A 1,153,433-nucleotide genomic window follows, 5' to 3' on the forward strand; every position below is an offset into this window, starting at 1 on the left:
TGTGTTCCAGTGCCTTGCCATCCTGATCCCTAAGGCCTTTTTTAAACGTGTCAGCAGAAGCATCATGGGATTCGTGTGGGCGAAAAGACCCCGAGGTTAAAAAGGGTGTTTCTGGAGCGTAGAAGGGACAGAGGAGGGCTAGCGTTGCCCAATCTATGTGGGTACAACTGGGCTGCCAATGTGGCGATGATCCGTAAATGGATAATGGAGGGGGAGGGGGTGGTGTGGAAGAGGCTGGAGATGGTGTCCTGTGTGGGCACGAGTCTGAGAGCACTGGTGACGGCACAGCTGCCGCTGCCGCCAACAAGGTACACCACGAGTCCGGTGTTGGCAGTGACTCTGAAAATTTTGGGGCAGTGGAGGCACCACAGGGGTGAGGTAGAGGCCTCGGTTTGGTCCCCGATCCGAGAGAGCCATCGGTTCGTCCCAGGGAGAATGGATGGGAGGTTTCTGAGCTGGCATCAGGCAGGAATTAAAGAAATGGGGGATCTGTTTATAGATGGGACGTTTGCGAGCCTTGGGGCGCTGGAGGAGAAATTTGGGCTGCCCCCAGAAACGCCTTCAGGTACATGCAGGTGAGGGTGTTCGTGAGACGGCAGGTGAGGGAATTTCCACTGCTTCCAGCACGTAAGATTCAAGATAGGGTGCTCTCGGGCGGGTGGGTTGGAGAAGGCAAGGTCTCGGCGGTCTATCAGGAGGTGCAGGAAGAGGAGGAGACCTCGGTGGAGGAGCTAAAGGGTAAATGAGAGGAGGAGCTTGGGGAGGAGATAGGTGAGGGTCTGTGGGCTGATGCCCTGGGTAGGGTTAATTCTTCCTCCTCTTGCGCCAGGCTTAGCCTGATACAATTTAAGGTTCTTCACAGAGCGCATATGACAGGGGCGAGGTTGCGTAGGTTTTTTAGGGTAGAGGACAGGTGTGTGAGGTGCTCGGGGAGCCCAGCAAACCACGCCCATATGTTCTGGATGTGCCCGCCGCTGGATGGGTTTTGGAGGGGCTTTGCGAGGACTATGTCCAAGGTGGTGAACACCCGGGTCAAGCCGAGCTGGGGGTTAGCATTATTTGTGGTATTGGACGAGCCGGGAGTGCAGGAGGCGAAAGAGGCCGGTATTCTGGCCTTTGCATCCCTGGTAGCCTGGCGGTGGATTCTGCTTCAGTGGAAGGATGCGAAGCCCCCAAGCGTAGTAGCCTGGATCAGCGACATGGCAGGATTTATTAAATTGGAGAGGGTAAAGTTTGCCTTGCGAGGGTCTGTGCAAGGGTTCTTCAGGCGGTGGCAACCATTCCTAGACTTTCTAGCGGAATGTTAGGAGGTGGTCAGCAGCGGCAGCAACCCGGGCGGGGGGGGGGGGGGGGTGAGAGTGGGGGAGGGGGAGTTTGGGTATGTGTTTATTATTGTTTCATGGGGGGGTTTGTACATTGGGGGGATTTGCGATATAAGTGTACAATGTTGATCTGTGTGTTTTATGCTTTTCTTTTTTCTGTAAGGGGGGGTCTGTTGAAAATTTTTTAAAATTGAATAAAAATATTTTTTTTAAGAACAAAACAATGGTCCATAGGTGGAGCCCACATGGGCAACAGTGTAATATAAGTACATGGTGAATTGTTACAGCAATACATTCACCACACCGATGTTCGGAGGTAGCTTTCGAAGCAGCCTAGCCAGTGGTCAAAGTTGGATGTGGCGTTGGCTGCTTGAGGGTGCAGGTGTAGGCGACCAGGCTTGATGCGAAGTTCCATCGTTTTAAAATCTTTGCTCAATAAATTGATGCACTATCAATTACTACAAAGACAAGAGTAGTGAATAATCGAGGCTTTATTGAGCAAAGATGTGTGGCCTCCTGTAGCTGCTCCCAGAATGTGCACACACATTTATACGCCGCCTACTGGGCGGAGCCAGCAGTCAGGGATTTACCCATGTACCTCTAGCCTTACCGTTCTACATCTAATATACAGTTAGTGGTGACTACCATAAGCTCTTTATTACATCCAATGGAACCAAACACATAAGGACAGCCCCCTACCACCCCACATCAAATGGGCTGGCCGAAAGAGCTGTCCAGACTTTTGAAACAACAAGCTAATAGGCTAGTATTGCTTTGCTAAGTGTACGTTCTGCTCTCTAGAATTCAACCCCGCATACCACCATTCTGGTTATCCCGAATAAGTTGTTGATAGGCCGGGGTCTTGGGACCAGGATTTACCTTATTTTTCCTAATTTGAGAGGGGGGGTGCAAGCTAAGCATAAGACCACCACAATACAGCCAAAAAGGAAAGGTCATTTCAAGCAGACGATTTAGTGTTGGTGGAGGACCAGAATGGTTACCTGGAAGAGTTGTTGCCAGGTCTGGGCCAGTACTCTATGTCATAGACCTACAGGGCCTGGGCGGCACAGTGGTTAGCATGCTGCCTCACAGCGCCGAGGACCCGGGTTCGGCCCCGGGTCACTGTGTGGACTTTGCACATTCTCCCTGTGTTTGCATGGGTTTCACCCCCACAACCAAAGATGTGCAGGATAGGTGGATTGGCTATGCTAAATTGCCCTTAATTGGACAAAAGAATTGAGTACTCTAAATTTATATTAAAAAAAAGACCTACAGGGCCGCGAGACTGGAAAACACATTGATCATTTGAGAAGGAGAAAAATCATCATTCGCAAAAAGGGGCAGGTGGATCTAATTCCAACAACTAGTATACCACTTGCCGAGGTGGTGATCTTAGAACTGAGATCTTCTCAAGGGGATTCATCAGGGGCCACAGAAGGAGTTAAAGAGATAATCAATACTACTCCTGTTTTGGACTCTACCGATCTGCCTACCCTTGCTGAAGACTCAAATGCCTCTAATCTGGAAGAGCCAGTGACCAAGCTGAGACATTTGGCAAGAGTTGGAAGTCACCTGATCGACTTACCTTATGAAGTTTGTTTTAAGATCTCTTACTGTAACTCTCTTTGTCTGCATATAACTGTTTTTTTGTTTTTGTATTTCAAAGATCTGTAAGGAAACGTCAAGGGGAAGAATGTAGTTGTGTCCCCTCTTTAAGGGACGATCATTCATAGGCCCTATGTCGGGCCCTGAGCCTATGGGAATAGCGTGTGTGAATGATAGCCTATCATGTGTTTAGGCACAAATCTGGCTGTTGGGTCTGGATTAGAGTTAGCCCAGGGAGTCATGGGAACTTGACTTATGTAACAGTTGTGCTGTCTTGTGTGTATAGTTCTTCTTAGTTTAGTAAACCTCTGTTGTTTTTTAACACAACGTCGTCGATCACCTCGCGATATAACACCGTCCATAGCTCTTAATTGGATGGCAGACCCAGGGCAGCCTCTTAATCGGCTGCCTGGGGAAAAATGTCCCAGGTGAGCAACCTGATAGCAAGTGCGGGGTCAGAACCCGGATATGGCCCTGCCCCTCAATTATTTTTAAGGAGCACAAGATTAAACCCATCATGAGCCAAAACTGGAAAGAATAACTTCATTACACTGAAGCCCTGCTGAGACTTGCCCTTCTGGCTCAAGTATTATTGGCCAGCCTTAAAATGCCCGGTAATTGAACATTAACTTTCATAATGTCCATACGTACCCAGCTAGCAAATCAGCAAAAGCTGCACAGGAACTTAAAACAAACTGACACAGTTCCCAAAAAGCTGACAACTCAGAAATGGCCCAGACATGTGAAAACAAATAGAAACTTGGGCCTTCCAACAAACAGCACTAAGTAAACACAGTTTTCCTTGTATTGAAAGGAGAAACATATTGAGTGCATGAAAGTCTGAAGGGGAAATACAAATGCTGAATCTGCAAGATAGAAGCAAATATCTGAGAGCATTGTGGGACTGGGGAGATGGGGGTGGTGGCAGAGAGATAATAATAATAATAATCGCTTACTGTCACAAATCGGCTTCAATGAAGTTACTGTGAAAAGCCCCTAGTCACCACATTCCGGCACCTGTTCGGGGAGGCCGGTACGGGAATTGAACCCTGCTGGCATTGTTCTGCATTGCAAGCCAGCTATTTAGCCCACTGTGCTAACCCAGCCCCTATGCGTAGGATGCATGGGAGGCATGTTTACCTCGGAAATGTTTAATTTTTACATTACAGTTTATGTCTAAAACATCATATATCCCAATTAGTAGCTTTTTAATTTTTTTTAAAGGGGAAAATAATGACATTTGGACTTGAACAAATTATGGGACTATTACTTGCCTAACAGCTCCCTTTGCTCTCCTACATTGTGTCCAAACCCAGAGTTAATAGAGGTTGGCAATTCCTCCAGTTCACAGGAAGACCGCAGCCAACCGATTCCACATGTTTTCACATTGAACCTGAAACTGAAACTCAATCCACCACCAGAAATTCTGCCAGTTTGTTGTTGCTCTGATCACAGCCCAAATCCACAAGGCTGCGTCATGTGCACTGGGAAATGTTCCCGCATAATTTCCAGCATAGCACGGTCTGATTCACAAAATGTCAGGAACTCCCAATTAGCATCTTGCACACCAAACTAAAGGATATATTTCCAGTCACTTAAGCCTTCAGACATTTGGTCCAGATCGCCCTTTCTCTGGATTGCCGCACCCTGGAGGCACTCTGGGAGAAGCACATGGGGACGCCTCGGAAGTCCCCATACACTGATGATGTCGGAATTGCCTGAAATGTTTCAACTTGCATTGGGAAAATCCCCTGCGTCTGGGACCCGCCAAAACTCTGAGTTAGATTCAGAGACTTTGGATAGTTCCAACTCAGTTAGCAGAATAGTTGTCCAGGAAATCTTAGAAGGATTAAAATCAGTTCTAACTCCTTAATAACTATACTACCTCACTGGACCCCCTGATTACCCCCAATCCTCCAACTACCCCAACCCTAACTCTTCACCACCCCCTACCCTTGCCACCCCACTGTCCCACATACCCATACTGTCTGACTAAATCCCCCCACTGACCGGTCACACACCCCCCTACATCTGACTACTCCCCAACACTCTGCCCCCAACTACACACCAAACACACACCATCAATTACCCCCACCCCACACCTGACTACCTCCCACCTTCCTGCCCTATTACTCCCTCACCTTACACACTTACCTTCTCTCCAAAGCTTGTCAAAATAACTTTGGGACATTTAAACTTAGCAGTAAACGGCAGCTAATACTTTAAAAAGGTGACATGAAGCTTGGCAGCTGCTGTTGCTATAGCACCATGAAGCTAGGACTCCAGGAACAGTTCTGCGCAAGATTTCTCAGAAGGCCCAGTTTGGAAGTCCGCGCGAGAAATGTGGAGCTCCATTGCCATGTCAGTAAATAGGACTGGAGTGACTTTCCGATGGTGACTGCCACTCCTCGGGAGATGAGCCCAAGAAAATGCAACAATTGTAAGTTGAAAATTGATTGGAGTTGGAAACTTGCACTGTAGACATCTGTAGGCCGATTTCCACCAATATTTAACCCTAGCAGGAGGGTGCACATGAGGTGGAAGTGGCAGATGTTCTGACAGGTGGTATCATTCCACCAGCCCTGTCTATTCTAGAAATGTGCACAGGGGGATGGGCAATAGAAGTAAGCATCCAGCCCAAATCCAGTAGAACTTTGAAACACAAAGAATCAAATCCTGTACCATATTTAGGCCCATCCACTTCTTTTGTTTTGCTTCTGTTCCAACTTTCCCTACAAGGCTCAAGAACCTTAGGTAGATATGTAAATAGTTTGCATTATAGGTCTTTTCCCCTTTTTCTGGCTGATTATGCCTCGTGATCAGGAGTTACGGGGAGAAGGCAGGAGAATAGGGATGAAAAACATATCAGCCATGATTGAATGGCAGAGCAGACACAATGGCCGAGTGGCCTAATTCTGCTCCTATGTCTTTTGGCAGGCTTTTTCAAAGTGCGGGTCTGATGCGACCATCAATTCACTCCAGACAAGAGTAGAAATAAACTGTGGCTTTAATCAACTAGAACAGTGCCTGCCTGCGACTGATCTAACACTGAGAGCCGCCGACTGTTCGACTGCTCTTTATACCTCCCTACAAGGGGAGGAGCCATGGGCGGAGCCCATACAGGCCCCAACATGTTACCTTATGGATATTGCCATACAATGGCCCATAGGTGGAGCCCACAAGGGCAACAGCATAGCACAGATACAAATGGTGGATTATTAATATAATATATTCACCACAGGGTCGCGACCTGCCAGTGGGCCGTGGATGGGTGTCTTAAGGGTCACGCTCTGCACTTTTGTTAAACAGGGAAGTGTGAGGTATTCAGGTACATGGACACACAGACCTATCCCTCGAACAATCCAGTGAAAGTGATTGAGAGACAGAACTGTGGCAAAATAGATGGGGAAAATATCAAAGCAAAGGAGGGTCACTGAGTTCACTTATTCAACCATGTGCAGTGAATGTCTTGTGCTGGCTGTGCGACACCTCTCTCGCTGCCCTTAGCCTCACTCCTGACTTCTTGCAACTGCTCAGTGTTGGGAGTAAGTTGCTGTCGCCAGAATCCATTCACCTGGAGTTTTATTTTGACCCACACTGAAGTGCTGGCACCGCAGCACTTTGAATCATACCAGAAGTGGAGCTCAGAAATACTCTTTAGTGACATAGCGTCCCAAATTAGTGAACTCAGCCTTGTAGAATGATAATGGCGGCATGGTACTTGAAGATTGTCCTCTAAATCTAACTGACTCCACTTTTGGAATGGTGGCAGGAAGGATAATGTTTTGAGCACTGAAATAGGAAGGTAAGAGGTTCTGCGTTCTTAAAAAGTATCAATTTGTAAATATTTGATAACCTGTAATGAGTTTTCTGATATCTGAGAGTGAAGCCTTTCAATCTTCACAAACAAAATGCTCCTTTGGTTTCTCACCATTGTAGGGATGTGGAAATGCACAGATCTCATGTTTTGTTTGATTACCGTTGGAGGGCATGAGGAAATTTTGCAGAACTTTCCCTAAGGCACTAATAATACCATAAGGAGCTACTGCATAGTGATTATGAACAGGAAAACCAGATGATTTTGTTTCTGTCCCTTGCCTGGGGAAGGAAACTTTAGTGTCCCAAAGACTGCCTCGACTCAGGATAGGCTGGACAAACGGACATGATGTGGGTCCCGAAGCTCGGCCAGCTCAAGGGCAGCACGGTAGCACAGTGCTTAGCACTGTGGTTTCACAGCGCCAGGGTCCCAGGTTCGATTCCCCGTTGGGTCACTGTCTGTGCGGAATCTGCACGTTCTCCCCGTGTCTGCGTGGGTTTCCTCCGGGTGCTCTGGTTTCCTCCCACAGTCCAAAGATGTGCAGGTTAGGTGGATTGGCCATGCTAAATTGCCCTTAGTGTCCAAAAAGATTAGGAGGGGTTTTTGGGTTACGGGGATAGGGTGGAAGTGAGGGCTTAAGTGGGTCGGTGCAGAATGGCCTCCTTCTGCACTGTACATTCTCTGTTGAACCGGATGATATTCTAAGTTGGCAAAAGTGGGTCCCGGAAAAAAAGTTTGAAAAACACTGTCTTATGGTGAATTGAGGCATACAGTTTTCAACTGATATAAAAATAGACTCCCTCAAGTCTGAAGATGACTGTACTCTAAATGAAAAGGTAATTGTGACTGGAATATGTTCATAGAATTGTTTGAAATTTTCAATGGCAAAAGTATTTGTAGTGTGGTAGTAAGCATTAGTAAGGCAGCTTATTGATTTAGTATTGCAAGTACTTTATTTTACATTGTCTGTCGCACATGGAAAACATCAAAAAAATCTGTATTAACAGAGCCATGCTGAATATGATGATATAGACATCAGAACAAATAATTAGCAACTAGTAACCTGTGGACAAACATACCAGACAGCAAGCTAAAAGCACGACAGAGCATGATATCAACAACTACCACCAAACAAAATCATAAAAAAATGAAACCACACAAAATAGTTCTGCAAAATGATTTTGATCTGCTGCTTGTTATTTCATAGAACTCGGATATATGTGTAAAATTCATTTTTCAAAGATGGTCAAGGCATAAAATTAAGATTATTCAGCACAAAATGATTACATAAATATTGCCGGCTCAGCTGATCGACTGTGACGCGAGACAATGCTCCAAGACGGTTTTGGTAAAGCGATCGATAACCTTTTTAGAAGCCTGAATGTGGAGTTATTTTAATTTTTCTGTACATACATGAGTTATGAGCACTTCAAAAAGCCTGTTTATGATGACTTCTAGTGACGGGGCTGTGCTGGGCGGATGCATGAAAGGTGGCTCTCCACCTGGAAATTGAAATTAGGCACTTTTAGTCCAAAAGACGACCACTAAACCCGGGGGAAAAAATCCCCCCGCCCTCCTCCAATATCACCACAACGAACGAGGCATGCCAGGCAACAACCTGCAAAGCTGAAAAGACAGCAGAGACAGTAAAAGTCTGGAAAGGAACATTGAGGCGATGACGTAGACGCGGGGTGACAAAGATCCGGCCAGGGAGCTCCATCAGACTATATGCTGGGCTACCCTCCGATAAATGAATGGAGGAACTTGTTAACACAGGAGCTCCAAGCGCTCAAAGACACCATTAAACTCGAAATGATGGTTATGATGAAAGTTACGGTAGCGAAGGCGCTTGTTCCCCTTCAAGCAGCGCTGGAAACGAGGGAGCGGTGTCTGGAGACACAGGAGGCAACGATCAGAGAGCTTGGGAAGGCTGCGGCCGACCAGAGTGACCGGATTGCCTCACTGGAGGTGGAGATGGCAAGGTTGGTGGCGACACTCGGGACACTAAGGGGGAAGGTCAAGGACCAAGACAATCGGTTGGGCCGCCAGAACCTCCGCATGGTGAGCCTACCGGAGGGCACCGAGGGCAGAAACCCTACAGAGTATGTGGCACAAATGTTGGGCAAACTATTTGGAGGGGAAAACTTCCCCAAGCCCCCAGGGGTAGACAGAGCCCACAGGTCACTCCGTCCAAAGGCCAAGGCCGGGACATCATCACAAAACTACATCGGTACCAAGACCGGGAAAATATCCTGAACTGGGCAAGGTACACAGGGTCCTCTAAATGGGAGGCACACTCGATCCTGGTGTTCCAGGACATTGGGGCAGACATGGCCAAGAGCCAGGTGGCAATGAACACAGCCGAGGTGGTCTTTTACTAGAACAATGTACGGTTCGGGATGATGTACCCCACCAAACTCTGGGTGACGTTCCAGGGTAAGGAGTACTACTTCACCGCTCGGGCTGGGAAGACATCGACACCAGCAGTGAACCAGAACTCTCGTTTCATTGGTTTAAAAAAAGGAGAGACTATTTATACGGGTCTGATCTGCCTCGTCTTCCATCTGATGATGAGTCTCAGAAAGGAGGGAGTGAGAGCAGTAGGACGCAGAAGGGGGGTAATGAGGAGGAGAGGTGGGAAGAGAAATGCAAGGATCAGGAAGGTGGGATCATACCGGGGTGGGGGGGGGGGGCAACACACTAGCAGGTGAGCTAGCACAGGAAAGTACGAGTGAGGGGAGGGCTGAGGTGCAATCCCCAGAGGGAGAGTGTGCCAGGCAGCAGGGAGTGAGAAAACTCTAGTTGAGGGGAAAATAGGGGGAGTGACAGAGGAGGAACAGCTCGGTGGGAAGCCCGCAGGGGCAATGGAGGGGGGTGGACGGAGGTGCACAGGCCCAGGGGGATAGTCAAGGAGCAGGGTGGGGAGGAGACTCGCTAAGACAGATCACACATGGTGGCAATGGAAGTACAGGCACCGAAAACAGCCATTTTGGAGGGCCTCCAAAGAAAGGGAAACCCCGGAGTGCAGGGGTGCATCCACATGGTGAGTCTGGTGACCACGGGCAACTTGCATGGCCCCCAAACAATGGAAAACCCCAGAGTGCAGGGGCGCATCCACAAGGTAAGAATGGTTGACCCCGCAGAGAGGGAGGTACGGAAACGTGAAAACATGCACGCTCCCAACTGGGACGACGTGGAATTCATGAAGAAAACCATGGCGGAAATCTCCAGCATAGACATATACCACTCATCATGGGGGGGGACTTTAACTGCATAACAGGACCCACAGACAGACAGGTCAAATCCAAGTCATAGAAAAAAATCAAACATGGCAAAGGAATTGAATGTTTTCAAGGAGTTCTTCTTCTCGAAGCTACACAGGGTATATACTAGGATAGACTTTTTTCTAGTGGGGACAGCAGTGCTCACAGGGGTAGTAGGAGCAGAGTACTCTGCAGTAGTAAACTCTGAACACACTCTACATTATGTGGATGTGAGGTTGGAGACAGGCCAGGCACAATGCTCTCCCACGGAAGCTAGGCACAAACCCTTGGCCGATAAGGCATTCTGCGAACAGATATCACAGGCCATTGACAGGTCCGAACCAACCACCAGAATGGGGCGATCTCGCCCTCTGTTCTGGGAGGCGTACAAAGATAGGAAGGAGAGGGCGGCGAGCCAAGAGCTGGTCGATTCCATGCTGGAGGTGGATTTGGTGGTACTCCTCGACCCTGACTGTGGAACTCCTGGAGGAGAGAAAAAAGCTACAGATGGACTTTGACCTGCTCTCCACTAGGAAAACAGTGCACCAGCTCCACCAGACACGGGGGGGGGACCTTTTTACGACATGGAGACAAAGCCAGCCATCTGCTGGCTCACCAGCTGAGAAAGCAGGCAGCCACGAGGGAAATAGTCTTGGTTAGGGGCGGTGGCAGTAGGCTGACCCCCATGCCAGAAAGGGTGAATAAAGCCTTCACAACCTTCTGCCAGGGACTCTACACCTCTGAGCTCCCCGAGAGGGACTCAGGGATGAAGTAGATACTTTACAGACTGGACATACTGGTTGGGGGGAAGAAAAGAGACCGGGCCTGGAAGCACCATTAGAACTGGGGGAAGTCATGGGGAGCATCAACACCATGCAGGCGGGGAAGGCGCCAGAGCCAGATGGATTCATGGAGGACTTCTACAAACAATTTGCGCCAGCATTTGCCCTGCACCTGCAGGAGATGTTTGCAGACTCATTAGTAAGGGGCGCCCTGCCACCAGCACTGGCACAAGCCTCAATATCGCTGATACCCTAAAAGGACATTGACCCAATTGATTGTGTGTCCTACAGGCCCATTCCATTACTCAAAGTAGGCGCAAAGATCCTGGCAAAGGCCCGAGCGAGGCAGCTGGAGAGCTTCGTGCCAGTGGTAGTCGCGGAGGACCAGAAGGGGTTTGTCAAGGGCAGCTAACATCGAACATATGGCCCCTGCTGAACGTGATAATGACCACATCCGGGGAATGAACACCAGAGGTGATCATATCCCTGGACGCAGAAAAGGTCTTCGAAAGAATTGAATGGAAATATCTCATAGAAGTATTGGCATGGTTTGGGTTCGGACCAGGGTTCACCTCCTGGATGAAACTACTGTACAGTGCTCCTATGGCGAGCACATGACGGCATTAGCTCTAATTATTTCCAGCTGCACAGGGGCACGAGTCAGGGATGCCCCCTATCCCTGCTTCTGTTTGCTCTGGCAATCGAGCCACTGGCCATTGCCCTCAGAGCGGCAAAGGGGTGGAGAGGTATCCGAAGGGAGAACAGAGCGCATAGAGTTTCACTCTACGTGGCTGATCCTTTACATCTCGAATCCCCAGACTAGCATGGAAAGGATAATCAAATTCATCAAGGATTTTGGAGCCTTCTCGGGTTACAAACCTAACCTGAGCAAGATCGAGATCCTCCCTGTGAACCCGCAGGGGGGCCAAACAGGGCTGGGGGGGGGGGGGGGGGGGGGGGACTGCTGTTCAAACAAGCCAAGACCAAATTCCGCTACCTGGGGATCCAAATAGCCAACAACTGGACATGGATCCACAAAGGGAACCTGACGAGTCTGGTGGAGGAAGTCAAAAGGGACCTGCAGAGGTGGGGCACACCACCACCCTCCCTGGCAGGGAGAATACAGATGATCAAAATTAATGTGCTGCCCAGGTTCCTCTTCCTGTTCAGATGCCTCCTGATCTACATCCCCAAGGCCTTCTTCAACAAGGTAGGCAAACTAATCATGGTGCTTGTATGTGTGTGTGGGGTGGGGAATAACCTGAGAAGGTCCTACAAAGGAAAGAAAATGGGAGGCCTGGCCCTCCGGATCGACAGTTCTACACTGGCCGGCCACAGCAGAATGAATGAGGGGTTGGGTGAAGGAACCAGGAGCAGAGTGGGTTAAGATGGAGGAACACAGGATCGTCCCTCCGAGCCCTAGCCACAGCCACAGCCACACCCACTCTCTCACCTCTCTCCCCCCCCCCCCCCCCCCCACTCCCCCCCCCCCCCCCCCCCCCCCCCCCCGAACCCCCCGCTGGCCAAATTCTCAAAGAGCCCAGTAGTAGTAGCCACACTCCGGATGTGGTACCAAATGAGGCAGCACTTCAAAATAACCGAAGTGTCCACCATGGTCCCCATCTGCAACAACCACAAGTTTACTCCCGCAATAATGGACGCCACCTTCAAAGATGGAGACAGGATGAGGGGACACTGCCAGTTAGGGACATGTACAAGGATGATAGAGAAACGACCCTGGGGAAACTCACAAAGGAGTTCCAGTTACCAAGAGGAAATGAACTGGGATACATCCGGGTCAAAACCTCCTCCGGAAAGAAATAATGACATACCCCCAGATACCAGGACACTCGTCAGTGGAAGAACTGCTGGAAGCAGGTGACCTCGGGAAGGGAAACTGTGTGGACCTGTTGGAGGGGGTACGCTTCCCCCGGTTGACACGAGGAAAAAATGGGAGGAGGAACTAAACATAAAGATAGGGGGAAATATATAGGTCGAAGCACAACACTGGGCAAACCTTGGGTGGGATTCTTCCATAAACGGTGGGGTGGGCAACTCCGGCGGGAAGGAGTGGCGTGAACCACTCCGGCGTCTGGCTGCCCCAAAGGTGCGGAACCTCCGTACCTTCAAGGGCTAAGCCGGTCCCGGAGTGGTTTGCACCGCGCCGGCCAACGGGGAAAGGGCATGGTGCCACACCGAAGGGCCAGATGGCGCGAGTTGGCGCAAACACGGGAGCGCCAGCGTGTGCTGGCGTCATTCCAGCACATGTGCAGAGGGCTTCGTCTCCGCACCGGCCATGGCGGACCTCTACAGCCGCCGGTGTGGAAGAATAGAGTGCCCCCACGGCACAGGCCCGCCCACGGATCGGTGGACACCGATCGCGGGCCAGGCCAATGTTGGGGCAACTCCCGGGGCCAGAGCCCCCTGAGAACCCCGGAGGCCGCTCTCGCCGCCAGGTCCCGCCGGTAAGGACCTACTCCAATTTCGCCAGCGGGACCGGCAAAAAACGGGCGGCCACTCGGTCCTTCACGGGCCGGAGAATCGCCGGGGGTGCCGGCACAACACGATTGCCGCCCCCGCAAAATCCCCAGCGCCGGAGAATGTGTGCCCGCATTTTTTTGTATGGTCGCGGCCGTCATTTTGAAGGACAGTCGCAACCGGCATTGTTAAAAACCAGCTGCGGCGGCTGTTGCTCACAAATTTGTGCAATCGAGACCACCACGACAGACGGCTCCGCAACCTTCCCGACACCCGCCCGCGCCCCACCCGTGGGTCGCGACCCCGACTTTGAAAATGCCTGCCTTACGGAAATGGAGGACAAATATCAACGGTGCCAGGGAGGCCTGGTCAATCACACACACATGTTCTGAGCATGCCCCAGACTTGTCAGGTACTGGACGACTTTTTCAGAGGCGGTGTCCAGGGTTGTGGCAGTGAGGGTGGATCCCAAAAGTGACGGTCTTTGGCGTTTCAGATCAGCCAGAACTTTTTATGGGGGAGATGGGGGCCAATACCCTAGTCTTTGCCTTCCTGATCACCCACCAGAGAATCTTGCTCAGCTCGCAATTGGCGACATCACTCAAAGCTGCAGACTGGCTGTCCAACCTGTCCAATTTCTCAGGCTGGAGAAAATAAAGTTTGCCATCCGGGGGTCGGAAGAGGGCTTCCACAGGATGTTGCAAGGCTTGTCCGTAGCCAACAATCAATAGCGTAAGGGGGGGTGGAGGGGAGAGACACAAACGAGTCACAGGACAAATAGGAAATGGGGGAGACAGAAGGGGGGAATCAGGGTGGAGGGGATGAAGACAGACAAAGAAAATGAGAGGGACAAGGAATAAAGCCGCAGGGGACTAACCTGTAAATAGACACTTGTAAATACGTGCTCTGGCCATTCTGGGGATTGTAACAGATGTATGCCAACTGAAGGGGGGCCATGGCCACAGCGAGACAGAAGACAATTGCCTGTCAATATATGTGCTGATTTGGGTGAATTTTTTGTTTTCCTTTTTTTCGGCGTGGTTTTGTTATATGTAACATATGAATTGTGAAGTACAAGATATAAAAACCCAATAAAAACACTTTTGATTTTAAAAAAGGCCATTTGTGATTGCATGCACTTCATGGGCGGGATTCTCCTTTCCGGGGACTTATTTCCCATGCCAGTGGGAAAACCGGCGGCAACCACTCCGGCGGCAATGGGCCCCCAAGCTGAGGAATTCTCCACTTACCTCCACTTTCTTGGGGGCTAGGTGGACACCGGCGGGGTTGGCGCCACTCCAGCTGGTGCAGAAGGGACTGCGCGAGTTCGCGCATGTGTCAAAGGGTCGGTGTGATCTCGCGCATGCGCGGAACCGCCGGCATGTTTTGGCCCATGCGTGGGGGGGGGGGAGAGAGTGCCCCCACGGCACAGGCTCACTCGCAGATCAGTGGGCCCCGATCGTGGGCCAGGCCACCGTAGGGCCCCCCCCCCAGGGTCTGATCCCCCCCCACCCCCCCTGATGAACGCCCCAGCTGACTTACCTGCCAGGTCCTGCCGGTACGTGAGCTGAGTGATTCACACCAGCGGGACTGGCCAAAAACGGACGGCCGCTCAGCCCATCGGGGCCCGGAGAATTGCCGGAGGGGCCGCTGCCAACTGCCCCAACCGGCGTGGCGTGAACCCCCCCCCTGCCCGATAAATGCGCCAGAGAATACAGCAGCTGGCGTCGAGGCGGGAGGTCGGAGAATCCCGCTGCATGTGTCTATTGCTGCACCATTTAAAAGTTCCTAATACCTAGGCCAGATTTCTCCGGCTTTTCGCTGCAGCGGATTCTCTGGTCCCACCGGTAGCACAACCCCGCCTGTGGGTTCCCCGGCAACGTGGGGTAGATTCATTGCGAATTCCCATTGACAGTGGTGGGAACAGAGAATTCTGCACCAGCGAACAGCATGTGCCTCCTGCTGCTGAGAAACATTTGGAGGCCAGAGAATCCTGCCCCAGGTCTCAGTGCCACACTCTTTCTTCTGTTTGTCAGCTCAGGATTGCAAAATGCTTGTAGGTGAGGAAGGCTATTTGGCCTATTTTATTAACCCAGTACAATCTGATACTATAATCATTGCAGTATCAATTATTTTTTAAGTGATGGAAGGGTTTTGACCGCATACCATTGCTGAGGCATATTGCTCACTCATGTTGATCAGTCTCTGTGCAAATAAGTTCCTGATTATTATATTATTGATGCACGATCAATGACTACTAAAGCGAGGTTGTAGTCCAACTGAAGGCTTTAATAAGCTAGATGTTTTCCCCAGCAGCTCAGGTACAGAAAGAAGGCTGCTGGGGCGGCACGGGTTCTTATACCCCGCCTAGCAGGGCGGAGCTACCATACAGTTTGACCAAGGGAAACATACATTATCTACCAATGGTGTTCCAGCATTACTAGGTACCGTAATACCTCTACACAGATTACCACATTCAGCCTCTGTTAAAAAAGAGTCCGGCCGGGGTGGTGGCTTGATATTACAACATGGTAACGTGGTAGAAATTATAGTTATGGAGGTACCGTAATACCTCCATACAGCGTTTTGTAACTATTTACAGATTCACAATTAACTATATCCACTTTAAAATGAAGCAATCAGTCGATCGGGGGCTCTGGTCGTCCTCTGTGATCGTCAAAGCTTCGGTGGTGACGCTGGTGGAGGCTCGGGCGTCTGTGACTCCGGGAGCGTGGCCTCGATCTCTGTGGCAGCTTCAACACCCCTAGACGGCGCTGGTGGGGAAAACGGTTGACCTGGGAAAGGAGCATCTGCAGGGTACATCGGTGGGTGGGGGGGGCCTAGACAGGGCCAGTGGAAGGACCGATCCTCCTGTAAGGTGCACCGGTGGGAGGGAGGGTGGGACTGGTGGCTGGGATGTGCGTGGGGATCCGGCGGGCGCCACGTCTCGTAGGGAGACCGTATCTTGTCGGCCGTCGGGGTACGCCACATAGGCGTACTGGGGGTTAGCGTGAAGAAAATGGACCCTCTCGACCAACGGGTCTGACTTGAGCGCACGCACGTGTTTTCGGAGCAGGATGGGTCCAGGAGCTGCCAGCAAGGTCGGGAGTGAAGTCCCAAAGGAGGACTTCCTGGGGAAGACAAGGAGACGTTCGTGAGGTGTTTGGTTGGTCGTGGTACACAGCAGTGACCGGATGGAGTGGAGGGCATCCGGGAGGACTTCCTGCCAGTGGGACACTGGGAGATTCCTGGACGGTAGGGCCAGTAGGACGGTCTTCCAGAATGCGGTCGGTGGAGGGGAGGGGGCCTTTCAAGTCCATGCTGAGGCATTCAAAGGGACGGGAAGCCTTTATCAGTTACGCTTTTCTGGTGCGCAGATTTGGCAGTCCCTGGTGGCTGTCCTGACCTCCTCGATGGAGTAGGGCAGGTTGCGGGTCTTGATAAAGTGGAAAAAGCGAGTGACCCCTGGGTGGCAGAGGTCCTCATGGAGGGCTCGGAGGCGATCCACTTGTGCGGTGGCACATGTGCCGCAGGACAGGGCATCAGGGTGCTCGTTTAGCTTCCCGGGACGATACAAGATCTCGTAGTTGTAGGAGGACAGTTCGATCCTCCACCGCAAGATCTTATCGTTTTTATCTTGCCCCGCTGTGAATTATCGAACATGAAAGCAACCGACCGTTGGTCAGTGAGGAGAGTGAATCTCCTGCCGGCCAGGTAATGCCTCCAATGTCGCACAACTTCTACTATGGCCTGGGCCTCCTTTTCGACTGAGGAGTGGCGGATTTCGGAAGCATGGAGGGTACGTGAGAAGAAGGCCACAGGCCTGCCCGCTTGGTTGAGGGTGGCCGCCAGAGTTATGTTAGACGTGTCGCTCTCAGCCTGGAAGGGGAGGGACTTGTCGATGGCGTGCATCGTGGCCTTTGCAATGTCTGCTTTGATGCGGCTGAAGGCCTGGCGGGCCTCTATCGACAGGGGAAAAACTGAGAATTGGATCAGGGGATGGGCCTTGTCCGCATAGTTGGGGACCCACTGGGCATAGTAAGAGAAAAACCTGAGGCAGCGCCTCAGGGCCTTGGAGCAATGAGGGAGGGGGAACTCCATCAGGGGACGTATGCGTTCAGGGTCGGGGTCTATAACTCCATTTCGCACTACGTAGCCGAGGATGGCTCGGCAGTCGGTGCTAAACACGCATTTATCCTTGTTATACGTAAGGTTAAGGATCTTTGCGGTCTGGAGGAATTTTCGGAGGTTGGTGTCATGGTCCTGCTGGTCGTGGCCGCAGATGGTGACATTATCGAGATACGGGAATGTTGCCCGTAAACCGTACCGGTCAACCATTCGGTCCATCTCGCGCTGGAAGACCGAGACCCCCGTTAGTGACACCGAAGGGAATCCTTAAGAAGTGGTAGAGCCGCCCATCTGCCTCGAAGGCAGTGTATTTGCGGTCACTAGTGCGGATGGGGAGCTGGTGGTAGGTGGACTTAAGATCCACCGTGGAAAAGACCTTGTAATGCGCGATCCTGTTTATCAGGTCGGATATGCGGGGGAGAGGGTACGCGTCCAGCTGCGTAAACCTGTTGATGGACTGACTAGAGTCGATGACCATCCTATGCTTCTCCCCAGTCTTTACCACCACAATTGAGCTCTCCAGGAGCTGTTGCTAGCTTCAATGACACCTTCCCTCAGTAGCCTTTTGACCTCTGACCTAATAAAGATCCGATCCCGGGCACTGTACCGTCTACTCCTGGTGGCGACGGGTTTGCAATCCGGGATGAGGTTCTCAAACAGGGAAGGCGGATCAACCTTGAGGGTCGCGAGGCCGCAGACAGTGACGGGGGGGGGGGGGGGGGGGGGATAGGGCCGCCGAATTTGAAAGTTAGATTTGGAGATTACACTGGAAGTCTAAACCTAGGAGTGTGGCCGCGCAGAGGTGTGGAAGGACGTAGAGCCGGTAATTTTTAAACTCCCTTCCCTGGACCGTGAGGTTTGCTACACAAAACCCCTTTATCTCTACTGAGTGGGAACCGGAGGCTAGGGAGATTTTTTGATTAACGAGGTGGACGAGGAGAGAACAGCGCCTTACCGTGTTGGGGTGTATGAAGCTCTCCATGCTCCCAGAGTCGATTAAGCAGGACGTCTCGTGACCGTTCATTAGTACTGTTGTTGTAAGCAGTTGAGAGTGTTCGTGGCTGGGACTGGTCCGGGGTCACCGAGGCTAATCGCAGCAGTTGAGTGTTCTCTTTGGGCGGTGTGTGTGGTCAGCCGAGCTGGGGTCCTGGGAGTCCATCAAAGGTGGCAGCTCCCATTGGTCGCACATGGCTGGGGGTGCACAAAATGGCGGCGCCCATCCATCGAACGTGGCGTCTGCGGGGTAAGATGGCGGCGCCCAGGGGTTGCATGGGTTTGTGGTGGCGGTCCGCATTCGCCACCGGAGACCGCGGCGACCGCACGGGCCTGGCAGACCACCACGAAATGGCCCCTTTTTCCGCATCCCTTGCAGGTGACTGTGCGGGCCGGGCAGCGCTGCCGGGGATGCTTGGCCTGCCCGCAAGAGTAGCAGCGGGGCCCCCTGGGGTTGCCAGGCTGCCTTGCAGCACAAGCTTGTGGGGGATGGGAGATGTCTCGGGGTCGGCTGCGGAGGGGTTCCACGCTGCCCAGGGGGCTGCCGCGCGGTCAGGAACGTAAACGCGGGCGTTTCGGGAGGCCACATCCAGGGAGCCTGCAAGGGCCCGTGCCTCCTTGAGGCCGAGGGTGTCTTTTTCCAGCAATCGCTGGCAGATTTGGGAGGACAGCACACCTGCCACGAAAGCGTCACGGATCAAGAGTTCTGTGTGGTCACGCGCCGAAACTTGCGGGCAGCTGCAGTTTCTCCCCAACACCAGGAGCGCACGGTAGAATTCTTCCTGCGATTACCCAGGGATTTGTCGCCTCGTTGCTCGCAGATGTCGGGCGTAGACCTGGTTTACCGGGCGAATATAATGTCCTTTTAGCAGCTCCATTGCTGCATCATAGTCGTCCGCGGCCTCGATGAGGGTGTAAATTTCCGGGCTCACCCTCGAGTGCAGGACTTGCAATTTCTGTTCTTCCGTGGGTCTGTTTTCGGCCGTTCCGAGATATCCTTTAAAACACGCCCGCCAGTGCTTGAAGGTTGCCACTGAGTTTGCCGCGTGGGGGCTGAGTTGCAGACACTCCGGCTTGATTCGGAGCTTCATCCTTTTAAATCTAGCTTATTAAATTGATGCATGATCAATGACCACTAAAGCGAGGTTGTAGACCAACTGAAGGCTTTAATAAGCTAGATGTTTCCCCCAGCCGTTCAGGTACAGAAAGAAGGCTGCTGGGGCGGTACGGGCTCTTATACCCCGCCTTGCAGGGCGGAGCTACCATACAGCTTGACCAATAGGAAACATACAATATCTACCAATGGTGTTCCAGCATTACCAGGTACCGTAATACCTCTACACAGACTACCACAATTATATTATTATATTGAAAGTTAGCTTTTATCAGTTTCAGCCTGTGCCTTTTTGGATTACTCCTGCAGTTCAATTGAATCATATTCTGAATTAACCTTTTCCATTCTATTCAGTGTATGTATACTTCAATAAGATCACCTCTCAGATGGCTCCTTTTCAGACTGAAAAGCCCATTTTCTCCTGGTAATTCAATCTTCTGACGGTAGGGATTCTGACAGTAGACATGGCTCAACCTTGTATTACCTCCAGTTGAATGCCTCTGGCCTTTTATGAAGGCTAAAATTCAAAATGCTTCCAGAGACAATATTAAGAGTGAAAGGAAGGTCTGCATTTGTATCGTGCCTTTCACAACCATCGGCTGTCTCAAAGCCTTTTACAATGTAGAACCTTTGCAGTGTAGTCATTGTTGTAATGTGTAGGAAATGTAGCAGCCAACATGAGCATAACAAATCCCCACATAATAGTAATGTGCTAACAGCCAGATAATCTGTTTTTTTATGGTGTTCATTGAGGGATACATTTTGTCCAGGACACCAGGCGAACTCCCCTGTTCTTCAGCAAAGATCTTTCCATCCACCCGAACAGGCAAATTAGACCTCAATTTAACATCTCATCCAAAAGCTGGCGCCTTCTGTTCAGTATTCTCTCTGTACCAAACAGGAATGTTAACCTTGATTTTTTTGCTCAAACCCGAGAGAGGGATTTGTACCCAGAACCGTGTTACTCAGAGGTGGGAGTGCCACTAACTGAGGCACAACTAACACTATTAAATGTGCCCATTAACAAAATAGGGGGGAAAAGAATCACTCTCCAACTTCATAGAACTACTTCTGGACATAGACTTGGAGCTGGAGTGAAATTCCTTTAAGTTTGGCTTTGGGCCTGAAGTGGGGCTGGCCTGAAATTGAGTCTGCAGATTCATTAATATTATTTGCATGACTTTCCAGCAACCTCCCCCGCAACCCCCCCCCCCCCCGCCCCACCCCTCACCCTGCCATCCCCCTGACCATAACACCACAAACATCTTGTCCATTTTATGAAAGGATGAGCTTTATAATAGGATGAATTTAAGATGAACTTACCTAACTGACATTGGCAATGGACTTGCACGTGCCTTAGTCAGCTCGCAGGGACAATTGATGTGGTTATGAAATTGTTATTCCAAATTCTGTAGCCAACAGACTGCTCATGCTGCCATTATCTATTTCATACTTATTTATTGCACAGCAGTTGGTTATTTCTGTGACAGTGGGATCTGGCAGCAAGCAAACACCAAGAGAGAGGGCATTTCAAACAGTATTGGGGGATCTGAGCAGTGTTAAAGTGGAGACTTATGGGCAAGGCTGAAAGAGGACATTTAACATGCACAGTGCATGTTACATTATAGGAAATTGTGGCAATTTTGAAAAGTACCTCCAGAGCACTCTTGGGACACAAAAGCAGAATGTTTTTCCTATTGCATTTACTTGAAACTTATACCAATACTTAATAGTTTCACATGACATCCGATTGTCTGTTATTTTAATGGAACCTCAAATCCACTTAAAATGAAAGGGTTAATTCGTCCATGAACAGGGAAACAAATTTTATACAAGCACATTAGGCATTGGTCCATGATACACACTGCAGTTTTGACACCAGAGATAATTTCTTGGTCATATCGCTCTCTGTGAATAAACCCAGTTGATGGTGTCAGAGTTTTATCAACACTGTGAAAACCATGCCTTTCCGTCCGAGAACTGGAAACTCAGCTTCCTTCAGGTTGAAGATAAATCACTTTCCTGTGTTTTCATTTGACGGTTTGAACATTATTCATATGCCTTCGTGCTGTATTTGGGAAAGAGGGAAATTTGTAAAACAAGATAGTGCTAATTACATTATCAATCAACAGTTTAAACCTGAACCATTTGCCCCGAGGTTCTTGTTCGGACTAATAGTTTCTGTATTACTCATTTACAATAGGATTTGTCAGGAGAATTTAATGTGAAGAAGAATATTTGACAGGTTAACATTCACTTGGGTTTACATCAATAAACATTAGCTGTGTAGAAAGCCTGTGCTGGTAACTTCATGTGGATTGGCTATTCAACCTGCTTAAGGATATTGCCTAGTAAGCAATAGATTACGACCAAAATATGGAAAGATAGAGGAAGACAACACTTGCATTTATATAATGCATTTAATAACTCCAGGAATTCCCAAAGACTTTGCAATAAAGTATGTTTTAAGTGTGACTGGGTGCCATTTAGATTTCCAGTGAAGAAAACACCACAAAATGAAAATAACACAGAAACTGTTTCTCTAGGCCCATGATACATTGGCAGTAGCATGGATCACAGTCAGAAAAATGACCTTGTTCTTTTCACTTCTGCTTTTCTGTTTTCTATGCTGCAATGTTGTCAGGTGGTGGGTCTGACTCAACATAGTTGTGCATCAGAGCTGGAAAGATGGGTACAAAATCCGAAACCATTGCTGTAATTCACAGGGTGTTTCTTTCTTGGATTCATTAAGAAAAGTGCTCAGTCACTCAAAGGAAATTAATAGCTCCTGTATGATTGATCCTTTGGTTAGGCATTGCTCCGCCCCAGCTCACAAAGCTCTTCTTTATGTCAAAAGCATTTTCTTCTCCTGCTCTTGTTAGCTTTGGACAGAATAGATGGAAAATGAGGTCTGTGCATCATCTTGGCTATTATGTTTCCTACTGATATGAGCAGAAGTGCTGAATGATTTATCCAACTATGGTCAAGCTGTTGGCTACACTCGGACAAGACCTAAGCAATTAGAGTCATCCTTCACAGCAAAACAATTCACATTTTTTACATTACATAGCTGCAGCCTATATTTAGATAGGGGTTGAAGACATTGGGGGAAATAGGAACCTAGTGGAAATGGGGGGAGGTCAGAGGTTTCATTGCTTGGAATACCCAACCAACAGGAGTTCTCGTTCAAGAGCAGAATGACAATAAGTCTCATAGCTAAAGTTGTAACAGGCCTCCTGGCATTAGATTGGTTGCTCAGCCCTGCTGGTTTCAGTTAAACCCAGAAATGGGAGCAGCACGGTGGTGCAGTGGTTAGCACTGCTGCCTCACGGCACTGAGGTCCTTGGTTCGATCCCAGCTCTGGAGTTTGCACATTCTCCCCGTGTTTGCGTGGGTTTCGCCCCCACAACACAAAGATGTGCAGAGTAGGTGGATTGCCATGCTAAATTGCCCTTTAAGTGGAAAAAACGAATTGGGCACTCTAAATTTATAAAAAGAAGAAAAAAACAGAAATGGGTCAGTTCGTGTTAGGTTTGAGTCAGGAAGCAACATGGGGGAATTTTCAGAATTTTTTGTCCTATGTGTCCATTTGGGCAGGAAAATCAGAGGGTAAACCATTGGCTCCACTGTTGGCTTTTCACACCATGGACGGGATTCACCCCTACCCGGCGGGGCGGGGGGTCCTGGCGGGACGGAGTGGCGTGAACCATCCGGCGTCGGTCCGCCGCAAAGGTGCGGAATCCTCCGCACCTTCAGGGGCTCGGCCCGTCCCGGAGTGGTTGGCGCCCCGCCGTCCGGCGGGAAAGAGGCTTGGCACCACGCCAACCGGCACCGAAGGGCGAGTTGGCGCATGCGCGGGAGCGCCAGCCCGTGCTGGCATCATCCCCGCACATGCGCAGAGGGGTTCGCTTCCATACGGTGGCGGTGGACCACGGCCTCCGGTGCAGAAGGATAGAGTGCCCCCACGGCACAGGCCCGCCCGCGGATCAGTGGGCCCCGATCACGGGTCAGGCCATCGTGGGGGCACCTCCCGGGGCCAGATCCCCCCGTGCCCCCCCCCAAGAACCCCGGAGCCCGCCCATGCCGCCAGGTCCCGCCGGTAAGGGACCTACTCCAATTTACGCCGGCGGGACCGGCAACAGACGGGCGGGATTTCGGCCGATCGCGGGCCGGAGATTCCGGGCAGCCCAGCGGCCATTGAGTCGCGCCGGACCCGGCTATTCTCTGAGGCAGGCGGCGTGACTCATGCCGGGCCGGTTTTTGGGGGGCGGGAGAATTGGGAGGACGGCGGGGGCGGGATTCACGCCGACCCCCGGCGATTCTCCCACCCGGCGGGGGTTTGGAAAATCCCGCCCCATATTTTTAGATACTTAGGCTGGAATTCTCTTGCTGCTGGGTTTTCCGGTGCTGTGGGGTGTCTTCAGTGGAAAATTCCATTAACAAGCGACGGGAACAGAAAACCCCACTGCCAGTGAGCAGCGCGCCGCAAAAAGAATTATAAGGGCGGGTTCCACTAAAATTATAATGTTGGGGTGGGCTCAAGGCTTTTGAAAGATGTTTTAAAGGGCACCCAATGTAAATGAAAAAAAATGAAACACCCTCCAAGAAAAACAACCGTCCCCCACCACAGAACTCCCCCCACCCCATCCCGCGTAAACCCAAAACCCACTCCCTCACAGAACACCACCTGGGCACTTTCCTCACAAACCCTGCGCTCCCATCGCCATGTAACTCCCACATGCGACACATCCCCTTGCACTGCCACCTGGTGGCAGTTCTTGGGCACTGCTAGGGGACAGTGTCCATATCAATGTCTGGAGACAGTGTCCAGTCAGTCCCCTGGGGGGTAGCTCCAGGCCAAGTATCAGGGTACTGCACTGGCATGACCCTCTCCCCCTGGGGGCCGTACTCACCTGTGTGCCTCCCTTGGATTCTGCTCACCATGGGGTGCATGTTGTGGGGGACCTTTTTGGATTCGCCAATTCGCGGGGAGCGTAAAATTCCACCTCTGATTTTAAAGTGTGGTGCGTTGACCACATTTTGACTATCGGTTCACATGGATTTGTAACTGAGGATTTTAGAAAATAGGATATATTTTGTAACTTGTGAATCCTTAGCGATCCGTGTGTATCAGTGATGGTGTAATGGGAGTGAAGAAGTAGAGTATTAGTTAATAGCCGGAATTCTCTGATTGTTGTGATTCACTTGTGCCGCTGGGAGCGCGCCCCTGCCAATGGGTTTCAGGGTGGCGTGTGGTGGTTACAATGGGAAATCTCATTGGCAAGCGCTGGGAAGATAGAATCCCGCCACCAGCGAATGATGCGCGGCTGCGAAACATGAGGCTGGGGATCAATATTTTCAAGTTGAATAAGGACGCGATCGAACAGCCTCTGGCAAGATTTGTGATGCTCGAACGCCTTGTGACATTTAACGAGATCTCCTGAGATGTCGCAATCTGGACCTCACCCTTTATATATTTAACTGCGCTGTGAGGTTCATTTAAATATGTTGGCCTCCGATGCTCCCAAGGCCCGGGAACGAATGCCCGCACCTGAGAGATCTCGCCATTTGCCATTTAGCTCTGGTCCACACAAACATGGACCAGGCGTAATGGCACCTGAGGGGGTCTTCCAGACCAACTGAGGCCCTGGGTGATCAGGCTGTGAGCAGGGTGGGACCTGGGCACATATGCCCTTTCATCCTGCCACCTGAGCACCCTGGCAGTGCCAAGTGGCACTAACAGGCCGGCAGGGGCACTGACAGGGTACCGGGCTGGTCACGCCATAGTGTTCAGGTGCCAGGTTGCCCGTGCCAGAGATTGGGCCCTGGGTTGCCCTGCCGTTAAGAGGTGGGGTGAGGGCGATTCAAAGACCCCCTAACAGGTAGGTTGGGGCATTGGGGAGCCCAAGAAGGGTCTAGAACTCGGGGCCGAATTTAAGAATGGCACCCCAATCTCTTCCTGCACTGACGAGCTCAGCTGAAAACGCTGGGAATACATGAACTAAATGGGACGGTTTTTGGGGGGTCAAATTGTTCCCTAAATGTTGAAATCTTTTCTTAAAAGTTAATTGGCAGTCCTGTGACTTTGTTCATCCACATCTCTAAACTAAAAATAAAAGCTTGAACCAGGTTCTACTCTGAGAGCTGACTGTCCAGCAGTAATATCAGCTGGGATAGTAGCAAACATACAACACTTATCAAAAAAACATTGCATTAAGAAAAAGAAAACTCAGCAAGAAAGATCTATGCGTAGTTTACAAGGGAAGTTAAAGATTGCATTAGATTAAAGGATTAATGTTTTAAAGAACGATAGAAAGTGGGAGAGCTTTAGAAGCCAGCAAATGGCAAACAAAAGCCAATAGCCAGGAATATAAAAACAGACTATGAGAGCTTTTATAAGTATGTAAAATAAGAAGAGTAGCTGAAGTGAGTGTTGGTTCCTTAAAGGAAGGTAAGAGAAACTTTCATGAGGAATGAGGAAATGGCAGAGGTATTGAACAAATAGTTTGTGTCTGTCTTCACAATAGAAGATACAAATTGCATGCCGGAAATAAAGGGATAAAAAGGGTGAGGAAATTAAAATAATTAATATCAGCAGAGAAAAGCTATTTAGAAACCGAAGGGACTAAAATCCAACAGAGACGCATGCGATAAAGGAACGTCTGTTATTACGGGCGATTTTAATCTGCATATCGATTGGGCACATCAAATTAATTACAGTGTTGTAGAGGAGGAATTCCTGGAGTGTATATGGGATGGTTTTCTGGACCAATACATTGAGAAACCATTCCAGACAGGGTATTGTATGAAGAGAAAGGAATCATTAGCAATCTAGTTGTGCGAAATACCTTGGGGATGAGTGACCATAACATGATGGCATTTTACATCAAGATGGAGAGTAACATAGTTGATTATGCGACTGGGGCTGAATTCCCCGAACCTCACTGCCGAAATCGCGATTGGCGCGGGGGCGGAGAATGGGCGTTGACGCCAAAATCCCGCACGATACTGCTCCCATGATTCTCCAGTCACCAGAGAATCACCACGAATCACGCATGCATGGTCTACGCGGTGCAGGTAGGGGGCCATTGACGGAGGCCCCGTGGCGATTCTCCGATGAGAACTGGCCAAGTTCCTGACGGCGTGGTTCTAACCATGTTTTCCATGTCAGGAACGGCCAGTGGTGGCTGCGGAGTCAGTCCGTGGCCACCCTGGTGGGGCGAGGGGGGTATCCTTCACCGGGGTGGCCTCAGGGACGGCCAGGCTAGTGATCGGGGGCCACTGATCCACGGGCACGCGCAATCTCGGGGACCTATATTTTCGGGGCCGGTCCGCGGTGTGAGTCCGCCATGTCACACGGGGCGACCGCCGAAGGCCACCGTCGTGCGCATGTGTGGACTCCTGACCAGAAGAGCAAGGCCCGTATCAGCAGCCAGAGCTGCGAGGTGTACTCCAGGGCCCTGCTCACCCCCTTCAGGTAGGAGAATCACTGTGGACTTTCTTCAGGAAACCCCCGAGTGAAACGCCCACGTCTTGACGCTGGAGTGGGGACATTGGAGAATCCCGCCCTAGGGTCCTGAATCTCAATAAAGGGAACAAAGATGATATGAGGGATGAATTGGCCAATGATAGATTGGGAAAAGTTACTTAAAGAGATGATGGTGGATAGGAAATGGCAAACATTCAAAAAGCGGATGGGTGAACTGCAGCAAGTGTTTATTCCTTTGTGGTACAAAAGTAAAATGGGAAAGGTGGCCTAACCATGGCTTCATAGGGACATTAGAGATAACATTAGATCAAAGGAAGAGGCTTACAAATTGGCCGAGAGAAATAACTGACCTGAGGATTGAGAGCAGTTCAGAATTCCGCAAAGAAGACCAACGGATTATTTAAGAAGGGGAAAATAGAATATGAGAGTAAGCTTGCGGGGAACATAAAAACTTACTGTAAAAGTTTCTGTAGGTATGTGAAGAGAAAAAGATTGGTGAAGACAAATCTAGATAGGTCCCTTACAGGCAGAAACAGAGAAATATTTAACAGGGGACGAAGAAATGGCTGACCAACTAAATACATACTTTGGTTCTGTCTTCACAAAGAGGGACACAAATATCATATCAGCAATGTTGGGGATCATAGTTGAAGTGTTGGGTGCTCTGAGGTACAGACGAACCAACACGGTTGCGATTGGTACAACGCAGTTTTATTCCATTTAACTATTTACACATCAGACTTGGTACTCAGCACGTTGTGACGGTGTGAGTGTCTTGCTATGAGGTCCTGGCCCTGTGGTGTCTCCAGATGGAATGCCCAGGAAGTGTCGTGTTTCTTGTCTTATACTGTGTCTGCTCTTGTCTGTGATTGGCTGTTGTGTTATGTGTGCTAATTGGTCCGTTGGTCTGTCTATCATTATGTATGTGTTATGATGTATGTTTGAATATCATGATATCTCCCCTTTTTTTACAAGATTATGTGCCTCCGTGGTTATAAATATAAATGTGTCCTGAGTGCAGCTAAAGGTGTGTGTGTGTGCGTAATATTTACATCATGTACATGGGGCTTAACTATATACAAGGGGCGATGTCAGGTGTGACATGCTAACGAGGTTGTACCATAACAAAAGAAGAATAACGTTGAAATTTGGAACGATCAAACGAGGCCTGTAACGATAAAACAGTGACATGTTATAAAACAGTGGTTGCAAAAGTTTGACGTGTGAACAGTCCAATAAGTCCAGCCTAGTAGGTGGGCGACGAATTCGGGTTGACCGCCTCAAGGGTGGGTCGAGAACCACCGGCTGAGGTGCGAGCCTGGCCACGGGCGGCGACAGAAGGGGCATTGTATATGGCAGCTCCACGAAGTCACTATCAGGAACCTGTGGAGGACACGGCGTCCGTGTAGGGTCCCGTTGCAAGCGTGGAAGTAAGCGAAGGGCTCGGCGATTGCGCCTACGCACGGATCCATCCGGCATGCGCACCAGGAACGAGCGGGGAGCCACACTTCGGAGAACTTCGGCAGGTGCTAACCAGCCACCGTCTGGTGGGTGGATGCGGGCATTGTCTCCAGGGGCCAGGGAGGGAAGATCAGTTGCCCGTATGTCGTACGACCTCTTCTGGCGACCGCGCTGCAGTTGCATCCTATGCAGTACCGGAGCATGGTCTATTGTTGGTGCCAGGATGGAAGGCACAGTGGTTCTGAGGGCGCGACCCATCAGCAGCTGTGCTGGTGAGAGACCAGTGGCTAGTGGGGCCGAGCGATAGGCCAGCAGGGCGAGGTAGAAGTCCGACAAGGCAGCAGCAGCCTTGCAGAGGAGCCGCTTGGCAATGTGAACGCCCTTCTCCGCCTTTCCATTGGACTGGGGATGCAGAGGGCTGGACGTCACGTGTGTGAAGCCATACGAAGCAGCAAATGACGACCATTCATTGCTGACGAAACAGGGCCCATTGTCCGACATGACTGTCATTGGAATGCCGTGGCGAGCAAAGGTGTCTTTGCAGGCCCTGATGACAGCAGACGGCGTCAAATCGTGCAGGCATATGACTTCTGGGTAGTTTGAGAAGTAGTCAACTATGATGACATAGTCCATGCTGAGCGCGTGAAATAGGTCGACACCCACCTTCGCCCAGGGGGACGTCACCAGCTCATGGGGCAGAAGCGTCTCAGGAGGTTGCGCCGGCTGAAACCTTTGGCAGGTTGTACAGTTGAGCACCATGTTGGCAATATCGTCACTGATGCCCGGCCAGTATACCGCCCCTCAAGCCCTCTGTCTGCACTTCTCGACCCCCAAGTGGCCTTCGTGTAGTTGGTCGAGAACCAGCTAGCGCATGCTGTGCGGAATCACAATCCGGTCCAGCTTCAGAAGGACACCATCAATGATGGCTAGGTCGTCTTATACATTGTAGAACTGCGGGCACTGCCCTTTGAGCCATCCTCCCGTCATGTGGCTCATCACTCGCTGCAGAAGGGGGTCGGCCGCAGTCTCTCGGCAGATACGGGCCAGACTGGAGTCGTCAGCCGGCAGATTTGCCGCTATAAAACCACCTGTGCCTCGACCTGACATACGAACCCCTCCGCATCTGGCGGCGTGCTCACTGCTCTGGATAGGGCATCCGCCACGATGAGGTCCTTCCCTGGAGTGTAGACCAGTTGGAAGTCGTACCTCCTGAGTTTAAGTAGGATGCGCTGGAGGCGAGGGGTCATCTCGTTCAGGCCCTTGTTTATTATGCTGACCAGGGGGCGGGGGTCAGTTTCGACCATGAACCGTGGAAGACCATAGACGTAATCATAGAACTTGTCTAAACCGGTTAGCAAGCCCAGGCATTCTTTTTCGATTTGCGCGTAGCGCTGCTCTGTGGGGGTCATGGCCCGCGATGCATAGGCCACAGGGCCCCATGATGCCGTGTCACCCCTCTGCAGGAGCACTGCTCCAATGCCGGATTGGCTGGCATCAGTTGAGATTTTGGTGGCACGAGACGTGTCAAAAAACGCCAACACTGGTGCCGTAGTGAGTTTGCGTTTGAGCTCCTCCCATTCCAGCTGGTGTGTGTGTTGCCACTGGAACTCTGTGGATTTTCTGACGAGGTGGCGCAGAGTCGTCGTGTGGGAGGCAAGGTTGGGAATGAACTTCCCCAGGAAGTTGACCACGCCAAGGAAGCGTAGGACAGCCTTCTTGTCGGCCGGCTGCGGCATGGCTGTGATGGCGCTCACCTTGTCTGCATCTGGACGGACCCCTGACCGGGAGATATGGTCCCCCAGGAACCTCAACTCGGTCTGGCCAAAGGAGCACTTGGCTCGGTTGAGGCGCAGGCCGTTTTCCCGTATGCGGGCAAAAACGCGTTGGAGACGATGTACGTGCTCCTGCGGTGTGGTGGACCAGATGACATCGTCCACATATACGTGCACCCCTTCGATGCCTTCCATCATCTGCTCCATGATTCTATGGAAGACCTCGGATGCCGAGATGATGCTAAATGGCATCTGGTTGTAGCAGAACCTGCCGAAAGGGGTGTTGAAGGTACATAGCTTTCGGCTGGACGGTCCAGTTGGATCTGCCAAAATCCTTTCGAAGCATCCAGTTTCGTGAATATCTTCGCCTGGGCCATTTCACTGGTGATCTCCTCCCGTTTGGGTATGGGATAATGTTCCCTCATAATATTATTATTGAGGTCTTTGGGGTCAACACAGATGCGGAGCTCGCCAGAGGGCTTCTTGACACACACCATGGAGCTGACCCATGGCGTGGGCTCCGTGACTCTGGATAGGACCACTTGGTCCTGGAGATCCTGCAGCTGCTGCTTGAGGCAGTCTTTAAGTGGCGCAGGAACCCTGCGAGGTGCGTGAACGACCGGGATGGCGTCCGGTTTGAGGCAAATTCGGTAGGTGTATGGCAGTGTTCCCATGCCTTCGAATGCCTCCTGGTTGTGGGCGAGGAGCGATTGGAGCTGTGCGTAGAACTCTGCATCCGGGAAGTCAGACGTGCCGTCTGGAGAGAGAGAATTTGTTGCACAAGGTGGAGAGCCTTGCATGCCTATGCGCCCAGCAGGGAGTCCTTCGATGAACCAACTATCTCGAACGAGAGTGTGGCCGTGTGTGTTTTGTGTGTCACCTGGAGCTGGCAGGATCCCATGGCCAGGATAACGTTCCCGTTGTAGTCGACCATCTTGCACCGGGGTGGCTGGATTGGTGGTCTGACCTTCATGGCGTAGAAGGCTGACCATGCTATGTGGTTCACTCCTGGTATCATGAAGTGTTGGGTGCTCTGAGGTACAGATGAACCAACACGGTTGCGATTGGTACAACGCAGTTTTTTTCCATTTAACTATTTACACATCAGACTTGGTACTCAGCACGTTGTGACGGTGTGAGTGTCTTGCTATGAGGTCCTGGCCCTGTGCTGTCTCCAGATGGATGGCCCAGGAAGTGTCGTGTTTCTTGTCTTATACTGTGTCTGCTCTTGTCTGTGATTGGCTGTTGTGTTATGTGTGCTAATTCGTCCGTTGGTCTGTCTATCATTATGTATGTGTTATGATGTATGTTTGAATATCATGACAATAGTGTTTAGTGAGAGGCAGTTGCTGAAGGAAACCAACATTAGTAGGGAAATGGTGTTGGGAAAATCGATGGCATTGAAAGCCGATAAATCCCCAGAGCCTGGTAACCAACATCCAGAGAACTTAAGGAAGTGGGCCTAGAAATAATGGATGCATTGGTGGTCATTTTCCAAGATTCTATAGACTCTGGAAAGGTCCTACAGATTAAGGTTGGCTAATGTAACCCCATTATTTAACAAGGGAGGTAGAGAGAAAACAAGGGGCTGGATTCTCCCAAAATGAGGCTAAGTGTTGACGCCGTTGTGTAAACGCGGGAGTTTCACGATGGTGTCATCAGATCCATGCGGCACCCACACACGCGGAGCAGCATCCTGTGCTTCCTTGGCACCACCACTACCTCCTCCTCCTCCTCGTCTTGTTCCTCTTCCTCCTCCTCGTCCCGTTCCTCTACCCCCTCCTCAGCCTGTCGGGCGGGCGGCCCTCCAGCCTGAGCGGCTGCCACCTGCCCCTCTGCGGCCCGCTCCTATGCTGCAGCCTCCGCCTCCTCTCTGCGTTGCCTCCGCTGACACTGCCACAGGGCTGCAGGCAGGGCAGCGGCTCCCGCCACATTGGCCATCATCGCTGGTTGGTGATCAAACATGATAATCTGCAGGCGGTGAGGAGAAAACATGTCATTGTGGTGCATATACCCGCTCACAACCAGGTACCGCGGGCTGCACGGTAACCCCGGTTGTCACCGTGCGCCCCAGCCATGCATGCCCCCCACCCCCGCCCTGTCGGTGCCCCCGCTAATGGCTCCCGTCCCTGCTGCCAGGGCCACCGTTTGATGGCTCTGCCCTTACTGGGGGCTGCCATCAGTGTGGCTCTGGGTCTTCCCCCCGGCGGGTGTCGCCGGTTGAGTGGGGTGACGGGGTGGGGGGGGACACGGGGGGCACCCACCCATACAACTGTTCACTCTGCGTTCACTCAGTGCCCTGGGTGGGTGGCCAACAAGATGCTCACCGTAATGGCGCTCGTTGCGTGGGCACCGCCCTGTCTTGTCGGAGACTCCCCAACTGCTCGGCCTGTCCTCCCCCCCTTCCCCTCCCCTCCCCCGGCCCTGGCAGCCCCCCCTCCTCCCCCAGAAACCTCGGTGGTATCCGTTATGGGAGCCCCACTCCTCCACGCCAACTCCTACCTCCTCTCGCATCCGCCTCAGCCAACACACCGGTATCATGATGTTTTATAGGTGGTTAGAACTCTGCCGTCAGGAAATCGGCCCATCCGGCTCGCTGAATCGCTGAGGCCCCAGAGAATTGGTCGCGGGGTGGATAATGAGATTGCCTGGGCCGCACGGTGGGCGCCGTGATTTTATCGGGTTGGGGATCCGGAGAATACAAAATTGACGCGAAACCGACATTAATCCCGATTTCCGCTTCGGAGCCTATTGTCCGGTCGAAGGGGGGGCGTCCGGTGGGGGAGGGGGCGTCCGGTGCGAACTCACCCGAACAGCCCGGTGGAGGTCATTGATCTTCTTGCGGCACTGGGTGCCGGTCCTCCTGGTCACGCTTCCCGAGCTGACCTATATTTGGCAGGAGTGCCAGCTGCCTAAATCAAGCACAGCCAATCCACGTACCCTGCACGTTTTTGGGGTGTGGGGCTGTGACCCATGCAGACACGGGAAGAATATGCAAACTCCACATGGATTGAACCCGGGTCCTCGGAGCCGTGAGGCAGCAGTGCTAACCACTGTGCCATCGTGCCGCCTTTGAAACAGGCTTTATTGTCACTTACTTCACCGCTGTTCGTAAGAATTGCTGTGTGTAAACTGGCTGCCATATTTTCCTGCATTGTAGCAAAACCACATATCAAAAGTATTTCATAGGATGTAAAGCTCTGACATGGTGAAAAACTACCATAAAACAAATGTTCTCTTTCTTTAATATTTCTCTTTCAACCTGTCCATGGATCTTCAAGCAGTGGTTTCCCTGGTTGGAACAAGCCAACAAGCAAAAGGCTCTCAGACAAGTGGCCGAGCTAATAACTTTCATTTACCTTTGGTTTACCTGTGACAGGTTGGAAATGCCCCAACTACTATACTTACAAAGAAGGGCAAGTCTCTGCTTGTGTTGTTTCATGCAGTGTTTACCACACAACAGTATACCAACTGAAAATAATTTGGTGCAGCAAAACTAAGCATCTAAAAATTTCATTCTTAGTTATCGTCCGCTGTAAAATGGGGGAAAGCTCAATAATACCTCAATAATGTTGCTGCAGCATACTTGTACTTGTGACAAAAATATGTCATGGGAGAAAACTGAGATCCCGGCAAGGTGGGTGGTGGTGCAATGATATTGAACTGATAATTCAGAGTCCCAGGGTAATGCTCTGGGGACTCAAGTTCGATTCCCACCACAGCAGAAAGTGAAACATGAATTCAATTTTTAAAAAGCCCTGGAATTAAAATTCCAATGATGACCATGAAACCTTCGTCGATGGTCATAAAAACCCATCTGATACACGCACAGTAGTTAGCACTGCTGACTCACAGTGCCAGGGGCCCTAGTTCGATTGCCGCCTTGGGTGGAATTCACACATTTGCCCGTGTCTGTGTGGGTTTCCTCTGGGTGCTCTCGTTTCCTCCCACTGCCCAGAAGATGTGCAGGTTAGGTGAGTTGGCCATGGGGTTATGGGGATAAGTCGGGAGGAGTGGGCCTAGATGGGGTCCTCTTTCGAAGGGCTGATGGAGACCAGATGCCAAATGGCCTCCCTTTGCACTGTCAAGATTCTATTCTATTCTAAACTTCATAAGAAATTGCGAATAATGTGGTCTTCACTGACTAGGCCAGCATTTGTTGCCCATTTCTAATTGCCCTTGAAAAGGCAGTGAAAAGGCCTTCTTGAACTGCTGCAATCCATGTAGTTTAGGTACACCCACTGTGCTATTTTGCCATGCGTTTATAATGTGCACTCAGCAGACATGATTTTTTTTTGAAGGGGTCACTTATTTCTTGAGCAATTCCCAAAAGCTTCGGTATTAATATTAAATTACACAGAAAACTCAATGGAACTTTGAGTCAAGAAATGTGGAGATTTTTATAATTTTCTAAAGTGTTGAATTTTCCAGTAATTTGCACCATTTATAACTGAGCAGTCCAATGAACTCTATCATATATTGTGAAATATTAAGTATAAAGGTGAGAGCAATGTTAAACCAAAGCATTTTATTTTTTGGGCCTGAGTTGAACTGTCTGGCCCAGATTCAGTACATGTGCATTCTCTGCTTCTGCTCCAGGTTAAACCATTTTAAAAATTATTTCATCCCCAATTGCCTTTGAGAAGATGGTAGTAAGTGCTGTTTTATTAAAGTTGAATTTTCCCAGGCCAATGAGAGGCAGGTCCAGGTGCGGGTGGGGGGGGGGGCAGGGAAGAGGGGAGGCCAGGAAAGTTCCGTAAAAATCCTTGAGTCTTGAGTTAGCCTCCGGACATGCTCACACCCCTTTCTGCTTTCCACGAAGTCGATTGAGAGGGAAGTCACTGAAGTACTTAAGGGCGCAATCTAACCAAAAAAAACACAGAGCGTTCTGGGCGGCATTAGATGGGTTGTTCCTGGTGATCTAACGACACTCTGGGTTTTTTTCATGCCTCGATGGTTAATGCCCCGCCGACACCACACTCAGCCGCATTTCCTGCAGAGCTCCTCAGTGCAGCAAGGGATGGCACCCAGATCTCTCGCCCTCTTATCACCATCCCTGGACACTCCCCAGTGCACCAACCCACCTTTTGGGGGGTCCATCAGACCCCCCCGCACTCCACCTCATATGGGCAGGGCACCCCGGGCCTGATCCCCGAAATGGGCAAAATGTCACCTGGGCACCATTGGCACTGCCAGCCGGGCATGCTGGCAGTGCCCCATCCAGCCTGGAAGCACCACCCAGGCACCCTGGAAGTGCCAGACTGGCACCCTAGGTGGCACTGCCAGGATGCCCAGGTGGCACTGCCAGGGTGGCAGGCTGGAAATGCCAAGGCAGCCAGGTTGCAGCAGCAGTTCCAGCGGCCACGTTGTCCAGACACCAGCCACTTGGGGCCTAAAATCGCCTGGGAGACCCTCCCACGTGCCAGAACACCCGGTCCCCATTTGTGAAGACAAGAGCTAATTGGCCCCCGGCTGGAGTCTCTTCAGCAAAGCCAGTAGATCCTGGGAGCCAGTACAATCGAAGACAGATTTTTAAAAATAAATTTAGAGTACCCAATTATTTTTTTTCCCAATTAAGGGTCAATTTAGTGTGGCCAATCCACCTACCATATACATCTTTTGGGTTGTGGGAGTGAGACCCACACAGACACTGGGAGAATGTGCAAACTCCACATGGACAGTGACCCGGGCTGGGATCGAACGCGGGTCCTAAGCACCTTGAGGCAGCAGTGCTAACCACTGCACCACCTTGCCGACCAGTCGTGAAGACAGAGTTCAAAGTGAGTTTTTAAACTCAAGTGAGTTTTTAAACTCACTTTAATCTCTGCGAGTCTGGGTCCTACCCATTGTGGGTGGGATCCAGATTGCAACATCTCTCGCGATCTCGTCAGATCTCTTGAGGTGTAGCGACCATCAGGAATCCTAATTTCGGTGGGACGCAGCTGGTAAATCATGCCCAAAAGCTCATTCGAAGCAATTTTGCGCATGGATTCTTTCTTCCCCAATAGTGCAGGAGTTCCATGTTGTCTCTGCAACCTGGTTGGAGAAGGCACAGAGTAAAACATTTCCCCAGTGAAATTGCAAGCTGTGTATGCTTTGATCCATTTACTAAAGAGTTTCAACTTTGACCAGGTGAGTGACTGCCATTCAAAACACTCCTCTCAGAGAGTGCTTTCACTGCTTGACAGGTGATTTTCAACTTCTGAGAAGGCACTGGGATCTACACCCTCATCGAGGAGACGGAAGACTTTGATGCAGCAATCGAACTTTTAAAAGGACATTATATTGCCCAGTAAATCAGGTCTACGCACGTCACCTGCTTGCAACGAGACAAAAAAGCCCCGGGGAATTGTTGGAGGAGTTCTACCGCGCGCTACTGGTGCTGGGCAGAGGCTGTGGCTGCCCGCAAGTTTCGGCGAACGACCACATGGAACTCCTAATCCAGGATGCCTTCGTAGCAGGTATGAGCTCCTCAGAGATCCGCCAGTGTCTTTTAGAGAAAGATACTCTGGGACTTAGGGAGGCACGGGCCCTGGCAGGGTCCATGGATGTTGCCTCCAGGAACGCACAATCCTACGTGCCCGACCATGCGGCGGCCCCCTGGGCAGCGTGGAATTCCGCAGCGGCAGCCCCACAGACCTTCCCCGTGTCCCTGCAGGCCTGCGCTGTAAGGCGGCCCGCCAACTCCGATGGGCCCCGCTGTTTCTTCTGCAGGCAGGAAAAGCACCCCCGCCAGCGCTGCCCGGCCCGCACATCCACCTGCAAAGGGTGCGGCAAGAAGGGCCATTTTGTGGAGGTCTGCCAGGCACGAGCGGTGACTCCGGACTGCCACAGCGAATTTCTCCTCGGGCTCCAGGCGGCCAGCAGTCACCGCCTCCCCCGTATCCTAGGGCCACGTGCGGCCCACGGGGGCCACCATCTTGTTGCCCGGACAACGCACTGGACAGATGGGCGCCGCTATTTTGTCCATCTCCGACCACCATGTGCGACCCATGGGAGACGCCATCTTGGATGGGGCCCCAGGACCCCAGCCTGGCCGACTACACACTGCCCGATCAAAATTCACAAATACTGCGTCTGGTCTCGGTGACTCTGGACCAAACTCGACATCGAACACTCTCAACAGCAACGACGACGGTCTTCATCAACGGCCACGAGACGTCCTGTCTGATCGACTCTGGGAGCACGGAGAGCTTTATACACCCCGACGCGGTAAGGTGCTGTTCACTTTTTACCCACCCTGTAAATCAAAGAATCTCCCTGGCCTCCGGTTCCCACTCAGTGGAGTTAAAGGGGTTCTGTCTCGCAAACCTCACAGTCCAAGGGAGGAAGTTCAACAATTTCCACCTTTATGTCCTTCCGCACCTCTGCGCGGCTACACTCCTGGGGTTGGACTTCCAATGTAACCTGCAGAGTCTGACCTTCCAATTCAGCGGCCCTATACCCCCCTCACTGTCTGCGCCCTCGTGACCCTTAAGGACGACCCGCCTTCCCTGTTTGCGAACCTCACCCCGGATTGCAAACCTGTCGCCACCAGGAGCAGACGGTACAGTGCCCAGGATTGGACCTCCATTAGGTCGGATGGAGGGGGTCATTGAAGCTAGCAACAGTCCCTGGAGAGCCCAAGTAGTGGTGGTAAAGACCGGGGAGAAACATAGTATGGTCATTGACTACAGCCAGACCATCAACAGGTTTACACAGCTGGACGCGTACCCTCTCCCCCGCAGATCCGACCTGGTAAACATGATCGCGCATTATAAGATCTTCTCCACGGTGGATCTCAAGTCCGCCTACCACCAGCTACCCCTCTGCACTAGTGACCGCAAATACACTGCTTTCGAAGCAGATGGGCGGCTCTATCATTTTTTAAGAGTTCCCTTCGGTGTCACTAACGGGGTCTCGGTCTTCCAACGCGAGATGGACCGAATGGTTGACCAGTACGGCTTATGCGCAACATTTCCGTATCTCGATAACGTCACCATCTGCGGCCATGACCAGCAGGATCACGACACCAACCTCCGAAAATGTCTCCAGACCGCTAAAATCCTTAACTTAACGTACAATAAGGATAAATGCGTGTTTAGCACCGACCGTCTAGCCATTCTCGGCGAAATGGAGTTATAGGCCCCGACCCTGAACGCATGCGCCCCCTCATGGTGTTCCCCCTCCCTCACTGCCCCAAGGCCCTGAAGCGCTGCCTCGGGTTTTTTAGCTACTACGTCCAGTGTGTCCCTAACTACGCAGACAAAGCCCGTCCCCTGATCCAGTCCACAACCTTCCCCCTGTCGTTGGAGGCCTGCCAGGCCTTCAGCCGCATCAAAGCAGACATTGCAAAGGCCAAGATGCACGCCATCGACGGGTCCCTCCCCTTCCAGGTCGAGAGCGATGCGTCCGACGTAGCTCTCGCGGCCACGCTCAACCAAGCGGGCAGACCCGTGGCCTTCTTCGCCCGTACCCTCCATGCTTTAGAAATCCGCCACTCCTCAGTGGAAAAGGAAGCCCAAGCCATAGTGGAAGCTGTGCGGCATTAGAGGCATTACCTGGCCGGCAGAAGATTCACTCTCCTCACGGACCAACGGTCGGCGGCGTTCATGTTCAATAATGCACAGCGGGGCAAGATAAAAAGCGACAAGATCTTGTGGTGGAGGATAGAACTCTCCACCTACAACTACGAGATCTTGTATTGTCCCAGGAAGCGAAACGAGCCTCCTGACGCCCTGTCCCGCGGCACATGTGCCACCGCACAAGTGGACCGCCTCCGAGCCCTCCACGAGGACCTCTGCCACCCGGGGGTCACTTGCTTCTTCCACTTTGTTAAGACCCGAAAACTGCCCTACACCATCGAGGAGGTCAGGACAGCCACCAGGAATTGCCAAATCTGCGCGGCGTGCAAACCGCATTATTACCGGCAACTGATAAAGGCTTCCCTTCCCTTTGAATGCCTCAGCATGGACTTCAAAGGCCCCCTCCCCTCCACCGACCGCAACACGTACATCCTGAACGTGATTGACGAGTACTCCCGGTTCCCATTCGCCATCCCCTGCCCAGACATGATCGCAACCACCGTCATCAAGGCCCTCCATAGCATCTTTGCACTGTTCGGTTTCAACGCTCACATACCCAGTGATAGGGGGTCCTCCTTTATGAGCGACGAACTGAGTCAATTCCTGCTCAGCAAGGGCATCGCCTCAAGCAGGATGACCAGTCACAACCCCCGGGGAAACGGGCAGGTAGAGAAGGAGAACGGGACGGTCTGGAAGAACGTTCTACTGACCCTATGGTCCAGGAACCTCCCAGTCTCCCGCTGGCAAAAAGTCCTCCAGGATGCCCTCCACTCCATCCGGTCACTGCTGTGTACCACGACCAACCAAACACCTCACGGATGTCTCCTTGTCTTCCCCAAGAAGTCCTCCTCCGGGACCTCGCTCCCGACCTGGCTAGCAACACCCGGAACCATCCTGCTCCGAAAACACGTGCGGGCGCACAAGTCGGACTCGTTGGTCGAGAGGGTCCATCTGCTGCACGCTAACCCCCAGTACGCCTACGTGGCGTTCCCTGACGGCCGACAAGATACGCTCTCTCTACGGGACCTGGCGCCCGCCGGAACCCCACGCGCACCCCAACCACCACCCCCACCTCCCCGCCCCCCCCCCCCCCCACAGGAGGGTTAGTCCTACAGGCGCCCCCCTCCCAGGTCAACCGCTTTCCCCACCAGCGCCGTCTAGGGGTGATGAAGCTGCCATGGAGGCTGAAGCCATGCTCCCGGAATCGCAGACACCCGGACCCCCACCGGAATCACCACCGAGGCCCAGACGATCCCAGAGGACGACCAGGGCACCCAACCGACTGATTGCTTCATCTTAACCGATCTGTAACTGTAAATAATAAACACCGACTGTATATATCTGCCATGACTGTAAATATCCTCTAAACACTGTAAGGAGGTATCACGGTACCTCCATATCTGATCATACCATGTTGAATACAGTTGTAGCCGCTGGCCACCACCCCCGCCTGACTCCTTTTTAACAGGGGGCGAATGTGATATTATCAGGTATTGCAGCACCCGAGAGGCTGAAGTTCCATTGGTTAAACCTGGGGGTTTACCATTTGTTGTATAATATGTAGCTCCGCCCTGATAGGCGGGGTATAAGAGTCAGTGCCGTCCCAGCAGCCCCCATTCTGCATCTAAGCTGCTGGGGAACAGTTCTTGTCTATTAAAGCCTTCAGTTGTGCTACAACCTCGTTTTAGTAGTTATTGATCGTGCATCACACTTATCTACTGTCAGACTTCAACATGACATGGGAGTACCTTCTGTTGCTCCACATGACACCTCCGCCTTAAGTCAAGGGCAGAGGCCAAACCATAATCAATTGCTGCAGCAGAAGCAGGGGCAACACCAACAGCCTTCTCCTCAACCTCATATACTTCCTCAGTAGATAGGATGGACACCAAGATTCAGTTGGGAGGAGGTGAGACCCCAAAACAGGGTCTATAGGCAGATGATCAGCTCTCTGGACATATCTGAGCACCAGTATCTCAGAAAGTTCAGCTGGCCTTGATAGGTCACTCTGATATATTCAACATCATATGCATATAAAAGTATGTAAACATTAGAAGCAGGAGTGGGCCATTCGACCCCTCGAGTGAGCTTTGCCATTCTTGGCTGATCTGATTTTTGATTCCCTTGTTCATCAAGAATCTATCTACCTCTGTCTTAAAAATATTCAGTAACCCTGGCGGGATTCTCCGATGCCCCGCCGGGTCGGAGAATCGCCGGGGGGCGGCGTGAATCCTGCCCTCGCCGGCCGCCGAATTCTCCGGCACCGGAGGTTCGGCGGGGGTGGGAATCACGCCACGCCGGTCGGTGGCCCCCCCTCCCCTGACGACTCTCTGGCCCGCGATGGGCCGAAGTCCCGCTGCTGCTATGCTGGTCCCGCCAGTGTGAATTGAACCAGGTCCCTTACCGGCGGGACCAGGCGGCGCAAGCAGGCTCCGGGGTCCAGGGGGAGCGTGGGGCGATCTGGCCCGCGATCGGGGCCCACTGACCCGCAGGCGGGCCTGTGCCATGGGGGCACTCTTTTACTATGCGTCAGCCGTGTAGGTCTCCGCGATGGGCGACGCGTAGGTGACCCCCCCTGCGCATGCGCGGGGATGATGTCAGCAGCTGCTGATGCTCCCATGCATGCGCGAACTCCCGTCGGCCGGCGGAGTCCCTTCGGCCCCGGCTGGCGTGGCGCCAAAGGCCTTCCACGCCAGCCGGCGGGGTGCCAACCACTCCGGGACGGGCCTAGCCCCTATAGGTGCGGGCTTGGCCCCTAAAGGCCCGATGCCGGTGTGGTTCACGCCACTCCATCCCGCGGGAACCCCACCCCACCGGGTAGGGGAGAATCCCGCCCCCTGTCTCTACAAACCTCAAGAAGAGAGTTCCATAGGCTCATGACCAACTGCGAAAACACTGTGCCCTCCAGTTCTAATCTCTCCCAGAAGTGGAAATATTCTTTCAGTATCCACTCTGTCAAGTCCCTTCAGGATGTAGCGGGCGGGATTCTCCCGCAATTAGCGGGATGGCCCGACGCCGGTGCCAAGAATGGCGCGAACCACTCCGGCATCGGGCCAACCAGAAGGTGTGGAAACTTCCAGAGTCTCGGCCGGCGGCGGAGGGATATATGCCGCGCCAACCGGTGCCAAAGGGCCGGTGCGAGTTGGCGCATGCGCAGAACTGCCGGCATGGTTCCACGCATGCACAGACTGGCCGGCGTGTTTCCTGCGCATGCGCAGGGGGTTCTTCTCCGCGCCGGCCATGGCGGAGTTCTACAGAGGTCGGCGCGGAAGGAAGGAGTGCCCCCCGGCACAGGCCTGCCCGCAGATTGGTGGGCCCCGATCGCGGGCCAGGCCACCGTGGGGGCCCCCTTCGGGGCCGTATTCCCCCACGCCCCCCCCGAGGATTCATCTAGCCGGCCTCCAAGCCTGGTCCCGCCGCGATGGACCATGTCCATTTCGCGCCGGCGGGACTGGCCAGGAAATGACGGCTGCTCGGCCCATCGGAGCCCGGAGAATTGCCGAGGGGGCCAATGCCTACGGCTTCCGACCGGCGCGGCATAAACCCCGTTCCCATCCGACAACCGGCACCGGAGAATACGGCAGCCGGCGTGAGAGCGGCGGGGTGGAATTCACGCGGCCCCCGGGGATTCTCCGACCCAGCGGGGGGTCAGAGAATCCCGCCCAACATGTTTCAATAAGATCACCTCTCATTCTTCTAAACTCCAATGGATAGAGGCCCAGCCTGTCCCACCTTTCCTCATAAGACAATCCCCTCATACCAGGAATCAGTCAAGTGAAAACTCTCTGAACTGTTTCTAATGCAATTCAATCCTTTCTTAAGTAAAGGGACCAGAACTGTACACAGTATTCCAGATGTGGACACACCAAGGCCCTGTACAATTGTAACAAAACATTGTCATAATATACACCAGTATATTATGGTGCAGACACACACGCACACACACTGATGGACATGCAGTGGGACCAATCAGCATACACAACACCGCAGCCAATCACCTGTGAGAGCACTCGCATTATAAAGACAGGGGACAGGAGAGTTCCCGCTCTTTCTAGTATCAGCCAGCTCAGAGCACAGAGCTCACAGCCTGCAACACAGACATTCACCATGTGCTGAGTGCATCACCTGGTTAGGACCAGGCAAGGGTCAACAGTTAAAGCTGATACTGCATTTACCCACAGTTCAAGTATGTTAATATAGTTAACATTATAATAAAATAGAGTTGCACCACTTCCAGTGTTGGTGACCTGTTTGTGATCCAGAACACCCAACACATCAAACATCTCTACTACAACAGCATTCTATTCAACTTTTTAATCACTTGCTACTTGCTGCATTTACATACTAACTTTTTCTGATTCGGGATGAGCATTTACAACAGTTCATGGTTTCTTTCAGATTTCCCAAATCCATAGTACTTTGCGTCTGTTATAATGTGTAGATTTCATAGAATTTACAGTGCAGAAAGAAGTCATTCGGCCCATCGAGTCTGGACCGGCTCTTGGAAAGAGCACCCTATCCAAGGTCCACACCTCCACCCTATCCCCACAACCCAGCAATCCCACCCAACACTAAGGGAAATTCTGGACACTAAAGGCAATTTATCATGGCCAATCCACCTAACCTGCACATCTTTGGACTGTGGGAGGAAACCGGAGCACCCGGAGGAAACCCACGCACACACAGGGAGGATGTGCAGACTCCGCACAGACAGTGACCCAAGCCGGAATGGAACCTGGGACCCTGGAGCTGTGAAGCAATTGTGCTATCCACAATGCTACCGTGCTGCCCTATACTTGAGGTAAATTTTATCATTTTGTTGATTTGAAAATTTGTACTGAAATGACTAATTCTTCCAGTCTGAAATGCTCTGTTCGCAAACCTTACATGACACTTTATTAAGTAACAATGTCTATGAAAGTATAGCACAATCTTACATTTATTTTCTTGCTTCCTCCTTTATTACATGTAGAGGTCACGGTTTGTAACTGGAATGGGAAATCTCAAAATGAAATTGGAATTCAAAGGAGTTGCTCTCCTCACACTCAGCCCATCCAGAAGCAGGCAAAAGAAAAGATTACATTGTAGGACAAAGGCACACATTCATAATTATAAACTGTTACAGTTATGAGTTGAAATCATCAAATAAGAATGCTTTCTGCATGCACAAATTGAATTGACAGATAAAGCGAAACAACATGTGGGTCTAGTGGCACAGTGGTAGTGACCCTACCTCTGGACCAGGAACTCTAGGTTTAAGTCCAATGGCGGGACTTGTTGGCCACGGAAGGAGTGTTCATAATGGCGGTTCAAGGGGCTGAATAATCAAGCTCAGGAATCCTTTCACTGTTTCCCAAAGCGAAAAATGTGTGTCAAGATATGCTTAAGAAAAAGTAGCGCAAAAACTGAGTTTTGTGTGTATTTTGAAGTTGAGAAGATTTCATTTATTGCAGATTGCAGCGTTGATCATAATAGTGGTCTTTAAGTTGAACTTTAAAGCTTCGATACATCCTTCCAAAAATGGAGATTGACCCGAGTATAAAAATGTGAACCACCAATGTTGGTGTAAGTTGTCGAAAGTTTAAAATGTGAAAAAGACATAAAACCAGTGATTCAAATAAAATCAATGGGTCGAGTTTTATTTAATGAAATAATTCTATGAGGATAATTTCAACCACAATCACAACATTTAAAAAACCATCAAATTCGGCATCTTCAGCATCTGACACAGTTCATCGAGCTGATCCTGAGTTATTTTGGCTGTGGCACCATCGTAATGATCCCTCTCTGGATCAGATGTGACGCTTGGCTTCATAATCATCCCTCCACAACAAGTCATCTTACTCTCCATGCACTGAAGTAGATATTCAGCATTTTTTAAGCCATCTGGCCGTTCAATTGCTGAGCATATCAACTTCAAGGGTGTTTCAGCCATTTGCCGATGTGATATTGTGGGCTGGATTCTCCGTCGGCGGGATCCTCCATTTCGCCGACAGCGCAGATTTCCCAACGGCGTGGGGGTGCCCACAATGGGAAACTCCATTGGCTGGCTGCCGGGACGGAGGATCCCAATGCCGGCGGAGGCACACTGCACCAGAAAATGGGTGCGGTGGGACGGAAAATCCCGCCCTGTGTTTTTTGACACCATCTGATGACGAATCGCTGGAAACTGGCCTTTTGATAATCTCTGAGCGATCTTGGTGTCTCTGAGCGATCTTGGTGTCTCTGAGCGATCTTGGTGTCTCTGAGCGATCTTGGTGTTCTGCCAGATATTTCTGTTCAATAAAGCGACGACACCAACTATCTGTCGCTCTGAAATCTTTACTGGACTCAGGGTTTGATTTGGCCCACGTAAGAGCATATTTACGCATTGCATTTCTCGTAGCGATGTAACCATTTCGACAAATGCAGGGATCCATTCCAATCATGTTTCTGCAGATCAGTGCTGTGGGTGGCTGGTCCCTGTTCATATTTAGGCTTGGCATCTTTGGCATGGATTCCTTATGATTCCATTCTCACACGAGTTTTTCACTAACACTGAATTCCCTCACTGCAGCACAGTTAATTGAATTGCCATAGAAACACTCATTTTTGAAGGTGAGAACGGTGCTACAAAGCTGAGCTAGGGTTACCAATTCTCCAGGAGTCAGTCCTGTAGTCTCCGGGGATTAACTACTACAAATAAGCCAGGAGAAAAATAATGAGTGCATTGAAAAAGTTGTTCTTTTTCATTTTCTTTGAACACTTTGAAATGAAATGAAAATCGTTAGATTAATACTGGAGATGCAGAAATATGCCATGTGATTGTTTAGATATGCAAAGTAACATGAAGAAACCTCCAGCAATATGCCCCACCAGACTTAATTGCCAATCCTAAATTGTGCAGGAGATACTGTAACACATGAGGGCACTGTGCGATACTTCATATGTGAGAAAGACCATACAGTAAATTATTCGTATTAACACCTGGATGTAAAGTCAGCAATCCTCATTTGCCAATCGTCAGTGAGACTGCCTGCTTATTAATTAATTTCAGTGGGAGGTAAACTCAAAATCAGACTTTTGGTGCGCATGAAAAGGTAATTGCACTGGCAAGTAAATGCTGGTCCATTCTCTCAATGTTACGTGGTGAGCATCCCCCTACAGTGTGGAAGTGGACAGGTCAGCCTCTGTACTGTCAGCCTGTGTATTGCTTGCCTTTGTAGAGTAGATGCTTAGAGGTGAAAGTGGAGGGGCAGGGAAAACGGGTTTAAAGCCATGGGGCGGGATTCTCTAACCCCGCGGCAGAGTGTCCACGGTGTCGTAAACGCCGTCGCGTTTTACGACGGCGTGAACGGGCTGACCTGACGACTAATTCTGGCCCGCAAAAGGGGCCAGCACGGCACTGGAGCGGTTCATGCTGCTCCAGCTGCTGATCCCGGCGCAAACTGGGCGCCACGGGATCCGTGCATGCGCAGTGGCACCGGCACCAACGAGCTCATGTGCAGTGGCACCGGCGCCAACGCGCTCCTGCGCAGTGGCACCGGCGCCAACGCGCGCATGCGCAGTGGCTTCCTTCAACACGCCGGCCCCGACACAACGTGGTGCAGGACTACAGGGGCCGGCACGGAGGAAAGGAGGCCCCCAGCCAGAGATGCCGGCCCGCCGATTGGTGGGCCCCGATCGCGGTCAGGCCACATCGGAGGGCCCCCCTTCGGGTTCGGACCCCCTCCCCCCCCCACGTCGAGGTCCCGCCGGCTGAGAGCAGGTGTGGACGGCGCCGGCCGGACTCGGCGTTTTTATGACGGCCGCTCGGCCCATCCCGGGCCGAGAGTCGGCGGGCTGGCCACGTAGAGAGACTCCTGACTGGCGCCGCGCCAACCATGCAGGCACCAATGGCGCCGATTCTCCGCAGAGCGGATAATCACGTACCGGCGTCGGGGCGGCGTTGCGCGATTCGCGCCGGTCTCGGGGATTCTCCGGCCCGGCCCTGGGCTGAGAGAATCCCGCCCATGGTTGGGGGTGGAAGAAAAAGGTTGGACTTTATCTTTGCATGCCAGCAGCAAGCCAAACTGAGGGCCAAAGGATGTACGTTTGGAAGGACAGTTATCAACGTCTGGGGGAGAATGTTTCTTGGGGCAGATGCAAAAGCAATAGATATCAAGAAGAGAAAACAAATTACTCTTCACCAACTCGACATGATCCAGCTAAGGAGCTGCAAATCAGCTGGATTTTATAGGGAGGGGAGGATTGGGGAATGGGGACTGTTTGCTCCACGAGGAAAGACGGCCTGAAGCAAACACACTTAAAGAAGCCTGCCCCTCATTGGGAGGAAGTCCCACTGCCCGCCTGCCCATGTCAACTATTATGGTGTGGGCAGCATATTATCCCGGGCAATTGGCTTGTTAACAAGCTTAATTGATGCTTAATTATTTATTTTAAAATGGTGGGCGGGCTGCCAATCTCAGTGCCTGCGGCCTACTGTGTTATAGGGGACAGTTGGAGGTGGGGGGTGGGGGTTGTGCTTGCCACCTGTTGTATTTTCCATGCCCCCCTCATAACTCCCTGCTGAAGACACACCCAGCCCTTGGCCATAAACTCCATATATCTGCTGCAGAATATCTTGATCTGTAAAATTCTACAGCTTTGCACTCAGATAAACAATTTAGTTATCTCAGCTCTGATAGTGACAAGCAATTCATTTGTGTGTCTGACAACTATCAAGGTGTGAATGATAGGCAGGAATATACAGTTGTCCCCATTAACACCTAAGACCAGAATGTGACAGGACAGCATTGGTGACGCCATCAAACTGAAATAATATTATGGTTAGAGAGTTAATCTGCGTAAATTCAAATTATCAGTGACATGTCAGCTGCTTTTTTTTCGAATGACCTTGCTGCGATGATGATCATGTTCTCCACCAATGACTGAAATATTTATTACAAAGCGTGTATTTTATTTCCTTAAACTGCAGCTAACAATCATAGAAGTATAAACCATCAGCCCAGATACACAAAGCATATCTTTCTGATGATTATCCTACCATGAGCATTTTAAAATCAGATTAGAATAAACATTTTAACAAGTCTGATACAGGCTTTGTTTAGGCATTGGGGGGAAATTATATAAAAATGCTGAAGCTGTGCAATTTTAAAGGGAACCCTCATAGCTCAGTGTCTAAATGCACAATAAACTGAGACAATACGCCGTATCAAACCATAAAAGTCTCTCGTACGTGATCTCAGCTGCCTTCAACCTGGGTCATAATTGGGCACTAAATTGCTGGCTTCCAGTTTTGCCAGACTATGGTGAGGAAAGAAACACAGGAAGTTTTTGATCTTTATCGATGTACAGTAATCCCTGCTGGAGCGTGTCTGTGAGGACACCATGTGAGGATGGGATTATGTGAGGTGTGAAGGCCCCAGGGTTAATTAGATTTTACTCAATTGTTGAGGCTCACACATGAAGAATAATCACTGAGATTGGAAAACTGTACTTATGCAATCATTGCATGAGCTATTGCTTTCAACATAGGGCGGACGACGGGAGAAAACCAGAAGACAAGTCAGATGAGAAAAAAAGCATGGGCTAACATGCATGGAAGCTAACTCTAGCGGTTTCTACAGTTACAGTGTCAATGTGATACCAATAACATTATACCTCATATAATTGTTGAAAATTACAGCAGACATGTTATCTTGAGCTTTCAGTCAATATAAAGTCACCCACCTAGTACCTGATAGCAATTGGCAGCTCCTGCAGTTTTTGTCATCTTTGCTATCTATGAAGCAACAGAACAAAACTACCTTGTGAAGTAATGTGAATGGGTAACTGATTTCCCTCTGTATCTGCATAAGTAGATTTTTAAAGTTTTGACCAGTAATACATTATCACATTTTAGATCATTCGGTCATAAAATAAAGTATATGGAATCCAGAAGATGGCGCTGTTTGTAGTTGAACAATAGCATGGATGTTCAAAAGAGTAAAACTATGGCATTGTGCTGGTGTCATTTTCTTCAAAGCTTTAATTCAGAAATGCATTGTGGTAATTATACTGCAAATTTAGTATAGCAACAGACTTCAATCAAATTCAGAGATTCAGATATGGAAATTGTCTGAAAGCCATAATATAAATAGAGCTTACATTTAGTTGCCATTTTATCACAGATGAATTTTGGAACCTTGTTAGTAGCATTGTTTGCCATGGATCAATTGGAGAGCTCTTGCCTCTGGATCAGAAAGTTATGGCTTCAACTCCCAGTTCAGGCCTGGATTTGTGTGTGTCTGCCAGGTGTATTTTCACAGGGAGAGAAATGTAAAATAGGGTGCCCATTCACATGCCAAGGGTAAATTGAGCATGTAAACAGGCCAGCTAACCTTGATAATGTGCTGCCCAATGTGGTTGGCGTGGGCAGTCGGGTAGGAGTAGACAAGCTGTTTTCTTTAAAAAGAGCATGAAGGAAGGGGGATACTACCTTCAGGGGGTATCCTTTGTGCATTGGGTGGCAGCCCCCCCTCCTAATATAGCACCCCTTTTCTTTATACCTGCCTGCTCACCGAAACCCACCACCCTCAGCACCCCCCCACCTAAACTGGTTCAACCCACCCCGTCAAATACACTGGATTAGCCTTATTCTGGGATCCACTGTGACCTCTTTTTAAGACTGGTTCAGTCTTGGCAGCATCCATCAATGAAACCGTGTTGTCGGGACTGATGAAGATGCCAGCCAATCTGTTTGGCTGGAAGATCCTGAGGGCAGGACTTCCTCCGCAGTGCGGGGCAGAATTTTCAATGTCAGGCAATTTTTAAAAAAAAAATCTTTATTACCACAAGTAGGCTACATTAACACTGCAATGAAGTTACTGTGTAAAGCCCCCAGTCGCCACACTCTGGCGCCTGTTCGGGTACACTGAGGGAGAATTCAGGATGCCCAATTACCTAACAGCACATTTTTCAGGACTTTATATAGCCTCCGCACAGTACATTATGGCTGCAGGGCAGGTTGGTATGGAGCAAGTCGGTTCTCTGCTGACTTAGCTTCTAGAGGGGGAGGGGAGGCGGGGAAGCCATCTTTTCCTCCTGCACCCCCCCCCCCCCCATAAATGCAGCCCAGGACTTAACTCAAAAATCCAGAATTGCAAGGCAGTATAGTACTAAGGGAGTGTTGGAAACACTGATGAGACATTGAACCAAGGTCTGTCTAAGGTGGATCTGAAAGATGCCACAGCATCTTTCTGAAGAAAAGTTGGAGAGTTAAACTCTGATGTCTGGTCAATATTTAGCCCTTAACCAACACAGCAAAAAGCAAACAATTTGGTTATCAAATCGTTGTTGATGAGAGCTTTGTCCACACAAATTGGTTGCCATGGTTCCGGCATTACAACAGTGCAAAGCACACACTCTGCACTAGAAAGAAGAAAAAACAACTTTCATACTGTACCTTTCATGACATCCCAAAGTGCTTTGAAACCAATGAAACACCTTTGAATTGTAGTCTCTGATGTAGTGGAAAAAACGTGACAGCCAATTTAAATACAGCAAGATCTCACAAACAACAATGTGATAATAATCAGATCATCTGTTTAAGTCTCATTTTTCGATTGTAGTAAAGTAAAAGGAAGGATTAATATTGACTATTACACCCAGGATAACTCCCTGCTCCTCTTCGGAATGAACCTTTCAGTTCCACTTGGGACAGCAGCAGGGTTTTGGTTTAATACCTCATCCAGAAGAGCAGTACGCCCTCAACTAGGTAAAACTTTTTTTTTAAAAGCACGCCAGCCTAAATGTTGCACTTAAAGCTCTTAAGTGAGATGTAAATCCACAATCGTCTGACTCAGAGGCAAGAGTGCTACCACCGAGCCACAGCAGGTACTAGCCTGCATTTGCCATGCAATTAACTGGGCTGATTTCATGATAAGGAGCTCTAACAAAATGCAATACTCACAGGAATTACAGGATAGAAAATGGCAAGCCCTGTTGCTCCTTTTCAGGAGAGCCTGACCGCAGAATTTGCCCCATTATTGTGATACTAAAAGTGGTTGCCCTCTGTGTGCATGAAGCTCTGAAAAGAGCACTGAGTAAATGACCAGTTAACCTGTTTGAAAGGCAAATAGCAGCATTGACACTGGGAAAACCTCCATATTCTTTATGGAACAACGTAAAGGGACTTTTAAAATCTACCCGCACACAGGCTGAGGATTAGTTTTAATGAGCTATTTGAAGGATGCATTTCTGATACTGCATTGTTCCCTCAGTCTTTTACTGAGTGCTGATAGATCTGATGACTGGCCATATTTAGTCTCATTCCTTTGCACGCTTCAAATTCAACCAGCTTTTTTTACTTTGTACTGAATGGATTAAGCTTTTGTATCACTGATCGACATAAATACGAGTACATTTTAACGTCACGGTAGTAAAAGATTTTGTTTGAAATCCAGCTAGTTTTCATAGGTAATCTAATAAAAATAATTTGTTCATGCAATCACAGAATTGTATGTGCAGATAGAAACCATTTGACCCACCATGTCTAAACCGACCCTCTTTGAAATTATTCACTTATATTAAATTTTATTTCAATCATCTTCTTCTTCTGAGGCAGCCCTCAAGATCGGGGATGACTTGCTTCCACTACTGTTCTATGGGTTCTAAGATGCTGATAAGTCTAATGTGTGATCTGCAGACTCTGTCACATGTGGGGGACATCAGGTAGATGAGCTGAGTGAGGTTCATGTGTTCTCTCTGGTGCCTTGGCTATGTCTCTGTGTGTTCCCAAATAAGAGGCGTCATTCTCCGCCGGCGGGAGTCTCCGTTTTGCCGGCGCCCGGGGGTTTCCCGACGGCGTGGGGCTGCCCCACAATGGGAAACCCCATTGACCGGCCGGTGTTACGGAGACTCCCGCTGGCCGGTCGGGGCAGAAATGTGGCGGGGCGGGTAGGAGAATTTCGCCCAAGTTTCTCATCTGTTTGGAGCCTTCCTGAATAAACCCTTTCCAGTTTGGTCAGGGACATGACAGGGACGTCCATGGGGCAGCAAGAATGTTTAAGCTCTCCAGGTCCTTCTGGGGGTTTCCTGCCACGACTGAGTTTGGGTAGAGCCATTGCTTCAGGGGCCTGGTGTCAGGCCTACGAGGAACATGACCATGGTTAGCAGGAGTCCCCAGGAATAAAAGATAAACACTAAGAGTAACTCAGAAGAAAAATCAATGGGACTTTAAAAGATTCTGTGATTTATTCCAATGGTTATAAAAATGTTGCACATTAGGAAGTCTTACAACACCAGGTTAAAGTCAAACAGGTTTGTTTCGAATCACTAGCTTCTGGAGCGCAGCTCCTTCCTCTGGAGCCCATTAGAGAAGCTTGAAAGCTGCCATAGTCTTCCTTTAAGAGAAGCACCAGAGAGAGAAGAACCAACTGCGGATAAGGAAGGGCTGGGTGGGACAGACGTACAATTAATGTTACGGGATGAGGGCTAAGATGGTAGCTATCTTAATTAGCAAGAGGACAATGTTTCTGGTGACAAGGGCGGTAATGGACCAAGGGGGACGAGACGTCATTGTCAGCGGTATCCTGGGCAGGGCACCAGTAGTCCTGGTAAACGTTTACACGTCCAACTGGGACGACACGGATTTCATAAAGAAGACCATGGCAGAAATCCCTGACATCGACACACATCGACTGATCATGGGGGTCTTTAACTGTGTACAGGACCCATTGACTGACTGATCAAGTCCCAGAACGGGGAAAATGACAGGCATGGCTGGGGAACTGGGAAGTTTCATGGAGCAGATGGAGGCAGTGGACCCATGGCGGTTCCTGCACCCAGGTGAGAAGGAATTCTTGTTCTTTTCTCCAGTACACAAGGAATATACCCATATCAACTTCTTTGCAGTGGGGAAATCGGTGTTTCCAGAAATAGTAAGAGTGGAATACTCCACATTAGGCATCTTCGACCATGCTCCTCATTACATAGATGTGAAGTTGGAGACGGGTCGTGCCCAATGACCCGCATGGAGGTTGGACACGCATCTCTTGGATGACAACATCACAGGCCGTAGGCGAGTACATTACTAACAACCAGAATGGGGCAGTCTTACCTTCCATGTCCTGGGAGGCACTGAAGGCGGTGATTAAGGGAGAGGCGGACAGGTAGCTGAACCAAAAAAGGTCAACCAAGCCTTTGAGGCCTTCTACCGGAGACTGTACACCTCTGAGCCCCGCGACGGGGACGTGGGGATGAAACTGTTAATCGACGGACTGGATATGCCAGTCATGGGGAACGATAGATGGAGGGAGCTGGAAGTACTGGGTGAGGTCATAGAGAGCAGGGAAGGCACCCAGACCACATTGGTTCCCGGCAGATTTCTACAAAAAATTTGCACCAGCTCTGGCCCCGCACATACGGGAGATGTTCACAGACTCGTTCGCAAGCAACACGCTAACACAGGCCACCATATTGCTGATACCCAGTAAAGACAAAGACCCGATGGAATGCAGATCATACAGATCGCCTCCTTGGTTGTAGAAAAGGCCTTCGACAGCGTCAAATGGAAGTCATAGAGGTATTGGAGCGGTTTGGGCTCGGGATGGGGTTCACCTTGTGGGTGAAACTCCTGTACAAGGTCCCCAAGTTCAGACCAACACCACTATCTCTGAATACTTTCAGTTGCACAGAGGCATCAGGCAGGGATGTCCACTGTCCACGCTCCTGATCGCCCTGGCAGTTGAAGCCCTGCCGATTGCCCTGCGAGATGTGAGAGGTTGGAAGGGTATCCGAAGAGGAGGCAAAGAGCAGAGTCTCACTCTATGCGGATGTCCTGCTCCTCTATATCTCGGACCCGCAGAATGGCTTGAAGGAAATCATGACGCTCCTGGAAGAGTTTGGGGCCTTCTCGGCCTACAAAATCAACCTGGGCAAAAGTGAGCGTTTCCCAGTGAACCCGAATTGGGGACTGACAAAGCTGGAAGGTCTACCATTTAAACTAACCCAAAACAAATTCCGCTACCTGGGTATCCAGATAGCCCACGACTGAAGACAGAGCCACAAGTGGAACCTGACCAACCTGGCGGAGGAAGTCAAAAAGGACCTGCAGAGATATGATGCACTCCTGCTTTCCCTGGCAGGGAGGGTGCAGACGATCAAGATCAATGTAGTGCCTGTTTAGATCTATGCTGATCTGAGGCCTTTTTCCAAAGAATAGATAAAATGATTATGGTGTTTGTATGGGGGGGGGGAAAGAGAGAGAATCCAAGAGTCACCAAGACAACACTGCAGAGGAGAAGGAACATGGGCTGCCTGGCCCTTTCAAACTTGCAATGCTATCACTGGGCAGCCACAGCCAAGAGGGTGAGGGGATGGGTAAGGAAACCGAGCAAGGAATGGGTGAAGGTGGAGGAATCCTACACGGGAACGACGCTCTGAGCCCTAGCCACAACAGCGCTCCCATCCCCGCTGGCAAAAAACTTGGAAACAGATGAGACAACACTTTGGTTTAACCGAAGTGTCCACCATGGCCCCCATCTGCGGTAACCACAGATTCCCACCAGCCATGCTAGACACCACCATTAAGAGGTGGAGACAGAGGGCAGCATGGTGGTGCAGTGGTTAGCACTGGGACTACGGCACTGAGGACCAAATAATTGGGTACTGTAAAAAAAAAAAATTTTTAAGAGGTGGAGACAGGGGGAGGGGGAGGGGGTGGGGGGATGCTAGCGATTAGGGACTTCTACATGGGGGACAGACTTTCAAACTTGCACAAGCTGATGGAGAGACTGGAACTACTGAACGGACAGGAACTCTGACATTTACAAATCGAAACCTTTATCCACAAGGAGACAACGAGGTTTCCTAGGGCCCCGAGGGACACAATGATGGAGGAACGACTGGATGTGGACAGTATGAAGAAAGGAAACTGTGGGGACATATATGGACGACTTTTAGAAAGGGCAGGAACACGACTAGACGGAACAAGACAGAAATGGGAAGTCAAACTTGGGATGGAAGTAGGTTGGGGACTCTGAAGCGAAGTACTAAGTAGGGCCAATTGCACCTCCTCCTGTGCAAGGCTAAGCCTCATGCGGTTTAAACTGGTGCACAGAGCAAAGCTAACCAGAACCCGGATGAGCAAGTTCTTCCCGGAGGTGGAGGAAAAGGGTGAACGGTGTCAGGGACGCCCAGCCAACCACGCCCACATGTTCTGAGCCTGCCCCAGACTTGTCGGGTTCTGGACAGCCTTCTTCGAGGCAATGTCCAAGGTTGTGGGGGTGAGGGTGGAGCCGTGCCCGAAAGTGGCAATCTTCGGGGCATTGGACCAAAAAGAACTTCATATGGGGAAGAGGGCTGATGCCCTAGTTTTTTCTTCCTTAATCGCACGCCAAAGAACCCTGCTCGGCTGGCAATCAACAGCAGCACCCACAGCTGCAGACTGACTGGAAGACCTATCGGAACTTCTCCATATGGAGAAGATCAAATACACCATCCGAGGGTCGGACAAAGGATCCCACAAAGCGTGGGGGCCATTCATCAGCCTGTTCCAAGACATATTTGAAGCCAACAACAAATAGGAAGGGAGGGGGTGGAGTGACTAATAGGAACCAACAGGACTACACAAAGCAGAAGGATACCCAATGAAAGACCGAAGAGAGGGCCAGAGGTCCTCCCCACAAAGCCATAGGAACAAAACCAGGATGAAAGGTAGATTATAACATCAATGGCGGAAGAAAGGGCCTAAGACAGAACCTAAATAACAGAAAAGGGGAGGGTGGAATGGGGTGTGGGCTGCGGCATTGCAAAAGGGGGGGAGAGGGGGTGCCTAAGAAAGAAAGAATAATATTTGTATTGGATGTTACAGTGTACAAATGTAACATCCAATAAAAATATTTATTAAAAACAAGTGAGCACTTCACAGCTCCCAAATGGATTGCCACCGATTGCCATGGGTGAACGTGCCATGTAGCTTGTGGGTGTTGTTGCCTATCGTCCCAATCAGACTGTGATACCTGGACACTGTGCCTGAGCATTGCAGGAAGCAACACCATGGATGGGGGAGGGAGGAAACAATGGGGAAGGGGCGTGGCGGCAGCATTGACAGAGGCTCGAGGCTGCGACCCATGTGTAGAGGCCTGCCCCACACCCTGAGGACCCAGCCGCCCATCAGGCCAGAGAGGGGCCTAGAGGGGGAGGCCGACGACGGCCCAAGGTGTACAGGCGTCGCTAGTCTTTCAAACAGATGACGGACAGCTGGTGCCACAAGCGGCTCCACCTCAACAAGGGAATGGTGCAGCACCTGTGCCATGTCCTCGCGGACTTGGCCCCACATGGAGGATGAGCATACCCGCTCCCAATGGCCATCAATGTCACCACAGCCTGAAGGATCCACAAGGCTACCAGCACGGTAGCCTTGTGGATAGCACAATTGCTTCACAGCTCCAGGGTCCCAGGTTCGATTCCAGCTTGGGTCACTGTCTGTGCGGAGTCTGCACATCCTCCCCGTGTGTGCGTGGGTTTCCTCCGGGTGCTCCGGTTTCCTCCCACAGTCCAAAGATGTGCAGGTTAAGTGGATTGGCCATGATAAATTGCCCTTAGTGTCCAAAATTGCCCTTAGTGTTGGGTGGGGTTACTGGGTTATGGGGATAAGGTGGTGGTGTTGACCTTGGGTAGGGTGCTCTTTCCAAGAGCCGGTGCAGACTCGATGGGCCGAATGACCTCCTTCTGCACTGTAAATTCTATGAAAAAAAAACTTCAAACCTCAGGGTCATTCCAGGGCTCGAGTGGAACTTGTTTGGTATTTCACAAGCTACAGCCCACAAATGCACCTGTCAGGTCATGGATGCCTTGTTGGCGCGGGCAGCAAACTATATAAACTTTGACCTGAACTAGGCCCAACGAGATGCCCAGGCAGCAGAATTCTCCGCCATCGCCAGGATGCCCCAGGTCCTGGGGTTAATAGATGGCAAGCATGTCACCTTGCGCTCACTGGACCATCAGGGAGTGCCTGACATCAACAGGAAGGGATTCCACTCCCTGAACATCCAGCTCATGTGCAACCACCACATGAAGATCATGTACTTCTAGGCATGCTTCCCAGGGAGTGTGCGCAATAGCTACATCCTGGTGCAGTCGTACATCCCCGGCTTCTTCGAAAACCACCCAAGAATGGCCGATTGGCTCTTGGGGAATAAGGGGTATCCACTGAGAACCAGGTTAATGACACCATTATGGAGGCCGGTGATCGATGCGGAGACCCGATACAACAAGGCCCATGGGGCCAACCAGGATGTCATTGAGCGGTGAACTGGGCTCCTCAAAATGGGGTTCCGATGCCTCAACCGCTCCGATGGTGCACTGCAATACACCACCGGAGGGTTGTCCACTTTGTGATGGTCTGTGTCCTACACAACCTGTCCCAGCAGTGGGGCGACATGCTGGTGATGGAGGGAGAGGAACACGCAGTCGCCTCTGAGGAGGACGAGGAGGCGCTGGACCAGGATGGGCATGAGGACAAGCCTGGGAAGGACCTGCAGGATCAGCAGAGGATGGAAGACAGGAGGTAGTGACAAACTCGGAGAGCCTTATCCTCACCTGTTTCACATTGGACGTGGCTTTGCCTGTCATCCCACCCCTCCGCCTCCTGCACCCCTTTCCTTCCCCCCCCTGCCCAGATCTCCCCCAGCACCACCCTGTTCCACCCTCCCAGGGTCTGTGTGACATCACCCCAGGGTGACGGGACTGTGTCGGCACTGTCAATGGGTCACTGCAATGGTAGGGGGTGTGATGATAACTTGCTGAGAGCTGAGCACTTGTGCTCATCAATCCGTGCCATGATTTGACTCCCACACGCCTGCTGAATACTCACACCCATTGCTTGATGTGCCTGGCAGAGGAGTGGGGGAGGAGGGCTGGGGGGGTGGGGGGTTGGAGGGAAGTGGAGATCTCAGACAACCATGCCCGGGGGGCTGGGTCAGGGGATTGGTGGTCAGCCCCCATTGCAGAGGAAAGTGCCAGAGATGTCGTAATTCTCAGGGGTAAAGTTTTTTAATGCTGCACATATGTGTCCGCAACTGCCCCTAGCCCCCGATGATGCCGCCCACCTTCCACACCCCTCTCAACCCCCCCAACCATTTCCCACCCCTCTTTCCCCCTCATCCCACCCTCCCCCCTTTCACCGCCCCCCCCCCCCCCCGTGCCCTCTCAGTGATCCTCAGCCTGCTTAGCCATCCGTGCTCTATCGCTGCGTCTAAGTGTGTCCCCATGATGAGCATCAGAGCTGGAGGCAGCCTGCTGCTTACCATGTCTTGTGGTTTTGACGATCCTGGCGGGCATCTCCTGGGGGCCCTGGGGCGGGTAGGCCTTGGCCCACTTACCACCTTGTTCCGGGAGCTCACTCCGAGATTTGTTGTCAGGGAGGTGGAACTCAAGTGAGCTGGTAGCTGCTGTCGCCACTCTGTAAGGTGACTCTGACTTGCCACCCAGTGCCTCCTCCTCCTGACCATGCCCATGGGGCCCTGAGGCTGCCCCTCTGTCATCTGGCTCTACAAGCCCTTGCGGCTCCCCAATGTTTGTAGCACATGATCTGGAGAGCCCCGGCAATGCCCACCTGCAACTGGGACATGCTCTGGTATGCCTAGGCAATGCCAGTCTGAGACTGGGACTGGTCCGCAGTGGTCTCATACAGGTGCACCTGGGACTGGGACATGTCCCCCAGTGAACCGGACAAGCACTCAGCTATGGCCGTCCCTGACTGAGCCACGCCTTGGACACCTCCCTTCACGCTGCTGACTCCGTGCAACAGGTTATCTACTGCGGCCGCTGCCTCCTCCTCCCAGGTGACACTGGCTGCCCTGTGGCTGACCCTCCGAACCCGTTGGGGAACAGAGCATCCGTCTGCACCGAACCACGTCCAACAATCTGGCCAAGTCGGCATCACCGAATTGTGGGGCTGGGCTCCTCAGTGGCATGCGCGCTGTGTGGGATTTGCTCTGCAGGATCCGGTTAAGTGCTGCTCCCCCTTGTCGGTCGGGAGATGGCTGGTGTGGTCCGGCGAATCAATCGGCGGGACCATCATTTGCGATGTGAAGCCCGTGGGGCGTCATTAAGTGGTCTAATTAACATTTGATATCGGTGACGGCCTCGTCGGATCGAGAGTTGGGAAGCTTGCGGCAGTTCCCGCTTGCTATCACATTTAGAAACTTTTCCATTAAATGGCTGTAGCGCACAAAGACTCCGTGAGACGAATAGAGTGAAGTCGATGAGGCTTTATTAAGCGTGTCTGTTCCCCCGCAGCTCGATAGTAAACTGGCCTGCGGGGGAAGACTCCGGCTTCTTATACTCCGCCTTCAGGGCGGAGCTTGAGGTCAACGGCCAACCAGGACCTGGGATCTGTCAGCTAATGACATTAGGGCTTCCAGTCCCACATGACCCCCAATACATACTACCACATTCACCCCTTGTCAAAAATGAACCCGACGGGGTGATGCTTCGTATGGTGGTAAGGGTTTACAGGGCTGGTCCTGGGAGGACAAAACATTCACATGGCAATACAGTATTGGACAATTTCGTCCTGTTGCAACTATTTACAGGGGGTATAGGAAGAAAAGCAAAATGTTCTTGTGAACAGTCCATATTTGTTTTACATCGACGCCACGAGTCGGTCGGGCGGTCTGGTCGTCCGTGTCGATCGCCTCGGCCCCGGCGGTGGTGGTGGTGCTTGTACCAGTGTTGTCGCCTCCAGGAGCCGTACGGTTTCAGCTCGGGCTTGATTCTTGGTCGGTGCTGAGGGGAGGGGAACCGATCCTCCTGGGAAGGGGGCGGTCGCGGGGTGCGGTGGTGGCAGGAAGGGGGGGGGTTGGGTTGATGGTGTCGGGGGGGTGTGCGTGTTGCCGGCGGGTGCCAGATCCCGCAGGGAGACCATGCCCTGTCGGCCGTCGGGGTACTCCACGTAGGCGTACTGGGGGTTCGCGTGGAGGAGGTGAACCCCTTCGACCAACGGGTCCGCCTTATGTGCCCGCACATGCTTTCGGAGCAGGATGGGTCCTGGGGCCGCCAGCCAGGTCGGCAGCGACGTTCCAGAGGAGGACCTCCTAGGGAAGACAAGGAGACGCTCATGAGGCGTTTGATTAGTGCTCGTACATAATAACGACCGGATGGAATGGAGAGCGTCCGGGAGGACCTCCTGCCACCGTGAAACTGGGAGGTCCCTGGACCATAGGGCCAGTAGGACGGCCTTCCAGACCGTGCCGTTCTCCCTTTCTACTTGCCCGTTCCCCCGGGGGTTGTAGCTGGTCGTCCTGCTTGAGGCTATGCCCTTGCTGAGCAGGAACTGGCGCAGCTCGTCACTCATGAAAGAGGACCCCCTGTCGCTGTGGACGTATGCGGGGTAACCGAACAGTGTGAAGATGCTGTTCAGGGCTTTAATGACTGTGGCCGCGGCCATGTCAGAACAGGGAATGGCAAAAGGGAAGCGGGAGTATTCGTCCACTACATTAAGAAAATATGCGTTGCGGTCGGTGAAGGGGAGGGGCCCTTTGAAATCGAGACTGAGGCGTTCAAAGGGGCGGGAAGCCTTAATCAGGTGCGCTCCATCTGGCCTGAAAAAATGCGGCTTGCATTCCGCGCAGATGTGGCAGTCCCTTGTGACTGTACGGACCTCCTCTAAAGAGTATGGGAGATTGCGGGACTTGATGAAGTGGTAAAACCGAGTGACCCCCGGGTGGCAGAGGTCGTCGTGGAGGGTTTGGAGGCGGTTAATTTGTGCGTTGGCACATGTGCCGCGGGATAGGGCATCGGACGGCTCGTTCAGCTTTCCGGGACCATACAAAATCTCATAGTTGAAGGTGGAGAGCTCGATCCTCCACCTTAAGATTTTGTCGTTTTTGATTTTGCCCCGCTGTGCACTATCGAACATGAAGGCTACCGACCGTCGGTCCGTGAGGAGAGTGAATCTCCTGCCGGCCAGGTAATGCCTCCAATGTCGCACTGCTTCCACTATGGCTTGGGCTTCCTTTCCTACTGAAGAGTGGCGGATTTCTGAGGCGTGGAGGGTCCGGGAGAAAAAGGCCATGGGTCTGCCCGCTTGGTTAAGGGTGGCCGCTAGAGCTACGTCGGAGGCGTCGCTCTCGACCTGGAAGGGGAGGGACTCGTCGATGGCGCGCATCGTGGCCTTTGCGATATCCGCTTTGATGCGGCTGAAGGCCTGGCAAGCCTCTGTCGACAGAGGGAAGGTCGTGGTCTGTATTAGGGGGCGGGCCTTGTCTGCGTACTGGGGGACCCACTGGGCGTAGTACGAAAAGAACCCCAAGCAGCGTTTCAGGGCTTTTGGGCAGTGCGGGAGGGGAAATTCCATGAGTGCGCGCATACGTTCGGGGTCGGGGCCTATTATCCCATTGCGCACTACGTAGCCCAGAATGGCTAGCCGGTCAGTGCTAAAAACGCACTTGTCCTCGTTGTACGTGAGGTTCAAGGCTTTGGCGGTCTGGAGGAATTTTTGGAGGTTGGCGTCGTGGTCCTGCTGATCGTGGCCGCAGATGGTTACATTGTCGAGATACGGGAACGTGGCCCGCAACCCATGTTGATCAACCATATGGTCCATCTCCCGTTGGAAGACCGAGACCCCGTTTGTGACGCCAAAAGGGACCCGTAGGAAATGGTATAATCGCCCGTCTGCCTTGAAGGCTGTGTACTTGCGGTCACTTGGGCGGATGGGGAGCTGATGGTAGACGGACTTGAGGTCCACGGTGGAGAAGACTTTATATTGGGCAATCCGATTGACCATGTTGGATATGCGGGGGAGAGGGTACGCGTCTAGTTGTGTGTACCTGTTGATGGTCTGGCTATAGTCAATGACCATCCTTTGTTTCTCCCCTGTCTTCACTACTACCACCTGCGCTCTCCAGGGACTATTGCTGGCCTGGATTATGCCCTCCTTTAGTAGCCGCTGGACTTCGGAGCGAATGAAGGTCCGGTCCTGGGCGCTGTACCGTCTGGTCCTAGTGGCAACGGGTTTGCAATCCGGGGTGAGGTTCGCAAACAAGAACGGGGGTTGTACCTTGAGGGTTGCGAGGCCGCAGATAGTGAGTGGGGGTATGGGGCCGCCGAATTTGAACGTAAGGCTCTGTAGATTGCATTGGAAATCTAATCCCAGCAAGGTGGGGGCACAGAGTTGGGGAAGGACGTTTAGTTTGTAGTTTTTGAACTCCCTCCCCTGCACCGTTAGGGTAACTATGCAGAATCCCTGGATCTGTACGGAGTGGGATACTGCAGCTAGGCAAATCTTTTGTGCGCTGGGATAGGTGGTCAAGGAACAGCGTCTTACCGTGTCGGGGTGTATAAAGCTTTCCGTGCTCCCGGAGTTGACTAGGCATGGCGTCTCGTGGCCGTTTATTAGTACCGTTGTCGTCGTCGTCTGGAGTGTCCAGGGCCGAGCTTGATCGAGCGTAATCGAAGCGAGCCGTGGTTGTAGTAGTGGAGTGGGGTCCGTTGTTGCTGTCCAAGATGGCGTCGGGGATGAACAAAATGGCCGTCCCCATACATCGCACGTGGCTGGGGGGTCACAAGATGGCGGCGGGGGTGGACAAAATGGCCGCCCCCATGCGTCGTACAGGTCTGGGGCGGTCCAAGATGGCGGCGCCCCTCCTCCCCTCGTGGTGGCCCGGACCCAAAATGGCGGCGTCTGCGGGTCGCACATGGTGTGCTGGGGGAGCTGGGGAGCGCTAGGACCGCGAGCGCTAGGACCGCGAGCGCTAGGACCGCGCGGAGCTCCCTCACCGGGGACAGCGGTGGTCGGGGCCCAAGTAGGTGGCGCCGGCGGTTCAGGCGTGGGGCGCGGGGTGGGGGTTAGGGTGGCGTTAGGGACGCGGAAAACTCCCTCCTCTCCGTGGAGAGTGTTGGCCGGGACCCAAAGCGGTAGCGCCGGCGGCGGGTCATACATGGGCTGCGGGGAGGGGGGTTGGGGAGCGTAGGCAGCGTGCAGGGCTCCCAGTTCTCCCGGGACCGCGGTGGTCGGGACCCAGAGCGGCTGCGCCTGCGGGTCGTACATGGCGTGCTGGGGGGGTTGGGGCGCGTAAACTGCTTGCAGAGCTCCCTGTGCTCCCGGGACGGCGGCGACCTCGCGGGACCGGCACACAACCACATAATGGCCCTTTTTCCCGCAGCTTTTGCAGATAGCTGCGCGGGCCGGGCAGCGCTGTCGGGGGTGTTTCGCCTGGCCGCAGAAATAACAGCGGGCGCCCCCGGTGCGACTCGGCGTTTGGACCGCGCAAGCCTGTGGGGTGTCCGGGGGGGGGGTAGGGGGTTTGCCGTGACGGGTACGTACGGGGCCCAATGGGTTGCCGCGCGGTCGGGGCCGTAGGCGCGGGTATTACGCGCGGCCACGTCTAGGGAGGCTGCTAGGGCCCGTGCCTCTGAGAGTCCTAGCGACTCTTTTTCTAGAAGTCTTTGGCGGATTTGGGAGGATTGCATACCTGCCACAAAAGCATTGCGCATTAACATGTCCGTGTGTTCATTTGCGTTCACCGACGGGCATCTGCAGGCTCGTCCCAAAATCAGCAGCACGGCGTAGAACTCGTCCATCGATTCTCCGGGAGCTTGCCGTCTCGTCGCGAGCTGGTAGCGAGCGTAGATTTGGTTAACAGGGCGGACATAGAGACTTTTCAGTGCTGCGAACGCCGTCTGGAAATCGTCCGAGTCTTCGATGAGGGAGAAAATCTCCGTGCTCACCCTCGAGTGCAGGACCTGCAGTTTTTGGTCTTCTGAGACTCGGCCGGTGGTCGTTCTGAGGTAGGCCTCAAAGCAAGTCTGCCAGTGCTTGAAGGCTGCTGCCGCGTTCACTGCGTGGGGGCTGATCCTCAGGCATTCCGGAATGACCCTGAGCTCCATAGTCCTTTTTTGTTTTAGGCACGCTTAATAAATTGTAGCGCACAAAGACTCCGTGAGACGAATAGAGTGAAGTCGATGAGGCTTTATTAAGCGTGTCTGTTCCCCCGCAGCTCGATAGTAAACTGGCCTGCGGGGGAAGACTCCGGCTTCTTATACTCCGCCTTCAGGGCGGAGCTTGAGGCCAACGGCCAACCAGGACCTGGGATCTGTCAGTTAATGACATTAGGGCTTCCAGTCCCACATGACCCCCAATACATACTACCACAAAGGCACCCTATGTTTATTATGGCTTTGACACCCGTATCATTAATGTTTTCTTTTTTTTAAAATTAATTCATATTGCAATACCAATGATCGAGTACGTTCTGGCACTATTGGACTGTTGAAGATCCACAGCCACTCAAGGGCCAGTTTTCCTCTTTGCTGCAGCAAGAAAAATACTTATTCCCAGTGACGTGGAAAATGAGTCAACCACCTTTATGCTATTTAGGATTGCTCGGTTATTATTGGTCTTATACTGATAATCGACAGAGGCCTAACACGGGCGGTGCGGTAGCACAGTGGTTAGCACTGTTGCTTCACAGCGCCAGGATCCCAGGTTCGATTCCTGGCTTGGGTCACTGTCTGTGCAGAGTCTGCACGTTCTCCCTGTGTCTGCATGGGTTTTCTCTGGTTCCTCCGGTTTCCTCCCACAAGTCCTGAAAGACGTGCTTGTTAGGTGAATTGGACATTCTGAATTCTCCCCCAGTGTGCTACCGGGGGAGGTGCCGTAGTGTGGCGACTGGGGGATTTTCACAGTAGCTTCATTGCAGTGTTAATGCAAGCCTATTTCTGACACTAATAAAGATTATTATAAAACAGCATCATCCTGCCTCACTTTCCATTATGTCCATGTATGAATTTCCCAAAACAGACATGCCCCAGATGCCAGCAGTACTGATTCTCTGAAAACACTTTACACGACAGAATCTAAGGTTGAGGAAAAATTGACCAGCACCAAAGGGGCTGGTTAGCACAGTGCTCTAAACAGCTGGCTTGCAATGCTGAACAATGCCAGCAGCGTGGGTTCAATTCCCGTACCAGCCTTGCCGAACAGGTGCTGGAATGTAGCGAGTAGGGGCTTTTCACAGTAACTTCATTGAAGCCTACTTGTGACAAATTAGCAATTATATATATATTATATTAAGGAAATGCTTTTCTCCCCCCTCAACATGATCAATGAGCCTCAGATTACTTTACTTTCTAGTGGCAGCAAGAAGGTGCTTAAGCTGAAGGCCTGCTCCTGTGCTCTTGCTTTCGTTCCTGGCTGCCAGCTCAAGATCCAGTCGGTGTTGGGCCTGTACTTGAAGTACACCTGCGTTTATGTGATTTCTGGTGCAGGGGAGGGTAAAAATTGGCCCTTAGATTTTCTGCTCCAATTAGGCTTTTTTTTGATCTGGATGGTGGCACAAAGCAGGGCGGAGAGCTAACTGTTCCAATTTTCTGGCTTCACCTCAATTCTTTAAATTTTATGACTGCCTGTGCAAATGTCATTTTCTACAGTGAACCAATTCAAAGGATGATGTGGAAAATCAGGCCAGCAAGTCAAATTTAAAATGATGTCCACACATAGAGGTAAATGGCTTCAAATGGCGACAAAGGTTATTTAAGCCTTTATGAAGCATCAAAATTCATTTTAAATGTCGGTCAGTTTTTACAAAGACCAAAACAAAGAAACCAGTGCTAAGCAAATTGAAAGGAATCCCAATGTGAAGGTGGAGAGCAGATCCTGTGGGCAAGTGATGGAGTGGTACAGCTGTTTGGTGGTCAACATGAGGTGGTTGCTCGGTTTGGACCCTGAAGGGACTCTCCATGAGGAACAGCATTCCACCATTCCTGGCATCCCTTATTTATCAGGTTCGGTGTTGTGGACTCCAGCTTCAGGGCGTGGAAGCAGTCAAGTAAAAGACAGCATGGACAGTAAGAAATCTGGCAAAGTAGGACCACTAAAGGTTGCTAGACATTGGATAGATGGCCTAAACCTTATGTCATGAAAGAATTGACTGTCGACCTGTTCTGTGTTTGCTGTTCATCCGTGCCACGCCCTCACATACTACTATATATTTTACTAAATCATAAATTCGCTGCTGGTGAAGTTTAAACTTTCTTTTTGCCTGACTGCTGGTACAATGCTGGCTAGATATTCTCTCTTGGCATCTCGGATGGCTTTGCAGAGGCCGTACCTAGATTTGTTGTATAGGTCAGGGTCATCTGACTTGAACGCCTCAGATCTGTCCTTCGGTAGGGAATCAATCTCGTGATTGAGCCATGGTTTCCGGTTGGGGAACGTACGTACTGCTTTCTTTGGCACGCAGTCGTCCACACATTTGCTGATGAAATCTGTGACGGTGGTGGCATACTCATTTAAGTTGGTCGCTGAGTTCTTAAATATGGACTAGCCCACTGTCTCTAAGCAGTCACGTAATAGCTCTTCTGTTTCCTCGGACCAGCACTGCACAACCTTCTTAGCTGGATTCTCCCACTTGAGTTTCTGCTTGTATGCTGGGAGAAGGAACACCGTCTTATGGTCTGATTTCCCAAAGTGCGGTCGGGGGATGGAACTGTAGGCACCCTTGATTTTTGAGTAGCAGTGGTCAAGAGTGTTGTCGCCCCTGGTGGGACAGGAGATGTGCTGGTGGAACTTTGGCAGTACACTCTTGAGGTTGGCCTTGTTGAAGTCTCCGGCCACGATGAACAAGGCCTCCGGATGTTCTGTTACGTAGTTGTTTATAACTGTGTACAGTTCGTCCAGCGCCTTCCTCACTTCTGCCTGGGGAGGGATGTAGACCGCTGTGATAATGGCTGAAGTGAACTCACGTGGAAGATAATATGGGCGGCACTTCACGGTCAGGCATTCCAGGTCCGGGGAGCAGTAGGTCACCAGGTTCGTCACATCCAAGCACCAGGAGGTGTTGATGAGGAGGCACGCCCCTCCACCCTTTGCATTGCCTGATGACACGGTGCGGTCCGCCCGATGAATTGAGAAGACTTCAGGTTGTATGGCACAGTCCTGTGAGGCAGGGGTGAGCCATGTCTCTGTGAAATAGAGCACGCAGCAGTCTCTTACTTCCCTCTGAGAGGTAAGTCTGGCGTTAAGTTCATCCAGCTTGTTTTCAATCGCCAGGAGTAAGCTGGGGAGCACTCAGGTTGGTGCACGGGCTCTCCACGTAATTATCACTGTGCATGGGCTTCGTTTGATTTGCAGCATCTCAAAGCTACTTTCACATGCATGACAAAATGGCACATTAATGGCAAAGTCCCATTCTTCAGAAAATCTACATAGCAAAGTATAAGTATTGAAGATTCTGTAATAGAATTATAGAATCCCTACAGTGCAGAAGAAAGCCATTTAGCCCATTGAGTCTGCACCAATCCTCTAAAAGAGCACCCTACCCAGGACCACTTCCCTGCTCCATCCCCGTAACCTCCCTTAATCTGCATATCTTTGGACACTAAGGGGCAATTTAGCATGGCCAATCCACCTAACCTGCACATCTTTGGACTGTGGGAGGAAACTAGAGCACCCGGAGGAAACCCACGCAGACACGGGGAGAAAATGCAAACTCCACAGAGACAGTCGCCTAAGGCCAGAATTAAATCCAGACGCTGTGAGGCAGCAGTGTAAACCACTGTGCCACACTGCTGCCCCACAGCAGGTAGCTCTGGTGGGGGCTGTGAAGCTGCCGACTTGAATGTGCATCTCATCCCAGGTATTGGGCAATCTTGCCTCTGATTATTCCTCTGCAATTTCCCACCATATCAATCTTCCTGAAGGTAAGTGGAAAGCTTGGAAGAATACTTATTTCATCCATTAAGCACTATTTTAATGGGCAGCGTCCTTGGGGGATGACAAACAAAAGACTAATCAGCAGTAAAGAGCAAGATGACAAAGGACAACTAAATCAAACCACAAGGGCCAATAAATTCAACACCATAGTCACTTAAAAAATTACGTTTAAATTCTGAGAAAAAGTGAAACTTGAGGTACACACATTTCTTACAGGTGCAACATTTGCATCATATTTCGGGCAAAATTGTCAGTGATGTAAATTCCTCTCTATTTTCATACTCCTTAGTTATTAATGGAACGCACACACTCCTGCAGTGACAGTGCTGGCAAGTCAGGAGATATGTTTCCCCTCACACACATAGAGCCTTGGCCCAGTAAATATTTGCAATTCTAGTACAAGAGTGAAAACTCTCCTTATTTCTGTTTTCAGAATTTGCATTTCCACAGTATCAAAGTAAAACCCTCTATTTTACCTTTGACAGTATTTTTCAAATTTTCCTTGAGCTCTATAATATGGTAGTGCACAAGCATTTGGATGAATGCAACAATAATAAACAGCTCAAAAACTATTCGAAAAGTCTCAGAAAACTTAGTGGATAAAAATCTTTCAGTGAGAAGTGATTGCAGCTGCTCGGTACACTATTGAGTGTGCATGTTAAATATTTGCTATTTAATGTCTGGTATGTATATATTTCTTTACCTATTGTAATATTTCAGTAGAGCACTCTCTCATTTGTGCATGCACAGTAGCTGTTTTTATAGCTGCTGCTCATGGACTGTCTGTTTCTACGAACTCCAAAGCATGGTTTAATACAATAAAAACTCTACTTTGAATTAGTTTTAAACTCTGTTGACTTGAATGAAAGAAATGTCGGCACCTCTGGATTAACACAAAACACATCCTCTTCAACAAACACTTCAATCACTGGTAAGAACAGTGAATCACAGCAGTAAACTAATTATGAAAAAACACAGACAAAGACGTGTTACTTAATCTCATGCAGATTAACACTCTAACCATAATATTTTTCCAGTTTACTGGAGTCACCAGTATTTTGCTGTCACCTTCTGTTCTCAGGTGTTAATGGGCAAAACTGCGTATTTCTGCCCTATGCTGTTTCTTGGTAGTTGTCAGACAGGCATATAAATGAATCGCCTGTCACCATCAGAGCTGAAATAACTTCACTGATTCTTTATCTGAATACAAACCCGTCACATTTTACAGATCTACTCTAGTTAAAATATTATGCAGGAAACTTGTAAAGAGATAGGCTTTCGGTCGGATGGTCTTGGATTATGGGTTGTACATTTTGTTTAAACATGGTGATTTTGATTTTGTGTCAGCACTGTGGTAAATCAATAAGGAAGTTGCCCAAATTAGTGTGTGCTGGCATTCTCTTCCTCCAGTCTTTTTGCTGACTCCAAAAGGGCTCAAGGTTTGCTATGTGTAAGTGGATGGGTTCTAAAGACTTAAAATCTTGCCCAACGTCTCCTCCGTTCTGCACTGGCACTCTGAGCTAAAAATGTACTCACCCCTAAAAAGGGCCACAAGCATTGCAATGTGCAATTGATCTCCCCCTGTTAAAAGTAAGGATGACAGCAGGCAAAAGTTGTGCTGTCTGCTAATGTAAATGATAGTGGCGTGCAGCACAGTGCTTAATGTGCATGCATTAAGTGGCTACATTCCTCAGCAGAGAGCCATGTTTGTGCAAGGCTAGCACCGCATTGCTGGTGTCAAGATCCCTGGTGGTCTGCTGCACACTGCAAAGTCTCACCAACGTGAGTAGACAGGCCTACAACCAGTTACACAGTGAGTAGCTGAGAAGGAGGAGCATGGGGGGAGGGGTGGCATGTTAGCACAGTGGTTAGCACAGTGCCAGTGACCCATGTGCATCTCCGGCCTTGAGTGACTGTCTGTGTGGAGGCTACACGTTCTCCATGTGCCTGCGTGGGTTTCCTCCCACAGTCCAAAGATGTGTATGTTAGGTGGATTGGCCAAGCTAAAATTGCCCTTTCGTGTCCAAAGGTGTACAGGTTAGGGGGGTTACGGGAATAGGACGGGGGAGTGGGCTTAGGTAGGATGCTCTTTCAGAGGGTTTGTGCAGACTTAATGGGCCAAATGGCCTCCTTCTGCACTGTAAGGATTCCATGGATTCTATGAATGGAAGGAAGGAATCAACTTTGACAGCTCACTCATTCCAGGCAATCCATGAGCAATTCTTTCAAGCATAACACCAGAAACTGCAGCCCCATTTACCAGCAGTCTCACACATTTCCTTCCTTCAGTCACTGACCATCACAGTATTTGCTTGGTCACAGTACCAAAACAAATTCCATCACAAAATAAATGTTCAAAATCATCTTTGAATGAAATCATGACATTTGGATACAAAAGTCAACTGTTCACACTTTTTCATTCAGCTAGTACCTGCTTTCTGTGTACCAATGCCTGTCTCAATGATCATGCGTAGTCCTACCTCAGTGACTGCAGCATGGCTGGTGGAAGTCTGCTGCAGATGGCCTTGCAGGATGACCTCGAGCAGCAGACATCTGGATTAGTTGATTGGGAATAGCAAGTGCGGAATTGTATGAGGATGAATGATCTCTTTCTGAAAGATGACAGCAGGTTCATACCCTATGAAATCACTTCAAACAGTGTGGCAAATTAATAGTCCTAGTAAGTTGTTGGAGGACAGCTGTCTGGACTGCTGTCACACCCTGCAACATCATTTGCAGCCTGTTTGTAGCATTCTGAGCTTGCATGCCAGTAATCTGAGTTTACACATCAGTGCTAAAGCATTGGGTGGCAGATGGTGCTGCAATGGAAGCTGCAACATCGGCCAACAGAGGTTGGGTCGACAAATGTGCTCATGGAGTTGCTCCACATTGGAAAAGATGGGCTTCATGTTCTGTGCAAAGCCTTGTGCCAAGTTGATGCCAGAATCCTCCATGGCCTTTGATATTGACCACAGGCTTTCTGGTGGGCTATCCAATGCAACAAAAAATTAGATGTGTAGATGTACAAAGAGCTGGATATCCTTGTCCATAAGTTACTGAAGGCTAACATGCAGGTGCAGTAAGCTATGGGGAAGGCTAATGGAATCACATGACCTTTAAGTGGATTCACATACCTTTATCTCAAGAGGGTTTGTGTACAAGAGTAATGAGATTTTGCTTCAATTGTATAGAAATTTGGTTCGACCGCACTGGGAGTACTGTGTGCAGTTTTGCTCCCCTTACCTCAGAAAGGATTTGATTTTGATTTGATTTGATTTGATTGTCACATGTACCGAAATACAGTGAAAAGTATTTTTCTGCGACCGAGGGAATGTATACAGTACGTATATAGTAGACAAAGAGAATAATCAACAGAGAACATTGACAAATGGTACATCGACAAACAGTGATTGGTTACAGTGCGGAACAAGGAGCCAAACAAAGCAAATACATGAGCAAGGATATTATTGCCATAGAGGAAGTGCAACAAAGGTTCACCAGACTTGTTCTGGGGATGGTAAGATTGATGTATGAAGACAGATTGAATAAACTGGGCCTGTATTCTCTAGAGTTTCGAAGGATGAGAGGTGATCTCATTGAAACCTACAAAATACCTGAAGGAGTAGACAGGGTCGATCCAACTCCGTTAGTTGGGGAGTTGCCTAGAACCAGGAGGCAACATTTTGAGATCAGTGGGAAGCCACTTTAGACAGAGATTAGGATAAATTTCTTTACAGAGAAGGCTGTTGAAGCTCAGTCATTGAGTATGTTTAAGATAGAGATTGATAGATTCCTGATTAACAATAATGTAAAGAGTTATGGGGATAGTGCGTATAAAAGGCATTGAAGTATCCGATCAGCCATGATCATATTGAATGGTAGGGCAGGCTCAATGGACTGAATGGACTACTCCTGTTTCTATGTTCCTATGTGCTTCCTTGTGCATACACAGCAGAGTTGTTCTGTAGGCTACCCCCATCAAAGTGCTCAGTTGAGTCCTCCACAGAAGAATTCATGTATCACCTCAAACACTTGTAAATTGGCACTGGCTGCAGTCTACTTGTGCTTGGTGTCTCATAGCGTGCATATTTCTTTATTTTTTCTTGTTTTAAATAAATTTGAAGTTCCCAATTTTTATTTTCCAATTAAGAGGCAATTTAGCATAGCCAATCCACCTACCCTGCACATCTTGGGTTGTGGGGGTGTTGCCAATTTAATGGAATACTATAATAATGTTGCTCTTTAGATTCACCAATATATGATACTGAGGCTCTTTTTATGATATGATGTTATGTCCCAACAGCATCGCCAATACTGTGGGTGTTTCTATTTCTCTTACTAAACCACAAGGCTTTCCCGTATATCGGTCAAATGACCACACAACCAGTTAGTCAGTTCAAGTTCAAAGATGGTTTATTTACACATGAGGGTTACTTCGACATACAAGCACAATATACTACAAGTTAAACTACACCTATCAACTACAATAACCTATACTTAACTTCAGGCGACTGGCACTGTGCAAGTGGATAAGGCCTTTATCGTGATCACATGGCTGGTTTGAAGAAGTGGCTCTGTCTCTGCTGGGCTCATCCGTCAGGTAGCGATTGTTGGTCTTGAACTTGGCTGTCTGGTCGTTATGCTGCAGTTGGGCTGGCACAGGCCGGATTCAAAGGAGGCTGGCACAGGCCAGGTCCAAAAGAGACTGAACACATGGCTGTGTCCCTTTTTATCCTTCTGAGTTTCACGCTCTTTGGGGCGGTCCTTAATTTTGGACCCAATAATTTGACAGGCTTCGATCACTGCCTTCGATTTTGGCCAATAAAGGGGTGGGTGCCTTGGTGGTTGGGTGGGTCCTTTGCGGTCATTGACCTTGGCAGGTGGGCTCTCTGAGTAAAGGGAGTGGCGACGATCAGTCTGTGGCTGTATCGGTTTCTTGAGTGCAGTCCTATTGTTCTGGGGAAATGGGCCATTAGAATGCAAACAAGCGGGGGTTTCGATCAGGTCTAGCTACCTGCGTTTCAAATACACACAAGCTCTGTATCTGTCTGAGTCCTGGGTTTGCCACAATTCCCATGGTCCTTTGCAGGTGGCCATCTCAGATGGCTGCAGGTGTGAGACCCACGCAGGCACGGGGAGAATGTGCAAACTCCACATGGACAGTGACCTGGGGACAGGATCGACCTCGGGGCCTCGGCGCCGTGAGTCAGCAGTGCTAACCACTGCACCACCGTGCCGCCCCATAATGTGCATATTTCACCTGCAATCTATCCTCTAAGATCTATAGCCTCAGTATCTGAACTGGTGGTAGCCAGTGTGAAACTCCACATGGACAGTGACCTGGGGCTGGGATTCAACGCGTGTCCTTGATGCCATGAGGCAGCAGTGCTACCACTGTGCCCAATCTCGCCACAGATTCTGCAGGCTAACTGAATTTACCCAGTATTTTCTGCTTTTACTTTTTATATAAGATAGTGGGGATAGGTTGGGCAGGAGTAAGTGATGTGTGCTGGCACCATCGGAAGCTGGTAGACCAGAAGAGAGGTGGGATGAGGGGTAAGTAATGAATGAGAATAAGTGTTAGGTAAAAGGATACCATCAACTTCAATGGTTTCAGCCTTACTGTCTGGCTGTGCCCTCAGCAATTAATCATAAAATCATAGAATTTACAGTGCCGAAGGAGGCCATTAAGCCCATTGAGTCTGCACCGGCTCTTGGAAAGAGCACCCTACTTAAGCCCATGCTTCCACCCCATCCCTGTAATCCAGTAACCCCACCTAATCTTTTGGACATGAAGGGGCAATTTGAGCGTAGCCAATCCACCTAATCTGCACATCTTTGGACTTGTCTCAATAATGGCTAGCATTGTTTCCTTCTTGATGTTTGGGGCATGCATGCAGGCCTCCCTCCCTTTATTTAGGTCCTACTTATGATGCACTATTTTTTTGCTGCAACAAAGTTAGGAGTGAGTTTCTTGCAGCCAATTTGACTGATTTAATTGATTGCAGTGGTTGAATAGACATCATGGCTTTGAAACAATGGTAGCCCAAGCCCTGTTGACCCTGCAAAGTCCTCCTTCCTAACATCTGAGGTCTTTTGTCAAAATTGGGACAGCAATCAGATTAGTCAAGCACCAGCCTAACATAACTAAACTCACTGAACCATACCTGAGTATGTCTTGTCCCACCTGAGATGGAGTGGCACCGTGGAATACTGTCAGGAGGAAGTTGCCCTGGGAGTCCTCAACATTGATTCTAGACCCCTTGAAGTCTCATGGCATCACATCAAACATGGGCAAGGCAGTCTCCAGCTGTTGATCACCTACCTTCCCACCCTCAGCTGATGAATTAGTACTGCTCCATATTGAGGTGGGTAACTTCAATGTCAAAGTAGCTTAATAGCACCATGGCTGGTTGAGTTGCCCAAGTCCTATGGGGCGTGATCGCTGGACTGAGTCTGAAAAATGTGCTGACAGAACCAACAAGAAGGAAAAAAGATACAGGGCACGATTCTCAGGACCCGTTGGCCACGGGTGCAAATTCCATTGTGGCCGGTAAATCTCGTGAGAGGGCAATAATGTGATTGCACCGGTGAGATCTGTTTGAGATCTTCCCCTCTGTCTGCTGGTGACGTATACAGATTCACACTCAGAAAGGCGTGAACCTGATTACCATGAATTAAAATGTATTTTAATATCATTATACAGCTTTGTGCCAGTACTTCCGGGTACGTTAGATGTTCCCCAAACCCCCCACCCTGTTGGCGTGACATCACACTGGGGGGGATCACTACTGCTTTTCAAAAATGAAAACCAGCAGTGATGACCACGCTGGGGGTGGGGAAGTGAGTATAGCCCCCTGGCACCCTGGCAGTTCCCTCTGGCACCCTGGCAGTGCCAATCTCAGATGCCAGTGGAGATGGCAGGAGCGGGGGAATCAGGGGTCGTCCTGATGCTCGTCTGGTGTTCGGGGTGGTGCCCTGATCTTTCAGGGGTTTGCCCCTCTGCGTGCGAGGGTTGGGGTGTTTCCCATATCTGCCAGGCTTCCCAATGATCCTGGATGGAGTGGGGGTGGGTGGGGCACTGTTGAGTGGAGTGAGGCCTTTAACTTTACCTTGAGACCTGGGCGGCCATTAAAAAGGGCACCTTGATATCTGAACCTCAGCTTTACTGGCGAGTTTAGACCTGTTGAGATTGTCCATTTTTGTTGCAGCTTCCAGCATCCTCAGTAACTTGCTTTTACCCAAAAACTAGGTGTTAACCTACTGAAGCAACAGCACAAGACTACTTGAATGTCAGCGAAAGCAGCATGCGATAGACAGAGTTAAGCGATTGCACAACCAACAAATCAGGTGTAAACTCTGCATTCCTGCCACATTCAGTAGTGAAGAACAACTAACTGTTGGAAAAGGCTCCATAAGTACTCCTTTCTCAATGGTGGCAGTCCAGCACCCTGGTGCAAATGACAAGGCTGAAGAATTTGCAACAATCTTCAGCCAGAAGTGCCAAGTGGATGATCCATCTTCTCCCGTGGTCACTAACACCACAGTCGCCAGTAAAAACAAAAAATGCTGGATTAACTCAGCAGATCTGACAGCATATTGTCACAAGTAGGTTTACATTAACACTGCAATGAAGTTACTGTGAAAAGCCCCTAGTCGCCACATTCCGGCGCCTGTTGGGGTACACAGAGAGAGAATTCAGAATGTCCACATTACCCAGCACCTCTTTCAGGACTTGTGGGAGGAAACCTGGAGGAAACCCACGCAGACACAGGGAGAACATGCAGACTCAGCACATATAGTGACCCAATCCGGGAATCGAACCTGAGACTCTGACGCTGTGAAGCAACAGTGCTAACCACTGTGCTGCCGTGCTGCCCATGACTTCAGTATGGTATGTTGCCTCCCTGGTGCCAGGATCAAGGATGTCATGGAGCAGTTCAGGACATTCCTCTGGCAGTCGGTGATCAGGTAAAATAAAGTTACATAGGTAAACCAAAGTAAAATAACGTTAACATAAGAGAAGTGAATTGCAGCCATGGCAGAAAGCTCGGTCATGAGTAATGTGTGTATTGTAATATGCGGGAATTGTGGGCACTACCAGTGTCCAAGATGACCATGTGTGCAGGAAATGTCACCAGCTACAGAACCTTGAGCTCGGGATTTCAGAACTTGAGCAACAGCTAGCGTGATTGGGGTACATCTGCAAGATTGAGAGCTACATGGCCAGCATGTTCAGAGGGGTGGTCACACCACAGCTTTGGAGCCTGGAGGCAGAAAGGGAATGGATGGCCACCAGGCAGTCCAAGAAATCTAGGCAGGAAATGCAGGGGGCCCGCTCACCAATGGTTTTTCTTTTTGGATACCATTGAGGGTGTTGGTTTCTGGGAGGAATACAATCAGAGCCAGGTTTATGGCACCACAGGCGGCACTGCTGTGAGAGAAAGAAGAGGGGATGAGCAGTAGTGATAGGGGATTCATTAGTTGGGGGGACAGACAGGTGTTTCTGTGGCCATAGACATGACTCCAGGATGGAATGTAGCCTCCTTGGTGCCAGGGACAAAGGTGTCACGGGTGTCACGATGATCAATCAGAGGTCGTGGTCCACGATTGTACCAATGACAGGTTGGAAGAGGGGTGAGGTCCTGAAAGCAGATTTTAGAGAGCGAGGAAGGAAATTGAAAAGCAGGACGTTTGAAGCAGTAATCTCAGGATTATTCCCAGTGCCATGTGCAGGTGAGTTTGGAAATAGAAGAATTCAGCAATTAAACATGTGGCTAGAAAGCTGGTGTAGGAGTGAGGGCATCAGATTTCTGAGGCATTGGAATCAGTTCTGGGGAAGGTGGGGCCTGTACAAACCGAACTGGCTGCACCTGAACAGGACTGCGACAAATATTCTCACGGGAGCTAATGTTGTTGTGGGGGATTTAAACTAGATTTTCAGGGCAGTGGTATCTTGTGGACAAATTCAGAGCAGGGAACAGGAATTGGAGTAACTTTATAAAAATAAATTTAGAGTACCCAATTATTGTTTTCCAATTCGGGACAATTTAGCATAGCCAATCCATCTACCCAGCGCACCTTTGGGTTGTGGGGGTGAGACTGCCCAGGCACGGGGAGAATGTGCAAACTCCACAAGGCCATTGATTAGTGAATAACTCTGATAGAGAGAAGCAGTTCAGGTTAAAAAAGTGTACAGTACAGGAATTTGGCAGTGTTAAAAGGTGCATATGTAAAAGCAAGGAGAATAGTAAATAAAGCTGATAAGCTGAGGGGACAGATAGAGAGGCGGTTGAAATGTTGGGGTGTAGCATTATTGGTTGAATAACCAATTATCACTGTGAGGAGTGATGATATACTAAATGACACATCAAATGAGGTCATATGGGTTGAGCTCAGAAATAGGAATGGGGCAGCCGCACTGTTACGAGTGCACGGTAGACGCCCACATGGTGGAAGCGAGTAAGAAGAGCAATGTTGCAGACAAATTTCTGCGTGTAAATACAATAGAGCAGTCATCGTTGGGGACATCAACTACCCTAATATCAACTGGGAAATTAACTGTGTGAAGGCACAGAGGACAAAAAACTCTTGAACTGTATTTAAGGGAACTTTTTTAGCCAGCATGTAACTAGCGCAATGAGAAGGATTGCAATTCTAGATTTAGGGCGCGATCTTCCCGAAAAGTTTCGAAGTGGGAACTGCCACCAGCTTCCCGGTGCTTGGCCTTGCGAGGCTAAACATTAATCGGTTCACTTAACGAGGTCCCTCGGATGCCTTGATGCAAATGAAGGCACGCCAGCCGATTTGCCGGCACAGCGCTCGCCAGCCCCCCACTAACAAGGTCGAGCAACACTCGCTCAGCCAACCCCAGCCAGCTCGCAACAATAGCGCCAGATAATAGGGCAATAATAGGGCAGCACAGTAGCATTGTGGATAGCACAATTGCTTCACAGCTCCAGGGTCCCAGGTTCGATTCCGGCTTGGGCCACTGTCTGTGCGGAGTCTGCACATCCTCCCCGTGTGTGCGTGGGTTTCCTCCGGGTGCTCCGGTTTCCTCCCACAGTCCAAAGATGTGCAGGTTAGGTGGATTGGCCATGATAAATTGCCCTTAGTGTCCAAAATTGCCCTTAGTGTTTGGTGGGGTTACTGGGTTATGCGGATAGGGTGGAGATGTTGACCATGGGGAGGGTGCTCTTTCAAGAGCCGGTGCAGACTCGATGGGCGGAATGGACTCCTTCTGCACTGTAAATACTATGATAATCTATGATAAGACCTGCCCCAAGATTTGGGGATGCAGATCTGGGGAGCCTCCTAGACGCAGTGGCGGCAAGGATGGATGTTCGAGGGTCCCGGAGGGTCAGACATAGGGCAGCCAGTGCTGCCTGGGATAAGGTGGCTGTGAGCTCCGGGGGTGTGACCAGGACGATTGACATCCAGTGCCGAATAAAGGTCAACGACGTACACCGGACAGCACTAGTGATGAGACACCAACCCATCACCCCAAGACCTTGCCGACATCCACAAGAGCATCCACCCCAAACTCTCCATGCGACCCCCAACCCTCCCTCCTGCCCCCTCTCCCTTCAACCCCCCCAACCATTCCGTCACACATCCCCCTCCCACCAATGTGAACCACGCGTGTGGCTAACAATGCCCTCTCTGTGTCTCCTCAGGAAAAGCTCTCCCACAATCGCCAAGAGATGGCCCAGACTGGCGGCGGGGTGCCGGACATAAGAATCCTCACCTCCGACGAGGAGCGGGTCCTGGAGGTGACTGGGGTGGCCGACGACAGAGCGGTCACCAATGCGGAGGCTGACGGATGCCGCAGAGGTGAGGAACCACCGGGCCCCAGCCAAAGGATCTCTCAAACGTGAGTTGTAATTGGTTGTTATTGCCTTACTGACTGACCTATCCCTCCCACTGATCACATGTCCATTCTCCCACAGGTCGTCCAGCCAACGGCACTAGTCCGTCCCAGGTGGTCCCCCTTTCCAGCCTCCCATGAGAACATCTCAGAAAGCTCCAAGGATGCCACAACAGCTGTCATCCCCACCCTCTGCCAGCGCAGCTACACGCACCTCGGTGGGAGGTGTTAGCGGTCAGGCCTCTGGGACATAATATGGTGAGCATCACACTGCTGCTGATACACATCAGGTGGAGGCAGGAACCTCCAGGCAAGACATCAGTCAGAGGTTTGCTGGATCCCAGGACCAGATGGGTCCCAGCCCGATGCTGAGCCTGTGGAAGAGGTCATCCCAGAGCTGATGGAGACATTAGGGAGTGGCCATGACAGTTAGAGAGAGATGTCAGCGACACTCCAGCAGATCCATAGCAACTTGGGGGAGTCCCAGAGTCTAGGGGTGCAGGTGGTGCCGGCGGCAATGCGTGGCTAGGGGTGCCTGGTGCACAATGTCAGCAGCATTAGTGGAGGTGTCCGAGGCGTTGTACAGTTGGTGACAACCATGGCTGAGGATCTCGACAAATGTCCACCTTGCTGGGGGACTTTGATGAGGTTCTGCAGGGCATGTCCCACTCTCAGATGGGAATGGCCAAGGCGCTGGCGGGCATTGCTGTGTCCCAATCACTGAGGAGCATCACCAAGGGCATCGACTCAATGGTGCAGACATTGGGGAGCCACCGGGGTTGGCAGACCCAGATGATGCAGGGGCAGCTGGGGCTTGAACCAGTTGCCCCTCCATCCCGAGGTGAACTCCAGGGCCCTACGGGCACTGAGCATGAGGAGTGGCACCTGGTAGAGTAGCAACGGTGGCGGCCAGCTCCCCCGAGTTCCACCCCTCAGATAAGGCTGTGTCTCACAGCCAGCACACGGGACAGGGCGGCATGGCTGTGCATATGCCACCAACAAGTAAGCCGGGGTCCTCCAGCCCCAGTGGACAGCAGCCAGGGGCATCAAAGACCATGAGACGTGGTAAGCAGCTGGCTGTCGTCACCTCAGATATGCATCCTGGAGACTCACCTAGATGTAGCGGTAGAGTTAGGAAAGTAAAGCACATTGAGGATCACTAAGGGGGAGATGGGACAGGGTGGGGTGCGGGGGGGGGGGGGGGGGCGGGGGTGGGGGGAGGGAGGGTTAGTGGGGAATTGTAAAACACATGGGCCTCATTTTATCTGGTCTCCGCTTCGGTCTTCGGCCTCCGAACTGGCGTCATTAGCCAAATCCTCAGTGGATAACCCTTATCCCCCAAGATCCACTTGCACATACTGGGTGCTCCTCGAAGAGACCGGGGATGCCCCAGGATGTAGCTGTTGTGGAAACTCTCTGGGAAATGTACGCACACATGCATGATCTTCATCTGGCGGTCGCACATGAGCTGTATGTTCAGGGAGTGGAACAGAGGGCACCCCCAGATGGCCCGGTGAGCACAGGACAACATGCATGGCATCTATTACCCCCTGGACCGGGTGTATTGCGGCGAGATAGCTCAAAGGTCCCCGCTCGAGCCCCGGAAGGATTCCGAGGCGTAAATGTTCAGGGCAGCGATGACCTTGATGGCCATCGAGAGCGGGTGTTCCCCTGCTCCATGTGGTGCCATGGACATGCACAGGTGCCGTATCGTCTCCCTGTTGAGGCGGAGCCTCCTGCGACACGCGCGGGGTTTGGCACATGGTCACCTCGAGCACCTGCAGATGTTCCAGCGCCTCGTCAACTGCCAACAACAGAACTAGGCCAAGTTCTAGGTCCAAACTCCCTGCCAAAGCTTTCAATATCTGTAAGGCATTGGGAGCGGGCGTCAGACTGACAAACAGCAGTGGCTCCCACCCTGGGACCCTCCAAACCTCAATTTATCCCTCCCCCCACTCTCCCCCACCCAGAACACGCCCACGTACACCTGGCTGCAGCAGGGCCCACTCACCAGACCCTGTACCCAGACACCTGCTTTTAACGTCACCTGGACCGGTCACTGGTATCCTCCTGTGGCACTCACTCACCCTCTGGCCGTGGACATATCCCCGGAGCTGGATGTTCAGGTGCTGCATGATCGGTGTTGCCTTCCGCAGTGTTCCGGCATCATGGTTTGATTGGGATGCAAGGTAATGACTCCCACATGCTACATCGCCTGCCTACCCTGCTTGGGTTTTGTTAAGTGCTCACTTAAACACAATTGAAAATTCTCTTTCAGCGATAGCCTTCAGCCGCGCGGCCAGAGGCCTCGGCAGTCGTGGGGGTTATGGGTGGTCGTGGGGCAGAACGGGCAGGGACAAGGGTTGCCCCTGGAACGGGTACACATGATCCAGGGGTTGGTTTCCCCGGGTGGTTTCCCCCGGTTGCCCCCCCCAGCGCCTACCTCCCACCCTCCCATGGCGGCCCAACGCTGTGGAGGGATCCTCACCCCCAGCCGACTGTCCCCAACCCCACCGAGCTCTGGGGTGACAAAGACTGTGCCCCCGGGCTCTTTGCCTGTCATCAAAGATGGCTACTCACCTCCTCAGCTCCCCACAGAAACCCTTCCGCCAGGTTCATGATGTGTTATGTACTCTGGGATAACACAGGCTGCAACTCGATGCAGCTTTGACCAAAAGATACTCCAGACTTTGAAGTAAGTTCAATGTGATTTGTTGAACCATTAGCACAGTTCTCTATGAGTTCGACTCCCCTGCTAATCTTGCTATAGTAACTCAGCCGAACGAACCAGTCTGCTCTAAGCCACGTGGTGGGTGTGATGCTTCTGATCTGCCCCTGACCTACTCTCTGAGTGTCGCCTGTGGAAAGAGACAGAGCATGTGTGCCCTGTCCTTATATATGAGTTGTGTAATGCCCCTTTGTGGTAGTGTCACCTCTGGGTGTCTTGACTGCCCATTGGACGTGTCCTATTATATGTGTTAATTAGCTGTATGTCTGCATGTCATGACGTCTCTGGTGTTTCCTCTTGTGTTTACTTAGTCATAGTGTATTTACATTAACCCCTTGTGTATTTACAGTGATGCATATCACCACAGTTCACATTTTTAAAAACGAGTACTAATCGGCGCCAGGGTGACCACTTGCTGTGGAGGTCGATAAATGGCGGGAGGCTGTTGGATAAGGAGTGGCTCCCGTTAATTGTATGGAAATAGGACTTAACTTTTGATAATTGGTTACTCGCCATGCTGCGGCGAGATCACGATTTCACCTACGGGAGCGGGCCGGTTTGGCACCTGGCACGGTTCTCACTTTTGGCTTCTCCCACTAATCACTGGCCTTGTTTTGTTCAAGTGAGAGCACAACGAGGCCGGAGAATTGTGCCCTTAATCTTTGGAAATGAAACTGGGCAAGTGGATGAAGTAGCAGTGAGGGACCATTTTGCGGCTAGTGACCATAATACAGTTAGATTTAGCATCATTATGGAAAAGGAAAAATATAGAGCAGGAGTAAAAGTTCTAAATTGGGGGAAGACAGATTTTACAAAGCTGAGAGAAGAGCTGGACAGAGTGGATTGTAAACAGGAAGGAAAAACTGTGTCAAATCAGTTGGAGACATTCAAAGTTGAGATTCTATGGGCACAATGGAGATAGTTCCCCACAAAGGCAAAGATAAAGCAGAAAAAGAAAGCATATGAGAGTCACAAAATACTTAACACTGTAGAAAGCCGCGAGGAGTACAGAAAAGACAAGGTGAAGTAAAAATGAAAATTAGGAAAGCAAACAGAGGATACCTAAAAATATTGGCAGATAAAATCAAAGAAAATCCTAATATTTTTCACCAATACATTCAGAGCAAGAGAATAGCGAAGGAAAAGGCAGGGCCTATCAGAGATAAACACGGTAACTTGCAGGTTGTTCAGAAGATGTGGGCAGGGTTCTCAGTGACTACTTTGTCTCTGACTTCACTAAGGAGAGGGATGATGCAGACATTCTAGTCAAAGAGGAGTGTGAAATATTCGATACAATCAGCATTGTGAGGGAGGAAGTACTGGAGGATTGGACATCCTTGAAGGTGGATAAATAATCAGGACCAGGTGGATTGTGTTCCAGACTGTTGCGGGAAGCCAGGAAGGAAATTTTGGATGCTCTGAAGGTTATTTTCCAATCCTCATTAGAATCAGGTAACCTAGGATTGGAGGTCCGGAAATGTTATAGAATTATTTAAAAACGGTATGAGAGATAGGCCAGAAAATCAGTCAGTCAGTCAGACTTTGGCAGTGGGCAAATTATTGGAACCAATTCTGGGAAACAGGATAAACTGTCACTTAGAAAGACAAGGATTGATCAGGGATAGTCAGCATGGTTTTGTTAGAGGAAGGGTGTGTCTTACTAACTTAATATATTTTTTGAGGCAGATCAATGAGGGTAGTGCAATGGATATTGTCTCCATGGATTTCAGTAAAGAATTTGACAAGGTCCCACATAACAAACTGGTCAGAAAATGAGATCATATGGGATACAGTGAAGATGGTAGGTTGGACCCAAAACTGGTTTAGTGACCGGAAACAAAGCGTAATGATTGATGTGTTTTGGGGATTGAAAAACAATTTGAAGCAGTGGTCTACAAGTGTTGGGGCCCATGCTGTTTGTTACATATATTAATGACTTAGACGTAAATATGGGAGGCATGATTGGGAAATGAAGATGACACAAAATTGGCCATGTAGTTGATACCACCGATGAACAGTGGCAACCGTGTATACCATCTGCAAGATGCACTGTTGCAGGGAAAAAAGTCAACTTGAGTCAGAAGTTTGAATCGCAAGACAGGGTTTATTGTCTGAAGCTCCAGGGAGAACAGCGGGCCGGAGTTAAAAGACAGCACGGTCCACACTGAACTCAAAGTACATACAGAAAGGCTTCATATTATATAATACAGATTACTTACAAGTTTTGGCGGGCTTTTGGGTTAATGCATATTTACAGTTTTACCCTGCAGACATGATTCTTGGCGGGCTTATTCATGAAGGTATTATCGTAGGTTAGTTTCAGTGGGCTATTACCGGTTCCCACTTCACAGCCCACTCATTCATGATTTCATTCATTCATAGTTTTCGCGGGCTTCCTGGCTCTGACGTCAATACCATGTTTTTTAATAGGATTTATTTAGGTTCACAATAGAGCTCCCTTTAACTAGATCAAATGGTGATGGCTTTTGGCTGGCGGTTGAGATATGTTCCGGGTTTCATAACGAGGTGTTAAATGCAGGCTTTGTATTGATTGGGAATACTTTATTGTCCTGATAGGATCTGTGTCTGTGCTTTTTAAGTGTGGTCTTTCTGTGCTACCCATCTGATTTAACCCTTTGCCTGCCTGTTTCTGGTACAGTGTCAGCCATGATTTATGGTCTTGATCCGTTGTCCCGAATTTTCCTCTTACACACTGAAGTAACTTACCAAGGTTCCTTAGACAGCACTTTCCAAACCCACGACCACTACTATCTGGATGGGCAAGAGCAGCAGATGACTGGGAACTCCACCACCTGGAGACTCCCCTCCATGTCACTGACCACTCTGACTTGGAAAAATATCGCCGTTCCTTCACTGTCACTGGGGCAACATCCTAGAACGCCCTCCATAACAGCACAGTGGGTGCACCTACACCTCAAGGACAGCAGCGGCTCAAGTTGGCAACTTATCACCACCTTCTGAAGAGCAACTAGGGATGGGCAATAAATGCTGGCCTAGCCAGCGATGCCCACATCCTGTAAATTAGTTAAACAAAAATTGAAGAGGAAAGCTATTGGCTCCAAAATTATGTCAGTGGTTTGATTAAATGGCAGAAAAGTGGCAAATGGAATTCAATCTGGAAAATTATGAGGTAATGCATTTAGTGAGGGCAAACAAAACAAGGGAATACTGAATAAATGGGAAGATATTGAGGAAGATTGAGGAAGTGAGGAACCTTGGAGTCTATGTCTACGGATCATTAAAGGTGGCAGGACAGGTGGACAAGGTGGTCAGGAAAGTTTTCCTTTTTTGGACGAGATATTGAATACAAAAGCTTGGATGTAATGATGGAACTGTATAAAATGCTGGTTCGGCCACAGCTTGAGTTTTTTGTACAATTCTGGTAACCATGTTACAAGAAAGACATAATTGCTCTGGAGAGAGTGCAGAGGAGATTGCCAAGAATGTTGCCATGGCTCGAAAATTGCAGCTATGAGGAGAGATTGGATAGGCTAGGATTTTATTCCTTGGAATATAGGAAGCTAAAGGGTGATCTAATTGAGATGTACAATATTATGAGAATTCCTGATGATAGTGTTCTCGGTGCAAAAATCTTCAGCTGCTTATCAATGATCTTCCCTCCATCACTAGATCAGAAGTGGAGATGTTCATTGGTGATTTCACAATGTTCAGCACTATTCATGACTCCTCAGATACTGAAGCAATCCATATCCAACTGGAGCAAGATTTGGACATTCAGGTATGGGCTGAAGTGGCTAGCAACATTTGCGAGCACAAATGCCAGTCTATGGTATTACGATCGTTGAATCCCCCATTATCAACATCCTGGGGGGTTACCATTGACCAGAAACTAAACTCAACAGCCAGAGAAATACTATGGTTACAAGAGCATGTCAGAGGCCAGGAATTCTGTGGTGAGCAATTCACCTCCTGACTCAAAGCAGATCCACCACCTACAAGTTATAGTGATAAAATACTTTTCTCCTACCTGGATGAGTGCAGCTCCAGTAACACATCACCAGGACAAAGCAGTCCACTTGATTGGTACCCCTTACACAAACATTCACTCCTTCCATTACCGACGCATAGTGGCAGCAGTGTGTACCGTCTGCAAGATGCACTGCAGCAAATCACCATGGCTCCTTCGAAAAAATATTCTAAAACTGCAACCTCTGCTACCTAGAAGGACAAGGACAGCAGATGCATGGGAACACAATAACCTGTAAGTTCACATCCAAGTCATACATCATCCTGACTTAGAAATATATCGCCATTCCCTTTCACTAGATCAAAATGAAGAAACTCCCTCCCAAACAGCATTGTGGGTGGATCTACACCACATGATTTGCAGCGGTTCAGGAAAATCATTCACTGCTCTCTGCTCAAAGGCAATAAGGATGGGCAATAAATGCTGGCCTAACCAGCACCATTCACATCGCATGAAAGAGTGCAAAAGAAAAGCTGCTAACACATGTAACATGTGAAATGAGATGAAGCTGAAAGCAATGCTCAGTATGTGAGAATGAGGTAAATCCTATGACTCTTGAGTATGAGCCCTAACTGATAGCGATTGTTGGACAGTTGATTAATGGGGATGTGGTGATTTCAGGAAAGCCTGAGACTTACGATGCAGTTGGAAGAAAATGCTGCAGGATTCTCCATTCCTGAGACTAAGGGCACGATTCTCTGGCCTCATTACACACTCGCTCAAGCGTAATGAGGCCAGTGAATAGCGAGACAGACCAAAAACGAGATCCACGCCAGGCGCCAAATAGTTGCCGAGGCAACCGGCCCGCTCCGCTAGGCGAAATCGGGATTGCGCCGTAGCGTGGTGAGAAACAAATTATCAGTACTTAAGCCCCATTTCCATACAATTAACAAGAGCCAGCTCATATCCAATGGCCTCCTGTCATTCAGCAGCCTCCCCAGCAAGTGGTCACGCAGACACCGATTAGTACTCCTTTTGAAAAACGTGAACCTGGCGGAAGGGCTTCTGTGGGGAGTCGAGGAGGTGAGTAGCCGTCTTTGCTCACAAATAAAGAGCCTGGGGGTGCTGGGCTTGCCACCCCAGTGTTCGGGGTGGGGACCTCTCCGTAGGGTTGGGCCGCCATGGGAGGGGGGTGGGGAGTGTGCTGGGGAGATGGGCAAAGGGTCAGAGGTTACCCCGCATCGCAGAAGGAAGTGACAGAGGCATCATAATGGTTTTGCGAAAATGTGTTTCATGTGCTGTACAAATCCCATTCCCGATGGTGCCGCCCCCCACCCCAACACCCCTCCCCACCCTTACCTACACCGCCCCCCCCCCCCCCCCCCAACCCCCTCTCCGGTGCCCTCAGTGGTCCTCGATGTGCTTGGCCCTCCTAGTTCTACCACACGTCTAGGTGTTGCCCCAGGATGCACATCTGAGGGCAGGCAGCCAGCTGCTTATCTCGTCCTGTGGCCTTCGATGCTCCTGGCGGGCGTCCTCTGGGGGCTCTTGGGCCGGAGGGCTCCGGATCACTTGTCAGCAGCACACACAGCCGTGCCGGCCTGTCCCGTGTGCTGACTGCGAGACGCAACATCATCAGAGGGGTGGATCTCAGGGGAGCTGGTGGTTACCGTCGCCACTCCATGGGACGGGTCCGGGTTGGCACCCAGTGCCCGCACCTCCCGGTCGGTGCCCATAGGGCCCTGGGATTCATCTTGGGATGGAGGGGCAGGTGGTTCGAACCCCAGTTTGTATATGTAAGCCGACGTTTGTGTGCGAGAACATTTGAAGCCGGAAGTGAAATGTGACTTTTCTTCTTCCATTTGGCATGCCAGAATGTTTCAAAGCACAGCAAGTGAGGAAGGGGCAGCAGATCCTATGCTAAGATGTCCAGAGACTCTGCAGCAACTTATCCGGCGTAGTTGTATTGTCACTAGACTAGTAATCCTGAGGCCAGAATACTGCTCCAGGGTCCCAGGTTCAAACACCTCCTCTGCAGATGGTGAAATTTGAATTCACTAAAAATCTGGAATTAAAAGTCTAGCGATGACTATAAAACCATTGTTGATTGTCATAAAAACCCATCTGGGTCACTAATATCCTTAGCCATCCTTACCCGCAGTGGCTTACATGTGACTCCAGAGTCACAGCAATGTGGTGGACTCTTAACTGCCCCCCCCTCAAGGGCAATTAGGGATGGGCAATAAATGCTGGCATAGCCAGCGACTCCCACGTCCCATGAACCAATAAAAATATATATATATATATATTCTAGTGGCCAACAGAACCTGCCCACAGCGATCAAGGGAGCAGGCAGGTCATGACCTCCACTGGAAGCATAGCAGGGGATAATGCCAGATCATAGATTCAGTGCAGGAAGAGGTCCCACAATCTGTTGCAGCCCAGCAAGGTGAGATGTTCAGCACAAGCACACAGAGGCCCAAGTGATGGTTCACAGCCGAATATTTCACCTGTGATGGGAGATTTGGCACATGCCTCTTCAATACATGGAGGTTTGTATAACCAAGCCACATCTGTAAGTGTACACAGCAGAGATGTGAATGTCCACTATGATGCACAGACACTTTTGTCCCTGGTAACATTACATACAAGGCGAACATTACCCTGTATGTTGTATCTGCAGGACAAAAGGGCCAGTAGTGCCAGGAAGATGGCCCTGACCAGGGGGATGGGGCCGTGACTGTATGGGCAAACAGGGAATGTGGAGAAGACCGCCATGGGGGTAGCGAGTGGGACTACCCAACTAAATGGCAGGTTGAGAAGTCATTGGAGCCAGATGCTCCAAGGCCTAAAGATGAGGTTGCAGGAGGGATAGCTACATCAATGGCCCACACAATGCACCTGGAGCGCTCAGGGCCCTATCTGCACTTGCCATTGGGTCCCAAATGATGTGTTCTGGATCACAGACAGGTCACCAATACTTGAAGTAGTGCAACATTATTTTATTAAAAGGTTAACTATTTAAACATACTTGAACTGTGATGTCGGACAATGGCCCCTGCTTCCCAAGCCAAGAATGGTCCAACTTTGCCAGGAGGTACAACTTTGTGCATGTGACATCCAGTCCCCTGTACCCCCAATCCAATGGCAAAGCGGAGAAGGGCATCCACATAGTCAAACGGCTCCTCTGCAAGGCTGCCGATGCGGGATCCGACTTCTACCTCGCCCTGCTGGCCTATCGCTCGGCCCCACTGTCCACTGGCCTGTCGCCAGCCCAGCTGCTCATGGGTCGCACCCTGAGGACGACGGTGCCGTCCATTCACGTCCCAGACCTCGACCACGTTCCGGTCCTTCAACAAATGCAACTGTCTCGTGCACAGCATAAGGCGGCTCATGACTCCCGTGCAGCTGATCTCCCTGCTCTGGCTCCAGATGACAACGTCCGCATCCATCTTCCGGATGGTGGCTGGTCTGCAACTGCTGTGGTTCTTCGGCAGGTGGCTCCCCGCTCGTTCCTGGCTCGTCTACCGGATGGTTCCATTCTGCGCTGTAATCAACGTGCCCTTCATCTCGTTCCGCGCTCGCTACAGTGTCCTCCTCCAGTGCCACGCCCTCCTGTTGTCCCTGACCTGGACTATGTGGAGATTCCGGTTACTCTGCATCCTCCTCACTCTGACGCAGTCCAGCCCGCTCCTCAGCTGGTGGCTCCTGACCCACCCTTGAGGCGGTCAACCAGAATTCGTCACCCACCTCAGACTTAATTTGTGAACTTTGTGCACTAATGGACTCTCTGGTCTGTTCTGTTCCTCCGTTTAATCGTTCAAGTGCTTTGTATATAGTGTTCGTCTCGTTCTTTGTGTGACACAGTTTTTTCTGCACCAGTCACCTTCCCATGTAACAAGCTTAGTTTTATGTACATAGTCCTGCAAATATTTCGCACACACGTAGTCAGGAACATTCACCACACACTATTGTCACGCAGGCACATTTTTTTATATAAAAGGGGAATGTCATAATATACACCAGTATATCATAGTGCAGACACACACTGATGGACACACAGTGGGACCAATCAACATACACAACACCGCAGCCAATCACCAGTGAGAGCACATGCACTATAAAGACAGGGGGCATCAGAGTTCCCGCTCATTCGAGTAGCAGCTAGCTAGGAGCACAGAGCTCACAGCCTGCAACACAGGCATTCAACATGTGCTGAGTGCATCAACTGGTTAGGATAAGGCAAAGGTCTTTAGTTAAAGCTAGTATCGTGACGAGCAAAGGTGTCCTTACAGGCACGGATGACTGCAGATGATGTGATGTTGTGCAAATGTACCACCTCCGAGTAGTTTGAAAAATAGTCTACAATCAGAACATAGTCCCTGCCCAGCGCGTGGAACAGGTCGATGCCGACCTTGGACCAAGGGGATGTGACCAACTCATGGGGCTGTAGGGTGTCACGTGGTTGGGCCGGCTGGAACCGCTGAGAGGTGGGGCAGTTGAGCACTGTGTTGGCGATGTCGTCATTGATGCCGGGCCAGTACACTGCCTCTCGGGCCCATCGGCGGCACTTCTCCACGCCAAGAAGGCCCTCGTGTAGCTGTTCCAAGACAAGCTGGCGCATGCTGTGCGGGACAACAATGCGGTCCAGCTTCAGGAGGAGACAATCAACTAACATGCCAGATCGTCTCTGATGTTGTAGAACTGTGGGCATTGGCCCTTGAGCCACCTGTCTGTTAGGTGCCGCATGACACACTGTAGCAGGGGGTCAGCCGCAGTCTCGCAGTGAATTTGGTCGAGGCGTTCATCCGTGGCCGGTAGATTGGAGGCCACGAAGGCCACATGGGCGTCAACCTGGCAGACGAATCCCGCTGGGTCACATGGGGTGTTGACTGCCCTGGACAGAGCGTCGGCTATGATCAGGTCTTTGCCCGGGGTGTATACGAGCTGGAAGTTGTATCGCCGGAGTTTGAGCAGAATGCGCTGGAGGCGAGGCGTCATGTCGTTCAAGTCTTTATGTATTATATTGACCAGCGGCCGATGGTCGGTCTCGATGGTGAATTGGGGAAGGCCGTACACATAATCATGAAACCTGACGGCACCGGTCAAAAGGCCCAGGCACTCCTTTTCTATTTGCGTGTAGCGCTGTTCCGTGGGGGTCATGGCGCGTGACGCATATGCAATGGGGACCCATGATGAGGCCTCATCGTGTTGCAGGAGCACTGCCCCAATGCCGGATTGGCTGGCATCGGTCAAAATTTTTGTCTCTTTCGCTGGATCAAAAAAGGCCAATACCGGGGCCGTGGTAAGTTTGGTTTTAAGTTCTCTCCATTCACACTCGTGGGCAGGAAGCCATTGGGAGTCTGTCGTCTTCCTGACCAGGTTCCTGAGAGCTGGGGTATGAGAGGCGAGGTTAGGGATGAACTTCCCTAGGAAGTTGACCATGCCCAGAAATTGGAGGACCGCCTTCTTGTCCTCTGGCTTTTTCGTGGCTGTGATGGCAGCCACCTTGTACGCATCCTGCCGCACACCCAACTGGGAGTTGTGGTCCCCTAGGAACTTAAGTTCCGTCTGGCCGAAGGAGCATTTGGCTCTGTTGAGGCGTAGGCTCTGCTCCCGTGTGCGTTTGAACACGCGCTGGAGGCGACTGATATGCTCCTGCGGGGTGGTGGACCAAATTATTATGTCGTTGACATAGACACGAACACTTTCAATGCCTTCCATCATTTGTTCCATGATCCTGTGGAACACTTCTGACACCGATATGATCCCAAACGGGATCCTGTTGTAACAATATCTGCCAAACGGGGTGTTAAAGGTACACAGTTTCTTGCTGGATCTGTCTCGTTGAATTTTCCAGAATCCTTTCGAGGCGTCAAGTTTGGTGAAGATGTTGGCGCGAGCCATCTCGCATGTGATCTCTTCGCACTTGGGGATTGGGTAATGCTCGCTCATTATGTTGCGATTCAGATCCTTTGGATCAATGCAGATTCCGAGCTCGCCGGAAGGCTTCTTTACGCACACCATGGAACTGACCCAGTCGGTTGGTTCCGTAACTCTGGAGATCACTCCTGGGTCTTGGAGGTTCTGCAGCTGCTGCTTGAGGCGGTCCTTGAGGGGTGCTGGGACTCTGCGAGGTGCATGCACCACAGGCGTGGCGGTCTGTTTGAGTAGGATCTTGTAAGTATATGGGATCGTGCCCATGCCTTCGAAGACGTCGCGGTGCTGGTCGATGATGGCGCTGAGTTGCGCCCTGAAGTCAGCATCCTGAAAGGCAGACGTGTCATCAGTAGAGAGAGAGTGAACTCTTTGAACTGGGTTTAGCAACTTGCACGCCTGTGCGCCAAGCAGAGAGTCCTTCGAGGAGCCCACGATCTCGAACGGAAGGATGGCTTTTCGTGACTTCTGCGTCACTTCGAGTTGGCATGAGCCGGTAGCAGGAATGATGTTGCCATTGTAGTCCAATAGCTGGCAGGCCGATGGAAGAATGGTTGGTTTGACACAAAGGCTTTGGAAAGCAGACCACGCAGATTGGCGGAGGCACCAGTGTCCAGGCGGAATCGTATTTGGGACCGGTTGACTGTCAGGGTGGCACATCACTCATGGTCTGGATCGATGCTCTATACCGACAGCGGCTGGTGTCTTTGCTTCGGGGACAGCCTGTTTTTGGTTACGACACCAACTCGAAAAGGCGCCGTCGGGTCCTCGGTGTCACTGCTGTGTGGGAGGTCTGAATCGGACTCGGTGACCGTGGGTTGAATTGCCCGAACATTCCTGCGAGGCTAGCTGTAGCGATATGAATTGGAAGGCTGAGCTGCTCGACAGCAGGCAGCATAGTGGCTAAGTCTTCCACATCGTAGGCATTGTCGAGATTTGGCGGGGCATTGCCGCTTTAAATGGGCGGAGCCACAGTTGCCGCAAGTCGTGACGTCAGCACGTTTCCTGCGCCACCACGCATGCGCGGTATAGTCATGCGTGGTGCGCGCCTGCGCATTACGTTCCTCCACGTCACCGTCCCCTCGTTTGGTGCGTACAAGCGCGGGAGTCTGCGAAAATCACACAAAATGGCTGCCCTCATCCAGGCTGAGGCCCTGGAGGTGCTCAATCACTTGGACCCGTTCCACCTCGTGGGGACCTTGCCGTTTCAGCCGCTTGTATATGGGAGTACCGATTGGTGGTATTTTCATGTTGGACACAGGTCTCGCTGGCGGTCGCTAGGGTGAGTTGCTTTACTTTGAGGAGCTGCTGACGTAGGGGGTCCGACTGAAAACCAAAAATGATCTGGTCGCGTATCATGGAGTCGGAGGTGGGCCAGTAGCTGCAACATTGCGCAAGGATGCGGAGGTGCGATAGAAAGGAGTGGAAAGGTTTGTCCTTACCCTGCAAACGCTGCTGGAACACGTAGCGTTCAAAACTTTCATTCACCTCTACGCTGCAGTGAGTGTCAAATTTGAGGAGAACCGTCTTGAACTTCGTCTTGTCTTTGTCATCTGCAAAGGTGAGAGAGTTGAAAATGTGGATGGTATGGTCCCCGGCCTTGGAGAGGAGAAGAGTAATCTTTCTGGTGTCCGAGGTGCCCTCCCTGTCCGTGGCTTTGAGGAAGAGCTGGAAGCGCTGTTTAAAAATCTTCCAGTTGGCCCATAGGTTGCCAACTATGCGGAGCGGCGGCGGCGGGCTGATGTTGTCCATGTTGCAGGATGACGGAATGCTGGCAGAAGGCAGATCACTTGCAGGTAAGTCTAAGAAGTGCTAGTAGGCAACCACTCCTGGTATCATGATGTGTTGGGTGTTCTGGATCACATACAGGTCACCAACACTTGAAGTAGTGCAACACTATTTTATTAAAAGGTTAACTATTTAAATATACTTGAGCTGTGGGTAAATACAATACTAGCTTTAACTAAAGACCTTTGCCTTGTCCTAACCAGTTGATGCACTCAGCACATGGTGAATGTCTGTGATGCAGGCTGTGAGCTCTGTGCTCCTAGCTAGCTGCTACTCAAATGAGCGGGAACTCTGATGCCCCCTGTCTTTATAGTGCGTGTGCTCTCACTGGTGTGTGTCTGCACCATGATATACTGGTGTATATTATGACACCAAAGTCTGCAATAAAATCTGATGGAGCTTGAGGAGTTTACTCCAGTCACTGCCTTCAGGAGAGCAGGACATGATAGAAAACGACAAAAAGAAATCCGTAGATGTGAAAAATTCTAACAGACAAAGGTTACCTCTGTGTGCTGTGTGTAACAAAGTCATAAAGCAACCCTTGATAAATTGATTTATAATTGCAGACATAATAACATAACACAATTTCACCACTAGAGGTAATGATAAGCACATGCAATGGATTAATATGCCTGATACAATTAGACAAAGTACTTTCCATCAAAGGTTCATTCCAAGGATACATAGAACTTGCAAGAATAAAAGAAGCTGATCTTCCTGAGTATTCATTTTTTCCATTTACAGAAAGCGCTTCAAAAGTAGGTTAAGGGAAATGGTTTATTAGGAGGGCAATTTTATATTAATACTGTATCCGAGATTATACCTATCAAAAAAATTCCAGTACATCGCAATATATTTCTGAATAAAATGCTATTTTCCTGTCACAATACCTTGGTAACTGGAGTTACGAATTATAAATTCAAAAACTATTGCTTCTTGTAACGTAGACATTAACATATATTAAAATAGACATGTCTGCACACTCAGCACTGATTTGCAACAATAGTATGTGTAGTATTCTGTAATAGACAAGCATTTTTTAGACTGCGCCCTCTGTTGGGCATGTATAAATAGTTAGTTTAATAATGGCTGCCTCCTGAATCCACATGGTGAGCTTTTTTCATGAGGCTGGCAGTGCTAAGGTGCCTGGGTTCCACTGGGAGTACCAGGGTGCCACCTTGCCCTGTGCCCAACTACCCGAGGTGCCCCTCAGTTGCCATTACGCCTAGCCTACGTTTGTGGAAATCAGTGCTAAACGGTGCAATGGCAAGTTCTCGAGGTCAGGCCATTAGTTCCCAGGCCCTGGGATAATCCAGCGTAGATATATTTGAATGAGCCGAATGGCGAGGATGAGATCCAGATCACAATGTTTCGCGAGATCTTGTTAAAAGCCGGGAGGCGTTTCGAGCATTGTCAACGGCCTCATTGTGTCACCAAGTCGGGCGCGACGAGGCCGCTGAAGCGCACCCTATGGCTTCCCGCTAGAGCTGAATTGCAAATCAGGATGCGATTGTCAAACCTTCGCCATTCAAATGTATGCATGGCAAGGATTGTGACGGTTGGGAAGCCCATACTGGGCCTCCACTTTGAGCGGGCGGCCCAATAATGAGGTTCCGTGGCTGGCCATCCTCCTCCCACATTGTCATTCAGCCTTCAACTCCCCCTCCCCTCCCGCAGTGCAATTCAACCTCCAGCACCTGGATCTTGGCCTCTCCCACTATTCTCCCGGCACAACGGAATCAGCGCCGGTCACAAGGGGTGGGAAATCGCGCCCGACATCTCTTTGGGTGTCTATGGAAGAATGCCCATGCAATCATATTTTTATTACAAATTAGGCATGCTGAGATTGATGGTTGAAGAAAGCACAACAGCGCCTAAAGTTCCTCAGGAAATTTGGCACGTCTACATTGACTCTTACCAATTTTTACAGGTGCACAATAAAAAGCATCCTAACTGGCTGCATAACAGTCTGGTATGGCAACTACTCAGCCCAAAACCCTAAGAAACTACAGAGAGTCATGAACACAGCCCAGTCCATCACGTGAACCCCCCTCCCATCCATTGGCTCTGTCTATACCTCCCGCTGCCTTGGAAAAGCGAACAGCATAATGAAAGACCCCTCTGACCTGGATTATTCTCTCTTCCAACTTATTCCATTGGGCAGGAGATACAAAAGTCTGAGAACCCACACCAATAGATTCAAAAACAGCGGGCGGGATTCTCCACTCCCACGCCGAAGTGGCCGCGCCGTCGTGAACGCCGTTGAGGTTCACGATGGCGCGGAACGGCCCCGGTCCCGACCGATTCAGGCCCTGACAATGGGCCAGTATTGGGGCCGCGTCATCTACCCGCGCCAGGCCTTGTTGCCCGCGTAAAAGCGGCGCCGCATAGATGACGCGGCCGGCGCCGCATAACGGACATCATCCGCGCATGCGGGGGTTGGCCGGCGCCAACCCGCGCATGCGTGGTTGCCGTCCTCTCTAAGTCCGTCCCGCAAGAAGATGGTGGACGGATCTTGCGGGGCCGCGGAAGGAAGGAGGTCCTCCTTCAGAGAGGACGGCACGACGATCGGTGGGCACCGATCGCGGGCCACCCCACATTTGAGGTACCCCCCGGTGCAGGATCCCCCCTCGCCCCCCCACAGGCCGCACCGCCCACGACTGCAGCGACCAGGTGTGGACGGCGCCGGGGGGAACCCGCCGTTTTGGCCTGGCCGCTCGGCCCGTCCGGGCCTCAGAATAGCGGGGGTGCCGGAGAATCGCCATTTTGGGTGTCTCCGGCGATTCTCCGGCCTGCGGCCCGCGAAACTCGACCGGGCCGTTCCCGACGCTTGGGAGAATCGCGGGAGGGGGTCGGACCGGCGTCCCCGGAAATGTTGGCGGCCCAGGCGATTCTCCCAACCGGTGTGGGAGTGGAGAATCGCGCCCAGCTTCTTCCCCGTTGTTACCAGACTCCTGAATGACCCTCTTACGGACTGAACTGATCTCCCCCCACATCTTCTCGACTGAGTATTACTACACTCTGTATGCTTCACCCGATGTCTGTGTCTATGTATTTACAATGTGTATTTATCGTATGTCCTCTGTTTTTTAATGTATGGAACACTCTGTCTGGACTGTACGCAGAACAAACTTTTCATTGTACCTCAGTACACGTGACAATCAATCAAATCCAATCTAAGTGGATGTATATTTAGGAATATGCAGCTTGGGTTATTTAAATATGTTAGTTTTTATAAAGGTCGGGGAAATATCAACATGATTTCTCCAGGTTTCCTTTCTCCTCTAACTTCTGAATATCGTGGTTCAGGGAACCATTGCATTGTTATATTGTAACAGCAATCAATAGGAGTCAATTTATGCATAACTGCATTGGTTCATTGGTCTAGGCCCAAGGGTATGAATCTCACTTTGGGTGTTTCAGTCAAAGACTTGTCAGAGGCCCTGGGTTCAAAGTCCAGATGAGTGGTTAGCAGTGTCGCTTCACAGCGCCAGGGTCCCAGGTTCTATTCCCTGCTTGGGTCACTGTCAGTGCGGAGTCTGCACTCTCTCCCCTTGTCTGCATAGGTTTCCTATGGGCGCTCCGGTTTCCTCCAAGTCCCGAAAGACATGCTTGTTAGGTAATTTGGACATTCTGAATTCTCCTTCAGTGTACCCGAACAGGCGCTGGAGTGTGGCAACTAGTGGATTTTCACAGTAACTTCATTGCAGTGTTAATGTTAGCCTACTTGTTACACTAATAAAGATTATTATTATGCCTTTGATGTTGTTTCCTACAGACTTGAATGGCCTACTCCTGCTCCTGGTTTCTATGTGACACTGAGAATTATGGGCAGCGTGTTTAAATGCAGCACATTGAGGTGTTGTTTTGTTCATTATCATTGTTTATCACTACAAAATTTAACCTCACTCCTACAGCTCATAACCTATTATTGGTAATTCCATAGACCTCAAATTTAAGTTAAGGATCAAAAAGAGTGCCATAAAAAAGTCATAAAATTAAGCTGTTCCTGAGGCCACATCATTTGTATATGCATTTAAGACTAAACTTTATTGTAAAAAAATATATATTTCTCACCACAACTGAAATTGAAATATGCTAACCTTCTGTGGAGTATTTTGCTGATTCTCAGACAGGATACTAGCCAGACAGATTCATTTTCAGGTTTAAAGCCATTCTTCAGTCACAACATAGAATAATCCACATGACAACATGTAAGTATAAACACAAACAGTGATTTAAACAAAACTAAAGAAAAAATGTATCAGTATTTTTTAACGCAGCCAGGCCAATAGTAAATGTATTGCAACTGATTTGCGTTCCCCTGGAATAAGAAGGGGAAGTTGGCACGAGCTCGTGCTTTTGACCACCGATGAAGCCATCAGTTGAATGACTTGTATAAACTCTTTGGTCTTTATTTTCAAATTGAGGTCTGCAACATAGAAACATAGAAAAAAGAAGCAGGAGGAAGCCATTCGACCCTTCACGCCTGCTCCACCATTCATTATGATCATGGCTGATCATTAAGTTCAGTACCCTGATCCCGCCTTCCCCCCATATTTTAAAACAAAACTTTGCACCTCCTCGCTTTGAACCTGACCACTGTCCACGAACATGCCCCGAGACTGTTCGGGTTTGGCAACTTCCAATTTGAATTTCTTCCTGGACATTTGGGGTCTGTTAACAGGTTCCTCGAGCAGCTCAACAGACTGCTAATTGGAAGTGAGAGAGTTCCTGTCTCTCTCTCTCCATCTCCCATATCCTTCCTTTAATAATTACCTAGTGTTCCAGGGGGAATTGGAATCCAGAGAAGTCCACCAGGAATGCAATCTTCAATTTGCACTCGCACCCCTGATCATCCCCTCCAACAATTGAAAATGTAGTCCCCTGTCACAGTATTGGTAAAGAATGATCACATTAATCAGAGGCTGACTGTGAATTTCATCCACAATGGAGTTTGTGCTTCCTGGAGGGAAAATAAGAAGGAACCTGGGAAAAAATACATGAAAGGAAGATAAACATGAATGTTCCAAATATTCAACCTTTCCACCTGCACAAAGTTTGAAAAGATCTCAGGCTAGACTTCTGTTGGAATTATGTTGGGGAGCTGGAGTAACTGCAGAAGACTCACTCACCTTAATTGTCACTTCCAACATTTCCCAACAGAATAACATTGAATGGACACTACATTCACCAAATGTCCTGTCAGTTTTGTTTTACCTGTGCTGGGCACTAGGGACGCCCGTTGGTTCTTGGCACCTAGATTACAGGTGGGAGAGGAGCCATTCAAATTTTGAAGCATAAAAGCAGGCGTGGGGAACAGGACAAAAAAACTTCTGATGCATTTCTAATTCTCCAGGCAGTACTGGTATTCCAACATTTTCCTCCCTCTTCCAGGTGGACTCCATAGTGGAGACTGGATTCCCATCAACTTATTTAAATTATACTGAATGACCCCATAAAATTGATGGCAGAGGGTCACCCTCCCTGCAAGTTCTGTCTCGCTGCACTTCAGCTGATCTAACAGATCAGCAGAGAAATCAAAGCCTCTTTTTTTTTACCATCTATTAATTTCATTCCTCTGTGGGACCTGAACGCCAGTCTCTATCATTTTCTTCAGCAGCCACAAGATGAAGCTGCTCTGTTTTTTAGACAGCAGCAAGTGTACTTTTTTTGAAAGTAATTGGGTACTCTTTCTGCATCTGTGCAGCAACCTGATTGCTTTTAGCTAAGAAATACTGGAAACAAACCTAAATCTAGTCTATACTTTCCATCTGTTCCTGATTGTAGCAGTGTCAAATAAACATTATCATCATGTATTAAACATGCAGGCTTGTATTCAATTCATGCAAGTAATTACCTTTAGCTAAGCACTGAGAAAATTAAAACCTATTTGCCTTAATTTTAACAGCCCATCCCACACCCTTGCCTGCCAGGGTAAGGGGTTAAAATCCTAAAAAAATATCAATCCCACCTCCAAGAAGTTACATTTCTGGTCACTGTAATGTTTATGATGAGGCCCTAGATGAGGCTTCTGCCTATTTCGATTCAAAAGTCTTCATGGAATCATAGCATTTACAGTGCAGCAGGAGGCCATTCAGCCTATCATGTCTGCACCGGCCCTTGGAGAGAGCATCCTATTTAAGCACATGCCTCTACCATTTCCCCGTAAACCAACCTAATCGTTTGGACACTAAGGGGCAATTTAGCATTGCCAATCCACCTAATCTGCACATCTTTGGACTGTGGGAGGAAACCGGAGTACCCGGAGGAAACCCATGCAGAAATGGGGAGAAAGTGCAAATTCCACATTGACAGTCACCCAACGCCAGAATTGAACCCATGTCCCTGAAGCTGTGAGGAAGCAGTGCTAACCATTGTGCCATCATGCTGCCCTTGGAGGTAAGAAGTCAGGATCAGGTTTTGGGTCTGGAGTCGAGGGTGGGGGGTGTCAAGGTTCAGGTTGAAGTTCGAAGCTGGGGATCCAGTCTAGGGGTTGGGGTCATCATTGGTAGATGAGGTTAGGGGTCAGGAAAAGAGGTGGAGGAGGGATGATTGTTGAAACAGTGTCCGTAAATTATTTTGGAAAGGAAAAAGATAGCTGTCTGAAAAGCAGCATGATAAATGGAATGGAGATGAATCAACCCTGAACAGGCACCGGAATGTGGCGACTAGGGGCTTTTCCCAGTAACTTCGTTTGAAGCCTACTTGTGACAATAAGCGATTTTCATTTCACAAGTATTGTCACAAGTGGGCTTCAATGAAGTTACTGGGAAAAGCCCTTCATCGCCACATTCCGGTGCCTGTTCGGGGAGGCTGGAACGGGAATTGAACCCACGCTGCTGGTCTTGTTCTGCATTACAAGCCAGCTGTCTTAGCCCACTGTGCTAAACCAGCCCCAAGAGAATGGGATGAGGTGAATGGCTGGAGTAGAAAAAAGCACTGATGTAAACCTCTCAGTGAACAAACTGTTGCAGCTTGGTGTCCTATTTGACCCTAATCTGAACTTCCAATTCCATATCTGCAATATCACCAAGGCAGCCTAACTCCACTTCTGTGTTGTTGCCTATTTCTGCCCCTGCTTCAGCTCATCTGAAATCCTCATGTTTATTGTCTTTAGATCTCATCCAAAATAATACTGCCATTTCCTAAACATTCAAGAATCACCCTGTGCTCAATGGCCTATTGGCTACAATTCTGGGAACACTTCAGTGGTAAGATTCTCATCCCTCTGCATTCTCACTGCACCTACCTTTGTAACCTCCTCCAGCAATGCTCTCTAAGATCTCTGCATCCTCATTCGCACTCATCATGCATCTCAGGTTTTAACTGTTCCCACCTTTGCTGGCCGTGTCTTCAGCTGCCTAGGGCCTAAGTTCCAGGATTCACTAAATAACTCTCTTCCTCTCACCCTCTTTAAGTAACTCCCTTGACCATGCTTTGGACACCAGTCCTAATGTTTCCTAATGGAGGCGGTGTTCAATTTTATATGATAATGCTTCTTTAAAATACCTTGGGGTGTTTTTACAATGTTAAAGATATTATGTAAATGCAAGTTGTTGTTTCATTGCCGCCACATCCGAACTATAATATGTTATGTAAGAATGAATATGAAAAAAAATGAGTTCCTTATTATTATAGTGAAATGGATTGAATCCTGTGGATCAGGTCTTAAAATGGTAAACATTTAAGTTTCTTATTGCTTTTCAACGGCTTAATGTTAGTTTGCTCCAAATTTCGTTGCTATGGCCAGTTGGCATCATAGTTAACAGTGAAATGATATAAATTCCAGGTTCTGAAAGCACTTGGGAGAGTTCACGACAACACAGAGCTCCACTTCTCACAATATATAATCAAAAATGTGACCTCGAAGCTCTTTGAAAGATATTACATTGCTGAGGGAGAGTTTAGAGATTCACCAGATGATGTAGCAGCACTGCATCTCTGCCTGTTTCTGGAAGAATTGCGCGTATGATTACATAAAAGGATATATTTGACCAAAAGAGAAATGATGAAGTTGATTAAGATGTCGCACATTAATTATTTGGGAGTAGATTGCCAAATAATTGCAATTATTGCCATGTGTGTATTTTCAGAAATAAAGGAGTTATTTCCGTGATGCTGATTACACATCTCTTTCCATTCATACAATTAGCACATTTGCAGCAATAAGTCACTCAGGTGGCAAGGATCAGTACGAGCTATGGTGGGAAAACTTACATTTCTGAATCTACTGTCCTGCCTCCGATTAAAGAAAATAAAGTTCAGTGAAGGGTTCTCATTTCAGATCATGCAGATACAACACCCTTGACCTAAAATAGTGAAGCTCTCTAAGAATTGATCTGAAGTGGTCGTGCCTCCACCTTGGAACCGCTCCACTTTTGTGGAGAATGAATGCATTCAAATGTAAAAAGTGAATAAAAATTAGGCTTGAGCAAGATGCAATTTCTATGGCCATTCATTACGGTGGGATGGGTTTAAAGGACTGGAAATCCCAAGCAACATGATGCATCACATGCCAGAAAAAATATAAACTTTGATATTTATTACCCCTTGACCTTCTCCAGCCGGTTAAAATATGAATTATAGGAACACAAACCCACCTGCCGAATACACATTTGTCACTTTCCCTAAACAGTGGATAATGGGGCAGGAGTAGAAACAGGTGCCACCTGAGTAATATATTTAAATTGGGCTGCCAAAGTGTAAATGTGAGCCCAAATTAAAATGATCTACTGCACAGGTTTCTCAGAGAGAAGGAAATCTGACGATGTAAAGGAGGGGAGAGTGGTTAGCTATCCAAGGTAAGCCTGCTGCAGCATTCATGGTGGGTCAGGGAGAGCTGATGTTCTCCCTTTAACCCTCAGGGTGCTTTCTATCTTACCCTGGCCTGAGCAACAGTCTCTCTTCAGCATCTCTCCCCCACCCCACACCTCCACCCCTGAAAACCTGATTGCCAATTTTCACCCAACTCCGATTGAGAACATCCACCCAGATATCCTGATTACCAGGCATAGATCATTGATCTTAGAATTTACAGTGCAGAAGGAGGCCATTCAGCCCATTGAGTCTGCACCGGCCCGTGGAAAGAGCACCCTGCTTAAGCCCGCACCTCCACCTTATCCCCATAATCCAGTAACCCCACCTAACCTTTTTTGGACACTAAGGGCAATTTAACATAGCCAATCCAGCAGAGGGCAGTAGAGCGGAGCTGCTGATTGGCTGTTGCGTGGACAATTGGCATCAGTGCATTGCGGTCACTGCATCCAGAAAGTGTACCTGAGCAAGACATCCTAGGTGTTCAAGTGAAGGCAAGCATCCAGCAGAGGGCAGTAGAGCGGAGCTGCTGATTGGCTGTTGCAAGGAAGATTTGCATCAGTGCATTGCGGTCACTGCATCCAGAAAGTGTACCTGAGCAAGGCACCCTAGGTGTTCAAGTGAAGGCAAGCATCCAGTAGAGGGCAGTAGAGCGGAGCTGCTGATTGGCTGTTGCGGGGACAATTTGTATCAGTGCATTGCGGTCACCGTATCTTGAACGTGGTTTGTAGAGGAGCTGTTGTCAAGTGACAGTTAAACCTGAAACACTTCTTCAGTGTTTCCCTCCCTACCTCCTCCTCTAACCAAAAAAAAAGAAGCCAATCACTGTAAGGATCGCAGCCGAGTAAAGATCAAGAGGGAGACTCGAGGGCAGGTAGAAGTAGAAAGAAGTTGAACCGTGACATCACAGCCTGCAGGTAAGTGATTGGCTGGTGACTGGTAAGTAGTTTTTCTTTTCCCTGAGGTGTTATCGTGCGGTGGTTGCTGAGTGAGTGCTTGCTGAGAAGGGGAACAAATTTTTTTAAAAACTTACTGTTGGGAGTTTCCAGCTGAATCCGGTCAGAGTGAGGACAGAGTGACTGCTGGGTAGTAGTAAAGATTAAATTGTTTGCGCAGGCCCATAACAGCTGATTGCTGTTCTCGTGTGGGGCGCAGTGGTTGCTGGTTAAGTGTTTTATTTTTACCTGTATTTAAGTTGGACAGTTTCTAAACCTAGATACTATACTTGTAGTATCCCCCACCCTTCCACCTCCTCTAACCTAAGGGATAGAGTGAATAACAGGTAAGCTCTTTCTTTCTTTTTCTTTTTTTATCCAGAGGGGATGGCAGGAAAGGCAATGCAATGTTCCTCCTGCAGAATGTTTGAGGTGAGGGACGCCGTCAGTGTCCCTGCTGATTTCACCTGTGGGAAGTGCACCCATCTCCACCTCCTCAGAAACCGCGTTAGGGAACTGGAGCTGGAGCTGGATGAATTTCGGATCATTCGGGAGGCAGAGGTGGTCATAGATAGTAGCTTCAGGGATGTAGTTACTCCGAAGAATCAAGTTAGATGGGTGACGGTGAGAGGGACTGGGAGGAAGCAGTCAGTGCAGGGATCCTCTGTGATCATTCCCCTCAGTAACAAGTATTTTGGATACTGTTGAGGGGGACGACCTACCAGGGGTAAGCCATGGTGAACGGATCTCCAGCACTGAGTCCGTCCCTGTGACTCAGAAGGGAAGGAGAGAGAGCAGGAGAGCAATAGTTATTGGTGACTCGATAGTTAGAGGGACCGATTGACGGTTCTGTGGCAGCAAAAGAGACTCACAGATGGTATGTTGCCTCCCGGGTGCCAGGGTCCGTGACGTCTCGGACCGTGTTTTCAGAATCCTTAAAGTGGAGGGGGAGCAGTCACAAGTCGTGGTACACATCGGTACCAACAACATAGGTAAGAGAAGGGACAGGGATTTCAAACAGGAATTTAGGGAGCTAGGGTGGAAGCTGAGAGCCAGGACAAACCATGTTGTCATCTCTGGTTTGTTGCCGGTGCCACGTGCTAGTGAGGTGAGGAACAGGGAGAGAGTGCAGATAAACACGTGGCTGCAGGGATGGTGTAGGAGGGAGGGTTTTAGGTACGTGGATAATTGGAGCACATTCTGGGGAAGGTGGGACCTGTACAGACAGGACGGTTTGCACCTGAACCAGAGGGGCACCAATATCCTGGGAGGGAAATTTGCATCGGCTCTTCGGGAGGAGTTTAAACTAATTTGTCAGAGGGCTGGGAAAATGAGCTGTGTTCCAGAAGCCAGTATCGAGAGTAGTGAGGTACTGAGGAGGGTATCAGGGTCGCAGGAGTGTACCGGCAGACAAAAAGGTGGGTTGAAGTGTGTCTACTTCAATGCAAGGAGCATCCGGAATAAGGTAGGTGAACCTGGAGCGTGGATTGGTACTTGGGACTACGTTGTTGTGGCCATTACGGAGACATGGTTAGAACAGGGACAGGAATGATTGTTGGAAGTTCCAGGGGATAGATGTTTCAGTAAGCGTAGGGAAGGTGGTAAAAGAGGTGGAGGAGTCGCATTGTTAATCAAGGATAGTTTAACGGCTGCAGAAAAGCAGTTTGAAGGGGATCTGCCTACTGAGGTAATATGGGCCGAAGTTAGAAATAGGAAAGGAGCGGTCACATTGTTAGAAGTTTTCTATAGGCCCCCAAATAGTAATAGAGATGTGGAGGAAGAAATTGCAAAACAGATTACGGATAGGTGTGGAGGTCTCAGGGTAGTTGTCATGGGTGACTTTAACTTTCCAAATATTGATTGGAACCTCTATAGGTTGAACAGTTCGGATGGGGCAGTTTTTGTACTGTGTGTGCAGGTGGGTTTCCTGACACAATATGTGGATAGGCCGACAAGAGGGGGGCCACATTGGATTTGGTACTGGGTATTGAACCGGGCCAAGTTTTAGATTTGTTTGTGGGAGAGCACTTTGGAGATAGTGACCACAATTCGTTGGATGAGCACCCCTAGGAATTTGGAGGAGGTTGCAGTAATTCTTGACACTGTGGAATAGTGTAAAATGCTGATAATGGGCTGGATTCTTCCGCCCTGCCCGCCGCAAGATAGCCACGGGCGGAACGTGGACCACGTAAAGGTCCATTAACCTTGGGCGGGAATTTCCGGTTGTATGGCGGGGCCGCCGGAGAATCCCGCCCAATGAGTTTGTGGGAACAAAAATTGGGAGATATGTAAAATGGGCTGTGAACTAGCAATCACTCATTCTACACAATTATACAAGTTCAAAATCAACCCCATTAACTTGATAAAAAGATATTCATTTATGTCGTTAAAAAATTGCACAAATATTGCTTTGTGTTCTCATGCGCAAGATCCCAAATATGTAAATAAAACACTCACACCAGACTTTAAAAAGATCAACTAAAGAAGCTCTTTGATTCAGACCACCTACAAAACTCTGGCAAGCTGAAATAGAAAATAATGTGTAACAATTTGAGGGAAGCACCCACCTCCCTAGCTAGGCTATAACAACGGAAAAGATTTGGTTGAGAAGACGAAATAAATCAAATATGCAGAATTTCAATAACATTTAGATAACATAAATAATTAGAGACAATTTTAAATTGGCTGGATGGAACATTAAAACGTTACAAATCTTAAAAATATGTCAGGCTCTCCTCGACCTTGCCCATGTTACATTTTATGGCCGGTATTCTCCGAGCCCGCACCGGGTTGGAGAATCGCCGGTGACGCGGGAAACTCCTGCCACGCCACTCTGATGCCGGGATGCGATTCTCCGGCGACTGGAGAATTGGTGCCAATCGCGGCCGCACGGTCGACGCGCCGCCGGTTGGGAGCCGCTGAAAGATGCCCCTGCAGCAATTTTCCACGGTCGATCAGTCAAATTCCCGCCGAGTCCCGCTGGCATGATTCCAACCTGGTACCACCCGGCGGGAGCTCGGATCCGCGGCCGCGGTGTCCGTCCTGGTGGCGGGGCGGGGGGATCAGACTCCGGGGGGGGGCCTCCACTGTGCCCAGGCCTGCGATCAGGGGCTACCGATCGGCGGGCACCCGCGATCTGGAGAGGGCCTACCTCCATCAGCGCGGGCCCACTGTAGGTCTCCGCCATGTTGCTCTGGTGCCGGCGTGGAGACGGCCAACATGCACCATCGCAGAGATGGTTGTCATGTGCATGCGCGGACTCGCGCCGACAGTGCAGGGCTGCCTATCGGCACCAGAGCAGCGCGCAGCACTCCAGCGCCATGCTTGCCCCCCTGAGAGCCGCTGAATCACTGGGTCAGGAGGCCCATTGACGCCGGTGTGCACCACTCCGGTATTTACGCCGGCGTCAACATTTGACCAGGACTTCGGAGAATCCCGGCCTATGATTTTAACTGTGGGGTGTTCAGAAAGGTTGGAATGGTGGGAGATTCTTACCTGGGATAATTTTCAGTTCAATTGTGGGTGGGGATGGTGCCAGCCATTTGATTTTTTTGGGGGGTGCAGTGTGGGGGTGCGTACAATCACAGGGTGGTTCACAAGGAAGCTTGGTAGGAACATGAGTGAAGGACTCCTGCTGCCTGACCCACGTTCTGTGCTAGAAAGACATTTACCTCATGAATCCAACAGCTCTCATCTCCCTTTATCTGTCAGGTCTCCCGTCACATGGAAAATATGACCAGGTAGTGTAAATTTTAAAATTGAGGTAAAATATGCGAATTGCAGACTCATTAAATATTTACGTGAAAGACCAGTCTCCTGGGAGCAAATAGGTCGCTTGCCAACAATTCAATCGCCATCCCAATCTGTTAAAACCAGTGGGCAGGTTTGGGTCTAGGTTTGAGATTCTGCCTCATTTTAACATCTCGGGCGGGGGGGGTCGGAGAATCGCTGGGGGCTGGCGTGAATCCCGCCCCCGCCGGTTGCCGAAGTCTCCGGCACCGGATATTCGGCGGGGGCGGGAATTGCGCCGTGCCAGTTGCCGGGCCCCCCCCGCTCGATTCTCCGGCCCGGATGGGCTGAAGTCCCGCCGCTAAAATGCCTGTCCTGCCGGCGTAAATTAAACCACCTACCTTACCGGCGGGACAAGGCGGCGCGGGCGGGCTCCGGGGTCCTGGGGGGGGCGCGGGGCGATCTGGCCCCGGGGGGTGCCCCCACGGTGGCCTGGCCCGCGATCGGGGCCCACTGATCCGCGGGCAGGCCTGTGCCGTGGGGGCACTCTTTCCCTTCCGCCTCTGCCACGGTCTTCACCATGGCGGAGGCGGAAGAGACTCCCTCCACTGCGCATGCGCGGGAATGCCGTCAGCGGCCGCTGACGCTCCCGCGCATGCGCCGCCCGGAGATGTCATTTCCGCGCCAGCTGGCGGGGCACCAAAGGCCTTTTCCGCCAGCTGGCGGGGCGGAAATTCGTCCGGCGCCGACCTAGCCCCTCAAGTTTGGGGCTCGGCCCCCAAAGATGCGGAGCATTCCGCACCTTGGGGGCGGCGCGCTGCCCGTCTGATTTGCACCGTTTTGGGCGCCAGTCGGCGGACATCGCGCCGTTTCCGGAGAACTTCGCCCCTCATCTCTCCCAAATCACTGTTTTAGGGCTCAAAATTCCCGCCTGTATTCTCAGTGAGCATTTTTCTATCCGATAGGCTGAGACACTGGGTGGGATTCTCCAATCCCCCCCACCCGCGTGTTTCTCGGCCACGGGCCTTTTTCTAGCGGTGGGATTCTATCTTCCTGCCGCTTGTCAATGGGATTTCCCATTGTAGCCACCCCATGCCGCCGGGAAACCTGTGAGCAGGAGTGCGTTGCTGGCAGGAAAAGTGAATCGCAATAACTGGAGAATTCTGGCCACAGTTGTTTGGGCTGCTTACACACACACTGCAAATCCCCTGTGGAGGTTGTTGCACCAGAAAGAATTTCCAGTTACTGTGAGTTGTCACGCAAAAGTCCTCTTAATGCTTCTGGGCAGCTGCAAGCGCCATTCCATCGCTACTGACTTCAAATCCAAATAATTTAGAAAGGCTTGCAGCTTCAACAATGGAGTATACTTTTACTTTGTGTGACAACGTAAACGGGTGATAACGCCTCAGCAGCCTCTTTTACATCAATTTTTATTTCCAGTTAAATAAAATAATCAGTAACTGCAAAATAGATTGGCTGAAATTGTTGTCTTCACCACCTGGATGGTTATCTGGTAGAGAGGCTTGCACGCCCTTTGTAGAATCTGCCAGATATTTATTCCAATGTTGACTGCTTCGATGGTGGATCCAGTTCTTTACCCAACCTGTAATGCATCAATCCTTCAGGCATGGATGTCTGATTATATAAGGATGAGCTGTGAAGAGGATGCAGAGATGCTTCAGCAGGATTTGGGCAGGTTGAATGAGTGGGCATAAGCATGGCAGCTGCAGTGTAATGTCGATAAATGTGAGTTATCTGCTTTGATAGCAAAAATAGGAAGGCAGATTATTATTTGAATGGGTGTAAATTGAGAGCGGTGGATACACAGCGGGAGCTTGGTATCCTCGTGCATCAATCACTGAAAGTAAGCGTGCAGGTACAGCAGGCAGTAAAGAAGGCAAATGGTATTTTGGCCTTCATAAAGAGAGGATTTGAGTATAGGAATAGGGATGTTTTACTGCAATTGCATAATAGATTGGTGAGGCCACATCTGGAGTATTGTGGGGCAGCACGGTAGCATAGTGGTTAGCACAATTGCTTCACAGCTCCAGGGTCCCAGGTTTGATTCCCGGCTTGGGTCACTGTCTGTGCGGAGCCTGCACGTTCACCCTGTGTGTGCGTGGGTTTTCTTTGTGTGCTCTGGTTTGCTCCCAGAGTCCAAAGATGTGCAGGTTAGGTGGATTGGCTATGCTAAATTGCCCATAGTGTTCAAAATTGCCCTTAGTGTTGGGTGCGGTTACTGGGTTATGGGGCTAGGGTGGAGGTGTGGGCTTGGGTAGGGTGTGCTTTCAAAGAGCCGGTGCAGACTCGATGGGCTGAATGGCCTCCTTCTGCACTGTAAATTTTATGAAATCTATCTGTGCAGTTTTGGTGTCCTTATCTGAGGAAGGATGTTCTTGCTATGGAGTGAGTGCAACTAAGATTTCCCAGGCTGATTCCTGGGATGGCTGGACTGTCATATGAAGAAAGACTAAGTCGGTTAGGATTATTTTAATTGGAGTTTAGAAAAGTGAGAGGGGATCTCATAGAAACTTATGAAATTAGAACAGGATTAGACAGGGTAGATTCAGAAAGAATGTTCCCTACGGTGGGGGAGTCAAGAACTAGGGGTCACAGTTTGAGAATAAGGGGTAAAGCTTTTAGGCTTGAGGTGATGAGAAATTTCTTCACCCAGCGAGTGGTGAATCTGTGGAATTCACTGCCACAAAAAGTAGTTGAGGCCAAAACATTGTGTACTTTCAAGAAGGAGTTAGATATAGCTCTTGTGGGGCTAAAACATTCAAGGGATATGGGGAGAGAGGTTGGATTAGGGTATTGAACTTGAGGGTGGCATGTGGCGCAGTGGGTAGCAACTGGAACTGCTGCGCTGAGGATCCGGGTTCGAATCCCCACCCTGTGTCACTGTCCGTGTGGAGTTTGCACGTTCTCCCCATGTCTGCGTGGGTTTCACCCCCATAACCCAAACATGTGCTGGTTAGATGGATTGGCCACGTCACATTGCCCTTAATTGGAAAAGAAAAATAATTGGCTACTCTAAATTTATAACAAAAAGGGTATTGAACTTGATGATCAGCCATAAGCAGAATGAATGGTGCAGCAGGTTTGAAGGGGCAAATGGTCTCCTCTTACTTCTATTTTCTATGTATGTTTCTATGTATAGTGCATACTTCTGAGCAAAAATGTTCTTTGTTATGAGCGTCTCACAAAATCTGTGTTTATCAGTCTGGAATCGGGCCTGACTTCCTTTATCTAGCACAAACACAAAACGTTCACACAACCTCTTTAGGCTTCTTGGAATACCTTAATATTAGTGACTGGATTTTTAAAAAGAAGGTGCATGATCAAAAATTGAAAACATAGAAAATATTTTTAATAATAGTTTCAGGGAGTAGGAGTAGGCTGGACATAAACTGAAATAGCCTTATTTGTATAAATATTGTTCCATCTAAGTAAGTTATCTTGCCTTTTTTTGGATACATTTGTTACTTGAGTTCCATGTTTTTCTGAAAAACATTGATTTATTTTCACTTTGATAGTTTATGCCTGTTCTCTTAATTATCCACTACCTGTCGAGTGCATCAAAAAGAGGTATGTGTTGCAAACTGTAGCAGCGAGTTAAATAAAGTGTCACAGGCTTGTTTTTGGTTACCAGCTTTGATTTACTCAGCCCCCAGTTACATTTTTGTGGTGCTGAGATTAGTTCAGGAAGCTCCCTGTCTAGCATATGTGTTATATCCATTGTCTGCATCTTCAAAAGAGGTGTGAATATTTTTAGAATATTTGCATTTCTGCTTCCTTAAAGAAAAAAAATCAGCAATTTCCTTTCGGATTTTGCTGAAAAAGCAACATTCTTTGACGGCTACCTTTTAAGCCACTAATTGGAAGAAACAAGAAGCGACATAGTATTTGCATGGAAAGAAATGAAAAAGGAATACTCTCTACACTGAAAATATATTAGCTATTTTTATACATATGTAAAAATAGAGGGCAGCATGGTAGCACAGTGGTTAGCACAGTTGCTTCACAGCTCCAGGGTCCCAGGTTTGATTCTCGGCTGGGTCACTGTCTGTGCAGAGTCTGCACGTTCTCCCCGTGTCTGCGTGGTTTTCCTCTGGGTGCTCCGGTTTATCATAGAATTTACAGTGCAGAAGGAGGCCATTCGGCCCATCGAGTCTGCACCGGCTCTTCGAAAGAGCACCCTACCCAAGGTCAGCACCTCCACCCTATCCTCATAACCCAATAACCCCACCCAACGCTAAGGGCAATTTTGGACACTAAGGGCAATTTATCATGGCCAATCCACCTAACCTGCACATCTTGTCCAAAAAGGTTTGGCGGAGTTATGGGTTACAGGGATAGAATGGAAGTGTGGGGTTAAGTAGGGTGTTCTTTCCAAGGGTCAGTGTAGATTCGATGGGTCAAATGGCCTCCTTCTGCACCTGTAAATTCTATGATTCTAGGATTTCACAGGGATTTGTTCTGGGTCGTCTAGAGTTTATCATTTATGTATATAACACAGATGACTATGTGGGAGTAAGATCAGTATGTTTGCGATGACAAAAAGACTGGCCGGGTGGTTAACAGTGAGGTTGAGTGTCTTGGGTTACAGGAAGATGTAGACGGGATGGTCAAATGGGCATAAAATTGGCAGATGGAATTAAACTCTCAAAAGTGTGAGGTGATACACTTTGTAAGGAGTAGTATGACAAGGAAGTATTCAATGAATGGCCTGACACTGGGAACTTCCAAGGAGCTATGGGACTTTGGTGTGTTGGCCCATAGATATCTGAAGGCAGAAGGGAATGTTAACAGGGTGGTGAAAAAGGCATATGGGACACTTGCTTTTATCAATTGAGGCATAGTTGACAAAATCAGGGAGGTCATGTTGGAGTTGTATAGAACTTTGGTAAGGCCACAGCTGGACGCACTGTGTGCAATTCTAGTCACCACATTATAGGAAGGATGTGATTGCACTGGAGGAGTGCAGAGGTGATTCACCAGGATATTGCCTGGGATGGAACATTTAAGAATAATTTTAATAATCTTTATTGTCACAAGTAGGCTTACATTAACACTGCAATGAAGTTACTGTGAAAAGCCCCTAGTCGCCACTTTCCAGCGCCTGTTCGGGTACACAGAAGGAGAATTCAAAATGTTCAAATTACCTAACAGCACGTCTTTCGGGACTTGTGGGAGGAAACCAGAGCACGCAGACTCCACACAGACAGTGACTGAAGCTGGGAATCGAACTTGGGACCATGGAGCTGTGAAGAAACAGTGCTACCCACTGTGCTACCGTGCTGCCCCAAGAGAGGTTGAATAGGCTTGGGTTGTTTTCACTGGAGCAGAGAAGACTGAGGGACGACGATCGAGGTGTACCAGATTATGATGGGCATAAACAGGGTGGATAGGGAGCAGCTGTTCCCCTCAGTTGAAGGTCAGTTACAAGGGGACAAAAGTTCAAAGTGAGGGGCGGGAGGTTTATGGGGAATTTGAGGAAACAGGGGTGGGTGTCTCCCCTACCCGGCGGGGCAGGGGGTCCCGGCGAGACGGAGTGGCGTGAACCACACCGGCGTCGGGCCGCCCCAAAGGTGCAGAATCTTCAGCCCCTTTAGGGGCTACGCCCGCACCTTTAGGAGTTAGGCCCGCCCCGGAGTGGTTGGTGATCCACCGGATGGCCTGGAAGGCCTTTGACGCCGCGCCAGCTGGGGCCGAAGGGACTCTGCCGGCCGGCGTGAGTCCGCGCATGCGCGGGTGCATCAGCGGCTGCTGACATCATCCCCGCGCATGCGCAGGGGGGGGTTCACCTACGCGTCGGCCATGGCGGAGGCTGCGGTCGGCGCGTAGGAAAAGAGTGCCCACACGGCACAGGCCCGCCCACGGATCGGCACCCCCCCCGGGGCCAGATCGCCCTGCGCATCCCCTAGGACTCCGGAGCCCGCTCCCGCCGCCAGGTCCCACCGGTAAGGGACCTGGTTCAATTTATGCCGGCGGGGCTGGCATAGAAGCAGTGGGACTTCGGCCCATCCTGAGAATCACCAGGGGAGGGGGGGGGTGGGCCTGCCGACTGGCACGGCGCAATTCCCACCCCCGCCGAATCTTCGGTGCCGGAGAATTCGGTGGCCGGCGGGGGCGGTAATCACGCCGCCCCCCCGGCGATTCTCCGACCCGGGGGGGATCGGAGAATCCCGCCCCAGATTTTTACCCAGACGTTGATGACAGTCTGGAATGCACTGCCTGGGAGGGTGGTAGAGGCAGGTTGCCTCACACCCTTCAAAAAGTACCTGGATGAGATCTTGGCACGTCATAATATTCAAGACTATGGGCCAAGTGCTGCCAAATGGGATTAGGTAGGCATGGCAGGTGTTTTTCATGTGCGGTCCAGACACGATGGGCTGTAGGGGGCTGTTGTGGGCTGTATTATTCTGTGATTTCAAATGATGGTTTTCCATGGAAAGGTCTTGTCCCAGGTCAGGCTATCTGCAGAGAAGTGGCAGTGTTGTCAGTCTGTAAAATCACAAGCTCTCGTTCTTCCCTGTATCTGAGTCATTAACTCTCTGAAAGACTTCCTACCTCTGCTAATAAGTCTGCCTCTCTCCCCCCAACCCATATATTTATCACAAAAAACACTTGTTTTCCATTGCTTCTACTTTGATGGCCTTCCACCCTCCATAATGCACAACTCATCCATACCACTGTGCTCTGATTTCTCACTCACACTAAGACCAGGATCTTAGATCACAGCAGCTTCCCGCCCTGCCCTCCTGGTCAGGAGTCAGCTGGTTGGCAGGGGGTGTAAAATTGGGAGGCAGTGGGGGAGGGGTGGATACCACGGCCTTCATCAATCTCCCCCAATGCCCCTGCTGGGATTTACCAGTCCCAATGGCAAGATAAGTGTCAGGTAGTTCAATCACCGTTCGGCCAATTGTGGTTCTTAAAGGGTCAATTGATGGCAACTGAAGGGCCTTCTCCCACTGGCACTGTTATTTTACTGGTGGCAGGTGTGGTGAAATGGGTTAATTCCAGTTGTTTAATGTACTAATTAGATCCTGTGTACAACATCGGAGGAAGTGATGCATCACATGATTTTCTTTCTTGTACAGCCTTGTGGAAGATGCAGTGAAAGCAGTAAGATGTGGTCCACTAAGACTCATTATACATTCTGTATTTGTTGAAAACGAGTATTATATGGTGGCAGCAAGTGAAAGAACAGTTATGGAGAAGTCTCTGCCTTTGCCAAGAGCTTTGAGAAGATTGCAGACCTCAACCAAGCAGAAGCACAAATAAAAGATAAAGTTGCCATAGTCCCAGATGGCCATAAGCTGCTTTCCCCTTTGAGGGGGAGAGCTGGCTGGTGGCAATTTTTAAATAAATATTTTTATTGAATTTTACATTTGTACACTGTACATGAGATGATTGAAACGGCCATTATTTACAATTTACATGTTGTTCCATTCTTTTGCACCCCCCCCCCCCCCCCCCCCATCCCGCTACCACCTGTGTCCTGCAATTTTCGGGCTCTTTCTTAGGCCTTTTCCTCCGCAGTAGATGGATTCTCCATCAGTCATTTTGTTCTTATGGCTTTGTGATTGGGCCCTCTGCTCCCTTTTCGGTCTCTCGCTGGGTACCCTCCTGGTGTTTTCTTGGGTCCCTCCCCTGTTATCCCCCCCTTGTTCCTGTAGCTTTATGTGTCCCTGGTGGTTTCTATAAGACTCCCTGCCACCACCCCCCCTCCCTCCCCCCACCCCCACCCCTTTCTATCCATTATTTGCATCAAACAGGTCTTGGAACAGACTGATGAATTGCCCCCGTACTTTGTGGAAGCCATCATCTGACCCTTGGATGGTCTATTTGATCTGCTCCAGATGGAAAAATTCTAACAGGTCTGCCAACCAGTCCCCAGCTGTGTGTGGTGCTGCTGATCGTCAGCCAAGCAGGATTCTCTGGCGGGCGATTAGGGAAGCAAATGCAAGGACGTCGGCCCTCTTCCCCATATGAAGTTCTGGCTGGGCGGATACCCTGAAGACTGTTACTCTCGGGCACAGCTCCACCCTCGCTCCCACAACCTTGGACATCACCTCGAAGAAGGCTGTCCAGAACCCGGCATGACCAGAACATGTGGACGCGGTTGGCCAGGCTTCCCTGGCACCCTTCACACTTGTCCTCCACCTCTGGAAAGAACCTGTTCTTTCGGGTTCTGGTTAGGTGTGCTCAGTGCACCACTTTAAACTGCATGAGGCTTCGCCTTGCGCAGGAGGAGGTGGAGTTGGCCTTACTTAGTGCCTCACTCCAGGAGTCCTCACCCTACTTCCCTCCCTAGTTCATCCTCCCACTTCTGCCTTGCTCCTTCCAATGGCGCTCTCGCCCTTTCTAATAGTCGTCTGTATATGTTCCCATAGTTCTCTTTCTCCATCTTGTCTGCATCCAGTGGCCCCTCCAACATTGTGAATCTCGGGGCTCTAGGATGCCTCGTTGTCTCCTTGCGGAGAAACCTTTTGACTTATAAATGTTGGAGTTCCTGTCAGTTCAGTAGTTCCAGTCTCTCCATCAGCTCTTTTAATGTCGCAAGTCTGTCCCCCATGTAGAAGTCCCTAATCGCTAGCGTCCCCCCTTCCTGTCTCCACCTCGTAAAGCTGGTGTCTAGCATGGCTGGTGGGAGCCTATGGTTGCCACAGGTGGGGTCCATGGTGGACACCTCGGTTAAGACACAGTGTTGTCTCATCTGGTTCCAGGTTCTTAGCATTGCAACACCACGGGATTTGTGTTTTGCCGGTGGGGATGGGAGCGCTGTCGTGGTGAGGGCTCGGAGGGGCGTTCCCATGCAGGACTCCTCCCATCTCCCCCATTCCGTGTTTGGTTCCCTTACCCATCCCCTCACTCTCTTGGCTGTGGCTGCCCAGTGGTCATATTGCAAGTTCGGGAGGGCCAGACCACCCATTCTTGTTCTCCTCTGCAGTGTTGTCTTAGGGACGCTTGGATTCTTACCCCCCACACACAAACGCCAGAAGCATTTTATCTATTCTTTGGAGAAAAGCCTTGGGGATGAAGATCGGAATGGATCTAAACAGGAAGAGGAACCTGGGCACTACGTTCATCTTGATCCTCTGCACCCTCCCTGCCAGGGAAAGCGGGAATGCATCCCATCTCTGCAGGTCCATTTTAACTTCCTCAACCAGACTGGTCAGATTCCACTTGTGGATCTGTGTCCAGTCATGGACTATCTGGAACCCCAGGTAGCGGAATTTGTTTTGGACTAGTTTGAATGGTAGACCCTCCAGCTCTGTCCCTCCCCTCTTCAGGTTCACCGGGTCTACCTCACTTTTGCCCAGGTTGGGTTTGTAGCCCGAGAAGACCCCAAACTTTTCCAGGAGCTTCATGATTTCCTTTAAGCCATTTTGCGGTTCGAGATGTAGAGGAGCAGGTCATCCGCATAGAGTGAGACTCTGCTCTTTGCCTCCTCTTCAGATACCCTAGCTTCTCACATCACGCAAGGCGATCACCAGAGGTTCAATTGCTAGAGCGAATGGGAGCAGAGACAGTGGGCATCCCTGCCTGCCTGGTGCCTCTGCAACTGGAACTATTCAGAACTGATGGTGTTGGCCCGAAAGCTCGTTGTGGGGGCGTTGTACAGGAGTTTCACCCATGAGGTGAATCGTCCCCAGCCTGAAGCACTCCAGTATCCGCAATGAGGTACTTACATTCGACTCTGTCAAAAGCTTTTTTTGCATCCAGGGATCACCTCTGGTGTTCTCTCCCCGGATGGGGTTAGTATCACATTCAGCAGCAGCTTGATGTTCGTGGTTAGCAGTCTATCCTTGGCAAAGCCTGTCTGATCCTCTGCGACCGCCTTTGGTACGCAGTTCTCCAGTTTCTTGACCATGACTTCCGCAAATATTTTTGCATCTACGTTCAGCAGTGAAATGGGTCCATATGATCCGCATTCCGTCGGATCTTCATCTTTTGGGGGTATCTGTGAGATTGTGGCCTGCACTATCGTAGGCGGTGAAGTGCCCATTACTAGCAGGTCTGCAAACATCGCCCGTAGGTACGGGGCAAGAGCTGGCGCAAATTGTTTGTAGAAGTCCGCCGGGAGCCCCTTCCGTCCTGGTGCCTTGCCCTCCTGCATGGAATTGATGCACTCCATGACCTCTTCCAGTTTTATTGGTGCTTCCAACTCCGTCCGTCTATCGTCCCCCATGACTGGCATGCCCAGTCCATCATGGAACCGTTTCATCCCCGAGTCCCCATCGGGGGGGCCTCAGAGGTTTACAGTGCTGGTAGAAAGCCTCAAATGCTTGGTTGACCTTTTTTGGTTTGGCTAGCAGTCCGCCTCTGCTGACCTTTACCTGGCCTATTTCCCTCGTGGCTTCCTGCTTTCTCAGCTGGCAAGCCAGCAGGTGGCTAGCCTTCTCTCCGTGTTCATAAATGGTCTCCCGTGTCTGCCGTAGTTGATGCACTGCCTTCCTTGTGGATAGCAGTTAAAGTCCATTCGTAGTTTTTTCCTCTCTGCCAGAGGCTTTACGATCGGGGCTTCGGAGTATCTTCTGTCGACCTCCAAGATGGAGTCGTTCAGTTACTGCCTAGCCGCCATCTCTCTCTCCTGTCTCTACAAGCTGTATAGGTTATAGTCTCTCCCCGAATCACCACCTTCAACCCCTCCCAGAACATAGAAGGTGAGACTTGTCCGTTGTGTTGTTCGTAACGTACTCGCCTATGGCCTGTGATGTTTTCTGGCAGAAGAGGTGCATGTCCAACCTCCATGTGTGGCGTTGGGAACGGCCTGTCTCCAACCTCACATCTATGTAATGAGGGGCGTGGTCGGAGTATTCCTCTCTGACTATTTCTGGAAGCACCAATTTTCCCACTGCAAAGAAGTCGATATGGGTATGTACCTTGTGTACTGGAGAAAAGAACAAGAATTCCTTCTCACCTGGGTGCAGGAACCTCCATGGGTCCACTGCCTCCATCTGCTCCATGAACGTTCCCAGTTCCGTAGCAATGCCTGTCTTTTTCCCCATTCTGGGGTTTGATCGGTCTATCAGTGGGTCCTGTACTCAGTTAAAGTCCATGATCAGTCGGTGTGTGTCGATGTCAGGGATTTCCTCCATCGTCTTCTTTATAAAATCAGTGTCATCCCCGTTGGGTGTGTACACGTTCACCAGGACCACCGGTACCCCATCCAGGACAACGCTGACCATGCGTTCCGTCCCACTTGTTCTGTAACCATCTTTGTCACCATAAACACCGTCCTCTTGCTTATCAAGATAGCTACTCCCCTAGCCCTCGTCCCCGAGCAGGAATGATAGGTATGTCCCACCCAGTTTTTCTTTACCCATAGTCAGTCATTCTCCCTCAGATGCATCCCTTCCTTACCTGCAGTTGGTCCTTCTCCCTCAGGTGCGAATTTTGGAGGCAGGCTATGTCTGCTTTCTCAAATGGGCGAAGAGTCTGGATCTTTTCACTGGGCCATTAAGTCCCCTGATGTTCCAGGTGATAATACTGGTGGGGTTTTGTCCCCCACTTCCTGCAGGATCAACCATACTTACCTGGTGGACATGCCCCTGTACTCCAGGGTTTCCCTTTGTTAAGGAGCTGTCCAAAATGGCCACTGTTGCCGTTCCCACCATGAGGCCGGGCCCCTGTGCTCCGTGGTGTCTCTTTGTCCAGGGGGCACCCAAGTTGGCAGCCAACTGTGTGTACACTGTAGTGATCTCTGTATGTAATAATACATGATCAGACTATGTTCAGCAAGTACGGGCCATTGAACACTCAATGGCCACACTATCAGAACCTATATAAATGTTTTCCCGCTCTTTCTTACAGGAGTGTGTGTCAGGATCGCAGAGAGAACAGATGTGAGAAAGCTAAAGAGAAGAAATTATTAGTTATCAGAGTATTGTATCATATAATTTAATTAGTTAATTCTACAGTAGTTTGTTTGTTTTAGTAGTTCAGTATTAAGTAAAAAGAACTCACAAGATTATTTATATTACTCAATAAATTACTTTATCATCGCTGGAAGACTACGGCTACATTTCAACAACTCAGCTAGATTAAAAGAGTAATATATATATTACACATCGTATTTTAACATACACCACATGGGTGCGCCCCTGCACTCCGGGGTATCCCTTTGTTTGGGGACCCTCCAAAGTGGCTGCTTAGGTCGCCATCTTGTTCCCTCAATCTGCACCTTACCTGTTGAAGCCAATCTAGGTGATACTAAGATTGCAGGAGTTGCGGAAAGTGATGAAGATTGTCAGAGAATACAACAGGATATAGATAGGCTGCAAAATTGGGCGGAGAAATGGCAGATGGAATTTAACCCGGCCAAATGCGAGGTGATGCATTTTGGTAGATCCACCTCAGGTGGGAGCTATAAAATAAATGGCAGAACCATCAGGAGCATAGACACACAGAGAGATCTGGGCGTGCAGGTTCACAGATCCTTAAAAGTGGCAGCACAGGTGGAAATGGTGGTAAAGAAAGCATATGACATGCTAGCCTTCATCGGACAGGGCATCGAGTATAAAAGTTCACAAATTATGTGACAGTTATTTAGAATGTTGGTTAGGCCAAAATTTTAATAAACCGGGATTGTTCTCCCTAGAGAGATGGAGGCTGAGGGGCGACCTGATAGAAGTTTATAAAATTATGAGGGGTATAGGTGAACAGTTGGAGGCTTTTTCCCAGGGCGGAAATGTCAATTACAAGGGAGCACAAGTTCAAGGTGAGGGGGGGTAGGTTCAGTGGAGTTGTATGGGGCAAGTTTTTTTGCACAGAGGGTTGTGGTGGCTTGGAATGCACTGCCAAGTGAGGTGGTTGAGGCAGATATGTTAGCGACCTTTAAGACTTATCTGGGTAGACACATGAACAGATGGGTATAGAAGGATACGGGCGGTTGGTCTAGATAGGAGACATGATCGGCGCAGGTTTGGAGGGCCAAAGGGCCTGTTCCTGTGCTGTATTGTTCTTTGTTCCCTTCCTTACCATTGTGTTCCCCTCTTGGTGCCCCTTCCCCCTCCCCCCACCTTGCCAGATGCTCCTTCCCTGCCAGGAGGTTCGCCGCGGTCCCCCTTGCTGTCATGCTTCGGAGCGCTAGCTTTTCCCACTAGTGTGGTGGCCCCCCCTCCAAGGGCTGATCTTACTGCTTTCCTCTGCCCAATGGACAGCTGTTCCCTCTGTCTCCTCTTCACTCCCTCCTGCGCTCCACTGCCCTCGCACTTTCCTGTGATCTGTTGCTTTTGCTCAAAGCGAGGCAGTTCTGTCCAGTGCAAACATTGTTCAAATCCACCATTGTGCTTTCTCCTTTCTTTCTCTGCCTCATCCTCAACGCTGCCTTGTCTGGGCCATTCATCTGCACAAACTCATCTGCCTCTGCTGAGGTGTTAAAATAGTTTTTCCTGTTTTGGAATGTAACCCAGAGCCTGGCAGGAAATAGTATTCCAAATTTTCCTTCACTTTTGTACAGGGCCGATTTCGCCTGGTTGAACTCGGTCCTGCGTTTTGCCAGGTCTGCCCCAATGTCCTGGCACACTGGTATTCTATGACCTTCCCAGTTGCTCGCCTTTGCCTGTTTTGCCCACCGCCGGATCATCTCTCGATCTTGATCCTTTGAAGTTTGGTGATTATCGCCTTGGGCTTCGGGCAGAGTGACTTGTGTGCCCTGTCGATCTCCGGCGGCTTGGAGGGCTGTCCCTCCCGACTAAGTTGCCCAGCACCTGGGCCACATAGCCTGTTGGGCTTCTACCCTCGATCCCCTCTGGCAGGCCCACAATTTGGATGTTCTGGCACCAAGACCGATTCTTCTGATCCTTGACCTTACCCTTCATGGTCCCCTGGGTCGCCACTTACCTTTTATTTCGGCCTCCAGAGCAACAATCCTGTTGCTCTGGTCCATTGATGCCTTTTCCAGCTCTAGGATCGTCGTCCCTTGAACATCCAGTTTCTTCCCCATTCCGTTGATCGCCGGCTGCGACCAACACCTCCGTCACTACCACCTTGACTGTCACGTGGATCTCTACTTTAATCACCTCTCTTATCGCTGTCAATTCCTTTGTTAGGAACATCTGCCATCCATCTCCATTTCGGAGGGGGTGAGGAGGGAGGGTGCCGTTGTTCGGGTCATCGGTCTCCCTTTCTCCTGGGTGGCCGGGGACCCTTCGACCTCGTGGGTCCGCCAAATCACTCGCTCGCTGCTCTTGACGTTTTCCTCCACTTCTAACTTCTCTGCGGCCTCTTGAGCTCCCATTCACTGGCATACTGCACCTTTCCTCTTCCTTTCTTGCTTGTGGCCAAAATAAGTTGAATTTTCAGGCTAAATCCGTCCAAATTTTATTTTATTGTATTCTGGAGGAGAGCCACCTGATGTGGCTCAGCACATTCCCATCACAGGAAGTCGACTATTGGTGATTTAACCTGAGGATCACCACACCTCAGGTTAGGGGCAAGGTTGAGAAGGCAGGGCTCAGAGTAAGTGACCAGTCAGACAAAGCTGGTGTCATTATTCTGAGGTTGTATGTGTCACAGGATTTGAAACTCCACTGCTTAGGGCAGCTGTGGAGGAAAGGGAGGTAAACAAAAACGACAAAGGAACATGAATTGGAGCACAAAAGTTAACCGTTTTGGCCTCCATCGAATCGTCGTGGGGCTCTACCCTTTCCAATCTTTTTACCGCACGGCGGTTCATCCTGCTCTGCTCATCAGCGTGGCATAAAAGTCTGTCTTTGCCCACCCAACATTAGCGCATTCTCAGTGTTACGTGTGTCCACCGCTACTTACTCGCAACTTTCGCACAACGTATAGATCCGACCGCCTGATCTGTAACTCCTCTATCTACTGGGTGGTAAATTAAAATGTACTCACCCGTATTTAGGAGGCGGATCATTCTGCCAGAAGGGCCGCACGGTAGCATTGTGGATAGCACAATTGCTTCACAGCTCCAGGGTCCCAGGTTCGATTCCGGCTTGGGTCACTGTCTGTGCGGAGTCTGCACATCCTCCCCGTGTGTGCGTGGGTTTTCTCCGGGTGCTCCGGTTTCCTCCCACAGTCCAAAGATGTGCAGGTTAGGTGGATTGGCCATGATAAATTGCCCTTAGTGTCCAAAATTGCCCTTAGTGTTGTGTGGGGTTGCTGGGTTATGGGGATAGGGTGGAGGTGTGCACCTTGGGTAGGGCGCTCTTTCCAAGAGCTGGTGCAGACTCGATGGGCCGAATGGCCGCCTTCTGCACTGTAAATTCTATGAAATCTATGAAATCTATGAACTCCTGTGTATGCCCGTGCTCGCTGCGCCAAATGCTGTAGGAGCGGTTTCAAGACCTGTGTATTGAGTCAGCTTCCGCATGGGGTTATTCCCTGTGGCTCAGCTCAGTACAGAGAAGAACAAACACGACAACCTGGACAAGATGGCTTATTTAATCAAGCTTGTTACGTGTACACGGAGAATAGACTGGGTATCTGCCAAGACCTATTCTGCCGAGCAAAGACCAGAACACAGTACTTATACAACGTTCAAAAATCAATTGCCCACCCCAGTTGGACGCAATCCAATCCCTGACGCTACTACTTTTAAACCTATCCAACAGAATTGCAAGCAGTGTTTAAACTTCACCCAATAGAATCGCAAGCATCGCATGATTGATCCCGATCCTGACAGCTGTGTACAATCCCAGCAACTGGTGCTGACTGTTTGTGAGAAACAGAACAACAGAACCAGCACCGTTCTAACATCCTCTGAGCCGGCGGGACCTCGCCGGATGCGGCCTGTGGGGGGGCAGGAGGGGGGTCCGACTCCGTAGTGGCCTGGCCCGCGATCGGGGCCCACTGATCGGCAGGCCGGCCTCTCTGCCCCCCGGGCTCCTTTCCTCCGCGCTGGCTCCTGTAGCCCTGCGCCATTTGGTGTCGGGGCTGCCGCGGGGAAGAAGGCCTCTGCGCATGCGCTAGTTGGCGCCGGCTCAACTGCGCATCTGCGGACCCCGCGGCGCCAGGTTCAGGCCGGGATCAGCAGCTGGGATAGCAGAGGCCACTCCAGCACCATCCTAGCCCCCTGTGGGCCACAGAATGGGGTCCCGGAACAGGCACCGATGCCGGAGTAAAACACTCCCATTTTTACTCCGGCGTCGGCACTTAGCTGCCCGTTGGGAGAATCCCGCCCAAACCATTGTTGAGCAGGCTGAATTTAACAAACATACCCAAAGTCAAAAGGAAATTATTGATGCATTCATAGACTTGCAGAGGCCTGTGGCATGGCAGGTTGAATGATGAACTAATCAGTGACAGAATTGTCACAGTGTGTTGGATGATGCTGATATTTGCAGTCAAAAGACGATCTACCCTTAGCAAAGGTAATATAAGTGAGCAGACATGTTAAGGTCAGGAAACAATTGAACTGTAGTTCGAAGTGACAGGGAGAAGCCTTTCTCAAAAACAGCTGACTCTGTAGAGAATGTCAAACATGACAAAGGAAAAGTTGCAGTTAAAAAAGCAGTGGAGTCAGGAAGAGTGTCTATCAACCGATCCAACTAACTCTAATTGGTGTGGCGGAGGAAAATCCTGTGTGGAATTCGTATGTAGGAAAGCCTACAAATGGTGGATCCATGATCGTGAATCCAGGAATCATGCGGACGTTAATGGAGTACGGATATCCTAGTGGAAGGAAACAAGATGTATTTTGAGTTTGTCACAGGCGCAGCACATTTGATTCTTTCTGATGCTGAGCTGTGGTTAGAGGGAAGCTCTGTTCAGCCATCAGACAAAGGATTGCATTGGTCAGGAGGAATAGAACTCAAGTCATGGGACAACTGAAGGAAACTCTCCAAAATCAAGTGAAAGAAATCACAGACATATTGGGCTTCATTTTATTGGAGTAGAGGGAACAGTTTTGGGGGTACAGACTGCCCAACCTCCTCCCCCTCCTTCTGCTCCCCACCAGCCTCCAAAAGTAAAATCGGCTGAAGGCCATTCTGCTATGTTCCAGCCTACTCAGCAGCTATAAAGCTCTGCCGCTAGGCTAAACTGGTGAACAGTGGGACTACCGTGCCTCACTCGGGAGGAAGTCCTGCCCTTAAGAGCTGTTGGACAATTCGTTTGGCTGGCAGCTCCATCAGACCAGGTACCGCAAGAGCTGAGTGGTGGCCCACTGTTGGGACTGTAGGAAAATGGCCCAAGCCAGATCATGGCTGCTCTGAGGAGCAAAGTCCCAGGGTTTTAGGGTGGGGAGGAATCACAGGACAATGTTAAATATCCTAGAAGGATTAGATGGAGGTGTATGACACATGGAGAATGTCCTGATTTATTCATCCACTCAGAACATGTCACTGGAGTGCAAGCTGTACTGTGACGCCTACAGGAAGCCGAACTTACACTCAGCGACAAATGCAAATTCTGGCACCTGACTGTCAAATTACTTGAGCATATTGTGGATGCATCTGGTGTCAGAGTTAATCCAAAGAAGACAAGAGCAATCAAGGAACTAGGGGCTTTTCACAGTAACTTCATTTGAAGCCTACTTGTGACAATAAGCGATTTTCATTTCATTTCATTTCAACTTCCAGCTCTATGCAAAATGACTGAGCTCCAGATATTCAAGAATAATGTAAACCAAGTCAAAAAGGTCCTGCCCAGTTATCATCAATGAGACATTATGTCAGCTGTTATGACAAGACAATACATGGTCCTGGGAGGAACTATGGGCGGAATTCTCCGACCCCCTGCCAGGCTGGAGAATCGTCCTGGCGCCGCGCGAATCGCGCCATGCCATTCCGACGCCGGGATGCAATTCTCCGCAGTGTGGAGAACCGGCGCCATTGGCGCCGCATGGTCGGCACGGCGTCGGCCGGGGTATGCGGCAATTCCCCTGCCCGGAATCGCCAAAAAGCCGAGTCCCGCCGGCGCCGTTCTAACATCCTCCGTGCCGGCGGGACCTCGGCATTGAAGGGTCCGGGGCAGCCCCTGGGGGGGAGGGTGCTTCTGACCCCGGGGCGGGCCTCCTTAGTGGCCTGGCCCGCGATCGGGGCCCACCGATCGGCGGGCCGCCCTCTCTGCCCCCCGGCCTCCTTTCCTCCATGCTGGCTCCTGTAGCCCTGCGCCATTTGGCGCTGGCGCCGCCGAGGGGAAGAAGGCCACTGCGCACGCGCTAGTTGGCGCCGGCCCAACTGCGCATGCCCGGACCCCGCGGCGCCATGTTCAGGCCGGGATCGGCAGCTGGAGCGGCATAGGCCGTTCCAGCGCCGTCCTAGCCCCCTGTGGGGTCCCGGAACAGATGCCGACGCTGGAGTAAAACACTCCCGTTTTAACTCCGGCTTCAGCACTTAGCCGCTCGTTGGGAGAATCCCGCCCAACAACTGAGGTATCTTGAGTAAATCAGAGATACTGAAATCACTTGATATTCTGGCTCACTAGACCCAGAACTATCCACCATCATTGCTACAGAGACATATTTTACGGGATTGGGAGCTGTACTCTTTCATATACGATGGATGGAAAACATAGATCAGTTTACTGTGCATCCCATTTACTGACAGAGACTGAACATAGACATGCAGTGATAGAGAAATAAACACAGTTGCTATGTGGGCTTCGTGAAGTTTGCAGATTACCTCTTGGTCTCCAAGATAGAGATAGAACATAAAGGCTGAAGGAGGCCATTCAGCCCATCGAGTCTGCACCGACCCACTTAAACCCTCACTTCCACCCTATCCCTTAACCCAATAACCCCCCCCTAACCTTTCTGGTCACTAAGGGCAATTTATCATGGACAATCCACCTATTCTGCAAATCTTTGGACTGTGGGAGGAAACTGGAGCACCCGGAGGAAACTCACGCACCCACGGGGAGGATGTGCAGACTCCGCACAGACAGTGACCCAAGCCGGAATCGAACCTGGGACTCTGGAGCTGTGAAGAAATTGTGCTATCCACAATGCTACCGTGCGGCCCTTTGAATGTGATGAATGTGATGAATGTGCTCAGGTTAGAGAGTATTGCATCAAAGGATGGGCAGCAAATATGTGTCATAATCCCATTCTCAGACAATACCATGAGTAGAGAGGCCACCTCAGTCTAATCAATGATTTGCTCATCTATGAAGAGGAAATGTTCTTTTTGAGAGTTCAGAGGATGGATATATCACAATAATTGCATCAAGGACATTTGAGCATCACAAAATGTCGAGGGAGAGCAAGATATTTGTTTGCTGGGATGGTCTCTGGAAATTGTTAGAAGAGATGATATCAAGTTGTATTACTTGTGCGATTCATTGCCAAGAGAGAAGAGAAAATTGATGTCATCTTCCTTTCCATCACGACTATAGGAATTTCTTGGGATGAACCTCTTGGAACACAGAGGTAAGATGTTCTTGATTGTAGTAGCCTACTGTTCCAGCTGGATGGAAGTCAAGTAACTGTGGGGTCAGACGTCCGAAGTAATGATTACATTGCTGACAGAGATATTACCACACATGGAAACCCAGATATTGTAATCTCAGACAATGGACAGACGTCTGCCAATGAATACTTCAATGAGTTCATGGCATTGTATAAATTTGTCCATACTACCAGTTTATCTCAAGCCAATGGTGAAGCTAAAAGAGGAGTGCGTACAATGAAGAAGACCAACTTGTACTTCTGAGCTATCTTTTGATTCCACTCCAAAGCAGTTTAGTGCCATATGTACTCTTCATAGGAAGAAGATAGAGAACTAAATACCCTACTTTCCCACACACACTCCTGCTGGGTGTACAGGTGGTGACTTGGACAAAGTGAGAGAAAAAGAGGACAAATATTGTTCCAGCCAGATGTAGATCTTTGACAAATGTCTAGGTAAACACTGAAGGGCTGATTCTGGGCTCCTGGTTCCCTCCTCTTTGGGCGGACCACCCTGCCCCCAAGAAGTAAGGGCTGTTCCCACAAGCCACCACCTGTCCTCCCCACCAAGCTGGCTGTCTCATTCTGCATTGCCAGGACTGACCCTAGTGAGACTGCTCCATCCAGAGGGCCTGTCTGAAGGGCCCTGGTGAGGGTGCCCAACTAACCTTCCAGTCTGATCTCCAATAACAAAGTTCATTGGAGACAGCACTCAGCATCTCGTATTTCTATTTTTATAATGGCTTCTGAATGGCTTACTGGCAACAACATTTTCAATGCCCTGTCTCCCAGCCATCTGTTCCCTAGCTAGGTGGGAACGAAATCTGTAGGGAGGACACAAAGTGGCTGCAAAGAGATAAGAATAAGAGATAAGAGGTCAATCATCTCAGCTCCAGGATATCACTGCACGTGTTCCTCGGGGTAGTGTCCAAAGCCCAACCATCTTCAATTGATTCACCAATGACCTGCCTTCCACCGTAAGGTCAGAAGTGGGCATGTGTTTAGCACTATTTGCGACTCCCCAGATAATGAAGCAGACCACGTCCAAATGCAGCAAGACCTGGAAAATATCCAGGCTTGGGTTGACAAGTGGCAAGTTACATTCACGCCACACAAGTGCCAGGCAATGACCACCTCCAACAAGAGAGGATCTAACCATCGCCCTTTGACATTCAATAGCACTACCATCACTGAATCCCCCACAATCAACATCTTGGGGGTTACCCTTGATCAGACATTGAACTGGACTAGCCATATTAATACTGTGGCTACCAGGGCAGGTCAAAGGCTAGGAATCCGACGGCGAGTAACTCACCTCCCGACACTCCCCCCCCCCTTCCCCCAAAGCCTGTCCACCATCTACAAGGCACAAGTTAGGAGTTGTAGCGCACAATGACTTACGAGAGAGACAAATAGAGGTGAAGTCGATGAGGCTTTATTAAGCGTGACTTGTTCCCAGCAGTTCAGCAACAGACTGGAGCTGCGGGGAGAAGCCCAGGTTCTTATACTCCGCCTACAGGGCAGAGCTAGGGATCAACAGCCAACCAGGACCCGGGATCTGTCGGCCAATAGCATCACGGCTTCACAGTCCCACATGACCCCTAATGCATACTACCACATTCACCCCTTGTTAAAAATGAACCCGGCAGGGTGGTGCTTCGCATGGTGGTAGGGGTTTACAAGGCTGGTCCTGGGAGGAGAACATTTTTGGCATGTCTTTTCAATGCTCTACACTTTGCCCTACATTGGGCTATGTACAGGGTTTTGTGAACTATTTACAAATTCGTAAGAGGAAAAAAAACATTCTCGTTAAAGTCCACAACATTCTTGTGTTACACCGATGCCACGAGTCGAGCGGGCGGTCTGGTCTTCCTTGTTGATCGCCTCAGCCCCGGTGGTGGTGCAGGTGCTTGTTCCCGCGTTGCCGTCTCCGGGAGATTTTCGGTGTCTGCTTCAGTTTCCCTCCTGGTCGGACATGGGAGGAGGACCGATCCTCCCGGGAAGGGGGCGGTCGCGGGGTGCGCCGGTGGCAGGGAGGGGGTGATCGGTGTCGGGGGGGGTGTGCGTGTTGCCGGTGGCGCCAGGTCTCGCAGGGAGACCGTGTCCTGTTGGCCGTCGGGGTACGCCACGTAGGCGTACTGTGGGTTCGCGTGGAGGAGATGAACCCTCTCGACCAACGGGTCCGACTTGTGCGCCCGCACGTGTTTCCGGAGCAAGATGGGTCCTGGGGCCGCCAGCCAGGTCGGCAGCGACGTTCCGGAGGAGGACTTCCTGGGGAAGACAAGGAGGCGCTCATGAGGCGTTTGGTTAGTGGTGGTACACAGCAGCGACCGGATGGAGTGGAGAGCGTCCGGGAGGACCTCCTGCCACCGTGAAACTGGGAGATCTCTGGACCGTAGGGCCAGTAGGACGGTCTTCCAGACCGTGCCGTTCTCCCTCTCTACTTGCCCGTTCCCCCGGGGGTTGTAGCTGGTCATCCTGCTCGAGGCTATACCCTTGCTGAGCAGGAACTGGCGCAGCTCGTCACTCATGAAGGAGGACCCCCTGTCGCTATGGATATATGCGGGGCAACCGAACAGTGTGAATATAGTGCTCAGGGCTTTAATAACTGTGGCCGCTGTCATGTCGGGGCAGGGGATGGCGAAAGGGAAACGGGAGTACTCGTCCACCACGTTCAGGAAGTATGTGTTTCGGTCGGTGGAGGGGAGGGGCCCTTTGAAATCCAGACTGAGGCGTTCAAAGGGGCGGGAAGCCTTGATCAGGTGCGCTCTATCCGGCCTGAAAAAGTGCGGTTTGCACTCTGCGCAGATGTGGCAATTCCTGGTGACAGTACGGACCTCCTCCACAGAGGAGGGGAGGTTGCGGGACTTTATAAAATGGTAGAACCGAGTGACCCCCGGGTGGCAGAGGTCCTCATGGAGGGTTTGGAGACGGTCTATTTGTGCGTTGGCACACGTGCCGCGGGACAGGGCATCGGACGGCTCGTTCAGCTTTCCGGGACGGTACAAGATCTCGTAGTTGAAGGTGGAGAGCTCGATCCTCCACCTTAAGATCTTGTCATTTTTAATTTTGCCCCGCTGTGCATTATCGAACATGAAAGCTACCGACCGTTGGTCAGTGAGGAGAGTGAATCTCCTGCCGGCCAGGTAATGCCTCCAATGTCGCACAGCTTCAACTATGGCTTGGGCTTCCTTTTCCACCGAGGAGTGGCGGATTTCTGAGGCGTGGAGTGTTCGGGAGAAGAAGGCCACGGGTCTGCCCGCTTGGTTAAGGGTGGCCGCTAGAGCTACATCGGAGGCGTCGCTCTCGACCTGGAAGGGGAGGGACTCGTCGATGGCGCGCATCGTGGCCTTTGCGATATCCGCTTTGATGCGGCTGAAGGCCTGGCGAGCCTCTGTCGACAGGGGGAAGGTAGTAGTCTGTATAAGTGGGCGGGGCTTGTCTGAATACTGGGGGACCCACTGGGCGTAATATGAAAAAAAACCCAGGCATCGTTTCAGGGCTTTGGAGCAGTGGGGAAGGGGGAATTCCATAAGGGGGCGCATGCGTTCGGGGTCAGGGCCTATTATCTCATTGTGCACTACGTATCCCAGGATGGCCAGCTGGTTTGTGCTAAACACGCATTTGTCCTCGTTGTATGTGAGATTCAAGGCGTTTGCGGTCTGGAGGAATTTTTGGAGGTTGGCGTCATGGTCCTGCTGATCATGGCCGCAGATGGTTACGTTGTCGAGATATGGGAACGTGGCCTGTAACCCGTGTTGATCAACCATTCGGTCCATCTCCCGTTGGAAGACCGAGACCCCGTTTGTGACGCCAAATGGTACCCTTAGGAAGTGGTATAGTCGCCCATCTGCCTCGAAGGCTGTGTACTTGCGGTCACTTGGGCGGATGGGGAGCTGGTGATAGGCGGACTTGAGGTCCACGGTGGAGAAGACCTTATATTGGGCAATCCGATTTACCATGTCGGATAGGCGGGGGAGAGGGTACTCATCTAGCTGTGTGTACCTGTTGATGGTCTGGCTATAGTCTATGACCATCCTTTGCTTCTCCCCGGTCTTTACTACTACCACATGTGCTCTCCAGGGACTATTGCTGGCCTGGATTATGCCTTCCTTCAGCAACCGCTGGACTTCGGTCCGGATAAATGTCCGGTCCTGGGCGCTGTACCGTCTGCTCCTAGTGGCAACGGGTTTGCAATCCGGGGTGAGGTTTGCAAACAAGGATGGCGGTTCAACTTTGAGGGTTGCGAGGCCGCAGATAGTGAGTGGGGGTATTGGGCCGCCAAATTGAAACGTTAGGCTCTGCAGGTTGCACTGGAAATCTAATCCCAGTAATGTGGGTGCGCAGAGTTGGGGAAGGACGTAGAGCCTGTAGTTTTTAAACTCCCTCCCTTGCACCGTTAGGGTCACTATGCAGAACCCTTTGATCTCTACGGAGTGGGATCCTGCAGCTAGGGAAATCTTTTGCATACCGGGACGGATGGTCAAAAAACAGCGTCTTACCGTGTCGGGGTGGATGAAGCTTTCGGTGCTCCCGGAGTCGATCAAGCATGGTGTCTCGTGTCCGTTGATCAGCACCGTTGTTGTCGTCGTCTGGAGCGTCCGGGGCCGTGCTTGATCCAGCGTCACCGAGGCCAGATGTGGTCGTAGTGTCTCAGCATCTTCTTCGGACCCCGTGGAGCCGTCGATGCTGGGGTCCATTGTTGTCATCCAAGATGGCGGCATCCATGAATCGCACACGGCCGGGGGTGGACAAAATGGCCGCCCCCACGGATCGCACATGGTCGGGGGTGGACAAAATGGCCGCCCCCATGCATCGCACATGGCTGGGGGGTCACAAGATGGCGGCGCCCATCCTCCCCTCGTGGTGGCCGGGACCCAAAATGGCGGCGCCCGCGGGTCGCACATGGGGCGCTGGGGGGTTTGGGGAGCGTTTGGGATGCGCTGGACTCTTTCTTCTCCGGGGACAGCGGCGACCCCCCGGGACCGGCACACAGCCGCGAAATGGCCCTTTTTCCCGCAGCTCTTGCAAGTTGCCGCGCGGGCCGGGCAGCGCTGCCGGGGGTGTTTCGCCTGCCCGCAGAAATAGCAGATGGCCCCCCCGGGATGGTCTGGCGTCCTTACCGCGCAAGCCTGTGAGGAAGGGGGGGGAAGGGGGTTTGTCGCGACGGGGGTCCACGGAGCCCAAGGGGCTGCCGCGCGGTCGGGGCCGTAGGCGCGGGCGTTTTGTGAGGCTACATCTAGGGAGGCTGCAATGACCCGTGCCTCTGAGAGTCCTAGCGACTCTTTTTCTAAGAGTCTTTGGCGGATTTGGGGAGAGTTCATACCTGCCACAAACGCATCGCGAATTAACATGTCCGTGTGTTCCGTCGCGTCTACCGGCGGGCAGCCGCAGCCCCGTCCTTAAATCAGCAGCGCGGCGTAGAACTCTTCTAGTGATTCTCCGGGGCTTTGCCGTCTCGTTGCGAGTTGGTAGCGTGCGTAGACCTGGTTCACTGGACGAACGTAGACGCTCTTTAGTGCTGCGAGCGCCGTCGAGAAATCCTCTGCGTCTTCAATGAGAGGGTAAATTTCCGGGCTTACCCTTGAGTGCAGGACCTGTAGTTTCTGGTCTTCTGTGATCCGGCTGGGGGCCGTTCAGAGGTAGCCTTCGAAACAAGTCTGCCAGTGTTTAAAAACTGCGTGTGGGCTGATCCGCAGGCATTCCGGGGCGATCCTGAGCTCCATAGTCCTTTAAGCACGCTTAATAAATTGTAGCGCACAATGACTTACAAGAGAGACGAATAGAGGTGAAGTCGATGAGGCTTTATTAAGCGTGACTTGTTCCCAGCAGTTCAGCAACAGACTGGAGCTGCGGGGAGAAGCCCAGGTTCCTATACTCCGCCTACAGGGCGGAGCTAGGGATCAACAGCCAACCAGGACCCGGGATCTGTCGGCCAATAGCATCACGGCTTCACAGTCCCACATGACCCCTAATGCATACTACCACAGGAGTGTAATGCAATACTCTCCACTTGCCTGGATGAGTGCAGCTCCAACAACACCCAAGAAGCTCAACTCCACCCAGGACAAAGCAGCCAGCATGATTGCTCCTCCTTCCACAAGCATTCAAACCCTCCACCACCGCCGAATAGTGGCAGCCTTGTATAACATCTTCAAGATGTACTGCAGTAACTCATTAAGGTTCCTTAAACAGCACCCTCCAAACGCACGGCCACTACCATCTAGAAGGAAAGAGCACATTGGCATTGAATGGTGGAGAAGGCTTAAAAGATATCAGAGCAGAATTCAGCCATTTGGTCCATCGAGTCTGCTCTGCCATTCGGTCATTGTTGATCTCACCCTGACCTTAACTCCACCGTTCTTCCCATTCTCCATAACCCTTCAACCCATTACCAATTAAAAATCTGTCTAACTCCTTCTTAAGTTTACTCACTGTCCCAGCATCTACCGCACTCTGGGGTAGCGAATTCCACAGATACACAACCCTTCGGGAGAATTTTTTTTTTTTTTCTCAACTCTGTTTTAAATTTGCTACCTCTTATCCTAAGACTGTGATCTCTTGGTTTAGAATGCCCCACAAGAGGAAACATCCGCTCCACGTCTACTTTATCCATACCTTTTATCATCTTGTATACCTCAATTTGATCTCCCTCATTCTTCTAAACTCTCGACAGTATAGGCCTAAACTGTTCAATCTCTCTTCATATGACAAACCCCATATCTCTGAAATCAACCTAGTGAACCTTCTCTGAACTCCTCCAATGCCACTACAACTTTCCGCAAATAACGGGACCAAAACTGTGCACAATACTCCAGGTGTGGTCTCAGCAATGGCTTGAAGGGTTGTTTACATAAAACATAAGGGGCAGAAGGAGGCCATTCGGCCCATCCAGTCTGCACCGACTCACTTAAACCCTCACTTCCACGCTATCCCGCAACCCAATAACCCCTCCTAACCTCTTTGATCACTAAGGGCAATTTATCATGGCCAATCCACCTAACTTGCACGTCTTTGGACTGTGGGGTGGAAACTGGAGGAAACCCATGCACACACGGGCAGAACGTGCCGACTCCGTACAGACAGTGACCCAGCGGGGAATCAAACCTGGGACCGTGGCACTGTGAAGCCACAGTGCTATCCACTTGTGCTACCATGCTGGTCCATTCCTGTTCCTAGTTCTTATATTATTATATTCTCTCTTACTTTGTGTTTATTCATTCGTCAGAATTTTCCCAGCCTCATTGAGGCAGCTCTGGAGGTGAGGTTGGATAGGAAATTTTGAAATGAAAAATGCCAGGCCAGCTTCCCAATCTTTTCCCAATTCCTCATACTCTGGAGGTGGGAGCATGCTGTAATGGCAACACTCCCAACAGTATGGACAGATCATTAAGGCAAGTATTGATGTAATTAGTAGGCATTTCTCAAATGAAATGCAATTTTGGCAATGTGCAGGAGGCCCATTTCTTTGTCTGCAGCTTGCCTATTCACAAGAACTGCGAGCAGAACAGGAGTTCAAAGTGCCAGGATATGAAATGAAATTTTAACTTTGAAGGACCAAATTGGCGATCCTAAGACCAGCTGGCTGCAAATGTTGCCAGTCACATCATGTCTGCATTTTGAGATGCCACCTCCTGCTACATTCAGATCAGCAGTATACCATCTTCATAGCAATGCTGCTGATTGCCCTTCACTGTGGGTGCTCTGATTGGCCCTCCTTCCCCTTCAACTTGCCCTCCAACCCTAATATAAAGCAAAGGCAGAGGCTGCCTACGAATTGGGGGCCTCCAAGAAATCTAGCTGGCAGAAGTCTATTGAAACACATGGGTCCATGCCTGGAAAGTTAACCCTATTATCAAAGGGCTTCCATCAAAGTAAAAAATGACATCCTATGATAATGTAACAAATGTAAACTATCCCTGATTGTCTCACTTGACTTGTCTCCAGCCTCTGACATGACCATCCTCCTTCAATATCACTCCACCATTGTCCAGCTGGGTGGAACGACACTTCCCTTGGTCCATTCTTATTTCCCAAACTGTAACCAGAGAATTGCTCGCATTGACTTCTCTTCGCAGTCCCAATCATTGGGGCAATTCTCTGGCTGCGTTGCGCCCGGCGCCAATCCCCCAATGTTGGCAGAATTGCAGGAGAGCTACGAAATGGGATTTGCATCGTACGCAAAACAGTTTCCGATTCTCCTGACCCACTCCAGCTGGTGCAATCAGGATCTCGCCCTGTAAAGGCGAGAAACTAATCACAGCTAATTTGCAATCATTTTAATCTCATTAGTGAGATTTAAGTCAAATACAGTGGTCTCCCAGTAGTCTCCTGCCCCCACCCCAGTATGAAGTCACCCAGGTACAAATCACTCCTCGCCCTTAAAAGTGGGGACCAAGTGCCATGGATTCCGAGGGGGGGGCTAAGGAGGTGAGTACCTCTCTCCACTTACCTCCAGGGAGCACAAGGGCACAGCAGCCCTTGTGCCAGATGCCATGGGGGGGGGGGGGGGGGGGGGGGCTTCAAGGGAATTGGGGATTGGGGGACTCAAGCTGTGCTGCAGAGGGCCAGGTTGGGGTTTCCCCTGGGATAGGGGTGGCTTTGGGTCTCTTTGGCCTGCTTTCTTTCATGATCAACACCCCATAACAGGGCAAAGTACAGCTGCAGTCTGTCCATCCTAAAATCCTCTCACAGAACACAGCTATTCTGCAGCTTGTATCTTGGAGAAGTATTTCATTCCCATTCTACAGGGATGGTGCAGGAGGGAGGGTTTCAGATTTCTGGATAACTGGGGCTCATTCTGGGTTCAGTGGGACCTCTACAAACAGGATGGTCTACACCTGGACCAGAGGGGTACCAATATCCTGGGGGGGAAATTTGCGAATGCTCTTCGGGAGGGTTTAAACTAGTTCAGCAGGGGCTTGGGAACCTGAATTGTAGCTCCAGTATACAGGAGGTTGAGAGTAGTGAGGTCATGAGTAAGGTTTTAAAGTTGCAGGAGTGTACCGGCAGGCAGGAAGGTGGTTTAATGTGTGTCTTCTTCAATGCCAGGAGCATCCGGAATAAGGTGGGTGAACTTGCGGCATGGGTTGGTACCTGGGACTTCGATGTTGTGGCCATTTCAGAGACATGGATAGAGCAGGGACAGGAATGGTTGTTGCAGATGCCGGGGTTTAGATATTTCAGTAAGCTCAGGGAAGGTGGTAAAAGAGGGGGAGGGGTGGCAGTGTTAATCAAGGACAGTATTACGGTGGCAGAAAGGACGTTTGATGAGGACACGTCAATTGAGGTAGTATGGGCTGAGGTTAGAAACAGGAAAGGAGAGGTCACCCTGTTAGGGGTTTTCTATAGGCCTCCGAAAAGTTCCAAAGATGTAGAGGAAAGGATTGCAATGATGATTCTGGATAGGAGCGAAAGCAACAGGGTAGTTGTTATGGGGGACTTTCACTTTCCAAATATTGACTGGAAACGCTATAGTTCGAGTACTTTAGATGGGTCCGTTTTTGTCCAATGTGTGCAGGAGGGTTTCCTAACACAGTATGTAGATAGGCCAACGAGAGGCGAGGCCGTATTGGATTTGGTACTGGGTAATGAACCAGGACAGGTGTTAGATTTGGAGGTAGGTGAGCACTTTGGTGATAGTGACCACAATTCGATTACGTTTACTTTAGTGATGGAAAGGGATAGGTATATACCGCAGGGCAAGAGTTATATCTGGGGAAAGGCAATTATGATGCGATAAGGCAAGACTTAGGATGCATCGGATGGAGAGGAAAACTGCAGGGGATGGGCATAATGGAAATGTGGATCTTGTTCAAGGAACAGCTACTGGGTGTCCTTGATAAGTATGTGCCTGTCAGGCAGGGAGGAAGTGGTCGAGCAAGGGAACCGTGGTTTACTAAGGCAGTCAAAACACTTGTCAAGAGGAAGAAGGAGGCTTTTGTAAAGATGAGAGATGAAGGTTCAGTAAGGGCGCTCGAGAGCTACAAGTTAGCTAGGAAGGACCTAAAGAAAGAGCTAAGAAGAGCCAGGAGGGGACATGAGAAGTCTTTGGCAGGTAGGATCAAGGATAACCCTAAAGCTTTCTATAGATATGTCAGGAATAAAAGAATGACGAGGGTAAGAGTAGGGCCAGTCAAGGACAGTAGTGGGAAGTTGTGCTTGGAGTGCGAGGAGATAGGAGAGGTGCTAAATGAATATTTTTTGTCAGTATTCACACAGGAAAACGACAATGTTGTCGAGGAGAATACTGAGATTCAGGCTACTAGACTAGAAGGGCTTGAGGTTCATAAGGAGGAGGTGTTAACAATTCTGGAAAGGGTGGAAATAGATAAGTCCCCTGGGCCGGATGGGATTCATCCTAGGATTCTTCGGGAATCTAGGGAGGAGATTGCTGAGCCTTTGGCTTTGATCTTTAAGTCATCTTTGTCACCAGGAATAGTGCCAGAAGACAGGAGGATAGCAAATGTTGTCCCCTTGTTCAAGAAGGGGAGTAGAGACAACCCCGGTAACTATAGACCAGTGAGCCTTACTTCTGTTGTGGGCAAATCTTGGAAAGGTTTATAAGAGATAGGGGGCGGAATTCTCCCGAAACGGCGCGATGTCCGCCGACTGGGGACCAAAACGGTGCCAATCAGACGGGCATCGCGCCGCCCCAAAGGTGCGGAATGCTCCGCATCTTTGGGGGCCGAGCCCCAACATTGAGGGGCTAGGCCGACGCCGGAGGAATTTCCGCCCTGCCAGCTGGCAGAAACGGCCTTTGTTGCCCCGCCAGCTGGCCCGGAAATGACATCTCGGGGCAGCGCATGTGCGGGAGCGTCAGCGGCCGCTGACAGTTTCCCGCGCATGCGCAGTGGAGGGAGTCTCTTCCGCCTCCGCCATGGTGGAGACCGTGGCGGAGGCGGAAGGGAAAGAGTGCCCCCACGGCACAGGCCCGCCCGCGGATCGGTGGGCCCCGATCGCGGGCCAGGCCACCGTGGGGGCACCCACCGGGGCCAGATCGCCCCGCGCCCCCCCCAGGACCCCGGAGCCCGCGCACACCGTCTTATCCCGCCGTTCAAAAGGTGGTTTAATCCACGCCGGCGGGACAGGCAATTTATCGGCGGGACTTTGGCCCATCCGGGCCGGAGAATCCAGCGGGGGGGGCCCGCCAACCGGCGCGGCCCGATTCCCGCCCCCGCCGAATATCCGGTGCCGGAGACTTCGGCAACCGGCGGGGGCGGGATTCACGCCAGTCCCCGGCGATTCTCCGACCCGGCCGGGGGGTCGGAGAATGACGCCCAGGATGTATAATCATCTGGAAAGGAATAATTTGATTAGACATAGTCAACACGGTTTCGTGAAGGGTAAGTCGTGCCTCACAAACCTTATTGAGTTCTTTGAGAAGGTGACCAAACTGGTGGATGAGGGTAAAGCAGTTGATGTGGTGTATATGGATTTCAGTAATGTGTTTGATAAGGTTCCCCATGGTAAGCTACTGCAGAAAATACGGAGGCATGGGATTCAGGGAGATTTAGCAGTTTGGATCAGAAATTGGCTAGCAGGAAGAAGACAAAGGGTGGTGGTTGATGGGGAGTGTTCAGACCGGAGTCCAGTTACTAGTGGTGTACCACAAGGATCTGTTTTGGGGCCACTGCTGTTTGTCATTTTTATAAATGACCTGGAGGAGGGCGTAGAAGGATGGGTGAGTAAATTTGCAGATGACACTAAAGTCGGTGGAGTTGTGGACAGTGCGGAAGGATGTTACAAGTTACAGAGGGACATAGATAAGCTGCAGCGCTGGGCTGAGAGGTGGCAAGTGGAGTTTAATGCAGAAAAGTGTGAGGTGATTCATTTTGGAAGGAATAACAGGAAGACAGAGTACTGGGTAATGGTAAGATTCTTGGCAGTGTGGATGACCAGAGAGATCTTGGTGCCCATGTACATAGATCCCTGAAAGTTGCCACTCAGGTTGAGAGGGTTGTTAAGAAGGCGTACGGTGTGTTACCTTTTATTGGTAGAGGGATTGAGTTTCGGAGCCATGAGGTCATGTTGCAGCTGTACAAAACTCTGGTGCGGCCGCATTTAGAGTATTGCGTGCAATTCTGGTCACCGCATTATAGGAAGGATGTGGAAGCATTGGAAAGGGTGCAGAGGAGATTTACCAGAATGTTGCCTGGTATGGAGGGAAGATCTTGTGAGGAAAGGCAGAGGGACTTTAGACTGTTTTCGTTAGAGAGAAGAAGGTTAAGGGGTGACTTAATTGAGGCATACAAGATGATCAGAGGATTGGATAGGGTGGACAGTGAGAGCCTTTTTCCTCGGATGGTGATGTCTAGCACGAGGGGACATAGCTTTAAATTGAGGGGAGATAGATATAAGACAGATGTCAGAGGTAGGTTCTTTACTCAGAGAGTAGTAAGGGTGTGGAATGCCCTGCCTGCAACAATAGTGGACTCGCCAACACTAAGGGTATTCAAATGGTCATTGGATAGACATATGGACGATAAGTGAATAGTGTAAATGGGCTTTAGAGTGGTTTCACAGGTCGGCGCAACATCGAGGGCTGAAGGGCCTGTACTGCGCTGTAATGTTCTATGTTCTATGTTCCCATTGAAGTCTCAATAGACTCTGTTGTTTCAATATCGCAGTATACCTTCTTTTATCCCTTTGAACTTGATTGTTTACATTGAATTTCACACCCTATTGACTTTTGCAAACTTCTTAATTGACAGCTGAAGACTTTCTCAAAGGAGGGATTAGCTTTATTTTATCGTACTTCATTAACTCTGAAGTGCATCCTATAAAGAGAAGGTGCTCTGATTGAGTGCCATTTTATTCTTAGCGTATTTTTCCTACCCTGATGTGCTCCAGAGAAAGAGCAGGTTCTCTATCTGACAGCAATTTTTTTTGACTGGATCTTTTTCAACCTCTGATGCCTGAATAGCATGCTTGCACTGGAAGTAATTTTCCACCACAAAAGGAGATGGCACCACTCGGACTTTAAAGCGCAAAGGTTTCTCAATGAGGACTTGAATTTTGGGGTACTTGAGATGCATGCAAGCATGAAGGAAATTAAAATAATCAATGCAACACTTGGCTGTCTGGAAGCTATTACCCTGTCAATTACAGCCTACTACCAGAAGCTATTACTCTTTTAAAGTGAATAGAAGCCTCACCGATCAAAGGATCTGAGCAGGTTTAAAGCCTTGTGAAGTGGTTTTGGTTTTCTGTGAAGTAACAGTTGCTGTTTTCTACACCTCTGTCTGAGGTAACAGGTGTAAGGAACAGTAAGTGAAAAAGCAATGATGTTCCACGATTTCTGCCTGGACTGCTCTTTAGCCTCCAGGCAGGTATGATTGAAGGGATGGCGGAGGGGGTCTTTGATATAGAGGGTCTCTGATATGGGGATCTTTGATGGGGGGGTCTCTGATATGGGGTGGGGGACCTCTGGTGGGGGTTTGGTGCTGGTCGAAGAGGGGGTCGGATCTCCCTCATGTGTACGTGCCGTGGAAGGGATAGAGTGACCCAGCAATTCCCGTGGTGGCAGATGGGGTGGGTGCCTCAACTTGTCTGCAGGGGGCGTGAGAGGACAGGATTTGCCTTGTGGGGGGGGGCAGCTCCTGGAACTCACTATCAGGCCGCCGTATTGGAGGCCCAATAGCGGGATTCAGAACGGAATCCCTCGAACTCTTCGCCATGCATAAATCTGCATGTCAAGGGAGAATGAATCGCTCCTGGGTGTCGCTCCTAGCAAAGAGCTTCTCAGATCTGGTGGGAGAACATAAGTCACCCAAACAGAGAATTCGACCCAATATTTACAGATCCTTGCGGCTTAACGTCTCATCACTGTGACTTGATCAGGTGTTGCTCACAGGCCCTGTGCTACATTATTCACAGTCTAAATTACTCCGACTGTCCTGCAGAACAGATTGTGGGACGTAGAAGCTCCATAAGTGTGTACATTTTATTTGAACAGATATTTTTAAGATACAGCTTTTTAAAATTATTGTTTCATGGTGTTTGGGTGTCACTGGCTCAGTGAGCATTTATTGCCCATCCCCAATTATTCTTGAAGTTTAATTGAGGCCCAGAGTTCATATGGATTAATTTATTCTGTTTTGTAAAAGCCAGTAATGGTTGCAGATATAAATAGGCATCTGTTTTTATAAATAGGCATGGTGAACAAATAGAAAGTTATTTCCATCACTTTCTCTTTTTCTCTGCTATTGTATCTGGAGAAGTACCAGACTAAGGAACTCCTGCTGATAGATATCTGTATGGCATCAGCCTTCTCTTCCTGAAATATGACTGAGCTGCTGAGCACAATCGCACTCTGTTGTGATTCATACTGAAGTAGATAATTAAATTTGAGGGATGATCTATCTATTCATTTTGGTACAGTGAAATATACTCTGTTGTTTTTGCCCCACTGACAGATTCAAAGAGTTGAAAGATCTTCATTGCTATTTGCATGCTGTGGTGACGATGATTGCAGTCACCTGTTGGTCTTTTTTCTATAGGCCGGGGTTTTTAGTCCTGTCCACCACCGGGATCGTCGGACCCGCTGAAAGTCAATGGACTTTTGGTTGGCCCATCGCATTCCCTGTGGCAATTCCCGCCTAGGTGGGGTGGGAAAATCCCGTCTTTTTCATAACTTTTCAAAGTAATTACCTCTGTGGCTGGAGTTGTAGGAGCAAAACATACCAATCTGGTGATATGATAACAACATCTTGCATTTATATGGTGCCTTTCATGTAATAAAACATCCAAAGATGCTTTAGAGTTACTGAGCAGAATTTACACAAAATGACAGAAGGTCATATTAGGGCAGGTGGTCAAAAGCTTGCTCATAAAAAAAAGATTTTAAGGAACATCTTATAGGAGGAAAGAGAGTTAGAGAGGCGGTAAGGTTCACAGGGAAAATTCAAGAGCTCAGGGTCTTGGCAGCTGCAGGCGTGGCTGCCAGAAGTGGAGCAATTATAATCAGAGATACTCATGAGGCCTGAATTAGAGGAGCAGATTTATCTCAGTGGATTGTGGGCTGAAGTGGAGTACAGAGGTTAAAAGGACAAGACTATTTGAAGTTACATGATGAGAACTTTAAAATCAAGGGGCGGCATTCACTGCAATCGGCCAATTGGCCTGGCGCCGGCGCCAAGAACGGCGTGAACCACTCTGGCGCGGGCCAACCGGAAGTTGCGGAAATCTCCGCACTTCCGGGGGCTAGGCAGGTGCCGGAGGAGTTGGCACCGCGCCAGCCGGCGACGAAGGGACTGCGTGAGTTAGCGCATGCGCAGAACCACCGGCGTGGTTTAGCGTATGCGCAGACCGGCCGGCGTATTCTGGCGCATGCGCAGGGGGGTGGCTTCTCCGCGTCGGCCATGGCGGAGCCCTACAGGGGCCGGCACGGAAGGAAGGAGTGCCCCCACGGCACTTGCACCCCCGCAGATCAGTGGGCCCCAATCGCAGGCCAGGCCATCGTAGCCCCCCCCCCCCGGGGCTGGATCCCACCGCGTCCCCCTGAGGACCGCACCAGCCAGCCTACCAGCCAGGTTCCGCCGTGTGGGACCATGTCCAATCCACGCCGGCGGGACTGTCCAGAAACCGACGGCCGCTAGGCCCATCGGGGCCAGGAGAATTGCCGGAGGGGCCCTTGCCAACGGCCCCCGACCAGCATGGCGTTATCTCCGCCCCCGCCTGAAAACCAGCGGCGAAAGATACGGCAGCCGGTGTTGGAGCGGTGGGACAGGATTCGCGCCACCCCCCGGGGATTCTCCAACCCGGCGGGGAGTCGGACAATCCCGCCCAAATTTTTAACTGGGAGTGGCTCAGCAAGAATAGTAATGGGTGAATGGGTTTTGTGAGTCAGGATAACGTTTTGGATAACCTCTCATTTACGGAGGATAGAATATGGGAGGCCAGCCAGGTTGTTGACATAGTCAAGTCAAGAGTTAACAAAAAATTCATAATGGCTTCACTCAAAGGGCTGTGAATCTTTGGAATTCTCTACCTCAGAGTCCTTTGGCTGCTCCGTCATTGATTACATTTTAAGGCGCAAAAAGACAGATTGTTTCGCTTTCAATGAATTAAGGGATATGAGGAACAGGCGGGGAGGGTAGGTGGAGTTACGGGGATAGGGTGGCGGTGTGGATTTAAGTTGTGTGCTCTTTCCAAGGGCCGGTGCAGACTCGATGGGTCAAATGGCCTCCTGCTGCACTGTAAATTCTATGATTCTCTATGAGGTTCATCTTGGGGTCAAATATGACATTGAGGTTGCAAACAGTCTAGTCCAGTTTCAGACAGATGTCAAAGAGAGTTATGGAGTCAGTTGTTAGTGAATCATTTAAACTTCATGATATGAATGAAAGAGTTTAAACTGATCCTGAAGTAGGAGAATAATGTTATGGAGATTTCAGTTCATTACAATTAATTTATCGTTTACATTTTTTTCATTTTATAAGATAAAACTGTGTTGGAAATATAACTCCCTGGAAATTGAAGTTGTGCGAGTAAATTTGCAGATGACACTAAAGTCGGTGGAGTTGTGGACAGTGCGGAAGGATGTTACAAGTTACAGAGGGACATAGATAAGCTGCAGCGCTGGGCTGAGCGGTGGCAAATGGAGTTTAATGCAGAAAAGTGTGAGATGATTAATTTTGGAAGGAATAACAGGAAGACTGAGTACTGGGCTAATGGTAAGATTCTTGGCAGTGTGGATGAGCAGAGAGATCTTGGTGTCCATGTACATTGATCCCTGAAACTTGCCACCCAGGTTGAGAGGGTTGTTAAGAAGGTGTACGGTGTGTTACCTTTTATTGGTAGAGGGATTGAGTTTCGGAGCCATGAGGTCATGTTGCAGCTGTACAAAACTCTGGTGCGGCCGCATTTAGAGTATTAGAGTATTGCGTGCAATTCTGGTCGCTGCATTATAGGAAGGATGTGGAAGCATTGGAAAGGGTGCAGAGGAGATTTACCAGAATGTTGCCTGGTATGGAGGGAAGATCTTATGAGGAAAGGCTGAGGGACTTGAGGCTGTTTTCGTTAGAGAGAAGAAGGTTAAGAGGTGACTTAATTGAGGCATACAAGATGATCAGAGGATTGGATAGGGTGGACAGTGAGAGCCTTTTTCCTCGGATGGTGATGTCTAGCACGAGGGGACATAGCTTTAAATTGAGGGGAGATAGATAGAAGACAGATGTCAGAGGTAGGTTCTTTACTCAGAGAGTAGTAAGGGCGTGGAATGCCCTGCCTGCAACAGTAGAGGACTCGCCAACACTAAGGGCATTCAAATGGTCATTGGATAGACATATGGACGATAAGGGAATAGTGTAGATGGACTTTAGAGTGGTTTCACAGCTCAGCGCAACATCGAGGGCTGAAGGGCCTGTATTGCGATGTTCTTCCACTCGAAACCCATCAACTACAACTCTCTGGGTTTCAGACACCGGGGATTCACATGTAAACTGGCAAGGTCCTTCTTAACATCTTCAAATTAGACTCCCTTGTTGCCATGGGAACCTGATTGCCAGTTGACAGAATTGTTACCATGCAGAAGGAGGCCATTCGGCCCATTGTGTCTGCACCAACTCTCCAAATGACCATTATGACTGAGTGCCATTCTCCTGCCTTTCTTCCATAACTTTGCACATTGTTTCAAATTGAATAATCATCCAGTACCCTTTTGAATTCATCGATTGAACCTGCCTCCACCACACTTCAAGGTAGTGCATCCTAGACCCGAACCACTCACTGTATGAAAAAGCTTTTTCTCACATCCCATTTGCTTCTTTTGCAAATCACTTTAAATCTTTGCCCTCTCATTCTTGATCCTTTTATGAGCAAGAACAGATTCTCCCTATCTACTCTGTCCAGCCCCAACATGATTTTGAACACCTGTACCAAATCTCTTCTTAGCCTTCTCCTCGCCAAGGAAAACAATCCCAACTTCTCCAGACTATCTTCATAGCTGAAGTTTCTCATCCTTGGAACCATTCTTGTAAACTTCTTCTGCACTCTTTCCACTGCGTTCACATCTATCCTAAAATGTGGCACCCAGAACTGTACACAATATTCCAACTGAGATCTAACAAATGTCTTGTATAAATTCAGCACAACCTCTTGCTCTTGTGCTCTATGCTCCTGTTCATGAAGCCAAGGATACTGTATGCTTTATTAACTGCTCTCTCCACCTGCCCTGTAGCCTTTTGCACATATACACTCAGGTCTCTCTGCTCCTGCACACACTTTAGAGTTGTACCCCTTATTTTATATTGTCCCTCCATGTTCTTCTGACCAAAATGAATCACCTCACACTTCGCTGCATTGAACTTCATCTATCACCTATTTGCCCATTCCACCAACTTGTCTTTGTACTTTGAAGATCTATACTGTCCTCCTCAACGTTTACAATGCTTCCAAGTTTTGTATCATTAATAAATATCAGAAAAAAGTTAAAATTTCGAGTCCATATGACCCTTCTACAGAAGTTCTGTAGAAAAGAGATACTGACTCAAATGTTAACTCTGTTTCTCTCTCCACAGATGCTGCCAGACCTGCTGAGTTTATCCAGCATTTGCTTTTAATCTCAGTTGAAATATCATTCCAGTACTTACATAAAATATTGCAGCTATAAAACATTCAAATGATTTGTTACGGTTACTCTAGATGTTTTCTCGGTAGCCGAGCCAGCACTGAGGCTCCCTGCAAGAAAAAGTGACATGAAAGGAGAAATAATAGTGTTACCATCTGAGTCTTTGCAGGCTGGAGCAAAAACAGGAGATTAAACAGGAGAGAGCACCTCAATAACAGTAAGAACTGCACAAAGCAAATGGACGGCAAGTGTTAAATCCAGATGTTTATCTGATATTCCAAGCTGTTTCCCCAGCAATTAATCCTCTACAATCAATGGCTTATTTTAGGGCAACTTTTTGGTGTTTCCAAATAAGTTTCATACAGTAAACCTGTGGCAAACTATGTAAACATTGTGTTGTGCGCACTTAATAAAGGACCTGAAGGTGTTATTTGACAGATTCTATTCAGTATTCCCCAGTTTGTGATGAAGGAAACAAATTATTTCCTGTCTTAGAACAACAATGTTGCCAAAGGTTGGAAAATTATTTTTGTTTTAATTCTTCCAGAAGAGAACAGAGGGACTTAAAGTTTTTGACACATCAACATACAATAAACCCAACTATTAACTCAGACTTCTAAAAATTGAGTTTGGTGATTGTGAGGCACTGTCACTTTAAAATAGTCACTGTGACAATTGATTTGCCGACCTTTCAAGTTTTAAATCATTGCTTGTCAGCATGGCAGAAATATAGCCTCCTGGTCACCATTACTGACCTTGAATTACTTTTCTTTTAGCAATGTCTACTTTGTCAACCTGCAGAGGTTGCCTCACAAAATATATATATTTTTTTTGTTATTTCCAGGTGTTGCGCTAACATAAAATGTTACAAAGTCAGTTCCTACAGAATTACCTGACCTTGCCTGGTTGTTATGCAAAAAAAGTAACGTAAGTCAGATGGCTTTGATATTTATCTTGCGAAATGTTTCCAGCATTCACCTATCATATAGATAAATAAATCATTCAGTTCAGACTGGAGAGCAATTTAACACAGTTAAGTGTCAAGAATAAATTTCACAAACAACAGGAGCTTTCCCGTTGTCTTAACTGCAGCCATCAAACCGAAACTCAGTCATGAGAGGAGCAGTAAGTGGGTATCTGGTGTGAGTAGCTCAGAGAATATAAGACACAGGTCAGGGAAGAAAAACAATGGTATACACTGGGGGAATTTGATTTTCTGTGGTCGTGAAAGAAAACTGACATGCACATTTTTCATCACCATCAAATATCTCAAAGTGCTTTAGAGCCAATGAAGAACATTTGAAGCATAGCCAGAAATGTAGGAAATGCTTGGACAGCACGGTGGTGCAGTGGTTAGCACTGTGACCACATGGCGCCGAGGTCCCAGGTTCGGTCCTGGCTCTGGGTCACTGTCCATGTGGAGTTTTCACATTCTCCCCAGGTTTGCGTGGGTTTCACCCCCACAACCCAAAAACAGCGTGAGAGGAGAGAAAGCCGGGACAGTGAAAACAGCGCGAGAGGAGAGAGAGCCGGGACAGTGAAAACAGCGCGAGAGGAGAGAAAGCCGGGACATTGAAAACAGCGCGAGAGGAGAGTGAGCCGGGACAGTGAAAACAGCGCGAGAAGAGAGAGCCGGGACATTGAAAACAGCGCGAGAGGAGAGAGAGCCGGGACAGTGAAAACAGCGCGAGAGGAGAGTGAGCCGGGACAGTGAAAACAACGCGAGAGGAGAGAGAGCCGGGACATTGAAAACAGCGCGGGAGGAGAGAAAGCCGGGAGATTTTAAAAGCGCGGGAGATTTAAAAAGCGCTGGAGGAAAGAGAGCCGGGACATTGAAAACAGCGCGAGAGGAGAGAGAGCCGGGACAGTGAAAACAGCGCGAGAGGAGAGAAAGCCGGGACATTGAAAACAGCGCGAGAGGAGAGTGAGCCGGGACAGTGAAAACAGCGCGAGAAGAGAGAGCCGGGACATTGAAAACAGCGCGAGAGGAGAGAGAGCCGGGACAGTGAAAACAGCGCGAGAGGAGAGTGAGCCGGGACAGTGAAAACAACGCGAGAGGAGAGAGAGCCGGGACATTGAAAACAGCGCGGGAGGAGAGAAAGCCGGGAGATTTTAAAAGCGCGGGAGATTTAAAAAGCGCTGGAGGAAAGAGAGCCGGGACATTGAAAACAGCGCGAGAGGAGAGAGAGCCGGGACAGTGAAAACAGCGCGAGAGGAGAGTGAGCCGGGACAGTGAAAACAGCGCGAGAGGAGAGAGAGCCGGGACATTGAAAACAGCGCAGGAGGAGAGAGAGCCGGGAGATTTAAAAAGCGCGGGAGATTTAAAAAGAGCGGGAGCTGCGAGTCAGAGCGGAGATTTTAAAAGATCGCGGCCTAGTTTCAGGAGCCGTTCGGAGGAGGAGGAGCAGTCTCTGTCAGGGAGAGAACCTGAGAACATCTAAGACACTCAGAAGGTAAGAAGGTAAGTAAGTGATTTTTACTCATTTTTACTTTTGTACCTTTTTCAAATTGTGTGTGTCGGGGGGAAACAGAAAAGCTGTGACCTGAGTGGCTGGTTGGGAATCTACACTAAATTAAAAAAATTAAGCATTGGTAACTAATTAAACATAATTTCTTAATTATAATTTAGAGGGGTATCTAAGCCAGAGATCGGAGAGTACTATATTTAGCTTTCGCATTTATATTAGAAATCTAGTGCTAGGAAACAGATAGTTAACAGTAACTTTTTAAAAAATGTTTAAAAAAATGTTAAAATTTGAAAAAAAACTTTTAATTTTAATTAATTGACGCAATGTCAGTTAGAGGGGTGCAGTGCTCTGACTGTGAGATGTGGCAGGTCCGGGAGGCTTCCAGCGTCCCAGGTGGCTTCATCTGCAGAAAGTGCACCCAACTGGAGCTCCTCACAGACCGCATTGTTCGATTGGAGCAGCAATTGGATGCACTTAGGAACATGCAGGTGGCGGAAAGCGTCATAGATCGCAGTTATATAAATGTGGTCACACCCAAGGTGCAGGCAGAAAAATGGGTGACCACCAGAAGGGCAGGCAGTCAGTGCAGGAATCCCCTGTGGTTGTCCCCCTCTCGAACAGGTATATCCCTTTGGATACTGTCGGGGGGATAGCCTATCAGGGGAAAACAGCAGCAGCCAGAGCAGTGGCACCACGGCTGGCTCTGATGTTCAGAAGGGAGGGTCAAAGCGCAGAAGAGCAATAGTAATAGGGGACTCTATAGTCAGGGGCACAGATAGGCGCTTCTGTGGATGTGAAAGAGACTCCAGGATGGTATGTTGCCTCCCTGGTGCCAGGGTCCAGGATGTCTCCGAACGGGTAGAGGGTATCCTGAAGGGGGAGGGCAAACAGGCAGAGGTCGTTGTACATATTGGTACTAACGACATAGGCATGAAGGGGCATGAGGTCCTGCAGCAGGAGTTCAGGGAGCTAGGCAGAAAGTTAAAAGACAGGACCTCTAGGTTGTAATCTCGGGATTACTCCCTGTGCCACGTGCCAGTGAGGCTAGAAATAGGAAGATAGAGCAGCTAAACACGTGGCTAAACAGCTGGTGTAGGAGGAAGGGGTTCCGTTATCTGCACCACTGGGAGCTCCTCCGGGGCAGGTGTGACCTATATAAGAAGGACGGGTTGCATCTAAACTGGAGAGGCATAAATATCCTGGCCGCGAGGTTTGCTAGTGTCACACGGGAGGGTTTAAACTAGTATGGCAGGGGGGTGGGCACGGGAGCAATAGGTCAGAAGGTGAGAGCATTGAGGGAGAACTAGGGAATAGGGACAGTGGGGCTCTGAGGCAGAGCAGACAGGGAGAAGTTGCTGAACACAGCGGGTCTGGTGGCCTGAAGTGCATATGTTTTAATGCAAGAAGTATTACGGGTAAGGCAGATGAACTTAGAGCTTGGATTAGTACTTGGAACTATGATGTTGTTGCCATTACAGAGGCCTGGTTGAGGGAAGGGCAGGATTGGCAGCTAAACGTTCCAGGATTTAAATGTTTCAGGCGGGATAGAGGGGGATGTAAAAGGGGTGGCGGAGTTGCGCTACTGGTTAGGGAGAATATCACAGCTGTACTGCGGGAGGACACCTCAGAGGGTAGTGAGGCTATATGGGTAGAGATCAGGAATAAGAAGGGTGCAGTCACAATGTTGGGGGTTTACTACAGGCCTCCCAACAGCCAGCGGGAGATAGAGGAGCAGATAGGTAGACAGATTTTGGAAAAGAGTAAAAACAACAGGGTTGTGGTGATGGGAGACTTCAACTTCCCCAATATTGACTGGGACTCACTTAGTGCCAGGGGCTTAGACGGGGCAGAGTTTGTAAGGAGCATCCAGGAGGGCTTCTTAAAACAATATGTGGACAGTCCAACTAGGGAAGGGGCGGTACTGGACCTGGTATTGGGGAATGAGCTCGGCCAGGTGGTAGGTGTTTCAGTAGGGGAGCATTTCGGGAACAGTGACCACAATTCAGTAAGTTTTAAAGTGCTGGTGGACAAGGATAAGAGTGGTCCTAGGATGAATGTGCTAAATTGGGGTAAGGCTAATTATAACAATATTAGGCGGGAACTGAAGAACATAAATTGGGGGCGGATGTTTGAGGGCAAATCAACATCTGACATGTGGGAGGCTTTCAAGTGTCAGTTGAAAGGAATTCAGGACCGGCATGTTCCTGTGAGGAAGAAGGATAAATACGGCAATTTTCGGGAACCTTGGATAACGAGAGATATTGTAGGCCTCGTCAAAAAGGAAAAGGAAGCATTTGTCAGGGCTAAAAGGGTGGGAACAGACGAAGCCTGTGAGGAATATAAGGAAAGTAGGAAGGAACTTAAGCAAGGAGTCAGGAGGGCTAGAAGGGGCCACGAAAAGTCATTGGCAAATAGGGTTAAGGAAAATCCCAAGGCTTTTTACACGTACATAAAAAGCAAGAGGGTAGCCAGGGAAAGGGTTGGCCCACTGAAGGATAGGCTAGGGAATCTATGTGTGGAGCCAGAGGAAATGGGCAAGGTACTAAATGAATACTTTGCATCAGTATTCACCAAAGAGAAGAAATTGGTAGATGTTGAGTCTGGAGAAGGGTGTGTAGATAGCCTGGGTCACATTGAGATCCAAAAAGACGAGGTGTTGGGTGTCTTAAAAAATATTAAGGTAGATAAGTCCCCAGGGCCTGATGGGATCTACCCCAGAATACTGAAGGAGGCTGGAGAGGAAATTGCTGAGGCCTTGACAGAAATCTTTGGATCCTCACTGTCTTCAGGTGATGTCCCGGAGGACTGGAGAATAACCAATGTTGTTCCTCTGTTTAAGAAGGGTAGCAAGGATAATCCAGGGGACTACAGGCCGGTGAGCCTTACTTCAGTGGTAGGGAAATTACTGGAGAGAATTCTTCGAGACAGGATCTACTCCCATTTGGAAGCAAATGGACGTATTAGTGAGAGGCAGCATGGTTTTGTGAAGGGAAGGTCGTGTCTCACTAACTTGATAGAGTTTTTCGAGGAGGTCACTAAGATGATTGATGCAGCTAGGGCAGTGGATGTTGTCTATATGGACTTCAGTAAGGCCTTTGACAAGGTCCCTCATGGTAGACTAGTACAAAAGGTGAAGTCACACAGGATCAGGGGTGAGCTGGCAAGGTGGATACAGAACTGGCTAGGTCATAGAAGGCAGAGAGTAGCAATGGAAGGATGCTTTTCTAATTGGAGGGCTGTGACCAGTGGTGTTCCACAGGGATCAGTGCTGGGACCTTTGCTGTTTGTAGCATATATAAATGATTTGGAGGAAAATGTAACTGGTCTGATTAGTAAGTTTGCAGACGACACAAATGTTGGTGGAATTGCGGATAGCGATGAGGACTGTCAGAGGATACAGCAGGATTTAGATTGTTTAGAGACTTGGGCGGAGAGATGGCAGATGGAGTTTAATCCGGACAAATGTGAGGTAATGCATTTTGGAAGGTCTAATGCAGGTAGGGAATATACAGTGAATGGTAGAACCCTCAAGAGTATTGAAAGTCAAAGAGATCTAGGAGTACAGGTCCACAGGTCACTGAAAGGGGCAACACAGGTGGAGAAGGTAGTCAAGAAGGCATACGGCATGCTTGCCTTCATTGGCCGGGGCATTGAGTATAAGAATTGGCAAGTTATGTTGCAGCTGTATAGAACCTTAGTTAGGCCACACTTGGAGTATAGTGTTCAATTCTGGTCGCCACACTACCAGAAGGATGTGGAGGCTTTAGCGAGGGTGCAGAAGAGATTTACCAGAATGTTGCCTGGTATGGAGGGCATTAGCTATGAGGAGCGGTTGAATAAACTCGGTTTGTTCTCACTGGAACGAAGGAAGTTGAGGGGCGACCTGATAAAGGTCTACAAAATTATGAGGGGCATAGACAGAGTGGATAGTCAGAGGCTTTTCCCCGGGGTAGAGGGGTCAATTACTAGGGGTCATAGGTTTAAGGTGAGAGGGACAAGGTTGAGAGTAGATGTACGAGGCAAGTTTTTTACGCAGAGGGTAGTGGGTGCCTGGAACTCGCTACCGGAGGAGGTGGTGGAAGCAGGGACGATAGTGACATTTAAGGGGCATCTTGACAAATACATGAATAGGATGGGAATAGAGGGATACAGACCCAGGAAGTGTAGAAGATTGTAGTTTAGTCGGGCAGCATGGTCGGCACGGGCTTGGAGGGCCGAAGGGCCTGTCCCTGTGCTGTACATTTCTTTGTTCTTTGTTCTTTAACCCAACGATGTGCAGGGTAGGTGGATTGGCCACTCTAAATTGCCCCTTAATTGGAAAAAATGAATTGGGTACTCTAAGTTTATTTTAAAAAGTAATGTAGGAAATGCAACAGTCAATTTGTTCACAGCAAACTCCCATGAACAGCAATGTCATAATGACTAGGTAATCTGTCGTTGTGATGTTGACTGAGGAATAAATATTCACCCAGACTTGAAGGATAACTGCCCTGCACTTCTTCAAAACAGTGGCGTGGAATCTTTCACATCCACCTGAGCAGGTGAATGGAGCCTCAGGTTCACATTGCACCCAAGGACAGCACCTCCAACAGTGCAGCACTGGAGTGCTAGCCTTAATTTTTGTGCTCATGTCCTGCGGTGGTACTTGAACCCACTCACCTACTTGCAACTCAGAGGCAATTAGGAGCGCTACGAAATGAGCTATGTTTGACACCGTGTAAAAGAAATGACAGTGAATCAGCAGCCTGTTTTCCATAGAACATAGAACATACAGTGCAGAAGGAGGCTATTCAGCCCATCGAGTCTGCACCGACCCACTTAAGCCCTCACTTCCACCCTATCCCCGTAACCCAATAACTCCTACCCTTTCTGGTCACTAAGGGCAATTTATCATGGCCAATCCACCTAACCTGCACGTCTTTGGACTGTGGGAGGAAACCGGAGCACCCGTAGGGAACCCACGCAGACACGGGGGAACATGCAGACTCCGCACAGACAGTGACCCAGCGGGGAATCGAACCTGGGACCCTGGCGCTGTAAAGCCACAGTGCTAACCACTTGTGCTACCATGCTGCCCATCTCTCCTTTTATTTTCTTTGTCTTTGAATGAAAAGGGGAGTGAGCTATTGTCATAGAAGGATAAGCTTGTTGAAGGCAAGAAACCGATAGCAGAGAGGTTGCAAAATGATGAGGGAATCAGGTTTAGGGTGAATAGTAAAGGACAGTCTTGTGACATTCCTTTAGACCCCACAGATGGTTTCAGGGGAAGACAACACACGTTCAGGAACCTGGCTAGGTAAGACCACCCAAATTATGACCTACCAAGTACCTTGACTTCAATGAAATGTTAAATCAGGTGAGGGTATAAAACCAGCTTTTTATCTGATCTCTTTAGTTTCCTGGTGGGCGGATTTGGTTAAAATTGTCAGCCCATAGTGTTCTGCCAAAGGGACGTGAGAAATATTGGCAACTAATGCACCAAAGAAATGCAACTTTTAGAGGAAAGAAAGCTCAGGTGGCAGCCTGACACAAATCACATCTACCTGCTCCTGGTCAAGGATGCAATGAGGAATAATTGAAAAAAGAGAAAAACGTCAGAGAAAGGGCAGCATGGTGGCGCAGTGGTAGCACTGCTGCCTCACGGTGCCGAGGTCCCAGGTTCGATCCCGGCTCTGGGTCACTGTCCGTGTGGAGTTTGCACTTTCTCCCCGTGTTTGCGTGGGTTTCGCCCCCACAACCCAAAGATGTGCAGGCTAGGTGGATTGGCCACGCTAAATTGCCCCTTAATTGGAAAAAATGAATTGGGTACTCTAAATTTCTAAAAAGAAAACGTCAGAGAACATTCTTTTAATAATTAATCTTGCGTGCCCGATTGGCGATGCAATTATATAATTTTAACCTGTGCACACAAACTGCAGTCAATTTTTCCTGTGTTGACAACATAGCTGCAATGCTGCTGGTTTGTGATCACTTCTCCAATATATTCTACAGAGACTGCCAGAAAGGCTTTGTTTTGTAACTGTGATTATTGCAAGACCAAAAATATCTGTGCATCAAGCAGCCATACGCCAGCTGCTTCATTAACATTCAAATCATTCAGCAACTTTTGTGAGGGCATTGTAAGTTAATTAGGCAAGGAAGTAAACCAACAACTGTAAAAACACTCCAGCAGAATGAATTGTGGGCATTAAATTAGAAAATTAAATAAACCGTTTTACTTCTGAAACTTGCTGAGATTTAAAGGCAAATGGCACAGTGCAACCTCAGCGTAAAGAGTATCAGCTACATTAAGTCAAGTTGATGACAGCCATATGATCATATCACCCATTTATATTATTATTCCTCCACCCCAGCTTTCCGGTCCAGCATTATCGTGCTGCATCCCTATAGTGCTATGCCATGAAATCCTCGTGCACACTATGATGCTGCTTTACTTATATGAAGTGTCATGGTATTAGTCACTGCCCCATGCAAAATGTTGGCTGAGATTTTCCACTCCCGATCATGTCAGACGGGTTTGTCAATAGGAGCGGAAAGTTTTGCAAGAACTACCAAACCATGTTTCATGCCAATGTAAGTGCATGCCACAATTGTCCCCTCCACCTATCAGAGAACATCATTTGAATGTATTTGCATCTAATTATCAGGCCTCTACGGCTGAATCATTCCCACTCCTCTCCCCCTCAGAAACACTGGCCGGGATTCTCTGTTCTAGTTCACTGCCTCCCCACTGCAAGAGAGAACAGAGGATTTGGCCTCCCAGCCAAAACTTCAACCATTTTCAATAGGACCAGAGAATCCCAGCCGCAAGTGAGATTGGAGAATCCCAGCCTGTGGCCAGATTTTTCCTGGAAATTGACAAAGGCCAATAGCAGGTAGGAAAAACAGCATTGAAGCCGCCGACAGCAATGGTGACTTTCTCCGCTGTATGGTGCAGGGAGTAGAAAAAATTAAGAGCTGGATCCCATCACCTAACACTATCTGGAAGACCTCTGATTCGCTTGTTTTTAAAGGCCACCCCAGCGCAAAGGAGTTCACCTGGAACCACCTCCACACCACCTCTCTGACACGGTACTGGCACTAGCCCGGCACTGTCCCCTGACCCTTAGCATTGTCCAGGCTCTGAGTGGTGTGCTTACCTGAGCTTCCCAGTGTGGTAAATCACGTTATTGTTTTATATTCACTGTGCTGTATTGTACATGCCTGGGCTTGTCCAGGCTGGCTCCGCCTGTGGTTCCTCCCCTCAGGCTTCTGTGTAAAAGTGGCAAGTCTCCGCCTCCGGACCCAGTTCGGGTCCAGAGGCAGAAGGCTAGCTGTTTAGTGTATTAAAGCCTCAGTTGAGTGTAGGCGGGCAGGCCCCTGGCTTTCTTCTCCCGTACCCTCCATGCCTCTGAAAATCGACACTCCTCCGTCGAAAAGGAGGCCCAAGCCATAGTAGAAGCTGTGAGACATTGGAGGCATTACCTGGTCGGCAGGCGATTCACTCTACTCACAGACCAACAGTCAGTTGCCTTCATGTTCAATAACACACAGCGGGGCAAGATTAAGAATGACAAGATTCTGAGGTGGAGGATCGAGCTCTCCACCTATAGCTATGACATCTTGTATCGACACGGGAAGCTCAATGAGCCCCTAGATACCCTATTCCACGGTACATGTGCCAACGCACAAGTAGACCGACTCCGTACCCTCCACAACAACCTCTGTCACCCGGGGATCACCCGCTTTTTCCACTCTATCAAGGCTCGCAACCTGCCCTACTCCATCGAGGAGGTCAGGTCCGTGACCAGGGACTGCCATGTCTGCGCGGAGTGCAAACCGCACTTCTATCGGCCAGACAGAGCACATCTGGTAAAGGCCTCCCGCCCTTTTGAGCGCCTCAGCATGGACTTCAAAGGGCCCCTCCCCTCCACTGACCATAACGTGTACTCCCTCAACATCGTTGACGAGTACTCCAGATTCCCCACGCCATCCCCTGCTCTGACATGACATCTGCCTCGGTTATCAAGGCCCTGCACGGCCTTTTCACCCTGTTCGGGTTCCCCGCCTATATCCACAGTGATCGGGGCTCCTCCTTTATGAGCGACATCGGTTCCTGCTCAGCGAAGGCATCGCCTCCAGCAGGATGACCAGCTGTAACCCCCGGGGAAACGGACAGGTGGAGAGGGAGACCCCGACGGTCTGGAAGGCCGTCCTCCTGGCCCTATGGTCGAAACGTCTCCCAGTCTCTCGCTGGCAGGAGGTCCTCCCCGATGCGCTCCACTCCATCCGGTCGCTTCTATGTGTGGTAGCACCAGGTATTGCGGTACTTAAGACGCTGATGACCATTGGTTAGACCCATGAGTCTACCATTGGCTGTTGTTACGTAGCTCCGCCCTTACAGGCAGAGTATAAGAAACGGTGCCGTCCCAGCAGCCTTCACTTTCTGTACCGAAGCTGCTGGGGAAGAGTTCTAGTAGATTAAAGCCTTCAGTTATGAAATCACTTCGTCTTGAGTGTAATTGATTGTGCATCAATTTAATCTACTAGACTTAAGCTGGAAGGATGGATCTCCGAATCAAACCGGAGTGCCTTCAACTCAGCCCCCACGCGGAGAACTTGGCTGCAATATTTAAACACTGGCTGGCGTGCTTTAAAGGCTACCTCGAGACGGCCGGAGGCACCCCCTCAGAAGGACAGGAAATGCATCTCCTGTGCTCAAGGGTCAGCCCTGGGATCTGCACCCTTATCGAGGTGGCGGAGAACTATGATGCCGCGATCGAACTGTTAGAAGGACATTATATCCGCCCTGTAAATCAGGTCTACGCACGTCACCTGCTTGCAACTAGACGGCAAAGCCCCGGGGAATCGTTGGAAGATTTCTACCGGGTGCTACTGGTGCTGGGCCGAAACTGTGGCTGCCCGCAAATTTCGGGGAGCGAGCGCACGGAACTTTTAATCAGGGATGCTTTCGTAGCAGGTATGAGCTCCTCAGATATCCTCTGAAGACTCCTAGAAAGGGACACCCTGGGACTTAGAGAGGCATGGGCCCTGGCTGGGTCCATGGATGTTGGCTACAAAAATGCACAGTCCTATGCGCCCGACCACGCGGTGGCCAGCTGGGCTGCGTGGCACCCCGCAGCAGCAGCCCCACAGATCTTCCCCCTGACCCCGCACGCCTACGCTACGAGACGGCACGCTAACGCCGCCGGGCCCCGCTGTATCTTCTGCGGGCAGGCGAATCATCCCCACCCACGATGCCCGGCCCGCACCGCCGCCTGCAAAGGGTGCGGCAAGAAGGGCCACTTTGTGGGGGTCTGCCAGGCCCGCGCCGTGGCCGCGGTCTCCAGCGACTCCGGACCGCCACGGCAACCCCCCCTTCAGGCACTGACCGGCCAGCGCTCACCGCCACCCCCTATCTTAGGGCCACGTGCGACCTACGGGCATGGCCATCTTGCGCCCCCGGACACCACGCTGGACGGGTGGGTGCCGCCATTTTGTCCATCGCCGCCGACATCTTGTTCATCCCCGGACACCATGTGTGACCCATGGGTGACGCCATCTTGGATGGGGCCCCAGGCCCCCAGCACGGCCGGCTACACGCTGCCCGATCAGAACTCGCAACTGCTTCATCTGGCCTCGGTGACACTGGACCAAAGTCGACCCCGGACACTCACAACGGCTACAACGACGGTCCTCAACAACGGCGACGAGACGTCATGCCTGATTGACTCTGGGAGCATGGAAAGCTTTGTTCACCCCGACACGGTAAGGCGCTGTTCACTTGTAACCCACCCTGTAAACTGTAAACGAAAGGATCTCCCTGGCCTCCGGGTCACACTCGGTGGAGATAAAGGGGTTCTGCCGAGCGAAGCTCACTGTCCAAGGCAGGAAATTTGACCATTTCCACCTGTATGTCCTGCCGCACCTCTGCGCGGCCACCCTCCTGGGGCTGGACTTCCAATGCCATTTGCAAAGCCTGACCTTTAAATTCGGCGGCCCTGTACCTCCCCTTACTGTCTGCGGCCTCGCGACCCTTAAGGTCGACCCGTCTTCCCTGTTTGCGAACCTCACCCCGGATAGCAAACCCGTCGCCACCAGGAGCAGACGGTACAGTGACCAGGACCGGACCTTCATCAGGTCAGAGGTCCAAAGGCTGCTGGGAGAAGGGGTCATCGAAACGAGCAACAGTCCCTGGAGAGCTCAAGTAGTGGTGGTAAAGACCGGGGAGAAACATAGGATGGTCATTGACTACAGCCAGACCATCAACAGGTTTACGCAGCTGGACGCGTACCCTCTCCCCCGTTTGGCCGACCTGGTAAACAGGATCGCACAATACAAGGTCTTCTCCACGGTGGATCTCAAGTCCGCCTACCATCAGCTACCCCTCCGTAATAGTGACCGCAAGTACACCGCCTTTGAAGCAGATGGGCGGCTCTATCAATTTTTAAGAGTTCCCTTTGGTGTCACTAATGGGGTCTCGGTGTTCCAACGTGAGATGGACCGAATGGTTGACCGGTACGGCTTACGCGCAACATTCCCGTATCTGGATAACGTCACCATCTGCGGCCATGACCAGCAGGACCATGACACCAACCTCCGCAAATTTCTCCAGACCGCGCAAATTCTTAACCTGACATACAATAAGGATAAATGTGTGTTTAGCACCGACCGTCTCGCCATTCTAGGCTACGTAGTGCGAAATGAAGTTATAGGCCCCAACCCTGAGCACATGGGGACCCTTATGGAGTTCCCCGTCCCTCACTGCCCCAAGGCCCTGAAGCGCTGCCTCGGGATTTCAACTATTATGCACAGTGGGTCCCCAACTACACAGACAAAGCCCGACCCCTAGTCCAGTCCATAACCTTCCCCCTGTCGACGGAGGCCCGCCAGGCCTTCAGCCGCATCAAAGCAGACATTGCAAAGGCCACGATGCGCGCCATCAATGAGTCCCTCCCCTTCCAGGTCGAGAGCGATGCGTCCGACGTAGCTCTGGCGGCCACCCTCAACCAAGCGGGCAGGCCCGTGGCTTTCTTCTCCCGTACCCTCCATGCTTCCGAAATTCGCCACTCCTCGGTCGAAAAGGAGGCCCAGGCCATAGTAGAAGCTGTGAGACATTGGAGGCATTACCTGGCCGGCAGGAGATTCACTCTCCTCATGGAACTACGGTTGGTTGCCTTCATGTTCGATAATGCACAGCGGGGCAAGATTAAAAACGACAAGACCTTGCGGTGGAGGATAGAACTCTCCACCTTCAACTACGAGATTTTGTACCGTCCAGGGAAGCTAAACAAGCCTCCTGATGCCCTGTCCCACGGCACTTGTGCCACTGCACAAGTGGACCTCCTCCGAACCCTCCACGAGGACCTCTGCCACCCGGGGGTCACTCGTTTCTTCCACTTCATCAAGACCCGCAACCTGCCTTACTCATCGAGGAGGTCGGGACAGCCACCAGGGACTGCCAAATCTGCGCAGAGTGCAAACAGCACTTCTACCGGCCAGAGAGGGCGCACCTGATAAAGGCTTCCCGTCCCTTTGAACGCATCAGCATGGATTTCAAAGGCCCCCTCCCCTCCACCGACCGCAACACGTATTTCCTGAACGTGATTGTCGAGTACTCCCGGTTCCCATTCTCCATCCCCTGCCCAGACATGACCACAACGATCGTCATCAAGGCCCTCCAGGGCATCTTTACACTGTTCAGTTTCCCCGCGTACATACACTGTGATAGGGGATCCTCCTTTATGAGCGACGAACAGCGTCAATTCCTGCTTAGCAAGGGCATCGCCTCGAGAAGGATGACCAGTTACAACCCCCGGGGAAACGGACAGGTGGAGAGGGAGAACGGAATTTTCTGGAAGACTGTTCTACTGGCCTTCGGTCCAGGAATCTCCCAGTCTCCCACTGGCAAGAGGTCCTCCCGATGGCCCTCCACGCCATCCGGTCGCTGCTCTGTACAACCACAAATCAGACACCTCATGAATGTCTCCTTGTTTTCCCCAGGAAGTCCTCCTCCGAGACCTCGCTCCCAACCTGGCTAGCGACACCCGGTCCCATCCTGCTTCGGAAGCACGTGCGGGCGCACAAGTCAGACCCGTTGGTTGAGAGGGTCCACCTGCTGCACGCTAACCCCCAGTATGCCAACGTGGCGTTCCCTGATGGCCGGCAAGATACAGTCTCCCTTCGGGACCTGGCGCCCGCCGGAACCCCACGCGCGCCTGAACCATTACCCCCCACCCACCCCCCCTCCACAGCAGTGGGAGGGGTCAGTACACCCGCCGCTCCTGCCTAGGCCCGCCCACCCACCGACGCACCCCCTACAGGCCCCCCCCCCCCCCCCCCGTGTCAACCGTTTGCCCCAACAGCGCCGCCTAGGGGTGACGAAGCTGCCAGGGAGGCCGAAACCACGCTCCCGGAGTCGCAACCACCGGGACCCCCACCAGAATCACCATCGAAGCCCAGACGCTCCAGAAGGATGACCAGGCCACCCGATCGACTGATTGCTTCATAGTGACTTTAACTGTGAATGAACACTTTGTAAATATCCTCGACAGCACGGTACCTCCATACCTGATCATACGATGTTAAAGGCGACTGTTACCACTGGCCACCACCCCCGCCGGACTCTTTTTTAACAGGGGTGAATGTGGTAGTACCAGGTATTGCGGTACCTAAGAGGCTGATGACCATTGGTTAGATCCAGGAGCCTACCATTGGCTGTTGTTACGTAGCTCCGCCCTGACAGGTGGAGTATAAGAAACGGTGCCATCCCAGCAGCCTTCACTTTCTGTACCGAAGCTGCTGGGGAACAGGTTCTAATAGATTAAAGCCTTCAGTTATGAAATCACTTCGTCTTGAGTGTAATTGATTGTGCATCACTATGTACAGCCACTAACGAGACTCCTCATGAGCATATGTTTGCCTTCCCCAGGAAGTCCACCTCCGGGGTCTCGCTTCCCTCCTGGCTGACAGTTCCGGGGCCCGTCCTTCTCCGCAAGCATGCAAGGAGCCATAAAACTGACCCCCTCGTCGAGAACGTCCTGCTGCTCCATGCAAACCCCCAATATGCCTACGTGACACACCAAGATGGACACAGGACACGGTCTTCCTTCGGGATTTGGCTCCTGCAGGCTCCTCGGCGACCATCACCCTACCCTACACCATCTTCCGCAACCTCCGCCCACCTCCCTCTTGAACTGACTCCCGCAGGCCCACCGAGGACAGGCACCACCACCTCCGCCCATACACCGCCCCCCCTTTGCCGACTCAACATCTGGGTGAAGAAGAAGTCAAGATGCTCCCGGACGCACAGGTCTCGACGCCGGCGCCCACACCACACCCGGGACTGAGGCGGTCACAGCGGAAGGTGAAGGCCCCCGACAGACTGGACCTTTAAGACCACTTCACCCCCGCCGGACTTTTTTTAAACAGGGGGTGAATGAGGTAAACCACGTTATTGTCTTATATTCACTGTGCTGTATTGTACATGCTTAGGCTTGTCCAAGCTGGCTCCGCCTGTGGCTCCTCCCCTCAGGCTTCTGTATAAAAGTGGCAAGTCTCCGCCTCCGGACCCAGTTTGGGTCCAGAGGCAGGAGGCTTGCTATTTAGTGTATTAAAGCCTCAGTTACGTTTATCACTCGTCGTCTATTATTGATGGTGTATCACCCAGAAGGTCTGCTCACCAGGTGTATGCCTTGGGAGACCAGTCGTGATATATTGCTGCCCTCACGCTAACATGGATAGTGGGCGGGATTCTCTGATCCTGAGGCTAAGTGTTCACGCCGTTGCAAACGCCACCACGTTTCTCGGCGGCGTCAACATGGCCTCAGGAGCAGCGATTCTGACACATACAAGGGGCCAGCACGGCACTGGAGCAACTCACGCTGCTCCAGCTGCCGATCCCCAGTGTCAGATGGGTGCCGCGGGTATGTGCATGCGCAGTGGGACCGGTGCCAATGGGGCCCCATTGCCAGAGGCCCACCCAGCGATCCTCCGCTCCCGACCGGCCGAGTTCCTGACGGCGTACTTCTAATCATCCATCTCTGGCCGGGATGCTCGCGTGGCGGCTGCGGACTCAGTCCACGGCAGCCCTGGTTGGGGGGGGGGGGGGGCGGGGTGATCGGACACAGGGCGGGGACCCTTACAGGAGGTCGGGGGACAGATCGGTGCGGTCGGGTCTTTGGGCGTGGCTGATCGGGGGGGGGGCTCTAATTTCTATGTCTGCCTCCTCGGTCTGAGTCCGCCATGGAGCTCGGCGTAGTCGCAGGAGGCCACCGCCGTGCACATGCGCCAACTCAAAACCAGAAGTGCGGGGGCCCGTATCCACTGCTAAAGCTGCGCGAACTACTCTGGGTCTCTGCCAGCCCCCTGCAGGTCAATGAATCGACTCCACTTTTTCCCAGGAACCTTCAGAGTGAAATGCCAGCGTTTTTACGCCGGCGTGGGGACATAGTCCCATTTTGGGAGAATCCAGCCCACTATCTCTGGCATGAACAACTCACGTGTGACAGGTCATCTGGGTTGGGGCCGGAGGATCTTCACTTCTGCGGCGTAGGCCAAGCTCAACATCGATGACCAATCTGTCCTCGCCATCCCAGCAACCTCCAGGGCCCGTTCCGCATTGGGGGTGAGGACTCTAATGTTCGGCCCCTTGCCGCCGATCTGGGACCCCTCCCGTCTGTTGTGGGTCAATTTCTCCTGCGGGAATAGAGAGAGCATTTTTTAAAAAAAAGTTTGAGTCCCCAATTCATTTTTTCCAATGAAGGGGCAATTTAGCGTGGCCAATCCACCCAGCCGGCACATCTTTGGGTTGTGGGGGCGAAACCCACGCAAATACGGGGGGAACGTGCAAACTCCACAAGGACAGTGACCCAGAGCCGGGATCGAATCTGGGACCTCGGTGCAGAGAAGACATTATGAGGCAAACGCTTCATGCATCGCAGGTTGGGGGCTGGTATGGCTGGGGTCAGGCGTGGGCACCGCCGCTGCATGTGGGAACGGTGCACCGTTGGTGCCAGGTTGTGCTGGGGCACAGGTGCAGTATTGTGCAAGGGTGGGGGGGGGGGGTTGCGGTGCCAATGCAGGGCTGTGGGGGGAGGGGGAGGCGGGGGTTGGAGGTTGATGTCGGGGGTGTCAGGCAGACCAGTGCCAGGTGGCCGATGCCAACTCGCCCGTGAGGCCCAGTGAAGGTCGTTGAGCTTCTTGCACCACTGGGTGGTCGTCCTCCTGGCGACACTCTCCGTGCTAATTGCTGCTGCCACAGCCTCTCTGTGGCTGACCCTCCAACCCCAAGGGAGCACAGAGTAGAACACCTGGACTCCAGCGCATCCAACAGTTGGGCCAGGTCGGCATCTTCGAATCGTGGGGCTGGCCTGCACGATGGCAAGGCAGTGTGAAGTCTGGGGTTCACTCTGCATGATCGGTTTAAGAGTTGCTCCCCCTTGTTAGTGGGGAGCTGCCGAGCGCATTCCAGGTGAATCAGCTGGCGGGACAGTCTTTTCTCGAGTGAAGCCCATGGGGCATCATTAAATGTCCTAAGAAATGTTAGATACCGGTGTAGGGCCTTGCCTGGTCGGCCATCAGAAAACACCTGGCTATTCCCGCTCACTACCAAACTTAGAAACTTCTCCGTTAGATTGCGCACTAAGTGTGGTTAGATAGTAGTGGCGAACTCGCCGACAGAGCCAGGGAGGAACTCCCAGCCTAACCCGCCTGAAATGACACTTAGACAGGCATCCATTAGATTGCACACTTTAGGATCGTCTGGCATGATCCATGGTCAGGAATAGGGGGAGGTGACGCAGGTGTGGAGGATAAGGGTATCGAGAAGGGGAGGAACCTCAGTCTTTTCAAATGTCCAATAGATTCACGTTCATGCAGCTTGTGTGATTGAGAACAGGGCTGCAAGGTGTATGATGAACTGATCATGGCATTGTGGTACATGAAGCCATTCAAGTGCTGGCAGTGAATAGAAATACTGTGGTGATAGGAAATAATATAGTTAGGGAGATAGAAACAGTTCCCTGCAGCTATGTTGCCTTCTTGTCTGCATTTTGGACAGATGAGGGTGTAATGCTGAAGGAGACGGGATGATTATTGACAGATGAATGTGTATTGCAGGAAGGGACGTGATTATTTAAAGATGTGGGTGTAATGCAGAAGGGAACATAGGATTATTGACAGATGTAGGTGTAATGCTGGGAGCAGTGATTATTGACAGATGGTGGGTAATGCTGTAGGGGCAGATAAATATTGACAGATGTGGGTGGAATGTTGAAGGGCACAGGTGATTATTGACAGATGTGGGTGGAATGTCGAAGGGCACAGGTGATTATTGACAGATGTGGGTGTAATGTTGAAGGGAACAGGTGATTATTGACGGATGTGGGTGTAATGCTGAAGTGGTAGGTGATCATGGACAGATGTGGGTGTAATGCTGAAGGGAATGATGATTTTTGATAGATATACATGTAATTTTGAAGGTAATAGGAGGGAATAGGTGTTTATTAACAATCTAGGTGTAATGCTGAAAGGATCAGGTGATTGTTGACAGATGTAGGTGGAATGAAGGGGGCGGGTGAGGTTTGACAGATGGAACTGTAATGCAGAAAAGGACAGGTGACTATTGACAGATGTGGGTGTAATGCAGAAAAGGACTGGTGATTATTAACAGATGTGGGTGTAATGCAGAAAAGGACAGGTGATTATTGACAGACGAAGATGTAATGCTGAAGGTGGCAGGTGATTATTGACAGATGTGGGTGCAATGCATGATTATTGCCAGATGCAACTACAATGCAAAAAACGGCAGGTGATTATTGACTGATTTAGTTGTAATGCGGAAGGAGACAGGTTGATTATAAACACAAGTAGGTCCAATGCTGATTTTTAACAGATTTGGGTGTGATGCTGAAGGGAACAGATGATCATTGACAGATGTGGGTGGAATGCTGAAGGGAACAGATTATTATTGTCAGATAAAGTTGTAATGCTAAAGGATCGGGTGTTTATTGAAAGTTGGGGCTGTAATGCTGAAGGGGACAGGTGACTTTTAACAGATTTGGGTGTAATACAGAACGAGCAGGTGATTATTGACAGATGAAGATGTAGTGATGAAAGGGACCGGTGATTATTGACAGATGTGGGTGTAATGCTGAGGTGAACAGGTGAATATTGAGTGACATGGGTGTAACATTGAAGGTGCTGAGTAATTGTTGAGAGATGTAGATGTAATGTTGAGGGGGACAGGTGATTTTTGACAGTTGGAGCTGGATTACTGAAGGAGACTGGTAACTATTGACAGATGGAGCTTTAAAGCTGAAAGAAACCGGTGATTATTCACATATGTGGGTGTAATGCAAAAAAGAACACATGATTTTGACAAATGTAGTAATTCTGAAGGGGACAGGTGTTTTTTGACAAATGTAGCTGCAATACTGAAGGGAACAGATGAAGTTATGATCTTGAAAGGGACAGGTGGGATATTGACAGATATAAGTGTAATACTGAAGGGGACAGGTGATTATTGTCAGAGTTAGGTGTAATGCTGAAGGGGACAGGTGATTATTGGCAGATGGAGGTGTAGTACTGAAGGGGACATGCGATTATTGTCAGAGTTAGGTGTAATGCTGAAGGGGACCGGTGATTATTGGCAGATGGAGGTGTAGTACTGAAGGGGATATGCGATTGTTGTCAGGTGGAGGTGTAGTACTTGTCATGATATTCAAACACACACATCATGATAGACCGACCAACAGACAAATCAGCACACACAACACGACAACCAATCACAGACAAGGACAGAGACAGTATAAGAGAAGAAACACGACACCTGGTGTCCAGTCCATCTAGAGACCAGGACAAGGACAGGACCTGATTAACAACACACTCAGGGAGTCACCACGTGCAGAGTATCAAGACAGAACTGTAAATAGCATGTTAGAATAAAACAGCGTTGTACCAAATGCAACCGTGTTGGCTCATCTGTACATCAGAACACCCAACACCACATGGTACCTAGTGAGTGGATCGATACCTGCCGGCAAAGCTGCCATCCTGAGCCATGGACATCACCAACAAACCGCAGCTGTTGCAAGTCACTGGGAACCTGGGTACCAATTGGAAGCTCTTCAAGCAGCGATTTGAACTGTACATGCGAGCCAACGAAAAACAGAGTGCCTCGGACGAAACAAAGATTGCGATGCTCCTCACTACCGCAGGTCAGCACGCCATCGATGTATACAACTCATTGGTGTTCGCGGAAGGCGAGAACCAATCCAAGTATGACACGGTCCTCCTCAAGCTCGACCAGCACTTCAACGTTGAGGTAAATGAAAGCTTTGAAAGGTATATCTTTCAGCAATGCCTGCAAGGTAAGGATGAGCTCTTTCAACCCTTTCGGACGCACCTCCGCATACTCGCGCAGTCCTGCGGTTACGGCACCACCTCAGAGTCCATGATCCGGGACCAGATCATTTTTGGCGTTGCCTCCAGTGGCCTACGCCAGCAGCTTCTTAAAATTAAAGGCCTGACCTTAGCATCTGCGGTGGAAGCCTGTGTCCTCCATGAAAATGCGACCAGCCGCTTTGCCCAATTTCAGACGACCGAATCGGCACGGAGGGGTTCCCTAGCGATCGAATCGGCAAGCCAGGCCGCCCACGAGGCCGAACGCATCCAGGCAATCGAGTATCTCTCGGCCCGCGGCCAGGACGAGGGCGGCCGTTTCGCGCGCTTTTCGAGGTCTCCCACGCTTGTGCGCGCCAAAAACAACGGCAACATCGAGAGACGCACTGCGCAGGCGCGCCCGATGCAAGACCGAACTGCGCATGCACAGTGGCGTAACGAACGCCATGACGTCATGACGTGCGGCAACTGTGGAGCTGTACATTTGAAAGGGCAATGTCCTGCAAAAACCCGACAATGCCTACGCTGTGGCAAGATGGGCCACTACGCTGCCTACTGTCGAGCGGTTCAACCGATGGATCCTACACATCTCCGACAACCTTGCAGACACGTAAGGACCGTCCAGCCCGCACATCAGGACATCCAGCCCAATGACACAGATGACCAAGATGCCTTCCAGGTTGCGGTCATTGATGTGAACAGGGTCAACACCATCAATCCGGCCGATGAATGGAGTGCCACCCTGACGGTCAACCGATCGCAGATCACTTTCCGCCTAGACACTGGCGCATCCGCCAACCTCATAGCATATTCAGCATTCCATGCCATGAAGGTCAAACTACCTATCCAGCCATCCCGGTGCAAGATGGTCGACTACAACGGGAACGTTATCCCAGCCATGGGATCTTGCCAGCTCCAGGTGACACACAAAACGCACACAGCCACACTCGTTTGAAATAGTTGGCTCATCGAAGGATTCCTTGCTGGGCACACAGGCATGTAAGGCTCTCCACCTTGTACAGCGAATTATGTCTCTCTCTCCAGACGACACATCTGACTTCCCGGATGCTGAGTTCAACGCAAATCTCCAATCGCTCCTCGCTCACAACCAGGAGGCATTTGAAGGCATGGGAACACTGCCATACACATACAAAATTCGCCTCAAACCGGACGCCATCCCGGTCGTTCACGCACCTCGCAGGGTTCCTGCGCCACTTAAAGACCGTCTCAAGTTGCAGCTGCAGGATCTCCAGGACAAAGGGGTCCTATCCAGGGTCACGGAGTCCACGCCATGGGTCAGCTCCATGGTGTGTGTCAAGAAGCCCTCTGGCGAGCTCCGCATCTGTATAGACCCTAAAGACCTAAATAATAACATTATGCGGGAACATTGTCCCATACCTAAACGGGGGGAAATCACCAGTGAAATGGCCCAAGCCAAAATATTCACCAAACTGGATGCTTCCAAAGGATTTTGGCAGATCCAACTGGACCCGTCCAGCAGAAAGCTATGTACTTTTAGCACCTCTTTCGGCAGATTCTGCTACAACCGGATGCCATTTGGCATCATCACGGCATCCGAGGTCTTCCACAGAATCATGGAGCAGATGATGGAAGGCATCGAAGGGGTGCGCGTATATGTGGACGATGTCATCATCTGGTCCACCACACCGCAGGAGCACATACATCGTCTCCAACGCGTTTTTGCCCGCATACGGGAAAATGGCCTGCGCCTCAACCGAGCCAAGTGTGCCTTTGGCCAGACCGAATTGAAGTTCCTGGGGGACCACATCTCCCGATCAGGGGTCCGTCCCGATGCGGACAAGGTAAGCGCCATCACAGCCATGCCGCGGCCGGCCGACAAGAAAGCTGTACTACAATTCCTGGGCATGGTCAACTTCCTCGGGAAATTCATTCCCAATCTTGCTTCCCACACAACAGCTCTGCGCCATCTCGTAAAGAAATCTACAGAGTTCCAGTGGCAACATACACACCAGCTGGAATGGGAGAAGCTCAAACACAAACTTGCCACGGCACCAGTGTTGGCGTTCTTCGACACGTCTCGTCCCACCAAAATCTCAACTGATGCCAGCCAATCCGGTATTGGAGCAGTGCTCCTGCAGAGAGATGACACGTCGTCATGGGCCCCGGTTGCCTATGCATCACGGGACATGACCCCCACAGAACAGCGCTACGCGCAAATTGAAAAAGAATGCCTGGGCTTGCTAACTGGTTTGGACAAGTTCCAAGATTATGTATATGGTCTTCCACGATTCACGGTCGAAACTGACCACCGCCCCCTGGTCAACATAATAAACAAGGACCTGAACGACATGACCCCTCGCCTCCAGCGCATCCTACTTAAACTCAGGAGGTATGATTTCCAACTGATCTACACTCCAGGGAAGGACCTCATCGTGGCGGATACCCTATCCCGAGCAGTGAGTACACCACCAGATGCGGAGGGGTCTGTATGTTAAGTTGAGGCACAAGTGGCCTTGACAGCGCCAAATCTGCCGGCTAATGACTCCAGTCTGGCCCGCATACGCACAGAGACAGCGGCCGACCCCCTTCTACAGCGAGTGATGCGCCACATGACGGAAGGTTGGCTCAAAGGGCAGTGCCCGCAATTCTATAATGTACGGGACGACCTAACCACCATTGATGGGATCCTTCGGAAGCTAGACAGGATCGTCATTCCGCACAGTATGCGCCAGATGGTTCTCAATCAAATACACGAAGGCCACTTGGGGGTCGAGAAGTGCAGACGGAGGGCCCGAGAGGCGGTATATTGGCCGGGCATCAGTGACGATATTGCCAACATGGTTCTCAACTGCACAACCTGCCAGAGGTTTCAGCCGGCGCAACCTCCTGAGATGCCTCTGCCCCATGAGCTGGTGACGTCCCCCTGGGTGAAGGTGGGTGTCGACCTATTTCACGCGCTTGGCATGGACTATGTTATCATCATAGACTACTTCTCCAATTACCCAGAAGTCATACGCCTACACGATCTGACGTCGTCTGCGGTCATCAGGGCCTGCAAGGACACCTTTGCTCGCCACGGCATTCCGATGACTGTCATGTCGGACAATGGGCCTGTTTTGCCAGCCATGAATGGTCGTCCTTTGCCGCCTCATATGGCTTCACACACGTAACGTCCAGCCCTCTGCATCCCCAGTCAAATGGAAAGGCGGAGAAGGGCGTTCACATTGCCAAGCGGCTCGTCTGCAAGGCTGCTGCTGCCGGATGGGACTTTCACCTCGCCCTGCTGGCCTATCGATCGGCTCCGCTAGCCACGGGTCTATCGCCAGCACAGCTGCTGATGGGTCGCACCCTCAGAACAACTGTGCCTTCCATCCTGGCACCAACAACGGACCATGCTACGGTACTGCACAAGATGCAACTGCAGCGTGATCGCCAGAAGAGCTCGTACGATACAAGGGCAACTGATTTTCCTTCCCTGGCCTCTGGGGATAAAGTCCGCATTCATCTACCAAATGGTGGCTGGTCAGCACCTGCCAAAGTTCTCCGACGCGTAGCTCCCTGCTCGTTCCTAGTACGCATGCCGGATGAATCCGTGCGTAGGCGCAATCGGCGAGCCCTTCGCTGCCTTCCACGCTCGCAACGGAACCGTACACACACGCCGGGTCCTCCACTGGTTCCTGAGAGTGACTTCGTGGAGCTGCCACAGACCATGCCCCTTCTGTCGCCGCCCGTGGCCAGGCTCGCACCTCAGCCGGTGGTTCTCGACCCACCCTTGAGGTGGTCAACCCGAATTCGTCGCACACCTACTAGATTGGACTTATGAGACTGTTCACACGTTAAAGTTTAGAAACTATTGTCTTGTAACATGTTACTGCTTTATCATTCCAGATCTCGTTTGACCGGACCACACTTCAAAGTTTTCTCTTCTTGTTTTGTTATGGTACAACCTCGTTAGCATGACACACCCGACATCACCCCATGTATATAGTTACGCCACATGTACATGGTGTAAATATCACGCACACACACTTTTAGCTGCACTCAGGACACATTCATATTTATAACCACGTAGGCACATAATCTTGTAAAAAAGGGGGGATGTCATGATATTCAAACACACACATCATGATAGACAGACCAACAGACAAATCAGCACACACAACACGACAACCAATCACAGACAAGGAGAGAGACAGTATAAGAGAAGAAACACAACACCTGGTGTCCAGTCCATCTAGAGACCAGGACAAGGACAGGACCTGATTAACAACACACTCAGGGAGTCACCACGTGCAGAGTATCAAGACAGAACTGTAAATAGCATGTTAGAATAAAACAGCATTGTACCAAATGCAACCGTGTTGGCTCATCTGTACATCAGAACACCCAACACCACAGTACTGAAGGGGATATGCGATTATTGTCAGATGGAGGTGTAATGCTGAAGGGGACAGGTGATTATTGGCAGATGGAGGTGTAATGCTGAAGGGGACAGGTGATTATTGGCAGAGTTAGGTGTAATGCCGAAGGGGACAGGTGATTATTGTCAGAGTTAGGTGCAATGCTGACGGGGACAGGTGATTATTGGCAGATGGAGGTGTAGTACTGAAGGGGACATGCGATTATTGTCAGAGTTAGGTGTAATGCTGAAGGGGACAGGTGATTATTGGCAGATCGAAGTGTAGTACTGAAGGGGACAGGTGATTATTGGCAGATATAGGCGTAATGTTCAAGGGGACAGGTGATTATTACCACTTTATGGTGTAATACTGAAGGGGACGTGTGATAATTGGCAAATGGAGTTGTGATCCTGAAGGGGACATGTGGATATTGACAGATATAGGTCAAATGCTGAAGGAGACAAGTGTGAATATTCTGCAAAAAGGATCAAGTATGATTAACTGCCAATGTCCCACTTTGTTCCAGCAAGGTCTGCATGAGATGAGACTCTGCTCAGAGCGTGAGTGTGCAATCCTTTGCCAGACGGTGCCAGACACTCCTATTTGCTATCTTCTTCTCTCAAGAGAGTCCTCACTGCATCTCACCATCCTCCTCACAGAGACCTGCGGCTATGAGGGCCTCAGGTGCCCGCCTGCCTCGTCTGGCCAGAGCAATGGCCTCATCACCTGAATCCTGGCTTCCAGGACCTCATCACCTTCCTCCCCTTCCACTTCCTCCTCACCAGTGAAGACATGCAGCTCTTCTTGTCCTCATAATTTAGGACCTCCCCCCTTTGCATTCCGAACATGTGACAAACCATGATGATGCATGACTGTACTGTAGTACTTTCAGATCTGTTGTGGCACCAGAACCTCATTTTCACGATTCCTGTGGTGTGTTTCACCAAACTCGGGGTTGTGGCATGAGCTTTGTTGTAACTTCTATCAGCTGGCGTCTCAGGTTATGGCTGCATGGGTTTCACCAGCCAAGTGCTCTGTGGGAAACCATGTCTCTATGAAGATTTTAGGGATCTTAGACCTGCTGAGGATGGTCCCTGCATATTGTGCATAGACCTGCATGAGAAGGCAGAGTGGAAAGGAAGAGTGAGACACACATCAACATGTTAGGTTAAGGTACCACTGCTCTCACCTTTACTGCTGACATCATTGAGCCCCTTTGTATATTGTATCCATGAGCATGATCCCTCAACTCTACTGCTGGTGTCGTTTGCAACCTCCAAACACATCATCATGATGTCCCCAGACAGTTTCCTTCTCCTGTCGTTAGTTCATCCCTCTAGATCCTCACAGGTTTCATCAGCACACAGGAGGTTCCAGAGTGTATTCTCCAATGTCTTTCTGTTTGGCTTCCTACTCCAAATGCCTTCCTATTGAGAGTTTGGAATCCCCTTCAAATACTGGACCTGAAATCACGTAATGCAGATTGGCATTATGCCCTCTGACACTAATTGATCACAAAACCCAGAAATAGTGGAACATGGTATTGCAAAGGCTGAGTAAAAAAACTCCTGAACAGACACACAGCTTTGGCTTTCTGGTTTCCTGTGCGCTCCCAGATTTTCCCACTCCCAATGCATTGCAAACTAAAATCTAGCCTAATTTCTCTGGACGCTTTCTTTACTAACCTGACACACACCATAACTATTTCAAGCATGCCAAGGGCCATCCAACAACACTTCCATTTTGCAAGGCCTTGTGACTTTTGAGGTAACAAACAACAAGGATGTCTTAAATTTATAATATGCATTTAATGCAATAAATTGACCCAAAGCACTTCACAAGGGCATTATAAGTTAACATTTGATAAAAGCCACATAATGCAATATAAAGGTAGATGGTCAAAATCTTTGTCAAAAAGCTAGGTTGTAAGGAGCATATCAAACAAAGAAAGAGAGGTGTTTATAAACTATTGCTTCAGCCTCAACTGGAATATATTAAAATGAAGGCGTTGCTTGACCGGTATAAAATAGAGGTAAGTAAGCGCAAGGCAGCTACGTGAAATGGAACATGGTACAAGTAGGGACATGGGGTGAAAAGTTTTAGATAACTTCAAAATTGTGGAGAGGAGAATGTGGAAGACCAGACAGAAGTAGAAACATTGAAACATAGGAAATAGGTACAGGGGCAGCATGGTAGTGCAGTGGTTAGCACTGCTGCCTCACGGCGCAGAGGTCCTGGTTCGATCCCAGCTCTGGAGTTTGCACATTCTCCCCGTGTTTGCGTGGGTTTTGCCCCCAGAACCCAAAGTTGTGCAGGGTAGGTGGATTGGCCATGCAAAATAGGTGTAGGAGTAGGCCATTTGGCCCTTCGAGCCTGCACCACCATTCAATATGATCATGGCTGATCATGCAAATTCAGTATTCCACTCCCACTTTCTTTCCATACCCCTTGATTCCTTTAGCTGCAAGGGCCATATCCAGCTCCCTCTTGGATACATCCAATGAACTGGCCCCGACAGCTTACTGTGGTAGAGAATTGCACTAGTTCACAACTCTCTGAGAGAAGACGTTCTTCCTCACCTCAGTCCTGATTGGCTTTCCCCTTATTTTTATGCTGTGACCCCTAGTTCTGGATGTCCCCAACATCAGGAACATTCTTCCTGCATCTAGCCTGTCCAATCCCATCAGGATTTTATATGTTTCTATGAGATCCCTTCTCATTCTTCTAAACACCAGTGACTACAAACCAAGTCAATCCAGTCTTTCTTCATATGTCAGTCCTGCCATCCTGTGAATTAGTCTGGAGAACCTTCGCTGGACACCCTCAATAGCAAGAATGTCCTTCCTCAAACTAGAAGACCAAAACTGCACACAATACTCAAGGTGTAGCCTCACCAAGGCTTTCTGTAACTGCAGCAAGACATCCCTAGTCCTTTTTTCTAAAATGTATTTTATTACAAACATGTATCAAAACAGGTTACAGAAATTAACACCCGGGAAACATACTTCCCAACAATCAACTATAGTCTGTACAAATGTTTCCCCTTTTTTACCCCCGCCCAGAATCTTCCCAACTTTTCGCAATCCCAAAACATGTGTACCTGATTTGCTGGTCCCCGCCCACACCTCTCACACTCATTTGCTACCCCTGAAATAACCCACTCATTCTCGCCCGAGCCATATGCACCACCTTAAACTGTATCAGGCTCGTCCTTGCACAAGAGGAGGCCCCATTTACCCTTCACAGCGGCCCACTGCATACTCCCCAATTGATCTCCCCTCCCAACTCCGCTTCCCATTTCTCCTTGATCTTCACCACCCACTCACCTCCCTTCTCCTCCAATCACTTGTATATATTCCCAATTCTTCCCTCACCTTCCACATCCAGAAGCAGAAGTCACTCCAGCAGGGTGTATCCCAGCAACCCAAGGAACCCCTCCAGACCTTTTGCGCAAAGTCCCTAACCTGCAGGTACCTGAACTCACTCCCCCTCGGCATCTCTACCCTCTCACATAGCTCCTCCAGACTGGTGAACCCTTCCTCCAAATACAAATCCCTCACCTTGACCAGCCCCACTTTCCTCCACCTCCCACCCCACCCCCCCCCCCCCCCCCCCCCGCCCCCCCGGCTCAAAACCCCCGGCTCAAACCCATGATTCTCGCACAGCGGCGTTAGCACCGACATCCCTTCCATCCTAAAATGCCTCCTCAGCTGATTCCATATCTTCACTGTGGACTGCACCACTGGGCTCACTGAACACTTATTCTGAGCCATTGGCAAAACCATAGCCCTCAAACTAGACCCCTTACAAGATTCCTCCTCCATCCTAACCCACTCTACCCCTTCTCCTTCCCACCACCACCGCACCTTGTCCACATTCGCCGCCCAATAATAATGAAGCAAGTTCGGCAATGCCAACCCTCCTGCTGCCTCTGCCTCCGAGATGATCATGTCCACTTTCTGAATAAAGGCCTTTGGTATAAAGATCGGGAGAGCCTAAACGATAAACAAGAACCTCAGCAGAATATTCATATTCACCACTTCGACCTTCCCGCCAACGTTAAGTGCAATGTATCCCACCTTCTAAGATCCTCCCTAGCCTCCTCTACCAGCTTCGTTAAGTTCCACTTATGGAGCCCCATCCATTCCCTCATGACCTGAATCCCCAAATACCTAAATCTATCCCTCGCTACCGTAAATGGCATCCCCCCTAAATTAGCCCACTGTGCTAGCTCATTCACCGGGAGTACCTGACATCCCTACTCCTATACTCAAATCCTCTCACTATGAAGGCCAGCATGTCATTAGCTTTCCTCACAGCCTGCTATACCTGCATGCCAACCTTCAATGACTGTTCCACCATGACACCCAGGTTTTGTTGCACTTCCACTTTTCCTAATTTTCCTTCCTGTTTTTTCCACCAAAAACCTCACATTTACCCACATTTTATTGTATTTTCCCACTCAGCAAGCCTGGCCAAGTCACCTTGCAGCCTCTTTGCATCCTCCTCATAGCACACACGGCCACTTAGCGGCATCTGCAAATTTGGTGATATTACATGCAATTCCTTTGTCCAAATGATGAATGTATATTGCGAACAGCTGGAGTCCCAGCACTGAACCCTGCGGTACTGGACTAGTGTGTCGGAATAGACAGGTCTAGATGAACAAAGCATGAATGATGCCACAAGCACATGCCCATGATCAGTAAGTTGGTATGTAGCAGGTGTACATTTTCTTATGCTCGGAGCGTGACCCAATTAGGTTATTCAGCAACATGCTTTTGTGAGCTTAAATATAAAAAGGGTTATTTATTATCACATACTTATCCTGGAATGAACCAAAGTTTCACTTCCCCTTCCTACATACACACAATTAGATACAGATGAAGGTAATATACTGTTGCAGCTTATAATTATTTCAGTTCCTATTATGGTAGGCATACAGTTTCTTAGATGCATTTGATGTTTTGTAGTTGAAGTGAAGATCTTGTAAAGCAAATGATTATCAACAGGCAGTAAGGTCTTTTGAAGTCAAATTTCCAGGAGGTTGGTTCTGAGGTGAACTTTAGATGGAACAGGCTAGGGGAATCCTTGTCCCACTTTCAAGGTATTTCAGTTTATTACCTTTGCTGCTTGGGTGACGTACTGCAGGCTCGGTAAATTTCAGTGGAATTTTCTCTCTGCAAGCCACTTTTGCTGAGTTGAAGCATACAGTAAACATGGCTATCTTATCGTGAGACGGGCAGCAGACGGGCAGCCTCACGGCGCCGAGGTCCCAGGTTCGATCCCGGCTCTGGGTCACTGTCTGTATGGAGTTTGCACATTCTCCCCGTGTTTGCATGGGTTTCGCCCCCACAACACAAAGATGTGCAGGCTAGGTGGATTGGCCACACTAAATTGCCCCTTAATTGGAAAAAATAAATTGGGTACTCTAAATTTAATGATCTTTTACAAGTTCAAAATCATTTTCAAAATAAAGTGTGTGGTTAATTGTTCCCTCTTGAGCTGGCGGAGTTGTTTTAACTCAGAAAAGAAGCCAAGTGATTCTTGAGCGTCCATCTTTTGCAGCATTTATATTTTGAAAATATAAAAATCAATTCGAAGTTTAGAATATACTGGAGCATGACAATGAGGATGGCTGGAAGAACTGAGGCTGGGATCAAGTCGGGGGATATCATGAAGGTGAAAAAGGGTAGTCTTAGCCTTCTAAGCCCTCAATGTTTACCACCAAGAAGGCAATTAAAGATGGGCAACAAATACTGGCTGAGTCAGCAATGCCCACATCCTGTAAGAGAATTTTAAAAATGCTGGTGGAAGTATGTGGTCAGTAATTCATCTTGGGGTCAAATATAAAACCAAGTTTGTGAAACGTCTGGTTTGGTTTTGACTGTTGCCAGTCAATGGGATCAGGTTGGTACCAATTAGCTGAAGTTTGGAGTGGGGACCAAAGACATTGACATCAATTTTCCGAATGTTTGATTGGAGGAAATTTCTGCTCATCCACAATTGGATGTTGGATAAGCAGTCTGATACTTTAGCAACAGTGGAGGAGGTGAGAGGGATGTTGGTGACATACCGCATACATGTTAAAACTCCCACTGTGTTTTGGAATGATGTTGCCGACTCCTTGGGAAACACGAGAGGTAATATTGCATCAGGAAGAAGAGAAGCCATTGCAAGAGATAGTCTGGCAATGAGTAAAGAGATAAGAATGGAACCCCCGACTGCAGGTCCAACCAACTGGACAATAGTGGAGAGAATTTGGGGGGATGGTGTGATCAACCATGTTAAAGGCTGCAGATATGTCGAGAAGAAAGAGAAGGGAAAGCTTACCTTTCCCAAAGACACATAAGATGTCAATTGTGACTTTAGTAAGTCCCGTTCCAGTACTGTGGTATAGGCAAAAACCTAATTGGAGGGATTCAAACACTGAATCACTGAAAAGCCAATAATTTGTCATCGCTGGCATTTCAAACATTACAACTACCCTAATTATTGCCTACATCTGATTTTTTAGGACTCATTGTGACACTGCCTATCGACAGACTTGAAAGGTGGTTAAATCATTCTGTTCAACTTGCACAAATCCTGCGGCCTTCGACTTTAACCTGCTCATGTGACCAGACATGATCATATCCACTGGAAGACCGTGGGGCTATAGAAACATGGGAGGTAGGAGCAAATGTAGGCCACTCGACTGCTCAACCCTGTTCCTCTACCCAATAAGATAATGGCTGATTTGATTGCAACTTCAATCCCACATTCCTACCTACCCCCAATAACCTTTTACCATGTCTGTCAAGAATCTATCGACCTTAAAAATATTCAAAGTCTGCTACCACCATCTTTTGAGGCAGAGAGTTCCAGAGATCACAATCTACTGAGAGAAGAAATTCCTCCTCAGCTCTGTCTCAAATGAGCGTCCCTTTGTTTTTAAACAGCGACCCTCTAGTTCCAGATTCTCTGACAAGAGGATACATCCTCTCTACACCCACCCTGTAAATACCCCTCAGGACCTGAAAGGTTTTGATCAAATCACCTTTTACTCTTTTAAACTTCAGCACGTACAAGCCAGCCTAGCCTGGATCATTGGATAATACTAGAGCTGGGATTCTCTGTTCCGAATTCACTCCTCATTGTTGCCAGTGATAACAGAGAACTTAATGGGAGTCTGGTAGACTCTTTCGCGACCACAGAATCTCCTATCCGTTCCCTTAACCATTGAGTCTCCTGTCACAATTGCTTTCTTATTCTCCCCTCTTCCCTTTTGAGCCACAGAGCCAGGTGCAGTGCCAGAGACCTGACCACTAGGGCCTTCCCCCGGTAGGTCATCCCCCCCAACAGCATCCAAAGCGGTATACTTGTTTTGAAGGGGAACGGCCAAGAGGGATCCCTGCACTGTCTGCCCATTCCTTTTCCTTTCCCTGATTGTAACCCAGCCACTCTTGTCCTGCACCTTGGGTATTGCTACCTCCCTGTAACTCCTCCCTATCACCCCCTCTGCCTGCCGGATGATCCGAAGTTCATCCAGCTCCAGTTCCCTAACGCGATCTCTGAGGAGTTGGAGTTGGGTGCACTTCCCGCAGGTGTAGTCAGCGGGGACACCGGTGGTGGTATCCCTCACCACCCACATCCTACATTGAGTCTATAGTAACATACTGACTGGAATTTTCACACAATCTGTTATTACAGCATTTACTTTTCGTCACAAGGATGCAAGCCCAGTTTTACTCTGAAGTCCTATTCAACCACAGGGACAAATGATTTCACTTTTCTCTAAATAACTTATATTTGGGCTGGAGAGTATAATCTTCATTTCATGTAGCATTTCAGCAAATTGGTTTAAATCCATTGATGGGATTTATGTTTCTAATAATTGCAGCATGGAAAATGAAGAATGAGAGAGAGAAAATGTTACTAATTTCCTGACTGATGTTACAGAACGGAAAGACATCAAAACAATCACAGATGTCTTGTCAGGTTACCCACATTAATTTAACACCTAGCTAGAAATCTACAGATGGCTTTCATACATTTTCCGTTAACTTGACTGCAAGCCTCTGCTTTTGTTTGATGGAGCATCCTGGTTATTGTGGCTATAGCAACCTTCAGAACAAGCTGATAGCTTCTGCAGACGACATATGCAGATATCAAAATTCACAAACGAACATAACTCTCAGCCTGTGTGCTAGGAAAACTTTCATCAAAAAATAAATTATAATGAAAACATAACATGGCAATCAAAACCTGCACAAGACATATCTGAAACATAGAACTATAGAATTAATGAAGTAATCAGTAATTCTGCATTGACCTGATTTCATTTTGCTGGCTTTGCTGTCTTACGTCAGAACACTGCTTACATGTTTAGCTTTGACATTTGCAATATGACTTTATTGAGTTTCTCACAGGCACATACAGCTAATTATGGCATCAATGCACTGCTGACTAGAGTCTATTTAATCCTGCATTTAGGTTTTTCTTTCTTTAGTTTGCCCTCTGATTTTTACCCTTTTCTCTTAAAGGTGAAACTAGTACGATGTGATGCATAGTGATGTGCAAGAGACTTGGCAGGGAATATCAGTGTGCTATGACATTACAGCGGCCACATTAGTTCTTCTAGTTATTGGTGTGGGGAGGGGGGGTGGGGGGTGGGGGGGGTGTATTGGGTCCCCGACTAGTGATCAGGAACATTGACCATGCCAATTTATGATCATTGACATTCTTCGCTCAGTGATAGGCATCTGTTAGATAGCAGCATAAGAAACAGGAACAGGAGCGAGCTATTTGGTCCTTCAAGTCTGCTCCGACGTTAAAAAAGATGATGGTTTATCTTTCACACCAAAGCCACTTTCCCACTCTATCCCCATAATCTTTCATACCTAAAAAGCTATTGACCCCTGTTTTAAATATACTCAATAATTGAGCAACCACACATTTTTGGGGTGGAAAATGTCAATGATTCGCAACCCTTTGAGAGAAGGTATTTTTCTTCATCTCAATCCTAATTAGCTGACCTATTATTGTGACTGTGACCCCTTGTCCTGGATTCCCCAGCTGGGGAAACATTTTCTCAGTGTCTATCCTGTCAAGCCTCTTAAGAATTTTAAAACCACCTGCCATTCTTTTAAACTCGAGGGAATACAGGCCTAGTCTGTAAATAACTTTCAAAAGGACAATCCTCTGAAACTAGGAACTGATCAAGTGGACCCCCATTGCACTTCCTCTAGGGCAAGTAAGGAGATCAAAAATACATACAGTACTGAAGGTATGATCTCACTAATTCCCCGATTAATGAGTTGAGATCTCTTCACTCATATTCTCCAATCCTTTTGTAATGAAAGCTAACACACCATTTGCCTTCCCAATTGTTCAGTTTACCTGCAAGTTAACATTCTGTGACTCATGTACAAGGATGATAACCAGGTTCCTCTGAATGCAAACATTTTCCATTCAAAAAATATTGTGCTTTTATATTTTTCCCAACAAAATGTACAACTTCACACTTCACCATATTGGATTTCCTTGTTCGGGAATAGAGATAGTTTAAATAATCTATATTTGTACAATTTGTACAGTGTGTGCTAGAAGTTTTAAGTTTTAGCTGAATTCATGTTTCTGTATTTGTGTGCCAAGAAATGGTTTAAACTTTGGTTTAGCTTCATGTTAAACACAGGTGCCTGGAAATTGAGAGTTTAGTTTGACTTTAAAATTTGCTTGTAACTGAGATTTTATGACATAGGCTTCTAAAAAAAAAAGCTGTTGCTCAGCAACCAACCAAAGGCCCACACTGAAAAGCAGAATAATTTGAATTCCATTTGAACGAGGTAACCCAGAAGTTAGAGACTTTCTGCAGAAACTGCCAATAGAGGCAGGACAATACAAAGGGACAGAAAGAAAGTCTCAGAAACTAAAGAACAGACAGAAATCAGGAGATCAGAGATCGAGGGAGTTAAAGAAACAAATAACAGAAATCTGGATAAAGGGTCTGTTCAGTGAAGTCAGCAGCAGAGAGAGAGGCTCCTAGTTAAAGCTAGTCTGCAAGATGCAGACCTGGAAGTGTCGGCTAGTGAGAAGCCAGACATCTGGGGCGAAATTCTCTCCCAACGGCGCGATGTCCGCCAACTGGCGCCAAAAACGGCGCCAATCAGACGGGCATCGCGCCGGCCCAAAGGTGCGGAATGCTCCACATCTTTGGCGGCCTAGCCCTGACATTGAGGGGCTAGGCCGATGCCGGAGGGATTTCCGCCCCGCCAGCTGGCGGAAATGGCGTTTGTTAATGCGGCGCATGCGCGGGAGCGTCAGCGGCCGCTGTCAGTTTCCCGGCACATGCCCGGGAGCGTCAGCGGCCGCTGTCAGTTTCCCGCGCATGCGCAGTGGGGAGAGTCTCTTCCGCCTCCACCATGGTGGAGGCCGTGGCGGAGGCGGAAGGGAAAGAGTGCCCCCACGGCACGGGCCCGCCCGCGGATCGGTGGGCCCCGATCGCGGGCCAGGCCACCGTGGGGGCACCCCCTGGGGTCAGATCATCCCGCGCCCCCCCCAGGACCCCGGAACCCGCCCACGCCGCCTGGTCCCGCCGGTAAATACCAGGTTTGATTTACGCCGGCGGGACAGGCAATTTCTGGGCGGGACTTCGGCCCATCCGGGCCGGAGAATTCAGCGGGGGGTCCCGTCAACCGGCGCGGCCCGATTCCCGCCCCCGCCCAATCTCCGGTACCGGAAACTTCGGCGGGGGCTGGGGCGGGATTCACGGTGGCCAATGGCCATTCTCCGACCCGGCGGGGGGTCGGAGGATGACGCCCCTGAGGTGCAAAAGTTTGGCAACGCCTTAATGCAACCTGTGAAGCAATAGTTTTCTCTTGGCATGGCTCGGTACCTGAGAGATTGGATGGAATCTTGAATGCACATGGTGTTCCAGGGCAGTGAAATACTGAAAGTGGAGGTTGAAACCCTGGATGTGGATCCTTGGTGAACATGTCCGAGAGAAAGCATTGCTTGGAAGAAGATTCCAAGGCTTATTCTTTGAGAAAGGAGTTTTGAGACCCTTGTTATGGAAGTCAGAGTTCCAGTGAGACAAGTTGGCTCACAGTGTTAAAAGAATCTAGTGGAATAGATGAGAAATCCACAGGAGTTGTACTGGGTGGCATCTGCCACTTGGTTTGAAATTGTGGTGTGGCTCACCATATTTTGCCTATTGGTTTACATGGACTGTGTACTTATTGAGAGCATTAGAGTGTCAGATAGATTTTGTAACTTGTGTTATCCTTACTTGTTATCCTGTCTTCTTTTGTAAAAAATATAGCTTCAAATACAGCTTCAAATTCCTAGGTGTGCGCATCACCAACAATCTGTCTGTCCACTCACATCGCCACTACGACCAAGAAAGCACAACAGTGCCTATACTTCCTCAGGAAACTAACAAAATTTGTCATGTCCAGATTGACTCTTACCAATTTTTATAGATGCACCATAGAAAGTATCCTATCTAGCTGCATCACAGCCTGGTGTAGCAACTGCTCAGCCCAAAACCGTAAGAAAGTACAGAGAGTCGTGAACACAGCCCAGACAATCACACAAACCCGCCTCCCATCGATTGACTCTGTCTACACCTCTCGCTGCCTTGGGAAAGCGGACAGCATAATCAAAGACCCCTCCCACCTGCTTACTCACTCTTCCAACTTCTTCCATCGGGCAGGATATACAAAAGCCTGAGAACACACACTAACAGGTTCAAAAACAGGTTTTTGGTTCCAACTCCATCTCCAAGTTTATTGACGACGCGACCATAGTGGGTCGGATCTCGAATAACGATGAGTCAGAATACAGGAAGCAGATAGAGAACGTAGTGGAGTGGCGTATCGACAACAATCTCTTCCTCAATGTCAGCAAAACTAAAGAGCTGGTCATTGACTTCAGCAAATGTATGTACACACACCTGTCTGCATCAACAGGGCCGAGGTGGAGATGGTTGACAGCTTCAAATCCATAGGTGTGCATATCACCAACAATCTGTCCTGGTCCACCCACATCGACGCTATGACCAAGAAAGCACAACAGCGCCCATATATTCTCAGGAAACTAAGGAAATCCGGCATTTCCACATTGACTCTTACCAACATTTACAAATGCACCATAAAAAGCATCCTATCTGGCTGCATCACAGCCTGGTATGGCAACTGCTCGGCCCAAGATCGTAAGAAACTAAAGAGTCGTGAACACCACCCAGTCCATCACACGAGCCTGCCTCCCATCCATTGACTCCATCTACACCTCCCGCTGCCTGGGGAAAGCGGGTAGTATAATCAAAGACCCCTCCCACCCGGTTACTCACTCTTCCAACTTCTTCCATTGGGCAAGAAATACAAAATACTCCTCGGAACTCTCCTCCAAGGCATTCTCTTGGGTGGTGGGGAATATGACTCCGGATTGCCGGGTCTCATCAGATGGCGATCTTGCGAGACAATGGACATGTGGTCGGTGAGAGGGAAGGATCCTTTTGTCTGACATGAACCGTTCATTTGAGACAGGTCATCTGGGTGAAGGCGCAGTGGATCCTCACCTCTGTGGCACAGGCAAACCTTGCTGCCTGTGACCGCTCACCCCTTGGGCAACCCTGTGATTTCAACGGCCTGTTCCGCATGGATGGTGAGGACTCAAATCTGTTGGATTCTTCTCCCTGTCTTAGCCATTTCCCATTTATTATGTGCTATCTTCCCCTGCAGGTACAAAGAGAAGGCATTGTGAGCCACATGCTAAATGGGTTAGGGGGGTGTATTGTAGCTGACATGTGGACACTGCACCTGGACATGAAGGGGGGTGTTGTGAGGGGGGGGGGGGTTTGGTTTGGGAATTTGAGGGGTGGCAGGTGGAACTGATGCAAGGAGAGAGTTGGTAACCTATCCTTGCAGCTCGTGGGAGGTCATTGGCCTTCTTCTGACATTGGCCTGCGGCCCTCCTTATCAGTGCTTACGTTTCTACCTAAATTTCTTATCATCAGAGATCAGGGGAGAAATTCTCCCCCAACGGCGCGATGTCCGCCAACTGGCGCCAAAAACGGCGCCAATCAGACGGGCATCGCGCCGGCCCAAAGGTGCAGAATGCTCCGCATCTTTGGGGGCCGAGCCCCAACATTGAGGGGCTAGGACGGCGCCGGAGGGATTTCCGCCCCGCCAGCTGGCAGAAATGGCGTTTGTTGCCCCGCCAGCTGGCGCGGAAATGCGGCGCATGCGCGGGAGCGTCAGCGGCTGCCGCCAGTTTCCCGTGCATGCGCAGTGGGGAGAGTCTTTTCCGCCTCCGCCATGGTGGAGGCCGTTGCGGAGGCGGAAGGGAAAGAGTGCCCCCATGGCACAGGCCCGCCCGCGGATCGGTGGGCCCCGATCACGGGCCAGCCCACCGTGGGGGCACCCCCCAGGGTCAGATCGCCCCGCGCCCCCCCCCAGGACCCCGGAGCCCGCCCACGCCGCCTGGTCCCGCCGGTAAATACCAGCTTTGATTTACGCCGACGGGACAGGCAATTTCTGGGTGGGACTTTGGCCCATCTGGGCCGGCGAATTGAGCGGGGGGGTCCCGCCAACCGGCGGGGCCCGATTCCCGCCCCCGCCCAATCTCCGGTACCGGAGACTTCGGCGGGGGCTGGGGCGTGATTCACGGCGGCCAACGGCCATTCTCCGACCCGGTGGGGGGTCGGAGAATGACGCCCCAGTTCTCTCAGCTAAGTCATTAATAACTGGTCCACCCACGTCAACGCTACGACCAGGAAAGCACAACAGCGCCTATACGTTTTCTGGAAACTAAGGAAATTCTCAGGAGATGCAAAAGTCTGAGAACACGCACCAATAAATCCAAAAACAGGAGCTTCTTAGCAACTTTTACAGGTGCACCATAGAAAGCATCCTATCTGGCTACGTCCTGCTTTCCCAAGACCGTAAGAAACTACAGAGCGTCGTGAACACAGCCCAGCCCATCACACGAACCCGCCTCCCATCCATTTACTCTGTCTACACCTCCCACTGCCTTGGGAAAGCGAGCAGCATAATCAAAGACCCCCCCCCCCAACCTGGTTTATTCACTCTTACAACTTCTTCCATCAAAGAACAAAGAACAATACAGCACAGGAACAGGCCCTCCAAGCCTGCGCCGATCATGTGTCTTATCTAGGCCTGTATCCTTCTATACCCCGTCTGTTCATGTGCCTATCCAGATAAATATTAAAGGTTGCTAACGTATCTGCCTCAACTACCTCACTTGGCAGTGCATTCCAGGCCACCACCACCCTCTGTATAAAAAACTTCCCCCGCACATCTCCACTGAACCTTCCCCCTCCACCCTCACCTTGAACTTGTGACCCCTTGTAATTGTCATTTCCGCCCTGGGAAAAAGCCTCCAACTGTTCTCCCTATTTATACCCCTAATAATTTTACACACTTCTCTCAGGTCGCCCCTCAGCCTTTGATTCTCTAGGGAGAACAATCCCAGTTTATTGAATCTCTCCTCATAACTAATACCCTCCATACCAGGCAACATCCTGGTAAACCTTTTCTGTACTCTCTCCAAAGCCTCCACGTCCTTCTGGTAATGTGGTGATGAGAATTGGACTCAGTATTCCAAATGTGGCCTAACCAACGTTCTATATAATTGTAACATAATTTTCGAGCATTTATATTCGCTCCTTCGTCCTATGAAGCTAAACATGTCATATGCTTTCTTTACCACCATTTCCACCTGTGCTGCCACTTTTAAGGATCTGTGGACCTGCACACCCAGATCTCTCTGTGTCTCTATGTTCCTGATGGTTCTGCCATTTATTTTATAGCTCCCACCTGAATTGGATCTACCAAAATGCATCAGGCAGGAGATACAAAAGTCTGAGAACACGCACCAACAGATTCAAAGACAGTTTCTTCCCCGCTGCTAGCAGACTCCTAAACGACCCTCTCATGGACTTATAGACTTATGAACTGATCTGACCTCTTCACACATCTTCTCTACTGGGTCGTACTACACTCCTGTATGCTTCACCCGATGCCTGTGTCTATATATTTACATTGTGTATTTTATGTTTGCCCAATTATGTATTTTCTTTTCATATATAGAATGATCTGTTTGAGCTGCACGCAGAACAATACTTTTTACTGTACCTCGGTACACGTGACAATAAAACAATCGAATCCAATCCAATATAGATTTTAAATAGCTGAAGCCCAAATACTGATTCCTGTGGTACATTGTATTTATATCCTGCCAACTCCAAAATGTTCTGCTTTCTTACTCTCTGTTTTCTGTTGATTAACTGATCCTCAACTCATGCTAAATATATTACTGCCAATCCCATGACTCAATTTTGTGTAATAATCCCTTAGGTGTCACCTGATCAAGTGGTATTTGAAATTCCAAATACACTACATCTACTGGTTCTTCCTTACCCACCTTCATGTTATATCCTCAAAATCTCCAAGAGATTTGTCAAAAATGATTCCCCTTTCATAAATCTATGATGACTCTGCTTAATCAACTACACTAGCCAACTCCCCCCTGACACCTAAGTTGTTTGCTTTGCTTAGATTCGAGACTGTAGCTTCAGACTTAACTAATGACTTTCAAACTCAAATTAAAATTAGATCGATTTATGGACTATCTCCCCTGAAGGTCCCTTTACTACTAGCTTATTAATAAACCATGTCTAGCTCCAAAACGGCAGCATGGCAGTACAGTGGTTCACACTGTTGCTTCACAGCTCCAGGGACCTGTATTCGATCCCGGCTTGGGTGACTGTCTGTGCGGAGTCTGCACGTTCTCCCTGTGTCTGCGTGGGTTTTCTCTGGGTGCTTTTGTTTCCTCCCTCAAGTCCCGATAGACGTGTTTGTTAAGTGAATTGGACATTCTGAATTCTCCCTATGTGTACCCGAACAGGCGCCGGAGTGTGGTGTCTAGGAGATGTTCACAGTAACTTCATTGCAGTGTTAATGTAAGCCGACTGGTGACACTAATAAAGGTTCTTAAATAATCTGTTCCCAATTTGGTTCCTCGACAACTAGGCCAAATTTTACAGTCTCCAGATCATTGGAGACCAGACATGCAACCAAAGGTGTGCATCATGATCATGTGGAAGATCTGATGAATGGACCTTCATGGGAATTGCCCGAGAAGTTTCAACTTCCGAAGGGCAATTACCCTGCACACGGGACCCTCTTTGAATGTCCCCAACTGTGAGCTACAGTTGAAGACTTTAGACAGTTACCTCTTTCGTTACCCAACCCAGCCTAACACCTAGGTAATTGCATAATTGACAAACCCCACCCCTCCTGAACTATCCCCCCCAGCCTCCACCCCCACCTCCTGCAACCTGACTACCAAGCCATCCAGAGCCAACTACAACTGTTCCTTCCCCAACCAGATTCATCTATCCCCTAACAACCCAAGTACCCATCCCGATCTGAGCCAATCGCTCCCCCGAACTGCCTAACCCTCTCAACCACCCTACAACCACCACCATAAAATGCAGTAACATTTACTCACAATTCCATGCAATGGTGAGAAATCTTAAAGTACAATCTCTACAACTTTAATTTGACAGTAAAGTCTCAACTCATGCCCTATAGCAGCACTTTACAGCTGTCACAATGCTTTCCTCATGACTCACAATGTTTTCCTTTATTTCCCTGTAATAATGTTAATCATATTAATCACAAATATACCTCTATGGACCATTCTTTTCAGAATTTATAATGTTTATCTGAATTACCTTCTTTAGTGCTGTTAGAATCTATTTTTGAATCCTTCTCCTTTAAGAGCTATTATTTAGTATAGAATGTGTCATGCATCTTTTTTGGAATAACTTACACATAGTTGTGTTTCTATCACAGTGAATGTCGAAGAAAGTATACCGTTTCGCGAGAAAACCAGAAAATACTGAAACAATTCTCAGGAGGCCTGACCTACTCAGTATTTCCTGCATTTTCTGTTTTTATTTCAGATCTCTAGTATCTGCAGTATTCTGCTCTTTGTATAGTTTAGTGATGTTGTTAGTTGTGATTTGTCTGTCATTATATCTCCACTGTTAGATCATCCTCACCAGTGTTAATTAGTGAAGTCAACTAATGTTAATCCTGCTGGGTATTCCGCCTCTGGAGCCTGTCAGCCCCAGGGCTGTCAACAACTTACCAAAGGCTCAATTTACACTAGCTGGGATAGGATCAACAGACTCTGATTTGGTTAAATAAGGCCTACTGCTTGGATTAGCAGTCTCTGCTGACTACGTGGGGTGCATGGGCTCTAAATAAGTACCCACAGTAGGTGGCCTGTACTAACAGCAAGAGCCAGGTAAAAGAAGAGATTACAACGAGGGCTGCTACATAGTGATGAAAATTTAGTTCATAGTATCTTTGTTAGCAGCAGGATTCGGTGTCCATGGCAATACCCAGCATGAGAATTCTCTTTGTAATATCGGGGCTGATAAACTTGCAACTTTTAACTGAATAATACACCCAATATTACAATGCCTTTGCCTTGTTCAACATGGGAACAATTCTCAATCATTCCTCTACTAAGAATTATTATTAGATATGTTTTCATAAACATTGAACAATCTTCATTATTCAAATAAATTAGACAGGAACATGAAGACGCAAATACAAACTAACAAGCCTCATGAAAAGTTTGTAAAATGCCACAGGAATGACAACCTCTCCTCAATCACTCCACACATACCTTTTTGGAGAGGTAGTTTATAAAATCAGAGAAAATTGAAAGATCCATCTCTGTTCATTGTTTTGAAAAGCAAGGTAAGCAGTTGGTATTCTAATTAACTTGAATGTGGCTGGGTTGGTCAGGTGGATAATGTGCTATGACTTCAGAATGACAAATTAATATATTTATTGTTAGCTACAGCATCAGAGTTGTAGACTCCAATTGCTTTGGGCAATTTGAATCAATTCATATTTACCGATCAGTATTGATATTAGTTTCCAACCTCAGCTGGATTATCAAGGGTAAAGTGAAAGAGAAAGAAACGGCTGCAGAGAATTCCTCCTGTATCTCAAGTTCCACCTCTTAACTAAAGTACCTTATCCTGGTGTCATTCCACTTGATCTGTGCACTCAGCTGGGTGGCAATAGTTATGCTTTAATTGTCTTAACCAGCTTGACTTAGAAAAAATGATTTAGTATCCCACTTTTTTTCTGTCTCCATTATTTTTTTCAGCTGCCAGTTTTTTCCCTTTCGTTCCTTTCCTGGAAGTACATATATTCACACATGCGGCACAGTTCCATTGGCATTAGTTACCCTTCAGTCCCTTGCCGACATTACCATTATTTATGGGTGTACCTTTGCAGTGAGTGGCAGAAAGCTACTTGCAGTAGAAATAGAGAGAGCTGGATGGAGGGGCATTGCTGGGGCTGGGTGGAAAGTGAGGGGTGGGTTACAACCAAACCCAGTTGTCTCCTCACCCCACGGCCACATACGCTTTCCAGCAGGTCACTAGATTGTGTTCAGGAGCAGGCTTCATGGTTGGTTTTCCCTTTCCTAATTCAGGAGCTTTGATATTAATTATAGGAGATGGAATTTTACCAGGCCTTTGGCGACGCGCATTTGCCTGACATCTTCCCGTTGCTGTGACTTGCTGGGAAAGCTGGTCGATGTGCTGCCTGCTAGGAACCCAATTGAGCCACTAAAGTGGCCAATTAAGGGCCACTTCCAACCTTCGCAGGCATTTTGCCGATTTTATGAGACCATCCAGTGAAATTTGGCGGCTGTCCAGCAGCTCTGGAGGGGAAAGTCCTCCTTTTTCAGCACATCACACCTCAGGGAGTTCCCCTTCAATAGCTATGGCATTCCCATGACAATAGAGCTGTCTGTGCCTCACGACGCCTCCACCTCACCCCACTTAACCCTTTTTCAGCTCAGTCATTGAGGCACCCTCTCCTGCAGATGCAGCCTCAGCAGTGGCCATTGCTAATGGTCACACTGCTGTGTAAGCTGAGTTGTCGTTTGTTTGGACTGATGGCTCTTGGAGGCAAGCAGCCATATTTAATTGAGACAGTGGCCCCGGCGGTGGCCACTTAATTGGCCATTACCAGGAATATGTTTCCCCGGCTCCAGCAACTGCTCGAAGATGGGGGAGTATGGGTCTCTCAGCAGTCATGCTGTGATCAAGCAATGCATCCTTTGGATTGAGGGGTAATCTTCCTTTTGTGAATCATCATTGAACCATTGAGGGAGTTGAGGATTGCAATGCTACCCTTGTTTGGTTCCTATGATAAAGTACATTTGTGTGGATATCAGATAAAGATAAAAACATGATGCCACCAAATTTACTCAGCAAAACTTTGCAGGAATACTTGCAGACAAGGACCAGAGTGTATTTTTAATAAAATAATCATCTTTATTGTCACAAGTAAGCTTACATTATACTGCAACAAAGTTACTGTGAAAACCGCTAGTCGCCACATTCCGGCACCTGTTCAGGTACACAGAGGGAGAATTCAGAAAATGCTATTCACCGAACAACTACGTCTTTTGGGACTTGTGGGAGGAAACCGGAATACCTGGAGGAAACCCACGCTGACACAGGGTGAACGTGTAGAATCCACATAGACAGTGACCCAAGCGGGAATCGAACCTGGGACCCTGGAGCTGTGAAGCAACAGTGCTACCCACTGTGCTACCGTGCGACACTGCTAGTTAAGTTATTCGGATGGTCTTATTTCGGGGGGCTGGATGGTAATATGTGTGGAACTATGCCTCTGCAAAGCTAGTGAAGTAAGACAATTTATCCTGGTCTTGGTGAGATTTGCAGAAGTTCAAGTAAAATGCTGTCAGAATTATGGCAGGAGTCTGCCAGACCATCAACAAAGTTTTGGCCTTGTTCAACTTTTTGTTGTCCATTTTATATAATAATGTAAATCAACACTTCCAGTGTGGTGTGGTGTTATATGCATCCTCCACCAAAGGATTAATAGTTATTTTGGTAAATTAATTGTTATAACCCTACAGGAGGCCCTGGGAACTGCAACATTTGAATCCCTGTGGCCTCATCTGAATACCATCTACCCAGATGAGGGGCGAGGCTAAGCCCACTTTTCCAGGGACTGCTGGGACATAAATAATTCAGCCCCGTTGTGGGCTGGGTGCGGGGGTCCCTTTGGCGAGTAGGAGAAGTGTATAGTAACCTGAATAAAACCACATTTTTCTACAGACATTGCTTCCAAGTGGTCAATTGCCTGAGGCTTTACATTAATGGTGCCATAGAGTGTGGGGTTTCCATCTCTTTAATTTACTTTTGCATTGATGCTTGCCAATCTAAATTTCAGATGAGCGATAAAAGACTCCAAAGAGAAACACCTATTCCCCAAACTCTCTGTGATCAGGAACATAGGGCAAAATAAACTTTACTCTGATGTTTCCCCATGGCTTTTTTACGGCTTCATTCAGTAATGACAACAACAATTTTCATATTTTTAAACACCTTTAATTCACAGGATCATGATCAGATGAAAGTTGTGATGGTGCCGAAGGAGATATTAGGATAGGTGTCAAAACCTTTTTTCAAGAGGCAGGTAAAATTAAAAGGTGTGTCTTAAAGGAGGAGAGGGATGTGGAGCAACAGAGAGACTTAGGGAGGGAATTCCAGAATTTATGCCTGAAATGCTGAAGACACCGGGTTGGATTCTCCGCCCCGCCACACCACTTTTCAGCCTCGACCTGCCGGCGGGATTCTCCGTTACGCCAGCCGGTCAATGGGATTTCCCATTGTGGGGCAGCCGTCGGGAAACCCCTGGGTGCCGGCAAAACAGAGAATCCCGCCGGTGGAGAATCCCTCCCACAGTCTCTAGTCCTGGGATATAGGGAATGGGGCATGCATAAGAGACTGGAGGTGGAGGAATGCAGAATTCTTGGAGGGTTGATGGACGCCACAGAGACAGGAAGGGGCAAGGCCATGAAGGTGGTTGAATATGTAGAACATGTAGATAAAATATTAAAATCAAGGCACTGATGGGCCTGGATCCAGAGTAGGTCAGTGAAGACATGCTGATAGGTGAACAAGACATGGTACAGCTTGGGATATGGGCTACAAAAGTTTGAATGAATCATAGAATTATAGAATGGTTACAGCACAGAAGGAGATCATTCAGCCCATCATTTCTGTGTTTGCTCTCTGCAAGAGCAATATTGCTAGTCCCATTCATCTAACCCTTCCCTTTGGCCCTGCAAATTATTTTCTCTTCTGGTGCTCATCCAATTCCCTTTTAAAAGCCACAATTAAAACTGCCTCCACCACTCTCTCAGGCAGAGCATTCCAGATCTGAAATGTTCACTGCAAAAAGGCTTTTCCTCATGCTCTTTTGCCTACCACCTTGTATCAGCGTTCACTGGTTTTTGACCCTTCCGCCAATGGGAACAGTTTTTCTCTACTCTGTCTAAACCCCTCATATCAACACCTTTATCAAATCTCCTTTCAAATGTTTCTTCTCTCAAAAGCACAACTCCAGCTTCTCCAATCTATCCACATAACAAAATTAACACATAACCCGAGAATCAATCCCATGATTCCTTTCTTCATCCTCTCTAAAACCTTCACACACTTCCTAAAGCAAGGTGCCCAGAACTATACACAATTACCTCCAGTTGAGGTAAAACCAGTGTTTTATGTTGGTTTATCATAACTTCCTTGCTTGCAATATGCCCCTATTTATAATGCATATGATCCAGTCTGCCATTTAAACCATTCCCTTAATCTACCCTGACACTGACAATGATTTGTGCAGACATACCGCAGGTCTCTCTGTTTCTGCACCTCCTTTAGAATTCTATCCTGTTTTATCTTGCCTCTCTTAATTTTTGCTCCCAAAATGTATCACTTTATACTTAGTCAGCAGTGATAGAAAGTGCCATCGACAGTGCTATCAAGCTGCACTTACACAGCACTAACCTGCTCACATGCTCAGTCTGGATTCCAGACCTCATTACAGTCGTGTTCGCAACATGGGCAAAATGGTTGAAGATGTGAGATGTGAGTGACTGCCCTTAGCATGAAGGCCACATTTGACCGAGCATGACACCAAAGAGCCCTAGCAAAATTAAAGTTGATGGGAATGAGAAGGAAACCACTCCACTGGCTGGAGCCATAACTAGCACAAAGGAAGATGGTTCTGCTTTTTGGAGGTTAATCATCTTAGCTCCAGGACATCACTGCAGATGTTCCTCATGGTAATGTCCTATTCAAGTATCTTCAACTAATCACTAATAACTTTTCCTCCATCATAAAGTCAGAAGTGGGGATGTTCACTGATTATGCATAGTGCTAGATACTATTCATGACTCCTCAGCTACTGAGGCATTCTGTGATGCTGTGCAGTAAGATTTGGACAACATTCAGGCTTCGGCTGATAAATGAAAATAATATTTGCACTCCACAAGTGCCAGGTAATGATAATCTCCAAGAGGACATAATCTAACCATTTCTCTTTCAATGGCATTACTATCGCTAAATCTCCCACTATCAACACCCTGATAGTTATCCTTGATGAAAAACTGAACTGGATCAGCCACACAAATACTGTAATTACAAGAGCTAGTCAAAGGCTGGGAAATATGCAACAAACCTTTAATCAGAAACTGAACTGGACTAGCCATATTAATACTGTCACTACCAGGGCAGGTCAAAGGATAGGAATCTTACAGCAAGTAACTCAACTCCTGACCCCCCCAAAATCTGTCCACCATCTCCAAGGCACAAGCCAGGAGTGTAATGGAATAGTCCCCACGTGCCTGGATGAGTGCAGCTCCAACAACACTCAAGAAGCTCGACACCATCCAGGACAAAGCAGCCCGCTTGATTGCTATCCCTTCCACAAACATTCAAACCCTCCAACACCGATGCACGTAGCAGCAGTGTGTACCATCTCCAAAATGCACTGCAGGAACTCGCCAAGGTTTCTTCGACCTTCCAAACTCACGACCACTACCATCCAGAAGGACAAGAGAGCAGACACCTGGGAACCCCACCACCTGGAGGTTCCCCTCCAAGTCACTCACCACCCTGATTTGGAAATATATCGCCGTTCCTTCACTGTCGCTGGGGCAAGATCCTGGAACTCCCTCCCTAACAGCACAGTGGGTGTACTTGCACCTCAAGGACTGCAGTAGTTCAAGAAGGTAACTCACCATCACCTTCTGAAGGATAATTAAGGATGGATAATAAATGCTGGCCTAACCAGCGAAGCCCACATGAATTAAAAAGAACAAATGACTCACCTCCCGACTCCCCAAAGCCTATCCAACATTTACAAGTTCACAAGTCTGATAGAATACCCTCCAATTGCTTGGGGGAATGCAACACCAACAACACCCAAGAAACTTGACACCATCTAAGGTAAGGCAGCGTGAAAAGATCAGCACCTCATCAGCCACCATTAACATTCATTCCCTTCACAACTGACGCACAATTACCACAGTGTATACCATCTACAAGATGCACTGCAGCAACTCTCCAAGCGTCTTCCATCAGCACCTTCCAAACCCTTAACATCTACAACCGAGTTGGACAGGAGGAATAGATTCATGGGACATCATTACCTGCAACCTCCCCTCAAAGCCACTCTCTCTCCTGACTTGGAGCCAGATCGCTGTTCTTTCAAGGTTTCAGGGTCAGAATTCCTGAAACTCCCATCCTAACAGCACCGTGGGCATTCCTACACTCTGTGGACTGCTGCGGTTCAAGAAATTGACTCACCACTACCTTCCCAAGAGCAATTAGGGATAGCCCTGTCAGCTATTCTCACGTTTCAACACTTAGAACCAGAGGGCGTGATTTATGTCCGAGCAGACTCGGGGCGCGTGCAACCAGTAAATCTGCTTGGATGTGGCGACTCTGTCAACCTACTGCTCCCCAGACCTGGAGTACCTGACCGTGAAGTGCTGCCCATATTATCTTCCACGTGAGTTCACTTCAGCCAGTATCACAGCGGTCTACATCTCACCCCAGGCAGAAGTGAGGAAGGTGCTGGACGAACTATACACAGTAATAAACAACTACAAAACAGAACACCCGGAGGCCTTGTTTATCGTGGCCGGAGACTTCAACAAGGCCAACCTCAAGAATGTACCGCCAAAATTCCACCAGCACATCTCCTGTCCCACCAGGGGCGACAACACTCTTGACCACTGCTACTCAAAAATCAAGGGCGCCTATCGTTCCATCCCCCGACCGCACTTTGGGAAATCAGACCATAAGACCCTTCTCCCGGCATACAAGCAGAAAATCAAGTGGGAGAATCCAGCTAAGAAGGTTGTGCAGTGCTGGTCCGAGGAGACAGAAGATCTCTTACGTGACTGCTTAGAGACAGTGGACTGGTCTATATTTAAGAACTCAGCGACCAGCTTAAATGAATATACCACCACCGTCACAGACTTCATCAGCAAATTTGTGGATGACTGTGTGCCAAAGAAAGCAGTACGTGCATTCCCCAACCGGAAACCATGGCTCAATCGCGAGATTGACTCCCTACTGAAGGGCAGATCTGAGGCGTTCAAGGCAGACGACCCTGACCTACACAAGAAATCCAGGTACGATCTCCGCAAAGCCATCCGAGATGCCAAGAGAGAATATCAAACCAAGCTAGAGTCACAGACAGACTCTTGGCGGTTGTGGCAAGGACTAAACAACATAACGGGCTACAAAGCGAAGCCGAACAGTATCTCTGGTAGCAGCGCACCACTCCCCGGTGAACTCAATGCATTTTATGCTCGGTTCGATCCGCAGTCGAGTGCCCCAGCAGCCCATAATTCACCCATACCCACCATCACAGCTTCCGAAGTCAGATTGGCCTTCCTGAAAGTGAACCCTTGGAAGGCGACGGCCCGGACGGGATCCCTGGTCGTGCACTCAGAGCCTGCGCGGACCAGCTGGCAGAGATATTCACGGACATCTTTATCCTGTCCCTACTCCACTCCGAGGTCCCCACCTGCTTCAAGAAGACCACCATCATACCGGTACCAAAGAAGAACCAGGCAACGTGCCTCAATGGCTACCGTCTAGTGGCCCTGACTTCAGTCGTAATGAAGTGCTTCGAGAGGTTGATCATGAAGCGCATCACCTCCATACTCCCAGAACGCCTTGATCCACTGCAATTCGCATACCGCTGCAACCGGTCCACATCAGACACCATTTCCCTGGCCCTACACTCATCCCAAGAGCATCTCGAAAACAAGGACTCCTACATTAGACTCCTATTTATTGACTACAGCTCCGCCTTCAACACCAAAATCCCAGCCAAACTCATATCAAAGCTCCAAAACCTAGGACTTGGCTCCCCACTCTGCAACTGGATCCTCGATTTTCTGACCAACAGACCACAATCAGTAAGAATGAACAACAACACCTCCTCCACAATAGCCCTAAACACCGGCGCCCCGCAAGGCTGCGTACTTAGCCCCCTACTCTACTCCCTGTACACACACGACTGCGTGGCAAAACTTGGTTCCAACTCCATCTACAGGTTTGCTGACGATACTACCTTAGTAGGCCGGATCTCGAATAACGACGAGTCCGAATACAGGAGTGAGATAGAGAATCTAGTGGAGTGGTGTAGCGACAACAGTCTCTCCCTCAATGCCAGCAAAACTAAAGAGCTGGTCATTGACTTCAGGAAGCAAAGTACTGTACACACCCCTGTCAGCATCAACGGGGCCGAGGTGGAGATGGTTAGCAGTTTAAAATTCCTAGGGGTGCACATCTCCAGAAATCTGTTCTGGTCCACCCACGTCGACGCTACCACCAAGAAAGCACAACAGCGCCTATACTTCCTCAGGAAACTAAGGATATTCGGCATGTTCACATTAACCCTTATCAACTTTTACAGATGCACCATAGAAAGCATCCTTTCGGGCTGCATCACAGCCTGGTATGGCAACTGCTCGGCCCAGGACCGCAAGAAACTTCAGAGAGTCGTGAACACCGCCCAGTCCAACACACAAACCTGCCTCCCATCCATTGACTCCATCTACACCTCCCGCTGCCTGGGGCAAGCAGGCAGCATAATCAAAGATCCCTCCCACCCGGCTTACTCACTCTTCCAACTTCTTCCATCGGGCAGGAGATACAGAAGTCTGAGAACACGCATGAACAGACTCAAAAACAGCTTCTTCCCCACTGTCACCAGACTCCTAAATTACCCTCTTATGGACTGACCTCATTAACACTACACCCTGTATGCTTCATCCGATGCCAGTACTTATGTAGTTACATTGTATATGTTGTGTTGCCCTATTATGTATTTTCTTTTATTCCCTTTCCTTCTCATGTACTTAATGATCTGTTGAGCTGCTCGCAGAAAAATACTTTTCGCTGTACCTCGGTACACGTGACAATAAACAAATCCAATCCAATCCAATCCAATCGTGCAAGAGGCCTCTCATGAGAGTTACCCTGAATATTACGCCTCGCGAGATCTAACGGAATCTTGTGAGGCATCATAACCTGGATCTCACCCACAATGGGCGAGACCCAGATTTGAATATTCAAGTGTGCAGTCAGGATCTAATCCCCGTGCTTTGGAGAACCCAAGCGAGCAATGGTTAGCACTGGTCTCCACCAAAGTGGACCATGTGTACCGGCACTTGGGTTCCCCTGGGTGGTTCGGCTCCTGGCAGGGTGGTACCCGGCACCCCGATACTACCCAGGCACCATGGCACTGCCAACTTGGCACCCTGGCAGAACCACCTGGGCACCCTTTCACCGCTACCCAGGTGTCATGCTGGCATTGTCAGGGTGCCCAGATGGCACATCCAGCCTGGCTGAGGTGTTGCCAGGGTGTCAGGCTGGCAGTGCCAAAATGCCCAGATGCCATTATGCACATGCTGGGGATCAGGCCCAGGGGTGCCCTGCCCTTATGAGTTAGGGTGTGGGAGGCTTGATGAGCCCCTTATAGGTTAGTTGGGGTGTTGGAGGGATCCACAGGCTGTGGTGGGGTGTCTAGAGATTGGGGAGCCATTTTTAAATGGCGGCCCGATCTCTTCCGGCACTGGAGCTCGTGAGGCTCCGGCACTGGAGCTCCTTACCGAAGCTCTGAAACAAAGCAAAGTCCCACTTCATAGCGGGGTCGTTCACGACACTGCCAGTGCTGGGAAACACCCGGCTAAACGCACTCAATACGGACTCTATCTCACTTCCATTAAATCGCCGATAATCTAGCTCAGGTTCATATGATAAAATCTGTTCTCTCTGATTACTGTAGAAATCTGAAGAGTAATGAGCGGCACGGTGGCGCAGTGGCTAGCATTGCTGCCTCACAGTGCTGAGGATCCGGTTTCGATCCCGGCCCTGGGTCACTGTCCGTGAGGAGTTTACACATACTTCCTGTGACTGCGTGATCTCACCCCCACAACCCAGTGCTGTGCAGGTTAGGTGGATTGGCCATGCTAAATAGCCCCTTAATTGGGAAAAAAAAATGAATTGGGCACTCTAAATTTATTTTTTTAAATCTGAAGAGAAATGGCCACAGGCAGGCTACGTTCATCTTTCCGTGCACATAATTCTACAGTGCAAAGTTTTTATTATTCATCAGAACTATCAACGCCAAAGGAATTTTAGAAGGACACAAAAGGAAGTGCTTATAACTCATGGTGAAATCATGAAATTAGCTTGTATATTCACAACTGAATGAGCGAATCTCACTCTCAACTTGATGGGATTTCCGCCAAATAATTCATGTGCTAAAGACCCTCTGTGGTGCCAAGATGCGCACTCAAGCTGCAACATTGGTGTAGCGCACATTTTATGCAAGATACCACCTTAGTAAAGAAGTTGAGGCCAGCACTGGGAACAGCTGTCCAGAGACTTGTTAAAGATCTGCGTGGCATTTAAAATACCTTCTTGCATTGATTGACACTTTGGTGGCTATGAATTCATTGAACCTCCTCTCCTAATATTGAATAATTGTTTTGGAGCAAAACAGTATTCATGTCAAAGCAAACAATATTGATTTTATTAATGTTACAGTGGAAAGAAGATAGAATCATAGAATTTACAGTGCAGAAGGAGGCCATCGGCCCATCGAGTCTGCACTGGCTCTTGGAAAGAGCACCCCACCCAAGGTCCACACCTCCACCCTATCCCCATAACCCAGTAACCCCACCCAACACTAAGGGCAATTTTGGACACTATGGGCAATTTAGCATGGCCAATCCACCTAACCCGCACATCTTTGGACTGTGGGAGGAAACCGGAGCACCCGGAGGAAACCCACGCTCACACAGGGAGGATATGCAGACTTTGCACAGAGAGTGACCCAAGCCGGAATCGAACCTGGGACCCTGGAGCTGTGAAGCATTTGTGCTATCCACAATGCTACCGTGATGCCCCTGAAGATAGTATGGGGAGAACTTTTATCTCATTGATGCACATATAGCATATCATATAAACAACTCTGCATCCTTTGCTGTTGTGAAATATTTATATCATTTCATGCTGCTTCTGTTTGTGGGTTTGTGTTTCAGGAATCTGCGGCTTTAGTATTCAGAGGTTGATGAGTTGCAATTTTCATGGATTTGGATTTGTTTTGGATTTGTTTATTGTCATGTGTACCGAGACAGTGAAAAGCACTTTTCTGCGAGCAGCTCAAACAGATCATTTAGTACATGAAAATAAAATTAAAATAAAGTACATAATAGGGCAACACATGGTACACAATGTAAATACATAGACACCAGCATCGGGTGACGCATACAGGGGTGTACTCACATGTCCTGCCAATGCTGTTGGAGACGTGGAAGACCGCTGAAACACATCAGAAGACTTTCTAGGATATTTTGGCATGGCTTCACAAACACTTGAGCCATATTTATTCTGTAGATTTTCTTAAATACTAAGTGCCATGCTACTCCATTTGCTTGAAATCTTGTAGGTGTCACCAGACAAAAGGGAGTGCTTACTCCTGAGCATCTTGCAAGGGTTCCACCTTGTCTGTATGAGGAAGGGGAAGAGGACATGAGTTTAAGCAGAGCAGCATCCGCTACTGAAGGAAAGAAGACAAAAAGAGAAAAATGGTATCCATACCACACTATGGATACAGGACATCCCTCCTCCTTTGAGCTTCCTCCCTTCTTCCTCTTAGGCAGGACTTCTTCCACGAGGACTTCCAATGCCTCATCTCTCCCTTGGCCCTTCAGCTACCCTACAACATGCTGCTTTCTGTCAGCCAGAGCACACCTTCAGTGAAAGTGGGTCTGGGGAGCCCACAGATTCTGCTCCAGATTCTGGTATGGCAACTGCTCGGCACAAGACCGCAAGAAACTTCAGAGAGTCGTGAACACAGCCCAGTCCATCACACAAACCTGTCTCCTATCCATTGATTCGGTCTACACCTCCTGCTGCCTGGGGAAAGCAGGCAGCATAATCAAAGACCCCTTCCATCCAGCTTACTCACTCTTCCAACTTCTTCCATTGGGCAGGAGATACAAAAGCCTGAGAACACACAGAAACAGATTCAAAAACAGCTTCTTCCCCGCTGTTACCAGACTCCTAAATGACCCTCTTATGGACTGACTTGATTAATACTACACCCCTGTATGCTTCACCCGATGCTGGTGTCTATGTATTTACATTGTGTACCTTGTGTTACCCTATTGTGTATTTTCTTTTTCTTTTCTTTTATTTTCATGAACTAAATGATCTGTTTGAGCTGCTCGCAGAAAAATACTTTTCACTGTCTCGGTACACATGACAATAAACAAATCCAAAACAAATCCAAATCCATGAAAATTGCAACTCATCAACCTCTGAATGTTAAAGCCGCAGATTCCTGAAACACAAACCCACAAACAGAAGCAGCATGAAATGATATAAATATTTCACAACAGCAAAGGATGCAGAGTTGTATATATGATATGCTATATGTGCAACAATGAGATAAAAGTTCTCCCCATACTATCTCCCCATACTTTAACATGAAAAAATTAATAAAAGCAATATTGTGACTGTGGCTAACTAGGCACAAATCATGTCTGTTCACACCATAAATCCATACTGTACCCTTTGTTTCAAGACAACAAGCATAAATTCCATCACTGGTGCAAAGCCACTAAATAGCATTAGCACTAGGATGTGTGGAGCTGAAACTATTTGCTACCATACAAACAAACTGGTTCATTTTAATCTCCTTATTAGCGGAGGCATCGGATTACTGGAGCAGAGGTAAATCCCTATTAATGTACTGCTGCCAGCTACTTAGTCTTTGTCAAGGATATGACTCCTTATATTTTTAGATTGCATTCCCACTCCCACCCCCAGCATCCCATCCAGGCTGAGAGGGGGGAGGCAACTTGCTTCTGGACATCTGTCAACATTGTTTTAACACTCATTGTGTTTGGTCATATACCCCATGTTTCGCAGAAACATAGGGCAGAGTTTAACCCTCCCCAAAAGCGGGTTTTAAGGCAGTTGAGGGGGGAAGGGGCATAAATTTGAATGGGTGGGATGCCCCTGGGCACTCACCCGGCCAAACCGAGATGCAATTTTATGCTTGGGCAGAGAGATCCTTGGGAAGGAATCTTTCCCATTCACTTATTAAGGCCTTTAAGTGGCCACTTAATGGCGGGAGCAGGTGAGGGTCAGGTGGAAAGTGACATTTAAACTTTTCCCCATCTCGGGCAGGAAGCTGGGTTGGGGGGATGGGGTGCCCATCCTCCGGGACATTGGAGCTCCAAGACTCCCTTCACTCTTGACCTACTGCTGACACCATAGTCGCTCCCCTCCTGACCCCACCGGATATCCCTTACCCTCCCACCCCCGGTACCCCCAGGTCTTACCTTTGCATAGGTCTTGGGACTTAGTTCCAGGCAGAGCGTTGCAATACCGCTTCTGGCCAGTGCAACGCTTGTAGAGATGTCAGCCAATCTAATTGGCCGACAGCTCTCATGGACAGGACTTCCTTCCAAGGATGGACAGATGTCCTCCCACTGTTAAGCAACACTCAAGTGAGCGTTAAATGGCATGGGTGTTTCAGAGTCGGCGGCTGCGCATTAGGCACCGACTCTCAGGATGATGAGTGCTGAAAGCTCACTCTCCTTTAAATTCTACCCATGGAAAATAGGAGCAGAAGGAGGCCATTCAGTCCATCAAGCCTGCTTCATCATTCAATGTGATCATGGCTGATTCTTGCTCTGACCACCACACTGCCACATTCTCCCCATACCCCTTGATGCCTTCAGATTCTAGAAATGCATTTCTTTCTTGAGTGGCTGGGCCTCCACAGCCTTATGTGCAGAGAATTCCACAGGTTTTCCATCCTTTAAATGAATGACTTTCTACTCATCTCAGTCCTAAATGGCCAATCCACTATCCTGAGATTGTGACCCCTTGTTCTAGACCCTTGCAGCGTTTCTTTATAAAAATGGGGCTCAGGTTCCAATAACTGCACTTAGGAGGTAGGGTAAATGTGGCAATTTGAACCAGAGAATCGAATCATAGAATCTCTACAGTGCAGAAGAAGGCTATTCACCCCATCGAGTCTACACCGGTTTTTCTGAAAGAACAACCTCCCTACTCCCGCTTCCCTGCCCTCTCTCGTAACCCCATAACCCCCACCCAACATACACATGCAAATTAGCATGGTCAATCCACCTAACTTGCACATCTTTGGACTGTGGGAGGAAACCGGAGCACCCGGAGGAAACCCACACAGACATGGGAAGAATGTGAAAAAGCCACGCAGACAGTCACCCAAAACCAGAATTGAAGCCGGTCCCCTGGCGCTGTGAGACAGTAGTGCTAACCACTGTGCCACCATGCCGCCTGTTGCTTTAATCCAAAGGAACTGTCAGGCCTTCCTCAGTGAGGGCACCTTTTTTATTTGTGTAACTTTTGTCTTCACAGCATGGGCAATCATTTGGCAAAGTGGATGGCAGTGGTATGAAAATAGGATGGGCCCTATTTATTGTGAAAATCTGCTACAGGGCAGGTCTTATGATATTCTTTCCATGGCCGGTGAACTTGCACTTTCCTCATAGTTGCTCATAGCTGCCTCCAATTTTCAATTTCAATCAGAAATATGACTAGAGAAAAGACCATGTGAGGTGTTTCCTCTTGCCTTCCTCATTTGTACGCAAAGGATACACAAGGGGCTGGATTCTCCGCACCCCGACGCCAAAATCAGGCCCGGCGCCGGTTCGGCGATTCTCTGGGCACCAAAAAGCGGCATCACCGGGGAGTACACTGCGCCGCCGGGGGCCATTGCCAGAGGCCCGCTCAGCAATCCTCTGCCCCCGATCTGCTGAGTTCCTGACGCCGTGGAACTAACCTGGTATTGCCGGTTGGGATGCTCGTGTGGCGGCTGTGGACTCAGTCCGCGGCCGCCATGGTCGGGGGGGGGGGTGGGGGGGGGGGGGGGGCGGGCGGGATGATCGGAGGCCAGGGGGGCCTTATAGGCGGCCGGGGAATGTTCGTGCGAGGTTTGAGGGTCGGGCGTGCGGCCGATCGGGGGGGGGGGGGGGCCTCCTTTGCGGGTCTACCTCTGCGGTCCAAGTCCGCCATGGAGCACGGCGCGGCTGCTGGAGGCTGCCACCATGCGCATGAGGGGCCTCTGACCCAGAGGTGCGAGTGCCTGTATCTGCAGTAAAAGCTGCAAGATTTACCCCAGGTCCCTGCAAGCCCCCTGCAGGGTTATGAATTCATGTCACTTTTTTTCAGGGTTTTCAGCAGTAAAGCTCCACAGTTTGACACCAGCGTGGGGACATAGTCCCAATAATGGAGAATCCAGCCCAAGTTGTCTCCCCTAAGGGTACTCTGCCTGTAAGCAGCTTGAGTTTCCCTTGAGTTTCTAACTCTTTCACCATCACCACCAAAATGTCACTGGTTAAGCTATTGGTCATGGTTTGTAATCCTGAGTGTAGGATTCTTACCTGGGGCTGGGGCGACTTGCAAAAGTCCAGGGATGACCATCCCCTGAGGTCTCAAATGACCTCATTGCCCTAGGTTCTACAAGTGAGTAATTATTTGCACCAGGTTACAATTCATCGGGTGAAAATGAAAACTTGCCCCATTGTTGTTAATACTGCACTATATCTTAGTTTAGACATAAAAATCAGAAACACACTGGTGGAGTATATGCACTGTATTTTGCATTGGACTAATCTACAATTAAAAAAAGCTTGACCCTGTTGAAGAAAAGGTCCGAATGACCTTTGTGTCAATTTCTACAATTAAAGAAAAAATATGTCAGTACAAAGCACAATAAAATAAGTTATAAATTTTAAATTAAATAAACAGTTATTGTACTGACGAACAAAATAGGCCTTTTAATTAGCTGGCAGGACCATTTTCCTTAACGGTAACATAAATGCACAAATACGTTTCAGCCGAACACTTTTCAGAATTAATATCCTTGAGAACACATTGGTCTTAGCTGATGAAAGGAGCAACTTGGTCATTCGAGGGGAGTAATTACTGATCTGGAGTCAGACAGTTTGACAAATTATTCTGCCTTTACTGTGTCACATGTCTGAGGTTAAGATTCTACTCATTTCGACAGTACCAAAGGGACACCTAAAGGGACATATTATTCATAATGATGTGTTATGATTGTTTGCTTTGTTTCCGCACTGTAACCAATCACTGTTTCGTCGATGTACCATTTATCAATGTTTCCTGTTGATTATTCTTGTGTCTACTATGTACGTACTGTGTACGTTCCTCGGCCGCAGAAAAATACTTTTCACTGTACTTCGGAACATGTGACAATAAATCAAATCAAAAATCAAATCAGTTATGTTACGCTCAATTTCAGAGAGCACAATTGGTGTCAAACATTTAAATCTTGCTCAGTTACCGAATACTTTACTAATAGGACACTTTTATTGTTAGATACTTAGACCAGAAACTAAAATATAATGATCGACAAATGGCGACAGCTCAAGGTCAGCAATTCAATGTGGTAAACAAATAGAAATGGTGTCATAGTCACCGTCACCAAGAATCAATTTCAAAGAAAAATTTGTACTTTACAAAATTACGGTATTTAACCCTGATAGATCATGTAATCCATAATACTGAATAATTACTATCCTTTCCAATCCTAAACAGATAATAACGTTCATGTTCTGGTAGAAGTGCAAATTATCTTAGTGGCACAAGTTGAATTGGAATGACCAGGAAGGTCCCAAATGTGATCTCTTTCTTTAGTGATTTGGCTAATCGTATCCAAAGCAGCAGTTGGACCAATGGGAAAGCTGGGGAGGAAGAAAATTTAGCCAAATGTAATTGTCCCAATCACTTTCAGCACCAAAATTCTGCAAATCTGAGGTGTTACTGTGCTATGAGAATTTTTAAAAATCAGTTATGTATCTACTTTTCCTGCTCTAAGCAATCTCACAGTGATATTGTTATCTAGCAGCATTGTGGGTGATATTAAAAAGATCAATCATTGGTTGAACCAATCTGGGCTGTTTTTACTTTAAATAATGACACAAAAACAGACTGGCCAGAAGTACATCAGGTCTTGAAATTATACGCCAGTTCCCAACTCGTTATGAATTTTGATTAATCATGTCATTGTGTTAAATAGAATCATATAATGCATTAAGCAGGTCAGACATCTATTGTGGCCACTTCTTTAAAGCTATTACTCTAATAGAGCTGCAGCAAAGGTGAAACAAAATAGAAATCAAATAATTGTGCTTGATTGTTGCCTACATTTACTTGCGCAACATAGCACAACTGACCTCATTTTACTCCATTTAAACATGACTGGAACATTTCCAGGTATGGCGATGACAAAACGTTTCTCATTGAACCCATGAACATCACTCTAGGGGAGGCAGTGACATAGTGGTATTTTCATTGGACTAGTAAACCAGAGACCATAAGTAATGCTCCAGGGAACCAGGGGCGAGAATCTCCCACCCCCCGCAGGGTCGGGGAATCGCCGGGGGCAGGCGTGAATCCCGCCCCCGCCGGTTGCCGAATTCTCTGGCACCGGAGATTCGCCGGGGGCGGGAATCGCAACGCACCGGTTGGCGGGCCCCCCCCGGCGATTCTCCGGCCCGGATGGGCCGAAGTCCCGCTGCTAGAATGCCTGTCCCGCCGGCGTGGATTGAACCACCTACCTTACCGGCGGGACAAGGTGGCGTGGGCGGGCTCTGGGGTCCTGGGGGGGCGCGGGGCGATCTGGCCCCAGGAGGTGCCCCCACGGTGGCCTGGCCCACGATCGGGGCCCACCGATCCGCGGGTGGGCCTGTGCCGTGGGGGCACTCTTTTCCTTCCGCCTTCGCCACGGTCTCCACCATGGCAGAGGCGGAAGAGACCCCCTCCACTGCGCATGCGCGGGGATGCCATGAGCGGCCGCTGACGCTCCCGCGCATGCGCCGCCCGGCAATGTCATTTCCGCGCCAGCTGGCGGGGCACCAAAGGCCATTCCCGCCAGCTGGCAGGGCGGAAATCAGTCCGGCGCGGGCCTAGCCCCTCAAGGTTGGGGCTCGGCCGGTCAAGATGCGGAGGATTCCGCACCTTTGGGGCGGCGCGATGCCGGACTGATGTGCGCCGTTTTTGGCGCTGGTCGGCGGACATCACACCGATGACGGAGAATTTCGCCCCAGATTCAAATCCTGCCACTGCAGATGGTGAAATTTGAATTCAGTTAAAAAAATCTGTAATTAAAAATCTGATGATAATCATGAAACAATTGTCGATCGTCGTAAAACCCCATCTGGTTCACTAATGTCCTTTAGAGAAGGAAATTTGCCGTCCTTACCTGGTCTGGCCTACATGTGACTCCAGATGCACAGCAACGTGGTTGATTCTTATTTGCCCCTCAAGCCCAATTAGGGATGGGCAATAAGTGCTGGTACAGCCAGCAATGTCCACATCCCATGAACAAATAGAAAAAACACCTGCAAAATTCCAATTTATTCAAAATTTGGGTGCCTGGATGCCAGATTAATTCCCGCTTGGATAACTGTCCAAGTCTTTCTGACTCCAAATGTCTTCTAGCATGAGACACAAATTACAAAAAGGTTTTCCACCTGTTTTCAGCAGGTAGGAAAGCCAGAGAGAGAGGGGGAAACCAACAGGACTCCCAAAATGGCATTTGTGCTGGGGGATTTCCCATTGAGATAGCCGCACCCCTCCACCAATGACATAATGGGGCTCCTAACATAAAATGTCGGCAACCCCATTGCTATATACATATAGATATCATTAGCGGGCCTTACTCCACCCTCCCACCCCACATACAAAATTCTCTCCTACCGATGTGACGCCAAGTCTGTGGAGTTTACAATATGTCTGGACAAATGGGGATCTGGCGAAGGGAACACGCTGGGGGTGCACAGGTAAGTATTGCCCCCAGGGGGGAGAAGATCATGCTTGGGCACGACCCTGGCAAGATGCCAGAGTGTACTGCTGAGGGTTTCCATTTGGAAGGTTCAGATTGGAGTGAGGGGGGGGGGGGGGGCGGGCATTCCGGGGTGCGGGGCGGGTGGTTCCCTAGGATGGGTCCCGTGTCTTCTCGGGGGATTCTTATCCATGTGCAAGGGTGATCCTGTGTGCATGGGGGGCCCCATGTCCGTGCGGGAGGTGGGTAGGGGGTATTTTTCCTTTATTTATTTTTTTTTTCAGATCACGTTGCCTTTCTGACAGGGCTGAGGTTGTGAGTGGGTGGGCTCATTCAGAGCCCACAAAGCCCGCCTGACATTGTGACACCCATCTTCAGGATGTCTTTTGGCTATCTGTCAAAAAATATGGTGGGAAAAGCTAGCAGTACAGCCAACGGGCTACACACTGCTTGAGTTGACAAGAGGAAATGCCACCCAATATTTACAAGCTCATCCATGGTTTTGCTCCATTCTATCTTTTCAATCACCCAATCCCTGATTCATCTCTGTCTTCTTATACATTTTTCCTTCACTAACCTCTAACTCTGGTGGTGAGTTTTTAACTGTTTTGTGCTTAAACTGTGTACCTCTGTCCCTCAAATATTTACACGATAGCTGGGATTTCCCAGTCCCCATCATGGCAGGACCCGCTGCAGGAGATTCGGACGGTCCATTGACTTTAAGTGGGACTGGACCATCCTGGCAGTGGGTGGGGCCAGAAAATCCCGCCGTGGCTCTTTGGTCAGTTTAAGTAATAGTCAAGCTCATTTTATAATATTCTCATTTCAGATTCAGATTTGAACTTGACCACATAATCAAGGCTAACACTTTAGTGCGATACTAAGGAAAGAATAAATTGTTAAAGCTGCTGTTCTTTGGTTGAGATCTGAAAATAGAAATCTGCGCAGGTGAACATTAAAGATCCCAGAATACTATTTAAAAACAAACAGTTTGTTCACTTGGTGTCTATTGTACCCCGCACGGGTCTTACGGGGTCGGCATGATTAACTATCTCATGGATCTTGCAGAAGACAAGCTCCCCTGATAAGGGGACCCTTAACAATACTTGGCTGTGTATAAATAGAGTTGGCCAATAAGGTACAACTAGAAAAGACCCAGTAGAGAACTACTGGAGCTGCACATATTAGTAATTGCAAAATAAAGTAAATTTTTGTTTCGACAAACTCGGCGTGGATTCTTTGTAATCTTTACTAAAGTGTCCTGGCCAAAAATCAATTCATAGTCAAGAGCACCGAAATAGATGAACGAATTACTTTGCTAATTGCTGTTTGCAGAATTATAAGTGCAAACTAATTTTCTGTTTAAATAATAGCAGTATCTGCACTTCAGAACGCAATCTTTATGAAGCGATTCAACATGATTTGGTGCTATAAAAATGCAAATCTTTTGTGTGTCTTACACCATTAATCTTTAACTACGAATGCTTCGCCATCTACTTGCTAAACACCTTGGAATGTTTTCTATGTTAAAGGTACTGCACAAATTATTCTTGCTCTATGAGGTGTGAACTGCTGTTCAGCTCTTCTAATCACAGGAAGAATATAATTGCCCTTGATAAGGTATACGCAGAACTACTTTATGAAGGAAAGAAATTAAATAATGGCAAGCTCAAGCAAATTTGTTCATTTGCTTTCAAAAGAGGAAAGATGAAAAAGAGGGAATGACAGATTTTAACATGGATAGAGAGGACTGCCAAATCTGATTAAGACAAATTCTCCACTGTGACGAATAAAAGACATTTGGGCAGAATTTTCCTTTTGGGAGACTCGGCTCTACAAGCTACCATACGGCACTCTGTTGTTATTTCAGACCCCAGCTGGGAACCCCCCCCCCCCCGCCTCATCTCCCCCCCCTCATCTCCACCCCCCATCTCCCCCCTCATCTCACCTCCCACTCATCTCCCACCTCACCTCCCCCATCTCCCCCCTTCATCTCCCCATTTTCCCCCCTTTTCCCTCATCTCCCCCCCCTCATCTCCCCCCTCATCTCCCCCCTCTCATCTCCCCCCTCATCTCCCCCCTCTCATCTCCCCCATCTCCCTCCCACCCCATCTCCCAACCCCCCTCCCCCACCCCCACCACCCCTGCACCACCACCACCTCCACCACCACCACCCCCACTCCCAGACCCCAGCCCCCATCTCCCACCCCCTAGTCTCTCACCACCATCACCCCCCAACCACCCCCCCACCACCACCACCCCCATCTCCCACCCCCCAGTCTCCCCCACCACCAACCCCCCACCCCACCACCACCCCCACCCCACCCCCCATCTCCCACTCCCCAGTCTCCCCCCACCCCCCCCCCCCCATCCCACCACCACCACCACCCCACCCCCCCCGCCACCCATCCCCTCCCCCCCAGGCTGCATTTTAGCATTTCAGGATTTCCTCAGTGTTGGAAGAGATCGGAACGCCATTTTTAAATTGCTCCCCATTTTCCCGACCCCCAGATCCCCTCAACGGCCCAACTTACCAATAAGGGCACCCCCTCCACCTACACTGCAGCTCACACTGGCAGGGCACCCCTGGACCCGCTCCCTGGCATGTGCAAAATGCCAGCCTGGTGCCTTGGCACTGCCAGCTTGGCACCTTGGCAGTGCCAGCCTGATACCCTGGCAGTGCCCTTGCCAGCCAGGCAGTTCCACCTGGGCATCCTGGCAGTGTCAGCAGGCACCCATTTGGCACTGCCAGGATTCCAGGCTGGCAGTGCCAAGGTGTCAGGTTGTAACTAGCAGTGCCAGGGTACCACCCTACCTGGAGGCTGACCACCCGGTGACCTGTGGTCACCTGGGACACCCTTTCCAAGTGCTATTCTGTCTGGTCCCGGTTTGTGGGACCAATGCTGAAAGCTGCCCGGCTAGGGTCTCCTCAGCAAAGCCAATAGATGCCGGGTGCCTGTCCGATCCAGCGTCAGCATGGCTAAGTGGGTTTCGAAACAATGCGCGAGACCTAGATTGCGAAGGCTGCTAAGATTTCGTGAGGCGTAATGGCCGTTGGGAATCCTGGGGAAGGCTTCTCCCTGGATCTACCAGCCGGGTCCCACTCCTATTTCGGCGGGACGCGGCCGGTAAATCGTGTCCTATGTTGTCCCACCGTGACTGGATTGCATCAGATTTGCGCTCTGCTGGCGGGGTTGTGAATCTTGGTTCCAACGCCAGCGTGGGACTGGAGCATTGGAATGGGATCGGCCCTTTTTCTTTTATTTAAAAAAAATTTTAGAGTACCCAATTCATTTTTTCCAATTAAGGGGCAATTTAGCGTGGCCAATCGATCAACCCTGCACATCTTTGGGATGCGGGAGCGAAACCCACACAAACGCGGGGAGAATGTCCAAACTCCACACGGACAGTGACCCACAGCCGGGATTGAACCTGGGACCTCGGCGCTGTGAGGCAGCTACAGAACAAAGAACAAAGAAAATTACAGCACAGGAACAGGCCCTTCAGCCCTCCCAGCCTGCGCCGATCCAGATCCTTTATCTAAACCTGTCTTCTATCCTAACCACTGTGCCACCTTGTTGCCCTGATAAGACCTTTTTCTGCCCGATGCTGGATTCTCCGTCACCCGCGGTGTTCCCAATGCGGCAGAGAGTCCAGCCCAATTCTAAAAGGTAAGGGACGGGATTCTCCATTGGTCAACGCCGAAATCGCAGAATGCGATTAGATGGAGAAATGGTTCTGATGGCAAAATCATGGCGGGCCCCGATTTGACGGCAAAACGCAATTCTCCGTCACCTCGACTGCGGTGTCAATATGTTCCGGAACCTATGTACAGTAAACATCGTTTGCATATCATTAGCGGGCCTAACCCAGTATTCCACGGGGCCTCTGCGATTCTCCTCCTCCAATGGGCCACACTTCGCTTGTTTCGACCACCTGGAGTGTGTTATCACTGCAGGAAGGCCTTAAAGTCGGTTAGTCTGGAACTGAATTTTCCTCCTGCAGGAAAATCCAGCCCTAGGTCTTGGGGAAAACTATTGAAGAATTGGGGCTGCATGGTGGCACAGTGTTTTGCACTGCTGTCTCATAGTGCAAGGGACTGGGTTCGATTCCGGCCTTTGGTGACTATCTTTGTGGAATTTACACGTTCTCCCCGTATCTGCATGGGTTTCCTCCGGGTGCTCCAGTTTGCTCCCACAGTTCAAAGATGAGCAGGTTAGGTGGATTAGCCATGCTGAACTGCCCCTTAGTGTCCAAAGATGTGCAGGTAAGGTGGGGATATGGGGTTATGGGGATAGGGCAGGGGAGTGGGCCTGGGTGGGGTTCTCTTTCAGAGGGTCTGTGCAAACTCGATGGGCTGAATGGCCTTCTTCTGCACTGTAGGGATTCTATGGTTTTAAAGTATATACGTAAATTGTAGTGGCAAATAGATATGTTTCTGAGAGAGAATAGTTTGAGGAATTCGTCCACAGTTTAAAATGTACTGTTTGAATGGTTAATATATGTCTGACAATCTTTTTTTCTGGTATTTTCAAAGGAGTGTGGTGGCTTGAGTCATTAATAGGGAGACTTCCAGTGTAACTGAACAAGGGTGTATTGGTAAAAAGAATAGGTAAAATATACACAGGCACAGAGTCACTGAACAGGTCTTCACTCCCTGCCTCTAAGATCCATTCTGCCCTGGACCCCGCTCCCAGGTACCCCTGCTTTTTGCCCATTGGTTGGGGTTCCTGCCCTCCTGTGCAATAGGCTCTGAACAGGTCACATAGGCTGCGAGGGCTTGCACCTTAAAGGGCCATGCTACCGCATCCCTCCCGCTTTAATCCCTCAATAATTAATTGACAGAACAGATTATGTACAATTACTATATACAATAACAAGGTTGAGAAACACAAAGTTGGCGAGTCAATAATAATTCATCACAATGTCAATCTGCCGGGGGATTACCTCAGTTACCTTCGGGTGCTCTGGTTTCTTCCCACAGTCCAAAAATGAGCAGATTAGGTAGATTAGCCATGTTGAACTTCCCCTTAGTGTCCAAAGATGTGCAGGTTAGGTGGGGATATGGGGTTAGGTTGCGGACGACACAAAGGTTGGTGGAATTGCGGATAGCAATGAGGACAGTCAGAAGATACAGCAGGATTTAGATCATTTGGGGATTTGGGCGGAGAGGTGGCAGATGGAGTTTAATCCGGACAAATGTGAGGTAATGCATTTTGGAAATGTAATAACCTGTAGTAACGTGCACAGGACTCATCCAGCTGGGGATGATTGTTCCCCGTGCTTAATTGGACCGAGTTAACCCAGCACTAGCACAAAAGGCCGGCAGCTGTAGAGCCAGCTGAAGAGGGAACGAGGACCCGGTGAAAAGTAACCGGGCCCTCTGCATGTATGATGCTGTTATTGAACTAAAGGACTTTTAAGAAGCTCGTTGGACTCCCCTGGCTTTATCACATTGGCGACGAGGATGAATTGGAGCTGTTAGTGTGCTGCCTGTTCGGCAGAGGTACCTCCCTGGAATTTTTTTTTTTAGAAGAGTGAACTATAGTACAGAGTTTGTTTCTATGGTGGGTTTTTTTCGGAACCTGTAATGTCATGGAAGGCGAGCACCGGGTCGGGCTTTTGCTGCCGTCTGTTGAAGTGTGGCTGCTGGGAGTGATCTGGAGTCTGACTTGTCCGTCAGTACCGCATGCACTATCTTCTGAGCGACGTCTGGTGTGGGTTGCGTAGCATTTCGTCAATCTCTGCCTACTGTTGTTTCCTGATGCTGGCAGAGTGGTCCACCGGGGAGTCCGTTCTCGAGTTGCCGCCGCCGTTTTGGAACAGCATTCTAGTCGTGAGTGCGGAGTTGTGTTTGGAAGACTGTTCTGCGGCTGCTTGGACTGTGAGATTTGCAACAGTGATGATTTGCCTGCGAGCTGATTGATATTGTAAGACCATAAGACATAGGAGCGGAAGTAAGGCCATTCGGCCCATCGAGTCCACTCCACCATTCAATCATGGCTGATTTCAACTCCATTTACCCGCTCTCTCCATAGCCCTTAATTCCTTGAGAAATCAAGAATTTATCAACTTCTGTCTTAAAGACACTCAACGTCCCGGTCTCCACCGCCCTCTGTGGCAATGAATTCCACAGACCCACCACTCTCTGGCTGAAGAAATTTCTCCTCATCTCTGTTCTAAAGTGACTCCCTTTTATTCTAAGGCTGTGCCCCCGGGTCCGAGTCTCCCCTGCTAATGGAAACAACTTCCCTACGTCCACCCTATCTAAGCCATTCATTATCTTGTAAGTTTCTATTAGATCTCCTCTCAACCTCCTAAACTCCAATGAATATAATCCCAGGATCCTCAGACGTTCATCGTATGTTAGGCCTACCATTCCTGGGATCATCCGTGTGAATCTCCATTGGACCCTCTCCAGTGCCAGTATGTCCTTCCTAGGGTGTGGGGCCCAAAATTGCTTACAGTATTCTAAATGGGGCCTAACTAATGCTTTATAAAGCTTCAGAAGTACATCCCTGCTTTTATATTCCAAGCCTCTTGAGATAAATGACAACATTGCATTTGCTTTCTTAATTATGGACTCAACCTGCAAGTTTACCTTTAGAGAATCCTGGACTAGGACTCCCAAGTCCCTTTGCACTTCAGCATTATGAATTTTGTCACCGTTCAGAAAATAGTCCATGCCTCTATTCGTTTTTCCAAAGTGCAAGACCTCGCACTTGCCCACGTTGAATTTCATCAGCCATTTCTTGGACCACTCTCCTAAACTGTCTAAATCTTTCTGCAGCCTCCCCACCTCCTCCATACTATCTGCCCGTCCACCTATCTTTGTATCATCAGCAAACTTAGCCAGAATGCCCCCAGTCCCGTCATCTAGATCGTTAATATATAAAGAGAACAGCTGTGGCCCCAACACTGAACCCTGCGGGACACCACTCGTCACCGGTTGCCGGTTTTATGCCTAGAGACTCTGGTGTTGAGTTGACTGGACATTCCATATGTGACTTCTGGTCCTGTGGCAGCTTATGTGGATCCTGTTGACTTCTTTTATTTGCGCTTTTGGTTTATTTGCCTGTGTAGATGCACTGTGTGAATGTTGGGGCAACAGCTGCCTGGGCATTTAAGTAGGTGCTTTATTATTAGGTAAAATCTAGAGTGCCAAATTAATTTTTTAAATTTACCAAAATTCACTAGACTCTGAGGTGGTCCCGGCGGATTGGAAATGAGCAAACGTGACACCACTGTTTAAAAAAGGAGGTAGGTAGAAAGCGGGTAATTATAGGCCAGTGAGTTTAACTTCGGTAGTAGGGAAGATGCTGGAATCTATCATCAAGGAAGAAATAGCGAGGCATCTGGATGGAAATTGTCCCATTGGACAGATGCAGCATGGGTTCATAAAGGGCAGGTCGTGCCTAACTAATTTAGTGGAATTTTTTGAGGACATTAACAGTGCGGTAGATAACAGGGAGCCAATGGATGTGGTATATCTGGATTTCCAGAAAGCCTTTGACAAGGTGCCACACAAAAGGTTGTTGCATAAGATAAAGATGCATGGCATTAAGGGTAAAGTAGTAGCATGGATAGAGGATTGGTTAATTAATAGAAAGCAAAGAGTGGGGATTAATGGGTGTTTCTCTGGTTGGCAATCAGTCGCTAGTGGTGTCCCTCAGGGATCAGTGTTGGGCCCACAACTGTTCACAATTTACATAGATGATTTGGAGTTGGGGACCAAGGGCAATGTGTCCAAGTTTGCAGACGACACTAAGATAAGTGGTAAAGCAAAAAGTGCAGAGGATACTGGAAGTCTGCAGAGGGATTTGGATAGATTAAGTGAATGGGCTAGGGTCTGGCAGATGGAATACAATGTTGACAAATGTGAGGCTATCCATTTTGGTAGGAATAACAGCAAAAGGGATTATTATTTAAATGATAAAATATTAAAACATGCTGCTGTGCAGAGAGACCTGGGTGTGCTAGTGCATGAGTCGCAAAAAGTTGGTTTACAGGTGCAACAGGTGATTAAGAAGGCAAATGGCATTTTGTCCTTCATTGCTAGAGGGATGGAGTTTAAGACTAGGGAGGTTATGCTGCAATTGTATAAGGTGTTAGTGAGGCCACACCTGGAGTATTGTGTTCAGTTTTGGTCTCCTTACTTGAGAAAGGACGTACTGGCACTGGAGGGTGTGCAGAGGAGATTCACTAGGTTAATCCCAGAGCTGAAGGGGTTGGATTACGAGGAGAGGTTGAGTAGACTGGGACTGTACTCGTTGGAATTTAGAAGGATGAGGGGGGATCTTATAGAAACATATAAGATTATGAAGGGAATAGATAGGATAGATGCGGGCAGGTTGTTTCCACTGGCGGGTGAAAGCAGAACTAGGGGGCATAGCCTCAAAATAAGGGGAAGTAGATTTAGGACTGAGTTTAGGAGGAACTTCTTCACCCAAAGGGTTGTGAATCTATGGAATTCCTTGCCCAGTGAAGCAGTAGAGGCGCCTTCATTAAATGTTTTTAAGATAAAGATAGATAGGTTTTTGAAGAATAAAGGGATTAAGGGTTATGGTGTTCGGGCCGGAAGTGGAGCTGAGTCCACAAAAGATCAGCCATGATCTCATTGAATGGTGGAGCAGGCTCGAGGGGCCAGGTGGCCTACTCCTGCTCCTCGTTCTTATGTTCTTATGTAAATTAAGGGGCGTTTGGGAATTACAGGACGTTGAGGCGGACGTTGTCCGATGTTCCCCCCCACCTGCTCCCACTGTGGCTGGAAGGCATGCCACGCCAATTGGGCCTTGGGTTGTTGGGTCCGATGCTGTGCTGCGCGCCATCCCCGGGTTCGGCTGTTGGCAGCTCCGCCCCCTGTGTGACTGGTGAGGGTGTTGGGCCGGACGTAATGTTTTGTGGAGTACCCGCCAGCCAGTCCTGCTTCCCCATTTGGTGGCACCTTATCCAATCCAATTTTATTTTTCCCGTTTGTTTCTGGCCACTGTGGGGTTTGCACCCATTTGGTCCTCTCCTATCCTCTCCTCCTCAATGGTCGTCCTTGTGAGGGGTTTTTGGACTTTGGTGGAGGGGGGAGGGGTGTAGTAACCTGCACAGGACTCATCCAGCTGGGGATGATTGTTCCCCGTGCTTAATTGGACTGAGTTAACACAGCACCAGCATAAAAGGCCGGCAGCTGTAGAGCCAGCTAAAAGAGGGAACAAGGACCTGGTGAAAGGTAACCGGGCCCTCTGCAGGACTTTTAAGAAGCTTGTTGGACTCCCCTGGCTTTATCACAGGAAGGTCTAATACAGGTAGGGAATATACAGTGAATGGTAGAACCCTCAAAGAGTATTGACAATCAGAGAGATCTAGGTGTGCAGTTCCACAGGTCATTGAAAGGGGCAACACTGGTGGAGAAGGTAGCCAAGAAGGCAAACAAAATGCTTGCCTTCATTGGACGGGGCATTGAGTATAAGAATTGGCAAGTCATGTTGCAGCTGTATAGAACCTTAGTTAGGCCACACTTGGAGTATAGTGTTCAATTCTGGTCGCCACACTACCAGAAGGATGTGGAGGCTTTAGAGAGGGTGCAGAAGAGATTTACCAGGATGTTGCCTGGTATGGAAGGCATTAACTATGATGAGAGATTGAATAAACTTGGTTTGTTCTCACTGCAACAACGAAGGTTGAGGGGTGACTAGATCGAGGTCTATAAAATTATGAAGGGCCAAGGCAGAGTGGATAGGCAGAGACTTTTTCCCAGGGTAGAGGGGTCAATTACTAGGTTTAAGGTGCGAGGGGCAATGTTTAGAAGAGATATACGAGGCACGTTTTTTACACAGAGGGTAGTGGGTGCCTGGAACACGCTGCCCCGGAGGAGGTGGTGGAAGCAGGGACGATAGTGACATTTAAGGGGCATCTTAACAAATACATGAATAGGATGGCAATAGAGGGTTACGGACCCCGGAAGTGTAGAAGATTTTAGTTTAGACGGGCAGCGTGGTCGGCACAGACTTGGAGGGCCGAAGGGCCTGTTCCTGTGCTGTACGTTTCTTTGTTCTTTGTTCGTAGACCACCTTAATCCCCCAACTGGCGTCTCAACTCTGAGATAGCGATGTTGCCATCTGTGGAAGATTGTCTCTGAGATTCGACCACTGCAACAGGGGCATTCCCTTCTCCAACTCCCTCCAGGACCATCAATGGGGCTTCCTCAGAAATCTTGGCTTCCCTCTGTTCTGCCTCCACCACAAGAGTGTCGATGCTGCCTGCTGGCTCCAACTGTTCTGAAATTGACTTGTGGTTCCCCGGTTTCGAACGAGAGCGTACCTCAGAATAGTAGGGGCCAGACAGTGAAGCTGGAGAGCAGGCCATCCAACAGGCCGAGGAGGAGGTGCAAAGGAGATGCCGCATCAGGACATGTTTATGACATCAGCATCTGTCTTTCAATGACCTGGGAGACCGCACGTGTTGCCAAAGACTTTGGCTAACCAAGGAGACCATGCGTTACCTCTGCCAGATGATGGCACATCTGGAACTGTGGGGGTATGGTGGAGGACACCCACTCCTGATGGCCGTCAAGGTGATGGCCGCCCTGAACATTTATGCCTCTGGGTCATTCCAAGTGCCGAGTGGGGACCTGAGTGGGATATCGCAGAAATCCGCACACAGGTGCATCCGCAGTGTTACCCAGGCAGCAGAGTATCCAACCTTCATTCTAGACCAAGCCCACTAGGATGCCAGGCAGTAGGATTCGCTGCCATCGCTGGCATGCCCCAGGTCCAGGAGGTGATAGATGGGACACATGTTCCACTACGTGCACCAGCTCATCAGGCGGTGTCCTTCATCAACAGGAAGGGCTTCCACTCCGTGAATGTGCAGTTGATGCGTGACCACCAGCTGCTGCGCCCACCACCAGAGCAGTACGTGGCGTCCACAGCCTGCTTCACTCATCAGCTCCCTACATCTTCAACACACTCCCTTGGGTGAGGGGTTAGCTATTGGGCGACAAGGGCCATCCACTGAAATTGTGTCCAATGACACTTGTCCGGAGGCTCCAGACCGACACGGAGAACAGCTACAATGACGCCCATGCAGTGACCATGAGCATCATTGAGCGGTGCATCAGTGTCCTAAAGATGTGGTTCTGATGTCTGGAACACTCTGGCGGGTTAGGGTTAGGGTCCCCAATGTAGCCCCAGGAGGGTCTCACACATTGTGGTAGCCTGCTGCCGTCCTTCATAAAATCGCTCAGCAGAAGGGGGAAATGCTGGAGGAGGAGGAAGAATGCCATACCTTGTCTGACAAAGAGGATGAGGATGACGACCAGGTGGACCAGGGCATGGAACCTGAGCTGGTGCAGAGGCTTCCCAATATGTGCTCCAGCCGCTGCACGTGGGACAATCTCAACACCCCCTGGTACGCCGAATAGGCGGCCTGTCCACCAGCACCTTGCCACCCTGTCCCACCTCTCCAGTTCACCCCATTGCCTCTCACATCCCCCTGTCCCTCCTCCCTTCCCTCCATTCCCCCATCCCAGCCCTCCAACAAGGTCCTACCAGCATCACTACAGGGTGTTGGCCCTGGCAGGCAGCATCAGTGGGTCTCGTCCATGCAACAGAAGATGATGATGCTGCATGAAAGATAGCCCTCTATTCCACCTCCTTGGCTAACTTCATCGTCCGCTGAGGTGCGGGGGGCCCCTCCAGTCTTTTCCCGCTCGTGACAGTTATAGGTCTTATCCTGGGGGACAGATATCGTACATGGTGAGGCGCTTGGAACAAGTTACATGGGGGGTCTAGAACTGGTAGCCTGTGTGTGCAAGGCACCTGGACACAGAGGACAATGCAGGTGTTGGGGTTTGATGCAGGGTGGGATGTAAGGTAAGGGGGATGTAGACTGAAGGGCTTTGATTAGCCTCTAAGAGGGTGGCGGGGGTGGAAGGGGGAATGTGAGGGATGGGAGTGATGCCAGGGGAGCAGAAGTGGTGACTCACCCGAGCTGCCCTGAGGAATTAATTCATCTCTTTCTGGCACTGTGTGCAGTCCGCCTGGTGAGGCCCACAGCACTAACTGCCTCTGCCAACTCTGCCCTGGCCCAGTTCTCATTGGCAGGCAGTAGCCTCCTGCCCACACTGGGGAAGATGGTATCACCGCCTCTCCTCCATTGCATCTAGCATCACTAACACCTTATACAATTGCAGCATAACCTCCCTAGTCTTAAACTCCATCCCTCTAGCAATGAAGGACAAAATTCCATTTGCCTTCTTAATCACCTGTTGCACCTGTAAACCAACTTTTTGCGACTCATGCACGAGCACACCCAGGTCTCTCTGCACAGCAGCATGTTTTAATATTTTATCATTTAAATAATAATCCCTTTTGCTGTTATTCCTACCAAAATGGATAACCTCACATTTGTCAACATTGTATTCCATCTGCCAGACCCTAGCCCATTCACTTAATCTATCCAAATCCCTCTGCAGACTTCCAGTATCCTCTGCACTTTTTGCTTTACCACTCATCTTAGTGTTGTCTGCAAACTTGGGCACATTGCCCTTGGTCCCCAACTCCAAATCATCGATGTAAATTGTGAACAGTTGTGGGCCCAACACTGATCCCTGAGGGACACCACTAGCTACTGATTGCCAACCAGAGAAACACCCATTAATCCCCACTCTTTGCTTTCTATTAATTAACTAATCCTCTATCCATGCTACTACTTTACCCTTAATGCCATGCATCTTTATCTTATGCAGCAACCTTTCGTGTGGGACCTTGTCAAAGGCTTTCTGGAAATCCAGATATACACATCCATTGGCTTCCCGTTATCTACCGCACTGGTAATGTCCTCAAAAAATTCCACTAAATTAGTTAGGCACGACCTGCCCTTTATGAACCCATGCTGCGTCTGCCCAATGGGACAATTTCCATCCAGATGCCTCGCTATTTCTTCCTTGATGATAGATTCCAGCATCTTCCCTACTACCGAAGTTAAGCCTACTGGCCTATAATTACCCACTTTCTGCCTACCTCCTTTTTTAAACAGTGGTGTCACGTTTGCTAATTTCCAATCACAGGGCAAGGTTTATAATTGGGGGAGGGGTAAATATGATGCAATTAGGCAAATATTAGGGAGCATAAGATGGGAACAGAAACTGTCAGGGAAAGGTACAGGAAAAAGGTTCCCGTAACAGCCTCCCCGAACAGGCGCCGGAATGTGGCGACTAGGGGCTTTTCACAGTAACTTCATTGAAGCCTACTTGTGACAATAAGCGATTTTCATTTCATTCATTTCAAAAGTGGAGCTTGTTCAAGGAAAAAATACTGCGTATCCTTGATAGGTATGTCCCTGTCAGGCAGGGAGGAAATGGCCATGTGAGGGAACCATGGTTCACAAAAGAGGTTGAATGTCTTGTCAAGAGAAAAAAGGAAGCATATGTAAGGCTGAGAAGACAAGGTTCAGTTGGGTCACTTGAAGGTTACAAGGTAGCAAGGAATGAGCTAAAAAAAAGAGCTCAGGAGAGCTAGGAGGGGGCATGAGACGTCCTTGGCGGGTCGGAACAAGGAAAACCCCAAGGCTTTTTACTCTTATGTGAGAAATAAAAGAATGACCAGGGTGAGGTTAGGGCCGGTCAAGGACAGTAGTGGGAACTTGTGCATGGAGTCAGAAGAAATAGGAGAGGCGTTGAATGAATACTTTTCTTCATTGTTCGCCAAGGAGAGGGGCCATGTTTTTGAGGATGAGCGTGTGATACAGGTGGGTAGGCTGGAGGAGGTAGATGTTCTGAGGAAGGATGTATTAGCAATTTTGAAAAACCTTAGGGTCGACAAGTCCCCTGGGCCAGATGGGATATATCCAAGGACTCTTTGGGAGGCAAAGGATGAGATTGCAGAGCCTTTGGCTTTGATCTTTGGGTCCTCACTGTCCACGGGGATAGTGCCAGAGGGCTGGAGAGTGGCGAATGTTGTTCCTCAGTTCAAGAAAGGGAATAGGAATGACCCTGGTAATTATAGGCCGGTTAGTCTTACTTCGGTGGTCGGTAAGTTAATGGAAAGGGTCCTGAAGGATAGGATTTATGACCATTTGGAAAGATGCAGCCTAACCCGGGATAGTCAACACGGATTCGTGAAGGGTAAGTCTTGACTCTCAAATTTGATTGAATTCTTTGAGGAGGTAACTAAGTGTGTAGTGAAGGTAGAACAGTTGATGTCATATACATGGATTTTAGTAAGGTGTTTGATAAGGTTCCCCATGGTCGGCTTATGAAGAAAGTAAGGAGGAGTGGGATAGAGGGAAATTTGGCCAATTGGATAAGTAACTGGCTCTCACATAGAAGACAGAGGGTGGTGGTGGATGGAAAATTTTCAGACTGGAGACCAGTTACCAGCGGTGTACCACAGGGATCAGTACTGGGTCCTCTGCTATTTGTGATTTTTATCAATGACTTGGAGGAGGGGGCTGAAGGGTGGGTCAGTAAATTTGCTGATGACACCAAGATTGGTGGAGTAGTGGATGAGGTGGAGGGCTGTTGTAGGCTGCAAAGAGACATTGATAGGATACAGAGCTGGGCCGAAAAATGGCAGATGGAGTTTAACCCTGATAAGCGCGAGGTGATTCATTTTGGTAGAGAAAATGTGAATGCGGATTACAGGGTCAATGGCAGCGTTCTGAGGAATGTGGAGGAACAGAGAGATCTTGGGGTTCATGTCCACAGATCTCTGAAGGTTGCCACTCAAGTGGATAGAGCCGTGAAGAAGGCCTATAGTGTTTTAGCGTTTATTAACAGGGGGCTTGAGTTTAAGAGCCGTGGGGTTATGCTGCAACTGCACATGACCCTGGTGAGACCACATTTGGAGTATTGTGTGCAGTTCTGGTTACCTCACTATAGGAAGGATGTGGAAGCATTGGAAAGGGTGCAAAGGAGATTTACCAGGATGCTGCCTGGTTTGTAGGATAGGTCTTAATAGGAAAGGTTGAGGGAGCTAGGGCTTTTCTCTTTGGAGCAGAGGAGGATGAGAGGCGATTTAATAGAGGTTTATAAGATGATGAGGGGGATACAGTGGACGTTCAGAGACTATTTCCTCAGATGGATGTAGCTGTTGCAAGGGGGCATAACTATAAGGTTCAGGGCGGGAGATATAGGAGTGATGTCCGAGGTAGGTTCTTTACTCAGAGAGTGGTTAGGTTGTGGAATGGACTGCCTGCTGTGATAGTGGAGACGGACACTTTAGGAACTTTCAAGCGGTTATTGGATAGGCACATGGAGCACACCAGAATGACAGGGAGTGGGATAGCTTGACCTTGGTTTCGGACAATGCTCGGCACAACATCGAGGGCCAAAGGGCCTGTTCTGTGCTGTACTGTTCTATGTTCTATGTTCTATTATTTAAAAAATTGTACTCCCTGGACTTGCTTATGAGTCCTAGTTACAACATTCTAATTGCCAGTATATTTGAATTTCCTTGGGTACATTGAATGTACATTCAATACTCTCAGCACTTAGAGTAAATCTGATTGGCAAGCATACTGACAGTTTTGGACAGCATGAACTAAACATCATTTGCTCCAGGATTGTTCCCCTATCCAGACAAAATTATAGAAATTAACAGATACGCAGAGCATAGTAGTCAGAGAGTGTGAAACGGATTTGATCCCGAATTATGCAGCTAATCGTTGTCAAAGCACAACAAAGCTAATGGAACCCTGGTACAGGTTTGAGGTGATTTCTCATCAAATAATGTTAACTTTCCTGAATCCAAAATATAGAGATAATCTGTTGTGTGTGTGTTTAGGATAAACAAACTCACCACTAAGAAATTATCTTGCCTCAGTGGTATGGTACACAAGATCATTCACGAAGCTTAATCGAATTTATATCTTGACATGCAAAGTCTGAGGGATGGAGTTACAGTAAGAATTACTGCAGCAATTGTCTATAGACAGCCAGTTCAAGGCATGTTCCAAAAATTGGAAGCTTATCCCTGATGGTTAACCTGGTAAAGCTGATGTATAACTGAGGCACACAGAGCAGAAGGACTCAAGGTTTACTCCTGAGCCGTGAGACAGCTAATCTCAGTTGGGCAGTAATTGAAGCATTACAATTAACTTCAGTACCTCCAGGCTAGGGAGGGGAAAATTGGCCAAAGCTTCCACTCTTGATTGTTATCTAGTGCCACTTGTTAGAAAGTATATGCACGTGTGGATGGCAGATGAACTGTGATGCCCTCCATAACTAACTCATTTTGTTGCTCGCTACCCGGGCTAATGTTTGGCTGCCTTTAGCTCCTGATTCATTTTAGACAGGTGGATGAGGAGAGAGGGGATGTTGGGGAAGGGGGTTGGGGCGGGGTTGGGGGGGCGGAGGGGGGGATTAGTTGGAGACTCAATCACTGCTGCAGAAATAGATCACTGGCTGTTTTTACTCTTGAGGCTCACTTAATATCCTACCAGTCCACTTTCTGCTAATGCTGATGGTCAGTTTTCATTTACAGGCAAGGAACAACTAAAGTAGCCATCGTCCAGATGACCATAGGCTGATTTCTCCTTTGAGCGGAAGAGCTGACTGGTGGTGATTTAAACTGAGGATCACTACACCTCAGGCAAGGGGCAAGGTTACAAGTACAGGCCTTCATGAATAACCTCAGTCGATATGGGAATTGCTCTGCATCACAAACCACCTGTCCAGCCAAGTGAGCTAAACTGGCCCGCAGTTCATTTACAATCAACTACTAAACTGCCTATGGAGTGGAGTGGTCATGTGGATATTGCGATTATGCAGGTATACACAGGGTCACGTGTTGGGAGTTCTCCTGGAGCACAGGCAGGCACACAGTAAGAAGGAGCTTCCCAGTTACTGTTAGTAAATATTTATTGTTGTTAGTCCCTGTTATTGCAACCCAGTACTTCTACATGTGTCAGGAGGTGGCAAAATGGCACAGGGACTTTGCTGCATCGACCCGCTCGTGTTTGACGCGCCTTCGAAAACGGGACGTAATTCAAAAAAGAATGCGTGTCTACTGCTCTGCCGGCCTATTAGACAAATCAAAGAAGGTACAGGCATACATTCTCTTAAGTTCAGCCGGGCCCGAAGTGGTTGAGAAATTTGTGTCCTTCGTTTTTCAAATGGCGGAAGAGGAGGATCCCAAAATATTGCTGAAAAACCAACACAACAGTCTGACGAGTCTATTCAGTCATATGCGGCTACATTAAAAATTCTAGAAAAGAAATGTGCATTAAGCACACTCTCTGAAGATCTGGTGAGAGATTGCATTGTGTGTGGGATCCATAGTGATATTATCCACAAGCAACTTCTTCACACGAAAGGTTTAACCTTGGATCTACCATCAGCATTTACATGCCAAACGAGTAGTCAGGAGCAGCAAAGTGTTAAGGTGAGAAAGTTGTTTGCAGTTGTAAGAGTCCTTCCTGTTAGTTTCATTTGTTCCCATTTCTTTAATTTTATTATTTTGGGTTCGTGGACTCCTAATCAGATTGTGCCTATAAGTAGAGGAGTGCTTGCCAGGACCGTGTGTTCCAAGGTTTTGTATTTTGGAGAGGAGAAGCCAGACTCGTTGGTGCCAAGTAAAGCTTAGGTTTTGGAGGAAGTCAGTTTGATTGGCTTACTGGCAACCAGTGGGTTGGCCAGGGACAGTATTCTGCCTGACAACAGTCGGTGCTTGGTTCCTGCCAGATGTTATTTTTGGCGAGTACCTGCTAGAAGCCTCTAGACCCTGGAAGGAAGAGGAGCTGTGTTTTCTCCCTCTCTACACTGCCAGTTCTCTGCTGTCTCTGTGGGTCTGCAGTGAAGATCATTACAAGCTGAAGGAAAAGAAAGTACCCAACTGAAGGCCTAACCTTGAGAAAGAAACTAACCGGAAGACATCCATTTGCATCAAAGATCCTTTATCCTTATATTTAATTAGATTTTCTTTGCCTCTCAACTACCGTTTCCCCTCTGTGTTGTTTGTCTGTGTGTGTGTGTGTAGAGAGAGTTGCGGGAGTCAAACAGGTTGAACAGGTTATATCTGACATGCTCAATGCCAAGGTCTTCAGTATCTTGGTTGTGAAGTGCAGATTTTGGCAAATCCACTTGTTGAACAATCCTCGAAACTCACCACATTCATGTCTCTGTTAGGCAGATACCGTTTCCTTTGTCTGTGTGATTTCCACTGCCAGTGAGGTCTTCCAACTGTGCACGGAGCAGCTCTTTGCAGGAGAACCCTGTGAAATCTTTGTTGATAGCATCCTGGTCTGGGGTCGAACTATGCAAGAACATGATGCCCATCTTTGTTTAGTCCTTGAGAGAATCAGGACCGTTCTGTTCATGCTCACCCTGCCAAATGCAGATTCAGGGTCAGCCAGGTTCCTTGTGTGGTTCCTTTGCTCACAGCCAATGTTGTGAAGCCAGATCCAGACAAAACAATAGCTATTTGACATTTCCATTCCCAAGGACAAGCGTGCTTTGCAGCACTTCCTTGGTATGACAAATTATCTTTCCAAGTTCAGTCTTTGCTACAGTGAGGTCCCTAGGCCCCTTTTTCAACTCCTCCAAGATGTCACATGGTGTTGGCAGGAGCACCATACTGTTGCATTCAGCAAGCTAACAGGCACTCCCAGATCCTCCTGTGCTCCTATCAGCAGAAGCCTCCCAGCATGGACTTGGTGGAGTCTGCATCCAGAATAACAGACCAGTGGCCTTTCCTTCAAGGGCCCTCACTGACACCAAGGCTCGTTATGCCCAAATCAAGAAGGTGCTCCTTACCCTCTGATGTACGATCAATGACCACTAAAGCGAGGTTGTAGTCCAACTGAAGGCTTTAATAAGCTAGATGTTTCCCCAGCAGCTCAGGGATGAAAGAAGGCTGCTGGGGCAGCACGGGCTCTTATACCCCGCCTTGCAGGGCGGGGCTACCATACAGCTTGACCAATAGGAAACGTACAATATCTACCAATGGTGTTCCAGCATTACCAGGTACCGTAATACCTCTACACAGACTACCACATTCACCCCCTGTTAAAAAAGAGTCCGGCGGGGGTGGTGGCTTGATATTGCAACATGGTAACGTGGTAGAAATTATAGTTATAGAGGTACCGTAATACCTCCGTACAGCGTTTTGTAACTATTTACAGATTCATAATTAAACATACACTTTAAAATGAAGCAATCAGTTGATCGGGGGCCCTAGTCGTCCTCTGTGATCGTCAAAGCTTTGGTGGTGACTCCGGTGGAGGCTCGGGCGTCTGTGACTCCGGGAGCGTGGCCTCGATCTCTGTGACAGCTTCAACACCCGTAGACGGCGCTGGTGGGGAAAACGGTTGACCTGGGAAGGGAACGTCTGCGGGGTGCGTCGGTGGGTGGGAGGGCTTAGACGGAGTCGGCGGAAGGACCGATCCTCCTGTAAGGTGCACTGGTGGGAGGGAGGGTGGGACTGGTGGCTGGGGTGTGCCTGGGGATCTGGCGGGCGCCAGGTCTCGTAGGGAGACCGGATCTTGTTGGCCGTCGGGGTACGCCACGTAGGCGTACTGGGGGTTAGCGTGGAGAAGATGGACCCTCTCGACCAACGTATCCGACTTGTGTGCACGCACGTGTTTTCGGAGCAGGATGGGTCCGGGAGCTGCCAGCCAGGTCGGGAGCGAGATCGCAGAGGAGGGCTTCCTGGGGAAGACAAGGAGGCGTTTGTGAGGTGTTTGGCTGGTCGTGATACAAAGCAGTGACTGGATGGAGTGGAGGGCATCTGGAAGGACCTCCTGCCAGTGGGAGATGAGAGATTCCTGGACCGTAGGGCCAGTAGGACGGTCTTCCAGACCGTCCCATTCTCCCTCTCTACCTGCCCGTTACCCAAGGGGTTGTAACTGGTCCTCCTGCTCGAGGTGATGCCCTTGCTGAGCAGGAATTGATGCAGTTTGTCGCTCATAAAGGAGGACACCCTATCACTATGTATGTAAGCGGGCAACCCGAACAGTGCAAAGATGCTATGGAGGGCCTTGATGACGGTGGTTGCAGTCATGTCAGGGCAGGGGATGGCGAATGGGAACCGGGAGTACTCGTCAATCACGTTCAAGAAGTACATGTTGCGATCGGTGGAGTGGAGGGGCCCTTTGAAGTCCATGCTGAGGCGTTCAAAGGGACGGGAAGCCTTTATCAGGTGCGCTTTCTCTGGCCGGTAGAAGTGCGGTTTGCACTCCATGCAGATTTGGCAGTCCCTGGTGGCTGTCCTGAACTCCTCGATGGAGTAGGGCAGGTTGCGGGTCTTGATAAAGTGGAAAAAGCGAGTGACCCCTGGGTGGCAGAGGTCCTCGTGGAGGGCTCGGAGGCGGTCCACTTGTGCGTTGGCACATGTGCCACGGGACAGGGCAGCGGAAGGCTCGTTTAGCTTCCCGGGACGATACAAGATCTCGTAGTTGTAGGTGGAGAGTTCGATCCTCCACCGCAAGATCTTATCGTTTTTTATCTTGCCCCGCTGTGCATTATCGAACATGAAAGCAACCGACCGTTGGTCAGTGAGGAGAGTGAATCTCCTGCCGGCCAGGTAATGCCTCCGATGTCGCACAGCTTCTACTATGGCCTGAGCCTCCTTTTCGACTGAGGAGTGGCAGATTTTGGAAGCATGGAGGGTACGTGAGAAGAAGACCACGGGTCTGCCGCTTGGTTGAGGGTGGCCGCCAGAGCTACATCAGACGCGTCGCTTTCGACCTCGAAGGGGAGGGACTCGTCGATGGCGTGCATCGAGGCCTTTGCAATGTCTGCTTTAATGCGGTTAAAGGCCTGGCGGGCCTCTATCGACAGGGGAAAAACTGTGAATTGCATCAGGGGGACAGGCCTTGTCCGCATAGTTGTGGACCCACTGGGCATAGTAAGCGAAAAACCCTAGGCAGCACTTCAGGGCCCTGGATCAGTGAGGGAGGGGGAACTCCATAAGGGGGCGCATGCATTCAGGGTCGCGGCCTATAACTCCATTTCACACTACATAGCCGAGGATGGTTAGGCGATCGGTGCTAAACACGCATTTATCCTTGTTACATGTAAGGTTAATGATCTTTGCCGTCAGGAGAAATTTTCGGAGGTTGGTGTCATGGTCCTGCTGGTCGTGGCCGCAGATGTTGACATTATCGAGATATGGGAATGTTGCCCGTAAACCGTCCCAGTCAACCATTCGGTCCATCTCGCGTTGGAAGACCGAGACCCCGTTGGTGACACCGAAGGGCACCCTTAAGAAGTGATAGAGCCGCCCACCTGCCTCGAAGGCAGTGTATTTGCGGTCACTAGTGCGGATGGGGAGCTGGTGGTAGGCGGACATAAGATCCACCGTGGAGAAGACCTTGTAATGCGCAATCCTGTTTAGTCGGATATGTGGGGGAGAGGGTACGCGTCCAGCTGCGAAAGCCTGTTGATGGTCTGACTGTACTTGATGACCATCCTATGCCCCTCCCCGGTCTTTACCACCACTACCTGAGCTCTCCAGGGACTGTTGCTAGCTTCAATGACTCCTTCCCTCAGTAGCCTTTGGATCTCTGACCTAAGAAAGATCCGATCCTGGGCACTGTACCGTCTGCTCCTGGTGGCGACGGGTTTGCAATCCGGGGTGAGGTTCGCAAACAGGGAAGGCGGATCGACCTTGAGGGTCGCGAGGCCGCAGACAGTGAGGGGGGGTATAGGGCCGCCGAATTTGAAAGTTAGACTTTGAAGGTTACACTGGAAGTCTAAACCCAGGAGTGTAGCTGCGCAGAGGTGGGGAAGGACGTAGAGCTGGTAATTTTTAAACTCCCTTCCCTGGACTGTGAGGTTTGCTACACAAAACCCCTTTATCTCTACTGAGAAGGGCCTGTGCTGCGCTGTAATGTTCTATGTTCTATGTTCTATGTACTGGACTGCCTTCTTCGAGGCAATGTTCAAAGTGGTGGGGGTGAGGGTTGAGCCATGCCCGAAGTGTCGGTCTTCGGGGTTTCAGACCAGCCAGATCTATTTCTGGGGAGGAGGGCGGACGCCCTTGCCTTTGCCTCCCTGATCGCCCGCCATAGAATCCTGTTCGGCTGGCGGTCAGCAGCACCACCCAAAGCTGCAGACTGGCTGCCCGACCTCTCGGAATCTCTCCAAATGGAGAAAATCAAATTCGCCATCCGAGGTTCAGACGACGTTTTCCACAGAACGTGGGAGCCATTCACCTGATTGTCCCGGGACTTGTTTGTGGCCAACGAACAAGCAGAAGAATAGCCAGGTAGCCAGGAACCAGGGGAAAGCAGCCAAAGCATGAGAGGGGGAGATAGACCGGGAGAGGGGGGGGGGGAACAACTCAGTCTAAGCGGAAGGAAAGGCGAACCACGGTGGGGGGGGGGGCGGGGTGGGGGGGGGGGGGGGGGGGGAAAGGAAAGGCGAATGACGGGGGGGGGGGGGGGGGGGAGGAGGAGGAGGGTAGAGACAGGGAACAAGAGAGGAGAGCCAGGGAGGTGGGAGGGGGCTGCGGGGAGGCAGGGAATTGTTCACCAACCTGACATCCACAGGAACAGAGAACAAGGGGAATACAGGCGGAGGATGGGAGGGCTGGCTGAAGCGGCAGCGTGCACGAGAAGACAACGGTGGCAAAATCCGACCGGGAGAAGCAAGGGGCAACACCGGCACCAGACCCACTCGAGGATTGCCCTCCGGAAGTGCCCCACCGGCACAAACGGATGCCGACTTGCATGTATATAGATATATCATATCCTGTGTACATAACGGCAAAATATACTCTGTGGCGAAATCCAATAAAAAACATTTAAAAAAAAGAAACAGTAAACAGCACTTGATCCTCATCGACTCGTATTCTGGTTGGTTTGAAATTGACAACCTACCAAACATAAAGACTAACGGTTAGAGGCAAGCTCAAGAGACACTTCGTCATACATGGCATCCTGCAAACGATTATGACAGGCAATGATTATCAGTTCGTTTCCACGGAGTTCAGGATTTAGCGCATGCAAATTTCTTTGTATATATCACAAGTAGAACATAAGAACTAGGAGCAGCGGTGGGCCGCCTGGCCCCTCGAGCCTACTCCGCCATTCAATAAGTTCATGGCTGATCTTTTTGTGGACTCAGCTTCACTTACCCGCCAGCCCACCATAACCCTTAATTCCTTTATTGTTTAGAAATCTATCTATCTTTGCCTTAAAAACTTTCAAAGAGGTAGCCTCACCTGCTTCATTGGGCAGGGAATTCAACAGATTTACAACCCTTTGGGTGAAGAAGTTCCTCCTCAACTCAGTCCTAAATCTGCTCCCCCTTATTTTGAGGCTATGCCCCTAATTCTAGTTTCACCCAGTGTGGAAATAACCTCTCTGTTTCTATCTTATTTATTCCCTTCATAATTTTATATGTTTTTACAAGATCCTCCCCCCCCCCCCCCCCCCATTCTTCTAAATTCCAATGAGTATAGTCCCAGTCTACTCAGTCTCTCCTCCTAAGCCAATCCTCTGAACTCTGGAATCAACCTAGTGAATCTCCTCTGCACCCCCTCCAGTGCCAGTACATCCTTTCTCAAGTAAGGAGACCAAAATTGCACACAGTACTCCAGGTGTGGCCTCACCAACACCCTATACAGCTGCAACATAACCTCCCTGTTTTTAAACTCCATCCTTCTAACAATGAAGTACAAAATTCTATTTGCCTTATTAATTACCTGCTGCATCTGCAAACCAGCTTTTTGCGATTCATGCACAAGGACACCCAGGTCCCTCTGCACAGCAGCATGCTGCAATTTTTTACTATTGAAAAAATAGTCCATTTTGCTGTAATTCCTACCAAAACGGATAACCTCACATTTACCAACATTGTACTCCATCTACCAGACCCTTGCCCACTCACTTAAACTACCTATATCCTTCTGCAGACTTTCACGGTCCTCTGCACACTTTATTCTGCCATTCATCTTAGTGGTCATCTGCAAACTTTGACACATTACAATTGGTCCCCAACTCCAAATCATCTATGTAAATTGAAAACAATTGCAGTCCCAAAGCTGAACCCTGAGGCACACCACTAGCCACTGATCGCCAACATTATTCTCATAATCTATCTTACTTTTCTTTATAGCTTTTAATTTGGCTTTCTGTTGACCTTTAAAGGTTTCCCAATCCTCTAGTCCGACTAATCTTTGCCAATTTGTATGCATTTGCTTTCAATTTGATACCCTCCTTTATTTCCTTTAGATATCCATGTCTGATTAGCCCTTTTTTTATATTCTTCCTTTTCACTGGTATATACTTTTGCTGAGAACTGTGAAAAATCTCTTTAAAAGTCCTTCTCTAATCCTCAATTGTCCCACCATAAAAGTCTTTGCTCCCAGTCTACCTTAGCCATCTCCTCCTTCATCCGATTACATACTGTTTGTGGCAACTGTCACAAATACATTCTGTGAACCCCTCCTCAAGGCTTCCCTGACTGATCTGGTTTGACCAATTGGCATGTAGATTAAAATCCCCCATGATAATTGCCGTACAGTAGTCCACTGTATCCATAGTCCAATGGCCTGGCAGAAAGAGCAATGCATTCAACCAAGCACGTGTTTGAGAAATATGCCCAAGACTACACAAATTTCTATGCTGCACTCCTCAGACTGTGCAATGCCAGGAACACAAATCCCATTGCCAAGTCCTTCTTGCAACCAAACGGTGAAACAATGTGAGTGGTGCCCTTTTGAAGTGGAGAAAAGGGTGAAAAAGGTATTAAGACCAAAATGCTTGCACCCTTAGTCCTCGAGAACCTGATCTAGTGGTCAAGATCTAGTCCACACACAGACATGGCAAACTGATGATGGTACACAGCCATGCCCCACAGCCAAACAACATGTGGTTTCCTCAGACAGTGCTCAGTTCATACGAAACTGACTCCACCTACTGTAGGTATTTGAACCACCTCCATTAACCACGACTGTACCTCATGCATCCAGCCTGCAGTACAGGCCCTTGGCACTCATGGAAATGATGGCCACTCCAGAGGCTAACACAGAGAGCGCCGCTGCCATGAGGTACAACTCAAGGATACCTGATGCCATTCACACTGAAGACACCAACCCAAGGGCAACTCAAGCACAGTCAACTGGTGTAATCACACACTTAGGGCATCTGAGCCAACCAAATCCAAGGTTTATGGGATTAACTGGTTTAAAAATAGACTTTGTTAAAAAAGGAAATAGGAGGCCTGATGGCAATGTGCCAGCTGCAGTAGACTAATTTTGCAAATTGTAAATAGTTATGTGTTGTTAGCCTTGTTCAGTGTTTTATGTTGTAAATAGTTTATACTTTGTGAGTGTTCTCCTTCATTGTTACACTTCAGTACTACCAGTTGTTCCAACTTAAATGGGGAAGATGTAGACCGGGTGGTTATGTGGACATTGAGTTGACATGGGTACAAAAGGAGTCACGTGTAGGGAGTGCGGGAGTTCTTCCGGAATGCGGACAGACACACAGCATGTAAGAGTTGCTTAGTTACTGTTAATAAACATCTATTGTTGTTAGTCCCTGGTCGCCAGTTATTGCAACACAACAGTTCTGCACTGCCATTGTTTCAAACTTTGATCAACAGATTGATGTGTTTGGTGAAGGAAACCCAGCACAGCAGCCATAGTGTATCGGCCTGCAGTAGTGAGATAAGGGGAGAATTGGATAGATCAAGGGAAGGGGGCTTGCAACACAGGGCATTGAAACAGTGGCTGAGGACTTTGAAAAAGATTTAGGGGAATAATTAAGATGTTTATGACTGGAAACTTCCAAAAATATCAATTCATAGAAATTGCTAAACTTGCTTCCAACAATCCCTTTAAACTGGCACTTGTCCTGGCAGTGTTCTACCCGTGTCTAGGATGCCCTTGAGTGGAGCGATGTTACCGATGCCTAAAATGACATTGACGTTCTCACTATGTCACTGGGACTAGGATTTGAAGGAAGCAATGTGGCTGCCACCTGTTTCCAGTGGGAGTGCTGGATACCTAAATTGAGGTCTTGAATTACACAACGGGTGGGGCTGACATGGGAAGTAGGCGGTTGTTTTTAAAAAAAACATTTTTGACTCAGTGCCACCCAATTTATGGAGAAAAAAGGGAGTGGAGGTTCTTATGAGGCCATAATATCTGAAGGAAGTAAAATATAGTTCTCATTGCTGTCCCATTGTTTCCACTACAGATGTTGGAAGTTAGTGTTGTGTGCAACTTCCCGCATACACACATGACAACAACAGTCTTGTGTATCTAATAATTGCTAGTTTTAAAAATGTAAATTGAAATGGAAAGAGCCGTCCTGACATTTGGATGTAGGGGATGAGAGCTTAAACAGTTATAAGCATGCCAGAACATTGAGATTGCTGTGGTGGGAAGATTGACAGGTGTACTGCTGCATCAAACTACATATTTTCTATAAAACTTCAATGTTTATAATCACCGGCACAGGGAGTGATGGTTTCCTTTTAAGGGTTTCCCACTCAACAAGTCACCTTCAACAAATAACACAGTTCCTTGTCCATACTGCTTGTGATAGCTGATTTATTTTCTTCCAACATCATGAGGCTTCCTTGGGGTTGTTGAGGTTTGGTTGACTGCCACCTCCTTCCAAATTACATGGGAATCTGCATAGGAAGGATTCTTGCTTTCAGAATCAAGAAAGCCATCCCTTCACTGCCTTGTTTAACCCTGCAGTGTGGCTACTGAAGCAAAAATTCAAAAATAAATAAAACTTTGGGAGAAGCTCAGAGAAATTCCATTTGACTCCTGAGGGAGCCAAATAAGCTCGATGGGAGCTCCATCTTCTTCGGTAATCACTGGCTAATGAGCATGATTTGTCCACCTAAGAAACTCTGTGTTGGGTTCAGTGGGTCCATGCATGGCAGATGAGCCCGGATCCTACAGTCGCATCTTCAACTGCACACTTGGTAGTTGTTTCCAGGAGATGGGATTGGTCCTTGGACTCACAATCATTGGTATTCCTTTCTCAGGCTTCTTTTCCAGACCTCCTGTTGCCGTCGGGTGTTTTCAAAGAGTTAAATATCCCTTTAATCAGGAGGTTCCTCAAAGTAGGTCTCTTCTGAGCATGGGTCGCCCAGGCATTGTTGTCTATGTTGCATTCCTTGAGGTAAGCCTTCAAGCCTCTTTGAAGTGCTTTCTTTGTCCTCCTATTGTTCGGAAGCCTTCCTTGAGCTGGGTGAAGCAGATTTGCTTTGGCAGTCAGGACTCTGGCATCCTAAGCACATGGCCAGCCCAGCGGAGTTGGTTTCGGATGATCGTGGGCTCGATGCTGGTGCTCTTGGCTCCTTCAAGGACGCTGATGTCAGTATGCCTGTCCTCCCTCTGATGTGGAGAATCCATCTCAGGCAGCATTGATGGTACCTCTCCAGGGCCTTGAGGTGGCACCTGTACATAGTCCAAGTTTCTGGGCTGTATAGAAGAGTTTGCAGGGCAACTGCCTTTGGCACGAGGATCATGGTATTAGCACAAATGTCACGGTTGTCAAAGGTTCTCACCCTTAAGCAGTCAAAGGTGCTCGCGGATTGGATATGATGTTGGATCTCCGCATCAATGTCAGCCTTAGGAGAGAAGTGATTTCCCAGGCGGGGGAAATGTTCCATGTTCTGGAGGGTTTCTCCACTGAACTTGATGAAGGGAGAGACCGGATCTTGCCCTGCAGCAGGCTGTAAATGATTTGACTCTTCTTGTGGGTGAGGCTGAGACCTATTCTTCAGTATGCTTCCGTGAAGGCATCAAGCATTGTTTGGAGATTCTCTTCTGGGAGAGCGGAGATGGTGATGTCAAGTTCCAGGAGTGATGTCGGTGTTGTTTTCTTCTGAGATTTCAATTGGTTGAGTTGAAATGTTTTCTGTCCATCCTGTAGGCGATATCTATTCCGCTAGGAAGCTTGCCCTTGACAAGGTGAAGGATGGTGGCTATGAAGATGGAGAAAGGGGTGGGGGTTATGACACATCCCTGCTTGATTCCAATCTTGACTGTGAAGGTTTCTTTTATAATTATATAATAATCTTTATTATTATAAAGTTTCTGTCTTATTTTCATCGATGAAGTCTGTCGCCGACATCTTGTTGTGGAGGAGTCAGAGAATGTTGATGAATGTTTTTTGGACAGCTGGCCTTAGACATGGTCATCGATTGCACTTCCAACTAAGTCAAAAGCCTTCGTCAGATTGATGAAGGCCATGTAGGGTGATTGATGTTGCTCCTGCTATTTCTCTTGAAGTTGTCAAGAGGTAAAAGTCATGTCCATTGTTCCATGGTTTGATTGGAAGCCATACTGACCTCTTGGAAGGATTTCCTCAGAGACTGAGAGAAGGCAGCTTGCGAGGACTCAGGTGACGATGTTCCTGGCAATAGAAAGTAGAGGGATTCCTTGGTAGTTCCCACAGTCCACTTTGTCTTCTTTCTTGAAAGTGGTGGTGATGGTGGCATCCCTGTGAATGGCAGGATTTTTCTTTGTCCCAGGTTTTCAGGAAAAGCTGATGGAGGTGACGAGTAATCGTTTCTCCTCCAAGTTTGAAAAACTCCGCTGGAATCACATCCAGTCCTGCGGCTTTTCCATTCTTCACACTTTTGATGGCAGCTTCAACTTTGTTAATGCCTGGTAGGAAGTCCAAGGTCAGCTTTGATTGGGGGATTTCCTCAAACATGTCCTCATCTATGATTGTATCACTGTTTAGGAGGTCTTTGAAATCTTCTCTCCATCGAAGGCTGATGTTTTTTCTCTCTCTCAAAATAGGGCTAGGCTGTTGGGCCCACAGATTGTCTTGGTGATACTGATGAAACTCTGGGTGTAATGCTTGGGTGCAAGGAGCTTTCTAAGTCCACCATTTGTTCTTGATTTGACTAGTTCTTCTTTGTACCTTGCCTTTGCTGTTTTATGAGTTCTCCTCAAACTCAACTGCCCACATGCCAGTTCTGAGGCTGGGGACTTTCAGATTTCACAGTCCTATCCTACTCACCTCTTGTCGATTGTCACAGGGTTTGTTTGTGTGTGGGGGGGGTGGAGGTGTTGATTTTTTCTAGGTAGGTTCAAATACCATTGTTGGATCAACCTTCTGCAGGAATCTCTGTTGGCGGGATCCACCGATTCGTTGGCAGCACACCATGTCCACGGGTTTCCCGATGGAGTGGAGGGGCCACAATGGGAAACCCCATTGACTGATTGTCTGAAACAACATTGACCGCTGCCGGCGGGGGTGCGCCGCACCAGAAAACAGGGCTGGCAGGACGGAGAATCCTGTACCTTGTGTGGGATATCTTTTAACATGAGTATGCCTCTGCACATCAACAGACACGGTCCTTGACAGATGGTTGGTCTAGTTCCAGTGGCAAGGGAACCTCAATGACTGTGGATCTCCCTACTGATGCAGCCTTCATCCACCATCACAGACAGTGATACCATACACGTTGTTGTTAACTTTTGCCTTAGTTTAATTGCTCTGTTTTATCACCTTTGCTCTTGAGTCGCCAGGTATCTTTATGATACCGCCTTGTGGTTCAAGTCTGAGTAATGATCAATAATCCAATACACCGCTTAGTAAGATTTAAATCAAAGCACCTTTATTATACACAGTAATCACTACTCATGTACAAATTCTATGTCCAAGCTACTTCTACAACTAACAGGCCAATACTTAACTTGGAACTGGCCCACCAGGTCAGGGAAACGAATGGCCTTTCGTTCGGGTTCTGAGCCTGCGGGATTCGAAGTTGGTACAGATTGGTGGCTAGGAGCGCCTATCTCGTAGCGAGCGTTGAAGTAAGACTTACTGGATATTGGCGGCGGCAGAACCGGCCACTGTCGAGGGTTGGTTCGCGTTGCTGAGTGACCCGGTCAAGAAGAACGATTTGAACTTGGGCTTAATTCTTATAGTCCCCAGGGACTTCCCGCCTTTCGGGGCGGACCCTGTACCTGGTTCCAAGCGATTGGACTTTGTCCCAATCACTTGGTTCGATTTTCTCCAATGCTGGAGCGGTTCCCTGATCGATGGGCGGTCTTGAGGTGGTCGTTCACCTCCTTTTGTGTAGGCTTCTGCTGGCGCCGAAGAGTCTGGTTTTGCTTTGTGTATCTAAATGTTGCTCATTGTTCCCGGGGATTGCTCATTAGTATGCAGATGGCTGGTGTTTTGTTATGCTGATGGTTGCTGGTATCGATCTTGTCTGGCCTTTCCAGAGGTAAATACACAGTCAACCTGCAGCTGCTCGTTTTTGTCCTGTTGGCTGACTTTCCCATCAGCCTTTGCCGTTCGCCATTTTAAATCGGGAGTTAGCCATTTTAAGTGGCTACAACGTATCTTTCACATGATCAGCCATTGAGGACTTGTTTTGGATCGTGCTTTGTCTGATTTCACCCCTTCGACCTTTCAGTCATGGGTTACGCTGCAAGGAGTTTAAGACTCCTGACAACATCGCTCTTGGGATCAATGGAATGCTCAAGCCTCTTCACTATGGTAAGGTGGCAATCCACAGAAGGTACCATGAAAGCACACAATGCTTCATAATCACAACGAACCAGAAACTTACTCTCTGTTCCTGGTCTATCTACATATTGGGTCTTGATCCCCAAACATGATGAGTCAGCATTGGAAATGTGAGGAGCAATGTTGGGGCTGTTGTTGAGGTTTGTGGGCATGATCAAAATGTTAGTCCAATCTGAGGTCTCTTTATAGTACAGTCACCATGAATAAAGATTATTTTATTCATGGGGTATTCACTGTAAACCTTTAAATGATGAGAGGTTTGGACAGCTGATGAGCATTTTGTCCTGGATTTTCACAATGATGAAGAGCCTCTCTGTCATTGTGAAAATGGTGGAAGATGTCAGAATCTGGAAGTCACATTCTGACACATGCCGCTTACTATTTTTGCAGGCTTGGGAATGGACCGAGGTTGGGATTCACGGACATGCATTTCAGAGCCACCTCACATTAAAATCAGCATCTACCTCCACCTATGCAATTTTGGTATGAGAGGTGTCTGAAACCTGAAAGTGTGCAGATTAGGCCTGATCGGAGCAGGTCTGAACTTTGTAGATTCATTTGGATACCCTTTGGGAGAGGTCAGGTACAACTTTGGGATTTCTAAAAGTAGGCATGAATCTGCATAAAAATTACATAAATTCTTTGGAACTATGAAGATCTTTGAAGCTGTCAAAAACAACTATCAAAAGTGTCAAGGTGAACTGTCAAAGGGAGTTGTCAAGCTGTCAATGCATCTAAAAGTTCTGCCCTTTAACTCCTTGAAAACATATCTGGAATGTTTTAAAAATGATTGCTTGCTGTTTCATTCTGTCTGTTGATATAGGCTTTGGGGTTAATATTGCTGGATTAGTGCATGGCTGATTTCATGGCCCATTATCACAGTGGGGTGCCTGCCATTTCATAGTTGCTTGTTGGCTCCAAGTGGTTATGGACTCCCTGAAGTGAGACTGAATTCTAATGCTTGATTTTACAAAGAATTATGCAATTGAACGACATCTGTTGCTCCAATGGATAGTGTAGTTGAAGGAAGGTAAATATAATAAACTAATTTTTATGAATGAGAGCTTTTCTTTTCAGGCCCCAGCAGGGCACCATTTTTATATAGTTCCCGATCTTTCAACCTCCTGATGTGACTCTGATCCCCTCCAATGCTCCAACTCACCTGCTGTGGGGTCCTTGAGCCCCCTTCCCCCGCACCCTATTTCATAAGGACAGAGCACCCCAGGGCCCGATCCCTGGCATGGACAACGTGCCATTTTGGCACTTTGGCACTGCCAGTCTGGCACCCTGATAGTACTGCTAACTTTTGGTTGGTTCAATTGGCTCTGTTTTATAACCTTTGCTCTCGAGTCGCCAGGTATTTTTCTGATACCGCCACGAGGTCCACGTTCAAGTAATGATCAATAACTCAATACACCAATTAGTAAGATTCAAATCAAAGCACATTTATTATACTACTCATGCATAAATTCTACTTCTAAGCTACTTCTACAACTAACAGGCCTATACTTAGCTTCAGACTGGCCCACCAGGTCAGGGGAACAAATGGCCTTTCGTTCGGGTTCTGAGTCTGCGGGATTCAAAAGTTGGTACGGACTGGTAGCTAGGAGCGCCTATCTCATAGCAAGCATTGACTTAAGACTTACGGGCTCTTGGCGGCAGCTGAACCGGTCACTGTCAAGGGTTGGTTCGCGTTGCTGAGTGACCCGGTCAAGAAGGAGGATTTGAACTTGGGGGCTTAACTTTATAGTCCCCAGGGGCTTCCCGCCTTTCGGGGCGGACCCTGTACCTGGTTCCAAGTGATTGGACTTTGTTCCAATCGCTTGGTTCGATTTCTCCAATACTGGAGCGGTTCCCTGATCGATGGGCGGTCTTGAGGTATCCGTTAACCTCTTTTGTGTTGGCTCCTGCTGGCGCCGAAGAGTCTGGCTTGGCCTTGTTTATCCCAAATGTTTTGATTGTTCCCGGGGATCGTTCATTAGTATGTAGATGGCTGCTACATTATTATGCAGATGGCTGCTTGTATCGATGTGTCTGGGCTTTTGCAGAGTTTAATACACAGTAAACTTGCACCTGCTAGTTTCTGCCTCTGTTGGCTGAATTTCCCTGCAGCCTTTGCTGTTCTCCATTTTACGTGGGAAGTTGGCCAACCCAGGTGGCTACAATAGGCCCCTGCCCTAGCACACGGGTAGCACTACCAGGGTGCCGAGGCAGAGGTGCTAGGCTGGCAGTGCCAAAGTGACCAGGTGGCATCATCAGTGCCAGGGTGCCACCTAGCCCAGATACCAGCCATCTGGGGGCTTACGGTCACCTGCGAGACCGCCCCAAGTGCTGTTCCGCCTGGTCCCCGTTCGTGGGGACCGGTGCTAAATGGCACCCGGCTGGGTCTCCTTCGCAAGGCCGGTAGATCCTGGGAGCCGGTTTGATCTGACGTCAGCAGAGCTAAGTGAGCTTTTAAACTCACTTAACTCTTCAAGTCTGGGCCCAGTCCATTGTGGGCGAAATTCAGTTTGCAAAGTCTCATGGGATCTCATTAGGCCTCGCAAGGCATAATGATCATCGGGGATTCTGGAAGAGGCTGCTCCCGGGATCTACCGACGGTGTCCCATCCTGATTCTGGCAGAATTCGGCCAGTAAGATTAGTAAGATTCAAATCAAAGCACATTTATTATACTACTCATGCATAAATTCTACTTCTAAGCTACTTCTACAACTAACAGGCCTATACTTAGCTTCGGCTTACATGAAGGTGTTGCTAACTTTTGGTTGGCTCTTAGTAAATGTTGCTCGTTGTGTCTTTACTTAATTTGCTCTGTTTTATAACATTTGCTCTAGAGTCGCCAGGTATCTTTATGATACTACCACGAGGTTCAAGTTCAAGTACTGATCAATAACTCAATACACCAGTTAGTAAGTTTCAAATCAAAATACATTTATCATACACAGTCAATCACTACTCATGCTTAAAACTCTACTTACTAGACTATCTCTAACACTAAGAGGCCTATACTTAGCTTTGGAACTGGCCCACCAGGTCAGGGGAACAAATGGCCTTTTGTTCGATTCTGAGTCTGCAGGCTTCAAAGCTGGTATAGACTGTTAGCTAGGAGCGCCTATCTTGTAGAGTGCGTTGACTGGAGACTTACTTGGTTGGTGCAGCTGCTAGGCAGGTCACGGTCAAGGGTTGTTTCGAGCTGCTGAGAGGCCTTGCCAAGAAGGACAAATTGAACTTGGGGACACTATTTTATAGTCCCCAGGGGCTTTGCGCCCTTTTGGGTGGACCCCGTACCTGGTTCTAAGTGATTGGACTGAGTTCTGATCACTTGGATCGATTTCTCCAATACGGGAGCTGTTCCCTGATCGCTGGGCGGTTCCTAAGTGTCCGTTGGCCTTCCTTTGTCTTGGCTCCTGCTGGCGCCGAGGAGTCTGGCTTGGCCTTGTTTACCTTAACTGTTTCCAATTGTTCCCGGGGATCGTTCATCAGTATGTAGATGGTTGTTAGATTCAGTGCTGGCTGGGTTCCTGCAAGTTCTAATTACAGGAAACTTTGCACCTGCTTGTTTTTCCTGCATTGGCTGAATTTCCCTGCATTCTTAGCGGATCTCCATTTTAAAGTCGGGAAGTGGCCAACCCAGGTGGCTACTCCCCTCCTTGTGATCCTTGATGCGAAGCGTGAACGATCACATAACTGCGTCGTCTTCACTACCTGACCCAGCGAGCACTCTTCCATGGCCTCTACACTGACCATAACTATGCACAAAAATTTTAACTGACAATTCTAAGTGGCGCTATGTCACAACAGGGACATGCAGTACAACATATTTTTTAAAAACGGTACCTCTAACTATCTTCCATAAACTACACTCACTTAAACATCCAATCATACTAACTTCCCAACAGTACAAAAATAAAAGCAGCATTCATATTTTCCTCTGGCTTGACGGTCAAGCACAGAGTTGTGCAATCTTTGAGTTGCAAATGAGATTTATTTATTCACAAATGACGCAAACAAATGTCCTTTATTGTAGATCAAGGGGCTCGGGGGCCTGGTGAAAACCAAAAATAGGGGATCTCATCCTGTATACCAGGGTGTGAGAGCGGTAGGCTTTCCTTCGCCATTTTCTCATGCGGATAGTCTGCACGGTGCTGCAGAATATCGCCAATGCTAAAAGGGATTCAATTACATATGAAAGGGAGTACCACATTATAAACCTATCACACCATGATGCTGTGTTGTTACTTGTCACTGGGCTCTGGGTGCTATGGGGAAATGAATCATTGACGGCCAGGGAGGTTGGGGGTCAGGAGGTTCGCGTTCACGCGTAACCGAATACAAATTATAATGATAACGGAAAACACATATGATGCCTTCATTGTTCTCTTCTTTCTTCTCTTCTCTCTTCCTGGAGCTTCTGGAATTCTGTGGATCAAGCATAGTTTCTGTTACTATCTTGTTTAATATCTTGTACGTTAGCATGTCTGTCTTTGAGTGCCAATTTCCCTTTATAATTGGTCACCATGTGTGACCCCCCTCATTTTTTAAATTTTTATAAACCGAATATCTGGACTAGACATCTAAGAAAATAGTGCCGTACTGCGAGCCATCTCGCAGCCTGTGTGATTTACTATCCCAGTGTTTGAGGATGTAAATAGCATAGGGAAGCAACCTAAGGGTTGCCAAAACCAAACAAAAGAATTTTGAACGTAACGAGCCAAAATGGGGTGCGTATGGGCCACGGCGGGTAAGATTTGGATGGAATCCCCGGGTAGGACGGTGATCAATGCCGTTTATGCTCTACCCGAGCGTCGCTGACCAGTGGGGGGTCCTCAAGCAGGGCGGGGACCAATGCCGTTTCTCCACTGCCTGAGCAACCGGCAAGAACGAGTAAGAATGTGGTCGTCGTGGGGGGCTGCCTCTCGAATTAGGGGAGAGCAACTATGAGTCGGGTTCTGTCGACAGACTAGTTCCTCTGAACTATTGTCTGGGACAAACTTGTACCTTTAACAATTTTCTGTCGACAGACTAGTTCCTCTGAACTATTGTCTGGGACAAACTTGTACCTTTAACAATTTTCTGTCGACAGACTAGTTCCTCTGAACTATTGTATGGGACAAACTTGTTCCATTAACAGCCGGGGGGCGTTAAAGGAGTGGTGACGTGGGGCCTTGAAAACTTTCGAGTTTACACACAACACATAACGATAACATTAACGAACCAACATTCAACAAACATGGTGCAGGTTCCATCAGAAAGGACACCGTTTCTCCCAAGCGGTTCCTTTTAAAACATCATCTGGACACCTCAGTTATCAGTTGCGAACAGGGTCGCAAAGGGGTTCTCATTTTGGGAGTCAGACTCAATGTCATCAGCTTCTCCTGGATGCCATACTCTTGAATGGATGAGGGTTGCTAAAGATGCATGGCGTGACTTAGGGTCCATCTCGTCGTTTCGGACGAGCCTGTACGAATTGTCACAGTGCCAAATAGTCGTGTCAAATTCTGTGGAGATGGAGTCGGGGTCGTCATCGTAGGACGGTGGTCTTTGGGGAGGTTTGTTAAGGAATTTGATCAGGAAGGGATCACTCGAATCATGTTCAGATTCGCTGGGTGTGGGGCCTGTTGCATGGGGATAGTAAGGAGGCGTGCTGTGGCTATTGCCTGTGTCACAGTCACTGTCGCTGCTGCTGCTGTCTGTGGGCATTCCGGGACGGAGACTAGTGTTCGGGGGTGGAGTCGAGGTCGAGTCCGTGGATGGGGTGGACGTGTTGGGGAGGGTAGGGATACGTTGGCTGTGGGCGGGGCGTGGTCTGCTGCGTCGAGCATGACGTGGTGTGTGTGGTTAGACTGCGAGCCATATGCCTTGAGCTGGTTAATATGAAACCACGCGGTCTTCCCGTTGGGGTACTTAATCTTATAAACAGAGGGGCTTACTTTGTCTGCAGCGGAGTACGGACCTGAATACTTAGGTGACAGAAACGTGCTGGGGTTGTAAATGGAGAGCATGACCTGCTGTCCTACATCAAACTCAGTCGTATGCATTGTCTTGTCGAAACAGGCCTTGCTTTGTTTCTTCCTGGTGCCTAATTTTACTGCGACTGCTAGCTGAGCCGTTTTTACATTCTCTACTAATTGTTTCACTGCGTTCTCGTGTGTGAGGGCCGTCACTTCGGGGCTGGTCAAGTCAAATCCGAATAAAAATTCTGAGACTTTCATGGGGCGTCCAGTCATGAGAGTGTGTGGGGTGTATTCTGTGGATGTCGAAACAGTGTTACGCAAAAACATTAGTGCAAAAGGGAGGACTGAATCCCAAGTGGTGGTGTTTTGTTGGACCATTTTCCTGAGGGTTGCTTTTAGGGTCTGATTCATTCGCTCCACGATACCACTTGACTGGGGGTGGCATGCGATGTGGAATTTTTGGGTAATGCCAAATATCGTGAGGATGTTCTTCATGACCCGTCCCGTAAAATGGGAACCTTGGTCGGATTCAATGCTGCAGGGGAGTCCCCATCTCGTAAAGATGTGGTGGGTGAAAATCTTAGCTGTAGTCTTTGCCGTGTTTGTTCTAGATGGGAATGCTTCTACCCATTTTGTAAACGTGTCTATAAACTAACACATACTTGTGACCATTCCTGCAAGGGGGCAATGGTCCTATAAAATCAATCTGGAGGTTAGTCCCGGGGCCATTAACGGGGCGGGTGTGGCTAAGCTGAGCTTTCTTCGCATATCTGTCCGGGTTGTTTTGGGCACAGATAAGGCAATTTTCTACATAGTGCGTGACGTCTTCCTTTAAATTCGGCCACCAACAGAGCTGCCTGAGGTGGGCTGTAGTGGGGTCAATTCCCTGATGCCCATGACTATCATGGAACAAGCAAATAAGCTGATTCCTGTCCTGTTCAGGAACCACATAAAGGGTGTCTTTTAGGACCACACCGTCATGCATGGTCAGTGCATTTTTAAACCTATCGTATGGGGCTGGAAACTTTCCTTTTAAAATCTCCCTGAGATTACTATCTTGCTTCTGGGCCTGCACTAAATCTTCGATATTTGTCTGTGAGACCTGAACAGCATTCACTGGGGTGCTTTCGGGGGGGGTTCCAAACATGTCCATGTCTGGAACCTGCTTTAACCGATGCGTCAGCTTTTCCTTTTCCAGGTGGGGAGGAACGGTGGTGACTTCGTACTTTAGTAATACCAAATATCCTGTCCTGTGCTTTGTCCAAAATGTGCCGGAGCAATGGGGCTGAAGGGAGGGGTTTTCCGTCTGCGGAAACAAATCCTCTTGCTTTCCAAAGGGGTAGGAATTCTGTGAGGCTGTTACAGACATAGAGGCCGTCCGAGTATATGTCTGCTGGGCTGGGGAGGGAATCTGGGTGATCTACAATGTATGCAATGGCTGCTAGTTCTGCCGCCTGCGCGCCTAGGTGTCCTGGCAGTTTTAACGAGATTTCTTCTAGGGCGCGTCCTAAACATAGATGCCGCATCCTGTAATGTGCTTCCCGTTTAATATAGTGGAAGAACCATCCACATATATTCTCAAGGGTGGCACGTGTCTGTGTGCTGGGGGCTCTGGGGTGAACTACCTATCTTTTTGGGGGATGTTTTTGCGATAAAAGGGCCTGTGTTGTGGTGCGGTGAGATGATTTCACATTCGTGGGGGGTGCCTGGGTACTGAAGGTTGTCGGCTAGGAAAGCGTGGGTCTTGGTCCTTTTAACAGTGATGTCCCGTCCCTGCAAAAGAAGGGTCCATCTGGCTGCTCTGATCTGGCTTACTGTACCGTCCTTAAGTCATCCGTCTCGTAAAGGTTGGGTGGGGGTGTGCTCCGTGAGGATTGTGATGGGGTTTAGTCCGGTGATGTATGAAAAGTATTGAACTGCCCATAAAACTGCGAACAGGTGCCTTTCACAGGCCGAAAATCCCTGCTCCACAGGATCTAAAACTCTGGAGGCGTAAGCCACGGGTCTTAACTGTTCGTGCCGTTCCTGGAGGAGCACAGCCGAAAGGGTACGATCTGTGCTAGCTATCTCTATAGCATAGGGGGAAAGCGGGTCTGGAACCTGTAGTGCGGGGGCTGCAATGAGTGCGCGTTTTAAAGCATCTACAGCATCTGTGTGCCGCGGAAGCCATTCCCAAGGGGCTCCTTTCTTTAGGAGTTCCGAGAGGGGCGCTGCTTTGGTGGCGAAACCGTCAATATGGTTTCGGCAGTAGCCAACTGTTGTTCTTTTTAGCCTTAGTCTATTGGCTCTGATTACGTCACCTTTGCTCACGAGTCGCCAGGTATCTTTATGATACCGCCACGTGGTTCAAGTTCAGGTTATGATTAATAATACAGCACACCGCTTAGTAAGGATTAAAACAACGGTCATTTATTATATACAACAAGCAATATTAATACACTAATACTACTATCTATATAATAAACCGATCACTTCTGGCTAATACACGTATAAATCTGAATAGATGGGCTGCAAACAGTCCTGAATGCAACTGCAAATACCTGGGTTGATGGGCTGTTGATAGCCCTGAGTATCGATCTGGGCTAACTTCCCAGAGCCGAATATGCAATACTGTCTGCAGCTGCCTGCTTGTGTCTTCTTAGCTGCTTTTCCCAGCAGTCTTTCGGGTTAGCCATTTTAAACTGGGTTTTGGCCAGATTAATCGGAATGCAGCCATTTTACATGGCTACATACTCGCCTTGTGATCCTAACGCGAAGAGTGAAGGATCACATAAATTTTGTCCTCTTCATTCCCTGACCGGGGGGGGGGGCACCTCCTACATGGCCACTACTCTGACCCTAGCTATGCACAAAAATTTACCTAAACAATTCTTGAGGCGCTATGTCAGGCAGGGGCATGTATCTGTAAAAAAATAAACTGGGAACCTCTAATTTTACCTAAACAATTCTTCAAGCATTATACAATCTTGTCTCTCTAAACATACAATAACAATGACAACATTTAATATATTCTTTCCTGGCTTGGCAGTCAAGCTCAGGATCATACATTTCCATACATTTTCTTTTTATTAACAGGAAAAACCGGCAGTGCATGTTTTATTATTCATATGTCGCGGGGGTCTGGGGTCTGGTCATAGCTGAATATCGGGGATCGGATCCGATAGACCGGGTTTCGAGCGCGGTACGCTCTCCTTTTCCACTTGCGGAGGCGCATGGTCTGTACTGCACAACTGAGTATAGCCAATGCCAACAGTGCCTCAATGATGTACGATAGGGAGTACTAAGTTATGAACTTGGCACACCAGGATAATGCAGCGTGGTTGGTGACTGGGCCCTCGGTACTACTGGGCCGTGAAGTGTTAACAATAAAGGGGTTTGGAGTGATGGGGTCCGCGTTCCCGCGCAACCAAAAGTTCATCAAAAGTGTGTTGAGCACGATGAAAGGAGTCCTCATGGCTGTCTTCTTTCCTTCCTTTTCCTGTGTTCGCTGGTTTTCTCCAGACTTGGAGCTTCTGGAGTTCTGTAAGACAAGCGTAGTGTGTGTAAATACTTTGGTTTAATATCTGGTGTGTTAGTGTGTCTGTCCTTCTTGGGGCCAATTAAACCCTTATAATTGGTCACAGTATGTGACTCTCCCCCCATTTTTTTTTTTTCAAAACAAATGTTTGGACACGGCACACTTCCCAATGGTGGACCAGTGCTAAGTTTATCATCCAAATGTTCCAGGATGTAAATAGCATGTGGCAGCAACCCAAAGGTTGCCTAAATAAAATAAACTGTTTTTGAAAGAAAAGGTCGAATGAGGTGCGTGTGGGCCGCGACGGGTAAGACTTGGGTGGAGTCCCCGGGTAGGACGGCTACCAATACCGTATCTTCCCTACCCGAGCGTTTTTGACCAACGGGGGGGTCCCCAGGCAGGGCGGGTCTCACGCCGTTTCTCCACTGCCTGAGCGACCAAAGAACGGACAAAAATGTAGTCATCATGCTGGGGTTACTGTTCTGATTCTACCATCAAATGAGAAGAGTAGCTATAATCGGGCATCTGGTCTGGTGACCACGTATCTGTGGACAAGTTGGTACCGCTGAACAAGCGTCTGGCTTGTCCGTTTGGAAAAGAGCTACAAAGTTCAGGTGAATGGGTGTGGGGCGGTGAGAAAATTCTCCTGTAGGACGAACAACATTTAACAAACAGACAGACAACGAACAACATTTAACAAACAGACAGACAACATAAAACATTCTGCAGGTTCCATCAGAAAGGACAACACTTTTCACCAAGTGTCTCCTTTAAATCATCATGTGGACACCTCAGTTCTCGGTCGCTATGGGCTCTGCCTTTTTCTTATTGAGAGTGCCTGTCGGTTGGGCACTCTGCAGTTTTTTAGGGCCATTGCATTCTTTAGCAAAATGTCCCAACTGTCCGCAATTGTAGCACTCTTGCGGTTTGGCTGGGGGGCTGTTCTTTCCTTCGTTTACCCAGACGGGGTTGTGGAGAGTGGTTCTTACTGCCTGCACGTCTGCGGCGGCTTGGTTTTCCTCGGGGGTTCTAGCTGCTGATTTACCGTGAGCCGCTTGTTCCCAAACGCGGGACAATCTCTTGACCACCCACTTCTCATTATGAGCCTCCTCCGAGGGGTCATAATTGCTACAGGCATTCTGTCCTGCTTCCGTGGCATGGGAGATAAGGGTGCGGGTCCACTTGGCCATATTGTCTGGGGACAAATGGGCACGATCTACGTTGCCGAAAACGGCTTCAAAATGAATGCACAAGCGTCCTGCGGACGCTGTGGGGTGTTCAGACTTTTTCTGTCTGCATTTATTCAGACCGTCTACGGGGTCGCCCCGGTTGTACCCGATCGCATCCAGGATGGCGGCATGCATTTCTGCAAGGGTGCCTCCTCCTACATTCTGTGGGTCGGGAAGGGCTGCTGCAACCGATGGGTCTAAGCTGAGGACCGTGAGCTTTACCTGCTCTGTCTCATCCAGGCCGTACATGGTCGCCTGGTGTTTGACGGTGGCAAAGAAATGGTGTGGGTCTGAAGCGGGGAGGAACGGTGTGATTTTGGCACACGCGTCCCGTAATTGGGTCACTGTGAGGGGGGTGGAATATAAGACCTCCGCCTCGTCTGCTGTGGGCGGTGCGGTGGGTTGTTACAGGGTTCATGGGAGCCTGTATTATCTGTTGTGTGGGGGGTGGGGGTGCTTTCCTCCTTTGGGGTTTTCCCTGCGCACATGCTCCCTGAACATATCTCTGCGCTGTCTCTTGCAATTCTTCCCAATCAGGGCCGTCTTCCTGGTCGAAACTTTCCCCAAAGGTTTCTTGAAATCCCTTTTGGACAGAAAGCAGTGCTTTCAAGTCTGCAATCTGCTTTCGGCACTTTGCATGGTCCAAAGTACTCTGCCTTTGTTCCGTGGTTGTGGTGTGGAGCGCTCTCAAGGCTGCCTTGAGATCACTGCGTTGTTTCTGGAGCGTCTCTAACTGGTTTTCTGTTTCTTTCTTTACCAGGACTGCACGCTGCAGGTCCTGATAAGCCTTTTCATATTGTGACTGGAAACTACTCAAGTGCGCCAGACAAGATTGGTGACCCCGTTTGGCGTCAGCCACCTCTTCGTCCTTTGCTGCTAATTTCCCTTTTAACTCCAGGTTCTCTTTCTCAATTTCGCATACATCGATTTTACTCATCCGATGTCTGTCTTCTATTTCCTTGCGGAGCGTCCTGACGACCTCCTCTGTGCCTCGCAATTGTGCCAGACAGGACACAATTGCCATCGGCTTGCGCGTTTTTGCTAAACTCTTTCTGTGGATCTCACTCAGGTTCTTCAACCAAGTATGCCCTATACTTCCAGGACCTGAGTCGTCGTTATTGCAGAAATCCTTCCACATGGGCCATCCTTTGCCCTGCAGAAATTTGCGGATTTCCACTTCCTAAATGGGACACTGTCCCGCTCCTACGCTGCTGACTGGTGCGACAGCAAAATCTTCGGGGTTCATGAGGCGCTGCATCGCTTGCATTGCCTGCATGGCTCTCTCTTATCTGCTCGTTACATTCGAATTTGGAACAGGGGGCTAAGGTGGTGTGGTAGATGCGGGTACGGCTTGCGCTAATTTCCAAAATACCAACTGCCGATAGTTTTGACGCAACAAAAAATCTATCAGTTTTGCCTTATAACCCTGTTAGTTACGCATGCATATACACACTTCCGAATTGTGAATTATTAACCAGAACCGCTTTTGTTTCCGATTGGATTCTAATTCAAAATGTTGGGGTTCTCCCGGAGTGGTTTTCCACTTCTATGTCAGGGCCTGTCAGGATGTCGCCAATTATGTTGCTCTTTTTAGCCTTCGTCTATTGGCTCTGATTACGTCACCTTTGCTCACGAGTCGCCAGGTATCTTTATGATACCGCCACGTGGTTCAAGTTCAGGTTATGATTAATAATACAGCACACCGCTTAGTAAGGATTAAAACAACGGTCATTTATTATATACAACAAGCAATATTAATACACTAATACTACTTTCTATATAATAAACCTATCACTACTGGCCAATACTTAACTTAGGAAGAGCCCACCAGGTCAGGGAAACGAATGGCTTGTCCAATCAGATCTGGCCCGCGGGATTCAAAAGGCTGCTACAGGTCGGTGGCTAGGTGTCTCTACCGGATAGCGATCGCTGGATTCAAACTTACTGTTGCCGGTTGCTGTTCTTGTGAAGGTCTCGAGCAGGCGAAGAGGAGAGAGAGAGAGATCTAAACTTGGACCCCCACCTTTATAGGGCCCAGGGGCTTCCCACCTCCTGGGGCGGCCCTTGACCCTGAATCTCAAGTGATTGGATCTGTCCCCAATCCCTGGGGTCGATGTGTCCAATGGTGAGGCGATTCCTCGATCGGGGGGTGGTCGTTCACCTGTCTTTGTTTCAGCCACTGCAGGCGCCGACAGGTCTGGCCCGGTATTCAATTGCTAATATGTTGCAATTGTTCCCGGGGATAGCCGAGTTAACTGTGGATGTCTGAATAGATGGGCTGCAAACAGTCTTGAATGCAACTGCAAATACCTGGGTTGATGGGCTGTTGATAGCCCTGAGTATCGATCTGGGCTAACTTCCCAGAGCCGAATATGCAATACTGTCTGCAGCTGCCTGCTTGTGTCTTCTTAGCTGCTTTTCCCAGCAGCCTTTCGGGTTAGCCATTTTAAACTGGGTTTTGGCCAGATTAATCGGAACGCAGCCATTTTACGTGGCTACACAACCAGTCCTAAAAACGACCGGAGGGCGGAAACATTCTGGGGAAGGTGCAATTTGACAATTGAGTCAATTCTTTTATGCTCGATCTCGCGTTTACCATGCGTGATAATCGTTCCCAAATATACCACTTTGTTTTCCAAAATTTGGGCCTTCTTGGGGTTCACTTTGCATCCAATTCGCTGTCGGAGTTCCAGGAGTTCGGTCAGAAGCGCAATGTGCTCTGCCTTGGTGTCTGTCTGCAGTAATAGGTCGTCTACATACTAGATCAGACATTCGGGGCGAGAAAATTTGGATAAACCATTGGCCAGCTGTCGGTGGAAAATGGAGGGGGAGTTGTGGAATCCTTGTGGAAGGCATGTCCACGTGTACTGCTGACCTTTGAAAGTGAAGGCAAATTTGTACTGGCACGCTTTTGCCAATGGAATGGACCAGAATCCGTTACTGATGTCCAAAACCGTAAAATATCGTGAGTTGAGTCCCTGTTCGAGCATGGTCTCAGGACTTGTGGCTACCGTGGGGGTGATTTTGTTGAGTTCCCGGTAATCGATGGTCAGTCGCCATGATCCATCGGGCTTTCTCACTGGCCAAATCGGGGCATTATTCGTAGAGGCTACTGATCTAAGTACGCCTTGTTCTAATAAACTATCAATAACTTTTGAGATTTCTCCCTCTGCCTCTTGGGGAAATCCATATTGCTTCTGGGGTCTAGGGTCAGGTTCTGTTATTTGAACCGAACCAGCCATCCTGCCGCAGTCATGTTTATGACTTGCAAATGCGGTCCTATTTTTCTGGAGAACTGCCCTAACCTGTTTGTCTGTGCTAATCGTGGTCGGGTCAAACCAAAAATCGCCGACTGCGCTAACACCTACTGTGAGCGTTGCGGGGGCTCTTGCTGACTTTGTCATTTTCCAGACACATTGATTTACTGGGTCAAATGACAGGTTGTGTGAGTTCATGAAATTGATGCCCAAAATGTGTTCTGCTGTGTGGGGCAGATCGACCAAAACTATGGGGTGTTTTGTTGTAATGTTGCCAATTTGAATGGGTACAGGGGCTGTGATGTGTCCCTGTTGTGAGTGGCCTGTGAAGCCGCTGAGGGTGATTGTGGCTGTAGTGGGCCACGTGTCTTTTTGGAACATGGTGGAGGAATTAATTGTGGGGCGGGACCCTCCTGTGTCCCAGAGAAATTCGATGGGCTGTCCCCGTATTTTCGCTGCAACGACTGGTCGGCCGGATCAATCCCAAAGGGTGTCGCAGACCCAGGTGGGGGGGGCCGGAACACCGTCAGTCAGTTCCGTTCATGTTTGTCTGGTCTGAACGGGTGCTTACACTATGTATGGGCTTTGTCCTGTTTCTATTCAGAGTGCCTGCCTGCTGGGCTCTCTGTGGCTTTCGTGGGGCATTGCACTCTCGTGCAAAGTGACCTAATTGTCCACAGTTGTAACACTCCTGTGGTTTCTGTGGGAGGCTGTTCATGCCTTTGTTCACCCATGCTGGGTTCTGGAGTGCTTTAACTGCTTGAATATCTGACTCTGCCTGCTGTTCTTCGGGTTTTCTAATCGCGGGTTTGTTGTGGACAGATTGCTCCCAGGTGCGGGACAACCTTTTTAAAACCTACATTTCATTGTGCGTTTCTTCCGAGGGGTCATAATTAGGACAAGCTTTTTGTCCTGCCTCTGTGGCATGGGAGATTAGGGAGCGGGTCCATTTGGCCATGTTGTCTGGGGACAAATAGGTGCGGTCTAAGTTTCCAAAAACGGCTGTAAAATGGATCCACAGGCGTCCAGCAAACGCTGTGGGGTGTTCTGGTTTCTTCTGCCTGCACTTATTCAGGCCTTCTACTGGGTCACCTCTGTTATAACCGATCGAGTCTAGGATCGCCGTGTGCATCTCTGCAAGGGTGCCTCCTCCTACATTCCATGGGTCGGGAAGGGCTGCTACAACAGAAGGGTCTAAGCTTAAAACTGTGAGCTTCACTTGCTCATGCTCATCCAGGCCGTACATGGTCGCCTGCTGCTTCACTCTAGCAAAGAAGTGGTGGGGAGGAACGGTGTGATCTTTTCGCACGCGTCCCGTAATTGGGTCACGGTTAAGGGGGTGGTGTAAAGGTATTCTGCATCTCCGTCCGATGTGACTGTGCGGTGGGTAGTTACTGGATTCATGGATGCTAGATCTATCTGCTCTGTGGTGGGTTGGGGTGCTTTTCTCCTTTGGGGCTTTCCTTGCGCACATGTTCCCTGTACATATCTATGTGCGGTTTTGTTTAGTTCTTGCCAATCAGGGCCGTCTTCTTCATCTAATTGGGATCCAAAGGTGCTTTGAAACCCATTTTGCACTGAAAGCAAAGACTGCAGTTCCGCAATCTGCTTCCGGCATTTTGCATGATCCACTGAGTTTTGTCTGTGCTCCATGGTGGCAGCATGGAATGCTCTTAATGCTGCTTGTAGATTGCTGCACTGCCTTTGCAATGCCTCTACCTTTTTCTCTGTCTCTTCTCTTACCAGGTCTGCACGTTGCATGTCCTGATAGGCCTTATCGTATTGGGTTTGGAAGCTGCTCAGGTGCGCTAGACAAGACTGGTGTGCCCGCTTGGCATCATCCACCTCTCCGTCCTTTGCTGCCAACTTCCTTCTCAATTCTACATTCTCTCTCTCGATCTCACTAACATCGACCTTGCTCATTCGACGTCTCTCTTCTATCTCTTTGCGGAGCGTCCGAACGACCTCCTCTGTGCCTCGCAATTGTGCCAGACAGGGCACGATTGCCATCGGCTTGCAAGCTTTCCCTAAGCTCTTCTTATGGATTTCGCTCAGGTTCTCCCACCAAGTATGCCCTATACTCTCGGGACCTGTTTCCTCATTTGAACAAAAGTCACTCCAAAGGGGCCATCCCTTCCCTTTGAGGTACCTTCTAATCTCAACTTCCCAAACGGGTCACTGACCTACTCTGCTGCTGGTCGCTGCGACCACAAATTCTTGAGGGTTCATGAGGCATACCATTGCCTTCATTGCCATTTTTCCTATCTGAATGCTCTCTTTTAAAATTTGGAACGAGGGGTACTAAGGCGGTGCTGTAAACACGGGTATGGCATTCGCTATTTTCCGGAATACAAACTCCCGACAGTTTTCGCAACAAAATCTATCACTTTTACCTTATAGCCCTGTTAGTTACGCATGCATTAACACGCTTCCGAATTATGAGGATTGATCAGAACTGCTTGAACACTTGTGAATGTTTATGTTCCCAATTGGACTCTCAATTCAAATTTTGGGTTCTCTTGGACTGGTTAGGCCACTTCTAAGCCGGCTCCCGTCAGATGTCGCCAGTAAATGTTGCTAAATTTTGGTTGGCTCTTAGTAAATGTTGCTCGTTGTGTCTTTACTTAATTTGCTCTGTTTTATAACCTTTGCTCTGGAGTCTCCAGGTATCTTTATGATACCACCACGAGGTTCAAGTTCAAGTACTGATCAATAACTCAATACACCAGTTAGTAAGTTTCAAATCAAAACACATTTATTATACACAGTCAATCACTACTCATGTATAAAACTCTACTTACTAGACTATCTCTAACACTAAGAGGCCTATTCTTAGCTTTGGAACTGGCCCACCAGGTCAGGGGAACAAATGGCCTTTCATTCGATTCTGAGTCTGCAGGCTTCAAAGCTGGTATAGGCTGGTAGCTAGGGGCACCTGTAGCACTGCCAGGGTGCCCAGGTAGAGGTGCCAGGCTGGCAGTGCCAAAGTGACCAGGTGGCATCATCAGTGCCAGAGTGCCACCTAGCCCAGATACCAGCCATCTGGGGACTTACGATTACCTGCGAGACCGCCCCAAGTGCTGTTCCGCCTGGTCCCATTTGTGGGGACCAGTGCTAAATGGCGCCCGGCTGGGTCTCCTTCGCAAGGCCGGTAGATCCCAGGAGCCGGTTCGATCTGGAGTCAGCAGAGCTAAGTGAGCTTTCAAACTCACTTAACTCTTCAAGTCTGGGTCCAGTCCATTGTGGGCGAAATCCAGTTTGCAAAGTCTCATGGGATCTCATTAGGCCTCGCAAGGCATAATGATCATCAGGGATTCCGGAAAAGGCTGCTCCCGGGATCTACCGGTGGTGTCCCATCCTGATTCCGGCAGAATTCGGCCAGTAAATCGTGCCCAAAGTTTGTATTGTCACTCAGAACTTAGTTTATTTAATCTTAGTCTTTCCATGGTGGGTACAGAATGAATTTGCATGATAGGAGTTAGCACTGAGTTGAAATAGGGGCTACAAGGGCTATGGAAGAGGATGCAACGCATAGGCTGACATGAAGGGTATAATGGGCCATGGGTTGGGGCAGAGGGGCGTAAGTTGGCATGCAGACAATGTGGTGCCATGGGGGCTGGGGGCATTGGTCAGAATCAGTTGCATGGATGAAGCATGGGAGAATGTGAGGATTGGAGGACTGTTTTATGTTTTTCTGTGCGGATGCACACAGGCAAGCCTTCCACCAGCCCACCTCCACACCAGACATCCTCCACACTCGTTCAGGAGTCGCCCAGCCCATTTCCCAGAAATTAAATTGCCACCTTCTGGGACATGTCCTCACTCTATGCTCCTAATCCGGAGCAAAACTCCAGGCCTTTGTTGGATAGGTTATTGTATTGAGAGGATGGGATTAGATATTCTGCATGTAAAAGCTGTAGGAAATAAGTTAGATTAGATGTTTGGAAGCACTTTTATTGCAGGGAACCATGCCCCTGGAACGGGCTGGAATGAACAAATTGAAACATACAGTGGACTATGCACAGTTGCTATGATAATGGAACATGACATATTTCTGAAAATAGAGGACATCGAGGTATCCTATAAAAGTAAATAAATAATACAAATAATATTAGATTCAGTAATAAATTGAGCTCAGAATTACTATGAAGTTAACTACTTATCTCAACCCTGCTGGGATTGACCCAACAGCAGACGGCGGACACACATGTGTCGAGCTCGATAAGCAACCCGTATGGGATTGCCAAGTCTGTGAAAATTCTATCAATTCTGTATCCTTGTATTCCTTGTATTCCCTGGTTTCATTCATCCACCATTAATAATAATAATAGCTTATTGTCACAAGCAGGCTTCAATGAAATTACTGTGAAAAGCCCCTAGTCACCACATTCCGGCGCCTATTCGGGGAGGCCGGTACGGGAATTGCACCTGCCCTACTGGCCTTGTTCTGCATTACAAGCCAGCTGTTTAGCCTACTGTGCTAAACCAGCACTGTACCTTCAATTTTCTAGGCCCAGGTTCTGAAATTCTTTCCCAAAACCTTGCTGTCTCTCCCTCTCCACCCCCTCTCCTCCTTTAAAGTGATCCTTAAAGCTTATCTCTTTCTCAAAGCTTGTCACCTGTACTAATATGTGACTAGATGTTGAACTTGATCTGATTTTGCTGTTAGAGCTCTTTGCTACAATTATAATTTTAAAATTAAAGGAGCAATATAAATGTTAGTTGCTGTTCTTTTCAGAGATTGAACAGAAAATATATTTTTTTCAGTATATGCAAAGTATTAGTAACAAAATGTACCTGGTCATCCATTTGTATTATGATGAATTGATGTTGGCTTTGCAATCCAAACTCTGGAACTGGGCTGCTGGACATTTGGACTGAGTTGTAGTGAGTACAGATTTGGGTTCTTGGAGTTTCCATTTTAAAGTGCAGTCAATACAGATTGAATTACTGGGAATTTGAATTGGATCAATCTTCAGTTGCAAAAACAAGACCAAATAGATGTGGGCACAAAAGGGATCTTCTGAAAATCCATATATGTTAATGTCTCCATTAAAACAGCAGACAGAGGAATGTCATATGAAGATGTTAAATGTTTGTCTGCTCCTGACAATGTAATGTCTTGTCTGATTTTGCACCAGCTTTTACGAGAATGTTCAAACTTGTACTGGTATGCAGGATGAAGCTGTGTTTACGCTAATTATCTGATGAGACACTGCCATCATCTCATTCGATACCACTGAGATAAAATCAAAGTTTAGAAAGCTCAGAATTGACTCAATAATCTTTGCCACCACTTCTGAACTAACATTGGATCATCATCAGCAGTAGTGCTAATATTTACCTGAGGGCTTCATGGCTTTAATTTGAATTCCTGGGAACAGAGGAGAAAGGGGGATGGGGAGATAAATGGTAGAGCAGTGAAACATTGTTAGACATTGCTTTTATTTGGGAAAGATATATACAGCTATTAATGTTAACACTTGGGGCGTAATCTTCCCAAAAGGGAACAAAGTCCCTGAGCGAGCGTGTTTAGCCATGTGTTTCCCCACCCTCGCGGTGCTGAGAAACACATGGGTATTCAACGTCTCTCACTTTGAATAAGGGGTCTGAACGGGGAATGCGTGGCCGAGGCCGCACATAGCCCCACTTTTTACAATGGGGAGCTCTGCTCGCCAAAACTCCCTGTTGTAGCGCAAGATCGGGATGCCATTTTTAAATGGTGTCCCGATCTCCGAGGCCCCAAAAAGAATCCCAGACCTCCCCACAGCCTGAACGCAACATGGGGAGGGTCCTCCGCAACCACCCCCCCCCCCCCGCAACCCCCAACACCAACCTGATTGCACATGCGTAGAAAATGCTACCTGCGCACCTTGGCAGTTCCAGGCCGTGTGCCAGGGCACCCAGGTGCCAGGGCACCATTCTTCCCAAAGGACATGCAGCTGGGGGCCTACCGACAGCAAATTTCTCTCTTCCTCCCCCACCAGCAGCTTCTCTGTCCCTGCTTGGCAGCCATTTTCCCCCTGCCAGCCTGCCTCTATAACCTTGCCCCTTTGACTCTTTCCCCAATGCTGAAAACCGCTCTCCCTCCCCAGCAGACTCTTTGCTGCGGCTGTGTCACATTCTCAGGCTTCAGGCTGAAGAAAGGTGATTCTCCAATCAGGAAGGGCTTCTGTCCTACATTTGCTACTGATTGGCTCACTAGTGATCCGAGTAACCGCAAAGGCAGGAGTGAAACAGCCTGTGATTGGAGGAGCAGTTCTCCGAAGGATCTACATTTATCTACATTTTGAACATGGTGTCAGTGGGCTGGATAGAGAGGCCTGGCGGGATGGGTTATGGCCTGCAGGCCATGTCTTGGCCAAGCCTATTCTGGATGGTAGTGGTCATGGGTTTGGAAGATGCTGCCTGAGGAGGCTTGGTGAATTCATGCAGTGCATCTTGTAGATGGTACACACTGCTGCTAGTGTTCGTCAGTAGCAAAAGAAGTGAATGTTTGTGGAAGGGGAGCCAATCAAGTGGGTTGCTTTGTTCTGGATGTTGTCAAACATTTCGAATGTTGCTGCGGGAGTACGGGTAAAAGGCAGGAGAATGGCACTAAGTTGTGAAACGCGTTTGGCGAGCCAATGCCGACATGATGGGCCAAATGGCTATAACAATTCTGTGGTTCTGTGATTGTTGGAACTGTACTCATCAAGGCAACTGGAGGGTATTCCATCACACTCCCCCAGACCTGTGCCTTGTAGATGGTGGGCAGGGGCTGAGTTACTTGCCGCGGGAGTCCTGGCTTCTGATCTGCTCTTGTAGCCACGGTATTTATATGGCTAGCCCAGTTTAATGGTAACTCCCAGGATGTATATAGTGGGGGATTCAGTGACGGTAATGCCATTGAATGTTAAGGAACAATGGTTTGATTCTCTCTTGATGGGGATGGTCATTGCCTGGCACCTGTGTGGCATGAATGTTGCTTGCCATTTGTCAGCCCAAGTCTGGGTGTTGTCCAGATCTTGTTGCATTTGGGCATGGACTGCTTCAGTATCTGAGGAATTGTGAATACTGCAGGACATTGTGCAGTCATCGGCAAATATCCCCACTTCTAAACCTATGATGAAGCAGCTGAAGATGGTTGAGGCTAGGAGGCTACCCTGAGGAACTCCTGCAGCCATCTCCTGGAGCTGAGATGACTGACGTCCAACAACCACAAGCATCTTCCACTGTGCCAGGTATGACTCCAACCAGCAGAGAGGTCTCCCCAATTCCTATTGACTTCAGTTTTGCTCGGGCTCCTTAATGCCGCACTCGTCAATTACTGGAATGGAAACATTGACTGGTGATGCAAGCGAGCCTGATGTCACACAAAATCAGACTGATGCCATCATGAATGCAAATATCAGCGTTGAAAAGGTATTCTCCAAAATCCATACAACAGTTGTTTAAATGTGCTGGTGGTCTGTTGTATCTGACTTTTCAAATGGCGGCATGGTTTTCATTATCTGCATGCAGTGCATCATCTGTATGGGTTGCACACTGGAGTCATGGCCACATGGTCAGGGATAGCCCTTGCTGACAAGTAGCCACTCTCTAGTTATTCATGATCTCACATTTGCAGATGGCACTGTGAACTGCTGCCAGGATACAGACCATTGATCTGCATGAGACATTGGGGATGGTTGCACACCAGCTGGACTCAAAGGGAATGGACTCCTTTCCACCTGGGGAGCAGCCTGTAAAGCAAAGTGAACGCTGTTAATGACACCCTGCACCGTGGGGAAACTTGCATATCTTGCAAAATTCTGAACTTGCTTCACCTGCTTCTCTTGAGCAAGAGAGAATGAAATGTGTTCTGCTCTCATTGAATACAGAGCCTCAGTGATTTCCCTTAACCATTGGTGGATGACAAACTGGGAAGTAATATAAATATTACCTGTTTCACACTGCAAGGAACCAGGCACATAGGCCGGAATTTTCCAACCCTCTGTGTGGCAGGATTTCCCATGATGGATGTGAACATTGGCCGCCGGCAGGATCTTCCAGCCTTGTTGAAGTCCATGACGTTTTGCATGACTCGCCCGTCCCACCACCGGAGAACCGACAGCAGGGGTCAACTTCAGCGGGACCAGAAGATCCTGCCGGCAGGAAGCACCATAAATTCCCACCATAGATGTCACCTTCACTGCCTCTGGCGATACTGTCCTTGCCCTGCTCGAAGGCTGCTTTTGTGGCTGCAGCAGATGACTGATTTCCCTTAGGATGTCCCTCCTGAAGCAGAGATGTCTGACACACTGTTCCTTACTGAGATTTGGAGGTGAGCATTGCTCCATGAACACCCTGGGTAGATATTGCCTCCCTCCTTCTCCTCCTTCTTCCAGTACTGTAGCTTGTGCTCCTTTGTGTCACCTCTGCTTATTCTCCCTGTTGTGCTGCAGTCCAAGAAATTACAAAATACTCCACCCCTGACTGGGAGCAAGTGGTTGTGTAGAATCCTTTAAAGTCAAGACAAAGTCTTTCAGCATACAGCACTCCACTCCCTCCAGACTTTAAACCACTCTATAAACAACCAAACACTTCTACACTTACAAAGAACAAAGAAAAGTACAGCACAGGAACAGGCCCTTCGGCCCTCCAAGTCTGTGCCGACCGTGCTGCCCGTCAAACTAAAATCTTCTACACTCCCTGGATCCGTAACCCTCTATTCCCATCCTATTCATGTATTTGTCAAGATGCCCCTTAAATGTCACTATCGTCCCTGCTTCCACCACCTCCTCCGGCAGCGAGTTCCAGGCACCCAATACCCTCTGTGTAAGAAAACTTGTCTCGTACACCTCCTCTAAACCTTGCCCCTCGCACCTTAAACCTATGCCCCCTAGTAATTGACCCCTCTACCCTGGGAAAAAGCCTCTGACTATCCACTCTGTCTATGCCCCTCATAATTTTGTCGACCTCTATCAGGTCGCCCCTCAACCTCCGTCGTTCCAGTGAGAGCAAACCGGGTTTATTCAACCGCTCCTCATAGCTAATGCCCTCCATACTGGGCAACATCCCGGTAAATCTCTTCTGCACCCTCTCTAAAGCCTCCACATCCTTCTGGTAGTGTGGCGACCAGAATTGAACACTATACTCCAAGTGTGGCCTAACAAAGGTTCGATACAGCTGCAACATGACTTGCCAATTTTTATACTCAATGCCCCTCAACTTGTAGTAAGTGCCAGTAAAAATCGATCAGTAATTAACCTGAAAGCTAATGATCCTTCTAAATAGCACTGGTGGGGGGTCCTTCCTGCTTTTGAATGTACGTTCAGCAATGCAAGGTTAACATTAGCTAGAGCATGGTTGTGATAGCCAACAGGGTGAGAATGATTGTCTTCCCTGTGGTCCTTGCAGAGTAAAACCTATATTAACCTCTGTATAAAAGGTTGGCCAGTAAGACACCAACTAGGACCAGGAACCCGGTAGGGATCTACCGGGCCATGTAAATACTGTGTGTAAATAAAACTATGTTTCTTTATATTACTTGGTGTGGGCACCCCATGTTCTTATTAAAGTGATGTTCCAGTTGCAGCACTGATCTCTAATTCGCATTACAAACTGATTTGCGTCACAATCTGCCTGCCACGTATCCTTCCAGCAGATGTTCCCTCAGTGATGCCCTCATCAAAATGACGTCCAGTGGGGCTAGCACCAGAAATGTGCATGCACACCGCTGACACCATTTTGAAGGCAAACCAGCACCTGATTTGCAAAAAATCGAGGCCAATCTTCCTAATTTTATTGGCAAAGAGTTGCCTCCTTTTTGTATTGTGTTTTCCCTTTGCTTATTGGCACAAAGCACACACAGCAGAGAGCACACACAGAACATTTGCTCAGGAGATTAGGTTTCACTTCGTGAGATATTCAGTGGGTGGACCACCTGCCAGCAAAATTGTCACGTGTGTCCTCCAAACATATGACAAGATCATGGCTGATCTGAATGTAACTTCAACCCCACGGGCGGGATTCTCCGACGCCCCGCCGGGTCGGATAATCGCCGGGGGCTGGCGTGAATCCCGCCCCCGCCGGTTGCCAAATTCTCCTGCACCGGATATTCGGCGGGGGCGGGAATCGCACCGCGCCGGTTGGCGGGCCCCTCCCCCGGCGATTCTCCGGCCCGGATGGGCCGAAGTCCCGCTGCTGGAATGCCTGTCCTGCCGGCGTGGATTAAACCACCTCTCTTACCGGCGGGACAAGGCAGCACAGGCGGGCTCCAGGGTCCTGGGGGGGGCGCGGGGCGATCTGGCCCCGGGGGGTGCCCCCACGGTGGCCTGGCTCGCAATCAGGGCCCACCGATCCACGGGTGGGCCTGTGCCGTGGGGGCACTCTTTTCCTTCCACCTTCGCCACGGTCTCCACCATGGCGGAGGCGGAAGAGACCCCATCCACTGCTCATGCGCGGGGATGCCGTGAGCGGCCGCTGACGCTCCCGCGCATGCGCGCCCAGCAAAGTCATTTCTGCGCCAGCTGGCGGGGCACCAAAGGCCTTTCCCGCCAGCTGGCGGGGCGGAAATCAGTCCGGCGCGGGCCTAGCCCCTCAAGGTTAGGGCTCGGCCGCTCAAGCTGCGGAGGATTCCGTACCTTTGGGGCGGCGTGATGCCGGACTGATTTGCGCCGTTTTTGGCGCCGGTCGGCGGACATCACGCCGATTGGGGAGAATTCTGGCACACATTCCTGCCTACCTCCGATAACCTTTCACCCCCTTAGAATCTATTTAGGTCTGCCTTAAAGATATTCAAAGACTCTGCTTCCACTGCCTTTTTTGGAAATGTGTTCAGCCACTCACCATGCTCTGTCGCTTGATCTCACTTCTACTTGAACTATTATAGTTGACAGCAGTAATGAATCTTTGAATCTGTAAGCTTTGCAGTACTTAGAAGATTAGGGTTCTGGTTTTATTTCAAGTGAAGTAACTGAGTTATTTACAAAGATATAAAAGGTTAGACTGCACCGTTGATCTCCAAAATGGACCGAAGGTGTAAAATCAGTTTATGGATGTTACGTTCTGGTGCTTGGCTGGTCGGAATAAGTGCACCAGAGAACCTCTAGTTTGTGACTAGTTAAAGGTTTATTGTTAAACAATAATGTGGGTTAGATAACCATGAGAAAATGATAAAAATCTACTAACTATTATAAATTATCTAAGATCTACTGCAAATGTGACTATCCACTACGACAACTATCTCCAAACTCCCTGAGGTAACAGTCGAACATGGTTGTTCTCTACTGCCACCTGCTGATTGGAGGTAGTATCTATCACTAATTACATGATTGCTCATGCATATCGTCACATCCCCTTTCCTTTGGAAATGCATAATATTTACAGGCAGTATTTTAATTTAATATACAATATATATGATATGCATAATACTTCCATTATTTACATGTTTATAGTCCATCACAAATTCAATCTGTCTGGCTTTCTTCTGTGTCTTGTCGACCTTCTAAGCATTGGTTGAACTTGTGAGTGTGCTTGAGTTTCAACTATTGTTGAAGATGGTTCTTAATGTGTTTCTGTGTTTTGTACATCTTCAGCTTGTTCTGTTTCTGTATGATTAGGTAGCGTTTGTCCAGTTGTCCTTAGACTGCTTTCAACATCATCTGGTGGTTCTGAAACAAAGGGTTGCTGAACCTTCAGCAAGGCTCTCCTGTTTCTTCTTAGAACTTGCCCGTCATCGGTGATGATGATGTATGACTGAGGACCTGATGGTTGTATTACCTTTGCACACTTCAACCATCCATTTCCATCAGGATCTTCTACCCTGAAGGTTGCAGACAACTTGTGGATTTATCATAATACCTCTTCTGCCTCCTTTTTGGAAATATGAGCTTCTTCACAAGTTTTTGATTTGTTGGTTCCTGTGGAATGTATGGTAAGGTTGTTCTGATCTGTCAGTTCATCAACAATTGTGAAGGTGACAATCCATTAATCTATGGTGCTGCTCTGTAGCTAAGTAATGCGAGATATGGATCTTCCCGGCTGTCCATAGCTTTTTTGAGTAGCTGCTTCACAAGGCGAACACCTTTTTCAGCCTTCCCATTGGATTGAGGGTAAAGAGGACAGGAAGTTATATGTCGAAAATCAACAAACTTTGTCTATTCATGACTGCTAAAACATGGGTCATTGTCACTCATGTCAACTTGAGGTATTTCATGGCGAGCAAAAATGGCCTTGGTATGTTTGATGACACACCTAGCTGATGCGTTTGCTAGTTGTACCACTTTGGGAAAGTTAGAGCAATAGTCGATCACTAACAGGTATTCTTTTCCTGCCAGATAGAACAGATCCATTCCCACTTTCTGCCATGGAGTGGAAATTATTTTGCCCATTTGCATTGGTTCTTTTTGTTGTTTGTACTGAAATTTCTGACAAGTTGCACAGTTTTCTATCATGACCTGAATGTCTTGATTGATGCCTGGCCAGTATACCGTCTCTCTGGCTCTTTGTTTGCATTTTTCTATGCCTAAGTGGCCCTCATGAATCTTTTGAAGAATCACGGATCGTAAAAATTGCAGTATGACAATCCTATTTTGCCTTAGCAGAAAACCACTGGCTACACTTATCTCTGCTCTAATGTTATAATATTTGGAACAGAATCCTTTTGGCCCTCCCACAGCAAGATATTTTATTATCTTCTGTAAGATTTCATCTTTGTTGGTTTCGTCTCTGATTAATTTTGATTTCTCATTGAACACTGGAAGGGATTCTGTCACAAGATTCACGTGTACTTTCACATCCTCATCCATGCGTTGTTCTTCCTTCATGTCCGTAGCTCGAAAGAGTGCATCAGCTACTACGTGATGTTTTCCTGGCGTATAAATGAGATTGAAATTGTCCTCTGTAACTTCATCATCATACGTTGTATCCTTGGTGACATTTCATTCGATTTTTCTTTATCATTGCCATAAGTGGTTTATGATCAGTTTCAACTAAGAATGTCGGTAGGCCATATACGTAATCAAGGAATTTGTTTAATCCATTGATCAAACTCAAGCATTCTTTTCCTATTGGAGCATACCTACGCTCTGTGTCAGTCATTGACCTTGAAGCATAGGCAATTGGAAGCCAATTTTCAAATAATAATTGTCATCATTGTCTTGCTGCAATAACACTGCTCCCAGCCCATCTTTCAACACATCTGTCAATATTTTTGTCTTCTTTATAGAGTCAAAAAATGTCAGCGGTGGAGCTGTTGTCAATGCTTCCTGTAACATTTGCCACTTATGCTCATGTCTGTCAGACCATTGGAAAATTGTATCCTTTTTGATTGTTTCCCTCAAGCATGTCATTTTTGCTAATAGATTAGGAATAATTTTTCCTACAACATTTATCATATCAAGCATCCTGAGGACTCCTTTTTTGTCTGTTGGATGTGGCATGTTTAATATCGCCTTTATCTTCTCTTGGTCAGGTTGTATACCTCTAACAGAAAAATTGTTTCCCAAGAATGTGATTTTTTTCAACACCAAACTAGCATTTGGCTTTATTTAACTTCAGACCAGGCTTTTTGATGCTTCTTTGCACTTTGATAAGCCTTTCGGCAAGCTATTCGCTTGTTGAGCCCCAAACAATAATATCATCGAAGTATACTCGAATACCTGGAATTACTTTGCCCTATGGAAAATTTCAGATGCTGAAATAATGGCACTCTGACAAAGCAGTATCGCCCTAATAGAGTATTAAAGGTGCACAGCTTTGTGCTCTCCTCATCCAACTTGAGTTGCCAAAAATACTGTGATGCATCTAGTTTGATAAAGCATTTTGCTCCTGACATCTCACACGTAGTTCCTTCTCTTTTTGGAATAGGGTAATGTTGTCTCTTTATGTTTAAATTGAGATCTTTGGGATCCATTCAGATTCTCAGGTCATTATTTTGTTTCTTCACGCAGATGATGGAGTTCACACAATCCATTGGTTCTTCAATTCATTTTATCACCCCCAGGTTTGTCATTCTCTCAGTTAATTCTTTAGTCATTCCTTTAATGGAGCTGCTATTCACCTTGGTGCATGTATGACTGGTTGCGCATTTTCTTTCAATTGGATCCGATTAGTGAATGGCAAAACTCCAAACCCTTGAAATATTTCTGGAAATGTTTTAAGGATTGAATCCACTGATGTACTTTGCCTGGTTACAGCACAGTCAGCACTGTATACTCTTTTTACTAATTCGAGTGGTGTGTTCACCAGATATATCAAGGATTCTCTGTCCCAGATTTCTGGTTCAGCACGCCGGCGGGATGCTCTGTTTCATCGGCTGGTCAATGGGGTTTCCCATTGTGGGGAGCCCCACGCCGTCGGGAAACCCCCGCGCTGCCGGCAAAACTGAGCATTTAAAATGGTCACTGCTGCTGGGACCACGTTTTGCCTTACTTGTGTTATAACACTAATGCTGTTGGTTGCATCTCTGATCTTTGTGCCAAAATTCTGTAGGTTTAGAGTGCTAATCTGCTGTGCAGCTAGAATCATAGAGTCATAGATGTTTTCAGAGTGGGAAGAGGCACTTCGGCCCAGCTTGTCCATGCCGCCCAGTTTCTGTCACTAAGCCAGTCCCACTTTCTCGCATTTGGCCCATATCCTTCTATACCCACCCTCCCAATGTAACTGTCTAGCTTCTTTTTAAAAGACAAAATCATACCTATCTCTACCACTGTCTCTGGCAGCCCATTCCAGATGCTCACCACCCTCTGTGTGAAGACATTTCACCTCGGTCTCTTTTGTATCTCTCCCCTCTCACTTAAACCTATGTCCTCTAGTTCTAGACTCCTCTACATTTGGGAAAATATATCAACTATCTATCTTATCTATGCTCTTCATTATTTTATAGACCTCTATAAGCTCTCCCCTAAGCCTCCTACACTCCAGGGACAAAAGGCCCAGCCTATCCAGTCTCTCCTTATAACTCAGACCATCAAGTCCTAGAAGCATCCTCGTAAATCTCTTCTGCACTCTTTCTAGTTTAACAATATCCTTCCTATAATAGGGTGACCATAACTGAACACAGTATTCCATGTGTGGTCTCACCAATGTCTTGTACAACTTCAACAAGACATCCCAACTCCTGTATTCAATATTCTGGCCAATAAAACCTTGCATGCTGAATGCCGTCTTCGCCACCCTATCCACCTGCGATTCCACCTTCAAGGAGCTATGAACCTGTACTCCTGGATCTCTTGGTTCTGTAACTCTCCCCAACCCCCTACCATTAACTGAGTAGGTCCTGCCCTGATTTGATCTACCAAAATGCATCACCTCACATTTATCCAAATTAAACTCCATCTGCCATTCTTCGGCACACTGGCCCAATTGGTCAAGATCCTGTTGCAGTCTTATATAACCTCACTGGCATGGCAAATGTTAATGGCATCATCGAGCTGGAGTTCATTCGCCCTGAACAATCTCTCCTTAATTTTGCCATTGCTAATCCCGAACACGATTTGATCACGGATCATCAACGCTTGCACAGTTGCATGTCTGAGCCTTTAACCTCAAGTCTGTTAAGAAGCTGTTGAATGATTCACCTGCCTGCTGTGTGTGCGTGCGAAAAACATACTGTTCAAACATTTCGATTTTGTTTGTGTGCAGTGCCAATCAGATTTTTTCGCGACTTAATCAAAGTTATTTTTTCCGCTTCATTAGCGAATGTGAAGGTGTTAAAGATTTCTATCAAAGCTGGTGTGGTATCTTCAGACCTTCCATCACTGACTTCGATGTCTAGTAGTGCGTTGAGCGATATCTGTCAGTACTCTACCTGGTTCGTAGAAATTCTTTTTCTTCTTTCTTCTCTGTTATCTTTGTCTTTTTAGGTCTTAAAAACCAATCCCGGTATCTTATTTGATCTTCAAAACCAGTGCTGATACCATGTTAGATCTTCAAAATCAGTCCTGGTACCATGTTATGTTCTGGCGTTTGGCTGGTCAGAATAAGTGCCTTAAAGAACATCTAGTTTGTGACTAGTTCAAGGTTTATTCTGAAACAATAACGTGGGTCAGATAACCATGAGGAAATTATCAAAATCTACTAACTATTATAAATTATCTAAGATCTACTACAAATGTGACTATCCACTATGTCGACTATCTCCAGACTCCCTGAGGTCATGGTTGTTTTCTACTGCCACCTGCTGGTTGGGGGTATTATCTGTAACTTTTTACATGATTGCTTATGCATATCATCACAGTGGAGATCACGAAATGCAACATGGATCCAATATGTCTGGGTGGTGAAGACCAAGGAGAAATGAGAAGCGGAGTTGGGAGGGGAGATCAATTAGGGAGTATGGAGTGAGGCACTGCATAGAGTAAACAGGACCTCCTCTTGTGCAAGATGAGCCTGATACAGTTTAAGGTGGTGCACAGGGTGCATATGACTCAGATGAGAATGAGTGGGATCTTTCAGGGGGTAGCAGATTAGTGTCAGAGTGTGGGCAGGGGCCAGTGAATCACCGCACATGTTTTGGGGTTGCAGAAAATTGGGAAGATTCAGGGCGGGAGTGTTCACATCTTCGCCAGGGTAGTGGAGGAAGAGGTGGACCCAGACCCTTTGTTGGCGATATTTGGGGTTTCAGAAAAGCCAGAACTCATGGAGAGGTGGAAGGTCGATGTCATGGTCTTTGCCTCTCTGATTCCACGGCAGCGAATTTTGCTGGAGTGGCAGTCGGCATCGGCACCAGGGGTAGTGATTTGGTTGGTGATCTGTACATCTTCCTGCGGTGAGAGAGGATAAAGTATGAGTTAAGGAGCTCTTCGGGGGGTTTTGAGGAAAGGTGGGGAATGTTTGTGGCCATGTTTGAGGGGCTATTCATCGTCGGGGGCGGTGGGGGGAGGCGCGGGGGGAGGTGAAAAGGGGAAAAATCTGTGCAGACTGTATAGTTGATTATCGGGATGTTTATTCGCTGTAACCTGTTTTCATACATGAGTGTAATAAAATAATTTTTTTTTAATGGATCTGACATGGCTAGCACCACAAGTGCACGCATGTGGCAAAGATGCCATGTTGGAGACAAAATGGCATCCGTAGCACCAAATAATGAGGTGCTGTGAAGCCGCAAAATGACATCTGTAGCACCGAAAACTGATGTACTGTGAAGCCGCATTTCATTGCCAAAGTATGTTTCTCCCCTTCAGTCTTGTTGGCATAAAAGCGTATACAGTAGAGAGCTATTTTGTAAACTAGCAGCACCTATCATTTGTCATTCTTGCATGTCATTTCAATTCTCTGCCCTCTCCCATTTTGAGATCTCTGCCTTTGGCGCTGCTCCAATGAAGCTTAATGTAAGCACAAGGAACAGCACTTTGCCTTTCAGTTAGTCATCTTGAAACATTCTGAACTCAGCACTGAGTTTAACAATTTCAGATCATAAAATCTACTCTCAGTTCTCAGATGGCAGCTGTTAGCGAGGTCTCTGCTATTCCCACTTAGACCTTCTCAAGACATTCATTTCTTTACTGGTTCTATTACCAATCAATTTTGCCTTGTGGCAGGCACGTTTATCATTTAATCCTTCCTGCCTTTCACCCGATCACAAACGTTCCCTTTTAATCTTTCCTCTCCCGTTGCCTTTCCCTGCCTCTCTGTCTGATAAAACTTTGTTTCATCTCTAATTTTTTCCAATTCAGACAGAAGGTCACCATCCTGATGCGGGCTGCCTTTTACTGTGGGTCTTAGGACCCCAACTTTAGGATTCAATGAGAATCCTGATTCCACACTTGCCAACAGTGAGATTGGTGGCACAATCGTCTTGGAAATGGCCTCCTGCTTGGCTGTCTCCAAACTCACCATCCTATTAAGGACAGCAAGCACCAGAAGAACCAACGCTATGGAGTTTTAGCAGCTCCACTGGGGAAGAGACATTCATAACACTTGGTGGCACAGGAGAATAGGATGGTTATGACAAAGCCATGGATGCATTAAACAATCATATGTGGTGAAGACAAGTGCAACATGTCACCAGATGGGGAAACAGTTGCACAATTTGTCACTAGATTGCACCAAGCATCTAAGGGATCTAATTATGGAAATAATTTGGATAATCAGCTCAGGGACCCAAGTCATACAAAGTTGCCAGTTAAACAACTTGAGGCGCATGTTGTTTGAAAAACGAAATGTGTTAAATTCAGTGGAAATGTTGAAGGTGGTGTCTTCATTTGAAGCCATGGAGGTTCAATGGCAGTCATTGAAAGGTATGCAGATAGGTCAGCTTTAGTGAATGCTGGATCAAACTCCGAACAAAGTGAGCAAAGTGAAGAAGCTCCAGAGCGCAAGACAGGACTAGCCCAAAAGAATGTTTCAAATGTGTAAATCTGAGACATTTTGGGAAGGATTCTTGAGGCCCTGCCAAAGGTGAGACCTGCTGCAAATGGAGGGGAAGGGATCACTTTTCTGGGAAATGCAGAAGTAAAGCTGAGGAAAAAGGGATGTTTGGAGGGAAAGACAGAGGAATGGACAAGGTAGAAATGTTCACTGGATAGAGGGTGATGGCAAGAATGAAAGTGAATGCGATGAGAGACACATATTTGCAGTTATTCAAGGGAAACATGAAAATGCTACATGCTGATTGGTGGAGTGAATCTGAACACCGCTATGGATGCTGGTAGTGATAGCAATGTGATTAACAGTGCATTGTGGGAAAAATTGAAAGAGGAGAGAATCGGGTGAACATCATGGAAATGTCTGAAGAAGTTGTTCCCATACGCACCCCAAGATATAGCTTCAAATTGTGGGATGTTTCAAGGCTGTAATGCAAATAGATGATGGAAAGGTAGATGTTGAGTTGGTGGCCATCAAAGAGGCAGGGGAACCACTCATGAGCAGGGACAGCACAAGCCTTTGTGCTGCGCATATTGAATTGAAGGTGAACTCGGTGAAGTCATATGTTAAATTAAAGAGGAATTCAAACCTGTTTTTCAAAGAATAGGAATACTCTGTGCCATTAGAGGAAGCTGACCGTTGATAACATCATGACAGTAGCTTAGCCTAGATGAAGGACACTTTTGGATTGAGGAGCAAGGTTGAAGAAAAGATTCAGGAGCTAATCAATCAAGATCATGTTGAACCAGGAGAAGGACCAACACCTTGGGTCGGTCGGGGAATAGTAGGCCCACGCCAAATTGAGACATAAGACTGCAGTGACATGAGACAGATGAATTAGGCAGTGGTTAAAGAACGCCATCCAATGCCAACTGTAGATGAGGTACTCCAGGAACTGTGGACAAGTGAGGTGTTTTTCAAGTTGGACATAAATTGGGGGGAGCACCAGCTCAAGTCATACCCAAGCTCTAGAAAGGTGACCACTTTTGTCACACATTGTAGACTGCAGCAATACAAGAGGCTGCTGTTTGGCATAAATGCAGCATCAGAAATGTACCAGCCTAAGATCCGTTTTGTCATTCAACATATCCCAGGAACAGCCAATGTTTCAGATGATATTATTTTTCATGTTGCTTCTCATGAGGGACATGATCCACAAGTACCAAAAATGGTCATTGTGGACACAGTCCTTTGGAGCTAGGAGCAGCCCTAGTGCAGACACATCTGAAGGGTCAAGAGTCACCACTTGCACAAGCGGGTCTTTACGGATGAGTGAGGCTATTTTCACAGAGGAAAGGAGCCATGGGAATGATCTAGATAAAGCTTTCATGCATACCCATTTGGCAGTGAATTTGAGTTGCTAACAGACCATAAACTACTGGAGGCAATAAATTCCCTGAGGTCCAAAGCATATGCTAGGATCGAGAGATTGGTACTTAGACTTCAGCAATACAAATACAAAGATGTTCACATTGCTGGGAAGACAAAGATTGTCGATTTGCTACAAAGCCAATTAAAGGTGGGCAAGATAGGAGGGTCTATACCAGAGAAGGAAGCTGAATCATTTGTGCAATTTGTAGCAATACACTTGACACACAAACAAATGACAACAATGAAGATAGAGAGAGTAGGGCAGAGATCCAGAATTAGAAAGTATCAAGCAGAGCATCCAGATAGAAGAGTGTTAGATGTGTTCACACAAGTCCTATGTCCCTGTGGGAGATGAACTGTGCATCATTGAGAAATGTGTGCTCAGAAACAGCAGTCTTACAGGCAGCTAAGGCATAGAATGTAATCATTTTTTAAAAAATCTTTGTTCAAATTTTCAACAGATTTTCAACAAAACCCCCCCTACAGTAAAAAGAAACAAGAACATAAGAACACAACCCTCAAGAATTATACATAGAATTTCCCCAAACTACCATAACCCCCCATATAACAATAAAAACACAAACAGGGAACCACCCCACCCTAACCCAAACGCCACCCCAAAAGCAACCCCCCCCCCCCCAACCGGGTTGCTGCTGCTGTTGACCTCCTCCTAACGCTCCGCGAGAAAGTCTAGGAACGGTTGCCACCGCCTGAGGAACCCTTGCACTGACCCTCACAAGGCAAACTTTATCCTCTCCAGCTTGATGAACCCTGCCATGTCATTAATCCAGGTTTCCACGCTAGGGGGCTTCGCATCTTTCAATAGTAGCAAAATCCTCCGCCGGGCTACCAGGAACGCAAAGGCCAGAATACCGGCCTCTTTCGCCTCCTGCACTCCCGGCTTGTCCGATACCCCAAATAATGCCAATCCCCACCTCGGCTTGACCCGGGCGTTCACCACCTTGGACAGAGTCCTCGCAAAGCCCCTCCAAAACCCATCCAGCGGCGGGCACGTCCAGAACATATGGGCGTGATTTTCTGGTCTCCCCGAGCACCTCTCACATCTGTCCTCCACCCCAAAGAACCTACTCAACCTCGCCCCTGTCATATGCGCTCTGTGAACAACTTTAAACTGTATCAGGCTGAGCCTGGCGCAAGAGGAGGAAGAATTAACCCTACTCAGGGCATCAGCCCACAGACCCTCATCTATCTCCTCCCTGAGCTCCTCCTCCCAATTGCCCTTTAGCTCCTCCACCGAGGTCTCCTCCTCTTCTTGCAGCTCCTGCTAAATCGCGGTGACCTTGCCTTCTCCAACCCATACCCCCGAGATCACCCTGTCCTGAATCCTGCTTGCTGGAAGCAGCAGGAATTCCCTCACCTGCCGCCTCACGAACGTCCTCACTTGCATGCACCTGAAACGTTTCCCGGGGGTAGCCCAAACTTCTCCTCCAGCACCCCTAGGCTCGCAAATGTCCCATCAATGAACAGGTCCCCATTCTTTTAATCCCTGCTCGATGCCAGCTCAGAAACCCCCCATCCATCCTTCCCGGGACGAACCGATGGTTCTCTCGAATCGGGGACCAAACCGAGGACCCCACCTCACCCTTATGACGCCTCCACTGCTCCAAAATCTTCAGAGTTGCCGCCACCACCGTACTCATGGTATACCTTGTCGGCGTGAGCGGCAACGGTGCCGTCACCAGCACCCTCAGACTCGTGCCCACACAGGACGCCATCTCTAGCCTCTTCCACGCCGCCCCCTCCCCTTCCATTACCCACTTACGGATCATCGCCACATTGGCTGCCCAGTAGTAGCCACATAGATTTGGCAACGCCAGCCCTCCTCTGTCCCTGCTACGCTCCAGGAAAACCCTTTTTACCCTTATTCGCCCTCACGAATCCCATGATGCTCCTGCTTACCCGTTTAAAAAAGGCCTTAGCGGTCAGAATGGGAAGGCACCGAAATACAAAGAGAAACCTCGGATGGACCGTCATTTTAACCGATTGCACCCTACTCGTCAGTGAGAGTGGCAACATATCCCATCTCCTCCACCTGCTCCACCAACCGCATCAAATTGAGCTTGTGCAGGGCCTCCCAATTCCTAGCTACCTTGATCCCCAGGTACCGAAAGCTCCTTTCCGCCCTCTTCAACGGAAGCTCGTCTATCCCCCTTCCCTGGTCTCCTGGGTGCACCACAAAGAGCTCACTCTTCCCCATGTTAAGTTTATACCCCAAAAAGTCCCCAAACTCCCTAAGGATCCGCATGACCTCCGCCATCCCCTCCACTGGGTCCGCAACATACAATAACAGGTCATCGGCATACAGCGACACCCGGTGTTCCTCTTCCCCCCCGAACCAATCCCTTCCAGTTCCTGGACTCCCTCAGTGCCATGGCCAGCGGCTCAATTGCCAGTGCAAACAACAAGGGGGACAGGGCTCACCCCTGGTTCGTCCCCCAGTACAGCCGAATGTACTCCGACCTCCGCCGGTTCATAGCCACACTCGCCACCGGGGCTTTATATAGTAGCCTAACCCAACTGATGGACCCCTTCCCGAACCCAAACCTCCGCAGCACCTCCCAAAGATACTCCCAATCCACCCTATCAAAGGCATTCTCCGCGTCCATAGCCGCCACTACCTCCGCTTCCCCCTCCACCGAAGGCATCATAATTACATGAAGGAGCCTCTGCGCATTGGTGTTCAGCTGCCTACCTTCACAAATCCCGTCTGGTCCTCATGAATCACCCCCGGCACACAGTCCTCAATTCTCGTAGCCAGAACCTTCGCCAGCAACTTCGCGTCGACATTGAGGAGCGAGTTCAGCCTGTACAATCCACACTGTAATGGGTCTTAATCCCGCTTCAAGACCAAAGAGATCAGCGCCCTGGACATTGTCGGGGGCAAGGTTCCCCCCCTCCCTCGCCTCATTGAAAGTCCTCACTAGCAGTGGGCACAGCAGGTCCACGTACTCCCTATAAAATTCTACCGGGAACCCATCCGGCCCCGGGCCTTCCCTGCCTGCATGCTCCCTAGTCCCTTAGCCAGCTCCTCCAGCCCAATCGGTGCCTCCAGCCCAACTACCTACTCCTCCTCCGCCCTCAGGAACCTCAGCCGATCTAGAAATGGCGAATCCTCCCTCCCCCGTCGGGCGCTCCAACCTGTACAGCTCCTCATAGAAGTCCCTGTATGCTTTGTTTATTCCCACCGCACTCTGCATCGTGTTCCCCCCTTTATCCCTAACTCCACCAATCTCCCTCGCTGCCTTCCTCTTCCGAAGCTGATGTGCCAGCATCCGACTCGCCTTCTCCCCTTGCTCATACGCCGCCCCCTGCGCTTTCCTCCATTGCGCCTCTGCTTTCCCAGTAGTCAGCAAGTCGAATTCTGTCTGGAGGTTCCGTCGCTCCCTAAATAGTCCCTCCTCGGGGGCCTCTGCAAAACTCCTGTCTACCCTTAATATATCCCCCACCAGTCTCTCCCTCTCCCTCCCCTCTCTCTTCTCCCTATGGGCCCTAATGGAGATTAGCTCTCCCCTGACCACCATCTTCAACCCCTCCCAGACTACCCCCATCTGCACCTCCCCATTGTCATTGGCCTTTAAGTATCTTTCGATGCACCCCCGAATCCACCCGCACACCTCCTCATCCGCCAACAGTCCCACATCGAGGCGCCACAGCGGGCGCTGGTCCCTCTCCTCCCCCAGCTCCAGCTCCACCCAATGCGGGGCATGATCTGAAATGGCTATGGCCGAATATTCCGTGCCCTCCACTCTTGGGATTAGTACCTACTCACGATGAAAAAATCTATCCTGGAGTAGGCTTTTTGGACGTGGGAAAAAAAGGAAAATTCCCTGGCCACCGGCCTGGCAAACCTCCATGGATCCACTCCCCCCATCTGGTCCATAAACCCCCTGAGCACCTTGGCCGCAGCCGGCCTCTTACCCATCCTGGACCTAGAACGGTCCAGTGCTGATTCCAGCACCGTGTTGAAGTCCCCCCTCATTATCAGGCTCCCCGCCTTCAAATCCGGAAACCGACCCAACATGCGCTTCATCAATCCGGCATCATCCCAATTCGGGGCATATACGTTCACCAATACCATCCGCACCCCCTGCAACGTACCACTCACCATCACGTACCGGCCTCCATTATCTGCCACAATGTTCAGCGCCTCAAATGACAACCGCTTCCCCACCAGAATCGCCACCCCTCTATTCTTCGCGTCCAACCCCAAGTGAAAGACCTGCCCTACCCACCCCTTTCTCAGCCTAACCTGATCTGCCAACTTCAAATGCGTCTCCTGGAGCATAACCACATCTGCCGTCAGTCCCTTTAAGCGAACACCCGGGCTCTCTTGACCGGCCCGTTCAGGTCCCTCATATTCCAAGGTATCAGCCGGGTCAGGGGGCTTCCCGCGCCCCCCCCCCCTCGCCCCACCGACTAGCCATCTCCCTTTTTAGGCCAGCCACGTGCTCGCGCCTCCCGCACCCTCCATTCCCCCAGACAGCGGACTCCCGCCCCGACTCCCTCTCCTAGCTCCAGCTCCCCTTTGGCCAATGCAGCAGCAACCCAGTTCTCCCCCCACTCCCTCCCCCCCTCCCTCCCCCCCGCCCCCCCAGCTAGATTCTCCTCTAGCCGTTTTGCTCCCCCCATGGCACTCCCGTAAGTCAGCTAATTCCTGCTGACCCCGGCCTCTCCCGCCACTCCATCGACCCCCCCGTGTGAGAATCCCTCCACCTCCTTCTGGCAATCAGCGTGTGCTTCTCTCCAGCATCGCCATTCCCCCCCCGGCCCAGCCCCCTTCCTTCCCCAGCGCGGGAAAAAGCCCGTGCTTTCCATTCAAGCCGGCCCCGCCCCCTCTGGCGCAGCTCCCTTTTTGCGGCCTTGTCTCAACTCCCCATCCCCGGGCCTCCAACCCCCCCCCCGCGGGGCCCAGTCCTTCCAACACCGATGCCCACATCACACAGCCCCCAGATCGAACCATTTCGCCCAACCCCACCCAGCACCAAAGAAAACAGAACAGATCAACCCCCAAAACACAGTAACCCCCCTAGGCACCCCCTCCCATCAAACCCTCAGTTCGAGTCCAACTTTTCAGTTTGGATAAAGGTCCACGCCTCCTCCGGCATCTCGAAGTAGTGGTGACGATCCTGAAATGTGACCCACAATCGCGCTGGCTGCAGCAACCCAAACTTCACCCCCTTCCGATGTAGAACCGCCTTAGCCTGGTTGAACCCGGCCCTCTTCTTGGCCACCTCCGCGCTCCAGTCCTGGTATATTCGGATCTCTGTGTTCTCCCACCTGCTGCTCCGTTCTTTTTTGGCCCATCTCAGGACACACACCCTGTCCACAAAGCGGTGGAACCGCACCCTTACCGCCCTTTGTGGCTCGTTGGCCTTGGGCCTCCTCGCCAGGACTCGATGAGCCCCGTCCAGCTCCAGGGGCCTCAGGAAAGCTCCCGCGCCCATCAGTGCATCGAGCATCTTTACCACACACGCCCCGGCATCAGACCCCTCCACTCCCTCCGGGAGACCCAGAATCCGGAGATTCTTCCTCCTCGACCGTTTCTCCATGTCCTCAAATTTTTCTTGCCACTTCTCGTGCAGTGCCTCGTGCATCTCTACCTTCACCGCCAGGCCCAAGATCTCATCCTCGTTCTCCGAGGCTTTTTGCCGCACTTCCCGGATTGCCGCCCCTTGGGCCTTCTGGGTCTCCACCAGCTTATATCGACGCCTTCATCGGCTCTAGCAGTTCTGCCTTCAGCTACGCAAAGCAGCTTTTGAGGAACTCCTGCTGCTCCTGCGACCATGGCGCCCACGCTGCTTGGTCTCCACCCGCCGCCATCTTGCTTCTCCTCCCTCGCACTTTTCGCTACACTAAAATCACTTTCTTGACTCCTGGTCCAATCCATACAGTGCCAGGGGAGCCGCACTGTCACCTTCCCACACTGGGAACCGTTGAACAATTGCCGTTGGGGCCCCTCAAAAGAGCCCAAAAGTCGGTTTCTGGCGGGAGCTGTCGAACGTGCGACCTAGCTCAGCATAGCCGCACCCGGAAGTCTCTAGAATGTAATCATGAAGGTAATCATAGAATTTACAGTGCAAAAGGAGGCAATTCGGCCCATCGTGTCTGCACCGGCCCCTGGAATATACCTAAACCCACACCTCCATCCTATCCCCATAACCCAGTAACCCCACCTAAACTTTTTGGACATGGCCAATCCACCTAACCTGCACATCTTTGGACTATGGGAGGAAACTGGTGCACCCGGAGGAAACCCACGCAAACATGGGGAGAACGTGCAGACACCACACAGACAGTGACCCAAGCCGGGAATCGAACCTGGGACCCTGGAGCTGTGAAGCAACTGTGCCAAACCACTGTGCTACCATGCAGCCCATTAATGTAAGAGTAGTTGGTATGAAGTAGAACCTGAAAATCAGGATATGAAGGTCTGGAATGGAGAAGAACACAGAGATTGTCTGGTAACAAAGACCATGTCAGAGGTTCCTCTGGAAGGTCTAAAGCTCCTCTGTCTCTTGGAGGATTTCCTCAGCAACAGGAAATGGGAATTCCGGAGAATGTTTATCAGGATTTTTCCTGCTTTGGACAGAGGGAAATGCTTTGATTATTTCCACAGAATGATTCATCTCCCTTCATGAAGAAAGTTACATTTGTCACATTGTGGTTCATGGATCCCAAATCGATAGGATGACTGCATGGAGTCTTGATGTGAGCAAAAGCCCACCAGGTTTGATGATATCTGCTGGATTTGTTATTTATCATCAGTTTGATTTGTTGTTTTTAATCTGTTTGATTGTTCATCGTAGCTCTCCCATTGATGATGATTCACCATGGATTCTATCAAAGGATACTGGGGGATCGTCCAGAGAGTATCTGTAGCCACTGTGGATTCATGGCTGAGGAGCTGTTGAAAATGTTCTTTACGGGTAGCATTGTCTTACTTTCGGAGATAAATACCATCCAGTGAAGGGGGTTTTGACCATTTAACTTTGGTCTTTAGATGGCCCTTGTGGCTTCAGAAAAGCTTTGCATGTCATAATGGTCAGCACATTGTTGGATCTCTCAGGCTTTCTCTCGCTGCCACATGTCCTTTATCTTCTGTTTTTGTCTTTGGGAATCAGACTTGAGCTATTGGGATGCTGACTTCTTGGGCGGGATTCTCTCACCCCGACACCGGGCCGGAGAATCGCTGCGACCGACGCGAATCCCGCCCCGACGCCGGGACGCGATTGTCCGGAGAGTGGAGAATCGGCGCCATTGGCGCCAGTGCAGTCAGCGCGCCGCCAGTCGGGGGCCGCTCTACGGGCCCCCCTGGCGATTCTCTGCCAAGGATGGGTCGAGCGGCCATACAAAAAACCTGAGTGACCCCGACGCCGTTCTAACCTGGTCTTACCAGGCAGGACCTCGTGATGGAAGGATCCGGGGGTGGTCTGTGGGGGGTCGGGGGGGTGGGGGGGGGGGACAGGGGGGTCCGACACCGGGGTCCTCCGCTGTGGCCTGGCCCATGATCGGGGCACACCGATTGGCGGGCCGGCCTCTCGGGCTGGGGGCCTCCTTTGCTCCGCATCAGCCCCTGTGGCCCTACGCCATGTTGCGTTGGGGCCGGCGCGGAGAAGGGAGGCACCGCGCATGTGTGGAAAACGCGCCTGTGCCACTGCGCATGTGTGGACCCCGTGGCGCCCATCTGATGCCGGTATTGTCAGCTGGATCGGCGTGGGTCACTCCAGTGCCATGCTGGTCCCCTGTTGGGGTCAAAATTGCTGCCCCTGAGGCCATGTTGACGTCGTCGGGAAATGCGACGGCGTTTACAACGGTGTCAACAATTACCTCAGGATCAGAGAATCCCGCCCCTTATCTTGCGACTCTGGGTTGTTCTGCCTGCCAGTGAAAGCTGCAAGTTTTTGTTCCAAGAGGCCACATCAGCATCATTTTAATCAAATCAGGCCTGGTGATGACGATGCTCAAACAGGGTGATCTAGGCACAGGAGTCCGGGACAGCTGACTTTATTTGACCCCATTGCTTTGAAATAGAGTTGGATGTGTGAAACATTTCCAGATTGACCGTGAGCTGTTCTTGGAATTCCTCTCTTTGGTCAGGCTGCTTTAGGGCTGAGACCTTGATCTTTTTCCACTTGGACCTTTGGGTCTTGAGATGTCTTGGTGCTAGGTGGGTGTTCATAACCGAACAAACAAGTTGATGATCGGTCCATCAGGCATCAGTCACCCCCCCCCCCCCCCCCCCCCCCCACCATGGATCGAATGATAAAAACTATCACTTGGATGTTTGACCTGAACATGGTGGATCTTGGGGTTACTGGGATAGGGTGGAGGTGTGGGCGTATGTAGGGTGCTCTTTAAAAGGGCTGGTGCAGACCCGATAGGCCGAATGGCCTCCTTCAGCACTGTAAATTCTATGATTCTATGAACAATGACATAATCCAGGAGGTGCCAGTGCTTTGCTCTAGGTTGGTACCATATGGTTTTGTATTTGTCCATTTGGTGGAAGAGGGTGTTTGTTCCAATGAGGCCTTGCTGAATGCACCCTCAGCAGGAGGACATAATTTGTATTGGCTTTGCCCATCCAGCTTGTTTTTCCCAATGGTTCCTCTCCAGGCTTTAGAGGTATGGCCAGCCCAGGCATCCTCAGAAGGATGATCTTTCCTCCGATTGGGATGGCAGTGAGGACTTCATCAAGGTCAGAATAGACATTTTCCTCAGACCCCCTAACTAAAAGGACCCCCTCAGAGACCCCCTAACAAATGGGACCACCCCCCAAATACCCCCTAACTAAAGTTATGTGCATTTCAATCACACTCTTCCGTGCTTGAAAGATTTTGAAGCACTGAGCTGGAAATTGACAGCACATAACTCTCTTTGATGTGGTTGATGCTTGTGAATGTTGTGGGAGGGGGGGGGGGCTCTGGCTGTGGCACTGGCTGGTAGCGGGAGATGCCAGATGGACACGCCTCATCTCCAGCAGGTCCTCTAAGACACAAGACAAGACGCATGATTGGATGACGGGCGGGGGGGTGGGGGGAGAGGGTGGGCGTGTGGGGGGGAATTAGTAGTTTGGGGGTGATGTGAGGGAGGGGGTGGTGGTGATGTGAGGGTGAGGGTGGCATTGAGGTGATTTTGGTTGGGGGTTGACACACACATCATAGGAAGCTGCAACTGAGCGGGGTTTCACTTCCATGCCCGCGGTTGAGCTCTACCTCGGCGACTTCCCTTTACTCCGAGCCGCCGACTATGTCCAGCCCTGTGCACTTTTTGTCTTCACTGCTGCCTGGTCCGGACTACATTGCCCAACCAAATCTATATAAGAGATTTGTATGTGGAGACCAAAAGTAATATTTCAAAGTGTGCTGATGACACAGAATTAGATGGGAATGTGAGTTGTGAGGAGGATGCAAGAAGGCTCCAAGGGGACTTGGATGAGCTACATGGACTATAACACGGCAGATGGAATATAATGTGACTAAGTATGAAATTATCCACTTTGGTAGAAAAAACAGAAAGACAGACGACTGCATTCTCCGCACCTGGACCGATTCAGCGACCGTTGAGGGGCTAGCACTGGTGCCATATAGATCACAATCGATTCCAATGAGAAGTGGTGCCGGATTTGCCGGATTCGCAATTGACACTCAGGAGGCTGACAAGCTGCAGCTGCATATACACACTGCACTCCCCACACACACTATCCCAGCTAACAAGGTGGCACTGGTTGCGCTGGTGCCCAGCCAGACGGCTGATGGGTCAGCTGGGGCCAGAGGGCACCTGGGTGGGATGGCCTGGAGGGAAAAACCATATGACATGTGGCCCTAAGTTCACAGTGTGCAGTCAGCGGCGTGTGCAGCTGCATGGTTGCCTTGCAGGCTGCCACAATGGTGTTCGATGCCCATCCAACCAGACCTCACAGCCCACCTCCTGGCCACCCTGCTACTCCCCCGGCCCTGGCAGAACCCCCCCCCGGCCAGCGGCACAACTGTCAGCAAACTGTGGCGAGGCTGGACACTTTTCGTACCCCCTCTCTCTCCCTCAGCAGCCACGGCACCTATTTTACGATTTTCAAAAGCACAAGTGTAAAGACGCCTTGGTGCAATTATGTTGAGCCTTGGTCAGTGAGACCACATCTGGAGTATTGTGTGCAGTTTTGGTCTCCTTACCTAAGGAGGGATGTACTTTCCAGAGAGAGAGTGCCACAGATGTTCAACAGACAATCCCTGGGATGGTGGGATTGTCCTATAGGGAGAGATTGAGGAAAATGGCTTTTATTCTCTTGAGTTTTGAAGAACGGAAGGTGATTGTGGAAGTCACCACTGTTGTATTATATTGTATATACTGCACTGCATACGAGGGTATTACTGTAAGGCCCCTGTACTACAGGTACGGGATAGACCCCTGCCTGCTGGCTCCACCCAGGAGGCGGAGTATAAATGTGTGTGCTCTCCAAACAGCAGCCATTTCGTAAGCTGCTGTAGGAGGCCACACATCTCTGTGTAATAAAGCCTCGATTACATTCTACTCTCGTATCGTCGCAATTGATAGTGCATCAATTTATTACACAGAGATTTTACAACGATGGATCTCTGCATCAAGCTGGATCGCCTGCAGCTGCATCCTCAAGCAGACAACGCCAAAAAATGACGTCGCACATTGGCTAGTTTGCTTTGAAGCATGCATCGGATCTGCGACAGACCCAACCCCAGAAGCACAGAAGCTCCAGATTCTGTACACGCGGCTGAGCTCCGAAGTCTTTCCTCTCATCCAGGAGGCGCCTACCTACGCAGAGGCCATGTAGCTACTGAAGGAGAACTACACTAAGCAGACCAACAAGATCTACGCCAGGCACCTCCTGGCCACCCCATCGTGGACCCCATCAGCGACCACCCTCAGCCAACCCCATGCCTGCGCCGAGCGGCAGCCAACCAACCCCGGGGGACCCAAGTGCTACTTCTGCGGACAGACAAAACACCCCGACAGCGCAGCCCGGTGCGGAGCGCGCTCTGCAAGGCCTGCGGCAAGAAAGGACATTTCGCTGCAGTGTGCCAGGCCCGCTCAATCGCTGCTATTGTCCCTGCACCCCTCGCGTGCGGCCAGTGGGCGCCGCCATCTTCCTCACCTCAGACCATGTGCGGCCCGTGGGCGCCGCCATCTTGCTCACCTCAGACTACGTGCCGCCCGTGGGTGCTGCTATCTTGCTCCCCTCACAACACGTGCGGCCCGTGGGTGCCGCCATCTTGCTGGCCTCATAACCAATGGGCGGAGCCATCTTGCCTGCCCCAGGACACGTGCGGCCCGAGGGCGCTGCCATCTTGCCTGCCTCAGGACACGTGCGGCCGTGGGCGCTGCCATCTTGCCTGCCTCAGGACACGTGCGGCCGTGGGCGCCGCCATCTTCCCCGCATCAGGACCCCTGCCCGTCGGGCACCTCATCAGGCTGCTCATCGCCTGCAGCCGCCGCGACCAGCCGCGTCTCGCCTCCGTCTCGATCGACCAGTCCTGACCGCACAACCTCGCGACCGCATCGACAAAGGTGAAGGTCGACAGACATGAGATATCCTGCCTTCTGGACTCCGGGAGCACTGAGAGCTTCATCCACCCCGATACAGTAAGGCGCTGCTCCCTCGCGGTACACCCCATTAACCAAAGAATATCCCTGGCCTCCGGATCCCAATCCGTGGTGATCGGGGGTACTGCATCGCCACCCTCACCATCCAGGGCGTAGAGTTCAGCAGCTTCCGGCTCTACGTTCTCCCCAACCTCTGCGCTGCCTTGCTACTCGGCTTTGACTTCCAGTGCAACCTCCAGAGCCTTACCCTGAAATTCGGCGGGCCCCTACCTCCCCTTACTGTATGCGGCCTCGCGACCCTTAAGGTCGACCCGCCTTCTCTGTTTGCAAACCTCACCCCGGATTGCAAAGCCATCGCCACCAGGAGCGGACGGTACAGCGCCCAGGACAGGACGTTCATCGGGTCTGAGGTCCAGCGGCTGCTGCGGGTAGGTATTATCGAGGCCAGCAACAGCCCCTGGGGAGCCCAAGTGGTAGTGGTGAAAACGGGGGAGAAAAACAGGATGGTCGTTGACTACAGTCAGACCATCAATCAGTACACGCAGCTCGACGCGTACCCCCTCCCACGCATATCTGATATGGTCAATCAGATTGCACAGTACCGGGTCTTCTCGACAGTGGACCTGAAATCTGCCTACCACCAGCTCCCCATTCGCAAGGCAGACCGCCCATACACCACGTTTGAAGCGGACGGCCGCCTTTACCATTTCCTTAGGGTTCCCTTCAGCATCACTAATGGGGTCTCGGTCTTCCAATGGGAGATGGACCGAATGGTTGACCGGTACGGACTGCGGGCCACTTTCCCGTACCTGGATAATGTCACCATCTGCGACCACAACCAGCAGGACCACAACGCTAACCTTTCCAAATTTCTCCACACCGCCAAACTCCTCAACCTAACCTACAACAAGGAGAAGTGTGTGTTCAGCACGAACCGATTAGCCATCCTCGGCTATGTGGTTCAGAATGGAGTTCTAGGGCCCGACCCCAATCGCATGCGCCCCCTCATGGATCACCCCTTCCCCACTGCCCCAAGGCCCTCAAACAATGCCTGGGGTTCTTTTTGTACTATGCCCAGTGGGTCCCTAACTCTGCGGACAAGGCCCGCCCACCCATCCACTCCACCGGTTTCCCACTAACGGCCAAGGCTCACCAGGCCTTCAACTGTATCAAGGCCAACATCGCCAAGGCCGCGATTAACACGGTCGACGAGACGCTCCCCTTCCAAGTCGAGAGCGATGCATCAGACGTCGCTCTGGCTGCCACCCTCAACCAGGCAGGCAGGCCCGTGGCATTCTTTTCCCGCACCCCCCATGCCTCCGAAATTCGGCACTCCTCCGTCGAAAAGGAGGCCCAAGCTATCATTGAAGCTGTGCGGCACTGGAGGCATTACCTGGCCGGCAGGAGATTCCCTCTCCTCACTGACCAATGGTCAGTTGCCTTCATGTTTAACAACACACAGCGGGGTGCGATCAAAAATGATAAGATCTTGCAGTGCAGGATCGAGCTCTCCACTTTTAATTACGAGATTTTGTATCGCCCCAGTAAGCTCAATGAGCCCCCCCCCCCGATGCCCTGTCCCGAGGTACATGTGCCAGTGCACAAGTGGACCGACTCAGGACCCTGCATGACGATCTCTGTCACCCAGGGGTCACCCGCTTTTAGCACTTCATTAAGGCCCGCAATCTGCCCTACTCCATCGAGGAAGTCAGGGCTGTCACCAGAGACTGCCAGGTCTGCGCGGAGTGTAAACCGCACTTCTACCGGCCAGACCGTGCGCGCCTGGTGAAGGCCTCCCGCCCCTTTGAACGCCTCAGCGTGGACTTCAAAGGGCCCCCCCCCTCCACCGACTGCAACACGTGTATTCTCAATGTGGTCGACGAATATTCCTATTTCCCCTTCGCCATCCCATTCCCCGATATGACGTCTGCCACCATCATCAAAGCCCTCAACACCATCTTCGCTCTGTTCGGTTTCCCCACCTTCCCTTCCCCCAGCGCACCCCACCACAGCCCCCGCTCCAGGACAATCCGTCCTCCCCTTCGTCCCACCTAAGGATGAAGAGGGTGTCGACAAGCTCCCGGAGTCACCGACGACCAAGCCGACGCCTGATTCGTCACCAGCACTGCGGCGCTCTCAATGACGGGTCAAGGCGCCCGACCGTCTAAATTTGTAACCTTCTCTGAAATTTTAATGACAACCTGTATGTAAATAGTTCTCCACCACCCCCGCTGGACTAATTGTTAACAGGGGGTGAATGTGGTTGTCACCACTGTTGTATTATATTGTATATACTGCACTGCATACGAGGGTATTATGGTAAGGCCCCTGTACTAACGGTACGGGTATATCCCTGCCTGCTGGCTCTGCCCAGTAGGCGGCGTATAAATATGTGTGCTCTCCGTACAACAGCCATTTCGGCAGCAGCTGTAGGAGGCCACACATCTCTGTGTAATAAACCCTTGATTACACTCTACTCTCGTCTCGTCGTAATTGATAGTGCATCTGTGATGTCATTGAAAATTGTGACAGCTATCCTGCCAGCTTCATTTTCCGGCAGGGCACCCCCCCCCCAGCTGTCAGCGCAATCCTCCGTCCCGGCAGCCGGCCACAGGGGTTTCGTGTTGTGGCAATCCCTCCTCATTTGGAAACCTGCGAGTGTGGCTTGAACATCTCAAGCATCACTGTGAGCCTCAGCCAAACTAATCTACTATTTAGTTTTTACTACAGCAAAGCAGAGGATCCCGCTGACGGAGAATCCCGCTGCAGATGTGAATGGGGTGTCTCCTCTGGCTGCTGAGTCGAGAACCAGAATCTGGTTCTAGATCATTGAAGGTTGAAATGAGGAGGCTTTTCTTCACTCGGGGGCAGTGGATCTTTGGAGTTTGTTGCCCTCGAGGACAGTGGAAGCTCAACTATTGACCATGTTCAATATAGAAATCGACAGTGGGCTAAATAGCTGGCTTGTAATGCAGAACAAGGCAGCAGCACGGTTCAATTCCCCTACCGGCCTCCCCGAACAGGCGCCAGAATGTGGCGACTAGGGGCTTTTCACAGTAACTTCATTGAAGCCTACTTGTGACAATAAGCAATTATTATTATTATTATCAAGGGATATGGGATGGTGTGGAAAAATAGCGTAAGAGATAGATAAAATCATAGAATCATAGAATTCCTACAGTGCAGAAGAAGGCCATTTGGTCCATCGAGTCTGCACCGAGCCTCTGAAAGAGCACCCTACCTAGGCCGAATGCCTTGCCCTACCTTCATAACCCCACCTAACCTGCACATCATTGGACACTGAGGGGCAATTTGGCATGGCCAATCCACCTAACCTGCATACCTTTGCATGATCAGCCATGATCTGTTTCAATGGTGGAGCAGGACCAATGGGCCGAATGGCCCCCTCCTGCTGTTAGTTCCTATGTTTCTATGTATTTGGAGCAGGCTCTGCAAGGCCCATCTCAGTGATGAATAAATCCATGAATTATATGGTAATGGATGTGAAGATGCAAAGAGCATTAAATCAGGTTACAAATGGCTTAGTCAGGATGAAGTGTTTGTTTGGCCTTGCTCTCCTGGATAATGCTGGGGTAGTAGATTAGTTTGGCTGAGGGTCACAGTAATGCTTGAGATGTTCAACCCAGATCTCGCAATAAATGACTAGTCAAATTTTGCACAATTTAAGCGCACGTTATGGGCCGAGATTCTCCGAGCCTCCGCGCTGCCATCGCGCTCAGCGCGGGGTCAGACCTGCGATCGGGTCCGACGCCGCTCCCCAGAGAATCGCTGCCAATCACGCGCGCGGGCGATGCGGCGCCGGTCGGGGACCATGAAAGAGGCTCCTGCACCGATTCTCCGCCGGCAACTGGCCAAGTCCCCGCCAGCGTGGAAACATGGTTCCACCCGGCGGGCACTCGGAGTGACGGCTGCGGACGCAGTCGTGTTGGAGGGCGGGGGGATCCGGTGGGGCCTCCAGGACGGCCAGGCTCGCGATCGGGGGCCACCGAATGGCGGGCGCGTGCGATTTCGGTGGGGGGGGGGGGGGGCCTATATTCTCGGGGTCGGTCCGCTGTGTGGGTCCGCTATGTTGCGCGGGGCCGCCGCCGCATGCACGGACCTCCGGTCGCAAGTGCAGGGCCCCATATCGGCAGCCGGAGCTGTGAGGACTACTCCGGGGCCCTGCTAGCCCCTGCAAAATGGAGAATCACCCTCGACGTACTCCAGATAAGTCCAGAGTAATTCGCACCCGTTTTCTCGCGGGCGTTGGGCATAGCCCTATTATCAGAATATTCCGCCCATGGTCTTTGATTTAAGGAGGAGCAGGCGCACCTGGGGGAATAACTTGCTTTTTTGTATTGGGTGGAAGGATGTAGCTGTGGAAGATCAAGTGATGGGCACAGTAGACAATGCACAGGCAGATGCAAAGTAAGGCTATGGGCTCAATAAAGAGGGAGTGAGTGCTGTAAATCTGCATAATCACCCACATGAACAGGTTCTCCCAAAGCATAAGGACTGGAGAATCTGGCAGGCAGTGTTTTTTTTAATTTACTTTACCCAATTGATTTTTCCCAATTAAGGGGCAATTTAATGTGACCAATCCACATACCCTGCCCATCTTTGGGTTGTGGGGGTGAAACCCACGCAAACGCGGGGAGAATGTGCAAACTCCACACGGACAGTGACCCTGAGCCGGGATCGAACCTGGGATCTCGGCGCCGTGAGGCAGCAGCACTAACCACTGCGTCACCGTGCTGCCCAGCCAGGCAGTATTGATAGTGTATTGTCTGTCAGGTACCTGCACTTTGACCCATGACCTGAGGCCAGCAGTTGCTGTTGTAAAAATACTGCCTTGGAGGCCTGATCTGTTTTTGTATTTAAAATTAAATTAAAGTTTTTTTAAAAAACTGTTATCTAGAAGTTATAATCTACTTTCAGCCTAAATTCAAAATTCATTATTGCCCGATTGCTGAACCCACATGATGCATTGAGGATGTTCCCAGTGCACAGACAAAATAACTTGAAAAGGGCACAAGGCCACTGAATAACAAGCCTCGAGCAGCACGTCAGAAAGGAGAGGGTGATGAAAAATATATCTGATAAAGATAGCATGCCCGGTGCTTAACAATTGCAGCCAGAACTCTTACTCACATCTGATAAAAGAAATGTGTTGCATTGTGAAGTCAGTGGGAGTGTAGGCATGCTTTTCCGTGGGTGTACTGTCAGACATTTGAATAAGAATATAAGTGTTGATTGAAAAACTACCAAGAATTGGCTCTGCTGTGTTGAATTATCTGAAAGGAGTGGTGTCTCCTTTTGCAGAAAGCAAGGTAAACGTGAAGTAGGTCAGTGACAATAACTGTACCCCAGCTGATTAAAAAACATTTGGTACTGACATATTATCAGCGCTGTCACCGTCAGTCTCTCAAAATGAGGATGGTACCTGCCAGGTTTCGTGATTTGTGAGTCCTTTGATGACCCAGCAGCCCAATCCTGGAGCCACAGCTCTTGGGCAGAGAGGATAAGAGTCACCCTGAGGAAGCGGCTTCTCGAGCCAAGGTTGTGCACTCCTTCATTTTTGACCTCCACTGCAGAGTTTAGTCAGTTTCCAACTATATTGCAAAAACAGAAAATACTGGACAATCTCAGCAGGTCTGACAGCATCTGTGGAGAGAGAAGGGAGCTAACGTTTTTAGTCTGGCTGACTCTTTGTCAAAGTTGACAAAAAGTCATCGAGACTTGAAATGTTAGCTCCTTTTACCTCCCAGATTGTGTCCGAGTTCCCACCTTAGGTTTGGGCCATACTTAATGTTTTCAGAGAAAAGTAAAAAAGAATTGTTGTATTTATATAGTGTCTTCAAGACCTCAAACTGTCCCAAAGTGCTTTCCAGCCAATTAATTGATTTTGACATTCTCACTATTACAATACAGGAAACACAGCAGGCACTTTGCTGATAGTAAGCTGTCACAAACGGTGACGACTTGAATGGTGTTCAGGGATAAATATTAGAACACTCGGGAGAAACTCTCATGCTCTTCATCAGTTGCCTCCATGTGATCTTTTACATTCGCCTGAAAAGGCAGACATGGACTTGCATGAACCCATCTGAAAGACAGCCGCTTAAGCCTGTTCCACCATTCTATGAGATAATGGCTGATCTGCAACTGAACTCCACACACCCATCTTCGCCCCATATCCCTTCTATCTTTGGTTAACAAAAATCTACTGAACCCAGATTTCAAATTTGCTACTGGGGATCTAGCAGAATATGTCAAGTTCAGATGAGAGATCCAGAACCTATCACACTTTGTGTGGAGAATTATTTCTTTAATAAGGACATGGGGAGCCCACACTGAGTAAAAATAAGAACAAGTTTTATTTACAAACGCCATATATACACTTCCCGGGTGTAGACCCCTACCAGGTTCCGGCTTGGTCAGTGCCTTACTGGCCGACCTTAAACACACTGGGTAATTGAGATACCCTGCTCCTGGCGAGGGAGCTTGAAATCCGCAAGGAGCACAGGAAAGACAAGCATTCCCACCCCGTAGGCCCCGTGCGGAATATCAGTTTCCAAATTTCACTAATGAAAGTCTCTAACCAGTCAGTGGCAATAGTCTCTCCCTATCTACCATATCTGTTCCCATTACTATCTTGAAACCTCATTCATATCACCCTTTAACCATCTAAATTCATGGGAAAACAACTCTAGTTTCTATAATTCCTTCTCGCAATGTAAACCTTAGAGTCTCAAAATCTGTCTGGTAAATCTATGCTGCATTCTCTACATGGCCAAGATATCTTTCTTAAGGTATGGGGCCCAAAACTGCTCACAGTACTCCAGCTGTTGTCTAACCAGGGCTTTGTGTAGCTGGAGCATGATTGCTTCCCCTTCTATTCTAACCCTCGACATATAACGACCAACATTCCATTAGCCTTTTTGATTACTTTCTGTCTCTGGTCATGATATTTTAAAGATCTATACACCTGTTCAAGTTTCTTTGGCTCTCCACTGTTTCTAGCTTTTCACCATTTAGAAAGTATCTGGGGCGAAATTCTCCCCCAACGGCACGATGTCCGCCAACTGGCGCCCAAAATGGCGCCAATCAGACAGGCATCGCGCCGCCCCAAATGTGCGGAATGCTCCGCATCTTTGGGGGCCGAGCCCCAACATTGAGGGGCTAGGCCGGCGCCGGAGGGATTTCCGCCCCCAGGCGGAAACGGCGTTTGTTGCCCTGCCAGCTGGCGTGGAAATTACATCCCCGGGCGGCGCATGCGCGGGAGTGTCTGCGGCCGCTGACAGTTTTCCACGCATGCGCAGTGGGGAGAGTCTCTTCCGCCTCCGCCATGGTGGAAGCCGTTGCGGAGGCGGAAGGGAAAGAGTGGCCCCACGGCATAGGCCCGCCCGCGGATCGGTGGGCCCTGATCGCGGGCCAGGCCACTGTGGGGGCACCCCCCAGGGTCAGATCACCCCGCGCCCCCCCCAGGACCCCGGAGCCCGCCCACGCCGCCTTGTTCCGCCGGTAAATACCTACTTTAATTTACGCCGGCGGGACAGGCAATTTCTCGGCGGGACTTCGGCCCATCCGGGCTGGAGAATTGAGCGGGGGGCCCGCCAACCGGCGCGGCCCGATTCCCGCCCCCGCTCAATTTCCGGTACCGGAGACTTCAGCAACCGGCGGGGGCGGGATTCACGGCGGCCAACGGCCATTCTCCGACCCACTGGGGGGTCGGAGAATGACGCCCCGGTTCTATAGTTAGTTCCAAAGTGGATGACTTCAGATTTGCCCACATTGAAATCGATTTGCTACTGTTTTTGCCCATTCACTTAATCTATCAACATATCTTTGAATGTTGTGCTTCCATTCACGTTACTTACAATACCTTCTATTGTTGTGTCATCAGCATCTTTAGATTTGTGACTTTCCATCCCATCATCAAAGTCATTAATAAACACAGTGAATAGTTGAGGCCGTGAAACAGATCCCTGCGGGACACCACTAGTCACTTGGACAATGAGGGATGGGAAATAAATGCTGGGCTTGCCAGCGACGCCCACATCACTTGAATTAATTTGAAAAATCTGCCAATTTAAGTATCTATCGACTATCCCTACTCTCTTTCTCCTTCCTCTCATCTAATTTCCTAAGCAGATCAATAATTTGCTTTAACTTTTACTGATATGAGGGACTTTTTCAAGTGCCTTCCAGAAGTACAAAGCATCCATAGACTTTCCCCTGTACACTGCTTCAGTCAACCCTTCAAAAAGTTCAATCAGGTTTGTCAGGGCTGACCTTCCCTTTATAAATCCATGCTGGCTCTCTCTGATCTGATGAAATTTTTCAGGATGCTCAATCACCCCATCCTTAATTATAGATTCTTGTAATTTCCTAACAGCAGATGTTAGACTAATTTCCTGGCTTTTCTCTTTCATTTTTCTTAAATAGGAAATTGGCAGCTACAACGTGCGCTTGAGTTTTTACCAGAGACTGGCTTTAAGCCCAAACTCGGGCCATTCTCTACTGCACCTCTTGCAGCAGCAACCCCAGCATCAAAGCTGTTGTGCCTTAATTATCCCTTGGTCATTCTGAAAAACTATTCAGCTTTTTCTAACCACTCTAACCTCCATTTTAATGGTAAGCTACAGCTCTTTGACAAGTGAAGTTCTGCTGAATTTTATACACCCATGCATCCAGTTGTGCCACAGCCAAGCTCTATGGCCATTGCAAAGTTCAACCACACCACTTTTGTGATCTGCCAGTGTAGATGCGTTCATGCTATGGCAGCTCAGCCCTAGATTTTGTCACTCTTCACAAAATGACGACCTGCTTGATGCAGCTATAAAGATTGATTGATGAAAGATGCCCATGATATTGATTTAGAAAATAGCAAATTAATGTTACGCTTTGGTAACCGTCACAACTGTGACAGTGATGGAGATTGTTTGTAAGCCAACCAGGAGCAAATGGTACATGGAAACAGTCGCCTCAGTTGTGAAGTAGAGGTAGTGAAGAGAACTCTCTGACAATAAGCCTGATTAGGATTGCTCGGGTCCATCAATGGCAGTCCTAGGTTATTGACATGCTTCTGACATAATGCGTGAGACTTTATCAGACCTGTATTTGGTGTCCGCTCATAAACAAATCTTTTTAATCAAAATTGTGGAGTACCATGTTGACTCTTAATGAAATTCCTATCTTTAGCACTGTGTTTCTTTAACTTATAGATTCATGAATCACAGAAGGAGACCTATCAACCCATCATGTCTGCTGATTCACTACAAGAGCAATTCACCCAAATACACTCGCCTTCCTTTTCCATATACGTCTACAACATTTTTCTCTTCATAGTATGATCCAATTCTTGTTGAAAGCCATGATTGAATCTGCTTCCAGCCCACTCGCAGGCAGTGCATTCCAGATCCTAACCATGTGTCACATCGAATAGCTTTTCCTCATGTTGTATTGCTTCTTTTGCAAAAGACACGGGCCGGGTTTCTCCATCCCACCACATCAGATTTTGGTGATTCTCCGTTTCGCCGGCTGGTCAATGGGATTTCCCATTGTGGGGCAGCCCCACGCCGTCAGGAAACCCCTGCGCTGCTGGCAAAACGGAGAATCCTGACAGCAGAGAATTCAGCCCCTGAAATCAGTGGTCTCTAGTTTTCGTTCCTTCCACCTATGGGAACAGTTTGTCCATACCTACCCTATTCTTGAACACCTCTATCTAATCCCCTCTCCATGGGGAACTACAGCCCCAGTTTCTCCAACCTATTAATCTAACTGCAATTGCAACACCAAACAATAATGAAGAAATACTTACATTTATATAGTGCCTTCCATGACCTTTCGATGTCCCAAAATGATTCATACTCACAGCGACAACTGCTACCTAACAATACTGAAGCAAATCGTCTTTCAAGAAATGGCAAAAATAGGATCCTCCACAGCAATATAATTAATGCAGGGAGCAAAATACAACTAAACATGAATAGTTCTTCATAGAAGAAACCTTAGCACCAACATTTTCATCAGAAAATGAGCTTGAAAAATTTAATTTATGAGAGACGGTCATTAGATTAGTGAAGCACTCATTTCAAATGTGCCAGGACAGAAGTTGTGCAAAGATTGTAGAATTTGCTTATTATACAGAGATTGGTACTGTCCACCAGTCCAACCTCACTTGTCTTGTAATTTGTGCTATGCTCATACGCAACAAAGCTACATTTTGTCCGAAATTCTCCTGTCGTTGCGATTCACTTTTCCCGCCAGCAGTGCACGCCCACCAGTAGGTTTCCCGGCGGCATGGGGTGGTTACAATAGGAAATCTCATTGACAAGCTTTGGGAAGATAGATTCCCGTCATCACAAATGGTGCGCCGCCGAGAAACATGTGGCTGGGGGACTGGAGAATCCCACCCATTGTTATTGGAGATTCCCAAAATTGGGGCGACATAGCCATACATGTGCCTCATTTTATTTTCACTTGTTTTTTAAATTTAGTGTACCCAATTAATTTTTTTCCAATTAAGGAGCAATTTAGCATGGCTATCCACCTAACCTGCACATCTTTGGGTTGTGGGGGTGGAACTCACGCAGACACAGGGAGAATGTGCAAGCACCTCACAGACAGTGACCCAGGGCCAGGATCAAACCCTGGTCCTCAGTGCCGTAGGCAGCAGTGCTAACCACTGCGCCACCGTGCCGCCCATACTTGTGCCTCATAAAAACAGAGAATCATTGATACAATGCAGTTCATTGCAACCTTTTTGTTATCTATTTGCAACTGTGTTGCTGCTGAGCTGTATAACCTCAAGGAGCAATTTCATACTTAATTACATCTCAGCTCAAAGGTCTGAGTGGTCTATCCCGCTCCTGTGTCTTGTGTTTTTATGTAAGAGGAGGAGGCGATGGTGGGGAGTGGGTGTAATTTGGATAACATCAGTAGAGACTCAGTGTCGACAAATATAAACACTCAATCCAAAGACCTGCTTTAATAAATAGAAAAACCGAAAACGAACATTTGTTTCTGTATTGACTTTATATTTTATTGGGGGTTTCAAATGACTAAAACTAAGGAGTTTTGAAAAGTACTCGATGAGGAGCTTGTATCCTCAGGGGAAAATATTCACTCCCTGAGAAGTTACTTCCTGTTCGCCACATGATGCAAAAGAGATTCCTGGGAAACTAAAAACATGTACAGTGGACACCAAGGGCCAACACTTTCCCTTGGAAAGACCACACAAATGAACATGTTTGAGAAAATATTGTTCTGGCACCCTGATGAGTGAAGGACACATCACAGTGGATCTATTCAGACAGCACGGATTCCAACCATTATTGTTTATCTTTGTGCACCAGTGTGGGAAACATTTTCGTACAGTCTTGGTTTTATCAAATTGTTAGCAAATATTATATTTTAAGTATCAATCAGTTAATCTGAGACAAAAACTCGTATGCATACATCAAATTGTTGAATATGAAATTGCTACTCAAGGTTATACAGCTCAGGAGCCAAACAGTTGCAAATAGATTTATAAAAGATTGCAGTGAACAGCATCATACCAATGATTTTCTGTTTGAATGAGGCACGTGTATGGCTTTGTAGACCAAATTTTGGGATTCACCAATAATAATGTGTAGGTTTGTTGAGTAAGAGCATAGAATAAATGACAAGGGAAGTGAGGCTGCACTGATAGACAGTACCAATAAGCCTATAATAGACAAAATCCACATTCTTTGCACAAGTACTGCCCCAGGCACACATTCGATAAGGTCATGGCTGATCGTATTGTGGTCTCAACTCTACTTTTGTGTCTGCCCCCATAACTCTTCACTGCTTTGTCAATCATAAATAACCCAGCCTTGAAAGAATCCAGTGCCCCACCCTCCACTGCTTTCGAAGGAAAAGAATTCCTCACACCAATGACCTTCTGAGAGAAACATTTTCTCATTATTTCCATCTTAAAAAGGAGACTATTTTTAAACAGTGCCCACTAGTTCTAATCTCTCCCACGAGGGGAAACATCACCTGGGGCGAAATTCTCCGCAATCGGCATGATGTCCGCCGACCGGCGCCAAAAATGGCGTGAATCTGTTCGGCATCGCGCCACCCCAAAGGTGCCGAGCTCTAACCTTGAGGGGCTAGGCCCGCGGCGAACTGATTTCCGCCCCGCCAGCTGGCGGGAAAGGCCTTTTGTGCCCCGCCAGCTGGCGCGGAAATGACATTGCCGGGCGGCGCATGTGCGGGAGCGTCAGCGGCCGCTCACGGCATCCCCGCGCATGCACAGTGGAGGGGGTCTCTTCCGCCTCCGCCATGGTGGAGACCGTGGCGAAGGCGGAAGGAAAAGAGTGCCCCCACGGCACAGGCCCGCCCGCGGATCGGTGGGCCCCGATCGCGGGCCAGGCCACAGTGGGGGCACCCCCCCCCCAGGGGCCAGATTGCCCCACGCCCCCCCCAGGACCCCGGAGCCTGCCCGCGCTGCTTTGTCCCGGCAGTAAGAGAGGTGGTTTAATCCACGCCGGCGGGACAAGCATTCTAGCAGCGGGATGGGCCGAAGAATCGCCGGGGGGGGCCCGCCAACCGGCGCGATTCCGGCCCCCGCTGAATATCCGGTGCCGGAGAATTCGGCAACCGGCGGGGGGGTCGGAGAATCGCGCCCCTGGTATCCATCCTCTTAAGTCCCCTCAGGATCTAATCAGTTTCAATACGATCACCTCGCCCGAGTTCCCCGAGGTGAAGGGATCGAATCCCAAAGCCTCAGGTACCTCGGGAATCATCACATTAGAGTGAGGCTAACTGCCTCGCTATAATATGCAGATTTGCCAAAAACTGATCCCGCCCATTTTGGGTAGGATACTCCTGGCAACGTCTCGTGAGATTGTGTTGAATCTCGCGAGACGTTGCAAGCCTGGTGGATCCCGGAAGTGCGATCTCCCGGCTTTCACGGCCACGCTGCACCACGAGAGCTGCTTTTCTGGCACAGTGTGACTGGAAGGTCGCACCCAAAGTCTTGTTTGTGGTTATATTCTTATTATTTCAAATATCTTCCACTTACCCTGACTGAAATTCCCAAGTTTAGAAAGGATAAATAGCTAAATACTTACCAGCCACTCTCCCATCTGCTTCTGAGGTATTAAACACATCGATTTGTGTTTCTGAACTCAACTCTGACTTTCTACAGGTGGCAGTTAACCCCAACTTCTGCTATAAGCTCTCACTCCTCCTCTTGATGTGTATGATGCTGAGCTCTCCTACCTTGCAACAGAAGAACGGGACAAAGACTGCTAAAACGTAGGCCCTTAGATTTTCCATCCCTATCCTCATTTCAAGGTGCCGACATTAGTGTAAGTAAGCAGTCATTTGCATTTATGTTTTGATGTCAATCCTTAGTTTTCTGGTATGTTTTGTATCGAGCAGATAAATCAAAGACTTGTGACACTATACACTCTGAGGCATACGGACTGCTTACCTTCATTGGATGGGCCATCGAGTATTAAAACTGGCAAGTCATGCTACAGTTGTATAGAATCTTGGTAAGGCCGCACTTGGAATATTGTGCACAATTCTGGGCGCCACCCTACCAGAAGGATGTGGAGGCTTTTGAGAGGGTGCAGAGGAGGTTTACCAGAGGAGGTTGCCTGGTCTGGAAGGTGTTAGCTATGCAGAGAGGCAGAATAGACTCGGACTGTTTTCATTAGAACGATGGAGGTTGAGGGGTCACCTGATAGAGGTCTACTAGATTATGAGGGGCATGGATAGAGTGGATGGGCAGGCACTCTTTCCCAGGGTGGAGGGGTCAGTCACCAGGGGGCATAGGTTTAAGGTCCATGGGGCAAAGTTTAGAGGAGATGTGCGAGGCAGGTTTTTTACACAAAGGGTGGTGAGCGCCTGGAACGCGTTGCCAGGGGAGGTTGTGGAAGCAGATGCATTAATGGCATTCAAAAGGCATCTTGACAAATACATGGATAGGATGGTGTAGAGGGATATGGCATATGGAAGTGCTGAGGGTTTTGGCCAAGGTTAGTCTCATGATTGGCACAGGCTTGGAGGGCCAAAGGGCCTGTTTCTGTGCTGTATTGTTCTTTATTCTTTGTTCTTTGTTCAAAGGAAGCCTTTGAATTATCAGCACAATTGGTTAAATTTCTGGTATTTTACTCTCAGAAAAGAAATCCTCAGCTAAAGGTACATTACCCACTTACAGGTTGTAGCTTATAAGTGCAAGAGAATTAAACATTAAAAATTACTTCATTCATTAAACCCCATGAAAAAAACATTGCATCAATATAGCTTTAGAACTGTAGGTAGGTACTTCCCTTTGTTCATACAATACATATTTTTATTAAAGCACAAATTCCTGAGCAGAAAATCCAATTCAAATGACATGTGAAGTCCAGGATTGATCACTGCACCAGCAGAATAAATATCATATAATAAATAGAATATTTATTTTCTCCAGTTGCGAGGAGAGGACCAACGATTCTGAGGAGAATTCAGAGTTTTCAGATCATACATATTTTTAGTGAGGAGGTGAGGAATGTTTCATAATCTAGGACTGATGGAAAAGTCATTACAATGTTTGTTGGTCAGAGGGAAGGGTGAAGTGGTTGAAATGTAGACCTATTCTATCAAAACATTGCAGAATTAGGAAGTTGTTCTGACATCAATTCATGTTTTTCTTGGAAGCAATCCTTTAGTCTGAGACAGGGAGCAAAGGACAACTTTCACATTTAGGCCTAGAAAGTTGATGTTAATTAAAGAGCAGAGCAACAGGCACATCTCTTGAGAGGCTAGGTCATCTGGGTTGGCAATCATCAAATAGGAGGAAGGAATGGAAATTATTTTAATTTTTTGCTTCCTCTGCAGTGTGTATGAATGTGTCATCAGGTTCCATCGGACTCTTTGCTATATCAATCCTTCAGGGTCAGTAAGAGGATTGAGAAATAGAGCTGCCTCAGCACTGACTCCAGAGTATATGTTGCTGTGTGCCATCTACTTTAAGAACCATTGAATTTATATTAACATTTTAAAACAATGAATGAGAATTCTTCTCAATAACATTAATCAATTATTGAGAGTAACGGTCTGGATCTCCTTTCTGCAAGCACTAACACAATTTATCATTGTGTCACAGTCAGCATGTTAGAAAGTGACAGAAATGGCTCCTTCAGTGTATTGTAGACATGAGATTTTAGATTTAGATTTCGAGCTATTGTCACGTGTACCAAGATACAGTGAAAAGTATTGTTCTGCATATAGCCCAGACAAATTGTCCCATACATGAAAAACATAGGACATAACGATAAATACACAATCTAAATACATAGACATAGGCATCGGGTGAAGCATACGGAATAGTTTTACAACAGTAGAGAAGATGCGTAGTGAGATCAGTTCAGTCCATAAGAGGACCATTCAGGAGTCTGGTAACAGCGAGGAAGAAGCTGTTTTTGAATCTGTTGGCACGTGTTCTCAGACTTTTGTATCTTCTGCCCGATGGAAGAGGTTGGAAGAGAGGATAACCCAGGTGGGAGGGGTCTTTGATTATACTGCCCGCTTTCCCAAGGCAACGGGAGATGTAGCCTGAGTCAATGGATGGGAGGCAGATTTGCGTGATGGACTGGGCTATGTTCACGACTTTCTATATTTCTTAAGGTCTTGGGCCGAGCAGTTGCCATACCAGGCTGTGATGCAGTCAGGTAGGATGCTATCTATGGAGCATTTGTAAAAACTGGTATGAGTCAATGTGGACATGCTGAATTTCCTTAATTTCCTGAGGAAGTATAGGTGCTGTTGTGCTTTCTCAGTCATAGCGTCAAGTGGGTGGACCAGGACAGATTGTTGGTGATGTTTACATCTAGGAATTTGAAGCTGCAAACCATTTCCACCATGGTACCATTGATGCAGACAGGGGCGTGTACGACACTTCATTTCCTGAAATCAATGACCAGCTCTTTAGTTTTGCTGCATTGAGGGAGAGATTGTTGTCATTGCACCATGCCAATTTTCTATCTCCATCCTGTACTCTGACTCTCGTCGAGATCCGACCCACTACGTTTGTGTCTTCAGCAAATCTGTAGATGGAGCTGGAGCTGAATCTGAATCTTTTCCACAGTCATGTGTGTATAAGCAGTATAGTAGGGGGCGAAGTACACAGCCTTTCAGGCACCTGGTATTGAGGACTATTGTGGAAGAGGTGCCGTTGTTTATCCTTACTGATTGTGGTCTATGGGTCAGGTAGTCGAGGTTCCAGTTGCAAAGGGAGGAGCCAAGTCCGAGCTTTTGGAGTTTGGATATGAGTTTGGCTGAGATTATGGTGTTGAAGGCAGAGCTGTAGTCAATGAATAGGAATCTGACGTAGGAGTCCTTGCTGTCAAGATGTTCCAGGGATGAATGTAGGGCCAGGGAAATAGCGTCTGCTGTGGACCGGTTGTGGCGGTATGCGAATTGCAGTGGATCAAAGCAGTCTGGAAATATGGAGTTGATGTGTCTCATGACGAATCTCTCGAAGCACTTCATAAGGATCGATGTCAGGGCAATACAATTAGTGGGTGGATTGCATCTTTGGAGGTCAGTGTGAAACAAGGGTGCTTGGCATTGACCTCAATATGTGTCTCACTGAGCGATCTAGCAATCTCTGTAGTGAGAAGTTCACCTCTATCACTATGCAGTGGTACTTCAACTGATTGCAAACTTCTTTACTGGACATTCACAGTGTGTAGCTGGTGTGATGTCATCAGGCTGTCCAAGCAGTCAATCACATTAAAGGATTTGCATAGAAACACAAAACAAAAGGCAGTGAGATAAATTTACTTTTTAAAGGTTATAGGTAGATAAAATTACCAATTGGGACATACACATGGGTGTAAAGCTGAAAGCTAAAATATTCTGAAAAAAACTATTATTTTAAAAGTTTAGCTTAAGAAATCTACAATTCTGGGCGACTTCCAGTCGGGTAATGCATTGGGAAGATGTGCACGAGGTGGCTTCCGCTGGGATACTGTACTTTTTGCCACTTTTCTTGGTGCCAAGGATCATTTATTCTTCGGAAACCCATTTAGTTATTGAAAAAGGTATTTTAAGACTGGAATGCCCAAAAGAAGTCAGGAAAAAGAAGGCTGGGCAGAGAAACTTGTCGACGGAGTCTGAGGCTTCTTGGACTCAACAGCAAGTAAAATGGCGGAGTCAGTTTCTGGTTCTCCGTCCACTCCACTAATGGCCGAGGTTCATTTTAAAACCTTGGCGAAAGAATTTGAAAGAACAGACAAATTTTGTAAAAAGTCCTCAAAAAGTCAGTTGAAGAGGCCTTGTCCCCATTCGAGTGGCTCTGGGGAAAACTAATCAGACTGTTGAAGTCCAGGGAGCCTTGATCAAAAATATGGAAGTGGCCTTATCGGACCCAGCAATCGGGTTGCTGCATTGGAATCCAAACCATTCGGTGACCGAAACGAATAGATTGCTGAGAGCCAAGATGAATGTAATATAAAACAGATCCATGAGGCAAAATATCCGGTTTGAGGGATTGTTGGAGGGGATTGATAGCCCTATGCCCACAGAATACTTCTCAGGCGAGTTCTGCAAAATGGTGGGTGAGGGTGGAGTTGGGAAAAAAAAGCGTTGTGTCCAATGGAGTCAAGGCCGTTCTGTATAAGAGTGGAGCCTGGGTTGGGTTAGTAACTTTTGAGGGAAAAGACTATTTCTTCAATGTGCCGGGAGAGGCGGACTCTTTTGTTAAAAGATACGAATTGGGAATGTTGTAGTTGGGTTTTTGGCTCTGTCGACGGGCATGCTCTATTGTCACAGTGTTGGGATTTCATGTTTGTTCTGGTTTTTCCTTGTTCATGTTGGGGTTGAGCTCTTATAGTTCTTTATTAGAATTGGGTTTTACACTATGTTGGGTTCTGATCATTGTATTATTTTATAGCTTCCTTTCGGTACTAAGCTAAATAGGGTTTTAGTATTTTGTTGTTTATATCTATTTTACTCTTTCTCCAGTTGGGAGCCTCCCAGCTAACTAAGGAGTTAGTTAACGGGAGCGGGTTTGGAGGGTTCGCTGCGCTCATTATAGTAGGCTTTTTTGCATAATGAGCTTAGCGTTCTTGTTTTGTTTGGGTTTGTTAGACGTAGACTTTAGTATGAGGGTAAGTTTTTGTTTGCCTCACTTCTATTTGTATTTATACTTGCGTATGGTCGTATTCGATGGAATTGGAGTTGGGGGAAGGGGATGGGGGTACTTTGATGACAGTGTGTGTTGATTTTTCTTTGTCATAGAATCATAGAGTCACTACAATACAGTAGGAGGCTATTCGACCCAACGAGTCTGCACTGACCCTCTGAAAGAGCACCCAACCTAAGCCCACTCCCCCGCTTTATCCTCATAACCCTGCAGTCCCACCTAAGTTGCACGCCTTTGGACTGTGGGAGGAAACTGGAGCACCCAGAGGAATCTTACGCTGACACAGGGAGAATGTGCAAACTCCACACAGTCACCCAAGGCCACAATTGAACCCGGGTTTCTGATGCTATGAGGCAGCACTGCTAACCACTGTGCCACTATGCCACTCTGTCCAGTCTTTTGACTTGGTTTGGTGGCCATCTTGGGTGGATCTTTTTGCTTTACCTTTTAAGTATCCCTTGGTTAATCTCTCTTGGTGAAAATAGCTGACTTTGGATTGAGGGAGGGCTGGGAGACCTCCAATTAGTTTGGTCACCTGGAACGTTAGGGGTTTGAATGCCCTAGCGAAAAGATCAAGGGTATTTGCTCATCTCAAGAGTTTAAACTCCAATGTAGTGTTTTTGCAAGAAACCCATTTGTGGGTCAGAGATCAAACTAGGCTGCCCAAGTAGTGGGTGGGGCAGGTTTTTCATTTGGGTTTTGATGGCAGGGCTGAGGCGTGGTGATTCTAATTAACAAAAGGGTTCAGTTTTCCTCTTCTAAGATTATAGCCGACTCCAACTGTCAATATGTTATTGCTCCCTGGTGAGCTCCCCGGTTATTATGGTTGACATTTACATCCCCAACTGGGATGATACAAATTTTATTAATTGCCTGCTGGCCTCCCTCCCCAATTTGCATTAGCTTATTTTAGGTGGGGACCTAAGTTGTGTCTTGGACCTCAGATTGGATACTTCCAAGCCTGAATCTCTTGCTCCATTGGGGATGGCCAGGGCTATGTCATCTTTCACGACACAGGTGGGGGGTAGATCCTTGCACCCAAGTGATAAAGACTTCTTGGGCTGGATTCTCCGTTCATGCGTCTAAGTGCTGACGCCAATGGAAGATCCATGGAGTTTCACGATGGAAACATTGGCGCCGCACCCGCACCGATTCTGCTACTGGTGAGGGGCTAGCACCAGCGCCGCGTGTAACACCCATGGAACACATGAAAAACGATGGGGGAATCACTGGGTCCATGCTGGACACGTGCAGGGCTGACAGGCTGCAGCCACGTGTACACTTACACCCCCCACACACGCACCGATCACGCCCGAAAAGGTGGCACCGGTTATGCTGGGCCGAGTACTTGTCCACCCTGACCCATAGCCCACCTCCCGGCCATCCCCCACTACTGACTCCAGTCCTGGCAGATGCTCCCCGGCCAGCAGCACGACTGTTGATGAAGTACGGCGGTGCTGGACACTGTCCGTACACCCTCTCTCTCTCTCTGCAGCCACCATGCCAGGCTCACGCCTGTTGAGAACACATGTGAACCCGCGCCATTGGGAACTCGGCCCATCGGGAATGGAGCATCATGGGTGGGCCTGATAATGTGCTGCGAACGCAGCTGCAACTACGCGTGATGCACATCGTAATGATGCCAATTTGAGGGGTGGAGCATCGTGACTCGGCATCACACCGGCACCTGCTCCGATTTTGGTGTTGGGAGCTATTCTCCGCCTGATCACCGTTCCCGATTTCGGCGTTGGGCAACGCAGAATCTCGCCCCTTGTTTTTTTCACATGTCCATCAATTATATTTGCATACTGATTTATTATTTTAGATAGATCTCTCCTCCTTTCAGTGGTGGTGGCCTAGTACTCAGTGACTCTTATTTCAGATCATGCCCTGCATTTTGTTGATTTGTCGCTAAAGTCAGGCCCCATCCAATGTCCACCTTGGAGATTATACACTCAGTGGGTTCAATTTCGACCTCGTGTGATTGTGTGGAGTTTGTACATTCTCCCCATGTCTGCGTGGATTTCCCCCGGTTGCGCTGGTTTCCTCCCACAGTCCAAAGATGTTAGGTGAATTGGCCATTCTAAATTGTCCCCAGGTGTCCAAAGGTTAGGTGGGGTTACAGGGATAGGGCAGGGGAATGGGCCTAGGTAGTGTGCTCTTTTCGATGGTCAGTGCCAGCTCAATGGATAAAAAGCCTCCTTCTGCACTATTGGGATTCTATGATTCTATGGAATATAAATCTATTCTCTGTAATGGTGAACATGAAACTATTATTCTGTGGAAATCTTCTCGCCACAGCTTCCAGCCTCAATCTCCCAAACACGGACTGCCCGCTTCTACCTCCTCCCCAAAATCCACAAACAGGACTGTCCAGGTGTAGCCATCTGGGATGGCCACTTCCAACTAGATACAGAGAAACTCGCAAAGCCTGGCGGGTAAAATGGACTAGCCAGGACTCAGGCAGGCTCAGAGCCTGAAATACATATTTGTCATCAAAAAGTCCAGACGGTATCGAAACTCTGTCCAATTAGCATTTTAATGGGGCCGATTAACATTTGATGGCCCATCTTCACCAAAACAAAGTACTGGTACTCAAGCAACCGGGACAGTCCCAGACATTTCGTCGCCACTCCCTGTTCAAAGGAAAATCAAACAACGGGGTCAGTGACTGCTTGGGACATGCCCAGCCATTCAGATCCCCGCCCACTTATTGGCTAAGGAATCGAACAGAGTGATCAGGGATCACCCAATTAGTTAGGCGCAAGTCGAAGAACCGCTCAAAAGAGCACAAAAACCCCCGAGTATAAGAAGAAGAGTTCGCCATATGTGCGCTCTCTCTTGGTGCCCTCTTGGCTTTGGTACCCGGTCACGGCCATCGCCAATTGCAGCAACACCAGAAGAGAGTCTAAGTTCAACGCCCGCTACCAGACGGATGAGCCCAGCTGAGCAGCAGTTACTCCTTCGAACCCGAGAGATCCAGAATCGAACAGCGGCCACTGTTTTCTGACCTAAGCCGGGTGCCCGAAGTTAAGTACAGGTTGTCTTAGCTGATAGGTGTAGTTAACTAGTAGTGTTTATGTTGCATGACTAATTATGTGTAAATAAAGTACCCTTGACCTTGAACTACCTAACTGGTGTTTGGCTCTTTGATCGCTAGCCGGTTGACACTTGTGGTGGTATCATTCGATACCTGGCGACTCTAAGCATTCGGACATAGATGACATAAAAGGAAGGGCAAACTAACTGATTGCCATAATTGGAACAGAGCCACAGAAAAGACAGAGTAAAAGAAACTCGCAACACCGGTAAACCCACTGTGTCAGTCTGTCCCTGCCCTACTGAACTGACTTCTCTCCATCTTAACTCCACACTCGCTCTTCTTGTCCAGTCCCTTCCTACCTACATTCACAATTCCTCCGATGCCCTATATTGTATCAACAACTTCCAGTTCCCCGGCCCTAACTACCTCCTCTTTCCCATGGATCCAATCCCTCTATACCTCCATTCCTCACCAGGATGGTCTGAGGGCTCTCTGCGTCTTCCTCGTACAGAGGCCTGAACAATCCTCATCCACCAACACTCTCCTCCATCTGGCTGAACTTGTCCTCCCACTGAACAGAAGGTGTGGCTATGGGTACCCGTATGGGTCCTATTTTGCCTGTCCCTTTATAGGATATGTGGAACATTCCTTGTTCCATTCCTACTCTGGCCCCATCTCACAACTGTTTTATTGGTACATCGACGGCGGTTCCGGTGCCGCTTCATGTACCCGTCTGGATCTGCAAAAATGTATTAATTTTGCTTCCAATTTCCACCCCTCTATCACCTTCACATGGTTTATCTCCAACACTTCCCTTCCCTTTCACTGACTCCCTCAGCTACCTTGGCTACAGCTCTTCACACCACACATCGTGTAAGTACTCCATCGCATTTTTCCAGTTCCTTCACCTCCGCCACATCTGTTTTGATGATGCCACTTTCGAAAAAGGTGCTGCTGATATGTTTTCATTCTTCCTTAATCAGGGTTTTCCACCCACTGTAGTCGAGAGGGTTCTCAACCATGTCTGACCCAGCTCCTGCACCTCTGCTCTTACCCCTTCCCCTCCCACACAGAACCAGGATACGGTCCCCCTTGTCCTCGCTTTTCATCCCACCAGCCTCCGCATTCAATTAATCATTCTCCGCCAATTCCGCCAACTCCAGCATGATGCCACCACCAAACACATCTTCCATTCACTCCCCTGGCCCCCCGTCAATATTTCGCAGGACCATTCGCTCTGGGATACCCTGGTTCACTTCCCCATCATCCTCTTCCCATGGCACCTTCCCATGCAATCGTAGATGTAACACCTGCCCTTTAATCTCCTCCCTGCTCACAGTCCAAGGGCCTAAATACTCTTTTCAAGTGAAGCAGCACTTCATGTGCACCTCCTTCAATCTGGGCTATTGCATTTGCTGCTCCCAATGAGGTCTACTCTATGTTGGAGAGTCTAAACGCAGACTGGGTGACCGCTTTGCAGAACACCTTCAGACCGCCTGCAAGCAGGACCCAGACCATCCTGCCATTTCAACTCACCATCTTGCTCTCCTGTCCATGTCCATCCTTGGCCTGCCTGCAAATTTCCAGTGAAGTCCAGCGCAAACTGAAGGAACAGCACCTCATCTTCCGATTAGCTACGTTATACCTTTCGAACTTAACATTGAGTTCAACAACTTCAGACTGTGAACTCTCTCCTCCACCTTCACCCCATTTGTATTTCTGTCAATTTATTTTCAACTTTTTCCATCAATCTGTTTTTCCCTCACCATTGTCCCCCCTCCCCTCAGTCCACTTGGGCCAACTGTTCCCTGTTCCTAATTGTCCCTTGACACACTTCTCTGCCATTAACACATCATAATATCTTTATATGCCCCTACCAGCATCCTTCGTAGCCTTGGTCACGCCTATTTACATTCTTTTTGTCTTTCTGCCCTCAACATCTTTGTCAATCTCCACATATTGCTGACCCTCTATCCAGCCCCACTACTCCACGCCACCCCCACCCCCGCAACAGCATAATCTGAACCTATTTTTAGTTCTCTCCAGCTTTGACAAAGAGTCGTCTAGACTCAAAACATTACCTCCATTCTCTCTCTCCAGATACTGTCCGACCTGCTGAGATTGTCCAGTATTTTCTGTTTTTGTTTCAGATTCCAGCATCCACAGTAATTTGCTTTTCTGAAACTATTATTGATTGTTGTAAAAATCCATCTGATTCACGAATGTAGTTTTGGAGAAAGAAATCTGCCATCCTTACCTGGTCTGGCCTACATGAGACTCCGGACCCCCAGCAATGTGGTTGACTCTTAATTGCCCTCCAAAATGTTATGGTGAAACAGTTGAGGAACAGTGGAGAACGTTCCAAGCGATTTTTCACAGTGCTCAGCAAAGGTTTATACCAACAAAAAGGAAGGACGGTAGAAAGAGGGAAAATCAACCGTGGATATATAAGGAAATAAGGGAGAGTATCAAATTGAAGGAAAAAGCATACAAAGTGGTAAAGATTAGTGGGAGACGAGAGGACTGGAAAATCTTTAGGGGGCAACAGAAAGCTACTAAAAAAGCTATAAAGAAGAGTAAGATAGATTATGAGAGTAAACTTTCTCAGAATATAAAAACAGATAGTAAAAGTTTCTACAAATATATAAAACAAAAAAGAGTGGCTAAGGTAAATATTGGTCCTTTAGAGGATGAGAAGGGAGATTTAATAATGGGAGATGAGGAAATGGCTGAGGAACTGAACAGGTTTTTTGGGTCGGACTTCACAGCGGAAGACACAAATAACATGCCAGTGACTGATGGAAATGAGGCTATGACAGGTGAGGACCTTGAGATGATTGTTATCACTAAGGAGGTAGTGATGGTCAAGCTAATGGGGCTAAAGGTAGACAAGTCTCCTGGCTCTAATGGAATGCATTCCAGAGTGCTAAAAGAGATGGCTAGGGAAATTGCAAATGCACTCGTGATAATTTACCAAAATTCACTCGGCTCTGGGGTGGTCCCAGCGGATTTGAAATTAGCAAAGGTGACACCACTGTTTAAAAAAGGAGGTAGGCAGAAAGCGGGTAATTATAGGCCAGTTAGCTTAACTTCGGTAGTAGGGAAGATGCTGGAATCTATCATCAAGGAAGAAATAGCGAGACATCTGGATGGAAATTGTCCCATTGGTCAGACGCAGCATGGGTTCATAAAGGGCAGGTCGTGCCTAATTGATTTAGTGCAAACCTTTGAGGACATTACCAGTGCGGTAGATAATGGGGAGACAATGGATGTGGTATATCTGGATTTCCAGAAAGCTTTTGACAAGGTGCCACACAAAAGGGTGCTGCATAAGATAAAGATGCATGGCATTAAGGGGAAAGTAGTAGCATGGATGGAGGATTGGTTAATTAATAGAAAGCAAAGAGTGGGGATTAATGGGTGTTTCTCTGGTTGGTAATCAGTAGCTAGTGGTGTCCCTCAGGGATCAGTGTTGGGCCCACAATTGTTCACAATTTACAAAGATGATTTGGAGTTGGGGACCAAGTGCAATGTGTCCAGGTTTGCATATATAGAAACATATAAGATTATGAAGGGAATAGATAGGATAGATGCGGGCAGGTTGTTTGCACTGGTGGGTGAAAGCAGAACTAGGGGGCATAGCCTCAAAATAAGGAGAAGTAGATTTAGGACTGAGCTTAGGAGGAATTTCTTCACCCAAATGGTTGTGAATCTGTGGAATTCCTTGCCCAGTGAAGCGGTTCCGGCTCCTTCATTAAATGTTTTCAAGATAAAGATAGATAGTTTTTTGAAGAATAAAGGGATTAAGGGTTATGGTGTTCGGGCCAGAAAGTGGAGCTGAGTCCACAAAAGATCAGCCATGATTTCATTGAATGCGGAGCAGGCTCGAGGGACCAGATGGCCTACTCCTGCTCCTAGTTCTTATGTTCTTATGAAATGGCCGAGTGTTACAATCCCAGTTTATGTTATAACTGGACGGGAAGATGCCAGAATGACACCTTAGCTCAAAAGGGCGGCTGGTGGCACAGTGGTTAGCACTGCTGCCTCACAGCTCCAGGGGCCCGGGTTCAATTCCAGCCTCGGGTGACCATCTGTGTGGAGTTCGCACTTTCTCTCCATGTCTGCGTGGGTTTCCTCCGGGTGCTCCAGTTTTCTCCCACAGTTCAAAAGTGCAGGTTAGGTGGATTGGCCACACTAAATTGCTCCTTAGTGTCTAAAGGATAGGTGGGCTTATGGGGATAAGGAGGAGGTGTGGGCTTAAGTAGGGTGCTCTATCAAGGGCCGGTGTAGACTATATGGGCCGAATGGCCTCCTTCTGCACTATAAATTCTATGACAGCAACTTTTAATATTTCTTTAATAAAACGTGGAGTCGAAGGCGCTAATTTGTTTTAACAACAGAGAAAATACTTTTATTCATTTGGATTATTATCCTTTACTCTCTCTTAGCTTAACAAATATAGACACAAGTTTTAAGGTTAACATGAATTACAAAGTACATCCTATGCTGCAATGGTCCTATTACACAAAGTCTCTTTAAAGCATACAGATTGGCTGTGGTGAAATACACCCACTCTGCTCTGAATCCAAGTTAGTGTACGTGGATTTCTCCCCAGAATCTCCCAGATGATTGTCACATGAGTGTTTCCAAACTCCATTTCCAGAAAAACATGCTTTAAAATCTTCTCTCATGGCACAGTAGCACAGTGGTTGGCACTGTTGCTTCACAATGCCAGGGCCCCAGGTTCAGTTCCTGCTTGGGTCACTGTTTGTACAGAGTCTGCATGTTCTCCCGTGTCTGCATGGGTTTCCTCCGGGTGCTCCGGTTTCCTCCCACAAGTCCCGAAAGACGTACTTGTTAGGTGAATTGGACGTTCTGAATTCTCCCTCAGCGTACCCAAACAGGCACCAGAGTGTGACGACTAGGGGATTTTCACAGTAACTCATTGCAGTCTTAATGTAAGCCTACTTGTGATAATAATAAAGATTATCATTATTATAATGCTTTCCCTTACCGGTTTGCAATCCAAAATCCAGTCCAAATTTTGTCAATGATTCTTTTAACCAAAGGTTCCTTTAACAGTGAATCGAGTCCAGAATTGATTTGTCTTGCCTGCTGTACAAATTGTTCACAATTGCTTTAACTCTCGATTCCCAGACTATTATTAAAATGGCATCAGGTGTTTAATTTACCTCAGAAGTCTGCTGACCTCCATGGTTACTGGAATTGTATTTTTAACTCACAACACATTGTTTACTCTTCCTTGAACTCTTCTGAACCATACTTCGGTCACTATTCTCTTAACTCCAGTTGTCTTAAACATTCTTTTTGTCCACATTCCTTGGTTTTCTGCATTGTATCTTGTTCCTTAGAAAGCTTGCATGTTTGCAACCCCCTTGAAATGTCCAGCTTCTCCTGGCAGAGTTGAACGAAGTTGACTCTTTGGTGTCCTATCTCCAACTGCCAACAAATTCAGCTAAAACTAAAACTTGAAAGCCTTTTTTACCCTTCCAAGGGCCTCCAATTGCTAAGCAACCCTTGCTAGTTCCATTTATTCTTCATGCCGTAACCATCTCTAAGCTCAATAGAATCACAGTTGGAGTTGAAACCAACCCCCACACATACAAACACCTTTGTCCAGCATGAGGCTGACTATACGTTTTACCCTTCCACGCACAGAAACATTAAATTAACCCCATTTAAAACTATACCTTATTTCTAATGTCTAACAATACAAATATAAATCCATTAAAACTACCTTTGTTTTCCTAATATTAGCAAGTCAATCAGTTTAAAGGGCAATTAAGGATGGGCAACAAATGCTGGCCTTGCCAACGATGCCCACATCCAATGAAATAATACATTTTTAAAAATTGCAGTCAGTTTCCGGGGACTAATGATGGCAAACTCCAACAATTAGTGAGCAACTGCCAACCTAGCCCAATTTTAGGGCAAAGCCAATATTTTTAATAATAGGATGCAGAGATCGCTATGCTAATCTCAAAATGTAATGCTTTATTACAAAGGAAACACTTGATTGAGGCCATTTTAATGGAGAAAACGTTATGAAAAATTTGTATTGATTGGCCGTTTCAGCAAACAGTGCTACTTGTGTAGATTGCACTAATGGCAGAGAAATATACTTTTAATTTATGTTGTTACTTTGCTTAAACAATTGTCATGTCATTCCTGTTACAGGACACAATGGACTCACTCTGGAGGGATTTTGAAGGCCAGAAGTTAATTGGATTTGGTTACATCTGCATTCATGTCAAGGAGCCTTTGTTATATTTTATGAGAATACTCCAATTGTTTATATCTGTATAAAGAAGTTCTTTCTGCATCAGGATATCTACAACTAATTAGAATAAACAGTGGATTTAAGAGCTTGCCATCGAATATTAATAGCTGACAGGTCTCTTGTTGAAACATTAATAAAAATCGGAGCACTACATCCTCAAGTTGATTGACAAAACAGTTGTTACTTCCCTCCTTTTTTTGGTATGAATTTTTCCATTCCATGAAGCGATGATTACAAGAAATGTTGCCAGAATGACTTTCCAGTTAGTGGAACTGTTCATTCACAGCAAGGGAGAAACACTTATAATAAAATGGGAGTTGATTAGTCATCTAAGTTGGGAATTTAAGATATAGCTGGTTAGTTTTCAAAGTAGGTGAATTCCTTTCAAAGGCCTGCTCCATTCATAAAAATGCCTTGCATTTCTCTGACTATTTTTGATCTTACTAACATTCTACATAACTCGGAATGAAGGGAAGTTTGATCTTTCATGAGCCTTACATTAAAGTTTCAGTGTATCATGATTAGGAAAACTCATTTTCAGAAGGATTCTGATTGGAATATCAAAGGTGCCCAAGTGTATATTTTCTGACTAATGGGAGTCAAGAATATGTCGAGCGGGAACTCTTCATTGGGGGGATGATACAAAAAACAGCTTGGTTGAACATTACAGGTCCTTCCTAAACATTCTACTTTACCCCTTTCCAAAATAATGAATACTCTGCAAATTGTGCAGCAATTTGATCGCCACAGCAGCAATATTACTAGATCTTTTTCATACACTTAGAATCATCGGGCACGATTCAGCGGACAAAGGTTAAAGTCTGCTTTTGGGCACTTTTTTTGGTGGGGTGTTTCTTGGCAGATGTAGTGCCAAAATTCACCCCACAATTCACCGGCACTTTGCCGGATTTTTGGACCTCAAGGAGTTTCTCCCCACCGAGGTCACACTTTAGTCGATGGGCTCACCAACAGGAACGATTCCTCGCAGATCCGGGTACCATTTTACACGGCAACCCTGACCCCACACCTCTTTCAGCCCCCCACCCCCACCCCTCCCAGCTTTATTGACCCCCCTCATCTCCTAACCTTGTTAAGGCCCCTGGTATCCCTCCTCACCTGCCCTCCAATGGGTTAGGACCTCCCTGGGCCTGACACCTGGCAGTGCCAACCTGGCACCTGGACACCTTGGAACTGCCAGGCTGGCACTGCCAGGGTGCCCAGATGGCACTGCAAAACTGGCAATGCCAAGGTGCCCAGGTGTCAGAGGAGTGCCAGGGTACCCTGCCCTGTTCCCAACCAGCTGGGGTCTCTAATGGACTGCCTGGCCCCCCCAAGGTGCTGTCACACCTGGCCCAGGTTTGTAGGAACCAGTGCAAAGTGGTGCCCTGGCGAGGTCTTGCAGGCGCGACTGTTGGCTCCTGGGTGCCGGGTGAAAACGGTATCCGGGTATTTAAATGAGCTACTTATACAGATCTGGATCACGCCCGGTGAGGGCGAGATCCAGGTCGCACTGGATGGAGCAGGTTGCATGCGTCACAAACAGGCCGGCACCGAGCCTGATTTGAGCCTCTCCTGGGATTCACCTGGAGTGATTGGATCCATGCCGGACACAACGCGATCGCTGAATCATGCCAAACTATTCACTTACATTGTATCAGACATACTCGACTTCCTGGAGCACAATATCACGAGTGTACAAAGCTATTCCCCACAGAGACTTGCACAAGCAGTCTAGGCTGAAACTCCATTGCAGTACTGATAGAGTGCCGTACTGTCAGAAATGTCATCTTTTGGATTAGATGTTAAACAGAGCCCTAGTTTGCCTTGTTAAGTGAGTGTAAAAATTTGATCGCACTGTTTCTAAGCGAGAAGGGGAGTTCATTTCCAGTGATCAGATGGAAGATAATTGACCTGAAATGTTAACTCTGTTTCTCTTTCCCCAGATGTTGCCAGACATGCTGAGTAGTTCCATAATTTTCTGTTTGTATTTCAAACTTTTAGCATTTGCAGTATTTTCTTTTCTCTAAGTTATCCTCAGTGTCTTGGTCAATGTTTATCTCTCAGTTATCTCCCACATTCCTGTCTGTGAGAACTTGCTGTACGCCTGTTGATAACTGGGTTCCCTGCATTATAACAGCAACTGAATGGCAAAACGTATTTACTTGGCCGTGAAGTCCTTTGGGACACCTTGATGCTCTGAAAGTTCCTATATAAAGGGTGTGATTCTCCGGCCTCGTTGCACTCTCCCTCAAGTGAAACGAGGCCGTGAATAGTGGGAAAAGCAGAAAACGAGAACCACGCCAGCCACCAAGCACTTTGCGATGCAACCGGCCTGCTCCCGTAGGCAAAATCAGGATCTCGCCGCACCGTGGCCTGAAACCAATTATCATCACTTAAGCCCTATTTCCATTCAATTAACAAGAGCCACCACATATCCAATGGCCTCCCGTGATTCAGTGGCCACCCCAGCAAATAGTCACACTGGCGCCGATTAGAACACCTTTTGAAAAATGTAAACCTAGCGGAAGGGCTTCTGTGGAGAGCCGAGGAGGTGAGTAGCCATCTTTGCTCACAGGCAAAGAGGCCGGGGCACTGGGCTTGCCACCCCAATGCTTGGCAGGGGATAGGGGGCCCTCTGCTGGGGATGGCGGACACTCGGCTGGAGATGGGGACCCTCGGCTGGGGTGGGCTGCCATGGAGGGTGGGGGGAGGCACTGGGAGGGCAACCGGGGACAACCATGCACGGCACCACCATGCTAACCCCTGGATCGTGTGTACCCGCTCCGGGGGCAATCCTTGTCCCTGCCCATCTGCCCCACCGACCACCCATAACCCCTACCGACTGCAGAGGTCTTTGGCAGTGTGGCTGAAGGCCATTGCTAATAGAGAAGTGGGCAGGCATGTAGTATGTGGGAGTCATTACCGAGCATCCCAATCACACCTTGATGCCTGGACGCTGTGCTTGAACACTGCGGGAGGCAACACCGTACATGCAACAGCAACATCCGAACAACCAGGGGATGGGCCACAGACAATGGCCAGAGGGTGCTTGAGTGCCACAGGAAGGGGGGAGGGAGATGCCTGGAGAGATGGGCCAAGGGAGGTTGGCACACATTGCGCAAGAAAGTGACAGAGGCATGACACTGTGCTTTACAATACCCCACCCTCCCGATGGTGATGCCCCCTCCTCCACCCCCTATCTAACACCCCCGCCCACTTCTTTCTCCCTCCCCTGGTGCCCTCAGATGTGCTTTGCCCTCTTAGTTCTCCCACTATGTCCAGGTGTTTCCCAAGGATGCGCATCTGAGGTGGCAGGCAGCTAGCTGCTTACCACAGCCCATAGATACATAGAGGATAGGAGCAGGAGGAGGCCATTTGGCCCTTCGAGCCTGTTCTGCCATTTATCATGATCATGGCTGATCATCCAACTCAATAGCCTAATCCTGCTTTCTCCCCATAACCTTTGATCCCATTCGCCCCAAGTGCTTTATTTAGCCACCTCTTGAATATATTCAATGTTTTAGCATCAACTACCTCCTGTGGTAATGAATTCCACAGGCTCACCACTCTTTGGGTGAAGAAGTGTCTCCTCATCTCTGTCCGAAATGGTTTACTCTGAATCCTCAGACTGTGACCCCTGGTTCTGGACACACCCACCATCGGGAACATCTTCCCTGCATCTACCCTGTCTAGTCCTGTTAGAATTCCAAAAGTCTCTATGAGATCCCCCTCATTCTTCTGAATTCCAGCGAGAACAATCCTAACCTAGTCAATCTCTCCTCATATGATAGTCCTGTCACCCCTGGAATCAGTCTGGCAAACCTTCGCTGCACTCCCTCAAGAGCAAAATATTCTTCCTCAGAAAAGGGCTGGTTTAGCTCACAGACCAAGGCAGGCCAGCAGCACAGTTCAATTCCTGTACCAGTCTCCCTGAACAGGCGCCAGAATGTGGACACTAGGGGCTTTTCACAGTAACTTCATTGAAGCCTACTCGTGACAATAAGCGATTTTCATTTCATTTTTCAAAAGGAGACCAAATCTGCACACAATATTCTCAGTGTGGCCTCACCAAGGCCCTGTATAATTGCAACAACACATTCCTGCTTCTTTACTCAAAACCTCTCGGAATGAAGGCCAACATACCATGAGCGTTCTTTACCGCTGGCTGCACCTGCATGCTTACCTTCAGCGACTGGTGCACAAGGACACCCAGGTCCCACTGCACACTCCCCTCTCCCAATTTACAACCATTCAGGTAGTAATCCGCCTTCCTGCTTTTGCTTCCAAAGTGAATAACCTCACACTTATCCAAATTATACTGCATCTGCCATTGATTTACCTACTCGCCCAACCTGTCCAAATCATGCTGTAGGATCTGTGCATCCTCATCACAGTTCATCCTCCCACCCAACTTGGTATCATCTGCAAACTTTGAGATGTTACGTTTTGTTCCCTCATCCAAATTTTTTTAAATGTTTTTTATTGGATTTTTGCACAGAGTATATTTTGGCATTATGTACACAGGATATGATATATCTATATACATGCAAGTCGGCATCCGTTTGTGCCGGTGGGGCACTTCCGGAGGGCAATCCTCGAGTGGGTCTGGTGCCGGTGTTGCCCCTTGCTTCTCCCGGTCGGATTTTGCCACCGTTGTCTTCTCGTGCACGCTGCCGCTTCAGCCAGCCCTCCCGTCCTCCGCCTGTATTCTCCTTGTTCTCTGTTCCTGTGGATGTCAGGTTGGTTAACATTTCCCTGCATTCCCCCGCCCCCCTCGCCCCGCTACCTCCCTGGCTCTCCTCTCTTGTTCTCTGTCTCTTCCCTCCTCCCCAACCCTGCGGTTCGCCTTTCCTTTCCTCCTCACCACCCCCCCCCCCCCCAGCCTTTCCTTCCACTTAGAATGAGTTGTTGTCGTCCCGCCCCCCCCACCCCCTCTCATGCTTTGCCTGCTTTCCCCTGGTTCCTGGCTATTCTTCTGCTTGTCTTGTTTGTTGGCCACAAACAGGTCCCGGAACAATTGGGCGAATGGCTCCCACGTTCTGTGAAAGCTGTTGTCTGACCCTCGAATGGCGAATTTAATTTTCTCCATTTGGAGGGATTCCGAGAGGTTGGACAGCCAGTCTGCAGCTTTGGGTGGTGCTGCTGACCGCCAGCCGAACAGGATTCTACGTCGGGCGATCAGGGAGGCAAAGCCAAAGGCGTCTGTCCTCCTCCCCAGAAATAGATCTGGCTGGTCTGAAACCCCGAAGACCGCCACTTTCGAACATGGCTCCACCCTCACCCCCACCATTTTGGACATTGCCTCGAAGAAGGCTGTCCAGTACTCCACAAGTCTGGGGCAGGACCAGAACATGTGGGCGTGGTTGGCCGGGCCTTCTTGGCACCGTTCACATCTGTCCTCCACCTCCGGGAAGAACCTACTCATACGAGTTCTTGTTAAGTGGGCTCTATGTACCACTTTTAGTTGCGTCTGGCTAAGCCTTGCCAGGTGGAGGTGGAGATAACCCTATGCAGTGCTTCGCTCCAGAGTCCCCACCCTATCTCGATCCCCAGGTCCTCCTCCCATTTCCTTCTTGTTGTGTCCAGTACGGTGTCGGCCCCTTCTACCAGTCGGTCGTACATGTCGCTACAGTTTCCTCTCTCTAATATGCTTGCATCCAGTAATCATCCAAATCATTAATATATCTTGTGAATAGCTGGGGTCCCAGCACCGATCCCTGTGGCACCCCACTAGTTACTGCCTGCCAATTTGAAAAGGACCCATTAATTCCTACTCTTTGTTTCCTCTCTGCCATAACCAGTTTTCTATCCACCACAATACACTTCCCCAATCCCATGCACTTTAATCTTGTACAATAATCTCTGGGATCCAGCAGACCTCCTACTGCTGTCACGTCTGGGGGTTCCTGCCTCCACCTGGTGTACATCAGGAGCAGTGTGGTGATCACTAGATTATGCCCTAGAAGCCTGACCACTAACATTTCCCACCTTGGTGCATGTATCTGTGTTGGTGGAGGGTGAGGATGACAGCTGTGACACGACTATTGCGGTGGCAACCTCGGAGCTCCCCTCTGAGGTGATCTCGTGGGAGACTGGAGGGGGGTCCACCCGGGATGGGCCAGCGCCGTCAGCTGGAGGACCTCCGGGAGAATGGACATGTGGTCAGTGGTAGGGATGGGTCAGTCAGTAAGGCAAAAACAATTCACATTTGACAGGTCCTCCATGAGGAGCCCGGTGGTTCCTCACCTCTGCGGTGTCCGCCAGCCTCCGCGTTGGTGACTGTCCGATCCTCCACCACACCAGTCACCTCCTCGAAGATGGTGAGCATTCTGATGTCCAGCACACCACCGCCAGTCTGGGCCCTCTCCCAGCGATTGTGGGAGAGCTTTTCCCGAAAAGATACAGAGAGGGCATTGTTAGCCACACGAGTGGTTCACAGTGCTGGGAGGGGATGTGTGAAGGAAGGGTTGGGGGGGTTGAAGGTGGAGGAGGGGTGTAGGGAGGGTTGAGGGTCACTGCCCCATCCTCCCAGCGGCCTCTACCTACCTGGCCTGCACACCACACCCTCTCCACATTCCTTTCATGGGCATGGCCCCCTGACCCTTGGCAGTGCCACCCTGGCACCTGGGCATCCTTGCACTGGCACCCTGGCACCCAGGCAGTGCTCCTGCCAGCTTGGCAGTGCCAGGATGGCAGTGACAAGGTGCCGGCTGAGCAGTGCCAAAGTGCCCAGGTTCCAGGAGGAGGGCCAGGGGTCCACCCTGCTCACTGACCCTGATCACCCAGGGATCTCCGATGACCTAGGAGACACCTCCCCGGGGGGCCATTCCGCCTTGCCCACATGATTAACAAGGGGCGACAGATCACAGAGACCCTCTATCCTCTGCATTATCGAAGCATCTGGTGACTCAGCAAGAATGCACATATACAACTGAATGGGAATATAAATTCAAGCCCACAAAACTTAGATCACTAGATAGTGATTGGCAGTGAAAGCCCTGGACAACCTTCTCCTTCCCAGGTTTTCGTGCACTGTTAACAAGTGTACAGTTCAAGACAACACTGCAGCTGAGATCAGCCAGTTCACCACTGTCATAACCCCCATGAGGACCATGGGGAAGCTTTCATTGATCTCCCCGTGGGACCCGTGGAGTACAAGCTCCCTAGGTAGAGAGCGGATGCCTTCCACCTGGGGCTCGTTATGATAGAGATCAGAAGCAGGCCCAGATCAGGGCCTGGTGAGATACGTCCTCCCAGCTGGGTTTGCACTGGGAGTGAGATCCTGACCCTTGTAAATACTTGTAAATAAATCTATCTTACATTTACCATCATCCTTCTCTGCATCATTATAATCACACAACAGAGAATTGATTTGCGATCTTCCTAATTTGTGTCGAACTTTGTGATGACGCATTTATAAAATGAGTCATCAAATGCATTGCAACATAATCATTCTCATTAGATATGAAATCACCTTTCCTATATTCAGATGGCGGAAATAAATATTTCAATTTGTGCTTAGCAGGGCCTTTATTTAATACATTATATTCATGGATTTTCAAGTAATGGCACATATATATATGACCATGCTATTTGCGAAGCCAGGATGGGAGCAACCACTAAGCAGGAGTGGACTTAAAAGCAGTCCTGAAGTTTACATAACCTTGTGTCCTTTAACTTACTTGTGTTAGACATAGATTTCAAAGTTATAACAATAAATCTCTCAAATCTGCCCAGTTTTTACTTTAAACTCCCTTTGCTGCTGTTCCAGCCTGTCTCCGTTGCCACCAAGCAGCTTGCGTCTGGTGCCTTGATGATTGACTGTGTGGACTTAGGCCAAAACAAGACTCACAATAGATCTTAAAACATTTTGCCAAGGACTGTGAATAAGAATACTACTGCACCAAAGTACTGAAAGAGGCTGCAGAATTGAAGTTTAAATGCAGGAATTCTAAAAGGAAAAAGAGCTAAATATTTTCCTTGTAAATTATTATTTAGAAGTCTCAGCATTAAATTTCTCTTAATGTTCAGCTAAAAGATGTTGGGACTAATTTTAATGTCATTTTCATTTATCTGTATTGAATTTAGTAACATTCCCTCTGAACAAAAAATGCCCATTTCCATCTCCATAGCTTCATGCACCTCGGCTATTGGCTCAATTTCCATGCTGCTGAAGCCATTAACCCAGCTTTGGTCAAGGCCAGATATGATATCATTAAGACCATCCTGCACTCTCCATAAATGTCAGCTCATCAAAATCTTCTGCTTGTCTCTTATCTACACCAAGCTCTGCTAGTCCTCACTGATCTACATCAGACCTGGTACCATGTCAGCTCAGATATATAATTGTCCCCCTAGTCTTTCGTCCCTTGATGGACTCCTCATTCGCTCCTCTGAACTCTCCATTCTCTTTCACCGACTTCTTGAGCATACCCACCTCCCTTTGTTCAATATTTGGCAATCGTGCCTGCATTTGCAAGGCTCCACATCCAAAATTTCTTCTTGAGCTGTTCTGCTCACCATCTTCCTCTCCATTCTTTAAGAGCCTTCTTGAAATGTCCCCTTTGGCCAAGTCTTTGGTAAATATTTCCTGAATATTTCTTAATATTTCCTTCTTTGGCTTTCTTTTTCCTTGTACATTTGAAAATGTCTTGGGGTGCCTTTCTACACTAAAAGCACTAAAATAAACTTTTCTTATGGTTGCAGTGAAGAGAGAAAAATAGAAACATAGAAAATATGAGCAGGAGTAAGAAGGTAATTCAGCCCTTCATGCCTGCTCCTTCATGGCTGATCATCCAGGCAGCACGGTGGCGCAGTGGTTAGCATTGCTGCTTCAAGGCGCCGAGGTCCCAGGTTCGATTCTGGCTCTGGGTCACTGTCCATGTGGAGTTTGCACATTCTCCCCGTGTTTGCGTGGGTTTCGCTCCCACAACCCAAAGATGTGCAGGTTAGGTGGATTGGCCACGCTAAATTGACCCTTAATTGGAAAAGAATAATTGGGTACTCTAAATTTAAAAAAGGAATGGCTGACCATCCAACTCAGTAACTTATTCCTGCTTTCCCCCCATATCCTTTTATCCCTTTAGCCCCAAGAGCTATATCTAATTCCTTCTTGAAATCTTACAACATTTTGGCCTCAACTGCTTTCTGTCGTAGCATGTTTCACAGGCTTATGAGTCCCTGTGTGAATAAATTTCTCCTCATCTCAGTCTTTAATGGTTTCTCCTGTATTCTTAGGCTGTGCCCCCTGGTTCTGGACACCCCCACCATTGGGAACATCCTTCATGCATCTAGTGCTGTTAGAATTTTATAGGTTTCTATGATATACCCCATCATTCTTCTAAACTCCAGCCAATATAATCCTAACTCAATCTCTCATTATACGTCAGTCCCACCATCCCAGGAATCAGTCTGGCAAACCTTTGCTGCACTCCCTCCATGGCAAGAACATCCTTCCTTAGATAAGGAGGCCAAAACGTGCACACATTATTCCAGGTGTGGCCTCGCCAAGATCCTGCTTAGCTGCAGCATGACATCCCTGCTCCTGTAATCGAACACTCTCACTACTAATGCCAACATACTATTTGCCTTCTTTACCGTCTGCTGACCTGCATACTTACTTTCAGTGACTGGTGTACAAGGACACACAAATCTCATTGCACAGTCCCCTCTCTCAATCTTTAGCCATTCAGTTAATAACCTGCCTTCCTGTTTTTGCTACCAAGGTGGATAACCTCGCATTTATTCACATTATACTGCATTTGCCCGCTATCTCAACTTTCCCAAATTACAATGAAGTATCTGCATCTTCCTCACAGCTCACCCTCCCACCCAGCTTTGTGTCATCTGCAAATTTGGAGATATTACATTTAGTTCCCTCATCTAAATCATTGTGAATAGCTGTGGTCTCGTACTGATCTCTGCTGTACCCCACTAGTCATTGCCTGGTTTATTCCTACTCTTTTTTTCCTGTCTGTCAACCAGTTTTCTATCTACCTCAGTATGCTATCCCCAATCCCATGCACTTTAGTTTGGCACGCTAATCTCTTACATCGGATTTTGTCAAAAGCTTTCTGAATGTCCAAATAAATCACATTCACTGGCTCCCACTCGTCAACTCTACTAGTTACATCTTCAAAGAATTGCAGTAGATTTGTCAAGCATAATTTCCCTTTTGTAAATCCATGCTGACTCTGTCAAATTCTACCACTGTTTTCCAAGTGTTCTGCTATCTTTTACAATGGACTCCAGCATTTTCCCCACTACTGGTGTCAGGCTGACTGGTCTATAATTCCCTCTTTTCTCTCTGTCTCCCTTTTTAAATAGTGGGGTTGCATTAGTAACCCTGCAATCTGTAGGAATTGTTCCAAAGTCAATAGAATTTTGGAAGATGACCACCAATGCATCCACTATATCCAGGGTCACTTCCTTAAGTACTCTGGCTGGTATGGTGCGCTGCATCATAGTAGTGATATAACATGGATATGGTCAATTTTGATCCACTATTGATGTACCACTATTAGAAGCAGAGGCCAGATGCTTACAACTAAGAAGATAAACAGTTGGACGGAGCCTGATGTCCAATCATTCTCGCACACCTTCATGTGGCCAATTATGATGCAGTGATAGCAGATGGTCACCTATTCCCGAATCATTTAAGATTATGACCTGGATTTTCTAGGGGTGGGGCCAGTGGGACTGATGGCAATCCGATTGTGTTGCTGTCATTACCCTTCTGAAACTGACTGCAACTTCCAAATGGCGTCATGTGCATGTTATCCTGAGGTTGCAGGGGCGACCTGATAGAGGTCTACAAAATTATGAGGGGCATAGACAGAGTGGATAGTCAGAGGCTTTTCCCCGGGGTAGAGGGGTCAATTACTAGGGAGCATAGGTTTAAGGTGAGAGGGGCAAGGTTTAGAGTAGATGTACGAGGCAAGTTTTTTACGCAGAGGGTAGTGGGTGCCTGGTACTCGCTACCGGAGGAGGTGGTGGAAGCAGGGACGATAGTGACATTTAAGGGGCATCTTGACAAATACATGAATAGGATGGGAATAGAGGGATACAGACCCAGGAAGTGTAGAAGATTGTAGTTTAGTCGGGCAGCATGGTCGGCTCGGGCTTGGAGGGCCGAAGGGCCTGTTCCTGTGCTGTACATTTCTTTGTTCTTTGTTCTTTTGTCATTCAGGATTCTGCCACAGGCTGTGCTGGAGGTCCTCCCCAAGCACCAGAAACCATTCAAATGAGCGAAAATATAAACTTCCAGCTTCTACATGGCAGCTAGAAATCGGATTAAAAGTTACCACCTTGTTTAATTAAGTGTAAATGGATTTTTAATGGTGATGTGAATTTTTAAATAAATTTATGGGGGGCATGGAAGCGTGTTCCTCAGTGGTGGGAGGCGGTCTGCTGGTGGCTGGTGGCAGGATCTTCTCGTCCCACTGCTGTGAATGGGATTTTGCATTGAATCCACCCCATGATGCTGGGAAACACACAGTGTGGGTTCAACTGGAAAATGCTGCTGGCGAGAACGGCCGAAAAAATCCCCCCTCCATTATTTGCAGAGTGTTGCTGAATGTCTCCGTCACAATTAATTAGTCGATTCTTTTAAAATTATATTTTTCTAATGATATTCTTAAAAGTTTTTTTAGAATATTTCAACTTTTAACTTCACCCATGTGTATGCCCCAATCTTTAATTTGCTCGATGTAAACATTGGTACAAGTGATTTTATCGTTCTGCTTTTTCTTTCCTGTTTGGGTGTTAGTGAAAATTCGACATTGGGGTTGTGGAGAGTGAGTCAAAATTGGAGGCGGAGGCAGAGGGTGTGGGGGTCAGAGGTCAGAGGTCTCAGGGAAGATGTTGGGGTTGATCAGACTGGTCAAGGCTATCTGATCGTGGGCTTTTGGTGAGGCCGGTAAGCTGGATCCTGTGGGTAAGGCGAAGGCTTGGGAAGTGGAGAGGCTCAGGAAACCTGGAGAGCCAGGTCACATTTGAAAAAGTAGATATGTATAAGGCCCACGGCGTGCTATCACCTATACATTTTCAATCAGCTTCCTGCGAGATGGATAGTCAGCCCCAGCCCCAATCCTGTCCTCATTCCACCTTCTTGAAATCAGAAGTGGGTGAGTTGGATGCAGAATTGGGTCAGGATTCAGACTCTGAACAATTTAATATCTCATCCAATGCGAACACAACCATCTCATCTATTTCACTTTGTGTCAAATTACTTCGGTTCTGTTTTATTTTGTGTCTTTTCTGTCAAATTCATTCACCTGTACTGTCAAATCCATTCTGTCTTCCATCACTCCTGTTTCATGTCGTCTGTTCTTATCCACAAATCCTCAATAGCCTCTTTAACTATTGTCTGAAACTTCATCGTGCTTCTTTTCCTGTTCACTGCCTCTTCCTTTCCAATACTTTTTTCCTCCACTCTCCTGCCTTACTATTCCTCCTTTTAGCAACTTCTGCCCCAACTCTTGGTAATTTTATTGTGAGTCATTTTGCACCTGCATTATGGCATTTTCTCCCGAAACTCTTCTATTTTGTTCAGTCTTTCACTGCTTTCAAAACTTGCATTTTATTCTTATTTCTGTAAATTAGAAGAGTAAGAGGCCACTTGATAGAGACCTTTAAGCTCCTGAGAGGTTTTGACAGGGCGGATGTGGAGAGGATGTTCCCTCTTGTTGGAGAATCTAGAACTAGAGGACATTATTTAAAAATAAGGCGTCACTCATTTAAAAATTAGAAATGGAAATTAGAAGAATCTTTTTCTGTCATAAGGTCGTGATTCTCTGGAACTCTCTTCCTCAAAAGGCAGTGGAAGCAGAACCTTTGAATATTTTAAGGCAAAGCTGGATAGATTGTTGTTTAACAAGGGGGTGAACCAGTCTGACACATTTTATTATATTAACGTCATCATGCAGAGATGAGAAGATATGAGGAAAGGAGGGATTTGAAGGGAAGGTAAGCGTTTTGGAATTATGGACCTGCTGGTCCAGCAGATGTAAGTCTATATCGCAAAATGAAGCATGAATTGCAGGCAATCTTGTTCTCCCTCTCTCTCTCATCCATCTATTCCTCAGGGTAGTGTTCTAGGCCCAACTATCTTCAGCTGCTTCATCAATGACCGCCCTTCTAATATAAGGTCCAAAATATTGTATTTATTGTATGGCCTTTTTCATGTACGGGACGATCTGTCTGGACTGTACACAGAACAACACTTTTCATTGTATCTCGGTACACGTGACAATAAATCAAATCCAATCCAGTGGGAATGTTTGTGGATGACTGCACATATTTAGCACTATTCGTGACTCCCCAGATAATGAAGCAGTCCATGTCCAAATGCAGCAAGACCTGGACAATATCCAGGCTTGGGCTGATAAGTGGCAAGCTGCATTCGCACGGACTTCTGGTGACGGGGATGTGCTGAGAAATTACACATATGGTGGTTCTCCTCCCACAAACCCGAAAATAGGCTCTTTCACCTGAAATAGCCGCTAATACAATGGAAAAAAGGTCCCCACACTTCAACCAACAGCAACACAAAGGGAAATGCCGAACAACAGCCACTCCAGAGGCCGCATGAGAACTAGAAATGGAAAAAGCCAGGAGAAGCAAATGACTGAGCCGGCAGACGCACGAGGTGGCAAAACTTAAACACAGAAATAGAATTTACAGTGCAGAAAGATGCCATTTGGTTCCTCCTTTTTGGACACTGAGGGGCAATTCAGCATAGCCAATCCACTTAACCTGCACATCTTTGGACTGTGGGAGGAAACCGGAGTGCCCGGAGGAAATCCACGCAGACACGGGGAGAATGTGACCCGTGGCCGGAATTGAACCTGGGACCTTGGGGTTGTGATGCAGCAGTGCTAACCACTTTGCCACCGTGCCAGCCATAGGTCTTGCCAGAGCAAGAAGGATCAACCCGCCGCACAAGGAGCCCCCCAGCCTGCCACATCAGGGAATGGGTGGAGGATGTTTCTCTCAAGGGAACTGAGAGAACACAAAGAAGAGACGGAAACCAACATCCAGGCTGCGGTCGAGGGTTGGGGGGGGCGGCGGTCACCGAAGCTCGGGCGACCATTCAGGTGGCCCTGAACAAGGAGGAGAAAGCACCATAAAAGAGCTGGCGAAGGCCGCAACAGACCAGGGTGACCGGATCGCTGCCCAGGAAAAATAAATATCAAAGTTGGTCGCAACGCAGGGGAGTCTGAAGGGAAAAATCGAAGACTAGGAAAACCGATTGAGGTGCCATATCTTGCGGATTGTGGGTCTGCCGGAGGGGATTGAAGGTAGAAACCCCACTGACCATGTGGCCCAAATGCTGGGCAATTTGGTGGGAAGAGATAGCTTCCCCAACCCACCAGAAATAGGCAGAGCCCACCGGTTGCTTTGTACAAAGCCCAGAGCCAAGGAACAGCCGAGGGCAATAATTGCGAAGAGGCACCGGTACCAGGACCAGGAAAGAATCCTGCTCTGGGCAAGGCAAACAAGGAACTGTAACTGGGAAGGTCGCCAGATCAGGATCTACCAGGGCATTGGGGCTGACCTGGCCAATCGCCGGGCAGAGTTCAACAGGGCGAAGGCCGCCCTGTACAAAAGCGGCATCAAGTTTGGGATGCTGTACCCAGTCAAACTCTGGGTCACGGCCCCTGCGGACGTGGAAAAGTTTGTCCTGGAGAAATGACAGTGGGGACAATCACCTGAAGAGACTTTATTTGTTTATTTACTTATATGTTAACCAACTTGATGAACATTTTGCGTGGGAATGCACTGCCTCGTTCTGGGGACGAGAGATGAAATAGAAGAAGGAAAGAGTGAGGGCCGCAGAGTGCAGGAAAGGGTGAGTGGAATGGCAGGGAGCTTAGAGAATGGGCGCCGGGAGGACACACCCGGGAGGGGGGCCACCACACTAGCGGCGAAGAGAGCATCGGGAAGCCTGAACGAAAGAGAGGCCGTGGCGCATCTCCCGCAAGGGAGAGAGCGCCTGGCAAGGGGGGGGGGGCAGACATCAGCAAAGGGGGGATGACTAGGGGAAGAAACAGAGGGAAGAGAGCGGGGTGGGGGGGCTGGGGAGGAAGACATACCATAAGGAGAACATAGGAACAAAGATAGCATGGGCATTAGGCTGGCTGCAATAGGCCACACGTGGTGACTTGGAACACAAAGGCACCACAAGCAACCACTTTTGAGGGTCCCTGGACAAAGGGAAACCCTGTAGTACAGGGGCTCACTCACATGGCATACACATACTTAGTGGCCATGTTGGGTGGCCCCTGGACAAAGGGAAACCCCAGAGCGTAGGGGCTGGCCTCATGGTGAGAACAGTGACAGTGGCCATTTTGGACAGCCCCCTGACAAAGGGAAATCCTGAAGTGCAAGGGTACGCCACCAGGTAAGTATGGTTGATCCCACAGGAGGGAGGAACAAAATCCCCCATCAGTATAGTCACCTGGAATGTCAGGGGACATAACGGCTCAGTGAAAAGATCCAGCGTCTTCGCCTACCTGAAACGTCTGAAAGCCAACATAGCCTTCCTCCAGGAAATACACCTGAGGGAGAAGGACCAAGCCAGTTGTGCTGGAAAAGCTCGCTCTGCAGACCCACCCCTGGCCACAGCCGGAGCCCACAGGCCCCAAGACCTCTGCCGAATACATTAGGGAGACTGTGTTCAGGTGCCCTTCCCTGATTCACACACTCACCATATGATCGCAAGCCCAGCTCTTGAGTGTTTGATAGTTGGCTGCTGCCTCCATGGCGCTGATGCATCGAGAGTTCGGGCAAAGTTTTCAGCTTCAAAGTTTGATTGAAATCATCGTCTGAGGTGTGGCATGTGTACCCACGGGAATGCACTTGAATAGTATTTTATTGGCAAAAATTATTAACATTACAAAGATTTGAAAATCAACTACGTAACATTCCACATATCACACTAACCAGTGATCAACAAGGAAATGTCACTGTTCCACATTAGAACCAATACAAAGCTATATCAGCTCATTTTCACAAAGAAAAACCAAACACACGGGATCACACCTGCAGGTTCCTCAACAGAAACAGAGGATAAGCCTAAGAATGTTTTATCATGTCCAGAACTTTGTCGTAGAAATCACCTGTTCATCACTGCGTTACTTATTGGTTGTTCCACATTTCAGTGCCATTCTCCATCCAGGAGCCACAGCTATGTAGGCCCTCCCACGCGGCCCAATCTCACCAGAAACCCTGGCATCCATATATTCCGCCGACGCTCAAAGTGCAGTTGAACATCCTTGACTTCCTGTGTGTTTGACCCGCAGTGAGGTACAAGTAACATGCCGCACTCACCACACCAGCAACAAAAGCATCAGCAATCTGCTAAACATCTTCATCAAGTTGCTCTTTTGGATCAATGCGGCGCACCAGGTCCCGCAGGATCTTCTTGCTTCAATCCTGATTGCTTTCCGCACTCATATGTACCCTTGAGCCTGTGTTTCAGGTTCCAGGTATCTTAGAAAAAATTGTCCTTCTTCGAGGCTACAAAAATAGAAGGAAACAGCAAATGCAGCCTCCAGGCATTTGGAGCTAAAAGCAGTAGCAAGCAGCAAACACAACATGCAGCACCACTTGAGTAATATTGTAGTGCAAAAATGGTCAACAGTAACAAAGATTAGAAAATCAACTATGTAACATTCCACATATCGCACTAACATCAGTCAACAAGGAAATATCACCATTCCATATTGGTACCAATACAAAGCTACATCAGCTCATTTTCACAAAGAAAACAATACACAGTATCACCCCTTGCAGGTTCCTCAACAGAAATGGAGGATAAGCCTGAGAATATGTTATCATGACCAGAACTTTGTCATAGACATGATCTGTCCATCAATTTGTGACTGGTTCCACGTATCAATAGCATTCTTCATCCAGGAGCCGCTGCTATGCAGGCAGGCCGCATGGCCCAATCTCACCGGAACCAAATCTTGGCACCCACATATTCCACTGGTGCTCAAGGTGCAGTTGAACATCCTTGACTTCCAGCGTGTTTCACCCATGGAGACATGCCTGTTACATGCAGCACTCACCACACCTATACAAAAGCATCAGCAGTCTGAGAAAGCATTTCTTCAATGGCGTTAGTAGGTGGCCCATTTGGAACAATGCCACGTACTAGATCCCGCAGTCTCTTCTTAATTCAAACTGGATTGCCTTTTGGACTCATACATTCCCTTGAACGCAGTGTTCCAGGAGACAGGCACCTTAGAAACATTTGTCCCTCTTTTCGGCTACCGAAAAGGAAGGAAACAGCAATTGCACCCTCCAAGTATCTTCACCACCCCCAGGAGCAAGCAGCAAACACACTCTGCAGTTGTGAAGTGCTCTCACAACTAACACGGCCAATTCCTTATTAGCAATACCTTTCAGCTGTGAAGCTGTGAAGCTGGAGGCTTCTCATAGTCAAAGGGAGTTAAAGTGACCTTCAGCATATAACTAAGTAACTTCATTGCAGTGTTAAAGTAAGCCTACTTGTGACAATAAAGATTATCAAATAAAAAACAGGGCTCTTGAGTTTGGTACGATAAACACGCAGTAGCTGTGGTACCACTGTTATGGGTATCCACAATATTTAGAGATAGCTTGAAGGCCACTTGGGTGGAAAGACCTTCACCTCCCCTCCCTCTCTCAATCCCAACCAAATCCAACCCCCCTGAGCGGTCTCCCACTCCTCGCCAATCACTGGGGCAGCAGCCCCAGCACCCTTGAGCCGCACGCCCGAAAATGGAAGTGGCTATTTACTTTCTCAGATCTCCTCAGCAGCCATTGCGGCAACTTCACTTTTTTAATAAGGAGTACTAAACGACGCCCGCATGATTTCACGCTGGGAAGCTGGTTAATTCCCAGGGGGCCATTACATTCAACTTCAGTCTTGCTAATGAGATAGAAATTGGTGCTCATTGGAGTTAATGATATGCATGCCATATTTGGGCATGATCCAGAACCATCAGTTAGATAGCAAACTGACTCGTGTCCGGCGTGGATCTCAATTTTTGGCATTTCCCTCTATTTTACCCACGCGAGTGTAACGCGGTGGTTAAAACCCAAAGAAATAGAAGTATGCAGTGGTAATATGAGATTAAGTATTGGTGAGTAGGAGGTTCGTATGGAGCATAATCACTAACCTGGAGCCACATAGCTTTTTACTGTGCTATAAATTCAATGTAGTTCTATGTAATACAAATGGGAGTTGTTGTTCTTCTTTCGCCATTGATTCCCAATCATTGGCTTTTTCTCTACTGAAACCAAAGGAGCAAGTGTTTTGCAGATTCTAACTGTGTCAAAATCTGTCAAGATGTCACATTCTCGGGGCAGCACGGTGGCACAGTGGGTTAGCCCTGCTGCCTCGCGGCACCGAGGTACCAGGTTCAATACGGGCTCTGGGTCACTGTCAGTGTGGAGTTTGCACATTCTCACCGTGTTTGCATGGGTTTCGCCCCCACAGGCGAAAGATGTTCAGGCTAGGTGGATTGGCCACGCTAAATTGCCCCTTAATTGGAAAAAATTAATTGGGTACTCTAAATTTAAAATAAAAGGTGTCACATTCTCCCTGTGCTTGCGTGGGTTTAGCCCCCACAACCCAAAAATGTGTAGGTCAGTGGATTGGCTATGCTAATTTGCCCCTTAATTGGAAAAAACAAATTGGGTACTCTAAAAAAAATGTTTTTAATCTATCAAGATGCAACTTCCATCTGTAAAAACCATGATATGTAATTCAATGTCATTGTTCAACAGAGAAGAAATGCAGTTTTAAACAGTGGGATAAATTGAAGCTTTAAACTGCAATAACAAGAAGCTTTAAAGTAAATCGGCACTGTGAAGTAATTGCACAATACCTTGGAAAGGAACCAAGTTCAGTGGCTCCTAAGCATACTGAATTGGTAAATGCAGCAGCCACCTTTCCAATGAACAATTACAATATTCCCCTGACAGCTCAAAGCAATAGACTTAAAACAAGGTTCTCTTCTGATAAGCAACTTATGGAAAAATACAGACTGATTAATGTTTTTTCGTAAAATCCATTGTTATTGTTCAAAACAGTGTAAAACATCAGAATTTATGCCGACCTACATGCATATAAAAACAGTACATCTGTTTTGTGTGTTTTTTCCCATTGTAGTTTGGGTGTGACACTTGTTTATATGCAAATAAAAGTCTGTACCTGCCCAGTGTTGATCAGCCACATTACATATTCATGAAGATTTCACCTTCTCAAAGGCAATTAGGGTTGGGTAATAAATGCTGGCTTAGACAGCGACACCCATATCCCCTGAAAGAATAAATAAGAAGCAACGTAACACACTTAGACAAGTTAGAAAATCCAATCAACGAATAGGAACACAGGAGTTCCAGTTCCGGTCACGACGTTCAGAAAACTATAAGCTAAAATCGGACCATTAGTGATACCACTCCCCAAACCAATCAAGAGAATTAAAATAGTTTTTGAAAACTCCATTCAGTCACCATGGCCGGGATATTTTTTGAGTTTCCTCCACGACAGATGTTCTGATGGCGGAGGCAGCTCACCATTGTTCGCCGGCGGAATCTTCTTGTCCCACCGAAGTCAATGGCCATTTGCTTTGCTTGCCAGCCATGCCACCAGGGAACCTTCAGCGGCACCAGAAGATCTTGGGCAAGGATTCTCCGACTGTCCGCTGGTGGAGGGATTCTGTGGTCCCGCTAGCAGCGCACCCCTGCCCATGGTTTCCCGGGGTGGCTTCAATGGAAATCCCATTGACATCAGCGGGAGCAGACAATCCCGCCACCAGCGAATGGCGTGCCAACTTCCGCTGCCGAGAAACACAAGGCTGGGTGGCCCGAGAATCCTGCCGCTTGTCAACATTGCATTTTGAAGAGGTTAATTAATCTTGTCTGTCAGACAGCATTTTCGGTTTGAGAAATTCCTGTAATAATATTTTTCTTTGACTGCCTGTATCATGTAGTTATATGAAAAGCCTGAATATCCCGTATGCCAGATTTGTCACTGTCAGTTGAAGAGGCCAGACAAAAATAGCATCCTGCAACTCTCAACATTCACCAATCCACACAATTTCTATTTAATATACAAATATACAAATTAGGAGCAGAAGTAGGTCATTTGGCCCCGCGCGCCTGCTCTGCCATTCAATAAGATCATGGCTGATTTGGGTGGCACCGTGGCGCAGTGGCTAGCACTGCTGCCTCACGGTGCTGAGGACCCGGGTTTGATCCTAGCTCCGGCTCACTGTCCCTGTAGAGTTGCACCTTCACCCTGTGCCTGCGTGGGTTTTAACCACACAATTTAAAGATATGCAGGGTAGGCGGATTGGCCACGCTAAATTGCCCCTTAATTGGAAAAAAAAGATTGCATACTCCAAATCTATTAAAAAAAATATCATGGCTGATTTGATTGTGGCGTCAACTCCACATTCCCCCCACCCCCAATAACCTTTGACTCCCTTGTCAGTCAGGAATCTATTTACATCTGCCTTAAAAGTATTTGTTGACCCAACCTCCACCACTCTCTGGGGAAGAGAGTTCCAAAGATTTGCAAGCCTCTGAGAGAAAACAAATTCTTCTCATCTCTGCCTTAAATTCAAGACCATTTATTTTTAAACTGTGTCCCCCTAGTTCTAGTCTCTCCCACAAGGGGAAAGATCCTTTCAGGATCCACCCTGTCACATCCCTTCAGGATCTTATATGCTTCAGTAAGATCACCTCTCATTTTTCTAAACTCCAATGGACATAGGCCCAGCCTGTCTAAGCTTCCCTTATAAGATAACCGTTCCTTCCCAGGTATCAAGTGAATAATTTTAGTGTGATGATGCTCGATCAATAACTCCAGAAGCGAGATTGGAAGACAATTGAAGGCTTTATTGGAGTAGATGTTTCCCCCAGCAGCGCAGGTACAGAATGCAGCTGCTAGGGAGACACAGGCTCTTATACTCCGCCTTACTGGGCGGAACCAGCAGGCAGGCTTCACCAATGATATTGCTGTCTCAGGTACCTCCCACACCAATGGTTTTACAGCATCAACCTGGGTACCGCAATACTCCTAATACCGACTACCACATTCACCCCCTGATAAATAAAAGCGTCCGGCGGGGGTGGTGGTCTCGCGTTATACAGTGATAGAGGTTGAGGTTATGGTGGTACCCGGTATACATTAGTACAGTGTTTTGCCTCGTTACATGTCGCAACTATTGACAGTATTTATTTACATTCAAAATGAAGCAATTAGTCGGTCTCGGGCCCTGGTTGTCCTCTGCGATCGTCGCAGTTTTGGCGTTGATGCAGGCGCCGGCTCAGGCATCCGTGGCTCCGGGAGCGTGGCTTCGGCTTCTTCGGCAGCTTCATCACCCCTAGATGGGACCAGTGGGAAAACCGATTCACCTGGGAAGGGGGCGGCTGTGAGGTGCGCCGGTTGGAGGGAGGGTGGGGTTGGTGGTGGGGTTGTGGGTGGGGTCTCAGCGGGCGCCAGGTCCCGTAGGGAGACCGTATCCTGTCGGCTGTCTGGGTACGCCACGTAGGCGTATTGAGGGTTAGCGTGAAGGAGGTGGACCCTCTCGACCAATGGGTCCGACTTGTGCGCCTGCACGTGTTTGCGGAGCAGGATCGGTCCAGGAGCTGCCAGCCAGGTTGGGAGCGAGGTCCCGGAGGAGGACTTCCTAGGGAAGACAAAGAGGCGTTCGTGAGGTGTCTGGTTGGCCGTGGTACATAGCAGCGATCGGATGGAGTGGAGAGCATCCGGGTGGACCTCCTGCCAGCGGGAGATGGGATCTTGGAGAACGCTTACCCATAGATCAGAGGCTGAATGCCCTTGACTGCTGAAGTGTTCCCCGACTGGAAACAACCGCGCAACCTCAAACAAACCATTGTTTGCAGCAAACTACCCAGTCTTCAGAACAGTGACCACGACACCACACAACCCTGCCATGGCAATCTCTGCAAGACGTGCCAGATCATCGACATGGATACCACCATTACGCGTGAGCACACCACCCACCAGGTACGCGGTACATACTCGTGCGGCTCGGCCAACGTTGTCTACCTCATACGCTGCAGGAAAGAATGTCCCGAAGCGTGGTACATTGGCGAGACCATGCAGATGCTGCGACAACGAATGAACGGACATCGCGCGATAATCACCAGGCAGGAATGTTCCCTTCTAGTCAGGGAACACTTCAGCAGTCAAGGGCATTCAGCCTCTGATCTACGGGTAAGCGTTCTCCAAGGCGGCCTTCAGGACGCGCGACAATGCAGAATCACCGAGCAGAAGCTTATAACCAAGTTCCGCACACATGAGTGCGGCCTCAACCGGGACCTGGGATTCATGTCGCATTACATTCATCCCCCACCATCTGGCTTGTGAAATCCTACCAATTGTCCTGGCTTGACACAATTCACACCTCTTTAACCTGGGGTTACCCCATCTCTGGATCTGGAAAGATTTAATCACCTGCTAATGCTAGCATTCCAAGCATTGTCTGGCATCTTTGAATCTGTCCATATATATGTTTCTGGAACATACCTCTGCATTCACCTGAGGAAGGAGCAGCGCTCCGAAAGCTAGTGACATCGAAACAAACCTGTTGGACTTTAACCTGGTGTTGTAAGACTTCGTACTGTGCTCACCCCAGTCCAACGCCGGCATCTCCACATCATGGCTGTGTATGTAGGCGGGGAAACCGAACAATGTAAAGATACTGTGGAGGGCTTTTATGACAGTGGCTGCGGTCATGTCGGGGCAGGGGATGGTGAATGGGAACCGGGAGTACTCGTCAATCACGTTCAGGAAGTACGTGTTGCGGTCGATGGAGGGGACGGGCCCTTTGAAGTCCATCCTGAGGCGTTCAAAGGGATGGGAAGTTTTATCAGGTGCGCTTTCTCTGGCCTGTAAAGTGCGGCTTGCACTCCGCGCAGATTTGGCAGTTACTGGAGGCGGTCCTGACCTCCTCGATGGAGTAGGGCAGGTTGCGGGTCTTAATGAAATAGAAGAATGGAGTGACCCCCGGGTGGCAGAGGTCCTCGTGAAGGGCCCAGAGTCGGTCCACTTGTGTATTGGCACATGTGCCACAGGATAGGGCATCAGGAGGCTCATTTAGCTTCCCGGAATGATACAAGATCTCATAGTTGTAGCTGGAGAGCTCGATCCTCCACCGCAAGATCTTATCGTTCTTTATCTTGCCCCGCTGTGCATTATCGAACATGAAAGCAACCGACCGTTGGTCAGTGAGGAGAGTGAATCTCCTGCCAGCCAGGTAATGCCTCCAGTGCCGCACAGCTTCTACTATGGCCTGGGCCTCCTTTTCAACTGAGGAATGGCGGATTTCTGAAGCGTGGAGGGTGCCTGAAAAGAAGGCCACGGGTCTGCCCGCTTGGTTGAGGGTGGCCGCCAGAGCTACGTCGGACGCTTCGCTCTCGATTTCGAAGGGAAGGGATTCATCGATTGCGTGCATCGTGGCCTTTGCGATGTCCGCTTTGATGCGGCTGAAGGCCTGGCGGGCCTCTGCCGACAGGGGAAAAACCGTGGATTGAATTAGTGGGCGGGCCTTGTCCGTATAGTTGGGGACCCACTGGGTATAATATGAAAAAAATCCCAGACAGCGTTTCAGGGCCTTGGAGCAGTGGGGGAGGGGAAACTCCATGAGGGGGCACATGCGTTCGGGATCTGGGCCTATAACTCCATCATGCACTACCTAGCCGAGGATGGCTAGATGGTCGGTGCTGAACACGCATTTGTCCTTGTTGTAGGTTAGATTAAGGATTTTTGCGGTATGGAGGAATTTTCGGATGTTAGTGTCATGGTCCTGCTGGTCGTGGCCGCAGATGGCGACGTTATCGAGGTACGGAAACGTGGCCCGCAAACCGTACCGGTGAACCATTCGGTCCATCTCCCATTGGAAGACCGAGACTCCATTTGTGACACCAAAGGGAGCCCTTAGGAAGTGGTAGAGCCGCCTATCTGCTTCAAATGCAGTGTATTTGCGGTCGCTAGGGCGGATGGGGAGCTGGTGATAGGCGGACTTTAAATCCACCGTGGAAAAGACCTTGTATTGAGCAATCTGATTGATCAGATGAGATATGCGGGGGAGAGGGTATGCGTCGAGCTGCGTATACCTGTTGATGGTCTGACTATAATTGATGACCATCCTATGCTTCTCCCCGGTCTTTACAACTACAACTTGAGCTCTCCAGGGACTGTTGCTAGCCTCAATAATACCATCCTTCAGTAACCGCTGGCCTTCCGACCTAATGAAGGTCCAGTCCTGGGCACTGTACCGTCTGCTCCGGGTGGCAACGGGTTTGCAATCCGGGGTGAGATTCGCAAAAAGGGAAGGTGGATCGACCTTGAGGGTCGCGAGGCTGCAGACAGTGAGGAGGGGTATAGGGCCACCAAATTTAAAAGTTAAACTCTGGAGGTTACATTGAAAATCCAACCCTAGGAGCGTGGCAGTGCAGAGGTGAGGGAGGACGTAGAGGCGGACATTTTTTAATTCCCTTCCCTGGACGATGAGGTTCGCTACGCAGAACCCTTTGATCTCTACAGAGTGAGACCCAGAGGCCAGGGAAACCTTTTGATTAACTGAGTGGATGGGAAGACAAAAGCGCCTTACTGTGTTGGGGTGTATGAAGCTCTCTGTGCTCCCGGAGTTGATCAGGCAGGATGTTTCATGCCCATTGATGAGCATGTCATCGTCGCGGTCGAGAGCGTTCGAGGCCGAGACTGGTCCAGGGTCACCGAGGCAAGTCGTGGCAGAAGTTGGAAATTTTCCTCGGGCGGTGTGTGGTCATCCGAACCGGGGTCCTGAGACTCCAGCCAAGATGGCGGCACCCACTGGTCGCACATGGCTGGTGATGTGCAAGATGGCGGCGCCCATCCATCGCACATGGTCCCCGGGGAACAAGATGGCGGCGCCCTGGGTCCGCACGTGGCTCTGGAACAGGAAGGTGGCGGCGCCCACTGACCGCATGTGGCTCGTGGAGAGGGTTGGGGTGGCGACCGCCCGGGCCTGGCATACCGCCACGAAATGGCCCTTTTTGCCGCACCCTTTGCAGATGGAGAAGCGGGCCGGGCAGCGCTGCCAGGGGTGCTTGACTTGCCCGCAAAAATAGTAGCTGGGCCACCGGGGTTGCCTGGTAGTCACGCAGCACAAGCTTCTGGGGGGATGGGGGATGTATCGGAGTCGGCCGCGGGGGTGTTCCACGCTGCCCAAGGGGCCGCCGCGTGGTCAGGTTTCGGGAGGCCACATCCTGGGAGCTAGCAAAGGCCTGTGCTTCCTTGAGGCCTACTGTCTCTTTTTCTAGCAGCCGCTGGCAGATTTGGGAGGACAGCATAACTGCAACGAATGCGTCCTGGATCAAATGTTCTGTGTGGTCGCTGGCTGAAACTTGCGGGCAGTCACAGTTCCTGTAGAATTCCTCCAGCGATTCCCCGGGGATTTGCCGCCTCATCGCTAGCAGATGTCGGGCATAGACCTGGTTTACTGGGCAAATATAGTGTCCTTTCAGCAGGGTCAGTGCGGCCTCAAAATCGTCCGCATCCTCGATGAGGGTGTAGATCTCCGGCCTCGAGTGGCGAACTTGCAGTTTCTGATCCTCCGTAGGTTCAGTCGTGGCTGTCCTGAGGTCCCCTTTGAAGCACGCCAGCCAGTGTTTGAAGGTTGCCGCTGAGTTTGCTGCATGGGGGCTGAGTTACAGATACACCGGCTTGATTCTGAGCTCCATTCTTTAAAATATAGTCCAATAAATTGATGCTCGATCAATAACTCCAGATTCGAGATTGGAAGACAATTGAAGGCTTTATTGGACTAGATATTTCCCCCAGCAGCGCAGGTACAGAATGCAGCTGCTAGGGCGACACAGGCTCTTATGCTCCGCCTTACTGGGCGGAACCAGCAGACAGGCTTCACCAATGATATTGCTGTCTCAGGTACCTCCCACACCAATGGTCTTACAGCATCGCCCTGGGTACCGTAATACCCTAATACTGACTACCACATGTGGCAAAAGAATTTTACAAAAAAATCTGTTTCAAGTACATTAGGTACTGCTGTACAGGTTTTTGGTAAATAGCTATCAAAAGATAAAACTGAAGTTCCATATACTTACTGGGTTTTACTGTAAAAAAACACCCTCAATAAAAAGACAATAAATACTCAGAGAGCTTATATGGGACGGGCACGGTGGTTAGCACTGCATTCTCATAGCTCCAGGGTCCCGGGTTCAATTCCGACCTAAGGTGACTGTGTGGAGTTTGCACTTTCTCCCTGTATCTGCGCGGGTTTCCTCCGGGTGCTTTGGTTTCCTTCCACAGTCCAAAAATGTGCAGCTTAGGTGAATTGGCCATGCTAAATTGCCCCTTAGTGTTAGGTGGGATTATGGGGATAGGAAGGTGGAGTGGACCTAACGACGGTACTCATTCGGAGAGTCAATGTAGACTCAGTGGGCTGAATGGCTTCCTTCTGCACTTTAGGGATTCTACGATTCTATGGTATAATTTCAGTATTTATTTATCTAACTGACAGCATTCGATTAGAAAAACATGATTTATTTTCCAGGAACCAATAAAAATCACTTCAGTATAATTGGGACATATAGATCTTCCCAAATTTCTGAACAGGATCTATCTAGCACTCATCCACTTCCACGTCATATCACCCCTGCTTGTAACAGAGTACCTTTAACTCATTCTGATCAATGCCATCAGAGATCTGCTGCTATGTTATTCTTCAATTTTAAATTTACAAAATTAGATTATGACTTCTGATCATAAGCTTCAAGTTTCAATTCAATTTCGCTGATTCAGATTCCAAAATGAAAGACTCAAAGGTAATTGACATCAAAACCATTATTATTCTATTATTTTGGAAAAAGTTATCATTTAAATCTTTCTTTTGAACCCAGTTCTATCCCTCCATCCACATGGCAGAAAATAATATCCTGAAAATGCATGTAACTTTACAGTGCCTTTCGGTACATCGTCTCATTGGACCAGATCTCACAGTAGAAACAACAACGAGGCTAACAGTGCTGATTGTTATTTACACGATCATTTGTTGCCCTTATCCAGTCTGGCCGGCATATGACATCAGCAACATGTGTGACGCTTAGCTGCCCTTTGAAATAGTCAAAAAAGTCATTCAGTTGTATAAGTTTGCTACAGAAAATAGAATGAGAATAAAACCAGACAGGCCAGCTGGCAGTGACCTCAAAACTGCAGATGACAATGGCACATCCTGTATATTCGACCCTGCAAAGTCTTCCTTTCTAACATCTCAGGGGTTATGCCAAAATTGGGATAGCTGCCCCACATGCGAATCAAGCAACAACCTGGCTTGATCATATTCCGCAAATCATATCTTAAGACCAATGTCCCAAACTCCTTCATCAATATCCCTGGGTATGGCCTGTACCACCAGCAATACAGCCCACCAGGAATGATGACATAATGGAATGCAGTTGTAGGAAGTCTTCCTGGGGGTCCTCAACATCCGAGTCCTATGAACTGCCATAGCATCAGGTAAAACATTGGCAAAGAAACCACCTCCTGCTCTTTTCTAGCTGATAAGGTACTTGAAAAAAGCTGAGTGTAACAAGGGTACAGAATATACTCTCTGTGTAGAACTTCAATATTCATCAGCAAGAGTGGCTTGCCAACTCCATTATTAACTGAACCGACAAATCCTGAAGGATACATCTGCCAGACTGGGCCTGCAGTAGGTAATGAGAGAACCAATAAGAGGGAAAAATCTATTTGACTTCATCCTCACCAACCAAATCCATTTATCCACGATCGTATCCATAACAGTGACCACCGTGCAGTCCTTGTGAAGACAAAGTCTTATCTTCACACTGAGGATATTCACCATTCTGTTGTGCGGCACTATCATCTTGTTAAATTGGACAGATCAAGCTACTCAAAACTGGGTGCACATAAGGCTCTGTGCTCCATCAGCAACAGCAGAATTCTATTCACCACAACCTGTAACATCATTGTTCAGCATACATCTCACTCTACCATTATCATCAAGCTATTAGGCCAACCTTGGTTCAGTGACAAATTTAGGAGAATATGCCAGATACAGCACCAGGCATATTTCAAAATGAGATGGTAACCTGGTGAAGCTACAAAACAATTATGTGCATGCTAACTGCTGCCGTTCCGGCCACGTTCTAATGGCCTCGTAGTGCCCGACTCGGTGACGCGACGAGGTAATTGAATCTCGCAAGAGGCCTCTCGTGAGATTTGCAACGCTCGTAAAGCCTAGTGAGATCTAATGAGATCTTGCAAGACGATGCGATCTGGGGCGAGAGCAGATATAAGTATTTAAATGAACCATTAATAATTTAAATATGTCTATGCCGGAACTAACAGCCTTGCCTGGGAAACCTCGCCATGGCTTTGTTTAGCTCTGGTCCACACAAACGTGGATGAGGTTTAACGGCACCTAGGGGGGTTTCCCAGGCCATTAAAGACCCCCAGGTGGTCAGGGATAGGGCAAGATGGTACCCTGGCACTCCTGCTGGCACCTGGCACCTTGGCACTGCCAAATAGGCACCCTGCCCCAGTGGCAGTACCAGGCTGGCAGGAGCACTGCCAAGGTGCTAGGCTGGCAGTCCCAATGTGCTCGGGTGCCAGATTTCCCATACCAGGGATCAGGCCCGGGGGTGCCCAGCCCTCAAGGGGTGGTGTGAGGGGGTGCTCCAGCACACCTTAAGAGGTAGATTGGGGCAGTGGGGGGTCCAGAGACCATGGTGGAGGAGCCAACAGGGGGTCAAAAGAGCAGGGCGGCATTTTAATAATAGCACCCTGACCCGCGAGGCATCTTGCTGCACTGACGAGCTGAGCTCGGAGGGCACTGTTTAACATTTTTTTTGAAACAGAGTCCCATTTTGGGAGCGTGCAGCAAGGTGTTTCTCAGTACCTGCAGCGACCCCTCTATCTAATGGGACTCTGCCGTTTCTTTTGGCCTCAGTAATGATCACCACAGCATCTATCATTGATTGTTGTAAAAACCCATCTGGTTAACTGATGTACATTGAAAGAAAGGAATCTAATGTCCTTACTTGGTCTGGTTTACATGTGACTCCAGACCCCACAGCAATGTGGTTGAATCTTAACTGTACTCGGAAATGGCTTTTAGAAAATTAAGCCCAGGGGAAACAAATACTGGCCTTGCCAGCAATGCCCGCGTCCCATGAAATAATAAATATATGCATAATCGCATATACAATGTGATAATCATATGGCAGTGACTCTGTATTTCATAGGCAGCAGTGTCATAGAACATAGAACAGTACAGCACAGAACAGGCCCTTCAGCCCTCGATGTTGTGCCGAGCATTGTCCGAAACCAAGATCAAGCTATCCCACTCCCTGTCATTCTGGTGTGTTCCATGTGCCTATCCAATAACTGCTTGAAAGTTCCAAAAGTGTCCGACTCCACTATCACAGCACGCAGTCCATTCCACACCCTAACCACTCTCTGATTGAAGAACCTACCTCGGACATTGCTCCTATATCTCCCACCCTGAATCTTATAGTTATGCCCCCTTGTAACAGCTACATCCACCCAAGGAAATAGTCTCTGAACGTCCACTCTATCTATCCCCCTCATTATCTTATAAACCTCTATTAAGTCGCCTCGCATCCTCCTCCACTCCAAAGAGAAAAGCCCTAGCTCCCTCAACCTTTCCTCAAAAGACCTATCCTGCAAACCAGGCAGCATCTTGGTAAATCTCCTTTGCACCCTTTCCAATGCTTCCACATCCTTCCTATAATGAGGTGACCAGAACTGCACACAATACTCCAAATGTGGTCTCACCGGGGTCATGTATAGTTGCAGCATAACCCCACGGCTCTTAAACTCAAGCCCCCTGTTAATAAACGCTAAAACACTATAGGCCTTCTTCACGGCTCTATCCTCTTGAGTGGCAACCTTCAGAGATCTGTGGACATGAACCCCAAGATCTCTCTGTTCCTCCACATTCCTCAGAACCCTGCCGTTGACCCTGTAATCCGCATTCAAATTTTTTCTACCAAAATGAATCACCTCGAACTTATCAGGGTTAAACTCCATCTGCCATTTTTCGGCCCAGCTTTGCATCCTATCAATGTCTCTTTGCAGCCTACAACAGCCCTCCACCTCATCCACTACTCCACCAATCTTGGTGTCATCAGAAAATTTACTGACCCACCCTTCAGCCCCCTCCTCCAAGTCATTGATAAAAATCACAAATAGCAGAGGACCCAGCACTGATCCCTGTGGTACACAGCTGGTAACTGGTCTCCAGTCTGAAGATTTTCCATCCACCACCACCCTCTGTCTTCTATGTGATAGCCAGTTACTTATCCAATTGGCCAAATTTCCCTCTCTCCCACACCTCCTTACTTTCTTCATAAGCCGACCATGGGGAAACTTATCAAACACCTTACTAAAATCCATGTATATGACATCAACTGCTCTACCTTCATCTACACACTTAGTTACCTCCTCAAAGAATTCAATCAAATTTGTGAGGCAAGACCTACCCTTCACGAATTCCGTGTTGACTATCCCGGGTTAGGCTGCATCTTTCCAGATGGTCATAAATCCTATCCTTCAGGACCTTTTCCATTATCTTCCCGACCACCGAAGTAAGACTAACTGGCCTATAATTACCAGGGCCATTCCTATTCCCTTTTTTGAACAGAGGAACAACATTCACCACTCTCCAGTCCTCTGGCACTATCCCCGTGGACAGCGAGGACCCAAAGATCAAAGCGAAAGGCTCTGCAATCTAATCCCTTGCCTCCCAAATAATCCTTGGGTATATCCCATCTGGCCCAGGGGACTTGTCGACCCTAAGGTTTTTCAAAATTGCTAATACATCCTTCCTCAGAACATCTACTTCCTCCAGCCTACCCGCCTGTATCACACTCTCATCCTCAGAAACATGGCCCCTCTCCTTTGCGAACACTGAATTCATTCAACGCCTCTTCTATTTCTTCTGACTCCATGCACATGTTCTCACTACTGTCCTTGACCGGCCCTACCCTCACCCTGGTCATTCTTTTATTTCTCACATAAGAGTAAAAAGCCTTGGGGTTTTCCTTGTTCCAACCCGCCAAGGACTTCTCATGCCCCCTCCTAGCTCTCCTAAGCCCTTTTTTCAGCTCATTCCTTGCTACCTTATAACCCTCAAGCGACCCTACTGAACCTTGTTTTCTCATCCTTACATACTCTTCCGTTTTCCTCTTGACAAGACATTCAACCTCTTTTGTGAACCATGGCCTCGCATGGCCATTTCCTCCCTGCCTGACAGGGACATGCCTATCAAGGACACGCAATATTTGTTTCTTGAAGAAGCTCCACTTTTCATTTGTGCCTTTCCCTGACAGTTTCTGTTCCCATCTTATGCTCCCTAATTCTTGCTTAATCACATCATAATTACTCTTCCCCCAATTATAAACCTTGCCGTGAGATAATGCATTATAAATAGAGTATTGGAAGTAAAGGAGAACTTGGATGGAATTTTCCCATTTTCCATCCCCCTAGTTTTGTGGCAAAATGTATTTCATTAGTGGACAGAGAGGATCTCAACCATGAGAGTAAGGTCATGGTTTATCATCCTTCGGAGATTTTGACCCACAGGCGGCACCTGAAAGAAGTGGAGAATTACCACCAGTGGTGATTTTTCAAATTCTCCAAATCCAGTGGCACGAAAGGTGGTCCAACAACAGCATCCTCTCCAAAGTCAACATGCCCAGCATCAAAGTGTTAATCGCTCAAAACCAGCTCTACCTGGGTGGGACAACTGCTTTACTCAGAAGTTGGTCATGGCAGGAGGATCCCAGGACAACAGCGAAAATGCTTTAGGGATGTCTTCAAAGTATCTCTGTAGAAGTCAAACATCTCTGCCAACTCTTGGGAGTCCTTGGCTTGTGACTAACCAAAATAGAGAAGGTTCATTCAGGAAGGCACCAAACATATTGAGAGACTTAGGAACATATAGTGGCAAAATCGAGGTATTGGAGAGAGCGCACAAACTTCCAAACAACTCATCTAACTGGCCCTCCAGGCAACACCTGCCCCACAATTGGAAGAGTCTACAAATTTCACATTAAATTTATCAGCCTTCGAACCGGAATGGAAGCAAGTCATCCTTGATCCCAAGGGACTGACTAACAAGAATAATCTGTTAATAGCAAACACTGCAGTGTTCTATTAGTACGAGTGTGTTCTGTGATTTTCTATTCATAATAGTGTCTGTGGTATCCCATGAATAATAGTGTAATTGAGGTGGCGTCTTGATCATGGTATACATGTGGGATTCCTCAAGCAGTGGCATCATACGTGTGCGTTCATTTTTACTTCATTTGATCTTACTGACTGATTTGGAGGTTGCTTGGCTGTGTTTAATCCAAGATTATAGTGAAGACAGAGGAAGAGACAATGAGAGACATAACCTCAACTGAACATATTTTGTTTTGTTTTCATCACATGTGGAAAATAAATATCTGTCCGGAAGGGATTGTGAAGTCAGATTGATTTCATTCTTATTCTTAGATTTTCTCATTCTGGTTCATACAGAGATTTACGATTAGAACAAAAACTTATGAACTTGCATCCATGACACAGAGGTTAACTCACCAGGAGTGGAAATTTCCAAATGATTGATTTCCTTAAAAAGATAAATATCGGAAAGGGATCCTAAATTTGGCATTTTGTAACAATAAACTCAGCAAAGTAAGAAACTGCAGAGTCATGAACACAGACAGGTCCCTCACACAAACCCACCTCTCAACCATTGACTCTGTCTACACCTCCAGCTGTCATGGGAAAATGGGCAGCATGATCAAAGACCACTTCCATCCGTTTTATTCACTCTTCCAACTTCTTCCATTGGGCAGGAGATATAAAAAAGTCTGAGAACACACACCAACAGATTCAAAAACAGCTTCCTACTCTGATCTCTTCACACATCTTGGCCGGGATTCTCGAACCCCGCGCCGGGTTGGAAAGTGGCCCCCGCCGGCGATTCTCCGGGCTCCGACAGGCCGAGTGGCTGCCGAGTTCGTCCGGATCCTGCCGGCGTGGGTTACTCATGTCCCACACGGCAGGACCTGGAAGGTGTGTCTGCGGGGGTCGTCCTGGAGGGGGACTACCGATCGATGGGCGGGCTGGTGCCGTGGGGGCCTATGTTCCTCCGTGCCGGGACCCTGTAGGGCTCCGCCATATTGCCCGGGGGCCGGCGCGGAGAAGAGAACCCCTGCTTATGCGCTGAAATACGCTGGCCATTCCGCAAATGCGCGAACGCGCACCAGCGGTTCCGCGCCGGCTGGAGCTGCGGGGACCACTTCGGCGCTGACCTAGCCCCCTAGGAAGGGGAGCATTCCTCATAATCGGGGCCCATTGACGCCGGAGTGGTTCGCGCCACTTTTCTCGTGGGTGTGGGGGCATTGCCCCATTATTGGCGTCCCTTTTCTACTGAGTAGTACTGCACTCCTGTATGCTTCACCCGATGCCTGTGTCTATGTATTTACATTGTGTATTTATATCTGCCCTATGTATTTTCTTTTCATGTGCGAAATGACCTGTCTGAACTGAACGCAAAACAATACTATTCACTGCACCTCGGTACACGTGACAGTAAACAAATCCAATCCAAATGAGAGAAAATGAGAAAAGGCCATTTGGTCAAGCAGCCTAATTCTTCACAGAATTGCAATTTACATTTTGATAAAGACTATGGGTGTGATTTAATGGCAGAGTTATGCTTGAGTGAGAGTATGATGTGGCAGTAAGATCGCGCGAGACGCCAAAATTGGGAACTGCACAGGCATTGACCGGTTTGCAATTGAACCAGCCCGCTCCCGTTGGCGAAATCAGGATCCCACTGTGGTGTGGTGAGAAACCAATAATCACAACTTAAGGCCAACCACCATACAATTAACGGGAAAGGCCCCCTATCTAATGGCCTTCCATGATCTAACCGCCTCCCCAGCAGGTGGTCACGAGGGCTCCGATCAGTACACCTTTTTAAAAATGTGAAGCTGGCAGACTGGCTGCTGCGGGGACCTGAGGAGGTGAGTGGCCATCTTCGCTCCCAGGCAATGTGTCCGGGGGCACAGGGGTTGCTGCCGCAGTGCTTGGGGTGAAGGAGGGAGCCCCCGGGGTGCAAACCTTGGTCAGGGCGGGTCGCTATGGGCTGGGAGGGAATGTACCCCTGGGCTGGAGGGGCTGGTGGGGTCTCAGTGCCTATGGGTGGGCCATGCCACCTCCTAGATTGTGTGTACCCATTACAGGGCAAGCCCAGCCCCTGCCTGTCTGTCCCACCGGCCACCCATGACTCCCCCTGACCGTGGAGGCCGTTGGCTGCACGGCTGAATAGAGAATTTACAATCATAGTCAAGTGAGCACTTCACAGCTCCCAAATGGATCCCAGTAGGTTGGGGTGCCATGCAGCATGTGGGGATTATTGTCTACCATCCCAATCAGATCGTGATGCTGGACACTGTGCCAGAACACTGCGGGAGGTAACACCACAAACGCATCGGCCAACAGTCAAACACCCAGCACCGGGGACATTCCAGTGACAAGAGGGTAGGTGTGTGCACTGGTGAAGGGACCAGCGACCGGTCCAGGTAACATCACGTACGGGTGTCTGGGGTACAGGGTGAGGGGCCCGCTGTGGTCAGCAATGCGTGGGCTGGGCGTGTTGGATGGCAGGGGATGTGAATCGGGGGAGGGCAATGGGGGAATGGAGGGTCCGTGGGACACCCTCTCCAATTTTTTACATATATTACACGAACTGGATGATATTTTGTACCCTGTGGGGCATGGTGGGCGTTCTCTGGGGGTCCTGGAGTGTTAGGGCCCCGGTCCACTTGCTGGCAGCACATGACCCGCCATGTTATGGTGTTCTTGGGGTTGACTCCGAGATGTGCCGCTGTCGGGGAGGGGAGGGGGACTGGTGGCTGCTGTCGCCAGTCCGTAGGGTGGTTCCGGGTTGGCACCCAGCACCCCATCCTCCCGGTCAGTGCCCATAAGGCCCTGGGTTTCACCTTGGGATGGAGGGGCAGCTGGATTGAGCCCTGGCTGCCCCTCCATCATGTGACTCTGCCAGCTCCCCAATGTCTGTAGCATGGTGTCAATGTCCTCAGTGACTGGGCCATATTCTGGAGTGCCTCAACAATGCTCACCTGAGACTGGGACATGCTCTGTAGCACCTCAACAAGTTCACTCTTGTTGCTGGTGTTGTGCATCAGGCTTTCCACTGTGGTTGCCACCGTAGTTGACCTTGGTGCCACGCATTGCCAGCAATATCTCCTGCACCCGTAGTCTCTGGGATTAATCCAATCGACTATGGACCTTCTAGAGTGTCGCTGACATCCCCCTCTGAAAATCACGTCCTCACCATATCATCTACATCAGCTCTGGGTAAACCTGGTCCAGACGCTCAGCATCTGACTGGGACCCAGCTGGGTCCTGGATCCAACTGCTGCCTCATCAGGGCGTTTGTGCTTCCACTTGATGTGCATCAGCAACTGTGCGGTGCTCACCAGAATATGCCCCAGAAGCCTGACCACTACTGTCACCCACTGAGGTGTGTGTCTCTGCTCTGGTGGAGGGTGGGGATGCCAGCTGTGCCGTGGATATGCTGGTCTCCTTGGAGCTCCCCTCTGAGGTGTTCTCATGGAAGGTGGGGGGTGGGAACCACGCCGGATGAGCTGGCACCGTCGGCTGGAACACCTGCGGGAGAATGAACATGTGGTCAGTGGGAGGGATTGGTCATTCTATATGGCGCTAACAACTCCCGTGTGAGAGGACATCTGAGTGGGGGCTAATGGATCCTCACCTCTGCACCGTACGCCAAGCTCTACATCAGTGATCGATCTGTCAGCCACCACCACAACCTCCAGGGCCCGTTCCTCATAAAGAATGAGGACTCTGATATCCGGAACCCCACTCCTCGTTTGGGCTCTCTTCCGTCTGTTGTGGGCCAACTTCTCCTGCAGGAACTCAGAGGGGCATTGTGAACCACATGATTCGTTCATCATGGGGGTGGGTGGGGGGGAGGGAGAGTATGGGGGGAGACGGGCAATATGGGGGTGGGGGTGCCAGAGTGCCGGTGCCAACCAACCGGGCAGCCCGGTGGATGTCATTTATCTTCTTACGGCATTGAGTGCTGGTCCTCCTAGTGACGCTCTCCAAACTGATGATCGCTGCCACTTCCTCCCAGGCAGCACTGGCTACCCTATTGCCCAACCCTCCGAGCCCATGGGGAAACAGGGCATCCCATCTGGTCTTGACCGCGTCCAACGATCTGGCCAGGTCAGCATCCCTTAACCGTGGAGCTGGTCTCCTTGGTGGCATGACTGTGCATCGTGTAGGGTGTGCTCTGCGGGATCGGTCCAGTGCTGCTCCCCCTTGTTGGCAGGGAGCTGGCGGGCACGGTCCCAGTGACCCAGCCGGCGGTACCATCATTTGCAGCGTGAAGCCCGTGGGGCCTCATTAAGTTGACCAATTAACGTTTGATACCGGGTGACGGTCTCACCAGGTCGAGCATTGGGAAGCTCTCGGCAGTTCCCGCTAGCTACCACACTTAGAAACGTTTCAATTAAATCGCACCCTATCGGCGGGATTCTCTGCCCGCATTCCCCAGCGCCCGGAGGATCCCGCCCGAGGTCAATGGATTTTCCAATCTTACCCGTGGCATTCTTGCGGCGAGCGTGCCGGGAGACTCCAGCTCTATATAGCTCATTCTTTTAATTTCTGGAAATAAGATGTGCAGAAATACTCCCTGATTCCCAAATGACACTTCAGATTATCAATCCTTTTTAGTTTAATTTATTTATTTATCTCAGCATTGCTCCCGATATCTGTGTTGTGCATGGTGGATACTGGTGAGTTGGCATGGAGGTTACAGAAGCAAAGGATGATGGGTGGGGTAGTATGGGTTGGCATACATTGGCAGTAAATTGGTTTATTGGCTCTACAGTACATTGGGGATGAGTGGAAAATCATGTGTTGATATTAAAATGGAAAAGAGGCAATATGGCTGTGGAATGGCATGTGTTAGCACAGAGGGTATGCAATACTACTGAAGGTGGGTGGTGGCATGGATTGAGATGAAATGAAGTATATGAGAGGCCATTGGGGGTATTGAACGGCATGATTTGGCATGAGTCCGCATGGAGGAAGCATGCGGAAAGGATGGTGAATTGAAGGAGTGTGTGGGCTCGAGGGCCTAATATTTAACAACTAGAGGGCTTAATAGCTAAGTTCATCTCGGTATTCGGCAGCCTCTGTGGTTGCTTCCAATCTGTGTCTGGGGTGGTGGACCCGGTTCCTCGGAATGAAGATCCTGCTATTTGGGGTATATTTTCCTGAGAAGCTGTAGCAAGACATGAAAGTGAATTTCATAAATCTGGGCACCGGCCTTATATGTGAAAATCCAGCCCAGGGATGAGAAAGATCCCTTTCCCCCACAACCTATGATCTCCTGCATCCCCCCAAATCCTATCCACTTACCTTAGACACTTACCTTCTCCCTGGCCAGTCAAGGACCGCTATATTTTATTAGACCTTTAAACTTGCCTGGTTTACAGCAGCTGCTGCTGTAAAAAAGGGAGCACGGCCTCCTTTCCTTCGGCTCAGCTACACTTCAACATCAGGCCCCGGGAACGCGCCTCACTGCTTGGACCTCACGCTGCCTGGGTCAGAGGGTTGGGCAAGACAGGCTGAGGGAAAACAATCAGGTTAAAAAAAAAATCAGAAATTAGGCATGGAATAGCAATCCAATGCTGATTGCCACTCCGAGGAAGTTCAGGCCTAGTTTTAACAAATCGGTGGTGGCTTTTATTTGATGGCCTAGATTTTGCCCAAACGTCAAATAATTTTAGAATTAACACTGAAAATTCCCTCACCACCGGCATTAGTTTGACTGGCCTGTAGATCCTTTGGTTTACCCCCTCTCTCCAGTTTTGAATAAGGATGTAAAACATTTGCAATTCTCCAATCTTCCAGCACCACTGCCAAATCTAAAGAGGATTGGAAGATTGCGGCCAGAGTCTCTTCAATTTTTACTCTTATCCCATCCAGGTTTGGTGGCTTTTCTACTAGTATAGTCTGAGATTATATAATGCAATGAGGTTGCGCTTCAAATTGTTGTAATCCCTCCATCAGAATATATTATATGTTTACATGAAACAAAGTTGTTCTACAAATAAACCTGTGAAAAGTTCAGTCAGATTGAGAAATAATCCAAGAAATGGACATCTCCCAAATGGAAATCTATAAATTCAACATTCCTGAGCACAGCACCATGTGACTGCCTGGATGGGGCAGAGTATTCTGTTTGTGAGCGAACTACTAAAGTGTTGCTTATAATTAGGAAGTATTTCCTATTTCATCTTCCCCTTTAAGTTGACAAGTTCCTGTTTGTTTTGTTTACAAGTGTTCGCTATTTAGGTAATTATTCTCCACTGTTCACTGTTTCAGAAAGTTTCTCAAAGGATTCCTACAGATGATTGTATGGTAGAATTTTTCTGATACATTAGCAGTTATATCAGAATATAAATTAAGTAAATAATTTATCATTTAATAAGAACTGGAATTTTCTTTTATAATTGCTAAATAATATATCATTTAGTAAGATCTGGAACACCACCTAGTATTGTGAACAGGAAAATCTGTGAGTTTGAATTTGACTAATATGGGAACAGGGGCAGTAAACTCAGTTTAGATGGATAATGATATTAGGTTGAAGAAGCTTCAACAACATGCCCATTCTCAATTATGATTGGTATGCTGGAAAATGGACTATATATCCCAGAATTTACAGTGCAGAAAGAGGCCATTCAGTCCATTGAGTCTGCACCGGCCCTTCAAAACAGCACTCTACTTAAGCCCACACCTCCACCCTAACCCCACCTAACCTTTTGAATACTAAGGGACAATTTTGCATGGCCAATCCACTTAACCTGCACATATTTGGACTGTGGGAGGAAACTGGAGCACCCGGAGGAAACCTATGCAGACTTTGGGAGAAAGTCCAAACTCCACACTGTCACCGAGGCCGGAATTGAACCCTGGAACTTTGAGACAGCAGTGCTAACCACTGTGCCACCATTCCACCCTATTCAGCTTTTCAGACTCACTCAGATCTGAGACAGAAGAGGAAGCTCAGCCCCTCTCACCCAAATGTGTCCCTCAAATATGATTGCCAATCAGGTTCGACAGTGAAACTAAAACAGAAAATACTGGACAATCTCAGCAGGCCTGACATCACCTGTGGTGAGAGAAGGAGCTAATGTTTTGAGTTTGGATGACTGTCAAAGCTGGAGAGAACTGGAAATGGAGTCAGATTTATGGGGGGGTGGAGGGGTGGGGCTGGAGAGGAAGCCAACGATAGGTAGAGATTGACAATGATGCCAAGGACAGAAGACAAAAGGAATGTAAATGGGATTGATTAAGATTAAGAAGGGTGCTGATTGTGGCACATAAAGAGATTAGAGTGTATGAATGGCAGGACAAAGATGGGCAGTGTGTAAAAGGTCAACTGGAACAGTTGGCCTAAGTGGAGGGCTTTCTCTGTATGCCCTACCTGCTCACTCTCCCTCATCAACCACGGTGCCTGTTTCCTGATTTTTAAAACCACAGGTGAACGTCGTCAGCGGGAATTCCCCCCAGTGAGGCGGAGCACCATGGAGGACCAGGAGAATACCGGGTCAGATCCGCTCATGATATGCGAACGCCGTGCAGAGTAGAACACATTGACACTGCTGCTGAGGCACCAGAGCACGGCATTCTGATGCGCGCCCGGCACCCGCCATGATTTTGGCATCCCGACCGATTCTCCACCCAATCGCTTTCCGCGATTCCGGCTTTGGCTGACAGAGAATTCCACCCATGGACTTGTCATTAATTTGTCCAGTGAAGGCATTTCTGAAGACTGTAGCCTTCAGTGATGACTTTTTGAAAGTGTTGCAGCAGATGGTGCTGCAGAGGAAAGTGGCCTTAAACAGAGTTGAATGTCACCCATTGTAGTATTCCAGAATATGTGTTCATGCTGCATTCTCATTAGTGGAAATTTTGATTACTCAACGAAAAGCCTTTTCTACTCCTGTGAGTCTGGATACATGAAAGAGCTGGAAGTCGTAACCTGCCAAAACGTGATAACCGCACAATACAGTGAAGGTAAAAAGCTCAGTGAATGAGCAATAATGGTGTCCCAGGTCACCTGTCACAGGGAACAAACAAGAACAAAGTTATGTAGCATTTGGAGAAGTGCCAAGTTTAATGTGCATCTGTACTTTTGCTCTGTACAAGGTCTAACAAATTCCATGGGATTGTTAAGAAGAAAGAAGTAGCATTTATTTAATGTCATTCACAACCTTTCAAAGCATCCACTTGTGAGGGCAGATGGGCCCCTGGTTTAATGTTTTATCTGAAATATGACAGAGGGAGAACGAGCTTTAGTGCACAAATATAAATTAATATGTACTCTGAGTACAGGAATCAGTCAGAGAGTGCTTGTCTCTGGTATGTTTTGGTTTCCACAAGGATTCTTTTGTTTTTGACTTCCAGAAAGAGTGCCCAACCTACAAGTTCCTTTGATCTACCCAGGAATCTCTTGCCAGCTCCTATTCTGCCTTCAGCTGGTAAAGATTCCCACACCTGGAGGGATGGAAAAGGCTTCTGGACTGATCAAAATTCACCAACCAGGAAGCAGTCTTGCCCAGTCTTCCAGACCTAAGTACTTTAAAAGCTGGAACCTTTTAGGCAATATATTTTCACCGTCGATGCCTGGGCAGTAATCTGATGGAACAGATATTTGACCTTACATAGAACCCACCCAACTCAATCCCATCAATTTAAATGGGTTGAAAATCGGATACATGCCATAAATCGTGGTCAATCTACCTTCCAGGTTATCACCCAAGTGGTGAACAAAGAACAAAGAGCAAAGAAAAGTACAGCACAAGAACAGGCCCTTCGGCCCTCCAAGCCTGCGCCGAAAAATGCTGCCCGTCTCAACTAAAATCTTCTACACTTCCGGGGTACGTATCCCTCTATTCCCATCCTATTCATGTATTTGTCAAGATGCTCCTTAAATATCACTATCGTCCATGCTTTCACCATCTCCTCCGGCTGCGAGTTCCAGGCACCCACTACCCTCTGTGTAAAAATCTTGCCTCGCACATCTCCTCTAAACCTTGCCCCTCGCACTTTAAACCTATGCCCCCTAGTAATTGACCCCTCTACCCTGGGGAAAAGCCTCTGACTATCCACTCTGTCTCTGCCCCTCATAATTTTGTAGACCTCTATCAGGTCACCCCTCAACCTTCTTCGTTCCAGTGAAAACAAGCCAAGTTTATTCAACCTCTCCTCATAGCTAATGCCCTCCATACCAGGCAACATCCTGGTAAATCTCTTCTGCATCCTCTCTAAAGCCCCCACATCCTTCTGGTAGTGTGGCGACCAGAATTGAACACTATACTCCAAGTGTGGCCTAACTAAGGTTCTATACAGCTGCAACATGACTTGCCAACTTTTATACTCACTGCCCCGGCCAATGAAGGCAAGCATGCCATATGCCTTCTTGACTACCTTCTCCACCTGTGTTGCCCCTTTCAGTGACCTGTGGACCTGTACACCAAGATCACTCTGACTGTCAATACTGTTGAGGGTTCTACCATTCACTTTATATTCCCTACCTGTAGTAGACCTTCCAAAATGCATCACCTCACATTTGTCCAAATTAAACTCCATCTGCCATCTCTCCGCCCAAGTCTCCAAACAATCTAAATCCTGCTGTATCCTCTGTCGGTCCTCATCGCTATCCACAATTCCACCAACCTTTGTGTCGTCTGCAAACTTGCTAATCAGGAAATGAAAGCCTACCCTTAAATTTTGAAGTTGAGTGTGAGGGATTAAAGAAGTATTTTTGTATGTGTAAGGAATTTATTTTTGTATGCATGGGGTGTCTTACTTCTGTGGGTCCCACTTCATGTGGTTGCAAGGGTTTTGCTCTTCTCATTTGTGATATAGAACATAGAACATAGAACAATACAGCGCAGTACAGGCCCTTCGGCCCACGATGTTGCACTGAAACAAAAGCCATCTAACCTACACTATGCCATTATCATCCATATGTTTATCCAATAAACTTTTAAATGCCCTCAATGTTGGCGAGTTCACTACTGTAGCAGGTAGGGCATTCCACGGCCTCACTACTCTTTGCGTAAAGAACCTACCTCTGACCTCTGTCCTATATCTATTACCCCTCAGTTTAAAGTTATGTCCCCTCGTGCCAGCCATATCCATCCGCGGGAGAAGGCTCTCACTGTCCACCCTATCCAACCCCCTGATCATTTTGTATGCCTCTATTAAGTCTCCTCTTAACCTTCTTCTCTCCAACGAAAACAACCTCAAGTCCATCAGCCTTTCCTCATAAGATTTTCCCTCCATACCAGGCAACATCCTGGTAAATCTCCTCTGCACCCGCTCCAAAGCCTCCACGTCCTTCCTATAATGCGGTGACCAGAACTGTACGCAATACTCCAAATGCGGCCGGACCAGAGTTCTGTACAGCTGCAACATGACCTCCCGACTCCGGAACTCAATCCCTCTACCAATAAAGGCCAACACTCCATAGGCCTTCTTCACAACCCTATCAACCTGGGTGGCAACTTTCAGGGATCTATGTACATGGACACCTAGATCCCTCTGCTCATCCACACTTTCAAGAACTTTACCATTAGCCAAATATTCCGCATTCCTGTTATTCCTTCCAAAGTGAATCACCTCACACTTCTCTACATTAAACTCCATTTGCCACCTCTCAGCCCAGCTCTGCAGCTTATCTATATCCCTCTGTAACCTGCTACATCCTTCCACACTATCGACAACACCACCGACTTTAGTATCGTCTGCAAATTTACTCACCCACCCTTCTGCGCCTTCCTCTAGGTCATTGATAAAAATGACAAACAGCAACGGCCCCAGAACAGTTCCTTGTGGTGCTCCACTTGTGACTGTACTCCATTCTGAACATTTCCCATCAACCACCACCCTCTGTCTTCTTTCAGCTAGCCAATTTCTGATCCACATCTCTAAATCACCCTCAATCCCCAGCCTCCGTATTTTTTGCAATAGCCTACCGTGGGGAACCTTATCAAACGCTTTGCTGAAATCCATATACACCACATCAACTGCTCTACCCTCGTCTACCTGTTCAGTCACCTTCTCAAAGAACTCAATAAGGTTTGTGAGGCATGACCTACCCTTCACAAAGCCATGCTGACTATCCCTGATCATATTATTCCTATCTAGATGATTATAAATCTTGTCCCTTATAATCCCCTCCAAGACTTTACCCACTACAGACGTGAGGCTCACCGGTCTATAGTTGCCGGGGTTGTCTCTGCTCCCCTTTTTGAACAAAGGGACCACATTTGCTGTCCTCCAGTCCTCTGGCACTATTCCTGTAACCAATGATGACATAAAAATCAAAGCCAAAGGTCCAGCAATCTCTTCCCTGGCCTCCCATAGAATCCTAGGATAAATCCCATCAGGTCCCGGGGACTTATCTATTTTCAGCCTGTCCAGAATTGCCAACACCTCCTCCCTACGTACCTCAATGCCATCTATTCTATTAGCCTGGGGCTCAGCATTCTCCTCCACAACATTATCTTTTTCCTGAGTGAATACTGACGAAAAATATTCATTTAGTATCTCGCCTATCTCTTCAGACTCCACACACAATTTCCCATCCCTGTCCTTGACTGGTCCTACTCTTTCCCTAGTCATTTGCTTATTCCTGACATACCTATAGAAAGCTTTTGGGTTTTCCTTGATCCTTCCTGCCAAATACTTCTCATGTCCCCTCCTTGCTCGTCTTAGCTCTCTCTTTAGATCCTTCCTCGCTACCTTGTAACTATCCATCGCCCCAACCGAAACTTCACACTTCATCTTCACATAGGCCTTCTTCTTCCTCTTAACAACAGATTCCACTTCCTTGGTAAACCACGGTTCCCTCGCTCGACGCCTTCCTCCCTGTCTGACCGGTACATACTTATCAAGAACACGCAGTAGCTGATCCTTGAACAAGCCCCACTTATCCAGTGTGCCCAACACTTGCAGCCTACTTCTCCACCTTATCCCCCCCAAGTCGCGTCTAATGGCATCATAATTGCCCTTCCCCCAGCTATAACTCTTGCCCTGCGGTGTATACTTATCCCTTTCCATCATTAACGTAAACGTCACCGAATTGTGGTCACTGTCCCCAAAGTGCTCTCCTACCTCCAAATCCAACACCTGGCCTGGTTCATTACCCAAAACCAAATCCAACGTGGCCTCGCCTCTTGTTGGCCTGTCAACGTATTGTTTCAGGAAACCCTCCTGCACACACTGTACAAAAAACGACCCATCTATTGTACTCGAACTATATATTTTCCAGTCAATATTTGGAAAGTTAAAGTCTCCCATAATAACTACCCTGTTACTTTCGCTCATATCCAGAATCATCTTCGCCATCCTTTCCTCTACATCCCTAGAACTATTAGGAGGCCTATAAAAAACTCCCAACAGGGTGACCTCTCCTTTCCTGTTTCTAACTTCAGCCAATACTACCTCGGAAGAAGAGTCCCCATCTAGCATCCTCTCCGCCACCGTAATACTGCTCTTGACTAGCAGCGCCACACCTCCCCCTCTTTTGCCTCCTTCTCTGAGCTTACTAAAACACCTAAACCCCGGAACCTGCAACATCCATTGTCTGCTCTATCCATGTCTCCGAAATGGCCACAACATCGAAGTCCCAGGTACCAACCCACGCTGCCAGTTCCCCTACCTTGTTTCGTATACTCCTGGCATTGAAGTAGACACACTTCAAACCACCTACCTGAACGCTGGCCCCCTCCTGCGACGTCAAATCTGTGCTCCTGACCTCTATACTCTCATTCTCCCTTACCCTAAAACTACAATCCAGGTTCCCATGCCCCTGCTGCATTAGTTTAAACCCCCCCAAAGAGCACTAACAAATCTCCCCCCCAGGATATTTGTGCCCCTCAGGTTCAGATGTAGACCATCCTGTCTGTAGAGGTCCCACCTTCCCCAGAAAGAGCTTGTGTGTTTTTGTGTGGATGCTGCTCTCATTTTAATGGTTCTTCCTTCGCCTGTGTAGGAGGCAATCACACATCTTCCATATAAGAATTTTGCTTTTAGTGTGCATGGGGCATGCACTTTTTGGGTAGGGTGTTGCATGTTTGGTTTTTTTGGTGCATGTGTTATTGAAAATAATATGCAGCACAACCATTGGTTTTGCCACAAGGAGGCTTTTATTTTTGACTTCCATATAGAGTTCCCAGCTTACAAGTTTCTTTGATCTACCCAGGAATCTCTTGCCAGTTCCTAGTCTGCATTCAGCTGGTAAAAATTCCCACAACTGGAGGAAAGGCTTCTTAAATTGATTAAAATTCACCAAACAGGGAACAGCCTTTCCCAGTGAGTGGCATGGTGCCACAATGGTTAGCACTGCTGCCTCACAGCGCCAGGAACCCGAGTTTAATTCTGGCCATGGTTACTGTGTGGAGTTTGTACATTCTTCCCATGACTGCATGGGTTTCCTATGGGTGCTCCATTTTACTCCCACAGTCCAAAGATGTGCAAGTTAGGTGCATTGGCCATGCTAAATTGCCCCTTAGTGTCAAAGGATTTGCAGGTTAGGTGGGGTTACGGGGATAGGGTAAGGGAATGGACCTAAGCAGGGTGCTCTTTCGGAGGGTCGATGCAGACTTTTTTTTTAAATTTAGAGTACACAATTCATTTTTTCCAATTAAGGGGCAATTTAGCATGGCCAATTCACCGAGCCTGTACATCTTTGCGTTGTGGGGGCGAAACCCATGCAAACACGGGGAGAATGTACAAACTCCACACGGAGAGTGACCCAGAGCTGGGATCGAACCTGGGTCCTCGGCGCTGTGAGGCGACAGGGCTAACTCAGTGCGCCACCGTGCTGCCCTGGGTCGATGCAGACTCAATGGGCCAAATGGCTTTCTTCTGCACTGCAGGGATACTATGATTCTATGTATCAGGACCCTCATTCCAAAATGCAGACACGCCTGGCATATATTTTCCATATATTAATTAAATATGAAAAGCCTTGGGGCAGCACGGTGGCGCAGTGGTTAGCATTGCTGCCTCACGGCGCCGAGGTCCCAGGTTCGATCCCGGCTCTGGGTCACTGTCCATGTGGAGTTTGCACATTCTCCACGTGTTTGTGTGGGTTTCACCCCCACAATCTAAAGATGAGCAGGGCAGGTGGATTGACCACGCTAAATTGCCCCTTAATTGGAAAAAATGAATTGGGTACTCTAAATTTATTTAAAATAATAAATAAATAAAAAATATGAAACGCCTTGCTTGACTAATGTGAATGACATCTGTCTGGATCTTTCAACCTGGAACTGGGACTGACAAAGGAAACATCAAGTCATTAATATGCTCTCCAAATAGTTCAAAGCTTAATTCATCATTCATCATTTCAGTCTGAGACACTGAACTACAAAAGACATATGGCAGGATTTTGAACAGAGGCAGAGTGGCGCTAAAAATAGCACCACCGGATCTCTGGCACCATCCCGCCCCCAAGGCTACTTTTCCGGAGGTTGGAATGTGGAGAAACAGTGGCAGGGCATCTCACCCGCAAGCACTGTGTTGCCCGTTCAGCTAATTAATTGCTACTCAAGGCATATTGAAGGAGGCATTATGAGATTTTACAATCTGCCTCCAGGTCACTGCAGGTGGCAAGGAACAGGATAGCAGCCTGGAGGTTTCAAGCAGACTTCGAGGAGGAGCCCTGTCTTCCTGGAGTTTGCCAGCAGGCAAATTGCCCTTGTGGAGATGCTCCCACCCACAACGGTGGCTTGGCTGCTGAATCTATCTTTTATCTGAACTTTGAAAAAGTTGGAGAGAGGGTATCTCCATTTTGAAGCACTCTCTCCCTCAATTACGTGCCATGACATCCTGCTGCTGCTTTCAAGCTAGAAGGCCTCTGATTGGTCCTCCAGTTTGGACAGCCTGCCAGCCAACCTAGATTAGTTGGGAAGCCAGCTTTCTTGCCATTCCAAGAAAAATCACAGGTGAATCACTGTTTCCCAGTCAGGACAGGCTTCTGATTCCCCTGTGAATCTGACACTGAGGAGAAACTACTTCTCGCAGGGGGTGGTAAATTTGTGGAACTCGCTACCCCATAGTGCGGTCGAATCTGCATCATTAAATGTTTTCAAGAAAGAGATAGATATATTTTTGATAAAAGGATATGGGCAACAGGTGGGGGGGATCGATTTGAGACCAGGAAGAGATCAACTATGATCTCATTGAATGGAGGAGTAGGCTCAAAGGGCTGAATTGCTTACTTCTGCTCCTAATTCCCATGTTCCTATGAGGTTCAGAAAACTATGGAAGAGTCCGGCCCATGAAAAAAAATCATTACGGCCCTGGGTGAAATAGAACAGGGTGGAACATGACGGATATTGAGGTCAGGGATAGGTGTATGAACACTCTTGAGAAGGTCAAAATATCAAAGGAGGAAGTGTTGAGTATCCTAAATTATATTAAGGTAGTCAAGTCCCCGGGGCAGGATGCAATCTATCCCAGGTTACTGCGGGAGGCAAGGGGAGAAATAGCTGGGGCCTTAACAGATATTGTCACATCCCCTTTGACCACAGGCGAGATTCCAGAGGACTGGAGAATAGCCAATGTTGTTCCCTTGTTTAAGAAAGGAAGCAGGGATAATCCAGCAAATTGTACACCGGTGAGCCTGACATCAGTGGTGGGGAAGCTTTTGGAAAAGATACTGAGGGACAGGATATATGCACATTTGGAGGAAAATGGACCAGTTAGTGACAGGCAGCATGGTTTTGTACAGGGAAGGTCATGTCTCACCAACTTGATTGAGTTTTTTGATGAGGTGACAAAGAAAATTGATGAGGGAAGGGTTGTGAATGTAGTTTATATGGACTTTAGTAAGGCATTTGACAAGGCCCCACATGGCAGACTAGTACAAAAACTAAAATCACATGGGATTCGGGGTGGGCTGCCTAGATGGATGCAGAACTGGCTTGCTTATAGGAGACAGAGAGTAGCGGTGGAAAGTTGTTTTTCAGAATGGAGATCTGTAGCTAGTGGGGTCCCGCAGAGATCAGTGCTGGGATCTTTGTTGTTTATAGTATATATAAATGATCTGGGGGAAAATGTGGATTGTCTGATTAGTAAGTTTGTGGATAACATGAAGATTGGCTAAGTTGTTGATAGTGCCGAGGATTGTCAGGGTATACAACAGGATATAGATAGATTGGAGACTTGGGCACAGAAATGGCAAATGGAGTTTAATCTGGACAAATGCGAGGTGATGCATTTTGGAGGATCAAATCTAGGCATGAATTATTCTGTAAATGGCAGAATCCTTAGGAACATTAACATACAGAGGGATCTGAACATGCAGTTCCATGGTTCCTTAAAAGTGGCAACACAGGTGGCCAAGGTGATTAAAAAGACATATGGCATACTTGCCTTCACCAGCCAGGGCATTGAGTACAAGAGTTGGGAAATCATGTTGCAGCTATATAAAACCTTGTTTAGGCCGCATTTGGAGTATTGCATGCAGTTCTGGTCACCACATTATCAGAAGGACATGGAAGCTTTGGAGAGAGTGCGAAGAAGGTTCACCAGGATGTTGTCTGGTCTCGAGGATGTTGCCAATGAGGAGAGGTTGAATAAACTTGAAAAGACGGAGGCTGAGAGGAGACCTGATAGAGGTCTACAAAATTATGAGAGGCTACACAGGGTGGATAGTCAGAAGCTTTTTCCAAGGGTGGAAGTGTTAATTACAAGGGAGTACAGGTTCAAGGTGAGACGGGGAAAGTTTAAGAGAGATGTACGGGGTAGATTTTTCACACAGAGAGTGGTGGGTGCCTGGAGCGCGCTGTCTGAGGATGTGGTGGAAGCAGGCACATTAACAACATTTAAGAGGCATCAGGATGGGGACATGAATAGTGAGGAAATAGAGGGATACAGACCGAGTAAAGGCAGAAGGTTTTGCTTTAGTTGGGACACCATCCGGCACAAGCTTGGAGTGCAGAAGGGCTTGTTCCTGTGCTGTATTTTTCTTTGTTCTTTGACCACGTATGCAGTCTGGACTCTCGACATTCAATCCCACCAACAGCAATATGTAGTTGTAAAACCAACATGGGTCCTGCCAACAATGTAATCGGAATCTACTAGAACAGCCAAAACATAGGCTGGGACCCCGGATCCTGCACCAGAATTGAAATCCATTACATTTGGACAATGATGTCAATGAAGAAGAACATGAATGCTGTGATCCTTGGAGCTGTTATCACTCTCCCAAGGAACAGGCCCCTCAGATTCCAAGGCCTTGCAGCTGAGAATGGACAAGTGATGATCCCTGGACATCAATTTTGAGCTCTCCTCCTGCTTCCAAAATATGCTCTGCATGTCACCCAACAGTTACATCAAACTGACTGTTTCAGACATAATGAGTAAATGTATTCCCGTACCAGCCTCCCCGAACAGGCACCGGAATGTGGCGACTAGGGGCTTGTCACAGTAACTTCATTTGAAGCCTACTTGTGACAACAAGCAATTTTTATTTCATAAAGACCGGTGACTCAAAGTGCCATTGCTGGTTTTGTGATTGTCACTTCGACCTTTGCTTTGTTTTTCTGGAAGGCCTGCAGAAAATAAAAAAATGTTTGGAATTGTGGCTGAAAAATATCCTCTGAAACATGGCTTCTTATCAAGCAAAGAATGTCTGTCAGCTTGGGTTATGTTCATGTGTGCATGTGAGTCATTATATTAAGTGACAATCTGAATCAGTGAAGGGATGTGGATGCACCAAAAATGGGTTGAATGTAAAAATTCTTAACATCTCAAACCAAAACCCAAACCACTCCACTCTGCCTTCACCATGATTGGATCTCCCCCGACCCCACTCTCATGATATCAACAGCCTGCTGCATGTGATCACTGGCCTCCTCCCCATAATCACAGATCCATTGACCCTTCCTCCCACCATTGTCTCTGGCCCACCATCATCACCCTGAACCTATACCGAGTCTATATGACCCACCACTATGTCCTCTCTTTACTGTCACACAAAACACTTCCCTGTTCCTCGGCTGCCACCTCTGCTTCAATGTTGTGCATCCGACAAGACTGGCTTCTGAGAGGTGACGCTGTGAAACAGAAAGTGCACATATCATGGTGTTTAAGCATTCAGGGACCAGCCCCTCATTCCAACTCCCATCTTCCGCCTTCATCCCCTGATAGTGTGATCCCAGCTTCCACTGCAACACTTAGATGGTGCATAGATTCTGCTAGTCCTGCATTGGAAGCTGAAACATCAGCTATCAGATGCAACATGAAAGGGGGATGGTCATCTCTTTCAAACTGGACATCAAAGGTTTTAAGTTAAGAACAAAGAACAAAGAACAAAGAAAAGTACAGCACAGGAACAGGCCCTTCGGCCCTCCAAGCCCGTGCCGACCATGCTGCCCGACCAAACTACAATCTTCTACACTTACTGGGTCCGTATCCCTCTATTCCCATCCTATTCATGTATTTGTCAAGATGCCGCTTAAATGTCATTATCGTCCCTGCTTCCACCACCTCCTCCGGCAGCGAGTTCCAGGCACCCACTACACTCTGTGTAAAAAACTTGTCTCGTACATCTACTCTAAACCTTGCCCCTCGCACCTTAAACCTATGCCCCCTAGTAATTGACCCCTCTACCCTGGGGAAAAGCCTCTGACTATCCACTCTGTCTATGCCCCTCATAATTTTGTCGCCCTCTATCAGGTCGCCCCTCAACCTCCGTCGTTCCAGTGAGAATAAACCAGGTTTATTCAACCGCTCCTCATAGCTAATGCCCTCCATACCAGGCAACATTCTGGTAAATCTCTTTTGCACCCTCTCTAAAGTCTCCACATCCTTCTGGTAGTGTGGCGACCAGAATTGAACACTATACTCCAAGTGTGGCCTAAGTAAGGTTCTATACAGCTGCAGCATGACTTGCCAATTCTTATACTCAATGCCCCGGCCAATGAAGGCAAGCATGCCGTAAGCCTTCTTGACTACCTTCTCCACCTGTGTTGCCCCTTTCAGTGACCTGTGGACCTGTACACCTAGATCTCTCTGACTGTCAATACTGTTGAGTGTTCTACCATTCACTGTATATTCCCTACCTGCATTAGACCTTCCAAAATGCATTACCTCACATTTGTCCGGATTAAACTCCATCTGCCATCTCTCCGCCCAAGTCTCCAAACAATCTAAATCCTGCTGTATCCTCTGACAGTCCTCATCGCTATCCGCAATTCCACCAACCTTTGTGTCGTCTGCAAACTTACTAATCAGACCAGTTACATTTTCCTCCAAATCATTTATATATACTACAAACAGCAAAGGTCCCAGCACTGATCCCTGCAGAACAAACAGCAAAGGTCCCAGCACTGATCCCTGCGGAAAGTTCTGTGCAAAGCCCTGTGTCAATTGGAGCCAGATTCCTTCATGATCATTGACAATGACAGTGAGCTCCAAGACAGGCCACTGTACCAAGCATTTCTGTGTGCACGTCCATCAGCCTTTTCTTATGCATCGCCCCATTGAAATCCCTTTCTGAGTCTTCTGCAACAGAACTCATTTGTGACCTCACTTTCTGAGAGCTGGCACATGCGCTATCATCCTCACTTGGCTGACCAGGCAACAGTCTGTGAGTGTCTGAAAACTTAAAAACACAAGGGGAGGATTGGGTGGAGGAATGGAGGCTGGGAAATAGGCTAGAAGTATATGGTTGCACCATTTACAGCTTGTGTATCACACTAGATTATGAGATGACGGTGAAATGGAATCTCAGAAGGTGCATAAAGTAGGAACATACTCTCATCCCGGAGTCTCAGTGACATTTGTGCCAATAATGTCTCTTCTAATGGGGTGAAGCCATGTAAATTTGCCTGTCAGCATTGTTTTATTGCTGGTTCCTCCTGTTTTGTGCCACCCAATCTTGCGAGAGGGAAGAATGTCAAGACGTGTATTGCAATATTTAGGGCCGATGTGCTGCTTGCGGAAGCTGTGAGATGTGTAAGTGGGGCCTGCTGCTTTGGTAGATGAGTGAGAGTGGGGTAGAACATTTGGAACGTCAGGCACAAGTTCTGATTGCTACAAATTGTTGCTGATAGAGTGATGAGCATGTGGTGCTTTGAGCAGTATGTGGTATTAGTCGTGCAATTTGTGGTATATGGGGCGCGATTCTCTGAAATGGAGGCAGAGTGTTCGCGCCGTCGTGAACGCCGTCGAGGTTCACGACGGCACGAAACGGCCCCTATCCCGACCGATTCAGGGCCCGAAAATGGGCTAGGAGCGGCGCCGTGTCATTTACGTGCGCCAGGCCTTGGCGCCGCGTAAAGGCGGCGCCGCATACATGACGCGGCCGGCGCCGCATAACTGGCGTCACCCGCGCATGCGTGGTTGCCATCTTCCCCAAGTCCGCCCCGCAAGAAGATGTCAGACGGATCTTGCGGGGCTGCGGAAGAAAGGAGGTCTGCCTTCAGAGAGGCCGGCCCGACGATCGGTAGGCACCAATCGCGGGGCAGACCCCATTTGAGGCCCCCCCGGTGCAGGATCCCCCCCCCCCCCCCCCCCCCCGCAGGCCACCCCGCCCAGCGTTCCCACGCTGGTCCCGCCGGCAGCGACCAGGTGTGGACGGCGCTGGGGGGAACCCGCTGTTTTGGGCAGGCCGCTCGGCCCATCCGGCACTGAGAATCACGGGAGTACCGGTGAATCGCCATTTTGGCTGTCTCGGGCGATTCACTGGACCGCGCAGTGCAAAAGGCGATTGTGCCGATCTGGCCGCTTCCGTGAATCGCGGGAGGGCGTCGGACCGGCGTCACGGGAAAATTTGGCGACCCAGTCGATTCTCTGAAATGGCGCGGGAGCAGAGAATCGCGCCCATGGCATTTGAAGATGTATATATTGACCTTGATCACCCATGTCAGGTCACTGAACTTCTTCCTGCACAATTTCCATGTCCCCAGGATCAGACCACTGTAATTCACCTTTACGGCTATTTAGCTTTACAGAATCTCTCTGGAGTGCTCATGGTCCCTTGTGAATACATCTCCTTTCTTCTCCTTTCCACCTGCTGCACAAATGTTTCCAGTACTGCATTGGAGCTGTCTCACAGGTTCATTGCCCAGTCAGGTTTTTTCCTGCTCTTAGACTGTTTCCCAGCCAGCTGAACGAAGAATAGGAAGAAAGGACAAGGTGGTGGGTTAGCTCTTTTTATTATTTGTTTGTTTATTTTTTACAGCTCAGAAGGAGTCCATTTGGCTGATCATGTCTGCACTGGCTCCCAAAAGAGCAACCTAGCTAGTCCCATTCCCCAGCCCTATCTTTGGACTGGATTTGTTTATTGTCACGTGTACCGAGGTACAGTGAGAAGTATTTTTCTGCGAGCAGTTCAACAAATCATTAAGTACATGAAAAGAAAAGGAAATAAAAGAAAATACATAATAGGGCAACACAAGGTACACAATTTAACTACATAACACTGGCATCGGGTGAAGCATTCAGGGGTGTCGTATTAATGAGGTCAGTCCATAAGAGGGTCGTTGAGGAGTAACAGTGGGGAAGAAGCTGTTTTCGAGTCTGTTCATGCATGTTCTCAGACTTTTGTATCTCCTGCCCATTGGAAGTAGTTGGAAGAGTGAGTAAGGCAGGTGGGAGGGGTCTTTGATTATGCTGCCCGCTTTCTCCAGGCAGCAGGAGGTGTAGATGGAGTCAATGGATGGGAGGCAGGTTTGTGTGATGGACTGGGCAGTGTTCACGACTCTCTGAAGTTTCTTGCGGTCTTGGGCCAAGCAGTTGCCATGCCAGGCTATGGTGCAGCCAGATAAGATGCTTTCCATGGTGCATCTGTAAAAGTTGGTAAGGGTTAATGTGGACATGCCGAATTTCCTTAGTTTCCTGAGGAAGTATAGGCGCTGTTGTGCTTTCTTGGTGGTAGCGTCGACGTAGGTGGACCAGGACAGATTTTTGGAGATGTGTATCCCTAGGAATTTGAAACTGCTAACCATCTTCACCTCAGCCCCGTTGATGCTGGCAGTGCTTTGCTTTCTGAAGTCAATGACCAGCTCTTTAGTTTTGCTGGCATTGAGGGAGAGATTGCTGTCGCTGCACCACTCCACTAGGTTCTCTATCTCCCTCCTGTATTCGGACTCATCGTTATTCGAGAACCGGCCCACTATGGTCGTATCATCAGCAAACTTGTAGATGGAATTGGAACCAAATTTTGCCACGCAGTTGTGTGTGTACAGGGAGTATAGTGGGGGGCTAAGTACGCAGCCTTGTGGGGCCCCGGTATTGAGGACTATTGTGGAGGAGGTGTTGTTGTTTATTCTTACTGATTGTGGTCTGTGGGTTAGGAAGTCGAGGATTCAGTTGCAAAGTGAGGAGCCAAGTCCCAGGTTTTAGAGCTTTGATATGAGCTTGGCTGGTATTATGGTGTTGAAGGCGGAGCTGTAGTCAATAAATAGGAGTCTGAAGTAGAAGTCCTTGTTGTCAAGATGCTCCAGGGATGAATGTAGGGCCAGGGAGATGGCGTCTGCTGTGGACCAGTTGCGGGGGTATGCGAATTGCAGTGGATCAAGGCGTTCTGGGAGTATGGAGGTGATGCGCTTCATGACCATCCTCTCAAAACACTTTGTTACAACTGAAGTCAGGGTCACCGGATGGTAGTCATTGAGGCACGTTGCCTGGTTCTTCTTTGGCACCGGTATGATGGTGGTTTTCTTGAAGCAGGTGGGGACCTCGGAGCGGAGTAGGGACAGGTTAAAGATGTCCTCAAATTCTCATTGACAATCATGGAGAAACGCACAGCTGGGAGGCCGGAAACTCCTGACCAATAACGTGGGAAAATGTGAGATTGTCTATTTTGACAGGAAGAATAGAAACGCAATATAATTTTTAACTGGAGAAAGACTGCAGAATGCTTCAGTTTAGACGGATCTAGATATCCACGTACATGAATCACAAAAGGTATGCAGGTACTATTAATAATTGGGAATGCAAACAAAGGTTGGCCTTTATTGCAAGGGAGATGGAATATAAAATCAAGGAGGTCTTGTTACAATTGTACAGAGCATTAGTGGAACCACATTTAGAGTACTGCATACAGTTTTGGACTTTCGATTTAAGGAGGGATATGCTTTCATTGGAGGCAGTTCAGAGAAGGCTCACTCGGTAGATTCCTTGAATAAAGGGTTGTCTAATGAGGAAATACTGAGAAGGTTGGCCTATACTTATTGGATTTTAGCAAAATGCAAGGTGCTCTTACTGAACCAAACAGGTGTCTCCCCCACAGCGAGTGCAGCGAGCCATTTGAACCTCCATGCAGTTCAGCAGGACTATAATATCCTGTCGGGTGAGAGGGGCCATAAATTCCTGGCCATAATATTTTAAGGGGCTTGACAGGATAGATGTTAAGAGAGTATTTCCCTCCTTGGGTAAGTCTAGAATGAGAGGGCACAGTGATCTTCTATTTAAGATGGAGATGAGGAGGAATATCTCCTCTGAGAGTTGTTAATCTTTGGAATTCACTACTTTAGAGTGTAGTGAGAAATGGGTCATTGAATATATTCAAGGCTGAGTCAGACAGATTTTTGATCTACATGTGAGTCAAAGATTATGGGAGGCAGGTGAGAAAGTGGGGTTAAAGCCACAAACAGTTCACACATGAGCTTATTAAATGTTAAGAGCATGCTTGAAGGGAGAAATGGCCGACTCCTGTTCCTATTTCTTATGTTATGTTGCTACAGCCAGAATGTCCTGAGGGTGTGGCCACTCGACAACCTGTTTAACACTGGGCTATTCTGGAAATGAAGTTTGCAGCATGAAGTTTGCATGCTGCCTACTTTGCTTTCAATAAGCATGGATTAATTATAAATTGCAACCTGCACATCTGTTATTAAGTCTTCTTGAATTTTTAACCCCAAAGATCACATTCAAAGTATAAAGTAAACCTGACAGTCTTAGAACTTCACCTTTGGAAAATCAAATGGGAAAAAGACCTTGCCAGCACACTTTGCCTTTTTTTGAAAATTTTGCTTTTCTTAGGCCAAGACTAAGTTGATTGCACACAGCAATAACCTTGCATTCACATTAGAATAAAATCAGGAGCTCCACTGCTAAGGAAACTGGCAGTTACATTCTTAGCTCCCTAGGGCACCAGATGAAAGGAAGAAATGCCATATATATGGGTGTCACCACAAACCTTGTATGAGTTTGAACTTGTGTTAGCGGTTTTAGTGCAGTTCAATAAGAAAATTCATTTATGTAGTGCTTTTCATAACCCCTGACTATTGTAGAGCTCTTCATAGCCATTAAAGTAGCTCCTGAACTATAGTAATTGTTGTAATGTAGAGGAATTTAATTTAGGTGGGATGACCTGATTTTTTGACCATGGCTTATTTAATGGATGACTAATGGTGCAGCCTTCAGGACAAATCGTACAATGATGTCTTAGATCACTGGATACACTATGCTGAAAGAACAAAGGAAAATGATTAATATTTATGGAAAATTTAGTGGGTTCAAAATGAATGGGAGGAAATAAGTACATGAACCAAATTTGGTGTTTTTTTTCCTTTTGGGTATTAAGTAACATAGCAACAGGGAGCAGCTAAAGGCAACTATTGCAAGCATGGGATTGACCCAAGTGATTACTGAAAGTACAGAAAGCTCCAGATAGTCTAATACCTCCCTTTGACCTACTATGCACTCCAACCCTAGTTCAGCTTTTGAAACAGAATCCAAGCAGCAACACTGTGTTGAACGTTCTTTGGCAGGAAAACTGCAAGTTTGCTGGATTGGTGCAAAATATTAAGGAGTTAAATATAAATGGTTGACTAGGACTGCAGTTGAATTGTAGATCGAGCCTTACATTGGTGCCTGTAAAACATGACATTCTGTGACGCAGACTTCGATACAATCTAGTATAAAACAAAAACTTTAACAGTGTGCAGACACTCCTGTGCATTCTCCCAACAATAAAAATGAGCTGACAGCCTAGCTGATCTCCACATACACTTCTGAGCATGCACATCAGTGTTCCTTTGTACTGGCTAAAAAAAATGTTATTCCTCACACTCTCCCTGCAACGCTTGTTCAAACTTTTGATTCTATGAACCCAGTCCGGGCGACATTAGCTCATGGGAACAGATTTACTTTGTCTACCTTTTCTAAACCTGTCATAATCTTGTGCACCTTTATCAGATCCCCTCTCAATCTCCTTTGCTCCAAGGAGAACAACCCCAGCTTCTGCAGTCTAACCTTGTAGCTCAAATCCCCTATTCCCAGAACCCTTCTGTTCGCCTCTCCTCTCAAGGCCTCTCTCATCCTTCCTACAGTGTTGTGAATTATTTTAATTGATAGTTAACATTTAAGTAAAGATAACTACAGTATGAATATTGGTTTGAGGTTATCAATGATAGAGAATTGGCACCTTTGCTTTACTATGAACCGTGCATCAGTTTCTGGCTCAGTAAAACAGAAGATTATTATTGTTGTTTATATTCACTCACAAACACCATTCACCAGCATTAAATGTTGGTTAAATGTTAGTGCTAGCAAAATGTCAGCATGTCAGTTGGAAAGTTGCTAACTTTTAAAAGGTATGTTTAAAATCCTAATTTAATACTGGTTCACTTAGACTGCAGTCAGTATAAAGCTGAAACAGGACGAAGATTAATTTTATGTGATGTATGAAGTTGAGGGGGTGTCAGCTCGCCCAATCAAAGGGGAAAGCAGCCTTTGGTCATCTGAAACTATAGCAACTGTACTCTATGGCGTGCTATCAGATAGGATTTTGGTAGCTGTGCCTTTAATAAGGTTAAGTTTATGGCAAGTAGAAGATAATGACATCAGCCAGGAGAGAATATTATTGGAAAGTCATACTGCACAAGGCAATTTGACAGTGAATTATTCTTGAATTCTCTGTGGTTCTAGAGAATTGACTTGCAATGCCTCTGAAATGCTGTGATTTAATGAATGCAGAGGCCCAGGAAATGCTGAAATGGTATCTCAATAGATATCAGATTGGACAGCTGTAAAATCTATTAGTAGAGTCCACGCAGTGTGTTACTAGAACCTGTCTGCATTGTTTGTCTATAGTTAATTATGCTGACAATGTCTCCTCATAATTATGATCCAAATTAATGGCCAACATTACAATGTTGACTACACTTCAAAATATGCTCTGTTATTGAAATGCACCCAAAGCAGCTTTGACTAATGGACTTGCCTGGTTTATCCTCTATATTTACGGGTGGCATGGTGGCACAGTGGTTAGCACTGCTGCCTCACAGGTCCAGGGGCCTGGGTTCAATTCTGGCCTCCGATGACTGTCTGTGTGGAGTTTGCACTATCTCCCTGTGTCTGCATGGGTTTCCTCCAGATGCCCTGGTTTCCTCCCACTGTCCAAAGATGTGCAGGTTGGGTGGATTGGCCATGCTAAATTGCCCCTCAGTGTCTAAAATTTAGGTGGGTTACTGGGTTACGAGGATAGGGTGGCGGTGTGGGCTTAAGTAAGATGCTCTTTCCAAGGGCCGGTGCAGACTTGATGGGCCGAATGGACTCCTTATGCGCTGTAAATTCTATGTTCTATATAGAATTCACAACAGGGTAACACGTCAGTTGACCCAATAAAGTGTGTCAATCTCTCCGACTTCATTTTTTTTTGCATTTCTTTGCTGCTTTGTTTTTTTCTCTCTCTTATTTCTCTCTTATTTCCTTTACCTTAAAACTACAGCTATTCTGCCATCTTCATCCCCTCTAGCCACCTCATTTGTTTCTTTACCACTCCCTTTGACCTGGTACTATGAAATGAAAAGAAAGACTGGGCATTTTGAAAGCACCTTCCAGACCCGTTGGATATCTCAATGGGTTTTACAGCCAATTAAATATTTTGAAATGCAGGAAACAGGGCAGCCAATTTCCACACAGCAAACTCCCACAATAAGGTGGAGGTTAATGACCAGATGACCTGTTTTTTGTGATGTTATTTTTTTCCTTGTTTTTTTTATAAATTTAGAGTATCCAATTAATTTTTTCCAATTAAGGGGCAATTTAGCGTGGCCAATCCACCTAACCTGCACATCTTTGGGTTGTAGGGGTGAAACCCACGCAGACATGGGGAGAAGTTTTTTGTGATGTTGATTGAGGGATGACTATTTGTCAGGAAACCAGGGATACCTTTAAAACCAAAGTAAAATGCTGTGGGTGCTGGGAAATCTGAATTAAAAACATAAAGTGTCGGAAATGCTCAACAGATTTGGTAGATGTCTGGTGGGAGAATTTGAGTCCACATTTTGAGTCGAATATGACTCTTCTTCAGAACCATTTTTTTTCACTTTTTCATTGCCCCATGAGTATCTCCCCAACTTTTCTTCATAATAGTCCGAGGATTTTTTTGCATTTGCTCAAGCAAGCAGATGGGGCCTCGATTTAACATCACAGGCCAAAGACAGCAGCCTCAACAATTCAGCACCCCCACTGTCCTGAAGAATCAGAGTAGATTTTCTTTTCCAGCCCTGAAGTGATTCAGAGGCAGGATTGCTGCTAATTGACAGCTGACACTGTGACTTCATCAAACCTTTCGTCATTGACTCTCCTGCCCTCCATTCCCTCAGAGCTTCTTCCCATTCTCCCCCTCCCCTTTTTCACTTGATTAAAACCTATTGTATTTCAAAACTTTTCTCAATCCTGATGAAAGGGCGCAGTCCAGGAACCTCTATTCTGGTTCTCTCCCTAGGTGGTGCCAAACCTGCTAAATATCCCCGGATTTTCTGTTTTTTAAATTGTGGGACTAAGTCTGTGTCGACACTCCAGCGGAGTTTCTCCCCACCTTAAGAACATACAGTGCCGAAGGAGGCCATTCGGCCCATCGAGTCTGCGCTGACCTACTTAAGCCCTCACTTCCACCCTATCCCAATAAACTCTCTTCATCTAATCTCATCAATGTAGCTTTTTCTTCTCATGTCTTCAGCCAACTGTCCCCAAAATGTTTATCCCGCTTCCCCTCAACGTTGCACCCGAATTCAATCACATTTTTTACAGAAGTAAACTACTTCACACTGGTGAAGAACATTGATGTATTTAAGGGGAAGCTGGTGAAATAGAAGGGTTAGCTGATAGGGTTAGATGAGGTACGGCTGGGGTGAGGTTCTTGTGGACAGATCAATTGAACGAATGACCTGCTTCCGTGCTGTCAAAATTCATGATCTCTCCGGACTACTTGTATTTGCTTGATGCAGCATGTGCTGTAATACTTTAAAAAGTCAGTTACTTAATATTCACATTAAACCCAAGGCCTGCCAATTTGTCTCTGTAAACACTTCTGTTAAAATGGCTTTTCTCTTTCCTTGGAATGATTTTTAAATTGGTGGATTGATGGAAATAATTCCGGTAACAGTTTCCCAAAAGTACTGGTGAGCACCGGTTGTGAGCAGCATCGCGGTTAGAATCCTGCAGCACCTTTTCAATCACGGCGCCTGCAATAAAATGACCAAGTAATGTTTTTTTAATAAAACCTGCCACTGGACGAAAGCGATTTAGTTAAATGGTATAATGGGGCAGCATGGGCGGAGAGTCAATCTATAAATGTGAATGTGGCGAGGAAGGCAAAAACAATTTGTAAATTTGAGTTAATTTAAAATATTTGTGTTATTTAATTCTGCGGTTACAGGGAGAGCTGAAAAAAGCAAGTTCACAAATTGGCTCTGACTGCTCATGACTCCGCAAAGGCGCCATGGACTTTCCTGATTTATTGGAAGTGTCTTTGCTCCTTGGCTTATGGATTTCTGTACTCGTGTCGTCACTGGGTCCCTGGATGAGGTGAGGAATTCTGAATTTGTCTTGCCAATTCTAGATAACTCAAAGTGGAATGGAAACAAGAGCGTTAAGAATGCCAGGCCAGAAACTGGAGCAAGTGAGATGTTGTAACAGTAATTGTATCCGACCTCTATAAGCCTCGAATATGTCTGTACCAGGGTGAGTGCTGGTGGGACCCATCATCGGCCAGTCAAGCGAAATTGACTCTGTTCCAACATGTGGGCGAAGTAGAGGCACACACTACATCATGGAGAATTTACCAAAGACTTCCTGGTGAGCTCGCCAATTATTTAAGAAGCCATACAATTTATAATTTTTCATCCCCCAGTCATGTTAAGACACTCAATTGTTTAATTACGAAACCTAGGACGCCAATTGGTAGATGTAGAAAAGAGAACCATGGGAAATGTGATACATAAAATGCTAATGCAATGATGATATAGATGCTTAATTTCTGTCGCAAGGATACCTCCTCCTGAACTGCATTTTAGTTGTTGACAAGCTTTAAAAACAGGTGGAAGAGCTTTAAATAATGAATTTGACCATCTGACCCTCCAGTCAGGTCGGATTGGTGAAGAGGTTATTATTACTCTAATCTCTGCTCCTGATGTTTACAAACGCAGAAGTCGGAACTCATGGTTGACTAGAACGATCGGCTTTGACTTGCACCTTTTAACTTTCTTCTAAATATTTCGCCTCAATAAAAGTGGAATTATGTTCGTCGTGGGCTTTTCGGTGGAGAAGTGTTAACTTGTGTTTCTCCACACATTCAAAATCACTGTTTAGCGGTGGGGAAACCATTTTTAACAAGACATTGGAGCATTAACACTCGAAGAATTGATCTGTTCTGCCTGTGTCTAGGTGTCTGGAGGTGATGCTATTGCTAAAGGAAGGGCCTCTGGCATTTCACTGACCCTCGTTACCATAAGTGTTGACTGAAAGAATGGCACGTCCTCTAGGGCAATGAAACAGTTACAATAACGCGTACAATACACATTTTAAATCGGAAATTGAGGTTGAAAGCAGCTGCGCGGTATTTTACTAGAAATCGTGCCTTTTCCTGCTGTTGTGTCCTGTATAATTGTGCGCTTAAATGGTGGGAAACGCGGATTGGCACAAGTTATTTGACATCCACTGGGATTTATATGACCAGTATCCTACCTTAGGATGTGGTCAGATTACAAATGCAGACTTTGATCTTAAAAGTTTCAAGACTTTATTCGCTAGTAATAAAAAGTGCAAAAAAGTACAAAAACATGTCATTTCAATAAGAAATTAAATATTTACATCATGATTGCTGAAGCAATTCTCATCCAGTACAAACTGCGGGTACGCTGCTTGTGGAAGACACTGGTTCTACAAATCTCCCCATTATTAAAAAATAAAAGTCCAAGAGATAAAAAAGTACAACGTTTTAACATCATTGCATTCTGAAAGACACAAAAATAAACCCCCCTCCCGCCCCTAGAATTGATCTGAAGCACAAAATGGAAGCAAAGATATTTTAAATATACAACCTTTAAATATCAGGCAACATTTTCAAAACACCCTGAGGACAACTACAATTTGAAGAAAATCATTTTTGGTTTTTAATACTGTCGATTTTTTTGCCTCGTCTTTTTTTTAAAAAGGTAGTCCCCTATGCCGAAGGGAAGTTGGAATAATACATGGCACTGCTAGCGTCCGAAAGGACAGACGAGATCAGATTACTCTCTGCAGAAGTCAGTCCATTTGGATTTGCTTCTGGTGCACTGTAGGCAAGTCCGGCCAGATCAGATCGAGAGACCGATGTGAGGTATTGCTCGAACTCATTGCGATCCACATCCGCCAGAAGGTCAGCCTGGCTGAGGTGCTCTAGGTTGTCCACATGGTGCGCCTCGGGCGGTGGAGAGAGTTGTCCAGCATGCACATGCTGCGACCGCTGGCTGTTTGAAGAACACATCTGGCTGTAGTACATTGCCACCACGTTATGGCAAGAGCTGAGCACCCCGTGGAAACCACTGTCGTGTCCCATCTGCTCACTGTGGGGAAGGCCCAGCTCAGCCCGGTGCCTGCGGAACATGGCTATCTGGCTGTCCTGGGCGGAGTAATCGGGATGTTGCTGGTGGTGGTGGTGGTGGTGGTAACCGGGGCTGCTCCCGTAAGGCATCATTTGGCAATCTTCCTGCAAATGCGGAGGGAAAAACATGGAATTTGCTTCTAGCACGTCCAAAGGAGAGGTCTCCGGTGTTGGCAAGCCGAAAGTGTCCACACTGGTTGCCATGGTTTGCGCTTCCCTATAATGGCTGAGCGGAGGGATCGCGGTTTGCAGGCAGTAACCGCTGTCGTGGTAGGTGAGGTTAATATTCTGGTTACATACCCGCCCCTCGTTGCCCAGTTGTTGCTCGGAGATGCTGTGCATCAGGAGACCCGTGTCCACCCGCTTAATTCTCTTGATCTGCTTTCTCCGCCGCGGCCGGTACTTGTAGTTGGGATGTTCCTTCATGTGCTGCACCCGCAGTCTTTCCGCCTCTTCTACAAAGGGACGTTTTTCCGCTAAGGAAAGTCCTCGCCATGATTTACCTGCAGATACACAAGGGAAATACACGGTGAACATGTCATTACCGAAACTTCATTTAACATTCCCCACCACATTTATCTACTTTGAACCAATCGAGCCATCTTGAAATCCGCCTTTCACTGATCACTGTCAGTGTGCAGCAAGAGTGCATTATTAACGCTGGGTTTATTCATGCACATTTCATTCACTGTATCCACCGCTTGAAATATCCTGAGGGGAAAATCAAATCAGTGTCTAGCCTTTATTTTAAAAGAAAGGACCTATATTTTTTTCCCCAGTCCCTGTTCTTACCCAGCATCTTGCTCAGCTCGGCGTTGTGCAGGTCCGGGTTTTGCTGAGCGAGCCTCTTGCGTTCGTCCTTTGCCCAGACCATGAAGGCGTTCATGGGCCGGCGGATGCGGTTCTCAGATTTGGATCGGTTGGCACTGTTCGCCTGATCGGCAGCGCTGCCAACCTTGGCATCCCCGATGGAACTCATGGATTCAGCCCACTGGCAGGACCCCATCACCGGCAGCATTCCCGCCATGTGGCACCTACCCTGAATCTGGTCGTCACTGGCGTAACCAGCATCAGGGCTGCTCATTCCTGGAGTGGCACTGGTGTCAGGATAGGAAGTAAAAAAAAACACCCGGGCTTGCTTTTCTCCAGCCGGATCGGATGGGGAGATGGGCAGGGAGGGCACGGTTTAAATTTGCTCAGGCTGGGTGGGCAGCACAGACGCACTTCACTCGCTATCTCCAATCCTCCACTTTGGATATTGCAAAGTTTTTGGCAACTGGGCTTGATAAGCACAAAGGCGACCAATCAGAGGCCAGGGGGCGTGGCTTTTCCGGGAAAGGTTGGAGGAGGCGGAGTCTGAAAGCGCCACCCACTCGCCCTGAACCATCCACCTCCAAGAGCTGAACGATGATTTCTCATGGAGAGTCCCGAATGTTCTTTCTGCTGTTAATAAGCAACTTTGACCAACAACGTATATTCGGAGCTGTCTAACGAGAATCTGAATCCCAATAACAGTCAAGAAAAATAACCCACAGGCGTTTATTCCGACCCAGTCTGCTGAAATAAACAACTGTAATTTAAATGATCTTCACAAACAAATCGCCAATAAACCGGGCAAAGAAATGGTTCAGAAGTTCGGCAAAATTTGTATCCCGGGCCTGCACTAACTACCATGCCCTTATTTCCAAGCTATCTAACCTGCAGCGTGTATACAGCACACATCAGGGGTGAACCTTTCTCTGTACTCTGAAAAGCATGCCATTTTCTTCAATTAAAGTGTTTATTTTAAATTTCGGGTCTGTCACCTGTGCCCCCCCCCCCCCCCCCACACACACACACACCTCTGCCGTTCATTCTGTGTTTAAAATTCATTGCGACCATTTAATATTTACAGGATAGAACGATTGCGCCTCTGTGTCATAAAGACCCAAAGTCCTTGTTGAAATCAGATCCATTCATACAATTGAATCACCTTTAGAAGACCTACTACTGACCTAAAGCAGAATTTCAATGTAAATGCTCCAGGGATTCATTGGCCACCTTTTGGTCAGAAAGTAAATAATCCATTGCCCTCCCAATACTTGCAGAATATTAAGGCTAACCCGGAGCACAGGACAATTTTCTTGGTCCGGTACAAAACCAGAACGAGTGCGGTCCTTTCTAGGACAATCTGCTTTATTGACTGAGTTTTCAATCTGCATTTCCCCGTTCCGTTTCTCGGAGTTCTGAATCAGTCATATTTGAACTCGGAACATTAACGCTGTTGACTTCTCCACAGATGCTGCCAGACCTCCGGGGGTTTACCACCCCCCCCCCCCCCTCCCCCCAAGCACTTACTGTTTTTATTACATTTCTCCGTGTTGCTCCACTTGTAACAGTTGTGGGATGACGTACAATGCAAACCTTTCTACCCAAGTTAACCCTATTTAAAGTTAACATCTTAAATTGTTATGATTCGATTTAGATATTAACTACATCTTATTTTCGTTCAGATCGAATCAAAACAGCGATGTTGATTCGGAGAGTTAAAAGTGTTCAGCAAAGTAGATGTCTGATGAGATCAAAAGCTTCTACTCTTTATTACATGTAAGCTGATTAATCAGATGTCCTGTTTAAAGTTGATCAGTAAAGTGTGAGTTGTGGAGTGCTACTTTTTCCCGCTGGTAAGCACTTGGACCGAAAATGGAATTGTACATTGATTTAAAAAGCTAGCTTACACTCAACAATCTACTCTGCTGCCTTAGAGAGAAAAGTAAAATGTGATTCAAACAAAACCACCATTCCGAATTAGTTCACCTGAGTGATGAACCCAGGCCTGTTACAAATTTGGAATCGGCAACACTAGCTCTTGTCTGATGGGCGCACTCCCAACGGGCTTTCTCATTTCATTTCGAAACAGACCTGGAAACATACTCGAGGTCCGCTGAAAGGCTGGAATTAAAAAAAACACTAGCAATTGACATTTTTAGTCAGTATATTACTTCCACAAGAATGGTAAGAAAAGCATATTCTGTTAATACCTTCGATCAGTATTGGCAGTGCTTTGTTTTATAACACAGCCTGTGTCACTTGCTTCAACGCCCAATGTCGATTTTGTTTTTTTTTAAATTTAAAGTGTTTCCCCAGCCTGCTACGAAACAGAGGTGCACATTTTAGTTAAATATCCCAAACAGCGCTGGAAGAGAGGCCGCCGAAATCAAAATATATCTGGTCCTCAAAAGTATGAAAATCACACAAAACGGATGGCCAACTTTGGTAAATTGAAACCAAAGTTTTAGACACTACTTCTGAATTCCAGGAGTACTAAGGTTACTGCTAATTGAACGCGCAATGGATATATCACCAATCTTATTCAATATTACACTATTGCGAGTGTGCAGACGCAGCCCCCCTGCGTCCCCGGAGGGGAAATCATACAAAGCTAAAGTAAAAAGCCTCCTGTGAGAATGCCAATATTTTTCAGCGCTGAAAAGCTGATATGATTTCCGGCCATGTAGCTTTAGCTTTGGGCCGAAGTTATGCATTAAATTTGACCTCTTAGTTTACACCGTTTGATGAGCAATCACGTCTAAATAATATTAGATTACAAATGTTTGAGTCGTTGTTACTTCAAACTTTGTTCTGTGTTGCATGGACACGAATTGTTTCATGTTGTTGTTTATTTTTGATAGACTGGTTTCATTTTGCGATCTTGTTCAGCCTGAAAATGGACTGCTGGCCACCTGCTCGATGCCAAGAATAAACCCGGTTTTATTGAGATCAGATGTAATAAGATGTATCCGCGGCGTGAATGGCCCTTTGAACGGACCCTGTTGAAAGCGCCGTTGAAATTAACATATTTGCTCATTTAGCTTAGGTGAAGAAAATATTCAAGAACAATGTTTTCAGTTCTGTCCTTTTTAATTTGTAAAGTGCTGTCAGTGTACTGTTCAATTTTCGATCAAGTTATTTATCTTTTATAATATCGAATTGTTCCATGGCAAATTGATGTGGAAGTGTCAGTGGAAGAACTTCGACAGTAATAACGAAAACTCCCTCATGAATAACATCGTTAACATCCCCCGCCGTGGGGGGTGGGTGGGGGGGGGGGGGTGAAGAAGAGGGAGGTGATGGAAAAATAGGGAAGCGGGAAGGAGAGATGGAGAAAGGGGGAAGCAGGAAGGAAACATAGGGATGGAGAAATGAGGAAGAGGATGGAGAAATCGGGAAGAAGGGAAGGGATGGGAAGAAGGGAGGGGACATGGGAAGAAGGATGGGGATGGTAAAAGGGGAGGGGTGGAAAGGAGAGGGGGTGGTGAAAAGGGGAGGGGAGGGGAGGAAAGGAGGGAAGTGATGGGAAATGGGAAGGAATACATATTAAGGAATAAAGGAAAGGGAACCCGGATAGGTTGGGGAGCTCGGAGGAAAGTTGAAAATTTGAATTTTGAGGTTTTTAAACATAGACAAAAAAATTAGGATGAGGAAGGATCTGGAGTGTATCCCAAAGGCGAGGCTGACATTGTTGCCGATACTGTGAGGAAGGATAGAGAAAATCAGCGCATAGTTTGGGGGTGGGTGTCAATGGGTGCAGAAGGGAGTTAATAATGGGAGTATTGTGATGATAGGATGGAAGAATGCCGTACCATGGGTTGGGTTCGCGAGGGTGACAGCGATGCGCAGGGCGAGTCTTAGTTCAAGTTTTGAACCTAGGAGAGACCCCCATGATTTCACCAGTAGTGAGATAAGAATGGAGATGGCCAGTGTGCAAGTGGGAGTGAATAGTCTTGGGGGCGGAGAGGTTGTGGGGTTTAAACTCGGCTCTGTTGGGGGCGAACGGGTGCAAAGGGCCGGAGCTTTGGGTGGATTGTCAAAAACCGTTGGCTTCCATCTTCTCCAGGTTCAGTTTGAGGCGGTTTTGGTCATCCCAGGAGGAAATTCAAGTGGGCAGTCCTGCAATATGGGAACTGATTGTGTGGTTACTTGCAAATAATTAGTTACAACATTCGATCGCTATTAATATTAATGGTAGTTGGGCAACACTGTGAACGATACCGGGTTAATTTATTTAAGGAGCCGGGGAAAGCTGGAAACATTCAGCGGATAAGGCAAACATATCATTTCTCATTTGCTTTGCAGATTTCCAGCGTCTGGAGTATGTTTCTATTGCTTATTTTTAATTTCGGATTCGTTCCATATAATAAAGTGAACGGTTTCATTCCAACCTTGTATTAAATTAAGAGGATTAGTGAAAACACTAGACGCAGGGGATTTTTCCCGGTTTCTTCAAGATCAAAGTCTTTCGATCAAACGGATTTAGGAGTTTTCTAGTTGGCATTAGTAATGTATTCTGAATAACCGTGAGTTCTACCTGGTGTCCAGTAAAACATTGCTCTTATTGTATTTAATTATGTAAATCGTGCTGGTCGCCAAAGGAGTTCAGACTGGCCACTTTAGACAATTGAAGAAGATAAGAAACGAGTTTTACCTGATAACCTTATCTTACACCTTCCATATCAGACAAACCCCGCCAAACGTAATACATTCAAATCAGGTTAGAAACCCTCATCTCTGTTTTTACATGTCTTATTTCTGCGTTTTCTTGTTCCTTTCGTTAATGTGTCTACAGAAAGCAATTTTCTTTTGCCCGATATTATTTCTCACTGTTTTCACTTTCTGCTTCACTATTCCTCCCTCATTTCTCGTTACATTTCTCCTTCAATCGCCGTTTCCGCAGAGGGAATTAATATGCTTTTAAGCGTTCCCATAATTAAACCATTAAAATCTAATTTGAAATTACACCTTTCCAATGAATTTCCGGTGAATTTTCTTTCAAAGACTCGTCTACAATGGCACTTCCTACAAATTAATCTTCAGTCTCCGGGTAAAATCTGCAGTCGCAAATTACAGTGGTGCGACCTTATAAACGGACAATCTGCAGTCGCAATGCTCTGTGTTCTAGGTATATATTATGTTGCTCCTCCCCAGAGGGCCTTTATAAGATCTAAAAGGTAATGTGGATTGAATAAGAAAAATAATTAGATCGACGCTAGTTTTCACTATCCGAGAGAGCTGGCTGTGTTTCAGATGGAAATCAATGTTTGTGTCGGAGATAAACTGCTGGTTATGTCAGAGACATGTGCGTCTCTATCTTACCCCCCCCCCCCCCCCCCCCACGCCCTCCCCAACTTAAGAAAAAACACATTAAAGTGTAGAACTTGTACAACCTTCAATCCCAATTGAAGGACGGGGATATGACTGTCTGTGTGGTGGGAGCGAGTTTTGAAATGAAACATTTCACACTAAAACAGTAGCAGAACCCTTTGACGAATCAATGCCATTTCTGGAATAGGACCCCTCCCTAAATCCGTTTAAACAATTGTCTGCAAGGGAAGAATTGATTTGGCCTCGGAACATTTGTGTGTTAAACTGTGACAATAGTCCCGGCTTGCCCTTTCCCAAATAATAGAGCAACGCTCAAACAAGAGCTCACATTAGTAATGTGCCTCAATTCCAGCACACATTCATGCCACATAGATTGGGCGATGAGGTGGCACAGGACTGGGATAGGAAAGCCAAGTGCTTTGGTGACAGCCTGCTTGCTGGTTTCCACTAGGTAGGCGCAGCGTTACATTTTGGGGAATGGTTTATTTTAATGCAATCACCAGATTGATGTTCTCAGTTCGAGTGTTCTAAATGGAATCGGCTTACCTATCAGCATTCTGAGTCACCGATTGGGTAAATGTTTACTGAAATCTCTCTCACCCCCCATCACCAAGTTATTTATTTATCTATTTATTGCAAGTGCTCACATGTTTCGATACTTTTACGATGATAGTTAGCGTTGCACTTTGGTTTAGTTGTGCGTGTGCAATTTTAGATATCAGGTGATGTACAGATCCACTGACCAATTCAGATACATGGATTTTTACTCGGTTCAGTAACCTGCAAAACAATGACAAACCCATGTATTCATCCAGGTATTTCTTACGTGACATGTATCGGTGACTCATTCAAACGTTTGGTTAATGAACGCTAATTAATTTGATAAGTAAACTGTTTGTTGCTGAAATGTCATGCCGTTTGGTGATTGATTTGACACGTGAATGTTCTCATTTACACTCGCGTGGGATGTTCCTACCTAATCGCAAACAATGCTTGATACAACAGAGCTCATCTAACATACAGCAACATGGAGAGAAGCAGTCAGCTTTCCTCCAGCCTTTAGGTGGCAATTGTAGCCGACCTTACCGGCTGGGATATCTGTTTATGGGACATGGGGGTGGCTAGCAAGGCCATACGTTTGATAGAAACAATCCGAACGTTGATTAATGATTTTAGTTTAATAGACTAACATTCACGTGAAAATCGCTACGGTCAGGCTCCTTATACACCAAGCGCACATCATAACCGTGGCGAAGTGAGGCAGACTCTTCCAGATCCTGGGGTGATCGTGTTGCATTAACATCGGTTTGAAATACCATCTTTATACCTGCACAGAGAGGCAAATCAATCCCGCTCTTCCTTTAGTAAAACGAACCAGTCCTTGTTCCTTTCAACAGAGTCAGTCAGCCACACACGGTACTTTGGACAAATCTTCTGCGGGCTAATATGTGGAAATGAAACATCCATTGGAAAAGGTTACTTTACCCGCGTTGGCACACCAGCTCCGAGAGTGTTTCATCCAAAAGAACTTCAGGGACTTCCCAGTAATTCTACGGATTCTCTCACCTAATGGCCCTGGACAGTGACAGGGATCCTTTTTTCTCAGGAAACGTGGGTCAGCTGAATTAAATTGTAGCTGCTACCCTTTTGATTGTTAAATGCCCGGACTCTACTCAAGGCAAAAAAACTTCCCAACAAGTCCTCTAAGAAATACAAATGCCGACTTCAAAGGTATTGTAATTCAGTGTAATAGGGCAGTTACAATTAATAATCAGCCATTTGGATTGACTTCCAGGGAAAACACATCCCGAAATAAAAGTGAGCTGAAGCAAGCATGTATTTCCTTTGAAGGGCAGCCAAGAATAGGTTTTTTCACGTTTTTTCTCTTTCAATTAGGTAAAGGAAAGCTTCAAAGCAACTCGTGGAGCCATTAGGAACGGTCCCAGGATAAAACCTTTAAATTAAAAAACAGGAATAAAATGCATGCTTGGCAAATGTGCAGCAAATTGAAATTCTCAGGACGAGGAGTCTCTATTTTTCTCTCTTTGGTTTCCATCTGATTTTCTACACTTTTAAGCTCATAATCTGATGAAAGGAGCATAGTTAAGAAATTGCCTGCAAAGTAATTTTTAATACAGGAAAATTTACTTGTATTGAACAACGTGCATTGTACGTAGACGGGAATGTATGGGCCTGTATTCGCAACCCAATCCGCCGTCTTTATTGATTCATAAACCGTTACCTGTGCTAAACTGACTGTGCAGACTTTGGGTTGGTGAACATCCTTCATATCCAGGTCATGGTATAACCGGAATGTCGCTTTTTAAACATCCACGAGGGGCTAAGAGTGTGCTCGCGTGCAGTGCACCGTTTTGAACATGGCTCGATATTGCTCGTCGCTCTCACTATTTGCTTTGCGGTGGTTTTTGAAGTCAGGTAATTGGCACATGGTTTTTGTTTGGGTCTATTCAAGCCTCATTTTCGGGCGTTCTATGTGTGTGTTTTTATTTGTTTTGCGGGTCTGAGAAGCCCCAGCAAGGCTCCATTTTTTCTCATCCATAGGGTCGAGCATCTTGACTTGTCATCGAATGGTCGCTCCAGCTAGCAAGTGACTGCTTTCACATGCAAAGGAAGTAAAATCAAACTTGAATTTCTAGAATGACATTCATCAGCGCACCCAAACCACTTTACTATAAGTGAAGTACTTTGTGAAGTATACTCATGTAGAAAACATGGAAGCCAATTTATACCCAATGAGGGGATAATAACCACACGATCAGTTTTAGTGATGTTGACTGAGAGATAAATCTGGTCAGGACAATTCTCTCGCAGAGTGCCGTGGGGGATCTTGTCGATCCACTTGAGATGGCAGAGGAGACCTCTGTCTTATCTGAAAGATCACACCTCCAGCAGTGAAGTATCTGAAGTGGGGCTTGTACCCACAACCACAGAAGGAGAGATGATAACACTGAACCAAGGAAGCTGGCCCAAGGAGGGATCCCAGGCTCCCATCACCCAAAGAAAATTTATGAAGCAATTGGGTTTCTGTAACAATCTGGTAGCTTTGATGAGTAATTTTTCTTTCCCCTTAATATGCTGGGATTTAAATTTATAACATCTGGGTGGCTGGTCCAGTATAATAACACTCTGCCACTTAACTATTTACAAGCACTAACAGATATATCAGATGATGTGGAGATGCCAGCGTTGGACTGGGGTGAGCACAGTAAGAAGTCTTACAACACCAGGTTAAAGTCCAACAGGTTTGTTTCAAATCACTAGCTTTTGGAGCACTGCTCCTTCCTCAGGTGTGGTCTTGTTTGTTAATGGATCTGCTAGGATCCAAGATCAGGAATTTAGGGACTATTTGTATTTATTTTATGAGTGCAAAAATGAAAGTTTTCAAAGTGTACTCATCTATGTATTTCAGGTTGTCTAATCAACATTAGCTAATGTTGTATTTATGGGTACAATTTCAGCACATTCACATGGCAGCAATTGAACTCAGAGTGAATTACTCTCAAGTTTACTTTGGGCTCAGAGGATGTTGGGTACACTTATTTGCAAACTCTGTTCTGATTTTGCTGTAATTCTTTTGCATGGTGACAGCATGATGCATGCAAACAAAAGAGATTAATTAGTTTTGGTGTTATTAAAGATAATTGGAATTTATGTTCAGGAATAGTTTTAGTTACAATCTGAATTTTGTCCTCTAGAGCCCTATTAACTTCACTCTTTGCACCAGAACTGCTGAAGTCAGTGTTTATATTGTGACTTACAGCTCTTATCTTAAACCATAGAGTTTAACTTTTGGGTCTTTGGATTGCTTGGATCTAATATCAACCATACTTATGTATCATTTTCAACCTTGTGACAAAATGGGAGTTGCTTAACTCCAAACTAAGGATGATACGTGAATGCATTGTAAGATTACAGCTACCGGCCTGAGATAGTTTAGATTGCAGCTCTGTTATATCTCAATTATCCTGCAGGGTTGAACCTCAAACCTGCTGGTCAGAAGTAAGCTCCTTGAGCTTTTCTTTGATGAATGAATTTTGAATGTTTGGCCAGTGTAAGCAGTGGCATCTGCATTTTATAAATATTTCAATAATTCAGACATGTTCTAAAAAAATGCCCAAGGTACCTCCATAGAATAATGGAATAATTAATTTTACAGCACCAAAGGAAGCCATTTTGATCCATCCAGTTTATGCATACATTTTGAAAGGACCTATCTCTCCTTTGTCTGCCCTTGTGAACTGTTCTCTTTTCAATACTTTTTTTTTAAACAATTCTGGATTTTACTACAAATACAGCTTCTGGTCAGGCATTCTATATCCTAACAACCCTCTGCCTAAAGAAAATAACTTTTCCATTTTATTTCTTTGTTTTCCGCAAATGTCAGTACTCTAGTGACTGACTCGTTAAACGAGTGGAAATAAGTTTTACTGATTTACATTATCAGAATCTCACATAAATCAAAATACATCTTATGGGAAGGCAGTGGCACAATAGTAATGTCACCGGACTAGTAATCCAGAGATAAAAGACTGCAGATGCTGAAATCTGAAACAAAAACAGAAAATGCTGTATAACCTCAGCAGGTCTGACAGCATCTATGGAGAGAGAACAGAGCTAACGTTTTGCACCTGGATGACACCTCATCAAAGTTAGAGAAACCTGAAACTAGGATGAAATTTATACTATCGTGTGCGTGTGTGTGTGTGGTGGGGGGGGGGGGGGGTGCATCTCGTGGAGCAGTGGGCCATTGACCGGTGAAGATTGACAAAGATGCCACGGACAAAAAGACAAAGAGAATTGATGGTGATAATGATAAGAAGGTAGCTGATAGTTGTCCGTTGGGAGATCAGAATATGTTAATGGCAGAACAGAGGTAAAGCAGTGTACCAAAGGACAACTTGGAAGAGGAAACAGATGGTTCTGGTGGGGTGGGGTGGGGCAAGGGGAGACAGCGGTGAGGGAACAACAGATCAAGGGGAAGATGTGTTTGCTGGTGATATCATGCTGGTGTTGGCGGAACTGGCGAAGGATGATCCTTTGTATTGTAGCCATCTGGGATGGCCACATCCCGATTACAAAATGGACACTTGCAAAGAATGCAGGGAAAATTGGACAATGCTAAGAAACAAAGCAGGTGCAAGCCCTGTCTGTTGATTAGAACCTTGAACGCTCAGACAGGGCAGAAACCACCAAACAATTTACATACTAATGAGCCATCTCCGGGGACAAAAGGGAAACATTTAGATACGCAATGTTAGGATAGACTCCCCGGCGGCAGAAGAAGCTAAGACAAAGCAGACTGACAGTCACCAGGACACGCCCAGCGATCAGGGAACCACCCCTCTATTGGAGGAAAATCGATATCGATGATTGGGAAAGACCCAATTAGTTGAGGCCAAGCTCAAAGCCCGCCCAAAAGAGCGCAAAGCCCTTTTGGGTATAAAAGGTATCCCCCAAGCAAGGGAGAACACCCTCCTTTGGCTTTGGCTCTCAGCGAAGAGAGAGACCGGCCTAGCAGCTTTAGCAGTCCAAAGATGTGCAGGTTAGGTGGATTGGCCATGATAAATTGCCGTTAGTGTCCAAAAATTGTCCTTAGCATTGGGTGGGGTTACTGGGTTATGGGGATAAGGTGGAGGTGTTGACCTTGGGTAGGGTGCTCTTTCCAAGAGCCAATGCAGACGTGATGGGCTGAATGGCCTCCTTCTGCACTGTAAATTCTATGATCTATGAATTGCTACCCTGTAAACAGCTCAACCCAGCAGCCTCAGAACAGAGCAATGGCCATTGTTCCTCTGACTGAGTGGGAGCCCAAAGCTAAGTATAGGCCTTAGTAATAGTGGTAGTTTAGTTTGTAGAGTTTATGCATGAGTAGATTTGACTGCGTGTAAATAAATGAGCATTGCTTTTGAACTTACTAACTGGTGTATCGAGTCATTGATCAGTATTCGGTTCTGAACCTTGTGGCGGTTTCGAAAGATACCTGGCGACTCTTGGGCAAACGTGATTAAATAGAGCCAAATTAAGAACAAACCAAAAGTTAGCAACAGTATGCAGAGGCTGGTGGGGTGAAAAGTGAGGAGAAGGGGGATGCTATCTTGGTTCTGGGAGGGAGGGGAAGGGGTGAGAGCAGAGGTGTGGGAGATGAGTCGGACATGGTTGCGAGTCCTGTCAACCACAATAGAAAGTCATGATTAAGGAAGAAGGAAGTCCTGTCAGCATCACCGTTTTGGAAAATAGCATCATTGGAAGAGATGTGGAAGAGGTGAAAGAACTTGGAGAATGGGATGGAGTCCTTACAGGGTGTGGGATGTGAACAGCAGTGGTTGAGGTAGCTGTCGGATTCAGTGGGTTTGTAATGGATACTATTGGAAAGTCTATCCCCCAGATGGAGATAGAGAGGTTAAGGAAGGGAAGGGAAGTGTTGGAGATGGACTATGTGAAGGTGTTAGAAGGTGATAGAAATTGGAAGTGAAATTGATAAACTTTTCCAGGTCCAGACGGGAACATGAAGCGGTACTGAAACAGTCGCCAATGTACCGCTAAAAGAATTGTGGGATGGGGCCAGAGTAGGACTGGAAGAAGGAATGTTCCACCTACCCCACAAAGAGACATGCAAAACTGGGACCGATATGAGTACCCATAGATACACCTTTGGTTCCGAGGAAATAAGACAATGTAAAGGAGAAATTGTTCAGTGAGAGGACAAGTTCAGTGAGATGGAGGAGAGTGTTGGTGGATCGGGATTGAGTAAGAAGTAGTGAGCCCCCAGACCATCCTGGTGGAGAATGGAGATTTAGAGGGATTAGACATCCATGGTAAAATGAGAATGTTAGGGCCGGGGAACTGAAAGCTGTTGATATGATGTAGGACATCAGAGGTGTAAGTGGGAAGGGACTGGATAAGAAGAGAGAATATGTAGTCAAGATAGAAAGAATTGAGTTCAGTTGGGTAGGAACAGGCTGACACAATGGGCCTACCGGGACATTCCTGTTTGGGGATTTTGAGAGGAGGTATAAGTGGGCTGTCCGGGGTTGGGAAAAGATGAGGTTGGAAGCTGTGGAGGCAAGATCGCCAGGGCAGATAAGGTCAGTGACAGCCCTGGAAACAATGACGTGATGCTTGTGGTGTATTCATGGTTTAGGCGGAGGTAGGAGGAAGTGTCTGAGAGTTGGCTCAGCCTCTGCAAGGTAGAGGTCAGTCCACCAGACAGTACACCAGACAACAACAACCTCACCCTTGTTGGCGGGTTTGATGACAAAGTCAGGGTTGTACTTGAGAGAGCGGAGTGCAGTAAGTTCAGAAGGAGACAGGTTCAAGTGGATGTGAGGAGCAAAGAAATTGAGATGGCCGATGTCACGCCGACAGTTCTCATTGAAAACATCAAGAGCAGGTAAGCAGCCAGGGGGAGGGATCCAAATGGAGGAAAAATAGTGGAGACTGGTAAAGGGATCTGTTGAACGGGGGAAGGACTCCTGCCCAAAGAACTGAGCACAGAGACAAAGAGGAATCCAGCATCGTGTCGAGTCCAAAATTCATTAAGGTGGAGGCGTAAGGGTATGAAGCTGAGCACTTTGTTGAGTACAGCATATTCAGCCTCAGAGAGGGGAAAGTCAGTAATCCAGAGACCCAGGGTAATTCTCTGGGGACACGGGTTCAAACACCCACCATGGCAGATGGTAAAATTTGAATTCACTAAAATCTGGAATTACAAGTCTAATGATGGCCATTAAACAATTGTCGATTGTGGTAAAAACCCACCTGGTTCACTCATGTCCTTTAGGAAAGGAAATCTGTCATCTTTACCTGGTCTGGCCTACATGTGATTCCAGATCCACAGCAATGTGGTTGACTCTGAAATGTCCTTAAGGATGGACAATAAATATTGGCCCAGCCAGTGATGCCCATAAACATATTTTAAAAATCCATCAGGGCGCCTCATAATTTTGTTTTTCAATGAAAATTGGAAAGTTGGGTGGCACGGTAGTACAGTGGTTAGCACAGTTGCTTCACAGTGCCAGGGTCCCAGGTTCAATTCCCGGCTTGGGTCACTGTCTGTGCAGAGTCTGCACGTTCTCCTCGCGTCTGCATGGGTTTCCTCCGGGTGCTCCGGTTTTCTCCCACAAGAGCAGAAAGACGTGCTTGAATTGGACATTCTGAATTCTCCTTCTGTGTACCCGAACAGAGGCCGGAATGTGGCAACTAGGGGCTTTTCACAGTAATTTTGATGCAGTGTTAATGTAATCCTACTTGTGACAATAAAGATTATTAAAGATTAGATTATTAAATAGCTCAACTTTCTCTAGCTTCCTCTTCAGATTTGAAGCTTCTAATTTCTGATGACATCTACTCAGCGAATCTATTCCATAGACTCTCCCTGCCTTGACAGATTTTATTTTCAAAGCACAATTTTATTATACGTTGTTTCTGTTTTTACTGATGTGGAATTTGTATGGTTTCATTACTGCAGAGAGATATTTTGAATTTAACATAAAAACCTTGGGCAGAATCTTGTGTCCCCCTTCGTGGTGAACTTGGTTGAGAGTTGGGATCCCGCCACCTTCAAACCTCCACCTCAATTAAGTCTTGATGTGGAAATGCCAGCATTGGACTGGGGTGGGCACAGTAAGAAGTCTTACAACACCAGGTTAAGTCTGTGACAGGAAGACCCGCAAGTGACCTTTCCACTCCGTCACGAATTGAGGCCTTAAATTCACTTGAGGGCCTCATCTTGCCACTGTTGTCATTACCACAGGTTGGTGAGTGGCTTGCCATGGGGCAGGAGGGCCGATAAGTGGCCTTCCTGCTCCGCCACCAACAATTGAGGTGCTTAATTGGGAAATTAATGTTCACTTGAGGGCCTCATCTTGCCCACAATTGGAATTACCACATGTTGGTGGGAGACTTACCATGCAGGGAACATGACAAGCAAACCTGTCAAGGATTGCATGGAAGTTCCATTGAGAAGGGATGGGTCACTGAGGACCACTCTTGCCCTCGCTACCGACCTCTTGTTGCTGTTTAACAGAGGCTGGTAGCTCTTGACGGGCGGGACCTTTGTGAAGTCCTGACATTTGCCTGTCTAGTGCCTGAGTGGAACGTGACCTGGCAGGCTTTCCCAAAAAGAGGTGATGTGGGGCTCCAGCCGGCAGTCAACACTCCCTCACCTCTGGCAAGGTTCTGCTCTTTATGTTCATGATTTAAAATTTAGCAAAGTAAACACATTAATTTTTGTTATATATTGTTTCATATCTTTTGAGAGTGTTAATTTACTTCAATAACTTCGACAAGTTAAGTTGATTCCTTGCTTCCTCTTCCTCTGATGTTCTACTCTTCAGCTCAAGATTTCAAAATATAATTTTGCTCCAAGTTGGGGACAAGAAAATCTGGCTCACATGTTTCATCACAGTTTTATGAACTCTGCTAGGCAATGATTAATGGGTGGCTCTTTCTTTGGGAACAGTCTCACTCACGATACTCCTCCTGTGAAAGATGCAGTCATAACTACTGCAAAGAATTAGGAACATAGGAACAGAAGTAAACCATTCAACCCCAGAGCTTGCTATACCATTCAATTATTTATGGCTGATCTGTACCTGAACTCCATTTAGTCATCTTATTTATATATTCTTTGATGCCTTTATCTTACAAGGGAGAACTCTTTCCAGTTTCGTCTGTCCCCACCCATGGAGAGACAGCTGGATCCTGTTTCATATTTCCTAAAATCAACATAGCTGAAACCTGAAACAAAAACAGAAAAATGCGGGAAATACTCAACCGGTCAGGCAGCATCTTTGGTGAAAGAAACAGAATGAATGTTTCAGGACTAAAGACAGAAAATTCTGGAAATTGGGCAGCGTGGTGGCATAATGGTTAGCACTGCTGCCTCATGGCGCCAAGGACCCGGGTTCGATCCCGGCCCCTGTCCATGTGGAGTTTGCACATTCTCCCCGTGTCTGTGTGGGTCTCACCCCCACAACCCAAAGATGTGCAGGTTAGGTGGATTGGCCAAGCTAGAAAATTGCCCCTTAATTGGAAAAATTAATAAGACGTGCTGGAAAACCTCAGCAGGTCTGGCAGCATCCGTGGAGAGAGAAATAGAGTTAATGTTTCGAGCCCGTACGACTCTTCTTCAGGGCAATGTTTCAGGACAATGACCTTTTGTCAGGTCAGCTGGACCTGTTGAGTATTTCCAGCATTTTCTGTTTGCATTCCAAATTTCCAGCGTCTGCACTATTTTGCTTTTTCATTGGCTGAAATTGAAACTTCAAGAGTGTGGGGTTCAAACGTACATTCCATGTACTCGCAACAGGCCACGCCGCTATATTCATTTAATGAATGATAGATTTATTTAGATTTTTCCTTGTTTAATAGGGAGATCTGGCACCAGCAGCAGAAAGTACAAACAATGTGTGTAGTTATTTAGACAAATAAGTCTGCTGGTTGACATTGGCAATTACTTGTGTACTTATTAGAGCATGTGGCTTTTCATATTGTACAGTTAAGTATGCTTGTAAATATTCCATTTGAATGGGGAACTGTCATCATTGGATGACAATCATTGGCAAAGGTTTCTAATTATATTTATAAATAGGGAATGTGCTAATATCCTACATGGCTTGAAGATTCAATTTTTCAAAAGTAGTATAAGATTGCCAAATCGTTACTGTGCAGGCTGTGGACAGTATCACCATGTCAAAATTACAGTGAACATCTCTGTCCAAAATCAGGATAATTCCGTCTTTGAGTCCGAGGAAAAGCACAAATATGGCAACACAGCCTGAACCAGCCACATTCACGCACTGAGTTATCATTTCTGTGGAATGAATAGATTCTCATGGATTCCATTAAAATTTTAAACATACTTTATCAAAATACAATGTGTGGATTCATAAGATGCACCTAAAGTTTAATTTTTAAAACTTATCACAACAAATGACCGTGGACATATATAAAATTTAAATCATCATCAAAGGATGATGTTGTGATCCAAACCAAAATGTTATCTGACCATGTTGTCTCATTATCACATAAAGCTGGGTGGAAATAACACTGGTTTTTAATATTATGATATAAAAGCATGTTACAGTGTTATCCTCTGTTAAGCTTTCAATTAAAATGGTTTTCAAGATAGTAATTGTAGGGATTATGTTGCTTAGTCTGATTTGAGGTATTTTCTTAATCATGTTGAAGTCCATTATTTTACTCCGAGCTCACAGGGCTGGATTCTCTGTTCCAGCGGCTAAGTGCCGGCCAGCGGAGCATGTGTAGTCTTTTACGACCAAAAAATTGGGGTGCACCCCTCACCAATTCTGCCACTGGTGCAGGGTGCCGACTGAAACCCCCTGCGGCCTGTGCCAAAAAACGGGCGGAGAATGGCTGGGTCTGAGCTGCGCACGGCTGACAAGATGCACCTGTTGCATGGCATCGGCCGTGCATGACCCCAACCCGCCAACCATGACCCCAGCCCTTGCAGAAGCCCCTCCCCGGCCAACGGCATGGATCCCAGCTGAGTATGGCGGCGCTTGGCACAGTCCGCAACGATCACGCCGGGTTCCCACATGCTTGGGGCCACACATGTCCAGAGCCACTGGGAACTCGGCCCATCGGGGGTGGAGCATCGCAGGTTGGCCTGCCAATGATGCGCCAATGGTGTTGAAAAGGCGCGTGTCACGATGACGCCTGTTTGGAAGGGGCGGAGCATGGCGGACCAGCGTCAAACCGGCGCAGGCCCCAGTTTTGGCACGAAAATCCATCCGCCCGATCACCGTACATGATTTTGGCGTCGGGCTATGGAGAATCCAGCCCATTATCTGTAATTGCTGACCATTAAATTCCATTACATTTACCTTGAAGATGTTTCTGCTATAAATTGAATTATTTCTCAACGAGAAATAACGTGCATAAGGCTCAAGAAAATGGTTGTCTGAATGGGGCAAAGTTTTTATGACAAAATGTGTGATAACCTTTTCTTTCATTTCAATATTTAAAAAAAAGATTCAATTGGTATAAAAAGGCTAACACCTTTTTAATTTCAACACAAAAGCATTGGACGCGTTTCAACCACCACTTTGCGCCGAGCATCGATCCGGGCTTCCTGGGTGAAAAGGGGGAAAGGACAAAATCAAGGCTCGCGCCAGGTGTGAACCATTTTGCGATTCATTCGACCCACTCCTGATGGTGAATTCCAGATCACGCACAAAAATGGAGAGAATATCATTTTATTCTCCACAGCTGCAACCAGTCCGTCCTAAAAAACTCTTCCAGGACAGAGTTTCTATCTTGAAATTTAATTTCACTCCCTTTGACTGTGAGCAGCCGCTAGCTTCACGGCTGAAGGCTATTTCAAATGAGGAATTAACCTTGTTAGCAGTGACAGCAGTTCATGCTCCTCAACTCCCAAGTGCTTCCTCGAGGGCATATGTGCCATGTCTCAAATGATGATTAGTGCATTGCATGTTCAAGAACCTTTGAAGCCTGAACAGTGTGCCTGTACTCCAGGAACATCAGCATCATAGAGGCTGCTGCCAACAATCAAACACTAAAGAGCAGGGATTCACCACTGTGGATCGTCTCGTGACCAAAGGGTAAGTGTGTGGGTGAGCAGAGGGCGTGACCACTGCAGGTCGTCAGCCATGCGCATGCGTGACCCGGGACTCGGCCATTCTCCTGCCGTTGGTGCTATCCCCTCACCGGTCCCGGAATCGGTGAGGGTTTCACGCCGATTCTTTGGTCATAAAAGACCACACATGCTCCACTGGCACCAGTACTTAGCTGCTGAAACAGAGAATCCAGCCCTCGGGCTTCCTTCTCCTCATCTTTCCCATCCTCCACCTCCTCAGAGGTGGGAACTCTGTCTGTGGCCTTGTTGTCATTGATTTCTAGGCCTCTCCACTGTACAATCTTGTGTAGCATGCAGCTCAGTGCTACTATTCTTGCTGGTTCCTGTTGCAGAACTCCACCTGAGCGTTGAGGCACCTGAAGCACAACTTTAAAATGCCAGTGGCCTTCTCCCTAGTACTCCTGGTGACAACATGGCTGCTGTTGTATTTGCCTCTGTTTCCATTTGGCGGCTCCTAAAGGAGGTCATTATCCAGTTCTTAAGCGGTAGCCCTTGTCCTCTACCAGCGAACTAGAGATCCGCGTTAGTAGCTGAAACAGATGAGGGTGTTGGGATCTTCTTAGTATGAAGTGGTCATGGCAGCTGCCAGAGAAACTTGCACACGTTTGAAGGATAGTTCTGTTGTCACAAACCACCAGGACATTGGATAAAAGCAAATGACTGCGGATGCTGGAATCTGAAACGAAAGAGAAAATGCTGGAAAATCTCAGCAAGTCTGGCAGCATCTGTAGGGAGAGAAAAGAGCTAATGTTTCGAGTCCGATGACTCTTTGTCAAAGCTAACAGACAGAGAAAGTGGGAAATATTTATACTGTGGAGCGAGAATGAAAGATGAGATGCCTTCCCCCTACGGCTTCCAACCTCATAGTCTCCCGACCCCGGACAGCCTGCTTTTACCTACTTCCCAAAATCCACAAAAAGGACTGTCCCGGCAGGCCCATTGTGTCAGCATGCTCCTGCCCCACCGAACCTATTTCCTCTTATCTTGACTCCATCCTCACTCCTCTGGTCCATTCCCTCCCCACCTACATCCGGGATTCCTCTGATGCCCTGCGTCATATTGACAGCTTCCAGTCCGCGGGCCCGAACCACATTCTATTCACCATGGATGTACAATCCGTCTACACCTCCATCCCACACCAGGATGGCCTGAGAGCTCTTCGCTTCTTTCTCGAAAAGAGGTCCGGACAAATCCCATCCACCACCACTCACCTCCGCCTGGCTGAACTCGTTCTATCTCTCAACAACTACTCCTTTAACTCATCTCACTTTCTCCAAATCAAAGGTGTAGCAATGGGTACCCGCATGGGTCCTAGCTACGCTTGCCTTTTTATGGGGTATGTGGAACATTCCTTGTTCCAGGCCTATCCCGGCCCCCTCCCACAACTCCTTTACCGATACATTGATGACTATTTTGGTCATGCTCTCGCCCGGACCTGGAAAAATTCATCAACTTTGCTTCCAGTTTCCACCCCTCCATCACTGTCACCTGGTCCATCTCAGACACTTCCCTTCCCTTCCTTGATCTTTCTGTCTCCATTTCCGGCTATAGACTATCAACTACTATCCACTACAAGCCCACTGACTCCCACAGCTATCTGGACTACAGCACTTTGCACCCTACACCCTGTAAGGACTCCATCCCTTTCTCTCAACTCCTTCGCCTCCGTCGCATTTGTTCCAATGATGCCACTTTACAAAATGGTGCTTCGAAAATGTGTTCCTTCTTCCTCAACCGTGATTTTCCACCTACAGTTGTGGACAGGGCCCTCAACAGTGTGCGGTCCAACTCCCGCGCCACTACCCTTGCCCCCTCCACTCCCTCCCAGAACAAGGATAGATTCCCCCGCATTCTCACAATTCATCCCACCAACCTCCGTATGCAAAGCATAATCCTCCGCCATTTTCACCATCTCCAGCGTGATGTCACCACCAAACACATCTTCCCTTCCCTCCCTCTGTCAGCACTCCACAGAGACCATTCCCTCCGAGACAATCTAGTCCACTCCTCCACCATACCCAGTACCTCTCCCATCACCCATGGTATCTTCCTATGCAATCGCAGAAGGTGTAACACCTGCCCCTTTACCTCTTCCATGCTTAACATCCCAGGCCCAAAACACTCATTCCAGGTAAAGCAGCGTTTCACTTGCATCTCTTCCAATTTGGTCTATTGCATTCGCTGCTCCCAATGTGGTCTCCTCTATATCGGAGAGACCAAACGCAGACTGGGTGATCGCTTTGCTGAGCATCTTCGGTCTGTGCGCATTCAGGACCCTGACCTTCCTGTTGCTTGCCATTTTAACAAAAGACCCTGCTTCCATGCCCACATGTCTGTTCTTGGCCTGCTGCAATGTTCCAGTGAAGTGCAACGCAAACTGGAGGAACAACATCTCATCTTCCGGTTAGGCACACTACAGCCCTCCGGCCTGAACATCGAATTCAACAACTTCAGATGATCAGCCCCACCTCGACCCATTTGTTTTCATTTCATTTTAACTGTCTTTTACGATTTCTTTCTTTCTTAATATACATTTAATTCCCCCCCCCCCCCCCCAATCTTATCCACCTTTCCTTCACCTTTCTCCTCTTTGCTTCCCCCTTCCTCTCCTCCCACACCTACAGTTCATCCTCTGATATTAGTTTCCCTGCTGTTTGACCTTTCACATCTTTTATCCTCCCTGGGGACTGCCATTAGCACTCTTTCCCCTTGGATTCTGTGGCCATTAGCACCCGGTTTCCCTGGGTTTCTATGGCTATGACTCAACTTTCATTCTTATTCCACAGTATAAATATTTCCCCTTTCTCTGTCTGTTAACTTTGACAAAGAGTCATCTGACTCGAAACGTTAGCTCTTTTCTCTCCCTACAGATGCTGCCAGACTTGCTGAGGTTTTCCAGCATTTACTCTTCCCACCAGGACATTGAATGGTTGAAAAAAAGGTTGAGTTGGCGCCTTGATGACAACATGGGTGCAATCAATGATACTCTGCACTTAAGGGAAGCCTGCTAATTGGGAAAAGGCTGTGGCTCTCTGCATCTGAAACATTAAATCTACAAAAAAATTAATGTGATCTCCATACAAGCAAACAGGGCATTATTTATATTCTTAATGCAACTGTGTACTGCTGATTGGGATATACCAGACAGGGTTCTTGATGACCCCTGGAAAAATCCTTGGGTACCGAAGTTGAGGGTGATGGTTACGTTCTCCACCCCTGGCAGGGCATGGACATCAATTGGATGTGGCTCAAGTTGTGGCTGGACCATGCAACATACAATTGTCACTACCTCACACCTTAGTCTCATTCGCTGTCATATTGAGGTAGAACGTTCTAGGTCTGTAGCCCCCTCCCACAAGTAATATCTGGATTCCCACCATTGCTCTTCTTCCTTCCTGGAGCACAACTGGCAGCTTCTTTTTCCTTATCTCCTGTCCTCCCTCTGGCTGCCCACAGTAACTGACTTCTGTTGCCAAATGTACGAGGGCATTATGCCCATCTTCTAACTTCCTTTGCATGAAATGCTATGCATCCTTCGCCAGCACAAAGTTCTTCCTGGCACACAGGTGCATGAGTAGGTAGGGGCAAAAATAATTGCTCTGCGAGACCAGGAGACCCACCTTCCTACTCCCTTAGGTTACGAGAAGAAAGTTGAACTTTAGTTTGTGCCACTTTTGTGGATGTGAATAACATTTTAATACAAATTCAACAGGGCTACCCTACCTCTCCAAAGGGTATCCCAACAAATACGCAACAAAAACGTGTATGTGCAAAATGCATTTTCAGGTTCAATGGAGAGTTGCTCCGTTGTGGGGGAAATCTGGGCCAATAGGTGATGTAAGCAATAAACATGGGAATGTGCCATATGCAAGTCCTCTGTTTTCTATTTTCACAAAATAACTAACTCATTAAAGATGCCAATCCATTTATTTTTATTATAATTACAGCCACAAGAATTTCATATAAATGTGTCCATGAGTTTGTTAATACAACACTATGCAATTTCAACCTATCAGGCTTTTGACTTTTTTATAGAAAGGGCTTATACCTAAGTAACTCCTTTTGTGTCTCATATAGGACCACGTTCCCAATTTATTGGGAAGTAGTAGTCGAGAAACATTTGGGAAACTTTATTCCCATTACATTTGAATGCATAAGACCATGAGAAAATAAAGGATGAAAAAGAGTTGCCCATTTCTTTAAGCTCCTTCCTTCTGCCTAGATTTACAATTGACTGTTTACCTGACATCTCCTAAGGGCAGCAAATAACTCTAGTCAAATCTTCCAAAAAGATTGAACTTCCTGAAATTTCAGCAAAGTATCCTGAGGTAACAAAAGAGAGCTGCTCAGAATATCAATCCACCATTGCAACCTCTATTACATTCCATAAATTACATTCCCATGGTCTCAGAAATACAGGAAACATTCTGTTCCATTTGGTCATCTATGTTTATAATTATGGTAATAGCCTCCAGGTCCATTCTTAGCCAAATATTTACCTAACTCTTTATAAAGAGGTTAATCAACACAGCATTAATTGTTATTGATTGAACTCTCTCCCACATAATTCTCATTCTGTGAAAGAGAAGTATTCGTCAAGTTTTATAAAAAGGTTTGTTAATTGTGTACTCACATTCTCTCATTCTGTAATCACTGTTTAACCTTTTAGCTCACATTGTGATGCTGAAACCAACACTGACAATAATAAAGTAACAAAGATACTTAAAAGTCAGATGGAACTCAATCACAGTAGTGTCAATGTTAATCTTCAAAATTAACCAGACAAAATTAAAATTATGTATTAAAATGATTTTAAAAAGAAAATTCTTTCAAAGGATGTGGGCATTACTGATAAGGCCAGCATTTATTGCCCATCCCTATCTTCCTTTGATTTCAGTGACCATTTCAAAGGCAACCACATTACTGTGGGTCTGGAGTCACATGTACCAGTTAGGAATGGCAGCTTTCCTTCCCTAAAGGCCATGCATGAACCAGAAGTAATGGTTTCACTATTACTGAGGCTAGGTTTTAATTCTAAATTTATTAATTGAATTTAAATTTCACCAGCAACAATTTGAACCCATGGCCCCAAAGCATTAGCCTGGGCTATTAGTCCACTGACATCACCACTATAGGACTATCTCCCCTACTCCTGCTTTCATTTTTTCTTTTATCTTTATCATCTAATGTATTCTTTTCTTTTATCTTTATCATCTAACTTTTTACCGACAGTGCAGTACCTGCCTTCTTGCTTCAACTGTCAAATGAGAATTCGGAATGTCCAATTCACCTAACAAGCACGTCTTTCGGGACTTGTGGGAGGAAATCGGAGCACCCGGAGGAAACCCAGGCAGACATGGGGAGAACGTTCAGACTCCGCAAGACAGTGACCCAAGCCGGGAATCAAACCCGGGTCCCTGGCGCTGTGCAGCAACAGTGCTAACCACTGTGCTCCTGTGGAAATATGAACATTTGTCACATTTGTTTCAAAATTTCCGGCTATAGACACAGGATACATACAAGAAAGCAATGGCTTCTTGAAATTAAGTGGAAAAGCATGTAAGCCACCTAACAAATGAGTACTGAAGTTTGTTTGGCTTTGTTTCATGCCACATTTTGAGTGACTTACCTCGCAGGCGTTGCAGCATGATGTGGTATGGCACTGTATGTCGGTAAATAATATGTATGTGGTGAAAGTATCTGTCAATATGAAATTAAACTTTAAAAAATAAAGTTAACAACAATGTGCATTTACATAGCACATTTTAGTTCTCCCAAGGTACTTCATAGCAGCACTACCAAACAAAATTTGACACCAAAACACAGAAGGAGATATTAGCACAGGTGACCAAAAGCTTGATTGAAGAGGTAGGTTTTAAGGCGCATCATAAAGGAGCTGAGAGAGGCAAAGAGCTTAAAAGATTTAGTAAGTTCCAGAGGTCAAGCCCACAGTGCGCATTTATACTACTGGGTAGTTTGTGAACATAAAATAATTATTGTTCATTTAAAAGAAAATGTTTTTTGATATTGTCGTGGTGGAATGATAATCAATTAAGTGTTAAATACGTCAATGAGCCAAAGTTACACAGTATGACATATTTCAACATCAGACCAGTGGCTATAACACTAATTTTTAAAGTCTTAAATGTAAGTTGCATCCAGGCAGAGTTATGTCTGACCACAAAGTCAAAACATTTTTCATAAGAGTTGCCCTGAATCAGAGACAATATTCAAATCAATCTTCCAAGAACACAAAAGGAACAGAAGGCCTTCAACCTTGAAAGCCTTTTCCACCATTCAGTCTTCCTCTACCAAATCTACCCCACTTATTCCAATCTCTCTCGATTCCCTATGAAAAATCTGTCAATCTCTCAGGAATTTCTCCTAATCTCAGTCCGACATGGCCAATCCCTTATACCAGGCATTATCAAACTCAGGGGCGCAACCTGCGGGCGGGTGTCGGGAGGGTCGCGGAGCCGTCTGTTGCGGCGCTCCCGATCGCGCAAATCTGCATGCAACAGCCGCTGTTAATAACGCCGGCTGCAAGCGCCCTCCAAAATGGCGTGAACATGCATGCGTGCCCGATCATCGGCGCATGCGCATAGTTTTGCCCAGGTGCGCCGATGATCGGGCACGCATGCGCAGTGCGGCAGCTTTTTTTTAAATGGCCGCAGCTTTTTGTTTTACAAGTTTGGGGCGGTTTTATTCATTTATTTTATTTTTAATTTTTTTTACAAGTTCAGGGGGGGTTTTAGTTGATAAAATTTTATGGGAAAAAAATGCAGAACTTTGGACAGCTGGAGACTCCATACTTTCTGACACCGGAAGGCTTCACCTTCATCCAACAGGTTCCATTGGAGGAGCGTATACGAGGGCCAAAGGGACCCAAAACCATTTCCTCCATTTTTGTCTGCAACAAACAAGGTAAGAGAAAATGGTGGGTTGCGCAGGTCGGCCGGCGTGGGTCGCGAAGTCGGCTGGGTTGGGTCTCGAAGGTGGCCGGTTGGTAAAAATGGGTCCCCGGAAAAAAAGTTTGAAGAACACTGGGCGTCATTCTCCGACCCCCCGCCGGGTCGGAGAATCGCCGGGGGCTGGCGTGAATCCCGCCCCCGCCGGTTGCCGAAGTCTCCGGCACCGGATATTCGGCGGGGGCGGGAATCGGGTCGCGCCGGTTGGCGAGCCCCCCCGCTGGATTCTCCAGCCCGGATGGGCCGAAGTCCCGCTGCTGGAATGCCTGTTCCGCTGGCGTGGATTAAACCACCTCTCTTACCGGCGGGACAAGGCGGCGCGGGCGGGCTCCAGGGTCCTGGGGGGGGGGCGGGGGGCGATCTGGCCCCGGGGGGTGCCCCCACGGTGGCCTGGCCCGTGATCGGGGCCCACCGATCCGCGGGCGGGCCTGTGCCGTGGGGGCACTCTTTCCCTTCCGCCTCCGCCACGGTCTCCACCATGGCGGAGGCGGAAGAGAATCCCTCCACTGCGCATGCGTGGGAAACTGTCAGCGGCTGCTGACGCTCCCGCGCATGCGCCGCCCGGAGATGTCATTTCCGCGCCAGCTGGCGGGGCACCAAAGGCCGTTTCCGCCAGCTGGCGGGGCGGAAATTCCTCCGGCGCCGATCTAGCCCCTCAATGTTGGGGCTCGGCCCCCAAAGATGCGGAGCATTCCGCACCTTAGGGGTGGCGCGATGCCCGTCTAATTGGCGCCGTTTTTGGCGCCAGTCGGCAGACATTGCGCCGTTTCGGGAGAATTTCGCCCACTGCCTTATACTGACTCGTACTTCCCAACTTCCCAGCCAGAGGAAACAGCCTCCCAGCATCTACATTGTCAGCACTATGAAGAATTTTATATGTTTCACAGAATCCCTACAGTGTAGAAGGAGGCCACTCGGTCCACTGAGCCTGCACCGATCCTCTGAAAGAGCACCCCACCCATAACCCCACCTAACCTGCACATTGCCGCACACTAAGGGGCAATTTAGCATGGCAAATCCACCGAGGCTGCACATCTTTGGACTGTGGGAGGAAAATAGAATGCCCGGAGCAAATCCAAGTAGACGTGGGGAGAAAGTGCAAACTCCACACAGACAGTCACAAATTTCGGAATTAACCCCGGATCCCTGTCACTGTGAACAAGAGCTGAGGGATGGGAACTGAAGCAGGCGGACTCGCAATCCCCTGTTGCTGGCTGTCTATTCCTTCCTCAATATCATTTTCAAAGAGGCTACTCACTTGCAAATGGCGAACAGTGAATTGTGCCTCTGAAAGGGACTATTAAGCTCACTGTGCAGTCGCCAACTGAAATTTTCCAGTTGATGAATGGAAGCACTCACAGCGGCAGACTGCGCATCCTGAGCTCCATCGTTTTTTACCCCTTCCCGTGCTGTGATTTCAGCGGCAGCCCTCTTCCAAAGTAATAGCCTGGCAACTGTGGCCACCTTTTATTGTACCTTTTCAAAACATTTTCAGACCACCCGGGGGGGCCCCGCTGCTATTTTTGCGGGCAGTCGAAGCACCCCTGGCAGCGCTGCCCAGCCCGCTCGGCCATCTGTAAAAGTTGCGGTAAAAAGGGGCACTATTCAGCGGTGTGCCAGTCCCGGGGGGTCGCCGCAATCTCCGGGGGAGAACTGGGATCATAGACTCAACCCCCCCAACGATCCATGTGCGGCCAACGGGCGCCGTCATTTTGGGTCCCGGACTCCATGCGGGGGGGGATGGGCGCCGCCATCTTGTGACCCCCCGGCCACGTGCGACCCATTGGCGTGGCCATTTTGTCCGCCCCCGACCGCGTGCGATCCATGGACGCCGCCATCTTGGCTGACAGCCAAGGACCCCAGCATGGACGGCCCACGGGGCCTGAAGAAAACGCCCCGATGCAGCAACCGTGATTGGCTTCGGTGACCCTGGACCAGTCGCGGCCCCGGACGCTCTAAACGGCAATGACGACGGCGCTGGTTAACGGGTACGAAACGCCATGCCTGATCGACTCTGGGAGCACGGAAAGTTTTATCCACCCGGATACGGTAAGACGCTGTTTTCTTTCAATTCACCCGAGTACCCAAAAAAATTTTCTGGCAGCGGGATCTCATTCCGTAGAAATCAAAGGGTTCTGCATCGCGAACCTAACGGTGCAGGGGAGAGAGTTTAAGAATTACCGACTGTATGTCCTTCCCCACCTCTGCGCTCCCACTCTCCTAGGGTTAGATTTTCAATGTAACCTTCAGAGTTTGACGTTCCAATTCGGCGGTCCTATACCCCCACTTACTATCTGCAGCCTCGCGACCCTCAAGGTTGAACCGCCTTCCTTGTTTGCGAACCTCACCCCGGATTGCAAACCCGTCGCCACTAGGAGCAGACGGTACAGTGCCCAGGACCGAACATTTATGCGGTCAGAAGTCCAGCGGCTGCTGAAGGAAGGCATAATCCAGGCCAGCAATAGCCCCTGGAGAGCTCATGTGGTCGTCGTAAAGACCGGGGAGAAGCAGAGGATGGCTGTAGACTATAGTCGAACCATCAATAGGTACACACAGTTAGATGCGTACCCTCTCCCCCGCATATCCGACATGGTCAATCGGATTGCACAGTACAAGGTCTTTTCCACCGTGGACCTTAAGTCCGCATATCACTAGCTCCCCATCCGCCCTAGCGACCGCAAGTACACTGCTTTTGAAGCAGACGGGCGGCTCTACCACTTTTTAAGGGTTCCATTCGGCGTCACTAACGGAGTCTCGGTCTTCTAACGGGAGATGGACCGAATGGTTGACCAGCATGGTTTGCGGGCCACGTTCCTGTATCTTGACAACGTCACCATCTGCGGCCACGACCAGCAGGACCACGACGCCAACCTCCGCAAATTCCTCCAGACCGCTAATGCCCTGAACCTCACCTACAACAGGGAAAAATGCGTGTTTAGCACTGACCGTCCAGCCATCCTTGGCTACGTAGTGTGTAATGGAGTGATAGGCCCTGACCCTGAATGCATGCGCCCCCTTATGGAGTTCCCCCTCCCTCATGGTTCCAAAGCCCTGAAACGCTGCCTGGGCTTTTTCTCTTATTATGCCCAATGGGTCCCCAACTACGTGGACAAGGCCCGCCCGCTAATTCAGTCCACTACCTTCCCCCTGTCGACAGAGGCCCGCCAGGCCTTCAGCCGCATCAAAGCGAATATCGCAAAGGCCACGATGCACGCAATCGACAAGTCCCTCCCCTTCCAAGTCGAGAGCGACGCATCCGGCGTAGCTCTGGCGGCCACCCTCAACCAAGCGGGCAAACCCGTGGCCTTTTTCTCCCGTACCCTCCACGCTTCAGAGATCCGCCACCCCTCAGTGGAAAAGGAAGCCCAGGCCATAGTAGAAGCTGTGCGGTATTGAAGGCATTACCTGGCCAGTAGGAGATTCACTCTCCTCACTGACCAACGGTTGGTAGCCTTTATGTTCGATAATGCACAGTGGGGCAAGATCAAGAACGACAAGATCTTGCGGTGGAGGTCCGAACTCTCCACATATAATTATGAGATCTTGTATCGTCCCGGAAAGCTTAACGAGCCGTCCGATGCCCTATCCCGCGGCACATGTGCCAATGCACAAGTGGACCGTCTCCAAGCCCTCCACGAGGACCTCTGCCACCCGGGGGTCACTTGGTTCTACCACTTTGTGAAGTCCCGCAACCACCCCTACTCCGTCGAGGAGGTCAGAACAGCCACCAGGAACTGCCAAATGTGCGCAGAGTGCAAGCCGCACTTTTTCAGGCCAGATCAAGGGCACCTGATAAAGGCTTCCCGTCCCTTTGAACGCCTCAGTCTGGACTTCAAAGGCCCCCTCCCCTCCACCGATCGCAACACGTACTTCCTAAACGTGGTGGACGAATACTCCCGTTTCCCTTTCGCCATATCCTGCCCCAACATGACCGCGGCCACAGTCATTAAAGCCCTCTGCACCATCTTTACACTGTTCGGTTTCCCCGCCTACGTCCATAGCGATAGGGGGTCCTCCTTCATGAGTGACGAACTGCGTCAATTCCTGCTCAGCAAGGTCATCGCCTCGAGCAGGACGACCAGTTACAACCTGTGGTAGTATGTATTGGGGGTCATGTGGGACTGGAAGCCCTAATGTCATTGGCTGACAGATCCCGGATCCTGGTTGGCCGTTGACCTCAAGCTCCGCCCTGAAGGCGAAGTATAAGAAGCCGGTGCCTTCCCCCGCAGGCCAGTTTACTATCGGGCTGCTGGGGAACAGACACGCTTAATAAAGCCTCATCGACTTCACTCTATTCGTCTCACGGAGTCTTTGTGCGCTACAATTTATTAAGCGTGCCTAAAAAGGACTATGGAGCTCAGGATCATTCCAGAATGCCTGAGGATCAGCCCCCACGCAGTGAATGCGGCAGCAGCCTTCAAACACTGGCAGACTTGCTTCGAGGCCTACATCAGATCGACCAGAGGCTGAGTCTCAGACGAACAAAAACTGCAGGTCCTGCACTCGAGGGTGAGCACGGAGATTTTCACCCTCATTGAAGACACCGACGATTTCCAGACGGCGTTCACAGCACTGAGAAATCTCTACGTTCGCCCAGTTAACCAAATCTACGCTCGCTACCAGCTCGCGACAAGACGGCAAGCTCCCGGAGAATCGATGGACGAGTTCTACGCCGCGCTGCTGATTTTGGGACGAGGCTGCAGCTGCCCGTCGGTGAATGCAAACGAACATACGGACATGTTAATGCACGACGCTTTTGTGGCAGGTATGCAATCCTCCCAAATCAGCCAAAGACTTCTAGAAAAAGAGTCGCTAGGACTCTCAGAGGCACGGGCCCTAGCAGCCTCCCTAGACGTGGCCGCGCGTAATACCCGCGCCTACGGCCCCGACCACGTGGCAGGCCATTGGGCCCCGTACGTACCCGTCGCGGCAAACCCCCTACCCCCCCCCCCCCCGGACACCCCACAGGCTTGCGCAGTCCTAACGCCGAGTCGCACCGGGGGCGCCCGCTGTTATTTCTGCGGCCAGGCGAAGCACCCCCGACAACGCTGTCCGGCCCGCGCAGCCATCTGCAAAAGCTGCGGGAAAAAGGACCACTATGCGGTGGTGTGCCGATCCCGCGAGGTCGCCGCCGTCCCGGGGCCACAGGGAGCCCTACAAGCAGTCTATGCCTCCCAACCCCCCCAGCACGCCATGTGCGACCCGCAGGCGCAGCCGCTCTGGGTCCCGACCACCGCGGCCCCGGGAGAACTGGGAGCCCTGCACGCCGCCTACGCTCCCCAACCCCCCTCCCCGCAGTCCATGTACGACCCGCCGCCGGCGCTCCCGATTTGGGTGCCGGCCAACACTCTCCACGGAGAGGAAGGGGTTTTTCGCGTCCCGAACGCCACCCTCACCCCCGTCCCGGGCCCCACGTCTGACCCGCCGGCGCCACCTACCTGGACCCCGACCACCGCTGTCCCCGGTGAGGGAGCTCCTCGCGCTCCTTGCGCTCGCGGCCCCACGCCTGACCCGACTTGGGCCCCAACCACCGCTGTCCCCGGCGAGGGAGCTCCGCGTGGTCCTAGCGCCCGCGGCCCTTGCTCGCAGTGAAGGAACTCCGCGCGGTCCTAGCGCCCGCGGCCCTGGCGCTCGCAGTGAAGGAACTCCGCGCGGTCCTAGCGCTCCCCAGACCCCCAGCACACCATGTGCGATCCGCAGACGCCGCCATTTTGGGTCCCGACCACCACGAGGGGAGGAGGGGCGCCGCCATCTTGGACCGCCCCCGACCTGTACGACGCATGGGGCGGCCATTTTGTCCACCCCCGACGCCATCTTGTGACCCCTCAGCCACGTGCGATGTATGGTGGCGGCCATTTTGTCCATCCCCGACGCCATCTTGGACGGCAACAACGGACCCCACCCCACTACTACAACCACGGCTCGCTTCGGTTACGCTCGATCAGGCTCGGCCCCGGACTCTCCAGACGACGACGACAACGGTCCTAATTAACGGCCACGAGACGCCATGCCTAGTCGACTCCGGGAGCACGGAAAGTTTTATACATCCCGACACGGTAAGACGCTGTTCCTTAACTACCTACCCCAGCGCACAAAAGATTTGCCTAGCTGCAGGATCCCACTCCGTACAGATCCAGGGATTCTGCATAGTTACCCTAACGGTACAGGGGAGGGAATTCAAAAACTACAAACTTAACGTCCTTCCCCAACTCTGTGCCCCCACCTTGCTGGGCTTAGATTTCCAATGTAACCTACAGAGCCTTACGTTTAAATTCGGCGGCCCCATACCCCCACTCACTATCTGCGGCCTCGCCACCCTCAAGGTGCAACCCCTGTCCTTGTTTGCGAACCTCACCCCGGATTGCAAACCCGTCGCCACTAGGAGCAGACGGTACAGCGCCCAGGACCGGACCTTCATTCGCTCCGAAGTCCAGCGGCTACTAAAGGAGGGCATAATCCAGGCCAGCAATAGTCCCTGGAGAGCGCAGGTGGTAGTAGTGAAGACAGGGGAGAAACAAAGGATGGTCATAGACTATAGCCAGACCATCAACAGGTACACACAACTAGACGCGTACCCTCTCCCCCGCATATCCGACATGGTCAATCGGATTGCCCAATATAAAGTCTTCTCCACCGTGGACCTCAAGTCCGCCTACCATCAGCTCCCCATCCGCCCAAGTGACCGCAAGTACATAGCCTTCGAGGCAGACGGGCGATTATACCATTTCCTACGGGTCCCTTTTGGCGTCACAAACGGGGTCTCGGTCTTCCAACGGGAGATGGACCGAATGGTTGATCAACATGGGTTACGGGCCACGTTCCCATACCTCGACAATGTAACCATCTGCGGCCACGATCAGCAGGACCACGACGCCAACCTCCAAAAATTCCTCCAGACCGCCAAAGCCTTGAACCTCACGTACAACGAGGACAAGTGCGTTTTTAGCACCAATCGGCTAGCCATTCTGGGCTACATAGTGCGCAATGGGATAATAGGCCCCGACCCCGAACGTATGCGCGCACTCATGGAATTTCCCCTCCCGCACTGCCCAAAAGCCCTGAAACGCTGCCTGGGGTTCTTTTCGTACTACGCCCAGTGGGTCCCCCAGTACGCAGACAAGGCCCGCCCCCTAATACAGACCACGACCTTCCCTCTGTCGACAGAGGCTTGCCAGGCCTTCAGCCGCATCAAAGCGGACATCGCAAAGGCCACGATGCGCGCCATCGACGAGTCCCTCCCCTTCCAGGTCGAGAGCGATGCCTCCGACGTAGCTCTAGCGGCTACCCTTAACCAAGCGGGCAGACCCGTGGCCTTTTTCTCCCGAACCCTCCACGCCTCAGAAATCCGCCACTCCTCAGTGGAAAAGGAAGCCCAAGCCATAGTGGAAGCTGTGCGACATTGGAGGCATTACCTGGCCGGCAGGAGATTCACTCTCCTCACTGACCAACGGTCGGTAGCCTTCATGTTCGATAATGCACAGCGGGGCAAGATTAAAAATGACAAGATCTTAAGGTGGAGGATCGAGCTCTCCACCTTCAACTATGAGATCTTGTACCGGCCCGGAAAGCTGAACGAGCCGTCCGATGCCCTATCCCGCGGCACATGTGCCAACGCACAAATTGACCGCCTCCAAACCCTCCACGAGGACCTCTGCCACCCAGGGGTCACTCGGTTTTACCACTTCATCAAGTCCCGCAATCTCCCATACTCTTTAGAGGAGGTCCGTACAGTCACAAGGGACTGCCACATCTGCGCAGAATGCAAACCGCATTTTTTCAGGCCAGATGGAGCGCACCTGATTAAGGCTTCCCGCCCCTTTGAACGCCTCAGTCTCAATTTCAAAGGGCACCTCCCCTCCACCGACCGCAACGCGTATTTCCTTAATGTAGTGGACGAATGCTCCCGCTTCCCTTTTGCCATTCCCTGCTCCGACATGACCGCGGCCACAGTCATTAAAGCCCTGAACAGCATCTTCACACTGTTTGGTTACCCCGCTTACGTCCACAGCGACAGGGGGTCCTCTTTCATGAGTGACGAGCTGCGCCAGTTCCTGCTCAGCAAGGGCATAGCCTCAAGCAGGACGACCAGCTACAACCCCCGGGGGAACGGGCAAGTAGAGAGGGAGAACGGCACGGTCTGGAAGGCTGTCCTATTGGCCCTACGGTCCAGGGACCTCCCAGTTTCACGGTGGCAGGGGGTCCTCCCGGACGCTCTCCTCTCCATCCAGTCGTTATTATGTACGAGCACTAATCAAACGCCGCATGAGCGTCTCCTTGTTTTCCCTAGGAGGTCCTCCTCTGGAACGTCGCTGCCGACCTGGCTGGCGGCCCCAGGACCCATCCTGCTCCGAAAGCATGTGCGGGCACATAAGGCGGACCCGTTGGTCGAAAGGGTTCACCTCCTCCACGCGAACCCCCAGTACGCCTACGTGGAGTACCCCGACGGCCGACAGGACACGGTCTCCCTGCGGGATCTGGCGCCCGCCGGCAACACGCACACCCCCCCGACACCATCAACCCAACCGCCCCCCTTCCTGCCACCGCCGCACCCCGCGACCGCCCCCTTCCCAGGAGGATCAGTCCCCCTCCCCTTTGCACCGACAGCTGAAACAGTGCGGCTCCCGGAGGCGACAACACTGGTACAAGCACCACCACCACCGCCGGGGCCGAGGCGATCGACACGGACGACCAGACCGCTCGACCGACTCGTGGCGTCGATGTAAAACAAAGATGGACTGTCCAATGAACATTTTGTTTTTCCTATACCCTCTGTAAATAGTTGTAACAGGACGATACTGTCCAATACTGTACTACCATGTAACTGTTCTATCCTCCCAGGACCAGCCCTGTAAACCCTTACCACCATACGAAGCATCACCCCGCCGGGTTCATTTTTGACAAGGGGTGAATGTGGTAGTATGTATTGGGCGTCATGTGGGACTGGAAGCCCTAATGTCATTGGCTGACAGATCCCGGGTCCTGGTTGGCCGTTGACCTCAAGCTCCGCCCTGAAGGCGAAGTATAAGAAGCCGGTGCCTTCCCCTGCAGGCCAGTTTACTATCGGGCTGCTGGGGAACAGACACGCTTAATAAAGCCTCATCGACTTCACTCTATTCGTCTCACGGAGTCTTTGTGCGCTACACAACCCTCGGGGGAACGGTCAGGTAGAGAGGGAGAACGGAACGGTCTGGAAGACCGTCCTACTGGCCCTACGGTCCAGGAATCTCCCAGTCTCCCGCTGGCATGAAGTCCTCCCGGGTGCCCTCCATTCCATCCGGTCGTTGCTGTGTACCACAACAATCAAACGCCTCCTTGTCTTCCCTAGGAAGTCCTCCTCTGGAACATCACTTCTGACCTGGCTGGCAGCCCCAGGACCCATCTTGCTCTGAAAGCATGTGCGGGCGCACAAATTGGACCCCTTGGTCGAGAGGGTTCATCTTCTCCATGCGAATCCGCAATACGCCTACATGGCATACCCCGATGGCCGACAGGACACTGTTTCCCTGAGGGACCTGGCACCCGCCGGAGCTCCCCACACCCCCCCAACACTAATCACCCCCTCCCTCCCGCCGGTGCACCCCACAGCCGCCCCCTTCCCGGGTGGATCAGTCCTCCTCCCGTGCCCGCCCAGGAGTAGTGAAACAGGAACAAACATCGCAACGCTCCCAGAGACGGCAGTGCCTGAGCCAGCGCCTGCACCACCACCGGGGCTGAGACACCACCACCGGGGCTGAGACGATCGGAAAGGACGACCAAGGCACCCACTCGACTCATCGACTCTGCGTGAAAAAGCAAGATCTGTAAATAGTTAATAGTTGATATCGATGAATAGCCACTGTGTTAAGGAAATTCCAGTACCGACCTTGTAAACCCCTACCACCATGCGACCCAACACCCCAACGGGTTATTTTTTGACAAGGGGTGAATGTGGTGGTATGTATTAGGGGTAGTACGGTACCCAGTGATGCCGAGAGGCTATTGGTTAACAGACTCTGGATCCGGATTGGATCTGCCGCCTGCTGGCTCCACCCAGTAAGGCGGAGTATAAGAAACCGGGTTCTCCCAGCAGCCGCATTCTGTAAACGAGCTGCTGGGGAACAAGTCTGCATAATAAAGCCATCGATTGACTTTATCTCTTCTCACCTCGTGAGTGATTGATTGTGCTACAGTCCCCACACCGTTGTGAAAGCTGTGGTCTTTTAGGCCAAGAAAACTGTCGACAAAAGACCACAATTCACCATCTTGCAGGGGGCTAGCAGGCAGCAGTCAAAGAACAAACAAAGAACAAAACAAAGTACAGCACATTAACAGGCCCTTCGGCCCTCGTACCGACCATGCTGCCCGTCTAAACTAAAATCTCCTGCACTTCCGGGGTCCGTATCCCTCTATTCCCATCCTATTTATGTATTTGTCAAGATGCCCCTTAAACGTCACTATCGTCCATGCTTCCACCACCTCCTTGGCAGCAAGTTCCAGGCACCCACTACCCTCTGTGTAAAAAAACTTGTCTCGTACATCTCCTCTGAACCTTGCCCCTCGCAACTTAAACCTATGCCCCCTAGTAATTGACCCCTCTACCCTGGGAAAAAGCCTCTGACTATCCACTCTGTCTATGCCCCTCATAATTTTGTAGACCTCTGTCAGGTCGCCCCTCAACCTCCGTCGTTCCAGTGAGAACAAACCGAGTTTATTCAACCTCTCCTCATAAAGCCCTCCATACCAGGCAACATCCTGGTAAATCTCTCCTGCACCCTCTCTAAAGCCTCCACATCTTTCTGGTAGTGTGGCGACCAGAATTGAACACTATATTCCAAGTGTGGCCTAACTAAGGTTCTATACAGCTGCAACATGACTTGCCAATTTTTATACTCACAGCCCCGGCCAATGAAGGTAAGCATGCCATATGCCTTCTTGACCACCTTCTCCACCTGTGTTGCCCCTTTCAGTGACCTGTGAACCTGTACACCTAGATCTCTCTGACTGTCAATACTCTTGAGGGTTCTACCATTCGCTGTATATTCCCTACCTGCATTAGACCTTCCAAAATGCATTCCCTCACATTTGTCCGGATTAAACTCCACCTGCCACCTCTCCGTCCAAGTCTCCAAACAATCTAAATCCTGCTGTATCCTCTGACAATCCTCATCGCTATCCGCAATTCCACCAACCTTAGTGTCGTCTGCAAACTTACTAATCAGACCAGTTACAGTTTCCTCCAAATCATTTATATATACTATGAACAGCAAAGGTCACAGCACTGATCCCTGCGGAACACCACTAGTCACAGCCCTCCAATCAGAAAGGATTGCTTCCATTGCTACTCTCTGCCTTCTATGACCTAGCCAGTTCTGTATCCATCTTGCCAGCTCACCCCTGATCTCGTGTGACTTCACCTTTTGTACCAGTCTGCCATAAGGGACCTTGTCAAAAGGCCTTACTGAAGTCCATATAGACAACATCCACTGCCCTACCTGCATCAATCATCTTTGTGACCTCCTCGAAAAACTCTATCAAGTTAGTGAGACATGACCTCCCCTTCACAAAACCGTGCTGCCTCTCGCTAATACGTCCATTTGCTTCCAAATGGGAGTAGATCCTGTCTCGAAGAATTCTCTCCAGTAATTTCCCTACCACCGAAGTAAGGCTCACCGGCCTGTAGTTCCCTGGATTATCCTTGCTACCCTTCTTAAACAGAGGAACAACATTGGCTATTCTCCAGTCCTCCGGGACATCACCTGAAGACAGTGGGGATCCAATGATTTCTGTCAAGGCCTCAGTAATTTCCTCTCTTGCCTCCCTCAGTATTCTGGGGTAGATTCCATCAGGCCCTAGGGACTTATCCATCTTAATATTTTTCAAGACACCCAATACCTCGTCTTTTTGGATTTCAATGTGACCCAGGCTATCTACACACCCTTCTCCAGACTCAACATCCACCAATTCCTTCTCTTTGGTGAATACTGATGCAAAATATTCATTTAGTACCTCGCCCATTTCCTCTGGCTCCACACATAGATTTCCTCGCCTGTCCTTTTGTGGGCCCACTCTTTCCTTGGCCACCCTCTTGCTTTTTATGTACGTGTAAAAAGCCTTGGGATTTTCCTTCATCCTATTTGCCAATGACTTTTCGTGACCCCTTTTAGCCCTCCTGACTCCTTGCTTAATTTCCTTCCTACTTTCCTTATATTCCACACAGGCTTTGTCTGTTCCCAGCTTTCTAGCCCTGACAAATGCCTCCTTTTTCTTTTTAATGAGGCTTACAATATCTCTTGTTATCCAAGGTTCCTGAAATTTGCCATATTTATCCTTCTTCCGCACAGGAACATGCAGCTCGCAGTTCCAGCTGCTGATATGGCCCCCCACACTTCCGGATCAGAGGCCGCGCATGCGCACAGCGGCGTCCTCCAGCAGCCGCGCCATGCTCCATGGCGGACTCAGCCACGGACCTGGACCGCTGAAATAGTGCCCCGATCGGCCGCTCCCCCCCGGACCGCCCCAGATCTTGAGCCACTCTGGCCTAAACAAACTGGGGGGCATAGTTTACGCCATCAGTCTGGTGGGGCAGAGCCTGAAAGAGCCGTACAGCCGGCTTCACAGAGATCAGGGCGCCATCAGAACTGAGGTGAAACTTCCCCTAGCAGCCCCTCACCACAAAGGTATTGGAGGCTCTATTCCCCCTGCTCCCCTCCCCCCCCCCCCCCCCCCTTCCCACAGCACAGTAGTAAGGGGCTCTCCTTAATTGGGGGCTCAATTATTAAGGGCTCTCCCTCGCACCACCCCCACAGCCGGCAACCGCCGTGACAGTATCGCCGGCGCTCCTCGTTCACTGCCAGGTCTCCCCCTCCCTCACTGCCAGATCCCCCCCTCAAAGTGAGGTCCTCCCCCTCAATGCTAGCCGCCCCCCTTGCTGCCCGCTATCACTGCCAAGTCCCCACTTCAAAGGCCATGTCGCTCTTCCTCCATCCCCCCCACCACACATAATGGGAAACCCTCTCAAATGGGCTCACCTCTGGCACTGCCCCCTCGCTCAGGTAGACCCAGGCAGGCTGTGCCAGGCTGGCAAAGGCCAGGCATGTGCCTCTTCCACCAGGGTTTATATGTACGTTGCCACTCCCCAATGGGATGCCTGCGACTGTTTTCTGTCTCCACTGATGCCTGCAGCCCTATCTATTTCCAGAATTTTCTGTTTTTATTTCTGATGCCCAGCATCTGCATATTGTCTTTGGTTAACGGATCCACGTTTTCTCTCACTAACCTCTTCCGTCTTTAATTTTTTTCAAAAGTATACTTTATTCATAATATTTGTAAAAGAACATTAAATAACAATTCAAATTTAACAATACTTCTTTAAAAAGTATTTTTATTCAGCAAATTTTCAACAATTTTACAATACAAAACAACCCCAAGGGGCAGCAAGGTGGCGCAGTGGTTAGCACTGCTGCCTCACGGCACCGAGGACCCGGGTTCGATCCTGGCCCCAGGTCACTGTCTGTGTGGAGTTTGCACACTCTCCCCATGTCTGCCTGGGTCTCACCCCCACAACCCAGAGATGTGCAGGCTAGGAGGATTGGCCACGTGAAATTGCCCCTTAATTGGGAATAAACAGAATTGGGTACTCTGAATTACAAAACAAAATAACCCCACAAAAACCCGACACACCCCTCCCCTCAACAGTCAATGGTAACCAAGCCCCCAAAATGGAGAATGAACAAACCCCAACAATTATAGAACCCATCACTCACCCGCCTCAGCGCAATCTTCACCTTATGCAGGGTCAGAAATTCCAGCAGGTCGCACCGCCACGCCGAGGTACAGGGTGGAGAAGCTGACCTCCACCCCAACAAGACCTACCGACGAGAAAACAGCGAGGCGAAGGCTAAAACACCTGCCCCTGCCCCCGCACCTGCCTGCAGCTCCAGCTGGTCCGACGCTCCGAATATGGCTTCCTGGGACTGGACTCCATGTCCACATGTGAAACCCCTGAAATGATGCTGAACCCCGTCCTCCAAAACTTTTCCAGCTTGGAACAGGCCCAAAACATGTGTACATGGTTCGCGGGGCCTCTCCCACATCGCTCACAGACATTCTCCACCGCCTCGAACAGTGCTCTCATCCTTGATTTAGTGAGGTGAGCCCTATATATCGCCTTCAGCTGTATCAGCCCCAGCCTCGCACGCAAAGCCGAGTCATTTACCCTCCACAACACCTCACACCACAGACCCTCCTACAGCACCACCCCCAACTCTTCCTCCCACTTTGCCTTAACTTTGTCCTCCCAAGGGCACCCCATCCTCCTCCAAAATCCTCCCATAAATCACTGAGACGACATCCCCACTGACATCACCGCCTCCAACGAGGAGGCAGGCACTATTGGGAAAGTCAGAAAGACCTTCCTCGCAGAGTCCCGCACCAGCATATACCTGAAACTTTCACCCCGCACCAGCCCAGACCTCTCACCTAACTCCTCCAAACTCGCAACTTGCCCTGCCAGGAACAGATCCTTCATTTTCTTAATCCCCCTCTCTTCCATCCCCAAAACCGCACATTCATCCTCCCCGGCTCAAACCCATGATGCCCCTTAATCAGCACCTCTCTGACCTGGCCCCTAGCCTAAAGTGTTGTCTCAACTGCCTCCAAATCTTCAACAGGGCCACCACCACCAGACTCACCGAATACCTCCATGGGGCCATTGAGAGTGGCGCCATTGCCAACCTCCACAACCTCGACCCCCTGCAAGAACCAGCCTCCATCCTCACACAGAGCCCACACTCCAACCCTGCACCCCCTCGGCATTCACATTCGTCCAATAATATTACAACAAATATGGGAGACTGAACCCCCCCACCCCTGCAGTATCACCCTCCTAATCCTGGCCACCTTCCACACCCAAACAAACAAGGAGTTCAACTTCTCCACCCCCCTAAAAAATGCCTTGGGTAAGAAGACTGGCAGACATTGAAACAAAAACCGGAATCGCGGCAAAACATTCATCCCAACTGCCGACACCCAGCACGCCAGCGACTGAGAGAGATTGTCCCACCTCAGCCTTCACCCTCCCTACCAAACTAGTGAAGTTAAACTTCCAAAGCCCTGCCCACTCCCGGGCCATCTGCACCCCCAAATACCTAAAATGAGATGCCGCCGGGCGGAATGCAACCCCCCCATCCACGCTCTCACTCCTGGATGGGAGACCACAAAATACTCACTTTTCCCTAAATTCAGATTGTACCCTGAAAACGTCCCAAGTCTCTGGAGCAACCCCATTATACTCGCCACTGAACTGCTCAGCTCCGAAATATACAAATTATCTGCATATAAGTACACCCTATGTTCCGCCCCCTCCCTCATTATCCCCTTTACAACCCTGTGCTCCTCAGCACAAGAGCCAAGTGCTCTATAGCCAATGCAAACAGAAGGCGGGAAAGGGACATCCCTGCCTCGTACCCGATGTAATGCAAAATACCGAATCCAAACTGTTTGTGCGTAGGCTCGCCATTGGCACCTTATATAGCAGCTGCACCAATGCCACAAACTTCAGCCCAATCCCAAATTTCTCCAGTACCGCCATCAAATAACTCCACTCCACCCGATCAAACGCCTTCTCCACATCAAACGCCACTACACCTCCGTCTCCCTCCCCTCTGCCGAGAAGGAACCACATTCAGCAACCTCCTCACATTTGAAGACAGCTGTCTTCCCTTTACAAACCCCGTTTTGTCCTCCTCAGTCACCTTTGGGAGACACACTTCCAATCTGAACGGCAACATCTTTGCCAATATCTTGGCACCTACATTCAGCAGAGATATGGGCCTATACTGCCCACACTCCACCAGATCCTTGTCCTTCTTTAACAACAGTGAGCTGGAAGTTAGCTCGATCGTTCGAGGCATCCCCAAACATTCCCACCATCAACCAAACCTGCTTGTCCTTAAATCTTCTATAAAATTTAACAGGAAACCCATTGGGCCCACTTTTTAAAAATTAATTTAAAGAACGTAGGCGTCGCAGGCTGGGCCAGAATTTATTGCCTATCCCTAATTTCCCTTGAGGGGGCAATTTAGAGTCAACCACATTGTTGTGGGTCTGGAGCCACATGTAGGCCAGACCGGGTAAGGGTGGCAGATTTCCTTCTCTAAAGGACATTAGTGAACCAGATGGGTTTTTACAACAATCAACAATGGTTTCATGGTCATCATTAGACTTTTAATTTCAGATATTTTATTGAGTTTAAATTCCATCACCTGCCATGGTGGGATTCGAACCCGGGTCCTCAAAGCATTATCCTGGATCCAACGACAGTACCACTACGCCACTGCCTTCCATGCCAGCATCCTCCCGATCGCTACCTTCACCTGCTGCTCCCTCTCCGCCTCTTCCAACCCCAGACTCTCTAGCCCACCCAGAAACTCCCTCATCTCCTGCTTCTCTTCCCGTTGCTCCGACCTATACAGGTCCCTATAGAACTCCTTGAACACTTTATTAATCTGTTCCAGAGCCACCACAAACCCCCCTGCCTTATCCTGCACCCGAAATATCTCCCTTGCTGCGGCCTCCCTTTGGAGCTGGCCTTCCAACATACACCCTGCCTTCTCCCCGTATTCATTGACAGCTCCCCTCACCCTTCTCAGCTGACGCACCGCTTTCCCAGTGGACAAAAAGTCAAACCTCGCCTGCAAATCCTTCCTCTTTGCCTGGAGGCCCAGTTCCAGATCCCCCACGTATCTCCCATCCACCTCCAAAATCTCTTCTATCAGTTATCGGCATTCCTCCCTGTCCTCCCTATCCACCTTAGCCTCGAACAAGATCACCTCCCCTTCACCTCTACCTTCACAGCCTCCCAGACCACTGATTGCAAGACCTCCCCTGTGCAACTAAACCCCACAAACTCCTCAATCACCTTCCCTATCTTGTCACAGACGCCATGGTCCACCAATAACCCCACATCCCCTTGACATTCAATGGCATTACCATTGCTGAATCCCCCACATCAACATCTTGGGGGTTACCATTGATCAGAACTGAACTGGACTAGCCATATTAATACTGTGGCTTCCAGGGCAGATCAAAGGCTAGGAATTCTATGGTGATTAACTCACCTCATGACCCCCCCCCCCCCCCCCCCCCAAAAGCCTGTCCACCACCTACAAGGCCCAAGTTAGGAGTGTAATGCAATACTCGCCATGTGTCTGGATGAGTGCAGCTCCAACAACACTCAAGAAGCTTTACACCACCCAGGACAAAGCAGCCAGCTTAATTGCTCCTCCTTCCACAAACATTCAAACCCTCCACCACCGACGAACAGTGGCAGCTGTGCGTACCATCTACAAGATGCACTGCAGTAACTCACCAAGGTTCCTTAGACAGCACCTTCCTACGACCATTGAGAAGGACAAGAGCAGCAGATGCCTGGGAACCCCATCACCTTGAGGTTCCCCTCCAAGTCACTCATCACCCTGATATATTGGAAATATATCACCGTTCCTTCACTGTCACAGGAGCAACATCCTGGAAAGCCCCCCCCCCCTAACAGCACAGTAGATGTACCTACATATCAGGGGCTGTAGCAGTTCAAAAAGGCAGTTCACCACCACATTCTGAAGGGCAACTAGGGATGGGCAATAAATGCTGGCCTAACCAGCGACGCCCACATCCCATCAATGAATTTTTAAAAAATGTATTCTCCACCCCGGCCTCTGGGCTGCTCCCTTCACCGAAGCCACATCCATCCAATGCGGAGTATGATCTGAAATCAGAATTGCTGAGTACTCCGAACTCTTAATCCTTAGTTCCACTAGTAGGAAAAACTAGAACCCAAGGCCACAGCCACAGACTGAAGGGATAATCCTTTAAAACAGAGATGAGGAGGAATTTCTTCAGCCAGAGAGTGGTGAATCTGTTGATCTCATTGCTACAGAAGAGTGTGGAGATCAAATCATTGAGTGTCTTTAAGACAGAGCTATATAGGTTCTTGATTAATAAGGGGATCAGGGGTTATGGGGTGAAGGCAGGAGGATGGGGATGAGAAACATATCAGCCATGATTGAATGGCGGAGCAGACCTGAGGGGCCTAATTCTGCTCCTATGTCTATAGTCTTATGGGTATCCAAATCCGGGATGGCACTCAACTCCCTCTTCACAAATCCCACATCGTCCCAATTGGGGACATATTCACTTGCCAACGCCACCAACCTCCCTTGTCACTACCATGTACCTGCCCCCCTGATCAGTCACCACCTTCTCCATCTGGAACCTCATCCTCTTGCCCACCAATATCACTACCCCCAGAGCCCTACTATCGAATCCCGAATGAAACACCTGACTCACCCAACCCTTCCTAACCCTCACCTGATCCTACAGCCTCAAATGGGTCTCCTGCAGCATCACCCACATCAGCTTTTAAACTCTTCAAGTGTGCAAAAACTCTTGATCTCTTCACCGGCCCCCCCTAATCCCCTCACGTTCCACATCACTATTCTGACCATAAGAACATAAGAACATAAGAACTAGGAACTAGGAGCAGGCCATCTGGCCCCTCGAGCCTGCTCCGCCATTCAATGAGATCATGGCTGATCTTTGTGGACTCAGCTCCACTCTCCGGCCCGTACACCATATCCCCAAATCCCTTTATTCTTTAGAAAGGTATCTATCTTTTTCTTAAAAATGTTTAAAGAAGGAGCCTCAACTGCTTCACTGGGCAAGGAATTCCAGAGATTCACAACCCTTTGGGTGAAGAAGTTCCTCCTAAACTCGGTCCTAAATCTACTTCCCCTTATTTTGAGGCTATGCCCCCTAGTTCTGTTTTCCCCGACCAGTGGAAACAACCTGCCCGCATCTATCCTCTCTATTTCCTTCATAATTTTATATGTTTCAATAAGATCCCCCCGCATCCTTCTGAACTCCAATGAGTACAGTCCCAGTCTACTCAACCTCTCGTCATAATCTAATCCCCTCAACTCTGGGATCAACCTAGTGAATCTCCTCTGCACTCCCTCCAGTGCCAATATGTCCTTTCTCAGGTAAGGAGACCAAAACTGAACACAATACTCCAGATGTGGCCTCACTAACACCTTATACAATTGCAGCAGGAGTGACTCACCTCCCGCGCCCCCCCCCCCCCGGCCCCGCCCCTCCTAGCCACCATCTTCATATCCCGGGCCCCTGCCCCTCCGCCCGTCTGAACCTTTTGTTACTATCGAACCCCCCCCCCCCCCGGCCAGAATACGCCGATCCACTTCCTCTTGCAAACACCTCTCCCAGTATTGATCCCCCCACCGCCTTCACACCTCCCAGGCCCATCAAAACCTGATCGACCAGGCTCCAACGACTGCAGCTCCTCCCCCACCACTCTCCTGTCCACTTGCAAACCTTCGCTCGCTAGTGCGGTGACCCCTGCCAGCGGCCCCCCTCCTCCCATCCCCCTCCTCAGTAATCCAGCCCCGCAGACCCCAACAATCCCCCACCTCCCTTATATTAAAGAACAATACAAAACCGGGTCCACAGAAAAAACAAATAAAACCAAAACCCAAGACATATGTGAACAAATGTATACAAAACCCCCAAAACCCCAATCAAATAGAAAACTGCATAAGAAAAAACACTATCCCCGTCTCCACAAAACCGTTCAATGCCTAACTGTCATCTCAGTCCCAACCCTTCAGCCTTCATTAACACCTCCGCTGCCTCCACCATCTTGAAATAAAAATCCCTCGAGTTTTGTGTCACTCTCAACTTCGCAGGATAAACCACTCCAAATCTCACTCCACTGCTATACACAGCCTTCACCTGTCCAAAAGTCGCCCACCTTCTTGCCAGCTCTTCTGTCAGGTCTTGGTACATTCATATACCAATGCCTTCTCACTTCAACTCTCGTCTCTGCTTTGCCCAGCTAAAGATATTCTCCTTCATGTGGAACTTGTGAAAGCAGATTCTAACTGCCCTCGCTTGCTCATTTGCTTTCGGCTTCGGCCTGAGTGACCGATATGCCCTGTTCAACCCATAGTGGTAGAGTTCTCCCCCCTCCCCCATCAACTCAGCAAACATCTTTGCGAAGTATTTGGTCAGCCTTGGCCCTCCACCCCCTCAGGCAGGCCCACACTTTGCAGATTTTGCCTCCTTGACCTGTTCTCTAACTTGGCTCTGAGCCCTTGTTGGCCTCTGTCACCTTCCGCAGCTCCTCACTCATTGAGGTGAACTGGTCCTTATGTTGCGACAATACCCTCTCCACCCCCTTCACCATCTCTCCTTGCTCCCGCACCTCGACCGACGTCTCCATCACTGCCGCCTTTACCGGGGCAATTGCCTCCTCCACCGACTCTTTCAATCCAGTTATCATCTCCCTCCGCAGCACCTCCATATGTTTGGCGAATAGCCTAGCGAACTCCTCCAACATCACCTTGGTTAGAGGTTCCACTGTGAGGGGAGTGGCCCCACCCAATGACCCAGCCCCCGCCATCTTTTTCCCTATGGGACCCACAAACTCACTCGCCAGCGGACTTTTGCTTGCCCCCTACATTCCAGCATCTTTCTTCTGGGTCTTCGACATGTCACACCTTCCATATAACTTCCCACACCAACTCATTCACAAGCGACCCCTGAAACCGGGCATAAATGTCCAAAAACCAAATACTCTAACAGGAGCCACCTAACATGCAACCTCAACCTACATGCCACTACCGGAAGTCCAAATTTAATAATACATTCAATAGAATTTTATGGCCCACTTGCGGTGGGGGCAGGACCATGTTCAAAAATCCATTAACTTTGGTAGGACCCGAAAATCCTGCTGGCGGGAAGGTCCATAAAATTCTGCTCATAGTCTGCGATACAGATCTATTTATTTAAATCCAGTGCATGACCTGCCTCGTGGTTGATTCCTAAATTAGAGCCATACCCACAGTGATGAGCCAATTTCTTTAATTCGAAAATGTAATCTGCAACAGTTTGAGTTGACAACTCCTTCCTTTGATAGGATTTGCTCAGATGTCAGAAGAGTGGCCCAATGTTACAACAAAGCTGTGAGATAAGCACTCTTTCAGAATCCTAATTAATTCTCTTGATTATATGTTGTTTCAAATGAAGTTACTTGTACAATGTAAACATTTGTGCTTATCATCCGAGGTACAGGCAAGGTTTTGTTTTCTCCCAATGGAAGAGCACTCCCCATTGTTCCCAGTGTGAATTTCACATGCCAGCCACCTTCGTGGCTTTCAATTTGCTGGAAGCAATTGCTAAATTCTGCAGATCATGCCCACAGAGAACTGGCTTAAAACTGTTGAAGATCATTTTAGACAGAAGCCTTAAGCCGTCTCTACACTGTACCTGTTGCACTGCGATTTTTAGCATAATGATGCTAGGTTGTGCAAAGCTACCAGTGAGATTTGGCACCAGAGTAAACAACAACAAAAGCAACGTGAGGTGGTTCATCTTTATTTTCACTTTGCACGAGTAAGGATGAATTCCCAGAGTACTGTGTGCGCACCTGCCAAATGCGTTATTTGAAATGAAAAAATGAAATGAAATGAAAATCGCTTATTGTCACAAGTAGGCTTCAAATGAAGTTACTGTGAAAAGCCCCTAGTCGCCACATTCCGGTGCCTGTTCGGGGAGGCTGGTACGGGAATTAAACTGTGCTGCTGGCCTGCTTGAAAAGGCCAGCTCTTTAGCCCTGTGCTAAACCAGCCCCTTTCCACTATTTCCACTGAATTTAATTAAATCTTTTACGTTGAAATAAGATGGTAAGAAACTGTCAGACTCTGCATAAATCAGTAAGGCTTGTGGTCAATATTAACCCTACACAATGAAGGCTGAGGGTGGTGGAGTTGGCAGGAGTTGGGTGAAGGTTTGAGTTGAAAATTAAAAATAATGAAATGCATCCCCCAACTGCCAATAAACGTTGCTAGTTAGGTTTCCCAGTGCTTGGGTAACACATCAACCAAGTGGAGATAGGAGCAACTGGCTGCAGAAGGTTATGTGCTCTTTGGAGCATTGCTTGTGAGCCAGGAAGACCAGGGGTGCACCCTTGTCCCCTCGAACAATCTTTCTGACAACTGGGGACTCTCTTCCTTTCGGCAACCAGCCGACCACCTCCCCCATCTTTGATCCCGAGCCTGCTGTCCTTTAATCTGCTGATATTCCCTTAAACTCTCAAGCTTTCTCTCCCACACAATTGTCCGCCCCGCCGCCATTCCTTGATCTTTTCCGATTGTCAGGGCCATTCCCGATGACCCCAGGCCGTGGCGTCCTAATGCTGGATTTTCCATCTGCTAGCAATTTGGCCAGTTAATTTTTTTTTAGAGAGACCCTACAGTGCTGAAGGAGGCCATTCGGCTCATCGAGTCAGCACCGACCCTTCGAATGACCACACCGCCCAGGCCCAATCCCCCGTCCTGGGTCTGCAGGACTGTGGGAGGAAACCGGAGCACCCATAGGAAACGCACACAGATATGGGGGGACATTTACCTGAGGTCGGAATCAAACCTGGGTCCCCGGAGCCGTGAGGCAGCAGTGCTAACCGCTGTGCCACCGTGCCGCCTCTAATCTGATCAGTTGCTCTGAAAAATGGAATTTAAAAAAATAATGAAATTCTATCCTTAAATAAAGTAATACTTCCTGGTCCACTAGGATTTCTGGGCGTTTTCCCCTGCAACCATGCTCGCTCCTCTTCCACCTCCCTGTTAATTTTGAGGTCATTAAGTCTGATGTTGCTATCTAAGTGTAGATTTTTTTGCTTTAAAGCCGCTAAGGGTAAAATTGGTCTTTGGCATGAATGCAAAACACATAATAGTGAATCAGTAAGTTAAATTTATACTTGCCCCATGCAAAACTGACTGACGATTCTTTTTTGTTTACCCATTTTGTGTTACTGCAAAAGATCCAGGGCGCGATTCTCTGCTCCCGCGCCGGTTGGGAGAATCGCCTGCCGCGCCATTTTTCCACGCGACTCCGGTCCGATGCCCTCCCGCGATTCACCCAAGCGGTGAGAACGGCCCCGTCGTGTTCTGCGCGGTGCAGGCCGGAGAATCGCCTGAGACACCTAAAATGGTGATTCTCCGCTATCTTCTCTGGCCCGGATGGGCCGAAGTCCCGACGGCGTGACCCCAGTTCACGCCGTCGCCGTTCACACCTGGTAAATAAAGTCGTCAGCCAGTCGTGCTGGCTGACGCTGAGCAGTGAGGAGGTGAGCGGACTTTCCCGGAGATCCTGCAGCCCGGGTCGGCTTCCCCGAGAACGCTGCGGCCAACGGGGGGGGGGGGGGGGTGAGGGAGAGTGTGGAGGTGGGAGGGGGGGAGGGAGGGAGTGGAGGTGGGAGGGAGGGAGTGGAGGTGGGAGGGCAGTGAAGGAGGGAGTGGAGGTGAGAGGGGGGAGGGAGGGAGTGGAGGTGGGAGGGGGGAGGGAGGGAGGGAGGTGGGAGGGGTGAGGGAGAGTGAGGAGGGTGTCATCCATCCGCGGATGCCACATGTCAGCCGCACTGATATGGCAGGACAGTGACAAGGACACGGCCGCAGGTTGCCGTATGGCTGATGGGCACAGGCGACTGGCACACTGGTGAGGAGGACGGTGTGAACTGACCGTTGGACGCAGACAGTGACCAGGTGTCAGGCTGGCTGCGTATCTGCAGTGCGACCAGGCCACCGAGGCACACAGGGATCTCATGCAACCCGGCTGTCGAGGTGTGGAAGAACCTCCGTGTAACATGTTGTTTCTCTGCCCCCCACCACCCACCTGCAGGTCACCATGTATGCCAACCAGACAGCGATGTTCACTGCCGTGGCTGGATCCGCAGCTCTGCAGTTGGCCATCCGGCAGCGTAGACTGCGACGGCCCACAGTGGCTGCAGATGCAGCGGCTGCTGCTGCTGCAGCAGAGGGGATGGCCGCGGAGTGGCCCATCGTCGCCGTGCAGGCCGCAGGCGCTCAGGGCCGGAATGTCCAGGGGGATGCAAAGGGGAACATTGACCCCCCAACGGCGAGGAATGCACAGGAAGCGGGCACTAATATCGAAGTACTTGAGGGGAGGTGGAGGAGGAGGAGCCACTGATGGTGGTGCCAGTGCACCACAGGCGTCCAGCAAGGCCTAAGGTGTACCATGACTGAATGTCGTTCGAGGCCCTACCGGACATCACATGCAGGAGGAGACTACGGTTCAGCAGGGAGACGGTCGCACATATATGCCACCTCGTGGCGCACCGTGCACCACTTGGAATGGGTGGAGGACACGCGGTACCAGTCTCCGTCAAGGTGACGGTGGCCCTAAACTTTTAAGCTACCGGTTCCTTCCAGGCGCCGAGCGGGGACCTATCCGGGATCTCACAGGCATCGGTTCACAGGTGCATCAGGGCCGTGACCGACGCCTTGTACGCCATCGCGGACAGGTACATTAAATTACCCGAGGACTGAGCACAGCAGGAAGCACGGGCATGTGGATTCGCCAAGGTGGCCGGGATACCGATGGTTCAGGGTGTCATCGATGGTGTGCACGTCCCCATGCGCCCACCTGCAGACAACAGGGAAGTGTTCATTAACAGGAAGGGCGCATACTCCATGAACATTCAGGTGGTGTGCGACCCCCACATGAAGATCATGCACGTGTGTGCAAGGTTCCCCGGGAGCGTGCATGACGCCTACATTCTGGCACAGTCGTTCATCCCCGCAATGTTCGATGGATGCCCCCCCCAGCTGAGGGGCTGGTTGCTGGGCGACAGGGGCTATCCGTTGAGGTCATGGCTGATGACGCCAATACGGAGGCCTCAGACCAACGCGGAGAGCCTGTACAACGAGGCCCATGCAGCAACCAGGGGTGTGGTGGAGGCGGTGCTTCGGCCTGCTGAAGATGCGATTCAGATGCCTGGACCACTCCGGAGGGGCCCTGCAGTACCGGCCCGACAGGGTCGGTTGCATAGTTGTGGTCTGCTGTGCGCTGCACAACATAGCCATGCAGAGGGAGGTGCACTGGTGGAGGAGTCGGAGGGAGGACCCGACGGCACCGGAGCTAACGCAAACGAAGGGGAGGAGGAAGAGGAGGATGAGGAGGAGGAGGATGATGGTGTGCATCAGGGTGGGGGGAGGGGCGCAGGACACAGACAATGCCCGGGTGCTGGTCACGTCCAGGAGGCTGCATGGCGGCACTGTCGAGGACAGCGGGCACGCGACGCGTTGGTGGCCGCACAGTTCACGCACCGTGGGGGAGGGATTCGCTGAACACTGCCACTTGCACTGCCAGTCCTGCACATGGGCACCACGCTGCACCCACCCCCCACCCCCCCGCACCCCCGCACCGCGTTCACGGCACCAATTCCACATCACCTTACCACTGCGTCACTACGGGATTGCACAACAGTGATGATTGGGTAAGCGGGTGTGGCAAGTGCCATGTTGAATGATGACAGCCCGCTCTGCGATGAGCTGTGAGCTCAGATTCGCCAGCCAAGGTCTGACTCATGGCTATAGCTGAACCATGCACTCCCGTGGTCACAGCCTTCGTAATGGACATTTCATCATGTGCCCGTGTGGGGTAGCTGGCGTCCGAGTGCCGAGGACTACGGTGTCCGATTTTGGGAGGCGGGGGGGAAAGGGACAGCGCATCCGGCACCAACGTTGAACCACTCGTTAACCACAGCGCCACTCGGTCACCCTCACGAGTCCCCTGGCACCGGACATAGCACAGAGTCTTACAGCACAGAGTCTTACAAGTTAAGTACAACAGTGAGTTTATTTGTGACATTCACATACAGATGCCCAACCCCCTACAACTAAACTGTGCCCTGCACCCGTGCCAACTTATTATGTGCCTAACGTCTGTGCCTTACGGGCCCTACCACTACGTGTAGGTGTCTCCCCAGATGGTACAGCAGGAGTGGAGGCGGACTGCTGAGAATCACGCCCTGCGACATGGCTCCCCGTCGGCACGCGTTTCCTGTGGCGGCCTGGCCTCGATGGGCCAGGCTGCTCAGCGGGCGTGCTGGATGGCGTGCTGCCACCCTGTCCTGCCCGCTGCCCACCAGATGCGCCAGGGACGGAACGGGGGGAGGCCGAGTGTCCCAGGACGTCCCTTGCTGGAGGTAATGGGATGGGCCCCAGAACCTCCTTCTCCCTCGGGGAGTCCGGTGGCCCCCGGGCCTCACTGTGGGACGGTGGTGCGATCGGAGACATGCCCCATCGCACCACCAACACCTGGCGCTGCCAGTCCTGGAGGCCTGCAGCGGTATCAACCATGGTCCGAATGTTCGCAGAGACAGAGCCCAGGGAGTGCGACATTCCTGCCAGGGACTGTGCTATCTCTACCTGTGAGTGCGCTACGCCATCCATCACGTGCGCCAGGTGGTCTATGCTCTCCGCGACTGACTGCTGGGCCTGTGCCATCGCCTGCTGGGACTGGGCCATGGCATGGTGAGACTCGGCCAGGGCCCAGAGAGCGGCGGCAATGTCGTGTTGGCTCTGGCGCATGGCTGCCTGTGAGAGGGCAGCCCTCCCCTGGGCCATGGATGACGCATGCACGTGAAGCCCAATGCCTTGCAGAACCTGACCAATGGCCGATGCCATTTCACCCATTGCCTCCACCGTGGATGCCACCCGTGCGGTGTCGTCCTGGGTGGCTGCGATGAGCGGCACCATTCCCTGCTCCTGGACGCGAATGGACTCCTCCAACTGCATGTGCAGGTTCTGGAAGATGGCCCTCATCCCGTTATTCAGTCCCTGGGTGTTCACATGCGTCGGTTGTCCGGGTGGATCAAGTACATACAGGAACCCGGGAACCGTCTGGGCGGCAGCTGTTTGCTGGGCCTGGGCTGCCCTCCGACCGTCCAGCCCCTCGGCTGCTCCAAACTCCACCTGCTGTGCGCTGCACAACTTTGCCATGCAGAGGAGAGATGCACTGGTGGAGGAGTCGGAGGGTGGACCCGACGGCACCGGAGCTTCCGCAAACGAAGGGGAGGAGGAAGAGGAAGAGGAGGAGGAGGAGGAGGAGGAGCAGGATGATGTGCATCAGGGTGGGGGGAGGGGTGCAGGACACAGATAATGCCCGGGTGCTGGTTACGTCCAGGAGGCTGCATGACGGCACTGTCGAGGACAGCGGGCACGCGACGCGTTGGTGGCCGCACAGTTCACGCACCGTGGGGGTGGGATTCGCTGAACACTGCCACTTGCACCGCCAGTCCTGCACACGGGCACCATGCTGCACCCACCACCCACCACCCCCCGCACCCGGGTCGGATGTGAGGTGCGCACCAGACCGTGACCCGGGAGCTTCATCACTTATCTGCCCAACCGAGGTGAGTGTCTCTGCGATGGTGGATGGTGTGGGAGACAGCAGTGCCGCTAGCTCGAGGCCATCGTCCGTTAGGAAGTCTGGTGTGTACTGGTCCCCCTCATGGCCCGGCGCAGGGTGCATGCGGCCCATGTCATGTTGCCCTCCAGGTGAATCCGTGGACTGTGTGGCCATTCTCTGTGCGTCTGTGTCACTGTCCGTCCTGTGCCCCTCAGTATTGTCTCTGTCCGTCCTCTGTGCGTCCCCGTGCAGCGTCCCAGACTGAGAGGATGGCCCTCCTGTCCGACCTACTGCCATCCTCTGGCCTGCGTCCCTGGGTCCGCTTGAGGTTGGAGATGGTCGGCTGTGTCTTGGCCGAGACGACCTTGAACATTCGGCGGCTGGCCCTGGGGAACCCAACGATACGGGGTTCGTTAGACACGCTGGGCCGGGTGTATGGTGGTGGTGGGGGCAGTGTGTGGGGAGGGGGGGGTGGGGAAAAGGGGTGTAGTGGCCAGAGTGTGAGGGGGGAGGGGATCGAGGGTGCAGCGGCCAGTGTGAGGGGGGAGGGGATCGAGGATGCAGTGGCCAGTGTGAGGGGGGAGGGGATCAAGGGTGCAGTGGCTAGAGTGTGAGGGGGAGGGGATCGAGGGTGCAGCGGCCAGTGTGAGGGGGGAGGGGATCGAGGGTGCAGTGGCCAGTGTGAGGGGGGAGGGGATCAAGGGTGCAGTGGCCAGAGTGTGAGGGGGAGGGGATCGAGGGTGCAGTGGCCAGAGTGTGAGGGGGGAGGGAATCGAGGGTACATTGGCCAGAGTGTGAGGGGGAGGGGATCGAGGGTGCAGCGGCCAGTGTGAGGGGGGAGGGGATCGAGGGTGCAGTGGCCAGTGTGAGGGGGGAGGGGATCAAGGGTGCAGTGGCCAGAGTGTGAGGGGGAGGGGATCGAGGGTGCAGTGGCCAGAGTGTGAGGGGGGAGGGAATCGAGGGTGCAGTGGCCAGAGTGTGAGGGGGGGGGAGGGGATCGAGGCTGCAGTGGCCAGAGTGCGAGGGGGGAGGGGATCGAGGGGTGCAGTGGCCAGAGTTTGAGGGTGGCGATGACAGGTTGGTGGGCGGGGGGGGGGGGGGGGGGTGCTGGTGAGGACGTGCAGGGTTGTCTCACTTGCTTCTGCGCCTCCGACCTGGCATGTCGCCACCTCCCAGGCGGCGGATCCCCCAGCGAGGTCCAGGGCCCTCTGCTCGTGAACATTTAGGGGGTGCAGCACAGGAGAACCCCCTCCGGTTCTCATACGCTCACGTTGGTTGTGAGCTGTCTTGTCCTGGGGGGTGGGGGGTTGGATAAAGCATCACAATTAGGCGGGTATCATCAGGGCGTGCAGATATAGGCTATATTAATGCTGGGTGAGGAGACAGTTGGAGCCACGCCATGGCATCTCTCCAGGGGGGGTCCTGGTGCTCATGTGGGTCAAGTATAACGTTGTGCACCCTGAACCACCCAGCCACCCACCCCCCTGCCCACCCCCCCACCCCACTTCCCCCCCTCGTGCCCAGGGGGGGGCGTTGGTTGTGATCCGGGGGCACCCTCATGACACTTACCCTGGCAGACCGAGTGAGGTCGTGCAGCTTCTTCCGACACTGCTCCCCGGACCGGGGGTGTGTGCCCTGCAGCACTCACAGCGGTGCCAACCTCACGCCAACCACGCCTCACCATGCTGGATAGCTGGCGCTGCCCACACTTTGGGCAGAGGGTGGCCCTTCGGTTTTCTACCTCATCGAGGCGGGTGTCCAGGTCCGTGTCCCGGAACCTCGGTGCGGCTCGTCGGGGCTCAGCCATCTCTCCTCCTTCTCCTCCTCCTGGGTCCTTCCATGCGTGGATCGCACCATTTGTGGCGCAGCGCCGTGTCATTCGGGCGTCCGCGCTTACGATGCTGCTTTCGCGCCACGCCACCCGAGTTCCTCGCGGCCCCGCTCCTAGCCCATTTTCGGGCCTTGAATCGATCGCGATCGGGGCCGTTTCGCGCCATCGTGAAACTCGACGGCGTTCACGACGGTGTGGGCACTTAGTCGCGAGAGCGGAGAATCGCGCCCCAGTTTCATTGTCAGAGTTTGTAATTGGCCTGCATCACTTACAAAAGGAAAACTTGAGGATACTATGTTAATTACCTTCTAAAACTATTCACAGAAAGTTTCAGTTAGCCCTCCCAACATCAATATCTTCCTTGGTCAAGAGATTTAGACTGGACCATCACAATGGATGGGGTCAGCAATGCACTTTGGTATTTTCAAGGGAAAGGAAATCTTTTAATGGACCAAGAAGGAATTTCCTAATGGCTTGCTTTCTGTCTGGTCACATAACATAATGGAAATCTGAGAAACAACATAAGGATGGCAGGTTGACAGGGGACTGCCCGGGTGTCAGGGTTTCCGGGTGCTAGATTGGCACTGCCAATGTTTAGGTCTAAGGGGCCTGCCACATAGAGGGGAGCTCAGGCAGTGTTCCTGGTGGCCTCCCCGATGTAGGAAAGGGGGGAACGGGGAAGATCAGGGAAGCCAGACAAAATGGCACCCTGATCTGCAAGGAGCCTTTCCTACTGGGCTAGCCAGCAGGAAATGACTCAAGTGTGGCCTCGGCAGAGAGAAACTCCCAAGGCCAAAATAAACAGCAAAGGTGTTTCTCGGTGCTACTGACGACAACAAACACCCTGCTAATGCACCCAAAACCGGTTATAGGTTTGTTTTGGTTGAACCGTGCTCTTTATTTGATAACTTTTTAAAAAATTTAACATTATTGACGGCATTCTGCATTCAGGGGCCCCCTGCCGGGTCGGAGAATCGCCGGGGGCTGGCGTGAACCCCGCCCCCGCCGGTTGCCGAAGTCTCCCGCACCGGATATTCGGCGGGGGCGGGAATCGCGCCGCGCCAGTTGGCGAGCCCCCCCGCTCGATTCTCCGGCCCGGATGGGCCGAAGTCCCGCCGCTAAAATGCCTGTCCCGCCGGCGTAAATTAAACCACCTACCTTACCGGCGGGACAAGGCGGCACGGGCGGGCTCCGGGGTCCTGGGGGGGGGGGGGCGCGGGGCGATCTGGCCCCGGGGGGTGCCCCCACGGTGGCCTGGCCCGCGATCGGGGCCCACCGATCCGCGGGCGGGCCTGTGCCGTGGGGGCACACTTTCCATTCCGCCTCCACCACGGTCTCCACCATGGCGGAGGCAGAGGAGACTCCCTCCACCACGCATGCGTGGGAAGCTGTCAGCAGCCGCTGACGCTCCCGCGCAGGCGCCGCCCGGAGATGTCATTTCCGCGACAGCTGGCGGGGCACCAAAGGCCTTTTCCGCCAGCTGGCGGGGCGGAAATTCGTCCGGCGCCGACCTAGCCCCTCAAGGTTGGGGCTCGGCCCCCAAAGATGCGGACCATTCCGCACCTTTGGGGTGGCGCGATGCCCATCTGATTTGCGCCGTTTTGGGTGCCAGTCGGCGGACATCGCGCTGTTTTTAGAGAATTTCGCCCCTAATCTTTATTTCGATGTATAAAATTGTGTGCAAAAAAAACCTCATAGGCAGGGGGACATGTGAGCAGCAGTTTGAGACAGATGTTAGTCAGATGACCACAAGATGCGCGTGGGGTCAAAGCTTGAGCCACCTTGCCCTGTAGTCCCACAGAAATTAATTTCTAAAACTTGGCATTGCCAAGCATTCTGCAAAGAAAAGCAAACTGCCAGGTGAAACAGACCCTGGGACTCTCAGCACTGTGATAATGGGATAAAAGCAAGGTATGTTTCATTACTACAAGATTAGTGTTGCAACAGCCTAACAGGATAGACTTAGAGTTTCATGATCGGTACAAACCCCAAAAGAGAATAAAATTAACCACATGATTTCACAAGGAAGTTGAGTGGTCAGAAGACAGGAAACTGGTTAGCCTTATCATCGCCATTACAGCTTTATTCCAGTCAGTATTTCTTCAGTTGAGCAGTATCTAGCTGAACAATAAGCAAGGCTGTGATTCATTTGAACCTCCATTTTGCTTTTGACCAATGCAAACGTGAATATACAGTAACCCAGAATTTAGTTAGACATTCAATCAAAACCATTATTGTAGTCAAACATCGTTTAAGGCTTCTATGTTGTTCAATTTAGTTAGTTGAGCAAATTTGAGATCAGGCGTGCTTTTCATGGATTTTTAAATCAACACCAGGCAAATGTAAATTTGTGTTCCAAGATTTATTTTATTTTAAAACAGAAACTTCAATTTGAAATCAAATCACTTCAACATGTAAAGCCTTGTTTCAGTATTTGCATACAGGAAATCCACACTTGTGAACCGGAGTATGGAGTTCTAAGGTAAACTTCTCATGGAGGGCTAAATACCAATTTAAAGGTGCACATTCTTTTCATAAAGCATAAATCGATGGAGAAAAAAGTACATTTTTACATGAAGGAGTTATAATCTAAAAGGAAAATAAGCAGAAATCAGGGATTCAGCAAATATCTTTGAAAGAATAAAAAAGTTAGTAAAATGTGCATTTTATTGTTAATCATAGAATTTACACTGCAGAAGGAGGCCATTTGGTCCATCGAGTCTTCTCCGGCTCTTGGAAAGAGCACCCTACTTAAGCCCACACTTCCACCCTTTCCCTATAAACCTGTAGCCCAGCAACCCTACCTAACCTAAGGACAAATTTTGCATGGCCAATCCACCTAACCTGCACATCTTTGGACTGTGGGAGGAAACCAGAGCACCAGGAGGAAACCTACGCAGACACGGGGAGAACGTGCAGACGTCGCACAGACAGTGACCCAAGCCGAGAACCTGGGACCCTGGAACGATGAAGCAACTGTGCTAACCACTGTGATACAGTGCCACCCTTAATGTTCGAATTAGTTTTATCCTTGCACATATTTGATTTTAAACCTTGGCCCATTGATGAAGACCCAGCTGCTGAAGGTACCACATTTTAGTCTGAACGTAACTACGCTGGAAATTAAGGCTGGAAAATGGATGTCGATCCAGATATATGGGCAAGTTTACAGGAAAATCAGCTGTGATGGACTGAACACCAATAATATTCATGGTGCATGCACTGAGATCTATCTGAAAGCCACAGGCAGGAAATGGTTGTGGGTGGATTTATTCTGCTTGCAGACCAATCATCAGTGGTCTACAGGCACAACTGAGGCCAATGTAACTTTCATAAATGATCTACATTTTGAGGGCAGAATCTGAAACCATGTGGATGTTATCAAAATAAGTGCAGGAGTCAGGGCAGTGGATAATGCGCAACGACTGCAAGGGGATTTAGATGAGGAATTGGTCTCCTCATTCCTACTGCCCTTTCTCTTTTCCACAGGACTTCTCTCCCTGGGATTCGTGAAGGCGAGTGGCGGATTCATGAAGGGGAGTGGCAGCCTCATGAGGGTAGCCTTTTGCCATTAATGGCTGTGTGCTTCTCTCCTGCTGTTAATGGCCCCACTGCTTGTGTGTTTGGATGTCCTAGGCTCATACAGCAGAGCCTCATCTCCAGTCATCTTGGACCCCCTTGACACGGGACCAAATCCTTGCTCTGTCAAGTCCATGTCTTAGTTGATGTGCAATGGCCACCCCACATTAAACTAATGCATGCACAGGCATCGTCCATCCGTTAAGTCCAGGGCTTGGAAGGTCAGGACTCACCTGGACAAACCCAACAGCGAAAGACTGGAATGGCGTATTGCTATCATTACTAGGAGGCTCAGCCATTTTCACATTGCCATTGGCACCCTAAGCAAGACCTAATGGGCAGGGGAAGGCCAGCTCAAGGAACAAGGTAGTATTTACACATTTTTCTGGAAAGGTAAACCAGAAGAAGATCGCTGCCTCCATGGGATTGGCTTTGTCAGTAAAAACAAATGGGCTGCATCTTCCATCTGCTCCATAATGACATGCAAGCCGTGATCCTGACCAATGGATCCACCACAGACCCAATTCACATTCGGACTGGGTCAAGCAAGACTGCGTCATCATACTGATGCTCTTCTTGATCTTTTTGCTGCAATGCTCCATCTGGAGTGGAGCTAAACCAAAGAACTAATGGGAATCTGTTCAACCTCTGCTACATGCAGACCAGATCCAAGGTCATCCCATTCTTTGTCATTGAACTACAGTATGAAGACGATGCTTATGTCTGCACACACTTGGAGGCCTAGCTCCAATCCATGGTCAACATCTTCAGCAAGGCGTATGAGAGTATGCAACTTACACGAAACATCCGGAAGGCAAAGGTCCTCTACAAACTTTCCCCCACCACTCAGCATTGCTCCCTAGTTATCTAAATCCACGACAAGGCCTTGGACAACGTAGACGACTTTCCAAAGACTGATATTGACAGCGAGGTTCAACACCATCTTCAGTGTGCCAACACAGTCTTCAGTCGCCTGAGGAAGAGAGTGTTTGAAGACCAGGACTTCAGGTCCAGCACTAAGCTAATCGCGTACAGAGCAATAGTGATACCCGCCCTCCAATGTAGCTTGGGGGCCAGGACTATGTACAGCAGGCACCTCAGAACCCTGGAGAAGTAACAGCAGTGCTGCCTGTGCAAGATCCTGCAAATCCATTGGTGGAATAGGGCCACCAATGTCAGTGTTCACGCTCAGGTCAACATCCCCAGTATCGAAGCATTGACCTTGCTCGATCTGCTCCGCTGGGTGGGCCCATATCATCCACATGCTTGACACAAGATTCCTGAGACAACACTCTACTCGAAGCTTCAACATGACAAGCGAGCCCCAGGAGGGCAGAGGAAATGCTTCAAGGACACCCTCAAAGCCTCCTTCAGAAAGTGCAACACCCCACCGACACCTGGAATCCCTGGCCCAAGTCCACCTGAAGTGAAGGCAAAGCATCTGAGAAGGAGCTGAACAGCTGGAGTTTCCTCACTGAGGGCAAGCTGAAGCCAAGCGTCGACAGCGAAAGGACCATGTGACAACCTGGGCTCTCACGTCCTCCTCCAACCATCATCTGCCCCACCTGTGACAGAGACTGTAGGTCACACATTGAACTCCTCAGTCACGTGAGAACTCATTTTTAGTGTGGAAGCAAATCCTCCTCTGCCCCGAGGGACTGGCTTCGAAGAGATGGTCACCTCACATAGTACGCGGTATTGAGGTTTGGCAAAGTGTGAAGAGAATGCTCATAAAATTAACACCCAGTTTAATTTTTTTTAACCAAGGAAGGCTCAAAGAGCTGCTCCCTCACATTTAGAGGACTGTAGACATAGGGATAACTTGATTAAGGTTCATAAGACATTGGAGAGATTAGATTGTGTTTGTTTAAACAATTTGTTTCAACTAAATAGGTTAGGAAGGATTAAGGATGACAGGTTATCCAAAGAAAAAGCTAGGTTTCATGATAGGAGGTGCGTCTGAGGAATAGCCTTCTAGCCCTTGTGATGGACACGATTTGCTGAATCGTATCACATGACTGAGGACTAGCGTGGTCTCCTGGACTAGTTTTGATTGCCGAGGGATCAGAGAAGAAGCTTCCACCTTATTTTCCCTAATTAGCCAGGGTTTTTATTTGGATTTTCATCCCTCTCAGGAACCTACATGACTTTTGGATGGGGTGAGGATCATGTGTCTTGTGATGACAGGACATGATAAGTATCTGGGGCATATTGGATGGACCAAAACGTCTTTCCCTGTCCTTCAATTTTCATTTGTTTTTTTATTTCTGCAGATGATAGTCCATTTTAGAATGTAATGGTTAGATTGACAATTAAATATCCTTGACAGTCAATGCACAACAACTTTTTATACATTGAGAGTTGCCAAATATAATACTTGTTCATGTCCTGTAGTTAAAGCTGGTTGTCAACATTGTTGCTAACTTTGCCTTAGTTCAATTGCTCTGTTTTATTGCCTTTGCTCTCGAGTTGCCAGATATCTTTATGATACCGCCGCGAGGTTCAAGTCCGAGTAATGATCAATAATCCAATACCCCGATTAGTAAGGTTTAAATCAAAGCACATTTATTATACACAGTAATTGCTAGTCATGCACAAATTCTACGTCTAAGCTACTTCTACAACTAACAGGCCTATACTTAACTTTGAACTGGCCCACCAGGTCAGGGAAACAAATGGCCTTTCGTTCGGGTTCTGAGCCTGCGGGATTCGAAGTTGGTACAGATTGGTAGCTAGGAGCGCCTATCTCGTAGCGAGCGATGAATTAAGACTTACGATTTCGATCTTCACTGCTCCGGTCACGATCAATGTTGGTTCGTTGTTGCTGGGTGACCCAGGCAGGAAGAAGAGCATGAAGAGAGCAAAGAGGTGGAGAAGAAGAGAGCGATTTGAACTTGGGCCTCAATTCTTATAGTCCCCAGGGGCTTCCCGCCTTTCGGGGCGGACCCTGTACCTGGTCCCAAGTGATTGGACTTTGTCCCAATTGCTTGTTTTGATTTTCTCCAATGATGGAGCGGTTCCCTGATCGATGGGCGGTCTTGAGGTGCTCGTTCACCTCCTTTTATGTAGGCTCCTGCTGGCGCCGAAGAGTCTGGTTTTGCTTTGTGTGTCTAAATGTTGCTTATTGTTCCTGGGGATTGCTCATTAGTATGCAGGTGGCTGTTGTTTTGTAATGCTGATGGTTGCTGGTATCAATATTGTCTGGCCTTTCCAGAGGTAAATACACAGCCAATCTGCAGCTGCTGGTTTTTGTCTTGTTGGCTGACTTTCCCATCAGTCTTTGCCATTCGCCATTTTGAATCGGGAGTTGGCCATTTTAAGTGGCTACATTCCCTCCTTGTGATCCTAACGCGAAGCGTGAAGGATCACATAACCATGTTGCTTTCCATTCCCTGACCTGGGTAGGGGGGGGGGCACTTCTTTCATGGCCTCTACACTGACCATAACTATGCAAAAAGTTTTTAACTGACAATTCTAAGGGGCGCTATGTCGAACAGGGACATACATTACAAAACAATAAACTGGGAACCTCTAACTATTCTTAATACACTACACTCACTTAAACATTTCATTATTCTGACTTCCACAACCATATAACAAAATCATAGCAGTTTATACACAGTTTTCCTGGCTTGGCAGTCAAGCTCAGGATCGTACAATTTGCTCATGAACAGTTCTTTACATTTCTTTATTTACAATAAAACGTAAGTGAATGCTCTTTATTATAGATCGTGGGGGTCGGAGGTCTGGTCGTATCTGAAAATAGGGGATCTTATCCGACATACCGGGGTTCGAGCGCGGTAGGCTCTCCTTTTCCATTTCCTTAGACGCATAGTCTGCACGATGCAGCAGAGTATCGCCAATACCAGTAAGGTTTCTATTACATATGACAGAGTACCAGGTTATAAACCTGGCACACCAAGATGGTGTGGTGTCGCTGGTGACTGGGCTCTGGGTACTGTGGGGAAGTGAAACATTAACGGCTGGGGGGCTTGAAGTCATGGGGTTCGCGTTCACTCGCAACCAAATGCCCATTAGTATGATGCTGATCCATGTGGAGGAAGTCCTCATGGCTCTTCTCTTTTCTTTTCCTCTCTTCTCCGGTCCTGGAGCTTCTGGAGTTCTGTGGAAACAAGCATAGTGTCTGTAACTATCTTTGTTTAACATCTCGTACGATAGTCTGTCTGTCCTTTAGTGCCAATTACTCCTTTCATAATTGGTCACTATGTGTGACTCCCTCATTTTTATTTTTCAAAAACCGAATTTTAGGACAAGACGCACTTCCAAATAATGAAGCAGTGCGAGCTGTCTCGCAGACTGCGCAATTTACCATCCAAATGTTTCAGGATGTAAATAGCATGTGGTTGGCAACCTAAGGGTTACCTGAAACAAAACAAAACTTTTTGAACTAAAATTTCCAAAATGAGGTGCGTATGGGCCGCGACGGGTAAGAATTGGATGGAGTCCTCGGGTAGGACGGCTACCAATGCCGTGTCTCCCCTACCCGAGTGTATAGAACATAGAACATAGAACATAGAACAATACAGCGCAGTACAGGCCCTTCGGCCCACGATGTTGCACTGAAACAAAAGCCATCTAACCTACACTATGCCATTATCATCCATATGTTTATCCAATAAACTTTTAAATGCCCTCAATGTTGGCGAGTTCACTACTGTAGCAGGTAGGGCATTCCACGGCCTCACTACTCTTTGCGTAAAGAACCTACCTCTGACCTCTGTCCTATATCTATTACCCCTCAGTTTAAAGCTATGTCCCCTCGTGCCAGCCATTTCCATCCGCGGGAGAAGGCTCGCACTGTCCACCCTATCCAACCCCCTGATCATTTTGTATGCCTCTATTAAGTCTCCTCTTAACCTTCTTCTCTCCAACGAAAACAACCTCAAGTCCATCAGCCTTTCCTCATAAGATTTTCCCTCCATACCAGGCAACATCCTGGTAAATCTCCTCTGCACCCGCTCCAAAGCCTCCACGTCCTTCCTATAATGCGGTGACCAGAACTGTACGCAATACTCCAAATGCGGCCGTACCAGTAGTTGACCAGAGGGGGAGGTTCCCAGGCAGGGAGGGTCCCAAGCCATTTCTCAATTGGCTGAGCAACCGACAAGAACGGGCAAGAAATGTAGTCATCGTGGTGGGGCTGCCGTAGTGGTGCTTTCCTTCGAACCAGAAGGGCAGTTATGAACGGGCGTGTGGTATCTGTCGACAGACGAGTTCCGCTGAACTGGCGTCTGGGACCTTAACAAGTCTCTGTGGGCAAGTCTTCAGATGTTTCTGCTGATGAGCGTGTGGACAAGTTCTCAGAGGTTTCGGCCGAAAAGGCGTGGGGCCGTGAATTTTTTTTTTTTCCTGTCGGACATACAACAATTAGCAAACTTACAAACAACATAAAACATGCTGCAGGTTCCATCAGAAAGGACACCACTTCTCCCAAGCGGTTCCTTTTAAAACATCATCTGGGCACCTCAGTTCTCGGTTGCGAACAGGGTCGCAAAGGGGTTCTCGGTTTGGGAGTCAGACCCAAGGTCGTCATCTTCTCCCGGGTGCCAAACTCTTGAGTGTATCAGGGCCGAAAGGGCTGCATGGTGTGAGGTGGGGTCGCTCTCGTCGTTGCAGACGAGTCGGAATGAGTTATCTCGGTGGCAATAGTTGGTGTCTAGTTGTGTGGGGACAGAATCGGGGTCGTCAGTGTAGTTCGGTGGTTGGTGGTGGGGTTTGTTCAGGAAAGTGATCATGGAGGGATCACTCGGATCGTAGTCGGAATCATTGGGTGTGGGTCCTGTTGCATGGGGATAGTAGGGAGGCGTGCTGTGGCTATCGTCCGAGTCACAGTCGCTGTCTCTGCTGCTGCAGTCTGTGGGCGTTCCGGGGTGGAGTGTATATTTAGGGGGTGGAGTCGAGGTCGAGTCCGTGGCTGGGCTGGACGTGTTGGGGGATGGTAGGGTTACGTTGGCTGTGGGCAGGGCGTGGTGTGCTGCATCGAGCATGATGTGGTGTGCGTGGTTAGACTGTGTTCCATATGCCTTCAGCTGGTTGATATGGAACCACGCAGTCTTACCATTGGGGTACTTTATTTTATACACGGAAGGGCTTACTTTGTCCGCAATGGAGTATGGATCCGAGTATTTTGGAGACAGGAATGTGCTGGGGTTATATACGGAGAGCATAACTTGCTGTCCTATACTGTACACAGTCGCATACACTGTCTTGTCGAAACAAGCCTTGCTCTGTTTCTTTCTGGTGCCCAATTTTACTGCGGCTGCTAGCTGAGCCATTTTAACATTTTCAACTAATTGCTCTAATGCTTTCTCGTGTGTGAGGCCCGTCAATTCGGGGCTGGTCGAGTCTAAACCTAACAAATATTCTGTACCTTTCATGGGGCGTCCGGTCATGAGAGTGTGTGAGGTGTAACCTGTGGAAGTAGAAATTGTATTACGCAAAAACACCAGCGCGAAAGGGAGGACTGAGTCCCAAGTGGTGTTGTTCTGCTGGACCATTTTTCTGAGGGTGGATTTTAGGGTCCGATTCATGCGCTCCACGATACCACTCGACTGTGGGTGGTATGCAATGTGGAATTTTTGGGTGATGCCAAATATCGTGAGGATGTTCTGCATGACACGTCCCGTAAAATGGGAACCTTGGTCTGATTCAATGCTGCGGGGGAGTCCCCATCCTGTAAAGATGTGGTGGGTCAAAATCTTGGCTGTGGTTTTTGTAGTTTTTGTGCAGGCTGTGAATCTTCCACCCATTTCGTAAATGTGTCAATTACCACAAGTACATATTTATAACCATTCCTGCAAGGGGGCAATGGTCCTATAAAGTCGATCTGGAGGTTAGTCCAGGGGCCATTAACGGGTCGGGTGTGGCTGAGTTGAACCTTTTTGGCATATCTGTCCGGATTATTTTAGGCGTGGATAAGACAATTCTCGATGTAATGGTTTACATCTTCCTTTAAATTCGGCCACCAACAAAGCTGCTGAAGATGGGCTGTAGTGGGATCGATTCCCTGATGTCCATGACCGTCATGAAACAAACAAATCAGTTGATTCCTGTCCTGTTCAGGAACCACATAAAGGGTGTCTTTTAACACCACACCGTCATGTGTGGTCAGTGCATTTTTAAATCTCTCATAGGGTGCTGGATAGTTTCCTTTTACAATCTCCCTGAGATTCCTGTCCTGCTTCTGGGCCTCCACTAGAACCTCGATCCTAGTCTGTGTGACCTGAACTGCACTCACTGGTGCGCTTTCGGGGGGTGTCCAAAAATATCCATGTCTGGAACTTGCTTTAGCCAGTGCGTCGGCTTTCACATTTCCAGGGGGGGGCGGAACGATGGTGACTGCAAACTTTGATTATCCCAAAAGTCCTGTTCTGGGCTCTCTGTAAAATATGGCGGAGCAATGGGGCTGAGGGGAGGGGTTTTCCGTCTGTGGAAACAAATCCTCTTGCTTTCCACAGGGGCAGGAATTCCGTGAGGCTGTTGCAGCCGTAGAGGCTGTCCGAGTATATGTCTGCTGGGCTGGGGAAGGAATCTGGGTGGTCCACTATATATGCGATGGCCGCGAGCTCTGATGCCTGCGCGCCTAAGTGGCCTGGACGTTTTAACGATATTTCCTCAAGGGCGTGTCCCTTCGCGTCCTCGACATAGATCCCGCAACCTGTCATGCGCTTCCCATCCAAGACTGTGGAAGATCCATCCACATAGATCTTTATGGGCTCACACGTGTCCGTGTGCTGGGGGCTCTGGGTTGAACTACCTATCTTTCTGGGGGGTACCTTAGCAATAAAGGGGCCTGTGTCGTGGTGTGGAGAGATAATCTCACATTCATGGGGGGTTCCGGGGTACTGTAAGTTGTCGGCTAAATAGGTGAGCGTCTTTGTCCGTTTAATAGTGATGTCCCGTCCCTGCAAGAGAAGGGTCCATCTTGCTGCTCTAATCTGGCTGACTGTACCGTCCTTGAGTCGTCCGTCCAGTAAAAGTTGGGTGGGGGTGTGTTCGGTGAGAATTGTGATGGGGTTCAGTCCGGTAATATATGAAAAATACTGCACTGCCCAAAATACTGGGAGCAGGTGCCTCTCACAGGCTGAAAATCCCTGCTCCACAGCATCTAAAATTCTAGAGGCGTAAGCTACGGGCCTTAACTGGTCGTGCCGTTCCTGGAGGAGCACGGCCGAAAGGGTGCGGTCTGTGGTCGCTACCTCTATAGCGTAAGGGGAAAGCGGGTCTGAAACTTGTAGTGCGGGGCTGCTATGAGTGCCTGTTTTAAAGAGTCCACAGCATCCATATGCTGCGGAAGCCATTCCCAGGGGGCTCCCTTCTTTAGGAGGTCTGAGAGGGGTGCTGCCTTGCTGGCGAAACCGTCAATATGGTTTCGGCAGTAGCCAACCAGTCCTAAAAACGACCGGAGGGCTGAAACGTTCTGGGGAAGGGGCAATTTAGCAATCGAGTCAATCCTTTTATGCTCGATATCGCGTTTACCATGTGTGACAATTGTTCCCAAATATATCATCTTTTCTTCCAAAATCTGGGCCTTTTTGGGGTTGACTTTACAGCCAATGGAATGTAACAATTCCAGGAGTTCGGACAGAAGCTCAATGTGCTCTTCCTTAGTGTCTGTCTGCAGTAGTAGGTCGTCTACATACTGAACCAGACATTCGGGACGAGAAAATTTGGCTAAACCATTTGCCAGCTGTCGGTGGAAAATGGAGGGGGAGTTGTGGAAGCCTTGTGGCAGGCATGTCCACGTGTACTGCTGTGCTTTAAAGGTGAAGGCAAATTTGTACTGGCACGCCTTTGCCAATGGAATGGACCAGAATCCATTACGGACATCCGAAACCGTAAAGAATCGGGAATTGAGTCCCTGCTTGAGCATGGTCTCGGGACTTGTGGCTACTTTGGGGGCTGCTGCGGGGGTGATTTTGTTGAGTTCCCGGTAATCGATGGTCAGTCGCCATGATCCATCGTGCTTTCTCACTGGCCAAATCGGGGCATTATTAGTGGAGGCTACTGATCTAAGTACGCCCTGCTCTAATAAGCTTTCTATTACCTTGGAGATTTCTCCCTCTGCCTCTTGGGGAAAGCCATACTGTTTTTGGGGTCTAGGGTCAGGTCCTGTTATTTGTACGGAGCCAGTCATCCGTCCACAGTCGTGCTTGTGGGTCGTGAATGCTGCCCTGTTCTTTTGCAGAACTGCCCTAAACTGCTTGTCCGTACTAAGCGTGGTCGGGTTGAACCAAAATTCGCCTACTGCGCTAATTTTGTTCGCGTACTCGCCTATGTTGAGCGTTGCGGGGGCTCTTGCGGATTTTGCCATCGTCCAGACACACTGGTTGATTGGATCGAATGAAAGATTATGGGAATTTGTGAAATCTATTCCCAGAATGTGTTCTGCCGTGTGGGGCAGGTCAACTAAAACTACGGGATGCTTGGTGGTGATGTTGCCGATTTGAATTGGTACAGGGGCTGTGATGTGTCCCTGCTGTGAGTGGCCTGTAAAGCCGCTGAGGGTGATGGTGGCTGTAGTGGGCCACGTGTCTTTTTGAAACATGGTGGAGGAATTTATTGTGGTGCGGGACCCTCCTGTGTCCCAGAGAAATTCGATGGGCTGTCCCCGAATTTTCGCTGCAACTACCGGTCGTCTGGACCTATCCCAAAGGGTGTCGCAGACCCAACTTGGGGAGCCCGTACACCGTCAGTCCGTTCCGGTCAAGTCCGTCTGATCTGAACGGGCGCTAACGCTATGAATGGGCTCTGTCTTTTTCTTACTCACAGTGCCCGTCTGCTGGGCTCTCTGTGGCTTTTTAGGGGCATTGCACTCTCTTGCGAAGTGTCCCAACTTTCCGCAGTTGTAACACACCTGTGATTTGGGTGGGGGGCTGTTCTTTCCTTCATTCACTCATGCGGGGTTCTGGTGTGTTTTTACTGCCTGTATATCTGCGGCGGCCTGCTTTTCCTCGGGGTTCTTGACTGCGGGCTTGCTTTGTATGGATTGCTCCCAAGCGCGGGACAATCTTTTCACGACCCACTTCTCGTTATGGGCCTCCTCTGAGGGATCATAACTCGCGCAAGCTTTCTGTCCTGTTTCTGTGGCATGGGAGATAAAGGTGCGGGTCCATTTGGCCATGTTGGCTGGTGACAAATGGGCATGGTCTTAGTCTCCAAAGACTGCTGCAAAGTGGATCCACAGGCATCCAGCAAACGCTGTGGGGTGCTCGGATTTCTTTTGCCTGCATTTGTTGAGGCCATCTACGGGGTCACCCCGGTTATACCCGATCGCATCCAGGATCGCGGTATGCATTTCTGCAAGGGTGCCTCCTCCTACATTCTGTAGGTCGGGGAGGGCTGCTGCTACTGAAGGGTCTAAACTTAAAACTGTGAGCTTTACATGCTCTCGCTCATCCAGGCCGTACATGGTCGCCTGATGCTTGACTGTGGCAAAGAAATGGTGGGAGTCTGAGGAGGGGAGGAAAGGTGTGATCTTATTGCACGCGAACCGTAATTGGGTCACTGTTAAGGGGGTGGAGTATAGAAATTCTGCATCGTCCGATGTGGCTGTGCGGTGGGTGGTTACTGGGTTAATTGGAGCTTGACCTATCTGCTGTGTGGGGGGTTGGGGCGCTTTCATTTTTTGTGGCTTTCCGTGCGCACATGTTCCCTGAACATATCTCTGCGCTGTTTCGTTCAATTCTTCCCAATCAGGGCCGTCTTCCTGATCTAATTTGTCTCCAAAGGTTTCCTGGAAACCTTTCTGAACTGAAAGCAGCAATTGCAGCTCTGCAATCTGCTTCCGGCACTTTGCGTGATCTCGCGTGCTTTGTCTTTGTTCTGTGGTGGCAGCATGGAGCGCTCTTAATGCTGCATTTAGGTCACTACATTGTCTCTGTAATGCTTCTACCTGCTTTTCTGTTTCTTCACGTACCAGGACTGCATGTTGCGTGTCCTGATAGGCCTTTTCGTATTGAAACTGGAAGCTGCTTAAGTGCGCCAGACAAGACTGGTGTGCCCTTTTGGCATCCTCCACCTCTCCATCTTTTGCTGCCAACTTCCTTCTCAATTCTAAATTCTCCTTTTCTATATCACTTAGAGTAACCTTACTCATTCGATGTATGCCCTCAACTTCTTTCCGGAGCGTCCTAACGACCTCCTCTGTGCCTCGCAATTGTGCCAAGCAGGACATGATTGCCATCGACTTGCGAGCTTTCCCTAAGCTCTTTTTCTGGATCTCGCTCAGGTTCTCCCACCAAGTATGTCCTATACTCCCGGGGCATGATTCCTCGTTGTCATGGAATTCATTCCAAAGGGGCCATCCTTTCCCTTTGAGATATTTCCTGATCTCTTCCTCCCAAATGGGACATTGTCCCACTCTACTGCTGCTGGTCGCTGCGACCGCAAATTCCTCTGGGTTCATTAGGTGCTGCATTGCCTGCATTGCCATCTTTCCTATCCGAATGCTGCTCTTCAAATTTGGGACAGGGGTTTTAATCCGAATGCTGCTCTTCAAATTTGGGACAGGGGTTTTATCCGAATGCTGCTCTTCAAATTTGGGACAGGGGTATTAAGGCGGTGCTGTAAATACGGGTACGGCTTTCGCTACTTTCCGATATACAAACTTCCGACAGTTTTGTCGCAACAAAAAATCTATCAGTTTTACCTTATCGCCCTGTTAGTTACGCATGCATACACACACTTCCGAATTATGAGTGTTGATCAGAACTGCTTGAACACATGTGGTTTTCTGTTTTCAATTGGATCTCTAATTCAAATTCTGGGTTCTCCCGGAGTGGTTTTCCACTTCTAGATCGGGTCCCATCAGGATGTCGCCAAATAATGTTGCTAACTTTGCCTTGGTTCAATTGCTCTGTTTTATTATCTTTGCTCTCGAGTCGCCAGGTATCTTTATGATACCGCTGCGAGGTTCAAGTCCGAGTAATGATCAATATCCCAATACACCGATTAGTAAGATTCAAATCAAAGCACATTTATTATACACAGTAATCACTACTCATGCACAAATTCTACATCTAAGCTACTTCTACAACTAACAGGCCTATACTTAACTTTGAACTGGCCCACCAGGTCAGAGAAACAAATGGCCTTTCGTTCGGGTTCTGAGTCTGCAGGATTCGAAGTTGGTATAGATTGGTAGCTAGGAGCGCCTATCTCGTAGCGAGCGATGAATTAAGACTTACGATTTCGATCTTCACTGCTCCGGTCACGGTCAATGTTGGTTCGTTGTTGCTGGGTGACCCGGGCAGGAAGAAGAGCGTGAAGAGAGCGAAGAGGTGGAGAAGAAGAGAGTGATTTGAACTTGGGGCTCAATTCTTATAGTCCCCAGGGGCTTCCCGCCTTTCGGGGCGGACCCTGTACCTGGTCCCAAGTGATTGGACTTTGTCCCATTCGCTTGGTTCGATTTTCTCCAATGCTGGAGAGGTTCCCTGATTGATGGGCGGTCTTGAGGTGCTCGTTCACCTCCTTTTGTGTAGGCTTCTGCTGGCGCCGAAGAGTCTGGTTTTGCTTTGTGTGTTTAAATGTTGCTTATTGTTCCTGGGGATTGCTCATTAGTATGCAGATGGCTGTTGTTTTGTTATGCTGATGGTTGCTGGTGTCGATATTGCCTGGCCTTTCCAGAGGTAACTACACAGCCAACTTGCAGCTGCTGGTTTTTGTCTTGTTGGCTGACTTTCCCATCAGCCTTTGCCGTTCGCCATTTTGAATCGGGAGTTGGCCATTTTAAGTGGCTACACCATCACTGACCGACATTAAGAAGTCTAACTCTGTTTGATATTCACTCAGAAACACTTCCCTTCCTCCTCCACACCTGATCAAATTGCGCTCTTCGCTACCTTGTGGGCTCTTTCCTGGCTTGGTTCCAGGAGAACTGAAAATATTGGTGTCTGTCTGTAAGACCCACAGTAACATTGGACATTCGGGACTCAGAGAGCTTCTCCAGCAAGCACTCATACAGATCAGGAAAAAGAGGAACAATACAGGACATTGGGGAAAGAGTAAAGGAGTGGGGCTAATTGGATACATCTTTCAAAGAGCTGGCACAGGTGCATTGGCCTAAATTGCTTCGTTCCGTATGGCATGATTTTATGGCTAAGAAATTGGGCTCTGTAGCCCACGCTACAGAAACCCTGAAGTAAAATAAATTGCAGTCGGAATGCTTCCAGCCAGCACCATTGCAACTCATGTAGCATACAATGGCAGGACGCTAGCTTGTTCACATGATGTGTGCTGTAGAAGTGGGCAGATAGTGATGTCAAACCGCCTCTTATGCTAATTTGGTTCAGAGTCATAAATGCAACCGGCCGAACAGGTCTTCACTTGTACAGGTGCAAAATTAGTTGGAAGTATTATATTGATTGTTCTTGGTGGAATTTTGCCACCTTTTTCTGGACGTTCAAAGGAATAGTGCTGAATTTTGACAAAGAGCTCATAAGAGTTGGGAGGCCTGTCAGGAGAAAGTCTGCTTCAGTTAATGGAGCTATTACCACAATCCTTCTTGGGTTACAGCATGACAGGGAGATGGAGTAGAGGCAGCAGCGAGGGGACAATCATAAAATCAATAGAATCCCTACAGTGCAGAAGGAGGCCATTCAACCCATGGAGTGTGCACTGACCCTCCAAAAGAGCACCCTACCCAGATCCACTGACTCCCCTGCCAATCCCGCCCTATCCCCATAACCTAACCTGTACATCTTTGGACACTGTGGGCCAATTTAGCATGGCCAATCCATCTGACCTGCACATCTTTGGACTGTGGCAGGAGCCTGATGCATTAACCTGACCCAGTCAATAAAGCCCTGCCCGAATCCGAACCGTTCCAGTACCTCCCACAGATAATCCCATTCTATCCGATCAAAAGTCTTTTCTGCATCCATTGCGACCACTACCTTAACCTCCCTACCTTCCGGGAGCATCATGATCACATTTAACAGCCTTCTTGCATTGGCCACCAACTGCCTCCCCTTAACAAACCCCGTCTGGTCCTCCCCAATAACGTCCAGAACACAATCCTGAATCCTGGAGGACAAGGCTTTGGCCAGCAACTTGGCATCCACATTCAGCAGGGAGATCGGCCTGTAGGACCCACACCGCTCCGGGTTCTTGTCCCGCTTAAGAGTCAGCGAAGTCATTGCCTGTGGCATTGTCGGGGGCAGCACTCCTCTTTCCCTTGCCTCATTGAACACCCTCAACAACACCGGCCCCAATATACCCGAGAACGTTTTATAAAACTCCACTGGGTACCCGTCCGGACCTGGGGCCTCACCCGCCTGCATGGCCTTCAAGCCCTCCACTATCTCCTCCAGCCCGATTGGGGCCCTCAGCCCTTCTACCTGCTCTCCGTCCACCGTTGGGAAATTTAGCCCCTTCAAGAATCGCCTCATCTCCTCCAGCTCCGTAGGGGGTTCCGACCTGTACAGCCTGCCGTAAAAATCTCTCAACACCTTATTCACCCCTACCGAATCACCAACCAGGTTCCCCTCACCGACCTTTACTTTCCCTAACTCCCTAGCTACCTCCCTCTTTCTAAGCTGCTGTGCAAGCATTCTGCTGGCCTTCTCCCCATGTTCATAAATCTCCCCCCTCGCCTTTCTCAGCTGCTCCACCGCCCTCCCTGTGGTCAGCAAGCTAAACTCCGCCTGCAGCCTCCGCCGTTCCCTTAGTAGCCCTGCCTCTGGGGTCTCATACCTCCTATCGATCTGTAATATCTCCCCTACCAGTCTGTCCATCTCTGCCATGTCCACCTTCTCCATGTGAGCCAGGATCGAGATCAGCTCCCCCCTGACCACCGCCTTCAGTGCTTCCCAAACCACCGCTACCAAAGTTTCCCCCGTGTCATTGACCTGCAGATAGCTCTGAATGCATTTCCTCAGCCCCTCGCACACCCCTTCATCTGCCAAAAGTCCCACATCCAACCTCCAGTGCGGGCGCTGATTACTGTCTTTACTAACCTGCAGGTCAACCAGTGCGGAGCATGGTCTGAGATTGCAATCGCCGAGTACCCCGTGTCCACCACCCCTGCCAGTAAGGCCCTGCTCAAAATAAAGAAATCGATCCGGGAGTACACTTTGTGCATCTGTGAGTAGAAGGAGAACTCCTTCGCCCTCGGCTGCCCAAACCTCCACGGATCCACCCCCCCCCCATCTGCTCCATGAACCCTCTTAGTTCCTTTGCCATTGCTGGCACCCTGCCCGTTTTCCAGCTTGACCGGTCTAAGCCCGGGTCCATAACTGTATTGAAGTCCCCTCCCATGACCAACCTGTGCAAGTCCAGGTCCGGTATCTTTCCCAGCATCCTCTTTATAAACTCCACATCATCCCAATTTGGCGCATACACATTTACTAATACCACCTGCACCCCCTCTAGCTTCCCACTGACCATAATGTACCGACTTCCCACGTCTGAGACTATTCTACCCACCTCAAACACCACCCGCTTATTGATCAGGATCGCGACCCCTCTAGTCTTTGTATCTAGTCCCAAATGAAACACCTGGCTGACCCAGCCTTTCCTCAATCTAACCTGGTCCGTTACCTTAAGGTGCATCTCCTGCAACATTACCAAGTCTGCCTTCAGTCCCCTAAGATGCACGAACATATGTGCCCTTTTGACCGGCCCATTTAACCCTCAAACATTCCAGGTGCTCAGCCTAGTTGGGGGGCTCATTGTCCCCCCCCGCCCCTCCGCCGATCAGCCATCCCCTTTTTAGGCCCGCCTCCAGCCCGTGATCCGCGCCTCCACCGGTCCATCCCCAGGCAGCCCCCACACCTGACCTCCTCTCTGTCCCTCAGCCAAAGTCCCTCCCTCGCCAGCAGAACATTCACCTCCCTCCCCCCCCGTAGCAACAACACCCTGTAACCCAATCCCTTTCCTAAACCAAACATATGCACACACCCCACTGCGCTTCCGAGAGCTAGCTCACTCAGCTAGCTTGGTGGCCCCCATCCCCAGCGCCAGATAGTCTCCCACCTATTGGTCCCCCCCCCCGCTCATGCAAACAAACTCCAACATCAAACAATCCCCACACAATTGCCCAACCGAAAAACACCAAGATCAAAACAAGCTCACCTCCATTCCCCAACAGTGCAAATGAAAACCTAAACTCCCTCAGCTCGACTGCTGGTTCCAAGCAAAACGAGAAACTTTTGACAAAAACAGAGAAATAAAACAGAGAAAACAGAAACACGAACGTTGCAGCCAAGTTCAAAAGTTCTCAGTCCTTCGTCAGCCCTTTCTTTCTTACAAAGTTCAACGCGTCCTCAGGCAACTCGAAGTAGAAGTGCTGATCCTCATGCGTGACCCAGAGACGGGCTGGGTATAATAGTCCAAACTTCACCTTTTTCTTGAAAAGGATCACCCTGATCTGATTGAAGCCTGCTCTCCTCCTGGCCACCTCCACACTCAGGTCTTGGTAAACCCACAGGCTGCTATTGTCCCACTTACAGCTCCGTGTCTGCTTGGCGCACTGCAGAATGCACTCCTTATCCGAGAACCTCTGGAATCTCACCACCATAGCCCTCGGGGGGTCTCCCATTCGCGGCTTCTTCGCAGGTGCACTGTGAGCCCTATCCACCTCCAAAGGCCGGGAGAATGCCCCATCCCCCAGCAGCTTCTCAAACATGCTTGCGACGTATTCCCCAGCGTCTGTTCCTTCAGACCCCTCCGGGAGCCCGACAATTCATAGGTTCTGCCGGCGGGATCTATCTCTAGATCCTCCACCTTCTCCAGAAGCTTCCTTTGCTGGTCCCTCAGCATCCCCACCTCCAGCTCACTTTGGTCTGATGCTCCTCCTGCTCAGCCAGCGCCTTCACCACCTTCTGGATCGCCTGATCCTGGGCACCCAACCTGAGCTCCAACCGCTCAATCGATGCTTTTATTGGGTCCAAGCAGTCCCGTTTCTGCGTAGCAAAGCCCTCCTGGATGACTTGTATCAGCTGTTCCATAGACTGCTGGGTCAACAAGCCGGAGGTTCGCCCCTCCGTCATGCTGTCCCCTGTTGCAAATACAGCCCAAGTCTTCTCTGTCTTCTTGATTCTGCCCTTATGAACACTTCTAGTCCTTTTCTCCATGCACTGAAGTGGGAATTCAGTAAAGAATTGCCACTAACATCCATTCTACAATTCAAGTCCGTTAAAAAATCTGGGGAAAAGGTCTAAAAGTCCGACCAGAGCGGAAGCCACCAAATGTGCGACTTATTCCTTCATAGCCGCCACCGGAAGTTCCCTGCACATTCCTTTCATGCCTGTCCTTTGAGTACTTTTGGCTGTCCCAGTCCTCGTTTGCAGTGTTATAAGACATTAGGTCAGATGGTTAAAAGACTGGTCAACGGGGTATGCTTTAAGAAGTGTTTGAAAGGAACAAATTGAGGTAGCGAGACAGTGAGGTGTAGGGCGAGAATTCTAGACCCTGGGGCCTAGGCAACTGACGGCACGGCCATCCATGGTGCAGAAAATATCATTGGGAATGTAAAATAAACCAGAATTAGAGGAGCACAGATCTTTCAGAGGGTTGTGGGATTGCAGGAGATTACAGAGATGGGAAAGACAATGGAGGGAATTGAAAACAAGGCTGAGAATTTGAAAGTCAACGGTTGGGATTCTCCGTTTATGAGCCTAAGTGCGGAGGATCTGTGGCATTTTACGTGAAAAAATTGGCGCCACTCCCTCACCAATCTTGCACCAGTGAGGGGCTAGCAGCCACGCCGCATAAAATTCCCAGCTCCGACAATATAAATGGCCGGAGAATGGCCCGGGCCGTGGCCACGCACGCGAACGGCAATGACCTGCAGCGGACCCGCCGTAAAACATGGCGTCGGCCTTTCGCGGACCTGACCTGCCAAATACTGCCCCTGGCCACCCCCCACCAGTCCCCCAGCCCTTGGGGTAGCCATCCCGGCCAGCAGCAAGGCTCCCGCCCGACTGTGGCGGCGCTTGACACAGTCCGCAGCCACCTCGTCAGGTTCCTGACCGCTGAGACCACATGTCAACCTCGCAGTCGGGAACTCGGCCCATCGAGGGCGGAGCATCAGGGGAGGGCCTTCAGGTAACGGGCTAAGGCCGTCCCAACGGTGTGCGGCACGCGACACGATGACGCCATTTCGGAGCATACAAATTCTACATCAATTTTCGTCGTCGAAAAGGATTCTCTGCCTGATCACTGATTACGAAATCGGGGTCAGGTAAAGGAGAATCCTGCCCTTAGTGTTGGTGCCAACACAGAATCCGTGGACTTTCACGACAGCTAAACTGGCAGCGTCCCTGGACCGATTCATCTACTGTTGAGGGGCTATCGCCGGCGCCACTGGGACACAGTCGATTCCAACGAGAAACGGTGCTGGATTCACCGGTTTCAGAATTAACACTCAGGAGGCTGACAAGCTGCAGCTGCATACACACCCTTCACTCCCCACAGACCATCCCAGCCAACAAGATGGCAGCAAGGAGGACGGCACCAAAGTTTGCGGATGCAGAGTTTGAGACCCACTTGGACGCAATGGAGGAGAGGAGGATGACCCTGTACCCCGGCCCGGGAAGGTGGCTGCCAGGCACCGCCGTTCGTCGTGCCTGGGCGCAGGTGGCAGAGGAGGTCAGCGCCGTGGGAAACACCGTTCGGACTGGCCAGCAGTGCCCCAAAAACTGCACAACCTCCTTGGAGCCGCTAGGATGAGCAGGCAGCACCGTGCCCCTGGCACTAACCCCTCATCCCACACACCGGCTGCCATGGCTGGGTGCCCTGGACACTGAAGCCACCAGCTACCTACCCCCTGGGCTGCATGCGTCGGACTGTCTAACATTGTCGTTTGCTGTTTCCTCCCTGCCATCCCAAGAGAAGGCCGCACATAACCGCCAGGAGCAGGAGAAGAAAGGAGGGGGACTCCCGGACCAGCGCCCCCTCACTGTAGCAGAGCAGAGGGCCCTGGATGTGATCAGATGGCGCAATCACTGGCTGATGTGACAAAAAAACAAAAAGGCGGTGACGCAGTCAATACGGGATGTGGCGCAGTCCCAGATGGCAATCGGCCAGTGCCTGTGCTCCATAGCCGTGGGCATGCGGACCCCGGTCGAGACCAGAGTGGGCTCTGGCAGTGGCAGGTGGCGAGGGAGCCTCAGGGGGTGACTCTGCTCGCATCCCCGTCCCTTGGATTAGCCCTGGGGCCATTGGGCACCCCGAGGGAGGAGGAGGTGCTGGAGTTCATGCTGGTGATTCCCGCAAAGGAGGTTCACATGTGCTTTTAAAAACACCGTTCCTCCTGTCCCTGATGCATCTGGTGGGCAGCAGGCAAAACGGGGCGGCAGCACGCCACCCGGGACACCCGAGCAGCAGGTCCAGTTGTCTCAGAAGACGCCCACCAACGGAGACCCAGGTCGCAGGGTAGTAGTCACAGCAGGCTCCCTCCACTCCGGCTGTAATGTCTGGAGAACCACCTAGACGTAGCATTAGGGCCCGTAAGGCCAGAAAGTTAGACATGAGTTAAGTTGGCACGGGTGCAGGGCACAGTTTAGTTATAGGGGCTGGGGCACAAATCTGTAAATATTTTTTCACATTAAACACATGTTACCACCTTTACTACCTGGCTCAGTGCTCTGTCAGGTGTGTGTGAGGGGTGGGCTGGTCTGAGCTAGCCAGAGAGAGGGGAGTGGGGAACAGGCAGACTATGTGGGTGGCCCAGGCTCCCCAACCCCCTGACCGACCCCACCACCCCAGGGATTTGATAGGACCGTGTGATGGAATGGCCAGCTCACTTGCTGGGATCATCCAGCTGGACAGTGGAAAGTACTACCGTGGCAGAATTCAGACATTGTCAGACGATACGGAGCACCAGAGCTCATCGCAGCACGGGTTGTTATCATCCTCCATCCCATGGACCAGACCCTCTGTTACTGCCAATCCAGGATCCACACCTCATTGTGCGTCAGGTACGTATCACGGAGGGTTTACAGATGGGGTGTGGCTGGGGAGGAGAGTGAGGGGGTGTGGGGGTGGGATACAATGCCCCTCCTCCTTAATTGGTGAACCTGGAGGTGATCAGAGCGCTCAGTGCACGTTGGCCCTGGCGCACGCATCGTGCGGCCTTCCTTACCTGCCTGAACCCCAGGTCCTGCCCATCCTCGCCCTCACCTACATCCTCTTCATCGGATGAGTGCGAAAGCGTCATGCACACTGCCTGGCTATCGGGCGCAGATGTGCATGATGTGCATCTGATGTTCACATATCAGCTGCACATTCATCGAGTGGAACCCCTTTCAGTTTGTGTCGAGCGGCCTGTCATCTGCAGGTGTCAATCGATCACCTCCTGGACCCGGGGCATCCTGGTGGGCTCCGTCCACATTGAAGTGGATGTATTGAGCTGACTGGGCATATAGGGCCTACGTGACGGCACGGATTCACCTGTGCACCGATGTTTGTGAGATTTCGGACAGATCCCCACTCGGCGCCTGGAAGGACCCCATTGCGTAAAAGTTCAGGGCGACTGTCCTCCCCCATACCCCCGCGGTGCCAGGTTTGCCATCATTTGGCAGGTAGGTCGCACTGTCTCTCTGCTCAGCCAAAGTCTTCGACAGTATGCCCAGTCCGGCAGGTCCTCAAATGACAGAGTTCTTTGAAGAGATAACAAATAGGTTAGACCAAGGAGAGCCAATGGATGTTATCTATCTTGACTTCCAAAAGGCCTTTGATAAGGTGCCTCACGGGAGACTGCTGAGTAAAGTAAGGGCCCATGGTATTCGAGGCAAGGTATTAACATGGATTGACGATTGGCTGTCAGGCAGAAGGCAGAGAGTTGGGATAAAAGGTTCTTTTTCGGAATGGCAACCGGTGACGAGTGGTGTCCCGCAGGGTTCAGTGTTGGGACCACAGCTGTTCTCTTTATATATTAACGATCTAGATAACGGGACTGAGGGCATTCTGGCTAAGCTTGCCGATGATACGAAGATAGGTGGAGGGGCAGGTAGTATGGAGGAGGTGGGGAGGCTTCAGAAAGATTTAGACAGTTTAGGAGAGTGGTCCAAGAAATGGCTGATGAAATTCAACGTGGGCAAGTGCGAGGTCTTGCACTTTGGAAAAAAGAATAGAGGCGTGGACTATTTTCTAAACGGTGACAAAATTCATAATGCTGAAGTACAAAGGGACTTGGGAGTCCTAGTCCAGGATTCCCTAAAGGTAAACTTGCAGGTTGAGTCTGTAATTAAGAAAGCAAATGCAATGTTGAGTTTAGGAGGTTGAGGGGAGATCTAATAGAAACTTACAAGATAATGAATGGCTTAGATAGGGTGGATATAGGGAAGTTGTTTCCATTAGCAGGGGAGACTAGGACCCGGGGGCACAGCCTTAGAATAAAAGGGAGTCACTTTAGAACAGAGATGAGGAGAAATTTCTTCAGCCAGAGAGTGGTGGGTCTGTGGAATTCATTGCCACAGAGGGCGGTGGAGGCCGGGACGTTGAGTGTCTTTAAGACAGAAGTTGATAAATTCTTGATTTCTCGAGGAATTAAGGGCTATGGAGAGAGAGCGGGTAAATGGAGTTGAAATCAGCCATGATTGAATGGTGGAGTGGACTCGATGAGCCGAATGGCCTTACTTCCACTCCTATGTCTTATGGTCTTATGGTCTTATGGACAGGCGGTGCTGATACACGCGGGACCTCATGCGGCACCTCCTTGGCGCCTCCTCCTCCTCGACCTGTTGGGCAGCTCACTCTCCATCCTGGGCAGCTGCCTCCTTTCCCTCTGTGGCAGGCTCCACTGCTGCACGCTCTGCTGCTGCAGCTTCCTCCTCCTCCTCGAGCAGCGCCAGCTCATTGACCTGCAGGGCATCTCCCAGGGCTGCGACGGCTTGTAGGAAGGCCGCCATTGCTGGTTGAATTCCAATATCCATTGGTTGCAGGGGGTGAAAGGCCGACCTGTTAACGTGATGCATACCAGGTCCACCGGGCTTCATGGTGACCCCGGTTGACACTGCGGGCTCTGCCCCTGCATGCCCCCCCACGTATCCTCGCAACCCCCGCCCCATTGGTGGCCATCACCACGAGGGCCTCTGGCCCCAGCACCTGTCCGTGATGCCAAGGGTACCCTCGGCTGACACTGCCCTTGCGTTGCCCTGGGTGGGCCGCTGGCATGTGGCAGCCGGTGGAGGGGGTGTGGCAGAGGGTGGGGTGGGGGGATGGGGGTTGGGGGCACCCATACAGTCGGTGTCATTCTGCAGAACCATGGGCCAGGATGCGTGGTCAGTGGGGTGAGCAGCAAGATGGTTGCCTTGCAGGCTGCGGTAATGGTGGTCCGTGCCTGTACACCACCCCAGTCCTGTCGGGGGGGTCATTCCGACCACTTGGTTTGTTCCCCCGTCACCCCCTCTCCCACCCCCGACCCTGGCAGGGCCACCCACTCCAGCCAGTGTCCGGCCTGGCAGCTCATAGACACTCCTGTCTGGGTCCTACCTCCTCTCTCTCCCTCATCAGTCATGACGCTGGTTTCACGATTTTTAAAAGCACAAGTGAACCGCGCCATCGGGAACTCGGCCTATTGGGGGCGGAGAATCTCTGAGGCCCCGGAGAATACCGGGGTCGGGCCTGCTAATAATATGCAAATGGCGTTTATTGTACGTGCGTCTCGGAACATATTGCCACCGCTGACGAGGTGATGGAGAATTGCGATTTGGCGTCGAATCAGCGCCCGCTGCAATTTTGGCATCGGAACCTATTCTCCGGCGAATCGCATTTTGCGATTTCGGCATAAGCCAACGGGGAATCACGCCCAGCATGTTTAATTGGGACCCAATGTGAGCACTGTGGTGATAGGGGAATGGGACATGCAGCAACGAAAAATAAGTTCAAATAAAATTGTAGAATCATAGAATCCCTACAGTGCAGAAGGATGCTGTTCAGCCCATCGGGTCTGCACCAATCCTTCAAAAGATCATCGTACCCGGCCCAATTTCCCTCCAGATCCCTGTAACCCTACCCAACTGTGGGACACTTAGGGACCACATAGCATGGCCAATCCACCTAGCCTGCCACGCAGACACAGGGAGAAGGTGCAAACTCCATACAGATACTTACCCGAGGTCGGAATCGAACCTGGGTCCGTGATGCCATGAGGCAGCAGTGCTAACCACTGTGCCACATACATTTAACTTCATTTTCTGCAATTTATGAATAGAAACTTTATATAAGTCTTTATTAATAATGAATCACACTAAAAAAATACATATTTCCTTAAAATAAATCTGCAGTTCCTCATTTTGTTCCAGGAGACTTAAAGATGCAGTCACACACAGCAGGGTCTGCAGCGTTGTCATTGTTTTATGACTTCATGCTTGCCTACTTGTAATTTATGACTCACTGTCCTCACAAAGCCGAGATTAGCATTGAATAGCCATTTGCACAATCTCCTCCCTGAAGTTGTAAAGACCCTAACAGGTGCCTAATTGTTCTGTGGAGCACAGTAAATCTTCAATACTTGCTATGTAAACCAAGAATGAAATGAGGAGGGGAGAATCTCTCTCGTGTTGGTGGCTCATGGTAGATGAAATTACATTCTTTATTTGACTGTCCAGCAGTAAATTCTCAAGGTTTCCATATAGGAAGTATACAGAATAATATCTCTACTTAATAACCAGCATGAGGTCTGCTTCATCGATGATCAAAAATGGAGATAGTAGGTTGTGGTCAATGCTTCTAGATTGCGATCAATGACAAGAATTTCACAATCTCATCAAAAAGCATTCAATACCAAACACCAAATGCTTGCCTCTGAGTTGCCTTGTTACCAACAATTTTGAAATATATTAAGGAGCAATGTAGGTAACCTGGTACATTGGACTGGACTTTCATCCTCAAGACAGATATGGGGTGTCAGGGAAATCCCTGGTTTGGCATGCCGCCTCAGGATAAAGTGCCAAAAAAAGAAGGGACTTTATTGTTGGGGGTGGGGGGGGGGGGGGGGGAGCGGGCGGCCGGGGGGGGGGGGGGGGGGGGGAGGCGGGGGGGGAGGGTGCGGGTGCAGGCTACATTTGGGTCAGCCGACCCGGGAAACTTCAGATGTAGCCACCGGGTGCCAGGGTGGGTGTTTAAAAGGCCCCCCTCATAACTGGGACAAAGTCCCACAGCACTAATCAAAAAGAAAAGGCCCTGAGTCCTCACGCATCACAACCCTTTAAACATCACACTTGCCCCATGCTCCATCCATGCCACCTCATGCCCCTCACTCACTCCCTCTGGCTCCTCATGACCTCCATGAGAGGATGAATAGGCATGGAAGTGCCATGGTTTGGAATGGGGGCCATGAGGGGCCATAGGAGTGGGTGGAAGTCATTTGGCATGGGAAGGTATGAGGGGCCATAGTGGGTGGGTGTGTGCAGATTTTGTCTTGGGTTGCTGGAGGGATGGTGTAGGAGGCATCCCATGGAAGGTGGGGCATGAAAGGCCACAGAGGATAGATGGGGTCTTACCTTGGGATGTGGGGCATGATAATAATAATCTTTATTAGTGTCACCTTTATTAGGCTTACATTAACACTGCAATGAATTCACTGTGAAGAGGCCATAGGGTGTGGGTGGGGGGGGCATACATTGGCAGCAGCAGCATGAGGAACTATAATGGATAGGTGGAGGGCACACCATGGCAAGGGCAGCATGAGGAGGATCTTTTGAACCTATCTTACAAAAGTTTCCTCATGCACCCTTTGGTTCATGACAAATCTGAGGGCCGTGAACCGCGACTCTTTGAAAAGCTGGCGTGATTCCATGAAAATTGTGGTGGACCAGGACATGCCCATCCACACAATGGAGGTAGCCAGGCAGAGAATGCAGAGTGCAGCCTCGCAACCTGCATCCTTTAAAGGTACTCCTAAAAATAAGAAACATTTGAAATGGGGTCATGAATCCTGGAATTGTGTCCTGGTTGCCATTTTCACCCCTTCATGGAGTCTTCCCAACTCCATGAAAATCTGACCCTTTGTACTGAGTGTACACCTACCTTTCCGAATATTTAAGATGAGATCAGAAACAGAGAAATTTCCCCTTTTAAAATGAATCAGGAATGATAGCTTTTCTAGGGTCACTGTGAACCTAGAAGACAGGGAGGGTAGAAAACTGTCTGCAATTCAGTACAAGTTGACAGTAGATTGGCAATCTTGGTCAGAGAGCCCCCAAGAGAAGCTGGTATGGTAAGTGGAAATTTTCTCAGGGGAACATTTTGGTGTAATCTTCAGAGATTGGGGTTAAACCATATTAGGAGTGAGAATCCTCTGGGAGCAGACTGTGAGGGAACTTCTTTCAATCTTCCAAAGTCCTCTCATTCACAGGGAGGTCCTGTGGCCCCACAGTAGTCTCCCTGACAGTAGTCCCACTCCAGCACTTGATGACCAAGGAAGGTGCTTTCATAATACAGATGAAAAGGTATCCACTTGTAAGTCCTTCCAATATATGCCAGTGGCTGGCAGCAAGGGCAGGAGAGGTTCCTGGCCAGCCATGTTATTCAAAGAAATTTGAGCCTCTCACATCACTATCCATAGCTCCATGCTACAACATGCATGTAAAAGCATTTGCTGCCATAGTAACCTGGACCCTTGGGAGGCCGGTTGGTTCAACCTATCTGGACAGCTGGTGTGGATCGGATTGGGGCTGATGTTGTTCAATCTCCTTTCCAGCTGGGTGGATTTGGGACCTGCCTCCTTGCCCTACCCACGGTGGAGGTCATTGTGCTGCGGTTTGGACCTGCCCGGGGAGAGAATTGAGGAAAATATCAAGAATGTGTATCAGGCACTCGGAGGACACAAGTTAAATTTTTTATTTATGATCTTGCGTTAAAGCCTCTGTTCTCCACCCTCTGATTTTTCTCCACCACTTCCTCTTGCCCATCAAACTACACCATCTTTCTCCTGTGTCTCTACCCATGTGTCTCCTTTAGGTTCATTGTACAATCATGTCTACCTTCTCTTACCAACACATGTACGAACATACAAATCAGAAGCAGAAATAGGCCATTCGGCCCCTCAGACCTGCTCTGACATTCAATAAGATCATGGTTGATCTGATTGTAACCCCTCATTTCTTTAACTCTGGCCTCTTGAATCCTTTCACCTCAGCTTTGTTGGCCATATTTCAGGTTTCAGGGGACCCCGTCCTGGATTTGCCCCCTGAAACCATTCAGCCATTCCATCTTCGCCCCTTCCTCCCACACCGTCCTTAAAACCCAATACCTTGTGAACATCCTTGTAATATTTGTGTCTATGCGCTAAACATTGATTAGTTTGACTGCATGTTTTGAAATGCCTTTGCTTTTTATTCTGTTGAGTATAAATGAATGTTTTTGCACCTAAATTTCTTGAGGTCAGCAAATTGTTAAAAGTCTGTCAATTTGCAGGTAGGGTGGAGTGGGAACTGAGTGGGGGGCAATCCCTGGGCCTAAACTTTTCAGATGGCGGGGTCTTGCCTCCCCACTGTCTCTGAGCCCCCTGCAACCATTTCACAATTAAATGAGGTGGGGTTTCGCCCCTCACTCGGGAGGAAGTTCAGCCTGCAGCGACAAGAGCATCAGTGGACTGAGGAGGAATCGCATGGGGATGTCTGAGACTAAATCCACCCACCGTAGGCCAAGTTGAGTTCAAGAGGTCCCAGGGCATGGAGGGTAATAATAATAATCTTTATTAGTGTCACAAGTAGGCTTACATTAACACTGCAATGAAGTTACTGTGAAAAGCCCCTAGTCGCCACACTCCAGCACCTGTTCATGTACACTGAGGGAGAATTCAGAATGTCCAATTCACCGAACAAGCGTGTCTTTTGGGGATTGTGGGAGGAAACCGGAGCACCCGGAGGAAACCCATGCAGACACGGGGAGAACGTGCAGGCTCCGCACTGACAGTGACCCAAGCCGGGAATCGAACTTGGGTCGCTGGAGCTGTGAAGGAACAGTGTTAACCACTGCGCTACCATGCCACCCATAAATAATTGCGCGCAACATGAATAGGGAAGGCCTGGGAGAGAGGGGGTGGCTTGAAGGGGGCGGTCAGGATCTCGAGAGAGAGGCTGGCGGAAAGGTAGGTACGGAAGACACTGGACCTTAGGGGGTGGGCAACCAACTTCAGAAAGGGGCTTCTGATGGAGGCCCCCCCATCCACCCCAGCCCCTTTCCATCTGGGATCTAAGTTCGCAGATTTCCAGGCTTCCACCATTTGCGGCGAATCTTCGCGCCAGCCGAAACATTGAGACTGGGCAGGAAACGGTCCTTAAGTGGCCAATAATTTGCTACTTATGGACCTCAACTGGATTAAAAGCCAGCTCCAGACTGAGGTCTTTCCCACTCCAGCGTAAAGTTGATGTGTGATTGGGATGGGCAGACAGAAGAAATCCGTCCCTTCAATTCCACGCTCCCCCACCACCACCCCTCTCACCTAAAAACCAGCTGGTGAGGGAGTGTGAACTTCTGGCCCTGGAGTCTACACTGGAGGAGGTGTTGGCAAGCATGTGGATCATTTTCAACAAACTGCACAAAGGACAGGCGGTTGAGCAGGTGACTGCTGTATCTGCAACAAAGAAATTATCCTCCCAGAAGAGGAAGAAACCTTGAACACCTTGAAGAAACGTGCCAAGGTAAATAACTGCTGTGCTTGTCTCTTTACTGTGTCGTGCAGTGGCATGCTTCCAATACACAAACACACATACACACAGAGACTTCCCCTCGACCAGCTGATATTCACATGAGATATTTCATTATCGTTAACAATCAAGTTGTTCTCTCTAATACCATTCAGACATGTCATCTTCCCGGTAAATGTCCGTCCGTCCCCCCGTCCCCCCACACACACAGTGGAAGTTCTGTGGCACACTTCCCAAATATACACCTGGATGCTGCATATTTTTGCACCTTTATTTAGAGAAGCAGGGTTGCAATTGCATAGCCACGTGAAACCGCAATTAGCATTTCATCAATGTCTGAATAATTATAGTGGCCGGAATTCTCCAGCTGTTGGGATTTCCGATTCCCAGTGGCAGTGCACCCCTGCCCGTGGACTTCCTGGCAGTGTGGGGTGGCTTCAATGGTAAATCCCATCGACAAGCGGCGGGAAGAGAGAATCCCACCGATAAAGAACGGCAAGCTGCCGAGGCACACAAAACTTGGGGCAAGCGAATCCAGCCTTGGATGTCTATACATTGTCTATCTAATTAAGTGGATAACTATGCTGAATGGAGGACTCATCTATGTGCAACATCACTCGCTCAACCTACTGAAAGCATTAGTCTCATTTTTGGTCCTTTTGTGGGTTTCATTGCACAATTATCATTTTGTTTTGAATGGATTTTTGTCTTCTTCCATTTTCCTTGGTTTGAACTGACCGTTTGCATCCTTATGATCTTGGGCACAAATTAAGCAAACTAAAAGTCATTGGCTTACCACCTGCCACTCCTATTCTGTCATCTGCTTCTGCCCCTTCTTATTCATGGTCAGTGTTTCACCCAGTGCTCTGTGTGCCACATTCTAATTCAGCACTGCTCTTGGAGTGCTAAATGGAGCAGGTTGATGGGACAGCTTTAATACTACAGTAGATTCACTGACTGTGCAACTATAGGAGGCTGCTGTGATCTGACTTATACAGGCACAGCAGAGGAGGTTTTCTAAATCATGAGGAGTCTGGGCAGAGTGTTTCTTTTCGCAGAAGGATCGTGAAACAGAGGATACCGAATTAAGCTGATTGGCAAAAGAAGCAGCAGCGACATGGGGAAAATCTCTTTGACAGTGACTGTGATTAGGATCCGAAAGCATTGTCTGGGAGTCTGATGGAGTCAAATTCAATTGAGGCCTTCAAAAGAGGATTAGATAATTATCTGAAGAGAAAACAAATCTGTAGTCCTATGGGGGAAAAACAGTGAGAGGGAAATAGGTGAGTTGCTCGTGCAGAGAACTGGCATGATGGGCTGCAACTGTATTCTACCAATGATACAAACTGTTGGAATATTTGGGCCACACCCACATAAAGCTGGTGACCTTACTGAAGCTTAAATTACAGAGCATTGTGACCCATCAAAAACCAAAGTGCAAATCAAGCACACTCTCTCTGTCCCTGACTTCCCACCTTGACCTGCACCCACCTTGTGCCTGTATCACCGGCTCACAAAGGCAGAATTTAATTCCCATCGTTGGCCAGAATGAAGAGACATTTTCAGTGAGTTTATGCTGTTTATGCTGAGAATATTTGGCTCGATGAGGAGAAAGGTTTCTTTCCTGAGCTCCAACATTACTTGCTTTGATGTGCTCAAAACAAATCACTGAAACAGAATATAATAACTCAGAGGAAAGCTGTCATAAATGAAGAAGGATTTATCTGCATATTTACAATAGTCTGCATAATGCAGCATCTCATTCTCAGTGCAATCCTAGCCGGAAGGACTTGAGACGCCAGGCCCTGGGTTGGGCCTGCTTTTGTACCTTGCTCATAACGAGCCCCAGGTGGTTGGCCTACCTGGGGAGCCCGTATTCCACGGGTCCCAAGGGGAGATCAATGATTGAATCCCCATGCTCCTTGTGGGGGATATGACAGAGAAGGTAATGAGTTCTGTTCACCGAGGTTTCGTAAGTCAGACTTGAGTCACTAAAATAGAATTGAAAGATAAAAGTGATATGTCCAGACCAATATTAATCTGAATGGACCTGCTACACCTTGAGTTTTCTGAACTGTTCGATACATTGTAATTTCCTTCTTGTTATTATTTTATTAATGATGCCATTTTAACAGCGATTGCAGTCCATTTTATACCAAGCTGATTGATCAGCAATGAATGTGCTACTATAAAGACAGGTGGAATACACATGAAGCTGGTAAATTTCCACTTCAATCAGTCGAAAGTTCCCTGAACTTTATTTGGAGACTGAGGGCAAACAGTTTGGCAGCAGTGCAGCAAATCTAAGCAAACAAAAGTGTTGGCAGCAAATATCAGAGGCTAGAAATTACATCGTTCAACTTTCTTCTAACCTCCATTCCAAATGCAGGCACTAACCCATTTATTTAACACCTTTGCTGAAATAGTGAATAAACAGATGTCATTTGGACCTGCTACGTCTTTTTCCACCAATAATTCCTAGTTTCTTGTATCCTTATTTTTCCTCTGATCATGGGTATCATTGTACAGAAATATTCAATCTGAATATTTGAGACAGACACATCGGGCACAACTTAACTAAATGGGAACAAAGTCGAATAGCGAGTGCGTTTAGCCGTGTGTTTTCTGACGCTCACAGCATCGAAAAACACAACGCTATAAAACGGCACTTGCATTAGTCAGGGGGACTAACGGGGACTGTGTGACCGAGGCCGCATATAGCTCCATTTTGGTCACTAAGGAGCTCCGCTCACCGGAAACCCTGTGTAGTGAGAGATCAGGGGCGAACTTCTCCCCCAACGGCGCGATGTCCGCCGACTGGCGCCAAAAACGGCGCCAATCAGACGGGCATCGCGCCGGCCCAAAGGTGCGGAATGCTCCGCATCTTTGGGGGCCGAGCCCCAACATTGAGGGGCTAGGCCGACGCCGGAGGGATTTCCGCCCCTCCAGCTGGCGGAAATGGCGTTTGTTGCCCCGCCAGCTGGCGCGGAAATGCGGCGCATGCGCGGGAGCATCAGCGGCCGCTGAAAGTTTCCCGCGCATGCGCAGTGGGGAGAGTCTCTTCCGACTCCGCCATGGTGGAGGCCGTGGCGGAGGCGGAAGGGAAAGAGTGCCCCCACGGCACAGGCCCGCCCGCGGATCGGTGGGCCCCGATCGCGGGCCAGGCCACCGTAGGGGCACCCCCCGGGGTCAGATCGCCCCGCGCCCCCCCCCAGGACCCCGGAGCCCGCCCACGCCACCTGGTCCCGCCGGTAAATACCATGTTTAATTTACGCCGGCGGGACATGCAATTTCTGGGCGGGACTTCGGCCCATCCAGGCCGGAGAATTGAGCGGGGTGTCCCGCCAACCGACGCGGCCCGCTTCCCGCCCCCGCCCAATCTCCGGTACCGGAGACTTCGGCGGGGGCGGGGGGGGGATTCACGGCGGCCAAGGCCATTCTCCGACCCGGCGGGGGGTCGGAGAATGACGCCCCAGGACACCATTATTAAATGACTTCCTGATTTCAGGTGCCCCGAAGTGATCCCCAACCCCCCCCCCCAATGCATTATGGGAGGGTCTCCAGCCTCACTGGTACCCCCCAAACACCTGCAGGACACCTCCGACCCAATTGCCATCACACAGAAAATGCCAGCTTGGCACCTTGACAGTGCCAACCTGGCAGTGCCTCTGCCAGCTCGCAGGGCCACCTCAGCATCTTGGCAGTGCCAGGCTGGCACCCAGATGGCACAGCCAGGGTGCCAGGGCCAGGGTGTCTGGGTGGCACCAGCAGTGCCAGAGTACCACCCTGCCCAAAGGTCATGCACTTGGGGTCTCCGATCACCTGGGAGACCCCGATAAGTGCCATTCCGTCTGGTCCCCAATTGTGGAGACCAGTACTAAATGGTGCTCGCCCAAGGTAATACGCCTCGGGTACCTCAGGAATCTGCACATTAAAGTGAGACTAGCTGTCCCGCTTTCATATGCAGATTTGCTAAAAAAGTGATCGTGCTCACAATGGGTGGGATTTACATCACAATGTCTTGCAAGGTCGTCTTCGATCTCACGAGCCAGATAGACCCGGGAATGGGATATCCTGGTTTCTGACGGCCATGCTGCGCCATGGCGAGCTACCTTTCAGGCGCAGCGTGGCTGTAAAATTGCACCCAATGTATGTATATCAGGAAAGCTCATCATAAAATCCCTACAGTGCAGAAAGAGGCCATTCAGCCCATCGAGTTTGTACCGACCTTGCAAAAGAGCACCCTACCTAGGTACACTCCCCTGCTCCATGCCCACAACCACGCAATCACACCTAACCTGCACACATTTGGACACTAACGGGCAATTTATCATGGCCAATTCACCTAACCTGCACATCTTTGGACTGTGGGAGGAAACCAGACCACCGGGAGGAACCAATGCATACAAGGGGAGAACGTGCAAACTCCACACAGACAGCCACCCACAAAGTCAGAATCAAACCTGGGTCCCTGGCGCTGTGAGGCAATAGTGCTAACCACTGTGCTACCGTGCCTCCCATGTATGAGGGATGCCATTTCGCATATTGTATTTCAACTCAATCAGTCTGTCATCCAGTTTAATTATGAACTCTGTTGGGATTTTTTCATTCTATTCCATTACTTAATAGGTTCTTCGTCAAAAGTATTATTTCTAAGATGTTTTAAATTTACCTTTCATTAATTCCTATTAATATTTTGTATCCCATTGGCCAACTGACAAATAATGCCACTTCATATCACAAAAAGTGCAATATTTGATTCCTTAACCTTCTGCTCTCCAGACTTTGAAGCATAAACTTCTCTCAGCTTTCCTTATAGATCAACCCCATTACATTCGGGATAATTTCAGTTGCTGCTTTGTGCACCTATTTCAATTTGTATAAGCTTCTTTTGAAATATGTGTTGGATTTTTCCACCCCACCCACCGCAAGGACATCACAGCGGGGCGCGGACCATGTAAAGCTCCATTTACCGCTGCCGAGTATTTCTGGTTTCTGATTGCCTGGCAGGCGTGGCCAGAGAATCCTGCCCATGGTGACTGAAACGGCATGTACTATTTAAGTATGGTCTGAACAGTACATTTTGAAGCTGTAGTATAAACATTGTAGGCTTTTACTCCATTTTTCTATGTGAGTATCCCAATTTTTATTTGACTTTTTTTCTTGCCCCTCTTTATTTTGTTGATATTGAAAATATCTGTGTAGTGGTGATCTGCCTAAGGGCAAGTTCTCTGCTTATTTATTCATACCTTGTGGTCTTTCCCTTTCCTTATCAGTTGTTTGCTTATAAAAACCTTCTATTTTCAATTTCAATTAACAATGTGACTAGGGAAAAGAATAAATGAGGTGCTTCCCGTTGCCATCTACATGCGTGCACTAAGGAAGCTCACATCTTCTTACTAAAGGATCCTCTCTGCCTGTAAGCAGCTGTTATCTCTTCTACCCTCACCACCTATTCCCTATTACTAGTCCTGCCATTAGCCATGGCATGGAACCCTGAGCATGTGACCCTTATCTGTACCTGGGGCAAGGACGTCCATGCTGTGGGGTCTCAAATGACCCTGCCACCATATATTGAAAATGGAGGCCTATAACTTTGAGATAAAAACAGAAAGTGCTGGAAAAACGTGGAGCCTGAAGAAGAGTCATATTGGACTCGAAGTTAATTCAATTTTCCTCTCCACAGATACCGCAAGACCGACTGATTTTTTTCCAGCACTTTTTCTTTTTATTTCAGATTTCCAAGGATTTTGCTTTTATCCTTGAAATTTGAGTGCAGCCAATTTTGGGCACCCAAGGTACTTAGGTATATGAGGCAGAGAGACAAGTAGATTAGGTAAGAGTGGAGGTCCGGAACTCCTCATTCAGGTGTGTCTATTTTAACTTACATTTGTGGTTATGAGATAATGGTTGATTCCTTTAAGAACCATTGGTTAGACGTCCGACAGACGGGGCAGCACAGTGGTTAGCACAGTTGCTTCACAGCCCCAACCTTGAGGGGCTAGGCCCGCGCCGGACTGATTTCCGCCCAGCAGCTGGCGGAAAAGGCCTTTGGTGCCCCACCAGCTGGCGCGGAAATGACATCTCCAGGCGGCGCATGCGCGGGAGCGTTAGCAGCCGCTCACGGCATCCCCGCGCATGCGCTGTGGAGGGAGTCTCTTCCGCCTCCGCCATGGTGGAGACCGTGGCGAAGGCAGAAGGAAAAGAGTGCCCCCACGGCACAGACCCGCCCGCGGATCGGTGGGCCCCGATCGCGGGCCAGGCCACCGTGTGGGGCACCCCCCCGGGGCCAGATCGCCCTGCAGGACCCCGGAGCCCGCCCGTGCCGCCTTGTCCCACCGGTAAGGTAGGTGGTTTAATCCACGCCGGCGGGACAGGCATTCTAGCAGCGGGACTTCGGCCCATCCGGGCCGGAGAATCGCGGGGGGGGGGGGGGGGACGCCAACCGGCGTGGCGCGATTCCCGCCCCCGCCGAATCTCTGGTGCCTGAGGGGGGTCGGAGAATCTCGCCCCTGGAGTCTGCTGACGCTGGAAGTAGTGGAGATGCGGAGCTGGCCCAACATGGGTTTTGTGACTCAGGAGGGGTTTAAAAGGCTAAGAAGGGTCTTGCTATGAGGCAGGAAGTGGATGCAAGTGTTGTTGTTGTTCAGAGGAGACATTAATCAACAATCTGGTTAGCTCAGTTGGCTGGACAGCTGGTTTGTGATGCAGAGCGATCCCAACAACGCGGGTTCAATTCCAGACCTAGCTGAGATTATTCATGGAGGTCGTGTCTTCTCAAATTTGCCCCTCACATGAGGTATAATAATAATAATAAGGTAATCTTCAGGTTAAATCACCACCAGTCAGCTATCTTTCAAAGGGGAGAGCAAACTGTGGCGATAGTTACTTTCTCACTAACAATAATAGCTGTCCAACTGGTTGCTGATACTAGAGGAGATGACCCATCATGGGCTTTCCATAGGAAAATATAGGGTGCCTGCAGCACTGAGAAAGACCAGGCAATTCAACAACACTTTGCCATTGTATTTGGCCTCGGCGAGGAACTCCCTGTCAAAGCTGCACTTTTAGTCATTTCTTGCACTCATGAACTGAGCTTGCCAGTGCAAGAAGACCACTCATGAATCGTGATGGTTTTTTAAAGGCAGCCCCAATCTTTCGACCCCCCTCAGCCTCAGCGGCCTCCGACCACTGCATTTGGACACCCCACTTCAGCCAATCTTTCTCATCCGAGATCCTTGAGCTCTTATGGCCAAGACCCCCTCGTGCCCGACCCCTGGATGGGCAACCTGACAGCTGGGCACCTTGGCACTGCAACCCTGTCACTCTGACAGTGCCCCTAACAGCCTAGCAGTGCCATCCAGTCACCCTGGCAGTTCTAGAATGGCACTGTCAGTGTGCTTGGGTGACAGTGCCAAGGTGCCAGGCTGGCAGTACCAAGGTGCCCAGTTACCATACTGCCCTGTCCCTGACCACCCAGGCATCTCCAATGGCCTGGGAGCCGCCCCCTGCCCCCAGGAACCATTACGAATGGTCCACGTTTGTGTAGACTAAATGACGTCCTGGCGGGTCTCCCAGGTGCAGCCAGTGAATCCCGGGACCCGAGTGAACCCGGCGAACACATATTTAAATTTGCCTAATGCAGATCTGTGTCTTGCCCTGCGAGGTCGAGATCCCGATCATGATGTCTTGCGTGATTCCGTTTTGAGCATCGCAAATCTCGTGAGATTCAACGGCCTCGTCCCGATACCAAGTCGGGTGTAATGAGGCCATTGAACTGTACCCAGTCATTGCTGCTGCCTATTCACAAGAAGAAGCACATTCTACCAAATTGAGGCTGGAAAAGCTTCAGAAGCTAAAGCCATGGGAATGGCAGCATCTTGACACCATCAGCTGCTCACAATATTCTGTATTGACTCAGGTCAATATAAAATGCCTCAAGGCGTCACTGATACACATTGCATTTACCACAGTCCTCTGCCCTTCCACCTACACTCATTCCACCCATCTCTCAGGGTGCGGGAGTGCAATTGCGTCTTGACCAAGGTCCTCCCAACTGTATACTGTTATGGTACAACAGTGTGACTTAGAGACAGCACAGCTAACAGGGTTGATTATGTTCAGGAGCACAGCATCCCATATGGGGATGATAGGAACAGAAGCCAGGCTACACTGTATTGTCCAGCGCCATTCCCTTCCCCCAGCCCTCCCAACATTAGAAATTGAAGTGGTAGAGAACATTGTTCATCTATGTAAGTCAGAAATCTTTGTGTGAGACCATTCAAGACTGGAAGCCTTTTCTTTTTCCATTGCTTATGCCAGAATGTCGCACAGAAAGGAAAGTGAGGAAGTAGATAGAGGGGCTGTGCCCCATTTCAGTGACCAGGACCTGGAGATCCTGGTGGAGGAAGTGCAGAGACAGTAGTTCATGTAGACAGTGTATCATGGTGGCCGCTGCAAAGAAGATGATATGGCAAGAGATAATCGCCACTGTGAGTGCAGCAGGGAGCCAGGCTGATCATGGATTCAATATAGGAAGAGGTTCCATGGCCTGATGCACTCCAGTAATGTGAGTTGTTTGGCACAAGCACTCAGAGGTTCACATCTGAATACTGTGCCTGTATTAGCAGACCTAGCATGTACCTCTCCTATAGCATGGACACTTGTATGTCCAAGTGCTCCTATAGGTACACACAGTAGAGATGTGAAAGTACACTGTGAAGAATTGCCAGATTCAAGAGTATTGTCACTGGCAGCACAATGTACAAGTTCAACGTCACTCTGTATGTTGTATCTCTAGGACAAGAGAGCCGAGAATGCCAGGGAGGTCGACTGGGACCGTAAGTCTATGGGTGATCAGGAATGTGGAGGAAACAGTCATGGAGGTAGTCAGGGTGCCCACACAGCTGATTGTCAGGGATGGAGAATCACCCATAGCAAGATCTAAAGGTGGTGGTAGAGGCACATTGGAGCATGGTGGTAAGGTGTAGGTGATCCTGTTAGTTCACTGATCAAAAGGGGATATTGGTATGAGAGGGAGTGCAAAGGGCAGCATGATTATGGTTGAAGGCAGTGTTATTTATCACAGCATGATCTCACAATGTAAAGGACTAATTCTCATTAACTCATTTTGTGCCTCACACAGGTCCAAGCACCACTCACTCACACCCAGCCAGTTAAACAATGCCTTGATTTAAAATTCTCCTGCTTGTTTTCAAATTCCTCCCCATCGCTATAATCTCCTCTGGCCCCACAACCCTAGCGCTCCTCTAATTCTGGCCTCTTGAGTAGCCCTGATTTTAATCACGATTGGTGGCCTTGTTTTCAGCTGCCTGATTCTTCAGCTCTGGAATATCTTCCCTCCATCTCTCTGACTCTGGACCATGCTTTCCTCTTTTAAGACACTCCTTAAAACCTACCTTTTTGATTAAGCTTTTAGTCATATGTCCTGACATCTCTTTTCTAGATCAGTGTCATATTTTGCCCCTGTGAAGTTTTGAGACATTTTGTTGAACGAAGGTACTATGTAAATCTGTGTTGCTGTTGCATTTGCATGCCCTAGAGCTGACTCCAACCCAAAGCCTGTGAAATGCCATTGACTGCGTACAGGCAGCAGTCAAAGTTTGTGGTAAGTCAGGCAGCCATCGTGGACACACAGAAATGGGTCTTGTCAAGGCAGGTAGCTAATGGGGAAGGAATCACGAAGGAGAGCTCAGGGCAGGGGAGGCCCAAATTAATCTTGGGGGACCAGATAGAGCAATCCTGGTCCTCCTGGACTACAAGGAATCCATAAAATTGCAAAATTATGGGGCAGCACGGTGGCGCAGTGGGTTAGCCCTGCAGCCTCACGGCGCCGAGGTCCCAGGTTCGATTCCGGCTCTGGGTCACTGTGGAGTTTGCACATTCTCCCCGTGTTTGTGTGGGTTTCGCCCCCACAATCCAGGGTAGATGGATTGAACATGCTAAATTGCCCCTCAATTGGAAAAAAAATGAATTGGGTACTCTAAATTTACAAAAAAATATATTTAATTCCCCATCCTTCCAAGCAGATGTACAACCAATAAGCAGCATTGTGAAGGTAGTACCGACTGCACGCCTGACCCATAATAAATTTAGAGTGCCAATTATTATTTTTTTTAAATGCAAAATTATAACTTACTTCACAGGGCCTCCTATTGCCAGGGTCTTAGTTGCCATCAGCTGTCATTGGTGGGTCCGATATTGCTGGAGCTTTAGTCGGTCCCCTGGTTAAAACAGTGTGATATCGCTGGGACACAACTTTGTCATAGAAAGTAGGCTCTCACTACACTGGAAGACTTTCCAGGCCTAAATTTAGGGAAGTGAAAATGGTGATGGGGTGAAGAGGGTGGCATGGGCAAGAGTGTGTCTCAACAGCTGATAAACTCCTTCTCTATCTTATTACTTGTGGTAGTCACCTGTTGAACAACCACTGTTGTATTGTATATACTGCATATGAGGGTATTACGGTAAGGCCCCTTTGCTACAGGTACGGGGGTAGATCCCTGCCTGCTGGCTCCACCCAGTAGGCAGAGTATAAATGTGTGTGCTCTCCGAGCTGCAGCCATTTCGGCAGCAGCTGCGGGAGGCTCCACATCTCTGCGTAATAAACCCTCGATTACTCTCTATTCTCGTCTCGTCGTAATTGATAGTGCGTCATTACTCCCAATCCACCGTTCTCTCTGAGCAATTAAAATGACCTCAACAGTGTATTCAGAGTTTTGTGAGTATCTTGCACTTCAGATTGTTGTGATACAAACAGAATATGATGATCAAAAAGTCAATATTTGTAAAGTGACAAATGAAACGCAACAAAATATAAGTTGCTGAGCGGGTTTTATCATTCCAATCTTGTATTTTATACCTGATTCTCAAATGTTTATTAGATCAAAATTGATTGATGTCATTGCTATGATTATGACCTGAATGAAAGTACAGGAAAGAGCATTGATGTTAGGTTTCTACAGGATGAGGGAATTTCAAGTAGCAGATGGTAATTTGGACAAACACATCTGCAGGAAATGTCTCCGACTAAAATTACTTCAAGTCAAGATTCGGAATATGAGGCAATGGTGGAGACAATCAATTATGATTTAGAAATTAGATCTGGTGGATGAGGTAAATGTGGGTGAAAGCAATAAGAAGGGTAATCATACTGGCAGGAGTCTCCAGTCCCCCGGTCGTGTGTTTCTCGACGGCGCATCATTCTCTGGTGGCGGGATTCTCTCTTCCAGCCGCTTGTCAATGGGACTTCACATTGAAGTCACCCCACACCGCTGGGAGCCCATGGGTGGGGATGCACTGCCAGCAGGAAACGGCCAGAGAATTCCGGCCTGAGGCTTCAGATCCAAATAAAATGGAAAAGGTTAATACAAAAACAATGGCAGGAAATAAGGCATATTTTTAAAAGATTAGGGGGTAGAAATCTCACTGCACCCTGGTGAGAATGATGTTGTCCAGTAGAGTGGAGTCAAAATGTGTAGCTGCTCAGGCAGACATTGGGGAATCAGGCCAAGTTGTGTTAGGGCTGGAGGGAAAACTCCACATTAGCAGAGGGGAAAGCCTAGCACAGAAGCCAGAGATTTCCTTGTTGGACCATAATTAGCATTCTTGTTCTTCCTGGCCTTCAATGTACCATTACATTTATTTTTAAAAGAAATGTAATTAGGACACTTGTGACTAGACCCTGGTTGCTGCCTTTTGCCTGAGAGAATGACAGGAACCCTTCCACACTAATAAAATATTTGGGCAGTGGGATCATCTCTAAGTCTCAACCTCTATCGGGTCAGTGGTGCACCGGTGGGGGAGATCTTCCTGAAGGTGGTCAATTAGCAGGCCACCTCAGCGTTCACTATCAAATTAGAATGGAGGACAAAATAGGGGGCATGCAGGAATGTCCAGCTGGTAGCTCTGCCAGGGGAGATGAGTACTGCTGAAGAAGATGAAGCTGCTCGAGAAAGGCTCCAAAGTCAGTTTGAAAAAGAACAAAGGGTCAAATGCTTGTGTCGTGTTATTCACCCTGGGGTAACACGGACTGCAACTGGATGTAGTTGTACTGTAAAGTAGACACCAAACTTTGATGTAAGTTCAATACGCTTTATTGAACTTATTAAGCAGTGCACACAGTTCGCTGTGGGTTGTCACTCTACTAATCTAAGTGTGCGAACTATAACTAACTAGACCAGACTAGCTCTGAGCCACGTGTAGAAGGTGCTAACTGATATATACACCCTGACTGTCACTACAGTTGTCACCAGTGGAAAGAGGCAGCGTGCTGATGCCTCTTGTGTTTTATAGTGGGAAACCCCCCTCTAGCGTTCTGCCTGGGGATTGTTGTGTTCTGTCCTGTGTGTTGATTGGCTGTACTGAGTGTCTGTCACTGCCTGTCTGCATCTCATTATGTGCATGAGTGCATATCATGATGTCCCCCTTTTTAAAAAGCAATTTGTCGGTTGCTTGGAGCATATGCGACTGTATTTACATGTATAACTATTTACATTAAATGGCGAGTGGATGAATTTATACATGAGAGGTCTCTAACGTGCAGACACAAAACAAAATTTACAAGATAAATGTCCATAAGTCCAATCTATGGGGCTTGCGTTGGATCCTTGTCGACCGCCTGAGAAGTGGAGGTGGGGACGACAGCGCCTTGACAGGCGGGATTGCTGCCAAATTGGTGACCTCGTGGTGCGAGGTGTCTGGCGGAGGCATAACAACATCTGGAAAAGTAAAATTTAGTGGTGGGCAGGCAAGTTTGTGCAGTGCCCTTCTGTTGCGCCTGACAATGAAGCCATCAGCCATACGAACCACAAACTATCTGGGAGCAGCCTGTTGAACAACAACAGCCGGAGCTGACCAGCCTACATCAGGCAGCTTGATCCGAATAGCATCTACTGGAGATAGCACAGGCAAATCGGTAGCATGTGCATCGTACGTCAGCTTTTGCCGGTTCCTGAGTTGCTGCACCTTTTGCAGCACTGGGAGGTGATCCAGGTCTGGTAAGTGTATGGCCGGAACAATCGTCCGCAGGTCTCTATTCATGAGGAGTTGAGCCGGAGACATACCGGTGGACAGAGGGGTTGCCCTGTACGCCAACAGCACAAGGTTGAAGTCAGAAGCAGAGTCCGCAGCCTTGCAGAGCAGTTGCTTCACTATATGGACCCCTTTCTCGACCTTCCCGTTGGATTGCGGGTAGTGTGGGCTTGAGGTAATGTGTTTGAATTGGTACGACTTGGTGAAATTGGACCACTCTTGGCTGTGGAAGCAGGGACCATTGTCACTCATGACAGTGAGTGGAATACCATGCCTGGCAAATGTCTCCTTGCAGGCCTTGATGACTGTCCTTGATGTGAGGTCTGACAGCTTCACAACTTCCGGGTAACTTGAGAAGTAATCTATGATGAGCACATAGTCATGCCCATTGGTGTGAAAAAGGCCGATTCCCACCATGGATCACGGAGAGGTCATGATCTCGTGTTGCTGGAGTGTTTCTTTCGCCTGAGCAGGCTGGAAACACTGGCAGGTCGCACAATTGAGGACCATGTTGGATATGTCCTTGTTGATCCCAGGCCAATAGACAGCCTGCCGGGCCCTGCGCCTACACTTTTCAACATCTAGGTATCCCTCATGGATTTGTTTGAGCACTAAGCTCTGCAGGCTGCGAGGAATAACGATACGATCTAGCTTGAGGAGGATCCCCTCGACGACTGTCAGATCGTCCTTGACATTAAAGAACTGAGGGTATTGCCCTTTTTGCCAGCCATTTGCAAGGTGGTGCATTACACGCTGCAGAAGAGGGTCCTTGGCAGTCTCTTCACGAATGCTGATCACTCTTTCATCTGAAGCCGGGAGGTTGCTGGCACACAGCTGCACCTGCGCCTCAATCTGGGGGATGAAGGCAACCTGTTCACAGGGTGAGGTGATGGAGCGTGACAGGGCATCCGCAATTATCAGCCCCTTGCCTGGTGTGTATACTAACTCAACATCGTACCTTCGGAGTCGAAGGAGAATGCGCTGAAGCCTGGGTGTCATGTCATTCAAGTCCTTATGAATGATATGGACCAAGGGTCTGTGGTCAGTCTCCACTGTGAACGTCGGTAGACCGTAGACGTAGTCATGGAACTTTACATGGTTAGGAGTCCCAGGCACTCTTTTTCTATCTGGGCCTACCTCTGTTCAGTAGGAGTCATGGCCCTTGACACATAAGCAACTGGAGCCCAGGACGAGGAGTCATCCCTCTGGAGGAGAACCGCACCAATGCCGTCCTGGCTTGCGTCCGTGGAGATTTTTGTTTCCCTGTCCGGGTCAAAAAACGCTAGTACCGGAGCAGTGGTGAGCTTTGCCTTTAACTCGAGCCACTCTGCTTGATGTGTGCGTAGCCACTGGAATGCAGTGGACTTCGTCACCAGATGCCTGAGAGCCGTGGTGTGTGAGGCCAGGTTAGGAATTAATTTTCCCAAGAAGTTCACCATTCCGAGGAAACGTGGTACCGCTTTTTTGTCTTCCGGGGTCTTCATGGCGTTAATGGCCTTGACTTTCTCCGAATCTGGTCGCACACCCTGCTGGGCTACTTGGTCGCCCAAGAACTTGATAGATGACATGCCAAAGGAGCACTGGGCCTTGTTCAGCTTGAGGCTGTTTGCATGGACACATCGAAAGACTTGTTTGAGATGAGATATGTGTTCCTCGTGGGTCGTGGACCATATGATTACATCACCTACGTAGACATGCACACCCTCAATGCCCTCCATCATCTGCTCCATGATCCTGTGGAAGATTTCAGAGGCTGAAACAATGCCGAAAAGCATACGGTTATAACAGTACCTGCCAAATGGTGTGTTGAGCGTGCAGAGCTTCCTGCTGGACTCGTCCAGTAGTATCTGCCAGAAACCACGCGATGCATCTAGCTTCGTGAAGAATTTGGCATGTGCCATCTCACTGGTCAGTTCCTCCCGCTTCGGGATCGGGTAGTGTTCCCGCATTATGTTCTGGTTAAGATCTTTGGGATCTATGCATATCCGCAACTCTTATGAGGGCTTCTCCACACAGACCATCGAGCTGACCCAGTCAGTCGGTTCCGTCACTTTGGAGATGATGCCCTGGTCTTGGGGCTCCTGTAGCTGTGCCTTTAAACGTTCCTTCAGAGGAGCCGGCACCCGGCGTGGAGCATGGATTACAGGCGCGGCATCAGGCCTGAGTAAGAACTTGTAGCAGTATGGCAGCGTACCCATTCCACTAAACACATCTGGGTATTGCGCCAGGATGTCATCAATGTCAGCTTGAAGATCCACATTGGCAGAGGACATGGCATGGACTCGCTGTACGAGGTTGAGTAGCTTGCATGCATGGGCACCAAGCAGGGATGCCTTGTCAGGCTTGACGGTTTCGAATCACAGTGTGGCATTGATGGTCTTGTTGGAGACAAATAAATGACAAGATCCAAGTGCAGTTATGGCATTGCCATTATAATCGAGGAGCTGGCTGGCTGGCGGACGAATTTTTGGTTGCTTTTTAATGCGATCAAAATCAGCTTGAGAGATGAGATTGGCAGAAGCACCAGTGTCCAGCTTGAACTGGATGCTGCATTGGGTTAACGTGTATGACAGCCCGCCATTAATCCGCAGAATCCACATTGAGGATAGATAGGCGTCTTGCTGAATTTGAGGAGGCATACTCACATGTAGTGATGATGCCCACACGACATGGGGACTCCAGGCAGTCGTCCTCTGGATCCGTAGTGCTACCAGGATCAGAATCCAGTAGACCTTGCTGTACACATCGAACGCGCTTGCGTTGGAAATGGAATCGCTGGCCCTTGACCGGTGGTACAGACCTGCACAAGGCTGCATAATGTCCAGGCTTCCCACAATTTAAACATCGCCTGCCTTTTGCAAGGCATGGCCTCCTTAAGTGGGCGGTGCCGCAGTTCGGGCACATCAGGACGTTGACGTCGTTACGCTCCGTGCGTCGTCGCACATGCGCAGTGCAGTCAGCCGATGTTCGCACCTGCGCAGTTTGGTCTTCCGCCGCTTTGTTCTCCCGCTCGTGTTGTGCACGCGTGGGGCACCTGGAAAAGCATGCGAAATGGCCGCCTTCATTGATACTGAGGCGCTGCATCCGGGTGATGGCCTGTCCACTCTCTGCCTCATGGGAGGCAAGTTGCTCATGTTCTGCCGATTTGAAACGGGAGTACCGATTTCCCGCCTGTTTATGGACTTTACACGTCTCGATTGCGTCCGGCAGGATCATGTGTTTAATTTTGAGGAGCTGCTCCCGCAAAGATTCGGAATGCACCCCAAACACGATCTGATGCCTGATGATGGAATCAGCGGTGTCACCATAGTTGCAGGACTGCGCTAATATATGGAGATGAGTTATCAAGGATTGGAAAGGTTCATCCTTACCCTGAAGGCGTTGCTGGAAGACATAGCGCTCAAAGCTCTTGTTTGTTTCGACTTCATAGTGACTGTCGAACTTTGCTAAAACTGTCTTGAATTTGCTCTTGTCCTCACCGTCGGTAAAAGTAAGCGAATTGAAAATCTGGATGGCTTGGACCCCGCAGTTGACAGGAGCAGCGCGATTTTTCTGGCATCGGACGCATCCTCGAGGCCCGAGGCCTCAATGTAGAGAAGGAACCTTTGCTTGAAGACCCGTCAGTTGGCGCCGAGATTGCCGGAGATCCGTAGCTGTGGAGGGGCCTGGATCTTCTCCATGTCACTGGAAGGCACTTACTGGTCGTCACGGAATCACTCGAGGTAAACCACTTAGAGAAAGTAGACTACTGGTATCATGTTGTGTTATTTACCCTGGGGTAACACGGACTGCAACTGTATGCAGTTGTACTTGAAAGTAGACACCAAACTTTGATGTTAGTTCAATACGCTTTATTGAACTTGCTGAGCAGTGCACACAGTTCGCTGTGGGTTGACACTCTACTAATCAAAGTGTGCGAACTATAACTAACTAGACCAGACTAGCTCTGAGCCACGTGTAGAAGGTGCTAACTGATATATACACCCTGACTGTCACTACAGTTGTCACCAGTGGAAAGAGGCAGAGTGCTGATGCCTCGTGTGTTTTATAGTGGGAAACCCCCATCTAGCATTCTGCCTGGTGATTGGTTGTGTTCTGTCCTGTGTGGTGATTGGCTGTACTGAGTGTCTGTCACTGCCTGTCTGCATCTCATTATGTGCATGAGTGCATATCATGACAGCGTGAGTGGCCAGTAAATGGAATGGGCGCCCTCCAGGAGAATGCCGGCGGAGGATAGCATGGTGGCACTGTGGTTAGCATTGCTGCCTCACGGCGCCGAGGTCCCAGGTTCGATCCCAGACCTGGGGCACTGTCCGTATGGAGTTTGCATGTTCTCCCCGTGTTTGCGTTGGTTTCACCCCCATGGCCCAAAGATGCGCAGGGTACGTGGATTGGCCACGGTAAATTGCCACTTAATTGGAGAATAAAAAATGAATTGGGTGCTATAAATTTATTTTTTAAAAATTAAATAAATAAATAAAGAATGCCGGCGGACATGATTATACTCTTTAAACGTTATGGCTCCATCACCAGCATTTCATTAGGCCACTGCTGACGCTCAGAACTCTTGTTAAGTAGCCACCACTGAGGCATTGTCAGTCTCCTGACACACAGTGGGGACCCATACTATGTTAAGAAATTTCCATTAATGTCAGAAAATGGCCCTTGATTGAGGTCTTAATTATACTGATTGGCTGACCACTTCCATTGAGCAGATTGCTGATTTCAGGCTTCCCTGGCCTTGAATGCGGGAACTCATTGGGTAGCCATCCTGGTAGGGTTCATGCTACGTTCCTGGCACCACACTTTCCTCCATGGGGCCCTAAATTTCCTTCCAATGTGGCCTTTGGTCAATTCCATGGTTAAGCTGTAATAGCATGCACGTGTTTTTCATAGAAGTTACAGTGCAGAAGGAGGCCATTTAGCCCATCGAGTCTGCACCGGCTCTTGGAAAGAGCACCCTATCCAAGCCCACATCTCCACCCTATCCCCATAACCCAGTAACCTCACCCAACATTCAGGGCAATTTTGGACACTAAGGGCAATTTAGTATGGGCCAATCCACCTAACCTGCACAGCTTTGGACTGTGGGAGGAAACCGGAGCAGCCGGAAGAAACCCATGCACACACGGGGAGAATGTGCAGACTCCACACAGACTGTGACCCAAGCCGGGAATCGAACCTGGGATCCTGGAGCTGTGAAGCAATTGACTTCACAATTTTACTGCTCTCCTTGGTAGGTGGACTTCTAGTTTCACATTTCAGGCCAGTTAAACTTGTGGGAATGAGGACCAAACATCGCCCCCCCCCCCCCTCCCCCCAGTCCCCCTAATCTTAACCATCAGCCTGAACTGTTCCCTTCAAAAGGGAGTTGGAGGGAGGATTACAAATTCTCCTTTCAGGGTTAAGGATAGTTGTTGATTCCCAAATGTCTTTCTCCGTCAGTCTGGCCTCAATAAAAGTTGAGATGGATTTGCACGTAAAAAGAAGTTATTTATTTAGCTTGCAAGCTTGATTCATCTTACAGAAACATAAGAGACATCCAGTCTCCTACACTCCAGAAAGCGAATGAACAAAGAGACAAAGGGATCTCTGCAAATCAATTCAAATGGTATCAAGTTTCACATACTCGACTATACTCGACGCCCATAGGTCAGCCTATATCCCTCCTGACCTGTTTGATCTATTCTGATTGGCTCACTTCCAATCCCTTTCTCTGGCCCCTATCAATGCAGCATCACTCTCATAGACACACCTCTTCCTGCTTTTTCCATGTGGTCTCAATCCCTTTGTCTCTATCTGCCAAAATCAAAGTGGCTTATTTCTACATTACATTAACTAGTATCTCTAAAGTAACTATTTTATATCACATTCGTCATTCCCTCCTTTTATCATTCCATGATAACCGAACTACCCAATCCATAGCTACGGTTCCTCATCTAAAAAGATCCGTCGCTGCATTTCCAATTCCTGTCTTAGCCCCCCTTCATCTGCCTCACCCTCATGGATTTTAACAGTTAAATTTTTTTTTCGGTGATTGGGGCGGTGATCTGATCCAGTGCACCCCGCATTCTACCCATCACACATTTAAGGATGGCCAGGCCCACAAAGATGCAGCCGATAGCTACCACTAGATACATGGCCATATTTATCAACCAGTCCTTCCATCCTCCAAATCCCCAGTTACCCCAAGAGCCAGGATCCTGCATCCCGTCCAAGTGATCCCGTATGCGATCCATAAATTTAGTAATGTTAGCGGTCAAGTCCTGAACTCCCATGATACACTTGCCCTGTACTATGGCGCATACCCCACCCTCACGGGCCAGAAGATAGTCAAGAGCATACCGGTTCTGCATTGCAAACAACCGTAGCTGAGACAACTCCTTGGTTATTGCCCCGAGGGCTCCCAAAGTTTACTACCCAGGTTTTCCTCAGTTTGGCCTTTAATTAACTTAAGTGTATCTCCCGGTAACCTACGTTCTAGCTGTACTTCCCTTCTCATACGCCCCGTCCTCTCTCTAGTCCCTTTCTCTTTCTCATAGCCTCTTCCTGCACTCTTCTGACAGCCTGATGTTACCTTTATTGTACCACTCTTAACACATCCAAAATCAAATTTACATGTATTCCAAAAACAAGGCAATGTCCATATAATGTTCCCTTCCCATCGCCGGGACCGGTGCAACTGCTTCATGACTCCTGCATTCTCCTTAACTTTGATGACCTTCCATGAGTCGATACCATGTCCTCGTATATGGGGGCAGCGAAGAACATCACCTTTGCATAGGTGATGTATCCTTGTAGATTGGTTGGGGCTACACAGATACATAATATTCCCCTTTTCCATGTCCATCGCCAATAACACGCCAAGCGAAGTGAGGCCAAATATCAGACAGACGATGCGTAGCCACTCCATCATGCTCCACACCTGTAAAATAGCACTGGAGAAGGGAGGCAGGTTAGTATCCGACCTTTTACAGTAGTGGAGATGGACTCAATTTACAGTGATGTAGGTGGACCCAAGCACTTCGCCCCTCCACTTTAACTGCTGTGGGGGTGGTAAGGAGAACTTGGAAGGGCCCGTCCCATCGCGGCTCCGACCCCTTCCTAGTCCAATTTTTGACCATGACATAACTACCGGGCTGGACTGAAAGTGAGCTAGGTACTGGGGGCAATGGCTGGTGAGCCGCGCAGACTTGGCCATGGAGTTCCTTGAGCACTTGCGTAAGGGCTAGAACATAGGTGGTCATTTCTTCAGTCATCTGATGAAACTGAACCCGTCTGGGAACCTGCAGGCTCCAAGGAGTTCTAAGAGGCCTGCCATAAAGAATCTCGGCGGGAGAGAGCCGGGACGGTCCCGCAGGTGTAACCCGCAGCTGGAAGAGGGCAACGGGGAGCAACTTAAGCCATGTCAGTCCCGTGTCTGCTCTTAATTTAGCCAATTTAGTTTTGAGGGTCTGATTGTGTCTCTCAACCACCCCGGCCGCCTGCGGTCTGTAAGCACAGTGTAACTGCTGGCGTATGCCCAACTGGGAGCAAAACTCCTTGTTAATTTGTCCAATAAAATGAGGCCCATTATCAGAACTTAACTGAGCTGGTATACCGTACCGGGGAATGATTTCCCTCATCAAGACTTTAACCACAGTAGCAGCTTTATTATCGATAGTCGGATACACCTCAACCCATCTGCTGAACACATCCACAATGACCAAAACATATTTGTAACATTGACACCTTTCCAACTCAATGTAATCCATTTGGAGCGTCTCAAAGGGACCACTGGGCAACGGGGTTTGCCCCTTCCCACAAGGGATACCTTTTCCGGTGTTATATTGCTGACAAATCAAACACCGATTACTGATACTTTGGGCCAACCCCTGCATTTTAGGGTGCCACCAAGTGTCCAGCAACAAATCACTAGTCCCTCGAGTCCCACAATGAATTGCAAAGTGTACACATTCAATGACCCATAAAGCCAGCACATCAGACATACAAGTCTGATGTGCAGGCGTGGTCCATAAAGAGGAAACAGAATCATATGTACAACCTAACTGTTTCCACATTTGTTTATCACTCTCAGGAGCGTCCTCCTGTAACCTTATGACGTCTTGGATGGTTGGCATTGACTTGTCAGAAGCAGACATATTTATAGTAGATCGTTTAGTCTGACTTAACATTTTAGGCACCATCACTTGCTGAATTTGCGCGGCTGTTCACGCTGCACGATCTGCTCGTTCATTACCAACGTCAACTGGGGTTGTACCATTCGTGTGGGCAGCGCATTTAATAACGGAAATCTGCGCTGGCATAAGTGGGCCTGCAGTAGGTCATTAACTAAACCCCGGTTGGATATTTCTGTGCCTGCCGAGGTAAGGAATCCCCTATTCTTCCAGAGTTGTCCGAAGTCATGAACTACCCCGAAAGCATATCGGGAGTCAGTGTAGATATTTACCCGGCGATCTCCCCCAAGTATACATGCACGGGTGAGGGCAAAAAGTTTGGCTTGTTGCGCTGAGTAAGGGGCCTGGAAAGCTGCCGCTTCTAGAATCAGACCATCCTGATCTATGATTGCATAACCGGACAGTCTCCGGCCAGTGGGGCTTACTAATGCACTGCCATCAACATACATAATCATGTCAGGTTGTTCTAACGGAATATCACTCAGATCGTCCCTTATTGTTGTAGTTTCCTGAATCAAGGCTAAACAGTCGTGACCAGGTGCGTCCTCATGGACAGGGGGACCGCTAAGAAAACAGGCTGGATTGATAGTGGTACAGTATTTAAATGTCAGACGTGGATTGTTCAAAAGGTATATCTCATACCTATTCTGACGAGCTGCGGTAAGATGCTGAGTCTGCAGTTGCCTCAGTAGTGCGATGACCGAGTGGGAGCTATACACCGTAATATCCTGTTGGAGGGTGAGAGCATGTAATGGCTATGCGATGGCATTGATTGAACGTAAATCCTGTACTAATCGGTACTGGTCTGGTTTGGCTGGTTTAGGCACAGCAAGTATGGGGGTGTTACATTCTGATTGGCAAGGGACCAAAATACCCTGTTTCAACAGCTCTTGAATTAATTTATCTATTGATGGAGCAGCTTGAGATTTCAGGGGGTATTGTCGAATGGAAGGTAGCTTTACATGATCCTTAATCATCACTTTAATAGGTGTAACATTCGTCTTTCCCACTTGTGATGGGTATTCCGCCCAGACCTGTGGATTGACATATTCCAACACATCATGTCCCCTGTGATGCTGCAGTCGAGTGTTAATCGTTTCAGGGACCTCAAAATATTTTATGGTAGTGCCGTCCGGCATGACTTGAAGTGCGTAGTCTGTTGGATCTGAATGATCCACTGCCCTCCTGACCATTCGCCCCATATCCCTGGCATGGTACTGGTCATGGACCTGACGTGTAATATGAGGGCTTACCGAAGCTGACTGTGGCCATAAATGTGGTGATATTGTAACAAAATCGGCTGTACCTTCTTTTCCCGTGACTGTGGCTGTAACCTTGACTGGCCATTCGGTCTCAAGTAATGGCCGGTATTTGTCCTCCAACTCCCTGTTTCGTCCAGTTCTGTCATAGGCCAGGGTAACGTGATGCAGTGACTGTTCAACGTCTAACGTCCACCACTGGGGGGTGATAGAAATATAGCACTGTTGTCTCATCCTCCTCTTCGCTGATCCACCCACCCAAAGTCACTATATTGGGGCTCCTGCTGGTAAACTACCATTTCTGCCGCTTGTTGGGGTCGCAGATCATCCTTTTTCATTACATACTCAGTCTTAACCTTTGTAACTGAGCCTCCTTCTTGGCCTACACCCTCCTTCCAGTAAAATCTGACTGCCCTTGCCATCTGGGAAGGGTCGTTCTCTGTCTAATTCATGTTATTACATTTCACAGCAGTAACCACAGAAGGTGGTAGGCAATGCATTAACATAGCACAGTATTGAGGGGAATTCTGACCATTTTGATACAGCAAATCGCCTGACTGCCCCCGGTAGATTTCATTAAAACGCTCCAGAAATTCCTCTGGCTCTTCAGTCTTCCTAGGTTTTAGGTCTAAGATAACAGAAAGATTTATGGGCCTTTGAAATGTGCTATTCAACGCATTCAAGATCTGTGTCCTTCTTTTCTCTATTTGCTCCTTTTTTTTTAAAACTTAAAAATGTTTGAAAATTCAAATTGAATTACTGCAACTTGCAAGCTTAGCTCTGATCTCAACTCAGAACTAAATTTACAATTTGCTTAACACAAACTTGTATAACATTTACAACTTAATTATTTCTTTATCTTAACAATTTTTCTTTTAACAAGTTTTTTTTTCTTTTACATACACATAAGTATTAGCAAAATCAACTATCATCTCCAGATTGACACTTTTTAAAATGGTGTCCATGATCTTCTTTAAGTTTCTATTAATCTCCAGATAAAATGAGATAAACCTTATTTCAAGTAAGTAAAACTTAAGATTCTGGCAATTTCAATCAATTGCTTTCGAAAATAATAACTTTTATCAAAGAGGTGGAGAAACCCACTGGTTTCCTTTAATTAATTCAAAACGTAACTTTGCTGGAGTTCACTGACTCAAAGGAAAGGTATCCGATTACACTAGCGACTGCCGCTGTTATCTCAAGGCCTGAGTGAGAAGCACTGTCTGGCATGACTTTGCCTGCTGCTGTTAACCCTTTGAGAGACTTCTGCTTCAACCAATCTGCAGCATTCCCCACAATCTCAACTAGCCCTCGGAACTGCGTTTTTCGCCAATACAGTCCAAGGAGACAATTTTAGCTTAATCAACTATATTTTTAACACACAGACATATAGAGGTGAACCATTTTCAATTTCAAATGTTACATCTACCTCTCATAACGTAACCCAACCGAATTAACTCACAAATAAAGTTGAACCATTTATATTTTAAATGTTACATCAACAATACAGCCTACCCCAGCCGAATTAACTCACAAATAAAGTCCCATCAATTAAAATGCTAATCCCCAGACTGACCTGTGATTTTGTCGAGGCGGTCTTTCTGTGCCAACCGCGAGTGACCAGACTAATCAGACGATAAGAAGAGGGGAACAATCAATGCGCGGTCGTTTTCCAGTTCTACATTGAGGGCCCTTTGTTCCCCATCCTCCTGTTCATAATCAATCAGTCTAATTCTGATTTCGCAGTTGGATCAGGATCGCCCTGAGAAATCCCGGGTTTCGGCACCAAATGTTGATTCCCAAATTTCTTTCTCCGTCAGTCTGGCCTCAATAAAAGTTGAGATGGATTTGCACGTAAAAAGAAGTTATTTATTTAGCTTGCAAGCTTGATTCATCTTACAGAAACATAAGAGACATCCAGTCTCCTACACTCCAGAAAGCGAATGAACAAAGAGACAAAGGGATCTCTGCAAATCAATTTAAATGGTATCAAGTTTCACATACTCGACTATACTCGACACCCATAGGTCAGCCTATATCCCTCCTGACCTGTTTGATCTATTCTGATTGGCTCACTTCCAATCCCTTTCTCTGGCCCCTATCAATGCAGCATCACTCTCATAGACACACCTCTTCCTGCTTTTTCCATGCGGTCTCAATCCCTTTGTCTCTATCTGCCAGAATCAAAGTGGCTTATTTCTACATTACATTAACTAGTATCTCTAAAGTAACTATTTTATATCACATTCGTCATAGTCTTTTAGAGTGGTTGGGATCCAATGGATCAGATCGCAGCTCTACAATCCTGACCCATCCAGGCATGAATTGTGCTGGACAATTAAACAACTCACTGGAGAAGGGGGCACCAGAAATAACCCCATCTTCAATGATGGAGGAGCCCAGGACATCTGTGCAAAAGATAAGGCTGAGGATGCACAACAACCTTCAGCCAGAAATGCTGAGTAAATAATCCATCTCGGCCACCTCAGGAGGTACAGATATCAATCTCCAACCAATTCAATTCATTCCACGTGATATTAAGAAACTGGTTACTGCAAAGGCTTTGGGCTCTGACAATAATCCTGAAAACGTGTGCTCAAGAACTTGCTGCACGCCTAGCCAAGCTGTTCCAGTACAGTTACAACACTGGCATCTATCCAGCAATGTGGAATATTGCCCAGGTGTGTCCTGTACACAAAAAACAGAACAGATCCAACCCAGCCAATTACCACCCTATCAGTCTACTCTCCAACATCAAAGTTCTGACAGGAGTCATCAACAGTGTTATCAAGTGGCACTTACTCAGCAATAACCTGCTCACAGACACTCAGTTTGGGTTCTGTCAGGGTCATTCAGCTCCTGACCTCATTACAGCCTTCGTTCAAACGTGAACAAAAGAGCTCAATTCCACAGGTGAGGTGAGAGTGACTGCGCTTGACATCAAGGCAGCATTTGACAGAGTATGATATCAAGAAGCCCGAGCAAAATTGGGCATCAGGGAGAAAACTCTCCACTGGTGGTAGTTATACCTGGCACAAAGGCAAATAATTGTCTTGGTTGGAGTTCAATCATCTCAGCTTCAGGACATCACTGCAGGAGTTCCTCAGGGTAGTGTCCTAAGACCAATCATTTTCAGTTGCTTCACCAATGACCTTCCTTCCATCAGAAGTGGGTATGTTCACAGAAGATTGTACAATATTCAGCACCATTCAAGACTCCTCAGATACTGAAGCAGTTCATGTCAAAATTCAGCAAGACTTGGACAGTATCCAGGCTTGGGCTGACAATTGGCAAGTAACATTCATGCCACTGAAGTGCCAGGCAATGACCATCTCCAACAAGAGAGGATCTAACCACCACCCCTTGACATTCAGTGGCATTATGATTGCTGAATCCCCCACTATGAACATCTTTGGAGTTACCATTGATCAGAAACTGAACTGGCATTGCCATATAAATACTGCAGCTACTATTGGCCGGCAGCAGGGTCTTCCAGCCTTGCCGCCATCAATGGGGTTTCCGGTTGTTCGCACACTCTGCTGCTGGGAAACCCCATGACAGCGGGTCGCCATTGGCGGGACCAGAAGGTCCTGCTGACGGGAATGGCCAGAAAATCCTGACACCATCTCAACATCTATCTGGTTAAGCCCCCTCAGATTCTTGCATGTTTCAATAAAATCACTTCCCTTCCCCCAAATTCCAACTTGCTCAATCTTTCCTCATAAGGTAAACCCCTCACGTCAGGAATCAGTTAAATGGACCTTCTGTGATCTGCTTCGAATGCAGTAATACCCGTCCTAAAAGTAGGTTCAAAACTGTATGAAGTACTCTAGGTGTGGTCTCACCAAGGTCTTGTACAGTTGTACTCCCCCTTTCAATAAAGGTCAACATTCCTTTTGCCTTCTTCATTACTTGCTGTACCTGCATGCTGCCCTTTTGTGATTAATGTCCCTCTGTACTGCAGTATTGTGTAGTCTCTCCACATTTAAATAATATTCTGCTTTTCTGTTCTTCCTGTCAAAGTGAACAACCTCACATTTTCCCACATTATACTCCATTCCCTTAACCTAACTATAACTCTTTGCAGAGAACTCACTTTCCTACCTATTCTCATATCATCAGCAAATTTGACTACAATGCAGTCCCTTCATCCAAGTCATTCATCTAGATTGTAAATAGGTGAGGCCCCAGCAATAATCCAGTGACATTCCACTAATTATAGGTTGTCATCTTGAAAATGACTCTCTGCTTGTTGTTAGTTAGGCAATGGATCAGACCATGCGCCGGATTCTCCGTTTCAGAGACTCCGGGCAGGTTTCTCTGTCCTGCCGCACCAGGGGCTGGATTCTCTGATCGGCGATGCCGAAATTGGGTTCAGCGATCGGCCGGAGAATCCATTTTTACACTGGAATCGGGGGCGGCGCCATTTTTCCGATGCTTCGCCCCTCAAAAACAGCGTACTCGGGGAGTACGGCGCACACCGTCGGGACGGCCTCAGGGTGTCACCGCCCCTCCCCCATGCTCAGCACCCGATGGGCCGAGTATCTGATGGCGTGGGCTGCGTGTCCTCACAACTTTCGGGGACCTCACGTGGCAGCTGCGGACTGTGTCCAGCGCCGCCACAGTCGGGGGGACAGGGGGGGTGGAGTCGTTCCACTGGCAGGGGGGGGCTTCAGCAGGGGCTGGGGGGACTGTTTAGGTGGTGGTTTGGTTGTGGCGAGGAGGGCTACAGGGGGGCAGTTCTTGGCAGAACAGGTCCACGCGCAGCCGGCGCCATGCTGTACGGCGCGGCCACCGCAGGCCGCCACCGTGCGCATGCGTGGCCATGGACCCGGCCATTCTGTGGCCGTATCTGCAGGTAAAACTGTGGGCTTTACGCAGTGCGGCTGCTAGCCCCCCACTGGGTGGAGGATCAGCGCGGGGGCGGCACCGACTTTCTGGTCATAAGACGAGATGGATCCTGCAGACATAGTCACAGAATCGGAGAATCTAGCCCCAGATTTCTGGTTCAGCATGCCGTCGGGATTCTCCGTTTCGTCAGCTGGTCAATGAGGTTTCCCATTGTGGGGCAGCCCCACGCCGTCGGGAAACCCCTTGGGCTGCCGGCAAAATGGAGCATCCCGACGTCAGAGAAGTCAGTCCTATGTGCTGACACCGGGACTGAATCGGTGGTGATCTATGACCACGGAAGTGGCGCTGGTCCTGGAGCAATTTAGGATCCGTTAATCGGCTAGAACCGGCGCCATGTGGAACTAGAGCAATTCCAATGAGAAACGGTGTCTGATTGGACGGTCAGGATTAACACTCGAGAGGCTAACAGGCTGCAGCTGCCTATCAGCATTCTGCTTCCACACACACTCATTCCAGCCAACAAGATGGCAGCCTTGAGAACATCACCCGGTTCACAGATGCGGAGCTCGAGACCCTGATGGACGCCGTGGAGGAGAGTCTGAGCACCCAGTTCTCTGGGATAGGAATGGCCATCGCCATACTCCTGGTCTGCGTGCAGGTGACAGGGGCCGTGTGCACTGTGGGCCCCACCACCAGGACCGGGCAGCAGTGCCGGAAAAGGCTACATGACATCCTCAGGGGGGCCAGGGTGAGTAGGCAACCCGTATCCCCCCTGTCCACCCAGAGTGTGACCGAACCCCCCCCCATCGAGAGTCTGCTCGAACCCCACCCTGCACTACATGGCAGCACCCATATCGCCCGCCATGACCGAGGGCCGTGTTCACAAAGGCCACCAGCTGCCCACCCTCTGTTCTGCCTGAGTCCCTCTGCCAAACACTGCATTTTCTACCCCCTTGCCCCCGCCCCCCCCCCCCCCCCACACACACACACACACATGCACACACCACAAGAAGCTGATGCACAACAATAGTGAGAGAGGGAAGACTGGAGGGGGCCCGACGGACCTGCGGCCCCTCACCGTTGCGGAGTGGCGGGTACTGGACCTGGTCGGTGGGCCCGGGGAGAGGTGTTGCTAATTGTGTTTCTCTTAATTTGGCTCTGAAGATGGCGGCCAATATGGTTGCCTTCCTTAATTCTAATTACGTTCGCTCTAGAGTCGCCAGGTATCTTTCGATACCGCCACAAGGTTCAAAACCGAATACTGATCAAAGACTCGATACACCAGTTAGTAAGTTCAAATTCAATGCTCATTTATTTACACACACAGTTAAATATACTCATGCATAAAACTCTACAACCTAAACTATCACTACTGCTAAAGCCTATACTTAGCTTCGGGCGCCCACTCAGTCAGAGGAACAATGGCCGTTGTTCGGTTCTGGGGCTGCTGGGGTCAAACTGGTATGGAATAACAGCTAAGAGCATCTGTCTCGTAGCGTGCGTTGACCTTGGACTTACTTGTTCTAATGCTGTTGTTGGGCAAGTCTCCCCTTGGTGAGAGCCGGAGCCACAAGAGAGCGATTCTCTCTTGGGGGATTCTTCTTATACCCAAAAGGGGCTTCACGCGCATTTGGGCGGGCCTTGAACTTGGCCCCAATTAATTGGGCCATTTCCCAATCGTTCCTATCGATTTCCTCCAATAGAGGGGTGGGTGACCTGATGGCTGGGCGTGTCCTAGGTGGCCGTTGGCCTGCTTTGTTCTGGTCTCCTCTGGCGCCGGGGTGTCTGCCTTGGTATCGTTTACTTAAATGTGACTCTTTTGTCCACGAGGATGGCTCATTAGTACGGTAATGGTTTTGCAGTATCGGTCTTGTCTTGGAGCTACGGCTCCAATCAACAGACAAACCCTGCACCTGCTTGCTTTCTCAGTATTGTCCATTTTCTCTGCAATCTTTGCAAAGTGTCCATTTTGTAGTCGGGAAGTGGCCATCCCAGATGGCTAGTCGTTGAGGTTGAGGTCGGCATCGGGGAACCAAGTGAGCCCCCACTGAGTTGCGGTGTCTCTATGGCATGCGTGACACAACCCCTACACTATCCCCACACTGGTCCACCACCCCACGTCCCCACATCACCACACCAACCAAGCACCCCAACTCCCCCACATCACCATGCTATCCCACACCACCTCAACCCCAAGACCCAACACTCCCACATCCCCACACCACCTTACCTCCCCCACACCAACCCAACCTCAGTACCCCACCACCCCCAGCTCCCCCACACCACACCACCTCCCACCACCACCCCCACGCCATCCCAAACAAAGTACCCCACCACCTCCACATCATGGCCCCAACACGCGCTCCAATCGTGTGTCATGTCTTGATTCTTGCAGGATCACCTGGTGACGAGGCGGGCACTTCTGGTGTCCCCTGCCTGCGGCCACAACCCCAGCACATGTCCGGCAATGGGACAGCACCGGACAGCGACACGAGCCCTAAAATGCCAGCCCACGATACTCCCCAGTCCGAGAATGACCCCGACTTTCCGTCACAGCTGTCTCCAACAGGTCCCACCTCCCAGACACACTCACCTCGGTTGGGCGTTCAGTGAAGAGGTGCCTGGAGCACTATCTGGTGTACACCACACACGTAGAGGTAGGAATCCCTGAGGGGGCGGACGATCGGAAGGCGGCTTAACCCCAGGGACTATCTGCTGTCCATACAGGTCTTGAGCTTCTGGAAAGGGCGGTTCCATCGATGTTGGAGATGCAGACACAGAGCCGGGAACTACATGAGGGGATGTCAGCAACCATCCAGTGCCTGCAGGTGTTGTTCGAGGAGTCCAACCACCTGCAGGGGCAGGAGGCGGTGCCGACCATGCATGCCACCCAAGTCAACGCCGCACGTGTGTCATCCGCAGTGGAGGCCTTTGGGGCGAAAGTATCAGCCATAGGTCAGAATGTCCAAGGCCTGGCAGCGATGGCTGAGGCATAGGACAGGGTTTCACTGTCACAGGCAGCTGTGTACCAGGGCCACCTGGACATTGCAATGGCGCTCCAGAGCTTGGCCCAGTCACAACGGATCATGACTGTGGGGGTCGAGGGCATTGGCTGACCTGAGCCAGTCACCGAAAGATCTAGCACAGTCCCAGAGGGATGTGGCAGAGTCCCAGAGGGAGGTTGCCGTGAGCATTGAGACCCCTGGTGGTGACAAGTAAGGGGTTCCTGGACTGACAGCGCCATGTGGCAGGTGAGCCCAAGGGAGGGGCTGTGCCGGTGGCCCCTCAGGGGAGGTGCTGGAACACCACAGCGTCTCGGACCCCACCCCCTCCTGTCCCTGGTGCATTCGATGGGCAGCAGGAAGAACAACGTGTCACCACATCACCTGCGACACCCGAGAGACTGCCGGACCCATCCAGGCCTGGTTGCTCCAGAGGAGGGCCGCCAAAGGGGACCCGGGTCATAGGGCGGGATTCGCAGCAGGCCACCTCCACCCTTGATGTACCTGCTTGGGTTCCACTTAGACGAAGAGGTAGGGCCCGAAAATTAGACACCAATTGAGTTGTCGCGGGTGCAATACACTGGTTAGTGTTAGGGACTAAGGCATAAACCTGTTGATACGTATTCACAATAATCACTTGTTCACACACATTTCAACCTGCCTAGCTGCTCTGTCAGAAGGGTGTGAGGGATGGCCTGGTCTGGGCTGGCCGCAGAGGAGGCGTTCGTGGGGTGAGGGATGGGGGGTCGTTGGAGGTAGGCAAGGGCCAGGGTTAACAACTGCACACCGCCCCGGTTCCCAGCCCGACCCCTATTCCTGTTCACCCCAACCCCACCTTTGCACCCTGACCCATCTCCTTCACTCCAAAGGTTCAGTGCGACAGTGTGATGGAATGGACAGCTCGCTTGCAGGGATCAGCCAGGTGGACGGTGGAGAGTGCTACTGTGGGCAGGAATCAGACGATGACAAGCGATGCGGAGCACCAGAGCTCATCGCAGAGAGGGTTGTCATCATCCTCCATCCCATGGAGCAGACCCACTGTTGCTGCCAACCCAAAACTCGCACCTCGTAGTGAGGCAGGTAGGAATCACTGAGGGGGTGCCAGGTGCGGGGGGTGGGAAGGTGGGGGGGGGGGTGCAGAGAGGCTGGATATGGGAAGGGTGGTCAGCTGGGAGGGGTGTGAGGGTGGGTCGGGATGCTCACACGTTTTGTGGCTCCGGTGCCTACTCGGGCCCCATCCTCCTCGTTGGACGAGGACTGCCGTTAATCCCCCTCCTCTAGCATGCCAACCCTCTTCTGAACAATGTTGTGGAGGATGCAGCTGGCCACCACAATGTGGAGACTCTCCTAGCGCTAAACTGGGGGGCACCTCCACAGCGGTCCAGGCACCTGAACTGCATCTTCAGGACTCCAAAGCACCAATCGATCCCACTCTTGATCGAGGCATGGGCATAGTTTTAGCAGGTCTACATGTAGGTCTGTGGCCTCTGGATAGGCAGTATCAGCATCAACCTTAGTGGATAACTCCTGGTGCCCCGAAGGTGTCGGGAACCGTCGAGTGTGCCAGTATGAAGATGTTATGCACACTGCCTGGAGATCGGGTGCAGACATGTGGGGTGTGCATCTCATGGTCACATACCAGCTGCATGTTCATGGAGTGGAACCCCTTTCAGTTTGTGAAGACCGCCCCCTCATGCGCTTGTGCTGGTAGGGGGCATGCTTCCTGTCAATCATCTGCTGAACCTGGGGCATCCTGACGATAGCGGCGAACCTCGGTGCCCGGGCATCCTGGTGGGCTCGGCCTATATTGAACTGGGCATACAAGGCCTCCGTGACAGTGCGGATGCACCTGTGCACTGAGGTCTGTGAGATCCCAGGCTGATCCTCACTCAGCGGAAGCGCCCCATGGTGAAAAGGTTGAGGGCTGGTCCTGGAATGGCAGGCGTGCTGGTACACATGCAGCGCCTCCTTCCAACCTCCTCCTCGGTCGGTTGGGCAATTGTCTTTCCATCCTCACCAGCTGGCTCCTGTTCCTCTGGGGCAGGCTCCGGTGTTGCAGGGTACTCTCCAAGCAGCTCCTGCTCGTACAGCCTCAGTGCATCACCCAAGGCTGCGGCAGTTTGGTTGATGGCAACCATTCCTGGTTGTATTGTGAATCCCATTGTCTGCAGGGGGTCGGCAGACATGTTAGCATGGTGTGTACTGCTGTGCCCATCCAGGTCCAATGGGCTGCACGGTGGCACTTCAGCCCCTGCCCCCACATGTCTCCCTCCCCCTCCCTCTACTCCCATACCTACCCCCACTCCCAGTCTGTTCCACCTGGCATTGTGTCCTCTGCCACCCACCCCTGGCCATGTTGGTGCCTGGTACCACAGGGGCCTCTGGCCCTGACACCAATCTCTGCCAGCAGGGGTACTGGTGGCTCACACCACTCATGTCAGTGGTATGCTCTGCGGGCCGTCCAGTGCCCTCCTGTAGGGGTGTGATGCCCTGCCGGCAGATGGGGCCCAAATCTTGGTGGGAGTTGGTGGGCTGGAAGTGGGATGGACGGAGGGGTTGGGGGTGAGGGTTGGGGGTGCGATTGGTCAGTGGAGTGGAGGTGGGGTGGTGGAAAATGTTGTGGGTGGGTGCACCCTTATGACCAGTGTCGCTCCACGCCACATTCCACGGTGGGCAGTAGGGGGTGCACAGAAAAGTAGCTACCTTGCAGGTTGCGGCAGTGACGGTCCATGCCTGGACATCCCGGTCCCGGAGTCACCCTGAAACCACGGCCCATCCCCTGGCCACTATCACGCTACTCTCCATTGGACCTGGCAGACGCACCCCTGCCCCCGCCCCAGCCCTGCTAGCCGTTCCAGCGGCAGGAACGGCAGCTCACGGCATGAAATGTCACCCATGGCCAAGACTTTCCAGTCCGAAAGCAATCAATCTCGGAGTAAATTCTGCTCAAAGTTGGGCTAGATTTGAACAGTGAAATTTTTGATCAAGTTTGCACTCATCTATTTGCATATCATCGGTCACAATATCTGCCATAAAACAGCAAACGTGAAGCATTTTCAAATGATTTGTATGTAGCTTTTTGAAGGATAGGGGGAAATAAAGGAATACAGGAACAGGGTAGACAGTTGGAATTAGGACTACAGTTTGTCTGGAGGATAAATGTTGAAGGGACAGTTTTGGTTCAATTACCTGTATCCATGTTGTAATTCCTAAGTAATCCCATGCACTGGTCACGGAAAAATCTCTAATCTGTCATTTTCATTTCTTACTGGCTAAATAATTCACAGTATTGAACATTTTTCAGTTCTGGCATTTAAGCTTGAGGACTGTAAAATGCAAGCATTTTACCGAGATGTCGACTCCAGGACTTTTGATGTTGGTTGATTTACCATGTTAGTTTATACAGTCAAGAGCCATAGTAACAAATACACAAACACAAGAAAATAACGGGCTGCAAAGATGCACTGCTCCGAACAATGTGTCCCACATAGTTGTGATGCCTCATGCATCACAATGCATACACTCCCCATCTGCCACCTAATCTTCTGACAGGAGCAGAGAAACCTGATATAAATAAATGCCTGGCCAATTAAGGGAAAGAAAGATGGAAAATTCCTTTCTAGCTCCCTTAGACAATCAAAATTAGAAACTAGTCCAGTGCAACCCATAATAAACCGAAAGCTGCAAGCTTGCTTGGGGAAGGCTAGGCTGAACAGTAAACAACTTGACCAAGGAGAAATTTCCAGTTTTTGTACGGGGTGGAAATTTCCACCACCACGCCCATCCAGAGATCTTCACCCTCACCTTTCTTCCTTCGCCCAGGAATTTCAAGTGCCAAGAATTTGTGTATGTATGGCTTGAAATTTTCTCAGAGCTGCTCTTGCTCCATTATTGGAACTTTGCCGAAAGTGTGATAGAACTTCCATTTATGCATTTTCCAGACCCGCGTTTAATCAAGGTTTGTGGATTGCGAATCATTAATGTCAGCCTAGATGTCTTTAACAAGTGACACAGCCTGGCACTGACCCTCACTACTTAACCTACTCTGCTATTGTGTAATTTATAAAACTATGTCAGCAAAGTTAGTTATTCCTGCAACCCATCTTTAAAAGGAGAAAAAGCAAATATTCAGTCATACTCAATGGTGGAAACTTCCTCCTAGCATAAAACTGTAAAGGTACAAAATGAAGTTGTGAACTGGGGTCAAAATGTCACCAAAGGTCCACAGAAGCCTATCTTATCAGTGTTTAGTTAAAGAGCAAACATATACCTTGAGCATTAGCATAGTACACTTGAAAGGAAGATGAAGATAGAAGACCTTTGAAACACTGGTGGGAATGTAAAATATAGTTGAGCTCATGTTGCGATTGAAAACATTGATGTGATTGGGGAGTGCTATAGGTATGGATCTGCTTCACTCTGTGAGTGGGTTAAAATGAAATCCCAACATCTTTCTTAATAACTAGTTATACAATAACTGTTATACAATAACTCCTGTAGAGAGCTGCTTGATGAGCATTATTGATTTCTTTCTGCTTTCCCCTGACATGTCTCCTTATATACCAGAGGACCTTGTGATGAGAGGCATCATCCGTGCATGTATAATTAAACTCTCCCTAAAATCAGTGGCAGTGTAATGCATGGATTGTAGCAGGTACATTTTCATGGGGAGCAGGTGGTAGCTGTTCAATTTCCTACTTCCTGTTGTTAGGATACCGGACAAGAACCACAAATATAGAACATACACTGCAGAAGGAGGCCATTCGGCCCATCGAGTCTGCACCGACCCACTGAAGCCCTCACTTCAACCCTATCCCCGTAACCCAATAACCCCTCCAAACCTTTTTGGTCACTAAGGGCAATTTATCTTGGCCAATCCACCTAACCTGCACATGTTTGGACTATGGGAGGAAACCGGAGCACCCGGAGGAAACCCATGCAGTTACGGGGAGAACGTGCAGACTCCGCACAGACAGTGGCCCAGCGGGGAATCGAACCTGGGACCCTGGCGCTGTGAAGCCACAGTGCTATCCACTTGTGCTGCCCAAAATAAACAATTTTTTAAAAAAAATTCTTGGGCGAAATTCTCCCCCAACGGCGTGATGTCCGCCGACTGGCGCCAAAAACGGCGCCAATCAGACGGGCATCACGCCGGCCCAAAGGTGCGGAATGCTCCGCATCTTTGGGGGCCGAGCCCCAACATTGAGGGGCTAGGCCGGCGCGGGAGAGATTTCCGCCCCGCCAGCTGTCGGAAATGGCGTTTGTTGCCCCGCCAGCTGGCGCGGAAATGCGGCGCATGCGCGGGAGCGTCAGCGGCCGCCGACAGTTTCCCGCGCATGCACAGTGGGGAGAGTCTCTTCCGCCTCCGCCATGGTGGAGGCCGTGGCGGAGGCGGAAGGGAAAGAGTGCCCCCATGGCACAGGCCCGCCCGCGGATCGGTGGGCCCCGATCGCGGGCCAGGCCACCGTGGGGGCACCCCCGGGGTCAGATCGCCCCGCGTCCCCCCCAGGACCCCGGCACCCGCCCACGCTGCCTGGTCCTGCCGGTAAATACCAGCTTTGATTTACGCCGGCGGGACAGGCAATTTCTGGGCGGGACTTCGGCCCATTCGGGCCGGAGAATTGAGCGGGGGGTCCCGCCAACCGGCGCGGCCCGATTCCCGCCCCCACCCAATCTCCGGTACTGGAGACTTCGGCGGGGGCGGGATTCACGGCGGCCAACGGCCATTCTCCGACCCGGCGGGGGGTCGGAGAATGACGCCCCTTATTCTTTTAAAACTGTGAGGAAAGGATTCTTCACCCCAGGAGTGATGACTCTAACCAATTGATATCTTTTTTGTTAAAAAAATATGTTAATTTAACAACTTTGACATCAAAGAAGTAGCTTTGTTAAAAACAAATTCCAATTGAGGGGCAATTTAGCACGGCCAATCCAGCTACCCTGCACGTCTTTGGGTTGCGGGGGTGAGATCCATGCAGACATGGGAAGGATGTGCAAACTCCACATGGACACTGACCCGGGGCCGGGATTGAACACGGATCCTCGGCGTCGTGAGGCAGCAGTGCTAATCACTGAAATAGCTTCACGATTATCAGTTAAACAGTTCTTAGACAAAAGGAAAAACTTGAACTTATATCTATACCTGCCAGTAACTCAAATTAAGCAACCCAGTACAGTTCAAATGCCACGTATACATAAAATTAACAAACAGATTATTTGTTCAGCTGCGTAGAGACTTTTGAAGAGAGACCCTTTCAAGAGTAGCAACAGTACACTTCTGCTCAACCAAGATTTTCTTTTTAAAAAAGCTACTTCTTTAATGTCAAAGTGTTAATTTCTGTGTATAAATTAACGGAAAACCTCAAATCCGATATCAATCTGCAAAACTACAGACAGACATGATTTCTTCCATTGTCTGTATCCCACTAAGTTCCATGACCTGCTTAGCTAGGACTAAACACCACTCCCCATAAATTATCTATACTCCAGGGAATCTCCAGCAATCAAAACATGATTCCATTAGCCCTTTATCTGTAACCATGAAAGTGCGTGGAATCAATCATGACCTCGCCTTTTGCAATTCCTTAATTACAGCTTTAGCAGACATAGTGCCGGTATATATTTTAAACCATGTTTTTTTCTAAAGTATATTACTGCTACAAATATGAAACATACTACATTCATCACATGTTTCCCAGAGTTCGACCAAGAGAAAGCTTCAGCTGTGTGGGAATCTTATCCAACTGGTTGTCAGAGAATGATGAGATTGAAAGGTCAGGGTTCCAAGAAAAGTAAAGGACGAAGAAGCTTTCCTTATCTCTCCCAATGCCACACTGAGATTCCTGTGAGTTGGCATATGTGACAGAACAATTTTGCTTTCAGCTTTCCTTCCGAGTCCATTTGGTCCCCTCCAATGCTGCATCACTGAGATTGGGAATTCTGTGGTTTTGAAGATCAATCCTGTGCTCCTTCGCCATCTTGACACCATTAATGTACTTCAATAGGTAGCATCATTAACTGTATGATTAATCAGAGTACTGGAAATCTATTGCTAAAGCATGGACTTTCGAGGGAGTATAGAGTCAGGACCTGCATCCAATTTTGGATGCAGGGACTTGTAGTTCATGGTCTGTCTGAGCCCATTCCTGTTGAAGCAGGCACCAAGCAAACTTCATACTGCCTCTTCGTTTACATGATTTTTGAATGCGCCCAGCGCGAGTTGGGCTGCTGGGTGGCTACACGCACAACAGGGAGCCTAATAGCATGCGAGGATAGAATGTGCATAACGGAGAATCCCACCGGCGGGTCAGAGCAGAAATGTGGCGCGGCGGAGAATCCAGATCGTGCACTTTAGGTGGGGTTGCGGGGATAGGGCGGGCGTATGGGCCCAGGTGAGGTGCTCTTTCAGATGGTGACTGGATGGGCCGAATGGCTTCCTTCTGGAACTGTTCACATATGCCTAGTCTCCACAACATGTTTACATAATTCCTCATGAGTGATTGGTCCCTGTATATCATTATAAAAACATGACACATGTATACAGAGCTGTTGTCACCACATTCCTCTGCTGCAGTGAGAAAATCTATCAGCACTGCCTCTGTCGCATCCTCCGTACTCAACAGGAGGACCATTGAACAAATGCTCGTGTCTTTCTTGAAGCCAGCTCCAGAAGCATTCAGGCAAATTTCCTGCAAGTTCAACTACAATGGACTGGACACTGTGTCCCGACGGTTGAAAAGTGTCTTTCCACTAGGTCCTGTTTCCTCAATCTCAAATCACCAACATTCCAGGGCAGAACATAGGAAACACTTCAAAGACACTCTGAAGATTTCCTTCAAATGCATCAGCATTGATAATAATGGCTAGGAAGAGCTTGCTACTCATACGTTCAAAAAGGCGACAAAGTGTCCATCAAATTGCATTAATGCTTTGAGCCAAATGCCTTAACGATGAAGACAGGGCAGTGGCAGAAAAGGTAAGAAAAGGAAGCAAATCCTGCATTCTGGACATCCTGCCCCATGTGCCCAAAGAGTTGCAGTTCGAAAATAGGCCTGTTCAGTCATATGAAGACCCATGACAGAAACCCTTGCCTCTGAGTAGATCTCATCCTCAAGAGACAGTCAATGACAGCAGCATCTAGTAGCTATTGTCTCAAGCTTCCACTATAGCACAGGTAGAATCCACCCACTGTATAAATGCTCCTGTGAGAACACAGAGGTCATGAGATCCCTGGTTGCTGCCATGCAAGCTCAGACTGTTGCCAGCATGGTTGCAGACCTCAATGCTCAAAGAGGCATGCAGGCTCTCCTTAATGAAAGTGGAGACTCGGAAGATGTTCGCCAGCCATTCATTCAACCCAACCTGGAGACTCAAACCAGAATGAGGATGGCACTGCCAGTAGCCGTCAAGGTCACACTGGCATTGTTTGCAGCCAACATCTTCGATGGGGAAAATTGTAAGAGGTAAAAATGGCCAAAAGATGTGGGGGAACGAAACACCAAGGCAGATCGCTGGACCTCCTTTCGAGTTTAAATGCCAGCAAAGAGCTGACCGGACAGTTGGTTCTGTCCCAAACTAACAATGTAAGCAGCAACAAAAGGAGAAACAGTTGGAAAATCTCACCGGGTCTAACGGCATCTGTGGAGAGAGAAGAGCGCTAAAGTTTCGAGTCTGGATGACTCTTTGTCAGCAGCACTTGCTTTCACCGGATAATGTGAAAAATGGAGCTGCTGGCTTGCACGAATGCCAAAATTACAAAATAGTACAAAGTCATTCAGTGCCAAATAACTGCAGCAACTATATTAAAAATTATGAGTGGTCTCAAGAGTCGAGTGATATTGAACCTACAGATGGGACTGTGTACAGAGCTTTACCTGAGCAATTGATTATTATGGTTGGGCCATTGAGGGGTGGAGCGTGCTGTGTCCCAACATTTCATTTCATTTCATTTTGTTTCATTTTCATCTGCTTGGAAGGATGGGGAATTAAATATTTCTTTTTTTTGTAAATTTAGAGTACCCAATTCATTTTTTTTCCAATTAAGGGGCAATTTAGCATGTTCAATCCATCTACCCTGGGTTGTGGGGGCGAAACCCACACAAAGACGGGGAGAATGTGCAAACTCCACAGTGACCCAGAGCCGGAATCGAACCTGGGACCTCGGCGCGTGAGGCTGCAGGGCTAACCCACTGCGCCACCGTGCCGCCCCAGAGGGGCTGTTTAGCACAGGCTTAAATCGCTGGCTTTGAAAACAGACCAAGGCAGGCCAGCAGCATGGTTCAATTCCCGTAACAGCCTCCCCGAACAGGCGCCGGAATGTGGCGACTAGGGGCTTTTCACATTAACTTCATTTGAAGCCTTCTTGTGACTCGTGATTTTCATTTAATTTTCATTTCATTCATTCCTTGATGGTTGCTAAGCAAGCAGAAAGAAATTACTGCCTGAATGTTTAAGGTAAAACATTTCTGACAAAGGAAATTTTCAGTTCTCAACTTGAGAGTTGGCACTGAACAATATTTTCATCCATTTCACCCTCCCCCATCCCTGAAAAAGGTCTTTGCTCACAACCTTCCCCTCTGACTCAGCGGGATCTCAGCCCATATTTACTGAGCACAGGTTTGGTGTTCAACCACCCAGACAGCCTAAAAACCCTCTATCTCCACTGATAGAAATTGCACTCCCTCTACCAATCCTTTCACTTCTTCCCACTCTCTCATCTCCCTTCACCCACTCACTTTCATTTTCTCTCTTCTCTCCTTCCTTTTCTCTTTCCTTGACTTTTCCCTCTCAATGTATTTTCCTGCTTCCATTACCTCTCCCCTTCCATTCTCCTCCTCGCCCCCCCTCCACTCCCCTTTCTCCTCTCCTCCTCCTATTTTCCACTTCCTCCCACTTTCCTGCTTCTTATTCTTACACAATGGATCAATAATTCCAGTGCACCCTCTGTTGTTGCTTGTTTGTTAAATATCTAAATTGCTCTTGACTAGCTGTTTGCAATGCCGTAGCAAATCAACTGGTGCTCTGATAGATACCAATTCAGACGAGACGCTGAGAAGCAGTGAACCGATGCTTTAATAAACTAAATATGTGCCGACCTGTTGTTCTTCCCGCACTGCCAGGCTGACCCAGGTCAAGAGGCTTTATACCTCCACAGCTGGGCGGAGCCACAGGCGGAGCCAACAGCAGCACTGTTGTATATACTTATTGTTATTGCTGTTCTGTTATTGGTTGTTGCTGTTGTACTGTTGGAATGTTATTATTGGTGCTGCTGTTGGCTCCGCCTGTGGCTCCGCCTGTGAATTGATGTCTATCAATTTAATAAACTAAAATTTTGATAATGGATGCTGCCCTCAAACCTGAAGTCTCGAATTGGACCTGCAGGCCGCTGAAGCGCCGGCTATCTTCGAGCATTGGCTCAGCTGCTACGAAGCCTACCTCGAATCCTCGACTGCTGCGGTTTCCCCGGCACTCAAGCAACGTCTCCTCAACGCCTGGGTGAGCCACCGGATCTTCCAGTAAATCCGAGATGCGGGCTCGTGTACAGAGGCTGTAGATGTACTCAAGGAACAGTTTGTGAGGCCGGTCAATGAGGGCTTTGCCCGACATCTCCTCACCACGCGGCGTCAGCGCCAGAGTGAGTCGCTCGCGGAGTATCTTCATGAGTTGAGGGTACTCGCCCGCAGTTGTAACTGCCGGGCGGTCTCTGCATCGGAGCTAATGGTTCGGGACACTTATGTGGCTGGAGTCCGGTCCAGCGATGTCCGGCAGCGCCTCCTCGAGAAAGGGGCTCTCGACCTCGAGGCAACAGTGAAGCTGGCTACCTCATTAGAAGTGGCTTTCCAAAGCCTCGAGGCCTTCCCGTCTGACCACGCGGCATCCTCGGGGAAGTCAAAGGCGAAGCCATCACCCGACCCAGGCGTGGCTGCCGGCCAGCTCCGGAGGACCTTGCTGTTATTTCTGCGGCCAGGGCCAGCATCCCTGGCAGCGCTGCCCAGCACGCAGCGCTGTGTGTAATGAGTGCGGCAAGAAAGGTCATTTTGCGAAGGTATGTCTGAGCCGCTCTAAAGCGCCAAAATCAAAAGCCTGTCGGCCTGAGGCTCACAGACCCCACAACGTGGCATCGTGCCTGCCGAGACCGCCCCCTTCCGACGTGTCATCCGTCGCGTGCGACCCGTGGAGGACGCCATCTTGGTCGTTGTCGCCGACACGGCCTGCCACATGTGACCTGTGGGCGCCGCCATCTTGGCCGACATCGTCGACGCTGCCATTTTGTGATCACGCTGCTGCCACGGCTAGTCCTTCGCATTACCTCAGCTCGGTCCTGTTCGACCAGTCCCGGCCTTACCATCTGCGAAATTCGATGATGGCTGTCAAACTCAACGGGCAGGAGGCTTCCTGCCTCTTCGACTCCGGGAGCACAGATAGTTTTGTCCACCCGGATATGGTAAGGCGCTGCGCCCTCCAGGTCCTCCCCGTCTCGCAGATTATGTCCCTCGCGTCCGGTTCGCACTCCGTGCAGATCCGGGGGTATTGCATCGCCAACCTGTCAATACAAGGCGTGGAGTACACTAACTTTAAGCTCTACGTCCTCCCTCATCTCTGTGCTCCCCTCCTGCTCGGGTTAGATTTACAGTGCAACCTCAGAAGCCTCACACTAAAATTCGGGGGACCCCTGCCCTCTCTCACGATCTGTAGCCTCGCGACCCCGAAGATCGCCCCTCCCTCGCTCTTCACGAACCTCACCCCTGACTGTGAGCCCTTGCCAGCCAGAGCAGACGGTACAGTGCTCAGGACAGGGCCTTCATCAGGTCAGAGGTTCAGCGGCTCCTGGAGGAAGGGATCATCGAGGCCAGCAACAGCCCCTGGAGAGCGCAAGTGGTGGTCGTCAGGACCGGGGAAAAGAACCGGATGGTAGTCGACTACAGTCAGACAATCAACCGGTACACGCAGCTCGATGTGTACCCCCTCCCACACATATCTGATATGGTCAATCAGATTCCGCAGTATCGAGTCTTCTCTACGGTAGACTTGAAGTCCACGTACCACCAGCTCCCTGTCCGGCCGGAAGACCACCAGTACACTGCCTTCGAGGCAGATGGCCACCTCTTCCATTTCCTCAGGGTCCCCTTCGGCATCACCAACGGGGTTTCGGTTTCCCAACGAACAATGGACCGAATGGTGGACCAGTACAGGCTGCGGGCCACGTTCCCGTACTTGGATAATGTCACCATCTGCGGCCGTGACCTGCAGGACCATGACGCGAACCTAGACAAATTCCTCCGCACCGCCCGACTCCTTAATTTAACCTACAATAAGGAGAAATGCGTTTTTCGCACAACCCGGCTAGCCATCCTTGGCTATGTCGTGGAAAACGGTGTTTTAGGGCCCGACCCCGACCGCATGCGCCCCCTTCTCCAGCTCCCCATTCCCCACTGCCCCAAGGCCCTGAAACGATGCCTGGGGTTTTTCTCATATTATGCCCAGTGGGTCCCCAACTACGCGGACAAGGCCCGCTCACTCATTAAGTCCACCATATTTCTCCTGACGGCTGAGGCCCGCTTGGCTTTCAACTGCATCAGAGCCGACATTGCAAAGGCCACGATGCACGCTGTGGCTGAATCCCTTCCGTTCCAGGTGGAGAGCGATGCGTCTGACTTTGCCCTGGCCGCTACCCTCAACCAGCCAGGAAGGCCTGTCGCCTTTTTTCCCCGTACCCTCCATGCCTCCGAGATTCGACACTCCTCCGTCGAGAAGGATGCACAAGCCATTGTGGAAGCTGTGTGACACTGGAGGCATTATCTGGCCAGCAGGAGATTCACTCTCCTCACAGACCAATGGTCAGTTGCCTTCATGTGTAATAACACGCAGCGGGGAAAGATTAAGAACGACAAGATTTTGCAGTGGAGAATCGAACTCTCCACCTATAACTACGACATCTTGTATCGCCCTGGGAAGCTCAACGAGCCCCCAGATGCCCTGTCCCACGGTATATGCGCCAGCGCGCAAACTGACCGGTTACGGGCCATCCACAACGACCTCTGTCACCCGGGGGTCACCCGGCTTCTTCACTTCGTCAAGGCCCGCAACCTGCCCTACTCCACTGACTATGTCAGGGCTGTGACCAGGCATTGCCAAATTTGTGCAGAGTGCAAGCCGCACTTCTATCGGCGCACTTTCACCGCCGCAAGACTTTTTTTAACGGGGGGGGTGAATGTGGTGAGCCACGTTTGGCTGCGTAAGGCTGTTGTATATATGTTCACTATTGTTCTACTGTTCTATTAGTATCGTTATCTCCACTGTTGTATATACTTATTGTTATAAGGTCCCACACTGCAAAACTGCCCCAGGTCAACAGGGTCTATACCTCCACAGCTGGGCGGAGCCACAGGCGGAGCCAACAGCAGCACCAATAATAACATTCCAACAGTACAACAGCAACAACCAATAACAGAACAGCAATAACAGTAAGTATATACAACAGTGGAGATAATGATAGTACTAGAACAGTAGAACAATAGTGAACATATATACAACAGCCTTACGCAGCCATACGTGGCTCACCACATGCTCTAAAATAACTAGCTTATTTGGAAATGTTACTTCATTTTCTTTCCACTGCTGATCTGCGATTTCAAATCTGGACTCAGTTCTGATCCTGGGCTTGGTTCCAATGCAAAATGATCTGGTCTCATTCAATGGCCTTAATTTTATGCACCCACCAGGGGAAGGTGGGCACGCAGAGGGAAGGGATTAAAATTGGGCACCATGGCAGCAGCATCCTCTCTGTCACTTGCCTATCCCTGTTAAGTGGCTAATTAATGGCTTCTTAAGGGCCGCTTCTCATCCAGCCTCAATTTTTAGGCTGGCGGGCAGATTGAAGCTTCATTGGGGAAACACAAAGATAAAGAAAGTTCGACCTTGGGTGGGAGGGGGCAGAAAGGTCGGGGTGGGGGGAAGATGGCGGTTGGGAGGTGCGATGGGGAGTGCCTCCACCAGAGGTCTTAAGGCCTGGCAACTTTTGGAGCTCCCGGCCGGAACCCCGATCGCCTCCCTCAAACCCCCCACCCCTACCCCCACCGCAGCAACTCCCCCAGGCCTTCCCTACCCTCCTTCCCTGGCACCCTTTACATTTACCTGCGCCTCCGTTTCCCGGGCCTTAGTCTCAGATGGCTTTTTGCAGTTTCTCTTCCAGCCATTGGAACGCTGTTGTTGGAGAGACTGGAGAGCTGCTAGCCAATTGGGTGGGACTTCCTCCTGACTGAGGGGCAAGTCCCACCTAATGTAAATCAACACTCATTAGAGCGATAAATGGCAGCTGGGCAGTCAGAGTCAGCGGGTATGTGTTCCCTGCAAACTTTTCATTCAGGCCATAGTAAAAAAGGAAAGAGTTGAGATACTGATTGGGCTAAAAATTCATAAAGAGGAGATGTTAAAAAGGCTGGCTCTACTTAAATTTGATAATTCAACAGGAACAGACGGAATGTACCCAAAGATGCTGAGGGAAGTAAAGGTAGAAACTGCTGAGGTCCTGGCTCTAATCTTCAAAGCCTCCTGAGATGTACGAGGTGGTGCCAGAGGACTGGAGAATTGTAAATATTACACTGTTTCTTGAGCAAGAGTGTAAGAGCAACAGGCCAGTGAGTTTAACAGTGGGGATGGGAATATCTTTAGATAATCCAGTCAAAAATATCAGTCATTCAGACAAGTGTGGGTTAATTAAGGAAAACTGGAATTAATTTGCTGACCAATCTTTCATCAAGTTTTTCTGAATAGTGCACAATTTCAAAATTTACAGACAACACAAAGGGGGATTGTGGGCTGAGAGGCTAATGATGGACTTCGAGATGACATGGACAGGCTCATAGCATGGGTGGACACGTGACAGATGAAATTTAATGTAGAGAACTATGAAGTGATTAATAGGCTGTACAATTCCAAAGAGCGAGCAGGAACAGGAAGACTTAGATGTAGATTTGCACATATTGTTGCATGTAGCAGGGCAGATGAGAAAGTGGTTGAATAGGCATACCGTATCCTGGGCTTTGTAAATAGAAACAAATTCAAGGACGTTATTGTGAACCTTTAGAAAACACTGGTTTGGCTTCAACTGGAGCATTCTGATTAGTTCTGGGCACTGCACCTTCGGAAAGATATGAAGACTTTGGAGAAACTGCTGAAAAGATTTATAGGAATGGTTCCAGGGGTGAGGGGCTTCAGTTACGAAGGTAGATTGGAGAAGTTGGTCTGTTCATCTCGGAGAAGAGACAGTTGAGATGAGGTTTGATAGAGGTATTCAAAGTCACGAGCAGTCTGGACAGAGTAGATGGGGAGAAACTGTTCTCATTGAAGGGCCAAAAACCAGAGGTCACTAATATTTGGCAAAAAGAACCAATGGTGACACGAGGAAAAATATTTGTATGCAGTGACTGGTTAGGGCTTTGAATGCATTGTTTGAAAGTGCAGTGGAGTCAGATTCAGTCATTGCTTTTAAAAAGGCACTAGAAGAGAAAAACATTGCAGGGGAAAGAGAGCTGGAGAGTAGGACTAGCTGAGTTGCACTTGCAGAGAGCCAGCACAGACATGACAGACCAAATGGCCTCCTTTTGTGCTATAACCATTCTATTATTCTATGATCACTGTTGATTACTGTCCCTGAAGCATGTGGTACAAAGAGGATCATCAGGAAGTGGTTATAGGTGAGAAATCTGAATTCATACTTGCAGAAGTATAATTATTAACTTGAACTGACTCATTGATCATGTTATTGATGGAATGGAATCAATGCACAGGTTGAGTTCACCATCCTTTCATAATATCAAGCTGGGTCAGTGATGGGCAACCTAGGTTAAGTGGGCCGTATGAGTGGCCCTCCTTCATCTCAGTGGGCTGAAAGATTGAAATCAGGCTTGTTAGCTGACCATGGCCCTAGGGATAAGGTTAAACACATTTAATACATGCCAAATATTTCATAACGAATTATAGAAAATTCTTAATCATTTATATATTAATAGAACTCTCATCAACTTCAAATGGTAAAAACAAAAGCAATATTTACACTTTGGACACAAAGGGAGTGCACGGCACATGTAGTCAGTCAATGTTTGGGACAATCAGCATGCTCCTCACTTCACTTTCCCTTGCTTTAAGTGTCACTTCAGTATTACTAGAAGGAAAAAAAAATGTACAGGTGGAAATCAGCAGAATGTGGCAACCCTGAGCGTGGGCAACAGTCAACAAAATGTCTCGTAGACTGCACTCAGAACCCAGATGGCCCACATGTGGGCCCTAGGCCGCAGGTTGCCTGCACTGAGCTTGGTCCTTACCTTTGTTATTACTACTCGCTATTTAAACAAAATAAGTCTGTTTATTCAAATCAAGTAGCTGAAAAAGAGAAGAAAAAATTCAAACCATTATGATTCTTTCGAAGCAGATTTTTCATTTTAAAAAAGGAGTCCCAGTAATGACATTCAATCCTTCAAGCAATCACTTCATGATGTAATGAAATGAAATTAAATGAAAATCGCTTATTGTCACAAGTAGGCTTCAAATGAAGTTACTGTGAAAAGCCCCTAGTCGCCACATTCCGGCGCCTGTTCGGGGAGGCTGGTACGGGAATTGAACCCGAGCTGCTGGCCTTGTTCTGCATTGCAAGCCAGCTATTTAGCCCACTGTGCTAAGCCAGCCCCTGGTAGCGAGCGGGAACTGCCGTGAGCATCCCGACAGTCTACCCGGTGTGGCTGTCACCAGGACTAAAAGTTAATTGATCCACTTAACGAGGCCCCATGGGTTTCACACCGCAACTGACTGTCTCGATATGTGTACCATTCAAATGTGGGCCTACACTTAACAGGAAGGAAACCCTATGTGCAGAGCATGACAAAACACCATTGAGATCCAATACGAGATAGATTGAATGAAGCATTCATTTTGAATAGTTTCTGGATAAGAATTTCCAGTCAGTGATATTGGGTTATGGTCAAATACCACTGGTGGCCTGCCTGCCGTAAGTCATTCAAATTTGTAATTTCTTCCCAAATTGAAACCAAATAATTTGATGATCTTTTAGGGTTGCCGAGGATTTAGACAGAGCATCCCATTGGGAAATTTAACAAGTATGGTGGAATATTAATTGGGAAGATCTTTATACACTGTCTCAGGAAACAGGTTGGATGAAGCAAGTGATTGTTTCTGATATCATGAGGGTGAAACTAGCGAATCAGTAGTACATTCCAATAGTAAAGAACAGCAGATGTGTTGTAAAATGGGATGGGCTACCGATTCACTATCAGCCCCAGTGGTGTAGACTAATTTCACTGAATATGGTTCTACATTACATTTAACATTTGGGTCATTCCCTACTTCAGTGGGGATGAAAAACTATTGGTATCAAATCGATATGGGCCTTACTTAATTTCCTTTTGATCAACTTCATCATTAAGTCTAAGTTCAATTCTTAAAAACTGGTTGCAGGGTAGCTCCCTGTCTGTGACACCGGATAATACAAATGCTCTGCAAAGGCACTAAGAGCATATATTTGGGCTTCTGTCTCTTCATTGTTATGTCTGTCTGTAATTGTTGACTTTTGTTTAGTCCATTGAATGTTTTGGGCAGGTTTATTCACCTTGCACTAATGTCTTAACGTGACATAGCAAAAGCATCAGTGTAACGTGAATAAATATATCAACTGCATTTAAAACAATTCATTCTAATTAGAGTTATCAATGACTAAAAATCTCACCTTTTTAATGTATCTTCAGCTTAAGGAAACTTCAGTCGCAGATGGGCATGGCCAAGTCACTGCAGAGCATGGCCCAATCATTGAGGAGCATTGCTGAAGGCGTCGACCACTTGTGCAGACATTGGGGAGCCGCCAAGGCTGGCCGAGCCAGATATTGCAGAGGCAGCCTGCTGCCCCTCCATCCCAAGGTGAACCCCAGGGCCTTATGGGCACCGACCGGGTGGGTGCCAAACCGGACCCATCCCCTGGAGTGGCGACGGTGGCCACCAGCTCCCCCGGTACCACCCTTCTGATGAGGCCGTTTCTGGAGGTCAGCACATGAGACAGGGCCGCACGGCTGTGTGCATGTGCAGTCAACAAGTGCACCGGGGCCCTCCGGCCCTAGAGCCCCCAGAGGATGCCCTCAGATATGCATCCTGGGGAGACACCTAGATGTAGCGGTCGAGCTAAGAAGGCCAAGCACATCGAGGATGACTGAGGGCACTGGGGGAGGGGGGGGGGGGGAAAAGGTTAGGGGGTTAGATAGGGGGTGAGGGGAGTGGGAGGGGGTGATGGGAGAATGGGGCGGCATCATCTGGAGAGTGGGGAATTGTTTTACACATTAAAATCCATGGAGCACAACTAGTATGATATCTCTGACACTTCGGCAATGCGGGCCGATCTCCGAATCCTTGGCCAATCTCTACAGGCAAGCCCAGTTCTCCCGGGCTCTTTGCCTGTGAGAAAAGATGGCTACTCACCTCCTCGGCTCCCCGCAAAAGTCCTTCTGCCGGGCTCATGTTTTTAAAAAGGAGTGCTAATCAGCGCCAGCGTGACCACTTGCTGTGGAGTCTGCTGAATGATGGGAGGCCATTGGATATGGGGTCCCCCCATTAATTGTATGGAAATAGGGCTTAAGTGGTGATAATTGGCTTATCGCCACGCTACGGTGAGATTCCGATTTCACCTACGGGAGCGGGCCGGCTGCATCGCAAACTGTTTCGCACCTGGCACGGTTCTCATTTTCAGTCTCTCCCGCTATTCACCGGCCTCATTTAGCTTGAGTGAGAGTGCAATGAGGCTGGAGAATCGTGCCCTTGGAGTTAGTTATTTTTCAATAAAGATATTTCAGTAGCTTCAGTTCTTTGAAATTCCTGCAATACTGTCATCCAAAATTTCTCTAGAATATTGTTTAATATTCATAAAATTCTATAATTGCCCCAATAAAAATCTACATAAATGTAAATATATATAGATTTCCACCACCAAAAATGCAAGTGTTTCAGTCCAAACTAGTGTAAAGATTGCTGGGGATTGACTAAGGGGGCAATTCTCCGGCATCCCGGTGCACATCCCACTATGCCGGGAGAATAAAGGGAGAGTCCCTAAAGAGGGTTCGCGCCAGGTGTTGAACAGAGCGCGATGGTCCTGGCTTGCTGCAGCTGACACAATCTCGGGCATGAATCAGATTAGAAAATTTAAATAAACATTTACAAATCCTTGGTCAGCTTAAAGCCAGATTCTCCTGGTTCCCAGTAGTCTCCCCGCCGGTGCAACTGAGGCCAGAGGCAATCAGTATTGGTCTCTACCACCGGAGGCCAGACGTGATGACCACAGGTAGGGCTCGGAGGCCATTGGAGCCCCCAGGTGGTGGAGGACATGGCAGGGCAGTATCTGGCACTGCCAGGTTAGCCAGGGGCTTTATCAAGTGGCCTGAAAGGGGGTGGGGCTATGAAGGTCCGGGGACATGAATGGGGGTAGGGAATGAAGGCGGAGGCATGGAGTGAGGGGGTGACAAGAAGGGGGGATGGTATTTGGCTACCCCACAATGGGGTGGGGTGCTGGTACTGGCAATTGGGGGGGGGGGAGCGGGGGGGGGGTGGGGGGGCAGCCTGATGCCGGCTAGAAAGGGGGATCTTTTCCAGTGGGAAGGGGTAGGGCCTGAAGAGAGTATCCTGATGCACCAAAGCCAGTAAACTTTGACCGGGGTGGGGGGGCAAAGAGGAGGTTGGCTGGCCAGGGTGGTGGCGGGGGTGGGGGCACTGAAAGCCTAATGCCACGATCTATGGTGGGTGAGGGTGTTACTTAGTGATCTGGGCACGTTTAAGTCCTGCCCCTCTTAGTGTCAGTGCAAAACACGTCCACCAGGCCAAAGAAATTTCTAAGTGTGACTGGATTGTGATCTGGATCGCATCCAACTATCCAACGGGAACTGAGCCTTGTTTCCCACCGGAGACCACACTTCAAAATTATTTGGGAAAATTCTGCCTATAACTTTTATCGTGTGAACTGTTATAGGTCTGCTGCGGGATGTTCCGTCAGCGGAATCCTCCGACCCGCCGGCAGCGTACCCAAACCCAGACTTTTCCCGAGGCGTGAGATGGCCCACAATGGGAAGCAACAGAGAATCCTGCTGCTGGTGGAATACAGGGTTTGCAGGACGGAGAATCCCGCTCTTGGTGTCTGAGACTCAAGAACGGAGGCTGCGTATGTTGGATAATTTACAATTCGCTGTGTGTAACAAGCTAGTGGTAATCCCAGTAGGTCAAATTATAGGATTAAGCACAAGAGTTTCTCAGTTTATTCATACTATCTCAACCCTGACTTGTGCTCCTGCTTTGGAATATATGTCCACGCCTGTTGTACTATTCAATGTGGTTCATAGGAATGAAATAATTCCTTACAATTTTACATCCGCTATTTTAACTTTTGTTTTTCCTGCCATTAACGGTTACTTAGCGAATGGTGAGCATGATGCCATATGGGGGAAAAAAGCACAATTCAATGGCCAGCTGCTATTTTCCTTTCTGAATGTTCATTTGACAACATCTGCTGCAACTGAACCATGTGACTTCACAAGCAGTCATACCATAACAGTGACTTCACACATAACACCAAACCACATAACTTCAGAATTTTAACTTTGACTGCTTACTCGGCACTGGACTCAGAGCAATTTTAATTTGCAGATGTCAAGTACACCTGCCCCTAACTGGCAGAGTCCACTTTAAATATGCAGTTCAATGACATAATTGAGGCCTGACCTGTTACTTTCATCTGAGGCCTGAGCAGGGAAGCAATGGTACCGTCCCAGCCCGCAAAACAACAACCAGAGCTAGAAGGGACCCAGAACCAAACAAGGTCTCCCCAATTCCTCGTAGAGGACTTTCTTTCTGCAGTCTGCCTCCTTAATATTTGGACATGGCCTCAATGTTGCATGATTTCAATGGCTGGGCGATACCTCCCACTGGCCTCAGGGCCTCTTTGATCAGGAAATGCTTGCCACCTTAATTAGACGAGTCTCCTTGCTGCACTTCTGGGATAGGCATCTGATTCATGTTGGTGCGTTGCCATCTGGAATAAAAGCGAATGCAGGCAGTATTCTTGTACACAATTACTGGCAGATCCAGGGGGTTGCAGATAACAAGCAGATAAAGGAATATTTTTTTTCAGCCCCCAGTGAAGTCTCACTTGACAGGAAGGAAGATTGAATAATAAGCTGTGGAGATCAGGACACCTGGTTTGAGAGCTTGCACAAATTTGTTAATGCCCCAACCTTTGGAATTTTCAAGTCATTAATCTTATTGCAGAGATTCTGCTCAATTGCCTTCTCCAAATTGTTGATGAATGTCTTCCACAGTACCACTGAGGTTTTTGCCCATTGAGAGGCACCAGACCTGATCTTGGGAGACTTCATCGGGAACATGCAGACCTGAATTTGAGGCATCGAGAGAGCACAAAGATCTACATACAACTAATTTACCTTTCCCTCCAAGCACAACCTGTGGCAGTGTCTGCAGTTCGCGCATTGGCCTTATCAGCCATCTCAAAATCCATTTAACTGGAAGAGGGATTTTCAAGTTATTAATCTTATTACCGAAAATTGGGAGAGCTGTGAATCAAGCACATTGATCTCCACATCAGTTTGTCTGAATTTTCTTTCCTGCTTATAGTAGCACATGGTGAATGTAAACATGTAATAGTTACCCCAAAAGTTACCTCAAAAATACCTGAGAACTACCATGCTGCAGCAACCCAACATTTAGACAGTGAACAAAATAAATTTTACAAAGAATAAAAGAAGTGGGGACTAACTGCAAAAGGTCCCATGGGCAGCACAATGTTCTTACTCGGATTACTGTGCACAGATTAAACAGCAAGTTTCAGCTGTTTTTTATTAATGTTTGCTGTCTTGTATCAGTTGGAGTGCGAGATGGAGTGTGATCAAGGCCAGAGCAGATATCAGCAGAACGTCATAAGCAAACAGTAGAGATTACTGATTGTACACCATGATGTAATTGTAAGCCAGTCACAAGGCAGCGCACAAACAATTTAGCGACCTGCTCAGGTTATGTGGTTTCTTCCTCTGATATCAATCAGCTCCTGCTTCAGCTCCGAGCTGATTAACTGAAATGATCAACAAAATACTCTTGTAGTGCTCAGATCCTCACTTTGAATTGTCCACTTGTTTTTTATTCTGCCAGTTTTACAAAATAATTTTATCAATCGAATGCATCAATAAGACCACAAAAATCAATGTTTGTTAGATCAATACTTCACTGCAAAGTAATTTGGAGGCAAAATTACTGTCAAGTCATAGATTAAATGCTAATCATTTTACTTTAAGTACTTCACTGCATACATGCAAATGCCTTCTGACTGACTGTAGCTTGAAGACCTTGTGGGTTGATTGGGAAATTGCAGGACCACAGCTGCTGTTTTTCAATATATGAACTTAGCTGGATGCAAAAGCCTGGCCTAGAGGACACTGATTTCCAAAATGACACTCCCCCCTCCCTTGTAAGCACCGCATCTTATTTCACGGATCGTTCCCATTCAGGAATCAGGCCAGCTCTGGGAATTGGCAATTTATTTGTCAACTTGAGCCTTAACACTGGAAAACAAAGGAAAACGCACAGCAGCTCAATAAGCATCTGGAACAAAAAAATGATTTATGGTTTGTGTGCAATGCTTCATTAGAATTGGCGTAGTCATACACAGAAGCACCTTCTACATGACCACAGGGACATGTCAGAACAGGCCCGAGAACTGAACAAAGAAGTGAGAAGAAAACAACAGGTAAAGGTAGTTCAAATCTACTTTCAGAAAGAGGCAGTTAAGGAATTTTGATAATCCACCAACCGAAAAATGCCAGGCAGAGGGGTATGTGTTGGTGGCTGTGTGTGACAAGGTTGGAAGTACTCCATGTATGCAGCTTCAGATGGGAAGATAGAATAAGAAAGAATAAGAAAGCAGCCCGAGGGTAAGAGCTGGACCAGATTTCAAAGGCGAGACCTTTTAGCTCCAACATCCATTATCTACAGCTTCAGCAACTTGTGTAAAATTTAAAAGTGAATGCATTGGAACAACAAGAACAAAAGCAATAACAACAACTTGCATATATATAGCACCTGTAACACAGTAAGATGTTTTTGGACAGGTGTTTACACATTATTATAAACTCTCTACAAGCTGTAAGTGAGGTACACAAATCCCCGAACATAAAACATTAAAATCACAGCCATCAGGCACACGCACTCGCAAAGCAGACGCAAAACCTGATTCCGGCTGCGGCCTGCCCTGCAACGGGATTTCCTGCCAGCTGGGCAGTTAGCGAGAAGCCAGCATAAAATGGGTGTTGAGAAAGGCTCATGTGGAGGGTGGGCGGCAAGATTAAGGGGGGGCGACGGCTAGCACTTCTAACAGGGTCCCTCAAGCAGACAGCAGTTGCGTAGCTGTCTCAGGCAGATCTGTTAAAAATAACTTGCGATGGGGAAACTATGCACAGCGTGTCATAAAATTCTGACCCACAAATATGTGAGAACAACTCTTAAAACACTGGCCCCAATAATAATTCTAAAATGCGATCGAAGTGAGAAGTACAATATCACATGGGATACACAGAAGACGTTTCAGTGCATCCAGCAGCAGTATTTTAGCGCATTATAGTATTACTTCTGGGTTTGTTGTTGAATGCACAGCAGAGGTGCGGACTTAGAATCACAGAATCGCTGCACGCAGAAGGAGTCCATTCAGCCCATTGGATCCGCACTGACCCCCTGAAAGAGCACCCTACCTGGGCCATCTCCCCCATCCTATTCCCGTAATCCCACCTAACCTGCATATCCCTGGACACTAAAAACAATTTTTTTGATCATGGCCAATCCACCTAACCTGCACATCTTTGGACTGTGGGAGGAAACCAGGGCACCGGGAGGAACCCCAGGCAGGCACAGGGAGAATGTGCAAACTCCACACAGACATGCATCCGAGGTCGGAATTGAACCCGGGCCCCTGAGGCAGCAGAGCTAATAGTTGTGCTGCCGTGCCACCCTCTGACATAATCTTAACTGGAATATGTAAAGAGACAATGCAAAAATGGATTTTGGAGTTCGGAGTTTGAAAACAAGGGAGCGATCAATTTCATCGTGAATTCAAGGGGGTCAATAGTTGCACCTAGATCTAATGATGTACTGCCTGGATGAAGTGAGGAATTAGAGAATGAAATACTCTTCCTATGCAAGAGGAGGAAGAAATAAGAAGATGTGACTGGAGTTGCTGAGCATGGTAGCAGCAAGGGCACAGCTTCATTCTTCTGCAGTATACCCCCCAGAGGGTTTACCGCTTTGTGGTGGTCTGCTGTTGTAGCCATCTGGGATGGCCACGTCCCGATTACTTAAGGGACACTTGCAAAGAATGCAGGGAAAATTGGACAATACCGAAAAAGCAAGCAGGTGCAATGTCTGTCTGTTGATTAGAGCTGTAGCTCTCAGACAAGATCGATACTGCAGAACCATCTACATACTAATGAGCCATCCCCGGGAACAAAAAGGCAACATTTAGGTAAACGATGCCAAGACAGACACCCCAGCGCCAGAGGATACTAAAACTAAGCAGACCAACGGCCACCTAGGACACGCCCAGCAACCGTACGTGCACCCCTCTATTGGAAGAAAATCGATAAGGACAATTGGGAAACGGCCCAATTAATTGGGGCCAGTTCAAGGCCCGCCCAAAAGCGTGCGAAGCCCTTTTGGGTATAAAAAGGATTCCCCAAGAGAGAATCTCTCTCTTAGCCTTGGCTCTCAGCGAAGAGAGAGCCACCAAAGTTGCTACAGACCAAGTAAGTTCCAAGTCAACGCACGCTACGAGATAGATGCTCCTAGTTGCTATCCTCTAAACAGCTCAACCCAGCAGCCACAGAACCGAGCAACGACCATTGTTCCTCTGACTGAGTGGGCACCCGAAGCTAAGTATAGGCTTTAGTAATAGTGGTAGTTTAGTCTGTAGAGTTTTATGCATGAGTAGATTTGACTGTGTGTAAATAAATGAGCATTGCTTTTGAACTTACTAACTGGTATATCGAGTCTTTGATCAGTATTCGGTTTTGAACCTTGTGGTGGTGTCGAAAGATACCTGGCGACTTTTGAGCAAACGTAATTAAACAGAGCCAAATTAAGAGACAACAGCAAGTTAGCAACATTGTGCCCTCTACAACCTGGCACAGTAGCTGGGTGATGTGCTGGTGGAGGAAGAGGAAGAACATGCGGCTTTGTCTGAGGAGGAGCTGGACCAGGAGTGCTGGAGGACAAGCCCGAGGTGGACCCAGGAGCATCCAGAAGATGGAGGACAGGCGGGGCGAGGGTCCAGCATGCCTGGAGGCCCTTATTCTCATTGTTGCTCCTCGCTGAATGGGACATGCTCCCGGGTGCCTCGGCTATGTCCATCTGTAAAGTACCTGGATGAGTACTTGAAATGCCATAACATTCAAGGCTATGGGCCAATTGCTGGTAAGTGAGATTAGATGGGCAGGCCAGGGCCTTTCATGCATTGGTGCAGACTGGATGGGCCTAAGGGCCTCTTCTGCACTGTAGTATTCTGTGATTCTGTGATTCTACGTCTGCGCCATGCTCTGCAGTGCCTCAGCAATGTCCACCTGAGTCTGGGACATGCCCCTCAGCGACTGGGACATCACGTCAAGGCCCTCAGCCATGGCCATCACTGACTGAGCCACGCCTTGGATTTAAAAAAAAATTTAGAGTACCCAATTCATTTTTTCCAATTAAGGGGCAATTTAGCGTGGGAACCCACCTACCCTGCACATCTTTGTGCAAACACGGGGAGAATGTGCAAACTCCACACGGTCAGTAACCCAGAGCCGGGATCGAACCTGGCACCTCGGCTCCGTGAGTCAGAAGTGCTAACCATTTTGCTACCGTGGTGCCCCTCGCCTTGGATAGCACCACTCAAGGTGCTGACGTCGTGCTCCAGGTTTTCCACAGCGGTTGCCACTCGAGCAGAGTTGGCCTCAGTGTCACGCATTGCTAGCATCATCTCCTGAGCCCATAGCCTTTGGGATTCCTCCTATCGCATATGCACTCACCAGAGTGTCACTGATATCCTTTCCTGAATCTCACGGTCATGCCCTAGAGTCTGCATCAGCTGAAGGACAACCATGTTCAGAGGCTCGGCATCTGACTGGGACTCAGGTGAGTCCTGAGACCCAGCAGACCTCCGACTGCTGAATCCATTGAATGTTTCTGCCTCCACCTGATGTGCATCAGCATCTGTGTGGTGCTCACCAGACTGTGCCCCAGAAGCCTGTCCGCTAGTGTCGCCCACCGAGGTGTGTGTCCCTGTGCTGATGGAGGCTGGGGATGACAGCTGTGACACCTTGATGGTGGTCTCCTCGGAGTTATCCTCTGAGGTGTTCTTTTGGGTGGCGAGGGGGGGGGGGTTGGGGGGAAAGAGTGCGAGGCAACCTGGGGTGGCTCTGCCCCATCAGTTGGTGATCCTGTGGCAGAAAGGACATGTGGTCAGTGGACCGGAAGGATCATTTTGTTTGACATGAACAACTCATTTGAGGCAGGCCATTTGGTGACGGGGCAGTGGCTCCTCACCTCTGTGGCGTAGGCCCACCTCGCTGTCGGTGACGGCTCTCTCCTCGGCCAATCCCGTAATCTCCAGACCCAGTTCTTCATAGTGGGTGAGGAATCAGGGGCTGAATGCTCCGTTTTCGGGACTATGTCCCCACGCCATTGTGAAATCGGGAAAACTGGCGTCAAATGGCCACAGATTCCCCGTCTTGCAGTGGGTTAGCACCGTCCTGCAGCAGCTGCGCCATGCCCCATGGCGGACTCAGACCACGGACCTGGACCGTGGAAATAAGTGCCCCGCATCGACCGCAAGCCCAACCCGGACAGCCCGCACAAAAAAACCCTAGTCCTGAATGAGGTTCCCCCTGCCCTCCTATCGGCCCGCCTCTGACTGTGGCGGCCACGGACTGAGTCCACAGCCGCCTCGCGAGTTTCCCGGAGGGCAGGACCACATTAGAAATATGCCGTCGGGAATTTGGCCGGTTGGCGACGGAGAATAGTGGGGCGGGCCTCAGGCAATTGCCTCAGGTGATGGATCCTCAGCGCTGCTTTTCGGGGGGGCGGAGAATCGTGGAACCGGAGCAGGTGCTGATTTCATGTGTGAAACTGGATACGCCGCCCCATCGCCGAATGAGATTTCGGCATCGGGATGCCGAAAATTCAGCCGCTGATGTCTGTAACTCCTTCGCTCATCTGAGCCCTTTCCTGCCTGCAATGGGCTAACTTCTCCTGCGGGGGCAGAGCGGGGGCATTGTGAGCTGTGTGCCTATGGCACATGGCATGTGTGGGCACTGCACCTGGGCATGGAGGGGTTGTGCTAGTGGGTGCTAGGGTATGTTGGGGCTCAAGTGGGTGATCGGATGTTGGGAGGATGCGAGATGCCAGCAGGTGACCTGATGGGGGGAGTGAGGTTAGGGGAGTGGCAGGCAGAACTGATGCCAAGGGACCAGTGTTAACTTATCCTTGTGGCATGGTGGAGATCGTTGATCTTCTTCATGCACTGTATGGCAATCCTCCTGGTCATGCTGCCCAAATTGACGGCTGCTGCTACTGTCTCCCAGGTGACATTGGTGGCTCTGCAGCTGGTCCTCCAACCTCCTTGGGTAAACAGGTTTTCCCGTCTCGCCTCCACAGTGTCCAGAAGCCTGGCCAAGTCGGCACCCCGAACGTGGAGTTGGTCTGCATGGTGCCCGCTTATGTGCTGACTGTGCGTGAGTTTGGAGGTAGTGTTTAAAATCAGTTCCCCCTTGTTAGCAGGAAGCTGCCAGGCGTGAGTCTGGCAAATCAGCTGCGGGGACAGCCAGTACCATGTGAAGCTCGTGTGGATCATTTTCGGCACTAAGTGCATTAAATATGCGCCATGATATTGCCGACAAGGCCATCGGGAAACACCCAGGAAGTCGGGCCCGATGTGTCACATAGAACTTTTTCCATTAAGCTGCGCCCTTGGGCAGAGCGGGGGTTGGGGCTGGTGAGAGGGAGGGAGAGGCGGCGCCGCCACTACGCTCTCACTCAGCCAGGGAAGGCTGAGAACCTCAGCAACTGCGCCCGAGAGGAGCCAGTAATCAGCGGTATTGGAAGCTCTACAACTCTTTGACAAGATGTCGTACATGTTGTCGCATCTCCACAATGGCTGGCAAGTGGCCCAGGCCATTCTGTGGGAGGAGAATTGCATTGTCGTCATTCGCTTTGGCCACGACTGGGATCCAACTTGCATGAAATCGACGCGGTGTTGTACAGTATTGGTGAAAAGGTGAAATACATAGCTATTATTTATCTTGTGGATATCACAGAGGTGCCAGACTTCAACAAGGTGTACGAGTTGTATGATCCATGCACAGTTATGTTTTTCTACAGAAACAAACACATCATGATTGATTTGGGCACTGGCAACAACAACACAATTAATTGGCCTATGGAAGACAAACAGGAAATGATTGACATTGTTGAGATAGTTTACAGAGGAGCCCACAAGGGGCGGGGTCTTGTAGTATCTCCAAAGGCCTGTCATGATATGCACTCATGCACATAATGAAATACAGACAGGCAGTGACAGACACCCAGTACAGCCAATCAACACACAGGACAGAACACAACCAATCACCAGGCAGAACACTAGAGGGGGGTTTACCACTATAAAACACACGAGGCATCAGCACTCTGCCTCTTTCCACTGGTGACAACTGTAGTGACAGTCAGGGTGTATATATCAGTTAGCACCTTCTACATGTGGCACAGAGCTAGTCTGGTCTAGTTAGTTATAGTTAGCACACTTAGATTGTAGAGTGTCAACCCACAGCAAGCTATGTGCACTGCTCCAGCAGTTCCATAAAACGTATTGAACTAATGTCTAAGTTTGGTGTCTACTTTACAGTACAACTGCATCCAGTTGCAGTCCGTGTTACCCCAGGGTGAATAACACAACATGGTACCAGTAGTCGACTTTATCGAATTGGTTTACCTCGAGTGATTCAGTGACGACCAGCGAGTGCCCTCCAGTGGCATGGAGAAAATCCAGGCCCCTCCACAGCTACGGATCTCCGGCACTCTCGGCGCCAACTGGCGGGTCTTTAAGCAAAGGTTCCTTCTCTACATTGAAGCCTCGGGCTTCGAGGATGCGTCCGATGCCAGAAAAATTGCACTGCTCCTATCAACTGCGGGGGCCCAAGCCATCCAAACTTTCAACTCGCTCACTTTTGCCGATGGCGAGGACAAGACCAAATTCAAGAACGTTTTAGCTAAATTTGACAGTCACTGTGAAGTCGAAACGAACGAGAGCTTTGAGCGCTATGTCTTCCAGCAACGCCTTCAGGGTAAGGATGAACCTTTCCATTCCTTTATAACTCATCTCCGTATATTAGCGCAGTCCTGCAACTATGGTGACACCGCTGATTCCATCATCAGGGATCAGATCGTGTTTGGGGTCCACTCCGACGTTTTGCAGGAGCATCTCCTCAAAATTAAAAACAGGACCCTGCCAGTCGCAATTGAGATGTGTAAAATGCATGAACAGGCGAGAAATCGGTACTCCCGTTTCAAATTGGCAGAACAGGAACAACTTGCCTCCCATGAGGCAGAGAGTGGACAGGCCATCGTCCGGATACGGCGCCTCAATATCAATGAAGGCGGCCATTTTGCATGTTTTTCCCGGGGTCCCACGCATGCACACCACAAACGGGAGAACGAAGCGGCCGAAGACCAAACTGCGCAAGTGCGAACGTCGGCTGACCGCACTGCGCATGTGCGTCGACGCACGAAGCGTAACGACGTCAACGTCATGACATGCCCGAACTGCGGCACCGCTCACTTAAGGAGGCAATGCCTTGCAAAAGGCAGGCGATGTTTAAATTGTGGGAAGCCTGGACATTATGCAGCCTTGTGCAGGTATGTACCACCGGTCAAGGGCCAGCGATTCCATTTCCAACGCAAGCGCGTTCGATGTGTACAGCAAGGTCTACTGGATTCTGATCCTGGTAGCACTACGGATCCAGAGGACGACTGCCTGGAGTCCCCATGTCGTGTGGGCATCATCACTACAGGTGAGTATGCCTCCTCAAATTCAGCAAGACGCCTATCTATCCTCAATGTGGATTCTGCGGATGAATGGCGGGCTGTCATACATGTTAACCAATGCAGCATCCAGTTCAAGCTAGACACTGGTGCTTCAGCCAATCTCATCTCTCAAGCTGATTTTGACCGCATTAAAAAGCAACCGATTCGAAATCGTCAAGCCTGACAAGGCATCCCTGCTCGGTACCCATGCATGCAAGCTACTCAACCTCGTACAGCGAGTCCATGCCATGTCCTCTTCCAATGTGGATCTTCAGGCCGACATTGATGACATCCTGCCGCAATACTGGGATGTGTTTAGTGGAATGGGTACGCTGCCATACTGCTACAAGATCCTACTCAGGCCTGATGCCACGCCTGTAATCCATGCACCTCGCCGGGTGTCGGCTCCTCTGAAGGAACGTTTAAAGGCATAGCGGCAGGAGCTCCAAGACCAGAGCATAATCTCTAAAGTGACGAAACCGACTGACTGGGTCAGCTCGATGGTCTGTGTGAAGAAGCCTTCAGGAGAGTTGCAGATATGCATAGATCCCAAAGATCTTAACCGAAACATAATGCGGGAACACTACCCGATCCCGAAGCGGGAGGAATTGACTAGTGAAATGGCGCACGCCAAATTCGTCACAAAGCTAGATGCATCGCGTGGTTTCTGGCAGATACAACTGGATGAGTCCAGCAGGAAGCTCTGCACGTTCAATAAACGTTTCAGAAGGTACTGTTATAACCGGATGCCGTTCGGCATTGTTTCAGCCTCTGAAATCTTCCACAGGATCATGGAGCAGATGATGGAGGGCATTGAGGGTGTGTGTGTCTACGTAGATGATGTAATCATATGGTCCACGACCCCCGAGGAACACATATCTCGTCTCAAACAAGTCTTTTGACGTGTCCATGCAAACGGCCTCAAGTTGAACAAGGCCACGTGCTCCTTTGGCATGTCATCCATCAAGTTCTTGGGCGACGAGATATCCCAGCAGGGTGAGCAACCAGATTCGGACAAAGTCAAGGCCATTAACACCATGTAGACCCAGGAAGACAAAAAGGCGGCCTACGCTTCCTCGATATGGTAAACTTCTTGGGAAAGTTCATTCCCAACCTGGCATCACACACCATGGCTCTCAGACATCTGGTGAAGAAGTCCACTGCATTCCAGTGGCTACCCACACATCAATCAGAGTGGCTCGAGCTAAAGGCAAAGCTCACCACTGCTCCGGTACTAGCGGTTTTTGACCCGGACAGGGAGACAAAAATCTCCACGGACGCAAGCCAGGACATCATTGATGCGGTGCTCCTCCAGAAGGATGATCCCTCGTCCTGGGCTCCAGTGGCTTATGCGTCAAGGGCCATGACCCCTACTGAACAGAGGTATGCCCAGATAGAAAAAGAGTGCCTGGGCCTCCTAACCGGCATTGTAAAGTTCCATGACTACGTCTACCGCCTACCAACCTTCACAGTGGAGACTGACCACAGACCCTTGGTCCATATCATTCATAAGGACTTGAATGACATGACGCCCAGGCTTCAGTGCATCTCCTTCGACTCCGCAGGTACGATTTTGAGTTAGTATACACACCAGGCAATGAGCTGATAATTGCGGATGCCCTGTCCCGCTCCATCACCTCGCCCTGTGAACAGGTTGACTTCATCCGCCAGATTGAGGCACAGGTGCAGCTGTGTGCCTGCAACCTCCCGGCTTCAGATGAAAGAGTGATCAACATTCGAGAAGTGACTGCCAAGGACCCTCTTCTGCAGCGTGTAATGCACCACCTTGCAAATGGCTCGCAAAAAGGGCAACGCCCTCAGTTCTTTAATGTAAAGGATGACCTGACAGTCGTCGAGGGGATCCTCCTCAAGCTAGATCATATCGTTATTCCTCGCAGCCTGCAGAGCTTAGTGCTCAAACAAATCCACGAGGGATACCTCGGTGTCGAAAAGTGTAGGCGCAGGGCCCGGCAGGCTGTCTATTGGCCTGGAATCAGCCAGGACATATCCAACATGGTCCTCAATTGTGCGACCTGCCAGCGTTTCCAGCCTGCTCAGGCGAAAGAAACACTCCAGCAACAGGAGATCGTGACCTCTCCGTGGTCCAAGGTGGGAATCGGCCTTTTTCACACCAATGGGCGTGACTATGTGCTCATCATAGATTACTTCTCAAATTACCCGGAAGTTGTGAAGCTGTCAGACCTCACATCTAGGACAGTCATCAAGGCCTGCAAGGAGACATTTGCCAGGCATGGTGTTCCACTCACTGTCATGAGTGCCAATGGTCCCTGCTTCCACAGCCAAGAGTGGTCCAATTTCGCCAAGTCGTACCAATTCAAACACATTACCTCAAGCCCACACTACCCGCAGTCCAACGGGAAGGTCGAGAAAGGGGTCCATATAGTGAAGCAACTGCTCTGCAAGGCTGTGGACTCTGCTTCTGACTTCAACCTTACGCTGTTGGCGTACAGGGCAACCCCTCTGTCCACCGGTATGTCTCCGGCTCAACTCCTCATGAATAGAGACCTGCGGACGACTGTTCCGGCCATACACTTACCAGACCTGGATCACCTCCCAGTGCTGCAAAAGGTGCAGCAACTCAGGAACCGGCAAAAGCTGACATACGATTCTCATGCTACCGATTTGCCTGTGCTATCTCCGGAAGATGCTGTTCGCATCAAGCTACCTGATGGAGACTGGTCAGCCCCAGCTGTTGTTGTTCAACAGGCTGCTCCCAGATCGTTTGTGGTTCGTATGGCTGATGGCTCCATTGTCAGGCGCAACAGAAGGGCACTGTTGTCCTCACCTCCACCTCTCAGGCGGTCGACAAGGATCTGATGCCAGCCATAGAGATTGGACTTATAGACATTTATCTTGTAAATATTGTTCTATATCTGCACGCTAGACACCTTTCGAGTACATATTAATTCACTCGCCATTTAATGTAAATAGTTATACATCTCTATGTACATACAGTCGCATATGCTCTAAGCAACCAACGGAATTTTTTTTTTTAAAAAGGGGGGGATGTCATGATATGCACTCATGCACATAATGAGATACAGGCAGGCAGTGGCAGACACTCAGTACAGCCAATCAACACACAGGACAGAACACAACCAATCACCAGGCAGAACATTAGAGGGGTGTTTCCCACTCTAAAACATACGAGGCATCAGCACTCTTCCTCTTTCCACTGGTGACAACTGTAGTGACAGTCAGGGTATATATATCAGTTAGCCTCTGTAACCTCATAGCCCGACATGTACCCCACTCCACCAGTAAGATCAAGCCAAGGGATCGACCCTGCTTCGATGGAGAGGGCAGGAGGGCAGGAGGGCATGCCAAGGGCAGCACCAGGCATAACAAAAACAAAAAGAGGTGGCGACCTGCTGAAGCTGCAAATTAGGACTACTTGCAGGCCAAAATATGGAAGCAGCAAGCATTAGACAGAGCTAAGCTGTCCCACAACCAATGGATGAAATCTAAGCCCTGCCTATCCAGTTGTGAATGGCGGTGGACAAATAAACAATTGACAGGAAGAGGAAGCTCCACAAATATCCCTATGCTCAATGATGAGGGAGCCCAGCGTATCAATGCAACTGAGACGACTTGGAACCGTCTTCAGCCAAAAGTTCCAAGTTGATCATCCATCACAACCTCTTTATGAGGGCCCCAGCATTGCAGATGCCAGTCTCCAGCCAATTTGATTTACTGTGCATGATATTAATAAATGGTTGAAGGAACTGGATACTGAAAAGACACTGGGCCCTGACAATATTCCAGCAATAATACTGAAGAAGTATGTGCCCCAGAAGTAGCCATGCCCTTCGCCAAGGAGACCGAAGCTGTACCAGAACAGCTACACTACCGGCATCTAAACTGCAATGTGAAAAATTGTCCAGGTGTGCCCTGTCCACAAAATGGAGGACAAATCCAATCTGACCAATTACCGCCCATTAGTCTACTCTTGGTCATCAGCAAAGTGATGAAAGGTGTCATCGATCGTGCCATCAGTGACACCCTTACTCAGCCATAACCTGCTCACAGGCGCTCAGTTTGGGTTCTGCCAGGGCCTCTCAGCTCCTGATCTCATTTCAGCCTTACTCCAAAAAAGGACAAAGGAGCTAAATGCCAGACGTGAGAGTGACTGCCCTTGACATCAAGGCAGCATTTGATCTCGTGTGGCATCAAGGAGCCCTAGCAAAATTGTAGTCAATGGGAACTCAGGAAAACTCTCCACCGGTTGGAGTCATACCTGGCACAAAGGAAGATGGTTGTGGTTGTTGGAGGTCAGTCATCTCAGTTCCAGGATATTGCTTTGCAAGTTCCTCAGGGTGATGTCCGAGACCCAACCATCATCAGCTGCTACATCAATGACCTTCCTTCCACCATAAGGTCAGAAGAGGGTATGCTCACTGATGATGGACAAATGTTTAAACCATTCATGACTGATCAATTATCGAAGCAGCCTGTATCCATGTGCAACAAGACCTGGACAATGTTCAGACTTGGGCTGAAAAATAACAATCTGCAAATGCCAGGCAATGACCATCTCCAAAAAGTTGATAGCCAACCATTTCCCCTTGAAATTCAGTGGCATTGACCCACTAGACTTAGCCAAGAGGCATTCCTAGCCAAGCTGTTCCAGTACAGCTACAACATTGACATCTACCCAGCAATGTGGAAAGAAACAGCTGAAGGCACTGGATACTGCAAAGGCTATGCGTCCTGAGAATATTTCGGCAATAGTACAGAAGACATGTGCTCCAGAACTTGCTGCACCCTTAGCCAAGCTGTTCCAGTACAGCTACAACACTGGCATCTACCCAGCAATGTGGAAGGTTGCACAGGTGTGTCCTGTACACAAGGAACAGGACAAATCCAACCCAGCCAATTACCGTCCTATCAGTCTACTCCCCATCATCAGCAAAGTGATGGAAGGAGTCATCAACATTGCAATCAAGCGGCATTTACTCAGCACCTGCTCACCGATGCTCAATTTGGGCTATGTCAGGGTCACTCAGCTACTGGACTCACTACAGCCTTGGTTCGAACATGGACAAAAGCGCTGAATGCCAGAGATGAGGTGAGAGTGACTGCGCTTGACATCAGGGCAGCATTTGACCAAGTATGGCATTAAGGAGACCCAACTAAACTGGAGTCGATGGGAATCAGGGGTGAAACTCTCAGGTTAGAGTCATACCTGGCACATCGGAAGATGGTTGTGGTGGTTGTAGGTCAATCATCTCAGCTCCAGGTAATCACAGCAGGAGTTCCTCAGGGTAGTGTCCTAGACCCAACCATCTTCAGCTAGTTCATCAATGGCCTGCCTTCCATCATAGGGTCAGAAGCGGGGATATTCACAGATGATTGCACAATGTTCAGTATCATTTGTGACTCCTCAGACAAGGAAACAGTCAATTTCCAAATGCAGCAAGATCTGGTAAATATCCAGGCTTGAGCTGACAAATGACAAGTTACACTCGGCCACACAAGTGCCAGGCAATGGCCATCTCCTACAAGAGAGGATCTAATCATTGGCCCTTGACATTCAATGGCATTACCATTGCTGAATCCCCCACAATCAACATCCTGGGGGGTGACCATTGATCAGAAACTGAACTGGACTAGCCATATTAATACTGTGGCTACCAGGGCAGGTCAAAGGCTAAGAATCCTATGGTGAGCAATTCACTTCCTGACCCCTCCAAGCCTGTCCACCATCTACAAAGCACAAGTCAGGGGTGTAATGGAATACTCCCTGATGTGTTGGGTGCTCTGCTACACAGACGAACCAACACGCTTGCGAATGGTACAACTCAGTTTTATTACTAACATATATTTACAGTGGTAAACTGGTTACTGAGGTATGGTCATAACCCTTGAATCTGTGGATCTATTCCTAGCACGATCTTGGAGTGTCACTCAGCACATGGTGGATGTCTGAGTGGCTTGCTGTGAGCTCTGTGTGCCCTGAGCTGTCTCCTGCTGGAATGAGCCGGAAGTGTCGTGTTCCCTGTTTTATAGTGTGTATGCTCTTGCCTGTGATTGGCTGTGGTGTTGTGTGTGTATTGATTGGTCCGTTGATTTGTCCATCAGTACGTATGTATGTTTGCACCATGATGTTTACCTGAATATCATGACACTCTCCACTTGCCTGGATGAGTGCTGCTCTCTCTGCTGCTTGACCTAAAAATATAACTCGATTAATCACCCTGGATCAAAAACGATAACAGCAAAATAAAAGAAAGGAGAAATAAGGGAATTAACTGGAAGGACCCAACAGCGCATGCAACAGAGGTGGCTATGTACTCTGTACTGCATTACCAAAAGCAAGTTATTTGCTCCTGGCAGCACTCTATATTAGGCTAACTGCACTCTTCATGTTGCATTTGCAGGCCAAGAGGGCACACAATGCCAGGGAGATGGTACAGCCTTGAGATGGGTCCGCAATCAGTAATGTGGAGGAGACAGCAATGAAGGTTGCTGGGTTCCCAACCGGGTGGTTGTTGGGGATGGAGAATCGCCCTTGGCAGGTGCTGAAGACAGTGGTAGGGGTGAAGATGGTCTTGTTACATCACTGGGCACAAGGAGATGTTGTAATAAGGGAAGTGCGAAGATTGAATTGTATAAGGACACAGCAATTATGGTTCAAGGCAATGGCGTATATCAGAGCATGCTCTAACAATGAAATCTATAGCAGATTAGCTCCTTTTGTGTATCATGCAGGTCCCAGCACTGCTTGTCTTGGGAGTAAAGTCAGTAATGATATGTATACATGTAGATAACTAAAGGGTTAATTATTCCATCTCAGTGTAACACAACCACTAGAGGGCACCACTGGATCCCACTATAAATAAGACCACCTAGAGGATCTTGCTCTCTTCCAACCAGGGGTGACTAGACAGTAGAGTGTAAGATAGATAGATCGCAGCATAGTTAAGCACGTGTAGTTTAAATTAGTTAATACTTTAATGTAAATTACTTGATTACTAGTTATAGTTCTGTGGAGTGTGCAAACTCAATATTAATCAGTCGCGACTCAATAAATTAGTTTGTTTTAAGTTGAAGACTCGTGGTTTCTTCAGAATCACACCATCAGACCATTCTGGATAAGAAGCAAAGAGTAACGAGATATATTACCAAAAGAGTAATATAACAAAGTCCTGCTTCCTACTGGCACTTTTGGCATAATGGGCATGGTTTGAGTTGGCACAGAGTGGCACCTTGGTCCCCTCTTTGGCAGTTACTAACAGATATGTGCAGAGCCCAGGTTGTGAAGAACCTCTCAAGATGTACTTGAGCACTGTGTTGAGCCCAATGGGCATGATGGTCAAGGTCAAGTTATGGTGTTATGTGTTTCTCTCTCCTTGGGAATATCTGACCTCCATGTGAGAGGTTTATTAAGAATTTTTCAACAAAATTTTGAACCATACAGACAACCCCCCCCCCCCCCCCCCCCCCCGGCGTTACAAAAAAAAAACAAAGAAAGAAAGCTCACATAGCAAGACATGAACATGGCAAGTCAATAAGATACAGAACTTTGTACATTGGATTCCTCCCGTACATGTCAGTTTTCCGGATCATTCATGTGTTTTCTTGCTCAAATGCCCCCCAGAAAACCCCCCTTTTCTTCTCCCCCCCTGGGTTGCTGTTGCTGCTGTCCGACCTTCATCTAACGCTCCGCGAGATAGTCTAGGAACGGTTGCCACCGCCTGTAGAACCCCTGCGCAGACCCTCTCAAGGCAAACTTTATCCTCTCCAACTTGATAAACCCTGCCATGTCATTTATCCAGGCTTCCACACTGGAGGGGCTTCGCATCTTTCCACTCTAACAAAGATCCTCCGCCGGGCTACCAGGGATGCAAAGGCCAGAATGCCGGCCTCATTTGCCTCCTGCACTCCCGGCTCGTCCACTACTCCAAATAGTGCTAGCCACCAGCTTGGCTTGACCCGGACTTTCACCACCTTAGATACTGTTCCCGCAACTCCCCTCCAGAACCCCTCCAGTGCCGGGCATGACCAAAACATACGGATATGGTTCGCCGGACTTCCTGAGCACCTCCCACATCTGTCCTCCACCCCAAAGAACCTACTCAGCCTCGCCCCCGTCATATGCGCTCTATGAACCACCTTAAATTGTATCAGGCTAAGCCTGGCACACGAGGAAGAGGAATTAACCCTACTTAGGGCATCAGCCCATAGCCCCTCCTCAATCTCCTCCCCAACTCCTCTTCCCATTTACCCTTCAGCTCCTCTACCAAAGCCTCCCCCTCTTCTTTCATCTCCTGGTATATCGCCGACACCTTGCCCTCTCCGAACCATACGCCCAAAATCACCCTATCTTGAATCCCCTGTGCCGGGAGCAGCGGGAATTCCCTCACCTGCCGCCTCACAAACGCCCTCACTTGCATGTACTATGTGAGAGGTTTATTATATGAAAGCTTCTCACCAGGCTGATGTGAACTGTTCGTTGTCAGGAACCTAGGTGAATTTATTCTGGTTTAGCAGGTTTCTGGCGATGACTTCTTCATGCAAAATATCATCCATGGCTACATGGGCCTGCCCCTCAGCTGGTCTGCAATTTCTCCTCTACATGTTAAATCCTGGCTCATTCAGGTGCCTCCTCCTCCTGTTCCATATCTTCTTCATCACTGTTCTCCTCCTCCTCAGATGGTGTAGCTATTGGTCCACCTTTTTCTCCCCCTGGTCATAGGCCCTTCTCTGCACCATATTGTGCAGCATAAAGCACACCACTGAAATTCAGGATAACCTTGTAGGGGAATACTGTAGAGCTCCAGTGGAATGGTCAAAGCACCTACCTGGAGTGCATTTCAAGAATGCCAATTGCCTGCTCTATTGTACCGTGGGTCACCACATGGCTGTTGTCATATTACCAATTGGGCTCTGTTTGTGGCCACCTAAAGGTGGTCATCAACCAACGCCTTAACTGTTGCTCCTTGTCCCCAGAAACCAACTGTGGACCTGTGTGGGTGTTTGAAAAAGCTGAGGCAGTTAGGAATTCCTCAGGATGAATGAGACGTGGCAGCTTCCAGGATACCGCACACAAATATTGAGGAAAGCTTTGGTGTGGTCACACACCACCTGCAGTTTCAGGGAATGGAAGGTTTTTTGGTTCACATGATGTTGATGAGTTGTTTCCCTTTTGGTGACATGGGTGAATGTGATCACCCTCTGGACCTGAGGGAAGCCCAATTCTGCAAATCCTCTGGCCCTCTGCATCTAAGACACCACATCCAGTAGGAAGTGAATGTGCTTCCCTAACAGAGAAAAGAGGACACAGTGACTGCCTTGATGCAGAGGTGTGTAGTTGACTGCGAGATTTTGCGGAGGTCACTTGCTGAGCCCTGGAAAAAGACAGCTGGATAAAACTTCAGAGCCATAGTGACCTTGAGAGTCATTGGCAGGGTAGAAGGGTCGGCAGACTATGGTGCGAGATCTTGTTGGACCATGGCACACATGTAGATGACCTATTCCCTGCTTAACCGTTGACACCTTCAGCATTGGTTCTCAGTCATATCAAGAACCTCCATGGTCGGTAGATCATTACCTTGGGAAAAATCCTGGTTGTTTTCCTCCTTCCCCTGGTGCGCACTGCACTGTCTCTAACTCCTACTTCTGCTGGCCTCAGATTGGGCACCCTCACATTCTTCCATGTACGAATGTGTGAATGTGCCATCCTAATGTTGCACCCTCTTTACCACGTTGTGCACCCTTGTCTTTTCTGGAATATTTCTTCCTGCCACCTGGATGCCAGAGTCATAAGGGCAAAAATATATGCCCTTCCAAGGTGCCACCCCTGGGTGTCAGTCAGACCCCTGTGATATAATATGTTGAAGTGCTGAGGCATTTGGTGAATCTTTTTAAAGCTATCTAAAAGGCCACCTGAGTTCATCAAAAGCCTACCTGACCTCAAGGAACTCCACTAAGTTCAAACCTTCTTATCAAATGTCTAAAGCCCACGAGTTGTGATGAAAATCACATATAATTGAAGACAGCTTCATTTAACTGTGCAGCTGGCTCCATGATCCGTGGATGTGCAGATTATGGTCCACCCTCAAACCCCCTCCCAGGTGAAAATGGTGGGTTCTGGGTTCGAGGGTGGGACTTCCAGAATTGACGGAGGCGTTTTGGCTAAGGCGTGGACCCCTTCCGTCGTGGCAGAAATTCAGGCCTTTGTGTAGCATTTTATCATATTTCCTATCTTGACACAAAGCCTACATCCTTGAACTTGTTGTTGAATCAGGAATAAGCCCTTGAAGTTTTCTAATTCTCAAGTTGAATTTGCTTGTGCCTTTGCCCACGCAGCAGTCTTTTCCATAAATTATTAGTTCCAAATATGATGCTTATTGATTTCTGAGCTTTTTCTCATGAAGGCTTTGATTCAGTTCGTAGAGATTCTCCATATTCCTTGTGTGATCTAAAATAGATGCGAATGACATTGTATTATTGGAGTTTCTATCATAGAATCACTACAGTGATTCGGCCCATTAAGTCTGCACCGACCCTATCGTAAAGAACAGATTCAATTTCCAGAATTGTTCTTGGTAACTGATTGATTTTGAATCCTTTTTAAATAGCCCCCTATGTTGTAAGTGTGGTGTCTGAATTTTGAGGGGTGAGTACTCCCAAGTATTGCTGAGTTTTGCTCAGTCAATATTATGATTTTAAATCTACAGGAACCTCAGACATTCGTCTTGTCCTGGCACATAACATCAACTTTTACTTTCAACTGTGTGGAACAAATACTGCTCACTGACAAGGAACGGTTATTCAAAAAATAATTATTTGCAGCTAAAGTTCTTTTCCAAGTACGTTTTGAAATTGTATTTAATCTCGTAAATTTAGGAGAGAGTTGCCAGTTAATGAAATTAATTTTATGTATATTTTGTCGGACATATTTTGGATATTTTCATCTAGGAATGGAATAAAGATCATTAAAGATATCTAAATGACATTTTGAGAACACTGTATTTAAAATGAGGGCATAATTTAACACTGGAAATACAGTGTTTTCTGATGGCAGGGGTGGCTCATTATTGGCTAGCGGCAGAATCTTCCAGTCCCGCCATTTTGAGTAGCTCACCAATCCCGTTGCCAGGGAACCAGCTGAGAGGGGTGTCACCTTCAGCAGGATTGGAAGATCGCACCAGTGGGACAGTTTTACAAAAGGTCAGGCAATTATTGGAGAAAAGAAAAACTGAATACACCATCCTGTTCTTCCAGGTACATAAACCAGAAGACTATAAGACACGAGCAGAATTAGGCCACTCGGCCCATCGCATCTGCTCCATCATTCAATCATGGCTGATATTTTTCTCATCCCCATTCTCCTGCCTTCTCCCCATAACCCCTGATCCCCTTATTGATCAAGAACCTATCTATCTCTGTCTTAAAAATACTCAGTGATTTTGCCTCCACGGCCTTCTGCGGCAAAGAGTTCCACAGATTCCCCACCCTCTGGCTGAAGAAATTCCTCCTCATCTCTGTTTTAAAGGATCGTCCCTTTAGTCTGAGATGGTGTCCTCTGCTTCTAAAGGGTGATGCAAGATATCAGTGAGATAGACAAAATTGAAAAGTTTCATTTGGAAATCTGTGGCCGGTTTCTCCGGCCTCCCAACCACATGTTTCTCGGCAGCGGGAGGCGGCGCGGCGTTCGCTGGCGATGGGATTCTCTGCTCCCACCGCTGACAATGGGATTCCCCATCAAAGCCACTCTGCACCGTCAGGAAGCCCACAGGCGGGATGCGCTGCCAGCAGGACCTGAGAATCCCTCCGCAAGCGAACAGCCGGAGAATTCGTCATTGATCTGTGCTCAAAATGCGGATCCAATGTCTCAATGCCTTTGGGGGTGCACTGCAGTACACAACCAGACACAGCAGGGGGGGGCGACGTGTTGGAGGTGGAGGAGGAGGAACATGCGGCCACCGAGGAGGAGGACAAGGAGGCGCCGGACCAGAATGGGCTGCAGGACAAGCCTCGGGGAGGACACGCAAGAACAACTGGAGGATGGAGGGCAGGCAGCAGAGGCAAGGGTCCGGCATGCATGGAGGGCCAGGGAGGCCATCACCCTTGCCCGCTTCGCATAGGATGTAGCTAAGTTTGTCATCTCACCCTCTTGCCCCCCCCCCTTTCCCTCCACAACCGTTCCCCCATCCCTCACCCAGCTTGACTCTCCTTGCCTCTCTTCCCCCTCTCCCCACCCCCAGTCACCCTGTTTCACCCTCCCAGGGTCTGTGTTACATTGCTCCAGGGTGATGGACCTATGTCGGCACTGTTAGCGGGTCCATGTCGAGGGCAGCGTGACATTATGTGAAATGCTCAGAATACAAAGGGTTAATGTCACATCATAATTAACCACTAGATTGAGCTAGATGCAGAACTATATAAAGCACTGACTCACAGGCTTCTGGGAGAGAGCTGGTGAGGAGCATTTAGAGAGTGGAGAGTACAGTTGAAGATAGACTGTGGAGACTAATGTTGGTAGAGTGTAGATTGTAGATTACTAGATTATTGTTTACTATAGGAGAAAGTGATCGAGCTTTAATAAGTAGTGTAAATAAAAGTTAGCTTTGTTAATGAACTTAGCTTCTGTGGTCTTTGTGAACACTACAACATCATCCTGATAACAAAATCACAAAGAACACCACAAATAAGAGAATGATGATAAACTGATGTGAGCTGACCATTGGTGCACCTCACTATGCCTTGGTCTAACTCCTGTCTGTCTGCCAGGAGCACACTCACACCTATCACCTGCACATGGTGTCATAATATACACCAGTATATTATGGTCCAGACACACACACATACACTGATGGACATGCAGTGGGACCAATCAGCATACACAACACCGCAGCCAATCATCAGTGAGAGCAAACGCACTGTAAAGACAGGGGACAGGAGACTTCCCGCTCATTCTAGTAGCAGCCAGTTCGGAGCACAGAGCTCACAGCCTGCAACACAGACATTCACCATGTGCTGAGTGCATCACCTGGTTAGGACTAGGCAAGGGTCAACAGTTAAATCTGGTATTGCATTTACCCACAGTTCAAGTATGTTAATATAGTTAACCTTATAATAAAATAGAGTTGCACCACTTCCAGTGTTGGTGACCTGTTTGTGATCCAGAACACCCAACACATCATGGTACAAGGAGTGGTTGCATACTGGCACTTCTGAGACCCACCTGCAATAAATCAGCATTCCGGCATCCTGAAGTATGGAGAACATCAACCCGCCGCCGCTCCGTATCGCCGGCAATCTCGGGGTCAATTTGAAGATTTTTAAACTACGCTTCCAGCTCTTCCTCGAAGCCACGGACAGGGAGAACGCCTCGGACACCAGGAAGATTGCTCTGCTCCTCTCCACGGCCGGGCAACACGCCATCCACATCTTCCACTCCCTCACATTCGCAGACGACGAGGACAAGACAAAGTACAAGACGGTTCTCCTCAAATTTGATACCCACTTCAGCATAGAGGTCAATGAAAGCTTCGAAAGATACCTGTTCCAGCAGCGCTTGCAGGGTAAGGACGAGCCTTTCCAATCCTTTTTAACACACCTCCGCATGCTTGTGCAGTCCTGCGGCTATGGGCCCACCTCCAACTCCATGATACGCGACCAGATCGTATTTGGTGTTCTGTCGGACCCCCTACGTCAGCAGCTCCTCAAAATTAAGCAACTCGCCCTAGCGACTGCCATCGAGATTTGTGTCCTGCATGAAAATGCCACCAGCCGGTACTCCCACATACAGGCAGCTGAAACGGCGCGGCAAGGTCCCCACGAGGCGGAACGGGTCCAAACAATTGAAAACCTCCAAGGCTGCAGCCTGGATGAGGGCGGCCATTTCGCCCACTTTTCGTGGCCTCCCAAGCTTGTACGCGCCAAACGAGGGGACGGTGACATGGAGGAACGTGGTGCGCAGGCGCGCACCACGCAGGACCGCACCGTGCATGCGCGGTGGCGCAGCGAGCGTACTGACGTCATGACCTGCGGCCACTGTGGCTCCGCCCATTTAAAGCGGCAATGTCCTGCAAAATCACGACAATGCCTATGATGTGGCAGACTTGGCCACTATGCTGCCTGCTGTCGAGCAGCTCAGCCTGCCAATTCGCATTGCTTCAGCCAGCCTCGCAGGAACGTTCGGGCAATTCAACCCACGTTCACCGTGTCCGATTCCGACTTCCCGCAGATCAGTGACACCGAGGACCCGAGGGAGCCTTTTCGAGTCGCTGTTATAACAAAGAACAGGCTGTCCCCGAATCAAAACCACCAGCTGCTGTCGGTGCACAGCATTGATCCAGACGACAAGTGGCGTGCCACTCTGACGGTCAACCGATCACAGATACGATTCCGCCTGGACACTGGTGCTTCAGCTAATCTCCTAGCGTGGTCAGACTTTCAGACCCTTGGGGTTAAACCAACCATTCTTCCGTCGACCTGCCAACTAGTGGACAACAATGGCAACGTCATTCCTAGTACCGGTTCATGCCAACTCGAAGTGACGCACAACTCGCGAAAAGCCATCCTTCCCTTCGAGATCGTGGGCTCCACGAAGAACTCTCTGCTAGGCGCACAGGCGTGCAAACTTCTGAACCTCGTTCAACGAGTACACTCTCTCTCTCCAGAGGACACGTCTGCCTTCCAGGATGCGGACTTCAGGGCGCAACTCAATGCCATCATCGACCAGCACCGCGACGCTTTTGAAGGCATGGGCACGCTTCCATACACTTACAAAATCCTGCTCAAACAAGACGCCACGCCTGTGGTTCATGCACCTTGCAGAGTCCCAGCACCCCTCAAGGACCGCCTCAAGCAGCAGCTGCAGGACCTCCAGGACCAAGGAGTGCTCTCCAGAGTGACGGAACCAACCGACTGGGTCAGTTCCATGGTATGCGTAAAGAAGCCTTCCGGCGAGCTCCGGATCTGCATTGACCCAAAGGATCTGAATCATAATGAGGGAGCATTACCCTATCCCCAAGCGCGAGGAGATCACGTGCGAGATGCCTCGGGCCAACATCTTCACCAAACTTGACGCCTCAAAAGGATTCTGGCAAATTCAACTAGACAGGTCCAGCAGAAAGCTGTGCACCTTTAATACCCCGTTTGGCAGATACTGCTACAACAGGATGCCGTTTGGGATTATATCGGCATCAGAAGTATTCCACCGGATCATGGAGCAAATGAAGGAGGGCATTGAGGGTGTGCGCGTCTATGTTGACGACATCATCACTTGGTCCACCACCCCGCAGGAGCATATCAGTCGCCTCCAGCGCCTTTTCAAATGAATACGGGACCAAGGCCTTCGCCTCAACAGAGCCAAATGTTCCTTTGGCCAGTCGGGACTCAAGTTCCTAGGGGACCACATCTCCCGGTTGGGTGTGCGGCCGGATGCGGACAAGGTGGCAGCCATCACGGCCATGCAGAAGCCAGCGGATAAGAAGGCGGTCCTCTGATTTTTGGGCATGGTCAACTTCCTGGGGAAGTTCACCCCCAACCTCGTCTACCATATCACAGCTCTCCGGAACCTGGTCAGGAAGACGACAGACTTCCAATGGCTTCCCGCCCACGAGCGCGAATGGGAGGAGCTTAAGACCAGGCTTACCATGGCCCCAGTATTGGCATTTTTTGATCCCACCAAGGAAACAAAAATGTCAACGGATGCCAGCCAATCCGGCATTGGGGCGGTGCTCCTGCAACGCGATGTGGCCTCATCATGGGCCCCCTTGGCATATGCGCCAAGTGCCATGACCCCTACAGAACAGCGCTACCTGCAGGTCGAAAAGGAGTGCCTGGGCCTGTTGACTGGGGTCGACAAATTTCATGATTACGTGTACGGTCTCCCCCAATTCACTGTCGAGACCGACCATCGCCCGCTGGTCAACATGATACAAAAAGACCTGAATGATATGACCCGTCGCCTCCAGCGCATTCTGCTTAAACTCCGGCGGTACGATTTCCAGCTCCTATACACCCCAGACAAGGACCTGATCATAGCTGACGCTCTGTCCAGGGCAGTCAACACCCCGTGTGACCCAGAGGGGTTCGTCTGCCAGGTTGACGCCCATGTGGCGTTCATGGCCTCCAATCTGCCAGCCACGGATGAACGCCTTATCCACATTCGCCGCGAGACTGCGGCTGACCCCCTACTACAGCGTGTCATGCGCCACATGACGGACGGGTGGCTCAAGGGCCAATGTCCGCAGTTCTACAATATCAGAGATGATCTGGCAGTAGTTGATGGTGTCCTCCTGAAGCTGGACCGCATCGTGATCCCGCACAGCATGCGCCAGCTCGTTTTGGAACAGCTACACGAGGGCCATCTTGCCGTGGAGAAGTACCGACGGACGGCCCGAGAGGCTGTGTACTGGCCCGGCATCAATGAGGACATCGCCAACACAGTGCTCAACTGCCTCACCTGTCAGCGGTTTCAGCCGGCCCAACCACGTGAGACCCTATAGCCCCATGAGTTGGTCACGTCCCCTTGGTCTAAGGTTGGCATTGACCTGTTCCATGCGCTCGGCAGGGACTATGTTCTGATTGTAGACTATTTTTCGAACTACCCGGAGGTCGTACGCCTGCACGCCATCACATCATCGGCGGTCATCCGTGCCTGCAAGGAGACCTTTGCTCGTCACGTCATCCCACTCACTGCGATGTCGGACAATGGCCCCTGCTTCGCGAGCCAGGAATGGTCCAACTTTGCCAGCAGGTACAACTTTGTGCATGTGACATCCAGTCCCCTGCACACCCAATCCAATGACAAAGCGGAAAAGCGCATACACATCGTCAAACGGCTCCTCTGCAAGGCTGCCGATGCAGGATCCGACTTCTACCTCGCCTTGCTGGTCTATCGTTCGGCCCCACTCTCCACGGGCCTGTCGCCAGCCCAGCTGCTCATGGGTCACACCCTCAGGACCACGGTGCTGTCCATTCACGTCCCAGGCCTCGACCACATTCCGGTCCTTCAGCGGATGCAACAGTCTTGTGCACAACACAAGGCGGCGCATGACGCTCGGGCGACTGATCTCCCTGCTCTGTCGCCGGATGTCAACGTCCGCATCCATCTTCCGGAGGGTGGCTGGTCTGCAACTGCTGTGGTTCTTCGGCAGGTGTCTCCCCGCTCGTTCCTGATTCGTCTGCCAGATGGTTCCATTCGCCGTCGCAAACGGCATGCCCTTCGTCTCGTTCCGTGCTCGCTACGTGATCCTCCACCGGTGCCACGCCCTCCTGTTGTCCCCAACCTGGACTATGTGGAGATTCCGAATACTCTGCATCCTCCTCACTCTGCCGTGGCCCAGCCCGTTCCTCAGCCGGTGGCTCCTGACCCACCCTTGAGGCGGTCAACCAGAATTCGTCGCCCACCTCAGAGACTTGACTTATGAGTTTTACAATGTTGGACTCTTTGATCTGTTCTATTATCCTGTTTCATCGTTCCAGTAGTTTGTATATAATGTTCATTTTGTTGTTGGTGTGACATCCTAATTCTTTGCACCAAGCACCTTTCCGTGTAAATAGATTAGCCTCATGTACATAGTCATGTAAATAACATGCACACATAGTCAGGTACATTCACTACAGGATATTTATTGTCACGCAGGCACTTTTCTTTATATAAAAGGGGGATGTCATATTATACACCAGTATATTATGGTGCAGACACACACACTGATGGACATGCAGTGGGATCAATCAGCATACACAACACCGCAGCCAATCACCAGTGAGAGCACACGCACTATAAAGACAGGGGACAGGAGAGTTCCCGCTCTTTCTAGTAGCAGCCAGCTCGGAGCACAGAGCTCACAGCCTGCAACACAGACATTCACCATTTGCTGAGTGCATCACCTGGTTAGGACTAGGCAAGGGTCAACAGTTAAATCTGGTATTGCATTTACCCACAGTTCAAGTATGTTAATATAGTTAACCTTATAATAAAATAGAGTTGCACCACTTCCAGTGTTGGTGACCTGTTTGTGATCCAGAACACCCAACACATCACATGGTATGCCTTGGGTGGGGGGGGGTTGGGGGAAGGAAGATCCAGAACCACCGTGCCCGGTGGGCTGAGGCAAGGGTTTGAAATTCGGCCCGCATTGTGGAATAATGTGCCAGAGGCTTCACATGTCTCGGCTGCAACACTTTTTATTTTTGTACAGTAGTGACCTCAACTGCCACTAGCCCCCGATGGTCCCAGCTCCTTTCTTGCCAACCCTCCCCAGACCCCACCCCCTCCCAACCCCTTCCCCTCCCTGTCCCCCCCTTCCCTGCCTTCTCTGATCCACACAGTGCCCTTTCAGTGATCCTCTACCTGCTTAGCCCTCCATGCTCCGCCACTGTGTCCAGGTGTTTTCCCAGGATGCACATGAGTAGCGAATGCAGCCTGCTGCTTACCATGTCCCAGACCCTTCGATGCCCCTGGGGGGGGGGGGAAGTCTTCTGGGGACCCTGGGGAAAGAGGGCCCCAGCCCACTCACCGGCAGTACGTGCCCTGCTGTGCCACCTTGTTTTGGATGCTGACTCCGAGATGCGCAGTTCCCGGGAGATGCTTGGGGTACAGGTGGCCACTATCGGCACCACGTAGGAAGGCCCCAGGTTTGCTCCCAGCAGCCCCTCTTCCCGGTTGGTGCCTATGAGGCCCTGGAATGCCCTCAGCGATGACCAAGCATGCTCTGCAGTGCCTTGCTAATGTCCACCTGCGTCTGGGACACGGTCCTCAGCTACCAAAACATGCTCTAGAGCGCCTCAGCGATGCCCACCTGAGACTGGAACATGCTCCGCAGCATCCTAGCCAGGTCCACCTGAGACTGGGACACGTCACCCAGTGACTGGGACATGCTGCCGAGGCAGTCAGTCATGGCCATCACTGACTGGGCAACACCTTGGACACCTCCACTCATGGTGCTGACGTGATGCTCCAGGCTCTCCACTGAGGTGGCCACTCTAGCAGCGTTGACCGTGGTGCCACATATTTCCGGCGCTATTTGCTGCGCCCTCAGCCTTTTGGTCTCCGATCGGCTGTGGACCTGCTGGAATGTGCTGATATCACCCTCCGAATCTCTCGTTTCCCCCCGATCGACTGCATCACCTCCATGTAAACCTGAACCGGAGACTCAGCATCAGGCTGGGACACAGCTGGCTCCTGGGATACAGCAGACCTCCAACTGCTGTCTCGCCGGATATTCCTGCCTCCACCTGATGTGTATCAGCAACTGTGTGGTGCTCACCAGTGTGAACCCCAGAAGCCGGACCACTACTTTCGCCCATTGAGGTGTATGTCTCTGCGCTGGTGGAGGGTGGGGATGATGGCTGTGCTGCAACTATTATGGTGGCATCCTCGGAGCTCTCCTCCATGGTGTTCTCTTGGGAGGTATGGGGGAGGGGTAAACCACCCCGGATGCCATCGGGTGGAGACCCTGTGGGAGAATGGTCATGTGGTCTGTGGGCAGCAGGATCAACATGCTGGCATTTACAACTCACATGTGACCGGTCCTGTGTGTGGGGACCGGTGGTTACCCACCTCTGCGACGCAGGTCAAACACAACATCGATGACCAATCTGTCCCCAACCACCGCCGCAACCTCCAGGGCCTGTTCCTCGTAGGGGTGCGGAGTCTGACGCCTGGCACCCTGCCACCCATCTGGGCTCTCTCCCATCGGTTATGGGACAGCATCTCCTCCGAGGGCACATAGAGGTTATCGAGAACCACATGCATCATGCGCCGGGGCGGTGGGGGGGGGGGTCGGGGAAGCATGGAAGAGCGGAGGAGTATGGGTAAGTACCACTGCTGGACATGGGTGGGGTGGGATGTGGCATGATGCTGGGTATGAGTGGCACCAGCACATGGTTGGCGAGGGAGTCGGGGGTGACAGGCGAGACCGGTGTCAGAGGCCGTTGCCGACTCACCTGTGTGGCCCAGTGGAGGTCATTTAGCTTTTTGAGGCACTGTGTGGCGGTCCTCTAGGTCACACACCCTGCGCTGACTGCCGCTGCCACTTCCTCCCAGATGGTACTGTATCTGACCCGCTGAGCCCTTCGGGGGAACAGGGTATCCCGTTGTGACTCCATCGCATCCAGCAGGCAGGCCAGGTCGGGATCCCCGAATCTTGGAGCAAGTCTCCTTGGTGGATTGGCTGCATGCTGTGTGGGACTACCTCTGCAGGATCGGTTTAAATGCTGCTTCCCTTCGTTAATGGGGGCTGGCGAGCACGGTCTGGTGAATCAGCTGGCGAGACAGTCAGTTGCGGTGTGAAACCCATGGGGCCTCGTTAAGTGGATCAATTAACTTTTGATACCGGTTACAGCCACACCGGGTAGACCGTCGGGAAGCTCACGGCAGTTCCCGCTCGCTACCACACTTAGAAACCTTAGAACTAGGGGCTGGCTTAGCACAGTAAACATAGAACATAGAACATTACAGTGCAGTACAGGCCCTTCGGTCCTCGATGTTGCGCAGACCTGTGAAACCACTCTAAAGCCCATCTACACTATTCCCTTATCATCCATATGTCTATCCAATGACCATTTGAATGCCCTTAGTGTTGGCGAATCCACTACTGTTGCAGGCAGGGCGTTCCACGCCCTTACTACTCTCTGAGTAAAGAACCTACCTCTGACATCTGTCCTATATCTATCTCCCCTCAATTTAAAGCCATGCTAGACATCACCATCCGAGGAAAAACGCTCTTACTGTCCACCCGATCTAATCCTCTGATCATCTTGTATGCCTCTATTAAATCACCTCTTAACCTTCTTCTCTCTAACGAAAACAGCCTCAAGTCCCTCAGCCTTTCCTCATAAGAGCTTCCCTCCATACCAGGCAACATTCTGGTAAATCTCCTCTGCACCCTTTCCAGTGCTTCCACATCCTTCCTATAATGCGGCGACCAGAATTGCACGCAATACTCCAAATGCGGCCGCACCAGAGTTTTGTACAGCTGCAACATGACTTCATGGCTCCGGAACTCAATCCCTCTACCAATAAAAGCTAACACACCATACGCCTTCTTAACAACCCTCTCAACCTGGGTGGCAACTTTCAGGGATCTATGTACATGGACACCGAGATTTCTCTGCTCATCCACACTGCCAAGAATCTTACCATTAGCCCAGTATTCTGTCTTCCTGTTATTCCTTCCAAAATGAATCACCTCACACTTTTCTGCATTAAACTCCATTTGCCACCTCTCAGCCCAGCGCTGCAGCTTATCTATGTCCCTCTGAAACTTGTAACATCCTTCCGCACTGTCCACAACTCCACCGACTTTAGTGTCATCTGCAAATTTACTCACCCATCCTTCTACGCCCTCCTCCAGGTCACTTATAAAAATTACAAACAGCAGTGGCCCCAAAACAGATCCTTGTGGTACACCACGTGTAACTGGACTCCAGTCTAAACATTTCCCATCAACCACCACCCTTTGTCTTCTTCCAGCTAGCCAATTTCTGATCCAAACTGCTAAATCACCCTGAATCCCATGTCTCCGTATTTTCTGCAGTAGCCTACCATGGGGAACCTTATCAAACGCTTCACTGAAATCCATAGACACCACATCAACTGCTTTACCCTCATCCACCTGTTTGGTCACCTTCTCAAAAAACTCAATAAAGGTTTGTGAGGCACGATCTACCCTTCACAAAACTGTGTTGACTATCTCTAATCAAATTATTCCTTTCCAGATGATTATACATCCTATCTCTTATAAACTTTTCCAAGATTTTGCCCACAACAGAAGTAAGGTCTATAGTTACCGGGGTTGTCTCTACTTCCCTTCTTGAACAAGGAGACAATATTTGCTATCCTCCAGTCTTCAGCACTATTCCTGTAGACAAAGATGACTTAAAGATCAAAGCCAAGGGCTCAGCAATCTCCTCCCTAGCTTCCCAGAGAATTCTAGAAATAGCTGGCTTGTAATGCAGAACACGGCCAGCAGCACGGGTTCAATTCCCGTACCAGCCTCCCCGAACAGGCGCCGGAATGTGGCGACTAGGAGCTTTTCACAGTAACTTCATTGAAGCCTACTTGTGACAATAAGCGATAATAATAATTATTATTAGAAACCTTTCTGTTAGATCACGCCCCCTGTATCATACCTGTGAGTTATGAGACCACTTTGATAAAAGTGACAGACACATACTAACTGTGAGTGAGTTATGCTGGCTTTTGCACAAGTGAATTAACTTTTGCAATGGTTGATATTCTATTCATTTATTTATTGTTTTAGCTTTTCATTCAGGAACATTAAATGCGGAATGTACTTCTAAATAATTCACTGTGATGAATTCGCATTTTAATTTTGCTACAGCATGCTTCTGGGCTGTGACATTAAAATTAACACCCTTGAAATAAATCTAAATGAAAAGAAAGGCAAAAACAAAGCTTTCCGATTCCAATACAACCGTCAATGTACCTCCTGAGAAGAATCATATCAGTGAAGCTGGCTGACTTAACAGGTTGTTGATCTAAAGCATAAATGGTATATAATCTATCTAACACATTGTCTGCCATGGTGAAGAAGGAAAAAAGTCTGAACAGTATGAATAAAACATAGTGCTGGATTGCACACTGTGGCCAAAAACATAAACATGACATAAGAACAGATTATTGCACTGCTAATACCTCATTTGCTGCTTGCTCATAATTGGCCTGTCAGCATCTCTGTTTATTTTGAAAAGTCATCTTCTCTTTGACTATTATTCTTCTCTCCTCGCCTGAGTCTCTCAGAAGTATTTTTTTATCCGTTCTCGAGATGTGGCTGGGCCAGCACTTGTTGCTCATCCCTAATTGCCCTTAAAACTGAGTGGCATTCAAGAGTCGCCCACATTGCTGTAGGCCTGAAATCACAAGTCGGCCAATCCATGTCAGGATGTCAGATTTCCTTTCCTGAAGGACGCTGGTGAACCAGTTAGGTTTCTATGACAATCACCCATGGTTGGTCATTATTAGAGATTTAATTCCAGCTTTTTTGTTCAATTCAAATGCCATCACCTGCTGTGGTGGGATTCAACCCCAGGTCCCCAGAACATTACTCCAAGTCCCTGGATTACTAATCCAGTGATACTACCACGTCGCCATCGTCCGCACCACTCCCTCCCCCAACAGACACAAGTAGCCCTATGGGACAGTCCTCTGTCCAAGTGTCCGTTCTTCAAGCACCTGCTCTACTGTGAATGTCAGGAATAAGTTCATTTCTGGAGGCGGGATCTAACCTTGACTCCATGAAAAGAAAGAACTTCTATTTTTCCACCATCTTTCACAATTTCAGAATGTTCCAATGCTTTTTACAGCCAATTAAGCAATTTTGAAATGTAATCAAGGTTGTAATGTAGGAATATGTAGATGATCTGTTATAGCAATTGTTGAGGGGTAAGTATTGGCCAATACAGTGGAGGATCCTCTTATTCTTTGAACTAATGCTATGGTATGTTTTATGTCCACCTGAAAGGGTAGGCAGGGTCTTGGTTTAACCTCCCACCTAAAAGATAATACATAAGAAAGTGCAGAACCCTCTCAGTATTGCACCAAAGTGATAACATAGATTATTTGTTCCAAGTCTCTGGGACTTCAACAAACAACGTTCTGACTCGGAAATGCGATATCTACCATGAATAAAGGCTGAGGCCAAAATCAACACCTGTAGCTTTTCCAGCGGAAGTCACGGAATGGCAATCATGAGCAGGAATCGTGGGTGACATTTCCCCCTCCCGAACCATGGGGCACTGTGGCCAATAATAGAACCCCAGTAGTGCTCCTAACCTTATTAGCACAGGGGTGTCCCTGGTGCCAACCTGTGCCGGAGTAGTACCGGTGTGGGCCCTAATGGGAGCCCAATTGAGTGGGGGGGGGGGTGGATTGATGTGTGGGGTGGGGGTAGTGCTAGCTATACTTCCGCAGTGTTGGTCAGGAGAGGGGGGGGGGGGGGTTCAATGCTGGCAGTGGATATAGGGAAGGGGGGTTGGTGGTGGTCAGATAGGATTGTCAGGGGTGGGGGGTGCTCCCGATACCGCCATGATGGGGGCTGGGGGGTCATTCGGCAGCCATCTTTAAAAGAGCACTCCCATCTCTTTGCAGCTGGTTGCAGGTTCAATGAGGCCCCGTCTCTATGAGGCCCCGCCCCGCCAATGTGATGCCGTAAACCACGACCACTAATTTTTCTTATCAAAGAGACTCAACATTTGGCCAGAAAATTGGTCTGTACAACTGAAAGGTTTCACGCCAGTTTTCTGTCAGGCACTGATACTTTGCCAAATACTGGCAAGATTCCACCCATTGTTTCTCCAAAGATTCCTCCAAATCCTATTGCATTACAACAGATAGAAACAATTCCCAGGGAAATTAAGATTCACCTGAGGAAGGAGCTGTGCTCCGAATGCTAGTGATTCGAAACAAACCTGTTGGACTTTAACCTGGTGTTCTACGACTTCTTACAGTGCCCACCCCAGTCCAACGCCGGCATCTCCACATCAGGGAAATTAAGACCTGGGATCCTCTGGTTTACATAATTTGGCAATTCACCAGCGATATCTTTCACTCCATCCTTCAGGACGTTTGCTACTTTTTGAATGCTTAGTGGCATGCCTCAAATCTGTCATGATATGCAGACACACACAATGATATACAGACAAGCAGCTAATGGACACAGAGAACAGGATATGACCAATAAGCAGGCAGGACACTCAGGGATGGGATCTGACTATAAAAGACACGAGGCACTCACACTCTGCCTCTTTCCACTGATGAACATCTAGAGAGTCAGTCAAGGGTGTTGTTACAATCACACACCTCCACCACGTGGCTAAGAGCTAGTCTGGTTCAGTCAGACAGAATAACCACATTTAAGTTAGCAGAGAGTCGAACTCACAGAGAACTGTGCTAACTGTGCTATTAGGTCAATAAACCTGATTGAACTAACTTCAAGGTCTGGAGAATCTTTCTAATCTAAGCTGCATCCAGTTGCAGCCAGTGTTAGACCAGTGTACCTAACACGGCAAAATCGATGAATTAGTCAGCTTAAAAACATGCCAGAGGTGATTTTCAGCCCACATTTCATAGAACCATAGAATTCCTGCAGTGCAGAAGGAGGTCATTCCACCATCAAGACTGCATGACCCTCTGACTAGGCCCACTCCCTGCCCTATCCCAGTAACCCCTTCTAACCTACATGTCCTTGGATACTAAGGGATAATTTAGCATGGCCAATCCACCTAACTTGCACATCTTTGGACCGTGGGAGGAAACCGGAGCACCCGGAGGAAACCCACGCAGACACGGGGAGAAAGTACAAACACCACACAGAAAGCCACCCAGGGTTGGAATCGAACGCGGGCCCTGGTGCTATGAGGCAGCAGTGCTAACCACTGTACTACCGTGCTGCCCATTTACAGTCAGTGAGATTCGCAACATGGACGGAAAACCCAGAATCGAGTTTCCCGATTTTCTATGGAGAGATTGCGTTTCCCGATTTTTCCCGTCTCTTGCCGGCGATGTCTCGAGGTTCACATCCACAAGAGAACATCATTTTAATTAAAACATTTTTAATATCATTACCCAGACCCGCCACATGATCCCTCCTTACTGAATATTCGAACGTCGCTGATGTAACGGCACATTGGCGAGGTTTGCAACAGCTATTTAAAACCAACACTCAGTCGAGGGGATCCCTCTGAGAGTGCCAAGGTAATTACAGCCCCTGGTGGAGAGGGACATGCTCAGATTGGCACTGTATCAGCCTGACAGTGCCAACCTGTGCCAGGGCAGGGCCATCTGAGGAGCCACATTTGGGGGAGGGAATTCCACGTTATGTGTGTTGGCAGGGAGAGCACCAAGGCCATTGAGGGGGAACTTGCAGACTTGGCATGGGTTGTGGGGGAGCGGGCACCGGGAAGAGGGGAACGGCATCTATAATTCCGCGGTAGTGGGAGTGGAGAGAGAGCCTGATGATTTGGAAGGGCGGGGGAGGGGAAGAAAGCTCAATGATTGTTGTGGGGAAGGGGTTAGAGCGCGATGATTGTTGGGAAGAAGCAGCCCATATATGTTATTGCGGGGGTGAGCTGGAGCCTGTATTCGTGGTGGGGGGAAGGGGGAGAAGGAGCCTGATGGTTGTTGTCGGGGAGGGGGAATGAGAGAGCCCGACGATTGGGGGGAGGCAATTGCGGGGGGGGGGAGGGGGGAGAGCCAGATTAATGTGGGGGGGGTTCCGAGGGGGAGTTACATAAGATCCCAATGATTGGTGGGACTTGGGTTGGAGGGGGGCGGGGGGGGGGCGGGGGGGGGGGGTGGCGGGGGGGGGAAGAGAGAGCCTGATGATTGGGGGAGCGTGGGATTTGGAGGGAATGGGAGACAGCCTGATGATTTGGGAAGGGGGAGGGCTGGAGAGAGAGCCCGATGATTGTTGGGAAAGGGAACCCGATGATTGTCAGGAGAGGGAAAGTAGAGAGAGCCCAAGGATTTCAGGGGGCTGGGTCGAGTGGGGTGTGAGAAACCGATGATTGCGGGGGGGGGGGGGGGGGGGGGGGGGAGAGAGAGAGAGAGAGAACGGGGGGTGGGGGGGTGTGAGAGGTGTGTGGCAGTGGGAGAGTTGATGGTAAGTTCTGACCGGGACGTCCTTTAATGATGGTGCCCCGATCTCTGTGAAGCCAGGCTTGCTGGCTCGATCAGACCCCAACCTGTCAGACTGACGGCAAAAATCCTACCCACTCAGTTCTTTTTTCAGAGAGGCTCAAGGTCTGGATTGAATAATAGTTTGTGCAGCTGGAGAGCGACATCCCAGTTTTCAGTCTGAGCCTGACACTTCGAAAAAATATGCTAAGATTCCGCCCAATGAAACAGAATGTCATTGATTCTCAGTGATTGATTCACCTGACTCTATCTTATAGTAGTTAAAGGTAAATGTTCAAAAAAACAGAAACGTAATTTCTGTGGCTTCAATCCAATGAAAGTTAGAAACATGTACTTAGTCAAAATTCAAAAAGAGATTTTCAACTGGACTTGTTATATTTTATGAGGAACATACCATAAGCAAGTTGCCATAATGATAGATTATAATAATTACATTCATGAAGTGTTCACAAAGATTTCTTCAGCTTCAAATATCCAGCAACATTGGGCCCGGTCGAACGACCTCATCGTGCCCGACTCGGGATGCGACGAGGCTGTTAAATCTTTCGAGAGGCCTCTCCTGAGATTTGCGACGCTCAAGACGCCTTGTGAGATCGCAGTGATCTCGCCCTCACTGGGCAGGATCCAGATTTGCATATCTAAAAATGTATGTTATATATTATTACTAAAATGTCCCTCATGAGGAATTCTATTAACGTACGATGGTGTCGCAAGGTGGGTGAACTTCCGTTACACTTTTGCCACTTGGTCACTGCAACTCTGATGGTCAAACCATGGAAACCTTGGAAATACAACCTAAAGAACATTGAAGCCATTTTTCCAGTCTTCCTGTGATTCACCCAGTAAATTTACAGAAAATGAGCTGGAGAACCCCCATGAAAATTCATCCCCTTATTTCATTGATTAATTTGAATATGAGCTAATTTCCTGTGGCATTACTCATGGATGGGCTGAGATCTGTAGCACTGTTCTGACGTTTAGCATCTAAGGCAGTGTTGTGAGGATTGCAATTTCTGGAGTTCTTCTCTTACAGCAGAGGTGAAACTCTAGTATGCCCTCACACGAAGCCATAACCTAGCCCCCAATCTCAGGGTGACTCATCAAGATGTTATCACCTGTATACTTGCGTTAGAGATCCACCAGCTCGGAGGAAAATTGGAGCAACCATGGCTGTGGGGAGGTATTAGGACACAGAGCAAAATCCACGTTATCTTTATTCTACTCCTAAGGGAGCTTTTGGATATTGTTTTGAAGGTAATTAATCTCGTCTTGAGTCAATCATGTTTTTATGGTGTAGTCTTTTTTTTTCTCTTTTTCGTGCTCGTGGCGGCCTGCGTCACACTTGATCTCAACAATCAGGCGGGTGTACATTTTAAACGCCACCCTAGTACTTGTTCCATGTCCAATCCAGGGGAAAGGGGGGGGGGGGATGGCGGGGGGGGCGGGGGGGGGGGGGCGATGGGGGTCAGGGGGCAGCTTGTGGTGGCAGCCAGGAAAACAACCCCATGTTTCTCAGAGGGAGCCCTCACCCAGATGCTGGATAGGGTAGAGCAGAGGAGCGACAGTCTTTATCCTCACATGGGCGGACAGCCTGCCAGCAAGGTCACCAATCCAATCCCGTATGGGAGGCAGTGGCACCACCAGTGAGCAACAACTCACTACATAAGAGGGCAGAGAAAGAAGATGAATGACCTTCTTCGTGCAGCCGTGCAGGCAGGGTAAGTCGCTCTTCGTATGTGTCCACCGGCACCCGTAAACATACCCATCACACTTCCACGGTGATATTACTTCCAGCTACCTCACAGGATCCAACACCCACCTTACTGCCCCACTCCCTTCTCCCCCCACACTTATCCCCCTGTGGATCCTCTCCGCACATCCCTGCTCCTATTCACCTACCATGTGTGCCAGACATCTTTACCGCCTGACCCGGCATGAACCCTGCTTACACTCTCCCCATCTATCTCATTGCAGGACAAACCTGAGCACAATTGGCCTAAGCGGGCACAGCCTACTGGTGTGATGCCCAAGTTGAAGACCCTCCCTCCATTTGACGAAAAGTCCTTAAGTTGGCAAGGGAAGAGCAGGACTGCACCTGTGCTGAGGGTGAGGTCGGAGCAAGAGGCAAAAACGAGAACCCCCATTATGGTAGCATCCTTACTTGAGTTTAGTTACTGCTATCCTTTTGGCTCTGTCATGAACTAATGCTATCTTGCTTCCCTTGCAAATTAATCAGCCAACCTGCCCAGCACCACACTCCTGATGATCTGCAGCAGGCGGAGGCAGGAACGTCCCAGGGATCTGGCACTCAGAGGGATGCTGGAGCCCAGGACTCTGCTGAGCTCCGGTCAGGTGATGCGCCCCTGAGCTCAGTCATCCCACAACTACTAGAGCCATAAAGATAGAGACATGAATATCAGGAGGGATGTCAGCATCACTCCTCGACTGCAAGGCTGACTGGAAGAGTCCCATCTCATTCTGCCCGAGGAAATGGTACCAGTACTCCGAAGCAACAAGGGTGGCATCTGGAGTGGAGATTGACGCAGGACGTGAACACAATGGCGAGGGATGTCGACTCCATGGTTGAGGTCATTGACACAATGGCTAAGGGTGTGAGCTACATGGTGCAGGACACCAACTGCATTGTGCAGGCAGCACTGGGGATTCACGGGTGCCAGCACCAGAGGACAGTGGAGATCTGGATCTCACTTCACCTGCTCCTCCGTGGTGGCTTGAGGCAGCACTCTGGAGGCTTCCAATAGTAACAAAGGTTTTTTTTAACGAAAGGCAAAAGCTGGTATATATACACAAGCACAGAACATAATAAGACGGGTCTTATCTCTCTGGCTCCAGGATCCATACTGTCCAAGCTCCTGCTCCCCGGTTTCCATGACTCGCTTTTGGCTAGGGTTTGCATGCTCCTGCACAATTGGCCTTGAGCCGGTCATGTGGTCAGCCAGGCCTGCGCCCTTAAAAGGGCCACGCTACCACATCTCTCCCCCCTTAAGTCTCTTATTACATTGTACACAATAACTATATATAGGTTCAATATACATGGCAAAAGACATCAGGGAGGAGAGACTTCATCTGGTCTGGAGACCTTATAATCCTCCCAGTCCTCCGGAGTCCTCCCAAGAGCTCAACAGCTTCCGGGGTAGTCATGTTGCCGGTGGCCCAAGGACTTGCATAATTAATGTGGATTCTGGTACATGGTGACGCGACCATCACGGGGGTGGAGACTGGCTGATAGAGGCAGTGATTGTTGAGACTGACAAGGGTGACATTGCTGAACCATTTCTTCAATGGTTTTATCAATTCCTGCTGACCATATATAGCTGCGTGCCAGCATCTTCATCTTTGTTTGCCCTGGATGGGTACTCTGCAGCTCCTGTAAAAGAGATCCCTTGGCTGATGGTGGAACAGCGACTCACGAGTCCGACAGGATCACACCATCCTCACAGGTCAATTAATCTTCGCGGGTTAAATAGGGCCTCAGTTGCTCAGATTTCTCATGGTTCCATCTAGACTGTATCATCCATTTTACTTTTGACAATATGGGATCCCGCTGGGCCCAGTTCTGGAATGTGGCCAGCCATCACTGGCAAGGTGTCCCAGAAATTCAAGGCCAAGGTGATCTCCTCGGTCACTATTTCAGGTGGCACACCTTTTAGTAGGGGAGTCAGTTTAGTGCATCTGCATTGGCAATCTGCGTGCCATGTCTGTGCTGGAAGGCCTAATTGTAGACCGGCAGCAGCAAGGCCCAATGTTGCACCCTTCCAGAGGCTATTGATGGTCCTTTTTGTTCTTGTGGTAGTCACCACTGTTTGTATATATGACGTATATGAGAAGTAATACGTAAGGCTCCTGTACTACAGGTACGGAGGTAGATCCCTGCCTGCTGGTTCCACCCAGTAGGCGGGGTATAAATGTGTGTGCTCACCGAGCTGCAACCATTTCGGCAGCAGCTGCAGGAGGCAACACATCTCTGCTTAATAAAGCCTCGATTACTCTCTACTCTCGTTTCGTCGTAATTGACAGTGCATCAATTTATTAAGCAGAGATTTTACAGCGATGGACCTACGCATCAAGCCAGATCGGCTGCAGCTACACCCACAAGCAGACAATGCCATGTCGGCCTTCGACCACTGGCTAGCTTGCTTTGAAGCCTACATCGGATTAGCGACAGAACAACCCGCTGAAGCTCAGAAACTCCAGATCCTGTACACACGGTTGAGCTCCTATATTTTTCCACTTATCCGGGACGCGCCCAACTACACTGAGGCCATGGCACTTCTGAAAGAGAACTACACCCGACCGATCAACAAACTCTACGCCAGGCACCTCCTGTCCACGCGGCAACAACTCCCCGGTGAGTCATTGGAAGATTTCTGGCGTGCCCTGCATGCCCTGGCGAGGAACTGCGATTGCCAGGCAGTTTCAGCCATTGAACATACCAAACTCCTAATCAGGGACACTTTCATTACGGGCATAGGGTCGGCGTACATCCGCCAGCGCCTCTTAGAAAGGGGTACGCTCAACCTCGCGCCGACCAAGAAACTCGTGACCTCACTAACGGTAGCCTCCCGTAATGTACAAGCGTACGCCCCCGACCGCACGGCGCCCCCCTCCTGGACATAGTGGACCCCACCAACGACCGCCCCCAGCCAACCCCAAGCCTGCGCCACACGGCAGCCAGCCAACCCCGGGGGGCCCAAGTGCTATTTCTGCGGGCAGACAAAGCACCCCTGGCAGCGCTGCCCGGCGCGGAGCGCAATCTGCAAGGCCTGCGGGAAGCAGGGACATTTTGCTGCGGTGTGCCAGGCCCTGTCGATCGCCGCTGTAACCAGGCCCATTGTTCCTGCACCCTCCATGTGCGACCCGTGGGCGCCGCCATTTTCGCCCCCGCAACCCACGTGCGGCCCGTGGGCCCCGCCATCTTCCTCGCATCTTCGCCGAACAGGTGCCGGAATGTGGCGACTAGGGGCTTTTCACAGTAACTTCATTGAAGCCTACTCGTGACAATAAGCAATTTTCATTCATTTTTCATTTTCATTTCATTTCATTTCATTTCATTTCATCAGAACACGTGCGGCCCATGGGCGCCACCATCTTTAATGCCGCCATCTTCGGCGCCATTTTGGACGGCGCCTCAGAACCCCTGTTCACCGGGCACCTCATCGGGCCACTCATCGTCCGCAAACGCCGTCGACCAACCCGGGGCCCAACAACACCAGCCGCAGCTCGCCTCCATCATGCTCGACCAGTCCTGGCCACACAACCTCGCAACGGCGACAACGACGGTCAAAGTCGATGGCCACAGGACACCTTGCCTTCTCGACCCCAGGCGCATGGAGAGCTTCATCCACCCCGATATGGCAAGGCGCTGCTCCCTCGCGGTGCACCCCATTACCCAACGAATCTCCCTGGCCTCCGGATCCCACTCCGTGGAGATCCGGGGGTACTGCACCACCACCCTCACCTTCCAGGGCGTAGAGTTCAGCAACTTCCAGCTCAACGTCCTCCCCAACCTCTGCGCTGCCCTGCTACTCGGCCTGGACTTCCAGTGCAACCTCCAAAGTCTAAACTCTGAAATTCGGCGGGCCCCTACCACCCCTTACTGTATGCGGCCTCACCACCCTTAAGGTCGACCCACCTTCCTCACCCCGGATTGCAACCTGTCGCCACCAGGAGCAGACGGTACAGTGCCCAGGACAGGACCTTCATCAGGTCGGAGGTTCAGCGGCTACTGCGGGAAGGCATTATCGAGGCCAGCAACAGCCTCTGGAGAGCTCAAGTGGTAGTTGTAAAGACTGGGGAGAAACACAGGATGGTCATGGACTACAGTCCGACCATCAATCGGTACACGTAGCTCGACGCGTACCCACTCCCACGCATATCTGATATGGTCAATCAGATTGCACAGTATCGGGTCTTCTCTACAGTGGACCTGAAATCTGCCTACCACCAGCTCCCCATCCGCAAGGCACTGCGTTCGAAACATACTGCCGCCTTTACCACTTCCTTAGGGTTCCCTTCGGCGTCACTAATGGGGTCTCAGTCTTCCAACGGGAGATGGACCGAATGGTTGACCGGTATTGACTGCGGGCCACCTTCCCGTACCTGGATAACGTCACCATCTGCGGCCATGACCAGCAAGACCACGAGCTTAACCTTTCCAAATTTCTCCATACCGTCAAACTCCTGAACCTTACGTATAACAAGGAGAAGTGCGTGTTCAGCACCAACCGCTTAGCCATCCTTGGCTATGTGGTGCAAAATGGAGTTCTAGGGCCCGGCCCCGACCGCATGCGCCCCCTCATGGAACTCCACCTCTTCCACTACCCCAAGGCCCTCAAACGATGCCTGGGGTTCTTCTCATACTATGCCCAGTGGGTCCCTAACTATGCGGACAAAGCCCGCCACTCATTCACTCCACAGTTTTCCCCCTGATGGCCGAGGCTCACCAGGCCTTCAACCGTATCAAGGCTGCCATCGCCAAGGCCGCGATGCACGCGGTCGGCTAGATCCTCCCCTTCCAAGTCGAGAGCGATGCATCAGACGTCGCTCTGGCCGCCACCCTCAACCAGGCAGGCAGACCGTTGCTTTCTTTTCCCGCACCCTCCACACCTCCAAAATTCAGCACTCCTCCGTCGAAAAGGAGGCCCAAGCCATCGTAGAAGCTGTGCGGCATTGGAGGCATTACCTGGCCGGCAGGAAATTCATTCTCCTCACTAACGAACGGTCGGTTGCCTTCATGTTTAATAACACAGCGGGGCAAGATCAAAAATGATAAACTCTTGAGGTGGAGGATCGAGCTCTCCACCTACAATTACGAGATTTTGTATTGCCCCGGTAAGCTCAACGAGCCCTCCGATGCCCTATACCGAGGTACATGTGCCAGCGCACAAGTGGACCGACTCCGGGCCCTAAACGATGGTCTCTGTCACCCAGGGGTCACCTGGTTCTTTCACTTCATAAAGGCCCACAACCTACCCTACTCCATTGCGGAAGTCAGTGCGGTCACCAAAGACTGCCAGGTCTGCGCGGAGTGCAAACTGCAATTCTACCGGCCAGACCGAGCGCACCTGGTGAAGGCCTCCCGTCCCTTTGAGCACCTCAGCATGGACTGCAAAGGGCCCCTCCCCCTCCTCCGACCGAAACACGTACTTCCTTAACATGGTCGATGAATACTCCAGATTCCCCTTCGCCATCCCATGCCCCAATATGACGTCTGCCACAGTCATCAAAGCCCACAATAGCAACTTCACCCTGTTCGGTTTCCCGCTTATGTCCATAGCGACCGGGGATCCTCCTTTATGAGTAATGAGCTGCGTCAATTCCTGCTCAGCAAGGGCATTGCCTCGAGCAGGACGACCAGCTACAACCCCCGGGGAAACGGGCAGGTGGAGTGGAGAGGGTCTGGAAGGCCGTCCTGCTGGCCCTACGGTCTAAAATTCTCCCGGTCTCCCGCTGGCAGGAGGTCCTCCCCGACACCCTCCACTCCATCCGATCGCTACTTTGCACTGCGACTAATGCAACCCCCCATGAACGTCTCCTTGCCTTCCCTAGGAAGTCCACCTCCGAGGTTTCGCTCCCAGCGTGGCTGGCAGCTCCAGGACCCGTTCTCCTCCGCAAGCACGTGCGGCTCCACAAGGCGGACCCATTGGTCGAGAGGGTACAGCTACTCCATGCAAACCCGCAGTACGCCTACGTGGTGTACCCCAATGGCTGCCAAGACACAAGTCTCCCTCAGGGACCTGGCACCAGCTGGTTGCCCCCCCCCAACTGCCCCGGTGCCCCCCATCCTCGCCCCAGCGCACCTCACCACAGCTCCCGCTCCAGGACAATCCGTCCTCCCCTTGGTCCCACCTGGGGATGAAGATGAGGACTACACGCTCCTGGAGTCACCGGTGACCAAGCCGACGCCTGCATCGCCACCGGGACTGCGGCGCTCACAACGGAGGATCAAGGCACCCGACCGGCTAAATTTGTGAACTTTACCCCAAACTGTACACTTTAAAAATGCTCACATACATGTAAATAGTTTTTCCACCACCCCCGCTGGATTCTTTTTAACAGGGGGTGAATGTGGTAGTTACCACTGTTTGTATATATTACGTATATGAGAAGTAATACGGTAAGGCTCCTGTACTACAGGTACGGGGGTAGATCCCTAGTTCTGCCCAGTAGGCGGGGTATAAATGTGTGTGCTCATCGAGCTGCAGCCATTTCGGCAGCAGCTGCAGGAGGAAACACATCTCTGTGTAATAAAGGATCGATTACTCTCTACTCTCGTCTCGTCGTAATTGATAGTGCATCAATCCTCTCTCAAAAGGCCCAATAATTCTCAAAAGCAGACCCAGACCTTCAAGGTCCCAGAACTCCAGGGGATGCCTGCCAAGGTCATCTCAGGCAACAGGGTGTGGCAGTCAGCAGGCCACCTCATCCCCAGCTGTGGATACTCGGGAGACAACTAGACACAGTGGTAAGGTAAGAAAGGCTAAGTGATTATATTCACAGCGTGGGCACTGGTAAGTTTAGGCACAAATAGATATCATTAATGTTAGCACCATTTCTTGTACTGTAAGTCACATTATGCACCCTTAAAGTGCCTCACCCCCCCCCCCCCCACTAACACACTGTAACAATGCAGTCATACTGATGTAATCCTGGTCACAGGCGCCCCCGCCCAACATAGGCCAACGCACAAGCCTTCCATCTGTGGAAGCATTCTTTTCAGCTGAAAACTTGAGAGAGTTTGCAGACCCACACCTGCATCCCTAACCTTGGAGGAGGCAGTAGAGGTGTGTTATTCAACATCTCATCGCCCACAGATCACCTATCACCGATCACAGATCCCAACCGGAAACCCTGGATGAACAGGGATATCCACTGCTGAAGTCTAGGTCTGAGGTGTTCAAGTCAGGCGACCCTGACCTCTACAAGAAAGCCAGATATGCTCTAAAGAAATCCATCAAAGATGTCAAAAGACAGTACCGGACCAAGCTCGAGTCCCAGGCTAGCCACACGGATCCCCGCAATGAAGCGAAAGCGATAACATCCGCTTCTACGCCAGAATGAACTGTCGGAGAGTCCAAAACCCCAAACAACGGGAATGGCTGTAATTCTAATTGGAGAATATTAGACATATGGCTGGATTCTTCCGCCCCGCACACCGCATGAACGCCACGGGCGACATGAGGACAATGGAGAGGGTCCGTTGACCTCGGGCCGGATTCTCCAGTCGCAGGGCGGACTATGATATCCCAATACGCGCCCAAATGTTTAACCAAATTTTCCAGGTCTCATTGGATATCTTCTGCATCCAAGGATGTTTTATAGATTTTGGATCAGACTCTGATCTCCTCAGGTTTGGGCCAACTTCTAAATCTGCTAAATGTTTTAGTGGGTGGCACGGTAGCACAGTGGTTAGCATTGTTGCTTCACAGCGCCAGGGTCCCAGGTTCAATTCCCGGTTTGGGTCACTGTCTGTGTGGAGTCTGCACGCTCTCCCAGTGTCTGCGTGGGTTTCCTCCGGGTGCTCAGATTTCCTCCCACAAATCCCGAAAGGCGTGCTGTTAGGTAATTTGGATATTCTGAATTCTGCCTCTTTGATCCCGAACAGGTGCCGGAATGTGGCGACTGGGGGTTTTCACAGTACCTTCATTGCAGTGTCAATGTAAGCCTACTTGTGACAATAAAGATTATATATATATTTATTTAAGAGCCTCCCACAGTGTGGAAGGGGAGATGGAGTTGGACCTATTTAATTTAATTTAGTTGCCAATGCATGTGGACAGGCGCTCGCAAAATATCTTATCGGCCAGCAAGGCAGTATCCAACCTCCAGAGTGGACATTGGGCATTGGGTGGGGCTGGACTCAAGCAACAGATCAGTAAAGTGTGGGGCTTGGTCAGAGATTACAATTGCTGAGTACTCAGCCACCACTGCCCATGGGAGGAGAGCCCTATCCAGAATGAAAGTCAATGCGAGAGTGCACATGGTGAACATGAGAGAAAAAGCAGAAGTCCCTGCATTTGGATGTAAACATGTCAGGGGCCTACTCTTCCATCTGACCCATGAAGGAAGACAAAGCCCTGTCCCTCCGATGGGACAAAAGATTTCGATTTTGAACGATCCAATTTTGGGTCCGGAACACAGTTCAGGTCACCTCCTAAAATAAGATGGTGTGTGTCGAGTTTGTGCAGGGAAGTTAACAAAGAGTTGATGAAATTCATATCATCCCAACTAGTGCCATAGATGTTGACCAGAACTACTGAGGTGTTCAATAGGGAAACACATACGATTATATATCGAACCTTCGGGTCAGCTACAATCTGGGATGAGGAGAATTGGACTCTTTTCTGGATTAAAATCATCCTGCCCCTGGCCCTGCTATCAAAACTAGAATGAAAAACTGATCCCTTGCGCAGCCTAGTCTGATCTTTAAAGCGTAAATGGGTCTCTTGCAAAAATAAAAATCTAAGTTTAGGCTCTTAAGATGCACATATGCTCCCGATCATTTTACAGGGCCATTCAAACCCCTAACGGTCCAGGTAATCATTTGGATTGGATGTCTCCCTCCAGCCATTGCCAAGGAGCGATGTTAAGCAAGGTGCACTCAGAAGACAAAGCAAAAAGATGGCCACCGATCCAAGTCCGGTGACTCGACAAAGCAAGACCAGCAGACACCGTCAGCAAACTGAAACTAACACCCCCACTTCCCCAACTTCCTCAACCCAAACACACCATCACAGCCAAGCAAAACCACACCCATAAGCAAATGGAACGGTGACAAACACGAACTTAACCTGAACCCGACAACTAACAGAACCCAACTCAACACAAACTCTAAGCTCATTATAGAAACTGTTATGAGCTTCAGCAGACCCTTCATTATCACTCCTGTTAACTAACATACCTCGTTAGCAGGGAGATGCCCAACTTTGGAGTAAAAACTTATTTAACTTAGAGGGCGACTGAAAATCGTGTCAAATTGTAACAATGAAAAGCAAGAACATCGGCTATGGTAAGAAGTGAACAGAAGAAATCCCTCATATGTAACTAAGATAATCAAGAATGCACTCATACCGGCAGCAAGGTGGTACAGTGGTTAGCACTGCTGCCTCACGGCGCCAAATTCCTGGGTTCGATCCCGGCCTTGGGTCACTGACAATTTGGACTTTGCACCTTCTCCCAGTGTCTGCATGGGTCCCACCCCCACAACCCAAAAATGTGCAGGGCAGGTGGATTGGCCACGCTAAATTGTCCCTTAATTGCGAAAAAAAAATTGGATACATTCAATTTATAAAAAGAAAATACACCTATACAACAGACATGAAAAGTAACATAGATCCGAAACAGAGCCCAACTTGTGATTCTGGCAAAGGAGTCAGCATCTCCTGGTGAGTCAAAAAAATAGTCTTTTTCATGGAATGTTACACGAAGGTGGACTTGATAAATCATTCCGAAGTCGACTCCATTCTTATACAGGGAAGATTTCACTTTGTTAAATGCCACCCTTTCTTTGGCTATGTCTGCACTCATTACCTGTTACAATCTGACAGAGTGGCCTTCCCACGTAAAATCCTGGTGCTCACTTGCCCATCGAAGCACCAAAATTCCTGCTCCTTAATGCTAGCTGTGAAACCTTGTGATTACTGGACGAGGAGGATCTCCAGAGCGAGGCTTGGGTCGAAGCAAATGGTGGGCCCGGTTTAATTCTTGGCGGGATAGAAGTATGTTTCGCCCATTATTTTGTGGAACAGGTTTGAGAAATACTGGGTGCAGCCTTTAATCCCCTTCAGTAACAGAAATCTCTTCTCAGCCTTTTCTTCTCCAAGGAAAACTTCAAACTTTTTCAATCTATCATGGTAACTGAGGTTCTTCATTCCTGAAACCACTCTCATGAATCTATTTTGCACTCTCTCCAATGCCCTCACATATTTCCTGAAGTTCAGTGACCAGAACTGGATGCAATACCTCAGCCGAGGCCGAACCAGTGGCCAGAATTTTCCACCCTTGGCAGGGCCGGTGAGCCATTGAAATCTCCTTTCCCATCGGCGGGACCTGAAAATCCCGCCTGCATGAAGGACTGCAAAATTCCGGCCAGCGTCTCGTACAGGTTCAACATAAATCCTTGCTCTTGTACCCTATAGCCCTATTAACAAAGCCCCTGATATTATATGCTTCATTAACCACTCTCTCAATCTGTTCTGCACCTTTAAAGACTTATGGACATATACACCCAGCTCCTTCTGCTCCTACACCCCCTTTAGAGTTGTAGGGTGGAATTCACCGGCCATCTAGCCGCGATTTCCTCAGCGGTGGGAGGCAACGAGCCATTCGCTGACAACAGGATTCTTTGTTCCGACCGCTGCCAATGGAAGTTTCTATTGAATCCACTCCACGTCACCAGGAAACCTGTGGGTGGGGTGCGCTGTCGGCAGGACCAGAGATTCCCACTGCCAGCGGATATCCAGAATTTTCTTTATTTTATCACGTCACACTTCCCTGCATTGAGCTTTTTCTCCCAGTTGACTGTCTATGTCAACTGAGAAAATGCCCAAATCATTTTCCACACAGTTCAAAATAATTCCAAGTATTATCTGTAAATTTTGAAATTGTGCCCTGTACACCAAGGCCTAGGTCATCACGTTCCTTTTTGGTCTCACACTGTCTATAATATCCAAATATGAACTGGAATTCAGCAGTTCTTGTTCCCACACAGAACTAGAGTTGAAAATTACTGCACAAACTAGTTTTTAATTTGCCACAAATAGGGATGTTGCTCTCAAAAGAGCTATTAAGTTGTCATATGAGATATGCTGGAACACTCTCTGGTCATTGATTAAAGTGTGCTGTATAACAGATCTAAACTCTCACCTGTACCTGACCAGAACTTGCGTAAATATACTGTCCACAGGATACAGGGAGAAACATATTCCATTTCACAGCATTGTTATTTCTTCATTATAATGAGAGTAAACAGGACAGAAAATATGTAAATTAGAATTTAATTGTGTAAATGGATGCATTGGACTGATATTCCAATTTTTAAAAATTTAGTTTAGCAACGAGAAAACACAATACCCATTAGTATGTTAAAACATTACACAAATGCATGTTTTTATATTGTCAGCTTTCTATTATTTAGTAGAATTGTCCTGAAACATGTCATTACACTGTCAGATGATTGTAATTACAATCCACAATGCTTAAGGATTTGATTTCTACAATTAGTCTTCATCGAATCTTTGCTGTATCCAGTGTCTTGTGTCCAACTGCAGTGGCTGGCCAGAAGCAGTGGTTAAAATCAGGACCAATCGGATAGATGAATGTTTCAGAATATCAGGAATTGTGCTGCTCAGGACAATCAGCCCCACCTCGACATTCACAGGAAACACTGAGTTTCCGATATTCGTGTGAGGTACTGAAATGTTTGAAACCTACAGACACATCAGCTGATAAGTATACCACAATCGGACTGTTCTATGTTTAACTGTTGATTTATGATGACCTCTGAGAGCAATGCATTCAAGGTTTGTTTCACAATTTGAGAAAATTGAATAGCGTTAATGAGCAAACTGTCCAATAAATCTCATGAATTATCTCAGGAAAAGATTGGTGGAGTTTGGTTTTGTGTCTTTTGTCCATCAGTATCTGAGGCCAAGATAAGGTTGATGGCAAGGTCATGACAGCCACAATTTGTTTCATATGTCTATTCCAGTGGGTGGAGAGTGTTCAGTTAAGAGTAATAAAACAAGACTGAATATTTCCCTCAAACATATTTTATTTTGCACAGACCATGATATGGCAGGAAATGCTTTAAGTATACAATTATACTTATAATTAAGTGGTGCTATCCTTATTGAAAACCCATTTGCACTTCTCTTGTGATGTAGGTCTAGTGGATGTCATTAAGTAGAAACCTGCAGGAGATGAATAAACAAATACTTAATATCTGTATTGCAAGCTCTCTACTAAGGACCAAGCACATAGAGGAAATAATAAAAAGGAGAGAATGCACTTTAAGCAATTTGTAAATGATTTTTTTCAATGTATCACAAGTCAATTAAATTAGATTCATTCCTGAATTTCTTGCTAATAACGCACAACTATTGAATATGTTAAATACAGTTCAAGTGCAAAATATTTCAAGAAATTAATGTGAGAGCAGAGATTAATGCTAGGCTTTTGGAATTGATGGAAATTTAAAATATGCAACCTCCACCATTTATTGCCCCGAGAAACAACCTTTAAATATATTTTTTCCTTCTGTATGAACAAAGTAAAAAAGTGATTTTTCTTTGTTATTTATGACTTTGTAATACAATTGCAAGGTTGCATGGTTTAAATGTGTGATTCCTGAGAATGCAACATTCATTCCTGGAAATGAAAAAAATTGCCAATGATGCAACAGTAATAATGATCCTATAACATTTATTAAGTAGCTAAGCTACGTTATTGTTATAAAAAAGTCAAAATGTGCTTTAATGCAGTTGTGTCAAATGGCTCAGCCAAGATATTGGAACACCCAAATATTGGTGTTGATTAATTTTTTTTGTTTCCAATTTCAAATTAATGTTGTTTCAAAAAAAAACTCTTCAACTTGCTGGAGTACAGACCAGACTTCCTTTTGGGAATTTCATGCCTATTTGCGCAGCAAGTCACTCCAGAATACCCTGTCAAACTCCACATTGAACCCATCCAGACTTGGAGGGTACCATTCAGCCTATCCATCCCTGAAGATTTCCCAGAATGGGTGGAGGGCAATGGTCAACTCCGCCAAGCTTTGCTGAGCATGAAGCAGCACTCTGAGCTGATCGTTGGCAGGTCCTCCAACAAAATTCTACGGGCATCCTTGATGGATAGATTAGGAGCCAACAGTGCCCAACAGAATGTGCACGCCATGACACTGATTCTCTCTGGATCTGATACCAAGGATCGGTCATCAGCCAGCAGCCCCAGGAGCTGGCCAGCATATCTTTCCCTTTTTAGCAAGCGAGTAGAAGGTGGAGTCGTGATCTAGGTCTCGGAGAAACCGGTATCGTTGTCTCATATACGTGACTTGTGGCCCGATGGCTTGCAGGTCCTTGCTTGCCCTTCCTCTCTTTGTATACCCACTGGAGGGCCAGCTTCTGAATGATTTGGCCAACGTAGGAGTCTTTCTGTAACCTCTGTATCATTCAATCATTTCTATTGTCTTGAGGGCGGTATGGTGGCACAGTGGTTAGCACTGCTGCATCATAGCACCAGGGACCCGGCTTCGATTACAAACTTGGGTGACTGCCTATGTGGAGTTTGTACATTCTCCCCGTGTCTGCGGGGGTTTCCTCCGGTTGCTCCGGTTTCCTCCCAAAGTCCGAAGATGTGCAGGTTAGTGGGACTGGTAATTCTAAATTGCCCCTTAGTGCCAAAGGTTAGGTGTAGTTACAGGAATACGGCAGGAAAGTGGGCCTGGGTAGAGTGCTCTTTTGGAGGGTCAGTGCAGACTCAATGGGCCAAATGGCCTCCTTCTGCACTGTAGCTGTTCTATGATTCTACAAGTTGTGGTGTACAGCAGTTTTGCTATCTTCTGATTCTAAATAAACCACTATACATAGAAATACCAAGACATTCTATGGATTTGGAACAAACTGGCAAGTTTATGCACTATCCCTAGTTGTCTTAAAGAAGGTGGTGGTGAACTACCTTATTGAACCGCTGCAGTTGATGTGGTGAACCTAGTTGCATAGCGCTGATGGCTGAAAGTTCCTATGCACCTGCTACCCTTCTCCCTCCAGCTGATGGACAATATGAGATTGTTGAAGAAGCCTTGGTGATCTGTCAATCCTGTAAATTCTATGCACAGCAGCCATGGTGCACAGTGTGAAGGGAGTGAATGAATGGATGGGCTTTCAATTGAATGGACTTCTACTGCAAATGTACAGTATTGTGCATGCTGGAAAACTGAAATAAAAACAGAAAATGATGGAAATTCTCAGCAGGTCTGGAAGCATCTGTGGAGAGAGGGACTGGATTCTCCGTTCCTGCGTCTATGTGCTGACAGCAATGGAGGATCCGTGGTGTTTCACGACGGAAAGATTGGTGCCACGCCAGCACCGATTCCGCTACTGGTGAGGGGCTAGCACCGGCGCTGCGTGAAACACCCGCAGAACATGCGAAAAACATTGTGAGAATCGCTGGGTCCATGATGGACATGCACAGGGCTGACAAGCTTCTGCTGCGCATACGCCTACACCCCCCTCCCCCTCCACACAAGCACCGATTGTGCCAGAAAAGATGGTGCCAGTTGTGCTGGACCACGTACCTCCACCCCAACCCCACAGCCCATCTCCTGGTCACCCCCCACCCCCCTCCCCCCCACCTACTACTCCCCCCAGCCCTGGCAGAAGCCCCCCGGCCAGTGGCACAGCTCTCGGCGGAGTATGGCTGTGCTGGACATTGTCCGCATACCCTCTCTCCGCAACTGCCACGCTAGGCTCATGACCGCTGAGACCACACGGCGCCAGCGCGTTGGGAACGCGGCCCATCGGAGGCGGGTCGGCCCGATTATTATATTCAAATGGGGTTGCGACTGCGTGCGGCGTGCGTCTCGATGACGCCGATTTGGAGGGGCTGGAGTATCGCAACCCGGCGTTAAACCAGAGCCTGCAGCAATTTCGCCGTAAGGAGCCATTCTGCACCTGATTGCCGTTCCTGATTTCGCCATTGGGCAGTGGAGAATCCCACCCAAGAGTGTTTCAAGTCCGTGACCTTTCAGCAGAACTTGAAAAAGCTGGCAAAGCATTCGGGTTTGAGTAACTGAATGAGGGCAGAGTGGCATGAAGAGCAAAAGAGAAGTTCTGTGATAAAATGGAAAGCAGGAGAGATTGATGAGAAAGGGAGGAATGAGCCAAGGCCAAAGGGAGTGATAATAGGACAAGTAAAGAAACAAAGGGTGGGATTCTCCATTGCCCGACGCTGCAATCAGGAACGGCGATTGGGTGGAGAATGGCTGCCGATACCACGGCAGGTGCCAGTTTGACGCTGGGTTGCGATGCTCCGCCCCTCCAAATCAGCGTCATCGAGACTCACAACATGCGTGGTGGCAACCCCGTTTGAATAGTGTACTGTGAGAGTACCTTTAAGAAATGGATGTTTATCAGTGATGTCAAAGTGTGGGTGGAGCTGGGCTGTCTGTCAGCTTTTTACTTTCGTTTTAGGCTGTTTGCTGCAGGGTGTGTTTTAGTTTCGTTTTCAGGGCTGGATAGCTGTAGTCTCAGCCAGAATGTGTATGAGTTTCTCTCTCTGTATTCTAAAAACTGTAAATCGATCCTTTGGGGATTTAAAACTAATAACTGCTCTCAGTAGTGACTTTAACCTGATGTGCTTCTGTTTAAAGGTATTTTTTAAGTCTTCTGGATGTTAAAAGGACAGCTTAAGGATTACATAGTGTTGTATTCTATGTGGGTTGTATTTCATTAATGGTTTCTAAGATGTTGACTGTATATTTTAAAAAGAGTAACTTGAGTTTATAGAATAAACATTGTTTTGCTTTAAAAAAATACTTTTCCATTTCTGCTGTAGCACACCTGCAGAGTGTGCCGTGTGCCCACTCTAGTAAAGGTTGTGGGTCAGGGGAACTCCATGATACACTTTGGGGTTCTCTAAACCCTGGCCCATAACAATAGAATTATCGGGCCCACCCACGATGCTCCGCCTCCGATGGGCCAAGTTCCCCGCGGTTTGGGCCATGTGCAGTCTCCGCTGCTGCGGAGAGATAGAGAAAGAGAGTCGGGTCAGGTGGGGTTGGGCCGAAGTGTGGAAGTTCAGTCTGGGAGCGGGAATCATTCCAGGAAAGGTGGGTCAGTCTAGGAGGGGAACATTGGGCCAGGTCTGATCAGTTGGGTGGAGTCAGACAACGGGGGGTGGGAGGGGAGTTCGGACCGGGAAGGGGGGTCAGATGGGAGGGGAGGGGCAAATCTGGAAGAGGAGTGGAGGCGTGTAGGGTTGGGTCAGACTTGGGGTGGTGAGGTGGGTGTGGTGTGGTGGGTCCTCTGGGGGATTGTGCGTGTGGGGGGGTGCCCTGTGCGAGGCTAGGTCTGGGTTTTTTAAATAGTTACTCTCGAGTTAAAATGTTTTTTCCTTCTAACTCTTTCAGTGTAGCTATCGCAGTAAAACTGGCAAAACAATCCAAAATTACCGATTTCAATCGCTTCTGTCGGCTGGTTCCCAGCCTGGTGCATTTGCCTGGAGGAAATGAGCACTTCTGGGCAAAACTTTACGTGAGAACTTCCTTGTGGGATTCCCCAGCACATCATTGGGGCAACCCCAAAATGCAACGATGGGGAACCAGGAAGTTCTGAAGATCGTTGAATGTCAATGGGACTGGGCGGCACACTGACGCAGTCATTAGCACTGCTGCCTCAGGCACCGAGGACCCAGGTTCGATCCTGGTCCCGGATCACTGTCAGTGTGGAGTTTACACATTCTCCCCATGTCTGCGTGGATAGGTGGATTGGCCACGCTAAATTGCCCCTTAATTGGAAAAAGAGAATTGGGTACATCAAATTTATTTTAAAAAAAGAATGTCAATGGGAGGTGGTTAGAATCTCTCTTATTTAAGATGCTCATTATCTGATACTTGTATAAAGCAACATGTTACTGCTACTTATGAGCCCAAAGCTGAATGTAGTCCAAGTATTACTGTATGTGGGCACAAAGATTTTTATTATCGGAGAAATCTAATCAGCAAATAACCCCATCTCAGACCTTATGATAGAGGGAAGGTGATGTATGCAGACGCTGAAGATGGTTGGGCTGAGGATACTATCCTGAGTAACCGCTACAGTCCTGTGGCTGAGGTGATTGGCCTCCATTAACCACCATTCGTTGTGCGGGGTATGACTCCAATCAGTAGTGAGTTTTCCCCTGAATCCCATTGACTTCAATTTTACTTGTCAATGTTGCAATATAAAAATACACCATTCGACCCAAACCAGTCCCTACCAAGCACAGGGTTAAAGAGCTGGCTTTTAAAGCAGGCCAAGGCAGGCCAGCAGCACGGTTCAATTCTCGTACCAGCCTCCCCGAACAGGCACCGGAATGTGGTGACTAGGGGCTTTTCACTTTGAAGCCTACTTTTGACAATAAGCGATTTTCATTTCATTTAATTTTTAAAATTAATTTACGGGATGTGGGCATTGTGGCTAGGCCAGCATTTATTGCCCATCCCTAGTTGCCCTTCAGAAGATGGTGATGAGCTGCCTTCTTGAACCGCTGCAGTCCCTGACATGTATGTAGGTACACCCACGGTGCTGTTAGGGAGGGAGTTCCAGCGTTTTGGCCCAGCGACAGTAAAGGAATGGCGATATATTTCCAAGTCAGGCTGGTGAATGACTTGGAAGGGAACCTCCAGGCGGTGGGGTTCCCAGGTATCTGCTGCTCTTGCCTTTCTAGATGGTAGTGGTCGTGGGTTTGGAATGTGCTGTCTAAGGAACCTTGGTGAGTTACTGCAGTGCATCTACCCTCAATGTGAGCAAATGTTCCTAATCACATTTACTACCCTCTTCCATATCCAGTAAACCCCTTCATCCACTATTATCTATTCTTCAATGTGAACATTGATTAGGAATTTCCTTCAGACTGCTCCTGCTCTGCCTCTCCATTACTTCACAGGAAACATGGTGAAAATCTAATTTACACTTGGAAACAAGTGGCTGAATTTTCATTCCGGAGTCGGAAGCCTGAAAGGCACCACCACCACCACCATCCCAAGGGAAGCTGGATATGAACAATAAATGCTGGCCTTGCCAGTCATACCCATATGGCAAGAACAAATCACCAAATGTCAATGTTCCCTGAGGCAGCACAGAGCCTTGTGTAGAGAATGGAAGACTCCAATCTTGAGGTGTGTTCTACAGTATCTCATGCATATTGAATGAGTGACCAAACCCATGGAGAACCATACGCGGCATCATGCTGACTGATTGCAGGAACACCATATAGATTCCAATCACCTACTCTATGGTTGCCCATGTGCTCACCTGGCAGTAGTTGTAGTGCCTTTTAGGCCTCCATTATAGGGTTGCACATAGGTGTCTGCTGCCATTTCTCCAACAAATTTCCCTTTGCCCCAAGCAACCATTCACATTGTCTCTCTGTTGGCAATGAACAACTGGGGAATCCCCGATTGCCCCAGGATGAGAGCGTCACGGCAACTGTCAGCAAAATGTGCACACCTGCAGAAGACATTAGAGGTGGTCACACACCAGCTGTACGTTGAGCGGTGGAATTCCTTTCTATTGGTAAATGTTCCTGGCTTCTCCACTGGGGCCTGCAAGGCCACATGGGTGCCAAGGAACGCACCCTGCAGCCGAGAAAATGCTACCATGAAGCAAAGCTCACAGCCTTCTGTGGATGAATTGCCCTGTCAGCCTGGAACTCAATGCACTCCGATGCCCTCTCATACAGGGTATCCTTCATCTGCCGGATGCCACAATGGGCAGTTGCTAGCAAAGTGGTACATTGGTCTGCTGCTGCCCCTTGAAACAACCCAGATTCAGAGAGGTTCAGTGCCACTGTTGGCTACATGACCACTGGCAGGGTGTTCTCACTTGCCCAGCAGAGCCTGATGTCTTCCTTCACACAGCACACATGCCTGCCATCCATTGCCTTGATCAGTGCAGCCTTCGCTGATGTGTCTTTTTCAGGACACCCAGTGGTGAGCATAGTACCTTCAAAATCTCTCTGCCCCTTGGGCATCACCGCTGCAATCCTCTTTCCCAATGGGCTGGGTTTGTTACTTGGTTATCATAGAATCATAGAATCCCTAGATGCAGAAGGAGGCCATTTGGCCCATCGAGTCTGCACTAGTCCTTGGAAAGAGCACCCCACTTAAGCACACACCTCCACCTTATCCCCGTAATCCAGTAGCCGCACTTAACCTTTTGGATACTAGGGGCAATTTAGCATGGCCAATCCACCTAACCTGCACATCTTTGAATTGTGGGAGGAAACCCACGCAGATCAGGGAGGAAGTGCAAACTCCGCACACCTGAGGCCGGAACTGAACCTGGGTCCCTGGAGCTGTGAGGCAGCAGTGCAAACCACCGTGCCACCCAGGTTGTCGTGTCCCTTGACATAAATCGTAGATCAACAGACCAGGGTTGTACAAAAGTAACTGTTTTCAGCTGTATTCACTGAAATTCCCAGTGGGTTACGACAACCAGAGTTATGGCAGAAGATCAGTCGAGTCCGACTGAAACTTAGGGCCCGTTTTCACAAGTTTAACCACAACACCAACACTGATGTCAGAGTAGAAATCTGTGCCATTGAAAGTGAAGTCACCATTATAAGAAACTGCTTGAGTACCTTTTAGTTTTTGCCTCTTTGTCAGTTGTGTGCCTGTTGCATTAAATGTTAGATTAAGATGCCACAGTAATAACTGGGCTGACAGAATTATTCTAGTTGCCATAAACAGTGAAACTATAAAAATTGCTGCACATAGCAATCAGGGCAGTTCTTCCTGACCAGTATTATCAACAAATAAATAATCATTTCTAATAATATTATTTACATTTGTTATAAATTTCATTATTATTATTTCAGCAAAGGTCCTTGCTAAAATGAACGCAAATCAATTGTAAAATCTGTTCCAGGAAGGTGGACAATTCCCTTTAAGTGATTGTCATGCTTTGTTTACTACTGTTGTGTAACTCCCTCTGAATATGCATTCCCAGAAATGCTCCTGGGACTCCAGACCATTTAAAATTGTAAATATGTTTCCCTCTGCCCCATTTCCAGTGTTCCTAAATTTCAAGTCACAAACAGCACTCAGTTCCTTTTGTCTTCTTCCCGTAAAGTGTGGCGGTTGGCAGTCGGTAACATTACTACATTGTAACAGGAAACTGTTTGCACACTAAACAACTTTTTAAAGCCACAGATTAATAACGCTTGAAGTGCAAAAATATGTTTAGCGACAAGTTCTTGTCTACTGATTGCAATACCAAAATTAGTATTTCAAATGTCAATATTATGTAACAGGCTTTTGTTTGCTTAAGATCCCCCCCTCCCCCCTCCCGCTCCCCCCCCTCTCCCCCCCCCTCTCCCCCCCCCCCTCTCCCCCCTCTCCCCCCCACTCTCCCCCCCCCCCCCTCCCCTCCCCCCGCCCACCCCTGCCATCTGCCAACTGAGGCGGTAGATCATGGCTGGGTCCCAATTTTGGCTCTGTAAGTGACCCTGAAGAAAAATGAATGCGTGAGCAGTTCAGGCTAACTCCGATCTTTCCTGCAGGGAAGCACCTACCTTCTACTTGGAAAATCCCTCTAAGGCACAGCTGGCGTAACCAATTCACATATGAATATCCATATATAAACTTATTAGAAATGATAACGATACCTTTCCTTATGATGAACACACACACAGATAGTGAATAGCTCATTACAGCACCTTTCATGAAATTTAGCATATTCTGTTACAAAACCTTCAGCTACTAACCAATCACCAAGAATAAGTACAGCATTTGCACTCTTATGTTTAGGAACGCAGGAAATAAGAGCAGGAGTTGACCATTCAGCCCCTCAAGTCTGCTCTGCTATTCAACTAGCTGATGGCAGATCTTCTACCTCAAGAAAAGCAAGGGTGCCAATTAATACTGACCCCTGGGGAACTCCAGTCCAAGTCTTCTCCATCCCAAAGAACTTCCATTAACTGTTACTCTCGGTATCCTGTCACTCAGTAAATTTTGTATCCATGTTGCTCCTATCCCCTTTATTCCATGAGCTATAAATTGCCTCACATGTCTGTGTGCAGCACGGTATCAAATGTCTTTTGGAAGTCTAAAAGTCTTGTGTACCTTAAAAGAGAACCAGTAAATTCCTCACAAACAAATGCCCCAGCTCCAGCTGCTGTTTCTGTGACCTCCTCCAGAGTGTTACCTTCCCAACAGCCTATCAACCAGGCTGACACCTGGGCAGGGAACCTATTGAAAACAAAAGGCAAAATGTAAAACTCAACAATATGAAGGAAAACTCAGACTTCTGGGTTTTCTAACCAAAGCTTCTTCCCCTCCAAGATGGTGAAATTTGAATTCATTAAAAAAATATGGAGTTAAGGGCAGGATTTTTTGGCTGTTCACATTGGTGGGATTTTATGGTCCTGCTGATGGTGCACATCCACTGTGGGTTTTGTGACATCCACTGCGGGTTTTGTGACAATGAGGGGTATATTCTGACGGGACCAGAAGATCCTGCCACCAGCCATTGATGAGTCGTCCTCCGCTGCTGCCGAACATGCCATAGAGGGGGAGGGAAATCCCACCCGAAAAATCTAATGATGACCATGAAACCATTGTCAATTGTCGTAAAAACACATCTGGTTCACTAATGGCATTGAGGGAAGGAAATCTGCCACCATTACCTGGTCTGGCTTACATGTGACTCCAGATCCACAGCAATGGTGTTGACACTCAAATGCCCTCTGAAATGGAGGGCAGCTAGGGATGGGCAATAAATGCTGCACCAGCCAGCGACTCTCAAATTCCACAATAAAAAAAAAGAGAGGTCTACCTACGCAATCTGCATCTGCCAATATCGGGGCATGAAAACCTGTGCTGTAGCATAATCAACAACTTTCACCCCCTTTCAAAAATAACTCCATATAAGGATGCAGGATCAGCAAATCCTTATTGATAAAATTCAGTCATTGTCAGATCATACCACATATTGAACTAATAATCTTGGTGAATTGGACATTCTGAATTCTCCCTCAATTTACCCGAACAATGTGGCAACTAGGGGCTTTTCACAGTAACTTCATTGCAGTGTTAATGTAAACCTACTTGTGACAATAATAGAGATTATTATAATAAATTGTGTTTAAATGCATGATTTAATACAGATTTTAAATTATCTCCGAGCTTTAATGGGGTTACCAACCTTATCAGGTCAGTAACTCTGATGTGGCCAGTACCATTTTGAAAGGAGTTTATGGGTGTCTGAAGGACGGACCTGGTTCAGGGGTGAGCCCAGTTCAATATGCAAATTAGGTTCTACAATCAAGATTAGCATATTAGATTGGAAATGGTTGAAGTGTGTGTGTGTCTTGCAGACTCTGATAATTTCCGCAGATATTAAAGATGGAACCCAGCAGAGATAAGTTTGGAATAATTTGTGGGGTCAACAGATGCACTCCTGCCCCATGGTCCTAGAAAAATACCCTGGTTCCAATCACTTTGATAATTGTGCTCATCCTCACTTTCAAATCCCTTCAAGGCCCCTTTCCACCTTCCCTCAACGATCACCCTCCAATCATAAAATCATTGGGTGGATTCTCCACCCCCGCCGGCCGCGGTTTCCCATTGTGACCAGCTCCACGCCGTTGGGAAATCCCCAGGCGTGGGTGCGTTCCCGCACAATGGCGAATCCTGCCAGCGGAGAATGCAGCCCATTGAATCGTGCACATTTTATTGTGTTGCTCTAGTATTAACTGCTTCGTTGATGATACATGAGATTCGGCATCTGCATGAAGCTGAGCATCGCTAAGCCTGCCCACAGTCCTAATGAAGACTGGCCGCCATTGTCATTGCCTTCTGCATGTCCGGACCATGCTCATCGGCTGGTGCCACCCATTCCAATGCATGGATGTGGCACCAGCAGCTCTGCTGGTGGAGGGTGCACTGGACTGACATGATGGTGTCAGCTCAGTTGGTAACTCTCTGTCTGAGATCTCAGGAGTGCTGAACGGGCCGCTGGGAGTACCGATTCTGGCCCCTATAGGGGGCCAGCATGGCGCTGGAGTGCTTCACGCCGCTCCAGCCTCCCATCCCGGCGCGGTCTGTGCGCTGAGGGATCCGCGCATGCGCAGTGGTCTCCCTCAACGCGCTGGCCCCGACGCAACATGGCACAGGAGTTCAGGAGCCGGCGCGGAAGAAAATAGGTCCGGGGAGCGAGAGGCCGGCCCCCGATCGGTTGGACCCGTTAGCGGGCCAAGCCCCATCGGAGACCCCGCTGGGGTTGGAGCCCCCCTCCCCCACCCCCCACCCGCCCCACAGGCCACCCCCCAACCCTGCGCGCAGAGTTCCCATCGGCTGCGACCAGGTGTGGACGGCGCCGGCGGGATTCTGCCTTTTTAGAACGACCACTCGGCCCCTCCCGGGCTGAGAATCGGTGGCCCGGACGCGTACAGCGGCCCGCGACTGGCGCCGCGCCAAATGCGCCGGCGCCAATGGTGCTGATTCTTCGCTCCGCGGTGAATCACGTGCCGGTATCGGGGTGCCGTGGCCCGGTTGCGGGGATTCTCCGGCCCGGCTCTGGGCTGGGAGAATCCCACTCAACGTCTATGTCCACCCACACTGTCTTGCCTGTCCATGATCAGGAGCTTCATGTGGCCATCAGGCTCACATAGGTACCGTTACAAACATGGCTGAGAATGTTTGGTGCCTGCAACCATAATTCTTTTCACTCTCTCTGCTCTACAAACTCTTTGTCACTTGTGACAGGTTGGCCTGCTGCAACAATCATTTCCTCCTCCAACTGCTCCATTGGAGCAACGAAGGGCGCACCTTCGTCCATGATCTCTGCCCTCTAGCATTACAATCAAGCTCACTTCTCCTTCAATGGGGGAAATATACACTGGCCAGGATTCTCCATTTGGGATATAAGGGCGCAATTCATCGGAAAGATTTCCAAGTCCGGCTTTAGGCGCATTTCGCAGGATGTTTCTCAAATGCTGCAGTGCCAAAATTGGCACCGCTATTCAACGGCACTGTGGTGTCTTTTTGGGCCTTGGGGGTTTTTCCCCATCGAGGCCAAACCTACAAAGTTTTTCTGCACTGGGGAGCTGAGCTCGCCAGCAGGACTGCCTCCTCAAAAGATCGGGGCACCATTTTGAAAAGCAGTTCTCATTTCTATACCCACTCCTTTCAGGGCCTCCTGCTTTCAAGAATCCCCCTTCAACCCCCCCCAACCTTTTTTCAGTCCCTCAAACTATCCCTCACTCATTGATGGGCATGGCCACAGCCCTTGGCAGTGCCAACCTGGCACCCAGGCACATTGGCAATGTCGGCCTGGCATCATGGCAGTGCCCCTGGCACCATGAAGTGCCAAGTTGGCATTCCAGGTGCCATGATGCACTGCCAAGGTCCAGACAGGCAGTGCCAAGGTGCCCGGGTTCCAGGGGTGTGCCAGGGTACTACCCTGCCCTGCCCCCCACCACCCAGGTGTCTCTAATGGCTTGTGAGACCCCATGAAGTGCCGTCACACCTGATTCATGATTTTGGAAGACAGTGCTACAGGGTGTCCAGTTGAGGCACACAGGAGTGGCCGTTAACTCCCTGGCTCAAGGTGAAAGCGATGTCCGGATATTTAAATAAGCTTAATGGCTTCTGATCCCGAGGGGTGGGGATCACTGGTGATGCCTCTGCCCTAGAGAACCTAGGAGGGTTCCAAAGGCCACGGTGCAGGTGTCCTTTATTTGTGCTGATCATTGCTAATCCCGTTTCCTCTGCAGTGGAGCAGCGTTTCTGAGGCGAGCCAGCACCTGGTGGGCCATTGATTGAGCTTGGCCATGCCAATCCCCTTGATGATACCGTTTCCAGAGGGGTAGCCTGGGTAGGCTCTCGCATCACCAGAGGCTCACTGAACTTTCACAGGACACAGTGAGTAATCAGCAGTGTGAGCAGTCAGGTGCCTGTACGTAGCACCAAAGGGGTGCATTAAAATCCACATTTTGCAGCAATGACGGTCTGAGCCAGGCCACCCCAATCCCAAGGTGGACACCCAGAGTCCATGGACTTGGCACCAAGTCGTTCCCTGCTACTGCCCCAGGCAAACCCAAAAGTCTTTGAGAGTTTTGCACAGAATGCAAGTTATCTTGTCCACCTGGCATCTGCACCGTTCCTCAGCATCATAAGAACTAGGAGCAGGAGTAGGCCATCTGGCCCCTCGAGCCTGCTCCACCATTCAATGAGATCATGGCTGATCTTTTGTGGACTCAGCTCCACTTTCCAGCCCAAACACCATAATCCTTAATCCCTTTATTCTTCAAAAAGCCATCTATCTTTATCTTAAAAACATTTAATGAAGGAGCCTCTACTGTTTCACTGGGCAAGGAATTCCATATATTCACAACCCTTTGGTGAAGAAGTTCCTCCTAAACTCAGTCCTAAATCTCCTTCCCCTTATTTTAAGGCTATGCCCCCTAGTTCTGCTTTCACCCACCAGTGGAAACAACCTGCCCGCATCTATCCTATCTATTCCCTTCATAATTTTATATATTTCTATAAGATCCCCCCTCATCCTTCTAAATTCCAATGAGTACAGTCCCAGTCTACTCAACCTCTCCTCGTAATCCAACCCCTTCAGTTCTGGGATTAACCTAGTGAATCTCCTCTGCACACCCTCCAGTGCCAGTACGTCCTTTCTCAAGTAAGGAGACCAAAACTGAACACAATACTCCAGGTGTGGCCTCAGTAACACCTTATACAATTGCAGCATAACCTCCCTAGTCTTAAACTCCATCCCTCTAGCAATGAAGGACAAAATTCCATTTGCCTTCTTAATCACCTGTTGCACCTGTAAACCAACTTTTTGCAACTCATGCACGAGCACGCACAGGTCTCTCTGCACAGCAGCATGTTTTAATATTTTATCATTTAAATAATAATCCCTTTTGCTGTTATTCCTACCAAAATGGATAACCTCACATTTGTCAACATTGTATTCCATCTGCCAGACCCTAGCCCATTCACTTAGCCTATCCAAATCCCTCTGCAGACTTCCAGTATCCTCTGCACTTTTTGCTTTACCACTTATCTTAGTGTCGTCTACAAACTTGGACACATTGCCCTTGGTCCCCAACTCCAAATCATCTATGTAAATTGTGAACAGTTGTGGGCCCAACACTTGTCCATCATCTTGTCCATTCCTCACCACCTCTAGGAAGGTGTCACTGAAACATACAACAGTCCTGCACCCTCTCACTGCAACCATTACTCCACAAGTATCCTTCCTTCCTCTATGGGAATCTAGAATGAAGGCTATCTACTGGCCTTCAAAAATTATGCAATTAACCTGTCTGCCAGCATTAGCTCCCGCCTGCCAATCATTATTAGTCGGCTCACACACCAGCCAGATGCTAATTAGCCACATAGCGAAGAACAAAGAACAGTACAGCACAGGAACAGGCCCTTCAGCAACATCCTGGGAAGCCTCCTCCACACCCTCTCTAAAGCCTCCACATCCTCCCGGTAGTGTGGTGACCAGAATTGTGCCGCAATATTCCAAGTGCAGCCGTACCAAGGTTCCAAACAACTGTAGCATGACTTGCCAGTTTTTATACTCGATGTCCCATCCAATGAAGGCAAGCATTCCATATGCTTTCTTGACTGCCTTGTCCACTTGTGTTGCCACTTTCCAAAGATCTGTGGACCTGTACACCCAGATCTCTCTGACTAGATGTTTGCCATTTACTGTATATTTCCCCTCTATGTTAGACCTACCGAAATGCATTACCTCGCATTTGTCTGGATTAAACTCCATTTGCCATTTCTCTGCCCAAGTTTCCAACCTATCTATATCCTGCTGTATCCTCTGACAATCCTCAACACTACCTGCCTCTCCGCCAACCTTGATATCATCCATGAACTTACTGATCAGCCCAGCTACCTTTTCCTCCAAATCATTTATGCATACTACAAACAACAGAGGCCCCAGCACCGATCCCTGTGAAACACCACTAGTCACAACCTTCCATTCAGAAAAAGACCCTTCTACTGCTACGCTCTGCCTTCTGTGACCAAGCCAGTTCTGTATCCATCTTGCCACCTCACCTCTGATCCCATGTGACTTTACCTTTTGTACCAATCTGCCATGAGGCACCTTGTCAAAAGCTTTTTTGAAGTCCATGTAAACAACATCCACCACCCTCCCATCATCAATCATCTTTGTCACTTCCTCAAAAAACTCAATCAAGTTAGTGAGGCACAACCTCCCATTCACAAAACCATGCTGTCTATTGCTATTGAGTCCATTTGTTTCCAAATGGGTATAAATCCTGTCCCTGAGAATTCTCTCCAATAATTTACCTACTACCGACGTGAGGCTCACCAGTCTGTAGTTTCCTGGATCATCTCTGCTTCCTTTCTTAAACAGTGGTTCCACATTAGCTATTCTCCAGTCCTCTGGGATCTCACCTGTATCCAATGAGGATGCAAAGATGACAGTCAAAACCCCAGCAATTTCCTCCCTTGCTTCCCTCAGCATTCTGGGGTAAATCCCATCTGGCCCAGGAGACTTATCTACCTAAATGTCTTTTAAAGCACCCAATACCTTTTGATGTTAACATGACCCAGACTATCCACACATCCTACCCAAGAATCATCTTCCACAAACTCCTTTTTTTTGATGAACACTGAAGCAAAGTACTCATTTAGTACCCCGCCCATTTCCTCTGGCTCAACACATAGATTCCCTCCACTGTCCTTAAGTGGTCCAGTCCTTCCCCTGGCCACCCTCTTGCGTTTTACATATGAATAAAAAGCATTGGGATTCACCTTAATCCTATTTGCCAGGGACTTTTCATGACCCTCCTAATTTCCTGCTTCAGTACCTTCCTACTTTCTTTATACTCCTGGGCAGCACTATGGCACAGTGGTTAGCATAGTTGCTTCACAGCGCCAGGGGCCCAGGTTCGATTGGGTCACTGTCTGTGTGGAGTCTGCACGTTCTCCCTGTGTCTGCGTGAGTTTCCTCCGGGTGCTCCGATTTCCTCCCACAGTCAAAAGATGTGCAGGTTAGGTGGATTGGCTCTGCTAAGTTGCCCTTAGTGTCCAAAAATGTTAGGTGGGGTTACTGGGTAACGGGGATAGGTTCTAAGTGTGGGTTTAAGTGGTGTACTCTCTCCAACGGCCAGCGCAGACTCAATGGGCTGAATGGCCTCTTTCTGCACTGTAAATTCTATGATCCTCAAGAGTTCTAGCTGTCCCCACCCTTCTTGACCGTACAAACGCCTCCTTTTTGTTTTTGACGAGGTTCACAATATCCCTCGTTATCCAAGGCTCCCTAAACTTCCCATACTTATCCTTTGTTCTCTCAGGAACGTGACTTTCCTGAATCCTAATCAACTGTCGCTTGAAAGACTCCCACATGTCCGATGTTTATTTACCCTCCAACAACCACACCCAATCCAAATTCTTCAATTCCTGTCTCATGTCATCATAATTTGCCTTTCCCCAATTTAGCACCTGAACCTGAGGGTTACCCTCATCCTTATCCAAAAGTACCCTAAAACATACGGAATTGTAGTCACTACTCCCAAAAGGTTCCCCTACTGTAACCTCAACCACCTGTCCAGGCTCGTTCTCCAATACCAGGTCCAGTATTGCCCCTTCCCCAGTTGGATTATCTACATATTGCATCAAGAAGCCTTCCTGGATACACCTTACAAATTCTGCCCCATTCAAGCCCCTAGCACAAAGTGAGTCCCAGTCAATATAGGAGAAATTAAAATCTCCTACCACAACAACCCTGTTACTTTTGCACCTATCCAAAATCTCTACATATTTGCTCCTCTATCTCTCGCTGGCAGTTGGGGGGCCTGTAATAAACCCCCAACATTGGGATTGCTCCCTTTCTGTTTCTGAGCTCTACCCAGATTGCCTCATTGAATGAGCCCTCTGAGGTGTCCTCCCGCAATGCAGCTATAATATTCTCCTTAACCAGTAATGCTACTCCCCTGCCCCTTTTACATCCCTCTCAGTCTCTTCTGAAGCATCTATATCCTTCAGCGTTCAGATGCCAATCCTGCCCTTCCTTTAACCACATTTCTAAGTTCGTCTGCCTTACCAGAAGGATTACTCAGGAATTCCTGCCACCTGCCCAGAGTCATGAGACCTTCAAATGACCCTGGCATTGGGACTTTCTGTCATTCGAAAAAATCCAATTCAAATTTTCAGATCTGTGAGCTTTAAACGGGGTTCTGATGAAAGGTCAGACACCTGGGGCGAAATTCTCCCCCAACGGCGTGATGTCCGCCAACTGGCGCCAAAAACGGCCCCAATCAGACGGGCATCGCGCCAGCCCAAAGGTGCTGAATGCTCCGCATCTTTGGGGGCCGAGCCCCAACATTGAGGGGCTAGGCCGGCGCCGGAGGGGTTTCCGCCCCGCCAGCTGACGGAAATGGCGTTTGTTGCCCCGCCAGCTGGCACGGAAATGCGGTGCATGCGCGGGAGCATCAGCGGGCGCCAACAGTTTCCCGCGCATGCGCAGTGGGGAGAGTCTCTTCCGCCTCCGCCATGGTGGAGGCCGTGGCGGAGGCGGAAGGGAAAGAGTGCCCCCACGGCACAGGCCCACCCGCGGATCGGTGGGCCCCGATCGCGGGTCAGGCCACCGTGGGGGCACCCCCCCGGGGTCAGATCGCCCCGCGCCCCCCCCCCAGGACCCCGGAGCCCGCCCACGCCGCCTGGTCCCGCCGGTAAATACCAGCTTTGATTTACGCCGGCGGGACAGGCAATTTCTGGGCGGGACTTCGGCCCATTCGGGCCGGAGAATTGAGCGGGGGGTCTCGCCAACCAGCACGGCCCGATTCCCGGCCCGCCCAATCTCCGGTATCGGAGACTTCGGCGGGGGCGGGGGCGGGATTCACGGCGGCCAACGGCCATTCTCCGACCCGGCGGAGAATGACGTCCCTGAAAAGTTCTCTTTTATTTCTCATTCCACAGATGCTGCCAGACCAGATGAGTATTTTTAGAATGTTCCGTTTTGGTCCAAAATAATCCTTCCTTAACCCCATTCCCAAAGAGAATAGTCACCATTTGTCAATAGACAACCAACTAACATGGACTATACTCATGCACTGAGTCCATAGTGCAAAAGTATCCAGATTTTAAAATTATTTATTTGAACAAGTTTAACTTTTAAAATTATTTATTTGAACTAGTTTAACATTTTAAAGAACAAACTTATGGGGCTGAATTCACCGTTTTGGAGGCTGACTGCCGACAGCGGCGTGGGAACTGTGGCATTTTAGGATGCATTATCAGCACCGACCCCTCACTGATCCTGCAACCGGTGAGGGGCTAGCAGCCTCGCCAAGTAAAACCCCCGGCTCCCACGATATAAACGCCTGGAGAATAGCCGGGTCCGTGGCCGCGCATGCGCACGGTGACGACCTGCAGCGGCTGCACCATAAAACATGGCGCCGGCCGTGCGTGGACCCGACCTGCCAAATACTGCACCCCTGGCCACCCCCCCCCCCCCCCCCCCCCCCAGCATGGCACTCACAACCGCCAAGCCGGTTTCCTGACCGCTGACACCGGGAACTTGGCTCATCAGCGGCAGTGAATCATGGAGGCCCTGGAGAATGTCAGACCCGTTAATGATATGCCAACGGTACTTAAACGGCGCGTGGTGACTGATGCATTTATGCCATTTACAGAGTGCTGGAGGATCCCGATTTGGCGTCAAACCGGAGCTTACCACGTTTTTGGAAATCAGAGGCTATTCCCCGCCCAGTCGCGTTTTGCGATTTTGGGTCGGCCAACGGTGAATCCAGCCCGAGATCTTTTCTTAGGTTACGGGTTGAAGTGGGCAATAATTGCATGCAGTCCAAGATTTAGCGGATCTATCGCAGCTTTGTATATAAAGCATATAAAGTAAAATGCTGTACTTCAGACTATTGACTTCATTTCATGAGCAATACTAAGCCTATTAACATTTAGAACAATGAGAATTTTTTTTCAAATAACATTAGCACATTAATTATAATAAAAGTTAAGATGTAATGGTGTGTTAAAAGGTTACAGAAAACCATTTTGATTTATGGATTGATGCAGACACTCGCTTCACTTAGACTCCAATATCATGCCAGTACAACATAAAGATAACAGGAATAAATGCTTCCCTCTTTTAGTTTGTAGATTCAGTAGATACTATGCACTCTTTCTTCTATTTTATTGTTAACAATAGATCCTGTTCATAATTATATTTTAAAAATCCCTTTCTGTGGCAGAAGTTGTTAGAGGAAATTTTGCAAAGTTTCAGACTTGGTTGTGCCTGTAATGCACTTCCACTACACCCCATTTTAATTGCACAACTTGCACAAAAGGTGCGAGGTAGATTTACTTTGATCTATTAGTAACTCTGCCAAATATTTGTCCCATTTGACATTTTCTTTGCATCGTTTTTGGTGACCCTGGCGAAACCCCTGTTACATTTTAATACCATTTGTCAACGTTTTCACCCAGACACACCCGATTTTGTGGCAGCAATTGGATGGGTGGGGAGCAGAAAATGGAACAAGAATCCGTTACACAGGATCCCCACCCACTTTTGTAGCTACCACTTTTCTGTTACAATTTCTAGCAGCCTTTGGAAGCACCTACGCAGTTTTGGTCAGACACAGACAAATGAGACAGTAATGACATGACAATGCCATATATCATTCACTGCTCAAAGACAAAGCAAGCTTAAAAGGGGATACATTTATGCATTAAGACATATCTTTTTAAAATACACTACATTTATTTATTTTTAATTTTTGGGGGTCTTTCTCTTTGTCATTTACCAGCATATTTACTGAGGTGCTGTAATTATTTCCTCCCTGTCAGGCAGGAAATAATGTTGTGTTAGTTGGGAATCCCCTTCCAGCTTGAAAGATAGTCAGCAAGAGCAAAGAAAGGAAACCTGGCTATTGAGATTGCACTGCAGGTAAATGCCATGCACCTACCAATTATTCATGCTCCAATGTAAAGGGAAAACACACTCTATCCTGCATTTGATATGAAAGCAGCAGTATCAGTCACGGCTTTTGTTGTGGACAGGGGAGCAATGTGGGATAATTTCCCCCTTTTCCTACCACTTGCATATTGTTCAATGACTTCCCCGCCAGCACCCCCCCCCCCCCCCCCCGACTTTGCCCGAGGAAGAGGTCAGTTCGAGATCTACCAACTTGAAGCAAGGTTACCCTGCTGCCACCGCACCCTGGGCAGTTTTAACAAGGTGACAGTTGGATCTCTGCCTGCCAGCAAGAGGAGATACCAGCCTCAAGAGATGCCAGCCAATTTGATGCCCAGAGTAGCCTCGAAAGGAGGTAATCCTTTTCCTTTCAGGCCTTTGATCAAAGCTGGTGAAAAAGCACCCTGTCCACTCTAGACCACCTTCTTCCAGCCACCATATTATGGTAGCTGAGACAGATTTAGGGCCTTAATTGGGCAATAATTGACTACTTAAGGGCCTCAATAGGCCTATGTACAAGCAACCTTACCCACTTCTTTATTATGGAGGCAGGGTCAGGGTGAGTAAGAAGGTGGTGGGCTAGCCAACTGACATATTTTACATGTCGCCCCTCACTAAATACATGCCCTGTGGTGGACCATTAAATCCAGCCCATCTTTACAACAAACAAAATATGTTTCATAAAGATGTAATATGCACTTAGATTACTGAAAGAGTCAGAAAATGTCACTTTTATTGTCGGTCCTCAAGATGATAATTTAAATATTGTAGACCTGACAGATTCTCTCTTGGTTCACTGAAGACAATGGAGGTTGGAAGTTTTTGTTTTTTCCATTCTTAGTTGTGATTGAGCTCCTCAAGTGAAGATATATTTCTGAAGGCAAAACCAATTAGTCCCACTTCTCCGCCCGTCGATTTTTCCAGACAGGGTTACTTTTCCTGAGTGAGATGTTCATCCTTTTTGTTCTTCGTCCAGACTGTCTGCTCTAGGATGCTCTTGAAATTAGAAGATATTTGTTATCCTTAGCCAGTTTCTGTCATATAACCACAGAATCAATACTCCAATTATCCACACAAATGATTTGCCAACATCGCCCAATAGGGAATGAATGAAAGCCATTCACAACTTTTTGTGATAAGATTCTATCCTTCGCACCCATCTGTGTTGGATTTCAAGCTTGAAGATACTACGTTTAGGGTGGCCATTGTATTTCAGCTTTTGTAAACACCCAGGCAATAGTAATTGCTAACTCCACAAGTGATCTGTTTAATTCTGACGTTTCTTCAATTGAAGGGTCCCCCAAATGATCATGTACATTTTAATTACTTTTGAGATACATGTCAAGACATGAGTTAGTATACAGAGACCACTAAAAGGTTACCTGGCCACCTCCTCTTCTCCTGGAGTCCAATTTATTGTGGCAAATTGTCCAAAGAGCAAACATGTTCATGCTTTCCAAAGGAAAGTGATAGAAACACAAAATATGCTGTAAACAATCTTGCAGAGCACCTTCCTCATACTCACCATCCTGCCATTAGTATTATGAGGAAATGTTATACCATTAATTACGCCAAGCTTTCACGGGAACCATCAGTACTGTGAGCTAAGATCTGTGTACAGATGCTTTGAGCAAGTGATGGATGCATTTTACTTTGGAGCCGGTAATTTGATCCAATTGTCCAGCTTGACAGTAAACATCAAGTTTCAGGACCCATATACCTTTCAGGAGTTTATTAACAGGAAATTATATCACTTGCTCAATATGCAGCTTATTTCTGATGAACAGCATATTATTCAAGTGGTTAGATCCTTCCTGATTGGAGATTGTTATTATTCAAGACTTGTCAGTTCAAGTATGGCCCTTGGACTGAATCCCCAAGCAGAGCCTGAGAGCCACTGTTCACATTTAACCATCTCCTGATCCTGCCCCAACTCTATCACCCAAGCCAGAGAATTAGGAACTGTAATTGTGAGTCTTGGAGTTAAGATTTGAATGCACCAAAAAGTCAAGGATTCTTGGCCCTTAAATCGGTAAGGCCTGGACTGCCAATAATTTTCCATTCACTAATTTCAGTGCTTGGGAAATCATAGGCAGCATGTCTGCAATTTCTTGACATATATATATATTAATAAACTATAAACTATAAAATAATTTAATTCAGCAAATGCTATTGTATTAAGATCATACTGAAGAAGTCTATTAATTGGCTAGTTGTGCATTAATCTATCATGCTTCATTATGCTTTTTGAAGTTGGGTTTCTGCAGGGAGTCTCCAATTGTCCTTCATAACCTTGTTGGAACACCTTGTAGAAATGTCAGAGGCATCAACTATCTTCCCTCCCCACATCAAGGGAGTATATCAGGAAGTTGGAGTGGGGTGCATTCCCAGCTCTTCAAAGGCCTCGACAGAACTCATGCCAGTTGAGACCTGGCATAAGCCCATTGAGGCCTTCAATAATCAATTTGTGATGGCAGAGATTACCTTTCCTCATTGGAGTCAGTCCAGTCAGAACTGAAGGCTTTCTTTGTTTATTTAGCCCATGGAAGACAGCTTCAACAAACAAATATGGATTGACACATGCAGGGGAAACCATCATGAACATATTCTTACAGGCACTGCAAAATGTTTGATATAAAACTATCCCTTCAGCCTCAAAAATAGTTTGGAAGGAAGAAATTTTGTTCATTAAACTTTTGAATCCAAAGAATGTGACTGACGAAAAGAATGTGACTGACTAAATGAGAACGCATTCCAGGAGGTTGTTGTGTTTAGTCTTCCATACCTTGCAAAGGAATCCACCAAACACCTAGACTTGTCCAAACCAGGATCTTTGCTGAATCACACGTGGTAAGATAGCGATCTGTTGCAGAGCAAGTTGTCATGGAGTTCCTTTGTACTCCTCTGGAACTACAACTAGCACCGACTGTTCACCTGTATGTCTTACTATCATCTCCTACAACCATCTGGTGATGGCCGGATGTGTCTCCACTTATATGGGAGTCCCTAGTCACATGACCACGGTCTTGAGACTGCTTGGTGTGTCTGCACCCCCACCTGCTGGATGGAGGTTGCACACCATCCATCTATGATATTGCTTACAGGAATATTACCACAGAGGTGTTGGCAGGAGGTTCTGCCTCTCAGTTGTTTACCAGATTTTCCGTAACAGAAAAGTACAAATAAGGGGAGGGGGTGGCATACTGGTATTGTCACTAGACTAGTAACCTAGAGACCCAGGGTAATGCTCAGGAGTCCTGGGTGCAAATCCCACTACAGCAGATGGTGAAATTTGAATTCAATAAAAATCTGGAATTAAAAGTCTAATGATAACCATGAAACCATTGCCGATTGTCATAAAACCCATCTGGTTCACTAATGTCCTTTAGAGAAGGACATCTGCCATCCTTACCTGGTCTGGCCTACATGCGACTCCAGGCCCACACAACGACGCAGTTGACTCTTAACTGCCCCCCTCTGAAATGGCCTAGTTCAAGGGCAATTAGGGATGGGCAACAAATGCTGGCCCAGCCAGCGAAGCCCACATCCCAAGAATGAATAAAAAATCAATTTAAAACATTTATATCTCTCTGTATCTTATCAAATGATTTGCCTGTGCACATTTCCACCCTCTACATGTTGATGTCCTGGTTATCATACTTATTTTCTCCATCAGCTTTTCTCCTTATAAATTGCTATGTCCACATTGCTAATGGGATTCGACTAGGTAAAATCAAATGGTTCACTCTAGTCACCAGCTTATCACTCTTCTTTTCAGTAACCAAATCTTCTAATGTTCAAAGTAAGGGTTTCAATAGGCAAGTCACTCAGTTCAAGGGCAGACAGGGATGGGCAATAATTGCTCGCCCAGCCAGCAACACCCGTGTCCCAGGAATGAATTTTTTTTAAAGCAGAAAGGGTTGTTGTCCAGTATAACTGAATGGCTTGCTTGGCCATTTCAGAGGGTAGCTATATGACTGCAGTCCCACATTACTGTGGGACTGCAGTCATATACAGGACAGACTGGGTAAAGATGGCAGATTGCCTTCGCACAGGAACATTAATGGAACAGATGGGCTTTTATGACAATCAACAATAAGTTTCTGCTTTCCATTGCTGAGGGTTGTTTTTAATTCCAGATTTGTTAATTGAATATATATTCCACCAGCTGCAGTGGGATTTGAACCAGCTGCAGTGGGATGTGCCCAGAGACGGGGGCTGAAATTCTCAGGCTGTTCGCTGGCGGAGGGGTTCCCTGGTCCCGTCGGCAGCTCACCCCCCCCGCTCGGTGGGTTTCCCGGCGGTGTGGGGTGACTTCAATGGGAATTCCCATTGACAGCAGTGGGAGCAGAGAATGCCGCCACCAGTGAGTGGTGCGCTGCTTCCCGCCACCAAGAAACACGCAGCTGGGAGGCCGGAGAATCTCACCCGTCTCTGGATTAAGAGCCCAGTGACATTACTACATCACCACCTCCCACTAAAGTTATTTATGTTCCAGTTAGGTACTAAATCTGCATTTATTTTGGTAGATTAACTCATTCTTTTCTCCCATTTATATCTTTTTTAAAACATTTTTGACTCTTCTATGTGTCTTTTGCTTTCCCTTGCTCCTCTGATAATATGTTCTCACTATTTCAGACAAAAACATGTCTAAATAATGTCATCATCAAGAAGCAAACACAAAGTTAAGAGTTTTAATACTGTACAAACATCAATTAGGGGGAAAATTAAAAAGTGTACATGAAAATGAATATAAAGAAGCAAGAAACAGAAATTGGGAAAAGCAAAGGAGAAGAATTTCTACCCAAAAATGAGAAAGGCACATGGAAGAAATAACCACAGAATGGCTTGGGAAAAGGAAATTAAAAATGTAAAACAATAATGGGGCAACAAAGCAAGTAAATGTTATGAGGAGAACCAGATTGAAAATATATATCAATGATAATTGGAAACAAAATCAATTAGTAAAATATAAGAAATAACAAAGAGTAAGTGAAAGAATAGAAACTGCAAAAGAAAAGAAAATCAAAAACAAACAAACAAGAACAGCATATATATTAGATATTCAATGAAAACAAACATCTCTTCCCCACCAGCAAAGGTTAGAAGTTACAGACCTGGTGCATTTTTCTTGGCATTATAGAGTGAAACATACATTATCAGTCATTACTGACTAAACTTCAAAGGTTTGCTCCTATTTCCATTCTGTCATTATGTGTTCTTACATTTGAAATACTGGACAGCAGCCCTTTGTGCTGGTTATTCAGGGCTAGCTCACCTTTTAGGAATGCAACACAGAAAGACGTTTGCAGCTAAAAATTGACTTCTTGATCTGTGGGAACAGTACATTTCGGCAATTAGAGTCTCATAACATCATTGAGTACAGTACAGTATATGCTGGTTAATGACTGGATGCTTCATGGGAACATCCTTTTAAGTGGAACATATGTTCTGGCAAAAGTTGCTTCCATGCAGATTCCAAGGGCTGAATTTCCGCCGAGCTGGGGTGACTAAGGATCCTTTTATAAATGGGGGGACCCGATTCCACGATTCCTGACCCCATTCCTGAATTGTTAATTTTTGGGAGTGCCTTTAAAGAGTACTGCGGGTTTGTCCTGACAAAAGCCCGCATGTAGCCTTCCCAACCTGGCCGGCTCCATTGCGGAGAAAGGCATGTCTTACTCTTCTGCAAGTAAGACATGGAGTAGGGCCAGGTTTTTAAAGAATGTCGTTCACGGCCCCAGAGGAGCCATACATTTTAGTATGCATGAGGGGACCTTTTAAAAGGCAAGTTTAAAAGGGTTTTCACATTCCCCCTATGCCAAGTTAAAGCCATCCCCATTGTCTCTCATGCCCATAATGGCAAGCTATGCTCCTCTACCCACTCCCTACGGCCCCTCATGCACACAATGCCAAACCATGGTGTTTCTATGCCCATTGATCTACTATACATAGTGGAAAGTAATGAATGAATGAGTGACTTTTTCCAAAGCTTTTTTGATGCTTAAAAATGTAATTTCACTACAAGGCAATAAAAGTGCGTATCATCTAGACCCTTTAAAGTATCACTAATGGAAACCACAAGCCCTTGGAACCACTTAACCTTGTGTAAATAAACATGGTGAAATTGACAGAGGAGGTCAGAGCAAGAGCTGACAGTCAAGCAATATTTTTCCTGGGGAGCAGCTGTTTCCACAAGAGCAATGGATGGCTGAGCTCTCAACCAAGCATACATAATGATAAAAAATATACAAATCTTTTTTAAAGCATTTTCTTTACACATCCTACTGTCATTCTGTGGTTCATTGGTTCTACACAGTGTATAGTGGACCAATGGGCATGGTTGCACTATAGCCTGGCACAGGGGGGCATTAGCAGTGATGGGGGATTTTGGAGGGGCATAGTTTGGCTTTGGGGCACAAGGTGCCCGAGGGTGTGGGTGTGGGGCATCAAGTGGCATGGATGGGACATGGAGAGGTGAGGGGATGCGAGGGTTGAGGGCTGTATTTTAATTTTAATTGGGATGAAACCCTGCAGCACTGAGGCGGGCCTTTTAAACAGCATGCTTTGGAACCTGTCAACCCCTGTGGCTGCCTCTGAGCTTTTCCCCAAGTTGGCTGGCCCAATTCCAGCCTGAACTCCCCACCCCCACCACGGCAACCAAGGTCCCGCACTTGTAGGCACCTTCTCCCAAGCGGCCGACCCCAGCCATTAATTTTCCTGATCTCGTTATCCGGTGATGAAAAGTCAGGCTTACAAGTTCATATGACTGCTTTAGACAGAGAGCTGCTTCTTTCACATGTTTCGAACCAGTGATTTACTTTCTGCATTGAATCAATCAATGCTATTAATCAAGTAGTGTAACTACCTTATTATCATAGATTATCATAGAATTTACAGTGCAGAAGGAGGCCATTCGGCCCATCGAGTCTGCACCGGCTCTTGGAAAGAGCACCCTACCCAAGGTCAACACCTCCACCCTATCCCCATAACCCAGCAACACCACCCAACACTAATTTTGTCAATTTTGGACACCAAGGGCAATTTATCATGGCCAATCCACCTAACCTGCACATCTTTGGACTGTGGGAGGAAACCGGAGCACCCGGAGGAAACCCACGCACACACGGGGAGGATGTGCAGACTCCACACAGACAGTGTCCCAAGCCGGAATCGAACCTGGGACCCTGGAGCTGTAAAGCAATTGTGCTAACCACAATGCTACCAAGCTGCCCCTCGGTTACTGAAATGTTTTTGATGGTATGATGGTTACTGAAATGTTTTTGGAAAAGATGCTGTTAATTTGACTCTGCAGATTGTATATAGTTCGAGTTTCTTGGCAAAGTCAAAAACATAATAACACTCGCAGCACGGTGGCACAGTGATTACCACTGCTGCCTCACGGAGCCGAGGTCCCAGGTTTGATCCGGGCCCTGCGTCACTGTCTGTGTGGAATTTGCACATTCTCCCTGTGTTTGCGTGGGTTTCGCCCCCACAACCCAAAGATGTGCAGGGGTAGGTGGATGGCCATGCTAAATTGCCCCTTAATTGGAAAAATGAATTGGGTACTCTAAATCTAAAAAAAAAACACAATAGCACCATGGGCGGGATTTTCCGCACCCCTGCAGTGAGTTTCACAGTGACAAAGGTGGCCAACCATTCTGATCCCGCCACTGTCAACGGGGTTCCCATTCTATGCACCTACCACCTGGAAACCCGCTGTGGGGGCTCGCCATCGATGGGACTGGAGGGTCCCACAGGGGAGAATGCCCAGGTAATTCCGGCTCATACCTTTTGCCTTCCATTTCAAAGATGCAGATTTACAATCCACCTCATAGGTATTAAATTATCTCCTTTGATGGTTTTAAAGAATCACAAACGATACAAGAGACAGGAACCAAATAAGCATTGATAAAGCCAGTGGACAAGAGTCCACAGTGTCAAACTGTTCTTTACCAACTCTCTCAGCTCTGTTTTCTGCAATACAACAGGGACTACACTTCAAAAGTACTTCATTGGATGTAAAATGGTTTGGGACATCCTGTGGCTGTGAAAGGTGCGATATAAATGCAAGTTCTTTCATATTTTATAAATAGCAGAATGGAAATATTGACAATGAAATGAAATGAAATGAAAATCACATTGAAGGTTGCTCCTCTCAACCAAGGGTAGGTTTTTCTGGTGCTTTTAAGCTTTGCCAACAGCTTACATCTGGTTTTATAATTGTCACTCATTGCTGGTAAAACTTTCCCTGCAGAACTGTCAACCGTTCCCCTGCAACCACTGAAAGTGCCACCCATTGAACTGTTCTTGACTACTTTGGAATGTTTAATGCTAGAACAATCTGGGCCAAAGGTTGAGTTCATATTTTGCAATTATTATAGTGCTAAAGGCTTGTTACTAAGTAGAAACATCTATTTGTATTTAACAATAGCTGTAACACTGTACAAATTGCATGTTAAAGGAAATGAATGCCCTAATGAATTCTAATACGATTGTGAAAGTTCCCTATTCATTTATCAGTACCTCTCAGTCACCCCTGTTGCTGCTCTTTTTTGTTCAACGGATGTTGATTATAAGGAGGGATTTAACCTGTAAAAGACATTTTCTTTCTTTTCCTCTCATATTTTCAGAACACCATACCAACCCTATCTTCTATCCATGTTGGAATTTTTCATTCCAAGGCACGGATGGGCTGTAGTGTCATCCTGAGCAAATTGTCCACTGGACCCTTGACCCATTTTCATAGGTTGGGTTCATTGATTTTACGGGATCAAAATCCGACACAATATTCCAACTACAGCCGAAATCAGGTTTTGTACAAGGTTAACCTTATCTCCCTGCTTTGTATTCCATTGCTTTTAAATCTTAGCCACAAGTTATTTCGGGTTAATCACACATCAAGGACCCTTTTTCCTCTATTCCATTTAATGTCTCATTATTTAAGATAAAGGCTGGAATTTTCTGGCCATTTGTTGGTGGCGGGATTCTCTGGTCACGCCGGCAGTGCACCCTTCCCTCAGATTTCCCGGCGGCGTGGGGTGTCTTCAATGGTTAATCCCATTGACAGCGGGGGAAACAGAGAATTGCACCACCAGCAAATGGCTCGCTGCCTCCCACTGCTGAGAAACACACGGTTGGGTAATTGGAGAATCAAGCCCACATTCCTTTGTGTCAGGAGAAGGGAATTCCAAAGGGGTCAGGGAGGGGGGGGGGGGGGGGGGGGGCAGGGAGAGGGGACGGGGGAGAGAGGATATATCAAGAAAGATTATGTGTACATAATAACTGTGTAAACTGTAAATATCGGACGCAATGTTTCACTATGTAAAATTGAAAATGCCAATAAAAATACTTCAAATAAAGTAATTTTTGAGGTTCGAAGTTGAGGCACATACCTGCTCTGAGTGAGGCTCTCATTTCACAACCTAAATTTTCCGGCACCCCTCCCAGATGGATTTTCAGTCCCGCCAGTGGGATTTCTGGTCCTGTCGAAGTCAATGGACTTTCGAATGGCTCGCCGCATTTTACAGTTCTGCCCCACCACAACGGAGCTATAAACTTCCACCCCAAGGAGATAAGGAGGGATATCAGGCATGTTAAAATTAGCATCGATTGCCGGAGGCTGGACGCACCTATTGTAATGCAGGGGGATTCTGACGAGTTACAGGGTGAATATCAGTGGGTTATAAGATAGCTACTAGTTATAGGTAAGTCATAGGGGATTACTACCAGTTATATATAGATTATCAGTAAGTCATTGTATTAATGTTGATAATGAAGGGAATTTGTGTGTTGCCAATATTACTATAAGCTACAGCTGCAGCTTCAGTAAGATGGTGCTGTTTATTGATGGAATCAAAGTTCTTCTCACCTCTAGTTCCTCCATGTGAATCCTTCCCCTATCTTTGGTTCCCCTCTTTGCTGCTGTCAGTTTCCCTTTGCTGCCTGCTCACTGTGGCTTTCTGGTTCTCAAAAATACTTTTGCAACAACCATTGGCCTAAAACCACAAGCATAGAGAAATGCCAGGAGCAAAATCAACCACTCTGCATGGCCTTCATCGTTTTGACCAAGGCTTTTGACTCAATCAATCAGGAAGACTGGCTGTCCAGAGAAAATCATCAGCATCCTGCGACTTTTCCACAACAAAATGTTGATGGCAGTCCTCACCAACAGAAATAAGAACCTCAACCGGTTGAAATCCAAGCAATGAACAACATTGACATCGCTTGTGGTACTTCAGTTTGTAGTTGACACCGCCACCTTCACTGTCTCAGAAGAGAATCTCCAAGCCATGCTTGACACCTTTGCAGAAGCATATCGAAGAATCGATCTCAGCCTCAACCTCCAGAAGACTCAAATCATTACCAACTAGCCGCAGGTCTAGATCCGGTTTCTCCCGCCATCAATATCAATAGAGAAATCTTACCAAACGTGGAACATTTCCCCTACTTGGGGAGCCATTTCTCATCTAAGGCTGACATTAATTCGGGAATGCAATATTGCATCCAATCCACGAGCGCCTCCTTCAGACGCCTCAGGACGAGAGTCTTTGACGACTGCGACATTCGTGCTGACACCAAGACTCTTGTCTACAAGACAGTCATCCTCCCAATTCTTTTATAAGGCTCAGAAACTTGGACTGCATACAGATGCCATCTCAGGGACCTGGAGAGGCACCATCCACGCTGTCTGAGACAGATTCTCCGCATCAGCTGGGAGGACAGGGGTATTAACATCAGCATCCTTGAAGGAGCCAAGAGCAACCAGCATCGAGGTCATGATCACCCAAAATCAACTCTGGGCCGGCCATGACCTTAGGATGTCAGAGTCCTGACTGCCAAAGCAACTCTTTATCCCACCCAGCTCAAGGAAGGCTTCCAAACAATAGGAGGACAAAGGAAGTGCTTAAAATACACCCTGAAGGCTTACCTCAAGAAATGCAGCATAGATGTCAGGGAGACCCTCGCTCAGTAGAGACTTACTTGGAGGAACCTCCTGATTGAAGGGACACAACTGTTCGAGGACACCACACAGCAAGAGAAGGCCTGGAAAAGGAGCCTGAGAAAGGAATACCCGTGATCTAGAGTCCAAGGTCCAATCCCACTTCCCAGAAACATCTGCTAAGTGTGCAGTCGAAGATGCGGCTCTTTAGCCATGCAAGTACCTACAGAACTCATCATCAGTCACTTAGAGTTTCTTAGATGGCCAATCATACTCTTTAGTGAGTGACTGCCAAAGAACATGAAGAAGACTGGTTACTGGTGGAATCAAAGTTCTTCTCACCTCTAGTTCCCTCATGTGAATACTTCCCCTATCTTTGGTCCCCTCCTTGCTGCTGTCTGTTTCCCTTTGCTACCTGCTCACTGTGTGTGATAAATGTATGAAATTGTCATATATTAGATTTTTTGCAGTAATGTTATTAAAACCTGGGTTAAGATGCATACAGACAGCATGGCTGTGAGAACTGTGATTAAGAGGTCATAGAAGTGAGGTAATCATTGATTTGCAGGTGAAGTGTTCTGCTAATAGATCTTAAGAACCATTTATTTGTTTACAGAAAGCTAGCTAATGGAATATTTGAACGACCCTGGGGTGTAGATAATTGTGTATGGCCCTGGTTAAACAAGTCAAGGGACATCTTGTAAGAAGAGACAAAAGAATGCCTCAAACCTTGGGTACAGATGATATAGTTAATGAGAGGAGGCAGGTCTGTCTGAAAAGTCTGTTCATCCTAGAACTCTCATCTGAACAGAGGTTTTTCAGTTTGGTCCTGAAAGGTTCTCTCTCCAAAGAGTCTGCACAGAGAAAAGAAAGCAGAAACCTGGTTGTAAATATTATTCATGAGTAGTATTTGAAATATATTGGTTTTCGTAATTGGAATATAGTGGCAGGTTTAGGAAGTTAGTTTTTTTTTCTCTTTTACTTAAGAACTGTTGTAACTGTTAACTGTAAAGCTATTTCTTTGTTGCTAACGTGGTTAATTCGGTATTAAAAATACAGTTTGTTTTAACATAAAATATACCTATGGGTCAGTGTTATCACTCCTGTAGTGCAATACATTTCCTCACAGTTTTACAAATTTAAAATAGTTGGGTTCTTGTCTGGAATCCTAACACTGTGGCATTCTGCTTCTCAGAAATTCTATCACAGCAACCACTGGTTTGAAACGAAAAGCAAAGATGCTCAATTACTGTTTATAAGGTGGTTGCAATAACATTTGCAGACATCACCTGTTCAGATATCACATGGTCAGAATACCATGTGATAAACCTTTGAAGAATTGCTCCAATCAGTGTTACCAACCCTAATGTACACAGAAATGCTCTTCTGGGTCTTAAATCAGAATCAGAATCAATTCCTTTGACAAAGGGTCATCCAGACTCAAAATGTCAGCTCCCTTCTCTCTCCACAGATGCTGTCAGACCTGCTGAGATTGTCCAGTATTTTCTGTTTTTCTTTCAGCTTCCAGCGTCTGCAGTAATTTGTTTCGATCTGATCAATACAGAATTTTGTGATTTAAGATTACATTTTTAACTTAACCCCTTATGGTTTTGAACTGCTGGGGAACTTTCAAACATTCAAACATTTGTACAACAGCAAAATAGTGCAAATGTTGGAAATCTTAAATGCTGTAAATACTCAGCAAGCCTGGTGATTTTCGAGAAGCAGAGTTACGGGCAGAACTTTGTCATTTTGGGTGTGCAAATTGGTACGCCGTGTGAATCTGATTGCGAATTTGAGCCATTTAGTAAATTTTTGTTTCACCATGTGAAACACGCCACGCCTCAGTGGCCAGGCATCTGAATCACCAAAACAGGCAGTCAGCTGAGCACTGCAATCAAGAGGGCACTGCACATAAATGCAGCCCTCACTCTCAGTCAAGCCAGGAGGATGGAGCAAGAAAACCCATGCCTAGGTTTTTGGAGGGGACATAACCAGACTTTTCGAAGCCATGGTAGAGAGGCAGACCGTGGTATACCCAGGTGTTAGCAGGAGATCCCCAAGAAATGTCACCAATTCCGCCTGGGAGGTGGTGGCAGTAATAGTGAGCGCAAGGAACATGACTAGTAGGATGGGGGTGCAATGCCGAAAGAAGATGCATAACCTCCTACATGCTGCAAGGGTGAGTTACCACCTGTATCCCCCTGGAATTCATTCCTTCCATCATGCAGAAAAGTTACGACTAACCCTCATGCTGCCACCTCCCAGCCTCCCAACACCCGACGTCCAAGCATCAACATTGAAACCCCCCCGGACTTCATATCACATCCCCTTTCTGCCAAGGCTCGATGCCCATGATTGTCAGTTGCCTTGACCCCGACACGCCAGGCATCTGGCTCACAATGTTCCCATTGTGTTCCCACAGGAAAAGATAGCCCACAACATAAGGGATAGGGAGGAGACCGGCGGGAGGAGCACCGCCCCAATGGCGTCCTGGCTTGCATCAGTTGATATCTTGGTTTTCTTGGTTGGGTCGAAGAACGCTAGAACTGGGGCTGTGGCGAGCTTTGCCTTCAGCTCACGCCATTCCGCTTCATGTGTGGGCAGCCACTGGAATTCCATTGACTTCTTGACGAGATGGCGGAGGGCCGTGGTGTGGGCCATATTGGGAATGAATTTCCCGAGAAAGTTGACCATCCCGAGGAAGCGGAGGACCGCCTTCTTGTCCTCCGGGGTCTTCATGGCGTTGGTCACCAAGACCTTGTCGGCGTCTGGCGCACACCCTGCCGCGAGATGTGGTCGCCTTGAAACTTTATGTCAGATTGACCAAATGAGCACTTGGCCCTGTTGAGCTGGAGACCATGTTCATGAATTCGCTGGAAGACCTGCTTGAGGCGAGCGTTGTGCTCCTGGGGCGTTGTGGACCAGATGATCACATCGTCCACGTATACTCATACCCGCTCGATGCCCTCCATCATCTGCTCCATGATGCGATGAAACACTTCGGAGGCAGATATCATACCGAAAGGCATGCGGTTGTAACAGTAGCGGCCGAACGGGGTGTTGAACGTGCACAGCTTGTGACTGGACGCGTCCAGCTGTATTTGCCGAAAACCCCGGGATCGGCCAGCTTAATGAAGAATTTGGCATGAGCCATCTCACTGGTTAACTCTTCACGTTTCGGGATCGGGCAGTGCTCCCGCATGATGTTGCGGTTTAGATCCTTGGGATCAATGCAAATGCGGAGCTCCCCTGATGATTTCTTTGCGCATACCATGGACCTGACCCAGTCTGTTGGCTCCGTGACCTTCGAGATGATGCCCTGGTCTTGGAGGTCCTGTAGTTGCTTTTTCAGACGAGCCTTGAGGGGTGCCGGCACCCGGCGTGGTGCATGGATTATAGGGGTGGCGTTCGGTGAGCAGTATTTTGTATCGGTACGGAGAGCGTGCCCATTCCATCGAATACACTGTGGTACTGCGTGATAATGTCGTCTATGTCGGCTTGCAAATTTCCATCGGGCAAGGCCGTCGCCGGTGACGATGACATGGTGTGAACTCGCTGAACCAGGTTCAGGAGCTTGCAGGCGCGAGCAGGGACGCCCGGTCACGCCTGACGATTTCATATCGTAACGTTGCCTTGATCGCTTTGTTGGATACCCCTAGTTGACACGAGCCACTGGCAGCTATGGCATTGCCATTGTAGTCAAGGAGCTGGCAGGCCGGTGGAAGAATGCTTGGTCAGGCCCAGATGGTGTCGAGGTCGGATTGTGAGATGAGGTTCGCAGACATGCCAGTGTCCAGTTTAAATCGGATGCGAACCTTGTTAACTGTGAGTACAGCACACCATCATCATTGGGATCCACACTGAGGATCGAGAGGCGTTGCACAGGTGTGGTGGAGGCCAGCTCATTTGTGGTTATGATGCCCACCAGATATGGAGGCTTGAGGCAGTCAGCATCAGGGTCCGTTGGGCTGTCGGGATCAGAATCTGGCATTCCTGGTTGTATTGAGCGGATACTTCTGTGCCGCAGCTGGGATCGCTGGCTGCTGAGCGGTGGAGCGGATCTGCAGAGGGCTGCGTTGTGGCCAAACCTGCCACACTGGAGACATCGGTGTCCTCTTGCCGGACATTGTCGCTTTAAGTGGGCGGAGCCACAATTCGGACACGTCATGACGCTGACATCAGCGCGATCCGTGCGCCATCGCGCATGCGCAGTGCGGTCGGCTGACGTACGCACCTGCGCAGTCGGGTTTTCGGTCTCGTCGTCCACTCGGTCGTGGCGCGCATGGATCTGAGAAAAGCGCGTGAAACGGCCACTCTCTTCAATGCTCAGGCCCTGCATCTGTGCAATGGCCTGCACCCTTTCTGCCTCGTGGGAGGCCAGCTTTGCAGTTTCTGCCGCCCTGATGTGGGAGTAACGATTCTTGGCATGCTTATGGACAATACACGTCTCAATAGCGACAGAGAGGGTCAATTGTTTGATTTTAAGGAGCTGCTGCCGCAGGGAGTCGGAGTGGACCCCGAAAACGATCTGATCCCGGATCATGGAATCAGCCGTCGAGTCATAGTTACTTGACTGCGCTAGAATGCGGAGATGGGTCAAGAAGGACTGAAAAGGTTCATCCTTACCCTGAAGCCTCTGCTGGAAGATGTACCGTTCAAAGCTCTCATTCAATTCAATGTCGCAGTGGCTGTCGAACGTCAGCACGACTGTTTTGAATTTCGTTTTGTCTTCGCTGTCGGTGAACGTAAGCGAATTGTAGATATGGATGGCGTGGTCCCCCGCAGTGGAGAGAAATAGCGCGATCTTCATGACATCCAATGCTGCCTCGAGGTCGGAGGCCTCGATGTACAAGAGGAACCTTTGCTTGAAGATTTTCCAGTTGGCGCCGAGGTTGCCGGAGATGCGGAGTTGCGGAGGAGGCTGGATGTTTTCCATTTCGCTAGATGGCTGCTTGCTGGTCAATGCTGATTCACTCGAGGTAGGTCCATCAAGATCAATATCACTCTGGTACCATGATGTGTTAGCCAGGTTGGTTCGATGTGGACTGCACTCGATGCAGGAAAGTTAGAAACAGACGTCTAACACAGGAGAAGATCCAACATTGTTTTATTCAACTAGATGAACTGCTGTACATATTCAGCTGTGGGTCGACACGATACTGATCTGACGAGTGACCTTGTAGTAGCCTGACCAGACTTACTAGCTACCGCATGGTGTTTGTGCTTGCTAGCTCGTGGACTCTGACTGTCTCAGTAGCTGGATCCCGAGAGAGCGGGAAACCTAGTGCCCTCTGGCTTTATAGTGGTAGTGTCCTGTCTGGTGATTGGCTGTGCTGTGTTGTATGCTTACTGGTCATTCTATGTGTCAAACACTGCCTGTCTGCATCTCATTATATACATGAGTGGATATTATGACACCATGGGCTACACGGTGGCCCCTGTTTGGCACCGCGGGCCCCACCCACGCATGTCCCCCCTCCACCCCCGCACTCCAGCCCCGTCGGTGCCTCCGCTCCTGGCGCCCATCTCTGCTGCCAGGGGCACCATTAGTTGGCACTGCCTTCACTGGGGGCTGTCATCGATGTGGCCCAGGGTGGTCCCCCGGTGGGTGGTTGCCGGTTGGTTGGGGTGGTCGGGGGGGCGGGTTGCCCATCCATACGGCCGTTGTCACTGCGTGCACCCAGGAGCTGGGGTGGGTAGCCAGTAAGATGGCCGCCGTAATGGCGGTTGGTACCTGAGCACCGCCCCTGTCCTGTGGGGGACATCCCGGCTGCTCGGCCTGTTCCCCCCCTCACCATCCCCTTCCCCGGCAGGTCACCCCCTCCCCGCCACAGCCAGCATGGCCGGTTTCCGAGCCGGCAGCCCGCAATCACCCCACGTCACTTCCTACCTCCTCTCTCTCGCTCAGCAGCCAGGACACCAGCTTCACGATTTTTAAAAGCGCATTAGAAACATGCCATCGGGAAATTGGTCCATCCGAGGCGCTGAATCGCGGAGGCCCCGGAGAATCGGGCGTCAGGCCTGCTGATGATATGCCGACTGTACTTTCAGGCTGCGCGGCGAGCGCCACGTTTACGTGTTTTTGGGGGGCCGGATAATCCCGATTTGGCGTCAAACCGGCATCTACCTCAATTTCAGCGTCGGAAGCTATTCTCAGCCCGATCGCGTTCCCGATTTCGGCATTGGCTAACGGAGATTCCAGCCCAAGTTCTCTCCCTTTTAACAATGGGAATTATAAGACTTTAGTCATCATTAGAAATGTTAAGAGGAAGAGATCTAAGTAAGAGAGAGAAATCAGGAGTGATCATCGGTCTTAATTTCGGCATCAACCCCTTGAGACCACCTGGAAAATATAAAAGCATCATTTTTAACAACTTGCGCTTGTCGTTTGAGTTGTTCTGCAATGATTATTCCCTTGGTTGAAGCAAAATAGTATATGAATTATCACATTAAATATGGACAATATTATCTTCATCATGTCTAAACTAGCACCCCAATGAAATCTAAGAATCTATTTTTTAATCAAATTATGAGAAATAAATCTACACTGAAGTATTTCAGCTGCGAGGGTCAAGTGCTTAAGCATGGAATTCCCAAGAAAGTAGAAATGTTTTCCTTTCCCAACCATCAGACATTATGTGGAGACCAAGTGGTTGCCAGAGTGACAGAATGAGGCTGAAAGCCGGACAGTTTGTCTTGCAGCCATGAGGACAGGAAGTATTCTGAGTTTCTGTTGCAGTCGTTGGCCTCAGATAATACTATTGTATAGCCGGGCTGACTGACCTCTCCCACCATCTAGAGTATAGAGCCTGGCGTCTGGCTCCTTGGCTGCTTTCCAGCTTTAGGCTCTCTTGCAGAAGGTGTGTCCATTTCATACAGTCCCAAACACTTAGTGTAGGCCACACCTCACCTTGCAGAGGAAATCTGGCCACAACTCCAGACTTCATGACTTTTTGTTTAAATATGGGCAGCAAAGCTTGATTCACACTGAATTCAGGAGAAACTATTTTAAACTCCTTAGCAATAAAATAGTTGATGACAGGATTATTATAGGCGTCCTCTCTCAATATGGTTTAACGCTAATAAAATTCTATTTTCTTTACTAATGATACCTACTTTTCAGTTTTGTACTATTTTATGAGCTATTCATTTAAACTGTCCTTACAAACTGGGCAATATATACCATTTCTTTATTTCAATGTTAGATTCTTGTTTTCATTGTTTTTCTCTATTTGCTCGTCTCCCTCATAATCATGTATCACATTCTAGATAGTGGCAGGGGTGGTACGGTAGCACAGTGGTTAGCACTGTTGCTTCACAGCTCCAGGGACCTGGGTTCAATTCCCAGCTTCGGTCACTGTATGTGGGGAGTCTGCACATTATCCCCGTGTCTGTGTGGGTTTCCGCTGCGTGCTCTCGCTCCCTCCCACAAGTCCCAAAAGACGTGCTTATTAGGTGAATTGGACATTCTGAATTCTCCCTCTGTGTACCCGAACAGGCGCCGAAGTGTAGCGACGAGGAGATTTTCACAGTAACTTCATTGCACTGTTAATGTAAGGTTACTTGTGACAATAATAAAGATTATTATTATTATCAGTGGTATTGTCCCGAGGCTAGTAATGCAGAGAGCCAGTGTGAGGACTCAGGTGTGAATCTCACCACAGCAGATGGTGAAATTTGAATTCATTAAAAATCTGACAATGACCATAAAACCCCATCTGGTTCACTAATGTCCTTCAGTCCATTAATGGACATTCCTGGTCTGGCTACATGTGACTCACAGCAATGTAGTTGACTTGTAAACACCCCTGAAGTGGTCTCTTATGCCATTCAGTTCAAGGAGAAACAGTGATAGGTAATAAATGCTGGCCCAGCCAGTGGCATCTACATTCCATGAATTTTTTAAAAACCTGCTTTCAGTTTCTGCCAATGCCATTCTCTGACTATCAATGGTGGCAAAGTCTATGAATGCCCTCTTATATGATTTTCACTACTTTCATGTGGATCCATATCTGGTTGGTAGGCCGACCCAATTCATAGGCATAAAGGCCGGGATTCTGCAAGCCGGTGGCTAAGTGTTGACGCCGGCGTAAACCACCGGAGCGGTTCACGCCGGCACCTATGGGCCTCGAAGCACAGCGATTCTACGGGCCAGAAGGGGCTAGCACGGACGCTACGGGAAATGCGTGGGCCCGGCCCCAGACCGGCATCAGAGATGTGCGCCTCAGCGCACTCAAATAGACGCGACCCCACACACAGCCGACGATACATGTTGACCACCCGCCGCGCAGCGCCCCGGTTCAGGGACCGCGACATCGAAAAGCTCCTGGACGCCGTCGAGCAGAGGATGGGGGATCTGTACCCCGAACCCGGCCATAGGGTCGCAGCCAACTTAGCTCGGTGTATGTGGAGGGAGGTGGGTGATGCCATCAGCGCCATTGCGCTGACACCCAGGACAGGCGAGCAGTGTCGCAAGAAGATGAACGACCTACTCAGGGCAGCAAGGGTGAGTACCCAGAACTGTGCCCATGGCACCAACCCTCCTACTCCCCACACGTGACACTGCCCCCCCTCCCCAGGGGGATGGTACAGCCCCAGCCGTGACCCACATGGCTGCACCCACCCATGCCAGCGGCATTGGCCGGATGACCTGTCCACCTATGCCAACATAGACCTAACTGCTGGGCTGCATGCATTGGACCGCCTAGCACTGCTGATGTTTGTGTGCCCCCCACCTCCCCCGGCCAGGATAACAGCACCCAAAACCGATGAGAGCGGGAGAAAACCAGAGGGGGTGCTCCTGAATTGCGCCCCCTCACTGTGCATGAACAGAGAGCGGATGTAGCTGGCGGACCCGAGGACCGGGAGGTTGCCCATGCCGAGATCGGGGGCCCACCACCAAGTGAGACCCCCCTGCCTAGCCCCAGCCCCTCACCTCACCCCACCCGCACACCCCACCCCTCACCCCACTCTCACTGTACCCCCACACCCCACCCCACACCCCACCCCTACCCTACCCCCACAACCCACCCCCACACCCCACCCCTCACCCCACCCCTCACCCCACCCCTCACCTCACCCCACCCCTCACCCCACCCCCGTCCGCCTGTATGCATGCTGTGTTGTTTCTTGCAGGACCATCCGGCGATTGACCCGGCCCACCATGTGCCACCATGCAGCTAACCCCAGCAGAACTTAGTTCAAATTATCTCCACTGTTCTCTGGAGAGAAGAGTTTCACAGACAAATGACCCTCAGAGATAAAGAAAATCCTCATCTCCATCGTAAGTGGGAGACCCTGATTTTTAACTATGTTCCCTTGTTTCAGTCTCTTCCATAAAGTGAAACATCAGGCGGAGTTTTCCCTGTATTACACTAAGTGCAGTAGCGGGCCTGAAAAAAGAATTTTCCCCCATTTTGTGCTGTATCATACACTTTCCACCTCATTAATTATGCAGAAACAGGGAACAAGTTGTCTCACCCACCACGCCATTACCTCACCAGTTCCTCACTCTGGGTGCCATCTCTAAACTGCAGCCATGCACACAGTTCACAATACTTGCAGCCCAGAACTGGTCCAGTGAAGACATGGCACTGAAAGCCAAGAAGAGTTCACTGACCCGTTCGAGGAGCGCCGTTTGGAGGCCGGCTGTGATGTCCTCTGTCACTACTCTAGGCGTAGGAGGTTCAGCAATCTCGCCACTTTGACTGAGAGGCAGTGGCAGTGGTGGTCAGTGTCACCGCTGCATTTGTATAGGTTGGCCACCCAGTGCGGTCAGAGGATGAATAATCTCATCCGTGCCATCCGGGTAAAGCAACCCTCTCATCATTCTAAACTCACACACTCACAAGGCTATCACACATTTACTGTCACCTCATTCACTTTCACTACCAGGTCAAGGGACATCACCATTCACTCTCTCACACACACACCCTCACATCTTCATCTGGCCTCATCTCCTCGGAAGACTACCTCCTCAGGCCTCACCTTCATGACGCTGCTTGCACAGGTCACCATGTGTCCCCACACACACCTGGGATACCACCCTCCCCACATCTCCAAATAAGAGTGCAGCTGTTGAAAAGCCACGTCCACCTTACCACTGGTGCGGTAAGTAGCGACTTGTATGTGAGCCCCCCTAAAAGTGATGTGGCGCTGCCTGCAAAACCTGGCGCAGTTGAGCATGAGTGCTGCCTTGAAGAAACTTCAAAGTCCAGAGCGAAGTACAAGTTGCCAGGTGCACGTCACTTCTGTACCAGCGTAAAACAGGTTGGTGTGAAATCATGCCACCGTGAGCCCATGATCCAGCAAGAGGGAATGATTCAGTGAATGGAGTTTATAACAAAATGCCAAAGTATTGAAATTAGGTGCCTGATGTGCGGCGACCCGCCACTAAGGGGTGGCGTGAACGACCGCAAACTGGCCTCATGATGACATGAAACTGATTTTTGCGGCCTCCCGATATTTTCCGTTCACACCCGCTGTGATGACTGCCGCCAGCGGAGTGGAAAATCCTGGCCTTCCTCTCAGCAGTCACCTGACAAGTCCCTACAAGTTCTTTATGTTTCAATGAGATTCTTCTAAACTTCAATAGATATAGGCCCAGCCCATCCAACCTTTCCTTATAAGATAACCCGTTCATCCCAGGAGTCAGTCGGCTGAACTTTCTGGGCGACACGGTGGCACGGTGGTTAACACTGCTGCCTCACAGTGCCAGGGGCCCAGGTTCGATTCTGGTCTTGGGTCTCTCTGTGTGGAGTTTGCACATTCTCCCCGTGACTGTGTGGGTTTCCTGCGGGTGCTCCGGTTTCCCCCATAGTCCAACGATGTGTAGGTTAGGTGATGTTACGGGGATAGGATAGGGTAGCAGGCCTGGATAGTGTGCTCTTTCTGAGGATTGTGCAGACTCGATAGGCTAAATAGGCTCCTTTTGCACTGTAGGGATTCTAAGTTTCCCTGAACTGCTTTTAATGCTATTATGTCCTTTCTTAGGTAAGGAGGTCAAACTGTACACAGTGCTCCACATGTGGTTTCACTAATGCCCTGTACAATTGCAGGAAAACCTCCCCACTTTTATATTCCAGTCCTCTTTCAATAAATGACAACACTACATTTGCCTTCCTAATCACTTGCTAGATCTGATTACTAACCTTTTGTGATTCATGTACCAGGACAGAGCTCAGGTTCTGCAATCTCTCTCTATTTAGATAACAGGCTGCTTTTCTATTCTTACTGCCAAAGTGGACAAATTCACATTTTCCCACATTATACTCCAAATGCCACTTTTTTGTCCACTCACTTAACCCAACTATACTCCTGTGCAGACTTCTTGGGCTGGATTCCCTGGTCTTGCGGCTGTGTCCACAGGATCGGTCTGGCCTTATGACCAGAAAGGCGGCGCCGCCCCCGCACCGATCCTCTGTTCGGTGGGAGGCTAACAGCTGCACAGCACAAAACCCCCAGCTTTATCTGCGGATAGTGCTGGAGAATGTCCGGGTCCGTGGCCGCGCATGCGCACGGTGGCGCCCTGCGGCGGCCGCGCCGTGCAACATGGCGCCGGCCGCGCACGGAACGGACTTGCCAAAACCTGGCCTCCTGTAACCAGCCTCATCACCCATGGGCCATCCCCACCAGTCCCCCCAGCCTCCGACGAATGCCCCCTGCCAGCAGAATGCCCCCCCCGACTGTGGCTTGCACTGGACTCAGTCCGCAGCCGCCGCGCGAGGTCCCCGAACGGTGTGAGCACATGTGTCCCACGCCGTCGGGGACTCTGCCCATCGGGGGCGGAGCATCAGGGAGAGCCTCAGGTGACATCCTGAGGCTGTCCATAAGGTGTACGGCGTACTCTCCAAGTATGCCGTTTTTGACGGGGCGGAGCACCATAAAAAAAGGCGCTGCCTCCGATTCTGGCGTAAATGGAGATTCTCCGGCCGATCGGCGAATGTGATTTTGCCGTTGCCAATCGAAGAATCCCGTCCCTTATGTCCTCTCCGCAACTTACTTTCCTACCTATCTTTGTGTCATCAGCAAATATAGCAACCATACATTCAGTTCCTTCATGAAAGTCAGTAATACAGATTGTAAATAGTTGAAGTCCCAGCACTGATCTCTGTGGCACTGCAGTGGTTACATTTTGCCAACCTGAACATAACCCATTAATCCCTTACTCTCTGCTTCCTGTTAGCTAACCAAACCTATAGTCATGTTAATATGTTATCCCCAACACCATAAACTCTTATTTTGTGCAGTTACCTTTGTTCTGGGTCCTTATCAAATTCTTTTGGAAATCCAAGTACGCCACATCTACAGCTTCACCATTAAGTTGCTTGTTGGAGGCCAATTATCTCTGTCCCAGAAAATCACTGCAGGATTTCTTCAGGTAAATGTCCTCTGGCCCACCATTTTCAGCAGCTTCAAAATGACTTTCTTATTATAAGGTCAAAAGTGGAGATTATTGCACAGTTCCATTTGCAACTCTGCAGATAATGTAACAGTCTGTGTCTGCATGCAGCAAGACCTGGACAGTATTTAAGCTTGGACATATAAGTGGCAAATTACATCTTTAAAATTCTCTATCCCGGAGGGGTGTGGAAGCTTAATCACTGAGCATGTTCAGGACAGAAATCGATAGATTCCTGGGTTCTAATGATAGAAGGGATATAGGGATAGCCAGGAAAGTGGCATTGAGGTAGATGATCAGCCATGATCTAAGTGAATGGCTGAGCAGACTTGATGGGCCGAATGGCCTAGTGCTGCTGCTATTTTTCTATGTTGTTTAATAACATCTCAGACAAAGCAGCCCACTTGACTGGCACCTTAACTAATGCCTTAAACATTCACTTCCTCCACCACTATTGCACAGTAGCAATAGAAGTATCAACAGAGTGGTCTGCACCAACGCTTCAAGGCTTCTTAAAAACCATTTCCCAATCTGCAACTTATAATGTCCAGAAGGACAAAGATATTTGATGTGAGGGAACACCTCAAATTAAAGTTCCCTTACAGGTCACAGACGTATTACCATTCTTTATTCACAACTGATGCGAAATCCTGGAACTCCGTACGTAACAGCACCATGGGATGAACTACACCACATGGACTTCACTGGGACCCAAGACAAGAAGCAGCTCACTACCACCTTCTCAAGGGTAATTGGGAAATTGGGGCTGGATAACAAATATTTGCCTTTCCAGAGATGCCCACATCCCATGAACATATACAAATAAATTCCAGCAGAATTGAAATACATCATCATGAACATGTTTTCCTCATCAATGCATAGAAGCAAATTAGAGATGTAGTCAATCTATTTCACAAGAGTAGTTATTGATGACATGGCATTATGGACAATCATTGCCAGTCACATCTGTTGCCATTAATTCCTGTAATGTGGGGATAATACTTGAGTTTTAATTTGAGTCGAATCCAAGTCCTTTGGCTCTGGTGCATATAACAAACACATCACCAATTACCTGCCTTATAATGGGTCGTAATTCCTATCCTGGTATTTCTGAGCAAAATTGATGTGATTCCATGAAATGGAGAAGCTAAGTGATAAATCAGACAGAAAGTCAACATTAAAATTTTCCGATATGTCAATATATACAGAAAAGGAAGATCAGGGCTCACAGAAAGGGGAACTGAAATTTCCATAACAAAGATTTGATTTTAAAATATTTACCAAGGTATATTTAAATATTATCTAGTTCACTTTCCAGGACATTTTTGATATTTATGATATCCAGTGTTGTCACATTACAGAAACAATTTGTATAAAAACAACATGGGCGGCATGGTAGCACAGTGTTTAGCACTGTTGCTTCACAGCGCCAGGGACCCGGGTTCTATTCCCAACTTGGGTCACTGTCTGTGCGGAATCTGCACGTTCTCCCCATGTCTGCATGGGTTTCTTCCGGGTGCTCCGGTTTCGTCCCACAGGTCCCAAAAGATGTGCCGTTTGGTGATTTGGACATTCAGAATTCTCCCTCAGTTTTCCCGAACAGGCGCCGGAGTGTAGCGACTCGGGGATTTTCACAGTAACTTCATCGCATTGTTAATGTAAGCCTACTTGTGACAATAATGAAGATTATTGATTATTATTACATATTTATAGAGTGTCTTTAATATAATGGAACACCTTAAGGTTCTTCACAGGAGCCTCATAAAACAAAGTATATCACCAAGCCAGGTCAGATGACCAAATGTTTGGTGAAACAGATAGCTCTTAAGGAGTTTCTAGGAGGCACAAAGCAAGGTAGAAAGGCAGAGAGTTGTAGGGAGAAAATTCCAGAGCTTGGGGTCGAGGCAACTGAAGGCATGGTCACCAGGAGGTATTCAAATCAGAGATGCTCAAGAGGCCAGAATCAGAGCAACATAGATATTTCTGAGGATTGTGGGGTTGGAGGCAATTACACAGATGGGAAGGAGTGAGACTATGGAGGGATTTAACAAAATATATATCAATCTTTGCATTCCTCCCTTCCACTTTAGTACAGGATATCCCTCCTTCTTATTAAGGAAGTAATATCAGGACATTTGGAAAGTCAAGGCATTATCTATCAGAGTGAGCACGGTTTTATGAAGGGCAAATCATATTTGACTAATTTGCTAGAGTTCTTCGAAGATGTAACAAGCAAAGTGGATAATGGGGAACCTGTCGACGTAGTATATCTGGACTTCCAGCAGGCATTCGATAAGAAGGCTAATACACAAGATTTGATCACATGAGATTAGGGGTAACTTATTAGCTTGGATAGAAGACTGGCTGATGGACAGAAGACAGAGATTCTGGATAAATGGGTGTTTATCTGGATGGCAGGATGTAACTGGTGTGGTTTCATGGAGTTCGGTCCTTGGGTCCCAGTGATTTACAATCTATACTAACGACTTGGATACAGGGATAGAAGGTTCTATAGCCAAATTTGCATATGACACTAAAATAGGTGGAACAGTAAGTTGCAATGAAGAAATAAGAACCTTACAAATGGATAAAGATAAGTTGGGTGAGTGGGCCAAAATGTGGTCGATTGAATTTAATAGGGATAAGTGTGAGGTCATCCAGTTTGCTCAGAAAAATGGGAAGTCAACTTATTATCGAAATGGGAAGAGACTTTGGGGAGCTCCGGTGCAGAGGGACCTGGGTGTCCTCCTGGATGAGTCACAGAAAACTAACATGCAGGTACAGCAGGTAATAAAAAAAGCAAATGGAATGTTGGCATTTACAGCTAAAGGAATTGAGTATAAAGGTAAGGAAGTATTTTTGCAACTTTGCAAGCCATTGGTGAGACCACACCTGGTGTATTGTGCACAGTTTTGGTCCCCTTATTTGAGGAAAGATGTAGTGGCATTGGAGGCAGTTCAGAGGAGGTTCACTAGATTGATTCCAGAGATGAAGAGAGATTGAGCAGTTTAGGCCTATACTCTCTGGAGCTTAGAAGAATGAGGGGAGATCAAATTGAGTTATATAAAATGATAAAAGGTATGGATAAAGTAGATGTAGAGTGGATGATTCCTGTGGGACATTCTAGAACAAGAGGTCATAGTTTCAGGATAAGGCGTAGCAAATTTAAAACAGAGATGAGGAGAAACTTGAGTAAATTTAAGAAGGAGTTAGTCAGATCTTTAATTAATAATGAGTTGAAGGGTTATGGAGAACAGGCAGGACGGTGGAGATGAGACCATGATGAGATCAGCCATGATTATATTGAACAGTGGAGAAGCCTCGAGAGGTTAAATTACCTACTTCTGCTCCTGGTTTTTAGTTTCTAAGAAATAACTATTCTGTCTAATTCCACCTTCCAACTCTTGGTCTGTAGCCCTGTAGGTAACATTACCTCAAGCACAAATCTGGTATGCTTGATTAATAAGGGGATATCTTGATTAATATGGAGATCAAGGGTTATGGGGAGGAGGCAGGAGAATGGGGATGAGGAACATATCAGCCATGATTGAATGGTGAAGCAGACTCGATGGGCTGAATGGTCTCATTCTGCTGCTATATCTTATGGGTAGGCAGAGTGGGTAACAGTGAGGCTAAGAGTCTTGGGATACAGGAAGATATAGACAGGATGGTCAAACGGGTAGAAAAGTGTCAGATGGAATTTAATCCTGACAAGTGTGAGGGGTTACACTTTGGAAGGAGCAATTTTACAAGGAAATATTCAATGAATGGTACCATACTGGGAAGCCCTGAGGAACAAAGAGATCTTGGCATATTTGTAAATAGGTCTCTGAAGGCAGATGAGAATGGGCAAGGTGCTGCGGAGCTTGTCCCAGTCGCAGGTGGCATTGCCAAGGTGCTGCAGAGCAAGGCCCAGTCACTGAGGAGCATTGGCAAGGGCATCAACACGATGGTGCAGGCACCAGGAGCCGTCAGGGTTGGCAGAGCCAGATGATGCAGAGGCAGTCGGGACTCAAACCAGCAGCCCGCGATCCCGAGGTGAACCCCAGGACACTATGGGGCACCGACCGTGAGGAGGGGGCGGTGGGTGGCAACCCGGGTCTGTCCCATGGAATGGCGACGGTGGGCACCAGGTCCCCAGAGTTCCACCCCTCTGATAAGGCCACACCTCACAGTCAGCACACTGGACAGGGCGGTATGGCTGTGCATGTGCCGCTGACAAGTGTGCCAGGGCCCTCCGGCCTCAGAGCCCCCTGAGGACGCCCTCAGGGGCATCGAAGGCCACGGAATGAGGGAAGCAACTGGCTGCCTCCACCTCTGATGTGCATCCTGGGGACACACCTAGACAAAGAGTAAAGATAGGAAGGCCAAGCACATCGAGGATCACTGAAGGCATCGGGAGAGGGGGAGGAGGGGAAGGTAGTGAAGGGAGTGAGGAGGAGGAGGGTAGGGGTAGGGGAGCAGCACCATTGGGAGAGTGGGGAATTGTATAACACAATAAACACCATTATTACACCTCTGTCACTTTCTTCCACAATGCGGGCTGACCTCCGAACCCTTAGCCCATCTCACCAGGCACCCCCCTCCCCTCCCCCTCCTCCCTGTACACCACGTGCAGGTGATGAGTGTGAGCAAGCGCTCAGCAGACAGGCATGATTGAGGAGTTCCGGCACCCAGCTCTCTGTGGGGTATCATCACCCACCTGCCCTTGACAGTGACCTGTTGACAGTGCCGACACAGTTGCAGCATCCTGGAGTGATGTGATACAGACCCTGGGTGTTCGGATGTTGGCTGCTGCGAATGTGGTGTTGTCTCCTGCACGGTTCAGGTCTAGTGTCCATCCATCAAGGTGTGATTAGGATACTAGGCAATGACTCCCACATGCTACATGGCCCGCCCACCCACGGGAATTCACTTGGGATGTGTGAAGTGCTCACATAACCACGATTGCCAATTCCCTTTTAGCAATAACCTTCAGCCGCACGGCCAGAGACCTCGGCAGTCGATGGGGGTTATGGGTGGTCAGTGGGGCAGATGGGCAGAGACAAGGGTTGCCCCCCAGAACAGACTCACACAATCCAGGGGTTGGATGCTGGTGCCACCCATGGTTGCCCCTTGGTTGCCTACCTCCAGTGTCTCCCCTCCAGCCTCCCATGGTGGCCCACCCCTGCTGAGGGTCCTCACCCCCTCGAGCACTGAGGTGGCAAGCCCAGCACCCCTGGGTTCTTTGCCTGTGAGCAAAGATGGTTACTCACCTCCTCGGCTCGCCACAGAAGCCCTTCCGCCAGGTTCACGGTGTTCAAAAGTAGTACTAATTGGTACCAGCGTGACCACTTGCTGGGGAGGCCGTTGAATCACTCGAGGCCGTTGGATATGGGATCGCTCTCATTAATTGTATGGATATAGGGCTTAAGTGGTGATAATTGGTTTCTCGCCACGCTACGGTGAGATCCTGATTTCGCCCACGGGAGCAGGCCAGTTGGATCGCAAACTGTTTGGCGCCTGGCTTGATTTTCATTTTCAGCTTCTCCCGCTTTTCAGCGATCTCGATTCGCTCGAGGGAGAGTGCAACGAGGCCGGAGAATCGCAGCCACATATATTTCCAAAAAACTAATAAAATCAGAATAAAGTCAGTATAATTTACTTAGCAAAGTAAATTTTCAGCGCTTGACAATTTGTTTGAGAGTAATTAAGACAGTCATTAAAATTAATTTACATTTGAATGCAGGAGCCCAACGTTTCAGGTGTGTTTAATGGGTATCTAAGTTTGTAACTTCACAGCCATCATGTGCATTAGATTTCTCAGTGAGGTAGCAAAATAATGAAGCTTGCATTGGAACTGGTTAAATCATACAGCTACTTCCTAATTTCTGAGTTTAACCACCTATGTGCAAACAATGGAAGCTTCTGTGTGATTTACTACGTAAGAAAAGTGAGTGCTGATAGTTTCACCACTACTCTGACCACAGTCCAGGTCAATGGATGTTAAATGCTTTGAGAAGTAACAAGATGCTCTCCAAATATCTTTTTAAAATTTCTGTTCTATCGCTAAATCCTTCCTATATTGTTTCATCACAACTACTGTACTTCACAATTACAGCACCCCAAAGTGAAAATAATGCATATGGGCAGCTATGTCAAAGTATCACATTTAGGTGTCTCATTGTCCTAAAAATAGAACATGTGAATAAACTATCAATAAATCTTCAACCTGTCCTTCTCTAACCCTGAGATTTCAAAGTCGTTCTGCACTTAAAATAAACTTTATTTTGCTACTCATGGTAATACCTTGATTTAAAGTTCATTTCATTTGCCAAGTTTGAAGTTGAGAGCTAACTTTCTGACTACATTCAGTAAATAGATTGATTAGATTGAGCGAGTGTTGTTTGCCATCACAAAGTGTTCAGCTGCAGTTTATTTAGCAGAGGCAGACACTACTAAAAGAACATTGAGACCTCGCACTTCCATTCTATTGTCTTTCTTCAGTGACTTGAAAATGACTCAGAGACTCTCCACATTGTGTCCTCAAAGTGACCTTGCTGTAGTGCACTGATACCCCACTGACATCGGCACCAGGAAACCCGTCCTGGACTCGGACCAGCCCTCTGTGGCTCTCTTGGTTCTGGGAGGAGTACTGGTTTACTCACAGTGGTTTATTTCCCCTCATTGCCCTGTTCTGTTGACATTACATGACATCAGTCACCAGACCCTCAACACTAAAACAACAGGTGGAACTGCATCATTGATCTTTCATCATATAGGTAAAGTGCTTGGTCACTGAATTTAAATTATGTTTTCTTTCGTCTCCTAAAGTCATTTTATAATGATCAGTATAGAGGAAGGTTTATATTACTGCTTTTGAATCTTCCTTCCAAATGTAAAAGCTGAAAGATAACTGAGTACTCTGTGGGCTGAATTTTGCCAAGAGGCTTCAAGGCCCTGACATCAGGAGAATTAGGTTCCGAGCTCCACTTGTTGGCAGTGGGACGGTTCAGCAATTTTACGACAGTGGGCCTCCCAGTTGTACACCTTCCAGGCCACAATGGGTGAGTTCCTGATGCCGCTGATCCAATCAGAAAGCTGGCAGCTGTGAAGCCTCAGCAGTGCCACCCGGTGAGGTGGTGTCATGATTCCCACATCAGCATATCATGGTGCAATCACACATATACTGATGGACAGGTAGTTGGACCAACCAACACACACACAACATCGCAGCCAATCACCAGTGAGAGCACACGCACTATAAAACAGGGAACACCACAGTTCCCGCTGATTCTACCAGGAGATAGCTCAGAGCACAGAGCTCACAGCATGCCACTCAGACATAGACCATGTGCTGAGTGCCTCACTAAGATAGTGATAGGGCTGGGTCCACAGGTTAGCTGGTGAAGCACGAACCTAAGCCACCAGTTAGTAGTTGTCATTGTTTAAGACAATAAAACAGATTTGTACCATCTACAACCGTGTTGGATCATTTGTGCATCGGAACACCCAACTCGACATGATACCAGTAGTGGAATCTAACCAGCGACTGTGAGACCCACCTGCACCCTTTCAGAAATCCGCCATCCTGCTCCATGGAAACCATCAGCCCGCCGCAGCCGCTCCGAATCGCTGGAAACCTTGGCGTCAACTGGAAGCTGTTTAAACAGCGCTTCCAGCTCTTCCTAGAAGCCACAGACAGGGAGAATGCATCGGACACCAGGAAGATCGCCCTCCTCCTCTCCACAGCGGGGCAACATGCCATCCACATCTATAACTCCCTGGCATTCACGGAAGGCGAGGACAAGACTAAATATAAGACGGTGCTTCTAAAATTCGAGGAACACTTCAGCGTGGAAGTCAATGAGAGCTTCGAGAGGTACCTCTTCCAGCAGCGCCTGCAGGGTAAGGATGAGCCTTTTCAATCTTACTTGACTCACCTCCCTATCCTCGCGCAGTCCTGCGGCTATGAGGCCACTTCCGACTCCATGATACGGGATCAGATAGTTTTTGGGGTCACCTCGGACACCCTACACCAGCAGCTACTCAAAATATAGCGCCTCACCCTAGCGACTGCCATCGAGACCTTACGTCTTCCATGAGAACGCGACCAGCTGGTACTCCCAAATCTAGGCGGCCGAAACGGCATGGCACGGGTCCGACGAGGCCGAGCGGGTCCAGTCGATTGGGTTCCTCCCGGCCCGCGGTCCGGACGAGGGCGGCCATTTCGCGTGCTTTCCGAGACCTACCGCATTTGTACGTGCCAATAGAGGGGACGTTGACGCAAAGGGATATGATGCGCAGGCGCGCTCTACGCAGGACCGCACCATGCATGCGCGGTGGCGCAACGAACGCCATGACATCACGATGTGCAGCAACTGTGGCTCCGCCCACTGAAAGCGGCGATGTCCGGCCAAAGCGCGACAATGCCTCCGCTGTGGCAGGATGGGCCACTACGCAGCCTGCTGTCGAGCAGCTCAACCTGCCAACTCCCAACAATTCCGCCAGCCTCGCAGGGACATGCGGGCAATTCAGCCCCCATACACTGAGTCATATCCAGATAGTATGCAGACCAGCGATACCGAAGACAGGGAGCCCTTCCGCGTTGCAGTAATCCACAAGAACCGGATGTCCCCAAGTCGGAACCGCCAGCCGCTGCCAGTGCACAGCATTGATCCGGGCAATGAGTGGTGTGCCACCCTAACGGTCAACCGATCACAGATCACATTTCACTTGGACACTGGTGCCTCCGCCAATCTCCTCGCATGGTCAGCCTTCCAGACCTTGAAGGTTAAACCACCGATTCTGCCATCCCACTGTCAGCTGGTTGACTACAATGGAAAGGTCATCCCGGCAACGGGGTCCTGCCAGCTCGAGGTTATACACAACTCACACAAAGCCACATTGTCGTTTGAAATAGTTGGATCCTCGACGGACTCTCTGTTAGGCGCACAGGCGTGCAAGATCCTCCACCTCGTTCAGCGGGTACACACTCTGTCTCCAGAAGGCACGTCCGATTCCCGGATGCAAACTTTAGGGTGCAGCTCCACTCACTCCTCGCGCACAACCAGGAGGTTTTCGAGGGCATGGGCACACTGCCCTACACATACAGAATACGGCTCAAACCGGATGCCACCCCGGTCATTCACGCACCTCGTAGAGTCCCAGGACCACTCAAGGACCGTCTCAAGCAGCAGCTGCAGGACCTGCAGGACCAAGGAGTGCTTACCCAGGTCACGGAGCCAACGCCATGGGTCAGCTCCATGGTATGCGTCAAGAAGCCCTCCGGCGAGCTCCGGATCTGTATCGACCCAAAAGATTTGAATAACAACATTATGAGGGAACACTACCCCATACCCAAACGAGAAGAAATCACGAGCGAAATGGCTCGGGCAAAAATATTCACCAAGCTTGATGCCTTGAAGGGCTTTTGGCAGATTCAATTGGATCAGTCCAGCAGGAAGCTGTACACTTTCAACACTCCATTTGGCAGATACTGCTACAATAGGATGCTTCATCTCGCCCTCCGAGGTGTTCCATCGCATCATGGAACAGATGATGGAGGGCATCGAAAGGTTACGCGTCTACGTAGACGACGTTATCATCTGGTCCACCACACCACAGGAGCACATCAGTCGTCTCCAGCGTGTCTTTGCACGGATACGGGATCAGGGCCTGCGCCTCAACCGAGCCAAGTGCTCTTTTGGCCAGACTGAGCTAAAGTTTTTGGGGGACCACATCTGCCGGTCAGGTGTGCGGGCGGATGCCGAAAAAGTGGCAGCCATCGCAGCCATGCAGCAGCCGTCAGACAAGAAGGCAGTGCTGCGCTTTCTCGGGATGGTCAACTTCCTGGGGAAGTTAATTCCTAACCTTGCCTCGCACACGACTGCTCTTCGCCACCTGGTCAAAAGGACAATGGAATTCCAGTGGCTGCCCGCACACCAGAGTGAATGGGAGCAGCCTAAGGTCAAGGTCACCACCGCCCCGGTATTGGCGGTTTCGATACCACGCGGGACACAAAGATCTCAACTGACGCCAGCCAGTCCGGCATTGGGGCGGTACTCCTGCAACGGGACGACACCGCATCATGGGCCCCGGTCGCCTATGCGTTGCGGGCCATGACCTCCACAGAACAGCGCTATGCGCAGATTGAAAAGGAGTGCCTAGGCTTGTTGACAGGCATCGACAAATTTCACGATTATGTATATGGTCTTCCGCAGTTCACTGTGGAGACCAACCATCACCCCCGGTCGGCATCATTCAGAAGGACCTCAACGATATGACCCCTCGCCTCCAGCGCATTCTGCTCAAGCTCCGGAGGTACGACTTCCAACTTGTCTACACCCCGGGGAAGGATCTCATCATCGCAGGTGCTCTGTCCAGGGCGGTTAACACCGCCCGACTCGGAGGGGTTCGTTTGTCAGGTCGACGCACAAGTAGCCTTCACATCGGCCAATCTGCCGGCCACTGACGCACGTCTGGCCCACATTCGCCGTGAGACTGCGGCTGACGCCCTTCTACAGCGTGTAATGCGCCACATGACGGAAGGGTGGCTCAAGGGGCAGTGCCCACAATTTTACAATGTCCGGGACGACTTGGCCGTCATTGATGGTGTCCTCTTGAAGTTGGACCGGATCGTGATCCCACACAGCATGCACTGGCTTGTCCTCGAACAACTGCATGAAGGCCACCTCGGAGTTGAAAAGTACAGGCGGAGGGCCCGAGAGGCTGTGTACTGGCCGGGCATCAGCGATGGCATCGCCAACATGGTGCTCAACTACCCCACCTGCCAAAGGTTTCAGCCGGCGCAACCCCCTGAGACACATCAGCCCCATGAGTTGGTCACGTCCCCCTGGGCGAAGGTGGGCGTGGACCTCTTTCAAGCACTCGGCAGGGACTACATTATTCTGATTGACTACTTCTCAAACTATCCGGAGGTCATACGCCTGCACGACATGACATCATCAGCTGTCATCCGGGCAGGCAAAGAAACCTTTGCTCGCCATGGAATTCCGCTCACCATCATGTCTGACAACGGGCCTTGCTTTGCGAGCCAAGAATGGTCTTCCTTTGTCACTTCATACAACTTCACGCACGTGACGTCCAGTCCCTTGCATCCCCAGTCGAATGGTAAGGCGGAAAAGGGCGTCCACATTGTGAAGCGGCTCCTCTGCAAGGCTGCTGATGCCGGATCTGACTTATGTTTAGCCCTGCTGGCCTATCGCTTGGTCCCACTGTCCACGGGCCTCTCGCCAGCCCAGCTGTTGATGGGTCGCACCCTCAGGACCACTGTACCGTCCATTCATGTTCCTGCCCCCCACCATGTTCCAGCACTGCGAAGGATGCAACAACAGCGTGCTCAGCAGAAGGTGGCACATGACGCTCGGTCGACTGATCTTCCTTCCCTGACACCTGGAGACAATGTCCGCATACACCTACTGGAGGGTGGCTGGTCGGCAACCGCTGAAGTTCTCCACCACGTGGCTCCCCTCTCATTCCTGGTTTGCATGCCTGATGGCTTCATTCGCCGCCGTAATCGGCGGGCCCTTCATCTGGTTCCGCACTCGCTACGTGATCATGCACCGGTGCCACGCCCTCCTGTTGTCCCTGATGTCGACTTTGTTGAGCTTACTGCCACCCTGCCTCTTCCTCTCTCGCCTGTGGCCAGGCCCATTCCTCAGCCGGTGGATCCTGACCCACCCTTGAGGCGGTCAACCTGAATTCGTCGCCCACCTGAGAGACTTGACTTATGAGCCTGTTAGCACATTGGACTCACTGAATTGTTTTACAGTACTGTTAACGTATTTCTTTCTTGTCGTTCCAGAAGTTCTCTCTCGTCGTTTGCTGATTGCATTTGATCTGTTATTGGTACAACCTCGTTGCTCTGTTGCACCTGACACCTTCCTCTGTATATAGTTTAGCCTCATGTACATGTTGTAAATATTGCACACACATACTCAGATGCACTCAGTACACATTTCTATTTATTAGCATGTAGGCACATATCCTTGAGAAAGGGGGGATGTCATTATACCCACATCAGCATATCATGGTGCAATCACACACACACTGATGGACAGGTAGTTGGACCAACCAACACACACACAATATTGCAGCCAATCACCAGTGAGAGCACATGCACTATAAAACAGGGAACACCACAGTTCCTGCTCATTCTACCAGGAGATAGCTCAGAGCACAGAGCTCACAGCGCACCACTCAGACATAGACCATGTGCTGAGTGCCTCACCAAGATAGTGATAGGGCTGGGTCCACAGGTTAGCTGATTAAGCACAAACCTCAGCCAGCAGTTAGTAGTTGTTATTGTTTAAGACAATAAAACAGAGTTGTACCATCTACAGCCGTGTTGGATCATTTGTGCATCGGAACACCCAACACGACACAACCATCCTCAGAATTGTATATGATACAACTCAAATGGCAGCAACAATCAATGACAATGAACAAAGTATTGGCAAGAGTAAAGAAAATGAAAATATCAAGAAGTAGAAAATCAACTGATGCTGAGAGCAAAATGTTGCATGAGGTAAAGCCCAGTTTGTTTTACCCAGAATGGAATTTGTCTTCTACATTTAACTGGTCTAACTCAGCACCCCAGTTACTGGAGCTCCTCATGCCTACATTTTATGAGCAACATTTGCACCACAAGCCTCATTATTTGCCCCCAAATCACCTGCCAGGTATCAAGTACCCTGCAAATCAGTCATGTGAAGGTAAGTTCCTGTTTTTGACTTGCTGCCTGTGAGACTATTTGCCAGTGTGGTATTGGAACTAGAATGTTTTCAGATCTCACATCTACTCAATGAAAGTTTCATATCGACTTAAATGGGGAAAAATGTAGCATTGCTGCCTACGACGCTGAGGACCCGGGTTCGATCCCGGCCCTGGTCCATAGTCTGTGTGGAGTTTGCACATTCTCCCCGTGTCTGCGTGGGTTTCACCCCCACAACCAAAAGATGTGCAGGTTAGATAGATTGGCCACGCTAAATTGCCCTTAATTGGAAAAAAATAATTGGGTACTCTAAATTTATTTTTTAAAGATAGGGAAAATTGAGTTCAGGCAGATTTAGAACATTTTAACTACCAATTAAGCAGTTATGAGCTACTTTCTTCTTTACTCCATTTTAGGAACTATTCCCAAGTCAAAATTCCTAGGCAGATTTTTCCCAAAGTTTGTCATGGTGTCAGGCTCTGTCTGAAAACCGATGTGTTCCTCTCCAGAAACAGCAGAGTTTTCAAGACAGATTTTTGGCACTATGTGCGCAGAGAATCTGGGGGTGTGGTTTATGTCATCACTCTGGTGGGGTGGGACCGCAGAGAGCCAGCAAGGTCAGCTCGACAGAGATCAGGCTGCCATCTTTAAAGGGTGCCCCTATCTGCGTTTAAAATAAGTTCCCCCCACGGATATGGAGGACCACCCCCCACAAGCTTTAGGGCAGCCTCTCAAATCATGGAAGTATTGGGGGCACTCTCCCCCTCACCATGAAAATATGAGGGGGCAGTCTCCCCCACCCCCCCCCCCAACCACCTGCACAGTCATAAGGAATCTGCCCTCTCTTCCCACGACAACACATAAGGGGAGGAGAGTTACCCCCAGCAGCGCCCACTTGACACTACCCATTTTTGTGCCAACTTGGCACTGTCTTCAGTGTGGTCAACACCACTGGTTTCGCTACTGAAAACTAGTAGTTATTCGCAATGGCGTGATGTCACGCTGCCGGGGGAGAAGATCCATTGTGGGCTAATGCTACAGAGGTAAGTAATTTAAATATATTCAAATTTATTCAAATTAATGGAAATCACATGAACCTGATCACATCACCGGCAGGGGGTGGGAGGATCTCAAACCAAGATCTTGCCTGCGCAAATTCGGTTTTGGCCTTCTTGCGATTTATTGTCCATAATGGGATTTGTGCCTCCAGCTAATGGGGCCGTTAGATTGCGCCCCTAGTAACAATTTCTCAGTGAAAAAGTCATTCACTGTCATTCTCCCCTGGCATTTGGATTGCTTTCTGGCCCATTTTGATGAGATCAAGCTTCTAAAACTTCTAACGTGTTTTCAGGTGATCAGGTGCCACTGAACTTCACAATGCTGTAATTAGCTATGAAACTCCAAACTGCATTCTAGCCAGTTGGACTCCTGAATTGGAAGTTTCCGGTTTTCCATCAAACATACCTTCCTAGATCCAATCCAAAGTTAGAGCAAATCCAGGTGGCCTGTATAAACATACAGTGCAAACAGAAGCAGGTCAGTTTCAGGTCCAGGAAGCTTCGAAGGCGTGAATACATCAAAAGCAGTAATCCACTTACCCAGCCCTGGGACTAGTAAATATTTGCCATTAGAGTTGGGGCTGGTTTAGTAGAACAAGATAGAATGCAGATTTGTTGAACAAAGACTCTGGTGAACCACATTGGCACTATTTGACAACAACTTTTACCAGTGGCCGTGACCTCTGTTGGCTACACAGGCCTAATCACAGCAATATTTCTGAATTCTCTGCCACTTAGCATTTAACCTTTCCCCTCAGATGGTCGGTGTCTCTATATACAATAGTACCTTCGTGCACAGTATGTTAATTGTACACTGAGCTGGCGACATAACGTTCTGATCAATACTTTTTTGAGGTCAGCCTGTCTTTGGATTCTTTAGGTGGAGTATGGAAATCAATAGCTGGGTCTAGAATTGAACACTATAAATCAGGGAAGGCTGATTTCAGCCTAGTTTTATAGTTGCATCAATGAATTCAGATTTAAATATCCAATGTTTAAAGCTGCATAAAGGTGTATGATATTCATGATGATATATTTGAATATGTTGCTATTTAGCTGAGTATAAGCTATTTATGTTAAAAGCTATGTATTTGCAAATTTATCATTCAGCAATGACAAAAGTAAGATTTTTCATGACTAGCTGGCTGTCTCAAAACATTTAATCCACCAGGGAAATATTTTGGAAGTGTACTCAGTGTTGTAATGTAGGAAATACAGCTGTAGGAACACAATAATGACCAGATAGTCTGTTTTTTGTGATGTCAATTGTGGGATAAACTTTGTCCAGGAGATCAGGGATAACTCCTCTGTTCTATTTCAAAATAGTGCGTTGGGTTCCTTTACATCCACTTGAGAGTCCAGGTGGGGCCTCAGTTTATGTCTCGCCTGAAAGACAGCACTTACAACAGTGCAGTACGACCTCTGTACTCCCTCAGATTTTTGTGCTCCTGTCCTGGAGTGGGACTTGAACCCTGAATGTTATGACTCAGAGGCAGTGCTACCAACCGAGCACTCACAGCGTACAGACACAGTTAATAATAATAGTAATAATTTTTATAAATGTTCGGTAACAAATCTTCATAGCCTGAAAGGGTGGTGGAAGCAGATTCAATAGTAACATCCAAAAGAGAATTGGTTAAATATTTAAATGAAAGCATTTACAGGGCTATCGGTAACGAGTAGATGAGTGGAATTAATTGAATGTCAAAGAGCCAACATGGTCACATTGGGCTAAATTGTCATCAGTGCTGTAACGTTCTGATTCTATGAGCTGGATTTTATGCTGCCGTGCCAACAGGTTTGAAGGTGGGGAAAGGGTATGTGAAATCCAGCAGGTAGCTTCCCATTCCCAACCCACCTGCCCTGACCTTGTCAAAAATTGTTTGCGGTGGATCGGTATCAGGACCTATGAACATATTGAGGCTCGTAAGCCGCTTAAGGGCCTCTTCTTGCCCTGCCTGTATTTAACCTGTGGTGGGCGGAGCCCATGCCATGTGGGAAGGAGGAACCTCTATTGAAAGCCCCTGTGGCCATCGGAGGTACTCTTGCTGCCCGGCCCCAATTTCATCCCCCCCTTTAACTCTCCCATGTCATTTTCAACCCATCCCCACTCAACCCCCTCACCTGGCACCCCTGTAGTCCCAACGGTGGCCACCACTCTTGGCTACTGGGACAAGAGAGAGGCCAATCATCCAATTGGCCAGCAGCTCCCGAAGGGCCTTACTCCCAAGAAAGCATTAATGCTGTTCCCAATGATAAATTGCTGCATGGCAGTTTTGGGATCATGGGTGGGCTCCACCTGACTCTTCAGCCAGGGGCAAGATGGGTGTGTGGGGACCATGATGCCATATAAAATGCAGCCCTATGATGTTAGTTATTCTATCTGTGAATGGAAAAATACAAACATATGAACATTCAAATTATGAAGTGGAGATGCCGGCGTTGGACTGGGGTGAGCACAGTAAGAAGTCTTACAACACCAGGTTAAAGTCCAACAGGTTTGTTTCAAACACTAGCTTTCGGAGCACTGCTCCTTCCTCAGGTGAATGAAGAGGTAAATCCCAGAAAAATATATATAGAGAAAGTCAATGATGCAAGACAATGCTTTGAATGTGAGCATTTGCAGGTAATTAAGTCTTTACAGATCCAGAGATAGGGGTAACCCCAGGTTAAAGATGTGTGAATTGTCTCAAGCCAGGACAGTTGGTAGGATTTCGCAAGCCCAGGCCAGATGGTGGGGAACGAATGTAATGCGACATGAATCCAAGGTCTCGGTTGAGGCCGTATTCATGCGTGCAGAACTTAGCTATAAGTTTCTGCTCGTCGATCTAAAGTTGTTGCGTGTCCTGAAGGCCGCCTTTGGACTGTGGGAGGAAACTGGAGCACCCAGAGGATCCCATGCAGACACGGGGAGAATCTGGCACAAGAGGCTAATCAGAATCTACTCATCTGCTCAGACAAATGAAATGAAATGAAATAAAAATCGCTTATTGTCACAAGTAGGCTTCAAATGAAGTTACTGTGAAAAGCCCCTAGTCGCCACATTCCGGCGCCTGTTCGGGGAGGCTGGTACGGGAATTGAACCACGCAGCTGGCCTGCCTTGATCTGCTTTCAAAGCCAGCGATTTAGCCCTGTGCTAAATAGCTACTTTCAAGCCTTAGTGGTTAATACATTTCACCATCTCAGGTGCCAATATGATGGATACTCGTCCCTTGTGAAAGACAATGTGGAGATGGAGAGTCATGTGATCAAGCCATTTCCTATGGACAAGCCCTCCGTATACACAGGATCTGCTCAGACGAGGAGGAGCGTAACAGACATCTACAGATGCTGAAAGATGCCCTTGTACGAACGGGATATGGCGCTCGACTCATTGATCGACAGTTCCAACGCGGCACAGCAAAAAACCGCACCGACCTCCTCAGAAGACAAGCACGGGACGCAACCGACAGAGTACCGTTCGCGTCCAGTACTTCCCCGGAGGGGAGAAACTACAACATCTTCTTCACAGCCTTCAACACGTCATCGATGAAGATAAACACCTTGCCAAGGTCATCCCCACACCCCCACTACTTGCCTTCAAACAACCGCGCAACCTCAAACAAACCATTGTTTGCAGCAAACTACCCAGCCTTCAGAATAGCGACCACGACACCACATAATCCTGCCAAGGCAATCTCTGAAAGACGTGCCAGATCATCGATATGGGTACCACCATTACACGTGAGAACACCACCCACCAGGTACGTGGTACAGACTCTTGCGACTCTGCCAACCTTGTCTACCTCGTATGCTGCAGGAAAGGATGTCCCGAAGCGTGGTACATTGGCTAGATGCGCTGCGACAACGGATGAACGGACATCGTGCGACAATCCCAGGCAGGAATGTTCCCTTCCAGTCGGGGAACACTTCAGCAGTCAAGGACATTCAGCCGCTGATCTCCAGGTAAGCGTTCTCCAAGGCGGCCTTCAGGACGCACGACAACACAAAATCGGCGAGCAGAAACTTATTGCCAAGTTCCGCATACATGAGTACGGCCTCAACCGGGACCTTGGATTCATGTCGCATTACATTCATCCCCCGCCATCTGGCCTGGGCTTGCAAAATCCTACCAACTGTCCTGGCTTGAGACAATTCACACCTCTTTAACCTGGGGTTACCCCTATCTCTGGATCTGTAAAGACTTAATTACCTGCAAATGCTCGCATTCAAAGCATTGTCTGGCATCATTGACTTTGTCTATATCTATTTTTCTGGAACATACCTCTTCATTCACCTGAGGAAGGTGCGGTGCTCCAAAAGCTAGTGTTTGAAACAACCCTGTTGGACTTTAAACTGGCGTTGTAAGACTTCTTACTATACAAATTATGAGCAGGGGTCGGCCATTCAATCCCTCAAACCTGTTCTGCCATTTCATTAGGTAATGGCTAATCTGATTGTAGGCTCAACTCTATTTTCCTCTCTTCCCACTATAATTCAAGACGTACATAGAAAACTCATAAATATGTCAAAATAAACACACATTATTCTTGATAAGCACTTGAAAACAATTATCCTCTTCAAAACATCATAAATCCATTAAATAAATAAACGTCATTTAAATAAGCACTTGAAAACACTTTCTGTGGGATCCTCTGTCGGCGGGATCCTCTACTTTGCCGGCAGCACAACTACACCCGGGATGGCCACCATGGGAAACCCCTTTGGCTGGCTGCGGGAATGGAGAATCCCACTGCCGGTGGGGGCGCTCTGCAATGGAAAACCGGGTTGGCGGGACAGAAAACCCACCAGTGATCAACTTCAGAAAATAATGGGTGGGATTCTATGTCTCACCAGACCCCTTATCTGGTGCAGCGCATCCCCGCACATATGAATACGGCCTCAACCGAGACCTCGGATTCATGTCGCATTACATTCATTCCCCCACCATCTGGCCTGAGCTTGCGATATCTGAATCTATTCATCTGCTCAGACAAATAGCTCCTTTCAAGCCTTAATAGTTAATACACTGAACCATCTCAGGTGCCAGATCTTCCATCCTGGCAGCCGGCCAATGGTGTTTCCCATTGTGGCCACCCCCAAGTCATCGGGAAATCCATAGGCGCGAGTGTGCTGCCAGCGAAGCAGAGAATCCCGCCGACTGAGAATCCCACTCCATGGCCGAGATTCTCCGACCTTCCGCCGGGTCGGAGAATCCAAGGCTGGAGGCGCGAATCCCGCCCCGCCCGCCCTGACGCTGGCTGCCCTATTCTCCAGCGCCGTTTTTCGAGAGGCAGCGGGATTCCTGCCATGTCTGTCGGGGGCCCCTGACAGCGCCCCCCCCCCCCCCCCCCACCCACGGCGATTCTCCGGGCCCCAATGGGCTGAGCGGCCGTCCATTTTTGGCCAGTCCCGTCGACATGAATTACTCACCTCACACACAGCGGGACCTGGCAGGTGAGTGTGCAGGGCAGTTTTCGGGTAGGTGCGGGGGATCCGACCCCAGGGGGAGCCCCCACCATGGCCTGGCCCGCTATCGGGGCCTACCGATCTGCTGGCAGGCTTGATCCATGCCGGGTCCCTGTAGGGCTCCGCCATATTGCCCAGGGGTCAGCGCGGAGAAGAGGGCCAGCGCGCATGCGTGAAAATACGCCGGCCGGTCTGCGCATTCACGGAATCACGGCAACCGTTCTGCGCATGTGTGAGATCACATCGGCCGTTCCGCCCATGCACAAACTCATGCCAGCCCTTCGGCGCCGGCTGGAACGGCGCCAACCTCTCCGCTGTCCACATAGCCCCCGAAAATGCGGAGAATTCCGCACTTTCGGGGGCTGTTGACGTTGGAGTGGTTGACGCAGGTTTTCCCACCGGCATTGGGACTTACACCCCAGAAGGCAGAATCCCGCTCCATATGTCTGTCAATTACATCAAACTCATTCTCCTTTAGTTAGCAAACAAATCCTGCAGTGCAGAATCGATCAGTTCATTTGAAAGCATCTAAAAGATTCTGTCACAGCATTCAAACAACTAAACAGATGGTTAAGCTGCTCGCTCTGCAAAGAATGAAGTAAAGCTTACATATTTGTTAAAACTTTCAAACAGTCAAAGAGATGGGTGAGCTCTTCTGCAAAGAATGAATGAAGTCATCAGGACAAAATTGTTCTCAACCCCACACTTGGATAAGCCTTTCAACATTGTACAATACAGAATAGCACTTTATCCAGTGGATAATCTATTCTAATGCATCTGAAGACTTTTCCGCTTTTACAATGTTGCTCTTTCACTTGACAGCTTGACAGTTATCAGCAGTAACAACCTGGTAAAATATTAATCTGATTGTTTCATGGTCGTCATTACTGATACTAGCTTTTTAAATCAGTATTTTTATTTCAATTAGTTCAATTTACATAACCCCAGCTTCCATAATAGGATTTGAATTCATGTAATTGGGTGACCAGACTGTTTACATAATCATTATGCCATCATACTCCATATCATATAATTTTGGTAGAACACTGGTACACCATTTTTTCCAAAGGATTGTCCATGTGCCAAGCAGTTCTGGCATTATTAGCTTTTTAAAGTCACTGCCTCTGTTATTTTTAAATAATAGGCCTGTGGCCTAGGTCGGGTGCTCTTTTGGAGGGTTGGTGGAGACTCGATGGGTCAAATAGCCTCCTTCTGCACTATAGGGATTCTATGGAATAATCTTCTCAAAGCCAACTATTTCCAATATCTATAATGCTAACAGTCCTTTCACTTGTACTGGTGCAGAGATCCCCTGCTGGTTAGGTTTTTAAAATATAGAAACCTCTGAGTAAGGTAGAATCCCTTCCAGCTCTGAATTGAACAGAAAATATCATTTGAACTACAGTAATTGTTTGCATTAGCTGGTTCACAGATTTAATATCTGTGATGACATAATAGGCTATAATAGGAGTAAGTGCCCACCCCCATCTCCAGACTGAACCTTTGTGGCACAATGTAAGGAAATAAAGTACAGCTGAAAGAGACAAAAGCCGAATACATCATCCAATCAGAGCTCTTCCTGTATTTCTTTTGCTAATTGTCAATGTTGCACCATGACAGCAGCAGTTAACAGTGACACAGATGGACAGGCTCCTGCAAATTCCCATTTAATGAGGAAATAATTTCCACAAACATAAGTTACTGAATGTACTGAACCTGAGTATAGGCTTTATGTGAAATATTTACTGTATATGAGCCCAAATCACTAATAGCTTTCGTAGAGATTATTTGAAAACTATTGAATCTAATTAGCCTCAATTCGGATGAGATCAAACCCTCGTGACATTTTGCAACAAATCATGCTGCTATTTTTACTCAGTACAGCTTAATATATTAGGGACAATGTTTGACCTCTGCCCAAAATGGGCATAAGGTCAATAGAGCTACATGCTGCTTACCATTAGGAGACGTAACTCATTTTAAGGTTCAAGCCACATTTAAATAGTGCTGCCAATCTGTAGGCACCCACACTGGTTAGGTTGCTTAATGCTTGATTAACCTTGCTGAGCAGGGAAATGTGAGGATTCTTTTCTTCATTCAAAGGGTGTGGGCTTCGCTGGCTCGGCCAGCATTCATTCCACGTCCCTAATTGCCCTCAAGAAGGTGGTGATGAGCTGCCTTCTTGAACCACTGCAGTCTATGTGGTGATCCGGAACTTGCCATTCCCCTAGCCAAGCTGTACCAGTACACTTACAACATGGACAATTACCCGGCAATGTAAAACATTGTCCAGGATGTCCCGTACACAGAAAGCAGGACAGATCTAACCCAGCCAGTTACTGTCCCATCAATCTACTCTTTATCACCAGTAGTGATGGAAGGAGTCATCAAGAGTGTAATCAAGCGGCACTTACTCAACAATAACCTGCTCACGGGCACTCAGTTTGGGTTCTATCAGGGTCACCCAGCTCCTGACCTCATTACAGCCTTGGTTCAAACATGGACAAACAAGTTGAACATGAGAGTGACTGCCCATGATACCAAGACCACATTTGACCAGAGTCGTTGGGAGTCAAGGAAAAACTCTCCGCTGGTTTGAGTCTTACCTATTGCAAAGGAAGACGGTTGTGGCTTTTGGAGGCCAGTCATCGCATCTCCAGGATATCACTGTGAGTGCTCCTCAGAGGAATGTCCTAGGTCCAACAATCTTCAGCTGCTTCTTCAGTGACCTTTCTTTCGTCATAAGGTCGTAAGTGGGGATGTTTGCTGACAATATCCCGGCTCATAGCCTTTATAGTATTCAGTGCCTTCAGCCATTTCTTGATGTCACATGGAGTTCATCGAATTGGCTGAAGAATGGCATCTATGATGCTGGGGACCTCCGGAGGAAGCCAAGATGGATCATCCACTTAGCACTTCTGGCTGAAGATTGTTGAGAATACTTCAGCCTTATCTTTTACACTCGTGTGCTAGGCTCCCCCATCATTGAGGATGGGGATATTTGTGGAGCCTCTTTCTCCAGTTGTTTAATTGTCCACTACCATTCAAGACCGGATGTGGCAGGACTGCAGAGTTTAGACCTGGGACAGAATCTACCCCCAAAAATGGCAAAGTGTCAGGTTCTGTCTGAAAATTGCCGTGTTTCTCCCCAGAGAAACAGCTTGTTTTTCTCGTCAGATCTTCTGACACATTGTCAAAAAAAGCAGGTTGGCATGTTTTGCACCATCACTCTAGCTTTACAGAGGTGGGGCACCGTTTTAAAGGGTGCCCTGATCTCATTGTGGAAGTAAACGCCCCCATCATTATCGGCGAATTGGGGCTTCAGTGCTCCACGCACCCCCCAACTTTGGCCACATCCCCACATAGTGGAAACCCCCCCCCACACCCCAAATGGGGTTCCCTGGAGACTCCACCCAGGTGCCAACCTGAGGGCTATAATCACCTCCGAGCCCTTGGTGTGGTCATCATCGTTGGGTTTCATTTTTGGAAACCAGTGGTGACATCATGTTGGGGGGTGGGGCTGGACATCTGGTATCCCCAGAAGCAACCCTGCTAAGTCGTTTAAGTAAATGAATTTAAATTCATGATAATCAGGTTCACGCCTTCACTGGCCGTGAACCTGATTATGTCAGCAGGGAGGATCCAGGAAATTTGCTAATTCTCGCGGAGGCCAAAAACAGGCATTGCGCCCATGGCGAACAAGCCCAGAAAATTGCTGCCCTGATCTTGTTGGTTGTACAAGTGCAAGTTCTTTCTTCTTTCTCTGAACATACGAACGTACATAAGATTAGGAGTAGGAATAGTCCATGTGGATCCTCGAGCCTACACGGCCTTTTATAGATTATGACTGTCGCCCCAACTTGACATTGCTGTTTGTCCCCATACCCTTTAATGCCCTTATCTCACAGGTCAATAGAAGCCACTGGGTGGTCAGGGACAAGGCAGATTTGGGTAACTGTTTGTGTGGAGTTTATACCTTCTCCCTATGTCTCTGTGGGTTTCTTTCGGGTGCCCCAGTTTCCTCTCACAGCCCGAAGATGTGGAGGTTAGATGGATTTGCCACGCTAAATTGTCCCTTAGTGGTGATGTAGTGGTTAGCATTGCTGCCTCATAGCGCTAAGGACCCGGGTTCGATCCTGGCCCTGGGTCACTGTCCATGTGGAGTTTGCACATTCTCCCCATGTCTGTATGAAAGATGAGTCACATCCACAGAAACCAAGGGAAAAGAGTGCTAATAGCCACAGAAACCAAGGGAAAAGAGTACCAAGGGAAAATAGATACCCACCAATGATAAACAATTGTAATTTAGATGATAAGAAAATTGGGCTTGTTGTAATGCGTCACACTGTCATGTGTCCTGAAGCTCTATTATCCTGGATCATAGAAACTGAAGAGCCATTTTGATGTTAGCAAGAACTAGTGCTTTCAATGAAAGTTTTTTTTTCTCGATGAATATCCGTCTTTACATTTTTTTTCTAGAAGTGGGTGTAGAAATAGACCTGGACTGAGATGATCAGCCACCCCACCAAATTGTCCCATCTGCTTTAAAAGTATGAAAGCAAGAATAGAAAACAACATATTTGACTTGAAATAGGCAGTGATAAAAGAAGAATTGACACTCGGGAATAGTTTGAAATAAAGGAAAATATGTATCTGAAAGAAATAAAAAATATCCCAATAGCTTTAAAAACATATAAACCGAAAAATAAGAAAAGTAAACCTGAATTATTTAATGGGAAAGCAATTTTGTCCCACTTCAGCATCGAGTGAAACAGTTTTTTGTTTCCTTTGTAGAAGGTTGTGTTTTATGATCTTGGCTCAAAATGAGTTTAGTCGAGCCAATTCAGCCTTTAGAATCAGTTCAGGCTCAGCTTGACCTTACAGTCTGATTTGTTCATTCCTAATACGTGTTCAGTCACAGCCACATGGTCAGATTTTAGGTTTCCTACTGGTTTACTCTTTTCAGGTGTGGGATAATTTAGATTATAAAGTTCCACCCTCATTATAAATCATTCCTTGTACTTTCATGAGTCTCAATCAAGTATTTCTTGGTTGCAAAAGCAATTGTTTTGCTATGACACTATTTACTATAAAGCTCTTGGACTCACTTTGGATGGTACTTTAAAGTGGAGGCCGATGATGTATAATCATTTCCACTTGATTTAACAAAACCTGTTTACATGTAGCTAAATGACGACCTAATTAACCTTTCTTCTATTGTTTGAAATTTATATTTTTGTTAATGTTCCATAATGTAAGAAACGTCAATGCTGTGAAACTGAATAATTTTAAGAATCAACAGCGGGCATTCCTAAACGAGGTACAAAGTGAAGTTGCCTTTCCATTGGCCCAAAATCAGAACTGCTTCCCGGAGCACACATTATTGTAACCTCTCACATCTCATTATCAAATTCCCCATATAAGACATAGATTGGGCAGTCATGCCAAGTAAGTCTGGAGTGCAGCGTTATCCTTCATTTACTGGAATATCAAGTTGATTCTTATGTTGGAGGCATCCCTATATATACTTGCACCATGCTAAACACAGATATCTGCCATCACCCTGATGAAGACATTCCTGCGGCTTGGCACCAGAACTGTGGAAATGTTATTATTTTTAATTTGGTCTTGAGCTTTGAATGACATTGGCAAGATCCTCATTCATTCCTCAAGCCTAGTTGCCCCGAGGAGGTGGTGGTGGTGGGCCTGCTACTTGAGGTACCAACTTTTTTAATGTTTGCATTATTTTCTGGGGCACTTCAAAGTGAATTAGTAATCACCATGTAGTGTAAGGCTAGATTTGTGTGGTGTCCAGGCAGTGTTTGGGCTAGCTGGTACCTATTCCTCAAGGACTCTAGTCACTCAGTTGTGTTTTTACAACAAGCTTTAACTTGCATTGCCATTTTGTTTCTGAGGCCGACCAACAAATTACTAGATTTATTGATTTCATTTCATAATTTTCCATATGGCTGGATTGGAACTTGACCTCTGGTTTGTTATTCGCATAAAATGGCACATGTTCCTCCCTCTGTACCTGAAGAGTAAGTATGAAACAGTATTATGTGATTATATATTCAGGGACCATTGCATAACAACAAAGAACAAAGAAATGTACAGCACAGGAACAGGCCCTTCGGCCCTCCAAGCCCGTGCCGACCATGCTGCCCGACTAAACTACAATCTTCTACACGAAGAACAGGATTGGTCTTTAAAAAGACAGTTGTTGCAGTTTCTGAAGCTCCACATTATCATTATTCAACAGAATATGATGCAAGTTTGTCTTGTTAAGGTAGCTGGGACAATGTACTCACATGTTTTATAATGAACTGTACTGGCCATGAGAAATTGATGGTATCCATTGTTTGTATAAGTAGAGCGTAAACTCCTTCTTACCAGCAGTTCAATGCTCAACCAATAGCTCATATATAGGGGGTAATGTAAATGGGCTGTTCTGGGTCATGTGCCCAATTTGCAACATTATTGGCTTCTAAAAAAGCAAGCTGTACCTGGCTAATTGAAGTAAGAAGCCTTACAACACCGGGTTAAAGCACAACAGGTTTGTTTCAAATCACTAGCTTTGGAGCACAGCTCCTTCCTCAGGTGAGGAAGGAGCAGTGGTCTGAAAGCTAGTGATTTGAAACAAACCTGTTGGACTTTAACCTGGTGTTGTAAGACGTCTTACTGTGCTCACCCCAGTCCAATGCCGGCATCTCCACATCATGGCTAATTGAAAGGTAAGTTAGGGCGGCAGCCCTAGAACAAATCTGCAGGTTGTCGGGTGCAGAGGCGGGCTGGGCGCTGATGTGTTGGGTGCTCTGGATCCGTGGAACACATACAGGCCACCAACACTTAAAATAGTACAACACTATTTTATTAAGTTAGAAACTGTTGAACATACTTTCACTGTGGGTTAACACGATGTTAGATGAAACTAAAGACCTATGCCTGTCCTAACCAGTCTATGCACTCAGCACATGGTGAAGATCTGTGCTGAAAGCTGTAAGCTCTGTCCTTCTGAAAATGAAATGAAATGAAAATAATTTATTGTCACAAGTAGGCTTCAACTGAAGTTACTGTGAAAAGCCCCTAGTTGCCACATTCCGGCACCTGTTCGGGGAGGCTGGTACAGGAATTGAACCATGCTGCTGGCCTGCCTTGGTCTGCTTTAAAAGCCAGCGATTTAGCCCGGTGTGCTAAACAGCCCCTTCTAAGAGGCTGCATCCCGAATGAGGGGGAACTCTGATGCCCTCTGTCTATATAGTGAGTGTGCTCTAACTGGTGATTAGCTGCGGTGTTGTGTGTGTTGATTGGTCTTGCTGTGTGTCCATCAGTGTGTGTGTCTGGTGTATATTATGACATCCCCCCTTTTATAAAAAAAATGTATGTGTGTGGCAATAAATAATGTGTGGTGAGAATGTTCCTAACTACGTGTGGGGTGCGAAGACATATTTACAGGACTACGTACATGAGAACTAAGCTATTTACATGGGAAGGTGCCTGGTGCAGAGAAGCAGTATGCAACAAGAGTAACGAGATCAACACTATACACAAACCAGGGAAATGATCAAACAAAGCAACAAAACAATTAAGAGAGTCCATAAATTCGAAAAGTTCATAAATGTAGTCTCTGAGGTGGACGACGAGTTCTGGTTGACCGCCTCAAGGGTGGGTCGAGAGCCGCCGGTTCAGGAGCGGGCTGGACTGCGTCAAAGTCAGGGGGAGGCAGAGTGACAGGGAGCTCTGCATAGTCCGTGGCAGGGTCAGCAGGAGGGCGAGGCGGCACTGGAGGATCACGTGGCGAGCGTGGAACGAGACGAAGGGCGCGTCGATTGCAGCGCCGAATAGAGCCATCCGGTAGACGAACCAGGAACGAGCGGGGGGGGGGCACCTGCTGAAGGACAACAGCGGTTGCAGACCAGCCACCATCAGGAAGATGGACGCGGACATTGTCATCTGGAGCCAGAGCAGGGAGATCAGCTGCATGGGAGTCATGAGCCGCCTTGTACTGTGCACGAGACAACTGCATCCGGCGAAGGACCAGAACGTGGTCGAGGCCTGGGACATGGATGGACGGCATCGTCGTCCTCCGGGTGCGACTCATGAGTAACTGGGCTGGCAACGGGCCAGTGGATAGTGGGGCAGAGCGATAGGCCTGCGAGGCGAGGAAGAAATCAGACCCAGCATCGGCAGCCTTGCATAGGAGCCGTTTGACGATATGTACTCCCTTCTCTGCTTTGCCGTTGGATTGGGGGTACAGGGAACTGGACGTCACATCGGCAAAATTGTACCGCCTGGCAAAGTTGGACCATTCTTGGCTGGCGAAGCAGGGGCCATTGTCTGACATAACCGTGAGCGGGATGCCGTGTCGAGCAAAGGTTTCTTTACATGCACGAATGACTGCAGGCGAGGTGAGGTCGTGCAACCGTATCACCTCCGGGTAATTCAAAAAGTAGTCCACGACCAGGACATAGTCTCTACCCAGCACGTGGAAAAGGTCGATGCCCACCTTGGTCCATGGTGATGTGACCAACTCATGGGGCTGCAGGGTCTCACGTGGTTGGGCCGGCTGGAAGCGCTGACAAGTGGGGCAGTTGAGCACTGTGTTGGCTATGTCCTCATTAATGCTGGGCCAGTACACTGCCTCTCGGGCCTGTTGGCGGCGCTTTTCCACGCCAAGGTGGCCCTCGTGTAGTTGTTCCAGGACAAGCTGGCGCATGCTATGCGGGATGACAATGCGGTCCAGTTTTAGAAGAACCCCGTCTATTACCGCCAGATCAACTCTGACATTATAGAATTGAGGGCATTGGCCCTTGAGCCACCCGTCCGTTAGGTGGCGCATGACACTCTGTAGCAAGGGGTCAGCCACCGTCTCGCGGCGAATTTGGACAAGGCGTTCATCCGAGGCAGGTAAATTGGAGGCCGCGAATGCCACATGGGCATCAACCTGGCAGACAAATCCCACTGGGTCACATGGAGTGTTGACTGCCCTGGAGAGAGTGTCAGCAATGATCGGGTCCTTGCTTGGGGTGTATACCAGCTGGAAGTCGTATCACCGGGGCTTGAGAAGAATACACTGGAGGCGAGGCGTCATGTCGTTCAAGTCTTTCTGTATTATATTGACCAGCGGGCGATGGGCGGTCTCGACGGTGAATTGAGGAAGTCCGTAGACATAATCGTGAAACTTAACAACACCGGTCAGAAGGCCCAGGCACTCCTTTTCTATCTGCGCGTAGCGCTGCTCCGTGGGTGTCATCGCACGTGACGCATATGCAACTGGGGCCCATGATGAGGCCTCATCACGTTGAAGAAGCACTGCCCCAATGCCGGATTGACTGGCAGCGGTCAAAATTGTGGTCTGCTTTGCTGGATCAAAAAAAGCTAAGACCGTGGTCAGTTTTGCCTTGAGTTCTCTCCATTCACGCTCGTGGGCAGGGAGCCATTGGAAGTCTGTCGTTTTTCTGACCAGATTCCTGAGAGCCGTGGTATGAGAGGCGAGGTTAGGGATGAATTTCCCTTAAAAATTGCCCTGAAATCGGAGGACCGCCTTCTTGTCCTCTGGTGTTTTCATAGCTGTGATGGCAGCTACCTTGTCCGCATCCGGCTGCACACCCAATTGGGAGATGTGGTCCCCAAGGAACTTGAGTTCCGTCTGACCAAAAGAGCATTTGGCCCTGTTGAGGCGGAGGCCATGCTCATGTATACGTCCAAAGGGGGTGTTAAATGTGCAGAGTTTCTTGCTGGATTTATCGAGCTGGATTTGCCAGAATCCTTTTGAGGCGTTGAGTTTGGTAAAGAGCTTGGTGCGAGCCATCGCACATGTGAGCTCTTCGCGCTTGGGAATTGGATAGTGCTCTCTCATAATATTACGATTTAGATCCTTGGGATCAATGCAAATTTTCAATTCGCCGGAAGGCTTTTTTACACATGGAACTGACCCAGGGAGGCTTTCGAGGAGCCCACGATTTCAAAGGGAAGGATGGCTTTGCGTGACCTGTGCGTCACTTCACGTTGGCATGAGCCACTGGCAGCAATGGCATTGCCATTTTAATCTAATCGCTGGCAGGCTGATGGCAGGATGGCTGGTTTGACACAAAGACTTTGGAGGTCAGACCGCGTAATGATATTGGCGGAGGCACCAGTGTCCTGGCGGAATCGTATTTGGGACCGGTTGACCGTAAGGGTGGCACACCACTCATCGTCCGAATCAATGCTGTATACTGATAGAGGCTGGATTCCTTGCTTCGGGGACACCCTGTTTTTGTAATGATACCGACTCGAAAAGGCGCCTTCGGGTCCTCGATGTCAATATCGGGTAGCAAGTCCGAATCGGGCTCGGTGACCGTGGGTTGAATGGCCCGGACATTTCTGTGAGGCTGGTTGGAGCGCGAAGAGTTGGCAGACTGAGCTGATCTGCATAAAGCAGCATAGTGGCAAAGTTTGCCACATCGCAGGCATCGTCGGGATTTGGCAGGACATTGCCGCTTTAAGTGGGCAGAGCCACAGTTGCCGCACGTTGTAGTGTCAGTATGTTCGCTGCGCCACCGTGCATGCATGGTGTGGTCGTACGTGGTGCGTGCCTGCACAGTACGTTCGTCGGCGTTGCTGTCCCCTCGTTCTGTGCGCACAAGCGCGGGAGTCCGCGAAAAGCACGCGAAATGGCCGCCCTCATCCAGGCTGAGGCCCTGGAGTTGCTCAATTGCTTGGACCCGTTCTGCCTCGTGGGGACCTTGCCACGCTGTTTCAGCTGCTTGGATGTGGGAATACCGACTAGTGGCGGGTTGATGTAGCACGCAGGTCTCGATGGCAATCGCTTGGGTGAGCTGCTTTGCCTTGAGGAGCTGCTGGCGTAGGGGGTCCGACTGAGCACCAAAAACGATCTGATCGCGTATCATGGAGTCGGAGGTGGGCCCGTAATTACAGGACTGCGCAAGGATGCGGAGGTGGGTGAGAAAGGACTAGAAAGGTTCATCCATACCCTGCAAACGCCGGTGGAATACATAGCGCTCAAAACTTTCATTCACCTCTATGTTGCAGTGACTGTCAAACTTAAGGAGGACCGACTTGAATTTTGATTTATCTTCACCATCAGCAAAGGTGAGAGAATTGAAAATGTGGATAGCATGGGCCACGGCCGTGGATAGGAAGAGAGCGATCTTCCTGGTGTCTGAGGCAGCTTCCCGGTCTGTGGCTTCAAGGTAGAACTGCAGGCGTTGTTTGAATATCTTCCAGTTGGCTCCTAGGTTACCAGTGATGCTGTCCATTTTGCAGGATGGCTGTATGCTGGTGGAAGGCAGATCACTTGCAGGTAGGTCTAAGAGGTTCTAACATCCCTCAACACCTGGTACCATGATGTGTTGGGTGCTCTGGATCCGTGGAACACATACAGGCCACGAACACTTAAAATAGTATAACACTATTTTATTAAGTTAGAAACTGTTGAACATACTTCCACTGTGGGTTAACACGATGCTAGATTAAACTAAAGACCTATGCCTGTCCTAACCAGTCAATGAACTCAGCACATGGTGAAGATCTGTGCTGTAAGCTGTAAGCTCTGTCCTTCTGAGAGGCTGCATCCCGAATGAGCGGGAACTCTGATGCCCTCTGTCTATATAGTGAGTGTGCTCTAACTGGTGATTGGCTGCGGTGTTGTGTGTGTTGATCGGTCTTGCTGTGTGTCCATCGGTGTGTGTGGCTGCACCATGATATACTGGCGTATATTATGACAGACGCAAGACCTGTTTCTGTGCTTCAACAGTGTTGAACTACATTTAAAAAAAACTGTAACTCCTGAGCTCCAGGGCATCGTATTGGGGGCATGCAAAGATGCCCTGTGAATCCCTTTGGGAAGTAACAGGTAAGATTTGCATGGCAATTGCCCAGAAGTGTAATGTAAACCTCCCCTCGGCAATTGCCACCGGGAACCATCTGAAACTATGATTTCACTCGCAACCTTTGGGTAGTACTGACCAGGTTACATAATTACCCAGAAGAAGTTGCAAGTATTAAAACTACTTTTAACTTCTGGGAAACTATTGTCTAGACCCAGAGGTCTCCACTCAAGGGACTCCTCAATCTCTCTTCATAAGTCAAGTCCATCATTCTGGACTCAATCTGGTGAACTGTTATATTTCCTTGTTGCTGCAAAGAGAAAAGGTATGGAGGTGCCCACACTCTCTTGTAAAACACGATGAGTGGTTTATTAATGGTGTTGCTCATACACACAAGATAGTGTCTGCTCAAAGCCCATTCAAACATTCTGCTGATGTCACTACACATCATGTGATGAAGAACCAGCAAGAATGTATTCCCAGGTACATAACACCCTTCCCTCTTTATTTCATTAGTGCAACAACAACAATTAACATTTATAGAACAGATCTCCTGATATAAGACCATAAGACATAGGATTCCACTAATTGATTGACTGTTTCCCAGTTAAGCCTAACCTTAGCCATCCTTGTTCTGCCAAGTAGAGGAGGAAAGTTTCCACGGACAACATGAAAAGGCAACATCACCATCCACTCATTTGCTTCTACTCTCACCATACTGCATCCTTTTAATGGTATGGCATATTCATTGTACGTCATAGAATTCCTACAGTGCAGAAGTAGTGCTTTTCTACAGTTACCTTTGCCATTTATTCAATAACCTCCTTTATATATACACCTACAGCCTTTCTCAGTAACTTGTACACTATACTTGGAGATAGTGATCTAGTACTGTTGACCTGACAATGAAAGAGGGAATGAGGAGCGAGCACGTCATGTGTTGTACCAAGTCAGGTGTCAGAGTGAGGACCACTTTTCTTTATTGCAAAACTGCTGTTGGTTCAGAGTGTCATGTGAGAGTCCCTGTCAGAAAAGTGTGTTTTATCAAATGGCTGCAGTGATGCCATTGTGTGGGTGGAGCCCGAATGTGATTCTGACTTTTACTTTCGTTTTGAGCTGGGAGCTGCTGTGTGTCTTAGTTTTGTTTTCAGTTGAAAGCTGTATTCAGTCTACAAGGATGTTGGAGTCTCTATCTCTCTCTGTATGTTAAAAAGGTGTTAAAATCACTTGATAATTTAAAAGTGATACCAGCTTTCTGTAGAGATTTCAAACCTGCTGTCTTTGTTTAAAAGTGTCTTTTGATTTATGTATGTTGTTAGGAAAGTTATTAAGGGTTACCTATAGAGTATTGTTTCTGTGGGGATTATCAGTGTTGGTAGTTGATAAACTGTTTACTGTATGTTTATAAAGCGTTAACTGAATTCATAGAATAAACATTGTTTTGTCTTAAAAAATACTTAAGGTCTCTGTTGCATAACACCTGGAGAGTGGACCCTTGTGCTCCTCATAACCAAAATCTATTAAAAGTTGTGGGTCAGGTGAACTCCATGATATACTTTGGTGTTCTCTTAACCCTGGCCCATAATAAGAGGTATGAGATATTAGACACCTTTCAGGAGCAGTTAGATTGAATAACTTGCTCAGAAACTGGCTCTCGATAAAGATTTAATTTGAATCTGGCTCTCAAATATTTGTGTGCAAACCTGAAAAGATCTTGTAATGAATCTCAGCTTGTGATGGTGAAAAGTGTACCAGTAAATTCAGATGTACCACAACAGAAAATGTGTTTGCAGGAATAGGAACCTAACCACCAGAGAGCCTAATTTAAATAAATAATCTTCCTGGTCATTACTTGATGGCCCATTTTGCAGCTTGAGTTATACAGACCAGGAATAGCATCATGGAAACCACAGCAGATGGCTGCAGCTTTGATTCTATGTGCTAAACTAATGGTTGCAACCTGGGCAGTATTGAGGGTGTTGCAGTTCAGCCTCTCTGGGTTAGGGTGTGTGAGTTTGATTCCAGCTCAGTGACTGCTGCTGGAGTAAAATTAGGCCATTGTGATGCTTCACAGCTGAATAGATCAACTATTGTTCAGGCTCAGATATGAAGAATGTCCTTTTGACAGTATGCTGGAAGGCACCAATGTCTGGAATTGTGCTCTGACCAGGCCTGCCTCAAAGAGGGCAGAAAAATCAATGGATCGAGTTCCCGCAAGGCCAGAAAGATTCCGTGCCTTAGGCAAAATGGTGTCGAAACCCTAATTCCAGAGGTTCAGCTCCCCCCGCCCCGCTCCCATCACCACCCATTTCGGCAGTGGGTGATGTGGATTAGGTGGGGTTGCAATTGGTGTGGTTTACAGCGGCAGCTGCATTTGTAAAAGTGCAGCTACCTTCAAACAGATGCAATTTTAATCAACCTTTTAACTGTCCTTTCAGCCAGCCCACCTCAGCACCCAACCGCTCCTGTGCTTGCCTCCATGTTGCTTCAAGCGACAGTGAGCCCCACCCTACTCCTGTTAATACCTGCGCCCCCAGGATGAAAATCAGAAGCCCAGGGCACTTTCTCCCAATTCAGATTTGCAGCCTTGGGAATTTTTCCAATTTAGCAGTGAAAACTCAGCCAAATGTAATTTCAATAATAATAATAATAGTCTTTATTCTCATAAACACTGCAATGAAGTTTCTGTGAAAAGTTTCTGTGAAAAGGTGCCACATTCCGGCGCCTGTTCAGGTACACAGAGGGAGAATTCAGAATATCCAATTCACCGAACAGCACGTCTTTCAGGACTTGTGGGAAGAAACCGGAGAAGCCGGAGGAAACCCATGCAGATACGGGGAGAACGTGCAAACTCCGCACAGACAGTGACCCAAGTCGGGAATCGAACCTGGGACCCTGGCGCTGTGAAGTAACAGTGCTAACCACTGTGCAACCGTGCCGCCCACACAGAGTACACGCCCACACAAAAAGTACTGTGAGAGAGAAAGCAGAATATCTCATTGCTGTTTGAAGGATCATGTCGGGAGCAAACAGATTGGAATGTTCCCCTCTATTACCAGAGTGACTACATTTTAGAAGTACATCTTTTGTAAGGCCTTTTTGGGGTTGGCTTTGGGATGTGAAAGGCATTACCTAAGGGTATGTTTAACGTAACTTCCTTCTACTTTTTCAATTCCCATGAGAATTAAAAGCAATATAAAGTATTTATTTAATATCACTGCCATATCTACATCCTCCATTATTATATTTCCTTATATCCCTGAGTGGTTCCATCCTCTCCTTTAATTATTGTCCTATTTTTATTGACTTACAAAAATGTTTGCTGTTTTCTTTTATATTACCTGCTAGCCTTTTATTTTTCTCACTTCCAAACTCTTTTCAGCTTAGTTCTTTCTATTTACATATGGAACTCCATTTTGTTGCATCTTATATGGACATTCTTGTTATAGCGCATCTGTTTTAGCCTTGGGTACCAGTCCTCCCTCTGAGTCAGAATATTAGGTTCAAGTCCCAATCCAGAGAACACTCCAGTGCAATTCTGAGGCAGCTTTGCATGATCAGAGGTGTTATAATTTGAATGAGATTTGAAATCATGGCCATGTCTACCTGCTCAGATGGGTGTAAAATACCCCATGGCGCCATTTGAAACAGCAGAAGAGGTTGTAAGGGTGCTTCCTGTTTGTTCCTGTTTATTCCCTTATTTCCCCTTTCTTTTATTTTTGCTATTACATTTTTGATCCATGGATATTTCATGGACCTCTGACTTTAAGTCAAAGCAGCTTGTAAGCAGCCTGTACCTTTAATTCAACAGAAGAATCCAGAAGGTTGTGCTGTTTCAAGCTGGTGATTGCAGCCTGGCTGGCATCAGTGATGACTCAGATTGATTGATTTGGCTGGTGGCCAATGAACTGGCCCAAAGGGCTGTGCTCTGCCCGGTAGCAGGTGGTTATTGGATCTGATCCCATGGAATGCTTTTAGAGTCACGAGGTTCCACTAACTCTCTCCAAAAAATACCGAACAAATCCTTTCCATAAGGCCACTGTGAGGGCTGACTCTCCAGCAAGACTCGGTGTCTGTCTCGTGAGACTGATAAAGCTTGAAGTCAAACCATGGACTGAAAGCAAGGTTTGGCACGAACTAACCTGCCCATGCAGGAAGATATAGACCTGAAAGGAGGTCAAAAGAGGAAAAAACAAAAGAGATAGAGAGTTCCAGATGAAGGCACTGGAAATTAGAGGGAAGCTGCCAAAAAGTAGAGGGGACTTAATCCTAGAACAGAACCCAGTGATGGTATGTTTACATTTATACAGGCCCTCCTAAAATTTGATAAGAAGGAGGTAGAAACCCTATTTTCGGGTTTTTGCAAAAATAGCAACCCAAATGGAGTGGCCAAAAGAAAAGTGGGGATTACCACATGACGGGGCAGGCACAGAATGTTTATGCTTCGCTGTCAGAGCGGGTGTCTAAGAATTATGATGAGGTAAAAAAAAGGCTATTCGGTGCCTCATGTTGCCGAGGGCCAGGATCCAATACCAGCCCCGTCACTGTCCATGTGGAGTGTAGCGCACAAAGACTCACGAGAGACGAATAGAGATGAAGTCGATGAGGCTTTATTAAGCGTGACTTAGTTCCCCGCAGTTCAGTAGCTGACTGGCCTGCGGGGGAGAACTCCAGGTTCTTATACTCCGCCTTCAGGGCGGAGCTAGAGGTCAACAGCCAACCAGGACCCGGGATCTGACAGCCAATGACATCACGGCTTAACAGTCCCACATGACCCCTAATGCATACTACCACATTCACCCCTTGTTAAAAATGAACCCGGCGGGGTGGTGCTTCATATGGTGGTAAGGGTTTACAAGGCTGGTCCTGGGAGGAAAACATTTGCATGTACAGAGGTTTTTTTTTTGTGTTTTGAACTATTTACAGTAAAAGGGGGAAAAGGAAAACGTTCTCGTTACAGTCCACAATATAGTAATGTTACATTGATGCCACAAGTCGGTCGGGCGGTCTGGTCGTTCTCGTCGATCACCTCGGCCCCGGTGGTGGTGCTTGTTCCCGTGTTGTCGTCTCCGGGAGCCTTACGGTTTCTGCTTTCGCTTCACTTCTGGTCGGACCTGGGAGGAGGACCAATCCCCCCGGGAAGGGGGCGCTCGCGGGGTGCGCCGGTGGCAGGGAGGGGGTGATTGGTGTCGGGGGGGTGTGTGTGTTGCCGGCGGGCGCCAGATCTCGCAGGGAGTCCGTGTCCTGTCGGCCGTCGGGGTACGCCACGTAAGCGTACTGCGGGTTAGCGTGGAGGAGGCGAACCCTCTCGACCAACGGGTCCGACTTGTGCGCCCGCACATGTTTTCGGAGCAGGATGGGTCCTGGGACCGCCAGCCAGGCCGGCAGCGACGTTCCAGAGGAGGACTTCCTGTTGAAGACAAGGAGGCGCACATGAGGCGTTTGGTTAGTGCTAGTACACAGTAGCGACCGGATGGAGTGGAGAGCGTCCGGGAGGACCTCCTGCCACCGTGAAACTGGGAGGTCCCTGGACCGTAGGGCCAGGAGGACGGTCTTCCAGACCGTGCCGTTCTCCCTCTCTACTTGCCCGTTCCCCCAGGGGTTGTAGCTGGTCGTCCTGCTCGAGGCTATACCGTTGCTGAGCAGGAACTGGCGCAGCTCGTCACTCATAAAGGAGGACCCCCTGTCGCTGTGGACGTATGCGGGGCAACCGAACAGTGTGAATATGGTGTTAAGGGCTTTAATGACTGTGGCCGCTGTCATGTCAGGGCAGGGGATGGCGAAGGGGAAACGGGAGTACTCGTCCACCACGTTCAGGAAGTATGTGTTGCGGTCAGTGGAGGGGAGGGGCCCTTTGAAATCCAGACCAAGGCGTTCAAAGGGACGGGAAGCCTTGATCAGGTGCGCACCATCCGGCCTGAAAAAGTGCGGTTTGCACTCTGCGCAGACGTGGCAGTTCCTTGTGACTGTACGGACCTCCTCCACAGAGTAGGGGAGGTTGCGGGACTTTATAAAGTGGTATAACCGAGTGACCCCCGGGTGGCAAAGGTCCTCGTGGAGGGTTTGGAGGCGGTCAATTTGTGCGTTGGCACATGTGCCGCGGGATAGGGCGTCAGACGGCTCGTTCAGCTTTCCGGGACGATACATGATCTCATAGTTGAAGGTGGAGAGCTCGATCCTCCACCTTAAGATCTTGTCGTTCTTAATTTTGCCCCGCTGTGCATTATCGAACATGAATGCTACCGACCGTTGGTTCGTGAGGAGAGTGAATCTCCTGCCGGCCAGGTAATGCCTCCAATGTCGCACAGCTTCCACTATGGCTTGGGCTTCCTTTTCCACTGAGGAGTGGCGGATTTCTGAAGCGTGGAGGGTTCGGGAGAAAAAGGCCACGGGCCTGCCCGCTTGGTTAAGGGTGGCCGCGAGAGTTACATCGGAGGCGTTGCTCTCGACCTGGAAGGGGAGGGACTCGTCGATGGCCGCATCGTGGCCTTTGCGATATCCGCTTTGATGCGGCTGAAGGCCTGGCAAGCCTCTGTCGACAGGGGGAAGGTCGTGGTCTGTATTAGGGGGCGGGCCTTGTCTGCGTACTGGGGGACCCACTGGGCGTAATATGAAAAAAACCCCAGGCAGCGTTTTAGGGCTTTTGAGCAGTGCGGCAGGGGAAATTCCATGAGGGGGCGCATGCGTTCGGGGTCGGGGCCTATTATCCCATTGCGCACTACATATCCCAAGATGGCTAGCCGGTTTGTGCTAAACACGCACTTGTCCTCGTTGTATGTGAGGTTCAAGGCTTTAGCGGTCTGGAGGAATTTTTGGAGTTTGGCGTCGTGGTCCTGCTGATCGTGGCCGCAGATGGTCACGTTGTCGAGGTACGGGAACGTGGCCTGCAACCCGTGTTGATCAACCATTCGGTCCATCTCTCATTGGAAGACCGAGACCCCGTTTGTGACGCCAAATGGGACCCTTAGGAAGTGGTATAATCGCCCGTCGGCCTCGAAGGCTGTGTACTTGCGGTCACTTGGGCGGATGGGGAGCTGATGGTAGGCGGACTTGAGGTCCACGGTGGAGAAGGCCTTATATTGGGCAATCCGATTGACCATGTCGGATATGCGGGGGAGAGGGTACTCCACGTAAGCGTACTGCGGGTTAGCGTGGAGAAGGGAGAGTTGTGTGTACCTGTTGATGGTCTGGCTATAGTCTATGACCATCCTTTGCTTCTCCCCTGTCTTGACTACTACCACCTGTGCTCTCCAGGGACTGTTGCTGGCCTGGATTATGCCTTCCTTCAGCAGCCGCTGGACTTCGGACCGAATGAAGGTCCGGTCCTGGGCGCTGTACCGTCTGCTCCTAGTGGCGACGGGTTTGCAATCCGGGGTGAAGTTTGCAAACAAGGATGGAGGCTCAACCTTGAGGGTTGCGAGGCCGCAGATAGTGAGTGGGGGTATTGGGCCGCCGAATTGAAATGTTAGGCTCTGCAAGTTGCACTGGAAATCTAATCCCAGTAATGTGGGCGCGCAGAGTTGGGGAAGGGCGTAGAGCCTGTAGTTTTTAAGCTCCCTCCCTTGCACCGTTAGGGTCACTATGCAGAAACCTTTAATCTGTACGGAGTGGGATCCTGCAGCTAGGGAAATCTTTTGCGCACTGGATGGATGGTCAAAGAACAGCGTCTTACCGTGTCGGGGTGGATGAAGCTTTCCGTGCTCCCGGAGTCGACTAGGCATGGTGTCTCGTGCCCGTTTATCAGCACCGTTGTTGTCGTCGTCTGGAGCGTCCGGGGCCGTGCTTGGTCCAGCGTCATTGAGGCCAGATGTGATTGTAGTATTTGAGCTTCTTCCTCGAACCCCGTGGAGCCGTCGACACTGGGGTCCGTTGTTGCCGTCCAAGATGGCGCGGGGGTGAACAAAATGGCCGCCCCCATGCATCGCACATGGATGGGGGATCACAAGATGGCGGCGGGGGTGGACAAAATGGCCGTCCCCTTGTGTCGCACAGGTCTGGGGGATCCCAAGATGGCGGCGCCCCATCTCCCCTCGTGGTGGCCGGGACCCAAAATGGCGGCGCCTGCGGGTCGCACATGGGGCGCTGGGGGGGTTGGGGAGCGTCAGAAACGTGCAGATCGCCTTGTTCTCCGGGGACAGCGGTAGTCGGGACCCAAACTGGCTGCGCCTGCGGGTCGTACATGGGGCGCTGGGGGGGTTGGGGAGTGTAAGAAGCGCGCAGGAATCCTTGTTCGCCGGGGACCGCGGCGACCTCCCGGGACCGGCACACAGCCGCGAAATGGCCCTTTTTCCCGCAGCTCTTACAAGTCGCTGCGCGGGCCGGGCAGCACTGCCGGGACTGTTTCGCCTGGCCGCAGAAATAGCAGCGGGCTCCCCCGGGACGACTTGGCGTCTGAACCGCGCAAGCCTGTGGGGTGGGGGGGAGGGGGGGTTTGTCACGACGGGGGTCCACGGAGCCCAAGGGGCTGCCGCGCGGTCGGGGCCGTAGGCGCGGGCGTTTCGCACGGCCACATCTAGTGAGGCTGCAAGGGCCCGTGCCTCTGAGAGTCCTAGCGACTCTTTTTCTAAAAGTCTTTGGCGGATTTGGGAAGAGTTCATACCAGCCACAAAAGCATCACGCATCAACATGTCCGTGCGTTCCATCGCGTTTACCGGCGGGCAGCCGCAGGCCCGTCCCAAAATTAGTAGCGCGGTGTAGAAATCATCTATCGATTCTCCGGGACTTTGCCGTCTCGTTGCGAGTTGGTAGCGTGCGTAGATCTGGTTCACTGGGCGAACATAGATGCTTTTTAGTGCTGCGAACGCCGTCTGGTAATCCTCTGCGTCTTCGATGAGAGGGAAAATTTCCGGGCTTACCCTCGAATGCAGGACCTGTAGTTTCTGGTCTTCTGTGACCCGGCCGGGGGCCGTTCTGAGGTAGGCCTCGAAACAAGTCTGCCAGTGTTTGAAAACTGCTGCTGAGTTCACTGCGTTGGGGCTGATCCTCAGGCATTCCGGGATGATCCTGAGCTCCATAGTTCTTTTAAGCACGCTTAATAAATTGTAGCGCACAAAGACTCACGAGAGACGAATAGAGATGAAGTCGATGAGGCTTTATTAAGCGTGACTTAGTTCCCCGCAGTTCAGTAGCTGACTGGCCTGCGGGGGTGAACTCCAGGTTCTTATACTCCGCCTTCAGGGCGGAGCTAGAGGTCAACAGCCAACCAGGACCCGGGATCTGTCAGCCAATGACATCACGGCTTCACAGTCCCACATGACCCCTAATGCATACGACCACATGGAGTTTGTACATTCTCCTTGTGTCTGCGTGGGTCTCACCCCCACATCCCCAAAAAATGTACAGGGTAGGTGAATTGGCTACGCTAAATTGCCCCTTAATTGGAAAAAAAGAAATGGTACTCTAAATTTATTTTTAAAAAAGGCTATTCTGGATGCATACAAATTGGTTTCCGAAGCATATAACTAAAAGTTTCAGAATTTAAGGGGCTGGATTCTCCGCTGTTGGGTTTCTCGGTTGCGCCCGCAGCCCGGGGATTTACTGACGGCGTGGGGCTGCCCACAATGGGAAACCTCATTGGTTGACTGGCGAGACGGAAAATCCTGGGATCGTGCCGCACCGTGGGATGGAGTATCTCACCCAAGGAGACAGCCGGGGCAGACTTATGCAGAATTTGAAAGGGTTAAGCAGAACAATTTTGTTATTGGTATTTGATAAGGCCTATTGCCTTTTTTTAGCTGCTTAAAGATTTGAAAGGTCCTCATCACCTATCACGCAAGTTATAATTACTCAAGAGCTCAAATCTTTGCTGATTTTCAGCCTGAAGTCAACTGTCACAACCTCACTGCCACAAGTGTTCAAGATATTTTGGGTGGGGGTTCTCCGTTCTCCCCCCAGCCACGTGTTTCTCGGCAGTGGGAAGTAACCACCTTTCATTGCAGTGGGATTCTCTCTTCCCGCCGCTGTCAATGGGATTTCCCATTGAAGCCACCCACTCAGCCAAGAAATCCATAAGCAGGGGTGCGCTGCCGGCAGATCCAGAGAATCCCGTCGCCAGCGAAAGGCCGGGAATTTCGGCCAATTAACTCACTGCAGACCAGAATGTTAAGATAGGGGACTGAATTTGTGGAAACCGTTACTTATAATCTGATTTAACAAGACCCCCACATTCTATCTGCAATAATGGACGCTATTCAGCGACCCTATTGCTCCAGGCGCGTATCCTGACGCAACGGGTGTATCGTGAGTGAGCCCTAAATTGGACTCCGCACTGGGCTGATCACGAGTCAATCTGGCACTCACCCTGGCACCTGGACACCATAGAATTGCCAGCCTGGCATTTTGGAAATGCAACTTTGGCACCCTGGCAGTGCCACCCTTTCCCGGGGGCCTTCGCAAGGTTGGGGGATGAAAAGGATCAAAAGAAACGCGGTGGAGGAGGGTGGAAAGATCAGGTTGTTGGCCAATATGACACCCAGATTTGCAAGGAGCCTTTCAGGAAATCCCTCTAAGTGCGACCTCAGCGGGGAGAAACTCGCTGAGGCCAAGAAAGACGCAAAGTGCCGTTGGATAGTGGGATTTCTCGCGGCGCTGCAACCACCGAGAAACTCCTCGCTAGCTGTGCCCTTGAGAGGACTTTAAGTTGAATCCGCTGTATCACCCCCAACATATCTGAAAATAATCAGTGAGGTACGTTGTGCCATTTTCAACCCAGCTTAACATAGCTTCCTCCAACACCTAGATATGTAAACTTTAGACAAAAGAATAACCTTGGACAACATCCAACTGATAGGATATCCCAATACTCTCCCAAATGTTTAACCAAGTTTTCCAGGTCTCATTGCATATCATCTGCACGCAAGGATGTTTTATAGATTTTGGGTCAGACTCTGATCTCCTCATGTATGGGGCACCTTCTAAATTTGCTCAATGTTTCAGTGAAAATACAAAATGGCACATGTTATAAATATCCCTTTGTTAAATTCAGAAACCAAGATGAAGGCCAATTCTTTTTATGCAGAGCTCCAGCAATGTTAAAAAGAGTAAATATAAAATGAAGTAAATCCAGAGATGACTGGGCTCCATGTTTGTATTTAAGTGCCAAAAGTTCTGAAAGGGAGGAAAGACACAGGAAAGTAAAGAGCTTCACAATTTAAGATTTTTTTAAAAACAAGGAAATTGTATAAAATGCCCTGATTTGTACACAGTGAGGAGGTAGAGAGGGGAAATAGCATATAAGGTGGCAAACTTTGGACATTAGCATTTTTCATAGAATTAACAGTGCAGAAGGAGGCCATTCAGCCGATCGAGTTTGCACCGGCTCTTGGAAAGAGCGCCCAAGTCCACGCCTCCACCCTTACCCCGTAACCCCACCTAACTCTTTTGGACACTAAGGGCAATTTATCATGGCCAATCCACCTAACCTGCACGTCTTTGGGCTGTGGGAGGAAACCAGAGCACCTGGAGGAAACCCACGCAGACACGGGGAGAATGTGTAGACTCCGTACAGACAGTGACCCAAGCCGGGAATCGAACCTGGGACCCTGGAGCTGTGAAGCAACTATGCTAACCACTGTGCTACCGTGCTGCCCCTTAAATTACAGAAAATAAAAGCTCAAAGGAGTACCAATCAAGAGTGTGAGGGAGTGCCAAAACTTGACCTCAGATATGATCTCAATATTTTAGTCTTGGACAGATTGGGCTTTCCGAGCCTTTGAGAACAATTGAGAGGAGAAGAAATTATTGGGCTAGATGAAAAAAAATGCCAGTGATTTCTGTGGTAGTTCTTTTGACCTCCCACAGTGATGTTGGCAGAACGCTCAGAGAAATTCTATAATAGCCATTCACACTTGAAATTATGGTGGGGATTGGGCAATACAAGTGGAAATCCAACCCCTACATTTCTTAAACAGTGAGATTCGAAGAGATGGTTTGGACAACAATGGTCACAGATGATGGAGTACAAAGATGGAGCAAGGATAAGAGATGGCAGCTCTTGGTTAGTCTTGCCTGAAGGACAAAAGAACTTGGAATAATTTATTTGGAAGCTTCAAAGGAACAAGGGAAGTCGATTTCCTTTGGCATTCTCCCAACTGTCTCCCACTTTAACTTCAGCAAAGCTAATTTACATATGCAGAGTTTCCCACTAAGGTTACAATAGTTTATGAGGGGACAGCCTGAGGAAGCTCACAGCAAATATTTTTATAACTCAACTGAGGGATGTGTAGGAAACCTGGATCCTAAAATTAAGCTTTCATAATTCTATGTATCTATTATCTTCTATGTATCTATAGCACTTGGGGAGAATGGGATCAAAGGCTATGGGGAGAAAGGAGGATTAGGCTATTGAGTTGGATGATCAGCCATGATCGTGATGAATGGCGGAGCAGGCTCGAAGGGCTAAAACGCCTCCCCCTGCTCCTATCTTCTATGTATCTGTTCTGCAATTATTGCCTGGGCAGATGGTTTGAAAGAAGTTGATGAAGGTAGTTTGAATGTAAATCAAGAAAATCCAGATATTAAAAAATCCTTCATGTTAAATTTTCACATACCAAAACTATGCCCATCTTTCCTGGAACTCCATGATTCCATCCCTCCAATCAGGTGATTGCCTCTGCCACACCAAAATGACTCTTATCAGAGTCACAAATTACATCCTATGCAACTGTGACAAAGGTAAACTACCCTTCCCCGTCTTCTCGACCTGTCTGCAGCTTTTGACATGGTTGAGCAAATGATCTTTCTCCAACACCTCTCCACTATCATTCAGTTGGGTGTGACTGCTCTCACCTGGTTCAATTCTGATCTCTATAATCATAGCCAGAGAATCACCGTGACTTTCCTTTCTTCAACTGCAGTTACCTCTCGTGTACCCCAAGGATCTACGTTTGGCCCCTCCTAATTGTCAAATATATGCTGTCCCTCAGTGACACCATATGAAAACACATCAGTTTCAACATGTAGGCTGACAATGCCCAGCTCTACCTTGTAACCACTTCTTCCAGCCCCTCCACTGACTAATAATTGTCAGATTGCTTATCCAACATTTGATACTAGATGAATAGAAATGTCCTTCAATTACATATTAGGAAGACCAAAGACATTGGGTGGGATTTTCTGTCCCACCCACCCGAGATCAAAATTCCTACCCGAGGTCAATGGATGCTTCAAAGCTCCATCAAATTGTCTGTCCCATCCACGATGATCCTGAGGCCGAAGTGGACTGTGCGCAACTTTGATAACACATATAACCCTGAAATGAACTTCTGATCAAATACTGTATTGGTGCTATTTTCCACATCACCCATCTCTGCTCTGCCTCAGTGCATCTACTGCTGAAATCCTTATTGATGCCTTTATTTCAATGATATTTGACTGTCTCATTGCACTTCTGGTCAGCCTCTCAAATTCTACCTTCTGCAAACTTGGCGTCACCTAAGGTTCTGCTTCTAGTGTCCTTACCTGCACCAAGTTCCATTCATCCATCACCTCTGTGCTCACTAACCTATATTGGCTCCCAGGTAAGCAATATTTCTTTCCATGGCCTCACCCCTCCCTATCTCTGTAATATCTATCAACACCACAACCCTCCAAGATCTTTGTGCTCCAGCCTTTTGAGCATCCTCGATTTAAATTGTTCTAAAATTGGTGGTGGTACCTTCAGCTACCTGTCCCTAAGATCTGGAATTCCTTCTCTACCCCTCTCTGCCTCACTTTTCTACTTTAAGCCATTCCTTAAAATCTGCCACTTTGACCAAGCATTTGGTCATCTACCTTAATATCTCCTTATGTGACTTGGTGTTGTATCTTGCTTTTCAATTCCCCTGTGAAGCTATGTAACTGCAAGTTAATGTTTTTGAAGAAGGGACAATATGGGCTGAAGGGCATCTGAAACGTCCATGATTAAACAAAAGGGAGATAATTTTGAATAAGACTTGGGCTTCCATCGCATGGCGAGTTCTATGAGCATTGCTAACCAAGGACAAACAAATTTCATTCCCACTTTCATCGATTGCAATGCAGGCACTGCAACGCCCTATACCCTACATATAATGTGCACTAAACATACTATTGTCAGCCAATAATTAAACTTCAAGAAAGAGGAGAGATTCTGTTTGACTTGAATCAGTTATTTTGCACTGATGAATTTACATAGATCCATCTGCGCCATTATTTTTCAGTCCAAGTGGTTGCAGCCAGGAAACTAAGATACCAGGAAATTAGCCATCATCATTACGTTCACTGAGAAGGGGGGAGCTGTGATAAATGATTTTGTGTGTTTTTTCCAAAGATATTGACAAAATGACATGTGGTTCCAGCAAAATTTGGTGACGGGCATTAATAATATTAACTTGAGCTATATTTTTCTGAGACTTTACAACATTGGAGGTGTGCAAGTCTCCAGGAATTTCTGGGCCATCATCTGCAACTGCAAATAATGTTAATTGCAATGTACGCTCTATAGTTTTGTCAAAGCCATTCAATGCATTATTTGGACTAATAATTGTTACTCTTTCTCCAAATATTACACTTCACCAATTTTGAAAATTTGGCTTTAACATTGGGAATAGATTCCTCTTGTATTTTTGGCGAATGTTTTTCTATGTCCTTTAAACTAAATCATTACTAACTTTGTAATAAACTCTGACTCCACACAAAAACAGTTTAAAATTATACAAAGTAATATTTTTCATTAAATCTTAGATACATTAAGCCTGTGTATTGCTCTGGAAATGTTTAGAAACCTGACTCATTTATCTTCAATAAATGTTTTACTCCAAGAGCATTTGTTATGTCTGTTTTTCAAAAGATGTGTAATGTGTTCATGTGTGAACATGCTGACATTGACATTGTATAGTAAATTAATGTGTACCAGTAGTTCAATAAATGTACAATTTTTAATAAATGTCACAGGGGTAATTAAATTAAAAACATCATGAGGTATATTAATCAAAGCAGGTGCTGAAATGTTTTGCTTCATACAACAACATCAAAGTGTGCTTTTTTTAATCTGCCTCTACTTCCAATGGAAACACATTAGAGAATGTTGGGCATTCATTGCCACTACATGTATTTAAAGTTTTAAATCAACTAAAGTAATCTTTACCTTTCCTTCGGATCCAATAAAATCACTTCCAATGTGAAGTCACGTTTCTTGGTATTAAAACTTTGAAGAAAAGGTTAGCCATTTAACTCTTTCCTACTCACATAGGTCAAAAGTATTCTTGTATCCCTGCATCCACATAATAAAGGCTGCTAACTATGCTTTTGATTTCTTGCAGGCCACAGTGATTTAAAATAAACAAGAATACTAAAAAAATGTGAAAATCCTCATCTCAATTTGAATTTCTCTTCACTCATTTAGGTCTCATGGTTATTGACCAGCAAAGACAATGCAGCACAACAAACTTCCAAAATTCCCTGCTATTACTCGTAGCAGGTAGACGACAGGATTTTTGGTGAGTTTTTCTACCCCCTCCTCCTGAGATTAAAATGTCTGTGAAAGGAATCGTGATGTTATGGCCTGGAGCACCAAAATCTCACCACCAAGCATAATGTTCACTGAACGAAAGACCCATGAATGATGACTAATCTGTTTACTGAACAGCCCTTTTTTAAACCTTTTCCGTGCATCGATTAAAATTCTACTTCATAAGAAAGGTATCAACAAGCCTCAGATCATCTTGATTTAGTGTCTAATTGTAATATTTTTAACACTAAATATATGCATGAAACATGGAGTTAACGATGACTAATTCTGCTGAAAACAAGTCGACCTGATGTTATCACAATTTGAAGCCTCAAAAGACATTTGTTGTTGTTTCCATGAATACCTTTAACATGTAAACAAAAACAAAAGCAAAAGCATTTTGTTGAGTACTCCATTCACCTAGTCAAGCACCTAGTTTTATTGTTTTATTAACTTAGCCCAGCTGAAGATGCCTTACGTGACTAAAGTTCTGACTTTCGAAAAAGCTTTTCTCTTGTTCTCATGCTAGGCACATGCACAAATACATAGGTAGATTGGAAACATCACTTTATGCACGAGGAGATTAACAAAAGGTTGAGATCTGAATGGAATAGAATCAGATATATGTTTTCCCTGTTTCCAAAAAATATGTACTTAAGCACAGACATAGAAAGCATGTTAACACTGCGCTAATGGGTACAGCAAAAATGAATGCAGCAAGGTGGAAAGAATATCTCGATTAAGTTCTTACATCAGGTCAGGTCTATTATCTTGACTTGGAATTTAAGGAGTACATTATTCTGCTAATCTGCTGAGGAGAAAAATACCTATTATCCATAAATGGCCTGCGATGAGATTTCTGAATCTTTTCCAGAAAGTACATATGTAATGTTTTATATCGCAACTCTGCATTCTGTCTCGCACTAACCAAAGCTTGGATGGTATTTTTTAACTTTTTATGGAATTTCAAATGAATGAATTAAAGATAAAAGGATTTTGTGCGGAAAAGCTAATGTTGTCTCCTGGTATGATTTAGGCCCAGGTTTTCCATTGTAATGACGTATTATTCACTGAAAGGTTTATTCTTTTTTTTAATGTTCCAATATCCTTTACTTAATTGATAAATAAGATGGGCTTTAACAGAGCTCTTGAAAATTGGAAAAGTGGCAGCAAGACTACAAAGTTTCAGAAGAATTTTCCAGGGCAATAGCACCATGGATGAACAATTGGTTTCCAGCCCAATTAGCAGGCGCTTAGTACTGACACAAGGATAATTTTAAGTTTTACAAATTCATTCACCAAAGTAAAGATTGGTGCTTGGATGGCCAACTTTAATAAGGTAAGAATGATGTGGTACAGATAAATTGAATCAAAGATTAGCAGGTAAAACTGTATCTGAATAATACACTGCCTTTCAGAAGAGATAGTTCAAATGCAGTCAATATATATTCCATATCTTAAGGCTTACAATCCAGAGCTCCCTGGAGACGAAAGAGATAGAGATTAAAATGAAGCAGAAAAAGTGTGCGTATGATAGCTGTCAGTGGGCAGCACGGTGGTGTAGTGGTTAGCACTGCTGCTTCACGGCGCTGAGGTCCCAGTTTCGATCACGGTTTTGGGTCACTGTCCGTGTGCAGTTTGCACATTCTCCCCGTGTTTGCGTGGGTTTCTCCCCCACAACCCAAAGATGTGCAGGGTAGGTGGATTGGCCACCCTAAATTGCCCCTTAATTGGACAAAATGAATTGGATACTTTAAATTTAGAAAAAAAAATGATAGCTGTCAGGTGGATAATACAATTGAGAAGCAAGCTGAATATAGAACATTTGGAGGAGAAGTAAAAAAGCAAATAAGAAAAACAAAGAGGCAGTATGAAAAGAGACTGACAGCTAACATAAAGGTAAATCCAAAAGTCAACTATAGTCATATGAACAGTAAAAGGGGGAGTGGGGCTGATTAGAGATGTTTCAGCCCTCCAGACTCAACATTGAGTTTAACAAATTCAGAACATAAATCCTCCATTTTGGTTTTTTCCCCTGAGTACCCGTCTGTATCTTGTTCTCATGTTTCTGCTTTCAGACAGTGCTAACCTTTATTCTTCGGCCATTTGGACCAACCCTCTGAAGGAGCAACCTACCAAGGTCTACTTCTCTATCCTATCCCAGTAAGCCCATAATCCCACCTAATCTGTACATCTTTGGACTGTGGAAGAAACTGGAGCACCTTGAGGAAACCCATGTAGACATGGAAAGAAAATGTAAACTTCACACAGACAGTCACCCAAGGTTGGCATTGAACCCGGGTCCCTGTCGCTATAAGGCAGCAGTGCTAACCACTGAGCCACTATGCCACCTCCTGCTACTTTGCTTTCAGATGGTGCTGACCTTTATTTTGCAATTAACACCTACTCTGACTAAGCTTAGTTTTTTTAATACTATCATTGCCATTCACTTTTCATGTGTTCCATGACATCATTGTCATTTGATCTCCCACACTCTCTAACCTATCCCTGACCTTCTCTTTTTCTCTAATGCCCCTCCCTGCTTTCTCAACTGCATAAAGTCCATCACATTCCTATCTCATTTCATGTTCCAACGAAGAGTCATTGATGCGACCATCAATTCACTCGCGACAAGAGTAAAAGTAAACCGTGGCTTTAATCAACTTAGAACAGTGCCTGCCTGCGTCTGATACAATGCTGTGCGCTGCCTACAGGTCGACTGCTCTTTATACCCCCCTCAAGGGGAGGGGCCATGGGCGGAGCCCATACGTGTCCCAACATGTTCCCCTATGGATGATGCCATACAATGGCCCATAGGTGGAGCCCACAAGGGCAACAGCATAACATAGATGCAAATACAAAGGCAAAGCATGATACTGATACAATGGTGGATTATTAGTACAATACATTCACCGCAGTCATATTAAATCAAAACATTCAGTAGGATTCTCCAGGCAACCTGCCACATATTTCCCAGCAGCAGGAGGCAGTCCATCATTGACCAGTGGTGGAATATTCTGTTCCCGCCCTTATCAGCGGGGTTTCCCATTGAACGTACCCCTCGCCACTATGAAATCCGCAACTGGGGTGCACCTTCGGAGGGACCAATAAAGTCCCACTTGCGTGAACGGCTGAAATGTTCTGGCCATTAACTCTGGGCTCCATTTGGGAGACTGCTTGCTGACGCTGTGACTGCGTATTAAGGGAGTGGAACCCTTGCCGGTTGATGAAGATGTCCCCTCATGTGCCGGTGCTCCTAGGGGGACCTGTGTCCGGTCAATCAGCTTCTGGACCTGGAGTATGCTCGAGATGGCACCACATCCCGCTCCCGGGCGGTCTGGTGGGCCCCTGGCTCTGCTGGTGCCTGTCACTGAGGGACCTCTTGCCCCGCCATCTGTCCCTGCCGACGTTATGCCCTGTGGCCCCTGTATCATGCCCTCCTGTGGGGTTTATTGTGGGTGCTCTCCTTGGGTGGGCCATCTGGTACCCCGGCAGCAGGTTGCCACCTGATTGCGGGGGGCACCATGTTCACCAACCGGCACCATGATTGGTGGCGTGCTGGGCTAGGCGAGTGAGGTGGGCACCCGTTGGGACTGTAACTGTAGTGTGCTGTGGGTACTCTTTGCAATGCATTGGTTATGCCTGCCTGTCCGGAGGTAGGATGGATGGGAGCAGGGGCACAGTGGGCAGACAGGGCTTGGTTCCGGTTCGTGTTTCCTGCAGGGTGGGCAGGCTGATAGTGCCACTGGTGGGGCATCGCCATGGGGGTACTGTGCCGGAGGGGGTGGCAAAGACCACGGTGTATGTATCCATTGTTCGGGCTGCGCTGTGCTCGTCCACTGCTCCTCCTGCAGTGGGCAGACACTGGGATGGGTACACCGAGGGATGCCAACCCGTGGTAAGCCACTGGCTGTGCTGGACCATGTCCATTCGCTGGATGGGCCGGCTGGGGTCTGGGGGTTCCTGGGGGCGGTGGGGGGGGGTGGCCTGGGTGAGGGAGGGGTTCCCTCATACAGTCCTTGGTGCTCTATACATTTATGGGGCAGAGTAGACAGTTAGTGGAGTACGCAGACTGTGGCAATGGCGGTCCATGTCCGGACAAGCCGGTACTGCGGGGACACCCTGGGTCACGGCCCATCTCCTTGTCCAGCCCGCTACTCGCACCAGCCCTGGAAGATGCCCGCCAGCCAGAGGCACAACTGTCAGCCCACAGTTGCGCCTTTGGAAAGTTTTTTTTACCTCCTCTCTCTCCCTCAACAGCCAAGGCGTCTGTTTCTGTTTTTAAATACCGCAAGTGAACTGTGCTGGCGACACTTCTGCCTGGTGGAGGCAGAGCGTCGCGGAAGGCCAGAGACTACCAGGTCGGGCCCCTTAATGATATGTTAATAAATGTTACTATACATTTTGCATGCCCACGCCGCTATCGAGACACCGGAGTATGGCGTTCCACTGGGCGTCTGATGGACCTCGATTTCCGGCTGACGCCCGATTCTCTTCCTGTTCGCGATTCGTGATTCCGGCGTCACTGCTTGGAGAATCCCACCCTCTGTTTCCCTCTCCACAGATGCTGCCAGGCCTGCTGAGTTTTTCCAGTACTTTCTGTTTTTATTTATGATAACAATGGTGGTTGTCACGAATAGCAATTTCCATTGAATTGACCTCACCTCAATTAGATTTCAAATCCGAAAAGGAAAAGGTAGGGTTAAATACAATAACACTTTCTCAGTGGCATTATCCATCCTATGTTACATATCTTTATTAAAAGACAGCCCTATGAGCAATGCCATGGAAGATCCATTATTTATACTATAATAGGGACGTACTAGTAATATTCTCAGCAATTGTCTTATTTTAAGTGGATGCTCTCTCAATAAAAAGTCTAGTTCGTCAATTTTTAAATGTTTGGTGAGAGAAAGAACCAAACATAAATTTTCATTGTCACATCGAGCCGATCAATTTCATTATGTGTTTCACAATAGCTAATGTAATGCCATCTGGTTGATAGCAGATGAAAAAAATATTTGCCAAGCAGTTTTATGATGATTTCTGTCCAGAGCTATGGCATATGTATTCAGCCCCATATTAAGCCATTCAGTCTTTAGCCCTAACTGATCTCCTTTTTTCCCAATGCATTAAATTGAAAATCCTGAGGCTCATTTTTATTTTCCTTAATTCCCCTCTTTCTGCAATATCTTCTCGCCCTATATTCATCCTGTGTTCCATTCCTCTGATTCGCGGGTATAAACAGCGACGTGTATGTAAAATCCTGCCAGAGTTCGGACTGGGGCTAGGATTCTCTGAGCCTGCACCAGGTCGGAGAGTCGCCGGTGTCGCCGGAAATTCCCACCACGCCGCTCCAACGCCGAGACCCGAATCTCTGGCAACTGGAGAATCGGCAGAAGTCGCGCAGTTGACGCAGCGGCAGTCGGGGGCCGTTCGATTGTCCGCGATCAACCGGTTGACTTCCCGACGAGTTCCGCCAGTGTGGTTCCAACCTGGTTCCACCCAGCGGGAGCTCGCACCCGCGGTCAGGCTGGCCATCCTGTTGGGGGGGCGGGGACTAAGACTCCCGGGGGGGGCCTCCACGACGGCCATGCCCGCGATCGGGGGCTACCGAACGGTGGGTGCGCGTGATACGGGGGGTTCTACCTTCTTCCACACGGGCCGCTGTATCACTACGCCATGTTGCGTGATGCCGGCATAGAAATGGCCACCACGCGTATGCGCCACTGCAAAAACAGCCACCCTACTCATGCGCCGGCGTGGAAACGCCCGTCACGTGCAAGTGCGGACCTGTGCCGGCAGTGCAGGGCTGCATATCTCCGGCGCCATGTTGGCCCTCTGATGGCCACTGAGTCACTGGGCCAAGAGGCCTGTTGACGCTGGCGTGAAACACTCCGGTGTTTACACCGGCGTCAACACTTAGCCGGGGTTTTGGAGAATCACGGCCGGGATTCTCGCCAGCTGAGGAAGTCAGCAGCCAGACTGTGATTCCTTCAACCTGGAGACAGTGCACCAAGGGAGCCCCAGGCCTCAGGGGGGTGGGAAGCATGAGTGGCAAAACACTTTCAAGGTGCTAAGGCCCACAATCTAATTTTCTCTGCATTCCCCAGCACAGTACTCCTCATAACAACACACCTTGCAGCTCCACTTATTCCTCTCTTTCCAGGGCATCCTCACAGCTCCATCTGAAGAGCCCAAAATCACACCCACCTTCATCGTATTGTCCTATTTCCTGATTGCACCAGTCCCTCACAGTCGACCTCCATAAATAGTGTCCTTCTCTCCTTTGTGCACAAGCTATTATCAACACTCACATCTGCAGGCTTTCTGTCCTTGCATGAGAAGAAAACACACAGCTTGGCAAGAAAGCAGAGACCCAGGGGTTGGGAGGAGGGGTTGGCCCTTTAGTGACAGGCACCTTCTCAGCCATTGCCAATGCATGCCCACTTAGCCCACTGGGAAGGAGTTCTTATCACAGGAGACAGCAGATGTCAACAGAGCCTGCACCTCCTGAGACACTGGTGTTCGCTCATGGAGAGAGAACTGATCCTCCAGCTGCAGACCCAGTTTTGGATGTTTTGCCTCCTTCCAGATGGAATTCGGTCTCCATCCCTTCTGCTGTGGGTGGGTGGGGGGGGAGGGGTGGGGATGGAGTCTGCTGGTGTTGTTTCACCTACTGCTGCAGCGATTGATAGTGTGATCATAGGAACATAGGAATTAGGAGCAAAAGAAGGCAATTCAGCCCTTCAAGCCTACTCCGCCATTCAATCAGATCATGGCGGACCTCTTCCTGGTCTCAAATCTACTTACCTGCCTACTCCCTATATCCCTTAAACCAGTTTTGTATCAAAAATATATCTATCTCCTTCTTGAAATCATTTTATGATTCAGACTCCACCGCACTATGGGGCAGCGAGTTCCACAAATTCACCACCCTCTGCAAGAAGTAGTTCCTCCTCAGCTTTGACAAAGGGTCACCTGGATTTGAAATGTTAGCTCTTTTCTCTCCCTTCAGATGCTGCCAGACCTGCTGAGATTTTCCAGCATTTTCATCTTTAGTCCCTCCTCATCTCAGTTTTAAATCTGCCGCCTCTCAACCTATATCTGTGACCTCTCGTTCTAGATTGCCCCACAAGGGGACATATCTGGTCTACATTTACTTTATCAAGCCCTTTTAGTATTTTATATACCTCGATCAGATCCCCTCTCATCCTTCTCAACTCCAGTGAGTATTAGCCTAAATTGTTTAATCTCTCCTCATACATCAATCTGGTGAACCTCCTCTGAACTGCCTCCAATGCCACCCACATCCTTTCTCAAATAAGGAAACCAAAACTGGACACAATACCCAGATGTGGTCTCACCAACACCCTATCCTCTCAGCCTATCTATATCCGTCTGTAAACTCTTTCTTCTCTTCACTGCCTCCTTTCCTATCTATTTTATTAGCATCCCCAAATTTTGCTATGTTACTCTGTTCCTGCTTGCAGATTATTTATATAGATTTTAAACAGTTGAGGTCCGAGACTGGCCCCTGTGACACCCCACCAGTTGTAATTCATCAGCCAGCGAAGGACCCATTTGTCCCAACCTTCTGCTTTCTGACAGTCTGCCAATCCTCAATCCAATCTCTACCTCCAAACCCCTGCGATCTCACCTTCTGGATCAGTCTTTTTATACGACACCTTGTCAAATGCCTCTGCTCTTGACCCTTAGCAGAAGTGAAAGGTGGAACTGCATAAGATGTTGACAATTACCTTTCAAGTAGTGAAAGTGCCTTCTGAGAGAAGGAATGGTTTTAACAGCAGTCGCTTAATTGTTGGAGCTCTTCAGTGTAATTGATCAAAATTTTTCCAGCCTGTTGGTTTCACTGAAGAAGCAAGCTCTCCTTGCTGTGCTTTGATCACCTCGATGATAATTCTCAGCAGCCTCCTTGACCCCTCTGACTGGGGAACCATCTCTGCAACAGGGTGCTGTGATGGAAGCTGCCCCTACTATGATGCTGGTGCAGCAGACTCCTGAGATGCACATAATGGTACCTTCACAAAGAGGACAATTGCCATGGGTATTTCAGCCACAGGCAGAGCCAAGTAATCCGGCTGCCTTCACCACATCCAAGGCCACAAGAGCACCACATGAAAGAGGCTGAGAGCATAAATCACTTTGTCAATCAGAGCACTGAGTGGTTCACCAGGGTTTATTTCACTTGTTAATGTGCACTTTGCAACTTTTTGCAAACACCACAAATTCTGAGCTTCCATTCATCAATGGCAAAATTGGAAGGGAAGTGATGAAAGGAAGCAATGGTCTTTGAAGAAGCACAGTGAGGCCGCTGGACAGATGTGAATTATTTATCGGTGGCAAGAATGGATCTGTTGAAGGTTGTGTCTTCATTGGAAGTGTTCTCACGGGCAGATCAAAGTACATTCCAGGGCATGCAGACCTGCAGGGTGAGACGTGTTCATTCAGGTGAAACGTGCCTGGATCAGATGTTCTCTGGTATTCACACCATTCTGATGAAAGCTTTGATGCTCGAGCCAGCCCCAGCCATCTCCCTACACAACCGGGGCTTGCTCTGCATCTTCCTCTTTCTCCTCCATCTTCAATATGCTGTGTCACTTTAGCGCTTCACCTTCTTCAAAGTCCACTTCTTCCGGGAGGGCCCTGCATCAGACCACCACAATACAAGCAACCCTTGCAGGAGTAAACAGTGGATTGGATTGGATTGGATTGGATTTGTTTATTGTCACGTGTACCGAGGTACAGTGAAAAGTATTTTTCTGTGAGCAGCTCAACAGATCATTAAGTACATGAGAAGAAAAGGGAATAAAAGAAAATACATAATAGGGCAACACAACATATACAATGTAACTACATAAGCACTGGCATCAGATGAAGCATACAGGGTGTAGTGTTAATGAAGTCAGTCCATAAGAGGGTCATTTAGGAGTCTGGTGACAGTGGGGAAGAAGCTGTTTTTGAGTCTGTTTGTGCGTGTTTTCAGACTTCTGTATTTCCTGCCTGATGGAAGAAGTTGGAAGAGTGAGTAAGCCAGGTGAGAGGGATCTTTGATTATACTGCCCGCTTTCCCCAGGCAGCGGGAGGTGTAGAAGGAGTCAATGGATGGGAGGCAGGTTCATGTGATGGACTGGGCGGTGTTCACGACTCTCTGAAGTTTCTTGCGGTCCTGGGCCGAGCAGTTGCCATACCAGGCTGTGATGCAGCCCGATAGGATGCTTTCTATGGTGCATCTGTAAAAGTTGGTAAGAGTCAATGTGGACATGCCGAATTTCCTCAGTTTCCTGAGGACGTATAGGCGCTGTTGTGCTTTCTTGGTGGTAGCGTCGACGTGGGTGGACCAGGACAGATTTTTGGAGATGTGCACCCCTAGGAATTTGAAACTGCTAACCATCTCCACCTCGGTCGGCCCCGTTGATGCTGACAGGGGTGTGTACAGTACTTTGCTTCCTGAAATTAATTACCGGCTCTTTAGTTTTGCTGTCATTGAGGGAGAGATTGTTGTCACTACACCACTCCACTAGGTTCTCTATCTCCCTCCTGTATTCAGACTCATCGTTATTCGAGATCCGGCCGACTATGGTCGTATCGTCAGCAAACTTGTAGATGGAGTTGGAACCAGGTTTTGCCACGCAGTCGTGTGTGTACAGGGAGTAGATTAGGGGGCTAAGTACGCAGCCTTGTGGGGCGCCGGTGTTTAGGGCTATTGTGGAGGAGGTGTTGTTGTTCATTCTTACTGATTGTGGTCTGTTGGTCAGAAAATCGAGGATCCAGTTGCAGAGTGGGGAGCCAAGTCCTAGGTTTTAGAGCTTTGATATGAGCTTGGCTGGGATTATGGTGTTGAAGGCGGAGCTGTAGTCAATAAATAGGAGTCTAATGTAGGAGTCATTGTTTTCGAGATGCTCTAGGTATGAGTGTAGGGCCAGGGAAATGGTGTCTGATGTGGACCAGTTGCAGCGGTATGCGAATTGAAGTGGATCAAGGCGGTCTGGGAGTATGGAGGTGATGCGCTTCATGATCAACCTCTCGAAGCACTTCATTACGACTGAAGTCAGGGCCACTGGTCGGTAGTCATTGAGGCAGGTTGCCTGGTTCTTCTTTGGTACCGGTATGATGGTGGTCTTCTTGACCACCTGACCAATCCAGGCACCAGACCAGCATCTTCTGAAGTCTGGAGATCTGCTCAATAGTGTTCACTGTGAGCAGATGGCTTCAGTTGGTGCATCCTTGTAGCTGTGTCCTGGGCCACTTATATCCACACTTCTTCGTTGGAGGAACTTTCTTCTTCCTCCCATCCTTGGAAAAGATAGCCTCACTGCCGTCCCTCCAATCCTTCAGCCAGACCTCCAGTTAAGAGAGTGAGAATCCCCTGGGAGCAGTCTTCCCAGATCTCCTCTCCAGTCCTGTGGTTGATGAGCCCAAAGAAACCAAGTGCTGGTGATCTTCTCTGCAATGTGCCGGGGTCCCTTAAATAGAAATCCATCCTTTAACAGAATGGATGCAATATTCCACTCCTCCTCACTAATTGGTTGGGAAGCCTTGAGGCAAGTTCTTCATTCATTTGCTCTGGCAAAGAGCAACCACCTTGTCCACACATTGACGATTCGGGTTCTTCCCAAAGCTGATCGCGACATTACACCAAAGACTACGGCAGTATGATTCCACGCTCCCTCTCTCTCCCTCTCTCTCTCTTCTCTCTCGCTCTCTCCTCTCTCTCTCTCTCCATGTGCACACATACCACTTGCAGAATGTCAGAGTGTTCCAACACAAGTCAGCAAGAGAAAAGACTGAGGGAACACCAAATGTAAGCAAGTTTCTGCTTCTTTCCAGGACTATGCCATCTATTAGGGCATTGGTTTGCAGAATTATCTGGAGCCATGTGGGAAGAATCTCAAGGGCAATTAGGGATGGGCATTGGATGCAGGCCCAAATTCCTTGAATGAATACATTTTAAAATCTCAGTTTGCCACTATCGAGATTTGACAGATCTATTCCTCTCGGATCCAGTAATTAGTCATACTGAGTAGTCACCATCAATTCTGCAAGGGAGATCAGTTTGGCTGATGTATCATTCCTGCCACAATAGGTTGAATTTGTCCAACCTTCAACCGCCAGACATGCAATCTTGGCGCCAAAGAGATTTTTCCCTAAGGATGGTCACTAATTGGTCACTGACCAGCCAGCAAAAACCTATAGGACTGGCATGCAGGTAAGGAATAGGAGCGAGCTAGAGATAATTCCGGAGGGACTCCGGAGACGGATAACATTCAGACATGCTTGGGAGTAACCACATGAAGGTATTACCATGCAGCTTGACAGCAATGAGGTGATGCTTAATCATATTAAATGCTATGGAGATATAAAAGACAAGGAAGGATAATGTACCATTGTTACAACTCTAAAGATATGTGCAGGGTTCTCCATTTGGGAGACTATGGGCTGGATTCTCCGCACCCCGACGCCGAAATCACGGCCAGCGCGGAGGCGGCGAATCCATTTCCCTGCACGGATTCGGTATCGGGGCTGGTTTGCCGATTCTGCTGGCCCCGAAAAAGGTACGCCGCTCTGCCCAGCACCTACCTGGGGCCATTGATGGAGGCCCGATCCACCATACTCTGCCCCCGCCCGGCCGAAGTCCCGACGGCATGGATCTAATATGGTCCAGCCAGTCGGGATATTCGCGTGGCGGCTGCGGACTCAGTCTGTGGCCGCCTTGGTCGGGGGCGGGCCGATTGGAGTGCGGGGCCTTATATGCAGCCGGGAGATGTTTGTGCGGACGTTGAGGGTTGGCCGCGCGGCCAATCGAGCGGTTTATTTTTAGGGTCTAGCTCCGCGGTCCGAGTTTGCCATGGAGCACTGCGCGGCCTCTGACCCAGACGTGTGGGGGCCCGTATCTGCAGCAAAAGTTGCTAGATCTACGCTGAGTCCTTGCTAGCCCCCTGCAGGGCTAGGAATGTGTGGCACTTTCATGCCAGTTTTTCTTGCGTGAAGGTCCACATTTCTGATACCAGCGTGGGGACATAGTCCCAATAACGGAGAATCCAGCCCTATGATCTCACGCCGGAGCTGAATCACTTCTGTTTCACGTTAGCCCTAGAAGCGATGTCAACAAGTGATTCACTGTCTCTTACCATGCAAATTTATGCATGGCGGGAATCACAAGAGATTCCATCACTAATCCTGCTATCATGCTGCCATTTTGAGCGGGATATCAAGCTATGAGTGACAGCTCATAGCCACACCAAAACCAATTAAATGCTTTCTGCTTTGAAAGAGAGGAAGTGAAAGCACTTAACTCCTAAATGTTTATAAACATTGTGGTTAGGTTTAAAGAAGGCTACTTGAGATACATTCAAGGGTAAAGGAAAATTAGAATAAACAGTCCAGAATATCTGGCTTTCTGGAAGCTGTCAGTTACAGCCTACTAAAAGCTATTTCTCTTTGAAGTCAATGCTGCAAGATTGCAGATCAATGGATCTGAGGGAATTTAAAGCCTTGTGATGTGGTTTGGGATTTCTACGAAGTTACAGCTGCTGCTTTCTGGACATCTGTCTGAGGCAGCAGGTGTAAGGGACAGATGAGTGAAAAATCAGTGACTTTTTTCACTGTTTCTGCCGAGACTGTTTTTTAGCTTCCAGGCAGGGGTGAAGTATTGGGTGGGGGTCTCTGTTTTTAGGGGGTCTCTGTTTTTTGGGGGGTGGCTTCTGCCGCTGGTGCGTGTGGCAAACCTCAATGCTGCCACTAGCAGGGGACTGAAGCATCGGAAACGGGACCAAGCATCAATCCCGCTTTTTCTCTACGCTCAATTCTCCGCCACATTGCAAACTCCGCTATCGACAGTGGGTGGCAGGCGGAGGAGAATCCAACCCATAATTTGCAATAATGGTGGACTTGAAGGAAACAGAATGCAAAGGAATTGTTTCATGGAATATTAATAACTACATGATGTAATCAATGTGGTAGTCGGTATTAGGGGTATTACGGTACCTAGGTTGAGGCTGTAAGATCATTGGTGTGAGAGGCACCTGAGACAGGAAGATCATTGGTGAAGCCTGCCTGCTGGTTCCGCCCAGTAAGGCGGAGTATAAGAGTCTGTGTCCCCCTAGCAGCTGCATTCTGTACCTGCGCTGCTGGGGGAAACATCTAGTCCAATAAAGCTTCTGAAGTTATTGATCGAGAATCAATTTATTGGACTAGATTTTAAAGAATGGAGCTCCGAATCAAGCCAGAGTGTTTGCAACTCAGCCCCCATGCGGCAAACTCAGCGGCAACCTTCAAACACTGGCTGGCATGCTTCAACGGGTACCTCAGGAAGCCACGACTGCACCCATGGAGGACCAGAAGATGCAAGTTCTCCACTCGAGGGTGAGCCCAGAGATCTACACCCTCATTGAGGATGCGGACGATTTCGAGACCGCGATGGCCCTGTTGAAAGGACACTACATTCGCCCAGTAAACCAGGTTTACCCCCGACATCTGCTAGCGACAAGGCGACAAATCCCGGGAGAATCACTGGATGAATTCTATCGCGCGTTCCTGGTACTAGGAAGGAACTGTGACTGCCCACAAGTTTCAGCAAGCGACCACACTTTTAATCCGGGACGCATTCTTTGCAGGTATGCTGTCTTCCCAAATCCGTCAGCGGCTGCCGGAGAAAGAGATACTAGGCCTCAAGGAGGCATGGGCCCTTGCTAGCTCCCTGGATGTGGCCTCCCGAAACGCCCGCGCGGATGTCCCCGGCCCCGCGGCAACCCCTTGGGCAGCTTGGAACCCACCCAAGGCCGACCCCTATGCATCCCCCATCCCCCCACAAGCTTGTGCCGCGCGGCTACCAGGCAACCCCAGGGGGGGGCCCACTGTTATTTTTGCAGGCAAGCCAAGCACCCCCGGTAACGCTGCCCAGCCCGCTCCTCCACCTGCAAAGGTTGTGGCAAAAAGGGCCATTTTGTAGTGGTATGCCAGACCCGGGTGGTCACCGCTGCCTCCGGGGGTGAACCGGGGCCGCCACCGCAACTCTCTCCACAGGCCATGTGCGGGCCGCGGGCGCCGCCATCTTGTTCACCAGGGACCACGTGCGATGTGTGGGCGCCGCCATCCTGCCCACCCCCAGCCATGTGCGACCTGTGGGTGCCGCCATCTTGGCTGGAGTCTCAGGACCCCGATTCGGATGACCACACACCACCCGAGGAAAACCTTCAACTTTTACCACGACTTGCCTCGGTGACCCTGGACCAGTCTCGGCCCCGAACGCTCTCGACCGCGACGATGACCGTGCTCATCAACGGGCGCAAAAGATCCTGCCTGATCAACTCCGGGAGCACAGAGAGCTTCATACACCCCAACACGGTAAGGCGCTGTTTTCTCCCCAGACACCCAGTTAACCAAAGAATCTCCCTAGCCTCTGGGTCTCACTCTGTGGAGATCGAGGGGTTCTGCGTAGCGAACCTCACGATCCAGGGAAGAGAATTAAAAAATTTCCAACTCTACGTCCTCACTGACCTCTGCGCTGCCACGCTCCTGGGATTGGACGTCCAATGCAACCTCCAGGGCTTAACATTTAAATTCGACAGCCCCATACCCCCCTCATTGTCTGCAGCCACGCGACCCTCAAGGTCGACCCGCCTTCCCTTTTTGTGAACCTCACCCCGGATTGCAAACCCGTCGCCACCAGGAGCAGATGGTACAGTGCCCAGGACCGGACCTTCATTAGGTCGGAAGTCCAGCAGCTACTGAAGGAAGGTATTATCGAGGCTAGCAGCAGCCCCTGGAGAGCTCAAGTAGTGGTTGTAAAGACCGGGGAGAAGCACAGGATGGTCATCGATTATAGTCAGACCATCAACAGGTATACGCAGCTCGACGCGCACCCTCTGCCCCGCATATCTGATTTGGTCAATCAGATTGCACAATACAAGGGGTGCGATTCTCCGCTCCCGTGCCGGTTGGGAGAATCGCCTGCCGCGCCATTTTTCCACGCGACGCCCGTCCAACGCCCTCCCACGATTCACCCGAGCGGCGAGAACGGTCCCGCCGTGTTCTGCCCGGCGCAGGCCAGAGAATCGCCCGAGACACCCAAAATGGCGATTCTCCGCTATTCCCGCTATTCTCCGGCCCGGATGGGCCGAAGTCCTGACGGCGTGCCCCCAGTTCACGCCGTCGCTGTTCACACCTGGTAAATAAAGTCGTCAGCCAGTCGTGCTGGCTGACGCTGAGCAGTGAGGAGGTGAGCGGACTTTCCCGGAGCTCCTGCAGCCCGGGTCGGCTTCCCCGAGAACGCTGCGGCCAAGGGGGGGGGGGGGGGGGGGGGGGGAGAGGGTGTGGAGGTGGGAGGGGGGGAGGGCGGGAGTGGAGGTGGGAGGGGGGGAGGGAGGGAATGGAGGTGGGAGGGGGTTGAGGGAGGGAGTGGAGGTGGGATGGTGTGAGGGAGGGAGTGGAGGTGGGAGGGGGGAGGGAGAGTGTGGAGGGTGTCACATGTCAGCCGCCCTGATGTGGCAGGACAGTGACAAGGACACGGCCGCAGGTTGTCGCGTGGCTGATGGGCACAGGCAACTGGCACACTGGTGAGGAGGACGGTGTGAACTGACTGTTGGACGCAGACAGTGACCAGGTGTCAGGCTGGCTGCGTATCTGCAGTGCGACCAGGCCACCGAGGCACACAGGGATCTCATGCAACCCGGCTGTCGAGGTGTGGAAGAACCTCCGTGTAACATGTTGTTTCTCTGCCCCCCACCACCCTCCTGCAGGTCATCATGTATGCCAACCAGACAGCGATGTTCACTGCCGTGGCTGGATCCGCAGCTCTGCAGTTGGCCATCCGGCAGCGTAGACTGCGACGGCCCACAGTGGCTGCAGATGCAGCGGCTGCTGCTGCTGCAGCAGAGGGAATGGCCGCGGAGTGGCCCATCGCCGCCGCGCAGGCCACAGGCGCTCAGGGCCGGAATGTCCAGGGGGATGCCGAGGGGAACATTGACCCCCGACGGCGAGGAATGCACAGGAAGTGGGCACTGATATCGAAGCGCTTGGGGGAGGGGGGGGGGGAGGAGGAGGAGCCACTGATGGTGGTGCCAGGGCACCACAGGCGTCCAGCAAGGCCTAGGATGTATCGTGACAGAATGTCGTTCGAGGCCCTACCGGACATCACATACAGGAGGAGACTACGGTTCAGCAAGGAGACGGTCGCACATATATGCCACCTCGTGGCGCACCTCGCACCACTTGGAATGAGTGGAGGACATGCTATACCAGTCTCCGTCAAGGTGACGGTGGCCCTAAACTTTTACGCTACCGGTTACTTCCAGGTGCCAAGCGGGGACCTATCCGGGATCTCACAGGCATCGGTCCACAGGTGCATCAGGGCCGTGACCGACGCCTTGTACGCCATCGCGGACAGGTACATTAAATTCCCCGAGGACCGAGTACAGCAGGAAGCACGGGCATGTGGATTCGCCAAGGTGGCCGGGATACCGATGGTCCAGGGTGTCATCGATGGTGTGCACGTCCCCATGTGCCCACCTGCAGACAACAGGGAAGTGTTCATGAACAGGAAGGGCGCATACTCCATGAACATTCAGGTGGTGTGCGACCCCCACATGAAGATCATGCACGTGTGTGCAAGGGTCCCCGGGAGTGTGCATGACGCCTACATTCTGGCACAGTCGTTCACCCCCGCAATATTCAATGGATGCCCCTCCCGCCCGGCTGAGGGGCTGGTTGCTGGGCGACAGGGGCTATCCGTTGAGGTCATGGCTGATGACGCCAATACGGAGGCCTCAGACCAACGCGGAGAGCCTGTACAACGAGGCCCATGCAGCAACCAGGGGTGTGGTGGAGCGGTGCTTCGGCCTGCTGAAGATGTGATTCAGATGCCTGGACCACTCCGGAGGGGCCCTGCAGTACCGGCCCGACAGGGTCGGTCGCATAGTTGTGGTCTGCTGTGCGCTGCACAACATTGCCATGCAGAGGGGAGATGCACTGGTGGAGGAGTCGGAGGGAGGACCCGACGGCACCGGAGCTAACGCAAACGAAGTGGAGGAGTAGGAGGAGGAGGATGGCGTGCATCAGGGTGGGGGAGGGGCACAGGACACAGACACTGCCCGGGTGCTGGTTACGTCCAGGAGGCCAGGAGGCTGCACGACGGCACCGTCGAGGACAGCGGGCACGCGACGCGTTGGTGGCCGCACGGTTCACGCACCGTGGGGGAGGGATCCGCTAAACACTGCCACTTGCACCGCCAGTCCTGCACACGGGCACCACGCTGCACCCACCACCCACCCCCCCCGCACCCCCGCACCGCGTTCACGGCACCAATTCCACATCACCTTACCACTGCGTCACTACGGGATTGCACAACATTGATGATTGGGTAAGCGGGTGTGATCAGTGCCATGTTGAATGATGACAGCCCGCTCTGCGATGAGCTGTGAGCTCAGATTCGCCAGCCAAGGTCTGACTCATGGCTATAGCTGAACCATGCACTCCGGTGGTCACAGCCTTCGTAACGGACATTTCATCAAATGCCCGTGTGGGGTAGCTGGCGTCCGAGTGCCGAGGACTACGGTGTCCGATTTTGGGAGGCGGGGGGAAAGGCACAGCACATCCGGCACCGACGTTGAACCGCTCGTTAACCACAGCGCCACTCGGTCACCCTCACGAGCCCCCGGCACCAGACATAGCACAGAGTCTTACAGCACAGAGTCTTACAGCACAGAGTCTTACAGCACAGAGTCTTACAAGTTAAGTACAACAGTGAGTTTATTTGTGACATTCACATACAGATGCCCAACCCCCTACAACTAAACTGTGCCCTGCACCCATGCCAACTTATTATGTGCCTAACGTCTGTGCCTTACGGGCCCTACCACTACGTGTAGGTGTCTCCCCAGATGGTACAGCAGGAGTGGAGGCGGACTGCTGAGAATCACGCCATGCGACATGGCTCCCCGTCGGCACGCGTTTCCTGTGGCGGCCCGGCCTCGATGGGCCAGGCTGCTCAGCGGGCGTGCTGGATGGCTTGCTGCCACCCTGTCCTGCCCGCTGCCCACCAGATGCGCCAGGGACGGAACAGGGGGAGGCCGAGTGTCCCAGGACGTCCCTTGCTGGAGGTAATTGGACGGGCCCCAGAACCTCCTCTTCCTCCCTCGGGAAGCCCGGTAGCCTCCGGGCCTCACTGTGGGATGGAGGTGCGATCGGAGACATGCCCCGTTGCATCACCAACACCTGGCGCTGCCAGCCCTGGAGGCCTGCAGCGGTATCGGCCACGGTCCGAATGCTCACAGAGACGGAGCCCAGGGAGTGCGACATTCCTGCCAGGGACTGTGCTATCTCTACCTGTGAGTGCACTACGCCATCCATCACGTGCACCAGGCGGTCGATGCTCTCCGCGACTGACTGCTGGGACTGTGCAATTGCCTGCTGGGACCGGGCCATGGCATGGTGCGACGAGGCCAGGGCCCGGAGAGCGGCGGCAATGTCGTGTTGGCTCTGGCGCATGGCTACCTGTGAGAGGTCAGCCCTCTCCTGGGCCATGGGTGATGCATGCACGTGAAGCCCAACGCCTTGCAGAACCTGACCAATGGCCGATACCGTTTCACCCATTGCCTCCACCGCGGATGCCACCCGTGCGGTGCCGTCCTGGGTGGCTGCGATGAGCGGCACCACTCCCTGCTCCTGGACGCGAATGGACTCCTCCAACTGCGTGTGCAGGTCCTGGAAGATGGCCCTCATCCCGTTATTCAGTCCCTGGGTGTCCACATGCATCGGTTGTCCGGGTGGGTCATGTACATCCAGGAACCCGGGAACCGTCTGGGCGGCAGCTGTTTGCTGGGCCTGGACTGCCCTCCGACTGCTCCAAACTCCACCTGCTGTACCGGCTCGGCTGTGAGTTGCGCACCAGACCGTGACCCGGGAGCCTCATCACTTATCTGCCCAACCGAGGTGAGTGTCTCTGCGATGGTGGATGGTGTGGGAGACAGCAGTGCCGCTAGCTCAAGGTCATCGTTCGTTAGGAAGTCTGGTGTGTACTGGTCCCCCTCATGGCCCGGCGCAAGGTGCATGCGGCCCATGTCATGTTGTGCTCCAGGTGATTCCGTGGACTGTGTGGCCATTCTCTGTGCGTCTGCGTCACTGTCCGTCCTGTGCCCCTCAGGATTGTCTCTGTCCGTCCTCTGTGCGTCCCTGTCCAGCGTCCCAGACTGAGAGGATGGCCCTCCTGTCCGACCTACTGCCACCCTCTGGCATGCGTCCCTGGGTCCGCTTGAGGTTGGAGACGGTCGGCTGTGTCTTGGCTGAGAGGACCCTGGACATTCGGCGGCTGGCCCTGGGGAACACAACGATACGGGGTTCGTTAGACACGCTGGGCCGGGTGTATGGTGGTGGTGGGGGCAGTGTGTGGGCGGGGGGGAGGGGATCAAGGGTGCAGTGGCCAGAGTGTGAGGGGGGAGGGGATCGAGGGTGCAGTGGCCAGAGTGTGAGGGGGCGATGACGGGTTGGGGGGGGTGGGGGGGGGGGAGGGGGGGGTGGGGGGGGAGGACATGCAGGGTTGTCTCACTTGCTTCTGCGCCTCCGTCCTGGCATGTCGCGACCTCCCGGGTGGTGGATCCCCCAGCGAGGTCCAGGGCCCTCTGCTCCAGAACATTTAGGGCGTGCAGCACAGGAGAACCCCCTCCGGTTCTCATACGCGCACGTTTGTTGTGAGCTGTCTTGTCCTGGGGGTGGGGGTTTGGATAAAGTATTATAATTAGGCGGGTATCATCAGGGCGTGCAGATATAAGCTATATTAATGCTGGGTGAGGAGACAGTTGGAGCCACACCATGGCATCTCTCCAGGGGGGGTCCCGGTGCTCATGTGGGTCAAGTACAACGTTGTGCACCCTGAACCCCCCAGCCACCCACCCCCTGCCCACCCCCCTACCCCACTTCCTCCCCTCGTGCCCGGTGCCAACCTCACATTAAGCACGCCTCACCGTGCTGGATGTCCGGCGATGCCTACGTCTTGGGCAGAGGGTGGCCCTTCAGTTTTCTACCTCATCGAGGAGGGTGTCCAGGTCCGTGTCCCGGAACCTCGGTGCGGCTCGTCGGGGCTCAGCCATCTCTCCTCCTTCTCCTCCTCTGGGGACCTTCCGTGCGCGGATCGTGCCATTTATGGCGCAGCGCCGCGTCATTCGGGCATCTCGCGCATATGACGCTACTTTCACGCCACGCCCCCCCGTGTTCCTCCCGGCCCCGCTCCTAGCCCATTTTCGGGCCTTGAATTGATCGCAATCGGGGCCGTTTCGCGTCGTAGTGAAACTCGACGGCGTTCATGACGGCGTGGGCACTTAGTCGCTGGAGCGGAGAATCGCGCCTAAAGTTTTTTCCACGGTGGACCTCAAATCTGCCTACCACCAGCTCCCCATCCGCCCGGGCGACCGCAAGTACGCTGCCTTCGAAGCAGATGGGCGGCTCTACCACTTCTTAAGGGTTCCCTTCGGTGTCACTAACGGGGTCTCGGTCTTCCAATGGGAGACAGACCGAACGGTTGACCGGTACGGTTTGCGGGTCACGTTTCTGTACCTCGACAACGTCACCATCTGCGGCCACGACCAGCAGGACCACGACACCAACCTCCGCAAATTCCTCCATACCGCAAAAACCCTTAACTTAACCTACAACAAGGACAAATGCGTGTTCAGCACCGACCGTCCAGCCATCCTCGGCTACGTAGTGCATGATGGAATCATAGGCCCAGATCCCGAACGCATGCCCCTGCTCATGGAGTTTCCCCTCACCCACTGCTCCAAGGCCCTGAAATGCTGCCTGGGATTTTTTTCATATTACGCCCAGTGGGTCCCCAATTATGCAGACAATGCCCGCCCACTAATCCATTCCTCGGTTTTCCCCGTCGACAGAGGCCCGCTAGATCTTCAGCCACATAAAGGCGGACATCGCAAAGGCCACGATGCACGCAATCGATGAAGCCCTTCCCTTCCAAGTCGAGAGCGACGCGTCTGAAGTAGCTCTGGCGGCCACCCTCAACCAAGCGGGCAGGCCCTTGGCCTTCTTCTCACGCACCCTCCATGCTTCAGAAATCCGTCATTCCTCCGTTGAAAAGGAGGCCCAGGCCATAATAGAAGCTGTGCGGCACGGGAGGCATTACCTGGCCGGCAGGACATTCACGCTCCTCACTGACCAACGGTCGGTAGCTTTCATGTTCGATAATGCACAACGGGGCAAGATAAAGAACGATAAGATCTTACGGTGGACGATCGAGCTCTCCACCTACAACTATGAGATCTGTATCGTCCCAGAAGCTAACTGAGCCTCCTGATGCCCTATCCCGCGGCACATGTGCCAACGCACAAGTGGACCAACTCCGGGCCCTCCATGGGGACCTCTGCCTCCCGGGTGCCACTCGATTCTTCCATTTTATCAAGACCCGCAATCTGCCCTACTCCCTCGAGGAGGTCAAGACAGCCACCAGGAACTGCCAAATCTGCGCGGCGTGCAAGCCGCACTTCTACAGGCCAGAGAAAGCGCACCTGATAAAGGCTTCCCGCCCCTTTGAACGCCTCAGTATGGACTTCAAAGGGCTCCTCCCCTCCACTGACCGCAACACGTACTTCTTGAACATGATTGACGAGTACTCCCAGTTCCAATTCGCCATCCCCTGCCCCGACATGACCGCAGCCACCGTCATAAAAGCCCTCCACAGTATCTTTACCCTGTTCGGTTTCCCTGCCTACATACACAGCGATATGGGGTCCTTCTTCATGAGCGACAAACTGCGTTAATTCCTGCTCAGCCAGGGCATCGCCTCGTGCAGGACGACCAGTTATAACCCCCGGGGAAACGGGCAGGTGGAGAGGGAGAATGGAACGGTCTGGAAGACCGTCCTACTGGTCCTACGGTCCAGGAATCTCCCAGTCTCCCGTTGGCAGGAGGTCCTTCCCGACGCGCTCCACTCCATCCGATCACTGCTGTGTACCACGACAAATGAAACACCTCATGAACGTCTCCTCGTCTTCCCTAGGAAGTCCTCCTTCGGAACCTCGCTCCCAACCTGGCTGGCAGCTCCTGGACCCATTCTACTCCGCAAACACGTGTGGGCGCACAAGTCGGACCCATTGGTAGAGAGGGTCCACCTCCTTCACGCTAACCCTCAGTACGCCTACGTGGCATACCCCGACGGCCGGCAGGATACGGTCTCCCTACAGGACCTGACGCCCGCTGGATCCCCACCCACACCCCCCACCCCACCACCAACCCCACCCTCCCTCCCACTGGCGCACCCCACGGCTGCCCCCTTCCCAGGTGGATCGATTCTCCCACTGGCCCCACCCAGGGGTGATGAAGCCACCGAAGAAGCCAAAGTCACGCTCCCGGAGTCACGGATGCCCAAGCCGGCGCCTGCATCACCGCCGAAACTGCGACGATCACAGAGGATGACCAGGGCCCCCGATCGACTAATTGCTTCATTCTGATATGTACATGTAGAATGAGTACTGTAAATAGTTGTGACATGTAATAAGGCAAAACACTGTACCACCGACGGGTACCACAATAACCTCTATGACGCGAGACCACCACCCCCGCCGGACTCTTTTTTTTAACAGGGGGTGAAAGACGGTATTAGGGGTATTAAAGTACCTAGGTTGAGGCTGCAAGATCATTGGTGTGGGAGGTACCTGAGACAGGAAGATCATTGGTGAAGCCTGCCTGCTGGTTCTGTAGCCACCTAAAATGGCTGATTCCCGATTAGAATGGTCAAACCCCGATCTAAAATGGCGAACGAAAGAGGCTGATGGGAAAATCAGCCAACAGGACTCAAACAGACAGCTGCAGGTAAAACAGTGTATTCGCCTCTGGGGAAGTCAGCCCAGACCGATACCTTGAGCCATTAACATCACAACAACCCAGCCATCTGCATATTAAGCAGCCATCCCTGGGAACAATTGCTACACATTAGCAACATAAAGCCGATCCAGACCTGTCGGCTCCAGCAGGGGCTGACACAAAGGAAGGTAAACGACCACCCCCCGATCAAGGAATTGCCCCGTTATTGGAGCATATCGAACCAAATGATTGGGACCAAGTCCAATCACTTGGAACCAGGTACGAGGTCCGCCCCGAGAGGCGGGAAGCCCCTGGGAACTATAAAAATAGGGGCCAAGTTCAATTCGACCCTTCTTCTCCTGCTCGCAACCTTCGAGACCCTTCGACAAAGAAAACAGTAAGTCTTACTCCAGCGATCGCTACCAGATAGGTGCTCCTGACTAACGACTTGTACCAGCTTTGAATCCCGCAGGCTCAGACCCAGTTCGAAAGGCCATTTGTTTCCCTGACCTGGTGGGCCATTCCCAAAGTTAAGTATTGGCCTTTAGTGGTAGGTAGTAGTCTAGAAGTAGGATTATTGTATAAGTATTTATTGCTATATATAATAAATGATCGTTGATTTAACTTTTACTAAGCGGTGTGCTGCATTATTAATCATTACTTGAGCTTGAACCACGTGGCGGTATCAGAAAGATACCTGGCGACTCGTGAGCAAAGGTGACAGAATTAGAGCTAATAAAACTAAGGCTACTAAGAGCAACAGTTCCCCCCAGTAAGGCGGAGTATAAGAGTCTGTGTCTCCCTAGCAGCTGCATTCTGTACCTGCGCTGCTGGGGGAAACACCTAGTCCAATAAAGCCTTCAATTGTCATCCAATCTCACTTCTGGAGTCATTGATTGAGCATCAATCAACAAATGGTTAAGCAGTAAGTACGTAATTTGAAATCTATGGGTGAGGCACAGTGACTATCATTTGCAGCCGATTTCAAGTGAAGATATCTAGTGCTATAATATCATCTTTCATCAGAATATGATGAAAACTAATGAACACGGACTTTGCAGTAAAAACAATGATGAGGCTGATGTACCATCAATGACGACAGACGAGAGTCGGAAGAATAAACTGTGGCTTTAATCAGCTAAAAGACACCTGCTGGCAGTCGGTCCCAGAATGAGGGCAGGGCTGGAGGTTAGCCATCTTTATACTTGAGCCCGAGGGGCGGAGCCACAGGCGGAGCCAGCAGGGACAAACCCAGACATGTAACAAACAGTAAGTACCATAAGTAAGAACAGTATGTATAATATAATACAGTGGTTCCCACATTCACCCCCTGTTAAAAAAGAGTCCGGTGGGGGTGAAGTGGACGGGCTGAATTAGAGATCGAATCTGTCGAGGGCTTTGACCTTCCGCTGTGATCGCCTCAGTCCCGGCTGTGGTGAGGACACTGGTGTCGGATGAAGTGTTGAGGCCTGCGTATCCAGAAGCGTGTCGTCTTCCGTATAAGTAGCAACGGAGGGAGACGGTGGAGAGTCGTGAGTAGCAATGGAGGGAGACAGTGTAGAGTCGGGGGTAGTGGTGATGGTCGCTGGGGAACCTGCGGGTGCCAAGTCCCGAAGGAAGACTGTGTCCTCCGGCCCGTCATGCTGTGCCACGTAGGCATATTGGGGGTTAGCATGGAGGAGAAGGACCCGTTCGACCAGGGGATCCGACTTGTGACTCCTCGCATGCTTCCGGAGGAAGACGGGCCCTGGAACCGTCAGCCAGGACGGGAATGAGACCCCTGAGGTGGACTTCCTGGGGAAAACAAACAGCCTCACATGAGGGGTCACATTGGTGGCGGTACACAGGAGCGACCGGATGGAGTGGAGCGCATCGGGAAGGACCTCCTGCCAGCAGGAGACAGGGAGACTTCTAGACCGTAGGGCAAGAAGGACGGCCTTCAGACCGTCGTGTTCTCCCTCTCCACCTGTCCATTTTCTTGAGGGTTGTAGCTGGTAGTCCTGCTTGAGGCGATGCCCTTGCTAAGCAGGAACTGACGCAGCTCATCACTCATGAAGGAGGAACCCCGATTGCTATGGATGTAAGTGGGGAAACCGAACAAGGAATCGAAATAGAGTTAAGAGGGAAATCAGGAGGGCAAAAAGGGGACATGAAATTGCTTTGGCAAATAATGCAAAGGAGAATCCAAAGAGCTTCTACAGATACATAAAGGGAAAAAGAGTAACTAGGGAATGAGTAGGGCCTATTAAGGATCAACAAGGACATCTATGTGCAGAGCCACAAGAGTTGGGTGAGATCCTGAATGAATATTTCTCATCGGTATTCACGGTGGAGAAAGGCATGGTTGTTAGGAAACTGAGGGAAATAAATAGTGATGTCTTGAGAAGTGTGCATATTACAGAGGAGGAGGTGCTGGAAGTCTTAAAGCGCATCAAGGTAGATAAATCCCCGGGACCTGGTGAAATGTATCCCAGGATGTTGAGGGAGGCTAGGGAGGAAATTGCGGGTCCCCTAACAGAGATATTTGAATCATCGGCAGCCACAGGTGAGGTGCCTGTAGATTGGAGAGTGGCGAATGTTGTGCCCTTGTTTAAGAAGGGCAGCAGGGAAAAGCCTGGGAACTACAGACCGGTGAGCCTAACGTCTGTAGTAGGTAAGTTGCTAGAAGGTATTCTGAGAGACAGGATCTACAAGCATCTAGAGAGGCAAGGACTGATTCGGGGCAGTCAGCATGGCTTTGTGCGTGGAAAATCATGTCTCACAAATTTGATTGAGTTTTTTGAGGGGGTGACCAAGAAGGTAGATGAGGGCAGTGCAGTAGACGTTGTCTACATGGACTTTAGCAAAGCCTTTGACAAGGTACCGCATGGTAGGCTGTTGTAGAAGGTTAAAGCTCACGGGATCCAGGGTGAGGTTGCCAATTGGATTCAAAATTGGCTGAATGACAGAAGACAGAGGGTGGTTGTAGAGGATTGTTTTTCAAACTGGAGGCCTGTGACCAGTGGTGTGCCTCAGGGATCGGTGCTGGGTCCACTGTTATTTGTGATTTATATTAATGATTTGGATGAGAATTTAGGAGGCATGGTTAGTAAGTTTGCAGATGACACCAAGATTGGTGGCACAGTGGATAGTGAAGAAGGTTATCTAGGATTGCAACGGGATCTTGATCAATTAGGCCAGTGGGCCGACAAATGGCAGATGGAGTTTAATTTAGATAAATGTGAGGTGATGCATTTTGGCAGATCGAATCAGGCCAGGACCTACTCAGTTAATGGTATGGCGTTGGGGAGAGTTATAGAACAAAGAGATCTAGGAGTACAGGTTCATAGCTCCTTGAAGGTGGAGTCGCAGGTGGACAGACAGGAGTTGGGACGTCTTGTTGAAGTTGTACAAGACATTGGTACGGCCACACTTGGAATACTGTGTGCAGTTCTGGTCACCCTATTATAGAAAGGATATTATTAAACTAGAAAGAGTGCAGAAAAGATTTACTAGGATGTTACCGGGACTTGATGGTTTGAGTTATAAGGAGAGGCTGGATAGACTGGGACTTTTTTCCCTGGAGCGTAGGAGGCTTAGGGGTGATCTTATAGAGGTCTATAAAATAATGAGGGGCATAGATAAGGTAGATAGTCAACATCTATTCCCAAAGGTAGGGGAGTCTAAAACTAGAGGGCATAGGTTTAAGGTGAGAGGGGAGGGATTCAGAAGGGCCCAGAGGGGCAATTTCTTCACTCAGAGGGTAGTGAGTGTCTGGAATGTGCTGCCAGAGGTAGTAGTAGAGGCGGGTACAATTGTGTCTTTTAAAAAGCATTTAGATAGTTACATGGGTAAGATGGATATAGAGGGTTATGGGCCAAGTGCGGGCAACTGGGACTAGCTTAATGGTAAAAACTGGGCGGCATGGACTGGTTGGGCCGAAGGGCCTGTTTCCATGCTGTAAACTTCTATGATTCTTCTATGATTCTAAGGTGAAGAGGCCATGCAGGGCCTTGATGACTGCGGCAGAGGTCATGTCAGGGCATGGTATGGCGAAAGGGAAACGTGAGTACTCATCAATGATGTTGAGAAAGTACACATTACGGTCAGTGGAGGGGAGGGGCCCTTTGAAATCGATGCTGAGGCGCTCAAAGGGGCGGGAGGCCTTTACCAGGTGTGCTCTATCCGCCGATAGAAGTGTGGTTTGCACTCCGCGCAGACCTGGCAGTCCCTGGTCATGGTCCTGACCTCCTCAATGGAGTAAGGCAGGTTGTGGGCCTCGATAAAATGGAAAAAACGGGTGACCCCCGGGTGACAAAGGTCATTGTGGAGGGCCCGAAGTCGGTCTACTTGTGCGCTGGCACATGTACCGCGGATAGGGCATCTGGGGGCTCATTGAGCTTCCCAGATCAATACAAGATGCCATAATTATAGGTGGAGAGTTTGATCCTCCACCTTAGGATCTTGTCATTCTTGATCTTGCCCCGCTGCATATTGTTAAACATGAAGGCAACCGACCGTTGGTCAGTGAGGAGAGCGAATCACCTGCCGGCCAGGTAATGCCTCCAATGTCGCACAGCTTCCACAATGGCCTGGGCTTCCTTTTCGACGGAGGAGTGTCGAATTTCGGAGCCCAGGATGGTACGGGAGAAGAAAGCCACGGGCCTGCCCGCCTGGTTGAGGGTAACGGCCAGAGCAAAGTCAGGCGCATCGCTCTCCACTTGGAACGGGATGGACTCATCCACTGCTTGCATCACGGCTTTGGCAATATCTGTTTTGATGTGGTTGAAGGGCAGGCTGGCCTCAGCTGTCAGGGGAAAAATGGTGTATTTAATGAGTGGGCGGGCCTTGTCCGCATAATTGAGGACTTACTGGGCATAATAGGAAAAGAACACCAGCCATCTCTTCAGGGCCTTGGGCAGTGGGGGAGGGGAAGTTCCAGGAGGGGGCGCATGTGGATGGGATCGGGCCCTAGGACTCCGTGTTCCACAACGTAGCCAAGGATGGCAAGGCGGGTTGTGCGGAAAACGCATTTCTCCTTATTGTATGTTAGGTTAAGGAGCTTGGCGGTGTGGAGGAAACGTTGGAGGTTAGCGTTATGGTCCTGCTGGTCATGGCCGCAGATGGTAACATTATCCAGATACGGGAACGTGGCCCGCAGCCCGTACTGGTCAACCATTCGGTCCATCTCACGTTGGAAGACCAAGACTCCATTGGTGACGCCGAAGGCGACCCTGAGGAAGTGGTAGAGGCGGCCATCTGCCTCGAAGGCAGTGTATTGGCGGTCCTCCGGGCGGATAGGGAGCTGGTGGTACGCGGACTTCAAGTCAATAGTGGAGGAGACTCGGTACTGCGCAATCTGATTGACCATGTCAGATATGGGGGGGAGAGGGTACGCATCGAGCTGCGTGTACCGGTTGATGGTCTGACTGTAGTCGATGACCATCCGTTGCTTCTCCCCAGTTTTGACAACCACCACTTGGGCTCTCCAGGGGCTAGTACTGGCCTCTGTGATCCTGTCCCACAGGAGCCGCTGGACCTCCGACCTGATAAAGACCTTGTCCCGAGCACTGTATCGTCTGCTCCAAGTGGCGACAGGCTTGAGGTTAGCAAAGAGCGGGGGTGGGGCGAACTTAAGGGTCAAGAGGCTACAGATGGTGAGAGGGGGCAGGGGTCCATCGAAAGCCAAGGTAAGACTTTTGAGGTGGCATTGGAAATCTAGACCTAGTAGTAGGGCAGCGCAGAGTTGGGGAAGGATGTAGAGCTTGAAATTTTTGTACTCGACACCCCGTACCGTAAGGATTGCGACACAGTACCCACGGACTTCCACGGAATGTGATTCGGAAGCCAGGGAGATTTTCTGGGTCACGGGTAAAATTGGGAGGGAGCAGCGCCGTACCGTATCTGGGTGAATGAAACTCTCCGTGCTCCCGGAGTCGAAGAGGCAGGTCGTCTCGTGGTCGTTGATCCAGACGGCCATCATGGATTTAGTGAGGTGATGAGATCGCGATTGGTGATGGAGGCGAGCTTCGGAAGGTGGGTGGGCTGATCGAGGGTAGCGAAGGCCAGCGTACAACCTGGTGAGCAGGGGTTCCAGGCGGGGTGATTCCAAGATGGAGGCCCCCACGGGTCACACGTGACGGGTGGCGTTGAAGATGGCGGCCCCCACAGGTCGCACATGGTGGGTGGCGTCAGAGATGGCGGCCAAGATGGCGGCCCGCACGGGTCGCATGTGGCGGGTGACTTCGAAGATGGCGGCCCCCACGGGTCGCACATGGCAGATGATGTGGAAGATGGGGACGATCTCTGCGGTCTACACAGCGCTGCTGGATTTAGAAACAGATCGGGCCTGGCAGACCTTAGAGAAGTGGCCCTTCTTTCCACACCCATTGCAGATCGCGCTCCTCGCTGGGCAGCGTAGTCTGGGGTGCTTACCCTGGCCACAGAAGTAACATTTCGGGCCTCCGGAGTTGGCGGGTCACTGTGCGGCACAGGCTTGCGGCGCCCCTGGGTTGGGTGATGGCGGCGCCCACGACGTCCACGAGGGTGCCGCGTGGCCGGAGGTGTAGGCATCCATTTTATGGAAGGCCACTTCCAACGACTCCGAGAGTTGTACTGTGTCTTGGAGGTCGAGTGTACCCCCTTCTAGCAGGCACTGGCAGATGTAATTAGATTTTATGCCTGCGACATAGGCGTCCCGGATCAACAATTCAGTATGCTTGACAGCCGATACCACCTTACAACTGCAGTTCCGGCCGAGTACCCGCAAGGCGCGTTGAAATTCAGCTTGCGATTCTCCGGGGCGCTGTCGCCTCGTGGCAAGGAGATGCCTAGCATACACCTCGTTGACTTCCTTAACATACTGCCCCTTCAACAGCGTTATCGCATCCTCGAACGAGGTAGCATCTCTGATAAGAAGGAAAACTTGCGGGCTGACGCAGGAGTTGAGGACTCGCAGCTTGTGGGTCTCAGCGACGGTGGCGGCGGAGGAATCAATGTAAGATTCGAAGCAGCTTAGCCAGTGTTCAAACGTGGCAGTGGCGTCAGCTGCTTGGGGTCCAGCTCCAGGCGATCAGGCTTGAGTGATGGATCCATCTTAAAATTTTAGCTGATTAAATTGATGTCCATCAATGACGACAGACGAGAGTCGGAAGAGTAAAATGTGGCTTTACTCAGCTAAAAGACACCTGCTGGCAGCCGGTCCCAGAATGAGGGCAGGGCTGGAGGTTAGTTACCTTTATACTTGAGCCCAAGGGGCAGAGCCAGCAGGGACAAACCCAGACATGGAACAAACAGAGCAGTAAGTACAATAAGTAAGAACAGTATGTACAATATAATACAGTGGTTCACCCCAGAGGCTAACAGCGCTCCCCCTGTTAAAGTGTAAATTGGGCAGCAGTTACCTGCACCAATAGACATAGAAATCAGTAAACTGTTATCTGTGTTGCTCTGCTCCTCCAGATATTTTGGTATTTGATATATCGCTCAGAGACTTGGCATTGAAATACATGAAGAATGTGAAACCGCCATACTTGCCCGCCAGCTGTTCAATAAAATACACCCCAAAGAGTTAGGGCTTGTCTGTTCAAATGTAAAGGAATTTCTTTGGAAAATATGTCTTAATAACTGAAAAAAAAAACCCTCTCTGGCACTGAAAATGATCTTCTACAAATTTGGTGCTTCAATTTTTTACATTTTATCTATTATTGGAGAAGTATTAAATTTTTTCAGCCTCTATTATCTCTCTCTCATAATCTCATCTTTCTTTCCCTCTCGTCATTTCCCCCTCTGTGCATAATTTGGCATTGAATTAAGTATTCCGAACTGATATTTCCTGATTCAGACTCTGCACACCTCAGGAAGAAAGCTGGATTCTCCGTCCCGCCACGCCACATTTCTGTTTCACCTCGCCGGCGGGATGCTCCGTTACACCGGCCGGTCAATGGGCTTTCCCATTGTGGGGCAGCCCCATGCCGCCGGGAACCGGGCTGCCGGCAAAATGGAGCATCCCACCGGCGGAGAATCCAGCCCAGAGTTCTCCAATCTGATAAAGGATGTACACAGTTGCTTCCCTTGTTCTCACAGCTTCTAGATTCCCTTGATGTTTTGGTTTCACCACCACAAAATTATGCTGTAAACATGCATACTGCCCACCAACAGCAGGAGAACTGTATACAATTGTAGTCTGCATGATCATGGTCGCTTACTCCTTGTTAATCCCTAATGGATAGAAAATCAAGGTCCATGGGCCCATGGGACCAAGAAAACTTATTTTCAATTGCAATCTGCCCCTTTACTGATGAAAACAGTACATGATTTCCCTGTTTAACTGCAGCTCAGCACTATGTCAGCATGGATTGAATCCCTGGAAACTTTTGATCAGCATGATGACTGTTCTATTCAACATATGCTCATCTTGTCATTCTTTCCTTCCATTTATAAATTGTACTTACTGGCCCAACTAACAAAAAGATTGAGATCTTTCTGAATCTGGGTGCACTGCTTTTTTCATTGTTCACATTGCCTTATAATTCGTTATTGTTCACATAACAGCCAACAGAGCCGTTAATAGCAATATAAAGGTTGGCAGCTACAACGACTGAGATTCACTGCAATTTCCATTTGCTAACAAAAACTGCCTTTTATTAATCAAAATGGGCTGAGAGAGGAGACAAATAGAATCTTTAGCCATGAACACTCCCTGGAAAGGAGTCTCACAGAACATGTTTGTATAAACTCTACATCTATTGTCAAATCTCCAGAGTTCAGAATTTTTACACCCCTTTCAGCACAGTATTATTTATATGCTCATAAATGCCAGATTGAGGTTTTATAATTACAAAACACAAAGGTATCACGGAGTTAGCACTCCCAGGGGACTAAGAATACAAATTCCGTAATAAAGACAACTCAAGGCCATTACAGACAATGTAAATGGCACTTTTCTGGTAACTCATAAATGGATATGAAGCCTCTACAGTACAACAGACATACAGTAATTTTCAAGTTAAGAATCAAATATAATCCACCAAACCTGGAAAATTTTAAGAAAACATAATAGGAATCCTTATCCATGGTTAAGGTACGTCAGCAACAATTCTTCATATGAATTTATCTTAAAAATTGGAATGGACAAATCAAACTTCAACACATACCCCAAGTGCTATTTTTGGCATATTGTGTAATGTTGCGCAAAATTCTGCCGTGCATGATTTTAAAAACTTGTTAACATTTTAACTAAATTAGTTAATGGCTCTTGCATGATTTTACATAAACCTGGCCACAAATATCGGGCGCGAATCTCCGCTTCTACAGCAGAGTGTTGGCGCCGGCGCCAAAACAGGAGTGTTTCACTCCGCGGTCGGCGCCCGTTCCAGGACCCCATTCTGCGCCGTACAAGGGGGCCAGCAGGGATGCAGTGGGAAGCGCAGGGGCGCAGCCTCGGAGCCGCGTCGGAGACGTGGCACCATGCAATCGACGCGTCGCACATAAGGCGACGCGAGCGCACAGGCTGCCGATGGAGCAACATGGCGCCACGCCGCGCTGTGCCGCGGTTCACCGACCATGAACTGGAGAAGCTCCTAGATGCTCTCGAGGAGAGGAGAGGGTGTCTGTACCCTGGACCTGGCCAGAGGGTCCCACACAATGTGGTCCGGTGTCTGTGGAGGGAGGTGGGCTTGGCCGTCAGTGCCATCGCGTTGACACCCACGACTGGCGAGCAATGCCGCAAAAAGCTCAACGACCTACTGTGGGCATCCAGGGTGAGTACCCAGCAATTTGCCCATTTCACCAAACCCCCTACCCCCCTATATGTGTAACATCCACCTCCTCCCCAGGGGGACGATACAACCACAGCCGTGACCCTCATGGCTGCAGCCACCCATGCAAGTCATGTTGGCTGTGTGCCCTGTGCACCCATGCCAACATAGATCCAACTGCATGCATCGGACCGCCTAACAATGCTGTCATTCCCATCCCCCAGGAGAAGAGTGCCCATAACCAGCGAGAACGTGCCCGAACCGGAGGGGGTGAAAGTGACTTGTGGCCTCTCATCGTGCATGAGCAGAGGGCACTGGACATAGCTGATGCACCCGAGGACCGGGAGATTGCCCATGTCGAGATCGGGGGCGCGCCACCAAGTGAGATCCCCCCCCTGCCTGGCCCCTTTGCCCTCAGCACTCTCCCCTCAGCACTCTCCCCTCAGCACTCTCCCCTCAGCCCTCTTCCCTTAGCACACTACCCCCAGCACTCTCCCCTCAGCACACTCCCCCAGCACTCTTCCCTCAGCACTCTCCCCTCAGCACTCTCCCCTCAGCACTCTCCCCTCAGCACACACCCCTCAGCACTCTCCCCTCAGCACTCTCCCCTCAGCACACACCCCTCAGCACTCTCCCCTCAGCACACACCCCTCAGCACTCTCCCCTCAGCACTCTCCCCTCAGCACTCTCCCCTCAGCACTCTCCCCTCAGCCCTCTTCCCTTAGCACACTACCCCCAGCACTCTCCCCTCAGCACACTCCCCCAGCACTCTTCCCTCAGCACTCTCCCCTCAGCACTCTCCCCTCAGCACTCTCCCCTCAGCACACACCCCTCAGCACTCTCCCCTCAGCACACACCCCTCAGCACTCTCCCCTCAGCACACTCCCCCAGCACTCTCCCCTCAGCACTCTCCCCTCAGCACTGTCTCCTCAGCCCTCTCCCCTCAGCACTCTCCCCTCAGTACACACCCCTCAGCACTCTCCCCTCAGCACTCTCCCCTCAGCACACACCCCTCAGCACTCTCCCCTCAGCACTCTCCCCTTAGCACTCTCCCCTCAGCACTCTCCCCTCAGCACACTACCCCCAACACTCTCCCCTCAGCACTCTCCCTTCAGCACTCTCCCCTCAGCCCTCTTCCCTTAGCACACTACCCCCAGCACTCTCCCCTCAGCACACTCCCCCAGCACTCTTCCCTCAGCACTCTCCCCTCAGCACTCTCCCCTCAGCACTCTCCCCTCAGCACACACCCCTCAGCACTCTCCCCTCAGCACTCTCCCCTCAGCACACACCCCTCAGCACTCTCCCCTCAGCACACACCCCTCAGCACTCTCCCCTCAGCACTCTCCCCTCAGCACTCTCCCCTCAGCACTCTCCCCTCAGCCCTCTTCCCTTAGCACACTACCCCCAGCACTCTCCCCTCAGCACACTCCCCCAGCACTCTTCCCTCAGCACTCTCCCCTCAGCACTCTCCCCTCAGCACTCTCCCCTCAGCACACACCCCTCAGCACTCTCCCCTCAGCACTCTCCCCTCAGCACACACCCCTCAGCACTCTCCCCTCAGCACACACCCCTCAGCACTCTCCCCTCAGCACACTCCCCCAGCACTCTCCCCTCAGCACTCTCCCCTCAGCACTGTCTCCTCAGCCCTCTCCCCTCAGCACTCTCCCCTCAGTACACACCCCTCAGCACTCTCCCCTCAGCACTCTCCCCTCAGCACACACCCCTCAGCACTCTCCCCTCAGCACTCTCCCCTTAGCACTCTCCCCTCAGCACTCTCCCCTCAGCACACTACCCCCAACACTCTCCCCTCAGCACTCTCCCTTCAGCACTCTCCCCTCAGCACACTACCCCCAGCACTCTCCCCCTAGCACTCTCCCCTCAGCACTCTCCCTTTAGCACTCTCCCCCCAGCACTCTCCCCTCAGCACTCTCCCGCCAGCACTCTCCCCTCAGCACTCTCCCCTTAGCACTCTCCCCCCAGCACTCTCCCCTCAGCACACTACCCCCAGCACTCTCCCCCAGCACTCTCCCCTTAGCACTCTCCCCCAGCACTCTCCCCTCAGCACACTACCCCCAGGACTCTCCCCTCACCTGCCTAACCATGATGGTGTATTGTGTGTCGCAGGGCCACACGGTGACCGACCCGGGGCACCTGACTGACACTGCCCCCGGCCAGCTCCTGGGTGGCCAGCCCGCAAGGACTCTAGCAGCAATGGGGAGGGCAGCTCCAACAACAGCCCTCCGGCCCAGTCCAGTGATGACACGACGACCCAGGACACCAGCACACAGGGGACAGACAGACACGACACGACGACACAGGACACCAGCACACAGGGGACAGACAGACACGACACGACGACATAGGACACAAGCACACAGGGGACAGACAGACACGACACGACGACACAGGATACAAGCACACAGGGGACAGACAGACACGACACGATGACACAGGATACAAGCGCACAGGGGACATTCAGGCACGACACGACAACACAGGACACAAGCACACAGGGGACAGACAGACACGACACGCCGACAGAGGACACCAGCACACAGGGGACATTCAGGCACGACACGCCGACAGAGGACACCAGCACACAGGGCACTGACCGACATGAAAGAACACAACATGACACCACCACGGAGGGGACGAACATATGGGACATGGCACCCCAGGGTAGCTCCGACCGCAGGTCCGATGAAGACACTGAGGTTGCATCACAGCTGTCCCCTGTACCCTCCACCACCGCAGATACTCTCACCTCGGTCGGCCATTTTAGTGATGAGGCTTTTGGGACGCTAACTGGTGCGCACCACACAGCTGATCCGGTACAGCAGGTGGAGGTAGGAGCAGCCGAGGGGCCGGACGGTCGGAGGGCAGCCCAGCCCCGGCAAACACCTGCCGCCCAGACGGGTCCCGGGTTCCTGGAGTTCCCCCGCCCACCCATAGACCCAATGCAGTCAGGGACCCAGGGGCGTGATAGTGTGACGGCTGGTTTCCAGCACCTGCAGACGCAAGTGCAGGAGTGCATCCGTGTCCAGGAGCAGGAAATGGTGCCGGTCATGAGTGCCACACAGGCCAACACCGCATGGGTGGCGTCCACGATGGAGACAATGGTGGCGACGGTGTCGGGCATGGGACTGAGTTTGCAGGGCCTGGGGCTATCTGTGCACACATCCTCCGCGGCCCAGGACAGGGCTGCCGTCTCACAGGCAGCCATGAGCCAGGGCCAGCTGAACATCGCAGAGGCGCTCAACAACATGGCGCGGTCTCAGCAGTCCATGGTCCAGTCCCAGCAGGCCATCGCTGAGAGCATCAGCGCCATTGCCCGGGTGATGGACGGCGTTGCACAGAGCCAGACAGGGATGGCGAACTCCCTGAGCTCCATGGCTGTGAACGTCCAGACCCTGGTCGATACCAGCGCGGGCCTCCAGGTGATAGTGGTGCCCCAGGTGCTGGATCCGCTCGCACCCCCATCCATGGAGAGCCCCGGGGGCCACCGCGCAGCCCGAGGGAGGAGGAGATGCTGGGGCCCGTTCCGGCTCCCCCTGCAGGGGGGTTCCGGAACGACGTGCCACCTCGGACACCCCCCCTTACTGTCCCTGGTGCATCTAGTGGGCAGTGGGCAGAAAAGGGTGGCATCACTCCATCCCAATTGCCCGAGTGCAGCCTAGCCCATCCAGGCCAGGCCACCCCAGGAAACGGCCGCCAAAGGGGACCCTAGTCACAGGGCAGGTATCACAGGAGTCCACCTGCAATTCTGCTGTACTATCTGGGGGAACACCGAGCTGTAGTCATAGGGCCCGTAAGGCCAGAAAGGTAGATACGGGTGAGTGAGGTGACACGGGTGCAGGGCACAGAATAGTGAGATGGGCTAGGGCACATGTACAGGACGTCTGTTATTGAACACATTCCACACCTATGTGAGCTGCCTCTGTACTCTGTCCGATGCTGGCGGGGCCTGTGTGCCAGTGTGTGTGAGGGGCGCTGCGTTAGAAGTTGAGCTCCGGTGCATGTGACGTGTGGCCCCGCGCCACCCGCCCCCCCACCCCACAGTTCTCCCACGCCTACCTGCCCCCAGCCATACGCCAAGGCCATGGGATGCAGTATCGGTGGTGGGGGAGGTGAGGGTGGTCAGTGGTGGGGGAGGTGAGGGTGGTCGGTGGTAGGGGTGATGCCGAACTCTACTATCAGCCCATCACTGCTGACCCCCACCCTTAACGTTGGGTGGGGTTACTGGGTTATGGGGATAGGGTGGAGGTGTTGACCTTGGGTAGGGTGCTCTTTCCAAGAGCCGGTGCAGACTCAATGGGCTGAATGGCCTCCTTCTGCACTGTAAATTCTATCATAATCTATGATGACCATGGTCACCGAAACGTGCAGCTTCCAGCGACACCCGTGCCTGCTGGACCAGCCGGCGGCGCTGGGCAGCCTCCTGTTGCCGTCCATCCCACATGTCCCATGCATCTGCTTCCCCCTCGCCATCCCCCTCATCTGGAGACGAGTTCCCCTCATCCTGACCGTCCTCCTCCTCCAGCACTTCGCCCCTCTGCTGGGCTCTGTTGTGCAGGATGCAGCAGACCACGTCGATGCAGCCGACCCTCTCCGATGGGTACTGGAGACCCCTCCCAGAGCTGTCCAGGAACCTGAAGCGCATCTTCAGCAGCCCAATGCACCTCTCGACCACACTCCTGGTCGCTGCATGGGCATCACTGTAGCGACGTTCCGCGTCGGTCTGAGGCCTCCGGAAAGGCGTCATCAACCACGACCGCAGGATAACCCCTGTCGCCCAGCAACCAACCCCACAGGCGGGGGGTGTCCCTCGAACATGGCGGAGATGAACGATTGGGACAGTATAAAGGAGTCATGCACACTGCCAGGGTCCCTGGTGCAGACATGCAGGATCGTCATCCTGTGGTCACAGACCACCTGCACGTTCATGAATATTTTCCCCTCCTGTTCAGGGACATGACACTTTCCTCCGACGTGGGCCGCATGGTGATGTGCACTCCATCGATCGCCCCCTGCACCATGGTTAACCGGGCAACAGCGGCGAAACCCGCTGCGCGGGCATCCTGGTGGGCGCGGTCCACAGGAAAATGTGTGTACCGGTCGATATTACTGGTCGCGATATCGTACAGCACGTCGGTGATGGCCCGGGCGCACCTGTGCACCGATGGCTGGGAGATGCCGGACAGGTCCCCACTCAGTGACTGGAATGACCCCGTCGCGAAGAAGTTGAGGGAGACCGTCATCTTGAGGCCACCGTGAGGGCATGTCCACCCCCGGTCCCACGTGGTGCCAGGTGTGCCATCAGGTGGCAGATGTGGGCGACGGTCTCCCACCTCAGCCGGAGTCTCCTCCTGCACGCCCTGTCAGGGAGGTCCTCGACGGACATGCGGGGCCAGTACACACGTTGTCGCATCGGACGCCTCCGTGGCCATGGCACACCCTCCTCCTCCTCGTCATCCTCCTGCTGTGGCTCCCGCACGGTCTGGTGCTCCTCCTGTGCCTCTCGGGCATGTGGCCAAGCGGCCTGGGTGGCTTGCATGTGCCCCACTGCAGCCCGCTGCTCTTCAACAAGCTCCGCCACCTCCCTGGCACGCCCATGATCCAGCTGCCACTGGGCCTCATGCAGGGCAGCAGCCCCCGCCACGGCGGCCATACAACGCTGGAAGATGGCTAAACATTGTACTATCTGTAGGGGGTGGGATAGACAGGGTTTAAGCATTGGAATACCCCGCTCCACAACCAGGTGCCATGGGCTACATGGCCGGCCCGGTTGCCAGCGCGCGCCCCACCCCTGCCCCCTCGGTGCCCTGAGATCTGTTGGCCGTCCCCTCTGCCAAGGCCACCGTCTGGTGGCAGTGCCCACACGGGGGGGATCCCGTGTGTGCCGCCCTGGACATACCCACTGGTGGGTGTCGCCAGTTTGGTGGGGGGGGTGCGGGTGTCTGGCACACGTCAGGACGGCCGGGCTGCCTGCGCTGCGAAGCGAACGGGTTGGGTGGACAGCCACGTGTCCACCGTCATGGGGTCTGACCGTTGGATCCGCCCTGCCATGGCGGGCCGTGGCCGCCCGCAGCCTTTGTTGCCCCCACTGCTCCTTCCCCACCCCCACCTCCGGATGTGTGCCCCCCCTCCCGCCCCGCCACCCCACCCCCGGCAGGCTCTCCCACACCGCCCGCAGACCCGGCTGTGCCGCTCCCCCTCCTGGGCTCCCCACCCCCAATGCCGTCAAACCCCTCCCCACCCCCCGGGGCCTGACCCGAATGTCACCCACCTCCTCCCGCAGCGTTAGCCAGCACGAGTGGCTGACGCTGCTTTGTACCATGTTGGAACGGCGCCGGCGTGACATCCGGTTCCGCCGGCGGAACCTCTTCCCATCCGGCCCGGAGAATCCTTGCTCCAGCGGAGAATCGCCGCTGCAACCGTTTTTGGCGATTCTCCGAGCAGCCGGGCGCCATGAAGAATGGCGTCCCAGCGTCGATCCCGTCCCGCAATTCACGCGGCGCCGCGGTAGGTCAGAGAATTCCGCCCCATGTTTACAACTTTTGAATTTATTTAGAAGTGTAAGATGTGGAACCCATCTGGGACTGTCCATGAAATATATCTCCTTTTTTTTTAGAGTAAATAAAACGTTGCCTTAATAACATGAACTGAACATCGTGATCCTCTGCAAATTTAAAAGTCATTACAGCAACAACTCTTGGTACACGGCTGGGCCAGTGAGGGTGGTGTGGGTCAGTGGTCCCCTATTGGTACACGGCTGGGACAGTGGGGTGGGTGTGGGCTACAGTTCCCCTATTAGTACACAGCTGGGACAGTGGGAGGGGGGGTGCTAGTGATTCCCTATTGGTACACGGCTGGGACAGTGGGGGTGGTGTGGGCTAGTGATCCCCTATTGGTACACGGCTGGGACAGTGGGAATGGTGTGGGCTAGTGATCCCCTATTGGTACACAGCTCCCCTATTGGTACACAGCTGGGCCAGTGGGAAAGGTGTGGGCTAGTGATCCCCTATTGGTACATGGCTGGGACAGTGGTAGGGTGGTTGCTAGTGATCCCCTATTGGTACATGGCTGGGACAGTGGGGATGGTGTGGGCTAGTGATCCCTATTGGTACACGGCTGGGACAATGGGGGTGGTGTGGATCAGTTGTTGCTAACTTTGCCTTAGTTCAATTGCTCTGTTTTATTACCTTTGCTCTTGCGTCGCCAGGTATCTTTATGATATCGCCACGAGGTTCAAGTCCGAGTAATGATCAATAATCCAATACACCGATTAGTAAGATTTAAATCAAAGCACATTTATTATGCACAGTAATCGCTACTCATGCACAAATTCTACGTCTAAGCTACTTCTACAACTAACAGGCCTATACTTAACTTGGAACTGGCCCACCAGGTCAGGGAAACGAATGGCCTTTCGTTCGGGTTCTGAGTCTGCGGGATTCGAAGTTGGTACAGATTGGTAGCTAGGAGCGCCTATCTCATAGCGAGCGTTGAATTAAACTTACGATTTCGATCTTCACTGCTCCGGTGATGGTCAATGTTGGTTCGTTGTTGCTGGGTGACCCGGGCAGGAAGAAGAGCGTGAAGAGAGCGAAGAGGTGGAGAAGAAGAGAGCGATTTGAACTTGGGGCTCAATTCTTATAGTCCCCAGGGGCTTCCCGCCTTTCGGGGCGGACCCTGTACCTGGTCCCAAGTGATTGGACTTTGTCCCATTCGCTTGGTTCGATTTTCTCCAATGCTGGAGAGGTTCCCTGATTGATGGGCGGTCTTGAGGTGCTCGTTCACCTCCTTTTGTGTAGGCTCTTGCTGACGCCGAAGAGTCTGGTTTTGCTTTGTGTGTCTAAATGTTGCTTTTTGTTCCTGGGGGTTGCTCATTAGTATGCAGATGGCTGTTGTTTTGTTATGCTGATGGTTGCTGGTGTCGATATTGTCTGGCCTTTCCAGAGGTAACTACACAGCCAACCTGCAGCTGCTGATTTTTGTCTGGTTGGCTGACTTTCCCATCAGCCTTTGCCATTCACCATTTTAAATCGTGAGTTGGCCATTTTAAGTGGCTACACAGTGATTCCCTATTGGTACACGGCCGGGACAGTGGGGGTGGTGTGGGTCAGTGATTCCCTATTGGTACACGGCCGGGACAGTGGGGGTGGTGTGGGTCAGTGATTACCCTATTGGTACACGGCTGGCACAGTGGGGATGGTGTGGATCAGTGATTCCCTATTGGTACACGGCTGGCATAGTGCGGGTGGTGTGGGTCAGTGATTCCCTATTGGTACACGGCTGGGACAGTGGGAGAGGGGGGCTGGTGATTCCCTATTGATACACGGCTGGGACAGTGGGGGTGGTGTGGGTCAGTGATTCCCTTTTGGTACATGGCTGGGACAGTGGGGGGTGGGGGCTAATGATTCCCTATTGGTACACGGCTGGGTCAGTGGGAGGGTGGGGGCTGGTGATTCCCTACTGGTACACGGCCGGGACAGTGGGGATGGTGTGGGTCAGTGATTCCCCTATTGGTACACGGCTGGGACAGTGGGGTGGGGGTGGGCTACAGTTCCCCTATTGGTACATGTCTGGAACAGTGGGGGGTGTGAGGTAGTGATTCCCTACTGGTACACGGCTGGGACAGTGGAGATGGTGTGGGTCAGTGATTCCCCTATTGGTACATGGCTGGGACAGTGGGGTGGGCGTGGGCTACAGTTCCCCTATTGGTACATGTCTGGGATGTGGGTATGGTGTGGGCTACAGTTCCCATATTGGTACACGGCTGGGACAGTGGGGGGTGTGAGGTAGTGATTCCCTACTGGTACACGGCTGGGACAGTGGAGATGGTGTGGGTCAGTGATTCCCCTATTGGTACATGGCTGGGACAGTGGGGTGGGCGTGGGCTACAGTTCCCCTATTGGTACATGTCTGGGATGTGGGTATGGTGTGGGCTACAGTTCCCATATTGGCACACGGCTGGCACAGTGCGGGTGGTGTGGGTCAGTGATTCCCTATTGGTACATGGCTGGGACAGTGGGAGGGGAGGGGCTGGTGATTCCCTCTTGGTACACGGCTGGGACAGTGGGGGTGGTGTGGGTCAGTGATTCCCTATTGGTACATGGCTGGGACAGTGGGGGTGGTGTGGGTCAGTGATTCCCTATTGGTACACGGCTGGGACAGTGGGGGGTGGGGACTAGTAATTCCCTATTGGTACACGGCTGGGTCAGTGGGAGGGGGGGGCTGGTGATCCCCTATTGGTACACGGCTGGGACAGTGGGGGTGGTGTGGGTCAGTGATTCCCTATTGGTACACAGCTGGGACAGTGGGGGGTGGGGACTAGTGATTCCCTATTGGTACACGGCTGGGTCAATGGGAGGGGGGGGGCTGGTGATCCCCTATTGGTCCACGGCTGGGACAGTGGGGGTGGTGTGGGTCAGTGATTCCCTCTTGGTACACGGCTGAGACAGTGGGAGGTGGGGGCTAGTGATCCCCTATTGGTACATGGCTGGGACAGTGGGGTGGGGGTGGTCTATAGATCCCCTATTGGTATATGGCTGGGATGTGGGGATGGTGTGGGCTGCAGTTCCCATATTGGTACACGGCTGGAACAGTGGGGGGTGTGAGGTAGTGATTCCCTACTGGTACACGGCTGGGACAGTGGAGATGGTGTGGGTCAGTGATTCCCCTATTGGTACATGGCTGGGACAGTGGGGTGGGTGTGGGCTACAGTTCCCCTATTGGTACATGTCTGGGATGTGGGTATGGTGTGGGCTACAGTTCCCATATTGGTACACGGCTGGAACAGTCGGGGGTGTGAGGTAGTGATTCCCGACTGGTACACGGCTGGGACAGTGGAGATGGTGTGGGTCAGTGATTCCCCTATTGGTACATGGCTGGGATGTGGGGATGGTGTGGACTACAGTTCCCATATTGGTACACGGCTGGGACAGTGGGGGGTGTGAGGTAGTGATTCCCTATTGGCACACGGCTGGCACAGTGCGGGTGGTGTGGGTCAGTGATTCCCTATTGGTACATGGCTGGGACAGTGGGGGTGGTGTGGGTCAGTGATTCCCTCTTGGTACACGGCTGGGACAGTGGGGGGTGGGGACTAGTGATTCCCTATTGGTACACGGCTGGGTCAATGGGAGGGGTGGCTGGTGATCCCCTATTGGTACACGGCTGGGACAGTGGCCGTGGTGTGGGTCAGTGATTCCCTCTTGGTACACGGCTGGGACAGTGGGAGGTGGGGGGCTAGTGATCCCCTATTGGTACATGGCTGGGAGAGATGGGATTGTGTGGGCTAGTGATCCTCTATTGGTACACGGCTGGTACAGTGGGGGTGGTGTGGATCAGTGGTCCCCTATTGGTACATGGTTGGGACAGTGGGGGGTGTGGGCTAGTGATCCCTTATTGGCACACGGCTGGGACGGTGGGGGGTGGGGGCTAATGATCCCCTATTGGTACACGGCTGGGACAGTGGTGGGGGGGGTCAGTGGTCCCCTATTGATACACAGCTGGGACAGTGGGAGTGGTGTGGGTCACTGATCCCCTATTGGTACACGACTGGGACAGTGGGGGTGGTGTGGGCTAGTGATTCCCTACTGGGAATCTAAACCGGAGAGGCATAAATATCCTGGCCGCGAGGTTTGCTAGTGTCACACGGGAGGGTTTAAACTAGTATGGCAGGGGGGTGGGCACGGGAGCAATAGGTCAGAAGGTGAGAGCATTGAGGGAGAACTAGGGAATAGGGACAGTGTGGCTCTGAGGCAGAGCAGACAGGGAGAAGTTGCTGAACACAGCGGGTCTGGTGGCCTGAAATGCATATGTTTTAATGCAAGAAGTATTACGGGTAAGGCAGATGAACTTAGAGCTTGGATTAGTACTTGGAACTATGATGTTGTTGCCATTACAGAGACCTGGTTGAGGGAAGGGCAGGATTGGCAGCTAAACGTTCCAGGATTTAGATGTTTCAGGCGTGATCGAGGGGGATGTAAAAGGGGAGGCGGAGTTGCGCTACTGGTTCGGGAGAATATCACAGCTGTACTGCGGGAGGACACCTCAGAGGGCAGTGAGGCTATATGGGTAGAGATCAGGAATAAGAAGGGTGCAGTCACAATGTTGGGGGTTTACTACAGGCCTCCCAACAGCCAGCGGGAGATAGAGGAGCAGATAGGTAGACAGATTTTGGAAAAGAGTAAAATCAACAGGGTTGTGGTGATGGGAGACTTCAACTTCCCCAATATTGACTGGGACTCACTTAGTGCCAGGGGCTTAGACGGGGCGGAGTTTGTAAGGAGCATCCAGAAGGGCTTCTTAAAACAATATGTAGACAGTCCAACTAGGGAAGGGGCGGTACTGGACCTGGTATTGGGGAATGAGCCCGGCCAGGTGGTAGATGTTTCAGTAGGGGAGCATTTCGGTAACAGTGACCACAATTCAGTAAGTTTTAAAGTACTGGTGGACAAGGATAAGAGTGGTCCGAGGATGAATGTGCTAAATTCGGGGAAGGCTAATTATAACAATATTAGGCGGGAACTGAAGAACATAGATTGGGGGCGGATGTTTGAGGGCAAATCAACATCTGACATGTGGGAGGCTTTCAAGTGGCAGTTGAAAGGAATTCAGGACCGGCATGTTCCTGTGAGGAAGAAAGATAAATACGGCAATTTTCGGGAACCTTGGATGACGAGAGATATTGTAGGCCTCGTCAAAAAGAAAAAGGAGGCATTTGTCAGGGCTAAAAGGCTGGGAACAGACGAAGCCTGCGTGGAATATAAGGAAAGTAGGAAGGAACTTAAGCAAGCAGTCAGGAGGGCTAGAAGGGGTCACGAAAAGTCATTGGCAAATAGGGTTAAGGAAAATCCCAAGGCTTTTTTCACGTACATAAAAAGCAAGAGGGTAGCCAGGGAAAGGGTTGGCCCACTGAAGGATAGGCAAGGGAATCTATGTGTGGAGCCAGAGGAAATGGGCGAGGTACTAAATGAATATTTTGCATCAGTATTCACCAAAGAGAAGAAATTGGTAGATGTTGAGTCTGGAGAAGGGTGTGTAGATAGCCTGGGTCACATTGAGATCCAAAAAGACGAGGTGTTGGGTGTCTTAAAAAATATTAAGGTAGATAAGTCCCCAGGGCCTGATGGGATCTACCCCAGAATACTGAAGGAGGCTGGAGAGGAAATTGCTGAGGCCTTGACAGAAATCTTTGGATCCTCGCTGTCTTCAGGGGATGTCCCGGAGGACTGGAGAATAGCCAATGTTGTTCCTCTGTTTAAGAAGGGTAGCAAGGATAATCCCGGGAACTACAGGCCGGTGAGCCTTACTTCAGTGGTAGGGAAATTACTGGAGAGAATTCTTCGAGACAGGATCTACTCCCATTTGGAAGCAAATGGACGTATTACTGAGAGGCAGCACGGTTTTGTGAAGGGGAGGTCGTGTCTCACTAACTTGATAGAGTTTTTCGAGGCGGTCACTAAGATGATTGATGCAGGTAGGGCAGTGGATGTTGTCTATATGGACTTCAGTAAGGCCTTTGCCAAGGTCCCTCATGGTAGACTAGTACAAAAGGTGAAGTCACACGGGATCAGGGGTGAGCTGGCAAGGTGGATACAGAACTGGCTAGGCCATAGAAGGCAGAGAGTAGCAATGGAAGGATGCTTTTCTAATTGGAGGGCTGTGACCAGTGGTGTTCCACAGGGATCAGTGCTGGGACCTTTGCTCTTTGTAGTATATATAAATGATTTGGAGGAAAATGTAACTGGTCTGATTAGTAAGTTTGCAGACGACACAAAGGTTGGTGGAATTGCGGATAGCGATGAGGACTGTCGGAGGATACAGCAGGATTTAGATTGTTTGGAGACTTGGGCGGAGAGATGGCAGATGGAGTTTAATCCGGACAAATGTGAGGTAATGCATTTTGGAAGGTCTAATGCAGGTAGGGAATATACAGTGAATGGTAGAACCCTCAAGAGTATTGAAAGTCAAAGAGATCTAGGAGTACAGGTCCACAGGTCATTGAAAGGGGCAACACAGGTGGAGAAGGTAGTCAAGAAGGCAGACGGCATGCTTGCCTTCATTGGCCGGGGCATTGAGTATAAGAATTGGCAAGTCATGTTGCAGCTGTATAGAACCTTAGTTAGGCCACACTTGGAGTATAGTGTTCAATTCTGGTCGCCACACTACCAGAAGGATGTGGAGGCTTTAGAGAGGGTGCAGAAGAGATTTACCAGAATGTTGCCTGGTATGGAGGGCATTAGCTATGAGGAGCGGTTGAATAAACTCGGTTTGTTCACACTGGAACGAAGGAGGTTGAGGGGAGACCTGATAGAGGTATACAAAATTATGAGGGGCATAGACAGAGTGGATAGTCAGAGGCTTTTCCCCAGGGTAGAGGGGTCAATTACTAGGGGGCATAGGTTTAAGGTGAGAGGGGCAAGGTTTAGAGTAGATGTACGAGACAAGTTTTTTACGCAGAGGGTAGTGGGTGCCTGGAACTCGCTACCGGAGGAGGTGGTGGAATCAGGGGCGATAGTGACATTTAAGGGGCATCTTGACAAATACATGAATAGGATGGGAATAGAGGGATACGGACCCAGGAAGTGTAGAAGATTGTAGTTTAGTCGGGCAGCATGGTCGGCACGGGCTTGGAGGGCCGAAGGGCCTGTTCCTGTGCTGTACATTTCTTTGTTCTTTGTTCTTTGGTACATGGCTGGGACAGTGGGAGGGGGGGCTAGTGATCCCCTATTGGTACACGGCTGGGACAGTGGGAGTGGTGTGGGCTAGTGATCCCCTATTGGTACACGGCTGGGACAGTAGGATGGGGGGCTAGTGATCCACTATTGGTACACGGCTGGGACAGTGGGAGTGGTGTGGGCTAGTGATCCCCTATTGGTACACGGCTGGGACAGTAAGAGGGGGGGCTAGTGATCCCCTATTGGTACACGGCTGGGACAGTGGGAGTGGTGTGGGTCACTGATCCCCTATTGGTACACGGCTGGGACAGTGGGAGGGGGGTCTAGTGATCCCCTATTGGCACACGGCTGGGGCAGTGGGGGTGGTGTGGGTCACTGATCCCCTATTAGTACACGGCTGGGACAGTGGGAGGGTTGGGCTAGTGATCCCCGATTGGTACACGGCTGGGACAGTGGGAGTGGTGTGGGTCACTGATCCCCTATTGGTACACGGCTGGGACAGTGGGAGGGGGGGCTAGTGATCCCCGATTGGTACACGGCTGGGACAGTGGGAGTGGTGTGGGTCACTGATCCCCTATTGGTACACGGCTGAGACAGTGGGAGGGAGGTCTAGTGATCCCCAATTGGTACACGGCTGGGACAGTGGGAGTGGTGTGGGTCACTGATCCCCTATTGGTACACGGCTGGGACAGTGGGAGGGGGGTGCTAGTGATCCCCTATTGGTACACGGCTGGGACAGTGGGGGTGGTGTGAGGTAATGATTCCCTATTGGTACACAGCCGGGACAGTGGGGATGGTATGGGCTAGTGATCCCCTATTGGTACACGGCCGGGACAGTGGGGGTGGTGTGGGCTAGTGATTCCCTATTGGTACACGGCTGGGACAGTGGGAATGGTGTGGGCTAGTGATCCCCTATTGGTACACGGTTGGGAAAGTGGAGTTGGTGTGGGCTAGTGATCCCCTATTGGTACACGGCTGGGACAGTGGGGTAGGTGTGGGTCAGTGATCCCCTATTGGTACACGGCCAGGACAGTGGGGATGGTGTGGGCTAGTGATCCCCTATTGTTACACGGCTGGGACATGGGGGGTGGTGTGGGTCAGTGATCCCCGATTGGTACGTGGCTGGGCTAGTGGGGGTGGTGTGGGTTAGTGATTCCCTATTGGTACACGGCTGTGACAGTGGGGATGGTGTGAGCTAGTGATTCCGTATTGGTACACGGCCGGGACAGTGGGGGTGGTGTGGGTTAGTGATTCCCTATTGGTACACGGCTGGGACAGTGGGAATGGTGTGGGCTAGTGATCCCCTATTGGTACACGGTTGGGAAAGTGGAGTTGGTGTGGGCTAGTGATCCCCTATTGGTACACGGCTGGGACAGTGGGGTAGGTGTGGGGTCAGTGATTCCCTATTGGTACGTGGTGGGACAGTGGGGGTGGAGTGGATGAGTGATTCCCTCTTGGTACACGGCTGGGACAGTGGGGGGTGGGGGCTAGTGATCCCCTATTGGTACACGGCTGGGAAAGTTGGGATGGTGTGGGCTAGTGATCCCCTATTGGTACACAGCTGGTACAGTGGGGGTGGTGGGGGCTAGTGATCCCCTATTGGTACACGACTGGGACAGTGGGAGTGGTGTGAGCTAGTGATCCCCTATTGGTACACAGCTGGTACAGTGGGTGTGGTGTGGGTCACTGATCCCCTATTGGTACACGGCTGGGACAGTGGGGGTGGTGTGGGCTAGTGACCCCTATTGGTACACGGCTGGGACAGTGGGAGTGGTGTGAGCTAGTGATCCCCTATTGGTACACGGCTGGGACAGTGGGAGTGGTGTGAGCTAGTGATCCCCTATTGGTACACGGCTGGTACAGTGGGGGTGGTGTGGGCTAGTGATCCCCTATTGGTACACGGTTGGGACAGTGGGAGTGGTGTGGGCTAGTGATCCCCTATTGGTACACGGCTGGGACAGTGGGGTCGGTGTGGGCTAGTGATTCCTTATTGGTACACGGCTGGGACAGTGGGGTCTGTGTGGGCTAAAAAGAAAAATAAGAAAATGCTAATATAAATAACCGAAGCTTGGTGAATGAGACAGGTTTTGAGGAGCTCCTTAAAAGGGAAAAGAGCGGGAGAACGGTGGAGAAGTTTTGAGGAGGGAATTAAAGAGCTAAGGCCCCGGACAACTGAAGAAACAGTCACAGAGTATTAGAACCAGGGATCTGCAATAAGTCAGAATTGGAGGGACATCTCGGAGAGCTGTAGGGGTCAGGGAGGTCATACCATAATACCATGGAGGGATTTTAAAGCAGGGATGAGAATTTTAAAAGTGGACCAGGTTTCTGGACCAGGAGCCAATATACGTCAGCAAACACAGGCATGCAGGGTGAAAGGGACCTGGTGTGAGTTAGAGGATATAGACAGCAACATTTTGGATGAGCTCAAGTTTACGGAGAGGGGAGTATATGAGGCCAGTCAGAAATACATTGTAAAAGCCAAGTTTAGAGGTAGCAAAAACATAGTTGAGAGTTTTAGCTGCTGAGGAAATTAGGTGGGGTGGAGTTGGGCAATGTTATGGAGATGGAAGCAAGCAGTCTTGATGATGAAATGGAGATGTGGTCAGAAACACATCTGAGTCCAATACAGTGCTAATCTTTGGTAGGATTTGACACAGCCTCAGATAGCTGTGGGTAGTGGAATTCAATCTGTGGCTAGGGAACAGAGTTTGTGGTGGGAACTGAAGGTAATGAGCAGGATTTTCCAGTCCCGGCTGCGCCTTGACCAGAAATTCCCACCTGAGGTCAATGGACCTTTAAATGACCAATCAAAATTTCTGTCCCACCGTTGATATTTCCTGTTGTGGGCGGGACCGGAGAATTTGTCCCTCTGGCGTATTCTTCCTGATATTCAGCTGGAGGAAAGTTTTGCTCAACCAGTACTGAATCTGAGACAGGTAGTGTGGCAAATTAGAGATAGTAGAAAAGTTGAGAGAAGTGTTAGTGAGGTAGAGTTGTTGTCAACATGCCTGGGATTTATCTTTGGAGGCTCCAGATGTAGTAGTGTTTGAGAGGAAGAGAAGGCAGTGCAGATGACTCTCTAGTTATGCCTGGATAGATAGGAATAGAGATCAGTAGCATCCTGTTGGTAAATGTACGAGAGGCATTGGAGGAGGATCGTGTGATCAACTCCATCACCAGCTTCGGGCAAGTCGAGAAAGATGAGGAGTATTAGTTTAACATAGTCACAGTCACATCAGATTCTATTCGTGAGCTTGATGAGGGCCAATTTCCCACTGTGGCAGAAGCCTAATTGGAAGGAATCGAGCATGAAGTTCCTGGAAAAATGGACAGATTTCAGAGGTGCCAGCAATTTAAGGACTTTGGAAATGGTATGGAAGTTGACGATGGGGCCATAATTTACAAGCTGGAGCGGGTGATGATGGCAGAATTGAAGGAGCCCTGGGAGACAGTACCTGAGGAGAGGGAATCATTGACAATATGAGTTAACACTGACTTATTTTAGTTAGGTCCATCATCCTAAGCAGTGCCTTGCTCCATGACTTCATGGCCATTCTCAAAAATACTCCAATGTGTTTTCCAAAGTGAGTACCTGCAAACCTGAACCCATGATTTCACAATCAGCAAACACTTGATTTCAATTGCGTCAAATTTCTTCTCTGAAATTCTCACAACTTGCTTCAATATTTTAAAACAGTTAAATTGGCTTCCTTATTGGTCAATTGATTATCGTATCACTGAATGTGGTATTTTGTTAAAAATTACACTAAATACCAATTTAAGATTACCAGTTAGGCCCACAATGTAGCTCACTTACACTTGCTCGAAGCTACATATATTCATATGCAGTGACCTGTTTTCTGCAAGCAAAAGGAACATGTCCAGACGTTTGCACTTTTTCTGAATTAAACAAAAGCATGGAGAACAATAGTTCATTGCTGCAGTCATCATAGTTATGCCTCGACCAATCAGAGCTGACTTGTCAACCAATCAGCACTCTTTTCTAATGCAGAATAAATTTGCCATTCTTGCACCTGGCCTGATAAGTGCAAGTTGAAAGGTTTCAATAGATTGTCTCTTTTTTCAGCACAGGTTTGATAGTCCACAAAAATCACTTTCTAGATTTGCATAATCAGAATGCCACTTAGAACTGTGCAAGTGCCTTGGGAATTGTGTCCCACATAAGTTACTGGAGCCAATTTCCATCATGCAACCACCCATTTACATCTAAAAATGGAGTAGCAGGTAGACGAAAACCAAACCAACTTGTCTATGTCCTTTCGTGAACATTGTAGAACTTCAAAACCACATAGACAAATTGGTGGAATGGGCAACTGCTCCAACAGCCTCGGATACACAGGCTCAGAAATCAGATTGGTTTTCTTGAAAGCGAACCCTGGGAAAGCAACAAGTCCTGACGGAGACCCTGGTCATGCACTCAGATCATACACGGACCAACTGGGGGGTGTGTTCGCAGACATCTTCAACCTCTCCCTACTCCGTTCCGAAGTTCCCACCTGTTTCAAGAAGACCACTATTATTCCGGTGCCAAAGAAGGACCAGGCAACGTTCCTCAACGACTACTGTACGATGGCCTTGGCATCTATCACTGTAAAATGCGTCAAGAGGTTGGTCAAATTCACATACCGCCACAACCGGTCCACAGCAAATGCTATCTCCCTGGCCCTACACTCATCCCTGGAGCATCTCGACAACAACGACTCCTATGTCAGACTTCTAGTCATTGACTACAGCTCTGCCTTCAACACCATTATCCCAGCCAAGCTTATATCAAACTCCAAAACCTAGGACTTGGCTCCTCCCTCTGCAACTGGATCCTCGACTTCCTGACCCATAGACCACACTCAGTGAGGATAAACAATAACACCTCCTCCAAGGTAGTCCTCAATACCAGGGCCCTGCAAGGCTGCGTACTAAGCCCCCTACTATGCACCCTATACACACACGACTGTGGGGAAAATTCCAGCTCCAACTCCATCTACAAGTTTGCCGATGACATGACGATAGAGGGTCGAACCTCAAACAATGATGAGTCAGAGTACAGGAAGGAGATAGAGAACCTAGTAGCATGGTGTAACAACAACAATCTCTCCCTCAACATCAACAAAACCAAGGACTGGTCATCGACTTCAGGAAGCGAAGTGTCGTACACAACCCTGTCTGCATCAATGGTGCCAAGGTGTAGATGGTTGACAGCTTCAAATTCCCAGGTGTACACACCAGAAACAATCTGTCTTGCTCCACGCATGTCAATGCTACAACCAAGAAAGCACAAGAGAGCCTACATTTCCTCAGAAAACTAAGGAAATTCGGCATGTCCACATTGACTCTTACCCTTTTTTACAGATGCACCAATGAAAGCATCCGACTTGGCTGCATAGCAACCTGGTATGGTAACTGCTCGGCCCAAAACTGGAAGAAACTACAGAGTCATGAATAAGGTGCAGTCCATCACACAAGCCCACCTTCCATCAATTGACTCTGTCTACACCTCCCGCTGCCTTGGGAACGCGGGCAGCATAACCCCACCTGGGCTATTCTCTCTTCCAACCCCTTCCATCGGGCAGGAGATACAAAAGTCTGAGAACACGCACGAACAGGTTCAGAAACAGCTTCTTCCCCGCTGATACCAGACTTCTAAACGACCCTCTTATGGACTGAACTGATCTCTTTATGCGTCTTCTCTACTGTTGTAGCACTATAATCCACACGCTTCACCCAATGTTTATGTCTATGTATTTACATTGTGTATTTATTTTATATCCTTTGTTTTTCATGTATGGAGCAATCTGCCAGAACTGGAAGCAGAGCAATACTTTTCGCTGTACCTCGGTACATGCGGCAATAAATCTGAATCTACGTAAGAAACTAAACTGTTAACTTACAGATTCGTCCATTCCAAATTTCATGTGGACTTCAACTTATCTGACTAGAGCTCCTGCAAGAAAAGCAAGGATCTTTGTTAAGATATAAAAATCAGAATCAAATAATGTTATTAGACTCTCATCTGCACAAATAAAGTAGCTTCTACAAACTCCTCAATCTGCACACTCACCCTGGGTGGTTTGAGTCATGGAGCTGCTATTAAAAAGGATCTTTGGCTGCCATCAGGAAAAAACTCTCAACACGCATTCATTTCTATTGCGATCAGATCTGTATTTTGAGCTTAAAGGCTTCCAATATTTAATTTCCTATCTATTGTAAGTGCTGCAAAACTTTCTCTGCTGCTCCAGATTACTCTCATGCATCCATCGCTCCTCTTTGAAGTGTTACTGTACAACCAGCAATATTGGTCACCTCATTGGGGGCAAGAAATGTTAGAAAATTGTGACTTATTTACAAACTTAGACTGGGTAAGGAAGGCGCTTCTCCTTTTCTTAATAAAATTTAATAGTGAACCAGTTGGGTTTTATTGACAATCTAATCGCTTCATAGTCACTTTAACTGGTATCAGCTTTCTATTTCGTAGAACCTCAAATGTACAGTGCAGAAGGAGGCCATTCGGCCCATCGCGTCTGCACCGACCCTTGGAACGAGCACCTTACTCAAGCCCACTCTTCCACCTTATCCCCATAAGCCAGTAACCCGATTTAACCTTTTTTTGGACACTAAGGACAATTTAGCATGGCCAATCCACCTAACCCGCACATCTTTGGATTGTGGGAGGAAACTAGAGCACCCAGAGGAATCCCATGCACACACAGGGAGAACGTGCAGACAGTGACCCAAGCCGGGAATCAAACCTGAGACCCTGGAGCTGTGAAGCAACTGTACTAACCATGGGCTGGACGCTCTGATTCTCAGGCCATGTCCTGACGCTGACGTGCAAATGGTGGCCTTTCACGACCACTGCGCAAATTTGGCGCAAAAGCAGCCACCGATCCTCCGTTTCGCTGGGGGCTACCAGGAAGGCAACGTAGAGCACCCGGCTCTACCTGCCGATGCGGCCCAGAGAATTGCCGGGTCCGTGGCTGTACATGCACACGGCGGCGGCCTGCAGTGGCCCGCCATGCAACATGGCACCGGCCGCGCAGACCCGGCTTGCAAGATAGTGCCCCACTTTGGCCAGCTCGCGAGCCCCGGACCACCCCCCAACAGTGCCCCCCAGACCCTGACAAAGTCCCTCTGCCCACGGATCGGCCCACGCCCGACTATGGCGGCACTGGACTGAGTCCCCAACCGCCACGCCGAGTTCCCAACGGGTAAGGTCATGAGAGACCCACGCCGTCGGGAACTCGGCCGGTCAGGGGTGGAGCATCGTGGGTAGGCCTCAGGCAACGTCCTGAAGCCGTCGATACGGCCCGTGGCATACCCCTCGATTATGCCGCTTGAGGGGGCGAAAGCGACACCATCCCCGATTCGTCGGAAACTGGGATTCTCCGGCCGATCGGCGAACGCGATTTCAGCGTCGGCGACTGGAGAATCCCGTCCCCGGTGTTTCAAACAGAATTCAAATGTTCATACTACCATGGTGGGATTTGAACTTATTCTCTGAATTATTAGTCCAGGCCCGTGGTAGACAGGTATGTTACAGTACTCTGGTAAGTTTGCAAAAACTCAGAAGTCATCGGACGCAGTCGCTGAATATCAAGATTTTATATTTAAAGCTTGAGGTTCTTTTAAGTAAAGGTTTTGTTGATTGCCTGGTGATTTTTTTAGAAGATTAGTGGTTCAGGATCATTCCCATTTTAAACATTTCTTATTGTACCGATGCTACAAACTGTTATCAGATTGACCCGTGCCCTAACACAAACACAGCCACTATCAGGAACAGACAGACTATAATCTGGCAACAATGTTACAAGACAAAAATAAACACAATGTGCATGGAATATTAACAAACACAAAACATTGCAATATATTTTAGCGCTAACTTATTCCGAGATTTTCAGGTGGCATGAGAAAAAACACTTTTATTCAACACTGTCATTAGAACATTAAAGTGGTGACAATAACTTTAAAAATTACTCCTTGCTTCATGTAGTCAAGGTTAAGATTACCATTTAAGGAGTTGAAACCAACCTCTGCCGTACAGCAAGTACATAACATTTTTTTGCAGTGATAAAGCCCAGGAAGGAAGTTATGAGAGGTCAGGAAGGAAGTACTATCAGGCCTGACAAGGGAGCAGCATGGTTTGGGAACCTAAAATTCTATTCTGCTTTTAGACCAATCGCTAACCTGTGGAATCTAAGATTTCAGTTTGTAAAGTTTATGAAGATCATACAGGAAAGTCTTTGTTACAAGTAATCAACTCAAATATTATATTAGATTAGATGAATCTGAAGGATGAATCTGTAAAGTCCTCTGGACACTAGCACTGGTGTGTAGGAAAACTCGTCGAGAGCAATTCAAAATGACCCTGGACTTTCTGGGGGAAACGGCTGTTATACCAAATATGTGATATGTTCTGCTGCAGCTGAGGCCGCCTGGCCTCATTCTTGGTGGCAAGCTTCCAAATGTCACCTGTTTCCCAGCACTAGGCATGATGGGAAGGAACCTAAAAGTGCCTGGCAATGCAAAAATAAAACAATCTCAGCAGTTTCACTTTGGTCTCAACCTTGACCCATGGATAGTTTGGAAATAATGCCACACTATTGGGGAAACAGAAAGTTAAAAAGGGGCAACCAATATTACAGGATTTATTAGATTCAATGTTTCACTGATTCATAATTTTACAGAATACCTTCAATGCACCCATTTTTGGCACTAATATATGCTTGAGAACTAGTTTGTAATGTTGATTGAAAAATTATTTTTGTATGTGCACTAGTTATTCTTAAGGAGAAATAAGTATATATATTCAACCAGACAACAATTATTAATTGGCATATCTTCTATGCTTTTCATTCCTTTGCCATTTACGTAAAGTAGACAGTGTTAGTCTGTCAAAAGCGATTGTTTACTTCATGATCTTTTCCTGTTCTGAGATATGGCTGATTTTCCCCCCTTCCTGTAGCCAATGTCACTGAGGTCAGTTGATGGGCCTCAACTGCTGAGATCTGCAAACTCAGCACTGACTTTCCATGATTTTTCTGCATCCAAGAAGTATAAAAAATGGAGGTATAGAGAAGACAGTGGGCTGCTGTTTGCATCTTTTGTCCAATATAAAAAGAGGTATCAGGAAGTGAAGAACAAATAGAGTTCTGAACCCTGAAAATGATGCTGAGAAGACACTGAGAACGCAGGAACACAGTAATGTTCAAATCTGCAAAACAAAAGCTGCTGAAAAGGACAACGGTAAACAGACAAAGGCTACAAGTAAATTGCAGTGTGAGTAAAATTGATACAGAAAATGCTTCACTCCCATCTCCAATCGAATTAAAAAGTGATGCATGGCAAAATTAGTATCTCCCACTTGCAATGGTAAAACCATGAGATTACACCAGACCTAATTAACATTGCTGAGGAGGGATTACCACAAAGTCCATACCAGGCTAAATCTAACTGACGAGCAAAGACAACAGTCAGCATAAATTTTGAACACCTTGAACACACATTTTGAACCCCAAGTGAATGTTACATATGAAAATTATGGGGGGCAATATTGAACCCACACTTTCTGCCCGTGAGAAACTCGGTGCGGGCTCAAAATCAAGAGAGAATTGAAAAATGTATGATTGACTTTTGAAATTTTCACCCCTCCCCTCCTCTGGTGGAGTAGCGGAAATAGTGCCGCGGGAGCCCAGGAACTTCACTTTAATACATTAGCATGACATTAATGAGCACTTTCTCCAGATCTATTCCCCACATGTGATCACACCGGCGTCGTATGCAATAGGTTTGGCCAGGCATGAAGCAGTCACGGGGTTCCCTCTGGGGGTGAAGACATATAGCCCCTTCAATGGGGTAGAGGGACATGCCCAGGAAGTACCCTGGTATTACCCCTGGCATGGGTTGGCACCTCCAGGTTGGCAGTGCCAGGTTGGTACTGCCAGATTGACAGGTTGGCAGGGACAACCTAGGGGTCAGTGCGAGGGGCATACCCTAGTGGGAGCCTCATGTGCGGGTGCCTATATGTGTGGTGGGGGGAGGAGAGCGGTCATTGTAGGGAGTGGGTTGCCGGCGATATATGCCGGGGAGGTGGGAGATGCTGGTGGTAAATATCAGGCGGGTGGGGGGGCGGGTGTAGGAGGATTTGCTGGCAATGAATTTCAGGGAGGGGGATACTGCCAGTCATGAGTGTCAGAGGGGGCGGAGTGGGAGAGCCACCGAGGTTTCCATGATGAGGACTGGGGACTGTAAAATTGGAGGGTTGATCGGGGCGCCATCTTAAAAAGTTACCGGCTCTAAGAGGCCCTGCCCCAACCCGCCGGAGTGACAGCCCAAACCACACCCACACACTTTTTTGGAAAGGAGGCTCACAATTCCACTGAGAACTGTTGGCGGGATTTGCATTGTTTTCTCACCAGAACTGACATTGCCATTTTTTGGTATGATTCCGCCCAAGATGTTCAACACTAGCAGTGTGATCTAACTAAAGAAAATAGAGTCCATTCTGGGCGGGATTGGCAGGATCATTTCTGAACAATCAGACGCGATCCCTGGACCGCCCCCAACCCACCTATAAGCAGGTCCTCGGGGCCCCCCTGCACCATACCTCACGCAGGCAGGGCATCTCCGGGCCCGATACCTGGTGTGGACAAAATGCTGTGCAGACACCATGGCACTGCTAGCCTGGTAATCTGGCAGTGCCACCTATGAATCCTGACAGTGCCAGGCTGGCACTCGGGTAGCACTATCAGAGCGTCAGGGTGGCACTGCCAAGGTACCTAGGTGGTATCAGCAGTGCCAGGGTGCCACTCTGCCTGGAGGCCGACCACGTGGGAGACCACACCCTAGGTGCCATTCTATCTGGGGACCAGTACTGAATGGAGCCCAGCTGGGGTCGCCGCAACGAGGCCAGTAGATGCTGGGTGGCTGTTCGATCTGGCGTCATGCGTGACTGGGCTCCGCCCATTGTGGGCGGGATCCAGATCATGACGTCTCGCGATTAGATCTGGTTAGATCTCTCGAGGCGTAGCGGCCATCGGGAGTGCTGGGGGAGGTCTCTCCCGGGATCTACCGGCCATGTCGCACCCTGGTTCTAGCGTGATGTGGCCGGTAGATCACGAGTGAAGACGAGACCATTGTTCAGAGTGAAGACGAGACCATTGAATGGGACATGATAGCAGTAATGCAGAATCATGTGAATTCGGGAGCTTAAAATGTATCTGATTAAAAAAGAAGTAGTTTTAGGCATGCAAGACACCCCTCGGTGAGAGCAAGTCTACTGAAAGATGAGGAACTGACGGTAAGGAAAGTGGCAGATATGTGTCTAAATGTTGTGAAACAAGTTAGAGCATATGTATGGAAGAGCAGACCAGGAGATACAAAATGCAGGGAAACTGCCCAGAGCAATGACAGACAAAGGGTAGGATGCAAATACTGTGGAGGATGGCATACGAAAGAAAAGAAGGATTGCCTTAGCCTGAGGAAAGCAATGTTTTAACTGCAAGAAGCAGAATAATTTTGCTTTCAAGTGTTTGACTAGAAAGAAGCCTATACAGGATGCCATGAGAGAGATATCAGCAGATGAGTCTGATGAAGAATTATACATGACACAACAGATTGCTTCAGTCAAGTCTATAAGGGACAAATGGTTTGTGACTGTTACAGTGATGACTTCAGAAGGAAAGTATCAAGGAGCCAAGTAGCGTCAGATAGACAGGTGCGTCATGCAACATAATGACCTTCTCAGAGCTGTGTGAAGTGACTAAATATGAAGATCCAAAAACAAAGCCTTCGAAAGTAAGTTTGAAGCTCTATGATAGCACAAGGTTCATACTGAGATGATAAATTAATCTGACTGCCAAACGCAATGGCAAAAAGGAAGATCTTGAGTTCCAGATTCTAGGTGGGATACAATGGCCATTCATCTCAGCTGGAGGAAGTCTAAAGCTTGGGCTGGTAACTCTGAATGTGCCAACAAAGAAAGGGCAACAAAAGGAAGACCCCAGAGAAAAGACATAAAAAGAACCCAGAGAGAAAGATGCAAAAGACTCCAGAGAGAGTGGGACAACATTCAAGTAAACCACAAGATGATTGCAGGCCACGTCTGTGCACTGAAATGCATGAGTTGAAGGTAAATAACTCAGTTATAAAGGAAAATGTTGACATCAGGGCTGAACTGGAATGTTTAAAGGGCAAGATTCCAGCTGAGTACATTGCGGTGAAAATGTACGATAAGCTGAAGTCTTAGCTGTGTGAGATAGGAAGAAATAAATTTCAATAATGATAAAAAGATACTGGGGAAAGAATGATCAACAATTCCACAGTTGACAACTCAACGTGGGAGTTGGAAAACTCAACCAGATATATAGGGGCAACCATCGGCATATATACATTCAACTAGCGGAGATGCTCCTTTACTGCAATTGACCAGTCAGGGAGGATGGGCTTCACCAGCTGTACTGAGTACAGAACTAGCATCAATCCCAGAGGCCCCTGTGTCCCAAACAACTCAATGGAACAATATCAGTCACAAAGGCAATAAATGCCGTGGGAACCAAACTCTCCAGACAAAGAATATCACCCAGACATACGGTCAACGTGTACATGGATGATTAAGAGACTGCACAATTTAAAGGCGACAGCACAACAGCTCAGGTTCCATCCACCGTGGGAATTGTAGTGAGCGGGATGGACAATCCAATGGACCATTAAAAGATCCTTTAGCCTTGGGCGGGAATTTCTGGTGTGAGTCTGGAAATTCCCACCCTATGGTTGCAATTCATATGCAGTAACTGACTAGTAGAACAAACAGTTGGTAACGCATGAAAACAGTAAGTGATTTGGGTAACTCATAGCTACAAAGGATTGCGCATGCAAATATTTTGTTTGCTGAGGAAAGGGGGATGTTTGTATCTTTTGGTTAATTTGAAATGGGGGATGTTTGGGTTTTGAAATGTAACCAGTTTGATTGACATATCTAGCTTTCTACAACATGTGACTATGCTATGAGGCTGCCTCTGGAGGCAGACATCTTAAGATTAGTTCAGTAACACTTCTCACTGAGACAAGGCACTGATGAAGACGTGAATCAGCTACAAAGCTGAGAGTGCAACACAAAATCTTATTTACTATTGATGGGAATAGGTGGGTTCTATTGTCCTTCTTGAATTGCGGTGTTCCTTGCAGGCCATTTCAAGGAGAAATTAAGAATGAATCACAGGATTGCAGTCACATAAAGGCCAGGCAAGGCGAGGATTGTGTTTCCTTACATAAAGGATATTGGTGAACCAATTGGATTTTTACATTAAACCAACAATACCATTGTTACTTTTACTGATTTGTGAATTCAAATTCTCAATCTATATAAATATAAAATATATCTCACAGATATATGTAATATAAACCTTATCATGTTGGTAGTCCATGTCTAATATGCAATTGTGCAAATAAATTAAAATTAAAAGCGTTAATATTTTCAGTATGGTCTAAAATCAGGGGCACGATTCTCCGACCCCCCACCGGGTCGGAGAATCGCCGGGGGCTGGCATCAATCCTGCCCCCGCCATGTCCCGAATTCTCCGCCACCGGAGATTCGGCGGGGGCGGGAATTGCACCGTGCCGGTCGGCGGGCCCACCCCCGGCGATTCTCCGGCCCGCGAAGGGCCAAGGTCCCGCCGCTGTCAACCCTCTCCTGCCGGCGTAGATTAAACCACCTTTTGAACGGCGGGACAAGGCAGCGCGGGCAGGCTCCGGGGTCCTGGGGGGTGCCCCCACGGTGGCCTGGCCCGCGATTGGGGCCTACCGATCCGCGGAAGGCCTGTGCCGGGGGGGCACTCTTTTTCTTCCCCCTTCCCCATGGTCTTCACTATGGCGGAGGCGGAAGAGGCCCCCTCCGCTGCGCATGCGCGGGGATGACGTCAGCAGCCGCTGACACTCCCGCGCATGCGTCGCCCGGCGAAGACCTTTCGGCCCCGGCTGGCGTGGCGCCAAAGGCCTTTCCCACCAGCCGGCGGAGCAGAAACCACTCCGGCGCGGGCCTCGCCCCTCAAGGTGAGGGCTTGGCCCCTAAAGGTGCGGAGACTTCCGCACCTTTGGCGCGGCCCGTCGCCGGAGTGGTTCCCGCCACTCAATTACGCCGGAACCCCCCGCCCCGCCGGGTAGGGGAGAATCCCGCCCCATGTTTGTGATAACTGAAATGAGATGCCCTACCTCAGGATAAACTTCAAACCCAAATTACAGACTGACCATTAAATGACCCTTTCCTCCACAGTCATTGAACTCTACAAAAATCTTTTACTTTTAAATATTTGTTTGAATATTCAATGGTGTTTGCACCTTTTAATTCATTAACCCAGAGGAGAGAATTAAAAAAGGAGCTCCAAATCAAAACACTTAGTGCAGAGTTTTATTATGCTTTGCTTTAAAAGTGTTTGACTTGATGAAGACATATCTTCTGAAGTAAAGTTCCTTTTGCAGGTTTCCTGTTCTGATTTAACAATGGGAGCTATTCCAGCATTCATTCCAGATAACTGCTACAAATTCAAACTTGCCAGTGTAATATTCTATGCCATGTTTGGATCGGTATAAAATCCACTCCCTCCAACAGCCATTCCACAGTCCCCTATTCCACCACCACCCACCCCTCAATCCCACCCATTGCTCCATCCCACTCCCACCCTTCCACCTTCATTCGCCAACCTTGGCTGCTCCAGTGAACAAAGAAAATCAATTTCCTTGCTTTTGGGTTGGAGGTTTCAGATTTTTGTTTCAGATGAAAGAAATTATTGGAACTACTACAAAATGTATCCATGCAGTGAGATAAAAGGCCAGAGTAGCTTTCTTCCTGGACTTGGGGGAGATTTGACGGCCTTGGCTGAGCTTGAGTCAGGCCAAAATGAGAAAGTCCCCCAAAGTTGTTTGTTCAACCTTCAGATTTGCAGATTTCCTGAATGAAATGCTGCATTCTAAAGTTCCAAATATATTTGGATTTAACTGTTGCATAAATTAAATACTTCCAAGGATTTCACTGTTGCTCAGCATCCATTCAGAGTGAGTAGCTGAACAATTGATGCCAGAAATTTGGCACTAAACATTTAGTTGCATGTTTCCATGGGGTTGGGGGTTGCTATTCCTGACCTGCTCATGCTAGTTCCATTGGAGGTGGGCAGCATGCAACTTTGAGGCCACCGCCGCATTTATAGCAGATTGAGCCAAGTAGTTTCCATGTTGCCAGCTGTTCTGCTCACCAGGGTTCAAACAGCATTATACTGACAGCATGTGGTGCATTCAGCCTTCTGCTTTTGAAGGCAATCTGTCCCTCTTAAAGGGAAGCTGCACTAATTGCAAGAGGATATTGCTGAGCACTGTTGCTGAAATTCTAAACAACGAAAATTGAACAGCAGGGCAGAGAGAGGTCTCTGGGGTCACAAATCCAGTGTTAGTGGCTGTAGTGGAAGTGGACAGGATGAGAGGGCTAGGAGTCTTTCAGAAGCCTTTGGGAGAAGTGGCTAGGGAGGGTAATTCCTGACCTCTGGATCCTAGGGTGTGGCAGTAGTGTAACAAGGAGTGTAATGACCTCAAGTGGATATAAAGGTCAATGAATGCATCTTCATATGACAATTGTGACCCACTATTCTACCAGCTTCTCAATGCACAACACCATCACTCACCCAGGAGTAATTCCTGGCACTCAGGAATCAATCTATCATTCAGATATTCAATTCACTCATCTGCCAATGCTGCCAGCCTCACATCCACCTACTTCTGATTCCAAATACCTTTAGCTATTCACCTATGGGATGCAACATCATGCAACCACAGTGCTACACAACCACTGATATTTTGTACCTACTCTTGCAGGATAAAATACCACACAATACAAGGAAGCAGAGCAGAACGGTAGCATTGTGGATAGCACAATTGCTTCACAGCGCCAGGGTCCCAGGTTCGATTCCGGCTTGGGTCACTGTCTGTGCGGAGTCTGCACATCCTCCCCGTGTGTGCGTGGGTTTCCTCCGGGTGCTCCAGTTTCCTCCCACAGTCTAATGATGTGCAGGTTAGGTGGATTGGCCGTGCTAAAATTGCCCTTAGTGTCCAAAATTGCCTTTAAGTGTTGGGTGGGGTTACTGGGTTATGGGGATAGGGTGGAGATGTGGACCTTGGGTAGGGTGCTCTTTCCAAGAGCCGGTGCAGACTCAATGGGCCGAATGGCCTCCTTCTACACTGTAAATTCTATGATCTATGAACTGATCAGGTACAAAGCTGGCTGCACCTCCTGAGCTGCACAGTGGCGATGGCTTTCAGCATCCTTGTGCTAGTTGTGACAGAACCAGTGACATCCGATGTAGCTGAGAACATTGAGGATGACACTATCTTCCTTCCTTAGGTCCCTTTCTAATTCCCTCCACCCTCATCCTACTGTCCAGCATAATAAACAAATTTTAGATGTGTTATCGTAGACACTTTGTTTTCCACCCACACCCCTTCTCTCACTCCAACTTTCCGCCTCTGATTTCCTGCTTCAGATGCCCAGTAACTTCCACTTGTCCAGACACAGGAACACCAGGAGAAAGAACAATCGCACAGAACTGATTCAGAAGCAGTCGCTTGATTTGACAGTTGTAACCATCAGCTCAGATATTGACACTACGGTATATTGGAGGCAAGTATAGCTTTGCGATTCACACATGGTAAATCCCCAAACACAAGTGGGCTGCAGCCAAGGAGTGGGCAAAGGATGGTTCATGTACCAGATATTGGAGAGGCAGGTTACAGAGGAAGTCTACAACAGGAGACTGAGATGAGGACCTCAATGAGGAATCAAACAGGAGAATGGTGAATGAGCATGAACACCGATATGTGGCCTGCCAGACAACCTCCTGTCACTGTCAAGGGGCACGGAGGAGTTTGTCTCCAAACTGGCAGAGGACATTGAGAAGCCTCCATACCTGATGCAGCCTTTGTTTTACCAAGTCAACAAATTCTCGTTCCTAACCTGAGGACGCAGCAACAATTCCGATCAAATGCAAAAGCTCATCACAGCACCTTCAGCAACACTCTATATTACAGTCAGACACTGTGAAATAGTGAATAATTTGTCAAAATTAGCTTATCTGCAAGATAGGTGCCTTGTTCTTTAACTGAGCTAGTGCAGGGCCCATCCTGCTGCTGGAAATTTGATATGTGGCCTCCCACTCCCTGCCCCGCAGTGTGTTTTTCGGCAGCGGAAGTGGTGGAGACGGCTCACCATTGATCGCTGTCAGATTCTTCTTGTCCCATCGATCTCCATGGCATTTTGCCTGGTATACTCATCCTGCCACTGGGGAACCCACCAAAATCTACGAGCTCCTGCCTCAAGAGTTACATTCGCGCCACACAGGTGCCAGGCAATGACCATCTCCTACAAAAGAGGATCTAACCACCGCCCCTTGACATTCAATGGTCTTACCATCGCTGCCGCAATGTGGCGACTAGGAGCTTTTCACAGTAACTTTATTTGAAGCCTACTTGTAACAAAAAGCGATTTTCATTTCATTTCATCCCCCACAATCAACATCCTGGGGGTTACCATTGATCAGAAACTGAACTGACTAGCCATATTAATACTGTGGCTACCAGGGCAGGTCAAAGGTGAGGAGGAATCCTACGGCGAGTAACTCATCTCCTGAACCCCAAAAACTTGTACAAGGCACAAACCAGGAGTGTAATGGAATACTCAACACTTGCCTGGATGAATACAGCTCCAACAACACTCAAAAAGTTCAAAATCACCCAGGTCAAAGCAGCCCGCTTGATTGCTCCCCCTTCCACAATCATTCAAACCCTCCACCATCGACAAACAGTGGCAGCCATGTGTACCATCTACAAGATAAACTGCAATAACTCACTAAGGTTCCTTGGACAACACCTTCCAAACCCACGACCACTACCATCTCGAAGGACAACCCCACCACCTGGAGGTTCCCCTCCAATTCACTAACCACCCTGACTTGGAAATATATCGCCGTTCCTTCGCTGTCGCTGGGGCAAGATCCTCGAACTCCCTCCCTAACAGCACAGTGGGCGTACCTACACCTCAAGGACTGCAGCGGTTCAAGAAGGCAACTCACCAGCACTTTCTGAAGGGCAACTAGGGATAGGCAATAAATGCTGGCCTAACTAGCACCACCCACATCCCGTAAATGAATTTTGAAAAACAAGATTTTAGATAAATTATGTAATCATGATATCAAAGTTTCCTGTTAACCCAACTCCACATCTGTAACATCCACTGTATTATGAGGCCATTTGGCTCAACTGGTCTGTGCTGTTTTTATATTACAAAACAACACAATAATAAAACAATTACTTTACACAGAGACTGTAGAATCAATGTTCATTCACCACCAAACAGGAATGTTTAAAGTCACATCTGTAGCCAAAGTGCCACCTTCCTGCACTGTCCACACCGATACCATTTTATTTGACATGCTTGTGGTGCACCCACCCCCAGGCTGACATCCTACTTCAAAAAATAAAATCTGTGGCTCCCGGGCTATTGAATTTCAAATCACTTAACCAAAATCATTTTCAAATCTGCCATCAAGACTCAGTGGGATTGGTTTCTCAGATTACCTGAGCGCCCTCAACTGCAGCTCACTAGATCCCAGGACGTTTTGTTCTCTAGGTTTCCAAAACTGTTGCCAGCATCTAGATAATGACCTCAACAAACGTAGCATTGCAACACTTCAGCCAAGTGTCGCTTATTATGGGAACAATTATTTCTTCCTTCTTTTAGATGGCGGAAGTCTTGAAGGAAGATGTGGAAGCAGCTGGGCTGCTCAGAGTCCAGCAGTTGAGGGACCTGCGTGCAGTAAGCTACACCAAGTAATATCTACAGACCAAGGCCCATTGTGGATCCAACTGAAGTTCAGTGCAGGAGAAGGCTATACTTCATCAATATATAGCAGCAGGTCGTCCGCATACAGCGAGACCCTGTGCTCAGCGCCCCCCTCACACAATCCCTTTCGCCATAGCGAAGAGCAACGGGAGAGTGGACACCTCTGCCTTGTCTCCCCGAGGCAGCCCAAAATATCTGAAGTCACTCGGTCAGTCCGCACCCCTGCGCCCGGCGCCTTGTATAGCAAACCCCTGCCCGAATCTGAACCGCCCCAACACCTCCTACAAATACTCCCACTCCACCCAATCAAAAGCTTTCTCCACGTCCATCGCCACCACTACCTCCACCTCCTGCCCCTCCGAAGGCATCATAATTACATTGAGCAGCTTCCTCACATTTGGATTTGGATTTTGTTTATTGTCACATGTACCAGGGTACAGTGAAAAGTATTCTTCTGCGAGCAGCTCAACAGATCATTAAGTACATGAAAAGAAAAGGAAATAAAATAAAATACATAATAGGGCAAAATACATAATAGGGAATTCACGTGAATAATATATTCACCGTCCACTGTCTCTCCTTCCCAAAACCCGTTTGCCCCTCGCCTATCCCTGGGATGCAGTCTTCGATTCACGAGGCCATCACCTTCGCCAACAACTTGCCATCTACGTTCACTAATGATATCGGGCGGTACGACCCACACTGTTCTGGATCCTTGTCCTTTTTTAATATCAGGGAGATGGAAGCCTGCGACAGTGTAGGGGGGAGACCCCTCTTGCCTCATTGCACACCCTCACCAGCAGCGGCCCCAAGTCCACCCCAAGCCTTTTATAAAACACCACTGGGAACCCGTCTGGACCCGGGGCCTTCGCCACCTGCATTGCCCCCATTCTGTCCATCACCTCCCTCAACCCAATTGGGTCCACAATCGCTGCACCAGCTCCTCCTCTACCTCGGGGAACTCCAACCCGTCAAAAAACCTCTGCATCCCCTACCCCCCCCCCCCCCGGCCATGGGTTCCGACTGATATAGCCTTCAATAAAATGCCTTGAAAACGCCATTCACCTCCATGTGCCCAACACCACCCTGCCCTTATCATCCTTTAGTCTGCCAATCTCCCTCGCCACCTCTTGTGTCCTCAACTGTTGGTCCAGCATCCAGCTCGCCTTCTCCCCATCCTTGTACACTACCCCTCCATAACTGTCCCACCGCCTTCCCTGTGGACACTAGCCCAAACTCCATCTGGAGCCTCTACCTCTCCTTCAATAGCCCTGTCTGCGGGGTCTCCAAATACCTCCTATCCACCCACGGAAACTCATCTGCCAACCTTGCCATCTCTGCTCGCTCCGATTTCTCCCTATGCGCCCGAATTGAGATAAACGTCCCCCCTGACGACCACCTTGTGTGCCTCCCGAAGTGTGGCGGCTGTGACCTCCCCTGTCGTTTAACTTCACATACCCTTGAATGGCAGCCTTCAGCAGCTCGCACACCTCCTCATCCGCCAACAGCCCCACATCCAGCCTCCACTGCGGGCACTGCCCCCCCCACCCCCCCACCCACTGGTCCACTCGCAAATCCACCCAATGCGGCACGTGGTCAGAGACCACGATAGCCGACTACCCCAAGTCAACTACCCCCACCAGCAACGCCTTTTCTAGCATGAGAAAGGAAATCGGGGAGTACTGCCGGTGCACGTGGGAGAAGTACAATAATTACTTCACCCTCGGCCTCCCAAATCTCCACAACTCCAACCCCCCCCCCCCCCCCGCATGTGCTCCATAAACCCTACAGCTCCTTCGCCACTGCCAACACCTTCACTGACCTTGGACTCGACCAGTCCAAGCTCGGTCATATAACCAGATTAAAATCCCCCCAACATAATCAGCCAGTGTGAGTCCAAGTCTGGAATCCTCCCTAACACCTGCCTCATGAGATCTGCATACCCAATTTGGGGCATAAAAGTTTACCAAAACCACCGGCAAACCCTCCAGTTTCCCACTCACAATCATGAACCGCCCCTCCCCGAATCTGCAACAATGTTCCCCACCTTGAACGCCACATGTATATTCACCAACATCGCCACCCCCCTCATCTTCATACCCAGTCCCAAGTGGAACACCTGCCGCACCCATCCTTTCCTCAACCTTGTCTGGTCCCCTATCTTTAAGTGCATCTCCTGCAGGAAGGCCACGCCAGCCTTCAGACTACTCAGGTGCGTGAACACACATTCAGCCCCCCACATTCCACGTGACCAATGTGGTTGGGGGGCTCCCTGCCCATCCTCTCCCCCCCCCCCCCCCCCCCCCCCGGCGCCAATCGGACATATCCCTTTTTGGGCCAGCCCCCAACCTGTGTCACACGGGAGCCACCAAATGTGTAACTGCTCACTCCATGGCCGTCACTGGAAGCCCGGGTTGAAATGTTCTTTGACCAATTTCACTATCTGGTCAAAGGTCTTCGAGCCAGGTGCCCGCAAGCTGTCAGAAGTATCACCTTCTGCTTGTCCCACCCATGATTTTGTTTGCGGTAAAAAAAACACAATAATAATCTTTATTGTCACAAGTAGACTTACATTAACACTGAAATGAAGATACCGTGAAAAGCACCTAGTCGCCACATTCCAGCGCCTGTTTGGGTGCACAGAGGGAGAATTCAGAATATCTAATTCACCTAACAGCACGTCTTTGGACTGTAGGAGGAAACCGGAGCACCCGAAGGAAACCTTCGCAGACACAGGGAGAACATGCAGGCTCCGCATAGACAGTGACCCAGCGGGGAATCGAACCTGGGAACCTGAAACTATGAAGCAACAATGCTACGCACTGTGCTACCGCGCGATGTACTGACACCAATACTCAGCCCTTTGATCAAATGGGTATAGTTTTCCAATGATAGACATTTGCACTCACGGTTTGAATGATGCCGACTCTTCCTTGAGCTTGCCTACTTCTCTTTTTTTTATAAATTTAGAGTACCCAATTCATTTTTTCCCATTAAGGGGCAATTTTGCGTGGCCATTCCACCTAGCCTGTACATCTTTGAGTCATGAGTGTGAAACCCTCGCAAACATGGAGAGATGTGCAAACTCCACACGGACAATGACCCAGAGCCTGGATCGAACCTGGGACTTTGGCGCCATGAGGCAGCAGTACTAATCACTGCGCCACCGTACTGTCTGCTTCTCTACTTTCTCAACTGTGTCATGTGAGAGTACCTTTAAGAAATGGATGTTTAAGCAAAGTACCATTAAGAAATGGAGCTGATCATATTACTGAAGTGATGTCAGAGGGTGGGGGGAGGTGAGCTCACTTCTGTTTTTTGAGTTTCAGTTTGAGAACGCAGCTGGGAGTGTCTGTCTGTTTTGCTGTGAGCTGCATGAAGAAACACAGAGCTGGTCTGTTGATTTCTGCAATCCAAAGACTGTAAATATATTGAATGTAACCTAATGTGCTCCTATTTTTGAAGGTTTGAAGTCTTTTGGATGTTTAAAGGAACAGTTTGAAGGATTATTTAGTGTTGTAGACTTTTGGGGTTATCTTTGAAGTAATGGGTGTTAAGATATTCAATGTTTGTTTTAAAAGGGTTAACTTGAGTTCATAGAATAAACATTGTTTTGTTTTAAAAACCACTTGTCCATTTCTGCTGCACCTGGAGAGTGCGGCGTGTGCTTCCCACACCACAATCTATTACAAGTTGTGGGTCGGTTGAACTCCATGAAACACTTTGGGGTTCTGTAAACCCGGACCCATAACAACAGTTCCTTCCTTCCCTCCTCAATTCAAGAGCAATCGAAAACCTTTGCCTCATCGCCAATGTGGTGGCTCGAGACATATACTGGAAGATTCTAATAGTTAACAAAGTGGTTTATTAATGAAAGGCAAAGGCACAGAACACTGTACAACAGGTCTTAATACTTTGGTTCCCTTGTCCACCCTGCCGGTGTCCTGCTCTAGGGCAGGATTCTCCGATAATGGGGCTAAGTGTTGGCGGCCTCGTAAACGCTGGAGCGTTTTACGATGGTGTCATCTGGCCACTAGGAGCAGCGATCTTGTGTGCACAGGGGGCCAGCATGGCACTGGAGCGCTTCACGCAGCTTCAGCTGCCGCTATGGGCACCAGCACAGGTGGCACGGGTCTGCACGTACGCGCCACAGCCGGCGCGGGTCCGTGCATGCGCGTGGGTTGCCGTCTCCGCACCGGCCCCCGGGCATCATGGCAGAGCCCTACAGGGGCCCGGCGCAGTGGAACATAGGCCCCCCCCCGGACTTAGCCCGCCTGCCGATCGGTAGCCCCTGATTGCGGGTCTGGCCACCGTGGAACCCCCCCACCCCACCCCCACCCCCAGAGTTGGATCCCCCGTCCTCCCCACCAGGACGGCCCCCGCAGCCGGAACACCGAGGTCCTGCTGGGTAGGACCACATGCGAACGACGCCGGCGGGACTCGGTCGAACTCGGCGGGCATTCGACCCGTTGAGCGCGGAGAATCGCCGGGGAGGCCGAGTTGAGCAGCCCCCCAACCGGCGGCGGCGGCATTCACAGCGATTCTCTGAACCGGTGGCCGGCATCAGAGCGGCGTCGCGGGATTCTGTTGAATCTGTTGAATCTGTTTGAAACAGTCACCTTACCTGAAGAAAAACAGATAGTACCTTCTTGACATGTAGAAATTAATAAAATGAAAATCTGGTGGGCTCCAAAAAATGGAGATGATCTTGTACCCTGGCAGAGAAACTGAAAATGTACCTTATTTTCTTTATGTTTTCCAAAAACTGGGACACTGCAATTATCCCCATGTTGACACCGTCCTCTAGCAGTGTTACCTGGAGATGAGAACTGGGCAGTAACTAAGGGAAATTTTACAGACTTATGAAATACCTACAAAACCTTGCTGAGCATCTTGCTGCACTTCACATTTTCACACTTTAGGCCTTAAATTCACCGTTTCAACAAGAACGACTTGCGTTTATATTAGGCAGCTGAAGGCATGGCTGCCAATAGTGGAGTAATGGAACTTTGGGAGGCACAAAAGGCTAGAATTTTTAAACATGTATTACTTGTTTGCGGGATATGGGTGTCGCTGGCTAAACCAGCATTTATTGCCCATACCTAATTGCTCTGGAGAAAGTGATGGTGAGCCACCTCCATGAACCACTGCACTCCATTTGGTGTAGGTACGCCCACTGCTCTGTTAAGGAAGGAGTTCCAGGATTTTGACCCAGCGACGGTGGAGGAATGACAATACAGTTACAAGTCAGGATAGGTGTGTCTCACAGGTTAAATTCCAGGTGCTGGTGTTCCCATGTATCTGCTGCCCTTGTCCTTCCAGGTGGTAGAAATTGAGGGTCTGGAAGATTCTGTTGAAGGTACCTTAGTGAGTTACTGCAGTACTTCTTGCATATGTTACACGCTGCTGCCACTGAATGTCGGTGGTGGAAGGACTGAATGTTTAAGGTGGTGGATGGGTGGCAATTAAGCAAGCTGCTTTGTCATGGATGGTGCTGAGCTTCTGGAGTATTGTTGCACTAATCTAGACAAATGTAAAGTATTCCAGCACACTCCTGTCTTGTGCTTTGTAGATGGTGGGCAAGCTTTGTGGAGTGAGGAGGAGAGGTACCCTTCACAGAATTCCCAGCCACTGACGGACCTGCTCTTATAGCCACAGCACTTATATGGCTAGTCCAGTTCAGTTTCTGATCAATGGTAACTCCCAGGATATTGATAGTGGGGGATTCAGCGATAGTAATCCCACTGAATATCAAGGGGAGATGGTTATATTTCCTGCTGTTGGAGATGGTTAAGAAACATTTAGATGAGCTTGAAATGCCATAGCCTAAAAGGATACGGACCAAGTGCCGGAATATGAGATTAGAATAGGTAGGTGCTTGATGGCCGGCACGGACATGATGGTTGAAGGGCCTCTTTCTGTGCTGTGAAACTCTCTGACTCTATGACTCTATGGTCATTACTGGCACATGTGTGCACTGAATGTTACTTGCCACTCATTAGCCCACACCTGCATATTGTCCAGGTCTTGCCGTTTACGGGGCGGGATTCTTGGACCCTCTGTGCCGAAATCGCAGGATCGGATCCGACACCGCAGAATCGCTGCCAATCGGGCACGCGCCGGTTGTGGGCCATTTAAAAAGGCCTCCGCGGTGATTCTCCAAGTGCTGCTGGCCAAGTTCCCGCGGCGTGGTTCTCTCATGGTTCCACCCGGCGGGCACTCGGCGTGGCAGCTGTGAACCCGGCCCGTGGCCGCCCTGGTGAGGGGCGGGGGCATCATTCACCCGGGGGGGGGGGGGGGGGGGGGCGCTCCAGGGCGGCCAGGTTATTGATTGAGGACCACTGATTCACGAGTGCATGCAATCTGCAGGGGGCCTATCTTCTTGGTGCCGGACTGCAGTGTGGGTCGATCATGTCGTGCGGTGCGGCCGACACAGGCTGCCGCCGTGCGCATGCGCAGACTCCAGATCGGAAGTGTAGGGGCCCTGTATCGGCAGCCGGAGCTGCGAGGAGCTCTCCGGGGCCCTGCTAGCCCCCTGCAAATCACAGAATCACCCTGGACTTACTCCAGGAAGTCCAGAATGATTCACACGCGTTTTTCCGCGGGCGTGGGGACATAGACCCATTATTGGAGAATGCCGCCCCTGGACATATACTGCTTCAGTATCTGAGGAGTCACAAATGGTGCTGAACATTGTGCAATTATCCCCACTTCTTACCTTTGATGGAGGAAAGGTCATTGATGAAGGACCTGACGATGTTTGGGCCTAGGACATTACCCTGCACTGATATCCTGGAACTGAGATGATTGACCTTCAACAACCACAACCATCCTCCTTTCTGTAGGTTTGACTCCAACAAGTATAATGGTTCCCCCAGATTCCCATTGACTTCTGTTTTTCTAGGGCTCCTTGATGCCCCGAATGCTGCCTTCATGTCAAGGGTAGTCACTTTCATCTCATCTCTTCAGTTCAGCCCTCTTGCACATGTTTGGATCAAGGCTGTAATGAGGTCAGGAGCTGAGTGGCCCTGGCAGAACCTAAGCTGCGCATCAGTGAGCAGGTTATTGCTGAGTAATTGCTGCTTGATAGTACTGTTGACAATATCTTCCGTCACTTTACTAATGATTGAGAATAGACTGAAGGGGCAGTAATTGACCATGCTGAACTTGACCTTTCTGTAAAAAGGACATTTTTCACATTGCCGTATGGATGCCACTTTTCTAGCTGTACCAGAACAGCTTGGCTTATAAATATTCTGTACTATTGCCAAAATGTTGTCACGGCCAATAGTGTTTGCAATTAGTGTGCCACTTCCTGATATCACATAGAAAGAATCAAATAGGCTGAAGACTTGCATTTGTGATGCTGGGGAGGAGGCGGAAATGGATCTTCCAGTCAGTGCTTCTGGCTGAAGATTGGCTTAAATGCCAACATGCTGGGCTCCCCATCATTGAGGGTGGGACATATATATGGGGCACGATTCTCCGAAATGGAAACAGAGTGTTCGCGCCGTCATGAACGCCGTCGCATTTCACGACGACGTAAAATGGACGCGGGCACTACCAATTCTGACCCCTGCAGGGGGCCAGCACGGCACTGGAGCAGTTCACGCCGCTCCAGCCTCCCTTTCCGGCAGCAAATGGGCGCGGCGCCAACCCGCGCATGCACAGTTGGGCCACGCCAACCCGTGAATGTGCGGGTGACTTCCTCAGCGCGCCGGCCCCTACATGGCGTGGGGGTTCAGGGGCAGGCTGCGTAATAAAATAGGGTCGGGGCTGGAGAGGCCGGCCCGCCGATTGGTGGGCCCCGATCGCGGGCCAGACCCCATCGGAGGCCCCCCCCCGGTGAAGGAGCGCTTTTCCCCGTACCACAGGCCGCCCCCTGACCCTATGCGCAGAGTTCCCGCCAGCTGCGAGCAGGTGTGAACGGCGCCGGCGGGACTCTGCCGTTTCCGCGCGGCCGCTCGGCCCATTAAGGCCGGAGAATCGGCGGCCCGGCCGTGGACAGAGGCCCGCGACCGGCGCCGCACCAAACTCGCCGGCACAAATGGCATCGATTCTCCGCCCCTCGGAGATGACGGCGTTGGACTGGCGCCGCGGGAAAAAATGGCGCGTACGGTGATTCTCCCATACAACGCGGCATGGGAGAATCACGCCCATGGAGTCTCCTCCTCTAGTCAGTTGTGTAATTGTTTTCATAACAATACAAGCTTTTTCTTTTGGAATTCCAGATTAATTAACGCTTTGATCAAGCAGTCCGATGGCATTACCACTGCACCATCTTTTTCCTTTAATTATGATGTGGAGATGCTGCCGTTTGACTGGGGTGAGCACAGTAAGATGACTTGCAACACCAAGCTAGAGTCCAACAAGTTTGTTTGGAATCACTAGCTTTCGAAGCACTGCTCCTATGAAGGATTCCAAACAAACCTGTTGGACTTTAACCTAGTGTTGTAAGACTTATTACTGTTCCTTTAATTAGAGGAGGATGGTGAACTCAGAAGGCTGTGGGCCTGGAGAACAAAGATAAGGAAACGTGAGGCCATGGAGATCCTTGAAAACAAGGATCATAATTTTTAAATTTAAACTTTTCACGGCTGGGATTCAATCTAGATTAGTGTGTACAAAAGTTTTCTGATGCATTCCATTGCACAAAATTCAATTTTCTTTTTGAATATTAAATTTTGTGCAGTATTAACCTAATTTAATATCAGGTTGCACAACATGTATCTCCTTTGTCTTTGCATTGTTGCTGATCTGTCATGCTGCGTTGATTGTGATGGGGGCATCATAGCTCGTCATTTTCTAATGCACGGCCTTTGCTGCATGCACCTCGAATGTGAGGTGCATTCCTGTGGCAATCTGGCATCGACACTTCAAATTTCCATGTGTGGAGACTTTTGACCGCAGTTGCTTCAGTCATGTGCAGGCTAACACGTAATGTTGCCAAGCTAGCGTGAGTCCTGATGTCTTAGTTTTCACTGCCCAATGGGTTCACTGGCATAGTGCATCCTTTGGTAGGCACCCATCATCCATTCCACTTACGTGGCCTCGCTATTGTGATCAACATCGCTAGAGCATTGCCACAGTATTTTCTGAATTAGATAGCTGCAGCACTTCTCTGATGGGGATTCTCTGTTGCCAATGGATCTCCACGCTCTTCAAGCATATGACATGTAAGAGTTCAATTAATTCATTCTTATAACTGGTAACTCAATTTATTTCCAGTTAATATCTGCTCATTTGTCTTTAACTAACTGCACCAAATAATTTCCTACTAAACATGTCTACCCCAAGGAGTGTGACAGATAGGAAGCATCAGTGTTGTTTATGCTTCATTATCAATCACCTGAGTAGTGGATTTAAAATCTGTCTTAATTGAAAGATCAAGGAAGTATGTGATCTATCTCTGGTTGTTTTAGTCAAAGATAAGAAATGACTACAAATTAGTGGTGATGGAAAGCAACCCAATTGTTGATGTGATAGATTGCTTGACTCCTCAACAATCATCTTCAAGTGCCAAGATTGTTTGTCAATCCAGCTCAGTCTCCTGTCAGTTAGCATTGGGGGACTCCTGGATGTCCTGCTGCGGAGATCCAAATGTTCCCATCTCAGTGAAAAGGTGGAACAGCTAAAGACATGCTCATGTTGCTTCAGTAGCACCTCCCAGGAAGAGCTGAATTGCACTCTGTAGCATTTAAAACCAAAAACATGCCATTCTGCCCCACACTATCCTTCTACATCGTATAATGCTTACATATATTCTTCATTCCTATCTCTCACACACTTAGTTATGTTCCTCTTAACTGGATCTATATTATTTGCTTCAGCTACTGACGTTTTAACTGTCCTTGTTTGTGGAATCGCAATTGTTTGCTGACGTAATCGCTACCAACATTTGGGAAGTGACTGAATTTTAAAGTCATTCAAATAAATTTAATTTAGTTCAGAGTTAATTATTTATTCAGTATTAACTAGCTTGAATAATAGAAAATCCAAACTTTTAGTTCTGAAATTTTCTGGTAGATTTTCACAGACTACCATTCGGTTCTAATATGCTAGCAAAAGACTTCCGGTGACGGCGGGCGGGAGGCGGCCGCACAATGGAGAGCCCCCGCTCGGGAACGGCAATTTCAGGGCTTTAAGCCCGGTCCCAGGGTCCGCGGAGGCGGCAGAAGAAGGGAGAAGGCACGGAGGAGGCACTGAGAAGACACAGGAGGAAAAAAAGAACAAAGAAAAATGTCGAGGGTGAGCAGAAAAACGGCCGAAAAAAAACCAGCTGGAGGTCCGTCGGGGAGTGGAAAGGTCACCGCGGGGGCACCAGGAAAAATGGAGGCTGGAGCACCAGGGAAAGCCGCACTGCTTACGGCTGAAGAAATAACCAAGGTGATGGCTGCGGAATTTGAAAAGCAGTTGGCGCAAATTGCGAAATGTATGGAGACGGTGAGGAAGGAGATGAGGGAGGCTTTGAGTGTCCTGGTGGAGGAGGCGGTTTCCCCGGTGAGGACGGAGGTGGCGAGCGCAGTGACGGAGGTGCGAGAGCAAGGGGAGGCGCTGAAGGAAGTGAAGGAGACGTTATTGCAGCACGGTGATCAACTTGCCTCGATGGGGAAAGAGATGCGGAAGGTGATGGATACTAACAAGGATCTGCGAGGAAAAATGGAAGACCTGGAAAATAGATCCAGGCGACAGAACTTGAGGATTGTGGGGCTGCCCGAAGGAGTTGAAGGACCGAAGCCGACTGAGTATTTTGCCGCGATGCTGGCAAAACTACTGGGGGAGGGGGATGACCCCTCCCGATATGAACTGGATCAGGCTCATCGGTCGTGGAGGCCTGTACCAAAGGCGAGTGAGCCGCCAAGGGCAGTGACTCTGTGCTTCCGTAAGTTCAGGGTGAAGGAGAAGGTCCTTAGCTGGGCCAAGCAGAAGCGGGTGGTGCAGTGGGCTGGAGCTGGTATACGTGTATACCAGGACTTTACGGTGGAGCTGGCAAGGAGGCGGGCTGCCTTCAACCGGGTGAAGAGGGCACTGTACATTAGCAAGGTGCGGTGCGGCATTGTATATCCAGCGAAGCTGAGGGTGACTTACAAGCTCAGGGACTTTTATTTTGGAACGGCGGAAGCAGCGGAGGAGTTTGCGAAAGCAGAAGGACTGTGGCAGAACTGACAAACTGAGGAATGGCCATGTGCCGATGTAACCTCATGACTGTATTTTCTTCTTTTTTGTATCACTGTGCGCGGGTGTAGAGATTAAAGGAGCCAAGGTGGTATATATTTGGACGAGGGAAGGGACGGGACTTTCACTCGAAATGAGAGTTCTTTGGGGTGTCGGTGGATAGGCGGGGTTTGTGTGCTAAAAGGGGATCTTTGGGCTTTCCTAGGGCTGGGCAAGTGGGAAAGGGACCCGGGCGGGGGCCTCCACGCTGGCCGGTGTGTGCCGACCAGTGAACGGGAGTGAGGTGGGGGGAGGGGCTGCGGCCATCGGCGCCTGGCAGAACAGGGTCCGAGTGGTCTAGCCGGGGTGGAAAGTTGGGGGGAAGGAACCGAGGGTAGGGGGAGGAGTTTTACAAGAGGCTGTGGACGGGAGGAGCTGGAGGCCTGGGGTGGGGGGATGGGGGGTGGGGGGGTGGGAGCTGTGTAAGATTAAGGGTGACTACGGGTAATCCCTGATTTATTTTTGTCATTTGTTTATGTAAACATGCGGGTTGAGGTTTGGGTATTGGTGGGTAGATGGGATCGTTGTTGTTATTATGGGGACTGACATATCTTGCTGATTATTGTTTATTGTTGATGGATGTAAATGTGGGAGAAAATGTGAAAATGGAGGAGAATAAAAAAAAGATTTTTTAAATTAAAAAAAATATGCTAGCAAAATATTTCAAGTTAATCTACAATAACAAAGAATACCTATCATATCTTATTTGAGAGGCACAACAGAAATTATCATAGATTATCATAGAATTTACAGTGCAGAAGGAGGCCATTCGGCCCAGCAAGTCTGCACCGGCTCTTGGATAGAGCACCCGACCCAAGGTCAACACCTCCACCCTATCCCCACAACCCAGTAACCCCACCCAACACTAAGGGCAATTTTGGACACTAAGGGCACTTTATCATGGCCAATCCACCTAACCTGCACATCTTTGGACTGTGGGAGGAAACCGGAGCATCCGGAGGAAACCCCGCACACACGGGGAGGGTGTGCAGATTCCGCACAGACAGTGACCCAAGCCGGAATCGAACCTGGGACCCTGGAGCTGTGAAGCAATTGTGCTATCCACAATGCTACCGTGCTGCCTTAATTCATCCCAAGGAGGAGGAAACATGCTAAGGGGAGGACAAGGCATCCATGACGAGGAAAGTCAAGGACAGCATAAAAACAAAAAAAAAGGCATACAAAGTGGTGAGAATTAGTGAGACGCCAGAGGATTGGGAAGCCTTTAAAAGTGAGCAGAGGACAAATATAAAAGCATAAGGGGGGAGAAGATGAATTGAGTGCAAGCTAGCTAGTAATATAAAGCTAATAATAGGAAGAGTTTTTTCAATATATAAAAGGTAAGAGAGAGGCAAAAATAGACATTGGACCACTAGAAAATGTGGCTGGAGAAGTAATAATAGGAAACAAAGAAATGGCAGACGAACTGAATAGTCACTTTGCATTAGTCTTCACAGTGAAAGGCACCAGTGGTATGCCAGAGCTCCTGGAGAGTCAGGGGGGCAGAGGTGAGTGCAGTGACCATCACTAAGGAGAAGATTCTGGGGAAACTGAAAGATCTGAAGGTGGATAAATCACCTGGGCCAGATGGACTACACCCCAGGATTCTAAAAGAGATAGCTGAGGAGATTGTGGAGGCATTGGTTCTTTCAGGAATCACTGGAAGCAGGAAGGGTCCAAGAGGACTGGAAAGTGACTAATGTAACACCGCTGTTTAAGAAGGAAGGGAGGCAGAAGACAGGAAATTATAAGCCGGTTAGCCTGACTTCGGTCATTGGTAAGATTTTAGAGTCCATTATTAAAGAGTGCTTGGAAGTGCATGATAAAATAGGACTGAGTCAGCATGGCCTCATCAAGGGGAGGTCATGTCTGACAAATCTGTTAGTGTTCTTTGAGGAAGTAACAAGGAAGTTAGACAAAGGAGAACCAGTGGACGTGATTTATTTAGATTTCCAGAAGGCGTTTGACAAGGTGTCGCATAGGAGACTGTTAAATAAGTTAAGAGTCCATGGTGCTAAGGGAAGACCCTGGCATGAATAGAGAATTGGTTGACTGCCAGAAGGCAGAGAGTGGGGATAAAGGGGTCTTTTTCAGGATGGCAGCCGGTTACTAGTGATGTGCCTCAGGGGTCGCTGCTGGGGCCATAACCTTTCACAATATACATTAATGATCTGGAAGAAGGAACTGAAGGCACGGTTGCTAAGTTTGCAGATGATACAAAGATCTGTAGAGGCTCAGATAGTATTGAGGAAGCAAGCGGGCTGCAGAAAGACTTGGACAGGCTAGGAGAGTGGGCAAAGAAGTAGCAGATGGAATACAATGTGGAAAAGTCTGAGGTTATTCACTCTGGAAGGGGAAATGGAGACATAGATTATTTTCTAAATGGGGAAATGCTTAGGAAATCAGAAGCACAAAGGGGCTTGGAGTCCTTGTTCAAGATTCTCTTAAGGTTAACGTGCAGGTTCAATCGGCAGTTAGGAAGGCAAATACAATGTTGTTGAGAGGGCGAGAATACAAGACCAGGGATGTACTTCTGAAGCTATAGAAGGCTCTGGTCAGACCCTATTTTGAGTATTGTGATCAGTTTTGGGCCCCGTAACTAATGAAGGATGTGCTGACCTTGGAAAGGGTCCAGAGGAGGTTCACAAGAATGATCCCTGGAATGAAGAGCTTGTCGTATGAGGAACGGTTGAGGACGCTGGGTCTGTATTTGTTGTAGTTTAGAAGGTTGAGGGGGGATGTTATTGAAACTTACAGGATACAGCGAGGCCTGGATAGAGTGGACATTGAGAGGATGATTCCACCAGTAGGAAAAACTGGAAGCAGAGGACACAATCTTAGAATGAAGGGACGGTCCTTTAAAACAAAGATGAGGAGGAATTTCTTCAGCCAGAGGGTGGTGAATCTGTGTGTCTTTAAGACAGAGATAGATAGGCTCTAGATTAATAAAGGGATCAGGGGTTATGGGGAGAAGGCAGGAGAATGGGGATGAAAAATATCAGCCATGATTGAATGGCAGAGCAGACTTGATGGGCCGAGTGGCATAGTTCTGCTCCTATGTCTTATGGTCTTATGGTCTTATACCTGAATTCTGAGCCTGTGTGTTTGTGTTTCTCATTCAAACAGCTCCAGTTCTGTACAAACAATAACATTTGAATTTGATTTTTAAAAATTAATTCATGGGACGTCCGCGTAGTTGCAAGACTAGCATATGTTGCTCATCCTCAATAGCCCTCAAAAATATGGTGGTGAACCCTCTTCTTGAAAAGCTACAGTCCTTGTGGTGTAGGTACACCCAGAGTGCAATTAGGGTGGGAATTCCAGAATTTTGACCCAGTGACAGTGAAGTAGTGGCAATATATTTTTAAGTCAGGGTGGTGTGTGAACAAGCAGGAAGTGGTGATTTTCCCATGAACCTATTGTAGTTGCTCTTCTAGATGGTAGCATTTGCAGATTTAGAAGGTACTTTGAAGAAGCGTTGGTAAATTGCTGCAGTGTCAGTAGTACCCATTGCTGCTACTGTGCACCAGAGATGGAGAGGCTGAATGTTTAAGATTGTGGATGGACTGCTTTGTCCTGGATAGTGTTGAGTATCTTGTGTGTTCAAGTAGCACTCATCCAGGCAAATGGGGAGTATTCCGCCACACTACCAGATTTGTCTTGTCAATAGTGTAAAGGCTTTGGGAAGTCAGGATGTGACTCACTTGATTCAGAATTTCCAGCCTCTGGTCTGCTTTTGTGGCCATTGTATTTATATGGCCAGCCCAGTAGGTTTTTGGTTAATTATAACCTCCAGAATGTGGTAGGGGATTCAGCAATGATACTGCCATTGGATGTTAAAGGGAGATGGTTAGATTCTCTCTTATTGGAAATGGTAATTGCCTGAGACTTGTGTGGGACAAATGTTAATTGCTATTTATCAGACTATGATTGAAAGTTGTCCAGGTCTTGCTGCATGAAGACGTGGATGTTTCAGTATCTGAGGGGTTGCAAACCCTGGGCAATTATCAATAATCTACCCACTTCTGACCTTATGATGAAGAGAAGGTCATTGATAAAGCAGCTGAAGATGGTTGGGCCAAAGACACTGTCCTGAAGAGCTCCTGCAGGGATGTCCAGGGACTGAGATGATTGGCCGCCAGCAACCAGAACCATCTTCCTTTTAGGGGGTATGACTCCAACCAGTGCAGTGTTTTCCCCGATTCCATTGACTCCAGTTTTACCGTAGCTCCTGGATTCTATACTCAGTCAAATGGTACCTTGATGTCAAGGACAATCACACCCAGCTTACCTCCAGAATTTATGTTTGGATCAAGGCAGTAATGAGGATTGGAGCTGAGTGGACCTAGTAGAATAAAAACTGAGTATTGGCGAGCACGTTATTGCTAATAAGTCTGCTAGATACCACTGTTGTCAACAACTTCCATGACTTTGCTGAAAGTAGAAGGGGCGCTAATTGCCCCAAATGGATTTGTCCTGCTTTTTTTATTTAAGACATACCTGGATAATTACCCTACATTGTCAGGTAGGTGTTACAGCTGTACTGGAATAGCTTGCTCGGTGCATAACTTGTTCTGCCAAGTCTTCAGTACAACAGCCAGATTTTGGTCAGTGCCCATAGCCTTTGCTTTAACAGATGTGTTCAGCTGTTTCTTTGATGTCACGTGGAGTGAAACAAATTGTTTGAAGACTGGCATCTGTGATGCTGGGAACCTTAGAAGGAGACTTACATGGATTCATCCACTCGGCACTTCTAGCTGAAGATGGTTGCAAACTTCAACCATGCTGTGCAAGGTTCCCCATCATTGAGGATGGGGATACTTATGAAGCCTCCACCTCCAGATCGTTGTTTAATTGCCCACCACCATTCATGACTGGATGTGGCAGGACCGCAGAGCATAGGTTTAATCCATTGATTGTAGACTCACTTGCTTCTATCCATAACATGCTACTTTCACTGTTGAACATGCATCACTTGCTTGGCATATCATTTTTAGGTATGCCTGGTGCTGCTCTTGGCATGCTCTCCTAGAATCCTCTTTGAACCAAGGTTCCCTATCTGGCTTTATGGTTATGGTGGGGGGTGGGATATGCCAAGCCTTGTGTGTACAAATTATGATTGAATACAATTCTGCTGCTGCTGATGGTCCATAGTGCCTTATGGATGCCCAGTTTTGAGCTACAAAATCTGTTCTGAATCTATCTCATTTAACTACATATCACGACAGTGCTACCTGTCATGATTGAATCTGTGGAACTCTTTGCCGCAGAAGGCTGTGGAGCCAAATCACTGAGCGTCTTTAAGACAGAGATGGATAGGGTCTTGATTAATAAGATCAGGGGATATGGGAAGGCAGGAGAATAAGGATGTGAAAAATATCAGCCATTATTGAATGGTGGAGCAGACTCGATGGCCTATTTCTGCTCCTATGTATTATGGTCTCATGGTCTTATGATGGAGGCTGTCTTCAATGAGAACACTGGACTTTATCTCCACCCCACTCCACCATCCCCCTCCATGGATTGCTACCAAGATGTGGTGGGGAGATTTGAGTGCTCTGACAATCTCCTAAGCAATGCCAACAGGAGATCCTTGCTTGTTATGGGGCCGCCCATGGCATCAAAGTCAGGGGAAGGTGCCAGACAAAGTGTGGTCCAAAAGACCTCACTGGTAGAAAAGGCGAAGGAAGACTGCATATCACCAGCTACAAAGGGTGGCACAGTGGGTAGCACTGCTGCCTCACAGCACAGGGATGCAGGTTCAATTCCCGCCTTAGGTGACTGCCACTATGGAGTTTCCACATTTTACCCTTGTCTGTGTGGGTTTCGCCCAGGTCCTCCAGAGTCTCATAGTCCAAAGGTGTGCAGGTTACATGGATTGGCCATGCTAAATTTGGGGCAGCACGGTAGCATTGCGGTTAGCACAATTGCTTCACAGCTCCAGGGTCCCAGGTTCGATTCCCGGCTTGGGCCACTGTCTGTACAGAGTCTGCATGTTCTCCCCGTGTCTGCGTGGGTTTCCTCTGGGAGCTCCAGTTTCCTTCCACAGTCCAAAGATGTGCAGGTTAGGTGGATTGGCCATCCTAAATTGCCCTTAGTGTCCAAAATTGCCCTTAGTGTTGGGTGGGGTTACTGGGTTATGGGGATAGAGTGGAGGTGTTGACCTTGGGTAGGGTGCTCTTTCCAAGAGCTGGTGTAGACTCGATGGGCCGAATGGCCTCCTTCTGCACTGTAAATTCTATGAAATTCTATGAAATTGCCCCTTCATGTCCAAAAATATGCATGTTAGGTGGGGTTACGGGGATAGAATAGGGGAGTAGGCCTAGGTTGGGTGCTCTTTCGAAGGGTCGGTGCAGACTCACTGGGCCGAATGGCCTCTCTCTGCTCAGTAGGGTTTCAATGAAAGACAGAAGAAGGCTGCAACAGCAAGATAATCTCAGTCATCATGGTTCAACACATCACCAAATCTGACCACCAAGCCATCAAGATCATGTGGCCAATGACGACATCCCAAGGTCTCTACATTCAGCAAATTCATCCATAGGTTTCTACCAGGGTCCATTTGTCAAATTTTGTGGTGGTGGAGAATTGGCGACAGGGACAGGCCTGTGAACCTGGGAGCCCGAGTCAAGAATCTGTACACAGGTGACAGATACTTAAAGGTCACTGGACACCTGTGTTGGGACAGCAGACTCTTTGGCCAGCAGCATCTGTGACGAGCAGCCCTCATTAGAATATCCTCTGTTAACTCCAAATCATCATGGAATCATCGAATTTACAATGTAGAAGGAGGCCATTCGGCCCATCTAGTCTGCACCTGCTCTTCGAAAGAGCACCCTTCTTAAGCCCACACCTCCACCCTATCCCCGTAACCCAGCAACCCCATCAAACCTAAGGGCAATTTATCATGGCCAATCCACCTAACTTGCACATCTTTGGACTGTGGGACGAAACCGGAGCACACAGAGGAAACCCACGCAGACATGGGAGAATGTGCAGACTCCACACATACAGTGACCCCAGCCGGGAATCGAATCTGGGACCCTGCAGCTATGAAACAACTGTGCTAACCACTGTGCTACTGTGCCACCCAAATGGATAGGGGGCTGGAAACATTGTCCTAAAAAAAAAGAGCGGAATTGTCCCATCCCACTCACGGCAGGTTTGGTGACGGGCGGGAGCGGAGAACCTCACGGGAGTCATAAAGTTGGAAACCTGCCGATGTAAAATCATGTTGCAAATCTCCCAATGGCGGGTCGATCTTCCCACTGGCAGGTGGTGTGAATGCTATTTGCATTCATTTGCATCTGATGAATGCTCATTAAAACAGATGCACGTCGGAATCTCATCAGGCCTTCCAATTTTGAGGCGGTGGGTGATGTGGGGGAGTGGAGTGGAAGTGGCAAACAAAGACTGGGAGGCGAATGTGGAAGGACAGCTGTGTAAGGAGGGGCTAGAGAAAGGGCAAACACTAGGGTAGCAATGTCAAGGGAGGACTCATGATGGCATGCAGAGGGGCAAGGAGGTGAATGAAAAAGATGAACAATGGAGGGCAGAGGGAAGAACGAGGGGAGGGAAGCTGGACCCTGACAATGCTGCATGAAACATAGACAAACAAGGAAGTCTAAGAGATAGCACATGCACAACTGGAAGGGAATGCATACAGGCTGCAGATTATGGGATGGGTGCCCGTTAGTATGGCATTTCAAGGATGGGTTGCCCGAACACGAAACAACGAAACAGGTCGGGGCTGCAGTACTTTGTGAATGCTACTGTTGTCCATAGTTTTCTTTGGAAATGGGAACTATGTCAAGGCTCCCATTAAGTTCAGCTGCTGGCATCAGAAGGCTTCTTTCTTCCTGTTGCAGTGTCACCAGCAGTACATCAAGGGGGTAAGGAAGGTACAATTTAAACTGGGTGCAACCATTGACCATCCTGAATCTACTATCACAGTTCTTCTTCTGCTTCCAACTCCCAACTCTACCAAACTCCACCTTCGAATTGGTCCTTTAAATACTGGAGATGGGATTGTAGGAATTTAGGTCCTCATCCCTACCACACATTCAATACCAAACCAGAAGTTAAAATAATAATTTGGTGACTCTATTAAAATGCCATTCCAAATTTAGTCTCTGTTTTCCAAATAATATTTCCCCCTTACCCAATGTGTCTCTGAGTTATTATCAGGGTTAATATGCAAAAACAAGTTCTGTATTCATTTTGTACATTTGAGCTTCGCTTTAAGAACTGACCCCATATTCCTCTAATGACAGGAAATAATGGGGCGGGATTCTCCGGTCTCCGACAGCAAAATTGCGTTCGGCGATCAGCCGGAGAATCCCCGTTTGTGCTGAAATCGGGGGCGGCACCCCCTTTGCGATGCTCTGCCCCTTCCAAAACACAAGTCCACCGTACGCCGTATGGACGGCCTCAGGACGTCACCTGAGGCCTTCCTCCGTGCTCCGCCCCCGATGGGCCGAGTTCCTGACGGCGTGGGTCACTCATGCTATTTATTTTCTTGAACCCGGTGTGACGGCTGTGGGCTGAGTCCAGCAGTCAGGGGGGGGGAGCCGTTCCACAGGCAGTGGGGGCTTTGGTGGGGGCTGGGGGCACTGGTAGGGGGGTGGTCCGGGGGTGGTGACCCTGGCCAAAGGGGGGCAGTTTTTTGGCAGGCCAGGTCTGCGCGTGGCTGGCGCCATGTTGCACGGCACGGCCGCTGCAGGCTGCCGGCGGGCGCCTGCGTGGCCACGGAGCCGGCAATTCTCCGGCCATATCCACAGCTAAAGCCATGGGCTTTACGCTGCGTTTCTGCTAGCCCCGCACCAGTCAGAGGGTCGGTGCAGGTTTTGCGCCGTGTTTCGGGCGTAAAACACCACTGTTCCCACGCTGGCATCAGCACTTAGTCTTCAAATCGGAGAATCCAGCCCAAGGTCTCAACAACAGTTTGGCGAAGATTCCCAGATTCAATCCTCAGTATGTGCTGAGTCAGTTGGCCTCAAGCAGCTAGAGTACAATTGACCTCCGTTTTGTCAGGACAAGAAGAGGAAACATCAAGCAGAATTCTCGCACTTTTCCCATTGGATAGGGTGCACATTCATTGATCAGGCTCGGCTTTGATGTCCTCCATGGTTGAGGAACCAGCAAACATTCAGTGCCTAGGCTTGGCCGCTGGGCAACGTATCAGATAGTTGCAGCCAACCCTGCAAGAGCAGAACAATAAGAGTTAGCAGCTTCAGTAAAGTAAGGCCGGGCATTGAAAAGAATCAGGGGGGCGAAATTCTCTGGAAACGGCGCGATGTCCGCCGACTGGCGCCCAAAACGGCGCAAATCAGTCGGGCATCCCGCCGCCCCAAAGGTACGGAATCCTCCACATCTTTGGGGGCCGAGCCCCAACCTTAAGGGGCTAGGCCCGCGCCGGCCGAATTTCCGCCCCGCCAACTGGCGGAAAAGGCCTTTGGTGCCCCGCCAGCTGGCGCGGAAATGACATCTCCGGGCGGCGCATGCGCGGGAGCGTCAGCGGCCGCTGACGGCATTCCCGCGCATGCGCAGTGGAGGGAGTCTCTTCCGCCTCCGCCATGGTGGAGACCGTGGCGGAGGCGGAAGGGAAAGAGTGCCCCCACGGCACAGGCCCGCCCGCAGATCGGTGGGCCCCGATCGCGGGCCAGGCCACCGTGGGGGCACCCCCCGGGGCCAGATCGCCCCGCGCCCCCCCCAGGACCCCGGAGCCCTCCCGCGCCGCCTTGTCCCACCGGTAAGGTAGGTGGTTTAATCTACGCCGGCGGGACAGGCATTTTAGCAGCGGGACTTCGGCCCATCCGGGCCGGAGAATCGCGCGGGGAGGCCCACCAACTGGCGCGGCACGATTCCCGCCCCTGCTGAATCTCCGGTGCCGGAGACTTCGGCAACCGGCAGGGGCGGGTTTCACGCCAGCCCCCGGCGATTCTCCGACCCGGCAGAGGGTCGGAGAATCTCGCCCCAGGTGTTTACTAAAACTGATTTGTTGTAATAATAATCAGTTAGATTTACAACATTTTCCATCCTGTAATTCTCGGTTCTCATTTAAAAATTACAAATTACAAAGGTAGTGAGAGTATTGCATGAAATATGGGAACCCTTTCAATGCTGGAATGTGTCTGAGATTGGTTGTAAAAGTGAACGATTGGGGATGTAGGCATTCTTTTTCCATAGCTACATTTATTTATTGAGTTCCAAAGAAGAGTCATAGAATCATAGAATTTACAGTGTAGAAGGAGGCCATTCAGCCCATCGGGTCTGCACCGGCTCTTGGAAAGAGCACCCTACCTAAGCCCATACCTCCACCCTATCCCTACTCCTCCACCCTATCCCCATAACCCCACCTATGTCATATTGGACCCGAAAGGTTAACTTTATTTCTATTTCCACAAATGTGCTAGCCATGTTACATTTTTCCATCATTTTCTGTCTTAATTTCAGATCTCCAGAATCTGCAGTATTTTGCTTTTACTTTTACAATTATTAGGTATGAATGGACAGTATTTGGTTTGAACAGCTAACTAGCATAATTAAAGTTATGGTGCATGCTGGTCTTATTTTATGTTAGGGGTGCTAATATTGGCCTCATCTTTTACACCTTCTGGAGAGGAATCTGCACCTACATGTGACTTCTTGGCCAGAACAAAAGCTCCCAGTTTACAGTGTCCTACAAAACTATGAAAACAACTAGTATGGCAGGGGGGTGGGTACCGGAGCAATAGGTCAGAAGGTGAAAACATTGAGGCAGAACTAGGGAATAGGGCCAGTATGTCTCTGAGGAAGAGCAGACAGGGAGATGTTGCTGAAAACAGCGGGTCTGGTGGCCTGAAGTGCATATGTTTTAATGCAAGAAGTATAACAGGTAAGGCAGATGAACTTAGAGCTTGGATTAGTACTTGGAACTATGATGTTGTTGCCATTACAGAGACCTGGTTGAGAGAAGGACAGGATTGGCAGCTAAACGTTCCAGGATTTATGTAAGGAGCATCCAAGCCCTCCTGGATGATCCTTACAAACTCTGCCCCATCCAAGCCCCTAGCATTAAGTGAGTCCCAGTCAATATTGGGGATGTTATAGTCTCCCATCACCACAACCCTGTTGCTTTTACTCCTTTCCAAAATCTGTCTACCTATCTGTTCCTCTATCTCCCGCTGGCTGTAGGGAGGCCTGCAGCAAACCCCCAACATTGTGACTGACCCTTCTTATTCCTGATCTCTACACATATAGCCTCGCTGCCCTCTGAGGTGTCCTCCCGCAGTACAGCTGTGATATTCTCCCTAAACACTCACGCAACTCCTCCACCCCATTTACCTCCCCCTCTATCCCGCCTGAAACATCTAAATTCTGGAACGTTTAGCTGCCAATCCTGTCTTTCCCTCAACCAGGTCTGTGTAATGGCAACAACATCTAATCCAAGCTCTAAGTTCATCTGCCTTACCTGTTATACTTTTTGCATTAAAACATATGCACTTCAGCCCACCAGTCCCGCTGTTTACAGCAGCATCTCCCTATCTGCTCTTCCTCAGAGGCATACTGGCCCTATTTCCTAGTTCTTCCTCAATCTTTTCACCTTCTGACCTATTGCTCCGGTACCCCCTGCCATACTAGTTTAAACCCTCCTGTGTGATACTAGCAAACCTCGCGGCCAGGATATTTATGCCTCTCCAGTTTAGATGCAACCCGTCCTTCTTATACAGGTCACACCTGCCCCGGAAGAGCTCCCAGTAGTCCAGATAACTGAAACCCTCCCTCCTACACCAGCTATTTAGCCCATGTGTTTAGCTGCTCTCTCTTCCATTTTCTAGCTGTGGTGGTATGTATTAGGGGTCATGTGGGACTGTGAAGCCGTGATGCTATTGGCTGACAAATCCCGGGTCCTGGTTGGCTGTTGACCCCTGGCTCCGCCCTGAAGGCGGAGTATAAGAACCCGTGCTTCTCCCCGCAGCTCCATTCTGTTGCTGAACTGCTGGGAACAAGTCACGCTTAATAAAGCCTCATCGACTTCATCTCTACTCGTCTCTCTCGTAAGTCATTGTGCGCTACAATTTATTAAGCGTGCTTAAAGGACTATGGAGCTCCGGATCACCCCGGAATGCCTGCGGATCAGCCCCCACGCAGTGAACTCGGCAGCAGTCTTTAAACACTGGCAAGCTTGTTTCGAAGGCTACCTCCGAACGGCTCCCGGCCGGATCACAGAAGACCAGAAACTGCAGGTCCTGCACTCAAGGGTAAGCCCGGAAATTTATCCTCTCATAGAAGACGCAGAGGATTTCCCGACGGCGCTCGCAGCACTGAAGAGCATCCACGTTCGCCCCGTGAACCAGGTCTACGCACGCTACCAACTCGCAACGAGACGGCAAAGTCCCGGAGAATCGTTAGAGGAGTTCTACGCCGCGCTGCTAATTTTGGGACGGGGCTGCAGCTGCCCGCCGGTAAACGCGACTGAACACACGGACATGTTAATTCGCGATGCGTTTGTGGCAGGTATGAACTCTCCCCAAATCCGACAAAGACTTTTAGAAAAAGAGTCGCTAGGACTCTCAGAGGCACAGGCCATTGCAGCCTCCCTAGATGTGGCCTCGCCTAACGCCCGCGCCTACCGCCCCGACCGCGCGGCAGCCCCTTGGGCTCCGTGAACCCCCGTCGCGTCAAACCCCCCCCCCTCACAGGCTTGCGCGGTTAAAGCGCCGGATCATCCCGGGGGGGCTCGCTGCTATTTCTGCGGGCAAGCGAAACACCCCCGGCAGCGCTGCCCGGCCCGCGCAGCTATTTGCAAGAGCTGCGGCAAAAAGGGCCATTTCGCGGCTGTGTGCCAGTCCCGGGGGGTCGCCGCGATCCCCGGAGAAGAACGAGCCCAGCGCATCCCAAACGCTCCCCAACCCCCCCAGCGCCCCATGTGCGACCCGCGGGCGCCGCCATTTTGGGTCCTGGCCACCATGAGGGGAGGATGGGTGCCGCCATCTTGTGACTCCCCAGCCACGTGCGATGCACGGGGTGGCCATTTTGTCCACCCCCGACCACGTGCGATCCATGGGGGCGGCCATTTTGTCCACCCCCGGCCGCGTGCGATTCATGGACGCCGCCATCTTGGATGACAACAAAGGACCCCAGCATCGACCGCTCCACGGGGTCCGAAGAAGACGCTGAGACACTACGTCCACGACTGGCCTCGGGGACGCTAGATCAATCACGGCCCCGGACGCTCCAGACGACGACAACAACGGTGCTGATCAACGGACACGAGACACCATGCCTGATCGACTCCGGGAGCACCAAAAGTTTCATCCACCCCGACACGGTAAGACGCTGTTTTTTGACCATCCATTCAAGTACGCAAAAGATTTCCCTAGCTGCAGGATCCCACTCCGTAGAGATCAAAGGGTTCTGCATCGCGAACCTAACGATTCAAGGGAGGGAGTTTAAAAACTACAGGCTCTACGTCCTTCCCCAACTCTGCGCGCCCACATTACTGGGATTAGATTTCCAGTGCAACCTGCAGAGCCTAACGTTTCAATTCGGCGGCCCAATACCCCCACTCACTATCTGCAGCCTCGCAACTCTCAAAGTTGAACCGCCGTCCTTGTTTGCAAACCTCACCCCGGATTGCAAACCCGTCGCCACTAGGAGCAGACGGTACAGCGCCCAGGACCGGATATTTATTCGGTCTGAAGTCCAGCGGTTGCTGAAGGAAGGCATAATCCAGGCCAGCAATAGTCCCCGGAGAGCACAGGTGGTAGTAGTAAAGACCGGGGAGAAGCAAAGGATGGTCATAGACTATAGCCAGACCATCAACAGGTACACACAGCTGGATGCGTACCCTCTCCCCCGCATATCCGACATGGTAAATCGGATCGCCCAATATAAGGTTTTCTACACCGTGGACCTCAAGTCCGCCTACCACCAGCTCCACATCTGCCCAGGTGACCGCAAGTACACAGCCTTCGAGGCAGACGGGCGTCTATACCACTTCCTAAGGGTCCCATTTGGTGTCACAAATGGGGTCTCGGTCTTCCAACGGGAGATGGACCGAATGGCTGACCAACACGGGTTGCAGGCCACGTTCCCGAATCTCGACAACGTAACCATCTGTGGCCACGATCAGCAGGACCACGACGCCAACCTCCAAAAATTCCTCCAGACCGCAAACGCCTTGAACTTCACATACAATGAGGAAAAGTGTGTTTTTAGCACAAACCGGCTGGCCATGCTGGCATACGTAGTGCGCAATGGGATAATAGGCCCCGACCCCGAACGCATGCGCCCCTTATGGAATTTCCCCTCCCCCACTGCTCCAAAGCCCTGAAGCCCTGGGGTTCTTTTCATATTACGCCCAGTGGGTCCCCCAGTATGCGGACAAGGCCCGCCCGCTAATACAGACCACTACCTTCCCCCTGTCGACAGAGGCTCGCCAGGCCTTCAGCCGCATCAAAGCGGATATCGCAAAGGCCACGATGCGCGCTATCGACGAGTCCCTCCCCTTCCAGGTCGAGAGCGACGCATCCGACATAGCTCTGGCGGCCACCCTTAACCAAGTGGGCAGACCCGTGGCCTTTTTCTCCCGAACCCTCCACGCCTCAGAAATCCGCCACTCCTCAGTGGAAAAGGAAGCCCAAGCCATAGTGGAAGCCGTGCGACACTGGAGGCATTACCTGGCCGGCAGGAGATTCACTCTCCTCACTGACCAACGGTCGGTAGCCTTCATGTTCGATAATGCACAGCGGGGCAAAATTAAAAATGACAAGATCTGAAGGTGGAGGATCGAGCTCTCCACCTTCAACTACGAGATCTTGTACCGTCCTGGAAAGCTGAACGAGCCGTCCGATACCCTATCCCGCGGCACATGTGCCAACGCACAAATAGACCGTCTCCAAGCCCTCCACGAGGACCTCTGCCACCCGGGGGTCACTCGGTTCTACCATTTTATTAAGTCCCGCAACCTCCCCTACTCTGTGGAGGAGGTCCGTACAGCCACCAGGAACTGCCACATCTGCGCAGAGTGCAAACCGCACTTTTTCAGGCCGGATAGAGCGCACCTGATCAAGGCTTCCCGCCCCTTTGAACGCCTCAGTTTGGATTTCAAAGGGCCCCTCCCCTCCACCGACCGCAACACATACTTCCTGAACGTGGTGGACGAGTACTCCTGTTTCCCCTTCGCCATCCCCTGCCCCGATATGACAGCGGCCACAGTCATCAAAGCCCTTAGCACCATACTCACACTGTTCGGTTGCCCCGCATATATCCATAGTGACAGGGGGTCCTCCTTCATGAGTGACGAGCTGCGTCAGTTCCTGCTCAGCAAGGGTATAGCCTCGAGCAGGACGACCAGCTACAACCCCCGGGGCAACGGGCAAGTAGAGAGGGAGAACGGCACGGTCTGGAAAACCGTCCTACTGGCCCTACGGTCCAGGGATCTCCCAGTTTCCCGGTGGCAGGAGGTTCTCCCGGACGCTCTCCACTCCATCCGGTCGCTGCTGTGTACCACCCCTAACCAAACGCCTCATGAGCGCCTCCTTGTCTTCCCCAGGAAGTCATCCTCCGGAACGTCGCTGCCGACCTGGCTGGCGGCCCCAGGACCCATCTTGCTCCGAAAACATGTGCGGGCGCACAAGTCGGACCCGTTGGTCGAGAAGGTTCACCTCCTCCACGCGAACCCGCAGTACGCCTACGTGGCGTACCCCGACGGCCGACAGGACACGGTCTCCCTGCGAGACCTGGCGCCCGCCGGCAACACACACCCCCCCCCGACACTGATCATCCCCTCCCTGCCAGCAGCGCACCCCGCGACCGCCCCCTTCCCGGGAGGATCGGTCCTCCTCCCGTGTCCGACCAGGAGTGAAACAGAAACAAACAACGAAATGCTCCCGGAGACGACAACGCGGGAACAAGCACCTGCACCACCACCGGGGCTGAGGCGATCGCCGAGGAAGACCAGACCGCCCGCTCGACTCGTGGCATCGGTGTGACATCAAGAATGTTGTTGGGACTGTAACGAAAATGTTCTTTTCTCTTACGAATATTGTAAATAGTTCACAAACCTTGTACATAGCCCAGTGTAGGGCTAAAATTGTAACAACATGCCCAAAATTTTCCTCCCAGGACCAGCCTTGTAAACCCCTACCACCATGCGAACCACCACCCCGCCGGGTTCATTTTTAACAAGGGGTGAATGTGGTGGCATGTATTAGGGGTCATGTGGGACTGTGAAGCCGTGATGCTATTGGCTGACAGATCCCGGGTCCTGGTTGGCTGTTGACCCCTGGCTCCGCCCTGAAGGCGGAGTATAAGAACCCGTGCTTCTCCCCGCAGCTCCATTCTGTTGCTGAACTGCTGGGAACAAGTCACGCTTAATAAAGCCTCATCGACTTCATCTCTACTCGTCTCTCTCGTAAGTCATTGTGCGCTACACTAGCCTCACTGGCACATGGAATAACCGCGATTACAACCATTGAGGTCCTGTCTTTTAACTTTCTGCCTAGCTCCCTGAACTCCTGTTGCAGGACCTCATCCCCCTTCCTGCCTATGTCGTTGATACCAATATGTACCACAATCTCTGCCTGTTTGCAGCGGCGTGAATGAGATCCACAACGCACGCTGGTGTTGGCATGCAAATTGTGCAGTAAAGACCATAGGCATATCACTACTGGGCCTGGCCTAGCATTCTCTGGGCGTCCCGCGATGCATCGTCTCCACCAGGCAGAAGTACCAATGGCATGGTTCACGTGTGGTATTTAAAATCAGGAAACAGGTGTCGTGGGTGATGAGGGTGAGAGAGGAGGCAATGCTAGTTCCCAAAAGCGCAGCTATGGGCTACCGGTCCTGACGTTGATTGAGGGGGGGTGGGCTCTGCCAGGAAAGGGGGTGCGACCAGGGGATGGGCCATGGAGTTGGGGTGTCCCCCCTTGTTTTGGGATGTCCAGGAATGGAACACCAATACTGCGGCCTACTAGACAGACAATAGGCTGTGCGCCCCACTGACCACCCACTGTGGTCCATGTTTGTGCAGAGAGCCACCGGCTGACACCCCCCAACACCGGGTGCCACCCTGCCGGCAGGGCATTACGGGCCCAGCCAAGGAGGACACCCACAATGGATCCCACAGGAGGGCACAGAGCAACAACCGCAGAGCACAGCACTGGCAAGGGTTGTGACACCCACTGGTACCCCTGCCTGCAGAGATGGGTGCCGGAGTCAGAGGGAAAAAAAAGTAATTCGGTACTCTAAATTAGAAAAAATAATAAATAATTGCAGCAAGACATCCCTGCTCCTGTACTGAATTCTCTTACTATGAAGGCCAACATGCCATTTTCCTTTTTTTAAAAAAAATTTCCAATTAAGGGGCAATTCAGCTTGGCCAATCCACCAAACCTGCACATCTTTGGGTTGTGGAGGTGAGACCCACGCAGACACGGGGAAAATGTGCAAACTCCACATGGACAGTGACCCGAGGCCGGGATCGAACCTGGGTCGTTGGCACCATGAGGCAGCAGTGTTAACCATTGCACCACTATGTTGCCTCTATTTTCCTTCTTTACCGCCTGCTGCACCTACAGGTTTACCTGCAGTGACTCATTTACAAGGACATCCATGTCTCGTCGCGCATTCCCCTCTCCTAATTTATGGTTGTTCAGATAACAATCTGCATTCCCGTTTTTGTTACCAAAGTGGATAACCTTTATCCGAATTATACTGCATCTGCCATTAATGTGCCCACTCACCCAAATTGTCCAAATCACATTAAAGGATCTCTGATTCCTACTGCATAGGAAATGGGTACTGATAGATTGGAAAGCTGACATTGATTGGTCAAGGTATTGACATGGAGAATGCACAATTTTCTCATTTAAGATTATCATTTGGGCGAGCAATGTGGCTCACTTATGCTTGCTAGAAAGCAGAAATAATCATACGCAGGGATCTGTCATTTGCAGCTAAAAGGAACATGTCCAAGCATTACTCCTTTTTTGAATTAAACAAAAACATGGAGGCCAATAATGCCCTGATGCATTCTTCAATCAGTCATCTTGCAAACCAATCAGCACCCTTTTCTCATGCAGTGAAAATAGTTGCTGCCTTTGAAATTTGTAATTCTTGCATCTGTCTTGATGAGTGTAAGGTGAAAAGCTTCAACTGCGTGTCTCTCTTTTCAGCCATTCTCAATTTTGTACCACCATCTACTATTTCTTATTATTTAAGAAAATTATAATTGTTCCCTTTCCAATTGATGCAAATTCTGAAATATCCTTATCAAATATTCTTTAAAAAACAAATACAAATATTAGACCTTGCAAAGAAATTACAATTTCTTCTAACCCTACCACCTCTGGGACAAAGGTTGTCATAACATAGTTGGGGGTTAAACTTTAAAATAAATTCTTCAACCAATCCCCATATAATAGGCAAGTTATGCTTTAAAAAGCATTCCATGTGAGAGTTCAAGTCTGCCACAAGAGGGAGGGCAGTTGTGGTAATGCTTCACTTACCAACTTCCTTTAAAAGCAGTCCTCTGTGTCAAGTGGGTCCCCCAAATTAAATTATATGGAATCAAAAGTAAACTAAATAACTGTTTCCAATTCCTCCTTCCCCCGCAATCTCCCCTCCCCTACATTCCGCTCCTTCCCATCCAATCCCCCCTCCTCCTTCCCCCAATTCCCCCACTCCCCCAACCCCTCCTTCCCCCAATCCCCCTTCCCCCATTTCCTGACTTCCCACCCATTTCCCTCCTTACTCCCCCCACATTCCCCTATCCTCCCACAATGTCCCCCCTCCCCGACTACTCTGTTCCACAATCCAAGGGCCTGCGTAACATCACCCACGGTTAACTGGCCTGAGCCGCCACTGTCAGTGGATCAATATACAAGGCAGGAGAGTGATGATAACTCGCTGTAAGGTAGGCTCTGGAGCTCCTCTGTGCATGCCAAAGTCTGACTCCTGTCTGTCTGTTGACAGCACACTCACATCCACCCGCTGAATCGGGGGCATATGATCTTGGACCACTGTGCCAGGAGGGCGGGCTCGGGAGGAGCGGAGGGCAACAGGAGGTGGGGATGCAGGCAGGCCCGCTGTGAAGATTAACGTGACAGAGGTTTCACATGTATCTGGTGTAACATGTTTTAAGAGAGAACTATTGACATTTCCATTCCCCCTAGCTACAGATAGCGAGTGACTTCCCCCCGCCTCCCCACAGCTCCTGCAGTACCCACTCAGTGCGCATCAATTTTCTTGATCTTTCGTGATCTACTGCTACGTCTAAGTGTGCCCCCAGGACACACATCAAAGTTGGAAGCAGCTTGCTACTTTATGCAGCCTGTGGCCTTTGAGGCCCTTGGCGGACTTCCTCCAGAGGGCCGGGAGCAGGGCCCCTCGGCTGACTTACCGTTGTCACTGGCGTCACCGTGCTACCCTGGTCTGCCTGCTGCTCTTGAGATACGCCGGTGTCAGGTGGGGGGAATTTGGAAGAACCCGAGACCGCCGTTATCTCCCCGAGTTGGCCTCCAGCATTTCCTCCTCCTTGATGGTGCTCGCAGGGCCCTGGGGGCCTCCATGGGATGGAGCAGCAGTTGGTGTCAGTTCCAGAGACCTCTGAGTCATTTGGCTTTGCCAGCTCTTGCGGCTCCCATTGCCTGCACCATGGTGTCAACACCCTCTTCAATGCTCCTCAGTGATTGGGCCAAACTCCGCAGCACCTTGGCCATTCCAATCTGAGAAACTCATCAAGATCAGCCTGGTACTGGCTGACATTCCCCAGCAAGGCAGACATCCTGCCGAGACCCTCAGCCATGGCCGTCACCGACTGCGTGATGCCTTGGACACCTTCGCTAATGATGTAGGCGCCGTGCACCATGCTCTCCACTCCCCAGCCATGTTGGCCTCGGTGTCATGTATTGCCAGCGACATCTCCTGCGCCCCTACTTTTTGGGACTCCTCCAATAGGCTATGGACCTGCAGGAGTGTCACTGACATCTTTTGGATGTCCTGACCGCACGCTGATGTCTCAATCACTCCAGGTAACCCTGCACCAGAAGCTCAGCATCAGCGGGGACCCAGCTGGGTCCTGGAATCTAGCAAACCTCTGACTGATGTCTCGCCTAAGGGTTTCGGCCTCCGCCTGATGTCCATCGGAGGCTGTGTGATACTCACTAGATTGTGCCCTAGAAGCCTGACCACTAACGTTTCCCACCGAGGTGCATGTATCTGTGTTGGTTGCAGGGTGGGGATGACAGCTGTGACGCCTCGATCGTGTCTCCCTCGGAGCTCCCCCTCCGAGGTAGTCTCCTGGGAGGCTGGGGAGGGGGCCACTCCGGATAGGCCTGTTCCATCGGCTGGAGGACCTGCGGGAGAATGGACATTCGGTTAGTGGGAGGGATCGATCAGTCAGTAAGGCAATAATAACTCACATTTGACAGGGCCTCCAGGGAGGGCCTGTTGCTAACTTTTGGTTGGTTCAATTGGCTCTGTTTTATAACATTTGCTCTCGAGTCGCCAGGTATCTTTATGATACCGCCACGAGGTTCAAGTTCAAGTAATAATCAATAACTCCATACACCGATTAGTAAGATTCAAATCAAAGCACATTTATTATACACAGTAATCACTACACATGCACAAATTCTACTTCTAAGCTACTTCTACAACTAACAGGCCTATACTTAGAACTTAGCTTCAGACTGGCCCACCAGGTCAGGGGAACAAATGGCCTTTCGTTCGGGTTCTGAGTCTGCGGGATTCGAAGTTGGTACGGATTGGTAGCTAGGAGCGCCTATCGCGTAGCGAGCATTGAAGTAAGACTTACAGGTTCGATCGGCTGCTGAAGAGTGACGAGAGCTGGAAGAGCTGGAAGCGAGCCGAAGAAGAAGAGAGCGACTTGAACTTGGGGCTCAATTCTTATAGTCCCCAGGGGCTTCCCGCCTTTTGGGGCGGACCCTGTACCGTTCCCAAGTGATTGGACTTTGTCCCAATCACTTGGTTCGATTTTCTCCAATGCTGGAGCGGTTCCCTGATTGATGGGCGGTCTTGAGGTGGTCGTTCACCTCCTTTTGTGTAGGCTTCTGCTGGCGCCGAAGAGTCTGGTTTTGCTTTTGTGTCTAAATGTTGCTCATTGTTCCCGGGGATTGCTCATTAGTATGCAGATGGCTGGTGTTTTGTTATGCTGATGGTTGCTGGTATCGATCTTGTCTGGCCTTTCCAAAGGTAAATACACAATCAACCTGCAACTGCTCATTTTTGTCCTGTTGGCTGACTTTCCCATCAGCCTTTGCCGTTCGCCATTTTAAATCGGGAGTTAGCCATTTTAAGTGGCTACATTTCCTCCTTGTGATCCTAACGCGAAGCGTGAAGGATCACATAACTATGTTGCTTTCCATTCCCTGACCTGGGGGGGACACTTCCTTCATGGAAGCCGCAGTTCTTCACAATTTACATAGATGATTTGGAGTTGGGGACCAAGTGCAATGTGGCAAAGTTTGCAGACGACACTAAGATGAGTGGTAAAGCAAAAAGTGCAGAGGATACCGGAAGTCTGCAGAAGGATTTGGATAGGTTAGGTGAATGGGCTAGGGTCTGGCAGATGGAATTCAATGTTGCCAAGTATGAGGCTATCCATTTTGGGAGGAATAACAGCAGAATGGATTATTATTTAAACGGTAAGATGTTAAAACATGCTGCTGTGCAGAGGGACCTGGGTGTGCTGGTGCACGAGTTGCAAAAAGTTGGTGTGCAGGTGCAACAGGTGATTAAGAAGGCTAATCGAGTTTTGTCTTTCATTGCAAGAGGGATGGAGTTCAAGACTAGGGAGGTTATGCTGCAATTGTATAAGGTGTTGGTGAGGCCACATCTGGAGTATTGTGTTCAGTTTTGGTCTCCTTACCTGAGAAAGGACATATTGGCACTGGAGGGAGTGCAGAGGAGATTCACGAGATTGATCCCAGAGTTGAGTGGATTAGATTATGACGAGAGGTTGAGTAGACTGGGACTGTACTCATTGGAGTTTAGAAGGATGCGGGGGGATCTTATTGAAACATATAAAATTATGAAGGGAATAGATAGGATAGATGTGGGCAGGTTATTTCCACTGGTCGGGGAAAGCAGAACTAGGGGGCATAGCCTCAAACTAAGGGGAAGTAGATTTAGGACCGAGTTTAGGAGGAACTTCTTCACCCAAAGGGTTGTGAATCACTGGAATTCCTTGCCCAGTGAAGCAGTTGAGGCTCCTTCTTTAAACGTTTTTAAGAAAAAGATAGATACCTTTCTAAAGAATAAAGGGATTCGGGGATATGGTGTATGGGCCGGAGAGTGGAGCTGAGTCCACAAAGATCAGCCATGATCACATTGAATGGCGGAGCAGGCTCGAGGGGCCAGAACAAACAGAGTTGTTATCTCTGGGTTGTTGCCCGTGCCACGTGATAGTGAGATGAGGAATAGGGAGAGAGAGCATTTAAACACGTGGCTACAGGGATGGTGCAGGCGGGAGGGTTTCAGATTTTTGGATAACTGGGGCTCTTTCTGGGGAAGGTGGGACCTCTACAGACAGGATGGTCTACATCTGAACCTGAGGGGCACAAATATCCTGGGGGGGAGATTTGTTAGTGCTCTTTGGGGGGGGTTAAACTAATGCAGCAGGGGCATGGGAACCTGGATTGTAGTTTTAGGGTAAGGGAGAATGAGAGTATAGAGGTCAGGAGCACAGATTTGACGTCGCAGGAGGGGGCCAGTGTTCAGGTAGGTGGTTTGAAGTGTGTCTACTTCAATGCCAGGAGTATACGAAACAAGGTAGGGGAACTGGCAGCGTGGGTTGGTACCTGGGACTTCGATGTTGTGGCCATTTCGGAGACATGGATAGAGCAGGGACAGGAATGGATGTTGCAGGTTCCGGGGTTTAGGTGTTTTAGTAAGCTCAGAGAAGGAGGCAAAAGAGGGGGAGGTGTGGCGCTGCTAGTCAAGAGCAGTATTACGGTGGCGGAGAGGATGCTAGATGGGGACTCTTCCGAGGTAGTATTGGCTGAAGTTAGAAACAGGAAAGGAGAGGTCACCCTGTTGGGAGTTTTTTATAGGCCTCCTAATAGTTCTAGGGATGTAGAGGAAAGGATGGCGAAGATGATTCTGGATATGAGCGAAAGTAACAGGGTAGTTATTATGGGAGACTTTAACTTTCCAAATATTGACTGGAAAAGATATAGTTCGAGTACAATAGATGGGTCGTTTTTTGTACAGTGTGTGCAGGAGGGTTTCCTGAAACAATATGTTGACAGGCCAACAAGAGGCGAGGCCACGTTGGATTTGGTTTTGGGTAATGAACCGGGCCAGGTGTTGGATTTGGAGGTAGGAGAGCACTTTGGGGACAGTGACCACAATTCGGTGACGTTTACGTTAATGATGGAAAGGGATAAGTATACACCGCAGGGCAAGAGTTATAGCTGGGGGAAGGGCAATTATGATGCCATTAGACGTGACTTGGGGGGGATAAGGTGGAGAAGTAGGCTGCAAGTGTTGGGCACACTGGATAAGTGGGGCTTGTTCAAGGATCAGCTACTGCGTGTTCTTGATAAGTATGTACCGGTCAGACAGGGAGGAAGGCGTCGAGCGAGGGAACCGTGGTTTACCAAGGAAGTGGAATCTCTTGTTAAGAGGAAGAAGAAGGCCTATGTGAAGATGAAGTGTGAAGTTTCGGTTGGGGCGATGGATAGTTACAAGGTAGCGAGGAAGGATCTAAAGAGAGAGCTAAGACGAGCAAGGAGGGGACATGAGAAGTGTTTGGCAGGAAGGATCAAGGAAAACCCAAAAGCTTTCTATAGGTATGTCAGGAATAAGCGAATGACTAGGGAAAGAGTAGGACCAGTCAAGGACAGGGATGGGAAATTGTGTGTGGAGTCTGAAGAGATAGGCGAGATACTAAATGAATATTTTTCGTCAGTATTCACTCAGGAAAAAGATAATGTTGTGGAGGAGAATGCTGAGCCCCAGGCTAATAGAATAGATGGCATTGAGGTACGTAGGGAAGAGGTGTTGGCAATTCTGGACAGGCTGAAAATAGATAAGTCCCCGGGACCTGATGGGATTTATCCTAGGATTCTATGGGAGGCCAGGGAAGAGATTGCTGGACCTTTGGCTTTGATTTTTATGTCATCATTGGCTACAGGAATAGTGCCAGAGGACTGGAGGACAGCAAATGTGGTCCCTTTGTTCAAAAAGGGGAGCAGAGACAACCCCGGCAACTATAGACCGGTGAGCCTCACGTCTGTAGTGGGTAAAGTCTTGGAGGGGATTATAAGGGACAAGATTTATAATCATCTAGATAGGAATAATATGATCAGGGATAGTCAGCATGGCTTTGTGAAGGGTAGGTCATGCCTCACAAACCTTATTGAGTTCTTTGAGAAGGTGACTGAACAGGTAGACGAGGGTAGAGCAGTTGATGTGGTGTATATGGATTTCAGCAAAGCGTTTGATAAGGTTCCTCACGGTAGGCTATTGCAAAAAATACGGAGGCTGGGGATTGAGGGTGATTTAGAGATGTGGATCAGAAATTGGCTAGCTGAAAGAAGACAGAGGGTGGTGGTTGATGGGAAATGTTCAGAATGGAGTACAGTCACAAGTGGAGTACCACAAGGATCTGTTCTGGGGCCGTTGCTGTTTGTCATTTTTATCAATGACCTAGAGGAAGGCGCAGAAGGGTGGGTGAGTAAATTTGCAGACGATACTAAAGTCGGTGGTGTTGTCGATAGTGTGGAAGGATGTAGCAGGTTACAGAGGGATATAGATAAGCTGCAGAGCTGGGCTGAGAGGTGGCAAATGGAGTTTAATGTAGAGAAGTGTGAGGTGATTCACTTTGGAAGGAATAACAGGAATGCGGAATATTTGGCTAATGGTAAAGTTCTTGAAAGTGTGGATGAGCAGAGGGATCTAGGTGTCCATGTACATAGATCCCTGAAAGTTGCCACCCAGGTTGATAGGGTTGTGAAGAAGGCCTATGGAGTGTTGGCCTTTATTGGTAGAGGGATTGAGTTCCGGAGTCGGGAGGTCATGTTGCAGCTGTACAGAACTCTGGTACGGCCGCATTTGGAGTATTGCGTACAGTTCTGGTCACCGCATTATAGGAAGGACGTGGAGGCTTTGGAGCGGGTGCAGAGGAGATTTACCAGGATGTTGCCTGGTATGGAGGGAAAATCTTATGAGGAAAGGCTGACGGACTTGAGGTTGTTTTCGTTGGAGAGAAGGTTAAGAGGAGACTTAATAGAGGCATACAAAATGATCAGGGGTTGGATAGGGTGGACAGTGAGAGCCTTCTCCCGCGGATGGATATGGCTGGCACGAGGGGACATAACTTTAAACTGAGGGGTAATAGATATAGGACAGAGGTCAGAGGTAGGTTCTTTACGCAAAGAGTAGTGAGGCCGTGGAATGCCCTACCTGCTACAGTAGTGAACTCGCCAACATTGAGGGCATTTAAAAGTTTATTGGATAAACATATGGATGATAATGGCATAGTGTAGGTTAGATGGCTTTTGTTTCGGTGCAACATCGTGGGCCGAAGGGCCTGTACTGCGCTGTATTGTTCTATGTTCTATGTTCTATGGCCTACTCCTGTTCCTAGTTCTTATGTTCTTATGGCCTCTGCACTGACCATAGCTATGCAAAAAATGTTTAACTAACAATTCTAAGGGCGTTATGTCAAACAGGGACATGCATTAAAAAACAATAAACTGGGAACCTCTAACTATTCTTAATACACTACACTCACTTAAACATTTCATCATCCTAACTTCCTCAACCATACAAACAAAATCATAGCATTTTATACACAGTTTTCCTGGCTTGGCAGTCAAGCCAGGATTGTACAATTTGCTCATGAACAGTTCTTTACATTTCTTTATTTACAATAAACGCAAGTGAATGCTCTTTATTATAGATCGCGGGAGTCGGGGGTCGGGTCGTATCCGAAAATAGGGGATTTGATCCTATATACCGGGGTTCGAGCACGGTAGGCTCTCCTCCTCCATTTCCGTAGATGCATAGTCTGCACTATGCAGCAGAGTATCGCTAATACCAGTAATGTTTCTATTACATAGGACAGAGAGTACCAGGTTATAAACCTGGCACACCAAGATGATGTGGTTTCGCTGGTGACTGGGCTCTGGGTACTGCGAGGAAGTGAAACGTTAATGGCTGGGGGGCTTGAAGTCATGGGGTTCGTGTTCACTCGCAACCAAATGTCCATAAATATGATGCTGATCCATGTGAAGGAAGTCCTCATGGCTCTTCTCTTTCCTTTTCTTTCTTCTCTTCTCCGGTCCTGGAGCTTCTGGAGTTCTGTGGAAACAAGCATAGTGTCTGTAACTATCTTTGTTTAGTATCTCGTACGATAGTGTGTCTGTCCTGTAGTGCCAATTACTCCCTTTATAATTGGTCACTATGTGTGACTCCCTCATTTGCTTTCAAAAATCGAATTTTAGGACAAGACACACTTCCCAATAATGAACCAGTGCGAGCCGTCTCGCAGACTGCGCAATTTACCATCCAAATGTTTCAGGATGTAAATAGCATGTGGTTGGCAACCTAAAGGTTACCTAAACAAAACAACACTTTTTGAACTGAAAGTGCCAAAATGAGGTGCGTATGGGCCGCGACGGGTAAGAGTTGGATGGAGTCCCTGGGTAGGACAGCTACCAATGCCGGGTCTCTCTTACCCGAGCGTAGTTGACCAGAGGGGGGGTTCCCAGGCAGGGTGGGTCCCAAGCCGTTTCTCCACTGCCTGAGCAACCGATAAGAACAGGCAAGAAATGTAGTCATCGTGGTGGGGCTGCCATAGTGGTTCTACCTTCGAACCAGAAGGGCAGTTACGAACGGGCGTCTGGTACCTTAACCAGTCTCTGCAGACAAGCTAGTTCCGCTGAACTAGTGTCTGGCAATAGTGAGTCTCTGTAGGCAAGTCCTCAGAGGTTTCGGCCGAATAGGCGTGGGGCAGTGAGAAAAAAATTCTCCTGTCGGACATACAACATTTAACAAACTTACAAACAACATAAAACATTCTGCAGGTGCCATCAGAAAGGACACCACTTCTCCCAAGCGGTTCCTTTTAAAACATCATCTGGACACCTCAGTTCTCGGTTGCGAACAGGGTCGCAAAGGGGTTCTCGGTATGGGAGTTGTCATGATATTCAAGTGAACATCACAGCACATAAACACATACATAATGATAGACAGAGCAACGGACCAATTAGCACGCATAACACGACAGCCAATCACAGACAAGACCATACACAGTACAAAACAAGAAACACAACACTTCCTGGGCAGTCCATTAGGAGACGGCACAGGGCAAGGACCTCAAAGCCAGACACTCACACAGTCACCACGTGCTGAGTACCAAGTTTGTTGTATAAATAGTTTAACAGAATAAAACTGCGTTGTACCAATCGCAACCGTGTTGGTTCGTCTGTATCTCAGAGCAAGCACCCAACACTTCAGGAGTCAGACCCAAGGTCGTCATCTTCTCCCGGGTGCCAAACTCTTGAGTGTATCAGGGCTGAAAGGGCTGCGTGGTGTGAGGTGGGGTCGCTCTCGTTGTTGCGGACGAGTCGGAACGAGTTATCTCGGTGCCAATAGTTGGTGTCTAGCTGTGTGGGGACAAAATCGGGTTCGTCAGTGTAGTTCGGTGGTCGGTGGTGGGGTTTGTTTCGGAAAGTGATCATGAAGGGATCACTCGGACCGTAGTCAGAATCGTTGGGTGTGGGTCCTGTTGCATGGGGATAGTAGGGAGGCGTGCTGTGGCTTTTGTCCGAGTCACAGTCGCTATCTCTGCTGCTGCAGTCTGTGGGCGTTCCGGGGCGGAGTGTATATTTCGGGGGTGGAGTCGAGGTCGAGTCCGTGGCTGGGCTGGACGTGTTGGGGGATGGTAGGGTTACGTTGGCTGTGGGCGGGGCGTGGTGTGCTGCGTCGAGCATGACGTGGTGTGCGTGGTTCGACTGTGTTCCATATGCCTTCAGCTGGTTAATATGGAACCACGCAGTCTTACCGTTGGGGTACTTTATTTTATACACGGAAGGGCTTACTTTGTCCGCAATGGAATACGGACCCGAGTATTTTGGTGACAGGAATGTGCTGGGGTTATATACAGAGAGCATAACTTGCTGTCCTATACTGTACTCAGTCGCATGCACTGTCTTGTCGAAACAAGCCTTGCTCTGTTTCTTTCTGGTGCCCAATTTCACTGCGGCTGCTAGCTGAGCCGTTTTAACATTTTCCACTAATTGTTCTACTGCTTTCTCGTGTGTGAGGGCCGTCACTTCGGGGCTGGTCAAGTCCAAACCTAACAAATATTCTGTGCCTTTCATGGGGCGTCCGGTCATGAGGGTGTGTGGGGTGTAACCTGTAGAAGTAGAAATTGTGTTACGTACAAACATCAGCGCAAAAGGGAGAACTGAGTCCCAAGTGGTGTTGTTCTGCCGGACCATTTTTCTGAGGGTGGATTTTAGAGTCCGATTCATGCGCTCCACGATACCACTCGACTGTGGGTGGTATGCTATGTGGAATTTTTGGGTGGTGCCAAATATCGTGAGGACATTCTACATGACACGTCCCGTAAAATGGGAGCCTTGGTCAGATTCAATGCTGCGGGGGAGTCCCCATCTTTTAAAGATGTGGTGGGTCAAAATCTTGGCTGTGGTTTTTGCAGTGTTTGTGCGGGCTGGGAATGCTTCCACCCATTTCGTAAATATGTCAATTACCACAAGTACATATTTATTGCCATTCCTGCAAGGGGGCAATGGTCTTATAAAATCAATCTGGAGGTTAGTCCAGGGGCCATTAACGGGTCGGGTGTGGCTGAGTTGAGCTTTTTTGGCATATCTGTCCGGATTATTCTGGGCACAGATAAGACAATTCTCGATGTAATGGTTTACATCTTCCTTTAAATTCGGCCACCAACAAACCTGCTTGAGATGGGCTGTAGTGGGATCGATTCCCTGATGTCCATGACCGTCATGGAACAAACAAATCAATTGATTCCTGTCCTGTTCAGGAACCACATAAAGGGTGTCTTTTAACACCACACCGTCATGTGTGGTCAGTGCATTTTTGAACCTCTCATAGGGAGCTGGATATTTTCCTTTTACAATCTCCTTGAGATTGCTGTCCTGCTTCTGGGCCGCCACTAGATCCTCGATCTTTGTCAGTGAGACCTGAACTGCACTCACTGGTGCGCTTTCGGGGGGTGTCCAGAAATATCCATGCCTGGAACCTGCTTTAGCCAGTGCGTCGGCTTTCACATTTCCAGGGGGGGAGGAACGATGGTGACTGCGGACTTTGATTATCCCATAAGTCCTGTTCTGGGCTCGCTCTAAAATGTGACGGAGCAATGGGGCTGAGGGGAGGGGTTTTCCATCTGCGGAAACAAATCCTCTTGCTTTCCACAGGGGCAGGAATTCCGTGAGGCTGTTGCAGACATAGAGGCTGTCCGAGTATATGTCTGCTGGGCTGGGGAAGGAATCTGGATGTTCCACTATATATGCGATGGCCGCGAGCTCTGCTGCCTGCGCGCCTAAGTGGCCTGGCAGTTTTATCGATATTTCCTCGAGGGAGTGTCCCTGCACGTCCTCGACATAGATACCACAACCTGTTATGCGCTTCCCATCCAAGACTGTGGAAGATCCATCCACATAGATCTTTATGGGCTCACATGTGTCTGTGTGCTGGGGGCTCTGGGTTGAACTACCTATTTTTCTGGGGATGTTTTAGCAATAAAGGGGCCTGTGTTGTGGTATGTGAGATAATTTTGCATTCATGAGGGGTTCCGGGGTACTGTAAGTTGTCGGCTAAATAGGTGTGCATCTTTGTCCTTTTAGCAGTGATGTCCCGTCCCTGCAAAAGAAGGGTCCATCTCGCTGCTCTAATCTGGCTTACTGTACCGTCCTTGAGTCGTCCGTCCAGTAAACGTTGGGTGGGGGGGGTGTTCGGTGAGAATTGTGATGGGGTTCAGTCCGGTAATATATGAAAAATAATGCACTGCCCAAAATACTGCGAGCAGGTGCCTCTCACAGGCTGAAAATCCCTGCTCCACAGCATCTAAAATTCTGGAGGCGTAAGCTACGGGCCTTAACTGGTCTTGCCTTTCCTGGAGGAGCACAGCTGAAAGGGTGCGGTCTGTGGTCGCTACCTTTAGCGTAAGGGGAAAGCGGGTCTGGAATTTGTAGTGCGGGGGCTGCTATGAGTGCCTGATTTAAAGAGTCCACATCATCCGTATGCTGCGGAAGCCATTCCCAGGGGGCTCCCTTCTTTAGGAGGTCTGAGAGGGGTGCTGCCTTGTTGGCGAAACCGTCAATGTGGTTTCGGCAGTAGCCAACCAGTCCTAAAAACGACCGGAGGGCTGAAACGTTCTGGGGAAGGGGCAATTTAGCAATCGAGTCAATCCTTTTATGCTCAATCTTGCGTTTACCATGTATGATAAGTGTTCCCAAATATATCACTTTTTCTTCCAAAATCTGGGCCTTTTTGGGGTTGACTTCACAACCGATTGAGTGTAAGAGTTCCAGGAATTCGGACAGAAGCTCAATGTGCTCTTCCTTGGTGTCTGTCTGCAGTAGTAGGTCGTCTACATACTGAACCAGACATTCGGGGCGAGAGAATTTGGCGAAACCATTTGCCAGCTGTCGGTGGAAAATGGAGGGGGAGTTGTGGAATCCTTGTGGCATGTCCACGTGTACTGCTGTGCTTTGAAGGTGAAGGCAAATTTGTACTGGCACGCCTTTGCCAATGGAATGGACCAGAATCCATTACTGACATCCAAAACCGTAAAGTATCGGGAATTGAGTCCCTGCTTGAGCATGGTCTCGGGACTTGTGGCTACTGTGGGGGCTGCTGCGGGGGTGATTTTGTTGAGTTCCCGGTAATCGATGGTCAGTCGCCATGATCCATCGGGCTTTCTCACTGGCCAAATCGGGGCATTATTAGTGGAGGCTACTGATCTAAGTACGCCCTCCTCTAATAAGCTTTCTATTACCTTTGAGATTTCTCCCTCTGCCTCTTGGGGAAATCCATACTGTTTTTGGGGTCTACGGTCAGGTCCTGTTATTTGAATGGAGCCAGTCATCCGTCCACAGTCATGCTTGTGGGTCACGAATGCTGCCCTGTTCTTTTGCAGAACTGCCCTAATCTGCTTGTCCGTACTAAGCATGGTCGGGTTGAACCAAAATTCGCCTACGGCGCTAATTTTGTTCGTGTACACTCCTATGTTGAGCGTTGCGGGGGCGCTTGCGGATTTTGCCATCTTCCAGACACACTGGTTGACTGGATCGAATGAAAGATTATGGGAATTCATGAAATCGATTCCCAGAATGTGTTCTGCTGTGTGGGGCAGGTCAACTAAAACTACGGGGTGCTTGGTGGTGATGGTACCAATTTGAATGGGTACAGGGGCTGTGATGTGTCCTTGCTGTGAGTGGCCTGTAAAGCCGCTGAGGGTGATAGTGGCTGTAGTGGGCCACGTGTCTTTTTGGAACAGGGTGGAGGAATTTATTGTGGTGCGGGACCCTCCTGTGTCCCAGAGAAATTCGATGGGCTGTCCCCGAATTTTCGCTGCAACTACCGGTCGTCCGTTCCGGTCAAGTCCGTCTGATCTGAACGGGCGCTAACGCTATGAATGGGCTCTGGCTTTTTCTTACTCAGAGTGCCCGTCTGCGGGGCTCTCTGTGGCTTTTTAGGGGCAATGCACTCTCTTGCGAAGTGTCCCAACTATCCGCAGTTGTAACACTCCTGTGACTTGGGTGGGGGGCTGTTCTTTCCCTCATTCACCCATGAGGGGTTGTGGTGTGTTGTTTTTACTGCCTGCATACCTGCGCCGGCCTGCTTTTCCTCGGTATTCTTAACTGCGGGTTTGCTTTGTATAGATTGCTCCCAAGCGCGGGAAAATCTTTTCTCTACCCACTTCTCGTTATGGGCCTCCTCTGAGGGATCATAACTCGCGCAGGCTTTCTGTCCTGTCTCTGTGGCATGGGAAATAAGGGTGCAGGACCATTTGGCCATGTTGTCTGGGGACAAATGGGCGCGGTCTAAGTCTCCAAAAACTGCTGCCAAGTGGATCCACAGGCGTCCAGCAAAAACGGATTTTTTTCTGCCTACATTTGTTGAGGCCATCTACGGGGTCACCCGGGTTATACCCGATCGCATCCAGGATCGCGGTATGCATTTCTGCAAGGGTGCCTCCTCCTACATTCTGTGGGTCGGGAAGGGCTGCTGCTACTGAAGGGTCTAAACTTAAAACTGTGAGCTTTACATGCTCTCACTCATCCAGGCCGTACATGGTCGCCTGATGTTTAACTGTGGCAAAGAAATGGTGGGGGTCTGAGGTGGGGAGGAACGGTGTGACCTTATCGCACGCGTCCCGTAATTGGGTCACTGTTAAGGAGGTGGAATATAGAAATTCCACATCGTCCGATGTGGCTGTGTGGTGGGTGGTTACAGGGTTCATTGGAGCCTGAACTATCTGCTGTGTGGGGGGTTGGGGCGCTTTTCTCTTTTGTGGCTTTCCCTGCGCACATGTTCCCTGAACATATCTCTGCACTGTTTCGTTCAATTCTTCCCAATCAGGGCCGTCTTCCTGATCTAATTTTTCTCCAAAGGTTTCCTGAAAACCTTTCTGAACAGAAAGCAGCGATTGCAGCTCTGCAATCTGCTTCCGGCACTTTGCGTGATCTAGCGTGCTTTGTCTTTGCTCTGTGGTGGCAGCATGGAGTGCTCTTAATGCTGCCTTGAGGTCACTACACTGTTTCTGTAATGCTTCTACCTGCTTTTCCGTTTCTTCACGTACCAGGACTGCACGTTGCGTGTCCTGATAGGCCTTTTCTTATTGAGACTGGAAGCTGCTTAAGTGCGCCAGACAAGACTGGTGAGCCCTTTTGGCATCATCCACCTCCACACCTTTTGCTGCCAACTTCCTTCTCAATTCCAAATTCTCCTTTTCTACCTCGCTTACATCGGCCTTACTCATTTGATGTCTGCCCTCAACTTCTTTCCGGAGCGTCCTAACGACCTCCTCTGTGCCTCGCAATTGTGCCAAGCAGGACACGATTGCCATCGGCTTGCGAGCTTTCCCAAAGCTCTTTTTGTGGATCTCGCTCAGGTTCTCCCACCAAGTATGTCCTATACGCCCGGGACCTGATTCCGCGTTGTCACAGAATTCATTCCAAAGGGGCCATCCTTTCCCTTTGAGATATTTCCTTATCTCTTCCTCCCAAATGGGACATTGTCCCACTCTACTGCTGCTGGTCGCTGCGACTGCAAATTCCTCGGGGTTCATGAGGCACTGCATTGCCTGCATTGCCATCTTTCCTATCCGAATGCTGCTCTTCAAATTTGGGACAGGGGTATTAAGGCGGTGCTGTAAATACGGGTACGGCTTTCGCTACTTTCCGAAATACAAACTTCCAACAGTTTTGTCGCAACAAAAAATCTATCAGCTTTATCTTATCACCCTGTTAGTTACACATGCATACACACACTTCCGAATTATGAGAATTGATCAGAACTGCTTGAACACTTGTGAGTTTTCTGTTTCCAATTGGATCTCTAATTCAGATTCTTGGGTTCTCCCGGAGTGGTTTTCCACTTCTAGATCGGGTCCCACCAGGATGTCGCCAAATAATGTTGCTAACTTTGCCTTAGTTTAATTGCTCTGTTTTATCACCTTTGCTCTTGAGTCGCCAGGTATCTTTATGATACCGCCACGTGGTTCAAGTCCGAGTAATGATCAATAATCCAATACACCGATTAGTAAGATTTAATCAAAGCATAATTATTATACACAGTAATCACTACTCATGCATAAAGTCTACGTCTAAGCTACTTCTACAAATAACAGGCCTATACTTAACTTGGAACTGGCCCACCAGGTCAGGGAAACGAATGGCCTTTCGTTCGGGTTCTGAGCCTGCGGGATTCGAAGTTGGTACAGATTGATAGCTAGGAGCGCCTATCTCGTAGTGAGCGTTGGAGTAAGACTTACAGGTTCGATCGGCTGCTGAAGAGTGACGAGAGCTGGAAGAGCTGGAAGCGAGCTGAAGAAGAAGAGAGCGACTTGATCTTGGGGCTCAATTCTTATAGTCCCCAGGGGCTTCCCGCCTTTCGGGGCGGACCCTGTACCTGGTCCCAAGTGATTGGACTTTGTCCCAGTCACTTGGTTCGATTTTCTCCAATACTGGAGCGGTTCCCTGATCGATGGGCGGTCTTGAGGTGGTCGTTCACCTCCTTTTGTGTAGGCTTCTGCTGGCGCCGAAGATTCTGGTTTTGCTTTATGTGTCTAAATGTTGCTCATTATTCCTGGGGATTGCTCATTAGTATGCAGATGGCTGGTGTTTTGTTATGCTGATGGTTGCTGGTATCGATCTTGTCTGGCCTTTCCAGAGGTAAATACACAGTCAACCTGCAGCTGCTCATTTTTGTCCTGTTGGCTGACTTTCCCATCAGCCTTTGCCGTTCGCCATTTTAAATCGGGAGTTAGCCATTTTAAGTGGCTACAATTCGCACAAGAGTTTTGTCCTATTTCTGTGGCATGGGAGATAAGGGTGCGGGTCCATTTGGCCATGTTGTCTGGGGTCAAATGAGCACGGTCTAGGTCTCCAAAAACTGCTGCAAAGTGGATCCACAGGCGTCCAGCAAACGCTGTGGGGTGCTCGGTTTTCTTTTGCCTGCATTTATTGAGGCCATCTACGGGGTCACCCCGGTTATACCCGATCGCGTCTAGGACCGCGGTATGCATTTCTGCAAGGGTGCCTCCTCCTACATTCTGTGGGTCGGGAAGGGCTGCTACGACCGAAGGGTCTAAACTCAAAACTGTGAGCTTTACATGCTCTCGCTCATCCAGGCTGTACATGGTCGCCTGCTGCTTTACTCTGGCAAAGAAGTGGTGGGGGGTCTGAGGTGGGAGGAACGATTTGATTTTCTCGCACGCGTCCCGTAATTGGGTCACTGTTAAGGGGGTGGTGTACAGAAATTCCGTATCATCCGATGTGGCTGTGCGGTGGATGGTGACTGGGTTCATTGGAGCCTGAACTATCTGCTCTGTGGGGGGTTGGGGCGCTTTTCTCTTTTGGGGCTTTCCCTGCGCACATGTTCCCTGAACATATCTCTACGCTGTCTCATTTAACTCTTCCCAATCAGGGCCAACTTCCTCATCTAATTTTGCTCCATATGTTTCCTGGAATCCTTTTTGAACTGAAAGCAGCGACTGCAGCTCTGCAATCTGCTTCCAGCACTTTGTGTGGTCTAGTGAGCTTTGTTTTTGCTCCTTGGTGGCAGCATGGAATGCTCTTAACGCTGCCTTCAGGTCATTACACTGCCTCTGCAATGCTTCTACCTGCTTCTCGGTTTCCTCTCGTACCAGGACTGCACGTTGCGTGTCCTGATAGGCCTTTTCATACTGGGACTGGAAGCTGCTTAAGTGCGCCAGACAAGACTGGTGTGCCCGCTTGGCATCATCCACCTTCCGTCTTTTGCTGCCAACTTCCTCCTTAACTCTACATTCTCTCTTTCTACCTCACTAACATCGACCTTACTCATTCGATGTATGCCTTCTATCTCTTTCCGGAGCGTCCTAACGACCTCCTCTGTGCCTCGCAATTGTGCCAAACAGGACACGAATGCCATCGGCTTGCGAGCTTTTCCTAAGCTCTTCTTGTGAATCTCGCTCAGGTTCTCCCACCAAATATGTCCTATACTCCCGGGACCTGTTTCCTCATTGCTACAGAATTCGCTCCAAAGGGGCCATCCTTTCCCTTTGAGATACTTCCTGATTTCTTCCTCCCATATGGGACATTGTCCTACTCTACTGCTGCTGGTCGCTGCAACCGCAAATTCTTCTGGGTTCATGAGGCGCTGCATTGCCTGCACTGCCATCCTTCTTATCTGAATGCTTCTTTTACATTCGGAACAGGGGAGCTAAGGCGGTGCTGTAAATATGGGTACGGCTTTCGCTAATTTCCGAAATACAAACTCCCGACAGTTTTGTCGCAACAAAAAATCTATCAGTTTACCTTATAGCCCTGTTAGTTACGCATGCATTTAACACACTTCCGAATTATGAGAATTGATCAGAACTGCTTGAACATTTGTGGTTTTCTGTTCCCAATTGGATCTCTCATTCAAATTTTTGGGTTCTCCCGGAGTGGTTAAGCCACTTCTAGTTCGGATCCCACCAGAGTCGCCAGTAATATTTGCTAACTTTTGGTTGGTTCAATTGGCTCTGTTTTATAACCTTTGCTCTCGAGTCACCAGGTATCTTTATGATACCGCCATGAGGTTCAAGTTCAATGATCAATAACTCCATACACCGATTAGTAAGATTCAAATCAAAGCACATTTATTATTCACAGTAATCGCTACTCATGCACAAATTCTACTTCTAAGCTACTTCTACAACTAACAGGCCTATACTTAGCTTCGAACTGGCCCACCAGGTCAGGGGAACAAATGGCCTTTCGTTCGAGTTCTGAGTCTGCGGGATTTGAAGTTGGTACGGATTGGTAGCTAGGAGCGCCTATCTCGTAGCGAGCGTTGAAGTAAGACTTACTGGATATCGGCGGCAGCTGCACCGGTCATGGTCAAGGGTTGGTTCGCGTTGCTGAGTGACCAGGTCAAGAAGAACGATTTGAACTTGGGGGCTTAACTTTATAGTCCCCAGGGGCTTCCCACCTTTCGGGGCGGACCCTGTACCTGGTTCCAAGTGATTGGACTTCGTTCCAATCGCTTGGTTCGATTTCTCCAATACTGGAGCGGTTTCCTGATCGATGGGTGGTCTTGAGGTGTCCGTTAACCTCTTTTGTGTTGGCTCCTGCTGGCGCCGAGGAGTTTGGCTTAACTTTATTTGTCCCAAATGTTGCGATTGTTCCCGGGGATCGCTTATTAGTATGTAGATGGCTGCTACATTATTATGCAGATGGCTGCTTGTATCGATGCTGTCTGGGCTTTTGTAGAGTTCAATACACAGTAACTTGCACCTGCTGGTTTCTGCCTGTGTTGGCTGAATTTCCCTGCAGCCTTTGCTGTTCTCCATTTTACATCGGGAGTTGGCCAACCCAGGTGGCTACAGGCCCAATGGTTCCTCACCTCTGCGCTTCCACCAACCTCTGCCTGGGTGACCGCCTTGTCCTCGGCCACCCCAGTCACCTCCAAGCCCGCCCCTAAAAGAAGGTGAGGATTCTACAGTCCGGCACACCTCCGCCAGTCTGGGCCCGCTCCTGACGGTTGTACGAGAACTTTTCCTGAGGAGACACAGAGAATGCATCATTAGCCATGTGTGTGGTTCACAGTGGTGGGAGGAGGGCTGTGAAGGGAGGGTTTGGAGGATTTGAAGGGAGAGGGGGGAATGAAGTGAGGGTTGGAGGCCGCATGGAGAGTTGGGGCGGTTGGATGCTGGCGTGGGGGCAGAAAGGTCTCGGTGGTGGGCAGGGTATTGGTGTCAACACACTTGTGCTTCCTGGTGTAGGTCAATGACCTTTTTTCGGCACTGGAGGCAGGTCCTCCTGCTCACACTCCTGGAGCTTACAGCCGCCTCCGCCACTTCTTTCCAGGCAGCACTGGCTGCCCATGGCTCACCCTCAGGGGAACAGCACATTTCTCCTGGCCTGCACTGCGTCTAGGAGTCTCCCCATGCCCGCATCGCCGAATCTTTGGGCCGGTCGCCTTGGTGCCATGAGTGCGGGCTCAGTGGGGTTGGCTGTGCAAGTACTGTCTAAGTGCTACTTGACCTTGTTAGTGGGGTGTTGACAAATGCAGTGCCTTCATTTGTGGCAAGATGCCCATTGGGCCTCGTTAAGTGGACCAATAAACATTGAATAGCGTTGCTGGCCTTGCTAGCCATGCACCAGGAAGCACGCGGCAGTTCCCACTCACTACCACACTTAGAAATCTTTCCTGAGAATCGCACCACAGATCTGCAACAATGTGGTTGACTCTTAAATGCCCTCGGAACTGGCCGAGCAAGCTGTCAGTTTAAGGGCAATTACGAATGGGCAATAATAGCTGGCCCAGATCGCAAAGCCCACATCCCATGAATGAATACAAAAAACGTGAAATAGCCTATTGTTATTCATATTAAAGACTTACATGCAAAGTATGTCCAGCCAGAACAGGTATCAGAAGATTGTTGTGAGGTTCACATCTTTCGCTGACCATGAGTCATCATGGACTCTATTCTACTTAGTGAATTAGATTTATCAGTCATCTCAAAACCCATCAAACTGGAGTGGAAGCAAAACGTCCTTGATCCCCAGGGATTGCCTGAGAAAAAGCGAAAAGATTTAAAAAGTTACTGCATGCTTCTTGCTGTATATCTTTTATACTGTGTGGCATTGTACAAACTACTAATAGACTACATATTGGTGGTTTACAATATTTATTTCTAAGCAACTAATTAAGTGCAATACTTTAAGCTCCTTAGGAATGATGTGAAAAAGTAAAAATCAACAGTGGAGAATTTGTTTGCTGCTATAAATTCATTGAAAAGAGGGGGCGGGATTCTGTGATCCTGAGGCTAAGTGTTGACGGCGACAGAAAAGCTGTCGCGTTTCACGACGGCATCAACACGGTCTCAGGATCAGCAATTGTGGCCCCTACAGGGGCCAGCATGGCACTGGAGCGGACCACGCCGCTCCAGCTGCTGATCCTGGTATGAAGTGAGCGCTGCGAGGTCCGCGCATGCGCAGTGGTACCGGCACCAACGCGCGCATGCGCAGTGGCTCTCTTCAACGCGCCAGCCCCGAGGCAACATGGTGCAGGGCTACAGGGGCCGGCGCGGAAGAAAGGAGGCCCCAGCCAGAGAGGCCGGCCCGCCGATCGGTGGGCCCCAATCGCGGACCAGGCCACATTGGAGGCCCACCCCCCCAACCGGGTCGGACCCCCCTTCCCCCCCTCAGGCCACCCCGCCGACCCTTCCACACTGCGTTCCCGCCAGCTGAGAGCAGGTGTGAACGTGCCGGCGGGACTCGGCTTTTTTACCACGGCCGCGCGGCCCACCTGGGCGGAGAATCGCCGGGGGGGGGGGCAGTAGAGTGGCCCCTGACCGGTGCCACGCCAACCACATCTCGCTCTGCGGAGAATTGCATCCCAGCGTCGGGGCGGCGTGGCGCGATTCACGCCGGCCGCGGGGATTCTCCGGCCCGGCCCCGGGCTGAGAGAATCCCGCCCAGGATTCTTTATCGCTTTTAGTTAATAGGGTTTTGACATGATTTTAATGGGTTGTCCCCATCCCAGGGAAAGAAGATAAATTGGCAAAGGAGCTGCAAAGCCGTCTTAGTCTATGGTGAGAATCCCCTTAATCCATATTAAAGTGTATTAAACTCTTTGGTCACATCGGTATTGGCATGTTTATGCCTGGATCAAGTCAGCTTTGTTTCAGTCTGAAAAATATCCTTGTGAACAATATCGAGGTGTTACTTGTTCCTATATTACAGGAGCAGAATTGAATTGCGAGGTTGATTTATTACACAGCAAAAATCTGTGGAAAAAAATCTTATGTGCAGCACGAACCTGATAAACAGGATGAGTGTTTCCAAGAGGTGGAGATTTGCATACAAACAATGGCCTTACAGCACGTTATCAACTAGAGCATATCCAATCTGTCAACAAATAGATCTTCAAAGCAAGTCAGGAAAGTAACATTTAAACTAGTACTGAGAACAAATCTAATTAAGGTCAATCTGGATGCTTCAAAAAGAATTAATAGAGGAAACTGCGCAATTTAGAATCCAAACACGGCATCAGAGCTGCCAACTGTGATATTAGTGTAGTTATGAACTAACTTGGCATCATCAGGGTGACATCATACATAGGAATACCATCCTGCTAGCAACTGTGCTGGCAGTCAATAATAAAGCATGCTGGGATAGGGATTCTTGATTGAGACCCAGAGAGCCCCGACATCTTTGTGCCTCTTGGGGGAACAGGGCCCCAGGCCAATGCCAGTCTGAAGAGCAGAGATGCTCAGCATTCATCCTTTATTCTGGATTTAATTTGCGTTGGCTTCATTCTGGTAAGAACATTGTTTTGAGTACTTGAGGCTCAAAATTGTCCCCACACCTAAATCAGTAAATATACACTGAGCTAACGTAAATGAAGTGGGGACTAAAATAAAAGCAACATACTGCAGATGCAGGAAATCTAAGAAAAAAACAGAAAATGCTGGGAAAACACATCAGTACTGGCAGTATCTGTGGAGCGAGAAATAGAGACCGGAATTTTCCGGCACCTCCTGCTGGTGGGATAGTCCAATCCCGCCGAACTGAATGGAAGTTTGAATGGCGTGTTGCATCCGCCAGACCGTGCCAGAACATCCCATCTCCTGGTCGGGCTGAAGGCAGTTCCCTGCAGCGGGTTCCCTGGCGGGGAATGGGCGCGCCCACTTTTGACCTCGACAGGACTGGTAGGTTCCTCTGTGGACAATGGAGAGTCGCCTTTGCCGCGGGAAAAGACGCCATGGGAGGGACGGAAAATCCCGCCCGAAGTCTGTTTAGTTTCACACCAGTTTTTATCCTCTGGGGTGTCTTTATTTTTGACCCGTCTCCAGTGTCGAATTCCTGTATTGATAAGATCCAGCTGAAACCTGAGTCACGCTACATTTACATACACCAGCTCTATTTATAAATGAGATTAAGCGCAAAGTTGCACTAATGGACTAACAGATAAATAGATTAAAATAAACCTCAAGATCAGTCCCTGGCCAGTACTGAGTTTGTTGTGTTCAATCAGAGCAATGGTGGCTCACTGTCCCTGAGAGAAAGGGTTAAAGATTCCCACTCATCCTTGTGATGCAGTTAGAATGTGCATTTGTGCATATGTGCTTGAATGTTAAATTAGGCTAATATTGGTTCAGATCTCATATTCGCCATGCTGAAATATCTTGCCCACATTAATATAAAGGGCCAGAGCCTCTTGGTCGTGACCAAAATAGTGGGAGTGAATTATAAGTCCAACCTCAAATTTGGCAATCCCCATTTTTGTAGCAGGGGGTGAGTGTGGTAAACCACTGTAATATAACTGTAGTATATAATATGTGTATTGTGGTAAACGGCTACTGTATTACATGTAATGTGGTAAACCACTGCCCGATGGCACCGCCTCCCCTCGGGCTCGGTATAAAGGTGGTTGGTCTCCGCCTCTGACCCAGTTCGGGATCAGAGGCCAGGAGGCTTTCTGTTTAGTTTATTAAAGCCTCAGTTACGTTCACTACTCGTCTTGTGTTCATTGATGGCACATCAGTGAGAAAGAGGACAGGGTGCATTTTGCACATGTGCATTTTTTGAAGGCAGCTGGCCATTTAAATCATTGGCTGCCTCCACTCAAGTCAGAGTTTGTTGCCTAGGACTGTGAAACCCAATGTGTGCAGGGTACGCCTGGTAGGAACAGGTCTCAACTTTATGCCTTTCTTTCAATAGCCAATGTATCCCTTTGGAAAGGTGCAGGTACACCTTTGGAATTTGCTTTAAACTTTAATTTACCAATGCAAAAGGTGACTGAGACTAAGCCATGAGGTGGTGACGGACAAATGTCACATGGTCCAACAGCAGCTCGAGCCACAATTCTTTCACTCTTTGCCTTTTCATTGGGTGTGAAGGCAACCATCTCTCTCAAATTCTATGCCTCAGGATCTTTCTAGGGCTCATCAGCAGGCCTGTCTGGTATATCCCAGTCAGCAGCACACAACTGCATTAAGGCTCTAACTAATTCCTTGTTTGCTCACATGGGTGATCACTTTAATTTTCCTGGAGACTTGGCATCTTAGATGCTCAGAGCCATGGCCTCTGCCAATGGCAGAGCAGCTGAGAGTCCTGGCCTTGTAACCAGGGCTAACTCTGAGGGGATCATTGCCAGATGTGTCCTTGTTCAAAATAGACTCTCATAACCTTCCCCAATTTCACAAATGCCGATAACCAGTCCCTTCTGATATACTTTTGCCTAAAGAACAATGTACGTTGACTCCACAATTACTGAAGGGACTGCCCATCCCCCACAAGGGACAGAATCTACTTCAATGAGATTGATGCAGTCACATTCATTTTGCTGAAACACTCACCATCGCAATCATGGACTTCCTCATATTACAAACACACGGTAATAAGTTATTCACAACTCGGCCCTCTCACGTGAATACCAATGAGAGTAATTTTTATTTAATTGATTCAAGGGATGTGCGCTTCACTGACGAGACCAGCATTTAGTGCCCATCCCTAGTTGCCTTTGAGAAGGTGGTGGTGAGTTTCCTTCTTGAACCGCTACAGCCCATGTGGTGTAGGTACACCCACAATCCTGTGAGGGAGGGAGTTCCAGGATTTTGACACAGTGACAATGAGGGAACTGTTGGGTCCCAAGTTTGACCCCAAGTTGGGTCACTGTCTGTGCGGAATCTGCATGTTCTCCCCGTGACTGCTTGAGTTTCCTTTGGGTGCTCCGGTTTCCTCCCACAGTCCAAAGATGTGCAGGTTAGGTGGATTGGCTATGCTAAATTGCCCTCAGTGTCCAAAAAAATAGAAGTTAGGTGGGGTTACGGGGATAGGGTGGAGGCTTGAGATTAACTGGGGTGCTCTTTCCAAGAGCCGGTGCAGACTTGACGGGCCGAATGGCCATCTTCTGCACTGTAAATTCTATGATTCAATGATTCTAATAATGTGTTGGGTTTTATTCTAATAGCTATTGTTAGGGTTTGAATTAACACTCAGATTGCTGGAATAACAGGCTAATTTTATCTCCAGAACCTTTTAGATGATTTAATCAATGAGTAATACAAACAATACAGGCAGTACCTTGTTAATCTCGTGTTCGGTTAATAATGAGTAGTACCATACATATCAGGATTAGCATTTCAGGTCAATGGTCTTGCATCACAATTAGGAAACGTTACAGATGAGCATCTTATAAATGTATTTGATATCCAGAAGAGAAACAAATAGTTACAGAGAATATGGTAAAGATGGAAAATCCTGCAAAGCTAATAACACTGGGAATGGAGTGGAAGGAAAAGACAAGAGCCTCGATTTTCACAGTGACGGAGAGCATCTCTGTCATTGTGAAAATGGCGGAAAAGGCCAAGCCCCACCCCTGAACTATCCTCTGAGCTATAATGGAAACAAACCCAACCTGTCCAACCTTTCCTCATAAGATAACCCCCCATTCCATCCCATTAACTGTCAAACTCATTTGTGTTTCACACATTCATGTTTTGTGAAGGCAGCTATTTCCACTCATGTCAATTTTTGATGGTCCAAATGTGTGAAACATGACATATATTGGTTCAACCTGGTAGCAACTTGGAGAGGTGGGGTACCTGTTCAGAGAGATAGATACCCCTTTGGATATCGTTCTGTAACACATATAGTACGGGTCAAGTGCCCTTTGGGAAAGATTGGATACCTTATAGGGAGGTCACATACCCTTTGGGATGGTTAAAATTAGGCATGAATGTGCATAACAAATGCATAAACCCTTAGACACATACAGACGATCATATGAATTTAGAGCTGGATTAGGTCATTTGGTCCCTTGAGCCTGCTCTGTCAGTCAATAGGATCATGGCTGATCTGATTGTAGCTTCAATTCTACATTCTGCCTACCCAACCTACCCCTCCCCTCTCCCCTCCCCCACTACCCCCCCCCCCCCCCCACCCCCCACCACCACCACCACCACTACTTCCCCACCTCACCCTCAGAACCTTTGACTCCCTTGTTAGCTAAGAATCTATCTATCTCTGTCTAAAAATGTTCATTGACCCAGCTTCCACTACTCTCTGGGGACGAGAGTTCCAAAGATTTACAGCCTTCTGAGAGAAAAAAAATCTTCTAACCCCATCGTAAATCCATTATTTTTAATTGTGCCCCTTAGTTCTAGCTTCTCTCACAAGTGGAAACATCCTTTCAGAATTTACCCTGTCAAGTCCCTCCAGGATCTTATAAGTTGCAATGAGATCACCTCTCAACCCTCTGAGTTCCAATGGGAACAAACCCAGCCTGTATAACCTGCCCTCATAAGTTACCCCCCCCCACCCCCCATTCTATCCCATTAAATGTCAAACTCAGTTGTCAAAGTGTCAAAATGAACAATCAAAGGAAACTGTCTAGTTGTTAAGATACACAAGCTGCTGCCCTTTAAATCTTTGGGGGGAAACAGTCTGGAGTGTTTAAAAAATAGTTGCTTGGCACTTCACTCTGCCTGTTGACATAATCCTGGGGGCTACAATTGTTGGATTAGTGTTATATGAATGATTTCACAACCTTCCATTGTCACTGTAGGATGTCGGCCATTTCACATTTTGATTGGCAGCGCCAAGTGGCTATAGACTCTTTGAAGTGGGACAATGAATTCCATTGCTACTTTTTATCGGGCATTATGCACTTGAATGAAATGTTTGTTCTTATAAGGGATTAGAACATTTGAGGAATGTAAATGTAGAATGCAGATTTTCATGAAAGAGAGTGTATTTTTCATACAAAGTTTGTGATAGACGCTTAATAATTTATATTATTTCATCTCAGCTTGACTCCCGTAGACTGCTTATGGTGGATACTGGTTGAGTTAGCATAGTAGTTGTATGGGCATAGGGTGGTGAATTGGAGATATGAGATGGCATAGTTGTCTATCGAGGGGTTGTCTATAGAGAGGTTTCAAGATGGGCGGGGATAATTAGATGGTATAATGGGCCATTGAGTGGGCAGTAGAGCAGAGATTGGCATGGAGGGAATGAGGAGCCATGGGAGTGGGAAGGGGGGCATAGGCTGGCCATGGGGGCAGGAAGGGGGGAATGAGGTGACATAGATGATATGAGGGGCCATGTGAGGAGTGTGCACATGCCTGAGTCTTAATGGGGCATGAGGAGTGTGTGGGGGGGTGAGGGGTATGAGTGATGAGGTCTGAACGGCTGCTTTATGTTTTACTGTTCTTTTTAAAGACTTCAACACAGTGACAGGCCATCCGCTGAGCCTGCCTTCAGATTCAGCAGCCTCTGCACTTGTTCCAGGGCCCATCCTGACTCTTAGAGAACCCCACTACCCTAGAATGAAAATCCCAACATTGGGAGCACTTTCTCCTGGGCTGGGTTTGAGGAGTTTGGAAATGTCCTGACTCTGCACTCCAAACCTGGCAGCAAAAATTCAGGCACCAGGGTCCTAATTATTCTCACATCATATACCATGTCCATTGCTTCCCAATTTCCTGGAAGTACTGGTGTACGTATCCTAAATTACCAGCACTTGCTTTCCAATTGGTCAAGCTCTGAGCTTGATAAAGTCAATGTTAAGGTCAGAAAGTTGTAAAGTACCCAGCAAAATGTTGAGGTGCTGTTTCTCAAGCTTGCATTGAGCTTCAGTGAGACAGAGAATGAAGCAAAGAAATGAATATCTGAGAATGTGATGGTGTCAATTGACCACAAATTCAGACTTACAGACATAGACTTAACAGGTATTTATTAAACCAATCACCCAGTCTTGTTTAATCTCGCTTATGTGACCATGCCATGAGGAGCTGCATTGTGAAAGAAGAGCTTGTATTGATACAGCATCTTTCATGATCTCAAAATGCCCTGAGCTACTTCAAAACTAATGAAGAACTTTTGAAGTGCAATCAGTGTTGTAATGAAGGTAATGAGGGTGATAGGACAGCTAATTTGTGCACAGCAAAGCCCACAAACAGCAAAGTGGTAATGAGAGAAATTCTCCGTTTGGGTGACTGAGGGTGCAATCTAAACCAATTAGGACAGAGTCCCATGATGGCGCTCGCAGCACTGAGAAACACCACGTTATTTATCAGGACACAATTTCAATTCAGAGCTTCAGCAGGAACTCCCCGCCAAGGTCAGACTTAGTCCCGTTTCCTGCACTGAGGAGCTCTGCCTGTCGGAACTCCTCAACGCAGGAAGAGACGGGGACACGGCCAGCAAAAAGCCCCAAAAGCCCCAGCTCGCCTAAAAGGGGGTCCTCGGGCAGCCCCGCACCCCACCTCATATGTACAGTGCACCCCGGGCCCGATCTCCGCCACGGAAAAAATGCCAACCTGGCACCTTGGCACTGCCAGCCCAACACCCTGCCAGGATGCTAGGCTGGCCATGCCAAGGTGCCTGGGTGGCAGCAGCAGTGCCAGGGTGCCACCCTGCCCAGAGGACAAGCAACTGGGGGCATCTGATCCCCTGGGAGATGCCCACAAGTGCCATTCCTTCTGCTCCTCGTTTGTGGGGACCAGAACTGAATAACACTGACCAGAGATCTCCGAGGCGAAGGGGTTAGATCCCAATGACCTGGGTAGATCAGCGGAGTGCATATTGGAGTGACACTAGCTCTCCCGCTCTAATATACAGATTTGCAAAATAGTGATCCCACCCACAATGGGCAGGATTCAGATTGCGACGTTTCGATCTTGCGAGGCGTGGCGAGCCAGGTAGATCCCAGAAGAGGGATCTCCCAGCTTCACCGCCTTTCGGGCGCAACGCGGACAGTAGATCATGCCCACAGTGTTGACGCTGGGACTGAATTTAGTGCAGTTCATGTTCCTGTTGGCTGCGCGCGCTATTTGTGGAGCAATTCAGGACATGCTAATAGGCCAGCACACTGTTCGCATGAATTCCGAGCAATTCCCCACCCTGCGGGTGTTCTAACCAGAGCTTGGCAGCTGGAACTGTTTTTAAGCACTCCACTTACCACACACTCACTGCAGCCCCAAGATGGCTCAGAGAAGACCTGCCCCCCATCCCCCCCCCGAGGTCGGGGGTCTGAGGTGGACCCACAGCTCCATGCCAACGAGGAGCAAAGGGACACCCTCTTCACCAGCATGGGCCACAGATTAAGCCTGTGCTCCTGAACATTACCTGAGAAATGGTGGCAGAGTCAGTCAGCGCTGGCAGTCTCACCGGGAGGTGACAGCTGGTAATCCGGAGGCGTAGGGGTTGCTGGTGAGTCCTCTGGCCTGAGAGGGAGCAGGGAACTAGGGATGGATCCGAAGGCCATGGTGCAGGTGTCCTCTGGTTGGGGTGAGCTCTGCTGCTCCCCTGCTTCCTCTGCAATGGGGCAACACTTCTAAGTACCAACACCTGGTGGCCTGCTGATTGAGTTTGGCCATTTATGATACAGCTGGGGTATTAGGGTGTCCAGAAGTGTGGCCTGGGTGGGCTCCCAGATGACCAGAGACCTTCTGAGCATTTAAGGGACACAGGCAGCACTCAGTAGTGTGTGCAGCCAGGAGCCTGTAAGTAGCACCACAGAGGTGTGTTTAAAAGACAGACAGCAGCAATGGTGTCGAACCAGGCCACCCGATCCCTGGGGGGCATCCAAAGTCCACGGACGTGGCACCAAGTCACTACCCGCTACTGACCCCGGCCTGGGCAGCCACCACCCAGCCAGTTTGAGAAGCTTGAATGGTTTTTCAGTGTTTTTTTAAGCTTCCTGCTCCCCCTCCGCAGTCATGGCACTCAGTCCACATTTGTAAATACTTGTAGTAATTTACGCCCGCGAGACTTGCGCCTGAGAAGAGTGGAACATCGCGGAACGTTGGAGCATACTGTGTCCAACCCACTAATCCCATTTAAATGCCGCTTTGCATGTCGACACCGGCATGGAGCGCAACCTTATTATCACCACCTGTGAGGGACTGGAGCATGGTACCCGAATCTGTGCCGTGCACGGACCGCGATTTTGGTCGGGCACCTGGGGCGGGATTCTCCCCGACCCGGTGGGACGGGGGTCCCGGCGTAATGGAGTGGCGGGAAGCACTCCGGCGTTGGGCCGCCCCAAAGGAATTCTCCGCACCTTTAGGGGCCAAGCCCTCACCTTGAGGGGCTAGGCCCGCGCCGGAGTGGTTTCCGCTCCGCCGGCTGGCGGGAAAGGCCTTTGGCGCCACGCCAGCCGGGGCCGAAAGGTCTTCGCCGGGCGACACATACGCGGGAGCGTCAGCGGCTGCTGACGTCATCCCCGCGCATGCGCAGGGGAGGGTGTCTCTTCCGCCTCTGCCATAGTGAAGACCATGTGAAGGCGGAAGAAAAAGAGTGCCCCCACGGCTCCGGCCTGCCGGCGGATCGGTGGGCCCCGATCGCGGGCCAGGCCACTGCCCCCCGGGGCCAGATCGCCCCGCGACCCCCCAGGACCCCGGAGCCTGCCCGCGCCGCCTTGTCCCACCGTTCAAAAGGTGGTTTAATCCACGCTGGCGGGACAGGCATTCCAGCAGCGGGACTTCGGCCCATCGCGGGCCGGAGAATCGGCGGGGGTGGGCCCGCCGACCGGCGCGGCGCGATTCCCGCCCCTGCCAAATCTCTGGTGGCGGAGTCTTCGGGACACGGCGGGGGCGGGCTTCATGCCAGCCCCCGGTGATTCTCCGACCTGGCGTGGGGTCGGAGAATCCCGCCCCTGATTCTCCGCCTGATCACGGTTCGCGTTTGTGGCGTCACGAGGCGGAGAATTCAGCCCAATGACCAAATAACATATTAGATACAAGTGTATCATTACCTCACTTTTCTTAATTATTTCACAGGATGTGGGCTCGCTGCAGCATTTGTTACCCATCAGCCCTCAGATAGTGGTGGAAGGAGTGTTTGAGATACAGAACAGGAAAATGGAAGGAATTCAATGGGCAAGAGTTATATGTTCTATGCAGGCATCAGAGGGTGCAATGGGAAGGACAGCAGGTGTTAGAGATGATTGAGGAGTGGACCAGTACCTTCGGAATAGTTGTGAAATCACATATAGGTAGCAAAATATTTTCCATGAGGATAATATTATGGCTCCCAGAGGAAGGAGGCGGTATAAGAATAGAAGCACATGAAAAGGACTGGACACAGTCGAAGGCTTTGTTTACTACAGTTGCAAAGAATTCTCAGCTGAGGAAAAATTCTCTGTTGTGAAATGTTTTTGGACATAGTAATGAGCTATATAAATGTAAAATCTTTCTTTTTATATTCTTCAATACATTTAAGGGTCACATTTGCACGGAAGGTGCAGAAATCTGTGGATTTAGATCGTCTTATCTTACTCTTCTGTTTGCCTCCCCTTTTTTTTGCCCTTCAAGAGGCTTACATGGCTCTCATAACTGGTTGTTTTCAAAATTTGTACATTTTGTGTTTAAAATCTACCAGCACTTCTGCAATTCTAGACACCAAAAGGGATAATTTGCAAATGCTGAAATTCAAGAATAAAAATAGAAAATGCTGCAAACACATTGCAACTCAGTGGGCATTTGTAAAGAGAAAAGCAGATTATAACATCTCCTGTGTGTTTTAGGGAAGATTAGAGAGCCCTGAAATCCTGCCATGTCTTTTCTCTTCACAGATATTTCTCGATGCTGTGCGTTTCCAGTATTTTCCGTTTTCACTTTAAAAAGGTTAGCATAACACTCTTATTTGAAGGAAATGTAATTCTTGAGTTGCTGAAGGACCACTGATTCCAGAGTAACTGAAGATTTTATACAGTGCGAAACACTAAGATTCATTTTGATGTTTGCATTTTACTCTCAGTCCATGAGGACATTAATGCAAGAGTGAAATCATATTATCACACGCTATCCTGTGTGAAACCATACTTTGGATGTTACTGCGTAAACATGGCAGTATCAAACATAAATGTAAGTGCAAGGAAGGCCCACAGAATGTTTTATCTCATTTTATCTAAATTGACCTTTTGAAGATGAAAGACACTTTATGTTGAGGACTATTCCTATTATTGAAAGTGTTACCATGCTGATTACATGAAAAACCAAGAAACAGCTCACACGTTGTCTATAGAATATATGCAAACTAGGATTGTTCCTAGGTGAGACTTCAATCAATCTCTAATCTAGCCACTGGGAATAGGGGCTAATTTCCATCTCATTAAATATACTTAGCCCATTGTATTATACTGGACTGACTTCCTCCAAGTAGTATTGACATAAAGTTTGCATAAATACAATAGAACTGCCTCATCAGCTTCTTGACCTTAATCACTGCAAAAGCATACCCCATGATCTGTGGTGGTGAGTGGCAATTCGCAAACTTTCATTTGTAGGAATTTTTAGCTGGTATTCTTGAAAGCATTGGAATTATTTGGACTCATCACAGATCAAAGATCAGCACAAGTTCATATTTAGCTGCTTTAAATAAACAAATGATAATTTTTACCCTATCATTTCATATCTTGCCAAATATGTCAAAGAGATAAAATTTATAAAATTATTATGCTGAATCTTGCAACCTTATGTGGACATTAAACAATCCAAATGCAGCCTCTGCACATAGATTCTAGGTGCTGTGATATAGTCATGAGCAGATCAGTCATGCTTCAAATTTTCCAATGGGTGGTAAGCTATTTCATGTACCTGTCTTGCCAAGAGGAGCAGGTGTGATTCTCCAGCTGCACAGTCAACTCCTTCCCACTGTTGTTCCAGCTCCTTCTTAGTACTTACTCATGAGCTACTGCTGCTACTGCTAAGGCAGATCCTCTGACATATGTCACATTAAAATAGGAGAAAGCCCCTGGAAGCACAACAGGTGCTGCTAGCTCATTCGAGTATTGTTTATGGCATTAGAGGCCCAAGAGTGGACCAGGAAAACACTCCTGGTTTGGCACGTGCTCTGTATGGAAAAATAAGCCGAAAGGAATTTCCGTTCCTAACACTGAGAGTGAATTCACAGTTTCAGAATTCTCTGTGTAAATAAGTTCCCCATGCTCCTTGATTTAGATCTTTTACATTTAACCATATATCTTGTCCCAGGCCAGTTAACAACTAGAGAAAACCTGCTTCTGCTTGCCGTCTCTCTTCCTTCCAAAAATAGGCACAGGCAACTCTTTATTATATAAATATTTTGTAAATGCTTTCTCAAAATTAGCTCTCATTATTACTCCCTATCTGCTTAAGGGATAAAGTTATATTTGCATGAAATGTGCATTTTTTAACTCTGGGGCCCCTGTTTACAAGGATTTGAATGGAACCGACATAAATCTAAACAGCATCAGGTTTATTTGGCATTTACAACAGTAGCAGTTGGGTGCACTTGGTGACAAAGAGTGTATCAAATGTGGCATGAATCTATTACTCTGAAAATTGATGTCTCCAACTATGGGATCAAGCTGCATCACAATTTGAATCAGAATGTCTTAATGATGAGCCAGGGCAGTGGCAGAGAAGGAAAGTAAAGGAAGCAAATCCTGCACTCCAGATTCCACTACTTCATGGAATATTCTGCCTCCATGCACCCAAAAACCTGGTTCACCTGACATGTTTCAGCTTCTTCCTTGGCCTTAGACAGAAACTGCAGAGTGTGGTGAACTCAGCCAACGCATCACACAAGCTTCCCACCCCCACATTGATTCTGTATACACCTCCCGCTGCCTCAGGAAGGCAGACAGCATTATCAGAGACACCTCCCACCCAGGCATTGCCTTCTTCCAGATCTCTCCATCAGGCAGAAGGTACAGAAGTCTGAAGACCCGCACATCCAGGGCTTCTTCCCCACAGCTAGAAGACTCCTCAATGACTCCCCCTCAGACTGATCTGTTCCCTATAAGAACACTATTCACGATGCCCACGATGCTGTTCTTACTCATGTATTTGCTTTGTTTGGCCCCTTGTTCCGCACTGTAACCAATCACTGTTTGTCGCTGTACCATTTGTCAATGTTCTCTGTTGATTATTCTTTTGTCTACTATGTACGTACTGGGTACGTTCCCTCAGCTGCAGAAAAATACTTTTTACTATACTTCGGTATATGTGAAACCCTGAGTAGGTGTAATCCTTGAATCAAGGGTCAACAGATAACGACTAAATCCAGGCCCATCATTTCAACAACTGTTAAAGCAGACCTTACTCAGCTATGGTGAATGGAGGATTTAATTTTGTTTTGCAAGGCCTGGCAGCTTTTAGGAGCCAGAAGGTGAAATTGACTAGAGGAATGTGTTTTCAGTCTGGGTGAGTGCATTGTGGTTTGTTTGGGAGAGGTTCCTGGGAGGTTAATGTGCTTTCAACCTGGAAAGAATTTGATTTTCAGCTTGGGGAGATGATGCCATTGCTGGGTGGAACTAAGGGATGCAGAGAGACATTTTGAGAAAACCTTGGAGAGGAATTGAAGTCTGATCTGGTTGACACTGAGTCAATAATTCTCTCCCAGTTGGATAGTTATAAAAACAGTTAATATTTAAAACAGAGCAGTTTTGAGGACAAGGAAGAAGCTGAAACATGTCAGGTGAACCAGCTTTTTGAAGACTTCCAGCCATAGTCTGCAGGAGTTCTAACAGAAGTCTAAAACAGGAGTCTAAAGCAAGTATTACTCTGTGCCACGCTGACTATAAGGGTGATTGAGAGCTGTATGTTTCTTTTCTTGTTGTTTAATGGGGAATTGAGTAGCAGTGCTTACGGGATAATTGTAAGCTTTCCATTTGGGTGTGAGATTAAAGAGATTAATATTGTATTCATATGGACAGCACGGTGGCGCAGTGGGTTAGCTCTGTTGCCTCATGGTGCCGAGGTCCCAGGTTCGATCCCAGCTCTGGGTCACTGTCCGTGTGGAGTTTGCACATTCTCCCCGTGTTTGCGTGGGTTTCGCCCCCACAACCCAAAGATGTGCAGGCTAGGTGGATTGGTCATGCTAAATTGCTCCTTAATTGGAAAAAATGAATTGGGCACTCTAAATTTTAAAAAATAATTTTTTAATAATATTGTATTCATATTAAAGTTTGTTTTAAAAATGCCAACTCCCTATTTATTCATGCAATCACTCCTGAAGCGAATCATTCTTTCCACACAGTCTTACAAAATAAACTAAAATATTGGGGGTTCAGTCCAGTATTCTAGTCATTATTGGGGTCTGGGCTGGGATCGTAATTAAATTAGGAGCTCGTCTGGGATCACAAATATAATTCCTTGTTTGGCTTGGGGTTATTGAACTTAAAGACATGAGTGTATGTGGAACGACTGCATTCATTCAGGTTTTGAAATTTAAATAGGGAGTGACTGGAGGTGGTTATTTTAGTTGCAAGGTTTTCCTGGGTGTAGGAGAGATTACTCGGGATGGCTTACAAAAGGAGACTAAAGCAAAACTTTTCGGTTTGGCAGAGAACCTGCAGTTAACCTTATCTAAAGGGGTAGGGAAGGTAGAGCTAACACAAGCCATAGCTCAGTATTTAAATATTCAGACACAGTCTGAATCATTAGAATTGGTGAGAATTTAATTACAAATAGAAGTGAAGAAATTAGAAATAGAAGCAAAAGAAAAAGAGAGATTGGCAATGGCAGAGGAAAAGGAAAAAGATAGGGCTTTTCAAAAGGGGATGGAAAAGAGTGCAACTGAGGTAGAAATGGAAAGATTAGCAAAGGAAGAAAGGGATAAGGAAAGAGAGAAGGAATTTGAATTGTAGAAAATGGCTCTATAAGGAGAGCATCAACTTTAAAGGTTGCAATTAAAAGCAGAAACTGAGGAAGGTCTAGAGGAAGAAGAAATACTTCCTAGTCAAAAGCTTAGTAGGGATATGTTTAAATATATTCAAGGCAGGAAGATGTTGGGCATGCCTTCCTGCGTCACTTTGCCAGCCTTCCCACCGTCTAGCCCATTGCCAAGGGGCTGTTAAAATTCCAACATTTCTTTTTAATAAAAGGGGCTATGATGGCAAATTACCAAAACTGCTTCAGTATAACATGAAGAGGAGTACGAGAGCTTAAAGTGAGCACCTGTGTGACAGTTGGCATAAGGTTTTGGCCTGAGCTTTTTCCAATGTAAACATGCTGATTTTGCCTGCAAGCGCCCAAAGTTGTAGTGCACACAGCTCCATACTATATGTGAAGTGTTAGCAGGGCAAGTAATACTATCAAATTGCAGTTACTATGGAATCGATAGTGGGAAATGTGGACTGCGTCTGATGAGGTGGGAAGTGAAATTTTGAGTTCTAACCGTGCATTAATATGCAAAGATAAAGATAGCAATCTGTTTACGGTGTGTTGACTCTGAAGCCGTTCTGTGGCGAGTTCCCACTTGTAACACATTTGCATGCCATGAATACTCATTAGTGTGAAATCTTTTTAAGCTTTTTTAAAATTGCATCCTGTCTTCAAGGACTCAGTGACAGATGAGAATTTTGTGGCACCCAGTTCACGTTTGTTTAAAGGTGGTGTGAGCCAGTCGGCTTTGTGCAGTTCCGTGTAAGGTCAGCAGTTTTCCTTGTTTAACTCTGCAGCAGAAGGAAGGCGAAGGGAGCAGAATAATGGCAGCAATGGGAGCCTCATGTGCAACAACGATGAATCACTGATGAGCGAGTGGGTGAAGAGTTAGATCGGACCATGGAGCAGTGGAAGTGAGATCCAGGGAGGGTGACAAAGAGTTAAAAAACATTTGGAGCCTAAAGGGTGGATCAGGACATGAGGGTCCATCTCCAGGTGTTGGCTGGCAGAGTCCTTACAGGGCTTTAAGTTAACCATTTGAATTATCCCCAATGAGATTGATCTTGGACAATATCCTTTACAATGCGTAGAAGGGAGGACCAGTTGAGCCAGAGTGGCAAGTGCAAACCTGGACACATTCAATAATGAGTGAACAAAACACACAATATTTTTTCTTCCACAATAAAGAAAATGTCCCAAGATCCCGGAACCCTCAGTGCTATAACCATGAGGTGTGCCTCTCGGACTAAGCTAACCTCAACAGGTAACAATGATGCACACACGAATAAAAAAAAGCAACGTAATGTAAAATATTTACAAGTTAATTTTAATTAGCTGCGCCTTTATGCTCTCAAGTTTTATGTTAATATCAATGGTGCTGGGCAGGAAAGTTGTGGCTGTGATATGGAGCCTGCCTGTTTGACTAGGAGGCTCTTTTCTAGCCCACCTTTAGCTGCTGTACTAACAGCTGATGGCAGGTCTGATCACTGAAAAGCCTGCCCCTGCCATGTGATCGAATATATTTCTCGAGCATGGCACCAGCACCTTAAATTGTAATTGTGATCGTGTGGGAAATGGCAAAAAACCAAGGGAATGGAAGTCACACAAATTTCCGATTATGCCAACAGGAATGACACGCCATTGACAAAATCCCCCCTAACCCCCATGGTTTTGATCACATGGAGCATCTCAAACCATTTCACACAAAGAGTTATTTTTTAACTATGACTTTGGTGTTCTCTAGAAAAACATGACACTAATTCTGTGACACAGACATCCGACAAACATTCAGCAAATTAATGACTAATTAATTTGTTTTGAAGGAACGTTATCAGGATCTGAGTAAAACGCCATGCTCTTAAATGTCATTGGATTTTTAATGTTTACCTGAACCTTAATTTAATTTTAATTCTCATTCAAAGGATAATGCATCTGACAGTTCAGCCATCGCTCGGTATTGAAATGTGTGGTCAGTTTAGGTTAGATACTTACGTTCTGGTGTGCATTCAAACTCAGAATCATATGACCCATAGCAACAGTGATGCTCTACTGAGCTAAACGTGTGACTCAATTCAAACTTTTAACCAAAAGCTGGGTGATTAATCTATCAATTTAACTTTTTAGAAGATGCCCATGACCAGGCCAAACTTTGGGGCTCACAATTAGATGAACTGCAGACACAAATCTATGTCCTAATGCAGCACGGTAGCATACTGGTTAGCACTATGGCTTCACAGCGCCAGGGTCCCAGGTTCGAGTCCTGGCTTGGGTCACTCTCTATGCAGAGTCTGCATGTTCGCCCTGTGCCTGCGTGAAATAGAAATATTATCGCTTATTGTCACAAGTAGGCTTCAATTAAGTTACTGTGAAAAGCCCCTAGTTGCCACATTCCGGCACCTGTTTGGGGAGGCCGGTACAGGAATTGAACCTGCGCTGCTGCCTTATTCTGCATTACAAGCCAGCTGTTTAGCCTATTGTGCTAAACCAGCCTGTAGGTTTCCTCCGGGTGCTCTGGTTTCCTCCCACAAGTCCTGAAAAACGTGCTGTTAGGTAATTTGAATATTCTGAATTCTCCCTCCGTGTACCCGAACAGGCGCTGGAATCTGGCGACTAGGGGCTATTCACAGTAACTTCATTACAGTGTTAATGTAAGCCTACTTGTGACAATAAAGATTATTTTTTAAAAGTGGGCCTGGATTCTCCACCGGTATGATTCGCCGTTATGCCTGCGCCTGGGGGTTTCCCGACAGCGTGGGGCTGCCCCACAATGGGAAACCCCATTGACCGGTTGGCGTAACGGAGAATCCCGCCGACGGGTCGGGGCAAAATGTGGCGCGGCGGGGCAGAGAATCCAGCCCGTGATATTCGAGCCAAGCCACAGTATCATTACGATGCCACTGCTCTGGTGGTTTACTTTTATTGGATTGCTGAATTAGTAATTAAATTTGTTTGATGTTATAAAAAAACTAATTATCTGTAGCTTACAGAAATGCAGCTCCAACCAGAGTGTCTCACTTGTTACTGAGTTGAATGTTTTGGAGTGTGTTCATGTTGCATTAGGATAGGAAATCATATTCTGCGGCAGTTACCACCTCACTTAAAACAATAAATGTCAGGGTGTATGCATAGGATCCATGAATGCAGCAAGGTGTAATTTCATTCCGTGAGCGAATAGGGTAGAGGAGCCAGGGGATCTTGGATTAGAAGTACACAAATCATGAAAAGTAGCGACGCAGGTTAACAAAGCCATTAAAAAAACACTCCAAGCACCTGGATTTCTTTCCAGATGGATGGATTTGAAAAGTAAAGAAATTATGTGAAACTAGTCTTGAAGTTTGGTTAGACCACACCTGGAATACGACACACAATTCTGGTCACTATGTTATAAAGAAAAGGTGCAGAGGCACTGGAGTTGGTGCAAAAAAAGAATTACAATTTGAATCCAGAAAAAAACATGGGTTTACTTCTCAGGAATGGATAAACAGATGGGTCCTCTTTTCTGTTGAAAAGAGGATGCTGAGGGGGATGACCTAATTGGGAGCCTTTTTATGACAGCTTTTGAAAGAATAGGCGCCAAGAGAATGTTTCCACTTGGGGAGAAGAACATAACTAAAGGCCATCAAAATAGGTCAGTCCCCAGGAAACCCAGAGAGTGGTAAGAATGTGGAACTGGCTACCACAAAGAGAGGTTGAAGTGAATAGTACAGATGCATTTATAAGAAGGCTCAATAAGCAAATGAGGGCAGGGAATAGAATATTAGAAGAAAATAAAGACTTGTATTTATATAGCCACTTTCATAAACTCAAGACATCCCAAAGAGCTTTCCAGCCAATGAAGTACTTTTGAAGTGTCGTCATTGTGGTGTTGGGCGTTCTGACACACAGATGAGCCAACACAGTTGTATTTGGTACAACGCTGTTTTATTCAAACTTACTATCTACAGTTTTGTCTTGATACTCTGCACGTGGGGACTCCCTGTCTGTGATGTTAAAACAGGTCTTGTCGTTGTCCTTGTCCCCAGATCTACTGCCCACCAGGTGTCGTGTTTGTCCTTTTATACAGTCCCTGTCTTTGTCTGTGATTGGTTGTGGTGTTGTGTGTTCTGATTTCTCTGTTGGTGTGTCTATCATGATGTGTATGTTTGAATATCATGACATCCCCCCTTTTTACAAAGATATGTGCCTACGTGGTTATGAATATAATCGTGTCGTGAGTGCATCTAAGAGTGTGTGTGTGTGTTGTGTACAGCATGTGCATATGACGTAACTATTTACATGGGGCGATGTCGGGTGCGTCATGCTAACGAGGTTGTACCATAACAAAACATGAATGCGAAAAAAACTTTGAATAGTGGTCCGGTCAAACGATATCTGGAACGATAAACAACAACAGGTTATAATACAGTAGTGTTTAACTTTTTAAACGTATGAACAGTGTTATAAGTCCAGTCTAATGGGTGTGCGACGAATTCGGGTTGACCGCCTCAAGGGTGGGTCAAGAACCACCGGCTGATGTGCAAGCATGGCCATGGGTGGCGATGGAGAGGGCGTGATCTGCGGCAGCTCCACGAAGTCATCCTCGGAAGCCTGTTGAGGATCCGGCGTGTGTGTACAGTGTGGCTGCGAGCGTGGAAGTCGGCGAAGGGCGCGCCAATTGCGGCGACGCACTGAACCATCCGACATGCGTATCAGGAACGAGCGGGGAGCCACACGTCGGAGAACTTTGGCCGGTGCTGACCATGCGGTAGATGGATGCGTACTTTGTCTCCGGAGGACAGGGGGGGAAGGTCCATCGCCCGTGTGTCGTACAGACTCTTCTGGCGATCACGCTGCATTTGCATCTTACGAAGAACCGTATCATGGTCCGTTGTTGGTGCCAGGATGGATGGCACCGTCGTCTTGAGGGAGCGACCCATCAGGAGCTGTGCTGGCGAGAGACCCGTGGCTAGCGGGGCCGATCGATAGGCCAGCAGGGCGAGGTTAAAGTCCGATCCGCCAGCAGCCGCCTTGCAGAGGAGCCGCTTGGCAATGTGAACGCCCTTCTCTGCCTTCCCATTCGACTGTGGATGTAGAGGGCTGGACGTCACATGAGTGAAACCATATGCTGCGGCAAAGGACGACCATTCACGGCTGGCGAAGCAGGGTCCATTGTCCGACATGACAGTCATTGGAATGCAATGGCGAGCAAATGTTTCCTTGCAGGCCCCAATGACTGCGGACGACGTCAGATCATGTAGAGGTATGACTTCCGGCTAATTGGAAAAGTAATCTATAATAATGATGTAATCTCTGCCGAGCGCGTGAAATAGGTCAACACCCACCTTCGCCCAGGGGGACGTCACCATCTCGTGTGGTAGAAGCGTCTCCGGAGGTTGCGCCGGCTGGAATCTCTGACAGATTGTGCAATTGAGCACCATGTTGGCTATGTCTTCATTAATACCCGGCCAATATACCGCCTCTCGGGCCCTCCGTCTGCATTTCTCGACTCCCAAGTGGCCTTTGTGTAGTTGATTAAGAATCATCTGCCGCATGCTGTGCGGAATGACAATCCTGTCTAACTTCAGAAGGACCCCGTCAATGTTGGTAAGGTCATCTCGCACATTATAAAACTGCGGGCACTGCCTTTTGAGCCACCCTTCCGCCATGTGGCGCATCACTCGCTGTAGAAGGGGGTCAGTCGCTGTCTCTGCGCGTATGCGGGCCAGACTTGGGTCCTCAGCCGGCAGATTTGCTGCTGTCAGAGTAACGTGTGCCTCAATTTGACATACGAACCCCTCCGCATCTGGTGGTGTACTCACTGCTCAGGGGAGCGTGTCCGCCACGATGAGATCCTTCCCCGGAGTGTAGATCAGTTCGAAATCATACCTCCTGAGTTTAAGTAAGATGCGCTGGAGGCGAGGGGTCATGTCGTTCAGGTCCTTGTTTATTATGTTGACCAGGGGGCGGTGGTCAGTTTCGACCGTGAATCGTGGAAGACCATACACATAGTCGTGGAACTTGTCCAATCCAGTTAACAAGCCCAGGCATTCTTTTTCTATTTGCGCGTAGCGCTGTTCCGTAGGGGTCATGGCTCGTGAGGCATATGCAACCGGGGCCCATGACGACGTGCTATCTTTCTGCAAGAGTACTGCTCCAATACCAGATTGGCTGGCATCCGTTGAGATTTTTGTGGGGCGAGCCGTGTCAAAGAACGCCAACACTAGTGCCGTGACCAGTTTGTGCTTGAGCTCCTCCCATTCCAGCTGGTGCGATTGTTGCCATTGGAATTCTGTTGATTTCTTCACGAGATGGCGCATAGCCGTTGTATGAGAAGCAAGGTTGGGAATGAACATCCTAAGGAAGTTGACCATGCCCAAGAATCTTAGGACAGCCTTCTTGTCAGCCGGCCGTGGCATGGCTGTGATGGCGCTAATTTTGTCTGCATCGGGACGGACCCCTGATTGTGAGATGTGGTCCCCGAGGAACTTCAGCTCAGTCTGGCCAAAGGCACACTTGGCGCGGCTGAGACACAGGCCATTTTGTCGTATGCGGGTGAAGACGCGTCGTAGACGATGCATGTGCTCCTGCGGAGTGGTGGACCAAATGATGATATCGTCCACATATACACGTACCCCTTCGATGCCTTCCATCATCTGCTCAATGATTCGGTGGAAAACCTCAGATGCCGAGATGATGCCAAATGGCAACCGGTTGTAGCAGAATCTGCCGAAAGGGGTGTTAAACGTGCATAGCCTTCGGCTGGCCGGGTCCAATTGGATCTGCCAAAATCCTTTGGACGCATCCAGTTTGGTAAATATTTTGGCTTGGGCCATCTCGCTGGTGATTTCCTCTCGTTTCGGGATGGGATAGTGTTCCCACATAATGTTGTTATTTAGATCTTTAGGATCTATGCATACGCGGAGCTCGCAGAGGGCTTTTTTACACAGACCATGGAGCTGACCCATGGCGTGGGCTCCGTGACCCTGGATAGGACCCCTTGGTCCTGAAGAGCCTGCAGCTGCAACTTGAGGCAGTCTTTGAGTGGCGCAGGAACCCTGCGACGTGCGTGAACGACCGGGATGGCGTCCGGTTTGAGGCGAAACTTGTGAGTGTATGGCAATGTCCCCATGCCTTCAAATACCTCCTGGTTGTGAGCAAGGAGGGAATGGAGATTTGCGTGGAACTCAGCATCCGGGAAGTCGGATATCTCATCTGGAGAGAGAGACATAATGTGCTGTACCAGGTGAAGGACCTTACATGCCTGTGCGCCCAGTAACGAATCTTTTGATGAGCCAACAACTTCGAAGGGGAGTGTGGCCATGTGCGTTTTGTGAGTTACCTGTAGCTGGCAAGAACCCATGGACGGGATGACGTTCCCGTTATAATCAACCATCTTGAGCCGGGATGGCGTGATGAGTGGTTTGACCTTCATGGCCTGGAATTCAGAATATGCAATCAGGTTTGCGGATGCGCCGGTGTCCAGACGGAAGGTGACGTGCGATCGGTTGACCGTTAGGGTGGCACTCCACTCATCGGCCGGATTGATGGCGTTGACCCTGTTTATATCGATGACGGAAACCCGGAAGGCATCCTGGTCATCTGCATCATTTAGCTGGAAGTCTTGATGCGTGGGCTGGACGGTCCTGATGTGTCTGCGAGGTTGTCGGAGATGTGTAGGATCCATGGGTTGAGCCGCACGACAGTAGGCAGCATAGTGGCCCATCTTGCCACATCGGAGGCACTGTCGGTTTTTAGCAGGACATTGCCCTTTTAAGTGTACAGCTCCACAGTTGCCGCACGTCATGACGTCACGGCGTTCGTTGCGCCACTGCGCATGCGCAGTGCGATCTTACATTGGGCGCGCTTGCGCGGTGCGTCCCTCGATGTTGCCGTTGGTTTTGGCGCGCACAAGCGCGGGAGACCGCGAAAAGCGCGGGAAGCGGCCGCTCTCGTCGGGGCCGCGGGTCGGGAGATAATCGATGGCCTGGATGCGTTCGGCGTCGTGGGCGGCCTGGCTTGCCGATTCGACGTCTGGGGACCCCCTCCGTGCCAATTCGGACGCCTGAAATCGGGCAAAACGGCTGGTTGCATTCTCGTGGAGGACACAGGCCTCCACTGCAGACGCTAAGGTGAGGCTTTTGATTTTAAGAAGCTGCTGGCGTAGGCCACTGGAGGCAACGCCAAAAACAATCTGGTCCCTGATCATGGACTCTGAGGTGTTGCCGTAACCGCAGGACTGCGCTAGAATTCGGAGGTGCGTCAAAAAGGGTTGAAAAAGCTCCTCCTTACCTTGCAGGCGTTGCTGAAAGAGATATCTTTCAAAACTTTCATTCACTTCAACATTAAAGTGCTGGTCTAGCTTGAGGATGACTGTGTCATACTTGGATTGGTTTTCACCTTTGAAGACATCGATGGCGTGCTGACCTGCGTAGGAGAGGAGCATTGCAATCTTTGTTTCGTCCGAGGCACTCTGTTTCTCGTTGGCTCGGATGTACAGGTCGAATCGCTGCTTGAAGAGCTTCCAATTGGTACCAAGGTTCCCCGCGACTTGCAACGGCTGCGGTTTATTGGTGAGGTCCATGTCCAGAATGGCAGGTTAGTCGGCAGGTATCGATCCACTCCTGTACCACGTGGTGTTGGGCGTTCTGACACACAGATGAGCCAACACAGTTGTATTTGGTACAACGCTGTTTTATTCAAACTTACTATCTACAGTTTTGTCTTGATACTCTGCACGTGGGGACTCCCTGTCTGTGATGTTAAAACAGGTCTTGTCGTTGTCCTTGTCCCCAGATCTACTGCCCACCAGGTGTCGTGTTTGTCCTTTTATACTGTCCCTGTCTTTGTCTGTGATTGGTTGTGGTGTTGTGTGTTCTGATTTCTCTGTTGGTGTGTCTATCATGATGTGTGTGTTTGAATATCATGACAGTCATTATAGTAATGTAGGACATGTGCCAACTAGTTTGCATGAGGCAATGTCTCACAAACAGCAATGTGAAATTGAACAGGTTATCTATTCGTGTTTATTGAAGTATAAACATTGGCCAGGCTGCCAGGAATGACTCAGCTTCTTGCATCTCCCCTCCACCTCCAACAGTGCAGCACTGAAGTGTCAGCCTTAACTTTTATGTTCAAATCCTGGATTGAAACTTCAACCCACAACCTTCTGTATACATTTGTTAAATGCCTTGAGTAAAGATTTTTTTTAAAGGATAATAAGCAGGTAATTTTTTGGGGGTGATTGGTGATTGAGGGTTAAACATTGCCAGTACATCTCTGCTGCTCTTCAAATTAGTGCTGCAGCAACTCTATGACACCCAAGAACATTATTTAATTCTGAGAAACAGCACTTCCAACAGTGCAGCTCTTCTTTGGTAGTGTGAAGGAATACTTCAAAATCTCTGGAGTGGGACTTGAATCCACAACCTTTTGATTCAGAGGCACAGTCCTATTAATTGGGCTATGCTTGACATGCTTATAAAACATCTGAACAAATTTGCTACGGTCACCTTTATGACATATCCAAATTCAAATGTGGTTAATATTTTTAACGTTATTGTTAGTTGAATCTTTAAAATATTACTTAAGTTGTTTTCAATAGCTCAGTTGATAATATAAAGTGCTTGTCCCAAAAGTCATCAGGACATAATGTCAATGGTGTTCACATCAGTCATTGCCCTCCAGTCATGACCTGATTTGTGGGCCTGGGGCGAAATCTACAAGAGGTGCAGGCTGGCATTAGTATCACCAAGGCAGCATCTCTCAGGCACCTGCCCCAGACAGCTGAAAGTTTGTGTTTGCGACATATGACGGGAGGAGGAAGAGTGGGGTAGATGTCCCAGGCCCTAACCTTTTGACCATGTTGGCTCCTGCATAAAAATTGCCCATTTGTATGAGCTTCTGGAGGACAGCCAGTGCCTGTGGAACTGCTAGCTAGCAACAATCAATGCCTTCAGGAACAGAGAAAACCTTCATAAAAATACATTTCTACAACAGCGGATTTTTTGGGTAGGTAATCAGGTCATTAGCAATAAGTGCTGTCAAGAAAATGTCAGCCAGTAAAACTAATTTTATTATTTGTGATACTGTAATTGTGCATAATGAATAAAGCAATATATCATTAAAATAAAATGTTTTATTGTTAGTAATTTTGCTATCCAGAATAATGAATAAACTAGTATATCACAAAAATAAAATCTTCTAAACCTATCCATCAGCTTGAATAAAATTAATGTCTTGTCATAATACAAAATAATTAAGAAAAGAAAAAAGCAATCAAGCTTGCTTGAGTTTTATTTTTGTTATTAATCTACATGGTTCTGCCAAATATCTTTTTCAAAGAGACTAATATATGGAATGATTATAATAAAACTGTGCAGTTAAGTTGGCATTCAGAAAGGTTGTCAGTTGGCATGGAGGAGTAATTCCCGTACCAGCCTCCCCGAACAGGCACCGGAATGTGGCGACTAGGGGCTTTTCACAGTAACTTCATTTGAAGCCTACTTGTGACAATAAGCGATTTTCATTTCATTTTCATTAATATGATTATAATTATTAGGCTGTTGTGGGGATGTATTCATGCTTGCTAAACATGTCAGAGTCCACTTAAAGTGAGTTTGCTCTGTGCTGTCATAGACAGTACAATTAGAGAGACCAATTAGGATAGAACCATAGAAAGACTTTCATTTACATGATGTCTCTCATGACTTCCAAATAGTTTTACAGCCAGTGAAGTAGTTCTGAGGTACAATGTAGGAATTGTGACAACCATTTTGTGAACAGCAAAGCCCCACAAACAACACTGTGAGAATGAGCAGAAAATCTGTTTTAGTTATGTAGGCTGAGGAAAAATATATTGACCAGGATATCAAGGAAAACGCCCCTACTCTTTGAATGGTGTCATAAAACCTGTTGTGTCCACCTGAGAGGGAAGATGGGACCATGGTTTAATATCTCATCAATAAGATAGTGGGTAGAATCTTCCACTCCCCGGATTAAGTGTGGTAGCGGGCTGGCTGCAGTGGTGGGTTTCCGCACTCGATTGTATGTTTCTCGCGTTATTAAATATGCAAGAACAGAAAACAGTGTATCATGGGTGGGCCTGTGATTAGCCGGCCCCACCATGACCTCAGCAGGTCGTCGCAGCGGGCGCGGTATCAAAACTGCATCATGCACAGCCTTCTCACTGCTGCAGCTCAGGTCGGCTGTAACAAAGAGATGACCTCCAACAGGACAACGGCTGCAGGTCTCAAGTTTAACGACGCATCTCTGGGTCACCTTCTTGATGCTGTTGAGGATCGCTGCCAGGCACTCTATCCCCGTGATGGCAGAAGGAGGCCCAAAATCCTCCCTACTGCAGCTTGGGAAGAGGTGGCCAGGAGACATTTGCAGGATGTGTCTCCAAAGGGATTGCACTCCCCCCCCCCCCCCCCCCCCCTCCCCACCATGAGGAGCGTGCTGTTGAGCTGTTCGGAGAGGATGCAGACCATGCCTCCTCTGCATACTGAGCTGGGTGGTGGTCAATCCGGTATCACACCATGTTCCCTCCCCCCAGTTAGCAGAGGTGTTGTGTCACATGGTTCAGGTCAATGTTGTGTGCAGCCATCTCATAAAAGTGAGTGTCTTCTCAGCTCAATCCTGAGAGCATCACCTTTACTGTAAAATATGCTTGTGCAAGACATCTCTTCGACATGATTTGCAGGTTCATTCCTGGTTGTGTAAGATGCATGTTCTTGTAGTCCCCTGACTCATTTGCATCGAGTGTTCAAGGAGAGATGTAGAAGCGCATGGAGATGGGTAACCTTTGCTTCATCCCCATTAACCCTCCATCAGCTGTGAAGGTGTTCAGTCTAGTAGCTCACACTCTGAGCTCCTGTGCACTCAAGTCTGCCTTCATTGTTGTTGGCTCAACAAATGAAGATCTGCACAGCTACCCAATATTAGTGAGCACCTTCCCACCTCAATGTTCCTGAGCTCTACCCCTGGCTGACACATTTTTATTCTGGCACTCAAAGCTACATGTTTACCATGAACGACTTTGACGTCTGCATTGTACCCACAAGGCCTCACAGCACCAGGGACCCGGGTTCAAATCCAGCCTTAGGTGACTGTTTGGAGATTGTACGTTCTCCATGGGTCTGCCTGTGTTTCCTCCGGGTGATTTGGTTTCCTTCCACAGTCCAAAGATGTGCAGGTTAGGTGGTTTGCCATGGTAAATTGCCCCTTAGTGTCCAAAAGGTTAGGTGAGGTTACTGGGTTACAGGGATAGGGTGAAGGCGTGTGCCTAGAAACGGTGCTCTGTCAGAGGGTCGGTGCAGACTCGATGGGCTTAATGCCCTCCTTCTGCACTGTAGGGATTCTGTGATCTCTCACTGAGAGTGCCAGTTGTCAATGTTATGAGGATTGAAATAGCACTGAGGATTCAATATGATTAACAGGCCTGAGACCTTCTTGGCTGGCTCAAATCTCACTTCACATCTTCACCATCAAAGAACACAGAAGGCATTATCCCAGTACTGGGGATTTCTCTCCATAAGGCCTTTGTCAGTCTGAAGGCATACACCCACAAACACACTGAGGATCATATTCCAGCTCCTGCCTCTTGTAGACTGCCATAGCGACTGGGATGCTCGAGAAGATTCTTGAAAAAGCTGCACCATAGGATGTGTTATGTTGGGAGGCCCTCTTGCATTTAGTACAAGCCACCATTCTCCTGAGAGTTCAACATTCTTCAAAGGATGAGGACATGATGAACCTAATGATAACTACACATTTTCCGATTAAGGTGGATGGCTGAAATGAGAAGGATAGTAATGTTGGTGGTATTGTGGGCCCAGCATGGATGCTAGTGACCCGAGAGCATAAACACTGCATGTCATCATTATCCTCTTGAATCTGTTAGCTATCAGCGCATGCCTGCCTCGTCTCGCCCCCACTATTGCCTCTTCCACTGTAGCCTCAACTTCCTTGCCCTCATCTCCCTCAGTTCTCTTGATGTCTTCATCTTTGGAGGAGCTATGCAATTTCTCCATCTCAGCATCTAGCAACACCTTCTGCCTCTGCAGTGCCAGGTTGTGCAGGATGCAACAAACCATGATGAACCTTGAAACCTACTGGGAAGTGTACTGGAATGCGCCGTCAATTCGGAATTGCATATTCAATATGTCAGTGGTTTGCTCTACCAACTTTCATGTGGTAGCATGAACATTGTTGCACCTTCCCTCAGATGGAATTTGTGCCCCCTGATGGACATCATCAGTCATGTCCTTTGCGGGTACCTTTGTCACTGAGGAGCCTGGATATATTGTGGATCCTTGAAGATGTCTGGAATCTGTGATTTACTCAAGATGTGGAGCCATGGCAGCTTTCTGGGCATCTTGCACATACCTGCATGATGCATTTCTGGTGGTCACAGACCAGCTGTACAATGAGCGAATAAACCCTTTCCTGTCAATGTATCACATTGGCTCGTGCCAGGGAGCTCTTATAACCAAGTGAGTGCAGTTGATGGCACCCTGCACCTATGGAAATCCTGAAACAGCAGCAAATCCCAGGCTGCCTGGCCAGCTTGATCTCTATCAAGGTGCACGTAATTGTGTGCCTTGGCAAAGAAGGCATCTGTCACCCCCTGTATGCACTTGTGGGTGGAAGTTTGAGAGATCCTGCATAGGTCTCCAGTAGAGCTCTGGAAATAGCCACTCACATAGAAGTGATGAGTGGTGGTGACTTTCAAAGCCACTGGATATCTCCCATCTCCATGTGGTGTCAGCTCCTGAAGAATGTGACAGATACGAGCCACCAGGTCCCTGGATATGCGGAGGCATCAACAACACTTATTTTCACTCATCTGGAGGAACGAGATGTGTCTTCTGTACAATTGCATCTTGGAAGCTGCCTACGCTCAGCAGATCCGTGAGTTCCGTACCCTGGGCCGGCTGCTGGCCCTGCTGCCAGTTGCTCATCATGATGATGCACTTGTTTGCAGAGCCTGGCAGCAATATGGCAGTCTTCCCCACCTTTCCTCCTGCCTGCCTGTGATGATGAAGAACATGTTAAATGCATGATTCATCTTCTTCACATTCTCCTCTCTGCTGGAGGTGTGAAGAAATACATAAGTGAGAATCAGCCTCTGAAGCCCCTCTTCCTGTCAGTGACTAGTGAATGCCTGTACTTCAAAGGGTTCATTCCATTTGGGGTAGCTCATTGCAGAGTGACATATAGTTTTCATAGTTTTCATAGAATTGACAGTGCAGAAGGAGGCCATTTGGCCCATCGAGTCTGCACCGGCTCTTGGAAAGAGCACCCCACCCACGGTCGACACCTCCACCCTATCCCCATAACCCAGTAACCCCACCCAACACTAAGGGCAATTTTGGACACTAAGGGCAATTTATCATGCCCAATCCACCTAACCTGCACATCTTTGGACTGTGGGAGGAAACCGGAGCACCCGGAGGAAACCCACGCACACACGGGGAGGATGTGCAGACTCCGCACAGACAGTGACCCAAGCCAGAATCGAACCTGGGACCCTGGAGCTGTGAAGCAATTGTGCTATCCACAATGCTACCGTGCTGCCCATATAGGTACACACCCATGAGACCATCGAGTGCCCACCCCTACCCTACCTGTTCCCGAGCTGTAGCTTGCAGATGCATCCCCTGGATTGAGACTGTACCATCTGCAGGCCAGTATTAGGCCCGAAAATCCCTGGTCCACCATCTGCGAGGTAGTGACCAGGCCCCTGTGCACCTTGCTGGGCACCACTGACAGTGGACTGACAATCTGACCCCCTCCCTGGACTGGGACAAGGACACTCTCCACGCTCAGCGATCAAAAAGTGAAGCACTTCTTTACTCGGCTCTCCACCCATTCTGGTCCCCACTCATATTTAGGCTTCTGCCCGAGACTCACTTCCCATTCCCCCAGGACGTTCTGACCACCCCCTCCCCCCTCCAATCATGTTTCTGAGTGCACCTTTCTCCCATATTGCTCCCCCCTCAGTCAAGCTTTTTCCCTCCAGTTCATTTCCAAACCTCTACCCCCACCCCAGCTTTACTATTGGTCTTGAAATGAAAATGAAATGAAATGAATGAAATGAAATGAAATGAAAATCGCTTATTGTCACAAGTAGGCTTCAATGAAGTTACTGTGAAAAGTCCCTAGTCACCACATTCCGGCGCCTGTTCGGGGAGGCTGTTACGGGAATTGAACCGTGCTGCTGGCCTGCCTTGGTCTGCTTTCAAAGCCAGCAATTTAGCCCTGTGCTAAACAGCCCCAGGGAGCCTTAGTTCTGAAACTATCCTGAAATTGTTCTGCTATTGCCTGAGCAGCCTGGTGCAGAGCTGGGTGTGCCATGAGAGATGTGTGATGTTAGGTAGACAAACATACCTCAAAGTCGTGACTGAAGTGCCATTCGCCAGGTGCATTTCCCTTATACCCGATTGTGAATGACGCCAGTCTAATTAAAGTCTGGCGTGGCCTTTTATTCCAGTGTGGGGGCATGATTCCAGTGAGCTTGATAATGAGCATTCATGATTTTCTAATGCGTTCAAACGCCGTTTCCAACATGGCAGTTGGACGTTTGCAGTTTGTTTTCACACTGGCATTCATTTGACTTTTGCGTTCCTGCAATATTTTCTGCTCCTGCCTACCATTACTCCCATAATGACGAGGGTGGAAAATCCCACCCAGTGTGTCCAACATTTCAAAGAACAAAGAACAATACAGCACAGGAACAGGCCCTTCGGCCCTCCAAGCCTGCGCTGACCATGCTTTACCTGCCTAAACTAAACCCGTATGCACAAAGACTAAAACCGTACGCTGTATTGCAATGAAATGTCAGCCTAGATTATGTGCTTAAGCATCACAAAGTGTACTTGACCACACAACCCTGCTCAATTCAGAGGCATAAAATGTCACCAGCTGAACTATGGCTAACCTGATCAAAAGAATCATAAATATGAGATAAAAAATTGATTAAATCTGAAGTGATCCCTGGCACAAAATGTAATATTGTTGGCAGTTCTATTCAACTGTCACGGCTATACTCACTGACTGACATTGGGTCTTGGCATGCAATGTCTTAATTTTAAACTTCTCATGTTTTCACGTCCCTCTATGGCCTCACCCTGCCTAATCTCTTTCAGCCCCACAGCTCTCTGAGATATCTGCGCTATTCTAACTCTGGCCTTTTGATCATCCTCAATTTTTAATTGCTTCACCATTGGTGGCGGTGCCTCGAGTTGCTTAGGTCCCAAGGTCTGGAACTCCCTCCCTACACCTCTCTGCCACTCTACCATATCTTTCTCCTTTGGGATACCCCTTAAAATTAACCTTTTTGACCAAGCTTTTAGTCAAATAGTCTAATGCCTCCTTATGAGGCTTGTTGTCAACAGTTTGTTCAATAATGCCCACATAGCACCTTGGAATGCTTCATCACATTAAAGGCTTCATAGAAAAAGTTATAATAAGAGTTGTTCTGACCTTGTGACACAGAAATCCAGTTAAAACTGGTCTTCTGGCCTGCAACCCTTAAGTTCTACTCTTGTTACAATCAGCTTGGAGCCATGTTTCAGCTACACTGATCTAGAACAAAGAACAAAGAACAAAGAAATGTACAGCACAGGAACAGGCCCTTCGGCCCTCCAAGCCCGTGCCGACCATGCTGCCCGACTAAACTATAATCTTCTACACTTCCTGGGTCCGTATCCCTCTATTCCCATCCTATTCATGTATTTGTCAAGATGCCCCTTAAATGTCACTATCGTCCCTGCTTCCACCACCTCCTTCGGTAGCGAGTTCCAGGCACCCACTACCCTCTGCGTAAAAAACTTGCCTCGTACATCTACTCTAAACCTTGCCCCTCTCACCTTAAACCTATGCCCCCTAGTAATTGACCCCTCTACCCCGGGGAAAAGCCTCTGACTATCCACTCTGTCTATGCCCCTCCTAATTTTGTAGACCTCTATCAGGTCGCCCCTCAATCTCCTTCGTTCCAGTGAGAACAAACCGAGTTTATTCAACTGCTCCTCATAGCTAATGCCCTCCATACCAGGCAACAGTCTGGTAAATCTCTTCTGCACCCTCTCTAAAGCCTCCACATCCTTCTGGTAGTGTGGCGACCAGAATTGAACACTATACTCCAAGTGTGGCCTAACTAAGGTTCTATACAGCTGCAACATGACTTGCCAATTCTTATACTCAATACTTGGACTTTGCACCCACTCCAAGCATAACTGCAGGTTTTTGGTGTAAAGTTAAGTTTAAAATATCCGCAGCTATTCCATTTAGGCAGATAGGAACTTTTCAGTGACATTTATATTCATGCTTAGGGACAGGAGTACAAAAACCTAGGCTGACATTTTTGGACAGTACTGAGAATGCCTGCAATGTGGAATTTTAAAAATTATCCATTCACAGGATGTTGGTGGCGTTGGCTACGCCAGTATGCATTGCCCATAATTTCCCAAGGGAAGGTGGTGGCTATCTGCCTTCTTCAACTGCTGCAGTCCTTGCGGTGCAGGTACACCCACAGTGCTGTTAGAAAGGGAGTTCCAGGATTTTGACCTAGTGACAGTGAAGAAACGGTGACAGAATTAAAGTCAGGATGGTGAGTGGTATGGAGCCGAACTTGGAGGTGGTGGTTTCCCCATGAATCTGCTGCCCTTGTCCTTCCAGGCAGGTTTGGAAGGAGCCTCGGTGAGCTATTATAGTGCATTTTGTAGATGGGAAGCACTACTGCCACTGTTTGTTGGTGGTGGAGGGAGAGAATATTTAACATGGTGTATGGGTACCAATCAAGGTGACTGTTTTGTCCTGGATGGCGTCGAGCTTTTTGAGTCGATTGAAAGCTGCACTTATCCAGGCAAGCGAAGAGTATTCCATCATACTCCTGACTTGTGCCTCGTCGATGTTCCAGAGGCTTTCGAGAGTCTAGAAGGTGAGTTATTCTCCACAAAGTTCTCAGCCTCTGACCTGCTCTTGTAGACAGAGCATTTATATGGCAAGTTCAGTTTCTGGTAAATAGTAACCCCCAGGATGTTGATCGTGGAGGATTCAGTGATGGTGATGCCATTGAATGTCCAGGGGAGATGGTTGGATTCCCTCTTGTTGGAGATGGTTGTTGCCTGGCACTTGTGTGGCACATATGTTCCTTGTCACTTATCAGCTCAAGTCTTGACATTGTCCAGGTCTTGCTGAATTTGGACACAGACTGATTCAGTATCCGAGGAGTCAGTGAACGGTGCGTAAAATTGTGCAATCGTCGGTGAACATCCTCACTTCTGACACTATGATGGAAGGAAGATGAAGATTGTTGGGCCTTGGATACTAACCTGAGGACCACCTTCACCGATGTCCCGGGACTGAGATCATCAACATGGTGGCACAGTGGTTAGCATTGCTGCCTCACAGTGCTAGAACAAGGGTTTCAGCCTTGGGTGACTGTCTGTGTGGAGTTTTCACGTTCTCCCCATGTGTGCGTGTGTGTCCTCTGGATGCTCCGGTTTCCTCCCACAGTCCAATGATGTGCAGGTTAGGTGGATTGGCTGTGCTAAATTGCCCCTGAGTGTCCAAAAAGATGTGCAGATGGGTTACAGGGTTCTGGGGATAGGGCGGAGCAATGGGCCAAGGTAAGGTGCTCTTTCGGAGAGTTGCTGCAGACCTGATGGGCCGAATGGCTTCATTCTGCACTAAATGGATTCAATGGACACCCAACAACCGCAACCACCTTCCTTTGTGCTCGGTCTGAGTCCAACCAGTGAAGTATTCCCCCTTGATTCCCATTGACTTCCGTTTTGCTGGGGATATGACACTTGGTCAAATGCTGCCTTGGTGACAAGCCACTCTCAATTCACCTCTCTGGCTCAGCTCTTTTGTCAATGTTTGAACTAAGGCAGTATTGAGGTCAGGAGATGAGTGGCTCTGGCAAAACCCAAATTGAATGTCAGTGAGCAGTTTATTGCTCAGCAAATGCCACTTGGTAGTACTGTTGATGACCCCTTCCATCACTTTTGGTGTAATTAGCCAGGTTGGATTCGTCCTTCTTTTTGTGAACAGGACATACATGGGCAATTTTCACATTGTGAGGTAGATGCCAGTGATGTAGTAGTCCTGAAGCAGAGTGGCTAGGGACACAGCTAGTTCTGCAGTACAAGTCTTCAATATATGATCATTTAAATGTCATATTAAACTGAGGCCCTGCTCTCATATCCAATGTCATTATTCAAAGAAGCACAGAGAAATTATCTGTGCTGTCCTGGGCTGCGCCGGGGTGAGTGAGGAGCTTTTCGTCTGTGAGGCCATCAAGCCATCTTTAAATATTGTGGATCCAAACATTTCCAGGACAGAGCCCTGTTCTTGGTGAAATGCTGACAGCCACTTTAACTTCCTTTGACTGTGAGCAGCCTCACAGCTTCACACAGGCTATTGCTAATAAGGAATTGGCCTTGTTAGCTTCACAATCACACCTCTTAAGTGGTGCTGCAGGTTATGTTTGCTGCTTCTGGCTGAAAATACCTTGAGGCTGCTGCTGTTTCCTTCTTTTTCTGTAGCCTGGAGTAAGGAAAGAGAGAATGGTAAGGTGACCTGCTGCCTGGGCTGGCGAAGGAGAAGGGGAGCTCTTTCTCTCTTCTGGCGTGCTTTGGGTCAGTACGATTTCCCACTGCTGGTGAGTCTACTGCTGGGAGCTGCAGGAGGGAGAGTGGTGGATTGATCCGAATCAGCAACTTGAAGAAAAGAAGTGTTGAAGAAATGCTTTTGCAGGTTGCTGGTGATTTTGTTGTTAGTACTGTGAGTGCTGAATGCCAAGTACGGTGAGTGCTGAATGCCAATTAGCATGTCGTCGTGAGTCAAACATGCTGGACGACAGGGCGTCACAGTGGTTAGCACTGCTGCCTCGTCGCGCTATGGACCTGGGTTGACTGGTGTCGAGTTTACAAATTCTCCCCATGTCTGCATGGGACTCACCCCACAACCCAAAGATGGGCAGATAGATGAATTGGCCACGCTAAATTGTCCCTTAATTGGGAAAAAAAAAGAATTGGGTACTTCAAATTTAAAATTATAAACAAAAACACGTTGGACATCAAGGCAGTTTTATTGCACCTTGAATGCCAGTGAAACATGTGGATACCAGCTTTGGTTCTGATGAAATTAGGCTGCATAAGAAGGCCAGTACAACGGAGGCTCGTGGACCGAGACTGATGCGTAAAACGACCGCAAGGCAAGGATCTTCCATTTTGTTGAGGATCTGCATGGGGGGATACAGTGTGTTTGATTTTCTTTGAACAACTCACTTGAGACAGGTCATCTTGGTGAAGGGGTAGTGGATCTTCACCACTGCGGCCCAGGCCAACCTCGCTGTCAGTGACTGCTCTCTCCTCGGACAACCCTACCATTTCCAGGGCCCATTCCTCCATAGGGGTTGGGGACTCAAATTTTTGGTACTCCATCAGCTGTCTTGGCCCTTTCCCACTTATTATGGGCTATCTTCTCCTGTTGGGACAAAGAGATGGCTTTGTGAGCCACGCGCTTGATGGATCGGGGGCTCTATAGCAGATGGCATGTGTAGACACCGAAACTGGACCTGAAAGGGTTGTGCTGGTGGGTGCCAGGGGCTGCTGAGGAACAAGCACGAAGATCGATGTCAGAAGGATGCGAGATGTCAGCCAGTGATTTGTGGTGGCAGGGGTGGTGGTTTGGAAATTTGAGGGGTGGCAGGCGGGACTGGTGCCAGGAGAGAGGTGGTAACTTATCCTTGCAGCTCGGAGGAGGTCATTGGTCTTCTTCCAACATTGGATGCTGGACCTCCTGGCCATGCTGCCTGCACTGTCAGTCGCCGCAACTGCCTCCCAGGTGGTATTTATGGCCCTACTGCTGGTGCTTCGATCCACTGGGGGAACATGATGCTCTGTCTCACATCTATGGTGTTGAGAAGCCTGCCCATGTCGGCTTCACCAAAGTGAGGGGCAGGTCTGCGCGCTGCAATGCTTTTTTTGTATTGAGGTATTTTTGGTATTGTAACAAGAACAAAATAAACAATGTACATGAAACTATAAACATAGTGCAAAAGCCGTCTCCTTTCCTTACAGGTCCCACCTTTATTAACCCCCTATTCTAAGCTAAACTAACCCCCCCCCCCCCCCCTTTTGCTGACGATTTCTTTTCCGCGAAGAAGTCGACGAACGGTTGCCACCTCCGGGTGAACCCTAACAGTGACCCTCTCAAGGCGAACTTGATTTTCTCCAAACAGAGAAAGCTAGCCATGTCCGATAGGTAGGTCTCCGACTTGGGGGCTTTGAGTCCCTCCAAGCTAATAGTATTCGTCTCCGGGCTACCAGGGAAGCAAAGACTAGAACGTCTGCCTCGTTCTCCGCCTGGATTCCCGGGTCTTCCACCACCTCTGGACTCAGCGCCACCCTTGTTTTTAACACCGTGGACATGACATCTGAAAACCCCTGCCAAAATCCCCTAAGCTTCGGACATGTCCAGAACATGTGGACCTTACCCGGGGTCTAGACCAGTTGGAAGTCATACCTCCTAAGTTTAAGTAGGATGCGCTGGAGGCGAGGAGTCATCTCGTTCAAGTCCTTATTTATGATGCTGACCAGGGGGCGGTGGTCAGTCTCAAAGGTAAACTGGGGGAGACCATACACGTAATCATGGAACTTGGCTATCCCGGTTAGCAAGCCCAGGCACTCCATTTCGATCTGCGCATAGCGCTGTTCTGTGGGGGTCATGGCCCGCGAGGCATAGGCGACCGAGGCCCATGACGCAGTGTCATCCCGCTGTAGGAGCACCGCCCCAATGCTGGACTGGCTGGTACCAGTCGAAATTTTGGTGTCACGCGATGTGTCGAAAAACGCCAATACCGGTGCTATGGTGAGCTTAGGTTTGAGCTCCTCCCATTCCTGCTGGTGTGTGGGCAGCCACTGGAACTCCGTGGACTTCTTGACGAGGTGGCGTAGAGCCGTCGTGTGGGAGGCAAGGTTGTGAATGAACTTCCCCAGGAAGTTGACCATGCTTAGGAAGCGTAGCACTGCTTTCTTGTCTGCCGGCTGCGGCATGGCTGTAATGGCGCTGACCTTGTCTGCATCCGGACGGACCCCTGACCAGGAAATGTGTTCCCCCAGGAACTTCAGCTCGGTTTGGCTGAAAGAACACTTGGCTCGGTTGAGGCGCAGGCCGTTTTCGCGTATGCGCGCAAAGACGCGCTGGAGACGATAGATGTGCTCCTGTGGTGTGGTGGACCAGATGATGACGTCGTCCACGTAGACGCGCACCCCTTCGATGCCCTCCATCATCTGCTCCATGATCCTGTGAAAGACCTCGGATGCCGAGATGATGCCAAATGGCATTCTGTTGCAGCAGAACCTGCCGAAAGGGGTGTTGAAGGTGCACAGCTTTCGGCTGGACGGATTCAGTTGGATCGGCCAAAAACCCTTCGAGGCATCCAGTTTTGTGAAGATTTTAGCCCGGGCCATTTCGCTCGTGATCTCTTCCCGTTTGGGTATGGGGTAGTGTTCCTTCATTATGTTGTTGTTGAGGTCTTTTGGATCAATGCAGATCCAGAGCTCGCCGGAGGGCTTCTTAACACACACCATGGAGCTGACTCATGGCGTGGGCTCCGTGACCCGGGATAGGACCCCTTTGTCCTGGATATCCTGCAGCTGCTGCTTGAAGCGGTCTTTGAGTGGCGCTGGGACCCTGCGAGGTGCGTGAATGACCGGGGTGGCGTCCGGTTTGAGCCGAATTCTGTAGGTGTAGGGCAGTGTTCCCATGCCCTCGAATGCCTCCTGGTTGTGGGCGAGGAGCGATTGGAGCTGTGCCCTGAACTCTGCATCCGGGAAGTCGGATGTGCCACCTGGAGACAGAGCGTAGACTCGTTGCACGAGGTGGAGAGCCTTGCATGCCTGTGCGCCTAGCAGGGAGTCCTTCGATGATCCGACTATCTCAAATGAAAGTGTGGCCGTATGTGTGTTGTGTGTCACCTGGAGCTGGCAGGATCCCATAGCCGGGATAACGTTCCCGTTGTAGTCGACCATCTTGCAACGGGACAGCCGAATTGGTGGTCTGACCTTCATGGCGTAGAAGGGTGGCCATACTATGAGGTTGGCGGAGGCGCCACTGTCCAGACAGAATGTTATCGGTGATCGGTTGACCGTTAGGGTGGCACACCATTCATCACCCGGATTGACAGTGTTGACTTGCATTGCCTGGTGGGTCCTGGCTGGAGACATTCGGTTCCCATCAATGACCGCAACATGGAAGGCGTCCCGGTTGTCTGTGTCTCTGGTCTGGATATCGTCTGGGCACGACTCGTAGTAAGGAGGCTGAATGGTCCGCACAACCTGCAAGGTTGTCGGAATTGTGGAACATTGGAATGGTTGAGCTGCTCAACAGCAGGCAGCGTAGTGGCCCACCTTGCCACAGTGGAGGCATTGTCGGGTTCTTGCGGGACATTGCCACTTTAAATGTGCGGCTCCACAGTTGCCGCACGTCGTGACGTCATGGCGTTCATTGCGCCACCGCGCATGCGCAGTTTGGTCTTGCGTCGAGCGCACCTGCGCATCACGCTCCTCAGTGTTGCCGTTGTTTTTGGCGCGCACAAGCGCGGTAGGCCTCGAAATGGGCGCGAGATGGCCGCCCTCGTCTGGGCCGCGGGCCGGGAGGAACTCAATCGCCTGGACCCGTTCGGCCTCGTAGGACGCCTGCCTCGCCAATCTGCCCACGTAGGACCCCTGCCGCGCCGATTTGGCCACCTGAAATTGGGTATAGCAGCAAGTCGCGTTTTCGTGCAGGACACAGGCTTCGATTACTGAGGCTAAGGTGAGGCTTTTTATTTTTAAGAGCTGCTGGCGTAGGGTGCCGGAGGTGACCCCAAAAATGATCTGTTCCCGAATCATGGAATCGGAGTTGGTGTCGTGACTGCGCGAGGATACGGAGATGCGTAAGGAATGACTGAAAGGGCTCATCCTTACCTTGCAGGCGCTGCTGGAAGAGATCCCTCTCGAAGCTCTCGTTGACCTCGACGTTGAAGTGTTGGTCGAGCTTGAGAAGGACCGTCTTGTATTTGGTCTTGTCTTCACCTTCCGCGAACACCAGGGAGTAGTAGACATGGATGGCGTGTTGCCCTGCCGTGGTGAGGAGGATTGCGATCTTTCTGGTGTCCGAGGCTTTTCGTTGGCTTCCAGAAAGAGCTGGAAGCGCTGTTTGAACAGCTTCCAATTAACGCCGAGGTTTCCAGCGACTTGCAGGGGCTGCGATGTGTTGACGGTGTCCATGGTGCAGGATGGCAGATTCCAGAGGATGTGTAGGTAGGTACCACAGTTACTCCAGGTACTATGAAGTGTTGGGTACTCTGCCACACAGACGAACCAACACGGTTGCGAATGGTACAACTAAGTTTTATTTCAAACATCTATTTACAGTTGCATACTGTTTACTGAGGTTCGATCATAACCCTTGAATCTGTGGACCTACTCCTAATTCTATCTTGCAGTGGCACTCAGCACATGGTGGATGTCTGAGTGGCCTGCTATGAGCTCTGTGCCCTGAGCTGTCTCATCCTCGAGTACCCAGAAAATGTCGTGGTCCCTGTTTTGTATTGTGTATGCTCTTGCCTGTGATTGGCTGTCGTGTTGTGTGTGTGTTGATTGGTCTGTTGATCTGTCCATCAGTATGTATGTATGTATGTGCTATGATGTTCACCTGGATATCATGACACCTCCCACTTGCGCTTCAGCTCCTCGATCTGCATCTCCTCTGATCCCATAGGATCCTTGTAAATGTCAGAGACGCTCCCTTCTCCTACCCACCCTCTGGAGACTACCCTGTCCTGAATCCCCCTTAGCAGTAGGAGCGGGAAGGTTGACACCTGTTTACGTAGGAAGTCCCACACCTGCAGATACCTGAATTTGTTTCCCCTCGCCAACCTAAACTTCTCCTCCAGCGCCCTCGTACTCGGAAAGTTCCCCTCTATGAACATCCCATCCTCTCAACCCCTGTTCTTCGCCATAACCGGAACCCCCATCCATCCTTCCCGGGGCAAACCGGTGATTATTACAGATTGGGGACCAAACCGATGCTCCCTCTGCTCCCACATGTCTCCTCCATTGTCCCCAGACTCTCAGGATCGCCACCACCATGGGGCTGGTGGAGTACTGTGTCGGCAGGAACGGCAGAGGCGCAATTACCAATGCCCCCAGCCCTTGCATGAAGCCGCCTCCATACGCTCCCAAGCCGACCCCTCCCCCACCACCCACTTTCTGATCATGGCTATATTCGCCGCCCAGTAATAGTTACTAAAATTTGGCAGCGCCAGCCCGCCCTCTCCCCGACTCCGCTCAAGCATTACCTTCCTTACCCGCGGGGACTTGCCCACCCAAACAAAGCCAGAGATCACTTTGTTGACCCGTTTAAAAAAGGACCGCGGAATAAAGATGGGGAGTCATTGAAACACGAACAGGAATCTCTGGAGGACCATCTTCACCGTCTGCACCCTCCCAGCCAGTGACAACGGAAGCACGTCCCATCTCTGAAAATCGTCCTTCATTTGGTCTACTAGTCGGGCCAGATTTAATTTATGCAGCTGGTCCCAATCCCACACCACTTGAATGCCTGGGTACCTAAAGCTCCCCCCTACTAATCTAAATGGCAGCTCTCCCAATCGCCTCTCCTGTCCCCTTGCCTGGACCGCAAACATCTCACTTCTCCCCACATTTAGCTTATACCCCGAAAACCAGCCAAATTCCCCTAAAATCCTCATGATTTCTTCCATCCCCTCTATTGGGTCCGATACATACAGAAGTAGGTCGTCAGCATAGAGCGAGACTGTGCTCCCCCACCCCCTCCCCCCCGGACCAGCCCCTTCCAGCCCCTTGAGGCTCTCAGAGCAATTGCCAACGGCTCTATAGCTAACGCAAACAATAGTGGGAAGAGGGGGCATCCCTGTCTCATCCCCCGGTGCAGTCTAAAATAGGCTTCTCTTGTCCTATTCGTCCGTACGCTTGCCACAGGAGCCTGATACAGTAACCTGACCCAGTCAATAAAGCCCCGCCCAAATCCAAACCGTCCCAGTATCTCCCAGAATAATCCCATTCTACCCGATCAAAAGCCTTTTCTGCATCCATTACGATCACTACCTCCACCTCCCTACCTTCCGGGAGCATCATGATCACGTTTAACAACCTTCTTACATTGGCCACCAACTGCCTTCCCTTAACAAACCCCGTCTGGTCCTCCCCAATAACGTCCGGAACACAATCCTCAATCCTGGAGGACAACATTTTGGCATCCACATTCAACAGGGATATCGGCCTGTAGGACCCACACAGCTCCGTGTTCTTGTCCCGCTTCAGAATCAGCAAAATCGTGGCCTGTGACATCGTCGGGGGCAGCACCTCTCTTTCCCTTGCCTCATTGAACAGCCTCATCAACACCGGCCCCAATATCCCAGAGAACGTTTTATAAAACTCCACTGTGTACCCGTCCAGCCCTGGGGCTTTACCCGACTGCATGGCCTGAATTCAGACCCTCCACTATCTCTTCCAACCCGATCGGGGCCCCCAGACCTTCTACCAGCTCCCCGCCAACTTTGGGAAATTCAGCCCCTCCAAGAAATGCCTCATCCCCTCCGGCCCCGTAGGAGGTTCCGACCTGTACAGCCTACTGTAGAAATCCCTAAACGCCTTATTCACCCCTGCTGAATCTCCAACCAGGTTCGCGCTGCCATGCTTGTGTGTTGACTGGGAGTGAGTGGTGAGGGAACATTTAAAAGCAGCTTCCCCTTGTTAGCGAAAAGACTCTGAGGCATGGGCCTGGTGAATCAAACAGCCAGTAGTGGCAAGAAGCTTGTGGGGACTCATTTCTGGCACTAAGTGCCGTTAAATACAGGCCGCGATCTCGCCACCGCATTGAGAAACAAAGCCGCTAATGACACCCAAAAAGACACTTAGAAATATTTCTGTTATGTCATGCCCAGATTATCTGGTCATTACCTCATTGCTGTTTGCGGGAGTTTTCTCTGCACAAATAGGCTGGAGCAATTCCTAAATCATAGCAGTGACTATATTTCGAATGGAGTATATGCTGTAAAATGCTCAGGCACATTTTGAGATTGTGAAATGTGCAATAGAAATGCAAATCTTTGTTTCTTTCATTTCTAATTCAGAATCCCTGGGGCCATTGTTGGCAAACTGGCTCCCAATTAAACTCATCTTCTTTCACCAAAAAGCAGACTCATATTTTTGAAACTATGCAATTGTTGCTGACATACTAGAGCAAGATTTACTGATTCATTGGTTTGTCTTCTAGAATCCAAGTTTGGAACAGTGCTAGTGCACTGTACTTTAAACTTCATTTTGAGTCTTCTTAGTGTTAACAGAGGTGTGGCATCAAGGAGCACTAGCAAAATTGAAAGGATTATTAACCTTCTAAAAGCATAACATTTTAAATCTGTATTTCGATCAAGGCAGTAGAATTCTGCATCTGTGTGTATACATACCTATGGGTACATACCTATCTATGGCTCCAAATACTTTTAGTTGACGTCAACACCTATGGATGACAGTGTAATTAAAGATCTACCAGCAATCGGTTGCTTATCAGATAAATCCTTCGACTAGAAACTAACTTATAGGAGCTAGAAGGGCACAGTCAGCAACCAGAGAGCTAGCTTTCTTTACCTGTAGCTATGTCACATCTCAACAGCAACACTGGTGGCAACTCACAGGAAGAAGACTCTCCATAGGCATGCTCATGTTCAACATGTGAATATAAGACGAGGATGAAAACTTTGCAAATATGTTGCCTGCCTTTTTTCCCCCACTATATTTCTTGATCACCCTCCAAAACAAGCATATTAAATATGCAAGTTGTTCCTCATACCAGCTGTAACAGCACATTAACATTGAGCATAACACTCCAATCCCTCTCCATTGAACTGTATATCATGGGTGCGATTCACCAGAAATGTTTCCAAGTCCGGTTTCGGGTGCGTTTGGCGCGGTGTTTCTTGGCGGCTGCAATGCAGAGATCGATACCGCTATACAACAGCACGATTGTTGAGGCCTCACAGGCACAGCCATTGACTCCTGGACCCTGTCCAGATATTTAAATGAGTCCAATGGCTCATTTAAACATCATTATGTGGATTACGCCTAGTGTGGGTGACTGACACAAGGTTACGTGCCCAGCGCAAAGCCCCGATTTGGGGCTCTCCCCCGATTCGCCCGGCATGGAGCCGGGCTCAACGCAGTTTGAACCTCACGGCCCACATTTCCATTCTATGTCTCTTTGATTTATTGCTCCTTCTTCCACATTTTGTGATGCCACCATTACTCAGATTTGCAATAAAATTGACACTGACTGGCTGCAACTGTAAGTCAAAGATTGTTCTTTGAACAGAATACATGTGTGCAAATTTGTCATTTGACTAGTCATCGATCTGACTTTGTGCATCCTGTTTATCATACTGGTTCCAGCAGCAATTAAAAACAGTCATTCTAAATGTGAGAACACTAAGAAAATGATTATTTTAACATTTTAACTGTTAATCACACTATGTGGCCTGCACAGTGACTTTGTTATTTTACATAATTTACTTTTCGTTTCATCAGTTTACACAAAACTAACTTTCGACTGGACCATGGGTTCAGCTACAGCGCTGGTTTGGAGAGCTGAAGTGAGCAGATCAAGTAGGTATTCTGCAATTAGATCATACACTTCATACATTGGCACAGGCATTAGTACTTCAATTAGTGCACTGTAACTTTAATGACCCTCTCCTTTTATTGGAGGCAGAGGCAGACCTTTCAAAGGGATTTGTTTTTAGTCAAATGAAGCAGTCTCCTCCTTAGGGTGTGTTGTTTCCTTACACATTTAGTCAGAGGAAGAAGGTGGAATGAATGCTGAAACTCAGGACGTCTTGCCTCTGCCTGTCATCTATGGTAGCAAGCATTGGGTTGTTTCGCTGCTCCCTTGGGCAAAGGCTTGTTACTTAGAAATTTCACCCGAACGTACGTTAAACTGTCATCACAACGATACCAGGCATACCGGCCAAGTAATTGCTAATGACATATGAGCTATATTTTTCCAGATTTCCCTTCCTGCCACTTCAGAAGAAAAATAAACTACACCTGCGTTCCAACAAACATTACAGGAAAAATAACAAAACTTGTACATTACTGATAGAACTTCAAGCACAGAAACAAAAAAAACAAATGAAACTAGACAGAAATTTGTTGTTGCAAATCTGTCCATAGGTTTGTAACAAGAATAAAAGCCAAGTGCTATGCTAAAAGGAATTAAGGAATTCAGCAAAACAGGCTTTTCCCAGTGACAGCACTTCAGGGCTTCAAATTACTTGCATCTGAAGCCGTAGCAGCCAAACTCCAGACACAAGCAATCTTGTGATCTTTGAACCAAAGTCTGGACTACACATTTAACATTTCATCTGAGTCATGTGAAGTGGAATATCATTTATTCAAAATCAGTTCAGAAGAAGAACTCTGTCAAATATTTATATCTATATCTGAAAGGTTATTGGGAGCAGGCAGGAATGTGGAGTTGAGGGGCGTCATTCTCCGACCCCCCGCCGTGAATCCCGCCCCTGCCAGTTGCCGAAGTCTCCGGTACCGGATATTCGGCGGGGGCGGGAATCGGGCCGCGCCGGTTGGCGGGCCCCCCCGCTCGATTCTCCGGCCCGGATGGGCCAAAGTCCCACCAATAAATTGCCTGTCCCACCGGCGTGGATTAAACCACCTTTTGAACGGCGGGACAAGGCGGCATGGGCGGGCTCCGGGGTCCTGGGGGGGGCGCGGGGCGATCTGGCCCCGGGGGGTGCCCCCACGGTGGCCTGGCCCGCGATCGGGGCCCACTGATCCGCGGGCGGGCCTGTGCCGTGGGGGCACTCTTTCCCATCCGCCTCCGCCATGGTCTCCACCATGGCGGAGGCGGAAGAGACTCCCTCCACTGCGCATGCGTGGGAAACTGTCAGCGGCCGCTGACGCTCCTGCGCATGCGCCGCCCGGGGATGTCATTTCCGCGCCAGCTGGCGGGGCAACAAAGGCCGTTTCCGCCAGCTGGCAGGGCGGAAATTCCTCCGGCGTCGGCCTAGCCTCTCAATGTTGGGGCTCGGCCCCCAAAGATGCGGAGCATTCCGCACCTTTGGGGCGGCGCGATGCCCGTCTGATTGGCGCCGTTTTGGGCGCCAGTCGGCGGGCATCGCGCCGTTTCGGGAGAATTTCGCCCGAGGTTACATTCAGATCAGCCATTATCTTAGTGAATGACGAAGCAGGCTCGATGGGCCTGCTCCTAATTCGTATGCTCGTATCAATGTGCTTGTATGAAATGGTTCTTCAAAAAGCATGAACAATTTGGTTACTCTCTGTTCCAAGAATTTGAACAGATCCAGAAGTATTATTTCTACAGCACAATACAGGGCGCAATCCAATGGCCATGCTGCGCCAGGAAAGTAAAAGCCAGGAGACCCCGCCCCTGGGATCTACCCGGCTCGCCACACCTCGCAAGATTCAACTCATCCTCGAGAGACTTTGCAATGTGAATCCGGCCCACAATGGCGGGATCACTTTTTAGCAAATCTGCAAATTAGAGCGATGCAATAAGCCTCACTCTAATGTGCAGATTCCTGAGGTACCTGAGGCTTCGGGATTCAGACCTGTCGTCTCAGAGACCACGGGCATCTACCGTTCAGCACTGGTCCCCACAAACGGGGACCAGATAAATGGCACTCGTGGGGTCTCTAAGGGGATCGGAGGCCCCCAGCTGCATGTCCTTTGAGTAGGGTGGTGCTCTGGCACTGCTGGTACCACCTGGTACCCTGGCAGGAGCACACTGGCAGTGCCACTTAGGTGGCAGCCTGGTACAGCCAAGGTTCCCAGGTGACATTGCCAACTGGCACAGGTTGCTAGTATATTTTGCGCACGCGCGATGAGGCCGGGATTGTCGGTGTGGTTGTTGGGGGGTGTGGAGAGGGGCCGGGGACCCCTCCTATATTGCATTTGGGCTTTGGGGAGGGGGCGAAGTTGGGGATTATTTTGGGGGCGAGCGGAGCTCCGCACTGTACAGGACGGGGCTACGTGCGGCCTCGGCCTTGCGTTCCTCGTTTAGCCCACTTATTAAACATGAGCCCCGTTCAATAGCTTTGTGTTTCGCGGCATTGCGAGCGCCGAGAAACATGCGACTAAACGTGCTCGCTAGGGGACTTCGATCCCTTTTGGGAGAATCGCTTTCATAGTAAGCGAACCTCTCTGCCTCATGATACTGCAAAGATGAACTGCAATCAGCAGAGAATCTGGTCTCCGGGCAAAATTCTGGCCTCGGGCACCATGCTCCGGTTCCTCGCTGGTGGCGATAACGAGGTTTGCGCCCCGCGCCGGCGGTGGCATGCAAAACCGGCATTTGCATGCATTTCAATCTATTTAGGCAGTTCGACCCACTATGCTCCGACCTCCGCGATGTTCCACCACTCTCCTGCAGAAGTCATGCAGTTGCGATTTATTACAGATATTTACAAATGGGGACTGGACGCCGTGGCTGCTGAGGGGGAGAGAGAAGATAAGCCAAATTTAAATTGTACCGTTTGCCGCGGGGTGGCTGCCAGGGGTGGGGGGAGTAGTGGGGAGCGACTTGGTGACACCTCTGTGAATACCGGATGTCCCCCTTGGGATTGGGGTGGCCTGGCTCAGACCCCACTTCTGCAGTATTTGTTTTAAATGCAGCCATTTGGTACAAGTTACAGGCCCCTGGCTGCTCACTCTGCTGACTACTCGATGTGTCCTGTAAATGTTCACAGAGCCTCGGATCATTTGGAAGCCCATACAGGCCACCCATCTGGAAATCCACAGACCACAGCTGCCCATCAATGGGATGGGTGTGTCCAAGCTCTATCAGTGGTACACCAGGTGCTGCCATTCCCCAGTGCACTCATCAGAAGCACGGCCCCACCTGGGAAGCAGGGGAATTGCAGAGCTCACCCCAAACAAAGGACACATGCACCATGGCCTTTGGCACCCTCCCTGGCCACTGCCCGTCTCAGGGCAGAGGTCTCACTAGTGACACTATCAGCTAGCCCACTCCACAGGACCACCAGCTGTCTCCAAGCCCTGCCTGCCCACTGCGCCCCTGCTACCATCGATCCTCCCCCCGGACAGGTTGTCACAACTGTGTGTCACCCCCAGGACCCACATCACACTGCAGCCACGCTCCCAGTGACGCACACTTCCCTGCCTCGCCCCCATCTGTAGTACTTACCCACACACAAGCCACTAAGCATGGAGATGATTAGTGGCACACGGTGACCCTCTCCATGGCACAACCAGGTGCCACCCAGCTGGCGGGAGAACACACAGGCCAATCAATGAGGATACCCATCCGACTGGGGAAACAGAACAGGGGCCACAGAGCCTAATGCTGACACGGGTTGCGGCAGCCTCTGGTACCCCTGTTGGCAGGGACGGGTGGTGAGATAGAGGCCCCCCGGTGCCACTCACTGATGGGGACAGATGTGGAAGGCAGCATATCGTGTGGTACGGCTGAGGGGTGGGGATGGGATGGGATGGGGGGGGGGGGGGGGGGGCATGTGGAGCTGAAGTACAACTCAGGGTCACCATGTTGCCTGTTGGATTTGGATGGGCAAGGGAATACTCATCTTGCTATAATGTCTTCTTTTTTCCTCCCTGCAGAGAATGAATTTCAGAGTACAGCCAGGAATGCTTGCTATCTACCTGGCTGCAGTTGCCAATGTGGACACATGGAGATTGGAGACACAGGACCATGCTCAGGGAAAATCCTGCACAAGAGGAGTCTGCCCCAGAAGAGCAGGGGCCAGCCAGTGAGGCTCGAGTGCCGGCCATCCAACAGGCTGAGGGGGACGTGTGAAGGAGGCGCAGCATCAGGCTACGTGTATACCATCAGTGCCTGTACTTCGAAGAGATTCCAGACTGCCTGTGCCACCAATGACTTTGGCTAACCAAGATGGCCATGTGCCACCTGTGCTAGATGATGGTGCACCTGGCACCGGGGGGTTTGGAGGCAGACACCTACTTCTGGTGGCCGTCAAGGTGACGGTCGCCCTGAACCTTTATGCCTCTGGGTCATTCCAGGAGCTGAGGACCTGGCCATTGACGCCAGTATGGAGGCTGGCGATCGATGCAGAGACCCGATACAATGAGACCCATGTGACTACCTGGGCTGCCATTGAGCAGTGCATCGGACTCCTCAAAATGCGGTTCCGATGCCTGAACCTCTCTGGTGGTGCAGTGCAGTGCACACCCCAGAGGATCGCCCACTTCGTGATGGTCTACTGTGTCCTCCATAACCTGTCACATGCTGGGGTGACATGCTGGAGGTGGAGGGGAAGGAATATGTGGCCATCTCTGAGGAGGAGGAGATGGACAAGGACGAGGGGGCGTCGGACCAGCGGCTAGGGGATGAGTCTGGGGAGGAACCACAGGACCAGCCGGAGGAGGGAGGACAGGCAGTAGTGGCAAGGGCCCGACAAGCTCGTTGGGCCAGGGAGGCCCTCATCCTTGCCAGCTTCAAATAGGATGTGCCCTCATCTGTCATACCCTCTCTCCCCACCACCCCATCCCTCTGCATCTCTCCTCACCATCCTCCTCCACCCCTGGCCTGGGAGAACCCATGGGTGCTATTCCACCTGATCCACACTTGTGTGGTCCAGTACTGAATGTCGCCTGGCTGGGGACTCCCTGGGGAGGCCATTAGATGCTGGGAGGCTGGCAGATCCTGGATGAGTAGGCCTTAGTCGGTTCCTGATCTCAATGCCTCGCTGGACTTGGGTAAATCCTGTGAGTTGTAGTGCCTGCCGGCAAGTCCACAGGAGGTTTCACCCGGCATCTACTGGCCACGCCATGCTCCCGCTCGAGCATGACATTGCTGGTAGATCTTGTCCACAGTCCTCCAAATGGAGAATTTCACCCAGTGTCTGTGGTCAGAATTAATGCACATTAACCACCCACCTCAGGTGCAGGTTTCAACAGGATATTTTGACATCTGCCAGTGTGACTTTTGATGGGCTCAAGGCCATCTTTTCTTGCTACCACCACTATTTTGACCAATTCTACCCTGCGCCGTGTTGTCCACGATAGGCATTTTATGCTGTCTATTATCCTTTGTTACTTCTAACTTGGTTTTTTAAAATATTTAATGAGTGAAGAAGATTCTATGCTGCAATTTACCATTTACCAGCCTTCAGTCTTGTTAATCTTTAATTTATTTGACAGGTCTTATTATTCAGTTTTCTGAATTTTTCTGAAGAGGTGCTGAATGACAATTGCCACTTGCCATTCTTTCCCAGACTGAGTGCTTCTGATTCATGTTTCGTTACCTGTTGAAGTATGTATGTCAGCCGGCTGACAATAGGATCATGTACAGCAATAACTAAACTTTACATTTAATATTTTTGTTTGACTTCCGCAGTCAAGTAGTATAGCACTGTCTGTCCAATTTTACACAAACATTATCATTAGTAGAGTGCTCTGTGTTTGTTGGTCAACATTGGGTGCTCAAGAAGACCGTGGAACACTTGGGATGTTTATGCAGACAACCTGAGAAAACCGTTAAAGAAAAAGTTTTGAGAATGCTTTTGAAACTTACAAGGAGATAGCATTTTTGAGAGAGAATTCAAACATTTTGGGATGTGTGTGTTGAACACATGATTTGCTTCCTAGAATGGAGAAGAGGGAGGTTCACTCTGATAGGATGGATTGAGGCTGTGCAAGGGTTTGAAGATTAGGAAAAGCTTTTTATTTACCATGACACACAAGGAGGCAATCGCACTGGTCAAAACTGAGCTGATGGATTTGGAAGGGGAGGGTGTGTGGCTTGTCAAGCTCTGTTATAACTTATTTATGTATGAGGCAGAGATGCCAGCAAATAGAACCCATGTGAAGTTGTTTTTAAAATTTAGAGTACCCAATTATTTTTTTTCCAATTAAGGGGCAATTTAGCACGGCCAATCCACCTAGCCTACACACCTTTGGGTTGTTGGGGTGAAACCCATGCAAACACAGAGAGAATGTGCAAACTCCACATGGACAATGACACAGAGCCGGGACCGAACCTGAGACATTGGCGCCGTGAGGCAGCAGTGCTAACCACTGCGCCACCGTGCTGCCCTGGAACCCTTATCCTCAGGATGCTAAAAACATGGATCAGGGTTTGACTAAATATGGGATAGAGGTTGGGACTTAAACCTATAATGTTGTGAAGGTGGAAAATGGCAGTTCTTAAAAGATGACAGATGGGTCTCTATCCCATATTCTATTATGGGTGATCACCTTCAAGAGTGGGTAAAGAAAGAAAATGTGCTACTGAGCTGTCAGACTAGGCAGTGACTAAGAGGCTGAACAAGAGCCATAACTTTTTTAAAGTTTTAAGATAGTGCGGAAAGATCAATTCATTCCAGGAGTGACACTATAAGTAAGGGTTTGGTTATTTTATAATATTTAAACTTTTAAACTTCAATACTAACAATAACTGATTACATACAGTTTCTTAACCTTAACACACACGTTCCAATTAAACAACACTGTAGCAGAACATGCAGCTCTCATGCCACTTTCACAGGCAGACAAAACAAAACTTGCATTTACAAAGCAATTTTTCTTCTGGCAGGGACATTTGTTCTGAACCCTTTTTTTCTTCTCGTTTGATTTCCAAAGCCTTCTCCTGTAACTGTTCAGAACAGCATTCCTTCGCTCTCTCTCTAAGCTCCGCCCAGTCACTCAAACAAATGTTCTCTGCTGGGGTTTCCAGGCTTGAACTCAAGAGCATTATCTCAACTGCTTGATGGCCCACTCCCGTTTACATAAAAGAACAGAGCCATGCTATTCATTTGCAACTAACCTCTCCTTGACTGACAAAGAGACCATCAGACTCTGTAATGGGCTAATAGCTGGTCCGAAAGGAGTGCCCTGAAGAACAATGGATTTGGGGAATATTGTGTATACCCACTAACGAGTTTAAGTCTGACTGGGACAATGTAACCCGGCCAGGTGTGGGCATATTCCTCTGACTCTGGGCTAGTAGCTTTTTTTTACCCTCAGTCTGTTTAACCCCTAAATTGCCTGCTACATTGAGGTCTCATTTCTGGACCCAATTTCCTAATATCTCTCTCGCGTGACAGCCTGTGCGTAGCCATGTAGTGCCACTCAATTAATCCTTGTTCTATGTGAATACTGAACCCATATGATATGGTTATTTTGAGACCGGCATATGGGCTGATTCTGAGGTCATCCATTTCTTGATATACTAACACACAACATCTGCAGCCTAGCTGCCACAGCAATAGAAGTAAACTGTTAGCACTGACCCAAGTGCACTAGGATAGGAAGTGGACAGAAATGTTGAAATCTGCCATTGTGACCTGGTGAAGGACAATACAAAATTCCAGTAGTCAAGCACTGTTCTAGTAACAGTTTCTAGGAAGTGCTTATCTCAGTGGGTAAATATCAGATAAGGACCGTATCAAATTTGTGAGAGTCTCATGATCACCAAGCCTTGTTCTAATCGAGGTCACAATGAAGACTGGTCACTTGAGTGGGGTATCAAAGGACAATTAAAACTTGTGCAAGTGCACCACAGCATAATTCCCGACGTTTGGAAGAAAAGGAGAGAAGACTTAACAGAAAAAAAATTGTTAACAGGCACAGACTATCAAATAGCATGTCTCCCTCCCTTAGTGGATATATTCAAGAAAACAAATAGCATTAGTATGAAACCATACCAATGTAAAATGTATTTGAAGAGACATGGGGCTGGATTCGCTGCTGTCGGGATTCTCCGCTACGCCAGCAGCCCGGAGATTCCCAATGGTGTGGGGCTGCCTACAGTGGGAAACCCCATTGGCCGGCTGGCGAGACGGAGAATCCCAGGGGCGCCACACCAGAAATCTGGTGCGGCAGGACCGAGAATCCCGCCCATGATCTTTTAGCCCAACTTGAGCCACACATTTGATCCTGATCAGAGTCGACGACTTGGTGAAACCTGCTGTATTACATAAGCGTAGTGACTCCTCAGCATTGAGAACCTGACCATCCCTCCAGTGTGCTCAGGTTGAGTGAAAAACAAGCTTTCTTTAGCTTGTAATTAAATCGTTGGATGTTTTATAACACTGACATTGAAATTTATATTGCAATTAAGCTGCTGGAGTACTGTACACCGTGCAGGTCAGGTCATGGGTTGGGTTTGATGAGCTTCAATGCATCAAGGTAAGCCACCATGCTACTTGTTACCCTCTGTGCAAAAGTCATACACCACAGTTGTACTGATGGAGATGAGCCGTCAATTAAACTGAAAACCTAAAATGGCTCAATCAGACTACTTGTGAGCTTTTATAAGAAAGCAGAGATGCTATATATGCAAAAAGTACTAACATAACCCTCACTGTACATGCTTCACCATTTTCAAGGTTTTTGCTTGATCGTGCAATCATTATTAAGGATGATTTACTATAAACACAGAACAAGACCATTCAGCCCATGGTGTCCATGACGGCTCTCTTCAAGAGCAACTAAGCTAGCCCCAGTCGCCCATCTTTTCCCCAGAGCCATCCAAATTCTTTTTCACTCCATTAACTAATTATGTTTTGCAGGCTTTCACTGAATCTTGCACTATCACTCTCGCAGGCAGTGAATTCTGGATCCTAACCACTCAGTGTGAAAATAATTTTCCTTAAGTGCCAGTACTTCTTTGCCAATGAACTTAAATTAATGTCCTTTGCTTCCTGATCTTTTCACCAATGGGGAAGGTTTCTACCTAGCTAGTCTGCCCAGACCCCAGATACTTTTGAGCACCTCGATCAAATCGCCTCTTAATTTCCTCTTCTCCAAGAATAACATCCCCACTAATCTATCCGCATATCCAATCTATCAGTATAACCTAGTTTCACATCCCATTCTCGTGAATCTTTTTTGTGCCTTTTCTAAGGCCTTCATATCCTTCCTAAAGTGTGGTGTCAGAAGTAGACACCGTACAGTGGAGGCCAAACCAACCTTTTATACAGGTTTATTGTGACTTTAATATGACAAAAATATTGGCATATAATTATTATTGCAAGTAAATGGAAGGTATTAGTTCTTGTTTACAATGAGGTTTTCTCTAAAGAACACAATAATAGTGAGTCCAGAGCAAAGAACGCTCCACCCAAAATTCACGTGTGATTACTTCATCATGGACTCACCTGACTATTAGCCTCTGTGGTCTCTTATTTTAAGAAAACCATGAATTTCTTCCCCTGCCTTCAGATAAAACTGTCCTGGCAGTTTTGGTATAAAATGTATCAGACAGGGCTTCTGCCTCCAGGGAACCTGGTCAATGACTTCAGGGACAAAACCAGACTGGCTCAAGATATAAATGGCTCACTGGCTTCTCCATCTGACTGTGGTTCAGACCACCTGTGAAATGATGCCGTAATTTGCTTTCTCTAATTTGTCAACCATTGGGAAAGCCCTAATGGCCAGAGCACAAAGAACCAAAACATAAAAACAACTGTGCAAATGTTGTAGTTGATTTATCTTCCACTCAAATGCTATGGAACCTGCCCCACAATATAATCAGGTGGATTCCAAAGTTCTGAGCATGTAAGGTAACATTATAAAACAGGTCTATATTTATAAATACATCATTAAGTAATACTTGTTTAGCACCAAAAACAGAACGCACCACATGTAATCACCTTCATTGAAAAACCCCAACTATTGGAGCAATTATTATTTTCATTCACTCGCGGCGCCCCGGCGATTTTCCCACCTGGCGCGGGGGGGGGGGGGGGGGGGGGGGGGGGAGAATCCCGCCCATGGTGTTTTTAATGGCTTGCCCACCCCGCTGCCAGGGAACCCGCCACAGGAGTTGCCTTCAGCAGGACCGGAAGATCCTGCCTGCGGGAAGGGCTGGAAAACTGCGAGAAATGGCTTCGGTATTTCTGATATTTTGTTTGAGGAAGTTTCTGCTCATTGAGCATTGGATGTCAGCTGAGACCGGAAGGATAAAAATAGGTGGTGATGTTGTAGAGCTGGGTGTCATCAGCATTAGTGTTATGCTACCACTTTTCGATGCATTGCAGCTCACCTTCTTTATAAGAATCAGATTTGCAAAGCTAGCCATGAAAACCTAATTAAAGCAGAACCCTGTAACATCTAAAACCTCGTTAAGCCTTCTTTCTCATGTGTTTAAACTTTATCCATAGCTTGAATACAGACTTGAGATTAAGAATATTGGCTGTTGCTAATTTACTAAGTAAAGAAAGTGATGGGAGAGAAATTAGTTCAGGCTTTTTTGTGCAAGAAACCAATGGTCTGAGTTTCAGGCCAAACTAGATGTTGTTATCATAGTACTGCTGAGCTGTGGCAATTAGAAAATGCAAAGGCCATAAAACCTGTTTGAGATGGTTGAAGGCTGTCTAATTATCACCCGACCTATTATGGCTTCAGCTTTCCAATTCAATTTGAGTGCTAGATGTACCATCGCAAATCTGTTTTCGTCTTCATTCTCTGCATCCCCAAAAAACGCAACATGGTCCAACATCTGCCTCTTGTTGAACTTAAATTTAACAAAGAGATTGGAAGCTCCCTTCATCAGCTTGATGTTTAAAAAAAAATCATTCAACCACTTGTGAACTCTCAAGCACGTGTTGAAATCTCTTAGAATAGCTGAGAAATAATTCTTTGGACTTCACATAGACTGAGGTGATAAGAAAATAGCCTGCTGTGTCCTAAATGGGTGTAGCAATGGAGATTTAGCAGGAACTAAGAAATGGATTGTATGGAGATGGACACTGTGTCACTATTGTTTGGGCTATGACACGAGAAATTTGATAATATAAATAGAGAGCTGGGAAATGTAATCTGTTTAGTAGTAACTAATCGTCCCCTCATTCTGCAGTGCTTTGATATCCCATTATATCAAGTCACTATTACATTGATTGGAAGGCATGAGTGTCAGATTCCCACCTTTAATGGCACATTATAATGGTAAATGAGGCAAATGCCACATCTTTAATGTATTGAAGATCAAGCCCTTTCTTAGGTCCCAAGAATTGTATGGAAAATAGGGATTTACAGCGTGTTGGTTAAAAAGGAAAAAAATAATACTTAATCTCACCTTCAACGTAATTCTTTCAGCGCTGCAAAGCTTTTCTGGTGCTCTTCAGTTCCTGGTTCTGAAGTTTTTTTTTAGAAAACATTTTATTGAAGCATTTAGAATTTTAACATTTAAACACTCTAAACAACAGAGCAGTCCGACACACGCAACAGCATCACAATAACATACCTAACTTCCCTCTCGCCCTACCTCATGACTGCCCATATATTAGATTCCCTATCCTTAACCTACAATGCCATGCCTCCCTCCACCGCCCCCGCCCCCCTCCCCCCTCCCCCCACTTCTGCTGACGGTCAGTTTTCCTTAAAGAAGTCGATGAACGGCTGCCACCTCTGAGCGAACCCCTGAATTGAACCCCTTAAGGCAAACGTAATCTTCTCCAGCCTGAGAAAACCGGCCATGTCGCTGACCCACACCCCTGACTTTGGAGACTCCGAGTCCCTCCATCCCAGCAAAATCCGTCTCCGGGCCACCAGTGAGTCAAAGGCCAAAACGTCGGCCTCTCTCCCCTCCTGGGCCCCTGGATCTTCCAACGCCTCAAATATTGCCATCTCTGGACTCGGAGTAACCCTCCCTTCCAGGACCTCTCACATGGCATCCGCAAATCCCTGCCAAATCCCCTCAGCTTCGGACATGCCCAATCATGTGTACGTGATTCGCCGGACTTCCCCCGCACCTCCCACATCTGTCCTCCACCTCCTCAAAAATCCTACTCATCCGGGCCACAGTCATATGAGCCCTACGGACCACCTTGAACTGGATCAGGCTAAGCCTGGCACAGGATGAAGATGAACTGACTCGCCTCGAGGCCTTTTCCCATAGTCCGACTTCCAACTCCCCTCCAAACTCTTCCACCCACTTCCTCTTCACCTCCCCGATTGAAAATGAATGAAATGAAATGAAATGAAAATCTCGATTGGGACTCCTGCCCACTCCATCAATTCCTTATATAGTGGATTGGATTGGATTTGTTTATTGTCACGTGTACCGATGTACAGTGAAAAGTATTTTTCTGCGAGCAGCTCAACAGATCATTAAGTACATGAGAAGAAAAGGGAATAAAAGAAAATACATAATAGGGCAACACAACATATACAATGTAACTACATAAGCACTGGCATCGGATGAAGCATACAGGGTGTAGTGTTAACTAAATCAGTCCATAAGAGGGTCATTTAGGAGTCTGGTGACAGTGGGGAAGAAGCTGTTTTTGAGTCTGTTTGTGCGTGTTTTCAGACTTCTGTATTTCCTGCCCGATGGAAGAAGTTGGAAGAGTGAGTAAGCCGGGTGGGAGGGATCTTTGATTATACTGCCCGCTTTCCCCAGGCAGCGGGAGGTGTAGATGGAGTCAATGGATGGGAGGCAGGTTCGTGTGATGGACTGGGCGGTGTTCACGACTCTCTGAAGTTTCTTGCGGTCCTGGGCCGAGCAGTTGCCATACCAGGCTGTGATGCAGCCAGATAGGATGCTTTCTATGGTGCATCTGTAAAAGTTGGTAAGAGTCAATGTGGACATGCCGAATTTCCTTAGTTTCCTGAGGAAGTATAGGCGCTGTTGTGCTTTCTTGGTGGTAGTGTCGACGTGGGTGGACCAGGACAGATTTTTGGAGATGTGCACCCCTAGGAATTTGAAACTGCTAACCATCTCCACCTCGGCCCCGTTGATGCTGACAGGGGTGTGTACAGTACTTTGCTTCCTGAAGTCAATTACCAGACCCTCCCCTCCCCAACCCCTGTTTTTGGCATCACCTTATCCTGCAGTCGCCTTAGAGGCAGGCGAGTGAAGCTTGGAACCTGCCTCCGGACAAAGTCCCATACCTGTAGGTACCGAAATCCATTCCCACCCGGTAAATCAAATTCCTCCTCTAATCGCTCCAGGCTCGGAAAACCCTCTTCAATGAAGAGATCACCAAATTTCTCAATCCCTGCCCTCTGTCACCTAAAGACCCCGTCCAGCCCTCCCGGAACAAAACGGTGGTTGTCACAGATCGGTGACCACACCGACGCCCCCTCCAGTCTCATGTGCTGCCTCCATTGCCCCACACGCTCAGGCTGCCACCACCACTCGGCTTGTGGAGTACCGAGGTGGCGAGAACAGCAGGGGTGCCGTTAACAAAGCCTCCAAATTCATACCCTTACATGACATCGCTTCCACTCGCTCCCACACCGACCCCTCCCCCACTACCCACTTCCTAACCATCGATATATTCGCCGCCCAGTAATAATTAATCACATTTGGAAGCAATCTCGGGAGAACTGCCATTTTCACAGTCTATACTCTCCCCGCCAATGACAGCGGGAGCATGTCCCACCTGCGGAAGTCCCTTTCATTTGCTCAACTGCTCTGCCCATATTGAACTTATGGCTGACCCCAGTCCCTTGCCACCTGAATCCACAGGTACCTAAAACTCCTTCCCATCACTTTAAATGGTAACTCCCTCAGTCTCCTCTCTTGCCCCCGTGCCTGGATCGCGAACACCTCACTCTTACCCATGTTTAATTTTTAGCCCGAGAACCAACCAAATTCCTCCAATATCTCCATGATCCCAGCCATCCCCCTCAACGAGTCTGTTATGTAAAGGAGCAAGTCGTCCGCATAGAGTGAAACTATCCCCCGCCAGATGTTCGATGACCTAAGCGCCATTGCCAAGGGCTCTATGGCCAGGGCAAACAGTAGTGGGGAGAGTGGACACCCCTTTCTTGTCCCCCTACAAAAACTAAAATATTCTGATCGAACCCGGTTGGTTCTTACATTCGCCACTGGTGCCTGATATAACAGCCGGACCCAGTCAACGAATCCCTGCCCGAACCCAAACCTTCCTAGGACATCCCACAGGTACTTCCACTCTGCCCGATCAAAGGCCTTTTCTGCATCAATGGCTACCACCACCTCGCGCCCCTCGGCTGGCATCATTGTCATATTTAAGAGCCGTCTAATGTTGGACGTCAGGTGACGTCCCTTCACAAACCCCGTCTGGTCCTCCCCTATCACCTCCGGGACACAATGCTCTATAAGCGTGGCCAAGATCTTTGCCAACAATTTTGCATCCACATTTAAAAGAGAGATTGGCCTATACAATCCACAGTTCGCTGGATCCTTAACCCGCTTTAAGAATAAGGGAAATCGATGCCTGCGATAGCCTTGGGGGGAGCACTCCCAGCTCCTTGTACTCATTAAAGGGAGCAGCCCCTGCAGCCGGAAAACTTGGTGGAACTTGACCGGGCATCCATCAGGTCCCAAAGCCTTACCCGATTGCATCGCCCCCAATCCGTCTATAATCTCCCAAGCCTTCCACCAACGCCTCATCTATCCTCGGGAACTCCAGCCCCCCACGCCCCCCCCAAAAATCGCTTCATACCCTCCTCCCCGGCTGGGGGCTGGGGGTTCCGATTGAATAGTCTACTATAAAATACCCGAAACACATCATTCACCCTCGCCGGATCGACAACACCCCCCCCCCCCCCAAATATCCTTTACTTTCCCAATTTCTCTCGCCGCCTCCTGCTTCGTCAGCTGATGTGCCAACATCCTGCTGGCTTTTTCCCTGTATTCATACACCGCCCCCTTTGCCCTCCTCAGCTGCCCCTCTGCCTTACATGTGGACATGAGCCCAAATTCCATTTGCAGTCTCTGACGCTCCGTCAGAAGCCCTCATCCGGAGACTCGCATACCTCCTGTCCACCTGTAAAAGTTCACCTACCAGCCTGTCCAACTCCCCCCGTTCAGCTTTCTCCTTGTGGACCCAGATCAAAATGAGTTTCCCCCATGATAACGCCTTCAGTGCCTCCCACACCACTCCTGCCGAGATCCCACCTGTATCATTGATCCTTATGTATCCCCGAATGGCCTCCCACACCCGCTCATAGACCTTGTCCTCAGCTAGTAGCCCTACATCTCACCTCCATTGCGGCCGCTGGGCCTTTCCTTTGCTCATTTGCAGGTCTACCCAGTGAGGGGCATGGTCCAACACCACAATTGCTGAATATTCAGGATTCACCACCTCAGCCTGCAGCGTTTTGTCCAGCGCATGGAAATCTATCCGGGAGTACACCTTGTGCATGTGGGAGTAGACTGAAAACTCCTTACTCCTTGGCTTCCCAAATCTCCACATGTCCACCCCTCCCATGTGCTCCATAAATCCCCGTAGCTCTTTTGCCATAGCTGACACCTTTCTGGTCCTGGGACTTGATCGGTCCAGTCTCGGATCCAGGACCGTGTTAGTTTCCCCCCATAATCAGCCGATGTGAATCCAGGTCAGGGATCTTCCCCAGCACCCTCCTAACGAACACAACATCATCCCAGTTTGGGGCATATATATTCACCAATACCATGGCCATTCCCTCCAGCTTCCCACTAACCGTGATAAATCTACCCCTCGGGTCCATAACAATCTTCCCCAGCTCGAATGCCACCCTTTTATTGGCCAGGCTTGCCACCCCCCTCATTTTAAATGTCCAATCCCGAATGGAACACCTGGCTGACCCATCCCTTCCTCAACCTAACCTGAACTCCCACCTTCAAGTGTGTCTCCTGCAATATGGCGACATCCGCCTTCAGTTGCCTCAAATGTGCAAACACTGGTCCTTTTGACTGGCTCATTTAGCCCGTGAACGTTCCACGTGACCAGTCTAGTCGGAGGGGCCTCCTCCAATGACTTGTTCCCCCACCCCTCTCCCCAGCCTGTCAGCCATAACCTCTCTTATGCCAGTCCTTGGCCCATGCCCCGCATCTCACGTGGCCCGCCCCCAGGCAGCTACCGCCATCAACTCTCCTCCTCCACCAACTTAAAGTCCCCTCCCCGTCAGCAGTCTAACCCCCTCTCACCCAAGACCCCCTCCCACATTGGTCTTCAGCTCACCCCCCCACTTTGCTTCTGTGAACTAGCCCTCCCAGCTAACCTGGCAGCTCCCGCCCCTGGCGCCTAACATCTTAACCCCTGCTGGTTCCCCCCCCCCCTTGGTGCAAACTATCAAAACAATGGCAAGAAGCAAAAACAAACAGTCCCTCCCAAGGTCCGAGCATAAAATCCCACCCCTCCTCCCTTAACAAAGTACTATCTGTTAACCTAATCCCAAACAGAACCGTAAGAAAAACGGAACAAATACATACAGAACCTCCAAAGTCAGTCCGAACATCGCAAGTCAAAGGTGAAAAGTTTTATAAAACATGACTCAGTTCCCCACAGTCAAGGTTCAAGGTCTTCCTTCTCTCATCAGATTATTATCTTTCATAAAGTCCACCGCTTCCTCTGCCGAGCCTAAGTACAGTTCCCGACCCTCATAGGTCACCCATAAGCAGGCCGGGTACAGCAGTCCAAACTTTATTCCCTTTTCACACAGGGCCGACTTGACCTTGTGAAAACTCACCCTCCTCTTTACGAGTTCTGCTCCCAGGTCCTGGTACACCCCAGCAACCTCCCACATACATTGCCTCGTCTGCCTGGCCCACCTCATAATGCCTTCCTTGTCCAGGAACCAATGCACTCGTACCACCATCGCCCTCAGGGGCTCATCCCCTTGGTGCTTACGCATAAGCGCCCTGTGGGCCCGGTCCACCTCCAACGGCTTGTCGAACGCACCTTCTCCGAGCAGCTTCTCCAACATCTTCCCCACATACGCACCAGCATCTCATCCTTCTTTTCCCTCCGGCAGACCCATGATCCAAATGTTCTGCCTCCGAGAACGGTTCTCCAGGTCCTCCACATTATCCAGCAGTCGCTTCTGCTGGTCTTGCAGCATCCCTACCTCTGCTGTCATCGAGGTGGACTGCTCCTCATGCTTCCCCGCCAGCTCCTCCAACCTCTGGATCACCTGTCCCTGGGTCATCAGTCTCGCCTCAACGCGGTCAACTACCGCCCTGATTGGGGCCACCACCCGGGCCAGGTCCTCCGCAATCTCCTTACGTTGTTGAGTGAACTTCTGATTTAGGAAGCTCACCAGCTGGTCCGTCGACCACCAAGCTGGCGGGGCCAGACCCTGCGCATCCGCCATTTCCACACTCGATATCTGGTCCTCACTCAACAACAACGTCTGATTCCTCCTTTTCCGGTTTTTTTCTGGGCCGCAGCTCCATAAACTGAGGATCCCCTCCTTCTGTTTCTGCTTCTACACCTTAAACTTTACAAAATTACTGCAACAATCCGGAAGCCACAAAAAGACCACCACGAGCGGGAGCTGCCAAATGTGCGACCTTTCACTCCATGGCCGCCACCGGAAGTCCCCTGATTCCGAAGTTACAGTTGTTCATTGGAGAACATCCAAGGGAATTTAATCCTAAAATGTTTTATTGTAAGTTGTTATTAAGGCAGAGGCTACAACATTATTTCAAAAGAAATTGATTAAGTAATTAAAAAACAATATAAAAGCACGGTAGCCTTGTGGATAGCACAATTGCTTCACAGCTCCAGGGTCCCAGGTTCGATTCCGGCTTGGGTCACTGTCTGTGCGGAGTCTGCACGTCCTCCCCGTGTGTGCGTGGGTTTCCTCCGGGTGCTCCGGTTTCCTCCCACAGTCCAAAGATGTGCAGGTTAGGTGGATTGGCCATGATAAATTGCCCTTAGTGTCCAAAGTTGCCCTTAGTGTTGGGTGGGGTTGCTGGGTTGTGGGGATAGGGTGGAGGTGTTGACTTTGGGTGGGGTGCTCTTTCCGGGGGCCGGTGCGGACTCGATGGGCCGAGTGGCCTCCTTCTGCACTGTAAATTCTATGATTCTATGATAATCTATGAAAAGGATTTGGAAAAAGAGCGGCCAAATGGAAGTAGATCAAATTATACGGGACAACATTTTTCAAGTTGTGCTGCGGGTAGCATCACTAGGCAGACATATTTTCCAGGGGCAGGCAGCGCCGTGGACCACTGCCTGTGTGGCAATATTGAAAGTAATCCTGCACTGGATTCTAATCTGCATTCCTAAATTTGGTTGGACAAGTTACTCAATGAGTATTTCAGGGTCTTCAGTAGTCGAATAAGCAGTCCTTAATCTGAACACTAAAGGCATGCTCAAATAAAGGCCCCAAACATTGGCATTTGACCTTTGTATTTTGTGGAGTCAGAAGGAACAGGAGTACTCCTCCTGACTCTGCAATTGGTCGCCTGATTTCCCCCACCCTTTCTGCACCTGCCTGTTCAGGGACACAACGCCAGCCAGAATTGGTTAGTCTCTGATGATGTGGCCCATGACTAATTTAGGATGATTGTCAGGCCTTTCTGTTTTTAATCAGAATGACAGCAGATTTTGGGGACAATCAATTTGCACCCTTGTGGTTCTAAATCAGATTAATAGCCAACACAGAATCGTGTGGGTTCAACATTGGCTTTGATACAAATGAACGAAGCCAACATGAATGTTGTGTCTTTTATACTGAGTTTCATACCTTTATCAGCAACCTCCGATTTGGTAACAAGAGAGTAAAGGTAGAATGCACAACACTGGGATCAGACAGACAGTTCAAGAAATGATTTCCCATGTTCCTCTAGAACAACAGATGTGCTGATGACAATTATTTGGTAGCCTGTGCAGACCATCTATTTATAACAGGAAAAATCACAATTCTTAATTGTGAAACTTCACAATTGCTTCTCATTGCTGCAATTGCAGCAAATATACATGTCTTGCAATGCACATGAGGGAATTATACAACGGCAAGAGCTCCTGAATATTTAGGAGCCACTTGTATTTGAAGCAGTGGTCAAATAGAAAGACAAACCAGACTTAACCCATAATATCTCATGAAGTCTTGAAACCACTTAAAACTCAGATAAATCAACATAGGCGATGTAGTCTTCATTATCTGTGTTTGCTCATTGAAGTATTTACAGAGAGTTGCAAGGATTCTTATCTTCTTGGTAACTTTACCAAACTGTACCTGAGTGGCCCCAGATAGCAGTAAATGAAGATTATCAACTGACTAAGATGTGACTAAGAGGCATCATATGACAATATTGTTTGACCCTGTGTCCTTTGACCTGATGAAGACATGAATCATAAATCAGAAGCAGCATGACGTAAGCTGTAGGTAATTTACATCAGCACAATTGTATGGGTAAAGAATTTTTATATTTATTCAAGAAACTAATTTATTAATAGCTTCTGTTTTGAATAAATTTGATGATACAGTTAAAGCTTACATAAATTCACATAAATAATTGCTTTTTTGCATATAAATGAGATTTGCAACTTTTAAAATAAGTGCAAATCTATTACACATACACCTCAAGAGTGGCATTGTGGCACAGTGGTTAGCACTTCTGCCTCACAGCTCCAGGGCCCCGGGTTCAATTCTGGCCTTGGGTGTCTGTCTGGGTGGAGTTTGCACGTTCTCTCCAGGTGGATTGGCCATGCTAAATTGCCCCTTCGTGTCCAAAAAGGTGAGGAGGGGTTACTGGGTTACGGATATAGGATGGAGGCGTGGGATTAAGTAGGGTGCTTTTTCCAAGGGCCGGTTCAGGCTTGATGGGCCGAATGGCCTACTTCTGCACTATGATTCTATGATTCTTTTTTATAAATGTTTTTTATTGGGTTTTTGAACAAAGTATATTTACCTATATATCTGTTTGTGGGGGTGTGGGGGGAGGTGGGTGGAGACTGGGGAGGTAGATATACATTTGGGTGCCGGAGAAACCATTACAGAGGGCAATACTCGAATGGGTCTGGTGCTGTCACTTGCTTCTCCCGGGCGGATTTCGCTGCCGTTTTCGGCTCGCGGTCACCTCCGCTTCAGCGGTTCCTCCCGTCTTTCGCCTGTATTCTCCTTGTTCTCTGTTCCTGTAGATGCCAAGATTGTTATCGTTTCCCGTGTCCTCCTTCCGGCTATCATTTCCCTGCCTCCCCCCCCCACCTCCCTGGTTCTCCTCTCTTGTTCCCTGTCTCTTCCCTCTTCCCGCACTTCTGCCCCCCCCCCCCTCCCCCTCCTGTGGTTCGCCTTTCTTTCCTCTTGGGTTTAGCTGTCACCCCCCCGCCCCTCTCCCGGTCTATCTCTCCCTCTCATGCTTTGGCTACTTTCCCCTGATTCTTGGCTGCCTGGCTATTCTTCTGCTTGTTCGTTGGCCACAAACAGGTCCCGGAACAATTGCCAACCCAGGGCCAACATCCTGTGGTGAGGCTGGTAGGGCCCTCAGAGGTGGAAGGGGAGCTGGGGTGGTGGGATGGAGTGAAGGGTTGCGAGACAGAGAAAGAGCAGTGAAGGGTTGTGGGACAGGGGATGTGCAGTGAAGGGAGGAGGCACAGGGAAGGTGCAGTGAAGGGAGTAGGGACAGGGAAGGTGCATTGAAGGAAGGAGGGACAGGGAAGGTGCAGGGAAAGGAGGTGGAATAGGGAAGGTGCAGTGAAGGGAGGAAGGATAGGGAAGGTGGAGTGAAGGGAGGAGGGACGGGGAGATGGAGTGAAGGGAGGAGGGACAGGGGAGGTGGAGTGAAGGGAGGAGGGACAGGGAAGGTGGAGTGAAGGGAGGAGGGACAGGGAAAGTGGAGTAAAGGGAAGAGGGTCAGGGAAGGTGGAGTGAAGGGAGGAGGGACAGGGAAGGTGAAGTGAAGGGAGGACGGAAGGATAGGGAAGGTGGAGTGAAGGGAGGAGGGACGGGGAGGTGGAGTGAAGGGAGGAGGGACAGGGAAGGTGGAGTAAAGGGAGGAGTGTCAGGAAAGGTGGAGTGAAGGGAGGAGGGACAGGGAAGGTGGAGTGAAGGGAGGAAGGATAGGGAAGGTGGAGTGAAGGGAGGAGGGACAGGGAAGGTGGAGTGAAGGGAGGAGGGATAGGGAAGGTGCAGTGAAGGGAGGAGGGACAGGGAAGGTGCAGGGAAGAGAGGAGGGATAGGGAAGGTGGAGTGAAGGGAGGAGGGACAGGGAAGGTGGAGTGAAGGGAGGTGGGACAGGGAAGGTGCAGTGAAGGGAGGAGAAACAGGGAAGGGACAATGAAGGGTTGTGGGACAGGGAAAGTGCAGTGAAGATAAAGATAGATAGTATTTTAAATACTAAAGGAATAAAGGGTTATGGTGTTCGGGCGGGAAAGTGGAGCTGAGTCCACAAAAGATCAACCATGATCTCATTAAATGGCGGAACAGGCTCGAAGGGCCAGATGGCCTACTCCTGCTCCTAGTTCTTATGTCCTTATGAAGGGATGGTGCAGTGAAGAGAGGAAGGACAGGGAAGGTGTGAGCAGCCACGGAGAAGGGGGTACCATTTGGAAGGGTAATTGGGGTCTGGAGAGGTGGGACAGGGTGGCGGGTCTGCCGGTGGCCAGGCCTCTTAGTCGGCAAATTGGGAGTTGATGATGTTGTCCTGTGTGCGGCGCCCCTGGAGCACATATTGGGAGGACTGCTCTGCCTGCAGAGGCTCCACGCCCGTTCTTCCTGGACACCCTCCTCATTCAGCATGTCTCCCCACTGCTCCACGATGTTGTGCAGGATCCAGCAGGCTAGCATGATGCTCGAGATCCTCCTGGAGCAGTATTGGAGAGCCCCATCAGAGTGGTCCTCGGAAGTGTATCTTGGGAATGCCAGTGCATGCTCAATGACGCTCCGTGTTGCTCCATGGGTGTCATTGCAACGGGTCGCTGCGTCAGTCTGGGGCCTCCTGACAGACGTCATTGGCCATGACGTCAGCAGGTAACCCTTGTCACCCAAAAGCCAACCACTCACCTGAGGGAGTGCCTCGAAGGGGCTGGGAACCTGAGTGCACCAGGATGTAAACATCATGCCCACTGCCTGGGTATCGGGCACAGATGTGCATGATGTAAAGCTGATAGTTGCACGCCCTTAACTGCACATTCCAACTGTGGAACCCCTTCCTATATGAAGGTCACCCCTGATGATCCCGTGTTCAGAAGGGGACATGAGTGCCATCGTTCACCTCCTGGACCTGGGGCGTGCCAGCGATGACGGCAAATCCAGCTGCCCTGGCATTATGCTGTGCCTTAGTCCAGACTGAAGGTTATATAATCTGCTGCCCAGGCACATAGGGCAACCATCACAGCATTGATGCACCTATGTGCGGATGTCTGAGGGATCCCAGACTGGTCCCCGCTCGGTCCCTGGAAAGACACCGAGACATAAAGGTTCAGGGCGACCGTCACCTTGACGACAAGCAGCTGTCCTCCTCCAAACCCCTGTGGTTCCAGATGTGCCACTACCTGGGACAGGTGGTGCACGATCTGATTGGTTAGCTGAAGTTGGCGGCGGCACACACAGTCAGGCAACTCCTCGAAGTACAGGCGCTGACAGTATACAGATACCCTGATTCGGCGTCTCCTTCACACCTCGTCCTCGACCTGCTGAACAATCAGCACTCGAGCCTCACCAGCTGGCCCCTGCTCTTCTGGAGCAGGCTCCTCTTGTGCAGGGTCTTTCCCAAGCAGGCCCTGTGCCTCCAGCTTACGTGCATCCACAATGGTAGCTGCTGCCATATAGATAGCAAGCATTACTGGCTGCACTCTGAAATTCATTCTCTATAGGGGGGGATAAGAGAAGACATGATAGCATGATGAGTATTCCCTTGCCCATCCAATGCCAACAGGTTAGATAGTGACCTTGAGTTGTACTTCAGCGCCACCCTCAACATGTGTCCCCCTACCCTACCCCCACCCCCACCCCTCAGCTGGTATCTCCCCAATATGTTGCCATCTACACTGCATCCCTGTCCCCAGCAGTGAGTGGCACCAGGTCTATGATGTGGGGAGCCTCTATTCTCACCACCCGTCCCTGTCAACAGGGGTACCGGTGGGTGCTGCAACCCTGTCAGCGATAGGCTCTGTGGACCCTGTCCTGTCTCCCACAGTGGGTTCAACTGTGGGTTTCCTCACTGGGTGGGCCATGTGATATCCCACCAGCAGGGTGGAACCTGTTTGTGAATTGAGATAGTGACCCTGTGCCACCAATCCCCTCCATGCTTAGAGGCTTGTGTGTGGGCAGGTCCTACAGATGGGGGTGAGTGAGAAAAATATGCATCTGGTGGGAACTTAGCTACAGTGTGATGTGGGTCCTGGGTGTGACACACAAAATTGTGACAACCTGACCGGGGGCAGGATGGATGGGAGCAGGGGCGCGGTGGGCAGGCAGGGCTTGGAGACAGCTGGTGGTCCTGTGGAGTGGGCTAGCTGATCATCTCACTGGTGAGGCCTCTGACCTGAGAGGGACAGTGTGCCAGGGAAGGTGCTAAAGGCCAGGGTGTATGTGACTTTTGTTTGGGGTAAGCTCTGCAATTCCCCTGCAGTGGGGCTATGCTTCTGATGAGTGCACTGAGGAGTGGCAGCACCTGGTGTGTCACTGATTGAACTTGGCCGTGCCCATCCCATTCTTGGGCAGCTGTGGTCTGAGGGCCTTTAAATTGGCAGAGAGACAAAATCTAATTCTCAGAGATATGAGGACCCAATCTAATTGCTTTGTGAGTACAGTAACTAGAATTTCTTACAACTTGCTTTATGATGTCATGGTAAAATTGCAGTCGTGATATTGTAAAAGAAGTTAATACACTTTTGAGTGAACATCATCATTTCAAGACTAGGGTGAAATCGTATCTAAACAGAACACAGCAAGGAGATTAGCAATGGATCGGAGACCAGTTTGTTTCTCAGCAGGCCTTGCCATACTCCATATCCTGCTTCCGGTTTCCTGATCAATTAGAATGGATGGGCGGGCGGACGGGCTGGCACACCAAACCTGTCAATGAAAGAATTTCCAGTTAAAGGCACCTGACAGGGATCAGACTGACTGAACTACACATTGATCCCTGTGATTTCAAAAGCAAAAATAATGAACAGTAACCCGGAAATATTGTCCCTCTGGATCTCTGAAGCGTACATGACTGTCCTACTGGAGAATCTGAGTGACTGAAATAAGGTGATGTTTGCCAAGGATAGATGGAAAAGACCAGTTTCTCAAACCAAGCAGGGGTAAATGGAAATGGCTGAGGAAGTCAGAAGCTGGTGCCTGGAGACAGTGCCCCTGGAGATTCAAGGATCTCAGGAGGGCAGGAAAAGTGAGTAGCATAACACCTATAGGTGCCAAACCCATATGCTGAACTGAACAGCCAACATATACACATGCACCCTCATCTTTGCGATATTTCTCACCCATGCCTCACAGTTACCCTCCGAAAATGTTCTCCTTCCTTCCTCTCGACATATTCCATTTCTTACAGTTTTATTGTAAATGCTCTCTTGTTTGACTGCTTAGAAGGTGCATTAAAGTGGTCTTGGGATAACAATGCATCTGAGATTAAGCAGCATGGAGAAATTCAAGACACCAATATTTCGGTACTCCAGTACATTTTACCCCATGATTACAAAGCTGTAACTGCACCAAAATAAACAATATATTACGTGCCACAGAATAAGTTAAGTTTGCAATCTAATTTCAGACTTTGGTTCACTCAAGTTTTGCCTTCACAGTTGAAACTCCGAACATGAAAAGAACTATGTAACTTGTTCGTAGTTATCCTTATTCCATATATAAATAGAGAACCATAAATCAAGGCTTTTTATTATTTGTGTTTTATTTAATGTGCCAGTCAAGCACTGCATGAGGTGAGAAACTAAGGAATTAGCTCTGCTGAATGCCAATTTCCTCACTGAATAACAGGTCGTCTCGCACCGCCAATGCTGCATTCAGATTGGGTGGTGCTTATGGCTTGATTTACAATTAGTTATAAAGCAATCAGTTGCATGGAATCACAAACATGCCTTAAAGGTCTGCGTAGTAAATAAAACTTTACAAACTGAATTGATGAATTTATTGAAATTCTTGTAGCAAGCGATTAAATATGAAGCAACGATCCCACCTGGAATGAAGGTCGCCTGGATTTCAATCAATTTCCCAGAAACTTGGAACTCTCCACTATTGGCTCACAAACTATTTTCCTTCCTTTTAACCCTTTGAGAATGTCAGCCAAAAGAAACTTAATTAAAGTTGAATAGTTTGAGTGCATTAATGGAACAATGGAAATTAATAAATATTAAGTTCGGAATTACTGTTGTTACTGTATAAATACTTAACCCACGTGTATCAAAGTCAACATCTTGAACCCTCTGCAACAGTGCCAGAATGTGATCTCACTTTCCAATGAGCTGGCACCCGAGGCATCCTCTTCCCCTCCCATTTCCACCATCACCACTCATCCCACCCCCCACAACCTCCCTAGCTCCTGCACACTGACCAATGGGTTACCTCAAAAAATCTCTCCCTTGAGCATGCTTCACAAGAATGCATGGTGCTAATACCTAAGGTAATGCTTGCAATGGTGAAATTCTGGAATGCTGCATCATCAGAAAGGCTAGCCTCCTCAAGTTGCAGAGGTATGTCCACTTCTGCCGCATCTGAAATGAAAGAGGGGTCAAAGGTTAGCTATTGGTTTGAAGAGAGAACAGAGCGAAGGAGGTAGTGAAGGCACCTTCACTTTGTCATGTATAGTCAGAAGGGTGAGATATTCGTTAAAAGAGAACAATGTCTCCTCCAGCACTGCCACTCAAAAATTGTGGGGAATGCACGAGGAGAAGGAGTGAAGTATGATGCAGTGATTAAAGGATAGTGAAGGGATTCAGGGAAAGGAAATATTGAGGCTGAAGGCAATAAAAGTCTGAGCAGAGACTAAGAAAATAGTATTCTTACCTTGACAACATTGGTGAAGTCATTGAACTTATTACAGCATTTTCCTCATATCCTTGGAGCGAAGATTCTGGCGTTGATTTCCTCAGCGACCACTTCAGACTACTGGCAGAGTTGTTGGCTGAAGGAGTTTCAGCATCTTGAGGATTCAACCTCACTCCAAATGGCCATTGCTTGCACCAGGGCTTGCAATTAACATCTAAGAAGCTGGGGTCCTAAATTGCATGTCTTGCAGCCATTTCTTTGACAGGGTTTCCCTGTTTTCCGCAGCCCGAATGCACCTCCACATTAGAAGCTGCTGGCTGCTTTTATATGGTGCCAGAGATAACCAATATCCAGGTCCCCCAAACTGGAGTGCAACCAATGAATAGTATGGAGCGCTGCACACCTGATTCACGCTAAAGAGGCGGGAGCATAATTATTGTGTATTGCCCATGACAGTACTAACAGGCATGTCCTGAGCATACCCTGCTCCCTGCAGCCAGCTGCAGTCAAATTTCTAGGCTTATGAAAGCGATTTTGAACCCGTGTTAACCATCGGCGAAAATGCCAAGGCAGGCGGAAAATTCGGCGAGAATGGAAAACATGATTCTCGCCGGTGAGATTGCATTTTCCGATTTTCCAGACACCTCGCCTGGGTGTAATGAAAAAACACCACTGAAGGCCGGGAATCTCATTTCAATACACGATAAGAGCCCTCCTGCCGAGACATCCCCCTTCAATGAATATTCAGCCATCGCCGTCACGATTTACAACAGGTTTATGAAAATGAGAACCTAGTGACTTCACCTCCAAAAGGGATATCAGAGGTGAACTTCCAGGGTGCCAGTCACAAAGTGGGTAGTGGAGAGGACGCAGGGGATCCAAATAAGTTCAGCCCAGGGCAAAGGTGGTGGGGGTGCATTCAGTATTGCCATCTCGGAGGGTGGGGTCACTCGCAGGCATCAGCAGCCCTTCATGTCTGTAGGCCTTCAGGGTTGGTGGCTGGTATGCAGACATCGCTTCCAATGTCTTCCTTGCTGGGCTTATGGTATTATCACTGCTGAGGGATTGCCCTTCCAAAGTGGCAGCTGGAAAGTGGGTGGGAGCAGGTGAATCCATCAGGTTCTTGAGTGGGGTCTCTTGATAAGGCCAGGCCGCATGGGTAAAGTAGGGGGCTCTGAGAAGGGATGCTTTCCAGCCTCATGAGGCCTGAAGATCCTCCCATAGTGGGGAGGATGGCTGCAGTGAGAGTGAACCCTCACACTTAGGCAGAGCGGCAAAGCCAGAGGTTCAAGGCTACTGGTTATGGAGGGCAGGTTGTCAGGGGTTAGTATTTGGGTGGCTGACTGTTCAAGTTGGAAGGTTCATTAAATCTGTAGCCCATGAGGGCTGGAGTACTGAGGGTGTCCTCTACGATGAAGTTGACATGCTAATTACAGTCTTCACGCCCATCAGGTGTGCCTCACTTGCCACAAGGGGTAGCCAGTTGCCTAATCGGGTCCCTGACCCGTCTTTGACGAGTCAGTTGTTCCAATTATTCGGCATTGCATGCATGAGTGTACCACTGATTGGCACCCAATTTTTTAACTTTTGAAAGCCTAGCCCCCAAGCATTGAACTCCAAGTTTCATATATATACATAACAAATTACGTTAACTCCCAACTGGCACTACAGTTTGTACTAAACACTCTCAATAGATCCCTTGTTACTTATACAGGCTTCTTGTATGTTTAAGCACCAATGTAACAACACTATGATCAGCCAAATGTGAAAACCAACAGAAAATAGTATGTAAACAGGGGAGGAGGGGGTGAGAAGGGAAGAGGGAGGGGTTAAACTATGGTTCAGGGTTTTATGTTTGTACGGGTGTTTTACTCTGTCTCATTGTTTTGCACTATTGTGTGTTACGTAAAATAAAAATCCAAATAAATTTTTTTATAAAAAGAGGTGCCACAGATGTGGCCCCCAATGCAAGGCATTATGGTGAAGTCGCTCATTAGTCACCCCGTTCAAGGGATGATGGGGGATAGCATCTTGTTCCCTTGTGAGGTTAGATTGCAGATCCATTGAATGCACTCAATTGCCCTAACTCCTCGGGCGGAATCCCCCCCCCCCCCCCCCCCCCCCCCCCCAAGCTGGGTGGGAGAATCGCCGAGGCACCGCGCGAGTCCCACCATGCCGCCCCGGCACCCGCACGCGATTGTCACCCCCCCCCTCCAAACCGGCGAGGCGAGAATCACGGCTGGCCGCTCGGAGAATCGCCGCTCGCTGTTTGTAATGGGCGAGCGGCGATTCTCCGGCCCAGATGGGCCGAGCGGCCTGCCCAACACGACAGGTTCCCACCGGCGCTGTCCACACCTGGTTGCTGCCGGCGGGAACCCTGGGGGGGGGGCGGCCTGTGGTGGGGGAGGGGGGTTCCTGCACCGGGGGGGGGGACTCAAAGGGGGTCTGGCCCGCGATCGGTGCCCACCGATCGGCGGGCCGGCCTCTCTGAAGGAGGACCTCCTTTCCTCCGCCGCCCCGCAAGATCCATCCGACATCTTCTTGCGGGGTGGCCGCGGGGAGGGCGGCAACTGCGCATGCGCGGGTTGGCGCCGGTCAACCTGCGCATGCGCGGATGATGTCATTTACGCGGTGCCGGCCGTGTCATTTATGCGGTGCCGGCCGTGTCATTTACGCGGCGCCGCGCCGGCACGCGTAAATGACGCGGTGCTGCTCCTAGCCCCCCGGGGGCGGGAGAATAGGGGGCTGGGAACGGCCTCCGATGCCGGAGTGAAACACTCCGGTTTTCACTCCGGCGTCGGCACTTAGTCTCCCGATGGGAGAATTGCAACCCCTCATCCTTGTTATGTGGCCCGTTGAGGCTCTCAAGGGGTGAAGTGCTTCATTCAGGTGGAGTTGAAAGGGACAACTGTGGGGAAGTGGCTACTGTGTGACAGATGAGGGAGTGAGGCTTACTGGAAAGACATTCACATAGGGGGGATGTGCATGGGTTGATGGCCCAAATCCTGAGAGGGCAATGAGTCATGGCATTGTCATAACTACCCATCGCAGGGCATGGTGGTTCAGTGGTTAGTGTTGCTGCCTCATGCCGCCGAGGTCCCAGGTTCGATCCCAGCTCTGGGTCACTGCCCTTGTGGAGTTTGCACATTCTCCCCGTGTTTGCGTGGGTCTCGACCCCACAACCCAAAAGATGTGCAGGGTAGGTGAATTGGCCACGCTAAATTGCCCCTTAATTGGAAAAAATTAATTCTGTACTCTAAATGTTTTTTTTTTAAATGACTACTCCTCACTTACTTTGATATTCTCTTCCTTTCAGTTTTTGATTCTGGAGAATCATAGAGCCTGTGAAACAGTTAATGCCTCCGAGTTGTTGGTATTGCCCTTCACAACGAGCTACATGTGCAAGGTTGGATTTTCCGTTCTCACAAGGATGAAGGCGGCAAAATTGAACTGGCTGAACTCTGCACCTGATATGCACATGCCTCTCCTTCAGTGAAGCTGATTGGAGTGAGATCGTGAGGACCAAGCAGGCTCGCCTTCCACATTAAATGTAAGCGAATGTGGCATGTGTCGTGAAGGTCTGCTGGTGTGGGTCGCGAAGGTCAGCTGGTTGGCAAAAGTGGGTACTGGGAGAAAATGTTTGTAAAACACTGCCATTAAGGACTGAAGTGTGTTAATAGTGCCATAAGACTAAGATAGCAGAATGTGTTAATAGGAGAACAAAGGTCAGTGCTCAGTGGGAGCAAAACTGAACAACAATGGACAGCTGGCCATGTAGAGGAGAGGTGGGGTCTTATTTCCGTACATGTTGAACATTCTGAATTCTCCCTCAGTGTACCCGAACAGGCGCCGAACTGTGGCAACTAGGGGCTTTTCACAGTAACTTCATTGCAGTGTTAATGTAAGCCTACTTGTGACAATAGTAAAGATTATTACGATTTGTCAATCTTTCCTGAGCTCCTACCTATCCCTGACCTTCCCTTCTGCCCCATTCCCTCTCCAACTATATAATCCATTGCATTTATATCCCTCTTCAGTTCTGAAGAAGAGTCATATGAACTCAAAACTTGACATTTGTTTCTATCTATAGACACTGCCAGACCTCTGAATTTATCCTGCATTTTCTGTTTTTATGCCTGGTTTCTCTCGCTGTGCATGTCATCAGCCCGGAGAAGCAGCTGTGAGTGCACATAATGGATTCCTGGCATCAGGAAAACCGTCCCCAGATAGGTTGGGGATGAAAAGGGCCTGACTTGGGAATCCCAGCTGCCGATGGTGGGATGTCAATTAGGCTCATTAATAAGCCACTTGAGAGCCATTATCCCAGTGCCCATTTCATTTAATGGTGGCTCAGGGATTTAATGAGACGCTCACAGCTCCCTCATGCCTCCTGAAGGACACAAAGCCTTGTGGATGAGGACCTCTTGTTGTCAACCACTCAGTCCGATCGAGGCACCTGGCAACAGGAAGGTGGGGCAAGAGTGCTGAAAGCCAGCCACTGCTCTTGCTTCTGATACCTTCCTGCTCCCCTGGCTCTGGAACCCCCTCTCCACAGCACCCAACCCGCTCGTGCTCACCTGTGTGCTGGGACTCAGCAGAGATCCCTCGGCTGGGCCTTGAAGCATCACTTACAGCAGCCGACACTTAAGACCATAAGACCATAAGACATAGGAGCAGAAGTAAGGCCATTCGGCCCATCGAGTCCACTCCACCATTCAATCATGGCTGATTTCAACTCCATTTACCCGCTCTCTCTCCATAGCCCTTAATTCCTCAAGAAATCAAGAATTTATCAACTTCTGTCTTAAAGACACTCAACTTCCCGGCCTCCACCGCCCTCTGTGGCAATGAATTCCACAGACCCACCACTCTCTGGCTGAAGAAATGTCTCCTCATCTCTGTTCTAAAGTGACTCCCTTTGCCCCCAGGTCCTAGTGCCCCCTGCTAATGGAAACAAATTCCCTACGTCCACCCTATCTAAGCCATTCATTATCTTGTAAGTTTCTATTAGATCTCCCCTCAAACTCCTAAACTCCAATTAATATAATCCCAGGATCCTCAGACGTTCATCTTATGTTAGGCCTACCATTCCTGGGATCATCCGTGTGAATCTCCGCTGGACCCGCTCCAGTGCCAGTATGTCCTTCCTGAGGTGTGGGGCCCAAAATTGCTCACAGTATTCTAAGTGGGGCCTAACTAATGCTTTAGAAAGCTTCAGAAGTACATCCCTGCTTTTGTACTCCAAGCCTCTTGAGATAAATGACAACATTGCATTTGCTTTCTTAATTACGGACTCAACCTGCAAGTTTACCTTTAGAGAATCCTGGACTAGGACTCCCAGGTCCCTTTGCACTTCAGCATTATGAATTTTGTCACCGTTTAGAAAATAGTCCATGCCTCTATTCTTTTTTCCAAAGTGCAAGACCTCGCACTTGCCCACGTTGAATTTCATCAGCCATTTCTTGGACCACTCTCCTAAACTGTCTAAATCTTTCTGCAGCCTCCCCACCTCCTCAATACTACCTGCCCCTCCACCGATCTTTGTATCATCGGCAAACTTAGCCAGAATGCCCCCAGTCCCGTCATCTAGATCGTTAATATATAAAGAGAACAGCTGTGGCCCCAACACTGAACCCTGCGGGACACCACTCGTCACCGGTTGCCATTCCGAAAAATAATCTTTATCCCAAATCTCTGCCTTCTGCCTGACAGCCAGTCATCAATCCATGTTAGTACCTTGCCTCGAATACCATGGGCCCTTATTTTACTCAGCAGTCTCCCGTGAGGCACCTTATCAAAGGCCTTTTTGAAGTCAAGATAGATAACATCCATTGGCTCTCCTTGGTCCAACCTATTTGTTATCTCTTCAAAGAACTCTAACAGGTTTGTCAGGCATGACCTCCCCTTACTAAATCCATGCTGACTTGTCCTAATCCGACCCTGCACTTCCAAGAATTTAGAAATCTCATCCTTAACAATGGATTCTAGAATCTTGCCAACAACCGAGGTTAGGCTAATTGGCCTATAATTTTCCATCTTTTTCCTTGTTCCCTTCTTGAACAGGGGGGTTACAACAGCAATTTTCTAATCCTCTGGGACTTTCCCTGACTCCAGTGACTTTTGAAAGATCATAACTAAAGCCTCCACTATTTCTTCAGCTATCTCCTTTAGAACTCTAGGATGTAGCCCATCTGGGCCCGGAGATTTATCAATTTTTAGACCTCTTAGTTTCTCTAGCACTTTCTCCTTTGTGATGGCTACCATATTCAACTCTGCCCCCTGACTCTCCTGAATTGTTGGGATATTACCCATGTCTTCTACTGTGAAGACTGACGCAAAGTACTTATTTAGTTCCTCAGCTATTTCCTTGTCTCCCATCACTAGATTACCAGCGTCATTTTGGAGCGGCCCAATGTCTACTTTTTGCCTCCCATTTGTTTTTAATGTATTTAAAGAAACTTTTACTATCATTCCTAATGTTACTGGCTAGCCTACCTTCATATTTGATCCTCTCTTTCCTTATTTCTCTCTTTGTTATCCTCTGTTTGTTTTTGTAGCCTTCCCAATCTTCTGACTTCCCACTACTCTTTGCCACATTATAGGCTTTCTCTTTTGCTTTGATGCATTCCCTAACTTCCTTTGTCAGCCATGGCTGCCTAATCCTCCCTCTGATTATCTTTCTTTTCTTTGGGATGAACCTCTGTACTGTGTCCTCAATTACTCCCATAAACTCCTGCCATTGCTGTTCTTTCCCATTAGGCTCTGCTCCCAGTCGATTTTCGTCAGTTCCTCCCTCATGCCCCTGTAGTTACCTTTATTTAACTGTAACACCTTTACATCTGATTCTACCTTCTTTCTTTCAAATTGGAGATTGAATTCGACCATATTATGATCACTGCCTCCTAAGTGTTCCCTTACTTTAAGATCTTTAATCAAATCTGGCTCATTACATAACACTAAGTCCAGAATGGCCTGTTCCCTCGTGGGCTCCATCACAAGCTATTCCAAAAAGCCCTCCTGTAAACATTCAATGAATTCCCTTTCCTTGGGTCCACTGGCAGCATTATTTACCCAGTCCACCTGTATATTGAAGTCCCCCATGATCACTGTGACCTTGCCTTTCTGACATGCACTTTCTATTTTGTGGTGCATTTTGTGCCCCTGGTCCTGACCACTGTTAGGAGGCCTGTACATAATTCCCATTATGTTTTTTTTGCCTTTGTGGTTCCTCAACTCTACCCACACAAACTCCACATCATCTGACCCTATGTCATTTAGTGCTATTGATTTAATTTCATTCCTAATTAACAAGGCAACCCCGCCCCCTCTGCCCACCTCTCTGTCTTTTCGATAGGTTGTGAATCCCTGGATGTTTAAATGCCAGTCCTGAACCCCCTGCAACCACGTCTCTGTGATGCCTACCAAATCATACCTGCCAGTCACAATCTGGGCCACAAGCTCATCTACCTTGTTCCGTACACTGCGTGCATTTAAATATAGCACCTTTAATTCTCTATTGACCGTCCCTTTTTGTTTTCTTAGTGTGGTGGCAGTGACATTGCAGCCAATGTATTACTGCCAGCCTCTCAGGGGCATGATTTCTGCCCCACTGGGGGACTGATTGCTTGGAAGGCCTAGTGCTGGGCAGTTGGGGCACTTGAAATATAATTGAATCTCCCGCACATGTAGGGTTCCCACCGATTTTCCAACCTGTGTGTGTGTGTGTGTGTGTGTGTGTGTGTGGCGGGGGGGGGGGGGGGGGGGGGGGGGGGCATAATTAGCACTAAATCCCAGCCTAAAAGATATTGAAAAATATTTTTTAAATAAAACAAAAAAGTACATTTTAAAGAATTTACATAAAGTCACCAGTTGCCTCCCTGCTGTCAATGATGCATCATGATGGTGTTAGAACTTGGTTGATAGGATGATGGGGTAAGAAAATGCTTCTTTACATTAAGTGGTTTGAATTTGGAATTCTCTGCCACAAATGTTTGTTGAGCCTTTTAAAAAGGTAATTGAACTTATTGAAAAGAGAAATATTAAACAGTACGGAGAACAAGCAGGAGATGGGGGTAGGTGGCTTATGTGATCAAACGGTAATAGAGATTTGGTGGGTTGGTGGGTCGAAATGAAGAAAGGCAATTTGTCCAAGATGTCTTTTTTTATCACCTGTGCAACCATGTTCTGCATAATTCACTGCCTTCAGACAGAATTTTTAAAAACATTGGAAAGGAAGATAAGATAAAATACAGAGTAAAAATAGGCCATTTTACATTCATATTATTTTCCATCCTACTGTCTTCTAGTCAGTCAGCCAGCAGAGAGGAAGCAGGTAATAACATGAAGAATCATATCAGACGTTGCAGCAAGTTTGATTGGCATGAGCTGATTTTCCTATTTCTGAAGTAACTTTAAATAATTAGTCCCAAAATCCTGGGTTCGAATCAAACTCTATTTATTGTCTTGAACAATGCCCAGAGTTGCACATCAATCTGCTTGCTTCTTTTGTGAAGTCTTTCGCTAAGTAAACGCAACTGTTAAAGTAATTAAGTCAGGAATGCTCCAGAAATTAGATTTAATTCACTAATTTGGCCCATGAGCCAGTGAGTCATTGTAGTGGAATTAGTTCTTCCCCATCAAACAGGAAAAAACTGATATTATTGCGAAAAGCTGTTGCGTCAATGTTTCAAAAATTGGCCTGTACACTGCACAGAGTCAAGGAAACAGACTGGTGGCAGCTTTATTCATTATCCTACAAAAGGAATGTTAACTTTGTTAGTGAAACATTTTCTTACATTGGGGAGTTCTGGAAAGCTCGGAACTAATATTATTTATATACAGCATCTTACTCTCAGTATCTTTAAAAATCAGTTACAACTATTATTCATTGATGAAATTATTCAGTCCAGATTAACATATCCTGAGGTGAGATACAGCTAAAAAATCTATCTTCTATTATGTGCTGTGATCCAAGGTTCCAGTCTCTAACTGCAATCATTCTGAATACAATATTTGTCTAAAATGTGTTCCAAAATGGGCAAGTAGGGTGTGTTCTACAATGTATGCTATCAATGTGTTCTACAATGAATGCTGTTAATATCTACCACCTTTTCTAGATAGAAAACATGCAACATTTTCTTGTTACTGAATTGCATTTGCTCCTAGAAATTTCAGATTTTCATTTTGTTTAAACATAAGTAAATGTATAAAAACTCTATAAGTAATTCACCCTGCATTTCTGGTTTAAGAAAATTTGTGAATGTAAGTTAAGAAAGAAAGGTCACAGCTTTGATCACAGCTTTATAACTCAGTATAGACTAGAGAAATTTCAGTGGCATGAAGAAATCTACACAAAAAGCAGATCATCCATTTTCATCCCTTTCTCTGTTTAATTCCCCATTCATTCCTTAAGCACTGCACCCTGGCTGAGCATTAGCTTAAGGAGAGATCGAATGGAGATTGCAGTAAACTAAAAAATTATGTGCATTATAAGCCATTTACTCCCACAAATATTCCAGCTACACTTCCTCACACTCCACATCCTCTAAAGATTCTTCCATTCTATTTTCCCAGTTTCTCCCTCTCCTTTGCATCCATTTTGGAAATGTAATCTTCCATGTCAATGCATCTGATATGGCTTTTCTTTCCTTAAAGAATCCCCCACTGTGGTTAATAGTTAGGACCCTCAATTGTGTTAATTTCATTTCCCGCAATTCTGCTCTCATGGTTTGGCTCGCTCACCACCCAGAAACAAGAAAGAGTTCCCTTGTACTTACCTCCCACCTCGCCAACTTCCAGATCCAGTGTAACATCATTCCCAATCTTCCGTGTGCTGCGACTGCCAAACATATCTACCCTTCCTGCCACCTTTCAGCATTTGTAAGCAATGGTTCCCTCTGCAAAGCCACAGTCCACTCCTTAATCAGCCCAGAACCCCCTCCCATTCCCATACCCCTTTCCTTGCAAGCACAGGAGATACAACACTTACCCGTTTATTTCTTTCCTTCCCACCGCTCAAAGTCCTTCCAGGGAAAATAGTAATTTATTTGTGCTTGTTTCAATCCACCATTTGCTATGCAATCTCTTCTACATTGAGGAGACGAAACACAGATTAGATGACCACTTTGTGGAACAGCTCCATTCAGCCGGCAAGCATGTAAAGACTGATAGTAAGAGTTTCCATAGCTACTTAAAAAGAAAAGAGTTAACCAAGTGAGTGTTGGTCCTATAGGAAGTGTGTCTGGGGACTTAATAATGAAAAGGAAGGAGATGGCAGACGAATTGAACAGGTATTTTGCATCGGTTTGCACTGTTGAAGATACATGTAACATCTCATAAATAGCTGTAAATCAAGAATTGGAAAGGAGGGAGGATCTCAAGAAAATTACAATCAGCGGGAAGTGGCACAAAGCAAATTGTTGGAACTGCAGGTTGACAAGGTCCTGGGTTCTGATGGATTTCACCCCAGGGTCTTAAAAAAAGTGGCTATTGAGATAGTTGATGCGTTGGTTTTAATTTTCCAAAATTACCTAGATTCAGGGAAGTTTCCATTAGATTTGCAAAATAAAAAATGTAATTCCTTTAATCAAAAAGGGAGGGAAGCAAAACGCAGGAAACTACAGGCCAATTAGCTTAATATCTGTCATAGGGAAATCGTTAGAAGCTATTATGAAATACATTATAACGGGGTACAAGGCAATCAGGCAGAATCAACATAGTTTTGTGAACAGGAAAATTATGTTTAATAAATTTATTGGAGTTCTTTGAAGAAGTAACATGTGCTGTGGATAAAGGAGAACCAGTGGATGTAGTGCACTTAGATTTTCAGAAGGCATTTGATAAGATGCCACTTTGAAGGCTATTGCAGGAAATAAAAATTCATGGTATAGGGATTGCATAATTAGAAGATTGGCTGCTAATAGGAAACAGAGAGTAGGCATAAATGGGTCATTTTCTGGTTGGCAGGATGTAACAAGTGTTGTGCCACAGGGATCAGTGCAGGGGCCTCAAATCTTTACAATGTATATAAACGATATGGATGAAGGGACCATTGGTATGGTTGTTAAATTTGCTGATGGCACAAAGATATGAAAGTAAGTTGTGAAAAGTTCATAAGGAGGCTACAAAATGATACAGATATGTTAGATGAGTGGGCACATATTTGGCAAATGGGTAAAAAGTGAGAAAATGTAAGGTTGTCCATTTTGGCACGACAAATTGTCTAAATGGTGAGAGATTGCAGAGATCTGAGGTGCAAAGGAATCTGGGTGTCTCAGTGCATGAATTGCTAAAGGTAGGTGTGCAGGTGCAGCAAGTAAATAGCAAAGCTATTATAATGTTAACATTTATTGTGAGGGGTATTGAATACAAAATAAGGGAGATTATGCTTCAGTTTTTTTTTTAATTCATTAACGGGATGTGGGCATCACTGGTTAGGCCAGCATTTATTGCCCATCCCTAGTTGCCCTTCAGAAGGTGGTGGTGAGCCGCCTTCATGAACCACGGCAGTCCCTCAGGTATAGGTACACCCATAGTGCTGTTAGAGATGGAGTTTCAGGATTCTGACCCAGCGACAGTGAAGGAACGGCTTTCTATTTCCAAGTCAGGGTGGTGAGTGACTTGGAGGGAAATCTCCAGGCGGTGGGGTTCCCAGTATTTGCTACTTGTCCTTCTGGATGGTAGTGGTCATGGTTTGAAAGGTAATGCTTAAGGAACATTGGCGAGTTCCTGCAGTGCATCTTGTAGACGGTAAACGCAGCTGCCACTGTTCGTCGGTGGTGGACAAATGGAATATTTGTGGAAGGGGTAGAAATCTAGCAAGGGGTAGTTATACAGGGCATTGGCTGGATCACATGTGGAGTACTGTGCATGGTATTGGTCTTCTTAAATAAGGAAAGATATAAATGTATCGAAAGCAGTTAGGAGAAGGTTTACTAGATTCATACCTGGAATGGGCGATTTGCCTTATGTATCAAGGCTGGACAGTTTAGGCTTGTATCCGCTGGAGTGACTTGTTTGAAGAATATAAGATCTTGAGTGGACTTGGCAGAGTGAATTGGGTAAAGGATGTTTCCCCTTGTGTGAGAATCTAGAACTAGTGGTCACTGTTTAAAAATTGGACGTCACCCATTTAAGACAGAGATGAGGAACAAAAAAGTCTCCCAGAGTGTGGTGAGACTTTGGAATTATCTTCCTCAAAAATGTGGTTGAGGCAGAGTCTTTAAATATCTTTAAATTGGGAAGCAGGCATTGCTGATGAGGGATAGAGAGGAGGTAGGTGTTCTCATCTGACTTTTTCTAGGGATCTGCTGCTGACAAAATCACATAATCTACAGCCCATAACCACAAAACTCAGGTCCCTAATGCCTTGTTCACCAAGGCCCTTTTTAAAGGGCTCCTGAGTCATCCCAATTCGGTGAAAGTCCAGACCATTAATTCTGCTCCTCTCTCTACACCAATGCTGCTTAGCTTGTTGCGTATTTCCAACATTTTCTGTTTTTATTTCAATTTATATCAATCCTTTTTAAAGAAAGTCTGGTGATATAAGAGCTTTACACAAGCTGAAAAATGTCAAAGTTTTTATTTTGACTCAGAGCAATGTGGACTGTTTTTGAAGCCCCAACAGCTTCTAAGCATAGCTTTCCTTCTGTTATGATGACCTCAAGAGGATTCTTGATGTATTGTTGTTTACAATGGGATGAGAGAAGAGCTAGCTAAGGTAGACTGGGAGCAAAGACTTTATGGTGAAACAGTTGAGGAACAGTGGAGAACCTTCCAAGCGATTTTTCTCTGTGCTCAGCAAAGGTTTATACCAACAAAAAGGAAGGACGGTAGAAGGAGGGAAAATCGACCGTGGATATCTAAGGAAAAAGGGAGAGTATGAAATTGAAGGAAAAAGCATACAAAGTGGCAAATATTAGTGGGAGACTAGAGGACTGGGAAATCTTTAGGGGGCAACAGAAAGCTACTAAAAAAGCTATAAAGAAGAGTAAGATAGATTATGAGAGTAAACTTGCTCAGAATATAAAAACAGATAGTACAAGTTTCTATAAATATATAAAACAAAAAAGAGTGGCTAAGGTAAATATTGGTCCTTTAGAGGATGGGAAGGAAGATTTAATAAAAGGAGATGAGGAAATGGCTGAGGAGCTGAACAGGTTTTTTGGGTTGGTCTTCACAGTGGAAGACATAAATAACATGCCAGTGACTGATAGAAATGAAGCTATGACAGGTGAGGACCTTAAGATGATTGTTATCACTGAGGAAGTACTGATGGGCAAGCTAATGGGGATAAAGGTAGACAAGTCTCCTGGCCCTGATGGATGCATCCCAGAGTGCTAAAAGAGATGACTAGGGAAATTGCAAATGCACTAGGATAATTTACAAAAAATTCACTAGACTCTGGGGTGGTCCTGGTGGATTGGAAATTAGCAAACGTGACACCACTATTTAAAAAAGGAGGTAGGCAGAAAGCAGGTAATTATAGGCCAGTTAGCTTAACTTTGGTAGTAGGGAAGATGCTGGAATCTATCATCAAGGAAGAAATAGCGAGGCATCTGGATGGAAATTGTCCCATTGGTCAGACGCAGCATGGGTTCATAAAGGGCAGGTCGTGCCTAACTAATTTAGTGGAATTTTTTGAGGACTTTACCTGTGCGGTAGATAACGGGGAGCCAATGGATGTGATATACCTGGATTTCCAGAAAGCTTGTGACAAGGTGTAGCCACTTAAAATGGCTAACTCCCAATTTAAAATGGTGAACGGCAAAGGCTGAAGGGAAAGTCAGCCAACAGGACACAAACGAGCAGCTGCAGGTTGACTGTGTATTTACCTCTGGAAAGGCCAGACAAGATCGATACCAGCAACCATCAGCATAACAAAACACCAGCCATCTGCATACTAATGAGCAATCCCCGGGAACAATGAGCAACATTTAGACACATAAAGCAAAACCAGACTCTTTGGCGCCAGCAGAAGCCTACACAAAAGGAGGTGAACAACCACCTCAGGACCGCCCATCGATCAGGGAACCGCTCCAGTATTGGAGAAAATCGAACCAAGTGATTGGGACAAAGTCCAATCGCTTGGAACCAGGTACAGGGTCCGTCCCGAAAGGCGGGAAGTCCCTGGGGACTATAAGAATTAAGCCCAAGTTCAAATCATTCTTCTTGACCGGGTCACTCAGCAACGCGAACCAACCCTTGACAGTGGCCGGTTCAGCCGCCGCCGATATCCAGTAAGTCTTACTTCAACGCTCGGTACGAGATAGGCGCTCCTAGCCACCAATCTGTACCAACTTCGAATCCCGCAGGCTCAGAACCCGAACGAAAGGCCATTCGTTTCCCTGACCTGGTGGGCCAGTTCCAAGTTAAGTATTGGCCTGTTAGCTGTAGAAGTAGCTTAGACGTAGAATTTGTACATGAGTAGTGATTACTGTGCATAATAAATGTGCTTTGATTTAAATCTTACTAAGCAGTGTATTGGATTATTGATCATTACTCGGACTTGAACCACGTGGCGGTATCATAAAGGTACCTGGCGACTCAAGAGCAAAGGTGATAAAACAGAGCAATTAAACTAAGGCAAATGTTAGCAACAAAGGTGCCACACAAAAGATTGCTGCATAAGATAAAGATGCATGGCATTAAGGGTAAAGTAGTAGCATGGATAGAGGATTGGGTAATTAATAGAAAGCAAAGAGTAAGGATTAATGGGTGTTTCTCTGGTTGGCAATCAGTAGCTAGTGGTATCCCTCAGGGATCAGTGTTGGGCCCACAATTGTTCACAATTTACATAGATGATTTGGAGTTGGGGACCAAGGGCAATGTGTCCAAGTTTGCAGGCGACACTAAGATGAGTGGTAAAGCAAAAAGTGCAGAGAATACCGGAAGTCTGCAGAGGGATTTGGACAGGTTAAGTGAATGGGCTAGGATCTGGCTGATGGAATACAATGTTGACAAATGTGAGGTTATCCATTTTGGTAGGAATAATAGCAAAAGGGATTATTATTTAAATGATAAAATATTAAAACATGCCGCTGTGCAGAGAGACCTGGGTGTGCTAGTGCATGAGTCGCAAAAAGTTGGTTTACAGGTGCAACAGGTGATTATTTGATTTGATTTATTTGATTTGATTTATTATTGTCACACGTATTAATATACAGTGAAAAGTATTGTTTCTTGCATGCTGTACAAACAATGTATACCGTACATAGGGAAGGAAGGAGAGACTGCAGAATATAATGTTACAGTTATAGCAAGGTGTAGAGAAAGGATCAACTTAATACAAGGTAAGCCTATTCAAAAGTCTTATGGCAGTAGGGACGAAGCTGTTCTTGAGTCGGTTGGTACATGACCTCAAACTTTGGTATCTTTTTCCTGACGGAAGGAGGTGGAAGAGAGTATGTCTGGGGTGAGTGGTGTCCTTAATTATGCTGGCTGCCTTTCTGAGGCAGCGGTAATTATAGATAGAGTCAATGGATGGGAGGCTGGTTTGCGTGATGGACTGGGCTACTTCACGATCTTTTGTAGTTTCCTGCGGTCTTGGGCAGTGCAGGCTCCATACCAAGCTGTGATACAACCAGAAAGAATGCTTATTATGGTGCATCTGTAGAAGTTGGTGAGGGTCGTAGCTGACATGCCAAATTTCCTCAGTCTTCTGAGAAAGTAGAGTCGTTGGTGGGCTTTCTTAACTATAGTGTCAGCATGGGGGGACCAGGACAGGCTGTTGGTGATCTGTACACCTAAAAACTCTCGACCCTTTCTACTTCTTTCCCATTGATGTAGACAGGGGCATGATCTCCACTACGCTTCCTAATGATAATCTCCTTCGTTTTGTTGACATTGAGGGAGAGATTATTGTCGTCGCACCAGTTCACCAGATTCTCTATCTCATTCCTATACTCTGTCTCATCATTGTTCGAAATCCGACCCACTACGGTGGTGTCATCAGCAAATTTGAAGATCGAGTTGGAGGGGAAATTGACCACACAGTCATAGGTGTATAAGGAGCATAGTAGGGGGCTGAGTAGGGGGCTGAGGACACAGCCTTGTGGGGCACCGGTGTTGAGGATGATCGTGGAGGAGGTGTTGTTGCCTATCTTTACTGATTGTGGTCTGTGGGTTAGAAAGTTCAGGATCCAGTCACAGAGGGAGGAGCCGAGGCCAAGGCCACGGAGTTTGGAGATGAGTTTCGTAGGAATGATGGTGTTGAAGGCTGAGCTGTAGTCGATAAATAGGAGTCTGACATAGGTGTCTTTGTTATCTAGGTGTTCCAGGGTAGAGTGCAGGGCCATGGAGATGGCGTCTGCTGTGGACCTGTTGCAGCGGTAGGCAAACTATGGTGGATCAAGGCAATCCAGGAGGCTGGAGTTGATTCGTGCCACGTCTAACCTTTCAAAGCACTTCATGATGGTGGATGTCAGAGCCACTGGACGATAGTCATTAGGGCGCGCTGCTTGACTTTTTTGTGGTACAGGGATGATTGTCGTCTTCTTGAAGCAGATAGGGACCTTGGATTGTTCTAGAGAGAGGTTGAAGATGTCTGCGAATACCCCCGCCAGCTGATCCGCGCAAGACCTGAGTGCTCGTCCGGGTACCCCATCCGGGCCAGTGGCTTTCCGTGGGTTAACCTTCGAGAAGGCTGCTCTGACGTCTGCAGTGGTGATTTCAGATACAAGTTCATCCGCAGCTTCTGGGGTGGAGGGTTCGCTCTCGCTGACCTCTTGCTCAAAGCGGGCATGGAATGCGTTGAGCTCATCAGGGAGGGGTGCGTTGGAGCCGACGATTTTACATGCCTTCATCTTGTAGCCTGTTATGTCTTGCAGACCTTGCCATAAATGGCGGGGGTCCGTGTGGCTAGCCTGGGACTCGAGCTTGGTCCGGTACTGTCTTTTGGCATCTTTGATGGATTTCTTTAGATCATATCTGGCTTTCTAGTAGAGGTCAGGGTCGCCTGACTTGAACGCCTCAGACCTAGACTTCAGCAAGCAGTGGATATCCCTGTTCATCCAGGGTTTCCGGTTGGGAAACACGCGGATTTGCTTCTTTGGCACAGTCTTCTACACACTTACTAATGAAGTCAGTTACTGTAGTGGCGTACTCGTTCAGGCTGGTCGCAGAGTTTTTAAATACTGACCAGTCCACTGACTCTAAGCAGTCCCGTAGGAGATCATCCGATTCCTCAGACCAACAATGCACAAGAAGGCAAATGGAATTTTGTCCTTCTTTGCTAGAGGCATGGAGTTTAAGACTAGGGAGGTTATGCTGCAATTGTATAAGGTGTTAGTGAGGTCACACCTGCAGTATTGTATTCAGTATTGGTCTCCTTAGCTGAGAAAGGACATACTGGCACTGGAGGGTGTGCAGAGGAGATTCACTAGGTTAATCCCAGATCTGAAGGGGTTGGATTACGAGGAGAGGTTGAGTAGACTGGGACTGTACTCGGTGGAATTTAGAAGGATGCGGGGGGATCTTATAGAAACATATGAAATTATGACGGGAATAGATAGAATAGATGCGGGCAGGTTGTTTCCACTGGCGGGTGAAATCAGAACTCGGGGGATAGCCTCAAAATACGAGGAAGTAGATTTAGGACTGAGTTTAGGAGGAACATCTTCAGCCAAAGGGTTGTGAATCTATGGAATTCCTTGTCCAGTGAAGCAGTTGAGGCTCCTTCATTAAATGTTTTTAAGAAAAAGATAGATAGTTTTTTGAAGAATAAAGGGATTAAGGATTATGGTGGTTGGGCCGGAAAGTGAAGCTGAGTGCAAAAAAGATCAGCCATGATCTCATTGAATGGCGGAGCAAGCTCGAGGGGCCAGATGGCCTACTCCTGCTCCTAGTTCTTATGTTATGATTTTTCTTTTTTTTAAATAAATTTAGAGTACCCAATTAATTTTTTCCAATTAAGGGGCAATTTAGCGTGGCCAATCCACCTACCCTGCACATCTTTTGGGTTGTTGTGGTGAAACCCACACAAACACGGGGAGAATGTGCAAACTCCACACGGACAGTGACCCAGAGTCGGGATCGAACCTGGGACCTCAGCGCCATGAGGCAGCAATGCTAACCACTGCGCCACCGTGCTGCCCCTTATGTTCTTATAGTGGTTTCCAAATGAGTAAGCTGATGGTTTCTTTCAGCCAGTTCGAAGGATATTCAGTGGTAAAGGTTGTATGTTTTACCTCAATGAGTTTAGTTTAGCTTCCACACCCAATGCTCAGCGATCCTCATATTTGTGCTGCCGAAGTTTCTGCCATTCTATTGGAAACATTCTGGGCACCTTTAAGTTGGGTATCTCTGTCTGAGTTGTGAAATATGTAGGTCACAATAAAGATTTTGCAGATTCTGAGATGTGCATGTACAGGCAATTAAGGGGATCTTTGGTTAGGGTTTGAAACTAGTGTGTTTCATGCTCAAGCTTCATTATAAATGAGCTAATCTGCAAAGTATCATCATGCAATTGGTATAAATGGGGGATTGTTTTAGACATCTTGCAACACTAACAAAGTCAAAATGAAAAGAAAACAACAGAAGTATGTAATCTTCTACAGGATTTTCATGCTCAGACCATTGAGGGATATTATCTATTACAATTGTCAGGTACCATAGAACTTTGCCTTTAACCCGATTTCAAGAATACTTTTTCTATCAGACAAAAAACATTTGTTTCTGTCAATACCCAACATAGTTGCAAAAATGTGCACCATTCTTCCATTTTCCATCTTCCATTCTCCCATCTTCCAGCGGAGGTGGTGGCAGAGTGGTATTGGTGCTGGATTAATATCCAGGGAGCCAGAGTAATGCTCTGGGGACCTGGGTTCGAATCCCATCCTGGCAAAGGATGACATTTTAATTCAATAAAAATCTGGAATTAAGGGCGAGATCTATTGGCCATATTTAACCCAAAAAACAGCGTGATGAAGCCAGTAGATGCCAGAAGATCCCTCTTCCGGGATCTAACCGGCCTGCCATGCTTAGCAAGCTCTAATGCGATCTCGTGGGACGTGGCAATGTTAATCCAACCCATTGTGGGTGGGATCATTTTCTGGCAAATCTGCATATTAGAGTGAGACTGCTAGTCTGTTCAGTGGTGGTCTTCATAAACCGACCAGATGGAACAGCATTCGTGGGGGTCTCCCAGGAGATCGGAGGCCCCCAGGTGCTTGCCCTCTAAACTGGGTGCCATCCTGGCACTGGCAGCCTGGCACCCTGGCAGTGCTACCTGATGATGTCAAGCAGACATTTTTCACGCGACGGGGATGGGCGCCGGTGCGGAGGGGTGACCTTTTATAGGTGAGGGGGGGCTTCCGGGATCGGGGTTGCATCAGGAGGTCGGGATTATTTGAAAATGGTGTCTCAATCTCTCCCTGCACTGGGGAGTTCTGGCCAGCGGAGCTCCTCAGTGCAATAATGGGATTAAGTGCGGCCTCGGCCGCGCTTTCCCTGCTGAGTCCCTGATCTACCCAAATAGCCGTTCGCTAGCATGATCGAACACGCTATGGGACTCTGTTCTCATTTGGGTAGATTGTGCTCTAAACGTCTGGTGGTGATCAGCCAACCATTGTCGATTGTCATTAAAACCCATCTGGTTCATTAATGTCCTTTAGGGAAGGAATTCTTCCGTCCTTACCAGTCTGGTCTACATGTGATTCCAGATTCACAGCAATGTGGTTGACTCTTTAATACCCTCGGGGTGTGGATAGAGGATTAGCTGACTGGCAGAAGGCAAAGAGTGGGGATAAAGGGGTCTTCTCCAGGATGGCAGGATTGACACCTCAGGGCCAGTGTTTGACCACAATTTTTCACAATATACATTAACGATCTGGAAGAAGGAACTGAGGGCATTGTTGCTAAGTTTACAGACAATACAAAGATATGCAGAGGGACAGGTAGTATTGAGGAAGTCAGGGGGAGCTGCAGAAGGACTAGGACAGGCTAGGAGAATGGGCAAAGAAGTGACAGATGAAGTACAATTTGGAAAAGTGTAAGGTTTTGCACTTTGGAAGGAGAAATGGAGGCATAGACTATTTTCTAAATGGGAACGGTTAGGAAATCAGAAGCACAAAGGGACTTAGGAGTCCTAGTTCAAGACTCTCTTAAGGTTAACATGAAGGTTCAGGCAGCAGTTGGGAAGGCAAATGCAATATTAGCATTCATGTCGAGAGGACTAAACTAGAAGAGCAGGGACGTATGTCTGGGGCTGGATATGGCTCTGGTCAGAATTGTCAATATTGTGAGCAGTTTGGGCCCTGCAACTAAGGAAGGATGTGCTGGCCTTGGAAAGGAATCAGAGGAGTTTCACAAGAATGATCCCTGGAATGAAGAGCTTGTCATATGAAGACTGGTTGAGGACTCTGGATCTGTACATTGGAGTTTAGAAGGATGAGGGGTGATCTTATTGAAAGTTACAGGATACTGAGAGGCCTAGATAGAGTGGAGGTGGAGAGGATGTTTCCACCAGTAGGAAAATCTAGAACTCAGACTGAAGGGACGATCCTTTAAAACTGAGATGAGAGGGAATTTCTTCAGCCCGAGGGTGGTGAATCTGTGGAACTCTTTGCTGCAGAAGGCTGTGGAGGCCAAATCACTGAGTATCTTTATGATAGCGATAGATAGGTTCTGATTAATAGGGGGATCAGGAGTTATGGGGAGAAGGCAGGAGAATCAGGATGAGAAACATATCAGCCATGATTAAATGGCAGAGCAGACTTGATGGGAAGAATCGCCTAATTCTGCTCCGATGTCGTATGGTGTTATGGATGGGCAATAGATGGCCCAGCCAGCGAACCCCACATCCTATGAACAAATAAAAATTATTTTACTTCTATGGAAAGATAAATGGAGCTACCGCCCATTTTATAACCTGTCACAAATGAAAGCTCCAGTGCATGTAGTTTACAAGACTCTTCCTGTAGACAGGAAAAGGCTATTGTAAAGAAATTGATTGCCTCAATCACTTTGGTGGAATTTGGCCATTTTTTGACAAAGTGTGAACTCAGGTGGGAAAAGTGGTGTGTAGCTCGTCGCCTGCCCGAGTACTGCCCGGGCATGACCCTCTCCCCACCTGGGGGCTGTGCTTACTTGTGCGCCCCGGCAGGGTTCTCTTCGCCAGGTCCTCACTTGTCCGAGCTTCAACAAAGAGTCATTCAGACTCGTAATGTTATCTCCGTATTCTCTCCACAGATGCAATCAGACCTGCTGAGATTGTCCAGCATTTTCTGTTTTTGTTTCAGATTCCAGCATCCACAGTAATTTTCATTTACCCACTTGTCCAGATCTGTTGTAAACCCTGCTAACATGACTTCATGTCAGTGGGAGGGTTCCTTACATGGGTGGGAGCGATACAGTGAGGAGGCCCACTAATGACTTTTAAATGTATGGTAGTGGGGTTCTCGACCTTTCACAGTGGGAACCCCATTAAATCATTGACAGGGGGCACAGGGACTATCTCAATGGGAAATCCCGGCGACAGAAATACTGTTTTGAGACTCCTGTTGGATTCTCCACCCTCTCTGGATTTCCAGCCCAATAAAACCGAGGGCGGAAAATCCACCCTTGACTGCAAATGGTACCACAATATCAATAATTCAATGATTCAACAATGACCTATCTTTGTGACACCATGTCTGCTGAAATAGAGAATTGCTGAATAAATTGCAGATTAAAGTCAAATAATTGTAGCGTTAAGCCAATTGGTCTTTCGATGTCAGTAGATCCTTGCAAGAGGAATTTTTAATGTCTGATAAAGTCCCTGTGAAGCACCTTGAAATATGTTATGTGATGCACAGTATCAGTGATCAAAGTAAGTTCTTTACAGTCTCAGGATAAGAGACCATCATTTAGGACTGATATGAGGAAAGATTACTTCACTCTAGGGTTGTGAATCTTTGGAATTCTTTCCCCCAGAGGTTTGTAGATGCTCCACAGTTGAAAACATTTAAGACTGGCATAGGTAGATTTTGGTCTCTTAGAACATTAAGGGCTATACGTAGAAACATACATAGAAAATAGAAGTAGGAGGAGGCTATTCAGCCCTTCGAGCCTGCTTCACCATTCATTATGACCATGGCTGATCATCAAGTTCAATACCCTGAATGCACCTTCCCCCCCATAACCCTTAATCCCTTTAGCCCCAAGAGCTATATCTAATTCCATCCTGAAATTACAATGTTTTCGGCTCAACTACTTTTCGTGGCAGTGAATTCCACAGATTCACCACTCTCTGGGTGAAGAGATTTCTCCTCCCCTCAGTCCCAAAAGGTTTACCCATTGTCCTCAAACTATGACCCCTAGTTCTGGAGTACCCCACCATCGGGAACACTCTTTCTGAATCGACCCAATCTAATCCTGTTAGAATTTTGTAAGTTTCTATGAGATCCCCTCTCCATCTTCTAAACTCCAATGAATATAATCCAAACCAACTTAGTCTCTCCTCCTAGGAATCAGCCTGGTAAACCTTCATTGCATTCCCTACATAACAAGAATATTCTTCTTCAGGTAAGGACACCAAAACTGCACACGATACTCCAGGTGTAGCCTCAACAATGCCTTATACAATTGCAGTAAAACATCCCTATTCCTGTAATGAAATTCTCTTGCTATGAAGGCCAATATACCATTTGCCTTCTTCCTGTCGTTGTATCTGCGTGCTTACTTTCAGCAACTGATGCACGAGGATACCAAGGTCTCGCTGAGTATTCACCTCTCTCAATTTACACCCATTCAAATAATAATCTGCTTTTCTATTTTTGCTACCGAAGCGGATAACTCACATTTATCCACATTATACTGCATCTGGCATGCATATGCCCACTCATTCAGCCTGTCCGAATCCCGCTGAAGCATCTCTGCATCCTCTTCACAGCTTACCCTCTCACCCCACTTTGTATCATCTGCAAATTTGGAGATGATACATTTTGTTCCCTCATTCAATTCATCAATATATATAATGCAAACAGTTGGGAGTTCTAGCACAGATCCCTTGAGTTACCCACTAGTCACTGCCTGCCAATCAGAAAAAGCCCATTTATTCCAACCTTTTTGCTTTCTGTCTACTATCCAACTTTCTATGCATCTCAAGTTATTACCCGCAATCCCATGCACTTTGACTTTACATAGTAATCTGCCATATGAGACCTTGTTGAAAGCCTTCTGAAAGTCTAAATAAACTATATCCACCGGTTCACCTGGTCAACTGTGCTAGTTAACACTTTCAAAGAATTCCAGTAGATTTGTCAAGCATGATTTCCCTTTCGTAAGTCCATGCTGACTTTGACTGATTACACCACTGCTTTCCAAATGCTGTGCTATTAAACCTTTGATAATGGACTCTGGCAACGTCCCTACTACCGATGTTAGGCTCACTGGTCTATAGTTCCCCGTTTCTTCTCTACCACTCTTTTTGAATAGGGGAATGTATGAGCTAACCTCCAATCTGTTGGTACTGTTGTAACTTTCTTTTCTTGTCATTTTCTATGGCTCTGTTCCAATTATGGCAATCAGTGAGTTTGCCCTTCTTTCTTTTGATATCTATGTTTTAATGCTCAGAGTCGCCAGGTATCGAATGATACCACCACAAGGTTCAACCGGGCTATCGATCAAAGAGCCAAACACCAGTTAGTTAGTTCAAGGTCAAGGGTATTTTATTTACACACAATTAGTCATGCAACATAAACACTACTAGTTAACTACACCTATCGACTAAGACAACCTGTACTTAACTACAGGCACCCGTCTTAGCTCAGAGGAACAGTGGCCGCTGTCCGATTCTGGAAATATCGAATCTGGAGAAGTAACTGCTGCTCAGCTGGGCTCATCCGTCTGTTAGCGAGCGTTGAACTTGGACTTGCTTTTGGTGTTGCTACAAATGGAAATGGTGTGGCCGGGGCACCAGGTCCAAGAGAGGATGAACAAATGGCGAACCCTTCTTCTTATATTTGGGGGTTTTCGCCCTCTTTTGGGCGGTCCTTCAGTTTGGGCCCCACTAATTGGGTGGTCCCTGATCACTCTGTTCGATTCCTAACCTATCCCCTAAGTGGGCGGGGATCTGGATGGCTGGGTGTGTCCCAAGCGGTCACTGACCCCTTTGTTTACGCTTCCCTTGAACAGGGAGTGGTGCCGAAATGTCTGGGACTGTACCGGTCGCTCGAGTACCAGTCCTTTGTTTTGGTGAAGATGGGCCATCAAATGCTAATCGGGCCCATCAAAATGCTAATTGGTCGGAGTTTCGATACCGTCTGGACTTCTTGCTTGCAAATATACATTTCAGGCTCTGAGCCTGCCTGAGTCTTGCCTTGTCCGTTTTACCCACTAGGCTTTGCGAGTTTCTCTGTCCCTAGTTGTAAGTGGCCATCCCAGATGGCTACAGTACCATTCCAGAGTCCAAAGCAGTTTTGAAAATGACCACCAAAATGGGTTTGCTATTTCTCGGGCCACTTCCTTGAGTACTCTGGGATGAAGATTCTCAAGCCCTGGAGATGTATCTGCCTTCAATCCCATTAATTTCCCCAAAACAATTTCTTTACTAATACTAATTTCCTTTAGCTTCTCACTAACACTTGTGTTTCTCAGAACTTCCGGTACATTATTCATGTCTTCCTTTGTGAAGACAGAAGCAAAGCACGAATTTAGTTCCTCAGCCATTTCTTTGTTCCCTGTTATGAATTCCCCTGTTTCTGACTGTAAGGGGCCTACATTCGTTTTATCAATCTTTTTCTCTTTACATACATGTAGAAACTTTTACAGTCACTTTTTATGTTCCCCGCTAGCTTACTTTCATATTGTATTTTCCCCTTCTTAATCAATCTCCCGGTCTGCCTTTGCTGAATTTTAAACTGTCCCCAATCCTCTGGTCTTTTGCTTTTTCTTGCTAATTTGTATGCCTTTTCTTTGAATCTAATACTATCTCTAATTTTCCTTGTAAGCCATGGTTTGACCACAGTTCCCTTTCTGCTCTTGCGCAAAATAGGAATAAACAACTTTTGGAGTTCAGCGATTCGTTCCTTGAATGCTTTCCATCGCCTGGCCACTGTCCTTCCTTTCAGTAATGTTTCCCAGTCCATCGTAGCCAACTCATACCTCATACCATCATAGTTTCCTTTATTGAGGCTCAAGACCCTAGGCTCAGAATCAGCTAGCTCACTATCCACATTATTCTGTCATATTATGGTCACTCATCAACAAGGGATCTCTCACAGCTAGATTACCAACTAATCCTTTCTCATTGCACAACACCCAATCCAAATGGTCTGTTCCCTTGTTGGTTCCTCAATGTATTTCTCCAGAAAGTCATCACGTATACACTCCAGAAATTGTTCCTCTATTGTACTGTGATTAATTTGACTCGCCCAATCTATGTGCAGATTAAAGTCACCCATAATCACAGATGTTCCTTTATCACATGCATCTCTGATTTCCTTTCTAATACTATTCCCATCAACACCACTGCAGTTTGGTGGTCTGTATTTCACCCCCACAAATGTTTTTTTCCCCTTGGTGTTTTTTAACTCGACCCATACATATTCCACATCATCTGTGCTAATATCTTTCCTCAACATTGTATCAATATCTTCTTTAATGCAATTCCACCACCTTTTCCTTTCAGTCTGTCCTTCCCAAAAACTGAATAGTCCTTAATGTTTAGTTCCCATTCTTGGTCACCTTGGAACCATGTCTCCATAATCCCAATTATATCACCCCCCTTTATGTTTATCTGCACAACTAATCCATCCATTTTATTTTGAATGTTCTGAGCGATATAGAGGATGGACAGATGGGAAAATGGAGTTGAAGCTGAAGATCAGCCTTAATCGTATTGAATGGCGGAGCGAGCTCATCAGGCCATGTGGTTTACTCCTGCTCCTATTTCCTATTCCTCCCAAATAGAGACATTTCTGAATTCAAAAACATGAGTACAACGACTGAATACTCAGGTAAAGGTATTGTACCATTCTTCAGAATTCTGCACATATAGTTCACAGTTTATATACTGGAAGATCATCTTTGATACTTTAGCCAAACCTGACATTAGTCAATTTGTGCTAGCCCCATAATACTCAAGGAATTGTGAAAAAAGAGGTTGTTGAAAAACTGCATAAATATTGGATTGTTGCTGGATGTACTTTATTTTGTTAATTGGCAAATGTTGAGTAATTTATCTTGGAACATCCTGGCAGTATGGATTTTTGTGCTACTGAAGTGAATGGGAAACTCCCTTTGGGATAAGGGGCTGAATTTTACCATGTACCAGCAAATCCTGGTGCCAGGGCCAAAAGCAGGAGAAGAACGTGTGTTGTAAAGCGGCGAGACCTGAGGCAACATATTACTGGTGATGGCTAATTAACAGGATGCGAGGGCATCCAGCCCCCAAGAGCTGACAGTCCAATCAGAGGGTCAGCAGCCTCAGTCGTGCACATTGCTAGTGGTGGCCACCTCTGGGGTTTCAGCTCCAAGGAGGAGATCTTCTAATAGACAGACGGGCGTGGTTGGAAGAAGTTGTTGCTGCAAGGGGAGCCATTGCCGTGAGGGGCCTTGGAGGGCACCAACCTGGAACAGACTCGGAGGCCACCAGGTTTCACTGGGCAGTCTCCCCACACAGTGACGAGCCATCACAACATGGGAAATTTGCCCACAGAGTCAAAAAGTGGCCCTTAATTGACCACTGAAGCGACCCATTTGGCTGCTGAATGGGTGACTGAACAGCCATATTTTCAACCACTGACAATACAACATGGTGGCAGGAAGGCATCGGGTTCCCCTCTTATGTCTCCCCCACGCCTTCCTCTAACCATTTTGCGGAGAAGGGTTTTCTCCAATATTTATAGTTTCCCAATACCCTCTATTTTAATTATTCCTTGAGTATTATATGACTAGTACAAATTGAATAATAATTGAATAATGTCAAATTAAGACAAATACAGGTTCAGCCCTGGCTATACCCAATATATTAAATGCAAACTATATGTGCAGTATTTCGAAGAATGGCTGAATATCTTTCCCTCATGACGCAGTAACTTTTATCATGCTTTTGAATTCAGAAATATCTCCATTTAGGATGAAGAACTTTAATTTCATCACTGACACTGTGCATCACGTAAACATCCTCAGGCCCTACCATTTCCCTTCTCATCAACAATTGGCCAGGAAAGTTCAGTCCTAAGAATTACGATTTCATTAAAAGATTTTTTTAAAATTCACTTAAAGGATATGGGGCGGAATTCTTTGTTCCTGAGACTAAGTGTTGATGCTGGGGCAGGATTTGTGGCATCCTATCTCCTCTCCCTCATCAGCCACGGCGCCTGTTTCTCGATTTTTAAAAGTACAAGGGAACCTCGCTGTCGGAAATTACCCCCAGTGGAGGCGGAGAATCACGGATGCCCCAGAGAATACCGGGTCAGGCCCTCTAATGATATGCCAATGGCATTTACTGTACGTGCGGAGTGGAATGTATTGACACCGCTGTTGGGGCACCGGGGAATTGCAATTTGGCGTAAAACCGGCACCGGCCACGGTTCAGCCGTCAAAACCAATTCTCCGCCCAATCGCATTTCCCGATTCCGGCACCGGCCGACAGAGAATCCTGCCCATGGGCTTGCTGATATGGCCATTATTTAATGCCCATTCCTAATTGTGCTGGTTAAGGTGATGGTGAGCTGCCTTCTCAAACCGCTGAAATCCTGGTGGTGTAAGTACACCCACAGTGCTGTTAGAGATTGAGTGCCAGGATTAGGACTGTGACAGTGAAGGAATAGCAATATGTTTTTTAGTCAGAATAGCTAGTGATTTGTCAGAGAACCTGGACCTTAGGTTCTCATGCACATTCTGCCCTTTTTCTTCTCGGTGGTAGACATCAGGGTGTAATTTCAATGTTATATATTGAAAACTGTAAACAACAGCATTATTTTAAATGATTCACACATTGGGATGGGGTTTCATAAATGTAAAAAAAAAATATGTATCATTTAAATGAAATACAAGGAATTTTACTTAATAAATCACTGGAAGGGTTAGTACAACATTTCTTGCAGTAGCTTTCCTTTCAGCAACTTCATGCTTACGATTGTTTCTTTTTTAATCAGGTAGATTTCTCCTCTAATTACCAAATGAGCAATAGAATAAATAGCTGCTTGGACTTCAGTTCCAAAGTGATGTCTTGCCACTTTTTGGGATCGATCAGATTAATAAATTTGACATACTGAAATAAAAATACTTTGCTGGTGATTTAATATGGTACATAGTTCCTTTGAGCTCTGGTAAACATTAATAAGCTTTGTTCATAGGTAAATTTACCAGTCTGGTTAAATGTGAAAATATACACGTTTCAGACATTGCCTGTGTTCGAGTGTATATGTGATTGAGGTTGTGTTTGTTCTGGTAGTTGCTAACTGGCCTATCGGTAATGTGATCAGTGGTAAAGTCAAGCTCCAATTCTGATGAATCATTGTACTTGCACTGCAGGTAGTGGCTAACAGCCTCTCACACACCTTCAATCCATTTCTATTCTTAGCCTCAAATTAATCAGGTAATTACCAATACTTGAAGGAATGAATATGCCATTTAACCAAGTGCTAATCCCCACTCTCCATGAAACCTTGACAGACTGCGAACAGCTTGCCTAACTGTGGTAGAACAAGTTGCAGTGAAAGAATTGCCTGATCAACTTCTTAAAATCTACGACAGAACATAGCCACACCAGTATCTTCCTGGAAGCATCTGCTTTTCGGTAATTAAAGTAAAATTCATTGGATGTAATCCCATCTGTTGAAATTAGAGACAATCTAGATTTGCAGTGGCACAATACTTCTGTACAGTCATGCAGAGACAGATCAAATCATTAATAATTCAACAACTGTACAATCATATTTCCTTTTTTATAGAACTTAGAGATGTCATTCGAAGTGTCACTGGTTTTAGATGAGTCATAAATTTGGTTTTGGGTTATTGTTATTTTTTTTTAAAGTTCTTGCGACAGGATCACCTCTGTCATGGAGCATAGAACATACAGTGCAGAAGGAGGCCATTCGGCCCATCGAGTCTGCACCGATCCACTTAAGCCCTCACTTCCATCCTATCCCCGTAGCTCAATAACCCGCCTAACCTTTTTTTGGGGGTCACGAATGGGCAATTTTTCATGGCTATTATTTTGACAGAAAATTACCCCACCTCAATGAATTTCAATATAGAAAATCTGGGGCGGGACTCTCCGACCCCCCCGCCATTCGGACCTGCACGTCTATGAGTAAGTATCTTCCCCAAGTTTCAGTAACCAGGTAATTTGGATCCATTTCCCTTGGCCCACATCAGGATTCTCCTCTACCCGGTGGGGCGGGGGGTCCCGGCGGGATGGAGTGGCATGAACCGCTCCGGCGTCGGGCCGCCCCAAAGGTGCGGATTTCTCCGCAGCTTTAGGGGCCAAGCCATCACCTTGAGGGGCTAGGCCCGTGCCGGAGTGGTTGGCGCGCCGCCGGCCGGCAGGAAAGGCCTTTGGTGCCACGCCAGTCAGAGCCGAAGGGACTCCGACGGTCAGCGGAAGGCCGCGCATGCGCGGGAGCGTCAGCGGCTGCTGACGTCATCCCCGCACATGCGCAGGGGGCGGGTCACTTCCGCAACGGCCATCGCGGAGGCGATGGCCGAGGCGGAAGGAAAAGAGTGCCCCACGGCACAGGCCCGCCCGTGGACAGTGTGCCCTGATCGCAGGCCAGGCCACCGTGGGGGCACCCCCCGGAGCCAGATCGCCCCATGTCCCCCCCAGGATCCCAGAGCCCGCCCGCGCCGCTAGTCCCGCCGGTAAGGTAGGTGGTTTGATTCACGCCGGCGGGACTGGCATGACAGCAGCGGGACTTCGGCCCATCACGGGCCGGAGAAGCACAGGGGGGGGCCCGCGATTCCCGCCCCCGCCAAACTTTCGGTGCCGGAGAATTCGGCGGCCGGCGGGGGCGGGATTCTCGCCGCCCCCGGCGATTCTCCGATCTGGCGGGGGGTCGGAGAGTCCCGCCCCAGATTTTCTATATTGAAATTCATTGAGCTGGGGAAATGCAACATATTGGGCCATTTGGGCCCTAATTTTCTGTCAAAATAATAGCAAGGCGAATGGCACTTGTCATTATTTATAAGGAGATGCTCTAACATCTCCCCAGATTAAGGCAAGAGCAGATTCATGGCGAAATGCATTGTTGTAGAATCATAGAATTCCTTCAGTGCAGAAAGAGGCCATTCGGCCCATTGAGTCTGCACCAGCCCTTCGTAAGAGCACCCTACATATGCCCATGCCTTCACCCTATCCCTGGAACCCAGTAACCCCACCTAACCTTTTGGACGCTAAGGGGTAATTTAGCATGGCTAATCCACCTAACCTGCACATCTTTGGACTGTGGGTGGAAGCCCACTCAGACACGGGAAGAAAATGCAAACTCCACACCGACACGGCGAGAAAGTGCAAACTCCACACAGACAGTAACCCGAGGCCGGAATTGAACCCAGGTTCCTGACACTGTGAGGCAGCACTGTTAACCACTGTGCCACCATGCCGCCCTTGTGCCTGCCTTGTGCATGTCCTCATACAGCTCTGTGAAAATGGACATCTTTCTATCTGCCTTATTCAGCCCATCAAGCCTGCTCCACCATTGAATTGGATCATGGCTGATTATCTACCCCAATGCCACTTTCCTGCATTACTCCCATAATCCTTTATGTCATTAGTATCCAGAAATCTATTGATTTCTGTCTTGAGCAATGATTGAGCTTCCACAGCCCTCTGGGGTAGAGAATTCCAAGGATTCATAACCCTCTGAGTTTAAAAAAATCCTCCTCCTCATCTCAGTCTTAAATGGCCTACCTCTTATTCTCAGACTGTGTCCTCTGTTTCTAGACTCACCAGGCAGGGAAAATATCCTGCAGGAGATTCTCCCAAAAAATGAAGAAGGAGTGGATTCTCCATTGCCCAATGATAGTAGTGGGTTTCTCAATCCAGTGGAGAATGGAGCGTCAGCCACAAAACGGGATTGGCGCCCATCTGATGCTCTGGTCCCCCGCCACCGGCGGCAGGGAGCTACAGGCCCTACACCAATGGCACCATGCAAAACCGTGATTTGCATTGATTTAAATCTGCTTAAAGGGCTGGAAGCCAGAATCTCCGCCCTCCCCCGCTAGCTGCAATTTACAGGCTCCTGACTATTGAGACTGCTGACAGCTGGCAGTATCCTGCAAATGCTCTGAAGGCTCATGTGGCTTCCTAGCTAGCCCGTCCACCTGGAAACCCTCATACCCCAGCAGTATCATCAATAGGATGGGCATGTCCATGTTCAATCGCTGGCCCACCAGGTGTTGGCACTCCTCAGTACACTCCTCAGAAGCGCAGCTCCACAGAAGAGGAAGTAGGGGATGCGCAGAGCTCACCTCAAACAAAAGGCACATGCACTGTAGCCGCTGGAACCCTCCCTGGCCACTGCCCCTCTCAGAGTAAAGGTTTCACTCGTGACACTATCAGCTAACCCACCCCTGAGGATCACTAGATGTCTTCAAGGCAAGCCTGTCTACCATGCCCCTGATTCCATCTTCCGACCCGGCCAGGAACCCCTGCTTCCTGTCACAACCTGTGTGTAAAGCCCATGCTCCACAGTATACTGCAACTAAGGTCCAGCAAACACACATATCCCTCGCTCATCCCCATCTATCGGACCTGCCCGCACTCCAGGTTATAGACATGGAGGTGAATGGCTGCACAGTATGAACATCGCCACCACACAACCAGTTACTTCCCTCCTGGCAGGGGGGCACAAGGCTCACCCAGTGAGGAGATCCACAGTAAACCAGACAGGGAGAAACAGGAGAGAGGCCACAGAGCCTATCGCTAACATCGGTTGCGGCAAGCACTGGTACACCTGTTGGAAGGGACGGATGGTGAGGATAGAGGCTGGCCATATCACAGGCCCGGTGCCAGTCACTGACGGATACAGGAATGTAATGCAGACCACATCATTTCGAAGGGCTGGGGGAGGAGGGTTGGGGGGGACACATTTCGAGGGTGGCGCAACAGTATAACTCTGGGTGACCATGTAACCTGGTGGCATTGGATAGTCAACGGAATCCTCATCTTTCTGACATCCTTTGCCTCTCCCAGCTACCCCCGCAGAGCCATCGATTTCAGGCTACAGCCAGCAATGTTCACTATCTACCTGGCCGCTGCCGCCATTGTGGATGCACGGCAGCAAGAGTGTCAGTGTCAGCCCAGGGAAGACCCTGCTCAAAAGAGGAGCTGGTGTGAACTCAATTACCAGCTGTCCAATAGGCTGAGGAGAAGGTGCAAGGGAAGCACCATATCAGGCCATGTCTATACTGTCAGCCCCTGTCCATCAAGGAACTGCCAGACCATGTATGCCACCAACGACTCTGGCTAACAAGGGAAACCGTGCGCCACCTGTGCCAGATGGTGCTGCAAAGAGGGCCGCCTTCACCTTGTTGAAAACTGCTCCCCTCTTGGCACCCAGATCCTTGTATACACGCAGCTCACTGCCCCCCCAGGTACAGTGCCTCGTCTGCCCGGCCCACCTCAGGATTGTTCCTTGTCCAAGAACAGACGCACCACCATCACCCTCGGCGGCTTGTTCCCCTGTGGCTTCCTCATCAGTGGCCTGTACACCCGGTCCACTTCCAAGGGCGGTACAAATGCTCCCTCTCCCAGCAGCTTCTCGAACATTCAAGCAACATACATGCCAGCATCCGCTCCCTCGCTGCCCTCTGGCAGTCCCACGATCCTCAAGTTTTGCCTGCAAGACCGATTCTCCAGGTCCTCCACTTTCTCTGGCAGCCGCCTCTGTTGATCCCGCATCAACCCCATTGTCGTGTTAATCACCCTGGGGTAACACGGACTGCAACTGGATGCAGTTGTACTTGAAAGTAGTCACCAAACTTTGATGTTAGTTCAATACGCTTTATTGAACTTGCTGAGCAGTGCACACAGTTCGCTGTGGGTTTGACACTCTACTAATCTAAGTGTGCTAACTATAACTAACTAGACCAGACTAGCTCTGTGCCACGTATAGAAGGTACTAACTGATATATATACCCTGACTGTCACTACAGTTGTCACCAGTGGAAAGAGGCAGAGTGTTGATGCCTCGTGTGTTTTATAGTGGGAGGCCAACTTCTAGTGTTCTGCCTGGTGATTGGTTGTGGTCTGTCCTGTGTGTTGATTGGCTGTACTGGGTGCCTGTCACTGCCTGTCTGTATCTCATTATGTGCATGAATGCATATCATGACACCCATCTCCGCTGATTTCGAGGCAAGCTGCTTCTCGTGCTCCCCCACCATCTCCTCCACCTTCTGGATCGCCTGGCTATGGGCCTCCAGTCTCGTCTCCAAGCCGTAAACCCCGCCTTTATCGGGTCCACCACCCTAGCCTGGTCCTCCAAATTCTCCTTCCTCTGCTGGGTGAACGCCTCATTGAGGAAGCCCAGCAGCTGCTCCGTCGACCACTGAGAGGGTTTGGTCAATCCCTGACCCTCCGGCATCTTCTCCTGTGTCACAAGCACCACTCCAACTTTCATTAATTGTTCCCTTCTTTTTCAGCCACTTCTGGTCCACGCCTCCATCCACCGGTTGGATAGTTTCTCCTACCACCCCTCCTGCACCTTTTTTAATCAAAAGGTCCACCGTTAGCCAGGGAAAAGGTCCAAAAATTCCACCACGAGTGGGAGCCACCAAATGTGCGACCACTCACACCATGACCGCCACCGGATGTCGGTTCATGACACCTTTGTGGCACTCCCTCGGGTGAGGGGTTGGCTAGTGGGTAACAAGGATTAGTTACTGAAGCTATGGCTAATGATGCCTGTGTGGAGGCTCCAGGCGGAGGTGGAGAACCATTATAATGGCACTCAAGCAGTAACAAGGAGTGTTATCGAGAAATGCATCAGCATACTTAAGATGCGCTTCTCATGCCTGGACCGTTCTGGTGGGGCACTCCAATGTAGCCCCCAGAGGGTCTCCAGCATTGTGGTGGCCTGCTGTATCCTTCATAACATTGCACAGCAACAGGTGACATTCTGGAAGGAGGAGGGATAATGGAAACCTCATCTGACGAGGAAGATGATTATGTTTTCCACGAGGATCCGGGCATGGTGCCTGAGCTCAATGACAGGGGTTTCTCTTCTGGGGGGCTTCCCAATAGAGTTCTCACTTCTGGGGGTACCTGCGGTGGTGCTCTTTATTTAGAAGGTCTGTGGGTTGGTTTCTGGGGGCTACTTTATTTATGGGGTCTCCGGGGGGGATTCTCTTTAATTAGGGGATTCTCTTTAATTCTCTGGGGAGGGGTTCGCTTTAATTAGAGCATTTCTGGTGGGGGGGGGCAGTCATAGTGGTGGGGAAGGGGAGCAGGGGGTGAGCCAGAAAATCCCAGCAGGGTGGGATGGTGGTTGAGTTGTGCTGCAGGTCGGGGGTCCAGCCATAGGACCTCGCTATCGGGCCTCCTGCTCAAAATGACAGCATTATGGCAGGATTTCCTAAGGAGTCCCTCGCAGTCCTCGCTATGCAAAAGTTTGCATGGCTAAGGATTAGGAATCTGTCCTTATTTGTGCTCCCAGCATGAGTGAAAATCAGGTGCAATTCAGCTCCGGCAGGAGGACATAGGGTTGGATTCATCAAACACCCCCCCCCCCCCCCCCCAACCCCGACGCTGGCAACGCAGATCACAATCGGGCGGAGAATTGGCCATCTGGCTGGAATCGAGGTTTGTGCCAGACGCTGATCTGAACATTATGCTCCTGCCTCTCGCTGGCGGCGAGATGGGGGTTCGGGCCCGTGCGCCAGCGGAAGGATGCTAAGGGATGTAAATGGGTTATTAGGATCCACTTAGCGGGCCCAGCACCAAATTCTACGGGCCCTCATGATTCTCCAGTCCTCTGGACTGGGAATCATGTGGGCGGGGATTACTACAGATATCACCAAATATGAACCTGAAGTGGTGGCCCTCACGGTGGGCCAAGGGGGTAATTCATTAAGGGAGTTGCCCCCAAAGTCCATCTGAGGGCCACCCTCCTCGTCCCCACAATGCAGGACCTATCTGCCCCTTCTCTGCCAACCGCCCCACCAATCCCCCGAGACCCCCTAAAATGGGAGCCCCCACAGCAGCCTCCTTAATAGGGAGACCCCACAACCAAGGGACTCCTTAAAATGCGAGACCCCTGGGTCCCCCTAAATAAAAAGACCCCCCACATGGACCGCCTAGCTAAAGGGACTTCCCCCAGAGACCCCCTGACTAAAGGGACTCTCTCCAGAGATCCCCAGAGTTAAGTTCATTCCAGTCACCCCCACTGACGCTTGAGTGATTTTGAAGTGCTGAGCTGGAAATTGACAGCACATATCTCTCTTTGAAGTGGTTGATGTTTGGAAACATTGTGGTTGCAGCACTTCAGTGTTACTCATCTGTAAAGGAAGATGAATGAAGCAAGGCTGACAGCTGTTTTGTGGAAGCTGTCAATCACAGCCCATTATGAATGATTTGCAGCAGAAGGATCTGAGGGGTTTAAACACAGATCAATGCTTTTTCTTTCCAGGAATGGACACATAGTGCATCCAAGAGAGTGTTACAACAGTTGTTTTTTTAACTGCTCCTGTCTGGACTGTTCTAACTTCCTGCCTCACGGCGGCAAGAACCTGAGTTTGATCCCAGCCCGGGGTCACTGTTCATGTGGAGTTCGCACAGTCTTCCCGTGTCCACGGGGGACTTACCCCCACAACCCAAAGATGTGCAGGATAGGTGGATTGGCCACGCTAAATTGCACCTTAATTGGAAAAAAAATAATTGGGTACTATAAATTTATTTTTTAAAAATCTTCCAGACAGGGTCTCTTTTCTGAGGGGTCTGGGGGGGTGCGGGGGGGGGTTGTCATTTAATTAGGGGGTCTGCGGGGTGTTCTTTAGTTAGGTGGTCTCTGGGGGAGTGCCACTTTAGTTAGGGGGTCTTTGTCAGGGGAGGGGGCTTTAGTTAGGGGTCTCTGGGAAATGTCCCTTTAGTTAGGGGGTACCTCTGGTGGGTCTTCCTATATATGAGATCCCTGTGAGGGTCTCCCTATTTAGGGGGTCCCCAGAAGGAACGCAAATCATGTGCAATTCAGCTCCAGAGGGAATGTCTCCCAAACGGAGAATTCTTCCCAGGTTTAGCTAATAGCAGAGAGTGTTCATTGCCTTGCACCAGCAAATTATGGCCTGATGAAGACAAAAAAAATGAACAAAAGATTATTGAGAGATATTGGCACCTAGGGACATTTTGAGCTTTAATACTGAGTACATGAAGAGCTGATATCATGAAACTTGATCTCTACCGTCCTGAAAGTAGCCTCTACTCAATCGCTTCAATAAAAGCTTTTACCGACTGTTTTCAAACAATAATTCTGAAGTTCATTTCCTGTTTCTGGTTTTATTTTGGGCATACATTTCAGAATGTGCAAAACAACTCCTTAAGCAGCTATTTCCATATGAAAACCAATGGCCTAATTCTAGTTTATATGAAAAGCTGCTTTTGACGTAGGGAAAGCATTTAAACACAGCAAATACCTATACACTACATCCAAACATATGGGAATCTGAGTCACACAGTCAAGATCAGAGCTCCACATCAGTACTATGTGGAGATGCAATAAAATGCTCAAGGATGAAGTTTGTCCTGGAGAGGAAAGTCAGACGCAATGTAAAATGCTTGTCACTTCACTATCACCTACTTAGTTCGACCACCCACAAATAAAATTTATCTCCTCCAGATCAATGACCTCAGGGACAGAAATCCCTGATGAGGTGGTGGTGCAGAGAGAGATAATGCCATGGGGGAAAGTGTAGCAAAAGACATAGGATGAGGGAGGGTGTAAAGAACGGCAAAGGCATGGTGGGGGGGGGGGGGGGGGGGGATGAGAGGGTAAGGGATGAGGATGAAGCTGCAGTGAGGGAAATGGAGCTCTGGAGTAGTACGATGGAGAGGTGAGGGAAGGAGTCAGGATGCTGAAAGTGGAGGGGAAAAGGACAGGAGGGTCAGGGAGGATGAAGGACTAGAGGTGAAGGCCAGGGTCTCGGAGGATGCAGGGCTGGAGGGGGAGGATGGAATGAGGGACAGTGTCAGAGTAGAGGATGAGGTTTGAGGGAGGGATGTTGCTGGGGTGGAGGGAGAGGATGGGCTGCGGGAGGATGCAGGGGTTGAGGGATAGGAGTGAGTGAGGATAGATGTAAGAGATGGTGTAGAAGGGGAATTTTGTGAAAGGGCAACTTGGGCAACTCCTTGATTCCGGAACCATAAGTGATCTCAGCCCATGTGCTGGGGGGACACAGGTGCTGCATGGGAGTGGATGGGTGGAGACACTGGTCAGCACAGATGGACACCTGAGAGAGAACCCCAGCAGACAGCATTGGAAAAGCTCAGGACAGACAGATGAGTGCAACAAATGAAGGCTCCGCATGCGTGGGGTGGGTAGGTGATGCACAATCAATACTCTTGAGATGACGAGGAGTCATATCGATTCAGCTTCGGGGCTATGTACATTACCCAATGGTAGACTCTGCGGTCTAGCCAATAATCATTCACCTCTCAGGTACTGCAATACTTGGTATTACCACATTCACCCCCTGTTAAAAAAGGAGCCAGCGGGGTGATGGCCATTGTTACTGTCGCCTTTGCATGGTAGGACCAGGTATTGCAGGTACCATGCTGTCGAGGGTAACGGAGTAAGTTCTTGTGTTGTTTATTTTTTTCATGGTGCTGCAATCAGACGATCGGGCGGCCTGGTCGTCCTACTGGAGCGCCTAAGTTTCGGCGGCGATCCTGGTGGGGGCCCCAGCAGTTGTGACTCCAGGAACATTGTGTCTTCCTCCCAGGCAGTTTCGTCATCCCTAGGCGGCACTGTAGGGGTGAAAAATGGGCAGGGGGGGGCGCCTGTAGGGGGCGTCGGTGCCTGTTCGGCGCTGGGTCGGGGTTCCGGCGGCAGTACTAACCCTCCGGTCAGGTGCTGCGGGGGGGGGGGGGGGCAGCGGCGCGGGCGCGCATGGGGCTCCGGCGGGTTCCAGGTCCCGAAGGGAGACCATATCGTGGCGTCCGTCGGGGAACGCTACGTAGGCGTACTGGGGGTTGGCATTCAGCAGGTGGACCCTCTCGACCAACGGGTCCGACTTGTGCGCCCTCGCATGTTTCCGCAGCAGGACGGTCCGGGTGTCGCTAGCCAGGTTGGGAGCGAGGTCCCAGAGGAGGACTTCCTGGGGAAAACAAGGAGACATTTGTGAGGTGTCTGGTTTGTGGTAGTACATAGCAGGGACCGAATGGAGTGAAGGGCCACTGGGAGGACTTCTTGCCAGCGGGAGACTGGGAGATTCCTGGACCGAAGGGCCAGCAGGACGGTCTTCCAGACCGTTCCATTCTCCCTTTCTACCTGCCCGTTTCCCCGGGGGTTGTAGCTGGTCGTCCTTCTCGAGGCGATGCCTTTGCTAAGCAGGAACTGGCGCAGCTCGTCGCTCATAAAGGAGGACCCCCTATCACTGTGGATGTATGCGGGAAAACCGAACAGTGTAAAAATAGTTTGGAGGGCCTTGATGACGGTGGTTGTGGTCATGTCGGGGCAGGGGATGGTGAATGGGAACCGGGAGTACTCGTCAATCACGTTCAGGAAGTACGTGTTGCGGTCTGTGGAGGGGAGGGGGCCTTTGAAGTCCATGCTGAGGCGTTCAAAGGGAAGGGAAGCCTTTATCAGATGCGCCCTCTCTGGTCGGTAGAAGTGCGGTTTGCACTCCGCGCAGATTCGGCAGTCCCTGGTGACTGTCCTGACCTCCTCGATGGAGTAAGGCAGGTTTCGGGACTTAACGAAATGGAAGAACCGGGTGACTCCCGGGTGGCAGAGGTCCTCGTGGAGGGCTCAGAGGCGGTCTACTTGTGCGGTGGCACAAGTGCCGCGGGACAGGACATTAGGAGGCTCGTTCAGCTTCCCGGGACGGTACAAGATCTCGTAATTGTAGGTGGAGATTTCGATCCTCCACTGCAAGATCTTGTCGTTCTTAATCTTGCCCCGCTGCGCATTATCGAACATGAAGGCCACCGACCGTTGGTCCGTGAGGAGAGTGAATCTCCTGCCAGCCAGGTAATGCCTCCAGTGCCGCATAGCTTCTACTATGGCCTGGGCCTCCTTTTCGACCGAGGAGTGGCGAATCTCGGAGGCATGGAGAGTGCGGGATAAGAAAGCCACGGGCCTGCCCGCTTGGTTGAGGGTGGTGGCCAGAGCTACGTCAGACACGCCGCTCTCGACCTGGAAGGGGAGGGACTCGTCGATGGCGCGCATCGTGGCTTTTGCGATGTCCGCTTTGATGTGCAGAAGGCCTGGCGGGCCTCCGTCGACAGGGGGAAGGTTGTGGATTGGATCAGGGGTCGAGCCTTGTCGGCGTAATTAGGGACCCATTGTGCATAGTAGCTAAAGAAGCCTAGGCAGCACTTTAGGGCCTTGGGGCAGAGAGGGAGGGGGAACTCCATGAGGGGGCACATGCGTTCAGGGTCGGGGCCTATGACTCCATTTCGCACTACGTAGCCTAGGATGGCTAGATGGTCGGTGCTAAACACGCACTTCTCCGTATTGTAGGTCAGATTTAGGAGGTGCGCGGTCTGGAGAAATTTACGGAGGTTGGTGTCGTGGTCCTGCTGGTCATGGCCGCAGATGGTAACGTTGTCAAGATACGGGAACATTGCGTGTAAGCCGTATCGGTCAACCATTCAGTCCATCTCACGCTGGAAGACTGAGACCCCGTTTGTGACACCGAAGGGAACCCTTAAAAAGTGGTAGAGCCGCCCATCTGCTTCAAAGGCAGTGTACTGGCGGTCACTATTACGGGGGGGTAGCTGGTGGTAGGCAGACTTGAAATCCACCGTGGAGAAGACATTGTATTGCGCAATCCTGTTTACCAGGTCGGCCATACGGGGGACAGGGTACGCGTCCAGTTGCATAAACCGGTTGATGGTCTGGCTATAGTTGATGACCATCCTATGTTTCTCCCCGGTCTTTACCACCACGACTTGAGCCCTCCAGGGGCTGTTGCTTGCTTCGATGACCCCTTTGGACCTCGGACTTGATGAAGGTCCGGTCCTGGGCACTGTACCATCTGCTCCTGGTGGCGACGGGTTTGCAATCCGGGGTGAGGTTCGCAAACAGGGAAGGCGGGTTGACCTTAAGGGTCGCGAGGCTGCAAACAGTAAGGGGGGGGGTATAGGGCCACAAATTTAAAGGTCAGTCTTTGTAGGTGGCACTGGAAATCCAGTCCCAGAAGGGTGGCTGCGCAGAGATGCGGCTGCACGTATAGGCGGAAATTGCGGAATTCCCTGCCTTGGACGGTGAGGTTTGTGAGGCAGAACCCTTTTATCTGCACTGCGTGTGACCCGGAGGCCAGGGAGATCGTTTGTTGGGTGGGATAGGTGACCAGAGAACAGCGCCTTACCGTGTCGGGGTGGACGAAGCTCTCCGGGTGCGCGTTGGGCCGGCGGGGCTGGGAACAAGGAGTGCGGTGGGCCTCGGATAGCCGGGAGTTGGAAAAACGGCTGTGGTTGAACAGCAAGGGCCTGGAAAAATGGCTGCGTGTACTCGCTAGATACCACGGCCACCGCGCGGGCTAGGCAGACCGCGGCATAGTGGCCTTTCTTGCCGCACCCTTTGCAGGTGATGGTGCGGGCCGGGCAGCGCGCGCGCGGGTGATTTGCCTGGCCGCAGAAGAAGCAGCGTTGGCCGGCGGCGGTAGCGGGGCGCCTTGCTGTGCAGGCCTGCGGAGTTAGCGGGTAAGTCTGCGGGTTAAGCGGGTAAGTCTGGGTGGCTGCCGCGGCGGGGTGCCACGCAGCCCAGGGGGGCTCGGTGTGCGCAGGGGCGTACGCAAGGGCGTTCTTGTATGCCACGTCCATGGACCCTGCCAGGGCCAAGGCCTCGGTGAGGCCCAGTGTGTCCATTTCGAGGAGCCTTCGGCGGATGTCGGTGGAAACCATACCTGCCACGAAAGCATCTCGAAATAAAAGTTCAGTGTGCTCGTTCCCCGTCACCGCTGGGCAGCCGCAGTTTTGGCCCAGCACTATCAGTGCCCGGTAGAAGTCTTCGAGTGTCTCATCTGGGCTCTGCCGTCTCGTTGCCAGCAGGTGACGGGCGTAGACCTGGTTCAGTGGACGAATGTAATGTCCTTCCAGCAGTTTCATGGCTGCAGCATAGTTCGCCGCCCCTTCGACCATGGGGTAGATCGCCGGGCTGACCCTCGAGCGTAGGAGGTGTATCTTCTGCCTTTCCATGGGGGTGTCGCAGCCGTATCGAGGTAGCTCTGAAAACACGCCAGCCAATCTTAAAAATCGCGGCAGAGTTTTCTGCGTGAGGACTGAGCTGAAGGCACGTCGGCTTGATGCGGAGATCCATCCTTCAAAAGTACTTATCTGATTAAATTGATGCACAATCAATACTCTTGAGACGACGAGGAGTCATATCGATTCAGTTTTAATCATATAGTACTGTACCCAGCAGCGATGTTACAGAAGTGAAGGCTGCTGAGACGGCATCGGTTCTTATACCCCGACTCTCAGGGCGGGACTTTGCACATTACCCAATGGTAGACCCCGCGGTCTAGCCAATGGTCATTCACCTCTCAGGTACTGCAATACCTGTTATTACCACAGTAGGGAGGGGTGCAGTTTTTGCACAAGGCTGTAAAAGGCCCTGCCAATGACACTTACCCCTCCAGAATCATTTGTGGTGCAGCTGAACTGTGTTTGTGGGGGGAGGCTTTGCAAAGCCTATAGAATGATGCTCCTGCACCCCCTTTAGAATTCTACCCTTTTTGTTATTTGCTGCACCTCCTGCCAAAATAAATTGTTTGCACTTCTCTGCATTAAATGTTTTCTGGGCCTTGTCCACCCATTCCAGCAGCCTGCCTATGTCTTTTGAAGTTATCACTATCTTCCTACACAATACCTCCAAGTTTTGCTTTATCTGTAAATTTTGAAATTTTACCCTGCACGCCCAACTCCAGGTCCTTAATATCTATCAAGCAAAATAGGAGTCCCAACACTGAACCTGGGGATCTCCCTTTATTTCTTGCTCCAGTTCAAAATCAACTGTTCATCATTACTTTGCTTTGACAAAGAGTCATCCAGATTCTAAACGTTAGCAGGATTCTCCGTTTCGCCGGCAGCACACTCATGCCCACGGATTTCCCGAGGGTGTAGATGTGCCCACAATGGGAAACCCCATTTGCTGGCTGCCAGGAGGGAGAATCCCGCTGCCGGCAGGGGTGCACCGCACCAGAAAACGGGTGTGGTGGGAGGGAGAATCCCGTCCCCGGTCGCCGTCTTCTGGATAAGGTAGGTTTGTCGGAGGTCATCACACTTCTCTCTGCAACTGTGCTATTCACTTCAAGTAGCCCTTGAGATAAGACCATAAGACACAGGAGCAGAATTAGGCCACTCGGTCCATCGAGTCTGCTCCGCCATTCAATCATGGCTGATATTTTTCTCATCCCCATTCTCCTGCCTTCTCCCCATAACCCCTGATCCCCTTATTGAACAAGAACCTATCTACCTCTGTCTGAAAGACACTCAGTGATTTGGCCTCCAGAGCCTTCTGCGGTAAAGAGTTCCACATATTCACCACCCTCTGGCTGAAGAAATTCCTCCTCATCTCTGTTTTAAAGGATCGCCCTTTAGTCTGAGATTGTGTTCTCTGCTTCTAGTTTTTCTTACAAGTGGAAACGTCCACTCTATCCAGGCCTCACAGTATCCTGTAAGTTTCAATAAGATCCCTCCTCATCCTTCTAAACTCCAACGCGTACAGATTCAGTGTCCTCAACCGTTCCTCATACGACAAGCTGTTCATTCCAGGGATCATTCTTATGAATCTCCTCTGGACCCTATCCAAGGCCAGCACATCCTTCCTTACATATGGTCCCAACACTGCTCGCAATACTCCAAATGGGCTCTGACCAGAGCATTATACAGCCTTGGTAAGTCCCTGCTCTTGTATTCTAGCCCTCTCGTCATGAATGCTGACATTGCATTTGCCTTCCTAACTGTCGACTGAACCTGCACGTTAACCTTAAGAGAATCTTGAACAAGGACTCCCAAGTCCCTTTGTGCTTCTGATTTCCTAACCATTTCCCCATTTGGAAAATAGTCTATGCCTCCATTTCTCCTTCCAGAGTGCATAACCTCACACGTTTCCACATTGTATTCCATCTGCCACTTCTTTGCCCATTCTTCTAGCCTGTCCAAGTCCTTCTGCAGCCCCCCTGCTTCTTAATACTATCTGTCCCTCTACATATCTTTGTATCATCTGCAAACTTAGCAACAGTGCCTTCAATTCCTTCTTCCAGATCGTTAATGTATATTGTGAAAAGTTGTGGTCCAAGCATTGACCCCTGAGGCACACCACAAATCACTGGCTGCCATCCTGAAGAAGACCCCTTTATCCCCTGTCTGCCTTCTGCCAGTCAGTCAATCCTCTATTCATGCCAGGATTTTACCCTTAACACCATGGGCTCTTAACTTATTTAACAGTCTCCTGTGCGACACCTTGGCAAAGGCCTTCTGGAAATCTAAATAAATCTCGTCCTCTGGTTCTCCTTTGTCTAACTTCCTCGTTACCACCTCAAAAAACTCTAACAGATTTGTCAGACATGACTCAATCCTATTTTATCATGCGCTTTCAAGTACTCCACGATCTCATCTTTAATAATGGACTCTAAAATCTTACCAATGACCTAAGTCAGGCTAACCAGCCTATAATTTCCCGTCTTCTGCCTCCCCCTCTTCTTAAACAGCGGTGTTACATTAGCCACTTTCCAATCCTCTGGGACCCTTCCTGACTCCTGTGATTCCTGAAAGATCACCACCAATGCCTCCACAATCTCCTCAGCTATCTGTTTTAGAACCTTGGAGTGTAGTCCATTCGGTCCAGGTGACTTATCCACCTTCAGACCTTTCAGTTTTCCCCAGTACCTTCTCCTTAGTGATGGCCGCTACACTCACCTGTGCCCCTGATTCTCCTGGAGCTCTGGCATCCCATTGATGTCTTCCACCATGAAGACTAATGCAAAGTAACTATTCAGTTCCTCTGCCATTTCTTTGTTTCCTGTTATTACTTCTCCAGCCTCACTTTCCAGTGGTCCATTGTCTATTTTTGTCTCTCTCTTACCTTCTACATATTGAAAAAACTCTTCCTATCTTCATTATATTACTAGCTAGCTTGCACTCATATATCATCTTCTCCCCCCTTATTGCTTCTTTAATTGTCCACTGCTCGTTTTTAAAGGCTTCCAATCCTCTGGCTCCCCACTAATCCTCAGCACTTTGTATGTTTTTTCTTTTGCTTATATGCTGTCCTTGACTTCCCTCGTCAGCCATGGATGGCTCGTCCTCCCCTTAGCATGTTCCTCCTCGGGATGAATTTCTGTTGTGCCTCCCGAATAACTCCCCAAAACCCCTGCCATTACTGTCCACTGTCATCCCTGCTAGGCTCCTTTCCCAATCAACTCTGACCAGCTCCTCCCTCAAGTCTTTGTTTAATTGTAATACTGTTACATCTGTTTCCAGATTCTCTCTCTCAAACTTTTCATAATCATAGAATTCTATCATATTGTGGTCACTGCTCCCTAACCACTTTTTGTAAAGAAGCTTCTCCTGATTTCTCGATTGGATTTATTAATAATGAGTCTTTATTAATGACGTCTAGTTTTGGACTTTGCCACAGATCAAAACATTTCCTGTATGTCACTTATCAAGTTCTTCGGAATTTTGAACACCTCCAATAGATCATTAGGTATTGTTTGAAGGAATAATTGTATTTATTTGTTCAAATGAGAAATATCTAAATTTTCTCTTGGGTGCTCCCATTCATAATGATCACATGATTATTTTCACATGTTTTCAGAAGCGAATTTTGAGATTTTACATTCAATACTGTTAGTTGGTTAATATGTGTTAAGTAATGAACACCTATTAACTGGTCACCTGCAAAGCACTAAGGCTGGAATTTTCCAGCCGTTAATGCAGATGGGGTACAGTAAGGGGCACAGGAAACTCTGTTGCCAAGGCAGAGCAAAAGATCCCGCCGCTAGCCAATGGCAGGCCACTTCCGTCGTCACAAAACATGCAGAAAATCCCGCCGAATACTTTAAAATGCTACTTCTGTCATCTGACAGCTGTTATGAATTAGCTAATATTCATGTACCATAACACACAGCCTATTTTTTTAAAAAGCAAACTACTGCGATTGCTGGAAATCTGAAATAAAAAAAGAAAATGCCGGAAAAACTCAGCAGGTCTGATGGCATCTGTGGAGAGAGAAACAGAGTTAACGTTTCGGGTCCCTATGGCTCTTCTTCCTCTGAAGCATATTCAGTTCAGCAGGATTTGAACTTAATCTTTTTTATTTTATTTACCTATAATGAAACATTTGGAGTAAACAAATTACTTTTGGCAAACTTTATGCTGGAAACATATTCACGTTCTTTTAAAGAGTGGAAGACCACTCCACAGAGGTCACTCCTCACCCCATTTCAGTAGTAACATAAAAGAAAGAGCAATATTTGCTGGTACTGGAATTAAATGTTGGTGTCAAGTAACATAGGTTGGTTGACTTGTGTAACATGATTGTTTTTCCATTAGCTGGTATATTTGTATAGCTTGAGTGGAAAATAAAACAAAACCTCTTAAAGAATAATCCCAACACAGGCGTTCTCTACAAACCTTCGTATATAGTTTCATATGAAGTCTAAACTACAGGATATCTACTTTCTATGCAATTTGGCTCTGTGACTGGGATTTCTCTTCACCTGGCCTGTAATATAGCATGATGTGGAGATGCCAGAGTTGGACTGGGGTGGGCACAGTAAGAAGTCTTGCAACACCAGGTTAAAACCCAACAGCTAGTGCTTTGAAACAAACCTGTTGGACTTTAACCTGGTGTTGCAAGACTGTAGTATAGTCACCATAGTCCCAGATGACAATACGCTGCTCTACACTTTGAGGGAGAGAGCTGACTGGTGGTGATTTAACTTGAGGATCACCATATCTCAGGTGAGGAGCAAGGGCTTTTACAAATAACCTGAGCCAGTACAGGAATTGAACCCATACTGTTAGCCTTGCTCTGCTTCACAAAATCAGCCATCTAGCCAACTGAGATAAACTGGTCCACAACAGTTTTACTTTACTTGTAATATATATCACCACAGGTTTGATATCCACAAGGGTTGGATTATGATTTGCTGACCAAGAATTGAGATGTTTTACAACCTGCAATTTTACCTCAGAACTGAAACATTACCTTCCTCTTACCATGAAGCATTATTAAACCAGAAATGATGCATAACATTGGCATTTGATGTGTTCTAAATGCCACAAATATTTTTGAACAATTTTAAGGGTGGGAACTATGAAGGTATGTTAACTGCTATTTTAATGATTTAATTCCCAATAAAATCCTCCCCAGTCTCATTCACTAGGAAAAGTCAATACTTGAAGCATTTCTAAAATAATTCAATGTGATGCTCAACTATGCATAATCTATAAAGAAATATTTACTGCAATAGAATGTGACTTTTGGTATCTAACGCTGCCAATAATACCATGAATATGTCCACAACCTCACCTGCATTTTTCAAATCTAATTTGACCTGCAATTGTGATGAAAATTTTGTCAAGTTGTACCCTGAAATGCCTGAAATGTTGCACATTCCACTTTTTGATTTAGTGTCAGAGCTGGAATTCAAGCTCCAGGCCTTCCAGACACATAGTTTAGACGATAATTTATTTTGTGTTCTTTTATGCCAGGTTAAAACTTGCAATCATCCAGCAGAGGGCAGTAGAGCTTAGCTGCTAATTGGCTGTTGCGGGGGAAATTTGCATACGTCTGTGTGCTCACCCTAACTTGAAGGTGTACCTGAGCAACAGACCAGAGCTGTTCAAGTGAAGACAAGCATCCAGCAGAGGGCAGTAGAGTGGAGCTGCTGATTGGCTATTGTGGGGGAAATTTGCATACATCCGTGTGCTCACACTAACTTGAAGGTGTACCTGAGCAAGAGACACTAGCTGTTCAAGTGAAGACAAGCATCCAGCAGAGGGAAGTAGAGCGGATCTGCTGATTGGCTGTTGCGGGGGAAGTTTGCATACGTCTGTGTGCTCACCCTAACTTGAAGGTGCACCTGAGCAAGAGACCCTAGCTGTTCAAGTGACGACAAGCATCCAGCAGAGGGCAGTAGAGCAGAGCTGCTGATTGGCTGTTGTGGGGAAATTTGCATACGTCCGTGTGCTCATCCCAACTTGAAGGTGGTTTGTGGAGGAGCTGTTGTCAAGTGACACTTAAACCTGAAACACTTCTTAAGTGTTTCCCTCCCTACCCCCTCCTCTAACCCAAAAAAACCCAACCGCTGTAAAGATCAAGAGGAAGGCTCGAGGGCAGGTAGAAGTCGAAAGAAGTTGGATCGTGATGTCACAGCCTGCAGGTAAGGGACTGGCTGGTGACTGGTAAGTAGTTTTTATTTTATTTTCCCTCAGGTGGTATCGTGCGGGGCGCAGAGGTTGCTGAGTGAGTGCTTGCTGAGAAGGGGAGTGAATAACAGGTAAGCTCTTTCTTTCTTTTTCTTTTTTTATCTAGAGCGGATGGCAGGGAAGGTAGTGCAATGTTCCTCCAGCAGAATGTTTGAGGTGAGGGACGCCGTCAGTGTCCTTGCTGATTTCATCTGTGGGAAGTGCACCAATCTCCAGCTCCTCAGAAACCGTGTTAGGGAACTGGAGCTGGAGCTGGATGAACTTCGGATCATTCGGGAGGCAGAGGTGGTCATAGATAGAAGCTTCAGGGATGTAGTTACTCCGAAGAATAAAGATAGATGGGTGATGGTGAGAGGGGCTGGGAGGAAGCAGTCAGTACAGGGATCCCCTGTGGTCATTCCCCTTAGTAACAAGTATACCGCTTTGGATTCTGTTGGGGGCGATGACTTACCAGGGGTAAGCCATGGGGTACAGGTCTCTGGCACAGAGTCTGTCCCTGTTGCTCAGCAGGGAAGGGGGGAGAGGAGTAGAGCATTAGTCATTGGAGACGCCATAGTTAGGGGGATAGATAGGAGATTCTGTGGGAACGAGAGAGACTCGCGGTTGGTGTGTTGCCTCCCAGGTGCCAGGGTGCGTGATGTCTTGGATCGTGTTTTCGGGATCCTTAAGGGGGAGGGGGATTTACAGTGCAGAAGGAGGCCATTCGGCCCATCGAGTCTGCACCGGCTCTTGGAAAGAGCACCCTACCCAAGGCAACACCTCCCCCCCTATCCCCATAACCCAGTAACCCCACCCAACACTAAGGGCAATTTTGGGCACTAAGGGCAATTTATCATGGCCAATCCACCTAACCTGCACACCTTTGGATGGTGGGAGGAAACCGGAGCACCCGGAGGAAACCCACGCACACACGGGGAGGATGTGCAGACTCCGCACAGACAGTGACCCAAGCCGGAATCAAACCTGGGACCCTGGAGCTGTGAAGCAATTGTCCTATTCACAATGCTACCATGCTGCCCATATAACCCTAAAGCTTTCTATAGATACATCAGGAATAAATGAATGACTAGGGTAAGAGTAGGGCCAGTCAAGGACAGTAGTGGGAAGTTGTGCTTGGAGTCCGAGGAGATGGGAGAGGTGCTAAATGAATATTTTTTGTCAGTATTCACACAGGAAAAAGACAATGTTGTTGAGGAGAATACTGAGATTCAGGCTACTAGACTAGAAGGGCTTGAGGTTCATAAGGAGGAGGTGTTTGCAATTCTGGAAAGTGTGAAAATAGATAAGTCCTCTGGGCCGGATGGCATTTATCCGAGGATTCTCTCGGAAGCTAGGGAGGCGAATGCTGAACCTTTGGCTTTGATCTTTAAGTCATCTTTGTCTACAGGAATAGTGCCAGAAGACTGGAGGATAGCAAATGTTGTCCCCTTGATCAAGAAGGGGAGTGCAGACAACCCTGGTAACAATAGACCAGTAAGCCTTACTTCTGTTGTGGGCAAAATCTTGGAAAGGTTTATAAGAGATAGGATGTCTAATCATCTGGAAAGGAATAATTTGATTAGAGATAGTCAACACGGTTTTGTGAAGGGTAGGTCATGCCTTCCAAACCTTATTGAGTTCTTTGAGAAGTTGACCAAACAGGTGGATGAAGGTAAAGCAGTTGATGTGGTATATATGGATTTCAGTGAAGCGTTTGATAAGGTTTCCCACGGTAGGCTACTGCAGAAAATACGGAGACATGGGATTCAGGGTGATTTAGCAGTTTGGATCAGAAATTGGCTAGCTGGAAGAAGACAAAGGGTGGTGGTTGATGGGAAATGTTCAGACTGGAGTCCAGTTACTAGTGGTGTACCACAAGGATCTGTTTTGGGGCCACTGCTGTTTATCATTTTTATAAATGACCTGGAGGAGGGCGTAGAAGGATGGATGAGTAAATTTGCAGATGACACTAAAGTCGGTGGAGTTGTGGACAGTGCGGAAGGATGTTACAAGTTACAGAGGGACATAGATAAGCTGCAGCGCTGAGCTGAGACGTGGCAAAAGAAGTTTAATGCAGAAAAGTGTGAGGTGATTCATTTTGGAAGGAATAACAGAAAGACAGAGTACTGGGCTAATGGTAAGATTCTTGGCAGTCTGGATGTGCAGAGAGATCTCGGTGTCCATGTACATATATCCCTGAAAGTTGCCAGCCAGGTTGAGAGGGTTGTTAAGAAGCCGTATGGTGTGTTAGCTTTTATTGGTAGAGGGATTGAGTTTCGGAGCCATGAGGTCATGTTGCAGCTGTACAAAACTCTGGTGCGGTCGCATTTGGAGTATTGCATGCAATTCTGGTCGCCACATTATAGGAAGGATGTGGAAGCATTGGAAAGGGTGCAGAGGAGATTTACCAGAATGTTGCCTGGTATGGAGGGAAGATCTTATGAGGAAAGGCAGAGGGACTTGAGGCTGTTTTCGTTAGAGAGAAGAAGGTTAAGAGGTGACTTAATTGAGGAATTCAAGATGATCAGAAGATTGGATAGGGTGAACAGTGAGAGCCTTTTTCCTCGGATGGTGATGTCTAGCACGAGGGGACATAGCTTTAAATTGAGGGGAGATAGATATAAGACAGATGTCAGAGGTGTCATAATATACACCAGTATATCATGGTGCAGACACACACTGACGGACACACAGTGGGACCAATCAACATACACAACACCGCAGCCAATCACCAGTGAGAGCACACGCACTATAAAGACAGGGGACATCAAAGTTCCAGCTCATTCGAGTAGCTGCTAGCTAGGAACACAGAGCTGACAGCCTGCAACACAGACATTCACCATGTGCTGAGTTCATCAACTGGTTAGGAAAAGGCAAAGGTTTTTAGTTCAAGCTGGTAATGTATTTACCCACAGTTCAAGTATGTTTAAATAGTTAACCTTTTAATCAAATAGTGTTGCACTACTTCAAATGTTGGTGACCTGTATGTGTGCAGAACACCCAACACATCATGATGGCCTTCCGCCAGCATTCCGTCATTCTGCAACATGGACAACATCAGCCCGCCGCCTCCGCTCCGCATCGCCGGCAACCTCGGGGCCAACTGGGAGATTTTCAAACAGCGCTTCCAGCTCTACCTCGAAGCCACGGACAGGGAGGGCGCCTCGGACACCAGAAAGATTGCTCTTCTCCTCTTCACGGCCGGGGACCATGCCATCCATATTATCAACTCTTTCACCTTTGCAGATGACGAAGACAAGACGAAGTTCAAGACGGTTCTCCTCCAATTTGGCACTCACTGCAGCGTAGAGGTGAATGAAAGTTTTGAACGCTACGTGTTCCAGCAGCGTTTGCAGGGTAAAGACGAACCTTTCCAATCCTTTTTTATGCACCTCCGCATCCTTGCGCAATCTTGGAGCTACGGGCCCACCTTCGACTCCATGATACGCGACCAGATCGTTTTCGGTGTTCAGTCGGACCCCCTACGTCAGCAGCTCCTCAAAGTAAAGCAACTCACCCTAGCAACCGCCATCGAGACCTGTGTCCAACATGAAAATACCACCAATGGGTACTCCCATATACAAGCGGCTGAAACGGCACGGCAAGGTCCCCAAGAGGCGGAACGAGTCCAAGTGATTGAACACCTCCAGGGCCTCAGCCTGGATGAGGGCGGCCATTTCGCTTTTCGCGAACTCCCGCTCTTGTACGCACCAAACGAGGAGACGGCGACATGGAGGAACGTAATGCGCAGGCACGCACCACGTAGGACCGCACCGCACATTCGCGGTGCCGCAGCGAACGTGCTGACGTCACGATGTGCAGCAACTGTGGCTCCGCCCATTTAAAGCGGCAATGCCCCGCAAAATTTCGACAATGCCTACGATGTGGAAGACTTGGCCACTATGCTGCCTGCTGTCGAGCAGCTCAGCCTTCCAATTCATATAGCTTCAGCCAGCCTCGCAGGAATGTTCGGGCAATTCAACCCACGGTCACCGAGTCCGATTCCGACCTCCCACACAGCAGTGACACCGAGGACCCGAAGGCGCCTTTTCGAGTCGGTGTCATAACGAGGAACAGGCTGTCCCCAAAGCAAAGACACCAGCCGCTGTCGGTATACAGCATCGATCCAGACGATGAGTGGTGTGCCACCCTGACGGTCAACCGGTCCCAAATACGATTCCGCCTGGACACTGGTGCCTCCACCAATCTCATGGCATGGTCTGCTTTCCAAAGCCTTCGTGTCAAACCAACCATTCTCCCATCGGCCTGCCAGCTATTGGACTACAATGGCAACATCATTCCTGCTACCGGCTCATGCCAACTCGAAGTGACGCACAAGTCACAAAAAGCCATCCTTCCTTTCGAGATCATGGGCTCCTCGAAGGACTCTCTGCTTGGCGCACAGGCTTGCAAATTGCTAAACCTCATTCAAAGAGTTCACTCTCTCTCTCCTGATGACATGTCTGCCTTCCAGGATTCTGACTTCAGGGCGCAACTCAACGCCATCATCGACCAGCACCGCGACATCTTCGAAGGCATGGGAACACTCCCATATACTTACAAGATCATACTCAAACAGACCGCCACGCCTGTGGTGCATGCACCTCGTAGAGTCCCAGCACCCCTCAAGGACCGCCTCAAGCAGCAGCTGCAGGACCTCCAAGACCAAGGAGTGATCTCCAGAATTACGGAACCAACCGACTGGGTCAGTTCCATGGTGTGCGTAAAGAAGCCTTCCGGCGAGCTCAGAATCTGCATTGATCCAAAGGATCTGAATCGCAACATAATGAAGGAGGATTATCCAATCTCCAAGCGCGAAGAGATCACATGCGAGATGGCTCGGGCCAAGCTCTTCACCAAACTTGACGCCTCAAAAGGATTCTGGCAAATTGAACTAGACAGATCCAGCAGGAAACTGTGTACCTTTAACACCCCTTTTGGCAGATATTGTTACAACAGGATGCCGTTTGGGATCATATCAGCATCAGAAGTATTGCACAGGATCATGGAACAAATGATGGAAGGCATTGAAGGTGTTCGCGTCTATGTTGACAACATAATCATTTGGTCCACCAGAGCATATCAGTCGCCTCCAGCACGTGTTCAAACGCATACGGGAGCAGGGCCTACACCTCAACAGAGCCAAATGCTCCTTCGGCCAGACGGAACTCAAGTTCCTAGGGGACCACAACTCCCAGTTGGGTGTGCGGCTGGATGCGGATAAGGTGGCTGCCATCACAGCCATGAAAAAGCCAGAGGACAAGAAGGCGGTCCTCCAATTTCTGGGCATGGTCAACTTCCTAGGGAAGTTCATCCCGAACCTCGCCTCTCATACCACAGCTCTCAGGAACCTGGTCAGGAAGACGACAGACTTCCAATGGCTTCCTGCCCATGAGCGCGAAGGGAGAGAACTTAAAACCAAACTTACCACTGCCCGGTATTGGCCATTTTTGATCCAGCGAAAGAGACAAAGATTTCGACCGATGCCAGCCAATCTGGCACTGGGGCAGTGCTCCTGCAACGTGATGAGGCCGCATCATGGGCCCCCGTTGCATATGCGTCACACGCCATGACCCCACGGAACAGCGCTACGCGCAGATAGAAAAAGAGTGCCTGGGCTTGTTGACTGGTGTCGTCAAATGTCATGATTATGTGTACGGCCTTCCCCAATTCACCATCGAGACCGACCATCGCCCGCTGGTCAATATAATACAAAAAGACTTGAACGACATGACGCCTCGCCTCCAGCGCATTCTCCTCAAACTCCGGCGATACGACTTCCAGCTCGTATACACCCCGGGCAAAGACCTGATCATAGCCGACGCTCTGTCCAGGGCAGTCAACACCCCGTGTGACCCAGCGGGATTCGTCTGCCAGGTTGACGCCCATGTGGCCTTCGGCGACGGATGAATGCCTCGTCCAAATTCACCGCGAGACTGCGGCTGACCCCCTGCTACAGCTACAACGTGTCATGCGCCACCTAACAGACGGGTGGCTCAAGGGCCACTGCCCGCAGTTCTACAACATCAGAGACGATCTGGCGGTAGTCGATGGTGTCCTCCTGAAGCTGGACCGCATTGTTATCCCGCACAGCATGCGCCAGCTTGTCTTGCAACAGCTACACGAGGGCCATCTTGGTGTGGAGAAGTGCCGCCGATGGGCCCGAGAGGCAGTGTACTGGCCCGGCATCAATGACGACATCGCCAACACAGTGCTCAACTGCCCCACCTGTCAGAGGTTCCAGCCGGCTCAACCACGTGAGACCCTACAGCCCCATGAGTTGGTCACGTCCCCTTGGTCCAAGGTCGGCATCGACCTGTTCCACGCGCTGGGCAGGGACTATGTTCTGATTGTAGACTTTTTTTCAAACTACCCGGAGGTGGTACGTTTGCACGACATCACATCGTCTGCAGTCATCCGTGCCTGTAAGGACACCTCTGCTCGACACGGCATCCCACTCACGGTTATGTCGGTCAATGGCCCCTGCTTCGCAAGCCAGGAATGGTCCAACTTTGCCAGGAGGTACAACTTTGTGCATGTGACATCCAGTCCCCTGTACCCCCAATCCAATGACAAAGCGGTAAAGGGCGTCCACATAGTAAAACGGCTCCTCTGCAAGGCTGCTGATGCGGGATCCGACTTCTACCTCGCCCTGCTGGCCTATCGCTCGGCCCCACTGTCCACTGGCCTGTCGCCAGACCAGCTGCTCATGTATCGCACCCTGAGGACGACGGTGCCGTCCATTCACGCCCCAGACCTCGACCACGTCCCGGTCCTTCAACGAATGCAACTGTCTCGTGCACAGCACAAGGCGGCTCATGACGCCCGTGCAGCTGATCTCCCTGTTCTGGCTCCAGATGACAATGTCCGCGTCCATCTTCCGGAGGGTGGCTGGTCTGCAACTGCTGTGGTTCTTCGGCAGGTGGCTCCCCGCTCATTCTTGGTTCGTCTACCGGATGGTTCCATTCTGCGCCGTAATCGGCGTGCCCATTGTCTCGTTCCGCGCTCGCTACGTGATCCTCCGCCAGTGCCAAGCCCTCCTGTTGGCCCTGACCTGGACAATGCAGAGATTCCGGTTACTCTGCATCCTCCTCACTCTGACGCAGTCCAGCCCGCTCCTCAGCTTGGCTCCTGACCCACCCTTAAGGCGGTCAACCAGAATTCGTCACCCACCTCAGAGACTTAATTTGTGAACTTTGCACTAATGGACTCTCTGGTCTGTTCTGTTCTTCCGTTTAATCGTTCAAGTGGTTTGTATATAGTGTTCATCTCGTTATTTGTGTGACACACTTTTTTTCTGCATCAGGCACATTCCCATGTAAATAGCTTAGTTTTATGTACATAGTCCTGTAAATATTTCACACACAAGTAGTCAAGAACAGTCACCACACACTATTTATTGGCACACAGGCACATTTTTTAATATAAAAGGAGGGATGTCATAATATACACAAGTATATCATGGTGCAGACACACACTGATGGACACACAATGGGACCAACCAACATACACAACACCGCAGCCAATCACCAGTGAGAGCACACGCACTATAAAGACAGGGGACATCAGAGTTCCCGCTCATTCGAGTATCAGCTAGCTAGGAGCACAGATCTCACAGCCTGCAACACAGACATTCACCATGTGCTGAGTGCATCAACTGGTTAGGACAAGGCAAAGGTCTTTAGTTAAAGCTGGTAACGTATTTACCCACAGTTCAAGTATGTTTAAATAGTTAACCTTTTAATCAAATAGTGTTGCACTACTTCAAGTGTTGTTGACCTGTATGTGATCCAGAACACCCAACACATCAAGAGGTAGATTCTTTACTCAGAGAGTAGTAAGGGTGTGGAATGCCCTGCCTGCAACAGTAGTGGACTCGCCAACACTAAAGGCATTCAAATGGTCATTGGATAGACATATGGACGATAAGGGAATAATGTAGATGGGCTTTATAGTGGTTTCACAGGTCGGCGCAACATCGAGGGCCGAAGGGCCTGTACTGTGCTGTAATGTTCTATGTTCTATGTTCTATGCTCTATGTTCTATGATGAAGAGGACTGTGTGCATGAAGAGTTTGACGAATGTACTTTTCACTGTACAGCTTTTCAAATTGAAAAGATATTTTATTCTTGCTACATAGAAATGGTCCAGAAGGGAGACATCCGGTGGCGTAATCTATGGAGAAGACGAGCACCAGGTGGCTCCCACTGGAGTACTGTATGTTTTGCCCCTTTTCTTAATATTATGGGTTGTTTGCTCTTGAAAACCCACATAGTTATTGTAAGAAGGATCTTGTATGTCTGAAAAAAGTGAGGGGAAAGAAATCTGAGAGCAGAGGTTCGTTGACGGAGTGCGAGGCTTGTCAGAGTGTATCGGCAAGTAAAATGGTCTTTGGTGCTCTGGCCACTTCATTAACGACCGAGGTGTTTTATAGTGCCTTGGCGAAGGAATTCAGAAAGCAACGACGTACTGTGTTGGAGGGCCTCAGGAAATCAATTGAAGAGGCCTTGGGCTCCATTTGATCAGCGCTGGGGAGAATGAAGCAAACTGTAGAAGCCCAGGGAGCCTCGGTGCTCAGATTGTCTCGCTGGAATCTAAGTTGCCTTCGCTGGTCGAAGCAAATAAATTGTTGAAGGCCAAGATCAATGACTGAGAGAATAGGTCCAGGTGGCAAAAATATTTGAATTATTGGGCTGCCAGAGGGGATGGAAGGCGCAAAACCCACAGAATACTTCGCAGAGATGTTCGGTAAGATGGTGGGTGAGGGTGGATTCACATCCCCCTTGAGTTGAATTGAGCCCACCGTACACTCCGGCCGAGGCCTGTCCTGAGGGCCCACTGCGTGCGGTGATAGTGAGGTTCCACAGGTTCAAGGAGAAGGAGAGGGTCCTGAGATGGGCGAAGGAACACCGCAACTTTAAGTGGGAAGGCAACTCCATCATGTTCCATCAAGACATGGGTTTGGAGCTGGTGAAGGAGAGGGCTGCATTCAATGGAGTTAAGGCCGCCCTGTATTAAAGTGGAGTCTGGTTCGGTTTGGTCTACCTTGCTTGGCTCCAAATAACTTTGGAGGGAAAAGATTTTTTCCTTGATGCACTGGGAGAGCCGAACTCTTGTTAAAAAAATACAAGTTGGGATCAGTGTAATTGAGTTTTTGGTTCTGTTGACAGGCTTGTTGAATTGTTGGGGCTTAATGTTTGTTCTTGTTTTTCTTGTTCTTATCGGGGTTGAATTTTAATAGTTCTTGTTTAGATTTGGGGATTTGCTCCATGTGGGGTTCTGGTTGTCATGATAATATATAGCTCCCTTTTGGAGCGGAAGAATCATGGGGTTTCTGCAATCATTCGGTCCCATTCTTAATGGTGAGGTGGGGAGCAAGGCCCTTCACAGGGTCAACTCCACGTCTTCATGTGCTTGGCTGAGTCTGATTATATTCAAGGTTTTGCATAGAATGCACCTGACCAGAGCTAGGATGAGCGAATTTTCCTCCAGGGTTGAGGATAAGTGAGAACGTTGCTCTCGGGGTCGACCATACACATATGTTGTCGTCCTGTCCCAAATTGATAAGCTTTTGGGCCTCTTTTTATAACATCGCGTCAGAGATACTCTGTGTAGCTTTGGGTCAATGTCCACTGGTGGCCACATTTGGGGTGTCAGATTCAGAGGTGATTCAGCCTGGGGCGAAGGCGGATGTCCTCACCTTTGCCTCGTTGATAGCCCAGAGGCAAATTCTGCTTGGGTGTAGGTCTCCTACTCTGCCTAGTGCCTTAGCTTTGCTGGGTGACCTAATGTCATTTCTGCATTTGGAGAAGGTCAAGTGTACCATCAGGGGTTGGATGGAGGGGTTCTACCTAGGATGACAACTATTCATTTCCCTTTTTAAGGAGGTAGTTACTGCAGCTGTTATGACGAATGTGATATAAAATAGTTACTTTAGAGCTACTAGTTAATGTAATGTAGAAATAAGCCACTTTGATTCTGGCAGTTAGGGACAAAGGGGTTTGAGACCGCATGGAAAAAGCAGGAAGAGGTGTGTCTATGAGAGTGATGCTGCATTGATAGGGGCCAGAGAAAGGGATTGGAAGTGAGCCAATCAGAATAGATTAAACAGGTCAGGAGGGACATAGGCTGACCTATGTCCGTCGAGTATGTGAAACTTGATACCATTTGAATTGATTTTGCAGAGATCCCTTTGTCTTTTAGTTCAGTCGTTTTCTGGGGTGTAAGAGGCTGGATGTCTCTTACGTTTCTGTAAGGTGATTTAAGCTTGCAAGCTAAATAAATAACTTCTTTTTACGTGCGAATCCATCTCAACTTTTATTGAGGCCAGACTGACAGAGAAAGAAATTTGGGGATCTACAGTTATGGGGTTTAGTTTAGTTTTGTGTCAGAGTTAATTAGGTGGGATGTGTGTTTTTGTTTTTTTATTTTTCTCTTCTATTGTGTATTTCTGTTGGATTGTTTCAGGTTGTTTCGTTTAATATGGAAATTTTTTAATTAACATAATTTTAAAAAACATTGTCCAGAAAGGGTGCCAAAATTTCAGAGAGAATACAGACCTTCCAGATTTTTAACCTTTGCTGACTTGTTCTGACAACGTAAGGGTAATGTATAAATTCACGTTTTTTAATTTAAAAATCCTTATTTATGTTTACAGGCTGTGTACCTTTAATGGTAATCTTGACAATCTGAAAAAACAAGTCATGTTTGTTAATGTAATTATTTTAGACAGATTAAGCATCGTTGGGCTTCATTTTAGAATAAATTTAGAAATCCTGTTTTTATTCATTCAAGGGATGTGGACGTTGCTGTCTAGACCTGCATTCATTGTGCATCCCTAATTGCCCTTGAGAAAGTATTGGTGACTGCCTTCTTGAACCCCTGCAGTCCATGTGGTGTTGGTACATCCACAGTGCTGATCGGGAGGGAGTTCCAGGATTGGAATCCAACGGCAGTGAAGGAATGGTGATATATTTCCAAGTCAAGGTGGTGAATGGCTTGGAGGGGAATCTCCAGTTGGTGGGGTTCCCATGTATTCTGATCCCCTTGTCCTTCTAGATGGTAGTGGTCATGCATTTGGAAGGTGCTGTCAAAGGAGCCTTGGTGAGTTTCTGCAGTGCATCTTGTAGATGGTACACACTGCTGCTACTGTGCGTTAGTGGTGGAGGGAGCGAATGTTTGTGGAAGGGATACCAATCAAGTGGGCTGCTTTGTTCTGGATGGTGTCAAGCTGAGAGCATGTTGTTGGAGCTGCACTGATCCAGGCCAGGCGAGGATATTGACATTTTCGAGTGAACATTTTTATGTGAATCAGATGCAATGTAAGGCTTCAAAGTAGCCTGAAACCATTTGCTAACATGTCAATCACCATCGGCTCAATGACTTCACACCCAAATGATATCACATATTTTGTATAACAACCAAAATTGTAATTGCAGTGTGCTGAAACTCAACAGCTAGTGGATCGTTTGAGGACCAGAAAACTACTTTTATTTATTGCCATTCTTGTCAGCTCCTAACAGCCGAACACTTATGGGATTTAATAAGGCCAGGAGAGGGGAAGAGTCTTTCGGTGCCAGTGCCACCGAATGTACAGACCTTGCCCAACATAAAAACAGCTATAATCAAATGATGCATGTTATACTGATGGGCTTTGGTGAGAAATTAATCCTGTTTTATCTACAGATTATAAATATCACTGCTTGAAATTCCAGTGGGGTGGAAAAGGAAAACATTGGCAGATCATCTGTGGGTAGGCATGGCAGAATTACCTGTATTCAAATTGCAGGCTGGTGGTTTCAGTTCTCCAAGTTCCCCGAACAGGCGCTGGAATGTGGCAACTAGGGGCTTCTCACAGTAACTTAATTTGAAGCCTACTTGTGACAATAAGCGATTTTCATTTCATTCATTCAAATACTGACATGCCCAATTTCTCAGAGCAAACTTGCATATTCAGGATGTTTTCAATATATTACTGAGTTGCTGGAATTATGCACCTTTTACATATAAGAAAAGTAGCATTAAAATATACTGGCATAAATTATATTCATATCATGCAACATACATTTTGCAGTACCTTATAGCTGCACCTCTTAAAAACATAACTTTATTGCACTTTAACACCTCTTTAAGTGGGAATTCCTGCTCAGGTATCAATCGATCTTGAAAGGTATTTGTGTATTTGAGAGCATCGATGATAATTCAAAAGTAGCCATTATGATGTTCTTGAGATTTTCCTGTGGGATTTTCCATATGTCCACATTAACTCTTACCAACTCTTACCAACTTTTACAGATGCGCCATAGAAAGCATCCTAACTGGCTGCATCACAACCTGGTATGGCAACTGCTCGGCCCAAGACCGCAAGAAACTTCAGAGATTCATGAACACAGCCCAGTGCATCACACAAACTTGCCTCCCATCCATTGATTCCATCTACACCTCCCGCTGCCTGGAGAAAGCGGGCAGCATAATCAAAGACCCCTCCCACCCAGCTTATTCACTCTTCCAACTTCTTCCAACTAGAACATAGAACATTACAGCGCAGTACAGGCCCTTCGGCGCTCAATGTTGCGCCGACCTGTGAAACCACTCTAAAGCCCATCTACATTATTCCCTTATCGTCCATATGTCTATCCAATGACCATTTGAATGCCCTTAGTGTTGGCGAGTCCACTGCTGTTGCAGACAGGGCATTCCATGCCCTTACTACTCTCTGAGTAAAGAACCTACCTCTGACATCTGTCTTATATCTATCTCCCCTCAACTTAAAGCTATGTCCCCTCATACTAGACATCACCATCCGAGGAAGAAGGCTCTCACTGTCCACCATGTCCAATCCTCTGATCATCTTGTATTAAGTCACCTCTTAACCTTCTTCTCTCTAACGAAAACCGCCTCAAGTCCCTCAGCCTTTCCTCATAAGATCTTCCCTCCATACCAGGCAACATTCTGGTAAATCTCCTCTGCACCCTTTCCAACGCTTCCACATCCTTCGAATAATGACCAGAATTGCACGCAATACTCAAAATGCGGCCGCACCAGAGTTTTGTACAGCTGCAACATGACATCATGGCTCCGGAACTCAATCCCTCTACCAATAAAAGCTAACACACCGTATGCCTTCTTAACAACCCTCTCAACCTGGGTGGCAACTTTCAGGGATCTGTGTACATGGACACCGAGATCTCTCTGCTCATCCACACTGCCAAGAATCTTACCATTAGCCCAGTATTCTGTCTTCCTGTTATTCCTTCCAAAATGAATCACCTCACACTTTTCTGCATTAAACTCCTTTTGCCACCTCTCAGCCCAGCGCTGCAGCTTATCTATGTCCCTCTGTAACTTGTAACATCCTTCTGCACTGTCCACAACTCCACCGACTTTAGTGTCATCTGCAAATTTACTCACCCATCCTTCTATGTCCTCCTCCAGGTCTTTAAGTCCAGGTTTATAAAATTAACAAACAGCAGTGGCCCCAAAACAGATCCTTGTGGTACACCACTAGTAACTGGACTCCAGTCTGAATATTTCCCATCAACCACCACCCTTTGTCTTCTTCCAGCTAGCCAATTTCTGATCCAAACTGCTAAATCACCCTGAATCCCATGCCTCCGTATTTTCTGCAGTAGCCTACCGTGGGGAACCTTATCAAACGCTTCACTGAAATCCATATACACCACAGAGGGGCTGGTTTAGCACACTGGGCTAAATCGCTGGCTTGTAAAGCAGACCAAGCAGGACAGCAGCACAGTTCAATGCCCGTAGCAGCCTCCCCGAACAGGCGCCGGAATGTGGCGACTAGGGGCTTTTCACAGTAACTTCATTGAAGCCTACTTGTGACAATAAGCAATTTTCATTTCATTTTAATTTTATTTCAACTGCTTTACCCTCATCCACCTGTTTGGTCACCTTCTCAAAGAACTCAATAAGGTTTGTGAGGCACGATCTACCCTTCGCAAATCCGTGTTGACCATCTCTAATCAAATTATTCCTTTCCAGATGATTATACATCCTATCTCTTATAAACCTTTCCAAGATTTTGCCCACAACAGAAGTAAGACTCACTGGTCTATAGTTACCGGGATTGTCTCTACTCCCCTTCTTGAACAAGGGGATAACATTTGCTATCCTCCAGTCTTCTGGCACTATTCCTGTAGAAAAGATGACTTAAAGATCAAAGCCAAAGGCTTAGCAATCTCCTCCCTAGCTTCCCAGAGAATCCTCTGATAAATCCCATCCGGCCCAGGGGACTTATCTATTTTCACACTTTCCAGAATTGCTAACACCTCCTCCTTATGGACCTCAAGCCCTTCTAGTCTAGTAGCCTGAATCTCAGTATTCTCTTCAACAACATTGTCTTTTTCCTGTGTGAATACTGACAAAAAGTATTCATTTAGCACCTCTCCTATCTCCTCGGACTCCAAGCACAACTTCCCACTACTGTCCTTGACTGGCCCTACTCTTACCCTAGTCATTCGTTTATTCCTGACATATCTATAGAAAGCTTTAGGGTTATCCTTGATCCTACCTGCCAAAGACTTCTCATGTCCCCTCCTGGCTCTTCTTCGCTCTCTCTTTATGTCCTTCCTAGCTAACTTGTAACTTTCGAGCACCCTAAATGAACCTTCATGTCTGATTTTTACATAAGCCTCCTTCTTCCTCTTGACAAGTGTTTCGACTGCTTCAGTAAACCACGCTTCCCTTGCTCGACCACTTCCTCCCTGCCTGACAGGTAAATACTTATCAAGGACACACAGTAGCTGTCCCTTGAACAAGCACCACATTTCCATTGTGCCCATCCCCTGCAGTTTTCCTCGCCAGCCGATGCATCCTAAGTCTTGCCTTATCGCACCATAATTGCCTTTCCCCCAGATATAACTCTTGCCCTGCGGTATATACCTATCCCTTTCCATCACTAAAGTAAACGTAATCGAATTGTGGTCACTATCACCAAAGTGCTCACCTACCTCCAAATCTAACACCTGTCCTGGTTCATTACCCAGTACCAAATCCAATATGACCTCGCCTCTCGTTGGCCTATCTACATACTGTGTCAGGAAACCCTCCTGCACACATTGGACAAAAACGGACCCATCTAAAGTACTCGAACTATAACGTTTCCAGTCAATATTTGGGAAGTTAAAGTCCCCCATAACAACTACCCTGTTGCTTTCGCTCCTATCCAGAATCATCTTTGCAATCCTTTCCTCGACATCTCTGGAACTTTTCGGAGGCCTATAGAAAACCCCTAACAGGGTGACCTCTCCTTTCCTGTTTCTAACCTCAGCCCATACTTCCTCAGTAGACAAGTCCTTATCAAACGTCCTTTCTGCCACCGTAATACTGTCCTTGACTAACAATGCCACCCCTCCCCCTCTTTTACCACCTTCCCTGAGCGTACTGAAATATCTAAACCCCGGCACCTGCAACAACCATTCCTGTCCCTGCTCTATTCATGTCTCCGAAATGGCCACAAAATCGAATTCCCAGGTACCAACCCATGCCGCAAGTTCACCCACCTTATCCGGATGCTCCTAGCATTGAATAAGACACTTTAAACCATCTTCCTGCCTGCCGGTACACTCCTGCAACTTTGAAACCTTACTCATGACCTCACTACTCTCAACCTCCTGTATACTGGAGCTACCATTCAGGTTCCCAAGCCCCTGCTGAACTTGTTTAAACCCTCCCGAAGAGCATTAGCAAATTTCCCCCCCAGGATATTGGTACCCCTCTGGTCCAGGTGTAGACCATCCCATTTGTAGAGGTCCCACCGACCCCAGAATGAGCCCCAATTATCCAGAAATCTGAAACCCTCCCTCCTGCACCAGCCCTGTAGCCACGTGTTCAATTCCTCTCTCTCCCTATTCCTCGTCTCGCTAACACGTGGCACGGGTAACAACCCAGAGATAATAACTCTGTTTGTCCTAGATCTAAGTTTCCACCCTAGCTCCCTGAATTCCTGCCTTACATCCCTATCCCTTTTCCTACCTATGATGTTGGTACCTATCTGGACCACAACTTGGGGCTGCTCCCCCTCCCCCTTAAGGATCCCGAAAACACGACCCGAGACATCACACACCCTGGCACCTGGGAGGCAACACACCAACCGCGAGTCTCTCTCGTTCCCACAGAATCTCCTATCTATCCCCCTAACTGGCAGGAGATACAAAAGTCTGAGAACACGCACAAACAGATTCAAAAACAGCTTCTTCCCTGCTGTTACCGACTCCTAAACGACCCTCTTATGGACTGACCTGATTAATAGTACACTCCTGTATGCTTCACCCGATGCCGGTGTCTATGTATTTACATTGTGGACCTTGTGTTGCCCTATTATATATTTTCTTTTTATTTTATTTTGTTTTCATGTACTTAATGATCGGTTTGAGCTGCTCGCATAGTTTTCACTGTCTCGGTACATGTGACAATAAGCAAATCCAAATCCATAGCACACCTGTTCCAAAATCTAAATTATGTCACAATGTTGGAATTTCTTTCACAATTGGTACAATACAATGACATGCCATTATTAAATATTTTAACGTAGGAAGCCACGCATTACCCCATCATTTAGATTGCTGTTATTAGTATTAATTATAAGAAAGTGTTTTCTGAAATGTCACCTGTTACAGAATGCCTATTATTATTCTAGTTCTATGATCAAATTCCCATTTCAACATTCCGCAGTCTCCTTGGTAACAGGAATCGATGGTTTAAATTCTTAAGTGTGACCCTGCCACCCCAACCGCCCACGGAAGTAAAGCTATCTCTGAATTCTTACTTATAATAGAACACAGATATTATTGATTGGCCAAGGGCTCACTTGCAACATTTTCTTTTCTAAATATTCCTGGTTTCCATCTGGTTTGTGATCGTTGCCAAAATTCTTGCAGGTTTTGTTCTGAAATTCACTCCACATTCAATGTTTGCTTTTCAATACAGCAAGTAAAAGATGATAGCTATCTAAAGTCATTCAGGACACAATGGGACATATTTTGCATGAACAAGAACATGATACAGGTATTCAGTATATATGGAAAATAAAAATATAGGTCTGGATTTTTCACCCCTCGGGTGAGCACATTCGGCTGGCATGGAAGCAGACAAAAAAACACTTTTGGCCTCAATCGACCCTGGAGTGTGATTTCATGTTGGCTAATTAACGGGCAGCCAGTATGAAACATGCGCTGTGAAAGATTGAGTACTGCCGGGGAGGGCAAGAAGAGGACAGACATCGAGAGACGTGATGGTGCAGGGCAATATTTCCAACGAGCTCCCTGGAGGCTGACAGCTGCCTCAGGGAGCTGCAATAATGTTCCAATGATATTTGTACCAAAGAAATTCTGCAAACTCTCTCTGTTGTGCAGAATTTTTTTTTTAAATTTAGAGTACCCAATTCATTTCTTCCAATTAAAGGGCAATTTAGCATGGCCAATCCACATACCCTGAACATCTTTTGGGTTGTGGGGGCGAAACCCACGCAAACAAAGGGGGAATGTGCAAACTCCACCCGGACAGTGACCCAGAGCCCGGTCGAACCTGGGACCTTGGTGCCATGAGGCAGCCATGCTAACCACTGCGCCACCGTGCTGTCCTCTGTTGTGCAGAATTGAGCAACTAGCAGCATAGCAACCCTCAAATATTTTATTTTATTTTATCCCAGACATGTTATCCCGCTCTGGATCGGGAGTGGTGAAAAACTGTGAATGCCACTGAGCGATTGGCCCGTGTGCCAAGCATAAAAGCGCATAGGCCACATAAAAATAGAGCCAATTAAGTACTTCATGGGTTTAATTGCCAGCTTTCAATTGTCAGCAGGCATGCTTCTAACTCTCTTGCGCACCCACTGACCAAAGTATCATGTGAGGGCACCATGATGTCTGACGCACACCCAACTCTTCTCACACAATTTCACACGAGTTCAGGTTGGGCATGTGTCCATTCAAATTCTGTAAAATTCTGTCATAGGTTAAAACTCCATCAATAGCTCAGTTGTTCAGTACACTCACTGGTGTGGAATTGTGGTAGTCACCACTCGTAGTATATTACATGTATTACGGCACTGCCCGTATAGTCGAGGTACATGGGTAAATCCCTGCCTGCTGGCTCCGCCCAATAGGCGGCGTATAAATGTGTGTGCTCGCCGGTGCTGCAGCCTTTCTGGTTCCAGCTACAGGAGGCATCACATCTTGCTCAGTAAAGCTTCTATTATTCCATAACTCTCGTCTTTGTGGTAATTGATAGTGCATCAATTTATTGAGCAAAATTTTTTAAATGATGGATCTCCGCATCAAGCCTGATCAGCTGCAGCTGAGCCCTCAAGCAGGCAACGCTATGTCCGCCTTTGAGCACTAGCTAGCCTGCTTCGAAAGCTACCTCCGAACAGCCGCTGAGGAACCCTCGGACTCGCAGAAGCTCCAAGTTCTCTATTCACGGTTGAGCCCTGACATTTTTCCTCTCATCCAGGATGCGACCACCTACTCCGAAGCGATGGAACTCCTGAAAGGACATTACGTTCGACCAGTCAATCAAGTATATGCCAGGCACCTCCTGGCCACGAGACAGCAACTCCCCGGGGAGTCTCTGGACGATTTCTGGCATGCCCTGCACATCCTAGGTAGGAACTGTGACTGCCAGACAGTTTCAGCAGTCCAGCACGCCGAACTTTTAATTCAAGACGCTTGCGTTACGGGCATGAAGTCTGCGTACGTCCGCCAGCGGCTACTGGAAGGGGGTACGCTTGATCTTGCAAGAACTAGGCAGCTCGTTAATTCATTAGATGTGGCCTCCCGTAACGTCCAGTCCTACGACCCCGACCGCGCGGCACCCTCGTGGGCATCGTGGGCCCCACCAGCTACTGACTCCAGCTCACCGCAAGCCTGCGCGCGCGGCAGCCAGCCAACTCTGGGGGGCCGAAGTGCTATTTTTGTGGGCAAAACAAACACCCCAGGCAGTGCTGCCCTGCGCGGAGCGCGTCCTGCAATGGCTGTGGGAAGAAGGGACACTTTGTTTCTGTTTGGCAGGCCCGGTCGGTCGCCACTGTTTCCAGGCCCGGCGTTCCTACACCCCCCCACGTGCGACCCAGGGGCGCCGCCAGCTTCTTCACCGCAAGCCATGTGCGGCCTGTGGGCACCGCCATCTTTCATGCCACCCGCCATGTGCGCCCCCATCTTCGGCGCCATTTTGGTCAGCGCCTCAGGACCCCTGCTCGTCTGGCCGTTCATCGCCTGCCGCTACCTCCACTACCGCTGACCAGCCTGGGACCTCCCAGCATCTGCCGCAGCTCGCCTCTATCACCATACATCAGTCCCGGCCTCGCGACCGCGACGACGATGGTGAAGATCGATGGGCACGAGGCGACTTGCCTTTTTGACTCCGGGAGCACAGAGAGCTTCATCCACCCCACTACGGTAAGGCTCTGCTCCCTCTCGGCACACCCCGTCACCCAGAAAATCTCCCTGGCCTCCGGATCCCATTCTGTGGAAATCCAGGGGTACTGCATTGTGACCCTCACCATCCAAGGCGTAGAGTTCAGCAACTACCTGCTCTACATCCTCCCCCACCTCTGCGCTGCCCTGTTACTCGGCCTGGACTTTCAGTGCCATCTCCAAAGCCTAACCTTAAAATTCAGCGGACCCCTACCCCCCCTCACCGTCTGCGGCCTCACGACCCTTAAAGTTGATCCACCTTCCCTGTTTGCAAACCTCACCCCAGATTGCAAACCCGTCGCCACTAGGAACAGACGGTACACTGCCGAGGACAAGACCTTCATCAGGTTGGAGGTCCAATGGCTTCTGCGGGAAGGGGTCATTGGGGCCAGCAACAGCCCCTGGAGAGCTCAAGTAGTAGTGGTAAAGACTGGGGAGGAGCACAGGATGGTCATTGACTACAGTCAGACCATCAATCGGTACACGCAGCTCGACGCGTGCCCCCTCCCATGCATATCTGACATGGTCAATCAGATTGCGCAGTATCGAGTCTTTTCCACAGTGGACCTGAAGTCTGCCTACCACCAGCTCCCCATCCGCCCAGAGGACCGCCAATACACCTGTGACTCCGGGAGCCTACCACCAGCGTTCGAAGCAGATGGCCGCCTCTATCACTTCCTTAGGGTTCCTTCAGCATCAATAATGGGGTCTCGGTCTTCCAGCGAGAGATGGACCGAATGCTTGACCGGTACGAACTGCGGGCCACCTTCCCGTACCTAGATAATGTCACCATCTGCGGCCACGATCAGCAGGACCACGACGCAAACCTCCAAAAATTACTCCAGACCGCCAAACTCCTTAACCTCACGTACAATAAAGAGAAATGCGTGTTCCGCACCAACCGCTTAGCCATCTTTGGCTATGTCGTGGAAAATGGAGTCCTAGGGCCCGGGCCCGACCGCATGCACCCCCTCATGGAACTCCCACTGCCCCAAGGCCCTGAAACGATGCCTGGGGTCTTCTCCTACTATGCCCAGGGGGTCCCTAATTATGCAGACAAGGCCCGCCCACTCATTCAGTCCAGAGTTTGTCCCCTGACGGCTGAGGCCCGCCAGGCCTTCAACCGTATCAAGGCAGACATCGCCAAGGCCACTATGCACGCGGTCGACGAGTCCCTCACCTTCCAGGTGGAGAGCGATGCATCGGACATAGCTCTGGCCGCCACCCTCAACCAGGCGGGCAGGCCCGTGGCCTTCTTTTCCCGCACCCTCCATGTCTCCGAAATTCGGCACTCCTCTGACGCAAGGGAGGCCCAAGCCATTGTGGAAGCTGTGCGGCCTTGGGGGCATTACCTGGCCGGCAGGAGATTCACTCTCCTCACTGACCAACGGTCGGTTGCCTTCATGTTTAATAACACACAGCGGGGCAAGATCAAAACGACAAGATCTTGAGGTGGAGGATCAAGTTCTCCACCTACAACTATGAGATCTTGTATCGCCCGGGGAAGCTCAATGAGCCCCCTGATGCCCTATCACACGGTAGATGTGCCAGCGCATAAGTGGACCGACTCCGGGCTCTCCACTATGACCTCTGCCACCCGGGGGTCACCCGGTTCTTCAATTTCATCAAGGCCTGCAACCTGCCCTACGCCATTGAGGAGGTCAGGACCGTCACCAGAGACTGTGCAGAGTGCAAGCCGCACTTCTACCGGCCAGATCGAGCGCACCTGGTGAAGGCCTCCCGTCCCTTTCAACGCCTCAGCATGGACTTCGAAAGGGCCCTCCCCTCTACCGACCGCAACATGTACTTTCTGAATGTGATTGATGAGTACTCCCAATTCCCTTTCGCCATCCCATGCCCCGATATGACTTCTGCCATGGTAATTAAAGCCCTCCACAGCATCTTCACTCTGTTCGGTTTCCCCACCTACATCCACAGCGATCGGGGATCCTCTTTTATGAGCGATGAGCTGCGTCAGTTCCTGCTCAGCAAGGGCATTGCCTCGAGCAGGACGACCAGCTACAACCCCCAGAGAAACAGGCAGGTGGAGAGGGAGAACGGGACGGTCTGGAAGGCCGTCCTGCTGGCCCTGCGGTCTAAAAAATCTCCCGGCCTCCTGCTGGCAGGAGGTCCCACCCGACGCGCTCCACTCCATCCGATCGCTCCTCTGCACCGCGACTAACGAGACCCCTCACAAACGTGTGTTTGCCTTCCCCAGGAGGTCCACCTCCGGGATCTCGCTCCCAACATGGCTGACAGTTCCTAGACCCGTCCTCCTTCGGAAGCATGTGCGGACCCATAAGTCGGACCTCTTGGTCGAAAAAGTCCACCTCCTACATGTGAATCCGCAGTACGCCTACGTGGCACACCCCAACGGGCGCCAGGACACAGTCTCCCTCCGGGACCTGGCACCCGCTGGATCCCCACCCACAACCCCTGACCTGACACCGCCCCCCCCCCCCCGCGGTTGCCTCATTCACCCCTGCGCCACTCACCCTCCCTCCAGCGAACCACACCGCAGCCTCCGTCCCAGTAGGATCCGTCCTCCCACTGGTTACACTCAGGGGTGATGAAGACGAGGACAACATGCTCCCGGAGTCACAGGTGACCAAGTCGGCACCCACATCACCACCAGGACTGAGGCGATCGCAGAGGAGGGTCAAGGCCCTCAACAGAGTCCACCACCCCCGCCGGACTCTTTTTTAACAGGGGGTGAATGTGGTAGTCACCACTAGTAGTATATTACATGTATTACGGCACTGCCCGTATAGTAGAGGTACATGGGTAAATCCCTGCCTGCTGGCTCCGCCCAGTAGGCGGCATATAAATGTCTGTGCTTGCGGTGCTGCAGCCATTCTGGTTCCAGCTACAGGAGGCACCACATCTTGCCCAATAAAGCCTTGATTATTCCACTACTTTTGTCTTTGTGGTAATTGATAGCGCCTCAGGAATTCAGCCATATTGTCACATATTCCAGATTAAAGCCTTATTATTTGGTCTATAGGAAGGTGACAGTATTACAATTGGCTTTAGTAGTGTTAGGATAGGAACGAAAAAAACATAGGTCAGTGTTCCTGCTCCTGATAGCAATCTAAAGATCTTTACTGGAAAGTATGCAGGTATGCAACTTGGGTGAGGACAAGATTTGGTTCAGTTATGATCCTCTAGAATTAAATAGCCTGAAGACATTTACAGCCTAGACATGCAAACCCTAAGATTTCTCACGGAACAAACTATGTCCTGCTCTCATGGGACCAAACCCGACATAAGTCGGCACTATCAAGAAAAAAGGCATCGTTGGGGAAGGGTACTACACATATAAATTAATTTTATGAGTGTGTCCATAAGCTGTCACTCATTTAGAAGCAGCACTGGTAGAGAGCACATCTCAGGAAAAACCTATGCACCAGAACTAGCCATGCCCAGAGCCAAGTTATTCCAATAGAGCGACAACTCTGGCATCTACCTAACAATGTGGAAAATTGCCACAAAAAGCAGGCCAAGTCCAACCTGGCAAATTACCACTCCATCAGTCTCGTCTCAGCAATCAGGGGTGAGATTCTCCGGATACGGCACGATGTCCGCCAACTGGCGCCCAAAACGGCGCCAATCAGACGGGCATCCGCATCTTTGGGGGCCGAGCCCCAACATTGAGGGGCTAGGCCGACGCCGGAGGAATTTCCGCCCCGCCAGCTGGCGGAAACGGCCTTTGTTGCCCCGCCAGCTGGCACGGAAATGACATCTCCGGGCGGCGCATGCGCGGGAGCGTCAGCGGCCGCTGACAGTTTCCCACGCATGCGCAGTGGAGGGAGTCTCTTCCACCTCCGCCATGGTGGGCCCCGATCACGGGCCAGGCCACCGTGGGGGCACCCCCGGGGTCAGATCGCCCCGCGCCCCCCACAGGACCCCAGAGCCCGCCCACGCCGAATCGAGCGGGGGGCCCGCCAACCGGCGAGGCGCAATTCCCGCCCCCGCCGAATATCCGGTGCCGGAGACTTCGGCAACCAGCGGGGGCGGGATTCACGCCAGCCCCCGGCGATTCTACGACCCGGTGGGGGGTCGGAGAATGTCGCCCCAGAAAAGAGATAGAGGGGTCACTGACAGTGCTATCAGATGGCACTTGCTTAGCTATAACCTGATCACTGACGTTAAGTTTGAGTTCTGCCAGGATAACTCAGCTCCTGACCTCATTACAGCCAAGGTCCAATATGAACACATGAGCGGAACTCAAGATGTAAGGTGAGAGTGGCTGCTCTTTACATCAAAGCCGCATTTGACCAAGTGTGGCACCAAAGAGTCCTAACAAAGCCAGAGTCAATGGGAATCAGAGGAAAACTCTCCACTGGTTGGAGTCATACATGACCCAAACTGAACTGCCATTCAATTATAGTGGTGGCAAGAGCAAGTCAGAATCTTGGAATTTTGTGGTGAGTAACTCACCACCTGACTCCTGTTCACCATCTACAAGGCACAAGGCAGGGGTGTAATAGAATATTGGCCACTTGTCTGGATGAGTGCAGCTCCAGTACTCAAGAAGCTTGACGCCATCCAGGTTAAAGCAGCCCACTTGATGGCATCCCATCCGCCACATTAAACATTCATTGCCTCCACCACAGATACCCAGTGGCAGCAGTGCATACCATCTACAATATGCACCACATGATTTCACCAAGGCTTCTTTGACAGTTCCTCCCAAACATGCATCCTCTACCACCAAGAATAGGAAAAGGGCACCAGATGCACGAGACCATCACCGCCTACTGGTTTCCCACCAAGCCACACACTATCCTGACTTGAAATTAAATCACCGTCCCTACATTGAATCGCCCTCCCTAACAACACTGTGGGTTTACCTATGCCACATGAACTGCAGCGGTGCAAGATGGCGGCTACCACCACCTTCTCAAGGGTAGTTGGGAATGGGAAATAAATGCTGGCCTAGTCAGCAATGCCCACATCCCATGAACAAATAATAAAAATATAAATATCAAATGCACAGCCCATGACATTCAGGCTGTCACATTCTGTGGGGTTCATTTGGTCTCGGGCAATAACTTTACTGGGGGACTTACAGTGAAACAGTGATTGAGATTTGTTGGGGCTCAAGATGGATCAACACTGCCTCTGCCGTTTCGGGTGCTCTGGTTGGATTTTCTGCCAGTCTTGGAACTAATGAGCTGAAGTTGGGGTTCCTGTCCTTTAGAGAGTGGCCTGTCAATTAGAGGGCCAGTAGCTCTTCAGCCTCAGCAGCCCCACAGAGAGCGGTGGCCACGGGTGGGTCTGCACTAAGTTATGGTTGACGTCGGACACATAGCATGGGGTAAGTGGGGTTAAGGGACATCATAGCATGGGGTAAGTGGGGATGGGCAGCACGGTAGCATAGTGGTTAGCACAGTTGCTTCACAGCTCCAGGGTCCCAGGTTCGATTCCTGGCTTTGGTCACTATCTGTGCGGAGTCTGCACGTTCTCCCCGTGTGTGCGTGGGTTTCCTCCGGCTGTTCCAGTTTCCACCCACTGTCCAAAGATATGTAGGTTAGGTGGATTGGCCATGATAAATTGCCCTTTGTTTCCAAAGGGGTTGGGTGGGGTTATTGGGTTGCGGGGTTGGGGTGGAGGCGTGGGCTTGAGTGGGGTTCTCTTTCCAAGGGCCGGTGTGGACGCGGTGGGCCGAATGGCTTCCTTCTGCACTTCGGATTCTATGATTCTATGATCAGGGCCAGTAAGGCAGCTGCTGGAGAAGGTCAGTGAGGAGGAGGGGTGGGAGTTGCAGTGGCAGTAGATTGCCGGGGGGGGGGGGGGGGGGGGGAGCGGGGGGGGGGGGGGGGGGGCACTCGATGGACCGCAGCGAGCCTGATCAGACAGGCCTCCCGAGCTCAAACCCAAAAGGAGGTCATGAAATCTCCCTACGTAACAGAAGTGCCACGGGCCACTCATAAGATGCTAGCTAGGTGGTGGGAAAAGGCCCTTAATTGTCCAATTATGTGGCACATTTGGCCTTTAGGTGGGAAGATTGTCCGCCACCATTCCTGCTCCTGGAAAAATGCCATGCAGTGAGAAGAAAACAAGCACTGCACCCTCCCTACTGCCCCTGCACCCCACCTTCCAATCCATTGCATCAGGCTGCATAAAATCCAGTTAAATGATTGAAAATAGCCAATTATGCCATTTTCCTGAAAGATCCATTAAATATACAGAAGACCAAAACAACACCTGTGGAATTTCCAGGCCTCTGTCTCTTAATGGTGAAACATCACCGGTCCTGCTGTAATTTTCCAGGATACCATCCTTGTGAGAGCCAATCCCCACTCTGAGCATGTTAGATCAAAACGATTGCCCTTTCGCTGGTAGTGCACTGGCCTTGGAAAGTTACCATCTTTCCGTTGAAATGTTAAAGCTGATGACACTCCTGAATGTATAGAACATAGAACATTACAGCGCAGTACAGGCCCTTCGGTGGTAAAAGTTCGCATGGTACTTCACCTTCAAAGAACAGGGGAGTTCTTTGGTGTACTGTTCAATAATCTTCAGCGAACAAACACCACCTCAGTGGGTCATTCAGGTCAATTATATTTGTAAGTTTTGCTGTTTACAAATGGTTGCTTTGTTTACCTACAAAATAAGGCTACCTATATTTCAAGAATTAATTAATGAATTAACCAATGAGACTGCTGCCTCACGACGCCGAGGATCTGGGTTCGATCCCGGCCCCGGGTCACTGTCCGTGTGGAGTTTGCACATTCTCCCCGTGTCTGTGTGGGTCTCACTCCCACAACCCAAAGCTGTGCAGGGTAGGTGGATTGGCCGCGCTAAAAATGTCCCTTAATTGGAAAATAAAATTGGGCATTTTAAATTTATTAAAAAATACAATAAGAAATGCTTTGGGAATGTCCTGAGGGTGTGAAAGGTTCTCTCTAAATTCAAATGCTTTCTATGTTACATTTTCCAGAAAGCACAATATAGTTCAAATTCTACAAAACAGTGTTCAGAAAACAGTGTAATATTTGAGAAAATAATTGTTGGCAACAATCAGCGTGTTTAGCAATGAAAATGACAACAGAAATGTGAAATTCTACAACAGAAAATGTTCAAGGTTTGATGCTTGAATATCAAAAATTCCTGCAGAAGAATTGTAAGTCATGAATCTTGCTTAGTTCTTGTCATCTTCTGAACATTTTGTGAGTTACTGATTTCAGTTGTCACATCAGGGAGACAGAGCAGGCAAAAGTGCCGAAAGATTTACGAGATTTTTCACTATTCTAATAAAAATGACAACACAATCAGTTATCTGCTTCGAGTATTTTTCTTCCCGTTGTCAGTTATTATATGTGTCACTTTGTCAAGGGTTTTTATTTGCCCATTATTGACTTTGAAGCTAACGGCATGAGCCCTGCATGTTTGGGTTTTAAGACTTTTTAAATGGCAAGTTGCTAAAAGTGTGAGCTGATAATAGTCATGATATGGATTCTTATAATATGGTTCATGGTGATGTTCCATTGATGAAATTGTGAGACTTGAATCTTTCAACATGAACCATTTGTTGTTAACTTTTAGCTATTTTCAGATCCAAAGTATGGTCATGCATGAAGCTTTTCTCTAGGTTTGCACTGAGTGCTGAATTTGGTGCATTTGAGTGCGATAGTGAGAGTTTGGTGACCGAGGGAGTATAAGGCTTCATTTTTATCTAAAGTTTAGTCTTTCTTTTATTTAGTTAATTAACTTAAAAGTTGCTGTTTGGTTTAGAAGAAGGTGAATTTTCAATAAGCTTTAAACAGGCTTCTACTTGTAGGCACTTGCAGCTGGAGCTTGTTAATTAGTTAATTGGATTAGGCCAGTTTTTCAGAGGCTAGATTCACAGTATAAAAGTGATCCCCTACAGTGCAGACTTTGTTTGCACTGAGTGCTGAATTTGGTGCATTTTGAGTGCTATAGTAAGAGTTTGGTGACCGAGGGAGTAAGGTGCTCCTTTCATTTTGTTTCCGACATTTCCGCAAAGAGTGCGAAGAGAGCCAGGAGTTTACAGAAAGTGTAGCTGACAGGGAGCAGGGTCGGAGGGCGGAGATCTAGTTAGTCCACAGGGCAGCTATATTCTGTCAGGTAAGAGGGGATGGAGGCTAGGCCAGTTACATGCTCCTCCTGTAGGATGTGGGTGGTGAGGGATACCACCGGTGTCCCCACTGACTATACCTGCGGGAAGTGCACCCAACTTCAGCTCCTCAAAGACCGTGTTAGGGAACTGGAGCTGAAGCTGGATGAACTTCGGATCATCCGGGAGGCAGAGGGGGTGATTGAGAAGAGTTACAAGGAGGTGACCACACCCAAGGTACAGGACAAGAATAGCTGGGCTACAGTCAGGGGGAAAAAAACAAACAGGCAGAAAGTGCAGGGATCCCTCGTGGCCGTTCCCCTTCAAAACAAGTATACCGTTTTGGATGCTGTTGGGGGGGATGACCTACCGGGGGAAGGCCCTAGCGGCCAGGTCTCTGGCACTGAGTCTGGCTCTGGGGCTCAGAAGGGAAGGGGGGAGAATAGAAAAGCAATAGTTGTAGGAGATTCAATGGTTAAGGGAATAGATAGGAGATTCTGTGGTCGCGAGCGAGACTCCCGGAAGGTATGTTGCCTCCCGGGTGCCAGGGCCAGGGATGTCTCGGATCGTGTCTTCAGGATCCTTAAGGGGGAGGGGGAGCAGCCAGAAGTCGTGGTGCACATTGGTACCAACGACATCGGTAGGAAAAGGGGTGTGGAGGTAATAAACAAGTTTAGGGAGTTAGGCTGGAAGTTAAAAGCCAGGACAGACAGAGTTGTCATCTCTGGTTTGTTGCCGGTGCCACGTGATAGCGAGGCTAGGAATAGGGAGAGAGTGCAGTTGAACACGTGGCTGCAGGAATGGTGTAGGAGGGAGGGCTTCAGGTATTTGGATAATTGGAGCGCATTCTGGGGAAGGTGGGACCTGTGCAAGCAGGACGGGTTGCATCTGAACCAGAGGGGCACCAATATCCTGGGAGGGAGGTTTTCTAGTACTCTTCGGGAGGGTTTAAACTAATTTGGCAGGGGAATGGGAACCGGATTTGTAGTCCAGCAACTAAGGTAGCCGATATTCAGGACGCCAAAGCGTGTAATGAGGCAGTGGGGAAGGGAACACTGACAAAGGAGAGTACTTGCAGGCACGGAGATGGGTTGAAGTGTGTATACTTCAACGCAAGAAGCATCAGGAATAAGGTGGATGAACTTAAGGCATGGATCGGTACTTGGGACTACGATGTGGTGGCCATCACGGAAACTTGGATAGAAGAGGGGCAGAAATGGTTGTTGGCGGTCCCTGGCTATAGATGTTTCAATAAGATTAGGGAGGGTGGTAAAAGAGGTGGGGGGGTGGCATTATTAATTAGAGATAGTATAACAGCTGCAGAAAGGCAGTTCGAGGAGTATCACCCTATTGAGGTAGTATGGGTTGAAGTCAGAAATAGGAAAGGAGCTGTCACCTTGTTAGGAGTTTTCTATAGGCCCCCCAATAGTAGCAGAGATGTGGAGGAACAGATTGGGAAACAGATTTTGGAAAGGTGCAGAAGTCATAGGGTAGTAGTCATGGGCGACTTTAACTTCCCAAATATTGAGTGGAAACTCTTTAGATCAAATAGTTTGGATGGGGTGGTGTTTGTGCAGTGTGTCCAGGAAGCTTTTCTAACACAGTATGTAGATTGTCCGACCAGAGGAGGGGCAATATTGGATTTAGTACTGGGTAATGAACCAGGGCAAGTGATAGAATTGTTAGTGGGGGAGCATTTTGGAGATAGTGACCACAATTCTGTGACTTTCACTTTAGTAATGGAGAGAGATAGGTACGTGCAACAGGGCAAGGTTTACAATTGGGGGAAGGGTAAATACGATGTTCTCAGACAAGAATTGAAGTGCATAAGTTGGGAACATAGGCTGGCAGGGAAGGACACAAGTGAAATGTGGAACTTGTTCAAGGAACAGGTGCTACGTGTCCTTGATATGTATGTCCCTGTCATGCAGGGAAGAGATGGTCGAGTGAGGGAACCATGGTTGACAAGAGAGGTTGAATGTCTTGCTAAGAGGAAAAAGGTGACTTATGTAAGGCTGAGGTAACAAGGTTCAGACAGGGCAATGGAGGGATACAAGATAGCCAGGAGGGAACTGAAGAAAGGGATTAGGAGAGCTAAGAGAGGGCATGAACAATCTTTGGCGGGTAGGATCAAGGAAAACCCCAAGGCCTTTTACACATATGTGAGGAATATGAGAATGACTAGAGCGAGGGTAGGTCCGATCAAGGACAGTAGCGGGAGATTGTGTATTGAGTCTGAAGAGATAGGAGAGGTCTTGAACGAGTACTTTTCTTCTGTATTTACAAATGAGAGGGGCGATATTGTTGGAGAGGACAGTGTGAAACAGATTGGTAAGCTCGAGGAAATACTTGTTAGGAAGGAAGATGTGTTGGGCATTTTGAAAAACTTGAGGATAGACAAGTCCCCCGGGCCTGACGGGATATATCCAAGGATTCTATGGGAAGCAAGAGATGAAATTGCAGAGCCGTTGGCAATTATCTTTTCGTCCTCACTGTCAACAGGGGTGGTATCAGGGGATTGGAGAGTGGCGAATGTCGTACCCCTGTTCAAAAAAGGGACTAGGGATAACCCTGGGAATTACAGGCCAGTTAGTCTTACTCGGTGGTAGGCAAAGTAATGGAAAGGGTACTGAAGGATAGGATTTCTGAGCATCTGGAAAGACACTGCTTGATTAGGGATAGTCAGCACGGATTTGTGAGGGGTAGGTCTTGCCTTACAAATCTTATTGAATTCTTTGAGGAGGTGACCAAGCATGTGGATGAAGGTAAAGCAGTGGATGTAGTGTACATGGATTTTAGTAAGGCATTTGATAAAGTTCCCCATGGTAGGCTTATGCAGAAAGTAAGGAGGCATGGGATAGTGGGAAATTTGGCCAGTTGGATAACGAACTGGCTAACCGATAGAAGTCAGAGAGTGGTGGTGGATGGCAAATATTCAGCCTGGATCCCAGTTACCAGTGGCGTACCGCAGGGATCAGTTCTGGGTCCTCTGCTGTTTGTGATATTCATTAATGACTTGGATGAGGGAGTTGAAGGTGGGTCAGTAAATTTGCAGACGATACGAAGATTGGTGGAGTTGTGGATAGTAAGGAGGGCTGTTGTCGGCTGCAAAGAGACATTGATAGGATGCAGAGCTGGGCTGAGAAGTGGCAGATGGAGTTTAACCCTGAAAAGTGTGAGGTTGTCCATTTTGGAAGGACAAATATGAATGCGGAATACAGGGTTAACGGTAGAGTTCTTGGCAATGTGGAGGAGCAGAGAGATCTTGGGGTCTATGTTCATACATCTTTGAAAGTTGCCACTCAAGTGGATAGAGCTGTGAAGAAGGCCTATGGTGTGCTCGCGTTCATTAACAGAGGGATTGAATTTAAGAGCCGTGAGGTGATGATGCAGCTGTACAAAACTTTGGTAAGCCACATTTGGAGTATTGTGTACAGTTTTGGTCGCCTCATTTTAGGAAGGATGTGGAAGCTTTGGAAAAGGTGCAAAGAAGATTTACCAGGATGTTGCCTGGAATGGAGAGTAGGTCTTACGAGGAAAGGTTGAGGGTGCTAGGCCTTTTCTCATTAGAACGGAGAAGGATGAGGGGCGACTTGATAGAGGTTTATAAGATGATCAGGGGAATAGATAGAGTAGACAGTCAGAGACTTGTTCCCCGGGTGGAACAAACCATTACAAGGGGACATAAATTTAAGGTGAAAGGTGGAAGATATAGGAGGGATATCAGAGGTAGGTTCTTTACCCAGAGAGTAGTGGGGGCATGGAATGCACTGCCTGTGGAAGTAGTTGAGTCGGAAACATTAGGGACCTTCAAGCAGCTATTGGATAGGTACATGGATTACGGTAAAATGATATAGTGTAGATTTATTTGTTCTCAAGGGCAGCACGGTAGCATTGTGGATAGCACAATTGCTTCACAGCTCCAGGGTCCCAGGTTCGATTCCGGCTTGGGTCACTGTCTGTGCGGAGTCTGCACGTCCTCCCCGTGTGTGCGTGGGTTTCCTCCGGGTGCTCGTTTCCTCCCACAGTCCAAAGATGTGCGGGTTAGGTGAATTGGCCAATGATAAATTGCCCTTAATGTCCAAATTGCCCTTGGTGTTGGGTGGAGGTGTTGAGTTTGGGTGGGGTGCTCTTTCCAGGGGCCGGTGCGGGCTCAGGGGGCCGAATGGCCTCCTTCTGCACTGTAAATTCAATGATAATCTATGATTAATCTAGGATAAAGGTTCGGCACAACATCGTGGGCCGAAGGGCCTGTTCTGTGCTGTATTTTCTATGTTCTATGTTCTATAGTTAGGCTGCTTGCAAAGTTCTGTTCAAAACTGTTCTCTCAGAGTTGCTTACCATGTGATTCTGTGCATCATACCGTGGACAGTGCTATTCTCCAGTCCCATATTAACCCTTGCTGTGCTAAGCACCTTTCACTCCAATGCATGCAGGCACCTGACGCAATATCTCTCTCTTTTCTCTAAAGAAATTTGATTCCCTTCTAGTGGGGTATTACAATACAATTTTTCACTTGCTATCCCTGCTCCCACATCCAAAGTTTCTGACCAGAATTTTCTGGCTGTTCACCCTGGAAGAATGTTCCTGTCCCTCCGATGGCGCACTCCGCCATGGGTTTCCTGGTTGTGAGGGTGGATTCAACGGAAAACCCCGTTGACAACAGAAGGACTTGAAGATCCTACCATCAGCCAATGACGGGCCACCTCTTCACGGCAGATTGTGTGAAAAATCCCACCCTTGACTTTATAAGTTTAGATGGTCTTGAGGCTTGACAGTCCTTCCCCATCTCGGTCTGTCACTTTTGGGGAAATGGTAGGACTGTGTATTTCTCGTACTTGGCTAACTCCATTTGATTTGCTTTCCGCATTGCTCCAGGTTACATTTCTCTTTATCAACAACTTGTCTGCATTTTTGGACACAGGTTTGTCCCATTCCTTCCAAAGGGAATGTGCTCTCTGTCCATTTCTAGAGTTGACTTAAACTTTCTTTTTTCGTGGTGTCTGCCATATTCTTGCTGGATGTGGATGTTTTGCAAGTGGAATCTTAATTTTTACAATCTCAGCCAAATATCTGTTTGCTGTTGAATTTGCAAATCGTTTTACAAGCTTATGAATCTTGTCATTCAGCTCGATGGTTTTCTGTATGTCTGAGACACTCAGTGAATCGTAGAATCATAGAATTTACAGTGCAGAAGGAGGCTATTCGGCCCATCGAGTCTGTATCGGCCCTTGGAAAATGCACCCTACTTAAGCCCACAGTTCCTGTAACCCCACCTAACCTTTTTTGGACACTAAGGGCAATTTGACATGGCCAATCCACCTAACCTGTACATCTTTGGACTGTGGGAGGAAAGCGGAGCACCCAGAGGAAACCCACGCAGACACGGGGAGAACGTGCAGACTCTGCACAGACAGTGAGCCAAGCCAGGAATCAAACCTGGGACCCTGGAGCTGTGAAACAACAGTGCTAACCTCTGTACTACCATGCCACCTGTGTGCTACCGTGCTGCCCAAGCTTTTCTTCAACTGGTACCTTGCACCTCAGTGTCAGATGTACATTCTGGATCATATATCTGTCTTTTCTTTTTCTGTCTCCAAGAGACCTTTGTCCTTATCCTTCATTTTGGATTCGCTGTTGGTCCTGCCTGTCTCCGGCAAAGTCTTAATTTGTTTCGGTTCTGCAATTGCAACTGAATCTACAGGGCAGAGCTTCGTAGGAGAGTCCACGGCAGAACAAAGCAGCGCTGATGTGAGCTCCAGGACCTCTGATGAACAACACATACAGAAATTTGGCACTGAACGAGATACTGAACCTATAGCTTCATTGTCTGCTCACAGCTTGGAAAGGTCTATGGCTTTTCCTTGCAATGCCTCCACTTTTCCATTCAACTGCTTCTTCAGTTCTACAGTCTGTTTCTTATAGCTTTCAACCAACTCCTAAAATATGGAATATTGCTGAGTTTTATCTGCCAACTTGTTCATCAGTTTGATCTGAGTGACATTAAATTCAATTTGCTTCTCTTCGTAATCTTCCAATGGAATAAACTTTGACCAAAGGTATTCTTGTAGCAAGTCTTTCAATAGATTTTCATTTTCTTTCGGAGGCTCGTTTGCTTCATCTTTAAATTTCCTGTAATTCAGTAGAGTAACCTCGAGTGTTTTCTGTTGTGCTTCCATTCTGCTATTTAGGAAAGTCTTAATTTCTTCACGCAGCCAAATGGTTACGCATTGCATTTGCATTTGATCTTGAAGGTCAATCAACTATTCTTACATTTGTTTATTTTTTTACTGACGGCTCTCTGAGGTCTCTTGTTGCATTCAGTGGAATTGCCCTCATTCTGGGGTCTTTGGTGTCTTCAGTAGAGTTTCTCTCTTTCTGGGCTCTCTTTTTTGCCTTCTAAAGCAGTGTTTTTCAAACTGTTTTTCCGGGGACACATTTTTACCAACCGGCCGACCTTCGCGACCCATGCCGGCCGTCCTTTGCGCCCCACCATTTTAACTTACCTTTAATGAGACAGGTGAGCCTGCTTGGTTCTCACGATCTCACTTGCTTTCTCGTTCAGTGCCAAATTTCTGTATGGGTTGTTCATCAGAGGTCCTGGAGCTCACATCAGCACTGCTGTGTCCTGCCGTGGACTCTCCTGTGAAGCTTTCTCCAGTAGATTCAGTTGTGAGATCCTAGCTTGTTTGAGTCTCTGGCTCTCTCCTCCTTAGTCCAAAAAAGATCCATCTTCAGTTCTTCGCACAGTCCTGTTGCTTGCTTGCTGGCAGCTACAAAACGGAGGAAGCTGTCCTCAGTAATTTTGCGCTCTCAGCACGTCATGTCAATGTACCGGGCATGCGATCTGGCCTCTGCCGTCGCCTTTGGTGGAAGAGGCAGTCTGCTCTGCTGGACTCCGAGTCTGTGCACCGCTACATCCTGCTGAGGGGGCACGCTTGCAAGGGATGGCTGGCATTCCTGAAAGACGGTCGTGGCTGTTGGGCACTTCTTTCCGCGATTGGGAATGCCGAGAGGGAATCGCTCCACGACCCTCCTGACCCCCGGGTTGCAACCCTGAGTTTGAAAATGACTGTTCTACAGGGTCTCCCTTTTCCTGAGGTCTCTTGCTGCCTTTGGCAGAGCAGTCCTCTCTCCTGGGTCTCTAACTGTTGCCCCAGCATTTAATTGGGAGTATTCTAGACCACTCTTGTGTCTGATATTGCCTTTTCCTTATCACAAAGGCTTTTCTAATTTTCTGTCCACGGCCATTTGTTTTTTCTTTTATTTACCACTTTAAATATGTTGCCGCTTTAAGGCAGTAACTGTTTTTTCACTTATGCTGTCTGCAGCTGTCGACTTTCGGTGTTTGAACTTCCTGTGCATTTCGAATTTTGGCGTGTTCACCAGCAAGCAGGGCTGCTTCGGGTTTTTTAAATTTAAAGCTGAAGTACTGTTTTCTGCACTGATTGCCTTTTTTTTAAATCTTCAGAGCAGGAGTAAATCTTAGTTTTTTTACTTTTAAACTCTACAAGCTTTTTTCTTGTTTTTTTAAAACTATGCTCTGCAGGCTTCTTTATTCAACTCTGCCAGTCTTTTTAACTTGCAAATGTCTTCTAGCTACTCTAATTTAGTGAGCCTATGGGGCTCCGAAGATGTGCAGGTTAGGTGGATTGACTGTGATCAATGCGCATGGTTAAGGGGATTGGATGGGGAGTGGGCCTAGGTAGAATGCTCTTTCGTAGAGTCGGTGTAGACTCCATGGACTAAATAGCCTCCTTTTGCACTGTAGGGATTCTAAGGCTGCCATTTATTCTACAATGTAAGCACAGTGTATTTTTCATTTTATTTTTTGCTCAACCATCTTGTGGGCAAGGCAATTATTGCTCCGCCTCACACAGGGATCTTCCAAAGCTTCTTCTTATGTGCATGTCTCTCTAATTAGGCTTCAGTTTTTCATATGTTTGGATAGTATTCTGGGTTCATGCATATAGCTGTCACCTTTCTTATCACTATCACCATTGGTCATCATCACCAATGTGACACCTTTTAGACATTCCCACCACATCCAAACATGTCAAAACATGTGTTTTTTCTGCTGCGGTAGTGATGCCTCAATGTGAGATTCTGCAGAGTTGTGTGTTTAAACATGAACCTTTTATTGGTAGCCTTTAATTATTTTTAGTTCCTAGGTTACTATCTTGAATGGAGTGGTTACTACTTTGCAAGCTGCTTACTTACAGGCTGTTGTATCTAGAATGTTCTATCAGTCCCTTACCGTGTGACTCTGTGCATCATACCGTGGGCAGTGCTAATTACCAGTCCCACATTAACCCTTGCTCTCCGAGCACCTTTACATTACAATGCATGGAGGCACATAATATAATAATGTTGCAGGGTAATTAGGCATTTGGGCCTAAGAGTTATTTGTGTATCTCTTTAACCAATCAGATTAGGAGGTTGTGAAATCAAGTCGCGAGAAAGAAATCTAAATTAGAATGGGTGAATTCAATGTCAAATAAGCCACAGAAAGAGAGGGAAAGAAAGATTCAATTGGAGAGGGATATAAGAGACAAAAAGGAAATGTAAGAAACAAGTAAGTTTGACATTTCTTATACCCCAAATTTGTAATAGTTAATTTTCAGTGCCAAAGAGCTTGGGCGGCATTCTCCGGTCCGCCAACCATGTGTTTTTCGGCAGCGTGTCCTCGCCGTCAGTGGGATTCTCCATTCCTGCCACCTGCCAATGGGACTTTCCATTGCGGCCACCCTACACTGCTGGGGAACCCGCAGGGCATGGGTGAGCTGCCGACAGAACAGTGAATCCCGCTGACGGAGAATCCTGCCAGTGTTTTTCCGTAATCAGCACCTTTGTTGTTAAAGAGTGAACTCGACTGGAATTACAAGATATAACTCTCTGTAGCTACTTGGTTTGTATTTATCATACAGCAACTACATATAGTTCATGCATTTCATTATTGAGGCAGACTACAAGGTGTCATTTACATGAAGCTAACAGCAAAATGCACCACTTTGGACACCATCTTTTGGATTTCTGTGTTTAACCCCAACTGCTCTTACCTGATGTTCCTGAGGTTTTAATGCAGAAATAATGGTGAGTGTCATTAGCCTCACTGGTAGTTTGACTGCAATTTATGAACTATTGTGTGCAACTTAAATATGAGATTCACAATACATTTCTTGCATGCCTGGTGTAACACATTTCCCAATATGGCATTAAATCACATTAACTATAAGCCCCAGGTTCCACTACAGGGACCAAAATTTAAATGTACATTAAATGTGAAAACTTGATTTAAATAAATGCCTTAAATAATATAAAACTTGAAGAATTCTCACCCCCTTTTAATATTGATTTATATTATTTAGCATTTGAAATGTGCAGACCTTCTTGTTTGCAGAATTGATGCCTGGCAACGATATATTTTAGTAGCTGCATAGAAAATTTAAAAGCGGAAGGCTTCATTTCATTAATCATACTGTCTGACTCCTTTTTAGATATAATGCACCTGCCCTGGGCATGTCTCAACACATTAGTATGAGCAGTTTATTTTTGACTCATAGGGAAAAACTGAACAACATTCCCTGTGATGTAGTCTGCCCTGAGTTGGTGCAACAGGTACAGGTGTTTAAAAAGTGTGGCTAAATTTAAGTAAGTACATTCAATGAATGTGCTACAAATGTGCTTCTTACAGAGTCACAAATCCAGGGCGAAATTCTCCTACCCGCCCCGCCACATTTCTGCCCCGACCGGCCGGCGGGAGTCTCCGTAACACCGGCCGGTCAATGGGGTTTCCCATTGTGGGGCAGCCCCACGCCGTCAGGAAACCCCCGGGAGCCGGCAAAACGGAGACTCCCGCCAGCGGAGAATGACGCCCCCAGTTTACATTTCATAATTTTATCCAAAAATGCATCTATTTTATCTATCTGTAGTAGAAATGTCCATGAGGGTCATTCCCATCTATCCCAGTCTCCAAGTTGCTTTAGATTAGCATATCAACCTGCACATGATCTAAGAACTGACTGAACTCAATGTCAGATGGAATAAGCTGAAATTTAAACTTAATGCTTTCACATTTCCAGTATCTGCAGTTTTTTTTAAATCATGGCTTTCTGGTTGGAAGCTCAGAAGTTCAAACTATTTATACATTCACATTGGAGCTCTTATTTTATTGAATATCTGAAATAAAAACTGAAAATGCAAGAAATGCTCAGCAGGCCAGGCAGTATCTGTGAAGTGAGAAACAAAATGTTAGCATTTTAGGTCGTTGCCCTCCATCAGAACTGGGAAAAGTTAGAGATGTAATAGGTTTGAGCAATAGATGGGGAGGCAAAGACAAATGAAGACCTCTGATAGGTGAAAGACATGGGAATTGAATGGCAGAGTCAAAGAGAATGGTGATGGGTTCGGAAAAATACCAAAGAAACCAAAGGTTTGCCTAGCGCAGATGTGCTGCTGTCTGAGTTGGAAAATAAGAGGAAAAACTTAAACATGCAAAGAACAGGAAATAAAATCAGAACTTAGAGTCTGAAATTGTTGAACCCGATGATCTTTTTGGTCTTTCTCAATGTTACACTCCTCGATGCATTTGTGCAAAACTCTCTTGGCAGCTTAATGTTTCAGTTCCATCTCCCATTTTTGATGAACGGACGATTTTAGGAAATATTGGGGCAATTTAAGGGTTAAAAGCTTGGGGTTATAGTGTGTTTGACTGCAGTGGTTGTGGGTTTTTTTTTAATTTAGAGTACCCAATTCACTAAGGGGCAATTTAGCGTGGCCAATCCACCTAGCTTGCACATCTTTGGGTTGTGGGGGTGAAACCCACGCAAACACGGGGAGAATGTGCAAACTCCACACAGACAGTGACCCAGAGCCAGGATCGAACCTGGGACCTCGGCGCCGTGAGGCTGCAGGGATAACCCACTGCGCCACCGTGCTGCCCATGGTTGTGTTTTTAAAAAGGACTTTGTTTGCCGGGTCTGGTAGCTTTTAGGAGCCAGAAAGTGAAATTGATCAGAGGAATGTGTTTTTCAGTCTGGGCTAATGCACTGTCATTTGACTCGGGAAGTCCCTAGGGAGTTAATGTGCTTTTAGCCTTGAGAGGTCATTTGTTTTTCAGCTTGAAGAGATTATGGCATTTCTGGGTGGAGCTAAGAGATTCAGAGACATTTTGAGAACGCTTTAGAGAGGAGTTGAAATCTGATCTGGCAAGCCTTGTTTTGACCAGGGTAAAGACAGTTTTCTCTCAAAGCAGGTAGTTAAAAAAGAATAATATTATTAAAATCAGAGCAGTAAGGTCTGAGGATAGGAAGAAGCTTAAGCATGCTAGGTGAACCAGCTTTTTGAAGACATCCAGCCAGAGTCTGCAGAGGTCCTGACAGGAGTCCAATCTGTTCTGTAAAGCAAGTGCTACTCTGTGCCATGCTGATTGTAAGATGGATTGAGCTGATCATTTCGGGTGTGAAACCCTTTTCGGCTTTAATATTGTATTCATAATAAAGTTTGGTTTTTAAAATATTAAATCCCTATTTCTTCATGGAATCCATCCTGGAGAGAATGATTCTTTCCGTACAATCTTAAAATAAACAAAAATGTTGGGGTTTCAGTCCAGTATTCTAGCCACTGTTGGGGTCTGGTCTGGAATGTAAATACATTAATATTGCTTCTATTTAATTTTACACATAACAACATATTAAGAAAAGGACTGATTAAAGTATTGAATCATAGATTGAACGTTTGTTATGATCACTTTGCAAGTGAATTAAGATGATCTCTTTGACGATCAGCTTCAAGATTGTTTCATCCATTTATTTGAGGCTTTATGGTCAGACTATTTCTAAAAACTGCACAATGCTGCTACGGTTTGCTTCTGAGTTGTAATTTTGCTGAAAAGGTTCAGCGCTACTTTCTAATCAATATTTTAGTTGAACATGAAAAAGAGACCTGAAGGGCCAATTTCCACTGATAACTTTGCAGCATTAATTAACAATGACAAGAATTTGTGCATAGACCTCTTCCTGACAGTTAGAGGACAACTTGTAGCCTGGCACTGCAACTCAGGTAGTTGCTGACTGCACTTTGGTCTCCATAATTACTGATCTTTGTCTGGAAGCAAAATAACCACACAACTTATATCTATTAGTACCTTTAACATAAATAAACATCCCAAAGTACTTCACGGGCACATGAAAATTCAAAGTACGACACCGAGCGACATGAGGAGAATTAGGTCAAATGACCAAAAGCTTAGAGAAAGAGCTTTAAGAGGTGTCATAAAGGAGGAAAGGGATGTAGAGAGATGCAGAGGTACAGATGGAGAGGGAACTCCAGAGCTTGGGCCATAAGCAACTGAAGAAGTGGCCACCAATGGTGGAGTGATTAAAATTGGAGATACACTGGTAGCCAGAATGAGAGGGGCACAGATATCTCGGAGGGTGCTGAGGGATTGGAGGAGATTGCTGAGGTGGGGAGGGGGCTAGGTCATGATGAGGTTTGAAAACCAGAATTTGAGAATTAAAGCTTTGCTTGACTGGGAGCCAATGCAGGTCAGTAAGCACAGGGGTAATGGGAAACAGGATTTACAGCGAGTTAAGACACGGGCAGCAAAGTTTTGGGTGACCATAATGCAGCCAATAATTTAATAATGCAAATTGTGTTGTTGTCAAAGTGTGATGTAAAAGGAAAGTTCTTGTTGCATGTACACCGCAGAAAACTATATAAAAAGCGCGTTTTTAAAAAATTAATATGTTTTGCAGATTTACTGTTAAAACGTGAAAATCTAATGCACACTGCTTTTAAGAATCCGATTGGTTGCCTTTGCAATGTGACGCGATACTGAAATATACTTTCTCTGTTGATTATTGATTTTTACTGAACACTGTTTTAAAGGTTTAAAGTTAAAGGGCTATGTTGAGCAGACTTACCTCCTCCCCCACCCCAACCCCTGCCGTAAAAACTCAAACTCAGCTCATGAAATTAGGAAAAAAATTCTATTTATTGGGATTCTCTGACAAAGGGCGCCATCTGGTGATTTTTAACAAGGTTGCAGCAGTCCTCTTTTTCTTGGATTTTTACAGATAATCGTTTACACTAATTTTCGGGCAGCAATGACACCACACTTTTAATAATAATAATAAGCTTTATTGTCAAAAGTAGGCTTACATTCACACGGCAATGAAGTTACAGTGAAAAGCCCCTAGTCACCACATTCCGGCGGCTGTTCGGGTACATAGAGGGAGAATTCAGAATGTCCAAATGACCTAACAACACGTCTTTCAGGACTTGTGGGACGAAACGGGAGCACCCGGAGGAAACCCACGCAGAAACGGGGAGAACGTGCTGACTCCGCACAGACAGTGACCCAAGCCGGGAATCGAACCTGGGAACCAGGCGCTGTGAAAGGATCCAGAGGAGGTTCACAAGAATGATCCCTGGAAAGAAGAACTTGTCATATGAGGAACGTTTGAGGACCCTGGGTCTGTACTCATTGGAGTTTAGAAGGATGAGAGGGGATCTTATTGAAACGTACAAGATACTGCGAGGCCTGGATAGAGTGGACGTGGAGAGGATGTTTCCACTTGTAGGAAAAACTAGAACAGAGGACACCATCTCAGATTAAAGGGATGATCCTTTAAAACAGAGATGAGGAGGATTTTTTTCAGCCAGAGGGTGGTGAATCTGTGGAACTCTTTGCCGCAGAAGGCTGTGGAGGCCAATTCACTGAGTGTCTTTAAGACAGAGGTAGATAGGTTCTTGATTAATAAGGGGATCAGGGGATATGGGGAGAAGGCAGGAGAATGGGGATGAGAAAATATCAGCCATGATTGAATGGCAGAGCAGACTCGATGGGCTGAGTGGCCTAATTCTGCTCCTATGTCTTATGGTCTTATGGTGAAGCAACATTGCTAACCATTGTGCGACCATTAAACTTTAATGGGAAAGAAGACCATGCAATAGTGGTCCTCTTGAATCATTGCGAGGTAACCAGCATCACAGGGTGGAACACGTTTGACTCACCAAGGGCCCTTAGTACTTCCAAGAGTGAGGGGAAGGAGGTGATCAGGATTGGGGTAGGTGTAGGGTAGCAGAACCCCGAAGTTTTAATGTGGACTCTGGAGGAACAACCCTCCTCCTACTTGTTCAACATTCCAGTAGGTTTCACAACAGCAACAACAATAACTTATATTTATAAAGCGCCTTTAAACATATTGAAACATCCCAAATCACTTCATAGGTGCACTATAAAACACCGAGTATGACACCGAGTAAGATTAGTTGATATTAGGGGCGTAATTCTCCGGTATCGCCGCGATGCCCGCCGACTGGCGCCCAAAACGGCGCAAGTCAGTCGGGTATCGCGCCGCCCCAAAGGTGCGGAGGCGCCGCATCTTGGGGGGCCGAGCCCCAACCTTAAGGGGCTAGGCCCGCGCCGGACTGATTTCCGCCCCGCCAGCTGGCGGAAAAGGCCTCTGGTGCCCCGCCAGCTGGCGCGGAAATGACATCGCCGGGCGGCGCATGCGCGGGAGCATTAGTGGCCGCTGACAGTTTCCCGCGCATGCGCAGTGGAGGGGGTCTCTTCCACCTCCGACATGGTGGAGACCGTGGCGAAGGCGGAAGGAAAAGAGTGCCCCCACAGCACAGGCCCGCCCACGGATCGGTGGGCCCCGATCACGGGCCAGGCCACCGTGGGGGCACCCCCCGGGGCCAGATTGCCCCGCCACCCCCCCAGGACCCCGGAGCCCGCCCGCGCCGCCTTGTCCTGCCGGTAGGTGATTTCATCTACGCCAGCAGGACAGGCATTTTAGCAGCGGGACTTCGGCCCATCCGGGCCGGAGAATCGCAGGGGGGGGCCCGCCAACCGGCGCAGCGCGATTCCTGCCCCTGCCGAATATCCGGTGCCGGAGAATTCGTCAACCGGCGGGGGCGGGATTCACGCCAGCCCCCGGCGATTCTCTGACCAGAATGGGAGTAGCACAGGAGAGCATACACTTTTATATGCTGCCTGATGGGAGGGGCCAGCAGGCTGGGATTTACTGTGGTACTTGTAATATAGTGGCAGTACCGTAATACATGCAATGTGTCACCAGTGGTGTTTACCACATTCACGCCCTGTTTAAAAAAGAGTCCGGCGGGGGTGAAGAAAACGTTACAGATTTAGTCTGTCGGGGGCTTTGACCCTCCGCTGCACTCGCCTCAGTCCTGGTGGTGATGTGGGAGGCGACGTGGTCACCTGCGACTCCGGGAGCGTGTTGTCCTCTCCTTCGTCACCCCTTAGTAGATCCCGTGAGGAAAAGGATACTGCTGGGGTGGGGGCTGCGGTGAGGTTCGCTGGTGGGAGGGTGGGTGGCGCAGGGGTGAATGAGGCAACCCGGGGGGGGACGAGCGGTATCAGGTCGGGGGTTGTGGGTGGGGACCCCGGAGGGAGACTGTGTCCTGTCGCCCGTCTGGGTATGCCACGTAGGCGTACTGCGGGTTTGCATGGAGGAGGTGGACTTTCTCAACCAAGGGATCCGATTTATGGCTCCGCACATGCTTCCGGAGGAGGACGGGTCCCGGAACTGTCAGCCATGTTGGGAGCGAGACCCCGGAGGTGGACCTCCTGGGGAAGGAAAACACGCTTTCGTGAGGGGTCTCATTAGTAGTGGTGCACAGGAGCAACTGGATGGAGTGGAGCGCGTCGGTGAGGACCTCCTGACAGCGGGAGATTTCTAGACCGAAGGGCTAGCAGGACGGCCTTCCAAACCGTCCCATTCTCCCTCTCCACCTGCCCATTTCCCCGGGGGTTGTAGCTGGTCATCCTGCTCTAGGCGATGTCCTTGTTGAGCAGGAACTGACGCAGCTCATCACTCATGAAGGAGGATCTCCGATCGCTGTGGATGTAGGTGGGGAAACCGAACAGAGTGAAGATGCTGTGCAGGGCTTTGATGACCGTGGCAGAAGTCATATTGGGACATGGGATGGCGAAGGGGAATTGGGAGTACTCATCAATTACGTTGAGGAAGTACACGTTGCAGTCGGTGGAGGGGTGGGGTCCTTTGAAGTCCATGCTGAGGCGCTCAAAGAGGCGGGAGGCCTTCACCAGGTGCTCTCTATCTGGCCGGTAGAAGTGCGGCTTTCACTCTGCGCAGACTTGGCAGTCCCTGGTTACGGTCCTGACCTCCTCAATGGAGTAGGGCAGTTGCAGGCCTTGACTAAATGGAAGAACCGAGTGACCACCGGGTGGCAGAGGTCATTGTGGAGAGCCCGGAGTCGGTCCACTTGTGCGCTGGCACATGTACCGCGGGATAGGGCATCTGGGAGCTCATTGAGCTTCCCCGGGCGATACAAGATCTCATAGTTGTAGGTGGAGAGCTCGATCCTTCACCTCAAGGTCTTGTCATTTTTGATCTTGCCCCGCTGTGTATTATTAAACATGAAGGCAACCGACCATTGGTCAGTGAGGAGAGTGAATCTCCTGCCGGCCAGGTAATGCCACCAATGTCGCACAGCTTCCACAATGGCTTGGGCCTCCTTTTCGACAGAGGAGTGCCGAATTTCGGAGGCATAGAGGGTGCGGGAAAAGAAGGCCACAGGCCTGCCCGTCTGGTTGAGGGTGGCGGCCAGAGCTACGTCTGATGCATCGCTCTCCACTTGGGTCGTTTCAGGGCCTTGGGGCAGTGGGGGAGAGGGAGTTCCAGGAGGGGGCGCATGTGGTTGGGGTCGGGCCCTAGAACTCCATTTTCCACGACATAGCCAAAGATAGCTAAGCAGTTGGTGCGGAACACGCATTTCTCCTTATTGTAGGTGAGGTTAAGGAGTTTGGCGGTCTGGAGGAATTTTTGGAGGTTTGCGTCGTGGTCCTGCTGATCGTGGCCGCAGATGGTGACATTATCTAGGTACGGGAAGGTGGCCCGCAGCCCGTACTGGTCAACCATTCGGTCCATCTCTCACTGGAAGACCGAAACCCCACTGGTGACGCCAAAGGGAACTCTAAGCAAATGATAGAGGCAGCCATCTGCTTCAAATGCAGTGCATTGGCTGTCCTCCGGGTGAATGGGGAGATGGTGGTAGGCGGACTTCAAGTCTCCTGTGGAGAAGACTCGATAACTGTGCAATCTGATTGACCATGTCAGATATGCATGGGAGGGGGTACGCGTCGAGCTGCGTGTACCGGTTGATGGTCTGACTGTAGTCAGTGACCATCCTGTGCTTCTCCCCAGTCTTCACTACCACCACTTGAGCTCTCCAGGGGCTGTTTCTGGCCTCAATGATCCCCTCCCGCAGAAGCTGTTGGACCCCAATTTGGTAAAGGCCCTGTCCTGCGCACTGTACTATCTGCTCCTAGTGGCGACGGGCATGCAGTTCGGGGTGAGGTTTGCAAACAGTGAAGGTGGATCGACCTTAACCGTCATGAGGCCGCAGACAGTGAGGGGGGGGGTGGGGGGGGGGTGGGCAGAGGTCTGCCGAATTTCAAAGTAAGGCTTTGGAGATGGCATTGAAAGTGAAGACCTGGTAACAGGGTAGCGCAGAGATGGGGGAGGGCGTAGAGCTTGAAGTTGCTGAACTCTACGCCCTGAACGGTGAGGGTCGCGACACAGTACCCCCGGATTTCCACGGAATGGGATCTGGAAGCCAGGGAGATTTTCTGGGTGACAGAAATACCAGGAAGGAGCAGCGCCTTACCGTACCAGGGTGGATGAAACTCTCTGTGCTCCCAGAGTCAAAGAGGCAGGTTGTCTCGTGCCCGTTGATCTTTACCGTCGAGCGGGGCCGAGACTGATCTAGGGTGATGGAGGCGAGCTGCGGATGATGTTGGGAGGTCCCGGGCTGATCAGCGGTGGCGGAGGTATCAGCGGGCAGCGAATGGACTAACGAGCAGGGGTCCTGAGGCGCGGTCCAAAATGGCGCCGAAGATGGCGGCGCCCACGGGGCGCTCATGGCGGGCGGCGTCAAAGATGGCGGCGCCCACGGGCCACACGTGGCTTGTGGTGGAGAAGATGGCGGCGCCCCTGGATCACACATGGGGGTTGTAGCAATGCCGGGCCTGGAAACAGCGGCGACCGACCGGGCCAGGCAAACGGAAACAAAATGGCCCTTCTTCTCGCACCCATTGCCAGTCGTGCTCCGCGCCGGGCAGCGCTGCCTGGGATGTTTGCTCTGGCCACAAAAATAACATTTGGGCCCTCCGGAGTTGGCTGGCTGCCGCGCGGCGCAGGCTTGTGGTGTACTCGAGTCAGCAGCTGGTGGGGCCCACGATGCCCACGAGGGTGCCGCGCGGTCGGAGGTGTAGGCTGTAGTGAATGTATAATTACTGATAATTCACCAGTGCACTGTGTTATGTCATTAACCCTGTGGGCTCTACCTATGGGCCATTGTGTGGCTTCACACACAGGGGATATGTTGGGGCATGTACGGGCTCTGCCCATGGCTCCACCCCTTTACAGGAAGTATAAGAGCTGCTGACCTGCGGGGCCGCCTTCAGTGTTGTACCGGTCACAGGCAGGCTCAGTTCTGAGCTGATTAAAACCACGGTTTACTTCTCCACGTGTCTTCGAGTGAATTTACGGTCGCATCAATTTAATCAGCTTAAAATACTACTATGGAATCAGCCCTCAAACCTGACAGACTGGAACTCGATCCACAGGCCGCGGAGGTGAAAGAAACTTTTCTACATTGGCTTTGATGCTTCAAGGCCTATCTCGCTGCGTCGTCGACGCCATCCGTCATTGACGAACAGAAGCTGAGCCTCCTTCACGCACGGGTGAGCCATCGCATTTCTGTCCAGCTCGACGATGCCGCTTCCCAAACAGAGGCCCTCACACTACTCGAACGCCTCTATGTGCGGCCTGTGAACGAGGTATACACGCGAGACGTCTTCACTCGCCGCCAGCGCCCCGGGGAGTCGCTAGATGATCACCTACGCGACCTCAAAGCCCTCACGCGTAACTGTAACTACCAGACCGTTACAGCCACTCAGCACATGCAGCTCGCCGTCCGAGACGTTTACGTGGCGGGGGTCCGATCGAACTATGTGAGTCAGCACCTGCTCGAAAAAGGGGCCCAGGACCTGGACGACACGGTAAAACTGGCTACCTCTCTGGAGGCCGCTTTTCAGAGCCTTACTGGGTTCCCGGCCGATCACGCGACCCCCTCGTGAGCCCCCGACCCGAGACTACCCCAGGCCGGTGCTGCACGGCTGCCCGCACATTATGGGGGGCTACCCTGCTACTTTTGCGGCCAGTCCCAACACCCCCGACTGCATTGCCCGGCCCGCAACGCGAACTGCAGCAGCTGCGAGTGAAAAGGACACTTCGCCAAGGTCTGCCTGGCCAGGTCGAAGAACTCGAACTCACAGACCCAATCCACAGACTCACAGGCCCGCAGACCCCGCAAGGTGGCAGCGTGTCTGCCGACTCCGCCTCCGCATAACATGTGCGACTCATGGGGGCCGCCATCTTGGCCATCCTCCCCCACGTGGCCGGCCACGTCCAATCCATGGGGGCCGCCATCTTGGACACCATCTTCCCCACCGCCCGCCACACTCGACCAACGGGGGCCGCCATCTTGGTCACCATCTGCTATGCCGCTCGACGCGCACGACCTGCACGGACAGCCATCGCGGGGCGCCCCAGCACCTCCGATCACGCCGCCGGCTACCCACACCTCAGCGCGGTCACCCTGGACCAGTCGCGACCTAAGCACCTCCGGAGCTCCATGATGGCCGTCCGGGTAAACGGGTACGAGACACCTTGCCTTTTCCACTCCAGGAGCACAGAGAGCTTCATTCACCCGGACATGGTAAGATGCTGCTCGCTCTCAATATTCCCGACGCAACAAACTATATCCCTCGCCTCTGGGTCGCACTCGGTGTAAATCCAAGGGTGCACTACTGCAACCCTAGCGATACAGGGCGCTGAGTACGCTAATTTTCAACTATATGTGCTCCCAGACCTCTGCGCTCCTCTCCTTTTGGCACTCAACTTCCAGTGCATCCTCAGGAGCCTAACTCCTAAGTTCGGGGGGCCCCTGCCCCCGCTCACCATATGCAGCCTCGCGATCCTAAAAATTGACCCCACCCCCCCCCTCTTCGCAAACCTCACCGCCGATTGCAAGCCAGTAGCCACCAGAAGAAGGCGGTATAGCATGCGAAATGAAATGAAATGAAATGAATGAAATTAAAATCGCTTATTGTCACAAGTAGACTTCAAATGAAGTTACTGTGAAAAGCCCCTAGTCACCACATTCCGGCGCCTGTTCGGGGAGGCTGTTACAGGAATTGAACCGTGCTGCTGGCCTGCCTTGGTCTGCCTTCAAAGCCAGCGATTTAGCCCTGTGCGAAACAGCCCCTGGACAGGATGCAGGACAGGACGTTCATTAGGTCCGAGGTCCAGCGTCTCTTGCGGGACGGGGTCATAGAGGCCAACAATAGCCCCTGGAGAGCTCAGGTGGTGGTCGTCAAGACGGGGGGAAAGTTCCGGATGGTGGTTGATTACAGCCAGACCATTAACCGGTTTACGCAACTCGATGCGAACCCCCTTCCCCGGATTGCAGACATGGTAAATCAGATCGCGCGCTACCGCGTGTTCTCTATGGTGGATCTGAAGTCTGCATATCACCAGCTCCCAATCCGCCCGGAGGACCGCCACTACACGGCGTTTGAGGCAGACGGCCGCCTTTTCCATTTCCTCCGGATCCCTTTTGGCGTCACGACCGGGGTTTCGGTGTTCCAACGAGCGATGGACCGAATGGTTGACCAGTACGGGCTGCGGGCCACGTTTCCGTACTTGGACAATGTAACCATCTGCGGCCATGATCAGCAGGACCACGACGCCAACCTCCACCGATTTCTCCAAACCGCCCAAAAACTCAACCTCACCTATAACAAGGAGAAATGCGTTTTCCGCACAACCAGGCTAGCCATCCTCGGCTGCGTCGTGGAAAACGGGGTCCTAGGGCCCGACCCTGACCGTGTGCGCCCCCTCCTACAACTCCCTCTCCCTCACTGTCCCAAGGCCCTGAAGAGGTGCCTTGGGTTTTTCTCCTATTATGCCCAGTGGGTCCCCCAGTATGCGGACAAAGCCAGCCCACTATTTAAGGCCACCCTCTTTCCACTGGCAGCCGAGGCTCGCCAGGCCTTCAACTGCATCAAGGCGGACATCGCCAAAGCTGCGATGCGCGCGGTGGACGAATCCGTCCCCTTCCAGGTGGAGAGCGACGCCTCAGAGGTCGCTCTCGCCGCCACCCTCAACCAAGCAGGCAGACCGGTAGCATTTTTTTCACGCACCCTCGCCACCTCCGAAATTCGACACTCCTCAGTCGAAAAAGAAGCCCAAGCCATCGTGGAAGCCGTGCGGCACTGGAGGCACTACCTCGCTAGTAGGAGGTTTACCCTCGTCACCAACCAACGATCGGTTGCCTTCATGTTTGACAATACACAGCGGGGCAAGATCAAGAATGATAAGATCTTGAGGTGGAGAATCAAACTCTCCACCTATAACTACGATCTAGTATATTGTCCTGGGAAGCACAACAAGCCACCAGGTGCCCTGTCCTGCGGCACATGCGCCAACACGCAAGATGACCGACTACGGGCTATCCACGATGACCTCTGCCACCCTGGGGTCACCCGGCTTGCCCATTACATCAAGGGCCGCAACCTGCCCTAATCCACCGAGGAGGTCAGAGCTATAACCAGAGACTGCCAAATCTGTGCGGAGTGTAAACCACACTTCTATCAACCGGATAATGCCCACCTGGTAAAGGCATCCCGGCCCTTTGAACGCCTCAGTATCGATTACAAAGGGCCCCTCCCCTCCAATAACCGCAACACGTACTTCCTTAACATCATAGATGAGTTCTCCCGCTTCCCGTTTGCCATCCCCTGCCCTGATATGACCACCCCCACTGTCATTAAAGCCCTGCATAGTGTTTGGTTTCCCCAGTTATGTCCACAGCGACAGGGGCTCATCGTTCATGAGCGACGAACTGCGTCAGTACCTGCTCAGTAAGGGCATCGCCTCGAGCAGGACAACCAGTTATAACCCCAGGGGAAACGGGCAGGTGGAGAGGGAGTACGCGACGGACTGGAAGACCGTCCTACTGACCCTGCGGTCCAGGAATCTCCCAGTTTCTCACTGGCAGGAGGTCCTCCCCGATGCGCTCCACGCTATTAGGTATCTCCTTTGCACGGCCACAAACCAGACTCCTCATGACCGTTTGTTTGTTTTCCCTAGGTGAGCTACCTCAGGGGCCTCGCTTCTGCCCTGGCTGATGACACCGGGTCCAGTCCTCCTCCGAAAACATGTTCGGAGCCATAAGACCGACCCCCTGGTAGAGAGGGTCCAGCTTCTGCACTCCAACCCACACAATGCGTATATCAGACACCCCGATGGCCGGCAAGATACCGTCTCCCTCCGGGACCTGGCGCCCGCAGGCTCCAACACCACTCCCACTACTGCATCCCCCACACTATGTCCCGTCCAATCTCCCATGTTCAGCCCCCACCCCTATATGGTTCCCGCACTCCTTCCCATCCGGCCCACCGGTCCACAGGAATGTAGCTCCGGAAGAGCCACTCCCGGAGTCCACGCCTGTGCCTGCTCCGGACCCACTTCCACAGACACCCGAAGCGGCTGCAACACCAGTGCTTCGGCGGTCGCAACGTACGATCCGAGCACCGGACCGACTGAATCTTTGAGCCCGTCACCCCCGCCGGACCTCATTTTGAAACGGGGTGAATGCGGTGCGTGTATAATTACTGATAATTCACCAGTGCACTGTGTTATGTCATTAACCCTGTGGGCTCTACCTATGGGCCATTGTGTGGCTTTGCCCACAGGAGATACGTTGGGGCATGTACGGGCTCCGCCCATGGCTCCACCCCCTTTACAGGAAGTATAAGAGCTGCTGACCTGCGGGGACGCCTTCAGTTTTGTACCGGTCACAGGCAGGCTCAGTTCTAAGGTGATTAAAACCACGGTTTACTTCTCCACGTGTCTTCGAGTGAATTGATGGTCGCATCATAGGCCTCCAGATTACGGGAGGCCGTTTCCAGGGAATTGGCAAGCTGCACAGTCTCTGCAGGATCGATCGTACCCCCATCCAATAGCCGCTGGTGAACGTACGTAGACTTAATGCCCGTGACATAAGCGTCTCTGATTAGTAGTTCGGTGTGTTGGACTGCCGAAACTGCCTGGCAGTCACAGTTCTTACCGAGAATACCGCGGGATAGGGCATCAAGGAGCTCATTGAGTTTCCCCGGGCGATACAAGATCTCATAGTTATAGGCGGAGAAGACCGTTGGTCAGTGAGGAGAGTGAATCTCCTGCCGGTCAGGTAATGCCGCCAATGTCGCACAGCTTCCACAATGGCTTGGGCTTCCTTTTCAACAGAGGAGTGCCGAATATCAGAGGCATGGAGGGTACGGGAAAAGAAAGCCACGGGTCTGCCCGCCTGGTTGAGGGTGGCGGCCAGAGCTACGTCTGATGCGTGGCTCTCCACTTGAAAGGGGAGGGTCTCATCGATTGCGTGCATCGTGGCGTTGCTGATGTCCGCCTTGATGTGGTTGAAGGCCTGGTGGGCCTCAGCCATCAGGGGACAAACTGATGAGTGGGCGGGCCTTGTCCGCATAATTAGGGACTCATTGGGCGTAATACGAGAAAAACCCCAGGCATCGTTTCAGAGCACAAACGGCACAAAATCTCCACCGATCCTCCATCTGGTGGGGGGCTAGCAGGCACGCAGCGTAAACCCCCGGCTTTATCTGCGGATACGGCCGTAGAATTTCCGGGTCCATGACCACGCATGTGCATGGTGGCGGCCTGCAGCGGCCGCGCCGTACAACACGGTGCCAGCCGCGCATGGACCCGGCCTGCCAAATAGTGCTCCACTTTGGCCAGACTGGCCACCCCCCGGACCGCCCCCCCACCAGTACCCCCAGCCGCCGCCAAAGCCCCCCTGCGTACGCATCAGCTCCCCTCCGACTGTGGCGCCGCCGGTGCCATATTGTACGGCGCGACGGCTGCAGGTCGTCACCATGCGCATGTGCGGACATGGACCCGGCAATTCTCCTGCTGTTTATTTTGTGGAGGCTGGGCGTTTTACGTGGCGCGACTGCTAGCCTCTCACCGATCGCAGCATCAGTCAGAGCCGCCGCTGTTTTTTCCCATGTAAAACGCCACGGATCCTCCGCCTCAGAATCGGAGAATCTGGCCCCCTGACATTGCAAATGGCTCTTTTTCTTATTCATTCTCATTTTAAAACAAAATTTCCCATTCTTTTTATGAGCTATTCTATGTAAAAAAATCGCATTTGTTGACTGTTTTCTTGAGAGTGAAACACAGAAAAAGAGCAAGGAAAATTAGAAGAAAAACAAATCGGTCAGGGTTCTAGATCCTGATCACGAGCCAATATGCCTATTGGTCAATCCATGAAAAAGCCATTTGGTGAAAACTGGACTGGCCTCAATGCTGATGGCCCCCACAGAAATATAGAACACAAATACCAATACCCAGGTTCACAAACAAAGATCACCAGCTTTGACAAAGAGTCATACATACTCCAATCGTTAGCTCCCTTCTCTCTCCAGAGATGCTGACAGACCTGCTGAGATATTCCAGTATTTTCTGTTTTTGTTTCAGGTTCCAGATTCAGCAGTAATTTGCTTTTATCACAAATAAAGAAGCCCATTTGAATGAAGTAGCAGAAGAACCATAACTGGCAAGAATCAGTGCCTTCAGAAGAGAGACTTGAGACCAAAATGGTACAAAATAAAAGGTAATTCAAGAGAATGGACTCAAAAATCCACAAATTCTATGTCATAGAGTTGCACAGCTGTCATTGTAGTGGTGGGGGCAGGGAGGAGAGATGGCAGGAGAATTCGGGATAACTCAGTTTCCCATCTCTTACAGTCCCTCAAATCTTCCAACTAATTAGGAACAGTCACACATTGGACAGCACATGCCCCGTCGTGCCACCCAGTTCCAGGTGCTGATTCCTATATGCAACGTTGTTAGTTGTGGTTGTCTCAGGGGAGTGGGTGTCCACCGTTGCCACTCCGTAGGGGGGCTCCAGCTTGGACCCAGCGTCCCCTTCTCCTGGTCGGTACCTGTGGGGCTCTGGGGTACACCTCAGGATGGAGGAGCAGCTGGATCGAGCCCTGGTTGCCCCTGAGTCATCTTGGTCTGCCAGCCTTGGCGGCTTCCCAATGTCTTCAGCAGGATGTTGATGCCCTGGGCGATGCTCCTCATTGACTGGAACAAGTTCCCCAGTGACCAGGACATGCTCTGCAGCACGGCAGCTATGCCCATCTGAGGCACGGACATGTCCTGCAGTGCCTCGACTATGCCCACATGGGACTGGGAGACCTCCCCTAATGACTGGGACGTGCTCTGGAGGGCCTCGGTAATGCCCAGCCGAGACTGGGACATGCTCCGCAGTGCCTCATCAAGGTTTGCCCAGTACTGGGTCACGTCCGCCAGTGACTGGGACATGCTTTCAAGGGGTTCAGCCATGGCCATCACTGACTGAGCTATGCCTTGCAAACCACCGGCAGGGGCATCATTTGTGGCGTGAAGCCCATGGGGCCTCATTAAATGGAGGTTCTTGCTCGCTATCACACTTAGAAATGTTTCCATTAAATCGCACCCGAAGTGTAGTTAGATAGTGGTTGGGAGCCCGCCGACAGAACTTGGAGAAACTCCCAGCAAAACCCGACATAAATGACATTTAGAAACCTTTCCATTAGATTGCACCCTACATATATTAATACACAGGGCCCTGTTCTTTGCAAACAGAAAGAACATGTACGCACAAAGCGCTTGCTTCAGCTAAACAAAGTAGGTGCAAGACAAAAAACTTAGACAAAATGTCTTCATTCAACTATACTTTATTGAGGCAAGTGATGACCTCCGAATCAGAATTCACCAATTTATACTTGAGGTATATAATTCGTAGCATTATGCGCACAAGCTATTGATTAAAAATGATACAAGTAGTTGGGGAAGAGGAAGGAGTTTGGTCGGCTTAAAACAAACAATCAGAAAATTGTTTTCTTACTGAATTAATTAATGAGAAATTTTGTCATGGCAACCATCCAACAGATGGTAGCTATTGCACAACATTTATATTTGATCAGCAGAAGGCATTACTAACCTTTTTCAAAATGAGCTGCACATTCAACATATATCTTCTCATTATATATTCCTCCTGATAATCAGAAATACGTAGAAAATCAATTCCTTTTTCCGTATTGTAAATTAATTTGTTCTAAACAGTCTTACTTAAATTAAGAAGCTCAGAAATTAATTTTGGTTTTGTGTGAAATACCTGAAGTATTTGAGGGCTAGAGGAGCAGTCATTTTGGGAATGCAGTATAGTTCATTTTCACTTGTTTCACACATTGTCAACTTGCTATTTGCAAGATGTACTTTCTGGATGCTTTTGTATTGAAGTATTAAAGTAGTTAAACATATAGTTGCCAGAAAAATCACTAGTTAAGTGTGAAGCATGTTTATTCTAGGGCTCACACATTGCATGTGTATATTACTGTGTTAACAGCCTCAAATAAAACCAGATATTTGGAATGTTCAGCACCATTCGCAATTCCTCAGATACTGACGACGTCTGTGTCCAAATGCAGCAAGACCTGGATAACATTCAGGCTTGAGCTGATATGTGGCAAGTAACATTCATGCCACACAGATGCCAAGCAATGACCATCTCCAACAAGAGAGGAGCTAACCATCTCACTATGACGTTCAATTGCATTATCATCATCGAATATCAGTATGTCAATGCAAAAGACCAGGCTGGAGTATTTGCCACCACCTTCAACCAGAAATGGCATCTCGGCCTCCTCCTGAGGCATCACAGTTAATCTTCAGCCAATTCAATTAATTCCAAGTGTAGTAATCCAGGAGACACAAATACGAAGATTTAAACAGATTTATTCTGAACTCAAAAGTAAAGTCGCACTGGTGGCGTTCAACACAATCTGGGGCTAACTGAACTCCCAATCCAGGTCTTGGACACTGTTTAAAGGGCTCGATAATGAGTCCAAACTGGGCGGACCTCTGCCTGTTATCATGGGAACTCGTACTCCAGGGATCTCACAGGAGATTGATAAGTGATTCCCCAAGGTCCTTGTGAGGGTTATCACATCCATCTCCCCAAGTCCAGACTTAAAATGAGGCCTCCGTTTCCTCTTTGCACTCAACCTTGAGTCCGCCATCAGCGGAGCTGGATCTTGGGGCGTGAAGCGGATGAGGAATCGCCGCTTTCTAGCCGAGCATCGAAGGGCCACTGATGGGGGCTCTTCCTCGACATTGACCTTCAGCTACAGGTCAGTAACCTCAGTCTCCATTTCTGAGCCTGAGTTTTCATCCTCTTGGGAAATGACTCTTGGGTTTAATATGGGGTTGAGTTCCTTGCCTGGATGTAGTTCAAAGGACGTTGAGGGCGTCACCCCACCCAGAATAGTTTCTGCAATAGAGAGTTCCCTCTCCTGAGATGGTCCACGTGTTTTTTCAAGGTCTTCTCCATGGTACGATGCAGTGTCAGTCTTTACCACCAGAACCCTCGGGAACCAAAGGAATCCATTCCAAAATTACAGCCATAGATAATATCTCCCGGCCTGAAGGTCATGTCAGGTCGTCGGTATCCTAACTTTTTTCTGGACCTCTTGTTTTGACTCCACTTTCCCACCTTAGTTGGGAAATAATAGACTGAGTCTGGTCAGGCTGCATTCATAAAACCCCTTTTGGGTGCTGTTGACGACATATTTTCTGGATATCGTATCAAACTCCAGCTGGAGGTATACGTGGCTAATGTCCAGCTGGTTAAACGTGTGGCCTCCAGCCAGTTTTACGTGAAGGCCTTTAATGCAAGGCATTGGGTAACATTCATTGCGGGAGGCTCTGTTGACAGCTAATTTAATGTCTCTGCAAGGGCTACTGATGCAGCCCATTCCACAATTGTATTGGGCGTATGATGGTAAGGCTTTCCAGCCACCCAGGTTCAGACTCCACCTTGGTGAGCAAGGCATAGGGGACCAATCATGCTCGCAAATGCTTAGGTAGGGCTTCCGGGCGTATGTAGATCATTGTGCGTACTCCTTTGATTTTACCGAGGCCTTTCTGAAATACCTTGGGATATTTCCCCATGACTTCGTATAGGCCGCCGGTTCGCATTTAAAAAATTTGCTGCCAGTCCAATCAAATGTTTTGTAGCCAGACTCTGCCCAGGAGGCTGGGTTCTGGTCCATATACTACAGGGGGAGTCTGACTGTAAGCTGCCCATGAGTGACCTGGGTCACAGTGGTCCCAAGATATGTAGAGGCTCCCCGTGTACATGGTCAGCCTGGCCCTGGTTTCTCACAGGCCTAGGGGCACGATGCCCACTCGGAGGCACCTGAAGATCTGTTCCCCTACAATGGAGACAGAGGTTCCTGTGTCCACTTCCATTTCCAAAGGGTGACCATTGACCCAGAATTTAATTTGATTGTGCCAGCTTTGCGGGTGGTGATGCAGTTCAGCTGCATCAATTCATCCTGTTCGGGCTGATAGATTTGCAAGGCCTAAGCCTGACATGGCTTTGGCTTCCAGCCTGGGCGATACTGCTGATTCTGGCAGCCTTCCTTTGGGAGTATCTTTCGGCCGTGGGCACAGGACTCTTGCGACTCTTCCCCTAAGTCCTCTGGGGAAGCTTCCCTAACATATCTAGGGTTTTGTGGCTGACCCATATCCTTGCATGCTGTGGCTGAGTGGTGAACAGATCGTGGGTGGGGTGTGGAGGTGCGCGGTGGGTGGGGAGTCCGGTTTATCTGTACGGGGGTTATTCAACATTGAGCATGCTGCAATCCAGTGAATCTTGAAGTTCCTGGGACCCAATCGCAGCATGTTTCAGGGATAACACCAGTTCTATGACTCTTTTAAGGACCAGGACAGGTATTTTAAGCAGTTTAATTTATGTCGCGACTTGGTTATACTGTCTACCAGTCGGTCCCATAGCTTCTCCAATAGGGATGACCCCATACTCACAGTGTTCAGCCAGTTTCCTGAGCCTGATCAGGAACTCCATTACAGGTTCTCCAGGGATTCTTCCAGCTGCATTAAACGTGGAGCACTGGAAAATAAACAATGGTCTCAGGTTGTGATATGCCACCAAGTCTCACAGTTCACTAAAAGTTGTGAGTCTGGGGCTGCCGGTAAGTTAAACTCTTAATGATGCCGAGCGTCCCCATGAGCAGTCAGAAAGATAACTGATGTGTTGGGTCTTCTGGATCACAAACAGGTCACCAACACTTGAAGTGGTGCAACTCTATTTTATTAGAAGGTTAACTATATTAACATACTTGAACTGTGGGTAAATGCAATACCAGATTTAACTGTTGACCCTTGCCTAGTCCTAACCAGGTGACGCACACAGCACATGGTGAATGTCTGTGTTGCAGGCTGTGAGCTCTGTGCTCCGAGCTGGCTGCTACTAGAAAGAGCAGGAAGTCTCCTGTCCCCTGTCTTTATAGTGCGTGTGCTCTCACTGGTGATTGGCTGCGGTGTTGTGTATGCTGATTGATCCCACTGCATGTCCATCAGTGTATGTGTGTGTGTCTGCACCATAATATACTGGTGTATATTATGACATCCCCCCTTTTATATAGAGAACATGTGCCTGCATGACAATAAATATCATGTAGTGAATGTACCTGACTATGTGTGTACGTGTTATTTACATGACTATGTACATGAGGCTAATCTATTTACACGGGAAGGTGCTTGGTGCGGAGAATTAGGATGTCACACCAACAACGAAATGAACATTATATACAAACTACTGGAACGATGAAACAGGATAACAGAACAGATCAAAGAGTCCAACATTGCAAAACTCATAAGTCAAGTCTCTGAGGTGGGCGACGAATTCTGGTTGACCGCCTTAAGGGTGGGTCAGGAGCCACCGGCTGAGGAACGGGCTGGACTGCGTCAGAGTGAGGTGGATGCAGAGTATTCGGAATCTCCACGTAGTCCATGTTGGGGACAACAGGAGGGCTTGGCACCGGTGGAGGATCACGTAGCGAGCGTGGAACGAGATGAAGGGCACGCCAATTGCGGCGGCGAATGGAACCATCTGGCAGACGAACCAGGAACGAGCGGGGAGCCACCTGCCGAAGAACCACAGCAGTTGCAGACCAGCCACCATCCGGAAGATGGATGCGGACGTTGTCATCCGGCGCCAGAGCAGGGAGATCAGTCGCCCGAGCATCATGCGCCGCCTTGTGTTGTGCATGAGACTGTTGCATCCGCTGAAGGACCGGAACGTGGTCGAGGCCTGGGACATGAATGGACGGCACCATGGTCCTGAGGGTGCGACCCATGAGCAGCTGGGCTGGCGTCAGGCCCATGGACAGTGGGGCCGAACGAAAGGCCAGCAATGCGAGGTAGAAGTCGGATCCTGCATCGGCAGCCTTGCAGAGGAGCCGTTTGACGATGTGGACGCCCTTTTCCGCTTTGCCATTGGATTGGGGGTGCAGGGGACTGGATGTCACATGCACAAAGTTGTACCTCCTGGCAAAGTTGGACCATTCCTGGCTCGCGAAGCAGGGGCCATTGTCCGACATCACAGTGAGTGGGATGCCGTGACGAGCAAAGGTCTCCTTGCAGGCATGGATGACCGCCGATGATGTGATGTCGTGCAGGCGTACGACCCACGGGTAGTTAGATAAATAGTCTACAATCAGAACATAGTCCCTGCCGAGTGCATGGAACAGGTCAACACCTAATTTAGACCAAGGGGACGTGACCAACTCATGGGGCTGTAGGGTCTCACGTGGTTGGGCCGGCTGGAACTGCTGACAGGTGGGGCAGTTGAGCACTGTGTTGGCAATGTCCTCATTGATGCCGCGCCAGTACACAGCCTCTCGGGCCCTCCGTTGGCACTTCTCCACGCCAAGATGGCCCTCATGTAGCTGTTCTAAAACGAGCTGGCGCATGCTGTGCGGGATCACGATGCGGTCCAGCTTCAGGAGGACACCATCGACTACTGCCAGATCGTCTCTGATATTGTAGAACTGCGGGCATTGGCCCTTGAGCCACCCGTCCGTCATGAGGCGCATGACTCACTGTAGTAAGGGGTCAGCCGCAGTCTCGCGGCGAATGTGGATAAGGCGTTCATCCGTGGCCGGCAGATTGGAGGCCGTGAAGGCCACATGGGCGTCAACCTGGCAGACGAACCCCTCTGGGTCACACGGGGTGTTGACTGCCCTGGCCAGAGCGTCGGCTATGATCAGGTCCTTGCCCGGGGTGTATACGAGCTGGAAATCGTACCGCCGGAGTTTAAGCAGGATGCGCTGGAGGCGAGGGGTCATATCATTCAGGTCTTTTTGTATAATGTTGACCAGCGGGCGATGGTCGGTCTCGACAGTGAATTGGGGGAGGCCGTACACGTAATCACGAAATTTGTCGACCCCAGTCAAGAGGCCGAGGCACTCCTTTTCGAGATCCACATAGCGCTGTTCTGTAGGGGTCATGGCACGTGACGCATATGCAACGGGGGCCCATGATGAGGCCTCATTGCGTTGCAGGAGCACCGCACCAATGTTGGATTGGCTGGCATCCGTTGAAATTTTTGTTTCCTTCGTGGGATCAAAAAATGACAATACCGGGGCTGTGATAAGCTTGGTCTTAAGCTCCTCCCATTCGCGCTCGTGGGCAGGAAGCCATTGGAAGTCTGTCGTCTTCCTGACCAGGTTCCGGAGAGCTGTGGTATGGGAGGCGAGGTTGGGGATGAACTTCCCCAGGAAGTTGACCATGCCCAAAAATCGGAGGACCGCCTTCTTATCCGCTGGCTTCTGCATGGCCGTGATGGCTGCCACCTTGTCCGCATCCGGCCGCACACCCAACCGGGAGATGTGGTCCCCTAGGAACTTGAGTTCTGTCTGGCCGAAGGAACATTTGGCTCTGTTGAGGCGAAGGCCTTAGTCCCGTATTCATTTGAAAACGCACTGGAGGCGACTGAGATGCTCCTGCGGGGTGGTGGACCAAATGATGATGTCGTCAACATAGACGCGCACACCCTCAATGCCCTCCATCATTTGCTCCATGATCCGGTGGAATACTTCTGATGCCGATATAATCCCAAACGGCATCCTGTTGTAGCAGTATCTGCCAAACGGGGTATTAAAGGTACACAGCTTTCTGCTGGACCTGTCTAGTTGAATTTGCCAGAATCCTTTCGAGGCGTCAAGTTTGGTGAAGATGTTGGCCCGAGCCATCTCGCAAGTGATCTCCTCGCGCTTGGGGATAGGGCAATGCTCCCTCATTATGTTGCGATTCAGATCCTTTGGGTGATCCGGAGCTCGCCGGAAGGCTTCTTTACGCACACCATGGAACTGACCCAGTCGGTTGGCTCCGTCACTCTGGAGAGCACCCCTTGGTCCTGGAGGTCCTGCAGCTGCTGCTTGAGTCGGTCCTTGAGGGGTGCTGGGACTCTGCGAGGTGCATGAACCACAGGCGTGGCGTCTTGTTTGAGCAGGATTTTGTAAGCGTGCCCATGCCTTCGAAAAGTTGCGGTGCTGGTCGATGATGGCATTGAGTTGCGCCCTGAAGTCCACATCCTGGAAGGCAGACGTGTCCTCTGGAGAGAGAGAGTGTACTCGTTGAACGAGGTTTAGGACTTTGCATGCCTGTGCGCCCAGCAGAGAGTCCTTCGAGGAGCCCACGATCTCGAAGGGAAGGATGGCTTTTCGCGAGTTGTGCGTCGCGTCGAGTTGGCATGAAACGGTAGCAGGAATGACTTTGCCATTGTAGTCCACTAGTTGGCAGGTCGACGAAAGAATGGTTGGTTTAACCCCAAGGGTCTGAAAGTCTGACCACGCTAGGAGATTAGCGGAAGCACCAGTGTCCAGGCGGAATCGTATCTGGGATAGGTTGACCGTCAGGGTGGCACACCACTCGTCATCTGGATCAATGCTGTGCACCAACAGCGGCTGGTGGTTTTGATTCGGGGACAGCCTGTTCTTTGTTATAACAGCGACTCGAAAAGGCTCCCTCGGGTCCTCAGTGTCACTGGTCTGCGGGAAGTCGGAATCGGACTCGGTTTGGGCATAGGTAACTGCTTGTTGCAGGGTTCTTCGGAGGTTTATTTAATTTCCTGGTTCAATTTGAGGCATTGTGCTGTCATTCCAGGTGAAGGAAGGTTGTTTTACAGCTTTAAAAGATTTTTTCTTTGATTTGGGACGTTTCTCCTTTAAATGGGCGTGGTCCGGGGCCTCTGACGTCATGCCGCGCGTGACATATCACATAGGAGGCGTTTGCACATGCGCAGATCGCGGTTCCTTTACTGATGGCCGTATTTGTGATTGCGCATGCGCGGCGTCGCGCAACTGCGCAAGTGCAGTCCCTTTAGAAAGATGGCCGCCGACCAAAATCGTTCTCTGCTCCGGGATTTCGGCCACGAGGTGAGTACTGGCGCTTCTCGTACCTTTTCTTGCTGGTTGGCGTGTGTTTTCCTCACAGTATTTGCCGAATTTGTCCAGGACTGCCTGGAAGTCGCTCCTGTTTTGCCTCTTGGAGAACATGAATTTTTAAAAGATTTCTCTGCTCTGGCACCGGCGATGGTGAGGAGAAGCTCTGTTTTTTCAGGATCAGCCAGGTCTTCTAGTTCGGCTTCCAGCAGGAATATTTCAAACTTTTGCCCGAATGCCCGTCAGTTTTCATGGAGATCGTCGTGGCACTGGAGCTGCTGCGGAACCCGGATCTTGAACATCTTGCCTGGGGATCGTTGCTGGCTGTCACTGTACGCTGAGGTATGGCTATATGGATTGAAACAGTTCATTCCTGGTCTCATGATGTGTTGGGTGTTCTGGATCACAAACAGGTCACCAACACTTGAAGTGGTGCAACACTATTTTATTATAAGGTTAACTATATTAACATACTTGAACTGTGGGTAAATGCAGTATCAGCTTTAACTGTTGACCCTTGCCTAGTCCTAACCAGGTGATGCACTCAGCACATGGTGAATGTCTGTGTTGCAGGCTGTGAGCTCTGTGCTCCGAGCTGGCTGCTACTAGAAAGAGCGGGAAGTCTCCTGTCCCCTGTTTTTATAGTGCGTGTGCTCTCACTGGTGATTGGCTGCGGTGTTGTGTATGCTGATTGATCCCATTGCATGTCCATCAGTGTGTGTCTGCACCATAATATACTGGTGTATATTATGACAATAACCTTTTGTTGGTTGTCACCTTCTATGCCATCAGCATGAAAAAAGTAGCACATTCTTTCGGCATACTGGGGCCAACCTTTCACACCCACATCATGGGGTTCCATTTTCCCAAATCGTGACATTTTCAGGTTCTCTTCGTCCATTTCCTTACCGAAGTTTTTTTTTGAACAGGGCTGTCCAGAATCCCATTCGTGTACCTCGTCATCAGTGTAGTAATCCAAGAGGCATGAAGAGGAAGGTTCACACAGGTTTATTCCAAACTCAAAATTAAAGCCCACCTGCAGTCAGTGTCCAGCACAAGTATCGAAGCCCGGGACTAATGGAACTCCTGGTTCAGGTCTGGGATGGCAGCTGTGCAGGCCTCCGCTCGTTACCATGAGAACTCGTACTCCACGACCCCCATGCGGAGGTCCACAAGCGATTCCCCGTGGTCATCATTGGGTTATCACACCAAGTGATGTCAAGAAATGGCTGAAAGCACTGGATACTGCAAAGGCTATGGGTCCTGACAATATTCCAGCAATACAATGAAGACTTGTGCTCCCTCCCGTGCCCCTAGCCAAATTGATCCAGTACAGCTACAAAACTGGTATCAACCGGACAAGCTGGAAAATTGCCCAGCTATGTCCTGTCCACAAAAAGCAGGTCAAACCCAACCTGGCCAATTACCGCCCCATCATTTTACTCTTGATCATAAACAAAGTGATGGAAAGTGCTATCAAGCGGCATTATTCAGCAGTAACCTGCTCACTGACATTCGGTTTGAGAACTGCCAGGTTCACTTAGCTCCTGACCTCATTACAGCCTTGCTCCAAACATGGGCAACAGAGCTGAATTCACCAAGTTGGGGGTGGATAGATGAGGCCTTTTGTCTAGGGTCTATGGGCATTGGTCACGCCCCCTCTTCCATTTTCTCCGGTCATGTCCTCGACAAGCCCGGTGGTGGTGGCATCTCTAAGATTTTGGCAGCATTTTAGATTAGGGGCCATGCCATTACTGTCACCAATTTGTGGGAATCATAGGTTTTCGCCATTGGAGATAGATGCAATGTACAAGATTTAGAGGAGGGAGGGGATCAAGAGGTTCATGTATTTGTTTGTGGGAGGTAGGTTTGCGGGACTGGAGGAGATGGTGGTGAAATTTCAATTCCCAAGATGGAATGCGTTTTAGGTATCTGCATGAGAGGAACTTTGTTGGTAAAGAACTGTCTTCATTTCTGCAATTGCTGAGGCCTAGATTGAAGGCAGGGTGCTATCTTGGGATGAGATAAGGGAGGGAAGATTTCTGTGGCAAGTAACTCACCTCCTGACTCACAAAGGCCTGTCCACCATCCACAAGGCACAAGTGGGATGGAATATTCTTACCTGGATGTGTGCAGCTTTAACAGCATTCAAGACCTTTGACACCATCCAGGACAAAGCAGACCACATGATTGGGACTCCATTCACAAACATTCACTCCCTCTATCCCCGACACACAGTGGCAGCAGTGTGCACCGTCTGTAAGATACACTGCAGCAACTCATCAGCCTCCTTTGATTGCACCTTCCAAGCCCACAATATCTAGGACAAGAGCAGCAGATGCATTGGAACATCACTATCGGCATGTTTCCCAAGCCACTGACCATCCTGACTTGGAAACATAGCACTATCCCTCATTGTCACGGGACCTCCTGGAACTTCTTCCCAAACAGCCAATCTACAACCACCAGCATAGAGAAATGTAGGTGATTGCCTGGACACCCTTTATTTTAATGCCATCTTCTGTGCTGTCCTTATTCGCAAGAGAAGGCATGGGGGAAGAATTTTAGGATATTTCCTGCAAATCAAAACTTGCTTTGACATACTTGAGTCAACCGTGAACACAAGCAGGCAAATCAACACGATAATCAGAATGCCTATTGAATATACCAATAGTATTGATCAGCAGCATCTCAAATTTACCTCCCAAGGCTCTTGGGAGATCATGCAGATCATCCATGCAGATCAAAAGACAGGATGATGAAACCACAGCAGGAAGAAAGGACATAAGTGCGAGTAAACCAATACAAGCCAGGGAAGTCTGCTGCATCAGGCGCTCTTTAAGATATTTTCTAATAAATGCCACAGCTGGTCTATTTCCATAAGCCACATTTTCACGTGATTTTTCCCAAATCCTCCTCTGTCCCATTTTTGAGCATCATCCATTACCATTTTTTGCGGATACCTTCTACCTAATGGCATGCATATTCTCACCACAATATTTAGATCAACTGCAGTACATTTATTCACTTAATTCCGTTGTGTGAGACTGTGCTCATTGTGTTTTCTGATCTGCTATTCCTCTAAATTTGCCCACTGAGCTATGTGAGAACCTTTTGACGCAGAAGCTCCCCCCGCCCCCACACACACACACACTAGCATTGGAGAAGGAATTCTGTCAGGGGTGGGAGGGTGTCAGGCACTGAGTCCAATGAAGACCCGGCAGGTGGAAGACGGCAGAAGACAGCCCGGAGTTATGGAGGAGGCACAGGGAGTTCAGCAAAAAGAAAAGTGATGGCTGCATCACTAAACCAGTGATGCAGCCATCACTTTTCTTTTTGCTTAACTCCCTGTGCCTCCTCCATAACAGTCCTGGGGCTGGTTTAGCACAGGGCTAAATCGCTGGCTTTGAAAGCAGACCAAGGCAGGCCAGCAGCACCCATACCAGCCTCCCTGAACAGGCGCCAGAATGTGGCGACTAGGGGCTTTTCACAGTAACTTCATTTGAATCCGACTTGTGATAATAAGCGATTTTCTTTTCATTTTCATTTCATGTCACCGGCCAACAGACCAGGAGGGAGGGCAGTTCAGGTGGGCTCTCTGCCGCCACTTCTCGGATGAGTGCCTGTGCACTCTTGTGGTTGTGGTGAGTGCTTGGCGGGACAATATCATGCGGCGGGATGGCAAAAGGAGGCTAACCCACCAAACAAAGAAGGCCTGGGCAAGGGTGGTAGCCAAGGTCAGTGGGCACATGATGCTCTGTACCCAGTCACAGTGCTGAAGAGGATTCAGTGATCTTCTGCACTTGGCAAAGGTGAATACCAGGTTGGCATGGTCCAGTTTGGAAGGGTGGCTGTCCTTTGTGATACTCAGGGTTGTAGGAATCTAAGTAACAGAAGGCACATATACCCATCGGATGCCCCGAGTCCATAGAATCCCCATAGAATCCATAGAATGCAGAAGGAAGCCACCAGTCCATTGAGTCTGCACAACCCTCTGAAAGGGAACTCTACCTAGGCTCAATCCCCCACCCTATGCCCGTTCATCTTAGGTCTATCGAAGGGTCAGCTGTGCAAAGATGTTGGAAGTGCAACATGGTTCATGGAGGTCAGGGTGGTTGTGGGGATCAGAGAATGGTATGGTGTTGCAAAGGGCGGCATGGTGGCACAGTGGTTAGCACTGCTGTCTCACAGCTCCAGGGTCCTAGGTTCAATTCCTGCCTCAGGTGACTGTCTGTGTGGAGTTTGTACTTTCTGCCCGTGTATGCGTGGGTTTCCTCTGGGTGCTCTGGTTTCCTCCCACTATTTAAAGATGTACAGGTTAGCTGGATTGGCCATGTTAAATTGCCCCTTAGTGTCTAAAATGTTAGGTGGTGTTACTAGGTTGCGGGGATAGGGTGGAGGCGTACGTTTAGATAGGGTGCTCTTTCCAAGGGCTGGTGCCGATTCGATGGGCCTCCTTCTGCACTGTAAATTCTTTGATTCTATAAGTGGAGGATGGACTGATTAATGGACACTTGTACTTGTCGGAGAAGATAAGTCAAAAGGCAGCTGAGCGCTCAGCAACTGTTGTAGAATGACTAACGTGATCATCCTGAGCACAGATGTCCTTGAGCTCAAGGGTGAGCGCATAGGAAGATCCTCAGATTGCAGAGAGGCAGGCATCTCAGAGGAGGGTAAGAATCTAGAGAAAAGAAGGGGATAAGGTTGAGAGTGAAAACAATGTAGGGTCGTCTCATCTCTCATACGGACTTTTAAACAAGTGCCCCCAATTACTCAGCAATCAGAAAGCCACCAGCATGCCATTGATATCCGACTCACCCGGCCACCAAGCATGTGGTGAACGATAATACTGACCAATTATTTCCTCCCTCAAGTGAGTCATCGTCCAGACCCAGCCGGGACCCGAGGGCCATCCATTGATGCCCAAGGAGGCGCTGTTGATGGATTTACCCGCATCACCCCCTCTCTCAGAACCAGGTATAAGCACGCCAGTGGATTTTAGGTCAGCCGATCAGATGGTAGTATGGGGTGCACATGGCACATACATGAGGAACTGGCAGAGAATGAGAGTACCCAGAGTACCATGTATCGGAGGATTGCTGGAGGCCAGGACAAGGCTGAGTCTGAGGCAAATGATGAGCCTCTGGAGTCGTCCTGGCTTTGGTGGCAGATGCTGGATGTCTGGTGGGATGCACGGTATCATCTGGCAGAGACCCCAGATGGTCTGTATGCAATGGTCTGTATCATGGGGGAGTCCATGAGAGGCCTGAGCACTGCATTGACCGTGTGCACCGATCACACACTCTCCTATTGAGGAAATGGTGACTCTCGTGAAGAGGCATCTCAAGGGACAGAATCAGGTTCATGAGGTGGTTGCGCTCAAACAGCAAGCCCACACATTGGCGGTGAACACAGGAGGTCATTTCCAGTGTGAGAGATGGATGAGACACCTAGGCTCTCTGCCAGGTGCCTATCCATCAGTGGTCAGTAGGAAGATCCAGACATATCTCACGCTGGCAGACAAGTTTGCACAATTCGAACTGCCAGTTTCTACAATTATTTCAATTAATGTCTCCCAAACTGTAGTAATTTCTCACAAACCTTACCACTACCACAGATATCTTTCTGACCTCTCACGATCCAATGCCTTTTCAACTCCAGTGACATTCCTGAATAGTAATCCTATCTGGTACCCAGTTTCCTCTGCTCCATTAACTCCATACTTCTTGGAAACGTCTCTTCATTTCTCTGGTGTCCTTAACTGGCTGAACTTTATATTTCTGGCATTTGTTTTCTTGACCATTACTCCATAGTATGGCTTCTCTTCTGGCAAGACTGAGAGTGATGTTTCCTCTTTAGCCTTCTAAAACCAACTGTTCCCACCAGAGCTGTGAGAGATGCCTTCTCACTCACTACCTATCTTCAACTGCAATCAAATTAGATAAACTAAAACTTAAAAGCTTATCCACCTTACAAGACCCGCATTGCTAAGCAATTACTGCTGGTTTATTTGCTCTTCATGTTGTAGCACTCACTAAGCACAATAGAATCACAATTGGAATTGAAACAAACCCCAATACATACAAACACCTTTGCCCAGCATAAATCTAACTATAGGTTTTACCATTGCTTGTACAGAAAGAATAATTAAACACATTTAATACGATACCTTATTTCAAATTTTAACAATACAAATATAAATCCCTTGAACCTACCTTTCTTTTCCTGACAATGCAGCACTCACAAGCATAAGGCATGGTTATCACAGAGTGGGATTTTCAAAATTGATGTTCATTCATTTCATGACTGTGTAACTGTGGCAACCATATTATGTTTTGCACCTTGCTTGCATATCTGTGAAAATTATAGACCAAGATTTTGTTTCAATGCCCTGAGTGCCCTTCACATTTTCCACAGGTACAGGCCTCATCAATGCCTTATATCAGACGGCAAGGGAAACAAACTTTATTACAGAGATTGTGAGTTAACCTTGTGAGGTATTGCATTGCTAGAAATGTGTATGAAGAAGGCAGTGCCCCAATGTAATCAGATGGAAGGCAAGCCGTCTCCCTGGTGTCCCTTCCTCCCTGAAGGTTCCTCATGTCTAACTCCTTGTCCGCACCCTGTGCTTGTTCGGGCTCCTCATTAGATGCATCTGCAGTCTTCCTTTGAGGTATGTGGAGCTGCCTGGTATCCTCATTCTCGAGTATCTCCCTCTTTCCAGTGCCAGGTTGTGCAGAGCACAACACATCACAATGATAAGGGACACTCGCTCTGGAGTGTATTGCAGGGCACCCCAGAACGTTCCAGGCAGCGGAACCTCATCTTCAATAGCTTTAGTGTCCTTTCAACCACTACCCTTGTGGAGGCATGACACTGATTATGCCTCTCACCCACCTCTGTTCTAGGGTGCTGGAGTAGCATCATGAGTCATTTTTTCACCAGATACCCCTTTTCATCCAACTATCTAGCCGAGCTGGAGCCACAAACAGCCTTGGAATCTGGGAGTGTCTCAGAATGTGTACATCATGGGAGCTTCCTGGGTAACTTGTACAGACTTGAAGAATATGGGTCTTGTGGTCTCATGCCTCCGCATGGAGTAGTAACCCTTCCTATTCACAAAAGCACTCAACTGACCTCGTGGATCCTTGATGGCCACATGAGTGCAGACTATGGCATGCTAGATTTGTGGGGAAGCCAGCAAAAGCTGCAAAGCCACTGGCTCCCTCAGCCAAGCTGGCTTGGTCCATCCAGTGATGAATGAATGTGGGTACCCCTCTGAATCAGTGGTGAGCTTGATGCAGCTATAGATAGCTCAGTGAGAAACTCCACACAAATCCCCCACAGATCCCGGGAATGATCTGGATGCATAGAAACTGAGGGCTACTATGGCCTTCAGAGTCACTGGCATTGGGTGCCCAACCACACAGTTGGAGGTGATCTCCAGCCCAGTCTGTGGTATAATGATGTTATGATGTTGCTTGAGAGGCAGAGCCTCCTGTGGCACTGGGCTTCCAACATGTTGAGGTAGCTGGATTGCTGCCTGTAGACTCTGGCAGCAGGATACTGGCATCTTCTACGGAGCTGTCTGCCTTGCTCTCCCTGCTGGCTCTGCACCCCCTGTGTCTGCGCAACCCCTCCCACAGTTCACTCCCCGCAATGCCCCCTGTGGACACCTGCCCTCCTCTCCCTTCGACCCTTCTCTTCCTCCTCAGAGGAGAAGATCCCAACGGAGAACTATCCCCATCTGCTGAAATGCAGATGGCACTGTCCTGTGCACTGAAGGCTAGGATGAGCAGAAATACTCCAACAGATCTGACAAGCCAAAAAAGTCCTTTTAACAAGACTAACAAAGCAAATACTTCAGAAGAAAGCAGAGGAACAGATCTGAAATGTCACGATTACAGCAACAGCAAGCTCTCGCCTGAACCCCTAACAATTCACGCAGCCAATGTTCCAGCCCCCTTTTCGCCCGCACTTGGATGAGAAAGGTGAAAAAATGAAATGGCCGCTGGTCCACGATGACCGTGCGCCGACCTAAACATTGCACATGCAATGTAAATTTACCATTAATTGACCTTTTAATTGCCTTAACTAGCTGATTAATTGTCCGCAGACGCGCTTCCGATTTATTTGCTATCTGAAAAATCACTTGAAGGAACAATGACATCAAGAAACGCACCCAACATCTTCCCACATGACTTAATGTTCTTCCGGGTCAGAAGCACACCCAAAAATAAATTTTCCTCGGTGCCATGAGGCGCTAACCACTGCACCATCGTGCCAAGACCAGAAATAATGATAAGGCTCTGGTCGAAGAGTTTAGCTCAATTGTAAGGGGACCGATTGTAATTTTATTGGAAAGTAAGTAATGCTGATCTGTGACCCGATGACCCTTGACCTAGAAGAAGCAGTACCATCAGGAAGGAAGTTACGATAAAGAAGGCACGTGTGACCAGACACAAGGGAAAGCTCCAGACACAAAGATGAACTGCAGCAGGTAAAGACAGAGATGGCATATTTACAAGGATCTGTGTGTTTAAAACAGTTAAAAAGAACTGAAAGCTGAAGCCGAGGATTGGAGCTGAGATTGTGAATTAGACAATACTATGGCTGTGCTCAGTTTTGCCAGAGCCGGAGGAAATCAGACCATTGTTCTTTGTACATTTAGAGTACCCAATTATTTTTTCCAATTATGGGGCAATTTAGCATGGCCAATTCACCTGCCCTGCACATCCTTTTGGGTTGTGGGGTTGAGACCCATGCACACATGGGGAAATGTGCAAACTCCACACGAAGAATGACCCGGGGCTGGGATCAAACCCGGTCCTTGGCGCCGTGAGGCAGCAGTGCTAACCACTGCGCCACCGTGCCATCTTTCCAATCTGACCATTTAATGAAGTGTATTAAAGGAATAAAATAAGAAGACCCTGGTAAATTGGTGCGATAATTCTGCAGTAAACCGAGCTAAGGAGATTCTGCAGCGGTGTTCCCTCTCAATAGGAAAAAACAATAAAAACTAGGAAATAAGAGTACTGGTCTGAACTGGTCTTATAGACCTTAAAATAGAGCACACATTCGGAGCAGTACTCTTGCTTCCCAGTTTTTATTGTCTTTTCGTTCTGGGTGGGTGCTGATTGTCTCTGGCAACTCAGATGGTGTGTAGTTATAGTCGCAGGTGAATTGAGAATCAAATCCTTTGAGAAAATTCAGAGCTCCCCATGTTCCAGAGACCGAGCTGCAAAGAGTTTGAAATTGTCCATGGCGCCACATTTGTGTGGGGAGTGATCTGAATGCTTGTCATCTTGTGAGATGGTCTTTGTTGTTTCTTCTGTTCCATGTGTAATTTATTGTTCATACCAACTATGATTTGCCAGTTAATCCATGGTTAATATACATAGACTCGTATTAAGGTAAAAGCTTCTTACAAGTTACAAAATATTTGTATGATTGTTGTTGCACCTCAAAGGTTATTGCTCTAATGTTTAGATAAGTATAGCAAACAAAGGAATTCCCCATAAGGAAACCGCTGTTGATAAATAAACACTTTGTCTGAGTGAGGAGAGAACATTTCCCAGGGCCTAACAAATCTTTTATCTCTCAGAGACAAGTCTACCTCTGCACATCATCAAAGGGAGGGGGTGGAGGGGGAATTTTTCAAAACAAGTATTTCAACTTCCAAATATAACTTTAAATAGCTTCTCTAATTTATAGGGAATCAAGCACTTCTGCTGCTATCAACAGTGGCTGGCAGCAGATATATTCCTTTCACCGTGACAGTTACAACGGCTGCAATGGCCCAGCGACACCAACTCCACAAATTACGGCGATTTAAATGTCACGTTGCACTCGCCACGCATGGATCAGGGTACGCTTGATGAATAGCGGGAAAGGCCAAAATCGAGGTTTGCGCCGGGCGCAAACCATTTTGCAATTCACCCAGCCCACTCCTGATGCCGAGTTCTGGATCTCGCCCAGAATTGGCGAGAATACCATAAACCCTCATTTGCTTTCATTTCATTCTCGTTAACGAGATTGAAGTTTAATCAGCGGCCTCCCGGGAATCACCCGGCTCGCCAGCGAGAAATCACATGGGTGTCATTTAGTAAACCTTCTTAAAAATGTGAAGCTGGTGCTATGGCTTCTGAGGGGAAGTGAGAAGGTGAGTAGCAATTTCCATTCTCTGGCATGCAGCTCAAGGGCACCGGAGCTGCTGACCCAGTGCTCAGGTTGGGGGCCGGGGGGTGGGGGGGGCGTGGAGAAGTACTCCTCAGGAGGCTTGGGCTTGGTCAGGGGCTGAGGCCTTCTAGGTCGGGGGTCGCCCATGGGGCACGGGTGTGATGGGCTTTGCGACTGTGAGGCCTTCAGGCTATCTTTAAATATTGTGGAGACGAATAATAGGGGCAACCACAGCGGCAGCTTGTGTGTCCACCAGACACTTCCAGGACAGGCCCCTGCTGTGGTTTTTATCCTGAAAGTCAATGTCACCCCCTTTGACTGTGAGCAGCCTCTTGCTTCAGAGCTGAAGGCTATTTCAAATGAGGAATTTGCCTTGTTAGTTGTAATAGCACTTCACGCTCCTCAAATCTCAAGTGCCTCCTCGAGAGCACACGTGCCATGTCTCAAAGGATGATTAGTGTATATCATGTCAAGCAAAGTTTTGATGCCTGAACAGTGTGCCTTAACTTTAGGAGAATCAGCACCATAGACCAAACTGCCAACAATCAAATACGAAAGAGCGGGGCTTCAGCACTGTAGATCGTCTTGTGACCAAAAGGTGAATGTGTGGATCAGGGGGGGGTGCCTGAGCTGGCCTCCCAAATGTTCCTGGGAGAGGTCTGGGGACTGGAATCTAGGGGTTCCTGATGCGGCCGATAGTGAGTGTGCAGAGAAAGGTTTGCCAGCACATCTTGCTCTCTGGATGGCACTCAGAGAAGACGGGACATGTAAGGGTGGGGAGACTTGGGGGATTTGAGGGTCCCAGAATGGAAGCCCTAACTGATTGTTGGTCTCTTGCTCCAATTCCTTCCAGATCAGATAATGTATGTTAGTGGAGATCCTGCAGAGGCTGCCCTCCCGTTACTGGTGGCAGCCAAGCCGGGCAGATGCTGGAGAAGGCAGCAGCGATGACACAGGCTGGAAATGGCAGCCCATGTGCAGGGGTTCGCCACACACCTGAAGACCAGCTGCCCGGCTGAGAGGGACTGAGAAGGGGAGGCCAGCGATGACCCAAGGTGTACAGGCGAACACCATGTGCTGCAGAATACAGTGTCTCAGCAGAGAGACAGTGCTGCACCTGTGGAACGTTCTCGCGGACTTGTCACCCCATGGAGGAGGACAGCAGCTCCAGGTGCCCATGAAGGTCACCGCAACCATCAACTTTTATGCCATTGGGTCATTCTAGGACTCGAGCGGGGACATGTGTGGATCCGGGAGGTCTTGGATGCTCTGTACGCCCGGGCATCAGACTAGATCACCGTCAACCTGGACCAGGCCCAGCAAGATGGACGAGCTGCAGGATTTGCTGCCATCGCCAGGATGCCCCAGGTCTAAGGGGCGATCGATAGCATGCATGTCGCCTTGTGAGCACTAGGGCATCAGGTAGTGCCTTAAATTAACAGAAAAATGTTCCGCTTATGTTCAGATATTGTGTGACCACTGAGGCACGATCAATTCGACTGGAGAGGAAGTTGAATCCAAACTGAGGCTTTATTAGTATCAGATGTGTGGCCTCCCACAGCAGCTGGTGAAATGGCTGCGAGCTGGAGGCCACGCATATTTTTAACCCGCCTCCTGGGCGGAGCTAGCATGCAGGGGCCACAGGCGATCCTGTAGTGCAGGTTCTACCGTACAACCGATAATATCAGAACACAGTGGTTTACCACATTCACCCCTTGTTAAAATTGAGTCCGGCGGGGGTGGTGGATAACTATATACAATTAGCAATTTTTAATATTTACAGAGCAGTAAAAAAATGTCTCTGGTCATCCGGCTGGCCGGTCAGAGGTTCAGCCTTAATGAAATGGTACAACCGAGTGACCCCTGGGTGACAAAGGCTGCCGTGCAGGGTCCGGAGAGTCGGTCTACTTGTGCGCTGGCACATGTACCTCGGGATAGGGTGTCTGGGGGCTCGTTGAGTTTGCCAGGGCGATACTTAATCTCGTAATTATAGGTGGAGAGCTCGATTCTGCACGGCAAGATTTTATCATTTTTGATCTTGCCCCGCTGTGTGTTGTTGAACATGAAGGCTACCGACTGTTGGTCAGTGACGAGAGTAAATCTCCTGCCGGCCAGGTAATGCCTACAATGTCACACAGCCTCAACGATAGCCTGGGCCTCTTTTTCGACGGATGAGTGCCGAATTTCGGAGGCATGGAGGGTGCGGGAAAAGAATGCCACGGGCCTGCCTGCCTGGTTGAGGGTGGCGGCAAGGGCGACTTCCGATGCATCGCTTTCTATTTGGAAAGGAAGTGTTTCGTCTACAGCATGCATTCCAGCTTTGGCAATATCAGCTCTGATCTGGGCGAAAGCCTATTGGGCCTCAGCCGTCAGGGGGAAATGAGGGGACTGTATGAGTGGGCGGGCCTTGTCCGCATAGTTTGGGCCCCACTGCGCGTAATATGAGAAGAACCCCAGGCAGCGTTTGAGGACCTTGGGGCAGTGGGGGAGGGGGAGCTCCATGAGGGGGTGCATGCGGTCGGGATCGGGCCCCAGAACTCCGTTCTGGACCACGTAGCCGAGGATGGCTAAGTGGTTTGTGCGGAACACACACTTCTTCTTGTTGTACGTGAGGTTGAGGAGAGTGGAGGTGCAGAGAAATTTAGTGAGGTTGGTGTCGTGGTCCTGCTGATCATGGCCGCAGATGGTCACATTGTCTAGGTACGGAAACTTGGCCCGCAAGCCATACCGGTCGACCATTCAGTCCATCTCCCTTTGGAAGACCGAAACCCCATTGGTGACGCCAAAGGGGACCCTAAGGAAGTGATATAGCCGGCCGTCTGCCTCGAAGGCGGTGTATCATAGATTATCTTAGAATTTACAGTGCAGAAGGAGGCTATTCGGCCCATCGAGTCTGCACCGGCTCTTGGAAAGAGCACCCTACCCAATGTCAACACCTCCACCCTATCCCCATAACCAGTAACCCCACCCAACACTAAGGGAAATTTTGGACACTAAGGGCAATTTAGCATGGCCAATCCACCTAACCTGCACATCTTTGGACTGTGGGAGGAAACCGGAGCACCCGGAGGAAACCCACCCACGGGGAGGATGTGCAGACTCCGCACAGACAGTGACCCAAGCCGGAATCAAACCTGGGACCCTGGAGCTGTGAAGCAATTGTGCTATCCACAATGCTACCGTGCTGCCCCGGTGATATGGCCGGTCTGATTTACGGATCGGGAGCTGGTGGTAAGCGGATTTCAGGTCCACCGTTGAGAAGACCCGGTACTGTGCAATCTAGTTAACCATGTCAGATATGCGTGGGAGGGGGTGCGCATCGAGCTGCGTGTACCTGTTGATGGTCTGGCTGTAGTCCACGACCATTCGATTTTTCTCCCCAGACTTAACCACTACCACTTGAGCTCTTCAGGGGCTGTTGCTGGCCTCGATGACGCCCTCCCGAAGCAACTGCTGGACCGCGGACCTGATGAAGGCCTTATCCTGGGTGCTGTACAGTCTCCTCCTGGTGGCGATGGGTTTGCAATCTGGAGTTAGATTGGCAAAGAGGGAAGGAGGATCGACCTTTGGGTCGCGAGGCTGCACACAGTGTGGGGTGGTAAGGATTCGCCGAATTTAAGGGTCAGGCTCTGGAGGTTGCACTGGAAGTCCAGGCCGAGGATAAGTGCAGCGCAGAGGTTAGGGAGGATGTAGAGGCGAAAGCCGTGGAACTCTACGCCTTGGACTGTGAGCGTGACCGTGCAGTACCCCCGGATCGCTGTTGGTGTTCATGTGCTGCGGGGTGGACAAGATGGCGGTGCCCGGAGATCCTGGGGATTACAAAATGGCAGCACCCATGGAATGTACGTTGTGGGCGTGGAGCAAGATGGCGGCGCCCATGAAACCATGAAACGCACGTGTTGTGCGGGGGAGAAGATGGTGGCGCCCATTGGTCGCACATGGCCTGGGGAGGAGAAGAGGATGGCGGCGGCCATTGTCCGTGACCGGGGGGGGGGCCGCAGCCGCTGAGCGGACCTGGCACACTGCAGCAAAGTGGCCCTTCTTCCCGCAGGCCTTACAAAGGGCAGCGCGGGCTGGGCAGCATTGGCGGGGGTCTTTTTGCTGGCTGCAAAAAGAGCATCGGTGCCCCCCGGATATCTCTGGCTGGTGCGTAGCGCAGACGTATTGGGTGGGTAGCACCCCCACTGGGGCGGCTGCATGTGGGGCCCATGAAGCGTAGGAGGAGTAGGCCGCGCAGTTGGGGGCGTAGGACTGGACATTGCGCAGGGCGCCCGTCATGGAGAGCGCTAGTGTTTTAGTCTCTGTGAGGTCGTGCGTGGCCCCTTCTAGGAGCCACTGCCTGAACCAATCCCAGTTACAAAAGCGTCCCGCATAAGAAGATCCGATGCTCCTTAGCTGTAACGTCCTGGCAGTCACAGTCCTGAACTAGTGGGATCAGGGCCCTCCAGAAGTCCTCGATTGACTCACCAGGTAGTTGAGTACGCATTGCGAGCGCGTGTTTGGCGAAGAGCGTGTTCATCTTCTGTTCATAATTTTCTTTGAGTCGAGTCATGGCATCAGCGCATCCTGGATCAGCGGGAAGACTTTGGAGCTGAGTCTGGAGTACAATATTTGGATCTTCTGAACATCTGGAACAGGGGTTGGCGCCGCGTTGATATACGCTTCAAAACAAGCTAGCCAGTGCTGGAAGTCCTTTCTGGCATCGCTTGCGTGTGTATCCAGCTGCAGTCAATCTGGTTCAATCCAGAGGTCCATCTTCTGAATCTGATACTAATAAATTGAGGCACAATCAATTTGACTGGAGACGAAGTTGAATCCAAACTGAGGTTTTATTAGTATCAGATGTGTGGCCTCCCACAGCAGCTGGCGAAATGGCTGCGAGCTGGAGGCCACGCATATTTATAACCCGCCTCCTGGGCGGAGCTAGCATGCAGGGGCCACAGGTGAACCTGTAGTGCAGGTTCTACCGTACAACCCTTAATATAGGAACACAGTGGTTTACCACAACCACCACCTCCATACCATGCACGTGTGCCTGCTTTCCAGGGACGGTGCATAGTAGTTACTTCCTGGTGCATCCAGAGATCCCCAATGTCTTTGAGGATCACCCAAGGATGACGAGTTGGCTCACGCTGAGGTCATGGCTGATGGGCCAGTGTGGAGGTTTGAGACTGAGGCAGAGACCCGTTATAATGAGGCCCGCAAACGTTGCCGCCGGTGCTGTCATTGAGCGGTGCATCAGATTGCTGAAAATGTGGTTCTGATATCTGGACCACTCTGATGGTGCCCTGCAGTACAGCCTCCGCCCCCCCCCCCTCCCCCCCAGAGGGTCTCCCACTTTATAGTGGTCTGCTGTGCCCTCCACCACAAGGCACAGCAGCAAGGCAACATGCTGGAGGAGGAGGAAGGACATGTGGCTTAGTCAGAGGAGGAAGTGGACCTGGAGTGGCTGAAGGACAGGTGACTGCAACAGTCCAACATGCCTGTAGGACCAGGGAGGCCCTCATCATCTCTAGATTTGCATTGGACAAGGATGCGTCTGTCAACTCACTCCCCCCAATCTTCCTCTCCCATCCATTTCCCCTCCTTTCCCCATTTCCCTCCTGCCCCCAAATCCCCCTTCCCACTTCCCATTTCCCTCCTTCTCCCAGCCTTCCCCCATTTCCCTCCCTCCCCCTCCCTCTAATTCCCTCCCCGCTACCCTCCCTCCCAATCCCCCCACCCCCAATTTCCCTTGTAATTTCCCTCCCTCCCCCCAATCCCCCTCTGCCCCCACTTCCTTCTTTCCTCCTCCCCCAAATCCTCCTCCTCCCCTGTTTAGTGGGCTAAACAGCTGGCTTGTAATGCAGAACAAGGCAGCAGCGCGGGTTCAATTCCCGTACCGGCCTTCCCGAACAGGCGCCAGAACGTGGTGACTAGGAGCTTTTCACAGTGACTTCATTGAAGCCTACTTGTGACAATAAGCGATTATTATTATTATTATTTCACTCCTTCCTCCCCCATGTCCCCCTCCCCTACAATTCCCCCCCAATTCCACCTGCCCCTATTCCCTGCCCCCCACCACTCCACCCCTTCCCCTACCACCCTGTTCCGTGCTCCACGGGTCTGTGTAACATCACTCCAGGCTGATGGGCCTGTGTGGGCACTGTCAGCGGGTCACCATACAAGGCAGGAGAGTGATGATAACTCCCCGTGAGCAAAGCTCTAGTGCTCCTCAATTTCTGTCAAAGTCTGACTCCTGTCTTTCTGCTGACAACGCGCTCACACCCACCCTCTGAATGGGGTCTGCATCGGGGGCTTGAGATCTTGCACCACTGTGCCTGGGGGCCGGGGGGAAATAGGGGGTGGGGGTGCAGGCAGGTCCATTGTGAAGATTAATGTGACAGAGTCTTCACGTGTATCAGGTTTTACATGTTTTAATAGTGAACATTTTACAATTCCATTCCCCCTAACTATAGATAGTCTACCCTCCCAGTGCCCATTCAGTGCTCCTCATGCTTCTTCATCTTCTATGGTCTACTGCTATGCCTAGGTGCGTCTCCGGGAGGTGGAGGCAGTCTGTTGCTTTCCACGCCCTGTGGCCTTGTTGCCCTTGCCAGATGTCCACTTGAGGGCCTAGAGCCAGAGGGACCCAGGTCGACTTACTGATATCACAGGCATCGCTGTGCCACCCTGTTCTGCCCGCTACCCTTGAGATGCGCCAGTGTCAGGAGGGGGAGATTGGGAAGAACTGGAGACCACAGTCATCTCCTTGGTGGCAGGCCCCGGGTTGGCCTCCAGCACTTCCTCGTCCCTGATGGTGTCCATAGGGCCCTGGGGGAATTCCATGGGATGGAGGGGCAGCAGGAGTCAGCTCAAGAAGCCACTGAGTCATCTGGCTCTACCAATTCTGGAGGCTCCCCATTGTTTGCACCATGGTGTCATCACCCTTTGCGATGGTCCTCAGTGACTGGGCTATGCTTTGGCAATGGCAATGGCCATCTGCACCTGGGACATTACCCTAATCTCTGGGGCAAGATGTCGAGACCCTCAGCCATGTTTGTCATAGCCTGATCCTCGCCTCGGACGCCACCACTCAAGACGCGGACGTCAGGCTCCAGGTTTTCCACTGCGATTGCCACCCTAGCAGTGTTAGCCTCAGTGACACGCATTGTTGGCACCATCTCCTGCAACTAAAGTCTTTGGGAATCCTTCAACTGGCATCCTGCACCAATGTCTTGGCCCTTTCTTACTTATTATGGGCTATCTTCTCCTGCGGGGACAGAGAGAGGGCATTGTGTGCCGCGCGCCTTGTGGGTCTGGGGGGTCTAAAGCAGGTGGCTTGTGTGGGCATCACATCTGGACATGAAGGGGTTGTGCTCAGTGGAGGACGTTGGTCTTCCTCCGATATTGGACAGCTATCCTCCTTGTCATGCCACTGCCATTGCTTCCCAGGCGGCTTTGCTGACTCTGCTGCTAGTCCTCCAACCCTCTCGGGAGAACAGGATGGCCCACCAGTGTCGAGAAGCCTGGCCAGTTCAGCATAGCCAAAGCGAGGAGCAGCTCTGCGTGCTGCCATGCTTGTGCGTGGACTGGGAGTGAGTGGTGAGGCAGCGTTTAAAAGCAGCTCCCTCTTGTTAGCGGCAAGATGCTCAGGTGAAAGTCTGGTGAATCAGACGGTGAGGCAGTCAGCAATGTCGTGAATCTCGTGGGGCTCAATATTGTCACTGAGTGAATACGGGCCACGATCTCAATAACGCAGCCATTCGGAAACACCCGCCAAACGGGCCCAAAATGACACTTTGAAATGTTTCCATTGAATCATGCCCTACATAGATTTCAATGCAGTACAGTGAACAATCTTTGTTACCAGACTGTAAACTATACTGCAAGAAAAAGCATGTTGTCCATGGTCCCAGATTTTCAGGACTCAAAATGCTGTTATTTTTATGATGCTACAATACAGACTAATGGAGCTCTATTTAGAACCCTGTCCCCTACAAAAGGAGCTCTTATTATGCACAAAGATAGTCTTGTTACAAAGATTCCTGTCATTTTTTTTAGGATTGCTAACTATGTCCATGGATCTGACTACACATCAGATATGCAAATCCGGACACTCTCAAAGTTGCTACTCAGATAAAGCTGAGGAGTTTACTAATTTTGGAGCTCAACATTCTCCAGCCAAATCAATCATCCAGCTGATATCAAGTAAGTTGCACAGGTTTTTACAGTGCTGCCAATTATATGTTACAACAAGACAATTGAAGAAGTTGAAAGCTGCACATCAGCAATAGTGGCTGATTCATTGTGAGGGGGTATCATTCTACACAATAAGCATATTGTCATTCCATTGGAGCTGCACGAGTGAGGGATAACTCTCACTTCTTCTGTAGATAAATTATACCTTACAACGAAGCTCAGAAACATTTCCACATTAAGTTTGTTATTAAACATAAATGACGTCAATGACAATGATAAATTATTTTGACATATTACTAAGTCTAACTTTGTTGTATTACATGCAGACCAAATGGACTAATTGCTCACAAGACTCAATTAGGGCAAACATTTCCAAGTATTGGAAAAGCTAAAGTAAAATAGTTCGGACGGCTTAGTAATTCTACATGGTGAGCAACTAGCTTTCTAATTTCTGTAAAACCATATTGTTGCTCAGGCAGATGAAGATACATGGGATGCATCTGTGGAATTAACCCATTCCAGAAATACTCCAGTCCAGAGCATGTAATTCACACAAAGTTAATCACGTACATTGCCCACCACCACCCAAAATTATCCACAAACCTCTCATTCTATTTTTAAACTATTCATGCTAAAATGTCAACCATGCATGCAAAATGCCAGAAGGATCACACAACTACTGTCCAATTGGACACACTACAATGCAAATAACCTTGTTCAGACAGCACTCATAAGTAGACCTTGTGAAATTGGAATATTCAGCAGCTAGAGAGGACACAGAAATCATGTCGATTAAATTGTCAACCGGTGCCTGACATTGATCAGACAATAACACATGCTCTTCTTTACCATTCACTGTGATAACTTTCAATTTCATCCACATCTTCACTATTTACATCCTTCAAGGTAAGTATGAGTGTTATTATTCTGCTTACCAGGTGACTGTCCACGACCTCATAGAAAGTCTCAAGCTCAATTTTACTCCAGAAAATTATGTTAGGAATAACTTTCTTGAAAGGAGTCACTTTCCTGACACAGATAAATAGTTCAGACATGTTGAAACTGCAGGAAAGAGCAAAATGTTCAAACACGTGCATATCTTCAAAGGCATGCTACATCTTAAAAACTAAAGGTGCATGACTTTACAATCCCAGTAGAGACTGATAAAGAGATTCAAACTTCCTGTTATTCACTGAAAGAATGGCACAATAAAACATTGCGTTCTAAAACTTTTACTGCAACAAATGATTACAAAGCCACAAATATCTAAACACTTAGGGTGTGATTCTCCGAAATGGAGACAGAGTGTTTGCGCCGTCATGAACGCCGTCGTGCGAAACGGGCGCGGGCACAACCGATTATGGCCCCCATAGGGGGCCAGCACGGCGCTGGAGCGGTTCACGCCGTTCCAGCCTCCCTTCTTGGTGCCAACTGGGCACCATGCCAACCCGCACATGCGCAGTTGGGCCGCGCCAACCCACGAATGCACGGGGGACTTCCTCAGCATGCCGGCCCCGACCCAACATGGTGTGGGGGTCACGTAATAAAATAGGGCCGGGGCTGGAGAGGCCGGCACGCCGATCGGTGGGCCCCGATCGCGGGCCAAACCCCATCGGAGCCCCCCCCCCCGCCCCCCCCCGGTGAAGGAGCGCTTTTCCCCGCCCCACAGGCCGCCCCCTGACCCGAGCGCAGATTTCCTGCCGGCAGCGACCAGGTGTGGACGGCGCCGGCGGGACTCTGCCATTTCCGCGCAGCCACTCAGACCATCTGGGCCAGAGAATTGGCGGCCCGGCCGCGGACAGCGGCCTGCGACCGGTGCCGCGCCAAACGTGCCGGCGCAAATGGCGGCGACTCTCCGCTCCTCGGAGAATCACCTGCCGGCATCGGACCGGCGCCGCGGGAAAAAATGGCGCGAATGGCAATTCTCCCATCCGGCGCGGCATGTGAGAATCGCGCCCCATGTGTCACGTGAGAGTAACTTTAAGGGTGTTCATAAATGGGTGTATATAAATATCTGTAGTGAGAGTACCTTTAAGAAATGGGTGTTTATTACTGCAGTGATGTCAGAGATTGGGTGGAGCTGGCCTGTCTGGCAGCTTTTTACTTTCGCTTTCGGCTTTTTGCTGCAAGGTGGGTTTAGTTTCATTTTGGTTTTGGAGAAGTTGCAATCACAGCAGGATGTGTGTGAATCTCTGCAAGCTTATGAGTGTCCGTTTGCTGATTTCAACGTGGTAACTGTTCTCAGTAGTGAATTTAAACCTGAGGTGCTTCTGTTAAAAGGTTTTGTTTTTAAGTCTTATGGATGTTAAAAGGAAAGCTTAAAGGCTTACTTAGTGTTGTATTCTTTGGGGGTTGTATTTGAATTAATGGTTGCTAAGATGTTCACTGTATGTTTTAAAAAGGTTAACTTGAGTTCATAGAATAAATATTGTTTTGCTTTAAAAAATACTTTTCCATTTCTGCTGTACCACACCTGTAGAGTGGGCCGTGTGCTCCCCATACCACCATCTATTAAAGGTTGTGGGCCAGGTGAACTCCATGATACACTTTGGGGGTCTCTAAACCCTGGCCCATAACATTAGGCAAATTATACTTTAATTTACAGAAAGTGATCTTCCCCTTTTATACTTATCACTTATCACACTCTGCATAGAATTAAAGTTCTTCTTGCAAACAATCTACAGTTGCTCCCAGCTTTCAATAGGTTTTCCTATCCCTTTTCTGCTGAGCAATAATTTTGAGTGACCATCTCCATGCATCTTCCTCAGCTTTTCGGGGTATTTCTTAACAGTAGTAAAGGCTGTTCCACTGATTCCCGTTCTATCCAGCTGTGCCAGGTCAAATCTCCCATAATTTTTAGATGGCTACAGCATGTGTTTCTTTTTAACTAGAGACTATCTTCATCCTGCATTTGGAAGTGGTATCTCACAAAGCCAAGCGGCCTCTTCGCAATCTGCTGACCACACTGAACCTACATCAAGAAGTTCAATGATTTGTGGGGAAGCCTGAAACCTGATCACAAACATGGCTTCCTCTGTCTTCTTCTCTTAGGCAACATGAAACACACAAATTTTGCATTCTGGTACAATGCTAATTAACTATCCTTGACCCTAACTTCCTTTCATCTTAGATACATGTAGACAGTTTGCAGCATATTGTTTACAATCCAGTACTTTCAACATCTTTCTGGGACTTTGGAAGATTCAGAGTCAACTCATTGTAAACTCAGAGACCGTTGTCATTGTCTCCAAAACAAAAAACCTTGGGCGGGTTTCTCTGATCCTGAGGCTAAGTGTTGACGCCATCGTAAACGCCGTCGCATTTCACTACGGCATCAACATGCCCTCAGGGGCAGCGATTCTGACCCCTACAGGGGGCCAGCACGGCACTGGAGCAACCCACGCCGCTCCAGCTGCCGATGCCAGTGTCAAATGGGCGCCGCGGGTCTGCGCATGTGCACTGCAGCTGGCGCCAATGCGCGCATGTGCAGTGCGGCCGGTGCCAATGCGTGCATGTGCAGTGTGGCTGGTGCCAATGCGCGCATGCGAAGCAACATGGTGTAGGGCTACAGGGGCAGGCGTGGAACAAAAGAGGCCCCCAGCCCAAGAGGACGGCCCGCCGATTGGTAGGCCACGATCGCGGGCCAGGCCACAGCTGAGGCCCCCAACCCTGTGGTCGGATCCCCCCTCCCCTCACCAGGCCGCCCCCAGGTGCATGCACGCTGAGGTCCCGACGGGTAAGACCACACATGGACGGCGCCGGCGGGACTCGGATTTTTTGTGTGGCCGCTCGGCCCATCCTGGACGGAGAATCGTCGGGGGGGGGCACGTAGAGCGGCGCCCAACCGACGCCGCGTCAACTGCGCGCGCCAATGGAGCCGATTTTCCGCTCTCCGGAGAATCGGCGGACCGCCGTCAGGGCGGCGTCGCGCGATTCGCGCCCGCCGATTCTCCGGCCCGGCTTGGGCTGAGAGAATCCCGGCCCTTGCGCCTTCATTTCTGATGCCTGATAATCCTAAATTAATTTTTTGAATACCTGACTTATTTTTAATTCATTCATGGGATATGGGCATCACTGGCAAGGTCAGCATCTATTGCTCAAGCCCATTTCCCTTGAAAAGATGGTGGTGAACCACACTCATGAATGCTACTGAGTGGCTTACTCGGCCATTTCAGAGGACGGTTAAGAGTCAACCATAATGCTGTTGTTCGTGTGTCACATATAGACCAGACCAAAGGGGACTGTCTTAGGAAGGAGGGTAGCCTGCCTGGTGCATATTTGGTGAATGCCCTGGTAAGAAAGCCAGACAATCCTGGGCATATTAAATGGGCAAGTATATCATGCATGTCATGGTCCCATTCTGGGTTGGTGGAAAGCCTCTCTGAGCAGTGAACATCATAGAGAGATTTGTCTAAAGAATGTGGTCCATGGGTTCTTCAATTTGGTCCTACTCAAAGAGAACGGTCCCAGTCAGAGGAAGGAATTGGTTCGGGAAGGTTTAAGTGCCAGGCTCATGGAGGGGTAGTGGATGGTCTTGGTACAGCTTGCCTCAAGAACTGCAGGAGTCAGGGGCAGGGGGGTGGTTGGCACATAGACAGTGAAGGAACTGATGTAGAGAGCAAGAATATCAACATAAATTATAATTGGCTCCAGGATAACAAGCGGAGGCTGAATTGTTACACGAGGAAGAATAGAAAGGCAGTGATTATGGAGGAGTAAAGGAGGAACTTAACATGTAACAGGGGGATGGTAAAAAGAGCTTGACATGATCGCACACACCATGCTGAAAATCTCAAGGTTGTTGCACAGTGTGTAAAACCTCTCAAGCATTCGATAGGGGACAGGTCTCTTTCCAGGTGGATGGTTTTTGGGTTGAGTGAAGGCACATCCTATTAATTATTCATCCACTTCATGGAGGACCAGATTCAGCTGAATTCAGCTCCCAAGGTTCGTGCTTCCAATGAACCAGATTGCTCCATGACTAATGGGACACCTTCCAGCGAGAACAATTTGTCGTCAGAGGGAGGGATGAAGGGAGAGAAGAAGGGAATGAGGGAGGTGGAAGCCTCCAAGGCAAGGCAACAAAGTCCCGACTCCGAAACTGCAATGTCCTGGTAAATTGTCATGGCTGACAAGGGTGCATGCGATAAATCCTTCCATGATGCCAAGGCAATACTCGCTCTATGAAGTCTCCAAGTTAATGGAGACAAGTGGAATAGTGTCTGAGGGAGGGTTCTCACACAAGGATTTTATTAACCCAGTCAATGTACAGTGTCTCCATGCACAAACATGTATGAACAGCAGGAACACTCATCTGTGGTCCTCCAGGATGACCTTCACATGGAAGGGGTGGAGTGGGTATGTCATGCCTAGATGAATGCCAGGTACATGGCTTAGCACTGGCTTGGTGGCTCTGAGATTGAGGCTAATCTACAAAGAATATGCTCACTCAATATATTATTGAAATTTAATTGACAGATCCAGTGAGGCCCGCTGATGAAGGCTCCAGACAACCTTTCATTTCTACTGGCTCTCGCCCAGATGAGGAGGAGGAAGCGGCACAGGTTAAAATAGGGCCAGGAGGAACAATGGCCAAAACAGCAAGAGACAGGGAGGTCTCAAGATGGTCAGGATGCTGACGACCTGTAGCCAGTGCAACCTTGGGTATATCGCAGGCAGTGCTGCTACCTACAGGTGTGCGAAAGGCAGAGCCAGAGGCACTTTAGGATGTCCTGGAATGTGATTGTCCAGATCTACCAGCTTCTCCATGAGGCCTTGGACATGGACTTGGAGGCAATCCCATGGTGCTGGCAGTAAAGGTCTCAGCTTCTTTTAATTTCATTAATGGCATGTGGGCATTGTGGTGATATGCATCACTGTAAATAGACAAGGGGTTAATGTAAATACACTGGGACTAAATAAACACTAGAGGGAGCACCAGAGACATCATGACACACAGACATTCAACCAATAGGTCAGTAAGATAGGACATGACCAATGGGCAGTCAAGACACCCAGAGATGAAACTACCACAAGGGGGATACCCATATAAAAGGACAGGGCACACATGCTCTTCTTTCTATAGTCGACACTCAGAGAGACAAGGGCAGATCAGGAAGCATCACACCCACCGCATGGATTAGAGCAGACTGGTTAGTTAGATTGAGTTACTATAGCAAAATCAGCAGGAGAGTCGAACTCAAGTAGGAGAATTGTTAACTGTTCAATGAATGTGTTAAACCTACCTCCAAGTCTGAACCTTCGTTTGTCAGAGTGTACATCAAGGAAGCAGCTTATGCTACATGAAGAAGCATAACAGAACATGGTACCAGGAAAGCCTGTTAAATCTATATAGTTCAACTCAACATATCCGTGACTACCAGCAACAGCACCCAGGCAAGATGCTCGAGATTCCAGTTCCTCAGCGGCTCAGGTGCCACAGCAATCTCAGTGCCAACTGGCGTGCATTCAAGCAATGATTTGAGATCTACCTGGTAGCGTCCAACCTAGATGGCGTGGCGGATGCAGAGAAAATCAAGCTTCTGCTCACAATTGCAGGTGCAAGTGCAGCAGAAATCTTCAAGACCTTCAAATACTCAAAAGGGCACGACAAGAGAGACTTCCAGACAGTCCTGGACAAGTTTGAAGAATACTGCGAGGAAACACAAGAGAGAACGGTAAAAGAGGCGCCAATACTCACCACGAGGCGAAGGTAGGCCTGCAAATGCAGAAAACGGCAGTTTTGATTGGCAGCCATCATGGGAAAAGAGCCACACATGCGCAGTTGCGCAAATAACGCACAGAAGAGGAAGGTCCGTTTGCACATGCACGAGAAGCCGCGCATACGCAGTTGCGAAAACGGCTCAAAGTAAAGGAACAGCGATCTGTGCATGCACAATCCATTCCTATGCTCTACGTCACAAGCATCATGACATCAGAGGCCCCGGACCACGCCCACTTAAAGGGGAAATGCCTGAAAATAAGAAAAAAAAAAATTAAAGCTGTAAAACACAATTCTTTCACCTGGAACGACAGCACAATGCCTGAACTTCGACCAGTAGCTGAAAGTAACCTCCGCAGAACCCTGCAACAAGCAGTTAGCACCACCCAAAGTAATGATTTGGTCCTTGAAGACTATGACTCAGATTTTGATTTCTTCTTTGGACATCGCGAGCACAATGACAGCTCCGGAACAAAAAGTGATGATATGGGGCGGGATTCTCCGCAATAGGCGCGATGTCTGCCGACCGGCACCAAAAACGGCGCGAATCAGTCCGGCATTGCGCCACCCCAAAGGTGCGGAATTCCCCACATCTTGAGGGGCCGAGCCCTCACCTTGAGGGGCTAGGCCCGCGCCGGACTGATTTCCGCCCTGCCAGCTGGCGGGAAAGGCCTTTGGTGCCCCGCCAGCTGGCGCGGAAATGACTTTGCCGTGCGGCGCATGAGCGGGAGCGTCAGCGGCCGCTCACGGCATCCCCGCGCATGTGCTGTGGAGTTTGTCTCTTCCGCCTCCGCCATAGTGGAGACCACTATGAGCCCCCACGGCACAGGCCCACCCACGGATCTGTGTGCCCTGATCCCGTCCAGGCCACCGTGGGGGCACCCCCTGGGGCCAGATCGTCCCGCGCCCCCCCCAGGACTCCGGTGCCCGCCCGCGCCGCCTTGTCCCGCCGGTAAGAGAGGTGGTTTGTTTCTCGCCGGCGCGACAGGCATTCCAGCAGCGGGACTTCGGCCCATCGCAGGCTGGAGAATCGCCGGGGGGGGGGGGGGGGGGCCCGCCAACCGGCGTGGCGCGATTCCCACCCCTGCCGAATATTCGGTGCCAGAGAATTCGGCAACCGGCGGGGGCTGGATTCACGCCAGCCCCTGGCGATTCTCCGACCCGGCGGGGGGTCGGAGAATCCCGCCCATGGTCCTTGGTGACTATGACTCAGACGATGATTTCATCATTGGACGTGGGGAGCTCAGTACCAAATCCGAACCGCAACGAGATGTTTTGCACAGTGAAGAATCCGACACAGACATGGATGAGTTCTTCGGATATGAGGATCCTCAGCCCAGCACAGATGACATCCTAACCCAGAAGTACAGGATTCTGCTGCGGCCTGACACCAAGAGACAGAGAACGGTACAAGCCCACAGAGAGCGGCCTGACACCAAGAGACAAAGAGAGGTCCAAGCCTACAGAGAGCGGCCTGACGCCACACCAGTGGTCCACCCACCACGAACAGTGCTCCACGCACCACGAAGAGTCCCCGACTCCACACAAAGAGTGGTCCACGCACCACGAAGAGTCCCCGACTCCACACAGAGAGTGGTCCATGCACCACAAAGTGTCCCCAACTCTGCACAGAAAGCGGTGACAGACTCCACGGCGAGACCACTGAATGTCTCCACACAGAGAGCGATGAAAGTCTCCACAGCGAGACCACTGCACGTCTCCACACAGAGAACACAGAAAGATTCCACAGCGAGACCACTGCACGACTCCTTTGAGAGCGCACAGATCGACTCCACAGTGAGACCACTGCATGACTCCACACAGGGAACGATGCCAGACTCCACAGAGAGAGCGATACACGCCTCCACAGCGAGCTCGGTAACATACTCCACGATGGAAGCAACGAAAGACTCCAGAGCGCAGTCCTTGCATGAACAAGACCATGAAGGTCTAGCAACCTTAACTGAGCAACCAGCAGCAGATGATGCAAGTCTGACACGCTCAAGTGCACAGTAAGAAGACTGTGACAGTCTACCACACTCACGTGAACAACAAAGCGACTATGACAGTCCACACAGATTATTTGAGCCACCAGAAGAAGACTCTGACAATCTACCCAGTCAATTAACCGACAAGAAGACACAGGAGGTCTTCCCACTATATGTGCGACAAGTGACAAAGGCTTCACAATTCCCATTACAAGATGTGCGACATCTCAGCGAGACTGACAGACCTCAGCTCGTATGTACAGAGGCACTCGATAATCAAAGTGAGGCTACTAGTGACTCCAGTGACACCACATTAATTCAAACCTCATCCACTCGAGCCTCTCCACAAGAAAATGCATTTCTGAACGTTTTGACTCCAGACGGGGAGCATCAAGACACCTCAGATGATTCAAGTGAACCTGAAATGCCTCTGGACGGGGAGTGTCAAGAAACCAAAGCTGATTGAGGTGAACCAGAAAGGTCTCCAGACGGCGAGCATCGACAAGCCAAGGATGATTCCAGTGAACTGGACATGACTCCAGATGGGGAGCGCTGAGGAATCAGAGACGGCACGCTCAATGAAACAGCAGATGCCACAAAGGACACAGACACAAGTAACTTTGTGAAGGACTCGAATTCTCCACTCAGTGTGGTCATTGAGCGCAACAGACACAACAAAACCTACGAAAACAACAACAAAGACAACAACAAGAAGCGTACCAAAGGCATCAAGGTCAACAACAAGCACAACAAAAACAACAACACTGGAACAATGACTGGTACGACATGGTACAACTCTGCAAATGCAGGACAATGTAACAGCACAGCTCCTAACACTGGCAAGAGTCCAGCCATACCATGGCATGACAGCAAAGCTCACCGATTCAAGTTTGTTCCACTACAAACAAGCAAACCAGCTTTCAAGGCAGATGAGTTTGCTCCACTGCTAACAAGCAAATCAGCTTTCAAGGCAGCTGACATATGGCATCAATATCGCAATCACAAGAAACAGTCTAGGTCGGACGCATAGATTACATACTGCATTGCTACCACAAGCATAGAAAAACAAAAGTGTCCAAATCAGACAATGAAGTGATTTGACCACTTCTTGGTTCCTTAAGCACAGGGACACTGACGGCGTTCACAAGGAAATGCCACCATCAACATCACCACTTCACCAACACAACAAGAAAGCCACTCGACCATATTAATTCATGGACTTTGGACTCATACGTTATTTGGTATTGTATAATCATCAATGTCATATGATTTGTACATGTCATCATTTATCTATTTTGTTCAATTTTCTTTAACACTGTACAGAAAATATGTAACATGACAAAAGGGGGGATGTGGTGATATGCATCACTGTAAATACACAAGGGGTTAATGTAAATACACTGGGACTAAATAAACACTAGAGGGAGCACCAGAGACATCATGACACACAGACAGTCAACCAACAGGTCAGTAAGATAGGACACGACCAATGGGCAGTCAAGACACCCAGAGGTGACACTACCACAAGGGGGCTACCCATATAAAAGGACAGGGCACACATGCTCTTCTCCTTTCCATAGGCAACACTCAGAGAGCCAGGGGCAGATCAGGGAGCATCACACCCACCGCATGGATTAGAGCAGACTGGTTAGTTAGATTGAGTTACTAGCACAATCATCAGGAGAGTCGAACTCAAGTAGGAGAATTGTTAACTGTTCAATAAATGTGTTAAACCTATCTCCAAATCTGAACCTTCCTTTGGCAGAGTACACATCAAGGAAGCAGCTTATGCTACATGAAGAAGCATAACACAACTGGCATCGCTTGTTCGGCCAACATTTATTGCCCATCTTTAGTTGCCCTTCAAAAGGTGGTGGTGAGTTTCCTTCTTGAACCGCTGCAGTTCCTGAGGTGTAGGTACACCCATAGTGCTATTAGGAAGGGAGTTCCAGGATTTTGACCCAGCGACAGTGAAGCGCGGCGATATATTTCCAAGTCAGGATGGTGAGGGACTTGGAGGGGAACCTCCAGGTGATGGGGTTCTCAGGTGTCTGCTGTTCTTGTCCTTCTGGATGGTCGGGGTCATGGGTTCGGAAGGTGCTGCCTAAGGAACCTTAGTGAGTTACTGCAGTGCATCTTGTAGCTGGTACACACGGCTGCCACTATTCGTCGGTGGTGGAGGGTTTGAATGTATGTGGAAGGAGTAGCAATCAAGAAGGCCACTTTGTCTTGGATGGTGTCGAGTTTCTTGAGCGTTGTTGGAGCTGCACTCACCCAGGCACATGGAGAGTATGCATTACACTCCTAACTTGTGCCTTGTAGATGGTGAACAGGCTTTTGGAGGGTCAGGAGATGAGTTACCCACCATAGGATTCTTAGCCTTTGTCCTGCTCTGGTAGTCACAGTATTAATATAGATAGTCCAGTTCAGTTTCTGATCAATGGTAACCCCCTGGATGTTGATTGTGGGGGATTCAGCGATGGTAATGCCATTGAACATCAAGGACCAATGGTTAGATCCTCTCTTGTAGGAGATGGTCATTGCCTGTCACTTCCGTGGCGCAAATGCAAAATGCCACTTGTCAGCCCAAGTCTGCATATTATCCAGATCTTGCTGCATTTGGTTCAGTATCTGAGGAGTCGCGAATGGTGCTGAACATTGTGCAGTCATCTGCAAACATCCCCACTTCTGACCTTATGGTGGAAGAGAGGTCATTGATGAAGCAGCTGAAGATGGTCAGGCTCAGGACGTTACGACTAATCTACAACCACCACAACCATCTTCCTTTGGGCCACGTATAACTCCAACCAGTGGAGAGTTTTCCCCCTGGTTCCTATTGACTCCATTTCAGCTGGGGTTCCTTGATGCCATACTCGATCAAATGCTGCCTTGATGTCAAGGTCAGTCACTCTCACCTCCCCCTCTGGCATTCAGCTCTTTTGTCCATGTTTGAACAAAGGCTGTAATGAGGTCAGGAGCTAAGAGACCCTGGCGGAACACAAACTGAGTGCCCATGAGCAAGTTATTGCTGAGTAAGTACCACTTGATAGCACTGTTGATGACTCCTTCCATCACTTTGTTGATGATTTGATTGGAGTTGATTTATTGTCACGTGTATCGACGTACAGTGAAAAGTATTGTTCTGCATACAGTCCAACAGATCGTTCCGTACATGAAAAAACATAGGACTTACGATAAAACGGCGGGGAGGTGGTGGCACAGTGGTATTGTCGCTGGTCTAGTAATCCAGAGACCCAGCATAATCCCAGGTGATGGAATTTAAACTAAAAACAAAATCTGGAATTAAAAGTCTAATGGTGACTATGAAACCATTGTCGATTGTTGTAAAAACCCATCTGGTTCACTAATGTCCTTCAGGGAAGGAAATCGGCCATCCTTACGTGGTCTGGCCTACATGTGCCTACAGACCAACAGCAACGTGGTTGACACTTAAATGCTCTCTGAAATGGCCCAGCAAGCCCCTCAGTTGTATTCATCCACTACAAAAACACAAAAAAGGAATTAAACTGGACGGACGGATCACCCAGCATTGACCCAGGCACCGGAAACGACAACGGCAAAGCCAGCCCTGCTGACCCTGCAACGTGTTCCTGACTAACATCTGGGGTCTTGCGCCAAGGTTTGGAGAATTGTCTCACAGACTAGTAAAGCAAGAGCCTGACATAGTCATGCTCACAGAATCATACATTACAGAGAATGTCCCAGACACCGCTATCACTATTGCTGGGTGTGTCCTGTCTCACTGGCAGGACAGACCCAGCAGAGGTGGTGGCACAGTGCTATACAGTCAGGAGGGAATTGCCCTGGGAGTCCTCAATATTGACTCTGGACCATGAAGTCGGACGTAGGATTCCTTGTTATCGAGATGCTCCAGGGATGAGTGTAGGGCTGGGGAGATGGCGTCTGCTGTGGACCAGTTTGACCATAAGACCATAAGACATAGGAGCAGAATTAGGCCACTCGGCCCATCGAGTCTGCTCTGCCATTCAATCATGGCTGATATTTTCTCATCCCCATTCTCCTGCATTCCCACCATAACCCCAGATCCCCTTATTAATCAAAGAACCCATCTACCTCTGTCTTAAAGACACTCAGTGATTTGGCCTCCACAACCTTCTGCGGCAAAGAGTTCTACAGATTCACCACCCTCTGGCTGAAGAAATTCCTCCTCATCTCTGTTTTAAAGGATCGTCCCTTTAGTCTGAGATGGTGTCCTCTGGTTCTAGTTTTTCCTACAAGTGGAAACATCCTCTCCACGTCCACTCTATCCAGGCCTCGCAGTATCCTGTACATTTCAATAAGATCCCCCCTCATCCTTCTAAACTCCAATGAGTACAGACCCAGAGTCCTCATCGTTCCTCATACCAGTTGTGGCGGTATGCAAATTGCAGCAGAGCAAGGCATTTTGGGAGTATGGAGTTGATATGTCTCATGATAGATGTCAAGGCCACAGGATGATAATCATTGGGGCACATTGCCTGGTCCTTCTTTGGCACTAGTATGATGATGGTCTTCTTGAAGCAGGCGGGGACATCAGAATGGAGTCGGGAGAGGTTGAAGATGTCTGCGAATACACCTGCTAGTTGGTCTGCACATGATCTCAGTGCATGACCATGGATTCCGCAAGGACCCGTTGCTTTCCGAGGGTTCACTTTCAAAAGGCCAAACTGACTTCGGAAGCTGTGTCGATATGGGTGTATCCAAGGCTGCTGGGGCAGTTGATAATGGTTTGTTGGTTTCCTGCTCAAAACGAGCATAGAATGCATTGAGTTCATCAGGTGAGGGGTGCACTGATGCCAGAGATTCTACTCGGCTTTGCTTTGTAGCTTTGTCATTGAGACAGGACATACACAAGGATGGTGATAGTGGTGTCCGGGACATTATCTGGAGGTATGATTTTGTGAGTGTGACTATGGCAGGCAGTTGCTTCACTAGTCTGTGAGACATCTTCCCAGTCTTGCCACAAGCCACAGATACCTGTTAGAAGGATTTTGCAGGGTTGACGGGGCTGTGTTTGCCTCTGTTGTTTCTGGTGCCTAAATCGATGCTGGGTGTCTGTCCAATTTCATTCCCTCTAGATTGTCTAGCAGTTTGATACAAGCACACGACTTGCCATTTTGGAGAGCTTTTAAGAGGCAACCACATTGCTGTGGGCTTGGGCTATGGGCGGCAGATTTGCTTTCCGAAAGCACATTCGTGAACCAGATGGGTTTTTGCGACAATTGATCCTGAGCTTTATCTAAACTGAGTACCCAATAAGGTGAATATCTCTACCCTTGTCAAAGTCGAAGATGAATGCCGTATCAGTACATCCTCCGAGAGTTCTATGGTACTATCCTTACAGATAGGGATGGGTTTGGTTCGGTGGCTGATCGTCTTTGTCGGCCTTTTCCTTTTTTTGCTGAATGGAGAAAAGGAAAATTTAGTGGATACTTAAGCAGGCTTTTTATTAATATTATGTCTCACTCTGTGGGTGCATTATGTCATGATATCCACATCAGCATATCATGGTGCAATCACACACACACTGATGGACAGGCAGTTGGACCAAGCAGCACACACATAACATCGCAGCCAATCACCAGTGAGAGCACACGCACTATAAAACAGGGATCACCACAGTTCCTGCTCATTCTACCAGGAGATAGCTCAGAGCACAGAGCTCACAGCGCGCCACTCAGACATAGACCATGTGCTGAGTACCTCACTAAGATAGTGATAGGGCTGGGTCCACAGGTTAGCTGGTGAAGCACGTACCCAAGCCAGTAGTTAGTTGTTACAGTTGTTTAGACAATAAAACTGAGTTGTACCATCTACAGCCGTGTTGGATCATTTGTGCATCAGAACACCCAACACGACATGATACCAGTAGTGGACGCTAACCAGCGACTGTGAGACCTACCTGCACCCTTTCAGAAATCCGCCATCCTGCTCCATGGAAAACATCAGCCCGCCGCAGCCACTTCGAATCGCTGGTAAACTCGGCGTAAACTGGAAGCTGTTTAATCAGCGCTTCTAGCTCTTCCTAGAAGCCACAGACAGGTAGAATGCATCAGACACCAGGAAGATCGCCCTCCTCCTCTCCACGGTGGGGCAACGCGCCATCCACATCTATAACTCCTTGGCATTCGCGAAAGCGAGGACAAAACAAAATATAAGACGGTGCTTCTGAGGTTCGAGGAACACTTCAGCGTGGAAGTCAATGAGAGCTTCGAGAGGTGCCTATTCCAGCAGCGCCTGCAGGGTAAGGATGAGCCTTTCCAATCTTACTTGACACACCTCCGTATCCTCGCGCAGTCCTGCGGCTGTGAGGCCACCTCCGACTCCATGATACGGGATCAGATAGTTTTTGGGGTCATCTCGGACACCCTATGCCAGCAGCTCCTTAAAATAAAGCGCCTCACCCTAGCGACTGCCATCGAGACCTGCGTCCTCCATGAGAACGCGACCAGCCGTTACACCCAAATCCAGGCGGCCGAAACGGCACGGCTCGGGTCCTATGAGGCGGAGCGGGTCCAGTCGATTGAGTTCCTCCCGGCCCGTGGCCCGGACAAGGGCGGCCATTTCGCGCACTTTCCGAGGCCTCTCGTGCTTTTACGCGCCAAAAGAGGGGACGTTGACGCAGAGGGACATGATGCGCAGGCGTGCTCTACGCAGGACCGCACCACGCAAGCGCGGTGGCGCAACGAACGCCATGACATCACGACATGCGGCAACTGTGGCTCCGCCCACTTAAAGCGGCACTGTCCGGCCAAAGCGCGACAATGCCTCCGCTGTGGCAGGATGGGCCACTATGCTGCCTGCTGTCGAGCAGCTCAACCTGCCAACTCCCAACAATTCCGCCAGCCTCGCAGGGAAGTGCGGGTGATTCAGCCCCCCTACACTGAGTCATATCCAGATAGTATGCAGACCAGCGATACCGAAGACAGGGAGCCCTTCCGCGTTGTGGTAATCCACAAGAACCGGATGTCCCCAAGGCGGAACCACCAGCCGCTGCCAGTGGACAGCATTGATCCGGGTGATGAGTGGTGTGCCACCCTAACGGTCAACCGATCCCAAATTACATTTCGCCTGGACACTGGTGCCTCCGCCAATCTCCTCGCATGGTCAGCCTTCCAGACCCTGAAGGTTAAACTACCAATTCTGCCATCCCACTGTCAGCTGGTTGACTACAATGGAAACGTCATCCCGGCCACGGTGTCCTGTCACTCAAAGTTACGCACAACTCACAGAAAGCTACATTATCATTTGAAATCGTAGGATCCTCGAAGGATTCTCTGTTAGGTGCACAGGCGTGCAAGATCCTCCACCTCGTTCAACGGGTACACACTCTGTCTCCAGAAGGCACGTCCGATTTCCCAGATGCAGATTTTAGGGCGCAGCTCCACTCACTCCTCGCGCACAACCAGGAGGTTTTCGAGGGCATGGGCACACTGCCCTACACGTACAAATTACGGCTCAAACCGAACACCACCCCGGTCATTCACGCACCTCGTAGGGTCTCAGCACCACTCAAGGACCGCCTCAAGCAGCAGCTGCAAGACCTGCAGGACCAAGGAGTGCTTTCCCGGGTCACGGAGCCAACGCCATGGGTCAGCTCCATGGTGTGCGTCAAGAAGCCCTCCGGCGAGCTACGGATCTGTATCGACCCAAAAGATTTGAATCACAACATTATGAGGGAACACTACCCCATACCCAAACGAGAAGAAATCACGAGCGAAATGGCTCGGGCAAAAATATTCACCAAGCTTGATGCCTCAAAGGGCTTTTGGCAGATTCAATTGGATCAGTCCAGCAGGAAGCTGTGCACTTTCAACACTCCATTTGGCAGATACTGCTACAATAGGATGCCATTCGGAATCATTTCAGCCTCTGAAGTGTTCCATCGCATCATGGAACAGATGATGGAGGGCATCGAAGGGGTACGCGTCTACGTAGACGACGTTATCATCTGGTCCACCACACCACAGGAGTACAGCAGTCGTCTCCAGCGTGTCTTTGCACGGATACAGGATCAGGGCCTGCGCCTTAACCGAGCCAAGTGCTCTTTTGGCCAGACTGAGCTAAAGCTTTTGGGGAACCACATCTCCGGTCGGGTGTGCGGCCGGATGCCGACAAAGTGGCAGCCATCGCAGCCATGCAGCAGCCGTCAGACAAGAAGGCAGTGCTGCACTTTCTCGGGATGGTCAACTTCCTGGGGAAGTTCATTCCTAACCTTGCTTCACACACGACTGCTCTTCGCCACCTGGTCAAAAAGGCAACGGAGTTCCAGTGGCTGCCCGCACACCAGAGTGAATGTGAGAAGCTCAAGGTCAAGCTCACCACCGCCCCGGTCCTGGCGTTTTTCGATACCACACGGGAAACAAAGATCTCAACTGACGCCAGCCAGTCTGGCATTGGGGCGGCACTCCTGCAACGGGACAACACCGCATCATGGGCTCCGGTTGCCCATGCGTCAGTTGCAGAACAGCGCTATGCGCAGATTGAGAAGGAGTGCCTAGGCTTGTTGATTGGCATCGACAAGTTTCACGATTATGTGTATGGTCTTCCGCAGTTCACTGTAGAGACCGACCATCGCCCCTGGTCGGCATCATTCAGAAGGACCTCAACAACATGACCCCTCGCCTCCAGCGCATTCTGCTCAAGCTCCGGAGGTACGACTTCCAACTTGTCTACACACCGGGGAAGGACCTCATCATCGCAGATGCTCTGTCCAGGGTGGTCAACACACCGCCCGACTCGGAGGGGTTTGTTTGTCAGGTCGACGCACAAGTAGCCTTCACATCGGCCAATCTGCCGGCCACTGATGCACGTCTGGCCCACATTCGCCGTGAGACTGCGGCTGGCCCCCTTCTACAACGTGTGACGCACCACATGACAGAAGGGTGGCTCAAGGGGCAGTGCCCACAATTTTACAATGTCCGGGATGACGTGGCCGTCATTGATGGTGTCCTCTTGAAGTTGGACCGGATCGTGATCCCACACAGCATGCACCGGCTTGTCCTCAAACAACTGCACGATGGCCATCTCGGAGTTGAAAAGTGCAGGCGGAGGGCCCGAGAGGCTGTGTACTGGCCGGGCATCAGCGACGACATCGCCAACATGGTGTTCAACTGCCCCATCTGCCAGAGGTTTCAGCCGGCGCAATCCCCTGAGACCCTTCAGCCCCATGAGTTGGTCACGTCCCCCTGGGCGAAGGTGGGCGTGGACCTCTTTCATGCGCTTGGCAGGGACTACATTATTCTTATTGACTACTTCTCAAGTTATCCGGAGGTCATACGCCTGCATGACACAACGTCATCAGCTGTCATCCGGGCAGGCAAAGAAACCTTTGCTCGCCATGGAATTCCGCTCACCGTCATGTCTGACAACGGGCCTTGCTTTGCGAGTCAAGAATGGTCTTCCTTTGCCACCTCATACAATTTCACACACGTGATGTCCAGTCCTTTGCATCCTCAGTCGAATGGCAAGGCGGAAAAGGGCGTCCACATTGTGAAGCGGCTCCTCTGCAAGGCTGCTGATGCCGGATCTGACTTCTGTTTAGCCCTGCTGATCTATCACTCGGCCCCACTGTCCACGGGCCTCTCGCCAGCCCAGTTGTTGATGGGTCGCACCCTCAGGACCACTGTGCCGTCCATTCATGTTCCTGACCTCGACCATGTTCCAGTATTGCGAAGGATGCAACAACAGCGTGCTCAGCAGAAGGTGGCACATGATGCTCGGGCGACTGATCTTCCTGCCCTGGTGCCTGGAGACAACGTCCGCATACACCTACCGGAGGGTGGCTGGTCGGCAACCGCCGAGGTTCTCCGCCACATGGCCCCCCGCTCATTCCCGGTTCGTATGCTTGATGGCTCCATTCGCCGCCGTAATCGGCGGGCCCTTCATCTGATTCTGCGCTCGCTACGAGATCATGCACCGGTGCTACGCCTTCCTGTTGTCCCTGATGTCGACTTTGTTGAGCTTCCTGACACTCTGCCTCTTCCTCTATCGCCCGTGGCCAGGCCCATTTCTCAGCCGGTGGATCCTGACCCACCCTTGAGGCGGTCAACCCGAATTCGTCACCCACCTGAGAGACTTCACTTATGAGCCTGTTAGCACATTGGACTCACTGAATTGTTTTACAGTACTGTTAACGAGTCTCTTTTCTTGTCGTTCATTGTTCCAGAAGTTTTCTCTCGTCGTTTGTTGATTGCATTTGTTCTGTTATTGGTACAACCTTGTTGTTCTGTTGCACCTGACACCTTCCTCTGTATATAGTTTAGCCTCATGTACATGTTGTAAATATTGCACACACATACTCAGATACACTCAGTACACATTTCTATTTATCATGTAGGCACATATCCTTTGTGAAAGGGGGGATGTCATGATATCCACATCAGCATATCATGGTGCAATCACACACATACTGATGGACAGGCAGTTGGACCAACCAACACACACATAACATCGCAGCCAATCACCAGTGAGAGCACACGCACTATAAAACAGGGAACACCACAGTTCCCGCTCATTCTACCAGGAGATAGCTCAGAGCACAGAGCTCACAGCGCGCCACTCAGACATAGACCATGTGCTGAGTGCCTCACTAAGATAGTGATAGGGCTGGGTCCACAGGTTAGCTGGTGAAGCACGTACCCAAGCCAGTAGTTAGTTGTTACAGTTGTTTAGACAATAAAACTGAGTTGTACCATCTACAGCCGTGTTGGATCATTTGTGCATCAGAACACCCAACACGACACATCAGACAGCTGAAGGCTGCAGGTAACCTCACTAGCTACATGGGCAAGTGTTAACTCACCTTCATCGCAGGCACATTCCTGCTCCTCCCCACCAATTTGATGGCCTCCTCATTGAATGTGATGAGCATTCAAATATCAGCCATGCTGCCACTGGTCTTGGTCTGCTCCCTCTTATTGTGCAAATTCATGTCTTGCAGAGAGAGAGAAGCATTGATTTGCATGAACGGTTTAGGTGCATGCATGTCTGTGCCAGCTCCTGAGCCGCCCCAGTATGTGATTAACAAGCAGGATATCCTGAAACTGATAGAACATTGAGAAAATGAAGTAGTTGCCACACATTCAGTGTAGGTGCCCCATCTGCTGCTGAGTCCTTCAGCCCGAGCTCCTGTCTGACACCTTCTGCACTTGTCGACTTACAGTGAGTAGAAGGTGCTGCTTACCACAGTGGAATGCAGCAAATCATTCATTCTCTTCCTGCACTGCTGGACAGTCATCCTGTGGAGGCCACTAGTGCTGACCACCATTGCAATCTCCAGCCAGGCCATCAAGGTCAGCTGTGAGGGCCTCCTGCTGCCACCCCTGGGAAATGGTACTTGACACCTTTACCAGGAAGCCTGGAGGAGAATTGCCAAATCACAAAGCCAATGTGGCTTTCTCTGTGACTTTCTGGTTGATGCAGAATATGCAGCTCCTGGCCTGCAGTGAGCGAATGGCTGTCCAGGTGTTACAACCACAGCAGATGTTATTTGTTAAGCTAGTCAAATCCCAAAGGGAAACTTGTCTTACTGATCATAACCCTTTCTCTGTATTCTGAAAACAAGGAGCATAGAATTCTCGTAACACTTTGGGGATTTTAAAAATTAAAAGATTTATTAATTAGAAGAAAAGAGGAACACTTAAGCACATAATGTAATAACCAGCACCTGACATGCTGTGTGGGGATGATTGTTTTCCTAGTGCTCCACGAGCAGTACGAGCTCCTCCACTAAGTGCGGGGTAGCTTACTCGTACTTGTATAAAATGTCAGTCAATGTGGAACCGACCAACAGGAAAGAGTATCTGGTGAGGTTCTCCCGGTAGTCATGTATATAATTGTGTAAAATAAATGTTGTTTACTTTCACTTACTTTGGACTGCCCGAACCTTGTAAAACAGAAGATTAAATTTACACAGTTAAAAAAACAGTCTGTCAAAACAACTCCCAAAAAACCCATTTGGTCAGAACATATCAGTAAATAACTTTGAGGCAAAACTCCCTTATAGATTTATAACTATAAAAAAATCCAGTAATATTACCCAAGGTAAAAGCTGCCTGTTGCTTTAGTAAAAGTTTATTGCAGGACATGCCACTCATTTCCACTCTGTGGTAGAAATCCAAGAACATTCAGAAACAAGATTGCTTTCTGAAATAAAGACTTTTCTGGTTTCTGGGTGACTGCTTCAGATTTTGCACCTTCTTTCAGAGCAAGCTATTTTCAAGATAGCTTCCCCATACAGCCAACACAATTCCAGCTCAATATCGCTCCTTAAATATCATCGTTTTCTTTCATCTTTGATTCCATTATCTTTGGCACTTGTTTGAACTCAACTTTTCCAAAATATAGAAATATTTCATGTTATTATAGTACCTCCCCTTTTGGGTCAAATAAAATTTAATAATCTTCCCTTGTTTACTTTGAAGAATTTGGAGTTATAGAAGTTCCAAGTTTTGTAAATTGAAAATTCAAATCCCTAACTATCTCACAATGCAAATTTCTAAATCTAACGTATTAACTTATAAATCCACTTCAGCAGTCTCTTATTGCAAATATGTGTATTTAGCACCTTTGCCCCTTTATCTCTCAATTTTCCCATACAGGTTGTCTTGTGATGAATGTAGAAATTGTTATATATTATATTTTATATCCGTTGCAAAAATGTTTTTAGAAAGGCTGGGTTATAGTATATATTTGTTGCAGTAATATTATTAAAGAACCTAGGTTATGTTACCCAGACTTTGTCTGCTAAAGTTGGAAATAAGGAATAGTAAAAGAGTGAGGTAAATATTGATTTTAACCATTTACTTGGTTATAGATAAAAGACTAATGGAATCATGTTTTGATTGCTGAAGATTCCATGGAGTGTAGATAATATATGGGTGTTTAGTCCTAGCTAAGCAGGTCATGGAACTTAGTGGGATAAAGGTGATGTAATTCATGGGAAGAGCCATGTCTGTCTGTATTATGAAGTCTGTTATAGGATTTTAAGTTGAACAGCAGTTTTGCCCAATGCTGTTAGATTTCAGAGAAGTGCACGAATCTGCTCTTGAAAGGAATTCTTCCCAAATGTCTCTACACAACTAAGGAAGTAAACCTGTTTGGTTAACTTTATTTATATGTGGGGTTTGAACCGTATTGGGTTATTTAATTGGAGTTAGTAGCAGGTTTCGATAGTAAGTTTAATTTTTTTCTGATAATACTCAGAAACATACAGAGAAATTAAAGCAGGAGGATGACATTCGGTTCTTCGAGCCTGCTCTGCCATTCATTATGATCATGGCTGATCATCAAATTCAATACCCTGATCCCACTTTCCCACCATATCCATTGATCCCTTTTGCCCCAAGAGCTATACTTAATTTTGTCTTGAAATCACATAATGTTTTGGCCTCAATTGTTTTCTGTGGTAATAAATCCACAGGTGCGGGGCTCTCTGTTGTCTGAAGGTGAGTGAGGGCCCAAGTCTCACGCTCTCTTTATCCTTCGCTCCCAGAAGAGTGTCCTTCACAGGTCCTGTACTTTCTCACCACTGCCCGAAGGTGAGTGAAAGTCCTGAGTTTCGCACTCCCTTTATCCTTTGCTCCCAGAAGAGTATCGCTCGCAGATCCAATGCTCTCCGCTGCCCGAAGTTGAATGAAGGTAAAGCTACTTCTTTAATATGGTTAATTCTGTGTTTAAATTAAAGTTTGTTTTAATATAAAAATACCTATTGGTCAGAGTCATCACTCCTGGGGTGAAGTGTCCTTTCCTCACAGTTTTACAAATTAAAATAATTGTTTGTGGTTCTCGTCCGCTATCCTTTTTTAAAAAATATATATTTTATTCAAAATTTTTGGCCAACCATAACAGTACATTGTGTATCTTTTACACAGTAATATAACAATATAAATAACAATGGCCAGTTTTTTAAATAAATAATATATAAACAACATCAAAATTAAAAAACAAAACTAAATGGCAACTGCCTTGTCCCAAATAAATACTCTCCAAAAATACAAATCAGCAGTCCAGTATACAATTACCTATAACAACAACCTATACATATTATACTTATACACTAACATCCCTGAGAGTCCTTCTGGTTCCTCCCCCCCCCCCCCCCCCTCCTGGGTTGCTGCTGCTGTCTTCTTCTTTTCCATTCCCTCTATCTTTCTGTGAGGTATTCGACGAACGGTTGCCACCGCCTGGTGAACCCTTGAGCCGATCCCCTGAGGACAAACTTAATCCGTTCCAGCTTTATAAACCCTGCCATGTCATTTATCCAGGTCTCCACACCCGGGGGCTTAGCTTCCTTCCACATCAACAGTATCCTGCGCCGGGCTACTAGGGACGCAAAGGCCATAACATCAGCCTCTTTCGCCTCCTGCACTCCCGGCTCTTCTGCAACCCCGAATATAGCCAACCCCCAGCTTGGTTCGACCTTGTCCCCCACCACCTTCGAAAGCACCTTTGTCACCCCCACCCAAAACCCCTGTAGTGCCGGACATGACCAGAACATGTGGGTGTGATTCGCTGGGCTTCTCGAGCATCTCGCACACCTATCCTCTACTCCAAAAAATTTACTGAGCCGTGCTCCAGTCATATGCGCCCTGTGTAACACCTTAAATTGTACCAGGCTTAGCCTGGCACACGAGGATGATGAGTTAACCCTACTTAGGGCATCAGCCCACAGCCCCTCCTCGATCTCCTCCCCCAGCTCTTCTTCCCATTTCCCTTTCAGCTCATCTACCATAATCTCCCCCTCGTCCCTCATTTCCCTATATATGTCTGATACCTTACCGTCCCCCACCCATGTCTTTGAGATCACTGTGTCCTGCACCTCCTGCGTCGGGAGCTGCGGGAATTCCCTCACCTGTTGCCTCGCAAAAGCCCTCAGTTGCATATACCGGAATGCATTCCATTGGGGCAACCCATATTTTTCGGTCAGCGCTCCCAGACTTGCAAACGTCCCATCTACAAACAGATCTCTCAATTGTGTTACTCCTGCTCTTTGCCATGTTCCAAATCCCCCATCCATTCTCCCCGGAGCAAACCTATGATTATTTCTTATCGGGTCCATACCGAGGCTCCCGTCTGTCCCCTATGCCGTCTCCACTGCCCCCAAATTTTCAGAGTAGCCCCCACCACCGGGCTTGTGGTGTATTTCTTTGGTGAGAACGGCAACGGCGCCGTCACCATAGCTTGTAGGCTAGTCCCCCTGCAGGACGCCCTCTCCAATCTCTTCCACGCCGCTCCCTCCTCTTCTCCCATCCACTTACATACCATTGAGATATTGGCGGCCCAGTAGTACTCACTTATGCTCGGTAGTGCCAGCCCCCCCTATCCCTACTACACTGCAAAAATCCCTTCCTCACTCTCGGGGTCTTCCCGGCCCACACAAAACTCATGATACTCTTCTCAAACCTTTTGAAAAAAGCCTTCGTGATCACCACCGGGAGGCACTGAAACACAAAGAGGAATCTCGGGAGGACCACCATTTTAATCGCCTGCACCCTCCCTGCCAGTGACAGGGATACCATGTCCCATCTCTGGAAGTCCTCCTCCATCTGTTCCACCAACCGCGTTAAATTTAACCTATGCAATGTACCCCAATTCTTGGCCATCTGGATCCCCAAGTAGCGAAAGTCCCTTGTTACCTTCCTCAGCGGTAAGTCCTCTATTTCTCTGCTCTGCTCCCCTGGATGCACCACAAACAACTCACTTTTCCCCATGTTCAGTTTGTATCCTGAAAATTCTCCAAACTCCCCAAGTATCCGCATTATCTCTGGCATCCCCTCCGCCGGGTCCGCCACATACAACAAATCGTCCGCATACAGAGATACCCGGTGTTCTTCTCCTCCCCTGAGTACTCCCCTCCACTTCCTGGAACCCCTCAATGCTATTGCCAGGGGCTCAATCGCCTCGTCCCTCTATGGAGCCGAAAATACGCAGACCCCCGTCCATTCGTGACCACGCTCGCCATCGGGGCCCTATACAGCAGCTGTACCTATCTAATATACTCATCTCCAAAGCCAAATCTCCTCAACACCTCCCACAAATAATCCCACTCCACTCTATCAAATGCTTTCTCGGCATCCATCGCCACCACTATCTCCGCTTCCCCCTCTGGTGGGGGCATCATCATTACCCCTAGCAGCCTCCGTATATTCGTATTCAGCTGTCTCCCCTTCACAAACCCATTTTGGTCCTCATGGACCACCCCCGGGACACAATCCTCTATCCTCATTGCCATTACCTTGGCCAGAATCTTAGCGTCTACGTTCAGGAGGGAAATAGGCCTATAGGACCCGCATTGCAGCGGGTCTTTTTCCTTCTTTAGGAGAAGCGATATCGTTGCCTCTGACGTAGTCGGGGGCAGCTGTCCCCTTTCCCTCGCCTCGTTAAAGGTTCTCATTAGTAGCGGGGCGAGCAAGTCCACATATTTCCTGTAAAATTCAACTGGGAATCCATCCGGTCCCGGGGCCTTCCCCGCCTGCATGCTCCTAATTCCTTTCACTACTTCCTCCATTTCGATCTGTGCTCCCAGTCCCACCTTCTCCTGCTCCTCCACCTTAGGAAATTCCAGCTGGTCCAGAAAACACATCATCCGGGGGCTGAGCTTCATATAATCTTTCATAGAATGCCTTGAACACTCCATTCACTCTCTCCGCTCCCAGCTCCATCTCTCCCTCCTCATCCCTCACTCCCCCTATTTCCCTCGCTGCTCCCCTTTTCCTCAATTGGTGGGCCAGCAACATGCTCGCCTTCTCCCCATATTCGTACTGTACACCCTGTGCCTTCCTCCACTGTGCCTCTGCAGTACCCGTTGTCAGCAAATCAAATTCTATGTGTAGCCTTTGCCTTTCCCTGTATAGTCCCTCCTCCGGTGCCTCCGCATATTGCCTGTCCACCCTCAGAAGTTCTTGCAGCAACCGCTCCCATTCCCTACTCTCCTGCTTTCCTTTATGTGCCCTGATTGATATCAGCTCCCCTCTAACCACTGCCTTCAGCGCCTCCCAGACCACTCCCACCTGGACCTCCCCATTATCATTGAGTTCCAAGTACTTTTCAATACACCCCCTCACCCTTAGACACACCCTCTCATCCGCCATTAGTCCCATGCCCATTCTCCAGGGTGGACGCCGTTCTTTTTCCTCCCCTATCTCCAAGTCCACCCAGTGTGGAGCGTGATCCGAAATAGCTATAGCCGTATACTCCGTCCCCCCTCACCTTCGGGATCAACGCCCTTCCCAAAACAAAAAAGTCTATTCGCGAATAAACTTTGTGGACATAGGAGAAAAACGAGAACTCCTTACTCCTAGGACTGCTAAATCTCCATGGGTCTACTCCTCCCATCTGCTCCATAAAGTCTTTAAGCACCTTGGCTGCTGCCAGCCTCCTTCCAGTCCTGGACCTCGATCTGTCCAGCCCTGGTTCCAGCACCGTGTTAAAATCTCCACCCATTACCAACTTCCCCACCTCTAGGTCCGGGATATGTCCTAACATGCGCCTCATAAAGTTGGCATCATCCCAGTTCGGGGCATATACGTTCACTAAGACCACCGCCTCCCCCTGTAATTTGCCACTCACCATCACGTATCTGCCCCCACTATCCGCCACTATGGTCTTTGCCTCAAACATTACCCGCTTCCCCACTAGTATAGCCACCCCCCCTGTTTTTCGCATCTAGCCCCGAATGAAACACCTGCCCCACCCATCCTTTGCGTAGTCTAACCTGGTCTATCAGTTTCAAATGCGTCTCCTGTAACATAACCACATCTGCCTTAAGTTTCTTAAGGTGTGCGAGTACCCGTGCCCTCTTTATCGGCCCGTTCAGCCCTCTCACATTCCACGTGATCAGCCGGGTTGGGGGGCTCTTTACCCCCCCCCCTTGTCGATTAGCCATCCCCTTTTATCCAGCTCCTCACCCGGTTCCCACGCAGCTGTGTCCCCCCCAGGCGGTGCCCTCCCACCCCGCATACTCCACCCCATACCAGCTCCCCCTTCTCCCCAGCAACAGCAACCCAGTAAATCCCCCCTCCCACCCCCCCCCCCCCCCCCCGCTAGATCCCCCACTAGCGTAGTTACACCCCCCATGTTGCTCCCAGAAGTCAGCAAACTCTGGCTGACCTCGGCTTCCCCCCGTGACCTCGGCTCGCACCGTGCGACGCCCCCTCCTTCCTGCTTCCCTATTCCCGCCATAATTATCATAGCGCGGGAACAAAGCCCGCGCTTCCCTTTTGGCCCCAATGGCCAACGCCCCCAGCTCCTCCACCTCCCTTCCTCCCTCCCCCACAACCTGTGGAAGAGAGAAAAGTTTACGGGTCGCAGGATTAACAACATAAAAATCATCTCTCCCCCATTTTTCCCCCTTCTTCGCCCCCCCATATTCGCCCCACCACTTTGTCTCAAACGTTCTTTTTTAATAACCCGCTTGTTCCAATTTCTCTTCAACAATAAATGTCCACGCCTCATCCGCCGTTTCAAAGTAGTGGTGCTTCCCTTGATATGTGACCCACAGTCTTGCCGGCTGCAGCATTCCAAATTTAATCTTTTTATGAAGCACCGCCTTGGCCCGATAAAGCTCGCCCTCCTTCTCGCCACCTCCGCACTCCAGTCTTGATATACGCGGATCACCGCGTCCTCCCACCTACTGCTCCGAGTTTTCTTTGCCCATCTGAGGACCATCTCTCTGTCCTTAAAACGGAGGAATTTCACCACTATGGCTCTGGGAATTTCTCCTGCTCTCAGTCCTCGCGCCATCACTCGGTATGCTCCCTCCACCTCCAACGGACCCGTCGGGGCCTCCGCTCCCATTCACGAGTGCAGCATCGTGCTCACATATGCCCCGACGTCCGCCCCTTCTGCACCTTCAGGAAGACCAAGAATACTTAAATTCTTCCTCCTCGCATTATTCTCCAGCACCTCCAGCCTTTCCACACATCGCTTATGGTGTGCCTCGTGGATCTCCGTCTTCACCACCAGGCCCTGTATATCGTCCTCGTTCTCGGCAGCCTTTGCCTTCACGACCCGAAGCTCCCGCTCCTGGGTCTTTTGCTCATCTTTTAGCCCTTCAATCGCCTGTAATATCGGGGCCAACAGCTCCTTCTTCATCTCCTTTTTAAGCTCTTCCACGCAGCGTTTCAAAAACTCATGTTGTTCAGGGCCCCATATTAAACTGCCACCTTCTGACGCCATCTTGGTTTTTGCTTGCCTTCCTTGCCGCTGCTCTAAAGGATCCACCGCAATCCGGCCACTTTCCTCTCCTTTTGCCATCCGGATCCAGGGGGGATTCCCTTCTGGTTTACCGCACAGTGCTTTTAGCCGTTAAAATTGCCGTTGGGGCTCTTATTAAGAGCCCAAAAGTCCGTTCCACTGGGAGCTGCCGAAACGTGTGACCTAGCTGGTCATCGCCGCACCCGGAAGTTCCTCCCCGTCCGCTATCCTAACAAATGTTGGGGTCTGGACTGGTATCCCAACACTCTATTAAACTTTCTTGAGCTTAATTAAGTCACTTACACACAAACAGATGCATACAGCCTTCTTTACAGAATAGCACACTACTCCCCCGAAATATCGGAAAATATCCATCCTCACACCAAGTGCCCTCAAAATATGGTGCCAGCCGCACAGGAACTTTCTGCCCACCCCACTGAGCTCATCGTGGATAATGTAATGAGTTGAACAGTGCGAGATCGTCTGTGGCCAACAGTCCTCCCCCCACCCTATTTCAGGAGAAAGCGCTCTCACTGCTGCCTCTGCCACCAAATGCACAGCCACAATCAGGAGATTCCTCCCCTTGTGCAGGGATAAAATACATGTATTCTAATTTTCGGGATGTAATTAGTAATGTCCTGCATGCAGTTCTGTTGGGCCTTCAACTGTTTGTTACATTTATTAACAACTTAGATGACAGCACAAAAAACTATGGAGGGGTTTCTCGGGCTGTTCTCACCAGCAGGACTGTCCGCTCACGCTGACAGTGAACCGTCACTGGGATGGATTCAATGGGAAACCCAATTGACAGTGATCGGACCAGAAGATCCCACCACAAGCCAATGGCGGGCCACCTCACACTGCTCAGAAACACACCACAGGGGCACAAAAAAAGGAACATCGGAATTGGGAGCAGAAGTAGGCAATTCAGCCCTTCGAGCCTGCTCCACCATTCAATCAGGTCATATCTGATCTCTTCTTGGTCTCAAATCCAACTCCCTGCCTGTTCTCCATATTCCTTTAACCCGTTTATTTTGGAAGAAATAGATTTATCTTCTTCTTGAAATCATTTAATGATTCAGAATCCACTGCTCTATGGTGCAGTGAGTTCCATAAATTCACCACCCTCGCGAGAAGTAGAGAAACTCCTCATCTCAGTTTTAAATCTACCACATCTCAACCTATATCTGTGACCTTTCGTTCACAAGGGGCAACATTTGGTCTACATTTACTTTATCGATCCCTTTTATTATTTTATATATCTCGATCAGATCCCCTCTCGTTCTTCTAAGTTCCAGCGAGTATAACCCCAAATTGTTTAATCTCTCCTCATACGTCAACCCTTTCATCCCTGTCATGATATTCAAACGCACACATCATGATAGACACACCAACAGACAAATCAGAACACACAACACCACAACCAATGACAGAAAGATATAAAAGCACAGACAAGACCCCTGGTGGTCAGTAAGAGCTGCAGAGGAGAACCAGGACACAGCTATTGCCAAAGACACTCAGGGAGACAGCACGTGCAGAGTATCCAGAACGAACTGTATTATAAGAGTTATAATAAAATAGAGTTGTACCACATACAACTGTGTTGGCTCATCTGTGCACCAGAGCACCCAACACCACATGGTACAGGAGTGGATCGATACCTGCCGGCATACCTCAGTGTACAGAGACAACCAGCAGTGCCCAGGCATGATGTACGAGCTCCCGGTTCCGCAGGCGCTCCAGTGCGACGGCGACCTCCACGAAAACTGGCGGCGATTCCGGCAAATGTTCGAGTTGTTCCTGGCGGCAGCTGAACTCAAGGACCTGGATGATAAGGAAAAAATTGAATTTCTCCTCACCGTCGCCGGTGCAAGGGCAAGAGCAATGTTCAGAAGGTTCAGGTTCTTCAGGAGGCAGCAAAGGCACGATTACCAGGCAGTCATGGGCAAATTCGCCAAGTACTGTGAAGAATACGCAATCCAATGGGGACTTAAAGGTAAGAAAAGCTGCAGTACTCACCTCGTGGCTGGGATCCCGGAGCCCGAAATCCCGGGCCTGAGAAAAGGCTGGGTCGAGGTCGGCGGCCATCTTGCTAAAGGTATAACGCTAGCACAGTTGCGCGAGAAGTGCGCAGAACCGGAAGTTTCGTTTGCGCATGCGCGAGATGGTGCGCATGCGCAGTCAAGAAAACGGCCATCGGTAAAGGAACAGCGATCTGAGCATGCGCAGTCGCTTCCTACGTGCTACATACCGAGCGTCAGGATGTCAGAGGCCCAAGACTGGATCAATTTAAAAAGGAAATGTCCCAAATCCAATTTAAAAGGGAAACATCCCAAATCAAAAAAACAAAAATCTGTTAAAGCTGTAAAACAAACTTCCTTCACCTGGAATGACAGCACAGTGCCGCAAATTGACCCAGGAGATGAATTTAACCTCCGAAGAACCCTCCGACAAGCAGTTACCTACGCACAAGCCGATGATTCCGACCTTGAATACTTCGATGACGATTTTTACAGTGTTTCCGGACCTCGCGAGCCCAATGATAGCTCCGTGGTCCTATATGACTATGACTCGGACGAACCTTTCGTGTTGCACATTGGCGGCCCCCACATTGAATCCGACGCAGATGCGGATTCATTTTTCGGATTTGAGGATCTTCAATCCAGCAGATATGACGTTCCAACTTATCAGTACCGGATGATGCTGCAGCCTGACATTAACAGACAGGGAGCGGTGCAAGCACACGGAGAGTGCCCTGCTGCCACACAGAGCGTGGTCCACGTCCCGCTCAACGTTCCCGACTCTATGAAAGAAGACATGCAAGACTCCAGAGTGCAGTCCTCGCATGAACCAGAAGTGACTCCAGTGTCACAAGCTTCCACAGCAAGCTCGTGGACAGACTCCACAATTGCAGAAATGCAAGACTCCAGAGCGCAGTCCTTGCACGCACAAGAAGTGACTCCAGTGTCACAAGCCTCCACAGAGAGCTCGTGGACAGCCTCCACGATAGAAGCAACGCAAGACTCCAGAGCGCAGTCCTTGCACGAACAAGAAGTGACTCCAGTGTCACAAGCCTCCACAGAGAGCTCGTGGACGGACTCCACGATGGAAGGAACGCAAGACTCCAGAGCGCAGTCCTTGCAGGAACAAGACCATGAGGGTCTAGCAACCTCTCCTGACCAACCAGCGGCAGACGATGCAAGTCTGCCATGCTCCCGTGAACAGCAAGAAGGCTATAACAGCCTACCATGCTCCACTACACAGCAGCATGACCATGACGGTCTCTCATGCTACAATAAAGGGCACAGCGCTGAAGACTGTTCAAGCCCAACTGAAGACAAGCCAAAGGAATCGCCTCGTCCAAGCCCGAAGAAAAAAGGTTTATGCGCTGACCTTCAGGATCATTGTAGCCGAACAGAGATTAATAATGCTGCACGGCCACAGAAGGATGCTGAGGATTTGCTAACGAAATTAATTGAATGTTTAACTTGCAAGGAGCAGACTGAGAATTGCCAGTGTTTTAGTACGGATCGAAAAAATGGACAAGACATTGATCCTCAGGTAATGGAAATAACACAACCTGAATCATATCTACAGCAGGGACAAATGTCTCCCTTCAACACAATGCCGCAAAATCCCAACTTCGGAGACCAGCAGTTAGTCAGTAATGACTCTTCAAACCTGGAGGGGAACATTAATTGCATTGAACCTATACACACTCCACTGATTATTGAGCAGAACATTGGAGCAAGAATCCTGAGGACACCGACATCGAGTAGCCAGATAACGAATTTAAAACCCACAGCAGTTTCAAGTGAACCAAGTGTGCTTTCCACTAATGGTGAAGATGCAGATAAGGTCGACCCGATTATCCATTGTGCCACACTAACCCCAGTGATTAAGCAGTTATGTATGGGGAGTATAATGTGGGCAATTGAGAACAGTAAAAGAGAGACTGTGACCATGCCAGTCCCAGCAAAATCAGACTCAGAGACCATGAAGGCATGTACATTAAACAAAGTTACATATGAGGTACCTGAGAAGAAAAGTGAAACGGAATGTTCTTTGGAAAATGGTACAATGTCGATAGAAACAGTGGATCCTATATTCGAGACCATACATATGGGAGAATTTGGGGGTAATAAACAAGGTTCTGCAATGTCTGGGGGAAGATTTAAAGTTCCAAAGAAGAAAAGCCCAAATGAAGGACAATGGCAAGACAATGACAGTCCACCGACATGGTGTGCACCACCAGATGAAAACTCTGACAATTTACCCAACCCTAGTGAACAGCAAGCTGCTAATGACGATCTATCCACGGGATGTGAGACGAGTGACGACAGCATCCCACTTCCCATGCAAAAGGTGCAAGGTGACAGACCTCGCCTAGTGCGTACCGAGGCACTCAACGATCACGGTGGGACCACTGACGACTGCGGTGGCGGCGCACCGCTTCCACCCTCGATGGCTCGAGCCTCTCCACTGGTTGGTGCATTCCTGCATGTTCCGACTCCAGAAGTGCAGCTTCAGGGAATCTCGGCTGCCTCCAGTGAACCTGTTGGGACTCCGGACGGGGGGCATCGGCGGAAGGCAGACCGGACTCCAGATGGGGAGCAGCCAAGCGCCGACTCTGATTTGCGCACGCCAGACCTTGCTCCAGACGGGCGGTGTCGCGGCCTCGGTGATGGCATGCTCAGGGTGACGGCAGATGCCACGGCGACAGGGAATGGATCGCGTGGCAGTCCCACTGGGTCGGCAGTGGCAACCAGCACCGGCGGTCCAAGATGGACACACCAATTCGCGCCATCGCCAGACGTTGATGCGAGCAACAATTCTCTCTCCAAGGCGACATGCTTCGACGTTTCTCTGCGGAGTCGCCCTTCCGGCACAGCAGAAGGCCGGAACCAGCGTACACGGTCTTGGCCAACTTCCACATCTGGCACAGTCATCGCCTTGCATGATATTAGTGATGGTGCTACTTCGATGGCAACGACCCATCGGCTACAAGATGCCGTCCACCACAAACATAAAAAGAAAACAGACTTCACCTTGTTCCTGGCATGCAGGGCGGATGGATTGGTGCGTAGGCGCAATCAGCGGGCTTTGTGCCGCCTTCCACGCTCGCAACTGCACCGTACGCACAAGCCGGATCCTCCACTGGTTCCCAAGGATGACTTCGTGGAGATGCCACGGATCATGCCCCTTCCATCGCCACCAGAACCAAACCACAGCCAGGGCACCACTAACAAAGATGTTGAATGTTATATTTGCAAGAATGAAAAAAACCAAGCACTGCATGAAGTACAACAAATGGTAAAGTAGAGACTTCGGCAACAGCATCACCTCCAACAGTCCAAGGTGAACCAGTGTGACCCCAAATCTCCACAGCTGAACCGGCTTGAGGACCAGCCCATTCTTGAGGCGGTCACCCATTAGACTGGACTTATAACGCTGTTAATACGTTCAAAAAGTCAAACACTTCTGTATTATAACCTGTTGTTGTTTATTGTTCCAGATATCGTCTGACCGGACCAATGTTCAAGTTTTTTTTTTTCTCTCGCATCCAAGTTTTGTTATGGTACAACCTTGTTAGTGTGACGCACCCGACATCGCCCCATGTAAATAGTTACGTCATAAACACACGCTGTACACAACACAAACGCACACTCTTAGATGCACTCATGACACAATTATATTTATAACCACGTAGGCACTTGTCTTTGTAAAAAGGGGGGATGTCATGATATTCAAACACACACATCATGATAGACACACCAACAGACAAATCAGAACACACAACACCACAACCAATGACAGAAAGATATAAAAGCACAGACACGACCCCTGGTGGTCAGTAAGAGCTGCAGAGGAGAACCAGGACACAGCTATTGCCAAAGACACTCAGGGAGACAGCACGTGCAGAGTATCCAGAACGAACTGTATTATAAGAGTTATAATAAAATAGAGTTGTACCACATACAACTGTGTTGGCTCATCTGTGCACCAGAGCACCCAACACCACAATCCCCAGAATCAATCTGGTGATCCTCCTCTGAACTGCCTCCAATGCCGCCACATTCTTCCTCAAATAAGGAGACCAAAACTGGACACAATACAATGAGGTCTCACCACACCCTATATAATTGTAACAACACTTCTCTACTTTAATACACCAGTCCTTTTGCAATGAAAGCAAAAATTCCACATGCCTTTTTTATTACATGATGTACCTGCATACCGACTTTCTGCGATTCATGAACAAAGACACCCAGATCCCTCTGCCCAGGCGCATTTTGAATCTACTTTCCATTTAGATAATAATTTGCCTTTCTACTTTTGCGGTCAAAGTGGATATAACCTCAAACTTGGCCACATTAAACACCATCTACAAAATTTTGGCCCATTCTCCTAGCCTATCTATATCCACTTCACTGCCTGCTTTCCTATCTATTTTAGTAGCATCTGCAAATTTTGCTATGTTACTCTGTTACTGCTTACAGCTCATTTCAATAAATTGTAAATAGTAAATTGTAAATTGTAAATAGTAGAGGTCCAAGGAATAACCCCTGCGGCACCCCGCTGATTACAGTTCACCAGCCAGAGAAGGACCTATTTATCTTGATCCTCTGCTTTCTGTCGGTCAGCCAATCCTCAATTCAAACCCCCTCCCCTCCGCCTACCCCCGCCTAACTCCATCTAGGGAGGGGCCTAACTTCTTGGTACCAGTACGTGGTGTGAATCGGCCTTGTCGAGCACAGGCCGTGCACATGCGTGGACCCCCGACTGAAAGTGCATGGCCCCGTATCGGCAGCGAGAACTGCGAGTAGCACTCTGGGCCCCGCTAGCCCCCTGCAAATCGCAGAATCACCCTGGACTTACTCCAGGTAAGTCCAGAGTGATTCGCGCCCATTTTTCCGTGGGCGCGGGGACATGGCCGCATTATTGGAGAATCCCGCCCGATAACCCAGCTTGATTTACTCCCTCATCCTTTTCTTGTTCCCTGTAAATAATTTTCTCAAGTAAATCTGCCTCGATCCCAATCTCAGTCATTGCATTCCGGAACCTACCACCACACTCCCTCTCAGCATTGCATTCCAGAACCGAGCACTCACTCACTCTCAAATATTGCATTCCAGAAGCTAACAACTCACTCACTCTCAGCACTGCATTCCAGAACCTAACAACTCACTTACTCTCAGCATTCCATTGCAGAACCCAATAACTCACTCACTCTCAACATTGCATTCCAGAACCCAACAACTCTGTCACTCTCAAATATTGCGTTCCAGAACCAAACACTCACTCACTCTCGACATTGAATTCCAGAACCAAACAACTCACTCACTCTCAACATTGCATTCCAGAACTCAACAACTCACTCACTCGCAGCATTGCAATCCAGAACCTAACAACTCACTCACTCTCAGAATTGCATTCCAGAACATAACAACTCACTCATTCTCATCTTTGCATTCCAGAACATAACAACTCACTCACTCTCAACATTGCATTCCAGAAACCAACAACTCACTCACTCTCAAATATTACATTCCAGAGCGCAACAACTCACTCAATCTCAACATTGCATTCCAGAACCCAACAACTCATTCACTCTCAGCATTGCATTCCAGAACGCAACACCTCACTCACTCTCAGCATTGCATTCCAGAATCTAACAACTCAATCACTCTCAACATTGCATTCCAGAACCCAACAATTCACACACTCTCAGCATTGCATTCCAGAACCCAATAACTCACTCACTCTCAACATTGCATTCCAGAACCTAACAACTCACTCACTCTCAGCATTGCATTCCAGAACCTAACAACTCACTCACGCTCAGCATTGCATTCCAGAAACTAACAACTCACTCACTCTCAAATATTACATTCCAGAACCCAACAACTCACTCACTCTCAGCATTGTATTCCAGAACCTAACAACTCACTCACTCTCAGCATTGCATTCCAGAACCTAACTATTCACTCACTCTCAGCACTGCATTCCAGAACCAAACAACTCACTCACTCTCAGCATTGCATTGCAGAACCCAACAACTCACTCACTCTCTGCATTGCATTCCAGAACCCAACAACTCACTCACTCTCAGCATTGCATTCCAGAACCCAACAACTCACTCACTCTCAGCATTGCATTCCAGAACCTAACAACTCACGCACTCTCAGCATTGCATTCTAGAACCTAACAACTCACTCACTCTCCGCATTGCATTCCAGAACCTAACAACTCACTCACGCTCAGCATTGCATTCCAGAACCTAACAACGCACACACTCTCAAATATTACTTTCCAGAACCCAACAACTCACTCACTCTCAGCATTGTATTCCAGAACCTAACAACTCACTCACTCTCAGCATTGCATTCCAGAACCTAACAACTCACGCACTCTCAGCATTGCATTCTAGAACCTAACAACTCACTCACTCTCAGCATTGCATTCCAGAACCCAACAACTCACTCACTCTCAACATTGCATTCCACAACCTAACACACACTCACTCTCAAATATTACATTCCAGCACTCAACAACTTACTCACTCTCAGCATTGCATTCCAGAACCGAACAGCTCACTTACTCTCAGCATTGCATTCCAGAACCTAACACTCACTCACTCTCAGCATTGCGTTCCAGAACCTAACACTCACTCACTCTCAGCATTGCGTTCCAGAACCTAACAACTCACTCACTCTCAGCATTGCATTCCAGAACCTAACAACTCACGCACTCTCAGCATTGCATTCTAGAACCTAACAACTCACTCACTCTCAGCATTGCATTCCAGAACCTAACACTCACTCACTCTCAGCATTGCGTTCCAGAACCTAACAACTCACTCACGCTCAGCATTGCATTCCAGAAACTAACAACTCACTCACTCTCAAATATTACATTCCAGAACCCAACAACTCACTCACTCTCAGCATTGTATTCCAGAACCTAACAACTCACTCACTCTCAGCATTGCATTCCAGAACCTAACTATTCACTCACTCTCTGCATTGCATTCCAGAACCCAACAACTCACTCACTCTCAGCATTGCATTCCAGAACCCAACAACTCACTCACTCTCAAATATCACATTCCAGAACCTAGCAACTCACTCACTCTCAGCATTGCATTCCAGAACCTAACAACTCACTCACGCTCAGCATTGCATTCCAGAACCTAACAACTCACACACTCTCAGCATTGCATTCCAGAACCCAATAACTCACTCACTCTCAACATTGCATTCCAGAACCTAACAACTCACTCACTCTCAGCATTGCATTCCAGAACCTAACAACTCACTCACGCTCAGCATTGCATTCCAGAACCTAACAACTCACACACTCTCAAATATTACTTTCCAGAACCCAACAACTCACTCACTCTCAGCATTGTATTCCAGAACCTAACAACTCACTCACTCTCAGCATTGCATTCCAGAACCTAACAACTCACGCACTCTCAGCATTGCATTCCAGAACCCAACAACTCACTCACTCTCAACATTGCATTCCACAACCTAACACACACTCACACTCAAATATTACATTCCAGCACTCAACAACTTACTCACTCTCAGCATTGCATTCCAGAACCGAACAGCTCACTTACTCTCAGCATTGCATTCCAGAACCTAACACTCACTCACTCTCAGCATTGCGTTCCAGAACCTAACACTCACTCACTCTCAGCATTGCGTTCCAGAACCTAACAACTCACTCACTCTCAGCATTGCATTCCAGAACCTAACAACTCACGCACTCTCAGCATTGCATTCTAGAACCGAACAACTCACTCACTCTCAGCATTGCATTCCAGAACCTAACACTCACTCACTCTCAGCATTGCGTTCCAGAACCTAACAACTCACTCACTCTCAGCATTGCATTCCAGAACCCAACAACTCACTCACTCTCCGCATTGCATTCCAGAACCTAACACTCACTCACTCTCAGCATTGCGTTCCTGAACCTAACACTCACTCACTCTCAGCATTGCATTCCAGAACCTAACAACTCACTCACTCTCAGCATTGCATTCCAGAACACAACTCACTCACTCTCAACATTGGATTCCACAACCTAAAACACACTCACTCTCAAATATTACATTCCAGAACCGAACATCTCACTCACTCTCAGCATTGTATTCCAGAACCTAACAACTCACTCACTCTCAGCATTGCATTCCAGAACCCAACAACTCACTCACTCTCAATATTGCGTTCCAGAACCTAACAACTCACTCACTCTCAGCATTGCATACCAGAACCCAACAACTCACTCACTCTCAGCATTGCATTCCAGAACCCAACAACTCACTCACTCTCAGCATTGCATTCCAGAATCTAACAACTCACTCACTCTCAACATTGCATTCCAGAACCCAACAATTCACACACTCTCAGCATTGCATTCCAGAACCCAATAACTCACTCACTCTCAACATTACATTCCAGAACCTAACAACTCACTCACTCTCAGCATTGCATTCCAGAACCTAACAACTCACTCACGCTCAGCATTGCATTCCAGAACCTAACAACTCACTCACTCTCAGCATTTCATTCCAGAACCTAACAACTCACTCACGCTCAGCATTGCATTCCAGAACCTAACAACTCACACACTCTCAAATATTACTTTCCAGAACCCAACAACTTACTCACTCTCAGCATTGCATTCCAGAACCGAACAGCTCACTTACTCTCAGCATTGCATTCCAGAACGTAACACTCACTCACTCTCAGCATTGCGTTCCAGAACCTAACACTCACTCACTCTCAGCATTGCGTTCCAGAACCTAACAACTCACTCACTCTCAGCATTGCATTCCAGAACCTAACAACTCACGCACTCTCAGCATTGCATTCTAAAACCTAACAACTCACTCACTCTCAGCATTGCATTCCAGAACCTAACACTCACTCACTCTCAGCATTGCGTTCCAGAACTTAATAACTCACTCACTCTCAGCATTGCATTCCAGAACCCAACAACTCACTCACTCTCCGCATTGCATTCCAGAACCTAACACTCACTCACTCTCAGCATTGCGTTCCTGAACCTAACACTCACTCACTCTCAGCATTGCGTTCCAGAACCTAACAACTCACTCACTCTCAGCATTGCATTCCAGAACACAACTCACTCACTCTCAACATTGCATTCCACAACCTAAAACACACTCACTCTCAAATATTACATTCCAGAACCGAACATCTCACTCACTCTCAGCATTGTATTCCAGAACCTAACAACTCACTCACTCTCAGCATTGCATTCCAGAACCCAACAACTCACTCACTCTCAATATTGCGTTCCAGAACCTAACACTCACTCACTCTCAGCATTGCATTCCAGACCTAAACAAGTCACTCACTCACAACATTGCATTCCAGAACCCAACAACTCACACTCTCAGCATTGCAATCCAGAACCTAACAACTCACTCACACTCAGCATTGCATTCCAGATCCCAACAACTCACTCACTCTCAAATATTGCATTCCTGAACCTAGCACTCACTCTCAACATTGCATTACAGAACCCAACAACTCACTCACTCTCAAGTATTGCATTCCTGAACCCAACAACTCACTCACTCTCAAATATTGCATTCCAGAACCTAGCACTCACTCACTCTCAGCATTGCATTCCATAACCTAACTATTCACTCACTCTCAGCACTGCATTCCAGAACGAAACAACTCACTCACTCTCAGCATTGCATTCCAGAACCCAACAACTCACTTACTCTCTGCATTGCATTCCAGAACCCAACAACTCACTCACTCTCAGCATTGCATTCCAGAACCCAACAACTCACTCACGCTCAGCATTGCATTCCAGAACCTAACAACTCACACACTCTCAAATATTACTTTCCAGAACCCAACAACTCACTCACTCTCAGCATTGTATTCCAGAACCTAACAACTCACTCACTCTCAGCATTGCATTCCAGAACCTAACAACTCACGCACTCTCAGCATTGCATTCTAGAACCTAACAACTCACTCACTCTCAGCATTGCATTCCAGAACCCAACAACTCACTCACTCTCAACATTGCATTCCACAACCTAACACACACTCACTCTCAAATATTACATTCCAGCACTCAACAACTTACTCACTCTCAGCATTGCATTCCAGAACCGAACAGCTCACTTACTCTCAGCATTGTATTCCAGAACCTAACACTCACTCACTCTCAGCATTGCGTTCCAGAACCTAACACTCACTCACTCTCAGCATTGCGTTCCAGAACCTAACAACTCACTCACTCTCAGCATTGCATTCCAGAACCTAACAACTCACGCACTCTCAGCATTGCATTCTAGAACCGAACAACTCACTCACTCTCAGCATTGCATTCCAGAACCTAACACTCACTCACTCTCAGCATTGCGTTCCAGAACCTAACAACTCACTCACTCTCAGCATTGCATTCCAGAACCCAACAACTCACTCACTCTCCGCATTGCATTCCAGAACCTAACACTCACTCACTCTCAGCATTGCGTTCCTGAACCTAACACTCACTCACTCTCAGCATTGCATTCCAGAACCTAACAACTCACTCACTCTCAGCATTGCATTCCAGAACACAACTCACTCACTCTCAACATTGGATTCCACAACCTAAAACACACTCACTCTCAAATATTACATTCCAGAACCGAACATCTCACTCACTCTCAGCATTGTATTCCAGAACCTAACAACTCACTCACTCTCAGCATTGCATTCCAGAACCCAACAACTCACTCACTCTCAATATTGCGTTCCAGAACCTAACACTCACTCACTCTCAGCATTGCATTCCAGACCCAAACAACTCACTCACTCACAACATTGCTTTCCAGAACCCAACAACTCACACTCTCAGCATTGCAATCCAGAACCTAACAACTCACTCACACTCAGCATTGCATTCCAGATCCCAACAACTCACTCACTCTCAAATATTGCATTCCTGAACCTAGCACTCACTCTCAACATTGCATTACAGAACCCAACAACTCACTCACTCTCAAGTATTGCATTCCTGAACCCAACAACTCACTCACTCTCAAATATTGCATTCCAGAACCTAGCACTCACTCACTCTCAGCATTGCATTCCAGAACCTAACTATTCACTCACTCTCAGCACTGCATTCCAGAACGAAACAACTCACTCACTCTCAGCATTGCATTCCAGAACCCAACAACTCACTCACTCTCTGCATTGCATTCCAGAACCCAACAACTCACTCACTCTCAGCATTGCATTCCAGAACCCAACAACTCACTCACTCTCAAATATCACATTCCAGAACCTAGCAACTCACTCACTCTCAGCATTGCTTTCCAGAACCTAACAACTCACTCACTCTCAGCATTGCATACCAGAACCCAACAACTCACTCACTCTCAGCATTGCATTCCAGAACCCAACAACTCACTCACTCTCAGCATTGCATTCCAGAATCTAACAACTCACTCACTCTCAACATTGCATTCCAGAACCCAACAATTCACACACTCTCAGCATTGCATTCCAGAACCCAATAACTCACTCACTCTCAACATTACATTCCAGAACCTAACAACTCACTCACTCTCAGCATTGCATTCCAGAACCTAACAACTCACTCACGCTCAGCATTGCATTCCAGAACCTAACAACTCACTCACTCTCAGCATTTCATTCCAGAACCTAACAACTCACTCACGCTCAGCATTGCATTCCAGAACCTAACAACTCACACACTCTCAAATATTACTTTCCAGAACCCAACAACTTACTCACTCTCAGCATTGCATTCCAGAACCGAACAGCTCACTTACTCTCAGCATTGCATTCCAGAACGTAACACTCACTCACTCTCAGCATTGCGTTCCAGAACCTAACACTCACTCACTCTCAGCATTGCGTTCCAGAACCTAACAACTCACTCACTCTCAGCATTGCATTCCAGAACCTAACAACTCACGCACTCTCAGCATTGCATTCTAAAACCTAACAACTCACTCACTCTCAGCATTGCATTCCAGAACCTAACACTCACTCACTCTCAGCATTGCGTTCCAGAACTTAATAACTCACTCACTCTCAGCATTGCATTCCAGAACCCAACAACTCACTCACTCTCCGCATTGCATTCCAGAACCTAACACTCACTCACTCTCAGCATTGCGTTCCTGAACCTAACACTCACTCACTCTCAGCATTGCGTTCCAGAACCTAACAACTCACTCACTCTCAGCATTGCATTCCAGAACACAACTCACTCACTCTCAACATTGCATTCCACAACCTAAAACACACTCACTCTCAAATATTACATTCCAGAACCGAACATCTCACTCACTCTCAGCATTGTATTCCAGAACCTAACAACTCACTCACTCTCAGCATTGCATTCCAGAACCCAACAACTCACTCACTCTCAATATTGCGTTCCAGAACCTAACACTCACTCACTCTCAGCATTGCATTCCAGACCCAAACAAGTCACTCACTCACAACATTGCATTCCAGAACCCAACAACTCACACTCTCAGCATTGCAATCCAGAACCTAACAACTCACTCACACTCAGCATTGCATTCCAGATCCCAACAACTCACTCACTCTCAAATATTGCATTCCTGAACCTAGCACTCACTCTCAACATTGCATTACAGAACCCAACAACTCACTCACTCTCAAGTATTGCATTCCTGAACCCAACAACTCACTCACTCTCAAATATTGCATTCCAGAACCTAGCACTCACTCACTCTCAGCATTGCATTCCATAACCTAACTATTCACTCACTCTCAGCACTGCATTCCAGAACGAAACAACTCACTCACTCTCAGCATTGCATTCCAGAACCCAACAACTCACTTACTCTCTGCATTGCATTCCAGAACCCAACAACTCACTCACTCTCAGCATTGCATTCCAGAACCCAACAACTCACTCACGCTCAGCATTGCATTCCAGAACCTAACAACTCACACACTCTCAAATATTACTTTCCAGAACCCAACAACTCACTCACTCTCAGCATTGTATTCCAGAACCTAACAACTCACTCACTCTCAGCATTGCATTCCAGAACCTAACAACTCACGCACTCTCAGCATTGCATTCTAGAACCTAACAACTCACTCACTCTCAGCATTGCATTCCAGAACCCAACAACTCACTCACTCTCAACATTGCATTCCACAACCTAACACACACTCACTCTCAAATATTACATTCCAGCACTCAACAACTTACTCACTCTCAGCATTGCATTCCAGAACCGAACAGCTCACTTACTCTCAGCATTGTATTCCAGAACCTAACACTCACTCACTCTCAGCATTGCGTTCCAGAACCTAACACTCACTCACTCTCAGCATTGCGTTCCAGAACCTAACAACTCACTCACTCTCAGCATTGCATTCCAGAACCTAACAACTCACGCACTCTCAGCATTGCATTCTAGAACCTAACAACTCACTCACTCTCAGCATTGCATTCCAGAACCTAACACTCACTCACTCTCAGCATTGCATTCCAGAACCTAACAACTCACTCACGCTCAGCATTGCATTCCAGAAACTAACAACTCACTCACTCTCAAATATTACATTCCAGAACCCAACAACTCACTCACTCTCAGCATTGTATTCCAGAACCTAACAACTCACTCACTCTCAGCATTGCATTCCAGAACCTAACTATTCACTCACTCTCTGCATTGCATTCCAGAACCCAACAACTCACTCACTCTCAGCATTGCATTCCAGAACCCAACAACTCACTCACTCTCAAATATCACATTCCAGAACCTAGCAACTCACTCACTCTCAGCATTGCATTCCAGAACCTAACAACTCACTCACGCTCAGCATTGCATTCCAGAACCTAACAACTCACACACTCTCAGCATTGCATTCCAGAACCCAATAACTCACTCACTCTCAACATTGCATTCCAGAACCTAACAACTCACTCACTCTCAGCATTGCATTCCAGAACCTAACAACTCACTCACGCTCAGCATTGCATTCCAGAACCTAACAACTCACACACTCTCAAATATTACTTTCCAGAACCCAACAACTCACTCACTCTCAGCATTGTATTCCAGAACCTAACAACTCACTCACTCTCAGCATTGCATTCCAGAACCTAACAACTCACGCACTCTCAGCATTGCATTCTAGAACCTAACAACTCACTCACTCTCAGCATTGCATTCCAGAACCCAACAACTCACTCACTCTCAACATTGCATTCCACAACCTAACACACACTCACTCTCAAATATTACATTCCAGCACTCAACAACTTACTCACTCTCAGCATTGCATTCCAGAACCTAACAACTCACTCACTCTCAGCATTGCATTCCAGAACCTAACTATTCACTCACTCTCTGCATTGCATTCCAGAACCCAACAACTCACTCACTCTCAGCATTGCATTCCAGAACCCAACAACTCACTCACTCTCAAATATCACATTCCAGAACCTAGCAACTCACTCACTCTCAGCATTGCATTCCAGAACCTAACAACTCACTCACGCTCAGCATTGCATTCCAGAACCTAACAACTCACACATTCTCAGCATTGCATTCCAGAACCCAATAACTCACTCACTCTCAACATTGCATTCCAGAACCTAACAACTCACTCACTCTCAGCATTGCATTCCAGAACCTAACAACTCACTCACGCTCAGCATTGCATTCCAGAACCTAACAACTCACACACTCTCAAATATTACTTTCCAGAACCCAACAACTCACTCACTCTCAGCATTGTATTCCAGAACCTAACAACTCACTCACTCTCAGCATTGCATTCCAGAACCTAACAACTCACGCACTCTCAGCATTGCATTCTAGAACCTAACAACTCACTCACTCTCAGCATTGCATTCCAGAACCCAACAACTCACTCACTCTCAACATTGCATTCCACAACCTAACACACACTCACTCTCAAATATTACATTCCAACACTCAACAACTTACTCACTCTCAGCATTGCATTCCAGAACCGAACAGCTCACTTACTCTCAGCATTGCATTCCAGAACCTAACACTCACTCACTCTCAGCATTGCGTTCCAGAACCTAACACTCACTCACTCTCAGCATTGCGTTCCAGAACCTAACAACTCACTCACTCTCAGCATTGCATTCCAGAACCTAACAACTCACGCACTCTCAGCATTGCATTCTAGAACCTAACAACTCACTCACTTTCAGCATTGCATTCCAGAACCTAACACTCACTCACTCTCAGCATTGCGTTCCAGAACCTAACAACTCACTCACTCTCAGCATTGCATTCCAGAACCCAACAACTCACTCACTCTCCGCATTGCATTCCAGAACCTAACACTCACTCACTCTCAGCATTGCGTTCCTGAACCTAACACTCACTCACTCTCAGCATTGCGTTCCAGAACCTAACAACTCACTCACTCTCAGCATTGCATTCCAGAACACAACTCACTCACTCTCAACATTGCATTCCACAACCTAAAACACACTCACTCTCAAATATTACATTCCAGAACCGAACATCTCACTCACTCTCAGCATTGTATTCCAGAACCTAACAACTCACTCACTCTCAGCATTGCATTCCAGAACCCAACAACTCACTCACTCTCAGCATTGTATTCCAGAACCTAACAACTCACTCACTCTCAGCATTGCATTCCAGAACCCAACAACTCACTCACTCTCAATATTGCGTTCCAGAACCTAACACTCACTCACTCTCAGCATTGCATTCCAGACCCAAACAACTCACTCACTCACAACATTGCATTCCAGAACCCAACAACTCACACTCTCAGCATTACAATCCAGAACCTAACAACTCACTCACACTCAGCATTGCATTCCAGATCCCAACATCTCACTCACTCTCAAATATTGCATTCCTGAACCTAGCACTCACTCTCAACATTGCATTACAGAACCCAACAACTCACTCACTCTCAAGTATTGCATTCCTGAACCCAACAACTCACTCACTCTCAAATATTGCATTCCAGAACCTAGCACTCACTCACTCTCAGCATTGCATTCCAGAACCTAACTATTCACTCACTCTCAGCACTGCATTCCAGAACGAAACAACTCACTCACTCTCAGCATTGCATTCCAGAACCCAACAACTCACTCACTCTCTGCATTGCATTCCAGAACCCAACAACTCACTCACTCTCAGCATTGCATTCCAGAACCCAACAACTCACTCACTCTCAAATATCACATTCCAGAACCTAGCAACTCACTCACTCTCAGCATTGCTTTCCAGAACCTAACAACTCACTCACTCTCAGCATTGCATACCAGAACCCAACAACTCACTCACTCTCAGCATTGCATTCCAGAACCCAACAACTCACTCACTCTCAGCATTGCATTCCAGAATCTAACAACTCACTCACTCTCAACATTGCATTCCAGAACCCAACAATTCACACGCTCTCAGCATTGCATTCCAGAACCCAATAACTCACTCACTCTCAGCATTGTATTCCAGAACCTAACAACTCACTCACTCTCAGCATTGCATTCCAGAACCTAACTATTCACTCACTCTCTGCATTGCATTCCAGAACCCAACAACTCACTCACTCTCAGCATTGCATTCCAGAACCCAACAACTCACTCACTCTCAAATATCACATTCCAGAACCTAGCAACTCACTCACTCTCAGCATTGCATTCCAGAACCTAACAACTCACTCACGCTCAGCATTGCATTCCAGAACCTAACAACTCACACACTCTCAGCATTGCATTCCAGAACCCAATAACTCACTCACTCTCAGCATTGCATTCCAGAACCCAACAACTCACTTACTCTCTGCATTGCATTCCAGAACCCAACAACTCACTCACTCTCAGCATTGCATTCCAGAACCCAACAACTCACTCACGCTCAGCATTGCATTCCAGAACCTAACAACTCACACACTCTCAAATATTACTTTCCAGAACCCAACAACTCACTCACTCTCAGCATTGTATTCCAGAACCTAACAACTCACTCACTCTCAGCATTGCATTCCAGAACCTAACAACTCACTCACTCTCAGCATTGCATTCCAGAACCCAACAACTCACTCACTCTCAACATTGCATTCCACAACCTAACACACACTCACTCTCAAATATTACATTCCAGCACTCAACAACTTACTCACTCTCAGCATTGCATTCCAGAACCGAACAGCTCACTTACTCTCAGCATTGTATTCCAGAACCTAACACTCACTCACTCTCAGCATTGCGTTCCAGAACCTAACACTCACTCACTCTCAGCATTGCATTCCAGAACCTAACAACTCACTCACTCTCAGCATTGCATTCCAGAACCCAACAACTCACTCACTCTCAACATTGCATTCCACAACCTAACACACACTCACTCTCAAATATTACATTCCAGCACTCAACAACTTACTCACTCTCAGCATTGCATTCCAGAACCGAACAGCTCACTTACTCTCAGCATTGTATTCCAGAACCTAACACTCACTCACTCTCAGCATTGCGTTCCAGAACCTAACACTCACTCACTCTCAGCATTGCGTTCCAGAACCTAACAACTCACTCACTCTCAGCATTGCATTCCAGAACCTAACAACTCACGCACTCTCAGCATTGCATTTTAGAACCTAACAACTCACTCACTCTCAGCATTGCATTCCAGAACCTAACACTCACTCACTCTCAGCATTGCATTCCAGAACCTAACAACTCACTCACGCTCAGCATTGCATTCCAGAAACTAACAACTCACTCACTCTCAAATATTACATTCCAGAACCCAACAACTCACTCACTCTCAGCATTGTATTCCAGAACCTAACAACTCACTCACTCTCAGCATTGCATTCCAGAACCTAACTATTCACTCACTCTCTGCATTGCATTCCAGAACCCAACAACTCACTCACTCTCAGCATTGCATTCCAGAACCCAACAACTCACTCACTCTCAAATATCACATTCCAGAACCTAGCAACTCACTCACTCTCAGCATTGCATTCCAGAACCTAACAACTCACTCACGCTCAGCATTGCATTCCAGAACCTAACAACTCACACACTCTCAGCATTGCATTCCAGAACCCAATAACTCACTCACTCTCAACATTGCATTCCAGAACCTAACAACTCACTCACTCTCAGCATTGCATTCCAGAACCTAACAACTCACTCACGCTCAGCATTGCATTCCAGAACCTAACAACTCACACACTCTCAAATATTACTTTCCAGAACCCAACAACTCACTCACTCTCAGCATTGTATTCCAGAACCTAACAACTCACTCACTCTCAGCATTGCATTCCAGAACCTAACAACTCACGCACTCTCAGCATTGCATTCTAGAACCTAACAACTCACTCACTCTCAGCATTGCATTCCAGAACCCAACAACTCACTCACTCTCAACATTGCATTCCACAACCTAACACACACTCACTCTCAAATATTACATTCCAGCACTCAACAACTTACTCACTCTCAGCATTGCATTCCAGAACCTAACAACTCACTCACTCTCAGCATTGCATTCCAGAACCTAACTATTCACTCACTCTCTGCATTGCATTCCAGAACCCAACAACTCACTCACTCTCAGCATTGCATTCCAGAACCCAACAACTCACTCACTCTCAAATATCACATTCCAGAACCTAGCAACTCACTCACTCTCAGCATTGCATTCCAGAACCTAACAACTCACTCACGCTCAGCATTGCATTCCAGAACCTAACAACTCACACATTCTCAGCATTGCATTCCAGAACCCAATAACTCACTCACTCTCAACATTGCATTCCAGAACCTAACAACTCACTCACTCTCAGCATTGCATTCCAGAACCTAACAACTCACTCACGCTCAGCATTGCATTCCAGAACCTAACAACTCACACACTCTCAAATATTACTTTCCAGAACCCAACAACTCACTCACTCTCAGCATTGTATTCCAGAACCTAACAACTCACTCACTCTCAGCATTGCATTCCAGAACCTAACAACTCACGCACTCTCAGCATTGCATTCTAGAACCTAACAACTCACTCACTCTCAGCATTGCATTCCAGAACCCAACAACTCACTCACTCTCAACATTGCATTCCACAACCTAACACACACTCACTCTCAAATATTACATTCCAACACTCAACAACTTACTCACTCTCAGCATTGCATTCCAGAACCGAACAGCTCACTTACTCTCAGCATTGCATTCCAGAACCTAACACTCACTCACTCTCAGCATTGCGTTCCAGAACCTAACACTCACTCACTCTCAGCATTGCGTTCCAGAACCTAACAACTCACTCACTCTCAGCATTGCATTCCAGAACCTAACAACTCACGCACTCTCAGCATTGCATTCTAGAACCTAACAACTCACTCACTTTCAGCATTGCATTCCAGAACCTAACACTCACTCACTCTCAGCATTGCGTTCCAGAACCTAACAACTCACTCACTCTCAGCATTGCATTCCAGAACCCAACAACTCACTCACTCTCCGCATTGCATTCCAGAACCTAACACTCACTCACTCTCAGCATTGCGTTCCTGAACCTAACACTCACTCACTCTCAGCATTGCGTTCCAGAACCTAACAACTCACTCACTCTCAGCATTGCATTCCAGAACACAACTCACTCACTCTCAACATTGCATTCCACAACCTAAAACACACTCACTCTCAAATATTACATTCCAGAACCGAACATCTCACTCACTCTCAGCATTGTATTCCAGAACCTAACAACTCACTCACTCTCAGCATTGCATTCCAGAACCCAACAACTCACTCACTCTCAGCATTGTATTCCAGAACCTAACAACTCACTCACTCTCAGCATTGCATTCCAGAACCCAACAACTCACTCACTCTCAATATTGCGTTCCAGAACCTAACACTCACTCACTCTCAGCATTGCATTCCAGACCCAAACAACTCACTCACTCACAACATTGCATTCCAGAACCCAACAACTCACACTCTCAGCATTACAATCCAGAACCTAACAACTCACTCACACTCAGCATTGCATTCCAGATCCCAACATCTCACTCACTCTCAAATATTGCATTCCTGAACCTAGCACTCACTCTCAACATTGCATTACAGAACCCAACAACTCACTCACTCTCAAGTATTGCATTCCTGAACCCAACAACTCACTCACTCTCAGCATTGCGTTCCAGAACCTAACAACTCACTCACTCTCAGCATTGCATTCCAGAACCTAACAACTCACGCACTCTCAGCATTGCATTCTAGAACCTAACAACTCACTCACTCTCAGCATTGCATTCCAGAACCTAACACTCACTCACTCTCAGCATTGCATTCCAGAACCTAACAACTCACTCACGCTCAGCATTGCATTCCAGAAACTAACAACTCACTCACTCTCAAATATTACATTCCAGAACCCAACAACTCACTCACTCTCAGCATTGTATTCCAGAACCTAACAACTCACTCACTCTCAGCATTGCATTCCAGAACCTAACTATTCACTCACTCTCTGCATTGCATTCCAGAACCCAACAACTCACTCACTCTCAGCATTGCATTCCAGAACCCAACAACTCACTCACTCTCAAATATCACATTCCAGAACCTAGCAACTCACTCACTCTCAGCATTGCATTCCAGAACCTAACAACTCACTCACGCTCAGCATTGCATTCCAGAACCTAACAACTCACACACTCTCAGCATTGCATTCCAGAACCCAATAACTCACTCACTCTCAACATTGCATTCCAGAACCTAACAACTCACTCACTCTCAGCATTGCATTCCAGAACCTAACAACTCACTCACGCTCAGCATTGCATTCCAGAACCTAACAACTCACACACTCTCAAATATTACTTTCCAGAACCCAACAACTCACTCACTCTCAGCATTGTATTCCAGAACCTAACAACTCACTCACTCTCAGCATTGCATTCCAGAACCTAACAACTCACGCACTCTCAGCATTGCATTCTAGAACCTAACAACTCACTCACTCTCAGCATTGCATTCCAGAACCCAACAACTCACTCACTCTCAACATTGCATTCCACAACCTAACACACACTCACTCTCAAATATTACATTCCAGCACTCAACAACTTACTCACTCTCAGCATTGCATTCCAGAACCTAACAACTCACTCACTCTCAGCATTGCATTCCAGAACCTAACTATTCACTCACTCTCTGCATTGCATTCCAGAACCCAACAACTCACTCACTCTCAGCATTGCATTCCAGAACCCAACAACTCACTCACTCTCAAATATCACATTCCAGAACCTAGCAACTCACTCACTCTCAGCATTGCATTCCAGAACGTAACAACTCACTCACGCTCAGCATTGCATTCCAGAACCTAACAACTCACACATTCTCAGCATTGCATTCCAGAACCCAATAACTCACTCACTCTCAACATTGCATTCCAGAACCTAACAACTCACTCACTCTCAGCATTGCATTCCAGAACCTAACAACTCACTCACGCTCAGCATTGCATTCCAGAACCTAACAACTCACACACTCTCAAATATTACTTTCCAGAACCCAACAACTCACTCACTCTCAGCATTGTATTCCAGAACCTAACAACTCACTCACTCTCAGCATTGCATTCCAGAACCTAACAACTCACGCACTCTCAGCATTGCATTCTAGAACCTAACAACTCACTCACTCTCAGCATTGCATTCCAGAACCCAACAACTCACTCACTCTCAACATTGCATTCCACAACCTCACACACACTCACTCTCAAATATTACATTCCAACACTCAACAACTTACTCACTCTCAGCATTGCATTCCAGAACCGAACAGCTCACTTACTCTCAGCATTGCATTCCAGAACCTAACACTCACTCACTCTCAGCATTGCGTTCCAGAACCTAACACTCACTCACTCTCAGCATTGCGTTCCAGAACCTAACAACTCACTCACTCTCAGCATTGCATTCCAGAACCTAACAACTCACGCACTCTCAGCATTGCATTCTAGAACCTAACAACTCACTCACTTTCAGCATTGCATTCCAGAACCTAACACTCACTCACTCTCAGCATTGCGTTCCAGAACCTAACAACTCACTCACTCTCAGCATTGCATTCCAGAACCCAACAACTCACTCACTCTCCGCATTGCATTCCAGAACCTAACACTCACTCACTCTCAGCATTGCGTTCCTGAACCTAACACTCACTCACTCTCAGCATTGCGTTCCAGAACCTAACAACTCACTCACTCTCAGCATTGCATTCCAGAACACAACTCACTCACTCTCAACATTGCATTCCACAACCTAAAACACACTCACTCTCAAATATTACATTCCAGAACCGAACATCTCACTCACTCTCAGCATTGTATTCCAGAACCTAACAACTCACTCACTCTCAGCATTGCATTCCAGAACCCAACAACTCACTCACTCTCAGCATTGTATTCCAGAACCTAACAACTCACTCACTCTCAGCATTGCATTCCAGAACCCAACAACTCACTCACTCTCAATATTGCGTTCCAGAACCTAACACTCACTCACTCTCAGCATTGCATTCCAGACCCAAACAACTCACTCACTCACAACATTGCATTCCAGAACCCAACAACTCACACTCTCAGCATTACAATCCAGAACCTAACAACTCACTCACACTCAGCATTGCATTCCAGATCCCAACATCTCACTCACTCTCAAATATTGCATTCCTGAACCTAGCACTCACTCTCAACATTGCATTACAGAACCCAACAACTCACTCACTCTCAAGTATTGCATTCCTGAACCCAACAACTCACTCACTCTCAAATATTGCATTCCAGAACCTAGCACTCACTCACTCTCAGCATTGCATTCCAGAACCTAACTATTCACTCACTCTCAGCACTGCATTCCAGAACGAAACAACTCACTCACTCTCAGCATTGCATTCCAGAACCCAACAACTCACTCACTCTCTGCATTGCATTCCAGAACCCAACAACTCACTCACTCTCAGCATTGCATTCCAGAACCCAACAACTCACTCACTCTCAAATATCACATTCCAGAACCTAGCAACTCACTCACTCTCAGCATTGCTTTCCAGAACCTAACAACTCACTCACTGTCAGCATTGCATACCAGAACCCAACAACTCACTCACTCTCAGCATTGCATTCCAGAACCCAACAACTCACTCACTCTCAGCATTGCATTCCAGAATCTAACAACTCACTCACTCTCAACATTGCATTCCAGAACCCAACAATTCACACGCTCTCAGCATTGCATTCCAGAACCCAATAACTCACTCACTCTCAGCATTGTATTCCAGAACCTAACAACTCACTCACTCTCAGCATTGCATTCCAGAACCTAACTATTCACTCACTCTCTGCATTGCATTCCAGAACCCAACAACTCACTCACTCTCAGCATTGCATTCCAGAACCCAACAACTCACTCACTCTCAAATATCACATTCCAGAACCTAGCAACTCACTCACTCTCAGCATTGCATTCCAGAACCTAACAACTCACTCACTCTCAAATATCACATTCCAGAACCTAACAACTCACACACTCTCAGCATTGCATTCCAGAACCCAATAACTCACTCACTCTCAACATTGCATTCCAGAACCTAACAACTCACTCACTCTCAGCATTGCATTCCAGAACCTAACAACTCACTCACGCTCAGCATTGCATTCCAGAACCTAACAACTCACACACTCTCAAATATTACTTTCCAGAACCCAACAACTCACTCACTCTCAGCATTGTATTCCAGAACCTAACAACTCACTCACTCTCAGCATTGCATTCCAGAACCTAACAACTCACGCACTCTCAGCATTGCATTCTAGAACCTAACAACTCACTCACTCTCAGCATTGCATTCCAGAACCCAACAACTCACTCACTCTCAACATTGCATTCCACAACCTAACACACACTCACTCTCAAATATTACATTCCAGCACTCAACAACTTACTCACTCTCAGCATTGCATTCCAGAACCGAACAGCTCACTTACTCTCAGCATTGCATTCCAGAACCTAACACTCACTCACTCTCAGCATTGCGTTCCAGAACCTAACACTCACTCACTCTCAGCATTGCGTTCCAGAACCTAACAACTCACTCACTCTCAGCATTGCATTCCAGAACCTAACAACTCACGCACTCTCAGCATTGCATTCTAGAACCTAACAACTCACTCACTCTCAGCATTGCATTCCAGAACCTAACACTCACTCACTCTCAGCATTGCGTTCCAGAACCTAACAACTCACTCACTCTCAGCATTGCATTCCAGAACCCAACAACTCACTCACTCTCCGCATTGCATTCCAGAACCTAACACTCACTCACTCTCAGCATTGCATTCCTGAACCTAACACTCACTCACTCTCAGCATTGCGTTCCAGAACCTAACAACTCACTCACTCTCAGCATTGCATTCCAGAACACAACTCACTCACTCTCAACATTGCATTCCACAACCTAAAACACACTCACTCTCAAATATTACATTCCAGAACCGAACATCTCACTCACTCTCAGCATTGTATTCCAGAACCTAACAACTCACTCACTCTCAGCATTGCATTCCAGAACCCAACAACTCACTCACTCTCAGCATTGTATTCCAGAACCTAACAACTCACTTACTCTCAGCATTGCATTCCAGAACCCAACAACTCACTCACTCTCAATATTGCGTTCCAGAACCTAACAACTCACGCACTCTCAGCATTGCATTCTAGAACCTAACAACTCACTCACTCTCAGCATTGTATTCCAGAACCTAACAACTCACTCACTCTCAGCATTGCATTCCAGAACCCAACAACTCACTCACTCTCAACATTGCATTCCACAACCTAAAACACACTCACTCTCAAATATTACATTCCAGAACCGAACATCTCACTCACTCTCAGCATTGTATTCCAGAACCTAACAACTCACTCACTCTCAGCATTGCATTCCAGAACCCAACAACTCACTCACTCTCAGCATTGTATTCCAGAACCTAACAACTCACTCACTCTCAGCATTGCATTCCAGAACCTAACAACTCACTCACTCTCAGCATTGCATTCCAGAACCTAACAACTCACGCACTCTCAGCATTGCATTCTAGAACCTAACAACTCACTCACTCTCAGCATTGCATTCCAGAACCTAACACTCACTCACTCTCAGCATTGCATTCCAGAACCTAACAACTCACTCACGCTCAGCATTGCATTCCAGAAACTAACAACTCACTCACTCTCAAATATTACATTCCAGAACCCAAGAACTCACTCACTCTCAGCATTGTATTCCAGAACCTAACAACTCACTCACTCTCAGCATTGCATTCCAGAACCTAACTATTCACTCACTCTCTGCATTGCATTCCAGAACCCAACAACTCACTCACTCTCAGCATTGCATTCCAGAACCCAACAACTCACTCACTCTCAAATATCACATTCCAGAACCTAGCAACTCACTCACTCTCAGCATTGCATTCCAGAACCTAACAACTCACTCACGCTCAGCATTGCATTCCAGAACCTAACAACTCACACACTCTCAGCATTGCATTCCAGAACCCAATAACTCACTCACTCTCAACATTGCATTCCAGAACCTAACAACTCACTCACTCTCAGCATTGCATTCCAGAACCTAACAACTCACTCACGCTCAGCATTGCATTCCAGAACCTAACAACTCACACACTCTCAAATATTACTTTCCAGAACCCAACAACTCACTCACTCTCAGCATTGTATTCCAGAACCTAACAACTCACTCACTCTCAGCATTGCATTCCAGAACCTAACAACTCACGCACTCTCAGCATTGCATTCTAGAACCTAACAACTCACTCACTCTCAGCATTGCATTCCAGAACCCAACAACTCACTCACTCTCAACATTGCATTCCACAACATAACACACACTCACTCTCAAATATTACATTCCAGCACTCAACAACTTACTCACTCTCAGCATTGCATTCCAGAACCGAACAGCTCACTTACTCTCAGCATTGCATTCCAGAACCTAACACTCACTCACTCTCAGCATTGCGTTCCAGAACCTAACACTCACTCACTCTCAGCATTGCGTTCCAGAACCTAACAACTCACTCACTCTCAGCATTGCATTCCAGAACCTAACAACTCACGCACTCTCAGCATTGCATTCTAGAACCTAACAACTCACTCACTCTCAGCATTGCATTCCAGAACCTAACACTCACTCACTCTCAGCATTGCGTTCCAGGACCTAACAACTCACTCACTCTCAGCATTGCATTCCAGAACCCAACAACTCACTCACTCTCCGCATTGCATTCCAGAACCTAACACTCACTCACTCTCAGCATTGCGTTCCTGAACCTAACACTCACTCACTCTCAGCATTGCGTTCCAGAACCTAACAACTCACTCACTCTCAGCATTGCATTCCAGAACACAACTCACTCACTCTCAACATTGCATTCCACAACCTAAAACACACTCACTCTCAAATATTACATTCCAGAACCGAACATCTCACTCACTCTCAGCATTGTATTCCAGAACCTAACAACTCACTCACTCTCAGCATTGCATTCCAGAACCCAACAACTCACTCACTCTCAATATTGCGTTCCAGAACCTAACACTCACTCACTCACAACATTGCATTCCAGAACCCAACAACTCACACTCTCAGCATTGCAATCCAGAACCTAACAACTCACTCACACTCAGCATTGCATTCCAGATCCCAACAACTCACTCACTCTCAAATATTGCATTCCTGAACCTAGCACTCACTCTCAACATTGCATTACAGAACCCAACAACTCACTCACTCTCAAGTATTGCATTCCTGAACCCAACAACTCACTCACTCTCAAATATTGCATTCCAGAACCTAGCACTCACTCACTCTCAGCATTGCATTCCAGAACCTAACTATTCACTCACTCTCAGCACTGCATTCCAGAACGAAACAACTCACTCACTCTCTGCATTGCATTCCAGAACCCAACAACTCAGTCACTCTCAGCATTGCATTCCAGAACCCAACAACTCACTCACTCTCAAATATCACATTCCAGAACCTAGCAACTCACTCACTCTCAGCATTGCTTTCCAGAACCTAACAACTCACTCACTCTCAGCATTGCATACCAGAACCCAACAACTCACTCACTCTCAGCATTGCATTCCAGAACCCAACAACTCACTCACTCTCAGCATTGCATTCCAGAATCTAACAACTCACTCACTCTCAACATTGCATTCCAGAACCCAACAATTCACACACTCTCAGCATTGCATTCCAGAACTCAATAACTCACTCACTCTCAACATTACATTCCAGAACCTAACAACTCACTCACTCTCAGCATTGCATTCCAGAACCTAACAACTCACTCACGCTCAGCATTGCATTCCAGAACCTAACAACTCACTCACTCTCAGCATTGCATTCCAGAACCTAACAACTCACTCACGCTCAGCATTGCATTCCAGAACCTAACAACTCACACACTCTCAAATATTACTTTCCAGAACCCAACAACTTACTCACTCTCAGCATTGCATTCCAGAACCGAACAGCTCACTTACTCTCAGCATTGCATTCCAGAACCTAACACTCACTCACTCTCAGCATTGCGTTCCAGAACCTAACACTCACTCACTCTCAGCATTGCGTTCCAGAACCTAACAACTCACTCACTCTCAGCATTGCATTCCAGAACCTAACAACTCACGCACTCTCAGCATTGCATTCTAGAACCTAACAACTCACTCACTCTCAGCATTGCATTCCAGAACCTAACACTCACTCACTCTCAGCATTGCGTTCCAGAACCTAACAACTCACTCACTCTCAGCATTGCATTCCAGAACCCAACAACTCACTCACTCTCCGCATTGCATTCCAGAACCTAACACTCACTCACTCTCAGCATTGCGTTCCTGAACCTAACACTCACTCACTCTCAGCATTGCGTTCCAGAACCTAACAACTCACTCACTCTCAGCATTGCATTCCAGAACACAACTCACTCACTCTCAACATTGCATTCCACAACCTAAAACACACTCACTCTCAAATATTACATTCCAGAACCGAACATCTCACTCACTCTCAGCATTGTATTCCAGAACCTAACAACTCACTCACTCTCAGCATTGCATTCCAGAACCCAACAACTCACTCACTCTCAATATTGCGTTCCAGAACCTAACACTCACTCACTCTCAGCATTGCATTCCAGACCCAAACAACTCACTCACTCACAACATTGCATTCCAGAACCCAACAACTCACACTCTCAGCATTGCAATCCAGAACCTAACAACTCACTCACACTCAGCATTGCATTCCAGATCCCAACAACTCACTCACTCTCAAATATTGCATTCCTGAACCTAGCACTCACTCTCAACATTGCATTACAGAACCCAACAACTCACTCACTCTCAAGTATTGCATTCCTGAACCCAACAACTCACTCACTCTCAAATATTGCATTCCAGAACCTAGCACTCACTCACTCTCAGCATTGCATTCCAGAACCTAACTATTCACTCACTCTCAGCACTGCATTCCAGAACGAAACAACTCACTCACTCTCAGCATTGCATTCCAGAACCCAACAACTCACTCACTCTCTGCATTGCATTCCAGAACCCAACAACTCACTCACTCTCAGCATTGCATTCCAGAACCCAACAACTCACTCACTCTCAAATATCACATTCCAGAACCTAGCAACTCACTCACTCTCAGCATTGCTTTCCAGAACCTAACAACTCACTCACTCTCAGCATTGCATACCAGAACCCAACAACTCACTCACTCTCAGCATTGCATTCCAGAACCCAACAACTCACTCACTCTCAGCATTGCATTCCAGAATCTAACAACTCACTCACTCTCAACATTGCATTCCAGAACCCAACAATTCACACACTCTCAGCATTGCATTCCAGAACCCAATAACTCACTCACTCTCAACATTACATTCCAGAACCTAACAACTCACTCACTCTCAGCATTGCATTCCAGAACCTAACAACTCACTCACGCTCAGCATTGCATTCCAGAACCTAACAACTCACTCACTCTCAAATATTACATTCCAGAACCCAACAACTCACTCACTGTCAGCATTGTATTCCAGAACCTAACAACTCACGCACTCTCAGCATTGCATTCTAGAACCTAACAACTCACTCACTCTCAGCATTGCATTCCAGAACCCAACAACTCACTCACTCTCAACATTGCATTCCACAACCTAACACACACTCACTCTCAAATATTACATTCCAGCACTCAACAACTTACTCACTCTCAGCATTGCATTCCAGAACCGAACAGCTCACTTACTCTCAGCATTGCATTCCAGAACCTAACACTCACTCACTCTCAGCATTGCGTTCCAGAACCTAACACTCACTCACTCTCAGCATTGCGTTCCAGAACCTAACAACTCACTCACTCTCAGCATTGCATTCCAGAACCTAACAACTCACGCACTCTCAGCATTGCATTCTAGAACCTAACAACTCACTCACTCTCAGCATTGCATTCCAGAACCTAACACTCACTCACTCTCAGCATTGCATTCCAGAACCTAACAACTCACTCACGCTCAGCATTGCATTCCAGAAACTAACAACTCACTCACTCTCAAATATTACATTCCAGAACCCAACAACTCACTCACTCTCAGCATTGTATTCCAGAACCTAACAACTCACTCACTCTCAGCATTGCATTCCAGAACCTAACTATTCACTCACTCTCTGCATTGCATTCCAGAACCCAACAACTCACTCACTCTCAGCATTGCATTCCAGAACCCAACAACTCACTCACTCTCAAATATCACATTCCAGAACCTAGCAACTCACTCACTCTCAGCATTGCATTCCAGAACCTAACAACTCACTCACGCTCAGCATTGCATTCCAGAACCTAACAACTCACACACTCTCAGCATTGCATTCCAGAACCCAATAACTCACTCACTCTCAACATTGCATTCCAGAACCTAACAACTCACTCACTCTCAGCATTGCATTCCAGAACCTAACAACTCACTCACGCTCAGCATTGCATTCCAGAACCTAACAACTCACACACTCTCAAATATTACTTTCCAGAACCCAACAACTCACTCACTCTCAGCATTGTATTCCAGAACCTAACAACTCACTCACTCTCAGCATTGCATTCCAGAACCTAACAACTCACGCACTCTCAGCATTGCATTCTAGAACCTAACAACTCACTCACTCTCAGCATTGCATTCCAGAACCCAACAACTCACTCACTCTCAACATTGCATTCCACAACCAAACACACACTCACTCTCAAATATTACATTCCAGCACTCAACAACTTACTCACTCTCAGCATTGCATTCCAGAACCGAACAGCTCACTTACTCTCAGCATTGCATTCCAGAACCTAACACTCACTCACTCTCAGCATTGCGTTCCAGAACCTAACACTCACTCACTCTCAGCATTGCGTTCCAGAACCTAACAACTCACTCACTCTCAGCATTGCATTCCAGAACCTAACAACTCACGCACTCTCAGCATTGCATTCTAGAACCTAACAACTCACTCACTCTCAGCATTGCATTCCAGAACCTAACACTCACTCACTCTCAGCATTGCGTTCCAGAACCTAACAACTCACTCACTCTCAGCATTGCATTCCAGAACCCAACAACTCACTCACTCTCCGCATTGCATTCCAGAACCTAACACTCACTCACTCTCAGCATTGCGTTCCTGAACCTAACACTCACTCACTCTCAGCATTGCGTTCCAGAACCTAACAACTCACTCACTCTCAGCATTGCATTCCAGAACACAACTCACTCACTCTCAACATTGCATTCCACAACCTAAAACACACTCACTCTCAAATATTACATTCCAGAACCGAACATCTCACTCACTCTCAGCATTGTATTCCAGAACCTAACAACTCACTCACTCTCAGCATTGCATTCCAGAACCCAACAACTCACTCACTCTCAATATTGCGTTCCAGAACCTAACACTCACTCACTCTCAGCATTGCATTCCAGACCCAAACAACTCACTCACTCACAACATTGCATTCCAGAACCCAACAACTCACACTCTCAGCATTGCAATCCAGAACCTAACAACTCACTCACACTCAGCATTGCATTCCAGATCCCAACAACTCACTCACTCTCAAATATTGCATTCCTGAACCTAGCACTCACTCTCAACATTGCATTACAGAACCCAACAACTCACTCACTCTCAAGTATTGCATTCCTGAACCCAACAACTCACTCACTGTCAAATATTGCATTCCAGAACCTAGCACTCACTCACTCTCAGCATTGCATTCCAGAACCTAACTATTCACTCACTCTCAGCACTGCATTCCAGAACGAAACAACTCACTCACTCTCAGCATTGCATTCCAGAACCCAACAACTCACTCACTCTCTGCATTGCATTCCAGAACCCAACAACTCACTCACTCTCAGCATTGCATTCCAGAACCCAACAACTCACTCACTCTCAAATATCACATTCCAGAACCTAACAACTCACTCACTCTTAGCATTGCATTCCAGAACCTAACAACTCACTCACGCTCAGCATTGCATTCCAGAACCTAACAACTCACACACTCTCAAATATTACTTTCCAGAACCCAACAACTCACTCACTCTCAGCATTGTATTCCAGAACCTAACAACTCACTCACTCTCAGCATTGCATTCCGGAACCTAACAACTCACGCACTCTCAGCATTGCATTCTAGAACCTAACAACTCACTCACTCTCAGCATTGCATTCCAGAACCCAACAACTCACTCACTCTCAACATTGCATTCCACAACCTAACACACACTCACTCTCAAATATTACATTCCAGCACTCAACAACTTACTCACTCTCAGCATTGCATTCCAGAACCGAACAGCTCACTTACTCTCAGCATTGCATTCCAGAACCTAACACTCACTCACTCTCAGCATTGCGTTCCAGAACCTAACACTCACTCACTCTCAGCATTGCGTTCCAGAACCTAACAACTCACTCACTCTCAGCATTGCATTCCAGAACCTAACAACTCACGCACTCTCAGCATTGCATTCTAGAACCTAACAACTCACTCACTCTCAGCATTGCATTCCAGAACCTAACACTCACTCACTCTCAGCATTGCGTTCCAGAACCTAACAACTCACTCACTCTCAGCATTGCATTCCAGAACCCAACAACTCACTCACTCTCCGCATTGCATTCCAGAACCTAACACTCACTCACTCTCAGCATTGCATTCCTGAACCTAACACTCACTCACTCTCAGCATTGCGTTCCAGAACCTAACAACTCACTCACTCTCAGCATTGCATTCCAGAACACAACTCACTCACTCTCAACATTGCATTCCACAACCTAAAACACACTCACTCTCAAATATTACATTCCAGAACCGAACATCTCACTCACTCTCAGCATTGTATTCCAGAACCTAACAACTCACTCACTCTCAGCATTGCATTCCAGAACCCAACAACTCACTCACTCTCAATATTGCGTTCCAGAACCTAACACTCACTCACTCTCAGCATTGCATTCCAGACCCAAACAACTCACTCACTCACAACATTGCATTCCAGAACCCAACAACTCACACTCTCAGCATTGCAATCCAGAACCTAACAACTCACTCACACTCAGCATTGCATTCCAGATCCCAACAACTCACTCACTCTCAAATATTGCATTCCTGAACCTAGCACTCACTCTCAACATTGCATTACAGAACCCAACAACTCACTCACTCTCAAGTATTGCATTCCTGAACCCAACAACTCACTCACTCTCAAATATTGCATTCCAGAACCTAGCACTCACTCACTCTCAGCATTGCATTCCAGAACCTAACTATTCACTCACTCTCAGCACTGCATTCCAGAACGAAACAACTCACTCACTCTCAGCATTGCATTCCAGAACCCAACAACTCACTCACTCTCTGCATTGCATTCCAGAACCCAACAACTCACTCACTCTCAGCATTGCATTCCAGAACCCAACAACTCACTCACTCTCAAATATCACATTCCAGAACCTAACAACTCACTCACTCTTAGCATTGCATTCCAGAACCTAACAACTCACTCACGCTCAGCATTGCATTCCAGAACCTAACAACTCACACACTCTCAAATATTACTTTCCAGAACCCAACAACTCACTCACTCTCAGCATTGTATTCCAGAACCTAACAACTCACTCACTCTCAGCATTGCATTCCAGAACCTAACAACTCACGCACTCTCAGCATTGCATTCTAGAACCTAACAACTCACTCACTCTCAGCATTGCATTCCAGAACCCAACAACTCACTCACTCTCAACATTGCATTCCACAACCTAACACACACTCACTCTCAAATATTACATTCCAGCACTCAACAACTTACTCACTCTCAGCATTGCATTCCAGAACCGAACAGCTCACTTACTCTCAGCATTGCATTCCAGAACCTAACACTCACTCACTCTCAGCATTGCGTTCCAGAACCTAACACTCACTCACTCTCAGCATTGCGTTCCAGAACCTAACAACTCACTCACTCTCAGCATTGCATTCCAGAACCTAACAACTCACGCACTCTCAGCATTGCATTCTAGAACCTAACAACTCACTCACTCTCAGCATTGCATTCCAGAACCTAACACTCACTCACTCTCAGCATTGCGTTCCAGAACCTAACAACTCACTCACTCTCAGCATTGCATTCCAGAACCCAACAACTCACTCACTCTCCGCATTGCATTCCAGAACCTAACACTCACTCACTCTCAGCATTGCGTTCCTGAACCTAACACTCACTCACTCTCAGCATTGCGTTCCAGAACCTAACAACTCACTCACTCTCAGCATTGCATTCCAGAACACAACTCACTCACTCTCAACATTGCATTCCACAACCTAAAACACACTCACTCTCAAATATTACATTCCAGAACCGAACATCTCACTCACTCTCAGCATTGTATTCCAGAACCTAACAACTCACTCACTCTCAGCATTGCATTCCAGAACCCAACAACTCACTCACTCTCAATATTGCGTTCCAGAACCTAACACTCACTCACTCTCAGCATTGCATTCCAGACCCAAACAACTCACTCACTCACAACATTGCATTCCAGAACCCAACAACTCACACTCTCAGCATTGCAATCCAGAACCTAACAACTCACTCACACTCAGCATTGCATTCCAGATCCCAACAACTCACTCACTCTCAAATATTGCATTCCTGAACCTAGCACTCACTCTCAACATTGCATTACAGAACCCAACAACTCACTCACTCTCAAGTATTGCATTCCTGAACCCAACAACTCACTCACTCTCAAATATTGCATTCCAGAACCTAGCACTCACTCACTCTCAGCATTGCATTCCAGAACCTAACTATTCACTCACTCTCAGCACTGCATTCCAGAACGAAACAACTCACTCACTCTCAGCATTGCATTCCAGAACCCAACAACTCACTCACTCTCTGCATTGCATTCCAGAACCCAACAACTCACTCACTCTCAGCATTGCATTCCAGAACCCAACAACTCACTCACTCTCAAATATCACATTCCAGAACCTAACAACTCACTCACTCTTAGCATTGCATTCCAGAACCTAACAACTCACTCACGCTCAGCATTGCATTCCAGAACCTAACAACTCACACACTCTCAAATATTACTTTCCAGAACCCAACAACTCACTCACTCTCAGCATTGTATTCCAGAACCTAACAACTCACTCACTCTCAGCATTGCATTCCAGAACCTAACAACTCACGCACTCTCAGCATTGCATTCTAGAACCTAACAACTCACTCACTCTCAGCATTGCATTCCAGAACCCAACAACTCACTCACTCTCAACATTGCATTCCACAACCTAACACACACTCACTCTCAAATATTACATTCCAGCACTCAACAACTTACTCACTCTCAGCATTGCATTCCAGAACCGAACAGCTCACTTACTCTCAGCATTGCATTCCAGAACCTAACACTCACTCACTCTCAGCATTGCGTTCCAGAACCTAACACTCACTCACTCTCAGCATTGCGTTCCAGAACCTAACAACTCACTCACTCTCAGCATTGCATTCCAGAACCTAACAACTCACGCACTCTCAGCATTGCATTCTAGAACCTAACAACTCACTCACTCTCAGCATTGCATTCCAGAACCTAACACTCACTCACTCTCAGCATTGCGTTCCAGAACCTAACAACTCACTCACTCTCAGCATTGCATTCCAGAACCCAACAACTCACTCACTCTCCGCATTGCATTCCAGAACCTAACACTCACTCACTCTCAGCATTGCGTTCCTGAACCTAACACTCACTCACTCTCAGCATTGCGTTCCAGAACCTAACAACTCACTCACTCTCAGCATTGCATTCCAGAACACAACTCACTCACTCTCAACATTGCATTCCACAACCTAAAACACACTCACTCTCAAATATTACATTCCAGAACCGAACATCTAACTCACTCTCAGCATTGTATTCCAGAACCTAACAACTCACTCACTCTCAGCATTGCATTCCAGAACCCAACAACTCACTCACTCTCAATATTGCGTTCCAGAACCTAACACTCACTCACTCTCAGCATTGCATTCCAGGCCCAAACAACTCACTCACTCACTCTCAGCATTGCATTCCAGACCCAAACAACTCACTCACTCACAACATTGCATTCCAGAACCCAACAACTCACACTCTCAGCATTGCAATCCAGAACCTAACAACTCACTCACACTCAGCATTGCATTCCAGATCCCAACAACTCACTCACTCTCAAATATTGCATTCCTGAACCTAGCACTCACTCTCAACATTGCATTACAGAACCCAACAACTCACTCACTCTCAAGTATTGCATTCCTGAACCCAACAACTCACTCACTCTCAAATATTGCATTCCAGAACCTAGCACTCACTCACTCTCAGCATTGCATTCCAGAACCTAACTATTCACTCACTCTCAGCACTGCATTCCAGAACGAAACAACTCACTCACTCTCAGCATTGCATTCCAGAACCCAACAACTCACTCACTCTCTGCATTGCATTCCAGAACCCAACAACTCACTCACTCTCAGCATTGCATTCCAGAACCCAACAACTCACTCACTCTCAAATATCACATTCCAGAACCTAACAACTCACTCACTCTTAGCGTTGCATTCCAGAACCTAACAACTCACTCACGCTCAGCATTGCATTCCAGAACCTAACAACTCACACACTCTCAAATATTACTTTCCAGAACCCAACAACTCACTCACTCTCAGCATTGTATTCCAGAACCTAACAACTCACTCACTCTCAGCATTGCATTCCAGAACCTAACAACTCACGCACTCTCAGCATTGCATTCTAGAACCTAACAACTCACTCACTCTCAGCATTGCATTCCAGAACCCAACAACTCACTCACTCTCAACATTGCATTCCACAACCTAACACACACTCACTCTCAAATATTACATTCCAGCACTCAACAACTTACTCACTCTCAGCATTGCATTCCAGAACCGAACAGCTCACTTACTCTCAGCATTGCATTCCAGAACCTAACACTCACTCACTCTCAGCATTGCGTTCCAGAACCTAACACTCACTCACTCTCAGCATTGCGTTCCAGAACCTAACAACTCACTCACTCTCAGCATTGCATTCCAGAACCTAACAACTCACGCACTCTCAGCATTGCATTCTAGAACCTAACAACTCACTCACTCTCAGCATTGCATTCCAGAACCTAACACTCACTCACTCTCAGCATTGCGTTCCAGAACCTAACAACTCACTCACTCTCAGCATTGCATTCCAGAACCCAACAACTCACTCACTCTCCGCATTGCATTCCAGAACCTAACACTCACTCACTCTCAGCATTGCGTTCCTGAACCTAACACTCACTCACTCTCAGCATTGCGTTCCAGAACCTAACAACTCACTCACTCTCAGCATTGCATTCCAGAACACAACTCACTCACTCTCAACATTGCATTCCACAACCTAAAACACACTCACTCTCAAATATTACATTCCAGAACCGAACATCTCACTCACTCTCAGCATTGTATTCCAGAACCTAACAACTCACTCACTCTCAGCATTGCATTCCAGAACCCAACAACTCACTCACTCTCAATATTGCGTTCCAGAACCTAACACTCACTCACTCTCAGCATTGCATTCCAGACCCAAACAACTCACTCACTCACAACATTGCATTCGAGAACCCAACAACTCACACTCTCAGCATTGCAATCCAGAACCTAACAACTCACTCACACTCAGCATTGCATTCCAGATCCCAACAACTCACTCACTCTCAAATATTGCATTCCTGAACCTAGCACTCACTCTCAACATTGCATTACAGAACCCAACAACTCACTCACTCTCAAGTATTGCATTCCTGAACCCAACAACTCACTCACTCTCAAATATTGCATTCCAGAACCTAGCACTCACTCACTCTCAGCATTGCATTCCAGAACCTAACTATTCACTCACTCTCAGCACTGCATTCCAGAACGAAACAACTCACTCACTCTCAGCATTGCATTCCAGAACCCAACAACTCACTCACTCTCTGCATTGCATTCCAGAACCCAACAACTCACTCACTCTCAGCATTGCATTCCAGAACCCAACAACTCACTCACTCTCAAATATCACATTCCAGAACCTAGCAACTCACTCACTCTCAGCATTGCTTTCCAGAACCTAACAACTCACTCACTCTCAGCATTGCATACCAGAACCCAACAACTCACTCACTCTCAGCATTGCATTCCAGAACCCAACAACTCACTCACTCTCAGCATTGCATTCCAGAATCTAACAACTCACTCACTCTCAACATTGCATTCCAGAACCCAACAATTCACACACTCTCAGCATTGCATTCCAGAACCCAATAACTCACTCACTCTCAACATTACATTCCAGAACCTAACAACTCACTCACTCTCAGCATTGCATTCCAGAACCTAACAACTCACTCACGCTCAGCATTGCATTCCAGAACCTAACAACTCACTCACTCTCAGCATTGCATTCCAGAACCTAACAACTCACTCACGCTCAGCATTGCATTCCAGAACCTAACAACTCACACACTCTCAAATATTACTTTCCAGAACCCAACAACTTACTCACTCTCAGCATTGCATTCCAGAACCGAACAGCTCACTTACTCTCAGCATTGCATTCCAGAACCTAACACTCACTCACTCTCAGCATTGCGTTCCAGAACCTAACACTCACTCACTCTCAGCATTGCGTTCCAGAACCTAACAACTCACTCACTCTCAGCATTGCATTCCAGAACCTAACAACTCACGCACTCTCAGCATTGCATTCTAGAACCTAACAACTCACTCACTCTCAGCATTGCATTCCAGAACCTAACACTCACTCACTCTCAGCATTGCGTTCCAGAACCTAACAACTCACTCACTCTCAGCATTGCATTCCAGAACCCAACAACTCACTCACTCTCCGCATTGCATTCCAGAACCTAACACTCACTCACTCTCAGCATTGCGTTCCTGAACCTAACACTCACTCACTCTCAGCATTGCGTTCCAGAACCTAACAACTCACTCACTCTCAGCATTGCATTCCAGAACCCAACAACTCACACTCTCAGCATTGCAATCCAGAACCTAACAACTCACTCACACTCAGCATTGCATTCCAGATCCCAACAACTCACTCACTCTCAAATATTGCATTCCTGAACCTAGCACTCACTCTCAACATTGCATTACAGAACCCAACAACTCACTCACTCTCAAGTATTGCATTCCTGAACCCAACAACTCACTCACTCTCAAATATTGCATTCCAGAACCTAGCACTCACTCACTCTCAGCATTGCATTCCAGAACCTAACTATTCACTCACTCTCAGCACTGCATTCCAGAACGAAACAACTCACACACTCTCAGCATTGCATTCCAGAACCCAACAACTCACTCACTCTCTGCATTGCATTCCAGAACCCAACAACTCACTCACTCTCAGCATTGCATTCCAGAACCCAACAACTCACTCACTCTCAAATATCACATTCCTGAACCTAGCACTCACTCTCAACATTGCATTACAGAACCCAACAACTCACTCACTCTCAAGTATTGCATTCCTGAACCCAACAACTCACTCACTCTCAAATATTGCATTCCAGAACCTAGCACTCACTCACTCTCAGCATTGCATTCCAGAACCTAACTATTCACTCACTCTCAGCACTGCATTCCAGAACGAAACAACTCACACACTCTCAGCATTGCATTCCAGAACCCAACAACTCACTCACTCTCTGCATTGCATTCCAGAACCCAACAACTCACTCACTCTCAGCATTGCATTCCAGAACCCAACAACTCACTCACTCTCAAATATCACATTCCAGAACCTAGCAACTCACTCACTCTCAGCATTGCTTTCCAGAACCTAACAACTCACTCACTCTCAGCATTGCATACCAGAAACCAACAACTCACTCACTCTCAGCATTGCATTCCAGAACCCAACAACTCACTCACTCTCAGCATTGCATTCCAGAATCTAACAACTCACTCACTCTCAACATTGCATTCCAGAACCCAACAATTCACACACTCTCAGCATTGCATTCCAGAACCCAATAACTCACTCACTCTCAACATTACATTCCAGAACCTAACAACTCACTCACTCTAAGCATTGCATTCCAGAACCTAACAACTCACTCACGCTCAGCATTGCATTCCAGAACCTAACAACTCACTCACTCTCAAATATTACATTCCAGAACCCAACAACTCACTCACTCTCAGCATTGTATTCCAGAACCTAACACCTCACTCACTCTCAGCATTGCATTCCAGAACCTAACAACTCACGCACTCTCAGCATTGCATTTTAGACCCTAACAACTCACTCACTCTCAGCATTGCATTCCAGAACCCAACAACTTACTTACTCTCAGCATTGCATTCCAGAACCTAACACTCACTCACTCTCAGCATTGCGTTCCAGAACCTAACACTCACTCACTCTCAGCATTGCGTTCCAGAACCTAACAGCTCACTCACTCTCAGCATTGCATTCCAGAACCTTGCAACTCCCGCACTCTCAGCATTGCATTCTAGAACCTAACAACTCACTCACTCTCAGCATTGCATTCCAGAACCTAACACTCACTCACTCTCAGCATTGCGTTCCAGAACCTAACAACTCACTCACACTCAGCATTGCATTCCAGAACCCAACAACTCACTCACTCTCCGCATTGCATTCCAGAACCTAACACTCACTCACTCTCAGCATTGCATTCCTGAACCTAACACTCACTCACTCTCAGCATTGTGTTCCAGAACCTAACAACTCACTCACTCTCAGCATTGCATTCCAGAACCCAACAACTCACTCCCTCTCAACATTGCATTCCAGAACCCAACAACTCACTCACTCTCAACATTGCATTTCACAACCTAAAACACACTCACTCTCAAATATTACATTCCAGAACCCAACATCTCACTCACTCTCAGCATTGCATTCCAGAACCCAACAACTCACTCACTCTCAGCATTGCATTCCAGAACCTAACACTCACTCACTCTCAGCATTGCGTTCCACAACCTAACACTCACTCACTCTCAACGTTGCGTTCCTGAACCTAACACTCACTCACTCTCAGCATTGCGTTCCAGAACCTAACAACTCACTCACTCTCAGCATTGCATTCCAGAAACTAACAACTCACGCACTCTCAGCATTGCATTCTAGAACCTAACAACTCACTCAGTCTCAGCATTGCATTCCAGAACCCAACAACACACTCACTCTCAACATTACATTCCACAACCTAACACACACTCACTCTCAAATATTACATTCCAGAACCCAACATCTCATCACTCTCAGCATTGTATTCCAGAACCTAACACTCACTCACTCTCAGCATTGCGTTCCTGAACCTAACACTCACTCACTCTCAGCATTGCGTTCCAGAACCTAACAACTCACTCACTCTCAGCATTGCATTCCAGAACCCAACAACTCACTCACTCTCAACATTGCATTCCTCAACCTAAAACACACTCACTCTCAAATATTACATTCCAGAACCCAACATCTCACTCACTCTCAGCATTGTATTCCAGAACCTAACAACTCACTCACTCTCAGCATTGCATTCCAGAACCTAACAACTAACTCACTCTCAGCATTGCATTCCAGAACCCAACAGCTCACTCACTCTCAGCATTGCATTCCAGAACCTAACACTCACTCACTCTCAGCATTGCGTTCCTGAACCTAACACTCACTCACTCTCAGCATTGCATTCCAGAACCTAACAACTAACTCACTCTCAGCATTGCATTCCAGAACCCAACAACTCACTCACTCTCAGCATTGCATTCCAGAACCTAACACTCACTCACTCTCAGCATTGCGTTCCAGAACCTAACACTCACTCACTCTCAGCATTGTGTTCCAGAACCTAACAACTCACTCACTCTCAGCATTGCATTCCAGAACCCAACAACTCACTCACTCTCAACATTGCATTCCAGAACCCAACAACTCACTCACTCTCAACATTGCATTCCACAACCTAAAACACACTCACTCTCAAATATTACATTCCAGAACCCAACATCTCACTCACTCTCAGCATTGTATTCCAGAACCTAACAACTCTCTCACTCTCAGCATTGCATTCCAGAACCTAACAACTAACTCACTCTCAGCATTGCATTCCAGAACCCAACAACTCACTCACTCTCAGCATTGCATTCCAGAACCCAACAACTCACTCACTCTCAACATTGCATTCCTCAACCTAAAACACACTCACTCTCAAATATTACATTCCAGAACCCAACATCTCACTCACTCTCAGCATTGTATTCCAGAACCTAACAACTCACTCACTCTCAGCATTGCATTCCAGAACCTAACAACTAACTCACTCTCAGCATTGCATTCCAGAACCCAACAACTCACTCACTCTCAGCATTGCATTCCAGAACCTAACACTCACTCACTCTCAGCATTGCGTTCCAGAACCTAACACTCACTCACTCTCAGCATTGCATTCCAGAACCTAACAACTAACTCACTCTCAGCATTGCATTCCAGAACCCAACAACTCACTCACTCTCAGCATTGCATTCCAGAACCTAACACTCACTCACTCTCAGCATTGCGTTCCACAACCTAACACCCACTCACTCTCAACGTTGCGTTCCTGAACCTAACACTCACTCACTCTCAGCATTGCGTTCCAGAACCTAACAACTCACTCACTCTCAGCATTGCATTCCAGAAACTAACAACTCACGCACTCTCAGCATTGCATTCTAGAACCTAACAACTCACTCACTCTCAGCATTGCATTCCAGAACCCAACAACACACTCACTCTCAACATTACATTCCACAACCTAACACACACTCACTCTCAAATATTACATTCCAGAACCCAACATCTCATCACTCTCAGCATTGTATTCCAGAACCTAACACTCACTCACTCTCAGCATTGCGTTCCTGAACCTAACATTCACTCACTCTCAGCATTGCGTTCCAGAACCTAACAACTCACTCACTCTCAGCATTGCATTCCAGAAACTAACAACTCACGCACTCTCAGCATTGCATTCTAGAACCTAACAACTCACTCACTCTCAGCATTGCATTCCAGAACCCAACAACACACTCACTCTCAACATTACATTCCACAACCTAACACACACTCACTCTCAAATATTACATTCCAGAACCCAACATCTCATCACTCTCAGCATTGCATTCCAGAACCCAACAACTCACTCACTCTCAGCATTGCATTCCAGAACCTAACACTCACTCACTCTCAGCATTGCGTTCCAGAACCTAACACTCACTCACTCTCAGCATTGTGTTCCAGAACCCAACAACTCACTCACTCTCAGCATTGCATTCCAGAACCCAACAACTCACTCACTCTCAACATTGCATTCCAGAACCCAACAACTCACTCACTCTCAACATTGCATTCCACAACCTAAAACACACTCACTCTCAAATATTACATTCCAGAACCCAACATCTCACTCACTCTCAGCATTGTATTCCAGAACCTAACAACTCTCTCACTCTCAGCATTGCATTCCAGAACCTAACAACTAACTCACTCTCAGCATTGCATTCCAGAACCCAACAACTCACTCACTCTCAGCATTGCATTCCAGAACCTAACACTCACTCTCAGCATTGCGTTCCACAACCTAACACTCACTCACTCTCAACGTTGCGTTCCTGAACCTAACACTCACTCACTCTCAGCATTGCGTTCCAGAACCTAACAACTCACTCACTCTCAGCATTGCATTCCAGAAACTAACAACTCACGCACTCTCAGCATTGCATTCTAGAACCTAACAACTCACTCACTCTCAGCATTGCATTCCAGAACCCAACAACACACTCACTCTCAACATTACATTCCACAACCTAACACACACTCACTCTCAAATATTACATTCCAGAACCCAACATCTCATCACTCTCAGCATTGTATTCCAGAACCTAACACTCACTCACTCTCAGCATTGCGTTCCTGAACCTAACACTCACTCACTCTCAGCATTGCGTTCCAGAACCTAACAACTCACTCACTCTCAGCATTGCATTCCAGAACCCAACAACTCACTCACTCTCAACATTGCATTCCTCAACCTAAAACACACTCACTCTCAAATATTACATTCCAGAACCCAACATCTCACTCACTCTCAGCATTGTATTCCAGAACCTAACAACTCACTCACTCTCAGCATTGCATTCCAGAACCTAACAACTAACTCACTCTCAGCATTGCATTCCAGAACCCAACAACTCACTCACTCTCAGCATTGCATTCCAGAACCTAACACTCACTCACTCTCAGCGTTGCCTTCCAGAACCTAACACTCACTCACTCTCAGCATTGCGTTCCAGAACCAAACAACTAACTCACTCTCAGCATTGCATTCCAGAACCTAACAACTCACGCACTCTCAGCATTGCATTCTAGAACCTAACAACTCACTCACTCTCAGCATTGCATTCCAGAACCTAACACTCACTCACTCTCAGCATTGCGTTCCAGAACCTAACAACTCACTCACTCTCAGCATTGCATTCCAGAACCAAACAACTCACGCACTCTCAGCATTGCATTCTAGAACTTAACAACTCACTCACTCTCAGCATTGCATTCCAGAACCCAACAACTCACTCACTCTCAACATTGCATTCCACAACCTAACACACACTCACTCTCAAATATTACATTCCAGAACCCAACATCTCATCACTCTCAGCATTGTATTCCAGAACCTAACAACTCACTCACTCTCAGCATTGCATTCCAGAACCTAACAACTCACTCACTCTCAGCAATGCATTCCAGAACCCAACAACTCACTCACTCTCAGCATTGCATTCCACAACCTAACACACACTCACTCTCAAATATTACATTCCAGAACCCAACATCTCGCTACACAACAAAACCTTTTACCACATCTGTCAATCGTTCTTTGCCAATCGGTGTTTCTGATCCTTTTTGCCAATGGGAATAGTTTTTCTCTATCCACTTTAAGCCTCATGATTTTGGATTGTCTCCTTCAAATTTATCAAATATTACATTCCAGAACCCAACATCTCACTCACTCTCAGCATTGTATTCCAGGACCTAACAACTCACTCACTCTCAGCATTGCATTCCAGAACCAAACAACCCACTCACTCACAACATTGCATTCCAGTACCCAACAACTCACTCACTCTCAGCATTGCATTCCAGAACCCAACAACTCATTCACTCTCAAATATTGCATTCCTGAACCCAATAACTCAGTCACTCTCAAATATTGCATTCCAGAACCCAACAACTCACTCACTCTCAGCATTGCATTCCAGAACCCAACAACTCACTCACTCTCAAATATCACATTCCAGAACCTAGCAACTCACTCACTCTCAGCATTGCTTTCCAGAACCTAACAACTCACTCACTCTCAGCATTGCATACCAGAATCTAACAACTCACTCACTCTCAACATTGCATTCCAGAACCCAACAATTCACACACTCTCAGCATTGCATTCCAGAACCCAATAACTCACTCACTCTCAACATTACATTCCAGAACCTAACAACTCACTCACTCTCAGCATTGCATTCCAGAACCTAACAACTCACTCACGCTCAGCATTGCATTCCAGAACCTAACAACTCACTCACTCTCAAATATTACATTCCAGAACCCAACAACTCACTCACTCTCAGCATTGTATTCCAGAACCTAACAACTCACTCACTCTCAGCATTGCATTCCAGAACCTAACAACTCACGCACTCTCAGCATTGCATTCCAGAACCTAACAACTCACGCACTCTCAGCATTGCATTCTAGAACCTAACAACTCACTCACTCTCAGCATTGCATTCCAGAACCTAACACTCACTCACTCTCAGCATTGCGTTCCAGAACCTAACAACTCACTCACTCTCAGCATTGCATTCCAGAACCAAACAACTCACGCACTCTCAGCATTGCATTCTAGAACTTAACAACTCACTCACTCTCAGCATTGCATTCCAGAACCCAACAACTCACTCACTCTCAACATTGCATTCCACAACCTAACACACACTCACTCTCAAATATTACATTCCAGAACCCAACATCTCATCACTCTCAGCATTGTATTCCAGAACCTAACAACTCACTCACTCTCAGCATTGCATTCCAGAACCTAACAACTCACTCACTCTCAGCAATGCATTCCAGAACCCAACAACTCACTCACTCTCAGCATTGCATTCCACAACCTAACACACACTCACTCTCAAATATTACATTCCAGAACCCAACATCTCGCTACACAACAAAACCTTTTACCACATCTGTCAATCGTTCTTTGCCAATCGGTGTTTCTGATCCTTTTTGCCAATGGGAATAGTTTTTCTCTATCCACTTTAAGCCTCATGATTTTGGATTGTCTCCTTCAAATTTATCAAATATTACATTCCAGAACCCAACATCTCACTCACTCTCAGCATTGTATTCCAGGACCTAACAACTCACTCACTCTCAGCATTGCATTCCAGAACCAAACAACCCACTCACTCACAACATTGCATTCCAGTACCCAACAACTCACTCACTCTCAGCATTGCATTCCAGAACCCAACAACTCATTCACTCTCAAATATTGCATTCCTGAACCCAATAACTCAGTCACTCTCAAATATTGCATTCCAGAACCCAACAACTCACTCACTCTCAGCATTGCATTCCAGAACCCAACAACTCACTCACTCTCAAATATCACATTCCAGAACCTAGCAACTCACTCACTCTCAGCATTGCTTTCCAGAACCTAACAACTCACTCACTCTCAGCATTGCATACCAGAATCTAACAACTCACTCACTCTCAACATTGCATTCCAGAACCCAACAATTCACACACTCTCAGCATTGCATTCCAGAACCCAATAACTCACTCACTCTCAACATTACATTCCAGAACCTAACAACTCACTCACTCTCAGCATTGCATTCCAGAACCTAACAACTCACTCACGCTCAGCATTGCATTCCAGAACCTAACAACTCACTCACTCTCAAATATTACATTCCAGAACCCAACAACTCACTCACTCTCAGCATTGTATTCCAGAACCTAACAACTCACTCACTCTCAGCATTGCATTCCAGAACCTAACAACTCACGCACTCTCAGCATTGCATTCTAGAACCTAACAACTCACTCACTCTCAGCATTGCATTCCAGAACTCAACAACTCACTTACTCTCAGCATTGCATTCCAGAACCTAACACTCACTCACTCTCAGCATTGCGTTCCAGAACCTAACACTCACTCACTCTCAGCATTGCGTTCCAGAACCTAACAGCTCACTCACTCTCAGCATTGCATTCCAGAACCTAGCAACTCCCGCACTCTCAGCATTGCATTCTGGAACCTAACAACTCACTCACTCTCAGCATTGCATTCCAGAACCTAACACTCACTCACTCTCAGCATTGCGTTCCAGAACCTAACAACTCACTCACACTCAGCATTGCATTCCAGAACCTAACAACTCACTCACGCTCAGCATTGCATTCCAGAACCTATCAACTCACTCACTCTCAAATATTACATTCCAGAACCCAACAACTCACTCACTCTCAGCATTGTATTCCAGAACCTAACAACTCACTCACTCTCAGCATTGCATTCCAGAACCTAACAACTCACGCACTCTCAGCATTGCATTCTAGAACCTAACAACTAACTCACTCTCAGCATTGCATTCCAGAACCCAACAACTCACTCACTCTCAGCATTGCATTCCAGAACCTAACACTCACTCACTCTCAGCATTGCGTTCCAGAACCTAACACTAACTCACTCTCAGCATTGTGTTCCAGAACCCAACAACTCACTCACTCTCAGCATTGCATTCCAGAACCCAACAACTCACTCACTCTCAACATTGCATTCCAGAACCCAACAACTCACTCACTCTCAACATTGCATTCCACAACCTAAAACACACTCACTCTCAAATATTACATTCCAGAACCCAACATCTCACTCACTCTCAGCATTGTATTCCAGAACCTAACAACTCTCTCACTCTCAGCATTGCATTCCAGAACCTAACAACTAACTCACTCTCAGCATTGCATTCCAGAACCCAACAACTCACTCACTCTCAGCATTGCATTCCAGAACCTAACACTCACTCACTCTCAGCATTGCGTTCCACAACCTAACACTCACTCACTCTCAACGTTGCGTTCCTGAACCTAACACTCACTCACTCTCAGCATTGCGTTCCAGAACCTAACAACTCACTCACTCTCAGCATTGCATCCCAGAAACTAACAACTCACGCACTCTCAGCATTGCATTCTAGAACCTAACAACTCACTCACTCTCAGCATTGCATTCCAGAACCCAACAACACACTCACTCTCAACATTACATTCCACAACCTAACACACACTCACTCTCAAATATTACATTCCAGAACCCAACATCTCATCACTCTCAGCATTGTATTCCAGAACCTAACACTCACTCACTCTCAGCATTGCGTTCCTGAACCTAACACTCACTCACTCTCAGCATTGCGTTCCAGAACCCAACAACTCACTCACTCTCAGCATTGCATTCCACAACCTAACACACACTCACTCTCAAATATTACATTCCAGAACCCAACATCTCGCTACACAACAAAACCTTTTACCACATCTGTCAATCGTTCTTTGCCAATCGGTGTTTCTGATCCTTTTTGCCAATGGGAATAGTTTTTCTCTATCCACTTTAAGCCTCATGATTTTGGATTGTCTCCTTCAAATTTATCAAATATTACATTCCAGAACCCAACATCTCACTCACTCTCAGCATTGTATTCCAGGACCTAACAACTCACTCACTCTCAACATTGCATTCCAGAACCAAACAACCCACTCACTCACAACATTGCATTCCAGTACCCAACAACTCACTCACTCTCAGCATTGCATTCCAGAACCCAACAACTCATTCACTCTCAAATATTGCATTCCTGAACCCAATAACTCAGTCACTCTCAAATATTGCATTCCAGAACCCAACAACTCACTCACTCTCAGCATTGCATTCCAGAACCCAACAACTCACTCACTATCAAATATCACATTCCAGAACCTAGCAACTCACTCACTCTCAGCATTGCTTTCCAGAACCGAACAACTCACTCACTCTCAGCATTGCATACCAGAATCTAACAACTCACTCACTCTCAACATTGCATTCCAGAACCCAACAATTCACACACTCTCAGCATTGCATTCCAGAACCCAATAACTCACTCACTCTCAACATTACATTCCAGAACCTAACAACTCACTCACTCTCAGCATTGCATTCCAGAACCTAACAACTCACTCACGCTCAGCATTGCATTCCAGAACCTAACAACTCACTCACTCTCAAATATTACATTCCAGAACCCAACAACTCACTCACTCTCAGCATTGTATTCCAGAACCTAACAACTCACTCACTCTCAGCATTGCATTCCAGAACCTAACAACTCACGCACTCTCAGCATTGCATTCTAGAACCTAACAACTCACTCACTCTCAGCATTGCATTCCAGAACTCAACAACTCACTTACTCTCAGCATTGCATTCCAGAACCTAACACTCACTCACTCTCAGCATTGCGTTCCAGAACCTAACACTCACTCACTCTCAGCATTGCGTTCCAGAACCTAACAGCTCACTCACTCTCAGCATTGCATTCCAGAACCTAGCAACTCCCGCACTCTCAGCATTGCATTCTGGAACCTAACAACTCACTCACTCTCAGCATTGCATTCCAGAACCTAACACTCACTCACTCTCAGCATTGCGTTCCAGAACCTAACAACTCACTCACACTCAGCATTGCATTCCAGAACCTAACAACTCACTCACGCTCAGCATTGCATTCCAGAACCTATCAACTCACTCACTCTCAAATATTACATTCCAGAACCCAACAACTCACTCACTCTCAGCATTGTATTCCAGAACCTAACAACTCACTCACTCTCAGCATTGCATTCCAGAACCTAACAACTCACGCACTCTCAGCATTGCATTCTAGAACCTAACAACTAACTCACTCTCAGCATTGCATTCCAGAACCCAACAACTCACTCACTCTCAGCATTGCATTCCAGAACCTAACACTCACTCACTCTCAGCATTGCGTTCCAGAACCTAACACTAACTCACTCTCAGCATTGTGTTCCAGAACCCAACAACTCACTCACTCTCAGCATTGCATTCCAGAACCCAACAACTCACTCACTCTCAACATTGCATTCCAGAACCCAACAACTCACTCACTCTCAACATTGCATTCCACAACCTAAAACACACTCACTCTCAAATATTACATTCCAGAACCCAACATCTCACTCACTCTCAGCATTGTATTCCAGAACCTAACAACTCTCTCACTCTCAGCATTGCATTCCAGAACCTAACAACTAACTCACTCTCAGCATTGCATTCCAGAACCCAACAACTCACTCACTCTCAGCATTGCATTCCAGAACCTAACACTCACTCACTCTCAGCATTGCGTTCCACAACCTAACACTCACTCACTCTCAACGTTGCGTTCCTGAACCTAACACTCACTCACTCTCAGCATTGCGTTCCAGAACCTAACAACTCACTCACTCTCAGCATTGCATTCCAGAAACTAACAACTCACGCACTCTCAGCATTGCATTCTAGAACCTAACAACTCACTCACTCTCAGCATTGCATTCCAGAACCCAACAACACACTCACTCTCAACATTACATTCCACAACCTAACACACACTCACTCTCAAATATTACATTCCAGAACCCAACATCTCATCACTCTCAGCATTGTATTCCAGAACCTAACACTCACTCACTCTCAGCATTGCGTTCCTGAACCTAACACTCACTCACTCTCAGCATTGCGTTCCAGAACCTAACAACTCACTCACTCTCAGCATTGCATTCCAGAACCCAACAACTCACTCACTCTCAACATTGCATTCCTCAACCTAAAACACACTCACTCTCAAATATTACATTCCAGAACCCAACATCTCACTCACTCTCAGCATTGTATTCCAGAACCTAACAACTCACTCACTCTCAGCATTGCATTCCAGAACCTAACAACTAACTCACTCTCAGCATTGCATTCCAGAACCCAACAACTCACTCACTCTCAGCATTGCATTCCAGAACCTAACACTCACTCACGCTCAGCGTTGCCTTCCAGAACCTAACACTCACTCACTCTCAGCATTGCGTTCCAGAACCAAACAACTAACTCACTCTCAGCATTGCATTCCAGAACCTAACAACTCACGCACTCTCAGCATTGCATTCTAGAACCTAACAACTCACTCACTCTCAGCATTGCATTCCAGAACCTAACACTCACTCACTCTCAGCATTGCGTTCCAGAACCTAACAACTCACTCACTCTCAGCATTGCATTCCAGAACCAAACAACTCACGCACTCTCAGCATTGCATTCTAGAACTTAACAACTCACTCACTCTCAGCATTGCATTCCAGAACCCAACAACTCACTCACTCTCAACATTGCATTCCACAACCTAACACACACTCACTCTCAAATATTACATTCCAGAACCCAACATCTCATCACTCTCAGCATTGTATTCCAGAACCTAACAACTCACTCACTCTCAGCATTGCATTCCAGAACCTAACAACTCACTCACTCTCAGCAATGCATTCCAGAACCCAACAACTCACTCACTCTCAGCATTGCATTCCACAACCTAACACACACTCACTCTCAAATATTACATTCCAGAACCCAACATCTCATCACTCTCAGCATTGTATTCCAGAACCTAACAACTCACTCACTCTCAGCATTGCATTCCAGAACCTAACAACTCACTCACTCTCAGCAATGCATTCCAGAACCCAACAACTCACTCACTCTCAGCATTGCATTCCACAACCTAACACTCACTCACTCTCAGCATTGCATTCCAGAACCCAACAACTCATTCACTCTCAAATATTGCATTCCTGAACCCAATAACTCAGTCACTCTCAAATATTGCATTCCAGAACCCAACAACTCACTCACTCTCAGCATTGCATTCCAGAACCCAACAACTCACTCACTCTCAAATATCACATTCCAGAACCTAGCAACTCACTCACTCTCAGCATTGCTTTCCAGAACCTAACAACTCACTCACTCTCAGCATTGCATACTAGAATCTAACAACTCACTCACTCTCAACATTGCATTCCAGAACCCAACAATTCACACACTCTCAGCATTGCATTCCAGAACCCAATAACTCACTCACTCTCAACATTACATTCCAGAACCTAACAACTCACTCACTCTCAGCATTGCATTCCAGAACCTAACAACTCACTCACGCTCAGCATTGCATTCCAGAACCTAACAACTCACTCACTCTCAAATATTACATTCCAGAACCCAACAACTCACTCACTCTCAGCATTGTATTCCAGAACCTAACAACTCACTCACTCTCAGCATTGCATTCCAGAACCTAATAACTCACGCACTCTCAGCATTGCATTCTAGAACCTAACAACTCACTCACTCTCAGCATTGCATTCCAGAACTCAACAACTCACTTACTCTCAGCATTGCATTCCAGAACCGAACACTCACTCACTCTCAGCATTGCGTTCCAGAACCTAACACTCACTCACTCTCAGCATTGCGTTCCAGAACCTAACAGCTCACTCACTCTCAGCATTGCATTCCAGAAACTAGCAACTCCCGCACTCTCAGCATTGCATTCTGGAACCTAACAACTCACTCACTCTCAGCATTGCATTCCAGAACCCAACAAATCACTCACTCTCAGCATTGCATTCCAGAACCTAACAACTCACTCACTCTCAGCATTGCATTCCAGAACCTAACAACTCACTCACGCTCAGCATTGCATTCCAGAACCTATCAACTCACTCACTCTCAAATATTACATTCCAGAACCCAACAACTCACTCACTCTCAGCATTGTATTCCAGAACCTAACAACTCACTCACTCTCAGCATTGCATTCCAGAACCTAACAACTCACGCACTCTCAGCATTGCATTCTAGAACCTAACAACTAACTCACTCTCAGCATTGCATTCCAGAACCCAACAACTCACTCACTCTCAGCATTGCATTCCAGAACCTAACACTCACCCACTCTCATCATTGCGTTCCAGAACCTAACACTCACTCACTCTCAGCATTGTGTTCCAGAACCCAACAACTCACTCACTCTCAGCATTGCATTCCAGAACCCAACAACTCACTCACTCTCAACATTGCATTCCAGAACCCCACAACTCACTCACTCTCAACATTGCATTCCACAACCTAAAACACACTCACTCTCAAATATTACATTCCAGAACCCAACATCTCACTCACTCTCAGCATTGTATTCCAGAACCTAACAACTCTCTCACTCTCAGCATTGCATTCCAGAACCTAACAACTAACTCACTCTCAGCATTGCATTCCAGAACCCAACAACTCACTCACTCTCAGCATTGCATTCCAGAACCTAACACTCACTCACTCTCAGCATTGCGTTCCACAACCTAACACTCACTCACTCTCAACGTTGCGTTCCTGAACCTAACACTCACTCACTCTCAGCATTGCGTTCCAGAACCTAACAACTCACTCACTCTCAGCATTGCATTCCAGAAACTAACAACTCACGCACTCTCAGCATTGCATTCTAGAACCTAACAACTCACTCACTCTCAGCATTGCATTCCAGAACCCAACAACACACTCACTCTCAACATTACATTCCACAACCTAACACACACTCACTCTCAAATATTACATTCCAGAACCCAACATCTCATCACTCTCAGCATTGTATTCCAGAACCTAACACTCACTCACTCTCAGCATTGCGTTCCTGAACCTAACACTCACTCACTCTCAGCATTGCGTTCCAGAACCTAACAACTCACTCACTCTCAGCATTGCATTCCAGAACCCAACAACTCACTCACTCTCAACATTGCATTCCTCAACCTAAAACACACTCACTCTCAAATATTACATTCCAGAACCCAACATCTCACTCACTCTCAGCATTGTATTCCAGAACCTAACAACTCACTCACTCTCAGCATTGCATTCCAGAACCTAACAACTAACTCACTCTCAGCATTGCATTCCAGAACCCAACAAATCACTCACTCTCAGCATTGCATTCCAGAACCTAACACTCACTCACTCTCAGCGTTGCCTTCCAGAACCTAACACTCACTCACTCTCAGCATTGCGTTCCAGAACCAAACAACTAACTCACTCTCAGCATTGCATTCCAGAACCTAACAACTCACGCACTCTCAGCATTGCATTCTAGAACCTAACAACTCACTCACTCTCAGCATTGCATTCCAGAACCTAACACTCACTCACTCTCAGCATTGCGTTCCAGAACCTAACAACTCACTCACTCTCAGCATTGCATTCCAGAACCAAACAACTCACGCACTCTCAGCATTGCATTCTAGAACTTAACAACTCACTCACTCTCAGCATTGCATTCCAGAACCCAACAACTCACTCACTCTCAACATTGCATTCCACAACCTAACACACACTCACTCTCAAATATTACATTCCAGAACCCAACATCTCATCACTCTCAGCATTGTATTCCAGAACCTAACAACTCACTCACTCTCAGCATTGCATTCCAGAACCTAACAACTCACTCACTCTCAGCAATGCATTCCAGAAACCAACAACTCACTCACTCTCAGCATTGCATTCCACAACCTAACACACACTCACTCTCAAATATTACATTCCAGAACCCAACAACTCACTCACTCTCAACATTGCATTCCAGAACCCAACAATTCACACACTCTCAGCATTGCATTCCAGAACCCAATAACTCACTCACTCTCAACATTACATTCCAGAACCTAACAACTCACTCACTCTCAGCATTGCATTCCAGAACCTAACAACTCACTCACGCTCAGCATTGCATTCCAGAACCTAACAACTCACTCACTCTCAAATATTACATTCCAGAACCCAACAACTCACTCACTCTCAGCATTGTATTCCAGAACCTAACAACTCACTCACTCTCAGCATTGCATTCCAGAACCTAACAACTCACGCACTCTCAGCATTGCATTCTAGAACCTAACAACTCACTCACTCTCAGCATTGCATTCCAGAACTCAACAACTCACTTACTCTCAGCATTGCATTCCAGAACCTAACACTCACTCACTCTCAGCATTGCGTTCCAGAACCTAACACTCACTCACTCTCAGCATTGCGTTCCAGAACCTAACAGCTCACTCACTCTCAGCATTGCATTCCAGAACCTAGCAACTCCCGCACTCTCAGCATTGCATTCTGGAACCTAACAACTCACTCACTCTCAGCATTGCATTCCAGAACCCAACAAATCACTCACTCTCAGCATTGCATTCCAGAACCTAACAACTCACTCACTCTCAGCATTGCATTCCAGAACCTAACAACTCACTCACGCTCAGCATTGCATTCCAGAACCTATCAACTCACTCACTCTCAAATATTACATTCCAGAACCCAACAACTCACTCACTCTCAGCATTGTATTCCAGAACCTAACAACTCACTCACTCTCAGCATTGCATTCCAGAACCTAACAACTCACGCACTCTCAGCATTGCATTCTAGAACCTAACAACTAACTCACTCTCAGCATTGCATTCCAGAACCCAACAACTCACTCACTCTCAGCATTGCATTCCAGAACCTAACACTCACTCACTCTCAGCATTGCGTTCCAGAACCTAACACTCACTCACTCTCAGCATTGTGTTCCAGAACCCAACAACTCACTCACTCTCAGCATTGCATTCCAGAACCCAACAACTCACTCACTCTCAACATTGCATTCCAGAACCTAACACTCACTCACCCTCAGCATTGCGTTCCAGAACCTAACAACTCACTCACTCTCAGCATTGCATTCCAGAAACTAACAACTCACGCACTCTCAGCATTGCATTCTAGAACCTAACAACTCACTCACTCTCAGCATTGCATTCCAGAACCCAACAACACACTCACTCTCAACATTACATTCCACAACCTAACACACACTCACTCTCAAATATTACATTCCAGAACCCAACATCTCATCACTCTCAACATTGCATTCCTCAACCTAAAACACACTCACTCTCAAATATTACATTCCAGAACCCAACATCTCACTCACTCTCAGCATTGTATTCCAGAACCTAACAACTCACTCACTCTCAGCATTGCATTCCAGAACCTAACAACTAACTCACTCTCAGCATTGCATTCCAGAACCCAACAACTCACTCACTCTCAGCATTGCATTCCAGAACCTAACACTCACTCACTCTCAGCGTTGCCTTCCAGAACCTAACACTCACTCACTCTCAGCATTGCGTTCCAGAACCAAACAACTAACTCACTCTCAGCATTGCATTCCAGAACCTAACAACTCACGCACTCTCAGCATTGCATTCTAGAACCTAACAACTCACTCACTCTCAGCATTGCATTCCAGAACCTAACACTCACTCACTCTCAGCATTGCGTTCCAGAACCTAACAACTCACTCACTCTCAGCATTGCATTCCAGAACCAAACAACTCACGCACTCTCAGCATTGCATTCTAGAACTTAACAACTCACTCACTCTCAGCATTGCATTCCAGAACCCAACAACTCACTCACTCTCAACATTGCATTCCACAACCTAACACACACTCACTCTCAAATATTACATTCCAGAACCCAACATCTCATCACTCTCAGCATTGTATTCCAGAACCTAACAACTCACTCACTCTCAGCATTGCATTCCAGAACCTAACAACTCACTCACTCTCAGCAATGCATTCCAGAACCCAACAACTCACTCACTCTCAGCATTGCATTCCACAACCTAACACACACTCACTCTCAAATATTACATTCCAGAACCCAACAACTCACTCACTCTCAACATTGCATTCCAGAACCCAACAATTCACACACTCTCAGCATTGCATTCCAGAACCCAATAACTCACTCACTCTCAACATTACATTCCAGAACCTAACAACTCACTCACTCTCAGCATTGCATTCCAGAACCTAACAACTCACTCACGCTCAGCATTGCATTCCAGAACCTAACAACTCACTCACTCTCAAATATTACATTCCAGAACCCAACAACTCACTCACTCTCAGCATTGTATTCCAGAACCTAACAACTCACTCACTCTCAGCATTGCATTCCAGAACCTAACAACTCACGCACTCTCAGCATTGCATTCTAGAACCTAACAACTCACTCACTCTCAGCATTGCATTCCAGAACTCAACAACTCACTTACTCTCAGCATTGCATTCCAGAACCTAACACTCACTCACTCTCAGCATTGCGTTCCAGAACTTAACACTCTCTCACTCTCAGCATTGCGTTCCAGAACCTAACAGCTCACTCACTCTCAGCATTGCATTCCAGAACCTAGCAACTCCCGCACTCTCAGCATTGCATTCTGGAACCTAACAACTCACTCACTCTCAGCATTGCATTCCAGAACCCAACAAATCACTCACTCTCAGCATTGCATTCCAGAACCTAACAACTCACTCACTCTCAGCATTGCATTCCAGAACCTAACAACTCACTCACGCTCAGCATTGCATTCCAGAACCTATCAACTCACTCACTCTCAAATATTACATTCCAGAACCCAACAACTCACTCACTCTCAGCATTGTATTCCAGAACCTAACAACTCACTCACTCTCAGCATTGCATTCCAGAACCTAACAACTCACGCACTCTCAGCATTGCATTCTAGAACCTAACAACTAACTCACTCTCAGCATTGCATTCCAGAACCCAACAACTCACTCACTCTCAGCATTGCATTCCAGAACCTAACACTCACTCACTCTCAGCATTGCGTTCCAGAACCTAACACTCACTCACTCTCAGCATTGTGTTCCAGAACCCAACAACTCACTCACTCTCAGCATTGCATTCCAGAACCCAACAACTCACTCACTCTCAACATTGCATTCCAGAACCCAACAACTCACTCACTCTCAACATTGCATTCCACAACCTAAAACACACTCACTCTCAAATATTACATTCCAGAACCCAACATCTCACTCACTCTCAGCATTGTATTCCAGAACCTAACAACTCTCTCACTCTCAGCATTGCATTCCAGAACCTTACAACTAACTCACTCTCAGCATTGCATTCCAGAACCCAACAACTCACTCACTCTCAGCATTGCATTCCAGAACCTAACACTCACTCACTCTCAGCATTGCGTTCCACAACCTAACACTCACTCACTCTCAACGTTGCGTTCCTGAACCTAACACTCACTCACTCTCAGCATTGCGTTCCAGAACCTAACAACTCACTCACTCTCAGCATTGCGTTCCAGAACCTAACACTCACTCACTCTCAGCATTGCGTTCCAGAACCAAACAACTAACTCACTCTCAGCATTGCATTCCAGAACCTAACAACTCACGCACTCTCAGCATTGCATTCTAGAACCTAACAACTCACTCACTCTCAGCATTGCATTCCAGAACCTAACACTCACTCACTCTCAGCATTGCGTTCCAGAACCTAACAACTCACTCACTCTCAGCATTGCATTCCAGAACCAAACAACTCACGCACTCTCAGCATTGCATTCTAGAACTTAACAACTCACTCACTCTCAGCATTGCATTCCAGAACCCAACAGCTCACTCACTCTCAGCATTGCGTTCCACAACCTAACACTCACTCACTCTCAACGTTGCGTTCCTGAACCTAACACTCACTCACTCTCAGCATTGCGTTCCAGAACCTAACAACTCACTCACTCTCAGCATTGCGTTCCAGAACCTAACACTCACTCACTCTCAGCATTGCGTTCCAGAACCAAACAACTAACTCACTCTCAGCATTGCATTCCAGAACCTAACAACTCACGCACTCTCAGCATTGCATTCTAGAACCTAACAACTCACTCACTCTCAGCATTGCATTCCAGAACCTAACACTCACTCACTCTCAGCATTGCGTTCCAGAACCTAACAACTCACTCACTCTCAGCATTGCATTCCAGAACCAAACAACTCACGCACTCTCAGCATTGCATTCTAGAACTTAACAACTCACTCACTCTCAGCATTGCATTCCAGAACCCAACAGCTCACTCACTCTCAACATTGCATTCCACAACCTAACACACACTCACTCTCAAATATTACATTCCAGAACCCAACATCTCATCACTCTCAGCATTGTATTCCAGAACCTAACAACTCACTCACTCTCAGCATTGCATTCCAGAACCTAACAACTCACTCACTCTCAGCAATGCATTCCAGAACCCAACAACTCACTCACTCTCAGCATTGCATTCCACAACCTAACACACACTCACTCTCAAATAATAGATTCCAGAACCCAACATCTCGCTACACAACAAAATCTTTTACCATTTCTGTCAATCGTTCTTTGCCAATCGGTGTTTCTGATCCTTTTTGCCAATGGGAATAGTTTTTCTCTATCCACATTAAGCCTCATGATTTTGGATTGTCTCCTTCAAATTTATCAAATATTACATTCCAGAACCCAACATCTCACTCACTCTCAGCATTGTATTCCAGGACCTAACAACTCACTCACTCTCAGCATTGCATTCCAGAACCAAACAACCCACTCACTCACAACATTGCATTCCAGTACCCAACAACTCACTCACTCTCAGCATTGCATTCCAGAACATAACAACTCATTCACTCTCAAATATTGCATTCCTGAACCCAACAACTCAGTCACTCTCAAATATTGCATTCCAGAACCTAGCACTCACTCACTCTCAGCATTGCATTCCAGAACCTAACTATTCACTCACTCTCAGCACTGCATTCCAGAACCAAACAACTCACTCACTCTCAGCATTGCATTCCAGAACCCAACAACTCACTCACTCTCTGCATTGCATTCCAGAACCCAACAACTCACTCACTCTCAGCATTGCATTCCAGAACCCATCAACTCACTCACTCTCAAATATCACATTCCAGAACCTAGCAACTCACTCACTCTCAGCATTGCATTCCAGAACCTAACAACTCACTCACTCTCAGCATTGCATTCCAGAACCCAACAACTCACTCACTCTCAGCATTGCATTCCAGAACACAACAACTCACTCACTCTCAGCATTGCATTCCAGAACCTAACAACTCACTCACTCTCAAATATTACATTCCAGAACCCAACAACTCACTCACTCTCAGCATTGTATTCCAGAACCTAACAACTCACTCACTCTCAGCATTGCATTCCAGAACCTAACAACTCATGCACTCTCAGCATTGCATTCTAGAACCTAACAACTCACTCACTCTCAGCATTGCATTCCAGAACACAACAACTCACTTACTCTCAGCCTTGCATTCTAGAACCTAACAACTCACTCACTCTCAGCATTGCATTCCAGAACCTAACACTCACTCACTCTCAGCATTGCGTTCCAGAACCTAACAACTCACTCACTCTCAGCATTGCATTCCAGAACCCAACAACTCACTCACTCTCAGCATTGCATTCCCGAACCTAACACTCACTCACTCTCAGCAATCCGTTCCTGAACCTAACATTCACTCACTCTCAGCATTGCGTTCCAGAACCTAACAACTCACTCACTCTCAGCATTGCATTCCAGAACCTAACAACTCACGCACTCTCAGCATTGCATTCTAGAACCTAACAACTCACTCACTCTCAACATTGCATTCCACAACCTAACACACACTCACTTTCAAATATTACATTCCAGAACCCAACATCTCACTCACTCTCAGCATTGTATTCCAGAACCTAACAACTCACTCACTCTCAGCATTGCATTCCAGAACCTAACAACTCACTCACTCTCAGCATTGCATTCCAGGACCCAACAACTCACTCACTCTCAGCATTGCATTCCACAACCTAACACACACTCACTCTCAAATATTACATTCCAGAACCCAACATCTCATCACTCTCAGCATTGCATTCCAGAACCCAACAACTCACTCACTCTAAGCATTGCATTCCCGAACCTAACACTCACTCACTCTCAGCATTGTGTTCCTGAACCCAACAACTCACTCACTCTCAGCATTGCATTCCAGAACCCAACAACTCACTCACTCTCAAATATCACATTCCAGAACCTAGCAACTCACTCACTCTCAGCATTGCATTCCAGAACCTAACAACTCACTCACTCTCAGCATTGCATTCCAGAACCCAACAACTCACTCACTCTCAGCATTGCATTCCAGAACCCAACAACTCACTCACTCTCAGCATTGCATTCCAGAATCTAACAACTCGTTCACTCTCAACATTGCATTCCAGAACCCAACAATTCACACACTCTCAGCATTGCATTCCAGAACCCAATAACTCACTCACTCTCAACATTGCATTCCAGAACCGAACAACTCACTCACTCTCAGCATTGCATTCCAGAACCTAACAACTCACTCACGCTCAGCATTGCATTCCAGAACCTATCAACTCACTCACTCTCAAATATTACATTCCAGAACCCAAGAACTCACTCACTCTCAGCATTGTATTCCAGAACCCAACAACTCACACTCTCAGCATTGCAATCCAGAACCTAACAACTCACGCACTCTCAGCATTGCATTCTAGAACCTAACAACTCACTCACTCTCAGCATTGCATTCCAGAACCCAACAACTCACTCACTCTCAACATTGCATTCCACAACCTAACACACACTCACTCTCAAATATTACATTCCAGAACCCAACAACTCACTCACTCTCAGCATTGCATTCCAGAACCGAACAACTCACTTACTCTCAGCATTGCATTCCAGAACCTAACACTCACTCACTCTCAGCATTGCGTTCCAGAACCTAACACTCACTCACTCTCAGCATTGCGTTCCAGAACCTAACAACTCACTCACTCTCAGCATTGCATTCCAGAACCTAACAACTCACGCATTCTCAGCATTGCATTCTTGAACCTAACAACTCACTCACTCTCAAATATTACATTCCGGAACCCAACATCTCACTCACTCTCAGCATTGTATTCCAGAACCTAACAACTCACTCACTCTCAGCATTGCATTCCAGAACCTAACAACTCACTCACTCTCTGCATTGCATTCCAGAACCCAACAACTCACTCACTCTCAGCATTGCATTCCACAACCTAACACACACTCACTCTCAAATATTACATTCCAGAACCCAACATCTCATCACTCTCAGCATTGCATTCCAGAACCCAACATCTCACTCACTCTCAGCATTGTATTCCAGAACCTAACAACTCACTCACTCTCAGCATTGCATTCCAGAACCTAACAACTCACGCACTCTCAGCATTGCATTCTAGAACCTAACAACTCACGCACTCTCAGCATTGCATTCTAGAACCTAACAACTCACGCACTCTCAGCATTGCATTCTAGAACCTAACAACTCACTCACTCTCAGCATTGCGTTCCAGAACCTAACAACTCACTCACTCTCAGCATTGCATTCTAGAACCTAACAACTCACTCACTCTCAGCATTGCATTCCAGAACCTAACAACTCACGCACTCTCAGCATTGCATTCTAGAACCTAACAACTCACTCACTCTCAACATTGCATTCCACAACCTAACACACACTCACTCTCAAATATTACATCCCAGAACCCAACATCTCACTCACTCTCAGCATTGTGTTCCAGAACCTAACAACTCACTCACTCTCAGCATTGCATTCCAGAACCTAACAACTCACTCACTCTCAGCATTGCATTCCAGAACCCAACAACTCACTCACTCTCAGCATTGCATTCCACAACCTAACACACACTTACTCTCAAATATTACATTCCAGAACCCAACATCTCGCTACACTACAAAACCTTTTACCATTTCTGTCAATCGTTCTTTGCCAATCGGTGTTTCTGATCCTTTTTGCCAATGGGAATAGTTTTTCTCTATCCACTTTAAGCCTCATGATTTTGAATAATCTCCTTCAAATTTATCAAATCTGCTCTCAGCTTCCTCCACTCTGACTTCCAGTGGCAGCATGGAGGTGGACGTCGCACGTTTGGTGGCTCCTGTTAGAGGCTCGGGTTTTTGGACATTTATGCCCGGCTTCAGGGGTAGTTTGTGAATAGGTTGATATGGGAAGTTATATGGAAAGTGTGAAATGTCAAAGACCCAGAAGAAGGGTGCTGGAAAGAAGTGGCGAGTGAAAGTCCGCCATCGGGTGAGGCTGTGGGTTGGGTAGGGCCGCTCCCCTCAGATTGGGAATTCTGACCATCGTGATATTGGGGTAGCTCGAGAGGCTGTTCTCCAAACATGTGGAAGTGCTTCGGTGGGAGACGATAACTGCAATAAAAGAGTGGGTGGAGGAGGCGATTTCCCCGGTAAAGGCAGCAGTGATGGTGCCATCGGTCGAGGTGCGGGAGTAAGGAGAGCAGCTGAAGGGGATGGAGGAGGCATTGTAGCAACATAGCGACCAGGTCACCTCGATGGGTGAGGAGCTGCAGAGGGTGGTGGAGGTCAACAAAGGGCTCAGAGCTAAGATGGAGAACCAGAAGAACAGGTCAAGGAGGCAAAATCTGTGAATCGTGGGGATGCGTGGGGGGTGCTGGATCCAAGGCCGACCAAGTACTTTGCAAAGTTGATGGGGGAGGGGGAAGAACCCTCCCACTATGAGTTTCTTCCAGCATTGCAGGCCAGTCCAGACGTTGTTGCTGGTGGCGCTGACTCCCATGCCACCTGCACCCAGGCATGGGGAACCGCAGCTGGCAGCTGACAGCCTCGTTCCCGGACCAGGGTACAGAATGGCTCACCTCTCCTCCATGGCATCCAGGAGGGGCTGAGTGTCTTGCTGCCATCTTGTTGGCAGGGATGGTGTGTGTGGGCAGTGAGGTGTGTATCTACAGCTGCAGCTTGTCAGCCTCCTGAGTGTCAATCTCGGACCCGGCGAATCCAGGTGCGGCGCCAGTTTTGTTGTCGTGGAAGCCCAGGAATCCTGCCCCGGCATCAGCAATTAGCGCTGAATTCTCCGATTTTGCGGCTAAGTGCCAAAGCCGGCGTGGGAACTGTGGCGTTTTACGATGCGAAATTCAATGTCAAACCCTCTCCGATTCTGGGACTGGTGAGGGGTTAGCAGCGGCGATGGGTAAAACACCCAGCTGCCGTGCCAAAAACGGCCGGAGAATGTCCAGGTCCGTGGCTGCGCATGCGCACGGCGGCGACCTACAGCGGTTGCGCAGTACAACAAGGTGCCAGCCATGCGCGGACCCGACTTGCAAGACATAGAAGCATAGAATATAGGACCAGGAGGAGGCCATTCAGCCCTGCGAGCCTGCCCTGCCATTCATTATGATCATGGCTGATCATTCAACTCAATAGCCTAATCCTACTTCCTCACACATATCATTTGATCCCCTTCACCCTAAGTGCTATTTATTACTGCTTCTTGAAAACATAGGGGATTGGATTCACCGCACCCCGACGCCAAAATTGCTGTCAGCTCCGGTTCGGTGATTCACCGGGCACCGAAAAGCAGTGTCACCGGGGAGTACGCCGCATCGTCGGGGGCCATTGCCAGAGGCACTCCTCCACCCCCGACTGGCTGAGTTCCCGACGGCATGGACTAACCTGGTCCAGCCGGTCGGGATGCTCTTGTGGCGGCTGCGGACTCAGTCCGCGGCTCCCCTGGCCAGGGGCGGGAGGATCGGAGGCCGGGAAATGTTCTTGCGGGGTTTGAGTGTTGGGCACACGGCCGGTCGGGGGGGGGGGGGGGGGTCCTCCTTTGTGGGTCTACCTTTGCGGTCCGAGTCCGCCATGGAGCACGGCGCAGCCGCTGGAGGCCGCTGCCGTGCGCTTGCGCGGCCTCTGACCCGGAAGTGTGGGGGCCCGTGTCTGCAGCAAAAGCTACGAGATTTACTCCAGGTCCCTGTTAACCCCCTGCAGGGCTATGAATTTCTGTCACTTTGTTCCAGGATTTTCAGGAGTAAAACTCCATGGTTTGGTGCCGGCGTGGGGACATAGTCCCAATAATGGAGAATCCAATCCACAATGTTTTGGCCTCAACTACTTCCTGTGGTAACAAATTCCACAGGCCGACCACTCTCTGGGTGAAGAAATGTTTCCTTACCTTTGTCCAAAATGATCTATCCTGTATCCTCAGACTGTGACACCAGGGTTCTGAACACACCACCATCCTTCCTGCATCTACCCTCTCAGGAGTGAAATTAGGAAACACTTTGCATGCAAAGGGTCGTAGAAATTTGGAACTCTTTCCAACAAATGGCAATTAGTGTTAGATCAATAATGAATTTCAAATCTGAGCTTGATAGCATTAAATTAAATCACTTACTTATTTTTGTTTACATAAAGTATCCCTTGCCTTGGTTCTAGTATGAGAATGAGTAATATTTGTGGAAATGCTTCTACAGGACCCAACAAATTACTCCAGTTGACCTCTAATTATTGCACAGTTCTGCAGCAATAGCTGCCTGCCCCAAATCCATACAATTGGCCTGTGTGGTGTACAAGCCAACACATTTCCCTCGCTCTCCAATTGGTGAGCTGCCTCAGAGTACAATTTGACACTAGTAGGTCACAGCCATGCACCAATGAAATCTGACCACAGAGACGATCCAAGACCTCGGCCGTGATAGGATAAGTGGCGCGTTTGCAACACCCTGCCACCTGTTCGATGATGGGTAATAAAGTGAGAAACTTTACATTGAATTAAAAGAAGCAATACCAAAAAAGGTAACAAACTGAAAGAAAAAAGCCCTTCCCCCAACCTGTCGGTAGCACTATCCACATGGAGGATCCACATAGTATACCAATATACATATATAAATACAGCAATTCTGAAGGCACTTAATTCCTTTAAGTATTAGTGTTAATATATTCAAATTATATTTGACAATGCAGTCAGCTTATTGTGTAATTTATTTATCTTTGAGGAGATCTTGGTTGAAATTAAAGATCTGTTTCAGATTTTCTGTAGCAACGAAAGCTACAGATCAAATTTTGAAGAGGTCAATCGGCAGACAAGTGCGATTTTTAAGAGCTGACATCATGTGGCACACACCAGTAACAACTTCCGACAATGCAGCCTGGCAGCAGCCTTTCCTGTTATGGAAGTCTTGTAAAGTCAAGCAGAAATCTGTTATTGCTTGTATAAATATCTCAACAAACATAGGAAATTAAATTGAAGCTGTCGCAGCTGATAATTTTCAGCATATAAACATGCCACAGATTCTTGAAATCCCAAAAGAAAAAAAATCTTTTACAAGATAATATATGCAGCAGTATCTCAAAAATGAGAATTGCATTACGACTGCACATTGGAAGGCTTCCAAAAACTAAGATATGCCATATAATTAATCAATTATTCTTATAACTAGTATTTGTATCAGACATTATTGCTTACTGTTCTAATTATAGGATTAACCAGATTTTTCAATTCTTATTTGATCACTTGAGTTGATAATGACAGGATTATAATAAAATAAGTAAGTGATTTAATTTGGTTCAGTTGAGAGTAGATGGTTGAGTGTTCAAGCCCCAGCCTGGGATTTCAACTCATAGTTTAATCTACTTCTTTGATTCAGTAAGAAGTCTTACAACACCAGGTTAAAGTCCAACAGGTTTGTTTCGATGTCACTAGCTTTCGGAGCGCTGCTCCTTCCTCAGGTGAATGAAGAGGTATGTTCACCTGAGGAAGGAGCAGCGCTCCGAAAGCTAGTGACATCGAAACAAACCTGTTGGGCTTTAACCTGGTGTTGTAAGACTTCTTACTGTGCTCACCCATAAATTATCTACACTCCATGGAATCTTCAGCAATCAAAACGTGATTCCATTAGTCTTTTATTTATAACCAAGTAAATGGTTAAAATCAATATTTACCTCACTCTTTTACTACTCCTTAATTCCAACTTTAGCAGACAAAGTCTGGGTAGCTTAACCTAGGTTCTTTAATAATATTACTGCAACAAATATATACTATAACCCAGCCTTTCTAAAAACATTTTTGCAACGGATATAAAATATAATATATAACAATTTCTACATTCATCACAAGACAACCTGTATGGGAAAATTGAGAGATAAAGGGGCAAAGGTGCTAAATACACATATTTGCAATAAGAGACTGCTGAAGTGGATTTATAAGTTAATACGTTAGATTTAGAAATTTGCATTATGAGATAGTTAGGGATTTGAATTTTCAATTTACAAAACTTGGAACTTTCATAACTCCAAATTCTTCAAAGTAAACAAGGGAAGATTATTAAATTTTATTTGACCCAAAAGGGGAGGTACTATAATAACATGAAATATTTCTATATTTTGGAAAAGTTGAGTTCAAACAAGTGCCAAAGATAATGGAATCAAAGATGAAAGAAAACGATGATATTTAAGGAGCGATATTGAGCTGGAATTGTGTTGGCTGTATGGGGAAGCTATCTTGAAAATAGCTTGCTCTGAAAGAAGGTGCAAAATCTGAAGCAGTCACCCAGAAACCAGAAAAGTCTTTTTTTCAGAAAGCAATCTTGTTTCTGAATGATGTGGAGATGCCGGCGTTGGACTGGGGTGAGCGCAGTAAGAAGTTTTACAACACCAGGTTAAAGTCCAACAGGTTTGTTTCAAATCACTAGCTTTCGGAGCGCTGCTCCTTCCTCAGGTGAATGAAGAGGTATGTTCACCTGAGGAAGGAACAGCGCTCCGAAAGCTAGTGACATCAAAACAAACCTGTTGGACTTTAAGCTGGTGTTGTAAGACTTCTTACTGTGCTCACCCCAGTCCAACGCCGGCATCTCCACATCATGATTTTGATTCAGTGCTGTGTTGTTGGTGGTGCTGTCTTTCTGATGAAAGTTTGTCTGCCTTTCTCATGGATACCTAAGCTCCCAACATGTCTACTCAGTAATTGGCAGAGTTCTCTCAAGGTCCAGAGCAACATGTCTCCTCAGCCCACACCATTATGTCATTTATCTCATTTGCTATTTATGGTGCCTGACTGTGGACCACCGATACCAGCAGCTATGCTTTGAAAAATAGCTTGCACTCATTATGTGATATGGAAATATATATAGTCAGATTCCTTTACTTTCCAACCATTCACATATATTCGCATTTGGATTTTCCATGGGAATACTCCCAATTTCACTGAATCACAGAATTGCTGCAGTGCAGAAGGTGGCTATTCAGCCTGGTGTGTTTGCACTGGCTCTCTGAATGAGCAATTCACAAAATACCATTCTGCTACCTTCTCCCTGTAACCCTGCACAATCTTCCTTTTCAGATCACAGTCTAATTCTCGTTGAGTGTTTTCATTGAACCTGCCTCCACCACACTCTCAGACAGTGCATTACAGACCTTAACCTCTCTCTGCGTGAAAACATTTTTTCTCATGCCACTTTTGTTTGATTTATCAATTACTTTAAATCTGCATCCTCTTGTTCTGGATCTGAGTTTAAACTGTGTAAGAGCTGCAAAATTTTGGGTATTGGTTAGTCCTTCCACAACAACTTTCAAGTGCATTATAGAAACCCCAGAGAAATAATATAAATTTTCACTTTGTTTCTCCAGGGTTTTAATGAGGTGCGGTGGGAGATTAGGAAACCTCAGCAGGAGTACCACGTAATCAATTAAACTTTTACATGGTTTTGTCGGGTATGAATGAGGTATGAATTGGCTTGTCTAAAAAACAACTTTATATAATTACAATTATAAATATATAGATTTTTTGTAAAAATATTGGCAGAAATATTAGAATATCAGTAGCAGTGCACTGAATGGTATCTGCCTTTGGCTAGATTTGCTCCTGCACCTTTCAGCTTTTTGTCCATATAGTTGCTGAAAAAGTCGATAATGCACAGTGAGGGGAAACAGGGAAGGGCATCTGGGCAATAGAAGTGAACAGGATAACCAACAGGGTATCTCTTTAACTAATGCAGCTGCTGCCCTTTTCCTTTTAAATGGTAGAGGTCACATTTGGAAAGTGCTTTCAATGTGAATAGATGCAGTGCATCTCCAGGTGGTACACACAGCTTCGACTGTGTGTCAGTAGTGGAGGGAGTGGATGTTGAATGTGGTGGATGGGATGCTAATCAAGCGGGCTACTTTGTACTGGATGGTGTCCAACTTCTTGAATGTGTTTGGATCTGCACTCATCCAGACAAGTGGAGAATATCCTTGTGGTAGTCTGTGTTAGAAGGATTACGGTACCTAGTAATGCCGGAATACAATTCGTGGAGAATGTACTTGTTCTATTGGATAAGCGTGCATGTTAGCTCCGCCTTGCAAGGCGGGGTATAAGAGCCCGTGCTGCCCCAGCAGCTTCCTTTTGTACCTGCGCTGCTGGGGGAAACATCTAGCGTATTAAAGCTTTCAATTGTCTCCAATCTCGTTTCTGAGGTTATTGATTGTGCATCAATTTAATACGCTAGATGTAAAAGAATGGAGCTCCGAATCAAGCTGGAGTGTCTGCAACTCAGCCCCCACGCGGCAAACTCAGCGGCAACCTTCAACCTCTGGCTGGCGTGTTTTAACGGATACCTCGGAACAGCCGAAAACACACCCACGGGAGAACAGAAACTGCAAGTCCTGCACTCGAGGGTGAGCCCAGAAATTTACACCCTCATCGAGGACGCGGACGACTTTGATGCAGCAATGGAGCTGCTGAAAGGACATTATATTCGCCCGGTAAACCAGGTCTACGCTCGACACCTGCTAGCGACGAGGCGACAAATCCCTGGGGAATCGCTGGAAGAATTCTACCATGCGCTCCTGGTGTTGGGGAGAAACTGCAGCTGCCCGCAAGTTTCGGCGAGCGACCACATAGAACTTTTGATCCGGGACGCTTTCGTTGCAGGTATGCTGACCTCCCAAATCCGCCAGCGACTGCTGGAGAAAGACACTCTAGGCCTCAAGGAGGCACGTGCCCTTGCCGGCTCCCTGGATGTGGCCTCCCAAAACGCCCGCGCTTACGTCCCCGACAGCGCGGCAGCCCCCTGGGCAGCATGGAACCCCCCTGCGGCCGACCCTGAGACATGTCCCATCCCCCACAAGCTTGTGCTGCAAGATGGCCCGGCAACCCCAGGGGGCTCCACTGCTATATTTGCGGGCAGGCCAAGCACCCCCGACAGCGCTGTCCAGCCCGCGCATCCAGCTGCAAGGGATGCGGTAAAAAGGGCTACTTCATGGCGGTATGCCAGGCCCGGGCAGTCGCTGCACTCTCCACGGTCCCCGTGTGGCCAGCGTGTGCCGCCATCTTCTTCCTCCAGGGCCACGTGCGGCCTCCAGGCTCCGCCATCTTGTCCAGCGGACGTCACCTGCGATGGATGGGTGCTGCCATTTTGAGCACCCCCAGCCATGTGCGACCAATGGGTGCCGCCATCTTGGATGGGCTCCCAGGACCCCAGCTCGGCTAACCACATACCGCCCGAAGAGAACATTCAACTGCTGCCACGAGTAGACTCGGTGACCCTGGATCAGTCTCGGCCCTGAACACTATCGACTGCTACGACAACGGTGCTAATCAACGGGCATGAAACGTCCTGCCTAATCGACTCTGGGAGCACGGAGAGCTTCATACACCCCGACGCGGTAAGACGCTGTTCTCTCCCCATCCACCCCGTTAATCAAAAAATCTCCCTGGCCTCCGGATCTCAGTCCGTGGAGATAAAGGGGTTTTGTATAGCTAACCTCACAGTCCAAGGAAGGGAGTTCAAAAACTACCGACTCTACGTCTTTCCCCACCTCTGCGCGGCAACACTCCTGGGATTGGATTTTCAGTGTAACCACCAAAGTCTAACTTTCAAATTCGGCGGCCCTATACCCCCCTCACTGTCTGCAGCCTCGCGACCCTCAAGGTCGATCCGCCCTCCCTGTTTGCGAACCTCACCCCGGATTGCAAACCCGTCACCACCAGGAGCAGACGGTATAGTGCCCAGGACCGGATTTTTATTAGGTCAGAGGTCCAACGGTTACTGAAGGAAGGTGTCATTGAGGCTAACAACAGCCCCTGGAGAGCTCAAGTAGTGGTGGTAAAGATAGGATGGTTATCGACTACAGTCAGACCATCAACAGGTTTTCGCAGCTCGACGCGTACCCTCTCCCCCGCATATCCGACCTGATCAACAGGATCGCGCATTACAAGGTCTTCTCCACGGTGGATCTTAAGTCCGCCTACCACCAGCTCCCCATCCGCACTAGTGACCACAAATACACTGCCTTCGAAGCAGATGGGCAGCTCTACCATTTCTGAAGGGTTCCCTTCGGTGTCACTAACGGGGTCTCGGTCTTCCAGCGAGAGATGGACCGACTGGTTGACCGGTACGGTACACGGGCCACATTCCCGTACCTCGATAATGTCACCATCTGCGGCCACGACCAGCAGGACCCGAAACCAACCTCCGAAAATTCCTCAAAATCACAAAAATCCTTTCCCTAGCGTATAACAAGGATAAATGCGTGTTTAGCACCGACCGCCTAGCCATCCTCGGCTACGTAGTGCGTAATGGAGTGATAGGCCCTGACCCTGAACGCATGCGCCCCCTTATGGAGTTCCCCCTCCCTCACTGCTCCAAGGCCCTGAAACGCTGCCTAGGCTTTTTTTCTTACTATGCCCAGTGGGTCCCCAACTATGCGGACAATGCCCGTCCACTGATCCAACCCACAGTTTTTCCCCTGTCGATAGAGGCCCATCAGGCCTTCAGCCGCATCAAAGCAGACATTGCAAAGGACACGATGCATGCCATCGATGAGTCCCTCCCCTTCCAGGTCGAGAGTGACGCGTCCGACGTAGCTCTGGCAGCCACCCTCAACCAAGCGGGCAGACCCGTGGCCTTCTTCTCACGCACTCTCCACGCCTCCGAAATCTGCCATTCCTCAGTCAAAAAGGAGGCCCAGGCCATAATAGAAGCTGTGCGACACTGGGGACATTACCTGGCCGGCAGGAGATTCACTCTCCTCACTGACCAACGGTCGGTTGCTTTCATGTTCGATAATGCACAGCGGGGCAAGATAAAAAAATGACAAGATCCTATGGTGGAGGATCGAACTCTCCACCTACAACTATGAGATCTTATATCGTCCCAAGAAGCTAAATGAGCCTCCTGCTGCCCTATCCCGCGGCACATGTGTCAACGCACAAGTGGACCGCCTCTGAGCCCTCCACGAGGACCTCTGCCACCCGGGGATCACTCGATTTTTCCACTTCATCAAGACCCGCAACCTGCCCTACTCCATCGAGGAAGTCAGGACAGCCACCAGGAATTGCCAAATCTGCGCGGAGTGCAAGCCGCACTTCTACAGGCCAGAGAAAGCGCACCTGATAAAGGCTTCCCGTCCCTTTGAACACCTCAGTATGGATTTCAAAGGCCCCCTCCCCTCCACCAACTGCAACACGTATTTCCTGAACGTGATTGACGAATACTCCCGGTTCCCTTTCGCCACCTCCTGCCCCGACATGACCACAACCACCGTCGTAAAAGCCCTCCATGGTATCTTTACACTGTTCGGTTTCCCCGCCTACATACACAGTGATAGGGGATCCTCCTTTATGAGCGACAAACTGAGTCAATTCCTGCTCAGCAAGGACATTGCCTCGAGCGGGACGACCAGTTACAACCCCCGGGTTGAGAGGGAGAACGGAAAGGTCTGGAAGACCGTCCTCCTGGCCCTGCGGTCCAGGAATCTCCCAGTCTCCCGCTGGCAGGAAGTCCTCCCAGATGCCCTCCATTCCATCCGGTCACTGCTGTGTACCACGACCAACCAAACACCTCACAAACGTCTCCTTGTCTTCCCCAGGAAGTCCTCCTCTGGGACCTCGCTCCCGATCTGGCTGGCAGCTCCCGGACCCGTCCTGCTCCGAAAACACGTGCGGTCGCAAAAATCGGACCCATTGGTCGAGAGGGTCTATCTCCTCCACGCTAACCCTCAGTACGCCTACGTGGCATACCCCGACGGCCGACAGGATACGATCTCCCTACGGGACCTGGTGCCCGCTGGATCCCCAACCACCCCCCCCCGCCCCCCACCACCAGCCCCCCCCCTCCCTCCCACCCCCCCCCCTTCCCAGGTGGACCGATTCTTCCACCGGCCTCGTCTAGGCCCTGCCCACCGGCGCACCCCACAGCTGCCCCCTTCCGAGGACAGTCGGCCGTTCCGCCAACCACGTCTAGGGGTCATGAAGCCGCCGCAGAAGCCGAAACCACGCTCCCGGAGTCACAGACGACCGAACCTCCACCGACATCACCACCAAAGCTACGACGATCACAGAGGACGACCAGGGCCCCCAATTGACTAATTGTTTCCTTTTGAAATGTACATTACTGTTGTAAATAGTTAAAAGTTGTAATGAGGCAAAACGCTGTACGGGAGGCATTACGGTACCTTCATAACTATAACTTCTACCACTTCTACCACGTTGTAATACGAAGCCACCACCCCCGCTGGACTCTTTTTTTAACAGGGGGTGAATTTGGTAGTCTGTGTTAGGAGGATTACGGTACCTAGTAATGCCGGAATACCATTCGTGGAGAATGTACTTGTTCCATTGGATAGGCTTGCATGCTAGCTCCGCCTTGCAAGGCGGGATATAAGATCCCGTGCTGCCCCAGCAGCTTCCTTCTGTACCTGCGCTGCTGGGGGAAACATCTAGTGTATTAAAGCCTTCAATTGTCTCCAATCTCATTTCTGAGGTTATTGATTGTGCATCAATCCTTAATTACACTCCTGACTTGTGCCTTGTAGATGGTTGTCAGACTTTGGGCAGTCAAGAGGTGAGTTACACTCCACAGTATTCCCAGCCTCTGATGTGCTCTTTTAGGCACAGCATATGGCTAGTCTAGTTCAGTTTCTGGTCAATGATAACACCCAAGATGTTGATAGTCAGGGATTCAGTGATGGCAATTCCATTGAATATCAAGAGAAGATGATCACGAATGTTACTTGCCACTTAGCAGCCCGAGCCTGATTGTTGTCCAGGTCTTGCTGCAAATTGGCACAGACTGTTGCAGTATCTAAGGAGTCATGAATGATGCTGAACATAGTGCAATCAGCGAACATGACCACTTCTGAGCTTGTGATGGAGTGAATGTCATTGGTGAAGCTGCCAAAGATGGTTGGGCCCAGGATATTACCCTGAGGAACTCCTTCAGTGATGCCCTGGGACTGAGATGATTGACCTACAACAACTACAACCATCTTCCTTTGTTCTGGGTATCACTCCAACAAAGAACAAAGAACAAAGAAATGTACAGCACAGGAACAGGCCCTTCGGCCCTCCAAGCCCGTGCCGACCATGCTGCCCGACTAAACTATAATAAAGAACAAAGAAAGCGGAGAGTTTTTTCCTGATTCACATTGGCCTCCTTGATGCCATACTCAGTCAAATGCTGCCTTGATGTCAAGGACAGTCACTTTCATCTTACGCTTGCATTCAGTCCCTTAATCTATACTAAAAGAGCAGGTCAGAGGCTGGGAATATTGTGGAGTGTAAGTCACTTCCTCACTCCCCAAAGTCTGACAATCATCTGCAAAGCAGAAGTCAGGAGTGTAATTAAGGGTATTCTCCACTTGTCTGGATGAGTTCAGGAGCTGAGTGGTGCTGGCATATCCCAAACTGAGCATCAGTGAGCAGGTTATTGCTGAGTAAGAGACATCTGATAGCACCACCGAGGACACCTTCAATCACTTTGCTGATGATTAAGAGTAAACTGATGAGTTGATAATTGACTGGGTTGGATTTGTCCTGTTTTTTTGTGTTCAGGACATACCTGGGCGATTCCCCACTTTTGCCGGGTAGATGCCAGTGTTCTACCTGTACTGAAACAGCTTGACTAAGAGGATGTGACTAGTTCTGGCACACAGGTCTTTAGTACTATTGCTGGGATTTAAGGATTGTGGAGAAACACAGGAAGGACTGAGAAACAGAGTGAATTAAAAGGGATTAATAAAATATCAAATCAGCTAGAGAAAGGTAATTAAAATGAGGGGAAAAAATTAAGTTAAGACAGAGGAAAAGTAAGGAAAAAATATAAAATTTAAAATTTAACATTTTTAAATCTTCCTGAAAATTCAAAACCTATAGGAATTAGACTCTACATTTGTAACAATTAATTTTAAGTGCCAGAGAATTGACTGGCAATTACCACACTATTAAAGAATATTAGCACCAATAATTATTAGCCTGAAATGTTAACAGTGGGTTTAATTTCTAGCTCTTGTGCAAATACAGCAAACTCCATGATACATGTGTCATTGGGGATGCAGTTGGCGTAATTCAATTTTCAAAAAGCTAACAGCGGAACGATGCCACTTGGACAGCAACTGACGAATCTTCACATTTAACCTTGCATCTGCTCCTTGCCTGCAGTTGTAACATTTACTCATAAATAACAGCGAGTGCCATAAGCCTCACCATTATTTCAATAGCAAATTTTGCAGGTGGAACTGTGGAACATCACCATCACGTGGTAAAGATGCTTCCCAATTTTAATGGGAGAAGTGTGCTCTAATGAACTCTTATTGCCAGTAGCATCATTACTGTTGCTGATAAACAATTAAAACATTTATTTGAGAATGCTCGCTACCCCAACAGGGCCATCATTAATGAGAGTAGATGGAGAGAAGTACCTACATGCAATCTAACCAGGTCTCTTTTCAGTATATCAAGTAGAAAAATAAATTGCACATGTCAACCTTGAAAAACCATCAGAACTGACCACAATTTCAAAGAGGGTAACACAACCTTTGAATAGTTGGAAACCATATTAAACATAGATCTCCTGGTATGGAAGGCTTGCAATATGCATTGGGAGATGGCTGCCCGTAACTAAAACTGCTGGTGTACCTGATCATCGATTAATATTGTTACGTAATGAAAAAAATTAAGGTAAAGACAAAATGCAATTTGCAGCAGTGGGTCTATAAGTTCCAAAGGCGCAATTTCTGGAAGGTCTTGCAACATGTTTTCCTCGGTTTTAAAAAAATGTTGATTCTTCATTTGGTGCAATTTGCATCATTTTGAAACATTTTATAATTCTACCTTTCAAAATAATGTGTGGGATTCTCCGTCAAGCGACGCCGGAATTACGATCAAGCGGAGAATACCATTAACGAGCCTGACCCAGTGGCCTCTGGCGTCCCACAATGCTCCACCTCTGCCAGGGGGAAGTAACGCCGGCGTGGTTCACTTGTGGTATTTCAAAATGGGAACCGGGCACCATGGTTGCTGAGGATGAGAGAGGAGGCTAGCGAGGTTTCCAAAAGCGCAACTGTGGGCTGCCAGTTGTGCCGCTGGCTTGGGGGAGCATCTGCCACTGCCAGGGGGAGTAGCGGGGAAGTCCAGGAAATGGATAGTGCGTTTGGGTGGCCCGTCCGGGACTGGAGTGTCCAGGCAAGGGCTGCCATTCCCAGGGCCTGCAAGAAATCCACCTGGCTGTGCACTCCACTGACTGTCCACTATGATCTGTAAATGTTCAGAGCGCCACCGGCCATATGAGATGGGTCCGTCCCTCCCCCCCGCCCCGCAGGCCATCGCACCCAAGGCTTCCACCGCATGCGCCATCCGTGCGGTGTTGGCCTGGGTAGCATGCATGGTCGGCATCTCCTCCAGCTCCTGAAGGCAGTTGGACTCCTCATGTAGTCCCCGGCTCTGCACCTGCATTTCCAACATCAATGGAACCACCCTTTCCAGAAGCTCTAGACCTGTCTGGATGTCAGCTAGTCCCTGGGGTCAGGCCGCCCTCCAGCCACCTCATGATGTACTGCTGCATATATTTGGTGTGCACCAGATAGGGTCCCAGGAGCCACTTCACTAAAATTCCCAACCGAGGTGAGTCTCTCAGGGATGCTGACAGCAGTGACAAGAAGTTAGTGTCGTCTCTGAACATGTGCTCTGGGGTGTTGTGGGATTACGGTGGGGGGGCGTGGGACCTCGGGTGGTCCCGTCTCGTCACCAGGTGAGAGGCTGGGTTGCAGCTGGGGGCGGGGGACACCAGTCCGTTCCTCATTGTCTGATGGTGACCCTGCAAGGCACAAGACAAGACACATGGATAGGTTGCTCACTAGGTTGCCCCATGCCGACCTCCGTCTCTGCAATTGCCCGCTTCCACCTTGTTGACGAGGTCCAACACCATCTGCTCTGCGACGGCGAGGAGCTGCAGGTCCGGCAAGGCACATCTGATCTTTTCTCTCTCCCTACTGTTGTGGGCAGCCTTCTCCTGGGGGGACAGATAATGCACAGTGTGAGAAACTGAAGGCGGGCAGTGCAAGAGGTCTGCAGCTGGTGGCCTATGTGTGTAGGGCACCTGGCCATGGCAGGAAGCACAGGTGTTGGCGTGTAGTGCAGTGTTGGGTGCGAGGGGGCTTCCAATGGGTGTGTCCAGTCACCCTCTGGGAAGGGTGAGGGGTGTGGGATAGGAGTATGTGGGATGGGGCTGGTGCCAGGGACATGAAGGGGGTGACTTACTATGTCTGGCCTGGGGGTTGCCCATCCTAACCGGGGGTGGCGTCAAAGGCACTAAGGCGATGGCTCACCCGGGCCACCCTGAGGAGGTTGTGCAGCTTCTTTTGACACTGCTGCCCGGTCCTCGCGGTGGGGCCCACGGCACTCATGGTCTGCACCCAGGCCCGGTTGATGACGGCAGGTGGCAGGCTCCTTCTCATCCCGGGGAACAGGGTGTCCCGCCTCTCCTCCACGGTATCCAGCAATATTTCCAGCTCTGCACCTGTGAATCTCGGGACAGCTCTCTAGGTGGCATCCTCTTGGCTAGAATGAGAGTGTGTGGGGAGTAGAGTTCTTATATGCAGCTCCAGCTTGTCAGGCTCTCCAATGCCAATCCCGACTGCAGCGAATCCAACACAGGCAGGAGTTGCAATTGCACTAGTTCCACGTGTTGCGAGTGCTGGCCCATTAGCATGTTCTGAATTGTTCCAGGACCGGCGCCCCCGTCAGGACCATGGAACACCCGCCATTCAGTCCCGGCATCGGCACTTAGTCTCTCAACTGAGAATCCCACCCAATATGTCCTCGAATGGTAAGAGATATTTTAAATAATACCAATAAATCACAGCTTCTCTCCCTGGGAATCAATTCCAGTTGCATCATGTTAATTAAAGAGCTGATACCTTTGACAACCCCTACAGTAATGTCTGGCATGAAGCAGCGTCCAGTGGAGGTGGGGGAGGGAGAACGCAGTGGGGGAGGGGCTACAGGGCAGGGGGAGATAGAGATAATGTAGAGGGCACCCTCATTTGTCGCTTTTGAACAATTACTTGTATTTTTAATTTGCTTCAAGTGAATAAGAGTAAATAAATATAGCTGAAAAAAATTCTGAGAATAGTTCAATAGAACACTCACTGGTCTGAATTTTCCTCTTCTCGATGCTGATCAAACTGCTGTGCGTGTCAAGGCCAACTTGTATTGATATAAACCTCTTAATTTAGAAAAACGTTCAGGTCTCTTTATGGAGTGAAAGAAAGAACAAACTGAACCAGTGAGAAAGGTTTGAGAAGTGACTGAAAGCTTTGTCAAAGAGCTGAATTTTAAGGCTTTAAAAGATGGAGAGAAAGTTACATTTGGGCTGCTTGGGGGCGGGAGGGTAGGGAGACCGTGGCATTGGAGGTGGTTAAGAAGTGGGCATTACTGGCTAGGCCAGCATTGATTGCCCATCCCAAACTACCTTTGAGAAGGTGGTAGTGAGCATCTTTCTGAACTGCTAAAGTCCATTTGGTGTAGGCACACCCACAGTGCGGTGGGGAAGGGAGTTCCAGGATTTTGACCTCACCACAATGAAGGAATGTTAATTCCAAGTCAGGATGGTGTAAGGCTTGGAGGGGAACATTAAGGTGGTGGTGTTCTCATGCATTTGCCACCCTTGTCCTTCTGGGTGGTAGAAGGCGTAGGTTTGGAAGGTGATATGGCAGGAGTCTTGGTGAGTTGCTGTAGTGCTTCAAGTGAATGGTATACACTGCTGTCAAAAGTGAAGGGAATGAATGTTTAAGGTGGTGAATGGGGTACCAATCAAGTGGGCTGTTTTGTCCTGGATGGTCAAGCTTTTTGAGGGTTGTAGGAGCTGCGCTCAACCAGGGGAATGAAGGGCATTCCATCACAATCCTGACGTATGCCTTGTAGGCAGTGGACAAGCTTAACCAAGTCAGGGATGAGTTACTCTCTTTAGAATTGTCAACCTCTGACCTGCTCTTGTAGCTACAGTGTTTGTATGGCTGGTCCAGTTCAGCTTCTGGTCAATGGTAACTCTCAGCATGTTGATAGTTGGGGATTCAGCAATGGTAATGCCATTGAATGTCAAAGGGAAATGGTTAGATATTCTCTTGTTGGGGATGGTCATTGTTGTGTTTGGTCCTTTATACTTTATGAAGGAATCCACCAAACACTTCAACTTGTCCAAATCAGAATCTTTTATTGAGTATCGTGTGATAAGATAGCAATCTGATACAGAGCACATTATCTTGGAGTCTGCTGACTACTCCTCTGACACTTGCACCAAGCACTGACCATTCACAAGTCTGTCTTATTACTCTCTCAATCTTCTTCTGAAGATGGTCAGATGTGTCTCCCCTTATATCGAAGTCACAGGTCATATGACCTCAGTCTAGAGACTGCTTGGGGTCTCTGTACCGTCGCCTGCTGGTTGGAGGTTGCACTCCATCCATCTAGGCATATCCCCACATCCCCCTTACTCACAAAACATTAAGATAATCTTTTACAGGCAACATTAAACATGACACTTTATACATTCATTATATGTAGCTAGTAAAGTGAATGAGTTTTACTAAAGTGTCCATTTACATGCTGTGCTTGACAAGTGTCCATTTCCTTTGTACAGATCTCTTTCTTTCTAGTTGTTGACTACCTCATCAGAGACTGGTTGACTTACCGGCCTCTTGCTTCTCTTGCACTTCGCCCTGTGCCTTTGAAAGGCCTGTGACCAAGACTGCCATATCTGAGTTACCAGTCGCTTTCTCTTACGCTTTCTTGCATGATGTTGCTTGTGACTTGCGACTGTTTTCATTGCTGGTTGGTTGGTGGGATGAGGTAGTTCTCCCAGTCTTCTCCTCTTTTTCTCTTAATTTTTAGGACACGGTGATGTATTTTGATGTGTCTCTTGCTATTGTTTTTTTTTCTTTGTAGCAGCCTCTGGTGTGGCGCTGGTAGCCATTGTGTGTTGAGTTATTTGCAGAGGTTTAGGCATTGCGTTATCTCTGGGTGGTGTAACTGATACACCATCAATAATAGACGAGTGATAAACGTAACTGAGGCTTTAATACACTAAACAGCAAGCCTCCTGCCTCTAGACCCGAACTGGGTCCGGAGGCGGAGACTTGCCACTTATATACAGAAGCCCCGAGGGGAGGAGCCACAGGCGGAGCCAGCCTGGACAAGCCCAGGCATGTACAACACAGCACAGTGAATATAATACAATGAACACAATTATGTGGTTTACCACATTCACCCCCCGTTTTAAAAAAGTCTGGCAGGGGTGAAGTGGTGTTAAAGGTCAAGTCTGTCAGGGGCCTTGACCTTCCACTGTGACCGCCTCAGTCCCGGCTGTGGTGTTGACGACGGCATCGAGACCTGCGTGTCCGGGAGCGTGTTGTCATCTTCTTCACCCAGATGTTGAGTCGGCGAAGGCGGTGGCGGTGTATGGGCGGGGGTGGTGGTGCTTGTCCTCGGTGGGCCTGCGGGAGTCAGTTCGTGAGGGAAGTGGGCGGAGGTGCGGGGAGACGGTGTAGGGTGGGGGGTGGTGGTGATTGTCGCCAGGGAGCCTGCAGGAGCCAAATCCCGAAGGGAGACCGTGTCCTGCCGCCCGTCCTGGTGTGTCACGTAGGCATATTGGGGGTTCGCATGGAGCAACAGGACCTTCTCGACGAGGGGGTTTTATGGCTCCTCGCATGCTTGCGGAGAAGAACGGGCCCCGGGACTGTCAGCCAGGATGGAAGCGAAACCCCGGAGGTGGACCTCCTGGGGAAAGCAAACACGCTCATGAGGAGCCTGGTTAGTGGCCGTACATAGAAGCGACCGGATGGAGTGGAACGCATCAGGGAGGACCTCCTGCCAGCGGGAGACTGGAGGGCCAGGAGGACGACCTTCCAGACCCCTGCATTCTCCCTCTCCACCTGTCCATTTCCCCGGGGGTTATAGCTGGTCGTTCTGCTGGAGCGATGCCTTTGCTGAGCAGGAACTGATGCAACACGTCGCTCATAAAGGAGGAGGTCATGACAGAACAGGGGATGGCGAAGGGGAATCTGGAGTACTCATCAACGATGTTGAGGAAGTACATGTTACGGTCAGTGGAGGGGCCCTTTGAAGTCCATGCTGAGGCGCTCAAAAGGGCGGGAGGTCTTTACCAGATGTGCTCTGTCTGGCCGATAGAAGCGCGGTTTGCACTCCGCGCAGACATGGCAGTCCCTGGTCACGGACCTGACCTCCTCGATGGTGTAGGGCAGGTTGCGAGCCTTGATAAAGTGGAAAACGCGGGTGACCCCCAGGTGACAGAGGTCGTTGTGGAGGGCCCTGAGTCGGTCTACTTGCGCGCTGGTACATGTACCACGGGAGAGGGCATCTGGGGGCTCATTGAGCTTCCCGGGGCCGATACAAGGTGTCATAGCTGTAGGTGGAGAGCTCGATCCTCCATCTCAGGATCTTGTCGTTCTTGATTTTGCCCCGCTGTGTATTGTTAAACATGAAGGCAACCGACCGTTGGTCAATGAGGAGAGTGAATCGCCTGCCGGCCAGGTAATGCCTCTAATGTCTCACAGCTTCTACTATGGCTTGGGCCTCTTTTTCGACGGAGGAGTGTCGAATTTCGGAGGCATGGAGGGTACGGGAGAAGAAAGCCACGGGGCTGCCCGCCTGGTTGAGTGTAGCGGCCAGAGCAAAGTCCGATGCATCGCTCTCCACTTGGAAAGGGATGGACTCGTTCACAGTGTGCATCGCGGCTTTGGCGATGTCTGCTTTGAAGGCCAGTCGTACCTCAGTCGCCAGGGGAAACGTGGTGGACTTGATCAGTGGGCGGGCCTTGTCCGTGTAGTTGGGGACCCACTGGTCATAGTAAGAGAAGAACCCCAGGCGTCTCTTCAGGACCTTTGGGCAGTGGGGAAGGGGTAGTTCTAGGAGGGGGTCCATGCGGTCGGGGTCAGGCCCTAGGACTCCGTGTTCCACGACGTAGCCGAGGATGGCCAGGCGGGTTGTGCGAAAGATGCATTTCTCTCTATTATAAGTGAGGTTCAGGAGTTTTGCGGTGTGGAGGAAGCGCCGGAGGTTCTCGTCATGGTCCTGCTGGTCACGGCCACAGTACGTTGTCTAGGTACGGGAACGTGGCCTGCAGCCCGTACTTGTCAACCATTCGGTCCATTTCCCTTTGGAAGATCGTGACCCCATTGGTGACCCTGAAGGGACCCCTGAGGAAGTGATAGAGGCGGCCGTCTGCCTCGAAGGCAGTGTATTGGCAGTCCTCCGGGCGGATAGGGAGCTGGTGGTACGCAGACTTCAAGTCGACTGTAGAGAAGACTCGATACTGCGCAATCTGATTGACCTGATTGTCAGATATACGGGGGAGGGGGTACGCATTGAGCTGCGTGTACCAGTTGATGGTCTGGCTATAATCGATGACCCTCCGGTGCTTCTCCCCAGTCTTGACAACCACCACTTGGGCTCTCCAGGGGCTGTTACTAGCCTCAATGATCCCCTCTCGCAGGAGTCGCTGGACCTCTGACCTGATGAAGGCCCTGTCCTGGGCACTGTAGCATCTGCTTCTGGTAGCGACGGGCTTACAGTCTGGGGTGAGGTTTACGAAGAGGGAGGGCGGGGCGACCTTAAGGGTCGCGAGGCTACAGAAGGTGAGGGGGGGCAGGGGTCCGTTGAACTTTAGGGTAAGGCTCTGGAGGTGGCCCTGGAAGTCGAGCCCCAGTAATAAGGCAGCGCAGAGATGGGGGAGGGCGTAGAGCCTAAAGTTGGTGTACTCTACGCCTTGCATAGTGAGGGTCGCGACACAGTACCCCCAGATCTCCACTGCGTGGGATCCGGAAGCCAGGGAGATTTTTTGAGTCGCGGGTAGGATGGGGAGGGAGCAGCGCCTTACCGTATCTGGGTGTATGAAGCTGTCCGTGGAGTCGAAAAGGCAGGCCGTCTTGAGCCCGTTGATCTGGACGGTCATTGTAGACTTCGCGAGGTGGTGTGGCCGAGACTGGTCCAGTGTGACGGAGGCGAGTGTCGGAAGACGGTCGGCGGACCGGTCGGCGGTAGCGGCGGCCAGCTTTTGGTCGGGCAAGCTGGGTTCCCAGGAGTCAGCAGAGGGGTCCCAAGATAGCGGCCCCTATGAGTCGCACGTTGGGGGCGAGGTGCAAGATGGCGTCCAAGATGTTGGCTGAGATTAAAGATGGCAGCGCCCACGGGACGCACATGGCGGGTGGCGCGGCAGCTGGCAGTGGTCCCGACCGGCAGCAGGCAGCGCTGCTGGGTCTAGAAGATTTAGAGGGGGGGCGGGCCTGGCAGGTTTTTGCGAAGTGGCCCTTCTTCCCACAGCCGCTACAAGTAGCGTTCCGTGCCGGGGAGCGTTGTTGGCGGTGAGTACCCTGGCAGCAGAAGTAGCACTTCGGGCCTCCGGTGTTGGTGGGCCGCTGCGTGGCGCATGCTTGCGTCGCGCCCAAGTCGGTTGATGGCTGCGCCCACGAGGGTGCCGCGCGGTCGGAGGTGTAGGCCCCCATGTTCTGGGAGGCCACCTCCAGTGAGTTGGAGAGCTGGACTGTCTCTGGGAGGCCGAGTGTCCCCCCTTCTAATAAACGCTGGCGAATATAGTTTGATTTCATGCCCGCGACATAGGCATCCCTGATCAGCAGCTCCACGTGCTGGGTATCCGATATCGCCCGGCAGTCACAGTTTTGACAGAGGATGCGCAAGGCACACAGGAATTCCGCGAGTGATTCCCCAGGGCGTTGGCGTCTCATGGCGAGGACGTGCCTAGCATATACCTGGTTGACGGATTTCACATAATGTCCTTTTAGCAGCGTTATCGCCTCCGCATACGATGGGGCATCCCTGAGGTTAAAGACGCTTGGGCTCACCCGTGTGTGGAGGACCTGCTTCTTCTGGAGGTCCGTGAAGTCTTTGTTGAAAGATGCGAGGTAGGCCTCGAAGCAGCTTAGCCAGTGTTCAAAAGTGTCTAGCGTCAGCTGCTTGTGGGTCCAGGTGTAAGCAATTAGGCTTGAGTGAGGAGTTCATCTTGAGTGAAGAGTCCATCTTTAGAAGTTTAGTGTATTAAATCGATACACCATCAGTAATAGATGTCGAGTGATAAATATAACTGAGGCTTTAATACACTAAACAGCAAGCCTCCTGCCTCTGGACCCGAACTGGGTCCGGAGGCGGAGACTTGCCACTTTTATACAGAAGCCCCGAGGGGAGGAGCCACAGGCAGAGCCAGCCTGGACAAGCCCAGGCATGTACAACACAGCACAGTGAATATAATACAATGAACACAATAGCGTGGTTTACCACAGTAACTACGCCCACTTCTGTGGCCTCATCGACATGCTGGATTACCTCAGTTTCAGCGTCATCGTCAGTCTTTTCACCTGAAAAATATAACTTTGCATACAGAATTATTTGTTCACGAAATAGAGCGCCAAGTTCATAATCAGCCTTTGCTTGTCCGTCAAAGCTTGGCTTGAAATTCCACCCTGTGGAACTTCAGTGGGACCGAAGAAGTTGAAGAACAATTCATTTGATATAGTTCTTGTCGTTGTTCTTGGAGTACTCCGACCCCTGTACTTTGGTTTCGTTCGGATGGTTCTGATTGTTACATCTTTGACCTCCCTCCAATCGATCGTGCAGCCTGTGCAGCCGATGATTTGTGGTTCAGCAAAGTATGATTTCAGCGGCCGTGAGTCCAACTGATACACTTTAATGATCACCTCATTCGCGAAATACTCATTAGGCCCGAATGTAAACTCCAGAGTGAAGCTCCATGGCTTTCCATTCTCAGTTCAGATCCCACCTTGCAGATGCTTTAATACAGCTTCATCATGTTCTCGTATCATGTCATTGAGCTTATACACGTTCTTCAGCAGCGTTAACCAGAATTGAGGAATGCTCACCAGCAGTTCTGTCCCCTTGTCTGATTTGTCGTCCTCCACTAGGGTTTCTTCGGAATCCTCATACACAGTACACACTGTAATGTCTTGCACGGATTCACTGTGCTCAGGAGACCAGCTATCTTCTAGGATATTTAGTCGCTCAACTAGATACAGGGATGTGCATGATTTTGTCCCAAGTACTAAGTCCACATCCATGTCCACAATGTGAACGAGTAGTGGGTGCTTCATGCCTTCCACTGAGAGCACTAGTTCATAAGCATCAAACGTCTCCAGAGTTCTTGTTCCGAAGTCTATCATTATCCCTGGCCGATCAGCAAAGCCCTGTTGCACATTTAGCTTTTGCAAAGCAATTCGACTCACGAGGTTGGCTACAATGATTGGCACCCAGTCTTACATGATGAATTGAGTTTAAAACCCACATAGCCGTGCGGACACTGGAGCAAGCTTTAGGGTCAAAGTCACAACGAATGAAAGCATTATTTAGCATTACCTTCAATTTTAGTATGGACGTAAAGGTTTTTGAAATGTTCTTTTCACCTTCATTCTTTCTTACGGTTTCATTTTCATCTTTGTTTCTCAGACTCCTCTGGTTTCTTGCTGCAATGAGATCGATGAAAAACTGTTATTCCGTGTTTATCTTATCTGCTGCATGGAATTTAGGAAATGCAGCAGCTAATTTACACATAGTAAGCTCCCACAAATAGCAATGTGATAATAACCAAATCATCTTATTTTGTTATGTTGATTGAGGGACAATATTGGCTAGGACACCAGGGCTGGGATTCTCCGAAATCCCGGCCAAGTGTTGAGGCCGGCGTCAAAACCGGCGCAAGCGACGCCAGCGTCAACGAGCCTCCAGGCCCAGTCATTCTCCCCTTCCTCGGGGGCTAAAATGGCGCCGGAGTGCTGTGCGCTGCTCCGGCACCGAAAGCCAGCCCTACACGGCCGGCACGGGTCCGCACATGCGCGCCATGGCTGGAGCGGGTCCACGCATGCGCGCCACGGCCGTCTCCGCGCCGGCCCCCGGGCAGCATGGCGGAGCCCTACAGGGGCCCGCCGCAGAGGAACATAGGCTCTCCCCCGGAATGAGCGCGCCCGCTGATAGATAGCTCCCGATCGCTGGCCTGGGCAGCATGGAGGCCCACCCTGGAGTCAGCTTCCCGTGCCCCCCACGGACCCCGCAGCCAGAACGCCGAGGCCCCGCCGGATAGGACCATACCTGAACGACGCCGGCGGGACTCGGCGGGCACTCGGCCCATCGAGTGCAGAGAATTGCCACGGGGGCCACTTTCAACGGCCCCCGACACGCGCTGCGGCAACCACGCCAGCGCGATTGGTGCCGATTCTCTGGTCGCCAGAGAATCGACGGCCCGGCACGTAGCGGTGTGACGGGATTTGCGTGCTCCCCCGGCAATTCTCCAACCCGCCACGGACTCGGAGAATCCCACCCCAGGGGTATCGCCCTGCTCTTCTCCGAAATAGCAACATCGATCTTTTACCACCACACTGACAGAGTAGACTGGGCCACAATTTACCATTTCATCCAGAAGACAACCTTGCAACAGGCTCTCAATACAGCACTGAAATGAGAGCCTCGATCTTCAACTTCTGGAATGAGATTTGAGCCCATAACCTACTGCTCAGAGGTAGGAAACACTACCAACTGAGCCACAGCAGGCACTTACACACTCAACATAATTAGAATAATGGACAGAACAATGGTATTCAGATGCATTAACTTTCTATCAACAATTATTATAAACAATAGTTTCTTGCTGATATTACATCTAAATTCATCAAAAAAGGTTTATTTTGTAGTGGGAATAAACCTCGTTATTCATTAAATAACTCACTAAAATACTTGTGACACTAATAAAAATTATTATTATTAATCAAAAATGTGATGTGCAGAAACGGTGTTTATGGCACTAAACTTCGTGTTTTCGGATGGATTTTCTGTCTTGATGATGCAAACAGTTCAGGTGGGATTTAATAGACCTGATGGGTTGGAGAACCAATGGAAAACACGATTTGATGGCCAGCTTTCCGGAGTTGAGGGGAGCAATGTGCAACTCCCCTTTAAACTCTGAGCCACCGCTAAATTGCTATCATTTCAGGGATAATTAATGCCACTTGGTTCACTAATTAGCTGAATTGACACTCCACTGCCAGTGGGTGGGGTTCCTGCATCGGCACTGCCAGGGGCATTGCCTGTGTGACTGGCAGGCAGTGCCTGAATGTCTGGATGCCAGATTGGCACTGCCAAGGAACGGGGCCTGAGGGCAGCCATGCCCATCAAAGGGGGGTTGATGGAGGGTATGAAGGGTGGGGGAGGGTAAAGGGGGGTATGAAGGAGCCTTAATAAAGTGTGGGGTGGGTGAATGGGGTGGGGGGGGGGGGTCCTGAAGGGGGTGGAGGTCTGAAAGGGGGGTGGGGTGGCCTGAAAAGGGGTTGGATCTAAGCGACTCCGTAGTGGTGAATCCTCACTTGGGGGGGGGGGGGGTTGGTAATCATCATGTCTGCAAGGGGGACATTGCTCATGGATGGCGTGTGGGGGACCCTTACGCTCATTTAGAGATCAGGGCACCCTTTCATAATGGCAGCCCGATACCTGAGGAGCCGGTTTTGCCAACGAGTTCAGGTTTCCACTGCTGAAAGAATTTCTAAGTGTAGGCTAGACCAGGGAGAAACTCCCCAAGGCCCAAAGAAACGACTAAGCGCCTGATTTACCAGCCGTGTCTCACTGGAATTGGAGCAGAATGTGGTTGGTAGATCCCGGAAGAGGCCTCCCCCTGGATTCCCTACGGCCATTAAGCCTATCAAGATCGAACCGCGATCGCGATCTGGATCCTGGCCACAATGATTGGGACCCAGTCTTACATGATTAATTGAGTTTAAAACCCACATAGCCGGTCTGAAGCTGGAGCAAGCCACCACCTGGCATCTATCAACCTTGCCAAGGAGACCCCAGTCGAGCGCCAATTAGTGCTGGCCCCCACAAACGGGGACCAGTGGAACAGCACTGGTGGGAGGGGTGGGGGGTCTCTCCCAGTGTAATCAGAGGCTCCCAAGAGGTCGGCCTCTGGCCAGTCTGGCACTATGGTGCCCTGGCAGTGCCACCTGGATTCCACCCTGGTACTGCCAGGTTGACCAGACAGTACTGCCAGGCTGTCAGGGACACTGCCAAGGTGGCAGTCTGGCAGTGCCAAGGTGTCAAGCTGGCATTTTAATCACTCTGCGGATTGAGCCTGGGGGTGCCCTGCCGTTATGCGGTGGGGTGCGGGGGCTCGAAGATCTCCCAACAGGTGAGTTGGAGGATTGAGGGGGTCCAGGGGTTGCATTGGGGTTTGCACGTCAGAGCTCCTCAGTGCAGGGTATACGGCTAAGTGCGGCCTCGGCGGGGCGTTCCCCACTGGGTGCCCCCAAAAAAAGAGAGGCCATTCGATATCGGGATTGTTCCCGGCGCTCGTAGTGCCAGGAACAACCCCCTGATTTCCGCCCAACACTGGCTCTGTTTTTTAAAGTTACATTTTGCCCGAGGTCTGGGTGAACACTGATGTGGATCTCAACCAAAAAAACAACGGAAAACTGCCCGCCAAACCCGCCCAAAATGACATTTCGAAATGTTTTGGTTGAATCGTTCCATCTCTTTATAAAGCCCAGAAACCTTTATGTTCTTAATGGTGGAGTGAGAAGGAATGTAGCAGGACATGTGAGCCTGAAGGAAATTGCAGGGTTCAGGTGAGGCCGTGGAGGGAAATGAAGATGAAGACAAGATTTAAAGTTCAGTGCAGTGGGGGGGGGGGGGTCTGAAGCCAATGTATGTCAGTACGCACAGGAGTGGGAGAAAGGTGGGACAGGATACAGGCAGCTGAGTTTTGGACAGGTCAGAATTTATGAAGAATGGCAAGGAGAAATTGAGTACAGAGGTGCCAAGAATATAGAAGACACCTTCGGTAGCAACAGGACTGAAGGAAGGGCAGTGATGTTGAAGGGAGTGAGTGACATTGTAGAAATGGAAGCAAAAGGTCTTTGTGACATGTTGGGCGGGTTTCTCCGCCCTGCCCTGCCAGATTTCTGGTTAAGCACGCCGTCGGGATTCTCCGTTTTGCTGGCTGGTCAATGGGGTTCCCCATTGTGGGGCAACCCCATGCTGTAGGGAAACCTGCCAGCAAAATGGAGAATCCCGATGACCGAGAATTCAGCCTCCAGTATTAAACTCAGTTTTATGTTAAACAGAATATCAAGGTTTTGCATAGCTTGCTTCAGCCTGAACAAATAGCTGAGAAGAGGGATAGAATCTGCAGCAAATGAGCAAGTTGTTAGCGATTGAGAAAAATGATAGCTTCTGTGTTCCTGATGTTCAGTTGAATTAAATTTCAAAACGTCCGTCTGACAACGTAGAGGTAGTCAAGACTTGAGAAACGTTTTGGAGATGTAGAGGTATACCCATGAAAGCTGACCCTGCATTTACAAATGGTAACACGAAGGGGCAAACATGTAGTTGAGGAAGAGATCAATGTGAAATGCTGAGTATAACTATGGAGGGATAGGAAGAGAAGATGTTACTTGGGATGCCTTGGCTGCAACAGGACATGTAGCAATGCAGTGGCAGTTCCAATGATCTGGGAAAAATGGAGTGGTGTTAGTGAGATTGACTGTACCAAATAGAGTGGAAACGTGAATAAGGACAAGAAGGTATAATACACCATTGGCAGAAGTGTCCATCTTTAACATTAAGTGTGTTGGTGAGCCTTTTCTGCTGGCCTGAATGCTGGGCAATTATGCCCAGTAGAGTTCACCTCCGAATCACCATCCAGCCGTCATCGGCACGAGGGTATGAAGGTCCAGGTGTTAATTGTAAATGCCAGTCCAGCAACCCCATTTAACTGTGTCCAGGCACCTATCCTCACCAGACCACGCAGGATCAAGAAGAAGTTTGTTCCTTAATTCAACCACCCTTCCCCTGAGCCAATGCCCCACTTGTGCCTCTACCTACTGGATCAGGAGTCTTTGAACATAAGAACTAGGAGCAGGCGCAGGAAATTCAGCCCCTTGAGCCTCCTCTGACATTCATTACGACCATGGCTGATCCCCTTTGGGTAAACAATGTGGTTTGTGAGCTTTTCATGCAGTCTTTTCGGGGTCCAGCTACCCTCCCCTCAGTCTTCCCTTGTTTGCCTCCATCCTCATCCACCTCCTCGCACGTCTGCCTCCCATCATGCCTTCTCAACCTTCCCCGCCCTTACACAGCCCTCCTTCCACATTGCCCACCTTGCCTTCGTCAGCTCCGCACCGCCCCCCTCCCCCCAACCACACTCACCTCGCAACTCAACCGGTCAACCTTCAGACCATTGGAGTGGAGCTCTATGATTGCTGCAGCACAGTGACTGTCAGCATGGTGTTGGAGGGCATGAACTGGTCTGCCCCAACAGAGTGGCATTCACCGCAATAGGAGCAGCGCAATATACAGTTGTATATTGCACTCACCTCGAAGTCTCAAGTAAGCTGAGGTCCATCTTATGCCCATCACTGTTTTTCAAATGGGTTTGAGACCGACGTGATTTCACTCTGGCGCGATGCAAGATTGGAAAACTTGACGAGATTTTGGCAATGAGCTGTTTTACTCAGCATTTGTGAGATGCAAATTAATGCAAATGAATTTCACGCCACCAGACAGTGGGAGAACAAACCCACAATTGGGAGAAATGCAACCTGTTTCTACGCTGGCGGATTTCCGATTTTTTTGGGTGGGATTCTCCGTTCCCCGACGCCGATTTTGTAATCGGCGATCAGGCGGAGAATCCCTTTTTGCGACCGAATCGGGGGCGGCGCCTGTTTTCGGATTCTCCGCCCCCTCAAAAATGTCATCATCGGGGAGTAAGCCGCACGCCGCTGGGATGGCCTCAGGACGTTACTTGAAGGCCCTCCCACGATGCTCCTCTCCTGATGGGCTGAGTTCACGACGGTGCGGGGCACATGTGCTCTCAGTTTTCATGAACCTGGTGTGGCAGCTGCAGATTGGGTCCAGCAGCACTCCAGTCAGGGGTGGGGGGGGGGAGCTTTGCCGCTGGCCGGGGGGTTTGACGAGGGCTGGGGGGACTGGTGGGTGATGGTCCAGGGGTGGCGAGGGGGTGTGCAGGGGAGCATTACCTGGCAGGTCGGGTCCACAAGCAGCCGGCGCCATCTTGTGCGGCGTGACCGCTGCAATTCTCTGGCCGTTTATTTCGGAAAGGCCGTGTGCTTTACGTGGCGAGACTGCTATCCCCTCACCGGTTGGGGGATCGGTGCTGGGGCCTCGCCGATTTTTTCATCGTAGAACTAGACAATTCCCACTGGATTCTCCAATTTTGAGGTTATGTCCCCATTCCGGCGTGGAAACGGTGGTGTTTTATAACAGACAAAATGTCGTAAAACGGCCACTGATCCTGTTTGGCTAGGGGCTAGCATCAAGGCAGCGTAGAGCACCCAGCTCTAGCTGCCGATATAGCCCTGAGAATTTCCGGGTCCGTTTGCAGCAACTGCGCCGTGCAACATGGCGCCGGCCACTCACGGACCCGGCCTGCGAAATAGTGCCCCCCCTTTGGCCGGCTTCGGCGCGCCCCCGACCAACCCCCAGCCCCTGGCAAAGTCCCCCTTGCCCGCGGATCGGCCCTCCCCGACTTTGGCGGCGCTGGACTGAGTCCGCAGCCGCCACACCGAATTCCCGACGGATGAGACCATGAGAGGCCCCTGCCGTCGAGAACTCGGCCCATCGGGGGTGGAGCACCGGGGATATGTCATGTGGCGTACTCTCTGAATACACCACTTTGGAGGGGACGGAGCATCGTGAAAGTGGCACCGCTCCTGATTTGGTCATGAACTTTGATTTGGCCGTCGGCGACCGGAGAATCCCGCCCATCGCCTCAAAGTCAGAGAATCCAGTCCTTTGGCTCCTACTGCAATCTCCGCTCTCACCCATCAGAAAACCACAGGTGGGCTGGGAGAATTTCACCCCATGTGTTCAAAGGTGTTGGATAGTGTTTGTGCTATATGCCTCACATCTGTTCAGGATGTCCCAAAATGTTTCATAATTCATTAATTGCTTCTGTAATGTAAGTACAATCATTTTGTACACAAACACAGTACCGAGATTCTGCTCAGCAAGGTCACATAGGCAGCAATGTTAACCTTGGGCGTGATGCACTGACCCCATTGCGCCCGGCGTAGATCCAGGCGCAACGTGTATATCACACATGAGCCCCAAATCTCTGTGCCGGGCACAAAACCTCACACAAGTCACCCGACTCAATCCGTCCGGCGCGATTTGGATCACGTTAGGCAAGATGCAGATCTGAAAATTTAAATAAGCATAATTGCTTATTTCAATACCCGGATGCCAGATTCACCTGGTGCCTAGGACTTACCGGCTGCGCCTGGGAGACCTCCCCAAGGCGCCATTTAGTACTGGTCCACGTGTCACTGCCAGGGTGCATGGGCACTGCCAGGGTGCCTGGGTGTCAAGTTGGTACTGCTAGGGGCCTGGGCCGTGGGGGGGGGGCTGGGCTTGCCAGTTGCAGGGGTGTGTGAGGGAGGGGTTACCAGGGCCTCCCCAAGTTTGGGGGAGTGAGGGGGATGCTGAGAGAGGGAGAAAGATCGGGGCAACCTTCCAAAATGCCACCCGAAGTGTGAGAAGGAAATCCTTCTCAGTGCGGCCTTGGTGGGGAGAAAATCCCTGACGCCGTAAAATATCGGCAAAGTGCCGTTGGATAGCGGGATGTTTCTTGGAGCTGCGGCCGCTGAGAAATACCCTGCTAAACACACCGTTCAGCGGACTTCAACTTGAGTCCGTTGAATCACGCCCCTTATTTTATGCCGTATTGGTTAAATGTTAGTCAGGACTTCAGGAGAGCTGTTGTTCTTTGAAATAAGTGCCACAGGACTTATCGACCTTATATCGACCTGAAGAGTGTAGCGCACAATGACTTACGAGAGACGAGAAGTGATGTAGTCGATCCAGGCTTTATTAAGCGATGCTTGTCCCCAGCAGCTCAGCAACAGAATGAAGCTGCGGGGAGAAGCTCGGGTTCTTATACTCCGCCTTCAGGGCGGAGCCAGAAGTCGGCAGATCCAACCAGGACTCGGGATCTGTCAGCCAATAGCATCTCGGCTTCACAGGTCCCACATGACCCCTAATACATACCACCACAAAGAGCAAGGCTGGTTTTGGTTTCTATCTGGAAGCCAGCACTTTAACAATGCACTGAAGTCCTGGAGTAGGGCTTAACACAAAAGCTCAGAAACAAGGGTGGTATAACTGAGCTAAAGCTAACACAAAGAGACGAGAAATTAAGTAGTGAAAGGGCAGTATGTAGAGAGGATGGATGGATTAAGGAGGGATGGCACTGGCTTTGAAAGGGAAGGTGACACTACTGGTGCAAGGTGAGATATTAACAATTTTGGCAAACATTAAGACCAGCAGAAGTGATTTATAATTTTCCATTCTTATGAGTAAGCAATAGACTCCCACTTGTGTTAAACGTGATCATTCACCAAGAACATTGTGGTTTAACTGCCTAATGCAATCGGAAATCATTGGTTCTGTATATCATATCATCTTCAAAATGGGCTAAGTTTCTCTGAAAGAGAAAGGGCATCAAAAAGCCACTCGAATTGCAGAATATAGAAAATTCTAGCATCTTGTAGCATCAGTCCATATAACTACCCTCAAGCCGTGTACATGACACTTTCCCCCTTGACAAACTTAAATGAAGCCAATAATAAATGCTGCTTAAATTAATATAAACAAAATCATGATTTATTACCATATTGAAAATATGATAAATTGCAGTTAAAACATGATTCCATTGTCTTTTTTAGATAAATTTAAAATGTATTATACTTAGAAATGACTTGCGAAATAGGTCAGCAAACTATTTTCTCAATAAGTCAAATTCACAGCTAGGGCAAGTAATTTATACATAGAATCCCTACACTGCAGAAGGAGGCCATTCAGCCCAGCGGGTCTGCATCGACCCTCTGAAAGAGCACCCTACCTAGACCCACTCCCCCCACAAACCCACCTAACCTCTGGAGACATGGCCAATCCAGCTAAACTGCACATCTTCGCATTTAGGAGCAAACTGGAGCACCCGGAGGAAACCCACGCAGACACAGGGAGAACGTACAAACTCCACACAGACAGCCATGGCCGGAATTGAACTTGTGTCCCTGTCGCTGTGAGGTGGCAGTGCTAACCACTGTGCTGCCGTGCCACATGTTGCACTCTTACTTAAAATTTGAATTGAATTAAATTGAAATTGAGAGAGCTCATGACTTGACATTGATAAAAGATTCTTTAGTTTGGAATGGCATAACAGGAGGGTTTAAAAAAAGGGTTTAAGGGTAAATAAAATAAATAAAAATAATCTTAAATTTGTCATACACATCTCAATAGGTCTTGTACCTACTGACATTATATGCAGGCATTATGCTGCTTTTTAAAAATTATGTGGTGCACACTGTACCAATTAAGACCATTTACTGCTTCATGTCTAGTTAATGTTCGAATTAAGAAAAAAAGGCAGCTTAAATCCTGATGCAATTTCTAAATATGCAAAAGGAGACAACATTGTAACCAGGATGCAGCTGCTCCCTGTCTAACATCACGTCCACTCAATCAGCGCAGTCCTATCATCTACAGTAAGCAAGCATCTGTTTCCTGTTTTCATTTACACAATTAGCTATTTTCCCCCTTCATTTCCATGTCACCTGCAGTAACATTTGAAAATTAACTAAAAGTGTAAATTTATTTACTGTATGCATTACAGAAAATATAATCACCATGGTACATTTTGTCATTATGCAGGAAAAATAGAAATTAACACATTAGCATCTAAAACAAATCCTATTCAACTGAGCAAAAATTATAGTAGTTAAAATGTCAACTTAGCTGACTCTGCTCTGAGTCGGAAGATTCATCCCACTCCATGACTTCAAGACATGATTGAGACTTACATTTCAGTGAAGTATTGAGGGATGGCTGCATTGTCAGAGGTACTGCCTTTCAGATGAGGGGCATGATTTAACGGGACAAATTCCGGGACAAGTGCCGTAGGGAGCGAGATTTCCCGCGAGCTTCTCGACAGCCATGTTGGCAAGGTCTTGACCGCTATCAAACGGCACTTAGTCATGTTTTGAACCTTGCGGGTTCCTCTCCGGGCGAACCCACACTTAGAATTATTTTCATCACTGGGGAGCTGAGCTCACTGGCCAGACCGGCTCCTCAGAGATTGGGCCACCATTTTGAAAGGGTGCCCCGATATCTAAGTGAGCTTGTGGGTCCCTCACACCCCCACCCATGGGCAACGTCACCCCACACACACATGGGCACTACCTCATAACCCCAAGTGAGGACACCCTGCTATGGGGTCGCTGAGGCCACCCCACCTTTTCAGGCGATCCCACCCCCCTTTCGGGCCCCTCTTTCTGGCACCCCCCACTCTTCACCCACCAACCTTCTGGAGGCCCCTTCAAACCCCCCCCCTCCCCCATACCTTCCCTCTTTCCTCCTATTACAGGCATCACTCCCCTCAGACCCTGACCCATGGCAGTGTCACACTGACGCCCCAGCACCTGTGCGCTGCCACCCTGGCAGTGCTCCTTCCAGCCTGGAATGCCAAGGTGTACAGGTGCCAGGAGAGCCAGAGTACCACCTTGCCCTGTCCTTGACAATCCAGGATCCTCCAAGGCGTGGGAGAGCCATCAGGTGCTGTTCCACTTGGTCCTCATTTGTGTACTAATCGTCGCTCGCAGGATCTCTCGCCAAAGAGCCTGTTAGATCCCAGGAGGCCATTAGATAGGGCGATCATCTCGTTAAAGAGATGGAGTTTGGCCTTGATTGGTGATTATTGGTTTCTCACTGCGCCTAGGCGAGTTCCGGAATCTGCCAAAGGGAGCGAGCCGGTTACAATGCAAACCACTTGGCACCTGGCGAGGTTCCCGATTTAGGCCACTCCCCGATCTAACCAGCTTGCATGGATTCTTGACAGTCACGAAGAGGCTGTGAAATCGTACCCGAGAAGTAAAATTGTGACTCCATCTTGCTGTTAATGATTGATGTAAAGAGTTATGCCACTGTTACAGCAGGGACTTTTGCCAATATTTACCTCTCAGCCAACATGATCAAAATAGACCAGTTAGTCATTTATTACTTTGTGCTTGTGATATGCTGCTGAATGCAAATGGGCCACCACATTGTTCACTTAACAACAGTAGCTGCACTTCAAAAGTAATCCATTGCCTGTGAAATATTATGAGACGTCCTGAGAATATAAAAGGTGCTATATAAATTCAAGCTCTTTTTACGGATTATTCCTAATACATGGGTATCACAGAGTCTAACCGTCCAGAGGGCCATTCAGTCCATCATACCTATGACAATTCTTTTAAGCAGCTATCCAATTTGTCCCACTATTTTCTTCCTTTTTAAGTAAATATCCTTTTGAAAGGTACTATTGAATCTGCCTTCAACCCCCGTCGCTCCAAGAGATGAGATCTATGAATATATCATCTTCTGTGGTAGTTTAAAAAGTGTCATCTTCCGAAACTTCTGGTTGCGGCGATGCAGAGCGAAGTCGCACGTTCGGCAGCTCCCGCTTGGAACGGACTTTTGGGCTCTTTTCAGGGCCCCCAACGGAATTTTTTCGACATTTCCCGGTGTGGGAAGAAGATTGCAACATTCTCCCGACAGTGTATGGCTTGGACCAGGAGCGGGGCGACCAAAAAAGTGGTGGTGAACCCAAAGAAAGTGCGAGGGAAGAAGAGCAAGATGGCGGAGGGCGGGGACCAGGCAGCGTGGATGCAGTGGGTGCAGGGGCAGCAGGAGGCTATCCAGCGCTGCTTCAGGGAGATCAAAGCGGATCTGCTGGAGCCGATGAAGGCTTCTATCGACAAGCTGCTGGAGACCCAGACGGTCCAGGGGGTGGCGATCCGCGAGGTCCGACAAAAAGGGATCGGACGTGGGGGCCTATGTGGTCACCATGTTAAACTCGCTGATGGGAGCGGGGTCCTTCTAGGGGCCCCTGGAGCTGTAAGGGGCCCATAGAGTGCTGGCGAGGAGGCCCAAGGCTAACGAGCCGCCGCGGGCGGTGCTGGTGCGGTTTCATCGGTTCGCTGATCGGGAGTGCGTGCTCAGGTGGGCCAAGAAAGAAAGGAGCAGCAGGTGGGAGAACGCGGAGGTTCGAATATATCAGGACTGGAGTGCGGAGGTGGTGAAGAAGAGGGACGGGTACAACCGGGCGAAGGCGGTGCTGCACAGGAAGGGGGTGAAGTTTGGCATGCTGCAGCCGGCGCAACTGTGGGTCACCTACAAGGACCGGCACCATTATTTTGAGTCCCCGGAGGAGGCGTGGGTCTTTGTTCAGGCCGAGAAACTGGACACAAATTGAGGGCCGGCCGCTGCTGGTATGGTCAAGGGGGAGCTTGAGCAAGTAGAGGGGGTTGGGACGGGATGTCTGCCGACGTGGGGAACGGGCCGGGCGTGGGGTGCAGGCGCGTGGCTGGCCGAGGAGGGGTTATGACTAGTCAGCGGGGAAGGGGGCGGGTAGCCCCCCGATCCGGCTGATAACCTGGAATGTAAGGGGACTGAACGGGCCGGTCAAGCGGGTGCCCGGGTATTCGCGCACCTGAAGGTGCTGAAGGCGGATGTGGGCATACTCCAGGAGACACACCTGAAGGTGGCAGACCAGGTAAGATTGAGGAAGGGGTGGGTAGGTCAGGTGTTTCACTCAGGGTTGGATGCCAAAAAGCGGGGGCTGGCGATCTTGGTGAGAAAGAGGGTGTCGTTCGAGGCGTCGAGCATTGTGACAGACAATGGCGGCAGGTACGTAATGGTAAGTGATAAGCTGCAAGGGGAGAGGGTGGTGCTGGTCAACGTGTACGCCCCGAACTGGGACGACGCGGGTTTTATGCGGCGCATATTGGGTCGTATCCGGACTTGGAAGTGGGGGGCCTGATAATGGGGGGAGACTTTAACACGGTGTTGGATCCTGCACTGGATCGCTCCAGGTCTAGGACGGGTAGGAAGCCGGCGGCGGCTAAAGTGCTGAGGGGGTTTATGGACCAGATGGGAGGAGTGGACCCTTGGAGATTTGCAAGGCCGGGGGCTAGGGAATTTTCATTCTTCTCACATGTTCATAAGGCTTATTCCCGGATCGACTTTTTTATTATGAATAGGGCGCTGATAGCAAGAGTAGAGGATACCGAGTACTCGGCGATAGCCATTTCGGATCACGCCCCGCATTGGGTAGACCGAGAGCTGGGGGAGGAGAGGGACCAGCGCCCGTTGTGGCGCTTGGAGGTGGGGCTGTTGGCGGACGAGGAGGTGAGTGAGCGGGTCCGAGGAAGCATCGAGAGATACCTGGAGGCCAACGATAACGGGGAGGTCCGAGTGGGGATGGTATGGGAGGCGCTGAAGGCGGTGGTTAGGGGAGAGCTGATCTCCATTAGGGCCCACAAGGAGAGGAGAGAGCAGAGGGAGAGGCTGGTGGGGGAGATGGTGAGGTTAGACAGGAGGTATGCGGAGGTACCTGAGGAGGGATTGTTGAGGGAGAGGCGTAGTCTCCAGGCCAAATTCGACCTGTTGACCGCCAGGAAGGCGGAGGCGCAGTGGAGGAAGGCCCAGGGGGCGATTTATGAGTATGGGGAAAAGGCAAGTCGGATGCTGGCGCATCAGCTTCGGAAGCGGGACGCAACTAGGGAGATCGGGGGAGTTAAGGATAAGGGAGGGAGTGTGATGCGGAGTGGGGTTGACATCAATGGGGTCTTCAGGGACTTTTATGAGGAACTGTATCGGTCCGAGCCACCACTGGAGGAGGGAGGGATGGGCCGCTTTCTGGACCAATTGAGGTTTCCGAAGGTGGAGGGACTGGTGGCCGGATTGGGGGCCCCGATTGGGCTGGAGGAGCAGGCCAAAGGGATAGGGAGCATGCAGGCGGGGAAGGCACCAGGGCCGGAAGGTTTCCCGGTCGAATTCTACAAAAAATATGTGGACCTGTTGGGCCCGTTGCTGGTTAGGACCTTCAATGAGGCAAGGGAGGGGGGGGCTTTGCCCCCGACGATGTCCCGTGCACTGATCTCCTTGATCCTGAAGCGGGACAAGGATCCCCTGCAGTATGGGTCTTACAGGCCGATTTTGTTGTTAAACGTAAATGCCAAGGTGCTTAACCATGGGAATTGAGGACTGAATGCTGCAGGTGATCCACGAAGACCAGACGGGGTTCGTGAAGGGGAGGCGGTTGAACGCGAATGTGCGGAGGTTCCTGAACGTTATTATGATGCCAGCGAGGGAGGGGGAGGCGGAGATAGTGGTGGCGATGGACGCTGAGAATGCCTTCGATAGGGTAGAGTGAGGGTACTTGTGGGAGGTGCTGAAGAGGTTTGTGTTTGGGGAGGGGTTTGTCAGGTGGGTTAGGCTGTTGTACGAGGTCCCGATGGCGAGTGTGACCACGAAGAGGTCTGAGTACATTTGGTTGCATCGAGGGACGAGGCATGGGTGTCCCCTGTCCCCCCTGCTCTTCGCACTGGCGATTGAACCCCTGGCTATGGCACTGAGGGAGTCGAAGAACTGGAGGGGGTTGGTGCGGGGTGGGGAGGAGCATAGGGTGTCGCTCTATGCTGACGACTTGCTGCTATATGTGGCGGACCCGGTGGGGGGAATGCCACAGGTAATGAGGATTCTCAGGGAGTTGGGGGATTTCTCAGGGTACAAGCTCAACATGGGGAAGAGCGAGTTGTTTGTGGTTCACCCAGGGGACCAGGAGAGGGGGATTGGCGAGCTCCCACTAAAAAGGGCGGAGAGGAGCTTCAGGTATTTGGGGGTCCAGGTGGCCAGGAGCTGGGGGGCCCTGCATAGACTTAATTTCACGAGGCTAGTGGAGCAAACAGAGGAGGAGTTCAAGAGGTGGGACGCATTGCCGCTGTCCCTGGCGGGTAGGATGCAGTCAGTTAAGGTGACGGTGCTCCCAAGGTTTTTGTTCCTGTTCCAGTGCCTCCCATTCTTATCCCGAAGGCCTTCTTTAGGTGGGTCAACAGGAGCATAATGGGGTTTGTGTGGGCGCGAGGGACTCCGAGGGTGTTCCTGGAGCGGAGTAGGGATGGGGGGGGGGGCTGGCATGCCCAATCTCTGTGGGTACTACTGGGCCGCCAATGTTGCGATGGTGCGCAAGTGGATGATGGAGGGGACAGCGGCGGCATGGAAGAGGCTGGAGACGGGGTCTTGTGAGGGTACCAGTCTGGAGGCGCTGCCAATGGCGCCGCTACCGCTCCCTCCAATGAGGTATACCACGAGCCCGGTAGTGGCGGCTACCCTCAAAATCTGGGGGCAGTGGAGGCGGCATAGGGGGGGAAGTGGGGGCCTCGGTGTGGACCCCAATACGGGGGAACCACCGGTTTGTCCCAGGGAGAATGGATGGAGGGTTTTCGGGGTGGCACAGGGCAGGGATAAGAAGGTTGGGGGACCTGTTTGTGGATAGGAGGTTCGCGAGCCTGGGTGAGCTGGAGAAATATGGGCTCCCCCCCGGGGAACACCTTTAGGTATTTACAGGTAAGGGCGTATGCCAGGCGGCAAGTGGTGGAATTTCCGCGGCTGCTGCCATGCACAGTACAGGACAGGGTGCTCTCGGGGCGGTGGGTTGGAGAGGGGAAGATCTCCGCAACTTACCAGGTGATGCAGGAGGAGGAGGAGGCCTCAGTGGTGGAGTTGAAAGGTAAGTGGAAGGAGGAGTTGGGAGAGGAGATCGAGGAGGGGATGTGGGCTGATGCCCTTGGGAGGGTGAACTCTTCCTCTTCGTGCGCGAGCCTCAGCCTCATACAGTTTAAGGTGCTGCACAGGGCACACATGATCGGGACAAGGATGAGCCGGTTCTTTGGGGGTGAGGACAGGTGTGTTAGGTGCTCAGGGAGCCCAGCAAATCACACCCATATGTTCTGGGCATGCCCAGCGCTGGAGGAATTTTGGAAGGGCGTAGCGAGGACGGTGTCGGGGGTGGTAGGATCCAGGGTCAAACCGGGCTGGGGGCTCGCAATATTTGGGGTTGCAGGGCAGCCGGGAGTGCAGGAGGCAAAAGAGGCCGGTATTCTGGTCTTTGCGTCCCTGGTATCCCGGCGAAGGATTCTTCTTCGGTGGAAGGATGCGAAGCCCCCAAGCGTGGAATCCTGGATCAACAATCTGGCGGGGTTTATTAAATTGGAGAGGGTGAAATTCGCCTTAAGGGGATCGGTACAAGGGTTCTTCAGGCGGTGGCAACCATTCTTGGACTTCCTGGTAGAACGGTAGACAATGGTCAGCAGCAGCAGCAGCAACCCGGCCGGAGGGGGGGGGTTCTATTTTATTTATGTTTGTTTACACTGGGGAATCTGAGGGCTTTATATATTTGCTGTTTGCTTTGAGTTAATTTATTATTTATGTATGGGGGAGGGGGGCACGGGGGTTGTTTTATTTTGTTCTGTATTTAATTCTATTGGATTCCTTTTTCCTTTTTGTTGTTGATATTTTGTGAAAACCTCAATAAAAATTATTTAAAAACAAAAAAGTGTCATCTTCCCTCACCCAGTTCTATTGTCAATTACTTTCAATCTGTGACCTGTGGTTACCCACCTTCCTGCCAGTGGACGCTGTTTGCTCTTATTTTTTCTATTATTCCCTTAGTTTATAACACTTCCATTAAATTTCCACTTAACTTTCACTGCTCTAGGGAGACCAATCCCAGCTTCTCTAGTTTCTCCACTTAGCTGAAGTCTCTCATCCCTGATACCATTTTAAGAAATCTTCTCTACCCCCTCACAAAGATCTTGAAGTCCTTCTTAAATGTGGTGTCCAGAATTGGATCCTTCTCCAGCTGAGGCCTGATCAAAGATTGTTTTAAAGGTTTAACATAAATTTTTGATTATGTCCTCTAGGACTCGACTTATAAAGTCATATTTACTTAACATGAAGAAATTTAGGATGTTCTAAGGATATAAATGATGTATAAATGCATGTTCTTTGTTTCCTTGTTAATGACTGCATCTGACTTACATGAAACATAAAGGAAGACATCGCCATCTTATATGATGAGATTATTTAAGTGCTTATATAGCTAATATTGAGTCAATTCAAGTAACGTCATCTGATGAAGAGCAAAATGGAAATTGTGGTGACAGAATCTGAATAAGTAGAAATTATGTTTAAAAGCAGATTTAAAACAAAATCATATTCCAAGTATGATTATTTACTAATTAATCATCGGTGATGATTAATTATCAGTTATGAATCTCTATGTAGTGAATCAATAAATCTATGGGGAGTTCAAGATGCTTTTGCATGTCAGGCTGAGTTGAAACATTGAAGGGAAGATCTTAATGGGTTGAATCACCTTTACTCACCCTTGACTTTTGTCCTTATAATTGCAAGGAATCAACCTATTATTAATCTTTGATCCTCTCAAAGTCTCCCCATGGTAACTCAATTCCACTCCATGTCATTCATTATTTTATGCACAATGTGTTGGCAAAGCTCTGAATGGCCTGTGTGGCATTGGACTTGAAGGGGTGGAACAGATTTCTGGCTGCGCCTCTGCAGAAAATTAAATGGGAGGGAATGAAATGTGTCTAGGGCATAGTCACAGGGGATGGATTGTTCTACATTTTAATTTGAAAAGTGCTGGAGACAATGATTAGTAGCGGTATATAACATGTCACACTAATCTTGAGAAGGTAAACTCCAGGTTGGATGCATTTACTTATATCCTCCACCTCTACCCATCAAATCCTGGCACATAAAGTTCACTTTCCTCTAATTCAAACTGTTTACATTCTGGTTCCGATTTAGTGACTGAAATCTCAAACAATAGGATGGGGTTTGAGACAGTTTTTAAAGAAGTGTCTGAAAAATCCTATCAAATTTCCATTTTCAAAATAAGTATTTTCTATCATGAATATCAATGTTTGAATGTTTTGACAATGACAGTTCATAGAATTTACAGTGCAGAAGGCCATTCAGCCCATCGAGTCTGCACCAGCTCTTGGAAAGAGCAACCTACCGAAGGTCCACACCGCCACCCTATCCCCATAACCCAGTAACCCCACCCAACACTATGGAAGGCTTGTTGATCTGTTGATAGCTGGTGGAATTTAAATTAAATTAAGACATTTGACCTTGAGTATTGCTGAAAAAAGATATATTGTCAAAGGTTTTAATCTTGCAGTCATCAGAACAATTACAAAAATACCAAAGTCAGGAGAAACAACTTTATACTGTATGAGAAAAGATTGCTGATTGGTTGGCAAGTGGACTCTGATTGGTAGAGGTATTGCTATGGAGGATGCACCAATTGTGACTGATAGTTAACTGCCAAGCATTGTTTAAAGTTTAAATCAGGCAGCGTAATTGCGATTGGTCAAATCATTGCCCTGGGAAATGCTATCACTTTTTTGTTTTGTTGTAGCAGGCACAATGTATGTACATTCTTTCTGTCTTAAAAGAACAGGGTCCTGTGTATTAATATGTAGCTTCCAGTACATGCTAATGCACCACACTGCAAGCCTGACCAACAATCTCGAATTGGTTGGCAGCGCAAATTTTAGCACACAAGATTATTTAGCAAATGTCCAATCGCAGAATCATCCCTAATGTTGGACACTGTTTTGAGTTTTTCCAAGCATGGGTTAGTTGGATATGGTGTGCATCTTGCCCATTGGAAGGAACATGCTGATTGATACAGGCAGGTTTTGGGAAGTAGTTTACACACCGAGCATCACACTCGTACTGAAATTTAGATACATTACTCATTTGTGTGATTGGCAGAACGTCTTTTTGGCTTGACAGCAGCATCCTGGTAGTGGTGAATACCATTCACGTTGCTACTGCATAGTAGCAGTGTGACCAGCTAGCTTCACCTATTGCTCAAATTTCTGAGATACCTTACCCTTCCATGGTAATTGGAGGGAGACTGGGCACTTTTCGGAATGAAAAGCGATGGTCTTAGGCCATTCATGAGTTTGTGTGAGATACAAGCAAACTAATCTGATTAGGGTAACCATGATCCTGCAGATACTGGAAGCTAAACAGATGTCTAGCTAGATGGTGGATGCAGTGTTCAGGTTGTGGTGTGATTACTGGGAAGTGTGCAAGATCTTTCTTTAACCACGTATGCCAAATCATTAAATATTTTAAGGCACTGAAGTCATGCCCTGGACAATAGCGTTCCTGGCTCTGACTTCATCCCACATCTCTCATCCACTGTATATTCTCCATCAGGACTGCCATTGAGAACCTGTAAGCCTCTTCCCACTATCACTACGTGCTGTTACCTGTCAGCCAATGAAAAACAGTGCAGGATTCACCTGGCCCGTGATTGACATACATGAGGCTGAAAAACCTCTTTAGCAGAGGTTCTTGAATGGAGATTACATATACCTCCACAAACATTGCTCCTGACAGCACTTGCAGGCTAAATCAGACTTCTAAAGATATGTAACAAAAACAGAAAATGCTGGAAAATCTCAGCTATGACAGCATTTGTGGAGAGAGAACTTGCCAAGTGCTGGCAGACCTGCTGAGATTTCCCAGCATTTTCTGTTTTTGTTTTAGGTTCCAACATCTGCAGTAATTTGCTTTTAGTCTAAACATCTGTGCCTTTTCAGCATTGCACCCATTCAGCACCTGTTTTCACCCTTGACCCGAAAGAACGGCCTTAAACTCCAGCACCAGCCTGAAGAACAGTTTGGTGCCCCCAAACCTTGGCTATTTACACTGTCCTAATGCTTTCTGCTTTAGGTAAACTAAGTGTGTTATTTGGGGAAAAAAACATATGCATACTGCATCCATCAACTGGTAATTCTACTCATGTGATTCCAGTGCTGGCTTGGTTTAGAGTCTTGTTGGGTATCCATAGCTTTAAAAAGACAAGGGGCTGGATTCTCCATCGGCTGACACTGGAATTGGGAAACACGATTGGGCGGAGAATCGGTTTTGACGCCAAAATCATGGTGGGTGCCGGTTTCACGTCAAATCGCAATTCTTTGTTGCCTTGACACCAGCGTCAACGCGTTCCAGAATGCATACAGTAAACACCGTTGGCATATCATTAGTGGGCCTGACCCGTTATTCTCCAGGGCTACCGCAGTGCTCCGCCTCCACTGGGACGAATACTTGACGGCAAGGTTCACTTGTACTTTTAAAAATCGTGAAACAGGTAAAGTGGCTGCTGAAGGAGAGGGAGGGGGTATGGAAAGTGTCCAATGTCGCCATATTTTGCTGACAGTGGTGCAGCTGGCTGGGGGGGGGGGGGGGGGGTTTCTGCCGGGGGGTGGGCTGTTGGATCAGGGTGGACGGGCATGGAGCACCATTGCCACGGCCTGCAAGGCAGATATGCAGCTGCACACCCCGCTGTCTGCCCACTGTGAACTTAGGGCCACAGGAATATGGATGTCCACTTCTGGCCCCAGGCAACCCATCAGCAGGATGGGCACACTCCAGTGCCATTCTGTTGGCTGAGAGGAGTGTGTGTGGGGAGTGTAATGTTCTTTTGCGGCTGCAGCTTTTCAGCCTCATGTGTGTCAATCACGGGCCAGGTGAATCCTGCACTGTTTTTCATTGGAATCCACTTTGCTACCCCCTCCACGGTCGCTGAATTGATCCTGGCGCGGCATCAGTTTTGCTGTCGTGGAAGTCCACGAATCCTGCCCCGGCGTCAAGACTTTGTTCCTACAGAGAACCCACCGAAGAAGAAATTGAATACGAGTAAAGAAATGTCTGAACCTTACAGGCAAACTGAGAGAAATACAAAGAGAAAACAAGCAACAGAAAAAAAGGAGAATGAAATAGAGACAACAGTGAGAAAAATATCAGAGCCATAATGGGGAGTGCAAGAAAGAACAAAAGGCAAACAAAGATAGAAAGCAACAGAAAGAATGGAAGAGTTGAAAAAAATAAACAGATTACAGTGATCAAAAGTTAATTCTGCTTTGTTTTCCTTCAGAAGCATCAGCCTAGGAAATCAAGTTTAGTAAACAATATATTGTACATTAAATGGTGTAACACCTTTTGTTCTAAACAGTATACTTTCCAACTTACCATGAGCAACACCACCAAATACTGTCCGCTAACTTTCAGTGTGTAACACCAAGAACTATTTATCAAAGTCACAGAAAAATTGGACTCGGAAATAAATAACTCAGAAGTAGAAAACAAATAGTTTTTTAATACATAATTCAATTTATACAGGCAAGTAATCAACAATGATATTTCTAGTTACAACTAAATCATTATCAGTTTCAAGAGCTATAGTAACTACACAACTCTTCATCAGTTGGTTTTAAGATTTTCTTTTCAGACAGGTTCACTATCCAACCAGGAGCAAGGCCAAAGAAGATTTGTCGAGGATCCTTACGCATTCTTAACATGCAATACACCTCATCTTTGGTAATGTCGGGTAGAATGTAGCCATATTTCCTGGCAAGTCCCATCCGTGCTCCTTGAATTTTTGCTGGGTCTGCTAAATAACCACGATTTTGAGCATCTGTATAATAAGGAACTAGTTCTTCTGGTGGAAGCATGCGCTTTGGGATAGGTTGTCCTCTTAGAAAAAAAGGCACCGGTTTACACAAAATATCTGTTTGAATGTAGAAACATTGCTAAATGATTAACCATGCTGATGTAATAAGATTGTTAAAATTATTCTACACTGGTTTGTTGCATACTACTTCATATATTTAAATCCACGTTAAGTTTATTGATCAAGTCCATTAATGCCTGAATAATTCACACATGTTACAACCCTTTCATTCTATGTGAGGGCTAACTAGCATTTTCTGTTCACCGGGAATGACAAAAACTACTGTCGCGCACTTACTTGTTTTGTTTATCACTCAAGTCAATTTAATGACAATTGGTGAACAGTTTTGTGCTGTAGACCTATACCCACTATGAACAGGATTGCAGCTGGCCGTAATCTTACACAGGACACTTGCACAATATTAGACTTTTGCTAATTATTTATGCTGGCTGTATTCAGGGTAACCTAAGTTTGCACAGGGAACCTCAAACAAGCATTAGGCAATGTTTACCTACGCAAGAAATCTAATAATTGTTCTAAGCATGCTTCCGGGCTACATTTTGGAGGCTTAAACATGTGTGTATATCCTGAAAATTAAACACAGAATCATAAAATTTATAGTGCAGGAGGCCATTCGGCCCATCGAGTCTGCACCGGCCTTAGAAAGAGCACCCCACTCAAGCCCACCTCCACCCTATCCCCGTAATCCCACCCAACCTTATATGGGCACTAAGGGCAATTTAGCATGGCCAATCCACCTAACGTGCACATCTTTGGACTGTGGGAGGAAAGTGGATGCAGACTTGGGGAGAACATGCAGACTCTGCACAGTGACCCAAGCAGGGACCCTGGAGCTGTGAAGCAACAGTTCTAACCACTGTGCTGCCGTGGCACATGAAGTTAGCAAATTATTAGTCTACAGAATCACCATAAAAAAGGTAATGAGGATTTAATTTTGGATAGTTCTCAAGGGACTCAATAAAAGGTACTGCCTTGTTTTAAACAAATCTATGCACAAATAATTAGAACAGAACTGTGCTTACCCAGAGTCCGTGGATCATAGAATCCAGTCGTTATAATTCCACCATTCCTTTCAATCGCAGCTATAGCAAGCTCTGATGCCAACTGAACTTCAATGTTTACTTTTGCTGCAAAGCTGTCAGCACCCTAAAAAAATGAAGCGAGAACTGTAGTGGATTGCAGTAACCTTACAAATTTTTATTAATGCAATTAATTATTAGCTCATATCTGTGGTTATATTTAACAGTAATCTATATGAAAATGAATGCTAACTGGTGTGGGTGACCACGAAGGACATGTGGATCATTAACAGATCTCTCTGTAGGCTTCTTTGAATATGAATTCTCCCTATTAAGTGGGCAGGAGCTCGCTTCCCCAATGGGGAATGAGCAGCGGGAACTTAAAACCCGCTGCTTCAACCCAGGCCATCATTCTGTAGGTCCCCAGGCTAGGATTCATGTGCTGTAAGCCGCAGCAGCTTTTTGTTGCTTTAATAAAAGGGTATGTTGCTGGAATACTTACCTTGGTGAGGTTATTACACTAACAAATGCCTTTGTAGATAGATGCACATGATTTCTCAGTTTATAATGTCCTTGATAAAGTATAAGAACTGCCTAACAGGATTTTCTACACATTCACAAACTGTGTGCTTTTGCTTCCATCTAATGGCAGCAAGAAAAACAACCGCTTAAATTAACTGCAAATGGTTTGCTTTGTATCAGTTTGTTCATTGGATTAGGTACACAAGTTACTTGGGGTAAAGCAACAAAGAAGGTGATAAAGAAGTCAGCAGATTTTTAAAAATCTAAAAAGAGAATTGCAGGAACTGCTACTACAATGTTCACTTTGAATACATAACCCATCTCTGCCAGAAAAACAATCCATCTGCTGCTGAAACTCTCATCCATATTTTTGTCATCTGCAGACAAAATTGTTTTAATGTTCTCCTGGAGAGCTTCCCATCTTCCACTCTCACTAAACTTACAGATCATCTAAAGCTCTGTTGCCCCTATCCTATCTGGTACCAAGTCCCACTCACTTATCATTCTTGTTCTTCCTGATATGTATCAAGGGCAGCACGGTAGCACAATTGCTTCACAGCTCCACTGTCACTGTCTGTGTGGAGTCTGCACATCCTCCCCGTGTGTGCATGGGTTTCCTCCGGGTGCTCCGGTTTCCTCCCACAGCCCAAAGATGTGCAGGTTAGGTGGATTGGCCATGATAAATGGCCCTTAGTGTCCAGAATTCCCCCTAGTGTTGGGTGGGGTTGCTGGGTTGTGGGGATTGGGTGGAGGTGTTGACCTTGGGTGGGGTGCTCTTTCCAAGAGCTGGTGCAGACTCGATGGGCCGGGTGGCCTCCTTCTGCACCGTAAATTCTATGTATTAACTCTTGGTCCCCCAACAGTTCAAATTTAAAATATTATATTAATATTCATGTATCACACCTCCATATATTCACCAAAACCTCCCCCAGCATACAACCCCAGAACTCTCCATTCCTCTGGTGCATCCCATTCTCCTTTTGCCCACCATTGGTGCCCTTGCCTTCAGCCATTTTGGTCCAATGTTCTGAAATTTCATCTCTAAACTCTCCACCTTCCTCATCTCTCAATCCAGCTCTTTGACCAAGCTCTTGGTACACCAATATCCTTTTGGCTCAGTGTCCATTTTGGCTGATTACATCTCAGAGAAATGTTCCATGGTACTTCAAAGTTAGTAAATGTTAGTTGCTGATGTAACTTTTAAGTCATGAGCAAGGAAGTAAAAAACAAGAAGAAAAGGTTCAGTTGACTGATTCCTGGAATGAAGGGCTTATCTTATGAGAAAAGGTTGGGCCTGTATCCAGTGGAGTTTAGGAGAACAGGAGGTGATCGTAGAATCATAGAATTTACAGTGCAGAAAGAGGTAATTTGGCCCATCAAGTCTGCACTGGCCCTTGGAAAGATCCCCAAGCCCTCGCCTCCACCCTATCCCCTTAACCCAGTAACCCCATCTAATCATTTTGGACACTGAGGGCAATTTACCATGGCCAATCCACCCAACCTGCACATCTTTGGACTGTGGGAGGAAACCGGAGCACCCGGAGGAAACCCACGCAGACACGGGGAGAACGTGCAGACGCCGCACAGACAGTGACTCAGCAGGGAATCAAACCTGGGACACTGGAGCTGGGAAGCAATTGTGCTGACCAGTCTGCTACCGTGCTGCCCTAATCTTATTGAAACATGTAAGATCTGGAGGGGACTTGACTGGGTGGGATGCTGAAAGGGTGTTTTCCCTTGTGAGACAGACTAGAACCAGGGGACTCAGTTAAAAATCAGGTGTCTTTCATTTAAGACAGATAGGAGCAAAAATTATTTTCTTTCAGAGTCGTTAAAAGTGCAGAATTCACTCCCCCACAGAGCAGTGGAGACAGGGTCATTGAATATTTTTAAGGTTGAGTTAGATAGATTCTGAAGTTTGCTACACCTTTGTTGCAATCTTTTCCAACTACAGTTTGGTATCTAAGATTTTCTCTCTCTCTCTGTTCTGAAGAAGAGCCATATGGACTCGAAACGTTAACTCTGTTCTCTCTCCGTACAAATGCTGCCATACTTGCTGAGTGTATCTAGCATTCTGTTTGTTTCAGATACCAGCATCTGCAGTATTTTGCTTATTATTGATAGATTCTTGATTAACAAAGGAATCAAAGTGTATAGAAGGTAGAGTTGAAGCTACAATCAGATCAACCATTATCTTATTAAATGGCAGAGAAGGCTCAAAGGGCCAAATGGCCTACTCTTGCTCTTAATTCATATTTTTGTGTGTCAGTGAGGGAAGTGGGAGAGAAGAGAAAGGGACTGGGAGAGTAGAGTGGAAGTGCAAAGGTTAGCAGCACATGAAGGGAGAGAAGGGGAAGGAGGGGACAGTTAACAGGAGAAAAGTAGGAGAGGAGACAGAACAGGAGCAGAGGAAAGACGGGGTGAGGCTAGAAGAGAGATCAGGCACAAAAAATAACGGGGACAGAAAGTGAGAGAAGAGGAGGAAGAGTGGAGGACAAGGAGAAAGTGGAGAACTGGAACATTGGTCTCCTATTGCTGGGAAACAAGGAGCAGGGTTTGCACCTTCCAACTCAGGGGAGGGAATGCCGCTACTGAGCCAAAAGTTTACCACTAGTGGTTAATGACCTTGTTCATTATATAATATGGAGGAATTTGTAGCTATTTGTATTTGAGGCGGAATTTCTGGAACTCTTGAGACAATAATAGCTCAATGAAATTCTTCTGGATAGCTGTTATACTTTTGCCACTAAGAATTCAAAAACACAAGGCAGGTTTATTTCCCATTATCTGCACATAAAGATTTCCTGGAAATAACAACGAGAAGACTGGAAAATTGGTAACCCTACTTGATAAATAGAGCTGTGACTTTGCGCTATTAACACAGAATAATGCTCGGTTTGTATTACCTCCTCTACTAGCTGGATTCCATAGTCTCGTTTGAGTGGCTGGACTGTAACTCCTCTCGCATTCACTAATTGGGTCAGATCAACAGGTTGATTGGGATCCACTCTGCCCAGATCAATCAAATACTGAAGCCGGTTCAGACTTAGTGGTTGGTATTGCCGTCTATAACTGAGAGAAGAAATTTAAAAGAATATTTGTTTTTCTTAACCATAAGAATATCACATTTTTAAATTCCGGCGAAGAAATGACCATCCCTCCACAGACCATCTGTTCAGTTCAGTACTTATGTCGATACATAAAGTAAAATACATGGAAATTGCCATACACATAGATATAGAAAGACTTGCATTACTGTCAAGCAATTCATAATCTCAGAACATCAATAACTGCTTTGCAGCCAATTAAGTACTTCTGAAGGCAGACACTATTGTAATGCAGAAAATACGACAATTTGTACACAAGATCCAAAAACAGCAGCACAATAACGGCACTTGCGTTCATATTCACGTACACACACACACAATCATTCATGCATGTCTGCACACATACATGCAGGCATACGAATGCCTGCACACAGCCAGATATGCATTCTGATGAAAATAGGAAGGTATGTATACAGATGTCCATATATATGAGATACGTGTGCATGCAGGCTTGCATGCAGAATACCACTATACACCTAAGTATACATACATGCATGCATAAAGATACGAGCAACAATTGCGTGCATCCAGGCACCACACACATTCTTGCATATGCACACAACATATGGTCCACATGCACATGTGTGAATGTAAGGCATAGGAGCAGAAATCGAGTCTACTCCGTCATTTAATGAGATCATGGCTGATCTGATATGATAATCCTTATGTATTCCTAAATGCTCTATTATATTCTTTATAATGGACTCGAATATTTTCCCAATGACAGATGTTAATCTAACTGGTCTATAGTTACCCAATTTTTGTCTCCCTCCATTTTTGAATAATGGTGTTACTTGCCAGTTTTCCAATCCAGAATTTAAAGATTTTTGGAAGATTGCGTCCAGTGCATCCACTATCTCTGTAGCTCCTTACTTTAATATCCTGGGATATAACCCATCAGGCCCAGGGGACTTATCGGCCTTTAGCCCCCTCAGTTTCCCTAAAACTTTTTCTCTAGTGATGGTTATTGTAATTATTTCTCCCCCATTTGCCCCAGGATTATTCTGTATTTTTGGAATGTTATCGCTGTCTTCTACCATGAAGACTAATGCAAAGTATTTATTTAACTTCTCTGCCATTTCCTGCTTTCCCATTATTATTTCCCCAGTCTCATTCTGTAAGTGGCCTATATTCACTTTGGCCTCTCTCTTCCTTTTTATATATTTAAAGAAGCTCTTCCTGACCATTTTTATATTACTTTCTAGTTTATCCTCAGTTTCTCTTCTTCCTCATTATTTTTTTGATAATCTTTTGTTGGTTCTTAAAACTTTCCCAATCCTGTTTCTTACCATTAATCTTTGCCATATAGTATGTTTTTTTCTTTCAGTCTAATACGATCCTTAACTTCCTTGGTTAACCATGGTTTATTTATCTCTTTCCTAGAATCAGTCTTCCTCACTGGGATATATCTTTGTTGTGAGTCACAAACTATTTTCATAAACATCTGCCATTGCTGATCAACCGTCTTTTCTGCTAAACACCTTTCCCAATCCACTCCAGCCAACTCTGCCCCCATTCCTTTGTAATTACCTTTATTTAAGTTTAGCACAGTTGTTTCTGACTCAAGTTGCTCACTCTCAAACTGAATGCTAATTCTATCATGTTATGGTTACTTTTTCCAAGGGAACCTTTTATCTGAGATTGTTCACTTAACCTTCTGCATTACACATTACTGGATCCTGATTGGGTCCACAACATATTGTTGTAGGAAATTGTCCCGAATACACGCCGATTGATTTTTCCTCATGGCTACCTCTGCCAATTTGATTTTCCCAATCCACATGAAGATTAAAGTCACCCATGATTCATGTATTACCTTTTTTACATGTCCTTATTATCTCCTGATTTATTCTCCTTCCTACAGTGTAGCTACTGCTGGGGGGGGGGGGGGGGGGGGGGCCTATAGACTACTCCCGCGTGTCTTATTCTCCTTGTTACTTCTTGCCTCCATCCAGATGGATTCTACCATCTTCCGATCCAAGATCATTTCTTGCTATCGTACTTATTCCATCACGTAATAACAAAGCTGCTCCACCACCCTTTCCTTCATAGAATCATAGAATTTACAGTGCAGAAGGAGGCTATTCGGCCCATCGAGTCTGCACCGGCTCTTGGAAAGAGCACCCTACCCAAAGTCAACACCTCCACCCAACACTGAAAGGGCAATTTTGGACACGAAGGGCAATTTATCATGGCCAATCCACCTAACCTGCACATCTTTGGACTGTGGGAAGAAACCGGAGCACCCGGAGGAAACACACGCACACGCGGGGAGGATGTGCAGACTCCGCACAGACATTGACCCAAGCCGGAATCGAACCTGGGACCCTGGAGCTGTGAAGCAATTGTGCTATCCACAATGCTACCATGCTGCCCACATCCTGAATATCCTTACGAAAAGTCAAATACCCCATAATATTTTGTTCCCAGCTTTGAACCCTTTGTAATCACATCTCTCTAATGGCCATTAATTCATTTATCTTGTGCCGAATACTACATGCATTTAAGTAAAAAGAGCCATTAATTTAGCCTCGTTACCTTTTCTCCCCCTCTGACCCTATTAGCTGCTTTTAAAAAGAAGTTTGCACACGCTATCCCATTCTGTCACACTCTAGGTATCATAACCTAAATAGCTGTCTTGCGATGCTGCCATGTCCTTTTACAGCCCCCTGCCCTATGTAATTTAAATATGAACACACACACACATATATAGATGTTGTAAGTGACCTTCCTGTTGATTCCCCTATTTCCCATTTCTTTAATTTTATTGTTATCATTTTGACCATGGATGTTAATGGACATGTATCTTTAAGTTGAGCTGGGGAAGTGAGGAATCCAAAAGTTACAAAAGAAAATACTGTGCTAGCTTTGAACAGCAGAACTCAGACTTTTCAGCATCCAAGAGATTGGCAGGACTCAGTTTGATTGGTGGCCAATGAATTGGCCAATCGGCCATTTTCTGCCCGGTAACAGGCAGTGATTGGATCCTGCCTGATGGGATGATTTTCAGAGAGCCTGGGAAAGCACAGTTGGAGTCTTGACGTTCAGGAGAAAGAAACTACTCTTTCTCGCCCTTGTGTTTTCTCCAGAAAAGCAGTATAGCTGTACACAGAATCTGCAGTGAAAACATTGAACTGAAAGCCTAGATTGAAGGAAGGTGTGCTACAAATCAACCATCTGAAACAAAGAGTTTTATCCATTTTACTTATTATTTTACACCCCCTCTTCTCCCCTATATTTGTCTGTCTTGTGTGTGTGTATACATCTCGGGTGGGCCGAGTTTTAGTGGGGTTTAGGAATTGTATTTGCTGCATATTTAATTATTGTTATTAATAAACTTAATTGTATGTATATTTACAAACCTAATGACTGCAGTTATTGGGCAGCCAAGGACCAAAGACTTTTTCTAAGAATTCTGAATTAATTTCAATTGTGTTGTGATTCCGGGCAAGTGGGGTTAGAATTGACCATGCACCAGCCCAGGGGTCATGACAATGTGTAAAACAAAGAAATATAGAAATAGGAGTAGGTCATTTGATCCCTTGAGCCTGCACCCCCAGTCAATAAGATCATGCTGGATCTTGTGGCCAGAACTCCATTTTCCAGCCTTTTCCTCATTACCTTGTCAATGAAAAATCTGTCTAAGCTTGGAATATAACAAATGACCTAGCCTCCACTGTTCACCGGGGGGGGTGGGGGTATTCCAAACACTAACAACCTTCTAAGGAAACAAATTCTTCTTCATCTCCGTCTTAAATGGGAGACCCCTTATTTTTAAACTGTACCGCTTAATTCTAGATTTCAAGAAGGGAAACATGCCCTCAGCATCTACCCTGTCAAGCCCTCCCTCATTTTTCCATGAAAGGCTAGGTATGCAGTTTATAAAGTGGCTGACTATTACATAGTCAATGGAGTCATTCATTCACCAACCTGTGCCCCTCATTGTATCCATATTTTGGAATAACAATATAAAATGGAGTCTGTCCACCTTCGAATCCTAATCGTGGCCGGTTTCCACGTTGCGTCTGACCTTTGTGACCTCTACCACTTTTTTTCCCTCCATGGATGCCCCTGCCACGTCTTTTTTCCTAGAAATTAAGCATTATTTATTAGTTAACTGTCTACAACAGATTTGTCTTCATCGTTGTGCCAGTTGAACCCAAAACAGAATGACAAAGATGTTTGTTGTGAAACATTAGTCTTTATACATTCTTACTGAAAAAATCTAAACAGAATAATAACCATTTCAGAAGTCACAAAAATGCTATATTTTGGGCTTGCTCACATATGAAAATATGGCTGAGAAATACTCCTAATTTGGCCAAGGCATTCTTGATAGGACCTTGAGTAACATTTTAAAACTATTTGTAAAAGACTCAGTCTCAGCAATAGTTTGAGTTAACCACCTTAAGCATGACAGAATTATTTCCCTCCCACATCAAAGCTTCCAGACCCCATCCTTTGCCCCTTCATTGGTAGCTACATTTTCAGCTGCCTAGGCCCCAAGCTCTGGAAATCCTTTATAGACTTTGGTTCACACACACCCTTTCCCTTAAAACTTAACTCTTGAACCAAGCCTGTAATCACTTCCCTCAATATTTCCCCCTTTGACTGAGCATCTTTCTCCCTTCCTGTCTCTGAAACGTTGTGGAATGTTTCGCTATGTGACAGCAGCATTATAACTGTAGGTTGTTGCCTTCGAGAGTGGTGAAACTTAATGGGCGACAATAAGCAAATTAAGACTATAAGATGTAGGAGCAGAACAAAGAACAAAGAAAAGTACAGCACAGGAACAGGCCCTTTGGCCCCCCAAGCCCGTGCCGACCATGCTGCCCGTTGAAACTAAAATCTTCTACACTTCCTGGGTCCGTATCCCTCTATTCCCAACCGATTCATGTATTTGTCAAGGTGCCCCTTAAATGTCACTATCGTCCCTGCTTCCAACACCTCCTCCGGCAGCGAGTTCCAGACACCCATTACCCTCGGTGTAAAAAAACTTGCCTCGTACATCTCCTCTAAACCTTGCCCGCTCGCACCTTAAACCTATGCCCCCTAGTAATTGATCCCTCTACCCTGGGAAAAAGCCTGACTATCCACTCTGTCTATGCCCCTCATAATTTTGTACACCTCTATCAGGTCGCCCCTCCGTCGTTCCAGTGAGAACAAACCGAGTTTATTCAACCGCTCCTCATATCTAATGCCCTCCATACCAGGCAACATCCTTGTAAATCTCTTCTGCACCCTCTCTAAAGCCTTCACATCCTTCTAGGAGTGTGGCGACCAGAATTGAACACTATACTCCAAGTGTGGCCTAACTAAGGTTCTATACAGCTGCAACATGACTAGCCAATTCTTATACTCAATGCCCCGGCCAATGAAGGCAAGCCTTCTTGACTACCTTCTTCACCTGTGTTGCCCCTTTCACACCTAGATCTCTCTGACTGTCAATACTCTTGAGGGTTCTACTATTCACTGTATATTCCCTACCTGCATTAGACCTTCCAAAATGCATTACCTCATATTTGTCGGATTAAACTCCACCTGCCATCTCTCCGCCCAAGTCTCCAAACGATGTAAATCCTACTGTATCCTCTGACAGTCCTCATCGCTATCCACAATTCCATCAACCTTTGTGTCGTCTGCAAACTTACTCATCAGACCAGTTACATTTTCCTCCAAATCATTTATATATACTAGGAACAGCAAAGGTCCCAGCACTGATCCCTGCTGAACATCATTAGTCACAGCCCTCCAATCAGAAAAGCACCCTTCTCTTGCTACTCTCTGCCTTCTATGACCTAGCCAGTTCTGTATCCATCTTGCCAGCTCATCCCTGATCCCATGTGACTTCACCTTTTGTACCAGTCTGTCATGAGGGACCTTGTCAAAGGCCTTACTGAAGTCCATACAGACAACATCCACTGTCCTACCTGCATCAATCATCGTTGTGACCTCTTAGAAAAACTCTATCAAGTTAGTGAGGCACGACCTCCCCTTCACAAAACCGTGCTGCCTCTCGCTAATACGTTCATTTGCTTCCAAATAGGAGTAGATCCTGTCTCAAAGAATTCTCTCCAGTAATTTCCCTACCACTAACGTAAGGCTCAATGGCCTATAGTTCCCTGGTTATCCTTGGTACCCCTCTTAAACAAAGGAACAACATTGGCTATTCGCCAGTCCTCTGGGACATCACCTGAAAACAGTGAGGATCCAAAAATGTCTGTCAAGGCCTCAGCAATTTCCTCTCTAGCCTCCTTCAGTATTCTGGGGTAGATCCCATCAGGCCCTGGGGACTTATCTTCCTTAATATTTTTCAAGACACCCAACACCTCGTCTTTTGGGATCTCAATGTGACCCGAGGCTATCTACACACCCATCTCCAGACTCAACATCCACCAATTCCTTCTCTTTGATGAATACTGATGCAAAGTATTTATTTAGTACCTCGCCCATTTCCTCTCTCTCCACACATGGATTCCCTTGCCTATCCTTCAGTGGGCCAACCTTTTCCCTGGCTACCGAAGTGGCCTTGCAGTCCACCGAGTCTGCTCCGCCATTCAATGAGATTATCTGATCTGCTAATTCTCAACTCCACTTTCCAATTTATCCTCCTAACCTGATTCTCTTACTTCTGTCCATCTCAGCCTCAAACACTTAACGACCCAGACTACAGCCCACTGCAGAAAGAATTCCACCGATTCACTGCCCGTAGGTTCTGAGAATTGTGTAATTGCGTGAACAAAAAGCATTCACAGGGCTACTGGGAGTTTAGGACAAGATGAGAGCCAGCACCCACAGGACGGCCGAATAGCTGCCTTTGTGTGTCCATATTCATTCTGCGAAAGCCCCCATCGCCAGGCTGACCTCTAATACTGAGGAAGTACCACACAGACATCAGTCTCTGATTGAGGTTTCAGAGCGCCTCCATTGGGGGGGGGGGGGGGGGGGGGAGTTGCCAGTCACCCTCTGCTTCAACTGACATTCAAGCCCCCTCAAAGAAACAAGTGCTCTATAGAACAAAGAACAAAACAGCACAGGAACAGGCCTGTACCGGTCATGATACTAACCTTGGCCAAAACCCCCAGCACATCCTTGTGCGGTATCCCTCTATACCCATCCTCTCTATGTATTTGTCAGTATGCCTTTTGAACGCCGTTAATGGGTCTGGGATCTTACCATCGAGTGACAAGTGTATTGGTCCTCAAGCTACCAGGCCCCTCTTGTCACTCAGGAACACAATGCACGGATGGCCATGACTGGCCCCGGCTTTCGTTGTAAGTGCGGAACCGGTGAACTGACCTTAGTCTTGGCGCCGGGGTTCGGCCTCAGGTTGGCGAGTGAGACCCGCGGCAGCCGCCGCAGCAGCTCGATTCCAGCCGAGCCACCCCCGCGCGCCGCCATCTTCCCCAACCGCCAGCAGCCACAACTTACGGCTGACGTAAAGGCCAGACCTACGCTGCTTTACGACAGGCGCGGGGAACGGTGAATCCCATCCGGGGAGTGACCGGTTTGTCCTCTCACAGTCACCGATTTGATTTTTTATGCGTATGATTCTCAGCCTCCTTTTCAGGGGCCTTTCATAGCTTCGAAATACAAAGTGTGCGAGTGGCAGCTCACTGAAGTTTGACCAACAAAGACAGTTCCGTGTTACACTAATATTTATTCACATTCATGACAAAGTGGATTAGAAAAGGAGCTGAATTATCAACTGACAATGACGCGCGTGATACCAACGACAAAGCGCTCTGGAGATGCGCCTGCGCAGTCCGCCACCAATTGTTTCCTCTGATTGACATCCCGCAGAGCCAATCACGCCGCCCGGTTTGGGCCTCTGATTGTGGAGGCGTCAAATTCGGGCGAGGAGGGGGGCGGAATATCCGGTGGCGCGTTGTGCGGCTGCGCGGAGAGGGTGGATGTAACGGCCCAGGAGCGGGTAGGAGGAGCGCGGAGAGTGGTGGCGGGTCGTGTATTGTGGAGGTGACTCGGGGGTTAGCTGGACATTTTCCTTTTTGTTGTGTATGTGCGGTAACAACATGTCAGCGCCGGTTCCTGTCATTATCCCTGCTGCAAAGAAAGCCACGGCCGCGGTGAGTCTCACCTGGAAGGCGATGGGCAAAGGGCGGGTGCAGCTTCCAGTGTCTCCAACCAGGGTCATGCACTGGACCCACTGAAAAAACGTGTCCCCAGTGGGTGGGAGGGAGCGATACGGACGTGTCTCGGTAGTTGCTATCTAAATTATCTACTGAAGCGAATTTCTAATCTGCAATTGGCGCAAAAATAACATGCATCATATTCCATTGGAGGAAACAAAAAGCTATCGGCGAAGTTTAAAAGGTCACTGGAGAGCAGGATGTTAGATAATTGGGATAGGAATGTAAGAGCGTTCTTTAGCTATGTCAAAGGATCATTAAAGAAATTGAAAGGCTTCCAGGGACAGGTTAAAATGGGCCCTTGGGATGGTAAAACATTAAATGAACACTTCACATTGGTCATCAAATTTGAAAGCTATGTTCAGCTACCAACAGGAAGCTGCACTGTTTTGCAGGAAAAACATTGCCCCTTTGTAATCCTGCTCCCATCTGCGCAATTTACTGTGCCTGCTAATGTATTATGTACAACTTAAATAGAGAGCTTTGCTCAACCTTCATCCAAGAAATTGATATATATCCTGAAAAGCAGAGCGCCTAGTTTTGCTGGGAAACATGATTTGTCACATCCTTCCATTCATTCACTTTGTCTCCAATTTTCGGTTCTTGCTTTTAGTTTTGTTATGAAGTTGATACCGGACCTTATTAAATCCCTTCTCTAAGTCCATGTAGATAATATGTAGATGCATTCCTTATCCACCCAGAGAATCATAGAATAGCTAAAGCACAAAAGGAGGCTATTTGGCCCATCATTTTTGTACTGACTCCAAAGGAGCAATTCACCCAGTGCCACTCTTTTTTATTTGTTGCCTTGTGTATTCTTCCTTTTCAGATCTGTGTTAGTGACTTCCTCCGAATCAGAAGTTTGATTTGTCACAAATCTTTGCTCATTCGCTCAAACTTGTTCCAAGTGCACATGCCTTACCCATAATGACAGATTGCAGTAACGTTCCCATAATAGGTATTGGATTGATACGTCTGTCATTACCATACCTTGTTTGTGTCTCTTCCCCAATCTCAAATAATGGAATGTTTTGCATTTTCCAGTCCTGTGACAATATTCCTGAAGAGTGACTACATCTGCAATTTCCTCGGCTCTTTCATTTTCCACTAATAATTTATTCTTGATCTCTTAGGCACAAAATGCTAATTTAAAGTTTGCCAATGCCTCCTTTTTGTCTAGTCTTTTTGGTGATCTCATCCCGTTTACCACTTTTCCCTTACTATTCTTACTTGGCTTTGATATTACATGAATTTTTTTTTGCCTTCAGATTAATTTTTGGCTCGTCTTGTTTGAATCCCTTTGTTGCTGTTTACAGCTCTCCGAGTCTGCTGATTTTCACTTCTTTTTATGTAAGCCTTTTCTTCTACCTTGAACTTAAAACTTGGCTTGTGACTTACTGTCTTCCATCAAATTCAATCCTATTATGTTCCCAGACAGGTGTTGCCTATCATAGTTTACGACACAAGATAATATCTGTGAAATTAATAGGAAATGTTACCATGGGCAAAGCATTGGCTGCATGTCCTTTAGCAGAGATGTTCACTCCCCCAAGTCCTGTCTCCAACTGTTTTGGCTTCGGGTTAAAACTAAGACAAATGAAAGCCCTTCCCTCTGGAAAGTGACCTCTTGCTAAGTAATGTCTATTTAGTCTTCATGCCATAAACTCTCTCTAAGCACCATAGAATCACAGTGGGAATTGAAACCAACCCCCCACACATACAGATACCTTTGTCCCGCATTCTTTTTTTTAAGAGTACCCAGTAATTTTTTTTTTCCAATTAAGGGGCAAATAGACCTACCCTGCACATCTTTGGGTTGTGAGGGTGAAACCCATGCAGACAGGTGGAGAATGTGAAAACTCCACATGGACAGTGAGCCAAGCCTAGGATTGAACCCGGGTCCTCAGCACCGCGAGGCAGCAATGCTAACCATTACACCACAGTGCCGCCCTGTCCAGCATGAATCTAGCTATAGGTTTTTTTACCCTTCCAGGCACAGAAACATTAACTTAAATCCACTTAAAGCTAAATCCCTTAAAACTACCCTTACTTTCCTCAGTGGTGAAAGAAAAGGATCATGATTCATAAATCTCTAGAAATGCATGAACTATAAGCAAAAGAAAATAATGAAAGACTTGCCTTTTTATAGCTTTTTCATGACCATCTAATATCTCACAGCATGTTGCAGTCAATGAAGCACTTTGAAGTATAGGCGCAGATGTAATGTAGGAAATGTAACAACCAATTTGAACACTGCAAACCCCTACCAACAGCAATGACCAAATGATCTATTCTTGTGATACTGATGAAAGGATAAATATTGGCCAAGGCACCAAGCAACTCTCCTCTTCAAAATAATGCCCAAGGGTCTTTTGCATCCAGAAGGACAGGCAGAAGGCATCTCAGTTTAATGCCACATCTGAAAGGTGACGCCTCCAACAGTGGCACTCCTGAAGTCCTGCACTGGAGTGTTAGCCTTAATTCCAGACTGTTTTCATAGGGCCATCCATTCAGAAAGCTTTTGATAAAGTCCAACATAAGTGTTTAGTGTACAAAATAAAAAAACATGAGATTAGGGGTATTATATTGGCATGAATTGAGAATTGGTTAGCAGACAGAAAACAATAGGTATAAATGGATCATTTTTGAAATGGCAGGTGCTAACTAGTGGGATCCCACAGGGTTCAGTGCTTGGGCCCCAGCTGTTCACAAAATAGATCAATGATTTGGATAAGTGAATCAAATGTAATATTTCCAGAATTGCTGACGACACAAAACTTGGTGGGAATGTGAGTGGAGAGGAGGATGTTCAGGAGTGATTTAGACAGGTTGAGTGAGTGGACAAATACATGGCATTGCAAAATAACGTTGATAAATGTGATGTTATCCACTTCAGAATGGCAGAATATTTTTAAATGGCGAATAGATTGGAAAATGTTGACGTACAAAGGGATCTGGATGTTCTTGTGCACCAGTCATTTAAAGCAAGCATGCAGCAGGTACAGCAAGCAGCTAAGAGGACAAATGGTATATTGTCCTTTGTTGTACAGAAATAAGGATGTCATACTGCAGCTGTACAGGACCTCGGTGACACCACATATGAAGTATTGTGTGCAATTTTGGTCTCCTTATCTAAGAAAGGATATACTTGCCATAGAGGGAGTACTTGCAAAGGTTCAACAGACTGTTACCTGGGTTGGTCGGATTGTCGTATGAGGAGAGATTGGGTGGACTAGGTCTGTATTCACAGGAGTTCAGAAGAAATGAGAGAGGATCTCATTGAAACGCATAAAATTCTGACAGGGCAGACAAATTGGAAGCAGGGATGTTTTTTCCTCCGGCTCCAAGGCCTAGAGAAAGGGATCGCAGTCTCAGGATATCAGGTAGGTCATTTAGGACTGAGATGAGGATAAACTTCTTCACTCAGACGATGATGGACCTGTGGACTTCTCTATAACACAGAAGGCTGTGGAGGCCAACCAACTGAATATATTTAAGAAGGAAATAGATTTATCATAAAAGGTGTCAAGAGGTATGGGGAGAGCACTGGAGTATGGTGTTCAGATATGGGATCAACCATGATCGTATTGAATGGGGGTACAGGCTCAAAAGGGCTGAATACCATCTCCTGATTACTGTGTTTCTACAAAATGAAACATCATTTTGTCCTTGTGCTTTCCTTTGACCTATAGTTGGGCCTCATTTAGAATATAGTGTTTAGATCTGCTGCATTCAAATGATGAGTGATAGTGAGACTATGGAAATGGTTTAGGAGAGGGCCATAAGAATGATTTGTAATTTAAAATACTTCACTTATCCAGAGAGGCTTAAACTACTGGTCTATACACTTTAGAAAGGTACAGATCAGGCAATTTGATTGAAGCCAATAACACAATGATAACAAACACTGACAAATTGTTTCAACTATTAAGACATGGGGTTATTATTTATGCAAGGGAAAAAACAGGTTCAATGTTAAAACAGGTTCCTTTATAGAATCGTAGGTCAATGAGACAAGTTGCTGGTTTGTCTATAATGGGTATATCTTTGAGAGCAGGTCTGTGTTGTCCTGGCTGGGGAAAGATCTCATTATAAAGGTAGGGATTAATTAATATCAATGATATTCAGTATAGTCTCTAGGAGCAGTTTTGTTGCCCAGGAGGTTCTAAGAAGAATTTTCTACATGCATTTTCCCCTAATTGGCTGTGGATTTTTGATCTGTTTTTCATCTCTCCCAGGAGACTGACACCTAGGCGGTAAGGAGTCCCTTGACATGATTGTTCCTATTTGTTTTTATGTGATGCACTTCTTCCAACTCCTCAAAAAATAAACATCACTTGAAAATGCCAGTAATCTGCAGACACATTGTGGCTTCTTCTTAGCACTCTGTCCTGAGTTTTATTTGCTTTTTATGTATCTTTACTTTTCAAATATTTATATATTTTCAGTTGTTCACTTGTTTCTCACTGAGCTTCTGTTTAATTGTTTATCTTTTCTCTTAGTTTGGAAAATGTTGGTTAATTATAGTTTTTAACTTTCGCTAATGTTAGTTAATAGTTCAGTGTTGCTTAACCACTTATGTCATTGGTGCAGGGCATCAATTGGACTGAAAACATTGACGATAAGATGTGGCATTTGAATGGTTAGGTGCAGCATTTTGATTGATTTTAGCTGATGTACTTATTCCAAACAGCTCTAAAAAAGCCTTTCTGCTGGCTATTTCAGGGCAAAAGTTGATTCACTCTTGAGTAAACATCCCATTCAGTAACTACAAGGATATCAATTTATTTCCTCCAATCCATAAAACAATATTGGCAAGCAACCTCAGCATCAGTAAAATTCTGCATGGGTGGCAATCCAAAATTCTCTTCTGGATTCACCTACTCTCTTACCTCCATTTGCACGTATCCTAGTCTTTTAGAATATATGTCTGGATAAATTCATAATTTCCCTCCTTGGGAAAGCAATCCGGGTGTGCACTTACAGTGAGGTGGTCTGTGATCTTAATGTTCATCTGCTTCCTTTTTTCTTCCATTGAAGCATGCTATAACATGCCAATTTTTCATGCTTCTCTTTCCACTTCGCTTGGTCTCTTGGTTTCCCATTTCTTTGCTTTATCTCATTTTGATTCCATCACCTTCCTTCACCTCCTGTTAATAGTATTGTGCCGTTTAATTACCTACTGTTCTCTACCAAAGTGCTTAACAGACCGTTCTATTTATTTTCCTGTGAGTCGTTTTGTTCTTCCCTGTCTCGTTGCCCCGTGTTCGTGTATGTGTGGAACCGTCCCTGCTCACCGTTGACACATATAGTCCACCCCCCTCCTAATATTCAATGCCATCCAATCCCCGAAAGAGTACCGTGAATGACACCCATGAATTATAGACACCCCCACCCCCTCCCAGACTCCTCCCCTCCACTTCCTCTTGTAAGCTCCTCCCCCCAACCTCTGTTCCTTCCCCCCCCCCCCCCCCCCCCCCCCCCACCCCACTTTTCACCCCGGCTAGCCTCATCGAAACCTGTTCTACCAGGCTCCGATGGCCGCAGCCCCTCCCCCCACCTCACTCCTGTTCACTGGCCAGCTTAAACCGGCCAGTGTGGAGGCCCCCGCCTGGGTCTCCTTGCCCGGTCCCTGGAAAACCAAGAAATCCCCTTTAGCACACAACCCCAGCATACACACCCAAGCCCCAAAGAACCATCATTGCAAATGAAAATCCCAACTCTTCCCTTGTCCAAATATACAGCGTCAGCTCATTTAGTACATACACCAACACGCACTGAAAAAATAAAGTTACATGAGGCTACATCGGTACACGACCTGCTCTCAGACCCATTTCTCAATTCTGCCACAGTCCTTCTGCCTTTGCAAACTCCTCAACTGCTTCCGCCGTCCCAAAATAAAAGTCCTTGTATTTATTTGTAGGTCACCCTCAACTTAGCTGGATATACTATGCCGCACTGCTGATGTACAGAGCCTTCTTCACCCGGCTGAAGGCAGCCCGCCTCCTCGCCAGCTCCACCGTAAAGTCCTGGGATATGCGTATACCAGCTCCAGCCCACTGCACCACCCGCTTCTGCTTTGACCTTCTCCTTCACGCTGTACCTACGGAAACACACAGTTACTACTCTTGGCGGCACACTCGCCTTTGTTATAGGCCTCCACGACCGATGAGCCCGATCCAGTTCGTATGGAGAGGGATCGCCCCCCCTCCTCCAATAGCTCTGCCAACATCATGGCAAAATACCCCATCGGCCTCGGGCCTTCCACCCCTTCGGGCAGATCCTCAGATTCTGCCGCCTGGATCCGTTTTCCAGGTCGTCCATTTTGACTCGCAGACACTTGTTGGCCTCTGTCACCTTCCGCAACTCCTTCCCCATCGAGGTGAGTTGATCACTGTGCTGCGATAATACCTCTTCCACTTCCTTCAGTGTCTCACCTTGCTCCCGCACCTCCGCCGCTGCGCTTGATAACCACCGCCCTCACCGGGGCAATCGCATCCTCCACCAGCACTTTCAATACTGCCTCCATCTCCTGCTTCATCTTTGTGAAGTGTTTTTCAAGTTCCACAACCATCACTTTGGTCATTTCTTCTGCTGTGAGTGATGCGGCCACCCCTGGTGCTCCAGCCACCGCTTTCCTTACAGTTCCTGCACTGACATTTCCACTCACCGGCGGACTTTCATTAACCCCCTTTTTCACGGCCGTTTTTTTCCCAAGCTTGGACATTTCTCCTACCTGTGCCTTCTTACAGCTTTTCCAGCCTCCGTTGCCCCTGGGACCGGGCGTTAAAACCCCAAAATTTCTATTCCCGAGCGGGAGCCCTCCAGTGTGCGGCTGCCTCCCGTCCGCCTTCACCGGAAGTCACCTCTCAATCGCAAGAGAGGAAAACGTACTTGATCTCCTCACCAATCTGGCTGTCACGGATGAATCTGTCCATGACGTGTCATTAGTAGTGACCACCGCACAGCCCTTGTGGAGACCCTCCATCATGAGTGACACTATGATGGTGCTACATGGGATAGAGTTTGAACAGATCTAGCAACTCGATTGGGCAGCAGCAGAATTGTGCGCCAACCGCAATCTGCAACCTCATGGCCCGGCACACACACATTACCATCAAACCAATGGATCAACCCTGGTTCAATGAAGAGTGCAAGAGGGCATGCCAGGAGCAGCACTTGGCATACTCTAAAATGAGGTATCAACCTGGTGACGCTACATCAGGGTTATTTTCTTGCCGTGCAGCATGAGCAGCTTTATATTTTATTTAAAACAACAATTGTTCCTTATAAACAAAATTCAGCCTGATCCTTGCTGTTCTTAAGACAACCAAAATGCATTATATATCTATTTCGCTGAACCTCTCCATTCATATTTAATCTTTTCCAAACTGAGGAAATCGTATTGGTCTCCCAGCCAGGCTGCCACCACCTGAGGCGTTGCCAAACGCCATTCCAATAAGATCTTTCGCCGGGCAACCAGACAGGCAAAGGCCATGACATCGGCCTTCCTCCCCTCCATCAGCTCTGGCTTCTCCAATATGAATATCGCCACCATCGGATGAGGCCAGACCTCTTTCTCCCCCCCCTCAACAATCTTTGTTAATGTCACGAACACTCCTGCACAATATCTCCAAGTTTTTTATTTTAAGCGCATTTTATTCAAACCTGTATCCAAGTAGTTACAACAGTTTGTACAGATTCTCTCCCCCCCCCCCCCCCCCTGCACGACGAGCAGCTCCTCAAACACGGTCACAAACATCCCCCACCTTTTCTCAAACTCTCCTCCTGAGCCCCTTAACTCATACTTTATCTTCTCTAACCGCTGGAAGTCGTACAGGTCACCCAACCATGCTGCTACCCCTGGTGGCAATGCTGACCGCCACTACAGCAAAATTCGGCGCCGTGCAATCAGAGAGGCGAAGGCCAAGACATCGACCATCCTCTTCTCCGTGAGCTCCGGCTTCTCTGAAACCCCAAATATCGCCACCAAAGGGTCCGGGTCCGCCACCTCCTCTACTATTCTGGCTAAGACCGTGAACACTCCCGCCCAGAATCTTCCCAATTTTTCACAACCCCAAAACATGTGCGCATGATTCGCTGGCCCCCGCCCATCCCTCTCACACTCATCTGCTACCTCCTGAAAAAAACGACTCATTCTCGCCCAAGTCGTATGCACCACCTTAAACTGTATCAGGCTCATCCTTGCACAAGAGGAGGTCCCGTTTATCCTTCGCAGTGCCTCACTCCATACTCCCCAATTGATCTCCATTCCCAACTCCGCTTCCCATTTCTCCTTGATCTTCACCACCCGCTCCGCATCCCTGCTCCCCCAGCCACTTACATATATCCCCAATTCTTCCTTCCCCTTCCACATCCGGAAGCAGCAGTCGCTCCAGCAGGGTGTATCCCAGCAATCTAGGGAACCCCTTCCAGACCTTTCGTGCAAAGTCCCTAACCTGAGCTCACTACCCCTTGGCAGCTCTACCCTCCCCCTTAGCTCCTCCAGACTGGCGAACCCTTCCTCCAAATACAAATCCCTCACCTTGACCAGCCCAGCACCGACATCCCTTCCACCCTAAAATGCCTCCTCAGCTGATTCCATATCTTCACCATGGACTGTACCACTGGGCTCCCTGAATACCTACTCGGAGCCATTGGCAATGCTGCCGTCACCATAGCCCTCAAACTAGACCCCTCACAAGATTCCTCCTCCATCCTAACCCACTCTACCCCTTCTTCCCACCACTGCCGCACCTTGTCCACATTCGCTGCCCAATAATAATGAAGCAGGTTTGGCAACGCCAACCTCCCCTGCTGCCTCTGTAGCAGGGTCCTCCCCACCCTCTGCACCTTCCCCGCCCATACAAAGTCAGAGATGATTGTGTCCACTTGCAGAAAAAAGGCCTTTGGTATAAAGATCGGGAGAGCCTGAAAGATAAACAAGAACCTCGGCAGAATATTCATTTTCACCACTTCGACCCTCCCCGCCAGCGTTAAGTGCAGTGTATCCCACCTCCTAATATCCTCCCTGGCCTCCTCCACCAGCTTTGTTAAGTTCCACTTATGGAGCCCCGTCCATTCCCTCGCTACCTGAATCCCCAGGTACCTAAACCTATCACTCGCTACCGTAAATGGCATCCCCCCTAAATTAGGCCGCTGTGCCAGCTCATTCACCGGGAGTACCTCACTTTTCCCTACATTCAGCTTGTATCCCGAGAACCCTCCAAACCTCCCCAACAGGCCCATAATCCTTCCCATACACTCCAATGGATCCGAAACATACAGCAAGAGGTCATCGGCATAGAGCGACACCCGATGCTGCATCTGTCCCCTCATTATCCCCTCCCACTCTGCCGACCCCCTAAGAGCCATCGCCAATGGTGCTATGGCCAGCGCAAACAGCAGCGGCGACAGCGGGCACCCCTGCCTCATACCCCTGTGTAAGTCAAAGCTTCATGAGCTCATATCATTCGTCCTCACCCTCGTTCTTGGCGCCACATACAGCAACCGCACCCATGCCACAAATCTCGGCCCAAACCCAAAACTTCGAACAAGTACCGCCACTCCACCCAGTCAAATGCTTTCTCAGCGTCCATGGACACCACCACCACCTCCGGTACCAGAGCTCTCGAAGGATTCATCACCACATTCAACAGCCGTCTTATATTACCCGCGAGCTGCCTGCCCTTCTTGAAGCCTGTTTGATCTTCTGTAACCACCCCTGGGACACAATCCTCCATCCTCCCCGCCAACAACTTAGCCAATATTTTCACATCCATGTTCAATAGTGATATGGGTCTATACGACCCACATTCCACCGGATCCTTCCCTTTTTGGGGGATTAGTGTGATTACCGCCTGCTTCATCATCTTCGGCAACTCCCCCTTCTCTAGTGCTTCATTAAACGCCCCCAACAGATGTGGTGCCAAGTCTGCTGCAAATTCCTTATAAAATTCTGCCGGGTACCCATCTGTCCCAGGGGCCTTCCCCGGCTTCATACACCTGATACTATACAGCACCTCCCTCAGCCCCAGCGGCTCTTCCAATGCCTGCCTCTTTGCTTCCTCCACCTGGGGAAATTCCAGCTCGTCCAGAAACCGCCCCATGTCCCCCTCCTCTCCTGGGTCTGCCTCATAAAGTCCCTGGTAATACTCTCTAAATGCCTCATTTATTTTCCCTGGCTCTGACACCACATCAGTCCGGATCTTCAATATTTCCCTGGACGCAGCCTGCCTCTGCAGCTGGTGCGCCAGCATGCGGCTCGCCTTCTCCCCATACTCATATTGCACCCCTCTTGCCCTACGCAGTTGCCCTACTGCACTCCCCGTTATAAGACTATCAAATTGCCCCGGAAACATTTTCCTCCTCGCCAATCCCTCCACGGTGGGCACCTTCGAATATTCCCTGTCTACCTCCACTATCTCGCTCACTAGACGGTCATGTTCCGCCCTCCTTTCCTTATTCGCACGAACCGTAAATGTGAGAATTTCTCCCCGGACCACTGCCTTCAATGCTTCCCAAAAAATGCCTGCTGACCCCTCCCCATTCTGATTGAACTCCACATAGTCCCTAATCGCCATCCGCGCCTTATCACAAACACCTCCATCCGCCAACAACACCGAGTCAAACCTCCACCCCGGCTTCTGCTCTCGTCCCGTACTGAACCGAATATCCAGCCAGTGGGGTGCATGGTCCGAGGTAACTATCCCCGCATACTCTGCCCCCTCCACCCCAACGAAAATCTCCCGACTCACTACAAAGTAATCAATCCTCAAATACACCTTATGGACGTGTGAAAAGAAGGAATGCTCCCTTTGCCCTGGGTTCTGAAAGCGCCATGGATGCACCATACCCATTCTCTCCATAAATCCCCCTCCAGCTCCCTCACCATTCGCACCCTACCCATCGACCTAGTGCTCGATCTATCTACCCTCGGCTCTGGGACACAGTTAGAATTTCCTCCCATGATGAACTGGTGCGAGGCCAAATCTGGGATCGCTGCCAGCAACCCCCTCATAAAACCCACATCATCCCAATTTGGGGCATACACATTTACCAACACTACCGGTGCCACTTCCAATACCCCACTTACAATCACATATCTCCCACCTGGATCCCTCACCTCCTTCGCACTCTCAAATCCCATTTATTTGCTCATTATAATTGCCACACCCCTCTATTTCGAATCCAACCCAGAGTGAAAAACCTGCCCAACCCACCCCTTCCTTAATCTAACCTGGTCCTTCTCACGGAGGTGTGTCTCCTGCAAAAAGACCACCCCCGCTTTCAAGCTCCTGAGGTGCGCGAACACCCGCGACCTTTTAACCGGCCCATTCAGTCCCTGGACGTTCCACGTTACAACCTGACTGGAGGCTTGCGCCTCCAATCCCCTCTACCGTCTGTCATCTTCCCCACTTAACTTCTGCCCCTTTAATTGCACTCTGTACCTCGCCCATCCCAGATGGCCCCTTTCTTCGCCCTTGACCATGTCATCTCTCACCTCCTGAACCCCCTCCCCGGGCCACCCCTCTTGACCTTCTCCCCCACCACGTCACTTCCGTTCACCAGCATAACCTGCTAGCGTGGCTGCCCCGGTCCAAAGGCACATCCGAATGACCTCCCTCTCTCCCCCCCCCCCCCCCCCCCCCCCTCCCCCCACTCAGCTCCAAGAAGAAGGTCTCCTGCTGGCCTTGCCCTCCCTCACCCAAACAAGACTTCTCCCGAACTCCAGGTAGCCTTCTCCAAAAGCAAACAAACAGATATTAAACACACACAGTCCCATAACACAGGAGGGGGGATGGGAACATCCATCCCCACAAACTTTTCACCCCTACAACTCCTTACAATCTCAACATTGAACAGAAACCACCCCCCACAAAAAAAAGTTGAAAATTCCCCAATCCCTATACCCACTTCAAACATGCTCCCGACCATTACATAGTGCCAGCATCCCGGTTCCCAAGCATTGTCCGCTCCGTTCTCCCAAGTTTATGCTCCTTAATGAAGTCTTCGGCTGCTTCTGGGGTCTCGAAATAATACTCACGGCCTCCGAACGTCACCCATAATTTCTCCGGGTAGAGCACCCCAAACTTGATCTGCTGCCGGTACAGCACCGCCTTGGCCTTGTTGAAACCTGCCCGCCGTTTTGGCAACTCTGCTCTGATGTCCTGATAAATCCGGATGTTACTTCCCTCCCAGCCGCAGCTACGCTTCTCCCTGGCCCACCGTAGAATTTTCTCTTTCTCCACAAATTTATGGAGTCTCACGATCACCGCCCGCGGTGGCTCCCCAGCTCTTGGCTTCTGCCTCAGAGACCTATGCACTTGGTCCACTTCAGGAGCCTTATCCAGCACCCCTTCTGTCACCAGCCCCGCCAGCATCTTCGAGACATACCTCGTGGCACTCACACCTTCCACTCCTTCAGGCAGGCCCACTATTCACAGGTTCTGTCTTCTCGAGGTATTCTCCTGCTCCTCAACCTTTGCCTCAACGTTTTACAAATGTCACCTAGGAGCTCCGCCTCCAGAGCCACCTCACGATTGCTGTGGTCCGAGATCACTCCTTCAATCGCCCGAATCTGTGACCCCTGCACCTCCAAACACCCCTCCATCCACTCCAAAGTACTCTTCTGGGGTGCCACAGCTTCTGCAATGGCCTTTGCATGATCCTCATGCAATTTCTTTCCTCTGCTTATGGAATTTGTCCTTGATAAAAGTCATCAGTTCCTGTATCTTGGGCCTTACAGCTTGCCCCTCCCCTGTCTGCATGCTGGAAGAGACTGTCTGTGAAGCACAAGACTGTTTCAACTTTCCAGCCAAACCTCTCACTGTTTTCTGCCGGGTCTGGCGATCAGAAGACATACCATTCCAGGGGTAAACTACTCCTCTAACATTCACCTATGCCTTTTCATCAAAATTCCACCCGGATCTGCATGAAAAGAGTCCTTTTCTGTGACTAAGCAGGAACAGCCCTGTATGTGACCACTCACTCCATGGTCACAACCGGAAGGTTCAATATCTCCCAACTTCTAACAGCCCCAGAACATATGTGCGCGGTTTGCTGGTCCCTGCCCCCACATCTCGCGCTCATCTGCTACTCCCTGGAAGAACCCACTCATTCTCACCCGAGTCATATGCATCCTATGTATCACGTTGAATTGTGTCAGGCTCATCCTTGCACGCAAGGAGGCGTTTACTCTGCATAGCGCCTCACTCCACACTCCCCAATTTATCTCCCCGTCCACCTTATATTTCACTGCCTGCTCAGCCCCCTTGTTCTCCCAGCCATCCATATAAGTCCTGCCCTCTCCTTCCATGTCTGGCAGCAACCACTCCTGTAGGGCATACTTCGGCAGCTTCCACACCTTCCGTGCAAAGTCCCTTACCTGTAAATATCAAAACTTGCTTCCTCTCGGAACCTCTCCCCTCTCCTTCAATTCTTCTATACTAGCAAACCTCTCCTGGGTATAAATCCCTCACCCTCACCAGTCCCGCTTCTCTCCACTTCCTGTATATGCTGTCCGTGCCCCCTCTGGCTCAAATCTGTGATTCAAACAGCGCCGTTTACACTGACATCCACTCTATCCTAAAATACCGTCTCAACTGGTTCCACACCTTTACCATTGACTGCACAACTGGGCTCTCTGTGTATCTCCTTGGCGCCAGTGGCAACGGTGCTGTCACCATAGCCCTCAGGCTGGACCTCCTGCACTCTTCCTCCGTCCAAACTCATTTGGCCCCCCCGCCTCTGTAACAGGTCCCTCTTTACCCTTGGCACCTTCCCTGCCCACACAAATTCCCAAATAATCGTATCCGACTTCTAGAATATGAAGCTTTGGTATAAAAATCAGAAGTGTCTGGAATACATTAATCTTCACCACTTTGGGCCCTCCTTGCCACCTCTTAAAGTCCTCCCTAATCTCCTTCACCAGCTTTAAGTTCCATTTATGCAATGTTGCCCGATCTCCCGATCCCTGGATCCCCAAATATCTGATCCTGCCTCTGGCTACCTTGAATGGCAGCCCACCCTTAAGATGGTTCTCCGACCAAATTCGTTCACTGGGAACACCTTTCTATTCCCAACGTTCAGCTTGTATCCTGAGACAGCCTCAAAACCTCTCTAATAGGCCCATAATCCTCTCCATGCTTTCCAGTGGGTCCGACACGCACAGTAACAGGTTGTCCGCCGATAGCGACACCCGATGCTCCTTGCTCCCACTCCTAATCCCCTGCCACTCTGCCGACACCCTAAGGACCATTTCCAGAGGCTGTATTGCTAGCGTGGACATCAGCGGCAACAGCGGGCACCACTGCCTCGTTCCCCTGTGTAACCCGAAACTTTATGAGCTCATATCGTTAGTCCGTACGCTCGCTACTGGTGCCACATATAACAGGCGCACCCACGGCAGAAACTTTGGTCCAAACCCGAACCTTCCCATCACCTCGAACAGGCACCTCCACTCCACTCGATCGAGTGCCTTCTCTGCATCCAGGGACACCACTACCACCAGTACCCGTCCTCCCGACGGGGTCATAATCGCGTTTAACAATCTCCTTATATCTGCCCTTTACAAAATCTGTTTGTCTTCTGCAACCACCCTCGATACACAGCCATCCATCCTCCCCACCACCAACTTGGCCAGCACTTTTACATCTGTTACTTTAACAGCGATATGAGCCTGTACGACCCACATTTGAAATGAAAATCGCTTATTGTCACAAGTAGGCTTCAAATGAAGTTACTGTGAAAAGCTCCTAGTCGCCACATTCCGGCGCCTGTTCGGGGAGGCTGTTACGGGAATTGAACCGTGCTGCTGGCCTGCCTTGGTCTGCTTTCAAAGCCAGCGATTTAGCCAGTGTGCTAAACAGCCCCTTTTTAACAGGTCCTTCCCCTTCGGTATTAATGTAATCATCGCCTGCGCCATCGTCTCCGGCAGCTCCCCCCTTCTCCAGCGCTTCACTAAACTCCCCCAGCAGATGCGGCGCCAGTTCCCTTGCAAACTCCTTATAAAATTGCAGCAGGTAACCATCCGGCCCCTGGGGCCTTTCTCCACTTCCTCCCCCTTCTACTTTCCAGTACCTCCCTGAACCCCAAGGGCTCCTCCAGCTGTGGGAACTCCAGCTCATCCAAAGACCGCCCCATGTCGCCTCCTCCCCCGCCCGGTCCACCCTGTACAGTCCCTTTTATAGTATTGCCTAAACACCTCATTAATCTTCCCTGGCTCCAACGCCACCTCTCCTGTCTCTGTCTGAACCCACAAAATTCCCCTGGACGAGGCTTGCCTCTGTAACTACTGTGCCACCATTCGACTTGCCTTCTCCCCATACTCCTATCGCATCCCCCTTGCCCTGCGCTGCTGCCCCACCGTCTTCCCTGTCGTCAACCTAGCAAATTGCCCATGTAGCATTTTCCTCCTTGCCCATCCGTGGTGGGTGCCCTCCCTATACTGCCTATCCACCTCGACTATCTCGCCCGATAAACGTTTGTACGCCGCCCTCCTTTTCCTATCCTTGTGCCTTAAATGAGATAATCTCCCCTGGACCATCCCCTTGATTGCCTCCTAGAATGTAGCCGCCGGCACCTCCCCGTTCTGGTTCAACTCCACGTAATCTTTAATCACCACCCGCACCTTACCACAAAACTGCTAGCAACCCTGAATCAAACCTCTATCCCTGCCTCTGCTCCCGTCCCGATCTAAGCCGAACCTCCAGCCAGTGGGGCACAAGGTCCAAAACTACCATCCCCACATACTCTGCCCCCTCCACCTTACCAGCACCTCATGGCTCACCACGAAAAAAATAAATTCTGGATGACTCACCACGGAAAAGTACATTCTGGAGTATACCCTGTAAACATGTGAGAAGGAGTACTCCCTCCCCCCTGGGTTCTTAAAACGCCACAGGTCCACCATGCCATCCTTTCCCTCCCAGCTCCTTTGCCATCCCGTTGACCTGTCCACCTTCTGCTCTAGCGCACAATTAAAGTTTCGCCCCATAATCAACTCTGTTCACCAGCATTACCTGCCAGCGTGGCAGCTCCTGCCCAAAGACTCCTACTGCCCCCTCTCTCTTTCCCCCACCCCCTCACTTTGTTCTGTGTAGAAGACTCCTCATGGACCTCCCCCTCCCCCACTCAAACCAAGATACGTCCAAAACCACAGGTTGCCTCTGAAAACAAACCCTGTCACAGGCAGCGGGGGTTGGGGACGGGGGGACGGACGGATGGAGGGTGTCCCCTTACAAACTTTTCACCCCTGCTGCACATTGTCAACCCAACAAAAAAACCTCCACCTGGGAGAAAAAGGAAACAGGAGCACTCTTCCCATTTCTTCTGTATTCCAAGTGCCGCCGACTCAGTCTCCCAATAGAGTTTAGTTCTCCCCCAGTTTGTGCTCTTTAATAAAGCAATTGGCCGCTTCTGGGTCTCAAAGTTTTCATAAGAGACACAGTTTTGCCGGGTAGTGCATTCTGAACCTGATCTGCCTTCAATAAAGCACCGCCTTGTCCCTGTTAAATCTGACATGCCGTCTTGCCAGTTCAGCACCAGTGTCCTGGTATATTCGGACCATATTCCCCTCCCATTCGCAGTTCCGTTTCTCCCTGGCCCACTGCAGGATCTTTTTTTCCACAAACTTGTGGAGTCCCGTTGCAGCTCCCCACCTCTTGGCTTCTGCCTCAGAGACCCGTGCGCTTCTTCACCACCAGCCCTGCCAACATCCTTGTGGCACTCGTGCCTTTTACTCCTTGAAGCATGCCAACGATGCGCAGGTTCTGCCTTCTCGGCCTATTCGGCCCTTTCCATCGAACCCTTCAGGGGTGTCACAGCACCTTCAATGGCCTTTGATCGGTCCTCCTGCATATCTTTTCTTTGTTGACAGAACTGCTCCCTGATGAAAGCCATGAACTGTTCCACCTGGGGCTTTCCACCCTGTACCGGCACTTCCCCCTCCGCCATACTTCCAATAAATGCTGCGCCACAAGTCTCTTCCAACTCTCTGGCTATGTCTTTCACCTTCTGCCGAGTTTGGCAACCAGCAGGCTTACCACACCCGGGGGGAACCTCTACAACCTCCAGCTACAATTTTCCATCGAGGTTTCACCCATTTTCGGGTTTAAAAAAAAAACATATTTTCTATGACTTTGAGCAGGCGCTGCGTTGTGTGTGACCACTCACTATGGTCGCCACCGGAAGTCAACCACAATTTTACTTGGGAACATGCCACGATTCCATAGAATGTACAGCAGCTGCTTGCCAACATTTACTTCTAAACCGCTTTCCTCCTCTGTCATGGAGGACAAGAGGAGAAATGTTGTAGTAACAAAATTATCTCTGCATTCTGCTCCCACGTTGCACACAATCCTGTTGTGTCTTTCCTTCACCATCACTGGTTCTGTATTCCAATAAGTCTACATACAGATGGTCAGCACCACCAAGTGTTACTGGGGATAGGCAACAAATGCAACCTTTCTAGCACCACCCACACTTAGAACTGAGAAAGGTAGTTATCTCTGAGGCTGTAACATGATTTTTATTTCAGAAGTATTTCTCCTGAATGAATTAAAATTAATCGACTGTTCTTTCAATAAATAGTAACCTATTGTTATAGAGCTGGGTAGGGGGTTGGAGGGAGATGGCGTTGACATTGGAATGGTATTGATGAAAAAAGAGGGTCTGTGAATAGTGCATGCCGTTATTAATATTCAAGTCAGCCAGCAACCTGTGACAAAGAAGAGAATAGGGCAGCATGGTAGCACAAGTGGATAGCACTGTGGCTTCACAGTGCCAAGTTCCCAGGTTTGATTCCCTGCTGGGTCACTGTCTGTGCGGAGTCTGCACGTTCTCCCCGTGTCTGCGTGGGTTTCCTCCGGGTTTTTCGTTTTCCTCCCACAGTCCAAAGACATGCAGGTTAGGTGGATTGGCCATGCTAAATTGCCCTGAGTGACCAAAAAGGTTAGGAGGGGTTATTGGGTTACGGGGATAGGGTGGAAGTGAGGGCTTAAGTGGGTCGATGCAGACTCGATAGGCCGAATGGCTTCCTTCTGCACCGTATGTTCTATGTTCTAATAGATATCCATGCACCACATCTTACCCTTTACCTCCCCATGCATTCCATGAAATGACTGCATTTGCACAATGATTTCCCATTAAATCTGCCACAAAGCTAAGTCTAGTCAATAATTTGTGACATAATTATACTTCTAATTCCAATGTCAGCCAAGGCTCATTTGGTAGCACATAGTTCTGGGTTCAAGCCCTGCCCCAGGGCTTGAGCGTAAAAGTCAAGGCTAACACACCAGGGCAGTATGGAGGGAAGATTGCTCTGGCACATTGCACTTTTGGATGGAGCATTAAACCTTGGCCCAATCTGCCTGTTTGGGTAGATGCAAAAGAGCATTGAATTGTTTGATTGTTGCAAAAAACACGATATAAATGCCATTGTTTTTTTAAAAAAATGTTAATGATGTGATAGTTATTGGTTACTGTAAATCAACTGTAGCCCAGAAAGTAAAATATTTAGCTGTCCAGTCCCAGTCCTTCATGCTATAAACCGTTGGAGAGTTTAAAAAAAAATAATCATTTTTTCTTTTTCTTTGAATGTCTCCCTCCATCAATCCGATCCTCCTTTCCCTTTCTATAATACCTGCTATAAATTCATTCATTTAAATTAGCACTGCTCTTCGTTCTTTCTTTTGTTTATTTCTCAATCCTGCAATTTCATTGATTAAGGAGGCATACTGATTCCTGTAGAAAAGTCACTCTAGATGAGGTGCAACCAAGGTTACTAATGGAAGTAAGGGTGCAAATTTGTGGAGGCATTGGCCATGATCTTATCCTATTTGCATATGCAAATGAAGTCCGAGTACTGGAGGATAGCAGATATTGTAACCTCAAAAAAGGGAGAGAGAACCTGGCAATTGACTTAGAACCATAGAATTCCTCCAATGCAGAAGGAGGTCATTTGGCCCACTGATGACCCTCTGAAAGAGCACCCTGCTAGGCCCACGCCACAGTCCTATCCCTGTAATCTAACCTGTACATCCCTGGACATTGAGAGGAAATGTAGCGTGGCCAATTCACCTAACCACACCTTTTGCACTGTGGGAGGAAACCAGAGCACCTGGAGGAAATCCTCGCAGACATTGGGAGAACATGTAAACGTCACACAGTCACCCGATGCCGGAATTGAACCCTGGTCCCTGGCGCTGTGAGGCAGCAGTGCTAACAGCTGTGCCACTGTTCTGCCCATGCCAGGTGTGAGGAGATTTTTTGAGACAACACAGAACAAAAATAACTGGCACCTGTACAATGTGGGTCCATTAATGAAAGCAAGAACAGATAGATATGTTCAAGGCAAATCATGTTTGAATAACTTTCTTGAGTCTTAAATGAAGTAACAAGAGGCTTGATGAGGTTCTTTTATATAAAAAAAAAAGTGTTAATGGGATGTGTGTGAGACTGACCATCCCTAGTTGTCTGAGAAGGTGTCGATGAGTCATCACCTCATACTGGTGCAGTCCATATGATGAAGGCATTCCCACAGCACTGTTAGATAGGAAGTTCTAGGATTTTGACTCACCAAGTTATATTTCCAAGTCAGGATAGTATGTGGCTTGAAGAATTTTCAGGTGCCAGTGTTCCTGGACACCTACTGGCCTTGCCATTCTAAGTGTTGGATGTTCTGATGAAGCTTTGGCTTTGGTGAGTTATGGCTTTGGTGAGTTGCCGCAGTGGATTTTGTGGATAGTATATATGTAGCTGCAGTGTGCTGGTGTCAGTAAGTTGAGTGAATGGTTCAAGTGGTGGAATTTGGTGCCAATTAATGCTGCGTTATCTTGGGTAGTGTCGAAATTTCCCCAAGTGTTTTTGCAGATGCATTTATCTAGGCATTTGGGGAATGTTCTGTCAAATTCCTGACTTGCGCATTAAAGATGGGGGAAATGCTTTGGGGAGGCATCCCCCACCGAAGAATACCTAGCCTCTGACATGCTCTGATAGCCATATTGTATTTTATTGTTTGGTTTTGTTAAATTTCTGATCAGTGGTGCTAACTATGACTCCAGCCAGTGGAGGGTTTTCCCTCCATTCCCATCGACCCCAGTTTTACTAAGGCTTCTTGATGTCACATTCAGCCAAATGCTGCTTTGATGTCAAAAGACATTCACTCTCACCTCACTTCTGGAATTCAGTTCGTCCAAACATGGAAATGTGAAGTCTAGGAGCTGAGTGGCCCTGGCACAATCCAAACTGAACATAAATTTATTAAGTGTTGCAGTCACATGCTGATGTTTTGAGAATGTTTAATTGATGCTAGTGGCTGGATTAGATTTGTTTCTTGTGGATAGGATGTACATGGACAATTTTCTGAGATTGATGTACATGTGGACTTTCAAAAGATGGTTGAATAAACTACTGCATAATAAACTTGCTAACAGCAATGAAACCTATGAGATTAAAGGAGAAGACTCTGGTGGATTCAGAGTTTGTTAAAGGAAAGGAAACCGTGGTGGGGGACAGTTATTTTCCGTTTGGAGGGAAGTGTACACTTGGATTCCCCAGGAGTCGGCATTAGACTACTAGTGTTTTTGAAATATGTTAATTTTGGCTATACAGGACATAATTTCAAAATTTGCAGACAGCAGAAAAATCAGAAATATGGTGAACAGTGAGGAGAGCAGGCACATAGATTATATTTAACAAAGAAGTGTGAAGTGATTCATTTGGTAGGAAGACTGAAGATAGGTGTTGTAAGCAACTGGTACAGATTTAAAGGGAATTCAGGAACATGGAGCTAAAAGATTGTTAATACACAAATCATTTAAAGATAGAAAGACAAGTTGAGAATGCAGTTTTTAAAAAATGGGATATTTGGCTTTATAAATAGAGGCATAAAAACTATGAAGTTGTGATAAATTTTTAATAAAATACTGGCTAGATCCTATTTGGAGTAGTGTGCCAATTCTGAGCACCACACTGGGTGTCAAAGGACCCTGTTTGAGAGGATGCAGAGCACAGAATATTTACAAGCCGGTTAGCAGGAACATGGAATTTTAGATGTGGAGTGACCAGCGAAGTTGGGGTTGTCCTTAAAGCAGAGAAGGTTGCAAGAAGATTGTTTCAAAATCATGAAAGATTTTGAAAGTGAATGAGGAGAGATTGTTTCCTGTGGCAAAAAGGAACCAGCATCCACAGATTTGAAGTAATTGCCAGAAGAAGCGAATGTTGAGTTATGGTCTGGAATGCTTTCCCGATGGTTGTGGAAACCGGTTTCGCAGTGACTTTCAAAAGATAATTAAATGAAGACTTGAAGGGGAGAAGAAATATGCAGTGGTGTGGGTCTAATTGAAAAGCTCTTGAAAGGCTAACACCGGTATGATGAACCAAATGGCTTCTTGTACCGCAACATTTTATAATCACGTCATTGAACAAAGCCTCTCTTGCCCTCAAGTCATGACCAACTTGCGCTGCCAGCTATTTCAGCTATTTGCGGGGCAAAGAAAGTTGGAACTGAAAAGTTCAGAATAAGTCCAACTGGGCCTGAGGTACCCCCCCCCCCCACCCCCAAGCAAATCCTGAACCATTATTTTTATTGCAATACGGCTTTTGTCCATAGTCTTGACTCCCTCTGTGGTCACACCAGCCTTAGCCCTGTGATTTATAAAAAAAAAGAAAACCTTTGCTACAGTCTAAATTATCCATCTATGGCAATTAAGGCTGCCACTGTCCTTCTACTTTTCATCCTGACCTCTAATATTGCTCTACTTTCCCACCTTAATTCTTGCCGCTCACTAATCCTGCTCTTCATTTCCCCTTTCTGCTCCTAACAGTTTTTCCAACCGGTAACATTGCAATGTGCCGATATCACAGGAAATGTAGCATCTTGAAATATCTGGGTATATGCACTTCCTGACCAACCTCCTGTTGTCATTTTTGGCAAATTGTGGAAATTTAACATAGAAACCGCCTATGTGAACAAAGGTGTAAAATGGTTCTTAAGTTGCCAATTTTGAAGGTCTATAGTTACAATTGGAAGATGTTCATATGGTGTTCGAACAAGATGTCTGTTATAGCCTGTAGTACAACTCTGAAACAAAATATATTTTATGGATATCATTTTAGGACTTGAGAGTATCACTGCCAATGCCAATATCTGCCCAGTTGGACTTATTCTGCACTTTTCAGTTTAAACTTTTTTTGCCCCTAAACAACTGTCAGCGCAGGTTGATTATGCAAACCCCAACTGTGTGATAGGTGATTAATCAGTGAAGAAATGTGACTGAATCTATACTTCGAAACAACCAAAACATGGTTTCCCCTAATATGTTGTAGAAATGTTGTCTGACAGGGTAGCACTGCGGCACAGTGGTTAGCACAGCTGCCTCACAGCATCAAGGTCCCAGGTTCGATCCCAGCCCTGGGTCACTGACTGTGTGGAGTTTGCACATTCTCCCCACGTTTGCATGGATTTCGCCCCCACAACCCAAAGATGTGCAGGGTAGGTCGCTTGGCCACGCTAAATTGTTCCTTAATTGGAAAATATTGATTGGATAATCTAAATTTATTTTAAAAAAGAAATGTTGTCTAACAATGTAAATTAATCAGTTACAGCTTAAACAAAATTGACAATGGACAATGACAAACATCAGGAAGTTAGAAACAGTTTGTTAGATTTTGTGAATTTTAATTTTGACCTTCATGGGCAAAAATGGGCATGTCCTAATTTCTCTCAATTCTATCTCGTTGCTGAGTATTTTCCGTACAGTTAATCTGGCCAAATTTAAGCAAACTTTTTTATACAGGGTATTTACTTTGACATAATTTATTAATGCCAATTTAAAATAATTCTTAACTGTTCTCCTTTATTTGCAGGTTATTTTTCTACATGGATTAGGAGACACTGGGTAAGAGGGCACTTTTTAAAAGTTCTTGTGTGCAACTTATCACTTCAAAGATAATACTGTGAAACTTGATATTCTGCCATTTCCCATTCCTCGTTGGCTCAATACAATTACTGTGCTGTGGTCGGAAAAACAAGATGATCCCATTCCTGAAATGATGGATTGGTTTGTCCAAATCAGTGTGAAAGGGAATCACCACAGATAGTGAATACAACTGAATACTGTATAATAATTATTATATGAACAGTGCTTTAAATAGTCTTTTTAAAAAGTGAAAGATTTGGAAGGTAAATGATGGGTAATGGGCAAAGATTACCCAGTAGGCAAAGCATTGAAAGTGCTCGTGGAAACAGTGCATTCAAACTTTGGAATGCATTTGAAAGGGGAGTGTACATTTCCAAAAGAGGTGCGAATGAATTGGAATTAAGTTCTTGTTCTTTTGCGAGAAGATTTCTATTGATATTGCTCAAGTGATCCCTGACGGTTGAGTCTTAAAAAAAAAAAAACGTTTTGTGTCTATAAAAGTGTGATATTTTATGTACGTTGAATATGTGCTCGATGAAAGACTTATTGCATAAATATTGTCAATGGTTGCCGTTGATTCGAGGATGGCGTATACTCCAGGTTGCAGGTTTCTCCATGGGTCTTCATGTGACTGGTTAGATCGATTCTCGACTCTTAGATCTTTGGCACATGGGATGGGATCTGGAGTGCAGGATTTGCTTGCTTTGCTTTCCTTCTCTGCTTCATGAAAATGCTGTGACTCAATTGTGATGCAGCTTGATGGACAAATTATTGCAAACTGCTCCCAGTCACTAAAGTCAATGCAGCCAAGCTTCAAGCTCAGCTTCAGTGTCTTTAAAGCATTTTCTTTGTCCTTTCCAGAGCCCTGGCCATTTGAGAGTTGAGAAAACATAACCTGGCTGAAAGGATACTTTTCAGGCACAGTGCCCAGTCCCGTGAAGTTGATCTTGCTGAAGTTTTCAAGGTGGCATGAGCATTTGTTCAATCAGTAGGGTGTGGCGAAGGCATTGCTGATGGAATTTCTCCAGCGTTCTTGCATGTCACTGATATATAGTCTGGCCCTCACAATAGTACAGGTGTGCTTTGCCGATAACTTCTCTGTATACTAGCACTTTGGTTGGCTTGTGGAGGTCTTTGTTGTCAAACACCTGCTGCCGTAGTTTGTAGAAATCTGAGCTGTTTCCCCTGTCTGGTGTTGGATCTCCTCATCAGTGGTGGCATTTTGAGAGAAATGCTGCCAAGTTATACGAAGTGCTCAACATGGAGAGATTCTATCAACATCTGTGGGGTTTCCTCAACCAGAGAACGTCGGCAATTCAAGAGAATGCATGTCAGGATTTTTTTCCACAATGGGCAAGAGGGAAATACCTTGACCGTTTCCACTTTTTACATGTGAAGATATCTATATTTCTGAATTAAATAGATTAATATAATCTGTCATTATTTACACTGTGTTTGAGAAATAGATATAGTTTGAAGTAATTTATATTTGTATTTGTGTGTAAGGAATAAGGTATAGCTTTACGAAAGAGAAAATGCTGAAAAATTCTCAGCAGGTCTGGCAGCATCTGTAGGGAGAGAAAAGAGCTAACGTTTCGAGTCCGATGACTCTTTGTCAAAGCTGACAGTTTGACAAAGAGTCATTGGACTCAAAATGTTAGCTCTTTTCTCTCCCTACAGATGCTGCCAGACCTGCTGAGATTTTCCAGCATTTTCGCTTCCGTTTCTGATTCCAACATCCGGAGTAATTTGCTTTTATCCAAGGTATAGCTTTACGGTTAAGCTTAATTTATATTTCTGCATTTGTGTGCGAATTTTGATTTTGGTTTCACTTTTAAAAATGAAAGTATGCAAGTTTGTGGGTTTGTTTAGATGCCTGCGTTTGAAATTGGCTTTTGTAACTCAAAGAAAATATGGTAGAAATAATTGGGCTGTTGCCTAGAAACAAAAAGACCAGAGGGGGACAGAAAGCAGTTTGAGTTCAGTTGAAAGAATATAACCCAGAATTAAGGCACTTTTCATAGAATCTCCTAGAACAGGCAGGAGACCACAGAGAGCAGGCCCCAAACTAATAAACACAGGTCTCAAAGCCAGGTAGCAGGACAGAAGGGAGTTCCAAGAAGACCTTCTAGTCAAAGGAAAGGGGCAGGAATCTGGAAAGATCTGGTTCAGTGATGTTAGAGTGAGGAACAGAGACAGACTCCAAAAAGACATGGCTGCAGAAAGTAGAGGTAAAGTAACATGGACAATGCCAGAGATCCAAGGGGACCCAAAGGTTGGCAACTCCTTACTATATGAGGCAGTGATGTTCTGTTGGTACATCTGGGTAACTGAGGGATTGCTTGGAAGGCAAAGTTTGAATGCATGTTGCAATCCAGAGGAGAGGAACACCGGAAAGAGGGGTGATGCATCCTTAGTGAAGATGACCGAGATAAAGGGTTGTTTGGGAGAAGATTCCAATGATGTTCTTCGAGTGCAGAGATTGGAAAACCTCATGTGAAAGTCCGGCTTCTGGTGAGACCAGTTGGCGCGCAGTGTTTGGCAAACGTCTGGGGGAATTGATGAGAAATCTGTAGAAGTTGTTTGAATGGCATCTGTCACTTGCTTTCGGAGAGTGGTGTGTCTGTCCATAGTTCACCTATTGGTTTACATGGACTGTGTACTTACTATGGTAGAGTATGTGTTATCTTTCGGAATCTGTATATATCTGTAAAGGTGAAGGATCTGGGTGAAACACTAGTGTATTATAGTTCCTTTCTTGGTTAAGAAAATAATAAAATAAATATTTTATGTTCATCAGTCCTGTGACTCTATTCAGTAGCTACCTCCACATTTCTTAAGAAAAAATGAAGTTAGGATCTATTGAGCCAGGTTCTACCCTGGGATCTGACTAGTCTGTAATTTTTTTTAAAATTTAGAGTACCCAATTATTTTTTTATCCAATTAAGGGTCAATTTAGCGTGGCCAATCCACCTACCCTGCACATCTTTGGGTTGTGGGGGCGAAACCCACGCAAACACGGGGAGAATGTGCAAACTCCACACGGACAGTGACCCAGAGCCAGGATCGAACCTGGGACCTCAGCTCCGTGAGGCAGCAGGGCTAACCCATTACGCCACCGTGCTGCCCTCTGACTTGTCTGTACTAACGTCCACTGGGTTGTAAGACTAGGTTATTTAGTTATTGAAGATCTGATCTACCTTTTGATAGCTATCCTCCAGTAAGTACTCCACCGAATGTGGTGCACCATGTGATACCATTACACATAGCCGAAACTTGGTTTGTTTCGGAAATCTTTTAACATTTTAATGTATTGCACGATAGACCATATAACTCAAAATTATCTACCTTTCATTTCATAAAGGCATGTATTTTCTATCAGTCGGACTTCATCAGCATACTCATTTGGGCCTTGGCACTTCTCAATTAGAAAATAAAGGTGGTTTTCTGCTTCTGAACAGCCCTGTGACCTAAACTGGAATTGTTTGTGTGCGCACAGCATGGTACAGGCAAATCCTGTTTTTACAGAATGGGTTGGGCCAAGTTTCTTTTGTAAAAAAGGATTTTCCTTAAAACCGGTATCATAGATGATCATAGAATTTACAGTGCAGAAGGAGGCCATTCGGCCCATCGAGTCTGCACCGGCTCTTGGAAAGAGCACGCTACCTAAGGTCAACACCTCCACCCTATCCCCATCACCCAGTAACCCCACCCAACACTAAGGGCAATTTTGGACACTAAGGGCAATTTATCATGGCCAATCCACCTAACCTGCACATCTTTGGACTGTGGGAGGAAACTGGAGCACCCGGATGAAACCCACGCACATACGGGGAGGATGTGCAGACTCCGCACAGACAGTGACCCAAGCCGGAATCGAACCTGGGACCCTGGAGCTGTGAAGCAATTGTGCTATCCAATATGCTACCGTGCTACCCATATCATTGACCCTGGATGGATCAGCAGCTACCAGACACTCATTCTGGTACTTGGCTAGGGACAAATTGACCAATTAAAGTCTAGCTGGGGAAACATTAAGATGATCTCCAGCTCCCCTAAACAAAGAAGAAAGTGCCTGTAATTGAAAGGGAGGAGGCTGGTCTGTGATCCAAGACCCAAACCACTGATTGTAGGAGCTGCATCCCTGGCCCGGGAATAGCCGTCTCCATGAGAGCTGCTGCCTACTAACTTTTTCTCAGCATGGTGCACCTGGATCTGCATTCCTGGCATCCTCCGTTTTGAAAGACATTAAGCCAGAACCGCAGGATGCCTCTGCTTTCTGGGAGACGGCTATTCCTGGGGTCATGGAGACAGCAGCTACAGAGTCCAGCTTTCTACACCAGTGACATTGAGTCTTGGTCTTGTTCTGAGATCCAACCTCCTCCCTTTCAGTTACAGGTACATTGTTTAGGGGACAGATGGAAATTTGTTAATTTTCCAGCCTCCTGTTTCCCCAGCTAGATTAGCGGCCAACCTAGACGAGTATGTCACCACAGTCACAGACTTCATCAGTAAGTGTGTCGAAGAATGCGTCCGAAGAAGGTTCCCCAACTGGAAACACTGGTTTAACCGGGGGATCCACTCCCTACTGAAGACCAGGTCTGAGGTGTTCAAGGCAGGTGACACTAACCTATACAAGAACGACAGAATGGTATAGTGGTTAGCACTGCTGCCTCACAGCACCAGATACCCGTGTTTGATTCCGACCTCTGGAGACTGTCGTGTGGATTCTCCCCGAGTCTGCGTGGGTTTCCTCCCACAGTTCAAAGATATGCGGATTAGATGGGTTGGCTATGCTAAATTGCTCCAGTGTGGAGTTACGGGGATAGTGTGGGGTCTAGGTAGGGTGCTTTTTCAGATGGTCGCTGTAAACTCGATGGGCCGAATAGCCCCTTTCTGTACTGTAGAGATTATAGGATTCTATGAAATCTAGGTATGACCTCCACAAAGCCATCAGGGATGCCAAGAGACAATACCAGACTGAGCTGGAGTCACAAACTAACGACACAGACTCTCATTGGTTGAGACAATGCTTAAATAATGTAACGGGCTACAAAGCAAAGCTGAGTAGAATTTCTGGCAACAGAGCACCCCTCCTGATGAACGTTCTATGCTCGTTTTGAGCAGGATGCCAACAAACTGCCCCAACAGCCTCTGATACATCCATATCTATCGTCACCATCTCAGAAGTCAGATCGGCCTTCTTGAAAGTGAACCCACGGAAAGCATCGGGTCCTGCCTGAGTCCCTGGTTGTGCACTCCGATCCTGCACGGACCAACCGGTGGGTGTGTTCGCAGACATCTTCAACCTCTTCCTACTCCGTTCCGAACTTTCCACCTGATTCTAGAAGACCACTAATACTGGTTCCAAAGAAGAACCAGGCAACAGACACCGTCTGGTGGCCTTAACATCTATCATTATGAAGTGTTTTGAGAGGTTGGTCATTAGACACATCAACTCCATACTTCCAGACTGCCTTGATCCACTGCAATTTGCATAGCGCCACCATGGTCCACAGCAGACACTATCTCCCTGGCCCTTCACTCATCCCTGGAATATCTCGACAACAGGGACTCCTACATCAGACTCCTATTCATTGACTACAGCTCCGCCTTCAACACCATAATGCCAGCCAAGCTCCTATCAAAACTCCAAAACCTAGGAGTTGGCTCCTCCCTCTGCAACTGGATCCTCAACTTCCTGACTCATGGACTACAGTCAGTAAGGATAAACAACGACACCACCTCCACCATAGTCCTCAATACCAGGCCCCGCACGCCTGCATACTTAGCCCCCTGCTGTACTCCTTAAATACCCACACGACTGTGTGGCAAATTTCTGCTCCAAATCCATCTACAAGTTTGCTGGTGACATGAGCATAGTGGGTCGGATCTCAAACAACAATTAGTCAGCGTCCAGGAGGGAGATAGAGGGCCTAGTGGCATCGTGTAATGACAACAATCTCTCTCTCAATGTCAGCAAAACTAAAAAGCTGATTACTGACTTCAGGAAGCGAAGTGTTGTACACGCCTCTGTCTGCATCACTGGTGCCCTGGTGGAGATCATAGAATCATAAAACAGTGCAGAAGGAGGCCATTCGGCCCATCGAGTCTGCACCGGCTCTTTGAAAGAGCACCCTACCCAGACCCACACCTCCACCCCATCCCTATAACCCAGTAACCCCACCCAACACGAAGGGCAATTTAGCATGGCCAATCCACCTAACCTGCACATCTTTGGACTGTGGGAGGAAACCGGAGCACCTGGAGGAAACCCACGCACACGGGAGAACGTGCAGACTCTGCAAAGAGTGATGCAAGTCGGGAATCGAACCTGGGACCCTGGAGCTAAAGCAGTTGTGCTGACCACTATGCTGTCAATCAGATGGTTGACAGCTTCAAATTCCTAGGTGTACTCCTCACCCAAAATCTGTCCCGGTCCACCCACGTCGACGCTACGACCAAGAAAGCACAATATCACCTACACTACCTCAGGAAACTAAGGAAATTCGGCATGTCCACATTGCATGCCGATGCACCATAGAAAGCATCCTATCTGGCTGCATCACATCCTAGTATAGCAACTGCTCGGCCCAAGACTGTAAGAAATTACAGAGTTGTGAACGCAGATCAGTCCACAACGTGAACCCGCCTCCCATCCATTGACTCTGTCTACACCTCCCACTGCCTTGGGGAAGTAGGCAGCATAATGAAAGACCCCTCCTACCCAGTTTACACACTCTTCCATCGGGCAGAAGATAGGAAAGTCTGAGAACACGCACCAACAGATTTAAAAGCAGCTTCTTCCCCACTGTTACCAGACTCCTGATGGCCCTTTTAATAGACTGAACTGACCTCTTTCCATGCATCCGCTCTACTGTTGTAGCATTATTCTGTATGTTTCTCCCAATGTCTTATGTATTTGCATTGTGCATTTATCGTATGTCCTGTGTTTTTCACATATGGAACGATCTGCCTGGATTGTACACCGAACAATACTTTTCACTGTACCTCGGTACACATGACAAATCTAAATCTAATCTAGTTGGTCAATTTGTCCTGTCTTTGTCTTGAATCATGCTCACTTTCGAGATCTGCCCATACTTAGAGAAAACCTCTTCCAGGTTTGAGGAGCACCCAGTGCCACTGTCAGTTTGCAACCCAATTACTTTCTTTCGTAAAACCGGTACTTCCGGTAAAATGGTACTATGTAAAACCGTAGCAGATTGGGCAAATGTGTTGATTGTTCATTTCATTTGCAGTTACTTGCTGCTTAGTCAATATTTGCACGCATTGGCCCCTTGGGTCAGCTAAAGAATGTGGCTGACATACATTTTCATTGGGAAGGTTTCAAATTTTGCATATGTGCCGCATTTGTTGTTACTGTCTTTATATGCTTTATATCTTGTAGACATGGCTGGGCAGAGGGCTTGGCAGCTATCAAAACATCACATGTGAAATACATATGCCCACATGCGTAAGTACTTTAATAGAAAATTTTATAATGTCCATTTTTGATTTAAGTGCCCAAATCAAAATAAATCTGCATGTTTGCTATAATTCCTTTTATCCTTTCATGGGATGTGGCATTGCTAGCAAAGCCAGCATTTGTTGCCCATCCTGAATTTCCCTTAAATGAGTCAACGCAATGCTGCGGGTCTGGAGTCTAATGTGGACCAGACCAGGTAAGAATGGCAGATTTCCTTCCCTAAAGTGCATAAACCAGATGGGTTTCTATCATAATCAATGATAGCTTCACGGTAACCATTATTGATGCTAGCTTTCATTCCAAATTTTATTAACTGAATTCAGAATTCCACCAGCTGCTATGGTCGGATTTGAACCCATGTCCCAGGGCAACAGAATAAAAGCAAAATACTGAATGACGGAAGTCTGAAATAAAAGCAGAAAATGCTGGAAAGCAGATAATGCTGGAAGACACAGCAGGTCTGGCAGCATCTGTGGACTCGACGTTAACACATTTTTCTCCACATACATGCTGCTAGACCGGAGTCTTTCCAGCATTTCATTCCGCAAAGTATTTGCCTGGGCCCAGGGATTACTAGTCCAGTCATGTTACCATTTTGCCACCATCTACCTCAAAATTCAGTAATATATATTATTAAAGGTTAGAAAATGTGAAAATATTGATCACCTTCAGTTCTCCTCCATACTAAACCCTGCATTCCCAACGTTCCTAGTATCTTACTTGTGAAGACAGGACCAAAGTGTGTATTTAGTTGCTCAGCCATTTCTTTGTCCCCTATAATACACTCGTCTATTTGTGACTGTAAGGGACCTACATTTGGCTTCACCAATCTTTTTCCCTTCACGTACCTATAGAAACTTTTACTGTCAGTTTTTATATTCCCTGCAAGGTTACTTTTGAATTCTACTTTCCCCTTCTTAATCAATCCCTTGATCCTTCTTTGCTGAATTCTAAACCGCTCCCAATCCTCAGTCCTGTTGTTTTTCTTGGCCAATTTATGATACTTCCTTGGATTGAATACTGTCCCTAATTTCTCTTGTGAGCCATTTTACTTTTGTGCCAGATAGAAATAAACAATTGTTGCAGTTCCTCCATGTGCTCTTTGAATGTTTGCCATTGCCTATCCACTGTCATCCCTTTACGTAACATTCCCAATCGATCATAGCCAACTCACGCCTCATTTCATCGTAGTTTTCCTTTAATATTCAGGACCCTAGTCTCACAGTCAACAACTTCACTCTCTATCTTAATATGGTCGCTCATTCCCAAAGGGTCCTGCACAACTAGATTGCCAATGATTCGGTTCTCATTACACAATACCCAATCTAGGATGGCCTGTTCTCTAGTTAGCTCCTCAGCATATTGATCCAGAAAACCATCCTGCATACACTCCAGGAATTCCTCTACGGTATTGTGGCTAAGTTGATTTTCCTAATCTATATGCATTTTGTATTATTTCTTGAGTTTTCCTTACTCCTAAATTACCCTCTGCTGGAACCTCATGCCCTACCGCAAAATCTTTCTATAACCTACCAGTAATACAACTTTTAAAAAAGGTTTTTTGAGTATCCAATTCATTTTTTTTCCAATTAAGGGGCAATTTAACATGGCCAATCCACCTACCCTGCACACCGTTGTGTTGTGGGGGTGAGGCCCATTCAGACATGGAGAGAATGTGAAAACTCCACACGGACAGTGTCCTGGGCCCGGGATCGAACCCGGGTCCTCGGTGCCGTGAGGCAGCAGTGCTAACCACTGTGCCACCGTGCCACCCCCAGTAATACAACTTGATGAACTTCTGCCCATTTCTCATTTGCTTGAATGTGTAACGGTCTCCATTTTCTCATTAATACATTATTTCTAATATAATAACACTCTGGTATACACTCCGATTCCATTTCCAAATATGCTTTCTAATACAACTGCTTTATCTCTGAATTTTTCTGCTGTAATTCAACCAGCCTGCTTGAACTAAAGATACCTGCTTCATCCACCACTTGTTCTTGAGCAACCACCTGATCAAATATGGTTTCTGACGACTGAACCTCAGCCTCCCTATTGATACTCCTCAAGTTCTCTTCCTTCTGTCTTAACCTATGACTTTGTGATCTTGTCATCACACAACCAGGATATACTTCTTGGAGCACCTCAGTTGTGTGACTTTCCACTGGCTTTTCAACCACTGTAGGCTGCACTCCCCATTGTGATCCAGCTTATTAATTACCGAGGCTAGATTGTACCCCTGAAAAGGGTAATTTTTCCATTACTTGTACCACCGCTTCATTTTTTTACTTGACTCTCTAACCTTGCCTTACATAGTGGCACACTTCTCTCACCACTATTTCCGCATACCACCTTTTCTGGCAATACTCCTTCCAAACTATATATCTCCTTATCTCTCCCCATTATATCTCTTTATCTCTCACCATTAAAGATTGACTTGCTCCTGTATTCCTTGCAATCTTAATCTCCACCTTGTACACTCGAGTAAACCGTACCATCACAAATAAAATTCTTAAAAGGTCCTGGCACCTGCTTATCCAACAATGTGTGAGTCGGCTGTACACTCTTGCACCTGGGACAATGTTTTTTCTTCTCACTTTAATAAACCCCACAGGCCTATCCTGTTTTACTGAGTCTGTCTTCCCAGTATTTTTCTTAAGGCAACAAAACTACGACTTCACATGTCCAACTTTTTTTAAAAAGTAGCTAAAGTAAGCAGAAGGTGAGGCTGGGGAATTAATGGGAAACGAGGAACTGGCAAATGCTTTGAATAAGTATTTTACATTTGTCTTCACAGTCGGAGGCACAAGAATATCCCAAGAATAGTAGAAAATCCAAGAGGCAAAAGGAAGGGAGGAACTTAAAACAATCATGATCACTGGAGAAAAAGTAATTGGGGAAATGAATGGGAGTTAAGGTTGACAATTTCCCCCTCTTTTTTTTTTTTTTCTTCCATTTCCAATTTCTTCTATTTTTAATTAAATTCTAGCAAATTCTAATGATTCAAACTGTCTCTTGCAAATTTAAATGTTGAGCTATGGCTTGTATTATTTCTACCTTCCTCACCCCTTTAGATAAGGTTAACTGCAGCTTATCTGCTAAACCCAAAGGTTTAGTTTTAGTGCCCCTGTTTAAACCATCCTGAGGCATCTCTTCCAGACCCAGAAACACTTTTGCAACTGATTATTTAAACCTCAAAGTACAAAATAATGTAACCATTCCATACACACTCACTGTCTTGAGTTCAATAAGCCAAACAAGGCATTATACTTAAGATCCTGGACGAGCCCCTAATTTTATTACCAGACCCCAACAGTGGCTAGGATACTGTACTGAATCCCCAATAATGGGAAACAAGGGACTGGCAAATGCTTTGAAAAGTATGTCTTCACAGTCAAAGATAAATATCCAAAGAATAGTGGAAAATAGAGGCAAAAGGGAGAAACTTAAAACAATCATGGTCACTGGAGAAAAAGTAATTGGGAAAACTAGTGGAAGTTGAAGTTTACCGTTTCCCTTGGACCTGATGACTTTCATCCTAGGCTATTCGAAGAAGTGGCTGCAGAAATGGTAGATGCATTGGTTGTAATCTGCCAAAATTACCTAAATTCTGGAAAGGCCCCAGCAGATTGGAAAGCTGCAAATTTAACACCTTGTTCAAGAAAAGGGAGAAAGAAAGCAGCAAACTAGAGACCACTTAGCCTACAGTCTGTCATTGGGGAAAATGGAAGAACCTATTATTCAGGTGATAATAGCAGAACATTGAGAAAATTGAAATATTATCAGGCAAGGTTACCATGTTTTTGTGAAAGGGAAAATGTTTGACAAATTATTTGGATTTTTTGAGGATGTAGCAAGCAGAGTGGATAAAGCGAGATTGTATGCATTTATTTTTGATTTCTGAAAGGCATTTGATAAGCTGTCACATGAAAGGTTACGCCCTGCACAATATAAGAGCTAATGGTTCTGGGTTGATACGTTAGCCTAGATAGAGGACTGGTTAACAGGAAACCGTTGGGATAAAGGGGTCATTTTCAGGATGACAAACTAACCAGTGCTGGAATCTCAACTAATTAATGATTTGGATGAAGGCTTTAGATATTGACTGTATTGTAGCCAAATTTTCTGATGATGCAAAGAGCGGTAGAAAAAACTGGAGAATACAATGGACTGGATTTTCATTTTATAGGCAGATAGCTCGAGTCAGGGAATTGCCAAACTTTGCTCACCCACCTTGATGAGAGAGTGTCCCACACTGCACAATCTTTGTCCCAGGAGAGTTGGGGTGGGATACAGTTGGTTCTGTAGCCCTCCATATTGGAGTGGGCCACAGAGGCTACAGGGTACCCAGGTGAGTTGGTTAATAGGCCCATCTCAGTTCGTTTATTGTTTTTTTTTTGTTCAATATTGGGTCCTCCACTCCCCATCCATTCCTCATGCCTGATCCATGCCAACTCATGCCCAATGGCGCCTCATACCCATGGCACCCTATGCTTCTACTTACCCCATGACCCCTTATAGCCCCTATGCTAAATTGGTGCCATACCAACAGGCATATGAACATGCAAATTAAGAGCAGGAGTAGAAATGGGGGATTTTCACAGCAGCTTCATTGCAATGTTAATTTTAGGCTACTTGTGACACTAATAAATATGATTATATTCAGCCCCTCGAGCCTGCTCACCATTCATTAAGATCCTGACTGATCTGATTGTGGCCTCAATGCCGCTTTCCTGCCTACTCCCGATACGCCTTGACTTCCTTGTTAGTCAAGAATCTATCTATTTCTGCCTTAAATATATTCAACGACTCTGCCTCCATTGCTCTCTTGGGAAGAGAATTCCAAAGACCCAGGACCCTCCGAGAATAAAATTCTCTTTATTTCTGTCTTAAATGGGTGCCCCCTTTTAATCTGTGTCTCCTAGTTTTGTGCTCTCCCAGAGGCGGAACACTATCTCAGCATCCGCTCTGTTAAAGCCCCTCAGAATCTTGCATATGATCACCTCTCATTCTTTTAAGCTCTTAATGGATACAGCCCCAACCTGTCCAAAGTTACCTCAGGGTAATCCCTTCATCCCAGGAATCTGACGCACTTTCTCTGAACTGCTTCTGAAGCAATATGTTCTTTCTTCAATAAGGATACCAAAACTCTACCCAGCACTTTAGATATGCTCTCACCAAAGCCCTGTACAGCTACAACAGAACATCCCTCCTTTTATATTACACTCCCCTTGCAATAAATGACAGCATTCCATTTGCCCTCCTAATAATTTGCTATACTTGCATTCTAACGTTTTGTGATTCAGGCACCAAGACACCCTGATTCCACCGCAGCTCCGATTTTGGCAATGTCTCTCAATTTAGATAATATACTCTTTTCTGTTCCTGCCAAATGAACAAGTTCACATTTTTCCACGTTATATTTCATCTGCCAAATTTTTGCCCACTTATTTAACCTATCTATATCACATTGCAGACTCCTTTTGTACTCACCTTTGTGTCATCAAATTTAGCAACTATACATTCGGTCACTTTATCCCAGTTGTAGATATAGTTGTAAACCCATGCCTCCCACCCACCACTCTTTTTGCCTTTACACCCTCCGTACTAACTTGCCCAATATCCACCATGAGCAGACCTCTGGAGCAAATGAAGTTCGAAGTACCAATTGCAGACTTTATACTATAAAAGGAAACACTTTCTTTTATGAAAGCCCATTAGATACTTTAGATCCCCATAGCACTTAAAAAAGCAAACATTTGTTGTCATTAAACCCCCCCCCCCCCAACTCCCAATCAGATATTTTTTTGAAATGTATTTTATTACAAATCAAAACAGGTTACAGCGCATGAACAACATGGGAAACAAACTTCCCAGCAACTACACAGTCTGTATGTTTTTTTCCCCCCTTTTACGCCCTCTTTCCTCCTCTTCCCTCCTCTTTCCCCCCCCCCCCCCCCCCCCCGACGAACAGCTCCTCAAACACGGTCACAAATATCCCCCACCTTTTCTCAAAGCTCCCTGCAGAGCCCCTTAACTCATACTTTATTTTCTCCAACCGCAGGAAGTCTCTCTTTCCCCCCCCCCCCCCCCCCCACATCAAAGATAGCTAATACTTCAATAACTTGGGAGCTGTCAATTAAACTGTGAACTTACAACCTCCCAAACAAAGATAATGACACGTTGTAGAAGCAATCAGTCTATACTAATGCAATAGGATTATGTAAACAAACATCTATTGAAATTGCTGGGATCAAATGTTTTTCAATCTGAGACCTAGGCGAACAGTTTATCAAAATTTAAAGGGTAGTGCATTTACATAACTTGTCTATTTCACTGTTCTACGTACCTTATTCACCCTTCATGATCATTTACACCGCCATCTGAAATTGTGGAATGCATGCTGCAGCTTGAGGCCATTCCAGAAGTGAAAATCGGATCTGCTTGTCCTGATTTGTAATTCTTGCCTCTGTGCTTCAAGCGCTACCCTTTGTCCTACCGAAGAAAATGGCATCTGGCCAAAGAGACTGCAAAGGAATATAGAGGCATACAAGCCTATGAATTAGGAGCAGAAATAGACCACTTGGTCTATCAGGCCTGCTCCAACATTCAGTAAGATCATGGCTGATCTAATTGTAACCCCAGCTCCCATGTTTCTACCTAGCTTCCCACCACCACCCTCAAAGATTCTGTGCGGAGTCTGCACGTTCTCCCCGTGTCTGCGTGGGTTTCCTCCGGGTGCTCCGGTTTCCTCCCACAGTCCAAAGACGTGCAGGTTAGGTGGATTGGCCGTGATGAATTCTCCTTAGCGACCAAAAAAGGTTAGGAGGGGTTATTGGGTTACGGGGATAAGGTGGAAGTGAGGGTTTAAGTGGGCCAGTGCAGACTCGATGGGCTGAATGGCCTCCTTCTGCACTTTATGTTCTATAACCTTTCACCCCTTGCTTATCAAGAATCTATCTAGCTCTGCATTAAAAATATTCAAAGACTCTGCTTCCACTACCTCTTCAGGAAGGACGTTCCAAAGACTCACTACCCTCAGAGAAAGCATTTCTCCTCACCTGTCTTCAATTGGTGACCCGTTAATTTTAAACAATGATCCCTAGTTCTAGATTCTCCCACAAGAGGAAACATCCCTTTCACTTTCAAATGCATTTCATGACCTCCTCTTCCAAATATTGTTTCCTGCTTATTATGTCTGGTCTATCCTAAAGGTTAAGATTGTCCATGATTAATACTTTTCTGCTCCTAATTCTTGATTAATATTCTATACGACAGTATAGTTACTGTCGGGGAGTCCATAAACTATTCCCACAGGTCTTTGTACTCTTTGTTATTTCTTATTTCAACTTCTGCTGATTCCCCCTCCTGCTATACGGAGCCAAAATTCTTCATCGGTATTGTTCTTAATGCTGCCCTTATTATTCGAGCTGCCCCTTTTTCATTTTGCCTGTCTTGGAATTGTCAAGATCTTGGGTTCTTTGCAACCACATCTCTTCAACAGCTAGTAGATCAAACCCATTTATCTCTTTGTGCCATTAATTTGTCTACCTTGTACAAATGCTTCATTCACTCAGATAGAGCACCTTTTGTTTTGATGTTTAATAGATTTGATCCGATGCACCATCACTATTACACTTTTATCCCTTCTTATGAGACTGTTTATCCTTACCCAAAATGCTAAAGTGTTCCATGGCCTTACCTTTTCTTTCTGGGTTTATAAATTTCCCTCGCTCTCACCACGTTCTTTCCCCTCCCACTTCTACTGCCAGTCTCCTTAGGTTAAAGTCCTATTTCTAACTCTAGTTATATAATTACAAGGACACTGTTCCTCCTCAGCTTAAGTGCTGCGTGTCCCAAAGGGACAATTCAATCTTTGCACAGTACCAGTGTCAGTGGCCCATAAATTGAAACTCTTGTCTCCTACATTATTGTTGAAATGATAAAATGCCAATCCAGAGATGATTAACTTTTAAGGTTTTGGGTCAAAATCCTGAAACTTTCTAACAGTGCTGCGAGTCTGCCTCCAAGGACTGCAGTGGCTCCAGAAGGTGGCTCACCACAAGCTTCTCGAGGGCTATTAGGGCTGGACAGTAAATGCTGTCTTTGCCAGTGATGCTTACATCCCATGAACAAATTTTTAATAAGTTAACGTATGGTTTATATTTGTTTTTAGGCCTATTGCTCCTGTCACAATGAACTTCAGAATGAGTATGTCATCCTGGTAAGTATTTGATCAGAATGGATGCTATTTGTAATGCTATTGCAGTTGGTCGATATGAACTGTCATGCGGGTGCAAGAAATTTTAGAAGTGCATTAGTAATCATAGATTATCATAGAATTTACAGTGCAGAAGGAGGCCATTCGGCCCATCGAGTCTGCACCAGCTCTTGGAAAGAGCACCCTACCCAAAGTCAACACCTCCACCCTATCCCCATAACCCAGTAACCCCACCCAACACTAAGGGCAATTTTGGACACTAAGGGCAATTTATCATGGCCAATCCACCTAACCTGCACATCTTTGGACTGTGGGAGGAAACCGGAGCACCCGGAGGAAACCCACGCACACACTGGGAGGACATGCAGACTCCGCACAGACAGTGACCCAAGCCGGAATCGAACCTGGGACCCTGGAGCTGTGAAGCAATTGTGCTATCCACAAGGCTACCGTGTTGCCCCTAAGGAAGGAAGTAATGTTCCTTCCTTATGGTTAGCACTGTTGCTTCACAGCGCCAGGGTCCCAGGTTCGGTTCCCGGCTTGGGTCACTGTTTGTGTGCACATCCTCCCTGTGTCTGCGTGGGTATCCTCTGGGTGCTCCGGTTTCCTCCCACAAGTCCTGTAAGATGTGCTGTTAGGTAATTTGGACATTCTGAATTCTTCCTCCATGTACCCGAATAGGCACCGGAATGTGGTGACTAGGAGCTTTTTGCAATAACTTCATTGCAGTGTTAATGTAAGCCTACTTGTGACAATAAAGATTATTATTATTAATAAGAATTTCTTCTTTATGTAGCATTGCAAGCCCTTAATCCCTATGTGTGTCTATCTGTCAAATAATGTTTTTGGAGCTTTAAGTGTCCTGTTCTATCTTGCTCCGAGCCTTGCAATCCCTGACGCCTCCAATAATAAAACAGCCCAAGCCAATCCAAAGCAGGACCTGAATGGCTTGGGCTTCCATGTGGGAAGTAATATTTTCAGCATACAAATGTTGTACAGTGACTGTTGGACAACGACGACCACAGGAATATAGAACGTAGGAACAAGAGACGGCCATTTGGACCTTTGAGCCTGCTCCGTCATCAATAAGATCATTGCCTGATTTCATTTTGATCTCCGCTCCACCTTCCTGTTTGCCCCAGGACCCACTGCTTTTTGGAGAAGAGACTTCCACAGATAAACAATCCTCTAGAGAAAGGATTCCTCCACGACTACTTAAATCGGAGACTTCTTAATATTAAACTGTGTCCTCCTTTCAGTATCTGCTCCATGAAGTCCCATCAGGATCTTGTATTTAAATAAGATCACACCTCATTCTTCTAAACTCCAGTGGGTGTTGGCCTAACCTGTTCAACCTTTCCTCCTAAAATGAGCCCTCCGTTCCAGAAATGGGTGGAGTGAACCTTCTCTGAACTGTTTCCTTTTTCAAATAATGAGACCAAAATTATAGACCATACTTCACAAATGGACTCACCTAAGACCCTGCGCAACTACAGTTAAACATGCTTGCTTTTATATTCCCATTCCCTTGCAATCGATACCAACATTCCATTTGCCTTCCTAACCACTTGCTGCACTTGCATACTAACTTTTTGTGATTCACGTACCAGGACACCCAGAGCCCTCCCTGCTGCAGAATTCAGTAAACTCGCTATTTAAATAGTATGCTATTTTTCTATCCTTCCTCCTGAATTAGATAAGTTCACATTTTCCCACATTATGCTCCATTAATACCCAATGACTTCTGATTTTCAGTATCACCACCATTTCCTGAGTCCCTTCCATTAACATTTCAGAAGTCGCCATTGACTAATTATTATTAAATCTGCACTGGAGCAGCCATTACAATGCATTGCTCCCGTTGCCTTGGCAGAGCAGGATTAGGAGCATGAGTAGGCCCTTTTACCCCTATCAAACCTGCTGTGCCATTCAGTTAGGTCATAGTTAATTTATACCTTGACTCCATTTACCTGAGTAACTCCATATCAATTGATGCCCTCATCTAACAAAAATCCTTCTAAATGCCTTGAAAGCTCCAGTTGTCCCAAAATCCACAGTACTTTGTGGCAGAAAATTCCAGATTGCTACAAACCCTTGTGTGAAAAACTTTCCTGATTTTATTGCTAAATAGTCTGGCTCTAATTTAAGAACATGTCCTCGATTCTACCAGCAGATAAAAGCACTTCTACCCAAGAAATACTTTCAAATATTTTAATCCCTGCGATCAGATTACTCCTCAGTTTCCTTTGCTAAAAGGAATAAAAGCAAAATTTATCCAACCTGTTCTTTTAGTTTCATCCTCTTGGTTATGGTATCATTCTGTGCTGCTCCCCTCTGAAGCTAGTTTGTCCTTCCTGAGGTGGGAAACCCAAAACTGAATTCTGTACTCCAGGTGGCTTCTGATGGAGACACTATGTAACTGAAATGTAACTTCTTCTCTTCGTATTCCAGACCCCTTTAAGACAAACGCCAATATTGCTTTGTCTTTCTGATTGCTTTATGCACCTATCTGCTGGCTTTTAATGAATTTTGTAGTTGGACTCCCAAATCAGTTTGCTCCTTTAGTTTCAAAGTGGATGGCATTAACATGCCCACGTTGAACTTCATCTGCCATAATATTGTCCATACATATTAATGAGCCTGTCTCTTTGACACTTCCCAATCCCATCGGTGTCAGCCATGGCTCAGTTAGTAGCATTCTTTCCTCTTGAGCAAGTGCAAAACTGTTGTTTGGCATTACAGGGCCGAAATGATGGAATGCTGTTCTGTAGGGAGGGCTCCTTTTCTTCAGATAAAATGTTAAACTGACACCTCTCGGGTGCGGGACTGCACAGTGGTTGGTACTGCTGCCTCACAGCGCCAGAGAACCCTAGTTCGATTCTGACCTCTGATGACTGGATTTCCTCTGGGTGCTCAGGTTTCCTCCCACAGTCAAAGATGTATAGGTTAGGTGGATTGGCTATGCTAAATTGCCCCCACGTAGGGTTACGGGGATAAGGTGGGGAATTGGGCCTGGTAGGGTGCTTTTTCAAATGGTCGGTGTAGACTTGATGGGCCGAATGGCCTCCTTCTGCACTGTAGGGATTCTATTCTATGCTTCTATGAGTGTAGGAGGAACTTCATCACCCAAAGGGTTGTGAATCTCTGGAATTCCTTGCCCAGTGAAGCAGTTGAGGCTCCTTCTTTAAACGTTTTTAAGAAAAAGATAGATGCCTTTCTAAAGAATAAAGGGATTCGGGGATATGGTGTACGGGCCGGAGAGTGGAGCTGAGTCCACAAAGATCAGCCATGATCTCATTAAATGGCGGAGCAGGCTCGAGGGCCCAGATGGCCTACTCCTGTTCCTAAATCTTGTGTTCTTATGAAAAATCTGATGGCACTATTTCTAAGAAGAGCAGGGTGTCCCTGGTGTCCAGACCAATGTTTATCCCGCAATCAACTTCCTTTTCAAAAAGAAAATAGATTATCTCGTCATATCAATCCCATTGCTGTTTGTGGGAGCTTGCTGTGCACAAATTGGCTATACTATCCATCAACAAAGTGGTGTGAGGTATCTGTGACAATGCTATTAAGCAGCACCCGCACAGCAATAACCTGCTCACCGTTGCTTAGTTTGGATTCTAGCAGGGATATTTGGCTCCAAACCTCCCTACAGCCTTGGCCCAAACATGAAAAAAAAAATCTGAATTCCAGAGGTGAGCTGCAAGTGACTGCTGTTACATATAGAGATTCTCCACTGATTGGAGTCATATCTAGCACTAAAGGAAGACCGTTGTGGTTGTTGGGAGGCTAATCATCTCTGCCCCAGAGAATCTGCATGCATTTCTCAGGGTAACGTTATTGACCCAACAACCCAACCATCATCAGTTGTTTCTTCAATTACCTTCCTTCCATCATAAAGTCAAAAGTGGGCATGTTAGCTGATGATTGCACTGTTCAGAATCACTGAAGACTCCTCAGATACCGAAGTCCTCTGTGTCTGCATGTATCAAGACCTGACCACCTTCTGGTTTAGACTGATAAGTGACAAGTGACATTCGTACCACACAAATGCTAGGTTGTGACCATCTTCAAGAGAGAATCTAACTTCATCTCCCTTTGACATTCAATAGCATTATAATTGCTGAATCTCCCACTTATCAACATACTGGGGGTTACCATTGGCCAGAAACTGAACTGGACCAACCTTATAAATACTGTGTCTACAAGAGCAGGTCAGAGGCTGGGAATTCTTGTGGCGAACAGATCATCACCTGACTTCCGTCGGCTATCTGTAAGGCACAAGTTAATGTGATGGAATACTCTCTATTTTCCTGGATATGTGCAGCTCTGACAGCACTTGAGAAGCTTGACACTCCAGAACCCACTTGACTTGCACCCCATCCACACCTTAATACCTTCACTCCCTCCACAACGTACTGGCAGCAGTGTGCACCACCTGAAAGATGCACTGCAGCAAGTTGTCAAGCTCCCCTTGACAATATCTTCGAAACCCACCACCCCTACCACCTAGAAAGAAAAGGGTAGCAGTTGCTTAAGAGTACCACTGCCAGCAATTTCTCCTGAAAGCGCCACACTATCCTAATTTGAAACTATATCCCTATCCCTTAACAGTCACTGGGCCAAAAACATGAACTTCTTTCCTAACACCACTGTGGGCGTATTTGCACCACTTTGACTGTATTGCTTCAAGAAAATGACTCAATACCACTCTCGAGGGCAATTAGGTATGGGTGACAAATGAATAAGTGCAGTTTTGTCAACACCACTTGCGTCCCATGAATAAAGAATACAACAAGATATGATCATTACTATATTACAGTATTAACAACTGCATCCAGCATCTCCTTGTTAAATTTTTTAAAAATTGTTTAGCCTGGTTAGTTTAAGTATTCCTCTTGTCTCCTACTCTAAATAATAATAAAGATTATTATTATTATTGACATCCCCACCGGACTTGATATCTACTTCTTTCACCATTGGCTCTCTCTCAAATTATGGGGGTGCGTGATCGTAACAAAGTAATCATGGCTGATTGCTGCAGTACATTTGATATGTAGTATGTTTCTTTAGTCCCTTTCATGATCTGTGCCCCAAAGTGCATGAATAATGAAGTACTTCTGAAATGTAGCCATTTTGTAATGTAGGACATTGCTTCTCAGAAATATTTATATATAATTTATGCTCACTTTGAGTAGTCAAAATCTCACAGCAAGGTACTGCCAGTATTATTCTCTAAATATCTATTTGTGTACAAGACAGTGCTCATCTTCACCTGACATTTGTTGGTGAGCAAGATATTGGAAAGTATAGCAACCCAAGAGAAAACAACCACAATGATAACCTTCAACATGACCTGAGGTTCAGAAATTTTTAAGTTAGGGCTCTGATAGGTAACTTGAAACGGGCTAAATTTAAATGAATACATTTCAGGATGAGACAAGAGG

At 48.6% G+C, this 1,153,433-nt stretch overlaps 3 protein-coding genes and 1 pseudogene across 7 annotated transcripts in view; 2 read left to right on the forward strand and 2 right to left on the reverse strand.

Annotated features, from left to right (window-relative positions):
• Positions 1 to 371,108: 371,108 nt before the first annotated feature.
• LOC140385523 (transcription factor Sox-17-alpha-A-like) lies at positions 371,109 to 373,673 on the reverse strand. Its single transcript, XM_072467753.1, has 2 exons — positions 372,761 to 373,673; positions 371,109 to 372,471 (listed from the first exon to the last, which is right to left on the reverse strand). Exons 1-2 carry the CDS (start codon positions 373,050 to 373,052, stop codon positions 371,549 to 371,551), a joined length of 1,215 nt encoding a protein of 404 aa, XP_072323854.1. The 5' UTR covers positions 373,053 to 373,673; the 3' UTR covers positions 371,109 to 371,548.
• Positions 373,674 to 516,543: 142,870 nt separating this feature from the next.
• Positions 516,544 to 516,974, forward strand: LOC140385944 (thioredoxin-like protein 4A pseudogene; annotated as a pseudogene).
• Positions 516,975 to 1,096,158: 579,184 nt separating this feature from the next.
• mrpl15 (mitochondrial ribosomal protein L15) lies at positions 1,096,159 to 1,108,773 on the reverse strand. The gene is made up of 5 exons (XM_072467763.1): positions 1,108,501 to 1,108,773; positions 1,105,132 to 1,105,289; positions 1,101,001 to 1,101,166; positions 1,097,576 to 1,097,699; positions 1,096,159 to 1,096,589 (listed from the first exon to the last, which is right to left on the reverse strand). The coding sequence occupies exons 1-5, from the start codon at positions 1,108,600 to 1,108,602 to the stop codon at positions 1,096,252 to 1,096,254; spliced, it is 888 nt and encodes a 295-aa protein (XP_072323864.1). The 5' UTR covers positions 1,108,603 to 1,108,773; the 3' UTR covers positions 1,096,159 to 1,096,251.
• Positions 1,108,774 to 1,108,872: 99 nt separating this feature from the next.
• The window catches only part of LOC140385525 (acyl-protein thioesterase 1-like), a 96,593-nt gene continuing 52,032 nt past the window's right edge, over positions 1,108,873 to 1,153,433 (forward strand). Inside the window, exons 1-4 of one of the 5 annotated variants that reach the window (XM_072467758.1) lie at positions 1,108,873 to 1,109,178; positions 1,132,221 to 1,132,252; positions 1,139,685 to 1,139,750; positions 1,147,942 to 1,147,989. In XM_072467758.1, the coding sequence (XP_072323859.1) occupies positions 1,108,873 to 1,109,178; positions 1,132,221 to 1,132,252; positions 1,139,685 to 1,139,750; positions 1,147,942 to 1,147,989 (452 nt within the window). Of the gene's footprint in view, positions 1,109,289 to 1,132,220; positions 1,132,253 to 1,139,684; positions 1,139,751 to 1,147,941; positions 1,147,990 to 1,153,433 lie in introns of all 5 variants that reach the window. The other 4 variants (XM_072467762.1, XM_072467761.1, XM_072467759.1 and 1 more) reach the window with 4 other exon arrangements.

This window comes from Scyliorhinus torazame, chromosome 11 (assembly GCF_047496885.1).
Source record: "Scyliorhinus torazame isolate Kashiwa2021f chromosome 11, sScyTor2.1, whole genome shotgun sequence".
Taxonomy (NCBI): domain Eukaryota; kingdom Metazoa; phylum Chordata; class Chondrichthyes; order Carcharhiniformes; family Scyliorhinidae; genus Scyliorhinus; species Scyliorhinus torazame.

Excerpts from the sequence above, each read along its gene's own strand:
- LOC140385523 (XM_072467753.1), bottom strand. The coding sequence starts at position 373,052 with ATGAGCAGCCCTGATGCTGGTTACGCCAGTGACGACCAGATTCAGGGT. Across the intron at positions 372,472-372,760 it reads CGAGCTGAGCAAGATGCTGG|GTAAATCATGGCGAGGACTT; the intron begins GTAAGAACAGGG and ends GTGTATCTGCAG.
- mrpl15 (XM_072467763.1), bottom strand. The coding sequence starts at position 1,108,602 with ATGGCGGCGCGCGGGGGTGGCTCGGCTGGAATCGAGCTGCTGCGGCGG. Across the intron at positions 1,101,167-1,105,131 it reads GGATACAATGAGGGGCACAG|TTATAGACGGCAATACCAAC; the intron begins GTTGGTGAATGA and ends TTCTTCTCTCAG. Across the intron at positions 1,096,590-1,097,575 it reads CTATGATCCACGGACTCTGG|ATATTTTGTGTAAACCGGTG; the intron begins GTAAGCACAGTT and ends ACATTCAAACAG.